Source organism: Stenella coeruleoalba (genome assembly GCF_951394435.1).
Source record: "Stenella coeruleoalba genome assembly, chromosome: 1".
Classification (NCBI taxonomy): domain Eukaryota; kingdom Metazoa; phylum Chordata; class Mammalia; order Artiodactyla; family Delphinidae; genus Stenella; species Stenella coeruleoalba.
In genome coordinates, this window is record NC_137169.1 from 59681477 (window position 1) to 60834909 (window position 1153433).

Consider the following 1153433-nt stretch of genomic DNA (forward strand, 5'->3'; position numbering starts at 1 on the left):
TACTCCACCCTTGTGCTATCTGAGAATGTTTCATTAATATTCACTGACTCTTTCTTGTCGTTTTTCCTACCTCTTGGACTACCCTGCTTGTCATGATTCTGAACCATTTTGTATGGTGCTTGTGACCAGCTGACATTTTAGATAACCAACATCACACTCTTTCAGACCTCAGCTCATCAGGGTCAATAGCAGTAATTCTGCCAGTGTTGTCTGGTTTCTCTCATAACTTGATTGCAGCAATTACGTCCCAAGTGGTACTCAGTCATTCTAGCCTAAATGTTTTATCATAATTCTCATTTGTATCTCCTCTAGTAAGACAGACCTTCAGCCTGAAGCTGTTCCCTTCAGTGCATGCAATATGATTCAATGTATTGGGGAAGGTACCATAGAGTGATTTAGAGCATGTCTTCTGAAGTCAGCAGACCTGGGCTTTAATCTCAGCTTTACCAGTGACAAGGAAGTTGATTAACCTTCCTAGAATCAATGCCTTATCAACATAATGAATAATTATACTCATGAGACTGATGTGAGGATTAAATGAAACATTAAAAAGCACTGTGTATGTTAACTTAGGAAAATTTGTCAACAAAAGAGAGTCATATTTATTATTGTTGTTGATATTATTGTAGATATAATATTTTAAATTAAATATAATATGAAACCCCCCAAAATCTTTGGCATATAGCTCCATAAACTGAATGAATACAACCATGTAGACTCCACACAAGTCCAAGATACCAATACACACAAATCCTTGCTTAAGCCTCCATCTAGTCATTAACTATCTTAAGGAAACCATATTTTTACTTTATCCCCATAAACTAGTTTTTGTCCTTTTAGTGTGTGTGTGTGTGTGTGTGTGTGTGTGTGTGTGTGTGTGTGTGTGTTTTACATGAATAGAATAATATTATATGTACTCTTCTGTGTTTGGCTTCCTCTTTTCAATATTATATCTGTGATTTCTTCCTGTTTCTGCCTAAAGCAACACTTTGTTCATTCAGATTTCTGGGTTATATTAATATAAAATGATTTTATTCATTCTTTTGTTGATTGTTAAATGTTTTTAACATTTACTTCTGGTTTGGAACTATTTTGAATAATGTTGCTATGAACATTCTCGTATATGTCTTTAGTTCTCATTTTTGTTAGATTTTTACCTAGTTTAGAATTGCAGGACCAAAAGATGCATATTTTCAATTTTAGTAGATATTGCAAAATAATTTTCCAAGTGGTTGAACTAATTTACACTCCCACTAGCAATGCATGAGAGTTGCAGTTTCTCCACATTTGAACCCAAACTGGGTATTATGAATTTTAAACCATTCTAAGTGGAATGGCATATGATTGAGGGTGTAGCTTGCATTATCCTGATGATTGATGACATTCAACACCTTTTAATATGCTTATAGTCAGTTTGATATATTCTTTTTGTTCATATATTTTGCTAATATTTCTGTTGTGCCACCTGTCCCTTTTTTATGGCTTAATACAAATTTTATACATGCTCTGGATATGAGTCCTTTGTAAAAATATTAGTATTTCAAAAATTGTTATCTACTCTGTGGTTGGGGTTTTCACTTTATTAATGGAATATTTGATGAAGAAAAGATTTTTTATTTAGAGGAAGTTTAATTTCTATCTTTTCCTTTATAATAGATGTTCTTTGTTTCTTATTTTTAAAAATATTTGCCAATCTCAAGGCCACAACAATATTCTCTTATGTTATTTTCTAGAAGGTTTATTGTTTTAAATTTCACATTTATACCTACAAAGGAGGTAAAAATTACATTTATATGTGTGAATTAGAGGTTAAGGTGCATCTTTTTCTGATAATTAGACCAATAAACACATTATTTATTTAAAAGACCATCCTTTCCCAACTGCATTACTATGTCACCTTTGTTGTAAAATGACCACAGAGACGTGGGTTTGTTTTTGGACTTTCAGATTATTTGTCATCAATCTATTTGTTTTCCCTTGCACAAGAACCATACTGTTTTAATTACAGTAGCTCTGTAATAAGTTTTTATACCTGGTAGTATAAGTCCTCACTCAACGTTGTTCTTCTTTTAATATTGTTTTTGCTATTCTTGACTTTTTAGATTTCCATAAACATTTTTTAAATTGGCTTGTCAGTTTCTACCCCTCCTCCCTGCCCCCAAAAAACAACCAAACCAAAAAAGTCTCTTAGAATTTTAATTGAGATTGTATTGAATCTGTAAATAATTAGGGTAGAAATAACATCTTTACAACATTGACTTTACCAATCCATGTATACACAATATTCCATCATTTATTTAGGTCTTTCATTTTTCTCGGTATTTTGTAGTTTTACCTGTTGAAGTCTTGCATTAGGTTTATTCTCAGTTAAATGAAATTTCATCACCTAGTTTCAAAGATTGTTTTTTCTATTCCATTTTCTAATTTATTGGTAGTGATTAGAATACAAATGATTTTTTTTTTATTTTGACTTTGTATCTGGTGAACTTGCTAAATTCATTCATTAATTCCAATAATTTATTTGTATTTTATTTTGGATTTTCTGTATCCATAATCAAATCTTCTGTGAATAATGAAAATCTACTTATTTCTCTCTAAACTTTATATTTTTTATATGTTTCTTACCTTATTGGAATAGCTTGTTTTCCAGGTCAATGTTAAATAAAATTGGTGTTAATACTTTGTTATCTTATTTTGTTTCTACACACAAGAAACTTGATAGCTCATCATTAAATACAATTTTTTGCCAAAGAATTTTTTGTAGATTATTAGGTTAAGAACATTCCCACCTGCTCTTAGTGTACCAATGGTTTTTATTATGAGTTTTGCATCTTATCAAGTGATTTGGGTATATTTACAATCATATGGTTTTTCTCCTTCATCTTGCTGATATAGTGAATTACTTTTATTGATTGCCTAACACAAAATCAAACATGCATTCTTGGAAGTAACTCTGCTTAGTCATGATGTGGCATCCTTTTTATATACTATTAGATTACACTTGTTGATATTATGTTTAGGATTTTGCAACTGTTTTGTAATTTATTTTTCTTAGTAATGTCATTTTCAATTCTTGTTCTCAACATAATACCAATCTCATAAAACAGCTTGGGAAGTGTGACCTCTTTTTCTACTCTCTGAAAGAGTTGTATAAGAGTGTTACATTACAAATGAAAAAAAATCAGTTTCATTTACTGTTGAGGCAATCTTGACCTGGAGTTTTCTTTTTGGTAAAGTTTTAGATATGGATTAAATTTCTTTAATGAACATAAGGTCATTGAGATTTTTACTCCTTACTTTTGTTAAGTATTTTTCTAAAAATTTTCATTTTATTTATATTTTAATTTTGTTGGCTTAGTTTTCATAATATTCTCTCCTAACTTGTATAATACCTCTGGATATGTGATTATGTCCTCCATATTATCCCTGAAATTGTTTTTGTTCTTTCTCTCTCTCTTTTTTTTTTTTTTTTCAGTATTGCTAAGGGATAAACAATTTTATTTCCTCTTACAAAGAATCAGCTTTTGGATTTTCTGCCCTTCTCTATTGCATGTCTGTTTTTATTTCATGAAATTCTGCTCATACTGTCATTATTTCCTTTTTCCATATTTTGGAGATAATTTACTGTTCCTTTTTATGGGTTTTTGAGATAGATAATTGTAATTGTTAATTTTTAACCATTTTTAATTTATGCACTTATATCTAAACATGTCTCTTTAGCTGCTCCCCACATTTTGATAAGTAGCATTTTAATATAATTTATTCAAAATATATTCTAATATTCATTTTGAAATAACCCATGGGTTATGTACAAGTGTTGGCTTAATGTCAAGCATTTGGAGAGTTTCTAGCTTTTTAAAAAATTATTGAGTATTAGCTTAAATTCTCCGTGGAGGGCAAATCCTCTGAATCACGATGAGGCTTGCTTTATGGCATAATAATTGGTCAATTTTTATGAGTACTTGAATATAAAATGTTTTCCACATTTGTTGATGCCATGCTTAAACATGTAAATTAGGACATTTTGTTAATCATGGTGTCTAAATCTTCTATTCTTTACTAAATTTTGTTTTTGTTTTTCCTCAGTGACAGAGGTATGATAAAATCTCCAGCTATAATTATAGGTTTTTCTATTTCTCCTATAAGCCTGCTAGAATTTTCTATGGATATTTTAGGTCTATGATATGAATTATATTATATGAATTTCATAAATTATGGAATATTATGTTTCTGTTGAATTAACCCTTTTATTATTGTGAAAACTCCCTTTTTGTTCCTGGCAATACTTCATGCCTCCAAGTCTGAGCTGTCTATTATTATGTACTTTTCCTGGCTTTCTTTTAGTTACAGTTTTTACAGTGTATCTTTTAAATCATTTTACTTTCAATCTCAATCTGTCTTTGTATCTTTTTATTCCAGTTTTAAAACCTTTCTTTTAAACTGTGAATTTAGCTTATACCCATAATGTAAATACTGATTTGAGTTTTATCTACCATATTATTCTTTGCTTTTTGCTTCATCACTTTTTTGTATTCCCTTTCTTATATTCTATTTGTTGAATCAAGCATGTTTCATGATTCTATTTGTTCCCAATTGAGCTTATTAGTCATATTGTCTTTTACTATTCTTCTAGTACGTTCCTTAGAGATACCAATAAATACCTTTGACTTGGTACATTCTACTTTAAATTGGTACATTTTCCATTTTGTAGCCTAGGAAAATAACTTTTTCACCTAATTCTCAATTTTATGCTATTATTAACATGCATTGCAATTATACATATTATTAAACCACACAAGACAATATCAGTGAACCAATATCAAGTTATTGTTCTCATCTACAAATCCATCTTTCTTTTCCTGCTTTGTGATACTCAGGCTGTACCCTCTGAACATTTCTTCTGCTGTCTGAAAAAAGGTTAGAATTTGCTAAGAGAGGAAACTGTAGTGACAACAGAAGGCAAAGAAACAGGAAGACACTTTTCTTCTATGTAAAGGTCCTCCATGGTTTATTTAGCAAGGGTGCCCTACAGACCTCACAGACCAGTTTTATCTGCACCCTCAGGCCTTGCTCTCTCTGCTCAGTAGCCATTTCCATAAGCTCTAATTGTGCTTTGTTGGTAGCCCTGGCTGAACCTATTTCTCCCTATCCAATGGCTGCTTCTGAGATGCTCCAGTGGGCTGCTTGCACAGCAGCTCTGGTCACATCCTCAGGGAACTATTTCCCAACTTAGAGAGTTGTTTCCTTAAATCAGCTCCAGCCTGCTGACATTTTCCATCTGTGACCTATCATTTCTAAAGACCATTTCTGACCTGTGCCTTCTGGAATCTTTCTTCACCCTATGAGGTAGTGTGTTCCTATGGAAGTCATGCCTTCTTAAAAAACAAATATATGAATCTCAGTTTTGGGAAGACACAGGGGGAGAGTAGGGAGGGACAGTCTCTGAGCCTTCAGTTTCTTTATTTTTCATTCTCTCTCTGCCTAGGAATAACAACTGGGCTTTTTTGTTTGTTTGTTTGTTTTGTTTGTATGTGCTACTTATGTGCTTCTTAGAGTCTTCTTTTGCCCCCCCTTTTTTTTCTTTCTTTCTTTTTTTTTTTTTTTTGTGGTACACGGGCCTCTCACTGCCGTGGCCCCTCCCATCGTGGAGCACAGGCTCTGGATGCGCAGGCCCAGCGGCCATGGCCCACGGGCCCAGCCACTCTGTGGCATGTGGGATCCTCCCGGACCGGGGCACGAACCCGTGTCCCCTGCATTGACAGGCAGACTCTCAACCACTGCGCCACCAGGGAAGCCCTTTTGCCCCTTTTAATAGTTAGTTTTCTTTGATTAGTGAACAAATCTTTACATTAAATTTTCTCTGTTCTAATAATTGGTTTGGTTTCTGTCTCCTTGCTAGATCCTAACCAATATACTCAGATTTCTAGTGGTGTTTTCCATTATTTACCATGTGCTCTTCATTCCTTTCTGCATTTCTGTGATTCCATCTGAGATTATTTTCTTTCTGTCTGAAGAACATCCCTTAGTATTTTTGGAAGTGCATGACTGTTGACAGTAACTTATCTCAAACTTTGTCTAAAAATGATTTATTTTGCATTATCTACTAATGAATACTTTTTCTCTGTGTAGAATCTGAGGTTGACAGCTACTTCTTTCAGCACTTTAACAAAGCAATTTGTTGTCTTTGGTTTTATCATTTCTGTTGATGAGTCAGCTGTCAGTCTCACTGATATTCCCTCAATCTGCCTTTTCTCTACTTACGTTAAAGGTTTTCAATTTTCTTTTCTTTTTTTTTTTTGAAGTAGATTTTATTATTATGTGCCTAGGTGTGTGCCATTTGTTCCTAGGTTCATAGAAATTATTGAATCACACTGACTGATACCTTTAATCAGTTTTAGAAATTTTTCAACTACTATTTTTTCAACTATTGTTTTCACCCCACTCCCTTTTTTCTCCTCCGCTGTAATTCCAATTATATTTGGTATTAAATATTTTCACCATACCCCTTTCACTTCTTTTGGTATTTTCACCCTTTATTTTTTCTCTTTGTGTATTGATTTGCTCTGTCCTCTAATTTATTATTATTCTCATTGCAAGTCTAATTTGTTGTTATAACAAATCTATCAAGTTCTTTATCTCCATATATATCCATATATACATATGATTCATTTTTTTTTACACAGACCAGTTCTCTCTCTCGACATTTCCCTCTATTTCTATGAACATATTCATAATAATTATTTTATGTCCATGTCCCATTACCCTGGATGATGTGTAGGTCCATTTCTATTGCAAATTTTTTGCCATTTGGTCTTGCTTCCTTAAATGTTAATTCTTAATTAAACATCAGAAATTGTGTAGAGTAATTATAGTATCTACCTTGTTTTGCTTTTCATTGTTTTATTTTTTACTTTTGAATTAACTTCAAAATAAAGTTTAAATTCTATATCTAAGAAGAGTAAAGTTTTGTCTGAGATGTGGGGGGTTGTTGGTATGTGTATCTCATTATAGGGTGTAATTCTACAGTTAAGGTGTATAATTAAAGTCACAATTAAGTCACCATATATTCGTTATTGGATTTATTATTTTATTTTGACATTTTCTAATACTTTTCTATGTAAGAGTGCATAACATGTATTTGTTGAAAGTCTCTACTAAACAAATCTCAAATAAATATCACCTTTATTAAGGAAGTAGGTTGTATTTGGAAGATATTTGCTTTTTCCCTGAGGCATTCAGGATATAAACATAGAACCATTCGGGGCTTCCCTGGTGGCGCAGTTGTTGAGAGTCTGCCTGCCAATGCAGGGGACACGGGTTCGTGCCCCTGTCCATGAGGATCCCTCATGCCGCAGAGCGTCTGGGCCCATGAGCCATGGCCGCTGAGCCTGCGCGTCCGGAGCCTGTGCTCTGCAACAGGAGAGGCCACAACAGTGAGAGGCCCGTGTACCGCCAAAAAAAAAACTATATATATATATATATATATATATATAAAACCAATAATTATTTTTTTAAAATCTAACAATTGCTGGGCTTCCCTGGTGGCACAGTGGTTGGGAATCTGCCTGCTAATGCAGGGGACACGGGTTCGAGCCCTGGTCTGGGAGGATCCCACATGCCGCGGAGCAACAGGGCCTGTGAGCCACAACTACTGAGCCTGCGCATCTGGAGCCTGTGCTCCACAACAAGAGAGGCCGTGATAGTAAGAGGCCCGTGCACCATAAGGAAGAGTGGCCCCTGCTTGCCACAACTAGAGAAAATCCTCGCACAGAAATGAAGACCCAACACAACAAAAATAAATAAATTAATTAATAAAATCCTACCCCCAACATCTTAAAAAAAAAAAATCTAACAATTACTATTAAAATGAAGAAAAATCTGCCAAACATTTGAAATTTTTATAGACTGTGTTAAGTCAGTAACACATAGGTCAGAGCTAGATATTTAAAATCTGGGTGTATGGCATCATTACTTATGGTTTTAAAGCCCGAAAATTACATGCTGAAAAATATTTGTGGAGAAAAATATCCTTAAACAGCTGTGTAAGTACATGACTGTGAAGAGAGAGACAGAGGCAGAGAAGAAGAAAAAGATATATAACAAGATATAATATTTTCAGTGAATTTCATATTCCACCATTGTGGAAGAGTTATATTTATATCAGCCATATCCAAATTTAACAGAACAATTCAGTATGCTGAACACAGGGTATTAAAATAGAAGTGCTTGGGCCTTCTATTGTTAGCAGGCAACTGAGGTAGACTTCATATTTGAGTCTGGAAGAAGGTATTTTCTTCCTATGTTCTGGTTCTATATCTTTACCTCCTGTGGATATAGATGAGCAGCACGTTTCATAAGTAGCACTGTCAGCCTGGGTTGATTCACCTTGGGACCACTTACATGCTTTTTACTGTTTCCTTTGGCGCTGCCCCAAAGTCTCAGTTTTTAGACACTGGACATTAATCCATATGGCTTTAAGATATCCAGGGGTCTCCATACTTTTAGTAGCAATACTGTTAATTATACAATGGTATAACATGTCAATAAAATTAATGTTCTGTCTCTTTCTATGTCCCACAAAACAAAGCAGATTTTTTTTTACAGAACTTGAGGTTATGTCTGTGATGGTCTAAGTTAACATGATTGGGTGTCAGAGTTTTGATTGCTAACTGTAGCACCTATAAAACATTGAACTTTGGTGAGAGAAAGGAAACTGAATGATTACACAGTAGCTACTCAAAAAGGCTTGTTAAAGAAAGCTTTGATGTTGCTTATAGAAATTCAGTATAAAGCACTGAGCACCATGGACTGAAGAAGTTCTTGGATTTGAAGAGACATTTCGGGTGTTAAAATTTATCACAGTACAATGAGAGAATTGATCCATTAAAAAATCATTTTTGAATAGAAATTGTTTTGTAAATTTAGGAAAACATAAGAAATGACAAATTGAAAACACTTCATTTTAAATACTTCTGTTCAGATCTTCAGAAGTTGTTTTCTACCCATCAACAAGCATTTTTTTTTTTTCTGTATTTGGTCAACAATAAAGCTGTCCTTGGATTTAAGGGGCATATCTTTTGTATTACAAAAACATTGCAATGTTACTGAAAACAAACCTAAATGGCACTCTCAGTGGTCATTCTTACTTGGAATTTTCTTGAGAAAGCTTGCCATACTAGTTTCATTCCATCCAGAGCTATTCTGTGCAAAGAACTCCGCTAGGCATAGGGGATACAAAGATGAGTAATATAGATTTTCTGCCATTAAGAAATGAGACACAAATTTACAGAAGACTCACTGTATCAATATTAGTTTGAGTATTAATTTCAGCCTGGTTTTTACTTTATCTTCCAGCCTCCTAAGGAAGAAATTTTCCAGATATTTGATCAGATGTTGCATGAAAACATAATAATGAATCAAAGTGAATATAAATGACATTGATTTCCTTCCTTATTTGTCATAATTAAAGGATTTTTGTCTAGTTAGAATCATACAAAATAAACTCTTTTTCATAAAAATAAGAAAGTATGTTTCAGAGTTAAAGTAAGTAATTAAGAATTTCTAAAATCTTTTCTTCAAAGCATTAGTGGTATGAAATTTTGAGATTTTCTGTATAAAAAGCGTTTCATTCAAAATGAGTTTGTAAAATAATTTTTCTTAGATCTGTGAAAAATCCCAGAATATCAATTTTTTGGAAATTCTGTGATTTAAAATTTCTATTTAAGTTCCTTTAACTTATCATTTCCCACTTACTTAAGCATAGATCTTCCCTTATGAAATTCAGACAAAAAATAATGCCTTATGGAAGATAGTGGAATAAGTAGAGTTCACACAGCAAAGAAAACAGTATCTAAATTTTGATTCTCAGATCTGAGTGTTTTCCACTAACCATGCTTGCTTGGCCAAGTAGTGATAAGATAGTAAACATTCTCACATGGAGATTGAATCAATGGTCCAGTAAAGCAAAAGGCCAAAAGGTGATATAGTGACCAGAATGCAAAAAGGAGCTGTATTATAGAAGGCACCAAAAGTTTCTAGAAAGAGCCTATGTAGTGCTTAACAGCAAGGGCTCTGGGCCCAGACTCACTGTGTTCAAGTCAACTCCAATTATTAGCAGTATGATCTTGCAAAATTTGCTTAACCCTGTGTGTCTCAATTTTCCTATATGTAAAACAGAAAGAGTAATAGAGGCTACTATAATCATATATATATATATATATATATAATGATTTCTAAATTAGTTAATATGGTTAAAGTGCTTAAAACAATGGATACCACATAGAAAACAGCATCTAAGTGTGTAAATAAATAATCTTCACAGTTCTTATCTTTCATGTGTCTCCTACTTGATGAATTGTCTTCTTCCAACTGAGAAATCCATTTTTCTTACACATGCAAGCTGACTAGGCTGACACTTAACAAATAACATGTTCAGGAAATTTACAAAATGTGTTATTGAGTGCATAAAGTAAGAAAAGAAGAGGAATAGTTCTTTATATATGCTGGCAAAAATCTTCAGCCCCTGTTCATATCCATTATCTTGGGACATGTTCCCTGGAGAAAATCAACTAACCTCATGTAATGAAAACAACAGATTATTTTCCATATTGGTCCCTGTTGTCTCCAAATCTTTGCGTGTGGACTTGGTTATGCAATATTGATAATAACAATGTATTTACTGTGTGCTTACCATATGCCCTGCGCTCTTCTTAGGGATTTGTATATAAGTTTTTCACTGAACTCCTACCACAATCCTACAAGTTGGTATTATTATCCTCATTTTATAGATGAAGACGAGAAAGTAATGGGAAACATCTTCTTACTACTAAACAAATATAGAGTTTCAAAATATTTTTAAATATTGCAAATATTTTAGGTTCTTTCAGCATAGAAAATAGTCTTTAAACAAGAGTCTTTTTAAGATGAAACTGTTGGGGAGAATAATTCATAGCTTACAGATTTACACATCAAGAGTGATATATCTTTGGTACTCACCAAAATCCATGAAGTTGCTATAATTGTTCCGTGTTACAAAGAAACAAGCTGAAGAGCAGTGAGGTTAACTCACAGCTCCATGTTCATAATGAAAATGATCCACTTATCTCTTTAAAAATGGGCTAAAAATTATGAACAAGAAGTACACATTTATCACTGAGGTGAGAGAAAGAAGAAATGTTAGCAATAATGGTAGATACATAAGAGATTATCAAATACAGGAAAGTCTCCGGTGCTAAGTTAGAAAAACAGAACATAATTCAGAGCAACCTTAATGGGAATTTTTTCTTACTGCTTATTTTCACTGTGCAAAGACTGATTATGGATTCATTTATCTAATCAAGAACAAAGCATGGAGAAGTTGCTTTATAGTATGTACTAAATAGGACAAACAGGAAATAAACATTTATATAATTCAGTACTTCCCATGCAGGTACATGCACATCTGCAAATTGAACATAGATCTTTGAACCACTTCTGCAGTTATAAGAATGGTCAGAAGAAAATTCACAGTGATTTCTTATTGTACATACTTGAATCTGTTTGCTGTCAAAATGAAATGGAGCATCCTCCAAACAGCGTAAATATGTATCCCTTAGCTATGTACATAGTTTGAAATAATCCCAGCACCTTCATTTTTAACAGAAAATGCATTATTTTTCTGTCTGTATGCAAGAAGCTTGCTATGAGTCTGTCTTCTGCAGAAGCAAAATAAGTAACTGTCATCTTGAAAACTTTCATTCCTTAGTTTAGCTATTTAAGAAAACTATCTTTACAATGCATCAGGTACTGTTTACTTCATTAAAGAAGATGGAAAAACATCAACAAATTGTCAAGAAAAATGCAAGTTTATATTCAAGGTTTCTGGCCTTAAATATCATGAAAATGAAAAGAAGACCCTCTCGTTCACTCCTCACTTGTTCTATGATTTAGATCTACTGCCTAAAATATGATTAATTATTGGGTTAACAATTAAATTTCCTTTGAATATAAGTTATGGAAACTAAAAGGAAGTGGAATTCAACTCTCTCTTGTCTATATAAATGCAAGGGAATAGTAACCTAAGTATAAATAATGCTGGGATTGAAAATCAAAGCACATTCAGAAAACTTCCCCTAGGTTTTGTAGTCTTTCCCTGTTCTTTTCTTCTTTTAGTTTTTTCCCTTGTGGTTTGATGATTTTCTTTAGTGATATGCTTGTGTTCCTTTCTGTCTTGTTTTTGTGTATCTATTGAAGGATTTAAATCTGTGGGGCTCGTATATGTTGACCTATAACTATGTCTATTTGTTTTAAACGGGTAGTCCTTTAAGTTAGAACACGTTCTAAAAGATTTACACTTTTTACTCCATTCCCCCACACTTTACATTTTTGATTGTCACTCTTTACATCTTCATGTTTATTCATTTATGGATTGTTGCAGTTATAATTGATTCTCCTTTTTTAAAATTTAATTTAATTTCTCTATTTTTTATAGAGCAGGTTCTTAATAGTTATCTATTTTATACATATTAGTGTATATATGTCAATCTCAATCTCCCAATTCATCCCAGCACCACACCCCCCAGTGTGATTTTTCATTTTTTCGTCATTTAACCTTTGTACTACCTTATTTAAGTGATTGATCCTCACTCTTTAATATATTGTCTCTTTACTAGCTGGATTTTCCTTTCCTATAGTTACTTGCTTCTCGTTATAGCCTTTTCCATTTAGAGAAGACTTTTCAATATGTCTTTTACGGTTGATTTAGTTATTTTTTTCTTTCTTTCTTTCTTTTTTTAAGCATCTTTATTGCAGTATAATTGCTTTACAATGGTGTGTTAATTTCTGATTTATAACAAAGTGAATCAGTTATACATATACATATGTCTCAATATCTCTTCCCTCTTGTGCCTTCTTCCCTCCCACCCTCCCTATCCCACCCTTCTAGGTGGTCACAAAGTACCGAGCTGATCTCCCTGTGCTATGTGTCTGCTTCCCACTAGCTATCTATTTTACGTTTGGTAGTATATATATGTCCATGCCACTCTCTCACATTGTCCCAGCTTATCATTCCCACTCCCCATATCCTCAAGTCCATTCTCTAGTAAGTCTGTGTCTTTATTCCCGTCTTGCCCCTAGGTTCTTCATGACCATTTTCTTTTAAATTCCATATATATGTGTTAGCATACAGTATTTGTTTTTCTTTTCTGACTTACTTCACTCTGTATGACAGACTCTGTGTCCATCCACCTCACTACAAATAACTCAATTTTGTTTCTTTTTACGGCTGAGTAATATTCCATTGTATATATGTGACACATCTTCTTTATCCATTCATCTGTTGATGGACACTTAGGTTGTTTCAATGTCCTGGCTATTGTAAATAGAGGTGCAATGAACATTTTGGTACATGACTCATTTTGAATTATGGTTTTCTCAGGGTATATGCCCAGTAGTGGATTGCTGGGTCGTATGGTAGTTTTATTTTTACTTTTTTAAAGAACCTCCATACTTTTCTCCATAGTGCTGTATCAATATACATTCCCACCAACAGTGCAAGAGAATTCCCTCTTCTCCACACCCTCTCCAGCATTTATTGTTTGTAGACATTTCATGATGACCATTCTAACCAGTGTGAGATGATATCTCATTGTAGTTTTGATTTGCATTTCTCTAATGATTAATGATGTTGAGCATTCTTTCATGTGTTTGATGGCAATCTGTATATATTCTTTGGAGAAATATCTATTAGGTCTTCTGCCCATATTTGGATTGGGTTGTTTGTTTTTTTGATATTGAGCTGCATGAGTGGCTTGTAAATTTTGGAGATAAATTCTTTGTCAATTGTTTCACTTGCAAATATTTTCTACCATTCTGAGGGTTGTCTTTTTGTCTTGTTTATGGTTTCCTTTGCTGTGCAAAAGCTTTGAAGTTTCATTAGGTCCCACTTGTTTATTTTTGATTTTATTTCCATTTCTCTAGGAGGTGGTCAAAATGATCTTGCTGTGATTTATGTCATAGAGTGTTCTGCCTATGTTTTCCTCTAAGAGTTTGATAGTGTCTGACCTTATATTAGGGTCTTTAATGCATGCTAGTTTATTTTTGTGTATGGTGTTAGGGAGTGTTCTAATTTCATTATTTTCCATGTAGCTGTCCACTTTTCCCAGCACCATTTATTGAAGAGGCTGTCTTTTCTCCATTGGATATTCTTGTCTCCTTTATCAAAAATAAGGTGACCATATGTGTGTGGGTTTATCTCTGGGCATTCTATCCTTTTCTATTTATCTATATTTCTGTTTTTGTGCCAGTACCATACTGTCTTGATTACTGTGCTTTGTAGTATAGTCTGAAGTCAGGGAGCCTGATTCCTCCAGCTTCGTTTTTCTTTCTCAAGATTGCTTTGGCTATTCGGGGTCTTTTGTGTTTCCATACAAATTGCGAAATTTTTTGTTCTAGTTCTGTGAAAAGTGCCAGTGGTAATTTGATAGGGATTGCATTGAATCTGTAGATTGCTTTGGGTAGTATAGACATTTTCACAATGTTGATTCTTCCAATCCAAGAACATGGTACATCTCTCCATCTGTTTTTATCATCTTTAATTTCTTTCATCACTGTTTTATAATTTTCTGCATACAGGTCTTTGGCTTCTTATGTAGGTTTATTCCTAGATATTTTATTGTTTTGGTTGCAATGGTAAATGGGAGTGTTTTCTTGATTTCACTTTCAGATTTTTCATCATTAGTGTATAGGAATGCCAGAGATGTCTGTGCATTAATTTTGGATCCTGCTCCTTTACCAAATTCATTGATTGGCTCTAATAGTTTTCTGGTAGGATCTTTAGGATTCTCTATGTATAGTATCATGTCATCTGCAAACAGTGACAGCTTTACTTCTTTTCCAATTTGGATTCCTTTTATTTCTTTTTCTTCTCTGATGCTGTGGCTAAAACTTCCAAAACTATGGTGAATAATAGTGATGAGAGTGGACAACCTTGTCTTGTTCCTGATCTTAGTGGAAATGCTTTCAGTTTTTCACCATTGAGGATGATGTTGGCTGTGGGTTTGTCATATATGACCTTTATTATGTTGAGGAAAGTTCCCTCTATACCTACTTTCTGGAGGGATTTTATCATAAGTGGGTGCTGAATTTTGTCAAAAGCTTTCTCTGCATCTATTGAGATGATATTATGGTTTTTCTCCTTCAATTTGTTAATACGGTGTATCACACTGATTGATTTGCGTATTTTGAAGAATCCTTGCATTCCTGGGGTAAACCCACTTGATCATGGTGTGTGATCCTTTTAATCTGCTGTTGGATTCTGTTTGCTAGTATTTTCTTGAGGATTTTTGCATCTATGTTCAGCAGTGATATTGGCCTGTAGTTTTCTTTCTTTGTGACATCTTTGTCTGGTTTTGGTATCAGGAAGATGGTGTCCTTGCAGAATGAGTTTGGGAGTGTTCCTCCCTCTGCTATATTTTGGAAGAGTTTGAGAAGGATAGGTGTTAGCTCTTCTCTAAATATTTCATAGAATTCACCTGTGAAGCCATCTGGTCCTGGGCTTTTGTTTGTTGGAAATTTTTAATCACAGTTTCAGTTTCAGTGCTTGTGATTGGTCTGTTCATATTTTCTATTTCTTATGGTTCAGTCTCGGAAGGTTGTGCATTTATAAGAATTTGTCAATTTCTTCCAGGTTGTCCAATTTATAGGTATATAGTTGCTTGTAGTAACCTCTCATGATCCTTTGTATTTCTGCAGTGTCAGTTGTTATTTCTCCTCATTTCTAATTCTATTGATGAGTCTTCTCCCTCTTTTTCTTGATGAGTCTTGCTAATGGTTTATCTATTTTGTTTATCTTCTCAAAAAACCAGCTTTAAGTTTTATTGATCATTGCTATTGTTTCCTTCTTTTCTTTTTCATTTATTTCTGATCTGATCTTTATAATTTCTTTCCTTCTGCTCTCTTTGGGGTATTTTTGTTCTTCTTTCTCTAATTGCTTTAGGTGTAAGGTTAGGTTGTTTATTTGAGATGTTTCTTGTTTCTTAAGGTAGGATTGTATTGCTATAAACTTCCTTCTTAGAACTTCTTTTGCTGCATCCCATAGGTTTTAGGTTGTTGTGTTTTCATTGTCATTTGTTTCTAGGTATTTTTGATTGCCTCTTTGATTTCTTCAGTGATCTCTTGATTATTAAATTGTGTATTGTTTAGCCTCCATGTGTTTGTATTTTTTACAGATTTTTTCCTGTAATTGATATCTAGTCTCATAGCACTGTGGTCAGAAAAGATAACTGATATGAATCCAATTTTCTTAAATTTACCAAAGCTTGATTTGTGACCCAAGATATGATCTATCCTGGAGAATGTTCCATGAGCACTTGAGAAGAATGTGTATTCTGTTGTTTTTGGATGGAAAGTCCTATAAATATCAATTAAGTCCATCTTGTTTAATGTATCATTTAAAGGTTGTTTTTCCCTATTTACTTTCATTTTGGATGATCCGTCCATTGGTGAAAGTGAGGTGTTAAAGTCCCCTACTCTGATTGTATTACTGGCCATTTCCTCTTTTATGGCTGTTAGTATTTGCCTTATGTATTGAGGTGCTCCTATGTTGGGTGCATAAGTATTTACAATTGTTTTATCTTCTTCTTGGATCGATCCCTTGATCATTATGTAGTGTCCTTCATTGTCTTTTGTAATAGTCGTTGTTTTAAAGTTATTTTGTCTGATATGAGAATTGCTACTCGAGCTTTCTTTTGATTTCCATTTGCATGGAATAGTTTTTCCATCCCCTCACTTTCAGTCTGTATGTGTCCCTAGGTCTGAAGTGGATCTCTTGTAAACAGCATATATACGGGTGTTGGTTTTGTATCCATTCAGCCAGTCTAAGTCTTTTGGTGGGAGCATTTAATCCATTTACATTTAAGGTAATTATAGATATGTATGTTCCTATTACCATTTTGTTGTTTTCGGTTTGTAATTGTAGGTCTTTTCCTTCTGTTGTGTTTCCTGCCTAGAGAAGTTCCTTTAGCATTTGTTGTAAAGGTGGTTTGGTGGTGCTGAATTCTGTTAGCTTTTGCTTGTCTTTAAAGGTTTTAATTTCTCCATCAAATCTGAATGAGATCCCTGCTGGGTAGAGTAATCTTGGTTGTAGGTTTTTCTCCTTCATCATTTTAAATATGTCCTGCCACTCCCTTCTGGCTTGCAGAGTTTCTTCTGAAAGATCAGTTGTTAACCTTATGGGGATCCCTTGTGTGTTATTTGTTGTTTTTCCCTTGCTGCTTTTAATATTTTTTCTTTGTATTTAATTTTTGACAGTTTGATTAATATGTGTCTTGGCGTGTTTCTCCTTGGATTTATCCTGTATGGGACTCTCTGTGCTTCCTGGACTTGATTAACTATTTCCCTTCCCATATTAGGGAGATTTTCAACTATAATCTCTTCAAATATTTTCTCAGTCCCTTTCTTTTTTCTTCTTCTTTTGGGACCCCTATAATTTGAATGTTGTTGCATTTAATGTTGTCCCAAAGGTCTCTAAGACTGTCCTCAATTCTTTTCATTCTTTTTTCTTTACTCTGCTCTGCAGTAATTATTTCCACTATGTTATCTTCTGGGTCACTTATCCATTCTCCTGCCTCAGTTATTCTGCTATTGATCCCTTCTAGAGAATATTTAATTTCATTTATTTTGTTGTTCATCACTGTTTGTTTGCTCTTTAGTTATTCTAGGTCCTTGTTAAACGTTTCTTGTATTTTCTCCATTGTATTTCCAAGATTTTGGATCGTCTTTACTGTCATTATTCTGAATTCTTTTTCAGGTAGACTGCCTATTTCCTCTTCATTTGTTAAGTCTGGTGGGTTTTTGCCTTGCTCCTTCATCTGCTGTGTGTTTTTGTGTCTTCTCATTTTGTTTCTCTTACTGTGTTTGGGGTCTCCTTTTCACAGGCTCCATGTTCGTAGTGCCCTTTGTTTTTCGTGTCTGCCTCCAGTGGCTCAGGTTGGTGCAGTGGCTTGTGTAGGCTTCCTGGTGGAGTGGACTAGTGCCTGTGTTCTGGTGGGTGAGGCTGGGTATTGTCTTTCTGGTGCACAGATCCATGTCTGGTGGTGTGTTTTGGGGTGTCTTTTGCCTTATTATGATTTTAGGAAGTCTCTCTGCTAATGGATGGTGTTGTGTTCCTGTCTTGCTAGTTGTTTGGCATAGGGTGTCCAGCACTGGAGCTTGCTGGTCATTGAGTGGAGCTGAGTCTTGGCATTGAGATGGAGATCTCTGGGAGATTTTCGTCGTTTGATATAATGTGGAGCTGGGAGTTCTCTTGTGGACCAGTGTCCTGAACTTGGCTCTCCCACCTCAGAGGCACAGCACTGACATCTGCCTGGAGCACCAAGAGCCTGTCATGTACACAGCACAGAATAAAAGTGAGAATAAAAAAGAAAGAGAGAAAGAAGATTTAAAAAAATAAAATAACATAAAGTAAAATAAAATAAAGTTTTTCAAATAAAAAAATATTACTTTTTTTAAAATAAGAAAACAAAAAAGAAAGAAAAAAAGAGCTACCAAACCTAAAACAAAAATCCACCAATAAGTGTTAAAAACTATACTAAAGCTAACAAACAAACAAAAAACCCTCACAAAAACTGAAAAACGGACAGACAGAACCCTAGGACAAATGGTAAAAGCAAAGCTCTACAGAAAAAAGTCACACACAGAAACATACACACTCCCAAAAAGAGAAAAAGGGAAAAAAAAACAAACCATATATATATATATAATGTCATTGCTCCCAAAGTCCACCTCCTCAATTTGGGATGATTCATTGTCTATTCAGGTATTCCACAGATGCAGGGTACATCAAGTTGATTGTGGGGATTTAATCCACTGCTTCTGAGGCTGCTGGGAGAGACTTCCCTTTCTCTTCTTTGTTTTCACAGCTCCTGGGATTCAGCTTTGGATTTGGACCCGCCTCTGTGTGTAGCTCGCCAAGGGCATCTGTTCTGCACTCAGACAGGACGGGGTTAAAGGAGTCTCTGATTCAGGGGCTCTGGCTCACTCAGGCCGTGGGGAGGGAGGGGTACGGATGTGTGGCGAGCCTGCGGCGGCAGAGGCCAGCGTGATGTTGCAACAGCCTGAGGCGCGCCATTGGTTTTTCCGGGGAAGTTGTCCCTGTGTCACGGGACCTGGCAGTGGCGGGCTGCACAGGCTCCCAGGAGGGGCAGTGTGGAGAGTGACCTGTGCTCGCACACAGGCTTCTTGGTGGCGGCAGCAGCAGCCTTAGTATCTCATGCCCGTCTCTGGGGTCCGCCCTTTTAGCCGCGGCTCTCGCCCGTCTCTGGAGCTCCTTTAGGCGCGCTCTTAATCACCTCTTCTCACGCACCAGGAACAAAGAGGGAAGAAAAAGTCTCTTACCTCTTCGGCAGGTCCAGGCATTTTCCCAGACACCTCCTGGGTAGCTGTGGCGCACTAGCCCCCTTCAGGTTGAGTTCACGCAGCCAACCCCAGTCCTCTCCCTGGGATCCGACCAAAGCCCGAGCCTCAGCTCCCAGCCCCCACCCGCCCCAGTGGGTGAGCAGACAAGCCTCTCGGGCTGGTGAGTGCCAGTCGGCACCAATCCTCTGTGCAGGAATCTCCCGCACTTTGCCCTCCGCACCCCTGTTGCTGCGCTCTCCTCTGTGGCTCCGAAGCTTCCCCACTCCGCCACCTGCAGTCTCCACCCACGAAGGGGCTTCCTAGTGTATGGAAACCTTTCCTCCTTCACAGCTCCCTCCCACTGGTGCAGGTCCTGTCCCTATTCTTTTGTCTCTGTTTTTTTCTTTTTTCTTTTGCCCTACCCAGGTACGTGGGTAGTTTCTTGCCTTTTGGGAGGTCTGAGGTCTTCTGCCAGCATTCAGTAGGTGTTCTGTAGGAGTTGTTCCACATGTAGATGTATTTCTGTTGTATTTGTGGGGAGGAAGGTGATCTCCACGTCTTAGTCTTACTCTTCCGCCATCTTGAAGCTCCACCTCCTGTTTGATTTAGTATTGATGAACTTTTAGTTTTTGCTTATCTGAAAGTTTCTTATCTCTCCTGCAATTCTAAATGACAGTCTTGCAGGTTTTCCCTTTCAGCATTTTAGATCTATCGTCCCTTCTGGCTTGCACAATTTCTGCAGAAAAATCATCTGATAACCTTATGGGTGTTCCTTTGTGTATGATTCTTTGTTTTTCTATTGTTGCCACTAGAATTCTCTCTTTAACTTTTGTCATTTTAATTATTACATGTCTTGGTGTGGGTCTGTTTGGGTCATCTTCTTTGGGACCCTCTGTGCTTTCTGTACCTGGATATCTGTTTCCTTCTTTAAGGCTTGGGAAATTTTTAGTAATAATTTCATTAAATACATTTTTTTGTGTGTGTGTGGTATGCGGGCCTCTCACTGTTGTGGCCTTTCCCGTTGTGGAGCACAGGCTCCGGATGCGCAGGCTCAGCGGCCATGGCTCACGGGCCCAGCTGCTCCGCGGCAATGTGAGATCTTCCCAGACCAGGGCACGAACCCGTGTCCCCTGCATCGGCAGGTGGACTCTTAACCACTGTGCCACCAGGGAAGCCCTTAAATACATTTTTGACCCCCTTCTCTATCCTTTCTCCTTCTGGGGATCCCTATAATGTGAACGTTGGTATGCTTGATGTTATCCCAAATATCCCTTCAATGGTTTTCCTTTTTTTAAATTTAAATTGTTTTTTTCTTTTTGCTGTCCGGTTGTCTTTGATGGGGTAGCTGGTTTTCATGTGAACAGAAGTCATGTCTTTTCTCAGAGTGTGCTGGCAGCTATTACTTTGATAGAGGTGGGGCTGGATAAGGAGGGGTTAGGCCTAGAGCCAGGTGTGAAGCAGGGCTTCCCTTCTGCTCGGTTGCTGTCACTGTCTTATTGAGGGCAGGGTCAGGTCTCAAGTTGCTGGAGCAGGCGTCCTGAGGGTTGATTCTGAGCTAGCTCAGTTCCCCCTCCAGGCACTGGCTTACCTTGCCCCAGAGAGGAGCAGTGCTTGGAACAAGAGGGGCAGGTGTTAGTATTTGACAAGGGCTGTGGTGCAGGCTGTGGCGGTCTGGTCACTGTCACTAGTCTGGACTGCCTCTGATGCATAGCCTGTGCAATCACCAGTCATAACTACCACCTTCCTATTCAGATGTGACTTAGGGTTTGAGCTGCCTCAGGGTTTCATGGCTGGCCAAGTAGTTTCCTTGGTCACGGCAGCCCCGCTTGCTCCTGGGTGGAGCTGCTACAGGACACAAGCAGCCAGCTTATGTTAGGTGCATGCTAGGGTGGTTGTGGGAAATGAGTCAGCCACCTTGCAGTTTTAATTTCAATCCAGCCTCTTCACCCTGCTTTGGGAACAAGCAAGCATTCACACACTCCTCATGAGGAGAGTCTGGGCTTCCCATAGCCCTCTTGTTGGTCCCATCAGCCCTCCAACAAGAGAAGGGGGCTTGTCTTCCATTTGTTGGACCCTGGGGCTGGGGTGCCCAATATGTGGCTCCAGCTGCTCACTCCACATAGAGGGTCTCTGCCCATGCAATTCTGCTTTTCCTCTGAGTTCCCTCCCAGGGGCACAGGTCCCAACCTGATCGCTTCTCTTCCCATTCTTACAGCCTTGGTTGTATAGGAGTCTTTCTGCTAGCCTCCATTTAGTTTTCAGTGAGAATTTTTCTACATGCAGATTTTTTTCTTTTTTTCTTTGCGGTACGCGGGCCTCTCACTGCTGTGGCCTCTCCCGTTGCGGAGCACAGGCTCCGGACGCGCAGGCTCAGCGGCCATGGCTCACAGGCCCAGCAGCTCCATGGCGTGTGGGATCTTCCCGGACCAGGGCACGAACCCATGTCCCCTGCATCGGCAGGCGGACCCTCAACCACTGCGCCACCAGGGAAGCCCCATGCAGATGTATTTTTGATGCATTCACGGGGGAGGTGAGTTCCAGGTCCTCCTACTCCACCATGTTGATTCCTCTTATGATGACCCTGTTTTGATAACAAAATTAAAAACTCCCAAACATTCTTTACCTTCTATCTTCATCTGGATATTAATTTCATTTTCTCCTGTAATTCTTCAGTGCTAAGGACTTCCAAAGAATAATTTACATTTATGGTTTCTTTTCCTTTGCATCTGTGCTGTTTACTGTGGTTATAAAATATTGTCGAAAACCTAGTGGCCTAAAGCATCTAGGATATGTAATCTACCATTCGAGAATGACTTAATGGGGATAGCCCATCTCTGCTTCAGATGTCTCAGCTGGAGCAGCTCAAAAGATAGGGACTAAAATCATTAAAAGAATTGCTCACTCTAGAAGTTGGTGCTGGTGTTAGCACTGAGAAGTTAGCTGGGTCCTTCGGCCAGAATACCTATATGTAGAATCTCCATGTGACCTAGGCTTCCTCACAACATGTAAGTTTCAAGAACCAGCAGTGAGAGATAGAGGGAGAGAAGGAGAGAAAGAAGAGAGACAGAGAGAGAGAGAGAGGCAAAATCTTTATTTCCTTTATGATCTAAACTTGGAAGTCACACTGCTATAGTTTGTTCATTGAGACAGTCACAAAGTCCTATTCCAGTTCAAGGAAATAAGAAATAGACTTCACCTTTGATAGGGTGTAGCAAAATTCTGGAAGAAGACTTGGGACCCAAAACATTGCTGTGCTTAGTTTTGGAAAACAAAAACAAAAACAGTCTACTGAATGGTTCATTCATACTTCAACCTTCTATAGTCTGATTATAGCCTCCACCATTGCAATGAAACTCCTCTATAAACATCACAAACCACCCAATGATTGTTAAATCATATGGTATTTCTTCTCTCCTAATCTTAGTTTACTTACCTGTAGCATTTGGTAAGGTTGACTGCTTCCTTCTTGTTACACTTCCACCTTGGCTTCCTCAGCATGAGTATCTCCTGATTTCCCTTGTACTACATGGATGTGTCTTCTCGGCCTCCATTTTTGAGTTCTATTTCTTCTACCTATGTTTCATATATTTATGTTTTCCAAAGTTTAATCCTTAGCTCTCTTTTTATCACTCTAATCTCTATAAGCAGTCACATATGGTCTCATAACTTTATCTAAGTATTATATGTAGGAAACCCACAAGTGTCCTAAACTCCAAGTTGAAGCCAACATAACCGAATTGTGTGATAGATTCCTGTGCTTTTATGTACTATAGACAACTCAAACTCTACTTCTTCAAAACCAACCTTATCTTATTAATCTAGTCCTACCCTCCTACCACCTACCTTCCTACCTGTATTTCCTGTTGGATTTGCTATCTTGATGAAGTCATCATCCTTCTGGAGCCTGGATGTCATTCTTGATTCCTTCCTTTTTCATGTTGCAACATTATATTGGTAAACATGCTCCATTATTTCCAGCCTTTTATAATCTCATACTTATACATTTTTCTCTGTTTCTGTGGTTGACTTGGTTCAAACCTTTATTATTTCTCTCATGGACCACTGAAATAGTCTTATATCTGTTTTCCTTATTGTGTCCTCCAATTCACCTCTATATTGCAAGAAGTATGATCTCTTTAATGCAAACTGTATCATGGTACTCTTCTGGATAAAATTATTCAGTGACGTTCCATTTTCTACCACATATGAAATCTAAAATCCTTTCACGGCATAACAGATTTTTCAAGCTGTGGCTTTGACCCTTGCAGTTTAAATGTGATTTTTAATATAATCGTAGCAGTAATAGAATCTACCATTTACAATACACAGTGTGTAGACTGTATTCATTATCTCATGTAAACTTCATAATATTCCTTTATATTGGTAATTAATAAATATTTGTATATGGTATGTAATTATAGTTTATAATTAATTAATCTTTATAAATATTTTACAGAAGAAGAAATTGAGATTAAGAAAAGTAAATGTATATATTTTCTTACACTGTTGGTGGGAATGTAAATTGTTGTAGCCACTATGGAAAACAGTATGGAGGTTCCTTAAAAACTGAAAATAGAGCTACCATAAGATCCAGCAATCCCATTCCTGGGCATATATCCAGAAAAGATGAAAACTCTAATTTGAAAAGATACATGCACCCCAATGTTCATAACAGCACTATTTAGAATATATGTATTAATATTCCATTATATATAATGGAATATTACTCAGCCCTAAACAAGAATGAATTATTGCCATTTGCAGCAACATGGATGGACCCAGAGAATATCATACTAAGTGAAGTCAGGCAGAGAAAGACAAGTATTATATGATATCACTTATGAGTGGAATCTAAAAAGAATACAAATGAATCTATATAAATAAACAGAAACAGATTCACAGACATAGAAACAAAATTATGGTTACCAAGGGGGAAGGGGGGGAATAAAGTAGGAGTATGGGATTAATAGATATAAACTACTATACATAAAATAGGTAAAAACAAGGGTTTACTGTATAGCACAGGGAACCATATTCAATATCTTGTAATAACCTATAATGGAAAATAATCTGAAAACATATATATATATATATATATATATATATATATATATATATATATATATATATATATAGTTGAAACATATATATAAAACTGAATCATTAGTTAAAAAGGTTTTCCTTTCTCCATTGGATTTGGCACCTTTGTTGAAAGTGAGGATCTATTTGGGAGCTCCTTATTCTATCAACCCTTACACAGTTCCACACCGTTTTGATTTACAGTATGTCTGGAAGTCAGATAGTGTAAATCTTCTATTTTGTACTTTTTCAATCTAGCTTTGGAGATTCTAAGCCCTTTTCATTTCTGTATAAAATTAAACATTTCCAATCAGTAGAATATATGAATTATCTGTCTATTTAGATCTTCTTAATATTTTCTCACTTTTTCAGTTTTCAGGGTGGAAGTCTTACACATCTTTTGTTTAATTTACTACTTAGTTTGTGGCTTTTGTTGCTATGATAAAGTGAATAGTTTTTTAAATTTCATTTTCTAATTTTTTGCTACTGACATATAAAAATAAAATTGATTTTTCTATATTAACCTTACTTAATCTTGATATACTTGATATCCTCTTGATATACTGCTGTATTTGGCTAGTATTTTGGTAGTATCTTTACCAATAGTAAAGAGGATTTGGGGGGCTGGAATTTTTTTTGTACTCTCCTTGTAAGATTTTAATATTAGGATTGTGCTGGTTTTGTAACAATAACTTGCTAATTCTTCCCTACTCTTTTTTCACTAAGCTTAAGACTGGTGATATTTCTTCCTTAAATATTTGAGAGAAGTTTTTGAGAGAGACCATGTGAGTCTGGAGTGCCTATAGATTTTGGATAAGAAGTTCATTAACTTTAATATATGTAGGGCTAAACAGATTTTTCTGTTTTATCTTGTATCAATTTGGACTAGGTGTATTTTTTAAATATTAATTTTTTCATCTAAGTTGAAAAATTTCTAGGCATAAACTTGGTCATAAAATTACCTTATTATCCTTTTAATATCTGTGGAATTCAAAATGATAATCTCTCTTTTATTCTTGATATTGGGAGTCTGTTTTCTCTGTTTTATATTTCATCAATATTGCTAAGCCTAGTTTTTAAAATTTTCTCCATTGTTTGTTTTCCATTGAGTTCCATTATTATATTTCTTATTTCATCCTTGTTACCTATTCTGGCTTTAATTTGTTCTATTTTTCTATCTTTTTAAGATGGAAACCTAGGTCATTAATTTTAAATCTCTTTCTTTCCTAATATATCTATTTAAAGCTATACATTTCCCTCTAAGCACTGGTTTAGTTTCATCTCATACTTTTTAGTGAGCTCAATTTTCCTTATCATTTAGTTGGAAATGTTTAATAATTTCCCTTATAGCTTCTTCTCTGAACTATGAATTATTTAGTAGTTTGTAATTTAGTTTTCAAGTATTTTATGCTTTCTTAATATCTTACTATTATCTAATAGCTCCTAGTTTCTAATTTAATTCCATTGTGGTCAGAGAATGTACACTGTATGATTTGAATTTTGAAAAATTTATTTAGATTTGTTTTATAGTTTAACATATAGTCTGTATTGATGGACATACAATGTGCACTTGAAAATGTATATTCTAAGATTGCTGGATGTAGGATTGTATAAATATTAATTAGGTCAAAAGGGCTGACAGTGCTGTTCAGATCATCTATGTCTTTACTGAGTTTTGTTTCTAATTGTTCTATTAATTGTCAAAAGAGAAAAGAAAAAGTCTTTGACTATGTGGAATTATCTATTTCTCTCTTTAATCTTACTGATTTTTGTGTTACCTACTTTGAGATTTTGACATTAGGTACATACACACATATGATTTTTAGTTCATTCTTATGTTTTGACTTTTTTTATCATTTAGAAGTGTTCTTCTCTATCTCTGGTAAGATCCTTTATTTTGAATTCTGTTTTATCTGATATTAATATAATGATTCTCAATTTCCTATGCTTGCTGTTTGTGTAGAATATTTTTTTCTATTTGTTTTCAACTTCCTTTTGTCTTTGTATTTAAAGTACACCCCTTATTATAACAAATAGTTTGGTCTTCCTCTTTTGAATCTGACAGCCTCTGACTTTAATGTTTGCTACATGAAACTTTAATACAATTATTAATATGGTTGATAATTTTAGGTTGAATTTAGGCCTGATGTTTTTATTATTCATTTGCTGTTTGACACTGCCCCTCAGTCTGTGTTTTTGCTTTCTATTCCTCCTTTCTTGACTTCTTTTTGATTATGTGAATAGTTTTAGATTCCATTTTAATTTCTTTACTGGTGTTTTAGTTATACTTTTTGTCTTTTTTTTTTTTTTTGCTTGTTTCTCAAGATATTTCAATATATGTCCATAATGTTTAACAGTCTAGTTAGAGGTAATATTGTACTATTTAACAAAAAAAATTAGAAACCCTGCCACCATATAAGTCCATTTATCTCCCTCCATTCTTTATGTTATAGTTATGTAACATATCTAATATACATAACAAACTAATAATTTTGCTTTAAATAGTATATGTATTTTAAAGAAATTAGAAGAAGATATTTACAATCATCCAGATATTTAACAAATGTTGATGTTATTTATTTTCTCCTAAAGTGCCAAATTCCTATCTGGTATCATTTCTGTTCAATCTGAAGGACTTTTTTTTAGCAATCCTTGAAGTATAGGTCTGCCACCAATGAATTCTCTTAGTTATCTTTTATTTCAAAATATCTTCATTTTGCCTCCTATATTACAGAATATTTTCATTGTATATAGAATTCTGGGTTAAAATTTACTTTTAACACTTTAAAAATGTTATTTCCTTATCTTCTTGACTACATAGTTTTTAATGAGAAATCAGTGATTTTCTTTTTCACCATTGAGCACAGTTCTACATTTATTATAAATCCTTTGAGATTAATTCCAAATATAGGTCTTCTTGAGGATGGCCTCCATTTTGTCTTTTCTCTTGAGAATGGGTCATATTTTCCTATGCTTTTTTTTTTTTTTAACATTGTAGATATTGTGAATGTTATGTTTGCAACTCTGGATTCTCTTACAGTCTCCTGAAGAGTTTGGATTTGTTTGGATTGCCTGTTCTTCCCTTTAATCTTGTTTCCTTGTGTGTCAAGAATATATATTTTTAATGCCAGATGTTACATCTGAAAATCTGTGGGCTTGGCATAATGCTATCTCCCTTTAGAGATAGTGTACACTGTACTCTGATAGGTACATCACCTCAATCTAATCACGGACAGAAAAGACTTGAGGCTGGTTTTCAGTCTCTATTAGACTCCAGCTTCCTCTTTTTTGCCTATGTTCCTGGAGTCCCCACTGACAGCCTGGGTTATATTTTAAAGCCCTCATTCTTGGTAACTACTGAACTCCATTTTTTTCAGCACCAGAGAACTGTCAAAAGTTCTACTCTGCTTCACAGTAACTTTCTGCTTGATTCCTTACCTTTTTTTGTCATGTGCAGCTGAAATAGCAAAAGTTTTGTGAGTTAAACATGTGTCAGGGTGACTTATTTTCACTTTTCTTCTCACTGAGATCTTGAACTTTCACATGTAGCTGTTTTGGCCATCTCAGACTCAAATTTTATCTTCCCAGCCTAAAGAGATTGCCTTGAAACTTCACTAGCTTCTTTGGCAGCATCTGTTCTGGCAAGCTTCTTGGCCTTTTGGCCTCCTGACTTTTACTGAAAATGAGCAAATGTCTTAAGAGGAAAAACAGCATGTAGAAAGTTGAGCACACCTTGATGAATTTCCCTTCTTTTCATCTGGTCCCTCAAGTTCTGGCTACCCTAGAAACTCTAATATTTTCATCATGATTTCTGTGGAGATTTTTTTTTCCTGACATAAAAATCATTCTAGAAATATGCTAAATTATTTTTATAACAAATGTTTATGATCACATTATATTTAATTGAACTGGTGTTCTGTAACTTCCTCAGTATCTTTCTATTTCACAACATTAACAATGATCTCATTTAAAATTTTTTTGCAATGAGCATCCAAATTCATATAGTTTTTTCCCCAAAGAGCTATGTTTTCAAAATTAATTCTCAGGAACAAATGGTCCATTAATATTTCAAAAGATATGAACAATGTGCCACTCATTAAAGACATTTCTTGATAGTCTTTAAAACATATTTGTGCCAATCTACAATACCAGTTACAATACATAATTGCTGTAGTTTTATTACAAGTTTTCCAGTGTTGAAGAATTTTAAAATATTTAATTTTGAATTAATAATTATAAATGATACTTCTTATTTCAATTTGAATTAACTTTGATCACTTACAAAATTAAAAATTGTGTTATATTTGGGAATGAGTAATTTTAAAGACTGCATGTCAATTGAGCCACTAGGTAAATTTTCATAATTATAACAATAAATTAGTCCATTTCTCCAGTAGTTTGTGGTATACTTTGTATTCTCTTCAGAATTTTATATAATATCCAAGATATAGAATATACTCATTAAACATTGATTAAATTAAATATAACTGTTTCTTTCATTTTTCAGTAATTATAAACACTCTTCAAATAATACTGCAGAGGCTGTGGTTAGACCTGGTGCAAAATTGTGTCTTCTCTGTTTAAACCACTTACCATATGTCCAATACCCTCCTTTCATGGATGTCTCATTCTGATCTATTTTACCATCATGAGAAATAATAGATTCATAAGTTATATATCTGTTATCTAGACTTATATTGGTAGATTTTTCTTTTTATCTGTAGCAAACTGGCAAAGGGGACATAACTGTATTTCTGGACTTTAGCAGATACATAATAACAGAGTTTTAAAAAATGAGGACATTACTCAAAGCTACTAGATAAAGCATGTCAGCCAGAGTTTTGATTGGAAAAACAGTCAGTTCTGCTCAACCATCATTCTCTAAACTCCTATCTTTCAGCAAGCAAAGTTAATTCAGCTAACATGTCAGCAGTAATGTGGTTTTGAGTTGCTTCTCTGGGAGTAGCAATTTGCAATGATGCTTTCTTGTAGTTTGAAAAATTTCTGGGCAAGTTTAAATTATAACAAAGCAGTTTATTGTTGTTAATAATATTTTCAGGAAAAAATTTCACATTAAAGTATACAATGCTATTTAAAATGTTTTGTAGCTCTAAAATAATTTAAAAGCATAAAATATATGTTTTGATTTTTTTCATAAAAATCACTATGTTTGCTGTATTAAATTTAGAAGTATAGTTTATTCAAGAACAATTAAAAATGTCCTAACGAATTTGCTTGTAGTTGTTTCTTTTTTTAAATGTGAAATCATAAGGTACTTACCATTAAGGATTCTAGCATCTCTTGAGCTATTGAGAAGTAGGCTAAAATTTGTGAAAACAAGAAAACACATTTGTTAAAAAAAACAAAAAGTGGGCTTCCCTGGTGGCGCAGTGGTTAAGAGTCTGCCTGCCAATGCAGGGGACACGGGTTCGAGCCCTGGTCTGGGAAGATCCCACATGCCACGGAGCAACTAAGCCCGTGAGCCACAACTACTGAGCCTGCGCGTCTGGAGCCTGTGCTCCGCAACGGGACAGGTGAGAGAGCCTGTGAGAGACAGTGAGAGAGCCACGCACCGCGATGAAGAGTGGCCCCCGCTCGCTACAACTGGAGAAAGCCCTTGCACAGAAACGAAGACCCAACACAGCCAAAAATAAATATAAATTAATTAATTAATTTTAAAAAATGGTCCACATCAAAAAAATCTTTTAAAAAAACAAAAAACAAAAAGCAAATACATTGCTTAGATCTACTCACTTTCAGAGAAACAAACAGGTAGAAAAGAACAATTTTTCAAATGAGCCAAAGAAATACAAAAAAAGTCCTTTAACTCTTTTTTTTTTTTTTTTTTTTTTTTTTTTTTGCTGTACATGGGCCTCTCACTGTTGTGGCCTCTCCTGTTGCAGAGCACAGGCTCTGGACGCGCAGGCTCAGTGGCCATGGCTCACGGGCCCAGCCGCTCCACGGCATGTGGGTTCCTCCCGGACTGGGGCATGAACCTGTGTCCCCTGCATTGGCAGGCAGACTCTCAACCACTGCGCCACCAGGGAAGCCCAGTCCTTTAACTCTTGAAATAAAATTTTATTTAATTGGTTTGATTTCCAGTTTGGAAAAAAAAAAAAAACTTTTAAAGATATTCTATTCCTCATCTATACAATGAGTAAATATCCTTTCCATCATCTCTTATAGGTAGTTATCTACTCTCTAGGTTTAATAGCTGATGAAAGACAGGCATTTCAATAAGTAACGAGGGAAGCCAGTGTTGCCTTAATAACTTTATTTTGTCAAGTTAAAGACAGTAAAAACATCGACCAGGAAAGTCTAAGATCTACACATATCATTTCCCAGTAGAAAGTGTATCTAAACACCAAAAAAAAAAAAAGAAAGAAAAAAGAAAAGAAAGACATAAGCTCAAGATAAGATAGGCTTTTCACTAGACACATTTAACCTTGTAGAAAAGTCATTACAATGTTTTTTCACTTTTATCTTCATTACATAATATTTTATTCCCAAGCTGAGTATTAGTCACATGGATGTGTTCACTTTGCCTCAATAAAACAAAAATTATTTAAAATTAAAAAAAAATACTTTGCAGACTAAAGACAGTTCTTAGACTAACATACATCTCGACACCTCCAGCCACAGAAAACTCAGTGCTTTTTAAAATGAGGAAGCTCTGAATTTTCAGAAATACTTTTATTATTTTGAAATAAAGTCAATTTTTCTATCATTTCCCCCCACATACTCTTTTAAAGAGTCTTTTAGAACCCTGTGGAATAAGTCTATTCTCCTTTTCATGGCCTATAAGTATTATTGAAGTAAAAATGTTAGAATCCTATTAGCAGTTTCTAAATATCTTCCTGTCACATTCTTTCATTTTTGGGAACTTCTACAACCCAAACCCTTGAACATATTGAGGGCAATTTTTACAATTTAATGAATTAGTTTACTTCTTGATTTTGTCTGAATTCAAGCAGATATGTGAGCTTCAGATAATGGTGGACATCTTTGAAGTAAGAAGCAGTAATCAGAGGCCTTACCCACAGAATGTCGGAAGACTTTTCTTGGCAGAATTTGGGACTGCATTCCTGGATCAAATGGCTGAAGGTGTACTCTGTTCTCTAACTGCTGAAAATGCATTTCCACCACGAGTCCTCCTGTGCAGCCTGATCTTCTGTCCTATGGAGTGCTGTAACAGTGCTGCCCTTATCTAATGAGAAGTGTCCCTGGAGGCAGACATGAATCATGCTTGCTTTTGAGAGTTGTATTTTTTGTCCCTGGTTGCAGAAATAGTGATGATCTGTTCTGTGTAATTTAACATCCTCCTTTTGCAGCATTTGTAGGAATCACTCCAGGAGAGTAAAAGCTGAGTAACAGTATTAACAGCACTTAACCAAAGGGATTTAATTTAATTCTAATATTATTCCCATCCTATCTATTTTCCATGCTGTTACAGAACTTCTCTGCAAATATGTTCATTGCCTTTACACTGGTGTCTTGTAAACTTGGGGGTAAAATATAGTCTTCTTTGTGGCACTGAGAACCTTTCTGATCTGGTTACTTTCTGACTTATCTGCATTATCTGTTGTCATGACTACCCCCACTCAAAACTCCAACCACATTGAACCACCAGCTCCCCAAAGCCCCACACTCATTCTTGCCTCTGCGGCTTTGTGCCAGCAACTCCCTTTGCCTAAAATGCCCTTTTCTACCATCTTTCTCCTGCATTATATACACCAAGAGTTATAATCTCATCAAATAAGCCTCCCCTAACTGCAGCCCATCTCTATGCTACCACAGCACTCTGTGTGCAGCTCCACCCCAGCACAAGTCACACTTATATAGAAGCCTTTATTTTGCCCTCCCATAGATTGTGAGTGACCCTTGAACAACTAGGGGGTGAGGGGCATTAACCATCACCCTCCGCAGTCGAAAATCTGCATGTAAGTTTTGACACCCCCAAAACTTAACTCATGGGGTTCTGGATGGCCAGGGGCATTATCCAATATCAAAAGAACTTCAAAAGGTAGTCCCTATACTAGTTGGAACTTCTAACTTCAGAGACAAGTTTTAACCCAAATCGCTTTCTGAAATTATCAAACCATCCTTTGCTAGCATTAAATTCTCCAGTTTTAGATCCTTCATCTTCTTTTTGCTTTAAGTTGTCACATAATGACTTTGCTTTTTCTCAACTCATATTAGACTATAGGTATGCCTTTCTTACAGCAACCCTGAACCCACATAAAAAAACTGCATATTCAATACAAGATAAAAAGGTATTTTGCAAAAAGTGCAAGGTGTTCATGACTGCTGGCATAGCTAGAGGGACAGCTTCACGAATTTCCTTTTCTGTTTTTATAATCGTCTTTATGCTGGATTCATTTCTCTTGAAATGGTGGGAAAACCCAGCTGCAGACCTCAATCTAGGGTACATATCAAGAAATTCAACTTTTTCTTGTAATGTCATGACTTTTCTCTTCTTCTTTGGAGCACTTCCAGCATCACTAGTGACACTTCGTATGGATCCCTGGTAGGATTCAAGGTTTACAGGATTGGGTTAAGCACCACGCAAAACAGGGGAGAACCATAAAAGATCACTTTTTACTCCGATATGCAATTTATAGAAGAACTGCTCACTGGGAGATGATTAGTGTCCCAGGGCATTTTAAGCAGAGACATGAAACTCTTGAGCTCACCAAAATAGCAACAGGAGGTGGCTATGAAATTATTACAGTGGTACAGTATATTAACTTCATGCAGTTAACTTTATGCAGTTATGATTTAATACTGCATCTTTACATTTGTTTACATTTCTCTAGCACCATGTATGATCTGTGAATGTTTGTGTGGGTAAGTGTTGATAAATTTTAACTTTTTATAATAGATTTGTGTATATTTTATGGTAGCAAATGATAAAATAGACTAGTATCTACATATATTTTATGCATTCATTACATACTTTAATTTTTCTTAATTTTTTTCAATATTTCTAGACTATGTAGTTCATCGACAAGTTTTTTTTCAAATTGTTGCAACTCTCAAGGAAAATTTTCCAGCAATTTCTTGAAAAAAAGTCCACGTACAAGTGGACCTGTGTTGTTCAAACCTACGTCAAGGGTCAACTGTATTTTGAAAATGAGGATCTTATGTAGCCACCCATGTATCCCTAGCATTTTACACAATGTCTAGAACGTGGTAGTCACCCTGAAAATTTTGTTTTTTTGTCTTTTACTTTGATAATTGATAAATGTGCTTTAATATGATTTTTTTAAATGAGCAACTGCATACATTTATAGAAAAACCAGCTAGAAAGTGGGTTGAAAGCTAAAAGTAACAAACCTACCTTCCCCCAATACCTATTAAAACAACACGATTAGGGGCTTTCCTGGTGGCACAGTGGTTGAGAGTCTGCCTGCCAATGCAGGGGACACGGGTTCATGACCCGGTCCGGGAAGATCCCACATGCTGCGGAGCGGGTAGGCCCGTGAGCCATGGCCGCTGAGCCTGCACGTCTGGAGCCTGTGCTCCGCAACGGGAGAGGCCACAACAGTGAGAGGGCCGCGTACCACAAAAAAAAAAGCCAAAAAACAAAAAAAAACCCACAATTAGCTCACTGCCAAAGTTATCCAACCACATAGTGACACAGTGAACTAATCAAAGACCTTTTGATATCCCTTGTCTTACTAGGAATAATGGGCATGTCCCTGGTAGTGCAGTGATGTTTGATATTTTTGTAAAGATACATCCAGTTCTACTGCTTGTGACAATCATAGCGCTTATGTGACCACTGTATGTAGAATAGCTGACAACTGTGAAGTCAGAATAACAATGAATTCGTCATGCTCTTTTACAGTGACAAGTAGAAAACACACCTTTATAGTTTCAGCTTCCTGGTAAGTACATTTTGTACAAATATTTCCCAGTGATCATGCCTGATGGATTGACAAGTTCAAAATCATTTTCTCACAGGGAAAATTTAGTAAAACTTCACAACCAGGTTCAAGACAGAATGAAGTTCAGAAAATAAAAGAACAAGGGTAAAGGAAAATGATGTCTGCACCAGGACATCCTCCACCTAGATTAAGGAGAAAAATGTACCGTCATCTCTCTGCATAAGATCATCCCACTTTTATACCCACAAATACATGCATTATTTACTTTTTTAATGCAGTAAAGTAACAGATGCTGACAAAGGAGAATTTTAAAACCAAAGCATACTCTTTTCCTGAGGTATAATCTATTAATAGCAATCTAGGGACCACCCATTTTAATTAAAATAATACAACCAATTTCTCTTTATAAATCTGGGCAAGTCTGTTTCTATAGATATGAGCAGTTGAATTAGCATGTCTATGTGGTGGGCCCACCATTCTCAGTTGTGTTCAGTCACATGTGTCATATTGTGAGTGTGGCATGTTCAGAGATGGGGTATTGTATGAGAGAAATATTTACTTAGCACTAACTCTTTCTCAGGTGTTGGGTCAGTTTCATTACATGACTCTTTAATCATTACAGGAACCCAGTAGGTATTTGTATTTGCTTTTTATAAAGGAGGAAACTGACTCAAATAAATAGCCGAGCCAGGGTTAAAGTCCAGGTCAAACCGATTTTAAAACCTTTACTAATTCCATTGTGTCACATTATCAATAAGACATGTAAATTGTGATTCTGTCTTTACATAGTCCATGTCATTACTGAGCAATACAGGTAGTAGTCTCTGAGCAGGACAGAAAGCTGCCCAAATAGATGGCATCTGCGTTCTATCCCGTCAATTTGGCCTAGTTCATCTGCTTCCATATTATTTGCTTAGATTTCTTGAAGTCCATATATCTAAGTTATACTACAAATCGACATAATCAGAAATTTTAATCAGGTAGAGCCCAGGCATCTACAGTTTTAAAAGCTTAGCAAATGATTCTAATGTGGACTAAACTGTATTCTAGATTTTTCTATCTGCTTAAATCAAATTCTTAATTATTTATTGGAAACCTACTAAGGCACTCTGCCAAAGGCTGATTTTGCTACAAAGACCTGGTAAATCCCAGGAAATTCATTTTGATTTCCTGATATTTTCCCAGAGCATGGAAAGTGACCCTTATTGACCAGAGATTGTCACCAAGGTACTTTAAATACGAAAGAACTAATCAGCCCATATACATATACCTAACAAACATAGGCAGAACAGGCTTAGTCACTTTCCTTGAGCTTATCAGGAAGCAACATGTGATTGGTCTCTGTTTTTTCTACTGGAAAGCAAGGTATACAACTTCATGGCCATACACTTTGACCACTTAGGGCAGTGAGACTATTCTGTATATGATGGATGCATGTCATTTTACATTTGCCCAAAGCTATCAAATATACAACACCTTGATGAACCCTAATAAACCATGGAATTTAGCTGATATTGGTGTGTCAATGTAGGTTCATCAATTGTAATAACTGTACCACCGTGATGAGGAAGTCAATAGTGGGAGAGGTTGTATACATACGAGGATGATTATATGGGAACACTCGATTTTCCTGTGAACTTAAAACTACCTTGAAACATAAAGTTTATTACTTAAAAAATAGCACAAACTATGTAATATTATGTCATAGTACCAGAATTATTCAATCAGTGTGAAAGTAATCAATAGTGAGTAACATTAATGATTTTTTAAAATTTGGAGCACATTGATCTAGTGATAATTAATTTGCTTAGGTCTGTATCTTACCTGGAGGAAATGTATCATTCAATAATGGATTTTAAATCAACTTTTTCATTATTTGCTTAATTAACCTAATGATAAATGTTAACCAAGATACCAATTATAATTTTACTTCCAAAAAAGGGCAAGCAATTGGAATATTCTTTTCTAAACCACTAACTAGCCATCTATATTTTTCTCATTAAGTTGACAGACTACACTCAGTAAGTAGTCCACCATTTTCACCAGAAATGACAAGAGTGAAGAGTATTCTTTACTTTCCAGTTTATTTTTCCTTGGTTATAAACCATTCATGGCCTATATTATTATCTGTCTGACTAGAGACAATCTCCCAGTAAGTCTTAAAATGTCTTATCATTATCCATCAAAGTGAAGGAGCATATTGTTGCTGCTTTTGTGTGAGTGTGCGTAACATATATATATATATATATATATATATATATATATATATATATATGTACTTATATGTATATGGATTAATTATGCTTTGTGTCTTTGTGGAGATATTCAATTCTAACTTTTCTGCCTACATATATCTAAGAACTAGTCTGGGACCATGCATACAGCCAGCATGATGAGGTGGGAACATAATCTCTCAATTACAATATTTAACCCAGTGCATGGGCTAGCTACTTAACCTCTTTGTGCCTCAGATCACAGTTTGTTAGGCATCTCTTGTGACACGCAACAATATCAAAGGAGAAGAAAATATGGACTAACCTGAGGGGCTACCAAAATCTTACTGAACCATAATATTAATGTGGAGTGATAGGAAGCAATGGGATTGAGAACTGACAAAACCGGTGACATTTGATCTTCACTTAATGGTAGGAGTGTTTTGAGAGCTTGAAAGGTCCTGTGAGACCCTGATGATTTGAAGTTAACAAAGATCTTGTGTAACTAACATCAGTAGCTTGTCTAAGGCAGTGGAGAATAAAGCCGCTTGAAAGAAATTTTCCATCTACGGAAATCCAGCAGCCCAAAGGAGTATTACTGTTTGAAAATGGGCTCCAGAAGTAAAGATGTTGGGTTCCAGGACACCAGCATTAAAATTCAAAAAAATGGAAAATAAAGGGCTATTGCCAGTGTGGATACACAGCCATTTATCTAAAACTCAGAGAGTTTAAGCACACATAACACATTTTGAGAGTTCGTTTGCGTGGTAGCAAAGGACATTTATTAACAGGATATTGAGTGGTGTCATTCAAATATACTTTGTGTTAGCTTGATTGGAATTTGCCTCAGAGACCTAGAGAAAAGGATAATGGAAGAAAACTGGGAGCCTACTGCCTGGTTTTCTGATACTCTAGTAGAGGATATGGTGATATGACAAAATACTGAAGTAGTGAGGTCTTTTGAAGGCCCTAAATATGAAGGAGATGGACGGCAGTAGAATTTTAAGAAGACTCAGACTCACATGGGACTTTAGGCAGTTTAGATCACCCTTACAGGCTAGAGGAATAACAGTGACACTTCTAGCTCATGAGGAAGAATGATAAATGTCACAGAAACGGTGAACAAGGAGGCTCTTTACCAAAGACACTGCCAGATGGTCAAGGGACTTGCATCTCATGTTTTCACTCGGTTTAACTTGGAGCCAAATATGCTTTTTCAAGGTATTCCTATTATCCATACAATCCATAAATGGCATGGATGCAAGAGCCACACAAATATATACACACAAATACACACAGACACTAAATACATCTAAAAACTAGTCAGGGATGCACATGGAGGAGAAAGTATTTCTTTTTTCACTTCCAGTTTTATTGAAATATAATTGACAAACAACCTTGTATAAGTTTAAGGTGTACATTATAATTATTTGACTAATATACATCATGATATGATTACCACAATAAGATTAGTGAATATTCATCATCTCATATAGATTCAAAAGAAAAGTAAAAGATAAAACATTGTTTTTCTTGTGATGAAAGCTCTTATGCATTACTCTTTTAACAACTTTCATATATGAAATAAAGCAGTGTTAATTATATTTATCACGTTGTACATTTCATCTCTACTAATTATCTTCTAACTGGAAGTTTGTACCTTTTGGCTATCTTCACCCAGTTCCCTCACCCTCCACCCCCACCTCTGATTATCGCAAATCTGATCTCCTTCTCTGTAAGTTTCTTTGTTTTTGAAGTATAATTGACCTACAGACACTGTTAGTTCCTGGTGCACAACATAGGGATTCAATAATTCTCTACATTGCAAAATTGGATTCAATATTTCTCTACATTGCAAAATTATCACTGTGATTTTAGTTACCATCCATTACCATACAAATATATGTATGTAGGCCAGGGGTCCTGGAACTGGTGTCGGCCTACTGGTGGATGGGGAGGGGTGGGCAGGGAGAGGGTCCCAGGGCTGGTGCAGGCTGCTGGTGGGTGAAGCTGGGTCCTGGGGTGGGGAAGTTGGGAGGATGCATTTCTTAAAGAAAGAAATTAACAGTAGCAGTAAGGCTAAAAGCAGAAGAAAATGAAAATACATACATCTCTGCAGTGAAGATTATATGAATTTGTAAACATAGCACTGTTTTACTTAATTCTGACAGCACAAGATAAAGATCTGCCAAACTGAGGCACAAGTACTAGTTCTGACACGTAGATCTGTCTCTGGTCCATATCAGTTTAGCTTCACAGGAATTTTGCCAAAACTATCTCCTTCGGAAAGGTACATAAAAACACTTCCGTCTTTTCTCCAAGGATAAATAGTCATCATTTGTTATCCTACAAAATTTTGTGTGATATTCAATGAGAAGACAAAATGCCTTCTTTTGGAGATGGTATCAGAAAAAAATTCTTTAGACAAACTGAAAATAATGCCTCAGAAATGAAGACACTTGAAATGCATGTTTAAGCTTAAATTGGTCATTTTTTCAAACATGTCATATGAATGAGATGAAAATATTAATAGAAAGTGTATTTTTATCATATTAGTCAGGATTCTCCAGAGAAACAGAACCATAAGGGATGTGTGTGTTTGTGTGTGTGTGTGTGTGTGTGTGTGTGTGTGTAAAGAGCTTTATTTTAAACAATTGACTGTGTGATTATGGAGGCTGGAAAGTCTAAAACCTAAGGTGGGTCAGCAGGCTAGAGACCCAGGAAGAGTTGATAGTACAGTTCAAGTCCAAAGGCCAGCAAGCTGGAGAACCAGGAAAAAAGCCAATGTTGCAGTTTCTGGTAACATTCTTTCTCTCTTGGGAGAGACAACCTTTTTCTATCAAGCTCTTCAACTGATTGGATGAGGCCCACCCACAATATGGAGAGCAATTCACTTTATGCAAAGTCTACTGATTTGAATGCTAATCTTATTTAAAAACACCCTCACAGAAACATCCAGAATAATGTTTGACCACATATTTGGCCAACATGGCCCAGCCAAGTTGACATATAAAATCAACCATCACAGTATTTATATAATCCATTGATTTTTAAAATATAATCTTGTTTTCCAAAATCATAAAAACATTGTTAAAGAAGTCCTCCTAAATATAAATTATTCCTTTGCCTGTGTACAACCATTCAATAAATAATAAATTTGTCACAGCTCATATCAGTATCAGCATTTCAGGCATACACATCTTTGGCATTTACTCAGTAGTCAATAAATTTGCTCAACACGTGCTACAGAATTATGTGTTTGATTAATAACCATAGAAAGGGGGTGTGAGAGTCCACTATTCTGAGAAATGTTCCCCTTCCTCTAGATAACTCTACATTCAAAGCACCTGCAACATTTACTAATATTGACATACATGCAAGACCAGTTTGCTGAAAGAGCTGTTGATTAAGAATCTCAACTTGAAGGCCAATTGTACTTGGCACATACTGGGCATTCAATAAATATGTATGGAATATATGAATAGAAGTTGGCTGTGAGTAGCATGCATTCCTCCTTGCTTCCTGAGATAGCATAAGCTAAAAATATCAAAACTGTGATGTCAGTTATTACATAAATTCCTTAAACATTTTTTAAAAAATCATTTAGCTTGGGCTTTGTGTTTCTGACATCACTGAGTGGTGCTTGAACTAATTTCTGAAATTTTTTTTTTTTTTGCGGTACGCGGGCCTCTCACTGTTGTGGCCTCTCCCGTTGCAGAGCACAGGCTCCAGACGTGCAGGCCCAGCGGCCATGGCTCACGGGTCCAGCTGCTCCGCGGCATGTGGGATCTTCCCAGACAGGGGCACGAACCCGTGTTCCCTGCATCGGCAGGCGGACTCTCAACCACTGCGCCACCAGGGAAGCCCCTGCACCCAATTCTTAATGCAAATATGTGAATTTCTATTTTCTTTATTATATGTTCCTTTCTTCTTTCTATGTCTTTCTTTACTTTTACTATCCTCTCTTTTTTACATTTCTCATTTCTATATTTTTCTTTACAGTGATTTAGGCTTAATATTGCCCTTCCCCATCTCCTGTAGTATTATTTAGTCCTTCAATAAGCATTTGAAACTAGACACAGACATAGAGAACAAACGTATGGATACCAAGGCAGGGGGGGAAAGGGGGGTGGGATGAACTGGGAGATTGGGATTGACATATATACACTATTGATACTATGTATAAAATAGATAACTAATGAGAACCTACTGTGTAGCACAGGGAACTCTACTCAATGCTCTGTGGTGACCTAAATGGGAAGGGAATCCAAAAAAAGAGGGGATTTATGCATACATATAGCTGATTCACTTTGAGGTACAGTAGAAACTAACACAACATTGTAAAGCAACTATGCATCAATAAAAATTAATTTAAAAAAAAGAAACTAAGCAGTTTTCCAGCTTTTCAGTGATTTTAAACTCATTTGTTTTGCTATTTGCATTGATATCTATCTCAAAAATTCTATTTAAATGTCTATCACATGATATGTTCCCCCTACAAAACGTGAAGATAATCATAGACGTATAAGAATGATAATGGGGTTTCCCTGGTGGTGCAGTGGTTGAGAGTCCACCTGCCGATGCAGGGGACACGGGTTCGTGCCCCGGTCCGGGAGGATCCCACATGCCGCAGAGCGGCTGGGTCCGTGAGCCATGGCCGCTGGGCCTGCGCGTCTGGAGAGCCTGTGCTCCGCAACGGGAGAGGCCACAACGGCGAGAGGCCCATGTACCGCAAAAAAAAAAAAAGAATGATAATGATGATGGTGATGCTGGCAAATGACGTACAGAGTGGACTTCTGGCATTTACCACTGCCCCGCCCTATCCTCTCTCGTTTTAGTATAAAATGATCTTTAACGTTTTGTTTTAATTTTTTTCCCTAAGTGAGACAAGCAAACAAAATGATACCTGGCAGTGATGATTACGTTAAGTGTGAAGACTCAGAGAAAACACACATAGGCTGGTCAGTGACTATGGAATTGTGGTTAAATAGAAATTGGCTCAGTCTGATTCCAATTCCAGGAATTTGGGATCTAAATTAACTTTGTTAATAGAATGTACTATAGTTGGGAGGTCATGACATTAAGTTGAAGTTGGTGGCCATTTTCTGAATATATGTATATGTGGAAATTGATTAAGTCGGAGTGGGTTGAGGGTTTTTTGTAGAGATAAATGCAGCCAACTCAGGAGAGCAGCAGAGTACAGAGAGATTACACAGTGCCTGAGAGAGGCAAGGAACCATCTATAATTTTCCACTTGAAATTCCCACTTCTAGTTTTTCCTCTCTAAGATCCATGAGATCCTTGAATAGTTTTCTGTTCCTTGATACCAGAAGAATCTTAAGAGTTTCAGGAGGCTCTGCCTCCAAAGAAAGAATAATTATGATTTCTAATGTTATCATATCCTTAAACATAGATTCTACATAGCTGTGCAACAATATTTATTCAGCATATACAAAAATCTCCTCAGAAGCCATAATTACAAATAGTGTACAACATTTCTGTAATTCTTCCTCACAGAATCCATTGCCATTTCTTTCTTTCTATTTAGTAGTAGAACTCCCAAGTTTTAGTATGCCATGTGTCCAGTAAAATTCTGTATCCCTCAGTATCCCTTGCAGCTAAGTAGGTTTATATGACTGGTTCTAGTTTTGAATGAAAGTGATATGTGAAACTTCCAGGTTGGTGCTTTCAAGTGAAAAAGCATGCTCTCTACTCCCCTTTGTCTCTTTCCCATTGGCTGGAATGTAGTCATTATAATAGCAATCATCTTAGATTATGATATAGTAGTCACACTATGATGATGGCAGTCTCTGATGTTATGGACCCTCCATTTAAGATCTAGACTGTTTATACTTGTATCCTTGCATGAAATTTCTATTTTATTTAAACCAGTGTTAGTTTGTCTTTGTTAGAACAACCAAAAAGGTATTTTAACAAGCATAGACAGCATTGATGAGAAGGAGATTCTGCTAATAGGAGGAAGGAAAAGCATCAAAGGCAATCAGATAAAATAAAATAGTTTGGTTTTGGAATTTTTTAGCAAGGGCATACTTCACCAAAGTGTTGTAAGAAATAGACAAAAAAAGAAGAGGAAAATTGGCCAAAGTTTATATGTTCTCAAATCACAAACATTAAGCAAATAAACAACAAAGTGGATGTTTTCCCAAGTATAGTTTGCATATTTCCTCCTCCTGATTTCCCCCAAAGGAGGGCTCCTTCTCTACACTAATGCCATTACGGTGAATAACACTGTATGCCAATGAAGTAAATTAGAAATAAAACCAGCCACACATTGCCTAATTAGCACCATTTTAGAATAAGTAGGTCCAGGTATTTGTGCCAACAACAAAATCTAAGGTCCTGAGTGAAAGAATTTTAATTGTATCACCAATGCTTAATGTGAACCTGTGCTTAAAAAATCTTTTGTGAATGGCACACCTGTTTTTCTCTATGATTTTGCTAAGAGTATATAGGAAGTATGTAATTGCATACCCACATATCACCAGTTCTGCTCTTGGTATCACTGTCTTGAAGAACTCGTTATCTGAAAGTGGTGTAAGTTCTTTTTCTTGATGAGCAATGTAAGCTGCAGAATGATTGTAGAAACTTGATGCTTAGATTGTTTCCACACACTTATCCTAGCAACCAGGAGGATTGGAATGGCCCAGAAGAAGCAGAGGGAGCAAGACAGAGAGGGAAAAACCTTAATAGTTTAATAAGAAAACCTTAATGGTTCAATAAATATTCCAAAAACAAACATTCTGAAACCAGATCTGTAATCAGCATAAAATGTTTTTATTTAGATGATGGTGGGACTAACTGTTCTCTCCACAGATATGATGATGGTTAATCAGAGCTAGAACACAAATCTTAATTTAATCAGAGATATTAAATGTGCTTGTTCCTATCAAGCACTGGCTTTGATTTTTGTAAGACAATAATAATGACCAATTTTAGAATAGTATTTGTGTTAAGATAGTTATTATTTATCAATATTTATAGAAGACTATAAACTGCATTTCCAAGGGCAGTGAGGAGTAAAGTAAATAATACTCATTCATATGGGTGTACCATATTTCCAAACATCACAATAAAATCTTATCTTACAAGACTCAGATATCTTTTACTCTAGGAAGCCTTCTCAGAATCCCTACCGTTTTGTCTAGGTTAGGCACTCCTCCTCTGTACACTGATGGCCTGATTTATCTCCCCATTATATACTTTGGTGAATTTATTTATCTGCCTCTGTATGGTAAACTCTCTGGTAGTAGAAACATATATTACTTGATCATGATACATTCCAGTTATTGATTGCTGCACACAAATGACTCCAAAAATTTGTGGCTTGAAACAACCATCATTTATTTTGTTCACAAATCTGCCATTCAGACAGGACTTAGCAAGGATGGTTTGTCTTTGTCCTACACAATAGCAGTGTGGTAGCTGAACTGGGACTAGAAAATCTATTTCCAAGATGGCTTCATTCAATGGCTGGTGTCTTTGTTATCTATTACTGCATAGCAATTTAACTCAAATTTATCACTTATTGTAAATTTATCAGCAATAAACATTTGGCTTTGTTCACATAATTTCTGTGGGTCAGGAGTTTGAGAATTAGCTGAGTGGTTCTGTGCAGGGTCTTTCATGACACTACAGCCAAGACACTAACTAGGGCTGCAGTCATATGAAGGCTTGACTGAAGCTGTAGAATCTGCTTCCAAGATGGTTCACTCAGATGGAAGATGATTTGGTACTGGCTATCGGCAGAAGACCAGTTCCTCACCTTTTGGACCTCTCCACAGAACTGCTTCTATGACCCTATTAAATGGCAGCTGTCTTTCCCCTGAGTAATCCAAGCGAGAGCAAAACAGAAATTGCAATGGCTTTTTATACTTAGCCTAAGAAGTCACATACTGCTGTTTCTGCAGTATCCTATTGGTCACACAGTTCAGTTTTATTTAGTGTGGGAGGGGACTGCACGGTCATGATACCAGAAGGCAGGGATCATTGTGGGCCACTTTAGAGGTTGACTACCACAGCTGACACATTGGCATTGGCTGTTACCTGGGCTTCCACATAAGACTATTTGGGCTTCCTCACAGCATGGTGAAAAAGTCTCAAGAGAAAGAAAATGCAAGGCAACCACAATACAGGAAGTGGCAAGTGGCACAATGGTTGGGTCAGTTTGGGGGTATGTATTCAGAAATTGGTACAACATCATTTCTACCTTATTCTGCCAATGAAAGCAGTTATTTATGTCACGCAGAATACTCAATAGGAAGGATATAAAAGGTTTTTGTGGTCATCTGTAATTGTTGCTATGATTGTTTTTACAATTGTGTGTGGCTTCCCAACTTACCACAAGGTTTAGAATTCAGCAGGCATTCACTGTTGATTAGTATAGGTATATACCACAAACATTTTAGAATTTAAATTTTTACACATATTAGTACATTCACAAATAAAAGGAATAAAAGCTGTTTTTATGTTCCAGTTAAAATTTACATTATGTTATTTAAGGTTAGCCATTTAGCATTGCTCTTTCAAAAAGAGAAAATCAAATTACAGAAACTGTTTTTTTCAAAACAGCATTGTAAAAATGACCCTTGAGTAGAACCTGTGATTAAAGGCAATTAAATATGATGACAATATTTTTATTATTTAATGTTGAATTAGTAGATAGTATATATCAGAGCCAGTAAAGAATGGAATTCAGAGAATTTCTTTCAAAGACATGAGGGTCTTATAAGGTAGAAATCGGAGAAAAGTTAAGAGGGGAGGTACATGAAGTCTCTAGGTAACTTATGATGTATGGCTTACTCATAACCAGCTTCAGTAGGAATGAGTAATTCTAAACATTTGAAGGCAGGTATCACTATACAAAGACACACCTAAATTTGAGCAAGACTCCTTTAGTTAAAGATAACCTTTGAGTAATGTCTATGTTATTTACACTTTTAAACAAAAGCTGACTGTATTTTTGAAAGGTAGTGAAATAAAATTACAGTCCTGCTGAGTCCAGTTTCACCTTTAGACAGTTCTTTTCAACCTTCTATAAAGGTTTTATAAAAGCCAGACAGACTTTTAATTACTATTGCAAGAGCAGCACCATCCCAATATAACATTCAGTAACATATTATCAATCAAATTGAATTTTTGACTGTTTTGAACTGAATACACACTCGATTATGCACTCTGTGTCATGAATAGTTTTCTAAGGACCTTAATCCATATTGGCTTTAATCCCGTTCCCTAGGGTTCTTTGCAGGATTAAATCCAGAGTGAGAAATTGTAATGAATAGATAAACAGCTCAGTACAGTATCTAAGAGTAGTATGCAAACCATAGACAGACTGGCTTTTGTTGCTATTTCACAGCTAAGCACAAACTGCAGCAACTTGACTGTGACCTGAATAATAAGAAAAAACAAAACAAAAAACCTTTGCATTAATTTTCACCTTGAATAACTATGCTGAAGTTTTATTATCAAAGAAATTGTCCATAAAATCTTCTCTTCATTAGCACTTCTCTGAGTCAATTATTTTGAAAACAGAGCAAATTCTATAATACTTCCTATATTAAATGCTGTACACCATGGAGGTGAGGTAACACGGACAGACTGATGTGCATTAGCAAAAACAGCAACAACAAAAGAATCCTGCTAAATTTTTTTACCAGAAATTAACAAATAGAAAAAAGGTGCTTCCACAGATATTTAAACTTAAATCTAAAATATGATAAGCCAGATTTAAAGAAAGTCCAGGAAGATGGTTCTTTTTTTTTTTTAATCTTTATTGGAGTATAATTGCTTAACAATGGTGTGCTAGTTTCTGCTTTATAACAAAGTGAATCAGTTATCCATATACATATGTTCCCATATCTCTTCCCTCTTGCGTCTCCCTCCCTCCCACCCTCCCAATCCCACCCTTCTAGGTAGTCACAAAGCACCAAGCTGATCTCCCTGTGCTATGCGGCTGCTTCCCACTAGCTATCTACCTTACGTTTGGTAGTGTATATATGTCCATGCCTCTCTCTCGCTTTGTCACAGCTTACCCTTCCCCCTCCCCATATCCTCAAGTCCATTCTCTAGTAGGTCTGTGTCTTTATTCCTGTCTTACCCCTAGGTTCTTCATGACATTTTTTTTTTCTTAAATTCCATATATATGTGTTAGCATACGGTATTTGTCTTTCTCTTTCTGACTTACTTCACTCTGTATGACAGACTCTAGGTCCATCCACCTCATTACAAATAGCGCAATTTCATTTCTTTTTATGGCTGAGTAATATTCCATTGTATATATGTGCCACATCTTCTTTATCCATTCGTCTGATGATGGACACTTAGGTTGTTTCCATCTCTGGGCTATTGTAAATAGAGCTGCAATGAACATTTTGGTACATGACTCTTTTTGAATTATGGTTTTCTCAGGGTATATGCCCAGTAGTGGGATTGCTGGGTCATATGGTAGTTCTATTTGTAGTTTTTTAAGGAACCTCCACACTGTTCTCCATAGTGGCTGTACCAATTCACATTCCCATCAGCAGTGCAAGAGTGTTCCCTTTTCTCCACACCCTCTCCAGCATTTATTGTTTCTAGATTTTTTGATGATGGCCATTCTGACTGGTGTGAGATGATATCTCATTGTAGTTTTGATTTGCATTTCTCTAGTGATTAATGATGTTGAGCATTCTTTCATGTGTTTGTTGGCAGTCTGTATATCTTCTTAGGAAAAATGTCTATTTAGGTCTTCTGCCCATTTTTGGATTGGGTTTTTTGTTTTTTTGTTATTGAGCTGCATGAGCTGCTTATAAATTTTGGAGATTAATCCTTTGTCAGTTGCTTCACTTGCAAATATTTTCTCCCATTCTGAGTGATACACCATATTAACAAATTGAAGGAGAAAAACCATATGATCATCTCAATAGATGCAGAGAAAACTTTTGACAAAATTCAACACCCATTTATGATAAAAACCCTGCAGAAAGTAGGCATAGAGGGAACTTTCCTCAACATAATAAAGGCCATATATGACAAACCGACAGCCAACATCGTCCTCAATGGTGAAAAACTGAAAGCATTTCCACTAAGATCAGGAACAAGACAAGGTTGCCCACTCTCACCACTCTTATTCAACATAGTTTTGGAAGTTGTAGCCACAGCAATCAGAGAAGAAAAGGAAATAAAAGGAATCCAATTTGGAAAAGAAGAAGTAAAGCTGTCACTGTTTGCAGATGACATGATACTATACATAGAGAATCCTAAAGATGCTACCAGAAAACTACAGGACGATATTTCTAGTTACAGGGAAGGTAAAGTGCAGAGCCTATATCTCATATTTCAAAAATAAATAAATAAACCAGATTTCAGTCACTACACCTACAAGGAATACAGTATATTTATTTCATTGAACTGTTCTTTTTAATGCAATCAGATATATTTCTCTTTGGTTTACGTGATCTTGTGAAAAATGGAACTTTTTCAATATGATTTTTCAATTATGTACCCTGAAAACGTATGCATTACAAACCAAAACAACTTATCACTGCAATTCTGGGAAATGCTGAATCCAGAAATGATTGAGATTAGCTGTTGATGAAGCAAGACAACACCAGGGAAGTCATAGAGGAGCTAGACACCTAGGAGAAGAGGAGAGAAAGACGTTCAGTAGCAAACATATGTGAATGGAAGGGGGATATGAATTTAGAACAAAAGTCATATGGTTGTTAAAAAGGTATGAGTTCTGTATTCAAACCTGTATATGACCTGGAGACTCGATTGTTACATAGACCAGTTTCTTGAACATTAACATAGGAATAATAGGACCCATGCCATCCAGTTGGGTTTTTTTAATTTAATTAATTAATTAATTTATTTTGCAGTATGGGGGTCTCTCACTGCTGTGGCCTCTCCCACTGCCGAGCACAGGCTCTGGACGCGCAGGCTCAGTGGCCATGGCTCATGGGCCTAGCCGCTCCATGGCATGCGGAATCCTCCCAGACCGGGACACGAACCCGCGTCCCCTGCATTGGCAGGTGGACCCCCAACCACTGCGCCACCAGGGAAGCCCCTCATCCAGTTGTTTTAAAGATTAAATGAAGAGAAATATGTAAAGTCCATTTATTATACTGGGTGTTGGCTAAGACACTACAACAAAAAGACCTAAAATTATAGCTACTTCAAAAAAAAAATGTGTTTCTCTGCCACCTAACAGACCAGGGTGGGTAGGTGAGCCCTGCTTCACAAAGCCATCCAGGGACTTATATTGGCCATCTTAATGGTTTATTAAGACCTATGGCATGGTTGCACTTGTGGTTGAAGCTGGCTGATCTCATGTCTGCATTCCTGTTTTGGGAGCAAGAAAGAGAGGAAGTCTAGGGCAGACAGCTTGTCTTCAAGAATTTGAAATATGTTGTACGTTATTTTTATTTCTACATGGACCATGTAGTCTCTAGCAGACCATCCTGTTCCTCAGCCTTAAATTTGGAGGTTTGGGGTCTAATACCAAAATAAATAAGAGGAAAATGGATGCTGGAAGAGAGTTGTAATCTCCATCACAGCACCTACCATAATACTTGGTCCATATTATTATTAATCATTAGTTCCATTAATTATCCTTTTCAGGAATACCTTCATTCATTCTTTATAAACTTTATTGACTTTTAAGTGCAAACACATTGGATTTTTATTTATAAATATATAATAAAATTGGATCCCTTGATGATTATTAACATATCTCTACCAACATTTCAGGAACACTCTGTAAGTACAAGTGTTTAACCTGGTGTTTTACTGAGTTATTCCTGTAACAAGATGGCAGCATACCACATAGTCTAAGTATATGGAGAATTTAATTTGGAATCTACACTCAAACACTTATGTATGGATATGGGTGGAACTTAATCTATTATTCGACCAAGTGCAACAAATTTATGTATGTGGACCCAGCCCAAGTAAAACTACTCATAAGTAGCAAGTTAATAAAAATGACCATAAATCAAGTTCTATTCACTTAATTTGGTAAATAGCCTCACAGACATATATTATCTCTGCAAAAAAAAATCTGTGACTGTCTAGTTTTTTTACCTCTGTTTTATTTTTTAAGCTTTTTTTTTTTGGCTTATGAATACATCTGGTTGTTCAGAATACATTCAGTGAAGCAAGAGAACATTTGCCTCTGATTCAATCAAAGCATTTGCAACAATGATCCTATGCTGAATTAAGCAGCTGTAGCAGCACTTAGGGACATGTAAGTCAGGATGTTAATGAAGAACTGAGTACACTCACATTTAAAGAGTTCCCAGGATATGGCTCATACAACTAAAATAGTTCATTACAACTCAAAGTCAATTTTATTGGGGAAGTAAAACTCTTAACTTCTACTGGCAAATGAAGAACTTTGTAACAGGGACTTTTTGAAATCTATAAAAAAATACAACTAATTCTATTTAAAACAAAAGTATATATATATATATTTATGTATAGGGCAAAGCACCTTCTCACTTCCCTCCTTTTGGTCAATATGTACCATCTCTTTAAAGTCATTTTATATTTTACCTTCTCCAAGAGATTTTTCTTGATTATTCCTATACTTTTATGTTTATTTTTAATACTGTAAAATTATTTTAAAACTTCAAAGACTTGTTGATATATGAATCTGTAAAGCAAAACCAATATTTTTATGATTTCATTGTTCAGATGCTAACATTATTATAAACATAAATAGAGAAAGAAACTCACATGTAGTTAGTTAGCACATGTTATGTATCAGTTTCATTTACATACATATTTTCATTTAATCCAATGCAGTATTGTATGATGGTTGAAAATCATGCTCCAGAATCAGGCGGTCCTAGATTTGAATTGCCTGTTTGGTAATTTTTGTGTAAGTCACCTTAAGCAAAGTAAGCCTAAATTTCCTCATTTTGATAATTACAAAAGCCACTCAGCAGTGTTACTGGATGATGAAGTAATGCATGCAAAGCACTTAGATTATCCTGATACCAGAGTAAACAGTAAATAAATCAGTTATTACTGTTGTTATTAATAATTACTTCTGAAACTGAAGGTATTCTAAGTCCAGTTGTATAGAAGACAAACTAAGGTTTAAAGATTTCAGGTAACTTGAAAATCTAAGTGGAATGAAAGATTTAGAATTTAAAACCTGCCTTTTTTTTTTGTACCTTGCTCTGCACCAATACCTAAGCAGATACTGCTGTTTTCAGAATGATTAAAAACTGCATCCCACGTCTAGGCAGGGAGTTGGTTGATATTCTGTATCCTGGGTGGGTTGAGAAAGAAAGATAATAATTGTTTTCTCATACATTCTGGCTCCTATTGTTTTTCACATGGTATTGTTCCAGAGACCACTGCTTTTTATTACTAAGTAGATTTTGTTCTGAAAATCTAGCTGCCTCCATCTCTGTAAAGGGAAAAGAGAAGAGGGAAAAGGAGCCCAAATTGGGCAGACCTGAAGCTAAGTGTGTAGACAGCGGACAGTGAAGGAGCTCTGCACTGGGTTCTGAGAAGTCTGCATTACTTTCTGACTGACTCCCAAGCTAAAATTTTTACTGTACTACAGTATGCTATTTCTCCTTGAGAGAAATAATATTTATTATTTTCTTAGAGGCAGAGTATGAGCTTAAGAGCTCTAAGTGTTGAGTCAAGCAATGAGTTTAAAGAAAAATGGCAAAAAGAAAACATACAAACACCAAGTTTAAAGATTAGCATTCAGAGTAGCCAAACTGCACTGTAATGCTCATCCTGTCCCCTCAGGGCAACTTGCAATGATGCCATAATTATGATATTCATAAAATATATGTAAAATCATATATATGAATATCATTTATATCATGATATAGAATATATATCACTCACATAAAAATATATACATATAATTTAAATTGGGCTATTTCTAAGGCTTGGCACTTTGATAATTCACAGGAAATTTCTTTCATTTATCTCAAGGCATTCTGGTGTTTGGAAGGCATGTTCTACTTCTACATCTATCCTTTTGTAAAGCCAGGTGAAGAAAGCTTTATATGATTCCAGTGATCTGGTGAATGGCCCCTACTTTTAGAAGCAATGGATAGAAGTTGCTTTGGTTGGGGGCAGGACTAGTGGCAGGGAAATTGAAGACAACTGCAATGTTGTGGGTGACAGGTGATAAACTGAATTAAGTGGAGATGTGGTGACAGGAAAAGATATTTTTAAAAACCTGGAATTATTAGGCTAGATTAATACTTGGAAGTTAAGAGGGCATTAAAGAAAAAAAGGAAGAAAGTGAAATGAAGGTAAACAGGATTTTAAAAGAAAATGAAAAAGGTGAAAAGGATTTTAATTAATTATGAGCAAGTTGAGTTTTAAGGGTTATAAAATCTTAAAGGTCATCCATATGAAAGTAAAGTGTACACAGTTACCAAAAGTTTTTAGAACTTTTATTAAAAAATTATCCAGTCATTAAAAATCTTATATGAAACACCTACTCTGTGCTTCATGGTCACTCTTCTCAAGAATCATTTAAAGATTTTATTATTATTTTAAGATTTAACCCAGAGTAAAATGCAGTATTTTCAAAGAAATTAATTGAAAATATTAAAGTTATAGTATTACATTTTGTATCTGTCTAAAATTTGTATCTTTATCAAAGATTTGTTTTAATGTAAGGTTCTCTGATCCAATATAAAGATACTTGTTTGGTTATTGCTGGTACACTTGCAGACCAAAAGTTTCGTATATTTTATAATCGGTTATATTTGTTTTAGTTAAAATGTTGTCTAAAAAAGATACCAAAAAAACCCTTGCTCACTGCTTTGATTTTATCATAATCAAGCAGCATTCATTCCACTTAGGCTCTGTCATACATCCAGATTGAGGTCAAACATTCAGTTAATTTGGATCAGCTGGGGACATTGCAAATACCACTCCAAATCAACAATTCAACTTTAGCATATTTTTCATGAAAGAAAGTGAGTTTTCCCACAACTTCTCATATTTCAGGACACTAACTATACAGTTGTTCTAGTTCATCCAGCTGTTTACCAAAATTCAGATGGGAGATTTCAATTTTGAATATAAATGAAATATGTGTTTTACTTTTATTTGGTGTTATTCTATGGGCACAGCCTTAGATAAGGCAGCACAGCATTGATCAACACCTCATTTTATTTCTTTCTGTCAAATAATTAGAAAAAGAAGAGCAAAATAAGCCCAAAGCAAGCAGAAGAAAGGAAACAATAAAGTTAAGAGAAAAAAAACTCAATGAAATTGGAACAGGAAAAAATAGAGAAAATTAATGAAATGAAGAACTGATTATTTTTTAAAAATCAATAAAATTGATCAAGTAATAGGAAGGCTGGCAAAAATAAACAGGAGATACAAATCACCAACTTCAGAAATGAAACTAGGGATATCACTACACATACTAGAGAATACTATGAACAACCAAAATTCAACCAAGATGAAAGAGACCTGAATAGTCCTATGATCATTAAAGAAATTTAAGTTTAAGAAATTAAAGAAATTTAAATATAATTTTAAAGTTTCCAAAGAATAAATCTTCAGGTCAAAATGGTTTTACTGGAGAATTCTATCAAACTTTTAAAGAAGAACTAACACCAATTTTACACAATTTCTTCCAGAAAATAGATTAGGAAGGAAAATTTCTCAATTCATATTATGAAACTAGCATCATCCTGATACCAAAACTAGAAAAAGAGAGTACAACAAAGAAAACTACAGACTAATGTTGCTCATGGACAAGGTACAAAAATGCTCAAAGTGTTAGCAAGAAGATTCCAACAATGTATAAAAAAAGAACTATATACCATGACCAAGTAGTTTTTATTCCAAGTATGCAAGTCTGGTTCAATATTTGAAAATAAATCAGTCATTTAATTGATCATATCAACAGATGAAAGAAGAAATGTCATATGGTGATATCAATTGGTGCAGAAAAAACATTTCACAAAATCTTACACTCATTCGTAATAAAAACCCTCAGAAAATTAGGAATAGTCACAGCAATAAGACAAGAAAAAGAAGTAAAAAGTATACAGTCAACTGATTTTCAACAAGACTGCAAAGAATACACAATGGAGAAAGCATAGTCTCTTCAATAAATGATGCTGGGAAAACTGGATATCTACATGCAAAAGAATGAAAATGGATCTTTATTGTACACTATTCACAAAAGTCAACTCAACATGGATTAAAATCTTAAATGTAAGACCTAAAACTTCAAAACTCCTTGAAGAAAACATAGGAATAAACCTTTTTGACGTTGGCTATGGCAATGATTTCTTGGAAAGAACACCAAAATTATAGGTAACAAAAGTAAAAATAGACTAGTGGGATTACATGAAACTGAAAATCTTCACCACAGTGAAGGAAACAATGAACAAAATCAAAGGCAACCTGCAAAATGGAATAAAGTATTTGCAACCCATATATATGATAAAGGGGTAGTATCCAAAAGCTATAAGGAACTTCTACAACTCAATAGCAAACAAAACAACAAATAATCCTAATTTTTAAATGTTCAAAGGAACTAAATAGACGTTTCTTCAAAGAAGGCATACAAATGGCCAACAAATATTTGAAAAGGTGTTCAACATCACTTATCATTAGGCAAATGGAAATCAAAACCAAAATAAGATATCATCTCTCACCTGTTGGAATGGCTATTATTAAAAAAAAAAAATTTGTATTGACAAAGATATAGAGAAAAGGGAACCCTTGGACACTGTTGGTGAGAATGTAATTTGGAGCAGTTACTATGAAAAACAGTATGGAGATTTCTCAAAAAATTAAAAATAAAACTACCATGTGGTTGAGCAATCCCACTTCTGAGTACTAAATGCCCAATCGAACTGAAGTCAGGATTTCAAAGAGATATCTCTACTCTCATGTTCATTGCAGCATTATTCACAATTGTCAAGATGTGGAAGAAACCTAACTGTCCATTGGTGGATGAATAAAGAAAGAAAAGGTGGTATATGCATACAACTTTATATTATTCAGCCTTAAAAAAGAAGAAAATACTGTTATTTATGACAACATGGATAAACCTGGAGGAGATTATGCTAAGTGATATAAGCCTGATACAGAAAGACAAATATTAGATGATATCACTTATATGAGGATTCAGAAAAGTCAGATTCATAGAAGCAGAGAGTAAAACGGTGGTTTCCAGAGGCTGGAAGTAAGACAGAATGGAGAGTGATATCCCAAATGTACAAAGTTTCAGTGACACAAAATGAATAATCCTGGATATCTGCTATACAGCATAGCCCCTATAGTGAAAAATACTATATTATATACTTTAAAATTTCAAGAGAGTGTATCTTATAGTAAGTGTTATTATCACAAAATAATAATAGTAATAAATAAAAAATGGACAGAAACTTTTGGAGAGGATGGATATATTTATGGCATTGATTGTGGTGATGCTTTCATGAGTATAAACATCTCTGAACTTATTAAATGGTATTCATTAAAACTGTACAGCTTTTTGTATGACAATTACACCTCAATAAAGTGGTTAAAAAAACCAATACAATAACAGTGCAACTCACAGGAGAAATTATGCAAAAAGTGGTTATGGGAAAAAAGAGAAATAGAAATCTAAATTACTAAGACCAAGTTTCTGTTTGTTACCATATTACCTGAATAATATTCATATTATTTCAGTATATTATTTAAATGATATTCACAGAAACTTTTTGAGGGGAAAAAGGATTAATCCCATGTTCAAGAATTGGAAAGCTTAACATATTAAAAATGCCAATTCTTTCCAAGTTGTTCTATAGGTTAATGCAATTTTTATCAAAATCGTGCTAGGTTTTTTTTGTATACATATAGGAGCTTATTCTAAAATTACTATGGAAAGATACATGCTCTAGAATAGCTAATCTAATATTGACAATGTATAACAAAGTGGGTGAAATCACTAGCTTTGATATTCTTTTTGTTTTTTTTTTAACATCTTTATTGAAGTATAATTTCTTTACAGTGTTGTGTTAGTTCCTGCTGTATAACAAAGTGAATCATCTATGTGTATACATATATCTCCACCTCCCCTCCCTCTTGCATCTCCCTCCTACACTCCCTATTCAACCCCTGTAGGTGGTCCCAAAGCATCGAGCAGATCTCCCTGTGCTATGCAGCTGATTCCCACTAGCTATCTATTTTACATTTGGTAGTGTATTTATGTCAATGCTACTCTCTCACTATATCCCAGCTTACACTTCCCCATCCCTGTATCCTCAAGTCCATTCTCTATGTCTACGTCTTTATTTCTGTCCTGCCCCTAGGTTCATCAGAAACTTTTTGTTGTTGTTGTTGGATTCCATATATATGTGTTAGCAAAGGTATTTGTTTTTCTCTTTCTGACTTACTTCACTCTGTGTGACAGACTCTAGGTTCACCCACCTCACTACAAATAACTCAATTTCATTCTTTTTTATGGCTGATTAATATTCTATTGTATATATGTGCTACATCTTCTTTATCCATTCATCTGTTGATGGACACTTAGGTTGTTTCTGTAACCTGGCTATTGTAAATAGTGCTGCAATGAACATTGGGGTACATAACTCATTTTGAATATGGTTTTCTCAGGTTATATGTCCAGTAGAGGGATTGCTGGGTCATATGGTAGCTCTATTTTCAGTTTTCTAAGGAACCTCCATACTGTTCTCCATAGTAGCTGTATCAATTTACATTCCAATCAGCAGTGCAAGAGGGTTCCCTCTTCTCCACACCCTCTCCAGCATTTATTGTTTGTAGATTTTTTGACAATGGCCATTCTGACTGGTGTGAGGTGATACTTCATTGTAGTTTCAATTTACATTTCTCTAATGATTAGTGATGTTGAGCATCCTTTCATGCGTTTGTTGGCAGTCTGTATATCTTCTTTGGAGATATGTCTATTTAGGTCTTCTGCCTGTTTTTGGATTCGGTTGTTTGTTTTTTTTTGATATTGAGCTGCATGAGCTGCTTGCATATTTTGGAGATTAATCCTTTGTCCATTGATTTGTTTGCAAATATTTTCTCCCATTTTGAGGGTTGTCTTTTTGTCTTGTTTATGGTTTCCTTTGCTGTGCAAAAGCTTTTAAGTTTAATTAGGTCCCATTTGTTTATTTTTGTTTTTATTTCCATTTCTCCAGGAGGTGGGTCAAAAAGGATCTTGCTGTGATTTATGTCATAGAGCGTTCTGTTTTCCTCTAAGAGTTTTATAGTGCATGGCCTTACATTTAGGTCTCTAATCCATTTTGAGTTTATTTTTGTATACGGTGTTAGGGAGGGTTCTAACTACATTCTTTTACATGTAGCTGTCTGGTTTTCCTAGCACCACTTACTGAAGACACTGTCTTTTCTTCATTGTATATTCTTGCCTCCTTTATCAAAGATAAGGTGACCATATGTGCATGGGTTTATTTATGGGCTTTCTATCCTGTTCCATTGATTTATATTTCTGTTTTTGTGCCAATACCATACTGTCTTGTTTACTGTTGCTTTGTAGTATAGTCTGAAATCAAGGAGCCTGATTCTTCCAGGTCCGTTTTTCTCTCTCAAGATTGCTTTGGCTATTCGGGGTCTGTTGTGTTTCCATACAAACTGTAAAATTTTTTGTTCTAATTTAATGTGTCATTTAAAGCTTGTGTTTCCTTATTTATTTTTACTTTGGATGACCTGTCCATTGGTGAAAGTGGGGTGTTAAAGTCCCCAACTATTATTTTATTACTGTTGATTTCCCTTTTATAGCTGTTAGCGTTTGCCTTATGTATTGAGGTGCTCCTATGTTGGATGCATAAATATTTACAATTGTTATATCTTTGTCTTGGATTGATCCCTTGATCATTATGTAGTATCCTTCTTTGTCTCTGTAATAGTCTTTATTTTAAAGTCTATTTTGTCTGATATGAGAATCGCTACTCCAGCTTTATTTTGATTTCCATTTGCATGCGTGGAATATCTTTTTCCATCCCCTCACTTTCAGTCTATATGTGTCCCTAGGTCTGAAGTGGGTCTCTTGTAGACAGCATATATATGGGTCTTGTTTTTGTATGCATTTAGCCAGTCTATGTCTTTTGGCTGAAACATTTAATTCATTTACATTTAAGGTAGTTACAGGTATGTATGTTCCTATTACCATTTTTCTTAATAGTTTTGAGTTTGTTTTTGTAGATCTTTTCCTTCTCTTGTGTTTCGTGCCTAGAGAAGTTCCTTTAGCATTTGTTGTAGAGCTGGTTTAGTGGTGCTGAATTCTCTTAACTTTTGCTTGTCTGTAAAGGTTTTAATTTTTCCATCGAATCTGAATGAGATTCTTGCCCGGTAGAGTAATCTTGTTTGTAGGTTTCTCCCTTTCATCACTTTAAGTATGTCCTGCCACCCCCTTCTGGCCTGCAGAATTTCTGCTAAAAGAACAGCTGTGAATTTTATGGTGATTCCCTTGTATGTTATTTGTTGCATTTCCCTTGCTGATTTTAATATTTTTTCTTTGTATTTAATTTTTGATAGTTTGATTAATATGTGTCTTGGTGTGTTTCTCCTTGGATTTATCCTGTATGGGCCTCTCTGTGCTTTGTGGACTTGATTGACTATTTCCTTCCCATGTTAGGGAAGTTTTCAACTATAATCTCTTCAAATATTTTCTCAGACCTTTCTTTTTCTCTTCTTCTTCTGAGACCCCTATAATTCGAATGTTGCTGCATTTAATGTTGTCCCAGAGGTCTCTGAGACTGTCCTCAATTCTTTTCATTCTATTTTCTTTATTCTGCTCTGTGGCAGTTATTTCCACTATTTTATCTTCCAGGTCATTTATCCATTCTTCTGCCTCAGTTATTCTGTTATAGATTCCTTCTAGAAAATTTTAATTTCATTTATTGTGTGGTTCATCATTGTTTGTTTGCTCTTTAGTTCTTTCTGGTCCTTCTTAAACGTTTCTTGTATTTTCTCCATTCTACTTCCAAGATTTTGGATCATCTTTACTATCAATACTCTGAATTCTTTTTCAGGTAGACTGTCTATTTCCTCTTCATTTGTTTGGTCTGGTGGATTTTTACCTTGCTCCTTCATCTGCTGCATATTTCTCTGTCTTCTCATTTTGTTTAACTTACTGTGTTTGGTGTCTCCTTTTTGCAGGCTGCAGGTTCATAGTTTCCGTTGATTTTGGTGTCTGCTCCCAGTGGGTGAGGTTTGTTCAGTGGTTTGTGTAGGCTTCCTGCTGGAGGGGACTGGTGCCTGTTTTCTGGTAGGTGGGGCTGGATCTTTTCTTTCTGGTGAGCAGGACTGAGTCCGGTGGTGTGTTTTGCGGTGTCCATGAACTTATTATGATTTTAGGCAGCCTCTCTGTTAATGGGAGGGGTGTGTTCCTGTCTTGCTTGTTGTTTGACATTGGGCATCAAGCACCGGCACTTGCTGGCCGTTTGGTGGAACTGGGTCTTAGCATTGAGACGGAGATCTCTGGGAAAGCTCTCGCTGATTGATATTACGTTGGGCTGGGAGGTCTCTGCGTGGTCCAATGTCCTAAACTTGGCTCTCCCACCTCAGAGGCTCAGGTCTGACATGAGGCCATAGCACAAAGACCCTGTCAGCCACACAGTTCTTCAGTATTTCAGCTGCAGCCTCATAGGGATTGCAGAATCTGGGTGAGGTAGCTGAATTTTTTCCCTGTGTCTGATAGATCTGCATAATCATGTTAGCAACTTGACGGTGGCATGGGCAGCTCAGCCCCATGCTCCCATTGACCAGGAGGTCTAAGTCACCGACGCACCTCTTTTTGATATTAAGGCCCACTATATAGTTACACTAATCAGGACAATGTGATATTAGTGAAGAGATGGACACCTGTATCAATGGAACACTTAGAAAATCTAGAAATACACCCATGCAAATACAGCAAATTGATTTCTGATGAAGGTGCAAAAGTAATTCAATGGATGATGAGGGGAACTTTTGTCTACATCCAGTGACATTCATTTTTTTCTTTATTATGTACTTTATTAGTAAAAAAAAAAGTCTGACTTTGCACCTCCAAGATTTGTAGACTAATTTGTTTATAATTTAGATGTGTTTTACTGTACTTATTCTGAAAAGCATATGCAAATTATAAACAATTTTAAAGTATAAGATAAAGGTAAATATAATGAGGAATTTAAAATTTTATATCTACACCACAGTGGATCATCTTGCATACCCCTAGGACACAAGCACTGGCAGTTTTACGACGGCTTTTGTAAACAAAGGGAAGTTATTAAAGGATTTTTTTCCTTTTGTTTCAGTATGAATTTTGTGTTCATTTTTTTTTGCCCTTAGATCATTGGCCTGAAATAACTAAATAACATAGGTGATATAGTCTCACAGTGTTAGTCAGAGAGTACCATGATTCTCTAGAGAATAGTTTTTGTATTATTAATAGTGAAAACTTAACCAGTTTCTGGAGGCAAGAGAAATGTGAGGAATCTTGGGTTTGCTCATTATTTTTAAAATATGTGTGATAAGTTCTATAGTGCTAAGAGTGCAGTAAACCAAAATGCACTTTTTTATTTTCTCCTAACCAATCTCCCCTTATACTATCATCATTATATCTCCTTGCAAACTATTTAGTGATTGATATCTGTAAGTTGTTCATGGTATGCATGCATGTATGTATATTTTAATATTCAGTACTACTGAAAGATGATAGGGACTCACTTAACTAAATACATTACCATAAAATGTTTCTGTCTTCTGTTTATTTTTTCTGTAGTTTATGAAATGGGTCAGAACAAATAAATCTGGAGGGTTTCATAAAGACAGGACAATGTTGTGTTGCATTTCTTCTTATATGACCAGTAGATTTACTTTGATAAGTAAATGTTAGAAATAATGTTTTGTATATAAAGGACAAAATAATGGCAAAGTAATAACAAATATTTTAACTGCACAATGAAGAACACTAAGAAGTAGAACATCCAACAAATATGGTGAAATTTTTAGAATAAGTACATCAGCAAATAATCCCCTTTTAAAACAAAGGAATTTAACAACAACAAAAAGTCCAAATAAAGACAAAAATATTATTTAATCCAAAACCAGAGAGCTCAACCTCCTACCAGAGGTTCTGGTGAAAACTCTTCTGATACAAACAATTCTAGGCCACCTTAAGGAAGGACACTGTTAACCAATGTATAGTACAGTTGTATGAGATATAGTCAGGAAGTTCTACTGGTTTGTCTAGGTTCTGATAGATAAAGGTTAAAAATAAAAGTAGGCAGCTCTGTGGCAAAATGTAAAAGACATACTTCTTCAAGTCATCAGTATAGGCAGAACTAGAACATTTATCATCTAACCTGAACTTCTCATGAGAAAAAGTGAGAGTTAGAGGCTAACTTATCAGAAACAACCATATAGAGATAAATAATATTTGGGCTGTGATATAAAATGCTTTAGTAATTATGTGGCAGCTAACATAAATTTTCAGCAAGATAACTGTTTCACTCAAAATAGAAGAAACTGAACTCTAAGGAAACACCATCAATGGGGCAAAACATATTCCTAGTCTAATGGAAAAAATATGATTAAAAAAAGAGGATAACTTAGATTGCATTGCTCAGGGTCCCAGTTCTTTGCGCCCCCATTCAGCAACCATGGTGCTAAACACTGAATTTATAACTTTAGTTTCTAGCAGCCTCAGGATAGCCTAATAGTAGTTAAATATGCATCAGCCCTAAAATCATGCTTTGCTGCATTCCCACTTGTCACTTTCTCCATAGTGCTTACAGATGTTTAACAGTATCCTATGTATATATCATGGCCTAAGTTTCCACACTAGAGTGTAACCTACTAGAGAGCTGGTCGGTTGTCTGTCTTGTTAACTTTTATTTTTGTCCAGGGCCAAAAATAGTGCCTGGTGCAGAGCAGAGACTCCATAAATATATGTGCATTGACTGCACAGATGAACATAAAGAGAGTTGAGGTGATTCTACTTATAGTACTCTGTGACACATGGACTTAAAATAGAATTTATCCTACATAAACATAAGTAAACAGAAAAAAATAGAACTTCAGCAAAAATTTGACAAAAGATAAAAAAGAGAAATATTTTTATTACAATTAAGGACATTGAGGAAAACAACTTTTATGAAATAGAAGTTATGATAATAAATTAAATGAAAGAGACAGTAGCAGAATAAGAAAATAAATTTAAAAGTAAAGATAGAGTAAAACTTACAAACAAGACAAAGAAAAGAAAGAATGCAGTCCACATTTCAGAGGGTCAAATCAATGGCATGAGGCAGAGATTTCAGAAAATTATACATAATACATTGGAAAACAGTTTTAAAAAGGTAATAGAAGGAAAAAACAACTATCTAACACAAAGATTATTGTTATGCCTAGAGAATACAACAGAGCTAGTAAATAAGAACAAAACCAAATTCAAATATTAATGAACAAAAATTTTCCTGAAATGAAAGACTACATAAATCTGCATCTCCAAAGGATTCACTGAGGTCTGCTTGTCAGAAAAATAAAAAACAAGCAAGCAAAAAACAAATAGCAAAGATTGACAATTTTATTTGTCACAAATTTTATATTAATACTTAGCTTATCTAAGAAACATTCAGCTAAAAGAACTAGGTCTCCTATAAAGGAAAACAAATAAGCAATGGGTTTACCTCCCAATTCTCTTTGGCAACTTTAGCTGTTGACAGTGGAGCAGTGTCCAAAGCTGAGGGATAAGAGTACAAATCAAAAACCTTTACCCATCCAGATCATCATTCACATGTGTTGACAATAAAAAGACATTTTCAAATATATTACCCATGTATCACTTTAAAATTTTTGTTTGAAGTAATCCAGTCAAATGAAAGATGAATCAAAGAATTTTCATAGTAACATCATAAAAATAAAAGACTGATAAAATAAAATATTAGTTTAAGAAATGTTACATGTATTTTACTCACAAAGTATTTATTCATAATTGCATTTAAATTCAGAAGTAAATATGAATATCTATCACAATTGTGCCTGTAAAACTGAATGTGAATGCAATTTAATCTTCTGCTTAAACTAGCTCGAGGAGTTCTGTTATACAAGTGAAAACTGTTACCTAGGCATGTATAATCCTGATGTCAGGAAAGAGCAATCTGCTGTGAATGCCAGCCTCTCTCCTCTCTCCTACTGATCTCCACATATATGGTTACACCTAGTCTTGAATCTCACTCTGCACTAGCATCAGCTGCTCTTATCTGGTGTCACTTGAGCTCTTGTTCCATGGTCCACAGACTCTACATCCTCTTCCTTTGCCCTCTCAGTATCTTTGCCCCTCCAACACTGCTGATGGTAAAGGGGGTAGGGGTGGGGAGTTCTGAACTTCTTAGCTGTTTGCCTTCACCTAGTAGCAGTTGTCTTCAGGTTATCGGTCTAGACACATTCCTTCCCATATCCTTCAACCCTAGTGGGCATCTGTAAGAAGTTTGCAGGCTCTCTGGATTTGGAAGTGTGAAGCCAAATCCCTGCTACTCTGTATAAGTATGTTTTGGCAGGTCTCTGAGAGAAAGGTCATCTTTATCGAATACACATTCACCCACATACACACATGCATGCACATCAAGATTTGATTTGCAGAAGGTAATGTAGAGATAGCCGCTTCTTAGGAACTTACCAGCTAAAAAGCACCAGGCTTCTCACCTCTGAGCTTCCTCTTTCTATGGTTTTGTTCTATGGCAATCTTTGTTTCAGTCCTCCATGCTTTGCTTTTTATAGTTACAACTCAACTTATGAAAACAAGGACAACCTTTCCTTTCAACTAAAGTCAAATATGTTTGGTTTTCAAACCATTGTCTCAGTCTTGGAATTTAAATCTCTCCTTTGAAACTCAAAACTGAGCAATGACTTTTTTGTTCTAGTCATTATCTGCCTTCTCTCTGATTTCTAGTGTTTCTAGTTTTTAAATTACACACAGTAGGCTCAGAAAAACTCATAGTTACTTCTTTTTCTGTTTGTTTTAATATTTTTGTAGAGTTTTGTGTCTCTTTCATGGTGTCAGTTTTTCTTGAACAGTCAATGTTTCTTGGTTATTCTCTTTATCTCTCTGCCTGTGGTGCTTGTGATGGGACACTGGGATGGCTGGACTTATCTTCGGAGTTTAGGTGCCAAATCAGTTGGGTTTGGCAAGCAAGTTGGATGCCAAACTCCAGTTTGTGTTATTTGCTAATGTGGGTACTCTGTTTACCAGGTTTCAATGTACACTTTTATTCCTTAAAACCTGTGGGCAAATACTCTGACTACTCACCATTCAGCCAACCATAAGAAAAGAAAGGGACAATCCCTCAACTGCTCCAAATGCAGCTCACCAAGAGATGACCCTAAAATTCTCCTTCCTTCTACTTCTACCTGTGTTCTCTCAGCTCAGTTTCCCAAAATCACTCCCATCACTTCAGGAATCTTTCCCGATATTTCGTACTTTCTGTCTCAGCAATTCCTCAAGATTTCTGCTGATTGCATATCAACAGAGTAAAGAAAGTGAAATAGGATGCGGGAAGACATCTGGGAGAGGTGACATTTCAATAGAGACTTGAACAAAAGAAGTCATATTATCTTATATAATATTATATAACATGTCAGTGAGACTAGTATTCCAGGTAGTGGGAATAGCAAGTGTGAAGACTCTGAGAGAAAATTATTTTTAAACCGTTCAAAGAATCCAGTGGGACCGGAGTATAGCATGCTAGTTGCTTTTTGGTGGAATTGAGATAGGAAAAACCATCACTGTGTCATGGTGTTATGAGAGTAACAAATACACACACATAAAAAGCAATAGAGGACTTCTCTGGTGGCGAAGTGTTAAGAATCCGCCTGACAATGCAGAGGATACAGGTTTGAGCCCTGGTCCGGAAAGATGCCACATGTCACGGAACAACTAGGCCTGGGAGCCACAACTACTGAGCCCGTGTGTCACAACTACTGAAGTCCAAGAGCCTAGGGCCCCTGCTCCGCAAGTATAGAAGCCACCACAATGAGAAGCCCATGCACTGCAATGAAGAGTAGCCCCTGCTCGCCGCAACTAAAGAAAGCCCACTCACAGCAACGAAGACCCAATGCAGCCAAAAATAAATAAATAAATTTTATAAAACCAACAACAATCCAAAACAGGATAAGATGAAAATACAAGGGTTCTAATTACATGCTAAGTAAATATACAGGTGGAAGAGATTAATTCTGACATGGTGGATTAGGCACGATTCTGTGAAAGACTTTAAAGGAAGGGATTTATTTCTTGTTTATGTAAAAGTGTGAGTTTGTTTGCTGACCCTGCCACATGACTTCATAAAGTCGCCATCATTTGTAAAGTGTTGCTTTTGTCTGAGTAGTAAATCTCCCACTATGTTGATATTGCAGCTAGTAGAAAGAGGAAAGGGAAGGAAAAGACATTATCTCTTCCCAATAAGGGAAAGACATGAAAATTACACATATCACTTTTACTTACCTTTTGTTGGTCAAACATTTAGTCACGTGGGCAACTTAGCTGCACATGGAGGTTTGGAAATGTAATCTTTATTGTGAGTTGCATTCTACTTAGCTAAAATCTATTTCTCTGGAAGAGGGAAGACAAAGTGTGATGGAAAATGAGAAATCTATACCACACTTTCTAAAAAGAAAATATTCATAATTCTAATCACAAAAATCTATCAATTATAGCACAGTTTAAAGCTTTACTGATATATAAACTTCAATTACACTAACCATCTAAAGAATCATATTCATCTTTGAGTGGTGCTAACTCCACCTTTCATTATATTTAGTTTTAGGTATTATGTGGAATATTCTTTGACTTGTTCAATTACTTGGCTCATAGATTATAGCATGAATTAAGTAGACACTGTACATCCAAACAACAAATACTTCATAGGTTACCTGTCAGATTCCAAATTATATTGAATGAAATTTTTATTACTTTATTCTTCATCACCTTCATGGATTTTTATATTACCATTTATAAGGGTCCATTCTATTTCAAATTTGATGGATATGCATAGAATATGAAACAATCTATATTTATGTTCCTTGCAAAGGCCAGGAGTTGACTAAACACATCTAGAAACTGCTCCTGTCAAAATGTAGTTGAACATATCATGAATACATTATTGCTGCTGCAGCATCTGCAATGCATTTGGCACAAACTGCTGCAGACTTTCAGCAGACTGCAGCAAATAGTAAATATATGCTGTTCTTCTATCCAAGGGGAAACTACTGCATATTTTTTTGTGAAAATATGGCCCCCAAATTAGTGTGTACTGAAACAAAACACAAAAACCAAGTACTATTTATTACAACACTTGTAATTTTTTTTATAAATGGAACATTTATTTCAATAATTGTACACATATACTAATCTGCAAAATATTTTTTCCTGCATTATCAATGACACCAAAATATAGATTTTGAATGAAACTTAAATGTCATTTTTGACTTATTAGAATAGTAGTTTTGTGACCAGAATATCAAAGGTATCATCCACAAACATTATAAATACATATGGAAGAAATAATTTCTAGTGTGTAAAGTGGTGTAAATAACTGTTATTTTGTATTACTTACATTGTCTATATAATAATAAATAGTCTTATAGTTAAATAAAAATAATAGAATGAAAGAAGTAGTCTTTTTAATAATCAGGTAAGTTTTATTTTTTTTAAATAAAATCCTTAAAATTAAAGTATAGCAGTCAAGAAATGATGACTGTGAAATCACTCCTAAGTCACATCTCCTGACCAGTTTGTTTTGAAAAAAGCAATGAAAAACCATAATTGATATTATCAGAAATATAAAACATTGCATTGATAAAACAGAATTCTATAAAAATGAAACAGAGAAGAATGAGTTCTTTAAAATAAGAAATATGATGGCTAAAATAAAAATACTCAAGAAAAATTCAAAGTGTTGGAAATAGCGTCATCTAGGAGGAAAATAAAAAGAAAAGATATCAAAAATAGGAAGGAAAGAGAGAAAATTAAAGTCAGTGTAGGGGGTCACATATCTGAATAATAGAAGTTTTTGAAAAACTAGAGAAAAAGAAGAGAAATATTTCCAAAGAATTAATTTAAAAGATTTTCCATTACCAAAGTACCTGAATTTTGCATTGATAAGAGCCAGCAAGGATCTAACACATTGAATAAAAGTGATCCATACCAAAGCATCATTATAAAATATCAGAGCACTGTGGATACAAAGAAGACCCTAAAAACCTTCCAACAGGAAAAACAAGTCAGAGGAATAAGAAGAAAATATGGCATTGGACTTCTCAACAGCAACTTCAGCTACTAGAAAACAGTCAGCAATGTCTTCAATATAGTTAGAAAAAATGAGTTCCAAATTAAAATAGTATATTTAATCAAATTCTCAATCACTTGTGAGGACAAAGTTTTCTTACATGTAAAGAGTAAAACAATTACATCTCATGCACCTTCTTAGGAGACCAACAAATGATATATCTCAGCAAAACAAGGAGATAAACAAAGAAAGAAAAATCTGAGCAACATGGAAGATAAGCAAAGGGAATTTCTAAAATAAAAGTGAAGGAAGTCCCTGGGTGACAGCTTATTCATCAGAAATAAGGAAAAAAAGATGAAGAAAAACTGGAGTGGGGAGGGAGATGAAGAGAAAGGAGATGAAAATAAAAGCATGGAAATGATAAATCATCTGATGTTTGGCAGTATTTGTGAACATTAGTGTAAAGAATTGGCAGGCCTGTTAGAGTATTTAGAAAAATAATAGCAATTGGTACATGTAACACTAAGCAAATGGATAAAAGTGAGACAATAATTAGCTCTAGGTAAAATTAATTTTTTTTAAAGAAATGTATTCATAGTATACTACATGGCTCAGTAATTTGCATAATCCTAGTAATGTAAATACTAATGATTTTACCAAGAATTATGATATAATTATATTGAGAAGATAAGAGGAAGAATTGTTAGCTCATCCGAACTCTTAACTGCTATAATAAAAAGCTTAATAGATTCTGTCCAAATTCATCAATCAAGAGAAATCTGAGTATGCATAGTATATGGAAATACGGATGTAAATACTAAAAGGAACAGCTAAAAATTTCCAAAGTGTCTGCCTCTGGGAAGCATAACAATGGAGAGGCTGTGCTGGATAAAGATATTTTTTAATATAATGGCAACTATTTTATTATATGGGCAGGATTCAATAAGGTGCAAGTAGAAAATTAATTGATGCCTCCACTAGTCTTTCAAATACAATCTGCAGTCTCTTTTTCGCTACCCCCTGGGTAAAATTTCTAGCAGGTACAATTAGTATTTCAGATCATTCTGAGACAGTAAAATGTCCTCTGGTCATTTTTAGATCTAAGCATAGTAACTACATAATCCAAACTCAGGTCATAATTGCAGAGCTCCACAGTTTTGCCCATTTTAAAACCTTTCCCCAATCCTCAGGATTATTCTAGGCTGGGAGACTTCAGTGAACGTTGGGAGTGATGATGGGAGAGAATAGAAGCCTTCTTCTCTAATTAATGCTTTTCTTTTTCCTTCACCCTCTGATTTTTCCTCTTGTGGGTAGCGGCACTTCTGTGAGTTTCTCAGGGGTGTTTTTTCTGGGGCTCCCCTAAACTTTTTTGCTGTGAACAGTAACGGTTCTCCACTGGTTCTTGTTCTCTTAGGATGGTACAATCAGTTTCTGTATCAAATAACACTTTCAGCCTTTAAAATATACTGTTTTAACTTGGCTCCAGATCATGTACATCTTATGGGTCCACAGGGCTCCTAGGAAAGTCTCACATTCCTGCCAGACAAAATGGAAATGCAGCTTCCTTCCAAGGAAGGAAAAAATTGGAAAAACCTCATCTGTTTGCTCTGCTGCCAGGCAAGCGACTCCACTTATTACTGTTCACCTTTAGCCTTCCCAGATGTGAGTCAGCTACCAGCACTTATGAAAATCCAAGAGATATATGCAAATTATCAGAGTGATCTTTTCAAGGGTCCTCTCATGCATCTTGAGATGAGAGGGAGGCATCCCTCCCCCACCACCTCATAGAGGTGAAAATCACACAGCACATGACAAAACTCTCCAGGAATCCTCTCTTCCAATTCTTCAGCCTCCCCTATTATTGCAGGATGTGGAGGATCATCAAAGCTGGGAGAATCAGTTCCACGATTGGCTAGTCTGTACAACACAGATCTATAAGCATCCAGCTTCAGAATATAGGGGTGTTTGGTAGCAATTGTTTTGTTCTTGGCCTTTGGGCATCAGACGAAACTGAAAAAGAGATTCCATTTTATTATCCTGCTGCATTAGTTTTTTGGTACTATTTTTTGAACTATGTGCATTTTTTATTTGAACTAAAAATGAAGGTTAATTTTTCTAAAGTAATGAGACCCCACAGTATAAGTTAAATAATAGTTCATAATCCTGAGTCTTTTTTGTCAAATTTCTTGATAAAGGAAGACTTGGGTATGATACAGGTCATCATAAAGCAGCAAGCTTCAGGTAAAATTCAAGGGTCAGATCTGCAAAAATCACAAACTCAAATGCCCACAAGAACCAGACAGATAATAGTCACATATGAAGTAGGGTAACCCTAACAAAAACTATCATGCAATTCTCACAAAAAAATAAAGAAATAAAATAAGTAAATATGTGAGACAAAGATGTGTTAATTGACTGATGGGGGAATCCTTTCACAATGTTTATATATATCAAATAACCAAGATACCACAATGTACACTTGAAATATCTTACAATTTCATTTGTTACTTGTACCTCAATAAAGCTGAAAATTAAAAAACAAAACCAAAACTATAGTGCAAGTGTACTGAGTGGTAGCAACCAGTGTCAGCAAATGGGAGTGAGGGCAGGGATTCTGAGAACCTGCACAATCTAAAGCAGGCAGCTACTAAACAGTTTCAGATGATTGCCATGCAATGATTTAACATCTTCCAGTGGCAAAGAGAAACTAATTTTATGTAGAGTTTCTTTTTTAGAAAAATTTGTTTGACAACTAATTGAAAAAATATTGAAACATTTTTAAGACAAACAAAACTTCTCTGTCAGCCAGATCCAGCCTGTAGGCAACCCCTGATCTTCAGATTTCTTTGCAAAGTACCTGTTTATGTAAACACTGTTAAATAGATGAATTATTTCCTATAATACTGTGCAATTTTCTCTAAGACTATGAGCCCTAGACTACAGGGTCACCAAAACCAAGGTCAGTAACTCAATCCATTCAATAATTTAACAAATATTTATCAAGTGCCTACACTGTTCCAGGCACTATTCAAGGCACTAGAGATACAGTAGTGAAAATAAACAGAACAAACAAAACCCCTGTATTAATGGAACTGAGTTCATTGGCAAACAAGCCAACACACTAGATTATGAATAATGCAAATGTTTAGGGCAGAAGCATTATCTTTATAAGCATCACTGCTGGTTACTTACTAAGCATTTATTTAATCCTCATAATAAAAGATAATGAAGATACATTGGTTTCCTCATTTTACAGATGAGAAAATTGAAGCCTCAGAGAGGTTAAGTACCTTGATTAACTTGACACAGATGTTAAATGGCACAATAGGAGCTTGAACTAAACTTTGTGTAATGCAAGGACCCTACATTATAGTACCATGCTGAATTAAGATCAATAAAACACCATAGGTAGAAGATGAGCTAAAACAGAGAGACTGGAAAAAAATGATATGATGATCACACACATCACAAATGTGTGACATTAAGGAATAACTCACAGCAGAGTATTGGGAAATAACAAACACAAGTGCACAGCTTCATGTTCAGATATCAAAAATAAAGAAATACTTTAGGCAAACACATAATAAGTATGCAAAAGATAAGTGTCTCAGCTAGGTTGCATTCAGTACCAAATAAAAGGAGACAGACGTGAATGATAGTAGCTTATACTCTACAGATACTTTGTGTTTATTAACAAAACTAGAAGTTGATGGTCCCAAGTTTGTTTCTAGCAACTCAACAACATTGTTAAGATACCAGGTGTTTTTCAATCCTTCCTCTTGGGCAAGTGCATCTTGCTGGCTTTTTCCCTCTGGCATGTTTCCTCAAGGTCACAAGTGTCTAAATGAGGAAGAGAGGGAAGAGTTCTTTCTCCCTTTTGTGGATCTTTACCAGGAAGAAAAATATTTCCCAGAAGTCCTTTCACAGATGTTTGCGTTCCATTGGTCAAAACAGTAACTGACTAGGATGAATGGAAATGTTCAAGTTATGATGGGCTTTGACAAATATTGATGTGGCCAGACACATAGTTTCTTGAATGAAATTATGGTTTTATTAACAAGAGGAAGTAATAAAAGGCTGTTGGTTAAGCCACTGAAAAAGTCTTCCAAAATAAAAGACATGCCCATTATATACAAGATACCTTACAATACAAAAAAAAAAAAAAGACAATGCAATGATCTATGACTACAAAACCTTACTTTTTATAAATATTAGGGTCAGAATCAATCCTGCATCAGGCAGTGCAAGGATTCAATCAAATGTATCAAAAATAATGACCTGTAAGAAATGAAAAGCCTTTTAAAGAAAAGTCACAAATGAAAACTAAAATGCAATCTTGACCTATGTGTAGTAGGAAAGACAGTGTATTCCTGCACAGAAAAGGTCAACCATACAGTTGGTGACAATATCTTTTATTGCTACAATTCTTTAACCTTACTGGAGCTAGGTAAACATACAGGCACATTCTTTTTTAATAAACAGTGGAATCAGGTGTTTCTTGTCTAACTTTTAGAAACCAGTCCCTCTGTCTCTCGGCTGCAGGCAAGCAAGAAAATATCTCAAAATGAAACTGCCTCTGTACCTGGGAACCAACAACAAGTATATTTGATTAAAAGAATGCCAATTATTAGGTCCTTTTTTGCTTTTCCTGTATTTCTACGGCTCTGCAGACAAATATGAATTCCTCCAATTCTCTCTTCACACACACATTTTTTAAAAGACAGTTGTGACCTTCATACATTTTTAAATTTTTATGTCAGTATTTTACTTTCTCATTTGTTCCCATTTTTGTTTTTCTCAAATCAAATATGATTTTAAACACTAGGAATTATTTATAGATACTCAGCACACATCTTATGTTTACAATAGGGGTCTTTTATTAACTCAAATAATGTAGATAAATATAACCACCAGAGCCTAACTAGACAGAAAAACAATGGATTGTATATATGATTTACATCCCCCTTTTCTCCAGCTATTCAGTGTCCCTTATTTCTTCCCAACCCATTGTGGCAGATGCTCTCAGTGCTTTACCCACATCCTCCAGCCCTTTGCCAATTTTCCTCATAAAATTCACCACTGTTCTTTTCCTCCCAAGAGCTGGCAGTAAGCACTCATGGATCATTTTCGAAGGCTGGTCTCTGGCTTCTGGAACAAGCTTTGTCTGAGCACAGGGAAACCCTGAAGAACCTCTTCTATCCACACAGACCAAGTGGGCACCCCTAACCAATGGCTGCTCTGGACTGAAGTTCTAAAGCTTCTGCTCTCTTGGCCATGACAAGGACAACTCAGAAGTGGTACCTATACGGTTCATAGAGTTCTGTGAGATTGAAAAAAAGTTACCTTTTGTAGAGCTTTGCCCCTTTGCTTGCTTTTCTTCCTGTCACAGTCCCATTTCCGAAATCCCCTAGCAGTCAGTATTTATTTCCTAGGGTTGCCATAACAAACAAGTGGGTTGGAGTTGTCTCACAGTTCTGGAGGCTAGAAGCTTGAGATCAAGGTGTCAGCAGCGTTACTTCCATCTGAGGGCTGTGAGGATCTGTCTCATGCTTCTGACCTAGCTTCTAGTGGGCTGCTGGCAGACTTTGTAATTGTTTAACTTGTAGAAGCATCATCTATACTTGGCCTTCATGCTCACATGGCCTTCTCCTTGGGTTCATGGCTATGTCTAAATTTCCCCTTTCTATAAGGACACCAGTCATATTGGATTAAGAGCTCCAGTATGACCTCATCTTAACTAATTACATATTCAATGACCTTACTTCCAAATTAGGTCACGTTCTCAGGTATGGGGAGGGGGTGTTAGGACTTGAACATCTTTTCACGGGACACAGTTCAACCCATAACAAAGTTTTTCCTAATAAATCACTTTCACATGAATTCTCATCCTAAGTTTTGTTTCTGGCAAGCTCATTCTGTCCATCAGATATTTACTTACTGTCTCAGTTACAGTGCTTTTAGTTGCAAGGAAAAGATAGTTCAACTTAAATTGACTTCAGTAATAAAAGGAATGTATTCTTTATGTAAATTGAAAATTCAAAGAGAGATTGACTTTAGGAATAATTTCATCCAGAGATTCATGAGGCATTCAACAAGCTTTTATTAAGTGCCAACTCTGTGCCAGGAAATGTTTTGGAGATATAACAGCAAATCAAACAGAAACATTCCTGGAACTTGTATTCAATAAAGAGAAGACAAAATAAGTAAAAGTAATAAGTAAAATAATAATTAGATGATGATAAGGACTCTAAAGAAAAAATAAAGCTGAGAAGGAATCAAGTAGAGTTGGGATATGTGTGTGCATGTGTGTGTATAAGGGGTTGGTGCTTATATGAATAGTTTGATCTTGAAAGGTCTCACTGAAAAAGTAACATATGAATAAAGACCTTGATGCAATGAAGGAGTGGTCCATGAGAAAATCTTGGGGTAAAGCATTCCAGGCAGAGAGAATTAATAGTGAAAGAAGTAGGGGTTTGCCTGGAATGTTAAGAAGCAGAAAGGAAGTCACTTAGGTCTGAGCAGAGTCAGGGAGAGTGAAGGTGGAGAAAGATAGGTCAAGAGAGGAAATACTGTTCAGAGCACATAGAACTCTATAGACTATTATAAGAACCTTAGATTTGACTCTGAATAAGATGGGGAGCTATTAGGGGATACTGAGAAGTGGCAAGGTCACACACTTCAACAAGTTACTTGGCTGCTGTGCTGAGAATAGACTAAATGGGGACAAGCATAGAAGCAGGGAGACCATTTCGAAGGCTATTGCAATAAGGCAAGCAAGAGATAAGGTGTCTTGGACAAGGGCATAGCAATAAATGTGCAAGCTGGTCAGATCCTGAATGTGTTTTAAATACAGAGTCAAAGGATTTGCTGGGAAATTTTTTCTTTAAAGAGCAGATATCTTCAAAAATGCATCTACATGTCTTTGCAGCTACATGTTTTTGATTCTCTCAATTCTGCCATCATTATGGACTAGCTGCATCTTCAGATTGCTTTTCTCATGGCAGAAAAACAACTGTTTAATGCTTCCTTGATAACATCCAGGAGAAAAGGGGCTTCTCTTTCTCCAACCATTGCTAATAATGTCCTAAGATCCCCTCTGAATGAAATAACTTAGGTTACATTCACTGTAACCAAGAGAATATCTTGTACCAGATGGCTTAAGCCTGGCTTAAGCTATATGCCCATCCCTAAACCATTAACTGTAGCAAGAAATGCAGAACTTCCTTGATTGCTTCAACTCAACTGTTGCTCATGGTGTGGTCAAAATTCCACAATGGTGGCTACAAAATGGGAAAGAGGTAATATAGATACTGGCAAGACAAACACAGTATCTATTACAAATACAACTCTGCAGTCTAAACTCTGCAGTCTTAAACCTATGACTTCATTAGTAAATATGATCAAATATAAGCCAAAGCATCACAATATAATTCATTACAATGTTTTGAAGTGAGAAAAAATAGATAAACATCAGGAGAGTTGCTAATCTTTCAACTGCCAATTATGAATGTCTTTATCCTTTGCTGGGCACACAGGACCACATATGGAAAAAATAGAAAAGAAGATAAGAAGATCTAATCTGATCTAATATTTTAAATAAAGAGTTTATCATTCATACTTAACAGATGAATTAGGCAATACCTCAGAGAAGGCTGCCTTAGTAAATCTCAGTCTATCCTAGTTATACTATCTTTGAATTAATAACCTTTGATTGTACTGTTCAACTTTGGCCTTACTAAGTACTCAAGTTTACCAGTGATCTGAAATATTAATATTATCTTTAATTATTTTAGCCCTCTTTAAGATGTTGAGAACCATGCTTAACACAAATCCAGAAAATGAAAAAAGATTTAGATCTTCTGGAATCACACTATTACAGTGCTGTTCTTGACCAGGACTAAATATCTACCTGGAAACAGCACATTTGGTTAGTGTAATTAAATTCTATAATAATTTAATTACCCTATAAATCTTAATGACCTAAACAATTAAAGATATCAGTACATTTTTCTACTTCAGTTTATCAGGTGGTCTAAGCTCTTTTGAAGACTCCCAACTGTCAGGGTTATTATAGTGGTAATAACAACGAATAGTCAAAATCTTAGGTTCCAAGAGTAGAACGGTGGCTGCCAGAAACTGGCGGCAGGAGGAAACGAAGAGTTACTTATCAATGGGCTTAAAGTTTCAGCTATGCAAAATGACTAAGCTCTAAGGAGCTACTGAACAGCACTGTAACTATAGTCAACAATAATGTATTGAACATTTTGAAATTTGTTAAGAGAGTAGATCTCATGTTAAGTGCGCCTAACAATAAAATAAATAAATCAAAAATAATACCACCAACAACAAAAACAGTAATAGCTGACTCATTCACTATTAACTATGCAACAGCCATTCTTCTAGATGCTTTACATATTTTTTATACATATTATTTGAGAGACAGCATAGTATCTTTTTTTTTTTAAAGACACCAATTGCACTTGAACATTTGTTACTTTTTTTTAAAATTTATTTATTTACTTTTGGCTGTGTTGGGTCTTCGTTTCTGTGCGAGGGCTTTCTCAGTTGTGGCAAGCGGGGGTCACTCTTCATCGCGGTGCGCGGGCCTTTCACTATCGCGGCCTCTCTTATTGCGGAGCACAGGCTCCAGATGTGCAGGCTCAGTAGTTGTGGCTCACGGGCCCAGTTGTTCCACGGCATGTGGGATCTTCCCAGAACCAGGGCTCGAACCCGTGTCCCCTGCATTAGCAGGCAGATTCTCAACCACTGCACCACCAGGGAAGCCTTAGGTGCTCTACGTATTTAACACATTTCATTCTCACAGTGGTATCATGATCCCCATTCTTCAGATGAAACACAGGCACAGAAAGGTTAAGTAACTGGCCCAGTATTGAATCCAGACAGTTCATAAATGAAAAATTGCTATGCCAGTGGAAAACTGTTACCTATTTTATTATTACTGTTCTTTATTTCAAGAGAGTTATTATTGGAAGAAGTCAATATTGATGGTGTCTGATTTCAAATCTAGTAACAAACATTAAAGCAAAACTGCTAGCTCTAACATTTAAAAAAATATTTTAATGTGAGCGTTGTGTCATTGACTCAATTGATTTCACCATGTAAAGCAGCCACATTAAAAACTATGAATTATCAAATCAATTCTGTTGTCTAAATAGATGTAGCTTGTTCTGGGAAAATACAGAATAAATGAATCTCATTAAATATTTTATACACCCCAATTTAAAATAAATAAAGTAAGCATTTAACTTTGTTAAATTTCATGACTTTACCCTTTATATTTTAATATATTCAGAAGAATCATAACATATTGAAAGGTGCAAAAACTAGGATTTTAATCTTGGTTCTATGATTTGATGTTATTTCATCTTTGAAATGCAAAGGGAGAATTAGTTTATCTCTAACTTTGCTTCTAGCTTTTATATTCATAGATAGAAAACTGATAAAATATCTTATATTTTACCTATAAAATGTATTTCCTACAGTTTCATGCCATATATAGTTAAAGTAATTATACTATAAAGTCCAAAGTCATCTGAATTTTTACACTAAAACATTTATAAATATAATGTATGTGTATCTAGGTGTGAGTCCATTCACACATACACAGTTTTAGATAATGTATTAATTAAACAAATAAACTTCTCTATCTGAAACAAATGACTGCAGACTAAATTTCCATAGGCAAGCTTGGAGTAAATCTGATAAAAACATGGATAGTTTTATTAGTATTTTAAAAAGAAATAAGATAGTTGTATGGTTTTAAATCCCAATTTTGATGCCCTTCTTTGAATCAAGTCAGTTTAAAAGAAAAAGTAACTTTAACATTTTGACATTGAACACAAAATCATCACACATTAATTTTCCATTTTTACCTACATAATTCTTATGAAAGTAGTTGCTTGTCATATACTACCCTTGACCCAAGGGCTTTGGCCACATTTTAGATTTCAGGGCAGGTAAAATAGACACAGCACACAAAACGCTGACAGGAATTCTGACTTATTTCTGTATGCCTTTGATACTTTATAATAATACTTACTGAGGGTAAGGAGTTAAACCTTCATTACATACAATAATATTCACGTTGTCTGGAGATTTTCACCTAAACTTATAAGCAAACTTACAGAGGAAAGAACTCCATATTTGGAATTAATGTCTTGGATAATCATCCTGGTTGTATCTGTTGCCTGAGGGTAATTAATTTAATCTCATCTTTGGTTTCCTTACTTGTAAAAAGAGAATTAGGATGCTGCTTACCAAACAATGAGAATGATGCTGTCATGAAGTCTCCAATAAGCTAAAATTGTATGATCTTCTTAGTAAATGAGTACAGTAAATGACTACGGATCTCTTTCTTAAGCACTGGATCTCTATATCCATCCAGATGTGCAATAATAAAACCAAAAACTGGGAGGGACCTTCAAGATGGCAGAGGAGTAAAACATGGAGTTCACCTCACTCCCCACAAATACATCAGAAATACATCTACACGTGGAACAACTCCTACAGAACACCTACTGAATCCTGGCAGAAGACCTCAGACTTCCCAAAAGGCAAGAAACTCCCCACATACCTGGGTAGTGCAAAAGAAAAAAGAATAAACAGAGACAAAAGAACAGGTATGGGACGTACAGCTCTGGGAGGGAGCTGTGAAGGAGGAAAAATTTCCACACACTAGGAAGCCCCTTCACTGGCGGATACCGGGGGTGGGCAGGGGAGAAGCTTGGGAGCGACGGAGGAGAGCTCAGCAACAGGGGTGTGGAGGGCAAAGCGGAGAGATTCCCGCATAGAGAATCGGTGCCGACCGGCACTCACCAGCCCAAGAGGCTTGTCTGCTCACCCGCCGGTGCAGGCGGGGTCTGGGAGCTGAGGCTCGGGCTTCGGAGGTTGGATCCCAGGGAGAGGACTGGGGTTGGCGGCGTGAACACAGCCTGAAGGGGACTAGTGCACCACAGCTAGCTGGGAGGGAGTCCGGGAAAAAGTCTGGAACTGCCTAAGAGGCAAGAGACCATTGTTTAGGGGTGTGGGAGGAGAGGGGATTCAGAGCACCGCCTAAATGAGCTCCAGAGACGGGAGCAAGCCCCGGCTATCAGCGCGGACCCCAGAGATGGACATGAAACGCTAAGGCTGTTGCTGCCGCCACCAAGAAGCCTGTGTTCAAGCACAGGTCACTATCCACACCTCCCCTCCCAGGAGCCTGTGCAGCCTGCCACTGCCAGGTCCCGTGACACAGGGACAACTTCCCCGGAAGAACACACGGCGTGCCTCAGCCTGTTGCAACGTCACGCTGGCCTCTGTCACAGCAGGTTCACCTCGTATTCCGTACCCCTCCCTCCCCACGGCCTGAGTGAGCCAGAGCCCCCGAATCAGATGCTCCTTTACCCCCGTCCTGTCTGAGTGAAGAACAGACGCCCTCCGGCGACCTACATGCAGAGGAGGGGACAAATCCAAAGCTGAACCCCAGGAGCTGTGTGAACAAAGAAAAGAAAGGGAAATCTCTCCCAGCAGCCTCAGGAGCAGCGGATTAAATCTCCACAATCACCTTGATGTACCCTGCATCTGTGGAATACCTGAATAGACAACAAATTATCCCAAAATTGAGGCGGTGGACTTCTGGAGCACCTGTAGACTTGGAGTTTGCTTTCTGCATCTAATTTGTTTCTGGTTTTATGTTTATCTTAGTTTAGTATTTAGAGTTTATTAGCATTGGTAGATTTGTTTATTGATTTGGTTGCTCTCTTCCTTTTTTTAAAAATATATATATATATATTTTTCCTTTTTCTCTTTTTGCTTGTGTGTATGTGTATGCTTCTTTGTGTGATGTTGTCTGTATAGCTTTGCTTTTACCATTTGTCCTAGGGTTCTGTCTGTCTGTTTATTTTTAGTATAGTTTTTAGCACTTCTTATCATTGGTGGATTTGTTTTTTGGTTTGGTTGCTCTCTCTTCCTTCCTTCCTTTCTTTCTTTCTTTCTTTCTTTCTTTCTTTCTTTCTTTCTTTCTTTCTTTCTTTCTTTCTTTCTTTCTTTCTTTCTTCTTTCTTTCTTCCTCTCCCTTTTCTTCTGAGCCATGTGGCTCACAGGGTCTTGGTGCTCCAGCCGGGTCTCAGGCCTCAGTCTCTGAGGTGGGAGAGCTGACTTCAGGACACTGGACCACCAGAGACCTCGCAGCCCCACGTAATATCAATCGGCAAGAGCTCTCCCAGAGATCTCCATCTCAACGCTAAGACCCAGCCCCACTCAATGATCAGCAAGCTCCAGTGCCGGACACCCCATACCAAACAACTAACAAAACAGGAACACAACCCCACCCATTAGCAGAGAGGCTGCCTACAATCATAATAAGTTCACAGACACCGCAAAACACACCACCAGATGTGATCCCACCCACCAGAAAAACAAGATCCAGCCTCATCAGCAGAACACAGGCACCAGTCCCCTCCACCAGAAAGCCTACACAAGCCACTGAACAAACTTCACCCACTGGGGGCAGACACCAAAAACAACAGGAACTACGAAACTGCAGCCTGTGAAAAGGATACCCCAAACACAGTAAGTTAAGCAAAATGAAAAGAGAGAAATATGTAGCAGATGAAGGAGCAAGGTAAAAACCCACCAGACCAAACAAATGAAGAGGAAATAGGCAGTCTACATGAAAAAGAATTCAGAGTAATGATATTAAAGATGATCCAAAATCTTGGAAATAGAATAGGGAAAATACAAGAAACATTTAAGAAGGACCAGGAAGAACTAAGGAGCAAACAAACAATGATGAACCACAAAATAAATGAAAGTAAAAATTTTCTAGAAGGAATCAATAGCAGAATAACTGAGGCAGAAGAACAGATAATTTATCTGGAAGATAAAATAGTGGAAATAACTACCACAGAACAGAATAAAGAGAAAAGAATAAAAGAACTGAGGACAGTCTCAGAGACATCTGGGACAACATTAAACACACCAAATTTCAAATTATAGGGTTCCCAGAAGAAGAGAAAAACAAAGGGACTGAGAAAATATTTGAAGAGATTATAGTTGAAAACTTGCCTAACATTGGAGAGGAAATAGTCAATCAAGTCCAGGAAACAGAGTCCCAGACAGGATAAATCCAAGGAGAAACACACCAAGAGGCATATTAATCAAACTATTGAAAATTAAATACAAAGAAAAAATATTAAAATCAACAAGGGAAATGCAACAAATAACATACAAGGGAATCACCATAAGGTTAACAGCTGATCTTTCAGCAGAAACTCTGCAAGCCAGAAGGGAGTGGCAGACATATTTAAAGTAATGAAAGGGAAAAACCTACAACCAAGATTACTCAACCCAGCAAGGATCTCATTCAGATTGATGGAGAAATTAAAACCTTTACAGACAAGCAAAAGCTAAGAGAATTCAGCACCACCAAACCAGCTTTACAACAAATGCTAAAGGAACTTCTCTAGGCAGGAAACACAACAGAAGGAAAAGACCTACAATTACAAACCCAAAATAATTAACAAAATGGTAATAAGAACATACATATCGATAACTACCTTAAATGTAAATGGCTTAAATGCTCCAACCAAAAGACATAGACTGGCTGAATGGATACAAAAACAACATCCGTACATATGCTGTTTACAAGAGACCCACTTCAGACCTAGGGACACATACAGGCTGAAAGTGAGGTGATGGTAAAATTTATTTCATGCAAATGGAAATCAAAAGATAGCTGAAGTAGCAATACTCATATCAGACAAAATAGATTTGAAAATAAAGACTGTTACAAGAGACAAAGAAGAACACTACATAATGATCAAAGGATCAATCCAAGAAGAAGATATAACAATTGTAAATATTTATGCACCCGACATAGGAATACCTGAATACATAAGGCAAAAGTTAACAGCCATAAAAGGGGAAATTGACAGTAACACAATAATAGTAGGGGAATTTAACACCCCACTTTCACCAATGGATATATCATTCAAAATGAATATAAATAAGGAAACACAAGCTTTAAATGATACATTGGGCAAGATGGACTTAATTGGTATTTACAGGATATTCCATCCAAAAACAACAGAATACACTTTCTTCTCAAGTGCTCATGGAACATTCTCCAGAATAGATCATACCTTGGGTCACAAAACAAACCTTGGTAAATTTAAGGAAGTTGAAATCATATCAAGTATCTTTTCCGGCCACAATGCTATGAGACTAGATATCAATTACAGGAAAAAAAAATCTGTAAAAAATACAAACACATAGAGGCTAAACAATACACTACTAAAAAATTGAGAGATCACTGAATAAATCAAAGAGGAAATCAAAAAAAATACCTAGAAACAAATGACAATGAAAGAACGATGCCCCAAAACCTATGGGATGCAGCAAAACCAGTTGTAAGAGTGAAGTTTACAGAAATAAAATCCTACCTCAAGAAACATCTCAAATAAACAACCTAACCTTACACCTAAGCAATTAGAGAAAGAAGAACAGAAAACCCAAAAGTTAACAGAAGAAAAGAAATCATAAAGATCAGATCAGAAATAAATGAAAAAGAAATGAAGGAACCAATAGCAATAATCAATAAAACTTAAAGCTGTTTTTTTGAGAAGATAAATAAAGTTGATAAACCATTAGCCAGACTCATCAAGAAAAAAAGGGAGAAGACTCAAATCAACAGAATTAGAAATGAAAGAGGAGAAGTAACAACTGACACTGCAGAAATACAAAGGATCATGAGAGATTACTATAAGCAACTATATGCCAGTAAAATGGACAACCTGGAAGAAATGGACAAATTCTTAGAAAAGCACAACCTTCCAAGACTGAGCCAGGAAGAAATAGAAAATATGAACAGACCAAACACAAGTACTGAAATTGAAACTGTGATTAAAAATCTTCCAACAAACAAAAGTCCAGGATGAGATGGCCTCACAGGTGAATTCTATCAAACATTTAGAGAAGAGCTAACACCTATCCTTCTCAAACTCTTCCAAAATATAGCAGAGGGAGGAACAATCCCAAACTCATTCTATGAGGTCACCATCACCCTGAACAAAACCAGACAAAGATGACACAAAAAAGAAAAACTACAGGCCAATATCACTGATGAACATAGATTCAAAAATCCTCAATAAAATACTAGCAAACAGAATCCAATAACACGTTAAAAGGATTATATATCATGATCAAGTGGGGTTTATCCCAGGAATGCAGGAATTCTTCAATATAAGCAAATCAATCAATGTGATACACCATAATAACAAGTTGAGGGAGTAAAATCATATGGTCATCTCAATAGATGCAGAAAAATATTTCGACAAAATTCAACACACATTTATGATAAAAACCCTCCAGAAAGTTGGCACAGAGGGAACTTACCTCAACATAATAAAGGCCAAGTATGACAAACCCACACCCAACATTGTTCTCAATGGTGAAAAACTGAAGCCATTTCCACTAAGATCAGGAACAGGACAAGGTTGCCCACTCTCACCACTATTGTTCAACATAGTTTTGGAAGTTTTAACCACAGCAATCAGAGAAGAAAAAGGAATAAAAGGAATCCAAACCAGAAAAGAAGTAAAACTGTCAGTGTTTGCATGTGATATGATACTATACATAGAGAATCCTAAAGATGCTACCAGAAAACTACTAGAGCTAATCAATGAATTTGGTTAAGTAGCAGGATACAAAATTAATGCACAGAAATCTCTTGTATTCCTCTACACTAATGATGGGAAATCTGAAAGAGAAATTAAGAAAACAATCCCATTTACCATTGCAACAAAAAGAATAAAATACCTAGGAATAAACCTATCTAAGGAGACAAAAGACCTGTATGCAGAAAACTATAAGACACTGATAAAAGAAATTAAAGAAGATACAAACAGATGGAGAGATATACCATGATCCTGGCTTGGAAGAATCCACATTTTCTAAATGACTATACTACCGAAAGCAATCCACAGATGCAATGTAATCCCTATCAAAATACCAGTTGCATTTTTCATAGAACTGGAACAAAAAAATTTCATAATTTGTATGGAAACACAAAAGACCCTGAATAGTCAAAGCAATCTTGAGAAAGAAAAATGAAGCTGGAGGAATCAGGCTCCCTGACTTCAGACTATACTACAAAGTTACAGTAATCAAGACAGTATGGTACTGGCACAAAAACAGAAATATAGATCAATGGAACAGGACAGAAAGCCCAGAGATAAACCAACGGACATACTGTCACCTTATTTTTGATAAAGGAGGCAAGAATATCCAATGGAGAAAAGACAACCTCTTCAATAAGTGGTGCTGGGAAAACTGGACAGCTACATATAAAAGAATGATATTAGAACACTCCCTAACACCATACACAAAAATAAACTCAAAATGCATTAAATACCTAAATGTAAGACCAGACACTATAAAAGTCTTAGAGGAAAACAGGCAGAACACTCTATGACATAAATCACAGCAAGATCCTTTTTGACCCACCTCCTGGAGAAATGGAAATAAAACCAAAAATAAACAAATGGGACCTAATGAAACTTAAAAGCTTTTGCACAGCAAAGGAAACCATAGAGAAGATGAAAAGACAACCCTTAGAATGGGAGAAAATATTTGCAAATGAAGCAACTGACAAAGGATTAATCTCCAAAATACATAAGCAGTTTATGCAGCTCAATACAAAAAAAATCAAACAACCCAATTCAAAAATGGGCAGAAGACCTAAATAGACATTTCTCCAAACATATACAGATTGCCAACAAACACATGAAAGGATGCTCAACATCACTAATCATTAGAGAAATGCAAATCAAAACTACAATGAGGTATCACCTCACACCGGTCAGAATGGCCGTCATCAAAAAATCTACAAAGAATAAATGCTGGAGAGGGTGTGGAGAAAAGGGAACCCTCTTGCACTGTTGGTGGGAATGTAAATTGATACAGCCACTATGGAGGACAATATGGAGGGTCTTTAAAAAACTGAAAATAGAACTAGCCTATGACCCAGGAATCCCACTACTGGGCATACCCTGAGAAAACTATAATTCAAAAAGAGTCATGTACCACGATATTCATTGCAGCTCTATTTATGATAGCCAGGACATGGAAGCAACGTAAGTGTCTATCAACAGATGAATGGATAAAGAAGATGTGGCACATATATACAATGGAATATTACTCAGCCATAAAAAGAAATAAAATTGAGTTATTTGTAGTGAGGTGGATGGACCTAGAGTCTGTCATACAGAGTGAAATAAGTCAGGAAGAGGAAAACAAATACTGTATGCTAACACATATGTATGGAATCTAGAGGAAAAAAATGGTTCTGAAGAGCCTAGAGGCTGGACAGGAATAAAGATGCAGACGTACAGAATGGACTGGAGGACACAGGGAGGGGGAAGGGTAAGCTGGGACGAAGTGAGAGAGTAGCATTGACATATATACACCACCAAATGCAAAACAGATAGCTAGTGGGAAGCAACCTCATAGCACAGGGAGATCAGCTCGGTGCTTTGTGTCCACCTAGAGGGGTACGATAAGGAGGGTGGGAGGGAGATGCAAGAGGAAGGAGATATGGGGATATATGTATATGTATAGCTGATTCACTTTGTTATACAGCAGAAACTAACACACCATTGTAAACAATTATACTCCCATACAGAGGTTAAAAAAAAAACTGGTGGTAATGAGCACTTATTATGTGTCAATATAAAAAACAAATAGATTTCCAAAATTATGGCAAATTGAGTTGGCATGGAACAGCCTCCCATACAAATATGTAGAAATATTTTAAGCAACAGCAATTTAAAAATATATAATTAACCTCAAATGAAAGAGATGAAAAACTCTAAGTGACAGAAAAGAAGTAACCTAATGCCATTTCAATAATGACATTAGTTGATGCTGCGGAGATTTAGAGAGACATTAGAGAGAAACCCAGGTGCCTTCCTTAAGGTGATATCCTGGAAGAGCTCATTTCTACTCTAAAATGAGAAAAAGAATGGTTCCCCTTTTACCCTGGGTCTTTTGTGGTTCAGGGTTCATGTTGACAATACTTATGTAGAATTAGAGTTTCAAGAGTAAAATATAAAAGTTGATTCAAGATTAGCAAAATTCTAGGGAGCCCAACCAAAATTAAAATTTTGCATTATGGAAAGTTTCAGAACCCAGGACTCAAGGGGTACTCATAGGAAAGAAAACAAACAAACAAACAAAACAAATAAAAATCTCCACAGGAGGTTAGGACAGAGAAACTGATAAACCACAAAATTGGATCTTTGTCTTACCACTCACAAAACTTAACTGAAAATGGATGAAAGACTTAAACATAAGACCTGGAAACATAAACTCGTAGAAGAAAAAATTTGGAAGAAGCTCCTTGACCTAAATCTTAGCAATGATTTTTTGGATATGACACCAAAAGCATAAACAACAAAAGAAAAAAATCAAATGTGGGACTACATCAAACTTAAAAAATTCTGCACAGCAAAAGAAACAATCAACAAAATACAAAGGCAACCTACAGAATGGGAGAAAATTTTGCAAACCACATATCTGGTAAGGGGTTAATATCCAACATTTATAAAGAACTCAAACTCAATAACAAAAAAAAAAACCCCAAACAATTCAATTAAAAAATGGGAAAGGGAACTAAATAGAAATTTTCCAAAGAAGACATCTGAACAGCCAGCAGGTACATGAAAAGGTGCTCAACATCACTAATCATCAGGGAAGTGCAAATTAAAACCATGATGAGATATCCCCTCACACCTGTTAGAATGGTTGTCTTCAAGAAGACAAGAGATAAAGTTGGTGAGTATGTGGAGAAAAAAGAACCTTTGTTCACTGTTGGTGGGATTTTAAACTGGTTCAGCCACTCACGATGGAGAGCAGTGTGGAGTTTCCTTAAAAACTTAAAAATAGAACTACCATACAATATGTCAATTCTACTTCTAAGTTATACCCAAAGGAAATGAAAACAGGGTACTGAAGAGACATATGCACTCCCATGTTTACTGCAGTATTATTCACAATAGCCAAGATATGGAAGCAACCTAAGTATCTACTGACAGATGAATGGATAAAGAAGAGGTGTATGTACATAATTGAACATTATTCAGCCATGAGAAAGAAGAGAATCCTGCCATTTGCAACAACATGGATAAATCTTGAGGACATTATGTAGAGTGAGATAAGTCAGACAAAGACAAATACTGTATGAGATCTCTTATACGTGGAATCTAAAAAAACTGAGATCATAAAAGCAGAGAGTAAAATGATGGTTACCAGCAGCTGGTGGTGAGGGAATGGGAAAAATGTTGTTTTAGAGTATATACTTACAATTAGTAGATAAATAAATCCTGGAGACCTAATACACAGTATAGTGATTACACACAATAACACTTTATAATAAACATTGAATTTGCTAAGAGACAATATTTTATTGTCTCCAACACTAGAAGAAATGATAACTATGTAACATGATAGAGGTATTACCTAAGGCTGCTATGACAGTCATATTGCAACATAAATGCATCAGATCAATATGTTGTACATCTTAAACAACAGAATGTTGTATGTCAAATATAACTCAATAAAAAGTAAAACAAAACAAAGCAAAAAACCAACCAGTTCTGGGAGCTCCCTCAGGGAAATGGCTATAATCACACCCCTCCCTACCAAAGACGAAAACACAAAAACAAACACACACACAAAACGTGACAAACCACTACCATGTAAGGAACCGATACATGATGAGGGAGAGTTAGCAGAAAATACGTACAAAAGAATCAGCAACTTAAGAACTTGAAATAAAGAAACTTGCAAGAGAAAAATATGTATGTTTAAAGTAACAGCAATAGCAGTGGTTAAGATTTATTCTGTACTTACTATGTGCCATGCTCTGTTCTATTCGCTTTATATGCATTGTTACTTATTTTAAAAATTGCATGTATAACATAAAAAAAGCTTAAAACAAAAGACAGTTTGCCTAGAAAGAATTATATTTAGACAGACAGCAATAATAGAACAGTCATGGAGATAGAAAAATGTTAGAATATCTTCTTCAAAATGCTACAGAAAAATGACATCAATCTAAAATTCTATTCTCATATAAATTGTGAATCAGGAGTGAAAGCAAACACATTTTAGACAAAGCTTAAGAGGGTTTGTGATTCATAGACTGTTTGAAATAGCCACTAAATTCTGCATTTTGGTATGGAGATTTTTAAATCCAGAAAGAATGTGGTATAAGAAATATGATTAGCATAGTAATTGGTATTGGCAAATCTAAATAAGCATCAATTGTATAAAACAATAATGATGATAGTGACTAATTTCAGTGTATAATCAGGTTGAACCTAAAATACTGGACATCAGATAGAGATGAGAAGGGGAGATTTAATGTTTCAAAGTCCGTGTAGTTTTCTGGAGTAAGCCAGAAATATGTAATAAGAATAAACTTCATTGAGTCAAGTATTTACTTAAAGAATGTGTATAGTATATAAACTTCAGATCAAGAGAGGAAAGGAAAACAAAATGGGGGAAAGGGGAAATTTTGCCTTTTCTGACAATGTTGATGAATGTTGGGAATATGAAGAAATCCCGAAGTAGAAGAATTAGGTTTTGAGGGGATGTGTGTGTTCTAACCTTTCATCTTCAGCCTTAAGGAAGGGCTGTTTGCTATGTAGATGGGGGGCAATTCTGGAGCAGAAAGGCTATCCCCTCACTAGTATTGGTGAGGTGAGCCCCCTGCAGAATGATTCTGCACAACCAGAGGCAACCATATTAAACAAAGTACAGGTGGTGGCATCGTGTGTTTGGACAGAGGCTAACCGGAGTTACTTGCCAACAGTGTCAATATCGGGGTGCCCTGTGGTTTGGCAGGTGTCCAGACCTTCCCACGTGCCCTATAGTGGGTACAGAAAGCATCTGGCTAAAGAGTTTACTAGAGAGAGTGCTGGGTCAGGGGAATGTAACTCTAGCTACAGGTTATGTCTCAATTAGCGTGTATCCAAACTTCAAGTGCTGGTGAGGACCAAGGTGGAGCCAAGTCATCAGGGAGGACAAAAGGCCCTTGGCCAAGCTCAGGAAAAATATCATATGCTCACGAGCTGCCAACTTGGGCACCAAATGTCAGCTGCAAGAGCAATGACCAAATGGACAAGGGAATAATCCATACAGAGTCCAAAAAGACACCTTATGACCCCATGGATACTAAGTGACTTTGCTATCACTGGTAGCCCCAACAAGGACACAGTAATTTCCCTCAGAAATCTAAATGACATTTGAGTGAAGAACAGAGGGAGAGTGTAAAACTCTGAGAAACAGAGCCTTTACCAATAAAGGACTAACTTAAACTGAAAACTATTACAACTAGGTAATCTTTTAAAATTTAAAGTAGTTTTGTAAAAAACAGAAAACAACCTCCTGACTACCCAGAAGAGTGATGATGAATGAGAAAAATTAGATTTGAAATATTAAAAAGTTACACATTTTACAATTTTGTGGGTTGTACTGTGAGTGTATTTTAAAAGGCACCAAGAAATTCCCAGATATAATTACAACAAAACTATTTTTTGTACCCATTAGCATGCGCAGAAAAGATATCCTGAGGAACATATTTGGTTACTCTCTGCTCTACAACTTTGTTCTCATGATACTATACCTTTACTGTTTCTATATTTCTTAAGACTCTCCAGAGAAACAGAACCAATAGGAGATATACAGAGAGATAATGATATAGCTATAGGTAGATATAGATGCAGATAGGCATACATATATAAATATCAATACTGTATATAAATTTCATATATATAATCATATATGTATATGATTTATTATAAAAAATTGTCTCAAGCAATTATGGAGAATTCCAAGTCCAAATCTGCAGTGTGGCTGGCAGGCGGAGACCCCAGAGAGCTGATGGTGCAGATGAAGTCCAAAAGCAGGCTGCTGGAGAAACACTCTTGCTGGAAGAAGCTGACTTTTTATGCTATTTAGACCTTCAACTGCTTGGGCGAGGCCCACCAACATTGTGGAGAACAATCAGCTTACTCAAAGTTCATAGATTTAAGTGTTGATCTCATCCAAAAAACAGCTTCCCACCCTTCTCTCTACCTTTTTGCTTGCAATGTCCTTCATAGGTTCTTTTTTCCCCTGCTAAAACCCATTTCCCAAGAGATCCATTCTTGGTTCACTACGTTCTTTCTTCGTTCTTTTAGTAATCTCATCCAGTCACAATTTCATGTGCCATCTCTACACTAATGAAGCAAATTTATATCCCTACTTATATCACCTTTAAGCTTCATATTCTAGCAGCACCAATTCATTTGGTGTCTCATGAACACAAACTCAAGAGCTTCCAAATTAAACTTTTACAGTTGCCCCTTTCCCACACATCACCTCCCCAAAATCTTATTTCAACATTACTTATGCCTAACTATTCCCTTGTTTTGCTGATTTAATCCCAGCATTTTAAAGTCTTAACCATTAGCTAGACACACAAAGACTTAAGCGATCTAAAACTTACCTCAATTTTCTTGTTCCTAACTTCACCTTTTGAGATATTAAACTACATATAAGTCTTACGCCTCCATACCTTTTTTTCAGAGGTTTTTTTTTTTGGCCAGAACACTCTCCTAGCACCCATTTATTCACCTGGCTAAACTCCTTTCAGCTCTGGAGTTGTTACCTAAACCGGAGACTAAACTAGGGTCACTCTCTGTTCCAATCATTCCCTCTGCCTCTCCATCAGAACACTTATAACACTGTAAGGCAGTTATCTGTTCACAGTTCTACTCCTGGGCCTAGAATGATTTTTTTTAATATTTATTGAAGTATAGTAGATTTACAATGTTGTGTTAGTTTCAGATGTACAGCAAAGTGATTCAGTTATATACGTGTGTGTGTGTGTGTGTGTGTGTGTGTGTATTCTTTTTTTACATTCTTTTCCATTGCAGGTTATTACAAGATCCTGAGTATAGTTCCCTGTGCTATTAAGTAGGTCCTTGCTGGTTATTTACTTTTTTCCTATTGGGACTTTTATTTATTTTTTAAAATTTTTACTTTATATTGGAGCATAGTTGATTTACGATGTTGTGTTAGTTTCAGGTGTACAGCAAAGTGATTTTGTTGTATATATATTCTTTTTCAGATTCTTTTCCCACATAGGTTATTACAGAGTATTGAGTGAGTTCCTTGTAGTATACAGTATGTCCTTGTTGATTATTTTATATATAGTAGTGTGTATATGTTAATCCCAACGTCCTAATTTATCCCTCCTCACACATTTTCCCTTTGGTAACCATAAGTTTTTTGTTTTTTTTTTTCGGTACGCGGGCCTCTCACTGTTGTGGCCTCTCCCGTTGCGGAGCACAGGCTCCGGACGCGCAGGCTCACCGGCCATGACTCACGAGCCCAGAGGCTCCGCGGCATGTGGGATCTTCCCAGACCGGGTCACGAACCCATGTCCCCTGCATCGGCAGGCAGACTCTCAACCACTGCGCCACCAGGGAAGCCCTAACCATAAGTTTTTTATCTAAGTCTGTGAGTCTGTTTCTGTTTTGTAAATAAGTTCATTTGTATCATTTTTTTAGATTCTACATATAAATGATATCATATGATATTTTTCTTTCTCTGTCTGACTTACTTAGCATGATAATCTCTAAATCCATCCACGTTGCTGCAAATGGCATTATTTCATTCTTTATTATGGCTGAGTAATATTTCTTGAGTGCTCTTGTTTCTTGAAAACATGAACATTATTATACATCTTTTTAACTCTATCACCTATCAGAGTGCCAAGAAGAGAACGAGCTTGCAATTTTTTGTTAAACTAAGCTGAATATATAAGTTAAATTGGCTACACTTTACAAGGGTTTTATAGAGCAGTAGTTCTCAGACTGGTGTGTGGAACCCTGGATAAACTCAAAGCACTTACAAGGAATCCACAAGGCCAAAACTATTTTCATTATAATACCAAGACATTATTTGCTTTATTCACTATGTTGAAATTTATACTGATAGTACAAAAGAAATGGTGGGTTAGATTGCTGGCTTCTTAACAAAAATCAAGGCAGTGGCACCTATCTATACTGTATTTCACCACACACTTTCATGAAAAATAATAATAAAATAATAAATAATAAAAGTGCCATTTTCACTTAAGAATGTTCTTGATGAAGAAATAAAAATTATTAATTCTATTAAAACTCTACCTCTGAATGCATTTCTTTTTAATATATTCCTTGTGACAAAAATGGGAAGTATGCCACAACATTTCTGAATAACACAAAAAAAATGTATCTGAATCAAGAAAAGCACTTGTGTAATTGTTTAAGGTGCAAGCTGAAATAATCATTTTTTTCCACAAAACACCATTTTTATTTGAAAGAATGACAAGTAGGCAAACTATTTGACTATTTTGCAAACATTTTTTCAAAAATCAACAAAGTGAGCCTGCCATTTCAAAGACAACACTGACAGTACTGTTGCCAGTGATAAAATTTGAGCTTTTAAGCAAAAATTAGAACTTTAGAAAACTTATGTCAGCCATCTTGAGCTTGACAGCTTCCCAATACTTAAAAACTTTTCTGATGAGATCAGTGTCAATACTAATAAATATAATTTTTATTGTATGATGAAATGCATCAACATATTTTTGCAACATAATTATGCAGAAAGATCTGCATAAATTAGTGAACCAATATTTTCAAATTAATGTGCTTTATGGTACAAAATCAGGCATGGTTAAAAGATCCATTCAAAATGCAGAAGAAACCAAAGGATTTTTTTGTAACAGAATACAGAAAGTTTATTGATATGGTTTCAGATTCTGTTTGAAACTAACTTTTAAGAAGCTGTCACTTGTCAAGCTTTAGTGTAGTATCAAAGAAGAATATCCAAAATTGTCTAAAAATACTCCTCCTTTTTCTCCCTATTATCTATGTAAGAACTTTCTTCATGTACTTCAAACAAAAAAACATATATCACAGATCTAGCATATAAAATAACCTGTCTTCTATTAAATCAAACATTAAATAAATTTGCAATAGTGCACATAAAAATGCCTCTCTTCTCACTTTTTAAAATTTGAGATATAAATTATTTTAACAAAATACATGATTTATGTTAATATGTAATGAGCCTAATGTTGTTAATTTTAAAGGAATTAATAAATTAGTTTTAATTTTTTTTTTAATTTTAAATTCTATTATGGTAAATACGGAGAGTAGGAATAACTCACATTATAAGAACTCTATGGTCCTCAACAATTTTTAAGAGTGTAAAGAGGCCCTGAGACCAAATTGTTCATGGACTATGGCTGTAGTGACATGTATCTTAAGCTGCAAACACTGACATAGAATTATTTTTAAGAATACCACCGATTCCTAAATTGGTAAAATAGTTCAAATATTTATTTTAAAATACATCTAAAAGTAATTTATTCTATATCCTCGTGTGGTCCCTTAGACCACTAGTTAGAAAAGGTGCACAGAAGTAGGCAGACCAATGTTCAAATCCTGGCCACACCACTTAGGCACATCAGGAGTGAAGAAGGAGGAGGAACTGAATGTCCTACTTAGGGGCGGTACAGTGTATTAGTGTATTATTGTTCCCAACTATTAGTTGCCTGTGAGAAGATTTGACTTCCTTGACTCAATGACATCAGGATTGGCCATGAAATTTATTTTACTTAATTAAGTGTGAGTAGAAAGTGACATAAACCAATTCTGACCAGAAGTTTTCACTGCATCATGAAGTTCTGACATCATCCTTTTCCCTTTCCCACAAAGGCCCGCAGGTCTCATGCAAAGGTATGACTTCAACCCAGGTCCTGGAAAGAGGAAAACACGGAGCAAAGCTGCTTGGGCCATGTAACATAAGCAAGAAATGAAGCACTGGTTTTGTAAGACACTGAGGTTTGCGGGTTATCCCCTCAGCATAACCCAGCAAATTTGATAGATACACTAGGTCACTAGTAGTGTCTACTACGATATTCACTATCTTGTGTAGGCAATATGATAATTACATAATTTAATACATAAGAGTTATCACTACCAAATCTGAATATAGTAGGCTCTTGGTGAATAAGAAGCAATCGGCTTCTTTTGTTGTTTATTCTCATCCATCTATTTCTTCTATCTTCTTATCAGAACCTCAATTTTATTCAGGTATAATTGCACTTCTCATGCAGCTCACATGGCTCAGGAAAAATGCCCCCACCTCTTAGCTTTGGAATAGTTCTCATTGTTTTAAGAGTCCCATTCCTCCTTGTCTGGAACTGATGGAAGAATGGACAAGTGATTCACTTCCAGCCAGTAAGAATGAGAGAGTTTGGTAGAAGCTTCTAGAAAAAAATTGTTTCTAACATTTAAAAGAGAGTCATGAAAAGCCTTTCTTCCTCTCACGCCATGTGTTTGTATATGAATGAGAAAGAACATGGCTTCAATTACTACTAGCAACCACCCAATCGCTTAGGGTGCCTGTGAGTAAGGGCACTGAAGGAACCTGGGTCTCTGACGACGCTGTTGAGGTGCTAGGCCAACCACCTCTGAGAACTTCTCTCTGTCTAGAGTTCATATTATTTAAGCCAATGGCTTTCTGATATATACTCCTTATACATCAGAGTCCTATTTTCTGATCTCTGTAGCCAAAAGCATCCTAAATACTGTAAGAAAGTTACTTTTTATTCTCAGCCTTCTCACTGAGTAGAATTTTATAGGCTTTGGACCCTCATTGGTGGCATTTTCAGGGCAACTGGTGTCCATGCTCTTCCATTTGTCTAGAACACCCTCCCCAGCATTTGACTGATTGATTCAGGCCTCAGGTAAGGTCTTTTAAAACTTTGGCTTTATATTTTTCATAGCAATAAAAATTTATGATGCTGCACTTACAGATATGTTGTTTAACTACAATTGCTAGTGCTTTAACCAATGCATTCTTATCTTTTCAGCACTTTTGAGAACTTTACTTGAGAGTAATAGTATACTAAACCAAGTGTTTCACTGATGACTATCCAAGGATGTTACTATTTTATTCAGAATGTATACTATGTATATTTTGTATATAATTTTCACTTGTGATCAAAATACTATGTCAATAAATTAAGATATAAACTAACCACATAGCTGATTTCTTTTAGATTCACACAAACTTCCCATGAATCAGTTATAATGATTTTGATTTTATATTAGAGAATGCACAACTAAAAGTGGTTTAAAATAGTTTGACTTTCCATAATAACAAAATGTCTGAAAGTAGGTGGGCCCAGGATCAGTTCAACAGGTGAACAAATTCAGGGTGCTGGGTCAGCCTATCAGTGGTTCTCTTGTCTTTTCTTCACGGTCTGAAGATGACTGCCACAGTTCCACCTGACTGCCTTAGCTCATACCATTCAAAGTCAGAAGCAAGGGCAGGGACAAGATTTTTCTATATTTCTCTTTCTTTTTTATCAGAAAGGAAGATAATCCCCCAGAAAAATCACAGCACACTATTCCTCCCAAATTATGGCAAACGCAAACCAAGCATGGGTAAAGTGTTTTCATAATACATTGGCCTTTTTTCCTTTATCATATCAGTGCTCAATATCTGAACAAAATTTGGGTTCTGTTGATAAGTAAGAAGACGATAATGGCTGAGCATATGCAACCAACAATATCTGTCCCTTACCATCTCTTGTATAAGATGTAATTTAACCCTGTTTCTTCTAAACAACTCTACTCCCACCAAAGTCTACCACTTACCACTTTGGATAATCAGTTGTTTTTACTTACCTCAGAAGATAAGCAGGTGGTTAGTGCAAACCAAGGTGAGAGAGGAAGGACTAATATGGACATCAGTGTCTCTACAAATCAGTCACCTGTGATAGAAAAGATGACCTAATCCAGTTCACTTAACACCTTGTGATTTAACAAATATTATATATTTCTTAGAAGAATATTTCAACTTTAAAAATTAGAAATGGCATAATCTCAAAATGAGAGTTTTAATGAAGAGTGGTACAGTTGTAACCTACATTGATAGACAGATAGATACAGACAGATAGATATATAGACAGATAGTAGGTAGATAGATAGACTTTTTAACTTTTTTAATATTCCTCTGGATCAGCACTGATTCTTAGCACAACCATGTAAGCAAGCTAAGGACACATTAGAAGTAATGTTGAAACAAACTGAGGCACTGAAGAAGAAGATTTAAAAGAAATTCAAATCCATTTGTACAAGTCCATATAATTTCTCTCTAAATTTTACTTCCAGTCCCCAATTAAAATAATTCTACTTTTATAGCCTCTTAAGTCTAAGTATCTTTTAGCCCATTATCTTGTGTTGCTTTCATAAATTAATTAATTAATTAATTAAGTCGAGTAACACTTATTGAGCTTATACTGTGTGTAAAACATAGCGATTTAAGAATATGGTGATGTATAGAACCAGATCCATTCTGTCAGTTACCCTCCTCATTCCCCAACTCTGTTTCTTTAGGTTTCCAAGCATTAAAACATCTTGTTTAAAACTTATCAGAGAAAAGAATGACCTTTTCGGGCTTCCCTGGTGGCGTAGCGGTTGAGAGTCCGCCTGCCGATGTAGGCGACACGGGTTCGCGCCCCGGTCTGGGAGGATCCCACATGCCGCGGAGCGGCGGGGCCCGTGAGCCATGGCCACTGAGCCTGCGCGTCTGGAGCCTGTGCTCCGCAACGGGAGAGGCCACAACAGTGAGAGGCCCGCGTACCGCAAAAAAAAAAAAAAAAAAAGAAGGACCTTTTCATCTTAATTTTCCTGTTTAGGTCCTTTGTACTATTTACTCCACGTGTCTGCTCAATTTTTAGGAGAAAAACTTAAATTTTTTTTTTAAGTTATAGTGGCAGCGTTACAATCAGGAACCATCTCTTGCTATTTACTCTCATAGCGCTTTCTCCTTCATAACACTTACCACAAGAAGAATTAAATTATAGCTTGATGTCTGTCTTTCCTACTATCTTGCAGTCTCCTTGAAGGCACTGTCAAAACCTGCTAGTTCATTACATCTCCAGTACCAGGAATAGTTCCTTAAACATTGTTAGAACTTACTCAGTTTTTGTTGAAGAAATAAGTAAATAAATTCATAACCCTATTCAACTTCTCCACTCTCGACTAATCAGTGAATGATTTATATTAATGCAGCAAATATCCATTAAACAAAAATTGAATAAGCACATGCTACATGCCTGGAAATGGAGAGATAAAGCTTGTGATCTCAAGGAGCTCACAATACAGTGAAATCTATTTTATCACATTTGAAAACTTGATTCTGATTTTTTAACAGGCAATGTTGGTGCCTAACATGGCAGATTACTCACTCATACTACTCTCCAGACAATATTTTTCTTTGAGTATTTTAAACACAATTTGAACATAATGAAATTGCTTTCTTTTTAAATCAAAGCTCTATTAAAAAGACAGGCAGATAATAAAGAAGCTGGAGGGGAAAGTTTGGAAAAGGAAAAAGTCATGCAAAGGATGATCAGGGCCATTTGTGATGTCAGGTGCCCATGGTGCGTAAGTTGGGGAATTGTAAACACATGTGCATAAAAAACACATCTGAATTTAAAATATTAATCACAGTCACAAAGATAATATTTATTTTTAATCAAATGGTAGGACCAATAAGAATTCTTAATTTTTTTTTAAATTTGGAAATGTAATATTTTTAATATTATTTTCCAAATCTCCTTCTCAAGCTTCAAGGTCTTATCAAATGCCATCCATTCTAAGAAGTCTTCAAGTGATTCCTCTGCTAAAGGTAATAGTATCTACTGCACAGAATCATTAGGAAGAGCAAAAGAACAAATGTGTGTGAGTGCTCCTTCTGAACCATAAAGGCTCAAACAATCATTAGTTTATTCATTCTTTAATCCATGAAAAATATATTGATCACCTGTAATGTGCCAGCATTCTTCCAGGCACTGGACATGGACAAGTTAAGAAGAAGGCAAAAATCTCTCATGAAGTTTACTTTATAATAGGATAAAACCAACAATAAACAAGATAAGATATATCATACTTAACGTTAAGTGCTCAGGAGAAAAAAAATAAACAGAAAAGAGTGATATGAAGCTTGTGTATGTGGCTAAAATTTTCAGAGAAAGGAAGGTCTCATTGAGAAAGCAAGTTTTGATTACTAATCTGTAAGTAAGAGGCTGAGTTCTATGAAACTCTGGTAAAGAATCAGTCTAAGCAGAGGGAAGAGAAAATACAAAAATTTCTGGAAAGGAATTATGTTTAGAAGGTTGGAGGAACAGTGAAGGGACCTGTATAGCTAGAGGAAGTGGGAGTAGTAAGTAGAGAATGAAGTCAAAAATGATGAGAGAACATTGATCATATAAGGATTTTGTTATCAAATATATTAATTAGTTATTAGTAGTTAGTTTTTATAATTAACAATAAATAAATATTTTCCTACTTGAGCACTCAGTGCTTTTTAATAGTACTCCCTTAATTGTCCTTATCATTCTTTTCCTTGTATCCATGGCTTTTCTTCTCTATTAGATTCTGAGATTAAACACTATTTATCATTTTGTACCTTACAACATTACCTGAAGAGAATTGCTGACCACAAAAATATGAGAATAAAATCTAAGTAACTGTGTTGACCTTTATTGGCATTTTTATCATAAACGAATGACTACAAACTTGGCTCCACCTTCACATCAGCCAAAGTAGAATTTGGTGAAACTGACTATTTTTTTTTTTTTTTAGACATAGTTCAACTATCTGATTGACCCTGGGTAGATATGTAGTCTTTCAAATTTATTTGGGATCATTAATGTTCTGTAAAAATTCCCCAGACGATGCATATTCATTCAATAAGTCAACAAATACAATTCAACAACATCCATGTGACAAGGCTTATGGGAATGGTTGTTGAATATGATAGACATTATTCCTGCTTGAATAAAGCTTATACTCTGGTGGGAAAGATAGTCATTATTTGTAGTTGCAATGCTTCTGAAAGTGATTGGTTTTGTTTATAGACTAAATTAACATTTAAGTATGACAGTTAGTGGTAAATAGTATCTATCATTTACAGAGCCCTTACTATGTGTCAAGCACATGTTAAGCACTTTTTTAGGTTTTAATTTAACATTTTTACAATCTAGATAAGTAGATATTTCTATTTTACAGATTAAAACACTGAGGCACTGACAGGTTTTTCAAAAATTGCCAAGATTTGCTCTTGCATTCCTATACACTAATGATGAAAAATCTTAAAGAGAAATCAAGGAAACACTCCCATTTACCATTGCAACAAAAAGAATAAAACACCTAGGAATAAACCTACCTAGGGAGACAGAAGACCTGTACGCAGAAAACTATAAGACACTGATGAAAGAAATTAAAGATGATACAAACAGATGGAGAGATATACCATGTTCTTGGATTGGAAGAATCAATATTTTGAAAATGACTATACTACCCAAAGCAATCTACAGATTCAATGCAATTCCTATCAAATTACCAATGGCATTTTTTATGGAGCTAGAACAAAAAATCTTAAAATTCGTATGGAGACACAAAAGACCCCGAGTAGCCAAAGCAGTCTTGAGGAAAAAAAAAATGGAGCTGGAGGAATCAGACTCCCTGACTTCAGACTATACTACAAAGCTACAGTAATAAAGACAATATGGTACTGCCACAAAAACAGAAACATAGATCAGTGGAATAAGATAGAAATCCCAGAGATAAACCCATGCACCTATGGTCAACTAATCTATGACAAAGGAGGCAAGGATATACAATGGAGAAAAGACAGTCTCTTCAATAAGTGATGCTGGGAAAACTGGACAACTACATGTAAAATAAGGAGATTAGAACACTCCTTAACACCATACACAAAAATAAACTCAAAATGGATTAGAGACCTAAATGTTAGACCAGGCACTATAAAACTCTTAGAGGAAAATATAGGCAGAACACTCTATGACATAAATCACAGCAAGATCCTTTTTGACCCACCTCCTAGAGAAATGGAAATAAAAACAAAAATAAACAAATGGGACCTAATGAAACTTAAAAGCTTTTGCACAGCAAAGGAAACCATAAACAAGATGAAAAGACAATCCTCAAAATGGGAGAAAATATTTGCAAACAAATATTTGGACAAAGGATTAATCTCCAAAATATATAAACAGCTCATACAGCTCAATATTAAAGAAACAAACAACCCAATCCAAAAATGAGCAGAAGACCTAAATAGACATTTCTCTGAAGAAGACATACAGATGGCCAAGAAGCACATGAAAAGCTGCTCAACATCACTAATTATTAGAGAAATACAAACCAAAACTATAATGAGGTATTACCTCACACCAGTTAGAATGGGCATTATCAGAAAATCTACAAGCAACAAATGCTGCAGAGGGTGTGGAGAAAAGGGAACCCTCTTGCACTGTTGGTGGGAATGTAAATTGATACAGCCACTATGGAGGTTCCTTAAAAAACTAAAAATAGAATTACCATATGACCCAGCAACACCACTACTGGGCATATACCCAGAGAAAACCATAATTCAAAAAGACACATGCACCCCAATGTTCATTGCAGCACTATTTACAATAGCCAGGTCATGGAAGCAACCTAAATGCCCATCGACAGACAAATGGATAAAGAAGATGTGGTACATATATACAATGGAATATTACTCAGCCATAAAAAGGAACAAAATTGTATCATTTGTTGAGACGTGGATGGATCTAGAGACTATCATACAGAGTGAAGTAAGTCAGAAAGAGAAAAACAAATATCGTATATTAACGCATATATGTGGAACCTAGAAAAATGGTACAGATGAACCAGTTTGCAGGTCAGAAATAGAGACACGGATGTAGAGAACAAATGTATGGACACCAAGGGGGGAAGCAACGGGGGGTGGGGGTGGTGGTATGATTAATTGGGAGACTGGGATTGACATGTATACACTGATGTGTATAAAATGGATGACTAATAAGAACCTGCTGTATAAAAAAATAACTAAAATTAAATTCAAAAATGAAATTGCCAAGATTTGGACAGTGTTTAGCAGAACTGGGATTTGAATGTAGATTTGACACCTTGTTCTTAACTTCATAACTAGTGTACTTCCAATGGTTACCTCTTTAGTGCATCATCTGGAGTTTTGTATTTAATGTTTTATGTCAGGGAGAAGTACAGGTTCTTCAGGACTCATCGTATTTTAGTTTCCCCATAATGTTTTTAATGTCCTTGTATATCCAAGTTATATTATTTGACATAATATTGAAAATGAGTAGATGAATGATCATAGTTCAAAAGACAGTAAAGAGTATAAGTAGGACTTAGGACTACTCAAAGGTAGGATAGTCCAAGGATATTAATATTCAGTGAAAGTAATACCTAATTATTCTAATTAGCTGTTTTTTCAAGGCTTTTTGTATACTCCTTTATAAGCACTTCATGGTTGCTTGGATTAATTACAAGAATGTAATTTTAAGATACCATGTCTTAAGTTGACAGCATGTCTTTTTGAGAATTCCCATTAAAAAAAAAAAAAAGGCTGAGTTTGCTCCTCTGTCCAGTGATGTAAACAGAGAACTGCCAAAATCTTTAAGGGAAATGCTTTTGTATCAGAGTTTTAAGCGGAGGTTAATACTGATTTCTCTGATAGGTACTTTGTCCCCATGGACAACAACTATAATCTAATCTCTAACTGCCAGGATAAGTACAGGGCTGGAGCATATTCTCACATTCTCTGGAACACAAACTCATATTCTGATATGAGTATCCTCCCCAGGTGCATGCCATCCTTTGGAACTTTGTGAGGTATAGAGAAAACTGCTGCTTGGGTTCCTGTTTGACAGTGGGTGTTTTTTCGACATAAATTGGCAAAATCTCTTTATAACAAATTTTCCTCACCAATCTTCTTTTGAACTTATAAAATACTTCCTGTTGATGTATTTATTCAAAATCAGTTGTGTTATACCGTAAATTATTATTTACCTTTATATATATATATATATATATATATATATGACCCACTGTAAGCTGATCATCCTCATGTGGTGATTTTGTTCATCCTCCAGAAGCTGGTTTGTGGTTGCTGTTCCTTTACTGCTTACTATAAGAAATCTAAACACAATCAGAATTTCCTCAGTTTAGTCCCTTCTGTACAGATTTGATGGAGTTGAGCTGAATCACATTGTGGCATTTGCCTCCCATAATCTCATCATCGGTTTTTCTTCCTCAAACTATGTCCTTCTCTGGGATCTCTTCAATAATTCTGCACCAAATAGTGCCCAGGTTTGTAGCCTCTACCTTCCTCTTTGATTTCTTGTTCATGTCAGCTGTTAACACTACCACTGCCCACTTGATTTTGCCGAATAATGTATCCAGTATCAGCTTCTACCCTCAGCTTTCATACCCATGCCCATTCCAATCCTCAGAAAAATAAAATAAAATAATAAACTCATCCAGCTACTAAGAATCATCACATTCTAGAAAACAATAAAAGGTATAAATAATTTTCAAAGATATGTATATATTTTACACCTCTCACTAGATTGAACTTACTTCAAGGGATTGCACCTCACTTCTCTATGTCACCCATAGTTCTCTGCACTAGGTAAATGTTCTACTATATGTTATTTGGTTTATTTATAGAACAGGCCATCTAGGAAAGTGAATTAACAAAAGGAATATTTCCTTATCTCCAACACTTCTTGAATAGTATGTATAGTTGAATTTTATGTTACTGGAAGGAGAGAATCCAGTAGCCCATTTTTGTTAGGAGTTTTCCAAACAATACTTATGTGAGCTCACTTGACTTTAAGCTCCTGTAAGACAGAGACTTGATCTATTTCATCTTCACTGTGGAAGTTCATGGGAATTTATAGGCAGGAATTGATAGATACATCAACAGAGTACAGTTGTATAAAAAGGGTACAACAGAAAGTAGCCTTCTGGGGGTTGAAATTTTGGATTCCCTCTTAGAAAAAATATTTTAAAAGGGAGTCTACTTCTAGATGCAAAGAAATTCTCAACATCACAGTGGGGCAAAGTAACAGACATTAGCATCAACTTTATAAATTGCTGAATAAATCTCATCAAGTGAATGGAGTTTTTGACCTTCTTTCTATTCTCTAAAAGCTTTAGTTACCCCCACTGGTAACTGGAAATCAGTCAGTGTAATTTATATTCTTCTTTTCAATGGAAGTGTTTTACACATAGTAGGTATTCATTAAATATATTGAACCTCATTTTATACAATTAACCATATATTCAGTAGAAGTAGAATTTGAAAACAGAACTCAAAAAGTCTTAAGTTTTGTAGTCATTTTTAGGGAAATCAGCTAATGGCATATAATTTCCAAAAATCAGTCATATTAATGGGCATAGCAAAAACAGTGGTAAAGTATAAATAAAAATGAATTTTTACTTAAATCATTTTGGTATAGCTTACAGTCATAAAGATATTTAAACACACTGTGGGTAATATAAGCAGGCAGCTCAATTTTAAATTCAATTTTTTATGTAATTACTCTGCTACCTATATAAAATTTTGATTTATTTCCAGAGAAGTAAAATAATCTCTTTAAATTTAATGTTAGTATAAGCATAGAATTCTTAAATTATCCGAGTGTGTACTTTAGAGAAACAGGAATATATCTTGACATGTTTAGAGATGTACAATACATAAGGGTTAAATAGCAATGGTAAAATCTTCCCAGTTATTTTAGATATGCATTTAACATTATAAAACACCTTGTTAGATTTAAAAGATAATGTCTGCATCCTGATCCAGTGTCTATTCATATGATGAAAGTAAAAACCACCTCCACTGTTTTAATACTTTGAATAAATTGCATTCATAATGATTTACATATTGTCTATTCATTCTCAACACTCCTAGATTCTTACTTATTATTTTAAAATGCTTCGTAGTGCATAGAGAAACCCCTGTAAAGAAAGAAATACTATTTGTTTTTATTTCAAACCAAATATCAAGCTTAAAACAAAATGACTGACAGTGAACTGTATTTAATTTCATTTTCTTATGCAGGAATAAATACACTAAGTAACCCAAGCTCAGAGATACTGGTCTGTGTCATTTTCAAGCAATGAAACTAAGCAAGTGTTAGTGAGGTTGAAGATTACATAATGTGAACTGTTAGTGTCTCACGGGAAGAATAGGTTATCAAAAAATCTTTGGCTATATCCATGTGGTGCCAAATTCCTGTCCAAACAGTAAAACATTCCTTTAAATCAACTGGGTGAAGTTTTTTTTACTGATGTGGTTTAAATGCAAGAGGATATCAGAGATGCTCAGATCTGTGACCTTTTTCTTGGTAAAGAAATGAGAAGAAGCTAGGGGGTGGGATTTTAGGGGTATGTAATGAACTGAGAAAACTTCAACACCTATTCCTTTTACTACTAAACTCTCATCAGACTTACCTAAAAACTAATTTTCTATAGGGAAGATTTTGATTTCTATATTGTTGCCTCATTTCTGCTTATTTTCTTGCCACAGATAAAAAATATGATGAAACAAGACCATCACATTTCAAACTTTCATAAAAGGCATAAAGCTTAACCTCAATTTAATAACTATTGCAGATATACAAATTAAATCATGAGATGTACTTGTTTATTAGATTGGAAAGGTTTAAAAGATGATTGGTACCTAAGGTCAACAGTAGGTGAAAAACAAAAATTTTGATGAACAGCTGGTGACAACATAAATTAGTTTAACATTTTGGGAGGGATTTTGGTACTATCTATTAAAGTTTTGTATATGTATAGTTTTCAATAATACTAGAATTATTTTATGTAATCATATTGCTATATTATATTACAATAATTATTAATATATTGGATTAATATTATATAAAATATACAGTTTTCTAATTATATTTCTAAAAATATATGCTATAAAAGTTATGCATAAGAATGCAAGGACATATATACAAGGAAATTCATTGCAAAATTGTTGCAATGGTGAAATAAATTAAAATTAACCAAACAGCCATTAATAGAAAAGAGGTTACATAAATTATGGTATATCCATGCAATGGGATTCTATAAAGCTATAAAAAGGGACAGGATATCTTACTATATTAGAACTGAAACAGAAGGATATTTCACCATATATTGTTCAGCAAAAGCAAGTAATAAGGCAATATGCATACATATAAACAATATATTTCTGAGGGGTAAATGTAAGAATGTATGTAACTTTATGTTACTATATGTTGAGATAAATTCAGAAGAGTACACCACACTAATAACTATGGTTATTTAAAGGGAAAAATTTATAGAGTACTTTCATATTTTACTTTATAAAATCTGTACTGCTTGAGATTTTAACAATAAGCATAACAATTCTGTGATAAGAAAAAAAATAAAATATTAAAAATATCAGAGAAACATTTTGGTAATTTTTAATATACCCTTTTCTTTAACAATGTTATATTGCTACTAGTCTTTTTCTTCTTTCATAATTTTCTAGATTATTGAATTCCCTTATATGTTTATCAAAGAATCCACCTATTTCAAAAGGAGCTAAATTTGATTGGTTTTCTACCTTTTATGTCTCAGATATAAATTCTCAATTGTTAGATGAATGTTTGGAACATCATTCATGACTCAAGTTGTTTGTGCATACTGTTATCGGGAGAGTAGATTTTAATCGAATAATAATCATTAATGCTATCTATTAGTGTGTCCTATAATAAAAAAATAACTCATTTAGAGGAACGTGTTTATTATCTGATGGTGATAACCGGTATTAAAAGAGACTTTTGCTTACACTGATCCTGAAAATAGATTAGGGTCATCAAAAATAATAACCAAGTATGTTTCTGTTTGCTTCACTTAGAAGCTATCAGTCCATAAAGTCCTTTGTAACAACATCTTGGTGGCAAGCCTCATTTCTACTGTCTCCTCTAACAGCATGCTTCATAGAAAGGAAATATACAAATACTATTTAACCTAAGTAACTTCAACATTTTGACACTGAAAAATATCACCTCAAAAATTGTGATGTAATAGATAAATTAGTTCCACTTCCAAAACATGGCAGTCTGAATATCATCAAAATACTTCTAGGACAAAACATCTAGAAAAACTGGATAAAAATTTAAAAACTATGCATTTTTTGTCATTGTTTTGTGGACAATTAACTTTCAAGAAAGAAGATTAATTCTTGAAAGCCAAACAATTGATAAAATAGGAAACCATAGTGGTAAGAAGCATTAAATATACAACTCCTCTGAAGGCATTTGCCAATAAGTAATCTATAACAGAATCTCCCTATTAACAGGCAGCTGAATAGGACACTAGACCTTTAGCCTAGAAAAGGTGGGAATTAACTTAAAGATGGAACCCTTGAAGGCCTACATTTTCACTAAGTTTAATTTAAAAATATTTACCCCTGGAAAACAGGAATTTTTTCTGTTTCTGGAAAACAGAAACAGCACATTGTCTGCTTCAACCTTGTCTTTGGGTTGGGAAGAAAGTCTTTTCCTTGTAATCACAGGCATGGTCTTTTCAGCACTTGGGACTTATTTGATAATCTGGGAAACCCACAGCTAAAAATTAAAATGATTTGGGTAGCTAGCTCCTTGGGTCATCGGAAAAAAAAACAAATACAAATCCTTATTGCAGGGAAACATCTTTAACCAAGGGTTCACATTATTCCCACATGTAACATCCAACTGAAAATGAGCTCCGAATCCAAGGAAATATACCACTATTAGCAAGAGTCAAGAGAAAATAAATCAGCACCCCAAATTAGACTTCTTGAATTTCAGATATTAAAATTATTAAATCAGCATGCAAAATAAAAGAGTGAATCAAAAACATGAGCAAGAAATATGCTTTCGGAACAGATCAGAAAATCTTATAACAAAATAACTTGTTGAAATTATAAATATAATTAGTGAGATTCAAAATTCAATGGTAGGTTAAACATTACATTAGATAGTTGAAAAAGAATCAATTAACTGAAAGATAAAGGCCACTAATTACAGAAAATCTAGCACAGAGAGACAGAAGAGAGAAAAATGTTACAGAGTAGTTAGTGATATGGAAGATAAAATAAGAAAGCGACAATATAGGGAATGGAAGAGAGACAGTATTTTAAGAGATAAAAGCTGAATAGTTAAAAAAAATTAATCTATAACAGCAAAAATAGAAATAAATAAGAGAAATAAAATTTTAAAAACTAGAAAATAAAATGGAAGGAAATTGATGCCTAAATACATCAGTGTACAAAGCCAAAAAGAGAATATCTCAATGACAGCAAGAATGAAAGGAACGATTGTCTACAGAGAAATGACAATTAGACTGAGAGCAGATATTTTAACAGTAACAGTGAAGACCAAAACCCATGGAATAATATCTTCAAAGTACTAAGGAATAGTAACTGTCAACTTTGAATTATATACCAACTAAATTATTATTCAAGAGTAAAGTGTAAAAAAAGACATTTTCATCTAACCTAAAATTTTGAAACTGTGGGGTTTTATAATTTTAGATGATAAAGTATTAAGTGTAAACTGTTGAGAAGAAACAATTCACTGAAATAAAATGTTATCCTGGATCTAAATGAATCTCTACTTGTTTCCTGTTAACAAACATTTTTTCTAATGATAGAGTTGAAAACATAAATAAAATTGGATAATAGCAAGCTGTGTAACTTTATATCAGTTATTCTTAATAGTCAATAGTATGAAGTCTCCACGCTGAACTATGATTAGATTCTATGCTAAATATTACCATTCTGGAACATATTAAAATATTACAGTATGATTTATATACTCAAAGCCATTTCTTTCATCTTGAAGTAAGCATAACAGTGAGACCTAAACAAAAAGTTCTGGGGTCCTGACTACATATGTCCAAACTGCTCCTGCTTTTACTAAAAATAAGTAATTTTTAAAACCTCAAATTGCTGAACTTACTGTGTCTGGCACCACTATTTGACTATTTTCTGTCAGGCAAATAGACAAAATCATCACAGCTTAGTATATCTTGCCTTATAATTAAATTAGAATTGTGTTCAACTTATACTTTCCTCCATCATTTCCATTTAGGTTTTAGATGTGGTCTCACATAATAAGCAAAAACATAGGATAAATATTTATTTTTCTGGCTATGTCTATTTTCCCATCTTTGAATGGAAAGACTTTCTTTCCTAAGAATTCTCTTTCTAGAACAAAGCAAATTCCTGACACTATAATTGAGGTCCCAAGACTTGTGTTATACAAGAAAACAATTATAGCCATACCTTGGAGATATTGTGGGTTCAGTTCCAGACCACTACAATAAAGTGAACATCACAATAAAGCAAGTTACACAAATATTTTGATTTCCAAGTGCATATAAAATTATGTTTACAATAGTCTATTAAGTTTGTAATAGCATTATGTCTATAAAAGCAATGTACATACCTTAATTTAAAAATAATTGATTGCTAAAAAACGCTAACCATTATCCGAGCCTTTGGCAAGTCATAATGGTTTTGCTGGTTGAGGTTCTTGCCTCAAAGTTGATAGCTGCTGGACTAATCAGGTTGGTGATTGCTGAAGGCTGGGGTTACTTTGGCAGTTTTTCAGAACTAAGACAACATTAAAGTTTTCCGTATCAATTGACTCTTCCTTTCATGAAAAGTTTCTCTGAAGCATGCAATACTGTTTGATAGCATTTTGTCCACAGTAGAACTTCTTTCAAAACTGGAGCCAATCCTCTCAAAACCTGCCACTGATTTATCAAATAACTTTATGTAGTATTCTAAATCCTTTGTTATCATTTCAACAACCATCACATCATCTTCACCAGGACTAGATTCCATCTCAAGAAACAACTTTCTTTGCTCAGCCATAAAAAGTAACTCCTCATCCTTTAAAGTTTTATCCTGCGATTGCAGCAATTCAGTCATATTTTTAGGCTCCACTTCTAAAGTTCGCTTGCTATTTCCACCACAACTGCAGTTACTTCATCCACTGAAGTCCTGAACCCCTCAAAATCATCCATGAGAGTTGGAATCAACTTCTACCAAACTCCAGCTAATGTTGATATTTTGACCTCTTCCCATGAATCACAAATGTTCCTAAAGACATCTAGAAAGGTAAACACTTTACAGAAGGTTTTCAATTTATTTTGCCTAGGTCCATCAAAGGAATCACTACCTATGGCAGCTATAGCCTTAAAAAATGTATTTCTTAAATAATAAGACTTGAAAATCAAAATGACTCCTTGATCTATGGACTGCAGAATAGATATTGTATTATTTATAGAATTGATATTGTGTTAGCAGGCGTGAAATAGATAGATATTGTGTTAGCAGGCATGAAAATAACATTAATCTCATTGTACATCTCCATCAGAGCTCTTGGGTAACTAGATGCACTGTCAATGAGCAGTAATATTTTGAAAGGAGTCTTCTTCTGAGCAGCAGATTTCAACAGTGGGCTTAAAATATTCAGTAAACCACGTTGTAAACAGATGTGCTGTCATCCAGGCTTTGTTGTTCGGTTTATAGAGCACAGGCAGAGTAGATTTAGCATGATTCATAAGGGCCCTAGGATTTTTGGAAAGGTTAACAAGCATTGGCCTCAACTTAAAGTCACCAGTTGTGTTAGCCCATAACAAGAGAGTCAGTCTGTCCTTTGAAGCTTTGAAGCCAGGCATTGACTTCTCTTCTCTGGCTATGAAAGTCCTAGGTGGCATCTTCTTCCAATAGAAGGCTGTTTCGCTACATTGAAAATCTATTGTTTAGTGTAGCCATCTTCATTAACTATCTTAGCTAGATCTGTTGGATAACTTGCTTCAGCTTCTACATCAGCACTTCCTGCTTCACTTGACACTCTTATTTTATGGAAATGGCTTCTTTTCTTAAACCTAATGAACCAACTTCTGCTAGCTTCAAACTTTTCTTCTGTAGCTTCCTCACTTCTCTCAGGCTTCATAGAATTAAAGAGAGTAATGGCCTTGCTCTGAATTAGGCTTTGGCTTAAGGAATGTTGTGGTTGGTTTGATCTTCTATCCAGACCACTAAAAGTTTTCTTTTCAATAAGGCTGTTTTGCTTTCTTATCATATGTGTGTTCGCTGGAGTAGCATTTTTAATTTCATTCAAGAACTCTTCCTTTGCGTTCACAACTTGGCTAACTGGTGCAAGATGCCTAGCTTTCAGCCTATCTCAGCTAAGGTATGACAAAGTACAAAGCAGAAAAAAAGCCACAAATATTAGTTTACCTTAACTTCTAAGGAAAGATAATTGGTTTCCTTACTGACTGATTTAGCATAGAAACAACTTAATATCAGCAACGTACAGATTCTTGGGTTAAAGGATTATGTTATCTAAGGGAAGGTGAATGTTGTATATGTTCTGGATTTTGTGTGCATGAAACCTCCTGAACTCTGGTTAGTTATGCAGTTTGAATTCCTATATTTGCAGACCACTGAAAATTCTTCAGCAGTTTATAGTTGTTGTTAAAAAAAAAACCTTTGCTAGTAAAATCATCAATTCCTTACCTGTTTTTTATAATTCCTATCTACTCAAAATAATAATAATATACTGTATTAAAATTTAAGATCATGGGATAATGTAATTTTATAATCAGAAAGAACTTCTGGTTGAAGAAAATGTATTTAAAATTTTATATAGATAGGAAACTACCCAGAGATAGCAAAGACATTCTCAGAAAATGTTTATACCATAATGTGTTAGTGAACTCACCTATATTATGTTTTTAAAAAAATATATTAAATTCCTCAGAGCTGGTCTTTTTACTTATATTTCATTTAAGATAACCTTCCTGTTGGAGTACTGGTATATTAAATTTTGTCTGAACTGCTTGTGAGAGAAAACCGCCAATATGATTTTGTTCTGTCTATAGTGTGAGGTAAGGTATTAATTTTTGTTTAAGTTTTCATTTTATTCCTCACGAGGTAGCTGATTGCCTTCTGCCTCCTCTGTTGTATAAAAGCTCATTGCTCAATTTTTGGCCTTTGTATTTGGTTTCACCTATCTCTTTAAACTGTTTCAATTGAAAACTGTCCTAAATTACTGTAGTTTCACAATCAATATTGACAAGGAAAGCAAGGCACCTCATCTTATTCTTTTTCTTTGACTTTTCTTTATCCTTTCTTTTTGGACTATTAATTCTTAAGTACAGGGTAAATCCATGATAGCTTCTTTAATTTTTCTCATGCCACTGATCTCGTGAAAACAGATTGTGAAATCACAAGACCTTATTCTATCTAGTCAATGTCAGATAGTTTAAAGTCTGAAAGGTAAAAAATTCAAATTCTAAAGATTTTAGCATACGATATAGGAAAATATATAATCTTGGGATAGTAAAGTGTTTCTTAAACTAGATACAAAGCACATATCATAAAGGAAAGTACTGATAAAGTTGACAGTATTAAATTAAAACTTCTTTTCATAAAAATACATCATCTTAAGAGTGAAAATCAAAGATGAGATCTGACAAAGGAATAGAATCCAGGATACACACACACACAAACACACACACACACACCAAGAAAACCCAATAGAAAAATGCATGAAATATATAAACTAACCAATTCATATTGGAAATGTGGAGTGTTAATAAATATAAAAAGGTTCTCAATCTTATAATTAAGCAGGAAGATACACATTTAAACCATAATGAAATACCATTTTACACCCCTTGGACTGGACTGGACAATGTGAGAGTATCTGATAATACCAAGTACTGCCAGGATATGGATCAAAGAAAACTCTTATAAATGATAGCAGGAATGTAAATTGTTTGAAAACAATTGAATATCGAATATACTCCACAACCCAGGAAATCCACTCCTAGATGGTATATAAAATAGAAAAACTCTCATCCATATACATAAAGAGATATAAACAAACATGTTTATAACAGCATTACTAAAGTAAAAATTGTCATCAGAAGGTGAAAATGACAAATTCATAAAGTCAAGTATCATGCGGCAGTAAAAATTAGTGAACCAGAGTGTCACATATCAAAACAATTCACACTCATAGACATAATGCCGTTTTCTTTCAAAATCAAAAGCAAGTTGTAAAAGAATACATACTGCATTATATCACTTTTGTAAGAGTAAAATTTGCAAAGCAATATAAACATGTTGTTAGCAGTAAAAGGGCATGAAATTTAGTAATGTACAAATGTACAAATAAATACAAAAGTTTAGGAATGAGGTTACCTCTGTGGGGTAAGGGGAGAAGAAATAGAGGAATGGGAGAGGAAGCTTCAATCCTTTTTTTTTTTAAGATTTTTTTTTTTTAACGTGGATCATGTTTTTTAAAGTCCTTATTGAATTTGTTACAATATTGCTTCTGTTTTATGTTTTGGTTTTTTGGCCACAAGGCATGTGGGATCTTAGCTCCCTGACCAGGGATTGAACCCACACCCCCTGCATTGGAAGGTGAAGTCTCAACCACTGGACCACCAGGGAAGTCCTGGAAGCTTCAATCTTATCAATCATATTTTTCTTCTTAAAAGAGATGCATGATGTGTACATTAGTGTTCATTGTATTTTGTATATCATAAATATGCAAATTAATGTTTAAAAATAGAAAATAATTATCCAAATGAATTCAATATAACAATAACCATTCTCTTTAGCTAGACTAGATTGTTAATCTGAGAGATTAGTTTCACAGTAAAGGCTGTCTAACAGATTAACTTGAAGAAGAATCTAATGACTCCCACTTCCTTTTCAGAGTTTCTCCCTGTTTTTCAAAAGCTAACAGTACTCCATACTCTTATGGTACCCCACTGATACTGATCCTGTCCTACCAAGCTCTACCAGCTCCGAGCTCTTCAGATCTATATCCCCATAAATCAAAATTTAACAAAGTTTTTTTTATTTCCCCAAGGACCAATATCTAATTAAGATAATCCTGTTAAGACTTTAATGGTTGGTAAAACTGAAAGTATTGTGCTTTCTATAAGTGGGTTTTTTAAAATCAGGAATTGCCGAAGAGGAAATCTTTTTAAGACAAGTGTGACATACCAGGCTTCCAAAGAAAAATATTAGAAAGATAGTTGGTGCCTGATTGTCTAATATCACCATATGTCTTTTATTTTCAAACAAGGTTAGTCCTGCTTATCCTGGAAACAGCTTATCCTTTCAAAAATTTTAGTAGTGTGAGTCAAAGGAATTGATTAACAGTTTACAAAATTTTATGGATTCAATGTCTAACCATTCTTAGATGTAATCTGAACAGCTAAACTGTTAAAACTGCCTTGACCTAATTTTGAGTTGTTACTGTTTTTGGTGTTGGACCTCTGCTTGAGTGACAGCCTAAGGATATTCTACATTCATCTTTCTCCAATTTGCAGACAGTCATCTGCATTTCCAGAGGGTTGATGAGAGGGCAACTTGGAGTTTAAAGACAGCATCTTTATTTGCATTTCAATAGATCCTTAATTCTATGAAACCATTGAAATCTCTTCAGTATGCTTCATTGTTTAAATAGTGAAGGTGGCCAAAATTTGTTCAAGATTCATAAACCTTAGAAAAAAATTGGGCCATTGTATCCAAAGCCCATTCTACAGAGAATACTTCCTTCTTATTTTTTTCATGCTAAAATCATGTTTGTTAAAAACCCATAGGCACTGCATCACACCTGCACATATTTAAAATATTTTATCTATTTGAACCTATATAGTCTGAAATCAAGGTTCTAGGATATGACAAAGAGGAAAGGAGGGCGTATGATTTGAAATATATTACAGGGGCATCATCAATTTTTAATTTGGGCTTCCAAAAAAATATCTTTCTCTCCATTAGAAGGGAACAATTTTGTTTTCATTTAGGAAAGTTCCACTGAACACCTGAGATGTAAGTTCATTGGTAGGTATGTTACCTGTTTGCAATGATCTGCAGTTTCCTCATAATTGGCTGTGATTTTACATACAATTTTTTTTTTTGGTCAAATATTTTGGTAAAAGGGAATGAATCCTGGAGTTAAAATAAGAAATTCTGAGTTCAAGTACACGGCAATTGGGTACGTTTCTGAGATGAGCCTTGTGCCCTTCCTATAAGTGTGGAAAACGTTACCCACCAAATAGTTTTAGGAAAGGATTAAATAAAATAATATATGTGAAAGTTCTGTGTAAACTGTATCCAAAAGAATTGGAGGCCTGTAAAGAATTGCTACAATTGTATAACTGTTGTGCGAGGTTATGCTTTTTTTAGATTTTCAATCAGTACCTAAAATTTTTCATATCACTCCATCCAGCTGAGACACTAAGATGTGGCAAATGTTTACAAGGACAAAACCATGGGTGAAAAAAATAGAGCTCCACAGAGGTCAATTCAAAATTTGTCCTTAAAAAAATTTTTTTTCATCTCCTTGCCGTTTCAGAACCCATTCTCAGTGGTGTTTTATAACACACTTTTAAAATGATCTGGATTTTCAAAATATGCTCTCATTCCTCTTTCCTTTTACATGCAAATAATATGATATACTGGGAAGTTATCCTTAAAAGTCAGCCCACTTTCATGGCCCAGGTAAAGTGGAAAATAATAATTCTTGGTACTCTGCAGATTAGGTGTCAATCTCCAAAGTCTCTTCCTAGACAATCCTTAACAGCCAGAAAAGATGATTTTTGACCTTGATGATTTTAGCATTGCAAATCCAAGAATATGAGCAAATGCATTTTCTTTTTAGTAAACTGTGAGTTTGCATCCACCCCAGAGTGGTAAATGAATACCATGACATCTGCCTGTATTAGCGATGTAGAGAACTAAAGGGAAATCCTTTCCTATAATGAGGAAACAAAAAGCGTATAGCCTATATTCCAGGAAAAGAAAAAAAGTAGGTGATTCCAGGATAATAAATCTTATTTTAAAGAGAGAATTGACCCAATGGGTTTAGAGAATAAAAGAGAAGTCTAAATATAGTACCAGCTTCGTCAATATGTTTCTTAACATATTGCTGCTTATGAGAGTTTAAAGACAAGTGTGAGAGAATAAAGTGTCTGTGTGTGCTTTTACGTGAGGAAGCATATGAGTGTGTGTGAGTGTGAGAGTGTGTGTTCATGGCAGGAGGCGTGGCGGTGAAAACACGAAGGAGAGTTAGAAAACCCCTTCTTATTTTGCGCACTCCCAGGGCAGCAACCCTGGCCCCAGAAAGAGAAGGGAACGTGAGAGCAGGCACAAAGGTCGTTGCCTTGACTGACGTGAAGCGACCGACCCGCTAGCAGAGACTTTTCTCCTTGGCAGACAACAACCTGCAGCGGGAAAGGCGGGCGGGGGAGGAAACCCCGAGGAGGCGCTCCCAGCCGCCTCTTTGCTGAGATAGCAGGAGCGGCAGCCTGCGGAGCCACGAGCGCAGCGTCACCGAGCCGGTGCGGGTGCAGGGGAGCTCTGGAAGGCGCAGAGGCCCGGGGGCGCTGGTGCGGCGGAGTCGCCCGCGCTGCAGGACGCCGCGCCGCCCGAGCGCCACGGGCCGGTCCGGCAACGGGAGGAACCGGCGGCCCAGCGCTGCCCGGCGCCGTGCCTCGGGCACCTGCCTGGCGCACGGCGGGCGACTGAAAGAACCCAGAGAGCTCGGCCTGTTGTCCCGTTCTCTAACAACAGCCTGTGCCGGAGCCGGGAGAAGGCGACCATTTCAATTCGCCGCCGGACTGGGATTTTTCTTCTCACAATTTGGGGAAGCCCGAGTGGAGGTCAGAGGGGCAGGCGAGGATCTCAAAAAGAGGCCGAGGGCTGTGAACGTGGTCACCCCCTCCCCTATTGCTGGAAAATCTCCTTGACATTTTTTACACTTTGAAGCAGCTGCAGCTGGTGTCGTCGGAAAAGGGGGTGGGAAAAAAGAGAGGGGGCGGGGAGAGCACGGAGACACAGCCAAGAGCCAGGAGCAGCGCCTCCTCGCCTGCCAATCCTGGCACCTGTTCACCGAGCCACTGCACCGAGGAGGACCCCACTCCGGGCGAACCCTGGGCTCGAAGCTACGGACACTCAGCCCCTGGGCAGCGGGTTCTCGCCGGAGGGACCTGCAACCGCCCACTCGGCCGCCGCCTGCAGCCGCGGGAGCGCACTGCCCCTCCGAACCGCCCGCTGCGCCCCGGTCCCCGGGGATCCTCGCCCAGGAGAGGCGCGGCAGCGGGCAGGGGGTGTTACGGAGTTGGGTGCAAGATTCGCCTTTTCTGCTCGGATCTTCTCCGCCCAGGATTCATTGTCTGTGGAGCCTTCTGGGGGTGGGGAGGGAGCTGCGCCTCCGCCACCGCCGCTGCCTCTTCTGCTGCGGTCGCTAGCGCGGCGCGCAGGGCAGGCGGAAGCTGGGCAGTGGATGCGCTCCTGCCTCCCCCGCCAGCGCTTCGGGCTTCCCCTCGGCTGCTTCCCGCCGGAACCTCTCCAGGTGTCCACCTGAAGGGCACGGGCATCATGGTCTAACGTGGCACCTGCCTGGAATCCCCTCTTTCTCCTCTTCTCCTCCTTCACCGCTCCTCTCCTCCGAGGAACCTCGTGCCCACTCCACTGCGGACCCCCGAACACTTTAAGGAATAACCCTTGGCAGCTGCACGATTCACTCTCTCCGGAACCTCATGGGCAGTTTCTCCCGCCGGCGATGTGAGTAGGACACTATCGCTCTGTGGCCAAGGGGGTTGCGGGGGCCTCGCCGCGACAGCCACAGCGCCCGAGGTGTGGGACCCGGGTGGCCGACGGGGGCGGGGGTGGGAGGACCGGAGCCTTCAGCGCCCTCTGGGAGCTGCTTGCGCGGTGGCCCGCGGAGGCGGCGGGGAGGTGGTAGGTTGCGGGGCATTTAGAATGGGGTGCTAGCTGTGCGGGTGCAGGGGAGCGCCGAGCGGCCTGGGCTGAACTTAAAGGGTTACATATTGCAAAAAGGAAAGGTAAAGAGCTAGATTGGGGTCCTGGTGCTGGGACCGTTGGTTGAGCTGAGGTTGATCTTAGTTCTTTATTATCTTGGGTATCTCCAGTCAGTTTTTTCCTGGAGGTGTCTGAAGGATGAAGCGCTCGTTTGATATTCTCTCTCTCTCTCCCTCTCCCCCCCCCCCACACACACACACACACACACACACACACACACACACACACACTTGTGGCAGGTCGCGTTTGTCCCTTTATCTTAGAAGCTGTAGTATTCCTGTTTGATGTCTATTTGTTTGAAAAATACAATTAGAAAATCTTTATGCCTTTGGGGATTAAAGGGAACGGGTGGGGTTTTGGGGAGGGGATGAAAGGGAAGGAGTATGAGAGACTGGAAGACCGAAAGAACTGGGGGAGCGATGGAGCGAAAGCTTTCTCCCTGGGAGTCAGGAAAAGCGTTGTCTCCTTCCCCCTAAGCTAGACAACTCCTACCCACACATCTTCTTTGTGTTGCACGGCGAAGCTGGTGAGCCAGCTCTATTCCCAATCCCAGTGCTGAGCCCCCTTCAGCATCTAGCATCCTCCTCTTAGAGTCATTAATGATGCAGGACTAGTTTCAGATCCTACGTGGAAAGAGGGAGGGAAGCACATTAACATTACGATAACCATAGCACCTTAGCTCACGGACAACTCAATTGGCTGCCACAGGGTGTCCTGCCTTACAGTTTGCAGAGTCAAGAATGGGGGTGAGGGAATGCGGCTTGTACAGAATGCCTTTAAAAAGAATGTGACTTAATAATAACGGAGATGGCTGCAGAATTGCTTCATTATACTACTTCTTGCCCATCAGGGCTGCATAAAGGACCCGCCTCCGCCCTCTCCCTCACTGTCTCCTCCCCATCAAGTCACAAAGCGAGCGGGCTGGGCGAGAGGGCGCAGCGCCAGGCAGAGAAGGGAAGGGTCACTTTCACAACTCCCGGGAATCGGCTTCAGGAAGGAACCATCTGAGACTCCCACGACTCCCACGTTCCTTTCGAAGTTGTCCTTCAAAAGAAATTAGAAAAGGTGTGTGTATGGGGGGTAAGGGGGGGTACGCTCAGTGAGATATAAAAGGTCCTCCACCTGCTCTTTCCCATTACTTTCCCAATACACTTCTGAATTTACCTGCAGTGGTAACTGGGTCACCACGTAAAGATGTGTACCTGTTTACATTGAAGTGTGGTTCTCTTGGTAGATGAAAAGCAATTTGTATGTGAGCATATTTTAACCTGGGTAAAATTTCTAAGCACAGTAGAGAATTTATAGCGTGGGCGAGAAGAGTGCATTCCAGTGAAAGCAGGACACGTGATCTCCAACAGGAGCGATACAGTATTAGGAACTCGATTTTCTTTGTTCCAGGCTGAGCCTATGAGATGCTCGGCATCCCTGTTGCTTAAGTCCTCCTTTAAGAAGGAAAAATAATAAAGTTGAAGGGGGCGAGAATAGAATGTGGAGAAGCACGAGTAGATACCTGTGAAGGGTTTGAACCTTCTGCTCTGCCGCCCACCTCTCCTCTTTTACTGCCCACCCTCCACCCACCCCCGCCCCTCGCCCCAGCTAGACCCTATTTAAAAGTGAGGCATTCCTTCCGGGAGACGTGGCGGAAAAGTTCTCCAGCCCCTGCACACGTGGGTTCTCTAGCGCCTCAGAACCTGCTGCGTTTCTCAAAAGATTCTGCCACCTCCCCAGTCCAAGTGTCACGCCTCCATCCAGGCGTCTTGAACTGACTTCACAGACTCTTAAGAGAAGCACCACGAGATTTTGTGCAAAAGACAGTAGATAAGAGTCACATCCCTGCTTCTTGGAAACCATTGATCGCCGCGGGGAAGAATGAGAAAGTAGGGCTGTAGGAATAATTTTAATTTTCCTTAAAAGTAAGTCATATGACTAAAGTATATTGAGGGTGGTGTTTAGCGCTGTTTGCGTTTTGGACTCCCGGGGAGTGTATCAGGCATGTGGAATGTCCTGGGGTGTGATTATTTATTAATTTAATGGAGGTAGAACTTGTTCTAGACCCACCATTTAATTAGTTCCCTGACTTGGAGATTTCTTATTTCATTTTCACTCCATGTTTTATAAGCGATCTTAATGGGCTGAAGTTTTTAGAAATGTGGGCTATTTCTGTCCTGTGCTGCATTGCATCATACTAATATGTGTTGGTAAGGAAAGCAGAGTCAATTTCCATGACATATTATGAAGTGAGAGTTCTTTATACAGTTTTAAAAATACTTGACTGCCCAAGAAAAGATGTGTACTTACCATGGCAACCCTTACATTCCCCATCACGTGTGCCTGCACATATGCAGCTTCAGAATTAGAAAGCACTTCTTAAAGAAATAAACCTGCTTCAGTTACAGTAGCCATGTTTTATTCCGAATTTTAGTGCTGCTTTAGTCTGGCATTAAAATTTTCTTAATTAAAATCTCATTCCACTTTTGTTTGTAAGCTTTTAATTTTTCTGCTTCCTCTATAAAATATAGAACATAGCTTAAAGTGCTTTTGTGCATCTGTATTTTTGTGTGTTTTCGATTTAAAAAAAATGCAAAGATACAGATTAATATCACTATGAATTTTTATCAATTATGAAATCATTAAGTGACTGTATTATCCACATGGTGTTAATTCTCGGGGGTATTTCTTAGATCTCTCTCATTTGCAGTTCATAGTACATGGTAATACTTGATATGAAAACCTAGTTTCTTTAATCATGACTTAAAATGTCCACCCTTTAAAAATAGTTGAAAAAATAAATAAAACAGTTGAAAATTTGAAGATAAGGTATGTTTTCATTGATGTATCAAAATTACACCTATTTTTACTATAATTTTATCTTCTGATGACTGTTGTCCCAGTGTAAGGCTGGATCCCTCATTCCATGATATTATAATTTCATTTCATATCCAAATTAACAGAGTGCACAAAGAGTAACCAACTATTGATAAATTACCATCTGAGTTATTTCTGGATCCATATTCCATTCTTTTTCCTTCACATAAATTATTTCATAATTTTTGGAAAATTCTTCATTAGACAATATATGCTATTCACTGAGTATAATAATTATAACAACCACATAACCAATAAAAGACATTACTTGGAGTACTTTGGTCTCTCCAGTAAGAATGGCTGCTTTGTAGAGTATCATCCATATTCTGTTTTGGCTGGGTCTAGTCAGTCACGTGAATTGGCAAGATGGCTTTGGGGGAAACGTTAATTCACATCTGTGACACAGAACAGACCTTTAGTTTGTGCCAAGCCAAGTGACCATTAAGTAATTCATATCTTCAAGGAAGGACATATAGAAGATGATTCTAGGATCTTCTGAGAACCTTGACATTTTTACTTTGAAGCTGTTTACTACATTAGTATTCAGTGGAGGGTTTTTAATGTCTCAGGATTAAAAATTGGAATTTTAAGATTAAAATAGCAATTTGACCATATAGTGTAGCTATTAAATTCTACTCTGAGGAACCACAAAATCAGAAAGGAGATGCCTAGATGGTAGGTTTTGTATATATGTTAAAATACTGATTCGTGAATTATCAATGAAAACTCAAATTTCAAAGTGGTACTATAAATCAACAATGTTTGAAAAATGATGGCCACAAAACAGTAATATTTTTCCTTTATGAAGTTTTTAGCCAGGTTTTGTGAATAGGGCTTGAATCATTAGAAATATCCATGTTTTTATAGAAAATACTCTAGTGAATTATCCTGAGGTAGTGAAAGAGGATTAAGAAAACCATAGGTACTTCCAGAATTAACATGTGATCCTGGTAATACAAACCAGCCTCTTTTAATGCTATAAAATAGAAGTAGTAATAATTGCTAATTTATAATTCTAGTACATAGCAAATAATAAGACAAAATGGTACATTTTAGAAGAGTGCAACATAAACTTTTTGGTACAAATGAGGTTTTCTATAGTAATGTGTGTGTGTGTGTGTGTGTGTGTGTGTGTGTGTGGTTATATGTCGTGATGGCATAGTATGTTTTTAAGGTATGCCATTTAAATAGTTAAATATGTTTATTTCCTATCTTGGAATTAAGTGATATGCTTAAAATTCTTGACCTTTTGTGGTCAGGAACCATCCCTTGTCATCTGGCTTCTCTTACCATAGTGCATAATTATAGTAACAGCTACCAGCTCCTAAAGACCTACCATAAGTGCCTTATTTCAAAATAATCCTTTAAGAAGCATTATTCTCACCACTTGAAAGATTAGAAAATTTAGGTTCAAAGACAGAAGTAATACGTCCATGTCACATAGCTACAAGGTGATGATTTAAACCCAGATTTGGCTTCTGTACCATTTTCTCCATCCTATGCCTTCTCCTTCACAGGCAAAAATTGTGCTTGTTAGATGACAGAAATCTGTAGATCATTGAATTATTTCCTAATGAATTAAGAAAACTTAATATTTTGAAACAACTTTTCAAAGTGATCAACATATTTGGCAATAATGCACCATATTACTTTTGTGACCACCGTTTAATATTGGTACAGAAGATACTGCTGCTTATCTTCCTGGCATAATTAATTCATGACAGAAACATTTAATAAACTATTAGAATTTGTCATATAAAAGTACAGTAAGGAAGTTTTCAGTAAAGCAATTTTGAGTCAATAGCTGTCATATCTACTTTGAAATTGTGATTTGATATATAAACCTCTGGAGAGGTATCATATATGCTATGTAAATTATTAACCATAACAGAAAAATTATCATTTGTCATTCAATGACACATGGAAAAATTATTAAATAAATTTAATAACCCAAAGGATTTCCTGCATATACTCACTTTCACTGTACTGTTCACTGCTTGATAAATTACTTAAAATCTCCGTAGAAAAATATTATTTCACTTTAATAAACATGAAAGCAATAGTAGTTACCAGAGATGAAGTAGTGAAATTTATATTAGCATTGACATGATCTATTTAAATATTTTAACACTAGCGTAGATGCTTAACATTGTTTAAAGACTTCATTTACTGGCTTCTTAAAGATGCAGTTTCTTCAGTTGTGCCAGGGTACTTTTACTCTACATGAAGTTCAGTAGGTTGAGGTGATGGTGATCCCAGGCCCAAGGTGGTAGCATAACAAATTTGTTAAGAGCAAGAGAATGGCAGGATATATGTGTAAGTGTGTGGTGTGTGTGTGTGTGTGTGTGTGTGTGTATGTTCAGATGGAGAGAATTAAATTTTGTGCTCTTCAAGAGGTAAAATAGTATGAGAACAAGTGAGATGCTGTAGGTTTCAGTTAAACAAAAGAGGTAGGTGACCTGAAAAGAAAAATACTAATAGTGTAAGTACTATTATTATGAGATTTTCACAGGGAGAAAGAAAAGGAGGTGGTACTGTGGAATACAGAGCTAGCAGAGGAAAAGATGGGTAAAACAGTCTAAGAGAGCATTTGATTTAATTCCCCAAGAAAAAAAAATTACAGGCTTTTATGTTATTATTATACTAAAAGAGATAAATATTGGTTTGTATAGTGGCAAAATATTTTATAGATGGCTGTCTGCATTATCAAATTATGTGGTAATGGAAGGAGAGGCAAGAAATGAACCTTACTGAGATAGTGCCTAAATGTTATGAAGACCTTTGCTGTACTAAAAAGGTGAGTAATGGATACAAAGCTAAAATGTGTCAGCTGAATTTGAAGAATTAATATGACACAAATGGTGTAACTAAAATAATTTAAAAGTGCAAATAATTAGACTTCTTGAATATTAACTTATTAGGTTTTCTGCATCTAATGCATTCACCATTGCAGTTCTTACCATGAGTAGGCATCTTACAGAGTCATTAGAATGGAGATGTACCTCCGACCACATATTCTTAGCACTGGCATCACATTGAATATTTATTCCGGTGTTATTCTGAGTTGGTGTAACACAAGACATGAAAAAAAGTTTCTTCCCTACTTCAAGTGTGATTAATTTCTTAAGACAATTATAAAAGCTATTATAATTAAATCAAATACCTATTTAAACTTCGAGTGATTGTTAAATATTAGCAATATCCTTAGGGTAATACCATATTGTTGAACATTGAGCATACCACACACATACACATACAGCTGTAATTGCTCTGTTTTATAATACATACTCTCACATAGCTGTCATCTTACTATTTCATGAGTTCATAACATTTCTGAGAGTTAAAAGACTTTAGAGGGTCTTATTTTACAAAAGAGGAAACTAAGCCCAGATAAGTGTGCTTTCTTGTACAAGGTCACACATCTGTTAGTGAGAGAAACATAAATAGAACCAGATCTCTTGGCTTCCAACCTCGGCCACTAAAACCACACCCTTGGAACTTCTGGAAATTTTACACCTTAGCAAAGGGAAATAAGGATGAAAATCTTCGTCTACTAAATTCAGTTAATGAAGTCAGCCAACATGATGACCCACCCAAAATACATTTCTTTCTCATTTCATTTTTGGCTTGAATTTTGGCCTGAGTTTTTATTTAGCCTAAGATTTTTGGACAATTGCCTTATCTTTCCACTTTGATTTGACTATCTAGGCAGTTTAATTCTATAAATTTACCATCTGTTAAGTATTCTATTTTTACAAAGGTACCATTATTTAAGAAATATGGAATTAATTTCACTAATATTAAAGTATTCTAAGTTTGGATACTACAGCCTTTTTAATGAAAATTAAAATGTTCTTTTAAATTATTGATCTATTTAGAATAATGCCAACTAAATATTAGATGATGGAGAAAAGTTCAATTCCTTTTAAATAAATGAATTTTCTTCTGAATTTGCTAATTTCATTAAGGATAATCAATGATTTTTCTTACCAGAAAACAAGAATTATTTAAAGTGAGGTTAGACCTTTCTATAAAATATTGCCTTGAATATTGATTAGGAAAACATTTTTATCAGGAAAATAAAATATGATATAGTTGAAATTTCTAAAAACATACTCATTTCTGTTAATTTTTTTTTGCATTACAAAGTTATATTTTGTATATATATACAAAGTTTGTATATACATACAAAGTTATATTTGGAGGAAACTTTGAAATAATAAATTTCCTCTTACTGCTAAATATCTACTTACTTATCTGTTATGTTATGACTGTTACAACTTTAAAGAAGGAAATTCTCTGTTCTTTCATGAGACAAATTGAAACAAATGTTTCTCATTTAATGTTTTCTCTAATACTAAAATTCTGAATACATTTTATCTAGAATCTTCAGTTACTGGGAAACTTAAGATGTTTTCTAACCTACTACCAAAACATATTAGCAACAATTATAAAACATTTTTGAAATGATGATGTACATCTCTTAAAATATGTATTTGGCTTATAAATAATGGCATACAGAAATATCTACTTAACAAGACTACCTGCATAGCCACATATCATAACCATTTTTAAAGGAAAAATGAATACTTCTTAGTGTAGCATTAATGTTTAAAATTGAAGAAAAAAATATGGTGACTAAATTAGTTCATTGCATATCAGAACGTTAGCTCTGCTTTTCATTTGTGGAATGGTTCTTATTCATGCCAGCTTTCAGTGTACTGTTCTGGGACTCGTGGGTGTGATAGAATGGAACATATTTCTGTATCTGTGAATATAATCCCACATACCATTTTATATGACAAAATCTGAATGTCCTAAGACTAGGTGTTAAAGGTAAGACAAGATGTCAACCTTTACCCATCCAGGGTTTGAATTACCTCCATAATAATGCTTGTTTTGTCTTTCAAATGATCTAATGCTATTTAAAGAGACGTTATTTAGACAGGTACTACAAGGAGTAAGGGAGTTTTTGCATTTGATTCCTTGCTTGCTAGCTTGCTTATTTACTTGCTTACTTGCTTTTTCTATCTCGATATAACTAAGGTTTACTTCCTGCAGAATAAAAGCAAGCTGCTGAAACTCAAACATAGTGGATACCAAAGTGGGATATGAACAAGGGGAAAGGTGCAAAGGTGATGTATTCTTTGTACCTTGGTACAGAAACTACTAGAACTGCAATGTATATTTATTTTCTATATAAAAATTATGAAGAAAATAAGCTTTATTAGTAAATATAGTTATTAGTATAGTTACTAAATATAGTTATTAATAGTTAATAAATATATGAATTAACAGATGGGGTACATGCTCATTTACGAAAATATATTGGAAAAACTAGGAAGGTGGGTAATTGAGAATGCATTTATCTTAAAGTCTAAAATGTGCTGGTGAGTAAAATGTTAAAGCATGGTTTGTACAAACAGTGTTTAATGTCTGCTTTTCCTAAATATAATTGTATATATGTCAAGCTCTTAGTCCTAGGTACATTCTCTATGCATCCTATCCTAAATACACCCTCTGAGCCAGGCCAAGGGCCCTTGTCTCCTGGAACAGTTGGCAAGGTATATATCTTCTCTACTCTTTGTTAATTAGCATAAATTCAGCTGTGAATACATGGTGTAATAGTGACTGCTAGTGGAATAACATCAGTCTCTTTGCACACAGTCTTGGGGATGCACTTGTCACCCCTTTTGGCTCTGCATGTGACAAGGACAGCCCCAAAGCTCAAGAGTACATGTCTTCTTTGCATGTGTAAAGTTATCCACAATTTTTAGAATGGAATATATTCTTGATCTTCTTCTCCTTTTTCCAAGTAGAATTTCTTTGTATGATAATGTGTGAAAGATAGATAGGAATGCAGAAAAAAGAAAATTGAATTTGGATTCTGGAAATATGGATGAATATTTTCTTGTCTTAAATGTCCTTAAAATTTTAATATTTTTGTTTAACAATGGATAAAATAGTATATTTTTGGTATAAAAAGTAGGACATTTTATTGAGAGTCAAGAATTATAGTCAGATGGACTCACATTATAAAAAGTAATATAATAGCTTCCAGTATTTACACTGAGAAGGAAGGCAACAAAAAACCCTATGATGTTACTTGAAAAGTTTTACACTCTCCTCTGGATCTGAGACATGTAAGAAATTTACCCTTAAGCTGAGTAAAGATCACTGTTAAGTTGGTACATTCTTTTTAGACTGCTTAGTTAAATGAAATATATATAACTATTAATATACTTTAATGAAACTTTAGAGTGCTTTGATTATATTTTTTAAAAAGATCAGAGCTTTAAATTGTGTGATTTGTGTGATCACCCAAGATCACTGTAAGTTGGTCTTTTGGGGATTCTTCAAAATGTGAATATGTATCATTCTTAGCATCCTTAAATAATTGTTTAAGTGGTTGTCTCCACATGTATAGTGGCTCACTTGATTTTTATTCCTAGCATACTAGTTCACAGCATAGTGCAGAAAAAATGCATGTTGTATGAATGAATGGTTTCATTTATGCCTCTAAATGTCTCTGACTCTGGCAGCTTTTAGTGTGGTTCCTCTGGATTTCTTCTTCTCTTTCCTTTTTGAGAACATCATAGGATTTAGGTCCCCAGTCCCTCTTCGCAGTTAGGCTGACATGTGACTTAATTTGGCCAATGCAATAGGAGCTAAAAGTGATGAGTATCTCTTGAGTAGAAGTATTTATGACCTAGTGCACTATTTGCTCTTCTCCTGATACAGCAATTACAGACATATTTGTCATGATGGGGCCTCCATCAGCCTGACCCCTGAACAATTACATTAAATAAAGTCATCTCTTTCAACATGTAGCATGAGCAAGAGTGAATGTATTGTTGTGTTAAGATTTGGGGGAGTGTTTGTTACTCAAGGTAACCTAGACTTTCCTTCCTTTCAAATTCACTGAGTGAAATTCTAGTGAAAGAATCCTGATGTCCAGTTTATGGTGTCACAATTATAGGGCTGTTATATGGACATACCTCTAGTTTACAGTTTAATATAAAATTGTATTCAATTCCCATTTATATTCTGTCTACAAGAGACCCACTTCAGACCTAGGGACACATACAAACTGAAAGTGAGGGGATGGAAAAAGAGATTCCATGCAAATGGAAATCAAAAGAAAGCTGGGGTAGCAATACTCATATCAGATAAAAGACTTTAAAATAAGACAGTTACAAGAGACAAGGAAGGACACTACATAATGATCAATGGATCAATCCAAGGAGAAGATATAACAATTAAAAATATATATGTACCTAACATAGGAGTACCTCAATACATAAGGCAAATGCTAACAGCTATAAAAGAGGAAATCGACAGTAACACAATAATACTGGGGGACTTTAACACCTCACTTACACCAATGGACAGATCATCCAAACAGAAAATTAATAAGGAAACACAAGCTTTAGATGACACAATAGACCAGATAGATTTAATTGAGATATAGGACATTCCATCCGAAAACAGCAGATTACACCTCCTTCTCAAGTACACACAGAAGATTCTCCAGGATGGATCACATCTTGGGTCACAAATCAAGCCTTGGTAAATTTAAGAAAATTGAAATCATATAAAGCATCTTTCCCGACCACAACGCTATGAAATTAAAAATCAATTACAGGGAAAAAAATGTAAAAAACACAAACACATGGAGGCTAAAGAATAATTCCTAAATACCCAAGAAATCACTGAAGAAATCAAAAATGAAATAAAAAAATACCTAGAGACAAATGACAATGAAAACACGATGATCCAAAACCTATGGGATGTAGCAAAAGCAGTTCTAAGAGGGAAGTTTATAGCAATACAATCCTACCTCAAGAAATAAGAAAAATTTAACCTTACACCTAAAGGAACTACAGAAAGAAAAACAAACAAAACCCCAAGTTAGTAGAAGGAAAGAAATCATAAAAATCAGAGCAGAAATAAATGAAATAGAAATGAAGAAAACAATAGCAAAGATCAATAAAACTAAAAGCTGGTTCTTTGAGAAGTTTAAAAAAATTGATAAACCTTTAGCCAGACTCATCAAGAAAAAAGAGGGAGAGGACTCAAATCAATAAAATTAGAAATGAAAAAGGAGAAGTTGCAATGGACACTGCAGAAATACAAAGCATCATAAGAGATGCTACTACAGAAATACAAAGCATCATAAGAGATGCTACTACAGAAATACAAAGCATCATAAGAGATGCTACTACAAGCAACTCTATGCCAATAAAATGGACAACCTGGAAGAAATGGACAAACTCTTAGAAAGATATAACCTTCCAAAACTGAAGCAGGAAGAAATGGAAAATATGAACAGACCAATCACAACTAATGAAATTGAAACTGTGATTAAAAATCTTCCAACTTCACAAAAGTCCAGCACCAGATGGCTTCTATCAAACATTTAGAGAAGAGCTAACACCCATCCTTCTCAAACTCTTCCAAAAAATTTCAGAGGAAGGAACACTCCCAAACTCATTCTACTAGGCCACCATCACCCTGGGCTTTCTGTCCTTTTCCATTGATCTACATTTCTGTAAAAAAGAAAACTACAGACCAATATCACTGATGAATATAGATGCAAAAATCCTCAACAAAATACTAGCAAACAGAATCCAATAACACATTAAAAGGATCATACACCATGCTCAAGTGGGATTTATCCCAGGGATGCAAGGATTCTTCACTATACACAAATTGATCTATGTGATAGACCATATTAACAAATTGAAGAATAAAAATCATATGATCATCTCAATAGATGCAGAAAAAGCTTTTGACAAAATTCAACATCCATTTATGATAAAAACTCTCCAGAAAGTGGGCATAGAGGGAACCCACCTCAACATAATAAAGGGCATATATGACAATAAAGGCCCACAGCAAACATCATTCTCAATGGTGAAAAACTGAAAGCATTTCCTCTAAGATCAGGAAGAAGACAAGGATATCCACTCTTGCCACCATCATTCAGCATACTTTTGGAAGTCCTAGCCACAGCAATCAGAGAAGAAGAAGAAATAAAAGGAATACAAATGGGAAAAGAAGAAGTAAAACTGTCACTGTTTGCAGATGACATGCTACCATACATAGAGAATCCTAAAGATGCTACCAGAAAACTATTAGAGCTAATCAATGAATTTGGAAAGTTGCAGGATACAAAATTAATGCACAGAAATCTCTTATATTCCTATACACTAACAACAAAAAATCAGAAAGAGAAATTAAGGAAACAATCCCATTCACCATTGCAACAAAAAGAAAACAATAACTAGGAATAAACCCAACTAAGTAGGTAAAAGACCTGTACTCAGAAAAGTATAAGACACTGATGAAAGAAATCAAAGATGACACAAATGGAGAGATATACCATGTTCTTGGATTGGATGAATCAATATTGTTAAAATGACTATACTACACAAAGCAATCTACAGATTCAGTGCACTCCCTATCAAATTACCAATGGCATTTTTTACAGAACTAGAACAAAAATTCTTAAAATTTGCATGGAGACACAAATGACCCTGAATAGCCAAAGCAATCTTGAGGGTAAAAAAACGGAGCTGGAGGAATCAGACTCCCTGACTTCAGACTATACTACAAAGCTACAGTAATAAAGACACTATGGTATTGGCACAAAAACAGAAATATAGATCAATGGAATGGGATAGAAAGCCCAGAGATACACCCATGCACCTATGGTCAACTAATCTATGACAAAGGAGGCAAGGATATACAATGGAGAAAAGATAGTCTTTTCAATAAGTGGTGCTGGGAAAACTGGACAGCTACATGTAAAAGAATGAAATTAGAACACTCCCTAACACCATAAACAAAAATAAATTCCAAATGGATTAAAGATCTAATTGTAAGACCAGATACTATAAAACTCTTAGAGGAAAACACAGGAAGAACACTCTTTGACATAAATCACAGCAAGATCTTTTTTGACCTACCTCCTAGAGTAATGGAAATAAAAACAAAAATAATCAAATGGGACCTAATAAAACTTAAAAGCTTTTGCACAGCAAAAGAAACTATAAACAAGATGAAAAGACATCCCTGAGAATGGGAGAAAATATTTGCAAATTAATCAATGGACAAAGGATTAATCTCCAAAATATATAAACAGCTCATGCAGCTGAATGTTAACAAAACAAACAACCCAATCAAAAAATGGGCAGAAGTCCTAAATAGACATCTATCCAGAGAAGACATACAGATGGCCAAGAGGCACATGAAAATATGCTCAACATCACTAATTATTAGAGAAATGCAAATCACAACTACAATGAGGTATCACCTCACACCAGTCAGAATGACCATTATCAGAAAATCTACAAACAACAAATGGTGGAGAGGGTGTGGAGAAAAGCAACCCTCTTGCACTGTTGGTGGGAATGTAAATTGATACAGCCATTATGGAGAACCATATGGAGGTTTCTTAAAAAACTAAGAATAGAATTACCATATGACCCAGCAATCCCACTACTGGGCATACACCCAGAGAAGACTGTCATTCAAACAGGCACATGCACCCCAATGTTCATTGCAGCACTATATACAATAGCCCGGACATGGAACCAACCTAAATGTCCATCGAGAGATGAATGGATAAAGAAGATATAGCACATATATACAATGGAATATTACTCAGCCATAAAAAGGAATGAAATTGGGTCATTTGTAGAGACGTGGATGGACCTAGACACCGCATACAGAGTGAAGTAAGTCAGAAAGAGAAAAACAAATATTATATATTAATGCATATATGTGGAATCTAGAAAAATGGTACAGATGAACCAGTTTGCAAGGCAGAAATATAGACACAGATGTAGAGAACAAACATATGGACACCAAGTGGGGGGGAAAGCGGTTGTCGAGGGGTGGGGAGTGGTGGTGGGATAAACTGGGAGATTGGGCTTGACATATATACACTAATATGTATAAAATAGGTAATTAATAAGAACCTGTTGTATAAAAAAATGTATTCTGTTTTATGTGTAATTAAAATTTTAGTAATTTAAAAAGCTATATTTAAAAGAGACAAAGATCAGTCTAATTGAGAAAATTTTATATGTTTGAAGCACTTTGACTTTCTTAGTTTATAATTGTGTGTTCACACATATTTTGATACACCTAAAGTCTAAGAACTCTGCCATCGTTCTTGTACATACCACACAGAAGCAGCTCCTCTGATTTGTGAACAAATTGAAGAAACCAGCGAGATACATATTTTATCGTTCTGTAGCTTGTTGGGACAATACTTATAATAAAAAACTCTACCAAATCTACTAGAATCTGCAACATTTTCTCAGTTTAATACATTTTACTCATGTTCATGCATTAATTCATTCATCCATTTTGAATATTTATTGTGCTGTTACTCTGTGCCATGCCCTGTGCTAGACAAGGCTGATTACACATGTGACCCCTGTTTTCATGGCACTTATAGCCTAACGGGGTAGGCAGACATTAAACAACTAATCCCTCTAGGAATATAAAACTTCAAGTTATGATAAGAGCTACGAAGGAAAAGACCAAGGTACTGAGAGTGAATGTAATACGGATCTGAGCAGGAGAAGTAGCATCTCTGATGAACTAATATTTAAGTAAGACATCTTAGATGATAGGAGTTAGCCAGGCAAAGAGAGGGAGAAAGAGAATTCCAGGCTGGGCAAATGGTGTACGCAAAGACTCTAAATCAGAAAAAGGTGGTGCATTGGAGGGCAGTGTAGTTGGAAAGAGGCCAGTGTGGCTGAATATTAGGGAGCAAGGAGAGACTGGCATTAATATGAGACAGGCATCAACCAGATCATCTCAGAATTTATTGACCCAGTTAAGAATATAAGATTTTTATTCTACATCCTATGTGAAGTCATTAAGTATTTTTAAACAGAAGAGTGGTGTGAACTGATTGATATTTTTAAGTGATCACTTGAGCTGCTTTGTTTAAAATGCATTACCAGAAGGTCAGAGAGGAAGTAGGGATTTTTAAATTAGGAGATGTTTACAGTAGGTTGGGCAAGATATTAAGGTATCTTGTGCTAGGATTTTGGTCATGGAAATGCACAGGTGGATAGAAGTGGGTATGCCTTGTAGAACCTCTTGTATTCTTTGCTGAATTGATAGTGGGAAAGGGCTAGAGATAATAAGTATGGTATCAAGGATTATTTCAAGATTTCTGACAGGAACAACTGGACACATGGAGGTACAATTTATTGTCTGAAGAATCCTGGATAGGGAGCTAATCTATTCAAGCGTAACTAGAACATTGACACTAATATTAAGGAAACTGAGCAACTGACTGAGATATTGAGGAAGCATGAATCAGAGCATCAGCTTATAAAGCTAAACATCCCTATATAAAATTACTGGAAATGTAGCGAATACTTTTGTGGGGAAAATAATTAAAGCCTCTTTTTAAGAAAAAAAGTTTTCAAATAAATGATAATTGAGTATGCATTAGAGTGACTCACTTGATATTGCTCTCTTGCTTTTCTTCTAATTATTCTCTGGCATGAAAAGAAAACATGAATGTGTATCCATTCCTTTCAAATACTAATTTCTTCTACCTCTTTCTGTTATGCTTTAAAGTTTGGAAAGAGCAATTTACTTCTGGTCCTTTTACATTTGGTTGCCTGAGATGAACAGAAGGCTGCTAACTGTTGGTATAGTTTGTTTTAAGCAGCCCATCTCACGTACTTCCTATCCTCTTGTAGCCCTGTAACTACCCTGGTATCCATGCTGCATACTTCTCTGGGCAAGGCCACACACATTTGCAAGTTATCCCCTGTGTGGTCCCTTTCCTTTAGGCCTTCACATTTATAATTTTCTGATGCTAAGTTCTGTCAGTTCAGACACATTGTAAATTGCTGCCCAGAGAGTGCATATATAAGTAAAGTGATAATCTTTTATTTATGTACATATTATGGATATATTATTTAGGAATATGTTCAGCTGCAAGTAACCAACAATTTGTGGGCTAACTGAGTAAAATATTATTTTACCCCTTCTTCCAGTTAGCATTTGCAGTGGTAACTAAAGATACCAAAACATTTCAGTGGCTTACAACCACAAACATTTATTTCTCACTTACAGCAGCAACTCTGCATTGCTCTGTTCACCCAGTCTTCTCACTCCAGTCCAGGCTGAAGGAGTACCGTTACCTGGGACGTGTTGTTCTTCTGGTAGAGGACAGGAACAAGAGGCCAAACCGACCCACTCAAGTTCAGTGAAAGCTTCTGCTCACACATAGCGTATTTTATGTCCATTCACATTCCATTGGCTAAAACAAATCATATAACTATAATCAAGGCTCAGTGATGCTGTTAGGAACTCTGAGTCTTTTCAAATCATTGCTTATGGCTTGGGTAGCATTCTTAGCATTTATGCTTGAAAAGAGTTTTCCTACCATAACAGAACTGCCTTCAAGTGGATTGGCACCAAAGATAATAGAGGCAGTGGATATCAACTGTGAGTTCTCTTAGTTCTCTTCTTTGTTTTTGCTTTTGTTTTTTCCCCCTTTTATCCTGGCCAGCATGCAGATCTGTTTAATACAGTACTACTTGTGTATATATTTTGATTTTTTTTTCTTTGAGTTCAAATGTATTTTATAAATTTCTCAAATAAATTACTTGGACTATGCCCTGCTATTTCCCTAGCATAGCTATTATCCTACCATGGGGCACTTTGAAAAAATAACATTCATCTTGAAATTTAGATAAATAATAACTCAGTTTTAGCTTAGGGGAACAGAATTTATGTTTTCAAACACTGAAGCTTAGTTATGAAGTAAAATTTTATTCTTTTATGAAAGTCTGGAGGATCTGTGGAGTGATTTAGATTTTAAGAATAGTACTTTGGAACTCTCAGATAACTGACAGTTAACTATCAACTGATAAAGCTATAATCTGAAATTCCTTTTAATGTTCAAAACCTTATATATTTTATTTTTATTCAGGCCTACTTTATCTAGCACTGTGGTTTGTGACCATTATTTATTTCATGAATCGTATTTTCACAAAGAAAGTTTTATTTTTTTCTGTTAGATGGAATCCTTAAAATTGGATGTATTTATAATTAAAATAAATTATTCAAAAGTAAATATATAAGAGCATTTATGTTTAAACTTCTTTGGTGTTCTTTTGAAACCACCTGACTTCATTGCTGTGCACAGCTTTCTCTAGTTGTGACGATCAGGGGCTACTCTTCGTTGTGGTGCACGGGCTTCTCATTGTGGTGGCTTCTCTTGTTGCAGAGCACGGGCTCTAGGGTGCATGGGCTTCAGTAGATGTGGTGCACGGGCTTAGTTGCTGCGCGGCATGTGGGACCTTCCCAGACCAGGGCTCAAACCTGTGTCCCCTGCGTTGGCAGGTGGATTCTTAACCACTGCGCCACCAGGGAAGCCCATGAAACGTTTTTATCAAGTGAAACAGTACAAAAAACTCCAATGCATAAAACAGAGGCAAGTAAGGTTGCTGTGTTTGAAAATCACTATGTTTTATATTCAAGAATTATCATGCTAAAATATAATTATTTTATAGTTTCTCACTTTCTATTTTAACAGAAAAACATTTTACCCCCAACTGGGGAAATTTTAAGAAAATATAGACATTATTTATTTTCAGTTACAGGTTACCGACAGAATTAGAGTTCAGCAAAGTCATTTGAACTGTCTTATGGTCCAGGATTGCATTGCATTAGCTCTTCCTTTTTTTTTTTTCCTTCGATTGACAGAGGGGTAACTCCCAGAGGGTTTCACTTTATCACACCAAATTATCAGTGTATATTCGAGGCCTCTGCAGGACAGGAAGGTATTTGGGACTGCCAGCGTTACCTCTTAATGAGTGTCTTCTGTGCTCAGCTAAATAAGCAAAATAGTTGAGAAAACACGACTCCAGGATAATCTGAGGCAGTTGGAAACACTTACTCATTTTGCTGAATATAGCTCTTTGGTTTTGGCATTAGTTTTGGCTTTGGCTTTGGTTTTAGATTTTGTCAGAGCTTGGGATCACTTAATTCCCTTATCCTAAATATCCTGTTGTGACTGGTTATAGTTTTTATGAAAGTGAACTCCAAGCAGATCAGCAAAAAAAAGCTTCAGAGGCAAAGGGGGACAGAATGATTATTTCCTCAGAATTTCATTTCTCTACTATCCTATATGACAGAAATATTTGAGGGTATTTTGGGGCTCTTCTATTTTAGAAGACATGGAATTCTTATTACCTTTGTTGGCTAACCTATATTACTCTCTTGCCTTCTGCCGTCCTGGCCTTAAATTTTTATTTTATCAAATGTCTGTCAAAATTTTATTTTGCTGCCCTCTGTGGTTTAGTGATATGAGTAGTTGAATTGCAGTCAAATCAAATATATGGGTTTAAACATTTTTCTGTTACTTTTTTGCTGGGTAAAAACTTAGGAAAGTTATTTTTAATTCTCACGTCATAATTTACTCACCCTTGAAACAAACATAATACTACTCATTTCACATAACTGTTGTGATGATTAAATAATTTATGTAAGAAAAAGTATCAAGCACAGTGTTGCCTTAGTAATATTTTGGTCATGCAAATCAAGTCACCTTATCTCCTCTCCAGTGAAAACAGTTTATTAATTTGCCATTTGTTTTGGGACAAAGACCAAAATCCAAAGTTTTTTCTGCAAGTCCCTCAAGTCTGCCTGTTATCCACACTCCAACTTGACTTCCTACGTGTCCAAAAATGTTGGTCCTCTTTCAGTGCCTCGAACAGGCCTGTTTCCTACAACCTTAGGGTCTTTTCCTATGCTGTTCTCATTAACTGCTCTCTTCACCTGGTTAACTCCTAGTCTACTTTTCTCTTTCAAATGAGTGTTCACTTCCGGTGGAAAACCTCTGCCACGACATTCTCTTTCGGCACTGCACAATGCCATACAAAGTGTTCCATACATGTTTATTGAGTGGGAACTGCTATACTCATGTACAGTTTTATCTTTCTTATCCTTCAAACTGTTTTATCTTGGACGTTTATAAAAATGCTTCAAAATGAATACACGTACAAATGGAGTAAAAGGAGAAGAAGAAAGCTAACATTTATTAAAGACCTACTGTCATTTCAGGAACTCATCTAGGCATGCTATAATTTTTTTCCTTATGTAATGCTCACTGACTCTGTGAGCAAATATGATTTTTAGGAAAAAATAAAATAATATGTAATATTATATTACATATATATTAATTAAAGGTCTTTGTGCCAAATTAAGAGGAGAAAGGGAAGCATGAACAATTTATAGACTAAAAAGTAATTTTCTCTTTTGTTGAAAAGATAGAAACAGGAAGTTTTATTGCATAAGGAAAAGTTCATGTTGTAGAATATTGTAGTTCTTTTTTTTCCAGGGATATATTTACCATTTGCATAGATCAGGCTAGACGAAATATAAAGCCTTTGAAAAGATGATAGTCTATATCTTAAACATAATTTATATATTTGTAAATTAAGTCACTATTATGAAGATAATTCCCATCACACATGGAAATGTCTATGATGTTGATACTCATCTGCACCATAAACACAAAAAAGAGAGGCTTTGGAAAAGCCTGCAGATGTCAAGAATAAATTGTGGGCAATCACAGTTAACATTCTTAGAAGTGCAATATGTGATAAAACACTTGCAGCCAGTTAAATGAGGGCCACTGACCTTGTCAGAATGACACCTTCAGCCACCAGTGAATTCAGGAAGAACTACATGAACTATTACCAAAATATATATCTTTCTAGAATTTTTAATTAGCAAACTGTTCCATTGTTTACCTTATATATTTTATAAGGTAGTGCCTTTGTTTCCTTTATATCACAAAAATGGTGAATATCAACTAAATACAAATCTTTGCTTACAAAAATGTTTCTTAAAATGGAAGGATTATGGATGCTAGTATGACTCTATAGAGAACAGAAGGTTTTTGCAGAATTAAATCTACTATTGTTAAAAAGCGGGGGTAGCAAGAGCTGGTCTGACACTCAGTCAAGCTTACTCTCTCCAGTTATATTACAGGATAAGCCAAAATTTCAAAATAAATTTAATTTCAATTTTTGTCAATTTAAAATATTGACCCATTTAAAAATGTTTTATTTCCTCCTATCTCTTTCCCTATATGTAAGAATTTAATATATTATTTTAATTAGTTTTTCTGACTTTAATCTCCATCACCCATCTGTCAAATTAATCTTTGTGAAGGCCTTCCATACAAAATTAATTTTCCTTCTGAGAGATCTCCAGTAATTCCCCACTGCTTATAAAATGTCTCAATTTCTTAAGCTGAAGTCCACAAGCTTTCAAATTTCACTTACAACTTTCTTAAACTTATTCTCTGCTCCTTCTTTTTATTTATATTCCTCTCAGTTTAAGCTGAGCTGAGGTCTCCAAAGAGACCTTGTATATGCCTTCAAGGAGGAGGCATTGTGATGAAGTGGTTGAGGAGTTCTGTGGATTTCCATACTCTTTACCCTCTTTACCAGTAAGCTGTATGTCTTGTATGCCTAACGCTTCCTCTATTCCCCTCTTATCTTCAGTTTACCCCTCTGTAAAATGGGGACAATTGAAATAATAACTATAAGCTCCCTCAAAGGAGTGTTTTGAAGATTACATAGGATAATAGATACAAATCAACAAGAGCCTAACACTGCTAGTTGAGGCTTAATAAATGCTGCTCCTTATACCACTTGCCATATTGAGTTCATAGTTCCCCTAAAAGTACCAATGAATTGCCCAAGGTCACAGTGAAGTATATGTTCTGTTGATTACAAAGACAAAACATGAAGGGAGATCATGTAGCATTTTTGGTCAGGAGCAAGGTCTTTAGCTTCAGCTGGTCTGGAACAGGCCCTAATGCTGCCTTTTTCCAGCTGTGAGACCGTGGACAGATTAGTCTTCCTGAGCCTTGGGTTCTGATGTGTAAAATATGCCAAGTAATCCTGTTCTGATAGGGTATTGGGGCGGGGGGGGGGTGGTTTAGATGAGCTAATGCATGCCAGTAACTAAAATAATTCCAATAACTCTTGATAAATGTTATTTATTTTTATTTTAATTGAAAAATAAGTCTTTTCAGTTTAGTAAATGGCAATGAAGATTTTTTAAATCAAACTATTAATTTTAAAAAGGCATTTTTACCATTTTTCTAGATTCCACATATATGCATTAATATACGATATTTGTTTTTCTCTTCCTGACTTACTTCACTCTGTATGACAGACTCTAGGTCCATCCACGTCTCTATGAGTGACCCAATTTCGTTCCTTTTTATGGCTGAGTAATATTCCATTGTATATATGAAAAATGGTACAGAAGAACCTATTTGCAGGGCAGGAATAGAGATGCAGGCATAGAGAATGGCAGTGTGGACATGGCGGTGGGGGGATGAATTGGGAGATTGGGATTGATGCATGTGAACTGCCAGGTGTAAAACAGATAGCTAGTGGGAACCTGCTGTACAGCGCAGGGAGCTGGGTGGGATGGGGGGGCGGTGGGAGGGAGGTCCAAGAGGGAGGGCATATATGTATACATATAGCTGATTCACTTTGTTGTACAGCAGAAACTTACACAACATTGTAAAGCAACTATACCCCAATTTTTTAAAAAAGGCATTTTTAGCTGACTTTATTTTTGGCATTTCAAGTGTTATTTAAGAATTTAATGGGTATTACTTAAATACTTGTTATTTCTCCAAAATACTGTCTTTTTTGCCCATTACTAAGCAACAAAATCAAAGATTCTAAGGAATCCCATTTATTGTTAAACCTTGGAATTACTGTTTTCTGAATTCTGAGGAACACAACAGAATCCAAGCGATTCTAGTAACTCCTAACATGTTCATGCCCTTTTCACAGCTGTATCCAAACAATGTCATTTGTACGAGGTACTATTTTCTTGCCTTTAGTATATTTACCTGAAGAAATATATTGTACATGTTTGTATACTTAGATGTCTATTGGGGTATTTTTAAGTATGCATGTGTTAAAATATGGTATAATATCATAGACTACTTTACTGTTAGAAAGTGTCTTCCTTCTTAAATCACTTCTCTTTGATTATTGCTTATATTTCTTACTCAATCACCCAAATTTAAAATCTCTCACTTCTTCCCTCCCTTATCAACATAGGCTTTTTCTTCTAGTTCTGTGAGCTCTAATTCTCAAATATTTTCAAATCCCTTTACCCTCATTGGTCTCACTACTGCTCTTTCTGTTCAGGACGTCTTTATGTCTCCTCTGCCCTACTGCAGTGGCCTCTGGCAGGCCCTTATTCCCTCTGGACTCTTCTTCCTCCAATCCAACCTCCGTGGGGCTCTCTGGCCTTGAGAGTTCGTGAAATTCAGGAGTTCTACTTATGATAGCTCTCCTGATTCAAAATCATCCTTGACTCCCTGTGTTCAAACTCTTTGACATGGATTACATATATGCACAGTGACTTCTGCTCTAACTTCCCCTCCTAGATCCCTTTAATATTCTAGCCATATCGCACTACTAGAAGCTCCAAAAATGTACCCTGCCTTGCTCCAAGCCATGTTCTCTGCCGGAAATACTGGCAAACTTTTACTCATTCTATAGCTCTTAGTTACAAATATCACTTTCTCCATGAAGCCTTTCTATAGCTTTTCTCCTCCTTCTAGTCCAGAGAAAGTTAGTGGCTTTTCCTCTGCTTTTTGAAAGTAATTTGCATATACCTCTACCAGAAGTCTAATTATATTTTAATTGTTTATGTGTCTTTTCTGCTAGGATGAGCATTATGATATCAGAAATAGCACCTTATTCTTTTTTGTACACCCAGCTCTTATCATGCAGTACCTAGTCAATAAATATTGCAGGGATAAATGAATAACAAGGGAATAAATGAACAACAAAAAATTGACAACGAACCTGTATATACATATAGATCCATCAAGGATAATGTGATCAGGCCTATACTCTAAATTGTCTGTTTCTTCTTCTTGTTAGATGCAGATGAAAGAAGATTCTAAACATTTAATTTTCCAACTTGAGTATATCAACATTAAATAAAGACAACACAAAAAAGTGGAGAAACTCTAAGCTTTGGCATTATCAAAGCTGGATTTGGGCTCTAGCTTTACCAAGTAATAACTAAGAAATTTGGAACAGGCTGCATAATTTTTCTAAGGGTTGGTTTTTTGCATCTGTGTAAAGAAAATAATAATATTTATATTTACCTCACCATTTGGCCATGAGAATCAAGTAAGATAGATGGAAATGTTTTGTAAAGTATTAAAGATGAATAGATGGAAATGTTCTGTAAGCTACTAAATACTATTAAAATATTAACTTAATATTTTAGTAGGTTTAAACTTAGAGTCACAAACTCTGATGTTCCAAAATACAACTCTTAAAATCTACTTATAACCTATATCAAAGTATCTCACAAAAGTTCTCAGTTGGTACTTGTTAAATTTATATTTTCCTGACAAATTTACCAAGTCACTTTTTATCTAAAACAGTATATTCTTCTCCTTCTTTTTCATGCTGCTGCTACTGCTGGTACGTGTGTGTGTGTGTGTGTGTGTGTGTGTGTGTGTGTGTGTGTGTGAGAGAGAGAGAGAGAGAGAGACATCCTGGGGGAGGGGTACCTATCCCCCATGACCCCCTCTTCTTTTGCTCTCTGGCCTCTACTGAAGTTTTTGACCTCAGGGTCAACCCAGTCCACACTACAGCTGCCCTTAGCATTTCTGTATAACCCACCTGGACCATCGATCACTCAGGTGTCTGTATTTTATGTTCTTATCTCACCTCCCCATCTCTTTATATACATCTGTCCCTTCAGCACTTCATGCTCACCTCAGAAACATTTAGTTTAGAAACTTTCAGGTATCACTGGGATACAAAGAACTCTATGAGGTGGTCCTTGGGCCCATGTCTGTAGAAACCTCCCTGGGCTGTTGCCCAGATACCAATTGTGGATCTGAGGTGTTTTAAGAGGCTTGTAGACTTCGAGGGTTATGTTTTGGGAAGAGAAGCACAAGCCCTGAAGAGATGCCATTAGAGCCATTTGGATATTTCTGTCACACTCACCCTGAGGTTTTAATCCTAACAGTGAGCCAATCATTAGGCACCCACCGTATCCATACTCTAGTTCCGTTCACTTTGAATCATTTCCTCTTCCTATACGGTGAAATGCGTGTTTCTTTTGGGGTCGGAAGTCAGATATTAAGTCACCAAGCACTTGTTTGTACTCTGTGGCTGATAGTCACAATCTGTACCACTTTTTTTTTTTCTAGCTTGATCTCTGGTACTTAATGTCCAGCTTTTGAAATTCCAAGAAAAACCTCTTTCTCAACAAGTGTTTGGATTTCCGCCTATTGTTCTTAAATACTCTATTTTGAAATTCAAGGCTGAACAATAACTTCTTTGTTCTTAACTGTGTTCATCCTCTCTCTCTGCAGTGAAGATCACCGTCTCCACAGTTTAAGAGGGTGGGAATAAAATGTAGGAATGAATATTATCCATGAAATATATCCAAATATATGGTCTTATTATTAGTTTCTGCGATTTAGAGATTCTATTGTTTTTTAAGATTATATCCTAAAATTTCCCCCAAAAAGATAGGTAACAAATTTGATTGTTTATTCTGTATGTTCCATATCCTCAGAGTATAAATTGAAGACAAAAGCTATGCTTAAGTGTCTTTATCTACAAACAGGGGCTAATATCTCATTAATCTTTGTGAGTATTAAATATGATAATGTAAATAGAGCACCCAGTAAATTCCTAGCATATATAGGTACTCAATAAAGTTATGTTGTATTCTTCCATCTTCTTAACAGAGTTGGTTGGCAATCAGAATCAGCAAAGTCTAATAATATTAACAATAAATGCAACAGCTAACAATTATTGCTTTATCAGCCATGAACTTTTGCAACCTTTGCAGAAGCCTAAAAATATATACTATTCTGCACAAAGGGAGCCTATTGTATTCCAAAAATGTCAGCAACAGTGGGGATTGGTAAGCCTTTTTTAGAAATCTCTGCCTCAACTAGTGATACACTAATAGAAAATTGACTAGAATGTCAGGTGAATACATGTCTTTGGAGCATTAAGGAGGTAGTAGAAATATATACATGTTCCAGGTTTCTTATGTGATGGTGTGTCCAATTAATCCTGACAATGACAACCATGGCCTAGTTGCATCTGGTCACAGATTTGCTGTTCAGCTAACCATGTCCAATTCTAGCCAGTTCATTAGCCCAGGCTTAATATTACATTTAAGCTACAGATATCAAAAATGCATAAAGTGACAACAAGGTTCTACTGTATAGCACAAGGAACTATAATCAATATTCTGTGATAAAACATAATGAAAAAATATGAAAAAGAATATACATGTATAATGGAATCACTTTGCTGCATAGCAGAAATTAATACAACATTGTAAATCAACTATACTTCAATAAAATAAAACAAATACATACAGTGTATGACCTCTGTAGAAAGTCCCTGAATTCTGTTAGTTTCACAGAGATGTAAGAATTGAAAGAAAATAAATCTGAAAACACTTTTTAATATATAAGATGCTATAAAATATCATTGATAATCATTTATTAATATTGTTACATTAAGAAGTGGTGGTTAGAAAGTATAGCTATTTTGCTTAAATACAGGAGATCTTAGCTATACATTAATTGAAGTTTAATTTTTGTTAGATGAGGATGAAAATGATTACTTGAAATGGGAAAGTAAACTCTAGGAAATCCTATGAAAATAGCAGGGTACAATCACTGATCACTGATTCGGGATAGTGTACCAGAGGAAGATGCTGTACCCAGCAGTTATAGGGGTTCATTTGCTTTACTCCTTGAAACTTTCCAAAGATTGCCTCAAAATAAACAAGCAGAAATAAAATGTTCAATAATCAGTGCTCCAAAAATGAGTCGTTCAATTACCATGAAAGGGCTTCCACTTCACATACATTTGGTTCCATTTGTTCACACCAGTTTCTAATATTGTTGGGAATGCTTTATGTTGCCACTTCATAAAAAGGGTGGGGAGTAAGGAGCTATTTGACAGAATAGTGGCTCCTCATAGATGTCAAGAGGAAAAATCTCTCTGCCTAGCAGGCATCAATTATACATGCTTTGAAGTAAAGCCATATGATCCTCAAATAATCTCCCTATAGAAAAGCATAATAAAAATAATAGCTTCCATGATAGATTTCCATTCTATGCACATTTATAAATCTGATCTTTAGTATTTTGACAACTTCCTCTGATTCCACAATTTTTCATAACCCAATATCACCAAGATAAATATTTCTTTTTCTGTACTATCTACAAATTCATCAGAAATCTAATCTGTGATTCAGGATTGATGATCAAGTGGGTAATTAACTGTCCATTTCTTCATCTAATTAGAATAAACAGGAATCAGATCAACCAAAAAATGGGCATTTTAAAATTCTTATTAGTAAAACATTAGCAAATTTGACACATCTGTCTGTATAATAGCTCTTTAAGGCAGATCTACCATTTTACCTCAGTTATACAAAAACTTTTCTCATCTCCCTCAGTATTTTCATTCCTCCATTTATTTCCTTTTTAATTTTTTTCTCCTTCTTGCCCTGTAAACACTTATTAAAAATTATATTAATCTAATTATGTTCCGTATATGCAAGGCACTATGTGAAGTGCTAGGCATGGACTTAATTCCTACCATTAAACACTTTATAGTCTAGAGGGGAATAAAGGAAATTACTTTGTGCCACATGCTACAATACAGTAGTGTAGGTTATCTTGCCTATCTCATATTCTTTTTCCTCTTTCCTGTCCCTTCCACACACAGACACACACATACACACCCACACCCACACCCACACAAGCCAACACACACATCCCTTATCCCTTCGGTCTGTAAAAAGGAGCAGATATTCCAATTTAATAAAAGTTTTAAATGAAATTAAATCATGATTTAAAATCTGCTGATTCAAAAGAACATAAAGACATCACCTGAAAGGGATCAAGAATGAAAAATTCACAGAAATTGTATTTTATTCCTAACAAAAGAATAAAAAGGAAAAAAAAAAGGAGAGAGAGCACAATTTTTTTTTTTTCTCAAAAAAAAAGCTGACTTTTTTGGAAGCACTTGAACATTTTCATAACTTTTGAGTTTTAGGTCATTTATAAAATACCTAATGCTAGCCAAATGCCGATATAAATTTTCTATCTGGAGGGCGAAGATTGCCTGATTTGAGGTCAGGACTAAATTTCTGGCAGTGTTTCCTCTACTAAGATTTTGGCTAAAGCATAACTGATCATTTAGGGGGCACTGTGGAAATTTAAGAACTTATATTGGGAGTAGAAATGGCAAGCATCTTACTTTTAGATTTATTGATAACAGCTAATATTTTCATGTATCAGGAATACTTTTATAAATGTCTGACATGTATTTAAGCTTCACAACATCTCTGGGAGAAAGGAAATTTTATCTTCTTAATTTTACAAATAAGGAAAGCATAAGGTGTGATTGAAAAGGATGAGTGATTTTTCTCAAGGTCTTAAGAGACAGAGCTAGGATCCAAACCTAGAAATCCTGACATTTAAATGCTACCTTTTAATGCCTCATAAAAGTTTTAGTTTTTTTTAATTTTTACATAGATATTTCTAATTAATACATTGTTTTATTTTGTATACAGTGTTTTCAAAGAATCCATTTTTTTAAGTGAATTAAATTTGTTGGACTTTGCAGTATGTAGCACGGAAGGGAGGGTGAGTAATGGAGCATATAAAATTAAAATTCTGTACTTAGAAATTTGATTATTCTTGGAATAATTGAGAAAGGAATCACATTCTATTATAAGCAAATTAATTAAAAAATAATGTAAGTTCATGAAAAACCCACAATAGAATCCAAGTGGTCTTAATAATAATAAAACTATATTTGAACATCTAACACATGCTTTATACTTTTTTATATTGTTTTGCTTTTTGAACCAATTCACATGTGGTTATAGCAATGTTTCACATTTATTTTTAAGCAAATAGTAGATATTCAATAAATATTCTTTGATTTTAAAAATATACTGACAATTTAAGATATCAGCAAGAGTCTTGGGTGTGTGAAATATACTATAAAAGATTTTTAAAAATTAAATACCTACTTGTTTTTAAATGTCATTTCTTTGTGAAACAAAACTGAAACAATATCTAAGGAAATTTTTTAAACTTTCACAACACAACAGTTCTCATTTGTCCTGTAGCCTTCTTTTCTTTACCTTTTTGGTGTATACATTTCACATTTGAAACCATAGATGTTCAGCTCTCCTCGTTTAAACATGACTTGCTAAGCTGGTGTTCAGAGAACAGGCTTTGTAGTCAGATGAACCTGATCTGAGCTTAAATCTTTGTTCTGCTATTTCCCAGCTGTGGAAACAGAGGCTGGGAACTTCTTACATCTGTGAACCCTCAAACTGATCATCCCTTAACACAACCTATCCACAGGCAACATCTTCAGTCCCTTTGCCATTCATTAGCTGGGTGACCTTGGGAAATTGTCTTAATTTCTCTGCAGTCTAATTTTTTCCTTGTAAAATGGGGATAACAATACTTACTGTTGAGAATTATGATGGTTACATGAAATAATCTATAAAGTGTCTAGTACAGTGAACTCAGTAAGTGGTAGGAGTTATTAAAATGTGTAATTCTTATTGTCTGTATAATGTTCTATGAAGTTGATATACTACATAACTAGCCTTCTCCTGAAGGTCATTCAGGCTCTGCAGACATTTTTCCTATTATCAATAATTATCAAAATTATCAACATTTTTGTGTATATACCTCTTTATCCCCTTACTTACTAAACACATTGGAATCATCTATTAGAAGTAAAATTCTTGTATGATTGATTGTAAACAGTTTTATGCCTCTTTATGCATACCATGAAGTTATTTTCCAAAAGGATTATAGTAGTAGTGTTTGTGCTTACTGTGACCAATTTTATTTGGAAAGCATTCCAGAATATAAATAGTAATATAAGTGCAATTGTACTCTCTTCCTCAAAATCACTCCAGGAAAGCTCTGTTCTGATGCTAACAGTTCTATTATGGCTCCTAACGGTTCTAAAATGCCTTTGGAATTACTTTTATAACATGCTCCTCAGAGCTTGTTGTTGAATTCTCCCTTTTCTTAGCTTTTTGTATCTTATTCATTGCTAAGTCCTGTCCATACTCTATTTACACAGACTTTCATGCTCACCTGTGATCTTCTCTTCTTGTTATCAATGCCTTAGTCCTCATCCTCAAAATCTCTGGCCTGAACTATTCCAATGGTATTTTAACTGGTCTCTCTGCCACCCATATTTTAGCCCTCTGAGTCATAGTCTCTGGTGGCAACAGGTATCTTTTCAAAACCTAGATCTGGTCAAATCCTGCATTTACTTTCCATTCCTTGCGTTGCTTCTCTCTTCGATGCTTTTGTTACCCATATACCTGGCTAACTCCTACTCAACATGGAGGAAGTGTTACCTAAACTATCCTAAAGCGTGAAAAGGAGTCATATCATTCCCTTTTAATATTGACATATGTAGAAGATGATATCACTGTACATAAAAAGAGTTTTGTAAAAATGATTGTTGTCACTTTTTGAGTATTTACCATATATCAGGCACTATTTTAAACATGTCCCACGAATTAATTCATTTAAACCTCACAACTGTCTTAGGAAAGAGGTACTATCATAGTGTCCATTTTGCCAATGAAGAAAGTAAGGCACAAGAAAGTTGACTAACTTACCAAGGTCTACCAGCTGGTAATGAATAGTGCTGGATTTCAAACCTGGGAAGTCTGACTTTTAACCACTACTGGACCAAAAGCTACCTGGTAATTCATATTTTTTTTTCAATAGAAATTACTCCACTGCAACTGCTACCCTTACAACATTATTTTTCTTACCTTAGTTTTCTTGCTCTAATGGTGCAATAGGCACTACCACACATAGTAAAGTTTAACCTGTGCTGGTTTTACTCCATGTCAAGTGTGGTGAAATGATATATAACGTTACTCATTCCAACAGCAATTAACTCTGCCAGATGGCACTTTAATAATATATTTGATATATTAAGAAATCTGTACAAATATCCCATCATTTGCCCCTTTTGAAAATATTTAACTACAATTATGCCATTTAAGTTTCCAGTAAATATTCTTTAACTTGCTCAGCTTTTATAATAAAGCACATATTTTTACTTAAAATATATATTTAATAATATATTCAGTAAGTGATTGCCTACTCAGGCTATTAAACTGTCTCATATAGAGTAGATTATGTAATTTAATTACCTTTTACTTGACTCTTCTAAGTAATTATCCTCAATTACACGTAACTGAACAATGATACCTATGGGTCTGTGTCTATAGGAGAAGGACTATCCAGGTACTTTAAGGCAAAGACTTTTTGTTTTCTCTTCTGAGACAAGTCCTTCTTCATAATAAGAGCACTTCATTTGTGTCAAGCATTATTCTAACTACTTTATTGGGATTACTGTCTTTACTCTTCACAACCCTAGTGTTATTATAATTTCTGGATAAAAAAAAAAGCAGAGAGATTAAGTAACTTGCTCAAGACCACATAGCATATTATATGGTGAAAACAGAACAAAAATGCAGGCCACTTGATTCTAGAGCCCTTACTGTTAACCACTGGAGATAAAACCATGGATGAAAATGATAGGATCTATTAAAGTGTCTGAGAAAGATAACCTGTTTCATAACTAAATGGTGGCTATACATACATTTTCAGCTTTAATTGGAACAAACCTTCTTCTTTCATCTCAAATGAATAGGAAGTCAGTCTTTTGGATTTGTGGGGAAATTTGTTACCAGGTTTAGCTAAAAGCGGAACCACTTATATTCTCATTTTTTTGTTTGTTTGTTTGTTTGGAAAGATCCACTAGAGAAGCAAAGAGTTTTCTTTTTTTTTTTTTTTGAAATATAGTTGATTTACAAGTTGTGTTAGTTTTGGGTGTACAGCAAAGTGATTCAGTTTTTTATATATATATATATATATATATACATCTAAAAATAATTAAAAGAATATATATATACATCTAAAAATAATTAAAAGAATATATATATACATCTAAAAATAATTAAAAGAATATATATATACATCTAAAAATAATTAAAAGAATATATATATATACATCTAAAAATAATTAAAAGAATATATATATACATCTAAAAATAATTAAAAGAATATATATATACATCTAAAAATAATTAAAAGAATATATATATATATATATATATATATATATATATATATATATATATTCTTTCAGTGATGCAGTAGAGAGTGACTAGCCAAAGACGAAGGCTGTTGAAAAGCAAGAAGGAAAGAAATCTAATTGTGGAGTCATTGAAAGGTAGAGAGATGCTTTCTCCACTGAAAATAGAAGGAAACAATGGTGCAAGTTTATATAGGTTTGGTGGTGTGAAGAATATTAGTCTTCCCCAGTCCGGGTGGCTGTTTCTCCTGATAGATTTGGGGAAGTCAGTTGGAGTAGTGTCTTTTTCTCATTTGGAATTACAACTTATTTGAAAATTTTTTCCTCATACCTATTTTGGTAACAGAAAGGGAGTTCACCCACAAATGCATCTTTGGATTCAGTTGTGGCGCGTGTGCTTAGTCTGTGAGCAGTGTTCCCTCTCCTTCTCCTCTCTCATTGGTGTAAGAGCTACGTAGGATCTACACAGAGCTAGTTACAGCGTGTTGATTGGGAACAACAGTCTGGTATCAGTCTCGTGTGTTGGTGGGGCAGGCAGATTAATTTCAGAAATTATTTAAATTTTCATTGACTATCTTATAAAACTGAAAAATAAAACCCAATAAATACTACTGTTATCTTTTATCAGTCTTATTATAAGAGGATGTATTCCTGATTCAATATTACCGATAATTCCTTACACTTGGTCAGTGTTTCCCAATTTGCTTTTACAAACATTATTTTATTTAATCTTCACAAAACTCTGTGGAGTTGGTACTATCAGAATTTCCCAGCCAAGACTTGAATCCAGGGCTTTAGCTTGCAAACCAGAGTTCTTTCTCCTGTATATTCATTATTTTATTAATGCAACAAATATGTATTGAGTAATTGTTGTGTACCAGGCCTATTCCAAGAACTTAGGGTAAAGCACTGAACAAAATTGTCAGAAATCCCTGTCCTCAAGGGGCTTATACTCTAGCGGAGGAGGGGGAGGGAAATAGGTGATATGTGATAAGTAAAAACTAAGTAATTTATAGAGTATATTGAAAATAATATGTATTTCAATATCACTTACTGATCACCTTGTTAATTAGCTAATTCATATCCAGATATATTTTCTTAAGCAGAACATGCTGCATATTTAATTCTGATTTCAAAATACAGATGTAGAGTCTTAATACATAATTGTGAATGAAAAAATGAAAGAATGAATGGGGTAGAGACATGAAGATCATTAGATTTAGGGAAAGGGTCTGGAATTTCTGTACTGATTGTGGCTTAACTGATCCATTTATTTATTTATTTGACAAATATATTTTGAGTGCATACTGTGTGCCCTAAAGATAAATATCAATAAAGAAATGCAGGGTGTCAGAATGTTAATAGTTTTGTGGAAAAGACAAAACAAAACCAAGGCTAGCATTCTAATTCTATGACTGGGAAAATACATGATGATATGAGAGAGGAAAGTAGTCATCAAACCTAGACACAGAAAGACAGGAGAACTGCTGGGTGGAAATGACATTTACATCTTGGGAAGAGAAGGGGAAGACGCTGGAGAGAGACACAGTCAATAGATTAAAAAATAAATATTTTTTAAAGTTTAAAACTAAAAATAATTTCATGTACAAAGGTCCAGAGACTACAAAGAGTACAACTGATTTTCTAAACTAAAGGGTTTGAGTTCTCTGAGTCTTTAGAAGGAAAAACAAGTTACTGCCTTTCCCACCTCCTCTAGCCTTTGTCTCCTTTCACCATATATTATAAATAAAAATGTTCCTTAAATTAGACTGGTTCCAATAGGTGTAATTTAAATAATAGATCTTCAAGATTTAATTTGAATCACAGCATCAAGCAAGGTGTCTCCGGCATCTAGGAAAATGCCTGACCCATAGTAAATGTTCAATATTGCTGTTGACTGAAGTAAGTTTATGGACTTGAAACCTCCAAGTGGCCAGGTTTTAGAGGGAGTGTGGGATGATACTAAGAAGAGATATCTGAGGGACAGTCTGCTAGACTGACTAACCTATTTCTGATTATGTCCATTTACCTCTAACTTCAACATAAACTACTAGGATATTAATTTAAACAATATCACATATTAACATACAACTATATGGTCACTTTCTTTGTAGTTTGCACCTTTGCAAATACTTTTGTTGACTCAGTGCTTTCATTTAAATCACAATCATAGAAATAGGGAGAGAATAAGCAAGGAAGACTTGACAGAAAAAAAAAATCACAATAGAATATTCTATGCGGGTGAGGGACTGTTCCCATCCACCAAATGGAATTTTTCTGTGTGAGGTAAATTGATTTAAGGAGCAAAATTCTGTTGTATCACTTGAATAAATTTAAATACAAATGTGTTGTCCCTTCTACTAATGCATACCGGGAAAGATGCGTTTGGTCACAGTTAACTAAATTGTAGCTAAAAAGTTAAAAACAAAGTGTGAGTTCTTCCTACTCTATTTCTATTGAGTGTCAGGTTACTAAACTTAATTTACCTGCAATCCAGAGACTAAACATTCAGGAATAATCTATGGGGAATCTCAGGGAGCATGTTTTGATCCAGTTTAAATAAGTTAAAATATGTAGTGATGGCAATATCTTAAGCACACGCAGTACAATTCTGGGCTGGTAATCTTTGTAAAGGCCTTCTTGAACAGTAAATGGGTGTATAGTTGACATGGGGGCAGGCTCATTGTTATTGTTAGAATTTATGAGATATTTCCTTACATTAGAATTTTTTCCTAAGAATTCTCCAAAAGCCAGGTTCAGATTTTTGAGGCATAGGCTATGCTTTCCTAGGGAAAAGTCCCTTTGTCTCCATTGAACAACTGGTCTTTTTCTAGCAAGCAATGTGAATAATGATGCTTAACATGGTAAGAATAACTATGGTAGCCAATATTATACTTTGTAATTAGAAAATACCTTTCACATATATTGACATTCATAGCTACCTTGTAAGGTAGATGTGATTATCACCATATAGTAAATAAAGAAAATAGAAGCCCATTACAGATAGAACAAATAAGAAACAACCAAGGAAACTTACCAAGAATTAGGAAATGGCAGACTCCATCTGAAAGCAAGTCTTCTGTTCCTATTATATGTGTCTTCCCACTACATTGTGAAATGTTTAAGTCAGGCCCAGGATACATGCTCTATTAGTCAGAGTTCTGCATAGAAACAGAACCAATGGGATATATATATGTGTGTGTGTGTGTGTGTATATATATATATATATATATATATATATATATATATAAAATCTATATCTACACACATACACACACGCACACACACACACACGCACACACACACACACACACGCACACACACACACATACACACAGGGTTTTTTTTTAAGGAATTGGGGAATTGGCTCACATGATTCGGGTTTGATGACTCCCAAATCACATGGGGCAGGTCAGCAAGCTGGAGACTCATAGAAGTTTCAGTTCTAGTCCAAAGGGAGTTTCTGGCAGAATTCACTCTTGCTTTGTGTGTGTGTGTGTGTGTGTGTGTGTGGCAGGGAGGTGCAGGGAGAGGGGAAGGAAGGTCAGTCTTTTTCTATTAAGGTCTTCAACTATTGAAAGAGGTCTGTCCACATTACAGAAGGTAATCTGCTTCTTCAAAGTCTACCAGTTTAAATGTTAATCTCATCCAAAAAAAACACCTTCATAGAAACATCCAGAATGATGTTTGACCAAATATCTGGGCACTGTAGCCCAGACAAGTTCACACATAAAATTAACCATAACACATAGCAAGGTGTTTCTAGCCAAAATGCACAAAGGGATATTGGACAAAATTAGTTAAGTCATGGATACCATTAGCAAAGTCAGTGATCCAACATTCTACAGATTTCACATTCCAGGTATTTCTACTGAACATTATTAACTTTGATCCCATTTGAGCCTTTTGCTCTCTTTCTTTTATATACATGTTCTTCAGACTTTTCAGAGTCACCATAGATTTCATATATTTTGTCCACACAGTTTTCTTACCTGACTTGACATGGCAAATGAAGCACAGTAATTGCCTCAAATGTGTCTCAAGCTCTAGGAAGAATCTCTACAGGGGAAGTATAAAAAGGAAAAACAGTGTGCATTACTCATCTCCTACATTTAGCTAATGTGTACCACATAAGGGTGAAGAAATGATTTCAGTATACAAATGAAGAATCAAAGGACCAGAGAGGGTAAGTAATAGACCTAGGATCACACAAATAAAATGGAGTGCAGATGGTGTTCACATCAACTTCTTTTTGGTGTACCTGTTTTTTTCATTTTGCTACATTTACCAAGGATTCTTTTAGGTACCTGAGGAAGCAGACTGGCAGCTTTCTTGATCATTTATCTTGTTACAAGTGCTTCTTTACTCTGTGAGCATATATGCAGGATAAATATTCACTGGGAACCTCCATACCTTGCTTGGGACCTTCCAGTCTCAAGAAATAATTTATGTAAATTATAACAGGAAACTAGACCTAATATAGGATGAACTCCAGTCTTTACATTCTAAGCCATGTCATAAGTTGTCAGGTTTTATTTTTTTTTAACTCAGTACAATAAAACTATAACAAGACCTTTAATTATATAAGCTTTGGAAAATAATATTCCATTCATCAGAAAGTCACATTTGATAAACCAGAAACAACATAATATAAATAAAAAGTAGTGGGTGTAGGAGCCTGGAGTTTTTTAGCCTTGGCCCCTTCATTTACTTGATTGTGGGATGGCACCAGACATGACTAGTTATCTACTTGCCATTCAGTCCCTTTTTCTTGCTTGCTAGCAGAACCCTAATTTTATTTGGATATCTCTCTCCCCCACAAGTCTCAGGGAAGGATGTATCTATTTCCAGCTGCAAGGTAAATCATGACTGGTCTAGCCTGATCATGGCCATTCCAATCCTTTGCCAGTGGTTGGTTTAGACCCAGTTCTGGCCAATGAAACATGAAAGGAGGTTTGCAAAAGTTTCTTCACTCCTAAGAAAATACAGAGAAATTAAATTGCTCCTTTTGTTCCTATGCATATTTTCTTATTTATATTATACCTGAAATCAATGCATTTATATTTGACCACAAAATTAGCCAGTCTTAGAATGAATCTGATTCAGGAGTTGGCAGAATAGGGAGGGAAGCTCCCCAGTTCCATGGTGACCCTTTTGAGACAGAGATCAGACTAAGTCTATAGCCACTCTACCACTATACTTTACCTCATACATCAAGCTAAAACAATATTTTTTTTTCATTGTTTAAGCCACTGTAAGCCAGGTTTTCTATTACTTTCAGCCAAATACATTCCAAATGATACAATTTACTTTCAATGAAGAAAAAGCAGCACCTTATTTGTGGTGATTCTATGAGCCTTGTTTTTTTTCTGGGTTTATATTTTTGTTTTTGTTGCTTTGTATGCATACTAGAAAAATTAAAATTTAGCAATAATAAAATAAAACAAACTACTCCAAGTTGGAAAAATAATGCCCCCCAAATTTCAGCACTAAAACTCATGTGGACTAGTCATTTAACCTCTCTGGGGTTTAATTTCCTTAACTGTCAATGGAAATGGTAATAAATATACTACATAGAGATTTAATATAATAATGGGTGTAAAGTAGTATAGTGCAGGACATCTTAGAAGCTCTAAAGGTTAATTCTCAATATATGTTTATTGGTTATTGGTGCTATTTATTTCTACTGTAACTATTTTTGTTTCAAAAATCTTATTATAAGCTTAGTTACCTACTTTCATTTCCTATAGAAAACAAAATTAAGACATATATAGACTGTAGCATATATCTCATTGCATCTTTATACCATCCTTAAAAGCTCACAAAGATTACAGATTTACTTCAAATTACATTGGTAAAAAGTAGCAAAACCCAAGACTTCTGTGTTTTTGGTGCTCTCTTTCATACAACATAGCAGACTTCTCAGAAGTAACAGAACTGAAGAAGGGAGCTGGCTGCTAAACACTTGCAAAGTGTATAACAAAGTAAAAACTAGAAATACGGTCATTGAGGAAGAGATAGATGAGCTCCACGAAGTGACTGCAAGGGCCAAGTTTAGAACTGTAAGGCAAACAAAAATACACATCTGAACTCAACTTAGGGAATCACTCTATTATAGAAAAGCACATACATGATGTTTAGAAAAGGTCATATTCAGTATATTTTGTTAATTTAAAAAGTAAAATGTACAATGTGATATTCTATACGTGCTACTTAGTATATTTTAGTTAAAGCTACTAGTAGCAAATTACTGTGAACTAATACCATATAAAGTATTACTGAATTATGTAAAGGGTCTACTGAAATGGCATCATCAACAAGTAACAGAAATATAAAACCATGAGTTTTACATTTGTCTTCAGTAATTGATATTATAGTACAGAGGACAATACATTGAACTAAGTACAAATTTCAGTTTAGTTCATTCAATAACTTTTGTGACCATGAGCAAGTATGTGTCTTAGTTTCACATATAAGGTGAAGTCATTGGAATGGGGGAATAGGCTTCTTCTTTCTGTAGAATTCCATGACTATAATCATTTTTAAAAACTTTTTTAGAAGTAATACAGGTATTTACATTTATAGAAAAATTACAAGATGTTACAGGGAGCTCCCATATACCCCCATGCCAACTTTCCTGTTTATTATCTTACATTAGTATGGTACATTTGTCACCATTAATTAGCAAATAGTGATGCATTGTTATTCATTAAAGTCCATACTTTATTCATGTTTTCTTAGTTTTTACCTAATGTCCTTTTCTGTCTCTATCATCCAGGGTATGACATTGCATTCAGTCATCATGTCTCCCTGGACTCCTCTTGACTGTGTTAGTTTTTCAGATTTTCCTTGTTTTTGATGACCTGTTAGTTTTGAGGCATACTGGTCAGATATTTTTTAGAATATCCCTCTATTGAGACTTGTGTTATGTTTTACTTATAATTAGACTGGGGCTATAGGATTTGGGGAGGAAGAACACAGTGATAAAGTGCCAATAGTGACTCATAGGTGTTTATTTTATACTTTGGGTTATAGTCCAATACAACTTTATTTTATTGCTCAGATTGTTCCAGTTTTAACCATTATTAATGCTCTATTATTTGATTTCTGAGTTCCTTTGACACACACCCATAGTTTTGTATCACTTCCTTACTTTGTGGTGCTACAAGATGCTCCTGGATCATCTTGCATATTTCCTATCCCAGTCTTAGAATCAGCCATCTCTCCAAGGAGCTCTGGAATCTTTTATTAAAGAATGGTTTTAGAAACCAAAATCAAGGCACTAGGTGTGTTATTGCTACTGAGGTATCATTGCCTCCAGGCCCTCTCAGCTGACAGAACAAGAAAATATATGTGTGCATACTAACCTGTGTATATATATGCCCCAAAATATTTCTATATGTAACTCTCTGTATCTATGTTAAGCCAAACATGAGTTCCTTCTCTCTCCAACTCTAATCCATTACCACCTGGATCATTCTACCCACCTCTTCTTATTTCTCTGTAACCACCTATCCCAATAGTAAGAACCTACTTTCCACCTTTTGCTATCCATTTGCTTAGTTGTTCAGTCCCACTATATATGTATAGTGGTTTCAGAATTGTTAAATCATTTTCTTGTGGGAAACAACTTATCAGCTAGAGAACAGTACTTATGTGCAGTTATTTTTGCCTTTAGTGGACTCCTTTTATTTAGAGTTACTTAGGTTAACACCCTTTTCCCCTGCCAATATAGTAATTTTTAGCATAACAGCATAATCTTCAAATTGTTAAAGATAATACTTTAAAAAAATATCAACATATAAAACTTTTGCCAGATCAACAAGATAAAATAAAAAACATCATGTAATGCTCCAAACTTTTCCTAATTTCTTCTTTTTCATTTATTAACAAGAATAAGGAGAATATACATTTATTTGAGGCCCAAATGATATTCAAATTTAAAAATTGTTAATCAAATTTTTCTTCTTCACCTTTAGAAGAAGCTGCTGCTATTTTTTTTTTTTTTCTTTTCAAGAAGCTGCTGCTTTTGATAGCTGTATAGTTTTGTAAAGGTACTTATACCGGTTCACACATATATTTTCTTTGCAGTTTTATGATTAAAAAACATTACTTTCAAGAAAACTTTGAAGTATCTAACACCAATAATGTATAAAACATTTTCATTTTTTTTCATCTTTTTTCAAAAAGAATCTTAAGGAGATAGATGGGCAAATTTTGTCAGTTTTACTTTGCAAATAAATTGAGATTTAGTTAGTCCCATGCCCATCTTACTTTAAAATGCCCGAGCAAGGAACAGAACCGAGATCTTCTGTCTCCCTGTTCAGTTATAATTTTGACAGCATTTTTTTTCCATCTCCAAATAGATTCACTCTAATACATTTGTTTTTATATTTTCATAATTACTTGATAGTACTAATGACAAAAGAATATTTCTAATCAGCAGTGCAAGATTGACCATAATGCTTAATGATTAGAATACTGTACACAAAGTAAACTACAAGAGAGTAAATGTTCTTTGAAATAGACCAGTGATTCTTAAAAGTGGCATATAGCTAGATGTTATGGTACATATTTTATTATATATCTGAATTTTACAAAGCCTGAAAATGGAAAATTTCACATGAAATGGATTTTGGTAAAGCAAATTAAAATTAATTTTTAAATTATTGAATTTCTTTATATTTTTACCCCCTTGTTCTATTGTATTATATTAGTTTCCTAGGACTACTGTAACAAATTACTGCAAACTGGGTGATTTAAAACGACAGAAACATATTCCCTCATAATTTTGGAAACCAGAAGTCGGAAATCAAGGTGTTAGCAGGGTTGATTCCTTCTGGAGGCTCAGAGGGAAAAATCAGTCTGTCCCATTGCCTCTCTTCTAGATTCTGATCACTTAAGCTTAGGCAGCCCTTAGCAATCTTTGGTTTATACATGCATCACTCCAATATCTAATGGAAACAGATTTTTAAGCAAAAAATAAGTAGAAATTTTGGTTTCATTTATTGCTTTTTCATCCTAGGGGCTAGATGTTTTGTATCATACAACTCTAAAATCCTTTTATTCTTATGCAGTATGTCTTTAATAATCTCCAAATTTCTGATTATGTTTATATTTAAATTTATTGTATATTCTTTGGGATACCAGAATGTGGATGACAAGTTAGGAAGAATAGTAACCAGTCTCCCTGTAGTTGTTCTGCTTGTGCCTTTTTCTTCCTGTATCCTTATTAGTTTGATTTAACTTTCAAAATCTTGGTTAGAAAATAAATGAATCACTTTTCAAACATATGAACAGTATAAAAATTTTAATTTATTTACATCAGCTTTATAAATTGCTTTTTTTTTTTTTTTTGCCTTATCAAGTTCTTGAATATTTTAAGATTTGTTTTTTCCTTTTCTTTGGACCCAGGGAGAAAAAGTGTATATCTGGGACTTTTTTAGAAGACAAGTTATGACTTCCATGTTGCTATTTCTAGGGTTTTACATAGGTAGATATGCTATTTTCAAAGTCTAAAATTCCAAGCCTCTCAAAAATTATACAGTTTACTAATTTTATTTTATTTAGTAGTCATTCCAGATTTGATCCTAGGCCACAGAGCTAAATACCACAATTTAATTTTTGCCCTTCATAACAAAATCATTTTTCATTTTAAATAAGTGTCTATAAAAAATAATGGGATATTTTGTATTGGCCCTTTAGAATAATTTACAACTTGTAAAATCCCCAAATAATCCTCGCTATTAGTGAGAGGCAGATGGGTTACAGAAGTCCTTCAGTAAGATTAAGATGCTATTTGGAACTAGAAAAACATTAACTCATTAATACCTTAACTTGATTTAATGATTTGGTTTACTGGATTAGCTCTAGCAGAGAGCAGGACCCCAAGAGAATAATATGCATGATAGATTAGGTTCTGGTGAAGAACTATGATGTCTTAACATCACTTCTTATTGTTTTATGGGCTTTGTTGTAATTATTTTATAAGTAGATGTGAATCTACCATTTTTATCACAATCCCCTGGGTTTGCTGGCATTAGGTGAGGTAACATGTATTTGGGTGGCTCTGAGAAACTTCCTGCCATGGTAGGGTTACAGAGATAAAATAATACAAATTAAATAGTATCTACTCTGTAAAAGAAAATTAAACTATTTACTACTCATGGTGTTATGCCAATGAGGTAAAAAGACACATCATGTATATGTAAGAAAAATATTAAAAATCAGTCATTCAGCAAATGTGTGAGAGCAATCTGGTTTTGACATATGGCATCCCATTGGACCTCAGAGTGATTGGTTGGCTAGGCAGGTATCTTCTCACCTTAGTGAAGATGATTGTCCTGACAGAACTGGACTCTTCTATTAAATATATAGAATGCATTCAACAAAGCTATTGACAACTTGCTTTGTGCAAGGTGCTTGACTATATGCTGTAGAGGATGCCAGAAATAATAGTACAAAATGTCTTCCTTAGAAGTCATTAGGTCTATTAGGGGGATGGAATGTGTATACGGATAATTGCAATTGAGATACGTGGTTTAGTTGCCATATAACTGTAGTTCCATTTAGATAGGGACATCAATTGGTCCCTGACTCTAGGTACTGGAGGACAGTTCCTAGAAAAGGTTATATTCGTTGTGGGTCTTGAAAGATAAAAAGGATTTCAATAGTCTGAGATAAGGTAAAGATGTGGTATGGAAAAACACACATAACAAGTAGGAGGGCATGAGTTCTTCTTATTTATTTATTTAGAATGAAAATTGACTTTGCTAGAACATAGGCCTCATTGAGAATTATGGCTGGAAAAATAAGTGTGCCAAGATGTAGGATGTAGAGAATGATCCCAGTGCTAAACCAAAAGGCTAGAGTAATAATCCCTAAATACTAAATTGAAAATCAAACTCAAAGTTACTATTTTATCTTATAAAGAATTTTATTTTTAAAGGGATAAACTACAGTTGCTTTAAAACCTGAAAGATATATATACATATACATATGTGTCTATATATGTCTCAAACTTTCTGAACTGAATAATTCCCTCTCATGTGGTTGATGGAAAACTTTATATAAAGCAAGTACGAAATACCCTTGGAATTCACACATTTAACACTTGTGATTTTACTGAGGCATTACTTTAAATAGTATACTTTAGAGCACATTCAGATCTAGTCATTTATCTAGTCCCTGATCTTAAGAAACCATCAATTCTCTTGTCGTGATCTCAAACAGACTTTACAGTTGATCCTTGAACAAGGTGGGTTTGAACTGCACTGGTCCACTTCTATGCTGATATTTTTCAGTAGTAAATACTATAGTACTACACTGATCGTGCTTGGTTAAATCTGTGGGTGTGGAGGAACTCTGGATAAAGAGGGTAGACTATAAATTATAGGCTGATTAACCCCCATGTTGTTCAAGGGTCAACTGTGTTTGAGAAATTAAATACAACAGTGGTATAAGGGGTTCACAAGCAACTTAGGATGTATCCTACTCTGAATATCAAGGAGTTACTTTACTCAAATACTGTAGTAAGGAGTTTCAAAAGCTCCTCCATCCATCTTCAAAAATCACTCACTATCATATCACTGACTTTAAAAAGACGAAGTTGGGCTTCCCTGGTGGCGCAGTGGTTGAGAGTCCGCCTGCCGATGCAGGGGACATGGGTTCGTGCCCCGGTCCGGGAAGATCCCACATGCCGCGGAGCGGCTGGGCCCGTGAGCCATGGCCGCTGAGCCTGCGCGTCCAGAGCCTGTGCTCCACAACGGGAGAGGCCACAACAGTAAGAGGCCCGCGTACCGCAAAAAAAAAAAAAAAAAAAAAAAACACGAAGTTCCCAAAACATAATTAAAACATCCTATTGGTTTCTAATAAAGTAAGTATAATATATATTTTGATTATAATTAAGGTTTTAGACAGTGTAAGAAATCTACACTATTTTAGTATTCAATTATAGCTATTTATGTTTAAAAGAAAAAAAAAATCAGCCTAAATTTTTTAAAGGCTTAAGGTAAAACGTCATATTTTCAGAATAGTTTTGAAGAAATAGCCATGGCAGTTTGACCCGGGTATATACTATCTTACAGATTCTCTCTTTGAGCAAAGGAAGGAGAGGGGTGTGGGACAATTTCAACAACATCCATCCAACAAAAGCGTCATTATATTTGATTGATATTTTTTTGAGTTGTGTTTTTTTTGTATTGTTGGAAATGGGAGATTTCAAGAAACACAAATCTATAAAGGTCGGCTCTTTTTAGTTTCAAAATGAATCAGAGCATGATAGTTCACTCTGACTGCACACCTACACTTAGGCAAGGTCAAGGCTGGGCTTTCTTTATTCTTTATTCTTTTTTGGAAAAGGATTTGATTTTCTGCTTTTTCACAACAGGAGACAAATTGACATTGGTGATATCCTTCAGAATAAGATGAGTTGACTGAAGACTTTCAGGTGGTGCATTGATAAGAGTTTGTGTTGGTTTGGGATCCTCAGTATGTTTTAGTGCTTTTAATGGAGACCTGGTGATGGGGCTCCTGTCTCATTGGTTGACAAGATTTTGAGTGTACTAGCCAAGTGTTTTGGAAGGCAAATAAAAGTCATCATTGTCATCTCCTAGACATGATTCACTAGTGCCCATTTCAGACTCGTTACTTTCTTCTCTTTTAGAATCATTTCTTTTTATTTTGTCAGAAAGGAGTAACATAATACCAAAATAAGATTGTAAGCATTACTGAAACTGACAGAGCCATCCAAATATTTTTAGGGACAGATTTTTTTGGTTGCTGTTTAATTTTCATTTTTTTTTTCTCTCTCTATACCTTAATACACAATTTGATTTTCTTTTTACGTTAGCTTTTCTTTTATCTTTTTCTTTCGTGTGAATCTCTAAGGTTAGGTGTAGTTTGTTCAAATTTAGGCTCAAAAATATCTTCTTTTGTGTTAATAATTCATTTTAACATAATAATTTATGTTAATAATGGAGTCATCATTACTGTTGGAGTTCATGCTAAAGGGACATACCTACTGGTTTTGAGCAGGTTCTTCTCTTTGTTCTGAAGTATATTTTTCTTTCAAAGGAAATAGCTGACATTCAAGGTAGTAACATTCTTTTCTGACCTTAGGATGATATCTTGGGCTTTCTCATTTTGGATTTTTCATTGCCCAAGTCTAACACTAATATTTTATTATAGTCCAGGTAATTTTTCAACAGTGTAGAAATGCTGGTGATCATTTGGCATGGCCCAACTACAAATGACTTGGCTTTTGCCAATTTCTACCAAGTTTTTATTCCTTTTCTCTTCTGTTTCTTTGTGCCTTCAAGACTAACTTGAAAGGACTCTTCAAGGCGCATTTCTTTGGCCATCTTCGGCTTTGGCCCCTGCCTCTGCCAGAGCCCTCCTCCTCACATTCCAAGGCTCTGCAAAGCTGTTGGCATGACCCTCAACCCCAAAGACTGTGGCATCATCCCCTGCCGCCTGAGACTTCTGAGACCACAGTTGAAACTCTCTGCTGCACTCACCCATTGGCTGTCTGGAGGTGGTCATGTAATGCGATGGCTCTGCCAGGCACTCAGGTAGAGTCCTGCTCTGCCAGGCAGCTTTCACAACCCCTTAAAATAACTTTAAAAATATGACAGAACAGTCACCTGGCCACATTCAGTCCCTAACTTAATTTCTTTTCAGTTTCTTCAACAAATTTAGTAAATATTTGTTAAGTGTTTCAACATACTGGACATTTTGTTGGGTGGTAGAGATACAGAAGCAAACAAGACCTGTGAGAACCCTGCCCTCAGAGATCTTATATTCTACCAAATATCTTACCCAAATACCTTTAAAATAGGAACTGGAATTTCCCCTAAGTTGCCATATATATCTTTAACTTAATGATACGTAGCAGAAAACGTGTTCATGTAGTCTAATACAACACGATATTTATAAAATTGGTATTTCTCCATAGGAAATATTTCAAGATAATAGGATTTTTGACAATTAGCAGAGGCAGCATGAAAACATTAAGCTTTTTAGTTGGGAAGGGAAAGAACTAGTCTGTAAAATCAGAGAAAGGAGAATGGAGGGAGACTGTGGGCTTCACAATTTGAACTTGGGCCAGCCTTGTTTTCTTACAATGCTTAGAATGTTACTTTTATTCCGTGCATTCATCCTGATAACATGATGTTTTAACCTCTGAATATTCAAATCTAACCCACTTCTACATATTCATAAAGATGATTAATTAGACAGAACAATAGTAGAGGATGATTCAATATGTTAATATTTACATTTTTCTATTCTTAGCTGAACAAAAAAATTTTACCATATGAAATCAAAACGTTAGATAAATTTATGAGTCTATAAAAATTGTGAGTTAATTTTTTACATTTATACATACAGAGAGAGGGAGACGTTTATACACAGAGAGAGAGAGAGAGAGAGATAGACAGAGATAGTAGAAAAACCTAAAACTGTAAGGAAGGAAAAATCAACAATGATCCCACTACCCAGAAATTAATAACACTTAACCCTGAAAACACCTCATTAATATAAGTACTGTTACACTTACCATTTTATGGATGAAGAAGTTGAGGTTTACATGGGTTAGGTAACATACAATGGTGCCCAGCTGGTAGGTGACATAGATGTGATTTGAACCTGTCTACTTAACTTGAAAGCCCTGTTTTTAGCCAAAGTGAATAATTGTTCTTGTAAGTTATGATTTCTAATGAGTGATATATGTGTATTTTATTTAACTAATACTCCATTTTTGGATATTCAGGTTGTTTCATAGTTTTTTCTTATACAATGCTACAATAAACACTGAACATTCTTGACTACTGTTTATATAGAATAATATATATAACAATGAGGACTTGTACCACTGGCATTTTACAAACGACCTTCCAGAATTATTTCCCATGTTTTTTTCAAATACACAAAAAAGTAGAAAGAACATTAAAATGAACCCCAATATATCCCATCAGCCATCTTCAACAATGATCATTATTTTACTGCTTCTGTTTCATCTATGCTGATATTTATTTTGTTTACTATAATATTGTAAAGAAAATCCATATATCATTTTACCCATAAGTGCTTCAGTGCATATCTCTAATAGATAAGAATTGAACTCTGTAATGATTTCCTGTTTTTCTTTTTTTTTCAATTTATATGTTGAAGAAATAGGGTCATTTTTCCTCAACAATTTTCCATGATCTAGATTTGACTAATCAGTTGTGGTGTTGTTTAACCTGTTCTTTTTTCCCTCTTTTTTTTTTTTTTTTTCTTTTTTTGTTCTTCATATAAACTGGTGGTTATATCTAAAGGCTTGATGGGATTCAAGTTCTTTCTTTTTTTTTACAAAAATTCTTTATGGGTGGTGTTATATACCATATCATGAAGCATACAATTTCACGTTGCCCCATTTTCAATGATGACAAGATTGTCGCTGGGTTCAGGCGCATATCCTTTAGTCTATCTTCCTTCTTTCTTTACTTCTCTTCCCCTCCTTCTTTCTAAATCTTTTCCAGTCTGATATCCTGAATTGGTAACTCATTTTTGTTTTCCATTTCCATGATTACTAGTGATTTTGATTTTTTCAACATGCTTATTGGCCGTTTGAAGTGCCTTAGCAAATTGCCTCTTTGTCTTCTGTTTCCACTATTTGCCCCTGTGGAAGAATGTACAAGGTCTTTGGGGTTCTTTTTTTTTTTTTGTATTTTAATGTAATTAGATTAGGGATATGTTTGATTTTTTACATGGCACATTTTTAAGAGACAGTCCTTTAAAAAAACTTCCTAATCTAACAAGGAAATTCATTTACACATGGTGGTTAAACTCTTACAAGACTGGTGAGTATATTTAATCTCCAAGAAAAAATAATTCAGAAATTTAAGGAAAAACACAGTTTTCTACACAGAATATTTTACCAAATGCAGTTTTTTATAACATACACCTTCAAGATCACAGTTACACAAAAACACTTCTTGAATTTTTAATTAAATCTGACTATTTATAAGAAAGATCATTACTCTTATTAAATACACTTTAAGTCAAGAAATTCAACTTTATGATGAAAAGATACAGACTAGGTACAAATTTAATTAAAGTATTATGGCAACTGTACATAAATATTGGCTAAATTTTCTTCCGAGAAAAGGTAATGAATAACTTAGTACTTTTATTTACAAAACACTACGTCAAGAGCTTTTTTTACTTCACATTTTTCATTAATACTTTTCAAATTTGTGACCAATGATTTTAACTACAATTTTAACCAAAGTAGAATTAAAGTCAATTGGCTCTTAATATATTCTATTTTCACATCTTTTTCTGTTTGTTTTCTCATATATTATTGATACTAACCCTTTGCTGTCCTAAGTGCTGCAAATATTTTTCCTAGGTTGCTATTTACCTTTCACTGTATTGACCTTATTTTAGATTTGTAGCATTTAAAAAATGTTATGAGGTAAAGTATGTCAAGAGATTGATTTTGGTTATTCATGGTAATTATGTTCTTATAAAGTTCTGCTAATACTGAATTAGTAAATCATTGTTCCTAGAAGAGATACAGGGTTAGGTTCCTGCAGGCCTCTGGTCACAAGGCTTTTATTAACCAAAGAATACATAACCTTGTTTTATGTGTGTTCTGTTTGAAGGCACCTTCTTTAATATATATTGTTGATTCATTAACAACGAACTCATGGCCAAATAGCACTATAACTCATGCCTGAACAAAGCTTATCAATGTATTTCTTCCATAAGGTGCTTGACAGCCTTCTTGTGCTTAGGAACACTACATAGCACTTCATTACCATGCTTGGGGAACACTTTAAGAGCAAAACCACCAACAAAAAGTATAAGAATGCAAAAACGAGGCACTGAAGACTTTGAGGTATGAAAGATGAAATAAGTAGGCAAAGTAGGCAAACCTTGTTCAGCCTCATCTGAAAATGTGCACATAGAACAACTAAAGTCTTTGCCACTCTATGCATGCACATGGCCACACATGACCACAAAAGTGCTGGAAGTATTGGATTGCAGTTTACAAATAAAATTGTTTTGAAAAGGCAACTTCATAAATTCAGAATCTTCATATAATGAGGATTGACTTTTGATTCTTTTCTGTGTCATCTATGTTTTAATGATGTCTTTGAATAATTCCTGTTTTGGTCTAATGTTATTGCCCTATATTGCATTAAAAGTAAATACATTTATTTTAGCAATCTGAAATTAAAATAATATGCCAAACCAGTCTTTTCTGCAATAAAATAATATACTATAGATTTTTAAGAATTTAAAAGTTGAAGTGACTTGATTTAAGATCAAGTCACTTCAAGATCAAAACTTGATCTAAGATTAAAAAATAATCACCACTCATGCTTTTTTCCAATCAATAAGTGTTATTTTATGTAATTTTCTTTACTGTTTTGTTGGAGTTAATATTCTAATACATTTAAATACATGTAAAATATTCTAATACATTTAAATACATGTAAATTAAATTTGTGAGAAGTTTAAGAATTAGGTTATTGGGCATTCTGCTATAAGATTTGATACACAGCGTTTAATTAATAGAAAGTAGCCACAGCCTGACTTCAAAATAAATTGTTATGAAATATTCTTAATGACAAGAATAGGTTTATTCTGAAACTCTTGTCACTGACATAGAAGCTTTATTTTGACTTGAGGGAATACCCATAGTGGTGAAGGAACACATCAGGGATTTTAGAGCATTGGTGTGAGGGACTATTTCCTTAAATTAGTCTGTGTATTTTATACTAGGTAATGTAATTTACCTAAAACATCTCTAATGTTTTTAACTTAATTTTGTAAATTAAATATATGTACACATATTGTCATTTTTACCACTCTACGTTAAAGATATCACTATCTCTCCTATGCACATGAGGATACTGAGATCCAGGGGTTTAAATAACTTATCCAACTCAAGTAACTTGCCCAAGATCACATAACAAGTAAGTACTAAAGCAAGACTCATCTTTTCACTCTTTGCACTGTAAGCTCTAGGTACATTAAACAACTTCAGGTTCTCTAATTTGGCCTATTTTTCTCACTTCTTGGCCTTTCCATATGCTAGTTCTTCTTCCTGAAACAATCTTACCTTCCCACACCATCTTCACACGATGAACTTTCACTCAGCCTTCGGTTTTCACACCAGGCATCATCTTCCAGTCCTCATGAGGTGTGTCTCAGTGACCTCAGTGTGTGAACACTCAGTGCATCCTTGTTGATGTGGACCACAATGTATTATCTTTGCTGCATTTTTTGCTTGTATGTACAATGAGTGAGATCAGGGGGTATGTCTTGTTCACTGTTGTATTCTCAGCCCCTAGCACACTGACTAGTGTACAGTAAGACCATTTGATTTGAAATATTTGCTGCTTAAGTGAACGTACATTTACAAATGTTGAGCAAAGCAACATGTTTCTAGATTTGGCAAATGTAAGCATTTTGATAACTTATGAGGTGAGAACTTCCTGAAACCCCACTTACATGAGGAAGCTGGAGAAGAAGAATTATTCTGGAAAGATGTGTCATTAATTACACTCACAGGATAAATGGCAGAAAAAAACATATATCCAAGAGGAATGGATGATGAAAAACAATTATGGATTTTCATTAATAGCCTGAAAAAGAGTAAGGACTAATGAGAAAAATATAAGAATATTTATCTAGCATATAATTGTGAGAACACAATATTATCATTCATAAAATTTCAGCAATTGGAAACCATTCATCTAATTTTACATCTAATAGCTCTGTTCTTGACAAACCAGTTCACTTTTTTTTTCATATTAAGATATATTCATGTGTACATCCTATACATACACAAACTCTCCACTGGAAAAATTTATTGGTTTATTTACATTATCAAGAGCCTTTGCTAATCATGTTTGTGCTTGCAGTGGCACATGGGAGGGACACCAGTGTAAAATGAATCTGACAGACACAGGTTCTCTTCTCAGAGAACTTTATTGTTAAGACAAACACTCAGGAGCATAATAATAAACTGTTCATTATAACAATTTCCATACCCAATCCCATTGTCAACATATTTCAAGCAATATTAAATACAATTGGAATACAACCCTGGAGTACGTGACAACTGTGTATCACACTTTTCTATGCCACTAAAACTGAATGCAAATCAGCTAGGGATGTGTTCATTTTTACCTATCAGTGCTGTAGGCAGATAAAGCTTTATTTGTCCTGGCCTCTATGGCATGTTGATATCACTGACCAAACACCAATTTGGGCTGTTCTTTTGTGTAAGAAGGAACAGGAGCAATTTAAATCACCCTTAGGCAACTTTCATTGTCTCATTCATGTTCCCTTTCCTGGCACTGATTACTTACCTTGGCCCTCCTATTAACTTCTGTGTGACCTGAGGGATACAGAATTTAACAACTTGTGTGATCTATCTCATTTGTAAAATGCAACTAATCTACTTACTGTGGCAATGTGTGGAATTTGTAATAACACCGGGCAACTATAATTACTTGAATGACTAGAAACAATTTACCACAAATTTGGAGGCAAGACACAGGTTATATCAAATCTTTCTCAGTGTAACATATAGATATCTCCACAATGTATCCCACTGCATAGGATAAAAACTAGTTTAGGTCTACTGTATTTCTGTCTTTACAAGAGCCTGGGGTAGTTTTCTTCTTCTTTTCTTTACTTTTAGCCAAATATTTAGTATAAGATATTCAGATTAAATATAAATATGCTGGACTGTAGATCCATGTAATTACTCTTCCTACTTTAAAATAACTTGTTAGATTTTATCAACTATTTAATTCCTTTTATAAAGAACTTATAAATGCTTTTGTGCCAAAAACTCAGTTTCCTTCTCCCTTGCCACTTGCATCTATAGGAGCTAAAAGAATAATTCCTCATTTCCCCAGCCTCCCTTGCAGCTAGGCTTGGCCTTGTAACAATAGTTCCAGTCAGTGAAATTTTAGCGGAAGACTACTGGGGTGTTCTTGAAACGGTTTTGCTTTTCTAGTAAAGGAAACAGAGGCTTATCAAGTTGAAAGAAATCTGCAGTAGCTATCTTGAGGAAAAGGCCAAAATAATAAAAAGAACAAGGAGATGACTTTGTTGAGCTATTAAATCAGTGCCAACAGCTTCCTACTTTCAGAATTCTAATAATGTGAGGAAAAATAAGCCTCTGTAAGTGGTTAAGCTGAGACAAGGTAAGAGACTATAGATATACATGCAATTGTATATATATTGTATATATATGTATATACATATGTTAATGAAGTAAGAAATTTGGGGGGATGCAAAAAAATCCATTGTATGAAATGCAGGTTCACATTACTATGAGGTTAATGAAAAACATTATTTTTGCAAAATTAGTATAATTGTAAATAATTTAAAAAAATTATAATGTTATAAGCACACACTGAATTGAGAAAATCCCCAATGAGCAGGAAGCAGTCACTTCCTAACATTAGCCCCCCAACCCTCCTCCAACACCCTCAACACAGAGAAGACAAGAATTTTTAGCTCCCTTGGGGAGGGGGGTGGGCTAGAGGATGGTACTTAATCACCAAGTACGTATTACCAAGTTTAATGAAATTATTAATTTACTGTAATTTAAAAGATAAAGCAAAATTTAAATGTGATTGTCAAAGGAATTCAGTAAATATTTCTCAAGTGCATTTTTGAAAGCAGTGCTGTGCTAGCACTGCAAGGTATAGAAAAAAGTATGATTCTTAATATCAGCCTCTTACAAGAAGCTTACAAGAAACAGTGAGTATATTTTCTAAAACCTTTAGGCTTGTAATCATGGTGCAGCAAATAAAATTTAATGTCTATTTTAGATATCTAGAAAGTGAATTTTTTTTTTTTTTTAACGAGGAAGAATTTTTCTATTTCTTCAAGGAACTAAGTGCTTGAAAGCACTTTAAAAGTACCCATTGTATGTGAACATAAGAATATCAAAGTGGTCACTTTCAACTCATAGAGGACTGCTCAGTCTTACTCCTCATTAAATTTTTTTTTTAACATCTTTATTGGGGTATAATTGCTTTACAATGGTGTGTTAGTTTCTGCTTTATAACAAAGTGAATCAGTTATACATATACATATGTTCCCATATCTCTTCCCTCTTGCGTCTCTCTCCCTCCCACCCTCCCTATCCCACCCATTGGGGTATAATTGCTTTACAATGGTGTGTTAGTTTCTGCTTTATAACAAAGTGAATCAGTTATACATATACATATGTTTCCATATCTCTTCCCTCTTGCGTCTCCCTCCCTCCCACCCTCCCTATCCCACCCCTCCAGGCGGTCACATAGCACCGAGCCGATATCCCTGTGCCATGCGGCTGCTTCCCACTAGCTATCTACCTTACGTTTGTTAGTGTGTATATGTCCGTGACCCTCTCTCGCTCTGTCACAGCTCACCCTTCCCCCTCCCCATATCCTCAAGTCCATTCTCTAGTAGGTCTGTGTCTTTATTCCTGTCTTACCCCTAGGTTCTTCATGACATTTTTTTTTCTTCTTAAATTCCATATATATGTGTTAGTATATGGTATTTTTCTTTTTCTTTCTGACTTACTTCACTCTGTATGACAGACTCTAGGTCTATCCACCTCATTACAAATAGCTCAATTTTGTTTCTTTTTCTGGCTGAGTAATATTCCATTGTATATATGTGCCACATCTTCTTTATCCATTCATCCGATGATGGGCACTTAGGTTGTTTCTATCTCCGGGCTATTGAAAATAGAGCTGCAATGAACATTTTGGTGCATGACTCTTTTTGAATTTTGGTTTTCTCAGGGTATATTCCCAGTAGTGGGATTGCTGGGTCATATGGTAGTTCTATTTGTAGTTTTTTAAGGAACCTCCATACTGTTCTCCATAGTGGCTGAACCAATTCACATTCCCACCGGCAGTGCAAGAGTGTTCCCTTTTCTCCACACCCTCTCCAGCATTTACTGTTTCTAGATTTTTTGGTGATGGCCATTCTGACTGGTGTGAGATGATATCTCATTGTAGTTTTGATTTGCATTTCTCTAATGATTAATGATGTTGAGCATTCTTTCATGTGTTTAGAAAGTGAATTTTTATTAGTAAAATCCAGATTCTTTTGGTTACTATAGAAATGTATGCCTAACTTTTTTGTACTTACATTCTAAAATATTAATAGGTCAATAATTCTGTTATAATAAAAATATTTAGTAGTACTGTACCATATATGCACAGAACTCTCATAATCAGATGTTTAGTAAAATAAAAATGAAGCCTTCAAGTCATGTGTGTTTGCTTCCTCAATTAATTCAGCAATATTTTATTTAAATTTATCATTATTATAATGTGGAAAACTTAATGGGAAACTCTTTTCCAAAGCTTTAATGATTTGATATATTCATGGACTTTATGATGAGGGAAAATAATAATCTGAAGCCTAGAAAGACTAATTGAAAAATAAATTTTACTTAAGGCCCTTGCTAATGAATGACCAAGGTTAGCTTGGATTCTACCTTAAAGATATGTTGTCAAAAATGTTAGCTTTACCAGGTTTCCAGAGAAATTAAACACCCTGTATTTCAAAGTGGAAGGGATACATTCATAATGGCAAAGGATAGACCAGAGTAGGAACAATGGAGTTAATTGACTAATTGTTCCATAATGAAGTACTTCTCCAACCCAAGGAAACTTCCATGTTTAGACAATACTGCAGGAAAATGAGAGGAACACGTGTTCTTGAAAAAATGCTGTCAAAACTTGTGCCTAACTCTAAATGTTGGAAGCCAAGGTCATTCATTGTTCCTTGAGGAGAATTTAATTTCCATACTGCATTTGCACTTTTAATGCTACATCTATTTGTCCCAAGTTACATGACAAAGACATTAAATTTCTAAGCAGTAACAAAACCAGCAATTGTCTGGTGGCCAGTTTCATTATTGCCTTTCTCTTTTTCATACATTTTACTCACAGCTGTGATCGTTGAATGGATGTCCCAATTACCTTGGAATATGGGTGGCAGCAGCTAGAGATTAGAATTCATCTCTAGGCAGGACTAGGATGGCATCTAACATAAATCAAGAGGATATAAGTCAAATGCAAATGAGTCAACAGAAGCAAGCACATTATTAATATGCGGTGAGGGATCACATCTGATTTGCTTATCACTGTATCACCAGCATCTACTACAATGTCTGACACATAGTAGGTTCCCAGTCAATAGTTATCAAATCTCCAGTTTAAAAACAAAGGTCAGAATTATCTTGGGAGTGTTATTTATAAGAACACATTAGCAGCAAGGATAGAGTGTTGTGCAAAAATCTTTGTGAGCTGAAGAGTATGTTATATATTTAGAGTCAAAACTCAGAAATACTCATATTGCTTGTGGGACTTGGGTCTGCAAGTGGAGGAAATGATTTTGTCTGCAGGACTCAGCATCTCAACCCTTCAGGTCAAGGTAGCTGATTGGTATAAAACAAACAAACAAACAAAAAACTAAATCTCAGTAAACAATTGTAATAAAAGGCTTACTTCACATTTTTTTTTTCAAAGTCCAGTGCAGGTCAACAGAGTACACTCTATATAAGCAACTGTCCAGAGATCTGGACTTCTTTTATTTTTTTGCATTTAGTTCCTTTAAATCTTTGGAATTTTCATCATCAGCCAGAAGATGAGGGAAGAGAATGAGGTATAAACGTACTCATAAATTGCCATGCATCACTTCCACTCACATTCCATTGTCCAAAAATAAGTCAGAAGGCCACCCAAAGGGGTGTGGAAAATGTACTCTTTTTTGCTCAGGAAGAAGGAGAGAACATGGAAACTGGTGAGTACTCACACTTTTACAATCCACTCTTCAGAACATCACATACTTGTTTTACTCTTTTTCCCATGTATAGGACAGATTCATTTCCCCTCCAGAAAGGCAACCCAAAATCCCATTTAGTCCCTGGATCCATGTCAAAGTGTAGGGACACTACTTGGGTGATAGGCAGTCTTCTTCATGAGACCTAAGTGTGGTTCTGTGTGGGCCAACAGCCTAAGAACTAAAAGAAAAAGTAATCCACAACCTCATGCATAACAATAATGTGCAATGATGGAGCATAATAAAAAAAATAATAGAAACTTGTTTTTAGATAGAGGAAGAATGGAAGACACTGGGCCATAACAATTATGAAACATAACTAGACAGGATGTGAAGATGCCTGCTGTGAGGGTGATGGGAGGGATGTTTCTTAATTAGACTCCAATTCTAATAAGAAGAACACATTCATCCATTTTTTTAAAGTTCCCTGGCTCCAGGCTCTGTCTGGGAAGTTCTTTCTTTTCTATTAGCCTTCATAACCAGATCTGATGTGAGAATTGGTGGGTATGTCTATCTTGGTGGATGCCCAATATTCACAACTTATTTCTGGCACATGCAAATATTGGGGCCAGAGAGTCATTTTAAATATCAAGTAAGTTCAGGATCCTGATTTCTTTGGCCATAAAATTTTCTTAAAAACGTAGTAGGCTTTTTTTTTTAATACGAACAAGGTTCTATTGATATATATATATATATGTACATAAAGCTGGGAAAGAGAAGGGCGTAGTAGGTTTTTGATCTATGTGATTCAAGTCAACTCTGTGTCAGTAACTATACCCTAAGTTCTTTCCTGTGTATGCCAGTCTGACTCTACTTAATGGTAGCTACCTTAGGCCTTCAGACATGGCTGGAGAGGCTATATCCTGAATCTGACCTTTGCTATGATGGCTAAAACTTAGTAGAACTTTGACTCTCAGAGGCAAATTTTGGGGGTCTTATTTCCTATGGTTTGGCACCTAGAAGTTGTTGCCTCTAGCATTCCTTGAAGGCCTCAAGTTTATGGGCTCTCTCTTCCCTGTCATTTCTGCTAACAAATCTGCCAATTCTCGTTTAAGTTCATCTCTTTCTTATAATATTCTACGGAAAAACAGCAGTAGCATCTGATACACATGATCGTGTTCATTCTTTCCTCTAGAGCTACAGGCTCCGTGAGCAGGTGCCTGCTTCCGAGCTTTCACTAGTGATATTTTCACCAAATATTTGAAAAAGCAGAATAGGGTTTTCCAGCCTTATAACTTCTGTCTCCTTGCCATCTATAGCCCAAACATCTAGCATTAGCTTAATGCCCATATTTTAGTTTTTGTCATGGTAACACCAAATTCCAGGGTATAACTTTCTAAATTAGAGATGCTTTTTGCTGCAATAAACAACCTCCACCTCGAGTGGCTTGAGCAATGCAAGTTCATTTCTTACTCATGTCACAGTCCAAAATAGCTCTCTGTTTGGTGGAGGGGTTGGCATGTGTGCAGGCTCTGCTGTAGTGCTTCAAAGACCCCTGTCCAGTTCATCTGTGACTACTTCTAGTTCAGCAGTTCTCAAAGTGTGGTCCGTGGACCTTTGGGTCAGGGAGGCCAGTAAGGTCAAACTTTTTCTTCGTAAGTAATGAAAATTATGTGTCTTTTTCAGTGTGTTGACATTTGCACTGATGGTAAAAAAGCAATGGTGAGTAAAGCTGCTTGTGCCTTCACATGAATCAAACTGAAATAGTACTATCTTCTTCACTGCCACTCACTTGTAATCAAAATATCATCAGTTTATTTTAACAATATCCTTGATGAAGGAAGATTAATTATTTTAATAAATCCTAACTTTTGAGTGAAAATCTTTTTCTATTCTGCATGAAGTAATGGGAATTACGCATAGGGTATTTCTGCTGCATACCAAAGTCCAATGGTTGTCTCATGGAAAAGCCCTCGTTCTATTGTTTGAGTTTCAAACTGAACTTGTCTTTTCTTTTTTTTCCTTAGTATACTATTCCTGCTTGAAAGAACAGACAATTCAAACTTGGATATTTGACAGAAATTTCCTTAAGAGTTAACAAAGTGAGCCAATTATTTCAAGGACAAAAATTGTGGTGGTAAATGGTAAAATTCAAGGTTTCAAGTGAAAATTAGAATTTTGAAAAACTTGTTTGTGCCACTATGACCTTGAAGGCTTCCCAGTGTTCAGAGGCTTTTCTGATGAGGTTGGCAGTACTATGATATTGTAGAATGACATGTGTCAGCATTTGGAAGATAACTTAGTGCTCTAGTGTTGTCCAAATGATCAATGCTTTATATTACAAAATCATATATTGGTAAACTATCCATTCAAAATGAAAGAGCCATGGATTTTAATGTAATAGAAGATTAAAGGTTTGTTGATATGATTTCAGATTCCATATTGCAATGAGGCTTTAAGAAACAAGGAGCTTTCATGTAGCATCAAAGAAAAGTATCCAAAATCATTTTAAAATACTTCTCCCTTTTCCAACTAATTATCTATGTGAGGCTAAATTTTCTTCCTATGCAGAAGCAGATACAAAAATCCAGTTACTTACATTAAACCAACATTAAAGAAATTTTCAATAATGTAAATAATGCTACTCTTCTCACTAATTTTTTGCTTTTGTTTTGAAATTATAGCTATTTTAATGGAAATAAAATGGAAAGTCCTTGACAGTATTTCTTCCAAGGATTGTTCTCATCTTTTCATGTTCATTTCTACTTGATATTTGCTTCTTGTTTATTGAGCCCTCACTATGAATTGGTCTGGACAAGGTACTTTACTTTTAAATTTGAAGTAATACTCATTAAAAATCTCATGAGGTAGCATTGTTATCTCCACTTTACAGAAGAGAAAACCTAGGTGCAAGATGGTGAGGTAACTTATACAACATCTTCTGGAACTGGAATTCAAACCTAGATTTATCCAACTCCATATTCCCTATCCCTTCCTTTTTTTTTATTTTAATACTCTGTTATAAAAAAAAAATGATTGTCCCAAATCAAAGCCTGGCCATCTGATTTTCTACAGATTTTATTAGTTTTCATAGATTCTCTACTCTAACTCAGACTGTTTGGAATCTTAGTGTTTTAGGGAAATCTCTAGAACTGAATTTAGATTATGTTCTAGTCTCAGATGCATATGAAAGATTTTCTCTCACTAGAAAATTTCCTGGCTGAAATATCATAGCTCTTTAGTAATCATACTCAATCTCTTTACTAAAATATGTTTATTTTTCTACTCTCGAAGTGTTAGCTTGCAGATTGCCTTGTCAGGTTCTACCATTTTCATTTGTAAAGTTATGTCCATACCAGACTTCCTAACTAGTCTAGTAGCAACTGCTCTAGCAAGTTCAGTCTCTGGAAGAGGTAAATTTACCACTACTCTCCTTTTTTTTCTGTCATTCTGCCTGTTAAGTATCTCACCACCCTCTTCTAGAACTGTTACAATATATAGGCTACATTATTCACCTGCTTTTCATCTTTTTTCTATCTGCCTCATTTCAAATATTCCTATTCATTATTAACTGATGGAACCACTTCCATAGTTCCTTCATTCAATGCCCTCAAGTGTCTCCTGAATTAAGTAAAAATTCCAACTTGGAATGTATTCAAAGCCTCTTTCTATGCCTTGGCATTTCTTTCCTTACTGCCATGTAGTTTCTCCAAGCCCTTATTGGACTGGACCACTTTTTTTCTAACTTGTGTTGCACTGTCTCAGCCTTTTACCTGCCCATGCCTTTTCTTTCATCAGTAATGTTCTCTTCATCCTATTTATGCCTAATTAAGTGCTTTTGATTCTTCAGTGTCTCTCTGAATCCTGACCTTTTTCCAAAGCTTTACCAGATTATTATATATAATATTTTCCTTCTCTGAACTCTCAGTTTTCTATTTGTATCTTTCCTAGAGCCTCTATTATACTTTATTTTACATTATTTGTGTACATTATTTGGCTTACTTTGAAATTAAACTCATAACTTCCTTAAACAAAGACATCCTGCCATGCTCATCTTCTATCTCAATACTGTCTTATATATGATGGTAGCTCATTCTGTATAACTAGATGAAAATGATTTCTACCCTTCTAAGGTTACTAATTGTTCAATATCGTTGGAAAATTCTATGAGAATAAATGTCACATAGAAAGTAGCTGATTTTCTAAATCACTATTGCCTTGGCACTAGTTTTGGGACAGATACTTTCTTGTCCATGTGTATAACATACTTTCATTACAGTTACAATCCAAATGACTTTTGTCTAGATATGGCTATTCACCTAGTTCAGGTCCATTTCTTACATACCAGTCTATTCAACAAGGTCATGGAAAAACCAAAAATTGTCCTTTTTCTTATAACTTGATGATACTCCATTATTTTGTCTGGCCTTAGCATCTCTGATTATGGAATTCATGGTTTTTCTATAACCAAAAGAAGTGATGATGGACTTTATACATCAATATCCAACTCTTAGGAAATACTGACTTAATTGAAACCCAATACCTGACATAATGTTCAGAACGAAGAGAACTGTATAGAAACTCATCTTGAAGTGGAGGTGGTACAAAGAGCTATAGTGGATTTTTAGGAGGCTCAGTGTCTCAGGAGAACAGTACCGTGTCCTAATCATATGCTTTTTCAAGTGTAGGAAAGATCTTCCCAATAATTATCTGAGGGTTTCCCTGGTGGCGCAGCGGTTGAGAGTCCGCCTGCCGATGCAGGGGACATGGGTTCGTGCCCCGGTCCGGGAAGATCCCACATGCCACGGAACGGCTGGGCCCGTGGGCCATGGCCGCTGAGCCTGTGCGTCCGGAGCCTGTGCTCCGCAACGGGAGAGGCCACAACAGTGAGAGGCTCACATACGGAAAAAAAAAAAAAATTATCTGAAACATGTTAGAGATTAGACTATTATTCAATTTAGCAAGTAAAAATTAAAGATACTAAGTATACTCATGAGTTAGAAGCTTACAACTTTATTAGAGGTGACTGCTCTTAATAGATGACAGGCTTGGGACTGGCCTCAGGTCTTTCTCAAGCTACGTCTTGGTTCCTGGTCAGCCTCCTCTGGGCAGGAACAAACTTGTCTGGCATTCCTGGAAGTACTCAGAGCATTTTTTATAAATCAGAGTCCAGGTTTGCTACCGCTTGCAGCTTTGAGAAAGGAAGAAGAGCTTGTTATCCTTACCATGACTTCTAATCCAATCTGAAGATAAAATTCTTCCCAGTACAACTGACAGTGGAAATGGACACTCCTTCAGGGGAACCCCAGGCCCAACCACAGGGACATGGTCTTAGACACCTTCTGAAGGACAATTAATTTAAAATTCAGTTGGCTTAAATCAATATTTCTGGGTTATAGAGTTTTAACTGACATCATAAGGCAAAAGATATATTTTCTTCAGTCCTCAGTGATTTGGAAATGGAGGGATTATCTATTGGCATAGAATAATCTCAGTCAACTGAGAGAATACTAACATTTCTAACCAAATTCCAAAGATAGGTATCTTTGCTAAAAGAAACAACAGGTTTATGTGACTAAATATTTAATTTCTCAGTTTAATCATCTGCTTTACCATACTGAAATATGTCCCAAGAGCTAGGACTTTATAAAAACCCATAGCAGTATTTTTTTTTTCTAACAGTGCAATGATCAGGTATAAATTTAAACCTCCTTACTGTAAGAATCAAGACTTCAAAATTTTTTGAAAATTAAATTTTAATTATCATTTTAAAAACTTCTTTCACTTTGCTTTTGTCTTCTTCTTTCGTTGAATATTGTATTTATGAGATTCAGTTTATCCATGTTCATTTAGTCACTTCAGCAGAGTTCCTGTTATTACACATCAGCCCCTATCAACAGTACTGTCAGTAGTTTTTACTTTTAGCCATTCCAGCGGGCATGTAGTAGAATCTCATTGTGGTTTAAATAACACTTTCCTGATGACTAATGATGTTGAACACCTTTTATATGCATATTAGTCATTTGGATATGATTATTTATGAAATTCCTGTTTAAGACTCACATGTATTATTTTTCAGCTCTTCCTTTTCTTATTTATTAGTAGAATGTCTTTAACTATTCTGTATAAATATTTTATATTAATTATATGTGATTTAAATATTTAAATATCTGTGACCAAATCTATAATCATACTGGCGTGTGTACTGGTCCTCTTTTCTCCTCTCCTTTATCACAGTTCTTATCCACTGCTTGGGATTGCATTGTTTCTACCTCCATCCATCCATTATCCACTGTCTCTGTATTTTAACATCTCTCCTTTTACTTGTTTCTTCCCTTTCTCATTTAATCTTCCACAACTATCTCTCATTACAAACAATCAACTTGCCCTCCACTACTTCATCTCCTGTCTCCCCTCTCTACCATCCATTTCTTTCCTCCAGTTCACAACAAACCTCCTTAAAAGGGTTGTCTCTTTGCTATAGAGGACTTTTCAGTATTGTGCTATTCCAGACTATAGTGAAATTAGCATGTATTTCTGTAGGGTAGATTTACAAGATTGTTACTGATATGTCATGAGATTTCAGTATTTAAAGCTCGATAGTTACTGCCAAATTACCTTACAAAAATGTGTGTAACAATTACCAACCCATCCACAGTTCCATTTACCTATACTTGCCACCTTTACTATGTATGATTAATTTTGGATAATCTAAAAGTTGAATATTGTACTTCATTGCTTTAATTATTTTTCAGCAATAATATTGGCACCTTCTCAAATATTCATTGGCTATTTCTTTTTCTACTAATTGCTGGTTTGTATCCTTTTAACCTTTTGTCTTTATATTTCTAGGAGCTATTTATAAATTTACTAATATGTATTATAAATATTTTCCCATTTGTTGTATAAATTGCTTGATAGTTATGTAGCCAAATCTGTTACTCTTTTTCTTTCCAGCTCCTGGGTCACATGCTTCAAAAATGACTCCCTCTGGGGAAATTGTCTACATTGACTGCCTTCACTTCTCAAAACCCTGTTACACAACTTAATCTACTGCAGTGTGATTTCAGTCTTCATCACTGCACTGAACTTGCTCTTGCCAAGGCCGCTAATGGCCATAGTGACCACAACTTACATGAAATCCTCTTTTCTGCTGTTTTACATGATACCATACCCTACTCATTTTGTTTGCTGCTTGCTTTCTGACTACCTCTCAGTCTTTACACCCCTTTAACTCAAATTTCTTAATTGTTGATATCCCTCCAAGTTTTGCCATAGAATCTCATCTCTTTTCATTTTACACGCAGTGTGTCTTGTAACGATAATAATCATCTCTGAGTTTGATGTAATTTTGATAATTTTGGGATAGAGTGATCTTCTGGTCTATTTGATATCATTGTGACCAGGGACTAAGGAATACCAGGGGCCTGCCTACCAGTCTCCCTTCTTTCCTCTCTTGATAAAGCCCTGAAATAGCTTTTGACCAAAAGCAATAGCCAGAAAGGGGAGGGAAGATGCCATTTTATTATCAAAGCTTGGCTGGTTTCAGATAACCCTCAAAAAAGAACTCTGTTAAATTAGGTAATAGTGTGTCATTTAGACTTCTGCCACTACTTTTCCCTAAAACCCCAATCTTTACTTTTGTTATCTTACTACACTCTGGCTAGCTGCTTGATAAAGACACTCAACCCAATAGTCAGCATTCTCAGTGTGTTCACAATCTATTTTCGACTCTGTAGCTAGCCTGTGTGTTTATCTTAATCTTAAATCTGATCATGCCTACCTCTTACTCAAGTCACTCCAAAGATTCCCTGTTGACCTAAGGTTAAAATTCAAAACCTTTATTGTGGCTTCCAAAGACTTTTTGATTAACCTCTTTTTTCAATACAGCCTCTTTTATCTTTCTTAATATTTTTCTTCTCTCTGCACCAGGCAGTCTTAATCTTGTTTAGATTATCTAATAAAATGTATTCTCTCTAACCTTACAGACTTTTTTGCAAGCTTTTCCCTCTGGCAGAACCTCATGCATTTCTTCCTATAACACTTCCTTGAATTTCAAAGACAGGGTAAGTGGCCATTCTTAGGTGTGCCCATAGCCTATTGCATGGCTCCAACCCTCCAGTACTTATCACATTATATTTTACTTCCCTGGATACTTTTTTGTAGACCCCACACTAGACTTTGAACTATGTGAGGAAAGAAGACAGTTTTGCTCACCATTTTATCCTCAACATCTAGCACAGTACCTGGGATGTATTATATGATCTATAAATATTTGTTGAATTAATGATTGAGTGCCAAGTATTCCCTTATACCATTTTAAATTTTCTATATCTTTCATTCTTAATTTTGCATACTTTTGATTAATCTTTTTACGTATTACTATATAAAATCTCACCCTACTAATTTTTTTCAAGAAACTGTTTTACATTTATTTTTCTCTTTTATAACTTTTGGCACTCCAAATCACTGTTTTATTTATTATTACATTTTGTTCTTGCTTTTCTCAGGGTTTTCCCCACTTTGATTATTTGATAACTTAATGGTTTATTGAGTGTAAGGGTGAGTGAATGAATTAATGAGTAAGTGTTTCTATCCCTTCCCCAACAAAACTGTAAGCCAACTAAGCAAGGACTGTGTTTGCCTTGTTCATCACTGGAAACTCAGTGATATGAGATTAATGAATAAATACTTAATTTTAAGGCTATAATTTTGTTAAATGGTTTCAAGTTCTTGTTTTAATGTTCTCTCTAGCCTAAGAGTTAAGTAGGATATTTTTATAATTTCCAAATAGAGAGTTTTTTCTTTCTTTTTTTTATTTGTATTATTACTTTACAATTTTCATGCAATGAAATCACAAAAATAGAGCATTTACAATTTGTTGTTTTGATAATTTGTTGGAGTTTCCTTTGTGGGATAATAATATCTGATAGTGTTTTTAATCTTTCATCATTACTTAACTAAGAAGTTTCCATATTTTACCAAGTTCTACTTGCAAATACTAAATCAACAAGAATATAGTATCCAAATCTCATTACTTATTTTTTTCTTTTGCATACTTATTTTGAAAAAAAAAAATTCTAAAAAATGAGTTGCATTTTCAATCATTATCCATTATTTTATTTTTTGTGTTTTTACAATTCTGTAGATTATATTTTAATACCCTATTATTTATTACATAAGCATTCATGATTATGCATTATACATTTTTTCAAAGTTAAATAACCATATCTTTCCAATGTCCATCAACAGATGAATGGATAAAGAAGATGTGGCACATATATACAACGGAATATTACTCAGCCATAAAAAGAAACAAAATTGAGTTATTTGTAGTGAGGTAGATGAACCTAGAGTCTGTCATACAGAGTGAAGTAAGTCAGAAAGAGAAAAACAAATACCGTATGCTAACACATATATATGGAATCTAAAAAAAGAAAAAAAAATGGTTCTGAAGAACCTAGGGGCAGGACAGGAATAAAGACACAGATGTAGAGGGCTTCCCTGGTGGTGCAGTGGTTGAGAGTCCACCTGCCGATGCAGGGTACACGGGTTCCTGCCCCGGTCCAGGAAGATCCCACATGCCTTGGAGAGGCTAGGCCCGTGAGCCACGGCCGCTAAGCCTGCGCGTCCGGAGCCTGTGCTCCACAACGGGAGAGGCCACAGCAGTGAGAGTCCCGCGTACCGCAAAAAAAAAAGAAAAAGACACAGACGTAGAGAATGGACTTTAGGACACGGAGAAGGGGATGGATAAACTGGGACGAAGTGAGAGAGTGGCATGGACATATATACACTACCAAATGTAAAATGATAGCTAGTGGGAAGCAGCCACATAGCACAGGGAGATCAGCTCAGTGCTTTGAGACCACCTAGGGTGGGGTAGGGATGGTGGGAGGGAGATGCAAGAGGGAAGAGATAGGGGGATGTATGTATCTGTATAGCTGATTCACTTTGTTATAAAGCAGAAACTAACACACCATTGTGAAATAATTATACTCCAATACAAGTGCTAAAAAAATTGCTTTTTAGGGGAATTCCCTGGTGGTCCACTGGTTAGGACTCTGCTTCCACTGCAGGGAACTAAGATCCTGCAAGCTGCATGGCCAAAAAATTAAAAAAAAATTTTTTTAGTATCTTCTTAATATTTGATATTTTATTTAGTTCATGTTTGCTGGTATAGTTATGACTAATACTTTACTTTTAACCTTTTCTGTTATTTTTTTGAGTGCAATTCTTATGAATTAACTTACATTTGGACTTTGTTTAATGATCAAGTCTGAGAGTCTTTGCAGTATAAGAGGATTTAACTCATTTATACTTAGTGACGTAAAAGCTAATGTTCATAATAGAGGTACGTACAGTGTGTCATGTACTATTTTAAATACTTTTATCTAGTAACACATTTAATTCTTATAACAGCCCAATCAGGTCAGTGGTACTAATATACACATTTTACAAATCTGAAAACTGAGGCACAAAGAAATCCTAAGTGACTTACTATGGTTACAGGGATAAAAAGCAGAAGAGCCAGGAAGTGTACCTAAGCAGTCTGGCTGTAGAGCCTGCTTTAACCACCAAACTTTATTGCCATCTAGTTTTATGTTGATTTTGAAAACTTTAGATAGTACCTTACATACTCATTGTGTGGTCTACAAAGATCTTTGAGGTAGTCATTTCAAGTTGTTGCAAATACATGTTTTTCCATGTAGTTCAGCTGTTCTATTATAGTTTTCATCTATGCTCTGAATCATAAAATTAGCTCTCGATTCTGGAGTAACATTGTTCTACATGCCTAATTTGTGGTTCTGTTGAAACTTTGTATCATTTTATGTTTTCTGGGTGAAGGATGAAGGCAAGGCTCACTCTCTGCCAACCTAAGAATTCCACTAATCAGCTGTACATTCTTACTCCTTTGTGTCCATAGAATCCAAATTACCCTTTCCTCTCTTAACTTTATGGCTGTATGGCCACAGTGCCTGTGACCACCTCTTTTAGGATACTTCAGAATTGTTACAATGCAGCCACTGACATAGCCCCTGGAAACATGACAGGTTATGGTTTTTAAGCTTAAGGATGGTCACAGGAGGCCAATAGATCTAACAGTATAGGCAGACACTTCACTGAAGATTGAAGTAAGTATAAAAGGAAATCTGACTTGAGAAGAAAAATTGAGGAATGAGGAGTGGGAAGTGTCTGACATTCAAGTATTTAAAATAACTTTAGTGTTTGCTTTAAGCTTAGTGAATGTGATTAATCTTTAATTACTAAAGACTAAAAGGAAGAAAATGATATTAAAACTACTTTTAAATAATTATGGAATCTATTATGAAAATAATAATTTTGGTGTATTGAGTCAATGAGGCAAAGTAGTAATTATAGGAATCTAAAACAGATAATAAAGATAAGATCAAAAAAGTAGAAATCAGAGCTAATAGCTTATATGGTATGGGTAACCAAGTAATGTAACTTAGTATTTTTTTAAATTAAATAACTTTGTAGTTTTGACAAAAAAAAAAAGGTGACAGAATTTTTTATCTTTTTGTCCACCTGAAATACTTGTGTAATGAAAATAATTGGAATTTTTCTACTGGAATTTATTTTACAGGCAACATTGTAATGTAATCTTTTCTTTTTCCACTTCTGGATTTTTTTTTTTTTTTTTTTTTGCGGTACGCGGGCCTCTCACTGTTGTGGCCTCTCCCGTTGCGGAGCACAGGCTCCGGACGCACAGGCTCAGCGGCCATGGCTCACGGGCCCAGCCGTTCCGTGGCATGTGGGATCTTCCCGGACCGGGGCAGGAACCCGTGTCCCCTGCATCAGCAGGCGGACTCTCAACCACAGCGCCACCAGGGAAGCCCCACTTCTGGATTTTTAAAATAATAACCCAGGGAAAAAATATAATGTTTGCTTAAGGAAAACAACCGAAAAGTTGATAGTGTGTATGTAAGAATTAGCAATAACCATCCAGTACCTAAGAAACTAATGTAATTAAAGAAATATCAAAATAAGGTATACATCATACATGATTTGTTTATTTTAAAAACAGTATGGCTATTGTGAATAATGCTGCAATAAACATGGGAGTGTAGATATCTTTTCAATACCCTGTTTTTATTTATTTTGGGTATATACCCAAAGGTGGATTTCTGGATAATACGATAGTTCTATTTTTAATATTTTGAGGAACCTCCATAGTGGCTAAATCAATTTACATTCCTACTAACAGTGTACAAGTGTTCCCTCTTCTCCACATTCTCACCAATACCTATCTCTAGTTTTCTTGACGATAGCCATTCTAACAGGTTATTTACAATAGCCAAGATATGGAAGCAACCTAAGTGTCTGTCAGTGGATAAATAGATAAAGAAATATATATATATATGTATAATTTATATATAATATTATTCAACATTAAGAAAGAAAGAAATCCTACCATTTGTGACAACATGGCAAAGTGAGATAAGTCTAAAAGAGAAAGAAAAACACTATATGATACTGCTTATATGTGGAATCTAATAAAGGTGAACTGTAAAAACAGAAAGTAGAATGGTACTTAACAGGAAATGTGAGGTGGGGAATTGGGGAAATATTGGTCATATGGTACAAACTTGTAGTTAGAAGATGAATAAGTTCTGGATATCCAATGCACAGCATAGTCAACAATACTATGTTATATACTTTAAGATTTCTAAGAAAGTAGATCTTAAATTTTCTCACTACCAAAAAGAAATGTTAATTATGTGACTTCATACAGTCACACAGAGGAGTTAGTTAACACTATGGGTGGCAATATTATTGCAATCTATAAATGTATCAAATAAATATGTCGTATACCTTAAACTTACACAATGTTATGTGTGAATTATATCTCAATTAAAAATATGTCAATATTGACAACATATGAAATAATCCCATATAGGGTACTAAATTAGTAAAAATGAGCACAGTGCAGTGTATAACCACAAACCATGCCAATGTTAGAGAATAGACATTATAAAGTAGATTAAAACAAGTTCCCTTAATATGTGGGATTAATTCATCATTTTAAGTGGTAGGCTTTGTTTAGGACATATTTATTGAGTGATTGAATAAATTAATGAATGCTGAACTTAATTCCTGGTTTGAAAGAACCTACTGTGCATCAATTCAATGCTACCTAGGAAAAGTTGTAGCGTTATGCATTTCTTGGGAAAAAAATGGTCAGCTTCATGTTTTCAGGCCATGCAACAACATATACGATTCTATTTAATTATTTTATACTCTGAATCCATTGAATACTTTTTCTGTTCCTAGTATATGACAGTTTTTCTGGTAGGAAGCTTGCATTGATTTTCAGAGGCAAAAGGAAAGAGTAAAGTCCAGTTAAACTTTAGGATATCTTCTCCTCAACTAACTAAATAAATGAAATCTAACATCCCTACAGATCCAAAGAATTTTATACATGAACATGTACACACATATAAATATATATATGTATATAAATGTACATAAATGTCTATATATCAGAGGTAAATTTTGTAGGAGGAAGAAAGGGTGTGATTAACTAAAGAACTTCTAGGATCTTTTAATTATTTGTTTTCTTATTATGAGCTTCTTAGGTGCTCCAATACAATGTCAGATACAAACGTTGATAGTGGATGTATTTTTTGTTTCTCTCTGAATATAGAGAAAATATTTCTGATGTTTACTATTAAGTATGATGTCTGCTGAAGGTATTGGGTAGGTAACTTTTTCAGGTTAAATAAATTTTGGTATTTAAACTAGTTTGTTGACATGAAAAACTAAGAGTTGAAATTCATTTTTGCACCTACTGAAGTAGTCATATGGTTTTTCTCCTTTAATAAGTTCACTGGGGGAATTACAATAAGAGAATGATTAAAGTTAAACCAACCATGCGTTCTTGGAATTAATGTATATTGATCATGAAAGATATAAATATTTATACTGACTGGATTTAGCTTGCTAATATTTTATTCATGATATTTCAACTATGTTTATGAATGAAATTAGACTCTAATTTTCTTCTCTCATATTGCCCTTGTCTTATTCTTTGACATAAAGGTTACAGTGACTTCATATTACTTGGAGAACATTCTCTTTTCTCTTCCTTCCGCTCCCCTGTTTACCTTCCACTTTCCTTACCATTTTCTATTTTCTCTCCCTTTCTTTCCCTTTTTCTCATTTCTCTAGAATAGTTTGTATAAGGTAGATTTAGATTACCCAAACCATTTAGACTCAGTGGAGGTTTTGTGGTGGTGTCTGTTTGATTTTGTGTGATGGGAGTAGGTTTTAGATTACTGGATAAATATCTTTAATAGTCCTAAATAAATTTAGATTTTCTAATTCTTCCTTGAGTCTGCTGCAGTTGTTTATATTTTCCAATAAAATGGTCATTTCTTTTACATTTTAAATTTAAAAGACTAATATTGTTCATAGTCTTGAGGTTATTTCTAAGTAAATAATTCAGAATTGCAGAACTGAGCAGGAAAATAGTAATACAGGACTGGTAGTTAGAAGACCTGATTTCTTATCACATCTCTGTCATTAAGTATACATGGTGGCTTAGGCAAAATGTTTTATCTCATCAATTCTATTTCCTTGCCTAAAATTTTGGGAAATCGATAGGGTTGTTTTGATAATTAAATGAGATAGTATATGTAAAATATCAAACGTCTTCTCAAGAGGGGTTTCCTGATATATGTTAGTTCTCTTTCTCTCTCTCTCTTCCCTTTTATGACTATTTGTAGATATCTATTCTGTGAATTACCTTTAGTGATTTCTTTACCTCATGTAATCCCTCTCCCTATAGCTAACATATTTCCTGATATATTTACTTCTTCTTGTGTGATCCATATTTAATTATATAGAATAAGTTTTATATGCCAACAGTTGATTTTCTAAAAGAATAACAAAGAATTTCTTAAAAGATAATCAAAGAAGCATATTGATGGAACAAAGCTAAGTTTCTTAAGCTCAGTGCAATAAGATAAAACACAGCCTTGAGAGGATCTTATTAGTGTCTCAGAATAGGGAGGTCAGGGTAGGATTTTTTAGGGTTTGAGTCTTGCCTGAGATTTTAAGGCAGGCTTTGCAAGCAGAGGAATAGGTTGGGATTGGAGGGTATAATGAAGTAAGTTTTGGTAAATAATATATTAACCTTGGCAAATACAATTTTTGGTTACTTCACAGAATTATCTTTCAGAAGCAAGTATTTCCTAGAACTATAACCAGGTTTATTTTGTTTGTTCTGAATAATAACACTGGGCAGGGAATCATGCACTGTCTCAGTATTGCTTAATTTAGGTACAGGAAAGAAATCCTGCTCTCATTATTGTTTAACACAGTGTCAAGGATGTACATTTATTGCAGTTTTCAGTCACATTCTTTTGGTCATTTCTAATCCTAAACTGTGATATAGACCATTATGGTCTAGTAATGATTAATACAGATCTATAATTCTGTTTAATATGTCATGATCATGTGTACATCTTCTGATGGCAGTCATTCCAGTTTTATGTAAGTGGCATATATTCTTGTTCTTTTTGTTGGGAGATTATTTGTTGTATCATTTGATGAGGTGAAACAGTCACTGTGTGACAGCATTTAAAACTCTGGAAATCCAAATTTGATCCCTGCAACACATACAAAAACAGAAGTATTATAATCAGAGTTTGCGTCTAAGATGAATGGATAAAGATGTGGCACATATATACAATGGAATATTACTCAGCCATAAAAAGAAATGAAATTGAGTTACCTGTAGTGAGGTGAATGGAGTCACCTGTAGTGAGGTGGATGGACCTAGAGTCTGTCATATAGAGTGAAGTAAGTCAGAAAGAGAAAAACAAATACCAGATGCTAACATATATATGGAATCTAAAAAAAAAAAAAATGTTTCTGATGAACTTAGGGGCAGGACAGAAATAAAGACGCAGATGTAGAGAGTGGACTTGACATGGGAGGGGAAGGGTAAGTTGGGATGAAGTGAGAGAGTAGCATTGACATATATACACTATAAAATGTAAAATAGCTAGTGGGAAGCAGCTGCATTGCACGGGGAGATTAGCTCGGTGCTTTGTGACCACCTAGAGGGGTGGGATAGGGAGGATGGGAGGCAAACGCAAGAGGGAGGGGATATGGGGATATATGTATACATATAGCTGATTCACTTTGTTGTACAGCAGAAACTAACACAACATTGTAAAGCAATTATACTCCAATAAAGATGTTAAAAAAAAAAAAAGAGTTTGCAGTCTACTTCCAAATTAAGAGCATAAATTAAGTCAAGAGACCAGCACCCATCCACACTCTAAAGAATCTGCAGAGGGCTTCCCTGGTGGAGCAGTGGTTGAGAGTCTGCCTGCCGATGCAGGGGACACGGGTTCGTGCCCCAGTCCGGGAAGATCCCGCGTGCCGCGGAGCGGCTGGGCCCGTGGGCCATGGCCGCTGAGCCTGCGCGTCTGGAGCCTGTGCTCCGCAACGGGAGAGGCCACAACAGTAAGAGGCCCGCATACCGCAAAAAAAAAAAAAAAAAAAAAGAATCTGCAGAACCGATATGGAGACATTAGAGAAATCACCTAATTGTATTATTTATTTCTTTTCTGGAATTATTTTGTTTTTTTTCTGGAACCACAGAGGTCTGTCAGAATATAAGTACAACATTCTTCACCTGAGAAAACACATGTTCCACCTAAAGTTGTCAGAATTATAATATCTAAAGGAGCTGTACTTTGAACCATCACCTGTCCAACTTTATGGATTTCTTGGGTGAGAAGTTCTATGGCCTACTGTCTTGTTATCCTACTATTCCCTGTTCTAAAGCAGGTAGGTGTCCACCAAGTTTTCAGGTCTCTTATACAATGTGAAATAAATAAGCTTGGAGGATGAAGAAATCAATATAAAATTTTTCATTCTTAAGCCGTGGTGTAAGTCAAATAAAAATTAAAGTTTTGAACTCAGACTGAGACCCTCTTTTATCCTTCCTGGATCAAATTGTCTATTTTCCTTCAAAGGGGGAAAATTAATGGTCCAAACTGGACTCTGGATAATACTGGAGACCATATTGATTGCAAGTATTAGTTTATTGAGGTAGAAGATCCTATCTAAATTGTAGATAGTAACCAATAGGCTTTTGTGTCCCAAATTCAATAATAGTTTTTAGAGGCCTGTCAATGATCTCTTTCAGTTGAATAATCAAATGGTATTGTTGAATAGCATTTAATTGTCTGCCATCATTCATCAGTAATTACCAATGCACCAGACAATGACATGTCTAATGTAGAGATCAACTGATAGACACAAAGCAAGAGTTTAGATTTGAGTCTAAATGGTATGGTTTTCTTATCACTTCTGTAAAAGTCAAACAACCTCAGAATACATACCAGTACTTATTAAGCTTTTTTGCAAGGCTCTATTTCTTTGAAAATTTTACTACCAAAATAAGCCCCTGTGAAAGGACTCAGGGTGTTCTTTCTGTGAAGATAAGAACCTTCCCATATAGGTGCATCCTTAAAGCAATTTTAGATATCTGACTTTCTGTTTTGTTGCGTTGTTTGCCCTCTACAAATGCCTTAGTAGTTCAGTCCAACTACCCGGGAGACCAACTTACTGATGATTTTAAATTGATATCTTAGGAAACTGGATGGAACTGAAATAAAATGAATACAAACCCAACAGCTGGTTTGGTTGTATGTTTTAGTCTAACACAAGCAGGTTAATTGTTGCCTGATATTTGACTTACACCAAGGCCTAAAAATGCAAAAAGCAATATTAAATATAGGGACTTTGAGGTATCATAATTACCAGGTGAAAAATATCTGTTAATAATACAGAATTTCAAAACTGTAAAAAGGAAATAAAATAGCTATGAAAAATTAAGAAAACCCAAAAGCATGCAGATCCAGGTAAGACTGTGAGTCTGTGACTCTAGATATGTGGATTTTGCTCTGTGGGTTTTGGGTGGAGCCTGTCTGTTTCATGCAGTTGCCATCTTTATCAGAAGGTGTTTGGTGGGAGCTGTCTACTTTGTAGAGTTGTCTACTTGCTCTGAAGTTCTAGGCAAACACTTTATCATGCTCTCAGTTTGTCTGCTTCTTGAGGATTCCTTAAAGCCTTCAGCTTGAGGTCTTCAGAAGGATATAGATGTGAGGAACAACACTCTAGCCTTTTACAGTTATATTCATTATTAACAGTATTCGATAGGACTTCCCTGGTGGTTCAGTGGTTAAGAATCCACCTGCCAGTGCAGGCGACACGGGTTCGAGCCCTGGTCTGGGAAGATCCCACATGCCGCGGGGCACCTAAGCCCATGCGCCACAACTACTGAGCCCGCAAGCCACAACTACTGAAGCCGGTGTGCCTAGAGCCCGTGATCCACAGCAAAAGAAGCCACTGCAATGAGAAGCATGCGCACCGCTACAAAGAGTAGCCCCCACTCGCCGCAACTAGAGAGGGCCCATGCTCAGCAATGAAAACCCAATGCAGCCAAAAATAAATAAATCTATAAAAAAATTATTTAAAAATATAGTATATGATACTGTCCTTTCATTGTCTTAATGGAGAGTTTTTTCTGATATTTTTCCAGTTGATGAAATCTCCAGAAATGTTATCATAATAGTAGAGATTGAAATCATTTATTTATTTACAGCAGACAATTAAGTTTTAAAGATGTAATCCATGACTGCAGTGGGAGAAGAACATGTTGTAACAGTGCAAAACAAGGCAGAGTAATTTCAAAAGCAGCTAGTCTGACAATCCCTCTAAACTTGTCTGTTTTGAAGCTCTAGAACAGACTTAGGCTGGGCTTATCAAACTTATAATCATTTTCTTTCAATTGACTGTATTTTAGAGACTCACCATGGAAAGTGCCAAGGATAGATAAAGAAACCATTGGTTGTATTGTTAGTTGTGTTATCTTTTCCACCAGAGATAACCATTTTTAAATCTGAAGAGATAGTCAAAAGATTCCTAGACCAAAAGAAATTTAGCATTTGGAAGCTTTTAAAAAGAAATTGGAGCTCAAATCCAATGAAGAACCTTCCTCACTATCACAATTGGAGACACCCCTGAGTAGGAGATCCAAGGAAATACAAGGGAGAGCCTCTTCCATGCCAAGGGTTTTGAGCCATAGCCTTTAGGATATCCTGACTGGATCTCAGTGGGACTTCCAAAAATTGTCTACTGTCCACTTCTCAGTGGAGCACCCCAAAGACTCGATTAAACAAAGCTTAGTGTAGTCAACCTAGTACAATAGTTAGAGAAGATCATTCTGACACAGTTTTAATAGTATAGAATGGAGAGGTCTGAGGAAAAATTTATAGGATTTTAGGGGCTGAGTTGGATGATTTTAAGGTGGATCTTGCAAGGTAGAGAACTGGTTGGGTTTTGGATAGTTTATGACAATAGCTTCGAATGGTTGAGCACAGCTAGGAAAGTGTATCTTGATGAGTAAGCTGATAAGCTTGACATATAAACTATTTTAGTTTACTATTTAACTTTAGCAAACTATTTCAGTTTTAGTTAGTTCACAGTCTCATCTTACAATGTCAACTATTTCCTGTAACAAGTTATTGCTGTTGTTTTCAGTGTTGTTTAAACCTGGGACAGAAAGAGATGCTTGCACCCAGAATTGTTAAACACAGAGATAGAAAATCATGTTGGTTTTTATTCTTAACATTAATGTAAGTATATTAACATTAGAAGACAAGTCTGTTAAAAGAAAATTTAATGTAATCTTAATTTAAGTCTCAATGACTTTTGAATTGTCTGTATCATTTCTTCTGTTAGCAAGGAAAATTATTCACTGTCGCATGAATTACATACTTTTTCAAAGAAAAAATATATTCTCTAAGTTCAACATAGTATGAAGTTAATACTTTAAATGTTTTTTAATTATTTAAAATGTATATTTTAAGTGGCAAGTCTCAGCCTATGAATCAAGAACCTGATTTATGAGATGATAAATGGTGCGGTGCCTTTCACAGTAGACCACATTAGATTTATTTTGTTAATAGCAGTGATAATAATTCACTAGAGAGTTTGGCCTGCTTACATGCTTAGCAGTCTGCCACTAATTGTTATGCTGAACCAACAGTGCTACCACTTATCCTAGGTTAGTCCTATGCCTCTTAACACCACTGCAGAATGAGCCCTCAGGAGAAGTGTCATTTTAAACTGACTGACTGTTCGAGACAGCCCTTACATGGTGAGCTGCCAATTCAGTTAGTGGCCTTGAGGGTGACATGATGTTAAATCAGTCCTCAAAGTAGAGAGCTATGTATCATATACATAATCTCTATAAGATAAAAAAAAAAGGAAAATCTTCTGTATAAGACACAACGTCTACCTTGGTTAATTCTATATCCTAGAAATAGTCACAAACTAAATAACTGAGTGGTTAATGACATATTAAATTTAATTTAAAACATGTCTTTCTAAATTATGTATAGAAATAATATACAATGACAAGAGGCACAGAGTAAAATCTGTCACATGAGCGTTCAAATCTCAGTTTTGCCATTTCCAATTTAAGGCATAATTACTTCATTACTTCAGCTTTCTGAGCTTTCATTTCTTCATCTGCTAAATGGGTAAAACAAGGCTGCTGAAAATTACATGGGAGAATATCTGTAAAATTCCAGTGAGATGGCTTGTATAGCAGGGATGATTTAGCTATTTCTCTTCTCAATGGGTCATGTAATTATGTGTTTATAATCATATACATTATTTTCCTATCTCTCAAAGTGGAAATTGATCTTTTCTTTTTTTGTATTCCCATACCATTTTCCTACACCTTTTCATGGCTTTTATATTAAACTCTGTTTTATAATTAATCCTACTTATAAACTTTCTTAATTCAGTGGCATTCAAACATCAGTTTTGAGGGTTTTTTCCCCCATTGACCACTATCTTCAACAACACTCTGCCTTTGCTTCCCCTTAAAAACATTTTAGGCAGATTCCATAATTTTCTGATCGGTTTCTAATATTTAAATTTTCAACTTAGTTTAAAATTTCAACCACAAGACAAATCCTTCTCTCCCTTCTGCTAGAATGAGCCAGGCAAGTCATCAGTTCAGTAGGTGAGGGGAATGATCTGCTCCTTCCCTTCTCCTCCTCCACCTCTTCTAAAACAGTTTCTCCTCTTATGTGTTGGTCCCGAAAGAGAGAGATGAAGGACAAGTGCCTCTTGCTGATCTGGCCCCTGTCAAAGACCTGAGTTGACTACTACCACATGTCATCTTCTGTCAGTGCTTTCTGGGTGGAGGATGCTCATTGCTACATTTCTTTTAGGGCTTAGGTACTAATAACTGCAAAGGATCCTGTAGAGGTGGGTCCTTCATGCCTCTACTCTTGTATAATAGAAATTCCTGTCCAGCTCTTTCTCCTCCAGCTTCCTTTAGCTGTTTTCTCAAAGGTACAGCCCACATTCTTTTGCAGTTCAAATTCTCTTTCTTAATGATAAACAATTTGTCTTATGATTGATTGACCATAGCTTGTTCCTTACTAGGCCAAGTGGTGGGTGCATCTCAATTACCCCAAACTCTCTCTCTGTTCTTCTGTTACTCTCAAATTATTGCTTTACTCAACAGGTGGAAGGATTAATGTCAGATTAATACAAACAGTTTACAGAAATCTCAAAATTGTGTAATTGTTTTAGAACTTCCTCCCTTGCTTGGTTTAGGAAGAATGCCATGTAACACCTTTGCTGACTCATGGGTTATGTTCTCTGATTACAGTGGAATTAAATTAGAAATTGATTTTTCAAAAAACTAGAAAATAGCTAAATATTTGAAATAAAAACCCCACACACATTTAAAAGTAACCCTTGGGTGAAAAAGATATCACAAACTTTAGAAAATATTTCAAACTGAATTAAAAAAAAAAGATATACCCAAATTAATGGGATACAGCTAAAGTAGTGTTTACAGCAAGTTTTTTAAATTTAAAATATTTTATTTGTTCATTGCTTTGTATTTGGTTATCTTGGAGTATGTCTCATGTGAACCTGAAAAAAATATGTATTCTGCAGTCATTGGGTATAGTATTCAATAAATGTCAATAAGATTAAGGTGATTAAGAGTGATATTCCGGTCTTCCATATTCTTATTGATAACAAAATGCTAGCAAATTTAATCTGGCAATATATAAAAGTGAGAATACATCATGAATGAGTGGGGTTTATCTGAGGGTTAACATTCACAAATTAATGTAAATCACCATATTAACAGAATAAAGAAGAGAACTCATGACCATCACAATAGGTGCAGAAAAAGTGTTTGACAAAATGCAATACCCTTTAATCATAAAAATCCTTAGCAATTTCTGGAATAGAAAATAACTTTCTCCATCTAATAAGAGTACACATGAAAATCCACAGCTAATATTTTACTTAATTAATTGAAAGTATTTCCCTAAGATAGGGAACAAAGCAAGAATATCTACTCCCATGACTTATATTTGACATTGTACTGGAGGTTCTAGCTCCTCAGTAAAGTAAGGCATAAAGTTTGGAAAAGAAGAAGTAAAACCCTTTTTTTATTCTCAGACAACATGATTGATTTCATGGAAAACCCAAAGGAATCCATAAAATAACAACTAGGACTAAGTAAAGTTAGCAAATTCAAAATATGTAAATTCAATATGGAAAAATCTATTGCACTTCTATATAATAGCAACAAACCTTTCCAAAATGAATTTTTAATTGCATTTACTATATATAGCATTAAACATCAAAAAATATTTAGTCATATGGTGGGCCTTCACAACATAGAGGCTTAGGCCTTCAGTTCTGGAAAATAGCCTTGTCTTTCCATAATTTTTCTCCATTTTTGTGTTCTTGGAATTTTAATGTTAAGATACTTAACACTCAAAATTGATATCTCTAATTTTCTTTTCTCTACTTGTTCAACTTTAGGAAATTGTCTTCATGTTTCCCATCATCCTTCTTTTTGTATAGATTAGGAAAGAGAGGCACAGAGCACAAGTAATCATCCAGAAAAAGAAAAAAAAAAGAAAAAAGAATCATTCCCAGATCATTCAGCTAATCAGGGTTTGAACTGCTATTTGAAAGCCAGTCATGTGACTCCAGAGCACAGGATCTTAGCCATTACACTCTACTACCTCTTTTAGAAAATATGTTTGTAATAAATAACTTGATGTTTAATGAAGAAATATGTCTTAAAAACAATAAATTAGAAAAAGATATTACTATGCATTTATAATGCTGTAATTAAAGATAAGGTTTTATAGGAATCATACTATAAAAGGTCCCAACTGCTTTTAATTTAGAACTGTGATATCTTGGTGCCCAAAAGATTTTTCCAGTAAACATTTAAAATAAAATCTAATGGGGATTTTTCTTCTTGTCCCAGATTGCAAAATCCTGAAGGTCAGAGGCCATGTTAAGTTTCATAATTTATAGTGGAGAATTTATAATAGTTTGTTATGAATGATGCATCACTGACATTCAAATATTATGGACAGTATATTACTTATATGAATGATTAAAAATATACACAATGGCTAACTGGACAGCATACTTAAAATTAAGCTGGCAGCTCTACTCCCTTTTTTAAAATGGAGAAGTATGGATGATACATGCCATACCTTTTTTATTTCATTTTTGTGGCTATAACAATAACTTAGAATTGCTATTAAAGTTCTAGAGCCTCTAATATTTATTTTACTTTATTCTTTTCTTAAAACGATTTGAGGGTCTGATGAGTATTTTTGCATAGATTTTCACTTAAGCCATTATTTCAAAATTTTCATCATCTTTTTGTAGTAAAGCAATAAAATAGTGTAAATTAGCTAATCCAGTATAATTCAAACAGTTGTAATAGCATGTGGTACATATATGACATTCAGAATAGCACTCATATAAAAACAAGATATTAGAGAATTACCCACATTTAGCTTTGTAGTTTCCTAGCATAATGCAAGTTAAATTTTGAGTTCCGATTTGAATGTCAGCATTTTCTAATCTAGCTAGTAGTCCTTGATGCAGTCTCCTGAAGCATATGAAAAATTAGCTATGAAGACAAAGAAAGACTGAAACATGAGATAGAAATGTTTGGCAAATACTGAATGAAGAGTTGTGGCCTGTAAGAATGGAGGAAGAGAGCTATAGGGTAGGATTTGGATGAGATGAAAAACAATAGAATAATTGTTGTCTAATTTCCCATTTTGCTACTGTCTAGCATTTTAGTTCCATTATTAACTTTAAAGGCTATCAATTTTAGTCTTATTTAATTTTTAAGGTCAATACGAATTTAGATTTATCAATATATTTTACTAATTTCTTTGCTGACCAGTGACTTTTCCTTCCTACATCCCCTACCACATTTAGCTTTCTTCTTATAATACGTTCTTTAAAGATTCTGTGAAGCAGAAGTATCTCAACTTTTTAATGAAACATCTTTATTTTTGCTGTCAGTCTTGAGTATAAAGATAGTGTACATAAAGTGAAATTTTAAGTTTTCACATACTTTTTTCAACACTGAAGGTATTTTAATTCTGGCTACCACTTTTACACATGAGAAGTCTGCTACCATTCTATCTCTTTTAAGACCTTAACATTTTGTTTAATGTTTTGTATTCACACTACAATTTATTTAGGTGTAGATTTGTTTTCATTTATTTTGCTCAAATCTTGTGATCTCCTTCCATTTGAAATTTATATATTTATTTACTTCTGGAAAAATTTCTGTCAATTATTTGAATATTTCTTCTACCTCATTCTTTCCTTTCTAAAATCCCATTATATGTGCCTTGACTATACATAATCATTCATGCTTTTTAATATTTCCCTCATATTTCTCATCTACTTTAGTCTGCATGCTGCATATGGGGTGCTTTTTCAGGACAACCTTATAATAAACTAGTTTTTTCTTCTGTTGGTTTTATTCTGCTGTTTAACCTTTCCACTGATGCTTTATTTATTTCAGAGATTATATATTTAATTTGTACTTGCCTCATTTCCAAATTCACCTGACATAGCTAGCTAGTTAACTAGATATATTTTAGATACACAAACAGATCCTTGCTTTCTGGAATGTATTTATTCCTTTATATCTTTGAACACTGAAAAATGTTTCATTCTACAGCTTCTATTATCTATCACTCTTGTGGAGTGAAATTGCGCCATTCGTTAGTTTGCAGACCTATAGTTAATTAACAATGTTGTGTTAGTTTCAGGTGTACAGCACAGTGATTCAATTATACATATACATGTATCTATTCTTTTCCAAATTATTTTCCCATTTAGGTTATTGCAGAGTGTTGAGCAGAGTTCCCTGTGCTATACAGTAGGTCCTTGTTGCTTGTCTGGTTTAAATATAGCAGTGTGTACATGTCAATCCCAAACTCCCAATCTATCCCTCCCCTCACCCTTCCCCCCTGGTAACCATAAGTTCCTTTTCTAAGTCTATGATCTGTTTCTGTTTTGTAGATAAGTTCATTTGTGTAATACTCAGGTGTTAAAAGAAGTGAATGGTACGGTTCTGTGGGAGAATCTACGAGGAGCAGGGAGATCTTCGTGAGGAAGGCCTAAGAATGAGGCATTCACCAGATGTACAGGGCTTGAGACTCTGTGCCTCAGGGCCAAGCCTTGCCCTTCCTCTGCCTTGCCCATGCTCCCTGTGGTGGTGACCTGTTAGCTGGTTTCTGGCTGGAACTAGTGGTGGAAGATTCTGTTTGAAGAAGAGAGAAAGAAGAAAGAGAGAAGACAGAGTAGTTCTCTCCCACTTCTTTGCTGCAAAGGGCTGAGCTTGCAAAGGCTCCATCTCCCCGGGGTGCTGGCTCCTCCCAGACAAGCCTACTGTGGTTCAGTTTCTGCCAGGTGAATCCACACCCAGGCTTCAGAAACACGCCTTCTCCCTCTGTTTCTACAAAATAGTATTGATAGTGATTTCCTGCTGTTGCTAATCTCTGTCCCCTGTTGGGCTTCTCAGCTCCTCCACCTCCTGTGTCACCAATGTCCGTGCATTCAGTTCTCTGTTATAAGCATTTGAAGTGGTTTTTGGTTTTTTGAGACACCAGGTAAAAATAGGTGATGAGACGTTCTAGACAGCACAAAGTATATATTTGAAGTATATATACTGTTTCTATGGTATGGAAAACCACCAGAAAACGTTGAGAATATATTATTATTATTTTGAAAAAAATAATAGTGTGCTGACATAGAAGTAAAAATTTATGAATGATCTTGAGTTGCAGTTTTTTAAGATTTTCAGTTTTCTAAGAGGTTGTTTTTCATGGGAATATGAACTTACAGATAGTCTTGGATTCTGTGTCTTACTCTCTGTAGTCTTCAAATCCTGGCTACACCACTTATTAGTTACATGATGCTGTGTAAGTTACTTTACTTCTCTGTGCCTCAGTTTACTCACCTGTAAAATGGAAATAATAATAATAACTACTTTACCTTGTAAAGTGCTTAGAATGGTGCCTAGACACAATGGATGCTCCAAAATTGTTAGTTGTTACTATTATTTCCCAATTTTGAAGGAGAAAACACTATTTTTAGCTCTGGGAAGTGAGGAATGATCCCTTTGCTTTGCCTAACCTAGACCCTAAGCAGACTTGCAGGGCTATGGAAGAATGGAAGTGAATGCTGGAAAGGTTGATAGGCTTCAGATTTTGAAGGACCTTGTATGAGATATAAAATTTCATTAATTATTTGGAATATGAGGAACCATAAAACTGTTAGAGAGATAGTTATATTCATCTTTTTATAATTATCTTTTTAAGAAAATAATCTCTGATACCTTTGGATAATGGAATTGGAGGAAGGTAGGAATGGAAACTGGGAGGAATTCACAAAGCTCTAGAAACCCTCTAGGACAGATGTCAGCAAAGACACTATCTATCCATCTAGCACCTTTGTGAGCCATGTGACATCCCTTCCTCCGTGCAGGTGCAGCTCCATGCAGGAGCGTAAGGTTTGGTGAACAGACTTCCTAACCTGAAGGCCTTTATGCAATTAACAAACAGCCAGTTTACACTGCAAGCAGCCCTAGACTTGTCCTAGGGCCTGAGAAAGGCTGGTAAGAATGACTTAAGGAATAAGGTGGATTTCAAGAGACTCCCTCATAGGCTAATTCTTAGGCTTCAATGACAGTCATGTGGAGATGAGGCTCAATCCTCAAGGAGGTTTAACCTCAGTACCAATATGAATCCTTTGCAAATGATAACAGACAAGCATGCAGTAAAAGATTACAAGGTACAGTAAGAAAATCTATCAATATTCCCAAACAAAATGTTAAAGTCAGTGTGACTTTCTGCTAATGAAACTCAAGGATATAGCACAGTAGTAAAAATGTTACTTCTTTATTTGTTTTGTGTTTTTTTTCCTTCAAGGCAAATTCTTTCCTTCTTACCTCACTATTAGTTCTATTTCTTCCTCATACAAAATTATGTTTTAAAAAATGCTTTGGCGTATTCTCAAAAAACTTTCTAATAAAAAGCCTAAGCGTCTATGTCATTTGTTACAAATGAATACATCCTTTCATATACATAGCAAATATTCATTAAGCACCCATTGTGGGCTGTCTGTGAAGTCTTTGTTTGATACTTGCATACCTGTAAGGTTTGTATTCAATTAGTGTTTCTAAACCACACCTTCTGAATAAAATGTAATGTGCAATTTCTTATAATCTGAAAATTTTAATTCTTTTTAAATGCACTTTGAGTGTTTCAAATTTGAAGACATACTTTGGCAGAATTTGGGAGCAATTTGCAAGCATCTTTTCTTTGGCACCGTCAATAGCTTATCTAATTTAATGGGTATATTTTAGCACATTTTTCATTCGATTATAGCTGCCACAGATAGGCATGCTATCCTCCTATGAAAGTTACAGCAGTGTTGACAAGTATAGATGTCAATTCAAGAATTATGGACTGAGGCCTCCAGCTAAATCATCCACCAAGACAGTTTGGCACGTCTAGATTCATAAAAATAAGTGACGAATGTCAACTCTTTCTAATTAGTTGACAAGCCAGAGGTACCACCTGAATATAACTAAGTTTTGGAATGAAATTAGACATAAATTCGACATAAATAATAACTTTTTAATATTTTATTCATATCGTTCATATATAGTTTCACATGTGTAAATAAATCTATTTAAAGAAATAAAAATAATAAATAAATAAATAAATAAATAAAATTGTTTTCCAGGCAAGTTTAACCTAGTTTAGAAATTAACTATAATAGTGATTTAGGAAAAAAAAAATTAAAGTTTGAAAGAAACTTACCTCTAACTTTCTTTGTAGTTGAGACCAAATTATGCATCTTTTTTGGTCATAATGGAAATTTGGATATCCAAGAACATCTGTCAGTGCAAAGACCATTTTACCTCGTATCTATTAGAGCCATTTTAAAAGGCAGCAGCAGATAAAATAAACTTGGTAATTTATTTAAAAGTCAAAAGCACAGTGGGAAAAGCAAAGACATGACACTAAGAACCCTATATTTATCTTAGAAATGGGACAAAAATATCAAAATACAGCAGTATAAGAAACTTCAGAAAAATACCCCCCAAATGTGGAAGTTTTAAATTTATGTCACTGGTTTAGTTAGGTTGTTAATTCACTTCTCTTTTAGTGCATCTCCTTCTTCATCTTAACAACAACCACAAAAAACTGTATGTATAAAATTCAAAACACAGTTTTGGGTGAAATATTAAAATGGAAACTGCTGATCTCTTTACCTTTTACTTAAACCAATCCAGATGAAAAAAGATATATCTTAATTGTGGTTATTCCGATATAAATTCCTAAGAGACACTTGCTTCCAAAATAAGAGTTGTGTTAAGAAGAAACAACAACCTTTATTTAAACTGCCAAAACTTGTCACAGAGTACATGCCAGATAGACCTTAAGATGCCTCCCAACAGTGCACTATTGTAGCGATGCTAGGCAAAAAAGCAAAGTTACCATTCTAACACAGAGAATCTAGCTATTCAATTTTAAAAAGTCATTTCTGAACCCTGCCCAGTATACTTCTTCTATGCATTATAGGTTCATTTTTAAATAGATGATAGCTGCTATTAGGCTACAAGAGAAGCTGCACTTAATTGTCTTCTGCAAACAAGTGAGAGAAAAGTTCAGTTAATAGCAAATATGGCAGCTTGCCTGCCATTTATTCACTATTAATAAGTGATAAATTGTTTTAATAACATAAATGGGCTGTGCTTCTCAGAAATGAAATTAATAAAAAATACACAATTTGGTGATAAACTGTCAGATACTCATACCAGATATGCTGGCCAGTATTTCAAACAGATTGGCTTCAGTTTGTGTACCCTGTTGCTATTCATCATAATCGAGGTTTTCTTCTAAGATGGTGCAATATTCCATATCTCACAGCTAAATGGTCTCATCAAGCCAATAAGCAAATGAATCCCTGGAGCAAGTTAGGCACGTTGAGAAAGCTATGATTTGCTCAGATTTCTGTGATAAATTTCTACTCGCTAAATAATAGAATTAAATAAAAGAATTCACAAATTTTATATGTATGCCTAAATACATTTATTACTAAAAGACATTTGTATAAGTTATGAATTACATTTAATTACTGGTAATATAAGTCGCCCCCACAGTGACTTAAACCAGCATGTGTTTTATTTTTCTATACTTTCCTCCACTGTAAGTACTAAGATCAGGCCAGTGAAGTAGCTTGGAGTTGCCAGTGGAAACCCCAGCTTTTTCCAGCTGTCTATCCAGACATTTGGCTTTTGCCCTGCTTACTGCCTGCACGTTTGCATGGGCCACCTCTACCGTCATACCCATGTTACAATCAAGAGGAAGAGAAAGGGCAAAGGGGAAAAACACAGAGACAAAGCCCAACAGAGTCTGTCTCTTTTAAAGAGCTTTCCCAGAAGCCCCTAGTGACCTTGGCTTACAGAACTTCAGCCTGGACTGGGTCACATTGCCACCCCTAGAGTCAAAGGAGTTTGAGACCTACTACCTTGAGAAAAATTGGGGCTGTATTAGTAAAAAAGGGGAAAAAAGGGCACAAGGGCATCTACTAGAATGCTTCCAAGAATTTAAAGAATTCACAGTACAATAACCACCAAAATGGAAGCATTCCTGCTTACTTGTTAAGTTTTGAAATTTTACCCTCAAACGTTGCTCTAAGGATTCATCAAATTGAGTACTTCTTTATCCTAACCACTTTGATTGACATTGAGGCTGGTAGTGAACATGGCTCAGTTTCCGCTTTCCGGAGTTGATAGTCTGGTCTAGTGAATGCCTATGGTAACCCGTGGTTGCCAGGATCCACAATTCCACAGGCCACCGTTAACATTGTATTCTAAGTGAAAGATGCCTCCCCAGGTGGTTATAATGAGAAGGCTCCAGGTAAACCACTTGTGTATTACAATAACTTTTCACTTTTCCAGCATAATTAGGAAATGATATCTTTCTCAAGGGGAAAAATGTTACTGGATAATGGTGTTTGGAAAGTTAAATAAAAACATATAGGCATTACATAGGTACAATAAATTTTAGTTTTAAAAGAAATGTTGTCCAATTCTCTTGGTTAATAGTTTGGTCTCTACAGCCAAATGGCCTGAATTCAAATTCTGGCTCCACCACTTTCTAGCTGTGAATGACCTTGAACAATGTTATGTCCTCCTCCATGAAATGCTGACCTCATAGGGTTACTGAGAGGAGAAAATGAGTTATGTAATTCCTGTAATCATACATTCTCAATACATTTTGGTTATCAACTTATTCACTGAACCTGCATTATTAAGCCTCGGCATCCATTTTGTTGAACAGTATTTGATGGACATTTTTCTAACTGTTGTGTACATTTTTCTTTGCTTTTGTCAATAAAATAGAGTAAGTATAGTTTAAACTTTTCCTCATGTTTAAGTACCATTATTACAAATATTGATATTGTGCTACAATAAAATTAGCTTGAATTTATTGATTGCTTACTGAGCACCAAGTACTCCTGTAAGTGTTTCACATGTATAATCTCATTTAAGTCTCAGAACAAAGTTTGTTGTTATTAAGATTTAGAGGTTTTATTTTTGTTTTGTTATTGGCTTCCTTGCAAAGTCTCAGCTATAATTCAGATAGTTGAGGCTTCTCAATAACTGAATACAAGATAGGTAAACATGAATATTTTTAGTACTTTGCAATGAACACTGTTAAACTCACAGTAGCATTCTAGATCAATGTTTCTCAATTTTTTTCCAAGATAAAAAAGATTGCCTTTTTATTTTGCCCAATAGAAAGGGTAGCTGTGATTCTGACCTGGAAAGTTATCTCTACTCCCACACCAACTGTAGCTATTTAACTTACCCCCTATTAAGAGTTATTGCTCTTGGTGTTCGAAAAAGTTATGATTGACCATGCAATACTTTATTTAAAAAAATCCCATCGGAAGAAAACTATTTAATATTAATATAAAATTCCAAAACTATAGGAGAGATTATTGAAGAGTTAAACTTTTATATTAAAACAAGATTCTAATTTTTTTAAATGTTGACTTACACCCATACCATAGAGTCAGTCTCTCTCCCATCTCAATCCAAAGTGACCAAGGCAAGCTCAGGAGAGAGTTCCTCATTTGGCAGTAATCAGATCTAAAACCTTAGTTAATAAAATAATCAATTAACCTTTAGCACAAAAGACCTTATTATTTGCTAGGAATGCCATGACAAAATATCACAGACTAGATGGCTTAAATAACAGAAATTTATTTTCTTAAGGTTCTGGAGGCTAGAATTCCAAGATCAAGGTAGCAGTGGGTTTGATTTCTTCTGAGTCTTCTCTCCTTCCCTTGCAGGCAGCCACTTTGCACTATGTTCTCACATGGTCTTTTCTCTGTGTGCATACCCCTGGTATCTCTTTGTGTGTCCAAATCTCCTCTTTTTATAGGGACATCAGTCATTTTGGACTAATGCCCACCCTAACAGCCTGATTTCAACTTAGTCATCTCTTTAAAGGCCCTATTTCCAAGTATAGCTACATTCTGAAGTACGGAGAGTTAGGACTTTAACATATGAATTTGGGGAGGGACACAGTTCAGCCCATAACACAATCAATTTAGAGATCACTTTTCTTCCATACCTTCTGGTTACTAGACATTAGACTTCAGCTAAAATGCACAAAACAAATCAGTAATATGAAATGATGTATTTTTTTCATGTTGTAGTGACACATCATGATTTTCTGATCAAGAATGTGTTTGTTATTTTAATAAGCACAGAGGAAAACATCTAATAAAATCTTAGTTTTAGTGATGGTAGTTATTTCAAAATAGATCATAAAATAGACATATAATATCTGATTAATGCATCTGTTTATCTAACTTTGGTAAAAATAACCAATGCTTATTTAAATAATGCTAGCCAGTGTAGAAGAAAATGCCACTCGAGGTCAAAGATTTAGGAACTGTATCATTCAATACTAGCAAATATAGCTATAATCATGTTTAGAGACTCCTATGTAAAATAAGATTGCTAAAAGAATGAGAAAATAAATTTCCATGTAAAGGAAGGTACATTCAAGAAAGATCGTTTTATCTGTTGATATTTTTATCCCCTGAGTTTTCTCCTAGAATTAAGCCAGATTTACAAAGGAAAATAATTTTTTGTTTCTCTCCTAGGTCTTCAGATAGATTTTGGTTAAGGGTATTTATGATGTGGATCAGTTATTGGTATTTGTTTGGTTCTGTATTTCACTGGTGCATATTATACTGCTTATTGTTAGAGTGCTGCCAGGCAGATAGCCCTAAAAATCAATTCAGTGTGCAAAACTTCTGACCGGGCAACACATATTCAAATATATCTGTCCATATTTACAATTGTACTTTCATTCACTTAACATTCACTCAGCTACTATTTTTGGAATGCCTGCTGTGTGCCAGGAACAGTGTTAAGCACCTCCCCTTGTTTTTTGTATTTTCTCTAAGCAAAGGTATCACCAACCTCCAACTTATCAAGTTGGTCAAGAATGCCATGATCCTCCCCAAGATCATGCAATTCAGTGGTCCCCAGACATTGGAATTTCACAGAGCAATGCTATTTTTTTTACTTGGGACATTTTATCAGAATAATAAGGACAGACTTACCATTGATTATCACTATCAATTTATGAGAAAGAACATTTTAGTGCCAAAAAGTTTGCTTAAAGCAAACCTCAAAACATTGCTTATTTTTCTCATTTCCCCAGTGAAAATTTTGTCATCCACAGTACAAAATTTGAGAACCACTAATCCAGAAAACAGAATAGAGAGAGAGGCAGTAAATATCAAGAGGACTAATTAAAGACCCGTGTGTGGAATAGTACATCACTTCTCAACCTGTTACTCATTTTCTAATTAAAATATCAAAAAACATTGTTCCCGTGTAACATTTGAAAGAATGACATTTAGCTTATTTTGTATATAATAGTAGATAAATGAGAAAGAATATTACTTTTAAAAAATTGTGAAGTCATCCACTCGTGGCTTTAGTTTCCTAACAAGATTCTCTAGGTAATTTAAAATATCTTGTAGCACAAACCTTTCTCTCAATATAAAACGTAGAATTTCAAAAGGGTGTTTCCATTAATTAGAACCTTTTGGTCCTAAAGATTGATTAACTGCTGATAAATGTCTATGATATTAATGATAGTAGAGATAAATCATTTTAGTGACAATAAAATGGAAAGCATCAAGAAATAACTACTATAATCCTTCACTATATTACAGTTATAAAAAATAAGGGAAGAAAAGAAAAGTAGGAGACATAAATATTCAATTAAAAGCAAAATCATGGTGATTCATTAAGGCATAAAAATCCATAGTCAGTTGTAGACCCCGAAGTAGGTACTTGCATTGTGAGTCTGTGTGTGTGAGGAAGTACTGGTAACTGACCCATATTCACACTGACCTAGTTTTTCACCAGCACTTGTATGTTTCGAATAGTGAGAACCATTTCTGAAACATTGTTACTCTATGATTAATCTGAAATACCAAAAACATAATAATATTTTAAAGTATAATAACTAGTCAAGAACATTATAATTATTTGTTGAAAACAACAGTTTATTGAAATCTTAATCCATTGTCTTTTAAATAGATGATTTTATGTAAAGGATTGCCAGCACTTCAAGATATTTCTTGTAGGTGGAATTACTTCAGACTAACAATAGAACCATAGGTAGAATCAGATTACAAGGTTACCTATATTGTCCCATTTGAAAAGTGCTCCCAAGGCTCCCCTTCATCCAGGTGCTATGCATCTGAACCACTATAAGTAAAATGTATTCATATTATTTTTTGCCTTATGTATCTTCTACATATAAAATATTGTAAGGGGTAATATTGAATGAATCCACCATAAGATGTTATTGACTTACCCAGATCTTCAGAGAAACTAGGTAGAATAAAAGCAGAGTAAGCATGGGAAATGAGGAAAATGAACAAAAAGAAATTTGAGCGTTCATGCGGTTGAATTTTTTCCTGTTTAAAAATGTTGTCTAGAATAGTCCTGATGAAATCACCTATTTTTATCATGTTGTCTTTTAGGCCATCCATTTATTTCAAGTTCTTCACCAAGTATACATGGATTTATTTATCCTCCATTCTTCTTCACAGAACATTTCTTCCAAGTGAGATAAATTCATTTGGTTTATTAATATTGAAAATGAGGGAATCTATTAAAATCTGTATACCATTTTATTGATTCTCTCTAATGTACCTTATAGCAGCTGTTTTTTAACTCATCACTTTTATACTGATAGCATGGGCATTTAATGGCTCTTACTTGAGCCTAAAGTAATTTTATATATTCTTAGCATATATACAAAGATGCCAGCGTTAACAGAGCTCTTATAGCATAGAGATTCTGAAATTAGAGAAATGTAACTTTGAATCCTATCTTCCCTACTTCTTATTCTGCAGCTTACATACCTAGCATTTCTAAGGCTCAATTTCCTCATATGTTGAATACACTGGCAATATTTTAAGTAATTCCTATTAGTTTGTTTTTATTCCTTGTGAAATATATTATCATGACAATTGAATTTGGTGGGTTTTTTTGAAAGAAATGTAACTTCTGTTACTTTTCAGCATGAAACACTAAATACGCTGAAAGTACATTCCCATGAAAACAACTTAAAAATCTGGATAAAATGTAAATTACATTTCTTTAAGTGAATTGCTGAGCTGGCTAGAAAATAAGGAAGTATGCAAAAGCTAAATCAAGGAGAAACCTTGGAAGATGGGTAAGAATTAAAGCTGGATTTTGTTCTAAGGGCATCTGTTAAACTCTAGAAATCTTGAACTTCTGTTTTAGTGTCTGGAAATGTCCAGGCAGTCAGGAAATAAAACTTAGATATTCTCTGGAGTTAATACATTTCAATCAGGACCTCAAAGAATCCTCAAAGATTAAATTTCCAAGGAAAATGAGTTCATCATATAAAATCACAAAACACATAAAGAAACCAGAAACCATAAGAAGCATGGCACCGTAAATCAGAGTCAGCAGAAACAAGAACCAGAATAATCAGATTACAAAGTCTTCAGTTATTGGAATTTTCAAATGTATGAGCTTTAAGAATTAAGGAATGGAAATGTGAGAAAAGAATATGAGTCTATAAAAATAACCAGGTAGATTTATAAAAACAGGATAGGCAGAATGAAAGAAGCCAGAAAGGTATGATGAAGCATCCAGGGACTAATAATAGCAGGGAATCGTTTTCACGCCTATGTGTAAAGGAGCACAGAAAAGGAGATTGTAAGACTGGAGAGAGCTGTAATTGTAGCTATAGCAAAGAGTTACCTGAGAGGAACTGCAACTTTGGTAGAAGACCCACAACACACTAAGGATGCAGGTGGAGAAATAAATACCCCTACCTCTCACCTCCCACACCCAATATCCCGCTGGTAGCTTTCACTGACCAAACACACCGGGATGCCAGGGGCAAGGGAACTTTGGTGATACATGACATAGTGGTTAATGTGCCAGGACACAGAGCAGAATGGAGAAGAGAGGATTACAGGGGCAAAGAGAGAATTCCCAGCACAAGAGAATAAGGGATTTTGAGGATAGAGTGCAAAGGCCTAACTTACATCTAAACAGAGTTATAAAAAGAAAAAAAAAGGGCAGGGGGAAGCAAATGTTCAAAGGTAAAATGGATGATAATTTTTCAGAATCCCTGAAAGACAGTACATCTCAGGTCAAAAAGCAAACCCAGTGTAAAAAGAAATTCACAAATAGACAATATCATAGTGAAACTGAAAAACACCAAAGAAAATGAAAATATCTTAAACCAGCTAGAAAAGAAGGATTAGCTACAAAAGAAGTCATAACTGATTTCTCAACCACAACGGGGTTGTAAACTGGAAATAACACCTTCAATGAGCTAGCAGTATCTGTCCACATTTAATTCTTCATCTTGTGAAGCTGTCTCTTAAGAAGAAGTATAAGATGTAGACATTTTCAAATGAACAACTGAGAGGTCTAAAATCTGACTCACTTTAAAGACAATTTTAAAGGATGAACTTCAGGAAGAAGGAAAGTGATCAAAGGTAGAAGGTCTGAGATACAATAAAGAAGAGTAAACAAATATTAAATATGTGAATATATCTAAACATAGAAATCATAATTTCCAAAGTAGAAGAAAAACACAGAGTGAAAACAGGGAAAATAACTCTTAATTTAAAAGAAGGGTAGAAAAGGAAAATAGAAAATCTATATAAAGAGAAAGCACAAAATAAGATAGCAGAAATAAATCTAAATTATTAGTAGTAAAATAAGATAATGCAAATAAATATTCTTACTACAAAAAAATCTGAGTACATACTGAATTTTTTAAAAGCTGGATTTAAAATGCACAATATTTTCTTTCCAACAGACATACCTTAAACAGAGGACCAAAACAGGCTAAATCTAAAGTATGGAAAATGATATTCCAGGCAATTGCTATCCATGAGAGCTCTTGCAAACTATATTATTAACAGATAAACAGATTGTAAAGCAAACAGTCTTATTAGATCTTAAGTTCACTACATAATGATAGAAGGGTCAATTCATCAGGATGTTATAGCTTCTATATACACAATAAGATAGTATCAAATTATATAAAACAAAAAATAACAGAAGTACAAGGAGAAATAAATTCATCATTATATTGGGGAAGGTACTGACACATCTCTCACTAATTAATGGATATAACAGAAACAAAAATCAACAACATTTGGATCATATACATTCTTTTCAAAGCACATATAGACTTTTACAGTCAATAAACAATAAACTCTGTAAATAAGTAGATTAAAAGATTATGTTAGAAGTTGATAGGCCCGGGGTAAAGAAAACAGAACAGGACAAAGAAGATCAAGAGTGTTAGTGGAGGAATGAACTATTGGAACTGATTAAGAGGGGAAGGAGAGGATGTGAGGAGAGGTTACAGGCAGCAGAACACAAAGGGCTTCATGGGCCATTGTAAAGGACTTTGGCTTTTGCTCTGAGTAGAAGGGAAATCCTCAGCTTGCTGGGCTCAACACAGTGACACAATCTGACTCATGATTTTAAAAGACTCCCTGGCTGCTGAATTGATAGTAGACCATAGGGAAGCAAAGGTTGTATGACAGAGGCTGTGAATATATGCTCTAACATTCCTTTGGTGGATAATGTATTTACTTACCCACAAAAGAAGCCAGTAGAAGATAAGCAAAAGGAAACAAAGAAAAGCAAATGCTTCTGGCCATGCAGAGGGAAGGAACTGAGAAAGGAAATGCCAGGTGAGGACTTACAAGGTGAAATTGCTATGCTCCATGGGATGTGATTCTTTGTTGTGACCCCATAAATTTTTATAAAATGCCAAAAGGTGTTTCTAAATGCTCCTAGAATTAGCACATAATTATGTGATGTCCATCTGAGTGGTTCAGGCTGTTCAGGTACTCACTCAGTCTCAAATAGAAACTAAATTGGGTTTTTCCCAGAAGCCTATCTTCCTGAATAGATGAGTCATTTGACCATTCTTTCCCTAGTAAAAGATACAAGATGTCCCATTTTTTCTCATCTTAGTATAAAATAGTAAGAGATTGAAAGTATTTGTGCTTTAAAACATCCTAGAAATTATAAATATGGTTCTGATTATGAAGTTTTCTTTTTTCTCATCAATAAGAATGATAGCCATCAAACCCAGTACTGTCATAAAAATGCTGAGTATCTTCTGTGTCTCTGTGCCATGTCACAATTCTACAGAATTTACTAGGGCAACATTGTCCTAACATTCAAAAATCTCAGTCCAGTGACAGAGCCATTGGCCTGTGGGCTATAACTACCAAAAAGATGTTACTCAGAGATAGGATGCAGGAGAACAGGCTGAAGGCAGAACTCCAGGGAAGAACTTGATCTTTACATGCCTGATTAAAAGATTATGATGTCATTTGCATTATACATTATAGTATATGTTTAGATATTTATGCACATTTGGAAGATAATATTACTTCATATTTACCAACTCTCCCTATTTCACTTAGAGAAAGGAGTATATGCTTTTCTTGAGAAATAATTAAGTCCTTCCATACACATTTTTTTTTTAGAAGATGTTGGGGGTAGGAGTTTATTAATTTATTAATTTATTTTTGCTGTGTTGCATCTTCGTTTCTGTGCGAGGGCTTTCTCTAGTTGTGGCCCCCAGTGTGTGGGCCTCTCACTATGGCAGCCTCTCTTGTTGCAGAGCACAGGCTCCAGACATGCAGGCTCAGTAGTTGTGGTTCACAGGCCTAGTTTCTCCGCGCCATCTGGGATTCTCCCAGACAAGAGCTCGAACCCGTGTCCCCTGCATTAGCAGGCAGATTCTCAACCACTGAGCCACCAGGGAAGCCCCTTCCACACATTTTTTTCCTGCATCTAAACAACTGCCATATATGGTAATAGTCCCTCCTCTGAGACTTAATGAGGCTCCAGGTGAAAGTGGAATCACCTGGAAATGAGCAAAGCCGTTCCTTCATTTAGGCAGCTGTGCTCAGGTACAAAGGTCAGCAGGAATCAGAAAGTCTAGACGTTAGTCTGGCTTTGCTGCTGACCTTGGGCAAGTGAGTCTCAATTTCTTCATCTGTAAACTATTAAGCCCATAGTCTCTTCATGAGGAATAAATCATATATATAAAGAGGTTGTATAACTGTAGATCACATTAGAGCAGTACAGGATGTACATTTATTCCTCACACCACTCATTCATTCAATCACTTAAAATGAATATATAATTTCTTCTATGTTCAGTGAATTGTGCTAGATCCTCAGGAATGATACAACTTCTGTCCTCAGGGATTTTTAGTGGAGGCTGAGGCAGTAAGACGTATGTGTAGGATCCCATAATAGGACAGAGAGACAGAGGATAGTTGGGAAGGTGGGTGAAATCACAGAAGACTTTCCAGAGGAGAGATGATTCTATATTCTGGTGGCATTAGTATTCTCATTTCATAAATGTTGACCGAAAACCATGAAACCCAAACGTTGACACAGGTATTTTCCTCAATCTTTAGAGTCAAAATGTGTGGGGGAAGGAAAGAAAGAATGGAGAAAAGGAATCTGACTGGGCTTATAAATATGTATTATATTGTATTAATTTCTAGATGGTAGGTAATTATATTGTATCTCTGTATTTCATGCAATTCAAAATACAAAATTTTAAATAGTTTCCATATGCTCTTAAATTTTAAAAGTGATGGACAGTTCAGGTATAATTTTGGTAATAGTATTATAACCTGAGTGTTAATAATCTTATTAAAGCAGCTAGCATTTTTCTGTATTTTTTAGCATCAATTTTATCTTTGAGTAATTATGTTGATTCAACATTAGAACTTTTTCAAGAATTCTCACCATTTTTCCATCCCCTCACTTTCAGTCTGTATGTGTCTCTAGGTCTGAAGTGGGTCTCTTGTAGACAGCATATATATGGCTCTTGTTTTTGTATCTATTCAGCCAGTCTTTGTCTTTTGGTGGGAGCATTTAATCCATTTACATTTAAGGTAATTATCGATATGTATGTTCCTATTTCTCACCATTTTTAATTAGATATATTTCTTCTACATTGCCAGCTCTGTTTTTGCTTTTAAGAGTAAAATAAACATGTTTTGAATATTTTGAATGTATTGATTTATTTCTTATTATGGCTTCTTTACATTTTTTTTCATCCTGTGAATGTCATTCCTTTTTATAGGCAAATATTTTATTAATTCACCCACTTGATATACATAGCTTTAAGGGATTTATTTTCTGAATAACTCTGATTTTAGTGAACTTTATGTTTTGTGTATGTGTTTGTGTGTGTGTGTGTGTGTGTGTGTGTGATTTTGGCAATGAACATATTCCTAAATATTTCATGTAACTCACTTATTTCTGTAAGGAGCTTCACTGAGGGAAGATTGTTATTCCTTGTATCAATTCAATTTGTTAATAAAATACCTTCATAAAGCTAACAGACTTCTGATATAGTACTACTTTGTGTGTGGATAAAAAATACAAAGAATTTTTTTCTTTTAAATAGGAGGAAAGTAATCAATTTGAACTAGAATTTTGTAATAGTGTGCTTCCTGAATTTATGAGGAGCTGGACTTTTTTTTTTCCCATTGCTACCCATGCTCTTCTCAATTTCATAGATTTTTCATGGAACAGTTGTTTGCTACAACCTCTATAGAGTAAATTATATACCATTCACATTCCACTTTTGATTTGTTGTTTAGAAAAGGTAGAATCTACATTTTCAAGCCCATAATGATACCCATCTATTTTGAATTCTATTTTCTTGAAAAACGGTGAAAATAATACTGTTATATTTGTCATCCCGTAAATGTGTGACACGGCAACGTAAAAAGAATTTTCTCCTTTGAGACTATTGATGATCCCTTGAATATTTGGTAAATCATCACTGGCATTAAAAATCAGGCATCTGGCTCTTTTCCAAGTGGACAGTGCTTTACCTATCATTTTGTTATGTTAGGCATTTCACTCTGTTTCCAAGCAGTTTAAGTGTAGTTAAGATGTGATTTATTTTTTTCCTGCAACAATCTTGCTGTTTAATTTCATCCAGTTTGTCCTTATTAAATATCAAGTCAAAATATTTGACTGAGATAATTGGGTATCGATTATTTTTGCACTGTCATTTGCAGTTCAAATTGGATCTTTGTAAACACTTGAGACTTTTTAGTGGCTACCTTATACTTAATATGCATGCATAGTTCTAGTTTGGGTCCAGGTTGGTTTGGAGATTGTTTCACTGTGCTGAATTCAGACTCAACTTTCCATAAAAAGGAAAAAAAAGCAAAAAAAAAAAAAAAAAGAAACAGCAGCCCACTGCTTTTTCAACTCTTTACTCTTTTTTCTTGAATTCAAAGCCAACGAAGGAATTCTGAAATGCTGAGGGGGGGGTGGGTTACTTGGCTTTATAACTTTGTAAAGATGGATGGTCACAGCATGCTGCCCCTTATTATTCTCTTTCCCTGGGCAGAACAGACTACTGATTATTATTTCTAAAAATAATATAGCAATCTTATTTTTCCTTTTCCTATATGCAGGCTTAAGCACATTTTCATTTTTTTAAATTCTTATTATTTGTATTTATTTCTCTATTTTTATTTACTTTAATTTTCCATTAATTATTTCTGTTTAGTTTTTAGACTTGTAGACGTGTAAGTCAAAATCACAATAACTTATAAATATTCCATATTTTAAGATTTAGTGAACACCTACAACTCAGTAAGAGAACTGCTTTATGATCCACTAGACATTAGAAAAAACAAAAGACTGATAATATTTTCTCAGCATTATGAAATGAAGATTGCATTTTAGGAGTCCAAGGACCAGAGTTCAAGTCCTTCCTCTGGCCCTCCTGTGTTACTCTGCATATGTCACTTAATTTCTCAGACTTCCTGTTGTCTCATCTATAAATAGTGATGCACTGATACCTACTTCAGAATTGTCAAGAAAATGAAACAAAATAAATTATATGGAAGTATTTCAACAACTGTAGTGTGTTATGTCAAAGCCCTCAAATGGTCTAGAATCTATATGAGTAATACAGATGAGTAATTCTTCATTTCAAACATTGAAATGAAGAAAAATACTAGCTAGAAAATCACCAGTTACACTTCCAAACATTTAATAAATATCATATAGAAAATTCAGAAGGCAAGCACTGAGTATATTTGAAGTGGTTGGATTTGTTTCTGAGTAGAATTGGAACTTAAAAATATATCTTCAAGGATGGGTAAAATTTGGAATGAAAAATGAAAATCTTCCAAATGTTCCTGCCAGAAAAGAGCAGACTTCATTCATCCATCCATTAAATCATTAATTAAATATTTATGGAGCATTTACCATAGTCTAGGCACTGTGCTAAGGAATACCAAGAAAGATGGAGTAGCTATGGAAAGAAAAAGATGTTTGACTTGTGTCACATGATAGACACTTTAAACTTTGGACTCCGACTAATTGAAAGGTAGTACCCTTTTTACCCCAGAACTAGTTGGATGAAATTTCAGATTGTAGTCAATATTGTATGCCTTTGTACTTTAACAGAAATGCTCCTGTACATTCATTGTCAAGTTTGAAGGCAACAAATGCTACCATATTTTATTATAGATCTTACTAAGCTTCCTACTCATGTAGATTGTCACTCTAAATATAAAAGATTGTGTTTATTTATAGGTGTGTAGCTTATTGTGTTCAATTCTGCTTATAATCAAGTTAAATAAATGCTCAATGAAATGCCAGTCTGATTTTTTGAAAAATGTCTGCATTTATTTAAGATTGTTTAATTAAAGATAATTATTAACACAAAATTGGAATTCTTACTTTCTTAGAAAGTAATGTCAAGGATATTTACTCTTTGTAATTTATTTTATATCTAGTTTACAATTTTTTTTTAATTCCTTAAGGAGTCTTAGGAAGCCTACAGACCACAAAGCAAAGGGGTTTGCAAATACTCAATTCATTACTTGTGCACTGAACGTCATTTAGGGGCTTATCTAAGTTGTCTAATTATCAAATAGACCCATTAAGCACTACAAACTTCCAGTTTGGGTTGTGCTCACAAAGCAGCAAGTATAGTAATAAGTTCAATGAGGGGGAAAAATAGCCTCCATATCGTTGGCATCTTGTAAGCAAAACAAGTTGATTTTGTTTTTTAATCGAGTTTTTGATGTCATGATAAAATCTCTTTTCCTTAATCATAATCCCCCATAATGTACCTGTGGGAGCACAGGGAATTCCCCTGGTTCTGCTGGAGAAAGTCCCCACACAGGGATGCATCACCCCGAGGAGAGCAGCTCCTGATGTTCTATCTATCTTGTCTCCTCCTCCCCCTCTTAACCCCTTGGTCTTGCAGCAAAGGGAACCTGGGGTGGTTTAACCTGCTTTCCAATGTCTGTTCATGCTTGGCAGCTGGTGAAGAGTGGGATGGTGAGAGGCTGTTCAGTGCAAGGTGATGGCCTACTAGGAAAGTGTTAGGGGTGCCAATGAATGACTGAGAGGAAGCACATAAGTTGGCGGTAAAGGGATGATAGCCACAGTATTTGGAAGGCCACTCACTAGGTTGACCACCTGGATCACACAGAATGATCCCAGCATCATATATTTTCCCTTATGGCAAGATTAGGAGAGATAGATTCATTCATTCATTCAAGCAACGAGTATGAATATGAAGCACCGTACTAAATTCTCCAATAGAATGGAGAATAAAACTGACATTGTCTCTGCCTCCATGGAACTTACAGTTCAGGAGAAAGGCAGGCATTAAACAGAAATCCAGAAGTCTGATATGTAATTGCAATATGTGATAAGTGCTATGATAGAAAACTCTAGGCTGCAGGGTAGAACCATATTTGGAGATCTAATTAGATGAAGGAGTTAAAGAAAACTCTCTTAAAAAGTCATGTTATAGTGAAGACTGGAACGGTGATTAGGAGTTATTTAGATAGGAATAGGAGGAAGATCATTTGAGGCAAAGGAAGCAGCATGTAAGAAGGCCCTGAGATAGGAAGAAGTTTCAAGTGAGTATCCAAGGTACTTCAATGTGCTAGGAGGAGAGCTCCGTAATTGAAAACCATAGTTGCATGAAAAGTGTGTTTTTGCAAGGAAGCTCCTAGGGGGTTACTGTAAGCCTGTTCTACAGTGAGGAGTTAAATTGTTCATTTGTCTCCAAAAGATCCTCATACAGAATACTTTTCCATAACTTTACTTTTCTGCTCATGTTGACTTTAATTTAGAGGTCTTCAGTGGAGAACTGGATTTTCACCAGTCATGTGCTAAGTTAATAGGGCCTTCTATATATGCAGTGCTATCTATTGAAATTTGTCATATTGAAATTTAAATTTAAATAAACTAAAATTCGATCAAATTTTAGAAATTACAAATTCAGCTCCTTGGTCACACTGGCCACATTCCAAGTGGGAATATACTGTGTATATGTCTAGCAGCTACTGTATTGGACAGTGCAGATACTGAGCATTAGCATCATTAAAGAAATTTCTGTTACATAGTCCACATAGTAGTTAACCCCATGGGCTCTGGAGTCAGATCTGGATTTAAATTCTTATTTTTGCACTTGCTGTGTGATCCTAAGCAAGTTATTTAACATCTCTGAGCCTCAGATTAGCCATGAAAAAAAATAAGAATAGCATGAGTAATATATATAAAGAACCCAATAACTCACCTGGCACGTAGTAGACATTTAGAAATACCAATACCTGATACCTCTATTTTCTTAGTCCAATTCTCTTTTCCTCCAGGCACTCAATCATTCTTCCTCTTCCTCCTCCATATTGAGCAAATCCACTTCATCCATATTTTCACCCATGCTTCCCTTGCTTTATTCACTGGCCACACCGTCAACCCAATCCACAATTCTAGATCAATCCAGGCACTCAATCATTCTTCCTCTTCCTCCTCCATATTGAGCAAATCCACTTCATCCATATTTTCACCCATGCTTCCCTTGCTTTATTCACTGGCCACACCGTCAACCCAATCCACAATTCTAGATCAATCCAGACTTATTCTCTGATCCAGCTGAGTCTGCCAAAGCTTGGTAGAGGAAATCAATTCACTGTTGAGATGATCAGCATTATAAATGGTCAGCCTCCAGGTTCATCTAGTTGATCTCCAGCCAACTTGGCCAGCCTTTGAATCTTTTGCTTTGGCTACTCTTTTCATTTTTGATAGTATCTATCCTAACTGCAGTCTCCTCACCAGGCCCTCACCTCACCTCTATATCAGCAGAATGAATTCACTGAACTTCCCTTTCCTACCTCTTCAAGTATATATATTTTTATTTACAGGGGTTCCCAATGCCAGTATTGGGACCATTGTAAGTCTACTTTAGAAGTACTTGGTTAATGTTGAAAAATATATCTACCTGGGCCTGACCCCAGTCTACTGAATGGAAATCTTTAGTACTGGAAATGGGGGAATCTGTAGTTGTAAAGATCTGCAGATGATTTTGTGACCTAAGTTTTGGAGACACCACCAAGAGAGTTGTGGATACTGTTGCTTATAGCCTCTGATTGCTTTTTCATGCTGCTTGATATTAATCTGGCTGCCCCTATTTCTTCCCAGCAGTTGACATGTAGGCTGCACTTTTCAGAGCTCTTCAATGAGTTGTTAGAGCATCTGTCTTGCCTGTGGTCATCACTCTTAATTTCTCCTTGCTGGAACTACTAACACACTCCCTCTAGTGACATGCCAAGCTTGAGAGTAGCTAGAATAGCATCTTTGCTGTGTCCCAGCTGTGCTCTAAGACTTCATTCTTGGTCATTTTGTCTGACCATTTAATGCAAACTGTAGATCATAGCTGACACTGGTGGAAGAGTTCAAGTAAGTAGTCAGAAGTGTAATCTTAAGAGGATGGAAGTCTCAAAGTTATATAATAGTTTGGACATGAACATTGCTGTGTAAAACATTTAATTTGATTCAAAGTGTATTTTCCACTGGGTATAACATTTAGCATTCCAACGACTTTTAGTGCTATTTTAATTTTTATTCATCTATTACTGTGTTGTATATGTAGCTTACAGTGAGTTTCCTTGACCCCAGTTATCTTTTTTTGTTTTCATTTTTAAGCATTTTATTTGGGAAGAATTGGAAACTCAAAAAAAGTTGCAAAACTAAAAATCACACAAGGAACATCTATATACACTGTATCCAGATTTACCTATTGTTTACAGTTTACCCCATCTACTTTATGATGTATTTTCTCTCTCATACAGTTATATATGTTTATACATCATTTCTTCTGAACATTGCAATAAGTTATATACATCAGAGCTCTTTATCCCTAAACACTTCAGTGTATATTTCCTAATAGGAATATTCTCTTACATACCACAGTAGAGTTATCAACTTGATTGATTTACATTATCTAAACTATCAGCCATATTATAATTTTTTCACTTGATCTAATAAGAGAAGTTTTTGCTCCAGTGTAGGATCCAGTCTAGGGTCAGGTATAGCATTTTGATTTCATGTCTCTTTAGCCTCCTTTAATCTGAAACATTCCCACAGCCTTTCCTTTGTCTTATACGATATTGATATTATTGAAGAATACAGTGCTCCATTTTTAAAATAGGATGTTTCTCATTTTGTGTTTGTGTGATGTTTCTTTATGATTAGAGTGGGGTTATGCATTCTCAGTAACAATACAACGTAGGTGATGATGTATACTTCTTGGGGTATCACATCTGGAGGCATGTAATGTCCATCTGTCCCTCGCAGGTGATCTTAATTTTGTTTGTCCAGTCAAGGTGTTACCTGCTTTCTCCACTATTAATTACCATTTCCCCCCTCTGCTGCAACTAGTAAGAAGTTTGTGGGGAGACAGCTTACCATTTGTCATCAAAATTTTCTGCTAAATTTAATATCCATTGAGGATTCTTAACTGACCCAATCTTTACCATGATGCTAATATCCCGACTCCAGCATTTACCAGTTTGCCCTCAGCATTCTATTAAGCAAGAGCCCTCCTTTCATATCTGTTTATCTATCTATCATCTATCTACCTACCTACCTATCTATCTATCAATCTATCTATCTATCTATCTATCTATCTATCTATCTATCTATATATATATATTACATCTTTATTGGAGTATAATTGCTTTACAATGGTACGTTAGTTTCTGCTTTATAACAAATTGAATCAGTTATACATATACATATGTTCCCATATCTCTTCCCTCTTGTGTCTTCTTCCCTCCCACCCTCCCTATCCCACCCCTCCAGGCGGTCACAAAGCACCAAGCTGATCTTCCTATGCTATGCGGCTGCTTCCCACTAGCTATCTACCTTACGTTTGGTAGTGTATATATGTCCATGCCTCTCTTTCGCTTTGGCACAGCTTACCCTTCCCCCTCCCCATATCCTCATGTCCATTCTCTAGTAGGTCTGTGTCTTTATTCCTGTCTTACCCCTAGGTTTTTCATGACATTTTTTTTCTTAAAATCCATATATATGTGTTAGCATACGGTATTTGTCTTTCTCTTTCTGATTTAACTTCACTCTGTATGACAGACTCTAGGGCTATCCACCTCATTACAAATAGCTCAATTTCGTTTCTTATTATGGCTGAGTAATATTCCATTGTGTATATGTGACACATCTTTATCCATTCATCCAATGATGGACACTTAAGTTGTTTCCATCTCCGGGCTATTGTAAATAGAGCTGCAATGAACATTTTGGTACATGACTCTTTTTGAATTATGGTTTTCTCAGGGTATATGACCAGTAGTGGGATTGCTGGGTCATATGGTAGTTCTATTTGTAGTTTTTTAAGGAACCTCCATACTGTTCTCCATAGTGGCTGTACCAATTCACATTTCCACCAGCAGTGCAAGAGTGTTCCCTTTTTTCCACACCATCTCCAGCATTTATTGTTTCTAGATTTTTTGATGATGGCCATTCGGACCGGTGTAAGATGATATCTCATTGTAGTTTTGATTTGCATTTCTCTAATGACTAATGACGTTGAGCATTCTTTCATGTGTTTGTTGGCAATCTGTATATTTTCTTTGGAGAAATGTCTATTTAGGTCTTCTGCCCATTTTTAGATTGGGTTGTTTGTTTTTTTGTTATTGAGCTGCATGAGCTGCTTGTAAATTTTGGAGATTAATCCTTTGTCAGTTGCTTCATTTGCAAATATTTTCTCCCATTCTGAGGGTTGTCTTTTGGTCTTGTTTATGGTTTCCTTTGCTGTGCAAAAGCTTTGAAGTTTCATTAGGTCCCATTTGTTTATTTTTGTTTTTATTTCCATTTCTCTAGGAGGTGGGTCAAAAAGGATCTTGCTGTGATTTATGTCATGGAGTGTTCTGCCTATGTTTTCCTCTAAGAGTTTGATAGTGTCTGGCCTTACATTTAGGTCTTTAATCCATTTTGAGCTTATTTTTGTGTATGGTGTTAGGGAGTGATCTAATCTCATACTTTTACATGTAGCTGTCCAGTTTTCCCAGCACCACTTATTGAAGAGGCTGTCCTTTCTCCACTTTACATTCCGGCCTCCTTTATCAAAGATAAAGTGACCATATCTGCATAGGTTTATCTCTGGGCTTTCTGTCCTGTTCCATTGATCTGTATTTGTTTTTGTGCCAGTACCATACTGTCTTGATTACTATAGCTTTGTAGTATAGTCTGAACTCAGGGAGCCTGATTCCTCCAGCTCCGTTTTTCATTCTCAAGATTGCTTTGGGTATTCGGGGTCTTTTGTGTTTCCATACAAATTGTGAATTTTTTTGTTCTAGTTCTGTGAAAAATACCAGTGGTAGTTTAGTAGGGATTGCATTGAATCTGTAGATTGCTTTGGGTAGTAGAGTCATTTTCACAATGTTGATTCTTCCAATCCAAGAACGTGGTATATCTCTCCAACTATTTGTGTCATCTTTAATTTCTTTCATCAGCATCTTATAATTTTCTGCATACAGGTCTCCTTCAGTAGGTTTATTCCTAGATATTTTATTCTTTTTCTTGCAATGGTAAATAGGAGTGTTTTCTTGACTTCAGTTTCATATTTTTCATCATTAGTATATAGGAATGCCAGAGATTTCTGTGCATTAATTTTGTATCCTGCAACTTTACCAAATTCATTGATTAGCTCTAGTAGTTTTCTGTTAGCATCTTTAGGTTTCTCTTTGTGTAGTATCATGTCATCTGCAAACAGTGACAGCTTTACTTCTTTTCCAATTTGGATTCCTTTTATTTCCTTTTCTTCTCTGATTGCTGTGGCTAAAACTTCCAAAACTATGTTGAATAAGAGTGGTGAGAGTGGGCAACCTTGTCTTTTTCCTGATCTTAGTGGAAATGCTTTCAGTTTTTCACCATTTAGGATGATGTTGGCTGTGGGTTTGAAATATATGGCCTTTATTATGTTGAGGAAAGTTCCCTCTATGCCTACTTTCTGCAGGGTTTTTATCATAAATGAGTATTGAATTTTGTCGAAAGCTTTCTCTGCATCTATTGAGATGATCATATGGTTTTTCTCCTTCAGTTTTTTAATATGGTGTATCACATTGATTGATTTGCGTATATTGAAGAATCCTTGCATTCCTGGAATAAACCCCACTTGATCATGGTGTATGATCCTTTTAATGTGCTGCTGGATTCTGTTTGCTAGTATTTTGTTGAGGATTTTTGCATCTATGTTCATCAGTGATATTGGCCTGTAGTTTTCTTTCTTTGTGACATCCTTGTATGGTTTTGGTATCAAGGTGATGGTGGCCTCGTAGAATGAATTTGGGAGTGTTCCTCCCTCTGCTATATTTTGGAAGAGTTTGAGAAGAATAGGTGTTAGCTCTTCTCTAAATGTTTGACAGAATTCGCGTGTGAAACCATCTGGTCCTGGGCTTTTGTTTGTTGGAAGATTTTTAATCACAGTTTCAATTTCAGTGCTACAGTGCTTGTGATTGGTCTGTTCATATTTTCTATTTCTTCCTCATTCAGTCTTGGCAGGTTGTGCATTTCTAAGAATTTGTCCATTTCTTCCAGGTTGTCCATTTTATTGGCATAGAGTTGCTTGTAGTAATCTCTCATGATCTTTTGTATTTCTGCAGTGTCAGTTGTTACTTCTCCTTTTTCATTTCTAATTCTATTGATTTGAGTCTTCTCCCTTTTTTTCTTGATGAGCCTGGCTAATGGTTTATCAATTTTGTTTATCTTCTCAAAGAACCAGCTTTTAGTTTTATTGATCTTTGCTATCGTTTCCCTCATTTCTTTTTCATTTTTTTCTGATCTGATTTTTATGATCTCTTTCCTTCTGCTAACTTTGGGTTTTTGTTGTTCTTCTTTCTGTAATTGCTTTACGTGCAAGGTTAGGTTATTTATTCAAGATGTTTCCTGTTTTTTAAGGTAGGATTGTATTGCTATAAACTTCCCTCTTAAAACTGCTTTTGCTGCATCCCATAGATTTTGGGTCGTTGTGTTTCCATTGTCATTTGTTTCTAGGTATTTTTTTATTTCCTCTTTGATTTCTTCAGTGATCACTTCGTTATTAAGTAGTGTATTGTTTAGCCTCCATGTGTTTGTATTTTTTAAAGATCTTTTCCTGTAATTGATATCTAGTCTCATGGCGTTGTGGTCGGAAAAGATACTTGATACAATTTCAATTTTCTTAAATTTACCAAGGCTTGATTTGTGACCCAAGATATGATCTATCCTGGAGAATGTTCCATGAGCACTTGAGAAAAATGTGTATTCTCTTGTTTTTGGATGGAATGTCCTATAAATATCAATTAAATCCATCTTGTTTAATGTATCATTTAAAGCTTGTGTTTCCTTATTTCTTTTCATTTTGGATGATCCATCCATTGGTGAAAATGGGGTGTTAAAGTCCCCTACTATGAATGTGTTACTGTCGATTTCCCCTTTTATGGCTGTTAGTATTTGCCTTATGTATTGAGGTGCTCCTATGTTGGGTGCATAAGTATTTACAACTGTTATATCTTCTTGGATCGATCTCTTGATCATTATGTAGGGTCCTTCTTTGTCTCTTCTAATAGTCTTTAAAGTCTATTTTGTCTGATATGAGAATTGCTACTCCAGCTTTCTTTTGGTTTCCATTTGCATGGAATATCTTTTTCCATCCCCTTACTTTCAGTCTGTATGTGTCTCTAGGTCTGAAATGGGTCTCTTAGACAGCATATATATTTGGGTCTTGTTTTTGTATCCATTCAGCCAAGCTGTGTCTTTTGGTGGGAGCATTTAATCCATTTACATTTAAGGTAACTATCGATATGTATGTTCCTATTCCCATTTTCTAAATTATTTTGGGTTCGTAGGTCTTTCCTTCTCTTGTGTTTCTTGCCTAGAGAAGTTCCTTTAGCATTTGTTGTAAACCTGGTTTGGTGGTGCTGAACTCTCTCAGGTTTTGCTTGTCTGTAAAGGTTTTAATTTCTCCATCAAATCTGAGTGAGATCCTTGCTGGGTAGAGTAATTTTGGTTGTAGGTTTTCTCCTTCATCAGTTTAAATATGTCCTGCCAGTCTCTTCTGTTTCTGCTGAAAGGTCAGCTGTTAACCTTATGGGGATTCCCTTGTGTGTTATTTGTTGTTTTCCCTTGCTGCTTTTAATATGTTTTCTTTGTATTTAATTTTTGACAGTTTGATTAATATGTTTCTTGGTGTATTTCTCCTTGGATTTATCCTGTATGGGACTCTCTGTGCTTCCTGGACTTGATTAACTATTTCCTTGCCCATATTAGGGAAGTTTTCAACTATAATCTCTTCAAATATTTTCTCAGTCCCTTTCTTTTTCTCTTCTTCTTCTGGAACCCCTATAATTCAAATGTTGGTGCGTTTAATGTTGTCCCAGAGGTCTCTGATACTGTCCTCAGTTATTTTCATTCTTTTTTCTTTATTCTGCTCTGCAGTATTTATTTCCACTTTTATCTTCCAAGTCACTTATCTGTTCTTCTGCCTCAGTTATTCTGCTATTGATCCCATCTAGAGTACTTTTAATTTCACTTATTGTGTTGTTCATTGTTATTTGTTTCATCTTTAGTTCTTCTAAGTCCTTGTTAAATGTTTCTTGCATTTTGTCTGTTCTATTTCCAAGAGTTTGGATCATCTTTACTATCATTATTCTGAATTCTTTTTCAGGTAGACTGCCTATTTCCTCTTCATTTGTTAGGTCTGGTGGGTTTTTATCTTGCTCCTTCTTCTGCAGTGTGTTTTTCTGTCTTCTCATTTGCTTATCTTACTGTGTTTGGGGTCTTTTTTTTTGCAGGCTGCAGGTTCGTAGTTCCCATTGTTTTTGGTGTCTGTCCCCAGTGGCTAAGGTTGGTTCAGTGGTTTGTGTAGGCTTCCTTGTGGAGGGGACTAGTGTCTGTGTTCTGGTGGATGAGGCTGGATCTTGTCTTTCTGGTAGGCAGGTCCATGTCTGGTGGTGTGTTTTGGGGTGTCTGTGGACTTATTATGATTTTAGACAGCCTCTCTGCTAATGGGTGGGGTTGTGTTCCTGTCTTGCTAGTTGTTTGGCATAGGGTGTCCAGCACTGTAGCTTGCTGGTCGTTGAGTGAAGCTGGGTGCTGGCGTTGAGATGGAGATCTCTGGGAGATTTTTGCTGTTTGATATTATGTGGAGCTGGGAGGACTCTTGTTGACCAGTGTCCTGAAGTTGGCTCTCGTACCTCAGAGGCACAGCACTGACTCCTGGCTGCAGCACCAAGAGCCTTTCATCCACACAGCTCAGAATGAATGGGAGAAAAAGTGGAAAGAAAGAATTAGTAGAAGAAGAAAGAAAGAAAGAAAGAAAGAGAGGAAGCAAGGAAGGAAGGAAGAAAGAAAGAAAGAAAGAAAGAAAGAAAGAGAGAAAGAAAGAAAGAAAGAAGAAAAGAAGGAAAGAAAGAAAGGAGGGAGGGAGAGATGGAGGGAGGAAGGAAGGAAGGAAGGAAGGACAGAAGGAAGGAAAAAAGAAAGAAAGAAAGAAGATAAAGTAAAATAAAATAAAGTAAAATATAATAAAGTTATTAAAATAAAAAAATAATTATTAAGAAAAAAATTTAAAAAAGAAAAAAAAAAGACAGAATGCTAGGACAAATGGTGGAAGCAAAGCTATACAGACAAAATCTCACACAGAAGCATACACACTCACAAAAAGAGGAAAAGGGGGAAAAATCATAAATCTTGCTCTCAAAGTCCACCTCCTCAATTTTGGATGATTTGTTGTCTAAAGGAGGGAAGGAAGGAAGGAAGGAAGGAAGGAAAGAAAGAAAGAAAGAAAGAAAGAAGAAGATGAAGTAAAATAAAATAGTTATTAAAATAAAAAATAATTATTAAGAAAAAAATTTAAAAAACAAAACAAAACAAAACAGACAGATAGAACCCTAGGAGAAATGGTGGAAGCAAAGCTATACAGACAAAATCTCACACATAAGCATACACATTCACACTCACAAAAAGAGGAAAAGGGGAAAAAATCAAAAATTTTCCTCTCAAAGTCTACCTCCTCAATTTGGGATGATTCGTTGTCTATTCATGTATTCCACACATGCAGGGTACATCAAGTTGATTGCGGAGCTTTAATCTGCTGCTTCTGAGGCTGCTGGGAGAGATTTCCCTTTCTCTTCTTTGTGCTCACAGCTCCCGGGGCTCAGCTTTGGATTTGGCCCTGCCTCTGTGTGTAGGTCGCCGGAGGGCGTCTGTTATTCCCTCAGACAGGACGGGGTTAAAGGAGCCGCTGATTTGGGGGCTCTGGCTCACTCAGTCCGGGGGTAGGGAGGGGCGTGGATGCGGGGCGAGCCTGCAGCGGCAGAGGCCAGCGTGACATTGCACCAGCCTGAGGCGCGCCGTGCGTTCTCCCAGGGTAGTTGTCCCTGGATCCCGGGACCCTGGCAGTGGCGGGCTGTGCAGGCTCCCCGGAAGGGGGGTGTGGATAGTGACCTGTGCTCGCACACAGGCTTGTTGGTGGCAGCAGCAGCAGCCTTAGCATCTCCTGCCTGTTTCTGGGGTCCGCGCTTTTAGCCGCGGCTCGCACCCGCCTCTGGAGCTCCTTTAAGCAGCGCTCTTAATCCCCTCTCCTCGCGCACCAGGAAACAAAGAGGGAAGAAAAAGTCTCTTGCCTCTTCAGAAGCTCCAGACCTTTTCCTGGACTCCCTCCCGGCTAGCCGTGGTGCACTAACCTTTTCTGGCTGTGTTCACGCCGCCAACCCCAGTCCTCTCCCTGCGCTCCGACCGAAGCCCGATCCTCAGCTCGCAGCCCCGCCCGCCCTGCCAGGTGAGCAGACAAGCCTCTCGGGCTGCTGAGTGCCTGTTGGCCCTGATCCTCTGTGTGGGAATCTCCCCGCTTTGCCCTCCGCAGCCCTATTGCTGTGCTCTCCTCCGTGGCTCCAAAGCTTCCCCCTCTGCCACCCGCAGTCTCTGCCCGCGAAGGGGCTTCCTAATGTGTGGAAACCTTTCCTCCTTCACAGCTCCCTCCCACTGGTGCAGGTCCCGTCCCTATTCTTTTGTCTCTGTTTTTTTCTTTTTTCTTTTGCCCTACCCAGGTACGTGGGGAGTTTCTTGCCTCTTGGGGGGGTCTGAGGTCTTCTGCCAGTGTTCAGTAGGTGTTCTGTAGGAGTTGTTCCACGTGTAGATGTATTTCTGGTGTATCTGAGGGGAGGAAGGTGATCTCCGCATCTTACTCTTCCGCCATCTTCCCTTAGTCCCTTCCCCAGTTATCTTTTTCGTGGTTCTAAAAACTTAAAATATCACTAATAGAAGCAAACATTTCAATGAAAATAGATAAATGATAAAAAAAACCTCAATATGTAATTAGAAGATAAACATTTTTACAAATGTGTATATATTTGTGTAGTATATTTAATGTACTATATACTATTTGTATATGAGTATATACTAATCTAAATATTAATATTATGTTCAATAAGAATTACATCAAAATTAAATTTGCACGACATAGTAGAATCTCAAGTATTCAGTCTGCTAGTGAAATTATCTATAGCTAATCATAGACTCATGGAAATAGTGGGTTAAAAAGCAACTAGGAAAAGATTTTTAAAAAATCAGAAAATCTTGATTAAATCTCAGTTACACCTCTTACTTCCTGTGTGGCCAGGATCAGGTCACTGAACATTTCTGAACATTAGCTTCCTCATCTTCAAAATGTTCTTTCAGAAGGTTGTTGTAAGGATTAGATGGAATAAATGATAAATGGTAATACATTGTAAGATATATTCATTGTTCTTGCTAAGGTCAAAGGCCACTATACAGTTTTGTAACATCTTCTGAATTCTCTAAGAAAGAATAAGTTATTTAGCATTTTAATTAATTCATGAGGTTACCAGCCCACTTTTATCCATGTGAGTATCCTTGGAAGATTGTCATATAGTGATCCTTTAAATCTTACTGAATAAAATGAAATATAGTTTATTAAGTTCTTCATTTTGAAAATTGGCAATTTATGTGCATGGATGTTTTGTATTTTTCCAATAACCAGAACATTTGTTTAGCCAGAATTTTTTTCTCAACAGTGTCATCTGTTCTTTTTCTTTATTAAATAAAGGCTAGTTTTCATATTTCTCCTAACATACCAGACATTTAAAATTTTAGTATATGATTTCATTTTTATTTGGGATAATTATGATTAATAATAACTACATTTGCTGAGCTCTTGTATTGTGGTGGACACAGTGTAAGCACATGTACACTATTAACGTATTTAATCCTCACAACAATCCTATGAGGTAGCTAATGTTATCCCCATTTATTGCTGAGAAAATTAAGGTATAAAGTAGCTAAGTATCTTTCCCTAAAATCATCCTTTAAGAGACAGAATGGGAGTTTAGCCCAGGCAGTCTATTCCAGAACCTAGGCTCCTTAAAATTAAACTATACGGCATTGCTAACACTGCATAATCTCTTGCATATCTGCTTGTGAGCATTCCCATAATGCAACATTTGGGCACAATGATTCTTGGTGATCTTTGATGCCAATAGCAACCATGTAAGTGAAACTTTCCTAGAGCCTTTGGCAGTACTTTCTAACTTGTATTTCAGTTTTTCTGACATACCCTCAAATATAATTACGTCAAAATCAACTAGACCATTTTCGTTTTCACATTCTCGATAGTCAGATACATAAAAGGAAAAGTAATAGCCTATCTAAGAGACTGGTTTATGTAGATTTCCAACCAGGGTAAGTTGTCATCCCTCATCTGTATAATCACGATGACTAATTGTTTTTTAAAATTAAATCACAATTTTATGTAGATACTTGCATTTGTAGGTTATGTTTGTTGTATTTTACTATCTTGAGCTTGTAAATACTAGTGATTAACTAAAGTTCACTTAAATTGTTATTATATCATCATGAAAATTCATGTATTTTCTGAAACATGTAATCAAAATAGTGCACTGAATTAATTCGAGTCAGAATCTAGAACATTTTATATAATTTACATGGCTAATCCTCATACTGAAACTGCAGGGATGGTCCTGGAAGCTTAATTTTGCCCCCATATATAGTATTAAAGCAAATTATGTCTTAAACTCTTGAGGTTTTCACTTGATTTCCTGTCATTGTATTATCATAACCTTGAACTCTTTTTCTCACTTGAAATGATCTTCAAGTGAAACTAAATTTCAAGTTATCATCACACATTGAGAAATGTTTTCTTGTACTTTACATACACAAGCATGGGCATATGAGTGAGCATACACACACATATAAAGTAGTCCCTACCTATGAATGGTTTGATTTAAGGAAATATATTTGGAAAAGTATTTCTAAGAACCAGTGACAGCTTCTCTTAGAAATAGTGTTATGTTACTCTTCCAGTACAAAAGGTTATTTATCTCATATTTCACACCATTTTACATATTGTTTTTATTGGATTATCCTTTCCCAATTTCCTCTCTAGACACTAGAAATATAATTCTCTGTACTACTCACCCTAGGAGACTTTCTACCACCATAACCCATAACAACCACACCATTACATGCTATCTGCCAGCATGTTTGTTAAAACAAGTGATATCCCATTAGAATAATTATGTAGATGTTAAAAGCTATGTTTATATTTTTAAATGATAAATATCATTGTTTTGTTTTGAATTTCCAAATCCTAAACACTCAAGAGTTGTTTAATGTTTTCAAAATAAGCAGAGTGTGCATTGCTGGCACAAAACTGTAAGGTTTACTAAAACCAGAAAATACTAACCACAGAGTATATGCTGTTTAATATGCCAACCCAAGTTGCATTTGGCCCATTTATTATTATTTTCTGGTTGTCAGCATTGGAAGTAACTGAGAAGTGCACTTTATATTGACCATATTTTTAAGAAGTCACAATGATTAGAATTAGAAAACCCCTCCCAATTTAATCATTAGCACAGAGGAAAGCAGAAATTAAAACTCCTGAAAACTGGTATTCAGAATGTTGTGAAAGATATGATCTTTCTTTCTAAAGGGCAACGTGATTTTTGATAAATGTGTTTGCTTTATAAGTAATCATTCTTTAGTTAATGGGTCTCTGACTTAGCTTGGACTGCTATAACAAAATGCCACAGACTGGGTGGCTGAAACAATAGACATTTATTTCTAACAGTTTTGGAGTCTTAGAAGTCTACTATCAAGGCACCAGCAGATTCAGTTCCTGGTGCGAGCCCTCTTCCTGGTTTGTAGATGACTACCTTCTCACTGTGTCCTCATGTGGCAGGGGAGAATGAGCTCTGGTCTCTCTTCCTCATCTTATAAAAATACTAATTCCATCATGCGTGTCCCACCCTCATGACCTCAACCAAACCTAGTTACCTATCAAGGGTTCCACATCCAAATACCATTACCCTGGGGATTAGAGTTTCAACATATGAATGGGGGTGTGGAGGGAAAGGGTTGGAGGAGTGGAGGGGGTGGGGACACAAACATTTAGTCCATAACAGTCTTTAACTGGAGAATGTTTATATGAGTTTCATCCACGTGTTTTTATATTTTTAACATTGGAATGCCTAAGAAAAGTCAAGCACTCTCCAGTTTACCAGAGTCACTGCCACTCCCTACTGTCTTACTCCTTGCTAGATACTCTTAATGGTGTGGTCTACCTGAATTGTTGACTCTTGATTTAAACCATTTAACTTGTTAAAATTTATCAAGATTTTGGTATTAAAATATTCTGTTAATTCCCTCCTGTAGGATGGAGAACCTAATAAGGGGAAGGAATCCCCCACAATATCAGAGAAGTCCTTGTAAAGAAGTTCGTGCAGCCCTTCGGAAGAGGCCTGAAGAGGAGTGTAAGTATGTTTAATAGGTTTAACTACATTCTAGGTAGACTTAGGTGAGTGGCATAGTAAAAGTAAAACATTAACCTTTAACTGATAAGTCAAATAACAGAGGTACTTAACAAATACTTGTTGATTCTAATTGAATTTATTTTTTTTTAAAAATATCATATGGTACCTGGATACAGGCACTAAGAACATTGTTTTCTTAAGTGTTTCTCTTGTACTTCAGAATGCTCTACTAATAACTTGGTTCCATGTTCAAATGAGATTGGAAAAAGCTACATGATTTACCACATCTTTCTTAGATATCTGTACCATGAATATTATTTCCAACGAGTCCTGAAGTAAAAAAAAAAAACAAAAAAACAAAAACAAAACAAAAAACTTTTAAAGTGTGTTTAAAGTGAACATTTTCCAGTGTCATTTGACCACAATTCTCTTTCAACCTTTTTTTTTTTAAAACTGAGGACTCTTTGAAAACAACTTCATTAGGCTAAAGAGTAAATGTCTAGTAGCAAATCTAAATCCATTGATCAAAATGAAACATTTGATTTAATCGAATTTAGGAAAAGATTTTGAAAGAAGTCATGTATCCCCTCAGAAGGCCATTTTAATCCATCTTAAAATTATCAAAATGTTACAATATATAATTGTAGAGATTTTATCTAAATATTGCATCTAAATATAGCATTGTTGGAGATGTTTAACATAATACTTGCATTTTAAGTTTATAAGATGACCCATAATACTAGCTTTCCTCATGTCACTTGCATCTAATTATTTTCAGGGTACTAAATCACAATCCATTATGACAAAAATTCAGAAAAAAATTTCTGAATGATGCCTTTTTACAGGAGTTTACATTTTGTAAGGATAGAGCTAATGCAGTGGGTTCACTGGCATATATAGTTTAGTAGATTTTTAAGGTTATATTGGCATTTTAAATTAGTTTGGAGTACACCATTCCAGGTAAAGACCAAATGTATTAAATCTGGGCACACTCATGGCAAGTAGAGTATCTTTGTTTTGTTTCATTTTATTATAAAGTCAATAGATAATCTGATTGGGTTGGCATCTATGTCATTTAATACAGTGTTAGTTTTCTTTTATTTGGTATATTTATAGTTTCTAGCATTATAAACAATATCCAATTAAAACTAAAATTTGAAAATGAAGGTATAGTTCATGGGCATGTTAGAACAAAAACTGTTTATAAGATGCAGACTCGTGCATAAAACTATTGCTTTATTATTGGGTTCATAGGGAAGCTTTGGGATTTCTCCTCTGTGCTGGTTTAAGACAATCAGCTTAGTCTCTATTATAGTTCTGCAGATTTTATTTAGAAACTTAGAAAGGGTTTTTGTGGATAATTCTATAGTTGATTCTCATGGAGTCACAGAGTATATTTAATATATACAAAGTTATTTTTCAGGCCTCTTATACTGAGTTGGTCTGTGCCAGAGGTTGACTACCTATGGTCCATTTACCAAATTCATCCTGACACCTGTTTCTGTAAATAAAATTTTATTGAAACAGCCATCTCCTACTTATTTAGGTATTGTGTATGGCTGCTTTCCATGGCAAAGGAAGAGTTAAGCAGTTGTGACAGAGACTATATGGTCCACAAAGCCAAAAGTATTTACCTGATTCTTTACAGAAAAAGGTTTTAAAACCCTGGTCTGGGCCAGTGGTTCTCAAAGTGTGGTCTTCAGACCAGCAGCAGCATTAGCAGCATCTGGGAACTTGTTAGAAACACAAATTTTAAGGTCTACAACCCACAACTACTGAATCCAAATGTCTGAGAGTCGGATCCAGTAATCTGTGTGTTTCGAAGAAGCCCTACAGGAGATTCTGATGCAAGCTCCACTCTGAAAACCACTAGCCTAAGTCAAATGACTGGCGGCAAGATGACATTAAATCACCATGGATACAAAAGACTAATAATGATAGACATATTTCAGAGTTAAGTCTTATTGTTGTATAATGTAAGGTACATAATATAACTGTTTCCTGTGTTATAACAAGCAAGTCCTCAACAATTGAATCGTGGCAGTCAGGACAATTTTTGAAATATCACTACAGGAGCTCAGCTGGATTGACTGTGTTATTGAACATGGAAGGACATAATGAGAAATGAGAAACATGTAAAGTATTATTCCCTGCCAGAGAGGTCTTCATTATCCCTTGTTAGTTTAATGAACAGTCCTTCTTGTCCTGTACAGACCACTGTTAATTCCCTAAGAAAGAATCCTCTTTTTTAGAATGGGAGGAATATAGTAGTTAATTAAGACATTAACTTTAAAGTCACCATAAGGGTGTTCTAATGTGACACTTAATGAACAGCTGCAGGACCCTGGGTATTATTTCCTTAATCCAAGACTCAGTTTACTTATTTAAAAAATAAGATTAATTAAAGAGCCTACCTTGAAGGGTTATTTGGAGAATTAAGGAAGATTTTTTTAAGTACCTGGTATAGAACTTGGGACTTGGCAAATTTTTTTCCTCCTCTCTCTCTCCTTCTTCATTTATTATTATTGTTCTTTTTTCAAACTAACCATTTGAGGATAGAAAGCATGTTTTGATCATAGAAATAAAAATCTACAGAAATTATAACCACTATTTTTAGAAATAATAATATAAAGCAAGGAACAGGTTGTAAACAAATGACATAAAGCTGGAATTCTTGCAGCAATGTTTGATAGTAATTCGTGTTAGATAGTAATTTGTCTCACACAGTTCTTTCCCTATGATTCTACAAATTCAACATGGGATCTAGACCAAGACTTACTGGTCAGCTCTCATGGAAAGCTGCCAACTTAGAAAGCCAAATGATAGTGGTTTTGTTTTACTGAGAATTGAAAGAATAGTGGAACTTGACTCAGACAATAGGATCCTCCAGATGCAAGGTGAGCCCTCTTGCATTTGGAGATATTGCAAATAAGAGGGTTTTGCTAAATAACAGAATTCATACTGCTGTCTTTTATAATCTTTTATACTTTTTACAATATTATCAATATTAATATCAACATTAGGACACGAGACATAGCTCTTAACCAATTATTTCATGTGAATTATATCTAGCTATATTGCATTTAACATAGCCAAGCAAACTTTCAGTAAAAATTGATTCTTGTAAAAGACAGGCTTTTAAATATGCTCAAGTTACTTACCATTAAAAAATAAAAATAAAAACTTTGTCCTCAAAACCAAAGAACCATTCAGCTACAGCCCTACATTCCCAGACTGTTCTCAGGCAAACCTCTCAAAGGAGTTATCTATACTCACTCCATTTACTTACCCCTGACTCATTCCTCCAAATCAATGTAGTCTGGCTCCTACCCAATCACTCTGCTGAGATGGCTTTCATTCAGACCACTAATAATCTCTTTATGATGCTATATTAGTTTTATATTGCTATGTAATAAATTACCACAAACTTACTGGCTTAAAACAGTTTATCTCACAGTTTCTTTGGGTCAAGAATCCAGGTAGGGCTTGTCTAGGTTCTCTACCTCAGGGTCTCACCAGGCTGAAGTTTCATCATGAACTCAACTGGGGAAGAACCTACTTCCAAGCTTACTTAGGCTTGAATTCACTTTCTTGTGAATTCACTTTCTTGTCATTCTATGACCAAGAGCCCCGCTTTTTGCTGACTTCCAGCTGAGGGCCACCTTTAGGGTCTAGAGATCTCCTGCAGTTCCTTGATATATATACATTCTCAGTATGGCTGCTTACTTCATTATTTATACTAAAAAACATAAATAAATAAAAGTTGAACTAAAAAATATTCAAGTAACCCACAGGAAGGCAAGAGAAAAAAAATAGAGGAATTAGAAACCAGGGGAACAAACAGAAAACAAATAATGAAATGGAGACATAAGCCTTAACAGATCAATAATTACATTAAGTGTAAATGGTGTAAATACCTCAATTAAAAGAGAGAGCCTGTTAGATTGGTTAAAAAAAAAAAGAAAAAAGAAAAAGTTGCTATACAAAATGCCTTTTAAATGTAAAAATATGAAAAGGTTATATATAAAAGGATAGAAAAAGTATTTAAATGAAAGCTTGAGTGACTATATTTATATCAGAAAAAAGTAAGTCCAGAGTAAAACATAATAAAGAAGATAATTTCATAATGATAAAGGGGTCAGTTCATCAAGAGGATATAACAGTCCTAAACAATCCTAAATGTTTATGACTTCAATTTATTTTTTATAAATTTATATTTTCTTAAACTTTGTTTCAATAGCTTTGCTATGTTGTCTTTTTTAAAATTTTTACTCAGTCCAATTTAGTTTTCAATAGCTAAGTAATTCTTGGTAGCATAGTTGTGATTGTGGCCTGTTTAAAAGAAAAAAAAAAACAATACAATTGTTTTCATATAGAGAAATATCTATGAAGGTATAATTTTTCCTCAAAATTTCCCTGAGTCTGTACTGTGTGAACTAAAATTCCACAGAGGCTTTCTGTTCAGTTTCTGAATAATAAGAAAAATTAACTGAAGAGTTTTTCTTTCTTTCTTTTACCATCATAAAATTTAAATTCCTAATAACATAATTCTATCCTTATAGCATTGATATTTTACTTTTCCTTAATATAAACAATCTGTTTTATATTATCAGGAGATAACATTTAAAATTATTTTGTTTTCAAATAACTAAATGCTACCTTTCCAAATGTCAAAATATTCTTGTATTAACCAGTTTGGTGAAAATCATGATAATTAGTCAGGTTCCTGCCTTCATATTAGAAGTTACTGAACATGATTTAACCTTTCCCTAATGATTCAAGGACAGTTTTATAAATACCCATTACTGCCTATAATTCCATCTGGACATCCCTCCAAATCAAGTTGTCATCTTTCACTTCTGCTGTGATTGTTCTTGCTTTTTAGTTACCCATTCTTTTGGCATTCTGTTTCCCATTTTAGTTTTCTCCTTCAGAGAGCTGATGCACCATCCTTATTAAGAAGTTTATATTAAATATGTGTCAATGAATCAAGGATTGAAAGGCACTCAAGCCTTGGATGATTTATGGTAAATAGGATAAAGGAGTAGGGAACACTAAATGCAGTGTAAGAAGTGGAGTGCATTAATTTAAAAGATCCTAAGGCTACCCTTCTTCTCGTGGATTTCATCTCAATTTTGTGGTGAATCCCCAGATACTTGTATTCTTTACCAGGTTCCTATTTCAAACTATGTATTAATGACTCAAGTATGATGTTGATGACCGGGTGTTACTGTCATCTCACTCACTTGGTCTGGGGGCTTATGCAGTGGGTGTGGGGAAGGGCTCATATCTGCTAAGGAAATTTGAAGTAATCCTCAGGATGGTAACACCATGCTGTGTAGTTATAGACCTCACACACGTGCATAACAATGTCAGTATGCAGAAGAGTTACTATCTTTTCTCGGGCTTCTCTTTATGCTAGGAAACCTCCTAGATGATCCTAGAAAATGTTCCCTATCATTTCACTAGCCTAAATTGGGATGTATTCCTATTCCTGTACCATTACTATACACCATAAGAATGCTATGCACTCACTGGCTTAAGCCTGTTATACTGGACCGATCAGGTTCAAGAACTGGTTGGTATTAAAAATAATCCTAGATAAGTTAAGGAAATGAAAGTAAGATGATGTATTTGCCATTTGACCTAGCGTAATGGAACAGGTAAGGTTATTCAACACTGTATCCTATACTATTGTTTGTATTGTATATTTGTCTGTATATACTTAGCTATCCCAAAATACTTTAGGGATGGGAATGGGGACAAGGAACAGAAGAAGTGGTACTTGGGAGATCAGGAATCTGGGCACTGATATTAAAGTGACTTCCAGGCCTCTATATATCATTCAGAGCCCTCTTTTCCTATCTAAGCCCTACAATTTGTGGGCAGTTATGTGTCCATTATCTTCAACTGCTCCTTTAACTTTCTTTAAAATACAGTTCCTTCTGGTTTGGAATGAGACCCATTTCCCCTACATCTCCCTTCCATTCTAGAGCCAGCCCTTCTTTCTTTCAAATTTGAACTATTATTAGTCATATTGTATAGATGAAGCTATAGGATCTCAGACATGTTAAATAATTTATGCAACGTCACACAGCTAGTAAGTGCCAAAGCTGGGACGCAAACGTTGTTTGACTCCAGAAGCTACCTTGTTCCTACTGTTCCATGCTATATACCTACACTACAGTATTCTGTGTCCTCATTTTAGCTTTCCATGATTCATTTTCTGAATTTTTAAACATAAACTATCATACAAAGAAATGTATATAATGTGTATATAGCTTAAAGAATTATAAATTAACAGTCATGTGTCTAAAACATCAGGGTTGCTGAATTACACATTCCTATCCAGCTCTGCTTATCGTTTTAGTTAGCATATCCATTCTAGGAGACTAGTCTTTCCCACTCCTCATTTCTTAGGTCTTTCTTTAGGTGACCCTTTCTTAATTCCTACAACAAAGCCAAAGGAATAATATACATGGTTTTAGTACAAGAGGGCTCAAGAGAAACAAGTGGTCAGTGTTTTCTCATTAGCTAGAAAATCTTACTCTTGTTTGACTTTATTAATAGCTTAGATTGTGACTATACAGTGTCATAACAAAAAATAATGTTACATTTTCAACTTGAATTTTATCAGCACACCTGAAATTATTACATGTTGCTTACTAATAATTTTGGCATGAGGTAAAAATAAGATTAAAGGGAGGTTAGATTAAATTAGACTTACAGCCTGAACCTTCTTAGACCAATTAGAAAATTGAAATCAGGCTCATGGCTCATGCAAACTTTATACAAAGTTGATGTATTTTAGACAGTTTTTCCATTCAAGGTAATAATAGAAATTCAGGCAAAAATATGTCTTAAACTCTTCTCTGGAATATCTCCAGGTTTAAACCAGCTTCCTTAGCTATCTGCAGCCATATTTCTCCCAAGATTCTATTTAGGATATAATTTTAGAAAAGATCCACTAGAACTAATTTTCCTAACACCTCTGGCTTAGCAAACCATTTGCTTGAGTTAGGGCTTGACTCTTCACTGGACTTCTCCTTTTGTTTGTTTAAATTAATTAATTATTTTTTTTTTTGCTGCATTGTGTCTTCGTTGTTGGGTCTTCGTTGCGGTGCACAGGCTTCTCATTGCGGTGGCTTCTCTTGCTGCAGAGCTCAGGCTTTAGGTGCGTGGGCTTCAGTAGTTGTGACACGTGGGCTCAGTAGTTGTGGCTTGCAGGCTCTAGAGTGAAGGCTCAGTAGTAGTGGCATACGGGCTTTGTTGCTCTGCTGCATGTGGGATATTCCCAGATCAGGGCTCGAACCCGTGTCCCCTGAATTGGCAGGCAGATTCTCAACCACTGTGCCACCAGGGAAATCCCTGGACTTCTTTTAAAATGCAAATTCCTTTGAGGGTAATACTAGTCAAATCTTAAGACTATCATAAAAGTGATTTTAGCTCACTAATCTCAGTAATTACAAGGAATCAAATCTCAAGAGATGTTTGGATGTCCAGGAAGAGAAAGGAAAGGTCAAAAAATGGTTATATAGGTGAGGAGTTTGAAAAACAAATTCACTTGCTACATGTTTTTGCTAAGCGTTGGTTCTCTTATCTGGTGAAAGACTTCTTCAAATAAAATTTCAGCCCTTTCTATATCTTTCCGTATATTTCAGTAGTTACCACTCTACTAATTTATTCCTTCTTTATGAAAAGTTCTCCTTCTCTCCTTGGCAGAGGGCAAGACCTCCCTCCTATTAGTCCCTGAAACACTTTGCACAGATTATTAATGCAGTACTTACAACACAGTATTTTATCCTTTGCTTTCATGTCTATTTTTTCCCCGTTGGGTTGTTAGTTGCTTAAGGGCAGGCAGATACATCTTATCATTTGTCTACCACTAGCATTAAGTACAATATTTGATATATAAGTATCACTCTAATAGAAGTTTACCAAAAACAAATGAACTATAAAAGATACAACTTGATTCATGCCATGATACTTATTGGAGTTTAAAGGCATCCAATAAATAATTTCCATATTCCAGACCAATTTTGGAACCAATTAAGATATTGACAAGGTGGCAGGAAGTTAGAGATCAATCATCAACTTTATTACTTTTAAAAGCTAGATTGGAGGACATAGCTGTGATGTTTGGCAACAATGGACATCTTCATACTGTACTCAGATATATGCATACTTAACTGACTCAGCCACAGCAGTACAGAAAAGCCACAGGCCTCCTCATGTGGGGAAGTCTTCCTATAAAATTTATAGCAGTGAGAAACAGACCAGTGTACTGTATCTGTCCTGAAGCAGCTTCACCCCAAAGAAAGATGGAGGAAAGTGTTGGGCTACGCATGTCAAGTTCTTCAAATAATTGGTAAATAATTGCATTGCCTGGGGCTTCACTGGTGGCGCAGTAGTTGCGAGTCCGCCTGCCGATGCAGGGGACATGGGTTCATCCCCTGGTCCGGGAAGATCCCGCATGCCGCGGAGCGGCTGCGCCCGTGAGCCATGGCCGCTGAGCCTGCGCATCCGGAGCCTGTGCTCCGCGACAGGAGAGGCTGCAGCAGTGAGAGACCCACATACCTCAAAAAAAAAAAAAAAAAAAAAAAAAAATTGCATTTCCTAATAAGAATTAGAAATGAGATAAGAGGTCAATAGTGTTGGGGAAATCTCTCCACACAGAAAATAAGTGAGTGGATAAGAAGCATCTCCACTTGCAATGTTCCTTAGAATTTTTATCTCTTAAACTACTGAGCTTAAACATTAAGCCCTTAGACAACTAGTGGGGAATTTATTAGGGCAGTCTTTGCCAGATATAAACTGCTATTCTTTCATGGACTCTTCTGGTACCATTGGGGGCAGAGAGGAGGAGCAGGGTAGATTTAACTCCAAGACCACTGTAAACCAAAGTCTTGACACTTCATGTTCTACCTGTTATCCCAAATAATGTCCTGCATGGTTAGCAAGGCTTCTGCAATATGATTAAATTACATTCATTTATTCAACAAATATCTACTGTTTGAGTGCCTACCATGTGCCTCTCTCCCTGTTCTGGGTGTTTGTGATACATTGTGAGAAAAGATTTAAAAATCAAACCAAAAAAGGCAAACATTTCCAGTCTCAACAGTCATGCTCTTGTTGGGGAAAGCAGACATTAAACAAAATAAATGAGTTATAATTCATTAGAAGGCGATTCATACTGTGGATAAAAGTGCAAAGTTATGGGGGTTTAGGATTAGAGAGAGATTTGAGGGCAATTTCAAGTAGGGAGACTAGAATATGTAGAACTTTTACAAAAGATGGCATATGTACAAGGAGATGAAGGAGTTAGCCACACTAGTTTACAAATTGTAAACTCTATGACTTCTGCATTTAAATTTAACTGGAAGAACTCTCCCATCCATAGGTTAATTTTGGCATGATGCATAGGTGATATATGGGGGAATAGTTACCTATACATACTGTTTCCTCTCTCAGAGAGAAGCTATTAAGACACTTTGCCTTTTTGCAAAGTTTAGAAGCTTGCAATGCTGAATACCCTAGTTCAGCTTGTTTGCAGTGCCTTTTTCCCCAGGCAATATTTTCAAACCTTTGAAAATTGTTGCCTCTTTGAGTGCCAGAGATGGGCTGAATGTGGGTCTGTCTAATAGCATGGTTTCTAAAAGCCGGGTGAGCAAATGTCTTTAGTCCTGGAACCCTAGTGCCCTTTGCCATATGTACTGCTATGGAATTGCTGAGGCCTATGTAGCTGCTGTCATTGTTATCTGTTTCATCTGGAGAATTAACCGCAGCATGTTCCTGGCCTAAAGCAGCTGTTGTTACTTCAGAAATGTGTGCCTCTAGGGACCTAATGAGGCTAAGCGTCTGCTCTTTCAAGAAACTTGCTTTTTTCAACATTGGGCTATTCCAGGCAGGCCTTGAGTAGAATCTCTTTCTGAATGTCTTTTTCACAGAAGTGAAATAGGCCCATAGTGTTTTATCTCCCTCTATTGTTCTACTGATTTTAGGGTAATGTTGCCAGATAAAATATAAGACACCTGATTAAATTTGAATTCAGATAAGCAACAAATAATTTTTTACTGTAAGTACATCTCATACAAGATTTAGGGCACATTTAAAATGAAAATATTATTCATTCCTTATCTGAAACTCAGGTAAGGGTGTTTGTATTTGGATTCTACAGAAAAACAAAAACAATAGCATATATATATGTGTGTGTGTGTGTGTGTGTGTGTGTGTATTTATATATTTTTAAAGAATTTGTTCATATGATTATTGTGGCTGGCAAGTCCAAAATCTGCAGGCTGAAGAGTCAGGAGGAAGCTGATACATCAATACAAATCCAAAGTCCATCTGCTAGCAGAATTCCTTCTTTCTCCAGGGAAGTCAGTCTTTTTCTATAAAGACTTTCAACTGATTGGACGAGGCCCACCCACTGTATGGAGGGCAATCTGTTTTACTCAAAATCTACTGATTCAAATGTCAATTTCATCCAAAAACACACTCACAGAAGCATCCAGAATAATGTTTGACCACATATCCAGGCATTGTGTCCCAATCAATTTGACACATAAAACTAACCATTACAGTGTCTTATTTTTATTCATTAAATCTGGCAACTCTATTTCAGGGGGTCTGAACTGAGTTTCTAAGAGTTTATATTGTTCCTATAGGTGATCTATTTCTTTCTTTAATAGTGTAAAACTAGTACTATTTCCTAGTACTTTGTTTTTTAGATTTTCACTGCTTTTGGACTCATATTTTTTATAACATATTTTTCTAAACTTTGTCTCATGAGGTCTCTCATATGAGAAATATGAAATCAGTAAATTATGAGTCTTTCAATAGACTTCACTATTCAAATAAATCGTATCCATCCTCACCTGTCTGGGTTGGATAATCCCACTGAGGAAGAAATTTCCCATGAAGTCAGGATCAAAATCCAGGCCTAGACTTGATCTCTTATTGTTCTGCATGCCTTTTCCTGTAATATGTCTCCTTTAATATGCTTTATCTTTGCTGGATCTTCCTTTAAAATGCTAACTTTATAAATTTCTGGAGGGTTTCCTTAGGGCAAGGCAATACCTGTACCCTCATCTATAATGATTTTATCACTTTGAAACTCCCCTAATAATGCTTTAAATATATTTTTTCCTATCCTTAAATTTGTCCAGGTTTTGTGATGCTTTGGTATCATGTCCCTGTTCTTCAAGTTGTGGTTCCCAATTGCTGTCATTCTGGACGCTTTATCTACAGCTTTGAAAGGCCACATCCTCAGTAGTTTCCCAGACCCTGCCATCTCTTGGGGATTCGTTCCAGATCACTCTCTAAAATTCTGTCTCTCTGTTTTGGTTAGATTTCTTTAGGCTTCTGTCATAATTGTTTGACTTGGTACAGCTGAAACATCTTTTGCTTTTCGACTTTCTTCTTTAAGATTCATCAGAGCTGAGTCTATCCATTTCCTTTTAATATTTGTTTCTCTTGGCCTGGAAGTTCCCATTTTCTATTTCATATCTGTCTAATATATCCTATAAAATCTCAATATTTCTCCTAAGGAAAGTTCTCTTTTCCTCCAATAAAGTTAGCCAGTTTTCCTTTATTTTGTTTCTATTCTTCTGCTGCTTCTGTTCTGATAGTAAAACTGAAGCATTCTTCTTTTCATACCATTTCAATTCCTCCTTGATACCTTAACAAACTCAATTCTTAAAGACCAAGTGTTCCAAACAGACTTTATTATTTCTTTTTGTGACCTTTATGTATGCAATCGTTTCAGTGACATGTTTGTTATCTTTTTCAATTCCACCTAGAAGAGGGCAGATTCTCTTCATTAAAAGGGCTCCCTGTTACTTTTCATTTGTTTATTAACCAAATTCACTACTCTTCTGTGGGGACATCCACAATGAGAGTTCTCTAACTTATAAGGCCATGGACAGGGCTTATGTGTGTATCAAGCCCAAAGCTCAAGGTCAAACTACAGCAGCTTAAACACTGGCCAATGCGCACTAAGATCAGCAAGGCCAATACAGTGTTGATAAAACAGCCCTGTCTGTGCAAAAACAACCGTTTGCCTAGGAATAAAACTGCTGTGAACTGTAATAAACCCCCAATCAAATCTTGCATGGCCTACTTGCTAAAACTGAAAGCCCATAGCTCCATGTCCTGGCCCCATCAAAAACTTCTCCAGGTGCTATTTACCTCACCAAAATTTACTTTTTGCCTATTTGTTTTTATTACTGATAACACTGATGCTTGAGGATGTAGCTCAAGTGCCTGACTACCATGATCTTCCTAAGAATTAGCTCATGTAGCTTCATTCCACGGGGCCTAGTGCTGTACAGCTAGAAACTTGCAGGGTAAAACCAGATGTCCCAGGCAGGATCCAGAGGAGGGAGGGGAGGGGTTCTGAGTGCAGCATCTACTCTCAGTTCTTCTTCAGAACTCACCAATTGCATAACTCCTTCAGCATCCCTGGAAAAGAGAAAATGGGGCAAGAGCCCAGGAAGGGTAGGGAAAATGCCTCCTTGTGGAATCCTGAGAAGCAGGCAACATGTCTGACCCCACCTCCAGCACTCCTGTGGCACTCACAACCAGGAACCAATTCTGGCAGAAGTCCTTATAGCTCCTGTCTGCCATGATGTGACTGCACATCGATGTCTAGAACTCCTGTTGCAGAATGAAAGACCAGCCAAGACAGCTTCCTTACCCCTAGGTGGAAAGGGTACTCATACCATGGAAATAGCTACTCCAGCGAAATTCCTTCACAAAGTCTCCTTCTCTTTCAATAATCTGATCCCTTTTAAATCATTGATCTGGGGTCCAAAACAGTAGAACCTGAACTTAGCTAGTATAGACCAGCTAGGAGTAGTTCAGAGCACAGATCCTGGAGCCAAGCCACTGGCATCTGAGTAACAACTTTACTACCTACCAGCTGTGTGATGTAGGCAAGTTACTTAATCTCTCTGTGCCTCAGCTTATTCATTGAAAACAATAGGGAAGATTAAATTAGCTAATATATGTAAAGCTTTTAGAACAATTTCTGGCTCTATATAATTACTTGCTATTATTATTACTTCGTAAATTCCACATACATCAGTCTGGCTTTGGAATATCACCTCTGTAGTATCTTGCTGCCTCTACTGAAGTCTATGTTTGAACAACCCATTATAATTATGAGTCCATCTAGTTCTTCTGCTGGCCTAGCAAAAAAAAACAAATTAACCTGGCACCTTCCTGTCCATCCTTACAGTACTGGATGGGAAGCCAGAATAACCATGAGGCCATGAGCTATTTCCACCTCTGGTGAGGCTGGTTCCATTACTTCATAGAATAGCAATGCTAGCTCCTGAAAAAAATTATCTAGGAGCTGGGAGACACATTCAACTTCCTCATTCAAGCCAAGGGGGAAGAGAGGAGCAAAAGAGGAGAAAAGGGACAGGAACCTAGAAAATTCTAGGGAACTCAGCAATAGAAGTTCGTGGCTGTTCTCTCTCAAAGAGAAAAAAACATAAAAAATAATTAATGTGATTCAGTTCCAAAGATTCAAAATCACTACCTCTGCATTTTAAGTTTTATTTCTCAGCAAAGAGAGAATTTGATCAGCCCAGTTTGAGTCACTTCTCTATGCCCAAGTCCAGGGTAATATTGTGTTTTATATTAAGGCCATTCCCAGAAAGAAGGAATCCTTGTTGGCCTGACAACTTCCCTGGAGATGTCCACCTTAGTTTGGAGCCCATGACCCTTCTGTGCCCCACTGTGAGTACCTTTCTCTTGTTAACTTCTGGCAATCTTGACTTTGACCTGCTGCAGCTCTAGCTGCAAAACCACGGTGATTTGTTTTAAGATCAAGTTATTTTTTTAGTTGTGCTAGATAAAACTATACTTGTGGCTTTAAAATGATGGATGATATAGACAAAGCCTCAAGAAACTTTCTCTCTAAATTGTCAAATCATATGTTACATATAAAGAAACTAAGTATATTAAAAGACCAACAACATATTAGTTAGAAAATCAATGCATTTCAAATGTTTCAGGCTTATTTGAATAAAGTTAGCATAAAATATCCCCCAAAACAGTAATACTATTAGTAGAATGTCATGTTTGGAATTTTGCTTCACTAGAGTCAGCCTTGTGGAGACAGGGACTGGACCTCTGTTCTACCTGCATTACCTATGCTGAGCCCAATGCCAGGCACATGGAGATGCTTGGTAAATACTTGCTCAATGAATGAAATAATTAATGAATAGCAGAATACATCTTCATTAAAAAAAATATACACTTCAAGTTTTATTGTTTAATTGCTCATATTAAATGAAACAAAAAGTCATTACACTGATAACATAGTAAAGGTAGTGGTATATTTATGAATTCACATTCCTTGGAATTTACAGCTGGACTCAATATCAACTATCGGGGAGGGAGACATTTCCCCCTTGACCCCTTTTGAGTTCCTTTAGCTACACTAATAATAAAATCGACACAAGACAGATTAACAGGAGAAAAAGAAACGAATTTTAATTCATATGCACGGAAATCTCATAGAAATAGGATCTAAGAAGTGGCCAAAGCAGGCAGCTTTTATACTTTTTAAATAAAGAAACAATATATTTGAGCGGAGTTGACAGGACAAGGAAACTTATGTTCTGGGGACTCAATTTGTGAAGAATCTAAAGAGAGTTTGGGCTTGGATAGTAAATTAAAGTAACAAGGTTTGTTTATATAGGCTTCTCTGCCCCTAATTCCTTATCTCTGGAGATAAGGGGGGTCCTTCTACTACTAGAGGCGGATTTTTCACATGGGAAGTTTTTTTTTACTGCTTTTAGGGAGACAGAGGAGGCTCAAAGTGTCCCTCTTGTATTGGCCATTTCTTAAGTAACTTTAATTCAAAATAATCAATATGTCATTGAGGCATATTTTGGGGTGGCCTGCCCTGGGCCCCCACACAACTAAAACTCTGATCCATGTGAGACTGTTCTATATACAGAATAAGTAAGTGTTCCTATGAAATAAAAGTCCTGAAAGCAATGAATGTATTCTAGCCCCCTTGGAAGATTCTCTGGTTTTATAAGTTTAAAGAAAACTTAACTATTTAATTGGAGCACGCTATTTTAGAAAGAGTTGGCTTAATTTATTTTCAAACTACTGCACAAAGGATATTTGTACTCAAAGATTTTTAAATGGTATCTCCAGTGTTGTATAGGCCAAAGAAAAGATTACATTTTACAAGTTTGTTTGAATTGATGGTGTGTCCATATGGTATAAAGGCAAGAAAGTCTTTGCATCAATATTTTCTACATTCTGTTTTTAATTAATTTACATTTTTTATAAAAAATATTTGAAAACCAGGCATTGTTTTGTTTTATTTTGTGTGAATTTGAATCTCCTGTCATCAAGACCAAAGCTAAATACTTCCTCTTTAATTTTGAAAGCAAACTATATATGACTTTTTGTGCCATTTGGTTGCATGGGTGAAGAGTGAATAATGTTACCTCTCTGCTCACAGGTCTTCACGCACCATGTTTAATCAAGAATGTATTTTCACTTGTAGCGTTTGATGTGTCACATGCCTATCAGTTTACTGTCAGGCAAGATAGAGCACATCATAAAGTCCATCAGTTCTTATTGCTGCCTTCTAAAGTCAAGCACTACAGATGACAGTAAACATGACAGCTTTTGTGATAAGCATTTTTGCTGGCATCCTGTTATTAATAATACTTTGGCTAGTATTACCAGGAATAATCCATGGTGGGGCAATCGTTCCTGCATCATCAACCACAAAATGATTTCTAAGCTTTTTCCGAGGCTTTTTTGTTTTTCAGATTTTTTCCCCTTTAGGCCAAACGCTTAACTAAACTTGTTATAAAATTAATTGGGAAGGGGAACTAAGGGAAAAGAGACTATTAAAGGCTCACTCTTTAATTCTGGACTCAAAGGCTGTATTTGCTAACTTTTAAGAGCCACAATGAATACTGAAGGTACAGTCAAGGCTGAGTGTGATTGAGAGGTGAACTTAAAAAATATAAAGGATGCAAAAATGAGTTTTGATTGAATAGATAATTATAGCACTTAGAAAGCATATTAATGAGATGAATATTTCTGATGATATATGAAATGTAGACAATATTTTAGGCATACTATAATATGTACTTAATAGCCATAATGACTTTTTGTGTTTAAAAATAATCAGAAATGATTTTTTGATGACAGTCAGCAAAGGGTGAGCAGCTTTACAACTAGCCATTATCCAGACAAGTTTTCCTCTCCAGGGATCAACTGCAATGTTTATTACATAAACATAACTTATATTTCTGGTGCCATGTATTTTCCACACCATCATTAAGAAAGTTCATGAGGCGGCCTGTTCATGAGCTCATTGATGCATCTGCATAGACTCCAGCCTTCAATTACTTAATGTTTTTCAATGCTTTTTCAATTACTTAATGTGATAACCTAAAAGAGTCTGAAAACACCAAAAGTTTTAGAGGAATCTTACCTCCAATTTACAAACCACATTTCACTTTTACCTTGTCCTGATTTACTTTATCTTGAAAAATCTCACAGAAATGAGTCTCTCTGTCATTATTTATGAAGATTATAAGTGGTTAAAAAATAGATTACTTTCTCTAATAGTTTAATGCTTTAAGACAAAAACAAATCTTACTTCACTTTGTTTCATAAAGTCGGTGCTCAATTTTTCTATTTCAATGTCAATTCTAAATGTTTTCCATAAATTTTTAGGTAGGACTAAGCGAATTTAGAAGGAGGTTATATTTTAATCTTAAATTGTGCTGACTCTAGTTTATCCAAGGGTGGTGTAACTTTAAAATCCTTTAAGATATACCACTAGTTACATATCTACATATCTATTCCAAGAAGAAATTTAAATCTCTTATCTATAGGAATCCAACAGATTATATATATTGTTGCTTCAAATTCCCAAAATTGCACAGATACGTTTGTGTGCGTATGTACACATATATATCATGTATATAATGTGTGAGTTAATGCATATTAGCTTAATTTTGAGGCTTGCCTTTTAACTAACATAAAAATACTTCATAGTAAAAGCTATTAACATAAAAGGATATATAGATAGATGGACAGATGTTTCATGCATTTGACTTAATCACTATTCTTTACATTATTGAAAGGTCTTTTGGTTCTTTTCTAAACTTGAAAAAGTTAAGGATTTGGTCAATGTTATTATTTACAGGTATTTTAGGTTGTATGTTATGTGAATCAACAAATTAAACACCTTTAAGAACTCTGCATCAGAATTAATGTGATTCCTTGAAACAGATTAAGAACATGTATAGCCTCTACTTTTGCCCTGTTGCCTGTCTTCCAGGGAAGCAAACAGATACATTCCATGCTAAGTCACAGTAAATGTTAGTCTTATAATAAGATTTTTTCTTTCTTTTCATTTTTATGGTTCTAATTTTTTTTATTTTACTTAAAACTAGTTTGTATCTATCTTTTATTATAAGCCTCCTCAGATTCTTTTATGAAGGAGATAAAGAAAAGAAACAAAAGGATAATAAATAAAATGCTTTTTTTGTGTGCATTTTATTCATTAGTTCAGTGAGCACTTACCAAGAACTTGCTATGTGCACATTTTTTTTTTTTTTTATTGGTCACTTGGGGTAGAATAAATCTCTTCTCTTCTTCAAGAATAATCCATCCAGTTGAGGAAGCAAAAAAAATTTCAAAAGAAAAATCAGCCAGAGAATAATTTTTTTCAATATACAAGTATCTATAATAGCTAAGACTTTATTTATAAGTGATGATTTAGAAAGCTTTTATAAATGAACATGCATTAACATTTTAAATGAGAATAAAAAAGAGAATAAATTACATTTTATGACACATTTGAAAGCCATTTTACAAATTGTAGAATTAAAAAATTGTAGAATTACCATAATTTTGGTTTGGGTCAACTTTAATTTCTCTGAGTCTTCATTTCCTTATTTATAAAATGGAAAATACTTTACTACTTCATAGTGACTTTTGTTGCTGTGAGTTTTTAATGTTATAGGATGACTTTTGTGCACAGTAAAGATTATTTATTTAATTAATAAATTATTATTTATTTGCAATTTTTAATTTTCATTTTATAAAAGTTAAAGTTTTTAACTTAAACCTAGTTTTTCAGTATTTTTTTGAGACTGAACATACAAATCTTATTCTATTTATAAATCAGGTAAGTTTTAACAATCACTTTAAAACTTTTACTTAAAATTGTTAAACATTTTTTTCTTCATAAATCTAATAAATTTTCTCTTCTTTATTATTTCAAACACTGAGGTAACAAGTAAAACCTTCCCAAAGACTTAAACCACTCTTACAAATCTAATCAATTAATGTATAAACATAGTAAATTTCAAGTTTTTGTAAGCATTACAATACTATTATAAACCAACTAAATAAAATTCTCCTGCATATTTGAACTCAATGTCACAACTCAGTAAATAATGTATTTCTCATTTCATTTGGAATCATGTGCCCATATGCCCTAACATGTCAAAGTTTTTTAAATATTATAAACAACATTTATAAATTTTTCTTGCGTTAAACTTTTAAAGTTATGAATGGAAAGTGGTTTTCTTCAAGATCTCAATTTTTGATTTGTAAACTTTCCCAGAATTAAAAAGGCACTTTTACCTACTTATTCATACACAGCTTTTACCATTGTAATAATAAAAAACCTTAAACCTTAGTGTTTACAAGAACAAAGGTTTATTTTTCATTACTATTACATGTTGGCTGCATATTGACTGGGACTCTGCTCCATCATCTCTTTGTTCCAAAGTCTAGAAAGAAAATGGAGCCCGTGGCTAAGATTTGCCACAAAGGACAGAGAATGTAGGCTGGCTTAAAGCTTCCCCTTGGCTGGTATTCCATTAACCTAAGCAACTCACTTGGCCTAGGCTAATATCATTGGGACAGGGAGTACTATCCTCCCATGGAAGAAGCACCCATAAAGAGGAGCGGTAGTATAGGAATGCTTCAAATAGTTTTAATCAATCAATACATTCTTTCCTCCCAAAAAAATGGAAAAAAAAAAAAAGGTCATATTATTACCTAGTGTTTTTTATGTGAATTTTCACCCTGGTACTCAAGCTGTAACTCTCTTATTTTCAGTAATTTTGTTACTGCGTGACTGAATGCTAAATTATTTCATGCTTTTGTCAGGCCCTACAGTCATGCTAATGACCTGGTCCTAAGGCTTAAATGAAATAATGTAAATGAAAGCATCTACACATTGTTAGCAAATATAAGTAGAAACACATTGTTTTCTTCCTCTCTTGTTTCCTTCTTCATTTTTCCTGGTTCCATTTTGCTTGTGTGGTAGAGTGTTTTTTGTTCAGGCCTAAAGCCTAAAGCAAAATCTCTTATCATGCATGGATAAAAGGAATTTTGCTGTTCTGTTGTCAGTTTTTCTGAGTTCCAGTCATTTTGTCCTCAGAAACCGAGTCTTACATGTACCATCATTAACACCCACCCCTCTGACTGCTCTAGAAATTACATTTACATTCATTTAGCCTTTTCATTGGACTTTTTAGAAGGCGGATCACACTGTTTTTTCATATTACACTAATTTTTGACAAAAAGCAACCTGCAAGTCATTTTCTCATATGGTTTTAAACAACATTTCATTCATCCCATAGTGTATTTGTGCACTAATTTTTTTTAAGATGCAGCACGACTGGTCTAACTAGCCAGATTATAGAAGGAACTGAAAGTCAGGCAGAGGAATTTAGATTTAATGATGTAAGAAATAGGAAATAATTGAGTTTTCTGAGACAGGAAATAGGAAAAGAGCATGGTATCATTATCGCAGTGTGGTAAAAGTATGGGATTTTATGTCAGACCTTCCTGGATTGGAATTCTGTCACCACTAATATGGCCTTAGTATTCCCATCCAGTAATGAAGATTACACTACCTAGCTTATAGGGCTGTCATTCAATACTTGATTCAACAAATACTGGGTTTCTACTTTGTACTAGGTGTTGTTGAACAAAATAAACTCAGTTCTTGACCTCATTATGTTCACAGTCTAGGAACAAATATAGAAAATATACAAGAAAAGAAGCAAATTAATAGTGATCAATTCTGATAAGGGCTCAGAAGGAAAGGACAAGTGATAGAAAACTGGGGTATGTGTCTTTAAATTAAGTGATCAGGGAAAAACCTCTCTAAAATGGTGACATTTATGAGGAATAAATGAAAAGAAGGTTCTGCTGTCGGGGGCCCTCCCATGTCCTCCTGACTATTAACACTCTACTATGTGCTCATGGCATCTAAGTGCAAGCACTGTCAAATTTTATTGAGACCCTTCTTTCAGCTTGTGTCCACTGCAGCCTGGAAGTACAGAGGGGTTAATGGCTCCAGGTTCAGCCTTCAGTCATTCACAGATGAGAGTTGGAGAATAAATAGCCCACGTTCCTCACCTTCTGATGGCTTACCCTGAGATATATTCCCCATGGATGAGCCTTAGCGACCCAGAGTGGCAGTTGCTTCATTACACACCCATTACTGGCTTCCTTCCCTTCCCTGTTTCACTCCTTTTCTACTGGTGTTTTCTAAGATTGCTTCCCAAATAAAGTATTTATTCTCAAATCGTTGTCTTAGGCAGAGTCTGCTGCCAGGGGAAACCAGTCTGAAAGAAATATCATCTCTAATCACCTAGGATAATACCTAGAATAACATATGCACCCAGTAAATGTTAGCTCTCCTTTTCCTCACCCGTGTCCCCCTGGGTCAAACACATATGATGAAATGTTTTAGGAAGTTATCTCTAGACTATATTATAGTATTGGAGGTAGCTAAAGTTAGAGTCTGAAAGACCAGTGAGGAAGCAGTCTGTTCCTTTAGGGTGCCTGCTCCATACATCTCTCAGTTTCTTCCCAGGACCAGTGGGCTAATCTGAACCTGTTCATTTCATAACCTTTACCCATGGCAGAGGTGGAACAGTATGAACAGAAACATACAAGGCCTTTTAAGTCCTAGACTCACAACTGGTCCACTGTTACTTCCCTATTCTGTTGGCCAAAGCAAGTCATAGAGCCTAACCCAACATCAGTGGTAGACTCTTCCCTTGGAAATATGGGGAGTGGGAAGGGAATACTTCTGAACCATGATCCAATTTACTAAAAAAGATCTCCTTTGTTATTCCAGTTCAGAGTACTCATTTTATTCCCTTCCATGCAATTTTGGTTTTGGTGTTCAATTGTCTAATGTCTGTCTCCCCCTTGAAACTTTGTATTAATCAAGAAAGAAAAAATAGACTATACTGTGGTAACAAATTAAACCCCAAATATCAGCAGTTTAACACAATAAAAGTTTATTTCTCCCTCATGTCACAGTTAAATGCAAATTGAGAGGCACTGCTGCCTTGTAGCTATGTCACCTGAGCCCACCCAGGGGAAGAGAGGGCCAAAAGACCAAATGAGACGATTCTTTCCAGGGCCAGGCTAAGAAATGGCTTCTATTACTTTTACCCACCATTGGCCAAAACTCAATCATGTGGCCCCAATCCAGCTGTAGTGGGAGGTAAGGGGCAGAGAAATCCAGCCTTCTTGCTATTCAGGAAAATAAAATGGTGTGATGAACGTACAGCTTTGTTTCTGCTAAGATTGTGAGGTCTTTGATGGCAAGATGTGTCTCTGGTACCATAAAGCCTGGCAAGTAGAAGCTCGTCACTTGTTAAGTGAATGAATTATCGATTACAATAATGAACCAACTCTGAAGTCAAGTTTTTTCATTTATGAATGGAGAATAATAACACTTACCTAACAGATTCATTATAAGGAGTAAAGAAATAATCTCTATGACAGGGAGTTGTTTTATGGAGAGATGCATTTTCTATGGGGGGGTCTAACTTAGTTTATGACTTCACTTCTGTTTCAAAAATGCTTAAGGAATATTGTTATTGTGTATGGATTATTGTTTGTGATAAAATGAGGAAAAATTATTGATGTATGCAAATATGTATGTGGATAGATGAAGCAAGACTTTAAGTTTCATTTCTTAAGATAATAGTCGAGAGAATATGTTCTAAAAAAAGGTCAAGACAGGAGACTTAAAGCAGAAACAGGCAGGAAGGGTGATGCCATCTAGCACAGAGTCTTTTGTAGAGCTGCAGGGTTTCCTTGACAGCACTATCCAGGTCAAGCAGTTCTATACTTGTCTCCATCCCTGTAGAGTTGAAGGAATTTGGAGAGGGGAATAAATGAAAAAGGAAAAATGAAAGCCTTATAGTGATTCATGAGAATCTGCCATTTTTTCCTGTCTTTTTTACTGGCCTTAAGGTAAAACATACACATGGAAGAAACTAAAGGAATCTTGGTTTTGTTGACTGATGTTCAATTAAAATTTAATAAAATGTATAAAATGCTTGGGGCATCCTCGGCCCTGACTGATAACTGAGTCAGAAGCCTTCCATGAACCCCAAGATTGTGTGAGTGTCCCTTCTCCAGGCTTCCACAGTACAATGTGCACACTTCTGTCATATCACATCTCATTATATTTCAATCTGCTTTGGATCATTGTCTCTCACTGATAAGCTCATCTAGGGGGTTTATTCATAATTTATCCCAGAGCCCACAAAGACCTTAGTCTTATATTAATAATTTTGTTTTGTCCTCTAGTTTCTGTTTTCCTTTTTTTTTTTTTTGATGTAGACCATTTTCTTAAAGTCTTTATTGAATTTGTTACAATATTGTTTCTGTTTTATCTTTTGGTTTTTTGGCCGTGAGGCATGTGGGATCTTAGCTCCCCGACCAGGGATGATCGAACACACACCCCCTGCATTGGAGAGGGAATCTTAACCACCGGACTGCCAGGGAAGTCCCTGCTCTAGTTTCTGAAGGGGCTTGATATCTGGACTTCAAAGCTCTGCCTTTAAATTCAAGTGACTTACAGTGCTACTTACTGCCAAGACATCCTTCGCTTTACCCAAATCTCACAAATCTAATGTTGAGTGTATAGTCTCACGTCCTGACTCTTAATTCTCATAAGTTGAAACCTGCAAGATTTGACAGCACATGAATTTTCTGAAGGTACTGGTGACCTTCAAAGTACAGTGGATTCTCACTTGTTAAGGATGGCTGTGCTGAAATTCCTCCCCAAATAATTAACAAATTATGACGATTTAAAATGTCTTTCAAGCTAGTAATTCAACATATTCTCTACCATAATTCTTGCTTGGGTTACTATTATCAAATTTCTTTGATGTGCAGTGCCTGTTCTTCATTAGCTCCAAGAACATTATTGCATTAAATAGTCAGTGACTATTAGTAATCACATCACAAAACACTAAGAGAACGTGAGACAGAGTTAAAGTTCTTAGCCAATTCAATATCTATTTCAAAGCATCCTTGACATTTCAAACCCCCTGAATTTTTCATTTATGCAGTAGTGGTTGGAAACCTAAGTCTAAAACTTTAGTGTTATCAAGAGTGCCCACTGGCACTCTGAATTTGAAAGGTTAATTTTAATGAACATATAAACCCTTGCATTAGGCAATCTCATTTAAATATAATTGAAATGTGAAGCTGAGAGTTGTAGTGCTTGGCATCCAAATCTGGCCTATTTACTTCAGGCATAGGCCAAGTGCCATAGCAACACTTGCTAAGTATTGCAGCATCTATAATAAAGAGTAATAAACACTGGTTAGGAGTGTAACTGAAAAAGGCCTTGTCCACGGGAGACCATATTTTAAGTAAGAACTTATATGCTAAGGACTTTTCATGTGTACTTTCTACTTTTGAGTAGCAGGACAAAGAGGCAGCTCAAACAGGGGTTAAATGCAGCTCAGGACATCAAAAACTATAGAAAGTGCGGGAAGGAAAGGGCTGTGTAATGAGCACAAGCTAGTGAGAATTAGCATCCACCTATTGCACACAGTGAATGGTTTTGTGTTTTTTTTTTTTTGTCTCATCATTTAAATACAATTAAGGCACTGAATGAGGTTATATTTCAAAAATTTTGACTAAAAACTGGAAGCCAGAAATACACAGAAAGAGTTTAGCCCAAAGCAAGGAGACTTTCAAAAGGCTTTCAAACAATGCTTCCATATATAAACCCATTAAGTCTTTTAAAATGGACTTTAACCTAGAGGCTCAGGCACTTAGCCAGGCATACCCTGGACCAACCAGGACAGTGATAGCACTGAAAAATAAAAAAGAAAACTAGAAAATTTATTATTTTTTTAAGATATTATTTTAAGTTATTTAGTAAAAAGAAACCATCAAGACTGGTATGCTGGTCTCTATTATAACCAAAAGGTTCTTTTTCTTCCCCTTCAACATTGGCCTTAAAACTGTGATGTTACCTGTAACTAAGAATATTAGGTCTCTTGCAAAATTAAAATACTGTGTTTAAGAGTATGTATCTTCCTCATATTCTAATAAACTTCTCTGAAGTGTGTATATTTACACCAGCTGTGGCAGGGCCCAGTTCCATTGATTTACAGAGAACAAAAGCATCTATCCTTAAAATAACATAACTATATATTATAGTACAATATTATAACTATAATAATAATATAATTGTTATTATAATAGTATATTGTACTACAGTACAGTATCATATAGTATAACAATATAGTAATAATAATTTAGTGTTCTAATTCAGACATATATTTCTCTCATTATAGTGAATAGTGAATCTGCCTGAAAAGTGGAGACGCAGTTTTTGTCTTCAGGTAGAAACAAGATAACAGAAAACAAGAATATAATAATTTATTTTTAAGTATATATCACTTTCCTGGATACTGGAATAATATATTTTAGGCTTATAATTTTACTTGTTATAATAAAATAATAATAAATACCTTCCTCCTAAGGAGAGTGCTTAACTATTAAGAATTTATATAATTAAAAAAAGAAATCTTTATGGGACCCTTAAGGTTAATTATGATTGCCATTTTACAGGTAGAGAAGTTAAAATAGATGATTCCAGTTTTTTAATCTGTAGGCCTAGACTATTATAAATAGTATTTAATCAGACTATATATTTTTGTTTCTATAAAATTCAAGATAATATATTGCAGACTGTAAGCATTTCATAATGTAACACTGTAATGGTGGTGTGTAAATCACTTTTAATTTTCATATAAAAGTTAAAAGATACAATTATTAACAATAATTATAACTATAAAATTTGTTAATTTCTATTTTATTTTAATAATGCATTTGTAATCAGAAAATTACTTCAGCCTAAACACATGGTTTGCTAAATTTTATTTACCACTTTATTTTGTATTTTATACAAATAAAGAATTACATTAATTAAATAAACATAATCTCCAGCATTTTGACTGCTATTTATATATTTTCACTACAGTTACTCTTTTCCAGAAGATCCTGTAAAGTCCTAACTTCAAGAAGAGATTTTTTTAATATCTAAATCTTACTGTGTACAATTGACTTTATTAAGCCTATCTTGAATATTTTCTTGGTTCTTTCACTCCCCTTTTTAAATTTTTGATTAGAAAATTGCACTAAATAATAACAAGAAATCTTCCCTTTATGACTTTTGAAACACATCAGGCTCTGCCTGACTCTGTGCATGGACTAGATACTTCTCTGTTCTACAAATAAATGGAGGTTCCATAAAGTCCTGACTCACACATTTATAGAGATTCTTGGGCTTTATAAACATAAAGGTTTTACATTAAGTATTCAAATAAATAATTTCAAGCTATCATTGTTTTCTTAATTTCCCATATCATCCATGGGTTGTATATGTATCAGAGTGAAAACTATAAAACTAAATAAATGTATATCTGCATTAATCTTGTGGAAGTCAAAAAAAATAAATCTCGTGGAGGTCACTTTTCTAAAATACTTGATTATTACAAATGCATATGAGTATTTTAGGCTCAATTATTGTAATTATATAGAACACATTAAGCTATGAATATATACACATATAATAAGCACTTTGCTTTAATGATTACTGGGAATTACCAAATCAGGGTTTAAAGTTTAACAGTAAGATCTTAAAACTTTATTCATTCAGAATAACTAGAGTAAAAGGCAACTCTGACCTGTAAGAATCTAAATTATGAAATATTTTATGAGAAATTTTGTTTTTATAATTTTTAAAAACAAAGGAGATACGTTGCACATTTATTTAGTTATTAGGTATAAAACAGGCAAGGAGGAAAATCACTATTGAAAGAATTTTCCTTGCAGCTATTGAAGTGTTACTTTAAGAAGGAATATTAGACAACAGTATCATCCTTTTGTTCCACACTGAATTTATATATTCACAGCTCAAATACCTAAAGTGATAGCATTTGTGGAAATATGCTAATAGGATGTGTAAACTGACGATTAGAAAAGCATCTGATTAAACTCTTCACAACCCATTCTTGCTTTTTATGTTTATTTAGATGCATTTGTCAATTTATAAGAGCAGTTAATTAAAATTTTTTACATTTTCTTTTTTTTTTTAAAGGAGCCCGCTACATGAAAAAAATGCAAGTCAAAGTGGTCACAACCTAGAAGTCCGCAGAGACAGAATAACTAGCAAGTAGATACTATGTTATTTTACTATGCTTAAGTATATAGAATTAAGTAGTATTCTGGGAATTTTCCTCTATAATGACCAAATAGTCTTATAATTTTAAATTTATACTTAGTATTATTTGTGTTAAGTATATTACATCACAAAAATAGCTAGGAAGAAAAATGATAACTGTGGATTTCAGGAAATTAATTTTCTGTCAATAATAATGAAATTATTTTGGACAGAAAGATGAATTTAAATGTTGTATTCTCTCTCAGGTCTTATTTTCAGAACCCTAATTCAACAATCTAAGAATAAGATCTCCCTTTGCCTTGTGACATATTTAACTGCTATATAAATGTATTAATTCCTCTCCTAAACCATTAACAGAAATTATATTATAATCATGCTTTTAAGAACTAGAGCAAAATTACATTCACTTTTGAAGGTTACATTTCAAAATTTCAAAGTTATATCAAATAAAATCCAGGCACAAAGCAGGAGCTTTCCATTTATTAGTACTCACTGACATTTGCAAGAAATGAAATAGGAGGTTCAATGATAAAAACATACAATGTTTGGATGAATGAATACAAAAAGGACTTAAAGAATGTGGAAAGGGTAAATAAGATTATTTCAATGGCAAGAAGAATCTTTGAAAATCTCACTGTTCCATATTAAAGTGGATGGAGTTGATTCTTTCTCCTTAAATGTATCTTGAAGGTTGTAATAGAATCAGAAAATGTTAAAGCTAAAAGGATTTTAGAAAGTATTTACATCAACTCTTTCATTGGTATGGATTAAGGAACTAAGTTTGCAAGTAGAAACTGATTTTACATGTTAAAATTATACATATATACACATAAATACCTTTATATGCACATATATACATAATATACATATATTTTAAGATAAAATTAATACAGTTATTAATTCAACAGGTATTTTCTATGGTAATGGTGATTAAAATATATTTGCAAAGATAAATATATATGTAATAATGACAGTATCCACAATCAAAATATTTTAGAAATTGTCCATAAATATTTTTGTTTAAAATCCTATAGTAGAGAAATTTCTATAATTATAAAAAAATGTTTAAAATTGTGTTTTAACATTACACATTCCTAAATAATTATATAAACCAACAGAAGTTTCTTCCCTTTCAATCTTCTTTTAAGGCTTTATAAATGACAAGTCATGGATGATAAACACCTTGCCTTTAAACTCTATCAAATATTTATACAATTTAAGCCACTCATTTTGAAAAGAACAATGCTAAGCAATAACTCAATAGAGATGAAAGGCCTCATTATAATGTAAATTATTAGTCCTTAATATATTTGGTTTATAAATTTGGACTTTTTATCTTGGATTGTCATACAGTGATACAAGCTTACACTATAAGGCACTAGAAAGGAAAGCACCTTCAAAATTCAATGACTTTTTAAAAATTGAAGTATAGTTGATATACGGTGTTCTGTTAGATTCAGGTGTACAGCAAAGTGATTCAGTTATATATATTTTCTTCAGATTCTTTTTTAAATAGTTCTGTTAGGCTACCTTGGTACTAAAGGAGAGAACGTTATGAAAATATGTTTAGAAATACATTTGTAATAGCATCAAATTTAGCTCAGAAAGAAATGAAGAGGACCATAACTTTGAAGGTATTGAAGAACTTACAAAGGAAAAAATCATCTGGTGGACTGCTGGGAGAGAGTCTGGACACAAAGAAATTGATGCTTGCAGTAACCCAGGCGGGAAATTTTAGGAGCCAAACTAAATGGTGGCAGTAGAGATAGAAGGATTTCGATTTGAAAGAAATATCTTCTTCACTGGTTTCTACAGGAACCTGGTTTGGATGAATAGTTATTCCGTTATTTGAGATCTGGAACATTAAAAGAAGAGCAGTTTACTTTTAGTAAAGGATGTTGAAATGGTAACTTTAGTTTTAATGTGAAATTCATGTGCCTCTAGCATAGTAAAATGGGGATAGCATGGGGTTGGTGGAAATGCAGATCTGGAGCTCTAGAACTAGATTACATTGGCTTTTATCTGAGTAGGGATGATGGTTGAAGCCACCAGAATTTAACCAGGCAGAAAACGTACAGAGTGAAAAGGGAACATTACCGTAGTATAATTCCTGGGATCATCAATATTTAGTCATAAAAATTCTGTTTGGAGGAAGAGGAATTGACAACAATAACAGGGCAGTAGTCACAAGTAAGAGGAAAACTGGCTTTCAGTGTTTTTGTTTTGTTTTAAAAGAACCAAAGAAGCAGAGAGATCCAAAAAGGTTAACTGTGTTAAATGCTGCTGAAAAGCCTAGAAGGAGGATGACTGAGGGAGAAAAAGCTTTTGGATATCACAATTAGTCAGTCATTGGAAGCCCTAGTGGAAATAATCCAACTTTGGAAACCAGATGGATTTATGAATCCTTTTCAGTACAGTGCCTTTATTCTCTACCTTATCTCCTTCCTATGTCAATCACAATAATAGAATTATGTTTTTCAGATTTATCTTCGGGTAGTTTAATTTTCTTAATTCAGATTTACTTAATCTCAGAGTATAATTCAGTTAAAAACACCCTAAAACTCAGATAATTTGAAGAACTAATTCAATTTAATATACTTTGGTTAAGGAAATCTTTGTTGCTGGGTAATTGTACCAAATATAAATGGCCTACTATTATTTCATTTAGTAACCTCATAAATGATTTTCCACAGTAGGCTGACAAATACTCTATTTGCTGGGTTGGGAAAAACCCAGTCCTCCTGTGTCTCTCCTCTCACACTACTATCACACTCACAACACTTCTGACACCAATGTATGGAGAGTTTTTCCCACAACAAGCAATTTTCTGTGATACCAGCTGGGTGTCATAATTTAAGTCAATTATGACACTCTTTACCTGAAGATACTGTCAGATCCCACAGGTTAAGGGCTCAGTCCCAAAGACTGCCCCCCGACACACACACTTTAGATTACAACTGCAAGCAGTAGGTCCCCGGGTTATCCACAGCTTCTGTCTGACTAGGCTACAAATCGTAGTGTCCCAAGACTTTTGGCTTGCCTTTGGACTCTATTATTTGATAGAATAGCTTACAGAACTCAGGAAAACACTTAACATTTACCAGTTTATTAAAGGGTATGATGAAGGATACAGATGAACAGCCAGGTGAAAAGATACATAGAGCAAGGTCTGGGAAGGTCCCAAGAGCAGGAGCTTCTGTCCCTGTGGAGTTGGAGTGTGTCACCCTCCCAGTATGTGGATGTATTCACCATCTGGAAGCACTCCAAACCCCACACTATTGAGATTTTATGGAAGCGTCCTCATGTAGGCATGATCAATTATTGACTCCATTTTCAGCCCCTCTCCCCTTTCTGGAGAATGGGAGATGAGCCTGAAAATTCCAAGCTTCTAATCATGGTCTTTCTGGGGACCAGCCCCAACCCAGGAGCCATCCAGGAGCCCACTCAAAGTTGCCTTATTAGAATAAAAGACGCTCTTATCGCCCAGGAAACTCCAAGGGACTTAGGATCAGGGTGTCAGGAACCAGGGTCAAAGACCAAATATTAGAACAAGAGATGTACCTAGTGCTCTTATCACTTAGAAACTTCTAAAGGGTTTCAGGAGCCCTGTGTCAAGGACTGGGGGCAGAGACATATATATATATTTTTATATATATATATATATATATAAAATTATATAATAATAATATATATTATTATTTTGCAGCATCATAAGTAATAGTTTCAATTAATACCTGGCACATAGTACTTAATTATAATTACTTATAAGTAGTTATTGAATGAACAAATGAATCAGTGCTTTTCTCCCTTTGGATTATTCCCACATTCTTTTCTAAGTATTACTATCCTCTTCTTTCAGAAAATGCACTCAGAATTATGTGACTGTCTTCAAATCCTTAAATAAACAAATAAAACTAAGGGAAATGAGATTATGTAACACTTTTGTGTGAGATTTTCTACCTGATTCTCCTCAGTGCTATTTTAATATTTTTTGCTCTGTTACTATAGGCTTAATTTTTATAGTTGTCATTAGGGCATAACAGCCATCAAATCTTTCTAAAGTTTTAATAGGGAAAACAGATTACTCTTAAATCTTTGTATTGTTTTATTTCTTTCTTTGTCCACAATAAAAATAACTTTATTTTTTATGTCATATTATATAAATAATCCATGCTCATTGTAAAAAATTCAAACAATACATGAAAGTATGATGAAGAAAGTAAAAATTACTTGAAAAGCTACCCAAGTGATATCAGCACAATTAACATTTATATTCCTTATGGACTTACAACTTTATCATTATGATATGACTTTTTTTGCCTTTAATGATGATTCTTGCTTTAAAAATCTACTCTTTTTGCTTTTAGTACAATACCGCCAGCTTTCTTTTAGTTAATATTTGCATGGTATTTCTTTTTGCATCCTTCTGCTTCTAACCTTCTTGTGTTCTTATATCTATGGTTTCTTGTAAGCATAATATATTAGCCTTTAAAAAATCTAGTATGATAATATTGATCTTTTACTTGGAGTATTTAGTCCTTTTACATTTATATAATTCTTAATATAGTTAGGTTATATTTACCATGTCACTATTTATTTTCTCTTTAACTCACTGATCAGGATCCTTTTTTCTCCTTTATTGCATTCTTTCAGATTTTGTATTAAATAGATACTTGTAGTGATATTATAGTGGTTACTCTAGAGATGTCAACATTCATCCTTGACATATGACTGCTTAATACAAATAGTAACTTTCAACAGTTCTCTGATACTGATAGAATCTTAGAAGACTTTATTATTGTGATATGTTTTTCTACAGATATCCTAACCCTCAATTAAGAGGTTTCTATTATTGTTTTGTAGAATCAATATCGATCTATATTTACCTGCATGTTTACCCTTTCCACTGTCTTTCATTTCTTCTTGCATGTCTGTGTTTCCATTTGGGAATATTTTCCTTATATCTGAAGGACACTATTTAGTATTTCTTTTAATGCCAATGTGCTAGAAATAAATAAATATGCTTCCACCTTTTGCCTATTGTGAATAATGCTACTATGAACATGGGTGTACAAATATCTCTTCAGATCTCTGCTTTCAATTATTTTGTGTATATATCCAGAAATGAAATTCCTGGATCATATGATAATTTTCTTTGTAGTTTTCTGAGGAATTACCATGATGTTTTCTGTAGCGGTTGCAAAATTTTATATTCCCACCAACAGTGCACAAGCCACAAGCAAACCAATTTTTCCATATCCTAGCCAACACTCATTATTTTGTGGGTTGTTTTTAATAGCAGCCATCCTAATGGGCATGAGACGATATCTCATTGTGGTTTTCATTTGCATTTCCCTAGTAATCAGTGATGTTGAACACCTTTTCATTGCTCATTGTCCTTTATCTTCTTTGGAAAAATGTCTGTGCAAGTCCTTTGCTTATTTTTTAACTGTGTTGTTTTTGCATTTTTGTTTACATTCCTTTTATGATCTTCTCTTTATTTTCAGTGCTTTGATTATGATAAGCTTGGGTGTGGTTTTCTTTCCAGTTATTTTGCTTGGAGTTTGTAAATTTTCTTGAATTCCTAGGTTAAAGTTTTTTTATCAATTTTGGAATGTTCTTAGCCATCATCTTTGCAAGTACTGTTTCAACCCCTTCTTTCTTCTTTCTGGGACTTCAACTACATATATGTTAGATCTTTCCACTGTGTGCCCCACATTTTACTTATATTCTATTCTTTATTGCATATCCTTTTTCTGTCTTACTTTAATTGGATAGTACCTACTCCTCTGTCTTCCAGTTCACTAGTCCAATTTCTAATCTGATTTTAAATTCATTTATTGAGTTCTGAATTTCAGAGTCTATATTTTTCAGTTATAAAATATCTATTTGATCCTTTTATACATATTCTAATTATCTGGTGAAAGTCTATTTATTTTCATCTGACCTATTGTGTACATCTTTTCTACTATTTTCTTGAACCTGTCAAACACAGTTACTCTAAAGTCTTGTCTAATAACTGTAATATCTTGATTACCTTTGCATCTATTTTTTAGTGCCTGTTTATTCCCATATATTTTGGTCATTATGAACTCATCTATTTAAGTAATTTTTTTATTGAATACCAGATGTTGAGTATACAAAATTTTAGAGTCTGTAGGGGATAATATTTAGGCAAATAAAGTAGAAAAAGTGTTCCACCTAATTTTTTTTCAGGGACAGAGGTGAGTACAGGCTAGGTGTCAGTCTATCTCTGCTTGATCTCTGTTTTTAACATGTAGCCCTCTAAGATTTTCAACTGAAATCTTGGTGAGTTCATCGTGATAGTTGCCCCCTCATGAATCTTTGTCAGTAAGGCAGCACATTCTGCCCTGTGTTTCAGAGGTATTTAAATAAAACTCCAGTTTTCTCTGTCATGAAGCATCAAAGTACAGCAAATCACTCAAAGGAGAGATCCAATATAAATCTAAGTTTTCTCAATTCTTTAATTTTCACATTAGGCTCACAAGATCACCCAAAGCCACTCTTACTTATCTTTCCCTAGTTGTGGCTTTCTGATCAAACTATAATAAAACCAGATTCTCAGACTCTGTTTTCTGTCATAGAATTGGCAAATGTCTACAGAAAAAGGAGCTTCTGACATTCAGCTCATCTCTCTTTGTTTCTCCCCACTCTGAAAACTTAGCAACTAGCTTTGTAGCTTCATCAACTGTCTGACGCATGAAAGCAGATGTTTGTGTGGCTTTTCCAGTTTCTCTCTCTAGGAGAATTGGTGCTGCCAAAACCACTTTTTATGCATTGTTTTCCAGTAGAATAGAAACGTTTACATGTCAACTAAAATAGACTAATGTATTTTTTCTTTTCTGTTTTTTCTCTCTCATTAGAATTCTTTTTAAAATAAACTGCTTTTAGAACAGTTTTAGATTCACAGCAAAATTCAGCAGAAAGTACAGATATTTCTCACATATCACCTGACTGGACACATACATAGCCCTCCCCACGATCAACATCCCTCACCAGAGTGATACTTTTGTTACAATTGATGACATACATCGATATCATTTTCACTCAAAGCCCATGGTTCACATTAGGGCTCATTCTTGGTGTAGTACATTCTATGGGTTTGAACAAATGTATGATGACATCCATCATTATAGTATCCCACAGAACAGTTTCACTGCCTTAAAAATCCTCTGTCTTCCATGTTCCCTAATTCCTGGCAACACTGATCTTTTCATTGTCTATAGTTTTGTCTTTTCCAGAATGTCACGTAATTGGAATCAAAAAGTAGCCTTTTTAGTTTGGCTTCTTTCACTTAGTTATACTCATTTAAGTTTCCTCCATATCTTTTCATGGCTTGATAACTTATTTTTCTAGCACTGAATAATATTCCATAGTCTGGATGTAGCACAGTTTATCCATTCATAAATGTATTCTTTTTAACAGCTTCATTAGAGTCTATAATATATGGATAAGTTTTATTAAACAATCTCCTACTTAGGGACAATTTCCAATTTTTTTACCACCTAATATAAAGGTATATGAGCCTGAATATATACTTATTTATTTATATTTGTTTCCAAGGGATACACACCCAGGTACAGGCTTATTGGGACATAAATATACTTTAAATGTATATATACATATACACACATATATAATTAAAAATCATTTTATTATGGTAAAATATGCATAAAATAAAATTTACCATTTTAAGCATACAATTCAGTGACAGTAAGTACATTAACATTATTATACCAAAGCATTATTATTATTATTAGTTAATAGGTAATGTTATATAGTTCAAAAATCATGCCTTCCAAATGATATAAACTGAAAAAAGTCTTTTTCAATTCTATCCCCAGCCAACCAATTTCCCTCTTTAGAGGGAGGTAACTGCTATTATCAGTTTCTTATATAAATTTCCAGAGATATTTTTCATAAGCCTACGGACACATAGCATTTTAGACACTGTTTGATAAACTTGCTTTTTCCACATACTAGAAAATATAGGAGATAATTTGATATCTGTTTGTAAAGAATTTTCTTATTTAACTTTAATTTTAATTTTTTTTTACAACTCCTTAATAGTACATTGTGTGGATTTATGTCATTTCCAGTCTTTGCATACATAGATTACTTTGCATCCATGCAAGCATATTATAGGAGAAATTGAATTGTTATATATAATGGTATGCCTTTTAGCAATTTTGGTAGAGTTTGTAAAATTCTCCTGCATAGACCTCGTTCCAATTTTTACCATTATCTATAATGTGAAGCATATGACTTGCTAAATTTAATCGATTGGTATTGTACTCAAAAGCTGTGATGGTTTAGATTGCTACAGGATTATATGTAAATATCCTGTCCTTACACTGCCACCCAGAAGTAGGTTGTAATCACTCTTTTCTTATTCTTCTCGTTGTGCTGAATATATAGTAATATCTGAATTCCTTCAAGTTGCATTTTCTTGACTACTACAGAAATTCAGCATTGTTCTTTATTTGTCATATGCTCTTCTGTAAATTGTATATTATTGCCTACTTTTTTATTGTTGTCTTCTTCTTATCACTTTGTGACTACACTTTGTATATTATATATATATCAACCCTCTTTCAAATACATTACAAATATTTTTCCTAGCTAAAATTTGATTTTGTATATGTTACTTTTTGTCATTTTTTAGCTATATGATGCAAAATACATCTTTTCTTGTTGTAATAAAATTAACTTGCTTTTGCTATAATCCCTCTATATAATTTATAATGGTAATTAATTCTCTGGAAGGAGTTGTGTAGTTCTCATAGATTATGATGACAGGAAGTCTGTCTTCCTAAATTATCTCATTACCTTAATCTTAATTCATTTATGATTGTGGAAGAGTCAGTTTATACAATTATGGAATGTTTTATATTTAATGTGAAATTCAGAGATGCCTTCACACTTTTATGCAGCTATCCTGAAAATGTTATTTCCTAAAGAAGAAATGTCAGTAAACAAGAGATAGTAAACCTTGTTTTAGACTTACTGGGTTAAGAGAAAAAAAGTGATCTCAAAATGCCAGGAAGGGGAGAAGAATACTGGTTTTTTTTTTTTTTTTTTTGGTTTTGGTTTTGGTGGGTTTTTTTGATGTTAAAAAAGTTGCCAGAAGTCCTCTTGGGTTATTTCTTACCTCCATGTTTTACTGGATAATTGCCACAAATTATTTGGAAGAGTATGTGGAAATTAAAACTTTTACTTCTATTACTATTCAGCTCATGTGATGGTTAGAGAGCCTTTCTTCTTTACAAGTTACAGTGTTAGTTGGGTATGAAGGGTAGCAAAGATATGTAAATCATGAGATCAGAGTCAGTGGTTAAAATGCACGTTCTGGAGTTGAATCATCTAGTTTGAAATCCAGCTTTACTGTTTAAGGCTGTGTAAAATTGAGTATATTCCTTAACTTTTCATTGCCTTTGTGTTCCTCATCTGTAAAATGGGGCTCATTGTACTTGTCTTATGAGATTGTCTAGGTGTTGGGAATAAAGCAGCAAACAGAAATGACAAAACTCACACCTTCATAAATGTTATTGGGCTATTCATATGAAATACGAATCTGAGAACAGTATGAGAAATGGATTGGAATAAGAAGCAACAGGACACATGGCACATAGTGAGCACACAATAAACATTACTTATAATAATTTTTTTAAGAATCAAGAAATGCAAATCAAATTGGACAAATTTATTTCAAAAGAAAGTATATTTAGAGCATAATTAGTATTTATAACTTATGAACCTCTTCTAAACTTTTTTGAAAAAAAATATTCTTTCATAGTTTGTAAAGAAGAATATAAAATTGGAAAATTATACCCAAAAGAAGGACAAATTTGTGCTATTTTTATACTAGGATTTATTTATTCAACCAATATTTATTGAGCATCTACTTTATGCTAACCCCTGTTCTAGGTGCTAGCATACAGCAGTAAATAAAACAAACAGAAGAAATCCACACTCTCATGAGTGTGTGCGTGTGTTTTGCACAGAAGAGTGATAGGGCTATGAATTTGGAAAATGAATCCTGATAATCACTTATGAAATGTACTGGAATAGGGAGAAGCAGGAGATGTAGAAATCAGTCAGGAGGCTATCTTCTTTTAGGATGAAAAGTCACGGAGACCTGTACTTGTGAATGACAGAGAAAGCCACAAAAATTGCACAATTGTGTGATTACTGAATTTCTGTAAATAAAATAATTTCAGTGTACTACGGGAACTTGCTATTTTTAAATAAATCCTCTTCAACTGTTATTACAAATAATTATCTATTTACTCCTTAAAGTGAGATAAGCCTATACTACTACTTAAAAAAAACCCAAAACCTCCAAGTGTATATTCCACTGAGTGTGCAACAGTCATTGTGTTCCTAGACACTCAGAGAGAAATAAAAATAATATAATATTGTCCATGAATAACCTAAAATTGATAGCCAGTTGTTACAGGTTACATATGGCATCTATACGGACAGAAATTCAAAATTTAAAGAATGAAATTGATGACGTGATTCTTCAGATCCTGTAATGCCAATATACAACTTAGATGTCTAAAGGTTATAAATATTATGATAGAAAAGAAAGTAATTGTGGGTGAGCCACAAAGTAGTGATCATATGAGAGGGAAGCTGGATGTTAGGAGGAAAGTTGACACAGACTGTACTTGACTCTCAAGCCATGATGGGCAGAGAAAGACTACTACCAGCTGCACACTCCAGGCTCCTGGCCAGACCTGTGCTGCTTTGGAGATCTCTGCATGAGCCAGTATCCTGGCTTCTGTGTCCTGAGGTATTCTGATGCCAGGTGAATGAGCTCCTGATGCTGTCACGTCTGATTTTATTCCTATCTGTGCTGAAGAAAGAGCCCAGTTCCTACCTGTGATCTGGTTGAGAACTTTCTAGCTGGAATTTAGGAACTGATAGTTCTTTAAATCATAGCTGGAACCAAAAACCTGGAGAGGAAAGAAAGGACAGAAGGGAGTGAAATTAACACTTATTGAATAACTTTTATGTAGGCCAAGTTCATTTATACACACATTTTCTCACTTTCTAGCCCTCATAATATCTCTATAAGAGAGATGAGAAACTGAGCTGCAGAGAAGGTTTTTCCATGGTCACTACAGCTACTAAAGGGAAAATCAGTATTACAATCTATTTCTATATGACTCAAAGGACCATTCTCTTTCTACCGTATTGCCAGGAGAAAAGAGCTTGCGTGAGAAAAATTGGGTGGAGAGAACATCATAAAATTTTACCAGAATTATAAAACTCTAGAGTCATATGTTTATGAAATAGAAATGGAACAAAGCCTTCTTAAAGCAACAAAAATGGAACAATGAAAATAGCTGTCAGTATTGTTGCATTGAGCATGGCACCTCTGACCACAGGATAGAGGGTAGATTTATGAAGACCATGGCAGGAGACAGGCAGAATGGCTGTGAGGAGCAGCCATTCAGGGAATAATACCAAGTAGGTTTGTTGTTGTTGTTGTTGTTGTTGTTGTTGTTTGCGGTACGCGGACCTCTCACTGTTGTGGCCTCTCCTGTTGCGGAGCACAGGCTTCAGACGCGCAGGCTCAGCGGCCATGGCTCACGGGCCCAGCCGCTCCGCGGCATGTGGTATCTTCCCGGACCGGGGCACAAACCCGTATCCCCTGCATCGGCAGGCGGACTCTCAATCACTACGCCACCAGGGAAGCCCCCAAGTAGGTTTTTGAAACATAGGACAGATCTGAGCTAAAAATGTGGATTCAGGAGGTTTTACCATGAAGTGAAAACTAAAGTTAAGAGCAAAATAGGAAGAGAACCAGAGATTTGGGGGGAAGGTGGAGGAAGAGTAAGACGTGGAGATCACCTTCCTCCCCACAGATACATCAGAAATACATCTACACGTGGAACAACTCCTACAGAAGAGAACCAAGAGCAAAACTTGGGTTAAAAAAAAGACAAAAACCAAAACAATAACAAAAGCATTTAGAGAGGTAGGGAGAGTATCAGGGTTAAGCAGGTTTATGGAAGCAAAAAAGGCGTGTGCTAAGGGGAAAAAACTGGTCAACAGAGTTAAACAAAAGCTGCAAAGAAACTTAAGGGTTCATGGAATCTGATGGTTAAGGTATTGTAAGGGAACTGTAGAAGAAATTCATAATAGTATAGGGTAAAGAACTAAGTGTGTCTTCAGTTGAGTTCCTTGGAAACAGGCTCTGAGATAAAGATTATTATCTTATTATTTTGGGTTTCCTTGAAACAGGCTCCAAGATAAAGATAAGGATTATTTAGAAGTGCTGGGTAGAGAGAGAAATTAAACTATGATGACACTGCAACAAGAGGACTCAAGAGACCCTACATATAGCACTGGCACTGGGGAAGCCCTTTAGAATTATGCCAAAGTGAAGCAAGGTATCTGGGCTTTTAAACAAGCATCAGGCAGTCTTTGGAGGAGTGTAACCAGGAAGGTAATTGCCTTCAGAAACAGGCAGTGCCCAGAGAGGGATGCACCTTTGAGCCATTGGTAGTCAACCTTCCAGCAGCTGGAAGAATGAATGGTTCCATCCTACAAGGGGATCTAGGTTTGGCAGCTCCTCACAGCACCCCAGGAGAGAGTGGAAAAAATGACTGTAAAGGACTAGGCTAACATCTTAAATACTTTGCTGTAAGAGATATTATTATTGCAGCCAATAATCATCTCTTCCAAATTCTTTCCCACCACCATCTTCTTGCCAGCTAACTCCTTTACTGCCAGATTTTCTTCTTAGCTAGATACTTCATTTACTTACATGGCCTCCAGTTAGGTAGCTCTCTTTTCCTTCACTGTTCTTCATTAATTGTTACTCTTAGCTTATCTTGTACCATATGGGCAGATGTGAGCCTAAGTGGATTTCCATGGCCACTGCCATTAATATGTGTTATGTGAAAAATAACCATAATTTATAGAATTGCTTTTCCTAAATCAATTACCAATAGAAAAGAGGCTTTCCATGGGAGCTCTAGGTTAAGGAACTTAGAAATTACAAACCAAGACTTGGTGTATCACTGCAAGGCTGTGACTACATTGAGCAGTCTAGTTTTACATATTTCATGTGGGGCTTTCCATTTCCTTAGAAGAAGACACTAAGTAAACAGGCTGTACAATTACAAATATGAAATCTTACCATAATCACATGCTCATGAATATAGAAGAAGGTTAAATAAAAGCTGTTCATCATTTTAGTGATTATTAATTTATGACAGCTCTGAGTGTGAGGATAGTGTAAAAATAGTTCCCAGGAGGGATTTGAGTCGATATGCACTTATATCATCATGTCAACCACTTTTATCACCCTGCATCCTTATGCTTCCTGTAGGTGCTTAATGCAACATCAACTGTCTGTAGCAGTTACCGGGGATGTGTATTTACTGGCAGTTTTATTACTTTTTATAGAATATATAGGACCATATTTTTATTTCTTTTTTTAAATTATCAATAGAATAGTTTAATATTTAAGATGTATTGGCAGGGTTCTTTTGGAAACTGTGAAGTTGTAATATACTAAATCCCCATATAACCACCCCCCTAAAAAAACCCTGAATTATGTACAGCTTTATGGAGTTCTAACTGAAGACTGTCTGAAAAAGGAAGATTTGTCCTTGCTTTGAAAATACCATATAAACACCAAAAAAAAAAAAAAAAAAAAAAAAGAAAATCAGTCCCATCTGTCAAATTGCCTGGAGAATGCATTTAACAAGGAATGAAGCTACATTAAAGGCCATAAAATATGCAGCAAGGGAAAGAAGGATAAAGCCATCCTGCAGTTCATTGGCTTCACCTACTGTGCAGAGCTCTCCTTGTGAACAAGACAGATTGGGTAGTTATTGCTACATCAAAATATCTGCCATTGTGGAGAGTAAGAGAATTGGAAAGGGAACACTGGACTCCAAATTCCAGCTCTTTCCATGATCATTAGCCAAGGAAATGTGAAAATTAATTACACTTCCTTTCATTTTAAGAAAGCAGATCAACTTTTTCAACTAGGAAAATAAATCCCACAACTTTTTTTGCAATCAAGGAGACTGCCATTCCATTAATATTATTACCAATTTGGCAAGTGAAAGAAGTGAAGTTTGCTTTACAGTTTTGCAGCTATGCCTAAAGGAAAGGAACAAATTTCTAAAGGGTATGCTGATAGACTAGCTATTGGGCAATTATATAAATTCTCTATTGTTTTATCAAAATGTGGAAGCAACACAAGAAAATAAGATTCATTTGGAGTAGCTAACAGAAAATAAATTGCATCTAACTTAACCTGCTGAAAAAAAAAAAAAGACAAAACATTTAGATGTCCTTTTCCAAAGTACATTTTTGCTCAGATTGTAATTTTGAAAGGTGTTCACTTCTCTGTCAAATATCAAAGCGGAAAACATTTATCTGAAACAAAATGTTCAATGCTAAACTTATTGAAAGTAGTCTCCATCTGCAAATGTTAGCAAAGCTATCCAAGGATTCTCTGTTGATGCATTTTGAGGGTGAGAGAATAACATCAGATGTTCTCAGCAGTTTATAAGTGCTTCTGAGAAAGGAGTGATAATGTTAAAAAAATCTTGCTTATTAGCAATAAGTTATTGTTTGGTATTTCCAGGTAAAACGAGAAAATGTCCTTTATATTGTCCTAAGTTTACTCACTTTATAGGAAAAACATGACATTTTGATGGCTAACTAGATAATTTATTTGAAAACACTAGACAGTATTTTACTTGTTTCGTTTTACACAAACTATGGAACTATTCTTCAAACCACTTAGTTCCTAGAAAATATAATAAAATAGAAAAACAGTTTCTCAATAAAAATGTATTACAAGTTGCAAAAGTAATTCCAATTTAGTAGTAATCATAATCAGCTAATTTTAAAAATACTGACTTTTGTTAAAAAGATCTGAAACATAACTTGAAGAAAAAGTGGGTTTTTTTTTTTTGTTTGTTTGTTTTTTATGATACACGGGTCTCTCACTGTTGTGGCCTCTCCCGTTGCGGAGCACAGGCTCCGGACACGCAGGCTCAGCGGCCATGGCTCACGGGCCCAGGCGCTTCACGGCATGTGGGATCCTCCCGGACAGGGGCACGAACCCGTGTCCCCTGCATCGGCAGGCGGACTCCCAACCACTGCGCCACCAGGGAAGCCCAAAAGTGGGTATTTTTTAATGAAGGAAACATTTAACACTATGGTAGATAAAAATTTTAAAGATTTTTCATAGTTTTAGAAAATTGGACAGTGTTTTACAATCTAAGGAAAAATAGGAAACATGTATGTAGCTAATTGTCCAAAAGAAGATGCACACAATTATGACTAAAATATGCAATCACTGAGAAATTCAAAAAGCTCTATTCAATTAAAAATGTTACCTAAAAGTTTAGAAATAAAGACTCTAAACATCTTGTCCAAATTTAGGAACTGTAAAATAGTAATTATTTTAATGTTCTATGTGTTAGTATTCTGTTGTGAGGGATTGAAATAAAGATTATTTCATATTGACAGACAGGGACAAAAATCTAGAGAAAAATTCAATTTCAGTAAATAATGGAGCCCCTCTACTGAAGAAGATATAATTTCTGCAGTGTTCAATTGGACTTAATATGTACTTGCAATATTTTGACCCTAAATTTTGACAAAGTGAATGAAGAGTTGGCTCTATCTCCTTTTTGGAAACAAAATGCTTTATTTTCATTGAACTAAAAAATTAGATGTGAATGCAGACTGGATTGTAACCTACATGCTCCTTTGAACATACCTTTGCCAAAACATACTTTCATAGTAAACCACTTTTACACCTTAGACATAAAGCATTTTATAGTTAGTAGGGCCTCCATACATTTCTGAAACAGTAGGAGTTCATCAACAGCTCAGGAGTCCATCCAGATGCTCTGTACTGGCTAGATGTGAAAAGAATATCTAATTCCTAGGGGAGATCCCAGTGTAGGAAAAGATCTAACTGGGTTTTGGTATAAAACATAATTAAAGAAAAAAATACATGGAGCCTGTATTTTCTTATCTATTTAAGACATGGTAAGGTTAGAGAATCATAGAAATGGGTCCCCATATACTCTAGAACACTGTAGCAGGGGAAAAAAAGATAATTTGACTCAAATCATGTGGCTGCTTAATGGCAGAACTGGGACTAGCATTCAGGTTTCCTGACTCTTAATCCAAAGCCCTTTAGTGGAATTCTGGCAAGATTCTTGAGGATACTTGATGTTCCCTGTTAGACAAGCAATTAAGCTTATAATTGGTCCTTGTTCCGCTTCTCTGTGAACATGCCTTTCTTCAGATTCTGTGAGAGGACACATTATTCACCCAGGGACAGAGAAGAGAGTGTGAAAATTAAGTCAGTGAAGTAATTTTATTTAAATTATCCAGAAAACAAGGATAATAACATGATTTGATTATTTGTTATTTTCTGCTTACGTTTCCTTATTTGCATTAACTGAGCACCTGACTCATCTAGGTTCAAGTGACTCCCAATTTATTTTTAATTTTATTTCTGAATAATGGTAGGAAATTTGTCGTAAATTAGGCCCTCCCACATCAATTCTTGCATGTCTCTCCTGAATTTTGGTAGTTATATGTCGTGCTCAACTTTTCACTTCTTTAAGCTAGCAAACCATTCTTTGCTAGCATTAAAAACTTCTTTCACTGATTTCTCAACACAGCAACTGTTTTATGCAGAGAAATCGTGTCTCTGATAAAATTGTAATTTTTTAAAGGCATTTAACTTCCGATTATGCATCTATACAAGCAGAAGTTTTCCATCTTAGAAATCATCCTTCATGCTTTCTTATCATTGTTAACTGTGCTAATCTACCATAAGCAACTCAGCTAGACTTACTGTCTCCTGTTGCAGTCTTCAGGTGGTCATAAATAGGAGTATGAGTTGATGATGTACTCTTATTTGGTATGAGGTATGTTGCAAAAGTTAGAGCCTCATGTAAAATAGCATGAATATCAGATTGAGAGTGTCACATATATTTGTCAAGAATCCAAGATCCTGCTTAATTTATTTTATTTTATTTTATTTTAAATTAATGTTTTACCTTATTACTGGGGCAAAATACAGTGATTGTAGAAAAATTATAAAATACATACAGTCAAAACAAAGAAAATTGGAAGTGTCCATAAGCCATCAGAGAAGCTATTAAGTTCCGGGTACTTTTATCTGAACACACTTACATGCACACACACGAAAAGGAATAATTCTGAATATGTAACTTGTTAAGGTTTTTTGCTCTGAGCAATATATGGCAAAGATTTTCTCATTAATATAATCAATTTTGAATTAAAAAGTAGTATGTGGATTTTACATTAATATTATCTCTGAATGAATGAGAGCTATATGAACCAGAGTAGGGTATATTACCAATGTAAACATTATTCATCTGCATCATTTTTAAAGATTGCACAGTATTCTACTATGAGTACATTCTATATTTATTTAACTAATCCTTTATGGCTATATTTTAAGTTATTTAAAATTTTCTTTGCTTTTATGAGCAATTATGCATGTCTTTCTACACATTCAATTTTGGGTACATTTTTTATGGATAGAATTACTGTTCAAATAAAATTTCTGAATAAGAGTTTTGAACTCTTCACTTCTTATTCCTTGACTTCCTATTCCAGCTGGTAATTCTTTATTTATTTATTTTTTTAAAATTCAGTTTTAGTGCACTATGGACAAAATGGCTGGTAAATAATTTTTAAAACTTGTGTGGATAAACAGCCTTCTTATCCAATGGTAACATGCAAAGAAATATCATGAAACAATAAAACTCTTTTCCAAATTTTCAGAAATCTTTATATCTATAAAAAAAATAGACAAAGAAGTGCCTTTATAGCCTCTTCTTAGATTCACCAATTGTCAGCATTTAGCCACATTAGCTTTATCTCTTTCTCTGTAAGTCACAGACATTGTGATACTTTACCTTTAAAGATTGTACTCTATAGCTCCTAAAATAAGGGCAGTCTTTTCCACAACTACAGTGCCATTGTCAGGTCTAAGATATTTAAAATTACTCCAGAATATCATCCAATATGTGGTCCACATTTAAATTTCTCAGATTGTCCCCCAAATGCCATTTATGACTTTTTTGTTTTGGATCCAATCAATGTTCATACATTTTGGTCATTATATCCCTTTAGTACTAATAACATTTACATGACATTAAATTTTTAAAAAGTCTTGGCCAGTCATCTTTTAAAATGTCCAAGATACTAGATTTGTTAATCATAGCCTCATTGCACAAACTATTAGATTGTTGGTACTGATTGCTTCTTATCACATCAGAAAGTATATAATGTCAGTTTGTCCCTCAATTGATGATACTAAATTTGACCACTTAATTGAGGTGGTGCCAAATCCCTCCATTGTATATTTTCTCCTTTGTAATTGGTAAATAATGTGTGGGTTTTGAAAGTATGTGAATATCCTGACTCCAATAACTTTTTACCCAGCAGTCTTAGTGTCCATTGATGGCCCTTTACTGAATTGCCGTTAGGGATTGCAAAATGAGCATATTGTATCATTTTCATACACTGTATTAATATTATTTCAAGAAGTTTCCTTTTTATCTCTCTCTCTTTTTCTTTCTCTTTCAGTCTCTCAGCATTGTGGACTACTCATGAATTTGTTTTTAGCCCAAATATTTTTGTTTAATTCAAGGAAAGCAATAGAGATTTAATTGTCAGTCTAGTTCACTTTGGCTTATAAAAATGCTCAGAATTTGGTGCTTGGGAAAATGTATATATTTAGTAACACTAACATTGCTCCATTATTTTTAAAATAATAATTTTTCTGCTTTTCTGCAAGTCTCCATGACATACGTTGAAATTATTTCACAATTTTCTATTTCCAAAAGTGACATTTGGAATTTGCAAGACTAAGCACTGAAGAAAAAGTGTTAAAGAGCTTGCTTTTTAAATTCCTATAAGATTTAAATACCATTTTTTTACATCTTTATTGGAGTATAATTGCTTTACAACGGTGTGTTAGTTTCTGCTTTATAACAAAGTGAATCAGTTATACATATACATATGTTCCCATATCTCTTCCCTCTTGCGTCTCCCTCACTCCCACCCTCCCTATCCCACCCCTCCAGGTGGTCACAAAGCACAGAGCTGATCTCCCTGTGCTATGCGTCTGCTTCCCACTAGTTATCTACCTTAGGTTTGGTAGTGTATATATGTCCATGCCTCTCTCTCGCTTTATCACAGCTTACCCTTCCCCCTCCCCATATCCTCAAGTCCATTCTCTAGTAGGTCTGTGTCTTTATTCCTGTCTTACCCCTACGTTCTCCATGACATTTTTTTTTTCTTAAATTCCATATATATGTGTTAGCATACGGTATTTGTCTTTCTCTTTCTGACTTACTTCACTCTGTATGACAGACTCTAGGTCTATCCACCTCATTACAAATGGCTCAATTTCATTTCTTTTTATGGCTGAGTAATATTCCATTGTATATATGTGCCACATCTTCTTTATCCATTCATCTGATGATGGACACTTAGGTTGTTTCCATCTCTGGGCTATTGTAAATAGAGCTGCAATGAACATTTTGGTACATGACTCTTTTTGAACATTTTGGTACATGACTCAGGGTATATGACCAGTAGTGGGATTGCTGGGTCATATGGTAGCTCTATTTGTAGTTTTTTTAAGGAAACTCCATACAGTTCTCCACAGTGGCTGTATCAATTTACATTCCCACCAACAGTGCAAGAGGGTTCGCTTTTCTCCACACCCTCTCCAGCATTTATTGTTTCTAGATTTTTTGATGATGGCCATTCTGACTGTTGTGACATGATATCTCATTGTAGTTTTGATTTGCATTTCTCTAATGATTAATGATGTTGAGCATTCTTTCATGTGTTTGTTGGAAGTCTGTATATCTTCTTTGGAGAAATGTCTATTTAGGTCTTCTGCCCATTTTTGGATTGGGTTGTTTGTTTTTTTGTTATTGAACTGCATGAGCTGCTTATAAATTTTGGAGATTTATCAATTGTCACTTGCTTCATTTGCAAATATTTTCTCCCATTCTGAGGGTTGGTTTTTGGTCTTGTTTATGGTTTCCTTTGCTGTGCAAAAGCTTTGAAGTTTCATTAGGTCCCATTTGTTTATTTTTGTTTTTATTTCCATTTCTCTAGGAGGTGGGTCAAAAAGGATCTTGCTGTGATTTATGTCATGGAGTGTTCTGCCTATGTTTTCCTCTAAGAGTTTGATAGTGTCTGGCCTTACATTTAGGTCTTTAATCCATTTTGAGCTTATTTTTGTGTATGGTGTTAGGGAGTGATCTAATCTCATACTTTTACATGTAGCTGTCCAGTTTTCCCAGCACCACTTATTGAAGAGGCTGTCCTTTCTCCACTGTACATTCCTGCCTCCTTTATCAAAGATAAGGTGACCATATGTGCGTGGGTTTATCTCTGAGCTTCCTATCCTGTTCCATTGATCTATCTTTCTGTTTTTGTGCCAGTACCATACTGTCTTGATTACTATAGCTTTGCAGTATAGTCTGAACTCAGGGAGCCTGATTCCTCCAGCTCTGTTTTTCATTCTCAAGATTGCTTTGGGTATTCGGGGTCTTTTGTGTTTCTATACAAATTGTGAAATTTTTTGCTCTAGTTCTGTGAAAAATGCCAGTGGTAATTTGGTAGGGATTGCATTGAATCTGTAGATTGCTTTGGGTAGTAGAGTCATTTTCACAATGTTGATTCTTCCAATCCAAGAACATGGTATATCTCTCCAGCTATTTGTGTCATCCTTAATTTCTTTCATCAGCGTCTTATAATTTTCTGCATACAGGTCTCCTTTGGTAGGTTTATTCCTAGATATTTTATTCTTTTTGGTGCAATGGTAAATGGGAGTGTTTTCTTGATTTCACTTTCAGATTTTTCATCATTAGTGTATAGGAATGCCAGAGATTTCTGTGCATTACTTTTGTATCCTGCTACTTAACCAAATTCATTGATTAGCTCTAGTAGTTTTTTGGTAGCATCTTTAGGATTCTCTATGTATAGGATCATGTCATCTGCAAACAGTGACAGCTTTACGTCTTTTTTTCCGATTTGGGTTCCTTTTATTTCCTTTACTTCTCTGATTGCTGTGGCTAAAACTTCCAAAATGATGTTGAATAAGAGTGGTGAGAGTGGGCAACCTTGTCTTGTTCCTGATCTTAGAGGAAATGCTTTCAGTTTTTCACCATTGAGAACGATGTTGGCTGTGGTTTTGTCATATATGGCCTTTATTATGTTGAGGTAAGTTCCCTCTATGCCTACTTTCTGCAGGGTTTTTATCATAAATGGGTGTTGAATTTTGTCAAAAGCTTTCTCTGCATCTATTGAGATGATCATATGGTTTTTCTCCTTCAGTTTGTTAATATGGTGTATCACATTGATTGATTTGCGTATATTGAAGAATCCTTGCATTCCTGGAATAAACCCCACTTGATCATGGTGTATGATCCTTTTAATGTGCTGTTGGATTCTGTTTGCTAGTATTTTATTGAGGATTTTTGCATCTATGTTCATCAGTGATATTGGCCTGTAGTTTTCTTTCTTTGTGACATCCTTGTCTGGTTTTGGTATCAAGGTGATGGTGGCCTCGTAGAATGAGTTTGGGAGTGTTCCTCCCTCTGCTATATTTTGGAAGAGTTTGAGAAGAATAGGTGTTAACTCTTCTCTAAATGTTTGACAGAATTCGCGTGTGAAGCCATCTGGTCCTGGGCTTTTGTTTGTTGGAAGATTTTTAATCACAGTTTCAATTTCAGTGCTACAGTGCTTGTGATTGGTCTGTTCATATTTTCTATTTCTTCCTCATTCAGTCTTGGCAGGTTGTGCATTTCTAAGAATTTGTCCATTTCTTCCAGGTTGTCCATTTTATTGGCATAGAGTTGCTTGTAGTAATCTCTCATGATCTCTTATTTCTGCAGTGTCAGTTGTTACTTCTCCTTTTTCATTTCTAATTCTATTGATTTGAGTCTTCTCCCTTTTTTTCTTGATGAGACTGGCTAATGATTTATCAATTTTGTTTATCTTCTTAAAGAACCAGCTTTTAGTTTTATTGATCTTTGTTATTGTTTCCTTCATTTCTTTTTCATTTATTTCTGATCTGATTTTTATGATCTCTTTCCTTCTGCTAACTTTTGAGTTTTTTTGTTCTTCTTTCTCTAATTGCTTTAGGTGCAAGGTTAGGTTGTTTATTCTAGATGTTTCCTGTTTCTTAAGATAGGATTGTATTGCTATAAACTTCCCTCTTAGAACTGCTTTTGCTGCATCCCGTAGATTTTGGGTCGTCATTTGTTTGTCATTTGTTTCTAGGTACTTTTTAATTTCCTCTTTGATTTCTTCAGTGATCACTTCATTATTAAGTAGTGTATTGTTTAGCCTCCATGTGTTTGTATTTTTTATAGATCTTTTCCTGTAATTGATATCTAGTCTCATGGTGTTGTGGTCGGAAAAGACACTTGATACAATTTCAATTTTCTTAAATTTACCAAGGCTTGATTTGTGACCCAAGATATGATCTATCCTGGAGAATGTTCCCTGAGCATTTGAGAAAAATGTGTATTCTGTTGTTTTTGAATGGAATGTCCTCTAAATATCAATTAAGTCCATCTTGTTTAATGTATTATTTAAAGCTTGTGTTTCCTTATTTATTTTCATTTTGGATGATCTGTCCATTGGTAAAAGTGGGGTGTTAAAGTCCCCTACTATGAATGTGTTACTGTCGATTTCCCCTTTTATGGCTGTTAGTATTTGCCTTATGTATTGAGGTGCTCCTATGTTGGGTGCGTAAGTATTTACAATTGTTATATCTTCTTCTTGGATCGATCCCTTGATCATTATGTAGTGTCCTTCTTTGTCTCTTCTAATAGTCTTTATTTTAAAGTCCATTTTGTCTGACATGAGAATTGCTATTCCAGCTTTCTTTTGGTTTCCATTTTCATGAAATACCTTTTCCATCCCCTTAGTTTCAGTCTGTATGTGCCTTTAGGTCTGAAGTGCGTCTCTTGTAGACAACATATATATGGGTCTTGTTTTTGTATCCATTCAGCCAAGCTGTGTCTTTTGGTGGGAGCATTTAATCCATTTACATTTAAGGTAATTATCAATATGTATGTTCCTATTCCCATTTTCTTAATTATTTTGGGTTCGTTATTGTAGGTCTTTTCCTTCTCTTGTGTTTCTTGCCTAGAGAAATTCCTTTAGCAGTTGTTGTAAAGCTGGTATGATGGTGCTGAACTCTCTCAGCTTTTGCTTGTCTGTAAAGGTTTTAATTTCTCCATCAAATCTGCATGAGTTCCTTGCTGGGTAGAGTAATCTTGGTTGCAGGTTTTTCTCCTTCATCACTTTAAATATGTGCTGCCAATCCCTTCTGGCTTGCAGAGTTTCTGCTGAAAGATCAGCTCTTAACCTTATGGGGATTCCCTTGTGTGTTATTTGTTGTTTTTCCCTTGCTGCTTTTAATATGTTTTCTTTGTATTTAATTTTTGACAGTTTGATTAATATGTGTCTTCGCATATTTCTCCTTGGATTTATCCTGTATGGGACTCTCTTTGCTTCCTGGACTTGATTAACTATTTCCTTGCCCATATTAGGGAAGTTTTCAACTATAATCTCTTCAAATATTTTCTCAGTCCCTTTCTTTTTCTCTTCTTCTTCTGGAACCCCTATAATTCAAATGGTGCATTTAATGTTGTCCCAGAGGTCTCTGAGACTGTCCTCAGTTCTTTTCATTCTTTTTTCTTTATTCTGCTCTGCAGTAGTTATTTCCACTATTTTATCTTCCAGGTCACTTATCTGTTCTTCTGCCTCAGTTATTCTGCTATTGATCCCTTCTAGAGTATTTTTAATTTCATTTATTGTGTTGTTCATCGTTGTTTGTTTCATCTTTAGTTCTTCTAGGTCCTTGTTAAATGTTTCTTGCATCTTGTCTATTCCATTTCCAAGATTTTGGATCATCTTTACTATCATTATTCTGAATTCTTTCTCAGGTAGACTGCCTGTTTCCTCTTCATTTGTTAGGTCTGGTGGGTTTTTATCTTGCTCCTTCATCTGCTGTGTTTTTTTCTGTCTTCTCATTTTGCTTATCTTACTGTGTTTGGGGTCTTCTTTTTGCAGGCTGCAGGCTCGTAGTTCCCGTTGTTTTTGGTGTCTGTCCCCAGTGGCTAAGGTTGGTTCAGTGGTTTGTGTAGGCTTCCTCGTGGAGGGGACTAGTGCCTGTGTTCTGGTGGATGAGGCTAGATCTTGTCTTTCTGGTGGGCAGGTCCATGTCTGGTGGTGTGTTTTGGGGTGTCTGTGGACTTATTATGATTTTAGGCAGCCTCTCTGCTAATGGGTGGGGTTGTGTTCCTGTCTTGCTAGTTGTTTGTCATAGGATGTCCAGCACTGTAGCTTGCTGGTCGCTGAGTGAAGCTGGGTGCTGGTGTTGAGATGGAGATCTCTGGGAGATTTTCGCTGTTTGATATTATTTGGAGCTGGGAGGTCTCTTGTGGACCAGTGTTCTGAAGTTGGCTCTCCCACCTCAGAGGCACAGTACTGACTCCTGGCTGGAGCACCAAGATTCTTTCATCCACATGGCTCAGAATAAAAGGGAGAAAAAGTAGAAAATAAGAATTAGTAGAAGTAGAAAGAAAGAATGAAAGAAAGAAGGAGAGAAAGAAAGAAGGAAAGAAAGAAATGAGGGAGGGAGGGAGGAAGGAAGGCAGGAAGGAGGGAAGGAAGGAAAAAAAGAAAGAAGATAAAGTAAAATAAAATAAAGTAAGATAAAATATAATAAAGTTATTAAAATAAAAACATAATTATTAAGAGAAAAACAAAGTAAAAAAAATTAAAACAAACCAAAAAAAAAACGGATGGATAGAATCCTAGGACAAATGGTGGAAGCAAAGCTATACAGACAAAATCTCACAGAGAAGCATACACATACACACTCACAAAAAGAGGAAAAGGGGAAAAAATCATAAATCTTGTTCTCAAAGTCCACCTCCTCAATTTGGGATGATTCGTTGTCTAAAGGAGGGAAAGAGGGAAAGAAAGAAAGAAGATAAAGTAAAATAAAATAAAGTTATTAAAATAAAAAATAATTATTAAGCAAAAAAAAAAACCCCAAAAAACGGACGGGTAGAATGCTAGGACAAATGGTGGAAGCAGAGCTATACAAACAAAATCTCACACAGAAGCATACACATACACACTTGCAAAAAGAGGAAAAGGGGAAAGAATCATAAGTCTTGTTTTCAAAGTCCACCTCCTTAATTCAGGATGATTCGTTGTCTATTCATGTGTTCCACAGATGCAGGGTACATCAAATTGATTGTGGAGCTTTAATTCGCTGCTTCTGAGGCTGCTGGGAGAGATTTCCTTTCTCTTCTTTGTTCTCACAGCTCCCTGGGGCTCAGCTTTGGATTTGGCCCCGCCTCTGCGTGTAGGTCACCGGAGGGCGTCTGTTCTTCGCTCAGACAGGACGGGGTTAAAGGAGCCGCTAATTCGGGGGCTCTGGCTCACTCAGGCCGGGGGGAGGGAGGAGCACGGAGTGTGGGGCTAGCCTGCGGCAGCAGAGGCCAGCATAACATTGCACCAGACTGAGGCGCGCCGTGCGTTCTCTCGGGGGAGTTGTCCCTGGATCCCGGGACCCTGGCAGTGGCGGGCTGCACAGGCTCCCCGGAAGGGGGTTGTGGATATGACCTGTGCTCCCACACAGGCTTCTTGGGGGCGGCAACAGTAGCCTTAGTGTCTCATGCCCGTCTCTGGGGACTGCGCTTTCGCGCCCGTCTCTGGAGCTCCTTTAAGCAGCACTCTTAAACCCCTCTCCTCGCGCACCAGGAAACAAAGAGAGAAGAAAAAGTCTCTTGCCTCTTCGGCAGGTCCAGACTTTTTCCCGGACTCCCTCCCAGCTAGCCGTGGCGCACTAACTCCCTGCAGGCTGTGTTCACGCCGCCAACCCCAGTCCTCTCCCTGCGCTCCGACCGAAGCCCGAGCCTCAACTCCCAGCCCCGCCCGCCCTGATGGGTGAGCAGACAAGCCTCTCGGGCTGGTGAGTGCCGGTCGGCACTGATCCTCTGTGCGGGAATCTCCCCGCTTTGTCCTCCGCACCCCTGTTGCTGTGCTCTCCTCTGCGGCTCCGAAGCTTCCCCCACTCCGCCACCCGCAGTCTCCGCCCACCAAGGGGCTTCCTGGTGTGTGGAAACCTTTACTCCTTCACAGCTCCCTCCCACTGGTGCAGGTCCCGTCCCTATTCTTTTGTCTCTGTTTTTTCTTTTTTCTTTTGCCCTACCCAGGTACGTGGGGGGTTTCTTGCCTTTTGGGAGGTCTGAGGTCTTCTGCCAGCATTCAGTAGGTGTTCTGTAGGAGTTGTTCCACGTGTAGATGTATTTCTGGTGTATCTGAGGGGAGGAAGGTGATCTCCGCATCTTACCCTTCCGCCATCTTCCCAGAAGCCTCTAATTACTATTTTTGACTGATTGACTAAGAATAGGCAATTATTAATTTATTCAGCAACTCTGCAATGTTTAATATGCAAACACTTGCTAAGTCACTTTGCTGTATCTTCACCTCTGAGAAAAAAACAAGGAACTTTATAATTACTAGGGTTTTTTTTTTTATTTTTAGTTTTTTATAGAAATAAAAATTGCTGAATATTTTCTTCATTCTTTAACATAATCCAATAGTATTTGAATAACAGTGAGACACTTTAGGTCATCAAAAATTGATTTTCAAAAATATCTCATCAGTGTTTGTGAATAAGTTAAGTAATTATTCTCTTTCAGAGGAAGAGAACATCTTCTGAAAGATGAAAATTTATATCTAGAAAGTTCCAGAAAATTTCGGTTAATTTTAATACAAAAGTCTATTCTCGTTATAAGAAGGGAGCTTGTATAGAGGATAAATATAGTTTTTAAGTTAAACTGTCCTGTGATTGAATCTCAATGTATTCACCACTTTGGTATTTAGTCTCCTTATCTGTATAAGGGGAATAAAACTGCCAGGTTTTTCTCCTTGTTATGAGATTCAGGGTAGGCCCTCACCTAATTAAATGTAGCCATCATGATTATTATTATCACCATCATTATCTTTACATTGCCTTTGATACTTATGAGCCCTTGAATTTATTGGAGACAATAAAGTTGTAAACCAAAGTTCTACAAGCATGACCTGTGTATTAGCCCCTATAGTTTGTCTTCACAGCAGGCTAAGACTGCTAGCTTAAAGCCTGCCAGAGCCGAACTCAAATTCTTAGACATCCGATTGCTTTAAATAGAGCCCCCAAAGCATAATATCAGCCATTTGGAGCCTGCCTGCTTTGCACGCCTCACAAAACTGCACCCAATATATGCTAGCCATGGATAAGACAAACCCTAAGGCTACAGAAGAGGCTGCTACCCTTTGCAGTTCTCCAACTCAGAGTCTCCCCATCTTGCTGCTAATGAACAACATCATCTTGATATATAAGCCCCTTCTCCAATTCCTTTCTCTTGTCCTAGTCTCCTCCTGGGCAGTAGTCCCGCACCACTGTCTCCAGAAGGTCTCCCACTGTGAAGCAAGCACTTCCCCAAGCTTGCAAACTTGTCCAAGTGCCACCTATAGCGCTTGTTGTGAAATACTGCCGTCTTGTGGTGTGTCTTTCCCTTGATCAGACCTGGTATCCTTAAACTTACCAGTCTTATACTCGAGTTTTGGATTAAAGACTAAGAAGCTGAGTCTTTTAATAAATATCATGGCTGGAATTTACTCTCTGCTTCTTTTTGTGACAAGAAAGAAGGGGAAGAAGGGGCTTTTGATGCATTTATTTCACAACCTCAAACCAGGGAATTTGATTGTGGGCTCACATTGCACATGTCCAACAAAGAAATCTGACTCTTTTGGGCAGAAACTGCCTTATTTTATTCCAGAGGGAAAGCTTATCTTGTTTGGGCTTACTGACAACTATTTTGGGTGCCAAGTGAGAGCTGAATTGCTTGAAGAAGGCCATCTTTGTCTCACTGAGACCACAGGAGAAGAAAAATGTACTGAGATCTAATGAGAAATTTTTCATTGATTACTTCACTCGGTCCTATTTAGAAGGGAACATTACTATTTCATTTGGAAGGTAACTGGGATGGTGGTGCTAGTAATGAGTAGAGCTGAAATTTGAACCTTGATCTTGTAATTTCATAGGTTTTACCCTCTCATCATTCCGCTTTACCTACCCCAGAGCTGGTACTAATCTGTAATTGAGTATTTTATAGGAACTATGTATGATACAAACCTATTTAAGACATTTTTTTCTGCCAGTTTTTACTTCTTTATTTTTCTCCATAGTCAGTTCATTGAATATCTTATAAAATTGAAATCTGGAACTCTTTAAAACAAAAGGCCTACTTTAAAAAAATTGCCTTTATGTGTTTTTCTTATTATGCTTAGTGTTAGTTTATCAGTAGGCTGCTGTTTGAGCCAGTTGCTTAGAAATATTGAATAGTACCCCTTTGAGAAAGAGAGAAAAAAAGGCTGTTTTTATTCAAAAATAACACAGTGATGGATCTGTTAGTTGTAAAAGGCAAGCCCCCCCACCCCCCAGGGGTAGTTTATGTGAAAGAAATAAGACACAGAAAGAGCTAAACTGATTTACTTAATAAACTATCAGGAATTACCAATTTGACTATTTCTCGGCAGCTTTGAAAAAAAACTTAAGTGAACCCTGGAGAGATAGTAGAAAGTAGGTATGCAGGAGTAAGCTCTTGGAGGACTCTTAATAGCTTGGAAACAAATAGGACCTAGAAAAAGGTGGCCAAGTGAGAAATTCCTTAGAGAGAAGAAACGGACTATAATTATACCCCAAACAGCGGTTTTTAGGTTACTGAGTCTAATGCAAAATTCCTATATTGAAAAATAAAGTGGGTTTGAGAGACCTGACTAAAAGCAAGATAGCAGTAGCTGGTCACTGTGGTAACAGAGGTGAAGTGATGTCATTGGGAAAGAACACTGTTAAGATAAGGTTGAGCTTATATATAAAGGCCATAGAGAAAGAAAATCAAGTTGCTTTTTTCCATCTATTCCTTTCTGACTTGGAAAAGAAAAGGTAGAGTGATAAGCACTAGCTAGGAAGTATCATAATATAAGTTATATAGTTTCCCTTGGCCTTGTTGGATCTAGCGAAGGCAGGCTGAGATAAGGGTAAGCATGGTAATTAAAGGTGTTAGTCACAGTGGGGGACAGCCATGGGCTTTCAGCAGGTCCACTGTAAACCCAGGAATATAGGAGGAATGCTTCCAACCCACCAAGGATCGGGATGGCTTGAGCTTATCGTCCTACCACCAAGACTGCTTAGCAGCTACAGGATATTTAAACTGGACAGTCTCAGATTGAATACAGAATGAGAGAGCACAAGATTAAAATAAGATTGGGAGCACACTTTTAGAAGTTAAGTGATTTGACTGTAGACCTTTGTGTTCTTTTTTTTTTTAATTGCTCTGAATATTTACATTTTTATTATCAAAGGAAAAGCAGGCTATTTATTGGTTAAATGGGCAACTCACTGGTTAACTATGCTAGATAATTTACATTTAATTTAATGGAGAGTTAGTTATTAAAGATATAAAGTCATACTTTGCCAAAAACAGGTTTAATTTGTATATAATGGTGGCTATAAATCTGAATTTTCAAGATGTCAATCACCAGAGAAGAAACTGGATGCTGGTATAAGCTATTAAACAAAGAGCTATCATTAGTCAAACTAAATTCACGTATAAAGTTTACAGGAAAAAAAAATGCCTTTGTCATCTATTAGTCAGAATCTGCTTTCATAACTGTCCAGCATTCACCTATGAGTAACATCAAAAAAATACCTCTAAGATAATGAACAAACAAATGGAGAAAATAAGCAAGAGATGAGAGCTTATGGGCTCTATTGTATGATTGGTCTGTTTTCTAAATTAAAAGGAAGAAATATATTTATTTATGATAGCCATACACATCAAGGATTGCTGTATTATTCTACTTGAGCTAAAAACAAAATATCACAGACTAAACAACAGAAATTAATTTTCTGACAGTTCTGGAGGCTGGAAGTCCAAGATCAAGGTGCTGGCAGAGTTGGTTTCTGCTGAGGTCTCCCTCCTTGGCTTGCAGACAGCGCCTTCTTGCTGTCACATAGGCCTTTTCTTTGTGTGTGCACATCCCCAGTATGTCTTCCTCTTCTTAAACAGACAACAGTCCTATTGGATTGGGGCCTACCCTTTTGACTTCATTTAACCTTAATTATCTCTATAAAGGCCCTCTCAGTCACGTTGGGGATTAGGGCTTCAACTTATGAATTTTGGGGAGATACAATTCAGTCCATAACAGTTGCCAACCCCCAAAACAGAGCAGATTAGTGGAAGTATCCATTCATAAATTTACACAAGATATATGTTTATTAAGTATCTACTATATGATCAGGAAAACTCCACAAAGGTGACATGTAACCTAAGGCCTGAGGGAATGAGTAAGAGCAGGAAAAGAATAGGAAACCAAAAGAAAGGAAAAGAAAAGAAGAGAACCTCAGACAAGAGAAAAATGCTAGACACCAGTAGTGAAGGTAGAGATCACCAAAATGCAGTGTAGACGAGAACCAGTGGTGAGAAGCAGACATTTGACAATGATTAGTGGTAAAAATAAAGGACAGAGACATGCATGAGGAGGAGATGGAAAAAATAACCAAATTCTACCAGCCTCCAAAGGTATTCAGTATAGAAACAAGCTAATGGAGACTTACCAACCATGACTAGCCTATCACCAGTCTTCCTGATTGTAACTTTAATTTATTTATTTACTAAATATTTTACTGTGTTTACTTCTTACATCTCTACCTCCTTGCTGGCCACAACTTCCTCAAGAACCTCCTGATTGGTTTCTGAGCCTTCTTCCAACTATTCTTCAGTGAGGAGTAAGATACAAATGCAGATCTGATCAGATCTTTTCCCCATTTAGAACCCTCAGGACATTTCAAGATGAACATTTATTTGTTTAAGCCAACAAAAATTATTCAGACAGTGATGCTAAAATTTAAAAAGTGATGAAGATTTGAACATAATTTTGAAAGAACAAGAACAGAACTATATTTGTGTATGTGTGTGTTTATGCAAATTATGTAACATAAAAACTCAGAAACAAAACCAAAAACTCAGAAGGAAAACTGCCTAAAATTCTCATATATTCCAAGTTGAATAAAGCAGCGCTAAATATGTGAAATAATTCGAATCATAAGGTATTACTTTTGGTAAAGATCTGAGCTATTTCAGTCTAAAATTATTATTTGCCTATGAAAAACTAACCATCAAATAGTTTAAAACACTTATAGGTTTGTATCAAAATTAGGATTATGATACAGGTTTCTTGATATCTTGATATAGTATACTTATAACCATGCTGCTTTGTATAAGTTATATATAATCAACTGGTAAAATATTTCCAATGAAAAGATTTCCAAACCATAGTAATTTTAGAGGAAAAATATTTTTATGAGTAAAATAATTTTGTATTATCTTATACATTTTATTTTGGGTATGTTTAGTGTCTTCAGATTATATGGCATTAGAAGATATTTATATATGTGTGTGTATATATTTATGTGTATGTGTATAAATATTGTGAGGCATCTCAGCAATTGCTGTGAACAATTTGGGGTTATGAGACCCATTTATTTAATAATGTTTATGAAATTCTGCACTGGCATGATCAGTCATTTTCAGATTAAAGCAGGAAAATAGGGTGACTATTATTTCACAGAGATATGCCATAGATAGACCTTCATTATCTTAAATCTTCATGATTGAAAATATAATTATATTAGTGCTTTCAACATTGTCAATAATTTTATTATTGTTTAAAGAGCATAATTGTAATCTATAACTAACAAATAATTTTTAAAAGTTGATACATATTATTTCGTACTAGAAGCAGACTAGCATTTCTGAGCCATAGATTTACTAAAGGAAAAAAAAAATTTATTGTGAAAGAAAACAGAGTTGGCATCTGGTTATGTTTATTATAACCTACCAAGTTGTTACTTAGAACACAAATGTGACTGTAGAAGACATTTCATAAGGAAGACGATACATCATTCAGATGTCACCCATATGTAATGTATAGTAAAACATGAAAGTGCTTTGACTTTCTTTTGAAATTTAGAAAAGAAATTTGAATCCTCAGCTGGCTAAGAATGGATACTTTTAAAGTAAATAATTCTGGAATTGTCTGTCTTGGTCACGGATGAGCAAGTTAGGGTCATGATAATCCACAGAATGAGCTTTGACAATTTACCAGAATAAATGCTAGAAAGTCAAAGGGCAAAAGAAGGGATATAACTTACACGCTGAGGAAGATGGAAAAGATTTGCAGAAGGAGTGTCATTTGAGCTGTATTCAGGATGCATAAGATCTCTCCAAGTTAAAAAAAGAGTGAAGATCATTACTGGCAGAGAAATGCTTTTGTGAAAGCATGGCAGAATGCAGAGGCATTTTGGATGTATGCCGGGTGGAAGAAGTTGACGGCATTCACAGGATAGGCTATGTGGAAACCAACTAGAAAGCTATTTAAGAAGCCAGAGGAAGTAAAAGCAAAAGGATCTAACATTCCAACAATGATTACAGGGTGGGGTGGGGGCCGAGGGGTGCATATGAAAGCTCTGACTCATCTGTGTTATTGAAAATGTATAATGACAGAAAATATAGAGTGGAGGATGGTTCCAAAGGTGTAGCTTAGGAGACTGGATGAGTGTTGCCCTATTAACTCAAAGATGGCAATACCTTAAGGTCATATTTGGGGGAGAAAATAATGGGAGCATGTGTTAAACATTGTTGTCACTTTAAAGAACAGTGAGAGTAGTAGTAAATAAGAGAATCTGTACAGGGGAGAAATTCACTGGGGAAAACAATCTGAGAGACTCACCTGAAGTATAAACTTTTAACAAGAAAAAAAATCTTTTGCCTCTTTGATATCTTGGTTGTATGACTAAATATTTACCCTATTTCTCAGTGAAAAATGTTTTTTAAAAATTTGATAAAATTCCCTTTAGCTTCTATACTCTACCCAATTACATCTATTATAATCTTTGCAAAACAGACCACCAGTACTCCTGATAACTCTGAGGGGGCAGAAAAAAATTATTCTAAATATGTATATTCCCTTTATTATGGAAAACACATTTTTACAATATAAATTAAATGCTTAATCTAAAAAGCTAAAAAGTTTCCTCTAATTATCTGGTATATTCACTCATCTCAAAGTGTTCAACTTTTCCCCTACTTTGACACAGCATGCTCTCAGCTCCAATGCACACATACAAATACACTAGCGCAATGCATATAAACCCTTTTAATGAACCGTTTTCTACCATCCTTAAGAACTAAGCAGATGGTCCAGGAGAATGATGAAATTACGTTACTTTTCTGCTTCAGATTAGATATAGCCCTTGGTTCAGAGCCAGTCTAAGGAGACAGTTGTTGCTACTTAATGAGAAACCAGGTGCATTTTGTCTCCATTGGTGCTCATTTCTGTATCTTGTTTTGTTCTATGTATATCTAGAAAATGTGAATTAGAAAGATTTGTTCTGACAGCATTCATATGCTAATCTCACTATAATTGCTAGAGGCAGATTGAGCTCTAACTGGGTTTATAAACAAAGTAAAACATTAAATTTATATTAGTAAAATAATTATTTGGTCTGTGACATCCTGTGTCAGTAAGAAAAATAAATATTCTTGATTTAAGGCTTAGAATATTTAGATTTCAAGGTCAGTCAGCAGAAGTGCTATCAAGAGGCATTTCCATTTGAAAGAGTCCATTAGTGACAATGGAGAACAAAATCTTAGAAATATTTTCCCCATTTATTCATGGTACTGTAAACACACAACCTAAAACACACAACCAAGTGAGAGATTAAATTCTATTAACCTTTCACATATAAAGATGTACCCTTTATATAATCATTTACTTGGTTCTCTTATAATGGACACACCTGCTCAAAAACCATGGCCAATAGAAAACTTCCAAATTTGGATTATTCACACACTGTATTGGAACTATACAATTATCTAAGTGAGATTGTTCCTTTAACTGAAAATTTAGAAAAGTATGGGATTGACAAAAGTTCTTGTCCAGGAGGCGAGAAGAGAGTTCCCAAAGATGATGTTTAAAGGCAGGGACTGATAAAAAATAAAGTGTTTCCTATTTATAATCCATTGAGTCAAGTGCATTCAGCAAACTGATTTTATAAGCATAAATTAAAGGAGGAACAAATAAAGGAAGAGACTAGAAACACCTCAAATTAAACACTATCAAACTGACAAAGATTGAAAATAAACTGATAACATCTGCTGGCACTGGTGCAAGGAAATGGATATTCATATATAATACTCCGGGCAATATCAGTTGGTACAAATAATTGAACAATTTTTCAATATTTATCAAGAAGAATAAAAATTCAAATTCTTTTCACCTAGTAAATGCATAAGAACTTATATTTGAGGTTGTTTTATCAAGGCATTTGTTATAATTTGGGAAAATAGTAAGCTATATAAATTTCTAGGATAAGAAGAAGATTGGTCAAATAAATTGGTAGACATATTCACAACAATATTTCATAGTCTTCAAAAAGTATATTTTAAGGAATGTTTAATGATATGAGAAAATGTTTATAGTATAATGCTAAGTAGAAAAGTATGACACAAAACATTATGTTTAATCTTAGTAATATATGTGTGTGTTGTATACGTGTGTGTGTCTGTATGTGTGTATTCAGTGTGCAACCTTAAATGAATGATAGAAAATACTCCACTGTGTTAATAGTGCTTTATTTCTGGATGATAGAAGTATGGCAAATTTTATTTTCCTATTATACTTTTCTATATTTTCCAAATTCTTCATAATAAATAGACACTGCTTTTATGTTCTGAAGAAAATAACAAATGAATTTTAAATAGCAAAATTTTGATTGAGCAGAATTATGTGTCCAAAATGTCTAAAGAGCTCTTCTCTCATTACTCCTATTTTTTCTCTTCACGCCAATGTGATAATGTTCATTAGAAAAGCATCATTCATATATATTTCACATGATCTGGAGGTTAATAGTGTATTTTCTAAGGTAATATAATTTCTATTTTTATCCTCTCCCAAATGTTCTTCAATTTCCTTCCACTATCCATTTAATAGATCCATATTGACATAGAGTGCTCTCTTTTGTCTGTTAGAACCACTTCTTCTAAACAAGATATGCCCATTGTTTCCATGTGAGAACCATCATATCAATTTTTCAAGATACTTCTGAAATCTTTATTTAACTCTTTGTGTTAAATTTTTAGGTTCAAGTAGTTTATTATATTCCCTAAGTGTGCTGATTAAAGACATTGAGAGTCACTTATTTTCCAGGATGTTTATTTCTGAGAATGAAAGGGGTTACCTATACATTTTGTTCATTCTGTGATATCACACATGTTGTTCTTTAGAATATCTAACTTTATACTTTTGTTGTACAATTTTACTTGCATCTGAAATTGCAGTTTTAAATCTTCTTCAACAGGTTGGTGAATCTAAGGCCAAACAAAATTTCCATTGCTCCCTTTTTTCATTAATTTGTACAAAAGAGAATTTCACAATGCCTGTCTGCCTTAGACTAAGAGAACAAACAGAAAAAAAGAGTGTTCATGGTCTAATTAATGCTCCCTCAAGAGATTCACAAGGAAACAATTTGAATAAGTCTGTGCCAGACTGGGTCCCGGGTTCTATAGATGTTGTAGAAGAGCCACCTAACTTTTGCTTGGAAGCTGCAGAGGGGGTTGTATTAGTTTGCTAAGGCTGCTGTAACAAAGACCACAAACTAGGTGGCTCACCCAACAGGAATCATTGTCTCATAATGCTGTAGACTAGGAGTACTAAATCAACATGTTTGTTCCTTCTGAGGACTGTGAGAAGGATCAGTTCCAGGACTCTCCCCTGGGCTTACAGATGGCCATCTTCTCCATGTCTCTCTCCATTTTCCCTCTATGTGTGTCTTTCTCTTCACATGCATTCTTTTTCTAAGAATACTAGTCATACTGGAGTAGCGCCCTACCCTACAATGGTAGGACCTCATTTTAACTAATTACACCTGCAGCAACCCTATTTTCAAATAAAGTCACATTCTGAGGTACTAAAAGTTAGAACTTCAGCACATGAATTTGGGGAGGACACAATTCACTTGTAACAGGGGAAGTAGAGGCACATTTTCCTACAAGGGTAATCCTTGAATTCATTGAAAAGGATAAGGAAGAGTAACTCAGGAGAGATGAGCAAGCAAGATGGTTCATGAGAACAGGAAATGCAAAGGCAAGAAGGCCTGGAAGGTAAGGTGTGAGTGTGGTCCACGGGGAGACTGAAGTCTTGGCAGAGGATTATACATCTGGCTTGCGAGTGCAGGATTCATGGTGAGGTAGCAGAGAGCCTGTGAAGAGTTTTACACATGTTCAGATTTGAATTTTAGAAATGATTATTCTGGTAACATGTGGTCTTTTTGAAGTACATTCCTTCTACCAGCGGGACCCTGTTAGTTCAGCATGCTCTTTTCATTCGAAGAGCCCACCTGCCTTCTTTAGGCCTTTTCCAATTCTCTTTGCAAAACTTTTGCTCCTGATTTTATTCTCTTAATTCTCTCAAATCCTGTTGCCTTTCATCATCTCCTAAATTCAGTAAGAATATAAACCAAAAAATTCCATATATAACATATAGTACTTACAAAATTAATAAAGATAAGTATTTAAATACTCAGGATGTTTTAAATTCTTGTTTGAAATTATTCTTTTAATCTCATATGAGAGACTAACAATGAAAACATTCAGAATCATAACAAAATATTTCAATTTTAAAATGAGCCTCTGATTCTTCCATGTTAAGCTTTCATGAACTTTTCATTTAACTACTATTAAATCTATGAGTGCATTCTCACATGCCTTTAACTTCCTTGCAGAAAGCTTTTTAAATTAATTTTTCTTTTATTTTTAACTCTTCTTTCAGCCCGAGTGTGACCTCAAGCAGGCGTTTATCTTTCATGAATCTCTTAAAATCTTTCCAATTATAAAGTAATTGCCTAGATTTATACCCAAAGAAACTTAATTGATTAAAAGATTATCTCCAGAAGTCCTGTTTATTTAGTTGAGTTTCAAAATTGCAACATTTGCTCTAACTATCCTGAAAGCACAAGTACCATCATCATCAGAATTAATTAAAATATTAATAAACAGAGATAATATCAGAAGTTATCTGTACTTATGATTGAAGAATGAATATAAAGCTGCATGAAATGCCATTTAAAAATGTTTTCTCTAAGTTGTTTATATCAGATTGAAAACATGGGTCTTTCATCGTGTCTTGTGAAGGGCACCATATTGACATTGTGTCACATCACAAAAGGCAAGGATCCCTGAGCTGAGACAACTGCATGGAAAATGCTTTCTTACTGGCTCCTACTGAAACTCCTACTCAAATCTTTTGAATAAAGTGTGGAGTAAAGTGTTTCACATAAGGTGAAATTTTTACAAAACTAAATATTAACCATCATATACTGCAAGTTTTATTAAATAAAATATTTAATTAAACTACCTCTAAATGTACTATACATATCTCTGGCTTCTCAATAAATCATGCTGAATAATTGATCTTTTTCATAATAACTCAGTCATCATTAAGAACATAAATCATTACCTTATATCTCAAAATAAAAATATGTCAAGAGATATTAAGGTATAAGACCATCATCTGAGTAATTTATTCAAGGATGAGACAAGTGATTAGACTAAGGTTCCAAACAAACCTAAGATACTATTAATTAAATTGCCTATATCTGACTACTTCTCTTCTATTTTCTTATTCTGTACCTCTGTATAAACAAGTCTTCAGATATTATTCCAGAGACTCATTACTTTAGGTTACCACATTTTGAAAGTTAGATCTTTGAGAGTACCCTAATACTTAGAAATTTGTTTCTTCATACTGCTCATGGCTCAGGTTCACAACTTGCCTAAAAGCAAAATTCTTCAAGAAACATAGCTGTAACATTTTATTATAGAATTAGAACTTTTTCCTGAACTTGAGCCATTTTAAAGCTAAGCTTGAAGTTTGCTTTCTACTGTCCTCTACAGTCATGTTTGCATATTTAAGTAAGTAAGTAGATAAAAATTCTAGGAGAGGATGTGTGGAGAAAGAAGGACAAGAGATTAAAATATTGTTTTTCACCTATGTAAAAATAAGGAAAGATTTTTTAGTAAGATCGTAAATTCTACTACTCAGCACAAATCTTCTCTCGAGGTTTTTTTCAGATTGATTCTATAAGCCTTATGTTGATGTTCTTTAGAGTAATTAGTGTTAATATGACAATAATAATAGTAAGGAAGAGGAGGAAGACAAGGAGAGCAGCATTATTTATAGTCTGGAACAGTTAGAGAAGACTTTAAAAAGAAGAATTTGAGCTTCAATAAGTGATCCAAACTCAGATTCTGTGGATCTCTTTTCTACTGGAGCACACTGTGACTAGTAGACAAGGACTTAAATAAATTAAAGAGTAAAACAAAGAATTCTATTTGTCATTCCCAGAAGTTCCAAAACACAAGCTTCTTTAACATCAGCTACTGTGATGTTTTAATACCTGCAAACAAATTATAATAACCAATAAATAAAATTACTCAACATGATTTATAAAGATGTAATGGTATTACCATAGTTTGGCAGGATTGTATAGATGAAGAAAGTGGATCAGGGACATTAAGTATTGGGAGTGGTTTAAGGTAGAGCACAGACTTGGAAGTACTAGATAAAACAGCTGAAAAGTAGATTATAGAGAGCTTGATTGTCAAGCTAAAGAATCTTATAGACCAGGCTTTCCTAAAATGTATGATTCAGAAGACTAATTCCTAATTATGGTGATAAACTATAACATTTTACATGTTTTAAATTTTAAGTGGTTTAGGAAACACTAGTTTGAACAAAAATAAGCATATTTCTTTGTCACAAAACCTCTCTGAGCCCTTAATTTGCTAATGCACAGTGCTTACTTCTTAGAAGAGATACGACCCAGGGACATGGACTGGGAAATAATGCTATTGAAAATGTAGACACAGTGAAGCTTTTAGAACTGGGGAATGGACATGCATTTTAGGGGATTAATCAAGATACTTAATGTGTAAATATATAAAATGGATAAAACTCTAATATTTTCTTTTAAAGCAATTATTACAATGTACAAGTATGGATTTATTTGCTTAATTTTTTGTTCAATATTTATCTCCCTCACTATCCAGGAAATTTATTAGAGCAGGGAACGTAGCTCTTTTACCCACTGTTTTTTCCCACCATATAACCCAGTACCCAGCACATTGTAGACACTTAATAAATATTTGCTGCATAAATGATTGTAAAGGAAAGATGTCTGGAAATAGTATACTTTCGTACTGTATTACTTTGGGCAGTACTACTAGGAGATGGTATAGATCTGAACTAGATTGAATGGTAAGGAAAGGAAAGGGAAGACATTGAATGTCTAATACAGAAGGAAAGAAAGGAGTAGTAAAAGATGACTCCAAGGTACAGCATTAAGAGAATTAAAACACAACTAATCAAAGCAAGAAATCAAGAGGGAAAGCACAGTGTCTGGTACAGAGTAGGAACTTAGTAAATATTTTTCACGTTCTCCTTTAGACAAGTTGAGTTTTATTTAAAGATAGGTGGCTCATCAAGCAGTTAGAAACTAAATCAGGGATGATGGTTTATATTAGGAATCATTCATAGAAAGAGACTTTCTGAAGTCAGTGGATGAAAATTCCTGGGAAATATGTGAGGAAGGAGAATGGAAACATTGCTATTCTTAAAAGAACTCACTTGTCTAAAGGCAGAATTAGAACTATTAGAAAAGCTTTTTCTTGGTACCAGACACCATGCTTTCCTTCTTGATTTCTTGTTTTGATTGCTGATGTGATAATATCAGCATTAAAGACCACTAATGTGTTTATCTTAATAACAGTCCATTGATCTTCGTGAAGACAAACTGGTTTCCTTGTAATGATATCAAATCAAATTATGGATAACAATTTCAGGCTTTCAGATATTATAATGATAAGATGAAAACAAACCCATGAAATATGAGTATTTTTGAAATGTGAACATTTCAACAATCAAAAAACAAACAAACCTCAGATGCTCCACTTGAAGTCCAAGAATCACCATGTATGTTGTCTTGATAAGGGAGTTTTAGAGACTACTTCAGATTAGGTAATGGTTTTAAAGATGTTTCTTGAAGTAGGACATGGAGAGAGTTTGGCAGGTTTCCATATCCCTGTGGCACATTTAGTGAAGCAAAGGGTTTCTCAGTGAATAAATTAGAAACATTTGTCATTTGAAAAATGTAAGACTGTGCCAACTAATGAGGACAGCCAGAGTATTTATCACAAGAAATCTTGGAAAGATTGAACTTTCCCTTATCCCTTTAACTTTCCAGGGATGAAATATTAGGCAAGGGTAACATTGGCATACATGGGTCTAAAATCCTAGAGAATGCAGTGGTACTGGAAATCAGGTGTTTTGATACATATATTCTTATTGCTTGGGTCAACTACTGTAGGCATAATTCTCAAGTGATTGAAATTCTCTTTGGTTTAAATTATGAATAGAGAAGGACCTGATGACTGTAGCAAGATAAGTCTTTTTGCTGTTTCACCTATGTTAGGCCATGTTAGCGAGCCCTGCTACTTAAATATATTTGACTCAGGGAGAGTGTTGAAAGGGAGACTGTTGACTGTATGCTGTGGCTATAGAAAAAGAAAAATCCCTTTAGCTATTCAATTCAGATTTTAAAATATATATATATATATATATATGATTCAAGAGAGAAGAGAATCCATGCAGTGAGAATCCAAAAAAGGTAATACTCTTATCTTTGACTTAAGGAATTTATTGGAAGGACTTTAACAGGAAGAGATGAAAACTTGTTTTCCTCTTGCCTTTTTAAATCCCTTTGAAAAACTGAAAATCTAAGAATTCCTCTTTTGGGTGTTTGCTAAGGATAGTAGTAAAACAGGAAGTCTGGTTGCTTCTGAGTCAAAGTCCATACACTAGATGTGAAGCCACATGCTTCTACGGTATACTGGGAAGTGGTTATGTTTCAGGAAAAAGCAAAAGTTGCTTCTATATATTATGTATGTAACATTTATGTGCTTTCTTGTATGTTATGCTCTACTTATTCTACCCTACTGTATTTTCATACTTTTGACATGCAAAAAAATGTTTAAACTCTTATCACCAGATAAAAGAACAATGTTATTTCCCTCACTGCTACCCCATCATTCTGTTTGCACCTATGAAGTAGTCTATGTGTAAATAACTATCAAGTGTGTGTGTGTGTGTGTGTGTGTGTGTGTGTGTGTGTGTTTGGTATAGAACAACTAGTAAACTCATGTTTGATAAATTCTCATATGCTGATCTATGTGTATCCCTGTAAATGTAATGCAGGGTCTGCTAATGGGAAAAAATGATAACTTTGGGGTCAAGAAAAATGAGATCTAACCTCAATTCTACTAATCACTCTGTGTGTGACCTTATGCACATTACAGACTCACTAAACCTTAATTAGTTTATTAGTGAAATATAGAAAATAATATATGAATGCTTATTCATCAAGAAAAAAGGTGATAAATTGTAAATTATTTTGAAATTTTGCAAGGACTATACAAATAAAAGTCATTATAATCATCTTTACTTACCATATTCATTTATTAATACAGTTAATGTTTTTAAAGTATCTACTCTGAACTAGATACTAAAGTTACTGGAAATATACAGTGTTTAAAGGCTAGACATGGTCCCTGTCCTCACAGAAGTTTCAATCTAGTGAACAAGATTGATTTGAATATGTAATTAAAATGTGATCAAAGGGTATGGCAGCATATAATTGAAACATATAGAGATGAGGACATACAGAGTTGGAACATATTGAATAAAGAGAGGCTACTTTCCCTTCTAATCTATTTTTTTTTTAAAGAGCAAGGAAATGTACCCTGTGCAAAGGCAGCCCTATTTCTGAAGGCCCTAGTAGAAGAAAGATCATGTAGTCCTAGAAATGCAAAAGAAGCCATGAATAAGAAGAGCAAAGAAAACAATAAGCGTGGTACCTGGCCAGGCTGCACAGAGAGCTGGGTGTGAGTGTGGAAGACAGCAGTCAGGCCAGAGTACCATTATTTTAAGCCGCAATAAAGACTTGAGACTGTCTGGAGGGCAGAGAGGAATCATTGAAGTATTTGAAACAGGAAGGTGACATAATAATGTTTGTGTTTTTAAAGGTCACCCCAGGTTCACTGTGATGGGAGAACAATAGAGAGACAGGTACATATGCAAGAGAAAATAGTTTGAACTATGTTGTTAGGCAGTTGAAATTAATAAAAACAGACCTGAATCAGGATATGTTTAGGCTATTGAAGGATTAGGACTTGGTGATTGTTGGATGTGGGAAGTGAGGGAATGAGAGGAGTCAAGAACATTGCCAAGCTTTCCATCTTGAGAAACTAGGTGAACTGTATTGCCATTCACTGAGACTGAGAGCACAGGAGGAGGAGGAGGAGGTTTGGGCAGAACAGTAATTGCCAACACTTAGTGAATACTTAAAACTTGAAGACACAATTCTATGAGCTTGGTATGTACTCTGTTATCTTAGAGATGACTAAATTGATAGAGGTTAAATATGTGCTGAGAGTCACACAGCCAGGGAGTTGGCTTCAGTGTCCAAGGTCTTGACTATGATGATGGACTCCATACCTTTGAAGAGCATCACTTCAATTTTTAACATGTTATGTTTGAGATGCTCATAAAACACAAAGTGGAATTGATGAGGGAAATAAATTTGAGTAGAAATTTGAAAAGATTTATAGCTATCACTCATCAAAGTTAAATGAAAAGAGTTGGGAAAGGTGAGTGAGACTGTAAAGATTGAAAGGGAGAGAGCGTACAATTAGAAGGGCAACAAGCCTAGCCAGGGAATAACTCTCTAATACTATAAATGTCAATATTTGGTAGAGAAGATGGATCTTCTTAAAAGATTGAAATTGAGGAACCAAAGTGGAAGGATAAATGTCAGAAGATTGTGAAGTCAGGGGAGTCAAAGGAAGAGAGTGTTTCTGAAAGAAAAATATAATTCTCTGTCCAATGCTCCTAATAGGTCAAGTAAGAAGGGATTAAAAGTATGAAAGGGCTTAAAGGAAAACTTTCTTTTAAACATGGAAGTTAATCTCCCACCTTCCTTATTGACCTATACTTACAACCAAAATTGCACTAAACTAAAAGAAATTTTAAAATGCATATACTCACAAGGAGAGTGAAAATTGAAAAGAAGACACTAGGAGATAAGAGATTTCAACAAATTTTAAGAAGACAGGGAAAGAAGATGTAGTTTATATTCACGTATATAAAAAGTACATTGTCAGTTACATTATAAAGCACCCACAAAGGGATGTAGAAATTGATTTGCTTCATAGTCCTCCTTAGAGTCTTGGAGACAACAGGTACCAGACAAAGAACTGAGGAGACTTAGTACTGAAAATAGAAAAATCGACTTAAATCCTTATTTACAAAACTGCATAGCTCTTCCCAGTGAATTTAAGGTCTTTCTTCATCACCAAAGAATTCAGAGACGAAGTGATAGGTAAGAATCAGATTTATTTAGATAGAAACACACTCCACAGACAGAGTGTGAGCAATCTTGGAAGGCAAGAGGCAAGAGGCCTCGAAATATGGCATGGTTAGTTTTTATGGGCTGCATATTTCAGAGGTTAATGAGTGGGAGGATTATTCCAATTATTTTGGGGAATGGGCAGAGATTTCCAGGAATTCGGCTACCACCCACTTTTTGGCCTTTTATGGTCAGCCTTGAAACTGTCATGGCACCTGTGGGAGTGTCATTTAGCATGCTAATGTATTACAATGTGTGAGTAATTATGCTCAAGGTCCACTGGAAGTTGAATCTTCTGCCATCTTGTACCTAGTTGGTTCTCACTAGTTTTCATCATGTACTATGGCTATGTCATTCTTTTAAAGGTTGTGCCCTGCCTCCTTCCCTCCTGTTTCATAGCTATGCCTCAGGCTAAAGACCAGAATATTCTTTGGCTTGCTGCAAATCATCCTGCAGTGATACCTATTATGCATACAAAGCTTCCAATTAGTTCTTTAGAGAGTCACTCTTCAATATTGAAGGACAGCCAGGGATCACCAGATATTTGTGGAAGACCCCTATCATGAAAAATAAAGATGAAACGAAACAAACAGAAAATGGAACTCAGAAAAAAATGCAGAGCAGGGGGAAAAGGCAAAAAAAAAGTCTATAGCTAATATCTTCTTAGAGAAATGAAATGATATAGCGCCCTGAAATACAATCATGATACTGTTAAAAAGGAACATGCATTTAGGAAGCAACAACTAATTTTTGGACAATAAAAATATGTTATCTAATAAAAGATAATACAGGAGATGTATTTAGAAGATGAAGTTGAGAAAATCTTCCAGAAAATAAAATAAAAAAACAAAGACATGGAAATTACAAGAGAAAAAATAATTAAATTACTAGACATTTCCTACATTCAACTAATCAGGATTACAGAAAAAGAAAATAGAAACAATGAAGAGCAGGAGGAAATCATCAATTAAATAATAACAGAAAATTTAACATAATTTAACAATAAATGCTTCCAACGTGAAAGGGCCCATTTAGTACCCAGTACAATGGATAAAAACACATCAAAGTACATTGTCATGAAATTTCAGAAGACTAAGAATAAAAGTTCTAAAATATTTTGGGAGAGGGGAAGGTGGGCGTAAAACAGGATTTTGAATAGTAATAGAGCTGGATTTCCTGACAGCAACCTTAAAAGCTAGAAAATAATACTTTAAAAATGCCTTCGAATTTATAAAGAAAATTATTTCTGACCTAGAAGTATATATCCAGCCAAACTTTCAATTGTTTGTGGCTGAAATGAAATCATGTTTGTATATGCAGAGGTCTCAAAAATGTTCCTACAGTAGATTCTTTCTCAGTAAGTTACTGGATGTTATATTTCACCATTGGATGTTATAGTCCAATAAGTCTAGAAAGAAAAGACATGGGGTTCAGGAAGTAGGAATAAAATGGAAGGAAATATAAAATTCACAGAATGACAGTGAAGAGAAATTCCAGGATCACACACACACACACACACACACACACACACACACATCAGGTCTAGAAAAGTAAAGTGACCACTCCAGACTGAAGCAGGAAGATATAGTGCTCCTAAAAGATTATTCCAGGGGGAAATAAGACAGATTACACATTTTTCACTATATCAAGAGAAGAAGAGATAGGAAATTGAATTAATGAAAGACACATAGGGCTTCCCTGGTGGCGCAGTGGTTGAGAGTCTGCCTGCCAATGCAGGGGACACAGGTTCGAGCCCTGGTCTGGGAAGATCCCACATGCCGCGGAGCAACTAGGCCTGTGAGCCACAGCTACTGAGCCTGCGTGTCTGGAGCTTGTGCTCCGCAAGAGAGCCCGCGACAGTGAGAGGCCCACGCACCGTGATGAAGAGTGGCCCCCACTAGCCGCAACTAGAGAAAGCCCTCACACAGAAACGAAGACCCAACACAGTCAAAAATAGATAAATAAATAAATAAATAAAATTAAAAAAAAAAAAAAGACACATAGACAAACCAAAGAAAAAAAAAAGCAATTTTTAAAGAATAAGATGCAGAAGAAATAAAATGTGACTGAATTACAGTGATATTTATAGCTATAATAAAATAAGTACTATTAATTTAAAACAAAATTGCTATATATATTTTGGTTGGTTAGAAGTTCATTGAAACTTTGTTAGAAGAAAGGTAAACTACCTAGATATCTGCAAGGGAAAAATTAATGGAGTAGCACTACAATCAAGTTACTTAGAAATTTAAGATGGAAAAAAAGTTGAAAGCTATAACGTGTAGGGAGCATAAATCAGGAATGGAAGGAGTTCCGATTGAGAGATAGTCCATGAATCAGATACCAAAGTCATCAATGGGTTCTAGAGGTGGTAATGAATGATATGAAAAAGAGTAGAAAGATGTTACTACCAGGTAATGAGACCATCAGAGGAGCAGGACATTTTTTAGGATGAGAGAAGATTAATAATTTTTAGAGAGAAAGGGAGGATATCAATTCCACTTTCCAACCTTGAAGTGTGTTTAAGGTATGAGAAAATCAGCATGCTCCACTTTTAAAGGCTATAAGTGAACCATGTTTTAGTTGAGACTATGAAGGGGAGGAAGCCTTCAGTGGAGAGGATCAATGAAGTTATTGATCATGGCATAAGGCACAATTTCAGAGTTTAGTGGGATTGAAGGAAAGAGAAGTTGGGTCAGGGGGAAAGCTCAGCACATTGTAATAATGAGACAAGGGACCGAAAAAAGGACCAGAAGAGCCTACATTTTTGATCAACAAAAGGGAAAGCAGTCCTAAGTGAATTAAATTGCAAAAGTCTTAGTGGACAGTGGATTCTCTGGCCAAATGGTTCAGGTCCAGGCCTGGATATTCTCTTTTTTCTCTTCATTATAAAAAATTTGCAATTGCAGCAACAGATGGGTATCAAGAAATAGCTACAAGGTTCAGCACAAAAGGGTGAGTGCAAGGAACTGGGCAAAAACAAAATATGAACAATTGATTCCTCACCTGTGAGTCATAGAGACAGACAGGATACACACCTTGAGTCAGCTTGACGGCATCACAGCTGGGTAGTCAATGTGGCTACTAGTGATAAATTAAAAACCTGGGAATTTTTCAAGACTTCTCCCTCTCTCCACAGCACCCCTTCCACCTCTCATCCAATCCATTACCCACACTTTGGATTCTGCTTCTTAAATACCTTTCCAGTCTATCACTTCTCCCCATCCTTACTGCCACTATCATAGCCTGAGCCATCATCACTTACTTTTACAACTGCAATAACCTCAACAAATATGAACTAGGTACCTAATATATGTCATATATTTACTAGATGCATTTACTGGCTGCTTGATATGTGCTAGATCCCATGTAGAGATCAACCTACAATCAGGGCTTTCAAGGAAAGTCGAGTAAAATAAAAGTTACAAAACCTTGTGATTCAAGCTCCCAGAAATGAGAAGTGTAGGAGTTCAAGAGATAGAAAGTAATGGAGAGGAAAGACCATCTTTTTTAATGTTTTTAGTTAAACCTTCTAAAGATTACCATGTTCTTATAACCTTCTATAAGAGCTGACTCATGAACCTGTCCCAAAATATAATTTTATTAATTTCATAAGTAAAAGGAGGAATAAAAATGGCTTTGGGCTGCACTTTCAACATCTCTCAAGCATATTGTATTCATTTGCCTCCAAATTTGATTTAATCTAAGCCATTTCAAAACAAAATGCTATATTATTTTTGTGAACTATCACTACTTTCTGTTTCGGAAATAAGTTTATGCTGATAAGTAAAAACAAATCAATGAATAAAATGCGAGTTTCAAATTGATGCTCATTCAGTACTACTTCTGCAGATGGCAAACTGTGTACTGTTATTGTGAATTCAAAGATGAATAAGACAAGATCCTCTCCTTCAAGAACTCACCCAGTACACAAGGAAATAGTACACATAATTAGGAAGCAATGTGATTAGTGCCCTGGGAGCTCAGAGGAAGACACTATTCATTTATCCTGGGGAGACATTCACAGAGATAGTGACATTTTAGTTAGAATGAGAAATTTTTCAAGCAAATTATCAGTATCTGTTGGTGGTTGGGGAGAGAGTCCCAAATGTATCCATCTATTCATTCATGAACTGATTTGTTCATTTTACATTTGTTATTGAATATCTACTATATGTCAAGAACCAATACAAATGTAAAAATGAACAAAACACAGTTACTACCCTCAATAGCCTTGCAGTCTAGGGAAAGAACGACATGAAAAACAGTAACTTTAATAAAGTGTTATAGATGCCATGATATCAATTTTGTGCAAGATTTCATGACATTTGGTCATTTTAACCTAGAGAAAGACATGCAGGATGTCAGAAGTTTCTGCCATGATTGTTCTCTCCCATTAAAATAAAAGGATCCATAGGGACAGATTCTTATTCTGAAGCGAATAACTGTATCTCCAATAGGAGCTTTGTTCAGTTCATCTCTATCCCCAGTACCTAGTTCAATGCTTGGAACATATTAGTTATTTAATAAATTATTATTTTTATTTTTATTTTTTTTTTGCTGTACGTGGGCCTCTCACTGTTGTGGCCTCTCCCATTGCGGAGCACAGGCTCAGGACGCACAGGCTCAGCAGCCATGGCTCACGGGCCCAGCCGCTCCACAGCATGTGGGATCTTCCTGGACCGGGACACGAACCCGTGTCCCCTGCATCGGCAGGCAGACTCTCAACCACTGCGCCACCAGGGAAGCCCAATAAATAATTATTGATTAATGGAATAAATTTGAGTCAAAAAGAGGATATCATAAACCTTATGGGTAAAACTTGACTATTTTGCAGAAATGAGAGAAATGTGTTTTTCTCCAACAAATTCTGGAGGTTTCTGTTCTGCACTGCAATTTGTATAAAATTTAAAAAAAAACATATTATAGTTTCATGTTTCAAGTGTGAATGTAAGCATTGTGCTAAGTCAGGATTGTATTCTGGCCCAGTTCTGCCATTCCAAAACTGTGTGATAATGGGATTCTGACCCTTTCTGAATCCATTTCTTTATTTGTTAAATGGGAATAAGAACATGTCTTTACATACCTTGGAGAGCTGTTTAAGGATTAAATGATCTATTGCATGTGCATGTCTTACGTAAACTTCTTTAAGGCATTATATAATTATAAAATATACAACATAAGTAAATTTCTAAGCTTAAATATTATAAGAATGCCTTCCAAAGGCAGGTAGTTAAGCAGTTGTTTTTTTTTTCTGTTTTTCTCTAGTGCAGTGCCTGGAGATGACCACCAAGCGGAAAATCATCGGCCGTCTGGTGCCGTGCCGATGTTTCCGAGGTGAAGAAGAAATCATCTCAGTTTTAGATTACTCCCACTGCAGCCTTCAGCAGGTGCCAAAGGAGGTCTTTAACTTTGAACGGACATTAGAGGAACTTTACCTAGATGCCAATCAAATTGAAGAGCTACCAAAGGTAATTTTTGATAACCTAAAATATGTACTTCAAATGAGTATTTCATAACTCCAGAGACTTGACATAATGATAATGCTAACTACAGCCTTCTATCTAGGTAATTGACAAATCATTCAAATTAATATAACTTTTCCCAATATTCTCATTACCTTTTAATGTGACTCCATTTGCAACTTCATGTAATATGCCAATAACCAATTGAACTCCATTGAAATCATCATTTTATGTAATATGCCTTTTTATTTTAACTGAAGATGATCTCCAAGAAAATAACAGGTTGGTAGGTTGAGATCAATAGCTTATGTTTAGAAAAGAAAGGGAAAATATGGTACTCTTTATTCCAGAACTGAAAATTTGTATGTTTTATGTTAAGGTGACATTGTTTTAAAGCCTTGAATTATGTTACAAGTCTAAGAAATGCTTTTACATACACACACACACACACACACACACACAAAGAGTCAAGTATACTATTATGAAAAACATGCTGTTATTTCTAGAATTTGAAATTTTTGGTTATTACAAACATCACTGAATTTATATGGCATACAACTTATACATATAGTGTAGCTAAAATTTTTTAACTAATGTCAAACTTTACACACACATACATACGCACTGCCATTATGATCTTGTGCTAGGCAAAGAAAATGTCTCCTATGACCAGAAAACACTGGAGAGATTAGTTACAGCAGACTAAGGCCACACAGCAGAAGGTTCAAAATCTAAATCATTGGATCCTATTGTTCACCTAAATAAGTGACTCAGGTTAAGTAGCTGGAATGGCATTCACCCATGAAGAACTTAATGGCTAAGAGGGGGAAAATATCATGCAATACATTTCCATTGCTTATGCTAAAAAAAATGCATGTTACATATCCAAGAACCAGAAAAAAAAATGTCCCATCATAAAAACTAAGTTAATATCAAAAGCAGAGTAAAATGCTCTGATCAAAAGGATTTTTGAATGATTGTTTTCATTTAGGATAATGGATTACAGTGTTTATATAACACTTCAGAGACAGAAACTATTTAATGTGTACTTCAAAACCAATATCCTTCATTTTTGACCACCTGTGTGTATGGTGTCATCTTGAATCTTTGCCCAGGAGGGCTGAATCAGACCTAAAACATTTTGGCCATATGGATTAACATCCAGATTGCACATAAGTGGAGGCTGGACTGAAATGGGCTGTGGCTTCCACCAGGCTATGAACTACTTGAGGGTAGAGGGAAAGATCTTATTCATCTTAGATGAATCTTTCATTCTTCATCCTTGCCTCCCTGTACAGGAGGATACATGGTGACCTTCACATAATGGATACTCAATCTATGTGTTGTTGCTGCTAGATGAAACAATGCAGAGAACTTCATGTACTATAGGACTTGATTAGTAAGACTATATAAAGTTAAGCAATTCATAAATGTGGCATTTAGCTCTAATTTAAGAAATTAAGCACAAAGTTTTGTTTTTTTTAGGTCAGGTCAATCTAGAATTGCCAGATGAAATAAAGGACATCCAGTAGAGTTTAACTTTTAAACTAAAACACAGGCCATTTTTCAGTATAATTCTATCCCAAATATTGCATTGGGTATACTTATACTAAAACACAAAACAGTTTGTTATTTCTTTGAAATTAAAATTTAACTGGGCATTTTATACTTTTATTTACTAAATCTGGCAGCCCTAGGGCAATCCAGCCATTTAAAATCTTTTTCTAGATGCATGCAACAGAGTCTGTAAGACAAATAGTAAAAATATGGTTAATTAATCAAGTACATACTCATTTAATATCTACTCTGCTACACAGTATTTGAAGCTTTAGGGGGGTTATAATAGAAATAAATCTCAACCCTTGTTCTCAAGGATCTGACAACCTAATCACAGAGAAAACTGAAGCGTTAGAGGTGAATACATAATAAAGTATAATCAGGGCCAAAGAACCAAATCCTGTGGTAGAGCTTGTGTATAGAGAAGAGTTCCATTCTTGGAGGGGATGGGGAAGGGCCTGACCAAAAAGCACAGATGCAAAAACTAAGATGGAATATATGTAGAGGGAGAGGAGAGGAGCAGCAAAGCTGTGAAGAGTCTGCAGCTGCAGGTGCAAGTGAGCAAGTGCTGACATATGTAGGTAGAGTAGGGAGAGCAGAGAGAACCCAGATTATGAAAGGTCTTGAGAGTTACACAGCATTGTTTGACTTGATGCATCAGGCAGAAAATGCCATTGGAGAGTTTTACATATCAAGTCAGTCACTAGGGGCTTAATGAAGAGAGCTTGGATTAACAATAAATAAAAATAATACAAGTGAACCAAGGATTTGATAACACTTTTGCAATGTATTAGAATTCAGGAGAAATGGTTATCTTTTGTTATTGGTGTGATTTATGTATTTCAAAGACCTTTCACATAATCTCTCAAGGTTTCTTTGACTCCCAAAGTTCAATATTATTAGTTTCCTAAAACAGCCCTGTAAGTTCCTTTTTTCTAAAGTATCTGATATTGAGATATGATCTAAATTATCTGACTTGAGATTTGATTACAATAATACATGGATATATTTGTGCATTATTAGAAAAATAGGTAAATTAAGAAACAAAAGGACTGACGTATCAATTAGGGCTCATTATGTGTGTTTCAAGTAATACAAAAACCAATCCAAACTGATTTAAACAAGAAATAGGCTTGATTGGCTCACATAAGTGGAAAATGCATCTCAGAACAAGCTCCAGACTTGGTATGTTTCTATTTGCTTTGTGTGGGATCAGCTTTATTCTGAGGCTGGCTTTCCCTCATGGGGCAGAATGGCTAGAACTGTTCTAGTGTTCACGTCCACAGCATCCCAAATTAGAAATTTTTGGCCTCTGAAAACTTTTTCTTTTTCTGAGAAGGACGAGAAGTGTCTCCCCCAGAATTCTTCAGTTAACTTGTCCTTAGGTCTCATTGACCTTAATTGTGTCACATGTTCGTTGTTGATCCAGTCCATTTGCTATGGGATCCACCATGTCAAGAAAAATGAAATTACTCTAATTGGGTTAAACAATGATGGGCCACCTCTGTAGAGTTGTCCTTACTGGCAGCAACACAAGGAAATGAGGTGGAAGAACTGTTGGAGAGATTACCACAATGTACACTACAAACAAAATGCTATAAAATCGCTGTTTTGCGAGGAAAAGTTCCTCTTAATCAAAGTTTGTAAGGACTTGTAGGCAAAGTATTGAGCCCTTAGGGGATTTAAACCTTTCAAAGTTAGATTAAATGAAGTATTTTTTGTCTGCCATCTTATTTTACTGTTTTCTTGGTATTATTTTGATGTTATTACCATTGTGATTTGAGATTTATTGAGTAATGAGATAACTATTTGTATTCTTAATATTATATTACGGCAAGAATTACCTTTTATACATTTTAAAAAATATTTTCATTCAGATATTTTATACTGAGAATGTTCTAGCTGGCCAAGAGTCTGTACTGTACATTCTTATAAAGCAGGTAGGGAACAGAGTCAAGGTTAATGGCATTAGGAAAAGAATGTCAAGAGTGTGTCAGAAAAGATGCAAAAAATAGATATGAAAGAACAGGTAGTGTTTTGATTAGGAATAGTTCAATCTGTGCTGCTTAATTTTTTGTAGTGAAAGGTAAAAATACAAAATAACATGCCTTTCACACAGTGATAGAAACCCACACAGCTTATAATTTAGTACTGCTTTGCTTGTTATTTGGAACTGGAAACTTAAAATTATAGACAGAGTAAGAGACGATCACATATGTATATTTTATATGAAGTAATAGAGTGGGAAGACAAATGTGAAAAAAAAGAGCAATAAAGAGAAAACCTACAGAGAAACTTCTTGAAACTGAAGAGGAACTTTAAAAAAGATTAAAGAAATAATTTTGGTAAAGTCAATATGTGACGAAAATTGAAAGACACAGAGTGAAATTGGTAGAAGAGGTTAATTTATCCATGTATAAAAGAGGACGGGACTAAATCTGCAGTACTGTACTTACAAAGTTTTCCCCATATAAACTACCCAGAAGTATTTTAGAGATTAAGAATTTAGGATTTGGACTCAGACAAACCTGGAATTAGATCCTAGCACTGCTAATTGGTTGGGAAGGTATTTTATTTTCTGAAAGCCTCAGTTTCTTCAGAAACTGGGAGAAACTGTTTAGCTGGGAAAATAATATCATCAACTCCTGGGATTATACAGATAGATAGATACATACATACACACATACATACATACATAGGTAGATACATAGGAGGGTAGGGTACTTGGTGTGATAATGTTTGTGGAGTACATGGAATAGAAAAAAATCAACAATTGGTATTTATCATTCTCCTCCCATAGATAAAGGAAATTTTCCATGTTAATTACCCTGGGTACAATAGTAAGATTTTGTAACATTTCAAGATAGTTCTGGGTATTGACTCTCTCAAAAAAATGTTGTGGCATGATGTCATTTCTAACTGAAATCTCCAAAGACAGCTTCTAGAAAAACAATCCTCTTCCCATGTTGGGTGATAGGTTATTGACCCAAATAGCTACACCTGCACATTTGTGAGGGCTAATACCACCACTTCCCCAGAGAATTTCCTTGATTCACAGAATCACGTTATGTCATTTTTGAGTAAATGCAACTTTGGAAGTTATTTTATTTAAGCCCTCAATTATTATAATAAGCAAATCAAGGCCAGAAAAGTTAATTAACTTATCTTAGGCCACATGGGATATTAAATTCCTATCCAAAACTAAAACCAAAGACTATGTGTTAGTTAGGATAGAAGAGATTATGCTACGGTAACAAGTCAAAATGTATCTCTAAAGTTTGGCTTTGTGCCCCATGAGTGTTGCCAGGGACCACTGCTTTCCAAGAACCTATAGCTAGTAACTAGTCCAACTGTGCCCCCAGTGCAGAAATGTCTACCTCTTATTTCTATTATAATAGTCATCCAACCTCTTCATGAACCTTTCTATTATGGAAGAAGTCACTCAATTAAGAAGTAGACCATTGTATTATTGGAAAGTTCTGATTGTTAGAAAGTTCTGCAGTATATTAATGGTGTAGATCCATTCACCTATCTATCCATCTAAAACTTGGCTGGGCACTCAGAGTGCTACTAAGATTATTAAGGCCTGCCTTCCCTGGATGAGGAATTATGCTTCTGGCATTACTGCCTTGATCCTTAAAATATTTTAAAGGAATTCATAGAGTCCCTTAGAGTTCTGTTTTGCCTTAGAGTTCTGTTTTCCAAGACAAGTTTCCAAGTTCCTTAGACCGCTTTTCAAGGACATGCTTCCCAGATGCTTCATCATCTTAACAATATTACGTCTAGTGTAGAATATTGTCAGTGAACTAAGAGATGCTAGAAAAAACAAGCACCTCCATATCGGCAGTTGCTTCTTCTGGGAAGAAAACAGACATTGAGAAGCCAGGTGCCAGGCAAGGGCTACCGAAAAACACTTGCATGGTGCTCACGATTCTGTGTTGACCACTCATGCAGGGCTGTATAGCTAAGACATTGATCATCCACTATAAAACAGAGAAAACTTTATCAAAGAGGGATATTTTAGACTGGTGAAAATTTTGTCATGGCTTGGATCCAGTCATTGGCCATGAAATGGAAAAAATCCCCACGGACTTTTAAGAAAATAAATAAGCAACAAAAATGTACCTGAATCATTTGCCAGCATCCAGCAGGTAAAATAGAGCTCCAAGTTAATGACCAATGAACGGGTTCTGACAACTATGTTGGAGTTGTTTGTACCGAGCCTATACATAAAAGCCAAGCAAGGTCTCCACTCAGAGATTTGGTCCCCACTCTTTCCTCTGCTAGTGCTCTTCCACATGGCCTGCTGCTTCATTTCCTTCAGGTCTTTGCTCAAGTATCACCTTCCTAGAGAAGCTTTACCCATTATCTTACACAAAATAACAATGCCCACCACTGTCACTCACTTCCCCAACAAAACTTTAGGCTCAATTATATCTCTAGAAGATTTCGAGTACAATTCAATAGTGTTAACCAGTAGTAAGATACTGCGAAATAAGTTTTCATTGTTATAAAACATCGGCATAACTCCCTCTGAAACAGTGTGTATTATTTTGCAGAGTAAGACCTCCGACAGTGGCCAGAGGTAGGGAAGGACAGGAAATGTGGGCACATATCTGCAGAGAACAGACAAAATCAAACTGTCTCATTTAATTTGTTTTTTTTTCCTTTTCTTAACTTTTGATGCTGATTCTTGGGGTTGAAGTGAGGTGAGATAATTTTTGTGGCTCCTCCATAATCCACTACTTAATATAGTACACTCTGCATTTTTTCTTACTCCCAAACTCTAAGTACTTTATCCATATAAAATAGAGCTTCGACATAATATTTTCCCAAGTTAAGAAATGTGCTCTTTGACTCTAGAAGCAGTCAAAGGAGGGATGTCAAAGAATATACTTTTACATGATGGTAGTAGAGGGTGAAAAAAGCCCTCTAAAATTCCTTTCACAATTAACATTTTGTGATTCACTCATCTGAGATTCATTTTAAATAGATAAAAATGATGAACAATATAAGGAAGTATTCTGACAAACAGAATAGTGACTGTAGTTACTGGTTATTATCACAGAAGTACTACAGTAAATGTAAATTCTGAAGAGAGAAGACCTAGGTTTAACACAAGTTCTGAAATGAGCTCATCATGTGACTTTAGACATCTTACTTAACCCCTTTGAACCTTAGTTTCCTCTTCTGCATTAGATGCTAACAAATTTATTTCTGCCCATCTCCTAGGATCGCCATGAGCACCAAATAATATAAAGTACATGAAAGCCCTATAAAAACGGCAAAGTGATATATAACTCTTGAGCTAAGAGAAATAGTTTATTTTGATAAGAAAGGGCATATGTTTAATGAAGTTGATTGGCTTCTTTAACATAAATTTAGACAAATACAGTACTACAATAACAAGAAAATGTTAATTGGTCAACAAATGGCTATGATTTACTATTTAATATGGATTTACAGTTGTGTCAGTTTTTTATTTTATTTTATTTTATTTTTATTATAGGCCATAAAAAGGTATGGTAAAGATGAACATTTATTCAAAATATATCTCAGGCTCAAAATCAATAGGCGCCTGAAGACCTTTACATGAAAAAAAAGGGTAGAAACCAAGAGAGCTCTGAGTTGATGCACAGAATTCACAGCACAATGACAGTACGGACCACACACTGCTGCTCTTGTGAGGAGTGTACCTCCAAACACCCCCATGTAACCATGACATTTATTCAAGATTCAAATTCCAGATACCTCCCAAAATATTATTATACAATTAAGGATGCTCTTAAAAAGAAGGTTGATGTTCTAATGGAAAAAGGGAAATGGATTCCAGATAAGCCAAAAAAAACCAAAGTGTTCTCCAGTATTCTACACATCATATATCTGCAATTTTATTGATTCTTTCTTCTTTTAATTCACTGATGTCTGATACTTAGAATTTGGGAGCCTGAAGCCGTGTTTTTCTTACACCTTTAAATAAAATTGTTTGAAATCAAGGGCACTTGCTTATTTTGTGAGAAGTCTAATGACATCAAAGGAGCCAGAGAAGTAATGTTTTAGGGGGACAAATTCTGAGTTGCTTGTTGGTAATTATGATTTGTTTATCAAAGCTTGAATGATCATTGATTATTTTTTTCTTCTACTCAAGAGGAATCTTTCAAAGTAAAAGAAACTACTTGAATCACTATAGTTGCTGATTAAACAATTGTCATGTGTAAAAAATATGAAAAGATTTGCTCTAGATTAAACATGGGCTAAATTTTCAAATGCAGAATATAAAAGCTGCCACTTCTTTAATAAAGTTGCCTCATTTTTAAAAACAAATTTCACATTAACAGGTAATTCCTTAAGTGTTTGTCTTGTAGAAACATAGAATTGTCTATAACCATGAAATGTTACGTAAGTAGCTCCACATATAGCTATGGAGGGCTCTCTGAAGATCCAATAAAGGTGAAAAGAATGGCCTTTTCCAACTCTCTTACTCCCTCAAAGGTGTTCAGTGTGCATAGTGTGAATTTACTTTGTCCTCCAGCACCAAAGGTATAGAATTCATCTGAATATGATAAAAACCATGTCCAAAATAAAATTGTCACATGAGTGATGCATAAATAATAAAAATCTAACTGTTTAATCTCTTGCCTGGAACGTCTTTATCCAAATCTGTTCTTTTATTGCAATCATTTTGGCATTCAAATGTGTAGGTTTGTTTTTTTTTTTTCAATAAATAATGTAGATGGACTCTCTAGGGGCCCAAAGGAAAGTAAGATGTAGGACAAATTTATAAAAAACATTGTTTATATGTGGAAAACTTTAGATATTTTTTTCTTACTCAGATTTCTATTTTTGTTTACAATGTTTTATTGTTTCAAAAGTTGATAGTACCAACAACTCTTTATTATGTGTGTCAGTGAGAAACTGGGACTTCTGTAGTAGCCCAGTCAGTTTTTGAACTGGTTTATCTTCCAACTAAAGACTTACTCATCCCATCATTTATTGCTAACCTTTACCCAAATATCAAATCTCACTGAAATTTCAATGAGAATAAAACTCATTTGCTGATTTTTACTGCCAGTTTTTTGGAAATTATATAGAAAACAAATTTTAGGTAAAATATATCCATTGATTTGTTCATTCATTCAGCAAACCTTTCCTGAGTATCAAATATTTGTAGACAACTCTTCTAGAGCTGGAGATACATTATTGAGCAAGACCAACAACTTCCTGTTCTCACAAAAGTTACATTCCTGCAAAGAAGGAATGAAAATAATATTTAAGAGAAAATGTTAGATAATGGCAAGTATCATGATGAAATTAAAGCAAGGAAATTGCTGAGAGACTGCTTTAGGTTGAGAGGACAGTAGATGCCTCTCTAAGGAGTGACCCTTTATGTTGTGCTTTGGATGACAGGGGGAGTCAACCATGCAGATCTGAGAAAGAGCATTCCAGGCAGAGGAAATACTCTAGGGTAGGAATATATGAGGCATGTTCAAAGAACAGAAAGAAGATGGATGTGTAATGAGTGAGGAGAAAGCTGTATAAGGTGCAGTAGGAGATGTAGATAGACAGTGGAGCTAAATCCTGTAAGTTCAAGCAAGCGAGGAAAGGGCTTAAGATTTTATCCAAAGTGAGATAGGGGGCCACTGAAGAATTTTTTTAATGGTGATCTTAAATAACATATATATATATTTTTAAATGCCACTTTGGATGCAATGTGGGAATACATTGTGGTAAGTTAAGAGTGGAAGCAAGGAGATTAGAGGCTACAGTAGTTATATGGGTGAGAAGTTGGTAGTTTCAACTAGATTGGTGGTAGTGAAGAAAATAGAAGCATGCTCTGTAGGTAAAGTTAATAGGATTTGCTATTAGAATGGATTTGGGAGATAGGAGATTAAAGCCTGAAAAGGGATTTAGAAAGAGTTTCCATTGATAAATTAGGAAAGCAAGGAGATAAAGAGTTGCTATGGATATGGGAGGAACCCATGTGCTGTTGTCATGGAAGCTAAGAACAGAGATGTTTTAAGAGAAGAAATTGACTTAGATCAGAAGAGGTACCATTGTACTTGCTAGTATAGAAGTAATTGGTGACCTTGATAGGATTAGTTGGGTGGAAACCCAATGAAGTGGGTTGAAGAGACAATGGTGGATGTATATGTATATATGTATATGATATATACATCTCTCTTAAGAGGTTTTGTTGAGAGAAAGCAGAGAAATGAGACAAGCTAGAGAGAAGTTTGAGGTCAAAATAAGCTTTGTTTATTTGTTTTTTAAGATCAATGACATTAAAGCACATTTGTACACTAGTAAGAATAAATTAGAAGAAAGGGGGGAGAAACTAAATGAAGGAAATTGATGGGATAATTATATGAGCAAAGTCCTGAAGGCAAAAGGACACAGGATACACAGAATGCATGAAGGGGTTGCCTTTGAGAGGAACAGGCACATTTCATCCATTTTAATAAGAGAGAAGAAAGAAAATATGGGTACAGATGATGATGGTTGGTAGGACTTAAGGGACATGATGGATATTGAAATTTAATTCAAATGATAGTGGTTTCAATATGTTAAAGAAATACTGGAATCAGTGAACCAAGAAGATGACAAGTGGCAATCCTACTGTGAGCTGAGAGCATAGGAGAATGAGGTATGTGAAGCTTAGGGTTACAGAGGAATATAATTTACAAAGGAATTAAGGTTCCTAAGTATATAAATTACCTATATTTTGTGAAGTTTTTCCTTGAAGTGGCAGGTAGTTGAGAAACAGATGCAAAAGCCAAGTTCCTCTAAACTCATATTAGCTCACATGCCTGGACCAGTGTATTAGCAGTAGAAAAGGAAAAGAAGACAGATGGAAGAGGTAAGAAAAGAGCATAAGACAGGAAATTCAACATTTATTGAGCATCTACTCTGTGCTAGGCACTTCATATGAAGTAGCTCTTTTGTCCTTAGAGCAACTCTGACAAATAAGTTTCATTATCCTAATTTTAAGTCCAAGGACACTGAAGCACAATGAGTTTAAAAGAATTTACCAAATGTTATACAACTAGAAAATGGCAAAGTCCATAGAATAGAAACTATGGACTAGCAATAGAATGTTACTCCAAATTCCATGTCCTTTCCACTTGACTAATCTGAAAGAAGACCTTCCTTCTAGAATTTAGCATTTGTCTAGACTGGAGGATAAACAAGAAGGAGGAATCAAGGATGATATAATTTTCAAGTTAGAGAACTGATACAATTAAAATGATATTAAAAATGATATTATTAAAAATATATTGGAAGGGGCTATTGTGTACAAAAACATGACAAATTCTGCTTTAGATGCAAAATGTGAGCTATCAGACGAGCATTCTCACAAAGACCCCAAAAGATGCTGAGAGATCTCAAACTGAGCCTCATCGGAGCAAGGCTGGCAATACAAAACTATCTTTCAACCAGAGATCAGAAATAAGCAGCCATGTTTTGTTTGGCCTATTTTTGAAAATGAGCTGTAGCCAACTTGTAAAATACCAACTTTTACCAAAAAAGTCCAGATTCCTGGCCTCTATTTAAAAAAAAAAAAAAAAAAAAAAGGAAGATCTGGAGGTGTCCATATGCTTAGTTGGTAGCAGTTAGGTGGGACTTAGTGTCTCATATCAATAGGCTCTTTTGATGGAGCAGATCTAGTTTGCCACAGATCCCACTCAGGCTGCCCCCAACAATGAAGTTACCCATCTAGGTCCTATAGGAAATTGAGTTTGCAACCGAGTATGTATATTCATTAATTTCTTCATGAAAAAATACTTACTCTGTGCCAGATACTTGCTAGTCACTGGGAAAATAATGACTGAATGGATTTAGGTATTCTTTAGCAAGAAAAACAGACATTGAACAAGTAATTGCATCAAGTATGTTTCATGCTGTCTACTATGATGGGTGGGACACAATGGGTGTTTTGGAAACATTCAGTGGAGTTCCCCTTGAGGAATATCATTGCAACTAAGACACAGATAAGTAAGAAACTGTAGGTTAAGTATTGCTTAAAAATGTAGTGCAAAAGAGACAATGGGAGAAATGAGGCTGGAGAAATTGTAAAGGCCTTCCATGCTAAGATACAGAGTTTGAATTTTATACTGAGATTTGTGGAAATTCATTTAAAGTTTTACCTGGGTAGCAGCAAGATCAGATATATATTTTAGAAAGATAGTTCTAGCTGCACTAAGAATAGACATAAAAGGTTAAGCCCAGAGGCAAGGAGACCAGTTAGGCAGAGCTTGTAGAAATCTGAGAGGTGATGGTGGCCTGGCCCAGGGTAGTGACCCTAAAGATTACACAATGGACACATATTGGAGAGGATTTGGGGAAGCAGAATTTACTGGGTTTGGTCATCTGTTTGATATCTTGATTTCTGGGTAAGGAGAAAAATGAGTCACAGGTGACTCCCAGTTTTCTACTAGAGGATGTGAAAGTGAACCAAAAGAAGGAAGGTATGAGATCCAGGAAACCAGAGCCCAATTCAGTGGAGTAGCAAATGAGTATCTGTGGAAGCCATGTGTGCATCACAGTGACAGAGCTATCTGCCCATACTGGAGCTGGCTATACTGGGTGCAGGAGTAAAGTCCTCCAGAATAAAATGTGGGCCTAGCAAAATCTGATGAGCTTTAGCATTTTGAAATATTACTGTTGGGCATTTGTCAGAGCTGCTGGAGCATTTGGAAACAATTAAAGATATATGCATAGAAAACCAAGCAAATAAAAAGTGAAGAAACTTCAGGGGAAAAAAAAAAGTATGAGTAAAAAACAAACACAATGTGCAAACAAACATTACTGATTTAACCAAAAATTCAGATGTAAGTATAATGAGAAGATGAAGAAAAAGAGAGTGATGGTGGTTGTGGTGGTGCAAAGTGATATGACTTTTCAACTGCAATATATGAAATAAATAGGCAATGTCTGCAATTGATAAACAAGAAGTAAAAACACATTGTGTTCTCTAGAAATATAGACGAAAATACAAGAAATAGTATCTTAAACAGTTTAAAGCAACTACCTTTAGAGGAGGAATGATAAGATGCAAACGATAAGATGCAATGAATTGATATAATGCTTTTATAAAAATAAAAATTAATTTCAAAATAATAAAAAGAAAAATAAGAGAATTGAGCTGGAATAGAAGAAGCACCAGGGGTTAACCTTTTGGTAGCATTGACCAAATCTGACCATATTATGGTACTTTCTTTTGAAAATGATCCATAAGACACATTGGTAAATGTGAATATCTGATGCTCAAGTAAATTATAAGGTATGATTTGAGCAAATTAAATGACATAAAAAATGAAAACGTAAATTTATAAAGGAGGGTCAGTATCTGCTATCTATTCTTTTCAATTGTTCTTATAATAGTTAACTGATTAATACAGGTTTTAGTATTATTCATTTCCCAGCTACGTCCTTAGTATATGAAGTGGTTCTAAATCAGAGAGAGCATTCTACTAATGCAGCAATTTGGACTCCCAGAATGAAATCAGCCTTTAGGAAATTGATGGAGGATTATTTCTCTAGTGTATTTTTTTCCTAAATTTCCTTCATTTTTTATTTGCTTGGTTTTCTATATATTGATCCTCTAAATTTCTAGAGAAATAATTTCTCTAGAGTGTTTATGAGGCTTAGAAAAATTTCATGATCCAATTCTTGACCAGGGACTCCTGGGAAGTCAGGCTATTCTCAACTTGATACAGAAACATGGGATTATGTCAGTGTGATTACAATGAAGTTGACCTAACATAAAACTGACCTATAGTAATATGTAAAAATCAACATGTGAACATTTGCTTCCAAAAATTAGTACAGATATGTTAGCATCTACTATAGCATACATGTAGTACATTTTTCTAGGTTGACAATTAAGTAAAAGATTTCTAAGAGAGAAAAGTGAATATGTTATGGAATCAAACACAAAATTCATCTGAATTATGAAGATAAAAAATTGTTTTGGTTGTATTCTGTTGTTAGAGGTGCTGATGTAGGTGGTGAAGAGGCCCTTGACTAGACTCCATAGATAGTGAACAGTCAGGTGCTGAGTGCTGATGGAAAAGAAGAGAAGCCAAGGATATGAATAATGTAAGCTCACAGTTTTTGCCTGCTGGATGGTATATTTAACTTCAAAGGTCAGCTCCAAAATTTCACTAGAACTCTAGTTGCTGAGATGAAGAGCAATTAGCAGTGAAATGTCTGGTGTAGTGGAAAGCTGTAGAGGTTTAGAATCAGGCAGATTTAAATTTGAATTTGAGTTTGGGGAAGGTTTTCAATCTCAGTTTCTCCGCCATCTAGGAGATACCATCTACCTTGTCGGACTGTTTTACCTACATCTTATTTTTGTTAACTACTGACCTTGTGGTAATTTTTCTTCATTGTTATAGATTAAATAACATAACGTACGTGAAGTGAGTATGGGGCCTGGCAAAGCATAAAATCTTCAACAAATGTTGGTGATTTTTATGAGCTGTAATACCATAAAGAAAACCAAAAACTTGACTTTCTTCTATAAAATGAGAAATGATAGTATCACTTTGCAGAAAGGAAGTTATTTTCTTTTCTAAATTAATAGTGATATAAAAAGAGAGAAAATCTTTTGCAGATATCTTTTCTTTCAAAATTTATGTGAAAATTAATTTTAACAAAATCCTAGAGATTTTATCCTTTCTATACAAAGAGATGGTTTGCTGTTTCTGTAATGAACCCAAAACAGCAATACATGAGTTGAATCTTGACCAGAGATTCCAGAAAATGACAATAGTATCTCTCTCTCTTTAGAACCTTTTTGCTGCTTCTTGATTTCCTGATAACAATGTAGCCTTGCTGTTGATTTTTCATTTTGGCATGTGTGCATGCTACTTGACTACCTAGAGAGTTTTCTGTTTTCTTTAAATTTGAAGTGGATGATAAACGTTTGTTCTCTTTTTTTTTTTTTTTTTGAGGTGGCAAAAAAGGTTAATTGTGTTGAATTTAAGTCCCATGGCTCTCAGTTATCTCTTTTCTGTGTGGCAGTGGCCTTTGATAGGAATAAAGTTTCTCTTTCTTTGTTCTAAATAATTAAGAACTGACTGCATAAACGCTTGCATATATGTTCACCACGTGAATTTACTCATTAACATTCATGGTGGCTGCTTCTTCACTGCCCGTGAAATGCTGCCATCAGCCTGCAGGGAAACTGCCTCCCGAGAACTGGAGCAGAACCAAGGCCAGCAGGGCGGGACGTGGGGAGGTGCTGGCAGACAGAAGTGGGAACTCTGTTTAGAAGCATAGTCACGGAACTGAGGGAGTGAAGGCTTCTAAGGAAGGAGTGATGACATGGTCAAATGGAATAGGGAGGCCAAGTAAGGCAAAAACTAGATAATCCATTAAACGGGGCAATGAAGTTTCATTTGTGACTTTTACAATAACAACTTCAAGGGAGAGGAGGAAGGAGCTTCTTGTTTTCTTTAGATTATCGCACTCATCCATCCTCACGTTTTCAGCCACTGTACTGAAGACTCACAAATCTCTTGTGGCAGCTCAGCCCTACCCCTCAGTCCTCAGATTAAATGTGTGTTCTGGGCCTACTTGAATATTCACACTCAGCACTTCTGATTTCCCCCTGGAAAGCTGTCTCCTGTCCTATAGTCTGTTTCAGTTGGTGACTATCCATTCAGTCCCAGTGCCAGGACCCTGTCATTTTTTACTCTTCCTACTTACTCACCTTCCACATCACATCAGTGGCCAAGTCCTATCACCTTTGCCACCTAAATATTTCCTAAATCTGCTCTCTCCACCCTATGAACAGAGGCTTTGTCAGGCCCTCATCATCTCTCAACAGACTAATGAAACAGTCTCCTTATTGATGATGTGTCTTAAACCTGATTTTCTTTATCCCAATTTATTCTTCACACAGCCAACAGTGGTAGATCCAAATGTAAATATGACCAGGCTACCCCCAAGGTTAAGCCCATTCCCTGTCTCCTCTCTAACTTGCAGGAAAAAAAAAACACACAACTGAGCACGTAATGCTAATAGGAGGCCTCCCATGGTCCAGCTACAACTTGCCTCTCCAATCTCTTACTCTTGCTCTCACAGGAAGTGTTCCTGAAACACAAAGCTCTTTCTTGCCTCTAAGCTCATCCTGTTTTCTCTGCCTCACATGCTACTTCAAGGTTCATCTCAGTTGTCACCTTCTCCTACAATCTTCATGCTTCACTTGCTGGCATGGTTATTTAACACTCCTCCTGTGCCTACGTATTACCATGTGTACAATTCTACAATTCCACTCACCAAACCTGTTGTAGTTATTCATTCAATATATATTTGCTGAATACCTACTCTACTCTGGGGAAATAAGATTGAAGAAGAAAGACACTAAAATATGGGACTATGTCTATTTAATCTTTGTTTCGACAAGAAACACAATGTTTGGTTCAAAGTTAGATCTCACTGAATATTTGTTGCATAAAGAATTTGATTTTGCAAAAGTGGATTGTAGAAATATGTCCACAAGATTATACACAACCACAGTAGAGAGATAGCTCATCTTGTTATGCTGGAGGGTCAAGGAAGTCGGCTTGGCAGAAACACATTTTTAAAGATAAGATTAGGGCACAGTCTAGTTGGGCTTTTTAAATGATAAATTGATCCTTGGAGAAAATGTATGGAACTTGCTCAATAGCATGTCACCTGTTAACCATGAAATCAGAATTCAAATCTAGGTCTGTTTGCTTCCAAAGTTTATAACCTTTTCATTATGACTATAAGTGAAAAAGAGACTGCAGCTATACCATTAGCCATCTTCTCTTTGGCTTACTGACCTAGGCAGAGCTAGTCAGCACAGGTTAGGTTTTTAGTACCTAGAACTGATTAGGGCATAGACATTAAAAACTTTTAAATATATATATATATACCAGCTTACACTAATATCTATATATGTATATATACATATATATCAGCTTATACTAATATGAAGGTCAAATTAATGCCATTCAACCCAGTTGTTCACACACCATATTGATTACTCTCTAAAGACAAAGCCAATACTTTTATAAATGTTAATTAACCAAAATTTTTTTTACCAACTAGTAGTTATTTAAAAAGCAACAAAAGAAAATCCCAAAGGACACACATCATTTGTCTTAAGTACTATAGAGATAACAAGATTTTACCCCAAACTCTTAGCAGCCATTAAGCTACGTCAAAATTAAGAACATTTATAGAACTTTTATATCCAGCTTTTCACTCTTCCTATTTCTTTCCTGGTTTTATAAGCTTGTATCATCAAGTGAAGTAATCTTTAATATGTAAATTAAAAAATATATTCATTTAAAAAATTTTAAATGAAAATTGGTATCAAGCAGAATGGGTAAGGCAAGGTGCTATGTCTTATATATTCAAACAGATAGCTCTTATTCCAATAAAACAGATATATTCCCTTCCTTCTAAGACACTGAAAAATGGTAAAATAAACTTGCTGTTCCAAAGGGAGAAATGATTCAACACCACCAATGGGCAAATTGTTGCTGAAAAGAACTGTATTTTTAAAACAGCGGCAATAATATTTATTGTTTTCTGGGATAAAATGCCTGAGTATTTATTGTAGTTGCCATCTTTCTCCAGGGAAGAAAAGATCTTGTCTCTACAACACATCCAATATTGCTAAAATGCACTAGAAGGGATTATAAGTGTTCCCTTCCCCTACAGCCTCAATCTTATTTGATGCTACCAGCATTTGTCCAGCTCCATACCTCCCACACCAGCCCACAACTCCACTACTACTGGTGACCTTAAAGTGTTGTTGGACCACAAAATCCTCCCTCCTTTGACTGCCCATGTATTACTGGCACCAAGTCTTAATGATTTCTCCTCCCAGAGTGCCTCACTCTTCCTGACAGTGCCTTAACTAATATTCTCATTATTTTTCACCTAGATGTTTTCTCATTGTTCTTCTGCCTCCTTCTGGTCACAGGTGCCAGTTTCTCAAAAACAAAAATCTGAGTCAGTCCCTTTCCTGCTTATGAACCTCTACAAGGTGGATGATAACGTGAGAGAGCAGTGTAGAATCGTTGAAAAGGCACACAAATCCAAGCATCCAAATTCTCTAGGTTAAGGGCAAAGTCTAGGAATGTTTCTTTTGGAATAATATGCACTTTGCAAAGCCCTCTCTCTGTTGTAGTATTTACCTAGTATTTACTACATTGCCTCTTATTTTTTGTGTATATTTATAACCGCTAGGTGACTGTATTCTTGAGGAAGTGGATACTTTGTTATTCTTCTTTGGGTCCTGGTGCTGTGTCTGTCACTAAGTAGATGTTCAAGAAGTGCTCACTGAATATAAGCAGTCAGGAAGGAAGGGAAATGGGCAGGAAAGAAAGGAAGAAAAGGAAGGAGAGAGGGAAGGGAGGAAGGAAGGAAAGAGGGAGGAAGTAAAGAAAGAAGTGAATGAATGTCATATTTAGAAGCCTACAATTTCACCAAGTGCATACATTAAAACTATTTTTATTCTATTATTTTTGAGTTGGCTCTTTTCTAACTAAAGATAATTATTAACATTTGTATTAAACTAAAGAATTTTTAAACATTTTATTGTAATGTGTACAAAATAATTATTTCTTTGAAACAGCTTTCAAATGAATTTGGAAACACTGTAGCCTGAATAATTTTAAAGGAATTCAAAGGAAGAACTTCTAAGAAACCAGCCATTCAGTAATGCCAACTCATTAGACAATTAGTTCTTTTCCCCGGTGGAATCCACTTGTGCCAACATAGGGCATCAATAACAGTCTCATTGAATATTTATAATCTTACATGAAACTTCTCAGGAAAAGGGTTTGTCTCTTTACAATTCACAAGCAACTAATGCTTTTTAAATTTGTAGTGGAAAAAATAAACACCCTATCTTATTTTTTCTAAGGAACTATGTTTTGAGATCCAGTCATTCACATTCATGATGTCGTAATTGTGTCCTTAATTTTCCAAGCCTGAGTGTAAAGGTGATAATAAAATGCTAATCCAAATTATAATACTTTGCATTTATGTAGCACTTCAGGGTTAGCAAAGTGCTATAACATATACTCAGATTTACTCTAATTTAGATTTTTGCTGTCAAAAGATAGTCACTGCATCTGAGTCTTCTCCTCTAACCCCCGTAGGACCATTATTATGGGCGGAAGACTCCCCCTATCTCATTCACTTTCCCCTCCCAGACAGCCACCAGCTGTTGTCAGTCATCACTATTGTCTCTCCCAAGCACAGATCTGATGGTACAGAGGGAACAATGCACTGAAGTAGAAATGGCTTTGTACCAGACAAAACTGAATTTGAATGCTGGTTCTGGCACTTCCTACATATATGACCTTGTAAAAGTTAACCTCCTGAGTTTTCGCATCTGCAAAGTAGAAATAATAATACCTTCCTTACAACATTGTCACAAGAAGTAGATCATATACTATAAAACCTAGGTTAGTGCCTTGCACCTATATAATAGGCACTTAAGAAATGGCACTATCTTATTATTTGCCACTCCCCTGCCTAAGAATTTTCATGAAAGAAAAACTATATACTGAGAAAGTACAACGTGTCAGGCGTTACATTATACACAGCAGATGCTGCAGAAACTAAAGAAGCTTACGGTCTAGTAATCCCAAAACAGGGGCATCCAGGCTTCAATAGAGATAAATACAGAATGTTATGAAAGTACACAAATGGAGCATGTAAACCAGTCTTAAGCTGTGACCAGAAAGGTGAGAGGGCCTGAGCTTGGAAAAGACGGTAGAAGGGAGGTGAGATAGGGCGAGGTGGAAAAAAGCTTCAGCTGGAGACCTGGCATTTACAAAGGCAAAGCAGAGCATGGTGGATACAGAAACTGGCAGCTGCTCAGTGTGTCTGGATATGTGGTCATGCAGGATGGTAGTTGGGAAGGTGTGAGAAAAAGACAAGAGACAGGGGAATAACAAGATAAGACTCTGTAGAGGTAAAGGACATTGAAAGCCATATTAAGAAACTTGGACTTTGTCCTGAAGAGAGGAGAAAGCCACTGAAAAAGTATAAGCAGGAGATGGACCTGATCACATTTGCCTTTTTAGAAGTCACATGGCATGACCTATCACAGAGGTCCTTAACCTGGTCCACAGAACCATGCATGGGCTTCCAGTGATTTGCAGGCTCCTTGAAATTGGCTGCAAATGTGTGTGTGTGTGTGTGTGTGTGTGTGTGTGTGTGTGCGTGTTTCTGGAGAGAGTATCAGTAAGGTTGACTCAAAAATGATTAAAAATCACCATCTGAACACCTCCTGTGGGATAAAGCCCTGACTCTGAAACCCTTTCACTTTCTGGGTGAAATCTGCATTTTCTATCCCCCTCCACAAAACTTAGAGTCACTTTTAATTTTTTGCCATTCCTAACATACCTCTGGTCCTTTCCTCCTCTTACAGCTTCCTGAACTGCTCTGTGCTTCCCAATCTACCCCTACTTCCCCACCCTACCTTCTGCTTATAGAACTTCTCTCTCAAAGCCTAGATGGACTGTTTCTTCCTTCTCCAGGAATTCTCTATATTCCTTCCCCATTCTTCTCTGGCACAAACACAAATCAGAGTCTTAGATTTCTGGTGACCCAGCTGGAATGAGAGATAGACAAATAGACCGGTGGACTAGAAATAGAAAGTCCAAAGACTGACCCGTACTTATGTGGAAATCCAACAGAACTTGTCTTGCAAATCAGTGGACAAATTAATGACCTATTTTTAAAATGGAACAACTGGTCATCTGTAAAGAGAAAAGAATGGATCTTTGCTTCACATCATTCTCAAAAATAAATTCCAAATGAGGCAAATCAAAGCATTAAAACTTTTAGGTAGGGAAAAAATAGGAGACCATCTGCACACATTCAAACTGAGAGATAAATTTGACTATTGTAAATGTCTTTTTATCAAAACTACCATAAAAAGAATGGAATGATGAGCCATATATTGAGAGAACTGTCCAAAAATTCATATTCAGAATATGTGATGAACTCTTTCAAATGAATAAAACACGAAAAGGTGTTCAATTTTTTTAGTAATAGATAAAATATGTTACCATTTTACATACCACAGATTGGAAAAATAGTCTGAAAATATCAAATTTTGATATTTTAAAAAATAACAGACAAATGTAAACAGTATCTATATTGAGGATTACTAGAACTGTGGTAAAAAGTGAGAGAATGAGAAATTGGTTGTTTTTTGGTGGATCAGGTAGGTGACAAAGGGACATGATTGGGAGGAGAATAAAGTAGCTTTCTTAAACTGGATTGAGGAGTATGGCTCTTTATTTTATCATCATAATTTTAAAAAATACATATTATATACACTCTTGTGTATTTAGATTTCACAGTAAAAAAAGTTAAAAAGACAAAAACTATCATAAGATACATGCAGTGACCTGGAAAAGACGTGTTTCCTCTGTTTGAGAAGCTCCCAATCTGGGGCTTGTTTCAGAATCTCTAGCTTTTCTACTTCATAGACCACTGTGAGTTGCAAGGGACTCTTCTTTATTGTTGCTTCCCTTCTACATTCTGTTAACATTTTTTCTGTCTTCTTAAGCTGCATGCTTAACTCATTCATTTTCACCTGATTATCTCTCCTAATGTAAGCATTTCAGGCTACAATTTACTGCCAATTACTCTAGCTATATTCTGCCATTTTAGACAGGTAATATTTTGTTATTATTTGCTAATATTTTGTTATTATTTGCTCATATTTTGTAATTTCCAGTGTGATTTCTTCTCTGACCCGGGATTATTAAATTTAACTTTATATATATACAAATATAGAAGCTTTTAAAGCTATCTTTTGGTTAATCATTTATAACAATTGCATTATGGTCCAAGATTTTGATCTTTTTATTACTAATTCTTTTAAGTTTTTTGAGCCTTCCTTTATGTCTATCTAGTACATGGCTAATCACAAGGTTTTCATATGTGCTTTTTAAAAAAGTACTCTATAGTAGTTGAGCTTAATGTTCTATACGTGTCCACTAGGACAAGCTAGTGGCCATCAATTCTTCTGTACCTTTTCTTTTATTTTTATCTGTTTTAAATTAATTACTGAGAGATATGTGTTAAAATACCCTATTATGATAGCATATTTGCAATATCTCCTTGTAGATATGTCAAATTTTTCTTTAACTATTTTAAAGCTATGATACTAGGTGCATACAAGTTTAGAATTATATATTCCTGGTGAGCTGAAGTGTTTACTAACATAAAGTCACTATATCTCTATTAATGCATTTTGCTTTAAATCAGTATTGCTGCATTAGCTTTCTTTTGGTTAATTTTGCCAGTTTTATCATTCTTCCATCAAGTTTTGGGTGTATCACTGGTAATAGGATATAACTTGATTATGTTTAATTTTAGTCCACTCTGATAGTCGTTTTTTTAATTGGAGAGATTAATTCATATTTATTAATGGAAGCTATTGGTATATTTGTATTAATTTATCCCATTCTACTCTTCATTTTTATCTGTCTTATTTCTTCGAAGTATTTACTTATATGTATTAAAGATTATTATATGTAAATATTTACGTATGTGTATTAAAGATCTTTTTTTCTCTATCTCATTCCATTTATTTTGTTTCTACCCACTAGGAAATCATACACCTTATTTATATTTCTTTAATTGTTACCCTAGAAATTTTAACATGCATATTTAATTTTAATCTAAAGTTAATTAGTGTCTTTACCCTCCTCCCAAACTATGCAAAAATCTAAGAATGTTTTTGTTTTCCTTTTTTCTGATACATAGGCCTCTGTTGTTCAGAATTTTAGTTCTACGTTGATTCTCCCCAGCTTTACTGAGATATTATTGACATGTAATATACGTAAGTTTAAAGTGTACAATGTGATGATTAGATACATGTATATATTGCAAAATGATTACCACAATAAGGTAGTAAGTTACCAATAGGGTACCACATCTCAATCCCTTCACATAATTACAGTTTGTGTGTGTGTGCTGATAACATTTAAGATCTACTTTCTTAAAAACTTTCAAGTATATAATACAGTGTTGATAATTATAGTCACTACGCTGTGCATTAGCTCCCAAGATCTTATTTATCTTATAGCTGGGAATTTGTGCCCTTTAACCAACATTTTCCCATTTCTCCCACCCCCCAGCTTCTGACAATCACCATCCTACTCTCTATTTCTATGAGTTCAGCTTTTTCAGATTCCACATATAAGAGAGATCATACAGTAAATATTTGTCTTTATCTGATTTCTTTCATTTAGCATAATGCCTTCAAGGTCCATCAATTTTGTGATAAAAGACAGAATTTTTATGTTTTTTATGGATGAATAATATCTCATTGTATATACAGTTGACTCTTGAACAACATGGGAGTTAGAGGCGTAAACTCCCAGACAGCTGTAAATCTGTATATAGGCTTCCCTCGGTATCTGTGAGGGATTGGCTTTAGGACCTGCCACGGATACCAAAATCTGTGGATGCTCAAGTCCCATAGTTGGCTCTCCAGATCCATGGTTCCATATCTGAGAATTCAACCATTCATGGATAGTGTAGTGCATATATATATACGTATGTATAGATCTCACATCTTTATCCATTTATCTATTGATGGGCCCTTAGGTTGTTTCCATGTCTTGTCTGCAGTGAAATGGGGGTGCAGATATGTCTTTGAGATAGTGTTTTTATTTCTTTTGGATATACATGCAGAAGTGGGATTACTGTATCATATGGTGGTTCTATTTTCAATATTTTGAGGAACCTCCATGCTGTTTTTCATGATGGCTGTGCCAATTACATTCCCACCAGTAATGTACACAGGTTCCCTTTCCTCCACACCCTTGCCAACACTTGTTGTTTCTGGTCTTTTTGATGACAGCAGGTGTGAGTTCTTATCTCATTGTGATATTGATTTGCATTTCCCTGATGACCAGTGATGACAAGCATCTTTTCATATACCTATTGGCTATCTGTATGTCTTCTTTGGAAAAGTGTCTATTCAAATATTTTGCCCATTTTTTTAATTAGATTTTTTTTTTACTATTGAGTTGTATGAGTTTCATGTGTATTTTGGATATTAACCCCTTTTCAGATAAATGGTTTGCAGGTATTTTCTCCCATTCCAGAGGTTACCTTTTTATTTTTGCTGATTGTTTCTTTTGCTCTGCACAAACTTTTTAGTTTGATGTAGTCCTACTTGTTCATTTTTGCTTTTGTTGACTTTGCTTTTGGTATCATACACAAAAATCTTTGCCAAAACCAATGTCAAGGAGATTTTTCTTCCTATGTTTTCTTCTAGGAATTCTACAGTTTCAGGTCTTACATTTAAGTCTTCAATCCATTTTGAGGTTTTTTTTTGTGAGTGGTATAAGATAGGTGTCCAATTTCATTTTCTGCTTATGGTTATCCAGTTTTCCCAACACCATTTATTGAAGAGACTATCCTTTTCCCATTGCATCTTTCTGGCTCTCTTGTCAAACATTTGTTGACCATACATGAGTGGGTTTATTTCTGCGCTCTCAGTTCTCCTCCATTGATCTGTATTATATCTATTTTTATGCCACTACCATACTGCTTTCTGTTTTGACTTACACTGACTTTTTAATCCCACAATTAGACATTTTGTTTTTGTTTTGTTTGTTCTCTCTCTCTCTTTTTCTCCCTATCTTCTTTTTTCTCGCTCCCTCCCTCACTCTCTCTTTTTCCCTTCCTTCCTTCCTTCCTTCCTACTTTCCTTCCCTCCCTCCTTCCTTTCTCCTTCCCTTTCTTCCTCTTCCCTCCTTCCCTCCCTCTTTCTTTTTTCTTTCTTTCTTTTTTCTTTCTTTCTTTCTTTCTTTCTTTCTTTCTTTCTTTCTTTCTTTCTTTCTTTCTTTCTTTCTTTCTTTCTCTCTCTCTCTCTCTTTCTTTCTCTCTCTCTCTCTCTTTCTCTCCCTTCCTTCCTTCCTTCCTTCCTTCCTTCCTTCTCGCTTCACTCTGAGACAAAACTGAGAAAGTCATGCATTCACCACTGACTCATTTTGCAGGACCCAGTTTGTTTTTTTAACTTCACTCACTGATGGTATCACCCTCAGGAGAACCCAACTATGTATGGAGTGGCCTTTAAGCCAATCTCCAACCTCTGTTCAAATCCCAAGCAGTCTTCTATCCTTCCAGTTGCAAAACAAACAAACAAACAACAACAACAAAAAAAAACTCTCAGTCTTCAGCCACCAGAAAACAACAGATACCACCAAAGCAAAAGCTAAATACAGACCCACTTAACTCGGTGTATTAGCATTTTCTTGTTTTTCTGGAATTTTAGAAATTCCAGTATAGCCATAGCTATACTTTTACAGCCATAGCTCACCTACGCATTAAAGGAATGTGTGTGTGTGTGTGTGTGTGTGTATGATTTTGCTGTACTAAAAAGTTTTTCTTTGAATATTTAGTCCACCATACTGCTGAAAATAGACATTGACGGGTATCTTTTCACATCCTTACCCTCAGTGCTGAACATAGACCATACTATATAATAGGTATTCAATAAATATATTTTAAATGCATGTAGATGTTGTGGATGCAGAGATTTCACTCCATGATCCAAATATCCTCATGCTGTCAAGCAAATATTTGAAGCTAGTTTGAGTTACACAGTCTTTGAATTTGGAGTATGTTTAGATGCTACAAATACAACATTATCCCTCTTTAGCCTTCATCTGGCTAATTTGTGCTCGCTCTTAGGTGATCCATTTCTTATTACCTCTTCCAGAAATACTTTCATGAGTCAACCTTGTCACCATCATCAACATAACTTAGGACAGATACTCTACCAGTGTATTTTCATTATATCTGATATTTACCTTGGCATAGTCATTAAGAGTCTTACTTTCATTAGCTATTAGAGTTGCTGTTTTATACTATATTGAAGAATTACAGCTATTTCATGATCATTCTTTACATCATTTTCATTCAAAACTTGAGTATTGGGCTTCCCTGGTGGCGCAGTGTTGGGAGTCCGCCTGCCGATGCAGAGGACATGGGTTCGCGCCCCGGTCCGGGAGGATCCCACATGCCGCGGAGCAGCTGGGCCCGTGAGCCATGGCTGCTGAGCCTGCACGTCTGGAGCCTGTGCTCCACAGCGGGAGAGGCCACAACAGTGAGAGGCCTCTGTACCGCAAAAAAAAAAAAAAAAAAAAAATTGAATATTGAAAAAATCATTAAAATGCCTTCTTAATTTCTTTGCCACTTTATAGACATCATGACTCATATTCAAGAATTCACTGCTTGTTTATTAAATTTAGATTCCACTGAGATTGTTTATCTACTTGAAACTTCCAAACCAGTGAAGTACCACTCAGCTGGAGCTTAGCACTGTCTTTATTTTCTCTTTACTTATCTAAGTGTACTTTCAAAGATATTTATGCAACATACACTATGTAAAAGACACTGTGCTAGTCACTTTAATATATACAAAGGTGAAACAGGTTGACACCAAGATGAATCAGACATGACTCCTGCCTTCAGTGACCTCATCATCTAGAAAAGTAAGAAATAGATTATATAGGTATATTTCTGTTTCTGTATTAACATATAAATATTAGTAATTGCTAACAGTTATCAAGCTCTTACTATATGCCAAACACAGTTTTACACTTTTACAAGTAATTCCTTTCATCAAATCCAAGGCCATTGATTTTAAGAAACACCATTACCGTCATTGTAGTACCACTAAGGAAAAAGAAACACTGTTTACAGATATAACAATGTTGATTGGAAGATGAATCCCAAACAGCAAAGATGTTAATACATGAGAAAGTGCAAGACTTAGAACTGATGACATATAGTAACTCATTTAATCCTCTCAACAATCCTTCAACTTAGGCAATGTTATTGTCCCCATTTTACAGATGAGGAAATTGATAGAATTCAGAGATATTAGGTAACTTTCCCAAGATTACACAGCAAGTGAGTAGATAAGTGGGGATTAAATCTACATGAATCTGATTCCAAATGCCATGCTCTTAGCCTCTCTCAAGATCTTAGGATCTTGGATTATTTTATGTAATAGGGTGTTCAGGAGTGCCCAAATCTTTTGTTCCTGATGTGGCTTCATTTAAAATTGAAGAAGAATATAGGGACCTCTATTAATTCTTGAGATAAAATGAGTATTTACTTGAGATGAGGCTTGAAATTACAAAGCAAAAAACAGTTTTGAAAATAATTTGTCTGAATTTTACATAAAATGGTTATAATAATCAGACTAAAAAGTAGTTAATACATCTTACCAGTATCAGCCAAGAGGCAATTGATTTTTTTAAATCTATGCATCTACAACTAACCACATTGCATGTAGTATAATGGTCCTAACAGAATGATGGAGACTGGACAAGAACTTAAATTAACTTTGGCCATGAGTGTAGACATATTTTTTTTTCTATTTTTAAAGAGAAAATTAGTAGTTAGTGGAAACTATCCATCAAAGTTCTCTTTTTTTAGACTTTATAAAAAGAAGTAGCAACATCTCTATGGAGAATATTGAAATCCTAGTACTACATGAAGTATTGCAAATAATCTTTGTAAGGAGCCAAAAGCAAGTCAGCCAAAAGCAAGAAACTACATATTTTATCTTAAGTAATAACCAGCACAATCTATTTTTTAAAAGGTAATGAGTTAAGAAATAACAACCACATACTACATTGTTTTGCCTATAAATTATGAATTACATTTAAGAACAAGCAGCAGTTAAATGTACTGTGGGCCAATTGCATAGTCATGGATACCAGAGACTTAATCTGTGGAAATTTAGCAAAACAGAATTAGAAATGTCAAACAGAAAAGATCTCATTAAGATAATTCTTCCAGAAATGAATCAAAAATTCTGACCCAGCTGTTCAAATCTTGAGTAGTCAAGATGAGATGGACATAGCTAAAAAATCTAACCATATTGTTTCCAGAAATGTAATACTGGAAACATCTACATAAAAATAACCAGATCACTAGAGTGTTTGTTAAAAATGAAGATTTTGATCTTCATCCCAGACCCACCATATCAGTACTTCTTTGGGTAAAACTCAAGGACCCACATTTTAACCAAGCACCTCCACCCACCAATGATTAAAACCATGCTGGATTTGAGAACCATTGCATTAACACTTGACTCTTCCCCATCTAGTACTTTAGGATTGGTGGCAGAAGTGAACCAACCACTAGTGGTTATTTTTCACCAAGTGTCAGAGATTAAATGTTTCATTTGATAGATATTTATGAAGCAGTGTGGGGACACAAAAGAAATGTGAGCTCATGTATTCAACTGTATTGCAGTTCTTGCATGTCAGATAAACAAGTGTTCAACATGATTAAATGGAAGTAATTTGTGGTTGTGGAGAAAGAGAATTGAGGTAATCCTGGTAGCTGTGAGAATAAAAAGGAAGGGGTTACTCCAGAAGTTATTTCAAAGAAAAAAATAAATTGATTGGTTCAGTGGCAAATTGAACACTAATGTTAAACAGAAGGGGAAAAGTAGAATACCTTGAGTGGCGAATGTGGATAGCAGAGAGTAGGGAGGTACTAACATGATGATGGAATGTGAAAAAACTCTGAGGAGAATCCAGAAGATGGGTGTGGAAGAAACTGAGCCTTTTGGGGTTGGGCCCTTTTACTATCACATTTGTAAAGATGGTGAATTGAATTTTGTTACTAAGTTTATATATGAATGGATTTAACCAAATTGAGATCTAATAAAATATTATTTTCTTTTTACAGCAATTGTTCAACTGTCAAGCTCTAAGAAAACTAAGTATTCCTGACAATGACCTTTCAAATCTGCCAACCACTATTGCTAGTTTAGTTAACCTTAAAGAACTCGACATCAGTAAAAATGGTAAGATTCTCATTTCATCTCTAAACAGCTTGAATTTTTAACTGAAAATATGTTTTAATGTTTTCTCTTAGCAAATGATATAAACTTTTTCTTTGATTTTGTTGCAACTCTAATTTAATTTTTGTTGAAAAGCTAAATCCTGAATTATAAATTGAAGACAGAAAACTTCTCTCCCCTCTTACTAATGTCCCTGACTCACTCGGGCCTTATTTCCCTCTGCATTCAGATGTGTGATTTAATCTTTTCTAGACAATTTTACTGACTTTACACTGCTTATTTTCCTCATTCTCAGGGTAAAATTTTTTCCAACATGTCTCAAGTATCACCTGCTCAATGAGGCCTACCCGTTAACCCTTCTTGGAATTGAATTCCCAGTTTCCTTTACTCTGTTCCATTTTTTCCTGTAACACTGACCATCTTCTCAGTATATATGATTTACTGATTTTTTTATGGTCTTGTCTGTCTTCTCCTGCCCCAAAATGCAAACTCCATTATGTGGCAGGAGGGATTTTACTCTGTTTTGGTCACTAATATATCTCAAACATTTAGAGCAATGCCTGATGAATAATAAGTGCTCAGTAGTATTTGTTATATTTTTGGCCAAACTTGTTATGTCTGGTGATTTTATTGATATTCATGTTGACGATCTTTTCTTCTAAATGTTTGTGGGAGTCTCCTGTGTCCTAATACGTTCATTAAATCCTCATTTCCTTCCATGAAAACTTGGCTAACTGTTTTATTACAATAAAGCAAGGATCAGTCAAAAAGAGTTATGTATAGGCACTATGAGGATATAAAACATGACCCCTTCATCATTAAGCTAGTCGGTTAAACTTTGTGTGTGTATGTATGTATTGCTTTGGTAACTTCAGGCAATATGCTTGGTGCCAAAGGAACAGGAATCAACAAAACAGATCCCTGCCCTCATGAAACTTACATTCTAGTACATGTGTTAGACATTAAACAAATAATTATGGATGATTAAATAAACAATTGAGTGTGAAGATACATTGGAGGTGAAGGATATGCATACTAGTAGGACATAATCCAGTCAGTGTAGTTAAGTAAAGTTACCCTAAGAAATGATAACCAAGCCCAGACAGGACAAATAAGAGTTGTTAGTCAATGGGTATAAAGTTTCATTTGTGCTGGTTGAATAAATTCTAGAGATCTGCCATCCAACCCAACATAATTAACAATACAATATTGTGCACTTCAAAATAACTGATCTTATTATACACTAGAAGCATACCCTATGTCCCTTCCCTGTTTTATTTTCTTAATAGTCTTTATGAGAAACTGACATACTATATTTTTAACTTGTTTATTTATTGTCTAAATTCCCCTAACTAAAATTAAAATTCAGTGATGTTCTTATTTTTTATTGTTGTCTTGGTCACTGATACATCTCTGCTGCCTAAAACAGTGTGTGGCACATTGTAGGAGTTCAACAAAATATATTGAATGAACTCACGAATGAATGGTCCTTCTGGAACATTGAACATTTGTTGAAATGTACCAGTTTAAGTGGTTAGTGATTTCTTCAATTCAAGTATATGAGAGTCGTAGAAAAGTTTACAGTATCACTGGGGAAAGAAGACTAACACCTACAAATAATCAATGATTATCAGAGTTCAAGTAATGCATATGGCTTGAGGAATTCCATGAAGCACAGTAGCATTTGAATAGAGAGCATTTCATTTGAAGGAAACAGATAGAGTGCCTGGGACTTCCTTGGCAGTCCAATAGTTAAGACTCTGCGCTTCCACTGCAGGGGGCACGGGTTCAAGCCCTGGTCGGGAAACTTGAGATCCCGCATGCTGTGTGTTGCAGCCAAAAATAAATAAATAAATAAAATTTTCAAATGGAGTGCAAATGGGGGACACACACATCTTTCTATACCAACTTTATTTACCACTTAGAGTGTTTTCAGGAAGCCAATCCTAAAAGGACCATTTGCCAATTTAGAGAGAACAGCAACTAGATTTAGGCCCATTGAAAGATGACATAAAGGCCTACATTTATTCTTTTAAAAATAGATTTACAGGTCACATATTATTATGAATTGATAGTTCTGTACTTTAATAACAAATAATGCTATTTATATACATTCACACATCAAATTCTATTTTCAAATTACAATTTCTGAGAAATGTCATATGGCCAAATATAACACATCCCTTGGCCTTCATGCAGGTTTGACTGGATAGTTCATGTAAATAAAAAAAGCTATCTTGTTCTTAAAGAGAATCAGAAGAAAATTCATCACCAAATATAAACACAAAACTCCTAAGAAATATGACATTTTTATGAGCATTATAATCATCTCCCAGCGGTCCTCTTGCATCAAGAAATTTGTGTTGTCAGTATGTAAACTGCAGGTTATACTCCTACTTAGAAGTAAGTTTGTGAGCAACATTAGAAGTCCTAGTAAGTAGTATTTAGGGACTTTTAGACTTTTAGCTATGCTTATGATTGCTATATTGTGGAAAAAGACAAAGCAAAGCATGGCAAATCATTCTGCAAGGTTAGTATAGTACTAAAGGTTTAATGAACATGATGACATATCAGCCATTGCTAGAAGTGACACAAACAGTAAAAGATTTCAACACATCAGTCCTTTCACAAAATCATACCTAAAAAGCTGTCACTGAGTTCTGTGGCAGAGACCTAGACAGTTACTTAAGGAGCATAATACATCCTTTGGGAATCTGTCAAGTGAAGAAAGAGCAGATAGCAGAAAGTAAATGCAGTGTCAGCATCACAGTTTGACAAGGTTAGAATAGCCCCAGTGGAAAAGAGTCAAGACATGAGACAATATAATCAGTATTGGGATTTAGGGACAGAAAATGAATGTTTATTTGGAGGCAGGGACTCATGCAATTGCTAGTCAATCTAGGCAAACATTTGCCTGACTTGTGTTGGAATTTGATGAGTGACCCTTTATGAAATTAATTCAATTGGAGGCTGAGGTTAAATCTGATCTTGGTTGTGCCTGTGCCTCCAATCTTTACTTGTCATGTCTAATTCTTCCACTTATCCTAATTCACCATTTCTCCTTCCATAATTTAAAAATACTACTTTATATTAAAACCTTTAGATAAGTGAACTATTGTGGGCAGAAAGGTATCTAGAAATTTTTTGTGAATAGCTTTCACTACCTCTCTAATCACACTGCCAACTAACCCATTTCATCCCCAGGTAATGCCAAATTATCATTCTCAAATGCATCAGGCTGGTTACTGTGACATAAGAAATGATACTATTTTCTCTGCCCAAAATATTTCTTTCTCCCACTGTTGTCCCTCATCAACCAGAGTCCTCTTCACCTTTAAAAAGACATCTCTGATGTTATGTATTCTGGGAAACTTTCCTGACATCCTATACGCAAAGAGAATTAATTGCTTCTTCCTCTGTATATCTTTATACTTCCATCTCACTTTGTAATTTATTTTTTTAATATTTCAAAAGGTAAATTTTATTTTATTGATATTTTCAAATGTTTTGGCTGTTTAAAAGACACAATTTTTATTATTGAAATATAATTGATACAATATTATGTTAGTTTCAGGTGTACTACATAGTGATTTGACATTTGCATACATTAAGAAATGATCACCAAGATGTCTAGGAACAATCTGTCCCCATACAAAGTTATTAGAGTATTATTGATCATATTCCTTATGCTGTATATTACAACCTTGTGGCTTATTTATTTTATAACTGTAGGTTTTTACCTCTTATTCCCCTTCACCTATTTCTCCCAGTCCCCATGCCCTCCCCTCTGGCAATCACCCATTTTTTTCTCTGTATCTCTGAGTTTGTTTTCATTTTGCTTTGTTTTCTAGATTCTAAACGTGAGATCGTTCGGTGTTTGTCTTTCTCTATTTCACTTAGCATACTACCCTCTAGATCTATTCATTTTGTTGCAGTTTCTTAAGGCTGAGTAATACTCCATTCTATATGTATGACACATCTTTATCCAATCATCTGTGGATGGACGTTTCAGTTGCTTCCATATCTTTGGTATTGTAAATAATGCTGCAATGAACATTGGGGTGCATATATCTTTTTGTATTAGTGTTTTTGTTTTCTTTGGAAAAATACCCAGAAGTGAAATAGCTGGACCATATCACAGTTCCCTTTTTAATTTTTTTTTAAACTTTTTACTGGAGTATAGTTGATTTACAATGTTGTGTTAGTTTTAGGTGTACTGTAATTTAATTTCTATATATCCCTATGTATTTGACAAGATTGTAAAACCCTTGAAGTCAGAAACTATCTTATTCATTTCTCTATTTGGAGCTACTAACACAATACCTATACATGGCAGGTGCTCAGTAAATGTCTGGTAGGTAAATAAACATTATACTTTAGCATTCTTTTAAAATATATATTTTTATATTATATTACATTAGGGATCCTGCATAGTATAGGGTCCCCACCTCTTATACTAGGGTCTGTTAAATATGTAACTGAGTGCTGGAAAAGACAGAAATGATGCTGCAATAAGTGATGAGTAACCACTAAAATCAGCTCCAACCTTCCATATAGAAATATATTTAATATTCTTGTTCTTGGGAGAATGACTACTTCATGTCAAGTTTTGACCTTTCCCTTGAGTTTTAGACTGGTATAGCCAACTGCAGGCTGGACATAGTTATAATATGTTCCATAAACACCTCCTAACATAACGTATTTAAAACGAAGCTCATCATCCACCCTAATCTGCTTTTCCTCCATTATATCCAGTTTTCTGTTAATGTTACTATTATCCACACAGATATTCAATGCAAAAATCCATTCTTTCTTCTGACTCCCATATGCATTAAGTCACCAAATTCTACCAATTTTACCTCCTAAATGTATGTCTAGTCTGTTTCTTTCTTACCATTCCCATTGTTACCATGTTAATTTAGTGTCTTGTCTGTTTCCAGACTGGTTAACATAGCCTTCTAATTGGTCTCTCCCTCCCATTATCGCCACCACCATTCCCAAACCTATCCTCCACAAAGTAGCTTCAGCACTTTCTAAATTGTAAATATGACTAGGTGGCTCTCCTTCTTAAGATACTTCAGTTGATCAAGGATAGAGCATAGGCTCCCTAACACAGCATTAAAAGTTCCCACAATTGACCACCTACACTTCCATTCCATCTGCTCATCTCACAAAGACAATTTGTACTTTTTAACTTTATGGTCTAGATATTGAAGAGCTGCCTCAAATGTTTAATGCTGTTGCAATAACTCTGTGACTCTATTTATATAATTTCCTCTGCCTAAATCACCTTTCACACCTCTTTTCCACTGGTTAAAACTTACTTATCATTCAAAGCTCAATTTAGTATTGAAAACACTTGACACTTAGTTATATTAAAATATTTAGGTAGGGACTTGCCTTGTGGTGCAGTGGTTAAGAATCTGCCTGCCAGTGCAGGGGACATGGGTTCTATCCCTGGTCCAGGAAGATCCCACATGCCACGGAGCAACTAAGCCCGTGCGCCACAACTACTAAGCCTGTGCTCTAGAGCCCGTGAGCCACAATTACTGAGCCCGCCTGTTGCAACTACTGAAGCCCACGCACCTAGACCCGTGCTCCACAAGAGAAGCCACTGCAATGAGAAGTCCACGCACAGCAAGGAAGAGTAGCCCCAGCTTGCCGCAACTAGAAAAAGCCAATGCGCAGCAACGAAGACCCAACACAGGCAAAAAGAAAATTATGTACCTTTAATTTTTTAATGGTAAACACTTTAAGCATGAAGAAAATAATATGAGACAGTAGTGTGACCACCATGTAGATTAAAGTGATGGCATTTATTATAGATAAAACACTCTAGCTTTTTTTAAATGAAACTTGTAAATTCTCATCTCCATCCCTTTTTCCTTCCTCTGAGTTAGTGTGTTTAAAATTTCAATGAAGTGCTAACACATTGTGTATGTTATTCTGCAAGTTTTCATTCTACATTACGTTTCTAAAATTTGTCCTTAATGATCAATGTGAATATGATTGCACCAGCATAGTACCAAAGTTCCCACCGCTCCATATCCTTGCTAATACCTGGGGTTATTCGATATTTTAAATGTTGTCCAGTCAGATGGATATATAAGGATGGCTCAGTATTTTAATTTATATTTCATCAATCACCAGTGAAGTTGGCATTTTTTCATTTCTTTTTATTAGCAAGTGTAGAGTATCTTTCTCTGCAAATTGACTTTTTGGTCCATTTTTATTTTGGATTGTTTGTTAGGTTCTTAGTGATTTGAAAGATTTACATACTGTGAACACTAATCCCTTATTGGTTAAATAGGTTACAAATATCACCTCCCAGTTTGTGGTTTGTCTTTTTGCTTTGCTCAGGATGCCATTTGTTGTAGAGAAGTTGCCAATTTTAATATACTAAAATTTATCACTCTTCTCTTTTGGGCTGTAGTTTTACAGCTTATTTAAGAAATTCTTTCATATACTAATATCATAAAGATGTTTGTCTACATTTTCTTCCAAAACTATTAGTTTTCTTTTTCCCATTTAGGCCTTTAATTCATTTGCAATTTATCTTTTGTGCTATATATTATCAAAATTTATTTTTTCCATATGAATAGATGATTAATTGTTCCATCAACATTTGTTAGTCTCTTTTTTTCTCACTAACTTATAAATATACCTATTTTACATATAAAAGACATTTATCCAAACTCTTTGTCTTGCTCCATCAGCTTACTTGCCTATTCTTGTACCAATATCACGTTGTTCTAAGCATTATAACTTAATATTAAGTTTTAATATTTGATAATAGAGGTCTTCTTTCTTTTTAAAATGTGTCTCGCTGTTCTTGGTACTCAGTTCTTTATATAAATTTTAGGTTAACTTGTTGAAGTTCACAAACAATCTATTAGAATTTTTTTAATTGGCTTGAATTTAAAGATTCATTTGGGATGAATTGTTATCTTTGTGATAGTCAGTATTGTAGTCCGTGAACATGGTACTTACCTTTATTTAGATCTTATTTTGTGTCTTTCAATAAAGTTGTTTTCTTTCAAGAAAGAGCTGCACACATTTCATTAGAGTTATCTCTGAGTAGTTTAAGTTTCTAGTTTTATACATTGTATTCCTTCTATTTTTATTTATTTATTTTTTCCAGCCATGCTGCACGGTATGTGGGATCTTAGTTCTCTGACCAGAGATCGAACCCATGTCCCCTGTAGTGGACGGAGTCCTAACCACTGTACCGCCATGGAATTCATGTATTCCTTTTAGAAATTTCAAGTAAATTTTAGTTGATCCTATATAGAAACATTGCTAATTTTGATAGTTTGATCTTACAATCAGCCATGGTGCTGAAATATAAATTCTAATATATAACCAGTAGATTCTTTTGAATCATTGTGTATAAAATCATATCATCTGCATGTGACAATTTTATTTTCTTTCCCATCCTTATACCTTTATATCTTCTTTTTTATTCCAATTTTATTTATTTATTTTTATACAGCAGGTTCTTATATACATATTAGTGTATATATGTCAATCTCAATCTCCCAATTCATCCCACCATCACCCCCAACCCACTTCCCCCCTTGGTGTTCATACGTTTGTTCTCTACATCTGTGTTTCTATTTCTACCCTGCAAACCGGTTCATCTGTACCATTTTTCTAGATTTCACATACATGCGTTAATATACGATATTTGTTTTTCTCTTTCTGATTTACTTCACTCTGTATGACAGTCTCTACGTCCATCCACATCCCTTTATATCTTCTTGATCACTTTTTTATAAGTTATAATTTCCTGGGAAATAATCTATTCCATCATCCAGACGTTCAATTTTATTGTAAAACATTGTCCATAGACTTCTTTTACACGTTTTATAAATCTCTACCATATCCATGGCTGTCTCTTTCTTTGTATTTTTAACGTTTTTTAATTGTTCCATCTATCTTCTATGTTTTTATCTCCAATATGGCCAGAGGTTTTTCTACTTTGCTAATCTTTCAAATAATACTTTTTTGACTTATTTGTCTCAATACTGGTTGGTTGGCTGGCTTTTCCTCCAATCATTAATTTCTATTTTTCTACTTTATACTGCAGCTTTTTTATTATGCCCCTCCTACTTTTTACAGTTTACTCAATTGTTTTTAGTATTCCAATAAACTTGCAGCTTTTTTAGTTATCATATTATTTTTATTGAAATATGTTACAGACTACATAGTCTGGATTATTTCTCTTTATTCATTGACTTTCACATTGTGGCCTAGGATATGGTCAATTTTTAAAGTATTCTTGGTTGCTTATGATAAAAACACATATTCTCAAGATTATTGAGAACAGGCTAGGGATCATCTAATAATATTCTTTATTCTTCCCTACATTATAGGCTTTTCTAGGACAAATACTGTATCTTAGTGATTTCTATACGCTTGAACATTGAAAGCAGATTTCAACCTCTGTGTTCAATAAAGATTCTAGTCTTTCTTTTTAAGAATAAGTACATTAACCTTTATCTTTCTTGAGAGAGAGAGAGAGAGAGAGAGAGATGTAAATAAATATTCATGCTGCATGTAAATCACCCTTCCTCTCTAAGGAAAATTCCCAAAAATTACATACAGCAATCCATGGGTAAATCATTGGCTTTCCGTGCCAATGGATCTTTTATCCTTTCTTCCTCAGAATCTTAATCCAACAGTAAAACTATGATCTTATGTCCATCAGAGATAACTGCATTTTATGATAGTGTGGTATCTGAATAAATAGTCTATTCCTGTTTGCAGAGTTGATACATGGTCTTAATGGAGTAAATTGTTTTATATGATAAAGCAAGATAATGAATGATAAGGTTTAATTGGGCAGTGATTCTGTTTTAAGTCTGATTGTTGATTTGTCATAGCTTCAGAGAGACTATGACACTCTAATTTAAGGACTTTAATGAAAATGAAGTAATGTGAAAATGCTTCCTAATTCTGCAGCAATTAAGTGATTTTTCTCTCATCCTCTAAAACTTATTTCTATACAAGAATGAATTTGAACAGCATCATAGTGGGCCAAATCACTGTTGTTAGTTATAATGAAAGGCGATCAGAGTTGAAGGTATTATTATGTGTTTTACTGACTTGCCAATTATTCTACCCCTTCGCCAAATGCATCAAAAACACTGAAGACAAATAATGTCTTCAGCTTTCATTGAAGAGGAGGAGTTTCTCTCAAACACACCAGAGAAAGAAGATATAAGTAACCAGTTAAATGATGAAAATCTTTAAAATTTTGAGCATATTCAGAAAAGAATAGAGACTCTAGCAGTGTATATATAAATTCTTAAGGAAGTCTATTTTGGGATGCCTTATGTGGGTTGGGGAGAAAATATTACCCTGCAGTTGTTTTCAATTAGCAATAAATATGCTCTTTGATGTTTGGCAAATCATTAGGCCATTTGTTTAGAGTAAAGCTTATTATTTTGTCCTATTAAATACCTCACTTCCAACGCTCTTAATGTGCTATTTATCTGAAAATCACTAGCACTTCCCTCACTGTAAGACTACTTTCCTTTCTACAGAGTCTACTTCTGCCCAAGATTATAGTGTTAAAATAGAGGATTGATTCCTCTATTTCCATAGAGGAGTATGATGGCAACAAAAACCAGGTCTGTTCTCCTGCCACCTTCTTAGCTAGATACCAGGATTTTTAACTCTTTCTAATGCCTTCATGAGGAAATAAAACCAACATATAATTTTTATGTGTGTTGCCAGCACTTACTCCATGGGAGATAGAGCTTCCAATCTGGTAATATATTTAAATATAAGGGAGAAAGGAACTGTTCCCATCCCATCATCCTTCTGACGTCTGTGTTGGGCTCTGTCACCTAGAGTCAGCAGAGTCTTTCCTGAGCTGATTGATTAACCTGTCTTCGTGTGCCCCTGTAATTCCTAGAACTTGTAAAATAACAGAATCGGACTGGCAGTGAAGCGTTGTGAGTCCTCTCTCTACTAGGCCATACCCCCTCGCAGCTTCAGGATAAACTCCTGAAAAGAACTGCTGCACCTTGCACTGTTTCTAGACTCACAACAGCCACTATCAAAGTGCAGGCATAGTAAATGCTCAATAAAGCAGTTGACTGATAATGAATAAAAAAAATCATTAGCCAAAAATGAGGTAAGATTATTAAATAGGTCCATTTAATATAGTAGTGACTCAATATATTTGTGGTTGAAGCAGAGAGAAGGTGGGGAGGGCAGGTGTCATTTTAACTCCTTTTGACGAAGTCTTATTCATTCCTCTATGAAAGAGCTTGTTGGTCAAGGTCATAAAGATTTCTTAAAATTTTCTCCAGACAGACATGTCCTAAAGGCAGAATCAGTTGCATGATTGCCTCAAAGTATTGATTACTTTACCTGCATTTGGCTTTTCTCTTTATAATGCCACTAAAATAGGCAGAGTCTTATAGGAGACCTTTAACTCTTCTTGCTTGAGTTCCTACTGAGTTCTTGGCTCCCTTCATTTGAAGGGTTGGAGGTCAAGCAAATCATTCCAGTCTGTTTGTTCTTCTCTCTCTCTCTCTCTCTCTCTCTCTCTCTCTCTCTCTCGCTCTCTCTCTCTCTCGCTCTCACTCTCGCTCTCTCTCTCCGTCTTTAATATATGACTGGCCTGTACATTGTCTCCCAAATTTACTAACCTAACTGCTGGATGCTTTTGCTTTCTCCCATATAATAGATTGTGTCTCTGAAATCTAACTCTAATCAGTACTTCCTACTTAATAGAGTATTGCCTCATTTACCAAATATCCTTAGGGAATGTGGGTTTATACACAAAATATTTTCCCCAAAAATTACAGTTTATCCTTTTACACCTAATTTTAAAATTTTATTTGAATCATTCTGAATGGCAATTATTCCAAAAATGTTTCATATCACATTATTTTCTTTCAATGAGTATAATGAATGCAATTGAACCTTTCCAGGTTGACTTGAGTTCATTATGGTTTGTGTTATTAAATTATTTTAGTATGTGTAGATGCTTGCCTCTACACAAAATAAGAATGGTAGGCTTTAAGAGTTCTGGTGTTAACTTTGTAGTTTTTCCCATCACCTCCTTTATTATCAGACCATGAGTTATCAAGTCTTCATATTGACATTCTGCCTATTTTGAGTAGCCCTCTCTTCTTATTTGTTCCTTCTAATAGCTATTGGTTGAACTATATATAAAGAGGACATAGATTTGGAACTAAGCTTATAGTACTTGTCAGTATATTAAATTAAGAAATAAAGAACATGGGCTTCCCTGGTGGCGCAGTGGTTGAGAGTCCGCCTGCCGATGCAGGGGACAAGGGTTCATGCCCCAGTCCGGGAAGATCCCACATGCCGCGGAGCGGCTGGGCCCGTGAGCCATGGCCGCTGAGCCTGCGCGTCCGGAGCCTGTGCTCCGCAACGGGAGAGGCCACAACAGTGAGAGGCCTGCGTACCGAAAAAAAAAAAAAAGAACATTATGACCTGAGCAATGCACTCAATCTCAATGTTCCAGAAAGTTAATAGTACTATCTGAAATTTGACCAAAGGTAATTATAGAACAAATACAGTTTACAGTGCCCCTATAAGAATGCCACATGGTCAATCTTGAGTATGCATTAAACTCAGAGTTCTAGAAAGTTGGGGCTGTTTGTATTTGACCTGGAGAGTATATATGGAGCACATCCAATATATTGTGCTCTATTATGAATGTTGCATTGTCAATTTTGAGTAGCTAAAATGTATACCCCCAAATAGTTTAAATCCTGGATTTGATGGAGGCAGCTTAATAAACATATAATGTGTGTTTGGAATAAGCTTGGCCTGGTTTCAAAACCTCCGAGCCTCAGTTTCTTCATTAGTTTAAATAGCAATAATAAATCATCTTATAAAATTGTTGTGAAGATGAACTAAAGCAAAGTGCTTATGTTTCCTCAATAAATTCCATTCTTTCTGCTCCTAAATCTAATCCAATTTACTAGATATCCAAAAACCTGCCTGCTTTCTCAAAATTGAAAAAAAATATATAAAAATTGGTATCACGTTTAAAATATCAGATGAAAATATTAAAGTGTTATCAATATATATCCCTCCTTTGTTAAAATTAAGGTTTTAATCCTTTTTCAGCCTACGGCACTTACATCATGGGGTAGACCATTTAGGCTGATGATACCTCTGAATTTCAGAGAATTCAGAGAAGCATTTCAAAATGCACTATCTATAACTATCATCATATATACAGGTTTAAATAAAAATTTTTAAAGTAATAAACATAAACTTTAATGCATTTGAGAGAACTCTAAATCATTTAAAATTTGGTATTTGTAGGAAGTCCTTTATATTATTTTTGTATGAAAAGAGAGTTACCTGTTTCATCTTAGAAAAGGTAATTTCAATCTAAAGCGTCTGTGCTTAAGATCATGTGTTTCTTTCCATGTTTGTACTGTTTTAGTTCATTGCTTCAGGATATTGATGCAAAAATATAATTAAATCCAATTTAATAGACACTTGCTCAGTTTCTGTTGTTTTCCTAGGTCTGATCTAGGTACTGAAGGGAATATCAAGAAATTGAATGTCAACTGACTCCATCCTCCTATCTTTCCAGAACACTCCCTCTTATACCACTCCAACCCTCCTTTGACCCCATCAGAACCACCAATCTATTAGTACCACCACCTTTTCATGAATTCTCTCAACCTCTCTCAAGGTTTGCTCTGCCCTTTTTGCATGGTTTGAATTTTATGGTCAGTCATCAAATGACCCCCTTGATACCTTTGCTTCTTTTTTATATATCTACGTATGCTCAGTAAAATTACAAACCTGACTGAATCCAGCTCTCTACCTATGGCTGAAAAGATCCGGAAGAAAACAGTCACACTGATTGATATGACTTTAAGTTCATGATTGCAGTTCTGAAGTGGAGCCTTAATGCTTCCCAACAATCATGTTGTACTTCCTTCCTCTATTGACTCTCATTCTCTTCTGGTGACTATTTCACATGTTCTCTTCTGTCTTCAAACTCCCACATCTCCTGTCCCATGTTCATGGTTATTTATCCTACCCCACTGAGAAAATCAAAACTCTCGAAGGATGATTTCCAGACTGTCACCATCCTATCAATTCATCTACCAGCATCTGCACCCATATTCTCTCATTTCTGCCAAATTAGTACAGGTAAACTACTCCTGTTTCTCTCTAAAACCAGTCTCTCCACTGGTTAACCATCCCCTCTTGCCGACCCATGGATATCACTGTAGAAATTCTCCTCAGTCTCTACCACATCATCAAGATTTTCCTCTCTACTTGTTTATTCTAATCAGTATACCCACTTGCTATTATTTTTTCTGTTCTAAAGAAAATTTCTTGGATTTTCTTCCCTTAATATCCCTCACCCCCTTGCAGCAAAAGCTCTAGATGGAGTTGTCTATATCCTTTATCTACGATTCTTTCCTCTCATCCTCTCTTAAACCCACCCCAGTCTTTAAGCCCTCCACTCCAAAACAATTCCAAATGAGGTCATACAGATCTCCTCATTACTAAATCCAAAGGCAATATTTGGTCATCATGTTACTTGACCTAGCAACATCATTTGAAACAGTTGAATGCTTCTTCCTACTTTGCACATTTTCTTTATTTGATTTCTAGGATTCAATACTCTTATTTTTCCCCCTATCTCACTGATCGATCTTGTTCAGGCTCCTATGTTGATTCTTCCTCTTCTCCCCAACCTCATTTTGGAGTATTTCATGGTTCAGCCCCTTGTCCTTGTTTCTTCATTATCTACATTTACATCACTGGTGCTCACATTTTGTCTCATGGTTTAAATACTGTCTAAATCAGCGGTTCCCAACCTTTTTGGTACCAGGGACCGGTTTCATGGAAGACAATTTTTCCACAAACCGGGGTGGGGGGGGGATGGTTTCAGGATGATTCAAGCACATTACATTTACTGTGCACTTTATTCCTATTATTATTACATTGTAATATATAATGAAATAATTATACAACTCACCAGAATGCAGAATCAGTGGGAGCCCTGAGCTTGTTTTCCTGCAACTAGATGGTCCCATCTGGGGGTGATGGGAGACAGTGATACCCGAAGTGTGTTGCTATGTCCAGTCTACTCAGTAATCTCATTTTGGTTGCTGTCACTGCAGAAAACACTGCTTCACAAAGATAGGATGTTGGAAATGGAAGCAGGTTTTTCAGTGCTTTTATGGCAATCTCAATTTATTCCGCCTTGACTTTAATCCAGAACGTATGGAGATTTGAAGTTGTCTCAAACATACTTTTAAGGCCACCATCATTTACGATATCAAGGAGTTGATCCTCTTCTATAGCACAGAGAAAGTCAATTCACCTGGCTTATGCACAAATGGGTCATGGATCCATTCCTTCCCAGTTCGGAGGTCTTTTGTGGTTGGGAAGTAATGCTCAAATTCTTTTGAAAGCTGAGATAAGTGATCATACGCCAGCTGGGAGAAAGAAGGCCCTGGCTCTATCTCTTTCAAAATCTCTGCTAATGTTTGAAACTTGTCAAAAATCCCAATGTTCAGTCGTCGCCCCCATATTTCCAGTTTGGCTTTGAATGCAGCCACATTATCTGCCGACTTGAACACACTTGTCGTTCTCCCCTGAAATGACAGATTGAGCTCGTTGAGCAGGTTGAATATGTCACACAAGTAAGCAAGATTTGCGACCCATTCTGTGTCACTGAAATGTGCTGCCAGTGGTGACTGTTTTTCTAAAAGGAATCTCTGGAGTGGCTCTCATAATTCAAAAACTCTGACCAGTGATCTGCCTTTAGAAAGCCATCTCACTTCTGTGTATAAGAGAAGACGTGTGCTCTGCGTCCATCTCCTCACAGAGCTGCATGAACAGACGTGAGTTAAGGGCATGTACTTTAATGTGGTTGATAATTTTAATCACATCCTGCAAAACGTCTTTAAGTTCAGGTGACATTTTTCAGATAGCCAGCATTTCTCTATGGATGACACAGTGTGTAGACTCACATTCAGAAGCGACCTCTTTGACCCGAGTAGTGAAACCAGAAAGCTGTCCAGTCATGGCAGCCTCTCTGTCCGTGCATATACCAACACAGAATGACCAATTCAGTTTTCCTGACATGTAATCATTCAAAGACTTGAATAGTTTTGCAGCTGTGGCGTTGGTTGGCAACAAAAGTGTATATAACGTATCCTCATGTGCATCCTCCTGAAAAATATATGGCAAAAAAACATGCATTGTTGCCTTGTCATCAACATCGGTAGAGTTGTCAACCTGGATTGCGTACCACGGTGACTCATTAATCCTCTCTAACAATTGTGCCTCAATATCCTCTATTTCATCAATTTGTCTAGTTATGGTGCTAGACGATAGTGAAACACGTGCCATCTTTTGAACTGCAGCCTCTCCTAAAAGTTCATCCTAAAAGATGTCCTTAACAGCAGGCAGGATCAACTCTTCACCAATAGTAAAGGGCTTCTTAGCTTTAGCAATGTGGTTAGCCACTAAGGATGATGCTCTCAGTGCAGACACATTTGATGAAGTAGTGGTCTTCAATAATTGCTTCCATTCTTCACGTTCATGTTTTTCTTCTTTTGAAAAACTCCAAAGGTTTGTCTTTTAATGCAGAGTGCTTGGTCTCCATGTGACAAAGCAATTTTGAAGGTTTCATGGCTTCGTTGGATAGCCAGTCGCCACATACTATACAACACGGGCTTGGAGAATGTGAATCAGCTGTTGCAATGAACCCGTAATTTAAGTAGAACTCTTGGTATTTTCTTTTAAATGCAGCTTTCTTTTTGTTGGCAGTCGTAGAGTCTTCTGCTATCTCATCATTGGGTCTTTCCCCCTTTTCAAAGAAGCTCTCCAGCGATGTTTGATTTTTACTCATTTTGGCTAGGGTTAGCTTGTGGGCTTACCAAAACTGTGACTGAGACAAGTGTGCAGTGCGGAGAGGCGTGGATGTAAGTGGTAAATAAAATAATGGACGAGCCACACACGGACAAAAATAAGTGTCGGATTCTGACTTAAAGCCTGTCACCAGATGCAGCTGTACAATTGAGGTACATCAACTCACTTGCCACTATAAAGCCTACCATCAGATGCAGCTTGTCACTTGCCACTCACTGATAGGGTTTTGATATGTCTCCAAGCAATTGATTTATTACGGTCTCTGTGCAGTCAAACCTCTCTGCTAATGATGATCTGTATTTGCAGCCACTCCCCAGCGCTAGCATCACTGCCTCAGCTCCACCTCAGATCATCAGGCATTAGATTCTCATAAGGAACGTACAACCTAGATCCCTTGCATGCGCAGTTCACAGTAGGGTTTGCGTTCCTATGAGAATCTAATGCCATGGCTGATCTGACAGGAGGTGGAGCTCAGGTGGTAATGCCAGCAATGGGGAGCGGCTGTAAATACAGATGAAGCTTCGCTCACTTGCCCACTGCTCACCTCCTGCTGTGCGACCCGGTTCCTAACAGGCCACAGACCGATACTGGTCTATGGCCCAGGGGTTGGGGATCCCTGATCTAAATGATAATGAATCCTACATCTTGAAATCTACAGTCTAGACCTCTCTCCTAAACCCATCTGACAACCTCTCTTAGAAGTCTTACAGACATCTCGAATTACACATGTCCAAAAGTGAACTATTATTCTTCTTTCCAAAACCTATTTCACATATTGTTTTTCCCATCTAAGTTCAAGATAACTCCTTTATTCAAGTTGCTTAGGACAAAGAACCTGGAGTTGTCCTTGATTTCCTTTTTTCTTTCATACTCTTCGTCCAATCCATCATGCTGTCCTATTGGTCTTATGTTCAAAATTCATCCAGATTCCACTCACTTCCTTCACCCTCCATTGCTCCCACCCTGATGTAAGCCATCATCAATTCTCCTTATGGTTTATTACAATAACACTTAATTGACCTCCCTTTCAGAAAGACCACTCTACTCAGGAGCCAGAGAGATCCTCTCGAATTATAAATCAGACTGTATAACACATCCTTCAATGTCTCTCTATTTCATTCAGAGTAAAAACGATTCTTGTAATGGCCCGAGAGCCCCTACATGAGTCAACACCCCCGTCTCCCCATCATACACCCCTTATTACTTCTCTAACCTAATTCTTTGCTACTCTTCTCTTCCTCACTGTGTTCCAGTCACACTGGCCTCCTAGCTATTCCTAGAATACACCAGGAATGATTAATCTTCATGTCTGTTCACTCTGTCTAAAATTCTCCTACTGTCCATCTTCAGTTTCCAGATATCTGTATTCCTATCTCTCTCACTTTCTTCAAGTCTTTTCTCAACTGCCACCTTTCCAATTAATAAGGCTTACCCTAATCACTGTAGTTAAGTTTGAAATCTTCAGGCATTTCTGATCTATCATTATTGTGCTCTAATTACATTTTCCATAGCATGTCTCAAAAATTAAATACTATTTAATGTATTTCATGTGTATGCTAATTCTCTATGGTTTATTGTATGTGTTACTTTGCCAGAATATAAGCTCCACAAATAAAGAGAATGTATCCATTTTTCTTACACTGTATCACCAATGTTTAATACAATTCCTAACACAGAGTAAACACTCAATAAATATTTGTTGAATGTTGACTTTCCCTTTTAGGGACCTTATAATTAAAATATCAGGGAACCACGTAAGACAAGATGATAAAGCAATAATTCCTCAATTTATAACCATATATTGTGTCTCATTATTTTTCAGTGTAAATTTCAGAAATAATACAATCTAAAATGCTAGTCTTAAGAAAAGAAGGTCATGGGCTTCCCAGGTGGCGCAGTGGTTGAGAGTCCGCCTGCCGATACAGGGGACACGGGTTCGTGCCCCGGTCTGGGAAGATCCCACATGCCGCAGAGCGGCTGGGCCCGTGAGCCATGGCCGCTGAGCCTGCGCGTCCGGAGCCTGTGCTCCGCAACGGGAGAGGCCACACAGTGAGAGCCCCGCGTATCACAAAAAAAAAAAAAAAAAAAAAAGTGTGTATGAACTTTTTTAGAATTGAATAGTGTGTGTACATTTATATATATTACAACAATATATATGTGTATAAATATATGTATTTATAACTTTTTAAAAAATCAAACACACTGTGTTTCAGAGGACCAGACAGACCAGTCTCAAAAATTGGTTAATAAAAATGTGAGCTCTACGGGGAATTCCCTGGCGGTCCAGTGGTTAGGCTCCATGATTGCACTGCCGAGGGCGCAGGTTTGACCCCTGGTCCGGGAACTAAGATCCTGCAAGCTGGTTGGCAAGGCCAAAAATAAATTTAAAAAAAAAAAAAAGGAAAAGAAGCAAGATGCTTAAAAAAAAATGTCGGCTCTACATTTTTAATATAATAACGTAATAAAGAGGAACAATAAACAATTTTAATAAGTAATGTAATAAAGTAACGTAATAAAGAGGAACAATAGACATGGTGTTAAAAAATATTAAATAAATCCCACCTATATTCGTTCCCATCTATAAACATCCATTAGGTATTTAAATAAGTTACCTAATCTTTGTGAATGCGTGATTCTTCATCCATAAGATGAAAATAATATTGCCTAATATATCTTCCTCAAAGGATTATTAAGAAAATTAAATTATTTTACACAGTGGCATAAAGGAATGTAAGTTAACTTTCCTCTTATTAATACATGAATTTTACCTAGTATTTATTAGATACTTATTAAGTGGCTGACATGATAGTAAGTGTTTTACAACATGCTATCTAATAATTGGAACAGCCCTTTGAATTAGGCAAGAAATGAGAAAGTGACGTTCAAATATTAAAATGTCTGACTAAGATTACATAGCTAGTTAAGTGACAATACTGAGATTAGGTCATCCTTCCAACCCATGCTTTTAACTACTATGCTTTAGTACCTCTCCATGTTTAGACTGAACTATAAGTTAAAGATATGCTCTAAGAACTTTTCCTAAAATCTAAGGTCCATATATTAGTATATATGGTAAAGTTCCCCTGGCAACCTATTTTTCCAAATGTGTTCTGACTTTCATAAGCACATTAAGCAGCTATAAAAACCTCTACAAAAATACAAAAATATTGCTCAGCATAGACTAGTTATATATGTTTACATTATAACATACAAATATTTATTTATAAATATGTTTATTATTTACTTCCCATCTGCAAGAGCATTTATTGCAGCTATTATATTGATAAGATATTGAGATATTCTTTTCAGCACACTAATTCCTACCTCTTTGTTGTTCTCTTAGGTAGATAAATTTTACAAGTTTATACTAGCCAGCTCATCTCGACATGATTGTTGGTTCCTTTATTGACAGACACCCTCTGCTTCTATTTGTTTCTAATAATTATAGATAACAGATATTCAGCACTTTGTGCCAATTACTTTACTTGCTTTATCTCCGTCAATCCTCTCTGCAACTCTCTGATGAAACCATTTATATAATAATCATATTTCAGAGTAGGAAACTAAGACATCGAACATTTAAATGACTTGCCTAGGGTTACCCAAACGGTAAATTATAACGTTGGGATTCCATTTTAATCCAATGGACTCTGCTCTGAACAATTTTAAGTTTAACTGTAAACAACATAATATGAGTTTTTTTTTTTTAACAAATAATGTGGTAGCATTTTCACCACAGCAGGGAATTCCATTTTCAGCAGAAGATAAAGAGATACACTACAGTCTTTTCTTTAAAATCGTACTTTAATTTGCTTCTCCTTTCATGTCTTGGTTTACATATAATTTCAGGAAATATCATCCTAAGGCAGGCACCTGTGGAGATAAGGCATCAGGCACACTGGCTTGTAATGAGCCCAGATTGGTAACCGGGCAGAAAAAGCTAAAGGGAGAAAAGTAAAAGCCTTATACTCCTGTTGGTTGCAGATATCCGAAGTGACTATGAATGCTCAGGGGAAAAGTTGAGGATACCTAAGGGTTATGTTATTGACTTCTGTGCCATTTTGTTAACCTCTAGTTAATAAGGGCAGCTCTAGGTGTTATGACCTTTCCAAAAAGGGTAATTGTTTTTCTCATTCAATTCATACGTAATGGTGCTCCTAAACTTCCTTAGGATTTTGTTAAGAAGGCAAAATCCTTCAGCAATAATTTTAGGACAGCACAGTTTCTGGTGAATCTTCACATAGAGAGAAGTGGCATGAGAAATGCCTCCACACCATCTTTCATACCCTCACTTTACATTGGTAAATGACTTGTTTGGTTTGGCTCTCCTCCTGCTGCTTCTCTGGACCTTCAAATCCTATGGACATGGTGGTCTATGTCAACAGAATCTAGGAAGGTGGAGGATTTTCTTTCTTGATTATCTATCATCAAAAAGTTCAACTAAATCCTACCACAAAGTGTTCCTTATCCTTCTATCTTATATGAAGCACCTGGCAGGACTAGTACTTCATAGACATTTTTTTAAACACTTAACAATAGTTTCAAAAATTGAGAGCAAGCAGTACTGCAGGGATATAGGAATGGCTTCATATAGCTGTTTTCCCTTCTAATTTTTGTAGGGCTTATTTCAATCATCCCGCAGTATCTGTGGGAGATTGGTTCCAGAAAATACCAAAATTGGTTGGCTCCCTGCAGATACCAAAATCCGCAGGTGCTCAAGTTCCTTATATAAAATGGCGTAGTATTTACATATAACCTATGCACACCCATCTGTATACTTTAAATCACCTCTAGATTATTTATAATACTTAATGAAATGCAAATGCTATGTTAATAGTTGCCAGTGTGTAGCAAATTCAAGTTTTGCTTTCTGGAACTTTCTGAGGTTTTTTTTTTTTTTTTTAATATTTTCTACCTGTGCTTTGTTGAATCTGTGGATGTGGAAATTGTGGATATGGAGGGCCAACTATATATTTAATTCATTTGTATCAATGGATTGAAGCATCCTCCACATCTTTTATTCCTCTGAATAAAATCCTAATTTATGGATTGGGTTTTGGCTTACTGATTTCCAGTAAGAAAAACTTGTGTTTTTCTGTCACATAGCCAACAGCACAGCTGTGACAGCAGATGAGCAGTTCTCCAAGGGCAGTCAGCCAGGCTGGCTACCTCAGAGACTCCAGAGAGGATCCCAGGAAGGATTGCTCACCTTGTCACCCTTTCAGGCAGATGTAGAGCTGCACTCTGTGCCAACAAGAAAGAGGTGCACCAAATGTGTTAGAGCTTCTTAATAGTTTGGGAATATCTATTGGTTTTGTGAATTCTCCTTAGGTATTTACATTGTACATGTTCAATCTTCTCAATCTTACAAAATGAAGGGAGTAAAGATTTTATTTTCTGTTTTCTTATATCTGCTGATTTCCCCTTTCTTTTGTAGCAGCACTATAATAACTAAATAATCCCAACTATTTTTATTTCTTTAGATTAGTAAACAGCCAAGGTATATCCTATGCTAAATTGTCCTCAATTTTATATCTAATTTCCAATTATTACTATCATAAAATATTATTTAACACTCATATTTTTTAAATGTATGTATATTATATAACACTAATGTATTATATTAATAAGTTATTATTCTTACATGTGATTACCCATATGGTGTTTACACTGTGTATTTAATTAATTATTCTTAATATTAAAACTATTGTTTAGTATATTTTATGTACTATTTTCTTAATTTTAGGTGTACAAGAATTTCCAGAAAACATAAAGTGCTGTAAGTGTTTAACAATTATTGAAGCCAGTGTCAATCCCATTTCTAAGTGAGTATGAGTGATTACATTTTATTTATCTTTATATTTCCATTGGATAATAATGTACCAAGATAAAGGAAACTCACATAGTAAATGAATTTTAAATGCTGTATTTAAAATTCAGTTTAATAGAATGATGGGAAAGGAATAATCAAATCAGGATAGTTCAATAAAAGATGAGTAAAAGCATTGCTGAGTAAAAATGAAGGCCTAATTGACACAAGATGGCATTACTTTGACGGAAACCGTGTCATCATTTTTTGTGGTTCTCAAGCAACATTCCATGGAAGAGCGCCAAAACTAAGAAAACAGTTATTAGTTATGGTCATGCTGGAAAATTAGCATCAGGGTTCTGATGAAAGTTCAAGAGAGTGCAAATGTATAAGGTGCATGCAAATAGCTGTCATGCGATTCAAGGTGGAAAATGAATTAAGTATGATCAGAAAAAGGGAGTACTGTATTTAGGTACCAGATATCACAGGAAGAGCAAAAAGACAATTCTGTGAGGATAGCCTAATGGAAGACATGGATGGTAAAAATACTGTGATCAGAAATAGGGTATTTGTGTGTCATGATCTGTTAGTAGAGAAATGCCAAGGGAAAGTGAAACCCAGCATGTGACCATGTTTCAAATTATGATATGCCATAGTGATAGTGTGTATTGTGGAATCAAATAGGTGAAGAAACCATGAAGTGAATGGATTGGGTAAGCCCTGGACCTGAATGTTAAAGTCACTTATCTGTGGAAGTGGATGTAAAATCTAGAAAGTCTATTGAAAGTTGTAGTAACATTTGGAAGTGGATGAAATTAATCAGTGGTATTGGGATGCAGATAATGAGTTGCAAAGTAAGACTGGCATTTTAATAATACAAACATTGACAGGATTTGAGCAAAATCCCTCAGTCCTTTGTCCACGTGAAGATGGGGAGACTGGGAGAAACTGAAGTTCATAGGAAAGGCATTGAATGAATCTAGTGTTTCCAGTAAAAGACAAAAGGAAGTTTATCAAAGGGAATTTAAAGGGAACATTTTCACCAATAGGGTTGAGGAGAGGGAGTAGTGAGGATGGTTTCTCTATGGATCATGAGAAGAGGATGTAGGTGAAACTAGAAATGAAATAGAATGTAAAAGAATGAGGTAGAAGTTTAGATGAGGCTCTTTACAGTGAATGGTTTGTGAAATAATTTGAGGCCTTTAGTAGAAAGTGTGGAACATCAAGGAATAAACTATGTTTGAATAAACCATATTCTACCTCAAATGTAGAATATGGTGAGGGGAAAGAAAAACGTGAAAAGTATTCTCCAAAACACTTAGACCAAAATGCAACTTTCTCATAAAAGAAATAAATATTGGTAACTTATCACAACAGGACTATAGACATGTCCTTGACTTAAGTCATAATCTAGGGCAGATGATGAATTATTTTGATTTCTAGCTCTTTAATTCTAATAGCTCATTGTATTTAGGAATCGTGGTCAGGTCTTTGAGGGTAGAAGTCAGATGATAAATTACATATTAAAAAGCTTAAAATCTATAGTTTTGTTGGCTATGCCTCTGGATTCTTTTCATATATTTAACTTTTTAAAAGATAAATGAATATAACTGATTTCATCAAAAAATGTCTAACACTAAAAGAAAGTTTGGGAATTCATTAAAATATTACTCAAAAAAGAGTCAATTTAAATAGTATATCAATTTTAAAGTCAGCGTTTTTTTTTTAAGATATATTGGGTTGGCCAAAAAGTTCATTTGTATTTTTCCCTAAGATGTATGGAAAAACCCAAACGAACTTTTTGGCCAACCCAATAATTCACATACAGTAAAATTCACTCTTTTAGGTGTATGGCTCAGTGAATTTTGACAAATGTATATAGTTACGGAATCACCATAATCATTAATATATAGACTATTTCCATCATCCCAAAAAGTTCCCTCAGCCCAGTCATCCATTGATCTGATTTCTGTCCCCATGGTTTTGCCTTTTCCAAAATATCATATAAATGGTGTCATACTTTGTGGTTTTTTTCTTAACACTGATTTTGAGGTTTATTCCTGACATTTCAAGAATTGGTACTACATTCCCATTTATTTCTAGGTAGAATTCCATTGTATGAATGTAACACAATTTGTTTATCTCTTCCTCAGTTGATAGAATTTTAAGTTGTTTCCAGTTTGGGGCTCTTATGAATAAAGTGGATATAAACCTTTCTGTACAGGTGTTTGTGTAAGCATCTGTTTTCACTTCTGTTGGGTAAACACCTAGGAGTAGTTTTCTCTGGAGTATGGTACATGTATGCATAACCTTTTAAGAAATTTCCAAACTGTTTTCCAAAATAACTATTTCATTGTGCATTCCAAGCAGCAATCTGAGTTTCCATTGTTCCTCATTATTGTCAGCATTTGGTACTGTCAGTTTTTTTTTTTTCTATTTTAGCCAGTCTAGTAGATATATTATCTCATTGTCATATCTCATTGTAGTTTTAATTTATAGTTTAAATGTCAAATTAGAATCTTTCCTTGTATTTATTTACAATCTGTATTGCTTCTTTGTTAAAAGTTCAGATTTTTTGTTCATATTTATTGACTTGTCTTTTTATTATTGAATTATAAGAATTCTTTATAAATTCTGGCTAAAAATCAGATATTTGTTTGCTCTTATGACTTATCTTTTCACTTCCTAAATAGTGACTTTCAAATATAAAAAGATTTTCATTTTCATGAAGCCCTATTTATAATTATTTTATAGTTTATTCTTCTTGTCCCTGTCTAGGAGATCATTACTAAATTCATAGTCATAAAGATTTTCCTCTGGAACTTTTGTAGTTTTGGTTTTACATTTAGGTCTATGATCCATTTAAAGTTGATTTTTGTAAATATATGTAAGGTGTGAGGGTTGTGGTTCTCTTTTTTATTTATTTATTGCATATAGATATCCAACTGTTCCAGTTCCAAGATTATCCTTTTTTTTTTTTTTTTTTTTTTTGCGGTACACGGGCCTCTCACTGTTGTGGCCTCTCCCGTTGTGGAGCACAGGCTCCGGACACGCAGGCTCAGTGGGCATGGCTCACAGGCCCAGCTGCTTCGCGGCATGTGGGATCTTCCCGGACTGGGGCACAAACCCGTGTCCCCTGCATCGGCAGGCGGGCTGTCAACAACTGCGCCACCAGGGAAGCCCTATCCTTTCTTTATAAAATTATCAGAGTACCTGTTTTGTAAATCAATTGATCATATGTGTTTGGATCCATTTCTGAATTCTCTATTTTTTATGTTAATCTATATGCCTCTCCTAACACCAGTTTTATACTATCTTAATTACTGTAGCTTTGTAGTAATTCACACAGTCAGGGAATGTGAGTCCTTCAACTTTGTTCTTCTTTATCAAAATTATTTGGACTCTTCTGTGCCCTTTGCTTTTCCATATAATTTTTATAATCAGCTTGCTAAAAAATATGGAATTTTGATAAGGATTTATTGAATCTGTAGACCAATTTGGGCAGAATTGACATGTCAAAAATATTGAGTATTCCTTTTTCTGAACATAATATATCTCTATACTTATTTAGATCTTTTAAAAATTTTTATCAATGTTTTGTAGATTTAAGTTTACAAATATTGTGCAAGTTTTGTTCATCTTATTTCAAGTATTTCATGTTTTGGGGACAATTACAAATAATTTTCCTATCATAGAAATATAATTGATTATTGTATATTGACCTTATATCCTGCAACTTTATTAGATTCACTTATTAGCACTAGTAAATACTTTGTAGCTTTGTGGGGGAAGGGATGTGATTTTCTATGTAGACTATCATGTTACCTGTGAATAAAGACAGTTTTATTTCATCCTTTTCAATCTGTACTTCTTTTATTTATTTATTTAGCCTTATTGACCTGGCTAGGACCTCCTGTATAATGTTGAATAGAAGAGATGAAAACAGATATTATTGCCTTGTTCCCAATCTTAGGGAGAAAGCATTCAGACTTTCACCATTATATATGATTGTTACTTTTTTTTTTTTAATACATTCCCTTTATCAGGCTGAGGGAATTTAAAATAATACATTTCTCACTTCCTTTTGAGCTTTTACCAGCAGAGCTGTCAGAGTTTAGATTTCTACTTTCAAACTTTTCAAGAAAATCAAGGCTTTCTCTATGATGCTCTTGAACAGTCATGCAATCTCTGACCACTTCCTGGTTCCAAAACCACTCCACGTTTTTTAGGAATTTATTACAGCAGAATCCCAATACCAGATACCAAAATCTGTGTTAGTTTTATAATGCTGTGTAAGACATTACCACATACTTTGTGGCTTACAACAACACATATTTACTATCTCTAAGTTTCTGTGGGTCAGAAATCTGGTCATGCTGTAGCTGGGTTCCCTGTTTGAGAGTTTCACCAGGCTACCATCAAGGGATCAAACTGCAGTCTCATCTGGAGGCTCAACTGGAGAGAAATACATTTTCAAGCTCATTCAAATTATTGGCAGAATTCATTTTCTTGCTGTTATACACCTGTGAGCCCCAGCATTTTGCTGACTGACAGCTAGAGGCCTCTTTTGCCTCCTAAAGGCTGGTGCAGTTCCCAGCCAGGTGACCCTCTCCATAGGCAGTTCACAACATAGCATCTTGTTTCTTCGAGGCCAACAGCAGAGTAGAGTGAGTATCATAGCAAGATGGAGTCACATAATGTAATATAGTTATGAGAATGACATCATATCCTATTTGCCACATTTCATTGATTAGAAGCAAGTCACAAGTCCTACCAATACTCAAGAAGAGAAGATTTTACCAGGGCATGAACTTCTGAAAGCAAAGATTATGGGGTCCACCTTAGAATCTGCCAAATCTTTGAAATCTGTTTTGCTGAGACTTTTCCCTGTCAATAGACATTGAATTTTGTCAAAGTTTTTCTTAAAAAAATATCTATTGACATGATGATATAAATAAACCCTACCTGGTCATGAAGTATTACACTTTTTATAAATTAATGCCTCTGATTTGATAATATTTTGTAAGGATTTTCCCATCTATATTCATGAGGCATATTAGTCTGAATTTTTTTTTCCTGTATAGTACTATTCAAGTTGCCTATTTTTTCTTGAGTGATTTCTGGTAGTTTGTGTTTTTCAAGAATGTGTACATTTCATATGTTTTCAAACTTATTGGTACCTCATTTTTCATAATTTTTTTATTAGTCCTTTAATATCTATAATATCTCTAGTGATGCTCTCTGTTTCATTCCTGGTATCAATAATTTTTGTCTTCTTTCTTTTCTTACTTGATCAGTTATACCAGAGATTATCAATTTGCTCTATTAAAAAATAGACTTAGGTTTCATTTACTTTTCTTTATAGCTTTTCTGTTTATCTTCTTAGATACAAGAAATCTACAAAGTAGTTAAGTCATGAAAACCCTAGAATATGAAAGTTATAGTTTTAAGTGTTAGCATACTAGTTTTAGTTTTAGATGTGAACTTTATAGTATAGTCTGAATGCCTTAACCAAGTCACTGGTGAAAATTATTACAATAAAATTGAAATAACAACTTCTCAATGAGAAAGTAAGGACCGACATTTATTGAGAACCTAGAATGTCTCAGGCTTTTAGATTATTTCATTTTCATCTTCACGGCAATTATGAAGTAGATAAATATTACCTATGTAACTTTTTACATATGGAAATGCATAAAGATAGTATTTAAATTCCTGGGCTCCTTTTATTATATTTCACAAATCCTGAAGAAACATTTTGATTTTGGTTTAAATTAAAAGATACAATTTGAAAAATCTGTACATTCTTAATGCTCAACAATAAGGAAATCGCTAATAAATTATAGTACATCTACTGGATGGTTATAAAGATTATTTATAGGGTGATCATATGTCTCTGTTTGCTCAAGTCATCCCAGTTTATACCTCTTGATGTGGCATGATTAATAATAGTTCCCTTTTAACACTTCAAAGTGTCCTAGTTTGAATGATAGATTATGTAGTCACTCTGGTTATGCAGCAAAATTGAAAGATAATTACAAAGTAAAGGGAGAAATCATGATACAAGTTTGCAGTGATGTTAAAATAATTAATTAGAAATTAGATCAAAATTAAATACATGAAATGGTAATAATAGTTGTGTTAAGGAGGTGGAATTATGAGCAACATTTTTCTTTTCTCTTTATTTTCTAAATGTTCTCTGATAATGTTAGGTTAATTTTATAACTTTAAGGTTATAAATTAAAATATTTAGATGTAAAATATCTTTCCAATTAGAGTAGGAGATTTGACATTGGCTCCTTAATCAAAACTTATATTACCTGTATTTTAATTTTGTTTAACTGTTCTAATGGAGGTCAAATGCCTGTAATAAGTTTTCATTAAATTTCTAAAGTAAATGCAATTAGAAAAGAAAAATGTTGAAACAAGGATGTCTGCAGCCAATCTTAATCTGCCTATTCCAACAATAAAATTAGCACTGATAAAAGTATTTAAATTAGTATTCTAGTTAATTTTGAAAGATCAGAATAAAAACAATACCAAGGAAAAGTAATAAAATTGCTCCAGTTTAGTGAGTTCTTAATATGGGGTGGGTAATCATTTACTCATTGGAGCAACTCTGGAAGTGGATATTAGTATGATCATTTTATAAAGAAGGAAACTGAGTCTTACAAAGATTAAGTGATCTGTAAAAGTTACAGAGATAAATAATTGAAAGAACTGTGATTCAAACTTAGGTCTTCTGACATCAATGCCCATGTGCTCAAGCACTAAACATTTTAGGTGTCTGATTCTAGTGTGCTTTCTTTATTGCAATTTGAATATGCTAATTAAAAAAATTTTATTGGAGTATAGTTGATTTACAGTTTGTGTTAGTTTCAGGTGTACAGCAAAGTGAATCAGTTATACATATACATATACCCCTCTTTTTTTTTTTTAGATACTTTTCCCATATCGGCCATTACAGAGTATTGAGTAGAGTTCCCTGTGCTGTACAGCAGGTTCTTATTAGTTAGCTATTTTATATTTAGTAGTGTGTATATGTCAATCCCAATCTCCCAATTTATCCCTCCCCCCACCTTATCCCCTGGTAACCATAAGTTTGTTTTCTACCTCTGTGACTCTACTTACGTTTTGTAAATAAATCCATTTGTACCCTTTTTTTTAGTTTCCACATGTAAGCGATATCATGTGATACTTGTCTTTCTGTGTCTGACTTATTTTACTCAGTATGACAATCTCTAGGTCCATCCATGTTGCTTCACATGGCATTATTTTGTTATTTTTTATGGCTGAGTACTATTCCATTGTATATATGTACCACTTCTCTATCCATTCCTCTGTTGATGGACATTTAGGTTTCTTCTATCTCCTGGCTATCGTAAATAGTGCTGAAATGAACATTGGGGTGCATGTATCTTTTCAAATTCTGGTTTTCTCTGGGTATATGCCCAGTAGTGGAATTGCTGGGTCATATGGTAGTTCTTAGTTTTTTAAGGAACCTCCATACTGTTCTCCTTAGTGGCTGTACCAATTTACATTCCCACCAACAGTGTAAGAATGTTCCCTTTTCTCCACTTTTAATTTCAGCCATTAATAAAATGAAAATGTTTCCTTAGAGAGAGAATTGTTTACCAGTATATATTTTTAAAAATACTTTGAATTTTTTAATAAATCAGTCAAATGTGGAAAACCACAGTTACTTTAGGAATGTGAAAGCCTTTAGGAATGTGAAAACCTTTCATTAGAGTTCCCTTACTTAGTGTAAAATGTTGGATTTCATTGAGTATCTTGGAGGAGGATAAAGACAGCCCATGACTTTCATCTTCATTGAGTTTATCTAGCTTGCTAAGGAATATCTTCTTCCTTGCAGGTCCTTGTATGTTCCTCTGGAAGTTGTGATGTTGACAAGTGGGACCACTGTCACTATTAAAGCTACAAAATCATACCATAAAATTAATAATGAATAAAGTTGAATATCTGTTTAGCAGACCTACTGAATATATATTTTCAAATAATATGTTTTCAAAATACAATACTAGATTATTGCAGAGATTAAAAAAATTCCTTGTCCTCAAAGAATGTATAATCTATTCCAGGAATAAAAAATTCCCAAAACTTGTATAAAATATAATTGTTATAAGCATTTTGCTAAACCTATGAATATAATGCTGTGGAGAAGATGAGGAAGAAAGCATTAATTTTGAATCTCAGTGCAGAGTAACCATTCAACAAATTCTTATTTAAGTAAATTGAAATAAAAAATACACATGCTATTAAACAAGACATACTGTATAAATATACCTTTTAATTCTACATTTTTAGAACAGAAAGATTCGATATACAGTGTCAACACATCTTTGTTTATAAGCAGACTGAAACAACTGTCTTACTTTGTATTCTGGTTTTTTCATATAACTTATTTTTGGCAGTCCAATTTTGCAGTTGGAATCTACCCAGTGTAGTCAATTCTTAAATCCTTAGAGAAGTGTTCCATGTAAAAGCCAGTTTTTCTTACATGATTAACTTTGCCAGAGAAGCAGCCTAAAGAAATATATTTTTTATCAAAAGAAGTAGTACAATATAATACCATTTAGTGCATACACGTGTGGAAAAATAGATTAAGGTAAGCTGAGTAGTTCAAACTGTCCCTATAACTAGAAAATTGGTGTTTTTAAAGGATTTTTATTTATTAATAGTTACAATGTTAAAATAAATTATTAGATAAAAAGTTTTAACATTCTTCTCATTTTACACATTTTAATCTTCTTTTTTGAAAAGTCATAAATGATTTATTTTCTCAAATGACTATAGAAACCAAAAGGACATCAAAGTAAGATAGTAGTTAAATTGAATTGTAATCTATTGGACATCTGTGCCATTATCATAAAAACTATTTTACTATCAGCATATGAGCTCTAATGTATTATAGAAAGCAAAAAATAGAGAAAAACAAAGATCTACAATAAATTCTTTTTAATCTTATAGGATAAAGTTCAAAACTTTGCCTCAAGCATTAAGTATCCTATAAATCCTGTCCCCTACTAATATTCTCAAATCTTAATTTCTAATAGTCTTATACATAAAGTATTCCCTCTAGAACTCATCTTCTCTTTGTCACCCATCTCAGGTGAATTCTTACCTCTATGTTATAGAACCCCTCACTCCTCCCCTGCCTCCTTTCTCTCTCTTTTCTGTTTTTATGAATCCTACCTCCCTTTGGGAGCAAATTTATGGAAACATCCTCTATGAAGCCAGATACAAACAATCCAACTCCAAAATACAAATTGAACCAAGATATTTGTAGCAAAAATTATACATATAAGATCAGTGTCTTAAGAGTGTATAAAGAATTCCTACCAAATTGATATACAAATATTAATTGTGTTTAGTTTGGGTCCCCCAGCAGAAAAGTTTAGAAAGTAATTCAAGCAATATATTTAGAAAATAATCTAAGAAAATACCAGTTAAAGATATGTTATCAAGCTATTTACTAGTATGGACCACTGGACCTTAATCTTTGTGGGAAACGCTGGGAAACAGTTTAAACATATATCACAAACTTGTTAAGCACAATGGGTGAGGGAGTTGAGGTATTTATACTCCTTCTAGTCATTAGCTGAGACCTATTCATAGGGATATTAATCTCTTGTAACCAGAAATATAACTTAAGTAAACTCTTGTACACCAGAATATATGTTAAAAATAAATAGAACATATAACAGAAATACAAACAAAAAACTAGAAGCAGCTGTAATGTTCAATTAGATAGAGAATGATAAATAAATAGTGGTATATTCATACAGTGGAATACTATGCTATGGTGATCAGTCACCTACCTCAAAATGAATGAATTTCATTTAACTAATCAGTGAATTATTTAATAATATGAATTATGAAAAGTCTCAGAAAAATATTCATAGTATGATTTCATGTTCAAAACATGCAATGTTCAAAAACATGCAACATAATGTCCAAAAACATGCAAAACCATGTGACTTTTTTTCTTTTTTTAGGGATTTAAATAGGTGTGGTAAAACTCCTTAAAAAGCAGAAAAGTAAACATCATTTAGGAATTTGTGGAGCAAATAGATGTAGTCAGGGAGGGACACCTAGAGGGTGTTAAAGGTACCGATTCTATTTATTAAATTATACTGTGGGTACATATATACTCTTTTATTTTTTTTTAACATCTTTATTGGAGTATAATTGCTTTACAATGGTGTGTTAGTTTCTGCTTTATAACAAAGTGAATCAGCTATACATATACATATATCTCCATATCTCCTCCCTCTTGCATCTCCCTCCCACCCTTCCTCCCTATCCCACTCCTCTAGGTGGTCACAAAGCATGGAGCTGATCTCCCTGTGCTATGCGGCAGCTTCCCACTAGCTATCTATTTTACACTTGGTAGTATATATGAGTCCATGCCACTATCTCACTTTGTCCCAGCTTACCCTTCCCCCTCCCTGTGTCCTCAAGTACATTCTCTATGTCTGCATCTTTATTCCTGTCCTAACCCTAAGGTTCTTCAGAAACTTTTTTTTTTTTTAGATTCCATATATATGTGTTAGCATACTGTATTTGTTTTTCTCTTTCTGACTTACTTCACTCTGAATGACAGACTCTAGATCCATCCACCTCACTACAAATAACTCAATTTCGTTTCTTTTTATGGCTGAGTAATATTCCATTGTACATATGTGCCACATCTTCTTTATCCATTCATCTGTCGATGGACATTTAGGTTGCTTCCATGTCCTAGCTATTGTAAATAGAACTGCAATGAACATTGGGGTACATGACTCTTTTTGAATTATTGTTTTCTCAGGGTATATGCCCAGTGGTAGGATTGCTGGGTCATATGGTAGATCTATTTGTAGTTTTTTTAAGGAACCTCCATACTATTCTCCATAGTGGCTGTATCAATTTACATTCCCACCAACAGTGCAAGAGGGTTCCCTTTTCTCCACACCCTCTCCAGCATTTATTGTTTGTAGATTTTTAGATGATGGCCATTCTGACTGGTGAGAGATGATACCTCATTGTAGTTTTGACTTGCATTTCTCTAATGATTAGTGATGTTGAGCATTCTTTTGTGTGTTTGTTGGCAATCTGTATATCTTCTTTGGAGAAATGTCTGTTTAGGTCTTCTGCCCATTTTTGGATTGGGCTGTTTGTTTTTTTGATATGGAGTTGCATGAGCTGCTTGTAAATTTTGGAGGTTACTCCTTTGTCAGTTGCTTCATTTGCAAATATTTTCTCCCATTCTGAGGGTTGTCTTTTCATCTTGTTTATGGTTTCCTTTGCTGTGCAAAAGCTTTTAAGTTTCATTAGGTCCCATTTGTTTATTTTTGTTTTTATCTCCATTTCTCCAGGGGGTGGGTCAAAAAGGAACTTGCTGTGATTTATGTATAGAGTGTTCTGCTATACTCTTTTATATACATAAAACATTTCATAACCAAAGATTGGTCAGAGGAAGAGAAACCATGCAATGAAACTCAGATATAGTTTTCCAGGAGTAGGGGGAAGAGCAGGTAGAGTATATTAGAAGTCCAGAAGGAGAGAACAATCAGTGATGGCAACTGTTGCTAGGCAATGTGGGTTACGAAATGAAATGAAGTTAATGGAATTAGGGCTTAAGAGCCTTTGGTGAGTGCAGTTTCAGTAATAGAGTTAGGGTAGATGCCAGAAAACAATAGCTTGCAGAGTAAAGTAAAAAATAGTGAGTAGAGGCAGCTCTTTAAATAATTTTGTCAGTAAATTCAAGGAAGGAGATAGGTTGGAATTTTAGGGGAAAGCAGATATGAACAGTATTTAGAAGTATTTCGTGAAAGAATATGGTCTTGTCTAAAGCCTAGATAAAGACATTAAAATTTTTAAGTAGAAATTTAATTATTAAAAAATAATATCCTTTTAAAAAAATCCTGGAGTTAAATCTTTTTGGTAAAACTTACTTAAACATTTCAAATAATTGTTTTATCTAAGTAGTAAGATTTTCCCATAGGATATTTTCTCAACTCTTTTAGTGCTTCTTAAAGTCTTTAGGATTCGGTTTAATTACTGTGACAATGTTTTTATTCAATGCACATGAATTGGATCAATTTGAATTATAATGTACATGTATGTTGGGCCTGCGTTAAAGAAATTATCAGTTAAAGGGACAAAATACTCCTTCCCTTTTCATGTTGGGCAGCTTTAGTCATCATTGTCACAAACTGTAGACAAATTTTAATGATTAACTGAATGAGTAGATAGCATTGCCTGACTATATATGTGAATATGCTATTGAGAAAGAACATTAAATTTAAAATTACAAAACATGTCATACAACTTGAAATTTCCATAAAAATATCTCACTGGTGTGTATAAGGTTAGGGCAACAGTAAGAAATGATGTCTCTGACTTTGGCAATGACATAAATCTCAGCATAGGAAAGCAGTGTGGAGGTGGGTGAATGCCAATTTATTTAAATAACAGGCAAAATTTTCAAGCTGTAACAACATGCTCAGTAAATTCTTCCATTACTGTGATACTGAAGGAGAGTTGAAAATGTATTACACTTCTATTTTTTCTCCTTAGAGATATATTTTTTGTTCTGTTTCTATGGCAACATCTATGCAATGACTAAACCTTTAACTCCTTTCTAGACTCCCTGATGGCTTCACACAGCTTCTAAACCTGACCCAGCTCTACCTGAATGATGCCTTTCTTGAATTTCTTCCAGCCAATTTTGGAAGGTAAGAATAGAAGTTTAAACGATACATTGTCTTTCACTTTAGATAAGTACTGTACCAGCACCAGTAGGTGAGGCTTCAAAAGTGACCATTGGAATTAAAGACACCCTCATTCTTGTCCAGTAAATGAGACCACGTCAATTAATGAAACATTTTGCAAAAAATAAAGTTAGGTCTTTACATGTCATTAATAATCAAATTCCAGATGAATTAAAGAGTTAAATATAAAAAAATAAAATCAGAAATGATCTGGAAAAATATGCACATGGATATTTTTGACTCTTGGGTTGGAAAATGCCTTTATAGCATAGAAACAAAAGAAAATATCATAAATGGATAGATTTGAATTCGTAAAATGCTTTTAAAATAAAATAATATTAGAAAATAGTTTTTAAATTAAGGTAAAACAATAAATAGGAAAATATTTCCACTGAATATGGAAAGTAAATTATATCCTTAACTTATAAAGAATTCTTACAAATGAGTATGAAGTTAAAGTTTTCATTAGAAAAAAATGGGTAAATGACACATACTGGCAGTTCATAATAAATGTACAAATTGGCAACACAAAAAATGTTTATCATCATAAATAATAAAAATAGTACAGATTAATATGACAACAAAGGGGCTTTGTGCTCTAGCATGTTATAAAAAGTGTAAAGTTATTTATAGACCATGAGGAAAGAGATAACCTCACACTGCTGATGAAACGGCAGAATGTTATATACTCCTTGCAGGGCAGTGTGCTTTAAAAGATTTGAAAATATTTACAACCACTGCCTTTGTAATTCATTTCTAGAAATGTATCATATCATCATGTATCACACTAGGATTTATGGACAAGGATGTTTATCATTATTTACAATATGAAAAATATGGAAGCACACATACATCTAGGAGATTGGTTGAATATATTATGGTACATCCAAATGACAATACCATGTAGCAATTTATAATCTTGCCTAGAGGAATATCTATTAATTCCTATGATGTTATGTTCAAAACATATCATAGCTATATATAAACTGTGTTTTCCATACTAATATGAATGTACATGAAATAAAAGACTATTTCCTTGGAAGTGAAATTATGGATGATTTTTATTTTCATCTTTATATTTTCAATGTTTTCTAGATGTTCTAGAGTGAATTTTTTTCTTTCAGTTTTATTGAGGTATAATTGACACAGCACTATATGAGTTTAAAGTATATAACATAGTAATGACAAATTTATTACAAAATGATTAGGACAATAAATTTAGTTAACATCCATTACCTCATATAATTACAAAGAAAAAGTTTTTTGCCTTGTGAAAATTTTTAGAATTTACTCTCTTAGGAGCTTTCAAATATACCATGTGCCATACAGCAGTGTTAACTATAGTAATACTGTTGTGCATTACATCCCTAGTACTTATTTATCTTATAACTGTAAAGTTGTGTCTTTTGACTACTTTCACCCAGTTTCCCCACCCCACCCCCACCTCTAGTAACCACAAATCTGATCTCTTTTTCTATGAGGTTTTTTTTTCTTTTTAGATTTCACATGTAAACGAGATCACGCAGTATTTGTCTCTCTCTGCCCAACTTATTTCACTCAGCATAATGCCCTCAAGGTCCAACCATGTTGTTGCAAATGGCAGGATTTTCTTCTTTTTTATGGCTTTATATATATATATATATATATATATATATATACACACACACACACACACACATGCATACATATATATGCACATATTTTCTTTATCCATTTATCTGTCAATGGAAACTTTCTTTCCATGTCTTAGCTATTTTAAATATAAAAGATATATCTTGAAAGTTAAGACATTTTAAGTTTATTGTTAACTGCATTTTTCTAAATGATCATCTTTAAAATTGTTCAAATAACTGACTGAGTGTAACTCGACACCAATCTGTTGGCAGAAGCTAATGTATGACATTAAGAAGAACCCAGTGGAATAATGAAGTCCCTTAACAGGTAGCAGCCTCCATTTGCATACAGAAATAACCTCGAAAGTTTCTTCCAAATTCCCTTACTTTTGTAGATCATGATTTCACAATACCTATGAATACCATACACTTGGGAAGTTCTGAAAATTCACAGATATTCAAAAGAGCATTTGTCTCCTTTCTAAATGAATTGATACTTCACCATTTGTCCACATAAAGTAGATTTTCCTTCCGGTACTGATGATAACACTACAAATATACCTTTGGTTTATTAAATCAGGAAATGTTTATCTCCCTAAGACACACTTTTACATTTTGTCCGTTCTTTTTTACTAGTCCTAATATAGGAGAAGAAATTTGGGCAATCAGATAACATAATATCAAAACCCAAACCACTTAGAAATTAGAATTAAATTTTATGTGAATTGTCTGCCAAAAAAAATGCTCTATTTTATTATTGTAATCTAAAAAGCTCTATAACTTTCAGCTGGATAATTTAACAAAGAATGTTTTAAGATACTTTCCAAAACCTGAGATTTAGTGCCCCTAAAGGCCAAACTAAGTCATAAAATATTATTACAACAGTACAAATATGAAGATTTGAGATATATAAATGTTTAAGAAACTTCTTTAACTAGTGATATACCCATGCTCTGAAGAACTAAATTACTTTATTTCAAATAAAGATTGAGTTATAAGATTAAAATTAAATTGGAAATTTGTTGGAACTCAAAACACAAAGGAAAGGAGAAGAGAACTAGTTGAATATTTAAAAGCACAGTAAATATGGGACCTTGTAGGTGAATTGTATAGTTCAAATAGTGAAATATTCCCACATCACTAAGGATTTGGATAATTCAATTAATATTTGTCCTAAAGTAGCCTCAACTGAGTACATTTTAAAGTTCAGTATAGGCATTAGTAACAATAGCATGTCCCAGATTGCAAACACTAACAAATACTTAAATGTGAAATGCATTTCTAATTACAAATGTTATGCAAGCAACAGAAACTGTGAACACTTCTCATCCCCTTCACAAGATTATTCCAGTACTGTCATACGATAGATGATACTATACATTTTTAAATGTGCATCCACTTGAAATGTTCAGATGTTAATCTCAGAGTCAATTAAATATGGTATATTATAGCACTTTTCCCATTTTTCAATTAAAGAATAGTAATAACCTAACACATACTAAAACTTATGGTGTGCCAGGCATTATGCTTTACATGACATCATTTAATATTCAAAACCCTATAAATTTTGTACTATTATCACATACTCATTATAGATGAGGAAACTGGAGTTATGAGGAGTTAATTAATTTGCCCAGTGTCACACGGCAAAAAACAGATAGGATATGAAAGAGTCTGAATATTACCCAGATCTGTCTGATCACAAAGCTCAAGCTTTTAACCTCTATGCTATATTATTTGTGTTAAAAATTCATTTATTGTCTCTTGAGTGGAAGTATCACCATGTTTCAGTGAATGCAGCATCTAGTATTTAGTAGATATTCAATAATCTGTTGAATGCATACAGTCAAACAACAGTGAATATAATTTTATAAAACATAAGAGACTTAGATGACTTGGTCTCAATGATATCTTTGAAAGAACTTCATTTTTAGGAAAGGGATATTTGTTATTCTCCAATGTTGATGCAACCCTACTCATAACCAATTTGCATAATTCTTAAAAATCTGTAACCATGGTATGTAATGTTTGGACATAGTTGTTTGGATAATAAAGTAACAGTTTACTTTACCATAAGAATATTGTTTTATAGAGAAATATTAAGAAACAATTTTTAAATTTATTTCTACAGACTTGCCAAATTGCGGATATTGGAGTTAAGAGAAAATCACTTGAAAACTCTACCAAAGTAAGTGGCTGAGTATTTTCTAAATTTGAATTGTGATTTTTCACTAGTAGGAAAAAAAAAGCTATTTTTATCTTGGCTATGCTTTGTCATTATGATTGAGTTAATTTTTCTACAATTTTTTTCTAGAGGCTAAAATGTACAGTGTATTATAAGGGATTCATATTAAGAATGTATCTGCTTTATAAAACTGTGTAATTACAAGTGAAGGTGGGAAGAGTCCATTTAAGATTCTTCTTAAACATAAACACCAGGAAGTTACTGCATTGAAACTTAAGAAACTGACATTTTTATAGCCCCCAAACAATCAACAGTTTCAAAAGGTTCAACCTAATAGAATGTTTAACATTTCAAGTTAATTTATGGTTTGAGATAATTTTCAGTTTTTAAATCAAAAATACACAAAAATATTTCATAAAAATGATTAAAATGTTCTTAGAGATCCTAAAATGATTTGGCAGAAATTTTATATTTATGCATTCTTTCAAACTGTACCTTTTTAATAGTCTGTTCAAAATCCGGTTTACATAAAAATACAGAATATTTTTATGTCAAAACTAATCTCCAACATTTTATTCAATGTTTAGTTTAATAAACTTGTTTCATCCTTCTTTGCTTTATTTATGTCTAATGATAGAATTTTGTGCTGTACAGAAAAAAATATCTTTGAAACTCAAAAATTATTTAAAGTGGGGATTTTTTTACGCTAAATAATTATGACTTGTATATGCTACAGTTAAAATATTGAAAGTACTATGTTGCTATTTTAACCCTCCTGCAGTATTGCTGAAAAATATTGAGTACAGTGATTAATTTTTGAAACATATCAGCAGGATTTAGAGACCTAAGGATTTGGATAATTCAATTAATATTTGTCCTAAAGTAGCCTCAACTGAGTACATTTTAAAGTTCAGTATAGGCATTAGTAACAATAGCATGTCCCAGATTGCAAACACTAACAAATACTTAAATGTGAAATGCATTTCTAATTACAAATGTTATGCAAGCAACAGAAACTGTGAACATTTCTCATCCCCTTCACAAGATTTTATATTTTATATTTATACATATATATATGTATATATATACATATATATATTTATATTCGTCTGCTGAACCAAAACTTAATTTTATTTTTTTCTTTTTATATTCCTTCTCTAAGAAAACTACACTGAATTTCATTGATTTTTTTATATCAATACAATACTCTCAAGTACATTTTGTTACATAGATATGTACAAAAATTCTGTCAGGGCAACATAAAGCTTTCAATAATTATACAGATTTAATTTAAATATATAGATAAAACATCTATTCATTCCTCCATAAGTGGAAGACAAGGAAAGAAAGTGAAAAGGAGGAATGTCACCACATCTGGATACCCTGCACTTTTGAGTGGTCTTTCTCTAAGCCAAAGCACTATGCATAGTCTTGGAAGGCACCTCTTCCACATTGGGGGCACAAACAGAAATGCGAATATGGTTGAAAGTGTTACTTGTTCAGCATTAATCTACTGCAGATGCATTTCCATCCCCCATATTTTAAATGTCTACATTTAAAGTAGAGTGAAAACAAGGCTAATTACACACTAAACTATGGTGAAAGAGCAATTGTCTCCTTCACCTAAACATGAACATTTGGGTCAAAGAGAAAATATTGATTGTGTGGAGGAGAATCCTTTCCCCTCTGCTCTTAAATAACAGTTTTGATAGGAAATAAAAAATAAATCTGATACAGGTTGTCAGGTTTTTAAATATGTATTTTTAAAATATAAATTTTAAATATAAAGCCTGACCATAGATGGGTAATATGGACTTTATATGAGATAGATGTGTGAACAGTTCAGAGTAATGAGTAACAGTGCTCATAATTGGTGAATGGGTATTCTGTAGGCTGTGAGACAGTGGCCCAGTATCAAACAGAATTCAAATAAGTAGAATAATATTCATTTACCTTGTTTGGCATTTTTAAAAATATTTGTAAAGATGTGTGGAAATGACACGGGGTCTCCTTGGTAGACTGTTATATTTGTACAATTTGTATAGCTGTTACATTTTTTACATTTAAAAAATCTGAAAAATTATTTTCAATCTAGTATGCTTATTTTTTACCTTATAGACAAAAATCAGAAGAACCAAGGGCATGCATTTGTATGGTGAACTTTATCCTAGTTTTGATGTCTATAAAAATGAGAATTGCAGAAAGTTCTGTCGTGAATAAAGATAAACTCTGTTTTTACTATGTATTATATGTAGTACCTTCTGATCACCAATCTAGACCTGTAATAGACATATGAGAGCTTTCTACTTCCTTTATTTTTACACTTCTAATGAAAATAAAGGAAGAAAGATAGTTTTATGAAAAACAATTTAACTTTTTAATAATTACTCCAAGAAGAGGTAGCTCATGATTTCCTCATGGACACAAACAAGATGTCAAATCTTTATCAGGTCTTCAGGGATTTTCTCTTCTTTTCATCTTCTGTCTTAAAGTCTAAATGCCTGGCAAGCTATGAAAAATGTAAAAATGTGAAGAATTATGATATAACACATTAAAATGTCTCTTTAAAGTAAACTGATAGAGACATTTTGATATGTGCAGATTCTAGGACAAATTCTTTCTGTTATTAAATAGAACTTAGTATTATCAATTTTTTCACACTGTTCCTTTCCTAAGGTACACATTTGCTTAAAACTCATTGACACAGTCATTCTTGATTGTGTGTAATAATTGAGGACATTGAATATCTGGAAAAAACTAGATAACCAAAAAGAAAAACCCTTTCACTTCTATGATAAAATTTGTCCTCATAGCAGAATTATCCTCTTAATTAATTTTGAAGGGTAGTCCAAAAATGAGTTTGTTCCCATTTTGGAGCTTTTGCACTATCTGTTTCTCTCTGGAATTCTCTTACCTCAAATCTTTTCAGGCTACAGCTTCCTTAGGATTCCTATATTTCTTCAAATGGTGCCTCCTTGGAGGCTTTCCCCGATCACATCATATAAGGTTGCTCCCCCTTAGCCTTTATACCATTTCACCCTTCCGTTTGATTTTTCACACTTATGGTTCTCTAAATTGTATTGACTTTTTGTTTGCTTGGAGATGATCTCCTCAGGAGAACATAAGTTCTGTTCAGAAAAGGAATTTTTTCTGTTTTGTCACTGCTGAATCTCCCATGCCTAAAGCAGTGCCCAGCATATAGGGGAGTACTCAATAAATAAACAAGAATGCTGATATATTGATTCACAATGAGAAATATCTGTCATGTGACCTGGACATTTTGTGTCACTTGATTATTTTTTCCCATAGAAAATAATATAAGATACAAAATATTAAAATAAGATGAGTCTTTGGTGAGCATCATGAAGGCAAAAAGAATAAATGGTTAGTGGATTCTCAATGGCTGATACCTGAGCCCTGAATTTTAAACCTACACACACACACACACACACACACTCTCTCTCTCTCTCTCTCTCTCTCTCTCTCTCTCTCTCTGTCTCTCTTCTTCAGGTGGTTTCAAGTTACATATAATAACCAAGTCATGACAATGGAAGAAAATAATTTCAAATTAAGGCAATTAATATTTATAACAACTAAAGAAAGTCCAAAAGTATTATGACTTATTTCTTTGACTTTGTCATTAAAAAGTGATACATTTAGTTAAGAAACATATGTCAAGATGAAAATAAAGGGATAAGATAATATTTTAAAATGAAATTGAGGAACCATTTCCATGGAGGTAATGTAACAACATACAAATGGTTAGTAATAATGGTGGGTTTTATCTTTAAATAAACATTTTCCATTTTTATGAGAATTTTTCTGAAACCTTAAAGTTAAAATATGGCCTGTCCGTTGATAACGTTATGACTGTGACTTTGTTTCAAATTGAGTCAAAATATGATGTTGTGTAAATTTGTCTGTGATAATTATAAAAATATGAAATAATATGAAGAAAGGAAACACAGGTTAAGCTAATATTAATGTTTATATTTGCCCTGCCACCTGGGAACACAAGGCATGAAATGTGATTCCTCGATCCGCTGTCATAATAGAATAACTAAGAGAGGAAATTTTCAAACATGTTGCAGTGGAATTGCTGGGGAAATATCAATAAGTAAGTAAACCCTGGTGAACAAATCCAAAAAGGGAAAAATGGATGAACTTGGTGGATAAGGAACTCTAAGACTTGTTAGAAGAAGGGATTCAATTAGAGGAATGATAAGTCTGAAGTAGCAACGACTTCTTTTAGATCCTAGACTGTTTGTGAAGCTGGAAAAAGCTATGGAATCCAGAAACATATTAATTGTAAAATCCGAATTGTCTCTATTTCCAATATATTCATAGCCCATTGTGAGTTTTCACATTTTTATTTTCACCTAGAAGTAGATTTGGCTTTTTATGTAAAATAAGCCTTGTCAAAATACCTAGTATACTATGACAGAGCACCAAATAGAGGGCCCTCTCAATTTTAAAGAACCAAATTTGTTGAGTGGATTATTTTAATCATATAACTGTTTCTAGTATATTCACTCAAAATATAACATTTTATTGAGCAAATTTTCTTTGGGGTTGTTAATTGAATTCTATTTCACTATCATCTATGACAATTTTTGGACTCTCTATAGAAAAAAATCATTAAGGAATAATTGAAAGGAAGACTTTCCAAGTATAAGCATGAATGATACTTTGAAACTTCTAGGCTATGTAAGCTTGAAAACTAGTAAATGATGTATCTATTATTTACATGATTTTATTCCTTGAGCATCATTGCTTTTATTGTGTTCCCCCCCACCCAAAGACAAAGGTTCAGAAACTCTACAGTATTCCCCCTCTGTGAATGTCTAAAGACACACACACAACACACATATATTCACAGAAGGCGCAGAAGCATAGTATGTTATCTGGAAATACTCTAAGAAAAAGATCCCCTTGAATTATAAATATAAATTGAAACCAGAGGTACATTAAAGCACTGTTAATGAGAGACGCTAGATCATGAAAGTTAAGAAAAGACGGAGAGAATGTTTCAGACTGAAGACTAAAGAGGCATTATAACTAAAAGCAGTGTTTCTGAATTGGTTCTTCTGCTATTAAAAAAAAAAATTATTGGGACACCTGGCAAAACTTGGGTAGGGTCTGATGATTAGATGGTAGCAATGTATCAATGTTAATTTCCTAATTTGGATGGTTGCTTTGGTTTGGTAGGAGAATGTTCTTGTTTGTAACAAATACACACTAAAGTACTGGGGAATGATGGGACACCAGGTTTGCAATTTACCATCGAGTAGTTCAGAAAAGTTATTTGTATAGTACTTTGAAGCTTTTTATAATTTTTTACATTGTTTCAACATAAAAACTTATTTTAAAAAGCTATTTTCATACAAAAATTCTTTAAACATTTAAAAATAAACACTATTAACACTGAGGAAATTTTCAGCTTTATGTCCGAAATGCTTGTAGATATAGAGGGGCAGGGGAGAGTATGTATTTATGTGCTAAAATGCTTAACTATTTATAAAAATGAGAATTTCAGTGATAGAGGTTTTATATATGTGAATAATATATATATTGTGGATTTTTTCCTAACCTGAATGGCAATAAATACTCCATATTCATAATTTCCACTCAAATTTCTCTTTATTTGCAAATAACATGTCTTTAGTTTTCATATAAGTTCATTTATATATTTTTAAATAAGATTATTCTTTAGGCAGACTTACAAAAATATAATGTATTTGTCATGTTTTCTTTTTTAAAACCTCTCTTCCTTTATTATCTATTTTCCTACCAGTTATCATTGTCAGCATAATGAAGAAAAAGTCATAAAGTAATATGTATTCTAAACTGGACAGCTGTGACTAAGTCATTTTCTATTCTCATTTCAGTGTCCTATTAATGAATTTATCTCATTTGGCATTACTGTACTGGTTACTACAATGAAATACATCAATAGTTTCCTTAGTGCTATTGTAACAAAAAATTCCTTTGTCAGGCACAGCTTACAGAATAGCTTTTTGATGTTTCTATTAACTGTTTTTGTGACTGTAATACATAACTGAATACAGTGTGTTTTTATAATGGTACTACCTTACGCTTTTACGAATGAATATCAATTTACAAGGTATGATATTTTGTTACACCCACGGTACCCTCCCATTCTGGGTTTTCTTTATCGAAGGTGATAATGTGACAAGCTAGCTAATCAAGGGTAACCTTATTAGTGGATTAGAGAATTGCACTTAGAACTAGGATTTTTTTTCACTTCTTCTCACAGGGTCTTATATTTTAAATTCAACTGAAATAAGTGATAATTATGACATGTTATATTTAAAAGCATTCAACAATTATAATGCATTCTAACAATATAATTATTAGATTCCCTTTTAAATGATCAAACATATGCTTTCCAAGGATTCACAAAAGAGTGTGAGCTCCCTAACATGTGAGCTAATTATATTTCTTTTTATCCTTGTATTTTCAACATAAAATTAAGATTGAGAATATTATGATTAGCTAAGGTTGTGTCGATGCAGTGAGGAGTTAGGGGGAGGGCACAAAAACCACATAAAACCATGGGATCAAATCGCTCTTTTCAGAATACTTCAATCAATAGCCACTCTGATCCCTGATGATTAAATTTACCAAAAGATGAAAACGACCTGGTATAATAGCGAGATTGAAAGTGCTATGACTTCAGTTTCATAAGCTCTCAAGGCTTAGTCTCTCATGGAACAATTAGCCTATACTTAGTTCTATTTCACCTAAGAAGAGCCAGAATGTACTTGAATGAGGGTATACTTTGCAGTCAGACAAACCTGGACTTGTATTCAGGCCCTTGCTTCTTGTTTATGAATTATTTAACTTCTTTGAACTTCAGTGTCTTTATTTTAAAAGAATATTGGGTGGTCATTGCCTTCTTTAAACTGTGAAATATATTTTGCATAATAGTTGATAAAAATGAGTCATGATTATTTAGAACCAGAAAAGCATTTAAACAAAAGTGTGTTCTAGGTACTTAGACAACTTAAAAGCATTCAAGGAAAGATTAGCATAAATGAGACGAAAAGACAACCCTCAGAATGGGAGAAAATATTTACAAATGAAGCTACTAATCAATTCTTAAAGACTATTTTTTTTTCTTTTTAAGGTTTGTAGTTTCTTTGGGTGAATTGAACTCAGATCGTAAAAGACATGATAAAAAAATAAATAAAAACTCTCAACAAGAACTGAGAGGAACATATTCAACATTTGCAGATTTCCAAATTCAAACAATGTAATGTGGATGGTTGCTCTCCCCTCTATGAAAAAATGTAGTATCTTTACTAAAGATATAATATATTCTGAACTTTACATTAGTGTTGATCTTGGTCTCAGAGTCTTGTAAAAATATACAAAGACACAAAGGACCTAGCTAACAGACTACTCCTGTGGTCTCAGATATGGTGAATTGCACACATTTACTTGATTTCAAATTCCATATTCCAAAAGCCAGAACTCAGATGGACTATTCACCACATATCAAACCTGAAATCTCCTTCATCTCTCTTCTCCACTCACCACTCCAAGAAAAAACAAATCAAACCAAACCAAACCAAACAGAAATCCCAGGCATCTTATTATATGCAGCCTAGTGACAGTACCATCCACCTAATTACAAAAATTAGAAATCTCAATTCTATTTTCCTCTCCTACTACCCCCAAATCCTCTGTCCATCAACTTATGCCACATCTAAACACTCTTCTCTACTTTCTGTCATTGCCCTACTTGAGGTCTTTAATATTACCTGTCTTAGCCTGCAGTAACTCATTCTTCCTATCTCCTCCATTGGAATCTGTCTCCTTATTCTTGTCAGAGTGAGCTTTCTTACTAAAATACACCATGACACATGTCAATGTAAAAACAATGACTGCCCACAGCTTGCAGAAGACAAACATGTCAAGACACTTCACAGCTTAGAGTCAACATTTCCAGTGTCATTATCTTTCAACATTCACCATCCCACAGGGTGTCTCTGCTATATGCAGTATACAATGCACCTTTGTATCTCCAAGCATCTTTCTTAGAACCTTCCCTTTTTCTCTCTGAAAAACTTCAAATCATCCCTTAATTTTCCCATCACTTTTGCTGTGAAATTAGCCATGGATTCTGCTTTCAGAGTGGTAACTTAGAAACTCTGCTAGAGTGTTTTCAAGGCAGAGTTTTGCAGGAATTTTGATCTGATTATAGTTTGACTCAGGAGTCTAATAAGCTTCATTTTGTGAGAGATTTTTTTTGTCATATTGACTATGTTATTTGAAGCTCCAACCCCACAGTCCAACTCCCAAGGAAGCAACTGCTGAGCAGCATGCTTTTTTCTTTCCAATTACTAATTTTGGGATGGAACAGTTTCAGCAACAGTGGACACTCAAGAGGAAATGGTGAATTGATTTTCACTAGGGTCCTTCTCTGGTATTTTAGAAAGTACATGAAAAAACTAATCATTAGGAGATATGTTTTATTTCAGCATTTGAAAAGCTTTCCCTGCCACCTGTTTTGATTTTCACTTTTAAAAGACTCTTGATGAGTAAACAACAAACTATTACTCATAATTGCCTCAATAGGACACATGAAAACAAGTGAAATATATCTAACTCTCCATAGATTTTCTGCTTTCTTCGTTCCTCTGCTCTTCTCGCTATTCAAGGCAGGGTTAATTCAGGTCTTTCAATATGCAAAATACATCCTAAAAAAGCTTGATTTCCTGCTGAACAGACGAAAGAGAAATATTTCTAAGTTGCTATAGTTTTCCACAGTTTCTGTGACATTTAAGATCAATACCTGAGCAATATTAAAAATAAACATTCACATAAGATACTAACTTCCTGACATTAATTTCCTTGAATGTATATTTTGCATTTCCTTTTAGTAATATGAGATTTTAGTTTGCCCTTTTATGGTTTTAAAAAACTGTGAATTCTTCCTTGCCAAACTTCCTATTCCATTATGTTTAGTTTTACATTATCTATATTCAAAATTATCCCAAACTTTTACCTAACTACACTGTATTTCTATTCATTTTCTCTTTATAGTTAAACTTAATTCAGTACATTAAAGTACTTCTGTTAACATTTAGTACATAATAACAATTTTTCTAGTTATAAAGTAAATGCTGTATAATTTTATAAGTAAGATTAGAAATAAAATTAATCAGATTAAAGCACTGTGACTCTTATCAAGAATTAGCTGTTCAGATTTATGTTTGTTCTATAAAGATGGGGTAGAAAATATGCTACATGAAGTGGTTAAAAAGTAAGAATAACACATCTCTATTAAGAAATGTTCAATAGCAACTTAGATAAATAAATTGTGTGTTTAAGTTACATTAAAGCTATTGACTCTTCTGATTATGATAAAACATTTCTAAATTAAACAGATTCCTAGAGGCAAAAGCTTTATTTTGATTAAGTATCTCATGAAATTTTAAAAGCAAAAGTTAAAACATTTCTTATACTAAATAGAATCTTAAAGGGCATCTCTTTAAATATTACATCCAACTAAGTAGAAATACATTTTAAAATATACTTAACATACTTTAGTTTTATAAAAGGAAGATCTCATAACTCAAGGTTTTATTTAAGACAAAATTTAAAATCTTTGGCTTCCCATTCCTTTACAATAATGTCCAAACCACTAAACATGGCATTCAAGACCCTTCACAGCTTGACCCCCAAGTTCCCTCCAATTACTCCCCACTTAATCCCCTAAATATGACTTGCAGGTTTGTGCCTCTGTACACTTACCAATAAATTCTCACTTCATATAATGAACAAGTCAGTTTAAACTTTAATTGAGTATGTACCTAACATGTGTCGGACACTATTGTACGTGCTAGAGGATATGACAATATGACAATGAACAATAAAGACAGATTCTCTTTTCTTCAAAGACTTTCAAGTCTAATTAAGGGAGACAGACGACAAACACATAAACAAATAAGTGAATAAGACAAGCAATTGCTATAACGAAAACAGGATGATGTTATAGGAAGTGATTGGATTTGGGGGGTATTTTTGCTTAATTGGTTGAGTGTTGGTTTTTGGATTTTTTTAATTCTTTGTTTTTTGGCTAGGCTGGTCAGAAAAGACCTTTATGAAAAGGTGGGCTTTGCACGATTTAAATGATGAGAGTAATACGAAGTTCTAGAGGAAGAGCAAAAGCAACAACAAGGAACAGCAGGTGTAAAAACACTTGTGATGGGAGCAAGCCTGATGTGTCAGGAGCAAAAAGGCCAGTGTATCCAGAACATAAAGAGCACAAAGTGAAGGAGTATGAGACGAGGTTGGAGAGACAGGTGGGGCAAAATGATGATGTGCCTTGTGAACTATGTTTGGAAATTAAGACTATTTTCTAATTGTAATGAAAAGCCCTTTGAGCATTTGAGCAAGGGAGAAGTGTGATTTGACCAAACCTTTACAAAGATCTGTCTGGCCACTCTGCAGAGAAGAGGTTCTAGGTGGACAAAACTGAAAAGACACCAATTAGGAGATGATTGCCATAGTGTAGAAAAGAAATGACAGTAGCTTTGTCTAGGATTGTACTCTGGAGGTGGTAAGTGGTCAGATTTGGGATCCATTTGGAAGTGGAACCTTGCTGATGAAAAGAATCTGTGGTGATAGGAAAAGTTAAGTATTTAAGGAGGAATTAAGGAGCATTCCCAAAGATTGGGTTTGACTAACAAGGTGACTGGTGGCATAATTTCCTGTTGTAGAGGAAATTTGAAGAGGAGCAGATGTGGGGAATCGGAAGTTTGATCTCGGCAAAGAAAAGTTGGAGATGCCTATTAGAACATCAAGTGTAGGCAGTGGAATACATAAACCATATGCTCAGGAAGATAGGGATGTAAATTTAAGAGTTATCACACTATAGATGATATTTAAAAATAAGACATTGGTCGAGTTAACCAATTGAGAGTATAAATAGAGAAGAATTGAGGACCCAGAATTAAGCCTAGGACACTTTAATATTCATAGTTTAAGTATGGAAGGGGATTCTACAGAAGATCCTCAGAGTGAACACCCAGAGAGTTAAGAAGGAAACCACATGTAGGAAGTGCCACAGAAGTCTAGAAAAAAGAGGGAGGGAGGAGTCAATTGTATCAAACACTAGTATGATGGGAACAGAAAACTGAGCATTGGCATTAGCAAGATCTAGGTCATTGATGAGAGCTTGGTAAGAGCTATTTCAGTAATACATTATGTGCAGCCTCACTGGAGTGGTTGAGGAGAGAGTAGGGATTAGCAAAAGAAGATAACAAGTACAGATGGCTCCTTCAAGGAGTTTAGTTGCAGAATGAACAGTGAAAAGGTAGCAGTTACTGGATGGGAGTATGGTGTCAGGAAAAGGATTTGTTAAAAAGGATAATGTTAAAGCATATTTGCAAGATGACGGGAATGATTCAGTAGAAACAAAAGAATTAATAATGCAGGAGAGAAGGAAAATAACTACAAGACCAAATGCTTGAGGAAGTGAGGGAATGGGATGCAGAGCACAAGTGGAGGAAGTGGCCGTAGAAGCAAGGATGCTTCTCACATGGAAACATAAGGATCCTAGAGAAAATAGATATAAATATAGATAGATTGATGGCTTGGGAGTGGAAAGAACATTCTCAACCAATTGCTTTGATTTTCTCTATGAGGCATGAAGAAGAGTCATCACCTGAGATGGAGTAGGGAATAATGGAGATTTGAGGAGGTGAGAGAAAGTGTGAAAGATAAGTCTCTTAGAGAATGGGAAAGCGAATACACTAAGGCACTGTCATAGAATCATCTGGCAGTGTTGACTGTCCATTTGAAATTTAAGGTTATATATGGGAAAGAAGTCCATTCAGGAAAGTTGAGCAGACTTCAGAAAGTCGGTTACGTTGCTGCAGTTTTAGAAGGAGACAGCTGGCTTGGTTTACCAGGCATGCCAGATGGAGGAGAGGGGCAAGGGAACGTGTTTACAGAAGAGTGGCTGGTATCTGGGGCTACAGAATCCAAGATGGAGGATGGAAGTAACTGAGGATATTAAAGGGTCAGAAGAAATGTCTTATTTGCCCTTCTCTCTTTTTTGATATACTATGAATCTTTAAAGTACGGTGCAAATGTCACTTTCTCTATAAAGTGTCTCCTGACACTGCAGGCACAAGTAATTATTCCTTCCACTTTGCTACCACAGCATTTTGTACATGTCTCTACGATAGCCTTTATTACGTTATATTGGATTTGTTGCCTATGAGTATATCCCCAAGAAGACTGTAAGCTTTTAAAGGAAAGAACTATAACTTATTTATCTTTCTATTGGCAACAAAGCGGAGCATAAGGAAGGTTTTCAGACAACATTTGATGAATGAAGGCAGGCAGTGTAACATGGAAAGAAGTGTTTTAGTTCCTCAAACATTGCCAAGCATTCAGTGGGCACCTGGTGTATAGCTGATTGATTGTAAGAACCAGAAATTAATAGAAAGTTAAACTCTGTGATATTTTCTCATTAAATAATTTGTCCACTGCAGCTGGCTCTTGATTATTGAAAAATTAAGTCACGCATAAGGCTCATTGTTTTTCTTTCTTTTTATTTCACTCGCATACATTTTAGTCATCCCACTCATCCTTACCCTTGAAGAGAGTACACTACAGATGTCAAGTTGGTGTTGCTATACTTTATCTTTAAGAAAATATTAGCAATGTAGCTGCCAAGGGGGCGGGTGTGGTTGGGGAGGGATGGAATGGGAGTTTGGGGTTAACAGATGCGAACTATTATATAGAACGGATAAATAGCAAGGTCCTACTGTATAGCACAGGGAACTATATTCAATATCCTGTGATAAACCATAATGGAGAACAATATAAAAAAAATGTAGGGCAATTCCCTGGTGGTCCAGTGGTTACGACTCCACACTTTCACTGCTGAGGGTGTGGGTTCAATCCCTGGCCAGGGAACTAACATCCCACAGAATGTATATGAATGTATAAGAATGTATATGTATGTATAACTGAATCACTTTGCTGTACAGCAGAAATTAACACAACATTGTAAATCAACTATACGTTAATGAAAAAATGTTAGCAATATAAAGGTATGGCTTAAACTGACACTGTTAGTTACACATGGACTTTATTTACTTTCTTGGATTAGTTAATCAATGTGTTATCTACTTTAATTTAAAAAATAAATATCATCTCTGGGTATATTCTTTGATTATGTTTCTTTATAAGAAAATTTATTATAGTACTCTTTATATGGAATGAATTTCCATGGCATTATATAAAATGAAAATGTGTTCTAAAGAAAGAGATAATGAAGGTACAGTGTACTGTGAGGCAATATGACCTCTTCTAGGTGGCCAAATGTTGTTGCTTGGGAAGCAAACCATTTAAAACACTTTGTACCAGAATATCCATAAAGTAATTATAATTTTCTATAGACATAGTTTACCAAAGTTTCTGTAGCTTATCAAATGCATTTTGCTTGGAAATGTTTACAAAATCTTTAAATCATCCCTGATACCCACATACAGCTACTACACACCCCCTTGATGAGACTGCTATTATGAACAATAAAGCACAACAAAGAAAGAACACTAATAGATGATACACAGTGTGATCGTTGTAGTGAAGGAACCATTATTTGGTGGTCTGTGATCTATCTGAAATTTTAAGATAAGCCACATTTTAATGGAATTCTGTTCTCCTTGAATTATCATTAAGAAATTAGCACCTTTTATTTTTTCCTTTTAGATAAAATTCCTGACAAGAAATTTTGCATTTAAAAGTATTTGGACTATCATAGGAAGAAGTATGTTGAAAAAGTCCAATCCAAGATGAAAGCAAAACTGAAACTCAGCAAACTGTGGGAGAAAATAGATGAGAAATATGAATTCAATTGATTTGGGCAAGGGATAGATGTTACCTTTTATAGTAACAGTGGGAAACCTGAAATTCTTGTTTCAGGTGTAGTTCAGTAACTTATATAATATTTTGTATGTTTTCTATCAACTATAATGGCTAACATTCAATATTGGTTCATGAATAAAATTTACCCCCTTATAAACTCTGGCAGACATTCCATTTATAAGGTTTTGGATAGATGATACAAAATCCTGTTAAACAATTTGATTGTGTTTGCTATTCTTATTCTACCTGAGAAGTATTAAATAGGTAAATCTGGCTTATTTTTAAGTTGAAACCTTGAATGTAATTATAACAAGGATAATTAACTTCCCAAAAATTTCTTCTGAAAAAGTATTTTTCTGTTACTTTTCTCTATTTGCATTTTCAAACAAAAATTCATACTGATTTTCCCTCTGTGACTACTAAACAAGTAAGATTAAATAAGAACAGAATTTTTGGTATATCATAAACTGTTTTTTAATCATCATACTTGGGGTGGCCTGATGCAAAGGGAATCCAGAAATCTTTATTAATCTCACACATAATGAAGTTACTGCTTGAAAATTATGTAATAAAAAATAAGTATTGCTTTGAAAAAAACAACTGTTAGATGAGCTGTTCCAACAGGTTAATAGTTAAATTAAAAATATTCTTTTAAAATCTAATTCAAATTTCCAGAATATACCAATATGCTTTAAAAATCAAAAATTCAATTGGTGATTGTTTGGGGGTTTACAGAATAAAATCTGGAATATTTTTTCTTAACTCAACCTGTGTTTCCCTGCCTTCATCAAGAGAAGGAAACCATCATGGCCAAGAGAAGGGGTCTTGGGCTCTACAGGACAAACATGAATTGAAATCTCTTTCACACCTTAGTACTGTGTGCCTTAGAGCAAGTGACTTATCTTCTTTCAACTTCAGTTTCCCACATATATCATGTACTTAGGCACTGTAGATAATACTACATATATATTATACCAAATAATGTTTACCTGCAGTGGATGCATAATAAATGGTTCTTAAGCTTGCAGAGGGAGGGAACAAAAAGGAAGCCAAGAGAAGCTTCTCTGAGGGACTCAAATATTCAGCAGTCCTTGCTCAAGATAAAAAGAAATTCATAGAGAAGGGGGCTATACCCATGTGAGCTACACAGTATTACCATTCTAGATGGGCTCTCCGGATGTTCTCTTTTCTCCTTTTTCTTTCACCCTTTGAATTGGGAATTTTGAGAGTGCCTCTGGGTTCCAAGTTTACTAGTTCTGTTCCTGCTTTGTCTGCTGTACCTCACACTGGCAGTTACACAGCAGGATCCAGATAGCCACTGCTCAGGAAGCCAAAATACTGGTATTAGAATCACCCACTCTGGCCCACTAAACCATGAGTCATAACATATTTGCACTAAATTGCCATGGCAAAAGTGCCCGTTTTGCATTTCCTGTTTTCTCTGACCTCTAGTTCCTGAGAACTGTCCTCTGAGTCCTTTTACCTTATTTATCATAGTAACCTCCTCAATGCCTAGCATCCTACCTTGCACAAAGGTAAACAATCAGTCAATTATTGTTGAATAAATGAAGAAATAAATGTCATTTGTTTTCAGAGAATTCATATTTATCTTGGAATTAGACGGCATAACCAGAAGGCAATACACCTACAGCATAATTGCAACCCGACAATATTGTATGTGCACTACTGTACACCACACTCCAAATCAGACATTATGTGTCCCATATTCATATGCTGAAATCTGGCAGATTTACTCAAGTCAAAACAATTAATCAAAGCCTTGATCATTAATGTGACTGAAGAAAGATGTTTATTTATAGAAACAATCTTAGAAACACATCAAATTATTATCTTTTGTTCACATAGTGGATAATGAAAAGATGTATATTTTGTTATTTGCTGATATTTATATACATTTTACAATTTTAAAGTCAAGTATTCACCTTTCTTTGTTATTTCCATACTTACTTGATAGTAAATAGTTAAGATCTGTTATGTTTTCAAAATGTTCTTGTCTTAGATAAAAACAATACAATTTCCTGAATATCCATGAAGATCATATAAAGATAAATTCAAAATCCTTAGAATTATTTCCAGCCAATTTAGAAAAGTTGTTCTTAACCAGAATGCTGTGGTACATGAGAACCCCATCAACACTTCACATACATGCCAAATTCCAATTAACATTTAAATGTTGTTTTTGCTTTGCCTTGTTCAGGTCCATGACCTGCTATAACAAGTTCCAGTTCAGGTAAAAGCAGTGAGCAGTATTATTCAAACAGCCAAATCCTATATAAGGATGAACAGGAATAATTTAACATTCTGGATGCTTTCATAAATATTGTATGATATTGTTATACTCTCATAGCTATTGCATTGAATCAGTGCTGATTTGTTTAATGTTGCCATGAATCTTTTAATGCATTCAAAACATGCCACCGCAACTCATAGTATGAGAAAACCTACAGAGAACACACAAAAATGTGAGAATTTCTGCCTAAAACAACCCACTTGAATTTATGAAAACTTAGGAACTATTTTTATATGTTTGACTTGTTTTAATAATCCAATTCTTCCCTAATGCACCTGTTTTCTTCGTGATTCTTCCTGTTAAGCAAGGGCAATAGATAATCACTGGTGGTGAGGAAAATATTTAGCAAAGGCTCTTCTTACTGATTCTGTGACATACAAAGAATAGAGTCGGGCTTCCCTGGTGGCACAGTGGTTGAGAGTCCGCCTGCCGATGCAGGGGACACGGGTTCGTGCCCCGGTCCGGGAAGATCCCACATGCTGTGGAGCGGCTAGGCCCGTGAGCCATGGCTGCTGGGCCTGCGCGTGTGGAGCCTGTGCTCCGCAACGGGAGAGACCACAACAGTGAGAGGCCCGCGTACAGCAAAAAAAAAAAAAAAAAAAAAAAAAATAGCGTCATTTGAATAATGATCCTGCTGCACATAGCTTTCTTTAAAGAGTCAAGATAACTTACTGTTGTTTTTTATAAGAAGACTATAACTTTTTTCAATCAAGACATGCACAAAACACAGTTTAGTTGAGCTTCTGTGTTGGCATACAACGAAAAGCCTCTTTATACACAAATAAGAACAGTAAAATTTGGATTGTATTCATATTCCAATCAGGTGTTTAATTTGAAAAAATGGGACTAATGAGGCAATCAAGGACAAACTTTCTGTAAAGATCTGGAAAGGGTTAAGTTGAAGGAAATAGGTTTTACAATGATAAATTGCCACTCTTAACCCTAGGTAACTGATCAGGAAATGAATGTCGTTATTCACAAACAAAAATAAGCTCCCCTTCTTCCGCCAAAAGAGTTTTCCCAGATCAACCCATACACAAATCCATTGCTTCACATACAACCCATATTATTGCATGCTTCTGCTGAGAGTGGCTCAGTTTGTACCATCTGTGTACATAAGGATCACATTAGTAAATGTATAAGAACTGAGAGTTTTGATAATTTCCAGCAACTAGATGAAGACAGTTTTTTATATTTTCAGACAATAAAAACATATATTATTAGTCTTTCATTATTCAGATTATTCAATAGCTTTTCTAACATATTATATTAGTATCACATACCTATATAGTAGATTTAATATATATATGTTATCCAAACTATTATTATTATATCAATTATGATCCCCAATTTCAACACGCTATTGACAGACAGCTAATCTGAATATCCAGTATTATCTTTTTGGTTAAAAGGCTTTTATTATAAGCTGAGTCAAAATTTTTATTCCCTTTGATTTTGTTCTGGTGGCAGCTAGGGTTAATGAATTCTGCTACTAAGTCTCTTTTTTATTTATTTATTTATTTTTATTTTTGGCTGTGTTGGGTCTTCATTGCTGCATGCAGGCTTTCTCTAGTTGAGGCGAGTGGGGGCTATGCTTTGTTGCGGTGCACGGGCTTCTCATTGCAGTGGCTTCTCTTGTTTGGAGCACGAGCTCCAGGAGCACGGGCTTCGGCAGTTGTGGCACGCAGGCTCAATAATTGTGTCTCTTGGGCTCTAGAGCACAGGCTCAGTAGTTGTGGTGCATGGGCTTATTTGCTCTGCAGCATGTGGGATCCTCCCGGACCAGGAATCTAACCCGTGTCCCTGCATTGGCAGGTGGATTCTTAACCACTGCACCACCAGGGAAGTCCCAAGTCTCTTTCTTTTGACAAGTGTAAATTAATCACTTTTGGGGAGCTTTTCTTAGCTAAATTATAAAAATTTAAGTTTTTTTACAAAAACTTAATTTTTTTCTCTACATATAATGCCTTTGTTAAGAACTAGCAAAGTTGAGAAAGGAGTAAGAAATCTAAAACTGGAAAAAGTTTCTTTAAACTGACCAAATATATGTTCATTTTGACCTGTTTTTTAAATCAACAAAAAACTTTCCTAGAGAACTTACACCAATTAGTTAGATTTTAATAAGATGTATTAATATTTGAAAAAAACTGCACTAATCTTCCTTTATTAATAAGTTACATTGAACTAAATGATGTGAGTAGACATTTATATGGGATGTATCCATTTCTACTACAGTCAACTTATGAGCTCAATTATCTTTTTTTCCAATGGTTCCCACAATTCACACAGTTTAAGTTACCATTCTAGTTCTCCATTATTTTTCTTTGTTTGTGCAAACATTAATTTCCTGATAAGTGTTTTTTTAATTGTTGTTTCTTAAACTTTAAAAGCCTTATTAGATGAAATGCATATTCTTCGTTGGATTTTATTTTGCAAAATACTCAACTATCATTGTATTTCCTGTTTGGGTCATTCTTTGTTCCATATTATCTGGAGAATCTCCTGGCACTCAGAAGAATCCAAGCTCTTTAAGCTTGCCTATTTAACATCTTATATCTATTTGTCATTTAAAAATTAAGAAACAATGCTGTTGGAAAATTTACTTTTACTACTTAAACTGGTTTTTGTCTATGAATTCTTCAGCAGCTGTAGTAATAATAGTAGCCATCATTTCCCAATGTCTTATATCTGCCAGGCACTGTACTAAAGTGTTTTATTTTTGTCAATATATTTAATCCACATGTGATCACTATAATATAGGTACCATTATCAGTTTCCAGTTTATAGATGAGGAAAAGAAGACTTAAGGAGGTTGAACAACTTGCCCAATATTGCAAAACTCTCAAAGATAGATTAGGATTTCAAAGGTAGATCTGCCGACATAAATCTGTGTAGAAATAACTGACAGTAACAGTTATATTATTTGCTTACCATAGAGTCATACTTCTGTACATTTAGCAGATCTGAGCCCTAATACACTACAAAAAAGAATAAAGGTATTTGCAAGATGATTAGAGAAAAAAGTAAGTATAGAATAGTTTTTTTTTCCATTCTAGAATAAACACTGATGAAAGAAACAAATATATATTCCATTCCCAATAGAAACAGAAATGAAGTAATATTCAGGAATGAATGTAACAAGAAAGGCATAATGCTTATGAAAGAAAAATGTAAATTCTTATTGAAAGACATAAAAGAAGATCTGAAAGCATAGGCAGAACACTCTATGACATAAATCACAGCAAGATCCTTTTTGACCCACCTCCCAGAGAAATGGAAATAAAAACAAAAATAAACAAATGGGACCTAATGAAACTTAAAACTTTTGCACAGCAAAGGAAACCATAAAAAAGACGAAAAGACAACCCTCAGAATGGGAGAAAATATTTGCAAATGAAGCAACTGACAAAGGATTAATCTCCAAAATTTACAAGCAGCTCAATAACAAAAAACAAACAACTCAATCCAAAAAAGGGCAGAAGACCTAAATAGACATTTCTCCAAAGAAGATATACAGATTGCCAACAAACACATGAAAGAATGCTCAACATTATTAATCATTAGAGAAATGCAAATCAAAACTACAATGAGGTATCACTTCACACCAGTCAGAATAACCATCATCAAAAAATCTAGAAACAATAAATGCTGGAGAGGGTGCGGAGAAAAGGGAACACTCTTGCACTGCTGGTGGGAATGTGAATTGGTACAGCCACTATGGAGAACAGCATGGAGGTTCCTTAAAAAACTACAAATAGATCTACCATATGACCCAGCAATCCCACTACTGGGCATATACCCTGAGAAAACCATAATTCAAAAAGAGTCGTGTACCAAAATGTTCATTGCAGCTCTATTTACAATAGCCAGGAGATGGAAACAACCTAAGTGTCCATCATCAGATGAATGGATAAAGAAGATGTGGCACATATATACAATGGAATATTACTCAGCCATAAAAAGAAACGAAATTGAGCTATTTGTAATGAGGTGGATGGACCTAGAGTCTGTCATACAGAGTGAAGTAAGTCAGAAAGAGAAAGACAAATACCGTATGCTAACACATATATATGGAATTTAAGAAAAAAAATGTCATGAAGAACCTAGGGGTGAGACAGGAATAAAGACACAGACCTACTAGAGAATGGACTTGAGGATATGGGGAAGGAGAAGGGTAAGCTGTGACAAAGCGAGAGAGTGGCATGGACGTATATAGACTACTAAACATAAAATAGATAGCTAGTGGGAAGCAGTCGCATAGCACAGGAGATCAGCTTTGTGCTTTGTGACCACCTAGAGGGGTGGGATAGGGTGGGTGGGAAGGAGGGAGACACAAGCGGGATGAGATATGGGGACATATGTATATGTATAACTGATTCACTTTGTTATAAAGCAGAAACTAGCACACCATTGTAAAGCAATTATAGTCCAATAAAGATGTAAAAAAAAAAAAGATCTGAATGAATGATAAGACAAATCATTTTTAAATGGGAACTTTAATATAAAAATGTTATTCTCTCAAATTATTATTAATGAAATTCAATACTTATTTAACCCATCTTCTAAATCCAAAAATTTTTAATTGGATAAAATAATCTTAAAATTTGTATGAGAAAAAAAATTATGGATAGCAGTCAAGAATGTATAACAAAAAGTATTAATGACAGAAGGACTTACCTTGTCAAATATTGGAATATAATATTAACTATTCTTATCAAATAAATATTGTCATAGATAAAAAATAAGTCAATGGAATAAACACAAAATCAGAAATAGATCTTAGTATCTATAATAGTTTTAAATATAACAAAATGTATTTTAAAGCAGTGGAAAAGGGTATATTACCTAATAAATGCTATTGGTGCAATTGATGATTCATTTAAAATAAAATGGAGCTAGACTGTATCTATACAGCATATAAAAACTGTCGGTGATTACTTAACTTACAAGGTTATGGCAGTATTGTTTGGAGTAAAAAAAAAAGTTGGAAAAATAAAAATTAACAGAATGCAGTCTGACTAAATAATGGTTCAGAGACATGATAAAGCCACTAAAATAATGATTTCTACAAGTTATTATTGAGGGGGGAAGAAAGATTCAGAAGCTGGCATACAGTATAATTTAATTTTTATAAAACAAACAATGCCAGCACTTCTTATATTTGTGTGTATTTGTGTATAATTTTATAAGCATCAAGAAAAATATAATAGGCTATGTACTAGATTATATATTTGGGTCACTTGAGGCTGGATTCAGGATGAGAAGTAAATAAGAGTGGAAGGGAAAGGGGGAAAAGACACCAAAATTAAAAAAAAATAATAATTAAAACTGCACTGAAAAAAGCATATATGACAATCACATTTATGAATTTATTAGTGATAGCTTATTTTAATGTATAAATAAAGCATTTTCAAATATAAAAGAAGTTGAAAAGAACTACAAATTAATTACTTCACTTGTTATCAGCAATTTATGTCTCTGCGTTATAATCTGCCACATCTTCAACAGTGTTGATATTTCTCTATGTTCATACATAATGTTCTTTGAATAAATTCAGTAAATGGGATTCTTAAACAATATTCAATGGGCACAGCTTAATATGACCTTGTATCAACATATTGCTTTAGAAAAATGAGTGTCAGCAAAAATCTAGCAGTGGGAACATGAGAATTTGCAAATCCTCTTTACTGGACTTTGACTCCTAAAATGTAACAGATTAAATCTACTTTATGAGTCCTGCTGAACATGAGAAGCAATTTATCCAATCTAGCTTACAGAGAGCTAAGAGTAGAAATCAGACTAAAGAGGAGGAGCCTAGCAAAAGGTTTGATAAAAGCTAAGTACGTCCAAGAAGGCAGAAAATCAAGCTCAAGGGAAGGAAATGTAAAACTGGTAGCCTAGAACTAAAAAATGCAGCCAGTATCCAACTATCAGTGGAAGTGTCCAACTCATATAGGGATGGCAGAAGAAATTAATCAAGAATCTTAATTCTAGACCAGAGGCTCTTTGCTTTATGCCTTATATCATGCAGTGTCAATGTGTGGTACAGCTAGAAATCATAGGTTTTAGTAGTTCAAAGACAAGAGGCTGTCAGGTCCTACCCGCACTTGATAAAATCAGTTGCTAAAGTCTAGCTTTCTGGCACTTTTTTAAAATTATCTTACAAATAGGACAGGTTTATCAGGTCAAATTCCTTATAGTTGAGCCTTCTCTATTGAGATAATATTTCATTGTGAAGTTTCAGTAGCTGTGTATGTAGCAGGACAGTCTCTGGTTTGTCTGCACACAAAGGTCACTTTCTACCTTGGATGGTCATTAGTCTGTATAACACCTTACAGAGTTAACCACAAAAGTATCCTCAGTAAAGAAGTTTTATTTTCTCCCTTCTCATCAATGGCCTAAAGGGATCTATGGCCCAAGATAGTATTGAAACATATTTGCAGTACACCACACAGATCTGAACCCAATCCCCAAGACTAGGTTGAACAGGAAAAAAAATGGTAGTAAGTTTTTACATATGACATATAAGCAAAAATAATGGATGAGATCCCCCAAACATTGGGCCTCTTTCAACATAAGTGAAACTATTTTTATAGGAAAGCAAAAATTAAAACAGTATTAAAGCACTGTAGTGAAGAGTTCAGTAAAAGAGTCTAGATTTCCAGATTTCTGCCTGGAAATAATTAGTCCTGTCTAAAGCCTACCAATTACTAATAGTCATGTTATGTTTTGGTGACCATGATATTAGAGAATTCCAGACAGAACACAGTCTACTGGTCCTGAATTGTAGGAGGTATTGGGAAGACTTTCAGGAAACGTAGTCAACTGAAGATATTGTCAGCTAAAAAGTTTCATCTGGAGAACACTGTTGTAACAATCTTTTAGAGTTGTGGCCTGTATCCTTTCTGTTTTTAGAAAGAACGTCTCTTGGAGATGAATTACCATCTACTATTTCAGTGCATCACAAGTACCTTAAAGTCCACAGTTCCAGTGCTGAACTTCATGTTTCCATCACTGCCAGTACTTTTTCCAGTATTCCCAAGCTCATTTAGAAAGAATAGAAATAACATTTTCTAGATCCTGTGAATCATCCTAGGCCTATTTCTTCCAATAAGTCAACAAGTTCTGTCAAATCTGTCTAATTTGCTTATTCATTTCCTTCTGTCTGGAACTGTCTGCTCCCAGAGCCACCCATGGCTGACTCCTCTCTTATCATCCATATCTTAAATCAAATGTCACTTGCCCTAGAATTCTTTGATGACCCTTCCATCTAAAGTAGCCTCTCCCACCCCAGAACTTCCCAAAAACCCTATTTTAATTTCTTTGTAACACTGATTACTATCGCAAATTCTCTCACTTATTACTTGTTTCTCCCCTTTCTAAAATTTCTCCTTGAGGGCAGGAATCTTGCATAGCTTATTCAGCACTGAATCTTCGCTGCCTTGTACACTGTTCAGTTCATAGTATGCATTTAACATGAATGTACATTTTAAATTCATTCATTATCAAATTCACTCAACAAATCCTTATTAAGCACTTGTGTGCCAGGCACTGTGTTAGGCATAGGAGATACGATGGTAGGCTGAAACGAAACCTACCTTTGTACTCATGGATCTTATATTTAATAAAAGAGATATATACTAATCAAATAATCACATAAATAAATCTAAAATTACAACTATAAGTAGTGACTTTCATCTGTTTTCCCTTCTCTTTATCTCCATCACCATTGCTTTAGTTTAGGTTATCATTGCCTCATGCCTCAGCTATTAAAATCATCTATTTCCCTGCCTCCACTCTTGCACCCTCCACTATGTTTTTCCAAAACTAAAGTGCAAATATTAACTCATTTTCTACATTAAAATCATTAATAACTTCAATGGCCTTCAAGAACAAATATCTAAATGCTTTAAGATAATGGCCATTTATGACCTACCCTTCAACTATCTCTTCTTCCCCTCCTCACACTCTATGCTCCAGTCACCCCTGAATTACACTCTTATCTCTTGACCTTTATGTATGTTGTTCCTTCTGCCCTGTACATATGTTCCTACTCTTTGATTAAGTGATTCACTTACTTATAATTCAGTGGAGATGAACTCCCCCAGAGAGCCCTTTCTGAGCTCACTCAGCCTGGCTCAGCCATCCCTTTTCTGTGTTCTCTTAGCAAAAGAAAAGTTATCTTGTTGTGCTATAACTGTTTATTTACTTGCTTGTTTCCCTTGTAGGCCAACGATTTCCTTTGTGGCAGAGTGTCTTTAATATTTCTATCTCCTTTGCCTAGAGCAGTAGCAAGTATGTAGAATAAATGGAAAGATGGCTGGATGGATGAATGGATGGATGAATTCCCTTGACAAAATTAAAAATTAAAGTCTAAGGTAATATTCAACACCGCTTCAAACATGTACTATTAAGAATATGTGTAAACAGTAAGCTAAGCAAAATGAGAAGACAGAGAAATACACAGCAGATGAAGGAGCAAGATAAAAACCCACCAGACCAAACAAATGAAGAAGAAAAAGGCAGTCTACCTGAAAAAGAATTCAGAGTAATGATAGTAAAGATGATCCAAAATCTTGGAAATAGAAAGGAGAAAATACAAGAAATGTTTAACAAGGACCTAGAAGAACTAAAGAGCAAGTGAACAATGATGAACAACACAATAAATGAAATTTAAAATTCTCTACAATGAATCAATAGCAGAATAACTGAGGCAGAAGAATTGATAAGCGACCTGGAAGATAAAATAGTGAAAATAACTACTGCAGAGCAGAAGAAAGAAAAAAGAATGAAAAGAATTGAGAACAGCCTCAGAGACCTCTGGGACAGCATTAAGCACACCAACATTTGAAATATAGGGGTCCTAGAAGAAGAAGAGAAAAAAAAGTTTCTGAGAAAATATTTGAAGAGGTTATAGTTGAAAACTTCCCTAATATGGGAATGGAAAGAGTCAATTAAATCCAGGAAGCACAGAGAGTCCCATACAGGATAAATCCAAGGAAAAACACGCCAAGACACATATTAATCAAACTATCAAAAATTAAATACAAAGAAAAAATATTAAAAGCAGCAAGGGAAAAGTAACAAATAACATACAAGAGAATCCCCTGATACTGATCTTTCAGTAGAAACTCTGCAAGCCAGAAGGGAATGACAGGACATATTTAAAGTGATGAAATAGAAAACCCTACAACCAAGATTACTCTACCCAGCAAGGATCTCATTCAGATTCAACGGAGAAGTTACAATCTCTCCAGACAAGCAAAAGCTAAGAAAATTCAGCACAACAAAACCGGCTTTACAAAAAATGCTAAAGGAACTTCTCTAGGCAGGAACCACAGGAGAAGGAAAAGACCAACAATAACAAACCCAAAACAATTAAGAAAACTGTAATAGGAACATACATATCAAAACTACCTTAAATGTAAATGGATTAAATGCTCCAAACAAAAGTCATAGACTGGCTGAATGGATACAAAAACAAGACCCATCTATATGCTGTCGACAAGAGACCCACTTCAGACATAGGGAGACATACAGACTGAAAGTGAGGGGATGGAAAAAGATATTTCATTCAAATGGAAATCAAAAGAAAGCTGAGGTAGCAATTCTCATATCAGACAAAGTAGACTTAAAATAAAGACTATTACAAGAGAAAAAGAAGGACATGACATAATGATCAAGGGCTCATTGATCAATCCAAGAAGAAGATATAACAACTGTAATATTTATGCATCCAACATAGGAGCACCTCAGTACTTAAGGCAAATGCTAACAGCTATAAAAGGGGAAATCGACAGTAACACAAACATAGTAGAGGACTCTAACACCACACTTTCACCAATGGACAGATCATCCAGAATGAATATAAACAAGGAAACACAAGCTTTAAATGATACATTAAACAAGATGGACTTAATTGGTATTCATAGGACATTCCATCCAAAAAAAACAGAATACACTTTCTTCTCAAATGCTCATGGAACATTTTCCAGGATAGATCGTATCTTGGGTCACAAATCAAGCCTTGGTAAATTTAAGAAAATTGAAATTGTATCAATTATCTTTTCCAACCGTAACACTGAGACTAGCTATCAATTACAGGGGAAAAAAACTGTAAAAAATACAAACAAATGGAGGCTAAACAATACACTAATAAATAACCAAGAGATCACTGAAGAAATCAAAGAAACTCAAAAAATACCTAGAAATGAATGACAATGAAAACATAACGACCCAAAACCTATGCGATGCAGCAAAAGCAGTTCTAAGAGGGAAGCTTAAAGCAATGCAATCCTACCTCAAGAAACAAGAAGCATCTCAAATAAACAACCTAACCTTACACCTAAAGCAATTAGAGAAAGAACAGAAAAAAAAATCAAAGTTAGCTGAAGGAAAGAAATCAGAAAGTTCAGATCAGAAATAAATGCAAAAGAAATGAAGGAAACAATAGTTAAGATCAATAAAACTAAAACCTGGTTCTTTGAGAAGATAAACAAAATTGATAAAACACTAGAGAGCCTCATCAAGAAAAAAAGGGAGAAGACTCAAATCAATAGAATTAGAAATGAAAAAGGAGAAGTAACAACTGACACTGCAGAAATACAAAGAATCATGAGAGATTACTACAAACAACTATATGCCAATAAGATGGACAACCTGGAAGAGATGGATAAATTCTTTGAAAAGCACAATCTCCTGAGGCTGGATCAGGAAGAAATAGAAAATATAAACAGACCAATCACAAGCACTGAAATTGAAACTGTGATTAAATATCTTCCTACAAACATAAGTCCAGGACCAGATGGCTTCACAGGCGAATTCTATCAAACATTAGAGAAGTGCTAACACCTATCCTTCACAAGCTCTTCCAAAATACAGCAGAGGGAGGAACACTCCCCAACTCATTCTAAGAGGCCACCATCACCCTGATACCAAAACCAGACAAAGATGTCACAAAAAAAAGAAAACTACAGACCAATATCACTGATGAACATAGATGCAAAAATCCTCAACAAAATACTAGCAAACAGAATCCAACAGCACATTAAAGGATCATACACCATGATCAAGTGGGGTTTAACCCAGGAATGCAAGGATTCTTCATTATCAAACAATGTGATAACCCATATTAACAAATTGATGAAGAAAAACCATAGGATCCTCTCAATAGATGCAGAAAAGCTTTTGACAAAATTCAGCACATATTTATGATAAAAACTCTCCAGAAAGTAGGCAAAGAGGGAACTTACCTCAACATAACAGAGGCCATATACCCCACAGCCAGCATCATTCTCAGTGGTGAACCCACAGCCAACATCGTTTTCAATGGTGAAAAACTGAAACCATTTCCACTAAGATCAGGAAGAAGACAAGGTTGCCCACTCTCACCACTATTATTCAACATAGGTTTGGAAGTTTTAGCCACAGCAATCAGAGAAGAAAAAGAAATAAAAGGAATCCAAATTGGAAAAGAAGAAGTAAAACTGTCACTGTTTGCAAATGACATGATACTATACATAAAGAATCCCAAAGATGCTATCAGAAAACTACTAGAGCTAATCAATGAATTTGGTAAAGTAGCAGGATATAAAATTAATGCACAGAAATCTCCGGCATCCCTATACACTAATGAGGAAAAATCTGAAAGATAAATTAAGGAAACACTCCCTTTTACCACTGCAACAAAAAGAATAAACGGAATAAAACTACCTAAGGAGAAAAAAGACCTGTATGCAGAAAACTATAAGACACTGATGAAAGAAATTAAAGATGATACAAACAGATGGATAGATATACCATGTTCTTAGATTGGAAGAATCAACATTGTGAAAATGACTATACTACCCAAAGCAACCTACAGATTAAATGCAATCCCTATCAAACTACCAATGGCATTTATCACAGACGTAGAACAAAAAAAAATTCACAATTTGTATGGAAACACAAAGACCCCCAATAGTCAAAGCAATGTTGAGAAAGAAAAATGGGGCTGGAGGGAGCTCCCCTGGTGGCGCAGTGGTTGGGAGTCCGCCTGCCGATGCAGGGGACGCGGGTTCGCACCCCGGTCCGGGAGGATCCCATATGCCGCGGAGCGGCTGGGCCCGTGAGCCATGGCCGCTGAGCCTGCGCGTCCGGAGCCTGTGCTCCGCAACGGGAGAGGCCCGCATACCGCAAAAAAAAAAAAAAAAAAAAAAAAAAAAAAATGGGGCTGGAGGAATCAGGCTCCCTGACTTCACACTATACTACAAAGCTACACTAATGAAGACAGTATGACGAAGGAGGCAAGAATATACAATGGAGAAAAGACAGCCTCTTGAATAAGTGGTGCTGGGAAAACTGGACAGCTACATGTAAAAGAATGAAATTAGAACACTCCCTAACACCATACACAAAAATAAACTCAAAAAGGATTAAAGACCTAGATGTAAGGCCAGACACTATCAAACTCTTAGAGGAAAACATAGGCAGAACACTCTATGACATACATAAGAAGATCCTTTTTCACCCACCTCCTAGAGAAATGGAAATAAAAACAAAAACAAATGGGACCTAATGAAACTTAAAAGCTTTTGCACAGCAAAGGAAACCATAAACAAGACAAAAAGTCAACCCTCAGAATGGGAGAAAATATTTGCAAATGAAGCAATTGACAAAGGATTAACCTCCCAAATATACAGGCAGCTCCTATAGCTCAATATTTAAAAATACAACAACCCAATCCAAGAATAGGCAGAATATCTAAATAGACATCTCTCCAAAGAAGATATACAGATTGCCAACAAACACATGAAAAGATGCTCAACATCACTAATCATTAGAGAAATGCAAATCAAAACTACAATGAGATATCACCTCACACCAGTCAGAATGGCCATCATCAAAAAACCTACAAACAACAAATGCTGGAGAGGGTGTGGAGAAAAGGGAACCCTCTTGCACTGTTGGTGGGAATGTAAATTGATGCAGCCACTATGGAGAGTAGTTTGAAGGTTCCTTAAAATACTAAAAATAGAACTACCATACGACCCAGCAATCCCACTACTGGGCATATACCCTGAGAAAACCATAATTCAAAAAGAGTCATGTACCCCAATGTTCATTGCAGTTCTATTTACAATAGCTAGGACATGGAAGCAACCTAAGTGTCCATCAACAGATGAATGGAGAAAGAGGATGTGGCACATATATACAATGGAATATTACTCAGCCATATAAAGAAACGAAATTGAGTTATTTGTAGTAAGGTGAATGGACCTAGAGACTGTCATACAGAGTGAAGTAAGTCAGAAAGAATAAACAAATACCATATTCTAACACATATATATGGAATCTAAAAAAAAAAAAAAAAAAAACGGTTCTGAAGAACCTAGGGGTAGGACAGGAATAAAGACACAGACATAGAGAATGGACTTGAGGACAGGGGGAGGGGGAAGTGTAAGCTGGGACAAAGTGAGAGAATGGCATGGACCTATATACACTATGAAATGTAAAGTAGATAGCTAGTGGGAAGCAGCCACATAGCACAGGGAGATCAGCTCAGTGCTTTGTGACCACCTAGAGGGGTGGGATAGGGAAGGTGGAAGGGAGACCCAAGAGGGAGGAGCTATGATGATATATGTTTATGTATAGCTGACTCACTTTGTTATACAGCAGAAACTAGCACACCATTGTAAAGCAATTATTCTCCAATAAAGATGTTTAAAAAAAAAAGTGTGGAAAAAATATATTGGCCAGAACAGAAGGGTAGTGAAGACATTTAAATCTTCCAAGCACTATAGAGGGTAGCACTCAGTAATAAGTTCACTAAATATATTCCATGTTTGTTGTTAAGGAAAAAACATTAACTATCCATAGCCTTATGTTTGAAATGTTAGAAGGTAAGGCAACATAGCAATCATATTATCAGATTGAAGGACAGTTTGCAAGATTTCTACCATTGATGAAACACAAACTTAAACAAAGTATATTAACCCTGAAAACAAAGGGTATTAAAAACCTCTAATCTTCAGTAGGAACTCTGTAACCAAAGAAGAAAAAGGTATGGTGACAATCTTTTTTCACTAGATACATGGAATCATGGGAGCAATACCATATGTTAGAGAAATTTGAATATTTAGACAAATAAAATACAGTGCAGGCTTAGACTTACTAATTAGTATATGACAACAACTGCTCTGCTAGGGAAGTTGACTATTTTTTTCTAGTGAAGAGGAACATGAGGGCACAAAGATAAGCTGGTCCTTGAGAAACTCTCAGCATGTTTGCAAGCAGAAAGTTGTTTGCTGCAGTTAGCCATTAGGGACAGAATGAGTATTGAACAGAAAGTATTGGGTTGGCCAAAAAGTTCGTTCGGGTGTTCTGTAACATATTACAGAAAAGCCTGAACGAACATTTTGGCCAACCCAGTATAAAAATAGGGTGATTCTAGTTATTCTACTGGAGAACATCCTAGCAGAGGATTTCACATTACCCACAACAAATCTAGAGAAAATAACTTCCCTTGTCCAAAAAGGGTAAGCTAATTACTAGTGCAGGCACTTATTATACCAGCTATGGTCCTAGTAGAGGTGTCAGTTGATCATCTGTAAAACACCCATCCAATATTCAGCAGATATTCATTAAGTACCAGCTATATCAAGTATTAGGCTACACGAACCCTAATTATTAGGAGGAAGAACTAAGGGTGGCTGATAGAATGGAGCAATAGTGAAATTTTAGGAGTCAACACTAATAGCCAATTAGATTAGATTCCAGCAGCCAAAGAAGTAAGGTCCTTAAGAGTCTCAGAATAAGTGAGCCACTGATGACAGTTCTTTTTATATAGATGACAGAGAGGCAGAGTATCTGAACAAAGTACCAGTCACCTCAGGAATTATCCGAAAAATCAACCTGTGAACAGGATAACTTCAGATCCACCAACAGTAATGAGTGAAGACATAACTCCTAGGTGCTACTGCTAAAAGGAAAAGAACATTTTGGGGTATACGGAATATTTGGAAAGGAATAACTGTGTCTAAATATATCTTATCTAACACTTGATCATGAGTTGATTTGCATTTGTCAAGGTGGCAAATTCTCAAATGACAAAGGAATGAAACCTAAGATAAATTCAACAAGATGCTTTTTCTATAAGTCTGTTATCATTTCTGACACTCAAATATTGGAAAGGAAGGTCAGTGAGTCTTCTAATGGAAAAAGGAGATTTGGTGTGTGTGTGTGTGTGTATGTGTGTGTGTGTGTGTAAGTCACTAGGTCTGAAAAGAAAAGAATAGATAGTAAAAATGAGAGAAAGTGGAGTCGTCTTCCTACTTCCTCTCCACTAAAGCTAATGTTTGGGGTTTTTTTATGGGAGATGTGGTTTTCAAGGGAGACAGGGTTGCTGTGTCAGGCTTGGGGTGGCTGCGGGGTCTGGAAGTATAGCCATAAAGCTAAAGAGAATCTGAAGAACCAGCAATGTGTGGCCCACGGCAGCAGGCTGGATGGTAGAACGGTGTGTCCTTTCATCCGCCCAAAGTAAATTTAAAGAACTTTTAAAGGTTGGGATCTGATGGCATCCAGACTTTTTAGACACAGACCTTCTGACTTCAAGGGTTACTTACCATTTTCTATTTGTAAAACATCTTACTATAATTCTGCCTTAAGAATATATGTATTACCAGGTGTCCCATATAAGGTATACATCAGAACATTCTTAAAATTCATAATAAAAATCATAACAATAACCATTACTTATAGTGGTGTTATTCAAACCAAAGTTTCTTTTCAATTAGCTTCAAAATTAATTTCTTAGCACTGAATATCAATTCTGCATTAGTACTCCTCTGGTAATTATTGCTTACTGTCAAGGCTCCATTAAGATTCCATGCTTGAAATGATGAATGTGTACCTCTATTGATTACTGCTTGTGATTTATTGAGTTATTCTTAGAATAATCATATTTTTAGCAATATGTTTAGTTTTTCCATATTGTGAATCTAGTAAAGCTTGAAAAGTGTACATATATATTTAAACTCACAGTTGGAGTACTACGTCATATTTTTTCAGGCCCTTAGGGACATTGGTATAAATACATTAGTTTAGTGAAGGCTCTATTACAAAATTATCATACGTTTCCATGCCAAAGGAACTTAGAAATATAAAAAATATTTTTATTTTGTTTCTGGTTGTGATTTTATTACAAGTTGCTTAGTTTTTAGTCTCCTCTTTCTCTTTTAATATCCTTCCTACCGTGAACCTACAGTGAAGATTTTTGTCAACATAGATATTTAGATCTGTTAGCAATTTTTTTTAGTTTTATAACTTGTTCTTGCAAGTTCCCAGTCTGAGAACAGATACATAAGTAAAGAGTCACAAGAAAGTTCTTTAAGAGAAGTTCTTTAAGAATGGAGAAGTCAGCTGATTCCCTCAGAGGAGTGCAAGAAGGATTGAATAAAACATATAAAACCTTAAGTACAGAGCCATTTAAAGGGTCACAACATGGTGTTGAAATATTCAATGATCCACTGAAGAATACTAAGCTAAGGAGTGACATGATCACTTTGAATCTTTAACAGTTACATTGACAGTTATGAAGCAAATTTATGGAGGAAGGAATTGGGGTGTCTGGAGACAGAGAGATGGAGTTAGAGAACATTTCAATAGCTTAAAGATCATGTGGACCAGTTTAAATGAATAACAATGGAGTGGAGAGGAAAGACACAAGATATAGTTTAAAATACAGAGTCAAAAACACTTTAGTAAATGATTGAATTTGAGTTGGGAAAGATTGAAGGAAAAGAGACAACAGGATGAACTACTGGTTGCCAGTTTGGAAAACTTGGTGAATTATTGTGCTATAAACAGACATATAAGAAGGTTTGGGAGAGATAGAAGGGGTAGGACAGATACTAGTTAGAAATATTGAGTTTAGTTTGGGACTGATTTAAGTTTTAGTGAAATGCTCTGATGAAGAGGTCCAACTGATACACAGATCCAAAGACCAGGAGAGAAATCTAGAATTAGAAGTTTGAGAATAATACCATAAAATTCATTATTAAGCCCAGAGCAATCAGGGCTGAATTTCTAGTTCTACTAGAATGATTAGATTAATTGAGATAAGTCAACATGGTGAGATATTTTATGAAGTCATTAAAATTATGTTTTTAATAAGAAAATGCTCAAATAGTAATATCCTATCAAATAAAAACAGAAAACAAAATTGCTTGTGCAGTAAAATGTCAATTGTGTAAAAATTGGCCTTAAAAAGGCTAGAAAGAAAAGCATTAGAGTTATATTGGTCCTACTAGGGTTAAACATTTATGGTGACTTTTCCCCATCTTTCTATTTATTTATATTTTGTAAGTTTTCTATGTGCATTACTCAAAAATTAATTTAGTGTAAGGGTTGGCTTCCTGGAAAGATAATGATTAAGCTGACTTTAAAGGTCTAGATAGAAATTAACCAGATGAAGAGGATAATAGTAATAGAGGTACATAAGTGAGGAATACAGTGTGCACAGGGATCTGTAAGCAGTTGAGGGTTGTTGAAACATTCATGATGTCAGAGAGTGGTCAGAAAGGAAGCTAGATAGGAAGGTGTGTTAGCCCTATGACAGCTTGTTATGTTGAGATTCTATCCAGTGTACTCTGAGCATCTGTTAAAGGCATATATACACAGGGTAGTGTATTCATTTGCTAGGGTCACCACGACAGAGTAACACAGACTGGTTCAAACAAGAGAAATTTATTTTCTCACAATTTTGGAGGTTAGCAGTCTAATATCAAGGTGTCAGCAGGGCTGGTTTCTTCTTAGGTCTCTCACCTTGACTTGCACAGAGCCGACTTCTCTCTATGTCTTCACATGGTCTTCCCTACACGAATCTGTGTCCATATATCCTCTTCTTATAAGAACACCAATAACTGGTGTCCTTATTACATTAAGGTCCACCCTAGTGACCTCATTTTAAGTTAATGACCTCTTTAAAGACCTATTTAAAAATACAGTCCTATTCTGAGTTACCAGGGGTTAAGACTTCAACATACGAATTTGGAGGAAGGGGAGACACAATTCAGCACATAACAGAGAGTGATATGGTTAAATTTCCTTTGTTAACCATGTGGAATATGGATTTGAGGGAGAAAAGATGGATGAACAGGCTGTTTTAATAATGTAGGCAAGAAATCATTATGTTGTTTAGAACAGTGAATGTATATAAATCAATGAATGTAAAACACATGTAATCATAATAATTCCAGAGAGAACAGCTAGGTTAGAGGGGAAATAATGAATTCAATTTGGGAAAATTCAATTCTATACCTAGTATAGAGTTAGATATAGGAATCTGGAGCTCAAAGACAGATTGTTGGGATGGAATTCTGGATTTGGGCATCATTAGTACATATGTTATTTGAAACAGTGGGAGCAGATCAGTGTATCTGAGTGATGAGAGCAATGGACTTAGAACAGAAAACCAAAATTTACAGATCAGGCAGAGAATGAGCCCATGAAGGAGATATGAAAACGTGAGGTAAAGCAGAAGAGTGCCTCATCATAGAATCTAAGGAAGTAGAGAGTTTTGATGAAGGGAATAATCAATAGTCAAAGAGAGCTTTGAGATCCTAAAGACAAAAACTGAGAAATGTTAGTTGGATTTGGAATTAGACGGACTTTTGGACGTGGATACTTGACAATTCCTTGAACTTCTATGTGCTAGACACTGGGCGAAGCATTATAAAACATATAATTATATTTCATTTTGAGCTTCACTTAAGACTGAGAGAAGGGTTATTATGTCTGTTTTACAGATTAAGAAAACAATGGCTCAGGAAAGTCAAAGTACTATCTCAAGATCAACAGACAGCAGCAGATCAGTGGAAGTCAGCTCTAGACTTCTTTCTGTCACCAAAACTGGCATGATTAACCACTAGTAATACTAACTCCCTAAAAGTGAGGCAGTTTTATTAACTTGGAAGGACTAGAATTCCAGAGAGCTGTGGGTTGGTGAGTGAATGGTGAGGAGGTAAAATAGACTACCCTTTTCAGAAGAGAAGAAAGTAGGACAGAGACCAACCCATCTTGCTCTCCTTTGTTTAGTACATTGCCTGGAACACAGTAGATGCTCAATAAATTTTAGTTCAATGAACAAGAAATAAATGTGGACATGAGCTAGGCATAAGGTGTACATGGAAGAGGAGGCAGCAGAGATGTAGATTGCATGCAGCCCAAAGGGGGGAAAAAGTGGAGAGGATAACACTGAAGAAGAAAGAGAAGAAAACTTAAGCCAGGTGCTTCCTAGAAAATGTTACTAGGGTTCAGGATCAAGACCACAAGTAAGAATTTCACCCGAAACACCTTCTTTACAGTTGAACAAAAAAAGTGAAGTATAAAAATAAGTATGTAAGGACACTTGACAAGTTGCTTCATCTTTTAACAATCCTCTCCATATTAAGCTTCTTCAGGAAAGAATATCTCGCCATTTCCAATAAGTTATTTGCTTTAAATTTTAATAAATTCATACATGTAATGCCCTGTGCCTAGATTTCCCTCTTTTTCACTGTATGGTAATCTTTCTTGCAACATAAAGACTTAGATCACAGATTATCTCTTAGAATTATTTATTCAATTCTCCAAACAGAATCTGTCACTTCCTCTCTTTTCTATCTCTTAATGCAATCCTGTAGTGACTTGGAGGCCGTAGAGAAAACACTCTTACATTTATTTATTAAGTGCCTTTAAAATACCTTAGCATATCAACAAAATATTTCAAAATGTTATATGGAATATTTTAAAGCAAAGGAATTTCATAAGCTGATTTAGCTTGGACACAATTTTATTTATTCAACTTTTATATATATAAATTCAACTTTTATATATATATATAAAATTCAACTTTTATATATATAATAATATATGTTTTAAATTTTCTTACTAGTCAGCTAAAGACTATTCTGTTAGATGACTGCATTTTGTAACAAAAGCACATTCTTAATCCATTGAGTTTTAATAATCTCATACTGAAAATGACACATAGGTTGGAAAATTTTATGCAATGTATTTAAAGAATAAAATGTCACTTGCCATTATAAAGATTTATCTTTTGATCACTGTGATGTTTAAAGAAAATGATTTGTACTTGTGCCCTAGCTTCACTATCTTTAAAGCCAAATTGTGTGCTGTAATACTTTAAGCTTTCAGCTAGTGTTGAATTTTGGCTGGTTCAATAGTGGGATGAGATTACTGACTGCTATATTACTATTCTGTGAAACAAATTCATTCTTGAATAATCTATATGCCTTATGGGAAGGTCAAATGATAAGGCAGAAAGATCTGAAACAAAACACTAAGATTTCATTGTTTTGAGTTTGGCAGATATCCAGTTGTATATTTCAAATTATCTAAGAAAAATACACAAAGTGCACAATTATATTCAACTTGAACTTGAACTTGAGCTATATAGAATTATCCTCATCTAATTTGTAAAACATACTGGTATATATGAAATAGGAAATATAACATCTTTGTAACACTTGGCATATGTTGATATTTTCCTTCTATCACTAAATTAAGAATGTGAACTTAATAAACATATATTGGGAGAGTTAAGATAATGTGAAATAGCTATATCAATTTGTCCTTAAACACCTCTTTAAATAACTGTTTAATATTATACCTAAAAATACAAAAATAAAACTAAAAGTCTAGCAGAATCTGAGACAAAATATCCTCACAAATAATCTGTATATGTATTGCCTGTCAATTAAACTTACAGATAGGTAATTTTTGCTCAGTCTATGTGCATTTTTAATCTACCTAATGTAAGCATCGAATTGTTCAACTTTTAGAACATTTGCCAAGTTACAATGTAATTAATAATCATATGGATTTGAAGACTCTAGTTCTTTCTTTCTACTATGAAAATGCTTTAAGATTAATGTGCATTAATTTCAGTTGTATGAAAAAATATTGTAATGTAAGATTATGTTTTTATTTTTTAATTGAAAATGTAAGTCTAACTGGAGCAAAGAGAAATTTCTAATGCAGATAAACTATTCAGTCATCATTTAATATTATGTATAACCATAATTGCATTTATCTGGGAAAACATAATTTGCTTTGTTTTGCTATTTATGCATATCCAATTTTTAAATCATATGTTAGTAAAATTGTAGCATTTAATTAATTTGAATAAAATGTACATCAAAGTTGTAAGTGAAATATGTATAAGTCATTAATTAAAATATGCGATTGGTGGCTTTTCTGGAAATAAAGGAGAGAAAAATTAAGGTAGAGTAATAGCATGATTAATTGATTCAGGATGGCTCCTGATGAAAAATTATGTTCAGTAAGAGTTTGTCGTTATAATTTGTGATCATTTGTCACTTTACAGTATATCATATACAGTGGATTCAGGTGCACAAGCTGTATAAGTGACTGTCATAAAAATGCCAATTTTTAAAATAAAAATGATGGTTATTTTACTGATTTAATTCAAAACTCATTGTATATTAATTTGAGCTATTGCTGTGTTTCCAGAGATGGTAAATACTTTGTAAATGATTTTGTTCTCATATATGCATATATCATTTAAAAAATCAAATCAATTATTTTTTAAAAATATGTTTCAAGATACAAATTTCACATGTTTTTATTAAAACATGAAGATACTGGGCAAAAGTTGTTTTTTAAATATTTAGTAAAAAATAAATAGAAGGAATGATTATTTTTTACAACCCAAAACATTCTTCCACTCAAAATTCTTTTAATATAATAAAATGTACTTTTTTACAGTATGTTCCCTTCTGTATCTCACTGATTTCTTCAGTGTTGTTATCTCATATAAGAGCTTTTGTTAAACACTATAGATTAAGCTGAATTATTCTACATATGATGGGAACTGATAAACTTGAAAAGAAAATTTTATTTAACAGAGGACATTCATAAACCAAATTTTGTTATTTTCAAAGAGAAAAAGGGACACAAACTCAGAGTAAAATACCAATGGACTCATTTGTGTTCTGCCTTAAACAGCAGACATCAATAGTGCTTGTTATTGTAGAGTTAATTTAAATGAGTAGAAATAACCTTGGAAATAAAAGTTTAAGCAAGTTATTTTCATGAGACTGGTTTATTATGCAATGATTTTTATATGAATATTTTGCTTCCTTCTTTTAGGAAGTATGCATGTTTTTAGTCATCTTGTCAAATACCACTCAGTCTGATTTTCTGTTTCTATCCTATCTAGTACTTGTCTAATCCTAGAACTGTACCACTTTATGAAAATCTTGTTTATAACCTATTTATATAGAATTATATGAAAACAAACAAAAATTTCACGTCCCTGTGCTGTGGACCAATTGGTAACTATTTTAGTCGCCTTCTGCATTAGGAGTTCCATCTTTTGGGCATTGAAATTGATTTTTCTCATCTTAGCATCTGAAGATCCAGAGTGTGCCCCTTGCCCAATCGCCTGAGACTATACAGTGACACCTACAACAGAGGATGTGGAGGCAGCAGCTTTCGGGCACCAGAAATGGCAGCATCAGGAGCATCAGCACGAATAGACTTTGTAGAGGTAGTTCTCCCAAACTGTATTATGAAACCAAACATTTTTGGTGTGCTACCTGCTGACGGGGGCTGCCTTCTTACTGCCTAGTGTTATGCAAAATGTTTGGTCTTTGTTAAAGCTTAACAATAACATTTCTGACTAATATAGAGCAACCTGATTTTTTTTCCAAGTGTGTTCAGTTGCCTTAACTTTCAATTAACGTGAAATTTTATCAGTCTAGAAAAACATTAATACTCATATCTTTGTCCAGTTTATTTCACTCTTAGTTTATATAAAGCTGCTGTCACATATAATTTTTGTATAAATTTTTTTGACTAGATCAGAATAAACCATCATTTTAAAAGACATCCTAATGAAGTAAATAAGAGAATTTCTCTAGTCAGTTATATACTTCAGAGACTGAATAGGGTTGCCCAGGTTTTCTGTGTGGACCGCCTAGTGATATTCCATTGTGAACTTATTTTGCAAAGTGAAAGATTATTCCCAGATGGTCCCAGTCAAAATATGAAAGGCCAGTGATTGATTGGTTTTATATATCCTTTCATTTTATGTAATTTAATGTGAAATAGTTATTTTGTAGCTATAAAACACATTTGTTAATTAACCACATTGGCCTTATCTATACAGTTCCATGACTTATAACATTTCAATTTGCATGTAGAATGAACCTCTGTAATGATGTCTTTGCAAAATAAATAAAAATTGACACAATGGGTGCATTTGCTTTTAACATGTTATACATTTGACTTAGAAAAGTAGGTTATATTTCATATTGAAATTTTGAAGAGTTTGAAATTCAGCATCCAGAGATCTTCATCTTGGTGCAGTACAACAAATTCATTCTTCACCCCATCTTCACTCCTTTTTGGAACAAGGCACGATATAAAGAATTTATACTAGTTCTATTGGAACTATTGCTTGATTAAATATAATTTGAACATTCTTTGCATAAACCAGATATGAGCAGGATAGATACATTGACCTTAATAGTATTTTTATTTTTTTTTGTTTTGTTTTTTTCTGTTTTATTTCCTTATTTAGGAAATTACAAATTGTTATTTTTTGCCAAATCTACACTACGGAGTTGAAATGTACTTTTCTGAATATTTCCATTCTGTCTTAATGTATTTTAATTATATGAATTTATAAAATAATGGCCCTAAATGCATAGACCTTTGTAAAAAGTACATATATATTTGAAAGTGGATGTTGTTTTTTTAGTTAAAATTGTGTAAACACTGATTTTTCCATGAGTACTTATAAAGATCTTATGTAAAAATTCATAAAACTACTTAATTGAGTTTGTACAACATAGTTTTTACCTGTGTGTCATATACTCATTTATTTCTGTCATTTTCACAATATATTGCATATGTCTCTAGAAACTGTATATTGAAAGGTATGTTGCTCTTCTAAGAACACAAAAGTAAATCTCTGACTCTGCTTTAAAACAAATTGTGCTATTTTAGTATAGTTTTATAATGTGCTCTCATCATGTCCTTCAAATGCCATTTTCAAGATTACTTAAAACATTCTGCATGAAAGTAGCTTTAAAGTATTTAAGAAATACTTCTTCCTCTATCAAGTTCCAAGTAAGGAACTGGATTTTCCACTGTTAAATTTTAAAAGTCTTACAGAGCTGCAGTTAAAATCTGCAGCATAGTGCAGTAGTTCTGTTTGATAATTATTTTGGTGGCGTGACCTAACTGCAGTAAACCATGCTGCATTCCTGGTCTTATGATAACATTACAATTGAGACCTGGTATATATAGGATAAAGGAAACTTTTCTTAAGGAAAAGACATTAACAAGTAACAAATAATTGTTATCGAGTTGGAATGGTTTAAAACCGCATCAGCAGAAGTGATTACAAAAGTAAAAAATTAAATCAAATACCACTGAATATGATACTTAATTCGTTTTTGCCCACTGTTCATGCTATGTCACTGTAGTGTTCCAACAAGTGGAAGTGATTATAAATTCCTTCACAATGTTTATGGCACTCTAATCTTTTATGCTAAGAGGAGTCACATATACCAATTTAACAAAAATATTAAATGTGTTCATTTCATAAAGTTACATAATTTTTAGCCTTTCTCTCTATATTTTTTTAAACTAGATAAACTGGTAAAAGGATAAGATGTGTTTATGTACATTTGTTATTATTGAAATAACAGTAATCTCCTATTGAGCTATCTTTTAGAAATATATTCTATTGCTTATACATTCATGGGTAGTGGAATATGGATATTAAACCAGAATTTGACTAAATCTACAATAATAACTAAAACAAAAATAACTCTTAAGAAGAAGGCAGCACAATAGGTGCTTACCCATTCTCCAGGATACCAAGTATTACAACAGAAACCCTTCCTTCTTTGTAAGATAAGTGTCCCTCCTGGGAACCTGGGCCACCATTTGAGCAACATACTGAATTGCCTTTCAACATCTTATTTACATCTCATGAAGAGAAGGCAACTTTTATAGCTCTTAGCAGCGTCTTAGAAAATAGAATACATCTCCCTATGTTTCTCAGAAATTACAGGTTCCTGCATGTTTATTAAAAATTTCATATACTCTCCCATCCCTATTTTTTTGTTCATATCAAATTTTACCAACTACGATTTCTGCCATTTTTATTTTCTTTTAAATCGAGTCAACTTTTCCTGGAGATCTAAATTTTGTCACAAAAGAATATGATTATTTTACAAATTTTTAGTCATAAACAAAACATAACAAAGTTATATTAGGTGTTTTCAGTTTTATATTATTTGCTTCTGCTACAGCAATCAGTATAAATTGGATAAAGACTGATAATTTATATGTATTTATTGGCAGAAAACCAGAGGTCTCAATTACTCAGGCTACTAGAATATTGTTGAGTACTTGTATAGGTGTCACTTTTATTTGAATTACTAAAATATAGTTTTAGTCCATCATTCTAAAATTTACCAGATATCTTTTAAGTAAGGTAATGATCCTGCCCTTTCTCTTCTCTCTTCACCTACTTGACTGGTTTCTTACTATCCATCCTTTAATCTTCCAATGTATCAGGCCTATACATCTATCTTTCTGTCTTATTTATTTATGTACTTGCCTTTTACATTCTTCTAAATTGTAGATTTCTTGAGGACAAGGTAGGCTGTTTTATTCATTCTCCAGAATACCTAGAATGGTGGCTTGCAAATAGTATGCATAGCTAATGAAGAAAAAAGAAAAGAAAGGAAGAAAAGTAATCCCCCCAAATACTTAAAGAAAATAAGATTACTTCCAGGGAGAGGTAAGGAGGACATATTTGAGAACATGTGATCTAGGTTTTAAAGGGGAAGTTATATTTCAACTATTGGGAAGAAAGCAGCAGTATACTTACAGAGGAAATGAAGGATGTAAGAACGTACAGGGCATAGTTACGGAATGCCCTGATTTTGCTGACGGTTGGATAAGTTAAAATGAGTAGTGGAAGTAAAAGTTGAAAGGTGGATTGAGGTGGTCCTGGCTAACTGACAGCTGCTAAAAATTTTTGACTACATGAGTAATAAGGAAGATTTGGCATTCAAGGCAGCAGTTAAAAACTCAAAAAAGAGAAAATAAATGTTACAGCAACATTTCATAAATAAAGCAAATACACAGTGCAGTACACATTTTTTCAGTCTCTTGTGAGTGGCTGGCACTGAAGATAGATGAAGTCATATGCACTACATCTCAGTCTTTGTCTTCCCCTCCAGTAAAACAGTAATCTAGACAAAATTGTTTTAGCGCATAAGTGGTCTTGAATTCCTTGACAGTGAAAGGGAACAAATATTTATTTAGTAGATATACTAGGCTCTTTATCCACGAACCTTATTTTATTAAACCTTATAACAGTGTAAGGTATGGCTTGTCACTTTTTTTAACTGACGAGGAAACTGAGTCTCAGAAATTAAGCAGAGTAGAAAGTGGCAGAACCTGGATTCAAGCCCATTTCTCTCTCCTGTGCTCCATAATGTACTGACTTCACTGTTTTACGTACAGATTGTAGTCCTGCTTAAATGATATTTTTAGCAACTTCAAATTATTTATGCTGATTTTGTTCTTGATTGATTTATCTCCAAGGTACTTGATTAGGAATCAAATCCTATAAATGCCTCTTCTAGATTATAGATATTTGTCACATATGGCAAGAATTGCTTATCCTTTTGAGGTGTTTTCCATTAAAAAAAAAATACATCAGGGTATGTTTGGGGTTCTGGAATCACAGATTAACCATTCAGTCCTCATAATGATAAATTAAGGAGATGATCAATGAGTTTCATAAGGTTATGAGTGTCAGTTTATTTGTGATAATGTAAGGTTTTGTTCCTGCCTTTAATTTATGGCTGAGTGTCTTTAACTATCAGTTTTATCTTTCCAACCTTTTAAAATCAAGGTGATTTCTTCTTTAGCATTTCCTAACATACAAGATTGTAAAGGTACCAATACCTTATACAGCGAACGTGTATTACATTTTTCAAAGCTTTCAATAGTAATTTTTTGATCTGCACATTAACCTGGTAAGGAAGGCATAAAAGATATTTTCCATTCAGGTAATAAGAACTTTAATGTTATTTGCCACTATATAAATAATATTCTTAGCCCCGCAGACAATGCACTGATTTTTGTGTCAGCTTATGTTATTTATTGGTGTACATTAATTCTATGTTATATTTTTTCTTGAGGACAAATGTTTAGAATTGCAATTTTCATTTTAAGTTGATGCTTTGCAGAAGGATTTCACAAAAACTGGTAAAACTTTGAAATATAATTTTTTTCTATGGTAATTACCACAAAATACAGTTAAGTAGTTCAGGATGTTTCTATAGTAATTACTGAACAATGTGCTTTCGGTATTTTTGATATAAGTAAATATAGAAATTACGTAGCTTCTAACGTCAAAGCATTTGTTACTCTAAGATATTTCTAAATTTGCTTTTTAATATAAAATTGATCATGCTTGAAATCAAACTTTTTTTTCTGTGTACATAATTGATATACATTTTACTCTTTAGGAAAACAAATAGAAACTGGAAAATTTTTAGGAAAAAGCAGAAGAATGTAATTCTCATCAGTCTTCTCTATGGATCAACAGGTTTATATGGGCATCTAAAATTGTTAAAAAAAAAAGACTTGGAAATAAAGAGGATTAAAAAACAGCAGTAAATATGGATACACTGAGATGGCAATCTATAAACTGTTGTCCTAGTTTTGTCATTTAGTAATTTTAACAGAAGAGCAAAACAGTATATTCCTTTAATACCAAGCTTAGGGCACAAGAAATAAATGTATTTAACACAGTGACGGAAAACTCAATAAGAGAATGAAAATTAGAATCAAGGAAAACTTGCCCAACATTTATTGAAAACTTACAATTGAGCACTGTACTATGTGTTGAGAATTTCAAAGATATATTGAGCCCTTTCACTGAGTTTTTGGTTCTGTGGAAGAGATAGTCTAGCCAAGGAAAATCATGTGCAAAAGCAGAGAGATGAATGGAAACTGATGAATTATGCAAAGTACTAGGAGATTCATTTGTGTTGTATGTATTGGCTTGTGCATAAAAAGAGATGGGGTTTGAAAAGTAGAGAAAAGCCTATTCGAGTAGTGTTTTGTATGCCAGTATAATGGTTAGATCAATAAAGAGAAATAAGCCTAATTCAGTGAATTTTGCAAGGAATACTGGCCATTTAATTTTACCTAATATAGGCACTAGAATTTAACTCTTATAGGTCATATAATTGCTAATATTTATTGAGTTCTAAACTCTTTACATATATTAACTCATATAGCCCTTACATTAACTCTCTGAAGTAGGTATTAGTACCATCCTTATTTTATAAGTAAGGACACTGAAACATAAAGAAATTACTTACCCAATGTCACAAAGTTGGTAAGGTGAGGTGGAAGGATTCTAACCCTGGCAGCCTGACTCAGAAGCCTTGTTCTTAATAACCATGGCACAGCAAGGTAGAGTTCACTCAAACTGGACTGAAGTTTTAAGGATATGTGATGATATCTTTTTTTAGAGATTTGAATACATATTGAATTTGGGAAAGTTTTGGAAACATTTGTTAGTAAAGTATCCAACTCTTCTTTTTTTTAAAAAAAACAGCTTTATTTAAGTATAATTGATATCTAATAAATTGCACATATTGAAAGTAACAATTTGATAAGTTTTGAAACATATATACACCACCAAAAGCATTACCACAGAAAAGATAATGAACATATCCATCGCCCAAAAACGTTTCCTCATGGCACTGCTTACTCACTCCCCACCCAGGCAAATACTATTCTGCTTTCTATCACTACAGATTAGTTTGAAGAATTAGTTTCCAGAATTTTACGTAAATATTATCTTAGAGTATATTATCTTTTTGGGGGGAATATGGCTTTTTTCAATGAGCATTATTATTTTATTTGTCTATGTTATAATGGTTATCAATTTTTATTGCTGAATAGTATTCCACTGTATAAATATAGCACAATTTCTTTACCTTTTCCCCTCTTGATGGATATCTGAGTTGAAAGTTTTTTTCCAGTTTTTCTCTGTTACGAGTTGGCTGCTCTGAACGGTCATGTGCAAGTCTCTGTATGAATGTTTAAGGAAAGAAGTCAGGCACAAGGAATATATATGTTTTCATTTATGTAGAATATAATGTGGGGCAAAACTAGTCTATCTTACCAGAAATTATAATAGTGGTTATCTTTTGGGAGGTAATTAGTGACTAAAAGGGTGCATGAGGGAGATTGCTTTTGGACTCTGAAAGCATTTTGTTTCTTCATCTTGATATTGATTACATGGGTAACCAGTTCAGTATATGAAAATTCAGTGAGCATTACACTTCTGCTACGTACTCTTCTATAGGTATCTTACACTTTGATTAACAGTTAAAGTAAAAGTGAGGCTAAACAGCTAAAGTAAAAGTGAAATAATTTGGTTCAGTCTAGATAATTTTCTATATGTTATCTGGCATGTATGCTTTTTATTTCATAGCTCTTATTAATATTCCAGTTTTATACTCCTATAATATCCTCCTTGTACATTCTATACCATTACATTTACACCTTTTGCTGTAATTACTATTTTACTGTATGTCTTTCTTGTCAAATTATAAAATTTCTGTAAAAGAAGGTAATATCTAACTTTCTTACCTCCATGTCCATTGTCTGGCACTGTTCTTGGTACATAGTAGGTATTCAACAAATACTTGGATGAATGATACATAATTTTTCTTTCTGGTTTCTTGTGTACCTGCTCCAAGTTTAGCCACTGAGTCTTCATTATTTGTTTTCTACTGAAGGTTTTGCTTCCCCTACTGTCTACAAATTATGGATTATATTGTGTGATATTAAAAGTTTTTCCTCCTAACTTCAGTTCTTTGTTTTACCATACATTTTTCAAACTAATAATAACTTCTATTTTTGAGTGTTTACCATGGGCTCTGAGCACTTTACATCTACTAACTTATTTAAGATGCACCATCCAACAATGTAGATACTCATATTGTTCCCATTTTATGGAGAAACTGAGGCACAGGAATGTTAAATATCTTGCCCAAGGTTATAAGGTCTTGTAAGTGACAGAGTTCATATTTAATCCCAGACAGTCTAACTATGTAAGTCATGATTTTATACAGTATAGTCTTCTGTGTTTATATACACTACATTATGTCATAACATTTCTTCATTTCCTTCAGAACTTGGATAAAATGTTAACTTTCAACAATGGCTCTCTCTGACCACTTTATATGAAATAGAAGCTCTCCAGATGATCTCAATCGTTCTCACCCTGCTTTATTTTCTTCATAGCGCATTTCACCACATGCTATATTGTACATTTATGTTTATTTCCTTCTCATACATCTCTCCCACTAAAATGGTAGCTCTACAAGGGCAGAGGTTTTATCTGTTTTACTTTTATCTACAGTGTTATATCTTAGAATAAAGCCTAATACATAGTAGATGCTTAATAAATATTTGTTAAATGAACAAATAAATGCTTCATAGAATCAACTTACACTGTGACACTTTGGTGCTACAGGGTTGGCAGAGGTTTTTAAAACTCCCTTTAGCAGAGTCACTTCTTGCTTACAATAGTGACCAAAAAGGATCTCTATTGGACAGAAACACAGACACCATTACACATTCCAGTTGAACATATCCTGGAAGTAGTAACTCAAGAGCATTTCTGAACATGCCAGTATCATGTGAATTTTTATTCTAGAAGCAACTTTGTTCTGGCAAATGAAATTTTATTTGTCGTCATATAATTTACATTTTTAAAAGATATCTGTGGCTCTGAAGTGGAGAGTGTGTTATAGAGGACACAATGGAAGACACAGTAACCAGTTATCGAGGCCATGGAAGTAATTCATGGGAGAAACAAAACTTTGAACTAGAGCTATGACAATGACCATAGAGATGAGAAGAAATAGATTTCAAAGAGAGTAGAATCCATAGAACTTGTGAATAATTAGTCATGGGTTTCTGATTTAGGTAGTATCAACTCACAGGCAGGAAATAGAGGAGGTCTGGGAAGATGACTAATTTTGTTTCCAACATGATAAATTGGAAGTTCATATGGTATATTCAAAACTGTTCAGTAAACAATAAAAAAAAATTAGACCTGGAACTTAGAAGAGCATCTGTGACTAAAGAGTTATATTTCGGTCATCAAATGCTTGAAGTTGCTTAGGGGGATACTATGTAGAATGTTGTTCCAGTATCAACAGGTTCTTAACTAGACACACGATAACCAATTCTGCATGATTTAAGTTGAAAGAGACTTTAATGATAGAACATTGAATAAATGAAAGAATGGGCTATAAGACAACAAGTGAAACTTAGAAAAAAGGCAAAAGCAATTTTTCAAAGAACAGTGTGGTGTCATACCATCATTGCCACCACTGAATGCTGAATGCCACAGTTTGCACCGGCACCCTGCAAGCACAGGGTACTGACCACTGTTACGCACCATCACCCTGCAACGTATTACTCTCGCTGCTGCTGCTGCTGCTGTTGCTCAAGCCATAATGAATTCTCCACAGTTAGCTTCTGTGGCGAGAAGGGAGTATGTGTCTGACTTGTAGAGCCCCTGTTCCCAATTCACTGATGCCAGAGAGACTTGAAAACCAGGTATGTGGCTTCTAAAAAGGATGTTGATCCCCAGCAGCCAAAAACCACCATGTACACTTAGTCATCAACATTAGGTTTATTAATTGCTGCTGCAAGGGAGGCTGCATACCCTGGAAAACCACGGAGCACCTCAGTAAGAGGGAGTTAGGAGGTATTTTAGGTGATTTTGGAGAAGGTTTAAGAATGTGGTTATTTTTCTAGATCAGGTATTCTCTGAAAGTGGGGCATTTGGTTATTGGAGATTTGGACATTTTTTAACCTTTGAGACCAGGGGAATGGAGAGTAGCTGGAGTTGCCATTGGAGAAGAAGTAGTAATTCCTTATAGTAATAGAAGCACAAGGTCTGCTTTTGTCTCTATCCAGGTCTGATTTTGTAGTTGACTTGTTTTTTTTATTCCATCATCGTCTGAAGAGTTCTCAACTGATAATTTTGTGTAATTGCTTATGATCAGCAGAGAAATACTATGGTTTGGTGGTAGCAACCAGGCTAGCTACCAGCTGTCAGCTGTCAGGGCTGCTCTTCCCTTTTCAGTAGGTAAGCTTTTCATCCTACCAAGTTTCCTAAAGTGGAAATGACCAAAATGCCAGATGCTGGGCAGCCAATTAAAATATTACCAAGCCTATAATTTCCAAATATTAGGTATTGTATTAGTCAGCTCAGATTGCCTTGACTGAGTGGTTTAAACAGCAGGAAATTATTTCTGGAAGCTGGAGGCCTAAGATCAAGGTGTTGGCTGATTCTGTCCCCCAGACAAGGCCCTTTTCCTGGCTAGAAGAGTATGCCTTTTTGCTGTATCCTCACATGGCAGGGAAAGAGGAAGCTCTGGTCTCTCTTCCTCTTCTCATAAGGACACTAATCCAATTGCGGTAAGTGAGGTTCCATCCTTATGACCTCATCTAAATCTGATTACCTCCCAAAGGGCCCACCCCCAAATACCATTGCCTTGAGGGTTGGGACTTCAGCATATGAATTTTGAGGGGACACAAACATTTCCATAAGACGTGTCACTTTAAATCAGAGATCAGCAAACTTTTTCCTGCAATAGGCCAAATAGCAAATATTTAAGTTTTGTAGGCCATAGGGTCTCCATCACAACTTCTCAGTCATTGTAGCACAAAAGCAGCCAAAGACAGTATGTAAACAAACAAGCATGGCTGTGTTCCAAACTTTATTTATAGACACTGAAAAATTTGAATTTCATATCATTTTCATGTCATGAAATATTATTCTTCTTTTGATTTTTTTCAACTACTTAAAAATATAAAAACTATTCCTAATTTGTAGACTATATAACAACAAGCAGTGGACCAGATTTGGCCTGCAGGCCATAGTCTGAAAACCCCTGCTCTAACTAAGAAGTGATATTATTGATGAGTTGGTTGCCTGTGAACTGATATGAAGAGAGAAGATCCAGTGGTGTTGATTAGTTCAAAAGAACACATCACGTGGAATTAGAAGTCACCGTAATAGAGGTTCCATTACTTCTGGGTCCTTATTGTAAATCTCAGAATCAATGTCTATTTTAATAGTTCTTAAATTAGGAGATAGTGACAGACTCTACCTACTACTTCACTGATGTTCTAGGAAAGCTTCTTTACATAGAATTTTTTTATTTCCTTTTATTTGGATACATTATGACTCATTTACAGTTAGTTTTTTTTCATTTTTTCCCAATTTTATCAAGATATAATTGAAGTGCATCACTGTATAAGTTTAAAGTATACAACATAATGGTTTGAGATATATATATATATATATATATATATATATAGTGAAGTGATTACTGCAATAAGTTTAATTAGCAACCATTATCTCATTTAGATGCAATAAAAATAAAAAGTAAAAAAGAAAAAGAAATTTGTTTTCTTATGATGAGAACACTTAGGATTTCCTCTCAACAACTTTCATATATATCATACAGCAGTGTTACCTATAGTCATCATGTTGTACATTACATCCCTTACATAGATTTTTAAATATTATTTTCTATTGCTCAGCTTCGCAGGAGAGACTTCATATTAGTTGCATACAAACCAAAAGCTTTGGTATTTTTTTGATCTATAAAAAGTATAACAGCTTATTTGATGATATATTATTTTGATAACCTAATACTTTTCAAGAGGCAAAACCATAACAAATATTTTCCCCAGTAATTGCTCCTCATAAAAATTCAATTATTCTCAATTGTATTTTTTAATCTGAGAAGTCCTCTGACGTATATTTAAAAGGGCTAAATTTAGTCTCACATCCTCCAAAGATAAATCTACCAGAGAATGGCTCCCATTAGACAACCTAGCTCATTTAGGACACTATAAATGTCTGTAGATTATAATATGTGTAGGGGTGTTGCAGTCAATAAAACCAGAAAAGTAAACTGGTGTCAAATTATAATTTCCTTGAATGCAATGTTGAGGAATTTGGACCTTTTCCTGAAATAATTTGGTTTCTGAGCCCAGAAATGACATGACCAAATTATTTGGGGGATTGCTCTTGTGACAATGATAAGTATGGATTGGAAGAAGCTGAAACTGGAGGCAGGCAGACTAGCAAAGAGGCTGTTACAAGTCCTGGGTCACCATAGTCCAAGAAGTAAAAGAGGTTAAACCAAAAAGTAAGGAAACTAACAAGTGAGAGGAGCTAAGGGACTCTTCATCTCTTAAACCCTAATTCTAGTATTATTTGATATGAAGCCTTCTTTGGGTCAGGCAGAGAGGATGAAAAGAGAACATATATTCAAGACATATAACAGAGGTAGAATAAACAGGTGCTTGTAATTGACTAATTTGGAAGGTGATAGAGAAAAAACAAGTTTAGAATAGCTTCCAAGTTTCTATTTTAGGCTACAAGGGAAGTAGTGGTAACATTCATCAAAATAGGAAATAGAGAAGTAAGAGGCAAGTTCTTTCTACCATTGCTTTATTGGGACAATCAATCCTTCCTTTCCTTAAAGGGACTTGGGCTCCATCTTCTTATTTTGGCACTGATGGTTCTCCATTCGCAAGACCTGTGAGCTCTGCTCACAGTGTGAAGGTCCAACTTGTCCTGGGAACATAACCCACTGTGGCCTGACAGGGGAATAATTCTCTGAACCGGTCTTCTCCAAGAGTGAACTGCTTTGAGAAAGAACTTTCTGTCTTCTTTGGGCTTTAACACTAAGGAAATAAAGAAGTCCTCTGAGTCCCTTCATGTTGCTGAGAATTTTACTGAGAAAATACTTTTCTATTTCCCGAACATGTCGAATACTTTAATACCTAGGAGAATGCTGATGCTTGTGTCATTTTCCTTGCTTGAAAATCCCTTTCTGCCTTCTCCATCTGGTGAACTCTTCATCTCATAACCCCTAATGTCAATATTATCTGATATGAAGCCATCTCTGGGTCAGTTCCTGAATTACACGTTCTCAAAACACGACATCTGCTAGGTAGCATGAATCCCAGGCATAATACATTAACACATTAATTTCAAAATTACTTAATTTCTTAATTTTCTCATAGAATATAAGCTCCATCAGGGCAGGGACTGTGTTTTGTTATGTAAATCCTTGAATTACTATTAAACACATAATAAAAATTTCATATTATCCATTATTATTGTTAATTGTAGGTTTTTATGTCCACTTCACTAAGTTGTGAGGTACCTGAAGGAAGTGACCACATCTTAGTGCCAGCCCTTAGCCTAGCCATCTGATATGTGCTCAAGAGATGTTTGTTATCGTAAAGAAAGAATTGTTTGGTTAATGAATTTAAAAGGCATAATTTACAAGGAATTTGTAAAATGAAGTATCAGGGTAGTACCAAAGTAAGATAGTCAACTTGTTATTTTGTCTACAATGATAATGATGATATGAAGAATCAGACCTTTCTTCCTTTTTGGGCAGTTAGCTAAGTGTAAAATTCAGGTTCAGAAATATCATTTTTTTGACAGCATGTTGAGAATCAATGGCTGAACTTATGACTTTTTTAAATCAAGATTGCCTTTATATAAATATAATTACCCATAAGAAATAATGCTATTAGAATTCAGTGTCTTTTACAGTTCTTTGATTGAAATGAGCTTTCATTATGAGGCACATTTCACAATGGTCTCATCTAGAGTTGATTTCTTACCCATTGTTCTATTTGGTTTCTATTGTACAGTCCGTTATTTCTGATTGCTATCCTATTATATTTTATTTCACAACTTCTAAGTACTGATTGTTATAATCATATTTTAGAATGATAATCTTTATGCCAATTTATATCCATGGGGAAAAAATTAGTCCTGGTTAAGACCAATCAAAAAGTTATCCTAAGTGAAATTTATTCCTAAATTGCTATTTTAAGTGAACATATGCAGCTAAAAGCACATATCATTCCAATTATTAAATAAAAGCTAATTTTATTTCTATGTATTGATAGACACTATGAAAAAATATACCAGTAATGTAGGTTTTAGCATTCAAATACTAAGGGAAGAATCTCTAGTAATAAATACATAGAAGAAAAAATATCTAGTTGAGTCTGAGGCAAATATTATTTTAAGAAACTTAATTTAGGAAATTAAGAAAAATTAATAATTTTAATTTATAATCATAATAAAAAATAATTTTTCTAATTAACTGAATTTAGAAGAAAAGATTTGTGGAGTAATTTTCTTTGAAGATATAATAAACATAAAAGTGAAGAGGCATACAAACTTGAAAAATATTAACATCTTTACCATATTTTCAAAACTATAAAGTAATAAAAAATAAAAGAAACAGAATATATATAGAATCACAGTCATGGTTTCTGAAAAGTTGAAATTATAAACATCAGAAATCATACAAAAACCCACAGAATAATTTATGAAAGAGAAATTGTCAAAATGGAAAACTAGAATATTGATAAGTCAAATGCAGGAAGGAAAAAACTTAAACTACTTTGAACATTGTTGGACCTAGAAGGTATTATGCTAAATAAAATAAGTCAGACAGAGAAAGACAAATACTATATGATTTCACTTACATGTGGAGTCTGAAAAACAAAACACATGAACAAACAAAACAAAACAGAAACAGTCATAGACACAGAGAACAGATGGTTGCCAGAGGGAAAAACGATCAGGAGGATGAGTGAAATAGGTGAGGGAAAGTAGTACAAACTTCTAGTTACAAAATAAATGAGTAACAAGGATGAAATGTACAGCATGGGGAATAGAGTCAATAATAATGTTTTAACTTTGTGTGGTGACAGATGGTAACTAGACATCATGGTGATCAATTTGTAATGTATAGACATGTCAAATCACTATGTTGTGCACCAGGAACTAACATTGTGTTGTAGGTCAGTTCTACTTCAAAAACATACAAGAAAACAAACAGGCTCATAGAAAAAGAGATCAGATTTGTGGTTACCAAAGATGAGGGGACAAGGAGGGGGAATTGAATGAAGGTGATTAAAAGATACAAATTTCCAGTTATAAGGTAAATAAGTACTAGGGATGTAGTGCATAACATGATTAACATAATGAACACTGCTGTATGTTATATAGGAAAGTTGTTAAGAGAGTAAATAACAAGAGTTCTCATCACAGGAAAAAATATTTTTCCTTTTTCTTTTATTTTGTATCTACATGAGATGATGGATGTTGACTAAACTTATTGTGGTAATCACTTCATGATATATATAAGTCAAATCATCATGCTGTATACCTTAAACTTATACAGTGCTATATTTCAGTTATAGCTCAATAAAAGTGGAAAAAAATAAAATCAATTAAAGCTGCAAAGGCTATGCAAATACTTTTATACATATTTTCTGTTTTTTAAATTTAATTTAATATTTTATACAGCATGTTCTTATTATCTATTTTATACATATTAGTGTATAGATGTCAATGCACATTATCTCTCATGATCCCAAAAGCACCTTTGTACTTAATTTAATTAAGTAGTAATATATTCATTTCTTTGCTAGCTTAGTATTATCAAAAAGTTTTTTTCTAATCAAGAACAAAAGTTTTAAAACTATTTCTTTTATATTTTTTGCCTAAAATCTACTAAAACTCAAATTAATAAATAAGGAATTTTTTTAATGTGTGGTGTATCAGACACCTCTGGGCCTTAAAAGACCTCTATTTTTACTTTAGGTCTGCCACCAACAAACCATGTGATGCTCTTTTAGGTACCTAATAGTTCAGTAGAATGAGTGTATTTAGAAGTATGCTTTTGGCAATAAGAAACAGAATTCTGAGTAAAAGTGACTTTTTAAATAATAGGTACCTTGTTGTCCATAACAAAGTCTCAAGATAAGCAGTTCCAGGGTTTGTTTCAGTAGCTTAATGATTTTACCAAAGGCTCAGTCTTTTTCGATTTTTCTACACTGCTATTCCCAGCATGTTGGCTTTCATCCTTGAACTTGTTACCTCATGGTTTCATAGTGTCTGCTGCAACTCCAGACATCACATTCTCATTCAACCATGAAAAAAAGAGGAAAAAGAGGGACAGGTAAAAAAGTTCTCATGCCTCTCTCCCTCTTTTAAACCAAGGGGAAAAATCTTTCTCAGGATCTCCCTCAGAATCTCTTCTCCTCCTCTTCCTGTTCTAGTGGCCAGAACTGAGTCATATGCTCATATCCTAGCTGCAGAGGAGGTTTGCCTCATGACTATTTGGGATTTCCAGTCTCTGATGCAGGGCAGATACCACTGGCAAGGAAGAAAGGGAAAGGAAATGACAGTTGCCTGGGAAACCAGCCATGGCTACCTTGGCAGATTATTTTCAAAGGCCTTTATCTGCTAAAGGTCAAATTCTCCGACATCTTAGTCACAGGTTGTTTCTGTATTTTACATTAGTCAGGGTATCAACAATCTAAGGCCAGATTTACATAAAAGTACATGAATTAATATTTACAAAGCCCAAAGTGACAAGTTGTAATTTTTTCATTGAATAATAGGAAGAAATAATGAGCCTGAAACAATGAGCCTGTGTATGTGTGTGTGTGTGTGTGTGTGTGTGTGTGTGTGTGTGTGTGTGTGTGAAGAGTCTCTTAGGAAAGAAACTTGTTTTTCCCTGCTCAGTTATCTATGAGTTTTAAAATAGCTTAACTGTGCCTGAGTAGTTTTTCAGTAGCGTTTGAAATCTCTTCATGAGCTTATAATGTAGGTTGCAGCATATTCTAGTGAAAATGAGCATCTTCATAGCTGATTATGTTTCCCATAACCTCTTGATTAGACTGCTTCAGTGCAAGCCAGGAGCTTCAGTTCCTGAAGTGTGACCATACACAGAGATAATTGTCATGGTTTCTGCTCATATGGCACCGTTTCTCCAGAAAGAGTTCAAAAAGTCTTACAATTTTATCTTTACTGCATTGTCATGAGTTAGGAATGCACAATAATTTTTGGCCAGTGGGAAAACTCACGTTCAGAGTGAATGAATGACTGGTTCTGGTCATAAACCCAAGAAGACTAGAGAGAGAGGAATGAAATTCAGTCTTCTCCTCAATCTAATTAGAGGAGTGCAGAATTTGTCTTACAGCTGGTTGCTGTTCATAAGGTTCTATTTTATACTTTAATCTATTTCACTGGAGAAGTTTATCTTACTATATAAACTAAAGCTATTCTTGAGAGGTTACTTGTAAGTTTATTTCTTCATACAGAATTTTTTTCATGTTATGCATTAAATTAAAGATACATAGTTATAGGAAAGAAAAGTTTTCTAATAAGACATCATGAAATCAGCTTAAACTTTTAAATGTTGAATATTTAAAAGGAAAAAATATTTCCCAAGGAAATACTCAAAATAATGTGACAGCTTGATGTAAATTATATATTTTAAATATTTATTCTAAAAATTTAAATACTGCAAGGAGAAACATGTTAATTAGAAGCATTCACAAATTGCTTAATTAGACGAATTCTAAAAAATTGTCTTCCCAATATTCTTTGACAGAATAATAGATGTTTAGTTTGGTTACGTATCCTTCTGGGAGATCCAAGAAGCCAGTTTAGCTTTTTGTTGCTGTTCTTAGGGGAAAGTTGAATTGAAATGATGGAGAGTACATAAATATTGTAGCTGTGACATTGGCTTAAGATATAGTAATAATCGAGGAAGATTTTTTTTTAAATTTTTATTGGAGTATAGTTGATTTACAATGTTGTATCAGTTTCAGGTGTACAGCAAATCAGTTATACATATACATATATCCACTCTTTTTTTTAAGATTATTTTCTCATGTAGGCCATTAAGGGAGAATCTTTATAGAAAACATTTTATCAGAGAAATTATATTATGTTACTGGACAATGGATTTTAAATTTTTCCTTGTGTGTAAATATAATAAGTTTATGTTTCTTCAACATGAGGTATGCTGCTACTTGCATTTTTAAAGAATATCAATTCCTGGGCCTTCTTGTCTTTAGTACTTGTGTTGTAAGGAATGATTTACTTCAAAATGTATAATACAAGGCTTCCCTGGCGGTGCAGTGGTTGAGAGTCCGCCTGCCGATTCAGGGAACAGGGGTTCGTGCCCCGGTCCGGGAAGATCCCACATGTGGCGGAGCGGCTAGGCCCGTGAGCCATGGCCGCTGAGCCTGCACATCCAGAGCCTGTGCTCTGCAACAGGAGAGGCCACAACAGTGAGAGGCCGGCATACCGCAAAAAAAAAAAAAAAAAAAAAAAAATGTATAATACAAAGTTCATTTAAAGAAAGATTGTGAACAAGAGAACATGGTAGAATCAGTAGGTCCAAAGTATAAAATGTAAATGTCCATTTAACATAGGACATGGATTAAGTAGAAAGATAGTATATTCTTTCCCTAAGTTCCAATACGAGAGAAACATTGGACGGTAGCAACTGAGGGGAGTTTTCCTATCCTTGTGACATGAATAGCCACTAATTAGAGAGTGTTTGAGAACATTTGAAAGACAAGTTAAAAGATGGAATGAATAAGCCCATGCCAAAAATTTGCAGAATCTTGTGAGAGTCAGCAAACCCATGTTATTGCACTGGGAATTTATGGAGAAACAAAATTCTGCCAACTTTATGTGGCTTCAGAAGTAATTGTACACTTGACTAGATAAAACCTCTGAATCTGATAAAAAGCAAATCATAGACTGTATAATTTTATCAGAGTGACAGATGCACCAAGATATTGTGTTATTTCCCGTCATTGCTCCAATTGGAATCTTTTACCAGATTTGCAATTGGATAAATGCTATAAAGTAATAGCATGCTAGTAAGGACTTAATTTTCATAAATGCAACCAAAGGACAGTATTAAGAATAAATGTCCCTAGATTCCAGTAACATGTACCCTAAGAAATGAGAATTTCAAATAGTATATAAATATAGTTATCTAGTGGCAATTACCTCATAATAAATATTTCTAGTCCTTAATTTATCTATTGTATCAGGTTTTAAAAACTTAAATATTCTTAGGGACCAAGCTTATATCATAAACCCACGGAGCTATCTACATGTAAGATCTTAAGGACTGATGTAGACCAGGGGTTGGAAAACTATAGCTTATGGTCCAAATTTGGTGGCCCCTTTTTTATAAATAAAGCTTTATTGGAACACAGCCATGTCCATTGCACTACAATGGCAGAACTGGGTAGTTGAGACAGAGACCATATGGCCTATAGAGCATGAAACCCTTCTTGTCTAGCCTTTAATAGAAAAAGTTTCTTGACCCCTGGCATAGACTACAGTGAGCTCTAGAAAATATTCTTTTCAAAAAACATTAATATTTAAACAATGGCCAAGCCAAACAGTCCAGGCCAGGTTTAGATGATTGGCCACTGCTGTGAAAAGAGATCCTGTGCCAGCTCTGTCATTAACTTTCTGTGTGACGTTGAACAAGTCACCAAGTCTCCTCTAGTAAGAAGGGAGCACTTCTTTTTCCTGAGGTTGCTGTGCATAAGGCCAAATGGCAAAAATCAATATGGTCTTTTAAGGAGAATGTGAAAGTCAAACCAGGGAAGCATGTCCAAAACAGTCATAAATGCAAGAAGAGCCTGAAGTGAATATTGGGAGTTAAGATGCAGGGCCTGACAGGTCAGAGTTTCAAGAAGACAAAAGAGGATGATTCGATCAAATTTAAATCCTATATTCATTATAGGGAAACACACATGCCTGTGTTTTCGTGGACTAAGTATGTCCATGATTCCATGGACTGGGATGGACAAGAACTCAATTTCATCATCTGCAAAAAAGTATTTACAGTGTTCTCCTAGTCTAAGAAATGTCCTGTGGGAAAGAAAAGAAAAATGTTTTTGGTCACATAAACAGGAAATTGTCTAAACTAATTGAATCTGTTAAATAATCACAATGAACATTTGTATGTTTTATAAGAAGTCCTACTGATAAGAAATCTATTTAACATTTTTTAAGCAAGATTTGCCAAAATGTACTGACCATCTGAAATTTTTTTTAAATCATGCAACATTTATAAGTCCTTAGGAAAACTTCAAGAAACTCTGACCTCAATAATCTCTCAAAATATTTCCAACTCTGAAATTCTTCTGTAAGTATTTCAATACCTAACTCTTAAAGAACACCTACCATATGTCAATCACAATTTATGTGCTTTACCTGTATTAACTATTTTAATCATCAAAATAACCTTATGATGTAAGGATTCTTATTATCATTCCCATATTACAGATGAGAAAACTGAGGTGCAAAGATGTTCTTACTGGTTTAAAGTCAAACAGCTAAGTGAGTGGTAGAATCAGGATTTATACCCAGGTTGTCTGAATTCAGAGTCTATGCCCTAAACTACTCTCCATTTAGAGTTTTGTTGCTATATTTCAGATATCCAAACAAATGAAAAACTCACCTAAATATTTCACTTAGTATTTTTTATTATTTGGATTTTTTAAAACCTACTATTGAAAATGTCAGGAAGTCAACTTAACACAAGATGCAGATATCCTGGGACGGATGAATCTCAGCCTTATCTGCCTTTATCATCAAGCATAGTTTACAATAAGTAAGCTAATGTATATTCATTACAATATTCATTAAAACAGGCCTATCAGGATATCTCCTTGGCAACTGTTAATTAATTATAGCTGCCTCCTTGGCAACTGTTAGTTAACTGTAGATGTCTGATAAAATTGAGTGGTTTTTCTTTGTAAATATTCTAGAATTCAAACAGCTCACTGGTAAAGAGTTATTCATTCACGCACATATGAATATCTTCATTAAACAAACTGTTTGAGAAGCTATTTGTAAGATCAACAACTTACTTGCTCTCATGAAGCTTCAGTCTAGTAGGGGGAAAATAATTAGCAAGTAAACAAGTTTTAATTTTCAGGATTAAATATTAAAATATAAAATTAACCTAAAAAATTAAATTAAATATTTTCAGTGGTAAGTGTTAAGAAGAAAATGGAACAGGGCAATATATAACATGAAGATGGGAAAGAGATTTAATTTTGGGTAAAGGGGATATAAGGAGGAAAAATATGAGCTGAGTTGAAAAGGAGCCAGCTATGAGAAGATTTACGAGTTAGAACATTACAGGCAAGAGAAGCAGCAATGATAAATGTAACAATCATGGAAACTTTATACATTTCTACAATTTTTACATGTATAATATGAACATAGGTTGGTAAACATCATTTAATACAACCAATTTCATTAGAACTTGCTCATTCAGATAACTAGGTGAACTTTACAAATGAGTCTAAATAATCAGAAAGATATTTGGTTCAGACAGGAGATGATCAAATTGTAGGCATAACTGATAGAGAATGTGACCCAAACTGTAACAAGTCCTGATATTTTCTCCCTAACCTATGGCAGTGATCATGCCTTCAAGCCATTTGTAAGGGGAAGTCACACCAGTCAGATTCCTGTGTTGGGACATAGAGGTAGGCCCCAGGCCCATGTGTTTACTGTAAGGACAAAGGAGTACAGTCAAATGAGTACGTAATCAAGTAGACTGCTTGAAGTGCATAAGAACAGGCCACGTGGGACCCCACCTAGTAGAGTAAGGAGGTAAACAAATGGATATAAGAGGCTCACCCTCCAAGGAATCAGCAAGGAGAGGAGATAAAAGCCTGGAATATTCCTCTAGCACAGTGGATCTCAACTAGAAGTAATTTTGCCCCCCTAACCTCTACCCTGGGAACATTTGACAATGTCTGGAGACATCTGAAAACTGCAGAGATTACTACTGATATTAGGTAGGTAGAGGCCTTGGATGCTGCTAAACATCCTACAATGCACAAGATAGCTGCATCCCAGATATCCCCTTATCCAGCCATGAGGATAGAATGACAGGGATTCGTGCAATGGGAATTTTTAGAATTTCTTCACTTTGGACGAAAATCTCTTACATTCTTTAAGGATACATGTTAGTATTGTGGACTTAAGCTATAATCACAGAAAAACCTCAGCTTCAGATGTACTCTTTTAGCATTTTCATTCTTTCTTTTCACATATATGACTCATATAGCAACGTTCTCCAAAACCCAGCTCAAACTTCACCTTTTCATAAAGTTTTCCATAATTACCAAACTGTCAAATGTTCCTTCTTCTGAGCTCCTATGGCAATCTATACATACTTTTATCCTAGCATTTATCACCCTGTGAAGTAATTATTCATTGAAAGGTCATTCCCATTTTAAAAATAGGTCTTTCTGGGTAGAGACTATGTAAGATGTGCTAAACATCCTACAGTGCACAAAGTAGTCCCCTATATCAAAGAATTAACTGGCCCAAAATGTCAATAGTGCCAAGGTTGAGAAACCCTGCATCCCAGAAATCTTTGTAACTTCAATGTCCACGTGGCACCTGCCATAAGGAAGCACAAAGTGAATGAATAAATGCTCACAAACACTACTAACATAAAAATACCATGAGTTCTATTTTATTTTTCTGACAAAGCCTTACTTGTTTGTGTCCTAATTAAATTAAAAACCTATTACATATTTCATCTGAAAGGAACTTTTTTTGGACAATTTGACAATGATTATAGTTTAGTAACTAGCACACGAACAAGAAAAGCAACAGGCTGCATTATAGACTGTCTAAAATCTTGTGGGTAAAGACAGTCATTTTGAAAGGTGTAAAATGTAAGAAATAATATAGAATGACATTTTCAAAAAGCAGAAATAAGAGTGTAAAATTTTAAAGATATGTAAGAAATCATATTGGAAAGTAACTTTAAAAATGGAAGTAAGGACGCGGGTTCGTGTCCTGGTACGGGAATATTCCGCGTGCCGCGGAGCGGCTGGGCCATGGCCGTTGGGAGTGCGCATCCGGAGCCTGTGCTCCGCAGCGGAAGAGGACACAACAGTGAGAGGTCCGCGTACCGCAAAAAAATAAATAATAAAAAAAAAAAAAAAAAAATGGAAGTAAGAATGTAATGATAGAATGAAACTTTGGTGATAGTAATTAATGGAAACTAAGATCAAGAAAATAAAATAAGATAAAATTAAAATAGAAGAAAAGATATTTTAAACAACAGACTGGGCTTCCCTGGTGGCGCAGTGGTTGAGAGTCCCCCTGCTGATGCAGGGGACACGGATTCGTGCCCCAGTTCGGGAAGATCCCACATGCCACGGAGTGGCTGGGCCCGTGAGCCATGGCCACTGAGCCTGCGTGTCCAGAGCCTGTGCTGGGCGACAGGAGAGGCCACAACAGTGAGAGGCCCCAACAGTGAGAGGCCCACATACCGCAAAAAAATTTAAAAAAATAAAATAAAATTTTAAAAAACAGAACTTAAATAAGCTTCAGGAAATAGTTTAGAGAACCTCATGGGAAAGCCTTTTGTCATTGTTGTTCCGGAGCAAACAAAAGGAAAATTGTTGCTCATTCAAAAGAATGGCAAAGGAATCGTAGGAAGCTATGTTATAAACTTAAAATATAGTTTTGTGTATGAATTTATGAGTCAAATATTTCAAAAGCAATAGCCTAAAACTAGGATGGGAAAAGAAAAGGTCTTAGAGGTGGCAGAGAGGCTACCTATCCCCATACAAAAGGAATCAAGCAAACTACACTAATAGAAACATAAGACATAATAGATACATTTATACATTGTCTTGGTCAGCCCACGTCTAAAGAACAGTGTTTAATTCTGAGTGCCAGTTGGCCTTCAGAGATAGAAATGTTTCAGATTCTGTGGTCCATATGGTCTGTCTCACTACTCAATTCTGCCATTGCAGTGCAAAAGAGCCATAGATTATATGTTAACAAATGGGCATGACTATGTTCCAGTAAAGCTTTATCTATAAAAATAAAAGTGCCAGGTTTGTATCTCATCCTGTTTGGAAGAGAAGCTTTGATAAAGATGATCAGGGTGTTTAGGTTTCTGGAAACCCCATCATGTAAGAAATGATTTAAAAGATCACCAATATTTAACCTAGAAAAAAGAGATAAGTCCCAGAACTAATAAAATTTACTTTAGGACACTCAAGTACAAGACATCACTCATGTCTTCATTTAATAAAAATAATTGTGTCTTTCTCTTTAACCACCATGGCTAGAAAAAATGTATATTCTCAGGTTTATGTGATACACATCTTGGAGATCAGTGAGAACTACAGAGTTCCTAGAGTTCAGGAAGTTGTGGAAAGGCTTCTGGTCTTCAGCTCATGATGGTTCTCACTAGAATACTTTTTGCCTAAGGCTACATGGTCAAGTCAAATGCAGGTGGCTTTACTACTCCTGTGGTCATTTTTCATTCATTGCCATGCTTGGTCACTTGGTCCTTCACCTTGGTTCCCAAAGTTTTGGTGCTCATTGTTTGTTGGACGACAATGTGGTCTAGAAACAAAGCTTGAGAGAATCTGCCACTCCTCAGTATTCCCAGGCTCAGAAGAAAATCTAATTCTCTCTTCATGGAGCACAGCCACTACTGCCCCTTCCACTAGAAGCACCTATTCAGTGGTATAGGTTTGGCAAGAGGTGAGTCAGATGTTCTTACAATGCTGGCCAATGTTTCACAACCATCTTTGGACTGCTAGTGATCCCACACAGACCCTTCTGGGCATCTTGAAGTGTAAAGGAGACATATATATATATATATATATATATGAAAAAACTAACAATTCAAGAAAGTTAGTGACCAATGCCAAATAAATCATGGAAAAGAAAGCAGATAGTATGTGGGTTTAAAAGGAGAGATAACTTTGTGGTGGAGTAGACAAGAAACATCACTTATTTATTTTTCAAATATTTATTTCTAGTCAAGACCTTTTACCTGAGCTCCAGTCTTACACAGGCGCACATGTGCACGTGTGTGACCATGCGTGCACACACACAATTTTCTCCTAACATAGGACTCACACATTCACCTCAAATTCTCTATAGTATTTAAAAAAGTATTCACTACATCCAGCTCTCTCCACCTTAGACTTATTCCTTTGCAACATTCCCACAGTGCTACTCAATCCAGAAACTAGCTTCAATTCCTTCCTCTTCTTTACCTTCCACATCCAACCAACTATCATCATTACCAAGTATGTCTTTACCAGTGCATCCCTCATAGTTCCCGCCATATCATCCATACTGCCATTGTCCTATTTCTGGCCACAATTATATCCCACATAGATTTCAGGACAGTCTTTTATTTGACCTTTTTGCTAGCACATCTTCTCCACATTTCCCACACCACTCCAAGCTGCCAAAGTGATCTTTCTAAAATAAAAATTTGATATATCTTCCCTATCTAAATCTTAAAGCTTCCATTGCCTTCAAGCTAAAACTCAAACTTCTTTGTTTAACATGGATGATCTCATGATCTGGCCCTTGTCTACATATTATTTCTTATTTCTTACTATGTTTCTTATTTACCATTCTTACTAACCTGCAGTTTCTTAAATGGGCTTTGATCTCTTTCAATGCCCCCCTTTGATGTCTCTTCCAAAAAACATCCATCTCTTCTGATTCTGTAGCCTGATCAACTGCTACAAAGTGAAGGGTCAGTAGAGTCTCTTCTTTTTTTTTTTTTGTGGTACGCGGGCCTCTCACTGTTGTGGCCTCTCCCGTTGCAGAGCACAGGCTCCGGACGTGCAGGCTCAGTGGCCATGGCTCACGGGCCCAGCCGCTCCGCGGCATGCGGGATCTTCCTGGACTGGGGCACGAACCCTCGTCCCCTGCATCGGCAGGCAGACTCTCAACCACTGCGCCACCAGTGAAGCCCGAGTCTCCTATTTTTTACTCCCACTCCCCAACGCTGAAAAAGCACTTCTTTAGAATCCTACACATATATTTTCTATGGCATTTAGTCTATTGGGTAAACATGGCCCATTGTCTTAACCATTTTCTTTCAAGATTATGAGCTACCTGGTAATAGGAAAAACACCTTTCATCCTGATAACCTTAAAAGTTGAGAGATAGTAGGAAATCAATATGTTTATGTTATTGAATAAAGAGTATTGAAGATGTATGGATAAAGGCATATTGAACGGGAGAAAAAGAGCATTAGCAAAAGCTTAAAACAGAAAACTGATCTTCTCAAAGTCATCACTAATCTACGTGTTGTTCAATCAAGTGGTCATTTCTCAGGTATATCATCAAGTTTTCTAACAATTTGTTATTTCTTCCAACTTGAAACGCCATCGTTACTTGACTTCCAGTTCTTCACACTCTTCTGGCTTTTCTCTTGTGATCCTAATAGCTTCTCTGTCTTCTTTCCTGGCTCATCCTCATGTCTTCTTAGACCTATTATCTTCTCATCTACACTCATTCCTTTGGTGATCTCACATGCTCAAGGCTTGATACCGTCTGTATGCTGACCATGCTCTAATGATCTATTTTGCCTGGACTTCTTCCCTGAACTCCAGACTTGTGTATATAACTTCCTGCTTGACATCTCTAGTTGGCTTTACAATAGAAATTTCTAATTTAGCATTTCTTTTTTTTTCAACCTTATGAGGTGAGGTATAACTGATAAATAAAATTGTAGGATATTTAAAGTACATTGTGATGATTTAATGGAAGTATACATTATGAAAGGATTCTTCTCATCTAATTAATTAACCCATCCATCACTTCACATATTTATCTTTTGAGGAGGAAATTTGAGGGGGGATGGACAGGGGTGAGAACATTTAAAACCAAGCTTTTGATGAACCCAAAACCCTGCTCACCCTGTCTTCTCCATCAGTCAATTACACTTCATCCTTCTAGTTGTTCAGACCAAAACACACTTTTAATCACATTTGACTCTACTTTCTCTTACTCCCCACAATCATTTCATCAACAAAACATTTGAATCTAATGTTAAGTATGTCCAGAATCCAGCCACTTCTCACCCCGTCCGCTGCCACCAACCTGACCAAACCACTGTCACCTCTCATTTGGCATTTTCCATTAACTGCCTGTTTGATCTCCCAGCTTCCACCTTCGTCCTCCTCGGTCTGTCTACAAGCCTGAAATCATAGGTATCCTTTTAAAACAAGTCACTTCAATATACCTTTGATCAAAGCCTTTCAGTGACCCTCCATTTTACTCAAAATCAAAGCCAAAGTCTTGGGTTATAAGACCCCATGTTTTCTAACTCCCCATTATCATGTCTTTACTTCTCCTGTCCCTCAGTCTACTTCAGCCACACTGGTTACCTAGGATGTCTTCAAGCAAGCAACGTGTCCCTGCTTCAGAGTCTAGGCACTAGGGTGCTCCTTCATTTCCTTTAAGCATTGGCTCATATTTCTTCTCAGTGAGACCTGATTACCCTATTAAAAATTGCAGTCATGTTATATGAATTCTTCCTATCTTCCTCCTCTTCTTAAGTGTTCTTCATAGCACTTATAACCTTCTAGTATATTATTTTATTTTACTTAATTGTTTTATTTATTGTCATTATCATCTCCACTGAAATGTAAAGTACTTTTGAGGAGGAATTTTTGTTTCTTTTCATCCAGTGCTATTCCCCAGACCCCAGAAGATTGTCTAACTCATAATAATCTTTCAGTAACAGTTGCTGAGTGAAGAAAGAGTACACACATTTTTTTGCATTTATGAGTGCCTGCCAGAGTCTGAATTACAGTAGTATTTCATTTGCTACTCATAAAAGCCCTATAAGATAATTACTACATGAATTTTAAAGATGAAGGAATGAAAATTTTTTGAGATTTGAGTCAACAATGCCTCCAGAATTTCTGTATAGTCAAAAGTTGGAGACAGCATTCTGGTTAGTAGGGAGATAAAAAACTTGAAAATCAGAAAAATGCTCTCTTCTCTTATGTTGTATGTTATACTTGAGAATGGTTTGGTAAATGCTGATTACACATGGCATGTGCTAAGATACGTCTAATCTTTGGCACCAACTCTTGCCCGAGGTTTAAGGTTGTTAAAAGCTGCAGCATCATTCAAGCCAATATGTTTAGGAGACAATGAGTACAAAGGTTGGGGGTAGGGGATTAAGAGGTACAAACTACTATGTATAAAATAAATGAGCTACAAGGATATAAAGTACAGCACAAGGAATATAGCCAATATTTTATAATAATTATAAATGGAATATAACCTTTAAAAATTGTGAATCACTATGTTGTACATCTGAAGCTTACATAATATTATAAATCAACTATATCTCAATAAAAGAAGATAAAAAAGTTTTTCTATAACAGAATTTCATTTAAGGAAGTGAAAAATGACAAGATTAATGATGAATTTGTGGCCATATTGTGAAATTTTAGAACGCTTTACTAAGAATTGGGTTTATCCGTTGGTTTCCAAAACCTGTGGGGATTCTTAAAAATATGGATTTTGGAGCCCCAATTGGTACCTCCTATTGGTATAGATTTTTAACAAGCTTCCCAGATTTTCATTAAGCATCCAGGCCAGAACTCCATCCATAGACTGGCATTTGGAAACATGGTAAGCTACTAAAGGTTTTCAGGCAGCAGTTTGCATATGTTACTGTATATTTGCAACTTACTTCTCCTTAAAAAATACCCCCGTATCTGTGCACTATACACCCAGGTAAATCTGATAGGGAGGTGGGTGGAATGTCTTTTGGAGCAATGTGTCATGCACTGCCTCACAATAATATTTTTCTCCATCTGTTATAGGTCAATGCACAAACTGGCCCAGTTGGAAAGACTTGACCTAGGCAATAATGAATTCAGTGAGCTGGTAAGCAAATGCATTTTCTAAATTTGATAAATATATCCCAGGGGATTATTTCTTTTGCTCTGTCTTGATAACCCCAGGCATTAAATCATCAGGTGCACATTTACATTTGCTAAATGAAATAAAATCTGGAATTAAAGTGATTGTTTATCTGTATAGTAAGCTACAGGGAATTGAATAATATTAGGATTAACTTTAAAAGCGGGGGTACGGATAGGCAGATGCAAAGTGTCAGTTTTGAGCACCACCTATATAGCAGGCACCATGTTCAGAGTGTTATATATGTTGCCTTATTTAATCCTGATTTGCCATGTTGCCATGCAACATGGAAACAAGCTCAAGGTGGTCACTGACTTACATAGCTTTTATGTGGTTGAACAGGAATTAAACCAAGACTTGATTAACTCAAAGTCCATACCTTGAAGACTTCTGCTTTGGCTGCTTAATGGGCATAGCATGAGAGGAGTGGTCAATGGCCTTTTATTTCCAATTGTACTGAAAGTGTCTTTCTCGTGAACATATGTTATGACCTCACTGCCAGCAAAATTGACAGAATTTTGACTACTCCTTTTAGGCTTAAGTTTTCTTTAAATGTTCCTGAAAACCAAAATCTCAAATGCAAATTAGAAAGAAAATACTCTTTTACCAGCAGACGCAGCCTGTTTTACTCAGAGGTCTTCCACTTGAACATCTTCAAATTTCAAAAATCAATTCACCTAAATTGTATTTTAACTATTTTTAAATTGAAACATTTAAGAGTGTAATCAGCTTTTCTTTTGCAGCTATGTTACTAGCTACATGACCTTGTGAAAATGACTTAACCTCTCTAACCCTCATTTTCCTTTTCTATAAAATGGAGATTATAATGGTTCCTCCCATCCAAGGTTTGTAGGAGAATTAAGTTAAAAAATGTACAGGGCCTGGAAAAGTGATTCCCAGTAAATGCCAATGTATAGGGGTGATAGGGTATAATTCACACTACAACTTGAATGTGCAAAAAAATTAACTTGTTTTACTTTGACCGTAACTAATTTGATCATTGTCCCAGCCTCTATCAGCTCTTTATTGAGGGTAAAAACTGACTTCTATTTTTCTATGATTAGAAGTTAAACCTAATTTTAGAAGTTACATGGTCCCTTTAGGTTGTGTTCATCTTCCCTGCATAGAAATTCTCTGTAACCTCTTGCCTTCCCCTGCTTGTCTCCTTAACATGGAATCTGAGTGAGTGCGAAGGAAGGTACATATCTTTCTGACATGAGGAAAAGAGACCCCCTGTCCTCAGGCTGGATTTCAGAAGTGCTGGCCTCTGGGCTGATGTTTGCAGCTGATACTGCCTCCTGTGTTAAATCTGCAATTCTGAACCTGACAGTTGGTTCTTTGGGCTCAGGCAATACCCCCTGGGAGCATTAGTCGTCTTCCTCTTGCTGGCAGTGCCATCACCCAGTTATCATTGCATATACATGCATAAGTCTCTGTCCTGTCTTCCCTCCAGCACCATGCTTGGAAGTTCATCCCCGATTTCTGTTGTGAAGGAACCTCACCAGCCATAACCTTAATAGTGACCCCATAGCAAGTCTACAGGCTCTGAGAGTCCAAATGATATGCAAACTGAAAGAGGTCCACTAAAAACAAACTTCAGAGCTTCCTTCTGCCTGCTGCATCACACCGCCAAGCTTGCTCTGCTTTGGATACACCCAACTGTGTTATAGGGCAGCTGGCAAGGTGGCCTCAACACAGTAGAGCAAAATGACCCAGTACATAGTTTAATGCACCTCTGGCATTTTTAAAGGAGATATTTATTAGTGCAGGTAGAGAGAGACGTAAAGGTGGTGAATAACAGTGGCAAAACTATTGGTAGTTTTTTAAATTAGTTGTTAAGAAGTTAGGATCTACCCATGATTCCATGAAGACATGTAGCTTGGCCTAGTAGTTGAAAGAACATGGACAATGGATTCAGACGACTGAGGTTTAACTTTCAACTCCATCACTGGTTAGCTGGGTACCTTTGGGTCTATAGCTCACTCCCTATCCTCAGCTTCCTCTTCAATAAAATAAGGGTATCAAACCCATATATCTCACAGACTTTTTGAAAGAATTTCATGCAAGAGAATCTATAATAAACAATGCATGTTCAAATGAATTTCAGTTCTGTCAGGTATATAATTTTGCAAGCCTTTTGTATGGATACTTTGTGAATCAATATTTTACTATAAATATTTGCATTGACAAAGTTGAATAGGGCATGTTTATTTTTTGAAAATAAGCTTACTAAAGGTAAATTTTAAATATACATATTTTGACTTATGCTTCTGATGTCTAAGAAATCATCATCTGAGTAAAAACATTTTTTACTTTTGAACTCCCAATATTTTATGCCTGTCACAAAGTTAAGTCTCTTAATTTTTTTTTGCATTTCTACTGGGGTGCTTTATTTGATAATAGTTATTTGACGGGGTTGGGGGGAGTATATTTCTGGAACTTCACATTTCTAATGTTATTTACTTTTAATCAAATATTTGAATTTTATTCATCATATGTGTGGGACTAGCTGTTATTTCTCTGACAGTAACAATTTTTAATGTGAAAATAAGAGAATTTGCTCTGATAAGAGGCTTCTAGAAACAAGAGCATATGGAGGAAAGGGAATTAAATTCCAATCTGTAGCTAGATATTGACACCTAGGAGATTACTGTTAGATGATTCATTTTGTGTGTCATGGTAAAGAGACAGATGTGAAGAGATGGCAGTAAGTAAAAAAAAAAAAAAATGAGAATGAGAATGAGAAAACCTAATGAAGAAAACAGAAGTCTGCTTGCTAGAGAAGCAAGGTACATATCCCAAATAAGGTCTGAAGTAGAAATATCTACTTATGGATGCTACTTATGGTAACAATAAAAAATTGTAAACAAAAGAAATTATCTTATGTTTCTACAGGAATAACCACTAGAAGATACTAGACAAAGTTCTGGGAACATAATAGATTCTTAAAACTTTTTTTATGTGTGTTTCTTTCATGGCTTTTTTATCAATATAAAATTAATAAGTGTTCATTTAAAATTATTAGAAAGTTAAAAGAAGCATAAAGACGATAGTAAAAGTAATCTGTGACCTCATCCCCATATATAATCATTATTAATATTTTTGGTATATTCTTTCTTCCTTCCCTCATTTTCTTTTAATGAGGTCAAATGAGCATTATTTGGAGCCTGGTCAGAGATGGGACACTAGTAGGTTGATGTGTGGAGTTGGATAGCATCAATCCTTAAAAATCCTCTGTACACTCTATGTAGTACATTCTTCGCACTGTTATAATAATTAGTAAGATCCCAATGTCATGGAATGGTCAGGGACCCTAAAACAGATTCAGTGATTATCATGGGGCCCAAAAGCTGTATGGTAGGATTATATTTCAGGTATAGATATATTTATCCAATGAACTAAGAATTGCTATTTGTCCTGAACTGGTGCAGGAAATAATGGAGCCCCAAAGCAAATCACCATGAGCCAGAATACTGGAAAATGGAGCAGATTGAGTAGCAGAGCCCCGAGGAGACAGGATGGATCCAGTAATAGTATGAGGTCATGGTTAACCATCCCCCAAAACTAGCTCTAGCTTCCAAGCTCCTTTACTTCCTTTCTTCATTCCCCCTTCCCTCAAAAGGAGAGGAACTGTGGCATACAGGAAAATGTCACTTAAAGCCCCCAAAAACTCTGCTATGGGAACATTCATCAAAAGAGTCAGTCATAAGAAGCAAAATAAGAAAGCTTTAAGGCAAGCCAGAAAGAGAAAATTGCTCAGCTCAGAGGAGGCTAAAAGCAGACTGGGAAATGCTCTGTGTATGCCTTAGAGTCCATGGTCGTGATATAACGATGATCATGACCTTCTATATAAACTATATTCAGTTCCATCCTGTCAGGGATATTTTTTACATCTGTGCTCATGCATGAGGTTGGTATACATTATTCTTGTGTACTTTATCCATGGGTTCCTGTTTTTCATCAGTTTTGAAAAATTAACAGTCCTTATCTCCTCAAATGTTGCCTTTTAACTGTATCTTCTGTCTCTCCTGCTGGAATTTGGATTAAATATGAATATGAGTGATTTTGAAATAAGTGATTTTGAAATACCATCTTATTAATATTTTGTAAGTTTTTTCTGGAAAAGTAATCAGATAAAGGGTAATTTTTAAATATCTATTTCATGTCCTTAAAGAAAGTCTTCCTGCCTCTGCACCTAAAATTAGCCAGGATTCATTCTCCAGAGTTTGAGGCATCATGATGAGATCATTTTAAGAGTATTTTCAACTCTTTGAGCTATTTAATGTGTCCAGTTACTGACAGAGATATTTCTAAACTACAGACCATTCAAATTCTGGATTAAAGAACAAAACATGGATTTTAAAAAACAAAACACCTAAATGACAGCAACAAAAATATTTAAAGAGTAAAAAATATATATTTTTCTGTGATAAAAAAACATTTTTTAAACACATGTAAAGATGGATTGAATTTAAAAGTTCAGAGAATTCATCAGGAAATGAGTAGCATCATTTTTGTTTTGTTTTGTTTTGTTTTTATTTTTGGCTGCGTTGGATCTTTGTTGCTGTGAGCTAATTTTCTCGAGTTGCGGCAAGCGAGGGCTACTCTTCCTTGTGGTGCACAGGCTTCTCATTGCGGTGGCTTCTCGTTGCAGAGCACGGGCTCTAGGCACGCGGGCTTCAGTAGTTGCAGCACGTGGGCTCAGTAGTTGTGGTATGCGGGCTCTAGAGCACAGGTTCAGTAATTGTGGCACATGGGCTTAGTTGCTCCACAGCATGTGGGATATTCCCAGACCAGGGATCGAACCCAAGTCCCCTGCACTGGAAGGCTGATTTTTAACCACTGGTCCACCAGGGTAGTCCCAGTAACATCGTTTTAACTCTCTAATATTTGAAACAGTATGTCAAGCCATCTTTATAAAAAGATTTCATAAATTCAGCTATCCATGGACTGTATTAGAGGATTTATATTCTATAAAGCTTTTTTATAGAAAAGCTTAAAAAATAGTCTGCACTCTACAAGTCACTATTTTAAATGCTTAATAAGGCTGCAGATCACACTAAGCAAGAATTTCTAATCTCAATATTCAAACTGAATTTGTTTCTGTTGACTTTTTTCACTTTATTTCATAGAATCAAACAAAAATTTCAAATGGATAAATCAAGTAAAGAATGGAGTCACTCTGAGCAAAATAACGGAGAAGAAATGCCAGTCGTTGTATAGACTATCTGTTTGGTTTTATAAATAATATGAATGTGTTTTCATAGAAATTTGAAACAGCTGAGTGCTGTTTTAACTTGTAATTTAAATTGATTAGAATTAAATTAAACTTTACCAGTAGCGTAAGAGCCAATGATTTCAACTCCCTAGTTTGCCCAAGGTGTGCTCATCCTTAATTACCTAGGATGCATGTATACCTGGGGCAAGCGTTATATTTACATATCTGGTAATTTCCTTTATAGATAATTACAATGTAGGTTTGCCACACTTGCTAATAAAATTTTGTTAATTATTCTTCAAGTAAAGCTTATAAGAAAACCAGAGTAATAAAAATACAATTTGTCATCTTATAACAGGCCATTCCATTTTCAGGGAAGATATTTAAAGCATCCTAATTAGTAACGCTTCCATTTCCTGCATTTGTAAAACTACTGAGGCCATAGAGTGTGTGCGTGTATACACATATAGAATTTATATAGATCACAGACATTGCCAGAGGTTATCGATATATCAAGAGAAACTTGAGAAATGAAACTAATTTTTAAAATGATTGGAGACACATCAGTTTCTGTATCAGCCAAGGTCCAGGCAGGGGGTAGAAACTATATCAAGTATGTAACAAAGAAAGTTTAATATAAGGAATGGACAATCATGTACTAGAAAACTGGAAAGACAGAAAGGGGACTCTGAAGGACCACAGATGTAATAACTCTAGGAAGCAGCTACCACCTCTAGCTTAGGGGACAAATGGAAGATGGTAATATAAGGAATTATGAAAACTTGAAGCTGCCACTCAGACCTCTAAATAGGGGCACCAGTCAGCTGATGTCTTCAAGGATCTAATAAGGCTAGTTCTAATTGTGTGGAAAAAATACAAGCTGAAAACAACTGCTGTTGCTGGAGTTTAGTGTCACTGCAAGGAGCAGTGCTGCTGTTGAGATACTAAATTCCCAGGAAGTAAGTAGAATGAGCAAGTCCCTTCTGCCTTCTCTAACCTTCCAGCCCTCTCCAGTACACCCAGTCATCAGGGCCTGATGCAGAGTCACATATCAAAAAAGAAAAGTAGGGCTTCCCTGGTGGCGCAGTGGTTGAGAGTCCACCTGCCAATGCAGGGGACACGGGTTCGTGCCCCTATCCAGGAAGATCCCACATGCCGCGGAGCGGCTGGGCCCCGCAACAGGAGAGGCCACAACAGTGAGAGGCCCGCGTACCGAAAAAAAAAAAAAAAAAAAAAAATGTAGTTAACCTCAGAATTACGAAGTAGAATATTAGAAAAGTGGGCCACAGCTAAAAGACAATAGCTTAAACATTTAAAATAAAACAACTGTTTTTTTTTGCCAACTCAATTTTGGCATCATTTTCTCCAGAAAGTTTTCCCAGCCTCTAGCAGAGTACCAACTCCCAACTGGCTCGTGATAATTGTTTCTAATGAATGAATGAATCATTTGACTTTAAAAGTGAACAGTTAAATCAATTATCTTCATCAGAATCGTGCCTACATAAATTGAAAATTTTTGATTCAAACTAAGCAATAATAGAGGTGGAGGAAATGCTTTAGTTTATATGAAAAACAATCATTCCATAATAAGCTATCCTTTTAGGAATCAATTTCAATTCACTTTAAAACATACTTCTAAATGAGTTTCTCCTTGAAACTTTAAAGTACAAAATTGAGAACTGTGACCAATAAATAAAACTGTATTTCCACCAACTCTGGAATTTGAAAGGAATCCTTGATGAATCATTCAATTAAAAGGTGTTTTATGTCTGAAAATAATTATGGAGTTTTTTTAGATAGGAGGATCAAACTGGGGTTTCCACTTTTATAGGTGCAACATCTGTTGACCGAGGGCTTTAAAAAGCAATTTCCAATGTTGCACATACAAAAAAATAAATAAATAAAATAAAACCTCATTTCTTTGCTTTTAAACTTTCCTTTTCCTAGCAATAAAATAAGTTATCTTGGCCTCTGTTTTCAAAGGAAGCAGTTTTTCTCTCATTGCCATTTCTTATTATTGCAATAAGACTGGGTACTATAAATGAAATTAATTAGCTCTGTTTCCCTTTCCATAAATAGATTTTTCTAAGAATGGCATATATCTCAATGTAGTCAAGTGCCTTGGTGATTCTGTCAATAGTGTCAACAAGAGAAGTTAAAAGAAATGCTCTCTGATTGAACCAGGGAAAATTATGTGAAATAAGAGTACAAATTTATAACCAACACTTTACAAGGAAAATAAGTGTATTATGCAATCATGGAGTAAACCCAAGAATATTCTTGAGTTGTGAATAGGGATTGTGAATCATCCAAAAACTAACAAAAACTGTATTTAAAGTAATCAAATTCAAAATGACATCTTCCTCATTGAAATGCTGAAATGTATACTATCTGGATATATTATCTGAAATTGAATCAATAAAAAATTTATTTGATTTCAGGTTTCCCAACAAACCAAACCCAGAAGACAATGAAAATGCTAAGGAGAAATATAAAGAAAGGGGGATGGAGAGAAAGAGAGAGAGACAGTGTGTGTGTGTGTGGGGGGGGGGTGTATATGCATGTATGGAGAGTGTAATTGTTAGGGTGGCCAGGGAAGCTTTACTCAGCAGGTGACATTTTAGCAAAAACCTAAAGAAGGCGAGGGAGCAAATCATGCTAATATCTGGGTGGAAGATCGTTCTAAACAGAGGGAACAGGCAGTATAAGCACCTGACATGAAAGCAAGCCTGACTTGTGGACAGCAAGAAGACTAGAAGGTCTGGAGGAGGGTAAGTGAGAAGAGTAGGTGATAAGTTAATTTGGGGAGTTTGGAGGTAGTTGCACAGGGAGAGGTAGAATCCTGTAAGACATTTCAAGGATTTTGGCTTTCACTCTGAGTAAAGTGGAAGCCCTCTGGAAGGTTTTGAACAGGTAGAACCCATGGTCTGACTTACATTGTTATGTTACATTACACTACATTTGGTTGTAGTATGTTACCTTAATTACACTGCATTACATGGCATTACCAGGATCAGTTTGAATACTGTGCTGAGGATGAATGGAAAGTGGGTCAAAGTGGAGTCAAAGAGACCAGTTAGGAAGTTATTGCAATAATATAGGCAAGAAATGGTAGTGTCCGGGGATGGGGTAGTAGCAGTGGAGGTGGTAAGGACTGATTTCTGGGTAAATATTAAAGATATAGCCAGAAGTAGGATCTGAACTTGTAAATTAGGGACACCTTCTTTCAAAATATAATACAAAATTAGGAATACGTAATTAAGTACAAAAGTGAATGTTTACTTAAGATGAAAAAAAGAAACTATGAATTTTAAATTACAAATTAAAATTAATAGAATACAATTTGAAAAGCTGACAAATGTTGTAAACATCATTAAATCCAGAAAAATAACATAATAGCACACATCTGTGATACTCTTTTTTCCCCCTACATATTGGCCTCATGCTCTTTGACAGTGTGTTCATATGACAAATATTTTGTAATATCATTTTCTATGGCGATAATAGAAAAATAATCCAGGCTTTCCTCTACCATGGTTTTTATTCCTGATAATTTGGAAACATCTGTTTCATCTTTACAATTTTTCATTGATACAGCTTGTAAAATTCTAGGATTGTCAAATTTGGGAAAACCTCTGACTCCCTACATTTCAAGCCTTGTTTCTCTTCCTCCACCTACACACTGAGAACCAAAGGACATATTCATGTCCCAATACTTTCCTTGGCCCTGTACCTTCATGTCATGAGGGTCAGGGGAAGTGACACAATGAACAAAGTATTTCTGGAAGCCATTTCTACTCTAGATGGCTAACAATAGGTTAACTACGTGGAGACATGATTGCAAACCATATAAATATATTCCATTAAATCTATACTAAAGGTATTCCCATGTAACTCCCTTTTATCTGTCTCCCCAAAATACCTGTGGCCATTCCATCACCACATGACATGAGAGAAATTGCAACATAGTGGAAGTCAGGGTAGAAATTATAGTTAAAAATCTTAATTTTACCTAGCATTTCAGGCCTAGGCACATACCTGTACTCCTTTCTTATTGCTGATCTGTAGCAAATGACCACAGACTTAGTGGCTTAAAACAATACAGATTTATCATCTCACAGTCCTGGAAGTCAGAAGTCCTAAAATCAAAGTGTCATCAGGGCTTTAATCCTTCTAGAGACTTCATGAGAGAATCTGTTCCTTACGTTTTCCAGCTCCTAGAGGCTACCTCATTCCTTGGCTAGTGACCCCTTTCTCACATTACTTCAATCTCTGTGTCTGTCATTATGTCTCCTACTTTGATTTTATTTCTATCATTGCAACTCTTTCTCTGTCTTCTCCAACTCCCCTGTCTCCCTCATGTAAGTACCTTTGTGATTACTTTGAGACCACTGACATAATCCAGGATAATCTCTCTTTCTCAATATCTTTAAATTAATCATATCTGCAGATTCTCTTTTATCCTGTAAGGTAGAATATTCACAGGTTCAGGGATCAGGACATGGACATCTTTGAAAGCCCATTGTTTAGCCTACCAGTAAGGTCCCTGTCCCCAAAGATTCATGTATAACCACTTGAAAATGCATCCACCCCAACTCAAGTTCTCCAAAATTCTCACTCATTACAAAATCAACTCATGTATAAAAGTCTCATCTAAATCTCGTCAGCTCAAAAGTCCCAAATTTCATCATGTAAAGCATCTAAGTTAGGCATAGGTAAGGTTCTGTGTACAGTCTATCCTGGGTCCAAATCACCTTCCATCTGTAGACCTGTAAAACTAGAAAACAGTCAATCTGCTTCCAAAATATGATTGTGCAATAGGCATAGGATAACAGTTACAGAGATTCCCATGCAGAACGGGAAAAAAAAATGGAAGGACAAAAGTAGTCTACACTCAAAACCAATATCAAAATTCACCCACGCAAACTCCATGAGGTTTCAAGGCCAGGGAATAAACTCTGTGGCTCAAGACCCATTGCTCTGTGCCTTTGGCTTTACCCTCTGCATCATTCTTCCTTTTCCTGGTAGGAAAGCAAGGTTTACAGCTGAGTAGATTTATCAGCCTGTTTCCTGCTTATAGAATTTTAGGAGTCTGGCAGTCTTCTTTTGTCCTCTCTCTATTCCTTTCAGTCCATGCTGGCAGTGTTTCTGTTGATACAACAGTCTAAAGAGCCTTGTGGTCTCCCATTTATATCTTGAAGATTTCTCCACTGCACAAGGGGTTCCTCACGGATCTTTCCTGGATAATCTCATGTCTATTCCTGGCTTCTTCTAAGATGTCTAACAGGTTCCATGAAACACCTACCTAAGCACTTTGATCCCTACAAGGCACTTTAATCCTTAGAAAGGTTTGCCCCGGCACACCCTGACTTTATTTCCAGAGCACACTTTCCTGGTAGTGAATCTCCTAATTTTATCATTTTTTTGTAGTCTGAATAGGATGAATATTTCCCAAGTCAAGTCCTTGTTTCTTTTTGCTTAATAGTTCTTTCAATTTACCCTTTCCTCTTGTATTTTACTACAAACAGCAAGTAGAAATCAGGCCATACCGTCAAAATTTTGCTTGGAAATCTCTTCAACTAAATATCAAATTTACCTCATCCAAGTTATGCTTTCCACATAAATGTATGATACAATTCAGCTACTGTATAACAAAGATCCCCTTTACTCCATTTTCCGTGTTAACATGTTCCTCATTTCCTTCCGAGCCTTCATTAGTAGTGAGGGCTTAGAGTCCACATTGCTACCAGCAGACTTTTCATGATCATTTAGGTGTTCTCTAAGAAGACACAGATTTTCTGTACCATGCTCTTCACTTCATTCTGAGTCCTCCTTAGTAAAGATAAGGAGGACTCATTACCATCCATATTTCTACTAACAGTATGTTCAAGGCAATCTAGGCTTTTTCGATCATGCATTTTTAGCTAGAATTTTTCCAGCTCTGTTCACTACCCAGTTCCAAAGCCACTTCTGCATTTTTAGGTATTTGTTGCAGGAGTAACCCACTTCCAAGCTCCAAAATACGATTCCTGTGATTGAACTGTAACAAATTATGACAAATTTGGAGGCTTAAAACAATACATATAACACAACACAACACAAAATTATTATTTTAAAGTTCTGTAGGTGTCATCAGGGCTGTATTCTTTCTGGAGGCTCTAGAGAAGTATTCATTTTCTCTCCTTTATCAGCTTCTAGAAGCCACTTGCATTCCTCTGCTCACAGCCCCTTCTTTTCATCACTTCAACTTCTCTTCTGTCATGACATCTCCTTCTCTGCCTTCTCTGAACTTCTTACCTTCCTCTTATAAGGACACTTATGATTACATTGGGACACTCAGATAATCTCTCCATCTTAAGACCCTTAAATTAATCATATCTGCAAAGTCTCTTTGTCCATGTAAGGTAATATATTCACAGGCCCTAGGGAGTAGGATGTGCATATCTGTGGGCAGCCAACACAATATTCATCCAACCACACTACCCAAGAGAATTTAAAACATATATCCGGAGCTTCCCTGGTGGCGCAGTGGTTGAGAGTCCACCTGCCGATGCAGGGGACACGGGTTTGTGCCCTGGTCCGGGAAGATCCCACATGCCGCGGAGCGGCAAGGCCCGTGAGCCTTGGCTGCTGAGCCTGCGCGTCTGGAGCCTGTGCTCTGCAACGGGAGAGGCCACAACAGTGAGAGGCCCAAGTACCGCAAAAATAAATAAATAAAAATAAAATAAAACATATATCCACAAAAAAACTTGTACATGAATATTCATAGCAGCATATTCTTAATAGCCAAAAAGAAAGAAAATCCAAATGTCCATTAACTGATAAATGAATAAACATGATGCAGTATATCCATACAATGGAATAATATTTGGAAATAACAAAGAATTAAGGACTGATAGAGATGAACTTTGAAAACATCATGCTAAATGAAAGAAACTAGAAACAAAAGCCATGTGGTATATGATTACAGCTATATGAACTGTTTAGAATAGACAAATTCACAGAGACAGAAAGTAGGGTCTAGGGAGGAGGGAAGAATGGAAAGAATGAGTATGGGTTTTTTTGGAAGAGGGGGTGATGAAAATGATCTAGAATTATATAGTTATGGTAGTCGAACAACTTTGTAAATACTCTAAAAATCACTCAGTTTTATATTCTAAAAGGGTAGAATGTATCATATGTGAATTATGTTTTAATTTTTTAAGCTTAAAAAAGATTTGTGCAAATTGCACAAAAACATATGGCCATGTGAACACTTTGCCAGGCTGCTTCCCAGGATCTGGAAAGGAGTTCATGCAAGTAAGGGGCTTGAAAGTTTGAACTTCATTAAGTTTAGAGGAAACCTGCCTCAGTAGAAGCAATAGGATTTGTTGACAGATGGGATGTCAGGGATGAGAGGGAGAGTAGTTAAGGATGAGTTTAAGGTTTGAGACTAAGCAACTGAAAGATGACATTTCTACTTCTGAGTAGAATACTATACAAGATGCAGGGGTTTTGTTTGTTTGCTTGTTTGACTGTGGCAAAAAAAAGTGCAAACATGAGATTTAACCTCTTAACAAATTTTTAAGTGTTCAGTACAGTGTTTTTAACTATAGGCTTCTTGAATTTGAATGTGCACTTCCTTCACCAGATTTGGGAAGTTTTCAACCATTATTTCTTTAAAAAAGCTTTCTGCCCTTGTCTCCCTCTTCTTCTTCTAGAATTTTCATAATGCATATATTGATACATTTTACAGTATCCCATAAGTCCCTTGAGCTTTCTTCACTCTTTTTTACTTTTTTTTCCTTTTTCTCCTCTGATTGCATTATTTCAAATGTCTCATCTTTTTTTCTGCTTGATCAAGTCAGCTGTTGAATAATCCTAGTGAATTTTCCAGTTCAGCTACCGTGTTTTTCACCTCAAAAGTTTCTGGGTTTTTAAATTAATTTTCTACTCGTTTTTTCATGTATCATTTTCCTAAGTTTGTTGAACATTTTTATGATGGGTATTTTTAATTCTTTATCAGGTAATCCATGTGTCTCTACTTCTTTAGTGTTGGTTTTTGGAGATTTATTTTGTTCCTTTCTTTGGGCCATTCCATGTTTCTTAATGTTCTATGACACTTGATTTTGGTGTCTGCACATTTGAAAAACACCTACGTTTCCCATTTTGTACAGACTAGCTTTGTATAGGGGAGGACCTTTACCAATCAGCCAACTAGATATTCGAAGGACAAGAGATGTAATTTTAGAGGGAAATATCAGTTTTATTCTGGAAATCTTAAGCTTGATATGCCTATTATGTATCCAAATGGAGATGTCAAGAAAGCTGTTAACTATGAGTCTGGGCAGAAGTTCAGGCCAGATCAATACATTTAAGAAATACCAGTATAGGGGCTTCCCTGGTGGTGCAGTGGTTGAGAGTCTGCCTGCCGATGCAGGGGACGCGGGTTCGTGCCCCGGCCCGGGAAGATCCCACATGCCGCGGAGCGGCTAGGCCCGTGAGCCGTGGCCACTGAGCCTGCGCGTCCGGAGCCTGTGCTCCGCAACGGGAAAGGCCACAGCAGTGAGAGGCCCACGTACTGCAAAAAAATTTTAAAAAATAATAAATAAATAAAATAAAAATGCTGTCTGCCACATAAAAAAAAAAAAAAAAAAAGAAATACCAATATAGGGAATTCCCTGGACGTCCAGTTGTTAGGACTCTGTGCTTTCACTGCTGAGGTCCAGGTTCAATCCCTGGTTGGGGAACTAAGATCCTGCAAGCTGTGCAGTGAGGCCATAAAAAAAGAAAGAAAGAAAGAAATACAAGTATACATGTACAATTTAAAATTATGAGGCTAGATGTGATTACCAAAAGAAAAAGTATGAACAAAATATAATAGCTGTAATTTCTACAGACTGTAATTTTGTACAATAGATACAAGTAGGATTGTCCTGGTAAAATAAAGGAGTGCTCTCATACCCAAGAGTCTTCTTCTACTTCCTGTGGCTCCATGGAACACAATGCTATGGTCTGTATTAATAAACTCAATTAACAATTGGGAGCAGTTGAGGAAGGCAGAATTCTAAGATGGCCCCCAAGATCTGCACCCTCTGGAATACAGAGGTCTTCTCTCAGTTATTCAATCAAACACTAATATAAGTGCTACTGGGATTTTGCAGATATAATTAAAATACCAAATCAGATGGCCTTAAATAGAGAGATTATCCTGCATGACTCTGACCTAATTAGGTTATCCTTTAAAAGGGAATGGACTCTTCTTAATTAAAGAGATTGAAAGTGTGAGAGGGCCCTTGAAAGGAGCCATAGTCAAGGAATATAGGCCTCTCTAGGCCTGAGAGCTACCCCAACAAGAAAGTAGATGACAAAAAGCAAGGAAACAGGGACGTCCTTCATACAACCCCAAAGAACTGAATCCTGCCACATCTATGTAAGTTTGCAAGAGGATGCCAAGCTCCAGATGATAATGCAGTCTAGCCAATACCACCATCTTAGCCTTTTGAGACCCTAAGCAGAGAACACAACTACATCATGCCCTGATTTCTGACCTACTTGAATTAATAAGTGAGTGTTGGTTTAAGCAGCTACATTTTCAGTAATTTGTTATGCAGCATTAAAAAACTACTACAGCTATATTTTATTCAAGGTTCTTGCAAAAATTACAACACAGATAATTGAAAGGATTTGTGAGACTCCACAGAGAATTCTCACATAAGGTTTTCAATAAATGTAAATTATACAGTAAAGCAGTAGAAACAGAATGCAGGCAAACATCAGGGGCCCAAGAGCCTTCCAAGTACAGCTTCCCAAAGTCATTATTCACACACGACATGCTGCCTCTCTGGATAAAATCACCAAGATTTGTATGATAAATCTTAGTTTCAGGAGGCATCCTAAAAGTCTCCAGTAGTGTCTTTCATGGCTTTCTGTACACATAGCCAAGCCAGACTATCTGACTTGTAATGCCAGGCATAAGTCCTAATAAACCAGCAGTGGGTACCACCAGGGCAGTTTCAAACTTTAGTGCATTATAAATCATTAATTATCCCACTGCCCTTATCTCAGCCAAGAGTCAGTGTCAGACTTATAGGCCCCAGAGATAAGCACAGCACTGAACCTCTCCAACTATAAAATAATTCTGTCTCATATGGTTCTGGTTCCCTTCCCCTACTTCACTCTCCTCAAGCAGGATACTATATACTGGCTCTGGTGAGTGAGCAAGCAGGTAGACAAACAAGTAGATATCATTTGGGTCCTTCAGGAAAGGTGGATGGCAGCAGAGGGCCCTTCTTTAGGTGACAAATGTCCAACGCACAGTCCATGCCTGAATGATCAATGCTGTGGTCAGCTACCTGTTGTGAGGTGCTCTAGTTGAGTTCTCTCAACCCACCATCTCTTCTAGCCATTGTTAGGGGATTCCTAGGGCCTAAAGCTGTCCTTGCTGGCAAGATGTGGAGGAAGAATTACTAATGAGGCTAAACACATAGTGGAACTTCACTGCTGCTTTTGTCGTGCCAACCTGAAGTTAGCTGGAATACTGCCTCCTTCTCTAACTGACCCTACTATACATATTAGAAGGCAATGGGCCAGATCTGTAATGAGCAGTCCTAGATAGTGAAATAGCTCTAAGTACTAATCCTGACCACCTAGAAGTCCTTGTTCCTTATGGACTAACTATGGCCGGTTTTGCTCTCAGCCCCTCCTATTCCATGTCTGAAAATTTTTTTTGTTTAAATTGTTAAACTGTTTACATTTCTCTTTAGTTATAAAAGTGATTGTGATATAGAAGTGAAAAAGGAAAAAGAGAAAAATCCCCCTTAGCACTCCCCAGAGGTAGATAAAATTCAATGTCTGTCATCCCACTTTTTTTCTGTGCATTTACAAATGTGCACATGCACACGCATATACATTTTTTTCACTTGAAGAATGTATTATGGGCATTGCACATCTTTTATTCTTCTCTAAAAGTTATATGTGGTTTCCTATGGTGGGTGTCACATTATTTATTTAATCTGTAACCCATTGATGGACATGTATGTTGTTTCCAATATCTTGCTATTTTAATTATGCAGTGACCAACTCTTCACATACAAATGCAAATACTTGCAAAGAATGGATTCTTAGAGACAGAAATGCCGTATCACTAGCTATGCATATTTAATTTTAATAGATGCTGCAAGTTTCCCCTCTCAAAACCAGTACTAATTTACACAAACTTTTAGAACTTGTTAGAGAAACCAAGTAATTCTGACTTCCCAGAGGGACTCCTTTTGGTTTGTATTAAGTCACAGGTGATTGGCACTGGATTTTTTAAACATAATTGGATTTACTTTGTATCTTCTACAAAATTCTCTAAGTTTCTGGCTTCTTAGTTTTACCATTTCCTGTTTACTAGCAGCAGCATTTTTTCCCCTTTATTTGTTTTCAGTTTTGTTTCTGTTTTTTTTGCTTCGGTGAAACTTCAGGAAAGATGAGAGATAAACCCATTTTGACATCTGAATCAACTTGCTGTTTATTCATTCACCATACATTTACACTACGTTTATGCAGGTACTCTGCAAGCACTGAGGATACAAAGATGAAAAGACATAAACTTTACCTTTCAGAAATTCAAGCCTAATAAGAGAAATGCAAATGATAGCAACACAATTAAGAGACATGCATAGATAGATAGAAAATAAGACAGGAGAACTGAAGAGTGACTTTCAGAGTGAAAGACAGAGGTTCAAGGTAAAGACTTGAAAGGTAAGTAGGGGAGAGAGAACAGCTCATGGAAGTTACAGATGGATGAAACAGAAGAGTAGGCTTAGAGAACTTTAAGTGGTTAGATATGGTTGGCATACAGGTACTTTTGTAGGATAAAAGGAGGCAAGATTAGAAAAATGAACTGAAGTAAAAACACTAGAGTCTTTGAATGTCATGCTAAGAATTTGGTATTATTTCATGAATGACAGCCTGAAAATTTTTATGTAGGAGAATAATATGTTTAAGCCTACATTTTAAAATTTATCCCTGATCTGAAGGACAAATTAATCACTAAATCAACAATTTTTTAAAATTTATAACCTACTCTGTGTTAGAAATTGTGATAGGAGCTAGAACTTTAATAAGAACAGATTAAGCACAGTGATAAGTGAAAATTACTATAATAGTTTAGGAAACGAATTATATAACCAGAACTAAGATGTGAAGACAGAAGAAATGAAGAAAAAAATCCATGGATTCAAGAAAATAAAGAAATGACAGAAAGGGGAAGGTGGATAAAAGGGAGAAAGAATCAGATCTGTTGCTTCTAGTTGTAATAACGATGATTTGGTGGGTAATGCTGTTATTAATTGATATAAAAGGAACACAGGAAGAGAGGAGGTTGAATACGAGAAGATGGAAGTTCTGAACACATTGAGTTTGAATAACCTTTGGAAAACATAGGTGAAAATGTCTAAAACATAGTTAGAAATATAGATCTGGAATTTAGTAAAGGTGTCTGAGCTAGCAATAGAGATTTGAGAATCATTGGCATAATAGATCCTATGGAAATAGATAAAAATAGAAGAAAATTGTATGGAAAATCAGAAAGGAAGAGAGTTGTGAAAAATAACACAACAGATATGTAAAAGTTTTACAAACTTTAAAATATTGTATAATATAGCTAATTATTGCTATTGTTGCTGTTGGAACAATTGCACCAAACTACTAGATCTTATTAGAATTTGTTTCACAAAATTAGGGAATTTGTTCCCCTTGTTCACCAGCATATACCAGAACCTAGACCATTTTCAAACATGTAGTAGGTTTTCACTAAATATTTATCTTTTGTCTGGGTGTATTTACTGAATGTCTTGGCCATATAGATTTGTTATGGGGGTGGATTAGCTATCGTGACTTTTCCTGAAGAAACATCTCACAACCCTCTTCAACAGCCATATAGTCCATGAAGAATTTGAGAGCCAGTTCTTTAACTCTAAAGAACAAAACAAAGCCCAACAAAACAAAACAATATAAAAGGTTTCTTCCTTAAATGTGTAGCCCAAAACAACCGTCATTACTTTTTAAATATTCCAACAGTTGTTTTACAGGGTAGTCATTACTCTTTATTTCCATTCCAAGTACACATTTTTACAAATTTAAGAAAATACTTTCAGTTAATGTGCAGAAAATGAAAAAGAACATGCATCTGTAGTAAAGTTCCCAATGGGCTAAACTTGCATTATTCATTTTTAGACACCTCCACATACTCACAGCATGACCTCTGTGATTGTCAACGGTGACAGTCTTCTCATATGCTTAACATGGTACCAACAGAGTGAAGAAAACCCCAGTGGTACATAGCCCTCCTGCATGCTATGAAAGCTCTCCTTCTGAGAACAAAAACAATCTCTCCTAATCAGTCAACACAAATTTTTTGAACTCCTGCTGTATGCTAGACGTTGTGCTACATTCTGAGGGATTTTGAAGGAAACGTGAAACATGCCCATGCCTTCAAGGAAAATATAGGCTTCTTGGGGAGACAAGGTATAAAAAGTAAATATATTGTGTCAAATAAGTTGTCCAAAGAGTAAATGCTACTCTGAGGTCTAGTACTCAAGGTTCCCTAAGATTGGTCTGGTTTACCTTCCTAGAGTGTTTCCCTAAATCCACAACTATGAGAAAGTTATCCTTCTCATACCCTTTTCTAAGCCAAATTAAACTGCTTGCTATTCTCCCTGCCTTCAGCTTGCTTTCCTTCTTCTGTGTCCCTGCTTGTACTAATTCTTCCTTCTGGAATATCCTTGCTTTCCTTCATGCTCATGTCTATATTATAGTTTGTACACCTTACCCTTCCTCAAGACCCAGCTCCAATGCAGCACCTCCTCAAAAATGTCCTTATGTTACTAGCTAGAAATAATCTTTCCCTCCTATAAATGCCTCTCTAAGGAGACCTCCACTGCCCCCATTACTTTCTTTCTTATGTCATACTTGTCCCTATCCGTGTAGATGCATGGTCACAGAGAACAACCTTTCCTTCTACCTCCTCTACTTCCTGATGAATATTGTCTTAAAGGGATTTTAATTCCTCAGAACCCAGTGAGGCTAACTTGTAGTTTCAGTGCATCCAGTACTATTGATTCTTTCCATCCCCTATGGTCCCTGAAACTGGCTTACAAGCCTATTCTAGTTTTTAATGTAATAATTACATAATATTTCATTTGCATTGTGATTAACCACCTGCCCTAACTAGGATGTGAGCTCCTTGAGGGCAGAGAATCTGTTCATTCATCTTAGTAACCGCCCTATGCAAGCCATGTATAGTAGAGAAGCATGTTCAAATTACCATCAACACTTGTTAAAATTTTTGACTTCTGGGTCACACTCTCAGAAATTCTGATTCAGTGGGTTTCATAAGGAGCCCAAGAATCTACATTTTATCAAACTCTTCAGATGATTCTTATCCACAGCAAATTTTAAAATGGTCACCAGTTAATAAGTATTTATTGAGTGAATACTGACCTTTTTTCTCTCTTAAACTATAACATCATAAGGGAAAGACATGTGACTACCTAATCTTTGTATTTTCCCTAAGTATATGGCCTAGCTGTTTGAACATAGAAACTCAAACGCTGTGGAGCTGACGTATGTTAATGGGATGACTGATGTAATTTTAGCTTTCCCTGAGGCACAGAAGTTGCTGGGCCATGAAGAATGAGCTGGTTTTGGATGGGTGGGGAGGGGTGAGAGCATCCTGGCCAAGAGATTGATATCATCACAAGAATAGATAGAGATGAGGAAACACAAGCGTGCTGAAGGTTTATTATTAGATTAGTGTAACAAGAGTAAACGTTCTCATGGCAGAGGAATGAGAGATGAGGCTGCTTCCCCACTGTATAAAATAAGCTTTTGTTAGCAGAACTCTCATTTTCATTTTAATTTAATAATAGCAAAAATAAGTGGTTTTGAGGTGATTAATGACCAACGAGAGAGCTACAGTGCTGACTTGGCCAGCACGGCACATATAGAAGTACAAGATTTAGTACAGAATTAACCTGCCCAAACATCTGTTCACAACTCCATATGAAAAAGAAAAAAATAGACCATAGCATATGTTACAAGTGGAAACCTGAGAAACTTTTTTTCACATCATGTTTGTAGGAATTCATGTTTTAGCAGTATTCCTTATTGACTCACTAATATGAATTTGAACATTAAATAACCATAATAATGATAGGCAAAAATTTAAGAAATCATTCTGTTCACACATGAAGAAAAGAATAACTTGTTACAAAAAAGATAATAAATTTGCAGTCAAAATATATTCCTTTGTTCCTGTGACATAGCCAGCCTTGACCTATACATCTGCAATTAATCCAGTGGGACACGAGTTTATTCATCAAGTTGGCAAATGGTTATTAGCAATCTACTACTTGCAAAGCACTGTACATAAAATGTTAATGGTAAAGCACAATGTGCATGACACAAATTGAAAGGTTCATTCCTACATGGAAGAGAGGTTGATATGGGAAAATTAGTATCAACAAGTTATTCATTCATTCATTCTTTCATTCTTGGATGAATGAATGTAGCTCTATGACTTTGTTTTATTCTCCGTCATATCCCCCACGCTAAGCACAGTGCTTGAAGTATGTTAAGTGGTCAGTCAAATCTGTTGGATGAATATATTTACTGATCACTCTGTCAGACTCCCAGTATCCAAAATAAAGTGAAAACAGAGATAGTCCCTGCCCTTGTGGAGTTGATAGTCTAGTGAAGAAAACAAATATTAATCAAATGCATTCAGAAATGTAAAATTCCAGCCATGACAAGTGTTGAGGATCATCTAATGGAGTTTGGCCATACAAAGACTTTCCTCAAGGAGTGATCTTGAACTGAAATCTAAAGGATGAGTGGAAATTAGCCAGGCAAAGAAAAGGAGGAAAAGCACTTTGGGCAGAAGGGATAGTAGAAAAGAACATGATGAGTGACTGCAATATAGACTGAGAGGGAGTAACAAGAGTGAGGGTGGAAAGCTAGGTAGGTAAGGTGTAAGTATGTGATGACAGCTCAGGGAGTTCTAGAATATAAATAGTAGGCAAGATTACATAGGTAAGGAAATTTCTCATTTAAAGTTGATACAGTACAAATTGATTTGAGTTATAACCTCATTGCTCATTTGCAATATAAAAGAAAGATTTGTCTGATAAAATGTACCATATTTTTTATAGTGACAAGCAAAATAATCGAGCATGTAATTTCAAATTACATAACCTTGATCCTTGTAGATTGCACCAATAAATAGTATAATTTTACTAAATTACATAGCAGCAATTAGCTCTCAAATGGGAATTAATAAAGAAATCAGCACAGTACCATAAGAATAATTTGGGTATATTGATGTAGAACCCTATTGACAGATATATACCCTGGCGAACAGCTCATTCAACTGTTATGTGAAACTATTAAAAAATATAAAATGTATTGGTATAGTTCACATGATAGAATTTGTGCAGAAAAAAATAAAACCAAGACTTTTAAAGTGTTTTAAAGCAAATGTAGAAACAATGAGATGTTAAAATCATATCACAATACTCTTGAGTTTTCCCTTCCGCACTTGCACATGCACCTATATCCCATAACAGAGTACTGGACATGAGCTTGGTGCTCAGTAAGTACTTGTTAAATGTTCAGAAACGGCCAGTTAGAATACTTACAAATAAATATTCCAAGTTTTAATACTAATAATGAGAAGTATTATAAGTTGCTAGATTTAGTTGTTTATTATTATTATTAAGATTATAAGTATTAGAGTAAACAAGTTTAGGGATAGATGTTGTAGAATGATATAAATTTTCTTTACCAGTTCATATTGTTTTATGTGAGATATGGTCAAACAAACATAGTAAATATGCAGCAATATTTATATCTCTTGTGTTCTGATCTGATTTTTAATTGAGAATAAATGTATAAGTGAATAGTAAATATTAGAATGTATTGTAAATGTAGAGGACGACATATTCAGGAATAATAAATAAAACAAACTATAATATGTTAAGGGTAATAAAATTAAAATATGCACACTTAATAACTAAAATTCTATTTAAAATAACCCATGGAGCTCTAATAATGTTTTAAAGTATTTATATTTCTCACAATACAGTTTAAAAGCTTGTGATGTGTAACACAAGATTTTATTGATGTAAATGCCATTACTATGTAGTGAAGTAAAGTAGGATAAGTATTGATACAAGTGTTTCCACTTCTCTAATGGGAACACTAAAATGCAGCATGGTTAAAGGCTTCTACTGATAGATAATACTATTTTTTTTCTTTTTTTCAGTTAACACATATTTATTAAGCATAAAGCTAAGTGGTAGGGATATAATGGTGTTGACTCATTTTTAGCATTTCCTAATTTCTACAAATTGAAGACAAGATGACTTTGGAACCCAAATATGAATGGGTCTTGTCTTGACTCTGTTCTTGCCTACCTCTAATGAGCTACTCTTGCTACCAAACACTTAACAAAATGATCTTCACATTGAAAGATTTACAATTTTTAATATAGGTTCTAACTTCCATTGATGTAAGGCATAATGATCTGCCTTATCATTTACTGGGTTTCAAGCAGAAAAGATATGTATGCATACTTGACAATCCAGTTTCTTATTTGCTGCATTTCTTACTGTTAAACAGATTGGTGACATAATTTCTCTGTTATTTTTTGTTCAAGTAATTGGGCATTATATACTTAATAGAAAACTAATTACTTATACACCAGATATTGATTACTGATTTTCAAAGCATTTAAATTCTGAATTACATTGAAATCACTCTGAATAGAAGTAGTCTTTTATGATTCAGAAAGTAAATCAGTTTTGCAGTACATCTGTTTGACCTTCAAGGCTCATTGCTGACATTTTTGCAACAAGTGCACTGCTAAGTGTTAGGGATTCAGGGATGTAAGCCCTGCTCCAGAGGCTTACAGTAATGAGTGTGGAACTAAGAGTTTAAAGAGATTTCAGGTTATTGGTTTGCCAGATAAACTAACTTTCACTGTATTAAATAAATAAAATCCAATAATGTTATCATCAAGTAGTAAAATAAAAAGAATTTTTCCAGTATCTATAAAAAATAGAACTAATGCTATACATAGATTCTTATGTACATCTTAGCAGTTTCATTAAAAAATATTTCTCACTGCTATTATAAATTAATCCACATTATGGGGTGGGCTTGACTAACAGCAATAAATAAAAAAAAATAGTGACTCAGGTTTGTTTTTCATTCAGTAAAATAACTATATTGGAAAAAATATTTATCTGATACAGAGGAAATAAAACAATTTTAGATATTTTCATAGATTAGCTCATAGGAATTGTAAATTATAGAATATGGTGTATCTAAAAGTATATGTCTGTATTTTCAACATTTCAAACATTAATAAGAGAGAGAGAAAATAGGTATAACATAGAAATTATAGTTTACCATAATTATAATTTTCACTAATGAACATCCATATATCACCTAACAATTCTAGAATTTAAAATTGCACTGGCAACTGCAAATATTTTTCTGTATCCTGAAAATACTTATAACTATAAAATTTTCTTTAATCAGTCTTTAATATGTTTTTCATTTTTACATTTAAGATTTTTTTTTCCCCTGATTTGCTACTTATCCTTTATTGTCTGACTTTAGCAGCTGAAAGTCTGACTCATGTAGCCGTATTTTAGGGACCCCAGCCCTAAAACTGCACAAGAGCAGTTTTCAGGGACACATCAGAGTGGCTTGAAGGGTAAATGGGACATAAGAAAGCAAAGGTAAATCGTGGCCAAACTTTTTCTAAAGTGTCTCTGCGAAGAAGAGCAAACAAATGGAAAAGTAGCTGGAAGGGACTATACAGGCAATGAGACAAACTAAAGCATGTTTGAATGTGGCTGGAGGCGACCTAGTAGAGACAGAGATTGATGTGTGTTGGAAAAAAGATTACTCCCGGCCTGGATCCCTGCAAAGACAAGAAAAGATGGAAGAGATATGATCCAGATCTCAAATGGACAAAAGGGGATACAAATTTGGGAGGGCCAGAGGTGCTTAGTGAAAGAAAACTCCAGAAGTGACTACAAAACACATAAACATAATGCACTAAATCCAAACTAAGTGTATCCCCAACTCAGCTTCAACTAAACACAATTCCAATTGTGCCACATTGCACCCAAGGAACTATGATGGAGGGAAAGTCAATGTAGCAAACAACAGGAATCTTAACTAATTGTTTTTAAAATATATTCCTCTGCAAATTTTTCTAGCCATGCGTGTGGGAGGCCTGAAACTTAAGCTTCATTACCTTTGGAATAAATCCACCTCAGATGGTGTGTTTGCTTGTTCATTTGTTTCAGAGAACTATAGGCTAAGTTATAAGCTGGGCTAAGAGGAGGATTCAAGATTGAAGAACTATAATAGTCTCAGAGAGTTGAAAAGTAACTTCTCAGGGAAAAGTAATAGGGTCGCCTGTCAGTATTCAGTCCACATTTCAGGTACTTGTCATGAATTTACAGTAAAACCAGTCAAACAAAGTGTGATTTTCTTCAACTAATCCTGGTGCAGTAGCAGAAAAGGCGGAAAGTTGGATTCAACAAACACTAAGTTCATCTAGGCAAATGTGACAGAAGGAAAGAGGACACATCTGCTGAGAGATGTTTGAGGGAAACTGTTTATAATGATGGAATGTTTATCATGAATCTCCGTGTGGTAAGGAAAGAAAGATAGGCAAATAAAGGTAAATTTAGCATATCAGTGATATATCATATCAATAACTTCTGCTAGGGAGTTCTAGGGTACTGGAGTAAGTAAACTGGAAATATAGGAGATTATGGTCGGCCAGTGGTATATTTGCAATTGAGACTTCAAAAGTGATACATATACTTGTGATGACAAACTTTAAGTGGGAACTTGGGAGGGAGTTACTGAGATAACGTAGAGGAAAAGACTGATTATGAATATAGATTGTTCTGTTCAATTCAGATGGAAATTTTGAAGCACTAGCATGCACAAATTACCATGGAAGGAATTGGAGATACAGAGGTGAACAAGATTCAGTTTCCTGCTTCAAAGATCTTACAATGTAATTTGCAAAGTGCTACAGTAGGGACACCAACACAGGAGGAAGGATTCTTAACCCAGTCAGGGATCGGGTGAACAGGCTTTAAGAACAACATTCGCAAAGACCAGACTGCAAGATAAAACTTGATGCCTTTGAGAACAGTTGGGTTTTCCTTGAGGCTCACGTTTAACTGAGGGTGCTGTGAAAGAAAAGGCTGAGAAATAAACAAAGGTCAGATGAGGGTCATTTTGTCTGATATGGTCAAGGTATGTGGGCCTTGTATTCTTTGGATAATGGAAAAACTGTTTCAAGCAAGAGTGGACATAATGAAATGGCCTACTGGCTGCAGTGTAGACAGAGGGTGGAGGAAGGAAGTAGCTGCAGTTCTTTGGAGAAGAAAGGCAAGAAGACCAATTCAAATTATGAGACAAGAATGTATTTGTTATACAGTTTTCACCCTTAAATTTAGATTGAGACAAGGTCATCAAAGTTTGCAATCTAGGTAGAGGGTAGTACATTAAATTGGAAAACATGAAAGCAGAATTGCTTCCCTTGTCCAGTTGTTAATAACATTTTGTAGGACCCAGCCTAGGAAACGTGAAACACCAGAATGTAATCTCCGTAACGGAGCTAACGTTTTTATCTCCAAAGAAATTAACTGAAGAAGTTAAACAGTCTAAAGGCATGTAGGACAGAACAATTGAGAGAATGAACAAGTAGGCTTGTCATCAAGAGTTGAACAGTTTTAGTTATTTTGTGTATCAGAAAGAGTTTCCACAGTGCACCATGGAATTCATAAATAAAAGATTTACCAGTTGTGAGAGCCATAGAGCTGGTAATAAGCTAAGTGTATTATTAAATAAAAAATTGAAGGAAAATGAGGGAAATTTTCTTAAAATGTAGTCATGTTTCCTCGGCAAATTGCAAACTCTAATGTTATCAAACAAAAATGGTAAAAGTAAAAAAAAATAATAATACTTTAAAGAATTGATCTCAAAATTTAGAAAAACTATAATAACTGAAACATCTCAATGAAATATCATAATTGGGTCATTTTGATTGGAGAATATAATTTTTTAAATTTGCGTTTGTTATTTTACGCTTATTGATTTGAGAAACCACTTTCTAGTGTATTTGTCAGCATTTTGAAGCAGGTTCCATACTGTTGCCTTCCAGTTCTGCATAGTTTCTGGGAATAACAAAGTGTTGTTATTACAGTATCTGCCAGGTAATCTCAACAATTTTAAGACATTTCAAGTGTAAAGTTCTCTTTTTTTATTTTAAAGTTTCCTAGTTTAATTTTGATAAAATTAGATAAATGTCAGATGTTATGTTTTTCAGTGAACATTTCTCTTAACCTTATTGGAAGAAAAAATTTAATAGGTGTATAGATAAATATAATCAAACTCTATTATCGAAATTAGTGGAATAAAAGTAACACATATAGTCATATCAAGAGAACAGAATAAAACTGCATATACACGACAAGAGTTATTTGAATTTGTTGTAGTCATGGAAAATATATGTTCTATTTTTGTTAAAACTGATGTAACCCTTTTCTTAGCTCATTTCAGCTAATAAAAATAAGATCACTTCAAAGATAATTCTACAGTGGTTTAGGTAAGTGTAAATGTAAGACAAGACACTGAAATGTTCTCTAATGTTTTATTAAATTAATGCCTATATACTGTAGGAAATTTGGAAAATACAGAAGAAATGCAAATGAAGAAAAAATTAATCATTATTCCATCATAATTTTTCTAATGTTTTAAAAATGAAAACAAATATAAAAATTTTTAAGTAATATATTAAACACCTGCCAACCAAAAGGAACAAATGTTAACTATTTTTTGTATTTGAGTTAGATTTCTTTTGTAAAGAAATAAAACACTGTAGATCAAGTAGAAATCTTTTATATTCTCCTTCCTACTCTTACTCCAATCCCAGAACAATTGCTGTTTTTAATTTGGTGTGCATCTATTCTATATATTCCTATTTTTACTGTATGTTTATGTATTCATAAATATATAACTTTTTAAAATTTATGTTCAATTGATTTGTGCTATACAAATTTTCTAAACTTGTTTTTCATTCGCTCTTATTTGCAGGGTATATCTTACATAAAAATATAGATAATTCATTTTCATTTTTGTATGCTATACCAACATATTTTATCATAATTTGGTTATCTCTTTCCTTATGCTGTAGTTTATTTAAAGCGTGACCAACTTTTTAATATTATTAATTATTCTACAATGAAATTTTTCTGCAATAAGATTTTTCCATATTTCAGATGATTTCAGTAAGATAGTTGCCCCGAAGCAAATGTGAACACTTTTGAGAACTGATACATATTTGAAAATGTTTTCCTAAAAGACCAAACGAATTTATAATCATCAAAGCAGTTTATGTGAGTGCCCAGCTCACAGCACCTTCATCAGCATTGAATATGCCAAGCCATTCTTGATTTAATTCACTCATTTTTAATACAAACAATTGACTTTGAGAATGAAATTAAGCGGTATGAAAAAAGGCAATTTATGTGTTTGGTTGGGTGTAAGCCATTTAGTTTAGCTCCGAGATCCACTTTAAAATTGTCTGTTGGTCATGAGACGTCATTGCATCTTCATGTTGTTTCAGCAAGGTTATGTATTGATCTGCTGAATACATTTTGTCTCTGTTTTTATTAGAAAGTTGCTGAAATTTCCTCTGTGACATATTTTATTATAACATCCAGTAATAAAAATATTATCTTTTTTTAGAAATCCAGCATATGCTTTACTTTCTTTATTGGGCATTTGTGATCACAAGCATTCTTCATTATTTCAGAATTTCAGTCTTAAGCTGTAAGATGATGTCATTTTTGGAGCCAGGAGACTTGAGTAATAATCCCAGCTGCAGTTATGCAACCCTCATCAAACTATTCTCATTTTCCCCAGAAAATGATTATCAGATTCTTCATCTGTAAAGTAGGACTCTTATTACCTTATTATATTATTAAATAAATTAAATGAGAACTTTTGAAATAAAGTAGAAATATAGGTTAGCAGCAGTAATCCCTCTCCTAGTTGTCTTAGATGTCTAGGGTCCCCAGTAGAACCCGTTGTGAGAGGTATTTTAGAGGTATAATTGATCAGTTTTATCTGCCACTTTGTGTAACACAGACAAGGGAGCAAACTATGCAGTCCACCAAAGGTTACCCAAATCCTCAGAGATCATGCAAGACCTTATGTTCCCACAGCGTCCTCCCCTGCCCACACACACCAAGATGTCATACTACCCAGGGTTACAAGCTTGAATTTTTTCATTGCCTGGAACTACTTCAGAAATCTTAAACTCTGAACTTTTGCTCTCTCATTCTAATTTTTTATCCTTCTACTTCTCTCAATCTGTCACTCTTACTATACTCCTCTTTGACCTCATGGAAACCTGAAATCTCCTATTTCTTCTGTTTTTTCCTAGACTGTCAGTTTCCCACCTGGCTCCCCCAAAAGTTAAAATAATTACCATTGATAGAGCTTTTTTTTTTTTTTTTTTTTTTTTTTTTGCTGTACGCGGGCCTCTCACTGTTGTGGCCTCTCGCGTTGCGGAGCACAGGCTCCGGACGCACAGGCTCAGCGGCCACGGCTCACGGGCCCAGCCGCTCCGCGGCATGTGGGATCCTCCCGGACCGGGGCACGAATCCGTGTCCCCTGCATCGGCAGGTGGACTCTCAACCACTGCGCCACCAGGAAAGCCCGATAGAGCTCTTTTGATTGCCCTTAATTTCCTCTTTGATTCCCCTCCAACGATTCCAGTATGAACCATTCTCCCAAAACGCTCTTCGTATAGAAAATTCTTGCCCTGCCAGCTCAACAGATTACCTTGCTCCTTACTTCATTAAGAGAATTTGAGACCTTCAGACATGCTCCCTCTCAACTTCCAGGCTTCCCCCACCATGCCCACCTACAACCACATCAACCTTACTACCTTCCCTTGAGTCTCAGTAAATGAGGTGTCTCACTTCTATTCAAGGGCAGACCCTCTTTTTGTGCTATCAATCCCATCTTATTTGTCACCTCTTGGAATTTCCTCCATTAATTTTATACCATTTTGTCTGTCCTTAATCTGTTCCTCTTTGCTAGTGTCTTCCTATCAGTTTTCTTTTTTCTCAACTTCCTCAATTTCTACCTAGCCCCACAACTTCTCTCCTCACCTCTCATCCAAACTTTACAAAGAATACTCTATCTGTATTGCCCACATTTATTTGCCTCATTTATCTTCAACCCACTATAATACAGTTATCACATGAAATGGCTATCAGTAAGGTTACCAGCATGCTGCTATTTCCAAAATTGAGTGGACATCTTCATCTCTTATTTTACTGGACACTTCTCCAGTGTATGATACTCTTGTTCACTTACTTATTCTTAACACAATTCAGTTCATTGGACTTTAATAACCCTTTAAACTCCTCTGGACTCCATTTCTTCTTGCCTTCTTCTGTAGTTTGCCCTTCTGTTACTGACCCTTTCGAGTTGGGCCCCAACAAGGGTCCTGCTTGGTGTTGCTTGTGCCAATAGAATGAGACTGAGTTCGGTTCCGAAGCAAAGGAAAGCTTTATTCTTTGATCAGAGAATGGAGAGGTGCAAGCTCGTGCCCTAGAGCACAAGTTCTTCCCTACTACGGGCTGGGCTGCTTCATAGGGGTCTCCTCAACAGGGCAGGGGCAGCGTTCTCCTGGGTCTGGTGCAGCTGTGCTGCTTCCAGCAGTCACTCCAGATCGCAGTGCTGGGTACAGCGTCTCTGCACATGGCCCACTGCCGCCATCTTGGATTTCAGTATCATGCACAGCACTTCTGCACACGGCCTAGAGCTGAGGTGTTGGGCTCAGCTATTTTGCACGAGGAACTCTAGTCTGAAGTGCGGGGGGCAAGGCCTCTTCACCCGACACCCTATGAGCAAGTGAAACTAGACGAAGTACAAAGGAAAAAAAGGTTAGAACTTATTTTATTACCAAGATCCTATTTTTATTTCTTGGGAATTGTTAATGGGCTTTGACAGCAGCACTTCCTGTTTTCAACTTTCAAGTGTTAGTGTTCCACAGGGCTCCTTCCTCGGTCACCTGCACCTCTGAGTCCCTTCACATTCCCCGTAGGGAGCTCATCCACATGGGTTTCTATTTCCACAAAATGCCTAAGTTGTACAACCTTAGCACAGACCTATTCCTTAAGCTTCAGATTTTAATAGCCACCTGATTTCTGGACATCTCCACCTGTGTCTCACAGGAACCTAAAGCTAATCATGATCAAAACTAAATTCAGTCTCTTTCATAAATCTGCTCCTACCTCCAAATTCTGCACCTCCATTGGTGGCACTACTAAGTACTGGGAAACTGGGGGCCATGTATCTTCTAAGCGTTTTCTGAATCCAACTTACCTTTATTCCTCATTATCTCTTTTATTACTAGTCCTAATAAGCTTTTCTGGTTTCTTTGTTTCTTTTTTCCACCAGGATAGAGTGATACATATAAAACATTAATCTGCCAAAATTACTTTCCTTTAGAAAGTTTTTATGCTTCTAGACCATAAGGTAAAGTCCCACCTCCCTAACAAAACATGAGGCCTTCACAGACCGGCACCTTCTTTTGTTAGCCTCATTTTCTGCTACTTACTCCTTTTTAAACTTGACAGTCGTGTAAAGCAAACTGCCTGTTGTTACCATTCCTACACCATGCTGTTTCTCACCACTCTGCTTCTGGCTAAAATGTGTTTCCTCTCCTCTCCTCTCTTCTGACCAGCTCCTTCATATCTCAGCTCCATGAATCCATGTCTGGTTTCCCTCAATACTAAAGCATATAGGTACCCCCTTCTTTATATTCCCATAATGTCATGTATTTGTTCTTTGTATGTTTGCTCAAGAAATAGACCATGGGTTTCTTGAAGGCAGAGACCATACCATGCATTATGACTCTAGTGCAGTGCCTGGAACTTAGAAGCTGTTTAATAAGCACTTACTGAATGAAGGGATAACTAAATTATGAAAGTACTATATATTCCTTCTTGTCATTCTTTTTCTCATATGGTGTCACTGTGTGGGGCAGTAGTGTTCACCAAATATTCCATGAATTCCTCCTACATTTCCCAGCCTTCCCTAAACGTAGGTCCTAGCCATATAAACAGTTCTGGACAATGAGCTATAAGTAGAAGCGATAAGTGTCACTTCCAGCCTGAGATCTTTAAGAGCAGTGGCTAGTTTTCCATAGTCGTTCCTGCTTTGGCTCTTCTGGAAGTCTTGATTTGCAGGTAACACAAGATCATGGGGTAAGAAGTAATCCTGTTGTGTTAGGACACTGAGATTTCAGGATTAATTTGTTACCACAGCATAATCTAGTCCATCCTGAATAAGGCTCATTGTTTCAAGTTTATACACTAATCTCTATCTTATTACATACATAAAGTTGTGTTGAACTTATCAGGTATGCAACTCTTTCTCTTCTCCTAAAGTCTGCATGATGCCTGGGCTTAGAAAAACTGCATCATGTGACCGATGTTTTCCAGTACAGAGATGGAGTAGTTCACTACCTGTTCCCTATGATGTAAGTGACAGTGGAATATTTCCTACACAAAGTATCCCCCCGCACTTACTCATGCAGCCCTTTTTTTCCCTGTCATAACTTTAAGTTTTGATGCTTGTTATAAATGAAACTTCTCCCAGGAATAGTACCACGTTCCACTGCAATTGCAGGCTAAATGTATCAGAGACTATTGCCAAAGTAGTCCTGGAAGTCTCTGAAGTGTATTGTACTGACCCACAATTATCAATAGTCTAATAGTAACATTGATACAATTCCATTCTTTTCCACAAGTATTCTATCAAATACACTGGCTTTCCTAATTAGGTCTCAAATTTTATTAAACTATGGTTGTATCTTCTTTCAGTGATAATTTTTTCAGTTGGAAGAGACAAAAAAATCTGACTTCAGGTGTGGCTTAATTCTAGACTTATATGATGTCATCAGGATCCATCTTTTAACTCAAACAGGCTTTGCCCCTTTCCTCATGCCTGAAGCCCCCAGGACTGCACCCTTCCAGTTTCAAATCCAGCAGGCAAGAGCAAGTCTTTCCCCAGAAGTCCCAGTCAGAGAACCATTTCTTCTTATCTGCTCTGAATGGATCCTTGAGCCAAACCCTGTGGCCAGGTGAAGATAATGCACTAATTAGCTTAGGCCTTTGTCAGTTCCCTGAAGTGGTAAAAAGGATTCAACTTCAAGGGAAGCAGGTGGCCTTAGGGTGAGGGAGGGGATGATTTCTGAAAAGAAAACAACAAGAGGTCATCATAAATCAAGAAATGATGCTGGCAGCAATAACAACCTCTATCTTCTATATATAGTCTGCTGCCCAGGAGATAGAAGCTAGAGACAGCTTCTAGTTAGGGAGTTAAAGTGTTTCGTTATGCACTGTAGGTTACACCTTGATTATATTCTCTCTCTTTTTTCTCTGGACTTCTCTACATTATTCTTTTCTCCCATATGATGCCTTGTGTTTTAGTTATTTATATGCATTTGTCTCCCCAATTAGATCATCAGCTACTTCCAGGCAGGAACCGAGTTTGAATAACTGTGGATCCTACACTGTGTGTTTCTCGTAGTAGGCATCCTCACTATTCAACAACTAATTATTTGTTGAATAAATGAAAAGATTTCTTATCTTTCTTAGAGTGGGTTTATACTATTAACACATCATGGTAATGTAATGCCTGGGAGCTGGGTGAGGGGAGGGAGATGTTTTTGTGTATGGTGTTAATACACACATATGATAAAAACCTACTATTTACCAAGTATCATGGCAAACAATGGGGATATGAGGATACAGTGATTAAAAACCAAACATTACTCTGCCCTTCAAAAAGTTATACTCTAGTGAAGTAGACAGAGTAGAGTATAATAAATACTACAAAGGATAATTGTAGGGTGTTAAGGGAGAGTAATAGATTTTAACTTTTATTATTGTTGTTCTGATTGTTTCCACATAAATTCTAGGTTGGCTACCTCAGGGATTACCAGTTTTGCTGGAAGAGGTCTGTTAAACTTGGAATTTCTTATAGGATTAACACTAGATTCCCAAATCAAAGTTCCAGATCCAAGAAATTACATCTTGTATTGTGACAAGAAAAGACTAATTTAGTTTTCTTCTCCTCTCTCTTTTCTCCCTACTCCTCTCCTAGCCTGAAGTTCTGGATCAAATACAAAATTTAAGGGAGCTGTGGATGGATAATAATGCATTGCAAGTGCTACCTGGGGTATGTAAGTTTTTATTATGCCATGTTGTCTAGCATCTATGTTGTATATTAATTGTAACTGATAATGATTAATCTTACATCTTAAATCCCAGTGTTTTCATTTCAAAGTTAAACATTTGTTAGGAGTGTTCCATCATCAAGTGTTTTTCACTAATTTGTTTTTCTTAATATTTCATATAACTTTTATGAGTGTTATAGGTGTGTAAAATGTATGAAAATTTTTAGTGTTCTCTTAGGTGTATATTTTTCATCTCCTTCCCTATTTACTGTTTTTCAAAAGCTGAAACGTTCATATTGTTAAATGAAAAACAATGCTATACATAATACCAAGTCTTAGTTTTACAAAAGCAACCTTCTTGTAGGTAACTAGATAATGGTTTCTGCTCATATTGTTAGAGCTCTTGCACAATACAAATCTCTCTCTCTTGGTTCAGGTGATTTCCAATAGAACATATTTGAGTTTTTGAAAAAGGCAAGGAGCATAAATTGTTAAAAATAGAAAGTTAAACTAGAATCGATTTTTCTTCTCAACTAACAGAACATCCAATAATACCTCCTGAAAAGTAGGTTTATCAGTCAACTCATTGAGTGTGACTATTCATTCCTTTTTCATCCAGTGAGAGAATGGCTTTCCATAAAACACTGCTTCTTACCACTCATAACACATGCACTTGAATATAAGCATGTACACACACACACACACACACACACACACACACACACGCACCACCACCACCAACAACAACAACCACCACAACGGTCTCTGGTGAAAGCCAACTCTAAACTCCTTGCATTGGGCTAAGAAGCCAGGGCAGCTGGTTGTGTAATAATTCTTCAGCCACTGAGATTTAGATGTATATTCCCAAAGTCAAACTTATTCCTTGTTTGAATTAACATTTAAATTTTTTTAAATGCTTGCAAAAGCAACAAGAACAGGAAGCTTATTCTCTTTTGAACAAGCATGGGACCACATAAAGAAGAAAATATGACAAAAGATTAGGGAAAAAATACTTTCTCCTCTCACCAAAGGAATACATTTCTACTATCATCACAAATGCAAAACAGAAAAGCATGCATGTTTTCTATTTATTGATTTATTCAAAAACCATTTGAAACCACAAATATACCTCTATGAACTAGAAACCATGTTAATGTCAGGGTTACAAAAATAATATACTCAATGACCTTGAATATATTTGTTTGAGGGGCTCACATATAACATGAGAGACAAATCTGTATTCCACTACACATAGCAGAGACTGATTTGTATCATATTCAAGGTATGTACTAACCCTGGGGCAACAAGTAAGACAGTGATCAATCCCTTATGCAAATACTGAGGAATCAGAATGTATGTCTAGTTGGAAAAGTTTATACCTGCTTCTTCAATGTATTCATGTATTCAAAAACATCATGGGCTAGGCACTATCTAGCTATTTTACAAATGACTCACCAAATTCTCACAGCAACCCTGTGAAGCAGATTTATTATCAACCCCATGTTATAGATGAGGAAACTGAAACAGAAAGAGTAAGTAACTGGGCCAAGGTCACACAGCCAGTAAATGGTGGGTCTGTAATTCATACCAGCTCCAGAGGCTTTTGTTCCTCTGATGCTCCAAAATTCTGTTGCTATAGAATCAATAGAAGGTATAAATGAGAATTAGGCTCATCTTACTTTTCACAGTTACTCCATTCCCCAAATCCAACCTTGGAAATCAACTCAGACCTCTAATCCCTTAGTTAGTGTATTATTTAAATGGAAAAGTAGTGATTAAATTTTCTGTAAAACAGTGCTGCCTAATTTTTTCTCCTTCAAAAGTAGATTTTTTATTACATACTGCCAAGTTTAAGTGGATTTCCCACTTTAGTTAGTACACTTGAATTCCACATTTTGTGATGCTTCTTGTGGGAATACCCCACACCTCCCTGCCCTAAACAGACATGGTTTCCTGGATGTCCAGTGCTGGCAGTTAGTTGTTATGCAATCACCTAGACATGCTTGACTTTGAAAGGCTAATCTTGAATGCAGTCTTCAGCCCATGTCTGACAGTTTCACAGGATAATTAATCCTAAATATTTAGTGTTATAAGACAGAGGTCCCCAACCCCTGGGCCATGGACCGGTACCAGTCAGTGGCCTGTTAGGAACCAAGCCACACAGCAGGAGGTGAGCAGTGGGTGAGTGAGCGAAGCTTCATCTGTATTTACAGCTGCTCCCCATGGCTGGCATTACCGCCTGAGCTCCGCCTCCTGTCAGATCAGCAGCGACATTAGATTCTCACAGGGGCACGAACCCTACTGTGAACTGTGCATGCGAGAGATCCAGGTTGAGAATCTAATGCCTGATGATCTGAGGTGGAGCTGAGGCAGTGATGCTGGCACTGGGGAGCAGCTGCAAATACAGATTATCATTAGCAGAGAGGTTTGACTGCACAGAGATCATAATAAATCGATTGCTTGCAGACTCATATCAAAACCCAATCAGTGAGTGGCAAGTGAAAACAAGCTCAGGGCTCCCACTGATTCTGCATTATGGTGAGTTGTATAATTGTTTCATTATTTATTACAATGTAATAATAATAGAAATAAAGTACACAATAAATGTAATGCTCTTGAATCATCCCAAAACCATCCCCCCCTCCCCCGCCCCGGTCTGTGGAAAAATTGTCTTCCACGAAACGAATCCCTGGTGCCAAAATGGTTGGGGACTGCTGTCATAAGACACAGGGAAAAAAAGCATGTTCCTTTTTATTTTTAGTTCATGTACCAAAATACATTAAGCTAATATACTTTTTAAATACTTTTGGAAGCCTGGGCTTTCATTTTTCCACTGTTTTTCATAAATCAGAGAAGCAAATAGATAATGATCAAACATTAGTTTGCTACAGAGCTCTGTCTTGTGGCCATCACTCTAAGATCAATCAACCAAAATATGACTAAACAGCAAACTCCAATATCTTCTTTTCCTTGTGATGGCTTCGACATTTTATTTGTTGCCCACCACTCACCTGTAGACCCCTCTATGTTCAGAGAGATGTTGGAGCAACATTCAGCATCCTCAAGAACTCTGAGACATTGGGCCTCAAAGGCCTTTATCACTCCAGGCTACTATTGCTTTTATAAGATGTTTGAAAGTAAGGCTTTAGAAAGATAAAAATAAACACCAAATTGTTATTTTGCTTCCAAAAAAAAGATATTTAGAAACTTCACACCAAAATATTTATTGAGTTTGCTGGAGATAGCAATTCAGGAAGCTTCAAAGAGAAAAGAAATTTTCTCATCGTAATGAAACAAAAAAAGAAATATACACACACATAGACACAATCATATATATTATTCTTTCTATGCTCATTAGAAGAGATGAGCTAAGGTAACATAATAGTTCCTTGGGGTGGAGAGATATAAGTAAAGTGACAGTATTTTTCCAAGGAACATATTTCTAGGCATGAGGAGAAACTCAGCCCCATGGCCTGACTCACCCAGAGTACCCAGTTCCGAGCCTAGCAACTATTCACCTGTTCTAAGACTGTGTTCACCCTCTGCCCACATGGGGAACTGGAGGAGCAGGGCTAGAGATATGAGCTGAGTTAATTAAGGCATCAGTCAGAAAGTGCTAATATAATCAGTAGGCTTTGCAGTCTGAATTCCGGTAAAAACGAGTTTGAATTTTAGCTCCACCCCTTATTAATGGAGCAACTTTGGAATGTTACTTGTAGTATATCCTGTTGTGCATCATCCTCCTGGATGAACTCCCCAGCTTCTGGGCATGCTGCTTGCAGCTCTCCACCCTCTTCAGGAATTGCCTCAGCTGAGAGAACTTTCTCATGCAGGGTTACACCCCTATTCCAGGAGACCTGCATCCAATGATCAATCAAATAAGACTCTGAAGGCCTGGCCCCTTCCCTGCTACTTCAATACTATTTGAAGGGTCAGCTGAGGAATTCCTCAAAACTTCATCATAGCCCACCGTCATCTGTCCAATCCTGCTTCCTTCCTTCCCTCTTTCTTTCCCCTGGTATTAATCCCAAGAATCTCTCTCATAAATTTCTCTTTGTCTCCAATTCTCAGGAAAACCAGCGTGTGACATTACTTAACCTCTAAGCTTTATTTAATGTGTGTCCAAGTGCAGATTCTGATTCAATAGGTCTGGAGTGGGTCTGGATTCCACATTTCTGACAAACTCCCAGGTTGTACTAATGCTGCTGCTGTGTAAAACACATTCTGAGCAGCAAGAATATGAAGTATTATGTCAAGTAATATGTATAAAGTACTTAACACAGTGCCAAGTGTGTGCTTGAGTAATAAATTTGTTTATGTAATATTTATGTGTTTATACTCTGTCAAATAAGTAGAGACAGCATAGTAAATTGTATACAGGTAGACCAACAAGCAGATGACCCACTGAACACAGATATATGTGGGACATTTATTTGCAACTCATGCCCTTAAAGAAAAGGAAAATGAAGGATTTTATCTTGCTCTAATTCCCATAGTACATGTCCAAGCTAAACAATCACTATTCACTCCCTGCCCAATGTATGACCTGATTCCTCCCCTGTCCTCAGTAATCGGTTACTAATCCAATCATTTCACATTTAAATTTTTCTCGAGCCATCCCCTCTGCATCCTCGCTTCTGCTGCCTTAACTCAGGTCCCTTTCATCTCCTCAGCTAAACTGCTTCCAAATCCTTCTAATCCTTTCAGATCTACTCTAACCCCAGTCATGAATCTTCCCTTCACATTTCCCTGAGGTCATTATTTCAAAACACAAATCTGATTTTGTCATTCACCATCTTAAAAGCTTTGAATAGCTCTCCTTGCCTATAAGATAGAGATCACGTAATCCTCACATGACAGGCAAGGCCATTTAACAGCTGGCTTCTTATGATGCTTAATTTCATCACTGTATTCAGTGACGTTGAATCTCCCACTCTCCCTCAAACACACCACACTTCCTCACACTTCTCTGTGCTGTTCTCTACTCCAGGTACAGTTTCTCCTTTTCTTGACAGCAGTGCCTTCCAGGCAATTTGCATCCCTTTGTTTCTAGGGCATTCTCTACATGCTTTTTTTATTGTACATATCATAGGGTATTATAGTTATTTATTTGACAGTTTCCTTCACTGCTATGAGCACCTTAAAGACTTTATCTATATCATGACAAGTCTCTTCCCTCACATAGCTGACTTATTCATGATTGTTCTCCAGTATATAACAAAAGTCCTGGTACATAGTAGATCCTCAAAAGAACTGTTGAATGAACAAATTGATTCTGTGTAGTAGGATGAAGTCCAAATCACGATTTAATACCTTTCTTATGCATTTGAAATTGTAAGAATCAGAATGTCAGCATATGTTGTTTATGTGGCAACTTTTTTCCTTTCTTTTCCTTCCTTCGTTTTTCTTTCTTTCTTTCAATTTACTTAATTCTACAGCAACTTTGAGATTATTGCTGCTATCTTTTAACATATTATCTCTGTTGGGAGATATATTCACATATCATAAGATTCATCCATTTAAAGTATACAGTTCAATGGTTTTCAAAATACTCACATAATTGAACAGGCATCACCACAATCTAATTTTGAACATTTCCATCACCACTGAAAGAAATATTAGCAGTTACTCCCTTCCTCTTGACCTTTCAGCCTCTAGCAATCCTTATCTACTTTCTGACTCCATAGATTTGCCTATTCTGGACAATTCATATAAATGGAATCATACAATAGGTGGTCTTTTGTGACTGGCATCTTTCACTGCATGTTTCAAGGTTCATCCATTTTGTAGCATGTATTGCTACTTTATTGCTTTTTATTGCTAAATAATACTGCAGCTTATGGATATACCACATTTTGTTTAACTGTTCATCATTTGATGGACATTGGGTTGTTTCCACTTTTTGCCTGTTGTGAATAACACTGCTTTGAATATTTGTGTTTCTTTGTGGATGTATATTTCATTCTTGAGTACGTACCTAGGGATTTCTGGGTCATATGGAAACTCTATGTTTAATATTTTGAAGAATGGCCAAACTGTTTTCCAAAGTGGCTGTATAATTTTACATTCCTCCTAGAAATGTATGAGGGTTATGGTTTCTCCACATTCTCGCCAAAACTTGTTATCGTTGAATTTGCTTTTAAAATTAATTTATAGTGTTGTGGTTTTTACATCTTTAAAATATTTCCTGAAAGTTTCTCAACTAACCCTGAGTTTATGCAATGTCATCAAGTCTATAGGGAAGTTAAAGATGTTGGTATACCTGGATATGTCAAAAAACAGAATAGAAACAGTTGACTTGGACATTTCTGGATGTGAAGCCCTGGAGGACCTCTTACTGTCATCCAATATGTTGCAACAGTTGCCTGACTCTATAGGTGAGAATGTAATATCTCTTCACGAATGTTTATGTCAAATATACTGTTTTCTATAGTTTGTTCGCAGATGTAGGGTATATACTCTTAGCATGATATTAATAAATTAGCATGATCATTATTCAAGGTGATAAAATATTTTACCAATATCTTAAAATGAAATGGTAACTATAGTTGTCAAACTCAAGAAGACTCTCCTAGTAAAATGATCCTACTAAATTGATATATTTTAAATAATTTTAGATCTCCTAAGTTGTAAAATGTTATTAAAAGGAGTATATATCTTAGATTTAAGTACTTTGATAAACATGTATGTCTCCTTTTATTACTATAGAATTACAGTAGCTTCTATCCACAGCGTGGCTATATTCTATTTTTACTATTATTGTAACATCACTATAATTAGGAATAACAATAAATATGAAATATCTTCATATTTCTATTATTCAAAAAAGACATCTCACCTTTATATTTAAGATTCATAAGACCAGATATTTTGTCTGTTAGTATATATTAACCACTCAATCTATTTTTGTCATAACTTTTTATCTGAGTAAAATAATGAAAGAATCTAATTTAAATATGAGTAAACCTTTTGTATGTATATCTTATTATTATTATTTATGAGAGGAAACAGCTAGGAGAGTAATCATCAAACTACTTAACTTTGGAATGTAGTTTTTAACACTCTGAATTAGATGTATCATATGTCTGGAACTTATTAATGCTTCTAAAACTTGAGTCACAACCTAGGTAGCCTGATTGAAGGGAAGCTAGAAGACAAAACAGTTTCCCAAATTTTTCTTCAATATTTTATTGCTTCCATTTTCACTATTCTTTCAGTCTAATAGAGAATACTAGTTTTAACAGAACAGGCTGGCTTTTCTTTCTTTGTAGACTTGATGACTTTTTTATTTATATAATTATATATTTTTATAACAGTGTTTCTCCAACTTATTCTACCATAGGACTTATCTGAGAGCTTTATTAAACAGTTCCACATTTCCAGGCTTGTTCTGTGAAAAGTCTGATTCAATAAATGTGTAATAAGCCCTCTGTTCTGTATTCTTGTTAAATACCCTAGATGAAACTTATGATCAGATAAGCTTAGAAAATATTATTTAGTGTTGTAGAAGGTAAGGAAATATAATAGTTTAAAAGAGCATCCTCTAGTCAAGATGATAGAGATGGTCATCTGGTCAAGATAACCATATGGTCAAGATACATATCTTACTCTCCTACTCAATCACCACTCCATGCCTCTTCAAAGACACAATGAGAATGGAAAAACTATATTAGAAGAATGTATTTTTGTTCATTACTGCCTCTTCTGTACAAAGAATTATGCCTGGTGTATGGTAAGTGCTCCTTAAGTATTTAGTAAATAAAATAATTTTGCCCTGCTTAAGAAGAATGAACATATACCTGGATTTGAGACATAATGGAAACACAGCAATGACCCTAGGCCTGACTGATAAATTGTTCCTGCAGTAAAAAAAAAAAAAAAAAAAAGACCTTAAGCGTAACAGAAGAATACAGACTTACAGGGACTGAGGCAGGGAAGGGACCCTTTTCTGCAAAGAGAGACTTGAAAAAACCTGCAACTAATATGTAGAGCTAGGGTGGAAGGAGAGAACAGATACAGATTCACTGCTGAAAATTATGGCTCGTCACAAGCTGGTTTGGACTGAATCTGCAATATCCACATCAAATGAGAGTACCATGTTGCTAATATAAGACCTGGTTCTGAACTCCAGAAACTTGGGGGTCAGGTGGAGGTAACCATAAGAGTGCCAGGCAGGGAGGGGTGAGCATAGGTAAGGAAAAAATATTCACCCTTACAAATGGGCATGAAAACAAAAATTTTAAAGGAAAACTAATGTTACAACAACCCAAAACTCAAACAATAGGAAAATTTACCCCAAGGGAAACCAAAATTATCAAGCAATGTTAAAAAAAAAAATTTTAAGTATGTGCAGATCCTCAAATAGATAAAAGGAAGAATAACATTTGTAAAAATAAAAATAACTTATAAAACAAAAACAGGAGCTATGACTAAGAACAGGTGGTTATAAAAAGAACCAATTAGAAATTCTGGAAATGAAAATGTCACATAGTGAAATAAAAGATGATATGATTATTTGTTTAAAATATCTTCCATTAAGAAAGCAGACTAGGGAATTAGCCTTCTGGTCTGGGGAAGGCAGCATGTATAGATGATAGAAAATATCAGATTAGATCCTGGGATGATAAAACAGACCAGCACAGGCAGGTGGTATAACATATTTAACACCTTCACTTAGAATCTGAGTGGTTCTCAGATTAAGAAAGTAACTTATTAGTAGCTTACTCCTGGAACTATCTTTGGACCCTATTGACCTTTTAGGGAAAATTGCATTTATACATCTGCAGAGTTGCCAGAGTACCTGATTATACACGTAGAATGGCTAACTTTCCTCTAAGAATTTCCTTCTTGGTCAAGAGAAATACCTGGGAACTCTGTTCAAAAGTCCTAAAATAATTTGTTGATTCTGATTGGATGGTAAATTGCATCTCTTCTTCTTTATTTGAGCATGGATCGTCTATTGAACTACCAACATTTAAAAGAATAAAAGACAAGAAACGTCACAGTATTAATAAAGGGAAATAGCAACTAAAATAAAATCTTTACACCTATTTTAATTCTGCAGTTGTGGGGTATTTGAATGGAGTGATATATTCAACAATGAACCCTGTATGCTGAGTCCCTTTCCTTGTGCTGGTTGCAGGGAAAATGAAGGGGGCTCTTTACATTTTCAAGTTAGAGCTTTAATAATCAGCTTCTTTGGATAGCAGAGAAACTCAGTAAAGGAGAATATAATTTTTTTACTTTCCAAAATAATATATCTTATTCACTTAGTGGTTAAAGACACAGGTTTTGTAGTCAAGCTACCCGAGTTCAAAGTCTGGCTTTTCTACCTTACTAAATGTGTGACTTTACACTAGCTACTTAATCTCTCTGTGCCTCAGTTTTATCATCTTTTAAGTGGGGAAGTAATAGTACTTGCATCAGGGGATTATTTTGAGAAATAAATGAATTAATATATGTAGCATTGCTTAGAACAGTACCTGGCACATAGTAAATGTTCAATCAATGTTAGGTACTATAATAAGATAATAATTATTATAATCTTAGATACAATGAGTGCACAGCCGTTTGGCTTTCAAAATTCTATTATCTAGGGTAAATGCCATGTAAATATTAGCTATTTTTGATATTAATGTTTAATACATTGCTGCTTATTATATATTTATATATAAGTAGCTAAAATCATAGCAAAAAAAGCCTCCTTTTTCTTTCTCTTCAGTATATCTGAGTTGGGAATATAGGATAAAGAGGTGGGAAATTGAGGAAGAAATAGGATAAAGTACCTTTGGTGCCTGAGGGTAGAAGAGATTCCAAGCAGATATGATATAGCTATGTAGTATTTATCTGCAAGAGGAAGTCATGAGCAACAGAGCTGAGGCTGTTGGCCTTTTTCCACTCCAAGGACAACCAGATTCCTACCGAAGCTCCAAATGTGTCCAAAGGATACACCCTTGGATGGAATATGTGAGTGACAAAGCAGCCACACCACAAATGAGTGAAGTTCCCTTAAGTCCACAGACGTGGAACTAAGAAGGGAGCCCTAACTCACTTCAACCTTTAAAGCTATAGAAGCTTCTGTCAATTGTCAGAGCCACTACTCCATTCTTCAAAAAAAATCTGTTGCATCAATCTTTTGGCCTTAATCCCTATCCTGCCTCGAAATTTTCTCACCACTACTTCAGACCTAGGAACTGTGATTCTCTTAAAGACTGCTTTGCAACCTGGTTTCATGTTTGCAGAGCCATCTGTAACCCAGCCCAAAATTTCTCGTGACCAAATCAAGCAATGTTGAGACTGTCAGCCCTCCTCTGGCTCCACTGGTGGGCAGGGACAGTAGTTTGATCAGGACTACAACTCATTTAGCTGTAATTCATAGTCCCCTGTTGTCTTTTCACAATTGATGAACAAGCTCAGGAGTTCTTTTATATTTCCAAGGTCTATAGTTTCTTACACATACATCAGAGAAGCTAAAGTGATTCAGTCACCCTTTGAGCATAGATGAATATGGCGGTGGGTATTCAAATTTCAGAGATAAATTACCCCAGTGAGAATTGTTTTCTTTCTCAGGTGCTACTGTTTTCAGCCATGTATCCTAACAGCACAAGCTGATGTATTAATCTCCAAATATTGTAGGTATTTTCTCACAGCAGTCTGATAGTGATAACATTTCTCTCAACTAGAGCAGAAATTCTGAGTGCTTCTGCAGAATACGTAACTGAGCATAGTGAAACTTAAAGTGCAACAATGGCTTTATTTCAGACTTCTTGTGACTTACTTTTTGCCTTTAAGGTATGCTCAAAATACTTGAGGTGGGTAGGCATGAGTTATAGCAGTGCTTCTGAGAGCATGTTCGCAAAACACCACTATACAAGATACTCTGTGCATACACACAAGTTGCCCAATAACTTTAGCGTCACCCTGTTACATTAGCATATTAAAAATTCCTAGAAAAACTTCATTACAGAAATCTGGTTGATTTTGTTTAATTTAGATTTCCCAAACACATTCAACTATGGAACCTACTATATCCATCAGAACAAGTTTTCTGCAAAACAAGTCGTCTATAGTGTATATCTATATTCCAATGTAAAACAAAAATTAGCCACTGTTAATGCTTTGTCTTGGATTTTAGCTATTTAAGCCATATTGATACAATGGGTTCTGTTACGGCCGGGTAAAGGAAGCTGTTCTTCAATTACTCTGTGGTTTTTGCTCTTTAAAACCCTGGGAGTAGGAGTAGATCAAGCAGTAAAGGTATGGAGGGCATAAATCAGACAGTGAAATATAAATAGTTGGAACATCAATTCTTGGCCAGTTCTACTTGATAGATTAAAAGCTACAAGTTTTTGTGCTTACTGCTGATCCAAGTCAAGGATTTATGGTAACAGAAAGAGTATGAAGTCATACGTTGTAATTTTCCAAGTCGATAATTATAACCACTACACTGCAGTACTTCAGTACCCATTTGTTGATTATTAGGCTTCATTCAGATTTGTTTTCAATTTGTATCACAACAGGAATGTTAGTTATTAGTGCTTATGAGTTAATAAAATACCGAACACAGTTGGCTTGAAAAGTTTCATCGGGTCCATTTGCTGCATAACAGAAAAGGGAAATGTGGTAGTAGTACTGCCAACTCAGGTTTCTATGGAGCCCTGTGTTTTGTTTATTGTCTCCACCAATGTACTTGAACTCTCATTGATGTAAGTAAATTTTTTGTAACTGGAAGGTTAAAACTAGACACACGAAAAAAAAAAAAAACTAGACACACGAATATCAATTTGTAGGTTGATATAAGCAGAGTGCAGCCAATTAGCATGACAAACACTCATCACCCAATCAAGTGATGTTGAGACTGTCAGCCCTCCTCTGGCTCCACTGGTGGACAGGGACAGTAGTTTGATCAGGATTATAACTCATAAAAAGCGATTCCTTTCATATTGTATTTTTTATCAGAAATCTATTCTTATACATTAATATATCTTCTTCTCTGTTTTAGGTTTGTTGAAAAAACTAACTACTCTGAAAGTAGATGACAATCAACTTACAATCCTACCCAATACAATCGGAAAGTAAGTGACAAAGTTTCATACCAGTCAGTCTCTCTAAAGCCAGAAACAAAAGAATGTATTGAGTTTTCTACTTTCACACATTTTCTGCTAGAGATATCAATAATTTTGTTCATATGTAAACTCATTTTAGACCACATTTTATTTAGTTATATATTTGTATATAATTTATCTTAATTTAGTTTTATATTTAGACACTGCATTGACACCCAACTATATATTGATAATATCATAAGAAATACTTAACCATCACTCTTTCATAAGCAAAGTGATTACCAGACCTTCAATTATGCCATTGCCTGTAATTTTCCAGATACTATTAATTTGATGTTTTTGACTGAGTAGCAGCTCTAAATACACTTATATCTTACAAAATCAAATCAACTTTTATAAGATCTGCATTATGTATATGTTACCATTACACTGTTAGTAAAATTTGATATTTGTGGAAACTTAATGTATTTTTAGACTTTAAGGAGATAAGCATCTGTTTTAGCTTGCATTTTAAAAAGCTGCAAGGTGAAAGGTCATCATTGCCTTTTAAGGACAAAATATATTCCATGTGTTTGATAGGGATTTATTTCTAATTTTATGTTGCCATTAATGTTTGATTTACAGTTCTTTAAGAAACATGTATGTTATTATCAGTGTTGCACTGAAGTTCTTTTGTTTACAACTTGTGTAAAGTGAGAAATCAATAAGCTGTCTTTATTCTAATATTTTGTAAGGCCATTTTACAGGAATCTTGCCCCACATTTCATGTGAAGAATTATATAAATCCATAATTTAACAGATTTGGGTGTACTTGGGATGGTGGGGAGAAAGCCTAGCTTTTTTTTAAAAAAACAGATTTATTAGCTATAATTGATGTACAATAAACTGCATATATTTAAAGTCTACAATTTGATGTTTTGACATTCATATAAAGCCATGAAGGGAAGTGTTAAAGAAATGGACTATATGACTATATTTTATTACAATAAAAAAAGGCAGAATAAAAAAACAGTAGGAAGTATATGCGAAATCTCTACCTTCTGCTCAGTTTTGCTGTGAACCTAAAACGGCTATAAAAATAAAGTCTATTTTAAAAAGAGGAAGAATGACTGACAAACTGTGGTTACTCAGACTTGAGTATTTGGCAGACATTTTGTCAAAAATGAACAAAGTGAGCTTGTCACTTCAAGGAAAACAACTGACAGAATTTGTTGCCAACAGTGAAATTTGAGCTATCAAGTAAAAATTAGAATTTTGGAAAATTTGTATCTGCCACTGTGAGTTTGACAGCTTCCCAATATTTAAAGCCTTTTCTGATAAGACTGGTGTGATATCACTGGTGTAATATAATGAATGTGATTTGTTGATATTGTAATATGAAATGTGTCAACATTTGGAAAATCTGTTCAACTCAGTGAAGCAACACTTTCCAAATGACCGCTGCATGAGCTACAAAATCACACATGAGAAATAGACCCATTCAAAGTGCAAAAAGATTAGTTGATTTTAATGTATTGGTATGAAAAGTAAGAAAAGTTCATTGATGTATTTCAGATTCTACATTGCAATTACTGTATCCCCTATAAAGAGTGCCATTTGTTGAGTTTGGGTGTAGTATCAAAGAATAATCACAATTATCCAAAAAGACCATGAAAATACTTTTCCCTTTTCCAACTACCTATCTGTGTGAGTTTGGACTTTTTTATATATAACTTAATCAAAACAATATACCACAATAAATTGAATACAAAGCAGATATGAGAATCCAGTTGCCTTCTATTAAGCTAAACACTGAAGAGATTCACAAAAATAAAAATGTCACTCTTCTCACTAAAGTTTTTTGTTTTGGAAAGTATACTTACTTTTATAAAAATGTGCTACCTACATTAACATGTCATGGGTTTATTATTGTTATTTAAGAATGAATAATAAATAACTATTTTTAAATGCCTCTTTTAATTTATAATATTATAGATACCAATAGGTATAAGCCATATTTTAAAAAGTACTTTAAGATTACCAATGATTTTTAAGAGTGTAAAGAGGTCCTAAAATGAAAAAGTTTGAAGATTTCAGTTCTATAATACATCATGTCTTGGATGGTAAAATTGTGACAGCCATTGTCTAACATGTTCTCACTTCAAGGTAGCACTTGTGGCAAAAAATAAACTAAATTTCTAAAATTTTATAGTATACCTTAATAAACAATCTGTATGAAGTAAAAATAATAATAATGATATAATGGCTTTGCTTTCTTTAGGGAATTCAGAACTGATAGATCAGAGATTTAGCTCAAGGCTAGAGATAAAATTTGATTAGAATCCTATTTAATGGCACACCAGATCACATGCAGAAAGTGTTCTGTAAGTAGTGAAATAGTCTTTATTTTATTATGAGACATTCTACCTAGAACTCTGTGCACCAAAATGTTCAGATCAGCTGCAGTGACCAAAAATATTCTCATTCTGCACATTGAATGTTTCAATAGGTTAGACTTATCTTTGGTAATTTTTAATAGTCCAACTAGTAAAAATTGCTGAAAGAATTCATTTTTCAACATCTTTCACAGTTGAAATGGATTCCATGACTTTTGTGCCACATGACTTGTAAAATTGGTTATTTTTTTTGTTGAATCTTAAGTTGTGCCTAAGAGTTCCAGCCACTCTAATAATTGAATGTGCAATGAAAATAGTAACAAACAACTTTTTGTGTGTGCTCATATTGTGCCAGATACCATGTTTGGTGCTTTACATGTATTCTTATTTAAAGGCCCCATCAACACTATTCAGTGTGTATTATTATCTCCCCATCAACAGATGCAGAAACAGAGGCTGAGAGAAGTTATCAGATTTCAAAGCTAAGCTGCTAATTGACCTATGTTGCTTCTGTTTTTTTAATTTAATTTAATTTATTTATTTATTTATTATGCAGCAGGTTCTTATTAGTTATCTATTTTATACATATTAGTGTACACATGTCAATCTCAATCTCCCAATTCATCCCACCACCACCACGCCCCATCCCCGCTTTCCCCCCTTGGTGTCCATACATTTGTTCTCTACATCTGCGTCTCTATTTCTGCCTTGCAAACTGGTTCATGTGTACCATTTTTCTAGATTCCAGATATATGCATTAATATATGGTAGTTGATTTTCTCTTTCTGGCTTACTTCACTGTGTGTGACAGTCTCTAGGTCCATCCACGTCTCTACAAATGACCCAATTTCATTCCTTTTTATGGCTGAGTAATGTTCCATTGTATATATGTACCATATCTTCTTTATCCATTCATCTGTTGATGGGCATTTAGGTTACTTCCATGACCTGGCTATTGTAAATAGTGCTGCAATGAACACTGGGGTGCATGTGTCTTTTTGAATTATGGTTTTCTCAGGGTATATGCCCAGTAGTGGGATTGCTGGGTCCTATGATGCTTCTTAATATGTGTTATAGTTGAGTCACACATTTTGTAATATTAGGTCATTTAAGAGCCCCATTGCTCTAAAGGCAAAAGATCTCCCATAGGAAGAGGAACCATACGCTAAACCTACTCTCTCTTAGCTTCGTAGCTTTGGAGAAAGGCAATAAAATCTCAAAAATTTGAATGGATATTTTAAAAAGTCATTCCATCATAGAGTATGGTCAATGAGAAAGACTGCTGACTAGAATCAGAGAGTCTACGTAACTATGCAAAGCTGGGTAAATGCCTTCTTTCCTATGGGCCTCAAACTCCTGAGGAATAATGCAAGGAGCACTGGCTTTGGAGTCAAATAGCATGGGTGTGAACCCTGGCTACGCCACTTACTGTGTGAACTTGGACAAATTACTTAAACTCTCAGTGGCTTAGTTTCTTCATTTGTAATTTCCACCTATGTCTAAAATTCTAATTCTTTGATCCAGATGTTTAGTTTATATGATATCAATACCCTAGATGGTAAATTCCAGTAGTCTGCTTACTAGACTGCTATAATAACAAGAAAATAAGCATTCTAGGTATCTGAATGCTAAAAACTGCGCTTCCCTCTATTCCCTAAGCATGGAAGGATACACAAGAAACTGGAAATGTATGGCTTTGGGGAGGAGAATTTGGGGGCTGGGCAATAGAGTATATAGGGAGACTTGCTTTTATCGTATACCTTTTGTACTTTTTGAATTTTGTATCATGTAATGTTATTCTCGTCAAAAAATTAAAAACAAAGTGTGTGTGCACACGCACACACACACACCCTGCATTGGATAAAACCCAAATTTCTTCACACTAATATTCAAGTTTTTCCATATTCTAGTCTAGACTGGTGGTTCTCAACATGTGGTCCCCTGATCAGCAGCATCAGCTTCAACTGGGAACGTGTTGAAGTGCAAATTCTCAGAGACAATCCCAGGTTTACTGAATCAGAAACTCTGGGCATTGGACCAGCAATCTGTGTATTAACAAACCCTTCCAGGGATTCTGACGCATGCTAAAGTTTAAGAACCACTAACTGGATTCAGCTTACTTATACACCTATCAGATAACTGTCTTCTCAAACCCTATTCCATTGTGCCTGCATCAGAATTACCCGAGATGCTGGTTTATTTATTTATTTTTTTTGCGGTACTAGGGCCTCTCACTGTTGTGGCCTCTCCCATTGCGGAGCACAGGCTCAGGACGCGCAGGCTCAGCGGCCATGGCTCATGGGTCCAGCCGCTCCGTGGCATGTGGGATCTTCCCGGACTGGGGCACGAACCCGTGTCCCCTGCATCGGCAGGCGGACTCTCAACCACTGCGCCACCAGGGAAGTCCGAGATGCTGGTTTAAAACAAAGCTCCCTGAGAGAAGTTTACCACAGCAGTTGGTTGCTTTGGCTTTGGAGCCAGACCTTCTGGGTCTGAAACCTGGCTCTTCGATGTGTTATTGGGTAGAGCCTTAGATTCCTCCTCAGTAAAATGGAAATCATAGTAATAATGCCTACCTCATAAGAATGTTGTGAGGATTAAATGTGTTAATACATGGAAAGTGCTCACACATTTAATAAATGTTTTATAAAAATGAAGTCCAATAAGGTAAAGAGTTATTGACTTAAATCAGATTGGGGGTATTTGTATTCAAAAATATGCTTACTTGTTTTTACAACTTAATTCTTTTCCCTCTGTCTACCCAGACCACTGCAGCTTCCTCCTTTAAATTAAAAGCTCAGTACACCTACTAACTAAACCAGCATTTCCTAAGTTATATTCCTCAAAATAATCATTACTTGAGATTTTAATAGGTATGACATAAAGATAAGTTTTGTGGACAAATAAGTTTTGTGAACTCTTTATACAAGTTAGGGAACACTCTAGCCTGATATTTTTCCATTTCTTATATGTCTCTTATTTATCTTTTTTTAAAACATCTTTATTGGAGTATAATTGCTTTATAATGTTGTGTTAGTTTCTGCTGTATAACAAATTGAATCAGCTATACATATACATATATGCCCATATCCCCTCCCTCTTGCATCTCCCTCCTACTCTCCCTATCCCACCCCTCTAGGTGGTCACAAAGCACTGAGCTGATCTCCCCGTGCTATGTGGCTGCTTCCCACTAGCTATCTATTTTATGTTTCATAGTGTATATATGTCCATGCCACTCTCTCACTTCATCCCAGCTTACCCTTCCCCCTCCCTGTGTCCTCAAGTCCATTCTCTACGTCTGTGTCTTTATTCCTGTCCTGCCCCTAGGTTGTTCAGAACCATTTATTTTATTTTATTTTTTAGATTCCATATATGTGTGTTAGCATACGGTATTTGTTTTTCTCTTTCTGACTTACTTCATTCTGTATGATAAAATCTAGGTCCATCCACCTCACTACAAATAACTCAATTTCATTTCTTTTTATGGCTGAGTAATATTCCATTGTATGTATGTGCCACATCTTCTTTATCCATTCATCTGTCAATGGGCACTTAGGTTGTCTCCATCTCCGGGCTATCATAAATAGAGCTTCAATGAACATTTTGGTACATGACTCTTTTTGAATTATGGTTTTCTCAGGGTATATGCCCAGTAGTGGGATTGCTGGGTCATATGGCAGTTCTATTTGTAGTTTTTTAAGGAACCTCCATACTATTCTCCATAGTGGCTGTATCAATTTACATTCCTACCAATAAGTCTCTTATTTATCTTTTGTATCATCATTTACCTTTAAATTATAATGTCATGCCCTCCCAACTAGTATATGGGCTCCTTAAAGGTTGGTATCATGTCTTGAACATGTTTAATCTCTTCATCGTACCTAGGCAGTATGGCACAGGGGAATATTTGCAAGCCTTGGAACTAGACCGGCTTCTCCACTCATTAACTAATTGACCTTGGACACATCATTTCACATCTCAGAGCTGTAGTTTTCTCATCTGTAAAATGGAAATAATAATACATCTCTGAGTTTATTGTGAGACTTAGTGTTAGATAGCCTTCAATAAATTATAATAGTCATCAATAATAATAAGCAAAAAACCATTTATTTATTGATCCTTGCTTATGTTCATCTGTGTAAGGATTAGTAATATAAAATGAATGAAAGATCCAGTTCTTAACAAGAAAAATGTTTTATACTTATTTACAAATATGATAATAATGTATTGTCTTATTCTGCTCAGGCTGCCATAACAAAGTAGCATAGACTGGGTGACTAAAACAGCAGAAGTTTATTTCTCAGAGTTCTAGAAGCTGGGAAGTCCAAGATCAATGTGCTAGTAAGGTAGCATACATTGAATCCTCACTGATACTCTACATATCAGGCATTATCAACCAATTTTATAGATTAAAAAACAGGGATTAATAAGTAGATAAAGTTCACTCAGATATTAAGTGACCACACTAGAATTGGAACCCAAACCTGTCTGAACATTTTCCATGGAATTACATTACTTCTGTTAAGAGTTAAAAGTGAACTAAGAAAATGAAGCCCAAAGTCATTTATTTTTATGTTTATTAGCATCTACATTAATAGAATATTTAATGGTATCTAATGGTTTCTAATGGTCATAAATGATGTTAAAGTTTAATCATAGATTATCTGTGTAGTATATTCACAATCCCTCTTCCCCATTAGCTAGGTAATTGAGGGTTAATGATACAGTAATATGTTCTCATCCAAGACTGATTCATGGAGACCAAACTAAAGTAGAGAAAAATGTGGAGAATGTTTTTAGAAAATTAAGTCAATATTGTTGCTGTTGTTTAATGTCAAGCATTACTACCTTGAGTAGTGTTGCTTGTACTGATATGTGATCTAAGGTAAAACCTTACCGAACACAACTCTTATAATATTTATACATGAATTTTAGCCATCATTGACATATCTTGTGTGTGTGTGTGTGTGTGTGTGTGTGTGTGTGTGTGTATGTGTTTAATATCTTTATTGGAGTATAATTCCTTTACAGTTTTGTGTTAGTTTCTGCTGTATAACAAATTGAATCAGCTATACGTATACATATATATCACCATATCCCCACCCTCTTGCGTCTCCCTCCCACCCTCCATACCCCACCCCTCTAGGTGTTCACAAAGCACGGAGCTGATCTCCCTGTGCTATGCAGCTGCTTCCCACTAGCTATCTATTTTACATTTGGTAGTGTATATATGTCCATGCCACTCTCTCACATCGTCCCAGCTTACCCTGCCCCCTCCCTGTGTCCTCAAGCCCATTCTCTGTGTCTGCATCTTTATTCCTGTACTGCCCCTGGGTTGTTCAGAACCATTTTTTTTTTTTTTTAGATTCCATATATGTGTGTTAGCATACGGTATTTGTTTTTCTCTTTCTGACTTACTTCATTCTGTATGATAGAATCTAGGTCCATCCACTTTACTACAAATAACTCAATTTCATTTCTTTTTATGGCTGAGTAATATTCCATTGTATATGTATGCCACATCTTCTTTATCCATTCATCTGTCAATGGACACTTAGGTTGCTTCCATGTCCTGGCTATTGTAAATAGTGCTGCAATGAACATTGTGGTACATGTGTCTTTTTGAATTATGGTTTTCTCTGGGTATACGCCCAGCAGTGGGATTGCTGTGTCATATGGTAGTTCTAATTTTAAGTTTTTAAAGGAACCTCCATACTGTTCTCCATAATTGCTGTATCAATTTACATTCCCACCAACAGTGCAAGAGGGTTCCCTTTTCTCCACACCCTCTCCAGCATTTATTGTTTGTAGATTTTTTGATGACGGCTATTCTGAGTGGTGTGAAGTGATACCTCATTGTAGTTTTGATTTGCATTTCTCTAATGATTAGTGATGTTGAGCATCCTTTCATGTGTTTGTTGGCAATCTGTATATCTTCTTTGGAGAAATGTCGATTTAGGTCTTCCACCCATTTTTGGATTGGGTTGTTTGGTTTTTTGATATTGAGTTGCATGAGCTGCTTGTATATTTTGGAGATTAATCCTTTGTCAGTTGCTTTGCTTGCAAATATTTTCTCCCATTCTGAAGGTGGTCTTTTCATCTTGTTTATGGTTTCCTTTGCTGTGCAAAAGCTTTTAAGTTTCATTAGGTCCCATTTGTTTATTTTTGTTTTTTTTTTTCCATTTCTCTAGGAGGTGGGTCAAAAAGGATCTTGCTGTGATTTATGTCATAGAGTGTTCTGCCTATGTTTTTCCCTAAGAGTTTGATAGTGTCTGGCCTTATATTTAGGTCTTTAATCAATTTTGAGTTTATTTTCATGTGTGGTGTTAGGGAATGTTCTAATTTCATTCTTTTACATGTAGCTGTCCAGTTTTCCTAGCACCACTTATTGAAGAGGCTGTCTTTTCTCCATTGTATATTCTTGCCTCCTTTATCAAAGACAAAGTGACCATATGTGCATGTGTTTATCTCTGGGCTTTCTATCCTGTTCCATTAATCTATATTTCTGTTTTTGTGCCAGTACCATACTGTCTTGATTACTGTAGCTTTGTAGTATAGTCTGAAGTCCAGGAGTTTGATTCCTCCAGCTCTGTTTTTCTTTCTCAAGATTGCTTTGGCTATTTGGGGTCTTTTGTCTTTCCATACAAATTGAGAATTTTTTTTTCTAGTTCTGTGAAAAATGCCATTGGTAGTTTGATAGGGATTTCATTGATTCTGTAGATTGCTTTGGATAGTATAGTCATTTTCACAATGTTGAATCTTCCAATCCAAGAACATGGTATATCTCTCCATCTGTGTGTGTGTGTATTTTAATGTTACTCTTGCCATATTTGCAAGTACTTTATTTAAAAATGTGTGGTCCCAGGACCAGGAGCTTCTACATCACCCACTAGCTTGTTTCAAATGCAGAATCTTGGCCCAACCCCAAATCACTGAATCTGAATCTGCATTTTAGCGAGTTCTGCTGGTGATCCATATGCACGCTAAAGTTTGGGAAGCACTGCTTTGAAGTACTTTATACTTCCTTTGCAGCTAGTTTTCACTTTTAATGTGTACTATTATAGAGTATAGAGAAAAATTTTAAAAAAGGTAGCTTTTGGTCTATCCTTTTTTTTGTACAAAGGGTAGTGTACTTTCATATGTACAGCAGGATGATTCCATATTTGTATGTATTGAAAAATGATCACCACAATAAATCTAGTTAACATTTTTCACCATACATAGTTACCTTTTTCTTGTGATGAGAACTTTTAAGATCTACTCTCTTAGCAACTTTCAAGTACAGTATTGTTAACTATACGATGCTGTACATTACATCCCCATGACTTATTTATTTTATAATGGGGAGTTGATCCCTTTTAGTCACCTTCACCCATTTTTTTCTACCCCCTATCCCCTACTCCTGGCAACCACCAAACTGTTCACTGTATATATGAGCTTGGTTGTGGGGTTTTTTTTTACTTTTTTGTATTTTTGTTTTTAGATTCCACATATAAGTGAAATTGTGTGGTGTTTGTCTTTCTCTGTCAGATTTATTTCACTTATTTTGGTCTATCTTTTGAATGCCAGTGATAATTTGAGTAAATGTGGTACAACTGTATTCATATAGGATCCTGTATTAAAATACCTTAGGTGATTTATAACAAGATAACCATCAATAAAGTCAGTTGGAATGTTAGATTTTGAGTTTGAATCCTTTGAATTCAGAGATCATTGAAGAATGTGTGTTTTGCACATAATAGATTTTCTTTGTAACCCAAAACTGTAAAATACTTTCAGGCTATAAATTATTAATTCAGTATAGCCCATGATGCAGTAAAAATGTTATCTTTTTATTGTAGGAAGTCCTCACTTTGCACAGTAGTGGGGACTATGAAAACAACCATGCACACTGAAACTATGCAAAATAGTCTTAAGAATCAATGGAGGAAATTATGATTGTTCTGACGAAAGATCTTTAAACCTTTTCAAACATTAAATACTGTTGCTGTTGGTTATAAATGTATAGAGAAATGGAAAAATAATAAATCAACATGGATTTAATACACAGTCATTGTAAACATTAGGAACATCAAGAATTAAAGTGTTTTTTTTTTAAAAAAAAGCTTATCAAAATTAGTTTGAACAGTGCTTGCCTTCTTTTCATTGTGTAAGTTGTAATTCAGAGTGAACATCTTTTCTATGAGCCAGTGAATTGTCATCCTCCTTTTAAGCTTGGATCAGCTTCCAAACTTTTATCCTTTGTGCTTTCAATATCATGAAATATCTCTGAGAGTTCCTTTAATGTAAAGTTTATTGCCAGGGTCACTTCCTCTGAGACATCTTCATCCTTTCATTACAACCACTTTCCTCATTGATGTCAACAAGTTTTCCTTCACTAAGTTCCTCTGGCAGCAGATCTACAGGCTCTCAAACAGTGGCAGGCAGCATTCCCACAGTCAGCTGTTTCTTCTATAATTCCATGTATGTTCAGTTCAAATCCTGCCAAATTATTTGCACAGTATGTTAAAAGTTTCTGCTACAATGCATGAGTATTACTTGCTGTTATTTCCTGCCATGATGTTTGAATATTTTCAATTGAATGCTTTATGTCATATTTCTTCCAAAACTCAGCTAAAGAAACTGTATGATCTCCAGGTGTAGCATCAATAGCCTCTTCAGAAGTCTGTGTAAGATAACAGGCCTTCAAAGTTGAAATAACTCCTTGGTCCACTGGTTGGATTAATGAAGTTGTTCTTGGTGATAAAAAGCAAATTTTCACATTTTCATCCAAATCTCCAAGAGAAATAAGATGACGAAGAGCATTATCCAACAGGAGTAGTGTTTTAAATGTTAAATTATGGTGCCTATAGTATCTCTCTATAGCCGATTGACAAGAAGGCAACATAACTACAAGACTTACTGTCCGTGTGTGAACTGAATAGTGGATGTGCAGAGGCTGATCACTGACAGACTCAAAAAAGTAATATGACTAGTCACTGATCATGATGTACATCTGTTATTTACACAGCGATTTGTGGACTGAAGTGTTAGCAGCAAAGTTTGTACTTTATGCAGTTACTCACAGTTAATATACTGAGGTAATTGAAATTTGAGCCATGTTGTTGGGGGACTAATGTTATTTAAGGAAACCATGATAACTGAAATCTGTGCAAAGTAAGGAGTGCCTTACTATGATTCAAGACTAACTTCAAAAATGTTTTCATAAAAGAAAGAAAAATAAGAAAACTTAATTGTATTATTTAATTGTTTAATTCTTTGACTTCTACCTCTGAGCATACATCTGAAGTTTTACTTTTGTAACATCTTTGTTGGAGTATAATTGCTTTACAATCGTGTGTTAGTTTCTGCTTTATAACAAAGTGAATCAGTTATACATATACATATGTCCCCATATCTCTTCCCTCTTGTGCCTCCCTCCCACCCTCCCTATCCCACCCCTCTAGGTGGTCACAAAGCACCGAGCTGATCTCCCTGTGCTATGCAGCTGCTTCCCACTAGCTATCAGTTTTACATTTGGTAGTGTATATATGTACATGCCACTGTCTCACTAGTTTTTATTTTTAAAACTCACTCGTACTTTCATGACCACTTGCTGAGTACATGACCACAAACCATAGATAGAAACCTCTTTCATTCAATTCTACCAAATTTTCTTAGTGTATTATATGTGTATGACACTGTGCTAGACTTTTTTTAAGAAACAAATAATCTGTTACTGGGTTTTCCACATACATTGATTTCTGCCACCACCAATGCATACATACAGAGTCACACAGCCATGTATGTCTGGTACCCATTGACATGACCACCCCTGAATGTGCAGGTCTCAAAGGATTTAGAAATTAATTTCTCAGGGTTCACTAATAAAAAGAAAAAATATTTCCTGAGTGTGTATTTTATGGCAGGTATTGTGCTAAGTTCTTTACTTACAGTATTTCATGAACTACTCAGAGAAACTGCATGAGGCAGGAATTACTAGTATCGTCACTGCAAATACAAAGAAACTAAGGCCTGTGGAAAAGTAATATGACTTGTCTATGCAAAAGGAAAAGCATTTGCCTAAGAGCTATTATTCACAGCTGAATACTGTGTCTCACCACTTCTGGGTTTTAACCACTTGAAGCTGTTAAGGACCATAAATCATGAGTTACCCTGATCAGGGTCAGACTGAACTTGACTGAATTAGATTCTTCCCTGACCCATGAATGACGGGACTTGATTTACCTACTTGTACACAGACTTGTGAACTTATTCCAATCTCTCCATAATGCAATTTTTTCATCTTTAATGAGCATGATCATCATGACCTCCTGTCACCACCCCCTTTTGGCACTGACTTTTCCCCCCGCAGTGCAGTGCTAAGTGAATTTCTTCTGAGTGTGAACAGGGAGTGTTCCCTTTCCTGGCAGTAAATAAAATCAGCTTTGATTTTTGAGCTCTGATCCTTGTTTTATTTTTTTAATTTTTTATTATTATTATTTATTTTTTTTTTTTTGCGGTACGCGGGCCTCTCCCGTTGCAGAGCACAGTCTCCGGACGCGCAGGCTCAGTGGCCATGGCTCACGGGCCCAGCCGCTCCGCGGCATGTGGGATCTTCCTGGACCGGGGCACAAACCCATGTCCCCTGCATCAGCAGGCGGACTCTCAACCACTGCGCCACCAGGGAAGCCCCTTGTTTTATTTTTTGATACCCAAGATAATATGTCTAATAAGTGACAAGACTGGGACACAAATCCATTCTGACTAACTTAAAACCCAAATGCTTAATTTCTGTGTTCACTTGTTAACTAAATTATGGGAATAAATTGCATTCAAGCCAGCTAGTTCCAAGATATAAAAAAGGGAAGTTGATTCTACAATATTACTCCAGCTAATTCTAATTCAGTCTTCCCTTTACAATGGTGAGATCATCATCCTTGAGGGTTCCTTCCTATTACAGTAAAACAATGATATGAATGGTAATAGCAGTGTAATAATATTAACATCAATGACCGCTTAAATATAGCTAGCGCTTTCTCTGTGCCAGGCACTCTTTCTTTCCCAGCTATCTCAAGCCAGACAATAAAATGTCTTGTTCCCTTGTGATAGCTTGAAAGTGTACGCATACAATTCCTTTCTGTAGATTTGGGGTAAAGCAGGCTAAGTTTGGAGTGGTGGAGATTGTGGCAAACTGGAGAACTGTGCTCATTTGAAGACAGCAGCCATTACTCTGTTTCCATTATTGTCATGCAAGAATAAAGGCCCAGTATTTGCAGATCTTCTTTTTCAAAAGGCACCAAAAGTCTGGGTCATTATGTAGAGTTTACCACTTTTTAAAATACTATGTAAACCAACCAAAACACATCTGCAGGCTGAAATGAGCCCTGTCCATAGCCTCTGCTACTGATGCACAGGCTGAGAGGCAAGAAAATAGAGTGGAGCCATATTGTCTGCATTTAGGTACTAGTTTTCCTACTTCGTGTGGCCTTGGACAAGTTACTTAGCCTCTTTATGCCTCAATTTCCTTATGTGTAAAATGGATTTAAAATAATAGATATTTGCTAGAGTTATTTTAAAGAAAAGAGTAGTTATTTTTATCTCTAAAATGCTTAGTAAAATACCTAGCATTTAATCAGTGTTTTTGTTGTTAATATTTTGCCCCCCTTATCTTCCCTTTCTTGGACCTGCCCTCTATACCCTTCTACCTGCCCATGCCAGTTATATGCACTCATTCCAAGGATATACATTATGAGCCTCTGACTATATGTGACACCTAAGTTGTATAAAAACAAACAAAATCTTTTGTCATTCTCAATGGCTCATTTAAATGACAGGTGAATTAAGAAAGGAGAAAAATGAACTACATTTATTTCAGCAAATTGAACCACTTATTAAATGGTATTGAACATTTGGTTGAATAGATAAATTAACTTATATAATATTACGTAGTCACTAGCTAAATAATTTGGTTGGTGAATTTGAATATATGGCTTTTCCAAAACTTTTGTGCCACATGACCTTTTAAAATGTCTAACTAATGTATTTAATTTTCAGTTTATCTTTATTAGAAGAATTTGACTGTAGCTGTAATGAACTGGAGTCACTACCTTCTACTATTGGCTACCTTCACAGTCTTCGAACTTTAGCAGTCGATGAGAATTTCCTTCCAGAATTACCCAGAGAAGTGAGGAATAAACTTGTTTCTATTAATTTCTTTTAATGAATCTGTTTGGGGATTAAATCTTAACAGGTTCAGTAGCAGTGTAGCTTACGAGTTGAGCTGTGAATGTATACAGGAATTATTTATTTGTTAATCATTCTTTTTTAAATGGCAAGTTATAAGTTTTTATATTTGACCCAGGAAATACATTTGATTTAAACACTGCTTGCCAAAAATAGTAATAAAATATTATAAATTAGTTCATGCTAAGGAATACAATTTTAACTAATCCAACTTATATATTTTGCTTTTAAAAACAATAAATAAATTTTGAAATAACTATACTTCCAGTTCTAAGTGAAAGTTTTTAATATAAATAAGTTGTTTAAAGTATCATGTTGCATAATTGTTTTAACTTCAGGATCCACCAAAATGGTCCATTAGCATTCATCTCTAAATGGGACTTCCATGTATTCATGTCAAGAAAAAACTGTGAAGTATATTTTCAATTTAACATTTTCTATTAAATGCTTTCATAATACAGGAACAATAATTCATATATCATTATTTAGAGACAAAAGTTATGAATAAAAATAAAAATACCATTGTAACATTAAATAAAACTAACTTTTCAAAGGAAATATCAACAATATTTCATTTTTGAGTATATATGATCTATTATAAACATAGCTTATTAGTACTTATTCAGATAGACAAAAACAATGTGATTTATGAAAACAATGAAGCTAACAAGTATTCTAATCATAAAATCAAAAAGAAAATTTTTCCTTCATAATATGTAAAAAAATATGAGATACACAGTCTTAATATCTAAAGGAATATATGTATTATAGACATATTTTAGAGAGTGAGATTATAAAAAATAAAACAATACACATATTGATAGTCTTTAAAGTGATAAAGAAATTTGTAAATTAATTAAATTACTTTATAAATTATAAATGTTAGTATAAAAATAGTTTACACTGTGATTCTTTACTTTTTTTTTCTTTTGTTACCCATAGATTGGAAGCTGTAAGAATGTAACAGTTATGTCTCTACGCTCCAATAAACTGGAATTTCTTCCTGAAGAGATTGGACAGATGCAGAAACTAAGAGTCTTAAATTTGAGTGACAACAGGTATTTCTGCAATATTTCACAATCACATATTAGTTATTTTCTAAAAGCAAATTATTGTTTCTTATCAATAATTTTGAAATTTTTTTCTGTATCTTATAAAGTATATGGAATGCAAATATTTATATAAGTATGCAAATATCCATTTAGAAAATGGCAGAAGCTAAATGGTTTTTAAACTGATACTTCAAACTTTTATTGTTTGATTATATAGAAACATATATTGTATATTAAACTTATGTAAAATTTATACACCCAAATTTATGTACCAAAACCCTCCCATATGCAGAAAGCATAATATTATGAAAACATGGAAAAATAATTGTAGTGAAAGTCTACAAAATTTATTAATAAAAATATGTCCACAGTTATGTATGTATGCATACATATATGTTTTCATGTATATATTTATGTCTCCAGTAAATTAACTGAGCTATGTATATACTGTCCACACCACCAGAACACTGGTGAGAATATTGCCAAGAAGCTAGTACTCAAAAGTCATGAGGTTTGCACATTATAGTAAAGACAACCAAATGGCTATTTAATCATGTTCTGAAAAGGATGAACAAAGAAAGGATAGGTCCTCTTCTTGTGACAAAGTTGTTATATTGGTGAATGGGTGAAAATGCTGTTCATCTTTATTTCTACCACAGTCGTCCTCAAATAGGAAAGGATAAAATCAATACTGACTAAAAATAACTTCTAAGAAGATAAAGTGATTGTGGATTAGAATAGACTACTTGAACTCTTTGTTTTCATTAAGTTTCAGTCAGATAAATGATAATATGAGACTGCAACAAAACTAACAAAGATTAGCTTTTATGGAATCACAGAGAATGTTCAGATTCTAAGGTTTCACTAAGTGTGGGAGTTGTCATTTGTTTGTTGGTTTGTCTAAGAAAAAACTACTAATGTGAATTTCAAAAACCATTCACTTAGTAGCTTAAAATATTCCATGTAAGAAATAAAATCTTTTTTTAAAGGCTTTGGAATTTTTTTTTTTTTAAAATCAAGGTGACATGGAAGCTTCATAGCTTGGTGCATCAAGAGTAATTCATGTCAAATCAACCCCATTTCTTGTTTTGACTCTTAACCTACAAGATAATGAAGGAAATGCATTAAATGTTGTGCCCAACTTTCAGTAAGACATTTTTCAGAATTTTCTAATTATATTCTTGTGAATAAGATTAGAAACATGGTCGTAGAGATACCATAAGAGATGGATTCTAGTGGATTCAATTACAGTCCCCAGTGGAACCAAGCTTCATTATTGTCAACCTGGAGGGAGGGTTTTCATGGTGAGCTGGAAGTCTCTCCTAAATACTTCGTCTGCTCAAATTTTATACATTAATACTTTACATGATGATATGGAAAATATGCTTACAAAATATTTTTAAATGACCCATAGTTAGGACTCCTAATGGAGTTATTTATCCAACAAATATAGCACATGTGAGTATGTACCATAGGACAACACATTGCTAAATGCCAATGCAAAAGATTTTAATAAGACATTGAGAATCTCATAATAGTAGGAGTTTAAAATACTTCATCTGGCCAGAAATATAAGCTAGTTTGTCTTCTAATACAGTGATTGGAACATAGTATAGAGCCAAATTAATATTTTTAAATTGATGAATTAATCAATGAATCTTAACCTGAGATTAAAATCAACATTCAGTCAAAGCTGAGGCTAAAGTTGAACATCACTGTCAGAGAAAAAACTGCTTGCATAAAAGATTAAATATTAAATGTTATCCAAAAGTCATGATTATTCCAATTTTATATTTAAAATGTAATAAATTTTAGAAGTTCGTCATTATAGTTCAGGAACAATGATTCTTTTACACTGTCAACTGTAAGATTGCTCCTGTGATCAATACACCACACAGTTATGATACTAAATAAATGCTCACTTTCAATGGTGGTCACTGGAAGAACAAGGAAAAATGAAGGTAACATCCTTTTCTGACAGTTTCTTTCCATACTCTACATTTATGATTTGACTGATGATTTATCATGGATATTGTATATGATTCTGGACAGTTTTCCCCTCATGTAATTTTTATGTGGCAGAATTGATATTCTACTTTTAATTCATCTCCACATGATGTAAAAACTTCTCCTCATAACACATTACTTCATAATTTCTGACTTAAATTAAATAACTAAAAAATTAGAAAACTTTAATGGACAGTTTGGTTTAATGTTATAAATGCTAGTATAAAAAATAATTATATTAAAAATAATTGTGATATAATTTAATCCCTGTTATTCTTTATATACTTATTTATGTTTTACAAGTTTCTGTTAGCTCAGAAAGGTTATTATATCCTTCCTAAACTTACCTAGCTAATACACTCTGTTGATATGTTTCTTGGCTTGTCAATATCTTTTCATATTTATTAAATTATTTGATAGTGCTTAATTGCTTTTGCATATACAATTAACTGCTTCCACAATCCTTATTAATTATTATAACATTTTCCACTTCTGTTCTCAAAATATATTTATTCATCATTTGACTGATTGAATTCCAACATATTAAAGAATTTCAAAGAAATTATCATTCCAAGTCATATCTAAAATATTTGTATTCAAAAGTGAACATGCAGAAAATAACAATAAATTCATTGGTGTGCCTTGTTTGTATTATTCACTCTGTTGACTAGCTATGGTGGTAACCCAAGTAATGACAATATATTGATCATACACAATTTCAGGGATATCATACAGTATGTTGAAGCAGACAGTTGGTGATTTGGCCCTCCACAGGCTGAAGCCAAACCTAAATAGATAATTTTGATTGAATACCAAGGCTGATGCCAACTTTACTTATCTCAAAATGCTATTTTTAAAGATTCCCTCTTTGAATATCTATTACACAATATATGAAGGGTGAAAGAACAAAAGGACACACTTTCAGGAGCTGTAAATTCCTTTCGAGGTAAGGTGGAAATGGCCTCTTGCCCTCATAGAGCCTACAATTTTATGGGGATAACAGACAGTAAAAAAATAACCACAAAACTAAACAAAAAATTACAAACTGTGATATGTTCCATGAAAGTGCTTTGAGACTAAACTGGTGAAAGAAATTTAAATGAAGAGTCAAGAAAAGCTTTGAGGAACTGACATTTAAGCTGAGAGCTAAAGAATATGTGGAATTTTAGTTAAGTGAAGTATGGAAGAAAGAATATTCCAGACAGAAGAAAAGAGCTTGGCTAATCCTCAGAGTAGGCTGATAGAAGGCCAGTGGAACTAATGGGACTGTCAGGAAAAGAGTAACAAAGAAGCTCTGGAGAGGTTTTAGAGGACCAGATCTTATAAGGTCTGACAAGGCGTGTTAACAATTTTCAGTTTTATCCTAGCATTTGAAGAGTTGTAAACTCGAGATTTTCACTTTTAAAAGCTTGCTCAGGCTACTCAATGGAGAAAGAAGTAGAGAGAAGAATGAAACAAATAAGTTACAGTATTTTAAAAAATTCTTCATAAAAATGAAATTTATCCATCTTCACCCATGCTATTAGACTTTTCTTATTTTTGCAGATTGAAGAATTTACCATTCTCATTTACCAAACTTAAGGAGCTTGCAGCTTTGTGGCTTTCTGACAATCAGGTAAAAATTTTTATTATCTGATTTATTTTGTTTATTCAAATGAACTACAGTTGAAACTTTGAATTGCTAACTTATTCCCAATAGGTACCTTTGACAATCACTGCAAAATATAGATTCTTTATCCCCTGGAGGAGAGATTTTTGTAAAGGTAATAATTCAAATAAGTATTTCATTGCTGTGGACAAACAGTACTGTAGTTCTCACCCCTTTTAAATGCTTCAATCTAGCTTCTACTTCATTCTCAGAGACCTAATACACAAAATGATCATTTTTCTAGGTGGTATATACATGTCCTCAGAGGATGTACTTTAATTATACCTCTGAAGGTAAAGAATAAGAAATCATTACCACAATTCCCACAAGAGGGAATTATTATCCTCCATGTTCCTTTTGTGTGTGTGTGTGTGTGTGTGTGTGTGTGTGTGTGTGTGCTTTTAATTATAATCAACTTAATTCTAAAACTTTATTCAAAAAATTTGTGATGTCTTTTGTTGCTATTACCAGTGTCTTCTGTGAAATTGTTTTGATATTAACTCTTATACTTATGAAAATAGATTATAATAGAATTAGTAATTGAGTGTTAATGAATAATTTTATTAACTGGAAAATAAAAAGAAATAGTTGAAGACATCTGATTTGCCACCAGAAAAACTGGTGATAGACGATTTTGACATAGTTTATTTTTCTTCTTTTTACTTTTTTCTTGTAATCCTAAAATTTTAAAACATCCTATCCCAAAATATGAATTACCAAGTGAAAACAAATCATCTTGGTTTTAGTTTGTTATGATTATTTTCTGAGCATAAAAACAGCATTACTGGTAAATGAATTGTTCAGACATAGGTATTGAGCTACTTTTGTAAAAAATTAAAATAAACTTCTACAAAATGTGAAATATAAGTGTGAGAATAATGTTTGTATTCCTACAGTCATTACAGCACTTTCTTCCATCTACTAAAAAAAATTAGATTGTCATTCAAATTCAAGTCTTACCAATGGACTGTAGATTTTTCAAAGCATCAATATATCATTATAAATAAATCATTTCTGGAATCAACGTGAACTATGCTAATGGAACAGTATTTTCTACAGTCTTGCATTGTAAAAAAACATCCCCTAATGTCATGATTTATTATTCTTGTGGGAGAATGAACAGAACAGTGGCTGCACCATTTAGCTTTTATTTAGAACAGCGATTTAATGTGTTTCTGACTTAGTTTCATGAGACAAGTTGGTATCCCAAATCCCCCTTGTGCTTCACTCTTATTAATAAATGTCATGAAATAAGTGTATTTTAAAACATTAAATAATATGATTATTTCCAATATGTTTTATAAAAATAGCATATAACATAAAAGTTCTAAAAAATACCTTCATAAATAGTATTTCTGAAATAAAATTAATAATAGAGAATTAAATGTTACCATCCATAGGTAAATATATTGTGATATATCAAATACAAGGATTGTTGCTTATGTGTATGTGGACCCTGTCTTTGGTTACAAAAATTTCTTTAAAATAAATGCTTATGTTTTAACCTAATTAAATTCATAGATGATCTTGTATAGTATAAATTTGATAGCAAATTCCATTTATATTTTAGGGCAACAGTTCATGAAAATATAGGACTATACCAAAAGTTTACTTAGTTGAAACAGTTTGACATATTTTGGTCTCTTCAAGATCAAAACTGGCATTACTCAATGAAGATGAATAGGTCTTGTAAAAGAATGTACTAAAGAAAAAGAAAATCTCATTATGAAAACCTTAGAATTTCAAAATATTCCTCTACAATAGTCTTATTTTATGTTATACTTTCTTATTTCATTACCTTTTTCCTTACTTTTCTTTAACTGTTCATTCAGCACAGTGCGTCCAGACTATTGACCTTTATGCTATATAAAAGAAATATTCTTTATACTTCCAATCTTATTAATCTAATTTATGTCCTTTGCTTCCAGTCCAAAGCCCTTATCCCTTTACAAACTGAAGCCCATCCAGAAACAAAGCAAAGAGTATTGACTAACTACATGTTTCCACAGCAACCTCGTGGTGATGAAGGTAAACAGTCAGTAGAAATTTCTCCTATGCTTGTATGATTATGAATAAAAGGGATTAATTTTATTCTAATCTCTGGCCAATAGTGGCACATGGGCAAGACACATAATTACATGACACACATAAATCATTTGGGGGTTAACTCTAAGCAACTCTAATTATCTTCCATACTGTAATATTCTAAGTAAGATTTCAAAAACATAACTCTTCCTCTTTATATCTGTCATGAAAATAATGTTGACTTTTAGGAGCGACATCTTTTCTTGGTGGATTGCAAAACCCAGGACTAGTTAACCAAAGGTGATACCTAGCCAGTTGAAATGAGCTAAGAAGAGTCAGATCTTAAGGAAGATAAGTTGGTTTATTTCCTGCATTCACTAATTTTATGAACACAATTTAAACATTTAGTCCTGATCTCAGGCCCCAAATTATTTCATGTTAAGAGTCAACCGTAAAGAGATGACTTGCAAATGACTAATTTTTCAAGTTGAGTTTTCCTAAACAATGTCAGCAATTATGATAGGAATAATTTTTGAAAAACTTAAACCTTTTTCAATAATAAAATTTTCTCTTCTATGATCACATTACTCATAAAATGTTTAAAGGAGCTTTATCCTTTACCATTTGAAATTCAGCACAGGCCCCTTAGCTCAAGCCAGCACAGGCTGTCATGCACATTTACCACAGTCTAACAGTAATAGTAATTCTTGAAAGAGTAAACCCACTTTAATCCACCCATGGATTAAATCCACCCAACCCTTTTAAAAGAGACCAACTTTTAAAAGAAACTATTTGCTTATGTAGTTCTTATTTTCAGGATAATTATAATAAATGTCTTTAGGTTTTTTTACTTAAAAAGGGAAATGAATCATTTTGAAATGTTTTAGGATATTTTCATTCAAATTTTGACTTACAGAAGTAGAAAAAGGAAAGATCATATATATTTTTCAGGCTTCAGTAAAATTGATCTTTTGAATTTATGAAAGAAATGCCACTGTGTTTACATAGGGTATAACAAGAGTCTTAAATAAGGATTATGTTTTATTCATGCAACTTTACTTACATTTTCATTTTAATATCCCTAGATTAACAAAATATTTCATTTTGAAAGGCTATAGGGGAAAATGAAAAGTGTCTCATATTTTCTGGCCATTTCTGAGATCTAGTCTGACAGATTAAATCCCTAAATTGTTCCATGGAATGAGGTAGATCTAGTTAGGTAAGATGTGATGTTAAGGAATTAGCCTAGTTTGTTTCACTTTGTTTTCCTTTGAGGAAAGCAGAGTTGGTAACAGAAAAGTTTTCTTGAAATTTAAACAAGTCACCCTTTGGTTTTTCAAGCAGAAGTGTAATGAGTGAATTTGCAGAAATCCTTGCAACACACAAAGTTTTATATAATAAAGGTTATCCTTTGGGAAGTGCTTTTATTGCATTTTCATGTGATCTTCACAGGATTGTTGCAAAGAAGATATTACCATTAACCAACATGTAAATTAAAGATTGATAAGCCATTTCCTTTCCCTGTTAATTTGAGACACATTTAGATTAATTGAGACCTGAATGTTAAAGACTATTTTCCAAATGTTTTTTTACCATAAAACCAAGCACCACTACATTGCCCCCTACCAGACACACAAAAGAACAACAACAAGAAAGGTTGCAATCTTGGACAGTTTATTGCAAAACCAAAGTTATGTAGTACCTTTTATAACATCCTAATAGCATTTAGTGGTTACAGTTATGGACTCTATAATCACACAGTCATGGTATAGAATCCTGCATTGTCCGTGGAGAAGCTGCATGGCTTTGAACAAGTTTCTTAAAACTCAGCTATAGTTTTCTCATTATTAAATTGAGGATTATATTACTTCTACCATGGTGCTGTTTTGAAGATTAAAAGAGATAATGGTTTAAAATACCTAATTCAGCTCTATTATCATAATTAGGTTATGGAGAGCTCATTCTCTACACTGGAAAACTTCTCTACCCCAATATATAATTAATGTATACTTAAGAAAGCTGAATGTGAGTTAAGATGTTAAAAGACTATGTAACAAATATGAGGGGAATATTTTCCCTCTTTTTCTTTCTTTCCTTCTTTCTCTTTCTTTCTTTCCCTCTTTACTTCTTTCTTTCTTTCTGTTTCTTTATTTTTCCTTTTCTTTTTTTCTCTTTGTATTTGTTTTTAGTACCTATCACCATTTTTCGTATAGCGTACTAAGCTCTGTTAAATAACAATTTATGTTTTTTAAAAAAAGCAATAACACTTTGGAATCTAACTGTAGATTTCCAGTCAGACAGTGACAGCTTTAACCCTACACTGTGGGAAGAACAGAGACAACAACGCATGACTGTTGCCTTTGAATTTGAAGAAAAAAAGGAAGATGATGAAAATGCTGGGAAAGTTAAGGTGAACCTTTTAATTTTTGTTTCCTCTTTCTTCTCATTATTTTTATTTGTTCATTGTTATTATTCAAATAGCCTTTGGGACTAATTGACTGACCTCTGCTAGAAGGTCAGATACATCTTAAAGTCTCATGGTGATACCTTTCATTATAGCAGGATGATGATTTTGGAAGCACTTTTGTGCTTCGGAATGAGACTAACATCCTGACTGAGCAAATTTCATATGCCACCCCATCTTACAGAATAACAACATGAAAGAGATTCAAGCTGAGAGAAAGCCAAAAAAAAAAAAACCTAAAAATCAAACACAAAAGTCTGGGTGATGGGCTTCACCTTATTACCTCTTTGAAACACTGAAATGTGTTTTTTTAAAATCACTGATCAAGGCAAGGCATCATGCAGACTGTGTGAAGCCAAAATACACATTTATGAAAGAACCAATGGATTAATATATTACATTGGCATTAAAATCTCAGAAAGATTCTATGTCTCTGGAATATTTGAAAAGACTTTATGAGTTTTCTTAAGTGTGAGGACAAGTTTTAATGAAGGTAAGAGCCTAAGAGTAGGTGATGTCCCTTAGGGAAAATTACTTAAAATTTTTCACCTTAAAGCATATTTTTAAAAATGCTTTATTGGCACTAATCTAAGTCAAGTAACAAGGTCAGAATTTTAAAATCTGTATTTTTACATTATATAAATTTGAAAATAACAGAATTTATATGGATTATATCAACATCAGGTCTTCATGTTATCATCATGGCAACATCTTGAATCTCTCATCAATTTTTTATGGTATTATTTTTGCACTTTTTCCATCATGGATACTAACAGCTCTCACCCTTAGTGACTAATTACATAAGTAATTGTATATGCATCCTATTAATAGATCTGGATTGTGTGATGTGTTCTTTTCTATCCCCTCATTCCCACATTTTCTAAACTTTTTTCTTAAACCAGCATACTCTAGAACCTTACTGGAATTAGTAAGGTAATTGACAAAGCCTACCTATTTCATTGTGGAGAAACCAAAATGGATTCCCAAATCAAAATGACAATTTTGTTAAAGATTTGGACTTAAAAAAATGTTTCTAAATGGTTGATTAGTGCTATCTAATAACCAAAGAGACATTTTTTAACTAAAAATAAACAAAAAAAGATCTTTAGAACATTTCAGTTCTTCTTGTAAGGACTTTATATGTTAAATCCAGAACCAATGGATGATGCATTCTATACTGGACCTCTGATTCATTCTTTTACTTCATTGAATGTCAAAAACTACATACTTCTTCCTAAAAAGAAACCTATATTCAAAGGCTCCAAGAAGAAAAGAGTGCATTTAATACTGGTATATGTGTCATTGAAAGCATAAAATATAGCAAATGCAAACAGACATTTAGAAGCCCTGTTTGTGTGTTATGTGATCAAGTTTGATTATAATTAGAGTAGGTTCATTATACTTTAGAGTACATTTTCTCTATGTTTATTTATATTTGATTTATTTTATATATTGGTGAAATAATATGTGTTTCCAAAGTCTCAAACTACTTGGTTTTGACCAATTTGAGTATTTCCAATGCCATTGGCTATTGGACAAATTAGAACACAAACAAATGTCTAAATAAATCATCATGGAAGTATGATGATGAATGGAATATGCTGAAATCTTGCACTAAATTAATTATACTTTTCTGGCTCATTACATGTACATTAAATTTAGTACCATTTTACCTTTAATTTACATAAAATTTTAAAGGGAACCACTGACCTATTGCATCAACTTCCAAATAGACTAGAGTATAATGCCCTACTTATAATGTGTTCAGTGTATGAAAGTATGAAAGTTTAGTTTAGTTTAGTTTAGTATGAAAGCTGCATTGTGTGAAGAAATTGTGACCCTTTAGCTTCATATGATATTGGTACTGTTTTATTACATAGAATTAAAACTAATTTTCTGATGGTTGTTTTAAATGCATTACCCAGAATGAAAAAAAAATATATCAAGAATAGAAAAATGATAAAGTGAAAGTTTTGCTACAGTGCTCCTCTTTCTCCCAGAAAATGGAGATTCCTTCTCCCACAGGATCACTCCTGCCAAGCCCCCTGGGAAAGGGGCCAGCGTGGGATTACTCTCCAACCTGCCAGACTGTCTGGCGATTGCTGCACACCATGGGCCAGGTGTGATCAGCAGATCCAAGATATGCCCGTCCCCCAGAATGACCCACAGCTGGCATGGGGTTGTATAAGTGGCCTCCAGCAGGAAAGGAGCATGTGTACTCCATTGCCAGTTGCAGCACAATCCACCACTCTTCCCTCTCTAAGTGGCAGACAGGTAGGCCTAGGTGTTTGGGGTAGGAGAATCCCTTACGTAGAGGCAACCTTGGAACAGTGGTTTATGGGGTATGTTCTGCATGATTTGGGGTAAGAAATGTTGATCATATAGAAATCTTTCAATTGCCAGTGTTTGATCCCAGTTTAATTTTCTATTCATTGACATTGGCAATGGGGTGGGGAGAACTGAGCCAGAGGGGGAGGGAACATCGATATGATGTGCCTACTGGTGGGATATCTGGCATGGTTTTTAAGTTGGGTGCTTCATTTTTATTTATGTTTTTATTTTTCAAGATTTTTATTTAAAGTGTGGGAATACCAATAGTCGGGCAGAATGTTGATGACACTACTGATGCAATCTAAATTGTCCCCAGACATACACACATTTTTTTGTAATATCAATTCTGAGGGAGATTAAATAACTAAAACTTGATTCTAAAACAGCATGAGATTTGAATTGAAATTTGCTGAGAGTGGACTTTGAGCACAAAGATGGACATCTGTTGAAAAGCATCAATTTCCTTTTAATTTGAAGGCACAGATGATGAGAATTCCTGTAAGAGAAGATTGGCCCGGGAATTCTGGCAGATAGGGCTTCCTTATCTCAGTGGGTGGGGTATTGAAGAGTTTAATGAAAAAAAATCTTAATGGGATGTGGAAGAACACTACATATTTTGTAAACCTTATCCACATGTAATGGACTACATTCTTATTCTGTGTGTATATTCTTTCTACAATATATGGCAAGTTGAGAATCCTAACTAAAACTGCTATAGGTTTCCTTTCTATGTAAAATGTTCCAATTAATTCCTAGAATAAGATATTTAACAATTAATAACCAAAGCATTAACTATTATTTCTCTTACTGGAATTTACAATCAAATCAAATGATAATTTAATCATTATATAAGAAAAACATAGTTCTTTGTGAATTCAAGGTATCACTTCTAAATGCCCTAACTATTAACATTACTTCTTTCTTCATTGCTAAATCTTTGGGAGTCTCCAACATCTTGCAGCTACTATTTGCATTTACTGCACTTTCTTAAGATCTGAGATATATAGAATGTTGTGAAACACTTCTATTTTCCAAAATAAAATAACATTTCAGTAAAAATATTGGACTTTAATAAAATGTACCTGTAAAATGAGCAAATACTTTATGGTGAGTGATAAACACAACATTTTGGTAAGAACATAATTGACAAATTTTTCCCACCTATTACATATATCCTGTATTAGAATAAGGGAATATTTATAGCCTATATATTTAGCAATATAAAGAAACTAACTGGGCATTACTGGACTATTAATATAATTGTGTTTATGATCATAGTTATTCATTTCTGAAGCACTTCACACATGCATTGAAAAATAGAGAGGCAAAACAATCTGTAAAAGTGTATAAAATATGCTTTTAGAGAGCTTACGAACATAACAGAATTATAAAATACTATACTTTCATTTTTTTAATTATAAAATATTATGATAACTTTATGTTTTAAAAATTGAAATTATCTTATTTAACTCAATAAAATTCACACTTTAGATTTACACTATTTCTTCCACAAGATTGTACAAATATATGCTGCACCTATACCAGAGAATAGCTCTGAGCCAAGTAACACTTGCGAAGCATAAGCTTTGGAGTTAGACCTGAGGTTGAATATGGGCATTGATTCCTGTAGCTGTATCACCTTCAAGTAACTTACACCATCTGAGCCCGTGTTTTCCTTCTGTAAAATGGTAACAGATGCTACAAATGGGTTGTGAAATTAAAATGAGATTTAATTATAATTAATTATAGATTTTAATTAATATTATTAATTATAACTATTTATTATTCATTTATAATTAAATCCATATGGTAAATAATAAAATAAGTATTGTTTATTATATAAATAACTAACAATAATTAGTTTTATATATTCTTATAAAACACTTTGCATGGTGCCTATCACATGGCAGATAATGAGTAAATGATAGTTATTGCCGCATACAACCTGAAAAAAATCCAGTTACAGGTATTATAGTTAGACATATATATAATAAAACTAGATTGCCAAAGACTCCAGATTCAAAACATACATGAGAAGAATCTGATATTAGAAATAGTATCTAATCTCTGCATAGAAATTATACATTTTCAAGGGACTTCACATTTATTATCTCATTCGAGCTCTAGATTAACCCAAGATATTATCATTCCCATTTTACATGAGTAGAAACTGGACAGAAAGATTGTGGCTGATAGCTAGTTGGGGGTAAATCTGTGGCTTTAATTTGGGTCTTCTGACTCTAAGTCCAGTAAATTCTGCTAGTAGACTAGTGAATGGGAAGCAAGTAGCTTATTGTATAGGTGGAACAAATCCAAGTTTTATGAGACCTGAATTCAGCTTCCACAATTTGGAGAGGAGCCTCTTTAAGGAAAAGAATATAAAAGAACCATGTAAATACATAAGCAAGGCCCCTCACAAGGCTTTGGAAAGAGCCCATGCAGGTGACAGACCCTAAAGCTTAAGCTTCATTAGCTTAATGGCAAATCCACTTTTATTTCTACATTTAAATATTTTTACAGAGATAAAGTGCCCAAATACATTCTCATGATGTGACCAAAATATAACATTAACTTCCTTATAATATAACCAAAAAATATTGGTACCATGGCCATTAGCAAATAGCCCTCTGTGTCAGAAGGGACACAGCATCTACAAAAATTAGATTACATTACTTGATGTATTTAATTCTAAGAAAGAACACGTCCCAGGGGGCTTCCCTGGTTGTGCAGTGGTTAAGAATCCACCTGCCAATGCACGGGACATGGGTTCGAGCCCTGGTCCGGGAAGATCCCACATGCCGCGGAGCAACTAAGCCCGTGCGCCACAACTACTGGGCCTGTGCTCTAGAGCCCGCGAGCCACAACTACTGAAGCCCATGCACCTAGGGCCCGTGCTCTGCCATGAGAGAAGCCACCGCAATGAGAAGCCCGCGCACCACAACGAAGAGTAGCCCCCACTCACCGCAACTAGAGAAAGCCCATGTGCAGTAACCAAGACCCAACACAGCGAAAAATAAATAAATAAATAAATTTATAAAAAAAAAGAACACGTCCCATTTTTTGCCTTTGATTCAATTTAGAAGTGTAGTTTTAATATTGAGGATTGTTTAAGGTGTGTAGAATTTTAATTTAAGGACCTATTTGAAAGTTATTTTTCATTCATATTAAAAATTAAAAGATGTTCTTAATTGGCATAATAGTCACACCATTCTACAATTTACATTTTTTAAATGTAGTTTTTTGACTTTTAAGTCCTTTGATATCAAGGACTTTTAAACAAGTTCAACAATATAGTTTTTAAACTTAGATCAAATTTGTGATTAATATTTCTAATACCAATTTAAACAGCAGATCCAAGAATGCATTCATCCCAATGGATTTTGTCTAGCATGGCTATCATTCTTTTTATGTTTATTTAAGAATGCATTATAAAGTACCCTGAGATATACTTATATTACACTCTAACAACTTATACTTTTGTTTTTTTGGTAGTCTTTTTTTCTTGGGTTATATTTTTGTAGCTTTGTTTCTATATATTATTAACTTCATCCTATTTGTTTCAGCGTATTAAAGATTAAATTACATTTCAATGAGATTTACACTAACAAATTTATCTGGTTTTTCACCAGCTTCCCAAACATTTATTGGAAAAATAATTTTGTAACTTTAGTTCTGAAAGGAATGTTAAAAATCATCTAGTGAAGTCCAATCTCAGTATTTGACATGGACAGAGAGCCACAGGAAGATGAAATACTAGAATAACAAAGTTGGTGGATTTGCTAAAACTGCAGATGAGCAAAAGTGTTTGAATTCATATTTATAATCCTCAGATCTATATCACTATCATATTTTCTTACATCCCATGTGTTACATAGGTGTGGAGGGGGTGGGTATGTGTGTGCCCCACCCTCTTTCTCTTTTTATCTCTCATCCCCCTCTTTCTTCTTCCCCTTTCAGCTTCTCTTCCACCTCTGCCCTCCCCCAACGCACCCTCACATACACTTTCCCCAACACATACTCACCACGATCACATAAATCATTCCATTTTGTAAAGTTGGTTCTACTCAGATTCAAAAAGACATAACTATTGGAATAAACCAAGCCAAGTAAATATGCCCCTTATTTTTCCTCCCACTCCATTTTAATCAGCCTGGATAATTTGTATCTATTCCATTTTAAGTATATTTTAAGTACTCTGAAGGTGGGATATTCTGTATGGAATGTCTCATATTTTCTCTCTCTGAATTAAATGTGAAGAATAGTAATATATATATATATATATATATATTCCCTAAGTCAGATTGAGACACCAAAAATGAATTGAAGAATAGAAATAGGGCTTCCCTGGTGGCGCAGTGGTTGAGAGTCCGCCTGCCGATGCATGGCACATGGGTTCGTGCCCCGGTCCGGGAAGATCCCACATGCCGCGGAGCCGCTGGGCCCATGAGCCATGGCTGCTGAGCCTGGGCGTCCAGAGCCTGTGCTCCGCAACGGGAGAGGCCACAACAGTGAGAAGCCCGCGTACCGCAAAAAAAAAAAAAAAAAAAAAAAAAAAAAAGAATAGAAATAAGTCTCTGGATAAGTATAAGCCCAAATTTACATATTTACCTAGAATATCCTAGACAATGTTCTCAATTTTTTATTTCTCTTTATTGTAAGATGTAACCTATAAAGCATGTTACTTTATTATGGTAAAAACTAAATATAAAAGCCTCCTTGAAGGATTTTTTTTTTTTTAGTTATTAACAAGAATTAGCTACCCTACCTTTTGATGTAACATGCTAATTAACACAGAGCTGGTGCATATTTGATCAGATACTGTCAACTCCCCATTTTTTAATACATGATAACTCACTTGTAAATCTTTTGGGGTCTTCTCCCATCACCTGCATTGATATTCCAAAGATATTTTTAATGTCAAAATGATTCTTTTTAAATAATTAAGATAAGTAAGGGAACAGCCTCTAAAGTATAAAAGCAGCTGATAGTAACTTGATTAAATTTTTCAGAGATTACCAATCACTTAAGTGTTTGACCTACTGCTATTTCAACCATCTATAGAGTAGACCTAAACATAAGATATAATCCAAAAATTGTTTTTAATCTAGAAAGGTGGCCAGGGGTGGGGAGAAGTCCAGGAGGCAGAATGTGAAAAGAACACTATGTGTTCTACTCTACAACACAGTTTTTCAGCCAACTCAACACTCACTATATTGCATTTGGTTATACTACTGCACATAAAATGGAGTAGTTTTGTGAACATGCTTGCTGAAGGTATTTTTATGTTAAATTTCTTTTTACAAACTTCTAGGTTGAAATAAACCTAAAACGATATCCAACTCCTTACCCAGAGGATTTAAAGAATATGGTAAAATCTGTTCAAAATCTGGTGGGTAAGCCAAGCCATGGAGTGCGTGTTGAGAATTCAAATCCAACTGCTAACACGGAGCAAACTGTGAAAGAAAAATACGAACACAAGTGGCCTGTAGCCCCAAAGGAGATTACAGTGGAGGTATTTCAAGGTTATTGGTAATTGCCAGTGTGGTTTGGATTTTTTGGAATTACTAAATGATATGTTTTTTTAACTGAACAAATCTTCCTTGATAAGTGCATTTTTTCCTAATGTATAAATGAGTCTCTCTACTCTTCCAAACTATGAGGGTTGCATTTAATAAATGCACCTTCATGGTGTAAAATCATTAATACAGCTCCAAAAGTTCCAATACACACAGAAGGAATAATTCGCTCACCAAGTTAGGCCTGGCCAGTAAGTGCATTAAATCATTTTCTTGATATTCCTTTGACTACCCCAAACTTTTATTGTATGAGTCATTAGAAAAACCTAAATGAAGTTTTATTATTATTATGCAAATATCAGTAAAATTCTTGATCAGATTTAGAGCCAATTTTTAAAAATGTTTTTGTGTTTGGGTTACACCCTTTATAGGAAACACTACTATATAAAAAGGGGCAATAACTTTGAAATTTAGCTTTACAGAATCTAATATGAAGCTTAGTTTCTATATTTTAGAATGAATTAGATATTTATCCTTATCAATTTGTGTGGTCTGAAAAGAATTCAACTACATTTATGCCACCTCTGTACTATTTCATCTACTCTTCAGCTAATTTGGTTATCATCTTTTAATCTTCATTAGAAACATAATTGATATGAGTACATCTAGAAGTTCCTATACCTACTGCTCAAAAATCTAGGTTGACAAAACTCTTTTACAAATCTGCGTTCAAAGCATCAGTTTTTTGCATTAAGCACCAACTGTATATTTAGCACTGTGCTAAACACTGTGAGAGAGAGTAAAGAAATATGAAATGTGTGAAGAGTCTCCAAATAATTGAGAGCCTAGCCAGGTAAACTTAACACAGATGAAGCCATTAGAGAATGTATTATATAAAACATGATAACATCCTTGGTTGTGTGATGGAGAATATAATACTCTAAGAAAATGGAGTGATAAGCAGTCACTGCCAATCACTTTAAAAGTTATGTGAAATGCTTAAGATTGAACTGCATATTAAAGATTAGGTGATTCTTTTAAAGTCAAAAAGAGAAGAAGGCATTCTAGGCGAAGAGAAAAGAAAGCTTAAGCAAAAATAAGCGTGGTGTGCATATCTGCCAGTGGAAGTACAAGCCTGACCCAAAAGAGAGGAATATAGCTGGATATCTAGGGAAGAAAATTTAAGTAAATATTTATTTTCATTGCTTTTTTCATTTTGCTTATAAAACTCATATTATTGTACTTTTTCATCTCTAAAACATTACAGATATACTATAGCAAAGCAACATACTTTTCTTTTATCTCTAAGATACTGCAATAATATAAAAAGGAGGAAAACTAATATTTAGTGGGTACACCCTAAATACACATACACTTTATATTTATATCTCATGTCATCACAGTTTAACATCAAGATAACTGTAAGGTCATGATAACCCACAAACTGAATAACTACTGCAAAATACGTAGATCCTAGAATTGCTTAATACAGGGATGGGAGAGATGAGACAAAGAAAAGATGGCTTTGGTCATGAATTTAATAATATCTCAATAGTAAAAAAAATCTTAAAATTGTCCCACAAGCACTTCAAACTTAACAAATCCAAATTAATTTTAATGTTTCCTCCTCAAACCTCCTTCTGCTTCAGTATAATTGGTCTTGATCTCAGCTGGCACCATTATCTACCGGTTCACTCAAGCTAGAAATTTGGGAGGCATCTTGATTTCTTCTTCCTTTTTGCTCCCCACTCCCTGCCCCTTCCAATCACTAACTCCTATACATTTTCATCTAGTGTATCTCCTCTATCTCTTCAGGTCCTCAACTCTGTCCTGCATTTCTGTAAAAACTGTCAATTTCTTGGCTTACCTTGTCCCAAGCCCCCCATTGCCTTGCTAATGATCTTTTTAAACACACATCTAATCTTGTCCTCCTTAAAAAAAACACTATAGTGACTTTGTATTGCCTATCTAATCTTCTTAATTTGCTAAAGTAGCCAAGCTAAGTAAGATTGAAGCTCAACTTTCAGCTTCATATTTATTTCTATGATTCGCTCCACTCTTTCTTAGTTTTCTTCATCTACTAGCCTTTTCCACTTGAATAGAAATTTCACTGATAATATCAATATTTTTTCTAAAATTGAGATGTTAGATCTTCTATGCCCAACTTTTAGCCATCCTAGGGCTAGGAGATGTCCTTTTCTGTATCATCCTTCCTTCTCATTACTGCGTCCAAATTAAGGGGCCCTAATTCTATTCTACTTCCAGATATAATAAATACAAATAACTAAGTGTCTAGCTGATCAGTGTATACTATGCATTTTTATTATATGTTTTACCTGTGCCTGCCATTTTTGGGTCATCATTATTTAGATCATGCTACCAAGAAGGTGAAAGAGGGTGTCACACACTGTATGACATATTTATCCATGTTGTTAAATATGGAAAACCAAGAAAAAACAAACAGAGGTAAGCAGAAGCAAAAGCAGAAAACAGAAAGAAGAAGCAAGGTAAATAGGTTACAAATGCAGCAGAGAAAGAGGGAAAAGGAAAGATATATCATTTATTGATCACTTTCTATTTGCAACCCTATGCCAAGAGTTTTAACATAGAGAATATGGCCAAGAGGGCCATAAGAACAAGGAGGTCAGAGAGATATGAAGGTTCTCCTCTGCTCCCATTTTCCTTCATACATGCCTTGTGGAGATTACATTTGTTTTTCCCCCAGTATCAGTCCATTTGGATGGCTATAACAGAAAACCATAGACTGGGTGACTTAGAAACAGTTTTTAAGGAGCCAGATTTTATTTATATGTAAAAATCAAAGCCTATGAGACTTAAAATCAAAATTTCAAAGGCTCAAAAGTATCAGGGGTTAATATACAGTGATAGCCAAGAAATACCTAACAGTTCCAATTATTATTGTTAGGTCTGAACAACTTAGTAAATACTTATGCCCCACTTAGTGGTTATTTGAAAAAAAACAATACACATAAATTGAAAGAGAAAATAATAGTTTTAGTTCATTCTTAAATAACCAAAACTACTTACTCATGGAATGTGTGCACCTGTTGGACACCACCTACCTTCTCAAACCTTGGAATCATATTGGGTACTACAACTCTAATTTCTGTTTCACATTGATTTTCCAGTGGCACTTGATTATTTTTTATCACAGCAACCACCAAAAACCCAGATTCACACAGACTATTAATCAAAAGAAGTGTGCAATCTAATGTTGAAACTGAGAGCTACCTCAAGGTAGCAGTTCTCACAGTATCTGACTGATGTCAAGTATTGCTTTTTTCCCCTCAAATATTTAAAGTAACCCATGTGTCCCTGTGAATTAGCAACAGCACTGTGAGTGCCTCAAGAGCACAGTTTTCAGAACGGGGGAAAGGAACAGGGGAAAGTGTAGAAGACATGAATTCAAAGTTTGACTCCACCTTGTTACCAATTGTATGACCTTGACAAGTCACTGAAACCTTTCTGAGCCTTGGTTTCTTATCTTTAAAAATACAGATAATAATAACAGTCTTTCAGAGATTTTGCAGAGATGAAATCAGATGAAAATATTTATAACAGTTCTGAGCACAGATCGTGGCACAGAGGAAAGCTGCAGTAAATGACCATTCCTTTCCCATCCACAAGAGCGGGAGACCCTGCCACATTCTCCTTTAATACTTCTGTGAGTCGCTAGCTTGCATTAACCACTTTCATAAAGGAAGGCACTTTTCCATTTCTTAGGAGACTCAGTCCAATTTCTCTCTGTAGAGGAATCACATCTTTCTCCAGGAAAAAGAGAATAGTCAATTACCCTTGAAAGTTTCCTTAAATGCTTTTATTAATGCGTTTATTTATTTTGACTCGAAAGCTCAGGCATAAGCTTTCTTCCCCCTTTGACTTCTACCTTAGGCTTTAGGCTCCCTTTCACTACAGCAGTATCAGCCAAGATTTAGTTTGACCAGTGGAAGGGCAATGGGGTTAAAAAAAAAAAAAATTTTTACCTTTTCTTTCCCCTCAATCTCTGTCCCCTCACCAGAAAAAAATATGGCTCAATTTACTTATAATGGGAACTCCACTAAATTTGATTCCCTACTAGTAACTTCCACTATCTTCACCCAAAGAAGTAGTCCCAAAAGCTTCACCCACTTTTCCAACATGAACTTGATTCTTCCAGCTATTTATAAAAGACTTTATAGAGGCAAAGCCAATTATTAATTTCCTTTGTTGGATAGTTAACTTTGTTATGTGAAGCCCATTTGAGAAGTGAGCTTTTCTTAGGATAGACAATATAGCATATACAGTATCCCATAGAAGACCTTCAAGAAGAACAGATTCCAGTTCAAATCCCAGCTCTACCACCTATTAAGCTTGTGACTTGGAATTATTTGCTTACCTCTCTGAACTTCCATTTCTTTACTTGTAAAACAAAGGTGATAATAATAAACAACTTAAAATAATAAATAACAATAAAAATAAGATTATCATTTAAATAATCAACAGGGATAAAATATAGTGTTTAGCATAGTAACACAATAGTAGACAGGTAATAGATTTTTCTTAACTGATGACCACCATCATCATCATCATCATCATTATTTTGCTCATAAAGATAAGAGAGTCTAACTGGGTCAGTGTAAATCCATTACTCTTGCTTCAGTAGTAGTCCTCTACCTAGGTGGAGGGCCACAGAATTCTAGAGAAGAGATGCAAGTTCATGATTAGCTGATATCATTCTTCCCAGTCATGAGGGCTCTTTTTTGATTCAAAATAGAAATTCTTGAGCAGCGTCAGAGACTAGAATTTAAGTCAAACTATAGCTGCCATGCAGAGCTCCAGTCACAATTGTGAGATACAAGTGTAAATGTTTGATCTATACATAAAAGATAAATTGAGTACCGAATGTGTAAGGCATAAGGGGAAAAAAAAGTAGTGAAATCCTTAACTATATTTACATTTCTGTGCTTATACAACTATTTTGTTTATTTGTTTTTGACTAAAACAAAATGCTTATACTTCTATATTAAAATGTCATAAGAATATTTCCTTTTTAAAATATTATTTCAACAAATAAGTTATATTGATATTTACAGAATGTTAGTATTAGAAAGAAATTTGCACTAATTCTTATTATCTATTATCCTCATTTTATTGATAAATTGAATAAGATCCAGAGAGTTACAGTGACTTGCTCGAGGCAACCTGATTAATAAGTGGTAAAGCAGGAATAAAACAGAAATATGCCACTTTGTAACTGAAAAATTTTTGAAAGTCTTAACATATTTTATGCCTTTCATAGTACCATTTCTCAGACTTGCATCTGCTTCTACTTAATACATGTCTCTAAAGATGTGTGAAGGCTTTTACTCTATTCTCTCAACTCAAAACTATATCCAAAGTCTCTTATGCTAAACTTTTGAAATAATTTTCAAAATCCATGAAAACACAGATTTTCCTATTCATCTCCAGAATTTCCATCAATCCCATTCTCTTTTCCATTCCTCTTCAAATATATACAATACTGCATGTTAAGTCTCTAATATGCTCAAGCTGAGCTAACCAGGAGGCGGCAATGTAAGGGATAATCATCCGACTAGAGCCCAAAGGAATCCTACCTCCATGCTGGATCTTTGTCTCCTTATCTATGTAAGCCTGGGCCTCACTGAGTCTCAGAATCCACCTCTAGGAAATGAAAGGATTGGACTAGATGATCGTCCAGTCTTCTCCCACTGAAATATTATTTTTTTAAAAAAGTGTCAGATATACCCAGGTTTGCGGTGGCGGGCGGGGGTAAGCAAAATGTATAGTAAGAGTTTCTATCTGATATTACCAACCAATTAGTTATAAAGCAGGAACCATTTCATTATTATATTTTGTCCTCAAGTGTATTCTTTCTCCAGTTTAACAAAATACTTCTAAATGTATTACATTAATGTTCAAACAAACAAGTACTAATGAATGAAAAAAACTGAAAATTCTTCTTTAAATTCAAATTGAGCTTAAGGGGAAAAGACAGAAAGATAACTGCTGTGCACAAATTTATATCACTACTTACTCCTGAGTGTAAATAAGCCATTTTTATATCTAGAAGGAAGTGAGAATTTTGCTTTCCCTAATGTCCTCCCACTACCTGGTTAACCGGGAATAATAATTTGAATTACAGAAGTTTAAAATTCATCGTTTTTTTAAATATGTTTATTTGTCATAAAGTTATATTCTTATACCAATGTTGCTCATTATACTGAGTGAAAGGATGTAGAGTGAAGATTTAGCGGGCTAGATTGATCATGAGAAAACTAGAAACCTTTGGAAGAAGGCATGGTAAAACTAAAGAAACTGAGAAGATCACTTGGGAAACAGTAGGAATTAAGAGGGAGATTGACAGTAAAAGCAGTATTTATAGGGCCCAATTGTGCATTAACTTTGTTAATATTTGAAAAAAAAAACTAGTTGGTCAGTAATATATTCCTCTTAGAACTCTTAAAAGAGTTCATTCCTTAGAACTCTTACACGTTTATATGTTATAGATTATGTATTGTATTACTTATATATGACTTATTATAATTCAGTCCTGTTTTATGAGTTGTATCTATCTCCCTAACTAGACTGTAAACTCCCCCAGGGCATTGGTGGCATTTTGTCTTTCTTTGGAAACTCCACAGTTCTTTGCACAGTGCCAGGCATAAAAACAGTTTTCAAAAAATGTCTGATGAATAAGTGGACTCATTTAAATTAGAAAAACAAAACATTTTAGTGCTTACCTCAGAGATACATATGATTCACTTCTCCTAGTGCGCCACGGTGAATTAAATTCTGGAGTCCCATCTTGTATCTGAGCCAAATAAAGATATTGCCATCTTGGTTAACCAATGCTTAAATGTTTACTTTCCTTGTCCTGTATTATTATATCTCTCAGGATTCTTTTGTTCATCCAGCTAATGAAATGAGGATTGGGGAACTTCACCCTTCATTAGCTGAGACCCCTCTGTACCCACCCAAACTTGTTCTGCTAGGGAAGGACAAAAAAGGTAACATTGTGAACTTGATATGGAAAATATACCACAAATGCATGTGCATGATGAATCACCAGTTGTAAATTATGATATACCATAGTCTATAGAAATATTTTATAAATATGTATCTCTAACATTCATTGGTATGCTGTTTTTCATACTTGCCTTTCTGTGTTTATACTTGTCAATGTTCACAGCATTATAATAATTTCCTGTTTACATTTCAGAATCAACAGATGAGTCTGAAGTTGACAAAACTCACTGTCTGAATAACAGTGTTTCCTCAGGCACTTACTCAGACTACTCGCCTTCCCAGGCTTCCTCAGGATCCTCTAACACCCGGGTTAAAGTGGGGTCCTTGCAGACAACAGCTAAAGAGGCAGTACATAATTCTTTGTGGGGTAACAGGTGTGTTTAGAATTCCCTCTTTTCTGTCCCCAAATGCTTATTTTCAGCAACATTTTAAAAAAATGGAATCTTCTTAATTTGGGGATTGTATTCAGCACATGAGTGGCATAGAAGACAGAGGGGCAGGTAAGCAAATGTAGTCCCCCTGGGATTTCCAAGAGTGGATAAATCCATTTTACACAGCAAAACCATTGTTTACGGAGTGAGGGTAGTACATTAACAGGTTGAGATGATAGAACCCAAAAAATTTTTAATCGAAAATCAAAAATTGTGTTTGCCTCAGTACATAATTGTGACACATTTGGGCATTCACCATCCAAAATGGTGTTATGAATTAAAGAAAGATTCATGGAAAGCACTAATGTGCCAAGTACAGAGTAAACATTCAATAAATTTTTCATCAGCATCTTCATCATCATCATTTTATCACCACCTGGAAAAGTTAGAATGTAAGTAAAAGTATTTAATCCTTCCAAAATGGCTCCTACTCTATATTACTTCCATTTTACAGATATATTAAAATCAAAAGCTATGGTCAATAAAGTGACTCAATGAAGTAGCATTTACCCAGTGCTGATTCCCTTGTTTTGTAACATGTTGTTTTGTAACATGTTGTAACAAATAGCAAATAAAAATTTTCATATGATATAGGTAGTCAATGACTTTCACTCAGATTTTACTGCTAATGTCAATACTGTTAACAATATATTCTTTGGTAATTGATGAATAACTATTTCTACTCATTGATGCCCATGATAAAAATCTTAACTCTTTCAGTTTCTAAATTTATTATTTGTTATATAAGCTGAGACTGATTTAGGTACTTTTGGAAGATGCCTTCTAAATGCACTTTTTTTCAATTAGCAAAAGCCCTTAAAAATCTTTAATAAAAGATATATAATTCAATATCATTAGTGTGCAAATGGTTTAGAATAAACTTAGAAAAATGAGCATCTTGTAGAGATACTGTGGTCACCAGAATAAACATGCCAATGACCAGAACTCACAATTTAATTTAATTTAATTATTTAATTTAATTTAATTTACATTCTAGAAAAAGATATGTGAATGCATACACTATACAATGGATTTAATGTCTTCTAATACCTGGCCCTCAAATATGTTATTTGAAGACAACTTGGGTTCATTAGATATAAGAAGCATTGATAAGAAATGTACTCTCAACTAATAGTTTGGAAATGTACTGAATCAGAAATTCATGGGGACCAGGAATCAGGTAGCTCTAATTATCAGACAGGTTTCAGGACCATTACTAAAAATATCTATATTTCTTTCATTCACTCATTTATTCATTCATTCATTCATTCAACAAATATGTACTTAGTACCTACTATGTGCCATGCACTATGCTAAGCCTGAAGAGAAAAAAACCTCTGCCCTCATGAGTTTACATTCTAGCAGAGGACACAAGACATATAACAGGTAAGTACACTGTGTATATTAGAAGGTAATGATAACTGAGAAGAAATAAAATTTAGAGCAGGGTAAAGGGGTGACTCTTTTTGGACATGGAATAATAATGCTATTGTTAACCATAATTGACGTGTGGATGAATGATCAGTTGAACAAAGGATGGTGGTATTCTGGCCGGGTGTTCTTTCTGGCAAAGACCCAGATCTTCCTCATTTTCAGGTTTCTTCTTCCCATTGTGTTCACAGGATTGCACAATCTTTCCCACAGCCTCTTGATGCAAAGCCATTGCTCAGCCAGCGGGAGGCTGTCCCCCCAGGGAATCTACCACAGCGTCCTGACCGGCTGCCATTGAGTGACACTTTCACTGACAACTGGACTGATGGCTCACATTATGATAACACCGGGTTTGTTGCAGAGGAAACCACAGGCGAGAATGCCAACAATAATCCTCTCCTGAGTTCAAAATCTAGAAGCACATCTTCTCATGGACGCAGGCCTTTGATTAGGCAGGACAGGATTGTTGGTGTTCCCCTGGAACTTGAGCAGTCTACACACAGACACACACCAGAAACAGAAGTGCCTCCTTCCAATCCTTGGCAGAATTGGACCAGAACCCCTAGTCCTTTTGAAGACAGGACTGCTTTCCCTTCCAAATTAGAGACAACCCCTACCACCAGCCCATTGCCTGAAAGGAAAGAACATATAAAAGAATCTGCTGAAATACCTAGTCCTTTTTCTCCAGGAGTACCATGGGAGTATCATGATTCTAATCCCAACAGGAGTCTCAGTAATGTCTTTTCTCAAATCCACTGCCGCCCAGAATCTTCTAAAGGTGTTATTTCAATTAGCAAAAGCACAGAGAGGCTTTCCCCACTAATGAAAGACATCAAGTCCAATAAATTCAAGAAGTCACAGAGTATCGATGAGATTGACGTTGGTACATACAAGGTTTATAATATACCATTAGAAAACTATGCTTCTGGGAGTGATCACTTAGGAAGTCACGAACGACCTGACAAAATGTTAGGACCAGAGCACGGTATGTCCAGTATGTCTCGAAGCCAGTCAGTCCCGATGCTGGATGACGAGATGCTCACTTACGGAAGTTGTAAAGGGCCACAACAACAAAAAGCTTCCATGACAAAAAAAGTCTATCAATTTGACCAAAGCTTCAATCCCCAAGGAGCAGTGGAGGTTAAAGCTGAAAAGAGGATACCGCCCCCCTTTCAACACAATTCTGAGTATGTGCAACAGCCGGGCAAAAACATCACCAAGGATTTGGTTAGTCCTAGAGCTTACAGAGGATACCCACCGATTGAGCAAATATTTTCATTTTCTCAGCCATCTGTTAATGAGGATGCTGTGGTAAATGCCCAGTTTGCAAGCCAAGGTGCCAGGGCAGGCTTCTTGAGAAGAGCTGACTCCCTGGCGAGTTCCACAGAAATGGCCATGTTTAGAAGGGTCAGTGAACCTCACGAGCTGCCTCCGAATGATAGGTACGGCAGACCTCCATATAGGGCAGGTCTGGATCGCCAAAGCAGCGTTTCAGTGACTGAGTCCCAGTTCCTGAAAAGGAATGGCAGGTATGAAGATGAACACCCTTCATATCAAGAAGTGAAAGCTCAGGCGGGAAGTTTTCCAGTTAAAAACCTTACCCAAAGGAGGCCATTGTCTGCAAGAAGCTACAGTACAGAGAGTTATGGTGCCTCCCAAACCAGGCCAGTTTCAGCTAGGCCTACTATGGCAGCTCTTTTGGAAAAAATACCATCTGACTATAACTTGGGTAACTATGGTGACAAGCCATCAGATAACAGTGATATAAAGACGAGGCCTACTCCTGTGAAGGGAGAGGAGAGCTGTGGTAAAATGCCTGCAGACTGGAGACAACAGCTGCTTAGACATATAGAAGCTAGAAGGTTAGACAGGGTATGTTTGGCATTTCTCTGTAAGAATATCCCTCCTGCCTTTAGTTTTACTTTATTGGCATTTCTAAGTACATGTAGTGAAGCATGAACTACATGAATGAATAGATGATCAGCATTTTATTTATCTTTATATTGTGGGGAAATTGATCATAATAGTTTTTCATGGATACTGTTTGATGCTCTTTGAGAGTTCATAATGTATAGGTGAATTATTTGTCAGAACTATCCTAAATATGGTTAGTAAGAAAGAATTCGACTCTGTTATATGGGATAGTGCTTCAATTGCTTTCTAGCCATTAAGGCAAAATGCATCTCCTAGGACACAAAACTGTTCTCTAGTGACCTAAAGAGTATGATTTTTATTGAATCTATAAAAAGTGAGTATTCTAATCCTTTCTGCACACACTCACTTATATTAAAATCAGACCTAATTTGTTTATACAATTTGCATATAGTTACTGCTATGGGACTACTAAAGTTATTACTTCTAATGAGCAATAATCTCAGCAAGAAACAGAAAAATAAAATAAGCAGAGATTGAATGCCCTCCTACACATTATTTTATTCAATGAAAATCCTGCCATTTAGAATGTTGCTTTTCCTATAGAAAGAAATGGTTAAATTCAAATCATACTACAGACAACAAAAATAGATGATGTCTTTATAAAGACTACAAACGTACAAATTAGTGTGTATATTGCAGAAAAAAAGGGGGGGGACATTAATCCTAATGCAGTTAAAAATTGAATCACAGCAAATCATGAAATGCATAGCAATTGAGGAGAGCAAAAAAAAAAAAAACTTGTATAAGACCTAGAATTACTTTTTGTTGTTGTTTGTATCTCTCTAAGAGAAGTCTGCATTTTCTAGAACTATGATCAATTGACCATCACCACTGAGTGTATTGATACTTTGCGGCTTTGGTGTAGAGGGCTTTGTGTACTCTGCATTGACCTTAGAATCTTAAAAGTCCTTTTTGTGAAAATAGGGCCTTTTGTTCTCTATTTCTAGATTTAAATGCTCAGTGTAAATTGGGGATCTGGATAATAATATACCATTAGAATGTTTCACTCAATAATTTTATTTCATTTGGTGTCCTGCTAAAAGCACAGGTCACTGCATTTATTATATATTTTCTTAATGCTGAATTTTATGTTTTCAGGTGTACTCTTTTAAAATAATTATATTGTTTGTAGGTCGTGTCTACATGACAAGAAAACAATTATTTATAGGGAAAGAGTGAACTAATAAATGTGGGTGTGGGTATTAGTTTCTCAATGTGGAAACTGGTTCTGCCTTGCAAAATATTTCATCAGAATGTCTGTTTCAAATAGGTGTGCTCAGTCCCATTGAAGGGAGCCTCATCAAAGCCTCATGACTGGCTGTCAGTGGGAGACACCTGGTCGGTTGTCACCATGCCTTACCTCAAGTTATACCCTCCATGTAGACAGATAACTTGGAGGGCGAAAATATTTGGGGCCAAATAAAACAGTACAGTTTGGGAACTCTGGCCTCGTGTAGACACGACCATACGTAACAGGGTAAGATGAACTAGCCAAGAAAGGTTATAAGAAGCTTTTTGGAGCATATATACAATGACTAGTAATTTGAGGCAACAGAGGAGTGAGTGAAAACAAAGCATGAAAAAGAAAAGACAAAATTTTAAGCACTTGGTACCATCATTTATTTACTGGTTTCCCAAATAAATGGTTCCTTTCCTTTGATCAGAGCTACTGAAAAGTAGGTGACTCCTCTAGTTGGAGCAGGAATTTGGAGAGAGGAAAATAGGACTGGGGAAGGGGGATTTGGATCAGCAGAAGTCTGGAGGTCCTGCCTGTCCCAGATCCAGATAACTAAAAGTAAATTTGTATGTATTTTTCCATTACTGTGACAATACCTCCCTTTTTAGTTAGTCTTCACATATCCTCTGTCTTTATAATTCCCTCAGTCTGTCTTTCATTTTTCAGAGCAATTTCAATGTATATTTAATAGTTTCTCATTTAATTCCATGAAATTAAATTACCTTAGAATATTGCTTCAAGCTATCAAATCCTGAAAGCTCTTCCTCTTTTCTCCAAGTAACTTTTCTTTCCCTCTCTAAATTGAGTTGCTGAGCTATTCAGGCTGTATCTAACTTAAAACTTAAAACAAGATAAATTCAGGGTGCTGGAACACAGAGTTGCTATGTAAAAATAGTTCTGTACTGTTGTTCTTAACATTCTGCCCAAAGTCAGATTGCCCCAGACACAGTGTGCTTCCTTTCAGTGAAATTTAGTTGAGTGATTTGAACCCTGGAAATCAAATAGTTACATTAGAAACTACAAGATCTTTGTCCATTCCTCATACAAGAGAACTGCCTAGAAGCCTGGACATTGGATAAGCTTAAGTGTTCTACATAATGTTGGTTAAAGATCTTGCTCGGTGTTGACCTTGGAGAGGCAGCTCCAAGTACTACCCTAGATTAAAGATGCTTGTTTTCTCCCTTGGTTTTATCTCAAGGCTCATGCTTCCGCTATAGAGCCCCATTTGACTGGGAGAAATGAAAACATGAACCCATATGTCTAAGACTGCTACTCTTCCATAAGAGCTGAGAGAGCACTAGACTGGAGTCATTTTAACCCTTAAGGAGTCATTCAAGTGCTAGATTGAAATGTTCAGTGTCCTTTTCAGTTTTGGCATGGTGACAATGAAAAAAAATCTCTGGATGAAATAATCAGGGATCCATAACAAATATGATTAGTAGACAGCACACCATCAGGAGTTTAATAGTCTTTCAGTTGATGGAATTCTGGTGCTAAAAATCATTTCTTTGCAAAAATGCCCTCAGAATAGAATAGCTGCCTGCTGTTAATGTTCAATAATATCCAGTTTTAAAAAGTGTACTAAGTTAACTTCTGTAGATTTTTTTTTCCAAATTAAGAGAATTACTTAAAAGGGCCAAATGCTGTCAATTATTACATGTCCATGATAGGTGGAAAGTAGAGATTGTACTGATGGAAACTATTTGATGACAGGGTATACAAAATGTTTTAATTTTTAAATGAAGTTCTGTAGAAAAAAACAAACTACATATCAGACACTTGGAATAACTTTAGATGAACCTACTGAAGGGTAGCTACAATGCAAATATCACTAGAATGTTCTATAGGTATTTAGGTATATCAGATAAACAGCATTAATAGTTCAAATCATAGTTCCTTTAGTTTCATTATGAAATTTTTCCAGTTTAAAATGTAATTAAGAAACAACAAAAAAGTTAGAATATTTGGATTCACATACAAGTTGACTGGTTTAACTAAACTAATAAGCAAATTCAATCATCCACTGGTCAGATTGACTGATTTTTTTGACCAGCTCTTTTTTCTGAGTTGCCATAATTATGCCTATAGACAGAGAAATAAAAGCAACTGATTTTGGCTTTAACTTTTCAGTGTATTAGTTTTAAGGCAGAATTATAAGCTAAGCTAATTTGTATGTGCTAATCTTACAATGTGAAAGAGACCATGAGATTTGCAGCTGACAAAATTTGATTAAGACCTCGCTGTTTGAAATTTTTGAATTAATAGACCGCCACTGATGAACATTTGTCCAAAGTCACTACAATCATGATATATAAGAGATAGATTTTATGCCTTTGAGTTAGCAGCAAATGTAAAACAAATGTTATCTTTGCTTTTTGTCTTTTCTGTAGTTTTGGATGGTACTCATTATGTGCATAACTAACACTGTTTACTGTATGCTTCTGTCTGATCAAGTGCATGTTTAAAAAAGAAAGTTACTGTTTGCCTGCTTTAAGTTAAATGTTATAAATTTAAACATGTTCGTGTAATAATCAGTTTGTTGAGCATGTGTTCACATCCTGTCACATGATTATTTCCTCTACTCAGAATGCTGCTTACAAACACAGCACAGTTAACCTTGGCATGCTGCCCTATGGAGGTATTTCAGCAATGCATGCAGGCAGAAGCATGACTTTAAACTTGCAGACTAAGTCTAAATTTGATCTACAAGAACTACCTCTTCAGAAAGTAAGTATGGACTGCCCTACATGTGTCAGCATACCAAAGCCAATTAATGTTGTTTGTTCACGTAATATGTTTAGGCTGTACATACAGCCCTGCTTATAGACTCTCAGGAGTCCAAAAAGCACAAGGGCAAACAATGTAGAGCCCAAACTCTTAGCTGCTAAATGAATATTTATAGCTAGATTGATTATCAGGTTCCTGCTTAACAGCTTTGCTTTTTGGATTGAGCAGGTACATGGCTTTTTGTGTTGCTTTAAGACTCATTTTTTTTCTTATTATTCATTTTCTTTTTCTTTTATTCTTTGCTTCTCTTTCTTTTGTGTGTGTATATGTATGTATTGATATATACCTCCCTTTTTTTTTTTTTTTTTTTTACTTTTTTGGAGACCACCCTATATTCTCTTGCTGATGCATTCTGAGAACAGAACTAGAAATTATTACTGGATGGCACTGGCATAAAAACAGACACATAGATCAATGGAATGCAACAGACAGCTGAGAAATAAACCCACACAGTTATGGTCAATTAATCTAAGTCTTAAATGTACCAATGAACTAGCTATAAGTAAGGAATTCTCAGAAGAAAAGATTAAATAAATGCTGGTTGAGTACAAGAGCTGAGATAGAGAATGGATGTGAACTACAGTTTTAATCCTCATGAAGTGAAAGAAATAATAAAAATAAAAGAACAAAACAAAGAGACACACACACACACACAAAGAAATTATTATTGGATTTCAGCTGATTCCTTTGGAAAAGACATATAGTCCTAAATTAGAATGAAAATTAAGTGGTTGGCACTTCTAAATACTTCTTTAGCCCATTTTTTTTTGTAGGAAATATTACACAGAAGTAAAACATGAGAAACAAATTTGTAACTTAGCTAGCAAATTTTTACTCATCCTGGGTTAATGGAAGAGTGGAAAGTTCACATGATTTTAAATGAAAATGTAGGCTTATTTGAAAGAGAATATACTGTAAGAGGAAACATTTCCATTGTCAAAGGACCGTTTCTGCTTGTTTTATTCAGGCAAAACAGAGAATACACATTTTACCTGTTTAAATTGACTAATGCACTCTTAGTTACCTTTCGATGGAAACTAATGAGTCATTTTCACACAATATGTCATTATGACTATATTATTAATGTAGTCATTAACCTAGTAAGTTTTTACAAAAAAAAGCAATGGAAAAGTAAGGATAACAAAATGATGGTAGCCTCCAAACACTCTTCTCTTAATCAAATTGATGAACATACGAAGCAAACTCCCATCCCAGGAAAGTGAGTGTTATAAGACCACAAACTCATGTTTTATTGTCAAATTAGCCTTAATAACAGCCCCTAGCTCTGTATAGCTTGCTTCCTACTCTGAGGAGAGTAATAAAATTAAAGAGACATTTAAATTCACAGCTTTTTTGTCACCCATGATCACTTTGGGGAAAAGAAAAAAAGCTAACTTAATTGAGAACTTTTGAAAATTATTTTCCTTGTCCTCAGTCTCCTGTTACAGGACCAGTATTGTGTCGGTAACTCTCTCCAGGGAGAAAAATGACTGATTTATGGTGTTTACCTATGTCAGTGATAAAACACTCCCTCTCTGGCCAATTTCAAAGTAGTAACTTGACATCACTGAACTCAGAATTGGGACTGAGAATAGTCAGCTCTCATGAGCTAGTACAAGTCGGCTCCAGCACACTACCGTCAGTGAGACCCTTTTCACAGGAGCCTCTAGTCTGTTCTTCATGTCCTCTTAGATGCCCAGGGCTTTCATCTTCTGCCCTAACAAAACCAGTGTTCAAAAAGATCTTGAAACTTATTTGCACTAAGGAACAGATGAGCCATCACAACTTAAATAGACACCTTTTCTGGAGAGCTTGGTAATTAAACAGAAATCAAACCCTTAAACTACAATCATAGAATTTCAAAATACAGTGAGCAGATTTGAGAGATCTTGGTATGAAAGAAGCTATTGCTTGAACCCCTTGAAATTATATCATATGGATAACCCCTTATTTTGCTTAGTTTTTAGCCCTATTTTCTCATCAATCTATGGGATAATATAGATATATTCAGTGTCTGAAAAATGGTAATACACTTGAAGCACTGTTTCTCAATGTATAAATTATTCTCCAGATATAAATTAGGTACCTCTGTGTTGCTATATTAATTTTCTGATGTTTGGGGGGGTACCCTATAGAATGGATTCATTAACTATTACTATAGCTCTAAGATGATCTGTAACAGAAATATTGCAGAGTTATATTTGGAGACATTGCAACCTTACTCAGTTGGGCACAGAGATGACCTAAAGGAATTCTTTTTGGAAACTACCTTAAATTGCAAACCAAGAATAATTCAAGTATGGAAAAGAAACTGAAAACGAATATATATAAAATAATATATATACATTTTAGTATATATACACACACACATATATATAGAACTGAATCACTTTGCATACAACTGAAACTAACACAATATTGTAAATCAAGTATACGTCAATAAAAACAAATAAATAAATAAGCTGCCATCCAGGCCCCCCTAAAAAAGAGTAATTCAAGTATTGAAATAGTCTATCTCAAAATGAATTATCATCAATACTTTATTATACACACCAAAAAATAAATAAATAAAAGGGAGAAGAAAGAAAGCAAGGGATGGAAATAAACAGTCAGGGCAACTACTCCATTGCCCTCAAAAGATTTTATGACCCAAATGATGAGTTTAAGCCCTGTAAACTGTAGACATTTCAGCATCTGGACAACTTTGCTACCTTGTTGCTAGTGCAGGAACATTATCAGATGTGGTTACTGGATGTTTAATCACTTTCAAGACTACTCCATGCTCTACTTCCTTTCATGGATTCCAATCTAAGTCTCTGCCCTTTTGCCTTTGTGCTCAGGTATATCTCTTCTGCAGAGCTCCTTAATTTGAAAATTTGTTTGGTTTTTCTGCCAAACTTTAGAGTCAACCTCTCTTAAGGGGCAGCCTTTCAGATTCTCCACTAACCGTTGATAACCGGTCCTATGATTGAGGCTCAGTTTCCTGGAGCCCTTCTCACCAGGAGAGGAGATAGGCAAAAATTATTTTCCTTTGATTTACAAATACATAAAAACCTATTACAGCACTTTCATCTTGCCACTTAAGATAATAAAAATTAGTATCAGCTATTTAAGATATCATTACAGCCTCTAAATGATTGTTAGCCATGAGAATTGCACTAAAATATAGAGTAAGATCAAAATAAAAATATTTCAGTAGATAAAATTGACAAAAACTGTTCATTCTCCTGTGAAAATCCTGGAGCTATCTTTTTATTCATAAAATTGCTGAATGATAACACTGGCTATCTCTAGTTAAGTACTGTGGTAAATGACTTTGGGGTGTCCTAGAAAGAATAAATGAAGTGTCCTAAGGAATCTAAATGAATGTTTTCACGTATTACCAGTTAAGAACTGGGTATGGAGTTGCAGCATACTTTTGTATAGGTGGTGCCCTCCCCAGGGAACATTCAGGGGTTGAAATCCAGACCCTTTCCCCACACCCTCTGCTGGCAAGACTTAACCTCTTGCAATTAGAAGAAAGGAGCATCTCTTTGTATTTTCTCTATTACACTGAGATTGTCTTCTTGCAAGTTATGTACCCAGAGAGGGCACCTTTTTGTGATTCCTACCTCCCCATCCTTCCATTATGGTAATTGACAAAAGGGCACTACCTGAGGTCCTGACTGAGCAAATTATTTGTTTTTCGGTTTGGATCTTTTTTTTTTTTTAGACTACCAAAACATATCTAATAATTTTTTCTCAATTTTCTTTTAAACAAATTTGTAATAAACTACTTAAAAGATATAACTATTTTAGAATAAAGATTGAAGAACTCTGAACTTGAAGTATTTACACAGCGAATATTTATGTGGATAAAAAGAAAAGACTCTCCCAGATTTTGCTATGTGTTTTGAATATTTCTATTTTTTCATATTTATTATATTCCAGGTCAAGTACTGTACATTTTTCATGGACTACAAGCTAAATATAGTCTTTCTGTATTATAGATAGTAAATTATATTTTCTATGGTAATTCTACAGAACCTGTTTTGATATTAACAGAATGCAAATCAAGAAAACCACAAAATTAGTTTAATAAATTTAATTTCCTTTAATATTTTCATCTTTTGATGCTTACTCTAGTTTAATAAAAAATTTAATAGTATTTATAAATAGAACATCTAAGACATATAAGTCAGCTATTAAATTATAAATTATTAGTATTCTCTATCTATTTACTTATTCATTCATTCATTCATTCATTTATTCATTTGTCATTTATTCACTGCCTCTCCAAAAAGCATTTAAGACAACTTTCTATGATGTTATTGATGGTTCAATGTGCTTCTTTGGATGTGTTCTGTTGTAATTGAGCTTAGCTACTGTCTTGAAATTTTATGTTATCAAAGAGAAATATAATATTGTAAAATGTCAGTTCAAACTGTCATTTTTATTATCCAGATTAATGGTAGAAAAAATAAATATTTTGATAGGAGAAGAATAAAGACTAGGATTTATTGGAAATCTACTATGTACATAGTACCATGAGATACTTTAAATTTTTTTTTTTTTTTTGCACAACCCTCACAAAAATCCTGAATGGAATTATTTCTCACCATTGTATAGAAGAAGAAACTGAGACTTATGTGTTACATAAAAGAACTCAACTATATTTTCACTGTTTTACTGTTGTAACCACTACACCTAGCATGGTAGTAGAATTTGAATCCGACTCTGCTTAGCACTCAAGTCCCTATTTCTTGTATATGATGATGTCTTCTCAAATGTTTATAAAATCGGACATTTTCATTGACTGTAATTCATAATATTTGATAAAGCTCTTTCATATACATAATTATATTATCTTCACAACAATCCAGAAAAGTAGATCTTATGGGACGGAGAAAAGAATACACAAGTAGAACATAATAACTAATCTAAAATACATCATGACCCAAATCATCCCCTATGTGCTACAGATACAGTGCTCTCTTATTTAGCTGAGCTTAATAAATGCTAGTAGTTACCTTGCCCTCTTTAAGATCCACTTGCATTTCCTGAGCACTCAGTAACACCAAGAAATATGTTTGGTAGCAGGAAAAGATCAAAGGTTTTGAACCTAAGAAAATCACGACTTAATCATCCATAATAATCCTGCTCCAGAGACATGCAAGGCTGGGAAAGAAATCCCTGGCCTTTTCTAACTCCCCATCTGCAGGTGTCCAGCTGCCAATATAAGTAGTGTGGTCTCTTCTACACTGGAGAAATTGATAATTTTTTTCCTTTTTTTTTTTTTTAACTTTTACCAACATAATATTACGCCATAGTACCTACTGCTTTTTGGCTTATTGAAACAGACACTAATATAAATTACAATTTCAGAGGAAGGGAAGTTGAAATTATGGAAATATATGTATTCAATGATCTTTTCATATAATTTTGCCTGGAAGAAGATGGCCTCAGTATCTGTTTTATTAGTTGATACTTATTCCACTGTCTTTTGAATTAGAGTTTAGATAGCAATGTTTGCACCTAAATTCTTTTCAAATTTCTAATGTCCTTTCTTATAGACCTATGCAAGTGACTCAGGATCAAATAGTAACAATATCTGATATGCATTCGTTCACCCTAGTTCCAAAGGTTACTTACTTAATTCCAGTTTTGTTTTGCTTTATTTTGTTTTGTTTTGTTTGCTGAAAGCAAAGCAATATTTCTGCAGCACTTTGGGGTGACTTATGCCTATAGTTTCTACTGATTTTGCTACCTATTGCTTAAGAAGGATTCACTTATCTTTCTAATTATGAAAAAAACCTTCAGCCTGTAAATCCACATAAATCCTCATAGACAGTGATTAAAATTACCAAAATAAGCTTAGTACTCATACAGATGCTTCCCCACCAATATAATGAAATACTAACTTTAAAATAATCTGGACATTACATTACCATCTTCAGATTGAACACTGTGAAATCATAATAATTAAGATCCAAACTTGGTGTATATTTGTCTTTATAACCAACTTTTTTCAAAAAATATGCAGAAAAAGAATAATTTCACTGAAAATACTTTGGGGAAAGTTGTTTTCACACATTTTTTTGAAGCTGTGGTAATGCCCTCTGTGAACCATGTGCCAATTACTAAGCAAAATAGATCCTTGAGTTCTTAAGGAATATATCCCAAGACCTTTGCACAGTGCCAAATTCTAATACCACTCTCATATAATTCCTCCAACTAAATGCCATAAGTGAATTTCCCAAGCTTTCAGTGCACCCATCAATTAACAGTCAAGAGCAAAGCTACTGGATCAACTAAGCTCATTTACTCATATATGTGAATCCTCTACATACATATATCCTCACATATGGGCACACATATGCATACCTGCATGCATACACTCATATACATGCTCATGCATACACATGTACATAGAGATACATATTCATGCACTTTTATGTCTCAACAAATTAGAAATTACTTCTTCCTTCCAATAGATGCTTGTGATCATTCACAGTAGTCAAAATCATAAACGTTAAATCTACAAATGTCCACAGTCGTCTTTGGGATTAGCATCTGTTCAGCAAAACTTCTACTAGCATTACCGAATTTCTTAACAAATATAATTTCTGACTTTTCACTAAATCACATTGATGAGTTTTTCTTTTATTTTGAAATATTAAGGATCTACAGAATTTAGAAGCTGAAGAAATGGTATATTGTGATGATTTTCCACGTATTTTATATTTAATTGGTCATATGTGGTGAGGAAAAGACTAATTCTTAATCTTTTGAAGTATCTAAAGAAAATAACTAGAATGTGGTACGAAAGATAATTGAACCTCAATTTGCTTATTTTCTTTGAAATAATAAAATTCAATAGTGACAGTTGCTCCTTGTAACTTTTCATAGAATTTTAACAACTAAGTAACTGTATTTATGTAAAGCTCAGGAGCACTTTATCAGAAGTTCATTTTTTTGTAACTAGCTATACTCACTCCTTTTGAGAAAGAATGTGAACCCACTACATAATTCTCTTTTGGGTTCTTCCTTCCCAAACATTAATAAACTGTTTTCACAGTCTATTTTTTGCAAACTTAAGTCACCCCTAGGGTGTCTCACTTCAGAAAAACAAAGAGGCCAGAGCATTCTTGAAATTAATAAAGGAAATTGCTTTCAGGAAATTCCTTTAATTTTGGTGTCTAGTCAAAGTATTTTTTTCACGTGTCTGCATGTTTATGTTCTCTTTGGGCCCTGTAACATAAAGGAATTAGTGCGGTTGTTAATTCTAATTTTAAAAAGAGAGAGATTAATTGCTAAATTAATGAAGAATCTCATTATCATGATATTAGGATTTTGACTAAGGGTTTTAGCCTTCTTTTGCATTGAAAAGAATCTTGCAATTCTCAGTTGCTCTCTGAGTAGGAGTCATGTCTGGGCAGCTGAAGGGAGTTTAGTGGAGGAAATAGAGATGGAGATGAAGATGATATGGAGGAAAAAAAGATTATATGTGTTGAATTCTGACCACTTCTCAAAAATCTGTGTTCCACAGACCCACCTAGTTGAATATATTTATTATCCCACTTCATTGGCAAAGAAACCAAACCAGAAAAGACATGAGTACTAAAAATTCAAAAAGAAAACTGTCCAGTAGTGTCTGCCTGCATAATTATATTTTAACTGCTTAATTTTAACAGTTTGATTTATCATATGCTAGAAAAATCGTGTGTGGGCATATGCAAACATTAATCTCTAAAAGATAAAGATTAGAAAATTAATGCTTGAAATCAGACAGATGGTCATTGAATAGCTGTCTGGTTATTTTCAAGTAATATATACTTTAAATATGTTACCTCTATTTGATTTTCAAACAAACACATGTAAATTCATTCCTAACTAACCCAGGAGCCTCAATTCAGTACCTTTTTTCTCTTTTTTCATACTTGCTGATATGCTCATGAAAAAGGAATTCACACGGCCAAAGCCAAAGAAGAAAATTGAATTATTTCCTTACTTTTCACTATATCCACTAGACCCCAGGAAAATTTCATCTAATTTTGTTTAATTAATCTTGTCATAATAAATATTATTTTTAAATAGTTCCAAGCAATGCTTTTTAAAAATGCATGTAGTCAAAATGCAGATAGGGTGGTTATATAATTGTTTTCTAAAGGAGAACAATTAGGAAGGAGCACTCCATATAACTGGATGAAGCCTGGCAAGCAGTCCGTCTGTGCCATGTTATGAAGAGAATGGCCCAGTTCCCTCATTCCAGGGTTGGAGGACCATTCTTCACACAAAGAGTTGCACATACACTCTCTAACCAGGCTTTCTTTATCCATAGGGATCCTCCAAAACATGTGGAGAAAATGGCATAGGAAACATTGAGTATAATATCTCACCACATAAGAATTCCCCAGGAAATCAAGCAGTACTTGTATATCCTGTAGGTTAGAGGAGGAGAAAGCCTATGGAAAAAGTTAATCGGCTTCGACAGGAAAAATATCCCATTACTGTATCCCAACACGGGATGCCATCTTTCTGATGATGTATGATTATTTTCTGTTACTCAGGTCAGACTACGGAAGCCTCCCAAAATATCTAGTAGTAATAACAATAAATACAGGAGTATTATTATTTGTTAAAAATAATAAGCAGTAAATCAGCCAAAAATAAAATATATATGAAGAGTGTAAACTTTAATGCATAAATGGTCTATATAAATCAATTTGCAATCAAAACAATTATGATTTATTTACACTGAAATTCTAACAGCACAATATTTTTTGATGTGTTAATCTTTCCTCTAAGCGATCTGTAGATAATGTCATAGTGCCATGAATCTAGCACTATGCTAGTGTTAATACCATTTTGGATTAGTGCAAGACACATTCTCCCCGAATCAATACAGCCTTATAAAATTTGTTTTAGGTTATGGTTTGGAATATTGGAAGTTACATACTATGTATTATATGGTTTCAGTTTATATTCCAAGTGGTAAGATCACACTAAAGAAACAAATGAAGCAACTTTTAAATGTTGTAGTTTTTAACAATTGGTTAATTTTATAATGATTATTTTTATTCCAGTACTGTAAATTTAAACTTCTCTTTAAAATTCAGTAAATAACTATAAGATGGTTATTTTAATTGAATTTCTCACTGCTTCCAAAAAGCTATTAATTTACAGTTCTTACCACGTAAATAGTATATAATAATACCTCCAGTTTAGGATATATGTTTTTCTGTGATTAAACAAAATTAATTTTACCATAATCATGAGGGACTCTTTTCAGAAAACTATGATAAACTTCTATTACATCACTAAAGAATGCCATACCATTTTTGCAATAGACCCCGTCCCAGCAAAGCAACATTTTAGACAATGGACAAGAAGATGTATCTCCTAGTGGCCAGTGGAATCCTTATCCTCTTGGGAGGCGGGATGTACCTCCGGACACCATTACTAAAAAGGTAACCAATTTCAAATTAATGACACAAACCATGAATCTTGCATATCCATTGTAATATGTAATCCATATCTTGCATCTTAACATCATTTCTAACTTTGTGATAAATTTAGGCTAAATACTATCCCACAATAGGGAGTCTGGTTAACTGTAAGTGCATTGAAAAGAATGAAAAGTGAACATTGCCAAATGCTCAGAGCTGGTAATGAATTTTTATAAACGACATCCTGCCACCTATCTGAAGATCTGTCACCTCTTATTTGTGTCTGACACCCACCTGTGAAGTGCAACTACCGGAAATTGTGTAATGTATACTTTCTGACTCCGTTGGATTCAGCAGTATGGTGTAGCCAATTTGCATAAAATGAAATTTGACCACAAAAAATTGATTCACCATTTCTAAAGTCATAGCAACTCATTCATCCTGTCATTCATTTATCAGACACTTAGTGAGCAACTGTATGTGCTAAGCAGCACTACTATGTGTTGAGTACTTGCTAGATGTTAGGGAACAAAAATGAATAAAATATGGTATGGTGTCTTACCTCTAGTACCTATTAGTCTGGTGAGGTAGGTTCAGTGATGAGTAGGTAATTGTAATACGTCATGTTAAATCACCATAAAGGGAGCAAAAAGAAAGCTATAACCGAGAAGATAATTGCAACATATATGAGGGACAAGAGATTTATATTCCAGAATATATTTTTTAAAACTCCTACAAATCAATATGAAAAGTCATATAACACAGTACCAAAAGTATGGTAAAATACAAGGGCATCAGGAGAGTAAATTAACATTAAAATAAAACTGAACCTTTTTATCAATCAGGGAAATACAGAAAAAATGCTATTTTATACCTACTGGACTTACAAAAATTAAGAAGTATGAAAATATAAGTTCTCTGCAAGTATAAGAGCAATGTAGTCTCTATACTTCTTGTGGGAGTATAAATCACAATCACATTGGCAACAAATTCTCTTTTAAAGCTGAATATGCATATACCCAACATTCCAATAATTGGCCTCCTAAGATATCCTAGAAGAACTCTTGTGTATGTCATTCAAGATACCAACATGTACAATGGTAGAATACTGGATAAGCCTAAATGTCTATCACAAGAAATGTGATAAAAAATATTCACACAAGGGAATACTTTACAGCAATGAACATTTGTTAGCTATAATTAGGATAATGTGTATAAACTTTAGAAGCATAGTTTGAGTGAAAAACAAGTTTCAGAAGATGGCACACATCAACAGTTCCATATTTATAAATCTCAAAAACAAGCAAAACTAAAAATATATTATTTAGGCATAAGTATATGAGTGAGAAAAAACTTTTTATAAGGGAATGGTTAATATAACTTTAAGATTATGGTTATCTCTAAAGGGGAGGCTGGGGGTAGAATCAGGGAGGAAGCTAATATTAATTTTAGTACTGTTCTGTTTCTTAAGCTGAATTGTGATTCTTACACTCTAGTTCTTAAGCTCATAAATGTTCATTTTATAATTGTGCTTCATAACATATACACTACATAATCCCATACTTTCTTTGTAACATAAGTGGTGATTTTTTCCCTTGATAAATACTTCAGTGTTTTTTTTGTTTGTTTGTTTGTTTGTTTTGCTGTACGCGGGCCTCTCACTGTTGTGGCCTCTCCTGCTGCGGAGCACAGGCTCCGGACACGCAGGCTCAGCGGCCATGGCTCACGGGTCCAGCCGCTCCGCGGCATGTGGGATCTTCCTGGACCGGGGCACAAACCCGCGTCCCCTGAACCGGCAGGCGGACTCTCAACCGCTGCACCACCAGGGAAGCCCTTCAGTGCTTTTTTAAAAGGATATATTAAATATCAAATTATTTTACCCCAAATAATTGTTAATATTCTGATTTGCAGGTGTTATACACGTTATTAATCTGCCTATTGAGCAATATCCAGCACTGCAGATATACTCCTGTGAAGACGGTTAGGAGAGCACCTGGAGAGGACACAAGTTTAGTAAAGAAATTAAAGAAAGTTAAGAGAGAAGAGTGGCTTAAAAGAAAGCTAGGAGGATAAGCATAAACCAGATTATGCTGGGCTTTATCCTGAAAGAAATGGGAAGAAGTGTTTTAAACAGGGAAGAGACATCATTAAATTTTTGTCTAAAGAGCACTCTGACAGCTTTTCAGAGAATGAATTGGGGAGCAGAAAAACTAGAGGCCATGGAATGAGTTACAAAGCTTCTCTTGTAATCCAAGGGAGAGTAGATGGAAGCAACGGGTGGTAGAGAGAAAATGCAAAGATCCACTATATTCTTAAAAGGTAGAGCCAACGTGATCTTGTGATTGACTGGACATAGGGCCTAAGAGACAGCTAAGAGTTCCAAGACTAATCCCCAGGTTTCTAATTTGTATGAGTCATGATGTGCCATTCACTGAGATGGGAAAGCAAAAGAGTAATAGGTGTAAGTGGAGGAGGGGAGGGAAGTTTAAATTTTAAGATGTAGATTTGAGGTACCTTTAGGAAATCTGAGTGGAAATTTTTAGTGGATATTTAGATATAGTTTTCTGACGTTCAGGAGAGAAATCTTAGCTGGTGATACAAATTTAGCAATTAAAACATAAGTCATAATTGAGTCGTGAGTGAGACAGATAGACGACACAGAACTCCACAGAACACCAACGTTTAAGGCATGTCCTTAGAAACAAGAACAGAGAAGAAATGACCATCGATTTTGTCAATAAGTTTCTTTCTACCACAAGTTATAGAAAATTCCAGGCTTGAACACTAAAATATTTAGCTAACATAAGAAGTAGACAAGATCTAGGCTCTGATTAGTCTTCAGTTAGATAATTTTAAATACTTAGTTTTTTTTTTTCCCTCTCCACTTTTCCATTCATATTGTTGGCTTTATCCTAAACTTGGTTCCTTTCATAATTATCAGATGGCTACCTATGGCAACTGAAGATAACAAGCTTCCTCCTTCCAATCCATCAGGAGAGAGAACCAAGTTTCCCATAGCTGTCTCTTACAAGCAAAACCTTTTTTCCCTAAATCCCCCCACAAGCCTCTTTTTACATCTCATTGATCCAAAACAGCTAAGGACTTCTCACCCCTAGCAAGATGAATGGAATTATATGATTGGCCTTGACTAATCTATTGGAATAGAATAGATGTGCTTTCAACTCCAATGACCACTAAAAAACTGTAGAAGGAAAAACAAGGAAAAGTGGCACCTTAGAAATCAAGTAGAAAAAAATGTTTAAAGGAGGGAAAGGTCAACAGTATCACATGGTGCAAAAAAAAATCAAGCAAGGTAAGTGAGTAAAGGCTCCTTGGCTTTAGCGACAAAAAGTAATTTACTTAACTGACGGGGCAGAATCCATAGGAACCTACATTAAGAAATAGAGAAACTTTAAAAAAAACTCAAGAAAGGAGTTTCCTTTTAAAAGGAAAGAGAATTACGGTAGAATCTGGAAGGGGATATGAGGAAGACAGAAGGAATATTTAAGATGATTACATTTAAAGGCTGATGAGAAGCGATTGGTGAAGAGGAAGTTGGAAATCTCAGGGAAGTAGGGAAATCTGCTTCTTTATGAAAAAAGAGGAGATTGTGAATGTGATGGTAGGAAATTGAAGGAGTACCTATCAGAGTCAAGGGACCCCTACATAACCTAACCAAAGAGAGAACCGTAATCACGTACTTAGTTGCAAAGGGCTACTATAATTTTCCCATAAAAGGAAAAGCCTTATTCATTTATTACTCTAAATGGAATTAACAGGTATTTACATTATCCATTCATGCATCCATTTTACATAAAATCTATTTTCAAAGTCCATAATATTATGTTTAATCATATCATCAGTACAAATCATGATGATCATTTGCTTGCTTCTCTACTTGCTTTGAGAACCCCATGCAATTCTGTATTGATTAAACATTTGTGAGCTAGTTATTCTTGTTAACGGCTAAAATAATTGTTTAATCTATCTGAAAATTTCAGTAGCCTTTTATACATCTTGTCAAATGTGAAATAATGTAATATGTATTTAAAATTTTACCATGTCTTTCATGTGTAAACTCACTTATAGCTTCTTCCTACTATCATAAGCATTTTCTGACTACCCTACGTTATAACACTTTTGCCTAAAATCTGAGACTTTAGAACGTAATAATGGATATGTTTACCTATTACATCACAGAGTAAAGAGAATAAAGAATGCTTTAAATATTCAATTTTAGTTTTTTATTATATATTAATTGAGGATATCAAGTTAAAATTCTAGTGAGAATCAACCTAAGGAAATTAAAATGGTAATGGATTATTAGCCTGGGCTGCTGGATTTACCAAAATAGGGGTGAACGTTGTACTATTATTCTTTGAGTTTATATTTTATTCTACAATCAATTTTTTTTTAAGTCAGTGTTGGTTTTGCCATTGTCCTGAAGTAAGTAGTCATTAGGCTAGATAGGATGAGAATGAAAAATCAGAAATTAAACTACAAATGGAATGCGGAATCAAGGATAATAAGTGGTGAAGAAGTCTTAGTCAGTACCCCATTTGAGTCTGCTTCTCAAAGTCTCTGCCGAAGATTTTTTAAATCTTATCTCTATGCCAAGGGATACTACTATGATGCTACTACTAGGATAATACTACTGTGTAGTTCTAGTACTGTGATACTACTGTGATCAGAAAGTACTGTGATGCTGCAGAGATTCTGTGGGAAATCCATTTTAGAAAGACTATGATTGAACTTGTGGCTCTCTGTTCTAGTTGTTGTATCTTTTGAACTAATATTGGTAATACCTATGGCTATGCCTAGCAGTACTCCAAGCATTACAGGAGAACAAATATGGGTACCCTCCAACCTGTGGATCCAGAGGTTTAGATATATAACATAAACAAAATGTGTTCATCTATCAGAAAGAATTTTGCTCCTGTGTCCACCATCACTGTTCTATGTACCTGAGAGTGGCTAATATATGGCAAAGTGTTGAGGGTGTTAAATCCTAGCCTCTTTTTTCAGTAGCATAATAGTAGGAGGTAGTTTTTAAATTTTCCCGTGCTATGTCAGTCTCCAAAATCTCAAATTCTGGTGTCCATTAATTCAAAAAGTCTGGGAATCACTGCTAGAAGAGCATGTCACAGTAAGGTAAATCCACCCTCACACCCTCAAATTCCAGACAGTACTGCTTGAGGACTTTGAGAATTGCTGTTAAAAACTTTAGTTTTTAACAAAAGTGCTCAGAAGGAGTATCTGCATTTTAGAGTCGTATCACATCATTGCTTTTATTGCTTCAGTCTATTGGATTAAGTCACAGTCACCATGGTAAGAACTATGAGGTACCATGCATTAAATACTACCCTGTATCAGGCATTGTGCTAAATTCTTTCATGTATTTGTTCGTCTTATCTTCACAACAATCATATGAGGTAAACACTATTATTTTTGTCCACTTTAATGAAAGAAGAAACTGAATTTAGACTTTCTCAGTTAGAGACTTGGAGTTGAGGTTAGGTTACTTGCCAAGATCACATGGGTGACTAAATATTTTAGATGACTCTCCTAAATGTAACCGAATATAGTATGAAGGTCATAATGTAAAATATAAACGAAAACCATTTTCATTTTAAAGTCAGACATTGTACTCTGATTTGGTAGCATTCTCCATAAGGATGACAAGGCTGTTTTTCTCTAAATCTGAAATGACAAACTCTGTTAAAAGTATTGAGAGTCTTAAAAAGCTTTAATATCCCTGAGAAGATTTTAAATTGAAGGACAATACCTGTAAGGGTATGTTAAAATGCTGGAGCAGGAAAACATTGCAGCAAAAAGGCTGAAGTGACATATTAAAACTAATGAAACTTAAAACATTTCTCTTCTTGAAAGAGTAACCAAGAAACTTTAAAATTCCAGTGATATTAAATCTGAAAATTCTTTAATATGTAAAGACTAGACATTCAAAGGTCTCTTTCAGCATTAGTGACCCTTCCCTCCTCAAGTGTCTGTTATTCTAGGTTAAGTGCATAATGACTTGGTAGTTAGAATAATAAAGGTGGGTATCAAGGGTCAACATCAGAATGTACATAGTTGAAGAAAAAGGTATAAAAATGTAGCTAATTTAGTCTTGGCTCACAGACATGCCCCTTATGCTGAACTTGCCCATGATTTTCTCACGTCTACAATGCCAGCCATTGCAAGCTCAGCCATTAAGAGCTTCAGGATTTCCAGATGCTCGTCATCTCTGAGGCATGCCCAGGAACTCATTAGCAGAAACTAAAAGAAATTATGTGGGGTTTGATCATTTTTATGTTCTTTTAATTCTTTCTTTCACAGGCCCCCAAATCGAAAGTTTTGCTTTTTCAGACCATATGACGTATTAAAATTTTTTTTAATTTATTAATATTCATTCCTTATTATAATTTTGCCATTTGTCATGTTTCTTAGTATAATGCATTTTACTGTTTCTTTTTATACATATATAGAAAGATCAAGTCTAAAATATCTTTTGAAAATCTTAAATTGTTTTGCTATTGACTATACAACCACACCATCATTTGTGTTTAAAACAACTGAGTCAAACTACTACTGGGATTGATTTTTCACTTGGTAACAAAAATCAGTCTGTTGTAGAATTTTTCACAGGATAAGAATAAATTTATGTCATTTTTAAATAAGTAGATGTTTAAAAGAAAATCAACTTAAGAAAAATCAAGCTATACATTTAGTAATTTAAATAAAATCATTTTATTATGCTATAAAAAAATCTTATCTAAAATATATAATCTTTAAGTTGTAGTCATTGAAAAGTAATTTTCTCCAAAATTACTGCCTTTAAAAACAAATATTGCTATCAGTACTCTATACATGTACAGCTGAAATAAATGTAACTACAATTATTGGCTTTTATATTTAACTGAGAATGGACATTATTGCTGTTGGAATCCCTTATATCAAAGACAGGGGACGGGAGGTGGGACAGGGGCGGAAGGCAGATGTAACTCACTTACACAGAAATAGAGGAAAGTCTGGAATAAACAAGAAAGGTAGGTGAAGATTTAAATATTAGAAAACATAGGAATGGCAACAAGTAGAACAAATCCTGAGGCTATAAGAGAGCAAGTCAGGGTGTGGATGAAGCAGATATGAAAATCAACTGGGTAAACCTTAACATATGAGAGATAAGAGACAGGAAATAGAAATGTTTCCTATTTCCATCAATAACATAAAAGTCAAGCATATCTGCTCTAGTTTAAGTAATATTGAAATTCTAAAAAAATGCATTTTAAACTTTAGTGAATATCAATGCTGTAGCTAAACTCTCCTTCTGTACAGAAAGAAATAGGTCAAGTAGTGTAAGTTTCACCTGAGGCTTTGTATTTTTTCCCTCCTAAAGCAATATGCGTTATTAACAGTGAAGAATGCCCAGGAGTAATGCCTCGACTTCATCAGTTCATAAGCAAACGAAACCAATATTCTCTATTACTGTGAGTAATGCCAAGCACAATCCTGGCTCCCTCTTTTCTGATTCTCTTTCCCAAGCCTCATTTTTCTCCTCTGATAGGAGGAAATTTTGCACTGGTTGCAGTAAATTTTTCTTCTGGTAGACTGGGTCATCACTGAAACTCAAAAACAGACTGGAGGGCTTCCCTGGTGGCACAGTGGTTGAGAGTCTGCCTGCCAATGCAGGGGACACGGGTTCGTGACCCAGTCTGGGAAGATCCCACATGCTGCGGAGTGGCTGGGCCCGTGAGCCATGGCCGCTGAGCCTGCGTGTCCAGAATCCTGTATATAGAGTCATTTTGAACTCCAAACATTTTTATAAACATTAGGAAAAGAGATCTTTTTGAGTCAGTTGGTAGGTTGAGATTCTCCTTGCTTCCCTCAACCATCCTCTTCCTATCACCCTCACTCATGTTGGTGTCACTTCTACTGAGGCTGCTGGACTTCAAGAAGAAATAAATAGCAGTCAAATGCATTTGCTATCAGTGAGTTTTGCCCCCAAAATGAGAAGTGAGTCAGTGAAAGGGTAGATTGATGAAGTCATACAATTACAGATTTTTTAATTATCAAAAACAAATAAACAAAAACTTTTAGCACTATCTGTTGCCCCCAGAGAGACATTTCTTACACAAATATATTGAGTTTTTCTTTTGACCAAAAGCCACTTTTTTCAAGGGACATAAGTTTAAAAAGGAAAGCGGAACTGTGGGAAAACACCAAATGTGTCCAAATGAAAAAGAACCTCTAACCCTAGCAGAACTTTGACTCTCTTGATCAATGATAACGCAACTCCACTTTCCTTTGAGTTTCGGTATTCAGAAATAATCTGGAACTGAATATTTGTGTGAATAGTAAGTTTCCACACCTTAATTTCACCCTTAGGTTGAAAAGGGAGTTTTAAGCAACAGTTCCAATCACACCAGTTGCCTGAGAGGTGAACATACCCACTGTCATAAATATCACTCCAGGTTAGGAAGGATTAAGAATAAAGTAAGTAGATGAAAATTATATCTTAGGGGACTTCTGTGATTAAGGATCAACTATTGATGACATTTTTAGGCATCTATCAAACGCGTATTGAAGGCTCATTGAAATTTTTGATGCTTATATTTAGTGTCTATATTAAGACAGACACTAATTTCCCTCCCTAACAAATACATGCTCTGTCTCTACCACACTAGCCTCAGCATGGTCTTTATGGAATAGATATGTCATTGTTCTAGAATAGGATAAAAATGCACTGTTTGGGGTTATACAAGTTAAAATATATAGAACATTCCAAAGAACAATTACAGGAATTGTAAGCTAAGGGTTCAAATCTAGTCTTGAGACTTTCATATTGCACTTCTTTTGGGTTTACCAGTATCAGAACTGTTATTCAGATGAACTAAATGTACTCTTTTTAAAAAAAAGCTTATTGATTGATGATTGTGTTACCTTTTCCAGTGTGCCCATGAAGCCATGCCTTTTGCTATACTAGAGAAATAAGAATGAATACATCCAATTAGATTCAAATCTCCCTATAATTGGAAATTATTTATATAAGAGAGAGAAGGCTGAAAATATATAAAGACTTGCTTGCTAAACAAGAATTAATTGCCAAAGCAAGAGTACATGGCCAGTAGGAAGTCAAAAATTTCACGAAAATGGGATCCTTCAGAGGCAGTTCCATACACTTAGTGGCTAAATCAGGAAGAAGCTTTTGAAAAAAATCAATGAAATAATTTTCTGTATTTAATGATCCATTTCAAATATTCCTTTTGTTAATCTAAACAGCCAGGATGATATATTTTAATCAGTTGATTTTAGTATTATTTAATTCATAGGTATTTTTAAAACTTAATCTATTCCTATTATGTAATTAAATTTGTTCTAAAAAATAGTTCAGGTAGGAAGTTGTAGAAATGTGAATGGAAAATTCTTCCCTAACTTACAGCAAGAACGACAGCTGAATATTGTTTAGTTTCACAGTCACTTTTGTATTGGATTTTCGTACTTAATACAACATTAATTCTTTAATTCACAAAGCACATTATTTTATCTCCTAATACCAGTGCAACAATATAGCTATCTCCAGTAGTGTGGGACATTACTGTCATAAAATCAGGAGATTGTTCTTATCCAGACTGACTCTAAATTATTTCCTTAATAAAAGTGCAAACCCAAAGAGTGTCTATCAAATGGCTATTAAGTAAGAGGAAAAAAAAAATCTTGCCACAGATCAAAGCAATAGAAAACAGTGGCAGATTAAAACTACTTACTTCATCAATTCTTAACATAGGTGTTCCTTAACACAAATGACTATTCGACTTCAGAAAATGGAACTAACTCAATAACATTTATACTATCTTCATTTCAGAAGAAATATAAAAGCAAAAATAAAATGTGAAATTAATCCATTGTAATGAAAATGCCCGTGATTGAGTATGTAATTTGAAGACCTAAACCACATGACAACTGGCAGATGATCAAGGATTGCTGCCAAATAGAGGATGTCAAAATGATAAGGTGCCATTTCTTGACACTTGATTTTTATCTGACTTACTCCACTACCTTTAGGTTCCTAGAAATCTTAAGGGCAAAATAAGTAATTGTCAAACTTTTATTGTTAGTGCTAACATCTTCCTTTTCATTTTATTTCAGGAATGTAAAAGTCAGCATCATCACACAACAAACTGTAGGTGGAATGTGTAGATTTAGCTCTAATTTCACCATTTTTTCTATTATGGATCCTCTGTTGTTTTTTTCATTTTGATTAATAATTTCCAATTCCAGAGCTATGTTTTATAAGTTGACATTTAATCACAGAAAAATTTGCTTATAGAGATACACTAAGCCACAAATGACTGCCTGCACATATCAGCCAGCTGCCATCCTAAGGCATATGCACTGAAGGGAAAGGCCCTATTGCCTCACTTTTTTATCTGTCATTTGAAGCACTGGAGTATATTACCAGTATTTGGCTCTAAAAAATTTAAGATCAGCAAATAATTTGAATCCCCTCCCCCAATACTGCACTGTGCCAGCAGAATGCACTGTCACCAAGTCCCTAGGGCAAGAGAAACAGCAACTTCCTACCCCCTCTCCTTCAAGCTTCAGAGCTCCCTTTCATGTATTTGTAAAAGTGTGTCCTCTAATGTCCAAATGGGAGAACATAGATTTTTGGCATCAAAATTGCCCTAGCTGAATACAAACACCACAAGAGGAAAAAAATAAAGCTTAACAGTTTGGTTGTCATAATCATAAAACAGTATCTACAATACATATTAGGCATTGTACTAAGGTGCTTGACATAAATACACTCTTATCTTCAAGACAACATTATTCTGCTTCGTTTGATATGATCACATGATTTTTCTTCTGTAGCCCATTAATACAAGGCATTGCATTGGTTGATTTTCAAATATTGAAAAAGCTTTGTATTATTCAAGTAACCCCCACTCAGCCATTGATGTTTCTTTTTATATATTGCTGAATGCTATTTGCCAATATTTTGTTAAGGACTTTAGCATCAGTATTCTAAAGGATATTAGTCTGTAATTTTCTTTTTCTTTCTTTCTTTCTTTTTTTTTTTTTTTGTACTGTCCTTATGTGGTTTTATTCACAAATTGAGAAGCTTTTCTGCCTCATCTATTATCTGGAAAAGTATGTATGTGCAGAATTACTGTTGACTCTTATTTAAACGTTTGATAGAATTCTCCAGTGTAACCATCTGGGCCCAGAGGTTTTTTTCCTGGAAGTTTTTAAATTATATCCAACCTTGATAGTTTCAGGACTATTCAAATTACCTAGTTCATATTGTGTGAGTTATAGTAGTTTGTGTTTTTTGAGGAAATGAATCATTTCATATGAGTTGTCAAATTTACTTATGTAGAGTTATTTGTAGTATTATACCTTATTATCCTTATGATGTCTGCAGGGCCTTTATTGATATCCCCTTCACTCTTGATTTTGGTAATTTGTGTCTTTCTTTTTCTTTTTCAGTCTTGCTAGAAGTATGTCAATTTTATTGATCTTTTCAAAGAACCAGCTCTTTGTTTTATTCATTTTATCTGTAATTCATTTTGTTTCATCAATTTCTGAACTTTTTTATTATTTCCTACCTTCCCTTGCTTTTGGTTTATTTGACTCCTATTTTTCTAAGCTATTGAGGTAGTATCTTAATTACTGATTTGAGGTGTCTTCTTTTCTAGTATATGCACTACTTTAGCTGTATTTTGCAAATTTGCATTTACATTCAGTTCTTTGTATTGTTTTATTTCCCTTGAGACTTCCTCTCTGATCCATGAATTATTTAGAACTACATTGTTTAGCTCCCAAGTGTTTGAATATTTTCCTTTTATTTTTCTATCATTCATTCCTAGTTTGATTTATTGTGGCTGGAGAACACATTCTGTGTGATTTCAGTTCTTTAAAATTTGTTGAGATTTGTTTTCCAAATCAGGATATAGTCTTAGTAAATATTCTGTAGGAACTTGAAGAGAATGTGTATCCTGCTGCTGTCAGATAGAATGTTCTGTAAGTGATAATTAGATCTGGTGGGTTGATGGTATTGTTGAATTCTTCTTTTTCTTGCTAATTTTCAGTCTAGTTCTTCTATCAGTTGTTTAGAGAAGGGTGTTGAAATCTCCAACTATAACAATAACGAACTTGTCTATTTTTTTCTTAGTTCTATCAATTTTGCTTTACACATTTGCACCTCTGTTGTTTGTTGTGTATACATTTAGGATTGCTATGTCTTCTTGGTGGATTGACTCTTCTTCATCCTATAAAATTCCTCTTTATTCCTAGTACATTTTCTTTGCTCTGAAATCTACTTTATCTAGTATTAATGTAGCCACCTATCATTTCCTTTAATTCATATTTGCATGATATTTATTTTTGATTCTTTTAATATCTACCTGCCTAGCTCGTTATAGTTGAAGTGACTTCTTATAGTCTGCATATAGTTGAATAATGTTCTTTAATCCAGCCTACCAAGATCTGTCTTTTAATTTGTGTATTTAATCTCTATGCATTTAATTTAATTTGACACATTAAGGTTTAGGTCTTAATTTAAGTTCTTTTTTTCTGTTTGTCTCTTTTTTTGCTTCTCTAATTTCTTTTTCCTGCTTCTTCTGAGGTGTTTGAATTCTTTTTAGAATTTAATTTTGATTTATCTACAGTGTTTCTAGTATATCTTTTTGTGTAGCTTTTTTAGTTATTGTTCCTGGTATTGCATTACATATACATAACTTATAAGAGTCTACTAGCATCATCACTTAGCAGTTCAACTGAAGTATAGAAACCTTACCTTCTTTTATGTCCCTTCACCCTCCTCAGTGTATATACATTTAGAATCACCTCAGACAGTAACATAATTTTACTTCAATCATCAAACATAATTTTGAAAATTCAAGAGGAAAAAGAGAGCTTTTTTTTTTTTACCCATATATTTGCTTGCCATGTTCTTTCTCCTTTCCTAATGTTCCAAATTTTCTTCTTTTATCATTTTCTTTTGATTTAGAGAAATTCCTTTAGCTATTATTTTAGGATAAGTCTAGTGGTGACAGATACTCTTCATTTTCCCTCATCTGAGAATGTTTCAATTTCTCTTTAATTACTGAAGAATATTTTCACAAGTATAGGACGTTGGGGTGACAATTCTTTTCCTTCAGCACTTGAAAAATATTGTGTCACTTCCTCTGTCCTCCATGGGGTTTTTTTGTTGTTTTTTTTTTTTTGCGGTACAAGGGCCTCTCACTGTTGTGGCCTCTCCCATTGCGGAGCGCAGGCTCTGGACGTGCAGGCTCAGCGGCCATGGCTCACAGGCACAGCCACTCTGCGACATGTGGGATCTTCCTGGACCAGGCACAAACCCGTGTCCCCTGCATCGGCAGGCGGACTCTCAACCACTGGGCCACCAGGGAAGCCCTGTCCTCCATGGTTTTTGATGAGATATCCACTGTCATTCAAATTGTTTTTCCTCTATAGGTAAGACGTCATTTTTCTCCAGCTGCTTTTAAGATTTCTCCTTTGTCTTTAGTTTTCACAAGTTTGATTATCATGTGTTTGTGCATGGATTTCTTTGGGTTTACCCTGTGTGGTATTCTCTCTGCTTCTTAAATCTATAAGATTTGCCAAATTTCAGAATTTTTCAGCCATTATTTCTTCTTTTAATTTTTCAGCTCCACTTTCTTTCTCCTCTTTTTTGATATTACTGTTGGAACTTTTGAACAGAGTCTCTGAGACTGTTTGGTTTTTTTTCAATGTGTTTTCTCTCCGTTACAGATTAGATAATTTCTTTCCTCTGTTCTCTACATTCTGATGTTAAGTCTACTCACAGAGCTTTTCAGTTATTGTATTTTCCAGCTCTAAAATTTCTATTTGTTTCTTCTTTACATCTTCTGTTTCTTAGCTAAGACATTATATTTCTTCAGAATTTTCTATTTTTTAGTTTTTTTCAAGCATTTGTGTAATTGGTCATTGAAGCACTTTTTTAATTGTTGTCTTAAAAATCTTTGTCAGGTAATTCTAATTTCTGTCTTCTCAATGTTGGCCTCTATTGGTGGTCTTTTTTTCATTGTTTGAGATCTTCCTTGTTCTTGGTATGATTAAAACCTAGACATTTTCATAATATGTTATAAAACTCTGGATTGTATTTAACCATGTGTTGCAGCTGGCCTTCTCTGACACCACTCCATTTGAGGAATGGTGGAGCACCTCATTTTGGCCAAGTGGAGGTACAAGTCCAATTTTTCCATTTAGCATCCAGTGACACTTGAGGCAAAGTCTCCTTGTTATTGCTAGGTGGGGATTGAAGTTCCAGCTCCCAGATGGCCCCACTGATACCTCAGTGGGAGTAGCCTCATTATAATTGGGTGATGGAGAAAATCCTGACTCTCTATTAAGACCTCCTCTAACCACCCTAATGGGAAGGTAGAGGAGTGCCTCATTACTCCTGGGTCAGAGTGTAAGTTCATGCTCCTTATGTGGTCTCCATTAACACCACTGGGTGAGGAGTGGTTTACTGCTGGCCAGTGGGGATGAATGCAGTGACACCTTACTTGGCCTTCTCTGACACCACCCCAGCAGGAGTGTTGTGCCTTGTTAAATCCCTATAAGGGTAGAAGTATCAGCTTCCCACTTGGCCTTTGCTGTCATTGTTGAGATGGGACCACAGTTCTTTCCATGTTGTTTGGCTGTAGTAGAGCAATCTGAAAGTTTTCTGTCTTGCTTGGATGCCCTTTTTTCCTGGTTCTTTGGCTAGAGAGAGTAGGCTTTTGTTGGGGCTTTTGTTGTCTGCACTGGCTGGCATTTTAGGGGATGCCCACTTTTTCAACTCCTAGTCTGGGATATATGACACAAAAATAAAACCTGAGAAATTTACCACCATCTTGTTACTTGGTCCTTGGCTTCTTCAGTCTACTTCCCAGAGTTTTCCTATATTTGTTTATGTACAATGTCCAGAGTTTTTCATTGTTCTTAATGGAGGGAATAGGGAACAGTATACCTACTCCACATACCAGAAGCAGAAATCCTACTGTCTCAATTTCTAAAACCAAAAGTGCATGTTAAAAAAAACAAAGGGAGGAGAAACACTGCAGAGTACATGGTGCAGATAGAAAGTGATAGGACTGTTTTGTTTTTGTTTTACAAAATTACTGAAACTGACTCATTTAAATGAGTGCTGATGTTTCCTTGAAATCAGTTACTTAATTATCCTCTGTATGTAATTCTGTATTGTTGACGCTGACCCCAAACATCTTTAGAACTCTTTTGAACTTAATTTTAGAGAATGAGTTGTACCCATTTGAATATTCTCAGTGACATAAACTGTCATCCTTTGAGACTGTGTTTGATTTTTGGGAGCACCACAAGTGGTCCAAGAGCAAAGATGGGTAGTAAAAGTGACAACCAAATTGAGTAATAAACTTCTCAGTCTAACACTCTTTTCTAAGAAAATAGTGTGAACCAAAACTTTGTTGTAGTGAAAAAGTCATTTATTTTATACCATACAAAACCTCCCAAACACTTCAAATTTCCACATAATAAGCCTGATGAGCTGTGAGATGAATTGCGTATGAACAGTGCCATTTGGTATCAAATCACATTTCTTTTCTGTGGCTTTGACATAAATATTTCCTTGGGTCCTATGGATATTGAAGTTTTCCCCATAAACTTTGACAGTATGGTTTTGGGTCAACTTGAAAACATCATATTCCATCACTATTCTCAAATACATGTTATTTTATCCAACCTCCCATTGAAAGTTCAAAACAAATGTCAAATCTCTATTTCTTTTTATCATTCAAAATGTGTACCTCAGCCTTTTTAGAAACCTTCATGTTCAAATTCTCCTTCAGTATGAGTCAGTGTCCTCATAGCTAACCCTCTATCTGAACGAATCCAGTCTCGATATTTCCTACATTTTCATCAGTCCTTTGTACTTCATCATGAGCATCCTTATTACCTTTCTTAAGCCTCTGTGCCAGTCAAAATAACTTACTCTTTACAGTCCCTCCACACCGTAATTGTCCCTTCAGATGTCTTGTGTCATTCATATTTGCTTACCTTCACAAAGAATTTAGTGTTAATTCTTTGCTTTCTATAGCTGTCATTCCCCATCCTCATTTATTGCACCCGGTAGCCCCAATAAAGAGTGAAAAAACTGCTACTGATGTGAACAGAATCATTTTACAGAATGTTCCTTCCATGCCCACTTTATGCTTTGCCAAGCCACCTGTGAACATGAGTGTCATTATTTCATAATCATGGAAAGATTACTAAATACACAGAGTATCCTCCTAATTGCTCAAGTATAAAGTTCTAAGTCAAATACGTAGGATCTAAAATAGATAATAGACCTAATTCAATAAGTAGGAATGGCCCTTTGGCAAATTGAAGAGCTGCTAAAGAAATTTAATATATCCTTCCTTAACAATCAGATCCTTCTGTTCCTTTCTGTGGTTTCTTTTCATTTCATAGTTCAACTATTGTAGGAAGAGAGACAATTCTGGGGAATGGTGGTTGCAATGTAATTTTATGTTTAAGAGCATGAACTCTGATTGCCAGACAGCCTTGGTTCAAATCCCAGTCCGGCCAGTTTACCAGTTGTGCAAATTACTGGGGAAAGTTACTTAACCTCTCCAAGCCTTAGTTTCCTCCTCAGTAAAATTAAGTAATAATAACTAATAATAATTATCCCTTAATGCTATTGTAAGGATTAAAGGAGGCAATATGTATAAGGTAAGTTTTAGTACATTATCTAGCACCTAGTATTTGAATAGTAGCCATTGCTTCTTAAGTGCCAGTTACTGTGCCAGTTATTAAAGATGGTAAGTAAGATGTGGTGCTTGCCCTCAAAGAGTTTCAAATCAAAGCATAATTAAAGTTTAAACTGTCCCATCAGAAGGAAAAAATAAACCATAAAAATAAGTCTAAAGGGTATTATGGTTCTATAATATCTATGTTTTTTTACCCTTAGATAGACCATTACCAGAATATTGTAATCAATGAAATTATTATTAAGCAGTCATTATTGACTTTCTAATGGATTATGCATTGTGGGACTAAAGCTATGTTCTGGAGCTCTCTAAGTTTTTCTGGGTATAAAAATTATTTGCTTGTCTGTCACTTTCAATTAAACAACCAGTCTTCCTCTTTCCCATTGGCTCAAGGACTAACTGAAGACCCATGAGTATTATACCAGTGGATGTGAGAAGCAGATATAAATGTTCAGTAGCCAGGCCAGTCAGCCTTAGTCCACCTACACCCCCAGTTCCTCTAGCTCCAGGAAATCATTTTCTCTAACTAAATAACTCATCAGGCCAGTGACTTCATTCAGAGTACAGCAGCCCCAAATGTGATACTGGGTTTATCATGGCTTTCCTTGCCTACCAAACAAGAGAACATGAAATTCCAAGGAGGTAGGAGAGAATTGAATTTGCAACGAGGAAAAACTCGACCAGAAGGGTGTTCAGTCTTCTAGAATGGCTGAGAAAGTTATGACATCTTTCATTTAGATTTCTGAGAAGGAAATAGATACATTAGAGAAATACACATTTGCCCTTTATGAGGTTATCTTAGTTGTGTTTATGCTGTCGTAATTTTCTGATCCCTGGTTGCATTAGACAGTATTAGATTGATAATTGTTTTGTTATTGTGCTGTTATAGCCTGAAACTTTATTTTGCATCTTTTCCTCCAGTTTCTCATGACTGAAATATCTTTACTGTTTTTGAATGTAAAAAGTTGTACATGATAAGACAATCAGTTGGATATCTAAAATATAATCAAATGATTTTTTTCTTTCCCTTGCATATTGCTAAATAATAATTTTGAATATTTTCTTCACTGAAATTACCTCTTGTTTGGAATCAAAAAACATGCCTTCCCTCTCTAAATGATTTTGTGTGATCACTGTCATCTCCTATGTCTCTTATGTTGCTCTTCTTTAAGAACTTTAAAATAATTAAAATTCATCTTTTCCTTGAATACTTGTTTAATAATTTTTCCTTTATACCTCCAATCTGACTTTTTCATAGTAATTAAAAATCTTGATTAGTCAGGAAAATTCACAAACTTTCCTAACTAATGAATTCTAAGGTGAAATTTACTTTTAAATTCCAAATTACCTATCCTTAAAAGGTCAAAAGAAAGACAATGGATTCAGGAAGTAATCCATTGGGTGAAGTACCAAGCACAGCATTAAAACATAGGTTTAAAAGTATTAAAGATAAGCATTCACTTCCCATGTTAGACCTCCATGTTAAACCATACTTAATTTTAAAAGGCACATTCTAGGGGACTTCCCTGGCAGTCCAGTGGTTAGGACTCTGCCCTTCCACTGCAGGGGGCACAGGTTTGATCCCTGGTCGGGGAATTAAGAGCCCCACAAGCTGCGAGGCATGGCTAAATAAATAAACAAATGGCATGTTCTAGGTTATCAGCTCACAAACAGAACTGCTTGCTTGACAGAAAAGATATCAGGTAGAATGACTCAAGGAGCCCATGCTAGAATGAAGGTAAGAAAATCGGAATGAACGAGAAACAGGATTAGGCACCAGTCATTTAAAGATGGGAGACCAAAGTAAGCATGCCCTTTCTCCTCTAGCAACCACCCTCAAGGGCTGATAAATGATCATTGTTGTTTTAAATGAGGTACTGTTAAGTCTCTCTGAAAGCTCATGTGAAGATGATCTGCATGCAGAGTTCACTTTAAAGACCTTTCCATATCTAGTGCTTCTACAGGCTACAGATATTTGCAGGAATTTATCACATGATTAATTTTTAATGGAACTTAAAGATTGCAAAAACCATACTCTTGATTTAATATTGCAGAAAATTAATAAATATTGATTATACTCACCTGAACAAGCTTCCTATACATGTGTGTGGCATAAAGGCAAATATGCAATTCAGTTCTTTTGCTGCAGAATTAGAAAGTAGCTTCTATAATTTTCTCCCTGATGTTTCATATATTACATCTCTCTCCCTGCTATTATTCTAAATGAAATGCCAGATAGAACTCTACTTTATTTTTTAAGTTGTGACTTTTTTTTCTTCTTGAGATTTTCCAAACTGAACTTTGTTTCCTTAAAATGGGGGCTAAAATAAGCTTTGGCAAGCCATCAGATGACAAGTGTATTTAACGTGACCTTGCTCCGATATTAGCATTTTCACAAACCACAGCAGGCAGACCCTTACTGTTTTTTCATTATCCTTCCTAGCCATGGCTGAAAGCCCAAATTATGCCACTTTACTTACTGGAGAAGTATTCTGTACTTTCTTTTTTCTAATTTAATCACATCCTTTCAACACCACAAACCTTCTGACAGATTATCTTCTCCACAGGCAGGCAGCCACATCCAGACCTTGATGGGGTCCCAGAGCCTTCAACATCGTAGCCGGGAGCAGCAGCCATATGAGGGAAACATAAACAAAGTGACCATCCAGCAGTTTCAGTCACCATTGCCTATTCAGATCCCCTCTTCACAGGCCACCCGGGGACCTCAGCCTGGACGGTGCTTAATTCAAACTAAAGGGCAAAGGAGTATGGATGGCTATCCAGAGCAGGTGAGTAGAGTTTTTATAATTGATAAATTTTCAGGAAATATTTGGGGAAAGTCCCATAAATCCGTGGTTTGCCTTCCCTCATTAATGTAGTTTGCGACACATTAATGCTGTCACCATGTTGAATGGAGTAGAGCACTCTTTGCAGGGATTTTATCATTATTTTCATTGGTTAAGAACTACAACATAGAGTAATTGATGCTTGGTAAAATGCCCATTTCACATAAAGAAAAATTGATGAATTGGAATAGTTTTTTTCTGGTTTATCCTGCACCTCCTTCTGCCCACTCCCAACTCCAATTTAGCTCTGCGGCACAGCTTTTGAATGTTACAAAGAGCTTCAATGGATGAGGTATATTTACCAAGGCCTTTGGTGACATCGACAGTGTAAAAACTGAACTGTATATTCCCCTCGATTTGTGGGAACATTTTTTAAAAGTTTTATCTTCTGATTTTTGAGTAATACAGAGATAAAGCTTTGCTATGAACAAAATGATAAAGAGCAGTTAGGAAGGAAACATTTATGAAACGCTCCAAAAGCTATTGATAAGTGCCATGTAGTAAAAAAAGAATTGCTCCTCCTCTGACCTATTTAAATTAGGATCTGGTTTTCCATTGTAGACTCTGCTTTCCTTTCTTAAGGCCAGAACACTGAATAAGATCTCATCTGTTGAGTCATATTAAGGTTAGAAAGTAAGACATCAAGATATTAATACTCTCAGAAAATTAATTTCTCTTATTAATTAGTAAGAGAAATTAATTTAATTAATTTAATTAAAATTAATTTCTCTTATTTCATTCTTTAGATAATTAGGCAAAGCTCCCACTGACTTCTCTAACCCCTTAATATGGTTTATAAAGGTTTCACTTTATTATTGCTTATTCAAAGCTTCACGTATCACCGTCCTTATTTCCTAAACATATCAGACAAGATTATCTTCATTCTCCAGTTTTTTCCTTTATGCCGTTGGGTCATTTATTATTTGGATCCCAGCTGCTCCTGACATCTCCTGAGTTTCTTAATACCCTTCTTGAAGCTGAGATAGGGTTTTTGGGGGGGTTTTTTTGGCGGTACGCGGGCCTCTCATTGTTGGGGCCTCTCCCGCTGCGGAGCACAGGCTCCGGACGCGCAGGCTCAGCGGCCATGGTTCACGGGCCCAGCCACTCCCCGGCATGTGGGATCTTCCGGGACCAGGGCACGAACCCGTGTCCCCTGCATCAGCAGGCGGACTCCCAACCACTGCGCCACCAGGGAAGCCCTGAGATAGGGTTTTTTAAGATAATCTTCTTCCTATCCTGCCTTGATCTAGGCCAAATGTTGGATTTAAGGTAAAATAAATCAGACAGGTGTCTTTAATCAGGTAATGAGGTGAGGTTTTTAATTCTAAAAAGTTAATAAACTTTTAAATTATTCTTTACCGCAGGCAGCTTAGGTTAAAAATTGTTCATATATCCTCTCCCCCACAAATATCATAACTTCAATCCAGTTCTCTGATTTAATGATTCCTGTTAACAGGAATAATTAATAAGATATTACAAAATTTTTTTCTCCCAGAATCAGCACATTTAAAATCCACTGAGATCAATGCCCTCTGTTTCCCTTACTTTGAATAGTAGGGTTAGTATTAACATACAGTTATTCTTAACACTCTAAATTTAAAGGTCTTTTTTACATTATTTCTCAAAAAATACATAAATTATATAGCTTGACTTAATGAGAGGATTATTAAGTTTTAGTTTACATGCTTATCAAACTTAAAATATCATGATTCTTTCAAAGAATGTATTTATAGTCATTGTAAGTGTTTTGATTTGTAGCTCTAACAACATCAGGTGTCTTTCAAACTGAGAGATAAAAACTTAAACATTCAATGGTTATATTAAGGAAAGTACTTAAGTGTAATTCCTTTTGAATTCCTGGTTTTTTCTGCCTTGGTTTCAGGCTGAAATGGTTTGGAATGCTGAGATGAAAACTTTGGAGTGACCACGAGAAAGCCTAAGGAGCATTTAAACCAATAGTACTAGTCCCCAAACTATGCTCCCCCCTCCCCTGAGTTATAAATCTGGAGACAGTTTCTCAAAACCTTTTTCATGATTCAGTGTAATATTTATCCACTACCAGTGGCATGCTGGAGCATACTCATCCTGGCTCATTACTGTGTGCATATCTTCCCAACTCTACCTTCAGGGACACCACACTGATAGGTTGAAATTGTGGGGATAATTACACCAGGGAAATGAGCAAATACTACAAACCAGGGCCCTCCCCTTCCCCCAGCCAGCTCTTAAACATTCTCCAGCACACCACAACTACTACACTGTTTTCTTTCATCTCTTTTTCTTTTTCTAAACCTCTCCACTTCTTTGTTTAGCTCTATAGCATTCAGGAAAGAGAATACTAGGAATAGGTTTCAGAATTTGGAGTTTGAGTTCCATGTTAACTTTTATTAAAGTGTGTGAATCTGGACAAGTCATTAACTCTTTCCTGAGGTTCTGTTTTTCTCCTTATAAAATGAGAACATTACCACCCACCAACAACATTCAAAAAGTTTTTGAGAGAGTCCAATGATACAATTCTACATGTACACACATGCACACAAAGTAAGCCTGGCCCTGAGAGTAAAGAAATAGGAAACAGAAGAAATAAAATTCAAGATTTTAAGAATTCAAATACTGGAGGGCACTTAATGAATATCAGTCCAACCTCCCTAGTCTATAGATAGAAAACAAACAAACAAACAGAAAGAGGCTGAAGGAGGTTATGTAATTCACTCTCATAATAAAAATATTTTATGTATTTTTTACCTTCCTAACTCATTTTTCTTTTAAAAACTCAGACCTCTCTAATATGTGTGTGTGCCCTTTAAAGCAAGACTTTTTCCATATTTAACAAGAAAAAAAAAGGAGGAAAATATTTAAAACATTTAAGAACTGTATAATTTCACACGAAAATTATAGAGTAGCAATTGAAGTGCAAAGACCAAGGAGGTAACTGAAAATTCTAATATGGGTTTCAGGCATATAAATCAAGTTACTTTATTTTCATAAGGCATTTCTAGTGGTGCATTAAAAGGGCCATTAAGAGAAAACAGAGTTTTCTTAAATGATTACTACAAAAACAATGTTAAATTTGGTCAAGTACAATATGGAAAAAATCTAAGTCATTCATAATTTTTAAGTGCAAGGAGACATCATAAACATAGTACAGAAGGGTAAGCTGGGATGAAGTGAGAGAGTAGCATTGATATATATACACTACCAAATGTAAAACAGATAGCTAGTGAGAAGCAGCCGCATAGCTCAGGGAGATCAGCTCTGTGCTTTGTGACCACCTAAAGGGGTGGGATAGGGAGGGTGGGAGGGAGCGCAATAGGGAGGGGATATGGGGACATATGTATACGTATAGCTGATTCACTTTGTTATCCATCAGAAACTAACACAACATTGTAAAGCAATTATACTCCAATAAAGATGTTAAAAAATAAGTAAATAAAAAATAAACATAGTACAAATAAACATGCTGTGTGCAGCATGATAAAGCACAATAATTTCTACTAAAGCTTGGAGATTTTACTTTAAAAAAGTAATCACTTATTGGAATGCTACAGGTGAAAAACAACCGATTACAACGAATCTACATTTTTTTAATTCAGGGAAGAGAAGTCTGAATGAAAGTAGGAAAAGAAAAGACAACAGTTGCCGTACATTGAGTGCCTACTATGCTATTTATACTATATAAAGTGTATTTATGCTATAAATACCATGTATCTTACACACAGGCCTGGCTTCATGGTGTGTGAACTGTGCAGCTGCACAAAGTCCTGCATTTGGAAGTGCCCCACACTTGGTTTAATGCTCTGCTGTCACCAGCTTGTAATTCTTAAAAATCATTCAACAAAGAGCCTCACATTTTCATTTTGCATCAGGCCCCACTAATTACATAGTTGGTCCTGCTTACACACGCTATTTCATTTAATCCTCACAATAATCTTATTTCCTTTTTATAAATGAAGAAACCAAGGCACAGAGAAAATAAGTAACTTGTAAGAGGTATAATTGGTCAAGCTACTTGTGAGCGGTATAATTGGTCAAGCTGGAATTTTAATCCAGATCTAACCCAGAACCCAAGTTCTGTGTACCAGTCTTACCATTAAATTAACCACATGATCCAGACGATTGCTGTGGCCTCAGTGTCCCTTTCTGTCAAATAATATTAGTTAAACGTGTTTCAGCTACAATTCAGAGTTATAGAACTGCCTTATACAGATGGTATGCTGACTGGAACTCACATGAACACTTCCAATTCTTTGAAAAGCAAAAATACTCAACAAATGGAAAGTTTTATTATTAGAAAAAGTATACCTCTGTATCTCTTAATGTGACCTAAAGAACTAATGAATTTCTAATCTGATTAAAATAAGTTCCATATAGCAATGAACATACATAATAAATGCTACCACTAATGAAGTTGAATGAATTTAAATGAATGTCATATTTTACCTAACCTGCACACTTAGCCTTTTTTAGCCATAAAGAAGTACTTAGTAAACTTTGATGTTCCACCTGAATGATGAAACCATCTCAACTTTCAAACTACCCATCACAATAAAACAAGGCAAAATATCTAAGAATTCTAATTTAATACACTTACTTTTACATATCTATTTTTCATAGACGTTAAGTATCATCTGTTTTCTACTCTAGGATTAAATGGCATAAAATATATGGAAGTGATTTTTAAACCATAATGTGCGACCCAGATTCAAGGTATTAATTTCCATAGACTAGAAATCTGATGTGTAATAATGGATATTCTTTTTAACAAATTATCTACAACAAAATCACGTGCATGTCACTTGAAGTTCATTATCAGGGAATTTTACTTAGAAAAGGTATTATAATGCATAAACCTTTTTGATTATTGATGAACATAATAGAGACTAATAGAGTTGTACTAAACAGTGAGCTGAAGAAAGCCAGAAAGTAAGATTTGACTCCTTCCCATTCCACATGAAAACTCTTAGCCATCATATCCATTCTCTTAGCTCTTCCCTTTGTTTCCCAATCCAAATGACTATTCAGCTTATCCTCCCCTTCACAATAAAGTATTACTTTATATCAGATATTCTCAACCTCAGCTGTACATTAGAATCTGCTCAGCTTTTTTTTTTAATTGATGTATAGTTGATTAACAATATCATATTAATTTTAGGTATACAGCATAGTGATTCAGTATTTTTGCAGATTATATTCCATTATAAGTTACTACAAGATAATGGCTATAATTCCCTGTGCTATACAATATATTCTTGTTGTTTATTTTATACATAATGGTTTGTATCTGTTAATCCCATATCCCTAATTTGTCCCTCCCCCAACCCTTTCCCTTTGGTAACCACAAGGTTGTTTTCTATGTCTATGAGTCTGTTTCTGTGTTGCATATATTCATTTGTACTATTTTTTAGATTCCACTTATAAGTGATATCATACAGTATTTGTCTTTCTCTGTCTTACTTATTTCATTTAGCATAATACACTCCAAGTTCATCCATGTTGCTGCAAATGGAAAAATTTCATCCTTTTTTTATGGCTGAGTAATATTCTATTGTGTATATATACTATGTCTTCTTTATCCATTTGTCTATTTATGGGCACTTGGGTTATTTCCATGTCTTGGATATTGTAAACAGTGCTTCTATGAACATTGGGGTGCATATATCTTTTCAAATTAGTGTTTTCGTTTTTTCTGGATATATACCCAGGAGTCAAATTACTGGATCATATGGTAGTTCTACTTTAGTTTTTTGAGGAAATTCCATGATGCCCGATGGAGGCTGCTCAGGAACTTTGAAAAATACTCATGCCCTGGCCTCATCCCCAAAGAAACTGATTTCATTAGCCTGGATGTGAGCTGGGTAATGGGAATTTTTGAAATTCCCCAGGTGATTCTATTGTGTAGCCAAGGCTGAGAACTGATATCGAGATATTCTATAACTCAGCAATTTGCCAGCTGAATAGCATAGTGTTATTAACACTATTTAGAAGTATACACAAGTCATCCATAACTTGTTGGATAGTCTTTATAGAAACTAACATAAACTTGGTTTTTCTGTTTTGCAAATGTATAATCCGAGGCAAAGCATATCTGTATATGTGGAACATATAGACCCCAAAGCAGAACTAGGAAGGAAAAACATCAGCATGATGCTTCAAATGTCTCAAAATCCTTTCATATATTAACTGATTTAATCTAACCAATAGTGCTGTGGTGGATAGAGCAGTTCCTGTTTTACTGACTAAAAATCTAAGATTCAGAGAAGTCGAGCTAGAATTAGAATCCAATTTCATGAGTCTACCACATAATGCTACAGCCTGCTGCACTCTAGCCAAACATAGAGGTCAAGAGTAAGCCCACACTGGAAGAATAAAAATAGAAAAGTGCACCCTCAAGTCCATGTCTGCCCCAGACAAGAGGACATACCCGCTAATGAACCTAACATATCAGGAGGGCCAGAGCTCCATAGCTGTTTCCTGCCAGTTCCTGTGAGTATACATTTGAACTAAAGTTTGTGCCTAAAAGAGAACTTGTAACATTACATTAGAATTACATTAGAATAAGCCTTGTGAGTTATACAAAGCAGCTCACACCCATCGTATTCAAGGGGAAATAAAAACAAAGCTCTGAAACCCTCCTTGAAGGAGATGCTATAGTGTACCCTGGAAGAAATCATTTTGATACTTAATAATATGTGGAGCACATGAAGCTTTTGGCTAAGACATGATTTCAGACATCTCTTTAGATGCTCTGATCAGTTGCCTGAAGGGCTCACAAGGGTTCCAGGTGAGGCTTCATCTAACCTCACCTCATCCAGGTGAGGTTCCAGGTGAGGTTCACTCGGAACCAAGTGAAGAAAAATACATTATCCTAAGTGTTTGATATAAGAAGAAAAACTTGGAAATATTTGGGTTTTTTAATCATGAATTTTAAAATTAAAAGGCAATAATTTAATAAAGATGGTTAGAAAATAGATATTAAGATGGTTTTAATGTATATTATTTACTCAAATGATTTCAGGGACATCCCATACCTCATCCTGCTCTACTTAAATTACTACTATTTATGCATATTTTCCCCATAGAATTTTATTCTCCAGTAACCAAAGTAATACTGCAACTCTAAATTCATACTTTGACACAAATAATGTCTAACTCAACACCACAAATTCTACAAATTGACTTTATGAATTATGTTTAGTCAAATAGTAGGATTCAGTAAACACTACAGTAGGAATCAGAAGGCCTCTTTCAGTGTTCCACTAAATATATGTATGGTCTTCTTGGTTTCCTCAAGTTTAAAATGAAGGAAATGAAGTGAATAACCTTTAAAATGCATTTACAGACGAAAGAACATTTGAGTTTCTACTTTCTAGTTACGTACAGAGTTGGCTATTTTTTTCTGAAAGATCTAGAAAATGCTACTCAAAGGATTTTATTCATCAGCGTATTAGTATGTTTCTTCAAAAGATTTAATTAGCACTTTTAGTTGGACTTGCATCTCTGATACACAACAGAAAAAGATATGAAAATAGAAGTATCAAAAAAAAATTTTTAATATTAACATTTATATATTTTTATAATTATTACCTTTTTTAGTCTATGACACAGCCTTGTTAGAAATTTTGGGAATGCAGAGAAGTTTTATGTAGATTTTGTATGGCTGTGCAATACACATAGTGTAAATCACAACAAAAGTTATAATACCTTATCATTGCATAGCACTCTTTATTGTACAAGCACTGTTATATAATAACCTATAAGACCAGGAACTAAAAGTGAAAGTAGCAGCAAATTTAATTTCCAGTTTAATTTCAGTACCATGAAGCATTCTCTCTACTTCTGTCAAGTCCCATAATCAAATCTCCATCATCATCTCATTTGATCTCTCAGCAAGTGGCTTGACTGAACTCTTTCTTTAAATTTTCTTCACTTGGCTATCACTATTCTACCGCTTTCCCTCTTTCCACACTAGCCATTCTTTCCTGATTTCTTTATTGACTCCTTTTCTGTTCCTGACCTTTAAATGATAGAGTGATCCAGTGCTCAAACCTTGACCCCCTTCTCTTTTGTATCCATACTCACACCTGTATGATTTCATTCACTTCCAGGATGGATGAGTCCAAGATTTATACATCTCCAGCTCTGGCCTCTCCCCTGTACTCCAGATGTTTATATTCAATTACCCACTTGTTGATATCTCAACCTGGATGTCCAATGAATTTCTTAAACTTAGCATAGTCAAAAGAAACTCTTGTTTCCCAGCCCTGCCCCTACCAAACCTGCTTCTCTTCTAGATTTCCCCATTTTAGTTAATGGCTCTTCTATTTATCTTGTTGCTATGGCCAAAGATCCTTGACTTCCCTTTCTCACAGCCCACGTACAAGTCACAGCAATTCCATTAAAATATATTCTGAATTCACCACTTTTCATCACCTGCACTGCTACCATCTTATCAGCCATCACCTCACTCCTATCTACTTCAGTAGCTCCCTAATTGTTTTCTCTTTTGCTGGTTGCTTTTCTCCAGTCTGTTTTCCACTGCCAGAGTGATCTCTTTAAAACATGAATCAGATCATGTCAGTCTTCTGCTTAAAAATCCCTAGTGGCTTGAAAACTTCTGAACCCTTATAAATCCTCCCTATGGCATGAAGTCCCTACAGACCTGGACCCTGCCTCCTCTCCTTCTACTCTCTCCTTAGCCATTTTCTCTCTCGTCATGCTGATCATGTTGTTGTTGCTGATTTTAACAGCCTTATTGATATAGTTTACACACGGTAAAGTTCACCTGTTTAAATTGAACAATTCAGTGTTTTTTAGTATATTTATACAGTTGTACCACCATCACCATAATCTAATTTTTAAACATTTTCATAATTCCAAAAAGAAACCTTATACCCATTAGCGGTCATCTTCCATACTCCCTGCCCTCTATTCTGCCCCCAGCCCTAGACAATCATTCATCTACATTGTATCTCTATACATTTGTCTATTCTGGACATTTCATATAAATGAGATCATAGGACATATGAAGTTTTTTGTGACTGGCTAATTTTAATTAGCATAATGTGCTTAGTGTAGCACATATCAGTAATTCATTCCTTTTTACTGCCAAATAATATTCCATTATATGGCTATACCATATATTGCTTATGCATTCATCAGGTGACAGACATTTGCGTTCTTTCCACTTTTTGAACATTCATGTACAAATTTGTGTGTGAAGGTACATTTTTATTGTGCTTGGGTAGTTACCTAGGAATGAACTTGCTGGGTTATATGGTAATTATGTTTATCAATTTTAAGGAGCTTCTAAACTCTTTTCTAAAGTGTCTGCCACATTTTACTCCCACCAGCAATGTGAGTGTTCTAATTTCTCCACATCCTCACCAATATTTGTTATTGTCTTTCTTTTTTTATTATAGCCATCTTGTGAAGTATTGATAGTATCTCATTGTGGGTTTTTTTGGGATTTTTTGTGGTTTTTTTTTGCGGTACGCGGACCTCTCACTGTTGTGGCCTCTCCCGTTGCGGAGCACAGGCTCCGGACGCGCAGGCTCAGCGGCCATGGCCCACAGGCCCAGCCGCTCCGCGGCATGTGGGATCTTCCCGGACCGGGGCACGAACCCGTGTCCCCTGCATCGGCAGGCGGACTCTCAACCGCTGCACCACCAGGGAAGCCCCTCTCATTGTGTTTTTAATCTACATTTCTCCAATAACTAATGATGTTGAGTAGCTTTTCGTGTGTTTATTAGTCATTCATATATCTTCTTTGGGTAAATGTCTATTAAAATTCTTTGCCCATTTTTTAATTAGGTTATTTGAACTGTAACTGTCGTTCATATATTCCAGATACAAAATATTTTCTCCCATTCTGTAGGTTGTCTTTTCACTTTCTTGATGGTCTCTTTAAGGCACCAAAGTTTTTAATTTTGATAAAGTCAGTCATCTCCTTTATAACATTTGGTTTCATATCTAAGAAATCATTGCTTAACTCAAGATGACGGAGATTTACTTGTATTTTCTTCCTAAAGGTTTATAGTTTTAGCTCTTGCACTTCAGTCCCTGATTTATTTTGCATTAATTTTTGTGTATGGTATGAGGTACAGGTAAAAATCATTATTTTTCATGTAGATATCCAGTTGTCCCTATACCATTTGTTTAAAAAATTATTCTTTCCTCATTGAATTATCTTAGACCTTTTGTTGAAAATCAAATGACCACAAATGTTAGGGTTTATATCTTGATTCTCCGTTCTATTTCACTGATCTATATGTCTGTCCATATGCCGTCTTGTTGTCCTTTGACTTTACAAAGATCCATCTGTCTTCAGGGCATTTAAAATTGCTGTTCTCCCTGCCTGGAATAGTTTTCCCATTTTTCTTATTGTCTGTTGCTTGATCCTTTATCTCATTCACATTTCTGCTCAAATGTCACATCCTCAGAGAGGCCTTTCTTAGCTACTCCAACTAAAATAGCTCCTCACTCCTGTTCCGTCAAACTGTACTTACTTTCCTGCTTTATTTTTTTGCACAGCTCATATCACTATCTGAAATTACTTCCTGTTCACATGTTTACTATCTGTCTTCCCCATTAGAATGTAAGTTCCATGAGGGCAAGGATTTTTTGTCTGTCTGATAAGGTGCCTAGCACTTAGTAGAAAATCAATAAATATTTGTGGCATAAAGGCATGAATCATGATTTCTACATCCATTTTCATTTTCAAAGTTACAGCGGTTTTTCCAAGCAGTTAACAATATAATTGGAGCACTTCTTTGAATAACTGGCATATCTTCGAAAAACTCATCACATGTTTTAAGAAAGAGTCATCATATACTTTTGACAGTGAATAATTGAGAGTATCTTTTGTCACACATGCATATTACCAATTTATTTATTCAACCAAAAGTTAATTGAGTGTTAACGATGTACCAGCCACTGTTGTAGATAGTCAATGAAGAGATAACATAATAGACATTCAGAGGTGATTCAGATGTCCTACTTGATTAAAACTCCATGCGGAATGTGGATGTCTCTTCACCAGACCTTCTCTATGTTAATACTCTCAGGGTTCAAAGCTGGAAATGGCCTCAGAGGTGAAACATTTTTAGTTACAAAGTCCTTTCTTGATGCTTCAGCAATTAACAGTCCTTAAATAGATCAAAAATTTACCTTGAATTTCTTACAGTACAGAATATTTGAAATTCTGCTCACTTCATTTCCCAAAAGCATTTTCTAACAAGTGTATAATTTTTTTCTTTTAAGATAAATCAATTCTTTTATGTCTACAAATAAGCAAGTTTCTTCTCAATTTATTTAGTCAGCTATGCCTCTTGATTATGAGTGACTCAACCTAATAAGACTTAAGCCAAAGGAGAATGTTTAAACTCATATCAGCTGGAACTCCAGAGATGGAGGAAGCTTCAGATAAGGCTTAATGCTAGGCGCAGAGGAAATCATGACTTCTCTCTCTGTGGGCTGGTTCCTGTGCCAAAAAGGCTTTCTCCTCGTGATAGAAAGATAGCTCAAGAGCTTCAGACTCTCTCAGACGTAAAACAAGCAAGAAAGAGCAAGATTCTCTTTCCTGAAAATCCTAATAGCCATCTCATTACTCCTAGTTGATCAAGTGACCTGCTCATCCTATAATAAATCATATTTTTAGGGGATCCAGTGCTTTGCTTTAGGTCTAGATAACATGATTCACTGAGAGCATACAGGCTGAGAATAAAGAAGTGGGTGGTTTTCAAAGAGAATTTGAGGTTATAACTGCCAGACAAAGAATGAATGGATCTTGAGCAGCAAAAACAGCAGGTATCCACTAAAAGCTTCATAATACATACTGCTAGGAAAGAGAATGGTCACTAGAACAAAGCATACGAAGCACGTTAATTACAGCATCACCAGGTATCTTTCTGCAATGCAATTCTCTAATCCTGAATTACACCTCACGCACATGTGCCCACCCACACACACGTATTTCCTTTGTTCTTGCTACTAGGTTTTAGAGCATTGCAAGACCAAATGAGATCACTGCCTTCCAGAGATTATACATTACGACTTCACAGAGCCTCACTGCTACATTACAATCCATTTTTTCATGGGCTTCTCCAAGTTATGACCCAGTATTTTAATCAGAGCAAGATTAACACAAACCAGATATATCAAGTAGTCAAATGATGGAAGCAGACTCTGAAAGAAGCAAATGCACCATTTCCTGCCAAACTGTTGCTGTTATCTTCAGCCAGCAATTTCACTCATTGATATCAATAACTTAATAAAAAATAGAAAAGCTGATTTTCATTGAATAAGCTATTTATTAGCCTCCTAGATCTGACCTTTTTCTAGAACACTGCATTTCCTCTTTGCTAAACCCTTTTAGTTTCAGACTGTTTCTTGGCTGTGAGGCATTCCCTCCTCTCACATTTTATGGCCCCTTTGGGCCTTAGCAGACAGGTGGAACTCCTTCTATGTGAGATGAATACTCTGTCTGACATGCTTTATGGAACATAGCAGTCCCAACACAACCTATTAGCCATACCATAGTGTGCCCAAGGGGAGCCTAGCTTCAGATCAGAATTTGTGGTTGTTTGTCATATTTATAAAACCATAGTGTCATCTTTATTATTTCTATTATTAAAAAATATATTGAAGCAGTTCTTCAGATACTTGGCACATATGAAATTTGTTTTCCTAAGATTTTCTAGTGCCTTCCAGATTGACAATAATATAAAATAGATATAGTCACTACCTTGAAAGAGAATGACTAGAAAGTACCCTCAGCAATTTACTTTGTAAATAAAATCTGTTGCATATGTTTCCTTTCAGTTTTTATAGTGGCCTGGAGAAAGCCCAAAGTGTACACCTTCCACATATTATGTTATACAATATAAAATTTTCACATTAGAAAGGTATAGCCCAAATTTTAAATAATTTAATTGGAAATGCACAGATATATGGGAAAAACAAAAGTAAAATGTTTAAATAGTATTAGTTCCTTTCTTCTCATTTTCTAATTAACCACTAATAACAAAAAAAGGACTACAAGGTGAACTCGTGTGATGAATAAAGCTAAAGTATTCCTTCGAGCTAATCAAGCTATTATATGTTCAGATCCACAGACTGTGAGCCATATAAATACAAAACTATTAGAAACTGTAGTTTCTACCACCCTATGATAACTAGTTTTAACAAATCTAGATCAATGAAAGGAAAAGTTGTAATTAAACCAATCTTTAAAATAAAAATATAGGAGAGTATTTATGGTATTTGCAGTTACTCATCATTTAGAAACTCTTCATTAATGAGTCTATCATAAAAATCACATTAGTGGATAGTTTTTGGTCCTTGTGTTGCAAGTGAACTATGTAATAAACATTATGTTTACTATTAAAGAATATGACTGAATTAAGGATAGTCCTATTAAATGGCCAAACTTAATTGATCCAGCTCCCATCGACTCACAATATATGCTAATTAAGTCAGGAATAGGACTCAAGTTTGCCTTGAACTATCTAAGAGGTAAGTATTGAAGGTACCTTAAAAATAAAGATGTAGAGAACATTTGGGGCGTTTGCATTTTCCCACAAGCAAATTAATAGGCTAAGCAATGTTGCTGGGGAAAACATTGAGCTACTTAAAAAAGCAAATGTTTCCAATCATCTTTAAGAACATTTCCAATATATATTTATATAAATACAAAATATATGCTAATGTATTTCTTTAGACTTTTTTCTTAACTCTTTATTGATAATCTTTTGCCTGCTAATCTCTGGTAATACTTGGTTCACCCTAGTTCCAATACTCATTCTTTAATTAAAAGTTATAAAAGTTGTTTTTTTCCCTTTGTGTAACCAAAGTGCATGCTACCTCTGGGGTGCCAAGTCTTTCAGTTATCTGGGGTCACCCCGTCCCACTTTACATGGAAAACTAGCATTTTCCCCACAGCCCACACATTCACATCCCCAGCTCAGGATCATCAAGAATTCCTAGGTTTATTATAGTTTCTCTAAGTCATTCCTGACACTGATTTCCCTTCTGCTGAATTTTTGATCTACGTTCCTTGTATCAGTTCTTTTTTTTTTTTTTTGGCCACGCCATGTGGCATCCAGGATCCTAGTTCCCCAACCAGGGATCAAACCTGTGCCCCCTGCAGTGGAAGCACAGAGTCCCAACCACTGGACCACCAGGGAAGTCCCTGTATCAATTCTTATAATTGCTGTTATCTTTACTCCAACCTTACCCCAAGGTGGACCTACTCCTAATGCCATCATTTCCCAACAGTACTGCAAAGCATAAGGCTCTGACGTTTAACAGATTTCATTGATGATTTGGGGTTTGGGGAGGTAATAGAGCACAGAATACTGGAATATTAGCCTTCACAGTCCTAAATATTTATTGACTCTTCTCTGTCACAATTTCTCCATATTTTTGTCCTCTCTCTTTCTCACAGTGTTTTCCTCTTTCCTCTAACACTTTTAACTTCCTCTTGAGGAGCTGCTGCCAAAACCCAAAACTCTTTTTACTGAGTATTTCTTTCTTCTTTTGTTTCACCTTCACTCTAACTGTGGATAAAACTTCTCCCCTTTCTCAAACTATTGGGCTGTCCAAAAAGTTCATTTGGGTTTTTCTGTTAAGATCTTACGGAAAAACCAAATGAACTTTTTGGCCAACCCAATAAAACCCCTGCTATGTCTAAATAATAGAATTATCTACCGAGAAGATGAAATATTCTACTTTCCTAGAAAGCAGTAACAACTGATTTAAATTAAATAGCCATCAGGGGACCTTCAAGATGTCAGAGGAGTAAGAGGTGGAGATCACCCTCCTTCCCACAAACACATCAAAAATACATCTACATGTGGAACAACTCCTACAGAACACCTACTGACCACTGGCAGAAGACCTCAGAGTTCCCAAAAGGCAAGAAAATCCCCATGTACCTAGCCATGTGGCTGACAGGGTCTTGGTGCTCTGGCCAGATGTCAGGCCCAAGCCTCTAAGATGGGAGAGCCAAGTTCAGGACATTGGACCACCAGAGACCTCCCAGCCCCATGTAATAGCAATCAGCAAGAGCACTCCCAGAGATCTCTGTCTCAACGTTAAGACCCAGCTCCACCCAATGGCCAGCAAGCTCCAGTGCTGGATGCCCCATGCCAAACAACTGGCAAGACAGGAACATAACCCCACCCATTAGCAGAAAAGGCTGCCTAAGATGATACTAAGTTCAAAAAAAAATGATACTAAGTTCACAGACACCCCAAAACACACCACCAGATGCAGCCCTACCCACCAGAAAGACATGATCCAGCCCCACCCACCTGAACACAGGCACCAGTCCCCTCCACCAGGAATCCTACACAAGTCACTGAACCAAACCTCACCCACTGGGGGCAGACACCAAAAACAATGGGAAATACGAACTTGCAGCCTGCAAAAAGGAGGTCCCAAACACAGTAAGTTAAACAAAATAAGAAGACAGAGAAACATGCAGCAGATGAAGGAACAAGGTAAAACCCCACCAGACCAAACAAATGAAGAGGAAATAGACAGTCTACCTGAAAAAAAATCAGAGTAATGATAGTAAAGATGATCCAAAGTCTTGGAAATAGAATGGAGAAAATACAAGAAATGATTAAGAAGGACCTAGAAGAACTAAAGAGCCAACAAACAATGATGAACAACAAAATAAATGAAATTAAAAACTCTCTAGAAGGAATCAATAGCAGAATAACTGAAGCAGAAGAAAGGATAAGTGACCTGGAAGAAAAAATAGTGGAAATAACTACCATAAATGCACCAACATTCGAATTATAGAGGTCCCAGAAGAAGAAGAGGAAAAGAAAGTTTCTGAGAAAATATTTGAGGAGATTATAGTTGAAAACTTCCCTAACATGGGAAAGGAAATAGTCAAGTCCAGGAAGCGCAGAGTCCCATACAGGATAAATCCAAGGAGAAACACACCAAGACACATTAATCAAACTATAAAAAATTAAATACAAAGAAAAAAATTTAAAAGCAGCAAGGGAAAAGCAACAAATAACATACAAGGAAATCCCCGTAAGGTTAACAGCTGATCTTTCAGCAGAAACTCTGCAAACCAGAAGGGAGTGGCAGGACATATTTAAAGTGATGAAAGGGAAAAACCTACAACCAAGATTACTCTACCCAGCAAGGATCTCATTCAGATTCAAGAGAGAAATTAAAAGCTTTACAGACAAGCATAAGTTAAGAGAATTCAGCACCACCAAACCAGCTTTACAACAAATGCTAAAGGAGCTTCTCTAGGCAGGAAACACAAGATAAGGAAAAGACCTACAATAACAAACCCAAAACAATTAAGAAAATGGTAATAGGAACATACATATTGATAATTACCTTAAATGTAAATGGATTAAATGCTCCAACCAAAAGACATAGACTGGCTGAATGGATACAAAAACAAGACCCATATATATGCTGTGTACAAGAGACCCACTTCAGACCTAGGGACACATACAGACTGAAAATGAGGGGATGGAAAAAATATTCCATGAAAATAGAAATCAAAAGAAAGCTGTAGTAGCAATTCTCATATCAGAAAAAATAGACTTTAAAATAAAGACTATTACAAGAGACAAAGAACTATACTACATAATGATCAAGGGATCAATCCAGGAAGAAGATATAACAATTGTAAACATGCACCCAACATAGAAGCATCTCAATACATAAGTCAAATGCTAACAGCCATAAAAGGGGAAATCGACAGTAACACAATCATAGTAGGGGACTTTAACACCCCACTTTCACCAATGGACAGATCATCCAAAATGAAAATAAATAAGGAAACACAAGCTTTAAATGACAAGATGGACTTAATTGACAAGATGGACTTAATTGATATTTATAGGACATTCCATCCAAAAACAACAGAATACACTTTCATCTCAAGTGCTCATGGAGCATTCTCCAGGATAGATGATATCTCGGGTCACAAATCAAGCCTTGGTAAATTTACTAAAATTGAAATCATATAAAGTATCTTTTCTGACCACAATGCTATGGAGACTAGATACTAATTATAGGAAAAAAAAAAAACTGTAAAAAATACAAACACTAATATGCTACTAAATAACCAAGGAATCACTGAAGAAATCAAAGAGGAAATCAAAAAATACCTAAAAAAAAATGACAATGAAAACACGACTACCCAAAACCTATGGGGTGCAGCAGAAGCAGTTCTAAGAGGGAAGTTTATAGCAATACATTCCTACCTCAAGAAACAAAAAACATCTCAAATAAACAACCTAACTTACACCTAAAACAATTAGAGAACGAAGAACAAAAAAAACCCCAAAATTAGCAGAAGGAAAGAAATCATAAAGATCAGGTCAGAAATATATGAAAAAGAAAAGAAGGAAATGATAACAAAGATCAATAAAAATAATAGCTGGTTCTTTGAGAAGATAAAGAAAATTGATGAACCATTAGCCAGACTCATCAAGAAAAAAAGTGAGAAGACTCAAATCAACGGAATTAGAAATAAAAATGGAGAAGTAACAACTGGCACTGCAGAAATACAAAGGATCGTGAGAGATTACTACAAGCAACTCTATGCCAATACAATGGACAACCTGGAAGAAATGGACAAATTCTTAGAAAAAAACAACCTTCCAAGACTGAACCAAGAAGAAATAGAAAATATAAACAGAGCAATCACAAGCACTGAAATTAAAACTGTGATTAAAAATCTTCCAACAAACAAAACCCTAGGACCAGATGGCTTCACAGGCAAATTCTATCATTTAGAGAAGAGCTAACACCTATCCTTCTCAAACTCTTCCAAAATATTAGCAGAGGGGGGAACACCGCCAAACTCATTCTACAAGGCCACCGTCACCCTGATGCCAAAAACAAACAAATATGTCATAAAAAAAGAAAACTATATAGGCTTCCCTGGTGGCGCAGTGGTTGAGAGTCCGCCTGCCGATGCAGGGGACACGGGTTCGTGCTCTGGTCCAGGAAGATCCCACATGCCGCGGAGTGGCTGGGCCCATGAGCCATGGCCGCTGAGCCTGTGCGTCCAGAGCCTGTGCTCCGCAACGGGAGAGGCCAGAGCGGTGAGAGGCCCGCGTACCGCAAAAAAAAAAAAAAAAGAAAACTACAGGCCAATATCTCTGATGAACATAGATGCAAAACTCCTCAACAAAATACTAGCAAACGGAATCCAACAGCACATTAAAAGGATCAAACACTGTGATCAATGGGGTTTATCCCAGGAATGCAAGGATTCTTCAATATATGCAAATCAATCAATGTGATACACCATATTAACAAACTGAAGGATAAAAGCCATAGAATAATCTCAACAGATGCAGAGAAAGCTTTCGACAAAATTCAACACCTATTTATGATAAAAACTCTCCAGAAAGTAGGCATAGAGGGAAATTACCTGAACATAATAAAGGCCATATATGACAAACCCACAGCCAACATCTTTCTGAATGGTGAAAAACTGAAACCATTTCCACTAAGATCAGGAACAAGACAAGGTTGCCCACTCTCACCACTATTATTCAACATAGTTTCAGAGGTTTTAGCCATGGCAATCAGAGAAGAAGAAGAAATAAAAGGAATCCAAATCAGAAGAGAAGAAGTAAAGCTGTCACTATTTGAAGAAGATATGATACTATACATAGAGAATCCTAAAGATGCTACCAGAAAGCTACAGAGTTAATCAATGAATTTGGTAAAGCAGCAGGATACAAAATTAATGCACAGAAATCTCTTACATTTGGGCTTCTCTGGTGGTGCAGTGGTTTAGAATCTGCCTACCAATGCACAGGACACAGATTCGAGCCCTGGCCCAGGAATTCCCACATGCCATGGAGCAAATAAGCCCGTGCGCCACAACTACTGAGCTTGAGCTCTAGGGCCCGCAAGCCACAACTACTGAGCCCATGGGCCACAGCTACTGAAGCCTGTGTGCCTAGAGCCCGTGCTGCACAACAAGAGCAGCCATGACAATGAGAAGCCTGCACACTGCAACAAAGAGTAGCCCTGCTCACCACAACTAGAGAAAGCCCACACACAGCAACAAAGACCCAACACAGCCAAAAATTTAAAAATAAATAAATAAATTTATATATATAAAAAAAGAAATCTCTTGCATTCCTCTACACTAATGATGAAAAATCTGAAAGAGAAACTAAGGAAACACTCCCATTTACCACTGCAATAAAAAGAATAAAATACCTAGGAGTAAACCTACCTAAGGAGGCAAAAGACCTGTATGCAGAAAACTATAAGACACTGATGAAAGAAATTAAAGATGATACAAACAGATGGAGAGATATACCATGTTCTTGGACTGGAAGAATCAATATTGTGAGAATGACTATACTACCCAAAGCAATCTACAGGTTCAATGCAATTCCTATCAAACTAGCAATGTCATTTTTCACAGAACTAGAGCAAAAAATTTCACAATTTGTGTGGAAACAAAAAAGACCCCGAATAGCTGAAGCAATCTTGGGAAAGAAAAATGGAGCTGGAGGAATCAGACTCCCAGACTTCAGACTATACTACAAAGCACAGTAATCAAGACAGTATGGTACTGGCACAAAAACAGAAATATAGATCAATGGAAAAGGATAGAATGCCCAGAGATAAACCCACACACATATGGTCACCTTGTCTTTGATAAAGGAGGCAAGAATATACAGTGGAGAAAAGACAGCCTCTTCAATAAGTGGTGCTGGGAAAACTTGGCAGCTACATGTAAAAGAATGAAATTAGAACACTTCCTAACACTATACACAAAAATAAACTCAAAATGGATTAAAGACCTAAATGTAAGGCCAGACACTGTCAAACTCTTAGAGGAAAACAGAGGCAGAACACTCTATGACATAAATCACAGCAACATCCTTTTTGACCACCTCCTAGAGAAATGGAAATAAAAACAAAAATAAACAATGGGACCTAATGAAACTTAAAAGCTTTTGCACAGCAAAGGAAACCATAAACATGACCAAAAGACAACCCTCAGAATGGGAGAAAATATTTGCAAATGAAGCACCTGACAAAGGATTAATCTCCAAAATTTACAAGCAGCTCATGCAGCTCAATTTCAAAAAAACAACTCAATCCAAAAATGAACAGAAGACCTAAATCGACATTTCTCCAAAGAAAATATACAGATTGCCAACAAACACATGAACGGAAGCTCAACATCATTAATCATTAGGGAAATGCAAATCAAAACTACAATGAGGTATCACCTGACACCAGTCATAATGGCCATCAACAAAAAATCTACAAACAATAAATGCTGGAGAGGGTGTGGAGAAAAGGGAACACTCTTGCACTATTGGTGGGAATGTAAATCAATACAGCCACTATGGACAACAGTATGGAGGTTCCTTACAAAACTAAAATTAGAACTACCATATGACCCAGCAATCCCACTACTGGACATATACCCAGAGAAAACCATATGTACCACAATGTTCATTGCAGCATGATTTACAATAGCCAGGACATGGAAGAAACCTAAGTGTCCATCAACAAATGAATGGATAAAGAAGATGTGGCACATATATTCAATGGAATATTACTCAGCCATAAAAATAAACGAAATTGAGTTATTTGTAGTGAGGTGGATGGACCTAGAGTCTGTCATACAGAGTGAAGTAAGTCAGGAAGAGAAAAACAAATACCGTATGCTAACACATACATATGGAATCTAAAAAAAAAATTAGTTCTGACGAACCTAGGGGCAGGACAGGAGTAAAGATGCAAACATAGACAATGGACTTGAGGACACAAGGAGCGGGAAGGGTAAGCTGGAGCGAAGTGTGAGAGTAGCATTGACATATATACATTACCATATGTAAAATAGTTAGCTAATGGGAAGCTAGCTAATGGGAAGCAGCTGCATAGCACAGGGAGATCAGCTCAGTGCTTTGTGACCCCCTAGAGGAGTGGGCTAGGGAGAGTGGGAGGGAGACGGAAGAGGGAGGGGATATGGGGATATATGTATATGTATAGCTGATTCACTTTGTTATACAGCAGAAACTAACACAACATGTAAAGCAATTATACTCCAATAAAGATGTGTAAATAATTAATCAACTAATTAATCAAATAGCCATCTTTTCCCTCACTCTACATTTGCAAATTTTCTTTCACTTATTCATACAGTCCTTTCTAATTAGTCAGACTATATGTACGTTTAAAGTAGATAATTAAAATAATGTACAATCTTTTTTTTTAAGGGGTTTTCTAAGTTTTAAAAACTGCTAATCAAAATTTAGTGCTGCACAGGTAACGAATAAATATTTACTCATGTCTGCTTGTTCAGGTAATTTTGTTAGTTCCAATTATAACTGATGCTTATAGAAACACTATTTTGTCAGTATTTATACTGTCTTTTATATACCAAGTTAACATAGGCTAACCCTGAGAACTTAAGTGAAATGTGATTATTTTCTATTGGGATACAGTTATTTGAAGATATTTAGCTTTCATATGTATTTGATTACCTTTTTATATCTTTTTTGCATAGTTTTGTGTGAGAATAGAAAAGAATCCTGGCCTTGGATTTAGTATCAGTGGTGGAATTAGTGGACAAGGAAATCCATTTAAACCTTCTGACAAGGTAAGAACTGAATTTCTTATTGGCAATTTTAACTAGAAAAACACTATATTCTACAGCAGCAAAAAATTCTTTTTTCAATTTTTTGGTTTTACTGTACTTTAATAGGCTGGCTAACTATGAAGCCAATTAGAAACTTTTTCAGCAAAGGGAAAAAAGAATTCACTACAGTGCTTGACAAATCCTATGAATGAGAAAAAATAAATTTAAGCATTCTCTTTGAATAGGAAGTGGCTTGTTTTTGCTTTTTGTTTTGTTCACAGTTGTATATATTTGTAAAGGAAGCTATATAGGCAATTTCTAACAAGTTTTTTCCAAAATTTTATTTGTGGATCACTGATTTGGGAAAAAGTTTTCTCATAGTAACAGAATGAATAAATAATGATTCAACGCCAGGGCCAGCTGATTGCCATCTCTTTAATCCATCATGTTTGTAAAGTATTTCACTAATAGAATTGTAGAAATGAAAGACCATGGGAAACAAATATTCTGTGAGAAAATCAGTGTTAGCCACAGCAGAGGAATCAGGTCCTCCTCTTATGCTCACCCCTGTCTGTCAAATCATGGGTAATGGTTCACCACCATCCCCAACTCTAACCTCAAACGTTGCTGAATATCCACCATGCTGCATATGTTCACATCTGGCCTGTCTGATCCCATTGTGGACCACTTGACTTTTTTAAGCAAAAAAATGTACCCTGAGCTATGTAACCTGCCTTCTGCCATCAGGGTTTAATACTCTCAGCTTTTAAACAATTAGTGATTATAATTTGATGATCATTGAAACTGTCTGCTTTTGACCGCATCAAATTTAATTGCATTAAGTGACATCATAAAACTTTGGGATGATGAAGAAAGACAGAAATTAGATATGAATAAAACCTCCTCAGGCTCTCGACTTAACCTTTGAGTCACAAAGTGGTGCGGATCCTTTCAATTTACCACTATTGTAAAAATCACCCACACATCAGTTTCTGATTAAAGACCTATTTCTGAAAAAATTTGGATGCCCCTACTTTGGAGATTTCCATAGCCTTTAATCCCTTATTTTCCTCTACTTCTTCCCAATCTTTTTGTTTCCTACCATTAGTTATGCCTTCTTCCTTTCCTTTCTGAAGAAGAAGAAAGAAAGAGGTTGGACTATTTGGATGGAAAGGAGTAGAAAGGAATCCCCAGTTGCCATAGATAAGAATTTATTTGGTTAACTGATTGGAGCAGGTATTCATATATAAGGAATGTATATGAAGCAACCCTATATAATTAGGGAAATTCCAGTTAGAAATGTCTGTGTATAAGTAACTACTACATTTCCTTTTTGAAATGATGTTGAGGATAATCATTGATTTAGTAGAATTTAAATATTCATGGCTTAGTAGGACCAAGTGTTTACTGAATTTTAATAAATTATTAATATATCTTAAGACAAAAAGCATGAAAAGTCAAAATTATCAGAAACATATGATGGTATTTTTAAAAGCCTCAAATTATTGTCTTATTCATCTTGACTCCTCTTTTTGTCTCTGGTTTTACATCTCTTCCATAAGTTCTTTCAATGAAAAGGTAACAAACTTATCATTCATAAGATAGTTGAAATTCAAAAGACATGTTTTCCTCTCTTATCTCACCAGCAGATATATCTTTTCACTATATTTTTGGAAGGCACAGGGTAATAGATATTTTTCAATTAAAGATGCACAAGTTGCTAAATAGTCAAGATGTCTGAATGCTGTTACTTTTCTGCTTTTATTTTCAACTGAAGGGGATAGCAGGTGTGAGGCTTTCAAATCATTGCCTGTAATTCTTCCACTGTGATGAAATATGAACACTTTATAACTATTCATTTAATTTTTCATTGTAACATTTTGATGACTCTAGTGAGACTGAACTATTTCTATGATCTTATAATTTCTCTTTTGGTTAAATGCCACAGATATAGAGCTTGAATTATATAATCTACCCATTGAAATATTCCCCTCAAAAGCAATTTTCTTTGCCTGATTACTTTCTAAAACACTTAAAATCTGAAAAGTGAATCTCTATTACAGCAAAATTGATCAGAGTAATTAAAAGTTCCAAATCTACAGAAGACTCAGACTGCTCTTAATTTATTGACCACACCAAACATATGGTAGATACTTAGTTAAAAGTGTTGAGGAGATCTAAAGACATTGGCTTTGACAATTTCTATAAGAATTTAATCCACTCACAAGGAAAGGGATTAATCTCGAGGAAATTCAGTTGCATTTTTTTATCCCCAGTGCCCCATTCTTGTAGAGGTTGCATAAAATTTAGAGTGGGATCCAGTGCCTATATCAACCTAAAAATATCAAACAGTAAGAAAATGAAAATGAACTTTAAAAATACTCTTCTCTCCAATGTTGAAGGACAATTTTATCATAAATTGGCTAATTTACAGCTGTGAGGAGGGGTGAGGAGAACCAAAATAAACAGATGTTTTAATTCAACCTGGGTCAGAGGTTGATGCTTTCTTTATAAGGAGTTCTAGTCATGCAAAATCTTAAACTTTAATATGATACATATCCCCTCCCAATAAACAAGTCATGGGTTAGAAGCAGTCTTTCGAGCATACTATATTATTTTACCTACTGTTTATTAATGTTTAAGTGTTTTGTAATGACACTCAAAATTCTAAGTATCCAAGATATCTGAATGTCTTAGAGTCATTGAAGACTTTCTGTACTAAAATAGTCAGTAGATTTGTTCCATTCTTTTCATTATGATTGTTAGGAGCCACTGTTTCAGCCAAATGCCAAGGACTAAAGTGAAATAGCATCCAAACTGATTACCTGGTTTACAGCCAGATAGGAAAAGCATGAAGCAGTCATCCCTAAGGGCTGAGAGTATGAAACTGGGACAAAAGTGAGTTGTGTTGTTCAGTCTGGCAGAAGTTCCAATTTAGGTTCTGCGGTAGTGTGAGACTATTGCAGAAAAACTCTTGGTACAGCCCAAAAGTTAACTGAGGCTTTAGGGAGAATTGAGGATTAAGATATAAAGACTGTTTTGTACCAGACTTTGAGAGCTTAGAACATCATCTGGTCTTGCAAATTTAACTCTTCTCGAAGACGCCAAGGTAGTCTGATTATGGTCTCCTTAGGTTAAATGGATGGAGCACAATTAGTCCTGCAGTTCATATCATTGTCAGAACAGTGTTTAGTAGTTGAACAACCCAACTCACTCATCATGGAGTTCATTATTTTGGGTTCACTGCCAGGTGAAAACTGCTTTTACATACTTGGAAAGAGAAAACTGTAGAAAACCAGATGAAAAAGCCGTCATATAATGCTTGCCTTTGCCCTCCCTGTGAAGTGGATGGAGCCATTATCTGGTTTATTATTATAGAAAAACATTGCTGTCAAGATGGCATGATGCTCCAGAGAGATAAAAGATTTTGATCCAACAAATCTGATGATAATAATAAAAGTATAGACTTTTACTGAGTATCTGTAATGTGCTGGTCACTGTATTAGGCTCTTTATATACATGAACTTTTCTCCTTAGCAACTTGTGTTAGTTGAGTATTATTATTCCCCATTTTGTTGAGGCCCGGAGTGGTTAATTAACTTGCCCAAGGTCATTTAGCTGACCTGTGGCAGATAAGATTTGAACCCAAATTGATCTGATTCCAAATCCTTTTCTCTTAACAAGCACTATGATACATACCTCTATCTGCAAATACCACTTAGCCGAAGAGCCACATGACAAATTTATACCCTGTAGAGTTGAGACTAACATAATAATCTAATACTGAAAGTGTTACAGAACACTGTAGTTAGTTATAGTCTAGATATTTGCTTCAAGTCCTTGGAAGTCAGCATGTATTCTCTATTGAACTTAGATAATTAGAAGCATACTGTATACCTTAGATTGCTAAGCATTTGTATAACTTTTGGACTAAGGTATTACTACAGTGGAGATCCTGCCAATGGAACAAACCACAATAATCTTTCCCTATATTTAAATGTTCATAAAATAATAATTCATGATTACAAAATTTAAGTAATATACCAATACAGTTTCCACGAGATGTTGTTAGGAAGAAGAGACTGGATTAATGGATGACTGATATCATGTTGTGTGACTTCATAAGGCAGCCCGAGACTCTGAAAATAAATGAATTTTTAATGATGTATTCACACAGTTCATCATTCAGGGACTGATATCCCTCCTTGCCTCATTTTAGAAGGAAGGACTAAGCTTCTGGAGTTTAAAGATATTAACAAGAACTCATAGCCTCTTTCTCTATATACTGTAAAGGTACAGCACTGAACAATGCCATGAACAATCACCTAGTCACAGGATCAAAATGGAAGCTGTATTATGAATATCCTCAAATCACTTGAGATCAGGAAATATACATACTAGGACATTGGGACCAAAGAATCACTTATTCTCCACAGTTTTATCATAAACACTCATGCTGAGCAGAGGCCAGAGAGCCTACCCATATTTCCACTGATTTGGGCAATTGGCATGTACACACATAAATGATAGAAGAAACAATCCTTTTTTTTTTTAATGCCTTAATTTGCCCATGGTACAGGTAAAATTCCAAGCCAAGGAAGAATATTATAGGCATGGCAAATGTAAAATACTATAATCACCAATAAATGTTCTGGAATTTCAGAATAAATTACTATATCTAATTCTATATAAATTCTAAAAAATTGATTCCAGATGCCAAACATCCTCCCTCCTATTTACATCCCACCTTCCACCCCTAGAAGAAAATTTGTGTGGAGACGAGTATTGCATCAAATAAAAGTTTTTATATGATTAATATTACAAAGAGAAGAAAGGTTAGATGTGCAGATCCAAAGCATTTATTTGACATCTTTACCTGGGAATAGCAATACCCAGAGGCATGCTTGGCAGTAGCAAATTCGAAAATGCACAAGAATAATTTTCTGGGTTTGTTCAGCCTCATGACACTGGGTGATTCATAAATAAAAAGTTGCAAAAGATATGCTCTTGACTTATGAAAAAGTTGCATACCCTATGTCTATACCTCATCATGTAATCTCCATGGATATAAAAATCAGGAATAGCAAACACATTTGTCTAGAACTCCACACAGCATATGATTTATATTTACTACATAAACATTAAACTACATATAATATTTCCTTCATTTTATACAACTCCTAGACAAAAGTGATTTATTTTATATATTTCTAAATTAATTTTATAATATAATTTATATATCTGTCCCATCTTTAATTCTACTTCAAGCGATTATGTAATGCAAAATAATTTGGAGAATCTATTAGTTATGTGAAAGTAACATTCAGGAGCAAGGAATAGATATAATATAAATGTATATAATTTACATATAAAACTGGATTTTTAAAAATAAATAAATTATTTTACAACACAATTACTTCAGCTGCATCTTAGTCACACTGCAGTTTGAGGTTCAGAATGCCACTTGGTTGTTTGAGAACTTTAAAAGCAAGAATTTTTTTAATGAAAAATGCATTTTTGCCTGTTCTGTTCTGTCTTGTATGTAGAAAAATACCTGAATCTCTTCAGAAATATTGATAGAAATGCAGTCTTTGCAATCTCCTATTAATAGGATTCCTATAGGTATGACCACCTATATGAGGCCTTTTAAGAAGGCATGGCAGTGTGCTTTAGCCAATTGGATAATTTCAGTATCAAGACATTATATTATAAAGAAGACATATAAGATTTCAGCTTGTGAAAAGATATAATAAAATATAACTCAACACAGACTTGGTTCTTTAAGAAAATATCATTCCATCATACATATGAAAAAATAAGGCGATTTAAAAGTACCATTTTAAATAAGAACATTGATTGGGACATTTTTATTCAACAATATATTTAGAAAGTCACTAGAATTGAGATTGCTATCACTTTGTGATATTTTTAACAATCAGTAAAACAATTTTCAATAAAATTAAAGTCCAAGTACATAGCCAGATATATTAGTTGCTAGAGTTAAATATTATCTATGTTCTCTCTGCTGCATCATTTCAGCCATTTAGCATGGAACAAAATAAGCTAAATAAGGAGACAGAAAATGGTGTGGGAAAGGATTTGGGACTTTTAAAGTTTGTTACTATTTGATGGAAAAATGTCAGAGACTTCTCAATCAAAATGTGAAAGCACTTAAAATTAGTTCATAAATAATATTTTAGGTAATAACTAACAAGAATTGACAGATCCAACAATGAGAGAAAGTTAATTACTGAGGGTCCAAAAGATCTTTGGGAAACCTGTGAAATCTTTCATATTCCATTTATAAAGTTACTACCACAAGTTTTAAGTGGTATTGCAGGGACCTCCGTAGTATTTCTAGTTTCTGCTTGAAAATGTTATAACCAACTAGAATTCTTGAAAATATTGTGAATCCAGATTAATAGAAATAAAACAAAAATAAATTAAAAAGTAATAACTTCCATGTCTCTGCCTGTAGCAGTATTGTTTAGCTTTTTTAAAATTTATCTATATAACATTTGAGATGTATCTCAATAATACATATTTAATAACAATATTATCCATTTTTCCTCCAATCTACCCCCAAAGTTGCTCTATGCTTGGGGAGCAGAGGTGCATTTTATCTCCTGGTACTGGGTTCCAAAGAATCGCTAGTAAGCAAAATATAGAATCTACGTATCCCTTCCAGGCAAGAAGATACTGCAGAGCTTTAATTTTTATAGTTTATATTTGTCTAAAGCCAGCTCCCCAAAATGCAGAACCAGAGATGAAGACTTTTGTGCAAGTAGTTAATTGAAGAATTGCTGTCCGGTGAAATCTATGTGAGAATAAGGGATGCAGGATAGGGCAGGTGAAGAAAGTGGAAATCCACAAAGATGTGGACTTAGTGGAAACTGGATGGTACAGGGTACAGGGTGCTCTGGAGCATGAATGGTACCACAGAGTTGTCTCACCTTGAGGAGGGTAACAGCTTTTTGTACCCTGGTATCAGTCATTAACTACATGGGAAGGAGCATAACCTTCCCAGCATTTCCCAGAAAGGAGGTTCCAGTCAGAGTAATTTTCAAAAGATGGGTTAGATGTGAGCTGTCAGCAGCACCTGCAGGATGAGAGCACCAATCTGATGAAGGGAATCTGGGCAGGTCCCCAAAAGTGTCCATTATGCAACTATGAAAACAATGGATGTTCTTCATCTTTCAAACTAAAAGTACTTTAGTACCAGCAATTCTGATATGCTCCTCTATGAGAAGTACTGCCTGAGTGCTTTCAACCATGGCATCTAACTGAGAGGGATTGCCAAAGCAACTGATACTTCAGTGTGGATCCTGAAATTTGCTGTGTCATAGTTTTTTCAATGAGACCCATTAAATCTGCTTTTAAATACTTGTAATTTTTCTGATTAAGTTTTTTCTTTAAAAAAAAAGACTGCTATATTCTACAAATATAGTCTTAGTCTCTCTAAGAGATAGTAATCACTAATTGAGCCAAATCTATGTTCTTTGGCAGTGAAAGAAAGTGGTTTAGAAAATGATGTTGATCAGAAGGAGCGGGAAGTTTGGAGGCAACACACTTAGATGGGAAAAAATTTTAGGTAACAATAGGTAAGATCGGAGAAATCAAAGACAACTGAGAAGGAAACCCAAGTAACTGCAAAACACTTTTATTGTGTCATTTTTCTCTTTTGGGTGTGTGAAGGAAATCATGAGAACTCAAAGAGTTTATTCTCAACTTCTGTAAGTTCCAACCTAAATCCTTAAATCCTCCCTAAGATCCTTTGAATGAGTTGAAGGAAAACCATAAAGAGATGAGAATAGATTTCCAGACACCAAGTTAACCTGAAGGTGTTAGAACTATGCTGGAAAGTTGGACTACTAGATCAGAATTTAGACTGTGTTATTTTAAAATGTATATATATATATATATATATATATATATATATATATGTGTGTATATATTTTTTAAATATATATTGTTAATAAATTCAGAGTTACATTAAGCAGTAAACAAGTAGTAACAGTTTACGATTACTGTATAAGGTACAAAATTATAAATATGCATTTGTTTAATTGCAATCATCCTTACAATATAATTAACATAGCGATACATGATCTTAGTAACCAATTCTATTTTTTAAGTATAATGCAGTAGAAATTATTTCCCATTTTTGAAACCTACTGGATCAAACCCCATCACCATACACAAACCACATTCCCATAACAAGGCACTATCATTTAACCTCCAAGAACATTTATTAATAGAAAATAGGAAGTGTTGGAGTAAACAGTAAAGTGATTAAAGAAAAATCATATCTTAAATTTGTGTTTCTCTTTGTTTATTGAGGTATACCAAGGTCTGTGTGTTTATTGAGAGAGAAAAATCATACATTCATCCTATTCTCTACTTCAAAAAAAATGTTTCCACCTTGACTCTGTGACTAATTTAGTAGGATATGTAGACTAAGGTACAAGATTTGCTTATTCCTATACTGCAAGAAGACCCTACAATATGTTGGGTTTTGTATGATTTGCACACATCAGCTGGGGCGGTTTCAGTTCTCTGAAGGTGTCCATCTCTGAGCCATAATGTGAGAGTGGTGAAAGAGACAAAGAATCGAGAACCACTTTTACTTAGGTACCTCCTACTGATTGTGAACTAGGGCATTCTCAACATAATCGACATAATCATCCTTTAAAATCATAATATGTTCTTAGTCTCACATATGTACAACTGCAACGTCTTTTTTCTTTAACTTATATCTCTTAAAAAATTATACAGGTAAGAAATGAAAACACTCTCACTATAAAAATTCAAATAATATAGAAATACAGAGACTAAAAAGTGAGGGAAGAAAACCTCCCTTTTCACTCTACCCCACACTGCCAATGCACAGCCGTGGCCTAAGAGCCACTTTGTCAGTCAATGTGTCAGGAATCCACAACTAGAGTGTCCTCTGGACATTTGTCACTGGCCTTTTTGACCTCCTGATTTCACCGCCAGCCCTAAGCAATACTTCTAGTATGGTCTACTCTACATAAAACCATATTTTATCTAAAAGAATCATAGTTTGACTGAATGTAGTTTACAATACAATAATTTTTCACTTTAAAAACCTTATTTTAGCATAAGTGACAAAAAAGCTTTGACTGAATTCTTCACTTTTCAATCCATTATTTTGAAGTGTTGTAGATAGTGTCAAAAAATTTGACAGCTGAAGGGGCTTTGAGGAAGACTGCAGGGATGATAATCAGAAAGCTGATTACTGATACTATTTTAGTAGTACCTAGGAAGGAGACGCCACAGCCACCTACAGTTACCCACTCTTTTTTTAATGGCATCTACTATTTTATGCTATGTATAAAGCTGAGAAGAGGACTTCCCTGGTGGCGCAGTGGTTAAGAATCTGCCCGCCAATGCAGGGGACACGGGTTCAATCCCTGGTCTGGGAAGATTCCACATGCCATGGAGCAACTAAGCCCGTGCAACTACTGAGCCTGTGCTCTAGAGCCCGCGAGCCGTAACTACTGAGCCCGAGTACCTAGAGCCCATGCTCCACAACAAGAGAAGCCACCGTAATTAGAAGCCTGCGCACCACAACTAGAGAAAAGCTTGCGCACAGCAACAAAGACCCAACTCAGCCAAAAATTAATTTAAAAGAAGAAAAAAAAGCTGAGACGAAAAGCCAGTAGGAACTCTGATCAAATCAGTAAACTGTATGAAGTTCAGCAATCCATATATTGACCACCAGTTGAGGTCTTATATTAAATACAGGCTTTAAAGAATTCATAAAGTAAAAGAAATGAAAAATATTTCACCTATTTTTCCCAAAGAGGCAAGAAATCTGGAAAGACATTATGTGGAAGAGTGTGATCATTTACTTTTAAATGAAAATATGAAAATCAAATGAAAGAAAATTCTTTTTTTAAGCTTAAGAATTTTACCAAGAAATAAACAGGAAGAAAATGTACGTTCAGTCAACAATACACAGACTCCCAGAGATTTTTAACTGTTAAGGAATAATTGCAATACTGAAGCAATCAATAAAAGGAAAATTACAATTATAATTCCTAACAGGAATACCTCAGAGATATTGGGGTTTGTTTCCAGGCCACTGCAATAGGATGAATATTGCAATAAAGCAAGTCCCTCGAAATTTTTGGTTTCCCAGTGCATTTAAAACTTATGTTTACACTATATTGTAGTCTGTTAAGTGTGCAATAGCATTATGTCTAAAAAAATGTAGATACCTTAATTCAAAAATACTTTATTGCTAAAAATGCTAACCATCATCTAAGTCTTCAGCGAGTCGTAGTAATAACATCAAAGATCACTGATCACAGACCACCATAACAAATAGAATAATAATGAAAAAGTTTGAAATATTGCAAGAGTCACCAAAATGTGACACAGAAACATGAAGTGAGCAAACGTTGTTGGAAAAATGGCGGTGATAGACTTGCTTGACAGAGAGTTGCCACAAACCTTCAATTTTAAAACTACATTGCCTGCAAAGTGCAATAAAGTGAAGCACAGTGAAACAAGGTACGCCTGTATAAAGTAATCAAAGCCAAACATAATTTCAACTCTTATATTCAAATTCCCCAAAAGAAAGTAGTGCCTGGTGATCAGCACCAAACTATTAAAAAAAAGAAGATCAATTTTTTGTAGTCAATTTGTCATTTCTAACAGGAATCTCAGATAAAAGGAAATAAACTGCTTACTTCTTGGTTGTTTTTATCAAGTCATAAGGGCAGTATCTTGAAAACTATATGTTTATATACATTTTTCTTTTTGGCTACTAAACAAAGCTTTACAATGACATAAAAGAATGGTGCAAGTGTATTTTTTCTGTTAGAATCACACCATTACGTTGTTACTAAGATATTTGTAATCACATAGCCAATTTCTATGGGTTTAAATAGTCTCCTGTTGCTCCAATGCATTATTTTTTTTAATAGATCCTTATTGGAGTATAATTGCTTCACAATACTGTGTTTCTGTTGTACAACAAAGTGAATCAGTCATATGCATACATATATCCCCATATCCCCTCCCTCTTGTGTCTCCCTCCCATCCTCCCTATCCCACCCCTCTAGGTCATTGCAAAGTCCCAAGCTGATCTCCCTGTGCTATGCTGCTGCTTCCCACTAGCTAACTATTTTACATTAGGTAGTGTATATAAGTCGATGCTACTCTCACTTCACCCCAGCTTCCCCCTCCCCACCTCGCTGTGTCCTCAAGTCCATTCTCTATGTCTATGTCTTTATTCCTGCCCTGCCACTAGGTTCATCAGTACCATTATTTTTTTAAGATTCCATATATATGTGTTAGCATATGGTATTTGTTTTTCTCTTTCTGACTTACTCCGTATGACAAACTCTAGGTCCATCCACCTCACTACAAATAACTCAATTTTGTTTCTTTTTATGGCTGAGTAATATTCCATTGTGTATATGTGCCACATCTTCTTTATCCATTCATCTGTCGATGGACATTTAGATTGCTTCCATGTCCTGGCTGTCGTAAATAGTGCCACAATGAACATTGTGGTACATCCCTTTTTGAATTATGGTTTTCTCAGGGTATATGCCCAGTAGTGGGATTGCTGGGTCATATGGTAGTTCTATTTTTTACAAATGCAACCAAGTGATTTTTGTTTTAATATTTCTTTATTTTAAAATTAATGAAAGAGAATTTTCAATTCCTTTAAACATCTGTGCATAAGATTTTTGTGAAATTTTTAGAGAACTTTGGTCAGTTGTATAATTTGTATCTCTGTCTTTTGAGGCTCAACTTTTTCAGGTTTCTAAAACAATTCTTCTTTCTGTTCATTTTTTATGGATTTTACATTTCATTGTTCTGTCAGCTAAAGTTCAGTCATACACTGAATCATCATATGTAGCTGCCAATGCCCTCCTTTTTTTCTCTTTTTCTCCTTTCCTTCCTCTCCCCTCTCCTTTAGTTTCTAATGGTCATGGGATAAATCTCTTCACTTGCTGCATATAAATTCCTGTTTTTAAGGTAGCAAATTGTTCAAAGCTCAAGATTTGTCTCTCAGCAATTAACCTTAAATTATTTTGTTTTCACACTTTGACTCATAGAGAGTAAAGCTATTGAAACACCTTTATTCTTGATGTGTCTTCTAATAATCACAGGGATTAAGTAAACACAGTCTACTGTGTATGTGTAATGCTGCTTCTGTGAGCTGCATCATAGCTTAATATTAACCTTGCTCAATTCATGAAAAGAAATTATTTGCCAATATTTGACCAAAAAAAAAAAGTTTCCCCTTGCAAGCTATTGAATCTATGGCTGTGTTTGCTAGCTTTATGGGTCATTTTTTTCTTCAGAAACGCTCTTTGAACTTTTATAATTATATGAAAGCATATGATACCATATTCTATAATATATAACCAATGTGTTCTGAATTGTAATTGTATGCAATTTTTATCTGAGATATGGCCTTCCTAGAAACCAATTTCTTAGCATCAGCTAGAGCCAAGTTTTTTCAGAATTTTAAAGAAAAGCATATTTCACAAATTGAAGTTGTAATTCCCTTAAGACAAGTTCTATTTTGGTGTCTACATTTACAATAGCTGAGACTGTCACAGTCATTCACCTTCATCATTAAAAAGCCATATAAAGTTCCTTTCTCCTCTAAAGTTAGAATGTGAAATGTTGGCCTTGTAGACTAACTTTCAAGGAATCTTGAGTCCTTCAAGGTTTATGTCCAGAGGTGCAGAGACTAGGTAACCAATAAGACCAGGTCAGATTTTAACACTGTGAAAAACCTTCTATACTCATCCATTTTCAAAATTACTTGCGAAAAGTAAAACTTTTTAAAAACCCATTATGGGTACTTTTGGAAAAACTTCATTTACGACTTATATGAAGACTGGTTTAAAAACTGGGGAAGAAACGTGAAATGGCAAAAGGTCAAGCCTATTTGTAGCATCCGGCCAGTGCTCTCCACATTAGCTTTGGTTCAAACCTATGGGGGTCCCTCTGTGATACATGAGTCCATTGTGTCTGTGTCTGTCTCAAGCACACCCAGTTACTGGTGTCTGATAGGACAAAAGACTTGCGTTCTTTGGAAAGGACTGCAATACTTAGCTCTGTTGTGAGATGCCCTCTAGAGGTGGTGCTAAGGGAAAACCACTGTGCTGTCAAGCCACTAAGGAACATGAGAGCTGGTGATGAGGTGCAAAACATTAGAGAAACACACTCAGAAATGCCATAAGCCAGTAACTAGACTCTAGCAGCCATTGTTACAGAGCTGATGTTGGCTTGGAGCTACCAAAGGAAGTAGCCTCTAAAAGTTATTAAGAACCATCAGAAAGCCCTCTTGTTGGGACCCATGTTCATTATTGAAAGTAAATAGTAATTGGAGCCATTATCACTGACAGCCACCACTAGGAAACCACAGATGATACAGGAGAGACTTTCCAGCCCTTTTCCCTTCCCCTTCCCTAAATCAAAGATGCAAATCCTCTTACCTGTTGGGAATTCAAGGTAAAGATAATAAATGTCGGCCTTTCAATGTACTCTAAGACTAAGAGTAATGAAGAATTTTCTGACAGTAAATCTGGTACAGTTGGGAGACTCTGAAATCTCTTATTGCAGGCTTTGCTGGAAAGAAAGACCCTGGATTGTAGCTCAACCTTCAGACTTTCAGTAATTATAATAACATTTATAGACCCTATACTGAGTGCCACACACACTGCTACAATGAACTTTTTGAAAACAGTGTCAAAGTTTTCATATTTCTCATCAATATTTCATCATAACAGAGACCACAAAAATGGGTTCAGAGTTATTTGGTCTCTTTCATATGACAGTGTTTATATGTAATACATAAATACAGTGAAAACTCAGGGCACTGGGCTTTTCAGGCAGTCTTTGGGGAAGCATTCCACCTCCAAAAATAATGAATGCTATAGACCATTATCAAACATAACACTCATTGCTATCTGTTTTGACTAATGTGGCAATATGCTGGCTGATAGGATATATATATAGAGAGAGAGAAAGATACAGAGAGAAAGAGAAACTATGCCAATGGGCAGTAGCAATTTCTTAGTTGGTAAAACTTATTGATTGAAAAGAAATATTAATGCTTTAGAAAACAGCAATAAATGCTTAGGAAGACTCAGGCCACCATAAGAGAAAGCTTCAAAGCAAGTCTCCAGAACAGTGGTTGAACCCCACAGAGCTTTGTGATGATTGAAATTAAACCTGCTAGAGACATGGCTTTGGTATTCTTTCAGCAGTCAGGCTGTGGAGTGTTGCCAGTTCCTCTCAGCATTGCAATATGATGGCCACAATTCAGTTCCTATGGTCTGGATTCATACAAAAATTATTAAAACTGTTCTCGTTCAATAAGCTGAAGAACGGCAATCAAAATTAACTAGGTAGCACAGACTTTGACTGCTGGGATAAAATAATAGTCAAAACAACTTTGCCTTCAGCATCCAGAGATGCAGTGTCATTCTGCCTGTTTTACAGAGACCGCAACAGCATAAAAGAGGGACCACCAGGGGAACTGAGTACTCATATAGTCTCCTGGATTGATGGAGTAGGAGAGTTATGTGCCCAGTATGAAAATGACTGTGAGGATTATATGTGTTCTCACAACCAGTGCCATTCACTGGTCTGGTGGATTAGTCATTGTGCCTTATTTAACTGTCCCTTTCAAACAACCAGTTTTCTTTTTCCTTCTGAACTGACCATTTGTACAACTGAACTGACCAAAGTAACTAGCTGTTTGAACATCACACCAAATTGTGACACCATTAACCTAAAAGATTGTTTAAGTTTTTATTACTATTTTCTTAATGCTATTAGTGCCTAATCATTGTAGAAATATTAGAAAACACAGAAAAGCAAAAAGAAAGAAAAAAATATACATATATATTATGTCTCATTACCCAGTACAACCACTGCTAATGTTTAGGAGTATATTCTTCCAGATATTTTCCCACACAAATATACATTTAAACATGTTTCAGCAAAAATAGTATTATGCCACACATAATGTTTTATAACTTGCTTGTTTCTCTAAGCACCAGTGTCCTTCTATAGCTGTCATCTAGGACTCCATTTTTAATGACCACATATCGTTCTATTGTATAGATTTACCATAATTTATTTATTTAATCAATTCCCTGTTATTAGACATTTACATGTGATTTGTAATTTTTATTATTACAAATAATACCGTGATGAACATATTAGTAAATACATGTTGCATACTTATCCAGTTATTTCCCTAACATAAGTTCTAGAAGTCGAATTACTGGTTAAAGTTATGCAGTTTTCTAATATTTTAATACTTACTGTAGTTTCATCTTTGAATGGGAAAGATAACAGGTTAAAATCAGAAAGATAAAAATCATTCAAAATCCTTAAATTAATGTTTCATAAAGATCTAAAATGCTAAATTAAAACACATAGAAATATTTTAACTAGGGTCTGTTTGTTAAACCATTTACAAAGACATACACACATAAAGTTATGGGTTTAAGTGAGAGTTATTAAGTTTACAGATCAGTAAATGAGATAATTTTCTAAATAGCAGGCAAAGCCATTAAAATATTATCTTCTATGAATACTCAAGAATTAAAAACAATAAGAGCTGAATTGATATATAATTCACATACCATAAAATTCACCCTTTTAAAGTGTACAGTTAGGTGGCTTTTAGTATATTCACAGAGCTGTGCAACCGTCACCACTATCTAATTCCAGAACCCTTTTATTACCTTAAAAAGAAATCTGTACACATTAACAGTCACTCCCCTTGCTTCCCAGCCCCTAGCAAACACTAATCTGCTTTCCATTTTTATGCATTTGCCTCTTCTTGACATTTCATATAAATGGAATCATACAATATGTGGTTTTTTGTGACTAGCTTCTTTCATTTAGCATAATGTTTTCAAGGTTCATCAGTGTTGTCAGTACTTCATTCTTTTCTATTGCCAAATAATATTCCACTGAATAGATATGCACATTTTGTTTATCCACTCATCAGTTCATTCTTAGTATATTAATCAAAATCTTGTCACCATCATGTTTAAAGTACTTCAGTAGCTCCCCAAACTGATAAAGATGTCCATTAAAGACCCATCTTGATCTGGTCCTTACCTACTTTGGGGGATTGATATGATTTTCTCCCATGTTCCCAACCACATCCACTCGAACCCTTCCACAACCACTGCAGTCATAATAGAACTACTTGCAGCTTCCTGAATGTAACAGGCACTCTCACTTTTGTATGTGCTATCCCTTCCACGTAGAATATCTTTCCTTATCTGTGTGGGTAACTTTTACTTGTCCTTTATGATTCCGTGCCAGATATTTCCTCTTCTTAGAAGCTCCAACACATTAAGGTTAAGCTGGATGCAACATTTTAAATAATCTATTATATTGATTACCTCTATCATAACACTTCTCACACTGTTTTATAGTCGGTTTTCTTGACTTTTCTTCTACTATATAGTGAGCTCATCGAAGGCAAAAATTATATTCTGTATATCTCTATAACACCAGCAATCAAGGCCTAGCATATGGTAGACATTCAACAAGTGTTTGCTTTGTGTACATGATCAGTAAAATTAATTTGGCATTTTTATAAACTAAATCAATTTAGGAATTTTGTAACTATATAGCTGCAAACTTTGTACGTTGGAATTTTCTTATGTTTTCTTTGTTCATTTTACTTTAAAATTCTCAGTAACATATAAAGTAATACTCATTAAAATAAACCAGTCTTATATGTGATTCTAGTAAGGCTTTTAAAGTGTACGTTGAATTTACAACCTATCAGATAGGAGACATTTTCAATGAGGAATACTTTAAGACAACTTCAGAAGTTATACAAAAGTCACACAAAAGATGGTTTAGAACCATACATCAAATTATTTAAGAAAGAAATTAAGACTATGCCATGAAATTAATTTATAAATCATAAGTGCACTTTAAAAACAATATGAGTGCTTCCCTGGTGGCGCAGTGGTTGAGAGGCCTCCTGCAGATGCAGGGTACACGGGTTCGTGCCCCGGTCTGGGAAGATTCCACATGCCGCGGAGTGGCTGGGCCCGTGAGCCATGGCCGCTGAGCCTGCGCGTCCGGAGCCTGTGCTCCGCAACGGGAGAAGCCACAACAGTGAGAGGCCCGCGTACCGCAAAACAAAACAAAACAAACAATATGAGCGTTTTGTGCAAGTAAAAATGTTGCTTTTCTTAAACTTGATTTAGAGGGTGGTGCCTTGCTTAAAATACTATAATAATATTTTAACCTCACATGTGTAAAGTGTTTTTAATCTGTTTTCACTGTTTTCTATGTGAATGAAAAAGTTTTTAAGTAGATCTAGTTCTTGAAAATAGAATCCTAACCTCTGTTACTTCTGACTTATAGGGTATCTTTGTTACTAGGGTTCAGCCTGATGGACCAGCATCCAACCTGCTGCAGCCTGGTGATAAGATCCTTCAGGTAAGACATAAAAAGCAATGCTTTCTAAGGCCAACACTGAAACAAATATGTACCCAAGTTATTAAGCTGAATGACTTGAATTAAGTGATTGAACATAAGTTCCTGTTACATTTCTTATTTGCCTTTATTGTTCTGGGGTTGAGAGGCAGGTCAGAAACCATTTCAGACCTATAGAACCCTATATCCCCATTACCTGGCACATGGCAGGTGTTCCGAATATTTTTGTTTAAATGAATTTTGGGAATGAAAGAAGAATTGATACATACAGGAATCTGTGCATAAGTATCAAGTGTAAGTAAGAATATGAAGTACCCAAATAAGGTATCTATGTGACTTTAGATGAGGGAGAAGAGACTGTCCATGTTTAATTTCTCAACAGTAAGCTTATTACTGTTTGAATAATATGAAACACCTGGTTATATCTCTCTACTCTCCCTGCTGACATGTTTGAACAAAAGTTTAGCTGTATACAAGGTGACTTTTTAAAATGTATTGTGTGATGGAAAAAGACATTTCCCTAACTTAAAGCTCTGCATATCAAAAAAGGATCCCTCCAGTAAACAGTTAAGTACATGCTTGGTATAACCTCATCCATTTTGCTTTCTTCGTCCTTCTCTCTTAATTCACTTCCACTTAATCATTTCCTACATCACAGGGCAAGGCTCTTAAGTATCATCAATTTATTTAAGATTCAATATTTTGACTTATGACCCCAGAAATTTTCCACTGTGTAACTGGATGGAACTATCTAACATTGCAGAGATTCGATCATTTGGAGAAATTATAAAATGGTTCAACATAATAAATTGAAGACTTAGGGACACTGAGAACACAGGAGCCTTCTGGTCAGATTGGCTATGCAGATAGTTACCAGAATGCAAGGGCCCCACTCAACTCAGCTCTGAGGAGATCTTCTACCTTCTATTTATTGAACTCTCTCAAAGATCCCAGAAAAGTAGAAACCCTATATAGATAAATTGTCTTAGGATTTTATTCTCACACATATTTTAAACTAACTAACAAGATCATGAAAACTCAAGTTTTCAAAAATGATAATTATCTGAAAAGACTGTGGGTTGCTCCAACCTTTGGCAATGTCACAGGAGAAGTACCATCCAAAAGGTCCAAGTCAATTCCATGCAAGCAGAAGACCAAACCAGCAGCTGGTCTTTTGAGTTAAAACATTGAAACAAAAAAAAGACACATAAAATCTAAATATTTTCTTTAACCACTTTATTATTGAAGTTCTATATTTTTTAATTGCCTAGCTAGCCCTTTGATCTTAAGCATTTTATATCATGTCTAGAGAACTCACATTCATTATATGTAAAATGAGTTTATACTACAGCTAAGGTCTCCCAGCTCAAAAATTCAACTGTTCAATAATTTTATCAATTTCCACGGAAAATGGCTAAGAATAAACTGACAGCATAACTCCCTAACACTTGGTACATGCTGTTGTTTAGGAAAGGAAGTGGCTAGTTTTTTTCTCTACTGAATTTCAAAGAAATTATTTTGAATCTCAGAGTCTGTAAAAAATGAAGCCAGTTCATCTGAGATCTCTGATCTATTAGAATGCCAAGCTGGGTAGAGAAGCCTTCCATAGCTTGAAACAAGTTTGGAGACTTTGCCTTCATCCATGACAGAGGGAGCAAAAGAAAGACTTTTCCTTCCAAATTCAGAAATATTTAAATGGTATAAAAATGTTATATAGATAGAAATCTACAGATATAGATATAGACATCCTGCAGAAGGAAATGAGAATTAAGGTAATATCTAGTTGCAGCGTTAGAATACACTTCTGGCTGTGAAATTCTAGAAGGGTTATATGTGGGAAAATGAGGGTTTAGTATTTCTAGTCCCTGAGATGTATACAGAAACAGCAAAGTGCACAGAGAAATGAATTCCCAGTGCAAGAAGTAGGAAGGAATTATAAGCCAAATCAGTTAAAAGTCACAAAAACTGCAGAAGAGCTGCACCTGGGTTTTCTCTTCTCTCCACAAATGACTATCAAGGATGTAACATTTTATTTTTGCTATAGAAGTTTTTTGTATCTAGTATAATAAAATCAAAGTCCATTTTCAGTAAAAGAAAAATGCCCATAGACCTTAATCAAATAAATTGCTGTATTTACAGTTTCATTCATACTAGTTAAAAAGCACAAGTGGCCAATTATATTTTCTGAAGGAAATAAAAATGGCTAATTCTAAACTGAAATCATTGCCAACATCAGATGCTAAGAAAGGAAATTATATATTTGTCTATAATACTGTGGCTCTTAGTTTAAAGAACACTGGAAAAAATGAGTTTATCACATTGAGTTATCTGTCACTTACAAGATCATTAGAATATCTCCTCACTGGAGCAAATTTATTTACAAACCTTTGTGAAAGCATACTACCTGGAAAATCAAGGTAAAAGGAAAAAACAAAAACAACGAATGAGCTCCCCCTTTAAGTGATGGCAGTTATTGGGTTTGATCTAACCCAATAGCAAGTAGCAAAAGAGATATAAAATAGCAAGAGATATACCTTTCCCAAATTTCCCCCAAACCCAGAATTTGTTATATAAGAGCTATCTCTTTTTTTTTTTTTCTGTAAATCTTTTTACCCACTATTCTCTTCTTATTCTGCTATGGTATTATGAGCATGTTATTTGAGTTACATGAAGATGTGTGTATTAAAGGGTGATGTTAATTAAAACATATTCACATGATTATTCTGTCATTTTACTATTCATTTTCCTAGAATAGATACTGTAATTCATGTGCATATTCAAATGACTTGCTGTGCTTAGCAAGTCATTTTGCTTTAAGACAGTGTGGCATGAGGAAAGAGCACTGTGCTAGGGCAACTGACCCCTCACAGCCTTACCTTCTGTCAAGTCGAATTACAGAAGAGTGAGAGAGAACCAGGGAAAGCACATGGAGCATAAAAAATGTTATTCAATTGAGCCGTGTAAATTTGCCGATATCTGACCATTTTTGAAGTGGCAGTTTTGTTGATTTAACATCATAGTTTCTTTATTCTAATGTTCTTTGCAGTTAAAAAATTCAGTCTAATTCATTATACATTTTACAATTTAAAGTATATTTAAATATAGAATATCTATTAATTATAGTTACTCTGTTGAAAAGATGAATAGACTGGAAAAAAAGGATATATTGTACTTGATAGTTAACATGACTCACAGTTATAGCCTACAGCTCACCTGTAAGTATATTGTATTCTAGTCTATCATGATAGTCAATACCTATCCTCTTCATTTACCTGCCCCCACCCCTTCCCAAGACAAGAGCCTAACTTTGACAAAAGAGAAATTATATTATTTATAATTAGTTTATGACATCCAGTTCTACTTTGCAATAATTTTAAGAGTTTGGAATTTGTAATCCAAAGTATATTCCTGGTCTATGGCTATATCTCGAAGATACCAAAATAGAATAATCAAAGAGATGATAATTCGAACAAACCTGATATGTTGCGCCTTTTTTTAAATAAATTTATTTATTTTATTTATTTATTTTTGACTGAGTTGGGTTTTTGTTGCTGGGCATGGACTCTTCTCTAGTTGCGGTGAATGGGGCTACTCTTCGTTGTGGTGTGCGGGCTTCTCATTGCGGTGGCTTCTCTTGTTGCAGAGCAGGGGCTCTACATTGTAAGCATATTAAGAACCTGAAAAATCGTACAAAATGATATATCCCAACATATTTAACCATGCAGCCCTCTTGACCAACAACGTCAATTAGCCACTTCCACAGAACACACTTAGGGGAATACCTCTAGTAGAAGCAACTAACTGGGTCCACGGCTTCATTCCAGAGAGTGTTCATGTTCATAATTAATATCATGAGTCACTAAGAATGGGTTAGAGTACATTTATTTCTCTGAATTCTTTAAAATTTCCCCCCAAAAAAGACTACAAAAAGTAAAGAGGAGAAATTTGTGTTATGGTTAAAATGAAGTGTGGGACCCTTAAAGAAATAAAGTATTTGGAAATTTCACTAAAGCATTTCCTAACAAGGCTAAATAAGTTAACAATTTTCTATTGTTGATCTTATTTGGTGGTTTAAAATCAAAAACATTGGAGAGGTTTGGGGAAAGGTGGGTTGGGGGGTAGGTGGGGGGGGTAGGGGGTTGGGTGGGTTCAGCATCATGTAACTCTTAATGTTCAGAGAAATTATTGCTTATAATGATAAAATACATGTGCAAATATTTTTAAATAGCATTTGGTTAGAAGATAACCAAAAATAGTTTTTTAAATGTGTATGATTTTATATGCCAGTTTCACTGCACACCTTTATCCATTTGGTTTGTTCATAGTGTATAAAGTTCAGCACAGATAACTAATTAGAGACGGAGTAAATACTTTTTGCAAATCAAAAAAATAATATTTAGGTACTAAGTGAAACATGAAAAACAATAAAGACAAATTAAGTTCATTAAGCTGGCTCTAACTTCCATAATTTGGCTGAAATAAAAATAACATCAATTAAGCACCCATCTTGTGTCATTTAGAACACACAACAACCCTGCAAGGTATCTGTTGTTGACAGAGGTTAAATAGTTCATTTGAGCCTTTTCCATTATACAACACTGATTCTCCTGGAGCAAATTTTACTGCTAGCATGACATTTTCCATTCCCTGATTTGGCAAATATGCATTAAATGCCCACAATGTACAAAGTGTGATGCCAAGCCACGTGAACACTGCAACAAGGAAATAGAACTAAAGTTCTACCTTTACACACCTAGCCCAGGAAGTAGACGTGCCCAAAATTACACAGAGCAGAAAATGGAGGAAGAGAGACAGGAAGAAGCTGACTTCAAACACGCAACAAAATCAACTCCCAGTCTGTTTTCTCTTAACAGCAAGCTCTCCACCAAAACAGAGACCAACCTGGCTACAAAGAGTTCCCTGAAAATGAGAGGCTGATTTTGCAGTTCCTTTTGTGGTAAAGTACAGAAATAAAGTGCAGCTAGTTGGGGAACTGCTTGCAAACCAAGATAGGGAAGTCATTTTTTAGAGATGCTCATTCCACATGCTGGTTTTGAAGAAAACAGGCATTCTAAAGCCAAAGCAGATAAACAAGTAAATATCCTCAGGATTACTATTTATTACCATTTCCATGCCTGACTTTCTATACAAATAATGAACAAAGTCTTCAGTTGAGTCTTTTCTATTTTGCCATGTCTTTTTTTGAGCCTGAATTCATGAAACATTCAAGCTGCAGTACATGTGTGCATTTAAGACAGAAGAGAAATTCTTATTTATGTTTTATTCCATGAATATTATTTTAACCTTTATTGAAGTATAATTGCTTTACAATGGTGTGTTAGTTTCTGCTTTATAACAAAGTGAATCAGTTATACATATACATATGTCCCCATATCTCATCCCGCTTGCGTCTCCCTCCCTCCCACCCTCCCTATCCCACCCCTCTAGGTGGTAACAAAGCACCGAGCTGATCTCCCTGTGCTATGCAGCTGCTTCCCACCAGCTATCTGTTTTACATTTGGTAGTGTATATATGTCCATGCCACTCTCTCACTTTGTCCCAGCTTACCCTTCCCCCTCACTGTATCCTCAAGTCCATTCTCTAGTAGGTCTGTGTCTTTATTCCTGTCTTACCCCTAGGTTCTGCATGACGATTTTTTTTTCTTTTCTTTTTTTTTATTTTCTATATATATGTGTTAGCATACGGTATTTGTTTTTCTCTTTCTGACTTACTTCACTGTGTATGACAGACTCTAGGTCCATCCACCTCACTACAAATAACTCAATTTCATTTCTTTTATGGCTAGGTAATATTCCCTTGTATATATGTGCCACATCTTCTTTATCCATTCATCTGTTGATGGACACTTAGGTTGCTTCCATGTACTGGCTATTGTAAATAGAGCTGCAATGAACATTTTGGTACATGACTCTTTTTAAATTATGGTTTCCTCAGGGTATATGCCCAGTAGTGGGATTGCTGGGTCGTATGGTAGTTCTATTTTTAGTTTTTAAGGAACCTCCATACTGTTCTCCATAGTGGCTGTATCAATTTACATTCTCACCAACAGTGCAAAAGGTCTCCCTTTTCTCCACACCCTCTCCAGCATTTATTGTTTGTAGATTTTTTGACGATGGCCATTCTGACCGGTGGGAGATGATATCTCATTGTAGTTTTGATTTGCATTTCTCTAATGATTAATGATGTTGAGCATTCTTTCATGTGTTTGTTGGCAATCTGTATATCATCTTTGGAGAAATGTTTATTTAGGTCTTCTGCCCATTTTTGGATTGGGTTGTTTGATTTTTTGATATTGAGCTCCATGAGCTGCTTGTAAATTTTGGAGATTAATTCTTTGTCAGTTGCTTCATTTGCAAATATTTTCTCCCATTCTGAGGGTTGTCTTTTGGTCTTGTTTATGGTTTCCTTTGTTGTGCAAAAGCTTTGCAATTTCATTAGGTCCCATTTGTTTATTTTTGTTTTTATTTCCATTACTCTAGGAGGTGGGTCAAAAAGGATCTTGCTGTGATTTATGTCATAGAGTGTTCTGCCTATGTTTTCCTCTAAGTGTTTGATAATGTCTGGCCTTACATTTAGGTCTTTAATCCATTTTGAGTTTATTTTTGTGTATGGTGTTAGGGAGTGTTCTAATTTCATTCTTTTACCTGTAGCTGTCCAGTTTTCCCAGCACCACTTATTGAAGAGGGTGTCTTTCCTCCACTGTATATTCTTGCCTCCTTTATCAAAGATAAGGTGATCATGTGTGCATGGGTTTATCTCTGGGCTTTCTATCCTGTTCCATTGATCTATATTTCTGTTTTTGTGCCAGTACCATACTGTCTTGATTACTGTAGCTTTGCAGTATAGTCTGAAGTCAGGGAGCCTGATTCCTCCAGCTCCATTTTTCTTTCCCAAGATTGCTTTGTCTATTCAGGGTCTTTTGTGTTTCCACACAAATTGTGAAATGTTTTGCTCTAGTTCTGTGAAAAATGCCGTTGGTAGTTTGATAGGGATTGCATTGAATCTGTAGATTGCTTTGGGTAGTATAGACATTTTCACAATGTTGATTCTTCCAATCCAAGAACATGGTATATCTCTCCAACTGTTTGCACCATCTTTAATTTCTTTCATCAGTGTCTTATAATTTTCTGCATACAGGTCTTTTGTCTCCTTAGATAGGTTTATTCCTAGATATTTTATTCTTTTTTGTTGCAGTGGTAAATGGGAGTGTTTTCTTAATTTCACTTTCAGATTTTTCATTTTCAGTGTATACAAATGCAAGAGATTTCTGTGCATTAATTTTGTATCCTGCAACTTTACCAAATTCATTGATTAGCTCTAGTAGTTTTCTGGTGGCATCCTTAGGATTCTCTATGTATAGTATCATGTCATCTGCAAACAGTGACAGCTTTACTTCTTCTCTTCCGATTTGGATTCCTTTTATTTCTTTTTCTTCTTTGACTGCTTTGGCTAAAACTTCCAAAAGTATGTTGAATAACAGTGGTGAGTATGGGCAACCTTGTCTTTTTCCTGATCTTAGTGGAAATGGTTTCAGTTTTTCACCATTGAGGACGATGTTGGCTGTGGGTTTGTCATATATGGCCTTTGTTATGTTGAGGTAATTTCCCTCTATGCCTACTTTCTGGAGGGTTTTTATCATAAATGGGTGTTGAATTTTGTTGAAAGCTTTCTCTGCCTCTATTGAGATGATCATATGGTTTTTCTCCTTCAATTTGTTAATATGGTGTATCACATTGATTGATTTGCATATATTGAAGAATCCTTGCATTCTTGGGATAAACCCCACTTGATCATGGTGTATGATCCTTTTAATGTGCTGTTGGATTCTGTTTGCTAGTATTTTATTGAGGATTTTTGCATCTATGTTCATCAGTGATACTTGCCTGTAGTTCTCTTTCTTTGTGACATCTTTGTCTGGTTTTGGTATCAGGGTGATGGTGGCCTTGTAGAATGAGTTTGGGAGTGTTCCTCCCTCTGCTATATTTTGGAAGAGTTTGAGAGGATAGGTGTTAGCTCTTCTCTAAATGTTTGATAGAATTCGCCTGTGAAGCCATCTGGTCCTGGGCTTTTGTTTGTTGGAAGATTTTTAATCACGGTTTCAATTTCAGTGCTTTTGATTGCTCTGTTCATATTTTCTGTTTCTTCCTGCTTCAGTCTCCGAAGGTTGTGCATTTCTAAGAATTTGTCCATTTCTTCCAGGTTGTCCATTTTATTGGCATATAGTTGCTTGTAGTAATCTCTCATGATCCTTTGTATTTCTGCAGTGTCAGTTGTTACTTCTCCTTTTTCTTTTCTAATTCTATTGCCATGAATTTTTTTTAATACTACTGTAAAAGCCACTTGAGACTTCAAACTTCCTCACATTTAAAAGTGCAGTGTAAATTTTTCATTGGAACTCTCTAAGAATTTAAGGTCTGTAGGTCAGATGTTTTGATAGGAAAATTTTTCAAATGACTTGGCATATAGTTATTGTAGTACTGCTTATACAGTATACTCAGCCCTAAATATATCCTAATATTTAATGAGACTACTCTAGCAGATTAAAATTTTGCAATGGGAAATAATTCCAGGTAGTTAATGGGAAACATAAATATAATTACCTAAGATTCCCACTGTTTGGTCTCATAATTTCTGGCTGTCAGGATTAGACAACATGAAGGCTTGCCCTATAACTCTAAGATGGTTGCTGTATATTTTCATTTTCCCTCATTGCAAGAGCTATAGGCAGTCAAAGGACTGCCTTTGTATCTAACATACAAAATACATGTATACTGGCCCTTTAAATGTTTGTCCCTTGAGGGTTAGTTTAAATCAATTCAAAATCATACACCAAGTCTCTAATCCCATTTCTCTTTCGGATTCTTAAAAGAATCGTGCTGTCCTTCTTATTGGATAATCCCACCATTTTGTGGCCAAGCCTTCTCAGAAACTAGTTTTTAAATTTAGAGCTTGGAATAATAAGAATACAACAGAATTCCTGGGAGAATTACAACATCCTCTGGAGAATTTCTGTGATATAAACATCCATAATTTATCCACTTAACAAAATATTTAGCAGAAGAAAATCAAAGATAAATTCAGGAAGGAATAAGAGGATGAAATCCAGAAACCGAGTACGTTTTACAGTAAATTGATGAGCTGTAATCACAAAGCTGTACTTTTTGTTAGAATTGTAAATGTTATTTTCATTAACCTTCCATCTTGTCATGTCTAAATCATGCAAAGGGGCAATTAAAAAACCTTTTGTGGCACAGATGTCAAGTGGAATTAAAACAAGGAAGGATACCTTCTGGAAAAAACATAAAAACTATTGTAAAATGAACCTTATACTTCAAATCAGCTAAAGCCAGAAATACATTAATTATACATTCTTGAAGCATAAAATTTTTAGAATATCTTTTCTTTCATAGATTGTTTTCTTATTAACTTCATTTTGACTTAAGCCATTCACTGAAGTTGCAATTTCCTCAAAATTGCACACATTTTATTATAATCCATGATAGTCTGTGTGTTTATATAAAACATATGTAGCCAAATGTGGCAACATATTTTAAAACTTTATTAATTTAACATTTGTTCTTCAAATCATCTTTTGTATTTATATTATATACATATTCAAAATGTCAAATGCATAAATGTAGATTATATGCATTTACGTTTCAAAGCTTCATCAGATTTATACTCTGCAATTAATATTAAATAGTATCCTCCTTTATTTCCTAAGCTCTTCTATTCACACACATGAAACAACCATGAAACCTTTCTAGTTGAAATATTGTGATTTTTCTGAACTTCATGTTAATTGGAAAAGCCCTGCACACATGTAGTAACATAATTGTCTGATTCCCTGTCTGAACCATCTAAGATGTAAGCCAGATAGCCATATTCATTTGAACAAATACAATGTAAATTCTCTTGGCTCTTCTGTCCTAAGAATATAAATGAAAGTTCTCTAGAACTGAGATTCTATCTTCTCCTTCCATTCAAACCCCTCTGTCATTACCTCCCCTGGTATCAGGCCTACCATAATGTTCCATATCAAGAAATAGGGCAATTGGGCCTCCCTGGTGGCACAGTGTTTGAGAGTCCGCCTGCCGATGCAAGGGACACAGGTTCGTGCCCCGGTCTGGGAAGATCCCACATGCCGCGGAGTGGCAGCTGGGCCCGTGAGCCATGGCCACTGAGCCTGCGCGTCCCAGGCCTGTGCTCCGCAACGGGAGAGGCCACAACAGCAAGAGGCCTGCGTACCGCAAAATAAAAAAAAGAAATAGGGCAATTAATCTTAACAAGTGAATTAATTTAATGAACCTAAAACATTTGTTTCAACCTCACAACACCAATGAAACGAATTGTGTCAAGATACAGAGTTGTGACATAAATTCTCATCTAGCCACTAGCTGTGTGAGCTTGGATACTTCATGTAACTCTCTGATCCTCATATTTTCATCTTTAAAAAAAAGTTAAGGTTAACTAAACAGTTCCTTCCTCTGACATTTCGTCCTTCTACTCTTATGGCTTAATGAAAATTGTATTTCTTAAATTCAAGAAAGTAATAGTGAAGTAATATTAATAGTAGTAGCTAACATTTATTGATCGTTTACAGTGTTCCAGGCCTTGTCCTAAGCAGTTAACATATATTAACTCATTTAATCTTTAATAAACTTTCTAAAATAATTTGCTTTCTGATCTTCCAGAATCCTTTCGGTAATTTGAAGCCATTCCCAGGCAGTCCCTAGTTGTGGTCTTTTAAATAAGCCTCTTGAGATTCACCCAAGTTCTGGCTTAGAGCCAAAACATTTCTGGGGACTAGAATTACAGGTAGAGTCCTAATGTTTATTTGACACAGTGGTCTAATTTATCAACCTGCTTATTTCCTTCTGGGAAATCAACTCTTTGTGTTTCCAACTATATAACTATCATTTGTACTTACAAAGCATGACAACTAATAGCCAATGCTTTAAAGCAATATTAAAAGCTAATTTATACAAGGAGTCTCCCTAGCTTGAATCAGAACCTGGACTGTGGGTCTGAACATCTTGAAGCCTTGTTTCTTGGAAACAGACCCAGATTCCAGGACAGAATTAATCAAGCTATGCTCTTTCTCTGCTCTTTCCTCTGTGCCTCAGAAAACTAGGGTTAATTGAAGCCTCTAGGAAATACCTGATCCTCGTGGATTTCCTGCTACCTTTATGAGCCCTCTACCTTGATCCCCTTCAGGATCCCCTTTCCAGTTCTCCTCCTGCCAGTTTTCCTGTTCGCTCCCCTCAATGCATTGGTATCCTCGTTCTTTAGTTCAGCCATTAGGCTAGCATCTGCTTTCTGCCATCCTCTAGCAAAAAGGATTGGGCCCTGTTTCACCTTTCCCTCCCTCACTTCAGACAAATTTACCTAGATGCTCAGGTCAACAGCAAACACTGTCTTTAAGTTCTATTCTACACATCCAAAGCCATGGCTCCATCCTGCTCCCCTAGTTAGATTTCCCTTCTTTCACAATGCTCCCTTTTAAACTTATTCTCTGATAATTCTCTCAGCATTCCATGTGGTAAATACCAGAGTGTGGTAAAAACCTAACTTCTGTTTCTAATGCTGCCACCCTGACCTCCTTCCTGAACTCCAGTCTCTTATTTCTAAATATATGTGCAACATTTTCCTTGCATGTGTCGTCAGTACCACAAACTCCGTTGTCTTCCCAACTAAGCCTGCTGCTTCTCCAAGGTTTCCATTTTCTGTTAATGGCATCACAGTTTGATTCTTGTTTGTTTTCATACCCTTGTCCAATCAGATACCAAATCTATTGATTCTACCCTAAAAGTTTTCTCCTTTTTATTTCCTCTCAAGTCTCATTGCCCAGGCAGAGAGTCTGACTTAGTCTTTCTACTTTTGAGATAGTTCACATGTAACTACAACACCACAATTAAGCCAGAGTTAAAACTATAAGAATGAGAGATTTAGCATTTTGGTAGATCCAAATTTAGGACTAAATGTTATTTTTACCAGTACTAGAATAAGTTAAATTAAACCTGTTAGGAATCTGAATGAGAATTACAGCTTTTGCTAACACTGTAACGAAAAAAATTATGGTAGGAGGTGATATAGCAACAATTTTAAAGGGAAAATGTTGATTATTTTATCATGATCAATGAAATATCAGTTCAAATCACTAGAAACAATTGCAGTGTTATTATGTCAGTAAAGTATTGAGAGAAATAGTAAGAATATTATGGTATCAGATGACTCAGCCCTAGCTTAGCTGTGTGACCTCAGTCATGTTGCTTGGCCTCTCTGAGGTGTAGCTCTTTCATTTATAAAATAACAAGATGAATCTAGATCACACAGAAATTAATTCATTTCTGGATGGGATTGAGAACCACTGCTATAAATAATGAATATATTTGCATTCAACAATGAGGGAAATACAAATTATCTTTTTAATATAAAAACATGTAAATTAAGGACTTTTCAGTGGATCAAAATAAGATCTAACTATACTATATGGTTTGCATGAGTGAAACATTTGACCGTGTTGATGGGTTTATATCAGTGATTATGCAACAAAAAGGCAGTGGTCCTATGAACACTTCCGAACCATCTCAACTAAGTTCCTGCAAACAAATCAGAACAACAACAAAACAACTATCATATTTCAAATGTATCTGTCTGTTACTGACCAGTATATCTCTATGATTAGCACAGTGACTAGGACTATACTAGGACAATCCTAAGTAGGATATACTAGATACTTGATAAATATTTGTTGAATTAATAAATTGAGTTGAAGCTGGGTGAAATTAGTTGTTCCCATAATTGCAATTCTGCTGTGAATTTTAAAAACACATGACTTGGTTGCTCAATACTCCCTTGAATTTTATTGTTAGAAACAATGATATATGATAAACAAGTATCTTACATTGATTGCCCTGTTTTATTTGTGTGTTTACAGGCAAATGGACATAGTTTTGTACATATGGAACATGAAAAAGCTGTATTACTACTGAAGAGTTTCCAGAACACAGTAGACCTAGTTATTCAACGTGAGCTTACTGTCTAAATATTTTTTATAAATAGTGAAGATACGTCTAGCCAGACCTAATGTTCAAAAATAAATTTATACATAGAAACAAATTTTGCCAATTGCTGGACCAATGGCAAACATTAGTGCCAAATGTATAATACTATATGTTAGCACTGGTCATCCTTAAAAATGTTAACTATATAAATATGATGTTCATGTGGTTATGTATTATTTTAACTGTCAGCCTCTGGCTGTGCATTGGTGCAGTTTTGGTTTTGGTTTTGTTTTGTTTTTTTTAATCAAATAAGTTTCTTCTTGAAGTGGATTTCATATAATTTCGGAGCACGGAAGCACACACAAGCTCTTTACGAATTCTGCTCTCCATCAGAAACACTGCCTCAAAGTTGTATATGCCTTTATATAGAAAATACAAATATAAAGAATTGTAATTCCCATAAAATATTTCTAGCACAAGGTACATGTTGGCATATATACAAAAAGAATATAGAGAAAAAACAATATTTTCATAAACTAAACATCTCGGATTGAGAAAGAAAATATATCTTAAAATAAGACTTTACTATATTGAACCTTTTTCAATAAAAATTACAAGATAATGCCTTATGAAAGCAACTGTACATATGGTATAAAGTGTTTATATTTGGTTCCATATTCATTTGCTAAATTCTCATAACACAGAGTGAAATATTTCATAAATTAGCCATTAATCTCTGGGACCTGAATAAAAATAGGACAAACTAATTTGTTCAATGCCTTTAGCTAATTACAAAACATGCAGAGTTAAGAAACAGACTAAAGGTCATTGTAGATAAATCTTTTTCACCCCAAATGTAAGCAGTGAATGATGGGTGGCAGGAAAGGTGTTGCTTTATTTCTTTCAAGTTTATGTTGATTATAAACTGTAGCCCCTGTGATTTCTTTACTTGTAAATGTGGAATTTATTTGTGTGTTGCTTTATCCAATTTGCTACTTTTAAATCATTTAAAATGAGTTTGGGGTATTGATAAAATTTATCATTAAGAAAGACTATTGTTAGAAAGTTATGGTGGGTGATAAAAACCTTTGGTAATTAAATATGAAACTTCAAATATAAGTTCTCAGAGCCTTGGTCTACCTGTATTATTAATTTCTGTGTCTGCTTTTGAGGGCAGAAATAGAGAAAATACCTTTTTTCCCCCAAAGTTTCAAAGTATATACAGTTCTAAATTGTCTCACTGAAAACAAAGATTAGCATAATTAGTATAGAATTAGTTATGTTTACATTGGAAATGTTTTTCTCTATAAATGATCAAAATTCATTTTATAATCCTTTAAAATATTTCTTTTATATATTAGTCATTAATTTGATTAAAATATTAATTTGAAATTCCAGAACAATTTCCCAGAGTTGGTTATATGCATTCTCTCTCATATTTTCACATAGCTCTCTTTTTTAAAATATATATAATGGATTTACTTTACATGCTAGTGTTCCAAGTATTTTGTTAGGATTTTCACAAGTGTCACATATTGATGTCACCAAAGCTCTGAGAGTAATATTTGTAAGTTACTGTTTTATGGGGACATTGAAAATATTGTATTTTTGTAGGGTCTATTAAAATGAGTGTCACTTATTAGAAGTACAGTGGTATTTTTTTGGCAATAGAATTTGTCACTTGAAGGCAAATGATACTTCACTTTATAGATGAGGCACTAATTTTGATGTTGCTTTATGTCAGAGTGACATTATACTATGATTTTGTAGGCTTTGACATTTAGCAAATGATTAAATGATTGGCCTCTTTAATATGCTTCCCAGAAGTAACTTTTAAATGCATTTTAATATATTGACAGTTTCTGATGAGAAATGTCTTTCAGAGCCTAATTTTTTCTTTGTCAAAACCTCACACCAAACCACCATATCCAGCCACTGGATAATCAAGATAGAGGCCCTCACTGGCCTCGCAAGATCACTTAAAGGAAAAACAAACCCATGGGAGTAGTTCAGTGGCAATGAAGCACCTCCAATCATCCCATTAGTTTTGTTTAATCTTTTATGGGAGAGGTGGGAGAAGAGCCAGATAAAGGACCTCCCAAGTCTTTTTTCTTATGTCAGGTTTCCACATCAAACCCAGGGCTTCAGGAGATGCTTCTGAGGCCAAGCTGAGACGCTCATAATCCTAGTAAACACCTCTACACTCCTAATGTGACAACATTGTCTTGGGCCATGCTTTAATCCTTCCTGTTCTCAGGAAATGAGGAAAAGAGAAAAGGGATCCCTGACCAACTGGAAAAGAAATCTGATGTGCCAAAGCACCTCATTGTCAATTGTACTGCCATGCTGCATACTGAAAAAAGGCAGGTAATATTGAAAAGAGGTATTTTTTTTTTTAGGTGGACTGAAAAAAATCACTGATCACTTACAGGGGAAAAAAGTCTAATTGATTCCATGGGTGACCAAAACCAATAATACACTGATTTCTGAGTATTGCCTTTTTCGGATAATTGGCTTTACTTTCTGAAATTAGAATCTGGTTTATGTTAACAAAAACAAACAAACAAAAGTTAAGGGTGTGCCTTTAAAAAAAAGAAAAAAACAACAACCACAAAAAAGGAGTGGAATTCATGATGACTCCAATAGACTCACCTTGGTCTTTGATTTTTATTGGAATCTTTCTGCTGAGGAAGCTGTCCTGTACCTAACAGAGGGGAATGAGAAAAATCAGAGGTGGAAAGAATAAGCACTAAAAATTATTATTAGAATTGCTGCAGATTTTGCAAGCCAAATTGGCATTAGTGGACAGTTTTTAAAACTATTTACATGGCTTATCATACATTGTCACAAAAGCTCTATTATGATAATTCCAGCCTGCCAGACAACACAAGCTACCTAAACAAACATAACAATTTTAAAATAAAAGGGTACTTTTGACAAGGCATTTTGAAAGTCAATATAACATACAAATATGTATATCATGCTAATTTATTGTTCATTGAAATCTATAAAATATATGTGTTCCAGTTAATAAGAATTGTAATTACATAGATGTCAAACAGCCCTGGTTGTTTTGGGGCCTTATGTTGGATTGTGTTTTGGGGATGGAAAGCAGTTTTAAAGAGAGGGTGACAAATCAGCATTAATTTGTTCTTAATCTTAAAGATGATTACACATATATCACTAATATAATTACTTTCTAAAAGCAGGACTGAAATACCTTTTACTGGGAGAGCTAAAGAGAGGGAATATTCAAAGGGAGGAAGGCTTTGAAGAAATTAGTCTTATATATTCATATATTAGGTGAAAAGTATCTGAATTTGGCAAAATAATTGATGAAGCCAGAAAAACATTTTACTTTTATTCATAAAATTGATTTAATATCTCCACCACAATTTAAAGCTTTGGAAAATATAGTGTGTTTGCCAACTTGTCTTTCCATTGGCTTTTAATGCTGTCCTCAGTAAATTTCTGCCCCTCACTGGCACACAGATCAAGAAGGTGTATTCTGACGAATACCCTCTTATCAAAGGGCAATACAACATAACCAGATAAAAAGCCGCGTTGGCATAAGACCACCACTGTAAATCTTTGGTAAATTCAATCAGACAACATATTCAACTGATTCCTGATATACTGACCAAACAGCAGGTTTATTGAAATACTGGGTCAGTAAAAAGTTATGCAAATAGTGAAACCCAGTAAGTTAAGAAGATGAGTCGTTCATGTAGTATCAAGAAAAGTAGGGCTGAGTGTCCAGTAAAGTTCCTCTCACAGAGATGCTAAATCATTCTGAGGCTTAATAAAATGTTCAGACACTGGGTTGGTGATGTGCCCTCTCTTATGGTTGTAGTTACCTGATCATCTGGGAATTGGGGGGAAATCTTCAGATTCAAAATCACTTGCATGAACTTTTTCCTTAGCAATACACCTTCCATTAAGAAAAGCATCCTGACTTGGCCCAGAGTATTTCCCCCATTGCTCAGCAAAACCATCCCCCAAGTGTACATTATAGCAAGAAAATAGAATGTGGGCTGTGGAAAAATAAATGTGCACCAAAGAAAGCATGTAGGGCAATATTATAGGAGATCCTGTGTATCAGCTCTCCTATGCAATCTTTCAGCTTCATTTGATCTAAACTATTCAGAGAATATTTTTTGAAACACCCCACTGTATAAAACTAAGGCAGATACAATCAAATTTTCTAGTTATATTCTGAACGTTCTGGGGGGCATTTGTGTTTCTAGTATGCAAAACTGACCTCTCTTCCTCACTGCTGCTGCTGCTGTACATCCATTCCTTCAACTCCCCATGATGTTCCAAAGGCAGTAAATGACTTCTTCTATCCTGCTGACACAAGAATAAGAGGCCCCCTTAGAGTTCTGTTTGGAGACCCCTGAGTATCAGCTAATGGTTCCAGCTCCCAGTTTGGGAGGAACTTTCTTGGGTGATCAAGGAACTTGGAATAGTAGCATTAACAAAGGCTCAAAGGTGAAAGCACTTATGTGTCTGACAACATCGAACAAAGCTTGTATACAAGCGTGAAGGTGGCAATGCCTTAGTAGAACTGTTTCCACTTCTGTTTTTAAAATGTTGAACTTTACGGTATTGAGGACTCTCTCTGAGGCTCCCAGCTGATTGTTATGGGGACAGGTTGCAATCGTCTTCACCTTTGACACTGTCTGCAAGAGAATGGTTTGGAAACACTATCCTGTGAGGGTATAAATTGTACAACTTTTACTTTGGAGAATTCCGAGATTTCTGATAAATGGAGGGGAAAAGTCCACTCTAAGTTTTGATTAAAAAGAGTAAATGAAAACCTAGGAATATTGAAGCCTTTGGGCTTTTAACTATGTGATTATCATAATCTTCCCTGAGAGCAGTTCCATGGGAAGTAAAGAGAGGAAAATAATTCACTGGCTCCAACTTTATAAGCATTACTTTATCTGGTAGTGTTTCCCCTGTTGGATTTTGCTGTGTAACAGTCAGCTCATGCTTTGTAACAACCCATTGAGCACTGAACAAGATAAGAAGTGGACCTGGATGTAAGGCAGGCACAAATGGGAAGGGTATCTCTTCAGCCACACAAATATCTCCCCAAATTAGCCTGGGCTGCAAAACTCACTTTTTTGCCTAATTTTGTTTTTGTTAATAGCAGCACCTCAGAGTGGAAGATTGTGAAATTCAAGCAGTGTTTATGTAGAAAGCACTGAAATCCTGTGACTCTTGAGGTTGTAGGCCTTGCCCTTTTTTTGGGGAGGGGGGAGGGAGATTTTAAAATGTTTCATTCTTTAAGCTAGCATAATTTTCAACGTGTGTAGGAAAGGGTGTTGAGAAAAAAAGTTAAATGAATCATCCAACCTTTCTCTACTTTTGAAAATACAAATATTTTTTTCTTAAAACTATCACTGTTGCACAAACACAAATTGTATTATTTGTGCCAGTTTTTTTCCTGCTTTAAAATAACATGATGAGTAAGCAGCCTACAAAGAGTCAAGTATCTCTGTACCTAGAGTAAAATATCTTAGTACAGAGACTTATTTTCATCACCAATCTCCACAATTCCTCCATAGGAAAACAGTTACTGTAGCTGAATCTTAGATGCCTAAGGTATGTCATTCATAAATTCAAAACATTTGGGGACATTTTATTGAAGAATATAACAAAAACATTAAATGCAATGTTAATAAATATTCGTTGAGCATCTACTACATACCAGGCACTGCAAGGGCTGTAACATGGTGTCCTCTGCACAGAAATCTCACAATTAAGTGGAAAGATGAGAGAACTTCCAGATCAAAGACAATGCAAGGCCATATGGTGAGTTCCTTTGTCCCTGCCCTCAGCCCATGTATTGCAAAAGGAAGCAGCATCTTTATCTAGTCAAATCTCTTTTGGGTTTGAGCATGGTTTCTCCATTTGGAGCTACAGATAGGTCTCCCCACTGGGTCCTATGGCCTTTGGGAGGCCATATGAATGTTTTCCAAGACTTAGGACAATATTTGACAGGCTAGAAGTGGCAAGAGTGGATGCCTTACTGGACGAGATAAAGAGCAGCTATAATCCTTCAAATCTGTGAAAGAGAATTTTGCCAAATTGTTCTCTCCAAAGAAGAGAGAGACTATTAGAAAAAATGATGTCCCTCAACCTGACTCAGCACTGTGTCCCTCTGACATGATGGAGGAAAGAGATAGAAGTCAGTATTTTAAAAGGCTTGGCATGTTTGATTGAAGAGATTCTTCTATGTTGAATGCCCCCAAAGAGTCCCCCCTATGACCACTGCCTCTTATAGACTGTCAGGAAGCATGTGAGTCCATAGGGTCGGATATTAGAGTCACCTCCTCAGAAATGCAATGAGTTGAATATTCATTCATCTGGCTGCACTTCATGTTTATTTACTTCAGTTCCTTCAGTGTGGTGAAGAGTATTTTCACTGTGCGCTGTTCAGCCCAGCCCATGAAAATACTGTTTGCATGAGGTAGGATCACACATATTCACATATCATAGACATCTATTTATTCTTCCAAGGAAAGTCTGATTACCTGAATCTAGGAATTGCTTGTTTTTCTTCACCCAATCTATACATACTCAGTGTTTTAGACACCTAAAAATCCTTCCTTTCACTGAGTACTTTCTAATCTCAACCTTTGCCCATAATGATCCCTCTACTGGAATGTCTTCCTCTCCCCATTCTCTTTCTACATTATCAAAATTATATGCAGCCTTCAGGGTCCAGCTCAAACATTACCACCATGAAACTTTCCCTAATCTTAATTGGAAGAAATTTCTCTCCCTCATATTAATACCATCATATTATTTTTTGTATGCTTTACAGTACTTACCACATTCTATCAACAGTCATAGAGGTTTGATATATATTTGCTCTTTCCTCTCCTATCACCTGTGTGCTCCTTGAGAGGACCAGACAATACTTAAAAGAGGCATTCTAGACAGAATAGCTTTGAGAGGGCACATCTGGTTTTCTTTAGTATGTATCCTTAGTGCCTGTCATAGTGTCAGATGCATAGTAGATGCTCAATAAATATTTGTACAATGATTAAGTGGATGATAGGCCTGGCACATAAACACATTTAATAAATACTGAATTAACAGGAAGTTGATGTTCAATTTACATAATAAATTTAAACCATGAAACTTTCATTTTCTCAGTTCATTCCTAATTTTTCTTTCTTCACTTCTCCCTTTTAACCCAATCCTCCTCTCCTCCTTAGCATTTCTTCTAAGACCTTTTAGGTTACTGTGCTGTGTTTCAACAGCTGTATTGAATTTCCCTTTTATGTGTTCTAAGGACCTTAACACTGTCCAAAAAGTTTAAGAAATGGCTTTTGTTCACTGAATTGGAGTACATCATATCTATCCTTTTGATTTGTTTGGGTCTTCTTTTCTTCGAAGGAGTCATGCAGATTGATGCCAGAAATATGCACTCAGAGAAATGAGTGCATAAGGTTGAACTTTTAGTGCCATGGTCTTGGTCTTACAGGCAGCTTAGAGATAATTAAGCCCAGTTCCCTCATTTTACCAGAGGCCCGAGGCCTGGAGAGGTGAAGCAACGCTGTGAACTAAGGAGACAAAGTACATCGTTAGATCTGGTTTTAGGTCCATACTTAAGGTTCTTCCACCTGTACACTGTGACTTGGTAGATTACTTTGCCAAGGCTATATTTAAAATTTGGAGATGTGGGCAATAGTAAAGGAAGTTGTGATAGGGATGGGGCTAGGGAAAGGTAGTTAGAAGAGGGAATCCCCAATCCTATTTTAGCTCTAAAATTTAATGAAACCACTGCCTCATGCTGCCTGTTCTAGAATAAGAAAAGTCTGTCCACAGGCCTTTGGCCATAGTCCAGCATAACAATATTTTCACACTGCATTTTGGATCATTTCATGGACAGATTCCACCATATTCATCCTTAAAGTGAAATGTCATACACTCCAGCCAGAATTCTCAGGCCACTGCAAAAGCTTTAAAATTAACATGATGAACTATTTACACAGATCACAGAAAATTTGGTTACCTTGATAAAACCGCACGCCCCCTCCCAAACTTTTATAGAGGTCAAAATCTGGCCTATTGATCTCAAAGTAGAAAGAAAACTATTTATACTGCCATTGGTATTGGCTTTATTAGATACATTGCCTTCATTAGAGGCAAAAATAATATAATTCAGTCCCTGAAATAAAAACAAAGTGTCTAAGGGAGAAGAACACTAGGTTGGTAACCTCCTAACCAGAGTTTCTTTATTACCTCATAGTATCTTGCTTTCCTTGGAAATAAAGCGTTTCTTTCTTAGCTTTCTCTCAATGGTATTTTCCATATTTTTCTATTTGGGTTTCATAGAAAATTGAATACAGAATTGATTGAAATCGTCTCAAACATTAAATCCATTTCTCATTTACTGTTTAGTTTATACTACTAATAATAATACTAAATACTAATTACTCCATCTGCCTCTGCCTTTTAATTTCTTTATATGAGGAGAACTTGCTACCAGGCTGATTAGGGCTTCTTTTCATGAAATTTTGTATCTAGGAGCCGTTAAGTATATCTTGATGGAAACTTCCTTCATTTTCTTTGATAGTAGGGTGCCTCGAACTGCCCAGAAGCCTACACCTTGGTTTTATAGCCCAGTGTCTATATATTTACATGAGGAAAACAATGCCGATTTCTGTTTGAACAAAAATGAAGTGAAAATGAAAAGGCTAATATTAATTGAGAGAGTAACAAGTGAGTAATAAGTGGGTAAGAGTATTTTAGAATAGTAATTCTTTAAGTATGTTCAGTAAGAGTATTTTAGAAAAGTGAGGAAGAGTAAGAACAGGCTGGATGAAGGGGAGAAATTAAGTCATTAAGGGGGTAAGAATGAGAAAGGGAAAAGAATGGAGACAAAAGGCTGGTAGAGAGGAATGAAAGAAACTGGACGGCAGAGATCAGACCCCAATTCAGACACACCCTCTGGTCTCCCGGTGACCACACCACTCCTTCAGCCAGCCCCAGAATTCCCTTCCTCTCCCTCCCCTCCTGGCAGGAAGAGTGATCTTTCAGCTCTTCTTGGTAGCTGACCTCCCTGATACTCTTCCAGAAGTAGAAAGAAGAATTCAAAATGAAAAATAAGGCATATATTAGAAATATCTTTCATTTAATCATTATTTATGCCAGAAAATATTTTTGTAATATAGTGGGTAATTTTTTTTAGTCATGTAACTTCTCAGTAAAGGGAATCACGAAAATCACGAAAACTTAGCTCATAAAAAAAAAATTACCATAGGACTTTTCTGAAATAAAGGCCAATATCAAACAATATAGCCATAGGTAAAAGTTCTGCGAGAAAATGAGGAAAATTATTGTTCTATCATAAGACAGAAAAGGACCTTGAGAGGATCTGGTTCATCTATTAACCTTCAGGGAATTAAACCTCCAGAGAAGAGGCTACCGCTTCCCTCAGTAACCCACCCTAATAAAGCAACAAATCATATGTTTCATCCCAATAAGACCCTCTGTTTAAATTACTGGATTCAAGTCTAGCATATCAATAGTATCCTCGTACGTAGAAGGACTGATCCATACTTTTTAGGAACATGTCTGCAGTTTGGAAGAGCTGCCACAAGATGGAGCCCTTATATCTATATTATATATCTAAGTCAGCAAGTCTGTAGCTTGGATGACCACACGCTCTGGACAGTCCATTTTTATACCTGTTGTACTGATATAACTGTTCATAAAAAAATATTAATAAACTGTTGATAAAACTTTTAACACCCCTTTCCATACTCTTTTGAGAGAATTAATTTGAAATAAAGCTCTAAATTTAAACAATACTAGAAAAACAATTAAAAGCTTTGAGTTTATTTTAAGCAGTTTCTATAATTTTTGACTAAACCTCTCAGTTGTATCAACCACCTAGTACCCAATCACAGAGAGAGACTGCTCTCTCCCTCTCAGCCTCAGGTGAATGTGTGATTTAAAATTCTGATGTTCCATTTGTTCAGTTTAATTATGACATCTGCCAGTTTAATCGTCTAATTAGCTTCAGTTTTCCAAATATTTTGTGCCTTATCTGCCATTATTTTAATGAGTTTCCTTCAAATATGCGCATTCCAAATATGTGGGAAGATATTTGCCACAAATTATTTAAAATATGTATTTTTAAATGAGCTCTCCAAAACTTCAACATCAGGAATTAAGTGTGCCTAGCATATAGCCTTGACTATATAGTTCTAACACTAGTCCACATCTGAATATGTGTATATCTGTATACAGCTTTATTTCTAGCTGACATCAGGCAGTAACAAGTTATCTAGCATAAACTCCTAATTTTTCATTTTATCTATGTGCACAAATAATTAGCTTAATATTATAATCAGATTTTACTTTATTGTAAAGTGAATATGGAATATATTTCAAACTATGTCTCATAAAGTGATAATCAGAGTTAAGGGGTAGTTTAAAATGTCCCCCAACCTCCCTTCTTTCAGTCAGAATGTCTGGGTATTGGCACAGAGCCCAGAGCAGCTCTGGTGACCTGTGGCCTCAAGCTATTTTAGTTCCTAGGCATTTGGAACTTCAGGGCCTCTACTGGCTAGAGCATTGTTTTAAAAAACCAAAATTTTCTGTTTACCTCTTTAAGCTAATTATACCCTCACTCTCAGAGCTTAGCCATCATCCTTGTTTGAGCCTCCCCTTTACTAATTCCACCAAAGGCCTACTTATTCATGGCGTTTCTCTGCCAATCATTTAATCTTTGCTTCTTTTAAACCCAAGCAAAAGTAGAAAGAAAACACAGTGTTCTTTCCCGAAGACTAGGTAAAGCTATTTAAATCCTCTGGTGTTTTCCTCCAAAGGAAACAGTTTCCTCTGGCCACATGATCACCCACTACTAACACAGTATGTTCTTAGCAAATTCAGTCAACCTTCTTTGGCGGTTGGTACTTTATAACTTCTCTATGACCTCAAATGTGCCAATTTTAGGGCACCATCTTGGGTTTGCTTACAAAGTACGCTTCTTCTCTTTTCAGAAGAAAAAAATATTTTCTAAACAAACATGGCCACACATTCTAAAGCAAATATAGAAGGTGTCCACCATGGTTTCATTCTTTTGAATACAGCTTTTGGCTTGCTTTATTTGCCTTATTTTCTATTTCATCATCTTTTTCATCCCTTCTCAGACTTCCAAAAGCTTTACATGATAGGTTTGGTTGTAGAATCTGGAACTAAATATTAGAATGTAAATTGGGAAGAATTTGTACTGAGAATGAGAGAAGAGTTACTTGAAAGCTATTTCTATACTCCAATAGTGGTTTTTTGTTTGTTTCTTTGTTTATTAATGCTTGTGGTACTGGACTATCTCTAGATTTTTGGTATCAACTAGTACCTAAAGTATTATTTTTTATCATGTATGAAGAGTCTTAATTTTGTATTCCTGGGAGCAATTTCTAGGTCAGTGCTTTCCATTCAGCAGCCAGCTTAGTTCCCACAAGTACTGAGATATCGATCCCCTCAGAGCACAGGGGCTTGTAACTTATTGCTTTCACTTGGGGCTTGGAGCGGCCTTATTTATTTTACACACCTATACCCCATTATTCAGAACAAACACGATCGTTTTCTATCTGTGCCATGATGTAAAGAGGTTGGGAAGCTCTGTTTTTAGGTACAACAAATGAGAAAACCACCAAGGTTGGGTTGGGGTGTGGAGCCCTAAGCAGCTGAGGGAAGAAGAAAGCTGTGAGGAACCATTGCTTAAAATGCCTGCATTCCTTTGCAACACTCCTTGCATGCCTCCCCCCTCCCAACAGAATGCTGATTATCCAGTTGTGTCACCTCCCTGTAAAGTAAGTGAATGATGGACATATTCAAGACTCCACTTACTTCTAGTGATGTTCATTAAGCCAGAAATCACCTGTAAAAGAAAAGGTTGTTAAGTCGTGGGCAAGTCTCAATCTCCAAATTTGATTTTTCCTTTATTTTATCATTATGTTCCTGACTTGTAACATTTTACTTGCTGTCCTTCTGTTTGTTTTAAATTATCCATCTTTTATAGCAAGTCTTTGGACATAAATCTTCAGCCTTACTTGTGGTGTCATTCAACTTAGCAATAAGTATTTTGCACTTGATGTGCAAAATACTTATTGCTAAGTTGATCAAGACAGATTCTCTAGCAGGCCATCACTCTGTGTTCTTTATAAAACCATGAATGTTGCTAGCAAATGTTACAAATCTGTTTGTGACCATTTCTCAGAAAAATTCAAACTCAAGACTCTCTCTCTCTCTCATACACACACACACACACACAAATATCGGGTACTATTTTTTTTAGGTTTTCACATATTTCCCCAAAATGATAGTTACTATCCCGGTGACCTGGGGACCTAGATCATCATAAACTACTGAAGGGTAAGGGACTATGTCTTCTTTTCTTTTTAAACTTTCCATAAATATTCCCGGCACATTCACCTACACTCCCACAACAATATACACTCATATTTAGAATATTCATCCAGACCTGTATGTAAGTTTGAATAGATCTATAGCTTGGAGAGGTGGTTAAGTAATTCCCTCCTAAGTCTTCCTCTGAACTATCCTAAGATTTGTCCTGTAGCCAATCTATGTGTTTATCCTTTAAGAAAAATTATCAGTGATTAAAACAATTTATCTTTTTCTTCCTGTGCATTCAATTTAATAAACATATTTAATGAGCAAAAGATTTTGAGAACAGAGGGAAATATAAATAAGCCATGGTCCCCCCCCTCAAGAAACACAATCTAATGGAGAGACAGACACATAAAAAGTCTAATAAATGCTACTGTGTAGGTACAAAATATAAGGGGAGAACAGTGTATTATCACTTTCTGTCTCATAATAAAATGGCAAATGCTTCCTTTCAGCTTTATTAAGTTTTTCTAATGTGGATGAGGAATCTTTTTCTATTCCCTTAGGAAGGCAGGCTTCTATCCCTCATATATGTTCTTTTCCAAAAAGGACAAAGTTTCAGGCGACAGTGAGAATGTAAATCTCTGCAGTATGGTCTAGAACAAATCATATCTGGGAGGGATGGTCACTAAGCTAGCTAAATTCTCGCTTTCCTCTTTCATCTGTCTTTGTCCTTCCTAGGGGCTGCCCCTTAGGAGTCAAAGTCAGAAATCAAGGGCATCTCTTCCTTCCTGGAGGGAGGGCACCAAAGCCTGATAACAAAGGCCTACTGCTCCACTTGAAGAGATTGATCTCAGGAAAGGAGAGAATAGAACAGTTAACCTTTAGCTTCTCTTGAAATCTTTGCTTTAAAATAATTTGTATTTTAAACACCTTAACAAATGTACATACTTTTAGTGGACTTGCATATTCTAAATACTTATGTACCTATATATAAGGAAAAGATCACACTCTTGACTATTAATAAACACCCTCATGTTAGGAAGATGCTTTCTTTGTGTTTAAGAACAGAAGAGGACCCATTAGAGTTCAGTTAAAAATGCAACTTGAGCAGTACCTATGATAAAATTTTCTAGAAAGTAGAAAACTAAAGAGTGCCTAGAACTATGCAGATACAGACCAACTCTCACACATACCATTTAGATGGACAGCTGAAATACCTATGTGGCCAATGCCCGCACCCTTCTCTAAGTGTTGACCGTGGCAGCTGCCCTGGCAACATCTCTTAAGCACTAAGAAGTGGAAGCCATCTAAATTCCCACAAGTTATTCTGAAGGAGATTCTGAAGAGAAATAGCAGATATGGTTTTATATGCAACAAAACCCCTGAGTTTTTACTTGCTCTTTGAGGTTAAAATCAAGGATTGTCAAACTCAGGTTAGGATTAGCCTAGAGATGGGACAGCAACTGTATAACAAAGGGGGTTTCAAAAAGTATATGAGTTTGACCATGGTCTGGAAAATTAGCTGCCATTTGGTGATGAAGCGGTGGGTTTAACCTTGAAGCAATTTAGTGTCTTTGTGCGGCAACTTAGAAAATGGGAGTTTATTAAAACTATTTGCAATGGACTGTGTAGCACGCTTGAATTTGAAAATGAGATCATGCTTCTTAAATTCTTAACCAGAGGGATTCTGACCTACAGATATCACTTTGGGCATATTTCTTAAGATCAAGTTTGAAAGGTATTGAAAAAAGCCCAGTATCTACATATATATGTATGGTCAGTGGTCAGTTTGACAGGCCTTTTTTTTTCTTTTTCTGCTCTGTTAAATTGAACTTTTTATTTAGTCAACACCTCACCTTAATCCAGAAAGGACAGCTATCGAGTGTGATGCCTCCCCCTTTTGTTTTAAGTTTTTTAATAAAAATTACATATATTTAAGGTGTACAACATGATTTGATATACAAATACATAGTGAAATGATAACTACAGTCGATCTATTTAACATCTCATCCCCTTACATAGTTACCATTTTGTGTGTGGTGAGAGCATCTGAAATCTACTCTTTTAACAAATTTCCAGTATTCAATACAATATTGTTAACTACAGTCATCATGCATATTAGATCTCTAGACCTATTCATCATATGCCTTCCATGCAGAGATCATCATTCCACTAAGCTTTTTTGATTTCCAAATACTTGTGGTAGCTGAAAGCAATAAATGTCCTAATATTGGCAAGACTGGCTATTTGTGAACTATATGCTGAACTGTATGATAAACTAGAGAAAACTATGTAAAAATTATGTCTGTAACTCTTTATGGTACATGATACAGCAGGGAATCACACAACCTCAAAAAAATTGAGAAGGGAAATCAATTGTTTAAAAAAATGAAGGAATCAAATTTAAATTCTCAATATATCATGTGATGTATTATAACTGTTTCAAATTCTTGTCTGAAGAATGAAGGGATGTTGTAGAACTATTAAATATATTAGTGTCAGGTGGCCTCTTGGCCTGGTGGAGAGCTCAAGTTTGTCCAAAGTATGATCTACCAGTGAGAGAATTAGTATTAAAAAAAAAATCACAGAAAAAGATAATCATTCTTTAGTTTAAGGCAGACCATTTAGTCTTCCTCCAAGCATCTGCTGCCTGATTTTAGAGATAAAAGAAATTAAAAGAAGCAGTCTCTTATTTATCATATGTCAAATTCAAAGGCATTACTGCTTGTGAAGATCCTATTATATTTTATTTGCCTATTTCAGAAAGAGATCTGCTGAACTGTCCTTAGTGCTTCATGTAGCTTTAAAGATTAGTCCTGCATCAGGTTATTCTAAAGGCTTCCTACCTTCAGAAACATAGATGTCTCAAATCCTGAAACTCACTGAAATATTGATATAAGAAGTTATTTTAGCATAAGCAAGAACACTGTACTCAAATTTCTGTTTACTATCAAGTTTGCCTCCAAACTCTGCAAGTAGTAGAAAATAAGGTGTTTTACTGCATTTCAGAACTCTGTATGCACTCTTGGAAAAACAGAAATGTAATGGGCTTCTAGCATTTCAAGAACTCATTGTTAAGACTGTCAAAGGATTCAGTAAGGAATTCTAACTAGAACAGCAAGTCACTAGTGAGAAAGAAAAAAGCATCTCTGGTGAAATCTATGGCCAGTGGACTTTAAACCATACAAACAGTGTATTTTATTCAGACCATTTGAAGTTAGACATACCCCAAAGACAACTATACAATAATGGCTTGTCTCCTACTTCCCGGGTGATGTTGCTTTTAGCTTTTAATTGTTAGGAGGGTGGATCAGGTGAAGGGTTTCACTACTACTTGAAAACTAGCTCTCCAGGAAGGGTGAAATCAAGTCCTCTATAGTGTGACCTTCCCTCATCTCCTCAGGGGAATTACATTTAAATATGGGCCAAAGGCTGGTCACAGGAAATGAGGCATTAATCATAGGATTTCAGAAAGTAGCCTTTTGGGAAGCTAGAGGACAGGACAGGTGTCTCCCTGGAGCCTCCAAAAAGTGCAATATGTAGGTCTGCTTTCTCAGATTAGGCTGAAACTCCAAGTCCTTGTTACAAATTGTCTTGGAATCCTCATCTGGTTTGATCAGTTTATTATCCACTCCAGAATAACAAAGGAGGGTACACAAGAGTACTTGTATCAGGTAAAGTGAAATAATTGTTTCCTAAAGAAAACTAATTTAAATTCTGTGTTAATTAGCTGCCTTGTTGGGGGGAGGGGGGAGAGGGACCACAGATTTGAAAGCTGTGTCTTTTTGGTTTTTGTTTTTTAATATTTGGGAAGATTTTCAAGCAATAACATATTAGGTATGCTATACTCTTGTCAGGTAGTGTGTGTTGGCTTTGGAAAGGTGAGAATTGTTACAGCAGGCTGCTTTCATTTATCAAGCTAAGCATGGACATGCCTTTTGAAGGGCACCTTTGATCATATGGTTAATTTAACATTTGGGCTGAAGAGCTCAACATCACCAGAGATGGATCTGAATTTTACAGAGTCCCCCTTATCCAAACTACAGCACGCTTACTGCTTTCTTCCTGCATCCCCCAGATAGCCTCCAGGACCAGAGACCAGCACGTCATTTTGTCCATTTTCATTGGTCTGGCCACACAAGGAACATCCTGTTTAAATCTCAAGTGCTCAAATTGCCATGTTGAAACCAACTATCAATTTTCTCCACATTTAATTCTCAGCTTCTTGTCATTTTTTCATTTTTCTGCATTGGTTCCCATGGTAACAAGTCTGTTGGCAGAGAAAGTGTGACTCTGCTTTTAGCCTTCTGCACAATACAAAATCCTTCCAGTGACCCTCAGGCAAGTGTCATACAAAAAGGCAGCAAGAGTACAGTTCCCTAGGTTAATGCCTCTAATCCCTTACACTACCACATGCACTTCCCACCCTATTCCCCAAACCAGGCCTGCTGACCCCAGAGAGGAAAGTCAGCATTCAAGGACACTGTCCAGAATCCCTTCACCTGTCCATACAAGTACTGAAAGGGCCAGGGCCCTATATCCAACTACAGAGGCAAGCAAGGATTGAACCTTTGGGTTCAGATGGCTTCCTGTTCTGTCAGTGACTTACTTGACATAAATGCATAATTAATGACAATGTCATCTGGGGGCAGATGGAGAAGCAACTTGCCCTCATTTTTCTATAAAATTTTCTCAGTATGCGTCTGAGATGTATACAGCCCAGGAGATAAGTATGTCTTGAATTATCCTTAAATCAGTGTCTAGTGATAAGACAGTAGGGACACTTAAACAGATTTTTTTTCCTAATAAGTAAAGCGGTACGTGAGAGCGGGCCAGGGAGTCAGTCCAGAAAACTGAGCTCCTGAAGAGGAAGAGATAAAGATTTAGTTAAGTGAAGAAGACATTGTACCTTGTGGCTGAATGTGAACCATGGAGCTTCAGTCGGCACAGTTCCAGGGTTTAAGTATGGAAATCTAAGGAAATGAAATAAAATGAAAGCTAAGGAAATGGGTGTGTAGGGAAAGGAGTTTTTAAGAGTGAATCATCTGCAGAAAGGGAGCCTGCAAATAAGAATGGCTTCATGCAGACTTTGGCCCAACTCTATCCACAAAATATTTTTCCAAGTAATGTTTATTACATATTTTCTTTTGAATTTTAGAATTCCTTTGTGGCTTGACATTAAGTTATATGCCTAGCAACCCCAAATCTCCTATGTCCTCAATATTTAGAAAAAAGCAGGAACTGTTCATCAGAAATTAAACAGTCCTCATATTTGAATGTGCTTTTAACTTTTTTCTTTTAGAAAAGTTAATGAATTCAGGGGAATGAAAATAGATGTTAGAAATTGAAATATAGGTATCTAAGCTATAGTTAAGAAAACTGTAAATGATTTCTTTTTTTGTTGGGTCTTAAAAAATATGTGATGCTTATGCACACTGAGTTTTAAAGTTAGCAGATTATATTGTATAAAGGTATTTTTGGCCCTTTAGAAATTATTTTCCTACATTAAGAAATGTTTTCTTATATTAAAAACTTTTTATTGTGACTCAGGTTTTATGTCTCTGTATAGACATACATAGGTGTTTTTCTTTGCACACTTGTTTTGCACATGTAAAGTAATGAGGTTAAATAATGCCCAGGTATGCAGGTCAACTGACCTTTATGATAGCTAGATTAGTGAAAGGATTTGATGAATGGGAAAAAAAAAATCACATTATATTTCTTTGTATCTTTCTCTCCCTAATCCCCTTCCCTTATTTAGTCAGGAGATCTTATGTAATTTTTTGAATAGCCCACAGGAAAACCAAGATGAAACTCTCAGGCAGATGGAACATAAAGCAGTTCCCATATTTGCTATGGTAATTTATTTTCAGAATGTACTGCTAAAATAAATGTTATTTTCAATACTTGCAGTCTTTCCACTCAAGAGGACTCTTATTGGTCTTGAATGTGGAAAGGCATCTGTTCAGGGCAGAAAGGAATGTTTTATGTTAATTTTTACTCTAGAAAATTTGGTTTTAGCTTTGATGACACCTAGTGTCAATGGAATGCAATAAATGTTTAATACTGCTTTATGGTGTTTAGGCATTTCCCTTTAACATCCTCAACGACGTTTTCCTCCTCAAAAATGCAAGCCTTAGTATTCATGAGAAAGATAATTGATAGATAAACCAGATATTTTTGTGTCAAGAGCCAATCAAGTTTCTCTCTGTACTCAGTGTATAGAAGGGACTAAAGGAAGCTTAAGGACAATGACACTGTCTTCATATGAAAGAGGAATTTTTTCCTAGTTGAAACATCAGAGGTAAAAATCTACTGAATTCTGTTTGTAAATTTCAAAGACCATCAAAAACAACCTTGCAAAAAGTAAGGTTTGCAGGTACTGTATTTTCATTTTTCCCACCTTATAACCAGCCAAGGGCATGACCCCACCCAGCTGTATATAAGTAAACCATAAATATGAACTATGGCCTCTTTTGATTCAGAGAAGAAATATTAAATTAGCAACAGTAATTCTAAACAAAGATATTGATTAAATTTTAATTGGTTTGTTAAGAATTAAAAAGAAACTAGATACTATGTTTTTAGGATTTTTAAGTATCCATGAAAATTCTCTCATTCCTAAACTATTTGATAATTGATTTCTTTTGACCTCAGTTATTTTGGGGCATAATCCTTTTATTACTGTATAATGAAGCTCTAATTCCACCTATTTATATTAATATTTTTCCATATGCTAAACACATGCACACACACACAAATTTTCCATTTTTCATTTGAGGTCATATAATTCAGTTAGTGAAATATTTCACTCTTCTGTAAGTTTAAAAAAAAAATCCTAAGCAGTGATGCAACATTGGGCCACTATTTCAGTAAAATGAAGACAGTCTCTAGACTCATATTCTTTTATGACATCTGACTTCTCTACCATATGTGCAGCGAAACAGTGACATCTTAAGGCCAAGTAACTAGAGCTCCTTTAGCCAGAGAAAGAACTTGAATTGGGATCTGTTTTCAAAGAAATTCCATTATATTATCAAGTAATTTTCAAGTTTACAATTTGCAATTGGTAGATCTTTGTAAATGCTTCTTTATTTATGACTTCTTTTGCAGTCTTTGTGAACATTTTAATGTGCACTAGAGTAAACACTAACATTTTACAGACATACTGTATATTAATGCATGCATTTCACTGCATAGTTTATTGACACTACCCTTGTAAAGCTTTTATGGAAGAAACAACAAGCCACAGCGGTATAGCAAAAGAGGCTTAATCTTTATAAATTGGGGCCTTTTCTGTCTCTTTGCTAGCTTAGGTGGCTGTATACAAATTCGGGTGGGAGGGGGCTGGAAACACCTCTTACCATTTAAGGTTTTCTACGTGGGTGAACTCTAGCCAATTCAAAACAAATTGCTTACTTTAATAACAAATTTTACCATTTTATAAAAAGTTAAATCATGACATGTTAATTGAAATGGCTGTATTGTAATTAATATTTTGAGATAATCGTGATTTTGAGCTCAAATTATATATAAAAATTGTCATTTTTGTATGTGTTAAAAAAGAAATTACTGTATCACAATTAACAGTACTTTTTAGTTGAATTACATATTGATGTAAATAAAAACTGAATGAAGACATATTTACTACTTTATTAACATAGATTGTGAATGTAGTTAATGGTTTTTTTGCAGTATGAGACCATGACAACCTTGAAAGCTGCTTCATTTTATGTGCAAAGAAGTCCTATGAATCTATATTTTAAATTTACTGAATCAGTGAAATTACGTTGTCAGTTAATTTGCAAATGCAAGCTGTATTCTCCAGTTTTATTTTACGTATTGACACTTATCAGTAAAGGTGTACAATGTGATTAGAATGCATTTTGAAGATGCTTTCTGTACAGATACAAAATACAGGGACTAAAATAATGCTGTGCAGTGTATAGCAGAGCCATTTTTCGGCTTTGGTGTACTCAACTTTTTCAGTATTTAAAAAAGTGTTTTGAATAACATAAAAGTCTCTTTATTGTATAAATAATAAAATGTCACCTTATTGTAAAATGTCTTTTGTTTAATACCGAAGCAGATTTCTTAGGCAGCCACAGAGTTGTTGTATGAAAAGGGCATGTTTCTTTTAAACCAAAAACATAAACATTGTAATCAATATTTGAAAAATGTAACTTTTTAATGAACACGTAGTATTTATCTTTATTAGCAATGATTTTTTTTCATAATATGAGCATGTCTCAATCATCCAAAAGCTATCTATCCATCCATCCACCTGTCTATCTATCTACCTACCTACGTACCTATCCATCCAACTATTTATATAAACTAATATACATTCTATTGATTAGTTACTTAATAGAATCACATAGTATGTTTTATAATGACTGACTAGCCTACTTACTTCTGATATTTTTGGTATAAATGTTTATATTTGATTTTTATCAAATATAACAAATTCCCTTTTAGAAAATTACCACATGACTACAAGCAAATTTAAAAATTAAGACCCTGGAAATAAAAAAAAGGCACAAGGATGGATTAGAACACATCAACAGAGTAATTATATATACAAATACCTGCTTAGTAAGTATTTAAACAAAATACATTTCAAGATTTCTATGTAGTATATGCTATTATTTTCTGTTGCTGTTATCCATAAAAATTAATAAAATTTCAGTACTTTTTTTTAAAAGAACAAAAGGTATTTTTTAAATGCTCACACTCTGAGGGAAAAATATGCAGATCCAGTTCCTTTAAATTTGTTGAATCTAGAAGTACTAGATTACTGTATCGAAACTTAACACTAAGACATCTTAAAAAAAAAAACAAAACCCAGTCAAGTTTTAAATTCAGAATTGTGAGAGCAATTATAACAACACTTTTACTATTTTCTCCACCAATAACCATATCTTATGTAGCATTTCTGTGACATTAGAAACCCCGACAAAATGATTTCATGAAACATGTAAAAAAGGCTAGGAAAAAACATTTCAACTATATAAACAAAAACAATCCAGTAAATATTAATTTGAAACTTATACTGACACCAACCACATCATAAAAGTCCTATTATGGATAATGAAAAGTCTTATTTTTTTAAATGCCAAAGAACAGTATTAAACAAAATTCAATTCAATTTTATATCCAATAAAAAGGTAGAAACTGGATGGTCATATTCAAGTCAATTGGTCATAATATACGTAACACAAACAGAAATGGGAAAAAAAAACCCACCTCTACAACAATGCTTTGTCATTATAAAAATATTAAACTGTGATAAATAAAAATTCACTTCTGAAGAAACCGTTTGCTGTGTTATAAGGGAATGAAAGTGAGGATAAATCTTATGCAAAACATTCAGAGCAAATGTATGAACACTATATGTAGTTACACCATTATAAATGTACATGATACCTTAGAAATATGTTAGTTATCAATCTAAGAACTCTAAGAATTAACATGACCAAGATTATGTAACAACTCCAACTTAAGTAGGAATTCGGTCTCTCAAATATTCCAGAATAGCAGCTGTTCCTTTCATTAATATGGCTGCTCGAGGAACGCGGAACGGATTTCCATCTAGTAGCAATGTCCTAAACAAAGGAGAGAAATTAAGAATTTAAAACATTTTCTATTAGGGAGGCTTTTCTTCTAATTTCATTTGCTATTTTATAAGTAAAATTTGTGTGTTTTTAAGAATTTGTCCCTTTTCAAATCTAAGCATTAAAACAATTGGAATTGTAACTACAATAATGACTGAAACAACATTAAATGAATACTTATTATGTGAAAGGTATTGTTCTAAGTAACTTACATTCACTGACTCTCTTAATTATCTTAACAACCCTGGGATGTAGGCACCATTAATATTTCTATTTTATAGATAATGAAACACAAGTTCAGGAAGGTAAGAAAGGCTTGTCCAAGATCACACAGCTATTAAACAGAAGAGCTGCGATATGAACCATCATTTTACCCATCACCTTCTCAATCCTATAATGACCATATACTAAATGGGTGAATTATATTTATACAAGTGTTAGAATGAGCAAACTGACAAATACTCATACCAAAGACTATAACATAGTCGATATATCCTTTTCCACACTGGGAACATTAACATGTCTGCCTTCATACTCCTTCCCTTGACCAGACACAATATATAAAATCTATTTTAAATGTTCTGAAATGAGGTTCAGTTTAAGATCTAAGTGCTGGTTGATTTGTTTCTTTATTTAATTAATGAAATATCTTAAATTATAAGATAGAGACTTTTATATTAATTTTCAATAACTTTAAGTGTTTATGTAAATAAAAGTCAAAGGATTCACAACATATTATACCATAGATCTAAATTATATCTTCAAATATTCCTGTACCTTGGGAATTATTTTAAAGCATGACTTTCTTAATTTATAGAAAAAAAGTTAATTACAGTCAATCTTCATTACTCAGACTCCAAATTTGCTTATTCACTAAAATTTACCCGTAACCCCCAAATCAATACATGTGGCATTTTGAAGGTCATTTTGGACGAGCAGCAAAAAATTTGAGTCACTTGACAGGCACATTCCCAACTGAGCTCAAACAAGGTGACACTCTGCCTTTTTTGTTTCAGCTCCCATACTGTAAACAAATGTTCCTTCCATGGTCTATTTAGTGCAACATTTTTTGTATTATTGTACCTTTTCTTGGTGATTTCACTGTTTAATATGGCCTGCAAGCGTAATGCTGAAGTGATGTCTAGTTTTTCTAAGCACAAGAAGTATGTCATGTATCTTACACAGAAGATACGTATGTTAGATAAGCTTCATTCAGGCATAAATCACAGTCCTGTTTGGCCATAGCTCAATATTAATGATTTAACAATATTAAATAAGGCATCTTAATACAGAAACACACATAACACAAGGTTATATGTTGACTGGCTGATGAAAACATGACCAGAGGCTTGAAAGAGCCTAACTCTGTTATTTCCCCTAGGGAGCAATGGTTTAAGTATTTACTAATTTGGTGTTCATGGAGACTTTATAGAATACAACTATTGCACATAACAATAATCAACTTACTTGTCTTCTATAATTCAGTATTGTGAGGTACCAGAGAAAGATACTAGTGCCACTCTAGTAAAGTAAAATATGCTAAACCATCATATGCAGTTTTCAATAATTAAATTTTTCTGACACATTCTGATAACTACTGGGCTTTCTGTTCATGTCTCAAATTCCCTTTATATTCACTTAACAAGCACTTATTAGGTGCTTACTATGGTCTAGGCACTGGGGTAACTCTTCCAAAGGAGGACAAAGAAATGGTATAAATGAGTCCAAATAAAGCAGGATGGGAAATCAGAGAAGGGACTAACTCTGCCTGGAATATCGGAAAGGTTTTCAAAGGTGATAATTAGGTTGATTACTGATAAAAGCAGGGTAAAGGCACTTGAGGCTGAGGTAACAGCAAACACAGAGTAAGAAAGACCATGCTGGCCTTGAAAAAATGGTAGTAGTCTGTAATCAGATATTGAAAAAACTTATATGCACAGCTAAGGAATTTATATTTCCTTGACATTTTTATGCAGTAGAGTTTCAGATTATATACATACATAGTGATGAGAAAAGTATCACTAGAAACAATCAATTGCTGTATTTACACATATACATACTGTATAAAAAAAACTAAAAAATATATTTGGTAACATTTGAAAAACAGAATTGGGATTCGGAGTTTTGTTACCTGTTATTTTTAATGGGACATTAAATTTTTTATTTCAACTTGCCTGCAAGAGTACCTCAAAAAACAATAACAAAACAAAACAAAAAAATAACACTTCAACAAATCGAATGGAAAAACTTAGTAGAATGGTGCATTTACCTTAAGTTCACACAATTACCGAGCTCTGGTGGAATTTGTAGGAGGTCATTATTTTGAAGGTCCAATGTAATCAGATTTTCCATTGTCTTCATTTTCTGAGGGTCCACAGATCCAACCTGATTATTACTAATCAAAATTGTTTCAAGTGTGGGAATTCGATACAGAACTTCAGGTAGTATTTTGAACCTATAAGAATATGAAGAGAACACCTAAATATTTTAGAATTAGAAGCAAAATCATTCCTTCAAATAGAGATAAAGTTTATCTCAAATAGAGATAAAGTTTTCTTAATGTAAGTTTTTAATATTTGGTATAAGTTCTGCATTTAAATTTTTCAGAAAAATTTTTAAAACTGGATTAATTCTGGAAACCTTGAAATATATGTTAAGTGGACACACTTGTAACAGTTTCTATTTAATGTATAAAATCAAACAAAAGTTTGGAGTAAATTCTCCTATGTTTTTCTTTTCTCATTCAGGAGACAAGGAAATCTTCCTGAAATGCTCTCAGTATAATGTCTCCATGTAGGTATTCTTCCTTAGTTCACTTTTACTTCTTATGAAAGAGAATCACTGCCAATATCTTAAGTAAAAGTTAGAGATTTATACTTTGCTTTGACTTAAGCTTCGAAACTGACTAGTTTTGTCATTTTTTCAACAACCAAAAATACACTCATTTTGGTTTTTGAAAAAATGACAAAACTACTATAGGCTGCTGGCTTTCTCACCCAAAGCAGCCCTGAAGATGCCACAAGAGAGATGGGAAAGCTTATGGCTCTCAGAGCAATTCTCAGTAATTAACACAAAATCCCTGAGGATCTTTTGGGGGACAGAAGCTAGTTTGGTTTTAGTGTGAGGCAGACTGCTGCCTCAACTAGAAAAGACAAGGATGAGCTGAAAGAAAGCTTTACAGTTGGCCTTTTCACTTCCCCATACTGCCCTTCCTTTGCTGCCTTGATGTTTAAAAAAAAAAAAAAAAAAGCAATAATGAACAGTAAATTCAAGGCACCTTTGTAATTAGAGGGATCGGAGAATCAATAACAAGGAGTACAGATGGACCAAACCACCCTAAATAGTATCTCCTCTTTTTCTCCCGCACAACCCATAAATAAGGTAATTAAAAAAGATGTAGCTCACCAGTTAACACAGAAGTTACGGTTAGGTTTTGCCAGCTCCCCAAAAGACATTAATTAACAATGAAATTGATAGCTCAATAGAGAATCGATAGTTCAATTCAAAAATAAAAATTAGAAGAAATCTGAGAAGTGCATATATTTTTAAATAATGACAACAGTGGTATAACCTACACATGAGAAAACACAAATAATAGAGTAGACGGAACAAAAACTTAAATAGGCAATATTTTAACATCACTGTGCCTTAGATTCCTCATCTGTAAATGAGGAATAATAATAGTACTAAACTTATATACTTGAAGACCTTGGTATAGTATCTGTAATATATTAAATGATAGCTACTAATATTTATATTAACTTTTACCAGAATCAACTTTCACCATAGGAAACAATATGACATAGTTGTTAAGAGCCCAACTTCTAGAGTCAAAACACCTGGGCTCAAACTCCAGCTCTATAATCTATGTGAACCTTAAGTGAGTTACTTAATTCCTAATCCTCGATTTCTAAATGGACATAATAACAGAACCTACCATGTAGGGCTTTTGTGAGGATTAAATGAGGTAATACATGTAAAGTACTTGGTCTGGAGTCAGCAGATAATAAATATTAATAAATGAGCTCCCAATAAATACTAGCTATTCTTAATTATTAGTAGTATCTTCATAGTGTTTACAGAATAAAATCTAAATTTCACTGGGTATAAAAAGCTCTTAAAGGGTTGGCTACTGCTTACACACCCAACTTCATTTGTGACTTCCACTCTTCTACTTTCCCACTTTGTGGTCCAAGCCATATTGAACTTCTTGACGTGTCCCATCATTTTCTCACATCCTTGTGCCTTAGTATATGCTATTTGCTCTACATGGGAAGCCATATCCCTGTGTGTCTGGCAAATGTCTATTTTCCAAGCCTCAGTTTCAGAGCTACCTCCTCTACCTTCACGTAATCTCTGGAAACACTTATGTCTATGCACTGTGCTTCCACTACAGTGATTAGAATTATTTATTTGCATATTTGTCTTCCTACTAGCTTACAGGTTTCTTAAAATGGCTAAAAGAAACAAAAAATCTACTAGACATCAGTTGTGAAAATTCTAAAAAAGCAACATCACTTTTAATTCTAAGTAGAACTAAGTGAAAACAAACCTGGATATTTAAATAAAGAAAACATATAGGGCCTTTTTGTTTATTTGGTTCTTTTAGTTGTATTCTCTAGTAAGACCTACAAATTTTCCACAGAAAATTGTTATTCAGATTTGTCTGTTCTGTTTCTTACCTATTAAAGGAAAGGTTGATTGTTTGTAGTCTTATCAATGATTCCATTTCTTCAGGCAAAGAATTTAAAAAATTATTCCTAAATTAGAGAGAAAAAAGATGATTTACAAAGTTTGAAAATCTGTACAACTTTAGTTTATAATTAAAATGTTGACCAGACAAAAATTTATGCAGCTCAGTTTGTCAATTCTTGATTTCATTAAGGCTGTGTCCTGAGAATTCTGAATCGGTCAGCTGCTTCAAGTATTTGATTAATTTGCCAAATCCTAATGGCAATGTGCAACCAACTGATACTGCAGTTAACTCTTTAATAATAGATTTAACAGGGTAAACCAGGTAAAGTCCAGGTTCGGGAAGATCCCACATGCCACAGAGCAACTAAGCCCGTGGGTCACACTACTGAGCCTGCACTCTAGAGCTCACCAGTCACAACTATTGAAGCCCACATGCCTGTCTCCACAACAAGAAGCCACCGCAATGAGAAGCCCACGCACCGTAACAAAGAGTAGCCCCCACTCGCCACAACTAGAGAAAGCCCACACACAGCAATGAAGACCCAATGTAGCCAAAAATAAATAAATAAAATAAATAAATAATAAATAATTTTTTAAAAAGGGAAGCAACAGTATCAATAAATACCTGAGATCTATAAAGGTTAATTTTTGAAGCATACATAATTCCAAGGATATAAAGGAAAGCTTATTAAAACTGAGATTGACATCAGAAACCATTTCCTTCAGTTCCACAATCCTGAAACAAAAATAATTTTTAAATGTTAATACTATTTGAATTCACTGTCAGAACTTCAAAACTACAAGCAGACTATAGAGGAAAAAAATCTTACATTATTTTTGCTAATTAAGATTTTCTGTAACTGTTACTTTTCTCATAAAAATTGCAATCAGTTTGGATGTGTAACTGATAAAAATAGGTTTTGAAAAATAGCCATAATATTATCTGTCCAAGAATTTCTATTTGACCTTAAATGTAGATTGAAGTTTAAGAAACCATTCAGTTTATATTTAAACCAATTATGGACAAAAAAAATTCAATCTAGGCAATGTTTATAGTATATCTGTGACTTGAATCCATAAAATAAATTGTCAGACATATATTCTGTAACATCGTAGTTATTGTTTTAGACTCCATAATATAAAACCATCTAAGTACCAGAAGTATCTGATACATCAAAATGCTTTTTAGATATGGCAACATTTTAAAAGTATAGTATCTCTTATCCAAATTATCATTTAATCATGATTGCAAGAAAACAGTAAGTTAATTCCTAGGTTTGCTAAGTGTTACTACTAAGCAACTTAAGCCAAATACTTAGAGAGGAAGAATTAAATACTTCTAAGTAAACCTGATCAAACTTAGTAGTTTGAAAGTATGATACTAATTTAAGAACAAGAGATGTTACATATGATTTGCCAAAAAACAAAAGTTAAACTGTAAATCATTTTTGTCTATCATATTAGCAAAGAAAAAAAAAAGAAAGAAAGAATATCAAATGCTGTGCTAAAGAAGATTAAAAGTGAAAGAAACCATCATGAAAGATACCATGAGTCTGGATATGTAACTGATAAAACTTTTTTGGAAAGCTTTTGGACTTATGTATCAAGAGCCATACTCTGATTTAGTAATTCTTCTGAAAATTTGGTTTAGAGATACAATGTTTTGTTTTATTTACAATCAAGCTTATGGTATATAGATAAATACATGTTTAAAGTATTGTTTACAACATGGGAAAATGTTTATGACAAATAAACCACTCAAGATACGAATTATATGTATAATTCTAAATGGGTAGCAGCTTGAAATAAAATATGCCAGGAAGTCAATAGAATAAATCAGTGATGAGACGATAAATTACTTGTCTCTTCATTTAGTCCAATATTTTATAAATAAGTATTATTTTTGCAATCAATTTTGTGACTTGTGGAAAAAAACATGACAAAATAACTGTGGTAACAGAATAGCATACTGTTTTGCATAAAAATAATCAGACTGTGGAATAATATGAGAAAGTAAGCAATAACATAATATCTTTTAACTCCTTCCATCTTCATCCCCAATCACCTTGTTTGATCTAGGATCCCCCAGGCAAACTTGTCATATCTAAGAGCCAATCTAAATGCTCAACTATTCTATCAAATACTTTCTGAACACTTTAAACAAGAGAGAAAAAGAAGATGAACTAGATCCCCTTTCTCAGTAGAATCTCTTAAAGTTATCACCTTTCAAGATCTACATTCCTCAAACTATTCTCTGTAAATAGAATGCAAGTAATAGTTTGTCTGACTTTTTAAAAATTTTAAGCCATCTAAAAAAATTTTGGGCAGTCAGATGAAATTTCCCCAATACATCATCTTTTCTTTCTTTTTCTTTTTTTTTTTAAGTACTTAAGTATTTATTAAGTGCTAGGCACTGGTTAAATGCTTTAAGTGGATATGTCATTTAATTTAACTCTTATAAATAGGTCTATTATTATCTCTACTTCACAACTGAGGAAACTAAGAGAAGCTAGTTAAACCTGCCCAAAGCCACAAAGCTCATAGATCTGGGATATAGATACAAGCAACTGACTCTATTGCCCAAATTCTTTATGATTACCCTATCCTGTCTCCCATAGTGCTGTTTTAATTGCAAGGCTATTTGTCAACTTTCTTTGGGTATATAGTTAATGGCAAGATAACAATCATTTTTAGAAGTTCAACACTATACTAAACTAATATTCTCTCAAAACCTAAAGATTGTGCTATAATTAACATCCAGAGAGATGTATTAAACAGTACAAAGTACAATGCAAATGATTTCTAATGTTTGTAAATGAAGAATCCTTTTCTAGGAGAAAAACGTTAACAGAGTTGTCAATTTTGCTTTTACTATCAGTGGAAAAATTCACTGGCTTGGCAATTCATTAACATAAAGCCCCAAATTCCTATTAATCTACATGAAATTGGCTTTAGATGATCTCTTAAAACTTTCCTCTGATATTTCACTATATAGGAAAAAAGTAATATTTTTAATAATTCTAATACCTATTTTCCAAGTTTAAAATGTAAATGAAAAAGAAAGTTTTAACCTATCTATCTCTCAGAACCAATGTTAAAAGTGTCTCAGGGAATACTTAAGTAAATTTTACCAAATCCCTCAAATATTAACAATGTAAGAAATTTTACATATACTTTTAAATTAAAAAACTATGAAAAATAATTATTCTTGCAACTAAGATGCAAGTACAACTGAGAATGATTCACAACTTAACAGAAATAGCATCACGAACAGTTCTTACCTTTTGGGAATTTCACATAGCTGATTCTTACTGAAGTTAACAGAAGTGATAATGTTACTTTTTACTGCATCAAACACTTCATCAGGAATCAAAGTTGTTTGTTTATCACTAAATGAAAAATGGTTTAAAATGCATCATTCTTAGCAATCTGGAAAGATATGATTATTGCTTTTCATTTTAAAGGCCTTTAAAGATTTCATAAGGAGATTTTTCAAGGTAGTTGATTATGAAGTTCTGTAAAAAATGCTAAAAAAACCTGCCAACCCACAAAATGTTAACTGTTAGGAATTCAGACAACATATTGTGTCATAACGCTTTGTGCCACACCTTCTGTGTAGTCATATACTCAATGGGAATAAAAACAAATATCTTCAGAGCCTAAGATGTCCAAAAGTCATACAGTAAAGGAACAGTAAATAGATTCCTCTACCTCAGAGTAAAACTAAATGTATAATTTAAAGAACTGTTCTCACCCCTTTTCTTAAAAATCTCTAACACAGGTTAGCTCTCAACTTTCTTTGGGTATATAGTTAACTATAAGACAACAATCATTTTTAAAAGTTCAACACTGTACTAAACTAGTTTTCTCATAACCTAAACCAATTTCTCTCTCATTTAGCATGTGAAAAGGTACACAGGGTAGTGGCCTTGGATTAAACTATTCCTGGTTCTTCCATTAATAAAATAAGCTTTGTAATTTACCTTCCTTAAACCTCAGTTCTATGAAATTAGAATCTGAAGAATTAGTCATTGTTATTTATGTCAGATTTTTTGCAAATATAAACATAAATACATTTCCTTTTCATTAAAATTTTCAGTTATATTTTCAATAAAATATAAATTTAATCTTAAATGAAAGTATAGTAGAACTCTGACATTTGCAGATTTAACAATTTTATGTTATAATTAGCTGTTATGCTTATGTTATTCTTTTACAATTTTTAATGCCTAACCTCATCCACTTAAAAGAATCTTCAATGGAGTGTCGAATGACTGTATGAGCAAGAAAACAATATTACATATAATGTGTGTTATGGGAGAACTGTATAAGAAAAGCATACAGTATACAGAAAGATAAAAGGTAAAAAAAAATGATAAAAAGCCTAGATTTCACTGTTATTATGCCTTCCACTTTTGCTTTCAGGACCCATTTTCTGCTGTGCAGATGGAACACTTCTATCTTTTCCATCAGAAATGCTCAAGTCATGGGAAACTGATTTATTCAAATTAAACTTTGAAGATTTACGCTATGTTTAAAACTTTAGTTGAAAGCATTTATGCTTTAAGATTGGGAAATAATTTATATTTTAAATAGAATACTCCTGTCCAATTAAAGACTCCAAGGAAAACAAATTACAATAAATTTCAAATCAAAACAATTTAAGATGTATGGTCTTAAGCACTATCTTCATTATGCTTTTGTGACATCTGTACCTTTAAAGGATGGGAATGATTACACCCCACCAAAAAAAAGTTGTATCAATACTACTTTATAGATTTTTTAAATGATTAAAAGCAAGAGCATATGTGAAGTACCTAGTACAATGTCCAGCACTGAATAGAAACTCAATAAATCATATCCATGCAGGGTGGAGAGAATGGAACCCAGAGATAAAAGGAATTTTAAGCTAAGAAATTCCAAGGCAGGAATCAAGTCTGTCTGATCATTCAGTGTATTACAACACCTAGCATAGAATTTGATACATACCTAGTAGACTCCAAAAATACCTACTGAATAAATGGATATATTATGCGTAAGATAAGACATGCTAAATTGCTATGTTATGCTAAGGACACAACTACAAGTAGGGAAGAGTACTACCCTGTGTTACAGTGTCAAAGAAGGAAGGTGGTTTAGGGTAGTGATTTCTATGTGAATGGAACATAACAAATCTGAAACAGAGACTGAATCTTAACCACTCAGCAGGTGGTACCTACTGATACATTAAGGAAGAGAGGCCAGAAATTAATGCTGGCTGTGTGGGTAACTGAACAAACCCAGTCACTATCTAACTTGAGTCTGTATTCTTTTTTATTTTCATTACAATACCCAGACATGAGCTAATCACTGCAAGAGTTTTGACAGTATTGGTTTTTATCATTGTTGCCTTAGATAGTACTGAAGAATACTTGACAACCACTTCCAATCTCTGCATAGGTATCTTCTTTCTCCAATCGAACACACACCCATAATATATAAAAATTATTAGACTTCTGCCTCAGTTTATATACCAACATTGTAATTATTTCAGGTTTATCATATGTGCTGCCAGAGCACATTATTATGACATATTATTTGACTTGTATTCAAATATATAAACAGAGTACAACCTCTCACGCTTTGCCTGTTTGAGGTGTTCATTAAATAAATGATACTTATTTTTTAGTTACCAATATAGGAGCCCCTCCAATATAAAATTCTCTCTGGATGTTGGTAACTGAGTCAGAAAATTTTATTACCAATGAATACTGTCACTCTTATTTTTTATAATAATAAAATGTTCTTTATTATAAAAATTTTACTATTAACAACCGTTTATCTATCTCTTAAGCCTAATCAACACAAATCACCTAAGGAATGGGCATTTAAGTTCACTGTACTTTTAATATGCTTTTATCTCATCACTGTTTTTGCAATTGCTATTATTCTAAGTACTAATGCACTCTGATGAATTCTTCACCAATTTTTCTGAAGGATTATTTCTAAAAGTTTCCTATGTGTTTTGCAACATTTAAAAAAATGAATTACATACCTATAGTCTAATATTTTTAATGTGATGATGGCGTGTACATTGACTCTAGATTCACTTGGTAGTGTCATGGCAGTCTCAGTAACAGAATCACTTTGGCTAGGTCCATCATCTGGCAAAAGAAAAGTTATATAAAAACCAATATTTATACTGCAATGTCATTTTTAAAATTCATAAAAATATTCAAAAATAGTTTATATGATTTCTATTGATAGATATTACTGGTAAAAATATCTTTTCATATGCTTTATTTCCAATATCTCAAATCTAGATCTAGAATTTAATCTTTATTTAATAGAAATAAAGTTCAAAATATTTTAATAAATCCTACCATAAGAAAATTTAGGAGTAGGAAAGAATAAAGAATAACTACAATGTCTCAGAAGAAACAATGACAAGCAATCCTTCCTCTTAAGCAAGAATAATATGGTATTACTTCTAATGAAGGAATTTGTTAACAAAGGAAAAGTATTATTTCCCAAAAATTTCTACCAAATAGGCATCTGCCTATCTTTTCAGTTTAGGATACTATGAAGCTGATTATCCCCAATCATTTAAAATCTGGCAATTTGCAGAGTCAAGTAAGCTTTTGGTACATTACTCACATTAAGATCTTTCTTAGCAAATTAAGACTTTATTTTAAATAGATATTTCCTAACATGCATACCTACTTACACATTTACATACAATCAACCCTTTCACTAATCTCCAGAGACTGTTTAATGTTTCACACTGTCATAATATGGCATAAAAAACAAAACAAACAAAAATCATACACATTTAAAAGAGAGAGCTTTGTGATTTTTTGGCAAAAGAGACTTCAGCAATCTAGACAGAAATAAAATAAGACTATTAATTTTCAGCGATGCAAAAACGATAAAACGGTCCTAGTATTCATATGTTAAGAGCAGAGGCTTGTCAAAAGAACATTAAAAAAAAAAAAAAAAAATCAGTAGTATCCTTGATCTTGCTTCAACCCAGTAGGCATTTAGTGAACATTTGTTGAATAATACCAAGTGTATTTCTCTTGCATTAAGCTCATCAGTTATTCATTAATCAATAATTATTAAGTGATTATTTTCCACACAAATACATATCATATAAATATTTTATTTACAGAAGTAGCACAGAATAAATGACAGAATATCAAATAGAAATAAAAGACACCGAGAGAAATATTAATACCAAGTGAAATGCTTTGGTATTTAGAAGTTCCCTAGCGATTTGGTTATGTCACTTTAAAAAATATGTAATATATATTGCCAAATTACATCAGCAGAGAGACATATTAAACCAGCAACAAAACCCAGCATTATTTTTTAAATATACATGTATATTAGCATGATTACATATTGAAATAGAATATTCTCAACACTTTCCAAAGAGCTACTTTTAATAATCAGCATCAAGGAGACTGTAAAGAGAGAGGCTGATGTCTCTTGGGAGGGGACTACTGTGACAAATAGATATATTTTTCATTGTATGTTCTTATATATTGCTTGATTTTTTTTTACCATATACATTTATTGACTTTTTGATTAAAAAAACTAAGATGGCGATATTCCATAAACTGATCTAGATTCAATGTAATCCCTATCAGAAACCCAGCTGACTTCTTTGTAGAAATTAACAAGCTGATTCTAAAATTTGTATGCGATTGCAAGAAACCCAGAATAGCCAAGACAAACCCAAGAAAGAAGAATAAAGTAGGACTTACACTTCCCAATTTCAGAACTTAGTACAAAGCAATGGTAATCAAGATAGTGTAGTACTGGCACAGGATAGACATACAGATCAATGGAATAAAATTGAGAGTCCAGAATAAATCCTACATTTATAGTTAAGTGATATTCAACAAAAAATGCCAAGACCATTCAGTGAGAAAAGAATTCTTTTCAACAAATGGTACACAGAAACTGGATAGTCACAAGCAAAAGAATGAAATTATACCCTTATCTCATACTATATATAAAAATTAACTCAAAGTGGATCAAAGACATGAATGTAAGAGCAAAAGTATAAAACTCATAGAAGGAAAAATAGGAGAAAATCTTCATAAAACAGGATTTTGCAAAGGACTTTTAGATATGAAACCAAACACATAAGCAAAAAAAGAAAGAAAATGATTCCATCAAAATTCAAAGAAAACTTGTTTCAAAGGACCCTATCAAGAAAATGAAAAGACAAACCCACAGAAGCCTAGAAAATATCTGAAAATCATATATCTGACAAGAGACTTATATCTAGACTACATAAAGAATTATTACATCTCAATAATAAAAATAATTAAAAATTGGGCAATGTATCTCAATTGGGCAATGTATTTCTCCAAAGATATACAAATGGCTAATAAGCACATGATGTTCAACATTATTATTCATCAGGGAAATGCAAATCATATCTACAATGAGATACCACTTCATACCCACTAGAATGGCTAGAATCAGAAAGTCAGAAAACAAGTGTTAGTGAGGATGTGGAAGAATCAGAACCTTAATACAATACTAATGAGAATGTAAACTGGTGTAGCTGCTTTGTGAAAAACAGTCTGGCAGTTCTCAAATGACTTAATATAAAATTACCATACGACCCAGCAATTCCACTCCTAGATATATATGCAAGAGAAATGAAAACACGTTCACACTGAAACTTGTAAATAAATGTTTATCACTGCATTATCCATAATAGCCAAAAGGTACTGCAATTCTTTTTGCGGTGATGAAAATGTTTAAAACTGACTACGGCATTGGTTGTACTTACCTGTTAATATAGCAAAAAAACATGTAGTTGTACAATTCTAATGGAAGAATTGTATGGCATGTGAATTACATGACAATAAAGCTGCTTCTTATTTAAAAAAAAAAAAAAAGCTGTATTTTACAGCTCCCCTTACATGAGTGGCCGCAATATAAGTTCTGACCAATGGCATATGAGAAGAAGTCATGTACAATACAACAGCTTAATATATATCCTAATATATGTAATTGACCTTGTACCTTATAATGCCATAAAACATACCTTTTTAAAGTATAGAAATCATACAATGTCTACTCTCAGAGGACAATGAAATTAAACTAGAAATCAACAGAAAGATAACTGGAAATTCTCAAAATATGTGATTATTAAACAACACATTTCTAAATAACACATAGCTCAAAAAAGAAATCTAAAGAGAAATTCTACAATATTTTTAACTACATAAAAATAAAACCACAACTTATTAAAATCTGTTGTATGCAGTGAAAGCAGTGTTTAGAGGGAAACTCACAGCATTCACTGCATATACTAGAAAAAAAGAAAGATCTAAAATCGCCAATCTAAGTTTCTACCTTAGGAAATTAGAAAAAGAAGAGATAATTAAATCCAAATTAAGAAGAAAAGAAATAAGAACTAGAGTAGAAATTGATGAAATTGAAAACAGGAGATCAATAGAGAAAAATCAATAAGACCAAAAGCTAGTTATTTGAAAAGGTCAATAACATTAGTATGCCTCTATGCCAGGCTAACTAAGAAAAAAGGAGAGAGGACACAAATGACTAATATCAGAAATGAAAGAGAAGACATCACTGCAGGTTCCATGCACACAAAAAAGGATAATGAAAGAATACTAAGAACAATTCTATGTCCACAATTTTGATAACCTAGATGAAATGGGTGAATTCCTAGAAATACACAATCTTCCAAAACTCACACAAGAAAAACCAGACAATCTGAATAGGCCTATTACCTATTAAAGAAATCAAATCAATAATTAATAACCTTCCAAAACAGAAAGCACCAGGCCCAGACAGTATGACTGGTGAATTCTACCAAACATTTAAGGAAGAAATTATACCAATACTCTACAATCTTTTTCCAAGGAATGAAGCAGAGGGAATACTTCCTCATTCCATGAGGTCAGTACTACCCTAATACCAAAACCAGACAAAGAAATTGCAAGAAAATAAAACTAGAAAGCAAAATCTCTCATGAACATACATGTAAAAATCCTCAACAAAATACTTGCAAATCAAATCTAAAAAAAGTATAAAAAGAATTATACACCATAACCAACTGGGATTTAACCCAGGTATGCAAGGCTAGTTCAGCATTCAAAAAATCAACTAATGTAATCCTTCATATCAACAGGCTAAAAAAGAAAAATTACATGGTCATATCAATAGATGTATAAAATGTGTTTGATAAAATCCAACAGGCATTTATGATAAAAACTCAGTAAAACAGAAACAAGAGAACTTTCTCAATTTAATAAAGACTATAACAGCCCTACAGCTGTCATAATTAATGTTGAGAAACTTGAAGCTTTCCCCCTAAGATCAGGTACAAGGCAAGGATGTTCCCTCTCTCCACTCACTCCTCTTCAGCACTGCACTGGAAGAAGTTCTTGCTAATGCAATAAGACAAGAAAAGAGATAAAAGGTACACAGATTGGGAAGGAGGACATAAAACTGTCTTTGTTCACAGATGGCACAATCATATTGTTAGAAAATCCAAAAATAACCTCCTGGAACTAATAAGTGATTATACTATAGTAAGGCTGCAGGATATTAGGTTAATGTATAAAAGTAAATTGTTTTCCTCTATATCAACAATAAACAAGTAGAGTTTGAAATTAAAAACACAGTACCATTTACATTAGCATCCAAAACTGAAATACTCAGGTATAAATCTAATAAATGTGAATAAGAACTCTATGAGGAAAACTACAAAACTTTGATGAATGAAATCAAAGAAGATCTAAATAAATGGAGAGATATCCCATATTCATGGATAGAAAGATCCAGTACTGTCAAGATGTCATTTCTTCCCTATTTGATCTATATATTCAATGTAATTCCAATCAAAAACCCAGCAAGTTATTTTGTCAGTATCAACAAATTGATTCTAAGGTTTATATGGAGAGGCAAAAGAGCCAGAATAGGAAACATAGTATTGAAAGAGAAGAACAAAATTGGAAGACTGATGCTATCCAACTTAAAGACAGTAATCAAGACAGTGTGATACGGTAAAAGAACAAAGAGATCAATGAACAGAATAGACAATCCATAAAGAGACCGCCATAAATGTAGTCAGCTGATCTTTGACAAAGGAGCAAAGGTAATACAATGGAATATACAAAGGCAAAGATAGTCTTTTTCACAATGATGCTGAAACAATGGGACATCCATATGCAAAATAGCAGCTTTGGGTTTCCCTCGTGGCGCAGTGGTTGAGAGTCCACCTGCCAATTCAGGGCACACGGGTTCGTGCCCTGGTTAGGGAAGATCCCACATGCCGAGGAGCGGCTGGGCCCTTGAACCATGGCCGCTGAGCCTGTGCATCCGGAGCCTGTGCTCCGCAACGGGAGAGGCCACAACAGTGAGAGGCCCGCGTACTGCAAAAAAACCCCACAAAACCCAAAAAACAATAGCAGCTTTATTCATAACTGTCAAAACTTCGAAGCAACCGTGACGTCTTGCAGTAGGTGGGTGAGTAGATAAACTGTGGTATGTACAGACAGTGAAATATCATTCAGTGCTAAAAGGAAATAAGCTATCAAGCCTTAAAAAGACGTGAGGGAAGCTTAAATGCATAATACTAAGTGAAAGAAGTCAATCTGAAAAGGTAACAGACTGTATGATTCCAATTATTCGACATTCTGGAAAAGACATAAATATAGAGACAAGAAAAAGATCAGTGGTTGTCAGGGATGGCAGGGATTGTCGGGGGGAGGGCGGATTAATAGGCAGATCACAGAGGATTTTTACAGCAGTGAAAATACTTTGTATATTACAATGATGAATACATGGCATTATACATTTGTTCAAACCCATAGAATGTACAACACCAAGAGTGAACCCTAAGGTACCTATGCACCTGGGGTGATTTTGATGTGTCAATGTAGGCTCATCCTTTGTAAAAAATGTACTATTCTGGTGAGTGTTGCTGATACTGGGGGAGGGTATATGTGTGCAGGCAGAGGACATATGGGAAATCTCTGTACCTTCCTCTCAATTTTGTTGTAAACCTTAAACTAGTCTAAAAAAAAGGCTTTAAAATTTTTTCTAATTATTCTGACATGACTTCTAACTGATTTATATCAGAATAATCAATCTTTCTTGAGGAGAAAGTATATCTGGAGAAAAAAGGACACTCTCTGATTGTCAGAAAATGAGAGTCTTAGAAAATTATGTCAATTTATTTGAAGGGCAAAGTGGAAAATATAAATTACTTAAGTATACAACTATCTTATTTATTTAACATCTACTGACTGACAATATGGTGCTAGACTAGGCTGTGCATAACCAAGAGTTGTGAGCTAAATTAATAGCTACTGTATTTAGCCACTACGTTTTGGAGTGCTTTGTTATTCAGCATTACACTGGCACAAAAAATTTTTTTCTTAATGTTCTAAATGTAGTGTGTGCTACAATAACATACATGAAATAAAAACTGGAATAAATCACAATTTTAGTGAAACATTAAAAATTAAATTTATGGTAATTTTTATTTTGGTGCATGTTTGTGCTAAATTAGCATATCCTAAAAAATGTGTTTTGTCTTTATTTTTGTCAGAACTTACCAAAACTATGAATGCAGCATATATTCAAATGCCTGTTAATATACTTCCCAGTCAACAGAACCCTTATATTATACCATAATAGTCAAGTTTTGCTCTTTTTTCAAAGGTAAAGCATTAGGTGCTTACAGAATCTTTTTTTATATTTTCTAATTGCTACAGTATAACACAACTCAAAGAGATTAAGGATAGAACAGTATTATTGTGAATTTAATGATTTTTTAAATAATTTCAGCATATTTATGGCCTAGTGGATTCAGAATTAGAGCCACACCTGCCAGGGAGCATTTTCTCTAAATATTTATACCAAAAATACATATAAATTTATATACTATTAACTCTTTACCACTTTTCATGTTATCCTTCAAAATATGGGAGAAAATAGAAAAGTACCTTTAATCTTGCTTCGTAGATATTTTAAGATTTCTTGGGTTCCTTTCTGAAAATGTGGGGAGAAAGACATATTCACCAAGACATACACTGCAGTTTTATAGATCAACGTGTATGTTTCAATATAAAATTTAAAAACCAGCACTGAATTCTAAATATGCTTACATTTATAATTTCTCTTCGAATCGTTCTCAAAGGATTTCCTTCTAGTGCCAGGAATTTCAAATGAAGTTCTCCCAATGAACAGGGCAGACTACAAAAGATTAAATTGATTTCAAGGAAGACATTAAGGGTAAGTATAATTCAACCAGATTATAAGTAGATTATAAAACTAACATATGACAAACTATACACCATAAAATAGTGTCAAAGAAAGCCTAAGTAATTTAGACCTAAAATATTTCCTCTCAAAATAGACGCCAAACATGTTTAAAAAGAAAAAAAAGAGAGAGATTTGTTTCGATACTATCATATTGTGATTACTAAAAAAAGAATGTGAGCTATAAAACATTTGCTAAATTGTATCCAGTGTCAAAAAGTAAATGTAAGCAAATAAAATATTTCCTAATTGAAAAAAATGAGAAAGAATAATTTTCAATTGCATAATTCATATTTTCATTCAGTAAGGAAAGTAATTTTTATCTTTGGTACACAAAAAGATAACCAGTTTATACACGTAAATATTAAATCTCAAAATCTATTAAGCATCTATAATATACTAGGCATTGGTATAGGGATTTCAAGAACTTTCCCTTAAAAAATTTTTAGTTGAACAAAGGAAAAGGACACATGTATGGCTAACCAAAATATAGGAATTATCTTATGTTGCTGGTGAGCATATAAAATAGCACAGCCACTCGAGAAAGTGGAGTTTTTTCAAGTTAAACATACACTCACCATACAACTAAGCAATCCCACTCCTACATATTTACCCAGGAAAAATGAAAATAATGTCCAACCAAAGACTTACATGAATATTCACAATAGTTAGAAAATTGAAAGTAATCCAAACATCCATCAACTAACTAGTGAAGAGATGAATAAATTGTGGTATATCTGTATAATGAAATAACACTCAGCAATAAAAATGAATAAACTATTGATACACAAAATCACATGAATGAATCACAAAAGCTTTATACTACAAGAAAAAAGACAGACACAAAAACTATATGCTATGATTTCATTTATATGATATTTTTAAAAGGCATAACTACAGTGACAGAGCACATCACTGGTTGCTAGGGGTTGGGGATATGAAAAGGGGATTGACTGCAAAGGGTACGAGGAGAATTTAGGGAAACAGAAATGTTCTTCATGACTGTAACAATGGTTATACAATTACATACATTTGTCAAAAATCATCAAATTGTATATTTTAATTGGTAGATTTTACTGTATGTAGATTATACATCAACAAATGAATATATTTTTTTATATATATATATATATATATATATATATATGTAATAAGGCAAGTGCTAAACAAGTGAAGTTGCTCTGAGAGTACAGAAGTAGAAATTAGCAAGGGGAGTAGAGGGAGAAGGGAATAGCAAAGCCTGGATTTGGGCTTAAAAAGAATGGAATTCCATCAGGCAGTCAGGCAGGAAAAGGGCATTCTAAGGTAAAGAAAATGAAGAAAAAGTCAGTACATTTGCAGTTCAGTGTTGTCAGAGTAGGATACCTGTGGGAGTGAAAGATGACAAAGAGAATGAATGAAGTCTGACTGTGAGATGTACTTGGCTGTTACACTAAAAATTCTGGACGTTATCTTTCAAGACAGTGATTCCCAACTGCTGGATGGAAAACCAGACGCATCAAAATCTCCTAGGAATTTTTAAAAATAAAACCCAAAACAATTCTAAGGTTCCATTGTTAAAAATTCTGATTCATTGTTGCCTCAGTATCTGCATTTTTTCTTAAAGCTTCTCATGGGGTTCTGATACATAGCCATATTTGGGAAACAGTGCTGTAAGAATGGAGAATCATCAAAGTTTTTTAGTAGAAGAACAACCTGATAATTTGTACTTTATAAAAATTACTCTGGTAGCATTGCAAGGAATCAATATTTTAGTTAGAGGAGATTTTGGAGGGGTAAAAAATGCATAGAATGGTCTAATATCTAGGAAGTATGAGATCAGATGAAAGGAAGGAAAATACTTATAAGTTTCATTATGTTCTAGGCCCTGTGATATATACACACTTTATATCCAGAGCTCTGGAGAAAGAGAAACATATATATCAGAAATATTTGTACCCATTACTCTATTTATTTAATATTATTTGTCATTGTTTTGGTTTTAAATATTTGCTTTCTGCTGCTTTCACGTAGTAGCCAAAATAAGACCGTTATGGGGAAAAATGTATGTGTCAATACTTATGAGGCAAGCGATTATTTCATTCATTAGTTATAAGTACTTTTAGGAATATCCAGGTCACTTATTAATTCTGTCATAAAGAGAAGTGAGTGGAAAGAATGGTCACTGTCCAAGCATTCAAATCTATGGTCAAGATGTACCATATGGGGCTTCCCTGGTGGCGCAGTGGTTAAGAATCCGCCTGCCAATGCAGGGGAGATGGGTTCAAGCCCTGGTCCAGGAAGATCCCACATGCACATGCCATGGAGCAACTAAGCCAATGCACCACAACTACTGAGCCTGCACTCTAGAACCTGCGAGCCACAATTATTGAAGCCCACACGCCTAGAGCCCATGCTCCACAACAAGAGACACCACCGCAATGAGACCGCAATGCACCCACGCACTGCAACCAAGAGTAGCCCCCACTCACCGCAACTAGAGAAAAGCCCGCACACAGAAACGAAGACCCAATGCAGCCAGAAACAATAAATAAAATAAAATAAAAAGATGTACCATATGCCATATGTACATTGTGAAAACAATTTTGATTTTTAAAAAGTTATTGAAATATACACATAGAAGAAAGTCTACCTTGCTTAACCTTTCTCCTTCTGTGAAGAGCGAACCATGTGTCTGACATCCAAACATAAAACTTCAGACACCTAACTGGCATACAATCCTAGGTGAGTCTGAGTCTTTTTTTAATGTATCTGTAAAATAATTCCATCTCTAAATATTATGACTTTATAACTCCTTATGATTCTTTGCTCACTACCCTCTTCCTCTGCAGCTCCAACACAATCAATTGCTAAATACTACTTATTCTAACTCATCACACCTTTCACATCTTTCCTCTTCTTTCTATTCCCATTGTCACTACAGTTTAGGTCCTTATTACATGAGAGAAATCTACAAAGTTGTCAACTCAGTAAATTGGATATATCAAGTGCTCCCTAGTGACCATTATTAGATTAATAGAATTTTTTAGAATTCCCATCTACAAAACCACTCCTATCTGAAGTATCTGACCCACTATCACCAATTTATTTTTAATGAGATTACAATCAAGTTGGTTTTGTTCTTAATCTCCCCACCTCTTAATTAATGAAAACTGGCTCTTCACAGGCATTTTAAGGACCTCTTTCACATGGCCTCAACTTATCTTTCAAGACCTAAATTCTCACAATCTCCTTTCGTGCACCCTACCATCTCAACTCGATTCCTTGCTGTTCTTTCTATACATACTTACAATTTATTTTCTAAACTTTCAGAGCTTTGTTTGTGCAGTTTGCTCCAGCCAAATGACCACCTTATGCATGCACTTGAAAATAGTGGTCATCCTTCAGAGATCACATGATAGGACTATAATGAGGCAAGACCCTGTGAGTACATTTAAATTTTGTGCTCTAGGCAATTAACTTGCTTCACCCTGGTCCCAGTTCTATAATATCATCTAAAAATTTTACTTCTTCCACAAAGTCTGCCCTGATTCTTCTCAATAAATTGTGATTCCTGTATCTCCTTTAAACCCCCAAAGTATTTCGTATCTCTCCCACGGCTTTACGTCATTTAACAAATTCAACAAATATTTATCAGGCAGCTTCTATGTACCCAGGCACTGATCTAGGAGTTATTCGTAGAGTTTGTGTCCCAGCGAGTTGGAGTAACTGATTCCATTAGCATATTAAGCTTGCTGCCAAGAACAAAATCTTTGTAGGTCTACACATGATACCTACTCAATAAACAGTTATTGAATTTGATTTACAAAAGAGATCTCTACATGCTTTTGTAACTTATGAATTACAACCAAATACAGACATGATTTCTTATTCATTCCAACTTTAAACTTACCTACTAATATCATTGTTGCTTAGGTCAAGCCTTTCCAAAGATTGCAGGAGTGTAATTTCATCTGGAACAGATTTTAACTTGTTATCTCGCAGGTCTAGCACAAGGATAGAATTCAGATGCTTAAGGTGTTCTGCCCCTAACATTTCAATCTGGTTTTCACCTACATGTAATTCCTACAAAAGCAAAGATCAATCATGTGTATTTCTGTATTCAACTTTATACTAGATAATGAAAATAAAATCGAAATCTTGATTTCAAATCATTGAAAAATACATGGAAAATTTTCTAATTACTAAGATGCTTAAATTTTAAATTATATTTAAGTAATCTTACAGTTAAAGAAAAATGACAAAAAGGAAAATTTTCAAAAATTTCCTAGTAATTTAAAAATTAATTAAAGGTTTAAACTGGAAGAAAGTTCAAAGTTTATAAAACCAAAGCAGAGAAATGATTTAGTAGTTACATTTATAGAATTAATAAAAACACAAATCCAAGAACTATACTGATAAAAAATTAAAGTTTTAAAACAAATCAGTACAAATTTAAAAAGTTATTTATATTATAATAAATGTTTGTTACTCAACATTTTTATTAGTGATTATTATATATACTGATTTCTCACTAGCAGAATCTAAGATTATCAGATAATTAATCTTATTAAATGATAACTTTTTCAGTTATTTATATCATTGTCACCATTCTGTTTAAAAGTAACTCTTGTTTATGTGCGAAAGATTTTAAGTTTAATTAGGTCTCATATGTTTATTTTTGTTTTATTTTCATTACTCTAGAGGGTGGGTCAAAAAAGATCTTTTTGTGATTTATGTCAAAGAGTGTTTTGCCTATTTTTTCCTCCAAGAGTTTTATAGTGTTCAGTCTTACATTTAGGTCTTTAATTCATTTTGAGTTTATTTTTGTGTATGATGTTAAATTTAAAAGCTTTTGCACAGCAAAGGAAACAATAAATAAGACGAAAAGACAACCCTCAGAAAGGGAGAAAGTATTTGCAAACAAAGTAACTGACAAAGGATTAATCTCCAAAATATACAAACAGCTCATGCAGCTCAATATTAAAAAAACAAACAACCTAATCAAAGAATGGGCGGAAGACCTAAATAGACGCTTCTCCAAAGAAGACATACAGATAGATGGCCAAGAGGCACATGAAAAGATGCTCAACGTCACTAATTATTAGAGAAATGCAAATCAAAACTACAATGAGGTATCATCTCACGCGGGTCAGAATGGCGATCATCAAAAAAAATCTACAAACAATAAACGCTGGAGAGGGTGTGGTGAAAAGGGAACCCTCTTGCACTGTTGGTGGGAATGTAAATTGATACAGCCACTATGGAGAACAGTATGGAGAGATTCCTTAAAAAAATAAAAATTGAACTACTATATGACCCAGCAATCCCACTACTGGGCATATACCCTGAGAAAACCATAATTCAAAAAGACACATGTACCCCAATATTCACTGCAGCACTATTTACAATAGCCAGGACATGGAAGCAACCTAAATGTCCATCAACAGATGAATGGATAAAGAAGATGTGGTACATATATACAATGGAATATTACTCAGCCATAAAAAGGAATGAAACTGAGTTATTTGTAGTGAGGTGGATGGACCTAGAGTCTGTCATACAGAGTGAAGTAAGTCAAGAAGAAAAAAACAAGTATTGTATATTAACGCATGTGTGTGGAATCTAGAAAAATGGTAGAGATGAACCTATTTGCAGGGCAGGAATAGAGACGCAGACATAGAAAATGGACGTGTGGACAGAGGGGGATGGGGGGACAAATTGGGATATTAGTATTGACATATACACAGTACCATGTGTAAAACTGATAGCTAGTGGGAACCTGCTGTATAGCACAGGGAGCTCAGCTTGGTGCTCTGTGATGACCTAGATGGGTGTGACGGGGTGGGGGCGCTGGGAGAGAGGTCCAAGAGGGAGCAGATATATGCACACATATAGCTGACTCACTTCGCTGTACAGCAGAAAGGAACACAACATTGTAAAGCAACTATACTCAGAAAAACAAACAAAAAACAAAACAAACTCAACACTAGTGCATAAAAGTATACATACAGAAAAGCAAAGCATAGCAAATTTAAATACAATGTTAATGCTATATACTTAATACCAAAAAAAGTAATTAATTTTAAACAGACTTTATGATGAGGTAAACATGAGCTGGCAACTTATAGAATTAGATACGTATTCATTCCTGGTATTCCAGGTTTCCTGCACTATGGTCCCAACTTACTCTGTAAGCCTCATCATCTACTACTTCTCCAGTTATAAACTACTCTGCAGATGAAATGGACAAATTCTTATTTTTAAAATTGATTACTGCTTTTTTTTAAAAAAATCTATTATTAACAATACCATTAATATATTTAGTCATTAAAATTCTGAAAAACAGGAATACAGGAAAAAATAACACATAACTAATACATATTCTCAATGTAAAATACATTTAAAATTTCATTTTCAGGATTAACTTTCAGAAAATGTATAGGTATTTAATAATCAACTAAATAGTACCTTTAATAATTTACAAGAAGAAAATTCCGGTAGAAAACGTAATTTATTCCTCCGCAAATAAAGCAATTCTAGTGATTCCATGCTAGCCAACTCAGAAGGTATAGTTTCCAAGAGATTTGAATTACAATCCAAATGCTTTAATCCTGTAATATATATTTAGTGAAACACAAAGATATTTTAATAGAGAAAAAATACTGGTTTATAATTGTATATACATTCAAAGAATGTGTAAGTAATCATGAGGACTTACAAACCTGTGATGTTCTATACTGCTATAATAATCAAGAATCCTAGAATACCATTGAATTACATAAATGTAAACTAAAAATGTTTTTATTTAGTTATAATTAAAGAGAAACAATGATATTAAAATCAATGTTTAATAATAGTTCAGGTCATCTTTGTAAAGATTTAAAAAACAAAGTACTCTAGTACTCCTTTAAAGTATGCTAAAATATATAAACTATATACTATGAGATTATTTCCCTCAGTAATTATACATCTTTAAAAAGAAAAAGTTTAAGGTAAACATACAAGCATACTACTCGTATGAAAGAATGTCAAGTAACTCTGGCCAGTGGTAGCTTAGACACATCTGTATTTAAAATAGGCAACTGATGTTCTGTCAAAAACCCATGGATTTCTATGTATTCCCTCTTATTCTTTCATCTACTCATACTGCCTCTCTCCCTGTCTTCTTTCCTTCCTTTCTTCTTCTAATTTTTTTAAGTTACATTCTTTTGCTAACACCTTAGCTAACACTCTTGATAAGAAGGTATAAGATAGCTCAAGAAGAATGTTTTCACTTGTAGCATCTCTCTCACTTCCTGGATCTTTCTTAAAAGGCAGAACAGAAAACAAAAATGGAAAAAAAGTAAAGGTCTTCTTTCTCTTAAGACTTTAATAAGCAGTTTTCTCCCTAATCCATACTACAGATTCTTCCACTTACAATGGCCACCATATATTTTCCACTATATATTCTCAACCCTATAGTTTGAATAGACAATATGCATTTTACAACTTTTTTTCCCTGTACTTTGAGCCTGTCAATTTTAACATAATTCAAGACTGAATTGATGTACTGCCTTAGACTACTTCTTTCATTGTTTAAAGACGTTAACTGCTTTCCAAAACAAATTTAATAGTACTACTTTCAACTTATAATAATTTATGTATTATTTGGCTAGATCACTGAGAAAAATGTCACAATCTGATCTACCCTAGATCCAATAAATTCTATAAAGCAAGTTTGTTTTAAATTTAGAAACTAGCTTTCACAAGTGTTTCCATCTAAGAGCGTGATTGAGAATAGAAGCAGTACATAGAAGAAAGGGAGGTGGATGGACTCTGTCCTACAGAGTGAAGTAAGTCAGAAAGATAAAAACAAATACTGTATGCTAACGCATATATATGGAATCTAAAAAAAAAAAAAAATTGGTTCTGATGAACCTAGTTGCAGGGCAGGAATAAAGACATAGACATAGAGAATGGACTTGAGGACACGGGGTGGGAGGGGGAAGCTGGGGTGAAGTGAGAGTAGCATCGACTTATATACACTACCAAATGTAAAATAGTTAGCTGGTGGGAAGCAGTAGCATGGCACAGGGAGATCAGCTTCGTGCTCTGCGATGACCTAGAGGGGTGGAATAGGGAGGATGGGAGGGAGGGGATATGGGGACATATGTATGCATATGGCTGATTCACTTTGGTGTACAACAGAAACTAACACAGTATTGTGAAGCAATTATACTCCAGTAAAGATCTATTTAAAAAAAATAGATTGTTTATATATGTATAACTGAATCACTTTGCTGTACAGCAGAAATTAACACAACATTGTAAATCAATGATACTTCAATAAAAAATTTAAAAATATGAATAGTAAAAGTGAAAAAGAGCAATGGGGATGGAGTAAGAAGATGCAAACGCTGGCTCTACAATTTACTACATAATTTCTAAGCCTAGGTTTCTGAATCTTTTTTTTTCTGAATCTTTAAAATGTAAATAATATGCATCCATACTAACTTGTAGAACTATTGTGGCAGCAAAATAATATATTTAAAAGTATTCTGAGTTACAAAGAACCATGCAAATGTTAGATACTGTTCTTGGAATCTCATCATGAATAGTGAAATAATAACTAAATGTCCTACTGGTGATAGCTTAAAAGTAGCATTGTCATGGCTGAAGGACAGAAAGCATCTGAGCATAATTATATAGTATATTAGAAAAACTGCTGTAAGTTCAAAGTATTTTTCTATTGACTTCAATATTTGCTTCTCTCTCTCAATATTTCTACTCAATTTGTGAAAAAAAAATGCTTACATATGCACTCCAGATATCATATTTTATGTTTAGCTCTACTTTCTGATACCTTTATTGAAAATGGCGAAGGCAAGCAGAGTCAACTACTGGTATCACAACTAAAGGCTCCCCTGAAATGTCAATTCAATTTATGGCAGATTTAATTTATGCATTCCTGTTATAAATTACAAATAACCATTAATCTAAAGTAAAACAGCAGTGATCATTTTGTAATGTATAAAAATATCACTATCTTATACACCTGAAATAATATAATATTGTTAGTCAATTATACATTAATTTTTTAAAAAGTCAAACAGCACAATTGTACAAGTTCACTGCAAAATAATCTGTAATCAACTGTACGAAATCACATCTATGACTTCCTCCACAAAAGGGAGTTTTAAAAAAATGAAAAGGCTCATATATGATTAGCAAAAAAGAGTAGTAAGGTCTATAGCTGACACAGTGTGGTCATCAACTAAGAAATAATAATAGTTTGCCTTTAGACAAAAAAAAAAAAAAATCACTATGAAGATTTTGGACTCTAAATCAAGAATTCTAACATGATTAAGTATACTTACTTAAAAGGTACTGAAACGTACCTTCAGTTTTTTTATCCCTTAATATTAGTTCTACAATACACCAAACATAATGGTTCAATGGTAAACTTTAATGGAACCACTAAATTTTAACTTTTTTTTTAAAAAGAATTGACAATTTGGGCAAAACTAGACTATCTCTTGACATTATTACTTATGGACCTCAAGGAGGATACAGTAATAATATAACCATGTATCATCGGTGGCATCACCTAGGAAAGGGGAATGACCTCTTCGTAAATGTTGAATAAAATGAATGAAGAGATAGAATAGCTCAAAACTTTAATCAATTTCTCAGGTATACAATATTACCACAATTTATAATCTTATTTTCTTTTTCTCCTTTTGATATGCCAAAGTATTGTTTTGGCAGTAATTCTTTTTTTTTATTGTTTTGTTTTATTATTTATTTATTTATGTATTTATTTAGGCTGCACCGAGTCTTAGTTGTGGCACACAGGATCTTAGTTGTGGCATGCAGACTCTTAGTTGCAGCATGCGGACTTCTTAGTTGCGGCATGTGAACTCTTAGTTGCGGCATGCATGCGGGATCTAGGTCCCCGACCAGGGATTGAACCCGGGCCCCCTGCATTGGGAGCACAGAGTCTTACCCACTGAACCATCAGGGAAGTCCCCTGGTGGTAATTCTTTACAAAGTTGCTAGACTACAATGGCCTGGAGAAAATCTGACTAGTTGTTATTATTTGCATTTACCACCATAAAATCTATTATTTTGCTTCTCTGTAACTAACTATAAAAAGAAATATTTTTTTAAATGTAAGTTGCACCAACTTCAAATTTTTTTATTTTTTAAAATAGAGGAGATTTACTTTTCATTCCACTTATTTCTGCAGGCAAACTCTTCAGTTGATTACTGGAAAGATTGAGTTGCAGCAGGCTGGACAGAGATGCAAAACTAGCAGGAACAGTTGTAAGACGATTGTTCGAAAGATCCTTTAAAAAGAGAAAGACAAAGTGAATGAATGAACAAGTAAATAAAAAAAGAAAGTATCCCTAAGGGGAGTTTCAGAATTTTGAGGGCATTGCAACATTAAAAAAACTATTTACAGATGATATGTTTTGTAACTCTCATTCACTGACAATTTCACAGATCATCATTCATTACCTCAATATACTCTGTGGGCCTACTATGTGCCTAATAATGTAGCAGAGAGGAATTAAAATGAATTCTGACTTCAAAAATATTTTACACAAAGGTTTCTGTTAATATTAAGTCATGCTGTACCATGTTATCATGTTTTCAAAAAAAAAAATCTATTTTTTCATCCAATATTTGTTGAGTACCTATGATAAATCAGGCAAACTGTATCGTTAAATTGTAATATGAAATGAAAAACATCTTTGCAAGAAAGAAAAATTCTTGGAAGGAAAAAAAAGTAAGCTGAAAAAAAATGGCCATTTTAATTTGGGAGGAAAAAAATATTCCCTCTTGGTTCTGCTGACCTCAGCAAGTCTGCTTTAAGTACAGAAGTCTACTCTACTCTCTAGTTTTCACTCATTCAAGCTTGCCTAATTAATCTCTATACCTTGATGTTGCTTTAAGTCTTTGTTTCTGTTTTGTCTTTTATGACAGAATATTTTTTTGAAACTTCCTTTAAAAGACAATGTTATGAATCAGGTATTCTTCTTACAACATTCAAATCAGATATAAGTACTACACCAGCTATCATCAAACTGTTAGGTAAGGCAAGTGGCAACAATGAATAAGAAAAAAATGACTTAGAGGAACTGTTCTCTGAAGACTATGATTTAGTCTAACGTTAAACAACTGTAACTCCAAATAAATTAAGATAGAAAAAGGAAAAATGCTAGATCAGTGTATTTTTTAAAACATACTGTTATTATAATAACATAAAATAACATATTATCATAATCTACAACATCAATATAATAATATACAACCCAAATACTCTAAGGTCTAAGAATCAACAGATTACTAATAAATAAATATTTAGTAATATCAAAAGTTACTGACACTAAATGCAATGTAGTATTCTGGATTGGATCCTGGAACAAAAAAAAAGGACATTAGTGGAAAAACTGGGAAAATATAAAATCTGTAGTTTAGTTAGCAATATTGTACAAATGTTAATTTCTTAGTTTTTACAAATATCCCATAGTTAAGTAAAATGTTCGCCCATTAGGGCTTCCCTGGTGGCGCAGTGGTTGAGAGTCCGCCTGCCGATGCAGGGGACACGGGTTCGTCCCCCGGTCTGGGAAGATCCCACATGCCGCGGAGCGGCTGGGCCCGTGGGCCATGGCTGCTGAGCCTGCGCTCCACAATGGGAGAGGCCACAGCAGTGAGAGGCCCGTGTACCGCCAAAAAAAAAAAAAAAAAAAAAAAAAAAAAAATGTTCGCCCATTAAGGTGGCTGAAGGGTATATGGGATCTCTCTGTACTATCTTTACAACTTTTCTGTAAATCTAAAATTATTCCAATATCAAAAGGTAAAAATAAAAAAAAGTTTCTGATAAAGAAAAGATTCACAAATTCTTAATAAGTTTTAAAGAACCCAGAACAACAGAATTGCTAATAAATATTTAATTACTGCAGTTAATGACTAAATTAGATACAAAATAAGTACAGTGCATATAAATTAATCATTATTTATGCTAAGTCATTTCTTCATTATTTATTTAGTACCATTGTGTTAAGCAGTTTTTATATAACTTTAAGAAATATTATTGGCTTAAATTATTATAGATCTTATACTTTTAATGTTTTAATATATTGTTGCTCAATTTATGATTTATTTGCTAATGAGTCCTTAAGAACACAGTTCTCAGCTGAAGCATCCTTTCATTATGCAGTGACTATCTGGGAACCCATAAAGAAAGTTTATTAGGTTTCCTTTAAGCTTTCTACTAGGCTTTTGTTTTTTTTTTTTTTAAATCAATTGCTATCTTTTACCAGCAAATTTTATAAGGAAATCTGATGGCTCCTTCCTTTACCACTCATTTCACCTACCTATGCCTTTTACTTTCCAAACCTTATTTCCAATCTGATCAGATTGAAAAACAAAGAGCTACTGAAGAAATGGTTGAAGAGAGTATGTATTTTGATTTCAAGCACTGGTGCAGATGGGTGAAATATCAAGAAAAAATAAGTAAAAGAAGCAATTTTTCCTTGAACAAAAAATAAACTTTAAGGCTAAAATGACTAATGAGTTTTTCAAAACATGTAATTGTGACTAGAACAAGAATGTAACATGAAATAACTATGTGGAGTAGAGATTTATATTAGAACATCTGATCGAATACAACTGAAGTCTTTCAGATAGGATACCTTACAGTAGAGCCTTACTTCTTCCGTGGTAAAGTGGGGGAACAAAAAAAAGGATACACTCTGAAGTCAGATTATTTTATGTTAAATTCCTAAATTCCTTACATATTAGTTATATGACTTTGGATGAGTTACTTTTTTTTTTTTTTTACAAGTCTTAGTTTCTTATCAGTAATGGGGATAAAACTATCTACTTTGCTATGTGTATAGCAAAGTAATATGTAATCTACTATATGTATAGCAAATATAGTAATATGCTATAGGTATAGCAAAGTGCCTATTGTTTGTATTATTCTTAACAATATGACTAAAATAATATTTGCATTGCTTTATGGTTATCTCTATTTAAGATGTGAAATGGATAGAATAAAAATTTTTACCAAGAAATATGGCCATTTTGAAAAATAGGGTAGAAAAAACAGGCCCTGAAGGCATTATCTGGACACTCAGAGGACAAAAGAGCCATAAGGGCTACAGAGGAGGAAATGAAAATGGAGATAAAAAAGGGAATTGGTATACGCTAAAAACACCTTTCCTCTATTTTACTAAGCCATAAAAGCCTCTGAATAACAAAGTCATCCTCAATGGCTCCTTTCCCAAACTCTATTCCTAAATTAAAATCTAAGGTGATTTCCTTCATAAGAAAAACATAAGAAAATCAAATTTACAATTACTAAGTTAGCATTCTAATTGTAATTCACTGTTTCTGATAATCTAGTCATACAATCAGCTGCCCATGTAACCATGATTTCAATCATACATCCAATTTTTCAGCCTAATAAAAAATCCCACCAGCCCCAAATTATATAAATATTGCAAAATCAAAACTTACTAAATCTTCTAAGTTGGAAAGTTGTTCAAATCCCCTTGGTATGCAAGTTAGTTCATTATGCTGGAGATATAGGCCCTTCAGGTTTCTTAGATTTGTAATTTCTTCAGGGAGCATTTTCAGATTGTTATGGCTATTGATTGATAAAACAAATGCTGAACAATTTCGTGACAACACAATAAATATTTATAAAGGCATTTTTGCTAATCGACTACCTGGGCTCATTAAAAAAAATGAAGTAAGGTTACTAATTTTAAGTACTTACAAACTTTACATCCTAAAAGTACACACCCATTAAAATGACAGTAATCTAATGTAATCAAATTGAGAGTTTCAAAGAAATAAAGATTTTTAACCAAACATATAATTTGTGAACTTTTGATTGGTTCCTTTTAATCAACTTGATTTTACATATAAATGAAAACATTGGGCTATAATTTTTACACTGCATATGAGGCTTAGAATTTTGACAAAGATGTGCACATACATACACTACAATGAAGTCACATTTTACATGGGGATTAGGTTTCAACGTAGCACTCAAGACAAAAATAGCTATTTCTGTTTGAGGGCCTGGCATGTCCAGATGAATGCAATATGCAACTCCAGTCTTATTTTTCACCAAATAAGGACTGTTACTTGAGGAACTGTTGTTCTCCCTCAAACCAGTTAACTCCAGAAAACTGCAACTTTATCATGCTGTGATAGATAGATTTATATCTATTTTATAAGCCCCAGTTTTTCAAACTATGTTTTGAACACTTAAACTTTTTCATTTTTTTCTCCTAAATTAAATCTTCCCTAATCCCTTTCCCCCTGTGTATATATAACATAAAAGGCAGTTATTTTTCTTGAAAGTCTGAGTGTGTACTGAAGGGCAAACAGAGTTAGCTAGGGCCTTAGCCACCTGGCTTCCCATGTACCTATCAGTGAGTACCAGACGCATACCCATGGAACTCCAGGAGTCCTCAGAAAAGTTTAAAAACTACTGATATCGAAAACATGAAATTTTCCTCATTATAACCACTAAAAATTATTTCATAAAAATAAAAAGTATTTAAAAAAAAATCAACTGGCCTTAAATTTGTAAAACCAGAAAACATGCAGGCAATTCTAAAACAAAATAATCTGAGAAATAAAACTTAAAATTATTATTCTGCTTAATCACTTTCTGAGATAATACAAAACATTTTTTACATGCTAGAAAAAGTATTTGAAAAAATTTTTAAAGAATGTTAGATTTACACCCTTATACTAGCAATACTGAAATAAGTTTAAATTTTACCTGACATTAAGTTTCTGAAGATTTTCTAATTCTCTTATAGCAGAAGGAAGGGATGTCAGCTGATTATCATGTATCTAAAAGTTATTAAAAGACACAGTCAATATCTTAGTCTTACAATTAACCATGAGCTTTGCTATTGTACAATATTCTCTGATGACAGTCTCGTTATTCTAGCTCAAAAGCATAGCTGGGCTATTGGTAATTTGTTTTGAGTATAGAAAAGAAAAAGGAGTTTGAAATTGACCAAACTGCTGCTAATAAATCATGAAGTGATAAGAGATCAATTTTAAAATACTACAGTTAAAAAAAAAAACAAAAAACTTCCCCTCACTGAGTGGAACTTCAATCTCAAATGAGAGATGACAAGGCCAGAAACTAACAGCCCTCTGATCGTATGATTAATGTCAACATTTACAAAAAATAAATGAGGGAGACTTCTCTCATGTTCTTACAGAATCATATGCTTTTAAGGTACAAGGAACCTTTAAGAGAACACTTATGCCAATTCATTCATTTAACAAATGAAGAATATAAAAACTTCTTTAGAAATCTCACTACATCTAACTTTTCAGACATGAAATGGAAGATTTTTGATGATCCTAAGTAAAGTATATCAGAAGTCTGTAGATTATGAAATAAACTACTCATGACATGGCAACTAGGGATTAAAAACATAGTCCCTGGGCTTCCCTGGTGGCGCAGTGGTTGAGAGTCCGCCTGCCGATGCTAGGGGACGCGCGTTCGTGCCCCGGTCTGGGAGGATCCCACGTGCCGCGGAGCGGCTGGGCCTGTGGGCCGTGGCCGCTGAGCCTGCGCGTCTGGAGCCTGTGCTCCGCAACGGGAGAGGCCACATCAGTGAGAGGCCCGCGTACCACAAAAAAACAAAAAACAAAAAACAAAAAAAACACAACATAGTCCCTGAATAAACACACAAAAATTTAAGCCCAATAATTCAAGTCAGTATTGGAGATAAGTTACCAAAAAAACCCCCCAAAGTAACAAAAAAAAAACCCAAAAAACAAAACAATATTAAATACTTGCTTTAACACCGACAATAATAATGATGATAAAAATAATAGCAATAGGGCTTCCCTGGTGGCGCAGTGGTTGGGAGTCCACCTGCCAATGCAGGGGACACGGGTTAGTGCCCCGGTCCGGGAAGATCCCACATGCCACGGAGCAGCTGGGCCCGTGAGCCATGGCCGCTGAGCCTGCGCGTCCGGAGCCTCCGCAACGGGAGAGGCCACAACAGTGAGAGGCCCGCTTACCGCAGGAAAAAAAAAAAAATATATATATAATAATAGCAATTAAAAAAAAGACGAGCAGCAGCAACCACTTGTTAAATACCAATTCTGTCTGTATGCATTAACTCATTTAATTCAAAGAACAATTTTTAAAAACAGGTAGTAGTACCAGTCTCGGTTTATAAACATGGAAACTGAAGCACAAAGAGGTAACCTTCCCGAGATCACACAGCTATCAAGTGGCAGAGTCAAAATTTGAAGCCTGATGTTCTGACTCTGCACTCAACCATTATGCTATGCCGAACACAGTAATTTGTTATTCTTCCTTGCACTCTACCGATTGAACATGGGTCTTCTATTACTCAAAGCCTAAATTTAGCTTTAGAGTCTCTTCAGACGAAGATCCATATTTATAATCAGTCAACTTACATCAAGAACAGTCAGTGCAGGAAGGAGTCGGAGGTCATCAGTAAGTGACTGAAGTTTATTGTTTGATATGATTAGTTTGGTCAAATCTGTCTGTTCCCACCATCGCTCAGTAGCACTGAATGAAAGATTCTGATTAGCTTCTTCAGGGATATCCACATTTATTCTCCAAACACACTGAGGCACTATTTCCACCACCACCAAACCAAAAAAAAAAAAAGAAGGGAAAGAGGTGAGATACTAAGTACACATGTTTATAACAGCTATTCTGCTTATCTACTGAAAAGAAGTTTCTGAAACACTAAAAAAACACTTTCAAATAAATCAAACAAATAGCAATGAATTCCAACTACATTACAATGGAAGTTGATTTTATTCCAAAACAGAATATTGGATATGTATTTTTCATATTAGATCTCACTCTTATCTTCATTCAACTATATTTACTATATACATTCCCTGCACAGCACATAGTGGTTAGATATACAAGACAAATAAAGAATGGACTCTACCATTAGGCAACCATAACAGAGAACGTATGGAAATCAACATTTAAACTAACTCATTTATATCTCATAGCAACTCCGTAAGGTAGGTGTTATTCTCACTTTACAGATGAGAAAAATGGGGCACAGAGAATGTATCATTTACCCAGGGTTATATAGCTAAACGGGATTTAAACCCTGGAAAAACTAAATTGTCTTGCTTCTCAGTGAATATTTGTAAGGTATATCTGACTCTGGTAGCTGCTCTCTATTTTATCTGACGTACAATTTTATTTCTTATCCCATCACACAACATTGTATTACTTCTGTTGCAGCATATACAGCAATTCCTTTGACACTGCAAATAAGACTGTTCAAGTTAAACAGAAAGAGTCCAGGTTTATCACTATAACACTTGAAGCTCCAGAAAATATTAACTTGCTCTAGTGCTATAGCAGAACTATTTTAAATAGTCCTTCATTCCTTGATACCAGTAGGACGATATATGGGTATGATCTAGAACTTTAGCTAATATTAATCAAGGCAACCATTGGTTATGCCTTACAGTTACTGACTATCATTTTAAAATGACATTAAATGGAAAGGTGTGGTCAAAGTTTCAAGTTCAGGACACAATCAGATCAAGCAATCCAATACAATGGTTTTACAGAAGCAAAGCAAAGTTCCTGAAATCCATTCACTCAAAAAAAATGAGGTACCTATACTTGTATTAGAATAAATTATAAGATCCCTTTCCTACCCTTCTCTCTGCCTAAGCAATCTGCATTTCTCTACTCTTCTATCAATGAATCCCCAGCAAATGGGAATAAAACAGAATGAAAATCCACCCATGTTTATGCACAGAGGTTTATTTTTAAAGCAAAGCAAAGAAACAAAAGCCACTCTTTCCAACTCTTTGAGTACAAAAGCAGCATAAAATGTACCTTCACTGTTGTTATTATTATTTTGGTGGGTAGATATGGATGACTGAGTGGGAATGAGAAACACACATCAGCCCAGCACTAGCATGTGAAGTTACTGACACCAAATGAGTCAATAAAAATGGGTACATTTATGTATTTGACTAAAAATCAATGTTACCCTTAAGCAAAAACAAGTTACAAATGTGCCATACCAGTTTGGGTCACCAACAAAAAGCTCCAGTATAAGAACGACAAAAAAAAAAAAAAACAAGGCAAGACAAAACAATACAAAACATTAAAAAAAAATGTATGGAAGAAGCTATGTGAGATGCACAAGTCTACTCCTAAAGAAAATATGTAGAGCATTGTGCATATATTTTTCTCTTAACACCTACACGTACATAGGTACATTAAGACGATTATACTTAAAAGGCAATGTAATGGAAAATATCTTTTTTTGTAAGGAGGAAGGTGGAGAACACAAGAAATTTGTATACAACACAACAAAAATATCTGTTACCCATGAACTACACTAAATGAATGTTACAATTTTATCATTATTACTTCAGATATTTTGGTTAACCAAATTTGTCTTTGTAGGAACTATCACGGGATGGATAATTGTTGATACTATACTGCTGTTATTAAATATGTATCAATTTGCTTTTCCATAAACATTGACTTACTGCTCATTCTTTTCCCCATTGTTTGTGAAATATCTCAATTTCTTCAAGAGTTTATAGCACCAAGATTCATGTCACTTTTCTTCCCTCCCCACAAATATGAAGAACCACTGAAAGGTATATTGTCCTAATTATTGAGGAATTCAGTGGAGCCATCCTAAAAGTAGCTTACCAATTCACAAAACAGAAACTACCAGGTAAAAAATAAATGTCAATAGGCATATAAATGTGAAAAAAATTTACTATGGAGTTAGATTTATTTGCTTTATGTAATTTTTAAAGTTATATAATATGTCAAATATATACATAAATTAACAAATAGTATAATGAAATAATGCTCCACGTACCCACCGCCCACATTTAACAGTTATCAACTCATGGCCAATCTTGCTCATATATAATCCCATATCACAATGATCTAAACTACAATCTTAGGAAGATACAAAAGAACAAAGTAAACCCAAAGTAAACAAAAAAAGAGTAGAAATCAATGACATCGAAAACAAATACGGTAACAGATAAAAAGCAATAAAACCAATACCCAGTTCTTTGAAAGTGGGAATATCACTACCAATCTTACAAATGTTAAGAAGATAAGGGAAGGGGCTTCCCTGGTGGCACAGTGGTGAAGAATCCACCTGCCAGTACAGGGTACATGGATTTGAGCCCTGGTCCGGGAAGATCCCACATGCCATGGAGCAACTAAGCCTGTGCACAACTACTGAGCCTGCGCTCTAGAGCCCGTGAGCTACAACACTGAGCCCGTGAGCCACAACTAATGAGCCTGTGTTCCACAACTACTGAAGCCCGTGCCTAGAATCCATGCTCCGCAACAAGAGAAGCCACCACAGTGAGAAGCCCGTGCACAATGAAGAGTATCCCCCCCACCCCGCTCACTGCAACTAGAGAAAGCCCGCGTGCAGCAACAAAGACCCTAAAAATAAATAAATAAATTTATTTTTTAAAAAAAGTATAAGGGAATATGATGAACAACTTTATATCCATACATTCAACAACTTAGAGGATATGGAGAAATTCCCTCAAAGGGGGAAAAAAAAAGCACAACAGCAATAGGAAATCTGAGTAGCCTTTTGAAAGGGTTCCTAGACCCAATTCCAGTGTGCATATTGTTCCCCATACAATCAATTCTCAGACACCCTCCTGGTGTCTCAACTCTGACACTACTAGGGGATATAGAATCAGATTCAACAAGTAAAGGGCTCAGTCCCACAAAACTGCCTTCCACTTCAGAGGCCAGTCACAAGCCCAGCTTATTACCAGTACTTCTCATCAATTGGCTATAAATCAGAGGTTCCCACGACTCCCTCCTTGGGTTCAGTTAATTTGCTAGAATGGCCCACAGAACTCAGGAAAACCCATTTACTCACTAGTGACAGATTTATTACGAACAATATTAAAGGATACAAACCAACAACCAGATGAAGAGATACATAGGGCAAGGTCTGAAAAAGGGAGCTTCCATCCTTGTAGAGCTCGTGGTCCGGCACAATGGCACATGGGAGCATACTGGTTCCCTAATGTGGAAGCTCTCAGAACCCTCTCCTTTTTTGGTTTTTACAGAGGCTTCATTACATAGGCATGATTGATTAACTCATTTGCCATTGGTGATTGATTCAACCTCTATCCCCTCTCTCCTCCCCAGAATCAGGGTTTCTGGTTCTGATTCTATCTGTGGTTAGTTCTCCTGGCAACCAGCCTCCACCCTTAGGTGTTTTTTGCAAGTCACTTTCATTAACATAAACTCACTTGTGGTACTAAAGGCTTGTTAACAAGACACCATTTAACTTTTATGGCTCTGAAGCAGTTTTTTGGGGGTTTTGTTTTTGTTTTTCGGGAACTGAGGACAAGAAACCAAATATTATAACAAAGAATGCTCCCATTGCTCTTATTATTCAGGAAATTCCAAGGGTTTTGGGAGCTGTGGGCCAGGAACTATGGACCAAATATCTCTGAGAAATATATTTTGGTCATCTGAATGACCAAATATATATATTTCTTATAAATCACAATAAAGCACATAGTATCTACCAAAGAAATTAAACTTGCTATTTAAAACATTCCCACAAAGAAAACTCCAGGCCCAGATGACTTCACTGGTGAATTCTACAGACATTTAGAGTAGAAATGATACTGATTCTACAGACTGTTTCAGAAAATAGAGGAAAGAAAAATTCCCAGCTCATTTTATAAAGCCAGCACTACTCTGATATCAAAATCAAAGACATTAAAAGGGGGGGAAAAAAAAGCCAAAAACCAAAAACCAAATCTAAACACCATGACCAAGTGATTTATATAAGGAATGCAAGGCTACTTTAACATTTGAAAATGAATCAATGCAGTTGACCATATTAACAGAAAAAGAGTAACACAATATGACTGTCAAGGAATGAAAAAAAAAAAAAAGCATCTGACAAAATTCAACAATCATTCAAGATAAAAACTCTCAAAAAACTAGGTATGAAAGGGAACTCATTCAACCGGATAAAGGGTATCTTTGAAAAATCTACAGCTAACAATATACTTAATGGTGAAAAACTCAGGGCTTACTCTCTAAAATTGGGTACAAAGTGAGGATGCCCATTCTTACTGTGTCAATATTTTACTAGCAGTTCTGACTAATGCAACAAGGCAAGAAAAATAAATAAAAGCCATTCAGACTGAAAAGGAAGAAGTAAAACTGTCTCTATTAGCAGACATGAAGATCTATATAGAAAATCCTAAGAAAGCTACCAAAAAAATTAAATGTAATGAGTTTAGAAAGGTCACAGACTTCAAGCTTAATATACAAAAATCGATTGTGTTTCTACATATTAGCAATCAGTAACTGAAAACATTCTTAAATGCTTAAAGATTTACAAGACATAACATCTAAAACCATGAAATACTGAGTGTTAAATTTAACAAATATATGCAAAACCTATGGTATGAAAATACAAAATATATGAAAGACCTGTGTTTTTTGCTGTGAAAACTTAAAGAAGGTCTAGATAAGTAGAGAAATATACCAAGTTACAGCTTGAAGACTCAATATTTTTAAGATGTCACTTCTCAAAGTGACTTATAGATTCAGTACAATCCTAATCAAAATTCCAGAAGGCATTTCTGTAGAAACTAACAAGCTAATTCTAAAATGTATACTGAAATGCAAAAGAACTAAAATATATTAAACAATTTTGAAACAGAAGAAAGCGATAGGACTTAACAGTACTTGATTTTAATTTTTACCATAAAGCTTATATAAGGACAGACATATAGACCAACAGGGAAAAAAAAAAAATGAGCTCAGAAAATATTCCAGGCAATAAAATAATGTCAGTTAATATTCAACAAAGTTGCCAAAATAATTTAGTAAGAAAGGAATAGTCTTTTAAACAAATGTTCGTATAGATAAAAAATGAACCTCAACTTTTGCCTTGTGACATGCTCTAAAATTAATGCCAAGTAGAGCACAGACTTAAATGTAAAAGATAAAACTATAAAAATTCTATAAGAAAGCAAGGGAGAAAATCTTCACAGCCTTGGGATGGATAAAATTTCTCAGTATAGAAAAAGTACAATCATAAAAGAAAAAAATTGATAAATTGGACTTCATCAAAATTAAAAACTCTTATGTTTTTCTAAAGAAATTGTTCAGAAAATTAGGCAAGCCACAGACTGGGAGAATATATTAGATAGATACCAATATAGATATACAATATATCTGAGGACTTGCATCCCCAGAATATAAAAAGTCTTATAACTCAGGAAGACAAACAGCCCAATTAAAAATAGACAAAAAATCTGAACACTTGGCAAAAGATATACAAAAAACGAATGAGCAGTTGAAAAGATACTCAACATCATTAACCATCAAGGAAATGTAAATAAAACCATAAGGAGATACTGTAACACAACCACAAGAATGGCTAATGTTAAAAATAACGACAATACAAAGTGTTGGTAATGATGTGTGGCAACTGAATCTCTCATATTACTAGGGACAAACAGTTTGGTGAATTCTTATAAAGTTAAATATGCACTTATTATTATATGTCCAGCGATTCCACGCTCAGGTATTTAACTCAACAGAAATGATAACATATGTCTACACAAAGACTGTACTTGAAAACTCATAAGCAGTTTTATTCATAATAGCCAAAAGCTAAACACAACTCAACAGGTAAATGGATAAACAAACTGAAATACATACATACAATGGACTATTACTGTTCAACAATAAAAAGGAACTACTTTTGTAAACAATATGGATGACCCTCAAAAAACATTATACTAAGCAAAAGAAGCCTAACACGGAAAAATTGTAAATGTATAATTCTATTCGAATTAAATTCTAGAAGAGGCTAATTTATATTGACAAAAAGCAGACCACTGGTTCCATGGAGCTAGCAGTGGGGGTAGACTGACAGCAAGGGGAACGTTTCAAGTACTGGAAATGTTCTTTATCTTGATTTTGGTAGAAGTTACACAACTGTATATATTTGTCAAAACTCATTAAACTGTACACTTAAAATGAATGTACATACTGTTTGTAAATTATACCCCAATAAAGATAACTAAAGATAGAGAATTTTTTTAAATATAGATGATGTAATATATCAAGACAATCTTATGAATGCATATGTACACATATGTATATATGTGAATGAATAAAAAAATAAAGTGTGTATATGTGTGTATATATATACATATACACATATATATGTTTCTCACAGGGTAGATAATACCCTTAAGCAGCACTACCCAACAGAACTTTCTGCAATGATGGAAATATCCTGTATCTGCCCTATTTCATATGGTAGCCACTAGCTGCATATGGCCAATGAGCACTTATAATGTGGCCAAAGTGACTGAAGAACTTGATTTTTAAGTTTATTTAATTTTGGTTAATAAAATTTAAATAGCCATATGTGACTAGAGACTTCCACAAGGGATGGCATGATCCTTAACAAACACTGCAAAAAGATTTCTTTACATGTATTTTTGGGCAATTCATTCTTTCTTCCATTGACAACAGCTAATTACAGAAATAGGGAGTCACAAATGGGTTGACAGCAGAGAACTGTCTAATTTGAGGAAGATACAAGTGGGTAGGTGAAGAAACAGAGAAGAAATAAAAAAACATGTCTAAAATGGTGTTTACATGGATGAATAAAAGAATGTGTAGCAAGTAAACTATAGGAGCAATAAATCATGAGATTAAAAAAATTTTTTTGACTCCTTTGGACAGTTTCATAAATATAATGATCATGCATAGTATACAATAATAACTGTTTACTTAAGGCAGAAAATCATACCCATTAAAGTCTAGATCTAGTCTAGATTGATTACCATCTTCTAAAAGACTGTAAATATATTCAACTATGATACACAGTATAGCATCATGGACATACACTGACCAAAGAGTCAGGGACCTAAGGCTCTGGTTTAAACTGTATAACTAATCAAACCGGCCAGTAACCTAGTATTTCTGGTCCCCAGTTTCCTCGTTGATTAAATGAGAGGGCCCTACTGTCACTTAAATGCTAGAATACAGTAACAGCAGTACAAAAAGGCTTTTGCTAGATGCAGGGTAATATTCGGATAATAGTTTATCTTACAAATGCCATTTACTAAACTGTCTACCCAATTATGAGCACTTTAAAAGAATAAACCAATAGATCAAGTCACTCTGTAAAGAATCCGGGAAAGCTCATTGATAAACATTCCAATTTTCTCCACAGTAGTTTATGTATGGCCACCAATGGCCTCATTACATTAAATAAAGAATTCCAAATTGATAAACCATAATATTATAGTGTCACTTTGAGGCTATCTTTAAAGTTTAACACACACACACACACACACACACACACACACACACACACACACACACACACACCCCAAAGTAAAATTAAAAAGTTATATGGAAGGCATTAACTCAAAAAGTTATATGGAAGGCATTAACTCAGTTGCAGCTTTAGGTTGATTCAAAGGAATATATCTTTGTGGTTTAGAACACCTGAACCACTGTTATTTTAGAATGCATGAAGACAACACTTCTTTGCTGAAGTCCAGGATACTGTAAGAAAAGAGTGAAACAATGTTAAACATATGAAAAGGAAAACATGTTTACTAATCACTTTAAGAGAAAAACATGCTTGAATTTATTACATTAACTTGAGGGTACATTCAGTTTTATAGTGAAGACAAGCTTCACTGAAACTATAATTCCATTCTTCCCAGCCTGTATTTTTTCTCTTCTACTCAAGAAAACATATTAAAATGCAAGTGAGTGAACATGATATTAATATAGGGGTAAGTTTAAATTTGCACTAATTTATTAAATAAACTTTGGCCTTGGCGATAACTTGGGATACACATCCCAACAGGTTAAAATACTAACATTTAGAAATATATCAACAGATCAAGAAATAGGAATGGGATTTTCAATTAACTATCAAGGTCCTTGTTTTATAATCTAAACAAGTAGACTTCCCTGGATTTCAGTATACTAAAAATTAAATGTTCACCTCAGATTTTGCCATTACATATGGATTAAGGCACTTTCCTCGTGTTTTCATTTCTAAGAATTGTTTAAGAATTAGCTTGTTTTGATGATCTATTCACCTGGAAGCGTGGTTTCTTTCTGGAATTATTTGTTATAAAATCTGGATAGTTTGGTTAATTCTCATTAGCTTTTTAGAATATAACAGTAAATTCCATTAAGACAATCAGGAGTCAAAATACAGAGTTAAGCTAAATAGTAAAGCAGAACATGGTTAATACAGATTTAAGGATGGTTATTTAAAATCTTAGTAAACATATGGTTTGTGTTACACTTTTTGTCGTGTCACAACAAACTGTACAAACTGAACATGGCAAATTTTCATTACCCTAAAACAGACAACATGACATCTTGTGGCCTAGAAGCCCTAGACCTATTTACTTAATTCCACAAACAGAAACTAACCAAACTGCTCTCTTCAAGATAAGGAATGATAGCCTTACACCCATATTTCTCTCTCAAATAATATGGTTTCCAAACTAATTTAATTGGCTTATTTAATAAATTATCCACTTACCAATGTTCTTGTCAGTTCAATAGTGTGGTTTCCTTTAGAATTTACAGCATTCTTTTGTTCCAAACACTGGCCCCTCTTACTTTCATTGAGTTTTTGAGTCACTCAAAAACATTCCTACACTACTGTTCTGCCATGGTCATGCAAGCACAAGGCAACAATCAATACCTCCTTTACAATTCTACTTTCATTTTATCTGGTCCAATGAAAAAGAGCTGCAATATCTATACTGAACAAAAGATAATTAATTTTGGTTGAAAGATAATATATTCCCACACTGCTGCTCATAAAAAGAGCTGTCACTTAAAATTTCCAGGATATTTCTAATGTGCTTCCTTGAAGTTGGTTATTAGTTATTTTGTTTGGGTATACCTTTCTAAGTAACTTATAGAACTGACACTCAGAATGATGACTCTAAAACTGCCAACAATATTTGGATATTTAAATTAATCACAATATTCATAAGACAGACCATTATCTGATTATTTTAATGACTCTATTTTTCAAGTGTTCCTGAAAAATGTACAAATAGAAGTCATAAAAGCAGAACTCAGTACAATTCCAAATTTGTTAAAAATAAAAAAAACAGAAAGTAAATTAAATATATTCACACACACACACAAAAAATTATAAAAGAAAAACCTCCAAAATATCAACAGTGATAACCGTAGATGGTTAATTTCATTTTTTATGCTGTATATAGATTCTACTTTTTCTATAGTAGACATATTGGTTATATAAAGAGGAAAATAATAAATAGTATTTTTACAAAAGAACTAGGACCTAGTTCTTTCGCAAAGGAACTAGAAAAGAAAGCGTATCTAAAAACCCTTAAGAGTACACAGATTTCAGTTACAGGTAAATATTTATCTGCACTGTACAGATACCAGTTAACAACCCCATCTAGTTAGTAAAATGCCTCACAGCTCTAACAAGTGACCTCATTAAGAAGAATCCATTTCAGGAGGCCACCACTTAAGAATAAGAATCAATAGAATTTTTGGGGGGAGGGATAAATTGGAAGACTGGGATTGACATATACACACTACTATATATAAAATAGATAACTAAATAATAAGGACCTACTGCATAGCACAGGGAACTCTACTCAGTACTCTGTAATAGCCTATATGGGATAAAAATCTAAAATAAGAGTCGATATATGTATATGTATAACAGATTCACTTTGCTGTACACCTGAAACTAACACAACATTGTAAATAAACTATACTCCAATAAAAATTTTTAAAAAAATTAAACCAAAATAAAACAAGAAAAAAGTAACAAAATGGAAAGAATGAAAATAAAATAATATAGATTTAAACTCAAATGTATCAATAATTATATTAAATGTAAACAGATTAAATGCTGTGATTGAAGAAAAACAGATTATAGCAACCACGCTACAGGAAGGGCTGAATTACCTTTCCATTCTTAAAACAGAAAACGATATTGAGGCTCTTGTTGCTGCAGCCAGGAGTCAGTGCTGTGCCTCTGAGGTAGGAGAGCCAACTTCAGGACACTGGTCCACAAGAGACCTCCCAGCTCCAAATCAAACGGCGAAAATTTCCCAGAGATTTCCATCTCAACACCAGAACCCAGCTTCACTCAACGACCAGCAAGCTACAGTACTGGACACCCTATGCCAAACAACTAGCAAGGCAGGAACACAGCCCCATCCATTAGCAGAGAGGTTGCCTAAAATCATAGTAAGTCCACAGACACCCCAAAACACACCACCAGACGTGTACCTGCCCACCAGAAAGACACGATCCAGCCTCATCCACCAGAACACAGGCACTAGTCCCCTCCACCAGGAAGCCTACACAACCCACTGAACCAACCTTAGCCACTGGGGACAGACACCAAAAACAATCGGAACTACGAACCTGCAGCCTGCAAAAAGGAGACCCCAAACACAGTAAGATAAGCAAAATGAGAAGACAGAAAAACACACAGCAGATGAAGGAGCAAGATAAAAACCCACCAGACCTAACAAATGAAGAGGAAATAGGCAGTCTACCTGAAAAAGAATTCAGAATAATGATAGTAAAGATGATCCAAAATCTTGGAAATAGAATAGACAAGATGCAAGAAACATTTAACAAGGACCTAGAAGAACTAAAGATGAAACAAGCAACGATGAACAACACAATAAATGAAATTAAAAATACTCTAGAAGGGTTCAATAGCAGAATAACTGAGGCAGAAGAACGGATAAGTGACCTGGAAGATAGAATAGTGGAAATAACTACTGCAGGTCAGAATAAAGAAAAAAGAATGACAAGAACTGAGGACAGTCTCAGAGACCTCTGGGACAACATTAAATGCACCAACATTCAAATTATAGGGGTTGCAGAAGAAGAAGAGAAAAAGAAAGGGACTGAAAAAATATTTGAAGAGATTATAGTTGAAAACTTCCCTAATATGAGCAAGGAAATAGTTAATCAAGTCCAGGAAGCAAAGAGAGTCCCATACAGGATAAATCCAAGGAGAAATATGTGAAGACACATATTAATCAAACTGTCAAAAATTAAATACAAAGAAAACATATTAAAAGCAGCAAGGGAAAAACAACAAATAACACACAAGGGAATCCCCATAAGGTTAAGAGCTGATCTTTCAGCAGAAACTCTGCAAGCCAGAAGGGATTGGCAGCACATATTTAAAGTGATGAAGGAGAAAAACCTGCAACCAAGATTACTCTACCCAGCAAGGATCTCATGCAGATTTGATGGAGAAATTAAAACCTTTACAGACAAGCAAAAGCTGAGAGAGTTCAGCACCATCATACCAGCTTTACAACAACTGCTAAAGGAATTTCTCTAGGCAAGAAACACAAGAGAAGGAAAAGACCTACAATAACGATCCCAAAATAATTAAGAAAATGGGAATAGGAACATACATATTGATAATTACCTTAAATGTAAATGGATTAAATGCTCCCACCAAAAGACACAGCTTGGCTGAATGGATACAAAAACAAGACCCATATATATGTTGTCTACAAGAGACGCACTTCAGACCTAAAGGCACATACAGACTGAAACTAAGGGGATGGAAAAGGTATTTCATGCAAATGGAAACCAAAAGAAAGCTGGTGTAGCAATTCTCATGTCAGACAAAATGGACTTTAAAATAAAGACTATTAGAAGAGACAAAGAAGGACACTACATAATGATCAAGGGATCGATCCAAGAAGAAGATATAACAATTGTAAATACTTACGCACCCAACATAGGAGCACCTCAATACATAAGGCAAATACTAACAGCCATAAAAGGGGAAATCGACAGTAACACATTCATAGTAGGGGATTTTAACACCCCACTTTCACCAATGGACAGATCATCCAAAATGAAAATAAATAAGGAAACACAAGCTTTAAATAATACATTAAACAACATGGACTTAATTGATATTTAGAGGACATTCCATCCAAAAACAACAGAATACACATTTTTCTCAAATGCTCAGGGAACATTCTCCAGGATAGATCATATCTTGGGTCACAAATCAAGCCTTGGTAAATTTAAGAAAATTGAAATTGTATCAAGTGTCTTTTCCGACCACAACACCATGAGACTAGATATCAATTACAGGAAAAGATCTATAAAAAATACAAACACATGGAGGCTAAACAATAACTACTTAATAATGAAGTGATCACTGAAGAAATCAAAGAGGAAATTAAAAAGTACCTAGAAACAAATGACAAACAAATGACGACCCAAAATCTACGGGATGCAGCAAAAGCAGTTCTAAGAGGGAAGTTTATAGCAATACAATCCTATCTTAAGAAACAGGAAACATCTAGAATAAACAACCTAACCTTGCACCTAAAGCAATTAGAGAAAGAAGAACAAAAAAACTCAAAAGTTAGCAGAAGGAAAGAGATCATAAAAATCAGATCAGAAATAAATGAAAAAGAAATGAAGGAAACAATAGCAAAGACCAATAAAACTAAAAGCTGGTTCTTTGAGAAGATAAACAAAATTGATAAATCATTAGCCAGTCTCATCAAGAAAAAAAGGGAGAAGATTCAAATCAATAGAATTAGAAATGAAAAAGGAGAAGTAACAACTGACACTGCAGAAATAAGAGATCATGAGAGATTACTACAAGCAACTCTATGCCAATAAAATGGACAACCTGGAAGAAATGGACAAATTCTTAGAAATGCACAACCTGCCAAGACTGAATGAGGAAGAAATAGAAAATATGAACAGACCAATCACAAGCACTGTAGCACTGAAATTGAAACTGTGATTAAAAATCTTCCAACAAACAAAAGCCCAGGACCAGATGGCTTCACACGCGAATTCTGTCAAACATTTAGAGAAGAGTTAACACCTATTCTTCTCAAACTCTTCCAAAATATAGCAGAGGGAGGAACACTCCCAAACTCATTCTACGAGGCCACCATCACCTTGATACCAAAACCAGACAAGGATGTCACAAAGAAAGAAAACTACAGGCCAATATCACTGATGAACATAGATGCAAAAATCCTCAATAAAATACTAGCAAACAGAATCCAACAGCACATTAAAAGGATCATACACCATGATCAAGTGGGGTTTATTCCAGGAATGCAAGGATTCTTCAATATACGCAAATCAATCAATGTGATACACCATATTAAAAAATTGAAGGAGAAAAACCATATGATCATCTCAATAGATGCAGAGAAAGCTTTTGACAAAATTCAACACCCATTTATGATAAAAACCCTGCAGAAAGTAGGCATAGAGGGAACTTACCTCAACATAATAAAGGCCATATATGACAAACCCACAGCCAACATCGTCCTCAATGGTGAAAAACTGAAAGCATTTCCTCTAAGATCAGGAACAAGACAAGGTTGCCCACTCTCACCACTCTTATTCAACATCGTTTTGGAAGTTTTAGCCACAGCAATCAGAGAAGTAAAGGAAATAAAAGGAACCCAAATCGGAAAAAAAGATGTAAAGCTGTCACTGTTTGCAGATGACATGATACTATACATAGAGAATCCTAAAGATGCTACCAAAAAACTACTAGAGCTAATCAATGAATTTGGTTAAGTAGCAGGATACAAAAGTAATGCACAGAAATCTCTGGCATTCCTATACACTAATGATGAAAAATCTGAAAGTGAAATCAAGAAAACACTCCCATTTACCATTGCACCAAAAAGAATAAAATATCTAGGAATAAACCTACCAAAGGAGACCTGTATGCAGAAAATTATAAGACACTGATGAAAGAAATTAAGGATGACACAAATAGCTGGAGAGATATACCATGTTCTTGGATTGGAAGAATCAACATTGTGAAAATGACTCTACTACCCAAAGCAATCTACAGATTCAATGCAATCCCTACCAAATTACCACTGGCATTTTTCACAGAACTAGAACAAAAAATTTCACAATTTGTATAGAAACACAAAAGACCCCGAATACCCATAGCAATCTTGAGAATGAAAAACGGAGATGGAGGAATCAGGCTCCCTGAGTTCAGACTATACTACAAAGCTATAGTAATCAAGACAGTATGGTACTGGCACAAAAACAGAAAGATAGATCAATGGAACAGGATAGGAAGCTCAGAGATAAACCCACGCACATATGGTCACCTTATCTTTGATAAAGGAGGCAGGAATGTACAGTGGAGAAAGGACAGCCTCTTCAATAAGTGGCGCTGGGAAAACTGGACAGCTACATGTAAAAGTATGAGATTAGATCACTCCCTAACACCATACACAAAAATAAGCTCAAAATGGATTAAAGACCTAAATGTAAGGCCAGAAACTATCAAACTCTTAGAGGAAAACATAGGCAGAACACTCTATGACATCAATCACAGCAAGATCCTTTTTGACCCACCTCCTAGAGAAATGGAAATAAAAACAAAAATAAACAAATGGGACCTAATGAAACTTCAAAGCTTTTGCACAGCAAAGGAAACCATAAACAAGACCAAAAAACAACCCTCAGAATGGGAGAAAATATTTGCAAATGAAGCAAGTGACAATTGATAAATCTCCAAAATTTATAAGCAGCTCATGCAGTTCAATAACAAAAAAACAAACAACCCAATACAAAAATGGGCAGAAGACCTAAATAGACATTTCTCCAAAGAAGATATACAGACTTCCAACAAACACATGAAAGAATGGTCAACATCATTAATCATTAGAGAAATGCAAATCAAAACTACAATGAGATATCATCTCACACCAGTCAGAATGGCCATCATCAAAAAATCTAGAAACAATAAATGCTGGAGAGGGTGTGGAGAAAAGGGAACACTCTTGCACTGCTGGTGGGAATGTGAATTGGTACAGCCACTATGGAGAACAGTATTGAGGTTCCTTAAAAAACTACAAATAGAACTACCATATGACCCAGCAATCCCACTACTGGGCATATACCCTGAGAAAACCATAATTCAAAAAGAGTCATGTACCAAAATGTTCATTGCAGCTCTATTTACAATAGCCCGGAGATGGAAACAACCTAAGTGTCCATCATTGGATGAATGGATAAAGAAGATGTGGCACATATATACAATCGAATATTACTCAGCCATAAAAAGAAACGAAATTGAGCTATTTGTAATGAGGTGGATGGACCTACAGTTTGTCATACAGAGTGAAGTAAGTCAGAAAGAGAAAGACAAATACCGTATACTAACACATATATATGGAATCTAAGAAAAAAAAATGTCACGAAGAACCTAGGGGTAAGACAGGAATAAAGACACAGACCTAGTAGAGAATGGACTTGAGGATATGGGGAGGGGGAAGGGTAAGCTGTGACAAAGCGAGAGAGTGGCATGGACATATATACACTACCAAATGTAAGGTAGATAGCTAGTGGGAAGCAGCCGCATAGCACAGGGAGATCAGCTCGGTGCTTTGTGACCACCTAGAGGGGTGGGATAGTGAGGGTGGGAGGGAGGGAGACGCAAGAGGGAAGGGATATCGGAACATATGTATATGTATAACTGATTCACTTTGTTATAAAGCAGAAACTAATACACCATTGTAAAGCAATTATACTCCAATAAAGATGTAAAAAAATGTAGGAAATAAAGCATTATAGAAATCATTCACTGTATATAGCTGTTAGGTAGTTAGTAAAAAATATATATTGTTCTTTCTGAAAATTGGAATGTTTTTGTTATTCGTTAGCTTTAAATTTTTTGTTAGCTTTAAATTTTTAAAAAATGTATTATGATTTCTTTCAAAATAAAAATCCACATTTGCTCTTAAAAAAAAAGAATCAACAGAATTTTAACTGCTTTTTGTTATATACAGCAAAATTAAAGGCTAGGTTCTATTTTTCCAATTTAGAAACAATGGACATGACTGCACTTTACAAATACATTTATATAATCATATAAATATAAAGGACGAAAGAAAGACCTGGAGTATACAATCCGCCCTCTGTATCCTTGGGTTCCGCATGTGCATATTCAACCAACAGCAGACCAAAAATATTCAAGGAAAAAAAAATCCAGAAAGCTCCAAAAATCAAAAGAAAGGCACTCCTAGGTTTTTACCCAAATGAATTGAAAATTTATGTCCACGCAAAAACCTGAACACAAACAGCAGCTTCATTCATAATTGCCAAAAACTGGAAGCAACCAAAATGTCCTTAGAAAGGTGAATGGATAAATAAAATGGTACATCCGTACCATAGAATATCATTCAGTGTTAAATGAAATGAGCTATCAAGCCATGGAAAGACATGGAGGAACCCTAAATGCACATTACTTAGTGAAAAAGGGCAGTCTGAAAAAGCTACATACTGTATGATTCCAATTATATGACGTGTTGGAAAAGGCAAAACCATAGAAAGAGTAAAAAGATGAGGGGCTGGGACTTCCCTGGTGGCGCAGTGGTTAAGAATCCGCCTGCCAATGCAGGGGATACGGGTTCGAGCCCTGCCCAGGAAGAGCCCACATGCCGCGGAGCAACTAAGCCCATGCACCACAACTACTGAGCCTCAGCTATAGAGCCTGCGAGCCACAACTACTGAAGCCCACGCACCTAGAGCCTATGCTCCACAACAAGAGAAGCCACCGCGATCAGAAGCCCTCACATCACAACGAAGAGTATCCCCCGCTCTCCACAACTAGAGAAAGCCCGCGTACAGCATCGAAGACCCAACACACTCAAAAATAAATAAATAAATAAATTTATTAAAAAAAAAAAAAGATGAGTGGCTGCCAGGGCTTCTGGAGAAGCAGGGTAAGGAGTAAACAGGTAGGGCTCAGGTGATTTTTAGGGCAGTGAAAATATTCTATATGATACTGGAATGGTAGATACATGACATCATGCATTTGTCAAAACTCATAGAACTGTATAAGACTAAGAGTGAACAGTATGTAAATAATGGACTTTAATAATGATATATCAATATTGGCTGACCAATTGTGACAAATGTACTACATAATGCAAGATGCTAATAATAGGGGAAACTATGAGCTGGGGAGAGAGGGTATACGAGAACTCTCTGTACTGTCTGTTCAACTTTCTGGAATCCTAAAACTGTTCTAAAAAAACCTTAAAGTATGGTTGTTCGGGTGAAAAACGATTTGCTATTGTCGTTGTTGTTAAAGTATAGGATTCCGAAAAGAGACAGGAGGCTTTATTGTAGACGCTTAGGGGCCAGATTTCAAAAGACTTTTTTTGTTTGTTGTACTAAGAACTTTATGCTGAATCTTGTGGGCTACTGGGAGTCATTAAATGTGAATGACATAGTAAGATCTTTGTTTTGGAAAGATAATTCTTGGTAATGGCACTGATTTAGAGGGTGAGATTTAAAACAAGAAATTCAGGAAACCATTTAGGAGGCTATTGCAATAATAATAGCAATGGCCAATTTTTACCATGTACTTTTTATGTACCAGGCCTTTTATGGGTATTATCTCATTTAAACCTTAGTAGGTCCTATTCCTACTATCACATTATAAATGAGAAAATAAAACACCAGGAGATTAAGCATCTCAAAGTTACATGAGCAAAGATATGGAAATAAGAAGCATGGCCCCATACTGGACTACAAATAGTTCAGAATTACCGCAGTTTGGATATCAAAGGCTGAAAGACAAGAGAAGAAGTTGAAGGCTACAACTAGATAAAGAAAAACCTTTTATATTATGATAACAAGAATTCCTTTTTTATATATAAGCTATAGATACCATGTGCCTCTCCCATTTACATCTTTTGTCTCCTATGAAATATTGTACCTTCAACATAATTTGCTGAGTACCTAGTATGTGCCAGATATTATGTTAGGCTCTGTTTATACAATAATGACCTAAACAGCCCTGATCCATGTCATCATGAAGCTAGGAGTCAAAATTCATTTGCTCCCTGAAACTTTAATAGACTAAACCATCTGGATCCAATCAATAAGTACATTCCAGCACACACTTAGTATTTGGGAGTACTCATTCATTTACTTATTCCTTCCACAAATGTTTAATAAGAATCTACTATGTACTAAGCACTATTTTGAGTGTTAGGGACACAACAATTAATAAAACAAAGCTTCTTGACCACATACAACTAATACTCTAGCAGAGGATAGAAGACAATAAACAAATATATAATATAAATTCTGATAGTAATAAATGCTATTAAAAAACAGAGAATACACGTTAGCAATGGTATTTAGATAGGGTAGTTAGGAAGGGCCTATCTGAGCAGAGTCCTACAGGAAGCAGAGTGATACCCTAGTCAGGTATCATGTAGAAAGTTCCAGGCTTTGGAAAAAGCAAGTGTATATGCACATCTGTAGTTTTAGAATACTAATGTCCCCATTGATTAAAAGCTTTTCTAGGTAGAGCAGAGATTTTGTCATATACCCTTTCATTCATTCAGCAAGTATTTGCTTTCATGGTCAACTCTATACATGGCACAATAAAAAAAGTAATCATTACAAGGAAATGGAAGCTTTTAATCCCAGGTAGCCTTAAACCTAAATATAAGTAGAGGAAAACAGGAGGAATGCCATAATCTCTCTCTCCCCACTTCCCACTCCCTCCCGTATACAACAGAAAATCAGAAGAGCATCTGGCTATTATTCGTTCATGGTGTCCAGATTTGTGCTTTTTATCTTTACCAGATTTTCAGGATGGCCCCAAATTCACTCAGTATGGCATCCATCTTGATCTTCAATTTAGGATAATGTTCATTATTCCTTGTATTTCCTCCTGTCCAGTTGCACACAGAAAATGGTCTTGATAGAGAACAGTGACATTCACTCTTAGTTCACAAAGGAGCAGATAAAATACAGAATTTTAGCGCTGATAACTGCCCTAAGTGATTAAATTAAGAGGAGGAACACAGGGCCAAAGAAACAAAGCATGTGCCCATCACTTGATAGCTAATTTAGTCAAACATTATGTTGTTATTCCATAGAATGCAGGAATCCCAGAAAGCAACCCGTTTAAATTTTGACCGTATTCCCAGCACATTCCCTGCACCAGACACTCCTGGAGCGAAAGGAGGAACCGAAAGAGCTGACCGAACCAGTGGAAATGTTATGAGTGCCTGAATTCGAGCACCGGGATCCTGGCTAGGAGCCTGGGCAAAAGGCGGCCAAACCCAGGCCAGAGGAAAGGGAGGCTACGTGGGGCAAGTGCTTTCTGCGAGGTCGCACAATCGGGTCGTACCTCTGGATCTTACCTTCACTGAGGTTGCGGCCCGACAGGTTTAACTGCCCGCTCTTCCTCGCCGCCTTTAATAGCCCCTGGGGTACGGAGGCACCGCGGTCTCTCCCCTCAGCTCGGAACCCCGCTCGGGGATCCCGCCCAGCTACTCCCTTCAGCCGCGACATGTTCGAACCCGGGTGTTCAGAAGCAGAGCCCCACCAGTGACGCTTAAAGGTGGCGCCGCGGAGCCGCCCAGCCCCTGTCGGGAGCGCGCGCTCCGTGCGCTGGGCCTTCGCTCTCGGCGGCGCGGCTCGGCTGTCGTCACCGCCAGCGTCTGGGGCAGGAGGACCGAGGGGCCCTTCCCGTTGCCGGTGCCGGCCTTGTGTCTTGGAAATTACTTCGCTCAAGTAAGTGCGTTTAACGGGCTGAAGAGGGGGTTTGAATTTATTGTGGGCACTATTACTGAGACTCCAACCTACTCTTCTGTGCTCCCGCGGCGGCGAGGGTGTCAAGAAAGAATAACCTTCTCTGCTCCCCTCGCCTGGCCGGAACGTGGGCCTTGACTAAAACTTGAGACCTGGGCGCGGTCTGCAGCCTCTCTGGACCCCTGCCTGTTTGTCGCTTTTGGTGCTGGCGCCAGACCTCCATTCCGCGTAGGAAGTAAAACCAATTTCTGTTCTTTGGGTCTATACTCCGACTCCTAGCCTTAGTGCACCTCGATTGTTGTTGTATGGAATTCGTAGCCCAACATAGGAGGTAGTGTGAAATGGAAGGGTTGGCAACAGAGAAGGAAACACAAAAAAAGAAAAAAGAAAAAAAAAGCTTCATAATGAACGTTCTCTCTACCGGACGGTTTAGGGAAGCCAAGTGGAAGCGCAAGCTTGAGTGTAGCGAGAAAAGCTTAGATTTCGGAGCCCGAGAGCTACGAGTTCGAATCCCAGGTCCTTCTGTAGCTTACAAACTGTGTAACTTTAGACAGTTTACTTGACAGCTTTTAAAGCTCACTCCTTTTTCATTAATGTAGGGTTAATCATTTCCTATCTCATTCGGGTTTTTTGAAATAATTAAGCAAAGATGAAGTTTTAAATATTGAGAGCTTGGTGAGGAAACGGATTCCATCCAGTTCAGAATGGAAAATGAAAATTTTGTGCAGTAAGTCGTATATCTTGGACAGTTAGTTTCTGCCTGAAATATACAGCTTTAGTGAGTCATTCAATAAGTAATTAATAACTCATCCTCTTTAGTATTGTCCTGGGTGCTAGACTTTTGTTTTGCCTAAAGTAATTTTGTTTTAAAAAGCCTTCCCCTGGAGATATCCTTTTAACTCCCCATCAGCTCGGCTGGGGATCATTAGGATAATTAAAAGGTAATATGACGGCCAGCTAACAAATTCTGCAGCGCACACGGATTTGCCTGAGTCCACGTTCTTGCCGGACGTAAAATTAGGTTTCTAAACCCTGACCCCCTCGATTATTTTTCTTCTTAATTCTATGGAGTCCTTTGCATTGAAAGTAAACAGCAGAAAACTACCAGTAATTACACTATCAAACAGAGTGGGTTTTAAAGCAAGGAACATAGCAGTTTTTGCAAGGTCGCTAATAAACACCCCCCGACCCAAGTTTGTCTTGACAATAATCATTATAGTTACCTTATTGGGCCCTAAGTATCAGGCTCAGTGCTGATAATACCTCTTTTACTATCTCTTATTTAGCACAAGGATCAATTTTACAGGTGAAGAAATTAAGGCTAAAAAGGATTAAGAAACTTGCCAAAAGTCATAAGTTTCTATAAGTGGTATGACCAGGCCTTTGAACCTAGATGGATCTCTCTCTCTAAAACCTTTCTTATTAATCATTATGATTTCCCTAGTGGCTTTTATTTCACCATTTTCAACATTTGTCTTCGATCCATTTTTAGGGAGACTTCAATTATGTTTTAGGAGGTAATTATTTACTAGAGAAAACCCTTTTTCTCTTTTGTAGGATGTAGCAGCCTACCTTTGGAGGATTATTTACTCAAGTGTAAAATTTTACAGTAGCCACCTCTCCCCCTACAATAGATTCTTCTTTAGTTCAATTTTTTTTTAATTATAAGGAAGATACAGTTTTTTGATTTATTGTGCTTCTACTTGAAGTTAAATATTTCATTATTGACATTTAATTATAGTATTATGTTGAAACATTGTTGCATTTTGTATAAGAGAAGCATGTCCTGATTAATGGCAGAGTAATTCTGAAAAATCCAAGTGACTGCACTCTTGTGGTAAACTTCAATAGATAACAAACTGACATGTATAAAAATTTTACAAGTATATATCTGTATTACACTGTGTATTGTACCTCTGTAGCAAGTGCAGATTGAACAAGTGAGGGTGAAAATTATTACCTCATGCAATCAGGAAAATCATGTTTCATCTCAAACTCATGCAAACTGAAAGCTTATCAACTTAATTGAGCTTCTTTATGAGAAAGTGTAATTATATATAGTTATATTCGTGGGAATTAACACTGTATATTCATTGTATTACTTTCGAAAGAATGCATTAAAACAAAAGATCCGAACCTTTTTCAACATGAGCAATGAAGCTAAAGTATTTGTTTCTTTTAAAAAAACGATGGATTATTAAAATAATATGAAACAGATATCTCCTGTGTAGGGGCTGGAGACTACTGCATAGCTGCCATTTGTAACAGAATTTGCCTAGCTACTGTTTATTATATTCATTTTATTAAAGTATGGAAGGTTTCACTCTTCTAGATTTGCTAAATGAAAACAGAAAGTGAAGAAACCAAAAATACATTGACCCTAAGAATTTTATCGGCCAAAGAATGCTGTTCTGTTTCATAACGGAAAGTATGACTTATCAAAGTAAGATAGAGCAGCTTATCACTACCATTAAAATTTAATAAGACATTTTAAAACATGGCTGTGTTATTATGAACATTGCTACATGTTAAATATTTTCAAAATTGAAAGCTACAATTGGTAAGATGAATTTATTGAGGCAAATTGAGAAATTGTGGCAAAGGAAAATGGTATTAATTTGTGCAAATTTTTGAGCACAATTTTTTTTAATGTCATCAGGAGCAAAGTGAATTTGATTGCAGACATCTCTAGGAAGTTTTCTTTTTCTGTAAAATAGGAGATTTAGATTTAGCCTATACTGAATCAGTATAATGTTCACCTTTCAGAACATTGCCTTATCTGTGAGAACTGCTGTTTTATGCTAACGTTATTTATTGAGAGAACATTCTACTTTTTAACACTGTCATTATTGACTGGAGCTGTTGGACCTAACATATATTGCTTATTAAGTATTCTTTGAGTTGAATTTTTTACATTCTTATATGCTTATTATTCAAAGTTTTCTTTCTGTGTTTGTCCTTACTCTGTAAATAAGTTGGTTTGAATTATCAAAATTGAGAGCAAAATTATATTGCACATGGACTCGTCGTGTTTTAAATATTCAACTTTAATGGTGCTTGTTACACATCTTTAGTTTCCTTTGAAAATTGCATTTTGCCCATTTGATTTCCATTTAGGCTTATAACTGCCAACTTAAAAGTAGTCAGTAGAAAACATGCTGTTTCCTTGAAGGTAGTACATATTTTGTCTATTTATTCATAGTTTCAAATGTGGCTTTGAATTGTATTTTGTTGTCATTGGAACTTTGTGTGGTAATTTTTTCTGGAGACGGTGCATTTTATTTTAGATTATTCATTTGTACATCCTTTGCATGTTCCCTGTGCTTCCCTTTCTTACTTTTGAATTAGGAAGCAGTGAGCTTGCTCTAGGAGGTTTAATATTTGATATAAATGTTGTCTTCTGTTTCTCTCTACTTTCAGTGTAAAAGGATTACAGTCCACTAGCTTTAGGAAAATATTTTTACTTTCCTCTTACAAAAAGGCTTTTACATTGCTAATGTTTTTCACATGAAGTGGAAGAAGTAGTTTTTTTTAAAGTTTTTTTATCTTAATTACTTTTAGTTTTTTTGTTTGTTTATAGTCTGTTAAAAAAAGCTAAAACACAGGTGGTGGTTATAAAGCAGTCGCTTATGTCACTAAATAAAAAGCACTTATGGTATTATTTCTTTTTCTAAAATCAGCTGAAAATATTTCCCATTATCCCTAGTGATTCTTACTTCTAACATTTAATAGCTGTTTTCTTGATCGTTTTTCCAAGATTAATGTGTTATGTGATTTCAAGTCTTAATTTTAACATCAATTGTATAGGTTTTATGAATTTGTTTAAAGTAGTAAAGTTATACAGAGATAAAATTAGGGCACCAAATCTGAGAATGTACTTCATAATACTATCCTTTCTTTGTGTTAACAGATACAAAACCAGTACCAAATAAATCTGTTTAAAGAAAAATCATTTTAATCAAAATCCACTATTTTAAAATTTGACTTTATATCACCCCTGCCAACATTTTTATTCAAACGGATTTGGCTTGCAACTCCATTTGCTCAATACTTCAAAAAGAGACATTAAATAATTATACATGGTAAAAGTTCTGTATAAGCAAACGTCCCCAACAGTTTTAATGAGACAAGATATGGCCCCTGAGACTTTATTCTTAGTACCAACTGAAGTTGATACGGGGGAAATAGTAATAATTTGATAGTTTGTTGACATTCACAATTGATAGATTTTTATTTAAAAATTTGTTAAATTTGGAGGTGGAGTATTTATACTCGCAATTAAGAAAAATATTAGCTTAACTTTCAAAATACCTTCAAGAGTGTCCACTACTTTTTTTCTACATCATTTTTTTTTTCCATCCTTTAAAATATCACAGTTACATATACTTAGGTGATTTGGGTACTATTATTGGGGGGGTTGAAATACTAGTGAACATTTAAATACTTGGTCTCCACAGTGCAAATCTGTGAACCAAGAGCTTTTGCTCTTCATCTTTGTAGAGATACATGTTTTGCACTCATCACTAAATTTATCTGCCGTTAATAAAGCTTTGATATTTTTCCATTATAGAGCTCCTGACTTTTTTGCTTCTCTTTTGATTCCTCGTTTCCTAAAAAGTTACCTTTCCACTATCTCTTCCTTCCTTCAAAATAATTATTTGATCAGTGTCTCCACGTGCTTTAGACTTCACCATGAGCTAATTGTGGCTTGAAACTAACTGCAGTTCATAGTTAAAAGTGGCTGAAATGGAAATTGAAGGAAAAAAGCATTGTGGCCTTTCGCTTTAGCGTGTATCAAAAATTCAGATTGTTTTGTGTATTTACTAATATTTTGCTTTTTTTTTTAATCGGTGCTTTGGTTATTTGATAGTCTGTTGCTCCAACCCATGTCACAGTACTTTTTTTTTTTTCACAGTACTTTTAAGATTGATCAAGCATATGTGGAGTTGTTTGTCTTTTGAAAATTAGAATAGCAATCTTGCTCTAAAAGTATGGAAAAGTAATTGAAGCCTTCCTAGCAAGAGTTTTCCATGAAGCATTTGTGTTTTATCAAAAAAGGAATGTTTTGTTTAGCTGTCATCTATCTACACGTGCTATTGGTAAAGTGCTGCTTTAGGAACAAAATGAATATGAAAATCTGAAATCTGTCATCATGTTTCCATTGCAGCAGCCTCTTAAAGGAGAAAGAGCATGTAATAATAGTATACTTCACATGTTTACTACCACTTACGAAGTATTTTCACATTTGACGGTAATGCTCTAAGGTTAGACCAGAAGTATTATTGTTATTATTCACCTGTTGAAGAGAAGAGGAAGTGGAACACAGACTTTCTTGTAATGGTATAAAGCATTTGTTGAGTACCTATGTCTTCGGCACTGTGCTAGGTGTTTCATATCCATAATGTTTCTAATCTTAAAAACTTTAAGTGGTATCATTATCTCCATTTTTCACGTAAGGAAATTGAGTTCACATTGCCTGTTAACAGTAGTTGAGAACATGCATGGGGAATGGGAATGAGGGACTTCTACTTTTTTACACATATAGTTTTAATATTTTACATTTTGCATTTATTATTTTATAATCTTTTTAAAAAAATATATGCCACCAAAAGCCTATATTAAAATGTGGGATCTTAAGAAACTCCTCTCACTGTATAAATTAACTCTTGATTCATATCTTTCATGTAAATGATGAAGTAGTAATAGTCCAAGATACTAGCCTAAAATAGAGTGATGGTATAAAGTGGAACACAGTTGAGGTAAACATTTTTCAAACTGAAAGTTTTTAAATTGTAGATTAGGGATAATAATAGTAGTTGATATTTATGTTTTCTAAGCATTTGTATTCTCACTTCATCCAGAAAAGAACCCAGTGAGTTGGAAATTATTATTATCCTCATTGTTCAAATGAGGAAATTGAAGCACAAAGTAATGAGCCAAAGATTGCAAATACCTTAATTGTGGCAGAGCCCCTTTGGTTTGACTCTAGGCCTGCATTCTTAATCACTGTAGCACCTTTTAAGTGTTGTGAGGATTAAAGCACATTTTAAAAGCATTCAGTTAATGTAGATCCTCAAATTACTGAGTTGAGTACACTTTCGGTTTTACCAGTTTCATAAGACTCTTTAGAAATAATTTTCCTTCATGATGAGAAAGTTAATTTTATAGCGTAAGGGGAAAAAGAGCTCAAATTGTACAGATGTCTAATTCCTTGATCAGGGAAAACTCTCTAGTATTAAAATGCTTGAAACTATTTACTTAGAATAAAGATACATATAAGTACTGGATTTTTTTTCACTTTTTTTTTAAGATTATGAAGCAGTCCCTCAAATGGCCTTTTCTCAGTTGAGAGTAAAAAATTCTCATATAACAGAGGATAGGTAGTGAGTAGTCAGTACCTGGAGCTTTCCCCTCCAAATATTTCTGTTGACCCTATTCAATCCAAACGCCAATAAATCTGTTACAAATAAATTGATTGTGGTTGTATGGACCACAGCTGAGAGTACTGTGCATGTGGCTTTAGGCAATAGTATCCTAATGCTCTAACTCCTTTTCTCTCTCTGTTAATCATAAAAACAAACTTTGAAAAATAAAATGAAAAATACAGATTTTTGCCCACAGTTTCAAGGTGTTCACAGACCCTGTGCTGTCAATTTTAAAATGTAGATATAGAATTTCTGCTATTGACAGACAATATAAGTTAACAAAACAAGTATTTGGAAGTAAGTAGACTTTTTCTGTTCTGGTGTGTGTCTGTCCATCATTCTGTCCATTAGCCCCCTAATGCTGACTTATCCTTTAGTCTCTCCCCTTCGTTTTAGATGGAGCAGAAAAGGGAGTGTGGGATTTATAATTATGATTTTGAAGTAGATACTAATCATTATAGAATCATCCAATTAATAGAAATAGAAGAGAAATACAATTACCTAATTTGTAGAAGTAGAAAAACAAAACAGATCTGCAGGTAAGTTTGTTTTTTTTAAGTTATGGTTTGTAAGCAGTGATTTATTTCCCATGTTTTTCTTACTGCTTTCTATAGCTATGGGGGGAAAATGTATAGCCAAATACTTTGAGAGTTTCTCAACCAAACTTCCTTGTAAATCTAACAAATGCATTCCTGCCTTCATTCACCAAGCCTTTGTTGAGTAGATTGTGTAAGGCATTTGTAAAGCTTCTAGCACACAGATGATACTCAGTAAGTAAGTTTTTGTCAAATGCTTACTTTGTTCCAGTAAAATATTGTTGGATATCAGAAACACAGAGATGAATACATTGCCTTCCCTGTCCTCAAAGAGTATATTTGGTAGAGGGAAAGAGCTGCTTAACAACTAATTTGGTAAAAGACCTGTTGCTTGTGCAGATTTGCAAAATTATGTCAATTTACGGCAGCGGTCCCCAACCTTTTTGGCATCAGGGACCGGTTTCATGGAAGACAATTTTTCCACAGACCAGGGGGTGAGGGGGGAGGGGTGGTTTCGGGATGATTCAAGCACACTACATTTATTGTGCACTTTATTATTATTACATTGTAATATATAAGGAAATAATTATACAACTCACCATAATGCAGAATCAGGACCCCTGAGATCAGGACCCCTGAGCTTGTTTTCCTGCAACTAGGTGGTCCCATCTGGGGGTAGTGGGAGACAGTGACACCTGAAGTGTGTTGCTTATGTCCAGTCTACTCTGTAAGATGCAGCTTAATTGTCACTTGCCACTGACTGATAGGGTTTTGATATGAGTATGCAAGCAATTGACTTATTATGGTCTCTGTGCAGTCAAACCTCTCTGCTAATGATAATCTGTATTTGCAGCCACTCCCCAGTGCTAGCATCACTGCCTCAGCTCCACCTCAGATCATCAGGCATTAGATTCTCATAAGGAACATGCAACCTAGATCCTTCGCATGCGCAGTTCACAGTAGGGTTTGCACTCCTATGAGAATCTAATGCCGTTGCTGATCTGACAGGAGACGGGGCTCAGGTGGTGATGCGAACAACAAACAACGGGGAGCGGCTGTAAATACAGATGAAGCTTCGCTCCCTTGCCTGCTGCTCACCTCCTGCTGTGCGACCTGGTTCCTAAGAGGCCATGAACCCGTAGCCCTGTGGCCAGGGGATTGGGAACCCCTGATGTAGAGGACTCTACAATCTTTTCCAGTAGTGTGAACAAAGGTGGCTAACAGTAACAGGTAAGTTGACTTACCCAACTGGGAACATGGTGTCCAGTGGGTAGAGTTATTGTACATACCTGTGGCTATTCTATCTTTTAATTAAAGAATTTCCATTTAAATACATGAGGTCTTTTTCTTTTCCTTAGAAATATCTTTATTGCAATTGTTCTTTTTCCCAGTTTTATTGAGATATAATTGACATACAGCACTGTATATGTTTTAAGTGTACAGCATCACAATTTTAATTACCTATATCTTGAAATGATTACAACAAAATTAGTTAATATCCATCATCACATATAGATAGAAAATAAAAGAAAAAGAAAAAAAAACTTTTTCCTTGTGATGAGAATGCTTAGAATTTATTCTCTCAGAAACTTTCATATATATCATCCAGCATTGTTAAGTATACTTATGTCATACATTATATCACAAGTACTTATTTATCTTATAACTGGAAGTTTGTACCACTTGAACACCTTCTTCTCATTCTCCCTCCCTTCACCCCCACCTCTGATAACCACATATCTGATCTCTTTTTCTGTGAGTTTAGTTTTGTTTGTTTCTTTGTTTTTTAGATATAACTTCTTTATTCATCCATCGATGGACACTTTCCATGTCTTGGCTATTGTATATAATGCTGCTATGAACATGGGGATACAGACATCTCAACATGGTGTTTCTGTTTCCATAGTGGCTGCACCAATTTACATTCCTACCAGTAGTGCCCAAGGGTTCCCTTTTCTCCACGTCCTCCTCAACTTTTGTTATCTCTTGCCTTTTTAATGCTAGTCATTCAAACAGATGTGAGGTGTTTTGGAGTTCCCTGTATATTTTAGTTATTAACCCCTTATCAGATATATGGTTTGTACATATTTTCTCCTATTCCATAGGTTGTCTTTTCATTTTGTTGATGGTTTTCTTTGCTGTACAGAAGCTTTTTAGTTTGATGTAGTCCCACTTGTTTATTTTTAATTTTGTTGCTTATGCTTTCGACTTTCAAAATATCGTTCCCAAGTCCTACATCAGGGAACGTTTTTCCTATGTTTTCTTCTAGGAGTTTTATTGTTTCAGGTGTTACATTTAAGTCTTTAGTCCATTTCAAATTAATTTTTGTGAGTGGTATAAGATAGGGGTGTAGTTTCATTCTTTTATACATGAGATCTTTTAGAACCTTGATACTGGAAAGAACTAAAGCTTGTTCATTATAACTGATAGGATTGGTACTGTTTTGAGGATTTGCATAAAGTAGTATTCTCTAATATTCTTTGAGAGACTTTCTTTCCAATATCAAGCACCTCTTTAAATTTTTCTTAGAAGTGTGGTGGTAGTAGCAGTTCCCCACCTGTTAGCAATAGGGCACTACTATCGGGAATCTTATTTTTCATATTTCAAAAGCCTATCAGAAATTATGCACTATAATATGCATGTATAGGCCAAACATGACTAATAGGCCATAATATGACTAAAGAGGCCAAAATGACAGGTTACTTTTTGCTTTGGAAATAGCATCAACCATTAGTGAGGTTGGTAATAATTTTCATTCAAATATAACTGGAAGCCTTCCCAAACCCACTCCCAAAAATAAGCAGGTGGCTCTTCCCTGTGCATGCTTCTTTCACTTCACTTTCCACATGATACAGGATTTTCTTATAAGTCTCTCTCTGAAATATAAACTGTAAAGCTTTTAATCAACAAAGAAAATGGTCTTCCTACTTTCCTTGAAAGCTTCAAACTTATTCTCACCCTGAGTACCTTTCTAATTGGCTATTTCCTCTGCTTGGATTGCTTTGCTTCCTCCTTTTAATAAAGTTTCAGCTCAGATAACACCTTCTCCCCCATTTCCTATCCTGGTTTATTTTCATCACAGCACATTACTCCCTTACGTCTTTGTTTTTGTATTGAGAGTTTGCCATACCGAACCTGGCGTTTCATGAGATCAGAACATTGCCTATCTTTTTTCTCTGCTGTATTTCTAGGGGCTAGGAAAATCCTGAAACATAGCAGGGGCATAATAATATTTGAAGGAATTTGTGAGGCTTTTTTTTTTTTTTAACATTTTCATGATACTGGGGTTAAAGTAAATAAGACAGGCATGATACTTGTGTCTAGGTTCTGTACTTTTTATAGTCTTGTTCAATTGGGAGCCTAAATAAACCTAAAGTGATTTAATACTAGTATAGATTGGATACATTTATTTGCTTTCATATATTAGTTATTTGCCTTTAGCTATTTCATTTCTATGGGAAACAGACAATAATAACACAAGGTAGGTACCTAGTTATTTAATCTATTTATTAGACCTAAAAGGATCTTCAAAATTATGATTCAGCTCCTCACTCAGCTTTTGACTGAAGTAGGTTCTTAGAAGGGAAGTGAAATTTCCTCAAATCACACTTAATTAATAACAAGGTAGTATTTTATTTTAAGCCAGTCTTCTGGCTGTAAGTCCAGTATTTTTTTTTAGCTGCTAGATGATTTGAAAGTAAAATATTCAGAAATCCTCCTTATTAGAACGATTTTTTTTTTGCCACTGTTTCTCCATATGGAAGCACCATCTATTTGTGTGTTCAGTAAGTTTTTATGTATAACCTGGTTTCTGAGGACTTAAAAGATTTATCTTATCACAGAACTATGTTTTTCTTTGGCTTGAATTTGTAATTTTAATTATGTAATATGTCAAACATACAGAAAAGTGTGGAATAATAGAAAAGATTTCTGTGTATCCACCACAGAGAATAAAAAGATGTTAACATTAAAAAAAAAAAAAGACAGGCATGAACCCTGCCCCTGTATTATTTGCCCTTTTGTCATAGAACATCATAGCCACTTCTAATAAGAGTTAAACGTATCAAGTGACAAAACTGAAACAATTTAGTAAGATGTTTGATGCCATTTATTCAAAGGAAAACAATCCATGGATTGGGAGAGTACAGTGCCTGGCAAGCATGGAGCACTCTTCACAAGGGATTTTGGGCAAGAGGGAGTTTTATAAAGAATTAGAAGAAGCATTGGCCAAGAGGTGGAGAATTTCTTCATAAGGCTAGCAGGTCCTATATTCTAGGGCACGGTAATCTAGCTAAAACTGAGTTGGAAGATTGCGATTTGCTGTTAGGTTTCCTTGACAGGTGTTTCCTGTAAGTGCTGGCTGACTTAGGTTTAGATTTGTTACGTGGGCTGGGCTACTGTGGAGGCCTTCATTTTGTGGGTACTGATATACTAATTAACTTTATCAAACTGTTAAGAATCTGTATTTGACAGTGACATATGTCTGATTCAAAATAAGAAAATTAATTATCTGGCATCTTTTATATTCACAGGTACACATTTATGAATGACATGCAGTTAATTGTAATTTGTAATTTTGCTAGGTGTATATTCAACCTACCCATCCCTTTGTATGAGAACTAGCAGAAATGACGTAACTAGTAAGAAAACCTAGCCAATTGGCTCTCAGTAACTTTAGTTTCTAATCTCTAACAAATTACACTCTCAGTTACATTATTCCATAGAAGTATTTACTAAAGAAAATATTGTATACGTCCTCAGGTTTTGGCCTCCAGAAATATTTAGGATCAAGTAAATTTTTTAACAGTTGTCTTAGAATAAATGACACTCATTAAGACATATTTGTGCATGTGTTCAGCACATTTATTGGGCATTGACTATGTGACAGACATTGTGCTAGGTCCTAAACTGACCCAGAAAACTCAGGGCTTTGTGGGGGACATGTCAGTATAACAAATATATGTATCTCTGTTGTTGAGTGGCGAGAAGGAAACCCTAACTCTGCTTGCAGTTGTGTCAGTGAGGCAAGGAAGGCCCTATGGGGGATAGCAGTTAGATAAAATGAGGGAGGTCATTAATAATTTGTGTAAAGGCACTGTGAAATAAAAGATTTTGTCAGGTTTGGGAACTGCAAGTCATTGGATAACACTGGATGAAAGTGGGAGAATAATTCACATGAGGTTGAAAAATTAGGCAAGGATCTTTTTATGATCAAAAGCTTCAAAATTATTTTAAGCAAGAATATGCATGTAAAGCAGGTTTTTCTGTAGAAATTTTAGATCACATACTTGTACATATTTAGGTACTGTAAAATGTTCTTTAAAATGAATTTGTATCGCTTCTAGGCCTTTTGACTAAGATCAAGTGTAAAAGAGTGAATTTGTGAAATTAGCTTATAAAGCACTAGTGAGTGTAACATTAAAATATATTTTAAGATTTTAGTGGGAAAGCAAATTCGTCACAAATTCAGTGTTACAAAGGTGTGTGTAAAGATTTAGAAAATTTTATAGTGGTAGGGAGGAAAATCTTCATAGCTAGGGTGTAAATTTCATTAGTAACTGGACAGATCTGTAGAAGATACTCTGTACAAAGAAATAAATATCGTGGGCATTTTTAATAAGAATAGTTGCTAAAGTGTGCATGCAGTTTTTTGCCGGGGAGTGGAGGCTTGCTTTAAAAAAAAAAAAAGTTAACGCCTTCCACTTTTCTTGTCTTTAAAAAAAAAAGGGAGCAGAGAGGGATGGAGATGACTCCTTTCACGAGACCGCGGGCCCTCGAGTTTCTCCTGCTGTGAGTGAGGCTTGCTGGGCCGGCACGGGGCGGAGCCGAGGGTGACGCGCCCTTGCGCCGCAAGGCATTGTGGGGAGCTCGGGCCGAGAGTAAGGTGGTTGGAACGAGGTGGGGGAGGCCGTTTGTTTTCTCGTGGTGTCGAGATCGCGCGGCCTCTTCGTTCCCCGCGGCGACCGGCGGGGCGGAGAAACGGCGGCGACGGCAGCAGCGGCTGCAGCTTCGGACACCGTCCTGTCCCCTCTCCGGCGAACCGGTTCCTCTTCCCCCTCCCTCTCACTGTTTGTTGTGTGTTTGATGTGTTAAAGCAGGAGCGAGTACGCGAGCAGCGCCATGAGCAACACTACCATCGTCCCCAGCACTGCGGGCCCGGGCCCCAGCGGCGGGCCGGGGGGCGGCGGCGGCGGCGGCGGCGGAGGCGGCGGCACCGAGGTAATCCAGGTGACTAATGTCTCCCCGAGCGCTAGCTCTGAGCAGATGCGGACCCTCTTCGGTTTCCTAGGGAAGATCGACGAACTGCGCCTCTTCCCGCCTGAGTGAGTATCGTCCACCATCACGGTTTTTGCTAACTCCTCCTCATCCTGGGCCTAACGCACAGCATTTCCTGCAGGCCCTTGTTCATGCTTCCCTGGGCTGGTCTGCTTTAGTTGAGGTTGGCTATTGCGTTTACTTATGCAAGCAATCTGTGCATTAGGCCTATTAATAATGCAGAGAGGCAGGGCCAGGGTTTTGGGGGATTAGGAGACGCTTCTAATCTTTTTTTTTTTTTTTTCCTTAAATTGTGCCAGCGTGGTCGTTCTTTGGGCACTTAAATCAAGACAAACTGCCCACTGGATGTATTTTGTATATAGGTTAATTTCTTTATAAAAAACAAATGTTTGAATTCTTTGGAAAGTAACAAAAATATTCATCTCTGTTAATTTGATATTGAACTTTATAGGCTGTTGTTCACTTAATGCTAAATATTGTTCAGTGATTCTGACCCAGTGAACATAATTCAGAGTTAATACTCGTTTGGACAGTTAATTCAGTGAGCCTGAGTAGTTTTTAAAATGAGAGAATGAGTTATAGCTGAAACCTTGGGTTTTCCTTTGTTTAAATAATGTACATATTTATATTTCAGAATTGTTCTTCAGAAGGAATTCTGTAGAATGTTAAACTTTTTAATTTGGGGTATGTGGTTTTTGTTTTTATCCTACTGTCATTTCTTATTTGTATCACAAAAGTATTGAATGAGTGCAGTAATTGTAAAGAAAAAAATTAAGCTATGACAAAATGTGATAAATATTAGAGCAAAAATTTGAAATAATAAGACAGTCCAGTGCTCTTTGGGAAAAGTGAAAATTCAGATTTTACTGTCAGTGGGTACTCAGTACCCGCTGTACCGTAAAAGTTTTATGATGTCACTTAAGTTCTAAACAGGAAATTGGAATCCTCAAGGAAGCCACCGTTGTGGATGTAATAAATCGTTAACCTCTGTACACTTCTCAAATAATTAATGGAAGTTGATCATACTGCGGTATTTAAGTATTACTGTATTTCATCACTTTCTACTTGAAGTATTTTCAGATGATTATTGTTTGCAAGTGTTGTGTTGTCTTTAATTTTGAGGGAATATACATGTGGACGGAGATTTCAGAGTAATTTACATGAAGTGTAGAAGTCTGGGAACAAACATGTTTTTGTTACAGTTATTTTGAACAGAAATTTGCTTTGACAATGAAGGACAAATAGCTTTCATAATAGAAACTTACAGATGTTTTGCTGTTATCTTCTCACAACATACCCTTTGTTAAATTATTAGTGAAATTAATAAACAGTAAAATGGCAGAAAATAAAAGTGACACATCTGATTATTATCGATGACTTGATTGTAATCATGTTGTTTCTCAAAGTATGTGAGATACTGGATTTATTTATGAAAAAATTATTTCTGGTCCAGCAGGTCATTAAGAACTTCTTTATAGGTGCTGACTGTAAAATGCTTTTATTTCGAAAGTGTTCTTTTTATGATACTTTTATAAAAAGATGACAAAGAAGTGTGGGAAGTTTACTGGATCTTTTACCTAACACATGGTCCATATCTTAGAGGGAGTCATGATGGAACAGAGTCTGGCTTTTGATTTGTAGTCAAAGGAGTGGTTCCATTATAACCAGGAGAGTTTTGTGCACCAGGTAACATGATCTGGGGTGCTATGCATTAAGAGGATTCTTTCCCCTATATTGGGAGGAATAGATAAATATTGACACACTTTTTCTCTTTGACTCCTTCATATATGCTCCCACATACAGATCATTTTCTCTTCTGAAAATGCATAAGGTAACAATATAGTGAATGTTACACTGCTAGTGGCCTTTCCAGTTTGAATAGTGTGAATGTAGATGCTTTTGTTCATTTTAACTTTGTTGTTTTTGTTGTTTTTTTAACTAATTTAAGCCTCAGTAGCTAATCTGACCTGCACAATTTGGAAATACTTTATTGACAATTTCTTTAAAGCTCACTACAGTTTTCAACAGTTTGCTGGGGATAATGTGCTATGGAATCCCTAGCAGTCTAAAAGGGGTTCATCATTCCAAAAATACTCCAAAAATTTACTCTTATTCGTAGAATAAGATTGAATTAACTCGGATCACTTAAAATTCTATTGATTGTAAACACATTTGGTGTTTGATTTTTTTTTTTTTCTTTTAATGGGTATGTGTGTATTTCTCCCAAAAGGTATTCTTATCCACCTGGAACTCTTATCCTAGATATGCCCGTGACGGACTTGCTTTCTTTTGTTGCTCAAATGTCACCTAATCACACTATATAAAAATACAACACCCCTGCTCCCTGCCTTCTCTATTCATTTAACTGCTTTTTCTGTGTAGCACCATTCACCAACTTAGAAGTTTGACTTCCCCCCTTCTTCTAGAATGAGATCCCTTGGGGGCATCAACATCACTCTAGGGGCATTTATTTTTTTAATTTTTTAAATTTTTTTTTTTTTTTTTGCGGTACGCGGGCCTCTCACTGCTGTGGCCTCTCCCGCTGCGGAGCACAGGCTCCGGACGCTCAGGCTCAGCGGCCATGGCTCACGGGCCCAGCCGCTCCCCGGCATGTGGGATCTTCCTGGACCAGGGCATGAACCCGCGTTCCCTGCATCGGCAGGCGGACTCTCAACCACTGCGCCACCAGGGAAGCCCTCTAGGGGCATTTTTAAAGAACTTACATGACTGAGCCCCAACACATACCTGCTGAAACTAATTTCAGTTCTACATGCCTGTTTGGGGGGAAAATTCCTGGGATCTGGGATTATGCCAGACATTTCACTGACAACCTCCTCAAGAAGGTGTCTCCCTTTGTTTCATTATTGAACCATCTATATCTTGGTTCCTTTAAGCCAGAAATTGCTGGCTTATAATTTCACCCAGTGATAATACAATCTTCACAGGAAATAGTATCCTATCCCTCTCTTCAGTATGATAGCCCTACCTACAGCTATCTGAAAGCATGTCAGTGTTCCCTCATTCTTCCTTTTTAAAAGAAAAGGTTACTTTGATTCTGGTTTTTCTTAAAATGCATATTGAAAATTCAACATGGTTTGTCTTTTGTATGCTAAATGCTTTCCTATTTTATCTTGCTCAGTCCTTTCATATTCAGAATAAGAAGGTATTTTACCGTTTTACAAATGAGTGAACTGAAATTCACATAGGTTCTATATACGCAAGCCCCTCTACTAGTGTCAGAACTATTATTCAAACCCCAATGTTTTGATTCTTTTTTGCCATTTGATCAGAATTTCCTTGATTTAGCCAAACAACTTGTGAGTGGAATCATTCTTTTACGCCTGGTAGGTATTCTTCAAATGTTTGATTTTAGTGGGATTTCAGAGTGGAGAATGTAACAGGGGTCCTTATCAGGTAATGATCCTTGAGATGCATATGCCAGTTATGCAGTAACTGAAGGCTACTTATAACACTGCAGATAAATTCATTACTAACTTTTCAGCGACCAAAAAGAGATACTTTAATGATCATATAAGTAACTTAGTATAGTTAGGTAAGGGAAAGAACATAGTTTACCTTTAAAATTTTTTTAAATAAATGCAGCAATTTACTGTATTTCTTTAGAACTGAATAAGAGCACATGATGGAAAGGGCATATGAGGTCAACAGAGTTGTTAGCTTTGCCACACACTTGCTGTTTTGCAGGGTTTAGGAGATGCATTGTTTATAAGCTCAAAATTCTCTGCTCAGAAATGGTTAGCTCAGTATTAAGTTGGGGGTTGAAAGAACATCTGACCCAAACCAGCAGTTCTACTTTAGCAGGCACGAGTATAAGCTGCGGATCTTGTTAAGAATCAGAGCCTTCCCGTAAAAAAAAGGGATTCTCAGATTCAGTGGGCTTGAGATGGAGAAGAGTAATCTGAATTTTATGTGTGCATCCCAGAAGATTCTGAAAAAACCCTTAGAGGTCACTCTTAAGAAAGTAGAGACAGTATCACCACCAGTCTTGCTCCTCAGTTCTTTTCAGCTGCACTCTCTTCTATATTAATTTTTCAAGATAAGGAGTAAAGACAGTCTTATTTGTAGCAGTGGTACTTGCACAAAATTCTAGGGTATGAAAATTAATTTCCAGTATCAATTCTTTATCTTAGCATCTCTTTTATTAATTTTAACTGAGAAAGTATGACAGTATACTTGTGGGACCAAATAGCAATGGTTTTAAACAAGACCATTTAAAGTGGAGAGAAATTAATTATTTGTCCTTCTGAGTTGTCTTACTGTGACTCTCTTTTCCATGATATTTAAATTGTTTGTATTTTATCTTTACTTCACCACCACTTACAGGTTTGATATAGCCAACTAATGTTGCACAGACATGAGTGGGTAGAAAAAATGTGAATTATTTAAGATCGCCAAGTAAATAGAAATACATTGGGAGAATGTAGGCATACTTTCCTAATTTTTTTAAAAAAATTTTATTTTTTGGCTGTGTTGGGTCTCTGTTGCTGCGCACGGGCCTTCTCTAGTTGCGGCGAGCGGGGGCTACTCTTTGTTGCAGTGCACAGGCTTCTCATTGCGGTGGCTTCTCTTGTTGCGGAACACGGGCTTTAGGCGCCCAAGCTTCAGTAGTTATGACTCACGGGCTCTAGAGCACAGGCTCAGCAGTTGTGGCACACAGGCTTAGTTGCTCTGTGGCATGTGGGATCTTCCCCGGATCAGGGCTTGAACCCGTGTCCCCTGCATTGGCAGGTGGATTTTTAACCACTGCGCCACCAGGGAAGCCCCCTAATTTTTTTAAAAGAAGTGTTATGTTTATATTCTTTAAAAACCTAATATTTGATAGTCATTATCTTTTTCTTTTAGTTAAATGACAATAGATGGTATCAAAGAAATGGTAGAGGTCACTTTTTAAGAAATTTAAGTGCTCACTACCTGCCAAGGCATTGTGTTAGATGTTAAGAACATAAAATGATAGCGTTTAAAGAGCTTTTTAATTTAGTGGTAAGAATGTGGATGTCAGGGAAGAAATACGAAGAGCTATATAGCTTTAGTACTAAAACTAATGAAACAGCATTCTTTTCAGTATACTGGGTGCAACATTGTTAATTTAGACCAGTGATGCTTTACACTGAAAAAACATTGTATCCTTTCAAAAACATTTTGCAGTAAACTTCTGTAACAAGATGGCTTAAGTCCATTTTGATATCTGTGATACATACATTGACAGCTTTGCTTTGAACCCTGGGTGCATATTAAAATTGTCAGGGAGAATTAAAGAAGGCAGCACTCAGTTCTTCATTCATCAGAGATCTTGATGTAATTGTAGTTCTGCAACCCCCCGCCAACTCCCGCCATGATTCTAATATAAACCAGGGATGACATGATTACTACTGCCTTACGCTATTGATTTTCAAATAGCTTTTGGTTTGGTGTTAAGGCAACCCCTGCCTTTGTTTATTTAATCTTTCCCTTTCACAGAGAGTTTAGTGGCTGAAATTTAACCATCTTATATTTTTAAAAAACAGCAAAAACTCTGCTCTTTTTCTAATCTTATCTTTAAGCTACCATTGCTTGCACTGTAGCAACTTGTTTTTGTTTTATATAAGAACGCAATTGCTGAGGGGAGTGACACTTTGCTTACTGAAATTTTGCCTAATTGGGGGGCGGGGTGTAGTATTATTCCCATGTGTGCTTAATTTTCTTTTTCTCTGTGAAAGTGCTCTAGTGGGAGAGCCTTAACTATTTATAATGCCTGGGAGTTTTAATATGCTGTAGGTTTAGGAGGACAGGGCATTTAGTAGCAGATCAAGAAAACTCATTGTCAAATAGGTGTACTTTACCACAATATTCGTATGTCCCTAAAATGGAATGGTTTTGTTTTTAACTCTGAAAAGGTAGCCATAATGAAAAAGTTTTGTCTAAGCCAAAACTAATTTGTTACCTGTATTTTTAAATGGCTGGTATTGTTATTATGAAATAAATGTTGACATTTTTGTGACCTGTTCAAACTCTGAGACTTTATAGTTTCAAGCTGTTTGTAACTTGATGCATTGTAAATTTAAACAGTGATTGTTTTTGTCTAGGTGCAGTTTGCTACGGTCAGTTCTGTGGGTAGTACTTTATTGGAAATGTCATGTATTTTTGAACTGGTTAACTAATATGTGTGCAGTTATGTATTTTTATCTGCCTCTTTTACTTTTGGAATGCAAGTGTCATTTGTGAATCATTCATTTCTGTTTTAGCTGATATTTTTCTCTTCTTTTATGTTATCTGTTTATTTTTTAGTGATTCGCCTTTGCCAGTCTCATCCCGAGTCTGCTTTGTTAAGTTCCATGATCCGGACTCAGCAGTTGTGGCACAGCATCTGACAAACACTGTATTCGTTGACAGAGCTTTGATAGTCGTACCATATGCAGAAGGTTTGTGCTTTGTTTAACTACCTATGTGGGCATCCTATGATGACCATCTACCTCAGTGTAGTTTTAGAGTGAGCATTAGTAGCATGTTAAAAATCTAAGCTATTAACATTTTGAAACCCTTGTTATACTGTGGTCCATATTTTTACTTGAAGGCTTTCTTTTTAACTTAAAAACTCAAAATCAGGTCTGTTTTTATAAGATATTTAACCTTTTCCATTATTTTAAAGTATTTTTAAGTTCATTAAAACCATATCCCTAATATCTACTTAGTTAATTTAATGTTGTTTTATGAAAATGTCCTGAAGGTGAACAGTTCACGCCATGCACATTTACACAGAAACCTTCAAATAAATGCATGATGTTGTTTCTGTTTTGAATAAATGTGACCAGGTTGGTTTTATTCCTTAGTGATTCCTCTTAGTGATTCTTCTCACTGATAACTTTAAAAAATATATCCCACATTGAATTTCAGTATACCAAGGGTCGCAATGATTTTGGTTTTTATGAAAGTTCAAGATTTCCTATAGCTTAGGTGCCAGATGGGCACTGGGTGTTTTGTTTTTATGCCAGATTTTCTTGTTCATTCTTGCTATATTTTCTAGAATATCTCTAAATAATAAATTCTTCTCTCTGTTATTTGTGTGTGTGATTTTTGTAGTGGAGAAGGCAAATGCAAAACTCTTCCAGATGACTGAAAAACAGTGGGTCCTCTGCAGCTACAGGGGATTCTAGACATTAACTAAAGGCCAGCAAGCACTCAAGTCCCCCAGGTGTTTTCCTGGTGTAACCATTTGTTAACTACATTTTTCTCTCTTTTTACATTTTAGGCTGTTAAAGTAATTTGGCAGAAAAATAATGAGCAGGGTTTTTGGATCTAAAAAAGCCACTGTGACAAGACAGCACTCTATTAATTCCATTTTGTAAAATTTTCTAAGACATATATTAGTTTGTTCCCAATGTACTGCTACTTTATTTGCTTTTTGGTAACTATAAATTTGAGTCAAAGAAGTCACTGAAATATGTTACAACTACTGGATTTTATTAACATATATGCTGACCGGGATATAAATGCTTTCCCCTTTCCTTAGTGAACTGGTCAGTGGAAGCAGAATCTTGATATTGTTAACTTTAGATGCTATCTTAGATCTTTGAATACCGATGTGAACATTTACACCATTCCTTGTAAAAGTTGTGAAATGTCTAGTCCTTAAAACTTAGAAAAATTGCCTCTGTGGTTTTCTAAAGAAATTAAATTGCATTCATAGTTGGGTTAAGGCATGCTATATAATAACAGTAAATCTATGTCCGTGATATTAAAGTGTATGAGCCCAATTCTAAGGTTTTAAAATATATATATGCTGATAAACTTATGAGTTAGTATGTTTTGATTAAGCATTTTCTTTTATATCAGTGTGCCTGTTGTAGGATAAGACTTATCACCAAGAGAAAATTTACAGAATTCAAATTTAGGATAAGTAAAATGTAGAACATAGCTTTTGGAACAAGGGTCAAATCATGTGAGTAATTTACAAAACATTAGTTAGCCTTTTAATTTAAAGAATTCTTATTGGCTAAGTATTATAGTTCCCAAGCCCTGAACATAATACAGTATATCATATAACTGGCTTTCATAAATATTTTTAGACCATAATAATTTTTCTGGATCTGTTTTGAAAGTGAAATATTTAGAGAGTACATATATAGAATTACAGAAATATTTAGTTCCAGAATCTATTAGTGTATTACTGTAATTTTTGGTATGGTATGCTGTATTAATGTTATGTCCACTAAATATCTGATGTACTCAATCCCTTTGTCACCATTCACCCTGGTTTTAGCTCTTAAGCTTTGGTGTTGGTTCTTGGTCAGTGTTTTAGAACAATAGACACAAAGTCTACGGTAAGGAATAGTCTTAACTGGTAAAACTGAGATAGCTGGATTTGGAAGGAACTCTTAATAGTAATGGATTTGGGGATTATTTAGGTTCCTTGGTTAATGTTTGTTTCTTTTGTCTGTTTCTTTTTCTTTCGTTTCTACACATTCATGCAGTATTTCATGGTTCTATCAAAGCAGCAGTAAAAAAAAATACTCTTGACGCATGAAAATTAACTGGTGAGGGGCCTCATTGCTATTTTTAAATTGTAGTTTTATTTTTAAATAGTCTTTTTTTAATCAGAGGATCAGATGCATGACTTTTTTTTTAATGGATGCAGATCTTCTATCAGGTGTCTCACAATTCAAGAGGATTTTAGTTTGCCAGAAATGTTGCAAATGCACTAATTTTAGTAAGATGTTGATACTTAATATTATCCTCTTGAGACATAATTTTGCATGCAAAATTATCCCATAATCTTTGTAGGTTTGTTAATAATGATGCATTAATGCCCTATATCTAAATGATCTTCTCCCCCCCTCCCCCCTCCATAACTCTTGGTATCTAAATTGATGACAGCTCTGACACAAGCAAGATAACAGTGCTGTGTAGTATACATTTGTTTATATTATCGGCACTTCTCAGTTTAGGTGGAAGGAACCATTACCTTTATTTAACAGTGGTTTTTCTTTTTTGTTGTTGTGTTTTACAGTTCTTTTCCCTGGTTCAGCCTGAACTATATACCAGGCCCTGCTGAAAATACCACCCAACAGTTTTCTTCTGCAGCTTATCCAGTTTCTCTTAAGTGCCCTGTACATATTGTATGTTTTATGATGAGATGCAGTTTCTTAATATGTATTACAGAAATACTACTGGTATTTGCAAATATGTAGTTTAATTGTATTATTGAACTCTCATTTTGGGGGCTTGGGCACATTAACAGATTAATCCATCTGTATAGGGCTTTTGCTGTTGGATAGAATTTAAATTGTCTACATAAATATTTGTCTTAGGGCCCTTAGATTTTATCTGAATACACAGATTAGGCTTTAAAAACAGACATACATGTTGTTTTTGGCTTTAGGAGTTTGGCTAAGCTAGCTTTTCAACTGACACTATGTAGCAGCATTTTTGGTATGGTTAGCATGGCACATGTTGGAACATAAGGCATTTTACTATACAGGTAAGGAATGTGCCATGTTGTTTTACTTATTCTCTCTCTCTTTCTCTCTCACTCACTCCCACACACACATCCTGTGTGTATTCAGAGACCTTCAGAAACATTCATTTTCATGAGTCAGCAAAAGCCCTACGCTTGATTCCAACAGAATATTTCCTTTACATACTTTTCTTCTCTTAATTTTTACAAAATTTGTATGGTAGGTGTAAAAGAAAATCATAGTAACTGTACCATATTATTAACCCCTAAATCAAACTTTTTTTGTCTTGTGTATCTTGATTTTTCTGTGTGCTTTATAGTGAAGCAGCCGACACGAGTCGTTGTTCATAAAACAGCTTTTGAAAGTTGAGAGCACACCCCTGGAGAACCGACTGTGCTTGCTTACGTTTGGTTCATGACTTAAAAATCGAGTACAGGTGATGAAATCTTGGCAGTGTTAACAAAAAAGTAGTGTGTATTGTGCTATTTTTTTTTTACTCTAGAAACTTAACCATTTGTAGAGAAAAAGGATACAGATTTTCACACATTGAAGTTTCATTCTGACATAAAATTAATGATAAATAATCATAGAAATCAAGCTTTATATTTTAGCGAACATAAATACTTTCAACAAACTCAGGTGGTGTATCAGGGAGACATTTTCTGGGTGTTTTTGTGTGTTTTCTGTCTTGCAAAAGAGTGTGTTCTAATGCATGGATGTTTCTCTGCAGGAGTTATTCCTGATGAGACTAAGGCTTTGTCTCTGTTGGCACCAGCTAACGCAGTGGCAGGTCTTCTGCCTGGTGGTGGACTCCTGCCTACTCCTAACCCACTTACCCAGGTATTAGTTCTGTTGAATTCTTAAAGAATGGAAATATATTTGTGCTTTTTGAGTGCTGTTGTGATTCTGGTTCGTATACTGTTATCACGTGGTCAGAGCATTGTAGAAGGCTGTAGTATTGTATTGTAATCAAAAATATTAAAGTGGTAGTTTGCGTTTTAAGAACATTCTGAGAATTGTAAATATCTTGTATCGTTTTGTCACTGGCTCTCAAAATAGCCCGTAAGTCAGGAGGCATAAGATTTCTGTTACACATGTTGTTTAAAATAGTATGTTCATTTGAACTACAAAAGAAAATTAAGGTGAAGTTCAGACTTTTTTTTTTTTCTTCATGCGCTGTTATCTTGCTCTTGGGCTTTAAGTTAAGTAGGTGGCTTAAAATAAAGATGAATTCAAAGATCTGGGTAATTTGTAGATGCCTTTGATGTACAAAATTGTGTATTAACTAAACCATTTTTATAATAGTACAGTTGAACCTCGAACAACATGAGTTTGAACTGTTTGGTCCATTTTTATATATATATATATATATATATATATATATATATATATATATAAAAAAATAAGGATTTTTTTCTACTAATACATATTATAGTACTGCATGATCCAAGTATGTGGACCAGCAGATATGGAGGGCTCACTGTAAAGTTACAGATGTATTTTCGACTGCATGAGGAGTCAGCACCCCTAGCCCCCATGTTGTTCAAGGATCAACTGTATTAACAGTGTTTTAACTCAGTAAACAGTTACAGTGCAGGAAGCTTGGTAACTTATTTTTACTAAATAATAATGAAACTAGGAGAAATTTCAGCACAGTGCTTGTAGAGAAGGTCAGCGGCCTCCAAAGTTATAAGATTTTGCTTGGTTTGTGTGCATTAAACTGACTAATCAGAATTATGTTATGCAGGAGACAGAACCATACCGTAATTCGAAGGAGAAAAGTTCTAGTATAAGGAATTACTAATTAGTAACAGGAGATTACTAAGGGAACTCTAATGAGTACCAGAATCGCAGGTATAGGAAGCAACCTCTACTTCTAAGCTAAGGAAGAAAACACAAGAAAGAAACACATGTAGGTGAGGGGGCGCATCTTCTCCCTCAAGGCTAAGATTCAGACCTCCTTCAAAAAGTTAGATACAGTAGAAAGTTCTCCGGAGTACCACGGAACTTGCTAGGAAGCTGCCTAAGAGGATGGCACTGAAACTCACTGAGGTGAAGGCCACTGAGTGTCCCATGTGGCACTGCAATAAGAATCAGAAAGGAGACAAAAGAACTATAAAGAATCCCTTCCACAGTCAGTGCCCTTCCAGCTCCCCCTAAAGGTATTTCCAGCTCCCCCTAAAAGTAAAGCTTAACATCGTGCCAGCTGTCAAAGGAGAAATGCTTATAAGGGTGCTGCCTTCAGTATCACGCAGTAGGACAACAAACAATGGATTTGGAGCTAAGAAGCAGTAAATATTTATAAATGGCACAAGAATGTGTGAAAATCTGCATTTTTTCTAAATTCTGATTTTAGAGATAAATGTGCTGTGATGAGTGAAAAATGAGGCCATCATGTTATAGCAGGGGTAGGCAAGCTATAGCTCTTGGGCCAGACCCCCGTTATCTGTTAATTTTTATTGGAACACAATTATGGCCACTTATTTATGTATTGTCTCTGACTGTTTTTGATCTACAACGGCATAGTTAAGTAGTTGCACTGGAGTCCACACAGCCTACAGACTTAAACTAGTTATTATCTGGCCTTTAGAGGAAATAAAAATTGACACACTCCCCCAACCCCCACAGTATAAGAAACAGAAACAAGATTTTAAATAAATAAAATTTGAAATTTCACAGATTGGCGCTGTTCCATTGGCTGCTTTGGGAGCTCCTACTCTTGATCCTGCCCTTGCTGCACTTGGGCTTCCTGGAGCAAACTTGAACTCTCAGGTATAACTTAATACCCTTCAACTCTGAACTCATTTTTGTAATTAAAAAAATTACTTCATTAAATGTTACTTTGCATTTCAAGAGCAGGAGTTAACTGACTTATATATTGTAGTAATTTTTTCTTATGTAAACTTGTTAATGAGAGATTTAAAAGGTCACTGCATTATTGGCCCCTTGCCCATCAAAGAATTTCTCATTTGATAAAGTTCAAAGTAGATGAGTTTCACAGGAAGCCAACACCACATCAATATGTTATGAAGTCAAAATAAAGTCATGAAATGATAGGAATGTGTGTTCATAATTTATTCTCTTGTCATCTACTCACTTGGAAATTTTTGTTTTCCCTCATTGCGATTTGGCTAAACTTTTTCCTGAAGTCCTTTATGGAATTCTTTTGATTATTATACTGACTAAGCACATTGAGTTTTGTTTTACATGTTTCCTTAAAATGTTACTTTCCCTTAGAAAGTCTTAAAATAAGGAGGAGGTCATTATTCTGTAAAATCTGGACTGTTCAGCTTCATAATTTCATTATTTACCTGATAAAGCAGCTCTGGGTATCCAGTACTACAGTCACTAATGTCACCTGTTTACTTTTTTAATGTTGTGACTAGAAAACTTAATATGACATATTTGGCTGGCATTATATTTCTATTGGTCATTGTTGTGCTTGGGATATGTTAGTTTCTGTAGGTTTGCCAGATTGTTCTAGGACATTTCAACATACTAAAAAAATTAAAATAGTAATCATTTATTGTTCTGTGTGTTCTCATTGCTATTTTTTTGTTTTTCCAGTCTCTTGCAGCAGATCAGTTGCTGAAACTTATGAGTACTGTTGATCCCAAGTAAGGATTTTTTTCTTCTGTTTCCATTGGTGATAGAGATATACTAATATCTAGAGAACAGGTATTTTATTTTTGATAGCTAAAAGAAAGTTTTCTCAAGGCATGCAATATGTAATCCTGTTTTCTAGAAACAAGGAGAAAAAATCCAGAGGTAAGCCCATCTATAAAGGGTTTTGTTTTGGAATAATTATTGGTCTTTGAAAATCATTGTAAATAGGTTAAACCAGGATGACAAGTAAAGAGCTGAGTGTTGTCTTTAGTTGATTCATTTAAAAAATTACACTGACTACTACTATACTCAGAAAGGGAGACACTATTTAACTATAGTAAAGCATGTGCATCCAACTAAAGGAAGTACAGAGGTGCTATGGGAACTTATTACAAGGAGGAGAACTTAGTTCAAAAATCAGAGAGGCTAAGCCCTAGGGCAAGGGTCCCCAACCCCCAGGCTGCGGCCCATACCGGTCCACAGCAGCCTGTTAGGAACCGGGCCGCACAGCAGGAGGTGAGTGGCAGGTGAGCGAGTGAAGCTTCATCTGCTGCTCCCCATCACTCGCATTACGCCTGGACCATCCCCCCACACGCACATACCCCTGTCCGTCCATGGAAAAATTGTCTTCCACAGAACTGGTCCCTGGGGCCAGGAAGGTTGGGGACCACTGCCCTAGGGGATGAATAAGAGGAAGACAGAAGTGAGGGAAACACTAGCCCAGAGTAAAGGAGTAATACATGTCACATAATAATAGTCAACGTCTTTTTAGGGGCTTTGAAAAGTTTTCTTCATGCTGTAACTTATATTTCCTACTTGATATATCACAAATTCATGAGATATTTTCATTGGTAATTTCTTAGTATATCAAATCTGAGCTTAATGCTTCTTCTTCTTAACTTGGTGAAAGTCACTGTCAATAAGTGGGAGAGCATGTGGGGGAGGCAGGACAGACTCATTTGATTATAGTAGTTAGTGGCATTTTTTTCTTAAAAATTACCAGATAAAATCCAAGTGTCTACCACCCTGCTTATAAAAATATCACTAACACAGTTTTTAGGGGCTTCCCTGGTGGTGCAGTGGTTGAGAGTCTGCCTGCCAATGCAGGGGACACTGATTCGTGCCCCGGTCTGGGAGGATCCCACATGCCGCGGAGCGGCTGGGCCCATGAGCCATGGCCGCTGAGCCTGTGTGTCCGGAGCCTGTGCTCCGCAATGGGAGAGGCCACAACAGTGAGAGGCCCGCCTACTGCAAAAAAAACCAAACACTAATACAGTTTCTAAAAACTCCCTGTGTACTTATTCTTGTTTACATTTCCCACTCTACCCACAAATAACTACCAGCCTCAACTTGGTGTCTACAGTATTTTTTTACTTTTATAAACCCTTAAGGTGTATCTTTAGCCTTTCTATTCAGGAATTTCGTAAGTAATTTTGGTGTGCCATTGGCTTCTGCCTCAGTTTCTCCCCATCTGCAAGCTTAAAAGTAATTATCTTCCCCAACAAAATTATGATTTAGAAAGTTTTTAAATCATATTAAGGAAGATTCTGTTAATCAAAAATCTTTAGCATCAGCATATTCCCATGTACTAACATTTGCCAAAATGTGTATAGAAAGTTCATGGATGTTGAGCAAAATTAAATAGATTTTTTTTTCTTATTCCACATATCTCTGAGTCTTTTAAAATGCAGGTGCCATTGTAAATATCCAAAGCTTACTATACTATATATATATATTACATATAATTTTATCAAAATTGTGGAGTTCCCCCCCCTTTTTTTCAAGGAGTATCTTACTAAAATGAAGATAGGAACATGTGTTTATTTGAAATGCTGTTGTACATTTTTAAATATTTCAGATGCAATTCTTGGTTCTGTTCCAGGTTGAATCATGTAGCTGCTGGTCTTGTTTCACCAAGTCTGAAATCAGATACCTCTAGTAAAGAAATAGAGGAAGCCATGAAGAGAGTACGAGAAGCACAGTCCCTAATTTCTGCTGCTATAGAACCAGGTAAAATAGGTTTATGCAGTTATGTTTGGAAATTAGTTGAATAATACTTCAGTCATTTTTTAAATTTTATTTCCCATATTTTGATAAAAGATCATTTAGTGCAGTGATTCTCATTTGGGAGTGGGTGGGTGGTATGGGTAAGAGTTGTTACCCAGGCATATTTGGAAATACCTGGAGACACTTAGTTGTCATGCTGGTACCAGCTGCATCCGGTAGGCAGAGGGCCAGGGGTATACTAAACATCCTACAGTGTACAAGCACCTCCCACTCGCTAAACAAAGAATTCCTCATTCGGAAACATTAGTGCCTAGGATTACCTAATGCTTCATGTGATATTTTGGTGGTTTTTAATTTATGAGGTTTTTTTTTTTGGTGGTTTTTTAATCATTTATGTTTGCATAAGTTGGGGTAGCCTAATTGATTTCAGTCTTTTATTTGACCAAGAAAACCTACTAAAGATCTTCTGTTTATGCCATTTGTTTAAAGAAAAGCAAATGTATTATTCTTTGCAGATTGTCTTTTTGAGATGAAATGAATGGTTGTCCCATTGTTTTCCTGCATGTATTTTTTTTTTTTTTTTTTTTTTTTTGCGGTACGCGGGCCTCTCACTGTTGTGGCCTCTCCCGTTGCGGAGCACAGGCTACGGACGCGCAGGCTCAGCGGCCATGGCTCACGGGCCCAGCCGCTCCGCGGCATGTGGGATCTTCCCGGACCGGGGCACGAACCTGTGTCCCCTGCATCGGCAGGCGGACTCTCAACCACTGCGCCACCAGGGAAGCCCGGCTTCCTGCATGTATTTTGATCTTTGGTCCTGATTTTTTTTTTTCCCATTAAAAACAATGTTTTATTTATTTTTTCACTCTATTTCTTAATAAATGGGATGGTTTTTATTATATATAGTATTAGGCAAATAATTGTTAAGTATAATGGATAAATTAATACCAGATGCTTTATGTGTATTATCTCATTTAATCAACAAATTATTAAACAATTAGCCCAAGGTCACATGGCAAGCAGTAGGAAATTTTGATAGACAACTGGACCTGTACGACTCCAAAGCCAGAACACCATTTCTGTTTTCATTGAAAACTCATAACTGAAATGACTAAAATTGGTTTCTTTATGAATTTTTTTTTTTGCCCCAAGATTTTTGTTAATTTATTAATAATGACATTCACAATAAATTGAATCCTATTAATGAAATGATCTAAATGTAAAAGAGGAACTCCGTCTCACTTTGATAGTCCATATACGAAGAATGCAATGGCTGGATTTCTCTTTCATTATGTCCTAAGTTAAAGGAGTAAGTTAAGGAGTTTATGTGTTATTTTAAAACTAGGAAATGATGACAGATGTTTCTAGCTCTGCTCTCTGCACTTACACAGTTGAAAATGAGTGAGGAAGAAGAAGGACAGACAGATTTAAAAAAGAGCTAGATTAGTAAAATCCAGTTCTGTCCCAGCAGTATAGTGAAGAGAGTTAATGAATGAGACACTTCTTAGGAAAGGAGCATAGAGCTAAGTGATGAATGAAAGAAGGAACATTTTGCTGGACCAACAATTTTAAATGTTTATATTTTTATTGTAAACGTATTTTTTAAACATATTTTACACTTATGTACTGGTTGGGGAGATGCTATTAATACATAAACATGTAAAGATTAGCGTTTTAATCTGGGTGAATGGTAGCTATATTTGGGGAAGTAGAACCTAGGAATGGAAAAAGGGACTCATGATTTAGAAATCTCTAAAGGGTAAAGAATGAGAAAGGTAATGATTTTCATAGATTGTTTTATGGATGACACTTGACAGCCTCCTAAGTCTGGCAAATGAAATAGTCAAAGGAACCTTTAGCTGCCTGAATTTAAGAATTTTGTATTAAAGCTGAAAATTAAGGTAATAAATTCTAAGAATAACTCCTGAATGGGAATAATCTTCCTGCTTGACGATGTCTAAAGCCAAATTCCTTTTCTTTTAAATCCAGATAAGAAGGAAGAAAAACGAAGGCACTCGAGATCAAGATCACGTTCTAGGAGGAGGAGGACTCCCTCATCTTCTAGGCACAGGTTATTAGATTGATTGCTTTTTGGTAGTAAGTTGTAGCTTAGACAAAGATAATTTCTCTATCACATCTGCTTATCTCTTAACCTAATTAGCTCCTGGTTAAAGTGGTTTTGGTAACTACTGCTATTAGCAGAGTATGAGAATAAGTGTTCACACATATATAAATGAAGAAAAGACATGGATGATTGATACTTTAAAACCCCCAAAAATCCAGGCTTAGGAGGAAGCCACTGGGATTTGAGCACTGAAATGAATTAGTACTATGGAAAGAACACTGGACTTGAAACTTTTAACTTGAATTCTAGTTCTGACTTTTCACCGGACTCCTGAGAGTTTGAACATGGAATGTCATCATGCAGCCTGCAGATTACCATCTAAAGCTTGAATATTTGCAGATGACAACTTGTTACCTTTTATGAGATTGTTCTTTGTATTATTGGACAAACCACATGATAGTACCAATTATTCTTTATCCTACCTAGAGTAAGACTAGGCAATTTAAAAGGACCAGTGTATTTTTTTTTTCACATGACATTCCTGTATAAGTTTGTAAGGGTCTCTCTAGCCCAGTGGCTCTCAAACTTGCTGGTATTAAGACCTCTATACTTGTAGAAAATTTGAGTACTCCGATGAGCTTTTGTTTATGTGGGTTATATCTATCAGTGTTGGCCGTAATAAAATTTGAAACCATCATCTGAAATAACAGTAGTAAACCCATTTGTATTAACTTAGCTTTGAAACAAAACTTTTCCAGAAAAATTAAAAGAATCGCTTTGTTTTAAACCTTTGCAAATCTCTTTAACCTTTGGCTTACTAGAAGACGTGTACAGGATTCTGCATTCAACTTATTGCAATATATTTTAGTTAATATATGTAGAAAATCTTACACAAATATATAGTGAGAAGAAGGAAAAGTAATTTTATAGTCTTTTCAGGTAATTGGGAATAGTATTCTTTGATATAATACCAGACTTAACAAGAGTACTTTCTTAAAAGGTAGTAGTAATATGGAATCTGAAACCATAATAGTGAACCTTTTATATTTTGCTACTTTAAAATCTGTTGATCTTTCTTACACCTTGATGGATCTTTTTCCCAGGCATGCTTTTGTACAGTTATGCATTGGTGGTTTGGAAAATGATTGATTTATTGCATTATGCAAGTTTTCAAATGTTGACACATTTTGTTACACAAGATCAAAAAATGACTTGGTAATATCGCCACACATCTCATCGGTAAACCCTTTTAAAGCGTTAGGAAGCTGTCAGGTTCACAATGGTGTGTTCAGGTTTTCCAAAATTTAATTTTCTCTTGAAAGCTCAAATTTTATTATTGGCAACAAATTTGTTTTCCTTGAAGTGATAAACCTTACTCATTTTCCATGAAAGTGTTCTACCAAATACCCAAGTCTGAACAACCATGGTTTGTCACTTGTTCTTTCAGGTAAAGATGATGTTTCATGGCAAAAGCAATTAGGTGAGCTCACACTCAATCACACAGGTGTCTTCCTTGACACAGTCATTGAACTATAAAGTATCAGAAGTGATTTATGCATACTGCCCATTTTGTTGCACAGAATATTGCTGAAGGGACTAGATTTAATATTACTAGTCAATAATATTACTCTAATATTACTCAAGGGACTAGATTTAATAAATTTAATAGTTTTTACTGGCTTTATCAAAGACATCCTTAGGCAGGGTTTCTTTTTTTTTCTTTCTTTTTACTGCAAGTGCATACTACAAATGCCAGTGAAGAATACAGTAGATAATAGGGAGGTTCAGTTGCCACTACCTTGATTTGTAATAAGGAGATGCCAGCACTTGTACACCACCATTGCTTTTGCACTATTAGTGCAAATGTCACAGTGGAAAAGGCAAAAAATATCTTGTTATTATTTTGGGAAAAAAAAAAATTGATGGACCCCATAACATTGTTCAGTCATTTCTTAGACTGTGTCTTAGTCCATTCGGCTGCTATAACAATACCATAGACTGGGTGGCTTATAAACAATAGAAATTTACTTCTCACAGTGTTGGAAGCTGGGAAGTTCAAGATCAAGGTGTCAGCAAATTTGGTGTCTGGTGAGGACCTGCTTCCTCATTTATAGTTTGCTGTCTCTTCACTGTGTCCTCACATAGGGGAATGGACCAAGGGGTCTTCTGAGACTTCTTTCATATGGGCATTAATCGTATTGATGAAAGCTGCACCTTCATAACGTCACCTCCCAAAGGCCGCTACCTCATAATGTCATAACATTGGGTATTCGGTTTTGCATAAGAATTTTGGGAGGACACAAACATTCAGTCTGTAGCAGAATGTTACAGGGTAGTTTTGTCTGGTGTGTCTGTCACCCAGCCCATCTCATTCTTAAAGATGTCTTTCAAAAACCAAATCTAGAACATGTCACAGCTCTATGAAACCTTTAGAAGCTCCTTATTGTCTTAATAAGTTGACACATAAAACCTTAGAATGGTGTTCAAGGATCTTTACTATTCATCTTGGTTTAATCTTTCTACACGTGTCAATTGCCACTCCAGAATAGCTAACCTCATTATTATATTTGTTATGGTGATCTGTGATTAGTGATCTTTGATGTTGTTACTATTGCAAAAAGATTACGGCTCACTGAAAGCTCAGGTAATGTTTAGCAGTCTTTAGCCACGTTTTTAATTAAATTACGTACACTGTTTTTTAGACATAATGCTATTGCACACTTCACAGACTACAGTATAGTATAAACATAACTTTTATATGCACTGGGAAACCAGAAATTCATTGTGACTCACTTTTTTGTGATACTAAGTTTATTGCAGTGATCTGGGAACAAACTCATAGTATCTCTGAGCTGTGCCTGTACTTAGAATCCTAACCTTCCAGAACTGGTGCTCTCATAGCTTAGTTTAACACTTAAAAAGACTTAAAAAGGAGAACCTATATCTTTTTCCTTTGTACATAACAGGGACATGCTAAGGCTTTCAAATACTAATTTTAATTATGACCAATGGGAAATAACAGTGAAACATTTATTTCCCTGAACAAAGTGCTTTTGAACACTTGTAGTAATGCCTCATAACAGAAAGATAAAGATTATGAGTTGTTGTATTTTTAGCATCTTGGTATATAAAATGACCATTACTTTCAATAAGCTTTTTACGTATTTAGATACATAATACGATAATTTTTATTTTTCTAATTTTTAAAAGCTTATGTAAACTGTGTTGAAGTGGCTCTGCAGTGCAATGCTGTTGAAAAATAACTGTTTCAGCACCTTATAATAAATTGATTGATGTAATACCTCTGCTTATTAGACTTTTTAAACTATTTTATATATTTTTTTTAATTATTAAAAGTTAGATTTAAATAGTCATATGTGACTAGTGGCTACTGTATTGAACAACTCAGTTCTACCTTGACACAGACTTAGTTAAGTTTCAACTAATAATACAACAATTTTTTTTCTTTTGTAAGTGACTTCTTTTTTCCATGAAAAGTAAGAAAAAATATGGAACGCTTCACGAATTTGCGTGTCATCCTTGCGCAGGGGCCATGCTAATCTTTATCGTTCCAGTTTTAGTATATGTGCTGCCGAAGCGAGCACTATTTTATATTATTAATCACTTTGTTTAGAAGGAAACCTACAACAATGTACTTACGATTTTTTCCTGCAACTATGTTTTTTTCTATATACATTAGAGGTAGGATAAATGTGTAACGGTTTTGCTAAGATGATTGTTGACTTAAATTTTTGTTAAAGCCAGAATTCTCAAAATATGAATAATACTTAATTCTAATAGCATCAATTTTGGTTTTCCAGAATTTTAAAAAATTCTTAATAAGAAAGTGATGGTTCTGATATTTTATAGGGTCAATATTTCACTCAAAATATATTAGTAGTACCGTTTACTAGTCAGACACTGTAGTCGTTGCTCAAGGGTACAGTGGTATAGACATAATATACCACTTGTCCTTATGGAGCTTAGAAAAAGGTAGGTAAGCATTACATGAAAATTTCCTAGGATATAGACATGTTATTGAGAGGGATTGCTTTAGTAGATAGTTTCAAATATGGTCAAAAGTAAGAAATGAGCAAAATATAAAGTTATTGAATTCGATGAGACACTGCTACTGATGGGTTTTGAAACAGCTGCTCTAGAGAATGATGGCAGTACTATGTTAGCACATTAGTAAGAGAAGAGGGAGTCAGTATATAATATATGTGTCTACAGTAAGGCACTGAGCTGGGCTTTATAATTTCAACTATTCTGTGATGGAGGTGCTATTTTTCTTTGCTGAAGTAATAGGCTCAAAGAGGTTAAATAATGAATGCTCTCAGTTAACTGACTTATAAATGAGATTTGAACACATATCTTCTACATTACGAAAATGTCCGTCCTTTGGCACTTTGAAAAAGTAAAAGCAAAAAGTTTAAATTGTATTTGAAGTTTTCCATGAAAAGAGGTTGAATGGTCCACTAGAAATTAAATGACCAAGTCTAAGCAAAGAACTGCAATTTATTTTCAATTATTCTTAAAATAGAAAGGAATAAAATAGGAAGGAGGATCAAAGAACATCAAAAGGTTAATTGCACTTAACCTTTTAGAGAAAGTATGGGGAGCAGGGTGGTATGCAGTAGGCACAGGGAGAAACATCTCTTACGTGGCAGGAAAGAGATGATGATGTAATGTTGAGGACACTTAAGAGTAGAAAAGGCAGTTTGTACTGAGTTGTATATATCTGTATCATGCTTGCATTACTTGGATTTCTCTTAAACTGCAAATCGAAGAAGTGGAATATATTTCAGAGAACAACAACTGGAAATCATAGAAGGCAACACCCTATATGGTTTCCATTTTTAAAATGGGAATAATAATGGTACATACTTTATTAGGTTTATTATGAGGGTAAGTGACTTAGTATTTGTAAAGCATGTAGTGGGCATAAATAAGTATTCAATAAGTAGTAAATGGGTTTAACTTGCAATAGTGAGGAATCAAATAAAGTGTACTTGCAAAAATGCTATGTAATTGTGAAATGATGCAAATGAGTCAGATATTTTTTGTTTTTCTTCATTCTCTAGCAGTATTTTTAAGTTTGGAGTTGTAGTTTCAATGGGCAAAGTAGGATTGGTTTGACAGGTTGAGCAAAAGATTAAAAGGTGAGGAATTCCAGGGGTTAAAAGGTATTTACTAATTTCTAGGATATCAAAGATGTTGTTGTGTAGAGTAAATAAGTAATGGCAGGAAATTACCCTCACTGATGGCTAGTCCACATGTCTGAATCTTTTGTCTGATGCTTATATGAAATAGTCAGAAACAGAGCTAGTCTTTTTCCATTTACATACATGTGTTTGCTTCCTTTTACATTATAAGGCGGTCAAGAAGCAGATCAAGAAGGCGATCACATTCTAAGTCAAGGAGTAGACGACGATCCAAAAGTCCAAGACGGAGAAGATCTCATTCCAGAGAGAGGGGTAGAAGGTCAAGGAGCACATCAAAAAACAGGTACAGTAAAAAACTATTAACAAACACTGAGTGGGAAGACAAATTTTAGAGTTCCAACACCCCCTAATATTGCTGCTTTAATGACAAGAGGTTATGATAGGAGATGGGAAGAAACTGTTGGAGGAGGCTGACATTGTTTTCTTGTGCTCCTTCATAAACTTGAGATTTCTATTTACAGCTGAAGGCCTAGATAAAATTTCTTTGTAGTAAAAATTCTTAGCTGTTTCTACTGCCTTTTTTCATTTCCTCTTTTCTATTCAACCATTACTAAGGATGTAGTGTTACCAGCCACATCTCTTGGTATGCCAAAGAGTTTATGGCAGACAATCATGCCTTCCTAATTCATCTTTATATACCTCATTGTGAGCACCTTTGTAAATATGAATTCAGTATTGCTATATTCCAGAGACTGAACCATACTTAACAGGCTTATCCCATGGTTTGGGGACCAGTAGAGAATTAAAGTGAGGATTCATTAAAAAACAGACATCCCCACCTTAACATTGTATTTCAACTTAAACATGCATTCAATAATTTGTTTCTTTCATATAGGGCCACACTGTTTGAAATTAGGCGTAGTCTTGAATAATACATACCAAATCACTTTCTTTTCATTTAAACCACCTTTAAAAGTGTTGAGAACTCTGTTACTTGGAAATATCTTGATTTTTCCCCCCATTTTTAGTTGTCACACAATACAATTTCACAACACTTAATTTTTAACAAATGTCCTTTATCTCTTTCTAAAATATTTGCCTTAATTTTCTAGAAGCAGCCCTATATTTTATACTACTTTACCCATTTATATATTTAATTATGTAATTAAAATAGTAAGGATCACAGGGAGGGGGCAACAAAATTTACTCTTGGTAAGCATATAACTCAAGTGGGGACAGAGGTTCTGGGATAGCTTTACTGAGTGTTCAGCCTCTAACGAGGCTTTTACTCATGTTTTACAGTTAGTCATCTTTTAATTCAATCAGTCAAACAAACAAGCTTACTTAATGAAACATCTCTTATACAAAGCAATTAGGCATTCCTTCCCTCAAGGATCTTTCTTTATACTAGGAGAGAGGTGAATGTAATTACAAAGGAAGGGACATTGTTAGGGATGTCGGAAGAGATTTATTGAGAGGTGACTCTTGAGTATTGAATTCTGATAGATTTGACTGGACTCGGGGGCCATGGTTTCAGGTAGAGAATGTTTACAAAGTTAGCATGAATTCTTGAAATAGCAAGTATTTTGGTATAGAAGGACCAGGAAATGAGGTCAGGAAAGTTAAGGAGACAGATCACCATAGAAGGCTTTTTTGTTCACACTAAGGAGTTTGCGGCTGATCAGGAGGCAACAGGAATGAATTGAAAAGTGATGAACAGGGAATTAATATTTTCAAGTTTGTACTTCGAAAGATTTCTGATAGGGGGTATAGCATCAATTTGTGGAAAACTGGGGGCCCTTAAGGGACTATTAAAGTAATCTAGGAATTCGATGATAAAGACTCGAATGAATAGAGAGGATAACTAATGGAGCAGGATGAGCAAAGATGGGAGGGAATGAAGCACAGGATATAGGGTGGGACTAGCCTAGAACAACCGAAGAGATACTTTAATCTCTAAAACTGTAGAACAGTTGAAAATAGGTGTGTGTTTATAAGAATATAAGGGACATATATATATTATAAATATGTATATATTTTACCTTTTGCCTAGAATCTTGGGGCGAAAAAATGCTGTGGGGAATAAAAGTAAACGTAGAAGAATCTGTAGAAAGATTTTAGTGTTGAGGCCTGGTTGTAGTAACACTCCATTTTGATGTTTTTTTCCTAAAAGCATTGAATAGCCCAGAATATATAGCAGCTGGGAAAAAGTTACAAGGTTGGCTTCATCCATGAAGAGGTTACATCGGGTGTGTGCTTTGAAAGAAGAACTTACAATAGCGATGGGGTTTTGGCCTGTCAGTAGAGGATTTAGAGCCAGGGTCGGTTGGGAAACTGCTACTTACTTAGCTGAGAGAAAAACAGAGTGTTGAAGAGCCTAGAGAAAATTATTTAAACTATTACCGTTTATCGCCAGACACACTAAGAAACTGGCCAACATCCTTGTTTTCTTGCCACATACTCTGCTTTGCTCTTGGAGAGAAGTTTTATGTGGAATACCAGGAAAATAGGATTTTTAAAATTTGTTTACCACAAATACGCCGCTTGAGTTACTATTATTTTTAAGTTTGTAAGTTTGTATAATAACATTAAGTTTGTATAATAAAAGTTTGTAAGTTTGTATAATAACATTAAAGAATAACATTAGATTTCACTGTACATCTGTTTTTATTTGTAGTTTGATAGAAATATATATTAGTTGAACCTTCCAATACATTCATAAATTGTTTTCATTTATTAGAGACAAAAAGAAAGAAGACAAAGAAAAGAAACGTTCCAAAACACCACCAAAAAGTTACAGCACAGCCAGACGTTCCAGAAGTGCAAGCAGGTACGGTGGCATTATGAATTCTCGGCATTTTTTTAAGCGTTCATTTTTTATTTTTATTTTTTTACATCTTTATTGGAGTATAATTGCTTTACAATGGTGTGTTAGTTTCTGCTTTATAACAAAGTGAATCAGTTATACATATACATATGTCCCCATATCTCTTCCCTCCCACCCTCCCTATCCCACCCCTCTAGGTGGTCACAAAGCACCGAGCTGATCTCCCTGTGCTATGCGGCTGCTTCCCACTAGCTATCTACCTTACATTTGGTAGTGTATATAAGTCCATGCCACTCTCTCGCTTTGTCACAGCTTACCCTTCCCCCTCCCCATATCCTCAAGTCCATTCTCTACTAGGTCTGTGTCTTTATTCCTGTCTTACCCTAGGTTCTTCATGACATTTTTTTCCCTTAAATTCCATATATATGTGTTAGCATACGGTATTTGTCTTTCTCTTTCTGACTTAACTTCACTCTGTATGACGGACTCTAGGTCCATCCACCTCATTACAAATAGTTCAACTTCGTTTCTTTTATGGCTGAGTAATATTCCATTGTATATATGTGCCACATCTTCTTTATCCATTCATCCGATGATGGGCACTTAGGTTGTTTCCATCTCCGGGCTATTGTAAATAGAGCTACAATGAACATTTTGGTACATGACTCTTTTTGAATTTTGGTTTTCTCAGGGTATATGCCCAGTAGTGGGATTGCTGGGTCATGTGGTAGTTCTGTTTGTAGTTTATTAAGGAACCTCCATACTGTTCTCCATAGTGGCTGAACCAATTCACATTCCCACCAGCAGTGCAAGAGTGTTCCCTTTTCTCCACACTCTCTCCAGAATTTATTGTTTCTAGACTTTTTGATGATGGCCATTCTGACTGGTGTGAGATGATATCTCATTGTAGTTTTGATTTGCATTTCTCTAATGATTAATGATGTTGAGCATTCTTTCATGTGTTTGTTGGCAGTCTGTATATCTTCTTTGCAGAAATGTCTATTTAGGTCCTCTGCCTATTTTTGCATTGGGTTGTTTGATTTTTTTGTTATTGAGCAGCTTGTAAATTTTGGAGATTAATCCTTTGTCAGTTGCTTCATTTGCAAATATTTTCTCCCATTCTGAGGGTTGTCTTTTGGTCTTGTTTATGGTTTCCTTTGCTGTGCAAAAGCTTTGAAGTTTCATTAGGTCCCATTTGTTTATTTCTGTTTTTATTTCCATTTCTCTAGGAGGTGGATCAGAAAGGATCTTGCTGTGATTTATGTCATACAGTGTTCTGCCTATGTTTTCCTCTAAGAGTTTGATAGTTTCTGGCCTTACATTTAGGTCTTTAATCCATTTTGAGCTTATTTTTGTGTATGGTGTTAGGGAGTGATCTAAGCTCATACTTTTACATGTAGCTGTCCAGTTTTCCCAGCACCACTTATTGAAGAGGCTGTCCTTTCTCCACTGTACATTCCTGCCTCCTTTATCAAAGATAAGGTGACCATATGTGCCTGGGTTTATCTCTGGGCTTTCTACCCTGTTCCATTGATCTATATTTCTGTTTATGTGCGCATACCATACTGCCTTGATTACTGTAGCTTTGTAGTATAGTCTGAAGTCAGGGAGCCTGATTGCTCCAGCTCCGTTTTTTTGTTCTCAAGATTGCTTTGGCTACTCGGGGTCTTTTGTGTTTCCATACAAATTGTGAAATTTTTTGTTCTATTCTGTGAAAAATGCCAGTGGTAGTCTGATAGGGACTGCATTGAATTTGTAGATTGCTTTGGGTAGTAGAGTCATTTTCACAATGTTGATTCTTCCAATCCAAGAACATGGTATATCTCTCCATCTCTTTGTATCATCTTTAATTTCTTTCATCAGTGTCTTATAATTTTCTGCATACAGGTCTTTTGTTTCCTTAGGTAGGTTTATTCCAAGATATTTTATTCTTTTTGTTGCAATAGTAAATGGGAGTGTTTTCTTGATTTCACTTTCAGATTTTTCATCATCAGTGTATAGGAATGCCAGAGATTTCTGTGCATTACTTTTGTATCCTGCTACTTTACCGAATTCATTGATTAGCTCTAGTAGTTTTCTGGTAGCATTTTTAGGATTCTCTATGTATAGTATCATGTCATCTACTAACAGTGACAGCTTTGCTTCTTCTTTTCTAATTTGGATTCCTTTTACTTCTTTTTCTTCTCTGATTGCTGTGGCTAAAACTTCCAAAACTATGTTGAAGAAGAGTGGTGAGAGTGGGCAACCTTGTCTTGTTCCTGATCTTAGTAGAAATGGTTTCAGTTTTTCACCATTGAGGATGATGTTGGCTGTGGGTTTGTCATATATGGCCTTTATTATGTTGAGGAAAGTTCCCTCTATACCTACTTCCTGGAGGGTCTTTATCATAAATGGTTGTTGAATTTTGTCAAAAGCTTTCATTTGCATCTGTTGAGATGACCATGTGGTTTTTCTCCTTCAATTTGTTAATATGGTGTATCACATTGATTGATTTGCTTATATTGAAGAATCCTTGCATTCCTGGAATCAACCCCACTTGATCAGGGTGTATGATCCTCTTAATGTGCTGTTGGATTCTGTTTGCTGGTATTTTGTTGAGGATTTTTGCATCTATGTTCATCAGTGATATTGTCTTGTAGTTTTCTTTCTTTGTGACATCTTTGTCTAGTTTTGGTATCAGGGTGATGGTGGCCTTGTAGAATGAGTTTGGGAGTGTTTCTCTCTCTGCTATATTTTGGAAGAGTTTGAGAAGGATAGGTGTTAGCTCTTCTCTAAATGTTTGATAGAATTCGCCTGTGAAGCCATCTGGTCCTGGGCTTTTGTTTGTTGGAAGATTTTTAATCACAGTTTCAATTTCAGTGCTCGTGAATGGTCTGTTCATATTTTCTATTTCTTCCTGATTCAGTCTTGGCAGGTTGTGCATTTCTAAGAATTTGTCCATTTCTTCCAGGTTGTCCATTTTTTTTGGCATAGAGTTGCTTGTAGTAGTCTCTCATGATCTTTTGTATTTCTGCAGTGTCAGTTGTTACTTCTCCTTTTTCATTTCTAATTCTATTGATTTGAATCTTCTCCCTTTTTTCTTGATTAGTGTGGCTAATGGTTTATCAATTTTGTTTATCTTCTCAAAGAACCATCTTTTAGTTTTGTTGATCTTTGGCTATTGTTTCCTTCATTTATTTTTCATTTATTTCTGATCTGATCTTTATGATTTCTCTCCTTCTGCTAACTTTGGGTTTTTGTTGTTCTTCTTTCTGTAATTGCTTTAGGTGCAAGGTTAGGTTGTTTATTCGAGATGTTTCCTGTTTCTTAAGGTAGGATTGTATTGCTATAAACTTCCCTCTTAGAACTGCTTTTGCTGCATCCCATAGGTTTTGGGTCATCGTGTCCCCATTGTCATTTGTTTTTAGGTATTTTTTGGGTTCCTCTTTTATTTCTTCAGTGATCACTTCATTATTAAGTAGTGTATTGTGTAGCCTCCATGTGTTTGTATTTTTTACAGATCTTTTCCTGTAATTGATATCTAGCTTCATAGCATTGTGATCGGAAAAGATACTTGATACAATTTCAGTTTTCTTAAATTTACCAAGGCTTGATTTGTGACCCAAGGTATGATCTGTCCTGGAGAGTGTTCCATGAGCACTTGAGAAGAATGTGTATTCTGTTGTTTTTGGATGGAATGTCCTATAAATATCAATTAAGTCCAACTTGTTTAATGTATCATTTAAAGCTTGTGTTTCCTTATTTATTTTCATTTTGGATGATCTGTCCATTGGTGAAAGTGGGGTGTTAAAGTCCCCTACTATGAATGTGTTACTGTTGATTTCCCCTTTTATGGCTGTTAGTATTTGCCTTATATATTGAGGTGCTCCTATGTTGGGTGCATAAATATTTACAATTGTTATATCTTCTTCTTGGATTGATCCCTTGATCATTATATAGTGTCCTTCCTTGTCTCTTGTAACATTCTTTATTTTAAAGTCTATTTTGAATGATATGAGAATTGCTACTCCAGCTTTCTTTTGGTTTCCATTTGCATGGAATATCTTTTTCCATCTCCTTACTTTCCATCTGTTTGTGTCTCTAGGTCTGAAGTGGGTCTCTTGTAGACAGCATATGTATGGGTCTTGTTTTTATATCCATTCAGCCAGTCTGTGTCTTTTGGTGAGAGCATTTAATCCATTTACATTTAAGGTAATTATCAATATTTATGTTCCTGTTCCCATTTTCTTAATTGTTTTGGGTTTGTTATTGTAGGTGTCTTCCTTCTGTTTTGTTTCTTGCCTAGAGAAGATCCTTTAGCAGTTGTTGTAAAGCTGGTTTGGTGGTGCTGAACTCTCTCAGCTGTTGCTTGTCTGTAAAAGTTTTAATTTCTCCATCAAATCTGAATGAGATCCTTGCTGGGTAATCTTGGTTGTAGGTTTTTCTCCTTCATAACTTTAAATATGTCCTGCCAGTCCCTTCTGGCTTGCAGAGTTTCTGCTAAAAGATCAGCTGTTAACCTTATGGGGATTCCCTTGTGTGTTATTTGTTGGTTTTCACTTGGTGCTTTTAATATGTTTTCTTTGTATTTAATTTTTGACAGTTTGATTAATATGTATCTTGGCCTGTTTCTCCTTGGATTTATCCTGTATGGGACTCTGTGCTTCCTGGACTTGATTAACTATTTCCTTTCCCAAATTAGGGAAGTTTTCAACTATAATCTCTTCAAATATTTTATCAGTCCCTTTCATTTTCTCTTCTTCTGGAACCGCTATAATTCGAATGTTGGTGTGTTTAATGTTGTCCCAGAGGTCTCTGAGACTGTCCTCAGTTCTTGTTATTCTTTTTTCTTTATTCTGCTCTGCAGTAGTTATTTCCACTATTCTATCTTCCAGGTCACTTATCCATTCCTCTGCCTCAGTTATTCTTCTGTTGATCCCTTCTAGAGTATTTTTAATTTCATTTATTGTGTTGTTCATCGTTGCTTGTTTCATCTTTAGTTCTTCTAGTTCGTTGTTAAATGTTTCTTGCATTTTGTCTATTCTGTTTCCAAGATTTTGGATCATCTTTACTATCATTCTGAATTCTTTTTCAGGTAGACTGCCTATTTCCTCTTCATTTGTTTGGTCTGATGGGGTTTTATCTTGCTCCTTCATCTGCTATGTGTTTTTCTGTCTTCTCATTTTGCTTATCTTACTGTGTTTGGGGTCTCCTTTTTGCAGGCTGCAGGTTCGTAGCTCCCGTTGTTTTTGGTGTCTGTCTCCAGTGGCTAAGGTTGGTTCAGTTGGTTGTGTAGGCTTCCTGGGGGAGGGGACTAGTGCCTGTGTTCTGGTGGATGAGGCTGGATCTTGTCTTTCTGGTGGGCAGGTCCACGTCTGGTGGTGTGTTTTGGGGTGTCTGTGGACTTACTGTGATTTTAGGCAACCTCTCTGCTAATGGATGGGGCTGTGTTCCTGCCTTGCTAGTTATTTGGCATAGGGTGTCCAGCACTGTAGCTTGCTGGTCATTGAGTGAAGCTGATGTTGGTGTTGAGATGGAGATCTCTTGGAGATTTTTGCCGTTTGATTTTACGTGGAGCTGGGAGGTGTCTTGTGGACCAGTGTCCTGAAGTTGGCTCTCTTACCTCAGAGGCACAGCACTGACTCCTGGCTGCAGCACCAAGAGCCTTTCATCCACCCGGCTCTGAATAAAAGGGAGAAAAAGGAGAAAGAAAGAAAGAGGATAAAAGAAATTAAAATAAAATAAGGTAAAATTAAAAAGTCATTAAAATTAAAAAATAATAAGAAAAAAAATTTTTAAGTAAAAAAAAACAGACAGATAGACCCCTAGGACAAATGGTGAAAGCAAAGCTATACAGAGAAAACCTCACACAGAAGCATACACATACACACTCACAAAAAGAGGAAAAGGGGGAAAAAAATAAATTTTGCTTTCAAAGTCCACCTCCTCAATTTGGGATGATTCGTTGTCTATTCATGTATTCCACAGATGCAGGGTACATCAAGTTGATTGTGGAGCTTTAATCCGCTGTTCCTGAGGCTGCTGGGAGAGATTTCCCTTTCTCTTCTTTGTTTGCACAGCTCCCGTAGTTCAGCTTTGGATTTGGGCCCACCTCCGCGTGTAGGTTACCGGAGGGCGTCTCTTCTTCGCTCAGACAGGACAGGGTTAAAGGATCCGCTGATTTGGGGGCTCTGGCTCACTCGGGCCTGGGGGAGTGAGGGGTACGGAGTGTGGGCGTGCCAGAGGCCGGCGTGACGTTGCACCAGCTTGAGGCGCACCGTGCGTTCTCCCAGGGAAGTTGTCCCTCGATCCCCGGACCCTGGCAATGGCGGGCTGCACAGGCTCCCAGGAAGGGGGTTGTGGACAGTGACCTGTGCTCTCACACAGGCTTCTTGGTGGCGGCAGCAGCAGCCTTAGCGTCTCATGCCCGTCTCTGGGGTCTGCGCTGTTAGCCATGGCTCGCGCTGGTCTCTGGAGCTCCTTTAAGCAGTGCTCTTAATCCCCTCCCCTCTCGTCTTGCACCAGGAAACAAAGAGGGAAGAAAAAGTCTCTTGGCAGGTCCAGACTTTTTCCCTGAGTCCCTCCCAGGTAGTGGTGCAGTAACCTCTTCAGGCTGTTTTCTTACTGCCAGTACTCTCCCTGAGCTCCATGGAAGCCTGAGTCTCAGCTCCCAGCCCTTCCAGCCCTGGCCGGTGAGCAGAGAAGCCTCTCAGGCTGGTGAGTGCTGGTGGGCACCGATCCTCTGTGCGGGAATCTCTCTGCTTTGCCCTCTGCACCCCTGTTGCTGCGCTTTCCGTGGTTCCGAAGCTCCCCCCCACCGCCACCCGCAGTTTCCGCCCACGAAGGGGTTTCTGATGTGTGGAAACCTTTCCACCTTCACAGCTCCCTCCACTGGTGCAAGTCCTGTCCCTATTCTTTTGTCTCTGTTTATTATTTTTTCTTTTTCCCTACCCAGGTACGTGGGGGAGTTTCTTGCCTTTTGGGAGGTCTGAGGTCTTCCGCCGGTGTTCAGTAGGTGTTCTGTAGGAGTTGTTCCATGTTTAGATGTATTTCTGATGAATCTGTGGGGAGGAAGGTGATCTCCGCATCTTACTCTTCCGCCATCTTATCTTCCTCCTCTCCTAAGCTTTCATTTTTTTAAGCTTTGTTTGCAAGACTGTCAATAGACGGTGAACATGAAATGTTTTCGAGTACATAGCTACATACTTCAGTGGTGAAGTCTTCTGGTTTTTTTTTTGCGGTACGTGGGCCTCTCCCGTTGCGTAGCACAGGCTCCGGATGTGCAGGCTCAGCGGCCATGACTCACGGGCCCAGCCGCTCCGCGGCATATGGGATCTTCCTGGACCGGGGCACGAACCCGTGTCCCCTGCATTGGCAGGTGGACTCTCAACCACTGCGCCACCAGGGAAACCCGTGGTGAAGTTTTTTTAAAGGCAATTTGTGAAGAATAACCTAAAGTTCATTTTTCTTTTCACTTAATGTTTTATGGTGTAGAGTGTATTTAAAATAGTGTGGGAATTCAGCAGAGGTCAGTTTTTATGTTTGCTATATGCATTTCACATCATAATTTGAATTGTTTGTGTGGGTTTTTTCCCCGTAAACGTCTACGTTTTAATGGCTAATGTATACTGCATTATCACATTAAATTCATTTTATCATAGTAAGTTATATTTAAAATATCTACATGTTAGTGCTGAAAATAATTTTTTCCCCATACATAGTGGTTCATTGATAAAATAATTGGAGGCAATGCAAGTTCTGATTTGTGTCATTCTTAGAGTGGTAATTCTGTCTTTAACCTGCTGTAGTGAAAATTCAGTGTTGGAAACTTTCTCCTCAGAAAATATATTTTTCACATTTAACATGGAATTCATATGATAGTAGTAAGGGCTTAATTCCATTTTCTTCCAATTTTTTGTTTTTTACTTTTATTTTAAAAATTTTATTGGAGTATAGTTGATTTACAATGTTGTGTTAGTTTCAGGGTGTACAGCAAAGTGAATCAGTTATACATATACACATATCCACTCTTTTTTTAGATTCTTTCCCCATATAGGCCATTACAGAGTAGTGACTAGAGTTTCTTGTGCTGTACAGTAGGTTCTTATTACTTACCTATTTTATATATGGTAGTGTGTATCTGTCAGTTCCAGTAACATTTTGTTGACATTGTTCATTTTCTATTAAGCAAAAGTAAAGGGTCATTGTACTTTTTTAAAACAGTAAGGAAATAATTCTCCTTCAAATGTTAGGACTCCTAGCATTGCTAAGAATCCTTAAATCTTTTACCACAGACACAGATGAGGCTTAGTTCTCTCAAAATTTAAAGCTGTTGAATTTCTCAGCAAATCATTTTCTTCCAATCTTGTTTACACATTTTACTATAGTGTTTTCTTAATCTTGATTAAATTCACTTAGGAGGCTCACATTGTATATAAATATTAACTCAAAATGGATAAAAGACTTACAAGCCAAAAGTAAAATCCTATTAGAAGAAAATATGTAAGTTAACTTTCATGACCTTGTATTTGGCAGTGATTCCTTAGATATGACAAAAAGCATAAGCACCAAAAGAGAAATAGATAAGTTGCGGATAATGAAAACTAAAAACTTCTTTGGAGGACTTCCCTGGTGGTGCAGTGGTTGAGAATCCGCCTGCTAGTGCAGGGGACACGGGTTCGAGCCCTGGTCCGGGAAGATTCCACATGCCGCGGAGCAACTAAGCCCGTGCGCCACAACTACTGAGCCCACGTGCCACGGCTACCAAAGCCTGCGTGCCTAGAGCCTATGCTCCGCAACAAGAGAAGCCACCGCAATGAGAAGCCCACGCACTGCAACGAAGAGTAGGCCCCGCTCCCCGCAACCAGAGAAAGCCTGCACGCAGCAACGAAGACCCAACGCAGCCATAAATAACTAAGTAAAATAAATTAAAAAAACAAAAACACTTTGTTTCAAAGAACACTCAGAATATAAAGACAACTGTCAGAGTGCTAGAAAAATAATGTTTCCAATAATGGACTTGTATCTAGAGTATATAAAAAACTGTTACAGCTCAGTCTTAGAAAGAATGTAGACTTGTGCAACTGCATTGGAAAACAGTTTGGCAATTCCTAAAGAAATTAAACAGGGAGAGTTTTTTGACAGCAGTTTTGCTCCCAGTGATATGCCCAAGAGAAACAAAAACATGTCTGCACAAAAACTTGTACATGGATTGGATATTCTTGGCAGCATTATTCAAAACCAAAAAGTCAACCCAAATATCCACTAACATGGGTAAACAGTTGTACATTCCATACAATAGATTATTATTCAGCAGTAAAAAGGAACCAAAGTACTGTTACATGTTATAATATGCATGAGCCTTGAAAACATGCCAGGTGAAAGAAGCTAGACACAAAAGACCACATGTTGTATGATTTCATTCATATGAAATGTCCAGAATGGATAAATCTATAACGACGAAGTAGATTAGTGGTTAGAGTGTGATAGCTAAAGGATATGGGGTTTCTTTTCAAGGTGCTGAATATTTTCTTTAAAAAGACACATATAAATATATTAAAACAGAAAGTTAAACCAGATATAAGTGCTCAAGGAAATGCCATAGTAGGTCTGAGGTGGCAAAGGGGCATAAAAGATGGGATGTGCAATATGTATTTTCTTACCTTAAAAACTGGAGGCATATCGTTTGCCTGTTTCTTTAATGGATTTATTCATAAGCATCTTATCCTATTTAACTATTGAATCATTCTTAAATTGTGGCATATTCTATACATTTTTATTGTTTGCAGCCGTACTACAGTCTATCATAGGGCACAGAAATACAATATAAAAAACATCTTTTCCTTCTAAGGAATTTGGAATATTAGTTACACAAAGCAGTACAAGAAAGTGTAAGGTATACAACCGTGACAAACTTAAATATTTGATGAAGGGAAAGTTCTGTGTAATGCTTCCAGGACAGGGGTCACAGATGACTTGTAAGGTGGTTTTTGTTATTTAAAGCTTAATTTGGAAGCTGAAATGAAGACAACTGAAGGTATAGGGCTTTATTATTTTTTTGATTATTTTGTTTGTGCCTGAATCATATAATGGTCATCTTCAAAGTCCTATAACTTTTCTCATTTAATTAATTTTTTAAAATTTTTATACAATTTTTAAAGGTTACTATCCCCTTACAGTTACTACAGAATATTGACTGTATTCCCCATGTTGTACAGTACATACTTGAGCCTGTCTTACACCCAATAGTTTGCTGCCGTTAGGTGGGATTTGTTTGTTGTTTTTTTGTTTTTAATTTAGTTGCTGTACAGTATAGCGATTCACAATTTTTAAACATTATGCTCCGTTTATACTTATTATAAAACATTGGCTATATTCCCTGTGTTGTACAATGTATTCTTATAGCTTATTTTATACCTAATAGTTTGTGCCTCTTAATCCTTTACACATATATTACCCCCTGCCTTCCCTCTTCCCACTGGTAACCTCTAGTTTGTTCTCTATATCTGTGAGTCTGCTTCTTTTTTGTTATATTCACTAGTTTGTTGTATTTGTTAGATCCATGTATAAGTTATGTCATAACAGTATTTGTCTTTCTCTGTCTGACCTATTTCTTTCTTAACTACTTTATTGGAGTATAATTGCTTTACAACGGTGTGTTAGTTTCTGCTTTATAACAAAGTGAATCAGTTATACATATGTCCCCATATCTCTTCCCTCTTGCATCTCCCTTCCTCCCACCCTCCCTATCCCACCCCTCTAGGTGGTCACAAAGCACCGAGCTGATCTCCCTGTGCTATGCGGCTGCTTCCCACTAGCTAGCTATTTTACGTTTGGTAGTGTATATATGTCCATGCCACTCTCTCACTTTGTCCCAGCTTACCCTTCCCCCTTCCCATATCCTCAAATCCATTCTCTAGTAGGTCTGCATCTTTATTCCCATCTTGCCCCTAGGTTCTTCTGACCTTTTTTTTTTTGGCGGTACGCGGGCCTCCTCACTGTTGTGACCTCTCCCGTTGCGGAGCACAGGCTTCGGACGCGCAGGCCCAGTGGCCATGGCTTATGGGCCCAGCCGCTCCGCAGCATGTGGGATCTTCCGGGACCAGGGCACGAACCCGTGTCTCCTAAATCAGCTGGTGGACTCTCAACCACTGCGCCACCAGGAAAGCCCTGACCTTTTTTTTTTTTAGAGTCCATATATATGTGTTAGTATATGGTATTTGTTTTTCTCTTTCTAACTTACTTCACTCTGTATGACAGTCTCTAGGTCCATCCACCTCACTACAAATAATTCAGTTTCGTTCCTTTTTATGGCTGAGTAATATTCCATTGTATATATGTGCCACATCTTCTTTATCCATTCATCTGTTGATGGACATGTAGGTTGCTTCCATGACCTGGCTATTGTAAACAGAGCTGCAGTGAACATTATGGTACATGACTCTTTTTGAATTATGGTTTTCTCAGGGTATATGCCCAGTAGTGGGACTGCTGGGTCGTATGGTTCTAAAAAAAAAAAAAATTCTCTTTAGGTTTTTAAGGTACCTCTATACTGTTCTCCATAGTGGCTGTATCAATTTAAATTCCCACCAACAGTGCAAGAGGGTTCCCTTTTCTCCACACCCTCTCCAGCATTTATTGTTCGTAGATTTTTTGATGATGGTTATTCTGACCGGTGTGAGATGATATCTCATAGTTTTGATTTGCATTTCTCTAATGATTAACGATGTTGAGCATTCTTTCATTTGTTTGTTGGGCAATCTGTATATCTTCTTTGGAGAAATGTCTGTTTAGGTCTTCTGCCCGTTTTTGGATTGGGTTGTTTGTTTTTTTTGATATTGAGCTGCATGAGTTGCTTGTATGTTTTGGAGATTAATCCTTTGTCTGTCTGACTTATTGCACTTAGCTTAAATGCCCTCATGTCCATCCATGTTGCTGCAAATGGCAAAATTTCATTCTTTTATAGCTTACTAGTATCCTGTTGTATAGATACAGCACATTTTCTTTATCCATTCTTCTGTTGATGAACACTTAACATAGCTTCCATATCTTGGCAGTTGTTAAAAATGCTTCTGTGAACGTTGGGGTGCATGTACCTTTTCAAAATTGTGTGGGGTTTGGTTTGTTTGTGGGTTTGTTTTTATCTTTTGTTTTTTTGTGGGGTTTTTTTTGGATGTGTACCCAGGAGTGGAATTTGGGTCATATGGTAGTTCCATTTTTAGTTGTTTTTGAAACGTCCTTACTGTTTTCCACAGTGGCTACACCAATTTACATTTCCACCAACAGTATAGGAGGGTTCCCTTTTCTCCACATGCTCTCCAGCATTTATTATTTTTAGACCTTTTGATGATGGCCATTCTGACCAGTGTGAGGTGACAGATACCTCAGTTGTTTTGATTTGCATTTCTCCAATGACTAGTGATGTTGAGCATCCTTTCATGTGTTTGTTGGCCATCTGTGTGTATTCTTTGGAGAAATGTTTGTGTAGGTCTTCTGCCCATTTTTTTGATTGGGTTGTTTTTTTGATATTGAGATGTTTGTATATTTTGGAGATTAACCCTTTGTCAGTCTCATTGTTTGGAAGTATTTTCTCCTATTCTGTAGGTTGTCTTTTTGTTTTGTTTATGGTTTCCTTTCCTATGCAAAAGCTTGTAAGTTTAATTAGGTCTCATTAGTTCATTTTTGCTTTTATTTCCTTTACTTTAGGAGATGGATCCAAAAAAATATTGCTGTGATTTATGTCAAAGCACTTGCTACTTTTCCCCTAGTTTTATAGTATCTGGTCTTACATTTAGGTCTTTAACCCATTTCGAGTTTATTTTTGGATAGGGTGTTAGAGAATGTTCTGCCCCTCTTTTGCATGTAGCTGTCCAGTTTTCCCAGCACCACTTACTAAAGGGACTGTCTACTCCATTGTATATTCTTGCCTCCTTTGTCATAGATTAATTGACCATAAGTGTGTGGGTTTATTTCTGGACTCTCTATGCTGTTCCATTGATCTGTGTGTCTGTTTTTGTGCCAGTACCATACAGTTTTGATTGCTGTAGCTTGGTAGTACAGTCTGAAGACATAGAGTATGATTCCTCCATCTCTGTTTTTCTTTATCAAGATTGTTTTGACTATTCAGGGTCTTTTGTGTTTCCATACAAATTTTAAAATTATTCTAGTTCTACGAAAATGCCATTGGTATTTTGATAAAGATTGCATTGAATATCTAGATTGCCTTGGGTAGTATGGTCATTTTAACAATATTGATTCTTCCAGTCCAAGAATAGGGCAGGACTTTCCTTCCCATCTGTTTGTGTTGTAGACACAGAATTTTTTTTAAGTCAAAATTGAAAGAGAGGAGAGGTACACCTTAAAAAGCTAATTGCTCAAAGCAGGGCGTGAATTGGGCATGGTTTGCTAGACAACAGGAAGTCAGTTTGATCTGTGTTACCACTAACTCTGGTTTTCTGGTTTTTACCTAGTGATTTAGAAGTAATTTTGGATTTTATTAGCAACTGCCTTCTGTAACACAGCATATTATCCTATACACGTTTTGGCCACTGAATGAATCTAAAACTGATTCCATAAATAATAATTTACTTCAGACTGTTTTTCCTTGAGTTAGAACTTTTGTTAATCAGTTTTTCCCCAAGTTTAACATTTCTAGTGTTTTGATGACATAATGTCTTTAAGAAGTATTGCTAAAATTAGGGTTTTCTTGAGGACATTAAAGGAAAGGCACATAGTTTACAAAAAAAAGAATTGCAGTTTTTTAGTATTCATTTGTTTCTTAGGCTCAGAACAGTATTTGAAAATAGGTCTTTCGTTGTCAGAATCCTCTTTCTAGTGGAGCTCCATCATAGACACATCTGCTATGATGTGTCTGCATTTTTTGGATAATACTGTATTTTAAAGTCTAGTTTGCACATTTGTGGTTCTAGAGAGAGACGACGACGAAGAAGCAGAAGTGGCACAAGATCTCCTAAAAAGCCTAGGTCTCCCAAAAGAAAATTGTCTCGCTCACCATCCCCTAGGAGGTAAGAATATTAATCTTTTATTAAATCTATCCTGTTTTTCAGGAACTGTACTAGAGTTTATCTTCCTTTTCAGGAATTAAAATGCTTAAGAATGTGCTGATACACTCTCTTCATGACTTGAGGCTGTGTTATAATAAACACTGTTTAGGATTGGGCATTTTCGATCTGTAATCAAGTTATAGTCTTCTTCCCTATATTACTTATATACAGCTTGTATCCAGTGACTTGAAATTGGATCTTTGCTGTCCTCTTTATAGCAAGTGAACTTGGGTTGTCAAGTTTGCCATCTAAAACAAGTTTAAACTTACTCCTATTTAATTAATGGTGAAAGTTCTTGAGCAGTTCGTTTCAAGCATCTTGTCAGCATTTTACTGTCATCCTAGACATAAAAAGGAGAAGAAGAAAGATAAAGACAAGGAAAGAAGCAGAGATGAAAGAGAACGATCCACAAGCAAGAAGAAGAAAAGTAAAGATAAGGAAAAGGAACGGGAAAGAAAATCAGAGAGTGATAAAGATGTAAAAGTATGTTTACAAACTAATTTATTTTGGTGTTTTGGGTGATGCTGGTACTTTAAAGAAGTGATTTTCCTGTGAAGACGTTTACTTTTATTATTTTCCTTGGCAAAGCAGGTTACACGGGACTATGATGAAGAGGAGCAGGGGTATGACAGCGAGAAAGAGAAGAAAGAGGAGAAGAAACTGACAGAGCCAGCTTCTCCTAAAGCAAAAGAGTGTTCTGTGGAAAAGGGAACTGGTGACTCACTAAGAGAATCCAAAGTGAATGGCGATGATCATCATGAAGAAGACATGGATATGAGTGACTGAATATTGCCTCTGTGGGAATCCAACTGTATACGTGCATCAGTGTCATTCCTCTGTGTGATTCCTTAATGCTGTATTTGTTCATCTCAAATCTAGATGTATACAGCTCTGAGTCATAAATGGTTATAAAGCTCTTGATGTTGATATTTGTTATTTACATCCAAAAGCTTTTAGAAAAATGATACATGGGTAACCAGTTATTGACAGGTTGAAATCTGATTGAGTAAACAAGCAGTTTTACTATTCTGGTGCTGCTTCATAACAAAAATGAAAAGCTGCATGCATCTACAGCAGGCATGGATTGTTTATGTTGTATGATCTCCTTTATTAAGTTCACTTATAGTATTTCTAGAATTTGATTCATTGCCGTAATAGAGCCATGTAGGGAATGCACTGATTGCATGTTAATTGTGGCAGGAATATCCTAAATGTCATTCAAATCCTCCAACATGATGGATCTACTTATGGTCTTGTTTGTTGACATGACAAATTAACATTCTTATAGTTACATCTGGAAATGAGCATTTGAAATAGATAATCCTTTAAGCCTTGTGGCTAAATTTTTGTGGCTTTTGTTTAACTTTGAAGGGTTATATATGCACTAACCTTTTTTGATGGCTATAATTAGGCTTTAATTACAGAAACAAGATTTCAATGAAACTGTCTTTGGCAGTAAGTAAATAGCATATTTTGGAGTAGAGTTGTATACTTTTTCATAAGGTGTTTGGGAATTTTTTTTCCTAAAATAATTTATTGAACATCTACATCAGTGAAAGTTATCTGCCTATCCTGAAGTCCATCTGTAAAAGAAAGTTATCTCTTGTCCTGATTTTCAATTGTCCACTCTTTTATTAATTTGTTTTAATCTCGTTGTTGGAAAAGGGGGATAGTGCATTTTAAATTGACCTTCATATGCTTTTAAAAATAAGACAGATCTACTTGATAATGTACTTTTTATTTGATCTCAAGTTGTATAAAACCAATAAATTTTGTGTTACTGTTACTGCAGTAGTAATCTTATGCACACAGTGATTCCATGTTAAATGCAAAGTAGTTAGGCAACTGTTTTCTTACAGGAGTTTCCAAGCTTCACTTTTGTGCAGTAAAAACAAAAGTAGGCTACAGTCTGTGCCATGTTGATGTACAGTTTCTGAAATTGTTTTACAAGACTTTGATAATAAAACCCTTAAACTTATGTTTATGTTCCTGTAAAACTGTATTTGTATTTATTTACGTTGTTGAATGTATGGCATTTACCTCATTCATTTTACATATCAAGTTCTTTTTCCTTTCAGTCCACATATTTTAATATAGTAGTAAGATGGAATCCATCACTGTAGTGATTAGTTGCCATTAGAATTGTCAGAATTAGTTTAATTTCTATCTAAAACAGTCTTTTTCTAAGTGTAATTTTCTTTCTTATATTTTGGGTGTAGGACTTGGGTTGAGTAAAGCAATGAACTTTAGGATAAATGATCCCACCTATATCTAGTAAATTTATATTTTTGGTGAATATAAACATACTTTTCTGGAATAGTATAGAAACTCAATGGTATGTATCTACTGTACAATACTAAATAGTATATTTATTCATTTATGAAATGAGTAGTGTTTGAGTGGCTGGGATTAAGGGGGAAATGAGCCGGAATTGTAGCTTTTATCCAAATTGGAGTATAATTTTTTTTTTTTTAACTTTTAGAATTGAAATGCCGTATAGATAAGCCAGCATTGTTTTTACAGTTTGTAGTAACTTTTTAAAGATTTTATGGAAGGGAATTTTGTCTGTAGTAAGACATTCTAGTAATGGTCCTAAAAATCACTGCATTTTTAAACATGAAGTTGAACGCAAATGACATTCTTTAAACTTACAAAAAAATTTAGTAGAAAAACATTTAAAGATTGAACCATATGATATTGTCGGTTTTGTAAGTCAAAAACAAGTAAGATATTGGTGGTTTCACTTGGTTAAGCCTAATATTACTCAAATTTTATTCCCTCACTTGTAGTCTTTGAATATATAGTATGCTGATTTCTAAAAAGGGATTAAGAAATTTTGGGCTTTAAAATAGTACCACTGACTTAAGATGCTGTCGTGAAGGGAGTCTATACTTAGGTTATTTTTCAGTGAACATTTATGCACAAAGGTAGGGTTGCACGGGACAGAAGCCTTTAACACATAACCAGTCGAAATCAAGTGAACACTGCCTCCACACTGAATTTTGTTCTGTATTTGGTAGTGAAAATGATTAAAAAATAAAAGTGGTTTTGTTAGAAAAATGTTTGTGCTATTTATTTGCTTAAATTCTTCATGAGTGAATGAGGTAGTAGCTATTTAAGAGCCCAGTCATGAATTTCAGCTTCATTTACAGCTGGGGAGACCTGTGTTTCCTACCTTCATTTTCCTGTCTGTAAAATGGGAGTGATATCTACCTTGTAAAGTAGTTGGTAGAAAAAAATGTAGCCCTGTGTGCCTGGGTCAGTAAACGGTACCTGCTATTTAATTATGGAGCTTTTCAAAACTATATGAAAATTCAGTTTGGGGTAACGTTTTAGCAAAAGCACTAAGATAAATTGCGTGCAGATACGGCTATATTTCCCTTTACATTTTTGTGAATATAGGTTTTGGATAATAAGCTCCCTGTAGTGATTCTATGTGGAAGGTAGAAGAATATTAGTTATTTAGGGAAGAAAGACAAACTGGGCTTCTACTAGAACAGTGAAAACTAATTTTACATTCACCTTGGAGTTGCATCTTAAAACTGATGTTCTGCTCTTAGTGTCATATAGCCTGTACAAGCCTACTTTTCCTCTGGCAAAACAATACCACTTTCTTCACTTGGGCACCAGATTAAGTGGTCTGTGCTGTTTGAAGATCGACAGACATCTTTTAAACTGGAATTGTGATTTCTGTTCCTTTTGTCTCAAATCTAGCTAGTGCATTTCACTCCTATCTAAAATATTTTCTCTAATCAAATACATGTAGTTGTGTTTAAATATGGAAACTCTACTGATACTTTCAAAGAGCATCAGAATATGTTACTAAGTGTTTATTAGCAGAGGTAGTTTTTAAATGAGACTAATTCTGGAGTTGTTGATTTTGAGTCTGTTTTACTTAGTTTTATTTTCCCATTTTCACTTTATAATATCAAAGTATATGTAAAATTCATAAAGACATTCTTCAGCAAAATAACGTGTGAACCATGCTAATCCTTTGCTAGTGGGAATATTCTTAAGAATATACTTAAAGGTTATAGTAGGTGTTAAATATCAAGTTAAGGAAGACAAGCATCCTGTAGGTTAGCATCATGTAATTTTGTTCTTATCAATCAGTCAGCATTCAATCCAGGGAGCCAAATGACCCAAAAAGATTTGTTGACAGAGATTTGACCTTAATTGTGGGAGTTGGTTTAATAGTCTCAAAGTTGTCTATGCTGTGCATCTGATGCTGAAGACTAAAGCCCACAGGCAGTCAAGAAAAGACGGATAGTTGAGAGGGGTAAGAATAAGTTGGAACCATAAGCTGGAACCCACAAGAATGGGCTGAAACTGCAGGACCAAGCAGATAAGCCACAACGTGTATGAACTACATAATTTCTGCTTCACTTCTTCAGAATTCCTACGCTACCCATGTTCATTACTTAAACATCCCCGCCAGTCACTGTCAGCCTTCTTCAGTGACCAAGAATTCTATGGGAGGTACAGGTGCGTCTTATTTTTGTGTTTTTATACTACACAGTTTCTGCTTTAGGCTAATTATTTTCACCTGCAAAACATGAGCAAATTCAGGAATGATTGCCAAATACCTTTCTTTAAAACACAGGAAATTTCCTTCAGTTTTTTTAGGTGCTGTGGCAAAAGGAAAATTCTAATTCCATGTACCATATGTGCCATTATGGCCAGAAGTACTATTCCTAAAATGAGCTGTAACAGTTTTTTTAAAGTTCATCACTAGGTAGTACTACAAAGATAATCACATGATCTGAAAAGTGTGCTATTGGGCTTCCCTGGTGGCGCAGTAGTTGGGAGTCTGCCTGCCGATGCAGGGGACACGGGTTCGTGCCCCGGTCCAGGAAGATCCCACATACCGCAGAGCGGCTGGGCCTGTGAGCCATGGCCGCTGAGCCTGCGCGTCCGGAGCCTGTGCTCTACAACAGGAGAGGCCACAACAGTGAGAGGCCCGTGTACCACAAAAAAATATGTGTGTGTGTGTGTGCACGCTACTGAGATGACATTTTTAGATGGCATTCTATGACATTTTTAGATGGCATTCTAAGATACTATTGGCCCAGATTTCTGATATAAAATGCTTTACAAAAGCAGTTTTTGCTCATTCATAATATATAAAGGATGGGCTTTTACTGAGTTTAGTTTTAATGTCTTTACAAGTGATTTAATACCTCCTGTCCATTTATCTAGGTTTCACTGTCAGTTGTCTTTGAAAGTTCCCAAGTATAGCAACTTTGGTAAGGATTCATTTTGTTAATTTTGGAAAACACAGTTAAGATACCTTTTGCTGGAGTTAAGCACAGGCATAGTGTGTCCATACTAAGTAATTTGCTCAGTTTCAGAGGCTAGCATACTACAAGTAGGACTTTGAACTCACCCCGTTTTCTACAACTTTTTCTCAACCATATTGTGACAAATAAAAGTTAAGAGCAAAAGCAACTCAGTATTTTCTTTAGTCCTTTTGTGGCCTCGAAACAAGCTCTTTGTCTGCTTTAGGCTTAGTGAAAACTAGGGAGAAATTTCACTTACGCACTCATTATTCACCACCCTTCCCCAAGATGTGAATGATAAGCTGTGCATGAATAACACTATGAAAACACATTTTTATTAGTGTGAGTGGGGCTCAATACCAGTTCTAAACAGGAGAAAAACTGAATAGTTTTTTCAGCTTCTGTTGGCTATCAGCTTCTCTGAAATGTGTTTGTGTCTAGACAATTGTATGTAGCTATACTCACAATAATCAGAGCATCAGCTTTATGCCTCCCTTTTTATGAAGCTTGATAATTTTCTGTACATGAATGTCTAGACAGGCAAACTGTCTCTAGGGAATTTTCTTAAAGAATCCTATATTCTTTTGAAACCATACTGGTGGCAGGATATACTGAACATTTCTAAACGGCCATTTAAGGTAACCATTTTATAGCCCCCCAATTTTAAACAATTTTTTCAGTCACAAATGGAAGGCAAAGAGAATTTTATGAACCTACATTACAAAATCTAGATTACCACGTAAGAGTATCAAAATATATAGCGTTTTTATCTACTTACTTGAAACACGGCATATAGCTTCATTCATTAGCTGGATTAAAAGGCACATTTTGAAAAGTCTAATACTGTGAAAAGTTTATTTGCATTAAATAACTCCTATTTTTACCATCATAAGAGATACTGACATTTGCTTGTCCTTTGTGATCAGATAAAAGACATTTTGGAATGGATAATCTGTACTATTCTTTATGAAAGAAAAAGTTAAAAACAAAATTCAAGTGCAAAAGTTTTCAGTAGTCTTCCTACCTCCAGTGTATCCCAGCAAAACAGTCACAGCTTTTAGGAAATTGATAAATCCCAAGCTGCAATTTACCATGTTTTTTCCCCAATGAATTACAAAAAAAGTCTGCAGTATATTCTTGAAAGTATACCATATTCCCACAAAGCAAGGGAGCCTAAAAGCAACAGTGATCATTGCCTTTCAGTATCTCAAACCTCATATAATCAGTGACAGGATAATAGAATCTCTAAGTCCAACAAACATTCCCAAAATAATAGGGATCAACTTCTATTTAACAAAACTAGTCTGGGTTTACCCACCCTTTCCACAAAATTCAACAGACCCACGTAAGGTAGAAACTGGTCTTTGAATTTTTAACTATGATTATTTTTCTCCATTATAAAATGTATTTAATAAAATGTCAACATATGCAATGTAGTATGTACCAGCATGGAAGATGCAGCTTTAAAGATGTTTATTACAAAATTTTTCTTATGGTTGATGCTTCGGATTTTTAAGCCATCTCTTCAATAAAGGTCTCTAAACTCATTCAAATTATTTAAAATCCTGAAAAAAGTTACTGGTCACTCTAAAAAACTTGACAGATGCATTCTGACACATTTTTCAAGATACATTTAAAAAACATTTCCTTAGCTAAGCTCTTTAATACAACATAACATTTTATGACTGTTATACATTATTCTCCCTAATTTATTGTCATTGTTGGACCTTCAAACCATCTTGGAATAAGTATGAAAAATTTTTATGTGCAAAAATGAATAATGCATGATTTTAACACTTTGGAGATAATTAAAATCAATAAATATTTTCTTGTGACTTACTTAAAAAAATAAACAGTAGGAATTGTCAATCTTGTGTATGTTTCTGGAATTTAACTTGTAACAAATATATTCTATTAGCATATAAAATGTTTTTACCTTATTTTGAAAGCATTAAATATGTAGGGATGCCCAAAATATGTGGATTGTTTTTAAAACTGACACAAATGCATCCATATTCCACTAAAAACAAAATAATCAGAATGATGTGCACTTATTAGGAAGCAAGTTTAAAAATTTGGAATTTTTTTAAAGTGCTCAGATTTGGAAGAAGAATATCTTTAAGCATGCTCATCATGAACACAAAAAGGACTTTTAAACTCAAGTTTAGGAAAAAAAAAAGTTTCTATGAAAGGAAGATTATTAACAAACATTTTCCATTGAAGAAAGAATTCAGGTAAAAACAAATAGCACCACAATGAATTGCACTAAGGTGCTAAAGGAGGTACCTTATTCCCTGCAGAGAGAATGCTCCTTCTGAAGTGTATTGCAACATATAAATGCAATTGTTTAATGGTTACCATTTGGTTCATTCAGCTACAGAAAACTGCATTCCTTCTAGTTCATTATATTGAACAAACATTCAAATTACTGAACTATACATAATGTTACATACTTTACATTTTATGAAAACAAAGCTTGAAGGAATATTTATAAAGGTCACCTTGAATATAAGATGACAAGTTTAAAAGGGCTTCATATCTCTTAAGACATTTAATTTATGTTAATGGTCCAGGAGTGTTTTAGATATAGATATAGATATATTTATATGCATATATATTTCAACAAGAAGTGTAAAAATTTTTAAAAACAAATCACAGCACTCATAGCTGTTTTACATAAGAAGGACTTGGGGTCATTAAGCTGTCAAACTATTACACTTATAATATGTATATTTTTAAAAAGACTGAAAATGGCACATCAGGAAACTTGCTGGAATTCTTATTAGAGGCCCATTTCATTATATATCACTGATGTGTCGATCCAACATAATTCCCTTTTCTTCAATGAAAACATTTGTCCCTTCTATTTGAATTCACTTCTGGGGTCTCTGCATTCTCTAGCTTTCCTTGGTTGAATGGCATCATTTTCTGTGTCAGTTAAAGATCAGGAAAACGGCTTGGGTCTTCCTTGTAGTCTTCAGGTATGGTAAAAATGGAGCCATCAAATTCATCATATCGAAACTCCTGAAAAGTCACAGTGGCTGTGATCGTAGGAAACACGGGTATATCTAGAGAGGACAATCAATGATAACACTGTAAAATGAAATGGTAACCTATTTATAGACTATGAAATACTATTAGAGATATCTATACTCCTTAAAATGTAAAAAAGTGTTATTCAAGGACCAGACAAATCCTAATATACATCTAATATTGAGTATGGGTGTTTGCAGGAAGAGTTTGGCTACTTGTGAGGAGAGACAGACACCAAAGCATCAAGAATTACATCAAAAACTCAAGGTCCCACTGCTTCCCAGTCTTAGCACTATGATGGCAGATTCCACTAGACTATTTTTTCTTGGGGCAAAGGGATGGCTACATTTGTACTTTTTGCATTCTGATATCTTTTCTTCAGATTGTAGTGTATATACTCTGAATCTGAGCTGATTTTTTTTTCATTTAATACAAATGAAATACATTCATCCTTTTTTAAAGTTTTAAAACACTAAAAAACAATCCATCACTTTAATATATGGTATAAAAATAATCTCATCAGAATTGGAGTAATATCATACCACCACAGCCTAATATTCTTCTAAATAAAATACATTTCTAGCTGAAATTATGAGTGAAATGTGACATCAAAAATGGCCAAATACTTTAATCACTCTGCAGTTTTATTCCTAATACGATTTACTGGAAAGAACACAAATTATAAAACCTAGATTCTGATTCCTACAAATCATTTAATTTATGAGGCTCAAGGATTTCATCTACAAAATAAACTCTAAAGGTTACTTAAAACTCTGAAATGATTCTGTGAAAGCTAAGTTGAATGCCTAGGATAAAGGCATGCCATAAACTAAGGCTGACTGTTACAAGCCTAGTATTCTATTGCAGAAAGTAATATTCTCATTTAAAAAAAAAAAAAAAACTTAAAGAAATCAACATAAGGATTACAGAGTTTCCAGTTATTTCTGGTGGAAAAGATCATTCATTTGTGCTTATTAAGTAAAGATGCTGTTCTAATTCAGAGGTCAGCGAACTAAGTAAGGCCTGTTGCCTGGCCTTTTTTTGTAAGGCCTGTGGGCTAAGAAAACATTTTACATAATTTAGTAGTTTTTTAAAAAACACAAAGAATAATGTTTCACGCAGATAAAATTACATGAAATTCAAACTTCACTGTCCAGAGTAAAGTTTTATTGGAATATGTGGTTTACTTATTCTCTATGGCTGTTTTCATTCTCCAACAAGAGTTGAATAGTTGTGACAGGAACCATATGGCCTGTAAAGTCTAAAATATTTACTATCTTTCAGAAGAAGTTTGATGACCTTGATGACCCCTGTTCTAGGCATTGGATATACACCAGGAAACAGTAGAAAACAAATCATGCATTTATGGAGATTACATTCTGGTTGGGAGATACAAACCACAAATAGGTAAAAAATAATTGTGACTAAGTATGTAGGCAAAAATAAAGCAAGTAGGGGGATAGGGAGTTTCAGTGTTGAGGGTAAGAGTTCTTGATTAGGGTTCAAAGGAAAACCTCAATAAAGTGGCCTTTCAGCAAACACCTGAGATAACTACACAGTTGCCTAGAGGAAGGAAATTCCAAGTAGAGGGAATAAGTAAAAAAGCCCTAAAATGAAAGTGTATGGTTTATTCTGGGAACAGCTAGGAGATCAGTGTGGCTACAGCCAAATGAGTACGGGAAAGATTAGCAGCAGATGAGGTTTGAGAAGATATAGGCAGCCAGATCAAGCGGGGTTTAGGTCAAGAAAAAGTCTGCGGCTTCTACTCTGGATGAGATGGAAAGCCAGTGGATGGTTGTGAGCATAGCAGTAACATGTTCTGGCTTAAGTTTAGGCAGATGTAATGAGAATATAATGTAGGGTGACAAAAGTAATAGGAGGGATGTGCTCCAGAAGGAGCAGTCAGAGAGGCAGGAAGAAGATCAAGAGAGAACTCTATCCAAAAAGTGGGAGGAAATCTGAAGAGAAACTACCAGCTTTCACTGGGACAAGGACTCCACAAAAAGAATGAAATCTTGAGAGGTTAAGTCAGATAACAGAAAAGTGTCCAGCAGACTTAACGGTATGAACATCAATAACAAACACAGAGTGGAAGAGATGAAGAGAATCTGCACCGAGCAGCTGGGTTATTTCTAGCTTGAGGCTATTACAAACTTATTTTTGTATACAGGTTTTTGTGTGAACATATCTTTATTTTTCTGGGATAAATGCCTAGGAGTGCAACTGACTGATCCCATGGAAGTTGGGTGGTTAGTTGTTTGTTTGTTTTTTAAGAAATGGCTAAAACGTTTTCCAGGGTGGCTGTACCATGTTACATAACCACCAGCAATGTATGAGCAATACAGTTTTTCCACATCTGCACAAACATTTGGAGTTGTCACCATGTTTTATTTTAGCCATTCTGTTAGGTGTATATAATGATATCTCACTGTGGTTTTAATTTGCACTTCCCTAATGGCTAATGATTCTCAACACTGTTTTTGTGCCTATTTTCCATTTATATATCCTCTTATGTGAAATGTCTTTTTGTGTCTTTTGCTCTTTTCTAACTGGCTTGTTTATTTTGTTACTGATGAGTTTTAAGCATTCTTGTGGTTTTTTTTACTCTTAACTGGGTCTTTCACAGAGCAGAGCTTTTTTACTTTTGAAGAAGTCCAATTCATTGATTTTTTTTCTCTTATGGGTCATGCTGTGGTGTGAAGTCTAAGAACTCTTTGCTTAAACCTAGATCCCTAAGAATTTCTTCTACATTTATTTCCTAAGTTTTATTGTTTTATTTTACTTTTAAATTTAAGTCTATCATTCATTTTCAGTTAATTCTTGTATAAGCTGTAGGATTAAGGTGGAGTTTCATTTTTTTACCTTTGCATGTCTAATTGCTCCAGCATCATTTGTTGAAAAGGCTATCTTTCCTCCACTGAACTACTTTTGTACCTTTATCAAAAATAAGTTGAGCGTATTTATAAGGATCTATGTTTGAATTCTCTTTTCTTATGTTGACTTATATGTTTATATCTCAACCAATACCATACAGTCTTGATTACTATAGCTATACAGTAAATATTGAAATGGAGTAGACTGATTACTCACACTCATTCTTTTTCAAAGTTGTTTTGGCTCTTGTTCTGAGTCAAATTCTTTCCCCTCCAAAAAGATCTATTCCAGTCCTAACCCCCAGAACCTAAGAATGTGACTGTTTTTTGAGACAGGGTCTTTGCAGAAGTAATCAAATTAAGAATCATTAGAGTGGTCCCTAACCCAATGGCTAGTGTCCTTACAAAAAGGGGAAATTCGAAGACACACGTACAGGAAAAGGACACCATGTGAAGATGAAGGCAAAGATTGTGGAGTGATACTTCTACAAGCCAAAAAACATCACCAGAAGTTAGAGGAGGGCCATGAAACAGATTTCCTCTCATAGCCTGCAGAAGGAGCTAACCCAGCTGACACCCTGATCTCAGATTTCTAATCTCCAGAACTGAGACAATAAATTTCTATTGTTTAAGCCACTCACAGTTTGTGGTATTCTGTTATGCAGCCCTCGAAAATATAGATATTCTAGTTTCTTTGCCATCCCATGTAAATTTTAAAATAATCTTTTCTCAATCTACAAAAAAAATATGGCTGGGATTGTGATAAGAATTGTGTTAAACCCATGTATCTCTTTGGGAAGAATTAACATCTTTCCTATGTTGAATCTTCCAATCCATGCGCATCGTATGTCTCTACTTTTGTTTAGATCTTCTTTTATTTCTTTCATCAGTGTTGTATAATTTTCTGCATACAAGTACTGTAAATGTTTTGTTAAATTTACATCTATTTCCTTTTTTTTGCAATCATAAAAAATATTTAGTTTTGGTGTCAGTGTGTTCAATGCTAATATACAGAAATATTACTGATTCTTGTATGTTTAACTTTTATCCTGCCATCTTGCAGAATGCATTAACTCTAGTTTGTTTCTAGAACCTTTGGGATTCAACTCATAGAATCGTGTCATTTGCAAATAGAGAAGATTTTATTTCTTCCTTTTTCTACTCTGAATGCCTTTTTTTTCCCTTTCATTCATTATTACACTTACTATCCCCTTTTGATTTCTGCAGGATCTGTCATGCTATCCTGTTTCATTCTCTGTTTTTTATCTGTCTTGCTACAGATGTGTTGATTTTATCACTCTTTTCAAAGGACCAGCTCTTTGCATCACTGACTTTCTCTATTTATTCTGTTTCTCTTTCATTTATTTCTACTCTTTATTATTTCCTTCCTTCTGCTTGCTTTGGGTTTATATGTTCTTCTAACTTCTTGAAGTAGGAGCTTAGATTATTGATTTAAGACTTCTCTTTTCGTAATGTATGCATTTAGTGCTATGAATTTCCCTCTCAGCATGACTTTAGCTATATTATACAAATTTTGATATTTGTAATTTTACTTTCATCCAGCTCAATATATTATTTTCCCTTGAGATTTCACCATTGACCTATAAATTATTTAGAAGAGTGCATAACAAAATATCACAAACTGGAGAGTCTCGTTATCTTTCTATTATTAATTTCTAGTTGGATTCTACTGTGATTGTTTTTCAATTATTAAGGTTTGTTTTATAGCCCAGGATATGGCCTATCTTGGTATATGTTCCATGAGTACTTGAAAAATATGTGTATTCTGCTGATGTTGGGTAAACTGTTCTATAAATGCCAATTAGGTGCTTTGGTTTATGGTGTTGTAGAGATGTTCTATAATATCCTTGCTGATTTTCGTTCAAGTTGTTGTATCATCTGTTGAGAGAAGGGTGCTGAAGACTCTCACTATAATTGAAAATCTATTTTTCCTTTCATTTCTTTCAGATTTTGCTTCACTTATCCTGCAGCTCTGTTGTTTGGTATACACATTTAAGATTGCTATTCTTCTTCATGGATCGACTCCTTTATCATTATATAATGCCCCCCCGTACCCCGGTAGTTTTCTTTGCTCTGAAATCTACTTTATCTAATATTAATATAGCTAGTCCTGTTATCATTTGATTAATGTTTGCATGATATATCTTTTTCCATCCTTTCACTTTCAACTTGCCAATATCATATTTGAAGGGTTTCTTGAAGATAGCATGTAGTAGAGTCATGTTTCTTTAATCTGTTTTTCCAATCTATATCTTTTAAATGTTTTATTTAGACTATTTATACTTAATGGAATTATTTATATACTTAAGACTTAAGTCTGCTGTTTCATTTTTTGTTTTTTTGCTTGTTGTCTTTTTTCATATATTTTTCTTTTTCTTGCCTTCCTGTAGGTTACATGACTACTATTTATTTATTTATTTATTTATTTATTTATTTATTTATTTGGCTGCACCACACAGCATGTGGAACGTCCCTAACCAGGGATCAAACCTGTGCCCCCTGCAGTGGAAGCGCAGAGTGTTAACCACCGGACCACCCGGGGAAGTCCCAACATGACTACTTTTTAGAATTTTATTTTTATTTATCTATAGTGTTTTTGAGTATATCTCTTTGTACACCTTCTTTAGTGGTTGCTCTAGGTATACATTATATATAACTAATTTATCATAGGCCCCTGGTGTCATCACTTTAGCAATTCAAGTGAAGTAGAAAAATTTTACCTCTCTTTATCTCCTTTCACCTTCCCCCATTTATAATATAACTATAAATAGAAAGAAAGAATGGAGAGATAAAAGTAGACTTTCAAGCAACTTGGCTATGAAAAGCAAAGATTAAAGGCAAGTGCTGGGTAGGGTGGAGCTAAAGGGATTGTTTCATTAGATTGGTTGAATTTTATTTCTGAAGTTTGGCCATCTTCCCCTCACCTCCCTGTGCCTGACTTTTCTTTTTTTGGGCCATACCCTGCAGCTTGAAGGATCTCAGTTCCCCAACCAGGGACTGAACCCGGGCCACGGCAGTGAAAGCCCACAATCCTAACCACTAGGCCACCAAGGAACTCCCTAGATCGGCTGAATTTTAAAAAGAGAAAGACCTTTAATTGGTTTAACTTTAAAAGGAGAAAGACCTGAACAAAGCCTAACGGCTAAGAAGAAAAAGGCTGTACAGGAGTTGGAAGATAAAGGAGAAATATGGGGAAACTGATAGAGCAAGCTTTTTAAAAAAGCAGGGAGGAGAACAGATCCACAGTACAAATGAAGAGAATAATCAAGCTAAGAAAAGGGACACCACTTCTACTGAGATAGAAAAGATGGAGGAAAAGATAGGGCTTGGGGCAGAAAAGTCTGTGTGAGAAGTTGGGAGTAATGAGGGAGGTCTCATTTCTGATGGCCTTTTTTTGTAACTAAGAAAACAAAATTCATCTGCTTAGACTGTGGGAGGAAGTAGTGGGGGGTGGGGATGGGGACTGTTGAAGGAGGTTCAAATTTAACCTTTGAAAGCAGAATGAGGGAAGCAGCAAATCAGAGAAAAGATCATTCAAAATCAGCATTTAAAGCTCTGGCTGCTTTTGAAAACATGTAATTGTGTTAACAATACCCAAATTTTTCCCCTCAATTGTACCTTCTAGCCTAAATATAGAAACAGAAATGACTGAAGATTAAACTGACGTAGGACTGGAGTTTTATATGGTCATTTTGAAAGAAGGACAAAGAGACAAGAGAGACAGAGGTAAGCAAATTCCAATAAGTATACAAGCAAAAAATTATAAATCCCTTGTTAATATGGCTCTATATCAGAGAAATGCCTGCAAAAAAGTATTGTAGATTTTTTTCCTTTCTATATAAAGTATTTCTTTTTCATAAAAAAAACTTGTATTGTGAGGTTTGATTTGTGCTTGGGACTTTAAAAAATGTGAATACAGTAATAGTTTCATATATTTAATCCCTACCCTCTATTCTAGTTTGTCACTGTGCCCCTTAAATACAGTATATAGAAGAGAGTCCAATGCTTGAACTATTTTCTGGCTACAGACAATTACAGTGGGATTTGAAGCTTCTGCAGAAATACTCATGTAATGATCCACAGCTCAAACTCTCAGCTTTAGTTTTCTAACAGTTTCTGCCTAGAATCTTATCACTGGTTTACTCAAGTAGACACTGGGTTCCCAGTGCTTTTACATCACAAAGGGAATCTAGAATGACATAGTTAGAACATGTTTTAAAATCAATTTTAATTCACAAAATGTATTCCCAAATTTGGAAAGTTGAGAAGGTCGAGTTTAATTTTAGCAATAAAAGCATTACTTCTGGGATTAAAGCATTTTGGCCTAATTATTCTGAGATGTGGTTTCAGTAATATTGAGTAAAACAAGATAAAATATATCAGAGGAATTATATAAAAATTATATTATTATATAATATCCCCCTACCCCATACATAATGTAAACACCAAAAGGGCAGGGGCTTTTTGCTGTCTCTCATCCCCCCCATAGAAAAGGGTCCAGTACACAGCAGGCACTGATTAAATATTTGGAGGCTGGATCAGTGGATGGTATTGAAGGCCCTCCTGGAGATTAAATCAATTCTAAATCTAAACCTCAACTCCTAAAGAACCTGTAAATAGTGTCTTGCTCCCAGTTTTCTAATACAGTTAAGAAGATAAATATATACGAAAATGAAAGTTTACTGTTTTGAAAGATCATTGTTTAAAATAAAATTAAGTTTACACATTTAAGACTGAAAAATAAAATGTAAGGAGTATTACTGTATCCCTGAATAATGACTGTTGACAACAGAAACATTCCCACTATTCAGAAACTCAAAGTCTGCTGAAAATTTGGGCTAAAATCCAGTCTCCCTATATTTCATATTAAAACATTATCACAGTGCATCATAAGTTCACCCACACCCTCTTGAATGAAATATTTGCATATCCCTTACATTTGACTTAAGTAGAATTAGAGTTTTCATCAGGAACTTTATATATTTGACAAAACATGAATATCAATGCATGTAATTACAGAAAAACCATATAAAAATTTAAACTAGGAAATCCATTTTCCTTCAAAGCATATTTCTTCTTCTTAAATGTTAGTAAACAGCTCCATATTTCTAACAGACACTGAACTTACATGAAAATTTTTCTCTTACCTAGTTTTACAGGAAAGCCTGGAGGAAGCTTCATCTGAACAAATTCTCTAAGCTTATTAAAGTGCTTGAAGGGAGCTATTACTTCCAAAACATTCAATAATCTGAAAAATGGAAGGAGAAAAACATTTTTCAAATTGATTTCATTGTGTCTTTATGTTGTTTTATAACTACATGCTTCAAACTTACACAGTATTACTGACTTCCAGATATTAAAGATGAGAAAATGACACCTCCTTCCACCTCCTGTTTTTTTGTTTTATTATTCTTTTCACTGTGTCAAAGTTTATAACTTTCACATTTTATTGGGCAGCCATAATTCCCACAGTTGTTGATTTCAGATCTATATTTCAGCAGATTCAAGGCTTACACTAGTCTTCTTCCTGAAGTCTACAAATTCCCAAGTTCTTTAATTAGCCTCACTGTTTGGACGCCTGAATTTCACTGTCAATTTTGTGTGTGTGAAGGGCTCTTACGTACTTATTATTCCTTGATTTCTTATAGATTTGATAACTGAGTGTTTCTTTTTTACATACTAAAGAGAAATCCAACTGGCATAAAACTTCAGTTTATAATCCTTCCCTCTTAACTACAATTTCATGAGGTCTCTTAACTTCTTTTATCCTTTGGTTGGATGAATTTCATTTTCAAGTAGTAGTATTTTTCTTTCAAAAAAGGCCCATGACTGCTATATTTATTGAATTCTTCTGTGTCCTTTTCAATTGCCTTGATATGTAAATGACATCTTACCTAGATATACTATCAGATCACACTTTCTTTGCCTCAGCAATATCAAGATGTAAAAAAAACGTAAGGCCAGGCTGTTTTTTACCCTTTCACCTGAATGCCTTTAGAACTCTCTATTAACAATTGAAATACAATAGTTTAACCAATATAATAATTGTTACTAATCCTTCTCTATCAATTTTTCTTGGAGCCTAATGTTAGGCTACAGAATTAGTTCTTCCATACAGAGAAATTTTCTTCTATCATATTTTGAATACTATTTTGTTTACATTTTGGAGGCTTTCTATTTAAATGGAACAGCAATGATCCTTATATTGAACCACTCTCCTCCATAAATATTACTTCTCAAACTTCTTTAACCTCTTCTTTCACTGGATTCACTATAAGCTATAAAAATTTAATTTTTGGTCACATCTATCCTGTTCATTGTTGTTTCTACTGTATTTGTTTTGCAATAGTGCTATTCAGTGCTTAATTTATTTCCTTAGCTTTACAATCTCCTTTTCATTTCATTCTGTTGTCTTATCATCTCATCTTAGAGTGATCTAGTTTACCAATTTCATGTTCTTTTTATGTTTTCCTATAGTACTTACAAGAAATTTTCTTTGACTTATATTTTATTCTAGAATGAGTTCTTTTTCTGGCTTTTACATACTATCTATATTCCTTATTTTACTTTTTGCAGGGGGAATGGCTATAATTCCACATTTTATAAATTCTAAAATACCCATTTTTTTTTCACATATTAACATCTCTGAAATTGGGATAACTCCTAAAATTGAGAGCATCTTATAATTTGCCACATTATTCTTCTTCATTAGAGTATATATCTGGTGCATCTTGGAGTCATTTGGGTCCAAGATATGATAAATTATGCAGATTTGTATGTATGGCTAATTCCCTTCCCGCATCTTCTGAGAACTATTTATTTCCCTCTTTGATCAATAACTTGAGGACTGTATACCAAATTCTATCTACTCTTCCAAAGCCTGGCTATTGAGGAGTATGAGATGTGCACAGAATTTGTAGAAAAGAAGGGTCCTGCTCTCTTCCGTGAGAATTTTTTTTTTAATGTAATAGCCCAGACTGAAAGTGGAAGGATCTACAAAGGAAAGCCTAGGACTTCAATTCATCCCCTACTTTAGTGAGAAGCCTAAAGGTACAATTCTGTCAGAATCGGCTCTAGCTACCCACCTCACATTCCATCCATCTCTCCAAATCAATTTTTTTTAATGAGCATCTGATGAATACAGGTTTGGAAGGATATATTCAAGTACTCCAGGAGTACTGTTTATAAGGGTGACAAACTACAAATAATTAAAATGTTTATCAGTAGGGGGATGATAAAATAAATGGCAGTATATCAATACTACAATATATCAAGGAAAGAAGAAAAAGATAGATAATAATGTACTTATTGTAAGAACTCCATGATAACTCACTTTTAAAAGAAAAAAAGGAACTAACAGAACAAATTGTAGACTGTTCCCCCATTTTTATAAAAAATTCTAAAAAAACACAGAAAAAATCTAGACAAAAATACAGCAGTTATTTACCTGAGGTGAAAGAAAACTGCCATTTTTATTCTATAAACTTCCCAACTGTTACTTTTTACAATAAGCATGTATTCATGTATTACTTTTGTAATTAAAAAATAATTATTCAAAAATTTATCTGGTTAAAATAATTAAAATGTTAATATTTTGTGAGCTGGAAAATTTCTAGAAGGGAGCACGACACACTGTCAAAGCAATGGCTGTTTGCTTTTACATTTCAAAGGCCTCAAATGCACCACTCAGATGCCAACATTATTATAGCATTTAGAGTTCAATAGCTTCTTTCATAAACTTGTGCAGTTAATAACAAACTTACGACTCAATTCCCAAGGGAAATTCCTGGCTCATGGCTATTGTGGCTTTAAACGTTTTCTTACTCTCTTTGCACACCAGTTCTCTACCCAGATGAGGAGCTCTAAAATGAAAAAGGAAAAAAGAAAGAAAGAAAGAAAGAAAGAAAATATTAGGAAATTTTTTCCACATGCTGTCATCTTCCCAAGAAGAATCTGTCATCTTCCAATGACATTCATTAGTATTTCAACTTTTCTTACTCTGATAGAAATAAAATTATGCTAAAAGGGAATGAAACGTATAATAAATGAGGCAAGGGTAACAAGAAAAAGAAAATAGCAAAGCATAAAAGTTCAGAAGAATATGATCAAAACCCAGAAAATTTCATATTGAATTTTAATAATCACTATTTTTAATAACAAAGCAAATCCATAGAAAAAAACAACCTTTAAAAATATTTTGTATCTTTTAAATCACTTATTCAATTCAACCTCTTACTGTCTATGGTTCTCAGCACTGATCAATAAGAAGTGATATAAAGAATACAGAATTTTACATTACTTGTAGAATATTATAAGATGGAAACATTTTAGAGAAGTTAGAAAAAGTATAACAATAAACCTTTCAACATAAAAAAAAAAAAGACAACTTCTTACTAAGCATGAGGGTAGGTAATATTTTATTCTCCACCAAAAGAATATTTTCTACAAAGGACTGTATTTTCTTTGACATGGGCAGCCAGAAAAAAATTCTTATTTATTTATTCATTCAAAATAAACCATTCATTCATCATTCTTTTATTCAATAAGTACTTACTGGATACAAAAACTATGTAATAGGTACTCTACTAAGTATTAGCAATATAACATTAAGCAAACATCTTGGGTAAGCATAGTAAGAAGTAGTCTGGCACAGGCTGAAACAAAGAGATCATGACAGGAGATGAGCTTGGAAAGGCAAAAAGTAGATAAACAATGAGTAGCCTTACATACCTTGCAAAAGACTCTGGATAATAACAGAATATAAAGTTCATCATACAGTGCAAAAACTCAAATAAGCAACTGTATTGGGCAAGTCCTCATATTTCCTTAGAACAATGTCCTATAGGTTTTTTGGTGTATATAAATTGGCAAGAGGGATGTAAAAAGAAGGCTCTACAACTTATTCAAAAAGAGAATGTAACTGGGGATGCTTCTCCCTCATCATGCTTCATCCAGATATATATATATTTTTTTTTTGTGGTACGCGGGCCTCTCACTGTTGTGGCCTCTCCTGTTGTGGAGCACAGGCTCCGGACGCGCAGGCTCAGCGGCCATGGCTCACAGGCCCAGCCGCTCTGCGGTATGTGGGATCTTCCTGGACCGGGGCACGAACCTGTGTCCCCTGCATCAGCAGGCGGACTCTCAACCACTGTGCCACCAGGGAAGCCCCTTCATCCACATTTTTAAAAGGAAAAAGAACTGCTTCAGATGAAACTATACTAGTGATTCTCTGTAAAAAAAATTTTATGCCTAAATATTCATGTTTTTACAAATTTTTCTAAAAACCAAAGAATATATAAACAAACAAAACAACACTTACTTTCCATTTTCAGAAGATATATATTCTTCCCATGTAATAGTGTTCTGAGGAGGAGGGGTAAGGGACTGTCTTCGAATTGGCTGCCAAAAAATAACAAACAGAGAGGGGGAGAGAGAGAGAAAGAAAGAGAGATACAGAGACAGAGACAAAGAGGGAGGGAGAAAAGAAAATTATATTTTTTAAAATATAAAATTAAAACATACAATAAACTATAATCTACTTAATCTCTTCAATATAATGCTTTAAGAGGTTATTCTGAGATACTTCCATGGTGATGTAAGGTCCAATAATATTTATTATCATTTTTTAAACCTCAAATAAAAAGAAAAGTGTCAAAGTAGTAAAATCCATTCATTCAATGTCTATTTTTTTGTTTTTGTTTTGTTTTGTTTTTAATTTATTTATTTTTGGCTGTGTTGGGTCTTCATTGCTGTGCATGGGCTTTCTCTAGTTGCAGCGAGCAGGGGCTACTCTTCATTGCGGTGCGCGGGCTCTCACCACGGTGGCTTCTCTTGTTGTGGAGCATGGCCTGTGTCCCCTGCATTGTCAGGCGGATTCTTAACCACTGCACCACCAGGGAAGCCCCATTCGATGTTTTAATCATCTAAAATGTCCTTGGCATTATGCTAGATGCTGAACGTGGGAACTACAGAGAAGTATAAAAACTAATCCTGACTTCACAGAGTTTACAATTCAAAGTTGGAAAGAAAAAACACATACAAACATGAATAGCTAATCAGGAATACAAAGTATTAAATGATTAAAGATCAAATGAGCTTACAAAAAACTGAGTAATACAGGGGTTCAGAAAAGAGAGCAGTTTTCTATAGACAATAAATCGAGACTAGGGGATTGAGGCTCAAATTTAAATGAAAAGAAAATAAAAAGAATATTTTGGACAGAGAGAATTAACAGTGAAAACACTAGATTGATTTGAACTAGGGAGAAAGTTCAAAAGGGAGATCAACAACAGTGGTAAAGGTCATATCAGATTTAAAACTTACACCTCATCTTTGTTAACTAAGAGCTTGGATCACAATAGGATGAATTGGCAATAAAGAACTAAGGGAGTGGCAGTAGAAATCGAAAATTGCTAAGGAAAAACCACAAACTGTAGAGCAAAAGGGCAATAAGTGAAAGACACATAAATAACAAAATGAACAGTAACACTGGGAGAGGATTCCATTCAGAGAAGTATAGTTTTGGATATAATGAGTTTAAGATGTTAATAGGCAGCATATTAGAGTTGTTAAAATCAAGGATTTTGAAGACACAAAAATGAACTGGAATCCCACCCAGCTCCACTACCTGGTAGTTGTGTGAATTGGGGCATGTTATTTATATTATTGTCCATTTAATTCACCTTCAAAATGGGAATATGACCACCCAACTCATAGTTAAGAATTCAAGGAGACAGTGTATGGAAAATCTTAGTGCCTAGCACAGTATAAAGGATTCAGTAAATAATAGTAACTATTTTATACTTGGAAGTTCCTAGAGGGCAGTTACAAAAAGAAAAGGAGAGAAATCATATTTAGAGATAATGGTTTAAGAATTCTCTGACTAACTAAATGAAAAGTAATAAAACAGAGGACTAATGACTGAGTCCTAAAAACTACACAGATTTGCCAGGGGGGAGGGCGGAGAGGACAGAAGGGAGCCAGATATTAATCAATAAGGGAAAAGAAAAAAACATAGCATCAAGTATCATGACAAGATACAAGACAAGTATCAAGTATCATGACAAGATGCAAGACAAGTATCATGGAAGTGAAAAGGCTGTTTCAATATCATGACAAAGACTTTAAAGGGAAAGAAGCCTGAAAAGAAGGCCACAGATTTTGTTGGTTAGAAATCATTGATGATCTCTGAGTAGCAACAGAAGAATAGGGGAAGAAGGGAAACTAACAGTTTTTGAGCATCAGGCAATATGAAAGATGACGTTCTGCCCTTGAGAAGTTTACAAAGAGACACATAGGAAGTAGATAATTATAATCCAGGATGGGTGTGCTATGATAGAGGGATCAAGAGGATGGCATAAAAGCACTGAGAAGAGGTTTCTCTGACCCAGATAGGGGTAGCCAAAAAGATGTGCCAGCAATGGTGGTTCCTGGTGGAGAAGTCTAAGAGAAAGAGAACAAAATAACCAAATGAAGGACATTGAGAAAAGTACAATGGTGAGAAAAAGCATGCTGTACTGGGAAACTACAAGTGTGGTGCTATTTTTCCCTTCATGTGTAGCATACATGAAGGAAAAATAGCAAGATACAAGGTAAGAGGGCAAGACACAGAAGAGAAAAAGTAGTTTGAAAGCGTTTTGTGCACTAAGTAGATTGTATTTTACTCAGAAAGCAATGGACGAATATTTTGAGCAATATAATGTTTTAGAACACAAACGTTGGAGCCAGACTGACCAAATCCTGGCTTTGCCAATTACTAGCTGACTTTGGACAAATTATTTAACCTCTTTTGTCTCAGTTTAGTCAACTACATAACCTCAGAGGGTCGTTGTAAGGATAAAACTGGCTTGTTAACATAAAATACTTAAAATAGTGCCTGACACATAGTAAATATTCTATACATTTTAGTTATTGAGGCTTTACATAGTTCAATCTATTTCAGAGAGGTCATTCTGGTAGCAGTGAGTAAGTTAGGAAGCTATCTCAGTAATCCAAATGAGAAATGATAAGCTATTTCAAAATGGAAGAAGAGAAATAGATTCATGAGATCTTTAGGATTTTGTAATCGATTAGACACAGAGGTTAAAGAAAGCTAAGAAGTCCAAGGACAAATTTCAGATTGCTGGTTTGGGTAATGGTAGTAGATAATGGTGTTACCACTCAAGACAGAGAAAAGAAGAAGAATGAAAAAACTGATCAGATTTAAACATACTAAATCTTAGATACCTATGTTTATCCAAGTGGAGGTAGGCAAAATACTATAGATCTGGTGATTAAGAGACAGGTCAGAATTGAAGGTATATATTGGGTGACAGTTACTAGTTTATGTGGTAACTGAAGCATCAGGTATGTATCTAACAATGAGACATTAGAGAATACTAATTGTCTACTCAATCAATAATCTATCTCCTGTTCTTTGTTGTAAAAGAACCTCCCTACCAATTTTTGGCTGGACACATGACTTCCTAGAGTAAAGACTTCTAGATATCTTTACAGCTAGCTAAATTAGTTACACCTAAGTTCTAACCAATGGGATTTGAGCAGTGATGTATGCAACTTCTGACTGGGTACTCAAACAGAACAGGCATGTCCTCTCTTTCCTAATTACTATTAGCAATTATCATTCCTAATGGTTGGAATGCTAAACAGGTAATAAAACATCGTATACCATGTGAATGAGGGCCAGATCCTAGAAATGGTAGAGAAATAAGACCAAAAAAAAAAAAAAAGGCTAGGTCTGAGATTAACTCACAGAACAAAGAAACCATATAAACTCAGATTTTTCCATGAGAGAAAAATAAACTCCTGTCTTGTTTAAGTTACTGTTATAATCAGCCAAAATTATATCATAACCAATACCAAATACGATATATAAAATGTGACACTACACACAATAGTATGGCATGTGGCAATGGCTATTAACAGAATGACAAATGGGCTTAATAGGTAGTGACTGTCATAAATATTGTGGCAAAACATTAGGTAAAACAGTGTCTTGTGATCCTGCAGAAGGCAGACAAGCTAATAGAAGCTGTAACAAACAGAAGAAATGACTGAAAAAATTTACCACTGATGCTCCAACCCAGAAAGGTTAATCACACCTCCACCCAAATCTCTATCTAACTAAGCAGATCGTGGTCAATTTCTCTTTCAGAGCACTGCTTAAAATTGTCTACTCTTTTGTCTACTCTTGCTTCCAGTCTATTTAATACCTATATATATTTAATACCTGTATATACATTTGGCTATAACTGAGTGTTTATATATATATATAATATATATTAAATTATATATATATTAAATCACATATATATTATCATATATATATATAATATATATATTATCATAGTAAAGACTCATTTTCCTGGCATGATTAGATAATGCGGCATGTCATATAAGTATATTTTTCCAGGTAATAAAATTCTCTAAGCAGTTTCTACTATTGCCAATAGAATTCTTTCTAAACTATACATTACACATTCCCCATCTTAGTAGAGACTGTAATGAATCTAATTTAACCTTCCACTGAACACTTTACTTCATCATTATGAATATCAGTTATTATATTTTAATAAGGTCTTTCTTAGTTTATGTTTATTCTAATTGATCCTTTGTTATATACTGATACTCACAGCTGAACCCATCAGTGTTCCCACTATACTGTTCCCATAACTATCTAATGAAACAGGAAGACATGAATGCTGCCACAGGACACCAGATGGCTTTCTAAGTTTATTTCCCTAAGTCAGTAGGCTCTGTAACTAAAATGAAATCAAACCTTTCCTACATAATTAAATGCAAACTTTTAATGCCTGTTTTTCTTGAAGCATATAAGAAATAGTTTTGATTTATTGCTAGATTTGCTGAATTCTAATATTTTATATGGCAAAATTTTCTGGAAGTTTAACACATTCATGTATTTTATATCTATATATTCTTATTTTGATTTTATATATTAAAAAAGTACATAATCACTAATAGAGTTTAACTCAATATTCTGTATGTATAGCTTGCATACAATTAATGCTTTTATCAATGACTGTCTAAGGTATAAATGGGGCATTACTCCCCCCTCCAACAATAAGTGGTTAGAACAAAGTGGAAAAAAGCACCAAAAGTGGAGGAGCAAGTGTCCATAACTTAAGAATTTCTGAGCACTTAAATTTTACTATAAAAAATATTGTCAAAAATATATACTAAATATTAGAACTGTCTGGAAAGGAGAGGGAAAAGAAGGAGTAGAAATGGCAAAACTAGTTAAAAGGCAAATAATTACTTCCAAGTGTTACCTATAAGCTATTTCTTATAGAAATTAAAACAAATATTTGTCTGAAAAAAAAAAAGAAACTCAAAAGCTATTCATTTAGAATAAAGAACATAAATGCATTCTGAAAAGGACATACATTTTTAAGAACTGAAATTCTATTAAAATGTGGCTTTAAAATATAATATTTTCAGGAATTCCCTGGCGGTCCAGTAGTTAGGATTCCACGCTTTCACTGCCAAGGGTGCAGGTTCAATCCCTGGTTGGGGAACTAAGATCCCGCAAGCCACACAACATGGCCAAAAAAATATATATATATGTACATATATATATATGTATATATATATAATATTTTCATGTCTTTTGAAAACAATCATAATAGTCATACATATTTTCTAAGTTCTTGAAATTTTCAATAATGTTCCAAAGCCAAAAACATGCTTTTTACTAATGTGTTCTCTATACATCATTAAAAAAAACACCACAATACTGATTTTGACTACTTTTACCAATAGCAACGTTCTCTCATTCCTTTTACAACTTCAACTTCACAATATTTTGTAAGAATTGCTAAGACGTGTTGAAAATCTGGTTACACACAAAGATGAGACTTTAACAAAGGCAATCTGGGAAGCAATATACTTAGCCCAAGAACAAGAAGAACTTGGGGTAAGGGTCCAAGAATCAAAACCCATCTTTGCTACTTATAGCTTTGTGACTTCAGATATATTAATTTCTTTAAACCTCATTTTCCTTTCTATACAATTGGGCAATGATAGTTATCTCATTAGGTCATTGTGATAATTAAAAATTAAATGAGATGATATATGAAAAAATACTTCACACAATGCCCAGGAACTATTTCCTTTGATCTGATCAGAAGTCAGAAGCTTAATTATTTAATTCATATTATTTTGTTTTATTATATAGACATCTGGGATTAAACTATGTTTTAATTTCAACATGCCAAACTATACGTGATTAAAATGTCATTTAAAGACCCCTTTACCAATTCAAGTGCATCAAGTTACAACCTCTGCCCTAAAGAAAATAAATTTGTGTACTCATCCCAAAATGGTTTGCTGCCAAAATTAAACAAAGGTAGCAATAAGCACCACCACAACAAAATCATTTTTTAAAAAAGAACTGTTATAAAATTTAAATCACATTATAGTCCAAAGAAATGTTCTTTATGTCTGGTTAACAATGGGAAAGGGTAACAGCTTTGTCAAAAGATTAGGCTCATCATTCCCTCTCTTCAATCCATCTCCATTTCTATTTCCTGAGCATATCACATCCTATTACCTCCTACTGATGGAGAGATCAGCAAATACCAGGAGGCTTCTGGAAAATAAAGTCTAGTGAGGCTCTAACCCAAGGACAAAAGAAAAATGAGGACTGCAAAGAGGATCTGGCAGGAAGGGGACACGATCACACTAAACTGGATCACAATTTTAACTTAAACATTTAATGTGGCTTCTTAAGCACTTTACATCCTATACTCACTTAACTAAACTATGGTTGATTCACTCAACACATAAACTTTCTAAACATTAAGATAAATTTGCTGGCACACACGGTATCACCATGAATTAGTTGAGACCTGGCATACTATTCTGAAAAGTTTGTCTATCCTGAAAATGCAATCTGGCACAATACCATAGGGGAGAGGCTAAACATTCAAGGAATGCAAGTCTCCACATAGTAGCCTTTCATCTTTTTCTGACTGTGACTCACATTTTACACTATAACCCAGCAGTCACACATATGCAAGTAGACACAACATACACCCCAACACTATTGTTTCATAAAGTAATAAGGACCCATACTATGTGCTCTAGTTTTTCCTTATTATCTGAATTTAGATTCTACTTCAAAAAAAAAAAAGTGGGGGTCACAGCCCACAAATTGAATTCATAATCCACTAAAGGGTCCCAATCCTAGAAAACACTGCTATAAAAAATGTAGTAAAATGTTAACATTTGGGAATCATTTTTTTTCTGGTTTTAAAGTCTAAAATTGTTAAAATAAAAAAAAATTTAAGAAACCCTCCAATTCATCTTACTAGGGAAATAAGATTATAGAGCCAAGTTACCTTGTCTCATATAGCTATGTAGTTCCATGATTTCCCTCCCCTTTTCCTACTGTCACACAATTCTTTGCATGTACCATGTTTTCAATAAATACATGCTGAATAAAAAAATTATGGGAAGGTATAGGCTAGAAATGACTTCATAAAGTAGGTAGATTTTTAGCCAGGTCTTCACAGCAGCAGCAGATTTCAGTTGGTGAAGTAGGAAAAAAAAAAAAATATATATATATATGCAAAGGGACATGGATTAAAAATTAACACCAGGTTTTATGCTTACAAAACGATTTTAATCTATTTATTAGTGAAGACTCAAAGATCAAGAACAGGTTCACAAAAAATCACCAAAGACTGTATCACAGAAAAATAAAAGGTGATACATGGTAAACAAAACCTATGAGCATACTTATATAAACTCACTGAATGCCAGGAATGAAGTCTACCCCCTCTCTCTTTAGAACATTATAAATTAAGAAAAGTAAAAGTTATACCTCAAAATTCTGCTCCATTATGTTTCCACCTTTACTCAAACTCTCCATAATGGCTTTATTTCGAAGAATATCTTCTTCACTGAGATGTTCTCTTCTTTTTCTTGATTCTAAAACAAGTCCATTCACCAGATAAAAGTCGGCCAAAAAGTTTCCTACCCTTTCCTAAAGCAAAATCAAATATTTCAAAATAATAAAGTTTATCTTAGATTTTTTTAAAATTTTGAAGTAATACACAGTTTCTTCATAAACATATAACATTTAGATGTAAATAAAATATTCCTCTGGTACTTGAAATTATCAAATTATCTTATACATTCTATTAAGCTAAAAAATACATAAAATTACACATTTCAAATTTGTAAAGGAAAATTTAAAACACACAAGATGTATGGTAGTTAATCTGCAAATGAATTAAGTGTAAGTAAAAACAACACATAGTATTCCTTTAGAATCTACTCCCAAGTAGCACAAAACTATCTGACAACTTAATTTAGCTAATAGTCAAATATCATGAGTTACAAGGAGGGGTCAGGGATAATTAATGTTCCCATTTTATAGATAGAAAAAAATGGAATAAAAAGAAATAAAAATTTCTAGTACAACTAAAATTAATTACCTGTTCCAGTATTCTCTAACAGGCCCAAACTTCAAATTACAGTTGCTTGCTTCTTTCAACAGTGGGAGAACAACCAAGTAGTTTTGCTCATCAATATAATTATGTATTTATATTATGGATTGGGGATAGGGAAACTCAAATGGATTAAAAGGACATCAAGAAAAGAGGGCTCCTTCAACATTAACCTTCACCTTTTTCCAGACCCACAGGTGGTCAGAGTTTGAAATAACTTACCTCAGAAAACATGATCAGTAACTACTGAAAATAAGCTTCCCATTTCTACCTGCATGCAGATCACTTGCTCTCCTCTTGCTGCTGTTTTCTGGCATTCCAAAACTAAGTGTTTATTGTTGTTTCCATTTCCACCTTGCTTTTGGTGGCTTCCTTACCAGTCATTAGAAAGCAAGGCATTCTGTACCTGTTTCTACCTACAAAATGGGAACCATAAGCATTACTGACTCCCTCCTTACCTGTCAAAGACTTAAGAAGATCACCTAGACACTCTTCAAGAGCTTTGAGCTGCTTAGCAGTAGCACTAGATGAACAGCAGCTTCAATTTTTATCTTCTCTTGAAGTGATCCTTCTAATGCTGTCCAGAAGAACAGAGTACAAACAAATAAGACTTCAAGCCAACAAATGGATTGCAATGTAGGATCTCACAACTGGGAATCCTATAATGGTACTTGTTGCCAAATAGGCTTAGAGAGGAAAATTGATGAACCTAGATCTCACAGTGAGAATTTTTCTGTGGTTGGGAAACACTCAAGTGATAATGATCAATTTTTGAAATCTTATAATGAAAAAGCATTTATTAAAAATAAATCATATCAATAAAAAAATTTAAATGTATATTCCCCATAATCCAGCCATTCCATTTCTTGCTATCTATAAAAGACAATGCAAAGGCATGTAAAAGGATAGTAAACATAACATCATTTATAGTGGAAGAAAACTGGACACAAATGTGTGTCCATCTAAATGTCCAAAAATAAGAGACTAGATAAATAAATTACAACATATCCATACTATGGAATACTATGCAGTTGATAAAAAGAATGAAGTAATACTACTGAAAACACTTCTAAGACATTGGGGGAAAAAAAGTTGCAAAACAATAGATAAAATGACACTTTATGAAAAATAAACCTATCAATCATAAATAGATATTTATGTACATAAAGCATAAAGAAAGGTCTGGGGGGTATACAGCTGGATAACCTTCTGCAAAGGACTCTGGGATTGTGAGTAGTGGTCAAGGGAGATTTTTCAGCTTTATGTGTAAGACTGTGTGGTGGTTAATTTTATGTCAGTTTGCCTAGACTATGATGTCCAACTGTTCAATCAAACACCAGTCTAGATGTTGCTACAAAGGCTTTTTCTTTTTTTTGGCTGTGCTGTACAGCTTGCAGGATCTTAGTTCCCCAACGAGGGATTGAACCCAGGCCACAGTGGTGAAAGCACTGAGTCCTAACCACTGGACCACCAGGGAATTCCATGAAGGCATTTTTTAGATTAATTAAAATTTACATCAGCAGACTTGAAGTAAAGCAGATTACCCTCCATAATATGGAAAGGCCATATCCAATCAAATGTAGGCCTTAAGAGCAAAGACTAAGGTTTCCCAAAGGAAAAGCAATTCTGCCTCAAGACTGCAACACAGAAACCCTGCCTGAGATTCTAGCCTGCAGATTTCAAACTCAAGACCATATCAACTCTCCCCTGAATTTCCAGCTGCTAGACTGCTCTAAAAATTTCAGACTTACCAGCCTCTACATTCACACAAGCTAATTCCTTAAAATAAATCAATCTCTCCCTCACCCTTCTCTCCTTCTGTCTATAGGTATATATACATCTATATGCAGATATATACACATACACAGAGAGATACAGAACTCCTACTGATTTTGTTTCTCAAAGAACCCTGACTATTACAGGCTATTTTTGTCTTTCTAATGAGGATATATTCATTTCTACTGTGTGTAATAAAAGATAAATAGAATTCTTAAAATCTTGTCCCTTACCTAATGTGTTACTTATTCTTGACTTTAAAATTTTATAAGATGCTTCTTCATACATGCAACTAAAAACTGTTTGAATATATTTTGAACATATTATATTTGAAATATTATATATTATATAACCTCTTGCTGACAGATGAAATGGGAATTATGGAAAGAATTTACAATTCACTAATGGGGAAACTGCCACTGAGATTTAATTTAATTACAGTGTTGTAGAAATGTAAGCTTATTTAATTTTAGTCAAATATATGGAATACTGAGGGACAGATACTGGGTAAGTAAATAGTTTAAAATTCTAAAAGAAGAAAGAAAAAAGGTCCAGAGAAATGAATTTAAAAGTATATGCTTCTTTGTGGTCTTCCTAAGAAAAAAAGCATTAGAAATATAATGGAACCATGTGAAGACATTGTTCCCTGTATAATAACAAGGCAACAAACAACAAGAATATTTTTCAACATAAAATTCAAATGAACTAAACTTTCTCTCCTGGCTTCTCCTATCTTCCAACTCTGTAACCAACCAATATAATTCCCTATTTGGGTTCAAAGAGAAGAGAATAAACTACTTGAAAACAAGTAAGTAAGATACTTCTTTCTACCTGTATTTCCATCACATTATTTTGACAACATTAAATACTAAACAATTTTTAAAGTGTAAAAATCTCGATTTGCACATACTGTTTTATCTTCCCGAAAAAGCCATCCTGTTTGGGCACGCGTGAAAGAAATTGATTTGGTTGATAAAGTTGCAGAGTAAATATCACTACTCATTAAAATGTCAACCTCTTCTTCTGTTTCCATCTCTGATTCCTGGGGTGGGGGCAAAAGGTAAATATAAGAATCTAGGTTTTCAGAGGTTTTTAGCGCCACACATGAAAATGTCAACAATTAAAACGTTACAGATTTCAAAAAACAAAAAGGACCAATTCTAAAAAAATGTGAAGTGCTAGTTACTCTAAAAACAATTACAGAAGTGTAAACTTCATATAACTAAATAAGTTAGAATTATAACTAATTATGAATCTAAAAATACAGGACACATAAAAAGGGTACTCACACTCTTCCAGATATGTAATGGAAACAATACTAGATTACCCATTACAGAAGTACAAAGTATGCAGAGTAATTGTAAAAGATTACTTTAAGAATTAAGTAGACACGTCTGAGACAAAATGCCTGTAAGAAGGTTTTGTTTTCTTTAAGTATAGATGAATCTTACTTTAGTTCTTTTTAATCTAAAGACCCACCACTATGAGCCTTTCTTTCCCAATAGTTTTAAGTGGAAGGAAGGAAGGGAAGGAGGAAAGGAGAGAGGTGATAAGGAAGGAAAAAAGGAAAGGAGGCCACATGGGATCTTCTCTATACACCTTATAGAAAGAAAAGAAATCCATAAATATCAACTCATAATTTCCAAACTCAATTAGCAGCCTTGCTTCAACATATTCCCCAGTGCTGGCATAAAATAATTGATCGATAATTATTTTTTAAAAGAGAAAGCTTTGTGCTTGTTTCAGGGACAGAAAACTAAGAGACCAGGTACAGAAGAGTAAATGAGTAGGCATTAGATGAGGCTCTATTCTAAATATAATAGGCCAAGAGAGATTCTCTGATATTTAGGACCCCAGAATCCGAAGAAAAGAGGGAGAAAAAAGGCAGAACCTAGAGAGTTGACTGGAGAATGAGAACCATCCATAAGGTTTCCAATAAGTAGAGGCTCTATTTTCCCTACCTCCTGATTTCTAGATTCCCAGGAGGCCCATTTTCTATTCATCACCACAAACTTTCACCCAGATATAGCCCATTTCCTTCACCCTTACAAGTGAGGGATAGAAAATCTTGACATTAATGCTAAGGCTGTAACAGGTGAAAATGTATTCCTGGTAACCCAAACTAATTCTGAACACAATTTCCTAAAGAGAAATTTTGACTGGCATAGACTGTACAGAACTGTTAACCATCATGATGTAAATATATTACAAATCAATTAGGATTTTATGTACTAGCTTGGGAACAACACTATATACAACACTACCTATGAAGAAATTTGCCTTAAGTTTCAAACATCCCAATTTCAAATAAACTTTTGAAACATAACTCTTCTGTAAATCATAGACTATCTCCTAACCACATCATTGAAAAAGACCTGTTGTTAATTACATTCACTCAACAAACATTTAATGAACAATTATTACTTATGTATACATATTAGGATAAAAAACAAGTATTCCCTGCCCTGAGGATTATTGCTCAAAATCTAGCATTTCTGTATTCTTTTAGACATAAAATACACACACATATACCCTAAATACCAGACCACTGGTGATCTCATTGATACTATAACATCAGCTAATACTTACACTACTAGCCTTAATCTCTGGCTTCTCTTTTAGTACTATCTTTCCAACTCATCTATTGCCCAGTTAGCTATCCTGTTGTTATTTAAAACATAAGAATTCGAATTATTTAGTACATATATGAGAGTCTAGAATAAGGGTCAGCAGACTGTGGCCAGCAGTCAAATCCAGTCCACCATCTGTTTTTCAAGTAAAATTTTATTAGAATACAGCCATACTCATTCATTTATATATTGTCTCTGGTGGCTTTTATGTTAATAACAGCAGAGGTGAGCAGTTGTGACAGAGACCATATGACCTGCAAATATATTTAAATATCTAAAATACTGACTCTCTCCCTTTACAGAAAGATTCTGCCAAACTCTAACTAGAATGTACTGATGCTGTATTAGGTACCAGAGACTACAACTAAAAGAACCCCAAACCTCTGAGAAGCTTAGCCCCAAGAAAGAAGAAAGCCATATAGACAAAAACAGCATTAGAAGCTCTATGGTACCACATTAGTGAGAACATCAAAACAATGGTCACTTGGCAGATGAGGAAGTAACACTAAGTAGGTGCCCCACCAGGGTGAGGGTACAAGAAGAAGGGTATCCCCAGAATTGGAAACAATATGAACAAAGGAATGAAACACTAAATAGCCTGGAAAAAATTGCAAAGAGTTCAGCATGAAGGTATCTATGATAACAGGGTAAGAAAAAGGCTGGAAAAATGAACAAAAGCCAGGTCACAGAAGGAACCATGGCATGCTAAGGAACTTGGATTTCATTCTTCAGGCAATAGGGAACTTTTAAAGTGTCTTTAAGGAAGACAAATGTCATGAATTTGTTTTCAATGTTCAACCTATCTCCAATATGTGAAATAATTTAAAAGCAGACAAGAAGGGGGCCAGGAAGATCATTTATGAGACTTTTGTGACAGTCCAGTTGACATAATGAATACCTAAATTATGGCAATAACAGCATGAATAAAAAAGGGATAATTATAAGACATGAGGGAGACAAGAATAACCACACACGTTCTCTAATTAGGAAACGTGAGAATACAAGAAAAGATGTCAAAAAAAACCTCCAATTTTTCTCACTGAACAGAGAATGATATCAATCACCAAAGGAAAGAAAATGGGAGAACGGGCACCTTAAAGGGAAAATAATGAGTTAAGTCTTAAATAAGCTAAGTTTTGAGGTACCTAGGAGACACACAGGCTATCCATTAGGCATTTAAATAGATAGGTCCCCACTCAGAAGATCTGAGTTACAAATATATACTTGTGAACTATCAACTGATAAGAAGTAGTGAGAGCTGTGGGAATGGAAGAGATTATTCTGGCAATTTGTAAAAATGAGAACATCAAGCGCATATCAATATTCAAGAAGTGAGCAGAGAAAAGGAAACAGGCAAAAGAGAGTAAGAAGGAGATATGGGAAAAGAACATCTAATGATCAAGGTCAAGTCACAAGGAAGTGCAAATTTTAAGAACTGAGTTACCGATAATAGCAAATACTTCAGAGAAGTCTATATAAAGAGAAGGTTGAAACAAATACACTGATTTTAGCAACAGATCCAATATGAAGGTCATCTAAAACCCCAAACCTGTTTCCTTTTCCAAATGCCCCAATTCTATCTGTGGCACCACCATCATTTACTCTGTATTGTAGTCTGTTCAGTGTGCAATAGCATCATGCTTAAAAAAACAAGGTACATACCTTAATTTAAAAATACTTTATTGCTGGGACTTCCCTGGTGGCACAGTGGTTAAGATCTGCCTGCCAATGCAGGGGACACAGGTTTGATCCCTGGTCCAGGAAGATGCCACATGCTGCAGAGCAACCAAGCCCGTGCGCCACAACTACTGAGCCTGTGCTCTAGACCCGTTGAGCCACAACTACTGAGCCCGTGTGCCACAACTACTGAAGCTCGTGTGCCTAGAGACCGCACTCCACAACAAGAGAAGTCACTGCAATGAGAAGCCCATGCACTGGCAACAAAGAGTAGCCCTGGCTTGCCGCAACTAGAGAAAGCCCACACACAGCAACGAAGACCCAAAGCAGCCAAAAAATAAATTTAAAAAAAAACACAAAACTTTATTGCTAAAAAATGCTAATCATCATCTGAACCTTCAGCAAGTCATAATCTGTTTGCTGGTAGAGGAGTCAAAATATTTCGAGAATTACCAAAATGTGACACAGAGACACAAAGTAAGCAAATGCTGTTGGAAAAATGGCACCAATAGACTTGCTCAACACAGGGTTGCCACAGACCTTCAATTTGTAAAAAACGCAATATCTGTGACGTGCAATGAAGCGAAGTATGCCTATAACCATAAAAACACATATTTTCCCCCCTTCCATTCTCTCCCTTTTCCAATCCATCTTGCATACTAGCTGTGTGATCTTAGCGATATCTTTTAACATTTATAAGCCTCAATATTTTCATCTATAAAATAGAGATGGTACTATTTAGACAGGTTATTTTAAGGATTTAATAAAAGAGCTTTAAAGTATTTATAGTTCCAGTATGCTGGCATTTAATGCTTAATATATGATAGTAATTGATATACAGTTTGCCCTCCATAACTGCAGGTTCCGCATCTGCAGATTCAACCAACCAGGGATCAAAAATATTTGGAGAAAAAAAAATTCCAGAAAGTTCCAGAAAGCAAAACTTAAATTTGCCACACAGGCAACTAGTTACAAGGTATTTACACTGTATTTACAACTATTTACCTAGGCTTTACATTGTATTAAGTATTATAAGTAATCTAGAGATGAATTAAAGTATATTGGAGAATGTGTGTAGCTTATATGCAAATACTACACCATTTTATATAAGGGACTTGAGCATCTGTGGATTTTGGTATCCTTGGGGATTCCTAGAATCAATCCCCGCAGATACCAGGAGACAAACTGTATACTATTAATACAATGCCACTATCCATAGCACCTAGCAGTGTCTAGCATTTATTAGGTCCTTGATAAAATGTTTGAGGAAGAGAGGGAAGGAGGAAAAGTCAAAAAACTATTATATATAAGATTAATTCATTTAAATTACTTTTTGATCAAATCAATCCCTTGTTTAAGAATCTATAACTCTCTATTGCCAACTATAACAGATCCTAAATTATTTTATCTGGCTGTTAAGGCCTTCCATAAATCATGTTCCTATGCTCAGTAAGAGAAACCTTCACTGCAGTCAGATAGATTGCTTTTCTGTTTCCCAAATAAACCATTCTTAGTCCTACTTTCCTGACTTTACTCATCCTGTTTCCCCCACAAGGAATGTCTTTTTTTCTTCTCTTCGAATCCAACTCTTCCTTGCTCAGTGCCAGTTAGGAAACTATTTATTTCAATAGTACACATACAAGGTAACTAAATATCAACAGATATGACAGTAGGAGGGTCTAATCTAAGAGATGTTGAGGAAGGGGTCACAAGATGTGGTAAACGTAAGGAAAGGAAATGGTGAAAAATAAAAGCCACAGTGACAAAACAAAATATTGACCTAAAAACATTTGTAAGGCTATCAGTGATATATACAGATACTAGAAAAGCTTTTTCTTTGGTTTATAAGCATTCAGGGAACAACAGATATAAGATGATGGTGAATATGGTCTCTCAAAGGTCGTTGTGAAGGCAATTCACATGGTGTTTAGATATGGTGTTTAGAAGGGGTATAATTTTGTACTTTAAGAGTGAAAAGACGGAGAAAAGAAAGGTGGCCAAAGAGTTGGGAAAAGTAAAGCGGTACAGACAGAAAGCCAAGAGAGGTGTTCATATTAAAGAGGTAGAGATGGTTCACAACAATAAAAGAAACTAAGATAGGAAGATAAATGGGGACAGGGCCAGAACAGGTTCAACAAATGAGAACTATGAGAAGTTAGGGTTTATTTAACTAGGAGATCATCAGTGAATTAAGAGCAAACAGACTCAGTGGATTAGTCAGGATAGAGAACAGATGATAAAACTTTTTTAAAAAGCAAGAGGTAAGAAAATCAAAGCTTTAGGAATGAACCATCTCAATTATGCCTTACGCCTTTTAAAACAATTACACCGAGGCTTGGTTGCATACACAGACTTCTTTTATTTTTTTAGCCGCACCCCGTGGCATGTGGGATCTTAGTTCCCCAACTAGGGATCGAACCCTCACCCCTTGCATTGGAAGGCGGAGTCTTAACCACTGGACCACAGGGGAAATCCCTACACAGACATTTTTAAACCATTTACAGGAATACTGATAAGACAACATGCTCACCTCATGGTGTATTCGCTGATAAACTTTTTGTTCATTGTCTAATACTACAAAAGATTCAGAGGGTGCCGCATCCCCATTGAAAATGAAGCTTAAATCCCCTCGTTGGCACTTCATGTCAGTAAAGTCTATGAGAGTAGTGTCAAGCCTGTGAAAGATGGGTAGATGAGAAATTCTGACAAATAAAATTTCAATAAAACTTCATATTAATTAAACAAGTTTTGCTCCTTCTAAACTCAAACCAAGATGCTAATACCATATTTCAAAATCAAATTTATAGATAAAAGCTAAATTTAAAATATCTCATTAAAAAACACCAAAAGAATATTTAAATATATATTCAATTTTATCTATATTTCATTTTTCTGAATATATACTTCATTAATCCAGCAAGAAAAAGGTTGTTTCCCCATTGTTGATGCATTTCTCTAACTGTACCCTTATTCTCTACCATTTCCTGTACTGTAGCTACTCCATAAAAGTTACTTCAAGGGGGAAGGGCAGAAAAGGAAAGCAGACCTGTCTAACATTCTCTGATACTTTCAAGACCAAGTTGCTAGCTCGGCAGAGTACAGCTGACCCTTGAACACCAGGGTTTGGGGAGCTGACCCACATCCCCTCCACATGTAACTTTACAGTCGGCCCTCCATATGCACATCTCCACATCCTCAGATTCAACCAACCTTGGATCATGTAGTACTGTAGTACGTATTTCTTGAAAAAGATCTACGTATAAGTGGGCCCAAGTAGTTCAAAACGGTATTGTTCAAAGGTCAACTGTATATAAGAGAGGTATAGCCATGGACAGACCACATTCTTAGACTAAGGACTGTGTGTCCACAGTCTTGTCCTTATGATCTGCATCTATGCTTATGCTTGGTACCAAACCTTGCTTCATCCTTCAACTCGATAAACCATTTAACTTACTCTAAATTCTTGGCCTTTCTGCTTGACTTCCCAGATTCAGATTAGCATTCTTTTTCCCAGCATTTTCTTTTCCAACATCTCCACAGCCTGAAAACATTATGGATCGTTCCTATGGCAAATATTCATGGACTCACACACTTGTATGTTTGTTGTGCTCATTATAACTAAGACCTGGCATGGTCGACCCAGTGGGTTGGTCTCAAATAAAATCTACAAATCACTACTTGCTGAAATTTGGGAGAATAATGGAATGGAAAAGTTCACAAGTACCCTGAAGTGCTTCAATCTTGCACAAGGCTTTGTAGGAGAAGCTGAAAAATGGAGCATATTTCGCATGCAAAAGAATAACTAGGGTTACATATAATTTATCACCAAAACTAGTAGTTTTTAAAGGTGAAGGTGATACTGTTAATAATTTTACCAGGACAACAGAGGTGAACAGGGAAATATGGTTATCCTATGTATAAGAGGCTCTTTTCTGAGCCATATAAAATATACACACCCCTCAGAACCGAATAAGAAGTCCTAAAAAGAAAACCAAGTCACCAACTCCTATATGAGTGAACACTACCTGCTGCTTTACAGTTGAATTCTAGCCCCTGGTCCACTTCCAGTAGCCTGCTACTGTACTACTGGTGCCTGTACTACTAAACATATCCTGTTATTGCTTGTACATGTGGCGTAAGAGAAAATAATGCCAGTAAAAGGGGCTTATCCTCCACCTCTATAAGATGCAGGCTACTGAAGTCTCAAAAAAGGAACAGATCATTTTACATGCATGGCCTATTTGGACTCCAAGCTTCAGCTACCAGGGAACTCTATACCCCACCAAAAAAAGAAGAAAAGGGCCAGAACAGTCTTTTGCCTCCATTCCCTTCTTGCCCATCCTGGGTGAGAGTAGTAGTGGGTTGCAAGGGGTGGGGATAGGAAATGTGAGAGAAGAGATGTACAGAGAGACAAAGACAGACTGACACTGGCAACATTTGAGCCCTTAAATCTAATTTATCATAATGATATAATTTATAATATAATTTTTTATATAATTTATCACAATGATATTTTAATGTATTAACTAGTCCTTGGCTTTCAGCTTATAAGCCTAAATACTTTTAATTTTGCCATGTAATTCACCATGAAGAACAAAAAATTCTTTATACAAATGCAAAGATTTGAGTAGAACACGTTCTGTTTCAGATAAAAACTTGAAAAATGCCCAAGTAACAGTGAAAAGGAAATAGGGCCTACTCGAAATAGGAAGAGCCTGACTGGAAAGTTTGCAATGATTATTTTAGTCAGTGGTTATATGTAACCTCAAAATTATTAACAGTGAAAATATTTGTTAGTATTCTCAACAATAAAGTTGCCCACACTTTCCTATTTCTACTAAAGTATTAATTTCTCTTTGACAACAAAGAAGATACTTTTTTTTTTTTGGCCACACGGCCTGCAGAATCTTAGTTTCCCGACCAGGGATGGAACCCGTGCCCTTGGCAGTGAATGCGTGGAGTCCTAACCACTGGAACACCAAGGAATTCCCAAAGAAGATACTTTAAATTATCACATAACTGTCAGGAGATACAAGTAAAATTCATTTGAAGTGATGTTTAAAAGAACTAATCATCTCCTGATGTTTAAATTTGAAAGTTTTTATTTAATGTTAACAAACTTCTTTTTCTTTAAAATAATTCTTCATCTATGCAAAAAACCTTTGTCATACATCCTAAAATGCAGCTTCTCCATTAATCTAGTAAACTTTGTTTGATAACTAGCACTTTGAACCTGTCACATTTCTCCCTCAACCTCGGCTGCTAGTAAGTCCCAGGTTTCAGTCTTGCTAAACTGCAGTAGCTTCCCTTAAACTACATTCTTTGACACAATTATTCTCTCTCAACCTCTTATTCTCATGTCTCTATCTTAACCATTTTGTGTTTTTTTTATCATCTATATTTATTAGGTAATATGCATCATGTCATTTACTTTTAAAAGTCATATATAAATGTGAAACAATTTTTTAAAAGAAAGAAGCTCCTTTTCTCCTAAGTTTAAGAATCAAACAGAACTAAAACTAACCTTTAGTTAAAGTAGCACATGGAAGATAATACTATTCTCCCAAGTTATGTACTAACTTTGGCAAGCACCTATATTAAGCATTTTTAAACTGATAATTTTTTAATAACCATAATATATTGCTAACAATAGGCTACTGAATTAAATCTACATCATTATCAAATCCTTTCCTAGTTTTCTAATCTATACTTTTCTGTATTTTCCAAGGTTTCTATAATGACCATGAATTTAATGTGCATGAACACTTTCATCATCAGAAACATCTGAGGAGGTTATTTTTAAAAACAAAATCACAGAAACTTCTACCTTAATAGAATTTTGCTGGAGAATAATGACCCTAGAACTTACTTCCATCTAAAGGTTATCTCTTCATTATAATTCAACATATTGAACAATAAATCTCATAAAGAGTTGATTTTTTAAAATTTCTGCCTTGTGACATGATATGATCTGACAGGAAGTCAGAGAGGTCCTGGCTCAGTGATTAATTTGCAATATGCTCATAAAAATCACTTCACTTGTCAGAATGTTCTAATCTATAAAATGAAGAGTTTATATGAGATAACCTTTTAAGACATCTCTAGTTCTAGACCCTTACATATTCAAATTAATATTCTGGATTTTTATAAGATACAGACATGTAAAATTTTATGTATATATAAATATACTAATAGGTATGAATATACTAAAAAGTTGGCATATTCACCAGCATTATATATAGCTTAGATATATATAACTTGTAAATATACCTATATTAACAGAAAGCTAAAGAGATAATGATAAAATCCTGAAATAAAATAAATAGATTCCCTGTGAGATCCAAACATCAATCTTAGTTTTAAAAGGAAACAGAAGAAAATTAAAATTAGCCTTAAAGTGTTCACTAGAATTGATAGATGACTGAACAGATGAATGGCTAGAAGCATGGATGGGTAGACAGGGGAGGGAAGGGTTGGAGAGGGATGGAGGAAAAACAGGACAATAGTTATGTCCTCCTTATGTGTCCCTTATTCCCTACAAAGCTAGGAAGAGGGAAATAACCATCTTAAATCTTCTTAGTGTTATATCATGATCTTCACTCTACTTGCCTTCCAGATAGTCTGTAGTTAAATAATAATACCTTTGTTTTAGTCAAGATTTTATGCCTTTGGTTCCTTATCTGTAGTATCTCAAAGGAGATAAAATATTGTGAATATATTACAACATATTATAAAATACTACATCCAAGTATAAGCTATTACTACAAAAAGAAAAGCTATCTCCAAATCTCAATTATCTGTTACTCAGAAAAAAATCAAATCACCTTACCTGATATTGATACCTTGTTTGTATATTTTACATGCATCAGAAGGCAGAATTCGGGAAAGTAAAGGCACTGTATTTGTAAAAAGAAAAGGCAAAAAATAACCACCTGAAGTTCAGAGAGATTACAATTTTTTTTAATTAGAAGAAGAGTAATGTAAACATTTTACTATTTCACCAAAATGGTAATAATTTCCTTTAAAATAGTATTTTCCACTTAAAAATAATATACAAAGCAATTTTGAGGAACTTCAAATACCTACTATTTAATTGTAATTGCTGTATAGTTCACCACCACCACCCACCAAACACATGTAAGAGTAGCAGAGTTGATATAATGCCACTCTTGGGTATATATTGTAGGATATTACTGTAAGTTAGAAAACGATGCCCTGCAGTAACTAAACCCTCCTGAATGGGTAACCAGATAAGCCTGGATTCCATCTGATCCTCTAAATATAATTGGATTAGATACCAGAAAAGTAATATGTGTAATAGAAAAAGACACTTTTAGAGCTAGATAGTCGAATTTGAGTCTGAATCCCAAATATGTTGGTTACTTAAGCTCACTGTAGCTCAGTTTCAAAATCCATAAAATGCAATCATACTATTGACTTATAGATTTCTACATTCCAGTGTTGCTTACATTCATATCACAAGCTATATTCTCATAGTTTTTTTATTATTTATTATCGGCTATATTTTGAGGAAATATAAGTTATTCTATGGATAAATAAATCTACATAACAGGCTATATAATTAAACTACCACATACCAAAAAAAGAAAAAAATGTGAAACTCAAAATTCTTGAAATTAAAGATTACATCACATGTACATGTGTATGTACGTGGGTGTGTGTATCTATGTAAGATATATTATATGTATATTTTACAAAACTCTGTGTTTTAAAAATGGGTGATAAATCAACCTGGGTTAGAAAGAAACAAAGACTTTGGAGAAAATTAAGGGCTAGTTTTTTAGTTAACTTTTTCAAAAGCATCAATATTTGCTCACTAACATTAAAGGTATACCAAATATAAAAATGTCTTTTTTAAATCCTTAGAGGTCATTTAATCCAAAATGATTTCCAGCATTGAAGACAGTTTTCTAGACTTATTTTATAAAAGCAAGAAAATTTTACTGCCCAGAGGGAATATCAACTAAGAGTTACCCTGGTCAAAGAACATAAGAAATCATTTTCCAATAAAACTTTTCCTTATATGAAACAATAGAAGTTAAGAAGATTAATAATGGCATAAATCTACGTAAATGATCAAAGCGCCTCTTTCATGCTTATTGAGATCCAGTTTTTCTGTCCTTAAATATTTGGTGTAGCATGAAAAAGACGATTACAAGAAGACAGCATCCTAACAATTTGAATTTAACTTATTACATCTTTTGAAGTAGTACGGTAACCTATAAAAACAAAACTTAGAATCACATACCAATACCCATTTATCAAAAATCAGAAAAGGAGGAAGAGGGGAATGTAGAAAAAAATTAAGAAGCTTAGGGTTTGAAAAGCAAAAGTTAAAAAAAAAAAGATATCATTGAGAAAAAAAGATTTTAATGCATTCCAAAAATAAAGCAATTTTCATTTTCCCAATTCTGTGATGACTTTTTCTTCCCCAATGTAAACTGAACAATTAGGCTGTCTGTATCTTAAGTTACCTCAGCATAATCTGAGAGTCTAACACAGTACTCCAAAGGCAGCATAATCCTCTGAACTGAAAAATGGAAAGTCTCAAAATTTTAATTTTGGTTTTGCTATCACTTACTCCCTGATTTTAAGAAGAGTTCCTAGGTTGAATGTTTTCCATCTATAATATGCAAAAAACAGTCCCAAATACAAGATGGATATTCTGTAGATTATGAGATAAAGAAAAAAAACTATTAGTTTTTCTGTTGAAACATGCTATATACACATAATGTTAAATTTGTAGTGATTATAAAATTATTTAACACTTTACAGTATCTGAAGGGCTTCCTTCAAAAACATGATTTCATTTCATCTACACCAAAACAAAGGCTTGAAATAGGTGGGGCAGTTATTATTATCCCCATTTTTAAAATGAAGAAACTGAAACTCAGGAAAGTTATGTGATTTGCCATGTCAAACAGTTAGGAGCCAGTACTTCTGATTCCAATTTAAAGCTTTTCCATACCTAAAAACTCAAGCTGGAATAATTCAGTCACCTCCAGACTTGCTATTAACCAAGTCTGAGGCTATTTTCAGCCAAATACTGAAGGAGAAAGAGTAGAGTTTGTGAGCTCCACAACCTCTAAATTAAACTTAACGCCGGACCTCAATATTTCTTAACTTCCTCTTATTTCTAGGTTGCTTTTTTTTTTTTTTTAAATATTAGGGGCTTTAACAAGGGGAGGAACCATGCCTAAACTCTGGAAAAAAGCTTGATAATCAAATCTAATAATAGAGATTATCCAATTTTTTTAATCCAAAGTGTCTAAGCTAAATCTAGCCAATGAGTTTAGTTTTTAAAATTATAGATGACATCTAACCATCAGGTGCTAATAATTTGACATGAAATCAGTAAAAACCTTTATCAACAATGAAACAGATGGGCTGACTTTTTTGCATCAAAGTCAAGTTCTCAAAGAAGCAATACTTTAAACAAGTACCTCAGTGGTTGCATAATGAACTTGATTATGCAACATTTATAATGTGTTTATAACTACAGATCATATGCACAATTTCTGGAGTAATTACATCCATTTCTATTTCTTCATGTAACTGAAATGTCACTTTTAAAATATTTTAGAACATTTTGCTCAGCAACATAAAGTGACTATCTTAGAATTCAAACCACCAACAACTACTAAGACAATCAATTAAAGAGCCAGTACACTCAAGGGACAACCTCAGTTTAGGATCGCCAAGAATGACTGGGGTCTTTACAGACAGAAAAAAACCGTGTGAAAAAACAGTACTCAGGCTTTAGACCAATCTAACTTAGACCTCTTTTATTATACAGTGCTATTACAAACCTTTTTTTCTCTCAGTATTCTAGAACACTGGGACTTCTGAATAATTTATAGAGCATAAAGGACTACGAGAGTTAACAAAACAAAATCATGTGTGATCTTTTTTTTTTGGCTGTGACATGAGGCTTGTAGGATCTCAGTTCCCCAGTCAGGGATTGAACCCAGGACACAGCAGTGAAAGTCCAGAGTCCTAACCACTAGGCCACCAGGGAACTCCCTCATGTGTGATTTTGATGGAGCCAAAACTAGCCTGATGAACTACAGTTGTTAACAATGTTAGAAAAAACTGATTATATTTAGGGATTAAAATTTTACATTTAGAGATTAAACACTAGAAAAACCTTAATCACCCATGCTGTACAGTATTATGCAGCTGTTAAAAAAAAAAATGAAGTACTTCCTCATGAACTAAAATGTGAGATACCTATGATATATTAAGTAAACGTGACAAAATGCATAATGATATAATAGTATGATCCCATTAAAAAAAACTAATGCTGAGGATACATATACACATATACATTTATATTTATATATATGTACATACACACACGTTTGTAAGCATTGAAAAGAGTTTGAAATATTCATATGAAACATTAACAGTGGTTTCTAGAGTTATCAATATCTGATTTATTTTTATGATTATGATCTATTTTTATGATTATTTTGGTGATAATAAGCATTCAAATATCCTTAATATCATAAAGATTAATTCAGATGCTTTAAAAAACACACATAAGCATACTATATTCAAACCTATATATAGATTACATTAAAAAAATATTTAACCCAAAAGTTAGTGGTTTGGATAGTTGTTTACTTAGTAAAGTAAAGGTCACTAGGATCAAACTTCCTATTTGGACACCAAAGTTTTCTCCCTAAGTAGACTCATGTTTAAAATGGGGAGGAGAGAAAACTTACCTTGCCAAGGTAAATCAATAAATGACTGTAAAATATCTAGGAATTAACGTCTTTCATAAATAAGTGGAAGAGTGTGCAACCAAATAGTATGTTAAAACAGTGGCTATAAAGTATGCAATAAAAGCAGCAAATGTGATTGAAAGATGACAAAACATACAAAATCAATTAATGTTAACCAAATTCTTCACATTCAGGGATCTAAATACTATATGTCAAACTTCCCTAAATTCAGTAATCTAATAATCCCATAATTATTCTTCTCTTCCCTCTGAAAATTCCTTATATTAAATTATTATAATATTTGAACCAGCATTTTATTTAAAAAAAAGAGAATTTTTAATCTTAAAAATAATAATTATGAAAGTTACTAATCAGGTTAGGATAATTAAGTATTACTATAGGGCTTTATAACCATTACATTCAACATGATGAAAAATATTTTAATTTCCTTAGGGTAATATTTGTTATGTTAACATTTCTATATAATAGTTATTTTTGCACTTGCATTTCTGCATATGTACATATTTTAAAGTAAAATATAGCACACTCTTACCCCAGCTTTGAAAATCCCAGTGAAGTTCTAAATAAAAGTCACCTAGCTGAGAAATGAAATATGAATAATTATTGAATGCACACCTTCATTAACAGCCCTTATACCTACTTAATATTTTGCTTTAAAAAAATCTGTTATCATTAAAGGTCTATAGACAGGAATAGGAAATAATTTCAATGTATGGAGTTGGAGAAAGAACCAAAAAATATATATGGTTATTACTTAAAATTACATTACAATAGCAGACATTACTACACATATCTACAAAGGAAAACTCACACCACTCTAGATTTTACAAGAACGTTTTAATCACATAAGAACATATCTGAAACTGACAGGCATTTAAATTTGCATCAATAAATATTCCATTTCGCATAACAATAAGTAGTATTGTAAAAATACTTAATAACTTTAGAAGTGTTATAAAAAAAAATAGTAACTTCCAAAATGATTATTGTGTAGGCTCATAATGGTCTAATAAAATCACCCACTGCAATACAAACTTTTTTTCTATAAAGTGATAGGTTTACTAAATTTGAAATAATATGTCATCATATGAGATCTATAGAGAACGTTTTTATTTCACAAATTAGAAGCTAAACATCAAAGACTATAACTGTTCAAGGAACTATTAATCAAATATTGTCAAAAAAATTTATCCCTTGAGATTTCAAAAACAAAGCATACCTAAAAGAAGACATAGTCATGATGATATATCTTTCTCCCACAGTTCTTTCACGCATCCAAAATACAGAGGAAAAAACAACAGAAAACAAAACTCTCTCCCTTTCTGTGCCAGCACACCCAGCTCTTACCATCATGAAGTAGGACAGACAAAAAGAGTTTTGTTACATAAAGAAAATGCAAACTGCTCCTAAGGCAGTAGCACTTCAGCTCATAGAAAATCTTTCAATCCAAAGGACAAAGGAAAACTACTGCCATTAATTATGACTTACCTCCATTTTTCTTAGAGCTCTTACCTAATTTACTGAACGCAATAATTCTTTATCTGCCTTCTAAGATCAAAGCAAATAATGCTTCCCATAAGATTACACATCATAATCAGAGTATTTTGTAATGTCATTATTGCTTAATTGAAGCAGGATTTTTACCATTTCTTGACCCTTAATAATTAGTGAGAAATTAAACTGTATTTTTAAAATGCTTAAAAGTATACTTGCAATTACCCTTTAGGGCAAAATCAGCAAAGAAATTTAGCCTACCTCTTTCAGGGCTTTTAATAATCGAGGTCGTTTTTCTTCAACACTTTCCCTGGATTGCTGCTTAAGCTTCCTTAAAAGAGCTGTAACTAAAATTTAAATTAAAAAAATTTTTTAATTTAAAATAAATTTCACCATGCTAGTTTGCCAATTACGCCTCAATAAAAAATTTATGAAAAACAATTTCACCATGCTAGGAAACACCACTGGCTTATTACACAGAGATATAATATAGATATTGTGAATAAGTTAGAAAATACCTTTAGCAAAACTGTTAAGATCCTCAAGGAAAATTGAAAACAGATACCTCGACATCAACTTATTCATACTAGTTTTGCTAGTTTTTAATCATCAGTAGGCTTTATCTGACTGAGTCAAGATTACCAATCTCAGTCAGATGATGCAGTGTCCTGTTGTCAACACTGATCTAAAAGATGATCTCAAAGATAGATCTCAAAAATCCCACTGGACATTATTTTTCTAAAAATGTAATTATCTGCAATTGTTACCAGTTGCATCTGTTCTTCTTTCACTTGAGGCTGTACTCTCACATACCACCAACATAGCATAAAAAATACTAAAATGAATCTTACTCTATCTGTGAAAAGAACTTTTGACTCTAATAAAACCTGAAACCCCCCAGAGCGTCTTCTCAACAGTTAAGAGATGGAGATTTAGACAAACTGCCTAAGCGCAAACCACAGCATTACTACTTATTAGCTGTATAAGCATGGAACACTTACTTAATTTCCCTAAACTTCAGTTTCTTTTTTTCATATGTCAATTAAGAATAAAGTGAAATCTGCTACATGGAGTTACTATAGAGGCTCTATATAAATTGCTTACTACTGTGCCTGCAAGTAGGTAAGTATAAGTTTTGTTTATTAGAATAAAGGTCTAAAATTAACTAGCAAAATCAATCAATCCCTAACATTTATTGAAATAAGGGAAAATATTAGCCTTGAATGAAATAAGATGAAAAAATGTACAGAGGGGGGTAAAATGTATACATCAATACATGCTGATTTCCTCCTGGTCCTGTTTTCATATACATATGTATACATACAAACAAATAAAAATACTATTATTTTTACTATTTTACAGTATGCACTCTTATAAACTACTTAACGTCTTATATGGAATACAGAAGTATAAGGAAAGTATAAGGTTGGGGGAAAAATAATGTGGAAAGAAGACAGTAATAAAAGCTTATTAAATCAGATTTGTTTTGTCCACAAAGGCCAAAAGGAAAAGCTCAGGGAAGAATATGAGAAATAGTTGAATCTACACTTATTTTTAACCACAGGTCTAACTTTAATCCCAATGTATTTTTAAAAGCCAAAAGTCAAAGAGCAATGTTTAAATTACTAAAGGTCTTTTGGGACAGAAGAGGATGAGACCTAAAAGTCAGGGAACACGGGACCTAGTTTCAGTTACACACTACCTGTGATCTCGGTCAGCAGTTCCCAAACACAAGTCTACATTTCAGTGGCCAACTGTTCAAGTTTCCAGTGATATGCAGCCAAATGAAAAAACTGGGTACCAGGGTGGATTTCTTTTTCTTTATACATTATACACTTTTTTAAAATTTAAGGACTATTCTTTCATTTTTGGTTTCAAAGTGTCTTTTATTTTTTTAATGAAATTGTGATCGCAGAAGAAAGTACTTTTAAAGTTCTTATATGCTAAAGTGAAAAAGTCGGCTACTCTACAACAATCCTTTAATAAAATTCTTTTCTGGTCTATAAAATCCAAATAGTGTGAGAACCAATGACCTATATAAACATTAGGGTTCTTTACAGATTCAAATTTATATGAATCTGGTTAACCTTCATGTTCATTATAATTTAACTTTAATATCAAAGCGATATTACCTAAATGTAGTAGAATTCTTTTTATAATTCTTCTCCACTATAAAGGCAAATACTTTAATAAATGTTTATTCAATCTACCTTGCCTTCAAATTCAAACAGACCCCTGTTGACATAAAGAACAAAAAGAATTAATTTCCTAAATAGAAAAGATATCAATGAAAAGCAGAAGTCACATAGTTTCCATTAACTAAATATACTGTAATTGACTGAAGACATTTAGTAAATAGAAAATTATGTTAAAATGACCAAACATTATTAAAAACGTAGTGACAACAACTGTATATAGCATAGTAATGTATGCAAAGAAATTCCTGTTCTATGAGACTTCACATTAAAAATAACGTCACTTGTGGAAGCAGAAACGAACACTCAGAACACAATTAGACAGGGACTTCCCTGGTAGTGCAGTGGTTAAGAATCCGCCTGCCAGGCTTGCCTGGTGGCGCAGTGGTTGAAAGTCCACCTGCCGATGCAAGGGACACGGGTTCGTGCCCCGGTCCGGGAAGATCCCACATGCCGCAGAGTGACTAGGCCCATGAGCCATGGCCGCTGAGCCTGCGCATTCGGAGCCTGTGCTCCGCAACAGGAGAGGTCACAACAGTGAGAGGCCCGCGTACCGTAAAAAAAAAAAAAAAGAATCCACCTGCCAATGCAGGGGACATGGGTTCGATCGCTGGTCCGGGAAGATCCCACATGCCGCAGAGCAACTAAGCCCATGCGCCACAACTACTGAGCCTGCACTCTAGAGTCCGCGAGCCACAACTACTGAGCCTGTGTGCCACAACTACTGAACCCACGCGCCTCGAGCCCATGCTCCGCAACAAGAGAAGCCACCACAATAATAAGCCCGTGCACCGCAACGAAGAGTCGCCCCTGGTCACCGCGACTAGAAAAAGCCTGCCCGCAGCAACTAAGACCCACAGCAGGCAAAAATAAATAAAATAAAAATAAATAAATTTATATAAAAAAACACAATCAGACAAAATTACCATCATATTTGGGGGGAGGGTCAATATTTGTACTCCCATACTGTAAGGATCTTATTAACAGTGATTGATAATGAAAATAAAATCAGCTTTAGAGGATTTGGATGATATTAGGCAGAATTCATACAAAGACTCAAATGAAGAGCTCCAAAAAAACACAACTAACTTAACTTTCTCTTTCCTTCTTCTCCCATATAGAGTACTTGTAAAGTTTTCAGTTTTTTGTGTCTAAAGTTTTTGGAGCTATGCCCTACTGCTCCAAGTATTACTTAAATGTGTATCTTCTGCCTTCCACTTCCTTCTGTGCTCCAGTCTAATTATCTCCTACTTCTTACTTGTACAGTTCCACCTGCATATACTACAGAAAACTCAAACTCAACAAACCTAACACCAAATCAATTAAAATACATACTGTTCTTTTTCCTATTTTCTGTATATCAATTAATTAATGAGATAGTCATTAATCCATGATAAAGGCTTTGGAATTACTCTGAATCCTTCCATTACTACCAGTATCCAAGAGATAATCAACCACTGTAGATTCCTTCATTTATCTTTCTAATCTATCCCTTACTTTTCTAAACACACTGTCTCTTCTTTAAGTCAAGTTTACCATAGTTGTTCTAAAGATTATTTTTCTAAAAATCTCTTGCCTCCCTACTCAATTAAACAGTCTTCAGGCTTATCTAATAATGTCAATTCCTGCTTTAAAGTCTTCTGAGGTTTTACAGTGACTGGAGGTTGAGATTAAAACCTTGAAAAGCACATCTCAGTCAGTGTGGCTCCTTTACCATCAAACTTCATCTCTCAAAACTACACTTCACCCCTTCACCCATGGTTGCCGTGTAGCCTAATTTAGGGAGCCACACTGAAATATACATTGTTCCCTAAAACGTGCCTTGTTCTTTACATTTCCATGCTTTATATATATTCTGCTGTCATAGGCTAGAATGTCCTTACCCACCTAATTATTAACTCCTAAAATCCTTTGAGACTCAGCTTAAATAAACCAAACACCTTGCCAAAACTGAAATTACTTTCTCCCTCATCTTTTTTCCTCTATACTTTGTGAATACTTCAGAATACTGCAGAATATTCATTGGTTTCTCTCCCCCAACTAAGATGAGTTCCTCAATGTCAAAGCTAATTGCACATTCCTACTATGTTTCCAATGCACCTGATATGTACTTAAGAGACAAACAGACAATCCCTACTCTAAATGAAGCTTACTGCCTAATGAAAGTGACAGGTAGAATTCTGGCATAGTATACGGGCAGAGAAAGCTTCCTTGTACTTGAACTGAGATCTGAAGAATTATGAGGAGCTGGGGCAGAAGGGGAAGGATGTGTGAATATAAGAAACTGAAAAGCCAGCAGAGCTGACATACAGAAACCATGTGGAAAGAACAAGATAAGGATGGAGATTAAAAACTGACATTATCATACTAGATCTTATAAACCAAGTTAGAGATATTCGTCTTCATCTTAAGAATAAGAATTTTTAAAGGGTTTTAAATAGGAAAGTAACATGACTAGAAAAAGAAACTAGAAGAAAATATAATAACTCTCTGGGTGAAATTATTTCCTTTTGTTCTTCAATAATTTCCTAATTTTCTACAACAAATGTTATTACTTTCTTAAAAGAAAAAAATATTTTAAAGTTTTTTTAAACTTTATAGTTTAAAAGAGTTACTATAGAGTTATAGTAAATAAAAATCTTAATATAATACTTTTCAGAAAAATGTTAATTCTCGATTAATCTCAAATTTTCTTTGCAGTTTTAATTTTCTTTGTTCTAGGAGCCAGAAATGAAAGGATGAATAAGAAAACATATTCATGACTTGAGTCCTCACAAAGATTATACCATCAGGATACAGTGTAGGGAAAAGACATTGAACAGTTATTTAGAAGTGTGCTGAGTGCTGCAAAGGAAAATAATGGACCACTTTGAAAACATATAAGAGAAGTTAATCTACTTAACGAGTTGGGAAAAGAAATATAAAGTTGAGACCCAAATGAAGAAGACTGCCAGTTCCTGGTAAGACTGCAAACCAACAAAGACTGCTGTCTCTTTCCCTCCAAAGTAACTTTTGATGTGCTACAAAAATAAGACCGAGTCTGATAGAATTCCTAAAACTACCCTAACATAAATATACCACAATGAAAATCTGTATAAACTATGAGTAAGTCCTGGAGAGACAAAAGACAGCTAGGTCTCAGTATAGATAAGAACTGGAGCCACCAACGGTCAGGGATGGGGTGCAGGGAACAGACAGATAAAGGGAGTCAAAAGGTACCAACTTCTAGTTATAAAAGAAATAAGTCATGTGGATGCAACGTACAGCGTGTTGACTATAGTTAACAACACTGTACTGCATATATGAAAGTTGTAAAAGAGTATATCTTAAAAGTTCTCATCACAAGAAAAACAGAAGTACTGTAACTATGTATGGTGATAGATGTTAACTAGATTTATTGTGGTGATCATTTCACAATACATACAAATAATCAATATGTTGTACTACTGAAACGAATATAATGTTGTATGTCTATATATATTTTTACTTAGGTACATTTATATATAATATATATAGTAATTATATATATATAAAGTCATGAATAATTCATATATAAGTTTGTAAGTAACTGCAAACTTCTCATAGTATGGAAAGTTATGCTGAATGACAAATATCTCAAATGCATCACTTCATAGTTTTAGAATACATATCAACAATAGTAATTTATATTGCTTACTCATCTGTCTATCTCCATAACTGATGGCTTCCGCCAGCGGGCTCCATCCCTGAGCATTTTTCACCTTTACTGGAGCATTGTGAGCCAAAAGTAAATGGGCACATTCTGAAACATAAAATGGTGATAACGTCAAACATCATGCAATTTTCAGAATCTCTAAATTAAAAACTCATGTAAAAATTCAAGAAATCAAGTTAATATAATAGATCTATGATATAAGCACTATACTATAGAGAATTAAATAATTTTTAAAATTCCTCTGTATCTAAACCAGGTTATTTCAGATCCTTAGATTCAAGAAGTATCTATTCTATTACCTAAAAATAAATTGGATCTCTCTGCAAAGAAACTATTATATTCCCTAATAATTGTTCCCAAGGGTATTTTGAGAATGTTTCCATACTATAAAAGACAGCCCAAGAAACTCAAGAGTAATTTACCTAAAAATTTCACTATCTAATAAGACCTTACATCTGCAAGGTCAAATGGAAAGCTCATTATTTATTTCAGGGGGAAAAAAAGTATTTTCAAAAAGAATCACTAACGTTTCCACAAACCCTTATTTTTCAAATTTTACAATTCGTTTATTTCAGAAAAACACCCAAAAGGGACAAAAACTTGTTTATGACTACAAGGACAAATCCAGACAGTCCTTCTAGTAATCAAACAAAGTCTAAGGTATACTAAGCTCACCATCCAGCCCAGGCACAGTCACCCACTGAAACTTAAGGGGAACACTGAAGACTGTGCCACAAGTGACAGAATAATTACATAAAAGAAAAATCTATGCTCAGGACACAGTTCCCAAACCACTGGATTTTTCTTTTATCTCTTCCTTTTTTTGGGGGGTGGGGGGCCATGTCCTGAGGCATGCAGGATATTAGTTCCCGGACCAGGGATCAGGGATCGAACCCATGCCCCCTGCAGTGGAAGCATGGAGTCCTAACCACTGGACTGCCAGGGAATTCCCAACACTGGATAATTTAGGAAGCACCGAAGGATCTCTGGCCTCTTGGATCTTGGCTGATAAGTTCAGGGGTGGTGGGTATAAATCATTGCTCTCAACGTTTCCAGTTATTCATGGGAAAATTAATGTACATAGTACTTCATCAATGGATTGTGCGGTTTCAATTGTTTTGTTTATATAGTATTTACTGTTCCCAACTCCAGTGGCTGGGGCATATCCAACATTTAACACAGGTAATCTGAACTGAGTCTTAAAATAAGAACATAATATATGACAACATGAATAAAAGTTTCCTACAGAAGAAAAAAAGTCTAAGGTATAGACACTTGTATACATTGAGGAAATTTGTTTTTAATTCAAAATAAAAAGCATATTAACAGGCAGAAAAACATTTGAAACCAAGGCTCATGGGAAATTTAGGATGGCTATCCAACCTAAATTCCCTAAATGAATGATTCATTCATTCAATCAGTCTTTTAGCAAATATTTACCAAGTGCCTATTATATGCCAATTCTAAGTACTAGGTCCTGGATATAAGTAGTGAGAAGAAAGATTAGTGAGAAGAAAGATAAGATCTTGCTATCAGAGAGCTCCAATATTAAAATATAATTAAGTAAACTAATAAATAAAAAAAGCTAATGATAAGTGCTCTGAAGGAAATAAAGGTGTTATGACAGTTGTAATGTAATACAAGTGAGCTGAGGTGGAGGAAGAATGGCACTGTTTTAGCACTATTCCTAGTAATAGAAGGAACATCTACATTAGCAGGAAATTATATCAGAATAAAGTAAAATAAATACAGAAATTTCACAAAGGTGTTTAAGAAAGTCTGCTAGTAATATATAAGAATATATGTACATGAACATTTATTTTAGGATTATTTATAATGCAAATATGAATATCCATCATGGGAGAATGACTGACTAAAGCATGATGCTTCTATATCCCTGGACTAATAACATGCAGGCATTTTTAAAGAATAGAGTCAAAAGGACAAAGGAGCCACCTGAATGGTCAGCCATTGGCCAAATTTGAGAAACTGAGCATCAAAAAGAATAATGACTAGTTACAACACATTAAACAAAAAAAAACTGATAGGCCCATAATGACATCAAAAAATGAGAGGACAATGAGTTCTCCTTTATAGAAGAATGACTGCTAATAAATGTAGAAGAAATGATAAAACTAGAAAATCAGCAATAACAACAATGTAATAACTGATACAGGCAAAGGACCCCAATGAATGCTAAAGTCACTAGGTAAAAGGCTATATGCTGGGAAATAAGATATTTACTTAAAGTATCATCCCAAGATTACTTAATAAAATGAAAAGTGTTCCTTTACAGTAGAGATAGCTGAAGATCATCATCTCAAACAAGTGATCAAAACTTAGTGGCAGGGCTTCCCTGGTGGCGCAGTGGTTGAGAGTCCGCCTGCTGATGCAGGGGACACGGGTTCGTGTGCCGGTCCGGGAGGATCCCACATGCCGCGGAGCGGCTGGGCCCGTGAGCCATGCCCGCTGAGCCTGCGCTCTGCAATGGGAGAGGCCACAACAGTGAGAGGCCCGCATACCGCAAAAAAAAAAAAAAAACTTAGTGGCAGTAATAGTGGGATAACTTAAAATTATGTTTCCTAATGTGATACAATATAAAGTTCATAAGCCTCTGCAGTATTCTTTCCAGAAATGTTTAACCTGAATCTAATAAAGCATCGATACTTAATTTTTGATTCATAGAAAAAACAGAGTATAAGGAACAAGTTAAATAACATTATGAGAAAATAATCAGGCAAAACTGAGATGGGAGACATTCTACAAATTAACTGGGGAAGACACTTCAAAAAGTCAGGTACAAAGGAAGGGGGAAAAAAGGTGGGCAAACTTTTCTAGATTATCTGAAACAAACAACCAAATGTAATGAATGAATCCCAATCAGATCTTGATTCAATATAAAACACCGATAAAAGACATTTTTCGAACAACTGGAGAAATTTAAATATGGATTGGATATCAGATATTATAACAATATTATTATCTTTCTTAGGTGTGATAATGATATTTTGGTCATGATAGACAATGTCCTTATTCTTAGAGATGCATGCTGAAGTATTTGGTGGTAAAATGTCATGATGCTTACATCTAGTTTTCAAATGTTACAGCAAAAATAGTAAAAAAAAAAAAAATATATATATATATATATACACACATATAAAACACTAAGATAAAGAGAAAAATACAGCAAATGATAAAATGTGAACAATTATTGAAGCTAGGTAGAGAGTATTTGAATGCTCATAGTGATAATCCTTCAGTTTATCTGTATATCTGAAATTATTCATAATAAAGCATTGAAAGAAAAAAATGAATAAAAAAGACAAATATTAAAAACAAGAATGAATTTAAGTCATCCCAATAGACTGAAAGAAATGTCTACATTGCACTGCTAAATCATATATCTGCTCAATGGAGAAGTATATTATGATCACATGTTTTTATAAAGGAATAAATAAAAACTACACATATGAATGTGTGTTTAGATACATACACACATATTTGTATATAATAATAAGCATGGAGAACAGTATGGAAGAATACCTAGCAGGCTGTTAACACGGATTACCATGTTTAATGGGAGAAGGGGGTTAATAAGGAGAGAAGATGATAGAGAGACCAGCTAAAAAGATTTTTTTTAATATATAAATAAATAAAATGGACCTCTAGAAGACCTAAATAGACATTTCTCCAAAGAAGACATACAGATGGCCAAAAAACACATGAAAAAATTAACATCAGTAATTATTAGAGAAATGCAAATCAAAACCACAATGAGGTATCACCTCACACCGGTCAGAATGGCCATCATCAAAAAATCTACAAACCATAAATGCTGGAGAGGGTGTGGAGAAAAGGGGGCCCTTTTGCACTGTTGGTGGGAATGTAAATTGATACAGCCACTATGGAGAACTGTATGGAGGTTCCTTAAAAAACTAAAAATAGAACTACCATATGACCCAGCAAACCCACTACTGGGCATATACCCTGAGAAAACCATAATTCAAAAAGACACATGCACCCCAATGTTCACTGCAGCACTATCTACAATAGCCAGGACATGGCAGCAACCTAAATGTCCATCGACAGATGAATGGATAAAGAAGATGTGGCACATATATACAATGGAATATTACTCAGCCATAAAAAGGAACGGAATTGGGTCATTTGTAGTGATGTGGATAAACCTAGAGTCTGTCATACAGAGTGAAGTAAGTCAGAAAGAGAGAAACAAATATCGTATATTAGCGCATATATATGGAATCTAGAAAAATGGTACTGATGAACCTATTTGCAGAACAGCAAAAGAGGTGCAGAAGTAGAGAACAGACTTGTGGACACAGAGGGAGAAAGGGAGGGTGGAACGAATTGAGAGAGTAGCATTGGCATATATACACTACCATGTGTAAAACAGCTAGTAGGAAGCTGCTGTACAGCACAGGGAGCTCAGCTCAGTGCTCTGTGATGACCTAGAGGGGTGTGACGGTGGGGGTTGGGGGGGTGCGGGGTGGGAGGGAGGCTCAAGAGGGAGGATATATGGGGATATATGTATACGTATAGCTGATTCACTTTGTTGTACAGCAGGAACTAACACAACACTGTAAGGCAATTATACTCCCCCCCAAAGAAAAGAATCAAAAATAAATAAATAAATAAATACATAAATAAATAAAATGGACACTCTCCTAAAGAAACCTACCAGGGGGTTTTATGTAAATATGTGTTTGTGTGCATAAATAAAGAAGTAGGGGAACATGAACATGGATAGATATCTACAGACTTTGTATTTCATGATAAACTTTTGAGTGAAAGGAAAAACATGGCAAAGTACTAGATGCAGTGATTCAACTTAAGTAAAAACAAACTAAGCCCCTGTATTACAAGGAGGAAGGTGTGCAAGGATGCCCACTAGGCTATTAATGTTAATTACATCAGAAAAAATGTAGGAGAGATGATGCTTTTTATATACATCTTTATACTGTATTATTTCAATTGTTTCATCAAGCATGTATTAATAACCTAAAAATCATTAAAGAAAAAATATTAGTTTAAAAATATTGAAAAGGAAGATGCACAACAGTATCTAAAGCAATATACCAATTGCATAAACTAAGGTATAGAACTGGTATGATTTATATATACGTTAAAGATGTCAACCGTTTTCTCATACGCCACAGACCTTGCCACAGGCCTTTTGCTCACATCACAACTCAACTGATGTAGAAATGAGCAACTAACGAAAAGCCAGAAAATCATAGATATGCCATGATCTCTGACCTAGTCTCATACATTAAAAAAAAAAAAACAAAAAAACTGGAACAATCAAATGCCTTCTCTCAGCAACTGTAACAATGAATAATAAGAAAAAAAGGTAGTTAACAATCAGGCAGTAAGGCTTAAAAATGCACAAATGCGCCACAAAGAAGTTATGACTTGAGGAGTCTAAACAAAATGAAATTATGATAAACAGAAATCACATATAAATATACCAGAGCTATACAGGTGACAAAATATAAAGAGAGTGAATGGGATAAATAGGACAACTGGGAACAAAACAGAATATTCAGAGAGACCCTTATGAAGATGAAAAATCAAACTAACTCTAGACTTATTTCAGAAAAAAAATGGAAAACTGCAGTTCCAAAAAATACTGATAATAAATTAAAAGTTGCAGCAACTGGTTTGAAGAATTTTTTCTGATGTCTAACCAAAAGAATAAGAATTAAAGGTTAGTTTTCTAGTTCACCTCCTAAAGATTCCTGAAATCTTTTAAGTATAATGTTTTTCTCCATTTCAATTCAAATCCATAGTTGAAAAACTTGCCAGCCAACATGGCAAACATGGTCAATAGACTCAGAAATTCAGAAAAAATCAGACTTCAATGGTGAAAAATAAGGTTATTCAGTAGGTTAAGATGACTGAGAGAAGTAAATAAAGGTATATAGGTCATAGGGTATCTCTCTTTAATTCAGTCAACAAATATTTGAATACCCTGGGAATTTTTACTATGTTTACAAACAAGTATACAAACAGAAAGTGCCCTTCAACAGTGAAGTCACTAAAGGCATAGTATATCTCTAAAGGAGAAGATAAAAGTGGCACAGATTGAACAATGGTATAATGTAAAATTGCTTTACAGAATTAAGTATAAGGTAGATGTTTTATCTTCCACTACATATTTCAATCTCACTCCTATGCAACCAAATATCAAAAATATTAAAAGGTCAAAAAAAAAAGCAAAAAAGAGTATTCAACTGGAAAAATGTAAATGGAAAATTATAAATTGATCAGTATATTAATGGCTGTACCTACTCTACATGAAAAAGACTCAGGAAGAGCAAATACTGACATTATTTGCAGATCCTGAATCATCTAACCAAGTTTTTCCCAAAATATGTTCCACAGAACTCTAGTTTCTCAAGATACTTGTGAAAAAGAGAAAATACCAAATAACTATTGGAACAATGACTCTATATCCAACAGAAGGCTCCAATTCAGAAGGTCACAATGAATATTAGCATATCAAAAGTTCTAAGAAGGTCCACAATAAACAAAACTGCTTAAAACTTAACTCACTATTTTCAGAATCAATTTGACCTGGAAGCACTATTTTCCTCTAAAAACTTATCAATATCCAATGAAACTAATTCTGTGAAACACATTTTGGATAGGCTGATACAATCCTATGATGAAATCTAACAATACCGCTACTGAAAATTAGAACACTTAGACCTAGGATGGTAGATATGTTTAATTTCATATTCGAATCCTGGCAAATCCATATTTACTATTAAAGTGCTAAATTTAGAATAGCAATCAGACTTGGTATCAAATTAACTATATTTTCCACAAAAACAGGAGGGAAGCACGATGCATGTTAGCTAACTTTGATTTAGACCATTTCCTTTTTGAATGGTTCACAGTGAAAAGAGAGCAAGGCAATTCACCATAATAATCAGGAATCCAGGCTCTGGAACAAGATACTCCAAGTTCAAGTCAAAACTCTGCTACTTTACCCTGGGAAAGTTGCTTAACTTCTCAGAGCTAACTTTTTCATCTGTAAAATAGGGATAATAATAGTATCTTCCTCACATGGTTGTTGTGTTAAATGAGTAAACATACATAAAGCCCTAAAAAAAGCATCTAGCATATTGTAAATGAATACATTCCAGTTATTTTCTAAAGTTCTGATCGAATGTTCTTTGAAAGAAAGCATAAGTTTTAACTGCTCAAATTTAGCTAACTATATCTGATATCTTTTCACCAAGGTATCTATACTAAAGATGACTATCATTGTCTGCCCTGCCAATATTCCTGATAAACATTCTTCCTCTGTATTCCTGATTTCCTCTTCTACTCCCAACTCTCACCCAAAGCCAGCCAAGCTAAAGCTAACTTCACAGGAGTAAATATATATCCCAAAGTCAATTCATGAGATTGCCAGTCACTCATCACTGTGACTTGGCTCGACATGAACTAGACCAATCAAACTTTTTGTTCAGAAATTCAGGAACCTAAGAAACTGAACTACTTGGTGGAGAACACTGAAATCAAAGCCTTGAAGGTTTAGGAACCTAGAACAGTTATTTTGGGTCATGGTCAATTTCACTAAACAGAAAAGTCAATCAAGAAAAGGGAGAATATTATATATATATATATATATATATATATATATATATATATATGTGTGTGTGTATATATACACACACACACACACACACACACACACACACACACACACACACACACATATATAAAGAAAGAACAGCAGATGCACCATAAGAGACAGACAGATGATAGATGATTGATAGTTGGACAAATAGATGGATATACATATCCGAAGGGAAGGAAGGAGGAAGGTTGCGGGGGTGGGGGTGGGGGCGGGGGAAGGAGGGAAGGAGGGAGACAGAGAGGAAGGAAGGGAGGAAGGACAGGGGGAGGGAGGAAGGGAGAAAGGATCGCTGATCTCCCAGACTGTCTTGGTTACTACTCTTCCTGAGACATAGCTAGTCCCCATAGCTTGAATTTCTATAATATGTAGCACCTTAATGAATCTCTCTTTACTTAAAAGTTACTTGACTGGGCTTCCCTGGTGGCGCAGTGGTTGGGAGTCCGCCTGCTGCTGCAGGGGGCGCGGGTTCGTGCCCCGGTCCGGGGGGGTCCCGCGTGTCGCGGAGCGGCTGGGCCCGTGAGCCGTGGCCGCTGAGCCTGCGTGTCCGGGGCCTGTGCTCCGCAGCGGGAGAGGCCCGCGTACCGCAAAAAAAAAAAAAAGGTTACTTGACTGAGTCTCTTCCTTGTAAGAAGGAGAAAAAAAATAACATAACTAAATAAAGAAATAAAGATTTGAGCCCCCAATTTATGTAGTATTAAATTTCCTACAAATCATATGCTTCACCTAAGCACAAGAACTTAATAAAACCAAACCAACAAAAGAATTTTTTTTCAACAAAGCAAGTTCTAGTAACATCCTTCAGATCATCATACATTCAGATCAAATGTTTACAGCAACAGCCACATCACACTATATAACAATAATAGATGTTCATAATGATACAGCTAGATCATCAGAAAAGTGTTAACAAAAATTAGCCTGTTTAAAAATTCAAGAGTATATGTTTTCCAAAGATTTTTATCAAACACATCCAAAATTTAAAAATCTAGCACTCAAAAGGTTGCCAATCAGCTATCTGGAATCCTCACTTTCCAGGGTTACTGGGAATCCAGATAACTAAGACTTATTGCATCTAGGAATAGCCTTAAAAAGTAGATCTTTTAAATCACCTGTCTATGAGTTGTTGCTTTCCTTTTTTCTTTTTGGAGAATAAATACTAACTTTTTATTATCATCTACCATAAAAAATCTAGACTTATGAGTTTAGATATATAAAATAGTCCATATTAAAGAATCTTATAAAACTCTTTGAATATTAAAAGTATTACAATAATTAATAAAACTTAATATTTGGAAACAAGAGTCTCCTGAAATTATACTTCCTTGATAAAATAACCAAACAAGAAAAAAAAAAAAGCTTCAAAAGGCATAAAGATTAGTATAAGACTTCCACTAATTCTTTGAAAAAAGTGCTATGAAAAATGAGAAAGTATTTGTGTTTTTTAATATACTGAATCCTAAACTCAATTAGCACATCAAATAATCAGGCAAATTTTTTAAAACTCAAAACATAAAACTCATCTTAAAATATTTAAACTGACTATACATGAGTGAAGTTAAACAAAAAAAGAACATATTTACTAACCTTTATTTCCTAACATCACAGCAAGATGTAAAGGAGTATTTCCTAAAACAAAAGCAAAAATAAATTAAATTAGTGTAGAAACATCAGAAAAATTATTTTAAGGTGGTTTCAGCTCCTTCAGAAATTTCACTGACAAATTTTAAGCAAAAATAATGTGACCACAAAATGATCCTGCTTATGTGGCAAAGTGAGGGTCAGAGGATGTCATGCTTTCTAAACACAAGGTATCTTACTCCTCTTCCCCCCACCTCCCATAAAAGGTTTCCATTTTGCTTTTGGGATTTCTTCTCCAAACAGATGTCAGATTCCTTTGCTGCTAATTTCTCTGTTATATCAATCTTTGTTCATTCATCACACAATTTAAGTACCTTACTATATATATACTCATCCTTGCTCATAAATATCAATAAGTCCCAATCCCAGTCCTCAAGTTTTAATAAATAAAATGAAAACACTAACTGGAAAAAATATATGCAACCCCCATGTTCATTGCAGCGTTATTTACAACAGCCAAGATATGGAAACAACCAAAGTGTCCATCAACAGATGAATGGATAAAGAAAATCAGTGTGTGTGTGTACACACACACACACACACACACACACACACACACAGTGGAATATTATTCAGCCATTAAAAAAAAAGAATAACATCTTGCCATCTGTAACAACAGAGATGGACCCTGAGGGCATTATGCTCAGTGAAATAAGTCAGATAAAGACAAATATTGTATTATCTCATTTATATGTGGAATCTTTTAAATATATATGAATATATATATATATATATATATATATATATATATATACTGAGAATGAACTGGTGGTTGCCAAAGGTGGAGAATGGGAGGGTAGGCGAAATGGGTGAAGAGAATCAAAAGGTACAAACTTTCAGTCAAAAAAATGCCACAGGGATGTAATATACAGCATGACTATTATTATACTGTATGTTAGAAAGTTGCTAAGAGTAGATCTTAGAAGTTCTCATCACAAGAAAAAAAAATATTTTGAATTATGTATGGTGATGGATATTAACCAGACTTCTTGTGGTAATCATTTCACTATATACAAACATGAAATCATTGTTATACACTTGAAAGTAATAAAGTGTCGTATGACAATTATACTTCAACTTAAAAAAAAAAGTATATTGCAAAGATAAACAATTTCTTCTGTCTCAAAATGCTAAATCCTAGGTGGGTCTGTAGAAGATACACATTTTCTGTTTTACTAAAAACAGTACCTTGTTAATCTAAACATTTATTTTGTTTCTGATCAGCTCCAGAAAAAAAGAAAAGAAATCCACATGTATAAGTATCAATTTCCAATTTTATTGGTCTAGAATAAGATCATCTTCCACCTTTTCTAAATATTGAACTATTTTCATAAGTTTGCATTCACATTCTATGACAATTTATCAAAACCAAAAAGCAGTCATAAAAAGTAAACAAACTTGTTGACAAATTGGTGCCAGAAACAAAAGCTCAACACTATGCCAAAACCAAAACCTTTACTTCGGATTATCATTCCTAATTCCCACCTCTTTTCTAGTTTAAGTTCTCATCACCTTACCTGAATATCTACTGCAACAACCTTCAAGTCTCCCTGCCTCAAGTTTTGCCCCATTTCAATCTCCTCTCTATATTGGAATAATAATTTTAAAACAAAAACTTGACCATGTTACACTTAAAAGGCTGGAAGTGGTCCATATTTTATCCTTAACATGGCATAAAAGGTTCTTGAGATATGTCCTTACCTTCCTTTCTTCTCCTATTTTCTTCTTTACCCTGTATTTCACCTGAACTGCATACAATAAATTCTCCAATAAGCCAGGTTCTCGATATTCACACATTTTATTAATCCTTCCTAAATATTCCTTCCCGATCTGCCTGGCAAGTTAATACTCACCTTTTAGGGCTTAGCTCAAACATCACCTATTCACTGAAGTCTTCTCTAGACAATCAGATGTTCCTCTGCACTGCTCCCAAAGCTCTCTATACCCATCTTTTTATTGCAGCACTTTTCACACTAAACTGTACTTTAAATTTTTTGTGTAAACATCTGTCTCCTTCATTAGACATTAACCTCAGGATAACTAGATACATATTTTGTTCATTTATGTATATGAAATGCTTCCAATACACATCTAACATTCAAAATAGTCAATAAGCATTCGTGAATGAAGGCATAAGAAAAAGTTCTGACTATAGAGACAAACCTTAAAAATATCAAATAGTTACAGAAACCTGATCACTAAAACGCGACAGGCATTACCTTAGGCAAGGGTTGCAAACTCAAATGTTTCCATAATTAAGTAATGTAATTGTAAAACTTTTGGTGTTATTTTTCCTAAATGTTTACACGAATACACTTGTAAAACCATCTAGCCTTGGAGTTTCCTTTGAGTGAACATTTTTATTACGGATTCATTGTCTTTAATAATAACAAGAGTACTTATGTTTTCTAATTCCTTTTTGTGTGCATTTTGACAAATTAAATTTTTCAGGGATTCTGTCCATGTCATATAAATTGCCACCTATTGTCATACATTTTGTTCACAATATCCATGATTTTTTAATGACATTAAAATTTATGCAGATGCCCCACTTTTCATTCATATTTGTTACTTGTGTTTTTTCTTTGATCAGTCTGAGGTTTATTAATTTTATGCACTTTTTTAAAGAACAAAGTTTTGGCATGTTGCTACTTAATGTCTGTTTTAATTCAATAATTCTTGCTCTTTTATTACTTCTTTTCTTCTATGTTATTTGGGTAAAATAGACTCAACTTGGGAAATAAAGCAAGTTAAGTTGTTCTTTTTCTAATTTCTTGAAATAGATTCTTAAATGTTTGATTTTTTTACCATTTCCTAGTATATTTACCTTTTTATTAATAATTTCTAGTTTACTTACACTGTGATCAGAGAACAGACTCAGTATAATCTCAATGAAACATGTTGAGAGTTGCTTTATGGTCAAGTTTGGTCAATTTTTGTAAATGTTTTCTGTAACCTTGAAAAGAACACGTATCTTAAGGGTTTTGGGTACAGCATTTCATATAAACCTACTAGATCCAGTTTGTGTTGTTCATATCTTTTATATCCTTACTGGTTTTTTGTCAGCGTGTTAAAGAAAGAGGAATGTTAAAAATATCCCACTGTAATTGGGGGTTTCTATGTCTTCTTGTACTTCTAGCAACTTTGCTTGATATATTTTCAGCTATGTTACTAAGTACAAATCAAATCCTCATACTTTCCTAGTTCAACAAATGATTTTCATCTTGAAGCACCTCTCTTTATCTCAGATGTTTTCTGCTTTAAAACCTACTATTATGTTAATATAACTATTCCAAATTTTTTGATTGATATTTACATGGAATACATTTTTCACTCCTCTCACTTTCAATATTGTTATATTTCAGATGTGTTTCCAACTGTATGTAGTTGGGTGTTTTTTCATACAGTAAGCTAATATTTGTCTTTTAACCAGAGCATTTAATCCAGCCTCATATGTTATACTTACTGATATTATTGGAGTTTAAATCTACCATCCAGCTTTGTGCTTTCTATTTGTCCTGCTGGTTCCATGTTCCTTTTTCTCATCTTTCTTACCTTCTTCTAAATTGATTATTTTCATTATTCCATTTTGGTTTTTTATCTGTGGATGGAAGGTATATATTTTATTTATTTTACTATTCTTTTAGTAGTTATCCTAGAGATGCACTGTCCCATATGGTAGCTACATGTGGTTACCGAGTATTTGAAATGTGGCTAGTCTGAACTGAGATGTGCCATAAGTGGGATTTTGAAGACTTAGTATGAAAAACAAGAATGTAAAATATCTCAATAATGTTTTATATTGATCATCATGTTAAAATAATGTTTTGGATATTTTGGGTTAAATAAAATGTAGTATTAAAATTAATTTCACCTACTTCTATTTTATGTGGCTATTAAAAAACTTAGTTATAAATGTGGCTTGCATTGGCTTTCTATTAGACAGCACAGCTCTAGAGTTTACAATATGCATCCTTGATTTATCAAAGTCTAATGTTAAATGGCACATTCCCTTCTTGAGAGCAAGTCATTGACCTTAGAACACTAACTTCATTCCCTCCATCCAAATTTATATGCTGTTATCTAGTGCCATGAGTCTTTATTTGAACCTTATAGAATCAATATTCATTTAAGATTTCTTACCACTTTTGTTGCTCTTCATTCCTTCCTACCTCTCTAGCCTTCCATTAGAATCATTTTTCTTCTATCTGAAACACATCCTTCAGTATTTCTTTTAGTGGTGGTCTGATAAGTGAATTCTCTTAGGTTTTTGATTGTAAATGTTTATTCAACTTCTGAGGATATTGTACAGGATATATAATTCTTGATTGGCTGTTATTTTCTTCAGTATTCTATGTAGTCTTATGGTTTTCTTTTTTGTTGAGAAGTCAGCTGTAGGAATTTCTACTGATCCTTTTAAAGTAATGTGACTTCTCTGGCTGCATTTAAGATTGTTTTTTCAGCCATTTCACTCCAATGTGGAATCCTTTTTTTATTTTACTTGGGTTGGACTTGTTAAATCTCTGAATTGGTGTCTTTCATCAATTTTGGAAAATTCTCAGCAACTGTCTCCTCAAATATTGCTTTAGCCCCATATTCTCTCTCTTCTCTCCTGGGGTTCAATTAACATAGAACTACTCTTACCATTTTTAATTTTTAAAAAATTTCTTTCCCTTTTTCATTGTAGATATTTTCTCCTGACATATTTCCAAGATCATGAGTTCTGTCTTCTTCAGGATCTAAACTGTATTAAGCCCATTTATTTAGTTTTTAATTCAGTTATTATATATTTCCATTTGAGAATTTCTATTGAATTATTTTCCAAATATGTTACTCCAATTTTCATAATTTCCAGTTCTCCACTAAAATATTCAAACTTGTCTCTCATCCCCCAAGAACATAATAAACATTGTTATTTAAAGTCTCTGTCCATACAAACTACTATATATAAAATAGATAAACAACAAGGTCCTACTGTATAGCACAGAGAGCTATACTCAATATCTTGTAATAAACTACAATGGAAAAAAATCTGAAAAGGAATATATATATGTATAACTGAATCACTTTGCTGTACACCAGAAACTAACACAACATTGTAAATCAACTATACGTCTATTAAGTAAGTAAATAAATAAAAAATAAAGTCTGTCTAGTAATAATTACAATAAATGAAGCTCTGATGGCTCTGTTTCTCTTATTGCTTCTCTCTGGTTCTCATTCATGTTGTCTAGTTTCCCTATAATGCTGGTCACCTTGAATTGTATGCTGAACATATTTAATTAACTCCTCTGCAAAAATCTTGAAGCCTAAGAAACAAATTCTACAGAGACTTTTATTTGCTTCTGACATGTGGCTGGGGGTACTAGACTAATCCAGGGATTGACATTTTTTTTCCGGCCCTCACAAATGACTCAAAGCTATGCTTCAACCTATATCAGAGCTGATTTACCTGCAGTTCAACCTTATTCCTAAGCAGCTCTTCAAGTTTCCATCCCCAAAAGCAGCATGTTTAAGAGATACCCCACACCTGGTGGGCCCTGACCTCCATCTTTTGTCCTCTTAGCTCACCAAGGCTGTCTAAAGTACTGCTCAGCCTCTTAACTGCTTCTACTGGATTCACAAAAGCTGCTGGGGAAAAGTAACCTCAAATGTTAGGTTTGCATCTTTGGATTTCCATCTTCTGCCAGATCTTGGCCCAGTATCCCTTCCTACCTCATTAGCTCTCCAATGTCCTTAAAGTAGAATATTTTATTCTTATTGCCTTCTAAAGAAGAGTTGTCCTCATTATCTAGTTCATCATTACTAGAGGCAGAAGTTCTACTTTGATTTTATGTGTTAACTTTTCTCCATCTTCGTTAATAATTTGCTTTCTATTTTTTTATACTCTTTTGATTAGTGCATAAAGATGCAATACTTTTATGAGTGCTAATGATCATAACTTCTATCAAAATATAATTACTCTCTTAGCACTTTTAAATCATTTTTACCTCAAATTCAATTTTATCAGCAATTAATCTTGAGGATTCATAGCTTTCTTTTCTTTACCATTGACTCAACAATAAAATCTCCATTTTTCACTATTCTCCTTCAAGTATGTGTGAAAGTCCTTTTCTTCCCTTTTAGTTAGTAGATGTCATCGTTGTTACTTTTGGAATTTCTTCACTACTCCTTTCTCTTAGTAACAAATGCCATACCTTAAGTACATGAACCAGGGAAGACACATGACACAAACCCAACTAGTCTGATACCTAATTAGAAAATAGTTTCAGGGAAGGGCACAATTCCCACCTGGGTCAAGGTTCTTTTCTGCATTTTTTTTTTTTTTTTTGTACTTGAGCCAGTGAGGAAAACTGTCTCTTGCCATTGGAACCTTAGTACTTTAAGGTTCTGAGTATGAGACTGCATATTCTCTACCATATAGATTAGCGGGTCTGAATCAGGGACAATTTTATCCCCCAGAGGATACGTGGCAATGTCTGGCACATTTTTGGTTGTCAAAACTGGGGAGTGGGGGGTGCTAATGGCATCTAGAAGGTAGAGGCCAGGGATGCTACTAAATACCTATAGTGCACAGGATAGGTTTCCACCACACAGAATCATCCAGCACAAAATGTCAAGTGTAGAGGTTGAAGAACTCTGACATAGAAGAAAGCCCAACTACAAGAGGGAAGAATTAAATTCTACATAACACCAGATCTAACAAATTGTACAATACCCGCCCCACCGCCAACAAAATTCCTGATGATACTGCAGAAAATCTGGATACAATCATGTCACTATTGTCTCCTACCCTATCATCTTCAGTTATATGAATCAATAAATACTTTGGGGCTTAAGCTAGTTTGCAATGAGTTTCTATCACTTGTAAATCCAAGAATCATTACTAACACAATATGGGAATATAAAGCTTTATTTGACACAATCATACTTTTGGAGATTTCTGTTTTTTAAGTCCTGTGGCTTTGCTTTTCTACTTTTTTTTTTTAATTTGGACTTTTAAAATTCATCTTCCACAATAACAGATTATAGATAGATTTTAAATTCTATTTATAGCAAACTAACACTTTTTAGAACCACCTTTTATTTTTAAATAAATTTATTTATTTATTTTTGGCTGCACTGGGTCTTCGTTGATGCGTGCGGACTTTCTATATTTTCAGTGAGCAGGGGCTACTCTTCGTTGTGGTGCACGGGCTTCTCATTGTGGTGATTTCTCTTTGTTTTGGAGCACGGGCTCTAGGCGTGCGGGCTTCAGTAGTTGTGGCACGTGGGCTCAGCAGTTGTGGCTCACGGGCTCTAGAGCGCAGGCTCAGTAGATGTGGCGCACGGGCTTAGTTGCTCCGCGGCATGTGGGATCTTCCCAGACCAGGGCCCGAACCCGTGTCCCCTGCATTGGCAGGCGGATTCTTAACCACTGTGCCACCAGGGAAGTCCTAGAACACATTTTTAAACTCATGCTTATCTAACACTCAAAGTAAAAAAGTAAACTATACTTTTGATTCCCATTACAACAAATGAAGAGGTCTGGACTTTTTCTTTTTTACTGAGGTATAGTTGGTGTATAACACAATGATTCACAATTTTAAAGGTTATATTCCATTTATAGTTATTAAAAAATATTGGCTATATTCCCTGTATTATTATCCTTGTAGCCTATTTATTTTATACATGGTAGTCTGTACCTCTTAATCCACTACCCTCTTCTTGTCTCCCTTTCCCTCTCCCCATATCTGTATCTGCAACTCTTCTGTATATCTGTGACTGTTTCTTTTTTGTTATATTCACTAGTCTATTTTACTTTTTATATTCCACATATAAGTAATACCATATAGTATTTGTCTTTCTCTGTCTGACTTATTTCACTTAGCACAATACCCTCCAAGTTCATCAATGTTGTTACAAATGGCAAAATTCCATCTTTTTATGGCTGAGTAATACTCCATTGTATGTAAACCACATCTTCTTTATCCATTCATCTGCTGATGGACACTTGGGTCGCTTCCATATCTTGGCAATTGTAAAGAATGTTGCTATGAACATTGGGGTGCACATATCTTTTTGAATTAGTGTTTTCAGCTTTTTACAGATAAATACCCAAGAGAGGAATTGCTGGGTCATATGGTAGTTGTATTTTTAGTTTTTTGAGAAAACTCCATACTGTTTTCCATGGTGGCTGCACCAATTTGCATTCCTACCAACTGGGTACTAGGGTTCCCTTTTCTCCATATCCTTGTCAACATTTGTTATTTGTGTTTTTTTTAATTAATTTTTATTGGAGTATAATTGTTTTATTATTTGTGTTCCTTTTGATGACAGCCATTCTGACTCTGTGTGAGGTGATATCTCATTGTGATTTTAATTTGCATTTCTCTGATGATTAAACAATGTTGAACATCTTTTCATGTGCCTGTTAATAATCTGTATGTCTTCTTTGGAAAACTGTCTATTCATTTTTCAACTGGGTTTTTTTTTTTGACGTTGAGTTACATGAGCTGTTTATATATTTTGGATATTAACCCCTTGTTGATCAGATCATTTGCAAATATTTTCTCCCATTCTATAGGTTGCCGTTTCATTTTTGTCGGTGGTTTCCTTTGCTATGCAAATGCTTTCAGGTTTAATTGGGTCCTGTTTGTTTATTTTTGCTTTTTTTTCCTTTGCTTTAGGAGACAGATCCAAAAAAATTTTGCTACTATTTATGTCAAAGAGTGTTTGCCTATGTTTTCTTCTGAGAAGCTTTATGATTTCTGGTCTTACATTTATGTCTTTAATCCATTTTGAGTTTATTTTTGTATATGGTATTAGAGAATGTTCTAATTTCATTCTTTGACATGTAGCTGTCCAGTTTTCCCAGCAGCAATTATTAAAGAGACTCTCTTTTCTCCATTGTATATTCTTGCCTCCTATGACAAAGTCATAGATTAATTGACCATATGTTCGTGGGTTTATTTCTGGGCCCTCTATTCTCTTCCATTGATCTACGTGTCTGTTTTTGTGCCAGTACCATACTGTTTTGGTTACTGTAGCTTTGTAGTACAGTCTGAAGTCAGGGAGCATGATCCCTCCAGCTCTGTTCTTCTTTCTCAAGATTGCCTTTGCTAATCAGGGTCTTTTGTGTTTCCATACAAATTTTAGAATTATTCATTCTAGCCCTGTGAAAAATGTCCTTAGTATTTTGATAGGGATTGCACTGAGTCTGTAGACTGCTTTGGGTGGTATAGCCATTTCAGCAATATTAATTCTTCCAATCCATGAACATGGTATATCTTTCCATCTGTGTCGTCTTCCATTTCTTTCATCAGTGTCTTATAGTTTTCCTAGTACAGGTCTTTAACCTCTTTAAGTATGTTTATTCCTAGGTATTTTATTCTTTTTGATGCAATTATAAAGAGTTCAGTACTTTTATGTCTCCTCTAGCTCCATTTTTGTTTCACTAATTTAATCAGTGGTTATAAACCATTTCCTTACCCATTATAGATTACATGTCTTTCAAAATTTGAAGCAAAAGTGTTTTTTTGGGGGTTTTATTTGGGAGGGGGTTGGAAATTTGCTCTCAGGATTATAATCATATTTGCTTTAATTATTAGACTGATCTATGGTATATTTAACTGGTTTAAAATTCATTATCAGTCCTTTTTGGACACGTCTCCTTTCTTGGGTTAGTCATTTAACCCTTCCAATCTGAGATACTTCTTTGAATAATATTTTTCAGGAATGATATCATGATGGTTGGTCTATTTTCTAGAATGTTACTATTGCTTTCACAAATGAATATTTGGCTAGAAAGAATTCTACAGTTGGCAGATGGTGTATCAAGTATGTTCTAACATTTGCGAGGTCTGAGGCCAAATTGATATACATTTTAGTTAAATATTATAGTAATCTGTGCTTTTTACTTGTATATATGTAGGATTCATTCAATTTTAAAATAGCACCAAGAGGGAATTCCCTGGCAGTCCAGTGGTTAGGACTCTGCACTTTCACTGCCGAGGGCCCGGGTCTAATCCCTGGTCGGGGGAACTAAGATCCCACAAGCCACGCTGCTTGGGCAATTAAAAAAAAAAAAAAAAATAGTGTGAAGATATGCAGATCTCTTTTCATTAATTTTCCCTGGAACAAATTATGAGCTCTAACTTTGGAATCAGAACAAAGTTTAGATAAAAAAATGTTTTCTTCTTTATTTATAGCTTTGGGTGTTGCCTCTGATCCACTTCTTCTGTTTTATTCTCTGGAAATTCATATTATTCATAGAATACAATCTACACATGTAAAGTCCATATTTATAACTTGTCCTTCATTCTTTTAATCTGTCTCCTTTTCCTCTACAGTCTTTGTTTTCAAATTATTTTTGTACATCACTCATTCAATTTTCTTTACTGTCAAAACTTTACTTTCTATACTCAATTTAGATCATTTTAATGCAGTGATTATATTTTTTAAAATTTCCATAGTATCTTCATAATTTGGACTGTTTTCTTCACATCACTATTTAACAGTTTTAAAGAAACAAACTGTTTTATGTGTTACTGAAAAACAAGGCAATTATTTTCTAAACTTTTCTTTTATTTCTTATAGTATTCCTAACAGTATCTTCAGGATACTTATAATGATGCTTCTTTTATAATAACTGTTTTCCAAAGACTCTCAAATGGATTTTCTTTTTCTGCTCATCCATCCTGAAATGATTTATTCAGATCTAATATGGGAAAGGACAAGCATATTGCCCTCATTATCCTCTCAACATTCAAGAGAATAAATAGCAGAAACTCCTCTACACTCTGAAGCTAAAAGAACAAGCTGATATTTAAGCACTTTCCTATGAGACTCTAATACTCTAAATAAACTCTTAAAACTAAATAATAAAAAGACAACCCGGGCTTCCCTGGTGGCGCAGTGGTTGAGAGTCCGCCTGCCGATGCAGGGGACACGGGTTCGTGCCCCGGTCCGGGAGGATCCCACGTGCCGCGGAGTGGCTGGGCCCGTGAGCCATGGCCGCTAAGCCTGTGCGTCCGGAGCCTGTGCTCCGCAACGGAAGAAGCCACAGCGGTGAGAGGCCCGCGTACCGCAAAAAAAAAAAAAAAAAAAAAAAAGACAACCCAATTTAAAAATGGGAATATATGAATAGCCATTTCTCCAAAGAAGATATACAAATGGCCAAAAAGCACATGAAAAGATGCTCAAAATCATTAGCCATTAAGAAAATACAAATCAAAACCATAAGGAGACACAACTTTATGCTCACTAGGATGGCTATAACAAGTGTTGGAAAGGAGGAAAAACTGAAATCCTCAAACCCTGCTGTTGGGCCAGTAAAATAGTGCAACCACTTTGCAAAACAGTTTGGTAGTTCCTCAAAATGGTAAACACAGACTTATCACATGACCCAGCAAAAGATATATACCCAGGAAAATGAAAACATGCCCACACAAAAACTTATATACAAGTGTTCATAGCAGCATTACTCATAATAGCCAAAAAGTAGAAACAACTCAGATGTCCATTAATTGATGAATGTGCAAACAAAATGAGGTACATCCATACAATGTAATCTTAATCGGCAATAAAAAGGAATGAAATAGTGATACATGCTACAACACGAATGAACCTTAAAAACCAGTGTGCTAAGTGAAAGACCACAGATTGTGTGATTTCCATTTACGTGAAGTGCCTAGAATAATAAAATCTAAAGAGACAGAAAGTAGATTAGAGATTGTCTAGGGCTGGAGGAAATGGAGTGGGGGCCAGTGAAAGGTAAAAAAAAATACATGATTTCTTTTTAAGTTGATAAAAATGTTCTCAAAGTGATTGTGGTAATGGTTGCACAACTCTAAAAATACCAAAAACCATTTCATTGTACACTTTAAATGGTCCAACTGCATGCTATAGGAATTATATCAGAATAAAGCTGTTTAAAGATAAATAAGAGATAGGTGGCCGATAAGTAAAAACTTATTCACTCTCCTAATAATTTTAAAAGAAAAAGTCTTCCTTAAAAAGGCCTTTTCACTGGATTCATTGTTCCTTAACAACCATCACCAAGGTTAGTCTAGCTCTCAACTAAAATAAGCTCTCTTGCCCACTTGCTTCTTTAGTGTGAATTTCTCTATTCAAAATAAGGTACCAGAAAAAGTTTTATTTTTTTTCTACTGTTATAAGTCTTAATGATAACAATAAATGAAGGCAAGAAGAAAGGGTAAGCTTGCTGTCGAGCACATACTTGCTCCTGCCATCTGTTTTCCATATTAGAAACTTCTTCATCCTCTAATTCAGGGACATGATGTAAAGTATTACTGGAACACAGCCACATGCTGATTGTTTATGAATTGTCTATGGCTACTTTCATGCAACAAATGGTATGGCCTGCAAGCCTATAATATTCACTATCTTGCCCTTTAATGAAATGTTTGTAGACCAATGCTCTAATCACTAAGGGTTTCATGTCACATTACAGGTGACAGGAAAGAACACCTGTCATTCATCAATATAATTTCTATATTTAATCATACTACATTACTATTATTAAAAATTTCTCTCATTATCTAGTTTACTTGATTCTAGAGTTATCATTGTATTTTAATACAAAGTTAGAAGGAGTTCATAGGTTCTGTTATTTCTCCAACATTTTACCCAGAAGGAAAATCCATTCATTTCCATTCAATAAATATTTACTGAGGATCACTATGTGCTAGGCATAGTGCTAGACACTAGAGATTCAACCATTAATAAGCTAGAAATAATTCTTGCCCTCGTGGAGTTTATATTCATAAAGAAAGAGAAATATAAAATAAAACAAAATAGATTATAAGTGTTGAGAAAAATAAAAGGCTAAGGCTGAAAATAATAAGGACAGACATACTTTTTGATATTTAAGTCAGGAAAATCTCTCTAAAATGAGATCTAAATGCTAAGTAAGAACTATGAAATCAAAGAATAAGAAGAAATGCTTTCCAGACAGAGGCCAGAAATAACCTGGCATGTTCAAGGAACTGAAAGAAAATAAGTATGGCCAGACATAGAAAAAAAGGAGGGATTGGTAAAAGATTATATCAGAGAAGTAAGAAAGGGCTAGATCATGCAGGGTTCTATAACATATGGTAAAAAATATGAACTTACTTTTAAGTGGAGAAGGCATTAAAGGACCTTGAGTAGGGACATGACATGATACAAATTACATTTTAAGATCACTATTCTTAACATACAGAGAATGGAATGGAAGGGGACATAGGGAGACTAGTTATGAGTCTGGTGCAGTATTCCAGGGAAAAGATAATAAAAATTGGTTGGTCTCAAAGTGGTAGCAGTGGAGACAGAAAGTAGACTGATTCAAAATAACTTGTTAATTAGACATGTATGGGTAAAAAGAGGGGGTAAGACAAAGAATGATCCCAGTGATTGACACTTGAGAACTGGATAACTAAATGATGTGATTTACTAGATGGCCAGGTGGGAAGTGGAAAATGATAACTCCATTTTGGACAAATAAATTTTGAAATATCTCTGAGATTCCCAAGTGGAGATAATTATAAAATCTGGAACTCCAAGGAGAAGTCGAGGCTGGAGATATAAATTTAAAAATAAGAAAAGAGAAAGACATTTAAAATCAAACATATAAATTTCTGAATATCCATTTTTGTCCTAATAGTAGGAAAGGTTGTAATAGTTCTTTCTTCACTTCCCTATCTTTCAGGAGAAAAAAAAAAGTACCATGTTCTAAATGGTAGCAGAAAAAGAAAACAAGGAACTGATAACACTAGCTGCCGTCAAAGAGGATAACTGGGTGGATAAAGACAGGTGGGAGAGAAATTTTATTTTTACATCATATCCTTTTATATCTTTTTATACTTTTGTAGCATGTGAACATAGTAACTATTCAAAAACTTACACTCTAGAGCATACAGGTGAAGAAATCAAGGCATTTATGCACCTAGATAAGTACTCTTTGTTTTCTTAAACCCTCCAAGAACATATAGATGAAAAGGTAAAAGCCTCAGCACCTACTTAAGTTACAAATGAAACTTCCATTACAAGTCCAAATTAATCACGATTTCAAAAGATTTATGAACTAGAAATGACTTTGAGCTCAACGATCCAGTCCCTCTCACTTTAAGGTAAGAACATAATCAGAAATACATACTACTTACAATCAAGGATGCCAAATGTCATGCTATGATTTCAATATTTTAAATGCAAAATAATCTTTATCAACATCATTATCTACCCAATACCACATTTACTTTACTGACTAAATGTATCATGAAACTAAGTGCTCAAGTATCCTCGTTTGACCCATCACCTACTATCCCCTCAGTTTTCTAAGTCCTCAACCTACTGCTTAAACTAATTTGTTACACAAAGGACACTAAAAACTTAAAATAACTTTCTCCGTTAACTTTTCAAAATATACTTTTAAATCTGAAATTGGATGCCTTGGTTTTAACTTGGTAAACAAAACTGAACTCTGTTTCGTTAAATGAGTAAAAAACATTCCAGTAATATTAAGACCACTATAGTCAAAGTATGCAAATTATCAACCAAATGGCTGGCATTTACAGGGCATATATTATATACTATGTGCCCAGCACTATGCTGTATACTTTAGATATCTTATTTAATTTGCTCCCTAACCCTGTGAGACAAAGATTATTCCTATTTCACATGTCATAAGAAAAATACATCTAAAAATGGTTAAGTAATTTCCTAAAATTACATATCCAGAAATTGTGGGAGTCATGACTCTAAAATCAGTATTCTTTTTACTATACCAACAGATTTCAAACTTTCTGGTTTCAAGACCCCATTAGACTCTTAAGAATTATTGAAGATCCCAAAAATCTCTTATATGAATAAATCTATTGCTATTTACATTAGAAATTAAAATTGTTAAAACCGTTACATGTTAATATAATTTTTTTATGGAAAAAATTGCAATTTTCCAAAACAAAACAAAAAGAATGACAAGAGTGGTACTATTTTAAATTCTTTAATTAAAAATAAAAACAAATTTAATGTCTGGCCTAATAGAATACAGCTGGGTTTTTATAACTGGTTCTGCATTCAGTCAGGTGTAAATGCTGTTGGGAAGTATATGAAGAAAATCCAGATTCAGACGATATGCACTTGAAAAAAAAGAGGAGTATTTTAACAGCCTTTCCAAATAATTGGCGGTATCCTTTGATACTACACCAAAACTTAGTAAGTGGTTATTTCTTTAAGGTTTGTTGTCATGTGAGATCTCAAACCGTATCAATAAATTTTTTGTACTGTGGTACACTGAAATTCATTGGTTTCTCTTACACTTTGAATGGATCTTTTACTGATGCATGGTTTTGTAACATCAGGCGTTGATCAGTCTAAAAAATACTGATTTACTGAGTTATGCAGATCTTCCAAATGTCAACACATTTCAGTATACAAAAATTTTTAAATCACATTTAGTAATATCACCAATCTGACCAGAACAGTCTTTAAATACTAGGAAGCTGTCAAGCTTACAGTGACAGAGACAAGTTTTCCAAATTGTAAATTTCATTTCAAAGCTTGAATTTTTTAATTGGCAACAAATATTGTCAACTGTTTTCCTTGAGGTCACAGGTTCACTTCATCCAATTTCCAGAAAATGTATGCCAAATATCCAAATTGTGGTAACCATAGTTTGTGTGTAAGCTGTTCTTTCAAATAAAAATGGTGTTCCATGACAAAAGCAGCTAGTTTGGCTTACAACTCAATTGCACAAATGTTCTCCCTTTTTTTTCTTCAGTATGCAGCAGAAAAGTATTATGCATAATTCACATTATGTCACAAAGAATAAAAAAGTATGTACTCAAGATTAAGACTTTAAAAATTAACAATTTCTACACCTTCGTCAAAGACATTGTGAAACTGGCTTTTTTTTTTTTCCTACTTCAAGTACACGGCAGTGAATAATACAATGACTACTAGCAGTTTGGTGCCTTGATTCATGCTAATGTTCCAACAATTTTACCCACCACTGCTTTTGTACCATCAGTGAAAATGTCAGCGCTGTGAAAAAGGCAAACAATGACTTTGGGTTATTACAAAAATAGTTTTGACTTCATGTGCCCCCTAACGAGGGAGCAAAGCAGGAAATTACAGGTCCTAGAACCAACACAGCTCCAGCTTCCACAGACATCTTCAAGTCTCATCCAAGCAAGCAATAAAAAGGGAGAATTTTTGTGCTTTCTCTCATAAATGGTACTATAGTACTAAAACTCACACACACACACACATTACTTTCAATCTATCATTGACTCCTAACCAGCTCTACCTTCTCATTATTTCCAGTTACCCCCACTTATAATAATAGCATGTTAAATTGACCCATGCCCCCCACCAAAGTTTCTTTTCTGCCTCATATAGTAGCCAGAAAGAGCCTTTTAAAATCAGATCATGTTACCTGGCTATTCAAAACCCTCAAATAGCTTCCTATGTTATTCAAAGTAAAAGTCAAAATCCTTAACAATGACCTACAAAAGTTCTACATGTTTATACCCCGGTCTCAAAATCTCCCATATCCTACCACTCTCTGCCTGTTCCAGCCACACTATTCTTTAAACATGGTACCTTTGTGTTTGCAATTCTCTGCCTAAAACTCTTTTCTGCCATATTCTCTTTACTATATTTTTATTAGTTTGTTTATTATTTATCTTCCCCCATTAGAATGTAAGCTCCCTGACAGCAGGGATGACTTTGTTCATTTTGTTCACTGCTGTAACCCCAGCACCTAAAACACTGTTTATCACATATCAGGAGTTCAGTATATATCTGTTAAGTGAAGGAATGAATGAACAAAAAAAGGGGGAAAAAAACTATGAAGAACCATTAGAATAGTGTTAAAATCTATTTTTACTCTCCAAAAAGCATTTTACCTCAGGACAAGGCAGGTGTCCACACAATTCTCTATGAAAGCCAACCAATATCCAAGAGGATATGCAACACAGCACAGGTGGCTTTATAGAAATCAGCGCAATGCTGATTAAGAGAGGATAAATTAACACACCTGACAGATATCTACAGCCAAGAATCCAAATGTTCTGAATCAAGTTGCACCAGTAGTAGACGAAAGATGACTGACAGGAGAGTCAAATAAACCTTTTAGCAAACTGATAGGCAGTATAAATTCAAGAAGCAGATAAAACCTCAATTGAATGAAGTCCTAACTAAACCTCAAAAACTAGAATGTCCTCTACTGAAAGGCACGTCACAGCAAAAGTAGAGCAAGATATTGATATTAATGGATATTACTATGATATGAGCCTTCATCATTAAAATATTTTCAAGTGTGGTCTCCCATTTAAGACTATAATGCCCCAAGAGATAGATATTATTATATCGACTTATTTCAGCAGTTAAATAAATAGTATAATTACATAAAAACCAGTTTGTAGAGAAGCATGGTCTCCAACTCAGATCTGATTCCATATATAGAAAAAGCCTTCTAGTTTTACAGATGATCTTTGGGATACCAACAAGACTAACAGGCTTAAGAACAGATGAAATGCAACCACACAGTTAAACCTCACATATCCTGATAACTAACACCATTCATAATCTTTAAACAGTTAGAAAAGAGACCTTTTCCCTTTTTCCTACCCTCATTTGACATGCTTCTGTCTTGCTCTAAAACTGATCTTCGACCGCTCCCCAGTGAAATAAATGGTATATGAACAGGAATATACCGTTTGTCTTTCCAGCCCCTATCCAATTTTTGAGAATCTACACTCCTTTTCTAGAACACAAAGCATCCTGACAATTACCTTGTACTCTTCATTTAGATTTCTATGACTTATGAATGCCATTAACTTGGGACAGACATATTCAGTTCTCCAATAAGTCCTCCAGAATTCTCCTGCCTCATTGCCGATGCCCAGGACACAATATCATCAGTAATTGCTCATTTCTGCTTCCTTTTTTGCCAAAGTTTGAAGGTCAGACTTCCTACTTCTACTGTGGTTCAGTGAAGGCAGCTCTTCAGAGGTAGCTCTGCAGATGTGTTCATATCACAATTTCAAGTAGCAGTTCATGTTCTATAGTGCTAATGATGATGGCATCAGGAAACTCATTTAACACCAGGACAGTCCTGGTTCAACTCAACTAACATTTTTCCATAAAAGAAAAAGCTCTATCCTTGCTCCTACTCAATTTGACAATAATTTGTAAATACACATACATACACACACACCAAAAAAAAGTTTTTCAATTCAGAGATCACTGCAAACTGAAAGAGCTAATGAACAGTGAGCTAAATAGTGACCAAATTAGGATTCAATAAGCTTTCCAGGTAGGTAGAATAAAGGATCAAGATTAACAAGATAAAAACTAATAAATGTAAAGTCCTGTTTTGAGGTTAAAAAAAAAAAAATAAGGACAAGAAAGGACAGAACAGAAAGACAGCCACTTACTTGAGAATAAACAGTATTAAAAAATCTACATACTCTTGTACTATATTATTTAATGTATGCTCTTTACTAATATACATTACTAAATGTGTATTCCTTAGAGCAATAAATATAGTCTCTGTCTTTGCTGAAGAGGCTACTATAGCTTCAACACTAAGGCTAGTTCTGGGCACCATCCTCAAAGGAAAGAACTAACAAACCAGAGTTTCACTAAAAGAAGATGACTAAGATTTTCATTTACTTTTTTAATACACCTCTATAGCATTTACTGTGTTTCAGGGACCATTCTTAAAATTTTATAAACCATGTCATATGAAGAATGGATACGGAAGTTAGGAATGTTTAACCTGAAGATAAGGAGAACATGATAGCTCTTGCTTGTCAAATACCTAAAGGGCTATCATGTGGACAAAGTAGCCTATTTATCCGTGCCATTACATAAAAAGAAAAATAACAACAGTGAGAGATTTGGGCTCTACAGAAAATCTCTGTGAGCTGTTCAGTGGCATTCTCTCTCTACAAGTACTAAATGAGAAATATATATTAAAAAACTTTGCCATAAATTGCCACATACACATTATTAAAATTGACTTCTTTGCAAAATAGTGCATCCCGATCAACAGAAATATTTACAAACAGGCTGATCATGTGCTTTGGAGTTCCTACTGTCAGTTCAGTTCCCAGCTTTGGAGCTTATTTACTAAGTATGCAACTTTGGCAAAGTTTCCTTGCCTCTCCAGGCTTCACTTTCCTCACCTTTAAAACAAGGATAAAGCTACCCTTTATAGCAGGGTTATTGTGAGAATTAAATGTAATAATGTATGTAAACACTTAGCATAGCACTGATGTATTTAATAAACTATTATCTTTGATGATCATCATCATCATCATTACATTATGGAAGGAACATCTAGTGAATATAAAACTATGTCATATGATGTGATATAATTGTATGGCTCTGCTATGCACCTGTATGAGTGTATGATTCTGCTATGTACTCATCATGCTATAACAATCCAAATATAACAAAGAGCCTGTTTTTGTTGGGTGACTCAGAACACATTTATCTTTTGCAATTTGAAAGGAAAAATAATCTAAAAAGACTAAAGTATCCAGGTTAGTAAAATTTCATGAGTAAAAGTAATGTAATATAGCAGGGAAATTATGCAGCTACAGGGGAAAAGGAGATTAAAGAAGTAGCACATTAAATAGAAGCCACTCTTCCTTAGGAGTCTTCACTGCAGGAGATGAGAATGTAAATTGCAGGCAAAACAATTACATTTTCCACAGGTATGTGAACCATTGGTTACATTCATCAAAAATATCAACAATGTAACAGAATGTAATCTGGTGCAGCCTTTAAGAACAGTATGGAGGTTCCTTAAAAAACTAAAGATAGAGTTACCATATGATCCATCAATCCCACTCCTGGGCATATATCTAGAAAAGATGAAAACTCTAATTCGAAAAGATACATGCACACCAATGTACATAGCCAAGACATGGAAGTAATCTAAATGTCCACGGATAGATGAATGGATAAAGAAGATGTGGTATATATAGACAATGGAATACTACTCGGCCATAAAAAAGAATGAAATAATTGCCATTTGCAGCAATATAGATTGACCTAGATTATCAGACTAAGTAAATCAGAGAAAGACAAATATCTTATATCACTTATATGTGAAATCTAAAAAAATGATACAAATGAACTTATTTTCAAAACAGAAATAGACTCACAGACATAAAAAACAAATTTATGATTACCAAAGGGGAAAGGGAGGGGGGTGATAAATTGGGAATTTGGGATTAACAGATACACACTACTATATATAAAACAGATAAACAACAAGGACCTACTGTATAGTACAGGGAACTATACTCAATATCTTGCAATAACCTATAATGGAAAAGAATCTGAAAAAATCTAAAATACATATATATATAAAACTGAATTGCTTTGCTGTACACCTGAAACATTGTAAGTCAACTATACGTCAATAAAAAAAAATAAAATCAACAATGTAAGGGCAGCTAAGTACAATGCAAGCATTTAGTATATCAAGATGACTTAGAAAGAGAATTTCAGTGGGCTAAGGAAGAGTTCAAGGATATTCAGGATTCTAATTACTTTGAACAGAATTTGTACTTTAACAAACCAACTCGTAAATGCTAGATGACATATGCAAGCCCAATAATCCTGCAATTCAGTACCTTCTGTGATCAGTCAAGAAAATCAGTTCTAAAATACTATACTATCATACTTTGTCATAGTCACCTCTTTCTTCTTTCAAAGGGAATCAACTCTCAAAAACAAAGTTTTATCTGTTTTCAGGCACATTCAATGTAATGGAAATCTACAATTTAAAGGCAATGGCCATAAGATAAACTATATATATATATATATATATATATATATATATATATATATATATATATATATCTCTACTATGAAGACCAAATCTGAAAAATGTCCTAATAACTAAGCAACCCGAAGCTACAACAGATCTCCCACTAAAAACTGTTTCCCAAAGGGTTAGAAAATAATTACCATGAACGAACAATATTATGTCGTTGCAACAACAGTAAAGTAATTAAGTAAATTAAATGTAGGAATGAAAAACTGGGTGCAGCTTTTAGGAACACTCTGGAGGATTTGATTTTTGATAAATGAGAGGTAGTAATTCTTACAATATTGTAAATTCAGAATACAAATGCAGTTGTTAGAGAATTATACAACCAACAGAAATCTTACTTTTTTTTCTTAATGTCAATTTTTGCCCTAATTGTACATAAGAAGCCTAGAGTCCAACAGAATTAAGGGAGGTTATTCCACAGGCAAGTATTTCATTAATGTGTTGCACTATTTTGAGCAGAGTTGAGTGTGTTCTAACTGAATGTATACAATACTCACGTTCAGTTAAAAGCCGAGCTATTAAAAATATTTGCCAACTACCCAGTTTAAAACGGCCTATCAAATGTTGAAAATATCAGTGTTGACAATAGTTTTCATTAATTTACTGTGGCTTAAATGTCAGCTCAGTCACATTATGTTTTTAGAAGAAACAGAAAAAAATTCAGCTAATAAATTAAAGCAAAAAGTAGAAATACAGTCCTTGAATAACGAATGACACTATATGTTGTCATGTAGGATATGATGAGGTTACTATGAAAAATCATAGTACTATTTTTAGTCACAGATCATCAAGATAAAACATTACTATTAGCAATTATCTATCTAAAACAAGCAAAAAACTCTAAGCTCTACTTCAACAAAATCTTAGCCACTCAGAAGTCATTTTACATGCTCCAGGTATCAAATGCCAACAAATTTGTACTGTGGCTTTCAGAAATCAAAGCATTTGCAAAGTGTAAACACTTTGTACCAAACTAAGCTTCCTAGAAGTAGAAGAAAAAAGAAAGAAAAGAAACAGACAACCTGATGGCACGTAGAAATCACAACCAGTTGCAGTCAGGTTGGGATTTGTACCTGGGCAATGAAGGGAGTTGGGTAATTTATATGTTCAAAATTCAAGATCCCAAGGGGGCAGGGGGGTTGAAGAAGAAAAGATACAGTTCAGTAAACAATGGATGAAAACCAGGTTGGATGAGAGGCAATCTAAAATTTCTTATGGTCAAGAATCAACACACTGAAGCCCTGTCTCAAACATAAACCAAACAGCTTCTAAGAGTCTGAAGTAGCCAGGGAAGAAACATTCCTTCGCACCCACAAGAACCAATCCCGAAACCACTGGCATGCTATTACAAGATTTACGGGCATTTGGCTTGGAATGGTGGGCAAAAGAGAGGAAAGAAGGGTCTGTTAGGATTTCAGAGGCCTGGGGAGGCACAACCTAGGCTTTGGGAAGGAGAGGTGGACAGGGGCGAGCACTCCTCACCGTGATTATCTTTCTGCCCGATATTGTGCGTGCGGATGAGAGAGGACAGTCTCCTCACATCCCCCTTGAAGACGCACTCGTGCACCGGGTAGTGTGCGGGGCAACTGCCTCCACCTGCGACGACAGCAACGGGGTTGGTGCCCGCTAAAAGAGCCGGGGACTGGGAGGTGGTAGTCACGGAGGAATTGTGCAGCGGCAGGGCCGGGGCGCCGGGGGGATTGGAGGAGGCCGGAGCTGTCTTCAGTTGTAGCCGGTGGTGATGGTTACTGAAGATCTTATGACAGGCTCTACCGCCCTTGCTGCTGCTGCCTGTGCCAATCCTGCCTCCGGTAAAGGTGCCGCCGAGGGCAGCCGCCGCTTCCTCATCCCCGGGCTCCAGCAGGTCCCCCTCTTCTTTGCTGGGCTTGTGGTCCCTCCGCAATGAGCGGATCTTCTCCCCGGTCATCGCCGCCAGGGGCAGAGAGGGGATCCAGGAGGTTCACCCCTGGCGACGAAGCTTGCGCTGCGGCCGCACAAGGCGATTAGAGCGGTGGCCAGGATACTCCAGCGCAGCATGAACTCCCAGAGCGCCCCTGAGCCCGGGACAAACGCATCTCCCGGAGGAAGAAGAGCCGGCTCTCGCCTAGGCACGAAGGGACGCGCGCTCGCTGGGGGGAGCTAGAGTTCAGGTGCCCACGACACCAGAATCCCCGTCTCCACCGCCGCAGCCGCCGCCACTGCTTCACACCGAAAAACAGGGGACGGCCATCTTCCCCTGGCTTCTCTCGCGATAACTCCCCTGGGAGGGAGGAGGGAGGAAACACCGCGATAAGTGAGCTGCCTGCTCCCTCCCTCGCAGGTTCTGTTCCCAGGGTTGCAGAATGCCGGCGCTTCCCAGGCAGTGAGTTCCCGCCCCAAGCTGCAGTCTCTGAAAAGACCGGGATCCAGCGTCCGGATGGCCGCGCTTCTTGTGGGCCGTCTGAAACCTTAGCCTGCGTTTGAGATATTCGATGCACGTTATAAACAATGACAAACCCTGCGACCTCTGGGCCTCCCTCAGGAGTGCTGACTGACGCCAAGGCACACAGGATATGATGTCACTGAAATGCACAGGACGCTCATTCAATAAACTTTCGCTAAGCATCTACTTCGTGCCGTACACTCTGCTAGTAGATTTATAAAACACCACTCCTGGCTCCAAGGTGCTCGTTAGAGGAGGAAAGATAGTCAAGCAATTGAGTACAAAATGTAACTGCGAATGAAGTGGATGCGGAGTGCTGGGTTGCACGAAAAAAAAAGGGGGGGGGGAAGGCAAATTTTAGTGTCGGAGTGTCAGAAAAGCCACCACCGAAGTTTAGGGACTGATCCTGGATAACAGGCTATTCAGCAGACTGGGAGAGGGGAGGTCACTCAAATATTTGTCGGATGAATGAATTTCGGGCAGGCGTCAGAGTTAAAGCATGGGGAGTGGACCCTGAAGGATGGCAAACAATAATTGTGTAACCGGAATATCGCTGGACTAGTTCATGGCCAGCCTCGACCTAGCGTCAAATTCTGAAGAACATAAATCTGACCTTGACAAAATAACTAAAGCTGTTGGGAACTGGAGGGCAGAGGAGTTAGCAATGTCCGAAAGATACTAACCTGTTTATCTCTCCTAAATCCCATTTACTCTGACAGCTGCTTCTCTCAAAACTCTTCTTTCTTAAACCAACTTTATCCCTACCTCCATAACACCACCCCTCCAAATAAAAACTCCTGTGGGAACTGTCCTCTCTTCGTCCTTCCCTGCTACTCAGGTTTCACCTTCCATCGTCTTTCAAATCTATTCAAATTAATGTCATTCTTCCCTTCTTTCTTTTCTTTCTTGTGTGTGTGTCTGGGAGGTGGGGGAGGCCGGGGGCTGGGGGTGGGGAGGTGTTCCAATTCTGTTCAAGCATTGCATGGGCAATCTGCACCTCAAAGGATCCTCCTACTCAGAAAGCAAGAGGGACTGGACACCTATGTACAAAAACATTTTCTTCTTCCACAATAGCCTCTGAAACAGGTGGTAGGCTCAGCACTTTATATGCTATTTCCTTGTGATAAGTATTATTTTTAATCTTCATTTGACAGTTGGAAAAACTTCCCAATGCATCAAAGGTGGAATGTAGCACAGTCAAGTGTAACTCCAGGGCTAGAGAAATAGGAAGGGGCCAGATCGTGTAGGATTTTGTATGTTATCTCAAAAGTTTAGACATTATCCTACAAGAAATGGATAGCCTTTTAGGGATGTTAAACAGGAGAATAGTAAACACACACACACACACACACACACAAAGCAAAAAAGAACAAAATCAAAACAGGGGAATAGCATGATGCGATTTGCCTTTTAGAAAAGTCACCCAGTCACCCATACCTTAGAAAAGTATGTATCCAGAATAGATTACAAGGGGGCTACTATAGAGACAAGGAAACGGAGAGACTCCTGCATAAATCAAATAAAAATGTGTGTAAAAATATGCACGTAAAAGTCTGGTAGAATATATGTCACACACGGGGAACAGTAGTTCACTCTGGAAGATAAGATTGCTAAATCACATATTCCCTTCATTGCTTGAATTTCTTTTTACAAAGAGAAAGTATTCCTTTTTATTAATCAGAAAAAATAATAAATTAATTTTTAGAAGAAGTATGCGATTCAGGAGGTGAGAGATTATGAGAGTATAAACCAAGTTAGTAACAGTTAGGCTGGAGACGGTTTAAGAGTTTAGAAAAAACTGAGTTCAGTTTTGGCATATTGAATTGAATGTTCGTGTTGCTCACCATAAGGAGTTAGATGGCAAATATTTTGGTATTTGGAAATGAACCTTAGGAAACAGAAATCTGGGTTAAGATTCAGAAGTTATCATTACACAGTAATTGATGCCACAGAAGTCATTGAGTTTCCCAAGGAAGATTGTGTAGAGTGAGAAATTAAGGTCCAGTCTAGAACAAAACCTTGAAAACACCAATATATAAGGGATGTGTACAGGAAGAGTGGCCAGAATCCTATTAATAAAAAAAATTTTTTTTTAACTTATACCAAATTGTCTACCATTATATCTGTGTTACCACTGGATTTAGAATTTAAAAGTACCTTATTAGTGGCTGCCACCCATGGACAGATATGGAAACTCCTAAGCGTCCCCTCAGTAAAATCAAACACTACAAACATCAAAAATAATATTCAGCCCTTACTTTTAGGAGCTCCACAGTAAAATAGGGAAAAATGATATAGAAATATAAGTTTATAGTACATTGTGGAAAATACAAGAATTGAAATTATATGAGATCCTGATATACTACAGAAGAGGAGGTTATTAATTCTATCTGGAGGAGATGAAAGTTGGGTGATCAGAAAATCTTTCTGGAGGAGGTTGTCCAGACTGGGTTTTAAAGAATGTATAGGAGTTAGCCAGTTGGGCAAGGGGAAAAAGATATTATAGGTAAGAATAAAAATTACAATAATGATAATAGCTATAATTTATTGAGAGCTTACCCATATTAGGCATTGTTCCAAGCAAGTTTCAATAACTATTTGATTTAATCCCCACAACAATTCTATGAGGTACTTTCTGTCCCTATTTTACAGATGAGACAACTGAGGCACAGGAAGTGATCATCCAAATGATGAATAGGGATAAGAAGAATAGTATGTATAAATATAGCATGATAGTTGAGAATTATCAGAGCATGGTATGTGGCAGGAAAAGTGGTGGTAAATGAGACTAGAAAGGAAAGCTGGGACTTGATTACAGGAGCAACTGTATGAAACTTGGGCTATATATGCTAGGCAGTAGAGAGTCTGCAAAGGATTCCAAACACATTAAAGACAGAATCACATTTAATACTATAATGTACAAGCAACCAATACCCCAAGGATATGAGATTTTGCCAATCTTTCCAGCTTAACCTCCTCGCACAATGCCAGATTCATTCTTCACTCTAACCAAAGCAATCTGCTGACAGTCCCTTATCCGCTCTCATGCCACCATGCCTTTGTACATGTGATTCCATACATCCTGAATTCATTTCTATTTCACTTACCTAGATACCTCATTCAATCTATCAAGAATTAGTTCAAATTTTATCTCTTCTTCACACAGGGTTTTTTTTTTTTTTAACTTGGCATACAATTCAGGGGTCCAGAAAATTACATTGAATGAAACCACTAAATAAAATTTAGCACATCCTTCTATTATGAATGTAGACCACAAACCACAATAATATTAGAGGTACCTGTGCCTCTGCAACCAAAAGAAACCACAGATATTTTCATATCACATTACAGTTGCTGCAGATAACTCAAAATATCATTTAAATTCATCACTACCTCAAAATTATGTTAATAATTATGCTCACTGATAAATCTTGTTCTTCTATGAGTTAATAAAGAAGCACATATACTGCTATATCACAAATTTGTTTTTTCAAGTATTTTGATAGCTCTTTCAATACTCTAAATTTCCTTCATAATCCAAAGTATTTTACACACTTAAAAACATTGTTCTGAAAATGGGTTCCTAGACTTCACCATACTGCCAAAGAGGTCGGTGGCACAAAAACAGAAGTTAGTAACCCCTTCTTAGGAGTCTCTAATGACACCTGCCCTTCCTCTCCTTGTCTCCTCTCCAACACCCCACCATTCTGAATATGCGTCCCTTCTTTGCCTTCTTCTGATTTCCCTTTCTTTCCCAAATCTTTCTGATTTGCCTTTTCTGATTTTAACTTTTGCGTGCCTCTTTGATATTCTTGTCCACCTCTTCAACTAGATCTTTGAGATTTCTCAGTACTGAACTATGTTTATCCCTGTTGTATGCACAGTGCCTTACAGAGTGAAATAGTGAATGCTTAATATTAATAATAAACAGTTGTTGAATCGATCACCTATAACATAAGACCCCAAAGTATCTAAAATGTACCAAGAGAACTGTAAACTAAGTGATGAGATGTTAAGTAAACTTACTAAGTAATCCCAATCTGACTATACTTTAGCTGACTACTAGTTTCTTGTATTCTTAAGTGAGGCCCAAGAGTAAATATATATCACTTTGGATTTTTTTTTTTAACAAATAACAGTAAATTCAACTGAAACGGTCTTATATTAAAGGGATTTATTGACTCACATACAGAACAGTACAGAGATACGTCTTCAAGAGGGGCCCCTCCAAACCACATATCAGGTTCTCTGTGACTCAGAGCACCTTCTCCCTGTTCAGAACATTCTCCGAAGGCCAACTTCTCTCAAGGATACAAGATGGCTGCCAGCAGTAACAGGGGCCTGGAGCTTCCTCCTTCAGGTCCAGAAGGAGGGCCCAAGACCCCACAAGTCTGCTGCTCGACATTCATAAGATGATCCTGTCCAATATCTGCGTCTGGGAGAGTGTTGATTGGCTCAGGCCTGGGCTACCTGAACAAATCCCTGTGGCAGAAGAGATTACCCTTATCAGGTTTGCCCAATCACAACTCATCTCTGAGCAGGGTGGGGTGGGGCCAAGCACTCCAAAACTGCAAAACTATTTCATAATGAGAATGAGGTGGAAAAGACGACAGGGAGACAAACGCAAGAGCAGCCATGAAAAGAACTACATCCAATGACTTAAAGTAGGATTTTCCTTGTGGGGGGTGGTGCGGGAAGAACTGGCCTGTTATCACAGTGTCAAGACTAAATATGATGAAATATGTTGGTTATCAATTATATCAATAAGTAATGAGTGAATAACTTCACCATCAAACAACATATTTACATTTTATTCAAATGTTACAGAGATAGAATTCAATCCAACAACTCAACTATATAACAACTTTTCAATATACTATATTTACTCTGGTCTTACAGACTAGCACTTCTTAATTCCCCTCTTGGTATGGCTAAGAATCCAAATAATGGTCAATTTGCCTTCAATAGCAGGAGGAAGTACTTTCTGATAAGTGGAGTCCCAACTTTTTCTAATGAAAATTTTGTTAGATGCCTTACTGTTCACTATCACCCAACAATAACTGGAGGATTAAGCATGGTTCTAAGAATGAATATTTCTGAATTTTAGGTGAAATGTATGTACCTGTATTAGATTTAGACAAACACCTAATCCCCATACTGGTGTCTTTATTTAATAAAAGCAGTAGTATCACAATATGAAATATGGAATGCACTGTATAAAATAATAAAATCCCACTGTTATAATTTATAAATGCTTCAACAGACTAAGATTGGTAGTTATGGACTTCCCTGGTGATACAAATGTTAAGAATCTGCCTGCCAATGCAGGGGACATGGGTTCGATCCCTGGTCTGGGAAGATCCCACATGCCGCGGAGCAACTAAGCCCATGTGCCACAAATACTGAGCCCACATGCCACAACTACTGAAGCCCACATGCCCTAGAGATCATTCACCGCAACTACTGAGCCCACGTGCTGCAGCTAGTAAAGCCAGCAGGCCTAGAGCCCTCGCTCCGCAACAAGAGAAGCCACCGCAATGAGAAGCCCGCGCACCGCAACAAGAATAGCCCCCGCTCTCACAACTAGAGAAAGCCTGCGTGCAGCAACAAAGACCCAACGCAGCCTAATTAATTAATTAATAGAAGATCGGTAGTTACTAATCTTATGCAGTCCTTTTTATGTTGTATACCAATATGTTTCTAATGTAAACATTAGAGCAAGTTTAGTCTACATCCTTTATTCTCCTTCTCTCAAGGTTTGTATTTCATACTTTCACAATAATCTAGAATATGATTTCCTACACTCCATATTTGTTGAGATAGGCCTAGGAGAATTTTGCTTGGATAGATGATACAGCTGCCTAGCTAATGAGGTATTGTCTTCATCAACCCTGACAACACTCCAAACAGTGCACTGACAAATGAAAATAACAAACTTTGTAAATCAATACCTTCACACGTTTTACATCCATCTCCTTAGGTCTCCGTATTTTTATTTCCTCCAAATTTGCCTACTCCTTTTCTCAGAAGGTATGCTGAGCACTTTTAATTCCTTCTACTATTTATGATCAGTGATTATTAGTGATTTAGTCAGATTTCTCTTAAGTAATCAGAAAGAATAAGAGAGGCAGGGGTTGCCAAGGAAACCAGAGCAGATAGCTGTAGAAGTTCCTGAAGGAAGCAATTCCTCTGAGAAAGATAAAACACACAGACTTTTTTTTCTTTGGTGGGGGAGGAAATATGCCAGGACCTTAATGAGAGGGCAAGTCAATATGAAATGAAGAGGAAAAGATAAATTGCAACATATGTAAATGAGATTATTTTTAGATCACCAACAGAGGCTTGGAGCAAGAGATACAAAGATATGAATAGGAATTTTAGTAAAAGAAGAGGTTAAGACACGATAGGTATATATGTAAGAAATTAAATGGAGCAGATGGATCAGGGTGAGTGTACTAGTGTCCATGGCTTCCTAGTTCTGCTTTATTTTAAATTACTTAATTGCCCCAAGGTACATCCAATTACGTGCTGTATTGATTAGACTAAATATTCCTCAAGAGAACATCTAATTCAACATGTTCAAAATAGAACTTATCTCTGTCAGCAATCCCACTAGCCAGACCTGTACATCACTTTTATTATTCTCAACTCCTCCCTCTCCTTTACTCACACAGTCAACCAGTCACTAAATCTTGACTTTTCTATCTCCCATATAGCTCTAAAATTGAACTATTTCTCTCAACTTTACACTGGCCAACTTGGCTTCAGGCCACTGGCACTTGAAACTGTCCACAAACTCTTTTGTCTCTGGCTCCCAGTTCCCACTCCTGCATGCACACATACACAGAACTCCACATACTCTCACCACTTGGATTGCCAGATTTATCGAAAAAAATTACAAGATACCCAGTTAAATTTGGACTTCAGATAAAAAAATAATTTTTAGTATAAGTATGTCCCACATATTGCATGGGACAATATTGCAAGTATTACAAATATTCATTCAATATGTGGGACATAATTATACTAAAACATTATTTTTTTAATCTGAAATTCAAACTTAACTGGTCAACTTGTATTTTATCTTACTAACCTCTCAACCATTTGTTTGTATTATTTAGAGTTACATATGTAGTTAAAGTACAAAACCAAATGTACAGGAATAGTAACACCAAATTCAAGAGAGTGATTTCTATGGAATATGAACGGGGAAATGTCATCAGTTAGGGATAGAGAAGGAAATTCCAACATATATGTGCTTGTATTAAGTATGTTTTTTAAAATTTAATTTAATTTATTTATTTATTAAATTTATTTATTTAATTTATTTATTTCTGGCTGCGTTGGGTCTTCGTTGCTGCGCGAGGGCTTTCTCTGCTTGCGGTGAGCGGGGGCTACTCTTCATTGCGGTGCGCAGGCTTCTCACTGAGGTGGCGTCTCTAAGCACGTGGGCTCAGTAGCTGTGGCTCGCGGGCTCTAGAGCGCAGACTCAGTAGTTGTGGCACACAGGCTTAGTTGCACTACGGCATGTGGGATCTTCCCGAACCAGGGCTCGAGCCCAAGTCCTCTGCATTGACAGGCGGATTCTTAACCACTGTGCCATGAGGGAAGCCCTATTAAGTACTTTTTTTTAATTTTTGCTTTTTGGAGTTTTCTCTAAGGGGATTTATGTTTCATTTCTTAAGCTTAGTGGCAAAAATAGATTTTTTTATATTCCTATGCTGTTTTGTGTGTCTCAAATATTTATAATAACTATTTTTAAAAGCTTAACAACCCTCTAGATGAAGTCCAAAGAACAGAACATGGATTACAAACACTTTCATGGGTTCACTGATCCTGTTTACCTCTCTAATTGTACCATGTCCAGCTTGTACACAATAGTCTGGTCATGCTGAACAATTTTTCTCAAAAGATGTCCAAGCCTTTGTCCACACTATTTCCTCTCTCAAGAACTCAGCCCCACCCTCCTCTTCTTGCCATTAAGTCTCAAATTAATTGTCAATATCTTCAGGAAAACTTCTCTGGCACCTTATCCATGTCTGGGTTAGGTCATTCTATGGACTTCCAGAGCACTGAGTACTTTCACCATTACTTACCATCTATTTGCACAATAGTGTAACTGCTGACTTACTTCTCTGTATCAGTATACCATTAGAACATAAACTCTAAAAGTATAGACTATGTTGCATTTACCCTAATATCCATAGCCCCTGCCCCATTAATGGGTCCTCAATAAATATTTGTGGTAAGAATTAATTAATGATGAGCTGGTTTATTTAACATTCTTAAGGCATGCTATAAATTTACTTTGAATATGAATCCTGATTTATAATCAGTATTTAGACGGAATCATAAAATCTTACCACTTCGTAGTGTGAAGATTGGAATCATTACCTGGAATAAAGTTCTCTTCTATCATTCATATTGCAAAGTTTGGTTTCAATATCAACTGTCACCTAAACTAGGTCTTCTTTTGCTGTTTAGGATTAGCACATCCTAAGCACTCATCAGCTTCTACAAACAACACTTAAGCATAGGTGATGTTTCTGAAAATTGCTTTTTATATTTCTGCATTCAAATTTGATGAATATAGTAGGTATTATTTTATTATACAGCAGGTATTAGGTATCGTTACTCACCACTTGCATTTATTGAATCTAATACAAATTTTGTTGTTGCCTATGTTTTCTGCTCAGTCTGCCTTTTTCCTTCATTTCCTTTAAAGTCCATGTGCTAACTAAAATTGTGATTTACTAACAGCTCCTAACCCCATATGTAAAAAATCAATAAATTATTACCTTAATGAAATAATACAACTTTCCTTTACTATGCAGATTTGCCTTCTTGAGTTTTCTCTCTCCTGTTATTTGTTTTCTTGATACCACTATAAATTTTACCAGCACTCTTCCTTCAATTCTGATTTTAAGATCCTTCATAGAGTCTTTGCTCCTCAGGATTTCCCCATTCTCATTAATAGAAAAATAAAGGCGGATATTGGGAAAGCGTTGAGGCTGGAGCAGTTTGCATAGGGAAAAACAGTATGTGAGACAGGTATCAACAGGATGCCATCTTTACTCCAAATGCACTCTCTTTATTTATTTCCACTTCTCAAACTTTATAATTTCAGCTCTCAGTTTAGTCTTATCCTCACATTCTACTTCTGCAATTTCTAAAATAATATCATCTGGATCATTTTGAGGCAATATCAAGAGAAGAAAAATAAGTCAAGCGATCATATAATTATTGAGGACCCCCATTGCTAAAATGTAACCTACCATGGTTCCCTGACTGTTATGAACATTTGGCCCAGGGAATGCAAAGAGCTACCATTTGGAGAATGTTGGCTGACAGTCAAGAGCCTTCTATAGTGGAACTTGCTGTGATGGATTCACCATAGTCCATGAGTTGGTCCCCAGTATGACACGTGAAGAAATATAACTGTCAGCTTATTGAGAGTGAGTCTATTTTCCAGGGATGAACTTAACATAGCCAAGGATAAAAGACTGATATATGTGAATTTCAATCTAAATTTAATGACCAAGTGGACTAGAATTACTCATTAGCACATCCCCCTGTAGACAAACTACATACAAAGCCAAATAAGCAGAATGCTGCTTGGTGAGCATGGAATCAGAATAAGAGGAGCCAGTTTTTTGATTCTAATGTTTAACAGCATTGTGTTTTGTGAGCCTGATGTGCCCTGTTCCACAGGAGTGAAATTTCTGTCTGTGAGGCAGATGGAGATTTACAAGACCTGAGGAGCACCAGCCCACGCCTCACCAGCACACCGTGCTCGGATGGCCAGTGCCAACTTGTGCCTCTGTGATTCCTTTTTCTTTGAATTCCTGGATGACTTACACTCCTATCCCCTTATCTCATATACATCTACTTGTTACTTTTTTCTTTAGATATATTAAAACATTCTGTGTGGTCATTGTCAAGTATGACCCAGGAAGCCATTATGTTGTTTTAGATGACTTTGTACATCTCTACTCAAATTCACTATGTGATCATTTCAAATTTTTACTTTCAAATAAGTCTGCTTACTTGTAACCGTTATTTTTCTTCTGGGGGGAGGCTCCTCACTGTGGTGTCTATATACAGTTAACACATAAAATAAAAGCAAAATATTTTGAATGTTTCATCTCAGGAAGTAAGGATTAGGGATATTACTAATGGATGTGATCTACCAATTGAAATATTTGTTAGACTTTTTAAACTACCCTTCTGCATGTGTGTGCATACACACACAATATAGGACAATTATTCTTAGTTCTTAAAGCTTTTCTAATTTGTTTTTAAATAACCATAGATAAATTTTAAAAGGAGGAGGAACTGGAGGTGGAGGAGGAGGACAGAGAAGAAAAGAAGAGGAAGGGAAGTGGAAGGAGAAAAAGAAACTCATCCAGATTAATTTTAAACAAGACATTATAACATATGTACAGCTTCATTTTGATCAGTCTCTAATTTTTAAACACCATCTAAATTTTAAAACACCAACTTTTCCAAATGCTCTTTCATACTACAGGCATTTACTATTACTCTGTGTTCCTAAATTTTCAATTAGTCCTAGATATATGCTCTTGTTTCCTTCGATACTCTATTGTTCATTGTAAAAATATTATTTCCTTTTGAATGCAATTTCAATTTGCTCAATGCTATGGCTATTCAATATTTGTGTTCTTTTGCTACACCTATTTTTTTTTAATTTATTTTTTTATTTTTGGCTGTGTTGTGTCTTTGTTGCTGCGCGTGAGCTTTCTCTAGTTGTGGCTAGCAGGGGCTACTCTTTGTTGAGGTGCGCAGGCTTCTCATTGTGGTGGCTTCTCTTGTTGCGGAGCACGGGCTTTAGGCACATGGGCTTCGGTAGTTGTGGCACGTGAGTTCAGTAGTTGTGGCTCACGGGCTCTAGAGCACAGGCTCAGTAGTTGTGGTGCACGGGCTTAGTTCCTCCACAGCCTGTGGGATCTTCCTGGACCAGGGCTTGAACCCGTGTCTCCTGCATTGGCAGATGGATTCTTAATCACTGCGCCACCAGGGAAGCCCTACACCTATTTTTTTAATTGTCTAATTTATGTTACTTCAGCAACTCCTTATTTTCCAAGATTCTTTCTTCAAGCATTTTATCCAGCATATATGTTCTCTGAGTGACCATTTTGTAATTAAAACCTTTTGATTGGGTATGTTTCATTTATACAATTACAATAATATTTTTATTGGTATCATAACACATTGGCTTATTAGTAATTAAGGCATTTTGCATACACAGTATACAAGTGTGGACAAAAAAAATTTTAATATTGTTTGTTTGCTATATTTTAAACTGTCACAGTCTTTTCAGTATAACAGCTGCACACATTTATCAAATAAAACACAGTAAAAAATTAATGATGATTGGTCTTTGTGGTTCCTAGTAATAAATCTGTCTTTTAAAAAAATCATAGCATAAATTATATTCTTATACAATACGCAGGATTGCATGAAGACCTAGTAGTTCTTAAACAATATTACCAAATAACCATATAAATTCCAAATGCAGTAAAGCCACCACAAAATTAAGAGGAAGATGCAGAGATATCCCACTTACCTCCTGCCCTATACACGCACGGCATTATCAAAATCCCTCACCAGGGGTGTGCATTTGTTATGATTAGTGAACTTGCATTGACACATCATACTCACTCGAAGCCCATGTTTTACATTATGAGTCACTCTTTTTTTAAAAAAAAAATTTTTTTAAACCCTCAAGATGATTACCAGTCAAATAAGATTTGAGTAAGTACAGCTGCTTTTACCATTTTATTTTATTTTGAAGTTTATTTTACTTTATTTATTTTTTAAACAGCAGTTTCATATTAGTTATCTATTTTATACATATTAGTGCATATATGTCAGTCCCAGTCTCCCAGTTCATCCCACCACCACCCCACACCTCCCCCACCCTCCCCACCCCCGCTTTCCCCAGGATTCACTCTTGGTGTTGTACATTCTATGGGTTTGGACAAATGCATGGCATCAATATAGTACCATACAGACTGTTTTCACTGCTCTAAAACTCCTCTGTGCTTCACTTCAATTGCAATACTCTTTTTAGTCACCCAAATACAAATTTTCATTAAACACTTGGAGTAACAAACTTTATTCCTTACATACATTTTTTACACATTTTTCAATCAAAAGCACAATCAGTCATTAGAATGAGTATATTGCTATTAACTCATAGTGACTCTATTGTACCTTACGGCTGTTCAAAGAAATAAAGACTTATAGTCCTGGACATAGTTAGCCAGACACAGAATAAACCAATGGGATTCTATTCTGAGCAGTCCAAAGGAGAGAAATTGTTTTTATTACCTTAGAGACTGAGAAATTACAAGACTGACATTCTTAATAATAGCCATTCATCAATTACTTGCTACATAACAGGTACCATTCTACAACCTTTACTCCCATCTTTGCAGTGAATCTCTGACAGTTTCTCTCAAGCCACCTGTGATAAAGTACCAGCTCTGTTTTATTCACAGTCTATTGCAGACTAATATTTTGTAAAATACAACAAAAACAAATAGCTAGAAAAATTTAAATGTCATAAAATTTTTATTACAGTCAAACGATATAAAATTACTCTGTCAAATTTTTATAAAATTTTCTATTGCTCACTCTTCATTTTTTAAAAAAATTATTTATTTATTTATATTTATTTTGGCTGCGCTGGGTCTTAGTTACAGCACGAGGAATCTTTGTTGCAGCATGTGGGCTTCTTAGTTGCAGCCTGCAGACTCTTAGAAACCTGCATGCGGACTCTTAGTTGTGGCATGAATGTGGGATCTAGTTCCCAGACCAGGGATCGAACCCGGGCCCCCTGCATTGGGAGCATGGATTCTTACCCACTGGACCACCAGGGAAGTCACTCATTCTTCATTTCTAACCTGCAGCAAAGAGACTATTGATGGACACTGACACGAAGACCACACTTTGAGTAGTAGCACTATCCTATACAAAATATGGATTATTATTTCTACTTTTCTGCTGAAAACAAAAACTGAGGCTTGGCTCAGTAAAATAACTTGCTTAATTTCACTCAGACAATCAATAGCAAGACCAAATTTGTAACCAGGATTGATTCCAAATTCTGAAGTTTTAAATAATTGTGGAACATGGTTTCACTGACAATTCTAAAATTGTACTCTCCAATACAATGGCTGCTAGCCACATGTGGCTATTTAAATTAATTTTCATTATGTAAAATTAACTTTATCGGGGTCCCTGCCTGCTAATGCAGGGGACACGGGTGTAAGCCCTGGTCTGGGAGGATCCCACATGCCGCAGAGCAACTAGGCCCATGAGCCACAACTACTGAGCCTGCGCGTCTGGAGCCTGTGCTCCGCAACAAGAGAGGCCGCGATAGTGAGAGGCCCGCACACCGCGATGAAGAGTGGCCCCCGCTTGCCACAACTAGAGACAGCCCTCGCACAGAAACGAAGACCCAACATAGCCCAAAATAAATTAATTAATTAATTAATTTTTTTTAAAAAAAGAAACAATAGTTCAGGGCTTCCCTGGTGACACAGTGGTTAAGAATCCTCCTGCCAATGCAAGGGAGAGGGTTTCAAGCCCTGGTCCAGGAAGATCCCACATGCCACAAAGCAACTAACCCCGTGCACCACAACTACTGAGCCTGTGCTCTAGAGTCCACGAGCCACAACTACTGAGCCACCGTGCCACAACTACTGAAGCCCACACGCCTAGAGTCCGTGCTCCACAACAAGAGAGGCCACCACAATAAGAAGCCCACGCACCACAACGAAGAGTAGCCCCGGCTCGCTGCAACTAGAGAAAGCCCACGCGCAGCAATGAAGACCCAACACAGCCAAAAATAATAAAATAAAATAAAGTAAAAATTCAAAAAAACAAACAAACAATAGTTCAGTGATAAAATAGTCCTAGTTCTTCCTGAAGGGATATATGTAACAATCTGATATGTTTCTTTGAGTTCTGCAGGACCTGAGGCCCTCACCCAGGTGTAGGATGGAAGAATGATGTTGACCCTCCTGACTTTAATCAACTAAAGATAGGACTCTGTCAACCTTTGCCCCAATTCCATGCTGAATTCTTCTCTGCTCAAGCCCCTTCACGAATATGTGTGTACCCCACTTCTAAAACTTCCCCACTTTTGCTGTCTGGGGAGACTGTTTTAGGAAAGATTCCCATGTTCTCCTTACTTGCTGCAAGTAATAAATCCTTCCTTTTCCCGCTTTTTGCCTTGGTTGTATCTTTTTGTTGCAGGAGAATGGGGAAGTGAGAACATGGTCACATCCCAGGTCTCGGGTTAGTCCCTGGGGTGGGCTGCCAAGTTTGGGTCCTTGGTTTCACTCAGGAAAGAATCCAAGAGTGTGCCATAGTAAAGTGAAAGCAAGTTTATTTAGAAAGATACACATTCCAGAGGCAGAATGGGGACTGTCTCAGAAGGTGCGAGTCACCCCAGAGTATGGGACGGGGTAATTTCACAGGCTAACAAGTGGGAGGATTATTCTAATTATTTTGGGTAAAGGGTGGAGATTTCCAGGAATTGGGCCACCACCAAAGTTTTGACTTTTTATGGTCAGCCTTGGAACAGTCATGGTGCCTTTGGGTGTGTCATTTGCCATGCTGAGTATTACAATGATGCTCAAGGTCTATGGGAAGTCAAATCTTCCACCATCTTGGGGCTAGTTGGTTCTAACTAGTTTTTGTTGTCTCCTCAATAGCTGTGTCATTCTTTTAAAGGATGTGCCCTGCCCCTCCCCCTGCCCTGTCTCATTTTGGCTCAACACCCACCAAGAGGTAAACCCAGTTTTTTGGGTAACTGTGAGGCCTTACTTCCTCCATGGTCCTCAGTCTCTCCATACTTTCCCTATCACAGGACAGGGAGGTCTGGAGGACCAGGACTTCCCACCTGGGGCTGATGTTGACTCCTGTCTTACTTCTAGCTTCCCATAAGCTCCATGTCACCCTTTGGCTCGGGAGAGGCATATGAATGGGACTCAGAAGTGGAGGTCAAGAAATCTCATTCAGGTCAACAGATTTCCAAGATCCTACTCAGTTTAATTTTTTAAATTCTTTCAACACATGTAATCAAAAACTTTTCAGATGTCAGATATTTTAATTAAATTATGTCCTTTAATGTTTATTATAAAATGTTCATATGGAAGTTCTCTGAAATTTGGAAGAGAAGGGAAAATGATGCACAGGAAGAGGGGAGGGGGAGATTGAAGAGTTGATTTTTTTAAATTAATTAATTAATTTGTTTGTTTTTATTTTTGGCTGCATTGGGTCTTTGTTGCTGTGCACAAGCTTTCTCTAGTTGCGGTGAGCAGGGGCTGCTCTTCATTGTGGTGCTTGAGCTCCTCATTGTCATGGCTTCTCTTGTTGTGGAGCACAGACTCTAAGCACGCAGGCTTCAGTAGTTGTGGCACGTGGGCTCAGTAGTTGTGGCTCACAGGCTGTAGAGCACAGGCTCAGTAGTTGTGGTGCACAGGCTTAGCTGCTCTGTGGCATGTGGGATCTTCCCAGACCAGGGCTCAGATCTGTGTCCCCTGTGTTGGCAGGCGGATTCTTAACCACTGCACCACCAGGGAAGCCCCTGAAGAGTTGATTTTTTAAATACATGGATGTACATGTTACTGTAGTTTTTGTTTTGTTATTATTACAACTGCTGTTGTAGCACATTGATTCTTACCATATCTTGCCACAGATTTCTAGGACATCTCCCTAAGGAGCTGTGGAGAAATTAGGAGTCGACTATGAAACTAATAATAACTATTTTAAACTTAAAATGAAAGTTTTAAATTCTCAAAATCTTATGTTCTGAAGCTGTATACTTTTAACGTGATACTTAGTAGCTCACATGAAACAATCTATAGGATAAATACCTCCCAGAATTCATGCCTAGAATAAAGCTTTTCTACTGAAAGAAATACACGTTTCATTTCAACTGATATGAAGAGCTACAGGGCGCTTTTATATTGATTTTTATTTTCTCTGGCTTCCAGGAAATCTATAGTAAAAAAGTTATTTTAAACAGTTATTGTAGTAACTATTGTCCTTCCAATTCCTTGTACAATTATCTTCTCTGCCTGTCTAGAGGTGTTGGCTTGGATTCTGAGTATTGTGGACTTTGATGTGGCTGAGTGTCTGGATTTTGTTTCCTTTAAAGAATGTTGAAGTTTATTGTGGAAGTGGTGAAATTACCTCTATCAGCTTGCCCCTTTAAAGGCTTGTTTTTAAGCTTTGTTAGGTTGGTCATAACGTATCCTTTACTTTGTGGCTGGTTTAGCCTACTACTGAGATGCTGCACTTACAGAGTCACTATTGAATGTCCCAGAAGTCTGAGGTCTTACCCTGTGGTTCTAACTCATATGTCTCCCTGCCTTGGGTGAGCTCTGGGAATTGTTCAGCTTTCAGCTACCCAATAGTTGTTCTTTTCCCAGGCTTGTGGAATTTCACTTATGCACTTGTACCTTAGTTTTCATCCAAAGACACAAGGAAATGCCTTATACAGATTCCTAGAGCTTTTCCCTAGATAATTTCCCTCTCTGACATTTTACCTCAACCCTCTGAACTCTGATCTCTGTCTTCTCAGCTAAATGAGGCCATCATGTCCTTTTCTTAAAAAAAAATATATATATATATATATATATATATTTATTTGGCCGTCCCAGGTCTTAGTTTTGGCACGTGGGATCTTCGTAGCAGCATGTGGGCTCTTTAGTTGCAGCATGTGGGATCTTTAGTTGCAGCATGCTAACTCTTAGTTGCAGCAGGCGAATCCTTGGTTGCGGCAAGTGGGATCTAGTTCCCTCACCAGGAATCGAACCTGGGCCCCCTGCATTGGGCCAACATGTTCTGCTTGAGATCCCTCTCTCTCTGATCCAGAAAGTTACTCCAGTTTTCCTGTTGGGATAACAATACAGCTCACCTTGTTTGTTTCCTTCTCTAAGATAAAATACTTCTGCATTGCCTGTTGTCTGATAATAGTTTTTTAAAAATCATATTTTGTTCAGTTTTTTAGTTGTGTGTGTCGAGAGAGGAAGTCAGGTAGCAGTTACTCTGTCTTTGCTACAAGTGGAGACCAATTCTCTTATTTGAAAATGTGTGTGTCTTGTTTGTTACTGATCTATTAATGTAACCAGCATCTAGCACAGTGCTTGACACAGCTGGCATTCAATAAATAATATTCAATGAATGACTAGATGGTGATGTTATTCATCCTAATGGTTGTGACTCAAAACTTTTGCTTGAGGCTCTGTTAATAAGTGAAAATTTAGCAAGAGACAAATAAATGGACTTGTAATTTCTGCTTATGGAAGAAATATCTCAAAGGATGTATCTAGTGTTGAACATTTTTTGTAAAGATTGAAGGACTTTTAAATAAATAATCATGAAATTATAAGTGAGAGAACATGACTTTCAGGCCTGTTTCTAATAAAAACTATTATGCTAGGAGCTCAGCAGTGCCTAAGTATAATGCATAATTGGATATATTTATCCAATCATCTTGAAGCTTGAATAATTTGGTTTTTTGATGATTAGATAAGGTAGTCATGTAGAAGACAAAGTATTTCTTGTTCATGAGTAAAAATCTGAATATAGAAGACTTAGGAGCAGCAGCAACTATTATGCTTTTCTCCTCCTTTTCTTGAACTGCAACCATAGGAAGAACAGTTTAACCTGCTAACTTACTTTTCCTACTCTGCCATTTTCCCTTCTTAACAACTACCCCTCCATTTTCATATTCATTTCTTTCTATGGTCCGATTTGTACTTCAGAAAAACCACTCCAATAGGCATCAAGAGGTTTGTGTATATATCTATAGATTTCTTTCTTTTTTTTTTTTTTTTTTGTGGTACGCGGGCCTCTCACTGTTGTGGCCTCTCCCGTTGTGGAGCACAGGCTCCGGATGCGCAGGCCCAGTGGCCATGGCTCACGGACGCAGCCGCTCCGCGGCACGTGGGATCTTCCCGGACCGGGGCGCGAACCCGTGTCCCCTGCATCGGCAGGCGGACTCTCAACCACTGTGCCACCAGGGAAGCCCCTATAGATTTCTTATAATACACTGGTTAATAATTCATCTGGGAAAAAATTTCTTTTATAAAGAAGTTAGCTTCATTTAAAGCAAATACACAGCGCAGTAAATAGTATGACAATACTGATGTGTTTCCACTGCTTACTTTTTAGACTTCTTGAGGAGAAGAATGAAGTCTTGCTATTCCCTCGATTGCCTAACATTTATTCAGTCATTTAACAAATATTTATTGAGTGTTTTCTGTATGCCAACTACAAACCTAGGTGCTGGTGACACGAAGATACTGCTGCCTTCCTTCCAGGAACATATAACCTAGCAAAAGACATTTAAACAAGCAGTTTCAAATAAAAACAATAAGGATTGTATGGAACTCACATCTGTGGGAGGGAAAGCAACTCTGGAGATAGTAACTTCAGATAAATCTTGCCAGAAGAGGAAAAGCTTGATCTGAGATATACAGAACCTATAGCAGTTAGCTCATCTGGTGAAAAAGGGGGAAGAGAATTCCAGCACAACAATATGTATAAAGACCCATAATCATGAAAGGATATTGGCACATCCAAGGAACTGAATGTAGCTTCGTATGGCTGGAGAGGGGTAGGGACCAGCAAGATAACCAAGGGTTTTGGATGCCAGGTGAAGGAATTTAAACGTTTTCTGGGCAGGGCATACTGTAATCAGTTTTGCACCTTCATTTTCAAAGTTCTTCCAGCTAGAATGGATAGAATAGATAGTCCAGGTAACATATAATAAGAGACTTGAGCCAAGACAAACCATTATGCTTACACATAATTGGCAATGAGTGGTTGTTTGTTGAATGAATAAATTAATAATGAATATAGCTCAGTGTTGGTCATTGTCACACACGCATGTACAGCTTTAGGAACAAAGTACAAATAGGAGTCCTTTCTTGAGAAGAGGGACTTGAGGGAGCCAACGTGATCAAAACTGCACTTTAAGGACTTCCTTGGTGGTCCAGTGAGTAAGACTCTGTGCTTCTAGTGCAGGGGGCCTGGGTTCACTCCCTGGTCGGGGAGCTAGATCCTGCATGCATACCTCAACTAAGAGTCCACTTGCTGCAACTAAGAAGTCCGTATGCAGCAACTAAAGATCCAGCATGCTGCAACTAAGACCCGGCACAGCCAAAACAAACAAACAAACAAACAAAAACCCTGCACTTTAGAGGAATTATTCTGCCTGTAAAGTACAAGGTGAACTGAAAAGGGAACAGGCAGGAGCACATGGTAGTACCTGATCAAGGATGCTGCAATGGGCGTGAAGAAGAGAGGATATATTTAAAAGATACATTGATTATAGAAAGAAGAAGATATTACTGTATAGCACACGGAACTATATTCAATATCCTCTGGTAAACCATAATGGAATAGAATGTGAAAAAGAATGTATATGTATGTATGTATAACTGAATCACTTTGCTGTACAGCAGAAATTAACACAACATTGTAAATCAACTATACTTCAATAAAATAAGAATTTTTAAAAAGAAGAAGATAATTAGAGTCATTGCTAGAGAATGATGAACTGTTTAAGGATTTTTTTTGTTTTGTTTTATAAATTTATTTATTTTTGGCTGCATTGGGTCTTCGTTGCTGCATGAGGGCTTTCTCTCGTTGTGGTGAGCAGGGACTACCCTTTGTTGCAGTGCGCGGGCTTCTCATTGTCGTGGCTTCTCTTGTTGCGGAGCACAGGCTCTAGGCACGCGGGCTTTAGTAGTTGCAGCATGCGAGCTCAGTAGTTGTGGCTCGCGGGCTCTAGAAAGCAGGCTGAGTAATTGTGGCGCACAGGCTTAGTTGCTCTGCAGCATGTGGGATCTTCCCGGACCAGGGCTTGAACCCGTGTCCCCTGCATTGGCAGGCAGATTCTTAACGACTGCACCACCAGGGAAGTCCTGTTTGTTTTATTTACAGGAGAGGCTTGAGCATGGTTGTAGCCTGAGAGGAGGGAGTTGTGTGGGAGAACATAATAAAAATGTAGGAAAGGCACAGGATGGGATCAGGAATTTAGAGTCTCCATTCACTGGCCCTGTGACTGGAACAAGTTACATAAACTCTTTGAATTTTAGTTTACTCATTTATAAAATTCAGATAATTTCTATCCTTTGGAATTGTTCTAAGAATTAGAAAATAATTATGTAGATCCCTTAGAATAAGTAGGCACTCAACAAAAGGTAGTTGTTATAGCTATTATTATTATTGTAAGAGTGTGACTTTCAGAGAAAAGACAATAAAGAGGTGGAGTAAAGTTAGGGGGGAGCAGAAGGGAAAATTTAGTGAATTCACACCTATTTTTCTGTGAAAGTGTTAAAAGAGAAGGAGGGTGATGGAAGAGAGTGATGAAAGCTTATAGTAGCTATAGTGGCCATTCAGAGAAGAAATTAACCAGGTGTGGACATTCAAAGGAATTTCTGATTGGTTGAAGGATCAGAGGAGAGAACCTTAAAGTACTGCCCATTTCTTTCACATATAAAAACATTAGTGGAAGGGTTGGAATTACTCTTTACTATTTAATGACATCTTCTCCGATGCTAGAATTATTTTATATTTTTTTCTTAAATACAGGCCTACCTCATTTTATTGTGGTTCACTTTAATTGCACTTTGCAAATATTGGGTTTTTGACAAATTAAAGGTTAGTGGCCACCCTGTGTCGAGCAAGTCTATTGGTGGGAATTTTCCAACAGCATTTGCTCACTTCATTTTTATGTGTCACATTTTGGTAATTCTCACAATATTTCAAACTTTTTCATTATTATTATATGTATTATGGTGATCTGTCATCAGTGATATTTGATGTTACTATTGTCATTGTTTTGGGGTGCCACAAACCACACCCATATAGGACAGTGAACTTAACTGATAAATTTTGTGTTTGGTCTGACTGCTCCACCAACAAGCTGTCCCCCTTCTCTCTCCCTCTCCTTCGGCCTCCCTATTCCCTCAGATGCAACAATATTGAAATTAGGCTGATTAATAACTCTACAAATGTCCCCTAATGGTTCAAGTGAAAGGAAGAGTCACTTTAAATCAAAAGCTAGAAATTAAGCTTAGTTAGGAGACCAAGTTGAAAGCTGAGACAGGCAGATAGCTGGGCTTCTTGCAGCAGTTAGCCAAGCTGTGAATGCAAAGGAAAAGTAGGAAACTAAAAGTGCTACTTTCCAGTGAACAAATGAATAATAAGAAAGTGAAGCAGCCTTATTGCTGATATACAGAAAGTTTCAGTGGTCTGGATAGAAGATCAAACCAGCTAAAACATTCCCTTAAACCAAAGCCTAATCCAGAGAAAGGTCCTAACTCTCTTCAATTCTATGAATGCTGAGAGAGGTGAGGAAGCTGCAGAGGAAAAGTTTGAGCTTGCAGAGGTTGGTTCATTAGATTTAAGGAAAGAAGCCACCTCCATAACATAAAAGCAGGGGACTTCCCTGGTGGTGAAGTGGATAAGACTCTGTGCTCCCAATGCAGGGGGCCCAGGTTCGATCCCACATGCATGTTGCAACTAAGAGTTTGCCTGCCACAACTCAGGAGCCTGGTTGTTGTAATTAAGACCCAGTACAACCAAATAAATAAATTAATTAATTAAAAAAATTTTTTTGAAGTGCAAAGGGAAGCAGCAAGTGCTGATGTAGAAGCTGCAGCAAGTTATCCGGAAGACCTAGCTAAAATAATTAATAAAGTTGGTTACACTAAACAACAGATTTTCAATGTAAATGAAACAGTCTTATATTTCAATGTAGATTGAAACAGCCTATATTGAAAGAAGTTGCCATCTGGACCTTTTCATAGCTAGAGAGGAGAAGTCAGTGCCTGGCTTCAAAGCTTCATAGGACAGACTGACTTTCCTGTTAGGGGCTAATGCAGCCGGTGAAAGTAAGTTGAAGCCAATGCTTGTTTACCAAAAATCCTAGGCCCATAAGAATTATGCTAAATCTTCTCTGCCAGTGCTCTATAAATGGAACAACAAAGCCTGGATTGATAGCACATCTGTTTATGACATAGTTTACTGGATATTTTAAGCCCAATTTTGAGATCTATTGATTAGGAAAAAAAGATTCCTTTCAAAATATTACCGTTCATAGACAATGCACCTGGTAATCCAAGAACGCTGATGGAGATATACAGTGAGATTAATGTTGTTTTGTGCCTGCTAACACAACATCCGTTCTGCAGCCCATGGATCAAGGAGTAATTTTGACTTTCAAGTCTTATTATTTAAGAAACAGAAACAGACTCAAAGACATAGAGAACAGACTTGTGGTTGCCAAGGGGGAGGGTGGGTGGGGGAGGGATGGACTGGGAGTTTGGGCTTAGCAGATGCAAACTATTGTATATAGAATGGATGTCATTACGAACATTGATGATTCATGGGAAGCAGTCAAAATACCAACAGTAACAGGAGTTTGAAAGAAGTTGATTCCAAGCCTCATGGTTGACTTTGAGTTTGTTCAGAGTTAAAGAGGATTGGCTCCAATTGTGAAGGAAGTTCTACTGTGGGTAAGATGCTATCAAATAGCATTGCATGCTCCAGAGAAACCATTCATGAAAGGAAGGGTCAATTGATGCAGCAAATGTCATTGTTCTCTTATTTTAAGAAATTGCCACAGCCATCCTAACTTCAGCAATCACCACCATGACTAGCTGGCAGCCATCAACATTGAGTCAAGATCCTCTTCCACCAAAAAGATTATATCCCACTGAAGGTTCAGATGATGATCAGCATTTTTTAGCAATAAGGTATTTTTAAATTAAAGTACATACATTGGTTTTTAGATATAATGCTATTGTACACTTAATAGATTATATTATAGTGTAAGTAAAATTTTATATGCACTAGGAAACCAAAAAATTTGTGTGACTCACCTTATTGTGATATTCACATTATTGTTGTGGTGGTCTGGAACCGAACCCACAATATCTCTGAGGTATGTCTGTATTTTAAAGCCTGTCCAGAGAAGCTCTTTTAATTAATTTATTTTAATTTTAACTTTTTATCTTTTTAAATTGCTGTTAAGAGAAAAATGTTACAGTAGAAATGGGAGATGAGTCAGAAGAAGAGAGCACAGGTCTATGGAGAAGAGTTTTCCCTTTTGAAATATTTGACACTTGGTTTCTTGTTCTAAGACTTCTCTGACCCGTATCATGGTAATAGTAGGCATTGTAACTCTAAAGATGACTGATTAACTGTGTAGTGTTTCCTAAACCTTTTTGACCACAGGCTGTTTGTTTTGTACAGAAATTCCTAGGGACACAGTTTGGAGAGGTTTTGTCTAGTATGTCTTACATGTCTTGCTTTCGTTTTCCGAGATACCAGAATCTTCAAGATAAGGTAATTTTCTCCCAAAGTTCTCCATGTGCCTTCATTACCTATCCATTCTCCTGTTGGTAAGATTAAATTCAGAGCAGTCCCTTAGTTCCTCTAGTCATGGTTCTCAACTGGGATTGGTCTTTCCACATTCGGAAATCTGTGGAAATATATAGGGCTGTGTCATTGTCCACCAGGGAGGTTAATTGCTCTGCAGTGAGCCAGCCAGTCCTGAAACTTGGAGAATTAACACGTTTTCCCTATGATATAAAATTGTCAGCAAGTAAGTCAAGAGCTTTTCAATTGTTGTATTACCAGTTGAACAAGACTTCTTCGTATCTGAATAGTTCAAGTTTTCTATCACTCTTATATCTTATCTTTGTGGTGGTTTATGGGCTGTGCAAAAAGGCACAGCTTTCTCCATTGGACCACGTGGCCTATGAAGAGTATACCTCTGCAAAGATGCTGAAATATCAAAAACATCAAAAAATAGTTTTCTGACCTAAGTGTTGCCCACTCTGTCTACTTGCCCTGTATCCTATCCCTGTCCCATATTCTATCCCTGCCCCATATCCTATCCCTTGCCCCGTATCTTATCCCTGGCCTGCCATGAGCTTCTAAGGACCTATTTTTGAAAACTGTCAAGTATTATTATTTTTCTCATTTTTACAGAGGAGGATACTGAGATTTACAAAGGTTCAGTAAATTGACTTCTCAAGGTCACAGAGGTTGCAGGTGCTAGAGTTGAGCTTCGAACCCAAGCATTCTGACTCCAAAACTCAGCAGCTTCACTGTTACTCAAAAATGCCCCGGTTGGTACTTCATTACATTTTTCAGTCATACTAGGCTACATTTGTACCACTGTGGAATGCATCTTAATGATTTCTGGGCTACTTTATTATCCCAAATATCTGAACTCTGTTTATTATCAGATTATATGCTCATCAGATTATATGCCAGCATGAGCAAGCCACAACTTTTTTAATCTCATCACTAAAACAAAGCAATTGTGCTAGAAACTCAATCTCTGGTGTCTCTCTTGATATTAAATTTAATAATTCCATCAACAGTGTTTAGACTTTTATGCTCAAGATTTATCCCTTTCAATTATGTCATAACAAAACCAGATTCAGGGTTTTTTTCTTATTATTTAAAAAACTATTTTTACAGGCAAATGAAAGTAGGTTCATAAGTGATATCCTCAGGGCTTTGGCTCACTGTAGTGATCTACAAAACCCAAATTAAGGACTTGTGTTGTAAAGTCTTTCTCCTCTCCCTGAGCTTCAAATTTCCTGCCTTCTCATAAATTTGATTGTCAAAAGCCAAGGAAGAGCAATTTTTTTCCCCTCTGAGGTAAAACAAAGCAGATCTAATCACTGCCTATATTTATGCTTTACAATAATAACATATTATAGGAACATCTCACCAAGGTCCCTACTGTTTTCTCTGTTCAGTCACAATATCTCTATCCATAGCTTGACTTTAATGACAATGCTGTTTACATAGTGTGTAAAAAGTATTTATTATAAAAATATTAATTAACTTTGTGTTATGAAAGAAATGTAAAAAGTAAGAAGTACCCCATTTCCTCTAAAATATATGCCCATGAAGAATCCCATTACCAAGAGGAATTAATCTTTTTTCAGTAAGTGTTAAGATAATGCTGTTTTGTTGTTTACAAGCTAATTTACATGAAAAATTACCACACACTCCAAACTATATAGCGTTTATTATATTTAAAGTAGCTGTCTTCTATTCACTTAAAAAGTTTCTTTCTAGGGCTTCCCTGGTGGCGCAGTGGTTGAGAGTTTGCCTGTCAATGCAGGGGACACGGGTTTGTGCCCCAGTCTGGGAAGATCCCACATGTCACAGAACGGCTAGGCCCGTGAGCCATGGCTGCTGAGCCTGTGCGTCCAGAGCCTGTGTTCTGCAATGGGAGAGGTCACAAGAGTGAAAGGCCCGTGTACTGCAAAAAAAAAAAAAAAAAGTTTCTTTCTAAATAACTTGCTTAACTGACATTTTAAAATTAGGATAGCTGGTATTAATTTTATTGTTAGAAGGTAACATATGGTATAAAACTTGAACACAAAAGCAAATAAAATGTAAAAAATTTGTCTTTCTACTGCAGATCCATGCTTCAAACTACCAGAATGATTTTTTTAAAAAATATGTATTTAGCTCTTAGATAGACTCATCCACTGGAGGGCAGACAGCAGAAGCAAGAAGAACTACAATTCTGCAGCCTGTGAAAACAAAACCACATTCACAGAAAGATAGACAAAATGAAAAGGCAGAGGACTTTGCACCAGATGAAGGAACAAGGTAAAACCCCAGAAAAACAACTAAATGAAGTGGAGATAGGCAACTTTCCAGAAAAAGAATTCAGAATAATGATAGTGAAGATGATCCAGGACCTCAGAAAAAGAATGGAGGCAAAGATCAAGAAGATGCAAGAAATGTTTAACAAAGACCTAGAAGAATTAAAGAACAAACAAACAGAGATGAACAATACAATAACTGAAATGAAAACTACACTAGAAGGAATCAATAGCAGAATAACTGAGGCAGAAGAATGGATAAGTGACCTGGAAGACAGAATGGTGGAATTCACAGCTGCAGAACAAAATAAAGGAAAAAGAATGAAAAGAAACAAAAACAGCCTAAGAGACCTCTGGGACAACATTAAATGCAACAACATTCACATTATAGGGGTCCCAGAAGGAGAAGAGAGAGAGAAAGGACCCGCAAAAATATTTGAAGAGATTATAGTTGAAAAATTCCCTAACATGGGAAAGGAAAGAGCCACCCAAGTTCAGGAAGAGCAGAGAGTCCCATATAGGGTAAACCCAAGGAGAAACACACTGAGACACATAATAATCAAACTGAGAAAATTAAAGACAAAGAAAAATTATTGAAAGCAACAAGGGAAAAATGACAAATAACACACAAGGGAACTCCCATAAGATTAACAGCTGATTTCTCAGCAGAAACTCTACAAGCGAGAAAGGAGTGGCAGGATATACTTAAAGTGTTGAAAGGGAAGAACATACAACCAAGATTACTCTACTCAGCAAGGATCTCATTCAGATTTGATGGAGAAATCAAAAGCTTTACAGACAAGCAAAAGCTAAGAGAATTCAGCACCACCAAACCAGCTCTACAACAAATGCTAAATGAACTTCTCTAAGTGGGAAACACAAGAGAAGAAAAGGACCTACAAAAACAAACCCGTAACAGCTAAGAAAATGGTAATAGGAACATACATATTGATAATTAACTTAAACATGAATGGATTAAATGCTCCAACCAAAAGACACAGGCTTGCTGAATGAGTACAAAAACAGGACCCATATATATGCTGTCTACAAGAGACCCACTTCAGACCTAAGGACACATACAGACTGAGAGTGAGGGGATGGAAAAAGATATTCCATGCAAACGGAAATCAAAAGAAAGCTGGAGTAGCAATACTCATATCAAATAAAATAGAGTTTAAAATAAAGAATGTTGCAAGAGACAAGGAAGGACACTACACAATGATCAAGGGATCAATCCAAGAAGGAGATATAACAATTATAAATATATATGCACCCAACATAAAGCACCTCAATACATAAGGCAACAGCAAAGAGCTATAAAAGAGGAAATCGACAGTAGCACAAAAATAGTGGGGGAATTTAACACCTCACTTACACAAATGGACAGATCATCCAGACAGAAAATTAATGAGGAAACACAAGCTTTAAGTGACACAATAGACCAGATAGATTTAATTGATATTTATAGGACATTCCATCTGAAAACAGCAGATTACACTTTCTTCTCAAGTGAACATGAAACATTCTCCAGGATAGATCACATCTTGGGTCACAAATCAAGCCTCGGAAAATTTAAGAAAATTGAAATCATTTCAAGCATCTCTTCTGACCACAGAGCTATGAGATTAGAAATCAATTACAGGGAAAAAAATGTAAAGAACACAAAAACATGGAGGCTAAACAATATGTTACTAAATAAGCAAGAGGTCACTGAAGAAATCAAAGAGGAAATAAAAAAAATACCTAGAGACAAATTACAATGGAAACACAACGATCCAAAACCTATGGGGTGCAGCAAAAGCAGGTCTAAGAGGGAAGTTTATAGCAATACAAGCCTACTTCAAGAAACAAGAAAAATCTCAAATAAACAATCTAACTTTACATCTAAAGGAACTAGAGAAAGAAGAATGAACAAAACCCAAAGTTAGTAGAAGGAAAGAAATCATAAAATCAGAACAGAAACAAATGAAATAGAAACAAAGAAAACAATAGCACAGATCAATAAAACTAAAAGCTGGTTATTTGAGAAGATAAACAAAAATGAGAAACCTTTAGGCAGACTCATCAAGAAAAGGAGGGAGAGGACTCAAATCAATAAAATTAGAAATGAAAAAGGAGACGTTACAACACTGCAGAAATACAAAGCATCCTAAGAACTACAACAAGCAACTCTATGCCAATAAAATGGACAATGTGGAAGAAATGGACAAATTCTTAGAAAGGTATAACCTTCCAAGACTGAAACAGGAAGAAGTAGAAAATATGAACAAACCAATCACAAGTAATGAAATTGAAACTGTGATTAAAAACCTTCCAACAAACAAAAGTCCAGGACCAGATGGCTTCACAGGTGAAATCTATCAAACATTTAGAGAAGAGCTAATGCTCATACTTCTCAAACTCTTCCAAAAAAATTACGGAGGAAGGAACACTCCCAAACTCATTCTATGAGGCCATCATCACCCTGATACAAAAACCAGACAAAGATACTACAAAGAAAACAAAACAAAACAAAACAAAAAACAAAAAACTACAGACCAATATCACTGATGAATGTAGGTGTAAAAATCCTCAGCAAAATACTAGCAAACAGAATCCAACAACACATTCAAAGGACCATACACCATGATGAAGTGAGATTTATCCCAGGGATGCAAGGATTTTCAATATATGCAAATCAATCAATGTGATACACCATATTAACAAATTAAAGAAGAAAAACCATACGATCATCTCAATAGATACAGAAAAAGCTTTTGACAAAATTCAACACCCATTTATGATAAAAGCTCTCCAGAAATTGGGCATAGAGAGAACCTACCTCAACATAATAAAGGCCATATATGACAAACCCATAGCAAACATCATTCTCAATGGTGAAAAACTGAAAGCATTTCCTCTAAGATCAGGTACAAGACAAGGATGTCCACTCTCACCACTATTATTCAACATAGTATTGGAAGTCCTAGCCATGGCAATTGGAGTAGAAAAAGAAATAAAAGGAATACAAATTGGAAAAGAAGAAGTAAAACTGTCACTGTTTGCAGATGACATGATACTATACATAGAGAATTCTAAAGATGCCACCAGAAAACTATTAGAGTTAATCAATGAATTTGGTAAAGTTGCAGGATACAAAATTAATGGACAGAAATCTCTTGCATTCCTATACACTAACAATGAAAGATCAGAAAGAGAACTTAAGGAAACAATCCCATTCAGCATTGCAACAAAAAGAATAAAATATCTAGGAATAAACCTACCTCAGGAGGTAAAAGACCTGTGTTTAAAAAACTATAAGACACTGTTGAAAGAAATCAAAGATGACACAAACAGATGGAGAGATATACCATGTTCTTGGATTGGAAGAATCAACATTGTGAAAATGACTATATTACCCAAAGCAATCTACAGATTCAATGCAATCTTTATCAAATTACCAGTGGCATTTTTTACAGAACTAGAACAAAAAATCTTAAAATTTATATGGAGACAAAAAAGACCCCAAATAGTCAAAGCAGTCATGAGGGAAAAAAGCAGAGCTGGAGGAATCAGACTCCCTGACTTCAGACTATACTACAAAGCTACAGTAACCAAGACAATATGGTACTGGCACAAAAACAGAAATGTAGATCAATGGAACAGGATAGAAAGCCCAGAGACAAACCCATGCACTTATGGTCAACTAACATATGACAAAGGAGGAAGGATATACAATGGAGAAAAGACAGCCTCTTCAATAAGTGGTGCTGGGAAAACTGGACAGCTACATGTAAAAGAATGAAATTAGAACACTCCCTAACACCAGACACAAAAATAAACTCAAAATGGATTAGAGACCTAAATGTAAGATCGGACACTATAAAACTTTTAGAGGAAAACATAAGAAGAACACTCTTTGATATAAATCACAGCAAGATCTTTTTTGGTCCACCTCCTAGAGTAATGGAAATAAAAGCAAAAATAAACAAATGGACCTACTGAAACTTAAAAGCTTTGGAAATGAAAGGAAACTACAAACAAGATGAAAAGACAACCCTCTGAATGGGAGAAAATATTTTCAAATGAATCAATGGACAAAGGATTAATCTCCAAAATATATAAACAGCTCTTGCAGTTCAATATTAAAAAAACAAACAACCTAATCCAAAAATGGGCAGAAGACCTAAATAGACATTTCTACAAAGAAGACATACAAATGGTCAAGAAGCACATGAAAAGCTGCTCAACATCACTAATTATTAGAGAAATGCAAATGAAATCTACAATGAGGTATCACCTCACACCAGTTAGAATGGGCATTCAGAAAATCTACAAACAACGAATGCTGGAGAGGGTGTGGAGAAAGGGGAACACTCTTGCACTCTTGGTGGGAATGTAAATTGATACAGCCACTATGGGGGTTCCTTAAAAAACTAAAAATAGAATTACCATATGACCCAGCAATCCCACTACTGGGCATATACCCAGAGAAAGCCATAAATCAAAAGGACACATGCACCCCAATGTTCATTGCAGCACTATTTACAAGAGCCAGGACATGGAAGCAACCGAAATGCCCATTGATAGACGAACGGATAAAGATGTGGTACATATATACAATTGAATATTACTCAGCCATAAAAAGGAATGAAATTGGGTCATTTGTGGAGATGTGGATGCATCTAGAGACTGTCATACAGAGTGAAGTAAGTCAGAAAGAGAAAAACAAAATATTAACGCATATATGTGGATCCTAGAGAAATGGTACAGATGAACCAGTTTGCAGGGCAGAAATAGAGACACAGATGTAGAGAAGAAACGTATGAACACCAAGGGGGGAAAGCGGTGGTGGTGGTGGGATGAATTGGGAGGTTGGGATTGACGTGTATACACTAATATGTATAAAATAGATAACTAATAAGAGCCTGCTGTATAAAAATATGTATATATATATATATTTATTTATTTATTTTGGCTGTGCTGCGCCTTAGCTGCAGCACGCGGGATCTTTAGTTGTGGCATGCGTGTGGGATCTAGTTACCCAACCAGGGATCGAACCCATGCTCCCTGCATTGGGAGCTCAGTGTCTCACCCACTGGACCACCCGGGAAGTCCCCCAGAATGATTTTTATACACATTAAATCATATGTGTTCCTCTAAAAATAACACAACATGGTATATACTCTTTTGAAAAAGTAGGAGCATAACATATGCATTGCTTTGCACCTTGCTTTGCTGTCCCAGAAATTAGCAATCATGACATACCAACTCAGATCAATCTCAGCTGCTTCTCAGCTATACTGTAGCCATCACAGAACTGTATCAATAACACACTGACCAGTCTCCTACGGATGGATAACTAAGCTGTTTTTCATTCTTCTGTTATTAAAAAGAGCGAAAATAGGTACAAAAAACACCATTATTCATCCTCACATACATACAGGAATACATTTGAAGGATCAATTCCTACAAGTTACTAAATCATAGGAATCCTTGATACCTAATAGTGAGCTGCCACCTAATAGAGTTTTCTCAATTTACGAGCGTGAAAAAGGCTCGATTTAGAGCATTTATATTAGTGTTATTTTTATTTATTATTCATTTATTTATTTTTGTCTGCGTTGGGTCTTCATTGCTGCGTGCGGGTTTTCTCTCTAGTTGTGGAGAGCAGGGACTACTCTTCGTTGCGGTGAGTGGGCTTCTCATTGCAGTGGCTTCTCTTGTTGCAGAGCACGGGCTCTAGGCGCATGGGCTTCAGTAGTCGTGGCACCCGGGCTCAGTAGTTGTGGCTCATGGACTGTAGAGCACAGGCTCAGTAGTTGTGGTGCATGGGCTTGGTTGCTCCATGGCATGTGGGATCTTCCCGGCCAGGGATCGAACCCATGTCCCCTGCATTAGCAGGTGGATTCTTAACCACTGTGCCACCAGGGAAGTCCAGTGTCATTTTTTAAAGAATCTTTTGTTATGGTAATACTAAATAAAATATCCCTATTCATGCAACTCAGTGTTTGCTCACAAATATTAGGAGATAAACTAATTAGGACTGTTTTAGACCCTCTGGGTCCCTAAGCACCATATCATATAAAAACATACCCATGTACAGCTATATATATATATATATATATATATCTTGAGAGGAGTTGCAGTTGATATGTTTTTGTTTTTTGTTTTTTTTCGCGGTACGCAGGCCTCTCACTGCTGTGGCCCCTCCTGTTGCGGAGCACAGGCTCCGGACGCGCAGGCTCAGCGGCCATGGCTCATGGGCCTAGCCGCTCCGTGGCATGTGGCATCTTCCCGGACCGGGGCACGAACCCGTGTCCCCTGCATCGGCAGGCGGACTCTCAACCATTGCGCCACCAGGGAAGCCCGATGTTATTTTTTAACAGAAAATATTAATTAAATATACAGTAATATCTATTAGTGTCTTGGAGTCCATCCATTTTCCCCACAGGGCTAAAAATTTTGCTAGGTTTCTAAAAGTTTGCAGGTCCTTAGGCTCTGTTGTCCTAGTGCTTAATGGCTGTGTCCTGGTAGTTAATTTGAAAAGCCAGTTGCCTCAGTCGTGTAATTTTAAGAGCCGTTTATTCTGTATTCTCTTCTTTCTTAAATGGTTTAATAAATTTTCAGATATTTAGTTAACACGCTGCAGGAAGAGAAGTATTCCTAACCCTAGTCCTAGAAAAGAGTCACAATAGTAAATAGGTCAAGTCTGTATTGTTTAGGGAACAAGGAGATTTTTGTTGTCTGTTTTAAAGGAGTGCTCCTTGTGAGAGTAGGGCTCTGGATACAGGTGAATAAATTGTGACACGGGACTGCTTCCTTTTTCCTACGGGGATGTTGCTGTCAACTGCGTAACAATGAAGGCATTTTGTGTAAGGATTTGAGGCTCCAATAAGTTTTTCAAAGACACACATACTATATATATATTTTTTTTCATCAGGGAGAGTCTCTCTGGGTACTTCAAAAGAAGATAATGATGCTTGAAAAAAGTCGTTTGAATAGCTCTTAGGAAGCTGCTGGAATCCTGCTTAGAGATCCTTATCACAGTAGCTCTACTATTACCTAAGAAAAATATGACCCTCACTCCTGTTTCAATCAACATAATTACTGGGTCATTACAGAATTCAGCGTTGTTTCAAAGGCAGGCTGCCCTCAGTTAATGAGAATCCAAGCTGCACATTTGGCAGCTTGGGCCACCGTTTTCGTCACCGATCTCCACTTTGTTGCTTCGTCTGTCAGAACCGCCCTCAGGACAAAGGGCGGTTGGTGGAGGTGGGAGGGGTTGGGGCAAGGGCTACGGTAAGAGGAGGATATTTGCGTGGCCTGTTTACAGGTTACTCGGTTTCAGTGTCAAGGCAGTTTATTTGCACATCTCTGGCGAACCTCCGGTCTGAGGTCACACAGACGCCTGGGTGGCTCACAGGAGCCAGCAATGAAGCTTCCCTTGGGCCGGGACTCAGGAATTTCACCAGCAGGGACCAACCAAGGGGCCCAGGGACCCCGGCTTCACTCCAAGTCCTGTGCCGGAGGGTTGGCGGCGACGCTCCGGGCGACGCCTCCGCTGCCGGCCAATGAGGAGCAGGGACCGCGTAGGGGCCTGCGCTCATTGGGTCGCGGTGGTTCCGCCCCGAGGTGAAGCAAAGCTGCCGGCCCGCTAATAGAGTCTCAGCTACAGTCCGGCTTTTGTGCGCTCGCCGCTGGTCACCCTGCTGGGCATACCTTTACCTCTCTTTCGCCTAATTCTTCCGTGTCTTTTTCAAGCCCCGACTCATCAGTTTCACAGTTTTATCTTCCTTGCCCTTTAACTCTCACCTTCCTTCGCAGATCAGCATGCAGGAAAAAGACGCCTCCCCACACGGTTTCCTGCCTAGGTTCCAACATTTCGCTACGCAGGCCATCCATGTGGGCCAGGAACCAGAGCAATGGACTTCCCACGCTGTAGTGCCTCCCATCTCACTGTCCACCACGTTCAAGCAAGGGGCTCCTGGCCGGCACTTGGTGAGCTGGGTCTGTCTGGGGCGGTCCAGTGTTGGGCGGTAAAAGAGAGATGGCTTATAAATTAAGAAGGCACGCAAGTAATTTGTGAGGTTTAATTTGTGTATATCAGGAATGATGTTTGCTACACCTGTAAACCTCCTTGTAATAAAGCTTTGTATTGAATGGTTCAATGATCATATTTCTTTTGATAAGCATTTCTTTTGATAAGCAGGACTGGAAGGAACAGTTTGTCCAACATGCCCTATAGATTTGGGCTGATATTCATGTGATTTTGGCAAATTTGCAGTTCAAAACTGAGTGTCATAACTTCCTTAAGTTACCTTTAGCAACAAAAATTGTAAAGATATAGTAAGGAGTCAACTAAGAAAAAAATTAAGAGTCTCATAACTCACCTGGAATCAAGATTATTCCCAGTAGCTATTAACTCCCAATATTATTCCAGTAGTTATTAATAGCCATTGAGCCAGATTCATAGTTACATTCTATCATGTGTATTACATATATTGCCTCAGATAATCCTTACAGCAATTCTAGTATGAACTAGGTTCTTATTTCCCTCATGAAAAACCTGAGGTTTGGGGATAAGTATCAATGCAAAGGCCACCTGGCTAGTAAGCAGTAGAGCCGGGATTCCAATGCAGTACTGCTCTGGAACCCCACCCACTCTTGGGCATTAGTCTATCCTGTGCTATACTACAGTAATGCTAGCAATAGTCTAACCCATTGCATCATTGTGGTTTAGTAATTAAGAGCTTAAATCATGTAGTCAGAGGACCTAGGTTTGAATTCTGACACCACCTTTTTTTAGCCAGTTGGTCTTGAGCAAGTTACTTGACTTATCTTAAGCCTCAGGTTGATCCTGTGTAAATGGGTTAATAATAGTACCTACCACATAAGTTGTTGATATGTATGTTAAGCTGCATTGTACATTATAACTGCTCAGTAGTTTGCTATTTCATGGTGTTCATATTTGCACTTTTTCTGTTTGATCTGGACAACAACCAGGTTAGAGAGCAAGACAGATATTATGTACTTTTTATAGAAAAGGAACCTACCCAGAGTCATAGATGAGATAGGCCTCTGTGTTCATTACATAGCTTTTCCTTTTTTGGTAGTATACTTGATGGATCTTGGAGTATTTAAAAGTTGCTGAGGTCCAGAAGAAATTACAGTTGACCCTTGAACAACAGGGGTTTGAACTGTGCAGGTCCACTTATATGTTGATTTTTTTCAATAGTAAATACTACAGTGCTGAATAATCTGCAGTTGTTTGAATCTGGGGACATAAACCACAGATATGGAGGAACCTCGGATATGGAGGGCTGACTATAAGTTGTACATGGATTTTCCACTGAGCAGGGGGTCGGTGCCCTAGCCCGGGAGTTCTTCAAGTGTCAACTGTAATTGAATACACTTTGTAGATCCAAAACCTTGATTATACTTCAAACACCTCTTTAGTGTGTTATGTTATATAAGTTGAGGAAAATTCTTTTAGACGTGGCCCTTTGTTTTGTGAAGTAGAGTTCTAAGGGCATTTCTACAACTGGTTTAGGATACTTCTAGCTACTATATTTTGTAATCAAATTGTGTACACAACCTGTCTCCCAAGTTTCTTCCTCGTGTAGGGCTTTGTGAATGTGTAGCTGCCCAAGCTTTAGCATTTAGTGCAAAAGTTAATAATTTAGCTGTGATATTAACAATTAAATGTTTTCAGAGAGGCAGCAGGGGTGGTAAAATCCACAAACTCCTCTTAATATCTTTAAGATGTCAGTTAAGAGCACTAAAGAGAATTTGAGGAGCTGAATGAGAAGCATCTAATTCTCCACTTCCATCTGGAAAGTCATTGAATGAATGAGCGTGAGAACTGGCACTGAAATATGCTTCTCCCCCCACCCCCCTCCCCAACCACAAAGTTAAATCTCTGCAGTGAATATTTAGGGAGACATGGACTACCTTTCCATGGCAATAGCCACATGAATCTAAACTTTTTTTTCTGTCTGGAGTACAGCTGCAGGTCACATCAAGGAGGTGATGGTGGCCAGTAATGAGGATATCCTGGAGCCCTATAAAATGTCTACCCAGTTTGTCAAAAACAAGGAGACAAAAAAGGCAACAAAACTTAAATATCTATATCTATAGCCATATCTATATCTATCTCTAATACTGGGAGCTCCTGAATCAGAAACAGTTGTAAGAGTGGTTGTGTTTTGTTATGTGCTATGTGGGGCAGGAGGAGAAAAGTATGTATAGGATTTTTAGTGAGTGTTTAAGTCCTGGCTTTGAATTCTGGCACTGACATTCCCTGTAACATTTGGTTTTACTTTCTTTAGAGCAGATTGTGAGGATTAAATAAAATGACTGGATACAGAGAGAGACTGACAAATACTGTATGATATCACTTATATGTGGAATCTAAGAAATAAAAGTAACTAGTGAATATAACAACAACAACAAAAAAACAGACTCACAGATACAGAGAACAAACTAGTGGTTACTAGTGGGGAGAGGGAAGGGGGGAGGGAGGTTAAGGTAGGGGATTTAGAGGTACAAACTACTATATGAAATAAATAAGCTACAAGAATATATAGTACGGCACAGGGAATATAGCCAATATTTTATAATGACTACAAATGGAATATAACCTCTAAAAATTGTGAATCATTATGCTGTACACATGAAACTTATGTAATATTGTACATCAACTATACCTCAATAAAACTAAATAAATCAAATAAAATGACTGGATGAATTCAGGTAGTATAGTGTCATACATGTAAAAGGAATATAATGCAAAATTTAAAAAGGGGTTGTATAGAGCTGTTTTGCCGAGAATTACTCTCTTTTTTGAATTGCTTTTGTAGAGCTAAGATCTGAACTTCGAGCATTTGTAAGATCTGTTCATAGCTTCCTGTTGGATGCTAAACAGAGCTCACAACACTTATTTTTTAGGAAATGAAGTGCAGGTTAGAAATAGGTTTACTCTGTTGGTTCAGGTGGTTCCTGTTTCCTAATATCCCTAGATTAATGAGTAGAGGTGACTCTAACATAAAAACCACCATTTATCTAGTGGTTAGCACATGCCAGGCATCATGCAGAGAACTTATCTCATTTTATCTTCACATCAATTTTATGAAGTAGATATCTGTATTTTATTCCCATTTTAATGGTATGGAGATTGACTCTGGGAAATATTAAGTAACTAACCTATTGGCATGTAGCTCATAAGTGGCAGACACAGAATTCTAACCCAGTTTGGCTGACTTCAGGGCCTCTCCATACCACTACGGCCACAACAGTGATGCTTCTGTCTAATGGCAAGACATGTAATAGATAAATAACAGAAAGGCATGGCAGGATGGACCTGTAGTTGAGGAAATGTCTATGTTAAGACCCTGATAATAAATTTAAATCTCTTAGGATGAACTCTAACTTCTTTCCTTCAGGGTTTTGAGTACAGCCGTTCTGGAAATCCCACCAGGAATTGCTTGGAAAAAGCAGTGGCAGCACTGGATGGGGCTAAGTACAGTAAGTGATTTTCATTTCAAAGTTTGTAAAATCTAGAATCCATTCTTATTTGTATAGAAAAAATTATAGAGGCACAGAATGTAGAATTGGAAAGAAATAAGGATTAGCTAGTTCAAAACTCTTATTTTTTTATGACATTGAATTATTTGCTTGAGGTCCCACAGCTGCCTTCATATGTATATGTGTAATTATAAGGTGAAAATAAATATGAAGAGAGGCAAAATGGCAGAATTTGCCACTTAGAATTCATGTAAACGTACTCTTCGTCTGAAGCTGTCAGTATAAATAGATACAAATTAACTAAGTTTTATAATACCACCTATGAGAATATAAGCTTTCTTATACTCTGGTTCATTCACCTGCTATTTTGTGCCTGAGAGTAGCACCAAGGAACATTTGCAATAGCCAGGTACCCTTGATACTGTGCTTTGGGAGATTAGGGATTAACTCCTCAAAACTTGAATTTCTTCCGTGAAGGGAGTGGACGGCTGTTAAATCATCTTTGTACTTTCTATACAAATGATACTAAATGAGGGCAGAATCGTGAATTTAAAAAAGGAGAGTCTTAGGAGTTTTCTCACAGCAAAAGTGTAGAAATCAGAAATGTTAATATGAGCTTTGGTGTTTGTTTGGGATTGGGGGAGTTTCTTTTGTTTTGGGTGAGAGGGGGAGTTTTTTAAACACTAAATTTCTTAAATTTAGTAATGTGTGGGGAATATTATTTCCCACAGAAATTATAAAGGCTGAGGGTTCATATGCCAGACACTTTTTTCAGGTGGGCTCCGGAAAACACGGTTGTTTTGAATGGGATTTAAAGGTTAGCTTTCTGTATGAATTCATTGTTGGACCACAGATCTGCTTAGTAGAGAACTGCAATGTCAACCTCAACTTTTCTGAAAAAACGTTGCAAAAATTACATTTTCCAAGTTAATTGGATATCCCATCTACTGGTCACAAGTGATTTTTATCATCAAGGTGATACACTGATATTTTATCAGGATATTTTTCTTTACAGTGTTTAATGTGTACAATGCCAGTTATTTTTTTATTATTCAGTTTCATTATTTTTGTTCAATATGAGATTCAGGATCACATGTGTTTAAAGAGAATCCACATTAAAAAATTAAAAAAATAAAATTTATTAAATTTACCAGGTCTGATTGTGAGTTTTGTTAAAATATTTTCTCAACTGCATATCCATATAGTTAATGGATGAATCATATCTTAGCTCTGTTCCTCAAGTTTGAAATTTCTTTAGAGTTTGATACTTCTAAAGTGTAATTTAATTGGCAATTGGTCTTTTGTCTCCGAATTTTGTAAAGAATTATTTCTTTGAAGCTTTTCAGAGAAATGTTATAACCAAAGCAGAATTAAGTATTTTTATTTTAAAGATATTTTATTTTTGAAATAGAAAGGGGGATTTTGTAATGGTATTAATCAGGGGATTTCTGGTGACTCAGTAGTGACGGTTGTCTTTCAGTCAGCAGAGAGAGGGATATAAAGTAATGCAACTAAATACTGTAGGTGTTTTTAACCTATAGTTCTGACATTTTGGTTTACTCTAACTTGGTTTTTACCTTAGGTTTGGCCTTTGCTTCAGGTTTAGCAGCCACTGTGACTGTTACCCATCTCTTAAAAGCAGGAGACCAAATTATTTGTATGGATGATGTGTATGGAGGTAGGTGACCTCTCTCATTCATGTTGTTTCAGCTGATATTTGAAAGACAATAAAATGGGTCCTGAATTATATTAACAGTGCTACCAGGATTATTGACTATTGATTATCTTTTCAAAATATGACGAACAACTCTATGCTGGTTCACACTTGATAAAGGAGGAGCATAAACACTTAGGGTCTATGCTCCAGAACTTGCTTATAAGAGAGATTGTTTAATAATAATTTTATTTAAGCAGCTGGAATGAGCTTATCCCAGATATATTCTACTCTAGAGAAGATAGTGTTTAAAGAGAGAGTGTTCTAGTGTAATTAAAAATTTTTACCTCCAGTGAAGATGGTCTATAACCTAAGTCATTCTCAAAGGGCTTAACTCTACCCAACCCTTAACCACCCCACCCCCTGCGTTTTTTTTTTTAGGGAAGCTTCTGAAAAGCTGTTGAAAGCTATAGACCTCTTTCCAAAAAATGCACTTAAGACTATACCCAACGTTTATCATTTTAATTTTAAAATGATAAGGCTCCTCTCCAAGGACCCTTACCCCTTGAAACCTATCCATGGATACAAATTTAAGAACTTTCATTCCAAATTGTTTAAATGCTAGTTATATAAAGTGGTAAGTGGGAAGGTAAGGAAGACAAGTTGTCCTTACCTTTAAGTAAGACTGATTTTTGTGTTCAAAACAACAGCAAAAAATTTTGTAAGTATATTATACATATATACCAAATGCTTCCAAATAATTAAAATGTGATTTATGGAATATTATTATCATTTTATCTATCTCCTATTTGAACAAAAAGTTAAATCTGTAAGTTCTTTGAAGGAAGAGACTTACTCTTAGTAATCATTTTATCCCTCTCAGAAATTTGCAAAATGCTTTATATTTTATCATAGTACCCTATGATAGTCTGATGAATTGAAATTATAGAAAAATCAAATTTTTCATTACTATTATAATGTATTATAAAAACCTTTTGGTAAACATAGGTACAAAATCTTGAAAATTGCTGTTGATTTTTTAACAATTCTTTACATTCTTTTTCTATCTTATATTACCTAGGATCAGTCTACCAAAAGTCCAGTATATCTTTTTTTAAAAAATAAATGTATTTATTTATTTATTGGCTGCATTGGGTCTTCGTTGCTGCCTATGGGCTTTCTCTAGTTGAGGAGAGCAGGGGCTATTCTCTGTTGCTGTGCGCGGGCTTCTCACTGCCGTGGCTTCTTGTTGCGGAGCACGGACTCTAGGTGCACAGGCTTCAGTAGCTGAAGCACTCAGGCTCTAGAGCACAGGCTCAGTAGTTGCGGCGCATGGGCTTAGTTTCTCCACAGCATGTGGGATCTTCCCGGACCAGGAATCAAACCCTTGTCCCCTGCATTGGCAGGCAGATTCTTAACCACTGCACCACCAGGGAAGTCCCTCCAGTATATCTTTTTTTTTTTTTTTTTTTTTTTTTGTGGTACACAGCCCTCTCACTGTTGTGGCCTCTTCCGTTGCGGAGCACAGGCTCCGGACACGCAGGCCCAGCAGCCATGGCTCACGGACCCAGCCGCTCTGCGGCATATGGTATCCTCCCAGACTGGGGCATGAACCCGTGTCCCCTGCATCAGCAGGCGGACTCTCAACCACTGCACCACCAGGGAAGTCCCTCCAGTATATCTTTGATGATAATTTTTTTTTTCTTTTTTGGTTCACTATCAATAACAGCAAATTTTTCTTTAAATTTGCATATATATACATCAAATCCAGAACCGTATTTTTAAAAGAAGCCATTCTAAGTTGAATGATTTATCTTCTTTCACTGTAAAACTCTAGTAGTTTGATTTACATTGTCTCATTTGTCTACTAAAGCTTTCAGAACCGCATAACAAAAAGATTGCGAAAGAACAAAGGATAAAAACCAATTCTTTTCTCTTACCAAAGTATAATCAGTTTGAAATTTTATTTTGAATATTTCATTGGCATTGATTCATTCATTTTTTTAAATTTTATTTATTTATTTATTTATTTATTTAGTGGCGCTGGGTCTTAGTTGTGGCATGTGGGATCTAGTTCTTTGACCAGTGATCGAACCTGGGCCCCCTGTATTAGGAGCCTGGGGTCTTAACCACTGGACCACCAGGGAAGTCCCAGTTCATTTATTTTAGATTTGAGTAGTAGGAAGGAATTGTTTTAGAAAGATATTGATATTTCAGGAAGCATGCCACTTCATGTTTGAAGAGTAGAGATTGTATATTTTAAGAAACATTTTCTGCTTCACACAACTTGGTGTGGGTATCAAGTGTATTTTATTTGACTCTGATTTTTAGTTTAAAATTTAAGCCTTATATTCTTTAGTATATGAGAAGGTCAAACTATTCAAACAAAGTAGAATTGCTTTTAGTTGTTTCTTTATTGGTGATTGACACTTCCTTATATTTTTTAAGTGTTTATACTTTTAAGGAATTAATATTTCCTAATACAGTTTTCTTTTCATTTTATCTGATTCTCTTCTGCCTCAGGTACAAACAGGTACTTCAGGCAGGTGGCAACTGAATTTGGATTAAAGATTTCTTTTGTTGATTGTTCAAAAACCAAATTGTTAGAGGCAGCTATTACTCCAGAAACCAAGGTAACTCAGTTTTCAGTTTGTTTGTTTTCCTTGTGATGTTTTGTTTTCATCATTTCTGTTTGCTTGAGGAAATAATTTAAATCTGAATAACAAATTTTACTGGAAGCCATTGGAAACCATCAAGATTAGGATAGGTCTGACTTCTGTGTAGTATAGCATAATGGTTAGGTGCGTGCATTCTGTATTGGGATTCAAATTCTAATTCTGTATCATGGTTGGTGTATTATCATGGGCAAATTATTTAACCAAAGTCTCATTTTTTTTCATTTGCAAAATGGGGACAATTGTACCTGCCTTATTGAAAGGTGATTGTGTGAACTAAATGAGATAAGGCGTATGAAATGCTTATTACAGTACCCAATACATGATGACTGTTAAAAAATTTGTTAGCAAAAGCAGACAATTCTTAACTGCATTACCAAGCTAGTATTGGTAACAAAAGTCACCACAGAGTTTGGGTTACAGAAAAGGAAGTTTGTAAGGAAGCCCCCAAACCCTAAGCATAGTTTTAAGGGTTCTAAGGGATACTTCAGCAAAATGATAGAAACAGAGAATGAGCCACAAGCAGTCTTTAGCTTCCATCCTGGGAAGCTTGTATGCCACCGGAAGGTGTTTTGTGCTGGAATGAATGGCATATGTGATATTCTTTCTTGGGACTTCATTGAAATTCTGCATGGGGAAAAGAAGGACCAGTGCCTTTTATAAGTATCAGCCTTTTCCAGCTTTTTGCTAATGATTAAAAGGTTTGAATTGTACTCAAGATTATGTTGCAGTGAATGCTAAAAAATGAAAAACTTTTCTCACACAAGTTACTTTGAAGATTAACACCAGGGTGAGCTTTGAGTGATTAAGGCTTGTTTTTAAAGGAACTTGTTTTTTTTTTGTTGTTGTTGTTTTTTGTTTGTTTTCTTGCTTGGGAGAAAAGATTCTTATTAAAATAGCTGGTCTGAGTCTTTCTAAGGGAGGAAAGCATATTGTGTGTATATTAATTCTTGTCAATAGAACTTTATATAGTGCCTCTTTACCAACTTGAATTAATAATTTTTCCCCCTGAAATGTCTGCCTCATCATTTGAAGTAGATTTTTTAAGTCTACATAAAATCTACTTTGTATTTATTTACTTATTTTTATTTTAATTAATTTTTATTATGAATGAGAATAATAAATTCTTACCCAGAAATAAATTTTTATATGTTCTTAAATAATTCTGTTCTTGTAGAATATGCATTATTTTAACTACCATGTCTTTTCTACAGTAAAACTCTAGAGAAGGAAGAGAGTTAAACCAGACCACTTGTCCATTTACATAGAAAAAAGAACCATTAATCCTTTTAAAAAGAAAGCTGTAGATAATGTCAATCAATACAGTGGCAGCTTGTTTAACAAACAGAATTCTTTTCTTTGGTCTTTTCTATAACTGTCAAACATCTATGATGTGCCTGGATTGTGCTTGGTTTTTGAATAGACAGATAAATATGATACTGTCTCTTAAGTGAGCTGTGGCCAGGTTTTCTGTTGTGTGTGTCACTTTTCTTCCTCACTCTAAAACCCATTCTCTTCTTCAAGTTCTGGGGACTTATTTTGTAGGTTCTAGTGCATCTGGCGTTAAGTTACTATTCAGGATATTTTTGGCGTCATAGAGATAGTTCTCTTTACTGAAAATTCCAGAATGTAAACTTAGACAACCTATGTTATTTATCTTTGAGAACAAAATTCCCAGACATTGAACTATCTCTTTGGAATTCATCCTCTTTTTAATGGAAAATAATTACAATAATTAACTTGAATGCTTTTCTGCTTATATGTACACTATCTCATTTGATCCTTACAACAACTGTATAAGGTAAATATTATCAATCCTATTGTATAGATAAAAAATTGGAAGAACGTAGAGGGTTAGTTACTTACCTATGATGACTTCTTAGAAATTCATGGGGCTGGGATTCAGATTCAAACCTTTAAACTTCATCATCTATGGTCTTCCAATGTAGCCTCTCAGATGGTTACAGTATATGAGATAGATGTTTGGCAGTGTGTTTTTACAAACTATTGTCATTTACTGAATTGTTTTAGCTTGTTTGGATTGAAACTCCCACAAACCCTATCTTGAAGATGATTGACATTGAAGCCTGTGCACATACTGTCCATAAACATGGAGACATTATTTTGGTCGTGGATAACACTTTTATGTCGGCATATTTCCAGGTAAATGATTAGTAGATTACACAGGTACCTGTAATTAGGAGAGGAAGGACTTGTTTACATTAAATTACATGAAATCTGCTTATAATTATTGATTAGACAAAGAATTAAAATTGGATCTTTCCTACCATTAGTTAATATCTTTTCAACACTACGTTAATATGTTGTGTGGGACTTTGTGTGTTTTAAATGTTGTCTTAATTAAAGCTTTTAAGTTCTCTGTGTAAACTCTCTGAAGACCTGGCCGTATTATATGATTGTATATGTCAGTGCCTTACACATAGTAGGGGTTTCAATGTTTATGTTTTGGTTCCAGGTCAGTTATATTATTTTATATATATTTAAACCTGGCTAACTTTTCAAATAAAAGGAAGAGAAAAGCTATACTCAATGACATCTCAGTGTACATTACACATTATTTCTCCATTTGTCTTCCCTCTTTCTAGTTTGTCTTCCCTCAGTGCTTCGAAGACCATGCCCTGCCCTCTATATCTTTACCTTATTTGTATCATGAATTTCTACTCCATGTTTCACCTTGTATCTGTGAGTACAGCTCCTTTACAGTGCTCCTTTTAGACTCTCTCTTTTCCTGCCTGTCCTCTACATACATCTCTTCGCCACTCAAACCCTCCCATTCATCTGCAATTCCTTTCTTTCTTTTCTTGTACATTTTTCCAGATTCTTCTTTTCTGCTTTGCTCCTTTTGGTAGATCATCTTGGGATCTCTCTATAATTGACTGGTTGTCTGCCTTTTCCCCACACGTTCTCCTTTTGTTTCCTCTGAGTAACCTAACTCTGTTTCCTTTCTTTATTAGGAGTTACCATCTCCCTGCTATTTCCTTTTTGTCTGTATCCTGTGGTCATTCTTATTACACCTCCTGTAGTTCACCTTTATTCTGCAGAGCTCCTGAAACCCAAGCTCATTTTCTCCAACTCTTCAATTAGGCAGATGTTTACAAGCTCAATTGTTTATATTCCCTGCCTCTGTTCTGGGTCCCTGAAGTTGGCTGACTCCCTAGGAGTCTGCACAAAGCTGTTCTTCACCTTACTCCATTTTATTCGGAAGGCACTACCATGTTTTACCTTCCTTTCCTGAAACACATTTCCTGGCTACAATGTGTTCAGATGGCTTCATGTGTCATCTACCTTTGGCTCATGATATAGCTTCAGCTGATTCTTTTTTTTGGTACGCGGGCCTCTCACTGTTGTGGCCTCTCCCGTCGCGGAGCACAGGCTCTGGACGCGCAGGCTCAGCGGCCATGGCTCACGGGCCCAGCCGCTCCATGGCATGTGGGATCTTCCCGGACCGGGGCACGAACCCGTGTCCCCTGCATCGGCAGGCGGACTCTCAACCACTGTGCCACCAGGGAAGCCCCAGCTGATTCTTATATCAAGTAAGGCAGTCTGTTTCCAAGTGAAAATCTCCTGGCATCATCTATTTGTCCCAGGTGATTTTCACTCTTGGAGTCTTTATCCCAACTCCTTACCCCATCTACCACTTACAGTAGGGCAGTTATTATAGCATAGGATTGCTCTAGCTGAGTCATCATGAGTCCTGTATATTCCCAAAGAGATCGCATGAATCATTTTAGCTGGGCCTGCCCAGGTTACTCATCAGGCCTGGCCCTTTTTCTCCTATTGTTGTCACTAAAATAGGTCCAGTTTTTCCACCTTTCTGAAGCCCACATCATATTCCTAATGCCAGGGACTGCAATTTGCTTCATTTCAGTCTGGATTCATTCCAGTTGAATTAATCAGAATCACAGTGTCCCTAGGCAACCACAAACCAAATGTGGAACCACATTTGGTTCCACAAAGCAAATCTTCTGAAAAGATCCTCTCATTATTTTACACTCATGAAAAGTGGGTATGTTCTGTCTTTCCTGTCTTTTGTCTTCTTGATCTTTTATAAGTCTCACAAAAGGCAAAATGGACATACAAGCATAAAGTTTCCACGTAGAATCTCTGAATTCCGGTAGTCTGAGTCCTGTCTCTACCAATTTTTTAAATCTGAGTGATCTATTTTATTTTTCTTAGTCCCTTTTCCCCATCTGTACAATTAGTCATAAACATACTGATTTTATTGAGTTAGATAAAGTATTTTGAACAATGCTTCACTGGGTTATGTAAAGTGCTTCACTGGGTTATGTAAAGTAACTCATGATTCTTGGAGCATAATGGCATCAACAGTTGTTAGTTATTGGTTTTAATTTTTCCTTTTGACCATAGAGTTTACAGAATGTTAACACTGGAAGAGGCCTCACACAACATCTAGTTTGACTCATCACTTTAGAGATGAGCAAACACATATATAGAGAGTGCTTTGAGGAATACCACACTTAAAATGTCCTATTTTTGAAACCCTAAATGAAAAGTCCCATAGCCCCCAGCTAGGGAGGTTAAACACACACACACACACATGCGCGCGCGCACGTACGCACACACACATGCATACACACACTTTATTTTAAAGGAAATTTAAATGGAAAGATGTTGATATAACATTATTTAGTGAATAAGTTGATTATTAGTTTAATTTTCACCGTAAATAAAGACATCTAAGACTAAAGAATTACTTTGCAGGAAAGTTCAGTGAGGGAAAACAATCTAAACAAATTTCCTTATAAGTGATTTTACACTTGACAAAACTAGTATAATAAAAGAGTAATTAAGAGTCAAGATCATGGCAAATCAATAAATAACCACAGCATACATTGTAAGGTTTTAATGATTAAAAACCTAAGCAAATCACTTTTATACTTACTTGACAGAACAATTGCTAAATGTGTCAACTATTCCGTGTTTACTGAGTCATAAAATGCCAACATCTCTGCTAAAGGTAATAAATTTAGGGGCTAGTCAGCAACTGCTGTAAAGAAACAAGTTCAGAAGACCTGTTGACCTGAGTTTATCTGCTATTTCCAGAAAATTTGTGCCTTTGGATTTAATACTGGTTCTAATACTTTGTATTTTTATTTGGTGTGAGGGAGGAAAGGGAAAGATAATACCAGAGTTCCTGGAAATTTTAAGATGTGCGTATTTTTAAAAGTTAGAATAGGAATGGAATTTACAATAATAAATAGGCAGGCAATGAAGCATATTTTCAAGTGATTTCCCATCCGGAATAAAAACCTTTTATTCTTTTCAGCGGCCTTTGGCTCTGGGAGCTGATATTTGTATGTATTCAGCAACAAAATATATGAATGGTAAGACAGTCTTCACTTAGAATGTTCTTTTCCATCAATAGATGAAAGTAGCATAAGACTTTATCCTTTTATCCCTTTACTTCTATTATTCAGGTTTTCTCTGTGACTCATGTAGAAAGTAAGAAAATACTTTGATTAAATATAGGACTTCATTTATAGCAGACAAAACTATGCTCATGATTTAACAGCAGAGGATTAAAATTTACTATAAATGTTATATTTTTATCCTGCTGATAGCTTAAAAAGAAACATTTAATTTTTACATTATTTTAATTTTATTGTTTAAGGTATAGCTTTTGCTAAAGTTTATTTAAACTGACTCTATAGCGATTTTTCCCAGAGTTTTTTCAAGTGAAAGTCACATTTTAGAAATTATAAGCTGAGGAATAAACATATGTTGTTTTTAATTTAAAGTTTTTTGGTTTTGTTTTGTTTTTTTTAGGCCACAGTGATGTTGTGATGGGCTTAGTGTCACTTAATTCTGAGAGGCTTCATGATAGGCTCCGATTCTTGCAAAATTGTAAGTATTAAAAAACCCAAATTTCCCCTTATGCTCTCAAAGTGACTACATTTGATATTTGTATTTCCACTAAGTGCTGTGAAGTGATAGCATTCCACTAATTTAGGAAGAAATGAGAAATAGTGGGAAAAATTCTGATTTTTTAGAGGAAAGAGAAATTGGGTTATAAAAATACAGTTATAACATAATAGGGCTTTACAACATGACCAAGAGATACGTTTTGTTATTTTTCAAAGCCATGTTAATTTTGATCATAATTTGGTAAAGCTCAAGTAAATTTTTGTTTTTTTCTGTCCCACCGAGCATCACGTAGGATCTTAGTTCCCTGACCAGGGATCAAACCCGCTCTCCTTGCATTGGAAGTGTGGAGTCTTAACCACTGGACCACCAAGGAAGTCCCTCAAGTGAATTTTTAGTTTTATGACTTAATGGATTCTTTTGTCTCTTTTTTTAAACATTTGGAATGATGGCTTTCTTATACTATACCTTTTATATCTGAAATGATGATAACTTTTAAATGGCACTTAACATATAAACTTATATTTTTCAACAGGTGTCTAAACGTCTGTTTTCTGTTTAGATTGTTTTCTTATCTCAGGTATGGAGAAGGGTTTATTGGAAGAGACTTGATTTAACCACTGTGATTTGACAGAAAGATAAGATACAAACATAATTAGGAATAAAAATCCCCTTCCAGGGAATACATGTTGGGTAGCAAAAGGGGGCACTGAGGAAGGAAACCAAAATTTATTGCTTGATAAATTCCTTTCATTTACAAAAAAAAAAAAAAAAGGACTGAGGCACGTATCCTGGAGGCATGGGAAATCACAGGCTGCTTTAGACAAAAGCTAAATAGAATATTGGTAGAACACTCAGAAATAATAGGAGCTGAACTGCTATTTTCTCTGTGTATTATAATACTCTGTCAAAGAAATACAAGATTAAACTATGTCCTTTCATTAAAATCATAGAAAAGACTTGATGCTCATATTTGAAAAGTTCATATCATTGTATTTGTACTTAATTTTCAGGATAATTCATTTTCCCTCTCATTTTTTTAAAAATAAATTTATTTATTTATTTTTGGCTGCGTTGGCTCTTAGTTGCTGCGCGTGGGCTTTCTCTAGTTGCGGTGAGCAGGGGCTACGCTTTGTAGCGGTGCGTGGACTTCTAATTGCAGTGGCTTCTCTTGTTGCAGAGCACGGGTTCTAGGCACGTGGGCTTCAGTAGTTGTGGCACTCCGGCTCAGTAGTTGTGGCTCACGGGCTTAGTTGCTCCACGGCATGTGGGATCTTCCCAGACCAGGGCTCGAACCCGTGTCCTCTGCATTGGCAGGTGGATTCTTAACCACTGTGCCACCAGGGAAGCCCTCCCCTCTCATTTTAAAGCCCATTTCACTAAGCATGTTTTATGCTTCATTCTCATGTTTCTAATTTGATATATTAATTTTTCCCACTAAAACTCAAACATTGGTCTTTGTAGCTAACTTCTCAGAGTCACTATAATGAAAAAGAGCAGTGAGAGGATTTTCTGGGTGCCTCCTCACCTTCAAACTAATCCAGGACATGTTCATTTTGCAGCTCTTGGAGCAGTTCCATCTCCTATTGACTGTTACCTCTGCAATCGAGGTCTGAAGACTCTACAAATCCGCATGGAGAAGCATTTCGAAAATGGAATGGCAGTTGCTCAGTTTTTGGAGTCGAATCCTTGGGTAGAAAAGGTTATTTATCCCGGTATGTTAATCTGCTTTCTAAGCACATATGCTTACACTAGGATTTTAAGTGTCATCCTATGCATCCTGTTTATGTAACATTTGTTTGTAAGTTAGGTGCTTTCATGTATTTTTATGTTGTTCACTTATTGAGCTTTTTGTGTGTCTGTGTGTCAGGCTTTTTGGTGGGTCTGATGGTAAAGAAGATGGACATGATCTCTGGCCTAGTGTTGTCTATAGTCTAGTGGTTGCTTGGATGTTAAAAAATTAATCTTACATATTTGATGTTCCTGTCTTTAGCTTGAAGGTTTGTGTATACCTGTTCCAGGATTGCAACCTTGTACTTTCCAGTAATTTGCTGGTAATCTTATCAGTCTGATATTCCACATTAGCTCTAACTTTTATCTCATATAGATTGAGACTTGATACTTGGTACCAAAACTCCCCCGAAATTCTATTACATTTTTTTGGAATTTCTTCACCTTTACAACATCTAGAAATGCTCATGTGAGTTAGCAGACTTACATGTTACTCTTTGGATTTATTTTACCAGACTTTTTAATAGTGGTCTGGTCATCTTAAGTAAATAGTTCTTTTAAACCCTTTTGAGGTGTGCATCCATGTAGTCTTGGGTGTAAAGGAGAATTAGGCTTGATCCCTGCCCTTAAGGAATTTAGATAAGGCAAGGCAGAAATACGTATGAGATTAAATGCCCTAATATGTACACTAGGTATAGAGCTGTTGACTGGTGTGCATTTTGAATGGAGGAAGGGAGAAAAGTTTTGGGCTGTGCCCTGAGGAGTGGGTAGCATTTGTTAAAAGGTCATGGACAAGACATTTCAGATTTTTTCCATAAGTGTTTATTAAAGCCAACCATGGGCCAGGCCTTGCACTCGGAACTAGGATCCAATTATTAATAAAAGAAATAGCTTTCTCCTCATGGAGTTAGTCTGGTGGATAAGACAGACATTAAGCAAAAAAATTACAGAGGATATAATTAACAGAGGGAAGGGGGCGGTCAGTGGAGAGAATGTTCCAGGTTAAAGGGACAGCATATGCAAAAGTCCCAAGATGAAAAAGAGTGTGATGCCACTGGTGTAAAGAAAGCTGGCATGGCTAGAGCAAGGAGAGACCAGAAAAGATAGGTCAAAATGAAGCTAGAGAGATAGACAGGGACCAGAACAAGAGGTCAGATGTCAACATGGCATAAAGCTCATTATTAGGCTTATTTGCAGTTGACTTAAGCAAATGGTGATTTTGTTGTTGTTCTGAAATTACATGTTTGACTCTAAAATAAGACATTCGTTATACCTTATGACTACAGGACTGCCCTCTCATCCTCAGCATGAGCTGGCAAAGCGTCAGTGCACAGGTTGCCCAGGGATGATCACCTTTTATATCAAGGGCTCCCTTCAACATGCTGAGACTTTCCTCAAGAACCTAAAGGTAAACTTTCAAACTAGTTTTTTAAACTGTAGACGTTAAGACCTTCTTATAACATTATTATAGTCATTATTTCTCACTTCCACCTGACTCATATTAATGTTGTTGTACCTGGAGTTCACACCCACAAGCCTCTTTGTCATGAAATGCTTTGGGTTGGAAAATCACTTGAAACAAGAGTGTTGCAGTAGCAGATATATGAATCTGCTTACTTAACTTATTTAACTCTGCACACTGCCGTCCATTTGAGAGAGACAGAATGTTCTAATCCATTGGTTTTTAAATTTAAAGTGAACCGTCTTTTCAAATGAAGTATTATATGAAACCGCAGTAGTGTGTGGTCACTGCAATGACGAAAGACTGTTCTGAAATCCAGCCTAGGAATGGCTTTCTAAACCCTGCACCACCCAGGTTGCATCTGCCTGGAGTGACGGAAGGGAGGCCTTTGCCTAATGTTCACAGAGGCAGAAGGCTCTCAGGGGCCCTGGGAGAGAGACCTGTGTAACTCCATACTTTGAGCTCATGCAGTAATGTATGTAAGACTGAGTTTTAAATACTACAGATCTAAAGAAAAGGATGCTTCTGGATTAGTCAAAGTTCTATTGGTTCTAAAATTTGTCCACTTCTAAAATCAGAAATATAGTAGTGCACATTTGATTTAACACAGTTGTGAGAAGAATTTTTAACATGTTGTGAAATTCTATGACACTATAACACTAAATACAACAACCAAGTTTTTTTCCCTTCTTCCCTAGGAAGGGGTTAAATAGATGTATTAATTTAGTGAGTGATACATATTAATGAGTAAGTTTGTATAACTTGATAGACATTTAGAGATTTTTATTTAAAGGTTAACCACAGAGCTATGTCTCAAGTGTAATAATTCTGAGGTTTTAGAGCTCATGTTATTGTGCTGAGTCTTAGTTGCAGCTGAAGGGCTCCTTAGTTGTGCCTCATTGGCTCCTTAGTTGCGGCACGTGGGCTCCTTTTATTAGTTGTGGCAGGCGGGCTCCTTCTTTGCAGCTCAAGGGCTCCTTAGTTGATCTTTGTCTGCTCCTTAGTTGCAGCATGTGGGCTCCTTAGTTGTGGCTCACCATCTCCTTAGTTGTGGCACATGAACTCTTAGTTGTGGCATGCATGTGGGATCTAGTTCCCTGGCCAGGGATCGAACCTGGGCCCCCTGCATTGGGAGCGTGGAGTCTTAACCACTGTGCCACCAGGGAAGTACCGATGAACTTTTTTTTTTTTTTTTTTTTTGTGGTACGCGGGCCTCTCACTGTTGGGGCCTCTCCCGTTGCTGAGCACAGGCTCTGGACGCGCAGGCTCTGTGGCCATGGCTCACGGACCCAGTCGCTCCGCGGCATGTGGGATCCTCCCGGACCGGGGCACGAACCCGTGTCCCCTGCATCGGCAGGCGGACTCTCAACCACTGCGCCACCAGGGAAGCCCACCGATCAACTTTTAATGTTTTAAAAATTAACACATAATATGTCTAATTGGGGCGTCCCTGGTTGCGCAGTGGTTAAGAATCTGCCTGCCAATGCAGGGGACACAGGTTCGAGCCCTAGGCTGGGAAGATACCACATGCCGTGGAGCAACTAAGGCCGTGCGCCACAACTACTAAGCCTGTGCTCTAGAGCCCGCGAGCCACAACTACTGAAGCCCATGTGTCTAGAGCCCGTGCTCCACAGCAAGAGAAGCCACCACGATGAGAAGCCTGTGCACTGCAATGAAGAGTAGCTCCCGCTCGGCGCAGCTAGAGAAAGCCCGGGCGCAGCAACAAAAACCCAATGCAGCCAAAATAAGTAAAATAAATAAATTAATTAATTTAGTCTGGTGAAATCATTGTTATGGATTTTATTCTGATTTTTTCTCCAAGTTTTTATCCAATTTGTAGTTTATTCATAATTGCACCATTTTCCATCCCCCGTCCCGAGGCCATTTTATCAACAACATTTATTTTTAGATTTTAGTATTTTTATTTTAGTAGAAGATCTATATTAATATTTTCTTTGCCACAGCTATTTACGCTGGCTGAGAGCTTGGGAGGATATGAAAGTCTTGCTGAGCTTCCGTAAGTATTTCTGTTTTTCTCAGTATTTTAACTTTGATTTCAGCTGTAATGATTGTTTGGAAAAGGAGTAGGATAAAATCGGGGATCATTCAAGATATTTAGCAATAAGAGCAGCATGGCACTATCTAGTTGGAATGGACTCTAACTCCATAGAATGGAGACCCTGATAAAAATCTAATGGGGGCTACTAAACAGTAAGCTGCGTCCTCCCAAATTTTGCTTTTTTCCTATTTGCCTGAAGGAGATTCCAGCGGTAATTCTCTGACCTCCGAACCAGGGCCACTTGTTCTACTCCACTCTGCTCTGGAAGGGAGGTTGGAGACTTTGTACCAGAAGGGCTGATTTTAAGACTCCAGGGGAAATTGAGAATGTGTTTCTGATAAAAAAAATCCTCCATACTCTTATTTATCAGAGGAGAGCCCAGCTAGTTACCATCAAGTCTGTTTGTTTTCTGTTTTCTGTGGGGTAAATGGCTCTGTGTCATCTGTGACATAAACCCAAAATTCAACTGTATTCCTGACCCTTCATTAACTGACCCAAGCAATTCATCTAATTTTATCAAAGCACCAGAGGATAATAGAACACAAAACAGCCTAAGATCAGGGAGTCCAACAGCTTATATTACAGACAAGGAAACAACGGTTCAGAAAGTTTTGCTGATGAATCAAATGTCACACAGGAATATGTTAGCAACTTCACTCTTGAGGCTTTGCGTCAGAAACTGTGAGCGGAGAGTTTAAAGCAGCCTTGATCTGGATTTGAGAACATCAATCACTTAACCTTTGTGCTTCAGTCTTTTCATCCATAAAATAGTATTAATAATTAAAATAATGATTATTATTTAATGATTATCTGTCCCAGCAAGCATTCCTGAGCTACATCCTGTTTTTCTTTTTACGTTTCTATGACCATATATTATAATTATTACAGAGATAAATTAATATCATTACCTATTAATTTTCAACTGTATTAAATGCATGGTATATTTCTATGTTTTAATTTTCATGAACATTTCTTTTTTTTTTTTTTTTTTTTTTTTTTTTTTTTTTTTTGCGGTACGCGGGCCTCCCACTGCTGTGGCCTCTCCCGTTGCGGAGCACAGGCTCCAGACGCGCAGGCTCCGCGGCATGTGGGATCTTCCCGGACCGGGGCACGAACCCGCGTCCCCTGCATCGGCAGGCGGACTCTCAACCACTGCGCCACCAGGGAAGCCCTTCATGAACATTTCTGAAATAACTATGTGCAGAGGAATGTCAGGGATTACTAAAATTTAGGCACATTTCCTGCCCTGGTTTAGTAGTTTATAGTTCATGCGGAGAGTCAGGCAATTTCATAATCTTTAAAAAAAAAAAATGAAACCCAAATAATGATTCAAATAATTAAAATAAGCCATAGAGGTTTTTGTTAGTCTTTCAGGAAAATGCTTGCTAATAAGTCTGGATGCACAAGAGGGCACACTCAGCATATGAAATTGGTTTATTTTTCGTAGTAATGCAATGTATATTACTTTAAGGCTCTCTTAAAAGTAGACCTTGCTTGATTTATTTAGGGATGTGGTTTAAAGTTGCTTGGCCCTCAGGAGCTCCAGCTAAGCGCTAACCCCAGTGCCAGTGGAAGCATAAATTTAGGTCAGAGCTTGTCTGTTTTATCACCCTCATTCTGTGTCTCCCAACAACGCTGCAACCAGTGCAGCATTGCAGTCAGCGGGGAGGAAGCTGAGCCAACATGTACTGGGTTGGTCTCCCAGCCTAACAACGTGTGTTAACTTGGTGACCTTAGAAAACTTACTTATCCACTCTCAATTTCAGTTTTCTCGATTGTAAAATGTGGATAAAAGTGTACTGAGATAAGGAAATTGACTGAGGCCAGGTAACTTTTACAAGCCCAACACAGCCAGTATGTGGAGGGGCTGAGAATCATACCCAAGTCTATTGGTCCCAGAAGCCTAAGTTCTTATTTCTACACATTCACTCTCTTTTAAGGAATTAAGAGCCTAAAAAGGCAGAACATTTTAAGGAGGAGGTTTGCATGTAAAACTTCATTAGAGTGATCAAAGAAGATATTCATTTACTTTGGACACAACTCAGATTTTCTTTCCATGGGCCTGAAGTGGATAGGAGAAAGTGATTCCTTCTGCGTGTGGTGGAAGGGGACGGTGGAATGTTGGGGGCAGTGTACATCTAAGCGCTCCCTAAGACTATATAAGCCTCCCCTCTGTGATGTCTCAGCCCGCAGAGATTCTCCCTCCTCTGATCTCCGGCAGTTCTTATTGTCCATACTTGTTTGGTATTTGCTGTAGACTGTTCCGTTTTGTGAATTGTCATAGTCTTTAGCTCCTGCTTTGTTACTTAAAGAAAATATCTCATTCTTCTTGGTTTCCCAATTCTTACTATAGAGCCTGAACCATAGTAGGTGCTCTACCCTTACCCATGCTGACGATGACGATGAGTTGCTACGTGATCTTGAACATCCTCTGAGGCCTCTGTGTCATGAGTTATGTGTTGGAATTAATTCCTAATGCTTAGTGATTGCTACCAGTGATCGTAGGTTGTCTTTCCCTGATCTGCCTCAGAAGGTCCAGTTCTGGATTGATCCTTTGATCCAGATGGAATTAATTCTGACCAGCTCTTGATCCAAGAGGCCTCTTATAAGTGCAGCTGGTTGGTCATGGGGTGTATGACTTCTGGCCAAGGCCTCATTCAGGTTGGTGTTAAAATCCACACACTGGAAGCTATGTCTTCCCCTCCTGCATGAGGGTGTTTGACTGGCACCTTCAGTGTCCGATTGAGTATACCTTACTGATGGTATGAAAACAATAAAAGATCTTTGTGTTCATTTAAAATCATGACTAGAAATGATAATTTGCACAATTCCTTAATTTTTTGCCTGCGAAACATTGTAGGTATATGAAGCATTTGATATTTAGAGTAGAAAAATTTTGAAAATAGTTGCAATTTATGAGATAGAAACATGCATCCCCTGCTACAATATAGTGATCAAAACTTTGCTCGTTCTTTCTTTCAGGGCAATCATGACCCATGCTTCAGTGCCTAAGAGCGACAGAGAAGTCCTTGGAATTAGTGACACACTGATTCGACTCTCTGTGGGCTTAGAGGATAAACAAGACCTACTGGATGATCTAGATCAAGCTTTGAAGGCAGCAGTAAGTTTTATTTTAGTGTGTGTGTGTGTGTGTGTGTGTGTGTGTGTGTGTGTGTGTGCGTGCGCGCGCGCGCGCACATGCTTAATCTTGGGAGCGGCGGGTCACTATGTTTATAGAGTGGCCTCACTATGTTTATAGAGTGGACCGTAAACGTTTTCTCTTTTCTTATTACAATATACAGGGTGTATAAATGTATAGGGAAATCAGTCGAAATGCAGATTTAAAAGAATGTAGTCTTCAGAAAAGAATTCTTGGAGGAGGTGAAGTCTTTGCCTGAAGGTTTAATAACATATTTTTCTTGTGCACTGTTAATACAGCACTCTCCAAATGCAAGTCACAACTAGCATTCCAGAACTGCTGTTAGAGGTTGCTTCCTGCAAAAAGATCAAAACTTCTGAATAATTGAATGGACCATTAATGAGCCTTTGCAGAGTTTTCAAGTGAAAATTTTAAGGGACTTTATTACCTTTCACAACTGTAATCTTCCTGGTATCATTCCTGTTAAAAAGTTTCCTCTTTCCCTTATTGTAATTGACAAGTCAATTCTGTTAAGATCTTTTTGTTAATTTGGATATACATTTGCCTCTGAAGGAGGTGAGATTTGTGCTGCTATTGGGGATTGTGTTCTTTTTTTCAAGCTTAAGATTTATATTGATCATGTTTACAATATAATGGCATTTCATTTTTCATGTTTTCTGAGGAATTTAAATTATTAAATGAATGTTCTTAAATCAAGGGTGATTTTGTATATTGTTGAAAATTGCACTCAAAGCAATGGTTTACACTTAATTACCATAAGCCAAAAATCAAATATCTGAAAAGTCTGTGAAATTTTACTGATTTAAGGTTGTACTTACTATTTTTTTAAAAAATAAATCTAATTATCAAATGTATCCCATTGTGATATTTCTGTACTATGTGGCATTAAATTGTATTCCTGGGCCCTTTTAATTCCCAACTCTTAGAGGTCTCAGCTTCTTAATTTTTATAAATTCAATTGTGTAATTATCATGGTCAAATCTTAGTGTTTGCACGTTAGTTATAAAATCTGTACGGGGCAGGTCAAAAGCCACTTTTATAGAGAAATATTACTTCTTATATTTTCATCTGAAATAGTAAATTTGTTGAGGCTAAAGGAAGAAATAGTTTCATAGCTAGAAGCATAATCAGCAAGTTATTGTCACTATGTCGTAAGTCAAAATAATTGGATTTTTTAAATTGTTTGTACTAAAGACTTTCAGTCACATTTGCTATCACCATTTGTTTCAGTTTTAAAAAATCCTATCATTGGGACTTCCCTGGTGGTCCAGTGGTTAAGACTCCATGCTTCCATTTCAGGGGGCATGGTTTGATCCCTGTTTGGGGAACTAAGATCCTGCATGCCCAAGGGCATGGCTGGGGCAGGGGAGCCTATCATTGAACTCGATTAATAATAGTGCTGGGTAGGAGGAGAATACATACAAATACATATTCTTATGTATTGTGCATTTCTGAATTATGTGTAGGGACCCTGGAAATTCTGTCTCTGTAGGTAGCAGCATTTTTTTTTTTTTTTTTTTTTTTTCCGTACGCGGGCCTCTCACTGTTGTGGCCTCTCCCGTTGCGGAGCACAGGCTCCGGACGTGCAGGCTCAGCGGCCATGGCTCATGGGCCCAGCCGCTCCGCGGCATGTGGAATCTTCCCGGACCGGGGCACGAACCCGTGTCCCCTGCATCGGCAGGCGGACTCTCAACCACTGCGCCACCAGGGAAGCCCGGTAGCAGCATTTTGAGGCTGGTTATATCCCACTGTGGTTTCTGGAAGACTTGATTTCTTGCCATTTCTGTACCTTAAGGCTGTAGGGATAAACAAATGACCATTTGAATAAGAAAAGAAAAGGCTATTTATTCTAAGCTTACAAGGGAGTCAGCTACTGTCACTTGTTTTTTGGCAGACTCAAAGGAAGGCAGAGCATAGGAATTGCAGAAATTTTAATGCCTGTTAATGTGGATGAGAAACAAAAATTTCCGAATTTAAAACTGTTAGATGACTTTTAAATGAATAACATTAAATCACTGTCATAAATGTTAAAAAAAAAAAAAAAGCTAAGAAAAACAAAGGCAGACAGAAGAATGAAAAAGCTTTGTAGTGTAAAAAGAGAAGTCTTCAAGTATGCCCCGATTAGAGGCTGTTGGCCTAGGGAAGCGGTGGGCAGGTTGACTTGAAGTGGGGATCCTGTGTGATTGGGTAGGGGAGCATATTTGGTTTTCTAGGTTTGGTCCTCAGTCAAAAGCAGGGACAAAAATTAAGGAAGCTGTCAGTTATTAATCAAGTCCTAACCATTTGGGGCTGATTATTACAGAAGTTACTGTTTAGCTTCCTGGATTGTCACTAGAGGCAGTAATCAAATTTCCTACACATCTGACTTATAGCAGCTGGCTTCCTGGGTTATTTATTGTAGATAAGGAGTTGGTTTTCTGGGGAGCTTGCTGCAGATGGTAGGTCAAAGGTCTATTTTTATATATGGTCTATCCATTGCCTGAGCTTCTGGTGAGCAGCAAGTAACTACCATTTTATTAGTCAGAATTCTCCAGAGAAACAGAACCAATAGGGTGTGTGTGTGTGTGTGTGTGTGTGTGTGTGTGTGTGTGTGAAGAGAGAGACTGAAAGAAATTTATTTCAAGGAATTGGATCATGTGATGGTGGGGGGCTGGTAAGTCTGAAATGTGTGGGGCAGGCTGGAGAATCACCTAAGAGTTACTGCGGTCTTGAGACCAAAATCTGCAGGGCAGGCCAGCAAACTGGAATCTCAGACAAGTTTTCTGTGTTGCTGTTTTTGAAACAGAATTGCTTAGCCTTCAACTGATTGAGTGAGGCCTACCCACCTTATAGGGACTAGTCTCCTTTACTCAAAGGCTACTGATTTAAATGTTAATCACATCTAAAAAATATCTTCACAGCAACATCTGGACGAGTATTATTTGACCAAACAGTTGGCATTATAGCTCAGCCAAGTTTGTGGATAAAATTAACTGCCACAACCATGTTCTAGGCAATTTCCCTTATTGCCTGAGAAGGCACCGTTTTGTTTATTAGGGTTTAAGAAGCTTATCTACACTTTTGGTTATCTGCAAGTATGTCTCCATTAACATAGTTCACACCGAGATGATGATTCAGTGTTTAAACACTGCACCGCACCCCTTCCCACTTCATAATACATCTAGCTTTGTAGAGGGTAACATAACCGGACAGCCACATACTGATCAAGTTCGATGAGGTCAGGCTTCCAGCACACTATTTTTCACTGAGTTGCTTTATAAGGCACATTAGTCAAAATTCAGTCCTACCTTGTACATTTTCTTTTAGTTTTTTAGTGAGTTCTATTATAGGTAAGGTGCATAAAGTGGTCCTTTATTTTGGAATATTGTGCCAAAGACTACTAGCTCTGAGATGTGAGGGGTAAATAAGAAAGTAACAATGAAATCTGGAATTAAAAAAAAAAAATTGACATCCTTTTTAACAACAGCATAGCCTTAAATGACCTGAATTCCACAGAGGAGCCAGGAAACAGTTGGGAACTACAAACTGATTTTACACAAAACAGAAATCTAACACCCTGTATTTTTGTAAATATAATATGATCACTTAATTACTTAAGTAGACCTAAAGAAAGTTTCAGGAAAAAGGAAATAAAGCTTGTAATGCACTTTAGAAAAACGCAAAAGGTAACACAAGTGCTTCATAAGAAACCTCTCTTAGGAGGCCAATATCAAAAGAAATAAGAAATATGGCAAACACGATTAAACCAAAGTCGTCAAGGGATAACAAAAGTCTTATTAGTAAAAATAAGAAAACTTCTCTGAGTAATTATCCAAAGACAAGTAAGTATTAAAAAAAGAATTTTCATCTCCACAGCAAAAGAAACCCTGATTCCATTTGCTTCATAACAGAACTACAAACTTAGAAAAAAATTTTTTTTAAATAATTTATTTATCTAATTTTGGCTGCATTGGGTCTTCGTTGCTGCATGCAGGCTTTCTCTAGTTGTGGCGAGTGCGGGCTACTCTTCGTTGTGGTGTGCAGGCTTCTCATCACAGTGGCTTCTCTTGTTGCGGAGCACAGGCTCTAGGCGCATGGGCTTCGGTAGTTGTGGCACACGGGCTCAGTAGCTGTGGCTCACAGGTTCAGTAGTTGTGGCTCGTGGGCTCTGGAGCGCAGGCTCAGTAGTTGTAGTGCACAGGCTTAGTTGCTCCACAGCATGTGGGATCTTCCTGGACCAGGGCTTGAACCTGTGTCCCCTGCACTGGCAGGCAGATTCTTAACCACTGCACCACTGAGGAAGTCCCAAACTTAGAAAAAAAATTATGCAATGTAATTGACTTGGAATAGAAACTGAAGGTTCATTGAAGAAAGGATTGCTGTATTTCTTTTTCTTAATAACCACATTTGATTAAATATTGACTTATTGCTCACAAAATCAATCTAAATTTGTTCCAGTGAGAATGGTCAGATACTGCAAATATTCCTGATCTTTTGAGTAGTGTGCCTCTAACAGAACACATATAGCATAGCCCTGGGGAATTAAAGATTTCTGAGTTCATTACTAATTTTACAATACTTTATATCTCAGTTTCTTCAAATAGAAAAAAGTCCAGACCTATTTTTGTTTGTTTGTTTGTTTTTGTTTTTTTCTTTCATTTATAAGCTCAGCTGTTCTCACACCTACCTGTTGAATTAGAAGGCACAAGTATAAGTCCATCTTCTATAGAGAGGAAAGGAAGATTCAGAGTGGTTAAGTGACTACTCCATATCACATGGCTAATAAAAATAATTGGCAGAACCAGGGCTAGAACTCTGGTCTTCTGACCTTTCATTTCATTGTTCCAGTGCACCATTCGTAGTCCAGCATAGAGAATTCATAAGCAGATTAGCAAACTACTCTCTTGATATTGCAAGGGTTGTTATTAGTTATTAGTGTTTAGTTGGGAAAGGGAATAGGATGTGACTCTCTAGGATGGACATGTATTTTATTCACATAACTCATTTTATTTTGAATAAAAGTTTGGCAAAGTCTAGCTTTGCCCTGCTTCTCAAGGGATGGTCTCTGAAATAAATTCCCTGTAGATGTGGGTCAAGCGGGCTGGACTTTTATAGTCCTGTATTAGTCAATCATTAGTTGTGGAGTGGGGAGGGGGAGGGGCAGCAAAGGTGGTGGGGATGGGGGTGTGTGGGTAACCTCCCTGGTGAAGTGGCTCCACCCAGCTGAGGCAATTCTCTAGAGAAGGGTGGATAGGAGCCCTGGCCTGGCAATGGGGGTCCAATGGGTATTACAGCACCCACTGCAAAGTAATGTCATGCCTCGTCCTTTTACATTGTTGATGCAGATAATCAATAACCAAACTATAACAGGGATAAGAAAGAGTTTTATTTGAACCAAATTGAGGACTATAGCCTGGGAGACAGCCACTTAGATAAGTCTGAGGGACTGCCCCACAGAAGCATGGTTTTCACACAGCTTTATACCTTGTCACAACAAAGAACATCAAAGAGTCAGGTTTCCAAAAACAAACAAACAAACAGATCAGGCTGTACCGGGTGAGTCAGTCTGGCCTTGACACCTGGGAAAGCGGTCTTATTATCGAAGGACTACTGGCATTGGTGTCCCAGGACTGGAGGCATTTAATCTTTATTTTTAACAGGAACATTCTTTATTTGTGGTCAATGCACCCTTTTCTTTAATGATTAAAGCAGATGTAAAATGTATGTTTGATAGGCCACAAACAGGCTGTTTTAGTTAGCATAAAATTCAAGTTAAATCATATATAAGCCAGAATGACTTCCCCACACCTCAACATGTGAAAATTTCTTCCATTAATATCTAACAACCTCCAAGTTAATCTAAAAAATTTATTGTGGCTATAATGTGATTATTATACTATGACAAAATTGTTGCCTGACTTCTTTCCTTCCTTTCTTCCTCCTTCCTTCTATACTATTTTTTCTTTTTTGGAAAAATGATTTTTTTCTAGCAAATTTAGGGAATTGGACATTTTTAAAAACAGGCTTCCATTACAGAAAAGTAAAAAGTAGACTTTCTGAGTTCAAAACCCAGGTCAGGTGCTTACCAGCTATTTGACTTTGTTTTGAGCAACTTATTTAAATACTCTAAGATTCAATATCTGTCCTTATCAGTAAAATGGAGATAGTAGTACTGTTTGCTTCATGGAGTTCTTATGAGAATTAAGCTACATAATGTTTGTGAAGCACGCATGCAGTAGGTGCTCAGTCATTGTTAGCTGTCCCTTTGGCTCTATAATAACCATTGTAAAATTTCTGTGTGTATGCCTTTGGGTTCTTTCTCTAAGTTATACAGACGGTGTTTTGCATATTGGAATCATGGCAGATAAAAACTGTCCATCCAACTCCTGTTGTGGTTTAGATTTAGAAACTGCTGTTGTTCCCAAGTAACAGACTGGTTATGGAGGTCAGAGGGAGGAGGGTTTTCGTTTTAATCCAGCGACAATCTGCTTCATCCAATCGGTGTGAGGATTTTGTTGTTTTTGTCTTTGTTTTTTAAATTGAATATTGCAGAAAGAAATGCCAGAGAATCTGGCTGGCCCATATGTGATAGCTAATAATAATGGTAACAGAATATTATGAAAATATAAAGCAACCTTAGAAATAATCACCACCAAGAGGAAACAATGATAATTGTAATGTGGTGGAAAGGTTTGAAATTGTTCTTGTTTTAAAGGAGCCAAGAGGGCTTCCCTGGTGGCGCAGTGGTTGAGAGTCCGCCTGCCGATGCAGAGGACACGGGTTCGTACCCTGGTCTGGGAGGATCTCACATGCCGCGGAGCAGCTGGGCCCATGAGCCATGGCTGCTGAGCCTGCGCGTCTGGAGCCTGTGCTCCGCAACGGGAGAGGCCACAACAGTGAGAGGCCCGCATACCGCAAAAAAAAAAAAAAAAGGAGCCAAGAAAGGAAATTCACTGTTATACATTTTCCATGTTGGATGAATTTATAACATGGATGTTTAAAAAATATTTAATGCCAGGCATCCTCTTGTGTTTTTGATTCTCAGAAACCAAATAGTATTTGTAAAAGGCAAAATAACCAAAATTGTAAAGAGCGATTTTGTTAAGCAGTTGGAGCGGCTTGTTGTTGACTACCTGGCATCCATCTAACCTTCTTCAGGCGCTATATACCCTGTAGAAAGCTTCCCTGTCCCTATGATTGATTAGTGGTTTAGTGAGGAGATCTAGCAGTGAGCACAGATTAATTAACCTAAACCAATGCACATATCTGGTCTCTTGACCACACTGATGGTTCCAGATGAACACCCAATCTAAGCTAGACCACTTAGAATGAATCTCAGAATCTTTATGGGAATTACCAGAAAAGATACATTCTCATTCCCTTGTGACTTGAGCCTGAAAGTGTGTCATGTAGAGCTGCTATAGCCATTTCACCACTCCGAGGAGAACACCTATCTGAGAATGAAACCCCATGCAGAAGGCATCTCTGAGAGATGGACAGAAACCGGGCCTCAGTGATATTCTTGAAACGTGGATCCAGTTATCCCAGAGGCTAGACCTATGCTTGTACATATCAGTCACAGGAGCTAAGACATTTCTTTTCCTCCGCTCCCTCCTTCTCCCCCTCCCCTCCTCCTTCTTTACCTTCCTTTCTTTTTCTTTTTTTTTTTAAGCCAGCTTTTCTTTTGTTGTCTTCTTGCTGGTACTCCTCTCAACTGAAAGAGTCCCATATGATATTGAAATGGAGGAAAATTTACTTAAAATGGGTAATGGGAATCTTACCCATCTTCACATTTTTGTTTTTACATGTTGTATGTAATATTACCATATTTACAGGTTACAGGTTTGATATTGTATTATTCAGTGTTCTCCAAAGAAACCAATAGGGTATGGGTGTGTATGTGACCCAGGGAAAGCTGATGTTGCTGTTCAACTCTGAAGGCCATCTGCCTTCAAAATTATCTGGATAATTCCTTCTTTTTCGGAGGAGGTCAGTCTTTTGTTCTAGTCAGGCCTTCAACTGATTGGATGAGGCCTACCCCACCCACAACATAAAAAGCAATCTGCTTTACAAAGTACACCACTTTAAATGTTAATCTCATCCAAAACACCCTCAAAGAAACATTCAGAATAACGTTTGATCAAATATCTGGACATCATGGCCCAGCCAAATTAACACAACATTAACCATCACAGATACCTAATAATAATAATGAGAAATAATTTTTTAGCTATTCTTATGTAGTAGGAACATGGCCAGGCGTTTTACAAGCATCATTTAAATGAATTCTCATACAATTGTTTGAGCAGGCGCTATTACTGTCTTTCTTTTTATGAGGAAATAACAGTAAAGGAAATTAAACTTTAAAGAAACTGTCTAAGGCCATACAGCTAATAGATGTTAGAGCCAGGACATGAACCTAGCTTGTATGATTCTAAAGCCCATGCTCTTGATAGCCAAGCCATACTGCCTTTCAAGGTTACCAATTTGTTTGCTGCCCTTTGGTCATTTTCAGCAGAATACTCTAGCGGCATGTTGAGTAAAACAAAGTCCTGGACCTCAAAAATTTAGTGAGAGTTCAGAGAGGTAGACAGTGTGCTAAATTATGCATGGGGTGCTATGAATCCATAGGGCAAGGACACCTAATCCAGTCCTGGAGGGCCAGGGAAAACTTCCTGGAAGTAAAGTCATCCAAGTTAAGTCCAGAGGGCAAAGTAGGTGTTAGCCAGATGGATAGGGCTGGAAGCACATTCTATGGCATAGCTAGAATTCAGTTTTATCACTGGTGAAAATGAGGGATAGATTTCAAAACATCTTTAAGATCCCTTTTGTATTAGTTTTCTATTGCTATCATAACAAATTTCCACAAATTTAGCAGCTTGCACAATACAAATTCATTATTTTACAGTTCTGAGGGTTGGAAGTCTTATATGGGTCTCACTGGACTAAAATTAAAGTAGTATCAGCCAGACTGTGCTCCTCTCTGGAGGATCTAGAGGAGAATTCATTTTCTTCCTCAACTGGAGAATTCAGTTCCTTGCAGTTATAACACAGATCCCCATTTCTTTGCTGGCTGTCCTCTGAGGGCTATTAGCTTCTTCAAATTCCTTGGCTCATGGCTCCTTTTCTCCATCTGCAAAGTCAGAGACAGTGGGTTGAGTTTCCCTCATGCTTTGAATCTCTCCTTCCTTTTCCAGCTCATCTCTCTGACCCAGTTGGTGGAGATTCTCTACTTTTAAGAACTCATATGATTAGATGGAGCTCACTTGGATAATCCAAGATAATCTCCTGTCTCAAGCCTTGACCTTAATCATGTCTGCAAAGTTCTGTTTGCCATGTAAGGTCACATATTCATGGGTTCTGAGGATTAGGACAGGGACATCTTTGGGGGACCATTATTCTACTTACCACAACCTTCCAATTTTAATATTTTCTTATTTTGTGAGAATTAATAATAAAAATAAGAGAAAGTTTGTAGATGTAGCACCTTGGTTTCTAATTTTTAAAATAGCCTACACCTGTAGGTAAAAGTTCTTCCCTGAGCAGGAGGGAGAGGTCATCATCTAGAGTAACCCTAGATACTTCTACACACTTGGAAGGTCCTCCTCTTTATAGGAATATTCTAGAAGTCAAGAAACAGCTGGGAGAGGGTTGAAGGTTCTGACTAATGCATGAGATCAGTGTTGTATCTTCAGGTTTTTCTGGAAAGATTTATGGCCTGTTTATGTACTTGCTAGTTTGGCTTCAGGTCTTCAGGTTGCTGAATCAAGTGCATTATCTTTCAGATTGGTTATCCCTCACTAAAGTTGGGGTGATGATCTATAACCCTGCTTCCTTCCCACTCCCAGGTCATGGCCTAGGTTGACTGGGTCTTTAGATCTTCCTCAGACCTTGGTGGATTCCTCCGTACACCTCAAACCTACAATAACCAGGACCTGTACTGAGCTGGATCTAACCTGGTGACAGGAAGGAACAATGTGGTTTAGACAAGCATCCCCATTTTGGTGGGAGATAACTAGTCTGAAACAATAAGCTTAAATCTCTAACCTGGATGCCAGAGACCAGATTTCCTAAATTCATGGAAGAAACAGGTACATATGGAGAGGAAAAATTAGAACCTTGAGATCCAGACATCTCTCCACTGTCACATTCGCCAATCTGCTGGAAAATGCATTATCTGACATATAAAACAGGAGAATTGTGCTAATTCCAATTAGCACAATTCCAATACAATTATAATGAACTATAATTATTTTAACTTGCAAGACCACATGTTTTGTAATACTGTGACATATAATTCATATTAGAAGTCACATACTATCTCTAGAATACATCATATTTTTTTTCAAATATAGAATAGTTTACAAGTATGGACTCTGGAGCCACAAGGCCTGAATTTGAATCCTGGTTTTACTTCTCCTGTGACTTCAGACAAATTACTTAATCTCCTCTTTGTCTTCTCATCTCTAAAGCAGGGATAATAATGGCACCTACTTCTCTGGATTATTTTGAACAGTAACAGGTAGGGTACTTATAAAGTGCTTAGCACCGTGTGAGACATATTAAGCACTCCCTAAATAGTAACTGTCATTACTGGACTTATACTGTTGTTTTAAAAAATGGAAATAAGAACTCATTATTGAAAGAACACTTTTATTGTCTCTGTGGTATTGAGAAGGAACTTGAAAGAGGTCACACAGCCAATTACCGTGGATCCAAGCCCAGAACCCATTTCCTGGCTCCAGCCTAATCCACGTTCTTGTTTCTGAACCTCCACATAGCCCATGTATGCAGTGATGTCAGGTGATTTTTTTTTTTTTTTTTTTTTTTTTTTGCGGTACGTGGGCCTCTCACTGTGTGGCCTCTCCCGTTGCGGAGCACAGGCTCCGGACGCGCGGGCTCAGCGGCCATGGCTCACGGGCCCAGCCGCTCCGCAGCATGTGGGATCTTCCCGGACCGGGCCACGAACACATGTCCTCTGCATTGGCAGGCGGACTCTCAACCACTGCGCCACCAGGGAAGCCCGTCAGGTGATTTTTTTACTCCCAGTCTCAGAGAAAATCTATAAGAGAGAAGTATTTATCTTGTCTCTCCATGCCCCAAATCAGTTATAACCAAATTTGGCTGCATTTTTGCTTTGCTATTGCAAAAGACACTTCAAAATCCCTCTCTCTTCTGATTTTTCACTTTTTCAAACTGGTAATGTTTTAGAGTTGCCAGAAATTGTGATAATGTGTTTTCCTCATTCTTTGTTTTCCAAAAAACTTATATCAATAATCTTTGGTAAATCTTTAAGAACATCTGGTCTGGTGTAGGTAGTCTTAGTAGTACTAGAAATAGCAAACTACAGTTGGCTCATAGAAGGTTGAGGGCACTTGCCAACCAAAAAGCCCCCAGCTTCAGACAGAGCAATCCACTGATGAGATGTGTTTCACTAAAGTTCTCAGCAAATACATACAACAAGATTTTATGGTCAGTAAATTTGTTTCTAGATAAGTATATCCTCAGTTGCCAGGAAAGATTATTTTAGGAAACTTTTTTTTTTTCTGCCTTCTTCCTTCTTTTAATTTTTCTCCCAGATAATTGACTTTAGGGAATAATATTTGATATATAAAAGGGGAAAAACAATCCATAAAGTATAATATTTACAAAGTCTACTAAATTGATTTAAAAAATAATTATTGCAAATATTAATCTCCTTTGTAAAAATTCTCTCAAAATAAAAATGTCAAAGAGGATGATTTGTAACTGCAAGAAAAGATATATATGTTATATTTTCTTTACTTTTCTTTAATTCTTGATTTTGTTTCCTCAAACCCAAATTTTATCAATATTGTGGATATTTCTGTTTTATTTTCTATCTAGCATTAGTTCTACCTTCCCCAAATGACTCTTATGCTTCAAAAGGCTAGCTCAGGCTTGCTAACATGGCAGTGGCAGAATTCTAGATGAGAATGGAAACGTGCAATGTCTCTTGAGATCTTGGCCTTGAACTTGCATGGCATCGCTTCCACCGCATTCTATTGGCCAAAGCAAGTCACAAGGCTAGCCCAGATTCAAGGAGTGGGGAAATAGACTCCACCTCTTTATGGGAGGAGTTAAAAGTCACATTGCAAAGAGTATGGATACTAGAAAGAGGTAAATCATTGGAGACCTTTTTGCAATTAATATATCACAATCATGAAGGGAGTTGTCTAGAGCATCCTCTGAGTCATACATATCTTCCTCTGGAATCTATCAGGTGCCATCTCTGGCCATGGTAGGGCTTCTTAGATACACTGAGGAGGTACAGTGAATAAATGTTTCTTTCCGACAGAGACAGGCCTAACAGGTAAGCTCCCAAAAAGAAACTAATATAAAGTAAATATGTAATTTAAATTCTATTTATGAAAAAACACTTACTTGGATTAGGGATCATCAACAATGACTCTAGTACCATCTTTCTACATTCACTCCATCAATGGAGAAAAATATTGTGAAAAATCAACCACTAAGTGTGCATTGTCTATAAACCTAATAAATAACAAATTCATTTTGCACTACTTAAAAAGATAATACTTAAATAAATATTTAACCTAAAAAAATAAAGACTATTTGTAATTTCTTCACCTCTACTTTCAAATGATGCCCTGGTTACATTCAGGTAGGCCTCATGGCTCTCAATTTTTATTTGTTTTTCTCCTGGAAAATCTTCATCTGATATATTTCAGAGCTTATTTGTTGTGACTTTGCAGGCCCTTTCCCACTTCCAGTTCCTTTGACAGTTTCTTGCCTGGTGTTTTCAACCCATTCTCTTCTAAGGTCTAGAGAAATAATTATAGATTTGCTAATTTCTCTGCCTGATAAACTTTGATTTGTTCAACAACTCTATCTACAATGTTATGATTAATCCTGAGAAAATACTTACAGGAAAAAAGCCGGGGGAAGTGAGTGAGCTTTGTGTGAAAGGTAGTGCATAAAACAAAGGCATTTATAAAACATGAAATAGTGATTTTATGAGCTTGTGAGTTTTGGCATTGATGCTATTTTTATTGGATGTTTTTGTTGTTGAAGATGAGCTTCTTTTCCTCAGAGGACAATTTCTTCTCTTGTTGATCTGACCCTTGGTGAAGAGATCACCTGGTGTTTATGCCATGAAAGTTGGCTGCCACTTCAACAAAAGTCACGTTATACTTTGATGATATTTCCTTTTGCTGGAGAATCAAAACTGATGTGGAAGAAAATCTATAAGACAGTTCACTAAAAAGGTACATTATTGGGGCTTCCCTGGTGGCGCAGTGATTGAGGGTCCGCCTGCTGATGCAGGGGACACGGGTTCGTGCCCTGGTCCGGGAAGATCCCACATGCCGCAGAGCGGCTAGGCCCGTGAGCCATGGCTGCTGGGCCTGTGCGTCCGGAGCCTGTGCTCCGCAACGGGCCCACGTACTGCAAAAAAAAAAAAAAAGTACATTATTACTGCAGCTGACAAAGGGAGTGATACTTGAAGGAGATAGATAAATGCTTTTAAGCCATTAAAAGAAATATTTCTTGTGCTTTCTTTATCCTGAAAAAATGTCATTAAATATTTCTTAAAGATGTAGGAGGAAAAACCCACCTAACCTGTCTTGTATATTTATGTAATCAGGATCACATTTATTTCCTCAGAATATACTTTGTAGCTTTGTCTCCCTTTGAGTTTTGTGGGTTTTTTTTTTTTTTTTTTTTTTGCTGCTCCACGTGGCTTGCAGGAATCCTAGCTCCCCAACCAGATATGGAAACCAAGCCTTTGGCAGTGAAAGCGCGGAGTCCCAACCACTGGACTGCCAAGGAATTCCCTCCCTTTGCTTTTGTATCCCAGAGTTTATCTGGGGTAATTGATGGTGGGAAGCCCCAAAAGACCATTTGTCCTGCGGATTTCATTAAAAAAACGGTCTTAAATTTAGACTTTTTAATATTACCTCAAAATGAAACAGAAACACATACATGGGATTGAATGTTTAAAATATGCCATGTTTTTATAACCTTATATTTTTTCATTTCTTTACTTTTTAGTACATTGACAGCCTTAAAATTGAAATGTCTCCTGAGCTGCGAGAAGCATTGCTTTTCTTTGAATCAGAATTTCTGTCCCTTGTTTTTACTACCATCTGTCAAAATCTAACCCATCCTTTACAAGCCAGCTCAAATCATCTCCCCATAAAGCCATCCCTGTTCTTTTTAGCTGGAAATAATTTCTCTCCTCTGTGAGCCCATATTTTTGACCTAGACATCGTATATCTTTTTTTTTTTTTTTTTTTTTTGCGGTACACGGGCCTCTCTCCATTGCGGCCTCTCCCGCTGCGGAGCACAGGCTCTGGACGCGCAGGCCCAGTGGCCATGGCTCACAGGCCCAGCCGCTCCGCGGCACGTGGGATCTTCCCGGACCGGGGCGCGAACCCGTGTCCCCTGCATCGGCAGGCGGACTCTCAACCACTGTGCCACCAGGGAGGCCCCAGTATCGTATATCTTTATACCAGGCTGTAGGCTGCATGTGAACATGGGCCTTGTCTCTTTCTTTTATTATGTACTTAGAAATTAAAAAAAAATAAATCGTCTTTGAATGGAGGTCTATGATTGCTCCATTTCATGAGGCATCTTTTATTAAATTATATTATTCTCTGTCTCTGTTTCTCTTTATCCTCTATCTCAGGATTAGCTGGAATTAAAATTATGGCAAAATACTTTGTATGCTGTGAAGCCAACATTTCAGAGCTCAGAGTAGTTTTCAGATTAGAACATGAGATTTAAGTGTAAGTCAGTCTTTGAAGAATTGGATTAGATGTTCTATTTTCAAAGATTACCATTACCATAGCCTCTCTAGTATCAGTCTAATTTAGTGTGACAGCTCAAGAGGTCTCTGCTTAACTAGAAAATCATTCCTCTGGTCATACTCTGGGCTACTTGCAATGTGGTTAATGACATCCTTGAGTCAGTGGCAGAAAAACATTCCCTTGAAATCTCAAAGGTCATTAAGCAGATATCCGATTAGACTCTAGATTATATTTGACAACATCACTACCAGATGGCTTCATTCTGGTTACCTTTCAATTTTTTTTTTTTTTTTTTTTTTTTTTTTTTTGCGGTATGCGGGCCTCTCACTGCTGTGGCCTCTCCCGTTGCGGAGCACAGGCTCCGGACGCGCAGGCTCAGCAGCCATGGCTCACGGGCCCAGCCGCTCCGCGGCATGTGGTATCTTCCCGGACCGGGGCACGAACACGTGTCCCCTGCATCGGCAGGCGGACTCTCAACCACTGCACCACCAGGGAAGCCCTACCTTTCAATTTTTGTTTCTCTGTCCTTAACTCTTCTTTATAGGGCTCTTCTGCAGCATACAACTATGCCTCTAGGAAATCTTTGCATCATGGAATGTATTGATCCTGAGTTGGGTTCCTCAAGATAGTGATCTTAGCACATAAGCCAGCTTTTGGTTGTATAGGTGACATTTCCTCAGGCTCTCCAAAAACCAAGAGTTTGTGTATTGGGTGAATGTCTCACTTCCACAGTGGACAGAAATTTCCTTTTGGACAAGCAAGTTAATTTGCCTTGTATTGATAGAACCTTGGAAAATATCAGAAATTGGAGATATCAGGTGATCCATAATGAAGGCATAAAATGGTATGTAAGGGGACCCCAAATTGGGGGGTTATTTAACAATCTGTAAAAGAAGCCGTTAATTTACCTTGTCTCCACCCCCATTCTGGCTATTTAGGTTATTACCCCTCTTCACTCCTACTGGAGCCTGGAGATTAACCTCTGGAGAAAGTGAAACCAAGGTTTCACAAAAACAGGTAGTGAGTGGATTTAGCCCTAGGGTCATAGTTTGCTGATCCTAAAATGATAGCTAAGGAGCACTAGATATGTGAATAAAGCCTTTAGCATGAGACATCAAAACAAACAAACAAACAGAAAAGAAGGAGAAGGGGAGATGATTCAGAGAGCAGAAGAAAACAAAGAAATTAAAGTCATTATTTTTCCAGAGATAATAAAAGTATGACATCCATCAGTCAAGAACAGGATACAATTAAAAGGAATAATCACATTATGAAAGAACTTCAGGAAATTAAAACTATGATAGCCAAATAAAAACAAGTTCAAAAGAAGGGTCAACAGATAAAGTTAAGAAAATCCCTAGAAAAATGAAAAGACAAAGAAATAGATAATAGAAGAGAAATAAGAAAATAAAGACAACCTTATTTCTGAAAGTCCAACATCCTACTAACATAAATTCCAGCAGGGAGAGAATAAACAGAAAGGAAACAATTATCAATTCAATATTACTGGAAAATTACCCAGAGTTGTGATTCTACATTGAAAAAGCCAACTAAATTTCCAGCACAAAAAATGACAAACTCTTTCCAACGCATTAAAATACCAGAAAAAAAAAAAAAACCTTCCAAAATTTTCTAGAGAGAAAAATTTAGTTACAAAGAAGAGCAACAGAAAATGGAATAACATCAAACATCTCAATGGGAATTTAAAAGCTGAAAGACATATTTTATATATAACAGCATATTGATCAGGTATTATAGTGGAGCAGTGATATTGTCAGACATGTAAACTCCCAAACCATTTTCTCCTCAGAAAGATACTGAAAAGTATATCTTCAACAAAATAAGTGAGTAAACTAAGAAAAAAAATATTTTGGACTTAGGAAACGTCATGTCCAAAACAAGAAAGGCGAAGAAAATTTTCAAGATGCCAGCAAAGGGAATTTCCAGGATAATGCATGGCCTAAAGAGCAGTCAGTCCAGATTGGAGCAGGAGGTCAGGGGACAGCTGGAGTGAGTTTATCGAGAACTTATCTGGCAGGTTTGATTGAACTGAAAACTGTATTGTAAGGTATTTTGTAGAGCTGCTGGAGTGTGTTAGAGATAAAAGAAATTTTAAAAATGAGGCTATTATCAATTCCTGGAAACACAGCAGTGATGAATATTTAAATAATTATAATAATGAAAACTGTGCATTTGGGTTTATATGGTGGAGAGAGAGAAAAAATATTATAATTATATTGGCAGAAATAGAAGGAGGAGAAGAGGGTGAGTGAAATAACTTATGATATTAGAAAAGTTAGTAAATAAATTATGATGAGTTGAGAGACATTTGTACATACCCACTTTTTAGGGTCTTGAAAATAAATATTAAAGAAGCTGTTAAAACTGTAAACAGGACAAGAAAAGTGGCAGGCAAGGAGAACGTGGAACTGTTATTTATTTATTTTTTTGGTTGCTGTTATTATGAGTCTTTTGTTGTTACAAATCTTTTAGTCTTGTATACACCCCCCAAACAATTGTAAATGTAATACTTCGATTAAAAATTAAAATTAATTAAAACAATCTATTGGGGAAAAGGGTCTGTGTAAAGTCAATTCTTGCTGGTTTCAAATCAGTCCCATCTAAAAGAAATGGTGGTAGAAATTTAGCAATTATTCCTAGAATTTAGCTGTAAGGTTACATTAGTTAATTAAAAATGAAAGCTAGAAATCCTAGGAAAGTCGATTTACAATTGTTAAGAGCCACCACGCATTTTTCATACCTTTTAGCAAGATGCACAAAAAGATAAAAATTCTTATGTAAAAGATTGCATATTAGAATGAGACAGGATCCTAGAAATCCTTTTATATTTTATCATTCATTCTTTAAAAAAATATCTTATGTTGAAGAAATATCAACTGCTCTGAATAAAATGTGAATTTTATTCTGTTTTACAGCCAGAAGTTGATTGTGTGAAGAGCCATGTGGTTTGTTTCACAGTAGTGCTGTAGGAACTAAGCAAAGGTTGCACAAGTCACTGTTTTGTCCATTTTATTAGTTTACTCTGTCTTATATAACACTGGGATTGACTTGCTCATGAGAGGTGCCCCATACACTAGGATCCTATTTGAGTGATCCGAGTATTAGGGCTGTCTTTTAATTTCAGGTTGTGCTGACTTGGGCTCTTGGACCCCTGTGAGCAGCCTGCCAGCACAAAGGACATAGCTCTTTGGGAAGTCTTTAATTAGAGATGTTCCCCTTCTTCTCTCAGCCTCTTGGCTGAATCAGAAGGCTCTTGCTTCCTGTACAAGAAATGACGTGCTATCCAGAGTCCACATCCAGACAGCTTCAGATCTGAAGGGGACTGTGTGATCTGTGAAAAGACTGTGTGCTGCTTTGTAAATTGGAGATAATTACTCTTGACAGAGAAGGGCTTTGAAGTTGCTGTGTGAACTCAGTGAAAAGCATTATGAAGCCTCCACATGAAAGGCTTGTTTTCTTATTAGGTCTGCTGCTCGCAGAGGGACGATTGCATCGCATCATTCATCTCCTTTCCCTGTGAAAACAGACTGTTGGATTCTGTGCCATACTTGGCATGTGTCATCTTCTTAGGCCACCAAATTTCACAGAATGTTAAGTAAAGATTGCTTTTATGAGCACAAAACTGACTCCGCTCAGAAGAACGACTTGGTAAAGTGAATTAGTATTTAGAAAACTAGCATAGTTTAACCCCAGAGAACATTGGGAGCAATTGAACATAGGAGCTGATATTCAGCAAGTGACTGCTAAAATGGTGAAAAATGAAGCAAAGACCAAGATCCAGAGGCTCACCTAGTCATGGAAAGGGTTCTGGGGGCAAAACAGTCCTATAATTTGGTTTCTGGATGTCAAAAACCTGCCCTTTTCTGGAAAGTAATAAAATTCAAAATTTGGTATATTTGCAGTCTGAAAAAGATGGGAAACAGAGTCCTGATTTGTACTTGGGGTAGTACATTTGATATGGAAGCACTATCTGACATTCTAATCTGAAGAAAGTGGTTTAAAAAATGGAGACTTCTTCGAGGAATGTAGTCTTAGTTCCCTTGCAGCAGGAGAGGCAGCCTGAAGGTCCCCGGCTAGAGTCAGTCAGTCATGTCTGTCTGCACCCTTGTCCCACTCAAGGACACAGTGATTCAAGTTTGGGTTCTAGGTATAAGCTTATCCATCTATCTTCCCCAGCACTTCTGCTGCATTCTACCCTCTCCCCTGGCTGCTTTCTTCTGCAATTTATTTGCTATACTAGATATTAACCTTAAACTAGAAAACCTTTCATTGTTTTCAGATTGTTTCAGACATAGTATTCTTGCCTCTATAATGAGATTGTTCACTTTTTGATGGCAAGGCACATACCGTATCAAAAGAAATTTTGGTTACTGCTTAGTACACACGGCACATGGTAGGTGTTCAATAGATAGGAGGTCCCATGTAATTTATTATCCAAATTGAAACACTTTTTAAGAGTAAAAGTGGATACTATCAGCTGTTATGCTGAGATAACAGGTGTAAATTTGGACGTAAGATCAGTTTCTCAATCTATATTGGTAAGATCGAATTAATTTCTCCAGTGATCCCCTACCCATAATTCTTGACTTTTATACCTTTTCTTATCTCAGGAAACTTCCTGTTGGGGTTTTGAACAACTTCTTTCCCTCTAAAGCCTTTTTAGTGAGATTGTGTTTTCTTAAACCACATAGATGTTTCATGACTTGTTCCCTTTTTATGACCATTACATTCTTCCCTATTCCTTCCATTTGTTTAGCAATATAATTCAGCAGTGTTTCTCCCTGACTAAACTTTTGAAGATAGACTCCCCAAGAAGTCATTCTAGCCAGGATGTTTCAAATTATACTCCTGTTCTTGGATTTTAGTTATTAAACCATCAGTCTATGTCTTTAATAGGTTTATAATATGGGGTGGGAGAAAATAGTTTCTGTATATGGGTCTGGTTACAATCTAGGCACCTTGCTCCTTATCTCTATCACCAAGTAGTGTATTCTCCCAAAGCTTGTTCTGTGAAATATTACATCTTCAGTGTGTTATTTAATATTATGTGAGAAAAGCTTTCCTTGATCAAGTTAATTTGAGAAATAAAGTTAAAGAGGTTTCTTTTTTTTTTAATTATTACTTATTATTTATTTTTGGCTGCATTGGGTCTTCATTGCTGCGCGTGGGCTTTCTCTAGCTGCGGCGAGCAGGGGCTACTCTTCGTTGCGGTGCGCAGGCTTCTCATTGCGGTGGCTTCTCTTGTTGAGGAGCACGGGCTCTAGGCGCACGGGCTTCAGTAGTTGTGGCTCGCGGGCTCTAGAGTGCAGGCTCAGTAGTTGTGGCGCACGGGCTTAGCTGCTCCGAGGCATGTGGGATCTCCCTGGACCAGAGATTGAACCCGTGTCCCCTGCATTGGCAGGTGGATTCTTAACCACTGCACCAGCAGGGAAGTCCTAAAGAGAGTTCTTTACTGCAACAATTTTTCATCTTTAATAAGTAAATGTGTTTTATTGATTTCCAAGAGAGGTCTAATAGTAAGCATTTCGAACCATGGAAATCACACTACATCTTCTCCTTTTACCCTTCACCCTTTACCCTGCAAACTAAGGAGCATCAGTTATGTCTAATTTTTCAAAGCATACACTTTGGAAAAATCTAAATTAGTATAACGTGTTGCTTTTCAAGATTGAAATAGGCTTCATTACAAGAGAATTCTGCAAAGCAGGCTATTCCCAGACTGCAACTCCATAGACAGAAGTCTTGCACTACTTTGATATCTCCAACTGGGTACATGATAAGGATAATAAAATGAGTTGTTGGGAATAAATAAACCCAAACTTTGTAATAAGAAATGTTTTACCTCACGTATTTATGTATAACAGATTTTAAAGGATTCCCAATGGTTTCAGAAATAATCCCCAATTTCCTTTGCTAAGAATCAGTGACATCATATCTATTGTAGCAGAGAAATAGTTTCCTTTCTAGTCCTATCTTTATTTGGTTCTGTATGTCTCATGTGGGTCTTGTCCCACATAATATATGTCAGTTTCCTCTTTTACGGCTCTCATTACAAAGCCATTCTTTGATTATGCACTACTCAAAGTGCAGTCTAAGTATCAAGCTTTTATTAATAGCATTTTATAAAAGGATATGTTTACTTCTAAGATGTTCAGCAAACCACTGGCTGACTATTTATTTGCATTATATATAAAAAATGACTTCCTGATGTTACAGTTTTCTGCTCCATTTGCTGTGTTTTGGGGGGGTTTATTTTAAGTTTGCTTTGGTAAATACTGCTTGGACTCTGAATCAAAAAGAGACCCCTCTTACCCCTATGTAAAATCACTGATGTCATGAGATTAAAATTTCCTTGCCATTAGTATCAGTTCTTTACTCTTTCTTAGCCTCCATATTAATTTAACACATCTGTAATGAAATCCTCAGATGTGTTGTGCCTGTGCATAAATAAGATGAAGAATAAACATAAATAAGACATTTTGGGTCCAATATCGTGTAGTCATGGCTATGTATTGTCTCTGTTTTTCAGATAGGACTGCTAGGTCATTTAAGAAAAAAGCATTGGACACATTTGATGAAAATTTATAGACTAAATGAGAAAAAATATGATGTGGAAACTTTAATCTCAGCAATCTATACCATAGTTCAAATTTTATATTAGATGATCTCTCTTATATTCATATAATTATGTTAATAGAAAATATTATATTAAGAAAAAGGCCATTTGCATGACTGGCATTTATTCCCAGTGAACACCAGTTTGAAGTACTACACTCAGCAGGCTATATGTTTGCTGGGCTAAATGATATTTACTCTTTAATTTTGAGAGATATTGCCCAGTTGTCTTCCATGGATGTTGTGTGTCAATTTGCATTCCCACCAGCAAAGAATAAAAGTGCTTCCTTCCCTAACACTTGCCAACACAGGAATTTATCAATATTTGATCTTTGACAATCTGATAGATGAAAAATGATATCTCATTATAGTTTTAACTTGCACTTAGTGAACATCTTTCATATATTTAAGAGTCATTTGTATTTCTTTTTTTACCAACTTTCTCTCTTTTTCATTTTCCTATTGGATGATGAATGCCTTGGCAGAGATTTTCTGTCCAACTACTGGCAGTATTATTATTCTATATTCAGATTCAACAATAACCGTAGATATAGATAGACTTATAGAGTGAGATGATTTTTTAAGATGGAGGTGCCAAAGAGTGAATTTCAGCATATTGATAATCTATATTTTTATTATAAATTTTTAACCCAGATTAAATGGATATATTATATTTCATAGTTATTTCTTTTTATGCTGTAAAGTGACAGAATTGTTCAGTATTGTATCTATTGCCAAATATTTTTAATGGGGCTTAAACACTTTACTTTCTATTGTGCTTTAATTGAAGATAAAATAATTTTACTTTTCTTCTTTCTTTTCTTACTTTGCAAATGACAGACTATTGTTTTTTTTTTTTCCTTTTGCTCTAAATGAAGAGTGTGTCAAAAGGCAGTGGATATTTGAAGCTAACTACAGAAAATAATGTATTAAAGTTTCACCCAAAGAATTACATTTATACTTATGATGTTAAGTCCTTTAGAAACATTTATTAAAAAACAAAAATATTCCCATGATTCAGGCTTCAGCATAAATATTATGCAATCACTTGCAGAAACTAAGATATAATGAATTTACTTGTCCAAAGTCAACCTACATGACCGCAGTCATTGGACACCATCTTCTTCTTATCTCATTTACTGACTGCTACTTCTTGTTGTGCTGTTGTGTACTTATTATGTACTAGAACAGCACCCAGAACTCAGGGATACAAATATGATTAATATTTGGCCCCTATCCTTAAAGAGATATATTGTTTTAATGGCTCTATTGCGGTATAATTGAACTTAACAATAAACCATGTATATCTAGAGTGTATAATTTGACCTGTTTTGACACCTATAAAACTGTCACTGCAATTAACATAATGAATGTACCTATCACTCCCTCAAATTTCCTGTGTTCCTTTGTAATTCCTCCCCTTTCCTCTTTTCTTTTCCCCTTCCCCAAATAACTGCTGGTCTGTTCTCTGTCACTACAGTTTACTTTGCATTTTTTAGACTTTTATATAAGTGGACAGGTGTACTTTTTGTTTGGCTTCTTTTGCTTGGCATAATTATTTTGAGACTAACTCACATTTTAGTGTGTATCAATGGTTATTTTTTTTTATTGCTGAGGAGCATTCAACTGTAAAGAAATACATCAATTTATCTATTTATTTGTTGGGTTGTTTACAGTTTGGGGCTATTATAAATAAAACTTTAATTAATGCTTTCGGGACTTCCCTCGTGGCACAGTGGTGAAGAATCCGCCTGCCAATGCAGGGGACATAGGTTCGAGCCCTGGCCCGGGAAGATCCCACATGCCACGGAGCAACTAAGCCCGTGCGCCACAACTACTGAGCCTGTGCTCTAGAGCCAGTGAGCCAGAACTACTGAGCCAACGGGCCACAGCTACTGAAGCTCACGTGCCTACAGCCCGTGCTCCGCAACAAGAGAAGCCACCGCAATGAGAAGCCCGTGCACCGCAATGAAGGGTAGCTCCCGCTTGCCGCAACTAGAGAAAGCCCCCGCGCAGCAACAAAGACCCAACGCAGCGAAAAATAAATAAATAAATGTGTATATATATATATATATATATATATATATATATATATATATATATATATATATATATATAAAAGGTAAAGGGGTGATTTGCCTTTGACTGTCTGTTCAAGCTGATTCCAGGATGAAGGAAACCCATAGCATTTATTAGAGGTTTCTGACTCAATTGTCCGAAGCTCATTGCCAACCAAACAAGTATACAAACAATATCTCCAGGTCAGAGTAAATCAAACTGAGCTCCTGAACCAAGGATAAGGAGAATATAATTTCCTTCTCAGTAAATTAAATTATCCAGATCTTGCTACCACCTGCTTGCCCTCCCTGCCAGATCTGGGTAATGGATCCAGTTCCTCTGAAGGAGGGAATAAAAATGCTGTTTGTTGGGACTTCCCTGGTGGTGCACTCGTTGAAAATCCGTCTGCCAATGCAGGGGACACGTGTTCGAGCCCTGGTCCGGGAAGATTCCACATGCCACGGAGCAGCTAGACCTGTGCACCACAACTGCTGAGCCTGCGCTCTGGAGCCCACAAGACACAACTCCTGAGCCCGGGTGCTACCAAAAAAAAAAAATCTGTTTGTTGAGTCGCCATTTGCATAAAGATCAGAAACATCTATGCCTTTGGATTTGGCACCTGAAGGCACTGATTACATTGGTGGCTTTTACACTGAAATAAAATTCCTAGGAGGCCACTGGTTATTAGTTAGGCATTCCTTTAAGGCAATAAATAGTATATACTTCTTCTGAGAGGAAGATATCCTGGTTTGAAAACAAGTGACACGTGCTTGTAGAAATGCTTAATTTATCAAAAACGTTTGTGACAGCAGGTAGTCATTAAAAAATGTTGATGTAGTAAGCATTTTAACTTAAGAATGCACAACAGGGCTTCCCTGGTGGTGCAGTGGTTGAGAGTCCACCTGCCGATGCAGGGGACACGGGTTCGTGCCCCGGTCCGGGAAGATCCCACATGCCGCGGAGCGGCTGGGCCTGTGAGCCATGGCCGCTGAGCCTGTGCGTCCGGAGCCTGTGCTCCGCAACGAGAGAGGACACAGCAGTGAGAGGCCTGCATACCGCAAAAAAAAAAAAAAGAATGCATATCAACTCATCAGTGTTTTGTGTAGGGCAAAGGCCTTTTCTTCATTCATTTCAACAAATATGTATTAAACTTTTATTAGGCACTATTCTAGATGCTAGAGATAGAAAATATCTAAAAGAAACAAGCATCTCTGTCCATATATGTTTACTTCAGAGTGGAGTGCGTCGCATGTGGGGCTATGGGATTGCTCCAGTAGACTTCCTACTACAGGGAGCATAACTGAGCCCCAGCTTCTTGTGTACTCCCTCTCTTCCTCTTCCTTTTCATCAAATACTTATAAAATTCCTCTTATGACCAGGTACTCTGGACGTTGAGGTTACTGTGATATAAGCAAGGCTCAATTACTGCCTTGAAGGGATGACTAAATTTGGGAACACAGACAACTAAATGAATATTTATAATAAATAATATTTAGATTCATATTAAAGGGATGGATGGTGTATTATGAAAGCCTTCAAGAGGAAGTGATTAACTGTGTTTGGGAGAATTAGGGAAGTTTTCACAGAGAAGGTAATTATATATATATATTTATATATTTATTTATTTAATTTTGAATCATATAAATGTATTATCTACTTAAAAGGTTAAATAATTTTTGAAAAAAATAAGGTAATATTGAACTGAGTTTTGAGCAGTTTGAAGAATTTTTGGGAAGGAGAGGAGAGATTGAATACTGCCTTTTCAAAATGAAGATTCCTGAAAGTTTAGTAGTTCAGGAGACAGTGGTTGGGCAATTCCGTGTGCCAGGTGTTGTGTAATAGAAGGGAGGCTTAGAAAACAAATCATGGTAAAATAAAACAATTGCTTTTAATATTTTTTTGTGATAGTGCTATTATGGTTATGTGCTTTTAAAAGAGTCTTTATCTTTAAGGGATCCATACAAAAATTTTTACAGATAAAATTTTATGGTATTTGGGATTTTCTTCAAAATTATATGTTGGAGACAGCAAGGAGGCAAGGTATAAACGGCCAGACTGGCCATAAATTGATAATTGATGAAGCTGGGTAATGAGTACCAGGAGTTCATGAGAATATTTTTCGTAATAAACAGTAAAAACGAAACAATTAGACTTGATTCCTGACTTTGAAAAGCTCATAGTCTCTTGGAAAGAGAGATCCAAAGAGATTGTTTTAATGCATTACGTGGAGAAACACTTAACCCAGTAAGAAAGGCTGTATAATGTTACAGAATGAAATAATAGTTATTTAAAATAAAAATGAACCCTAGCCCATTCTACAACGTAGAGGGTGTGACACAGTTCTTTTCATTGGCTAAATAAATCTCCATTCGACTCCCTTGCCTTTAGAGACTGGGGAGATGAGGAGAAAAATTAGATTCAGACAAAATGACCTATGTTTAATCATAGCATATGGATGAGTCTTTGGATGTAAAAAAGGAAGCCAGAGGTGGTATTTTTGAAATGCTGGTGTTTGAATAGAGGGAAAGAGGGAGCTGAGCAACAGTAGAGGATGCTTCTCTTAAAGTTGGTGGACTAATTTTTTGTTTTTTTGGCCCCCTGAGCTGCTTGTGGGGATCTTAGTTCCAGGACCAGGGATGGAACCAGCATCCTCGGCAGTGAAAGTGTGGAGTCCTAACCATTGGACCACCAGGGAATTCCTGGGGGACATAATATTGAATTGGTTGTGTGTGTTGCTGCTATACAACATTGTCTCCAGGTCTTCACAAAAGGCTATGACACAAATGATTTGTCTGTTTTTTTCTTTTACTATTTTTCTTTTTGCAGAACACAAGGAAATAAACTTAAGTTCTACATGAGGAACACCTCAGTCATGGGAGGTGATATTGAAGAACTCTTGGGAACAAAAATTCAAGACCCATTAGAGACATGACAGGGTTAACCGTAGGAATGCACAGATTTTAGGAGGAGGGATCCAGGATTACGTTGGAGGTTGGGTATGCTGACATGTGGGTTAAAATTGGAATTGGCTGTGTCAAAAAGGAGGATGAAGCTAATATAGTTGTCACTAGTATTTTGTTGGAAATAGTTTATCAGATGCTTTATTCTGTTAAGCAAGGAGTAAGAGTTCTTTTGCCCAGAAGAAAAGCCTCAGGAAGGGGCACGGGAGTTTCCGAGGAGAAGACAGAAGATGCTTGAAGGAGGGTAATAAAAGAGAGGCCTCTTTCAAAGGTGGTGCTCCCTGTGCCCTTGGACTCTACTTGATTTCATTCTAGGACGAAATAAACAGTTGACTCTGAGGGCCTAGCAATGACCTCTGCAGAAAACTGCAATTACCATCCAGCAGATATATTTGCTTTCAATGCCTGTTTGCTCTGAAATGTGCTTTAAGTAAAATGAAATCAATATGGAATCCCTTTGGAAATTTTGGCCCTCATCCAACTACTTTAATCATTTAAATTCTGTACTTTAGCTTTGTGCAATTTTTTAAACTGGCTCTTAAGCTAAAATTGTGTTGGTCAATAAAATTTCTGAATCCATCCACTTGGCAATATTGTCATTAAAGAAAAATAATTTTACACCAAACAATTGGCAGCCAAAACAGGGTTTGAATAAAATAAGTAAATTATAGTAAACAACTCTCAGCTACTGAGTCAAGCGGAAGTTCATCTTCTATCCAAGTAATTGTTATAAGCCCCGGGTGTGCTTTGCAGCCACTACTTAATCCTTATTATATCCGGGTATTAAGGAAGATCAAGAATACAGATTCCAGATATTTTGTACTCTCAAGCCCATTTGAATTGTCAACTAAGGATATTAATTACCTGGCTCTTATACTAAAATAAAGTACCCTACTGAAACACAGCAGGACCCTATGGTCCTTCCCCCACTTTTGTCTGTAGAGAAACTTTAACCAAAGGATAAGTTTAATCAGAGAAGTGAGAAAGTACAGAAGCAAAGGAAAACAGTCAAATAAGACCGAATAATAATAGTTTAGTCATTAAACAAATTCAAGGACTTTAAAAAATTTTTTTAGAGCTTCTTTTTTTTTTACTCTTCTCATTAGTCTTCAAGTAAGATGTTCTTCTGAGGAAAGTCAACACACTTTTGTTTGGAATATAGACCAAAGATTAGAGCCTGCTTTTACCTCATGACACATACTGTTTTGAATCATAGCAGCAAGCACTTAGGCAGAAAATCATATTAGCAGAGGCTAAATGGTGGCTTGTGGTTCTGACCTGTATTCACAGCACAATTTTAAACACAGAAATGATTTTTTTAAAATAAATTTATTTTTGGGTGTGTTGGGTCTTTGCTGCTGTGCTTTCTCTAGTTGTGGCGAGCTGGGGCTACTCTTCGTGCAGTGCACGAGCTTCTCATTGCGGTGGCTTCTGTTGTTGCGGAGCACGGGCTCTAGGCACGCGGGCTGGAGTAGTTGTGGCTCTCGGGCTCTAGAGCACAGGCTCAGTAGTTGTGGCACACGGGCTTAGTTGCTCCGCAGCATGTGAGATCTTCCTAGACCAGGGCTCGAACCCGTGTCCCCTCCATTGGCAGGCGGATTCTTAACCACTGTGCCACCAAGGAAGTCCAAACACAGATATGTTTAACGGCACACTTGATATGATTAACTTGCATTTAATTCATATTTACTGGACTATGCACTCTTATGACTTTCAATATTATGTTGTTTGAACAGAAGAGGTTATGACATGGATCTGCGTACAATAGCCCCTGGCCCACCAACTATGTTCCAGGAAATCTGAGATTTTACTTTGGTGCCATCTTAATGCTACATTATCATTCTAGCTTTTACTTATATTGGTTTGTACATGGCCATATACTGCTTTTTATTACCCACTTAATGTTCTATCCAATAGATATCACCATAGTAGAATGTATCTTCAGGTAGGGTTTAAAAATGTTTATGCAATAATAAAAATTTGGTAGATAGCTGTGAAGACTTCATGATATGTCAGTGTGTTGTTATAACTGCTGATTACTTGGCTAGAGTTTGTGTTAGATACATGTTAGATATATAGGATATCAGAGTAGATATTTGTTTCTTTGTTTCCTACTCATTACTTGATCTCTCTTCATCTAGTAATAATGTCCTGATGTACCTTGGGAAACATTTTTGTAGATGCATATTTGTGCACAATAAAGTGGTTGAATTCTTACATATTTTGAAGATAGAGTCAGTAAGATTTGCTGATGAATTAGATATGTATGTATGGAAAAGAGAGGAATTAAGAAAAACTCTAAAGATTTTGGTCTGATCAACCAAAACCAGCATCTATCACCATTTAGCATAATGCATATTTATTTATTTTTTTGCTTTCTTCCACTAGTGGCTTGAGACCAAGTGCTTTCTCTTTATTCCTAGAAACTAGAAAAATACCTGGGGTATCATATACTTTTGATAAGGATTTTTGAATGAATAAATGTGTAAGTATTTCTGTGGCATAGATTTCATAGATGTGGAGTTACATGGAATCAAAGAAAATGCATAAATTTTTTTTTTATACTTGTTAGGAGTGGTCATTCTTTATTGCAGTATAATTGCTTTACAATGATGTGTTAGTTTCTGCTTTATAACAAAGTGAATCAGCTATACATATTCATATATCCCCATATCTCCTCCCTCTTGCATCTCCCTCACACCCTCCCAATGCATAAATTTAATATGTTTGAAATTACCCTCTAAACCTAATTGCCAATTACCATTCCACTACCTGTATGTTAGAATGCCAAGGTTAAAAATGAATGGGAAGTATGGTAGGCAGAATAATTCTGCTCCCCTCCACCCAGCTGCGCCCACTTTCACACACCTAAAAGATGTCCATTTCTTAATGCCCTGAACTTGTGAATATGTTACCTTACCTGGCAAAAGGGAATTTGACGTTGTGATTAATGTTAAGGGACCTTGAGATGGGAAGAGGCTGTGTGTAGTCAGAAAGTGATGTGACAATGGGAGATAGAAGTAGTCAGAGAGATAGAACATTGCTGCCTTTGAAGACAGAAAAAGTGGACCACAAGCCAAGGAATGCAGGAGGTTTCTTGAATGGAATAGGCAAGAAAGTGGACTTTCCTTTAGAGCCTCCAAAAGAGAACACAGTTGTGTCGACACTGTGATTTTAGCCCAGTTGAGACTGTATCAGACTTCTAACCTACAGAACTATAAGATAATAAATTTGTGTTTAAACCATGACATTTGTGATAGTTTGTTTCGGCAGCAATAGAAAACTAATACAGGCAACATTTCAACAGGTAAATCAGGGGTTGTGAGGATGGTTGCATGTCTGATGAAAAGGTGAGAATGAGCAAAATATGGAGGCAGACAGACACTAAGGGCAAATAGAGAAGGACTATACATAAGGTACACAGACTGATAGTAACAATTCCGGAATGGCAGTTTAAGACTACACATTGAAGACGTTGGATGCCAGGCTAGGGGATTATAGTTTATTCAATGAATAATTTTGACTCATTACAGATTTCAGAATTGGACAGTGAAGGAAAGGCTGAAGGAAAATCATGAGAATATTAACTTGGAAATGGTGTTTAAGAGGGTTTGGGTAGTTGAAGTGGGTGAGGCTGGATCTAAGGAGACTAGTTAAAGGTTCTTACAAGAAACCTTATTATTATAATAATAATAACCTCCATTATGATAATAATAATAATAGAAACAATAATGTAATGATATCATTATTATGATAGATTGTATTTATTGCCTGTTTACAATCTGTGCCAAGAGCTTTCCATGAACTGTCTGACGTTTCCTTATAGCCCAGTGGATAAATGCTGTTATTATCTTCATTTTACAGATGAGGAAGTGGAAGCTTAGAAAGGTGAGGCAATTTTTCATGATTATACAATTGACAAAAGGTAGGGCTGGGACCAGAACTCAGCTCTCAGCTCGTCCCCTTGCTCTTCAGGATCCAAACAAGCATGGTGATCCTGGGACAAAACATGAACTTTTCTTTTATTTACTGAATTTCTTTAATCAGATTCATTTTCAATGGGCTAGTAGAATATTTGTGCAAGTTGTAATGACCAAGCCAGCTACCCAAATTCTTATTTTGTTTTCTAACATTTTTGTTCCTTGGTTTTTAAGTGAAGAGCTTGGTCCATATGACACCATTTAACACTACACATGGACTTAATTGAAGAAATTCTCATATTTATTGATCACCTGGTATAAGGCAGGCACACAAATTTAATTCTGCTGAGCATTTAATTCATTTGTTCTCTTCCTGTCAAGTTATGTGTGTGTATGTTTTAAGTTAATTTCAAAAGGTACTTTGAGGTTTAACTCTTATTGTGAAAATTATGCTTTTGAAATATATACATACTAAATGAGAGGATTTGAGAAGTCTTCAGATTAAATCAGCAAATATTTGAGGTTCCACATATTAGGAAGCTTCTAGATTGCCAAGGTCAGAAATCTTATCTAAATTAAATTAGCACAAAGAATAATTTGTTATAATGAAAATGAAGTATTTAATGGAACCTGTGGATAGAAATGCAGATGTTTTCAAGGAATAAGTAGAAGGGCTTATATATCCCTAAATCATCTCACCATCTCTCATTTCTCCTCACCTCTGTACATCTATTTTATAATTCTCTCTCTCTTTGTAGGCCCTTTGTCTTTGGTTTTCTGATCTAAATAGTAATAAGCATTCTTCCTTTCTCTCCAATATCTCCTGATTTGCTTATTACTATTTCAGCCACTGAAGAGAAATTGGCTTTTATTTTCAATTCCAGTTTCACAAGTTATAGGAAAAGAACTGATTGATTTCAGCTGGAGTTAGGTATCCACCTCTGTATAAACTATAGCCCAAACCAGAGCCGCAGTGTACCAAATGTAGTGGTGTGTTGATTTGGAGCAGGGCAGGGGTGAGGGAGGTGGGCAGAGGGGTGCGAAAGGAGGATTTTGGGGGGCTGGAGGGACCAATCTGTAGTGATTGCCATCTCTGAGGTATAAATACTCTCACCACGGCCATTTTCCCAATGTGATAGCACGGAATGTGAATTTGGAAGAGATGCTAACAATCAGCTTTCACAAGATAACGTGAAGTAGCTCTGAAAATGACTGTTCCTATAGTAACCGCCTAGGTGAGAGAACATTTCTCAAGAAAGCAGGAGATTTTTGACAAACAAATCGATGTGTCTAACACAGCCCACATTGTACAGCAAACACTGTTGTTATTTTCTCCAATACATGATTTCTTTTTACTCACTTTTTAAAGTTAAGGTAGTAACATAACAAATAACATTCTATCATTTTAGCTTTCTGAATATACACATTCAGCAAGATATATAATGCTAAGTGTGATGATTATGACTTTGATATTTCCTGTCAAATTAAATGGATAAATCAACAAGTTATAACTGCTTTATGTGTGAAATAAGACAGAGGAAATGTGGTTACCTTAATTCCAGAAGTGTCTGAGATAGCACATAATATGGAAGAGCTGTTCCGCAAAAGAGAAGTAAGTAGAACTTGGTCAAGAGAGATGATTGGCTTACATTTCTCAGGTTATCACAAATTACAAGCAAGGGCACGTGTTGGGAATCCTGGCTTTTGGAAGGCAGAAAAATGTAAGTAGCAGAACTAGTGATTTGGCTAAAAATTGTGTAACATGTAAAATTATCCTTCCAGCAGTTCAATTTTTAATAAAATTGAACAAACTTTTAAGCATTAGCAAAATTATAAATTTCACATGATTGGACTTCTTGTGGGAAAAAAACCCCAAAAATTATCTGTATGTATTGACTTAATACTGAACCAAGCCTAGGCCACAGCCATGGGTGCAAGAGTAATAAGAGACACATGGTACAAAAGAGGCTGTAAGCAAGTAAGGACAGCAGAGAACACTGATTTGAGAGGAGATGTGTGTGTATGTGTATTAGTAAAACTGCTGTGTATTATGCAATGTTTCACATATGAAAATGTTAGTAAAATCTGTATGGCTCACCAGTGCCTTGTGAAACGGACTATTTTTTTTAAATGGGGGAGTCAGTGAAATGCTGAATCCTATTTTCATGTCAGAATGAAGTGAAATTGGAGATAGTTCATGGAAAGATAACTACATATGCTATCTTGGGGTAACATGGGAAAAAATACCCTCTTTTCTTAAAAAATAATAAAATTAAAAGAGAATGTTAGCAAGAAACTAAAGATACAAATTTAAATCTCTGTTGATGTGAATAATATTAATATTTTAACTATTTTAAAAACTTTTTTCAACTTTGTATTTTGATATAATTGTAGACTCATGGGACGTTACAAAATGGTACAGAGCCTCATGTACCCTCCCCTTAGCTTACCCCGGTGATGTCATCATATATTGCTATGGTACAATATCAAAAACAGGACACTGGTACATTTCTGTTAACCAGAGTACAGACTTTATTTAGCTATCACCAATTTTTAACCTGCATTCTTGTGTGTGTGTGCAGTTCTGTGCAATTTAATCCCAAGTATAGATTCATGAAACCACCCCACAGTTAAGATACAGAACTGTTCCATCACCACAAAAGAACTCAATCATGCTACCTCTTTGGATTTGCAGCCCCTATCCACATGCCTGCCCCGGAGAAACTGCTGATCTGCTCTCCATTGCTGTAGTTTTGTTATTTTGAGAATGTAGATAAATGCTGTCATACAGAATACAACTTTTTTTTTTTTGGCCATGCCACACAGCGTGTGGGATCTAGTTCCCTGACCAGGGATCCAACCCGGGCCCCTGGCATTGGGAGCATGGAGTCTTAGCCACTGGACCACCATGGAAGTCCCAGAATACAACTTTTGAAGTTGAATATTTTTTTTTTCCAGCACAATACCCTTGAGGACTTTCTAGGTTGTCACATGTATCTATATGTAGTTCATTCTTTTTTATTGCTGAGTAGTATTTCATTGTATGGATGTACCAAAGTCTACTCAACCATTTGTCCTTTGAAGGATATTGGGGTTTCTAGTATTTTGTTACTACAAATAAAGTTCTTATGAACATTTGGGTATAGGTTTCATGTGAACATAAATTTTCATTTCTAACTTTATTTTTAAGTTATAAAATATTAAAAATTTATTTTCCCTTAAACTTTTTTTTTTTAACCACTTGTTATTTTTACTCATAACATTTCTGACACCAAATGTGTGGGGGCATTTCTTCTCACACCAATCAATTCTCCAACTCTCTGGACACCAACTGGGTGTCCAACAATTCAATTCTGACACTATCTAACTGGAGTTAATATCAGATCCCAAAAGGTAAGGGCTCAATCTCACAAGACTGTTCCCACTTTAGACACCATTTACTAGTCCTGAGCTACCTGTACTTCTGACTTGACCAGCTATCAATTGTGGGTTCCCATGACCCTCTCCTCAGATTTGATAATTTTCTAGAACTCAGGAGGGCACATACTATTACGAGTTTATTATAAAAGGATACAACACAGAACAGTCAAATGGAAGAGATGCACAGGGCAGGGTGTGGAGAGGGCGGATGGCTGCCCGCTCTGGACAGGCCACTCTCTCAGCACCTCCACGTGTTCATCAACCTGGATGCTCTCTGAACCCTGTTGTCCCGGGATTTTTATGGAGATTTCACTACACAGGCACGATTAAATCACTGGAGATTGATAACTCAATTTCCAGTCCCTTCCCTTTTCCAGGAAGTTGGGAGGTAAGGCTGAAAGTTCTCGGCTTCTAATCAAGGCTTGGTCTTTCTGGCAATCAGCCTCCCTTCTGCAGCTATTTAGGGGCCAAGAGTCACTTCATTAGAACAAGAGCCATACCTATCACTCTTATCACTTAGAAAGTTCCAAGGGTTTTAGGGGCTGTGTGACAAGAACCAGGGACAAAGACTAAATATATTTCTATAATATCATGCTATTATAGAAATTCTCTATTCTGAAATGTCAAATAACTTTATCAGAATTGCAGTACGTAACTCGGATCATTGCATCTAATGGAATCTATTAAAGAATATATTTTTACTGAATATGTGATGCACTGTTCTGTGTGACTCAAGCTGTTTTTTAATGAACATTGTGTACTTTATGCCTCACTGTTCATCAATAATGAAAATTAATGTTAGAAAGGAGGTTTCTTGTGACACTTCTATTTCCATAAAGTCTATCAATAGTAAATTGAACTAGTGCTTGAGGATAGCCTTCTGCAAAGGGATAACCGTTATTTACAATTGCTCTTTCAGGACGTCCCTGGTGGTCCAGTGGGTAAGACTCTGCACTCCCAATGCAGGGGGCCCTGGTTCGATCCCTGGTCGGGGGACTAGATCCCACATACATGCCACAACTAAGAATCTGCATGCTTCAACTAAGACCTGGTGCAGCCTAAATAAATAAATATTTTTTAAAAAATAAATAAAATTGCTCTTTGAATGCTGGTATAAATTTGGGACATTTGAAAATGATGGGAGTTATTAGTATATTTCATGTGGCTCGCATTGCAATTTCTTTTTTTCTTTTTTTTTGCGGTACGCGGGCCTCTCACTGTTTGTGGCTTCTCCCGTTGCGGAGCACAGGCTCTGGACGCGCAGGCTCAGCGGCCATGGCTCACGGGACCAGCCGCTCCGCGGCATGTGGGATCTTCCCGGATAGAGGCACGAACCCGTGTTTCCTGAATCAGCAGGCAGACTCTCAACCACTGCGCCACCAGGGAAGCCCTGCAATTTCTTATGGTGGAAAAGAGGTATCCTCAGGTCATACTGAGGAGAGAAATTGCTCAAGCCGCAAAGGTCCTTAGCTCTACTCTGAATTAATCCTTAGACAGATGACACTAGGAATAACTGAATTATTTCTGCTCATTGCAAGAGGTTAAATAAACTGAATAGGTAAGAGACAGTTTTCAGAGCTTAACCCTTTAGTTCTCGAATTTTCACACCAATAACACACACTGTCTGAATTTATTGTATTGGCTGTTGAAGTGTCAGACTTGTTTATTTACATTAAAATGTGAGATGATATTGAGGGAGAAAATAGATTTACTCCTGTCTGCTTCATTGGCTTAGTTCCAAAACAGAGGACCTGGCAGGGATGTTTCCTGTCATTGTCAAAACGGTATATGTGAGAAAGTCTACATACATACATTTCCTAAATAAAATGTTTGCTAAATAAAATGTTACAAACAGCAAAACATTTTAAATTCCTTTCCACATGATTACAATACATGTATTAGTGCACTGCAGTTTGAAGGAATAGGTATACATGTTCTATTTTTGACACATCCAAAGCAAAAGACAAATTTTTTTCCACCCTGAGAGATGGATGTGACTAGAGGGAGAGGCTTAAGGTATTCTGAAGAAAATTTACGAGCCAGATTTTAGGAATGCACACCTGATGGCATACAATTTGAATATAAAGTCCAGATCTTCAGTTTATCTTATTCCCCCCCAACAAGACCCTGGATCTTTGTGACTTTTGTTGTCAGAATATACCTATCTTTTCTTGGGCACATTAATTAGACTTAGAACTGAATCCAATTAAACTTATTTCTTTTCTCCTATTTTTTCCAGTTCTCTGAAAAGTTGTTGTCAAAGAGTTTCTTGGACTAAGGCAGTTGGTGCAGCCTGTAATTCCAACTCTCAGTGAACAATGACTCTTTGGATATTTATTCTAAGATTACAAATTTTGGCTGTTATTAGTATTACTTTTTCTGACTCATGCGGTAGTCCTGTGAATAGTTTCCCTCATTATTACTATTTTAGGAGATATCAAAGCTCACAGAATGACTTGCCCAAGTCTCAAAATCATGTCAGCACCTGAACTTGAACCCATGGCTTATGGGCTTTCTGACTCTTACAATGGAAAGACACAGAGGTCCCTGTCATTTAGGAGACCGAGATCCATCCCAGAATGGGGATTATATGGTCCATTGCATCCCCTCCAAACAACACAAGGCAGGGAAATGAAATAAAATGACATTTAAATCTGCCTGTTTATGCCTCTTAGTGAAGATATGATTGAAACCAAATAAGGAGTTTATTTTATACAGTTTTACTTTTTCTGAGAAGCACTTGATGAAGGGAGGTTTCATATAAACAGAAGTAAAGTCCTGATCACTCACATTCTTCATTCTCTTTCCTCCCCAGTTCGGTTCTGGTTCTTGTCTAGTCTTGCTGTCAGACCGCCTGGAAGCTGGCGCAAGAAGCAGAAAGCTGGGCTACTTTCCAGCGAGAGAATCTTTTCTGGGTCACTTTCACACATTTTTATACACTGAAAGCTGGGATTTTTCTGGCCGAGCAAGAATGCTGTTTACTGTCTTGTATTCCTTTAGTATCTCTTCAGACAGGCCCAGCATTTTTCATCTGACAAGACATAGATAGGGTCATTAATCATATTTTCTCTTCATATTTGACCACCTGGTCAGTTTTGTTTACAGTTCATTCTCTGAGATGTTAAAAAAATCATTCATTGTAAAATTCCTCTTTTCTATTGAGATCAGGTTTTATTACCTCTGCTTAGAATGTCTCTATACATTTCCATAAAAATACCGAAAATATTCAAATCCAATCATAGACAACCTGCTGAAATTCAAAGGAAGCACATTAATATTTACCTTGTGAAGCTGCCATTGTGTGATAATTTGTATGCCAGTGACTATAATTTGTACACCTGACATTTCACCTGTTGTTGAATTTTTTGGAAAACTGTAGCAACTGCATGACAGTTTTGCCCTGCTTCATTTTATGAAAATACATGTCATTTAAGTGAAATATGAATTAGTGACATAAGGTGAGGTTTTAAGGAAAAAGCTCAAGTGACCAAACTCATATATTTTAAGAGACCCCATGACATCTTAGAGGACAGGAAGCAACCAAATAACCACCACTTATGCAAATCCAAGTCGGTTTCTGGCCATCGCCACCATTCCAGGAAGTTTGTCTTTTCTTGCCCAGTCCCACCCTATATTAACTAGTGTTACTTTGTAATATACTTCATAAATTAATTGGATTGCTGACTTCTTAAGAAAAAGAATGAACATTAAAAGATTCTGATTAAATAATTAAGAACCCGTATTGTTTTCCAAATGAAAATCTAACTAGACCTCCATTGTGCACTATGGAAATGTGCTCCATAAAAATAGGATATAGAAATGATTATGACACAGCTTCACTCTTTAAGGAGGATATAACTCACAGAAAGATAATTCTAAGACGGTGTGGTAAGTGCCACGTGAGTGGAATGCAGAGCACTGAGGAGGGGCTCCTGATTCAGCTTAGGATAGAGAGAGGTTGTGGTAAAGGTTTATCAGAGGCAATGAACCAGGAGATGTTCTTAAAGAATGAGTAAAATTTCGACACATAGGAAAATTTTGAAGACAAATCTTTAGGAGATCCTCTCAAATAAGAAATCTTCTGATGATCAATGAGGTATTGATGTGCATATTATTTAAACTTGTAAGAATAAAATTTCTATAAAACCCAGAGGATCATTGTTACTGCTCTCTGTAGGGGTCTTGAAGTATTTATTTGCACGAACCATCTGTAACTTTTAAACTTCATTTTATTGGACCCTACTGCAAGGGGGAAAATATCCTCAGAGTGATCGGGTTAGTAATATTTTACTGTAACTCTAGATTAGAAAATTGTGTTGTATTTTGTTGAATTTGGAATTTAGTATTCAGATTTCCCTCTGGGCAAAGTGAAAATAAATGCAACTTGAGTGGTGGACAATTACAAGGCGTTATTCAACTCTTGACTAATACAGCAAAACTAAGTGCCCCAAAGGCTAACTGAATCACCAAAGTTCGACCTTTCTCTGGCAAGATCTTGAGGAGATGCCAAAAGGAACTCCATTAATGGTGTCCCAAAGGAAAGGCGTCAATAGTTATTATATACAGAGCAGAAAGTGCCACCTAGTGGTCTTGGAGGGAAATATAGGAAATGTACTTTATAAAGTGAAGAGCTGGAATAATTTTGCTGTTTTCCAAGCTTTTGCACCACACTTGCTTGGTTTTTTGAGTTGCAAGTAATTCAAAGAGTGCATATCATGCAAAGTATTGGTAATTTCAAACTGTGTTTGTCCGCTTCTTGCAGATTGGCTAGAGCAGAGACACACTCAGGTGACCTCAGGTGATGAGAGTTTATGGTAAGTACACATGTCTAAGAAAGGAGATACAGAAAACTTAATTAGTGGTCAAAACAGCCAGATCTCTTTGAGAATTGGAACCAGGGCTCTTTGTTCAAAAATTACAGCAGTTCTAGTGATCTAAGAATCACTTTTTTTCATCTTATCATATGAGAAGTTTTGGTCATCTTGTCCCACTCTCAACTATCCAGCAGAACACTAGCTGTTAGATATTTATCCTCTGGGCAGGAGACCCAAGATTTCTTCCCTGAAGAAATTAAACAGTCCCATAGAAATGATCTCCCTACGTAAATGCTCGCTCCCCTCCAAGTAACTCAAAAGCAGTGGCTGCCAGCCTTGGCCCTACCTATGTGATTCTCAAACTTGTAGGATCACTTGGAGGTTTCCTTAAAACACAGAGGTCTCATGTTTTGAATTTCTGATTCACTAAGTTTGGGATGAAGCCAGGTAACTTGCCTTTTTAACAGGTTCCCAGATGATGCTGAGAACCATATTTTGAGAACTACTCATGTGGATAGTACCTCAATCAGCTTTTCAGAGCCTCTTTCTTACATGTGAATAAGCAAAAGAGGATTGTTATATATTTGGGGTGGGGGGACTTCAGCAATGAAAGAGAAAAGTAAAGACAGAAATATGGCGGGAAACAGAAGAGAATTAAAAAGTTTTGAAAAAGCATTACATTCATCCATTCGTGTTTTCAACAAATATTTATTGAATGCCAAGTAGATGCCAGGAATTGTTCTAAGAGATGGTAGGGACATAGCAGTGATATAATCTTCAGAAGTTTGAGAAAAAGATGACTTTCAACTAAGTATTCTATGGTCAGTCATTCTGTAATTCAAGCGGAGGTGTGGATCAAAAGCATTTTTATGTATGCAAAAGTGTTATTTGCCCACAAAATTTTTATTTCTCAATGAAATTTGATATACTCTAGTAAAATGAAGAAATAAACTAATAGGAGGAAGAATGGGATCCAGAAGTACAGTCTGAGAAAATCCTTAGGATGATAATCATGAAATAAGTCTGAGAAACAGCCTGGTTTGCACTAGGAAAATAAAAGACTCCAAGAGGAGGTCTCTGGAAAAATTTCATAGAGGATCTGCTCTATTGAATCTTACAAAAAGGAAAATTATTATTAAAAATAAATTTTATGAAGGAAAGAAAAACTCAGGAAATCTGTATAGGAAAGGAAATATAATCACTGTAAACTTCTTGGCTTTGCAAATTCCTAAACGTGTAAACAGATGTTAACGATTTAAATGAGACTTTATACAACTGTGTTGGAAGAAAGGTGAAGAAAAGATGGAAAGATGAAGAAGAGATGGCAAGAGAGTTAAATACCCGTACATTATAGTAGTGAATAAATAAAATTAAAAATAGCTAATTAAATAATAGCAGCCTGCAGATATTATTTCCAGATTTGATGTGAACCGCCAAAATAAATAGTGCAAGGACTTGGCAAGTGTTTCCCCTTAGAGAATGAGATGGATATGTGAGGAGAGATAAGACAGAAGATTATTGCTTTTCTTTATGAGTCTTTTCATCCCATTTTATTTTTGAATTATATTTATGTATTACTTAGACAAAAATAAAAAAAATTTTTGAAAAAATAAAAAGCTCTTGGGGGTAGAATTAATAAATTTTACTTTAGGGCTTTTCTTGTGTTAGGAAAATCTGTCTTTCATTCTTATTTTTATTAATAGGAAGTGGAGAATACTTTAGTTCAGAAAGAAGGACATTTTACATTTACAAATTTAGTTTAACTATCTTCTCTTTAATCAGATTAGACTTAGAAAAATAAGTTTAGGAAGATAATCTTGGAGCCTATTAGATTCTCGCTATGATAAGCATCACCAGAATCTGGAGTTTGATACAAAGTGGGCTCAGCTAAGACTTCTTCTAATTCTTCATCCAACAAATATTGATTATGAATGTGTTGTGTACCTAGCCTTGTAAAACTAACAGAATTTATTACTACTGTTGTTATTATTAAAGTGTTATTCTACCTATGTCATGTGTTTTCAGTCAGGAAATCAGAAACTGAGGAGAAATGACATCCTCTGAACGGGGTCATTTCAGGATCTTCAAGCAGGAGAAGGGAGATGGGAGGAAGGTCTGCTTTCATGGGCAAGAGAAGCATAGTGGTTTTGGAGATTTAAGTTTCTCAGATTCATCTGAATCATTCAAATTTCCACTCCAATTCTGAGAGGCAGTGATTTCAACTTATTGATACATTGCAATTCTGTAACCCAAAGGGTGAATGTGGGACAGAATACCACAAAACAGAATCCATCGGGCTAACTGTAATATGATCCTTGGAGTAGATCCTCAAGGAAAGCAGTGTAGCAAGCTTTGTATTAAGAAAATTTTCAAAATGGTTTGGCAGAATTTGTTTGTTCCTGTAGAATTGCTCTTTGAAAAGTAATGAGCAGCCGTTTTTCTCTCCCCTGTAACTGTAATGACTACCTATACCTTCTTTCTCTGCTTAGGCATGGCCCCAATTAAGCACCTCTTCCTTTGGGAGATCATTCTTCAATTTATTATTTCTTCCTTATTGTCCCCATTCCATCTAGAATTTGCTTCTGTTATTGCAAATAATAACAACTGCAGAAGCTGATTCAAATATGTAAGTGAAATGAGGATGTCTCTTTTTTATTCAAAATATGGGAGATGGCGTAACATTGTGGTTAAGACACCTGGGTTGATTGCCTAGCTCCTCCACCTGCTGGCTAAGGGAACGCTGGGCCTAAATTCCTTATCTGTAAATGATGAAAATAATAGTACCTACCTCAAACGTTTGTTGTGAGGATCAAATGTGTTAAAAGGTACAGAGCACTTGTAAATGTTAGCTATTATTATATACATATGTTTACAATCAAATAATTTTAAATACTGTATACTTAAAAAGTCATTCAATCTAATTGTGGAACATTTAGAGAAAACATTTTTAAGAACAGTTTGCATGTGTAATAACTCTTCTGCAAACAATGATATTTCATTTTCTGAAAATCCTGGAATAATCTAGTAAAACAATTTATAAGACACTTTTAAGCTTTTAACATTGGGATAATATTTTTTATTGTAAATATCAAACCAGTTATAGAATATTTAGTAAAATATCTTTTCTGGCATCAAAGTCAATATCTTTTTTTCTTTTTCCTGCTACCAAGAGTTACTGGGTTGAGAACTTTGATTTAATCTTCTAGTTGGTTTATTTATTTTATTTTTACAATTTTTAAAATTGAAGTATAGTTGATTTACAGTGTTGTATTAGTTTCTGGTGTCCAGCAAAGTGGTTCAGTGATATATATATATATATGAATATATGTGAATATATATATGAATATATATATGAATATATATGAATATATATATATATTCTTTTTAATATTCTTTTCCATTATGGTTTATTATAGGATATTGAATATAGTTCCCTGTGCTATACAGTAGGACCTTGTTGTTTATCTATTTTATATAGTTTGTATCTGCTAATCCCAAACTCCTAATTTATCCCTGCTCTACCCCCTTCCCTCTTTGGTAAACATAAGTTTGTTTTCTGTGTCTGTGAGTCTGTTTCTGTTTTGTAAATAAGTTCATTTGTATCATATTTCAGATTCCACATATAAGTGCTATCATATGGTATTTGTCTTTCTCCGTCCAACCAGTCAATTCATTTAAATGGTCATATGATTCTTCCTTCCTTCATTTCATTGGTTGTTTGACTGACTGGGTTTTTGCCTGTTTGTTGTTAGCTGCTCTGTTTTTTAAATTTTATGTAGGCATAGAATTATTTTACAGGGTTTGCTTCTCACCATCCATTCAGTGTGCTTCTTGCCAGGTTTTAGATACTGAGATAAATAAGATTAAAGTCCCTGTCACCAAGGTACTCATAGTACCCCCATTTAAGCAATGTTTTACATTTCAGCATGAACGATGGTTTAAGTATTCTAGTGGAAGGGTTAATAGCTTTGTCATTTATTAGTACTAAATCTTGCTAATCCTGTTGTTCCCTCTGTAAAATAAGAATAATAATAGTACCTACCTCATAGGATGCTCTCAGGCAGCGTTTCCCAAACTTGGCTGATTATAAGAATCCCATGAAGCACTTAAAAAAAAAAAATAGATCCCTGTACACCTTCCCTGAACCCTCTGATTCAGAGGTGATTGGAGGTGGGGCTTGGGAATCTTTATTTTTAATAAGTACTGTAGGTGATTTTTATAATCAAAGTTTTGGAAATATTGTAAGGCAGTGTTTCTCAAAGTGATTTCTTGGATTCCACTCTAACCAACTGAATCAGAAACTCTGAGCCTAGCAATCTTATTTTAAAAAAATCTTCCAAGTGATTTGGATACTCACTAAATTTTGAGGACTGTGATGTCTTAGATAATTTGTTTGGTTTAAATTAGATAAGCTTAATTAGTACCTATCCAAATTAACTAATGATTATTAATAACATAGAGAAGGATCAAGTCAGCATCTTACCTTCCAAACTATGAGTGAATTGGTATTCTAGTTTCTAGGCATCTGTGCAATTCTTGTCAGTGTTTCTTTACATGCAAACTTGGAAAAACTGGCTAAAATAGCTTAGGTTCTAGATTTTTTTTTTAAATAAATTTATTTATTTATTTTTGGCTGCTTTGGGTCTTTGTTGTTGTGCTCTAGTTTTGGTGAGCGGGGCTACTCTTTCATTGCAGTGCACAGGCTTCTCATTGCGGTGGCTTCTCTTGTTGCAGAGCACGGGCTGTAGGCACGTGGGTTTCAGTAGTTGTAGCACACGGGCTCAGTAGTTGTGGCTCACGGGCTCTAGAGAGCAGGCTCAGTAGTTGTGGCTCATGGGATTAATTGCTCTGCGGCATGTGTGATCTTCCGAGACCAGGGCTTGAACCTGTGTCCCCTGCATTGGCAGGCGGATTCTTAACCACTGCACCACCAGGGAAGCCCCTAGGTTCTAGATTTTGATAAGAGAATTCCTTATAGACAAGGCTTATGACAGATAACATTCAGATTTATTGATCCTTTGCTGGTTAATTGAACACATATTTACTAGGCACCAAAATGTGCATAAAAACATTTGAACTAGTTCCTTCCATCAAAAAATATACAATCAAGTTGATGAGGCAAGAAACATGCCTGTGATGTTTGACCTTAGCAACTTATTTAACTTTTTCTGTTTTTCTTACCCTATAACATATTCAAATAATCAAATTCTGTTGATTCTACCTCTGTAACATTTCCTGCCCTTAAGATTTTTCCTTCCTTTCATAACTGGTTTGATGTTTATAATAAAAAGATATCATCCAGATGTCTTCACACTGCACTCAGAGCGATCTTCCTAAAAGGTAAATCTTATCACATTACTTCCCTTTTTAAAACTCTCAAAGCGTTCTTATTATGATAAAGTATAAACTGTGTTACTTCTCCTTAAGGGTCTGTATAACCTCAAAACTTTTGGTCACAATCTCTTGTCAGGCTGGGGGCTTGGCCTCACGTGTGCTTGCGGGCAAGTTAAATAGGTAGTACCCAAAGGTTATGACGATGAAATCGCAGGGCATCTATAGCAAGGGAGGTCCAATTTGGAGGATGGAATATGACAAAGAGAATTTAGAAACCAAGGAAAGTTTGAATAGGTATTGCTGGATATATATTGCGATCATAAGTGATCAGTACTTTTTTTTTTTTTTTGCAGTACGTGGACCTCTCACTGTTGTGGCCTCTCCCGTTGCGGAGCACAGGCTCCGGACGCACAGGTTCAGTGGCCATAGCTCACAGGCCTAGCCGCTCCGCGGCATGTGGGATCTTCCCGGACCAGGGCACGAACCCGTGTCCCCTGCATCGGCAGGCGGACTCTCAACCACTGCACCCCCAGGGAAGCCCGATCAGTACATTTTTGACATAATCCTTACCTCTGACAGAGGGGTGGTGATAGGAAGCAGGAATAACTTCATCCCTTTTGGTGGACAATACTGGCAGGAGATCATGAGAGATGCAAACCAAGGAGGCTGGGTTCCGGGAAAGATGCTGGTATCTGGACACTTGGGTTTACATGCAAAGAAACTGAGGCCTAAACCAGAAGGAAACCTGCTTAGTGGAGAAGCAAGCTGTATGGATGCAGCTCATCCATTTATACAAAGTATAGAGCACAGAATGACTCCAGACCACAGGGGGTGTTGGATTGCAGCATTTACTTATTCTACTTTGGTCAGGATCAAGGCAAAGCCATCAGACCCTGTAGGACAAGGTCTCCTCCTGAGAGAACATGGGAAAACTAGGGAGTGACTTGTAAAACAGGATCTAATTAAATTCTCAAATTAAATTCTCAAATAATACAGGTAATGTCTTATAGCAAGGACAGATTGCTTAGACTACATTATGGGGGTGAGGATTTCATTGTGAAAGCTGAACAAGAATGTAGGAATCTTGAAAAATGGATAGGATTTTAATTATATAACTATTATATAATATACATTGCAGCTATAATATATTAACTGGTTATTATATGCAGAGAGCTAATGAAACATGATCTTTCTTAATTTTCACAACGGCACCTATTTTACTGGTGAGGAAACTGAGGGCCAAGTATGCTAAATAATTTGTTAAATATCACAGACCTCTTGAGTAGAGGGCTAGGATTCAGACTATTATTAGAGTGATAACAGAACTGGCTTTGGTTAATGTAGCAAATTGCACTTTTTCATGAATCAGACACAATCCCACAGTGGAGAAAAGAATGAAGGGAAAACAAAATGGCAGTTTTCAATCCCTTTCTATTACAAGGAATGACTTTGAGCTGCACACTAGGGGCTGGAGGTTGTCCTGGTTGGATGCCTGTTCTCTTCATCATTCCTAGGAACTGAGAGGATGTCCAGAATGGTTATTAAAGGACTATGTATTACCTCTTTGGAAAATGGCATGTGGAAAATTGCTTTTCTGGGTTCTTTGAAAACCAGGAATGAAAAAAAAATCTGTCACCCAAAATTAAATAACATTTTCTTGTTTTGCACTTTAAGTGCTTTTCTACCACCAATGTTAGTATGTCTAGCCTACACATTATGAAATAATTAACTTGCTTAATATCTTCAGTATATTGTATAATTTAATCATAAGAACTATTTTAAAGTTTAAGGGAGAGTGAAGATTTATTTCTAACTCAAGCACAGACATTTCTTTTTTCCCAGAATCCTGTAACCTTTTTGGTACTCTATAATTGTACTGAATTCTTAAAAATTATATTCATCTGTATGGTAAAAAATGAAAATATTCTAGGGTAGAACAGAATATTTAAGCAAAATCTGAAAATAGTAGGTTGATTTTTTTTTTATTGTAGGTTGATTTTTCTCTTCTGGCCCCCCGTATTCTCCTTCTGTGAAGATCATGCTGGGAATTATCTTTAGTAGTTGTAATTAGATGCTTGAAAATACACAGCTTACCTAAATGCATTAAATAAAGTTCTTAGAGACTCAGCATTATTACTAAGATAACCCATAATTTTTGTGTTCCCAGGGGTTTGGAACATAAACGTTAGTTTCCTGAACAGCTTGTTTTCCAGAAGAAGAAATCTAGTAAGTGGTCTGTGCTAAAAATAAAACTTAAGATGATACTGAGAATCACAGAGAAATGGAGGCTTACTGATTTTGAAAGAGACTTATGATTTCCTTGACTAGTCTTTCTGCAAAATGGAAATAGGTTCATAATTTTATTTCTGACAAAATTCAATATACAATCTTTGGAAAAATTCAGATCACACAAAAAGCTAGAGATAAAAATAATCTGGTTACAGATGCCACCACTGTTATAGTTTGGTGAATGTGTGACTGGTTTGCCCATTATGCCCTCTGCCTTTTTCCTTTCTTCATGCCTAGAACACAGGCCCGAGGTCATGGGGTGCCCAGCCATCTTTATCCTGAGGTGATAAGGATGAGAACAATAGCCTGCTGAGTAATGATGGTGGCATGAAAAGAGAAACAACCTGGGTCTTTAATGACACCACTGAGCTGTCGTCAGTCCTGAACTGTTATCCCCAGAGTTCTTTAGGGCAAGCCAGAATTTATTTAAGCAGCTGTAAGTTGGGGCTTCTGCTATTTGCAGATGAAGTCATTCCTAAATGATACCAAATCATGTTAATATTTTCCAAAAGATTAGTTAATTGTCCCCAAGCAAATTAAATTGGGAATTTAAAATACATATTTATCCCCCTTTAATTTTAAATATGTGCGTATCACATGCTAATTCCTAATTTTACTTCTCCTCTAGTTTTAAATACATGTGTATCGCGTATTAATTCCTATATGCACCTGTATCTGGTCCAGGTGCATCATTCTTTTCTCTTCATCTGTCCTTTAGTGCTACCACACTACCACACTGTTTCAATTGCTGACACTGACACTTCTTCCCACTTCCTTCTCCTACCCCATGCTTTGGTTGGATTTTTATATGTTTTATTGCCAAATGACTATTTTTACTTCATGCAGTCTTTCTTTCAAGAATTACGACTCTGCAGTCTGTTTTGGAACCACAGTTACTACAGTTGTTTGGTTTGCAGTCTATGCTCAACACTTCCCATCTGTCCTCCCCTATGACTTACCCATTTGCATGTTATTTTGGATGATATTTTGTGGGGAGATGGTTCAGCAGTATTATTTTTTAAAGCAGATTTTTCAGGAAGGGTATAGGGTGCATTAAATAAAGTCCAGATCAGTTTGGGGCCCCAAATTGATCTGGACTCTTTCTCTTGCTGTGCTTTTTGCTGTGACCTAGGGTAGAACCCTGTTCTGGATTGTGCTGACCTCTAGGACACCCCTCATAGCTCACATTCTCCAGGCCTCCCCATTCCTGTGAGCAGCAATTAGGAACTTTATGCATTTTACTCTAAAATCCAGCACTTAATTTTTATGTTTCTAATAACGGCCTTGTTCTCCCAGGAACCAAGGTTCAAAATTTTGGACTTCTAATTTTCCTTTTCCCCTCCTTCTAATCTGTTAGAAGCCCCACGATTTATCACTGTCATGTTTCTCACAGGCAAAAAAAAATTTTTTTTGGTTTATAAATATTTAATAAAATTGAAAGTTGTTTGGTTTTCTATTCCATGAGGATCCATCCAGCTGTCTGTCAACTGTTAAGATGCATGACTGCTGTCATAAATGTCCTTGAAATCTTCAGGATAACAGAACATCTGCCTTTGCTTAAAACTCCTTGTTCATTGCCTTGTAGCCAACACCTCTCTTCACAACTTTATATAAAAAGTCTCCAGAATTTGTACCTCAAGCAAGCCATCCATGGAAAAAAACATACCTGGGATCCCTTCAACTTCCAGCTAATTCTGCTTAGCGCCTACTTGCCCATGGATACAGCGTTAAGTTTGTGCTTTAGGACCCCAGTAGCAGTTCTCATCCCTTTGTTACACAACTGTCCACCAGAAGCCGTCAAAAGCCACATTGCATTCATGCCTGGCACTATTCCAAGAACCGACTTGTACCCTCAAAAGCTCTCACAGGCAAATTTTTACTTCTTTTTCCACTGCCATGGCCCTGTTTCTGACCTTTACAGTCTTCTCTACTGTATTCTTAGTTTCTTCATCTATACGTCTCTTGATTCTCTCTATACCCGTTGGATCAATTTTTCTAGGAGGTATCTCTCTTTTGCTCAAAAGCCTTGTGTTTTATATTTTCCTTTTGCCCCTCCAAATCTATTCCATTCCTTTCTCTGTCCTGTTCTGTGCCCTGGGAAGAAGGTCTATATGGACTGTATCAATGGTCTCCCTTGCCTTCTGGCTTCCAACTGAGTTTAGCCAACAGGGGGCGCTTGCAGGAGGCTGGAAGGAGCAAGCAGAGAGTTAGTTTGGGTACTTATTCCCCTGGTTCTCCTTGCTCAGCCGTAGGTTGCCTGTCCTCCTCCACAAAAGGTCTTGCCTCATGTCAGGAGATGCGCTCTTACAATTTGTTGCTTCTTTCTGCAGGTTCCAATAAAATCTCCTTCTACTTCGACTTTTAGGACTGGTGGTGGCAACCCTTCCCACTGTTGCTGGCAGGATGTGGTCCACCATCTCTTATTGGTGTCCCTTACACAGCCCACACCTTTTGTAAATCGTGTCTTCATCCACCCACTGATCCTATTTGAATGTGCTATTTGCTTCAGACACTGACAGGTACAAACCTTAAATGCCATTCCATTACCTATTAAAATAAGTATAGCGCCTCCACTCCACGCTGAGCATAAACTTTCAGGCTGCTCTTGTACTTTATTTTTACATTGACCCGTTGATCCAGTAAAACTGGGTTAGTGGTAACTCCCTGAAAGACCTAAAAAAGTACACCGTGTTTACTTTGCTTGGGATACCCTATTTCTCTAATGTCATCTGTCAAAGACTTGTTACTTTTTTTCCACAGTTTATCTCAAACGTTACCTCTTCCTTGACACCCTGGTTCACAATTGTATATTCCCCTGTCTTCCGATGCTTATGATGCTTATGTTTTCCCTTGTCTTATGACTATTAATGTACGTGCTGTCCCTTTTATTTTATAAGCTCTCTGGGGTCAGTGGCTCACTGTTACAGACCTGCGGTATTTTCTGCATGTTCGGTGTTCAATAAAAATATAGTGGATCTGGGTAAATTGTACTCATTTAAATTGTACTGATTTAAATTTAAAGATTCAGATTATTTTAAGGTGGGGTTAGTGGTTAAAATCAGATAGAATATTTTAAATTTCAGGTATTATATTATGGTAACAGGGGAAAACACAACTTTGTCTTACATGGAGGTAGATAATAAAGAAAAGTCAGGAATATCTTCTTTATCTTTCATTTAAAAAAATACATTTATTGAATGTCTACTGTGTATCAGATAGTTAATCAAGCACTACAAAATGCCTCTTTTGATGCCCAGCAACATAGTATTAAAAATTTTTTTAATTCGTAGAATACTAGAAAAAATTAGAATTTACAATCAGTTACTCAATTAGTAATTTTATAATTACATTTTTTGGGGGGGCAATTTCCATAAAGACTTGACTTAATTCTTGCAGTTACCAGAAAGTTAACAAAAATACAGTAATTTTCTCACTCTATATAGTGGGACACCAATTGCAGTATAACTGAAGATTTTCCCATGTTTCTAGAAATATATCATAATTTATAAAAGGACTGTCTAGATTTAGTTTTGCTTTTGAGTGTTAGCAGAGACAAAGGAGCCAGCTGCTTGTTAAAAAGCGCGACAGGGAATATACACGAAGGTCCTTTAATTTATTATCATTCTTATATTATAAATTGTGGATTCTTTTGTTTGTCTGCTTGATAAACAAAAACTGATTCTTGGGAGAGTAAGGATCTTTTCCAGTGAATAAGAAGAGAAAAATAGTAAATTGAGACTACCTATTTAGAGAATTTCTCTTCTGTTACACCATATCCTCCAAAAGTATTTCCTTTTCGTGTTTCCACTCTGTGATGTTGCCTTTTTTTTTTTTTTTTAGAGCAAATTATGGTATTGTGCTCTTCAGAAAGAAAAGGGTAGACCAAACAGACTTGTTGCAGGATAAGCATCCTTATTTGGTCACAAAAATCTCAAAATGATGAAATGAGTATTCATTGAATATTGATAAAAGCACACAATTACATTTTTCAGGTTCTTATGCTCGGGACCTTTAATGAGTTAAATTTCAAGTGTGGGGAATACGGATGACCAGAATAGCACAAAGATTCAGGACAACATAATTGTGAAATTTGTTGCTCACTCTCATTTCAGGTTTGCAAACTTCTGAGTTCTTGGGTCCTGAATGGCTGTTTCAGGCTTGATCTGAATCCTCCCAAATGTCGTATAAATTTCACCACCACTTTTTAACTGATTGATATAAAAATTAATGATCCACTTCAGAGAAAGTTAATTTTGTGATATTCTGTGACTGATTATCTCTAATCTAGTAGTTTTATGGAATGATAAACTTTACTATTTTTTTCTGATTATACAAAATACAAATAACAAAAATCATTGGATATTTCAGATGAATTCCTATCTCTAAGATTCTTCATTTTTCTATAAGAATTTTGCAAATTCAGAACACAAGATACATTGCTGTGCACTTGAAGAAAACTAGATCCCAAAGGTGAGATTGCATTTCCACTCCCTAAAACAAAACCTATCAACAAAACAGAAAAACAGTTGGAAAAGATTCTTTAAACATTTTTCCTTTGAAAACAGTGATATAAGTTTAGTACTTGCTTTCTTTTATTCCTTTTATCTCCCTGAAGGGTGTCGCTGAGACATCTGTGCTCTGATTCACTTGAGTCTTTGGGAGTGAGGTGAATGGTTAACTCTGGTAGACAAAGAAGAAATAGTTTACATTAACTTCAAACATTCAGCGCCACAAACATTATTTGGTTGTTTTAAACCTTGCAGTTTTTTCTTCATTTCAGTTAAGTAACGGTACCAATGTCTGCCTGCCTCTGCTGGAATCTTTTTCGTGAGAGTTCTTCTGTGTTTGTGTTAGAAGTTTTGTGTTTGCTTAACTTGGGAAGTAATTCCCAAATAAGGTTTAATATATGATATATTTGATAAACAAAATAAAGCAGTAGAACTTTCTACCTTAATTGAATCAAAATGGTTCGTTTATATTTTAAATGCTTAGCTCTTTAACAAAATTTGAGAATTCGATTTCTCACAGTGTTTGAATATCAAATTACCATTATGAGATGTGACTTAGTTGTATAAGAAAAGGGAGCTTTAATTTTTGTTATACTGTGAGTTTTTTTCTTTAGGACATGCAAATTAATTATTTTCCCCCACAACTTTTTTTTTTGAATTTTATTTTATTTATTTTTTAATATATCAGGTTCTTATTAGTTATCCATTTTATACATATTAGTATATATATGTCTCTATATATATGTATATATTTATTATGAGGAATTGGCATACATAATTATGAAGGCTGAAAAATCCCACAATATGCTGTTTGCAAGCTGGATGGAGGAAAGCTGGTGATAAAATCCTAGTCTGAGTCTCAAGGATAGAGAACCAACGTAGCTGATGGTGTAAGTTCCAGTCCAAGGGCAGAGGAAGACTAAGGTCCTAGCTCTGATGGGCAGGAAGCAAAAAGGAGCAAATTCCTCCTTCCTTCAACTTTTTGTCCTATATTGTTCTTTGGGAAGGCTGTGAAAGATTGGATGAGTCCCATTCATATTGGGGAGGGCAATCTATCTTATTGAGTCCAGATTCAAAATGCTAGTCTCATCTGGAAACACGCCCACAGACACACCCACAAATAATGTTTAATCTGGGTGCTCCTTGGCCTAGTCAAGTTAACACATAAATTTAACCATCACACAAGGATTAGCAGATTGTTTCTGTAAAGGGCCAGATAGTAAATATTTTAGACTTCATATGCCACACATAGTCACCCATGCCCTTCTTCTTTTCAACTATGTAAAACTGTGAAAACAATTCTTTGCTCCCAGGCTGTACAAAAATAGACTGTAAGGCCAGATCTGGCCCATGGATCATAGTTTGTCAACCCTTCTAGCCCACAGGTAAGTGAAGCAGCTAATATAACCCCCAGTTTACAGATAACTGGAATCTCAGAAAGGTTTAATAACCTGCCTGAGGTCCAGTGTACTACCTTGGATTTTTAAAAGTTCTTGTAAGATTCTAAACACTTTAACTTTAACCTTTAACACTGTACTAGTTCCTTCTAAGACCTGATCTTTTATGTGGACAACTTTATTTTATTATCACAAATGAGGAATGATATTAAATAACAATGTAACTTGTTGACCAATTACTGTTAGAAAGACTATCTAACCGTTAATTCCACTAAAACTGAAATCATTGCATTTGACCAACATTTTCCAATATGGTACTAATTAATTTAACAAATATTTATTAAACATCTACCATGTACAAAGCACTATGCTAGGATCTGGAGATACGGTGGCAAAGATTCTTTCCTTGACCAAATTCTAAGCAGGCTCTTCTGAGCCCTTTTTCAACTAGGCCTTGACTTTGAACTTCTGTGTTGGTCTCTGTATTATCACATTTTAGCAAAAACACTGCTAAATCAGTTTAATCAGAATACACCATCTTCAACATCGGATCGTTCTCCATACCCGATTGGGTCCCTCATACTCCATCATCCTCCAGGTGATGTCTGATCCCTCTGGTCTGCCTTCAGCAAGAATGCTGTTAGATCAGTTTAGCCAGAACCCTCCTTACCCCTGATATTTCCTTTTAGTAATTTTTCATTTACTGATTCCCTTGCCCCCATGCACTCCTTTGCTATAAATTTCCATTTTTTCCTTGTCGTATTCAGAGTTGTGTTCAAGCTCTCTCCTCCCCTACAACACCCCATTGCTGTGGTCCCTAGCCCTATCATGATAGCTCTCCTGAATAAATTCTACCTTACTGTTCTTTAATGAGTGTCATGAATAATTTTATCTTTAAAATGCCAGGGTATAAGACAAATTTTTCTTGTGCTCACAGAAATTACTATCCAGAAACAAACTTTAAACAAATAATTGAAAAATGAAAGGAACGGCAAAGAAGTCAGGTTGCTGTAAAGTTACTCATAAATGGCTTTTATCAATCAGTCAACACTTAGCTGGGGTGGGGAAGAGAGTTGTAGTATATGGAGTTGAGAAGGAGCTGGATCAAGGGAGATAGAGTTTGGCCAGGTGATTTGCTGAAGGTTACCTTACCACTATCTATACTATCCAAAAGTTCTCAGCTGTTTTTTAAAATTAATTAATTAATTTTTGACAGCGTTAGGTCTTTGTTGCTGCGCACGTGCTTTCTCTAGTTGCGGCGAGCAGGGGCTACTCTTCGTTGCAGTGTGCGAGCTTCTCATTGCGGTGGCTTCCCTTGTTGCGGAGCATGGGCTCTAGGCGTGCAGGCTTCAGTAGTTGTGGCTCGCGGGCTCTAGAGCACAGGCTCAGTAGTTGTGGCGGACGGGCTTAGTTGCTCCGCGGCTTGTGGGATCTTCACGGGCCAGGGCTTGAACCCGTGTCCCCTGCATTGGCAGGCGGATTCTTAACCACTGTGCCACCAGGGAAGCCCTCAGCTGTTTTAATTAAACAAAGCTCTTTTAATAAAAGATAAAGTTGGAAAGGGTAATTTTAAAAATATGGTTTATCAATTCCATTTTTGTATAAAGCAACATGGGAGAAACCTAGCCAAGGAACACACAACTGTTGTCACATGAAAAGGTACTTTTTTAAAAAAGATTTTTTGGATGTGGACATTTTTAAAATCTTTATTGAATTTGTTATAATATTGCTTCTGTTTTATGTCTTTTTTTTTTTTTTTTTTTTTGGCCACAAGGCGTGTGGGATCTTAGCTCCCCCAACAGGGATGGAACCTGCACCCCCTGCCTTGAAGGCCAAGTCTCAACCACTGGACCACCAGGGAAGTCCCCCAAAAGCTACTTTTATCAAACTTCGAGTCTAGGAACCTACAAATGCTTCTTTTAGCAAGTCTGAAGCAACTTTCTATGCTTTTCCACTTAACTGTTTTAAAAATTCCACATAGCCCCATTATTTTTCTTCTGCCCCAGTTACAGTACAATGACGGTGGAGGAAGAATGTCAGTTAAAATAACTATCTAAGCAGTTCTCTGCTGTCCCTTAATCAGAGAGTTGCGGATGTGAGGGATCACACCATCCCCAGCTATGGTAGCCTTGATAAGGGAGTCCAACCTCTCGTCACCGCGGATCGCACGCTGCACGTGGCACGGAGTGATCCGCGTAACTTCGAGATCCTCGGAAGCGTCCCCTGCTGGCTCCAGCTACTGGAGAAGTACGGCCCGGGCACTACCACAGTGGCAGCCGCTCTTCCTTGTGGCTCGTGGTGCGAGTCTTAAAATGTCTGTGGATGCAGCCCACGGGAAACTGTAGCCCAGCTCTCTGTGAGTAGACACTGCCTTAGCCTTGGCCTTCCCGCTGTCCTGCCCAGCTTCGTCTCCGCCGCTCCCAACCTCGATCCCAACGCCACCGCCCCTCCCCACACCCCTCCCTGCCGCCGCTGCACAGACCGCAGCCGCCACTGGGGCCCCTGGAAAGGGTAATTTAGATATGAGAGTTGCACCCTTTAGCTCAAGGATTCTCTAATTCGGTGTGAGGTTTATTAATGCGCAGAGCGTACTAAATATGCCAGTTCCAAGGCCTCCTTGTAGAGATGCTAGTAGGGTCTGGGGGAAAGCATTGCTGTTACACACTCCAGATGATTCTGAGGTGGGCAGTCCGTGAGCCACACTTGACGAACACTGCTTAAGACGGAAGCAAAGGTGTTAGATTGGGCTTTGTTCACTCGGCCTCCCAGGAAGGAATGCAACAGCTCTCTTCAAGACCCTGTTTTTAAGGAAGTGGAACCCACCTCAGACCTTTGTTAAGGAATTTTGGTCTTATTCGTCTCCAGCTTTTATGCACCCCATCTCTCCTCCTTCCTATCCTTAGTTTCTAAGGTATGCTTGGATTTTCTTATCGTTACTTTCTTGCCTTGATTTGTGTTGTTTTTTCTTTTCTAGTCATGATTTTCGTTGAATGCTGGCTACCCTAGAATACCACCCAAACAACTCACTGAGAAGACAAAGCCGCATTTATTCTTACCACAGTAAGGAGAAACACTGAATTGACAGTGTCTTAGCATCTTAGAGGGAGAAGGACAAAGTTGGGATGTTTATGAGAGTCTTGGAGTCCTGTTTAAGCCTGGACTTCCAGTGTAGTGGCTTGATTAGAATTGGGTAAGAATCATAGTCTAATAGTTTAAAATTTGTGGATTTTGAGGTGATGGGTCCAGAGTCTGGGGGCGTAAACTGTTATTTCTGTTTTTTATTGAAGAGTTTATGAATCTTTTGTAGAATTCTTGGAATGAACAAAAATGTTATTTTTATCTTCCTGGGCAAGAGTTTCCTGGAATAGTAAAGTTATATTGATGAGGACAGTGGAATAATAAAGTCGTGTGAACATAGACAGTAAGCTGTGTGGATGAAGATGGTTTCAGCTCTCACTATATTAAAATACAAATAATTGGGCTTCCCTGGTGGCGCAGTGGTTGAGAGTCTGCCTGCCGATGCAGGGGACATGGGTTTGTGCCCCAGTCAGGGAAGATCCCACATGCCGCGGAGTGGGCTCGCTGAGCCTATGCTCTGCAATGGGAGAGGCCACAACAGTGAGAGGCCTACGTACTGCAAAAAAATAAAATAAAATAAAATAAAAAAATACAAATAATTTGAATTATCCATTCATTTCTTTATTGGTTTAATTTTATTGGCACAATTTAAAGCATACATTTTTTCCCCAGAAAAGTCTCAAGTTTGTTATATTCCCTGGGTTCTTTCATGCTTGAGAATGTTTGTTGCTATTTAAATGTGAAAAACATTTTGGTGGAATGTAATGTTCTTAGTTTTTCTCAGAAATATAAAAAAAGTTTTCTAGTATTTTCCAATGTACATTTCCATATAGACATTAGAGAGAAATAATTTTTAATAATAAGATTACATCTACTGCTTTTTATATTAAACATTTTAAATTTAAGTTGACATTAAATTCACATAATTTTAAAGGAAGAAAAAGAAATGGGTGAAATGGAAAGAACTGCTAAATTTAAGTGACTGTTTATCCATGAAAAGAGATATCACTTTGTAAAGTATCCTTTTAAGGTTAACAACAAAAGATTATGAAAAAAGTGAAGTCTTTGGAGCCATTTTTTTCATGATATATTTTTTTAATGTTATCTATTATTTTGCTCTTATGATAAATGAAAATAGTTTGTGCTTTTATGTTTACTCCCATCCCTTCTTCCTCCTGCTAATTTTTTAGGTAAGTTGTCATTTTCATGTTTTCAAGTTTATGACATTTAAGCGCTGTTCTGTAACCACAAGTCTTGCTATCACTTGTTTCACCACAGCTTCTCTATTTAAGAAAATCTTTATGTTGATTCATCTCTTGATTGGTTGGATTTCACTGTCAAGTAGATTTTTCTGTCTGAAAAAGGCTTATAGATATGTGTTCCTGAGATCTTGCATATGTGAAGATATTTATTACTTTTATGTTTGAAGTACAATTTGGCAATGTATGAACTTCTTGAGTTACCTTCGTCAAGATTCTGTAGACATTGGGTTTCTTTCCTTCAGAAACTTGCTCTATTATTTTTTAGCACTGAATATCGTGGAGCTGTCTGAGGTTAGCTTGATTTATTTTTCCTTGTAGGTGACTTGTATTAGCCAGGGATCTCCAGAGAAACAACCAATAGGATATATATATATATATATATTGTGCTTATGGAGGCTGAGAGGTCCCAAGGTCTGCAGTTGGCAAACTGGCAACCCAAGAGAGCTGGCAGTGTAGTTTCAGTCTGAGTCCAAAGGCCTGAAAACCAGGAGAGCCAACTGGTGCAAGTTCTAGTCTGAGGGTGAAAGATTGATGTCCCAGCTCAATCAGTTAGGCAGGTAAATTTCCTTTTTACTCAGTTTTTTTGTTCTGTTCAAGTCTTCAATTGATTAGATGAGGTCTAAGCGACATTAGAGAGGACAGTCTGCTTTACTCAGTCTACCAATTCAAATGTTAATCTCACGCAGAAATACTCTCACAGCCACACCCAGAATAATATTTGACCAAATGGCTGGGTACCTTGTAGCCCAGTCAATATGACATATAAAATTAACTATCACATATGTTTTCTTCTTGAGTGACTGAAGTATTATTTCTTTGTCCTTGAAATTCAATAACTTAACTAGGTTATATATATATTTTAATTTATTTTTTATTGAAGTATAGTTGATTTACAATGTTGTGTTACTTTCTGGTGTACAACAAAGTGACATATATGTGTATATATATGTATATATTCTTTTTCATATTCTTTTCCATTGTGGTTTGTTACAGGATATTGAATATAGTTCCCTCTGCTATACAGTAGGACCTTGTTGTTTATCCATTCTCTATATAATAGTTTGCGTCTGCTAATCCCAAACTCCCAGTCTATTCCTTCCCAAACCCCCTTCCCCCTTGGCAGCCACAAGTTTGTTCTTTATGTCTGTGAGTCTTTAATTAGGCTATTTTAACTATTCTATGTCCATTTACACTTAAACAATTTCATTACTAGTCCTCAGAAGCTGTTACTACTTCTGCTTCCCCCATCCCCACATTATGATAGTCATCAAAAAGAAAAACTATATACGAAACTCTTTTCCCACCATGAAACAGATATTAATATCTGTTGAAATGAGAAATATGCAAAATGTGATCAGCATTTCACAATTCTGTCATTTATTTAACACATTGTGACTGCTATGCATCTGCTAGATTCTTTGCAGTTCTTTCTTAATTCAGCAGTTAAAGTCCCTGCTCTCCATGATCCAGGGTTAGTTGGTCACATTTCCACATCATGACTGTTAGGTATGTGTAGTATCCATCTGTCTTATTCATGGGTGCCATTATCTTTTCATATACGAGAGAAACTTTCATGTTATTTCCCAGCCCCCTAATGGAGGAGTCAGGATGGAGATCAGTGGACATCCTTACAGCTACCACAGGCATGTGACATAGGCTTCAGCAATTATATGTACCAGTGTGAGACTTTGATGTGGAAGTGAAAGAGGTGGAGTAGCTTCAAAACAGAAACCATTTAAATATTTCTCATGTTGGAGAGGGCAGAATGGGGATGGTTTGTTTCAGCTCCATGAAGTCCCTCAGCTGCAATGCCTAGACTGGCTGGGGACTGGAAGATTGAGAAGGGCTTCTTCACTCACATCGCTGGCACTTGTGCTTCTTCATGTGGCCTGTGTTCCACATTGCATTGCATCCTTCAGGGCCACTCCACAGGTCCTCTCTCTCTAGTTACTTAACTTCTTTCATACCAGCTTAGGGTCCAAAGAGCATAAAGCAGAAGCTGCCAGACCTTCTTAAAACCTAGGCTAAAGAGTCCTGGATCATAATTTGCTCTATATTCTACAAGTCAAAATAGTTTTTCTTAGAATGAATTTAATTTGTAAATGGTTTGGACTTCGAAAATGCAACTTAAAAGAATCATGAGGCCATGTGGTGATTCTCCTCCACTCTTTCTCAATTTTAGGCAATGAACAGAAGAGTAAGATTATAGTAGTTTTTCAGAAAGTTTGTGCCTATTTTCCATTGTTGATGTCAGACTCTCTAAAATTGTTCATAGTTTGGAAGTTCTTACAGATGTAAGTGTAAATCTTTTTCTGAAACCAAAGTCATTTAAAAATCATTGTAAAAGGTACCTTAAGAAGAGGACAGTGTGGTGGTTAAGAGTGTAATTTTTGGAACTTGACTTGTTAAGTTCAGATCTAGCTCCATCTCTTACTGGCTGTGTGACCTAGAGCAAGTTACTTAGCCTCTCAGTGCCTCAAGTTCCTCAAATGCAAGATGGGGATCTTAATAGTCTTTCTCTTATAGAGTTGTTGTGAAGGTTTAATGAATTTGTACATGTAAAGCCCTTATAATATATACCCTACACTAAATGCTAAATTTTATTTATTATCATCATCATCATCATTATTGTTGTTATATGTAAAACAATCCAACAGAATGCAGCAAAAGAGAAAAAATGAAAACAAAAAAGAAAATGTTAGAAATATGACCAGTGTGATAGTACATATGAAGATTCAATAAGTGTGTATTGATTAATCTTCACTACTGAGGACATAATTAGATTGGATAAACATTACAAAATCCATTTATTAATATATGATGTATCCAAGAGCCAAATCTGAAACAAAACCACATAGAAAGATAGAAAATAAAGAGATAATTAAAATATATATCAGGAAAATTATAATTTAAAGTAGTTGGCAAAACAAAATTATACAAAGTAGAAACTAAGGCAAAAAGCATAAGCAGAGATAAAGATTATTACATAATAATAAAGGAAGAATTAACTAAGAAGATATAAAAATTATGAACTTCTGTGGACCCAGCATTGTCTCAAAACATAAAACTGACACAATTATAAGGTAAATTTGATAAATTCACAAAGATACTGGGAGATTTTTAGCAAACCATTATCAGAAATTGATCAAGTAGATAAAAATGTAATGATCTTGGAAAAAAAATAATAGCTTGATCTGTACCCTAAAGTAGAAAATATACATTCTTTTTAAGGGTACATAAAACAGTTATAAACAGTGGCATTAGGTACAGGTAGTAGTTCTCAAAAGAAGTCTCAGTGAAGGTCAGAGCAAGTCCTCTGAACACAGTACATTAAATTAGAAGTCAAGAATAAACAATTACTATTATTTTGAATTTTATTTAATTTTTTTATACAGCAGGTTCTTATTTAGTTATCTTTTTTATACATATTAGTATATATATTAAATCCCAATCTCCCAATTCATCCCACACCACCCACACCCCCACCACTTCCCCGCCTTGGTGTTCATACGTTTGTTCTCTACATCTGTGAAGAATAGACAATTATTTAGGAAGGCTCCATAGATTTGTAAACTAAAAAAGGACTACTACATGAGACAAAGGCAAAATCACAATGAAAATTACAATAAATTTTTAGAATTGAGTGTCATTGAAATTTCTGCTCATTGAAGTTGCTAAAAAAAGAAAAAGTACATGGAGTTTCTTTTATAGCTCAGTTTGAAAATAGTTCAAATTATTGAAGTATCTGCACAAAAAGTTGAAAAAAAATTGATGAAAGGAAGCAAAAAAAGAGAAATGAATGAACTAGGAAACAGAAACATAGATCAACAGAAGCAAAAGCTGTTTCTTTATTAGGATTTAGGCAGTATTTATAACATTTGGTATACGTGAAATATTGTCTCATGATTGCTCTGTCATAGAGACAGGGAAAGGAGAGATGTGCATAGAGACAAGGAAGGGAGAGAGGAGGATTTCAGAATTTTGCAGTGAACTTTTGGTCTCTGTTATCATGTTTTCTAATCACACAGACGTCTTCCTTCCTTTTTTAAAAAATAAATTTATTTATTTATTTATTTGTGATGCTTTGGGTCTTCATTGCTACGTGCAGGCTTTCTCTAGTTGTGAAGAGCGGGGACTACTCTTCACTGTGGTGTGAAGGCTTCTGATTGCGGTGGCTTCTCTTGTTGTGGAGCATGGGCTCTAGGTGTGCGGGCTTCAGTAGTTGTGGCAAGTGGGCTCAGTAGTTGTGGCTCGTGGGCTCTAGAGCTCAGGCTCAGCAGTTGTGGCGCATGGGCTTAGTTGCTCCATGGCATGTGGGATCTTCCCGGACCAGGGCTTGAACCCGTGTTACCTGCATTTGTCAGGCAGATTCTTAACCACTGTGCCACCAGGGAAGCCCCCTTTCTTTAGTTTCTAATGTTACTTTACCTTCTGAGAAATAAGAAAATACTTTCCCTTTGGAATTCACCTGGTTTAGGAAGTGAATAAATTTCCTAATGCATTTTCTCAAGTGTGTTAGTCCCACTACAAATTCAAAGCAAAATATTTAAGACAATTTAAATACAAATTTAAATTTACATATTTAAGGCAAATATAGTTACACATTCCTCACAGAGAAGTGAAGTAGAAAATATATGTGGCAAAAACTAAATTCCTACTCAGTGTGAGTTGAAGCATATATGGAATGTTTCAGACATATATACAAGAATTGGTGAGATGTACTTAATAAATTAACAAAATGTTTTTCCTAAAATTTCAGTGTTCAGGTTTTGTTTTGTTGTACTTTAATTTTGTAGTCACATCTGTTCTTTTTAGAGTAAAGCCTTTTACATTATCCAGAATGATACCATCTGTTTTATTATTAGAGAGGTTACTAATGGGAACTGTCTGTATATAGACTTATTTAATCTAGTTGATTGCTAGTAAATTCTAGGGGAAAAATGGTATTTTATTGAATTAGTTACATTTATGTAACTGGAATTGCTGTTATTTCTCCTCTATGAAACCTTAATTCCCTTGTTCAAATTGCTCAAACTAGGCCACCACTGAATGCTGTAATAGGTAACCCGATGAGTTTTGCAGTCACAGAATATCCTGATGCCCTTATTTAATGCAATCATTTTGGACTTTAAACCAGATAGGCTCATTATCTTCTCTCTTCAACATGCCTCATAGTTAAGGAAAAATTAGTGTTAATCTAGAATAAGAATGTTTTATTCTTTCTCAACTCAAAACACATATGCTGCCTCTTTTATTAAAATTAGCTCTCCTGTCATGGTTTGTGGATTTCCAGTCTTATGAATTCATTACATTGCCATTTTATTTTCAGGAACAACCTGTGTATCCTTTGGCTTTGCTAGGTTGTTGTAAAAGGAAATGGAAAAGATTAGAAGTTAAGCTTAGTTTAATAGATATTTATTGAACATCTATTATATGCTCATTGTTTTGGGGAAAAAAAAACATAAGAAATGACTTGCTTATTTCACTCAAAACTAATATGAGTAATTAATTGTTCAAACGAATGGAGCAAACTTTAAGTGCTGTTTTGAACATTTCAAATTTTGTCTACCAGGGGAACTATCAACATAAAAAGATGGGACTCTGCTTCATTCACGCAACAAACACTTGGTGAGCACTTACTGTATAAGATAGAATACAATAATTGCGTACAACACAGAGGTAGTCCCTGCCTGCATGATGCTGGGAAAAATGTAGAAAATAGTTTTATAGGGAACAGAGTCTTCTACTGAAAGGCAATTTCTGGGATTTCAAAAAGTGATGACAAATGTGGTACTCTTCTCCCATGCTCAAAAGAACCCTAAGGGGAGACCTGTGATCACAGGCATGTTCTGTCTTGTTCCTATTGCTCCATGAGGGAAACATGGTCGATTGATTTCCAAACTTCAGGGGGCATTTGACAACACATTTGTCAAATGCAGCCACTCAAATTCTCACCTTTTCCTTGAAAGAAAAACACCCCTGATTTGCTAAATCCATGCAAAAATGAGATTGTGGTTAAAATACAGTAAAACTTAAGCTGTTCTTTAGGGCACATGTTTTTCTTTTTAAGTTAAAAAAATGCTGATGTAACCAGGGAAAACTTAAACTAATACCCTGCGGTTAACCTAAGTGCTACAGAATGAGTATAGTATAAATATTTCAAATCTTCAAGGAAATAATTTGAACTGGTAAAACTGGTGGAATTGCCTTGCATGTAGTGGCTTTCTTGAATACTGTATATTTAAATATACATAAAAATATATGCATATCCTCAGAGAATCTATGTATCAGGTATTGAAGATTTTAATATGTGCCAGGTACTTTGCTAAGTGCTTTACATATATAGTCTAAGCATTACAGTAATCCTTACAATAGGAACTATCATTAGCGAGATTTTGCAGATGAGAAAATTGATGCTTAAAGAAGTAAATTAAAAAAAATTTAAATCTTATTAAATTTCACGGAACTATTAAGTGGCAAGTCCTGGCTTTTAAACCAGATCTGCTTAATTCCAAAGACTATCTTTTAAACCATCCTGCTATTTGGTTTAAAATTTTATTTATCCAACTTGTAGTTTTCTTTTTTTATCCCTCCAAAGATTTTTGCTCCTATTTAATATATAGCCTTGGAGACTTTTGTAGATCAAAAGTTAAGACCTAGTACCTTGTCTGCCAAACAGTTATTGACCCTCATTAGCATTTACTGGTAACAACCACTCTATCCAGTCCTGTTTTTATTGAAATGCATTGGTTACTATCATTATTTGAAAAGTATTTAAAATGGGTCCGAAGTCTATACAAAGAGTCTTTGCAAAATATAATTAAAGCACCTATTATACCTTTATGACTCAAGGCATATCGTGCGTGATCTTTATTTTCCTTCTCCCTCAAATCTGGCCTACTGGTTTTATTTTCTCTCTGCACCAGGTCCAAAATCTGATGTTCTTGAACTGCTTTTCAATGACCTGGCATTTTGCAAAATTTCTGGGTTTTTCTCTAGAGCAGAAGCATCCAATTCATAGGTCATAATCCAAATCTGATATGTCTATTTCATACATTGTTCTTAAGGTCTTTTTTGAGCCAACAGTTAAAACTCAGGAAATTTCATATAAAATATCTGGATCCTAAACATAATCTGGCAACACTGGATCTGAGCTTCTACATGGTAATAAATGCTTAGCTCTGGGTAGTAAGAGCCCTTTTACATAGGGTGGTTCTCTCCTATATACCACAGACACAAGCACTCACAGTTGGCTTTCCAATTCTAATTGCCAATGCCAATAGCGTCGGCATTATCAATGTATCAATTGTGCTTGCACTGTTAGTTTTCTCACAGTAGAGAACTATTTCTCTATACCATGTCTTAAAAGTGGGAAAATGAAAAATATATCCAAAGGTTAGTGTAGTTCAAGAAAAATGGAAAAAAGCATATTTCTCTCTAGATTTGAAGAATATTCAGTAATCCTTAATATGTAATCAAAATATTTTTACCCATTTTTTTTTTACTAGTTTATGTTATCTCTCAAGTGACAGGGTTTATGACTTTGGATTTAGAACAAGATACTGTTTATCTGGTAAATAGTTACAGACACTGAAGAATTAACAAAAAGGAACAAGGACTAGAGTTACCAAAATTCTCTTTGATTCAGTCTAATTCCTTTAGGGTCACTGACATTTCTTTGAAGTTTAACTGTATAAGTCATAAATTTAATTGAATCACTGAGTAAATTCATTTGTGAAGAACTATGTGTAAAAGTAGGTCCTTCCATTGTTACTTTATTTGTAAAATGTTTATATATAATTAAATTCAATGAAAGAAATTTTACCTGTGTTACATAGCATTCAGTTATAAATTAGTTAGTTACCTAATCAATATCCCTCCCTCCCTTCTCCTTTACTAACAGAAGCCTTATTTTTTTTTTTTATGGATTTTTTTTCTTTTTTGGCTGTGTTGGGTCTTCGTTGCTGCACGTGGGCTTTTTCTAGTGGTGGCCCCGGGGGCTACTCTTCATTGCAGTGGGCAGGCTTCTCATCGCGGTGGCTTCTCTTGTTACAGAGCACGGGCTCTAGGCACATGGGCTTCAGTAGTTTCAGCACACAAGCTCAGTAGTTGCAGCTCGTGGGCTCTAGAGCACAGCCTCAGTAGTTGTGGCACATGGGCTTAGGTGCTCCGCGGCATGCGGGCTCTTCCCAGACCAGGGATTGAACCTGTGTCCACTGCATTGGCAGGCGGATTCTTAACCACTGCACCACCAGGGAAGTCCTGAAGCCTTATGCTTTTGAGGCATCAGTGAAACCATGAAAAACACTCATCTTCTAGACTCCTTTGCAACTTGGAGTAGCTATATGACCCAGACAGTGAGATGTATGTGGAATTCTACTGGATGGAGCTAATGAGAAAGCCAGTTTTTTTGTTAATATTGATTACAGCCTCAGTTGGCATACTTTTTTTTTGTGTACTTTACCCTAAACTTTTTTCCTGCCTAAAATGCATATGCAGTTCCTGAAGATGGAAGTCATTTTGTGACCATAAGGACAAAAGCCAAATGCTCAATTTGGGTAGAAGAATGTTAGATGGAACCTGAGTTCTTTATGCTTTTATGGAGTTACCATACCAGACTTGGGTGATCTACTTTCATACTTCTAGTTATTGAGAAGGATATTCCTCTATTTAGTTATGCTTCTGTACTCAGGTTTAGGATGTATGCATTCAACTTATATGTATGCATTATAAGTTGAAATAAGATTTTGGATATATTGGGTTAAGAATAAATGTATCATTAAAATGAATTTCACCTGAGTATTCCGAGCTATGTCAGAAAAATGGTGGAATAGGCAGTCCCATCTTATCTCTATGAGAAATCCAGAATCCAATTAAGAAGTTGCAGCACACCAGACACAGAACTGAACCCAGCTGCATTGAAATGGGTAAAAAGAGGGATTTAACTTGATCTGCCTCAACTCCTCCCCCAGACTGGCACAATTTTAGTGCCAAGGGAGATCAGCTGAGCCTGTGACTTCTACAGTTCTGTGTGGCGGGTCGGGGGGATGGAGCACATGCCTGGCCTCCCTGTCTTTCACTGGGCATCCCACAGGGCTGGTTTCCGTCCTGCCTCACACCAAGTGCTGAAGGAATCAGCATTGTTTGGAAGCCTTGAACAGACAAGAGCAAAGGAAAAGAGGAAGGAGGGTCCCTGAAGCCAGCACAGATCTGCAAGATTGAGAAAACAGCACTGACACCTCTCGCCTAATAAGGAGGCAGAGGAGTGGAACATGTCTCCAACATCATAAGTTTTCAGTGCACTCCCTGAGAGACCAGTCCATCCCACCTCACATCGAATGCCAAAGAACCCAGTACAATTGGACACCAAAGGGAGTAAGAGACTACAGGATCCTGAGAGAGAGGTTGGGGCACGTAGGTACAAAGCTCCAGAATCTAGCCAGGTTGCAGATCTTTGCAGTCAAAGCCAATCCATAACGTCTGGAAGAAGTGGCTGTTTCTTTAAATGCATAGACCTTAACACAAAACTACAGAACATGAAGAATCAGGAAAACATGACACAACCAAAGCAATAAAATAAATTTCCAGTTACTAACCCTAAAGAAATGGAAATATATGAATTAACTGACCAGAATTCAAAAGAATCATTGTAAAGAAGCTTAGACTTTCTGGGCTGCTATAACAAAATAACACAGACTGGGTAGCTTACAACAGAAATTTGTTTTTTACAGTTTTACATGCTGGAAGTCCAAGATCATGGTGCATGTTTGGGTGAGAGCTTTTTTCTGGAGTGCAGACTTCTCACTGTGTCATGACATAATGCAAGAGGCTAGGGAGCTCTGTGGAATCTCTTTTATAAGAGGACTAATTCTATTCACGAGGGTTCCACCCTCATGGCCTGACAACCTCCCCTAATCCCCAGTTACTGATACCTTTAGAGGTTAGGATTTCAACATACATACTTTTTTTTGGGGGGATGCAAATGCTCCTCATTTAAAAGGCATAGAGTGGATTAAAAAAATGGATTAAAAAACCCACGATCCAATTATATGCTGTCTATAAGAGACTCACTTTAGATTTAAGGACACATATAGGCTGAAAGTAAAAAGACGGACAAAGATATACCATACAAATGGTAACCAAAATAAAGCAGAGGTGGCTATAATTATATTAGAGAAAATAGACTTTAAGTAAAAAGCTATCACAGAAAAAGTTATTATAGACTGATAGAAGGGTCAATTCATCAGGAAGATATGACAATTATAAACTTATATGGACCCAACATCAGATCACCTAAATATACAAAACAAACATTGACAGATCTGAAGGGAGAAAAGACAGCAGTACAATAATAGTAGGAGATGCCAATATTCTACTTTCAATAGTGGGTAAAACATCCAGACAGAAAATCAATAAGGAAACAGTAGACTTGAACAACACTATAGACCAAGTAAACCTAACAGACATATATAGAACATTCCAACCAACAGCAGAATCATTCTTTTCCAGCACACACAGAACTTATTCCAGGATAGATCACATGTTGGGTCACAAAACAAGTCTTAACAAATTCAAGAAGATTGAAATTTTACCAAGTATCTTTTCTGGCTACAATTGAATGAAAATAAAAATCAACTAAGAATGAAAATTGGAAAATTCACAAATAGGTTGAAATTAAATAATACACTCTTGAATATCCATTGGATCAAAGAAGAAATCAAAAAGGAAATTAGATATTGGAAAATAGCTTAAGGCAAATGAAAATGAAAACAAAATATACCAAAACTTATGGGATGCAGCAAAAGCAGTACTGAGGGAGGTTTATAGTGATAAATTCTTACATTAATGTGAAGAAATATCTCAAATAAACAATACAACCTTACACTTCAAAGAAGTAGAAAAGTAATAAACTAAGCCTAAAATTATCAGAAGGAAGGAAATAATAGAGATTAGAGTAGAAATAAATGAAGTAGAGAATGGAAAAATAGAAAATTGATGAAACTAGGAGTTGATTTTTGGAAAAGATAAACAAAATTGGCAAACCCTTAGCCACACTAATTAAGAAAGAAAAGAGAAGATTCAAATAAGTAAAGTCAGAAAAGAAAGAGAAGACATTACGATTGACGTCACAGATATAAAAAGGATCATAAGAGGCTATTATGCACAATTATGTACCAACAAATTGAATAACCTAGAAGAAATGAGTAAATTCCTAGAAGCAGACAACCAACCTAGAAGTTGTCTAACCTAGGTAGACGACCTACCAAGACTGAATTGTGAAGAGATAGAAAACCTGAACAGAGTTATAACAAATAAGGAGGTTTATAGAAATCAGTAATCAAAAACATCCTACAGAGAAAAGTCCAGGGCCAGATGTCTTAACTGTTGAATTACACTAAACATTTAAAGAATAAACACCACTTCTTCTTACTCTTCCAAAAAAATGGAAGAAAAGAATACACTTCCAAACTCATTTTATGAGGCTATCGTTATCCTGATACCAAGACAGATAAGGACACCACAAGAAAAGGAAACTATGGGCCAATATCCCTGATGAACATAGATGCAAAAATTCTCAACAAAACACTAGAAAAATGAATTCAGCATCACATTAAAAGGATCATATGCCATGCTCAAGTGGGATTTATTCCTGGGATAAAAGAATGGTTCAACAAAGGAAAATGAGAGACTTCCCTGGTGGTCCAGTGTCTAAGACTCCATACTTCCAATGCAGGGGGCCTGGGTTTGATCCCTGGTCAGGGAACTAAATCTCACATGCTTCAATTAAGAGTTTGCATGCCACAACAAAAGATTCCACATGCCACAACTAAAGAACCTGCGTGCTGCAACAAAGATCCCACATAAGCAGAAACTAACACACCATTGTAAAGCAATTATACTCCAATAAAGATGTTAAAAAAATAAATAAAATGAAAAATAGTGCATGTGAATTAATCATAAATAAATAAGACCAAAATCAAAAAAAAAAAAAAGATCCCAAATGTAGCAACGAAGATCCTGCATGCCACAACTAAGACCCGGTGCAGCCAAATAAATAAATTTTAAAAAATAGGAAAATGAATTAATTTCGTACACCATATTAACAGAATGAAAGATAAATATCTCATGGTCATCTCAATAGATGCAGAAAAATCATTTGACATAATTCAACACCCTTTCATTATAAAAACTCTCAAAAATCTTGTCATGGAAGGATTTTACTTCACTTTAGTAAAGCTCATATATGGAAAGCCCACATCATATGCAACAGTGCAGAACTGAAAGCTTTTCCTCTAAAATCAGAAAGAGACAAGGATGTCCACTCTCACCACTTCTATTCAGTATAGTACTGGAAGTACTAGCCAGAGCTATTCGGCAGAAAAAGATATGAAAAGCACCCAAATCAGAAGGGAAGAAGTAAAATTATCTTTGTTTGCAGATAACATGACCTTATATGTAGAAAACCCTGAAGACTCCACAATAAAAGATGCTAACAAATAAATGAATTCAGTAAAGGTGTGGGGTAAAAAATCAACATAACAAAATGTTTTGTTTCTAAAATAGATAAACAACAAGGATTTACTGTATAGCACAGGGAACTATATTCAATATCTTGCAATGAACTATATAATGGAAAATTAAAAAAAAGAATATAGATATATACATATATATGTATAACTGAATCACTTTGCTGTACACCTGAAACTAACACAATATTGTAAATCAACTATATATTTCAATTAAAAAGAAGTTTAATTTTTATACACCAGCAACAAACTATCAAAAAAGAAAATTAGGAAACAATCCATTTATAATAACATCAAAAAGAATAAAATACTTAGAAATTAACTTAACCAAGGAGGTGAAAGACTTGTACACTGAAAACTACAAAACACTGCTGAGTAAAATTAAAGACAAATAAATGGAAAGGCATTCTGTGTTCACAAATTGAAAGGCTTAATATTGTTAAAATGTCTGTACTACCCAAAGTGATCTACAGATTCAGTGTAATTCCTATCAAAATCCCAATGGTATTTTTTTATAGAAATAGAAAAAACAATCCTAAAACTCATATGGAATCACAAATAACTTCAAATAGCCAAAGCAATCTTAAGAAGATCAAAGCTGGAGACATCACAGTCCTCATTTCAAAATATATCACAAAGCTACAGTAACTAAAATAGTATGGTACTGGCATAAAGACAACATATAGACCAAAGGAACAGAATAGAGAACCCAGAAATAAATCCATGCATTTATGGTCAACTGACCTTCGACAAGAGTGTCAAGAATATACAATGATAGTATCATTAACAAATGGTGCTGAGAGAACTGTATATCCACATCTAAAAGAATAAAGTTGGACCCTTCTCTTACACTATACACAAAAATCAACTCAGAATTGATTAAAGATTTAAATGTAAGACCTGAAATTATAAAGTTCTTAGAAGAAAACATATGAGACAAGTTTGGAACATTGATCTTGGCAAAGATTTCTTGGATAGACATCAAAACCACAGGAAACAAAAGCAAAAATAAAGTGAGACTACATCAAACTAAAATGCTTCTTCATAGCAAAGGGAACAATCAACAAAGTAAAAAGGCAAACTATGGAAGGGGAGAAAGTATCTGATAAGTTAATACCCAAATATACAAGGAACTCCTACAACTCAATAGCAAAAAAAACCAAACAAACCCAAAATAAAACCCCCACAAATAACCTGATTAAAAAATGGGCAAGGGAATTGAATAGCCATTTTTCCAAAGAAGATATAGAACTGGCCAACAGGTATATGAAATGGTGGTCAACATCACTAATCATGAGGGAAATGCAAAACAAAACCACACTGGAATGTCTCCTCACACCTGCCTGAAGGGCTGTTATATAAAAAAACCAAAAAAACAAAGATAAATGCTGGCAAGGACTTGAAGAAATTGGAATGCTTGTACACAATTGATGTGAATATAAGTTGGTGCAGCCAGTATGGAAAACAGTATGAAGGTTTCTTAAAGAACTAAAAATAGAATTATCATAGGATCCAACCATCCTACCTCTGGGTATAAATTCAAAAGAATCGATCCAACCATACTGGCTACAAGAAACCCACTTTAAATATTATGACACAGAAAGATTAAAAGCAAAGGGATGGGAAAAGATATATTATGCTAACATGAATCCAAACTGTTGTCTGGAAGTAGAGCAGCCATCTTGTGTCCATAAGGATTAAGCCATTTGCTAAAGTGGGTAGATCCACAGGGAGCCTGGGTCTTGGATGCTTTTCTTAAGCGCTGCACCAGCCCTGGACTTTATGCCTCCAGTCTTCTTGTTGTGTGATAAAAATAAACCCCTACTTGGGTAAACCATGATAATTGTTACATATGACTGCAAGAAATCTCTAAATGATACTAAAGGAGACTAGCATTTATTGATGGTTCTGTATTAGGAGCTCCACATATACTATATATATATATATATATATATATATATATATATATATATATATATATATATATATATTTTTTTTTTTTTTTTTTTTTTTTTTCGGTATGTGGGCCTCTCACTGCTGTGGCCTCTCCCGCCGCGGAGCACAGGCTCCGGACGCGCAGGCCCAGCGGCCATGGTTCACGGGCCCAGCCGCTCTGCGGCACGTGGGATCCCCCCGGACCGGGGCACGAACCCGTGTCCCCTGCATCGGCAGGCGGACTCCGAACCACTGTGCCACCAGGGAAGCCCCACATATACTATTCTTATTTAATCCTCCTAGCAGCATTTTAAAGATGAAGACACTGAGACTCAGAATTTAAGTAACTAGTGTAGGGTTACACAGCTAGTGTATAGAGGAACTTGGATATGAAACTTGGTCTTTGACATCCTATGTAATCATCACCATCATTATAGGGTTAGCATTTTTTTGTTTCATTAACATGTTTGCACTAAAAGTGTTTTCCCAAGATGAGAATAATTTTTAACATAATTTTCAGTGAATATAAATAGTTGTTTTTATTTTAATTGTTATTTTTTAAAAATGTTAGGTAACAAATACATTTTCTTACCTGAAAGCTGGAGTCAGAATAAGGTTAGGTATATTGATTTAACCTTCATGCATAGTTTTTTGTGCAGAACTCCTGTTGAAATAAAATTATGAAGCAAGAAAAAAATCTCTGGCTTTTAAAAATCTTTTATTTTCTCTGTAATACTGCTTACCAAGATGTCATGATGCTAAGTACAAGAAATGTACAATTGGGAAAAAAGTTGGTGAGATTAGATTAGAAGGGAGGGATGTGTATTTAGTGAAGGAGGAACATATCTTGAAGCCTAATAAAGAAGATATTACAGGCTACATTTATGTATTGTTTGTCAGGGATGGATGGATGAATCTAAATGATTTTGTGCTATCAAGATATCTGGTACAAGTTTCTGAAAAGTGTTATACTCAGGGTGATGCTTTTTTTCTTTTTTATCCAATCATCTTTGTCTTAAATTTTTAAAATCATGTCTGATTTGAGGGAAATAGCATCCATTTGTTTCTGGTTCATTTCCCCTTTACTCATTTATTTGTAACATAAATCTCTGAAACAGAGGGCTTTGGGAAAAGCTAAATTTAGTTTTCCATTATCTCTCATAATGAAAAACATGGAGATCAGAGTACAAAAGCCCTAAACAGAAAGTTGTAATTGGTATCTATGGATATTTCTTCAAGTTAGCTGCTATATAAAGTTCCCATAGTCAACAACTTAAACTAGGGTCATTCTTCTGGTACATTCCTCTTTGTGCAATATTGCAAGATACTTTCCTGGCAGAGTCAAAGAAGCTTTTTCAGAGTTGCTTCAATTCAACCAATGGTTTATTGAGTACCAGCAGAGGTCTAGGCTCTTTTGGGAATAAGAAATTTATATTAGTCACATTTCCAACCCTCAAATAACATCAAGGTCCATTGGATAGGTCAGACATAAGTAACAGATTGGAAGATCAAAAAGGTGTTACTGGTCTGGCAATGAGAGCTATAGAGGTCTTTTGGGTTTATCAGTGGGGAGATATAAATTAAGGCTTAAGTGTGTATGTGTGTGTGTGTATGAGAGAGAGAGAGAGAGAGAGAGAGAGAGAGAGAGAGAGAAAGAGAGAGAGGGAGAGAGGGAGGGAGGGAGAGATTTGGGTTAGACCTTAAGAGGTTTTTAAGACTTATATGTGCATGAAAAGAAGGCTAGGGTGGGGGGGTCACAAGTTAGGGAACATTTCATAGACAGTTATAACATCAATATGATGCAGGAATATCATAGATACTAGGTTAAGAAGTTCATGTACAAGGCAGGTTTTTGGAAGATTTATTTTGGGGAGGTACAATTTTATTCTCTATTTTTGTCTCTCAAACATAACCTCTACCTGGGATTGGTGACTTCTTTCTATCAAGTGCCCTTGTTAAATCATATAACTTTTCTCTCCTTTGCTCTTGTCACCTTGAGTTCCTTTATGGACATAGCTAAATAGGTAGCCCCTTTAGCATGGCTTGGCTTGGTAGAAACTTTGAAAATAATTTAACCTTTGGAATTGCTGCTTTATTGTTATAAAAACTGATTAAAATTTTCTAGGATAAAAAGCTTCACAGAAGATTGCAAATTTATCTAGTTTTCCAATTTCATTTAACATTCCTGTTTTCAAAATATATTGAGATAAAAATGGACCCCTTAAGGTATAATTTTGAAAGAATGCAGAGAGATTCAGAAAATATATGATCTTAAGGTTGTCCAGGCTCTGAGTAATACTATATAGGTATAAATTTTACATGTGGAATTGAGACTCTTGTAAATAAAATTTCATTTACCTTCTTACTTATACAGAGGAAATGTGTATTGAGTTGAAATTGCCAGTTCTCTGTGTCTGCAAAGCAGTAATAGAGGAGGGTAGGTTGAGGTTGGGAATAGTTTCCATTATTTATATGACTCCTAGTTGTTTAACTAGAGGAAGATTTAAAAAATCCCTTTCTGTAGAAATAATGTCAGGTGGACTGCATCATGGTTTCAGTCTCACTGCAGTTCTGGGAATCCACAAATAACAAGAGATGGACAATTCAGGAGACTCTGGCCAAGAACATAAAAGAAGACATAGTTTTCCTTTTTTTAAAAAAATGATGAACACAGTAAATGTGTTTTTAAAATGGATTGTTTTAGGAATACATGTCTAGCAAGTGCAGATTTTAGGCCACAAACAATGTACAAAACAAACACACAAATAAAAAACACTCATTTTTTTCCTAGCAATTTTTATTTTAAACCCTTATTCTGCCTGCTGGTAAAGATTAAATATTAGTCAGTTCAATCACTTCAGGGGTACCTGTCCTCCTACACATTTCCCCCATATTGTATGTAAGTTCCAGAGGACTTATGGAAGCTCTGGGACTCATTCTTGGCTGTTGTCATCTATCTGCTATGGCACCAGCTGAGATGTATATTATTTTTTCCACTTTCAGTAATTGGTCTATGTGTGTTACTACTGTATTCTGCTGTCTCAATCACATGGCTTCTGTACCCCACTTTGTGTATGAAACACCTTTGACTCTGCTCCTGGACCCCAATGAAGATGAGGAAATCTCTCCATGTAGACAAGCCCCAGAGGCATTCTATCTACTATTTCTCCTACTATGCTGCAGCTGTCAAGTTCCTCTCTGTTTTAAGTGCAAATGAAGGACACAGATCCTCACTCCTCTCAGATTCCAGGGTTTCTCTGCCTCCCAATCCCCAGCCTCTAAGGGCGCTTTCTTAGGGAACCAACAGCATACAGCCTTCTTGTTTTCCCTGTCCCTTCTTTTTCCTCCCCTTGCCACACATCCCCACTGTAAAAGGGAGTCTTCGTCTAGCCTGCAGGTGATGTGATGTGACTTCCTTCATTCTTTCCAATCTGTTATTTAAAGCATACATTTTATGTTTTTAAGGGCTCAGATTTTGGGACCTCAGAAACTCACACCCTGAAAATGAAGTGTCAGGTTTTGAAACTCAAAAGCTGTAACTGCCTTTAACTGCCTTTCTACTAATTTATCACCCTCCCTAAGACAAGGCATCATTATGCTGTCTTAGTAATAGAGTTAATATATTAAGCCATATACCGCCACACTTGTGTTTTTAGCCATACTTTATGGAGATGTACAAAGAATATTTCCTTTTATTCTTGAACATCTTATTTTCAGGAACTGCAAAGAGTCTGGTTTTACCCTACTTATAGCTAACAAGTTAGCCTGCTACACAGTCTCATGGATGATGGTAGAAGACATGAGACTCATGAGTCAGAGACAAAGGACAATTTATTACTAATATAAATAGCAGTAGCCAGAGTACCAATCAGCAGTTTTGGAGCCCCAATTCCCACATGATGATGACAAGAGTGACAGATGCCGCCTGTGTATGCAGCGGGTTATGTTACAGGAGAGGAACTTTCAGCTTAGGGAATTTGAGCATTTTATAATAGGCAGTAAGCATACCTGCCTTTTGCTTCAGAGAGACATTATCTGTATAGCTGTTTGCAGATATTTTTGGAAAGATAGTATGTAGCTAAGGTCTGTTAGTGCCTTACTTGCAAGATATACAGGAATGCAAAAGAATCATGAATGTGTCTCCTTATTCCCGTTAGCATTCAGAGAAATTTGCTTTAATAACAAAAACCCTTGGATCACCAAGCAAAAGTTTGAAGTCTCTTAGTTGTCCATTGCCCCCTTAGATTATGATTTTAACCTTATCACAAAGTGATAAGGCAAAGACCCAGTACCCTGACACACGTGACAATAGTAGTAGTGTTGAGTAGTAATTAATGTTTATTTAATGAGATATTCCACCTCCCCCTCGGGTCCCAGGTCCTTAACACTGCCCCATACTTGTTCATTCTAATGGATATTGGCTATTGGGCACCCTCATTTATTCATTTATTTATTAGTCAACTTAAAAAATCAGTTTTAAGGATTTTTACTAGGATGAATGTGATCTGTTTTGAAATACATTTAAAACACCCTACTGAGACCTACTGAGAATAGGAAGATGTTAGAGGGAAGATATGTTAACTCTTCCTTAAACTAAAATGAATTTTTTGTTTAAATCCAGTTTTTATGTATTCAAAGGACAGCTTCTAGAGTAAATGCATGAGGCAAATAAATGGATAACAGTGAAAAAAAATGTAGTCAATTTTATATGTAAAAGCAACTGAATTTTCCTCTTTCCCTAGGGATGTTTATTCTTATGCAGATAAATCCAGGATAATAAACCTGGGGACAGTTCTGCTTTCTGGAAGGAAATTCTTTTGATTCCTCTTTGATTTTTATCAAAAAAATTAGTTTCTGGTATCTGTACTATTTAGTTACTGGTGATGATGGAGCAAATTAAAGTGTGCTAATTATATTTACTATAGTTAAACAACCACAAAGGAGAATCTATATGAAATATTTATGGAAGCTGGTAATATTGTTTTACATTTATAATATTTTTCATAATAAAAGTGATAGCCATTCCATTTAAACTGCTTACCATTAGAGTGATAAAGATTATATTTTTCAACTAATTAAATTAGGTCTCAGTGTATGGCATCTGGAGTGAACTCAGCTAACTGATATACCTGATAGCTTTCTTCCTAATCAGCAGGACATGAAGTCTGTGTTCCCTGACACCTGCTAAAATGTAGACCGTACTTGATGCAGCAGCACTAAAAATGAGGACCTCAGACAAGCCATCCTAGCCACTGTGGCACGCATGCTTGGTAGTGTATCCCTTTGCATACCAGGGCAGCTTATAAAGGATGAGTGATCTTTCCTGTGTGGAGATAGTACAGTGTTTTTGCAGAGTGTACTTATTATCTCTAGAAAATTGACCTAAGAGGTAATGTGGCTGCTGTGGGAGGATTTATGTAGTCATTAGGATAATTTTGTCTTTATTGCAAAAGTGCTGGATATTTTGTCCTCAACTGAGAAGTATTGTGGTAATTAGTACTGAGGCATCTTGGAAAAGTAGTCTGGACCCTCATTGTAAATCCCTCCAAGGTACCAGCATGAATGCTTTCTGCTACTTACATTTCATCCTCTATAACTCATGCCTCTGAGGAGACCCTTGAGGATCCTTTGCAAAGGACCAAGTTTATTTAGTTTCATCACAATAACAGCATCCAGACAGGAATGTTTGCACAATGCATCCAGGGAAATGGAATCACAATCCAGCTTTACTTAAGATTCTCATGCCTACAATGAGGTACAGAAGCAGCAAAGAGCTGTTAGATTTCAAGAGCTTGGACTCTGAAGAAGGCAGTGGCCATCATGATAGTTAAGGACTAGAGGCCCTGCTCCTGCTTTCAGGGCACAAAATAAGCCTCCTGAATACTAGTGTGACACTGGAAGAGAGGGAGAGCCCTGGTTATGACCAGGGATAATATTCTTGAAGTCCAATAGCTAGGGAGTTCAGAACTGAGATTAATTTGGAGAAAATAAAGTGCTTATGATTGTGAACAGAAGATTTATGCTTGCTAAAATTACTTATTGGTCAATGATAGCATTTTACCATGGTGATCCCTGTGATTGTCAATTAGCATGTATTTCTGTTTATTCATTCATTCAACAAATATTTATTGAGCTTCTATTATGTGACAAATCATGTGCTAGGAGCTAGGAATATAACAGTGGGCAGTACAATCATGATCTCAGTTCTCTGAAAGCTTACTGTCAATAAAGAATACAGATACTAAAACAAATAAATAATTGTAAGTGTGAGGTGTTTAAAATTTACAGGCACAACTCAAGAATTCATAAATGTAATTTTACTTTTTTAAAACTGAAAGCAATTTTGCTCTGGAATCCCCATTTTTACAAACAGTGGGAAATTCCCAGTCTTGCCACTTGCAGGTAACACAGTCACTCCCAGTCTAGAACATAGAGTATTTTAAATAAATATTTAGTTAATTTAAAGATTTATACTCAGTTCAAAATTCACATTTATATCAAGACTGTTTTCACCTTTCAAGAACTTTTCCTTTTATTTCCTAGGGATGTCATCTGGTTATAGCTTATGCAAATGACATCACAGCACCAGGGGAGAAGTGTCTGGTCCATATGCTGTCCTATTTCCTGGCTGACCTTCACTGACATGTCTTGTTCTCCTTGGTCCTTGAGTATCACCTTCTGATTCCATTGCAACTTTTGTTGATGTGCTCTGTTCCAGTTACTATTGCTGCATAACTTGCCACCGCCAACTTAGTGGAATAAAATGACAAAATATTATTATACTCACAAATTCCATGAATCAAGAATTTGGAAAGGACACGATAGGAATGAATTATCTCTGCTCCATGATGTCAGAGATCTATGGGAAGACTCTGTTTGGGAGTAACTTGAAAATGGGTCTGTAATCATAAGAAGCCTTTCTCATTCACTTTCATGCCTGGAATAAAATAGTTCTTGCCGGGACTTCAATTGGGGCTGTCAGACAACACTTCTAAATATCCTCTTGTGTGGCTGCTTGGGGTTCCTCATAGCATGGTGGCTGGTGGTATACATTCTGTTTTTCACATAATTGCAGGTGACAATGTCACTAAGTTTTCTGATTCTCCATAATAGGGATTCTCCTCTAGTTTTTTTTTTTTTTTCTCCTTCCAGTTTTTGCACTTCATTTTGAGCTCTCTTACTGGCAACATTCTCAAAATACAGATTTGTATTAACAACCTATTCAGGGCATCTTAGACTTTCTCAGTAATCCTCCTCAAAATCCTTTCAGCCCAGTTCCAAAGCAACTACTACATTTCTAGGTATTTGTATGGTAACCTTACATTTACAGGTACAAAACTGGTATTAGTTTTCTACTGTTTACAACAACTTACCCCCAAACTTGATAGCTTAAAACAACAGAGTTTATTATTTCACAGTGTCTGTGAGTCAGCAATCTGGGCACAGGTTAGCATAGGGACTCTCACATGATTACAGTAAAGATGTCAGCTGAGATTGCAGTCTTATCTGAAACTTAACTGGGGAATGATCTGTGTCCAAGCTTATGCAGTGGTTATTGGTAGGATTAAGTTCTTCATAGGTTGGACTGAGGCTGTCTTCAGTTCCTTGGCACATGGGTCTTTCCACATGGCAGCCTGGTTCATCAGAGTGAGCCAGCAAAGAAAACAAAAGAGCACCAGCAAGAGAGTGTGTGTCAGAGCCAGAAGGCACAGTCTTTCATAATCTAATCTTGGAGGTAACATCCCATCACTTTAACTGCACTGTATTCACTAGAAGGAAGTCACTGGGTTCCAGCCCACACACATGAGGAGAGGATTACACAAGGGAGTCATTCTCAGGAGCCAGGAGATCACTGGGGACCATTTTAGAAGCAGCCCTATCACATATACATTTATGGATTTGCTTATAAAAATATAACAATAAAGGAAAGTTTGCAAAGTATTTTAATATATTGAAAGAACCTTTGACTGCCAGACTAGAGACTTGGGTTCTCACTTGACTTCTGCTACTAATTGAGGAGTCTACTTAAATTCCATGGGTCTTAGTTACCTTAGCTCTAAAATGAGGATACTGATAAAGATATTTTGAAAGTTTTCTTCTTATTCTTTTACTGAAAATATTTTATTTTTTTTATTGGAGTCTAGTAGCTTTACAATGTTATGTTAGTTTCTGCTGTACAGAAAAGTGAATCAGTTATACATATACATATATCCACTCTTTTTTATATTTCCTTCTCATTTGGGTTACCACAGAGCATTGAGTAGAGTTCCCTGTGCTATACAGTAGGTTCTCATTAGTAATCTATTTTATATATATGAATGTATGTATGTCAATCCCAACCTCCTGATTCTTCCCATCCCTCTTTCCCCCCTTGGTAACCATAAGTTTGTTTTCTACATCTGTAACTCTTACTTCTGCTTTGCAAATAAGTTCATCTGTACCATTTTTCTAAATTCCATGTACAAGTGATATTATATGATATTTGTCTTTCTCTTTCTGACTTACTTCAGTGTGTATGACAATCTCTAGGTCCATCTGTGTCACTGCAAATGGCATTATTTCGTTCCTTTTTATGGCTGAGTAATATTCCATTGTATATGTACCACATCTTCTTTATCCATTCCTCTGTTGATAGACATTTAGGTTGCTTCCGTGTCCTGGCTATTGTAAACAGTGCTGCAATGAACATCGGGGTGCATGCATCCTTTCGAAGTAAGGTTTACTCCAGATATATGCCCAGGAGTGGGATTGCTGGGTCATATGGTAGCTCTATTTTTAGTTTTCTAAGGAACCTCCATACTGTTCTCCATAGTGATTGTGTCAGTTTACATTCCCACCAACAGTGCAGGAGGGTTCCCTTTTCCCCACACCGGTTTCTTCTTTTTCTTAAAAAAGATTACTAAAATCAGTATCTCAGATATATCTAGGAAATAATATAATGGCATGATAAAATGAAGGAGTAATAATAATATCTTTACACAGGTATACACATTTGGTATCTATTTTTATGACATGTGAGTTTTAAAATTTGATTTATTTTTATTATTTTATCTATTTATTTATTTATTTGCGGTATGCGGGCCTCTCACTGTTTTGGCCTTTCCCGTTGCGGAGCACAGGCTTCAGACGCGCAGGCTCAGTGGCCATGGCTCGCGGGCCCAGCCGCTCCGCGGCATGTGGGATCTTCCCGGACTGGGGTACAAACCCGTGTCCCATGCATTGGCAGGCAGACTCTCAACCACTGCGCCACCGGGGAAGCCCCACTCAATAGCATTTTTATTAGGAGATTTTATTGACTACTCTCTGTGGTAAAGATTGTAGGCCTTCTTATGCCTGCATCATTCTTTAAGGTGAGAAAGTTTCCTTTATTTGAAAAGGGAGAAAGGAATATCAAGTGAAAAAAATTAAGCAGAGAGTATTGACTATCTCAATAGTTTTTTTCTATTTTAGAAGATAACCAAAAGGAAAACTATTGATGAGATATACTATTTTCACATAGACAAGGGTCTGCCACAGTTAAGATTGTCTTTCTATCCTCAGTGATACAATATTCAATGAGGGAAATGCAGCAAATTCGGGTCATAAGGTGTTTTTTTTTAATAATAAAGATAATAACTCTTGTAAAACACTTACAAATATGTCAAATATAGAGAATAAATATCACTTACTATTACACAACCCCCAAATAATCATTGATAGCATTTTAATATGTTGGAATAATTTCTAATATTTTTAGACCCTAAGATTACAAAAATGAATAAAACATGGTGTCTGCTTTCAAGATGTTTGTAATCTAATGGAGATAATAGATATATAAATATATGATGAAAAATCAGTGTGGTAAGTTTATTAAAGCAGGTATGCACCAAGTGTTATAGAAGCATGAAGGAAGAACACTTAATTCAGTCTCGTGGTGGAGTTGGGTGTCAGAGAATACCTCTTAGAAGTGGTAGAGGAGGTGAACTTTAAATGATGAATCTTAAATGAGTAATTTTGAATTACTTGAGAATGAGGCAGGGGGATGATGGGTCTAGAACTTATATGGATACCAAGATTTTTTTCTTTTTCTTTTCTTATTTCCTTTCTTCCATCTGTCTCTCTTTGGCATGGGTCTCACCGCTAAGACTCTGCCAGTTGAGGGTCACAAGGGTCAACAAGGCTGTAGGTGACCCTGCCCCCAGGTCTCCAGGCTCCTTACCTTCATGGCTCTGAGAGATTGCTGTCTGGCCTAGTGAAACTGAGGCAATTCACCCCCTTCCCCCCACCACCCCCACCCACACCCCTGCCCATACCAACCTCTTTCCTTTGAAACCAAGGAGGCAGCCTTGATGATCTCTGAATTGCCTTCAGGGTTATTTTTTCTTGTGGTTTTGAAGTATACCACACAGTGGCAGCTGGATAACTCTATGATCTGGTCTTGTAGAATCTAAGAAGCCTGATAGCCTTCCTTCATTTCATCCTGTCTCTGTCTTCTTCAGTTCAAACTGGCAGTGTTTCTGCTGGGGTGCCTGATTAAGGCAGTGACTCATACTCATACTAATCTCTTTATCAAATGGCTGTTTGGCCACACCCTTAGTGGCTCTTTTCTGAATACATTTTCTCATTTTTTGCAATATGGGCAGGCTGAGGATTTTCCAAATCCTTAAGTTCTGGTTCTTTCTTGCTTAACATTTTCTTTTTCAATTCATCTTCTCTCCTTTCACATTTTACTATAAACAGTCAGGAGGAACCAAGCCACTCCTTCAATACTTTGCTTTGAAATCTCCTCAACTAGATATCCCGTTTCATTACTTGCAAGTTCTCCTTCCACAAAACGCTAGAATGAGAACACAATTCAGCCAAGTTCTTTGCCACTTTACAACAAGGTTTGCCTTTCCTCCAGTTTCCAATAACACGTTACTTATTTTTATCTGAGACCTTGCCAGAATGGCCCTTACTGTCCATATTTCTGCTCATGATTCTTTATGTATTCTCTAAGTAGATAAAAGTGTAAACAGATAGGTTAGGGTGTCCCTGGAGAAAGAGAATCAGGAATGGCTTTCTTGACATAAGAGAAGCCATTTTGGCCTAAGCCATTTTGTGGTCTAAGCCTGGCCACAGTGCTTGCCCTTGAACAGGTCTCAGTAATCAATGATCTTAAGGGAAGTAAGGGAATGCAGGAACAAAGGAAAAGCAGTCGAGAAACAATAGTTTAGCAATAAAACAGAGTCCTAGTTCCTCCTCAAGGGATATACATAACAATCTGATACAGTTTTTGAGTTCTGCAGGAACTAAGGCCCCCACCCAGGTGGAGGATGGTGACTACAGGCTGACTCCAGACTGGTTGGAATGAGAAAGTTGATGATTAAACCTTACACATTTATGGGAGGAGCTTAGGAAGTTTGGAAGGAATTGGAGGATCAGAGAAAATGTCTCTAATCAGCCCCATGGCACTGGTTCTAACCAGTGCAGCAAGGCAAGAAAAGGAAATCAAAGGCAAATAGATTGGAAAAGAAGAAATAAAACTGTCCCTGCTTGCGGGTGACATGATTGTCTTCATAGAATAGCCCCCCAAATCAACAAGAAATCTTCAAGAACTAAAAAGTGGGATCAGCAAGGTAGCAGGATACAAGATGAACATATATAAAATTTAATTGTATTCTTTTATACTAAGAATGGACACCAAAATTAAAAATACAATACCATTTACAATCACTCAAAAAATTAAGTATTTAGAGATAAATATAACAAAGTATGTACAGAAACTATATGCTGAAAATTATACAATTCTGATGAAAGAAATCAAACATGATCTACTTGAATGGAGTGGTGCACGATGTTCATGGATAGGAAAAATCAACATAATAAAGATATCAATTCTTCTTTAATTGATATATAGGTTTAACACAGTTATTATTAAAATCCCAGCAAGATTTTTTGTAGCTATAGATAAAGCTACTTTAAAATTTATTTGAAAGGTAAAAGAACTAGAATAGCTAAAAAAATTTTTATTAAAAAAATATAATGATAGGAGTCAATCCACCCATTTCAACTTATTATATAGGTACAGTAATCAAGACTGCATGGCAGCAGAATAGGTATAGATAAATGTAACAGAACAGAAAACCTAGAAATAAACATACAAATATGCCTACATGATTTTTGACAAAGGGTATGGCTACAGAAGGGCATTGTGATGGGTCCTTGTCGTGATGAAAATGTTCTGTATATTGACTATACCAGTGCCCATATCCTAGTTACGATATTGAGTTATAGTTTTGTAAGATATTACCATTGGGGGAAACTGGGTAAAGGGTACATAGGATCTCTCTGTATTATTTCTTACAACTGCATGTGAATGTATCTTTATCTCAAAATAGAAATTTTAATTTAAAAATAAATTATAGGTTCTCTTTCCCTGGAACCACACCCAGTACCAATAATCATATCAGTCGGAGTACAATAAAGGAAGCAAAGCCACTGTGAATGTCATGGGATAAGGGATTTAGTATAGGAATAAGACTTTATACAATTTTGGGAGGCCTTAGGGAAGTAAAATTCCAGAATGAGAAGTTGGTGGATCAGAAAACAAATCACTAATCAGTCTTCTTGAAGTAGTGGTGTAGATGGAGAAGACAGAGCTTGCAGGGGAATCTGAAATGTACAGCATGCACAGTTGCTGACGTCGGACTGTGAGGATGGAGTGAATAGAGATGTTTAGGAGAAGCTTTGTAGCTCCTTCTCTTTGTAGCTTTCACCTCTGTGTGTCAGTAGCCAAGTGTCTGGCCTTAGCTCTGGGGCTTTTGATGGTCGTCAGGTGCATCAGTTGCAAAGAAGAGCTGGATGGACGTGGAACAGAGGAAAAGATGAACTGGAACCTAGTTGGCTTTTGTGTCTTTCCATCTGATTTGGAAAAGACTCTTAAGCATAATAGTCACTGTTCATTTCCACCTGCCAAATCTCACTCATGTAAGTTCCTTTTTTGGCCAATTCCAACTATAGGGAAGGGGATTCTGGAAAACATAATTCCCAACAAACCCCTGTATTAATAATAGCAGCTAAAATTTGTTTATGGAATGCTTACTTTGTGCTACTTTAGGCACTGTTTCATGTATGTTACATGCATTATTGTATTTTACATAACGTATTATATGGTTGGTCCTAAAGGCACAGGGATTATGTAGAAGAGTCAGGTGCAAAACTCAAGCAGTCTAGATCCAGAATTTGCACTTAGAAAGTCATCCTGATATTGCCTCCCCAACTGATCCTGGAGCCCAACAGGATCTCTGCCCATTTTTGCTGAAGTTATTCAAAATATATTTCAATTGAATGGGACAACCTAGAATTCTTCCAACAAACTCCACCTTTTTACCAATCTTACTTGAGTTGGGTTTCTCTCAATTGAAATATAGAAGGAACTGACAGGAGAGATCTTCTGTCTTGACTCCTTGGTTTTTCATCAGTTGAGAGAGGTTATATTCTTTTCTTTTTTTTTTGGCTGCGTCAGGTCTTAGTTGCAGCACACAGGCTTCGTTGAGGCATGTGGGATCTTTCGATGCGGTGCTCCGGCTCTTTGTTGCTTTATGTGGGCTTCTCTCTAGTTGTGTGCAGGCTCCAGAGCATGTGGGCTCTGTAGTTTGCAGCACGCAGGCTCTCTAGTTGAGACACGTGGACTTAGTTGCCCTGCCATGTGGGATCTTAGTTCCCCGACCAGGGATTGAACCCACGTCCCCTGCATTGGAAGGCGGATTCTTTACCACTGGACCACAAGGGACAGCCTGAGAGAGGTTATATTCTAAGGAATCTTAGGATATCTCTAACATGGCAGCTAGGATTCCGTGCATACATGGCCTTCTGTATCCAATCCTGCTCATCACATTTTATGAAAAACACATTCTATAATACCCCAAGCGTCTTGTTGGGAGAAGAGGTTGCCAGGACAATAGTCTCAGAATAGATGCAGAAAGACTATTGATAGAGAGGGAGAAAGCTGACTATGACTCACAGCTATCAGGTTTCTGAATTCCCAGTTTTCTGGTTAGAACAGAATCTGTGTTTCTGAGTTGGTGGGAAGCTGGTGGAAGTGGGAAACAGCAGAGCTGATTTTGTACCTACTTCCTGGGTGGTAGAGCTCTGTTTCAGAGGTTAAAGTGTACATGGTCTAATGGATTAACTTCTTAATCCAATGTTATCCAAAATGAAATTTCTCCCAGACTTTTGTAATATTTTTGCCCATTATTTTTGTCTTTAGAGCTCTTTTAACTTTTGTTAATTGTGTGACTTAAAAATAATTTTTATACAGAAAATTGCAAATAAGTGAATCATAAATAATCAGTGAATTTTCACGAATCAAACACATCCATATAATTAGCATTCAGATCAAGAAACAGAATTCTACAGGTATCTGAAAAGTCTCTGTTGTGCTTTCTCCTAGTCATTACCCTAGAAGTCTATATTGACTTTTATCAGCATATTTCCCCATTTTTGTACTGTATCTAAAAGCAACATTATAGTATGTTCTTTTGTGTATGAATTCTCTTGCTCAATATTGTTTGTGAGTTTCATCTATATTGTGTGTGGGTGCAGATTTTATTCTCTTGCTGTCTGTGTTCCTTTGTGTGAATATACCATAATTTATTCATTATCCGTTCTTGATGGGCATTTGGATAGTTTCCAGTGTTTGACTCTTATGAAGTGTTGCTATGAGCATTCTAGAACATGTCTTTTTGCAAATATAAATATGCACATATTTTTGCTATATATCCATGTGTGTAATTATCGAGTCATTGGACTGTCATATATTCAGCTTTGTAAATACTGCCAAATCATTTTACAAAGTGTACTGGTTTACAGGACTACTAACAGTGTGTGAGAACTCCAGTTGCTCCATATCCTTTCCAACACCTGGCTTTTTTGCTCAGGAGATTTTAAAAAAATTTTTAGTTTTTAATAAAAATTGTGTAATTTAAAGTACTCAAATGGATTTTAAAGGAAAGTTGGGAAATGGACTAAGAAAATATTATCCAGTTGACGTATAAACTAGAGTTTTCTTTTATAAATAAATTTATTTATTTATTTTTGGCTGCGTTGGGTCTTCGTTGCTGTGTGTGGACTGTCTCTAGTTGTGGTGAGCGGGGGCTACTCTTCCTTGTGGTGCGTGGGCTTCTCATTGCGGTGGCTTCTCTTGTTGCAGAGAACAGGCTCTAGGCGCATGGGCTTCAGTAGCTGTGGCACGAGGGCTCAGTAGTTGTGGCTTGCTGGCTCTAGTGTGCAGGCTCAGTAGTTGTGGCGCACGGGCTTAGTTGCTCCACAGCATGTGGGATCTTCCCGGACCAGGGCTCGAACCCGTGTGCTCTGCACTGGCAGGTGGATTCTTAACCACTGCACCACCAGGGAAGTCCCAAGAGGTGTGTTCTTAAAACAGTTGGGAAGGGGAGGAATACTGGATATCGGTGTCACTAGTATTGCCTATCATACCTTGCATTTTCTTCTGGACAATTCTAAGTTGCAGTAAGAGTAATAATTAAATGTTTTAACCACTGTTATCACTTTTCCAGAACAGCCCTGTAAGGTAAATACTATTTTATCCATTCAACAGAGGATATGACTAATCCAGAGAAAAAGTGGAAGGGTTGAAGGGGGCTCCAGTTCTAGCAGAGTCCCGGGGTATTAGTCAGCTTACCAGAAGAGGAACTCAGATATCAGATGGAGAAAGGAAGCAGCATTTACTGAGCAACTACTATGAGCTAGTCTCTGTGTAGGAATTTTACAAATATTATCTGACTGAATATTCATAGTTGACGTATGAAGAAGTTTTCTTAGACTTATTCTACAGGTTAGGAAATGAAGGCTCAGAGATGCTAAGTAGCTTTATTGGATCACACAGTTGGTAAAGGTATATCTGGAATTTGACCTCAGTGTGATTGACCTTGACTCTATAGTTCACTTATTCACATATGAATTAATTCATTAATTTATTCAATCATGTTTATTGAACACATTCTCTGTGGCTGGAATTATTCAATGAAATATATATACAGCAATAAATGAGAGATATAAATTCTTACTTTTGTGGAGATTATCTTCTGGTGAAGGGAACTAGACAATAAACAGTAAAGAAATAAACAAGCAAAAAAATTATAGATTGCCATAATTGCTGTGAAGACAAAGTGCAGGGTAATGGGATGGAGGAGAGTGACTGGTGAATGAGAGCCATTTTATAAAGGATGTTCAGGGAAGGCTTGTCTCAGCAGGTGATATCTGATCTAAAAGTTGGGGAATGAGAAAGAACCAGGTCCCTGAAGATCCCAGGGAGGATGTTAGTCGAAAGGAACAGAAAGTACCCAGGTCCTGCTGTGGGAAAGAGATGGGTGAGTGTGAGGAACTTAAAAGGACCTAATTTGCTGGAGGGCCATGAGTAAGGCAGACAGTGAGTGAGGAGAAGTTGGGGAAGTAGGCAGGTTGGAGGAGGTCGTTGAGGGGTGTGACCACCGGTTGACCTACAAGCTGTACCTGGGCAATCAGAGGCTATTTATCTCCTCCCTCGTCCTTGGAATGTATATCCTGCCCACTCTTCCTATTGTGGGAGACGTTTTCAAGGGCAAAGACTTGAGAAAGCAGTGTACTGTTGAGCTCATCTGGATGGTACATATGGCTGAATCCAGTTAAGGCATCTCTGTAAACTTTGCAGATTCTGGTACATGGGCGCAGAGATCTATTCATATTGTGGCCACCCAAGAGAAGTATTGTATGTAAGTTCCCTTGCTTATTAAATTAGCCATCTACCAATCTAGAGTAGAGTACTTCTTTCTTCTGTCTCTCTTGCCCTCCGTGTGTGCAGGGACCAGTTTCAGATTTCATCTGGGGAACTCCCCAGTTTGCGAACCAACACAGATCATATATGGCCTTGGATATCAGATAAAGGAACTAAAAATGTCTTTTAGATGTGGATGTGACATGATCTTGATGATGATTTAGGAAGGTTGAGCTTGTTGTTACCCAGAAGGGGAATAGGCCAGAATCAGGAAGACCTTTTAGGAGGCTACTGTAACAGCTGAGTTCAGCAGTTATAGTGGAAAGGAAAGGACAGCAATGAGGGAGTCTGTGAAGGGAGGATTGGAGGATATGGAGGCTTATTGAATATTCTATGGGTAAGGTAAAGAGGAGGGAAAAGTCAATGGCAGCTTCTAGATTTAGGACTTGGGGGAATAGAAAGTGTAACAAACTGGAAATCTTGAGGAGGAGTCGAGGAAAGAGAAAGGTATTATTATGAAATACGGCACATAAGAAGTCACAATAAAACAACAATGTTGAATGTAATCGTAGCTTTCTCTTTTCTCATTGCTTTAAAATTTTTTATTTGATGACCATATATTAAAATAAAAGTAAAGAGACACCAAAAAAAAGAGAGTTTGAATGTTCTTTCCTGAGACTGACAGAATTTGCAGTTTCTGTTACTTTTCTACAACGCGTTGGTAGTAGAAAATGAAGTTGATGGAAAGCACAATGCAAACAACATAATTCAGCCAGCTTGGAAGGTAAATTGAGGTAAACATTTTGTTTATTGCTAAGACGAATGAGAGGATAATTGGAAAGAGAGTCCAAGAGCAAAATATTATAAATATCTTTAAGATACATATGAGGAGATCCTAGAACATCTCTGGGTATTGATTGGGGAATCCAGTGTCATATCAGTTTGGTTATTTTAATCAATGCATTTATTTTATTTAATTTTTTGGAGATATAATTGACATATATCATTGCATAAGCTTAAGTATACAACATGTTGATTACATACATTTATATACTGCAATATGGTTATAACTGTAGCTTTAGATAACACCTCTATCATTTGTGTGTGTGTGTGTATGTGTGACAGGAACAATTGAGATCTAGTTTCTTAGCAACTTTGAAACTTATAATACAGTATTGTCATCTAAAATCACTATGCAGTTCATTAGATCTCCAGGACTTAAGTATCTAGTGGTTGTAAGTTTGTATCCTTAAACAACATCTTCCCAATTCCCCCAACCCCCACTCCTAATTCCCCCATCCACCATGCTACTCTCTGTTTTTACAGGTTCTGTTTTTGCAAGCTCTAGAGTGCAGGCTCAGTAGTTACGGAGCATGGGCTTAGTTGTTCCGCGGCATGTGGGATCTTCCTGGACCAGGTATCGAACCCGTGTCCCCTGAATTGCCAGGCAGATTCTTTTATTTATTTATTTTCTTATTAGTCATCCATTTTATACACATCAGTGTATACATGTCAATCCCAATCTCCCAAATCATCACACACCCACCCCCACCCCTTGCCACTTTCCCCCCTTGGTCTCCATACGCTTTTTCTCTACTTCTGTGTCTCAATTTATGCTCTGAAAACAGGTTCATCTGTGCCATTTTCTAGGTTCCACATATATGCGTTAATATACGATATTTGTTTTTCTCTTTCTGACTTACTTCACTCTGTATGACAGTCTCTAGATGCATCCACGTCTCTACAAATGACCCAATTTAGTTCCTTTCTATGGCTGAGTAATATTCCATTGTATATATGTACCACATCTTCTTTATCCATTCGTCTGTAGATGGGCATTTAGGTTGCTTCCATGAATTGGCTATTGTAAATAGTGCTGCAATGAACATTGGGGTGCAAGTGTCTTTTTGAATTATGGTTTTCTTTGGGTATATGCCCAATAGTGGGATTGCTGGGTCATATGGTAATTCTGTTTTTAGTTCTTTAAGGAACCTCCATACTGTTCTCCATAGTGGCTGTATCAATTTACATTCCCACCAACAGTACAAGAGGGTTCTCTTTTCTCCACACCCTCTCCAGCATTTGTTTGTAGATTTTCTGAATGCCCATTCTAAATGGTGTGAGGTGATACCTCATTGTAGTTTTGATTTGCATTTCTCTAATAATTAGTGATGTTGAGCAACTTTTCATGTGCTTCTTGGCCATCTGTATGTCTTCTTTGGAGAAATGCCTATTCAGGTCATCTGCCCATATTTGGATTGGGTTGTTTTTTTTAATATTGAGCTGCATGAGCTGTTTATATATTTTGGAGATTAATCCTTTGTCTGATGATTCATTTGCAAATATTTTCTCCCATTCTGAGGGTTGTCTTTTCTTCTTGTTTATGGTTTCCTTTGCTGTGCAAAAGCTTTTAAATTTCATTAGGTCCCATTTGTTTATTTTTGTTTTTATTTCCATTACTCTAGGAAGTGGATCAGAAAAGATCTTGCTGTGATTTATGTCAAAGAGTGTTCTTCCTATGTTTTCCTCTAAGAGTTTTATAGTGTCTGGTCTTACATTTAGGTATCTAATCAATTTTGAGCTTATTTTTGTGTATGGTGTTAGGGAGTGTTCTAATTTCCTTCTTTTACATGTAGCTGTCCAGTTTTCCCAGCACCACTTATTGAAGAGACTGTCTTTTCTCCATTGTATATCCTTGTCACCTTTGTCATAGATTAGTTGACCATAGGTGCGTGGGTTTATCTCTAGGCTTTCTATCCTGCTCCATTGATCTATATTACTGTTTTTGTGGCAGTACCATATTGTCTTGATTACTGTAGCTTTGTAGTATAGTCTGAAGTCAGGGAGTCTGATTGCTCCAGCTCCATTTTTTTCCCTCAAGACTGCTTAGGCTATTCGGGGTCTTTTGTGTCTCTATACAAATCTTAAGATTTTTTTGTTCTAGTTCTGAAAAAAATGCCATTGGTAATTTGATAGGGATTGCATTGAATCTGTAGATTGCTTTGGATAGTATAGTCATTTGCACATTATTGATTCTTCCGATCCAAGAACATGGCATATCTCTCCATCTGTTGGTATCACCTTTAATTTCATTCATCAGTGTCTTATAATTTTCTGCATACAGGTCTTTTGTCTCCTTAGGTAGGTTTATTCCTAGATATTTTATTCTTTTTGTTGCAATGGTAAATGGGAGTGTTTCCTTAATTTCTCTTTCAGATTTTTCATCACTAGTGTATAGGAATACAAGAGATTTCTGTGCATTAACTTTGTATCCTGCAACTTTACCAAATTCATTGATTAGCTCTAGTAGTTTTCTGGTGGCATCTTTAGGATTCTCTCTGTATAGTCTCATGTCATCTGCAAACAGTCACAGCTTTACTTCTTTCCCAATTTGTATTCCTTTTATTTCTTTTTCTTCTCTGATTGCTGTGGCTAGGAATTCCAAAACTATGTTGAATGATAGTAGTGAGAGTGGACATCCTTGTCTTGTTGCTGAACTTAGAGGAAATGCTTTCAGTTTTTCACCATTGACGATGTTTGCTGTGGGTTTGTCGTATATGGCCTTTATTATGTTGAAGTAGGTTCCCTCTATGCCCACTTTTTGGAGAGTTTTTATCATAAATGGGTGTTGAATTTTGTGAAAACCTTTTTCTGCATCTACTGAGATGATCATATGGTTTTCCTTCTTCAATTTGTTAATATGGTGTATCACATTGATTGATTTTTGTATATTGAAGAACTGTAGCATCTCTGGGATAAAACCCACTTGATAATGGTGTATGATCCTTTTAATGTGTTGTTGGATTCTGTTTGCTAGTATTTTGTTGAGGAGTTTTGCATCTATACTCATCAGTGATATTGATCTGTATTTTTCTTTTATTGCAGCATCTTTGTCTGGTTTTGGTATCAGGGTAATGGTGGTCTCGTAGAATGAGTTTGGGAGTATTCCTTCCTCTGCAATTTTTTGGTAGAGTTTGAGAAGGATGGGTGTTAGCTCTTCTCTAAATGTTTGACAGAATTCACCTGTGAAGCCATCTGGTCCTGGACTTTTGTTTGTTGGAATATTTTTAATCACAGTTTCAATTTCATTACTTGTGATTGGTCTGTTCATATTTTCTATTTCTTCCTGGTTCAGTCTTAGAGAGTTATACTTTTCTAAAAATTTGCCCATTTCTTCCTGGTTGTCCATTTCTTTGGCATAGAGTTGCTTGTAGTAGTCTCTTAGAATGCTTTGTATTTCTGTGGTGTCTGTTGTAACTTCTCCTTTTTCATTTCTTATTTTATTGATTTGAGTCCTCTCCCCCTTTTTCTTGATGAGTCTGGCTAATGGTTTATCAATTTTGTTTATCTTCTCAAAGAACCATCTTTTAGTTTTATTGATCTTTGCTACTGTTTTCTTTGTTTCTATTTCGTTTATTTCTGCTCTGATATTTATGGTTTCTTTCCTTCTGCTAACTTTGGGTTTTGATTGTTCTTCTTTCTCTAGTTCCTTTAGGTGTAACGTTAGATTTTTTATTTGAGATTTTTCTTGTTTTTTTAGGTAGGCTTGTATAGTTATAAACTTCCCTCTTAGAACTGATTTTGTTGTATCCCATAGGTTTTGGATCATCATGTTTTCATTGTCATTTGTCCCTAGGTATTTTTTGATTTCCTCTTTGATCTCTTCAGTGATCTCTTGGTTATTTAGTAACGTATTGTTTAGCCTCCATGTTTTTGTGTTTTTTATGTTTTTTTCCCTGTAATTGATTTCTAATCTCATAGTGTTGTGGTCTGAAAAGATGCTTGATATGATTTCAATTTTCTTAAATTTATTGAGGCTTGATTTGTGACCCAAGACATGATCTATCCTGGAGAATGTCCTGTGCACACTTGACAAGAAAGTGTAATCTGCTGTTTTTGGATGGAATGTCCTGTAAATATCAGTTAAATCTACCTGGTCCATTGTGTCATTTAAAGCTTCTGTTTCCTTATTAATTTTCTGTTTGGATGATCTGTCCATTGGTGTATGTGAGTTGTTAAAGTCCCCCACAATTATTGTCAAATTCCTCTTTTACAGCTGTTAGCAGTTGCCTTATTAATTGACGTGCTCCTATGTTGGGTACATATATGTTTATAATTATTATATCCTCTTCCTGATTGATCCTTTGATCATTACGTAGTGTCCTTCCTTGTCTCTTGTAACACTCTTTATTTTAAAGTCTATTTTATTTGATATGAATATGCTACTCCCCCCCTTTTTTTTTTTTGCATTACACGGTCCTCTCACTGTTGTGGCCTCTCCCGTTGCGGAGCACAGGCTCCTGACACGCAGGCTCAGCGGCCATGGCTCACGGGCCTAGCCATTCCGCGGCATGTGGGATCTTCCCACACCGGGGCACGAACCCGTGTCCCCTGCATCGGCAGGCAGACTCTCAACCACTGCGCCACCAGGGTAGCCCCTCCCGCTTTCTTTTGATTTCCATTTGCGTGGAATAACTTTTTCCATCCCCTCACTTTCAGTCTGTATGTGTCCTTAGGTCTGAAGTGCGTTTCTTGTAGACAGCATATATATGGGTCTTATTTTTGTATCCATTCAGCAAGCCTGTGTCTTTTGGTTGGAGCATTTAATCCATTCACGTTTAAGATAATTATCGATATGTATGTTCCTATTACCTTTTTCTTAATTGTTTTGGGTTTGTTTTTGTAAGTCCTTCTCTTCTCTTTTGTTTCCCACTTAGAGAAGTTCGTTTAGCGTTTTGTTGTAGAGCTGGTTTGGTGGTGCTGAATTCTCTTAGCTTTTGCTTGTCTGTAAAGCTTTTGATTTCTCCATCAAATCTGAATGAGATTCTTGCTGGGTAGAGTAATCTTGGTTGTAGGTTCTTCCTTTTCATCACTTTAAGTATATCATGCCACTCCCTTCTGGCTTGTAGAGTTTCTGCTGAGAAATCAGCTGTTAATCTTATGGAAATTCCCTTGTATGTTATTTGGCGTTTTTCTGTTGCTGCTTTCAGTAATTTTACTTTGTGTTTAATTTTGGCCAATTTAATTATTATGTGTCTCTGCATCTTTCTCCTTGGGTTTATCCTGTATGGGACTCTCTGCACTTCCTGGACTTGGGTGTCTATTTCCTTTCCCATGTTAGGGATGTTTTTTAATATAATCTCTTCAAATATTTTCTCTAGTCCTTTGTCTCTTTCTTCTCCTTCTGTTACCCCTATAATGCGAATGTTGTTGCATTTAATGTTGTCCCAGAGGTCTCTTAGGCTGTCTTCATTTCTTTTCATTGTTTTTTCTTTATTCTGTTCCGCAGCAGTGAATTCCACCATTCTCTCTTCTGGGTCACTAATCTGTTCTTCTGCCTCCGTTATTCTGCTATTGATTCCTTCTAGTGTATTTTTTATTTCAGTTATTGTATTGTTCATCTCTGTTTGTTTGCTCTCTAATTCTTCTAGATCTTTGTTAAACATTTCTTGAATCTTCTTGATCTTTGCCTCCATTCTTTTTCTGAGGTCCTGGATCATCTTCACTGTCATTATTCTGAAATCTTTTTCTGGAAGATTGCCTATCTCCATTTCATTTAGTTGTTTTTCTGGGGTTTTATCTTGTTCCTTCATCTGGTAGGTACATAGCCCTCTGCCTTTTCATCTTGTCTATCTTTCTGTGAATGTCGGCAGGCAGATTCTTAAGCACTGCGCCACCAGGGAAGTCCCCTGACTGTTTCTTTTGCTGTGCAAAAGCTTTTTAGTTTGATGTAGTTCCATTTGTTGATTTTTCATTTATTGCTTGTGCTTTCAGTGTCACATCTAAAAAAAATCATTGCCAACATCAGTGTCAAGGAGATTCTTCCCTATGTTTTCTTCTAGGAGTTTTATGGTATCAGGCCTTATGTTTGGCTTTAATCCTATTCAAAACATTTATTGAACACATTATTTGTTAAGTACCATACTGTGTTCTGTAAGTACAAAGATGAGTAAGACAGGATGCCTTTCATCAAGGGGCTTATACTCTAATGGAAAATATAAATACAATTTATGGTAAGTGATAAGATAGACATGAGCCAGATGCTGGAGAGGTTCAGGCAGTTCAGTGTTCACTGAAGACTTCTGCTGCTGAGCACAAGAGGAGTCTTGAGGTATATAAATAAGTGTGAGCCAATTGAACGATGGGAAAAGAAACTGCGTTAAACATTCATCAAGGTATGAAACAGATGGTGTTCAACCTACAACATCACACTTCTTTCCAAAACCAGCCTCTTACCTTAAGCCAGAGGATACCACGATAGAAATGATGATCTGTTTCATTTTCTTAAGATCCCAGGAGCAGTGAGCATATATGCAATTTCTAAAGTCAACGCTTTTCTAGGATGATGCTTCAATACAAGAAACCTGCTAAAGCTAAAAACCCGGTGACTCTGCCTCATGCTTGTCTGATCGGCTTGCTTTCTGATTAGAAATTCTTGTTACATACCCTCCATCTTGGGCAGCATCAGGATTACTGTGGAGTTTTGGGCCTTCAGATCATCTTAGTGGTATTTAAAAACAAAATCCTTTCCTGGAATCTTAGGATATAAAAAGTTTGAATAATGTTTATGTATGTTTTCTAATAGCAGAAATGACTGCAGTTCTCTCTTGAATTCCATGGAAATCTCCTCTTTCGGTAAAAGTAATTGCTATTATTATCTGTGTCTTTTTTAAGGGCTGCAGTCATATTTCTATGAACACTACAGTTTTTCTTTGAAAATATGCAGCAGTCTTAACAATATCAAATGTCATAAGCTGATTGTGTGGCAATCCAGAAACTTGGACTCTTTTGTTGTGTTTCTTTACTTTGATAAGCATTAAGGATGCAAAAATTATTTCAAGGCTTTGTCAGGTCTTCCTAGCAGGCAAGATGCACAGCAGTATAATACTTGTAAAGAGTAGTTCCTTTGTGCTACCGTAACAGACACCAAAGACTGGGTGGCTTATAAACAACAGAAATTTATTTCTCACAGTTCAGAAGGCTGGGAAGTCCAAGATCAAGACTCTGGCAGATTTGGTGTCTGGTGAGGGCTTGCTTCCTGGTGAGCTGTTTTTTTGCTGTGTCTTCACATGGTGGAAGAGACAAGGGACCTCTTTGCCACCTCTTTTATGAGGGCACTAATCCTATTCATGAGAGCTTTGTCCTCATGACCCAATCATCTCCCAAAGGCCCCATCCAAATACCATCATGTTGGGGATTAGGTTCCAACATATGAATTTGGGAGAATGCAAGCATTCAGTCTATAGCCGTCTCCTTTTCAAGTTCTTGGTTAGGGGTAGGCAGTGGGCTAGAGGGTTTATATAATATCAGCTGTAGTTTTTTGCACATCCCAATGAATGTTTATTAAATGAGAAAAGGAACGAATGATGAAACTCCGAAGAGTAGATTGGAGTGTGTGTGTGTGTGCGTGTGCGTGTATTTTCAGCGGCTTCTTAACTGGCCTTTAATCCCTTACAATCCATTCTAAATAAGCAGCCAGAGTGATTCTCTTAAAAAGAAGTCAGATCATCTTCGTCTTTGCTTTCAACCCTTTATGGCTGCCCATCACACTCAAAGTGAAAGCCAAACTCATAAAGCTATAAAACATTGCACAATCTGGCCTTTATTACCTCTTTGATTTTATCTCACAAGACCCTTTCTTGAGTCACTCTTCTCTAGCCACACTGGCTTCCTTGCTGTTTCTCATAGATGCCTGGTGTGCTCCCCCACTCAGGGCTTTTGCACTTGCTATTCCATCTACTTGAAATGCTCTTCCCACCTAAACATATAAAGACTCCCTCTTTCCTTCCAGTCTTTGTTGAAACATCACCTCAATGAGGTCTCCCCTGACCATTCTATTTGAAGTCACAACTGTCCCTCTCCTCACCCCCCACCCATTGCCTTTCCCTCTTATCACCATCTAACACACTGTGTATTTATTTGTGTTTATTTTATTTATTGTCTGCTTCCTCTTTAACATCTTTTTCACCTAAAAGAATATAAACTCTAGGAGGGCAGGGATTTTAATATATTTTATTCACTAATTTATCCTCCTTTACCCAAAACATACATGGCAAAAATATGACCTCAAGAAACATTGGTTCAGTGACTTCCCTGGTGGTCCAGTGGGTAGGACCCTGTGCTCCCAGTGCAGGGGGCCTGGGTTCAATCCCTGGTCGGGGAGCTAGATCCCTCACGCATGTTGCAACTGAGAGTTCACATGCCACAACTAAGAGTCCACATGCTGCAACTAAGAAGCCCGCATGCCTCAACGAATACCCCACGTGCTGCAACTAAGACACGGTGCAGCCAAAATAAGTAAATAAAAATAAATCTTAAAAAAAGAGAAATATTTGTTCAATGAATGACAAAGTAAATATGTGTGCATGTGCATATGTGTGTGTGTGGCCTTTAATGCAACAGTTAAATGTTGTATTAGTAAGATTTTTAGATGTTCATGAGCAAAGCCTCCGTCTGAGACCTTATTTTCTGTATGTTCTTCAAAACCTAGGCCAAAGCAGAATACTAGCAGAAAGGATTAGAATTGAGGTGTCAGTGTTTCCTTGCCTGGGCAAGGAAGACCCAACACAGCCAAAAATAAATAAATAAAATTTAAAAAAAAAATAAAGTGAGATTCTGAGATTGGATATTCACAGATAAACTTTTTGTCAAGAGAATGAGAAAAGGGAAAAATGAAGTACTTGAATGTTTAACTTTGAAAAGAGTGGAAAATCAGAAAGATTCAGTGGCCTCTTTGAAGAGTTCCTCCTCTCCTGTAGTCATGGGGCAGATATGGTTCCGGGTCAGGGCTGGAGTCTGATAGGAGGTGTGGGACAGAGGTATGTGATGCTTCTCTCACAGTGGGCACTGAGTGGCGAGACATTTGTGCCCCACCTCTGTGTCATCAGACGGCATCCACAGTGGAGGAGGCCCTCAATAACAAGCTTGGCAAGATGGCTGTCCATCCGCCTCTTTCTCCAGCTTGTGTTAGATCTGTGCACAACTACGGCAATGGCAGCAGTGTGGGAAGCTCTGCATGAGCTCAAAAATATGGCCTTTCCCTCACCAGGTCTGATCCGTGACTTGGTATTACTCCCCAGGTGTACTTTACAGCCATGTGGTGATACATCGATTATGTCAATCCTCTTTCAACATTGAAGAGGCAGTGTTTTGATTTCATCAGAATAGACATGTATTCTAGGACAGATTTGCCTCCTTAAACACAGTGCTTCTGCCTGCACCACCAGTTATAGACTTAGAGTGCTGTATCCATGACCACGCTGTTCCACAAAACATTTCCTCCACTGTTGGGGCATACATTACAGCAAAGAAAGGGCTGCAGTGGGTTTGTGCCCAGAGTATTCACCAATTTTACCACTTACTCCCATGACGCAGGAGCGGTCACAGTACAGCCCTGATACAACACCCAGTAAGATTTGGTGCTGTCATACAGATAGTGGTGTATGACTTAAACCATCAGTCCACGTATGTTAGTCTTCCCATTAGTCAGAATATGGGGCTCTGGAATGCAAGAGTTGGAGGCTAGAGTGGCACTGCTCACTTTTATACCAAATAACATGCTAAAGTTGTTTTTGCTTCCTGTACCAGTATTCTTGGGCTTGGTGGATTTGGAGGCTCAGGAGAGAAATGCCTCGGAGAGAAGTGTTTCCATCAGAGAGCCCAGTCGTAATTTTGAAGAACTGAAAGCTCAGACTGCTCCCTGGATACTCTGGGATTAAAGCGACAGGCAGAGAAAGGGATCACTGTATCTGCCAGAGTGAATAAGCCCAAATATCGAGGAAGAAGTGGGCTGCTCCTCCACGATCAGGGCAAAGAGGGCTGTTTCTGTAACCTAGGGGGTTTGCTAGGACATCCTTTAGTACTATTCTTCATGGTCAGTGGAAAACTCTGGCAACTCAATAAAGTGTGGACCAATAAGGACTCATAAATGAAGGTTGAGTCACACCTTCCATCCCCGGGTGTTGCAGAAGGTAAGTTAAACAGAATTGGTGGTGGTGGAAAAGGAAGTGGTGATAATCAGCTTCATGGCTATTTATAAAGGCAGTGAACATTGCGCCTAAATTTCAAGTTAATTTTTGCTTTTCCTGCCTCCCTCTGCTCCTTTATATTTAGAGTGTCGGTGATAGCTCATGTTTTGTGGGTAGGAGTATGGCATCATTCTGCAATAATGCAGTAGCTAATGGTTTGTTTGTCATCTGTGTTAGGGATTTGGATTTTTTTCACCCAGATTAACTGGTCAGAATGGCTACTGAGGAGCCAACTGTGTAGACTGCGATGGATATCTTCTGCTGCCCCTCCAGATCCATCCTCACCCTTTACCTCTTGCTCAGGTGTTCCAGGAGGCTGACTTTTATGGACAGTTCCTACTAGGTTCCTTTGCCCTCTGACTTCCAGGTGGGTGTCAGCCAATGAGAGATACTGGTGGGATCTGGGAAAAGGGATAAGGTCGTGTTAGTGTATTTACTGCCCAGCTCTCTGCCTGCTGCATTATACTGGGTTGGCTGCTTCCCTCTAACCAAGGTCTCCCTGAGTTCCCTGGTTCTGGTAGCTGCTGTCTTTCACCTCTCAGGCCCAGGGATATTAATAGCCCTGGGCACTGCATATTTCCTTGTTGTGTTCTCTAAACTCTGCCTACACATTTATAAATAGTTCTTTTATTAAACTTTGCTGGACCTCCAAAGGCTACAATTATTATTTCCATTTTACTTTAGGCAACTAAGTCTAAGAAAGCCTAGGTAACTTGCATAAGTTCTCACAGCTAGTGAGCTGTGGAACTAAGTAATTGTGGAACTAGGACCTGTATCTGGTGACTCCAAGCCAGTGCTAAGTAGATGATATCAAATCATGATTACTGCAACACATATTGTTAGCCAGGAGAAAAGTTTGAAAACATAACTTATTGGCATTCAAAATCTCAGGTTTCAGATATAATGATGAGAGTGGGGAGACTTGGGATATATCTAAAAAGAAAAAAAACCCAGCCAAATTTGAATATTATCAAGTCAGAGGGTCTGTTTCTAATATGATTTACAGACCACAGCCTTATCTACCTATTCCAAATGGGTCTCCGCTTCTTTGGTAATGTGTGATCTTTACTTTTTTCCTGGTCTGAGGTTCCTAATCTTTAGTTAAATAAAAGAGATATAGGTCACAGATTGATGGTGGTAGTGGTGTAGACAGAGGTGTTTGACCTAAGGCTTTTATTGTAGCTGCATTATGTTTTAAGGTAGAAAATAGTGCCACCTAAAATGGATGTGGGAGGGGTAAGTGGGGGTCTGGAATGGTGGGCTGCCAGAGGCAGCTGGGTCCAGCTGGAAGCCAGGGGAGATAAGCGAAAGGGGAACAATAAAAAACAACTCTATCACCCTTTAGGTCTGGCTGTAGGTCCTTTGTGAAAAGGTGATCAGGAATTAACAGGAAATGGAGACACCACATGTATAAGACGAAAACAAGTGAATTTAAGTTCAGGGAGACTTAGAAATGAAAACAGCAAGGAAATCTAAAAGGATCCACTAAATCAGTGTCAATCTGTGCCTCCTGTTGGAGAAAAGGGAAACTGGGATGGAATTTGCAGTGATGGAGTTAGTATAAGACCGTGAAGGGGGAATACTTAATGTGCAGATATGCCTTGAGAAGAATAATGTGGGTGCTGGATTGTAGCACACAGTGGAGTTAATGGTAAACCTGAATGTATTTGCATCTGGTTGGATAAATTATCAATTATGCTGACATAATTATCAGTTATGCTGATGGATTCACTAGAAAGTTTGAGAGAAGAATATTCATCTCACTTTGAGCTCACCCTTGTACAATGGAACACAAAATATATGGCGGCTTGCAGAGCTGGAATACCACTCGGTAGTGTACAGTAGAAAGCCATGGGGTGAATAAAAAAGAGAGCAGAGTTTTAGTTTCATTGCTTCATTGATTCAAAGGGTCAAAACAAATGAACAACAATTTAGAACAGGCTTAACTTTTCTCAGTAATAAGACAGATGCTAAAGGAGAGGAAGTACTCTCTGAAATATGCAATGAATGTCAAATGGGAACCAGGTTTAGGAAGAACAGGGAGAAGGAGATGTAGATATATGCATTAATAACCCTGACTGGGAAGAACAGTAGGAACACAAACAGTTTAGGGGGTACATATAAATTATATGTTACATATATAAAAAATTTTCCATTTATATTTTATTTACAGTTGTTTGACTATGGGGTAGAATTGTTGAGGGCAGGTCAGCTAAGGTGTGGATTATAGACCATGGATTCTACAGAAAGGGAGAGCATGGGTGTTATGAATTTAGAAGCCCGCCTCCTGGGTGTTGGAGCAAAATGTAGGAAATAGGCAAGAAGAGGACTCCAAGTCAGACCAGGCAGATGACTTAACAGAGGGGTGGCTCCAGGATGGATAAGAACTAGGATCCTAGGTTGGAACCAGGTATGTTTAAACTGGCAAAGAATACAGTTTGGAAAGGGCAAGTGAGGACAGTATCCCTGGGTTTTGCACATATGAGAAGGTCCAGTGAATAAAACACCTGGAGTATGACTTTTGCATCTAGACCAGTGGTGGTCTGTCTTTAAATTTAATTTTAAGCACCTTTGTTGGGTGAGTAGATCAAAGTTGGAAGGTGTTTGCTGCTCCTCAGAGATAGGGTTTTGTACATCATTGTGGCTTGTGGTCAATAAGAGGAGTAACAGTTGAGAGGAAGTGAGGAGGTGAGTCCTCTGCAGAGTGCGAGGCACTTCTATTTTCAGACCATACATTTTTGTTGCTTTAGGTAAACTTTGTAATCAGTGTTTTAATTTACTTATTAATTTACTAATAAGCCTCTGAATTTTGAAATCTGCCCACTGTTTGACTAAGAAGTTTCACTCTAAGAATTTATATTAATGAGATGCTTATTTATTTAGCTAACATTTATTGAGAGTCTACTATGTGTCTGGCACTGTTTTAGGCTTTGGGGATGTATCAGAAAATAAGACAAAGTTCCCTGCCCTCATGGAGCTTTCATTGTAGAGGAGCAGAAAGAAAATAAACAGCAAACAAAATAAAAAATAAAGTATTTAGTTTGTTAGAAGGTGATGCTTTAAAAAAGTAGAGCAGGGTAAGTGTGGGGTATAGGGAGCAGTTTGCAAAAATAAATAGTTTTTAGCAAAGTCCCATTGAGCAGTTTTCATTGGAGGAAAGTTTTAAAGGTGGTAAGGAAGTTAGTCATGCGGATATCTGGTTAGAGCGAGAAGAATATTCCAGGAAAAAGCAGAAGCCAAACAAAATTGCAAAACTGTCAGGCACGAGCACCCTGGCATGTTTGAGGAACAGCATGGAGGGCAGGGTGCTGCAGTTGATTGAGGAAGGTGAAGGGGTATGGGGAATGCAGAGAGAAGGAGAGCAGCCACAGTGAAGAGACGGGAGGTGCAAGACACACCGAGAAAACCATTTGAAAAGTCCACAGACCTCAACTTGGTTGGAAGGAAGGAAATAAGATTAAAGAAGACAAATTAGAAATAAAAACTATAGGTTGTCAAAAGAATGTAGCTAATTTTGGGTTTCCCTCGTGGTGCAGTGGTTGAGAATCCGCCTGCCAATGCAGAGGACACGGGTTCAAGCCCTGGTCCAGGAAGATCCCACATGCCGCGGAGCAACTGAGCCCGTGAGCCACAACTACTGAGCCTGTGCTGTAGAACCAGCAAGCTACACCTACTGAGGCCCACATGCCTACAACTAGAGAGAAGCCTGCATGCAGCAACAAAGACCCAATGCAGCCAAAAATAGAAATAAATCAATTAAGAAAAAAAAAAGAATGTAGCTAATTTTTATTTCTGGAATGTGAGATACAGAAAATGGATTTAGTATTGTGATTAATGCAATTAAAAAGGCAGAGGAAGGAACTCTTTTCAACTCAGCTCTAAAAAGTGGAATTCATTCTTTAAAGTTTTACCTGCCCTGATATACTGAAATATATGGAAATATAAGCACATTTCAACCTGAGGCTTCATAATGTAGTATACGTAATAAAATAGCCATATGATCAGCCTTGACAACCAAAGTGTAAATCAAATTTAGTGTTTCTCAGCATCAGGCACTGTGAATTTATCACTGATATCTCAAAAATTCTCTTTTGGAAGTTTGATGTCAATAGTGTGGACAATGGAGTTAGATAGAACTTAGTTTAGATTTTGACTTTCTGTCTGCCCTTTGACAAGTTACTTTATTGCTCTGAGCCTCAACTTTCTCATCTATAAGATGATGCTGTATTCTCTAGCCCCCCACACCCACCCCTGCCCCTGCCCTGGCTTATTTTTTCTCCAAAGAACTTGCTACCACCAGGCATTCTAATGCATATTTACATGTTAACCTGAAAAAGAAGATGATGATAATATATATTTGTTATGAAGATTATTTAATTTATTAAAGTATGCTTTATTAAAGCATAGAGTGGATGCTCAACAAATAATAACAATTATTATTTTCTATCTCCTCATTTGCCTTTCTAATCTATGAGGTATTCACATACAAATTTTCCCCTCTTTTTTTTTTACTTGCATTATTTCTATCATTCTCTTGCTTATAGTCTCTCTTTTATACAGATGAAATAATTTTGTAATCATAAACAAGAAATGGCTCTAAATAGAAAATGAACGTATGATTATATATTGACAACAACAAAAGCTTGGCATTAATTCTACTTAAACCAACCTTTGGGGTATATATTACAGCATTTAAGTAGACAAATATAAATGATTTTACTCAAAAGATCAGCTCATTTAGCCAGCAACTAACTCATTCAGCTTGAACAAGGTGTATTTCTCTTACAGTCACCATATATTCCTAGTTTCAAACTGAAATACATATTTGAGGCATGTGGATAATAGGAGTCAAACAGACATGCCCAAGACCATGGTCAGATTCTTTTGCAGTTTAGGTGTCTGAATATCTAGTCTTAAAATTTTAGAATTTCATGTTTTGTAACTCAGAAGTCCAGGAAATATTTGTCCAAAGATCCAAAGATTTTTTAAAAAGTCTTTACTTTTTTCTTTTCCCCAAGTACTCGTCAATTTTCACTGATTTTTTAAAAAATTGAAGTATAGTTGCGTACAATATTATGTTATAGGTGTACAACATAGTGAATCACAATCTTTAAAGGTCATACTCCACTTATAGTTATTATAAAATATTGGCTATATTCCCCGTGTTGTACAATATATCCTTGTAGCTTGCTTTATACCTAATAGTTTGTACCTCTTACTCTCCTGCCCCTTTAATGCCTCTCCCTCTTCCCTCTCCCTACTGGTAACCACTGATTGTTCTCTACATCTGTGAATCTGCATGTTTCTGTTATATATACTAATTTGTTGTATTTTTAAGATTCCATATGTAAGTGATATTGTACAGTATTTGTCTTTCTCTGTCTAACTTATTTCACTTATCATAATGCCCTCCAATTCTCTCCATTTTTGCTGCTAGTGGCAAAATTTCATCCCTTTTCATGGCTGAGTAGTATTCCATTGTATGTATATATGTGTGTATATATATATATTTACCACATCTTCTTTATCCATTCATCTGTCTGTGGACACTTACGTTGCTTCCATATCTTGACAATTGTAAATAATGCTGCTATGAACATTGGGGTACATGTGTCTTTTCGAATTAGTGTTCTTGTTTGTTTTGGATATATACCCAGGAGTGGAATTGCTGGGTCATATGGTAGTTCTATTTTTAGCTTTTTGAGAAACCTCCATACTGTTTTCCACAGTGGCTGCACCAACTTACATTCCGACCAACGGTGTACAAGGGTTTCTTTTTCTCCACATCCTTGTCAACATTTGTCATTTGTGTTCTTTTTGATGATAGCCACTCTGACAGGTGTGAGATTATATCTCATTGTGGTTTTGATTTGCATTTCCCTGATGATTAGCAATGTTGAGCGTCTTTTCATGTACCTGTCAGCTATCTGCATTTCCTCTTTGGAAAAATGTCTATTCTGTCCATTTTTTAATCAGGTTTTTTTTTTTTTTTTTGATGTTGAGTTGTATGAGCTGCTTATATATGTTGGTTATTAATCCTTTATCAGTCATATCATTTGCATATATTTTCTCCCATTCAGTACATTGTCTTTTCATTTTGTTGATGGTTTCCTTTGCTGTGCAAAAGTTTTTTTTAGTTAGGTCCCATTTGTTTATTTTTGCTTTTATTTGCTTTGCTTTAGGAGACAGAAACAAAAAAATATTGCTGTGATTTATGTCAAAAAGTGTTGTGCTTATGTTTTCCTCTAGGAGTTTTATGGCATCTGGTCTTACAGTATAATTGATCTTGATCTGTTATACTGCATGTGGCTGCTCATTTATTAATCTCTGGGTATTTTATGGAGTGAAAAAATTAGAAAATACTGTCCTTATTTTTTAACTTCTTTTTTTATACCATGAACTTTAACTCGTGGTACTTTGGGAGTTTTCAGAAAAATTCTTCACAACATATTCTCTGTATGTAAATAATAATATAGCCAGTAATAAACTGAAAGGTTACATACTTTATATATGAATTCATTCAACAAACAGTTAAGTATGCTGTATTCATTCAAGAAATAGTTATGGAGAATTTATTATGTGTTGGGCACAATTCTAAGTGCTCAAATTCAGCAGTGAACAAAACAAAGATACTGTATTACATGCTTCATAATAAATTATTGTATTGATAGAATTTTGAAGTTTTATAGTTGTAAGGGGATGTAGAAGGTATAGCAAAATATAATAATTTTACAACCAAATAGACTTATGCCAGAGAGCTTAAGTAACTTCCCACAAGGCCACTCAATTAATGTCAGAACAGGAACTAAAAGTTGTTTGATGATTTCTACTACATCATCTGATCATCAGTTCTTGCCATGAACATAGGAGAAGAAACTAAACATCTTTGTATATGTATCTTAGAATCTCCTTCCTTTCCTAAGGCATAACAAAAAGGTTAAATATCAGATGTTTATGTTTCAGGTGACTTTGCCATTTGTGGTTATTTTTGTTAAGGTTTTTGTCCATCTGTTCTAAAATTGGTTCACCCAGCCCAGGCCAATTATCATGATAAAAACCACCTTTGTTGATGATATATGTGATGCAGAGAGTGAATTCTGAGTCATATTGGTTGTATCCTATCTGATTAACACTGAGCCTAAGTTTTTCCACGATGTAGTTGGCTGCCTCTTGTTAAAAGTTGGTTATTTCTTTAGAGTCAGTAATTTACATCACCATTAAAATGCCCAGATTGTGAGATAGGCCTTCTGTCTTCAGAATGAAGTAATTCAAGGTTAAGGCCGTGAAGGAGTAGCCTTTAATTCAGGTATTCTGGACAATTGTCCTGGAAAATGAATGTAAAAGAGAATGCTGGGATACTTAATTTTTAATAATTCTAACATATTGGTAATCACCTCAGGTACATTCTTTTAGTGCTGCCAGAAACTCAGAGATGGATTTGGCAGAAGGAAGGAGCACACTAAGTGATACAGTGCTTCCTCATTACATTATAGGAAGCAAGTGAAAGCTAAAAGAGCTAATATTTCACTGTTTAATGTAATTTCATTGGTAAATATGAGGTGCCAGAAAATTGATGTTTATGTCCCTTGAAGGCAGCAGATGATTTAACTTTACTGCTACTTAAGTTCACTTTTAGTCCTAAAAGTCAGAAAAAGTTGAGATATGTATTAACCTTTATTAAGATACAGTGAGAGCTTCCCTGGTGGCACAGTGGTTAAGAATCTGCCTGTCAATGCAAGGGACACGGGTTCGAGCCCTGGTCCGGGAAGATCCCACATGCCACAGAGAACTAAGGCTGTGCACCACAACTACTGAGCCTGTGCTCTAGAGCCTGTAAGCCACAACTACTGAGCCCATGTGCCACAACTACTGAAGCCTGTGCGCCTAGAGCCCATGCTCTGCAGCAAGAGAAACCACCGCAATGAGAAGCCCGCGCACCGCAACGAAGAGTAGCACCCATTCACTGCAACTAGAGAAAGCCTGTGCACAGCAACGAAGACCCAACACAGCCAAAAATAAATAAATAAATTTTTAAAAAAGATACAATGGAACAATAAGCATTTCCTTTCTAAAGCCCCATTACCACAACATTAGTAAATGTTGCACGAAAAGACCTGTGCGTGCAAATATATTGTCACTGGAAATGAATTGAAGGCATCAAAAAGGTCTTTTGCAAAAGATTAATTGGTGTTACAGACTAATCAAATTACAGAAAACTTGTCAAGCACCAACCCCTAGATTCTCATTTTTCTGTTGTCCTTGTCTCTCTTCCACATACTTGAAGACAGTACACAAGTGAAATTACAACTTAGCAGAAGAATGGATCTAACCATTGGAAGTTGTCTTTCAGTGAGACCTGAGACCATATCTTTTTGACCATGGTCCTCCCTGGACTTTATTAGCATTCTCTCCAGGAAATGACATAGAAATCTCTTTCTGTGACTTTCTTCTTTAAAGAAGTAAAATAAATTTACAAGCCAGAGGTAGCTATTTAGCCCTTGACCTTTAATGATGCAAAATGGAATATTAGAGTTACTTAATAATAATTTTTTTAAGTCTATCTTTGTTTTACTTACATAACCTCATTTAGGACATGATAGCAACCATAAAGTAAGAAGTGACTAGCAAGCATATAAGCCTTTGGAAGACAATTTTCCCTTGCCAACCTCTTCCTCTAGGGCACAATTTCAGAGAGTGATATTCATGCTAGTGCTGTAGAGACATCATGTTTATTTTCTTGCTGTAGGAATTAAAGAGCAAAAGTTAATCATTAATGCAATGGTGCCAGAGAATTAACAGAGGCATTCTTAGGATGGGAAAGTCAGCATTTCTAAATGGCCTGATATATATTCAAAATAGTTCTTTTATATGAATTTGCTTACCTAGTAGTTTTTGTTTGTCACCTTACCTGTTCTCTTTAATGTATGTACTTGGAGTGGGGAAGGCTAGCTGTGAGATTGTAGATAGCAATTAGTCCTGTACAGACCTGAGTTGAGAGGCAGCCTAGGGGTTTGAGCAGGAATTCAAATTTTGTCTCTTTCATTGTATATGTTTGGGCAAGTTACTCAACCTCTTTAAGCCTCATTTTTTTTTTTTTTTTAGTTGTCTAATTGAAATAATAGTAACTACCTTTCAGTGTTGTTTTGAGAATAATATGTGAATAATAAATATAAAGTGCTTAGCATAACTTCTGGTAATAAAAATCATGGATTTACTGGACTTGCCCTTGAGGAAACTAAGTTTTATCAATATATTCCAACTAGTTTCAATGGACAAAGATTTGTTTTTTTGCCTATTAAGTGCCAGCACTGTATTCAGCCTCAAGATACAACAGGGACAATTTAGAGAAGAGAGCTCTTGGACCATAATGCAACAATGGTAAAGACTTAAGGAAGACTGCTATGAGAGGTGTCCTAATTCTGACAATTCCTGAAGGGCTCACTCTCTTCCTCATTTCAAGAAGAGCTTCACAGAAATGGCTTTATTGACATTATGGCTGAAGTAATTGTATATGCCCAGACTAAGGTTGGGTTTGATATCCTTGTAACAAAGTTATTATTGAAATTCCATCATGCTTTGATATCTAACTCAATGTTATGAAATTTATTTCCCAGCTTGTATAGTTAATGTATCAGGGCTTACTTAGAATTTCTAGGTAATCATTTTGTAGCAAGTTGACACTACGGTGATAGTCTCCTTTGGATCACTATGGAAATTTGAAATACAGACTGAACCTCAGTATAGAATGATATTAATAAATTTAATTAATATTTAATAAGACTATGCCATTCATATAGAAAACTAGGGAACTCCAAGGCACGAAATTCTTGATCTTATGAGTTTGACTCCAAAGCTGAATTTGTGGTGACACATTTTCTGTTTAGATTTTTTTTGATCTCACAAGCTGCCTTCCTAAGGCTCATATAGCAGTCTTCCCCAGGGCATTCTACTTATACCTACTGTCAGTAGGTTGCCAGTAATTGGGGTTATCTCAAAGCTCAGGCCCTGACTTGGGCCAAACAAGAAGCAGTAGTGTCAAACATGAAACAAATATGAGGGAAATACTGCTTTCATTTTTTTTTTTTTTTTTTTTGCGGTACGCGGGCGTCTCGCTGCTGTGGCCTCTCCTGTTGCGGAGCAGAGGCTCTGCACGCGCAGGCTCAGCGGCCATGGCTCACGGGCCCAGCTGCTCCGCGGCATGTGGGATCTTCCCGGACCGGGGCACAAACCCGTGTCCCTTGCACTGGCAGGCGGACTCAACCACTGCGCCACCAGGGAATCCTCTGCTTTCATTTTTATTAAATTAAGAAAAAAGCATGACGTGTATTTTGTTATAAGCATGAATATTTTGAAGTGATGGTACGAACTTCCTTTGACTTCACCCAAATAATATGCATACAACTTTTTGCTCTGTGCGTTAGAACTTACATTCATCCTTCAAAAAACCAAATAATTATTTTCCCATTAAAAAAACAACAGAGCTTCTAATCTTGAAAAAATAATTTTTTGACCATTGTATCCTGAAAAAATTCTAGCAGAACATAAAGAAATTTGAAGTTTCGGTTAATTTATCAAGTATATCATAAATAGATGTAAAATTTTACTTAGGCTAATTTTTTTTTGATATATTAACTAGTTAAAAAAATAAAAGTTAATATGTAAACATGGTGAGTCTCCTTCGTACTTTGGACTCTCCCTTTCTTCATTTCCTCCCTTTTCTCCTACTCTTCCCACCTCTGCCAACTAATTTGCTCCTCTCAGAGGCAAATCATCAAACCAGTGTTTTGGGTGGCTTTTTCTAGGAATGTTCTGGCCTGGCTTCATGAAGAGAACATGTGTAGGTGCTCTAGCCGGGCTGTATCTACAAGTTATCTTAGCCCAGGCAGCAGACATGTGAGTAAAGCTGTTATGATTCCAACCCCCAAATTCTGAGTCACTCCCAGTTATTCTAATGTTTCTAGAAGCAACACACCATCATTGTGCCCTGCATTCCTGACCCACGGATTTCAGGAATATCATGAAATGGTTGTCTTACACTGCTAAGTATTGGAGTTGTTATGATGCAGTAGGAATTGGATAGTATGTTTCAATATCTGATACAGCTATAATTTACTTGTTATTCTTTTTCAGGTATCTTGGGTTAGTCTTGTTACCTTTTCAATGCATGTTAGAAACACTGTAGTCCCCCACAAAGCCCCTTTTCTACCACCATTGCCACTAAGTATTGATATATATAAGTATATAAATATAATATATATATATATAATTTTTTAGGTTGGCTTAAAAATGATAGAATATTATAATAATGAAGGCTTTTCTATTGAAAAACAGGATATATATTTCTATTTGTAAACATTTTAAAATGTCCTTTAGTAAAATTAAAAATTTTCAATTTTATAAATCTTTCACTTTATCTGTTAAGGGTATTCTTAACTATCGTATCTTTTTATTACTATTATAAATTGGATATTCTCTTCTATTATATTTTTAAGTAGTTATTATTTGTATATTTCAAAACCATTGATTTATACAGTAATGTGGCAGGACCACCTTGATGAATTTTGTTATTGCTACTTACGAATTTTTAGTTGCTTCTCAATCTGTCTCTCTAAAACAATATTAAGGCAGAATCTTAATCTTATTTTATCGATATTTTTTAAATCAGGAATATATGCTGAATTTTATTAGTGCCTCTTTGGCATCTCTAGAGATGATCACATAATTTTTCTCCTTGAATCTATTAATATGATGAATTATATTAAAAGATTTTCACTATTCATACATTTATTCATCAACTTAGTACATATTTACTCAAAGTGCAAAGCTCTGTTCTAGGTATTGGGGAGACTGAGGTATTTAGAAAATCTAGATATTGGATTTATTGTGGCATGAATCCCACTAGGTTATGGAATATTATACTTTAATATATTGCTGTATTTTATTTGCCAGTGTTTCATTTAGGACTTTAGGGGTAATTTCCCAAATGAGAGTGGTCCATAGTTTTCTATTTTTGTGTTTTCTTGGCTCTTGGTTTCAATGTTAATCTGGCTTTGGAAACATAATTTGAAAACATCATTTAATTTTCCAAAGGCCCCTTCCTGCCTTCCTCTCTGAATGTCTGCCTGTCCATCTGTATTTTTTTTTCTTTTCCTCCCCTTATTTCATCCTTCCCTTCCTTTCTTTTTCACTTTTTAAACTGATTTTTTTCCCTTCTCTATCATTCTCTTTTTCCTTACAGCTTTTGTTTTTATTTCTACTTCTAAACCTGACAATTGCTATGAGCTGCTAAGCTACATAATAGGTTCTTATTATAATAATAAAACACATATACAAAAAGATGATTAAAGTTAAACAATTAGGACAGAATAAAACCAGTTAGAAAATATATACCAGTCATCTTGGCTGAGTTAATGGTCACAACTGTGTATTAACATTAATTTTTGGCTTGTGAACCCAACAGTTCTCTTTGCCTCTAGGAATCTGAATTATCTATACATAATTGCATATATATTCAAAGATGTATTAAGTGTGTTCTCTGGAAACAACCTGTCTTTTAATAGGGAAGTATAGTGAATAGCTATAACTATTAAAATGATTGAGATAGTTCTGTACTATGTATGTATCTATCTATATAAATATAGATATGGAACAATCTTTAAGATGCACTATTACATGGAAAAAATCAGATATGTTTTTTGCGTGTATAAAAGAAATATTGTTGAATGAATATATGGGTGGATGAATAAGGGTAGGTAGGTATATAGGTATGAATCAATACATTGCTTTTCCTATCTTGCTAGGCTACAGGAAAATCATTGGGAAATCAATTTCCAAACCTTTTCAGAGTTAGAAAAAATTCAATTATATGTCTCATAGAGTTTGTGGTTATGAAATTCCATGTTTGCTTCTTGGGACTAAGGATTATAGTGTGTAGCAGTGACAATACCACATAATTTTCTCTTTCTGGACTCACTTGAGAGCTATATTTTTTAGTCTCCCCTGCAGTTAAGCTGGGGCTATGGAATATAGGCAGAAATGATTTATATCACTTTTAGATCTGACCTTTTATTCAATTAATTCTAACTCTCTCCTCATGGCAACTACAGGGTTCATATCTTCCTAATGGAGTACCTAATGAGAGTCCCTGAACTACCTTTTAGAAGAGAGTTGACCAACCCACACTGATGTAAGCTATAAACAAACTTTCAGTGTGTTATAAAATGAGATTGAGGGGTAATTTGTTGCTGTAGCATAGACTAGCTCATCCTGACCAATATATACTGAAAAGGTTTCCTTTAGAACTGAGCACTTCCTAGGCAAATTTGTATGACAGGAGAAAGGCTTTGATTAAGAAGTCAGTATGGTGAAGAAACCAAAACTAGAGATTCTGCAGAGAGGAGATTTGTATAAAATTATTCTGCTTTAGAAATTCTGAGAATTTAAGGTTGGAATTATGACTTCTTAGGGGTGAAATTTTGCCTGGAACATATCTGAGTTTCCAACGTTGCCAGGAGAATAGATTTTCAGTATGAAGTCATCAGCCTCCCCCAGAGGGCTCTTCTTTATGCCATCTAAGTCCAGACTTAGAGATGATTTGAGATGCTAGATATGTCTCTGAAGAGTTACCTTGGAGGAAATAAAACATTTAAGATTTATTACATATTTGAAACATGAGCAAGTTTAAACAATTTTCCCTTTATTATAGCAATTCCTGATTACAACTTTAAACAAACTACTTGAAATAAAAATAAGTTAAAATATTTAAAAATTTTCTACAATTATAAAAACAATTACATACAAGAAAGTAAGACAGAACACACTGAACAAGGCTGTTAATCTGAATACTAAATGTCCAAAAGTCATAAATGAATCAATAGACTGAGCTTCATAAATCTGACGGTACCAGGGAGGCAAAGAAAAAAAAACATGATGATACAGAGGAGGTAAAGGAGGAGAGAAAAGGAAGAAGGCAGAGATATCTTGTTGGATAATCAGACTATATATATTTTAGTCATAATATATATATAGCCTCATAAAATATATATAGCCTCAAGTCATTGAACCAGAAGCACATAATTGTAGTAATACAATGCTAACAATAAAAATGTGCAATTATGTAGTTTGTTAGATCACCCTCTTTTCCCCTTTCAGAGGGCGATGTCCTCTAACCTATGTTAGGCACAATGTCTAGTCTTCCTTTCCTCCCTGTGCCCTCTCCAGAACGTTCCTATAGCACATAAGCTTGTGCCATCACTTCTGACTTTGCTGTGGGCTTCCTTCTTGCACCACTGATCACTGACTTGCATTCCAAGTGATATATTTGTGCTTTATCTTTATGAGAAGTCAGGGGCAGATGGAGGAATACAGTTATTCCTTTACCACTCCCAAAACTAGCATATTCAATGGTGTGAATATATGATTATCGGTCTACTGAGGGACTAGTGCCATTTCAAATGGGAACTAAAATGTAGGAACAAAACTATTAGATTCCTAGATAATTTGGTTTACCCCTGGAGTCTTAAAAGGTATTTAGACATAGGCCTTTCAAAAGGAGATGGGTATGGGGATTACCCTACTTTATTCTTTTGTTAAAGTTAGTTAACATACAATACTATGTGCCGTATCTCTGAAAAGGATACCAGAGTCTTGAAAGAGCTACACTGAGCTTTAGTATCAGTTATTATACAACCACAGTAACAACCTGCCCAACCGAACAAAGAAATATTCATGGCCCCAAATAACTCCTCTGATGACCATTAGAGGCATACAAATTTACTCTCTTACCAGTGGACAATCATCTAACTTTATCAGGCTTTCACAAGTACTTTATGTTTTTTCAAAGAAATTTTGTAATTAAGAAATTACAGTAAAACAAAACAAATTTAAAAACCAAAAACACAGGGTTACTGAGCTCTGTGTGTCACATTGTCTTATTATAACTCAATAAATTCCCTTCCAAAGTAAAGTTAAAATGAACTGGAAGAACACATACTGATGATCTGGTCTAACCACATAATTTTATACATGAAGAAACTGAAGCTAAGAAGCATAAAGGACTTACTTAAGGTCACACAGACAATGGTAGGTTCAGGTCTGAAATGTGAATGACACATCAAGTAAGCAAATATTTACTCTGACTGCTAGATCTCTTTGTAATCCCCAAATCCTGAAACAGTATACCTATCAGATTTGGTTTGTTCTGGAATATCATGTCCTTTTTTTAAGTAAATGAACTAGTTTATTGATGCATTCAAAACTTATTTTTTTGTATGTCTGTGTGCCATGAGGTATGCTAAGCATTGCTGTACTTGGTAGGACAAAATCAAAACAAACCCCCAAACTGTGAATTTTAAGGGCATGGAAAAGGATATGTAGTCACTTCCTTAATAAAGATAACTAATTAATTCAGCAAAAATTATAGCATCCTTGCTGTGCCAGACACTGTTCTAGGTTCTGGGGAATATACCTGTGAACAAGGTAAAGCCTCTGGTGGCAGGTACATAAAATCTGGGGATGAAGCAAAAATGAATGAGCAATTATGAAACAGTTAGTGCTGTAAAAGGATAAAGCAAAGAGGCCCCTGAGGGCCCCCCAAAAGGAACATAACCCCAGCTTTGGAGTGGTGGGGAGGTAAGGGAAGTTCCCTGGAGCAAGGAATGCAAAACAAATGTCTAACAGGTTAATATCTATGTCTTAAAAGGCAGAGGTTTTTCTGTGAAATTAAATTTGAGCAGATGACATAGGATAGTATTTGCTTTCCAGTTTGAAGTGGTTCTCACTGTCTACTGAAATGATTTGCTAAAAGTCTTTTAAGAAATGGAAAATAGTAGTTTTAATCTAATACTCCACTACTTTGAGTCTGTCATAAGAAAATAATCTAAAGGGCTTCCCTGGTCGGTGCAGTGGTTAAGAATCCGCCTGCCGGGCTTCCCTGGTGGCGCAGTGGTTGAGAGTCCGCCTGCTGATGCAGGGGACACAGGTTCGTGCCCCGGTCCGGGAGGATCCCACATGCCGTGGAGCGGCTGGGCCCGTGAGCCGTGGCCGCTGAGCCTGCGCGTCTGGAGCCTGTGCTCCGCAACGGGAGAGGCCACAACAGTGAGAGGCCTGCGTACTGGAAGAAAAAAAAAAAAAAAAAAGAATCTGCCTGCCAATGCCGGGGACATGGGTTCGAGCTCTGGTCCGGGAAGATCCCACACGCCGCGGAGCAGCTAAGGCTGTGCGCCACAACTACTGAGCCTGCGCTCTAGAGCCTGCGAGTCACAACTACTGAGCCTGTGTGCCACAACGACTAAAGCCCGTGTGCCCATGCTTCCACAACCATAGAAGCCCGCACACTGCAACGAAGAGTAGCCCCTGCTCGCCACAACTAAAGAAAGCCCACGTGCAGCAACAAAGACCCAATGCAGCCAAAAATAAATAAATTAATTAAAAAAATAAGTCTAAAAAAAGAAAAATAATTTATAGTCTTGAATATCTTTAGTATAGTGTTCACTGTAATGAAATATTGAAGACAAAGTAAATATTTACTAATAGAGGAAATGTTAGTTAGATTTGGTTATACTTATGCTATTATTAGAAATAATGGTTATGAAAATGGCATGAAGAGTAACCTTTCTGCCTGTCACAGGAGGTAGAAATGGGGGGAGGAGACTACAGAGGGGCAAGAAAAAGACAAGAAGACCCAGGAAAAAGCAAAGTATTTAAGCCAGAATCAGTCTAAGGTTTTCCTGAACATTGAAGCTTTTTGCTCATCTTAAATAGTGGTTTTCAAAAATAATTTTTGGAAGGGAAATATCTTTAATAAAAATGGTATTGTCTGTGGACATACAATATATAAAACTTATAAATATATGAAATCAATATTTTATTAATAATGATTTGATTTGAAAAATTCAAATTTTTAGCACTTATTGTACTTGAAATAAGTCAGTTAATGAGATCATTGAGACAGTTTTGATGGATTCAACAACCTGACATTGGGTTTTATGGATGACAGTTGCCATCTTCTGTTAGTCTCAGCTTCCATTTTATTTCTTTAGCTTTATTTTGGCTGTAGTATATGAAGAAACTTCTGACTGATCCCAGTGAAAAAGTGACATGCTTGTAAAGCTTTATAGAAGCAAACATATGCAATTCGTAAAAAGAACAGGACAAAGACTAATCAATTGCACACTTAAAAGAAGGTTAAGTATGTGCTTAGAATTGGCAAGAAGATCTGTATTCTGACACTAAACAAAGGCATGTTAGTTTGGCAGCCCTTATTAAGTGGTATCCTCCAATATGTTGGAAATTTGTTGCAAAACACGTTTGAGTAAGTATGTTGGAGTTTATTTTAGTGCGTAATATAGCTTAAAAATACATGCATATACTGTATATGAAAAATGAAATCTAATCAAACATTTATATACTCTCTGAAGATGGAAATTATTATATACATTGCATCTTATTTGAATGACAATTTTCATAAGTATTATAGCATGTGTTTTCTTTGCCAGGAAATGATATTTATTATAAATAAGATGCAGATAATTTGAGGAAAAGTTTTGGAGAAAGCTATTCTAAAAAACTGTAGTACTATAAACCATTGTACCTTCCCCCAGATTCCTGTCTCCAGCACATATAATAAATGTCAGCGGGATAATAAATCTACAGGCGTTCATGGAGAGAGCAAAATGAGCTGGGGAGCAAGGACACATTTATGTCAAGGAACAGAAAGGAGTAGAGTTGGGCTATGCAGTTGAAGAGGAAAGGACTGGGAAGGTGATCTCAGGCTGGAGGACGGCACATAAAAGATGGAATAGTCTGACTTAGGGGGAGTAATGGGAGGGGATTTACTGTCCTATAACAAATAACTATAAAATTGACAAAACATACAAAGTGATTGTTTTCAGGTGTTGAGCAACCTGCAGAGCAGAGTAGCCGTCCTTGAGAGAAGGGAAACACTGGAGGTGAACTTGGCATTCATCCAGGTTTTCTGCCTTTTTGCCTTTCCAAGGCATGGAACAAAGGAGTGGAGCCTAAAAAGCAAAGATCTTGTTGGGCACAGGAAACAGAGATCCCAGTATGGGAAGGCTGATGTGTTTAGAATTTGTAGAGAAGTGTCCCAGGGAAGGGTGTTTCTCTGTACAGAGAAAGAGCTCTGAGAATCTTCATAGGGTTTCCTTGAGTTTTGGCTGAATGCTAAGCTATACATGTGCAGGATGACTATGAGGTCTTACAAAGAACATATGCAAGGCTTTCTGAGATGAACAGAGATTCTGGAGCTTGCACAGTGTTGAGAGATATTGTTTTTCTGACCAGCTAGAATACCCTAAACATTTAGTTGAAACTTCAGAATGGCCATACTTTAGGAGTAGGTTTACTGTAACCTAGAATGAGGGTTAATCTAGATCTGCTCTAACAAAGCCCAACAGGGTCAAGTGAACTTGGCACTAAATTGACTGGTTTCCAAAGCAAAACTCAACATCCTTTATAGGAAGACAATATAATCCAGTCACTGAACAACATAACATTCACAGTGTCCAGCATCCACTAAAATAATCATTAACATGTAAAGAAGCAGGGAAATGTGACCTGTGACAAATAGAAAAATCGCTTAATAAAAACAGGGCAAGAAATGATAGAGGTAATAAAATTATTAGACAAGGATTTAAAAACAGTATATATGTATACACACATATATATATATATATATTTCCTTATTATGTTCATGTATTCTTATAAATCCCTGACTAAGGACTACATGAACATAATGAGAAATGCTAGAAATACCAAAGAACTGAATGGTTCTCACAGAGCTAAGAATACAATACCCCAAATGAAAAATTCATTGGATGGGATTAAGAGCAGATTAGACATTGCAGAAGAAAAGATATGTGATTTTTAAAAAACATAGCAACAGAAATTATCAAACATGAAGGATGACAAAAAAGACCGAAATAACATGAAAAGCATCTCAATTACCAATGAGCGGGGCAGGCTTCACAGGTGTGCAACCTTTCCTGACACATAGATTCTACATTAAGACGGGGTTATCACTTGGTTTAATGTTCTGCTGTTGCCTCTTGAAATTTTTAAACAATTTTTGAATGAGGGATCCCTCATTTTAATTTTGCACTGGGCCCTGCAAATTATTTAGCTTTTGCTGCCTAGAGGATAATACTAAACCATCTGACATGCATGTAATATTTGGAATCTTAGAACTGATAGGCAGTGGGGGGTGTAGCACAAAAAGTATTTTAAAAAATAATGGTTGTAATTATTTCCAAATTCCTACTGGTCCAAGAAGCTCAACGAAACTAAATCACAAAGAACATGAAGAAAAGCACTCCACGGATAATCATAATCAAGTTGCTTAAAACCAGTCAGAAAGAGAAAAATTAGACGTTAAAATGGTGGGATGGTTAATTTTGTCTGCCAACTTGACTGGGCCATAGGCTTCCCAGATATTTGGTTAAACAATTTTTTGGGTGTTTCTGCAAGGGTATTTTTGGGTGAGATGAACATTTAATTTAGTAGACTTTAACATTCTATTACATTAACATTTTAATCAGTAGAGTAAGGCAGATTACCCCTCATAATGTGGGTGGCCTCATTCAATCAGTTGAAAGGCTGACTAGAACAAAAAGGCTGATCTTTCTCTAGGTAAGAGAGAATTCTATAGCCAACTGCCCTGACTTCATCTGCGACATCGCCTCTTCCTGCCTGATGGCCTTGCAACTGGATCATCTGCTCTCACTAGGTCTCCCATACCATAGACCTGCCCTGAAGATTTTGGATTTATCAGCCTTCATAATCATATGAGCCAATTCCTTATAGTAAATCTCTATCTGTCTGTCTGTCTGTCTATCTAGTTATCATCTATTTATCAATCTCCTGTTGGTTCTCTGGAGAACTTTAATACAAATGCTATTCTTGGAAAAATGTTATCTGTCTCAGAAAAGTGGTTCCAGTGGTCAATAAGAATTTGATGTTAAGAGGCATGTGAAGAGGTTAAATAAACTTATTTCATGAAATCTGAAGGTGGAAAAAAGTAATATTTTAAACATAATGTGTTAATTTACAGGGCAGGTGATTTAAAATAAATATGTAACCAAATAAATCAAATATGCACATATTTACTTTTAAAGTTTATATTCTTATTAGTATACATATATTCAATCAGGCTTTTATTCTCCTTTTTATTGTGTTTGTATTCTAATTTGGATAATGAAAGATTATCTTATCTTCTGATATTCTGGGTTGAATTATATTCAGGCAGGCATATGTGGTAATTTCATTGAGCTATAGTTGTCTTACGTGTAATAGGGAAATAAAATAGTACCTACTCCTTATGGGTATTTTGGGAATGAAATGAGATAATGAACATAAAATGTTTAGTGTAGTACCTGGTACATTGTTATTATTCAGTAATTATACATATATATATATATTTTTTTCTTTAAAAGCCTGTATAAGGATGGAGTTAAAGAATCAGCAGAGTTAAGTTAATTTTTTTTTGCAACGGTTGGAAAATTGTTAGCATTCAGATAATTGAAGCTAGGTTCTGTTACTTCTGCATGTGAACCCAAGGACATATTTTTCACTGTGTATTATTTGTTGGGAAAATGTGATTTTTCTATTATTCTGCCCTTTGGCTAGAAAAAGCAGCTGGAGTAATGAGCTTATTGCTCTGTGAAGAAGAGATTATTAATTCTTACTGTAAGTCTGAGAGAAAGGATATAAGTTGCATCAATTTGGGGGGAATATATTAAGTATTGTATAATTATAATTGATTTTAGGAACAATTTATCTTGCTTCTCTATCAGCAGGATAAGCCTCCTCTAAAAGGCCCTAACAATGACATTTCAGACACAAAACATCACTCTTGCATCTAAATTTTGATTAAAAAGTTATAACTGTGTATTTTTATTAACAATTGTATTCAATTATATAATATATAATTATACTAACTATATTAATTACATAATTATATTAACAATTATATTTATAATTTAACAATTTATTCTGATTCTAACTTACCCTTGTAAAATTTCTACCAAGATGACTTTTAAAAGTCATGTAAAAGCTTTTGTATAAAAACCACTCAAGGTACATTCTCTACAGTAACAATATGAGTATCTTATTTGTTCATTTATTCACTCACTGGTTTTTGGTGTCAACAATGTGGAAGAATGTTGCAAGTGTCACAGAAAAGTGCATAATTATGGTTTCTTTTCTCAAGGAACATGGAGATCTTTTTAAATCTCCACACTGGAGTAGACTGCCTCCTCAACACATTTGCCCTCTATCACATTACTCAGTATTTCTCTTCATAACATATCTGAAAATATATAAGTTCCTTGAATGTGGGCAGTCTTTTCCCCTAGAACAGTGCCTGGCACTAGATGGTACTCAATAGATACCTGTTTGTTGATAGATGATTTTACCGGTATCTATCTATGAGGTAGTTATTTTTACTTTTGCCTTTTTACAATTGAAAAATAGGCACAAAGTATTTAAATTATTAGTTCAAAGTCACATGGCTGGTAAAATGTTAGAGTGGAGATTTGATCCCTGTTATGTGAAGATGCATAAATAGTGCTGCAAAGGTGCAAAAGGTTAGAAATGGTGACTAATTCTTTTTGGTTGTGTTATAAGTGACAAATAGGAAATAAATGCTTAAAATGTAAGTTGTTTCACATACTAGAAGGTCTTAAACACCAAATTGAAGAGTTTGGACTTGATTCAGAAAGCAAAAGAGATTTTTAGAGCATGCTCTGCTTTTATTGCTTTGATTTGCACATACTGACTCATTGCCCAGTTCCCTTCTGCCTACTTCTTCATCTCCTTTATTGAGTACTGAAACCAACATTTCATATTCCTGTGGTAAACATTTCTGGGACTGGACATATTTTCTTGTCTCTATATTAAATAATACTGAGGACAAGCAAAAATAACTTGGCTACTTGTTCCATGAAATACATGCTCCTGGAAGGTAAGATGATGAACTAGCTAATTAATTTATTTACCAAGACAAACAGCTTCATCATCTAGACTGGCTTCAAAGCCAATCCACAATTATGTCATAAACTCTGCCTATTCCCATCTAGTTCCCTGCCTTCCTAGACCCACCTTAAAGGCACTGAGCCCAGGTCTCAAAATCCTTTATCTTTCCCTGCCTTCACTCTTCTAAGATACTAGTAAACTTTTGTCAAGGTGGTGTTATCCCTTACTGAACTGTCTAATAAGTGTAGCTTTGTTTGATCTTCAGGTTTTTCTGATGGACTTTCAGGGACCTGACAATTGACATTTCATGCCTACTTTTTATAATAATCCGCTGAAGCATCATTTGCCTTGGTAAGTTTGAGATGTCCTCTTTAGTTCCTTGCCCAGGAACAGTTAGTGCTCCCCTCTTGTGCCCCTTACCTCCTTATACATACTTCCATACTCTGTCAGAGTGCAATCCTGCTGTTAGACTGGGAGTCCCTAAGGGCAGTCACCATGACTTTATCATTGTATGCTCTTAGCGCTGCCTTAAACATAGAGTGGGTGCTCAGTGATGTTGACTTACTGACTGCTGTACTGAATGAATGAATAAATGAGGAGCTGCACTCTACCAAGTGCAGGTAGAGGGACTTACCATAAGGAGATCAGCAAAAAGGTGACTGCAAGTTTATTAATGAGGTAATGAGTACTGGTGAATAGAAGTGAGTAGCCCCTCCCAAGATGAATCAAATTAGGAAAGTCCAAGTACCATTGGGAAAATTCCAAGGACCAATTGAAGAGAAAAAGCAGTCATATTTCTTTAAGTGGTTTTCAACCCTGGCTGTATATTGAAATAAGCAAGAATTTTTTAAAAAAAATCCAGTGCCTTCTTCCTGAGTGCTACTCTCACCCCACCACTCTGATTTAATTTGGTCTGTCATGAGGCAGGACATTAGAATATTTTAAATATGACACTGAAGCCTCTAAGAAGCAGTTAAAGTTGGGAAGCATTGGTCTAAATGCTCAGTATTGCTATTTATTTTTATTTCTTTGACATACTCTAAGCCCAGTGATTCTCCAGGAGGTGTAGTTAGTAAGAGGACAGGTGAGATCCTTCTGCCAGAGAAGCTTAGCAGAATTTTGTGAGGAAGACATGGAGTGATGGTTTGGTAGTTTAAAAAATATGTTCATAGGTTTGTGGGTTTATTTCTGGGCTTTCTATCCTGTTCCATTGATATATATTTGTTTCTGTGCCAGTACCATACTGTTTTGATTATTGTAGCTTTGTAGTATAGCATGAAGTCAGGGAGCCTGATTCCTCTCACTTAATCTATGACAGAGGAGGCAAGAATATACAATGGAGAAAAGACAGTCTCTTCAATAAGTGGTGCTGGGAAAACTGGACAGCTACATGTAAAAGAATCAAATTAGAACATTCTCTAACACCACTCACAAAAATAAACCCAAAATGGATTAAAGACCTAAACGTAAGCCTGGATACCTTAAAACTTTTAGAGGAAAACATAGGCAGAACACTGTTTGACATAAATGGCAGCAATATGTTTTGGGATCTGTCTCCTAGAGTAATGAAATAAAAACAAAAATAAACAAATGGAGCCTAATTAAGCTTAAAAGCTTTGGCACAGTAAAGGAAACCATAAACAAAATGAAAAGACAGCCTACAGAATGGGAAAAAATATTTGCAAATGATGTGACCAGCAAGGGATTAATCTCCAAAATATACAAACAGCTTATATAGTTCAACATCAAAAAAACAAACAACCCAATCAAAAAATGGGCAGAAGATCTAAATAGACATTTCTCCAAAGAAGACATACAGATGGCGAAAAGGCACATGAAAAGATATTCAACATTGCTAATTACTAGAGAAATGCAAATCAGAACTACAGTGGGTTATCACCTCACACTGGTCAGAATGGCCATCATCAAAAAGTCTACAGATAATAAATGCTGGAGAAGGTGTGGAGAAAAAGGAATCCTCCTACTCTGTTGGTAGGAATGTAAATTGGTACAGCTACTATGATGAACAGTATGGAGTTTCCTTAAAAAACTAAAAATAGAGCTACCATATGATCCTGCAATCCCACTCCTGGGCATATATCCAGAGAACACCATAATTTGAAAAGGTACATGCACTCCAGTGTTCACTGCAGCACTATTTACAATAGTCAAGACATGGAAGTAACCTAAATGTCCGTCAGCAGATGAATAGATAAAGAATATTACTCAGCCATAAAAAGGAATGAATGCCATTTGCAGCAACACAGATGGACCTAGAGATTATCATAGCAAATGAAGTAAGCCACAGAGAGAAAGACAAATATCATATGATGTCACTTATATATGGAATTTAAAAAATGATACAAATGAACTTATATACAAAACAGAAATATACTCACGGACATAGAAAACAAACTTATGGTTACCAAAGGGGGAAGGTGGGGAGGGATAAATGAGGAGTTTGGGGTTAACATATACCCACTACTATATATAAAATAGGTGACCAACAAGGACCTACTGTGTAGCACCAGGAACTATACTCAATATTTTGTAATAACCTATAAGGGAAAAGAATCTGAAAAAATATCAGTGAATCACTTTGCTGTACACCTGACACTAACACAACATTGTAAATCAACCATACTTCAATTAAAAAAATATTCAATATGCTCAACTTTTTTAATTTTGAAAAAGAAAAAAAAATATTGTTTGTGTAATTTAACTTATGAAAATTAAATGCTGGTAAAAAAACAAAATACTGCAGTTCTCAGTAGAGGCATGCTCCTTTGGGGTTTCTTAGAACTGTTTTTTTTGTGTGTGTGGAAGAGACTTGAAATGTGAATGTTTATCAAAAGACAACAATGTTTAAAAGATTGTAAAACTTTGTCTTTGCCCCTAGAGTTAGAGTAAATATGTATGTGCTCCTTTGTGCTCCTGTCGCAGTTTCTACTTATCTTTTATCTGCACTTCTCAGTATGCTTGGTTTGGAAACTTCTGCTTAGTTTTCTATTCCCCCCATTAATTTGTAAGTGTTTGAAGGGAAGCAGGATTATAAATCTATCTCTTTATTCCCAGATTTCCCAGATTTAGTGCCTATTTACAGTCTATAGGTGTTGGTTGATTGATTAGAAAGAGTGAGAGCCAATAAGGAATGATTTAGCTCTTGCTAAATCGTTTGTCTAGATTTAGCAAGAGCATGTTGCAAATGAGGTCACAGATGTGGGTTTAATGCTGGATCAGGGCCAGATGGTTACTCAAAGAAATTGTCCCATGACCTTGTAACTGTCCCTTAAATCTAGGCAGCTGCTTTGCATATATTGGTGCATTAGAGAAAAATCTTGCCACTATTAACAGAGAATGAGTCCTAGAAATGGTGGTTACTATCACCATTGTATCAAGGTCAACTCCATCTGTTTTCTCCTCTGTAAATTAGAGAACATTACTTCTTATAGGGTAGTTGTGAGGATTGAATGCATTAATGTGTGAGAAAGTATATAAAATAATAATTAGAAAGTTTTCACTAATTGCCCTTGAAAGAGAGCAAGTTTGCCACGATATTGACATTTGGGCAGAGACATTTTAGAAAGGATCAAAGACTCAGAAGAGTTGTTGAACTATACGGATTTTAAGTCTCTGTCCTTAAAATGAGATTGTATTATTTTATCTCTTTTATTTCAAAGATAATGAAGGTAAAGTACAGAAGGATAAAAAATTTACCATATGGCCATCTCTTACTCATCTTTTGGGATTCAGCTAAGACATCATTACTTCAAAGAGGACTCCTCAGATAGCACTTCTTCTAATCCACGTTCTCCCCCCAGCACTCTATTGTTCTTATCACAAGTTGTAACTCTATTTAATTATTTACGTGATTATTTATTCAATGTCTTTGTTCCACACTAGATTACAAACTACCTGAGGGTAGAATCCAGGTATTTTCCTCCCCATAATATATAACCGCCCAGAGACTAGCACAGTCCTTGGCTCACAGAAGGCTCTCAAATATTTGTTAGATGAATACAAGTCTAATTAATTAGTGAATTAATTAATTATAATCTATTTACTCATGTCAGCTTACAAAAGGGATTTGAAATGTGTAAAGGGTAATGTATTATCCATTCATTTACTCATTTATTATGTTTTTATTTTTATTGGAAATGTTAATTAATATAAAGTTTTTACATCTGGCTATTGTTTTCTCTTTTACTACTACTTCTGTCATTATTCTTGGCGACTACAACAGCAATGAAAATGCTTAGTTCAACACTCTGGCCCCTGAGGTCCATGATTTCCTTAATTCTATTGTCCTATTCTATCCCACCTTAGTTACCCCTGTGGAACTTACCCTAGACCACTTCTTTTCACACTATAGATTCTGATGCCTCAGTAGGGCTGGAAAATAATTTACTAAGTAGAATTTTTAAAAGGAATGGAATAGAATTGAAAACTGAGTATGTTTAAGGATTGGCATTGTTTTGTAAAAATTTGTATATGTATACTAACTATCATGTAAAATTCCTTTCTTTCTAAGGATTGTGCTCAAAAAAATTTGTAAAATACTGCCCTAGGCATCATCATCATCAGTAATTGCAGTGCCTCTGAAACCTCAGTTTTAAGCAGCCTACTTTTTGTTCACTACTGCTTTCCTTCCTAGCTCCTTTACTCCAGTAGGTCCACCTGAACATTTTATTATCCCAGCCAGGCTCCCAATTCATTGACTCCAACACTTTTTTACTCTGCAGTGTTTCCTCCTTCTCACTTTTCTCCTTGCTCAGGTTAGACTCCATGGTCCATCACATTCATTATAATCAGCCTCAGTTCCCTTGTCACGGCTTTCCTTCCATCTCACTCAACTGGCAAAACTATTTATCTGCTGACTGCATACTGTATGTGATAAGCCTGGAATGTGGGTGCAGTTTTGGAGACAAACTTCTGTGAACTGGTCTCACTTTGCATTTATGATCACAAATCTCAAGTGAGGCTTTAGAATTATCCAGCCATCTTTCTGGAGTTCCTTAATAAATCTGCTTTCCAACTCTGAGGTGTCTTCACAGCTTCTCTCTCCATTAACCTTCAGTATCCCTCTTTCCCAAGCAAATAAGAAGCATCATAATACAGCTAGGTCATCTGTCCACTATCAAATTTCCACCACCCCTTCATTCTTACCCACATGCTCTTTTTTTTCTCCTGTGACAATAGACTGCTCCCACTGTTACCTAAAACCGAACCTCCCACTTGCCACCTGTTGTATCCCCTGTGAATTCCCCATACTTGCCTTTCATTTCTTTGTTTTTTTTTAAGTCACAAACAGATTATAATATTCTAGCTGGGACAGATACTGCTTATTTTGCTTTTGATTTGGGGGTTTTTGTTGTTGTTCTTCATGCTTCCTGTAATAGCATAAAGGAATGAGTAAATTGGGAAAGCTGGGGTTGGGGCTTATGGGGGGGGCATCACAATATGTTGCCTTGAGCTGCTAGGAGTAACCCAATATCATTCTGTGCCTATTGAGGCTCCAGAAAGCGAAAAATAGATGGTAAAGGATAGAAGGGGAATAAGAATACACTCTACTTCTTAAATGTTCTGAGAACCGGCCCTGCATCTAAATTATGATTATACAACATGCTTTCCCTAATATAATTGTCTAGCATTTCTGGGAAAGTATTACAAGATTCTTCTCCTTGCTCCTATGGCCCCCATTGTTTCTTAAAATATGATCTGTACTTCCACTCCTTCCCACAGTTATTATCCTGATGTAGAAGATGGGGAGAGTTTAAAGGTCTTTCCTCACTGGGACCTTGAGTACTCATTTGTAGAGTTTATGGGAAAGAAGATCCTCTTTTTCAGTCTCTTCTGATGCATATATTTCCATTTCCTGACGTTTCCAAAAATGATCTTTTAAAAGCAGTAGTTGTTGGGAATGAGAAATAATGTGGACAAGTCAAACTTTTTACCATATTCTGTTTCAAAAGTGACCTCATGGTCATTGCTCAAGAGACTCTATTTATGACAGGTTCATCCCCCTAGGGAAATTCATGGCTGCATTCTATTTCATCTCCTCCAGTATGTGTTAATGATATTTTAGTTCATTTTTAAAAAATATTTTAAAGTGCTTTCTCATCTGTGATATGCTTATACTGGAAATGACTTTACAAGTCACATAAGGGGGTAACTGAGACTTAGGTTAAGTTGTTGAAGTTACTGGATTATGTTTGGTCAGCTTTCTAATTAGAGCAGAATGTGATGGTAAGACCCACATTTTGGAATGTCTAGCTCAGAGTTTTATTTATTACATAATTGTATTACTTTATTGTACCGGGGTCCATCAATGTTCATCTTCTGCCTTTTTAAGGACCCTATGATCACAAGAACAGCCTTAAGTCAAAAGTGTATGTGATTAGACAGATACTACTGACTGCATTGAGTGAGGAGGGAGCGGGCCCAGAGTGTTTCCTAGTTAGGCTACAATGTGTGAAGACTGGGGAGCAGAGGAGAGCTTACAGGTGTTCAGGAGCTAAAATAGGTTCACTAGGGCTGAAGAGGAAGCCGAGAGTAGCAGACTTGGCCCAAATCAGTGAAGGGGATAGGGAGTCTTTAAGGCATGTTAAAGATGTATCTGATGTACCTTTGGAAAAAAAGTGTTTGTTAAATGATCTAATTCAATTCTCTTGCTTTAACTTTGAGAAAAGTAAGAATCCAAGAGTTTAGGTAACTTACTAACGACTGCAAATCAAATCCATAGCCGAGCTGGGACTAGAATTTATATCCAATTTATGATCCTTATGCTATTTAATTGGTCTAATTCAGTGGTTCCCAGTATTGCCTATTATTGACAGGTTATTATAATAACCCGGGACTTTAAAAAAACTATAGAGGGCTGAACTCATCCCCAAAGATTTGATTAAATTGGTTTGGGATGGGTCAGGGCATGAGTGTATTTTAATAGCTCCCTAGGAGATTCTAATGTGTGGCTGGGTAGACAGCCCCTTGACTAAATTACAGGATTTTGTATAATAGCTAGTAGAGCTAATGCATATTCTTCCTTTTTTTTTTGGTATTTTTAAAACAAAAAGAGGAAGAATTCTTGCTTTGAGTCTTTTGTTTTGCAGTTTTCTTTAGTGCACTCTGCCTTAATGCAGTCCTGCACACGGAAGAGCTTTGATGTCTAAGAGTTTAGGGGATTAGAAGCAATTTCTCAACTGTAGGTGATGGAGATAATGTACAATTTTAAATAGCTCTCCAGGTAATTCTCCTAGACCTCTCTCCCCTGTGTCACCCCAAGTTGGGAATCATTGTCCTGGTGCACATAAGAAAGAGGAGTTTGTTTCTGAAATGGTGGCTTAGTATTTCTCTAAACCTACCTCATCAATCATTACTTTTATTATAGGAAGAAAACCACCAGTTCAGTGTCAGAATATGAGGACAAAGGAACAGATACCTATAGGGATCATTTATCTTCACACAGAATCTCCCAATCATGAATGATCATAGACTGCACTTCTCACCTAGGTCAGCCATATTGCATATGTGCCCATCACAAGACGAACCAAAAGGTGGTAGAATACACATGGCATGCGTATCATCACCAGCTCTTCCTCCACCCTCACTGTTTTGTACTAAACTGAAATACAACTTTAAAATATTATTCAACATAACAACTCAGGTAGAGGTGGATGATTTCTATTTGTCACTTTCAGAATAAACAAAAATTGTGCCTAGAAAACAGAGTTTTTAATCTACCTGTAAATACACATGAAGCCCTGAAAATATGAAAGCTGTTGATCCAGAGTGTATATACTTCCAGTATTATTTGAAAGTGTTGTTACTTTATGCACCTTCCTTCCTTTTCTTTGCTTCCTTGCTTTTGTTCTTCCCTCCCTGCCTTCCTCATTTCTTTCTTTAATTCTTTCTTTTTACTTTTAAAAATCCTGTATCTATCTCTCATGTGTACCACGCATTTTGTCATGCTCCTGATCTGGTCTCCAGAACTTCTAATCTTAAACATAAAATCTTTCCTTCCCTCTGTTATGTAGTTACCCTGAGGTTATTCCTGTGAATTAGTCAGAAGTCCTGTTAGCTACACAAGAGCTTGAAATAGCAGTCCTGATTTCAGATTTCCTTGATTATATTGTTTATTCTTGTAGGAATGACTGCCTTAGGAATCCATAGTCTTAAATTGGAATAGGAAATACTCTATTCTTGAGAAAAGGGATGTAAGAGTGAGATTTTGCTACTATATAGTACAGGGAACTCTGCTCAATGTTATCTGTCAGCCTGGCTGGGAGGGGAGTTTGGGGGAGAATGGATACATGTATATGTATGGCTGAGTTGCTTTGCTGTGCACCTGAAACTATCACAACATTGTTAATCGGCTATACTCTAATATAAAATAAAAGTTAAAAAAATAAAATGTACAAAAAAAAGAGTGAGGTTTTGGTTCCCAAAACAAGGTTGACATGTCTGAGTATAAACAGAGAAGAAAGAGTTAGATCAGGAAAATGATATGTTCCTGAAACACATTTGCACTTGGAATTTGCTCACTGTATGTGGTAGATGATGGATTCTCCCATCTGGCATCCTCCAGGTCAACAAATCTTCTTTTCAAAGATTTTAAATATCTGGCCTTAGTTCAGAATATTCTTATTGATGCCAATATTTATGGCCATCTCAATTTCCAGAGTAATTTGAAAGAAGACAAAAATTAATGTATTTTGCAAGAGCTGCATAGGATAAGGACAATGTGATGTTTTAAACCTGTGTCAAAGGCATACATATAAAAAAATTTTAAAAATTTTCAAATAAACCTCTTCCCTTCCATGTATAGCATGACAAGATATTTTCCTATCTTTAACTTTCTCTGAAAACAATACAATTGTTACCTATATTTTTTGGCCGTGGTTTAGAGAACATTTTAGAAGAGACAGGGTAAATCGCACTGCCACTGCAAACTTCACTCTGTTCTGAGGGGTTTCATTATCCTGATAGGATCTTATGATCTTCCACCCATAAACATTTGTGGCTCCCAGTGTGTTGAAAAATCTTTAAAAAGTCAAAATTGTACAAATTTTATTTTACTTGAAAAAATTTACATGCCTGGAAGACATATACAGATAAAACATCCTTATGCATGACTTCATTTGGAGATAATTTTAAAAGTCTAAATTTGAGGCCTTTTATACATATGAGGCCCAGAGTGCTGACCCTCTTGTAGCTGTCCCCCCATAACAGATTCTTTTCTAAAGCATGAGAAATCAGTGTTTTACTCTATACATTGGCACTTGGATCTCTCACCTGTGTCCACATGCACACTAAAATGAGACATACTCTGTCGCCTAACAGGTGAAAACCATTCTAGGACAATACACGTGGGGCAGGTTACACTTGATAGGTATAACATTCTTAATCCTGGAACAGCCATAATTACAGAGGTCTGGTACTTGATTTATTAGTCAGATTGAAACTATTCAATTTCTTTGACATAATTATAAATAGTGCTTTGTATCTTTTATATTTGGATTTTTCAGAGTACTCCAAAATTTATTAGACATATTATTATTATTTGATTTCTAGCTATCAAGGAGAAAAGAAGCTAAAATACCTAAGAGGGACTTCCCTGGTGGTCCAGTGGTTAAGATTTCGCCTTCTAATGCAGGGGGTGTGGGTTCGATCCCTGGTCAGGGAGCTAAGATCCCAGATGCCTCATGGCCAAAAAACCGAAACATAAAGCAGAAGCAATATTGTGACAAATTCAATAACGACTTTACAAGTGGTCCACATCAAAAAAATCTTTAAAAAGAAAGAAAAAATAAAATACCTAAGAAAAGTCAAATCTGGCATTCCTCCCTTCTCTTTGCTAGGTCTGAAATAATTTTCAGGACACCAAGGGACAGACAACAAGTAAAGATTGTTCTACTGTTTTCTTTCTACAACCCAATAAAGCATTAAATAATATTTAGATATCATCTACACTTCTCAGCCCTCTGGGAGCAAGCTTTTTATATCAATGCCTGAGAAACTTTGGAATCCCTAAGACGAAGAAGCAGATAGCTGTGGATTTGCCTGTAACCCATCACCAAGCCTCATGGGCTTGACAGGACAATGCTCCAAAGAGAGTGAGGTGTTCTGTGCTCTTTCATAACTTTCTCATTGTTTGAATGCATAGCCATTATGATATCTCTGGCAGAGAACACTCATTTTCCTCATTTTTATTTTCTTCTTCCTTTTGGTGATGAATTCTTCTTAGTCAGTTTGACAGTAGAGCTAGACACTACATTTCTCAAGCTTTCCTTTACCTACATTTGACCATGTGACCAGGCCATGTCCAGTGGTATATGAGTACGAGTAGAACTTCCACACCATATTTTAAAAATTTTATTAAAATTAAAATGTCATACAATTTTTTTTTAATTTATTTTTTTTTGAGGTATGCGGGCCTCTCACTGCTGTGGCCTCTCCCATTGCGGAGCACAGGCTCCGGACGCGCGGGCTCAGCGGCCATGGCTCACGGGCCCAGCCGCTCCATAGCATGTGGGATCTTCCCGGAAAGGGGCATGAACCCACATCCCCTGCATCGGCAGGCAGACTCTCAACCACTGCGCCACCAGGGAAGCCCTAAAATGTCATACAATTTTAAAGGGTACTTTCCATTTACGGTTATTACAAAATATTGGCTATATTACCTGTGTTGTACAATACATTCTTGAGCCTATCTTACACCCAGTAGTTTGTACCTCTCACTCCCCCACCTTTGTTTTGCTCCTCCCCCCCAGTAACCACTAGTGTGTTCTCTATATCTGTGAGTCTGCTTCCTTTTATGTTATATTCACTAGTGTGTTGTATTTTTTAGATTCCACATCTAAGTGATACCATACAGTATTTATCATTCTCTGACTTATTTCACTTAGCATAATGCCTTCCAAGTCCATCCATTGTTACTGCAAATGGCAAAATTTCATTCTTCTTTATGGCTGAGTTGTATTCCATTGTAGCCACACCATATTTTTATTTTTTTAATTTTTAAAATGTTTTGGCCATGCCATGCGGCTTTTGGGATCTTAGTTCCCCAACAAGGGATTGAACCTGGACCCTCAGCAGTGAGAACACAGAGTCCTAACCACTGGCCCACCAGGGAATTCCCCACACCATATTTTTAAAGAAAGTTGCTTTCCCTCTACTTCTCTTTCCCTGATTCTGTGGGCTGGAACACATATGGGATGGTGAGCCAGTCATGACCATGCAGGTGAGGGAAACAACACACAAGAATGTATAAGAACAATAAGTGAAAGACAATGAGAATGAATGAACCTGAGTCATGAATGGCTTTGAAAGCAGAATTCCCATTATAGATAGACCCACAGAAAGATAGATGATGATGATAAACATGATAATGATGATGATGGTGATGTTCTATCTTGGATCATGTATACATATCTGGATTGTTATGAGATACTTTATTTTGTTTGAGCTATTGTATTTTTGGGTCTCTTTGCTGTAGTTTAGCAGTAATACAACTAATACAAACATCATTGAAATTTCTTTACATCACTTGAGATTCCAGGGAACAGATTCTTTCCCATGCCCTTCCTTATTCTCTAATAAAAAACATTAAAATGACAAGCAAGTAAAATTTTGGACAAGGAACTTTCATTAAATTTTGTTGTATTACATGTTTCCTTACCTTCTTTTACTTTGTTGCAATATGTCTAGTTATATTCCTTTTGGGGAAATAATGTTTGGAATGAGAGAATGAGTGTACAAAGAGAATGATGGCCAGACCATTTATAAAATGACCCACAACCTGCAGCAAACTTCCCAGGTTATGCCCCTTATCTACAATAAACAGCCTAGGGAGTCAGCCTGCTGTAAGTCAGACTTGTAGGAAGTCAGACTTCTATCTCTAGTAATAATCCAGGAAGCTACACAATAAATTCTTTAACAATCAGCCCAAATTGGCCAGGACTTGATTAATAACTGACAGCTTCTCTGATTTTTGTCCCCACTTCCAACTTGGAATCAACCAGAGAAAGCTAAATATGCTCCCCTAGCCAATCACATAGGGATGCCATGCTTCTAGTTAGCCCACCTACAGCTTCCCAAGCCAACAGAACTATTATACAATCAGGACATACCTGAAGACTTCCCTTTTCTTCTACTATAAAGCTATCCAACTCTGCCTGCCTTTAAGCGTCTACCAAAACCCAGATGACAGTGGCTGACTCCTTTGCTATAGCAAGCTCTGAACAAATAGCTATTGGTTATTTTCATTTGGTTGGTCTTCATCTATTTCCACAAGAATCTTATGGAATCATGCTCTTAAAACAAGTTTTATAAGCAATCCCACCTCTTTCCCAACAGAGAAAATTTTGTAGCCAAACTTATAGAAGCACCGGAAAAGGAATTTTCCGAGGGTCTTCTGAGTGTCCTTGAAATGATTAATGGAACTTTGGGATTCTTCTGAGTCCTGATCCAATCACAGTTCCAGTTTCTAGAACTTGAATCATCAGTGATGAGAGTAAGCTCTCTGGATTCACAATGGGGGCCTTTTGATTTCCTGGCCATGTCTCCAGCATTGCTGACCAGGGCAACTTTCACCAAAAGATGACTTTATGTACAATAAAGCTATGTTTCCAGACTCATAGGCTATGTGTACATAGCGCTAAGTCAAGTGGAAATTTAGCATGGGTCCTGTTAATTTGATCAATATAGACAGACAACAGGATAACTGAAGCCAAAGTCAAGATAGATTTTGGAAATTTTATTTGGATTTGACTTTTTAATTTATGTAAGTATCTAGTACCAGATCTCAGTTTGCTTTGTGCTAATTAGCTACAGACTTAAGATTTTTGCTAGATTTGATAACACTTAGAGTTGTGAGACGAACTGCTTTTATACTTATAAATGCTGTTATAAGTATAAATATAGTTATAATTGAATTGTGTTCCTCTTCCTTTTGATGGAATTTTAATGCTATTGTAAATATCACCACCACCATTATTCATCACTTACTAATTGGTATGCAAAATCCAAGGACAGAAACTAAGATGAACATACAATGAAGGTAGATATTTTGATTATACTTACATTGGGATTGATAAAATATTAATTTAATGCTAAAATTTATCTTTTGGTCCCATTAAATCTATTTTTTTCTGGACTTTAATAGAAAATCTCATACTATTTCTCCTAAAGTAATTCAGACTAGTGTTATAGATGGCCTACATTTTCAAGAAAATGAAGAAAATGTTTGAGTGAGAGATCTAGAGTCTTTTGTGTAGTAAAAATGGCTCAAATTGATTTGGCTCCTGATTGAGTCAAATTAAATAAAAATTATTCAGAAATGGAGGGACACACAGAATCCTTTGTAAAGGAGAGACCCATGATTGTGGAGAGGAAAAATCATTTGTGTTTCTTGTGCATGAGGGAAGTGATGATTATAATCTTAACCTAGTTTAAGAGTATGTAAGATTCTTTTCATTTGCTTCCTTCTCAGGAAACATCACAGGAATTGTAGAGATTTTCTTTTCAAGGTGAAGATAAATGGCTAAACCTAATTTAAGTGAAATGTGGCAAGTTATGTTCATTGTTGAAGCTTGTTATTTTATTTAGGTTATTGTTAACTTACTGAGTATTCTTCACTGCATTGCTATAAAATGTCATTTCAGGCTGGCTGTATGATCCCTGCTCTAGACATTCGCTCCTGGTTGCCCTTCTCTCTGTGTATGACCCCTCTCTTCCCGTTCTCTCGTGGGTGGTCATTATTTACAGAAACCATCATTTTGGTTTCCTTTGTTGGTATTAGAATTGCTTTACTTACCACTGAACAAAAACTGAAGTAGCTGAGTAGTGTAAATCCCTTGACCTCTCTTCTCTTGGGCTCCACTTTTACAAGATAGAGGGTGTAAAAAGCCTCCACAGATTCTCCATCCTGCTGCAACTGGCAACATAGTCCTCAGTTTCCTTGGAAGCTGTTGGGAAAAAATACTAAGGAATTTTTAGAAAAAATAAGAAGTAGAAAATAAATATTGTCTGAAAAATGAAAAAAAATATTTAGAGGTGTTTCTGCATTTCACAGATTAAGCATTTACCTTACATTGCCTATCATATGTTATCTTTCATCTTTAAAGTGTCTGCTTCCATATCCCCCCTTCCACCATCACTTACACAAGGAATATTTCCCCTACACAGGACCTGACTTTTTCTGCTTCATTTATTACAGCAACTAAAATTTGTTACTACTTATGATTAATTGGAGTTATGTTATTATGTATATAATGTTATTATGTTATTATATATATATAATAACATTAATTGGAGTTATTATGTATCCTCTTTGAACATAAATTTAGATGACTCTTGGACTGTTAAAGAAGATATTTGTTTTAACCTCCTTAGAAGTAAATTATATCAAATACTTATATAGATTTGCTTTGTGCCAACTACTGTTGTAAATCCATTTTACATAAGAACTCATTTAATCCTTGTAATAAATAAATGAGATTGATGCTATAATTATCATCCCCACAGGTATTGAACCTGAGGCCCAGAGATGTTTGAGACCTTGTCCAAATTTAGATGTCTAGTAAGTTACAGAGCTTTGACTTCAGCTCAGAGGACACACTCTCAATCACCACACTGCACAGCCTCTCTCAATCAGGATGCTTTCCTCCAGCTTTGAACAAACAGGCAAAACCAAAGTCTTAGGTTCTAATTAGAGAGTGGGAAGGAGTTAGGTAATTTTGGAGCATCGACCCTCAGATGGGAGGAAGTGTGGGGATTAAAATTTGAATCAGATGTATAATCAAGGTCTTAGAAACAGTAGATAGGAACCTTGAGGACCCCAGAACAGAGGTGCCAAATGAAGGAAAAAAGAAGAGGCAGAAGTAGGCAAAGAAACTATTTTAAAAGTTGTTTAGATCTTGCATCCACGTTGTAGAGAATTGCTCTTTTTCCTGTAGCAACTCTTATTTCTTTGCCATCTTTTCCATCTTTGCTCCTCCTGCACCTCACATTTCCCTTTTCCTTAGGATCTAGGATATTCTGTAGTCTTTTGTGTCTAAACTTAGGTTACCTTCAGCCTAAGCACAAAAATCCTCCCTGTCATCTAGACTTGCTTAGGAAACTAGTAAACTTCAGTTTGCGTTCAGTAGTTCTTTTGACAGCCATTTTTGTCTATGTATAATATTCCCTAAGGGATCCCATGGGAGAGGAGGTGGCTTATTGAGGACAGGATTTGGAGGTTCTTGAGTCCTCTGGCCAAATTCCATTATAATCACCATTGTAACAATTGAGAAGCTTTGCATTTAGGCAAATCTGGATTCAACGCTGGGTTTTGCACTTATTGTGTGACCTTGAACTTGACCTCTCTGGAAGTTAAGTAGATAAAGAAAATTTCTATTTAAGAAGGTTGTCTAGATCTTGTAGAGAAAATCATCCTTCATTCTTGCACTCCTCTTATTTCTTTGCATTCTCTTCCTTCTTTCATCTTTCTGTACCCCATATATTCTTGTTTGTAGGGCTCCAGAACCAGAAGCATGTCCTTTAGCCTGTATCTTCATCTGTAAAATAACCTTATGGAATCCTCGCGATTAAATGATGCAGAAGGTACACCTAGCACCTAGTAAGTGCTCAACAAATAGCAGCTCCTATTATGATATTTTATATATATATATATATACACACACACACACACACACACACACACACACACACACATATATACACACACTTATACACATACATACTCCCAAAATGAAATGAAATATGAATATAGTCTGTAAATATGATTTTGTTACTTAAAATGATCACATTCTGTTCTGTAAACATTTGTTGTAATTGTTTTTTTGGCCTGAAAAGGAGTGTCATATAAAAATTATTTTTAAAACTTAAAAATCTTCTCTTGTAACTTTGTAAAGAAGAAAGCAAGGCCTTGGGGACAAGGGTCAGGTGAGTGTTTATTGGGGGAAGAAAAGGGGCTTTGGTGTGGGAATCTCTGGGCCACCAGGGGGCAGCAACAGGCATTCAGATGCAATGCCAACAGCGCTCAGAAAGGCAAGGCAAGTATTGTGCCTCCTCCTTAAATGAATCTAGGCTTGTTCCTAGTCGCACAGTATTTATTGCCTGAGGTTTGCACAGCTATCTTCTGGACCATCCATGATCAATGGTTGGGATTTAGAGATCCAACAAACTGATGCCTTAGTCCATTCATTCATTGTATTTATGTATAAATTATGACATGGAAAGACTTTCTTGAACCAAATTCTTATTCTCCCTTTTTTTTTTTTAAGTTATTGAATCATTTTCTTAAAACAACCACATTACCAGTTGGAAAATAAGTAAATATCTTCTTTGTCCTGAGGTAGGGCACATATCTTGCTGAAGACATTCAAATGACCAGTTTCCCACCAAAGTTAAAAAAAAAAAAAAAAAAAAAGCTGAAAACACTCTGCAGCCTCAGGGAGAGCCATGCTTCATGTGCAACCCTTCTGTAGTCTAAGATTTTTAGAGCTGCCATGATGGCTGACCTTCAAAAATGTCCTCTTTTGCTGTTGATAAGAGTCGGTAATTTGCACTCCTGGCATGTGACAAATGATCCTTGGAGGATTGATTTTTCATCTGGCTAAGTTCCAAGCCAAGGGAGGCTGCCATTGCGCCTCAATATTCCTCATTTCTGGTCCCTGGCTAGCTAACCCTAATTTGTTGCTGTGCAATTGAAGGCTCCCTGTCATTTACCTAAGGTCTGATAGCTGTTCTCCAGTTAATCATATGCCTGATAACTTGTAATGGTTTTTCATTACAACCTGATGCCAGGCAGTATATTTCAGCCTCCACCATCAACCAGGTGTTAAATGGCCTTATCTAAGATTATCATATATGGATGGAGGCAAATACTACATGGGTTTTTTTTGTGTGTCCTAAGAAAAGGTGATAAATGTGCTAATTATGAAGTATCTTAGCAGGGTTTCTTGGAAATTATTATAGGGAGATAGATGATATGCATTAAAGTTATTATCAATATTATGGATTTTTTTTGGAGGCTGATGGTAGGCTATAATAGGAGTGCAACCTTTGGATAGTGGACCTTCAAGTTCACAGCAACTCAGTGTTAACAAGCTGCTGTCATTAGAGAAGGCTATTCATTTGTCCTTGGTGCTGTAGGAAAGGTAAAACCATAGATACTCTAGGAGAAAGCAATAATGACACTTAGAGGTTGTCAACATTAGAACAGAAGCAGCACCATTCCTATCTTCCTGGGTGAGAAACTGCTGAATAACACTTAACACCACAGTGTAAAGGCTAACGCTAGCCCTATTTGCATCTAAGCTGTTTAACCTGCAACGTGCACAATTTGAATTAAAAACAATTCTGAATGAGGTATCACCTCACACCGGTCAGAATGGCTATCATCAAAAAATCTACAAACAATAAATGCTAGAGAGGGTGTGGAGAAAAGGGAACCCTCTTGCACTGTTGGTGGGAATGTGAATTGATACTGCCACTATGGAGAACAGTATGGAGGTTCCTTAAAAAACTAAAAAATAGAACTACCATATGACCCAGCAATCCCACTACTGGGCATAAACCCTGAGAAAACCATAATTCAAAAAGATACATACACCCCAATGTTCACTGCAGCACTATTTACAATAACCAGGACATAGAAGCAACCTAAGTGTCCATCAACAGATGAATGGATAAAGATGTGCCACATGTATACAATGGAATATTACTCAGCCATAAAAAGAAACAAAATTGAGTTATTTGTAGTGAGGTGGATGGACCTAGAGTCTGTCATACAGAGTGAAGTAAGTCAGAAGAAGAAAACCAAAATACCGTATGCTAACACATATATATGGAATCTAAAAAAAAAAAAAAAAAAGGTTCTAATGAACCTAGAGGCAGGACAGGAATAAAGATGCAGACATAGAGAATGGACTTGAGGACACAGGGAGGGGGAAGGTAAGCTGGGATGAAGTGAGAGAGTAGCATTGACATATATACACTACCAAATGTAAAATAGATAGCTAGTGGGAAGCAGCCGCATAGCACAGGGAGATCAGCTCAGTGCTTTGTGACCACCTAGAGGGGTGGGATAGGGAAGGTGAGAGGGAGATGCAAGAGGGAGGGGATATGGGGATATATGTATACATATAGCTGATTCACTTTGTCATACAGCAGAAAGTAACACAACATTGTACAATTATACTCCAATAAAGATGTTAACAAAATAAAATAAATCTCCAAATAATGGAAAAAAATAAAAACAATTCTGATAAAAATTTACTACTCTATGTCTACTTTCAAGAAAATAAATATATTTCTATATGGCTGTGTATTAAAGGCATGGGATGGGAGGTCTGGATGCTTGTAGTAATTTAAAGTGTTAGGGACCTAGCTGTTCTAGACACTGGGGTAGTTTATTGTGCTGGACAAAAACAACTTTCTAGTAAAACAACTTTATGTTCCAATAAAACAACTTCCTACTAAAACAACTTTTGCCAAGTCGTACTCATTACTTAGCATGCTGCATCATTATCAAAGCAGCAGCTGATACAAGCTTAGGCAAGAAGGAAACATTTCATTGACTTCTTCAGGAATTCACGGGATGATTGAAAAGAGAGGAGGTAAAAAATAAGGGTTAAGGCTTAAATCAGGAGAAATTTTTGTCCTACTGGAGTGCAAAACTCCCATCTCTATCTCTGTTTGCAGATCACTTGGGAAAACTGAATTTTTGTAGACTACACAGAGAAAAAAAAGCTTTTTGGTTTTCCCCAGTGAGTGACTGTACTTATTTCTATTTTAAGGTTGTAGTACTAACATAGTAAGAGACTTAGAGATGTTAATAAAGAACGCAATAATGCTTGTATAGGTGGGGAAATTTTAATCACATTTTCCCCACCCTCTCCCAAAGGTAGAATAACTAAGTGGATTTTGAGACATTGAATTTAGGAAGTAACTCTTTGCCACTCTAAACGTTTAGATGTGAAAAACTTATTTTGTATTCATTTTTGCAAAAGAACTGTAAACCAAGCATTTCACTGCATCCTTCTTTGCACCAATTCGGTCCATCACCATTTCCCCACCAGGTCTTTACCTTAAGTAAGGTGTTGAAAGTCCTTAGGTGCAGTTTCCTTATCCTTAAAATGAGGGTGTTTGACTGACAACCTGTAATATCTCTTTTAGCTCTAACTTTTTTTTTTTTTTTTTTTTTTTTTTTTTTTTGCGTTACGCGGGCCTCTCACTGTTGTGGCCTCTCCCGTTGCGGAGCACAGGCTCCGGACGCGCAGGCTCAGCGGCCATGGCTCACGGGGCCCAGCCGCTCCGCGGCATGTGGGATCTTCCCGGACCGGGGCACGAACCTGTGTCCCCTGCATCGGCAGGCGGACTCTCAACCACTGCGCCACCAGGGAAGCCCAGCTCTAACTTTTATGTGCCCTCCTTAGATAATATTTTTCTCCATTTCCATCTCCTAGGGCATTTCTTCAATTTTTAAATAGAAAGTAAAACAAATAAATAAAATAGAATATATTAAATAAATAATTTGAAGATATTTCTTGGCAAATTCTGAAAACTGAAGGACGGGGAATATAAATTCAATTTATGTGCAAATGTATAACTGACATTTTTTTTAAAGAATAAATCAAAATCTAACAATTTATAAGACATCTTGCATTTCCTTTTCTGATATATGGTAAACAACCATAGACTACTAAGCAGACAAAAAAGAAGAATTAGATTTAAGTCAAGGGCATTTCATTCCTTAGGAACATTGCGGAGAAGGAAAAGCTAACAGCAGGACTGAAATAATTTGAGAATATTTCTTCAGAATATTATATTTTGAATATTTGAATTGTTGGCTTAAAACAAAATCCCAAACAGAAACTAAATTTTGGGAAATAATCCTGGAAGACAGATTCTGCAATTACATGAGGGTCAAATTTAAGAATGCCTTGACAATTCAAGAATAGTTATAGAAACAGATAGATTAGGGATAAATAGACACAAATTAAAAGGATTCTGGCTCAGCTCTGGAGGAGATAATTTCAATATGTTGTATTAGCAATTGTTTCTGCTTATGATTTTTATAAAGAAGACAAATAACCCTATCAGAAAAAATATACTCTGCTCCTCTAGGAAGTCATACCTTACTAATGCCTTTAAATGAAAGGTTCTGAAACTGTTGTTCATGGATGCTCTAACTGATATATCAGTAGTTTAGGGGAAACCCACATGAATGCCCCGAAATTATACTCAAATGTACTTATGCATTTTTTTAATGGAGAAAAGATCAATAGTTTTGGTAGATCGTTAAAGAGTTTTATGATCCTTCAAAATTCAAGAAGCTCCTCCAAATGATTATTTGGAAAGTTGTTCTGATCTTTGGATTGTAAGGGATGCTCTTTGATTTTAATATCCTCCAAATGTAACTGGAAGAAATGTTAGAACATCTTGAATCACAAATTTAGGGAAATTTTGCCTGTCCCTGGTATGTAAGAAAACGGCACTAGGAAGACCAGATTGGTAAGCAGTACTCAAAGACACCGTTCAAGAAAGAATGGTGCCGGGGTGGAGGCGGCGGTGGGGGGACAACAAAATGAAACAGTAAAATCCTTCCCTGAACTACTGAGTAGGAGTTCTGGAGCTCAGGATTGATCTTGTGAGGGATGTTTAGCTCCTCATTTCAGCTGTTTGTTCTCTTATCTGTGAAATTGGGATACTCATGTATCATCAGTCTGGCTTCACTAGAATGAGAAATTCCACATAAGGAGATTTTTTTCAGATAACTGGAGCATAGTTCTTTCAGCACCAGATGATGTATATTTTACCCACTTGTGATGAAATTCTTTCTAAATATTTTATCTTCTAAAGCCAACTAAACAAAATTATAATAATGGTAACAATGGTTAACATTTATTGAATACTTACTGTGTCCCAGACACTTTTTAAGCATTTTATATGTATTATATCACTTAACCCTAACAATCACCCCACAAGATAGGTCTGAGTATCATGCCCATTTCAAATATGAAAAAATTGAGGCACAGTCATAAAATAATTTACCTAAGATTGTACCATCAGGGCAGTATTGGAGCTGGGATTAAAACCCAGGGTCTAGCTCCAGAACTGTGCTCTAAACCACAGTGCCAGAATGATTGTCAACTAACGTCTCTGTGATCTCTTGAAGCTTTCCTGATCTCATTACTACCGAGGAGTATAGTATTATTTACAACAAAATTAAATAACTCAGATTACTGCACAGTTTGAGTTTTTCTTTTTCCTCTTTATCTCTTTCTCTGCATCCTCATCTGTGTCTGACTTCATCTGTAATATCTCATTACTGTCACTTTGCCTGACTGTAGCTGTGCCACTCTTACTTACCTCTTCTACTTTTCCGATTAGATCTTCAGGAATCTGGCAAATTGGACAGCCATGATTATTAGATTTGTAACTTAAGTTTAAGTATAAAGGCTCTAAGTGAGCATCTGGGGACACTACTATGATAAAGGTGCTTCATAGACCCTTTTTTTTTGGCAATACGCGGGCCTCTCACTGCTGTGGCCTCTCCTGTTGTGGAGCACAGGCTCCGGACGCGCAGGCTCAGTGGCCATGGCTCACGGGCCCAGCTGCTCCGCAGCATATGGGATCTTCCCGGACCGGGGCACGAACCCGTGTCCCCTGCATCGGCAGGCGGACTCTCAACCACTGCGCCACCAGGGAAACCCCCATAGACCCTTTTAAACAGACAAAAGCTTTCTAAGGACCTAAGGAACTGCCTCACAGATCCTCCCTATTCAAAAACAGGGCTTTCAAGAATTTTAAGGGTGTTTTACAGGAACTTCACAGGGAACCCAAGGTGGAGAGGAATTATCTTAAAGAGATTTTGGATATGATTTTCATATAATACACTAGATTATAAATTGGCATACAAAAACTCCACAAAATTTTAAAAGAATTGTATTAGCTTCAGCTTGAACTGAAATGGTAGAAGCAGTACAAAGTGAAGAGAGCTTTGGACTCCTTGATCTTCTATAGGCAAGAACTTATACAGGCTAGGAAAACTACTCAACTTAGCTAAAAATATAGACTACATTTTATGAGAAGAAAACCAAAAAGATAACTCAGAGCGCAGCACTAAGACCCCAGAGGATACAGCCCAGAGCTCCGGAAAATTAGTCTCAGGGAAGAGTACTGGGCCTTAATCAGTAAACTGGCAACAGAGTGCCTGTAAAGCTTTTCCAAGTTGGGTACACCAGTGCCTGCTGTGTGCTTCTCATTTTTTCCTTTTTGAATGAGCCATGTATAGTGGTTATCCTATTACTGTCCCACCTTTTTATGTTGGGTGCATGTGGTGCAGGTAGCTTGTCTTTTTAGGTCATAGGTCTTCAGATAAAGAAGAAGAATACTCAGCCATCTGTATCTGAAGAACCACACACAAGTAACCTCATTTGGACCTGGGTTTAATTTAGATGGTAAGATCTTAGATTTTGAGCCTGACACATAATGGGATGAAACTTTTGAAGAGTTTTTGGAGAGAGTGAGCATATTTTGCAAGTGGGAGGGATATAAGTTGTGGCCAGAAGGCAAACTGTGGCACATTTTATTTTCCAGAGATGGCTGTGAAATATTTTCTACTCCAAAATAGTCTTTTTAGAACCTGCCACTCCCTCATGAAGACATGGCGTTTCCCTTTGAATTAGGCTGGCTTATGACTCACCTATATTGAACAGAATATGGCAGAGGCTGTGTGACTTTCATGTCTTGGTCATAGAGGGCCATGCATCTTTTTCTTTGTTTGCTAAGATACTTTCTCTTGAAGCCTTCAGCTGCCCACATAAAACACCCAACTGTTTTAAGACCATCATGCTGTGAGTAAGCCTAAACTAGTCCATGCTAGAGACCACATGGAGAGGCTCTGAGACTACATGAAGAGGGAGAAGAGGTTGACCAGGCTTCAGCATTTCTGGCCCCTTGTCATTCTGGCACCATTCACCATCTACCTACAACTGCATGAGTAATCATGAGTCAGGCTTTGCCAGCTCAACCCTTCCTGAATTCCAGAACACAGTGAGAGGCAGTAAGATAATTGCTGTAGTGTTAAGCAACTAAGTTTTGGGGTGATTTATTATGCAACAGTAGACAACTGGAACCTAGACAATAATCTATGGGAAAACTTATGCTCTAGAAATACAAGTGGCAATATAAAAGAAAGAAAGCAAAATTAGAGCTGATAATCGAATTATGTATGGGCATGGTGTAGCAGCAGATTGATTGGATATCAGTTCTGATTATTCAGTTTCTTTGCCGTGCTGGCCATTGAATATTTTGAGTATATTTCCTACATATAGTAAGTTTATGGCAGTGTTGTTTGTAGTGGTGACCCTTTTCCCTACACTCCCTGCTACACACACACACACACACACACACACACACACACACACACACACACAGAGAGAGAGAGAGAGAGAGAGGGAAAAAAAGGTGAATATTGATAGGGGAATGACTAAAAACATTTGTTTCATTCATACTCTGGAATATCAGATCACTATTTAAATGAATGAATTAGATCCATAGCTATTGTCCTTGAGAGATATCCAGGATCCAGAGTTAAGTAAGAAAAGTAAATTATAGATGAAAATATGGACCATGATATATATATATATATATATATATATATATATATATATATATATATATATATATATACATGTTTGTATTCTACTGTTTGAACATGGAGAAGTTTGGGAGGATATACACTACACTGGTAACATGGTTAATCCCAGGAGGTAAGATTGGAAGAAGGATAAAAGGAAGATTAATATCTTTATATATTGTTGCATTGTTTTGGCAAGGCTTTTGTAATAAAAAACCTAATAAAGTTAATTCTCAAGGTAAAAAGCAATAAATTCAAGTTGGTTGTTGCCTGGGTAGAATTAAGGAGAGTAGGAAAGAGATGATTTATTTATTTTTAAAATGTATTTGTTTCATCGTTTACAACGAGCTTTGGTACTTTTATTATTAATTATATTCTTATAAAAACAAGTTGAATATAAAAACTTAAGATGATTTTTTTTATTAAAAATGACTAACCTATTTCAAACCATAGACCTATAAATTGTGACTGGTTGTTATGCTAAATGCCCAATGAAAAGTTGCTTTCTGATAGAAGGAAACCACAATGTAAGATTATCATAGAGCCCTGGTTCAAGATGGTGGAGTAGAAGGATGTGCTCTCACTCCCTCTTGCAAGAGCACCTGAATCACAACTAACTGCTGAACAATCATTGACAGGAAGACACTGGAACTCACAAAAAAGATACCCCACATCCAAAGACAAAGGAGAAGCCACAATGAGATGGTAGGAGGGGCACAATTACAATAAAATCAAATCCCGTAACTGCTGGGTGGGTGACCCTCAAACTGGAGAACACTTGCACCACAGAAGTCCACCCACTGGAGTGAAGGTTCTGAGCCCCACATCAGGCTTCCCAACCTGGGGGGTCTGGCAACGGGAGGAGGAATTCCTAGAGAATCAGACTTTGAAGGCTAGCAGGATTTGATTTCAGGACTTCAACAGGACTAGGGGAAACAGAGACTCCACTCTTGGATGGCACACACAAAGTAGTGTGTGCACCAGGACCCAGGGGAAGAAGCAGTGACCCCACAGGAGACTAAACCAGACCTACCTGCTAGGGTTGGAAGGTCTCCTGCAGAGGTGGGAGGTGGCTCTGTCTCACCGTGAGGACAAGGAAACTAGCAGCAGAAGTTCTGGGAAGTACTCCTTGGTGTGAGCCCTCCAAGAGTCTGCCATTAGCCCCACCAAAGAGACCAGGTAGGTTCCAGTGCTGGGATTCCTCAGGCCAAACAACCAACAGGGAGGGAACCCAGCCCTACCCATCAGCACACAAGCAGATTAAAGTTTTACTGAGCTCTGCTCACCAGAGCAACAGCCAGCTCTACCCACAACCAGTCCCTCTGACCAGGAAACTTGCTGAAGCCTCTTAGCCTCATCCACCAGAGGGCAGACAGCAGAAGCAAGAAGAACTACAATCCTGCAGCCTGTGGAACAAAAAAAACACATTCACAGAAAGATAGACAAAATGAAAAGGCAGAGGGCTATGTACCAGGTGAAGGAACAAGATAAAACCCCAGAAAAACAACAAAATGAAGTGGAGATAGGCAACCTTCCAGAAAAATAAATTCAGAATAATGATAGTGAAGATGATCCAGGACTTCAGAAAAAGATTGGAGGCAAAGATCAAGAAGATGCAAGAAATGTTTAACAAAGACCTAGAAGAATTAAAGAACAAACAAACAGAGATGAACAATACAACAACTGAAATGAAAAATACACTAGAAGGAATCAATAGCAGAATAACTGAGGCAGAAGAACAGATAAGTGACCTGGAAGACAGAATGGTGGAATGCATAGCTGCAGAACAGAATAAAGAAAAAAGAATGAAAAGAAATGAAGACAGCCTAAGAGACCTCTGGGACAACATTAAATGCAACAACATTCGCATTATAAGGGTCTGAGAAGGAGAAGAGAGAGAGAAAGAAGAGAGAGAGAGAAAGGACCCAAGAAAATATTTGAAGAGATTATAGTCAAAAACGTCCCTAACATGGGACAAGAAAAAGCCACACAAGTCCAGGAAGTGCAGAGAGTCCCATACAGGATAAACCCAAGGAGAAACACACTGAGACACATAGTAATCAAACTGACAAAAATTAAAGACAAAGAAAAATTATTGAAAGCAACAAGGGAAAAATGACAAATAACACACAAGGGAACTCCCATAAGCTTAACAGCTGATTTCTCAGCAGAAACTCTACAAGCCAGAAGGGAGTGGCATGACATACTTAAAGTGATGGAAGGGAAGAACCGACAACCAAGATTACTCTATCTGGAAAGGATCTCATTCAGATTCAATGGAGAAATCAAAAGCTTTACAGATAAGCAAAAGCTAAGAGAATTCAGCACCACCAAACCTGCTCTATAACAAATGCTAAAGGAACTTCTCTAAGTGGGAAACACAAGAGAAGAAAAGGACCTACAAAAACAAACCCAAAACAATTAAGAAAATAGTAATAGGAACATACATATTGATAATTACCTTAAACGTGAATGGATTAAATGCTCCGACCAAAAGACACAGGCTCGCTGAATGAGTACAAAAACAGGACCCATATATATGCTGTCTACAAGACACCCACTTCAGACCAAGGGACACATAGAGACTGAAAGTGAGGGGATGGAAAAAGATATTCCATGCAAATGGAAATCAAAAGAAAGCTGGAGTGGCAATACTCATATCAGATAAAATAGACTTTAAATAAAGAATGTTACAAGAGACAAGGAAGGATACTACGAAGTGATAAAGGGATCAATCCAAGAAGAAGATATAACAATTATAAATATATATGCACCCAACATAGGAGCACCTCAATACATAAGGCAACTGCTAACAGCTCTAAAAGAGGAACTCAACAGTAACACAATAATAGTGGGGGACTTTAACACCTCACTTACACCAATGGACAGATCATCCAAAAAGAAAATTATTAAGGAAACAGAAGCTTTAAATGACACAATAGACCAGATAGATTTAATTGATATTTATAGGACATTCCTTCCAAAAACAGCAGATTACACTTTCTTCTCAAGTGCGCACAGAACATGCTCCAGGATACGTCACATCTTGGGTCACAAATCAAGCCTCAATAAATTTAAGAAATCATATCATATCAAGCATCTTTTTTGACCACAATGCTATGAGATTAGAAATCAATTATAGGGAAAAAAAACGTAAAAAACACAAACACATGGAGGCTAAACACTACATTACTAAATAACCAAGAGATCACTGAAGAAATCAAAGAGGAAATAAAAAAATACCTAGAGACAAATGACAGTGAAAACACGATGATCCAAAACCTATGCGATGCAGCAAAAGCAGTTCTAAGAGGGAAGTTTAGAGCTATACAAGCCTACCTCAAGAAACAAGAAAAATCTCAAATAAATAATCTAATGTTACACCTAAAGGAACTAGAGAAAGAAGAACAAACAAAATCCAAAGTTAGCAGAAGGAAAGAAATCATAAAGATCAGAGCAGAAATAAATAGAAAGAAAGAAAACAATAGCAAAGATCAATAAAACTAAAATCTTAATCTTTGAGAAGATAAACAAAAAGTTTTTTTTTTTTTTGCTTAATAGACATCTTTATACAAAACTTAATGATTCACAAATATTTGAATAGTACATATGATATTCTCTTTGAACTGTTGGTAATACTAGCACATGATGGACTTTAAAAATAGAGTAAGCTCAGAATTTCCCCAAGGCTTTAGCTTCAGCTCCTCCTAGAGTTACACAGCTCTAAAAGTCCATAGTATTATGAGACATGTTAAACTGCAATGGAATATTCTTTGACTATGCCTAGAATGTTTAGTTAACCTTAGAGCAGCAATTTTTTAAGTGCACAATCAGAATTATGAAAGAATCCATTTCTTTTTTATTCACATTCTCGTAATAATTGGCTACTTGAATAGTGATTAGATTTAGCAGGTCTTAACAAATTTCTAGAAAGTAAAATGGACTTGCCGTTAATCTTTTCTTCCTTTGTTCAAAGAGGAAGGAACAAGAGCATAGAAAAGATTGATTGGGAGGATAGGTCAGAGACTGTTGAGAAACTAACTAAACAACAGCAGCAAGGTAGTGAGAAAACTCTTGTTTTCAAATCTATATACAGCACCACCTATGAGAGACTACAAGGACTTTTAATGCTTTTCCAGTCATGGAGCCAATGTTCTAACTTGTAAATGGAGCTTTGAGAAGGCTGCATTTTCTAAACTCTATAGATCTGGTCACTATTAGTTTTTTATTTATTCATTTTTTTCACTCTACTTAGGCTTACTGGTTTATTATAAATGATACAAATGAACATCTGATGAAGAGGTACATAGGGTGAGATCTGGAAGAGTCCCAACCACAGGAGCTTCTGTCCTCATAGAGTTGGGTGTGCCACACTCCCAGCACGTGGATGTGTTTGCCAATTCTGAAGTTCATCAGATCTCCCTGTTTAGTTACTTTTTTTGAATTTTATTTATTTTTTTATACAGCAGGTTCTTATTAGTCATCCATTATATACACATCAGTGTATACGTGTCACCCAATCATCCAATTCAGCACACCCCCAACCCCACCCCCTGCTGCTTTACCCCCTTGGTGTCCCAATCATTTGTTCTATAAATCTGTATCTCTATTTTGGCCCTGCAAACCGGTTCACCTGTACCATTTGTCTAGGTTCCACATATATGCGTTACTATATGATATTTGTTTTTCTCTTTCTGACTTACTTCACTCTGTATGACAGTCTCTAGATTCATCCACATCTCTACAAATGACCGAATTTTGTTCATTTTTATGGGTGAGTAATATTCCATTGTATATATGTACCAGATCTTCTTTATACATTTGTCTGTCGACGGGCATTTAGGTTGCTTCCATGACCTGGCTATTGTAAAAGCGCAGCAGTTAACATTGGGGCGCCTGTGTCTTTTTGAATTGTGCTTTTCTCAGGGTATATGGCCAGTAGTGGAATTGCTGGGTCATATGGTAATTTTATTTTTAGTTTTTTGTTTTTTTTTTGCGGTACGCGGGCCTCTCACTGTTGTGGCCTCTCCCATTGCGGAGCACAGGCTCCAGACACGCAGGCTCAGTGGCCATGGCTCACGGGCCAAGCTGCTCCGCAGCATGTGGGATCTTCCCAGACCGGGGCATGAACCCGTATCCCCTGCATCGGCAGGTGGACTCTCAACCACTGCACCACCAGGGAAGCCACTATTTTTAGTTTTTTAAGGAATCTCCATACTGTTCTCCAAAGTGGCTATATTAATGTACATTCCCACCAACAGTGCAAGAGGGTTCCTTTTCGCCACACTCTCTCCAGCATTTGATGTTTGTAGATTTTCTGGTAATGCCCATTCTAACTGGTGTGAGGTGATACCTCATTGTAGTTTTGATTTGCATTTCTCTAATAATTAGTGATGTTGAGCAACTTTTCATGTGCTTCTTTGCCATCTGTATGTCTTCTTTGGAGAAATGTCTATTTAGGTCTTCTGCCCATTTTTTGATTAGGTTGTTTGTTTTTTTAATATTGAGCTGCAAGAGCTGTTTATGTATTTTGGAGATTAATCCTTTGTCCATTGATTCATTAGCAAATATTTTCTCCCATTCTGAAGGTTATCTTTTCGTCTTGTTTGTAGTTTCTTTTGCTTTGCAAAAGCTTTTAAGTTTCATTAGGTCCCATTTGTTTATTTTTGTTTTAATTTCCATTACTCTAGGAGGTGGATCAAAAAAGATCTTGCTGTGATTTATGTCAGAGTGTTCTTCCTATGTTTTCCTCTAAGAGTTTTACAGTGTCTGATCTTACATTTAGGTCTTGAATCCATTTTGAGTTTATTTTTGTGTCTGCTGTTAGGGAGTGTTCTAATTTCATTCTTTTACATGTAGCTGTCCAGTTTTCCCAGCACCATTTATTGAAGAGACTGTCTTTTCTCCATTGTATATCTTTGTCTCCTTTGTCATAGATTAGTTGACCATAGGTGCGTGGGTTTATCTCTGGGCTTTCTGTCTTGTTCCATTGATCTGTATTTCTGTTTTTGTGCCAGTACCATATTGTCTTGATTACTGTAGATTTGTAGTATACTCTGAAATCAGGGAGTCTGATTCCTCCAGCTCTGTTTTTTTCCCTCAAGACTGCTTTGGCTATTCTGGGTCTTTTGTGTCTCCATACAAATTTTAAGATTTTTTATTCTACTTCCATAAAAAGTGCCATTGGTCATTTGATAGGGATAGCATTGCATCTGTAGATTGTTTTGGGTAGTACAGTCATTTTCACAATATTGATTCTTCCAATCCAAGAACATGGTATATCTCTCCATCTGTTGGTATCATCTTTAATTTCTTTCAGCAGTGTCTTATAATTTTCTACATACAGGTCTTTTGTATCCCTAGGTAGGTTTATTCCTAGATATTTTACTCTTTATGTTGCAATGGTACATGGGAGTGTTTCCTTAATTTATCTTTCAGATTTTTCATCATTAGCCTATAGGATTGCAAGAGATTTCTGTGCATTAATTTTGTATCTTGCAACTTTACCAAATTCATTGATTACCTCTAGTAGTTTTCTAGTGGCATCTTTAGGATTCTCTATGTATAGTATCATGTTGTCTGCAAACAGTGACAGTTTTACTTCTTCTTTTCCAATTTGGATTCATTTTATTTTATTTTTTCTTCTCTGATTGCCGTGGCTAGAATTTCCAAAACTATATTGAATAATAATGGTGAGAATGGACATCCTTGTCTTGTTCCTGATTTTAGAAGAAATGCTTTAAGTTTTTCAACATTGAGAATAATGTTTGTGTTTGAGGTGTATGGCCTTTATTAAGCTGAGGTAGGTTCCCTCTATGCCCACTTTCTGGAGAGTTTTTTATCATAAATCGGTGTTGAATTTTGTGAAAACCTTTTTCTGCATCTACTGAGATGATCATATGTTTTTTCTTCTTCAATTTGTTAATATGGTGTATCACATTGATTGATTTGCATATATTGAAGAACTGTAGCATCTCTGGGATAAAACCCACTTGATAATGGTGTATGATTCTTTTAATGTGTTGTTGGATTCTGTTTGCTAGTATTTTGTTGAGGATTTTCACATAAGTATTTATCAGTGATGTTGGTCTGTAATTTTCTTTTTTTGTAGTATCTTTGATTTTGGTATCAGGGTGATGGTGGCCTCATAGAATGAGTTTGAGAGTTTTTCTTCCTCTGCAATTTTTGGAAGAGTTTGAGAAGGATGGGTTTTAGCTCTTCTCTAAATGTTAGATAGAATTCACCTGTGAAGCCATCTGGTCCTGAACTTCTGTTTGTTGGAAGATTTTTAATCACAGTTTCAATTTCATTACTTGTGATTGGTCTGTTCATATTTTCTATTTTTTCCTGGTTTGTCTTGGACAGCTATACCTTTCTAAGAATTTATCCATTTCTTCGAGGTTGTCCATTTTATTAGCATAGAGTTGTTTGTAGTAATCTCTTATAATCCTTGTATTTCTGCAATATCAGTTGTGATTTCTCCTTTTTCATTTCTAATTTTATTGAGTTGAGTCCTCTCCCTCTTTTTCTTGATGAGTCTGACTAATGGTCTATCAATTTTGTTTATCTTCTCAAAGAACCAGCTTTTAGTTTATTGATCTTTGCTATTGTTTTCTTTGTTTCTTTTTCATTTATCTCTGCTCTGATCTTTATGATTTCTTTCCTTCTGCTAACTTTGGGTTTTGTTTGTTCTTCTTTCTCTAGTTCCTTTAGGTGTAATGTTAGATTGTTTATTTGAGATTTTTCTTGTTTCTTGAGGTAGGCTTGTATAGCTATAAACTTCCCTCTGAGAACTACTTTTGTTGCATAGCATAGGTTTTGAATTGTCGTGTTTTCATTGTCATTTGTCTGTAGGTATTTTTTTATTTCCTTTTTGATTTCTTCAGTGATCTCTTCGTTATTTATTAATGTATTGTTTAGTCTCCATGTGTTTGTAACTTTTACCTTTTTTCCCTGAAATTGATTTCTAATCTCATAACATTGTGGTCAGAAAAGATGCTTGATATGATTTCAATTTTCTTAAATTTACAGAGACTTGATTTGTAACCCAAAATGTGATCTGTCCTGGAGAATGTCCCATGCGCACTTGAGGAGAAAGTGTAATCTGCTTTTCTTGGATGGAGTGTCCTACAAATATCAATTAAATCTATCTGGTCTATTGTGTCATTTAAACCTTGTTTTTCCTTATTAATTTTCTATTTGGATGATCTGTCCATTGGTGTATGTGAGTTGTCAAAGTCCACCACTCTTTTTGTGTTACTGTCGATTTTCTCTTTTAGAGCTGTTAGCAGTTGCCTTATGTATTGAGGTGCTCCTGTCTTTGGTGCATATATATTTATAGTTGTTATATCTTTTTCTTGGATGGATCCTTTTATCATTATGTAGTGTCCTTCCTTGTCTCTTGTAACATTCTTTATTTAAAGTCTGTTTTATCTGATATGAGTATTGCCACTCCAGGTTTCTTTTGATTTCCATTTGCATGGAATATCTTTTTCCATCCCCTCACTTTCAGTCTGAATGTGTCCTTAGGTCTGAAGTGGGTCTCTTGTAGACAGTGTGCATATGGGTCTTGTTCTTGTATCTATTCAGCGAGCCTGTGTCTTTTGGTCGGAGCATTTAATCCATTCACGTTTAAGGTAATTATCAATATGTATGTTCCTATTACTATTTTCTTAATTGTTTTGGGTGTGTTTTTGTAGGTCCTTTTCTTCTCTTGTGTTTTCCACTTAGAGAAGTTTGTTTAGCATTTGTTGTAGAGCTGGTTTGGTGGTGCTGAATTCTCTTAGCTTTTGCTTGTCTGTAAAGCTTTTGATTTCTCCATTGAATCTGAATGAGATCCTTTCCAGATAGAGTAATTTTGGTTGTCGGTTCTTCCCTTCCATCACTTTAAGTATGTCATGCCACTCCGTTCTGGCTTGTAGAGTTTCTGCTGAGAAATCAGCTGTTAAGCTTATGGGAGTTCCCTTGTGTGTTATTTGTCATTTTTCCCTTGCTGCTCTCAATAATTGTTTTTTGTCTTTAATTTTTGCCAATTTGATTACTATGTGTCTTGGCATGTTTTTCCTTGGGTTTATCCTGTATGGGACTCTCTGCACTTCTTGGACTTGGGTGGCTGTTTCCTTTCCCATGTCAGGGACGTTTTTGACTATAAACTCTTCAGATATTTTCTCGGGTCCTTTCTCTCTCTCTTCTCCTTTTTGGACCCCTATATTATGAAGATTGTTACGTTTAATGTTGTCCCAGAGGTCTCTGAGGCAGTCTTCACTTATTTTCATTCTTTTTTCTTTATTCTGTTCTGCAGCAGTGAATTCCACCATTCTGTCTTCCAGGTCACTTATCTATTACTGTGCCTCAGTTATTCTGCTATTGATTCCTTCTCATTTATTTTTCATTTCAGTTATTGTGTTGTTCATATCTGTTTGTTTGTTCTTTAATTCTTCTTGGTCTTTGATAAACATTTCTTGCATCTTCTCGACCTTTGCCTCCATTCTTTTTCTGAGTTCCTGGATTTTCCTGGATTTTCACTATCATTATTCTGAATTCTTTTTCTGGAAGTTTGCCTACTCCCACTTCATTTAGCTGTTTTTCTGGGGTTTTATCTTGTTCCTTCATCTGGTACATAGCCCTCTACCTTTTCATCTTGTCTCTCTTTCTGTGAATGTGGTGTTTGTTCCACAGGTTGCAGGATTGTAGTTCTTGCTTCTGATGTCTGCCCTCTGGTGGATGAGAAGATAAACAAAATTGATAAACCATTAGCCAGACTCATCAAGAAAAAGAGGGAGAGGACTCAAATAGATAGAATTAGAAATGGAAAAGGAGAAGTTACAACAGACACCACAGAAATACCAAGCTTCCTAAGAGACTACTAGCAACTCTATGGTAATAAAATGGACAACCAGGAAGAAATGGACAAATTCTTAGAAAGGTATAGCCTTCCAAGACTGATCCAGGAAGAAATAGAAAATATGAAAAGACCAATCAGAAGTAAGAAATTGAAGCTGTGATTAAAAATCTTCCAACAAACAAAAGTCCAGGACCAGATGGCTTCACATGTGAAATCTGTCGAACATTCAGAGAAGAGCTAACACCCATCTTTCTCAACTGCTTCCAAAAAATTGCAGAGGAAGAAACACTCCCAAACTCATTCTATGAGACCATCATCACCCTGATACCAAAACCAGACAAAGATGCTACAATAAAAGAAAAATACAGATCACTATCACTGATGAGTATAGATGCAAAAATCCTCAACAAAATACTAGCAAACAGAAACCAACAACACATTAAAAGGATCATACACCATTATCAAGTGGGTTTTATCCCAGAGATGCTACAGTTCTTCAATATATGCAAATCAGTCAATGTGATACACCATATTAACAAATTGAAGAAGAAAAACCATATGATCATCTCAGTAGATGCAGAAAAAGGTTTTCACAAAATTCAACACCCATTTATGATAAAAACTCTCCAGAAAGTGGGCATAGAGAGAACCTACTTCAACATAATAAAGGCCATATATATGACAGACCTACAGCAAACATTATTCTCAATGACGAAAAATTGAAAGCATTTCCTCTAAGATCAGCAACAAGACAAGGATGTCCACTCTCACCACTATTATTCAACATAGCTTTGGAAGTCCTAGCCACGGCAATCAGAGAAGAAAAAGGAATAAACTGAATCCAGATTGGAAAAGAAGAAGTAAAACTGTCACTGTTTGCAGATGACATGATACTATACATAGAGAATCTTAAAGATGCCACCAGAAAACTACTAGAGTTAATCAATGAATTTGGTAAAGTTGCAGGATACAAAATTAATGCACAGAAATCTCTTGCATTCCTATACACTAATGATGAAAAATCTGAAAGATAAATTAAGGAAACACTCCCATTTACCATTGCAACAAAAAGAATAAACTACCTAAGAATAAACCGACGTAGGGAGACAAAAGATCTGTCTGCAGGAAACTATAAGACACTGTTGTAAGAAATTAATGATGACACAAGCAGATGGAGAGACATACTTAATTCTTGGATTGGAGGAATCAATATTGTGAAAATAACTATACTATCCAAAGCATTCTACAGATACAATGCAATCCCTATCAAGTTACCAATGGCATTTTTTACAAAGCTAGAACAAACATCCTAAAATTTGTATGGAGACACCGAAGACTCCAAATAGTCAAAGCAGTCTTGAGGGAGAAAGACGGAGCTGGAGGAATCAGACTCCCTGACTTCAGACTATACTACAAAGCTGCAGTGACCAAGACATTATGGTACTGGCACCAAAACAGAAATATAGATTAATGGAACAGGATAGAAAACCCAGAGATAAACCCAAGCACCTATTGTCAACTAAGGTATGACAAAGGATGCAAGGATATACAATGGATAAAAGACAGTCTCTTCAATAAGTGGTGCTATGAAATCTGGACCACTACATGTAAAAGAATGTAATTAGAACATTCCCTTTCACCATACACAAAAATAAACTCCAAATGGATAAAAAGCCTAAATGTAAGCCCAGCCACTATAAAACTCTTAGAGGAAAACATAGGAAGAACACTCTTTGACATAAATCACAGCAAGATCTTTTTTGATCCACCTCCTAGAGTAATGGAAATAAAAACAAAAATAAACCAATAAGACCTAATGTACCTTAAAAGTTTTTGCACAGCAAAGGAAACCACAAGCAAGACGAAAAGACAACCCTCACAATGGGAGAAAATTTTTGCAAATGAATCAACAGACAAAGGATTAATCTCCAAAATATATAAACAGCTCATGCAGCTCAGTACTAAAAAAACAAACAACCCAATCCAAAAATTGGCAGAAGACCTAAATAGACATTTGTCCAAAGAAGACATACAGATGACCAAGAAACACATGACAAGCTGCTCAACATCACTAGTTATTAGAGAAATGCAAATCTAAGCCACAATAAGATATTACCTCACACCAGTTAGAATTGGCATCATCAGAAAATCTACAAACAACAGATGCTGGAGAGGGTGTGGAGAAAAGGGAACCCTCTTGCACTGTTGTTGGGAATGTAAATTGATATGGCCACTATGGAGAACAGTATGGAGGTTCCTTAAAAATCTAAAAATAGAATTACCATATAATCCAGCTATCCCGCTACTGTGCATATACCTGGAGAAAACCATATATGAAAAAACACATATACCCCAATGTTCATTGCAGCATATTTACAATAGCCAGGTCATGGAAGCAATCTAAATGCCCATTGACAGACGAATGGATAAAGAAGATGTGGTACATGTATACGATGGAATATTACTCAGCCATAGAAAGGAACTAAATTGGGTCATTTGTAGAGACATGGATGGATCTAGGGACTGTCACACAGAATGAAATAAGTCAGAAAGAGAAAAAGAAATATCGTATATTAACACATATATGTGGAACTTAGAAGAACGGTACAGCTGATCTGTTTTGCAGGGTATAATTTGAGACACAGATGTAGAGAACAAACGTATGGACACCAAGGTGAGAAAGTGGCGTGGGGGGGGATGTTGTGATGAAGTGGGAGATTGGATTCACATGTATACACTAATATGTAGAAAATGAATAACTATTAAGAACTTGCTGTATAAAAAATAGATGAAATAAAATTCAAAAATTCCAAAAAAAAAAGATTATCATAGAGAAATAAAAAGTAGAAGAAAGATGAAAAAATACCCAATGACTAAGGAAAATAATAAACAATATCCAAGAAGAAGTCTCTGGCAGTCTGAATAAATAATAAATCTCATCTTTGGAGATTTTTTTCTTTCTGAAAGGCCCTAAAAGTAAGAGATTTTCTTGTTTAGGGTACATGTACAGCAGGACAAAAGTTCAGTTCAGATCAGTCAGTAGAGAACTGTAGGTGTGGCAGGCTTCTACCAAGAAGGTTGTAAAAATTAGTCATGTTGCTTAGTATACTGATACACACTAATCATGTCCAGTATAATGATAAAAAACCAAGTCAAAAATACATACACTGGAGAATATAGGGTTAGAGAATGGAACAAACACTTTGAGCTCAGGTTAATTGCTCTATTGACACAATCCTAAAACTCAGTGGCTTAACACAGTTCAGGTTTATTTTGTGTTCATGTCACAATCTAGTATAGGTTGGTGAAGGGACCCTGGTACGAGCAGCTGTTCTGGAATACAGGTTCCTTCCATCTCATGGTACTGCTACCTTCAATATCTCAGATTACTATAGAATGGGAAGAGTGAGAACAGAGCTGTGAGCGTGGAAGATTTTTATAGGCCAGATTTGGAAACAGAATACATTTTGTCCACATTCTGTTTTCTCAGACTTGGTTTCTCAGACTTGATGCCAGCCTATCAGGAATGAGGCCAGGAAAGGCGATTTAGCTGTGTGCTTAGGAAGAAGAGGAGAGAAGTCGTGTTGGTGAGCACAGGCAGGCTCTGCTGTAGAAGGCCTCCTGGGGGAGAGCTCCCTGACTGTCACCATGCAGCAAGGCCAGGACCTGCAGAGAGGGTATGTGTGCAAATTTAATCCAACAGACAAACTAAATTAATTCTAATTCCATATTCATTTAAAAACACTTGTAGGAAGGGAAGAGACATGTCATGACTGAAAAGTTGGGAATCTGATAAACTAAAAATGTGAATTTAGGTTTACTATAGAAGCTCTACAAATGTAACATACTTGCCAACCTTATAAAACCATTTGCAGTTCAATAGAAACATTTTTTCTTATGTGCTGTATTCTCTAAGACACTCCTTTCCTGTTGGTTTCATCATCTGGCTTCCTTCTACTTACCTTTTTAAGGTGTAGCTCAAAGATTATCTCCCTTAGAGATTTTACTAACTCAGCCTGGGTTGAGTGATCCTTCTGTGTGCCGACACAACACACTGGGAAATACTCTCCCTATTTTATTGCATATTATACTCTATTATAACGGTTCTTTATCTCCTTGTCTCAACTATTAGACTCTGGGCACAATAACGGCAGGGTTGTATATTTAATCTCTGTATTCTTAGTGTCTGGCATATGTTAGACATGTAATTAGTATTTGCCACATTGATTAATGAATGAATATATATTCACGACTGATTATATATCTGAATGTGTACATAGTTTAATCACACTTAAGATGCAGTAATTAATAACAAATAGTTTTATATTTTTTGGTGATTAGATGTCTGGGAACCAAATATTTTAGGTTTAAAAATAAATAACCCTCCCTGATGACTGTGCTCATTTGTGGTATGTGTCCATAGGAAGGGAAGAGTGAGGGGATGGCAATGAATTGGTAGGAAGGAATCAAACTGTAAAAGAGAGGGAGAGATGGAAAATGGAAAGAGATAAGTGCTTGTTTATGAGATTTTTTTGTGCAAAAATATTTTTATATAAACTCTTGATTTTTTTAAATATAATAAGCATGGTTGGCACATAATGGGAAAGTTGCTGAAAAGATATCTTTCTTGGTATTATAGAAAGACACCATTATTTTCTGCCTGCGAAATTATATGTGAATTGAGACTTAACTACATCTGACTTTGATTAGTTTGCTGTACAAATAGAATCAGAGGGCTTTACTCATCAGTCCTTCATCCTTCTTTGTTAATGTTCTCTAAATTTAATAGTGGTGTTGTGTAATCTGTCTTGTGGGTATTACCAGACAGATTTGGAAGAAGACACTTACCAATGTTTCTGGCCACAAAGACAGCTATATTTTGTTATTTGGGTACCAAAGAGGTTTTCCAATTATCTTGGGTGGTATTGTGACTCATTATAGCTCTGTACAAACACAGGGAGAAGGATCAGTGCCAAGAACTTGTCTAAATTGCCTTCACACTCCAAGGTGTACCAGTTATAGAAGAAGGTTAGAACTTGAAATTAAATGTCCTATCTCTCCTTCAAAGCACAGCTAATTTCATCCTTACCTTTTCTCTCCTACAGATCTTTCCCCCAGCTCCCAACTCTGAACTCCATTAGTCACTTATTAGCTATTGTACTCCTTTGATATCCTTACCTTCTGTCCTGGATTATCTCTCCAGACACGAGATAACCTTCTCTAGTGAATCTGTAAACTCCTCATGAGCAGGGACAATTACTATTATTTTTAGAATTAAGAAGATTGTTGGAAATGATGAGGATCATTCAGATCTCAAGTTATTTTGGGAGCTTTAAATTTGAGAAGTTTTTGTGTCTTCTTACATGTTTCCCTATAACCAGCAGAAGCATTCGGAGCAAGCTTTGAAAGTTGAAAACTATTAAAAGTAAACAAACCCCCCCAAAAATCCATGTTACCTAGTCTGAATATTTTGTCTTCACAGTTGTTGTTGTTGTTTTTTTTTAATGAGAGTATCTTTCCAAATTTTGACTAGTGCTAAGAACTTTATATACATTGTCTTGAATATGGCTTTACCTAAGCTTCTGTTGCTCAAACTGTTGGAGTACTAGTATCCCCTAGGAGAACTTGAATTTGTACCAAGGAGCTCAAAAACTACAGAATAAATATGGGATAAATAATTTTAGAAATCCAACTAACTTAACAGAAGTAAATCTTAGATTTACATAAAACCTTGTATGGAAATATTTATAGCAACTTTATAGTAACGCAAAACTGCAGACAACGAAACTAATCCATGAATAAGCAAACTGTGGTATGTCTACACAATAGATCAGTACTCAGCAATCAAAGGAACTGACTATTGATTCACCCAACAATATGGAAGAATCTTAAACACCTGATGTTAAGTGAAATAAACCAGATTCAAAAGATTTCAAGATTATATGCTCAAGTATATGACATTCTGGAAAAATAAAATTATAAGAGAACAGATCAGTGTCTCCAGGAGTTGGGATGGGGAGAGGGGTTGACTACAAAAGGGCACTTTTAGGGTTATGGACCTATCCTCTACCTTGATTGTGGTGTCATTACTTGACTATATGTATTTGTCAATACTCTAGAACATACACCAAGAGGAATAAATTTTACTGTATTTTAAGTAAAAAAAAAAAATTTTAATGCCAAGAAGCCAATGCTGGCAGAATGTTATAAAACTTGTACTTTCAGTATAGTAATTTACTACATTTTTTGGAAATAGTTTAGCTATATATTTCGAAAGCTGTAAAATTGCTTATAGCTTTTCATCCAGTAATCCCATACTGAAGTATTTATTCTAAGAAAATCATTAAAAATATGGGAAACCTGTAAGCATAGAGATGTTTATCACTTTTTTAATAAGTGAAAATATTGTCTTAGTGCTTTTATTTGCATTTCTTTTTTTGCTAGCAAAATTACATATTTTTCACATGTTTAATAACCAGTTTTGTGGGAAAGAATAAGATTAATATCCTCCAGTGGTTAAAGAGAAGCAGATCTTCTCGTTCATGCAAAGCCATCCATTTCTGTGAAACAATTAGAAATATCTTGGGATTTAGTAAAAGTTTTACTGTTGTTGCTGTAGATAAATAAACACATTGAAGTAAAAAACACAATTGTTAGATCAGCTATTTTGTAGGATCTTGGTTTAATAGTCTTTCAGTACACTTCACAGTTGAAAGTTTGTCCTAAAACTTTTGTTCCTCTAATCCAGTCTGGACACTTGAATTCCATACGTTTAATATCAGAATATGAGAAATGAGAACCTCAAGTTTTGTACATTCTTTTTTTTTGACAGCTTAAAATTTTGAACTCTACCCAAACTTTTCATTCTTTTTAGTTCATTTAATTTTGGCAATATGTGCTTTTTAGTTCATGAAGTTTTTAAACTTTCCATTAGATACTGTGAAGTGATGTTTTGGTGAATTAAAAATAGATGAATGTAAACCACAAAATGTTTTCTTAGAAATGGCCACATATTTTTTAAAAATCAGCTGGAAAAGTGCTACTAGAAATATGCTAGGATGAGGTAAGAAGGTAAATATTTGTGGGTGAGATCATCCATAACAACAAAAAAGGTAAAGATACAGTGGCTGTCTCCTCATTTTCTAATTCAGACACCAAATGTTTTTTGAGCATCTATTATGATTTAACAGACACAGTGATTTAATTGGGAATAAAGTAGACAACAATCCCTTCTCTCATGGAGTGTACATTCTAGCTTATTCAGAAATTGGAATAGATAGCGTTTAGTTCATCCTCAGGTATCACCTTTTTATAAGTGCCTATGGTCTTATGTAAAGTTAATGATTTGGATAAAACATTGAAATGTGAATTCTACTACTATATTTTCTAGTCAGTCATTCTCCCACTTCCAGAGAAGACTTTTCCTATCCTTAACCTTTGCCTTTCCCCTTACATGCTCAATAGGTGACCTTGCTCCTGATTTCATTGAGAAAATAGAAGCAATCTGAAGAAAACCTCCTTTTCCTACCACCAAATCCACTAACCTCATGCTTCTGAGCTTATATCCACTGTTTCCCTTCCTATTCTTCTTCAGGATCAGTCAATATGTTTACCTTAGGTCAGTCCATTCTCTTGAACACTGGTTCCAGTGCCCTCTGCCTATTCATGGAGTTTGCTTCTATAATTATCCACAGTCATTCCTACATTATCAGTTTTTCCCATCACCATAAAAACATAGTAAACACCTTTAATTTAAAACATCCCAAGATGCCACCTTCCTTCTAGTTATGATCCCAAGGTTTCTCCTTTTATAGAAAACTCCCTGAAGAAATTGTTTATAGATGCTTTCTTGCCTTCTTTGCCTCCCAATCTCTAGTGTAATCACTCCAATCAGACTTTCATCCCATCATTCCACTTAAACAACTCTTATTAGGGTTAACAAAGACCTCATATTGCTGAGGTCAATGTCAATATCAGTCCCTATTTCAAGAGCCTGTGATAGAGCTTTTCACTTTCTCCTTCCTGAGCAACCTTTTCTCTACTTTGCTTTGGAGATATACCACATGAACACCCTCAGGGACCACTGTCACTTATCCTCCTTTGCTGTATTATCTTCCTTTTCCAGATTTTCGAATGTTGGAGAGCACAGGACTCAGTCCTCAGATCTCTTTTTTCCTCTACCTATAATCACACCCTAGATGATCTCCACTCAAGACTTTAATAGCATTTCCATGCTTATTATACCCAAATTATGTCTTCAGCCCAGAATTTTCTCTGAACTATAGACTACTTCTAATGTTTGATAGTATGTCTCACAGGCACCTCAAATTTATTGTCTAAAAAGTGAATTTCTGGTTTCTCACCCTCCTCCAGTCCTACTCCTCCTATGGTATTCTCCATCATGGCAAGTGACACTTTATTCACTGAATTGCTGAAAAATCTTAAAATAGTCTCTCACACCTCTCTTATTCTGATGCCCCAGATTCAATTAGGAAATGATATCCCAAAGCTGACCATTTCTCACCTCTTGAAGTCCAGGCCACCACTATTTCTTGATTGAACACCTGCCATCTGACTGGTCTCCCTGCTTCTATGCCATATTGTGTCATTCTCCTGCTCTAACTATCCAGTGGCTCCCCATGACGTTTAGACTAGAATCTAAAGACTTTACCATGGCCTACAAATACCTGCATGATCTTTCTCCTGACTACCTGTCCAACCTCATTTCCTAACACTTCTCCTTTCAATTGTTTGCCTACATCCTGCTCCTTTAATCCCTCACGATTGTATATACCCCAGGGATTTTACCCTTGCTATTTCATCTCCCTGGAACACTTTCCTAAGTTATTTTCCTGAAGAACTGCCATGTTGCTTACATGGAATGTGAATGATGTCTCCTACCTTTTTGATAAGCAGCTGCCCTGTTTGCATGCCTCACTTCCTCATATTCTTCATATTACTCATCTTCACCTGAAACATTATTTATCAGTAATACAAATCCCCCAAGTAGAATATAAGCTCCACATAGGCATGAGCTTTTTCTGTTTGGTTCATTGTTACGTTCTAAGGGCCTGGCACATAGTAAGACCCCAAAAAAATATTTGCTGAACTAACAGAGTTGCCAAATTTAGAAAATGAAAATATAAGATGTCTAGTTAAATTTGCATTTTAGATAAAAAGCAAATAATTTTTTAGTGTAAGTATGTCCCAAATATTTTCCACATTTTGTCTGGCGGTCCTATGAATTAATTATTAACCTGGAATAAGCCCCAAATATCTAATATTTGTTAAATATTAGTAGTTATCACTTAGATGAAAACTCATCTTTTCTACAGAGTAGGCACTCAAATGCTTGACAACTTAACTAAATTTGAAAGTGTACATCTCCTCTACCCTTAGGCCTATACTGTAAAATCCTAGCAAATAGGTCTAATTGGGGGTAGATGTTTTATGTGTGCTATTTAGTTAACATGAAGACTATTAAAAGAGGCATCTATGTCTCAGTATAACTAAGATTTAAGAACATAGTACCCAAAGGTTTTAATCCAGGCAGAGTATATTAAATTTATTATAAATATCAGGGCTGAATTATTTATAGATGAAGATAATCAGATAGCAATGTGAATATTATTTAAATGGCATGATATAGAAGGAAGAAGACTAGACCAGGAGTTTGGTGATATAGGTTATGGCCTCTGATTGAATATTTGGTTGCATGAGTAGAGCCACATGACCATCCTGGGTTCCATTTCTTCATCTGTAAATTAATGATGTTAGATTCTTTAATTTCTGAAATTCTTTCAAGCTAAAATGTCCTTTTCCTTATATTGAAAAAAATACATTTCTTAGATGTTAAAGAATCTTTTAAATCTTCTAAAATGAGGTCGTATATTTTGCCATGGTTGGAAAACTGTATGGACAGGTTCTTGGCAAGTATAAACTTAAATATTAGATTGGCAGTTTATGCTTTAAACTCCATTTTTCCTGCAAAATGAGATATTTGTTTAAGCATTCAACCAGAATTTATTGAGATACTGTCTAGGTATATCTGTGTTTGCTTTTGGAGATACTAAGCGACTAAAAGATTGTCTCTGTTCTTTGAGGAACTCATGGTCTGGTCCTGGGAGACAGACATGTCAGATGCAAGGCCAATAATAGTTGGCATGACAGATGTAAGTACCAGGTAGCCTGAAGGCAGAAAAGAGAAAGAGATCAATGTCTCCCTTTTAGTAGGCGGAAAAGTGAGGATAGTTAGAAAAGACCTCATTGAAATGTATGTCTTAAAAGGTAAGGCAGAGGTGACTTTGTAGAAAGAGCAGTAGACACAGTCAATATGCATGTGTGACTTTGTATAATTGTTTTCCTCTTTTAGTGCCACTTTTCTAATCCACACAATAGAGCTAATACTTGCCTCCAAACATTTTTGGGTAGGGTTGAATGTTTGTGAAAGTGCCTGACACCACAGTATCCAGTATGAGTTCCTATCTTTTAAGAAAATAGACTAATGGATTCAGCATTGCAAATGATTCCTAAATTTTAAAGCCTTTAGTACAAAAAGTTATTGGTGGATCAGTGCCAGTCTGTGTCAGAGATTTCAACTATCTTCAGGAAATTGAGAAAAATAAGAATAATGTCACATAGTTATATCAGTGTAAGATTACTTACTGTTCTTTTTGGGGATGCATTGTCTTTTATTCTGGGATTAAGTCCTGCCTAGTTCTTTGGCTGTAATATATACTTTCTTTTATGAAGGGCTAATTAGGTAGATGGTTGGTTGGTTGATTGGTTTTAAAAATAATGTCCATAATTTATAAAATAAGAAATTAGCAATTATAGGCCTGTCAAATAAATATTTTGAACATTTAAAATTTTTTTTAGAATTTTACTGAAATGTAAAATTATGATAATCATTGAACGAGAATGTTTTCCTTATGGTAAATGAGGTTCTACATAATGCTATCTTCACTTAAATTGAAAGAAAATTCTCATTTTTAAGATATATTCAAGACTCTCTGACATTAATAGAGCCATAAATTTGAAAGGGACATCATTAATGATTTAAAATAAAAATTCAAAAATAGTTCTATAAGTCTATAGTTCTACATAGTACATCATTCATTCATGTGTTTGCTTGCTCTCTTACTCAACTATTACTGAGAACCTGCTTTACACTGGTATGGTTGTAGGTATTTAATTCAGATCTGAACAAGAAAGACCAGATCTCTGCCCTAATAGATACCAGTACTATACTGGTATAGCACTTTACTTTATAGTATAGTCCTTTATAGTCCTATACCAGTAAAGGAGATAGTCCTATACCAGTAAAGGAGATAGACAATAAACGAATTGTACTTAGTGTGTTATTATGATTCCATCGAGTTACTTGCATAAGGGTACTTGGCCAATGAAGGGCTTAACCCATTTCTTATAATTCTAGTGCTCTCCCTGCAAATTGTTCACAGGGCTTTGAAAATTGCTCAACTTACTAATGAAACTATGAAAGGCTAGCTTCATAAGAATGTGACTGCTTCACAATGGGCTCCCCAAGAATGACACTTTGGTAAAGATGGAAGTTCAATTTTCATCATCTGTAAAACAGATGAGAGAACCTTTTAAGATGACGACTAAATGAGATAATGTAGGTAAAGTACAACTTGTTTAGTGCTGAGTAAGTCTTAGCTACTATTACCATCATCATTAAACATGAATCTATTTTAATTTTTGCCCAGGAACAAACAAAGTAGGGTATATTAGCTAGCATGATGGGAAGAAAATTCTGGCACCTTCCCTTTTAAACTACTTACTGGTTGCTGGCTCATAAGAAAATTTTGTTGCTGGCAGAATGTAGGATATCTGTTTTGACTTTACAATTATGCACAGATCAAATGAAATCCAGTGAACTTCACTTTGGTTATTTGATAACTTAAGGAAGACTGTATAAAAATCATAGCCAGTACTGTTGACTGGGTAGCTCTTAGCAGTGTGCCTTATGCCTGCATAAAGTGCTGGCACTTTGTCACTGTGGTAACCTGTGGACTCTGGACAAGGAGCTATAATATATCTGAAGGTGACGTTTGCATTAATATCTGAAATGATCTTAAAAAAACAGAGATGACAAATACCCTATGTGCTTTATTTTTCCATTCTGTGATCTTCACGTCCAGTTTCTATATAAAAGCAAAGCATTTATTTTCTTATTTGTTTAGCATTTTTGATAAATATTTAGAATGCATACTATGGGTCAGGTTCTCATCAAAAATTCTGAGTTTTATCTGACAAATAAGGTATATCTGACATCTTTACAACCTGGAAGCCACAAGTAATATGTTTTATTTGGTAGATCATTCTTCATAAGAAATTCTTCTATTTTTTCTTAATTTTTGGCTGTGTTGGGTCTTCATTGCAGTGTGCAGGCTTCTCATTGCAGTGGCTTCTCTTGTTGCGGAGCATGGGATCTAGGTGCACGGGCTTCAGTAAAAAAAATCTTTTTTTTTTTAGAAAAAAATCTTTGACCTGATTTACAATTATGGTTCATCATGTTAAAAATAAACTATTTATTTTTAGTCCTGTTAATCTGGGGATCATGCTAGATGTTAAAGATACAAAAATCAAAAGAAAACTAGCCCTTTTATGATATGTTGGGTAGAGATTGAGAGGAGGGGATAGACACATCAATAAGTACAATACAATACACTCTTTTAAATACTATGATCAATGTCTGTGTTCCTAAAGTATGGTCATTTAGATGGGAATGGTCACTTTTTCCTGGATTTATCAGTCAAGGTTCAGTCAGAAAACACAAAAGCTACTCCATGTATTCCAGGTTTCAAAAATTAATTCAAGGAATTAGAGGCTTTATATCTTTGGAAGAAATGGGAAATTATAGTTTATTAAAGCCACCATCAACGTTCTCAGGCTGAATCACTAGAGTATGTGGTTTTTTGGAGTTCATTGGGAAGCCATTATAATTTTCCACAACCTCTAGGGAAGTTATATCAGTTTTCCTACCCATAAGAGTGAAGTAGATGTCTGTCAAGAGTGAGTTGGGGAATTGCTGTCAATCTCAGATTTGCTGAGGAGACATTAGTGCAGCTGCCTTCAGAGAATAGCCCCTTCTCCTTCTGTCCCACTTTCAAAATTTTGTGCAAGGTTTCCCATTGGTAGACTCCAGGTCAGAACTATATGTAGAAGGGGAATTTTGAGAAGTGTATTTCCAGGCTTATCCTATGCAGTACAGAAAAAATATTATCACATAAGTGAAAAAATAATAAAAGTATCAATTACCAGGAATATTTGAAAAACAAATGTAAATTTTAGAATTAAAATATACACAATTTTGAACTCACCAATGGATTCAATCAGAGGTGATATATAGCTAAAGAGAATTAAGAAACTGGATGATGTATCTAAAGTAGTTACTCAGAACGCAGCACAGAAAGATAAGGAGATAGAAAATATGAATGAGAAGTTAAATTACATGGAGGATAGAATGAGAGTTTCAGTAGAATACAGATAACATACTAAAACTGCATAATTGAGGAAATTTATAAAAGGGAAAATTTATAAAATATGGATATAGTGAAGTCAATAAATTAGGAAGAGGGGTGTGGATAAAGTTTACTGGAGAACAGTAACAGACAGAACTTTGAGGTTCAGTTGTTAGAAATATCAGCCATGTTGCCTGTGAAATGAGGCTGTGAGGAAGACTCTGAGAGAAAGAATAAGGAAAACAAAGCACAATTAATGAGGGCATAGTAATCTGGAATGTTGGCTTTATCCCAGTGCCTGAAGATGGTGTAGATAAAGGGCATAATTGGATTGACTAACTATTTTTGATTCAAGAGGCTTGAGCAGGCTGGAGTCCAAGTATTGTCACAGGCCTGATGAGGTCAACATACTACATGTTTGTTCAGTGTTCAGATTGCATATTTCTGAGCAGCTGACCCAGAGTCTTGAAGATCCAAGCATTAGAGATAATGAGTGTTCCAGTGCCTCCTACCCTGTGATTTACAGGGGCATGGTGTTTTATGGAGTCAAAGCTTCACACAGAATCACAGAAGAAATAGGAGAGTTTAGGAGGGAGTGGCCCTTGCAGCGTTGTCTCCCTGTGATTCAGAGGATTAGCTAGATTCCCAGTGTTGTTCCCGTAGTGGATGATGCCTGGGGAAATCCTGGTACTTTGAGTAGCAGAAGTGGTAAGGACTGGAAAAGGAGGTTTTTCCGATAGAAACCTACTGGATAGACTAAAGAGGCCATAAACTCTCCATTTTTTTAAAAATTTGTTTAATTTACTTATTTTTGTCTAGGTCTTTGTTGCTGCCCCTGGGCTTTCTCTAGTTGCGGCCCGCAGGGGCTAGTCTTCCTTGTGGTGAGCGGGCTTCTCATTGAGGTGGCTCCTCTTGTTGCAGAGCACGGGCTCTAGGCACTAAGTCTTCAGTAGTTGCAGCATGCGGGCCCAGTAATTGTGGCTCACGGGCTCTAGAGCACAGGCTCAGTAGTTGTGGCACATGGGCTTAGTTGCTCCGTGGCATGTGGGATCTTCCCGGACCAGGGCTCAAACCCATGTCCCCTGCATTGGCAGGCGGATTCTTAACCACTGAGCCAGGGGGGAAGCCCAAACTCTCCATTTTTGATGTGTTAAGTTGCCCACTGCCTATGTGAATTGAAAGAGGAAAGTTGAGCCAAATATATTCTCTAACTTGGAACAAAGAAATCCCTGAAACTACATTTCTCGGTATAAAGGTAGGCTGATAACTATTTGGCTTTGGTTTACCCTTCTTTATCCTATATACAAACTAAATTCCTAGACATAGGAAAAAGTGACTTTTACCTCAAGCAATGTGTTAACTATAGCAAGAAGAGTTATAAAATACAAATTCTTAATGCTGGGATTGGTATGAAATGTATCTCTTGGATGTGGGGTCTTTGTTCAATGTACAACATGAGCAACTATTCATGGAGGCTTTGTCTTTCTACATAGTTCTCAATAGATTTGGAAACTTGAATAACTTTCCTTTGAGAAAGAAGGAAGGCAACTGAGATTGGCTACAGGATATTAGTAACACCACCGTGATCTCCATCCTTACTCCTGGACTTTCTTTTTACACCAGCCTCTTCTCCCCTCAAAAATGTTTGAAACATACAATTATATCACAAAGGATTTGTCCTAACTTCTAGTATTTAGGAATGATTCTAATACAGCCTGTTTAAGTTTGAGGATCTTTGTCACTTTTCTAGCTTTACTCCTTACCATTCAATGAAAACTTGCATTTTTAATATTTTTTTCCAAGTAGAACTGAATTTCCACAGATCACGTTTCTGACTCATAAGCTGATCCTGTTTGCTCCCTCACATTAGTCAAGTTTTTCCTTTCTTGTACTAGGCTCTGTGATGTCCGTCTTCTGTATTTAATGATATCCAAAAAAGGCAGCTCTAACATGATGTGCTAAAAATGATCTCTGTTCTTGGTCATTGCCAGTGTCTGTTTCTGTAACACTCATCTTTTATCTCTTCAGTGGTCATTCCTGTCCTTGCTCACCACTGCGTAAGTTGCTGGAACCAGCGTGATGCCATCTTATGCCAGTGCAGATCTTTGAGTACTTCACACTTTTTATTATAACTGTTTGCCTTAGGGTCCTAGTGAGTCCTAGGTGCTTTGATCAAGAAGAATCTGTGTGCAGGATAAAGTGGTATCCAAGTCATCTCTTTCCTCCCACTTTGCCTACTTTTCTCTGAATCTAACTGGTGTGCCTTGACTCTTTCCTGAGAATGAATTCTGCTGGAGACTTCTTGGCATCTTCTGCAAGTAGGTCTATGGTACCCCATCCCAATTCAACTAGTTACCTAACTTAAGCATTTGCCTGTGATACAGCAAAGAAAAAAAAAAAAAAGAAAAGAAAAAAGGCTTTCAAGAACAAAATTGAGAATCAAATTAAGGTAAACAGTGTATAAGTATATTTATTTTGGGGTGGAGGAAAGAGCTGGCAAAAGACAAGGGTCCGGAAAATCCTAAAATTATTTCAAGGAATAATTTATTTCTCCTGCTTCCAACTTATGATTTAATAGCCTATACTTAAGCAAATGAAGGGTGGAGGAATTGGCTAGCAGTGGCCCCTTTTTCCTAGTCAGGAAAGCCCTACTAGCTCCCCAGTTAGTTTCCCCTCTGTTAACACTCTGTCTTCAGTTCCTCCTCCTGTCCCCCTCGCTCACTCTGCTTTAGTTACACTGGCCTATTTTCTGTTTCTCGAATACCAAGTGTGCTATTTTCCTCAAGGTCTTTGTACTTCCTCCTTTATTTCCTTCAGGTCTCTGTCCAGATATAGCCTTCTCAGGGAAGTTTCCCCTGACCACACCATCTAAAGTAGCTCTCCTTATTCTCCAGCCTCTTCCTCTGCATAGTGAATATGTGTCATTTATGATTTCCCCAAATATTTTGCACATCTTCTCATTTTAATAGTTTCCCATATTGTGAATACAATATAGATGCCAATTATATTTTGAATTTTATTTTATTTATTTTTTTACACAGCAGGTTCTTATTAGTCATCAATTTAGTGTATACATGTCAATTCCAATCGCCCAATTCATCACATCACCACCCCCACACACCCGCGGCTACCCTCCTTGGTGTCCATGTTTGTTCTCTACATCTGTGTCTCAATTTCTTCCCTGCAAACCAGTTCATCTGTACCATTTTTCTAGATTCCACATATATGCATTAATATACGATATTTGTTTTTCTCTTTCTGACTTGCTTCACTCTGTATGATAGTCGCTAGATCCATCCACGTCTCAACAAATGACCCAATTTCGTTCCTTTTTATGGCTGAGTAATATTCCATTGTATATATGTACCATATCTTCTTTATCCATTCATCTGTCGATGGGCATTTAGGTTGCTTCCATGACCTGGCTATTATAAATAGTGCTGCAATGAACATTGAGGTGCATGTGGCGTTTTGAATTGTGGTTTTCCCCGGGTGTATGCCCAGTAGTGGGATTGCTGGATTATATTGCAATTCTATTTTTAGTTTTTTAAGGAACCTCCATACTGTTCTCCATAGTGGCTGTATCAGTTTACATTCCCACCGACAGTGCAAGAGGGTTCCCTTTTCTCCACACCCTCTCCAGCATTTGTTGTTTGCAAATTTTCTGATGATGCCCATTCTAACTGGTGTGAGGTGATACCTCATTGTAGTTTTGATTTGCATTTCTCTAATAATTAGTGATGTTGAGCAGCTTTTCATGTGCTTCTTGGCCATCTGTATGTCTTCTTTGGAGAAATGTCTGTCTAGGTTTTCTGTCCATTTTTGGATTGGGTTTTTTGTTTTTTAAATATTGAGCTGCATGAGCTGTTTATATATTTTGGAGATTAATCTTTTGTCTGTTGATTTATTTGTAAATATTTTCTCCCATTCTGAGGGCTGTCTTTTCGTCTTGTTTATGGTTTCCTTTGCTGTGCAAAAGGTTTTAAGTTTCATTAGGTCACATTTGTTTATTTTTGTTTTTATTTCCATTACTCTAGGAGGTGGATTAAAAAAGATCTTGCTGTGATTTATGTCAAAGAGTGTTCTTCCTATGTTTTCCTCTAAGAGTTTTACAGTGTCCTGTCTTACATTTAGGTCTCTAATCCATTTTGAGTTTATTTTTGTGTATGGTGATAAGGAGTGTTCTAATTTCCTTCTTTTACATGTAGCTGTCCAGTTTTCCCAGCACCACTTATTGAAGAGATTGTCTTTTCTCCATTGTATATCCTTGCCTCCTTTGTCATAGATTAGTTGACCATAGGTGCGTGGGTTTACCTCTGTGCTTTCTATCTTGTTCCATTGATCTATGTTTCTGTTTTTGTGCCAGTATTATATTGTCTTGATTACTGTAGCTTTGTAGTATAATCTGAAATCAGGACGTCTGATTCCTCCAGCTCCATTTTTTTCCCTCAAGACTACTTTGGCCATTTGGGGTCTTTTGTGTCTCCACACAAGTTTTAAGATTTTTGGTTTTAGTTCTGTAAAAAGTGCCGTTGGTAATTTGATAAGGATAGCATTGCATCTGTAGATTGCTTTGGGTAGTATAGTCATTTTCACAATGTTGATTCTTCCAATCCAAGAACATGGTAATCTCTCCATCTGTTGGTATCATCTTTAATTGTTTCCAACAGTGTCTTATAATTTTTTGCATACAGGTCTTTGTCTCCCTAGGTAGGTTTATTCCTAGATATTTTATTCTTTTTGTTGCAATGGTAAATGGGAGTGTTTCCTTAATTTCTCTTTCAGATTTGTCATCATTAGTGTATAGGAATGCAAGAGATTTCCGTGCATTAATTTTGTATCCTGCAGCTTTACCAAATTCATTGATTACCTCTAGTAGTTTTCTGGTGGTATCTTTAGGACTCTCTATGTAGAGTATCATGTCATCTGCAAACAGTGACAGTTTTTCTTCTTTCCCAATTTGTATTCCTTTTATTTCTTTTTCTTCTCTGATTGCCGTGGCTAGGACTTCCAAAACTATGTTGAGTAATAGTGGTGAGAGTGGACATCCTTGTCTTGTTCCTGATCTTAGAGGAAATGCTTTAAGTTTTTCACCATTGAGAATGACGTTGGCTGTGGGTTTGTCATATATGGTCTTTATTAAGCTGAGGTAGGTTCCCTCTATGCCCACTTTCTGGAGAGTTTGTATTATAAATTGGTGTTGAATTTTCTCAAAAGCTTTTTCTGCATCTATTGAGATGATCATATGGTTTTTATTCTTCAATTTGTTAATATGGTGTATCACATTGATTTGTGTATATTGAAGAATCCTTGCATCCCTAGGATAAATCCCACTTGATCATGGTGTATGATCCTTTTAGTGTGTTGTCGGATTCTCTTTGCTAGTATTTTGTTGAGGACCTTTGCTTCTATATTCATCAGTGATATTGGCCTGTAGTTTTGGGTTTTTTTTGTGACATCTTTGTTTGGTTTTGGTATCGGGGTGATGGTGGCCTCATAGAATGAGTTTGGGAGTGTTCCTTCCTCTGCAATTTTTTGGTTGATTTTGAGAAGGATGGGTGTTAGCTCTTCTCTAAATATTAGATACAATTCACCTGTGAAGCCATCTGGTCCTGGACTTTTGTTTGTTGGAAGATTTTAAATCACAGTTTCAATTTAATTACTTGTGATTGGTCGGTTCATATTTTCTATTTCTTCCTGGTTCAGTCTTGGAAGGTTATACGTTTCTAAGAATGTGTCTATTTCTTCGAGGTTGTCCATTTTATAGGCATAGAGTTGCTTGGAGTAGTCTCTTAGGATGCTTTGTATTTCTGCGGCATCTGTTGGAACTTCTCCTTTTTCATTTCTAATTTTACTTATTGTAGTCCTCTCCCTCTTATTCTTTATGAGTCTTGCTAATGGTTTATCAATTTTGTTTATCTTCTCAAATAACCAGCTTTTAGTTTTATTGATCTGTGCTATTGTTTTCTTTGTTTCTATTTCATTTATTTCTGCTCTGATCTTTATGATTTCTTTCCTTCTGCTAACTTTGGGTATTGTTTGTTCTTCTTTCTCTAGCTCCTTTAGGTGTAATGTTAGATTGTTTATTTGAGATTTTTCTTGTTTCTTGAGGTAGGCTTGTATAGCTATAAACTTCCCTCTTAGAACTGCTTTTGCTGCATCCCATAGGTTTTGGTTCGTTGTGTTTTCATTGTCATTTGTCTCGGGGTATTTTTTGATTTCCTCTTTGATTTCTTCAGTGATCTCTTGGTTGTTTAGTAACATAGTGTTTAGCCTCCATGTGTTTATATCTTTTATGTTTCTTCCCCTGTAATTGATTTCTAATCTCATAGCGTTGTGGTCTGAAAAGATGCTAGATATGATTTTAATTTTCTTACATTTACAGAGGCTTGATTTGTGACCAAGATGTGACCTATCCTGGAGAATGTTCATTGCACACTTGAGAAGAAAGTGTAATCTGTAGTTTTTGGATGGAATGTCCTATAAATATCAATTAAATCTATCTGGTCTATTGTGTCATTTAAAGCTTCGGTTTCTTTATTTATTTTCATTTTGGATGATCTGTTCATTGGTTTAAGTGAGGTGTTAAATTTCCCCACTATTATTGTGTTATTGTCAAGTTCCTCTTTTAGAGCTGTTAGCAGTTGCCTTATGTATTGAGGTGCTCCTATGTTGGGTGCATATATATTTATAATTGTTATATCTTCTTCTTGGATTGATCCCTTGATCATTATGTAGTGTCCTTCCTTATCTCTTGTAAAATTCTTTATTTTAAAGTCTATTTTATCTGATATGAGTATTGCCACTCCAGCTTTCTTTTGATTTCCATTTGCATGGAATATCTTTTTCCATCCCCTCACTTTCAGTCTGTATGTGTCCTTAGGTCTGAAGTGGGTCTCTTATAGACAGAATATAAATGGGTCTTGTTTTTGTATCCATTCAGCAAGCCTGTGTCTTTTGGTTGGAGCATTTAATCCATTCATGTTTTAGGTAATTATTGATATGTATGTTCCTATGACCATTTTCTTAATTGTTTTGGGCTTGTTTTTGTAGGTTCTTTTCTTCTCTTGTGTTTCCCACTTAGAGAAGTTCCTTTAGCATTTGTTGTAGAGCTGGTTTGGTGGTGCTGAATTCTCTTAGCTTTTGCTTATCTGTAAAGCTTTTGATTTCTCCATCGAATCTGAATGAGATCCTTTCCAGGTAGAGTAATCTTGGTTGTAGGTTCTTCCCTTTCATCACTTTAAGTATGTCATGCCACTCCTTTCTGGCTTCTAGAGTTTCTCCTGAGAAATCAGCTGTTAACCTTATGGGAGTTCTCTTGTATGTTATTTGTCATTTTTCCCTTGCTGCTTTCAATAATTTTTTTTGTCTTTAATGTTTGCCAATTTTATTACCATGTGTCTTGGTGTGTTTCTCCTTGGTTTTATCCTGTATGGGACTCACTGAACTTCCTGGACTTGGGTGGCTCTTTCCTTTCCCATGTTAGGGAAGTTTTTGTCTATAATCTCTGCAGATATTTTCTCCTGTCCTTTCTCTCTCTCTTCTCCCTTTGGGACCCTATAATGCGAGTGTTATTGCGTTTAATGTTGTCCCAGAGGTCTCTTAGGCTGTCTTCATTTCTTTTCATCCTTTTTTCTTTATTCTGTTGTGCAGCTGTGAATTCCACCATTTTGTCTTCCACGTCACTCATCTGGTCTTCTCCCTCAGTTATTCTGCTATTGATTCCTTCTAGTGTAGTTTTCATTTCAGCTATTGTATTGTTCATCTCTGTTTGTTCTTTAATTCTTCTAGGTTTTTGTTAAAGATTTCTTGCATCTTCTCTATCTTTGCCTCCATTCTTTTTCCAAGGTCCTGGATCATCTTCACTATCATTATTCTGAATTCTTTTTCTGGAAGGTTGCTTATCTCCACTTCATTAAATTGTTTTTCTGGGGTTTTATCTTGTTCCTTCATCTGGTACATAGCCGTCTGCCTTTTCATCTTGTCTGTCTTTCTGTGAATGTGTGTTTTGTTCCACAGGCTGCAGGATTGTGGTTCTTCTTGCTTCTGCTCATAGATGCAAATTTTTCTAATGTAGAATTTAAAAAAACCTAGACTTTCCAGCCTCTCTTGACAGTGGAGTGTAGATCCCACCAAAGAGGTGGAAGGCTTTGATTTTGAAGGCAGCTGTGTGACACACAGGCTGAACACAGGCATTCCTGGCATTACTGCAAGTGTTAGCAGAAGCCATGCGCTCCTAGGTTGGCAGGAGCAAAAGCAGCTTTCCTGATTATGGCAAAGGCAGCATGATACAAAGTTCAGAAGCAATAACAGGAGCAGCAGCTTCCTAAGAGGTCAGTTTTCTAGTAGAGTTCTGGGGGTTGCTACTGTGTGAACTTTCTATTAGCCCTCAATAAATTCCTTCTTTCTGAGGCAACTGTAGACTCTATTGTCTGCATTTAATACATTAACTGATAGCATGCATTTATTTTTCCTTTTGGCATCCCACATATTATTTACTTGATTGTGTGCTTATTGTCTACTAGAATATACCTCCAGTGTCTATAATAGTGCTTGGTCCATAATAGGTGCTCAGTAAATATTTGATGACTAGAAAAATGACAGGATCTCATCAGTCTCTGGATATTTTAGCCATTGGTATTAGTTAGCACTTGTTGCTTAATTACCTCAAATATTAGTGACTTAAAACAGCAAATAGTTATTATCTCATATAGTTACTATGGGTCAGCAATCTAAGAGAATGGCTTAGCTGAGTGTTTTTGGCTCTGGCCTCTGATGAGGCTGCTGTCAAGATATTGGCAGGAGCTGCAGTTTTCTGAAAGCTTGACTGAGGCTCAGGGATTTGCTTCCAAGATGGCCCACTCACATAGCTGTTGGCAGTAAGCTTTAGTTTTTTGCAGTGTGAGTCTCTCCATAGTTTGCTTGAGTGTCCTGATGACATGACTGTTGGCTCTTCCCCTGAGAAAACAATCAGAGAGAAAGAGAGAGAGAGAACATCACATGCGTTTTATGACTTAGTCTCAGAAATCTAACAGCCACTTCCATCACAGTTTTATTCACTAGAATTACTAAGCACTGCCCACACTCAAGGGGAGGGAAATTAAGCTCCACTTTTGGAAGAGAGGGGTGTCAAATAATTTTTGGATATATTTTAAAACCACCACCCTACTAAAGCATGGATTTAAAAAAACTCTAGACCTATTTCCCATCTCTTTCTTAGACTGCCATCAAATGTCTCTTCATTCTCTTTTTCTTAGTAATTATATCCCAATATTATTTGGAGAAGCAATATGCCCTTAGAGGCTGCAGATTCAACAGAAGATGCACCCTTTTCTCCTTCCTGCTCTTTGGAAAGTGAATGTGACAGTAGGCTCTCCAGTAGACACCCTGAACCATGAGCAATCTTGAGAGTGAAATACATAAAGCACAAAAATGGAAGGGACAGTGACTGTGGAATCAGCAAGCAGCCCTGGACACCAAGCAGCCCTCTTCTCTTTTTCTTAAACCAATATTACTTTGGGTTTTCTGTTCCTTACAGTCAAGCTAATTTTGATACCTATACCTTTGGGCAAGTGAGTCAACTTGTCTTTTTACATTCTTTCATGGGAAATTGTCTGTCCTACTCCATAGTAACTCACTGGCAGAGCTTTAACTAAGTCTTCAATCCCAGTCTAGGTCTGCTTCTCCCCCATCATGTAAATTCTGTGGATGCAAAGGGATGTTCTTTTCTAGCCAACTTGGAAAAGCCAGGAATTACTGAAATAGTCTTCCAGTTCTTTAGCTATCAGGGACTTTGTATCATAACAAACTTGAAAGAGTCCCATGAATGCTTTGCTAATTTTGGTTTTAAGTTAGATGAATATCTCTCAGCAGGAGAGATATTACTTGCTTTATTTTCACTTGCTGGCTCTCCACTGAGCTCACCTCTTATTCTTCACTCTATAGCTCCCTGAGACTTTCTGGTGTCCTTGACACTCAAACTTATCTCTTAGAGTTCTTTCTAGACTCTAGAAAACCCCCTATAATGACAATAGTATATTGTCAAAACATTTATTTTTTATATGCCAGATAGGTACATTACAGTCATTTTTCCTAGCCCTTGTGGCCATCTGGAACAATAGCACTATTATTATCTCCATTTTAAAAATAGGAAATCAAGGCCTGGAACCTTGATATCTTAACAGTCATTCTTTCTAATCCTTGCGGCCATCTGGAGCAGTAGCACTGTTATTACCTCTATTTTAAAAAGAGGAACTCAAACCCTGGAACCCTACCCAGGGTCATGGAGTTCAAAAGTGGCTGAACTTGGATCTAAACCAAGTCATTGGCTCAGAATGACCCCAGAGCCATGTTCTTTCCACTTCACCTGTTCTTTAACTCCACTGAAATCTTGGTGGACACATTTAGTTACAGTAGAAAGTATAAATATGGAATGAAAATTACAATGTAATTGTCAAGTTGGCTGACTTCAGCATGCACAGTCTTGGGAATCCATCTGTCTACAACATTTTTTCTTAATAGAATTTGTTAAACCAGATCAGCAAATCCTTGCTATTGTGGGCCATTGGTCAGGATATGGGAATCACTTCATGAAATGGAATCTTATGTTAAAATAGTGTTTATTAAAATAGGATTTTTTCCAGAGGGTTGTGTTTTCAGTGAAAACACTCAACAGCAAACACTTAGACCTTGCCCACTTCTCTGCTCACCTTCTTATCAGGTCCTTTCAGATGGGCAGCAGCATAGAGGTTCAAGGTGCAGGGAAGGGTGCAAGGAAGAGGATGGAAGAAAAAGAAAGATGGTAGGAATATTCACATGTATTTCCACCTAGCACAATACACTTTTTCATTAGATTAATATTGTATTTAACTTTCACGCACCCTAATGGACTAGATTTTATTAATCACATTGTAGCTATATGAAGTACCATTCACAGGTTCCAGGGATTGGACATGTGTGACTTTGGGGGCCATTATTCAGCCTACCATTCTCAGATTTGTCTTTTCTTTAAAAAAAATAATGCATCATTTAGTTTGATCATGAAACTATGCTTACTTCTTTACTTTCTAATTTATCTTGCTAATTCTACTATGAAATAGATTCAAGTAAGACCTTTGAACAGGAGTGAGTCGAAATCCTGGAACAAAAGACCTGGAATTGTTGAATTAGAATAAACAACTTTCATGTGCTCTCAAAAAGTTATGATTCAGGACCAATAGACATCCTCAAAGCCCTTACGTTAGACCTTCTTGCTCAGGGAAGTTTCATCAAATATGTTAATTAAATACAAAGATGACTGATTGAATAGCATATTTTTATTTGCTTCCCTTCTATTTAGGGTGATTAAAATATAAGACTCAGGTGGGAAAGGAAGCAGAGGTGAACTTGAATCCTTAGGCTGTTTAATCAGTCCCCAGATGACTGAGAGCTGACTGTAAATCCAGTGCACCTATGTAGGAAAACTCCCTTTGCTCCTGTGGGTCCTATTGCCTCATCCTGAAGAAGCCCCTGGGGCCTCACTTACTCAGATCTCATGCCCACCGTGCAAGCTTTCTGATGTCAGCAGCTTATTCTCTCAGCTTCAGCAGCTTCCAGGGACTTTGAGAGCCATGGCTCAGCCAGGCTGAATTGTGCAGTAACAAGGGAGCGTGAGCTCTGTGGTTAGACAGACCCACGTTTGAATCCCAAATTCACCAGTTAGCATGTGGGGCCCTTGAACTCATGTGAAGCTTTAACTCTCCATCCGTGGAATGTGGATAGTACTATGTGTTGCACGTAGAGGTTGGCTGCATTGAATGTGAGCAGAGTGTGTTGTTATTGGCCATCCTCCTTTACCTCCCTTGGCAGCCATTAGCCTTTTGACCTGTTACTGGAGTGACAAGCAGAATAAAAGGTACCAGATGTTCCATGTTTAGAAGCAGACATGATAATGCTGCTCTTTGCAGAGACACTCCTAGTAATACTGAAGGTGGGTTAGAGGATTTTGACAAAATGTTTGTGGTAATGCAGTGATTGCCTTCTGAGCCATTTGGCTCTTCTTCCCAGCTAATAGAAGCCTGGTTTTGTCCTGACATTAGGCAGACAGTGCAGCCTTCAGAGGATGGTGCCTAACTAGTCTAGGCCTATTGCAATCATTACAGTCCTCTTTGCCAGTGATTAATTCAGGGATGGCCGTGTGATTTATTTCTGGTTCATGAACCATAAGGGAACCTAAGGGAAGTTTTCTGAGGAAACTCAAAAGATTTTCTTCATTGATTGTTTTAATTACCTTCAATTTACTTTGGTGAGGGAGGAAGGCATTCCCACCCTAGGGTTATTAGACGAGCTGAACACATGACATCTCACACTGGACAGATGAGTCTAACAGCAGTTTACTAGTCACAAAAATTCACAGAGCAGAGAAGGAGGACACCGTGTCCTACAGGGCCACTCGGGGATTGTACTGGGGAGCAGAGTGAACAAGCAGGGGCTGTGGGAGTGAGGCTTAGCAGCAAAAGGATGAGGTACCCCCTGGTTCCTGTGGGAGGATGTGATTGGCTTGCTTGAATAATTCCTTGGGCTGTCAGGCACCTGAAACCTGCTGCTCAAGGGTAAACAGGAACTGCACTGGTCACCTTGATAAGGAGGCTTGTTTGGCTACAGGACCTTATCCATGGGAACAGCGTGGGGAGGGGACTTGTAGTTAGACCATAGGAGGCCCTCCCAGTTTCATCAGATATAAATCCAGTACATAATATTTGGCCTTAATTTAGGTCATACACATTACTGATGAGAGAGAGAGAAAGGGGGACGGAGAGAAGGAAAGAACTGTTTGTTCTTTCTTCTCTTTGTGTATTGTCATATGTGAACATGTTTATAGTTAGAAGCATAACATTGATTTTGCAACATTGAAGAGAAACACTGCAGATATGTTAAGGATGGTGGAGAAAAAAGAGAACAAGCCTGGGTCTCTGGTAACTTCTTTGAAGCTGCTGAGCTTTCCCTGAAACCTACTACCAGGCTTTTATATGAGAGTAAACCCCTGTCGTTGAACCACTCTTACTCTGTTATTCTGCCCTTTGTAGCTGAAGCATCCTGATGGGGAAGCCTAGATGTTCCCACCTTCTGCCAGGAACAAGTCCCGTGTGATTTTATATGTACAATATCTTTTCTGTGACTAATATGATTATTGTATTGAGTTATGATTGTACTGTAAGTGTGGTGCAGAATATATCATGGGCCAGAGTGAAGAACTAGAAAAAATCAGAGAAAACTCCAGTGGGAAGCTATTGAGCACCTTAGCTCTCTGCTCACATCATGAGGAGAATCTGACTTGTATTTTACTCTTCAGCAGAATTTCCATAAAGTTTAAGTCATAAATTCCTTTGTGACTCCCTAAAGTATACATTTACCCATAGGGTATTGAGTACTCTCAGGCTGCCTTATATGTGACTTAGAAGAAGATGGAGCTGCCATATGTCTCATCATTATTTTTTTTACCTATTTTTTCAGTCCTTGAAAAATATATAGTTAACATAAGATATCTGCCTTGGAACAATGGAAAAGTCAGTGAAAATTTAAATAAAGAGCATGTGCTAGAATAATGGAGAATATTCAGAGTATCACTTTCTGAGTCTTGTCTTCTGTGTATCTATATACTTAAAGGTAAACAATAAAAAATAGGGAATGATATTGAACTATTATTTTGGAGAAAAATAGAACAACTTGTTAAAATGATACTCCCAAGTGTTTTTATTTGCTTAACCAATTTGACTCAAATTATTTCTGAGCTTTTAATTGTTCTATGCTGTCATTTGAAAATTACTTGTATTAACACATATGTAATAAATATTTAAAAACCCTAATAAATTTTCAGTAAAAGCTTAAGAAAACTCAAGATACCAGTTTCAGGTATTAAAATACAATTTTCAAAATACTTATAGTGCCATATTTTTTCCTACTAAATTAATGAAAGTTGTTGGCTTTTGGACTGAAAAAAAAACCTCATGAATTTACACTTAATAGAAGTTTACACTTTTAAAATAATAAAAAATTCAATCAATTTTATCAACTCAAGGAGTGTGTTAGGCCAAGAAAGAACAGCTTTTCCTGATCCTACTGACTCTTTGCCTTCTCAAAGGTGCAAAAAGACTAGACATCCTGGAGTCTCTGAAGGCCACGCACCACATTAGACCTCTGTGCAAAGCCTCTGACTGGGCAGTACTTGTGATCAAGAGTGGGTCTCAGCCCCCTTAGTTGCTTTCCTTCACTGGGTCTCTAGGTAGCAGAAGCCAGCGAATGAAGGGCTTTGTGTGCCATGCTAAAGAGGTCTTTCTCAGTTCTTCAGGTAATTAGGAATCCTTTAAAGATTTAAGTTGGAAGGTGATATGAGTCCATTAGCTTTATGACAGCACACCCTTGGTGAAACCTATGAGAGGGAAGATGAGACTGGAGCCGCTGAGGAGGTAGTTACCATGGTCAGAAGAAACAGAATGAAGACCTGAGTTTAGGCAGAGGTACTGCAGATGCCAAGAGAGGCAGGGAGGTAAGACTGAAGGAACCCAAAGGAATATACTGGGAGGAGAGAGGAAAATGGGGCAGTGTGGGGGATGAAGCAAGCTAGTTAGAATTATGCCTACTTACTGTCAAATTCAAATGACTCTAAGGTCTGAGGTTCTCCTACAATTAGAGGGCAGTGACCCAGAGCATGGTCCATAGAGTTTTTCTTTTGTGTGTGTTTTGGGTTTTTTTGGCTTTTAGTTTTCAGCTCTGTTTTAGATAGTTGTGGTGTTGAGATAAATGAACTGATTACATATATCAGTGATATATGTATAGTGAATAAAATGTGAGTCATGTTGCCTTCTATTGTAAATTCTCAAAGGTCAGGGACCAGGTTGAATTTTCTAAAGCTCATTTTAGGCACTCTGCAAACCTTACAGATGATAACATTTTCCCCATAAAAAGCTCTAAGAGGAGAAGCATCCCATATAATTTAAAGGATTTTGGCTTCTAGTAGAAATATCAAAATAAACTAAAAAGTCATAGAAGGAGGCATTTATGAAATATCAGTTATGGCCTGAAAAACTAAGATAACCTATGTAATTTATTTAATTTCTCAGTAATTACTTATGAATACATGCTACTTATTATTTATGAATACATTCTATGGGCAAAGCACCACATGAATAAAAAAATTATTACTATATTGGTTAGCTAAAATTGAAACCATATTGTTTCATATCTGAGGCAGGGAGAGATATAATGAAGGAAGGATAAACTGTTTTATTAATAAATCATAAAAATGTACAGAATCCGAATGATGGTTTCTGAAAAGAAAGAAAATAAATTCTTAAAAATATGAATTTCTTTCGATTAGCAATTTTAATCATGTTTGTGACATGCCCACTTACAAAATAGACTGGACTCATACTTACCTTGCAAGATCATCAATAGCATTAGAGATAGTGCAAAAAGCTAAAAAGGCTCCCAGCATGATGTGTGCCCTGGCTCAATGGTAGCTCTTCCTATTAATTTGCAATCACTATTTTAAGACCTGGTGCAAGAATTAGAAAAATCACTTTAGCAATTCTTTAATATTTTTTTACATGAATCATTAAAGTCCTAAGGGTTTCATAAAAGATGAAAATGAACAAAATATTAAAAAAATTCATCCATCCCAAAGAATTTATGTAAGATAACAAAAAGAATGCTATACTTGGGACTTCCCTGGCAGTCCAGTGGTTAAGACTCTGAGCTTCCACCACAGGGGGTCCGGGTGCGATCCCTGGTTGGGGAACTGAGATCCTGCATGCCGTGCAGCCAAAAGAAAAAAAAAGAATACTATACTTGTTACTTGGTCACAGTTATTAATAACAATGTATACATAGCTTCAAATACCCATACAAGCACATAGTATACAAATCTGACCAGTTCAGCATAATGAATTAAAATTATTTTACTTGTAAAAGCAAGATGAGACAAATGCCAATGATGATAAACTGCACTTTTCATGGGATTTCATGTACAAAAGTAAATTTGACATGTATGCATGTAATGGAACTAAACAGAATGAATCTTTAGAATCAAGGATGAGGAGGGAGGTATTCAGGTCACTGTTGCAATATGGTCTGGCACACTGAATTACCTTCCCTAAAGGGAATAAAGGTCTAATCACCCAACAGATTGCTTTTCTGTCTAGAAGCATCTGTTGATTGGTCCATAAACTTCTACTGTGATTTATATTCTTGATGGAAATATTTTTTCACAAGGATTAGATTTCCCTGACATTTACTTAAAATGTCTGTCCTCTCCTGCTGGCTCAAATCCAGGTACTTACTTATGTAGTATTTTGTGGCCATCAGTCATGCATATGAAAATATGCGTTAGGTTGGTAATGAATTTTCCACCTTTATTCCACAACCCCAACCCCAAAAGCTTTAGGGTTATAAACTAATGTTGTGGCTGTGTAAACATTGTGTGACTATAAATAAATAAATTTTATTGTAAATCAAATCCCTTTCTTTAAAAGTGAAAACCAATTCATCTCAGAAAGGAAATAAGTAGAAATGGAGAAATTCAGGCGGTATAGAGAGTTCTGATATTTGGATGAAATAGATCGTGAGACCACATATTGACAATAAATTAGCTACTGCTTAGCAAAGGAAAAGTCACAGGAGCTCCAATATATTTCTCTATGTATGTAGAGTTATTCTGTCATAAGAAGAGAGAATATTTCTTCTTATTACTCTGAACATTTCTGTATGAAATATTACTCTCTGATCTAGGCAAATAGTTACCAAAAAGTTGTCAGAAAATCTCAACAATTCAGAAAAAAAAATCAGAAACTATTTAGATGGCCCAAGTAGATTTTCTTATATGGACAGATTAAGAAAATGTTGAGCAAGGAAAAAAAACATGCCTTCAATGATAGTATCAATGCAGAGTCATGTTCTTCAAGATGGCAGGTGAGCACCACTGTCTAGGCTAGAGAGCTGTTTCCCTTTTGAATGAAAAAAGTTTACATTTCTAAATTTATTTAGATAATCTTGACCTCAATAAAATAAAAATAACATAATATAAAAGAGTAACACAAAATCCACGCTATTCCCTTTTTTTTTTTTTTTTTTTTTTTTGTGGTACGTGGGCCTCTCACTGTTGTGGCCTCTCCCGTTGCAGAGCACAGGCTCCGGACGCGCAGGCTCAGCGGCCGTGGCTCACGGGCCCAGCCGCTCCGCGGCATGTGGGATCTTCCTGGACCGGGGCACGAACCCGTGTCCCCTGCATCGGCAGGCGGACTCTCAACCACTGCGCCACCAGGGAAGCTCCACGCTATTCCCTTTTATGCTCAGAAATGCTTTTTTTTTTGGCGTGCATTCCATCAATATTAGATAGGATTTAGAAAATAGGACATGATTCTAATTTCACATCTCCTTTGAGAAAGAGCCTATAATTGAGTGTATGCAACCTATACATTCAGTGACTTGGGTCAATTCTCTTACATGGGTGAATGGGAGAAAAGAAGATTGTATATTTACTGGGAACCAGAAAAGAGAGAGGCAGGAAAGTTGTCTCAATGTCTGAAGCTGAAATTTGGTGTTATGGTGTGACTGACATTGTGACTGGTAGGGGTTGATTTTAGAAAGAGACAGAAACAGGTGAAAGTTCTAGAAAAGATACTATATTTGTAACCACATAATTTCCTCTATAGTTTTTCTTTCTCTTTCTTTTCCCTCAGTAATGACCTCTTTGTGAATGAGGATGGTGGTTTGTATGCTCTTCATTTAATGCTTTTCCTCAGTTCGAGAATCATGCTTATTGGGCTTCCCTGGTGGCACAGTGGTTAAGAATCCACCTGCCAATGCAGGGGACACAGGTTTGAACCCTGGTCTGGGAAGATCCCACATGCTGCAGAGCAGCTAAGCCCATGCATCACAACTACTGAGCCTGCTCTCTAGAGCCCGCGAGCCACAACTACTGAGCCCGGGTGCCACAACTACTGAAGCCTGTGCGCCTAGAGCCTGTGCTCTGCAGCAAGAGAAGCCACTGCAATGAGAAGCCCGCGCACCGCAACGAAGAGTAGCCCCCACTCGCCGCAACTAGAGAAAGCCTGCACACAGCAACGAAGACCCAGTGTAGCCAAAAATAAATAAATAAATAAATAAAATGAATTAAAAAAAAAAAAAAGAATCATGCCTGTTGAATTTGGGGTAAAATACGAGTTGAAAGTCTGTGGGCTTCTGTACTCTCACAGTTTTAAATTCAGAGATGTGAGATGGGGAACAAGTGTCATAGTATTGTTCTTTGCCTTTAAAGTCAAATACAAATTGAAGCAAATTTTCCCACTTTAAGCTTTTTGATTTAAAGATTCCATTAGGTGAAGTTAAATATGTATCTAGTTTTAGAAAAAGCAGAAGAGAGAATGGTAAGAAAAAATATAAACATGTAAAATTGGATTGGTACCTTTGAAAGAATATATTTTAACTCATTTCAAATAAATCATAATCTGATAATTTTGGAGGTTTCTAAGTCTACTTTCTCAGCCGTGCTACCAACTGAAGGTTTTAACAATTCAAGATAACTGCTGTCATCGTGTCAAATTGGATTTTGTTTAAGAACATCTGGGAAATTCTTGTTCCTATGCTCAATGAAAGGCCAGCCGTCAGGGAGTTTTAGCTCAAAAGTTGAAATCTCAGTGGTTCAGAAAACAATAAAGAATTAAATATGAGTAACATCATGTCTGATGCACCTTTTCCTGGAAGAGTGATAGTGCAAAATCTTTGTTATAAAAGTATAAAGGCTTTGGGTTCTTATAGCTTAAGAGTTAAAAATCACTTACTGTCCAACATGCTATATTTTCTAGGGGAAAATTCATTAGGTACTATACGAACTTGTGTAAACAGACTAACTGGAACCAAATTGGTTATTTTCAGAAGTCATGAAAATGCTACATCCTCTACTTTCAAATTCATTGATTGACTAAACCAATATTTATGGAATATGTACTATGTAGATAAGTACTGGTATAAATGTTGCATATACAGCAGTTAACAAAACATGCAAAATCCTTGCCTTTGTGAATTTCACATTCTAATGTGGGGAGGGGAGGGACAGACAATAACCAACATAGATATATAAATACATAGCATATTAAAATGCAGAAAGGAAGGAGGGTAAGAAGTGCTGGGAGTGGGGTGGAGGTGCCAGGTGTGGATGTGATGGGAGATGGTGGATGCACTGGGTGATGGTGAATATGGCCAAGGTAGAGTGCCAAGGAGATTCTCTCAAGCTGATATTTGAGTAAAGTCCTGAAGAAAGTGGTGGAGTGTGCCACGTGGCTACTTGGGGGAAGAGCATTCCAGAGAGAGGAACAAATGAAAAGGAGCAAGTAAAAGGTTGGTGCATACATGGTAGGAGCAAGAGGGAGAATGCTAGGAGATTGGATTGGAGAAGTAACAGATCATGTGGAGCCTTGAAGAACACTGTAAGGGCTGCTGCTTCTACCTGAGAAGCCACTGGAGAGATCTGAGCAGAGAAGCGGCTTATATTTTAAAAAAGGTTACTCTGGCAGCTGTGTTGAGAATAGATTCCAACCTTAAACTGAAGTTCCCTTTTCCAAACTCCATATGATTATTAATTTCCACAGATCTGGGGGAAACTGGAGGCTGTGCAATCAGCTGAGAAAAGACACAACTCCTCCCATCTTATGCACTGCTGTGGATCCTTCCAAATTCATGGGATATGAAAGGAAATGTTCACCTTAAGGTCATTGCAGAGGTAGTCTTATACTTACTTGCCATAAATCTCATTAATCTTATGTGAAAACAACATAGCAAGAAAAGTCACAGACAGTTGAATTAGAAATGCTGATAATCTTTTTTGCATATACTAGCTATGATACCTTGGTCAAATTATTTCATCTGTGGAAATCTCATGGGACTGTTATAGGGAATCTCACACACACACACACACACACACACACACACACACACATGCCTAGTCTAGTAACTGATATAAAGTAGAGAAGCAATAGATATTAATTTTTTTCCTTCTTTGTGGACCTTTTGAAACTTGGCTGACTTAATAATCACAGGTAACTAAAATGTCTGGAATAGGAGTGACTAAGATAGACTATTTTAATTCTATATGATTTGGGTTATTAAGACAATTACCCTCTGTGTTGGGCCTCTATGGAAGGACAGCTTAAGCAAAAAAGCAAAAGCTGAGCAAACTTTCCTCAACCATAGTTATAATTATTAAGTGTTATTCAATGGAATAAATGGTGAAGGAATTCACATACCTGTCTAACTAAGGAACCAGCATTATTGATTACTTAATAACGAGACCTACACTGTACATCTCCATGTTGGATTTGAACTTTTGGGGCAAGTTCAAGTGATCACTTTCCCCTTAAATGGAGAATATACTCTCTTTCTGTATGTCTCTGTCCCACAGTTGATTTTCATGTAAGTTAGGAAAATAATGGTGATCAAAGACTTGAAAAAAATTAACATGGGCAAAGTCTCTTGGACACTCTAAGAAATATTTTGAGATCCCAGACCTAGTGTTCTCTGTTCCAGCTGAATTGAGAAATATTTTCTAGTTATTTCTTATAAGAATTACAAGGCTTCACTGAGTACTTATCTTAGAACATAAACAGAGCAGTAGCTCCTGTTTGAGAAATTCAACCTACAGATACTTTTGCAGTCTCTCTGTTTGCAGGTTGAAAACTTGTTATTTAAAGTGAAAAAAAAGTGTCAGATTTAAAAAATTTTCACAATGAAACATTACATTCATATATATGAAGATGGAAAGCATGCATTCATTTACAAATATTTATTAAACATTTTGTATGTTCCAGGAATTTTCTAGGCACCAGGAATAGGAGACTGCATAAAGCAGACAAAATTTCCTGCCCTTCTGGAGCTTATCGTCCAATGACAGAAAAGAAGAAAATAAAATAAATGATAAAATTCAGTAATAAGTTTGATGGTGACAAACACATGGGGAAAAATTTAAGCGGGGTTGGGGGTGGATAGGGAGTGTGGAATGCAGAGGCTCAATTTTAGATAGCATGGCCAGGGCAGATCTTAGTGAGGAGATAATATTGAAGCAAAGACTTGATGGGGATTTGTAAGCCAGACAGACATCTGAGAGGAAGAGCAATCCAGGCAGAGGGAACAGAAGTTCAGAGACCCTGAGTGGAGAGCTGGAGGAGCTAGAAGGATGCTCAAGAGCTGAATGAGCAAAGGAAAAAGTTGAGGAAGTGATATCAGAGAGGAAATGAGGAGTAAGGGGTGCACACTGGAGAGGATCTTATAGTCATTATAAGGAGATGGAAAGCCAATGAAGAATTTGAAGAGTTGACAACATATGGATTTTGTTTTAACAGAATGGTCTGTGTTGTAATGAGCATTGATTATAGTGGGTATAATGGTTAATTTTATGTGTCAACTTAAATGGGCCATGGGTGCCCATTTGGTCAAACCTTATTCTGAGTGTCTCTGCAAAGGTGTTTTTGGATGAATTTGACATTTAAATCAGTAGACTGAGTAAAGCAGTCTGTCTTCCCAAATGTGGGTGGGCCACATCCAATCAGCTGAAAACCTGAATAGATCAAAAGGCTGACTCTCCTCCAAATAAGATGGAATTTCTAATACCTGACTTGGAGCAGGGACACTGGGTTTTTTTCCCCTGCTTTGTAACCAAATTAAAACATCAGCTCTTCCTGGGTCTCCAGCCTGCCGACCTTCAGACTGAAACTATACCATTGGCTCTCCTAGTTTTCAGGTCTTTGGACTTGGACTGAAAATATACTGTTGGCTCACCTGGGTCTTCAGCTTGCTGAAAGCAAATCTTGGGACTTGTCAGTCTCCGTAATTCCATGAACCAATTCCTAATAATAAAATTTTCTCCCTTTTTATACTTATATCTATATCTATCTATATCTATCTATATCGATATTTATATCTAGCTGCTTCCTATTAATTCTGTTTCTCTGGAGAAGCCTGACTAAGACAGTGGGCAAGGAAGGATGGAAGCTTGAAGATTAGTAAGGAATCATTGTAATAATCTAGGTAAGAGTTGATGGTGGTCTGGATTAGAAATCGAGCATGGAAGGAGGAAAAAGGGGTTTATTCTGGATTTATTTTATTTTATTTTATTTATTTATTTTTTTGCGGAATGCGGGCCTCTCACTGTTGTGGCCTCTCCCGTTGCGGAGCACAGGCTCTGGACGCGCAGGCTCAGCGGCCATGGCTCACGGGCCCAGCCGCTCCGCGGCATGTGGGATCTTCCCGGACCGGGGCACAAACCCGTGTCCCCTGCATCGGCAGGTGGACTCTCAACCACTGCGCCACCAGAGAAGCCCTAGATATATTTTAAAGGTATAATCGATACAATTTGTTGGCAGATTGGATTTGCATTGTTAGAAAAAGAAATAATTCAAATATACTGACTTCAAGGTTTTGGCACCTGGAAAAAAGGACATTAAGCAAGACAGCAAAGAGTGTAGGAGGAGCAGGTGTGGGGCTCAGTAATTCAGTTTTGGACAGGCTGAGTCTGAGACACCCAAGTGGAGATGTCAAGTGGACAGATGGTTATATGAAACTGGGGTTAAAGAGAGAAGTCTGGATAGAGATATAAATTTGGGAATTTCAGCATAAACATATTATTTAAGTTATAAGACTGGATGAGATCACCATTGTCATGAGTGTAAGTAGAGAAGATATCTAAGCACTGACCTTTAGGAAATTGGGTAGATGAGAAGTAACGAGCCATGAAGCCTGGTAATGATCAGCCAGTATGGCAAAGGAAAACTGGGGAGTATACTGCCCAGGAAGGTAAGTGAAAAAGATGTTTCAAGGAGGAAAGAGGAAGGACGGAATGCCAGCTATTCTGAGTCTTGTTAGAAACTTTTAATCTTTATTTCTCTGCCATTCATCTGCTGTTAAAAAATTTAATGAGAAAAATCATATAAGGGAGATATTATGTATTCTGTTACGAAAATTCTCCGTCTTTAGCCTATAACATGCTAGAACATATCTTAAGGCAAGGTTCACAGAATATTTTATATGGCATGCTAGTTTCCTCTCTTGTAGAAAAAGGGAAGAATTTCAGCTTCAAGTAAGTTTTACAAGATCAGATTTCTCTATTTCAGAACTCTTCTCAGCCTTTCTATGGTAATGTACTTTATTTTATTTGTTTTTTGTTTTGGGGGTTTTTTTTTTGGCTGTGCAGCAGGTGGGAACTTAGCTCCCCAGCTAGGGATTGAACCCTTGCCCCCTGCAGAGTCTTAACCACTAAACCGAAAGGGAAGTCCCCGGTAATGTATTTTATTGATCTCTAAGATAATATAGTATGGGTAATATAGTATTCAAAGTTTCTTAAATTTAGTAAATAAAAATTCTTTTTTATTGTGAAGCATATTGAGGGACTCATTATCCAGAATACAGAACTTTGTTGCCTTGAAACAACATTCTTGGATAACTTTCCTCTGGCTCCTTAGAGGACTTCCTTCATAATGCTGTGTTTAAAACTTCATGGCCTTAGCTTTTCCCAGCATAAGAAATGCTCATAAGAATGTTTTTGCTATTTTAAATATACAACTGCATTCAGAGAAATTGATTAGTTTACTGTTAAAAAAAACACTTGTTTAAAAAGTCTTCTCAGAGCCCAGAGTTATGCAAATACTCCTCCTATATTTCTGTTTTTAGAACTGTGGTAGTCTAAGTATTTGGATCCCATTGAAAATAACTAAAATTCATGGGAAAGTATACAAAACATCTAAAGAAGATGGATGCACTGATAAGAGTGGTAAATTTCAAATTGGTGACCATGTAAAAATAGACATTTAGAGAAGTAAACTGAGCCTAAAGCTGGCTTTCATCTTGAGAACACTTACAACATGGGATGTGCTTGGACTTTATATGCACTCATAGGGTACAGGGCTTCTTACGATGAGGAGTCTAATTGGAAATCTTACTCATATAAAATTGGGACCACCCTCAAAGGGCTTCATTCTCGGCAACATGATGAAATAGTAATAACTACCTCCCAGGCAACTGTGAGGCTAATCAACTCTCTCAAACCTTGGCTTTGAACAGAGAGAGAAAAATATGCTGTTGAGAATTTGGAATGATGAATTGGCCCTATGTTGTAGCACACAATCACATTACCTATGTGGCTTCCAGAAAGCTTCATGCCAAAAAATAAATTAAAAGTGATTATAAACTTGTAGTGCCTCAGCAGCTTGGCAAAGCAAACACAAATCTTTTTGGAAAAAAACCTATTCTAATCCCAACCCTCAAAAATTTCCATAAGCAGTTCAAAGTAAAGAAGAAGTAAGCATACAAGGAAAAAGCAACAAAACCCAGTAAAAACAGCAGGCCTTAGAAACAGATAAGAAAGGACTTCAGATAAGAAAATTATTAGACATAGGTTTGAAATGATTATGTTTCAAACAAGAAAATCAGGCATGAAAATATTTGAAGCAAGTAAGAAACTATGAAGAATTACTAATCAGATTAGACAAAGAAATGAAATAGAATATAAAGTAAATTTTAACTGCTGGTGACACGTGGATGAGATGAGCACATTCAACATGAGATGGAAAGTGGTTATACCAGGTAATCAAATGAAGGGTCCAAACTCATGCCTGATTTTTATATTTGTTCCTAATTCAGTATCATCTGTATACACCCCTTACTGATTGGTCACATCATTACACATACCTTTCTATTTTCCTACACCATATTTCTTCTTTCCATCTTCCGTGAAACTACTTATAGCCATTAACTTGTGAAGGGTCATTGGAAAGTAATATAGGAGTTTTGAAGATTTCAACTTTCCCTTATAGTTGGCAGGTTGTTCAGCAAGGGCTGTGTCTGGAAATTCTAGGCAACTAGAACTATTTGCAATGAAACGGTTGCAGGCTAGAGCATTTATCTTCTATTCTCTATTATCTCCCTTCTTTTGTGTGATTATCCATCTGTTTTCTATCCTGTGTTCCTTCTTTTTATTTCTTTCTCCATCTAGTCAGAATAATTCTTGGTAAAGCACTTTGATGGAAAGTAAGGAGGAAATTACTTTGGCCTAGAAAGAGATGAAGTGCTTTAGCACTGATAGTGGAAAGAAAGAGAAATCAGAAAAGTTGGTTGCAGGCTTCTAAGGAACCACAGGTTGTTGTGGGATAGCACAAATGGATCAGGATGGATCCAAAATACACAGTTAGTGGAAGGAAGGAACAGAATGGCTTGAATTCTAACAAATGAGCTCAGACAGATAACATATCTCTTTGTTACCATTATTAAAATAACTCTCAGAAGAGAAACCTTGTTTAAACATTATCAGAAATAGGTGAATTATTGTAGCGATCCCATTTTGACATTTTATATTAATTTTTGTATACTATGAATCAAATATTCCTTCCAAATACACTTTAGAATAGGATACAATGAACCATCCTGTGATATCGGCATTTTTAATCCTTTCATAATATTGTAAAGTGGTTCTGATTTTTAAAAACAATCTAAAATTATGTTCATTAAGATTTCTAGATTAGTGATGTCTCTGCCGGAGTCCATGAGAAAAAAAAAATGTACTCAGACTGGTTAACTGAGCAGAGGTTAATGAAGCAGCTGTTTACAGAGGGGGATGAAGGTAAGAGAAACCGCAAAGGGTGGTGAAATGCCCAGGGACTGGTGCCTAGTGGAGGCTCTTTCCCACCACTAGGACTGAAAGGGCAAGGGAAATTGATAGAGTTATAAAATCCAAAGAGAGCTTGGGGTCAGGAAAGAAAGGAATTATGACCATAGCGAGCAACTCTGGCCAGAATCCAGGCCAGGCAGGGAGAGCAGAAGATGAACAAATACCCCAACTTCTCTCTCTTCTCACCTTCTGATCTCCAGCCAGTACCTCCCATCAACCAAACGAAAGCCAGAGGGCAAGGGAGCCTAAATGATGAGGTCATAGAGGTCATCCTGCCTGGGCACAGAGCAGAGTATTGAAGGTCAGGGAATGACTGTGTGGAAGCAGATGGCAAATGCAGGTAACTCATATAAGCAAATTCAGTAGTTTGATTTTCTTTTCTACTCTGTCAGCATGATTAAAGATTAGTTTGTTTGTTTTAAATTGTTACCTTAGAACTGTGGTTCTTATCCAGGCTGTGTACTGCACATTGACCTGTGGAAATTTTAAATATTAGATATGTTTGTGGTACCTCCTCCAGAGACCTTAAACAAGAGCTAAGAATCTGGCTTTCAAAAATGTTCTTCAGGTCATTCGGAAGTTCATCCCAAGTTAAGAATCTTAGATCTGGGAGCACCAAATGCTCTCATTCCACTGTAAGGCCATCACCTACAGTAGTTTAATCATATCTTAAGCCACTGAAATACTCCCTATATTACTCATAGTCCATTTAGGAAAATATCCAAACCAAAGAAAATTAAGACAAGGGAAGAGTTGTAGAGGTCATAGATGAATGAGAAAGCAGATGGATGTGAGGCAGCCAGAGATTCGCAAAGCAGAAAGTCACTGCCACATCTGGGCTTGGAATGTCAGTGGAACAACCCATGATCATTTGGAACTAGAGCCTTGGGGCGGCTGCCTTGGGGGAGGCTGCCTTGAAGGGGCTGGACTATCAAGGGAAAGGCTGCCAGAATTATGGTAATATGGCTGCTTCAAGAGACCCACAGGAAGGAAAGAAAGGGGTTTAAATACACTGCCTTTTCCTTTACAGCTGCCCTCCAATTTTCTGTTAATTCTTCCAATTTGATGAATTTATCAGGAAGCCAGAATACCAGAGAGCCCCTCGAATAGATCATGCCTTCCGGACTGGGCCACAAACCCGCCTCCCCTGCATCGGCAGGCGGACTCTCAACCACTGCGCCACCAGGGAAGCCCTCATCATCAACTTTTAAGGGTACTTACCAGAGCCGTCTGAGTTTGAAGAGTCAGTCCCTCTGAGGCATCTCTGTCCAGTCCTGATTTTGATCTCTGGATATTGAGGGAGTAAGACCCTCCAAAGACTCTGACCGCCCTGGATATCTAGATGTCAAGGAAGAGAAGATTATTGGCCAATCAGCATTTAAGCCAGGCCTTAACAACCCTTATTAATTTTGTAGAAATAAAAGTCACAGGGGAATTGGATCATGACAAATGGCTTGGAGCTAAGGCTATGAATACAGTAAGCATGTTATCGATCTGCATATTTGGGGACCCAGTTACATGGAGTGGGAGCAGGCCTGGTGGTTTGGGCTGTGAGTGTCCTGGGTGGTAAGTGTGAGTGGTGTGTTCTTCTCCCATCTGGTCTTATCACATAGTTCCCAAGATGCCTAGATGTCAACCTTTAGTACTTATGGAGTTATTTTATACTGGAGAATTAAAAAGGCTTCAGACTCCTTGCATAACTGTTAATGATTCTGATGAAAAAGTCAGAAATGAGATTAAGGTTAGGTCTTGAGCGTGAGGGTCAGGAAGTTGCTTCAGGCCAGTGTTCATAAGTGCTACTCAAAGGGGCTCTTCAGGTAGAACATTTATATTTAATATTCCTTGTTGTTTTCTTCATTTTTTTTTTGTTTGTTTGTTTTGTTTTGGAAGAATCAATTGAAGCCTGGCTTAGATCTTTTCTTTTTCTTCCAGGCAGAAAAATGTTAAAGCTCATTATGCTGTTTGTAGTCACTCGTACCAGAGCTTTTTGGCAATCTTGCAGCAATAGAACTGAATCAAAACACCAGGATGTTCCAGGGACACCTGTCATTGGTGTCTTCTGCAAATGGCCTACTTCTGGCTGAGAGATGTCCTACTTTGGATGTTTAATTCTGAAATCTATGGAGGAAATTAAAATACAAACCTTCCCTATGTGAGAGAATCTCTTCAAAAAGTACTTGTGGCTGTGGCCCTTCTGCTCCTTCACACACATAAAGTACAACAAATTATACTGAAGCAGTCCTGTAAGTGGAAGATCCAGAAGAATCATAGCTTAATTGTTTATGATTCCTTAATAAGTATTAGCATAAGTAAGATTGCAGAAAGTAAGTTAGCGCCTTTGCAAAAGCTGATAGTTCTTGCTTCCTACACTAGTTCTATGATAATTCAAAATGTAAAAAAGATTGAAATAGTGATTTCATACATGAAAACATTGTACCAGAATAACAATCTGGCAATGATGGCTGTTTCTGAAATAATTTTCAAATGACAGAACAAAAGAGAGAGAATAACAAACACATCAAGGCTAGGTAATTGAACTCTCTTGACTAATGCAGTTGAAAACCAGCTAATTCCAGAAACAGTAGCTTCCGGTCTTGTTATATTTATAACTTTCTCCCTTTTGTCTTCTTAATTTCAAATTCCAGTACTCTGCCAGAAATGGAGCGATACACAATAGTTGAGTGTCTTCTGTGGAATTTTTCAGTTCCCTTATAATTGTGTGGATACTCCATAGACTTTTCCTAGTGGATACAGTTTATGACAGGGTTTGATTGAAAGAAATTAAAAAAAAAAAGGTGCACTCTGTTTCATGCTTCAGGCTAAGAAAAGATGAAAGGACAGGTTATTCAAAGCAAATCTAATCCTGTGCTTCTTGTCTTTAGTTTGGGTCAAAGAAGGCACACTCTCCAAGGCCTGGATTGGGTGGAGAAAAAGCAGTACCAGGTAGAGGTAGTCTGAATGGGAGGAAAAGTGATGTTCAGGAAGTCAGCAATCCACCCAGGAAACTAAACTACTTGTGTATCTTAGAAGAAAGGAAGGGGAAATGAAACTTTGGAGACCTGAGAGCCCCAGTTAGAGTAATCACACTATAAAAGTAGCCTGATTTTTCTCTCTTCACTTCCTTTCCTTTCTTTTCTCTTTCTCCTCCTCCCCCCTCCTTCTTCTTCTTCTTTCTCTCTGTCTTGCTCTCTCTGTCTCTCTATTTTACTTTTTTGATATATCCATGATATTTTATCAGAAAATAGAGGCACTTATTTATGTAAGGAAACCATATTTCTCAGTGCTTTGTGTTTCTGTCTGTAGAAAAATGGAAACACTGGTAGTTGATTCAGATGATATTAAATTAAAAATCCCCTGTTTGTTTTACTTTGTGAGATAGTAAAGAAAAAGAAGATTGTCTTTTATTATTTTTAACATTTTTATTGGAGTATAATTGCTTTACAGTGTTGTGTTAGTCTCTGCTGTATAACAAAGTGAATCAGCTATATGCATGCATATATCTCCATATACCCTCGCTCTTGCACCTCTCTCCCACATTCCTTACCCAACCCCTCTGAGTTGCCACAGCGCACCCAGCTGATCTCCCTGTGCCATGCAGCTGCTCCCCACTAGCTATCTATTTTACATCTGGTAGCGTATATATGTCAGTGCTACTCTCTCACTTCGACCCAGCTTACCCTTCACCCTCACCGTGTCCTCAAGTCCATTCTCTACGTGGGTGTCTTTACTGCTGTCCTGCCCCTGGGTTCATCAGAACCACTTTTTTTTTTTTTGTATTTCACATATATGTGTTGGCATATGGTATTTGTTTTTCTCTTTCTGACTTACTTCACTCTGTATGGTAGACTGGAGGTCCATCCACCTCACTACAAATACTCAATTTTGTTTCTTTTTATGGCTGAGTAATAATCCATTGTATATATGTGCCACATCTTCTTTATCCATTCATCTGTCAGTGGACACTTAGGTTGCTTCCATATCCTGGTTATTGAACATAGTGCTGCAATGAACATTAGGGTACATGACTCTTTTTGAATTATGGTTTTCTCAGGGTATATGCCCAGTAGTGGGACTGCTGGGTCATATGTTAGTTCTATTTTTAGTTATTTAAGGAACCTCCATACCATTGTCCATAGTGACTGTACGAACCTACATTCCCACCAACAGTGCAAGAGGGTTCCCTTTTCTCCACATCCTCTCCAGGATTTACTGTTTGCAGAGTTTTTGATGATGACCATTCTGACCGGTGTGAGGTGATACCTCATTATAGTTTTGATTGGCATTTCTCTAATTAGTGATGTTGAGCATCTTCTCATGTGTTTGTTGGCAATCTGTGTATCTTCTTTGGAGAAATGTCTATTTAGGCCTTCTGCCCATTTTTGGATTGGGTTCTTTGTTTTTTTGATATTGAGCTGCATGAGCTGCTTGTAAATTTTGGAGATTAATCCTTTGTCAGTTGCTTCGTTTGCAAATATTTTCTCCCATTCTAAGGTTGTCTTTCTGTCATGTTTATGATTTCCTTTGCTGTGCAAAAGCTTTTAAGTTTCATTAGGTCCCATTTTTTAATTTTTGTTTTTATTTCCATTTCTCTAGGAGGTGGGTCAAAAAGGATCTTGCTGTTATTTATGTCATAGAATATTTGCCTATGTTTTCCTCTAAGTCTCTGGCCTTACATTTAGGTCTTTAATCCATTTTGAGTTTATTTTTGTGTATGGTGTTAGGGAGTGTTCTAATTTCATTCTTTTACATGTAGCTGTCCAGTTTTCCAAGCACCACTTATTGAAGAGGCTGTCTTTTTTCCAATGTATATTCTTGCCTCCTTTATCAATAATAAGGTGACCATATGTGCATGGGTTTATATCTGGTCTTTCTATTCTGTTCCATTGATCTATATTTCTGTTTCTGTGCCAGTACCATAGTGCCTTGGTTACTGCAGCTTTGTAGAATAGTCTGAAGTCAGGAAGGCTGATTCCTCCAGCTCTGTTTTTCTTTCTCAAGATTGCTTTAGCTATTCGGGGTCTTTTGTGTTTCCACACAAATTGTGAAATTTTTTGTTCTAGTTCTGTGAAAAATGCCATTGGTAGTTTGATAGGGGTTGCATTGAATCTGTAGATTGCTCTGGGTAGTATAGTCATTTTCACAATGTTGATTCTTCCAATCCAAGAACATGGTATATCTCTCCATCTGTTTGTACCATCTTTAATTACTTGCATCAGTGTCTTATAATTTTCTGCATACAGGTCTTTTGTCTCCTTAGGTAGATTTATTCTTAGGTATTTTATTCTTGTTGTAGCAATGGTAAATGGGAGTGTTTCCTTAATTTCTCTTTCAGATTTTTCATCATTAGTGTATAGGAATGCAAGAGATTTCTGTGCATTAATTTTGTATCCTGCTATTTTACCAAATTCATTGATTAGCTGTAGTGGTTTTCTGGTAGCACCTTTAGGATTCTCTATGTATAGTATCATGTCATCTGCAAACAGTGAGTTTTGCTTCTTCTTTTCCAATTTGGATTCCTTTTATTTCTTTTTCTTCTCTGATTGCTGTGGCTAAAACTTCCAAAACTATGTTGAATAATAGTGGTGAGAGTGGACAACCTTGTCTTGTTCCTGATCTTAGTGGAAATGGTTTCAGTTTTTCACCATTGGGAGCAGTGTTGGCTGTGGGTTTGTCATGTATGGCCTTTATTATGTTGAAGTAGCTTCCCTCTATGCCTACATTCTGGAGAGTTTTTGTCATAAATGGGTGTTGAATTTTGTGGAAAGCTTTTTCTGCATCTATTGAGATTATCATATAGTTTTTATCATTTGATTTGTTAATATGATGTATCATTGATTGATTTGCATATATTGAAGAATTCTTGCATTCCTGGGATAAACCCCACTTGATCATGGTGTATGATCCTTTTAATGTTCTGTTGGATTTTGTTTGCTAGTATTTTGTTGAAGACTTTTGCATCTATATTCATCAGAGATATTGGCCTGTAATATTCTTTTTTTGTGACATCTTTGTCTGGTTTGGTATCAGGGTGATGGTGGCCTCATAGAATGAGTTTGGGAGTGTTCCTCCATCTGCTATATTATGGAAGAGTTTGAGAAGGATAGGTATGTTAGCTTTTCTCTAAATGTTTGATAGAGTTCCCTTGTGAAGTCATCTGGTCCTTGGCTTTTGTTTGTTGGAATAGTTTTCGTCACAGTCTCAATTTCAGTGCTTGTGATTGGTCTGTTTATATTTTCTATTTCTTCCTGGTTCAGTCTCGGAAAGTTGTGCTTTTCTAAGAATTTGTACATTTCTTCCAGGTTGTCCATTTTGTTGGCATATAGTTGCTTGTAGTAATCTCTCATGATCCTTTGTATTTCTGAGTATCAGTTGTTACTTCCCCTTTTTAATTTCTAATTCTGTTGATTTGAGCCTTCTCCCTTTTTTTCTTGATGAGTCTGGCTACTGGTTTATCAATTTGGTTTATCTTCTCAAGGAAGCAGCTTTTAGTTTTATTGATCTTTGCTATTGTTTCCTTCATTTCTTTTTCGTTTATTTCTGAGCTGATCTTTATGATTTCTTTCCTTCTGCTAACTTTGGGTTTTGTTTATTCCTCTTTCTCTAGTTCCTTTAGGTGTAAGGGTAGATTGTTTATTTTAGATTTTTCTTGTTTCTTGAGGCAGGCTTGTATAGCTGTAAACTTCCCTCTTAGAACTTTCTTAGAGCTTTGGCTGCATCCCATAGGTTTCGGATCATCGTGTTTTCATTGTCATTTGTCTCTAGGTATTTTTTTATGTCCCCTTTGATTTCTTCAGTCTCTTGGTTATTTAGTAACGTAGTGTTTAGCCTCGATGTGTTTTTTATGTTGTTTTCCCTGTAATTGATTTCTAATCTCATAGCGTTGTGGTCAGAAAAGATGCTTGATATGATTTCAATTTTCTTAAATTTACTGAGGCTTGATTTGTGACCCAAGATGTGATTTATCCTGGAGAATGTTCTGTGTGCACTTGAGAAGAAAGTATAATCTGCTGTTTTTGGATGGAATGTCCTATAAATGTCAATTAAATCTATCTGATCTATTGTGTCATTTAAAGCTTCTATTTCCTTATTTATTTTCATTCTGGATGATCTGTCCATAGGTGTAAGTGAGGTGTTACAGTCCCCCACTATTATTGTGTTACTGTCAATTTCCTTTTTTGTAGCTGTTAGCAGTTGTCTTATTTATCGAGGTGCTCCTATTTTGGGTGCATATATATTTATAATTGTTATATCTTCTTCTTAGATTGATCCCTTGATCATTATGTAGTGTCCTTCCTTGTCTCTTGTAACATTCTTTATTTAAAGTCTATTTTATCTGATATGAGTATTGTTACTCCAGCTTTCTTTTGATTTCCATTTGCATGGAATATCTGTTTCCATCCCCTCACTTTTAGTCTGTATGTGTCCCTTGGTCTGAAGTGGGTCTCCTGTAGACGGCATATATATGGGTCTTGTTTTTGTATCCATTTAGCAAGCCTGTGTCTTTTGGTTGGAGCATTTAATCTATTCATGTTTAAGGTAATTATCGATATGTATGTTCCTATGACCATTTTCTTAATTGTTTTGTGTTTGTTTTTGTAGATCCTTTTCTTCTCTTGTGTTTCCCACTTAGAGAAGTTTGTTTAGCATTTGTTGTAGAGCTGGTTTGGTGGTGCTGGATTCTCTTAGCTTTTGCTTGTCTGTAAAGCTTTTGATTTCTCTATCGAATCTGAATGAGATCCTTTCCAGATAGAGTAATCTTGGTTGCTGTTTCTTCCGTTTCATCACTTTAAGTATATCATGCCACTCCCTTCTGCCTTGTAGAGTTTCTGCTGAGAAATCAGCTGTTAACCTTATGGAGAGTTCCCTTGTATGTTATTTGTTGTTTTTTCCCTTGCTGCTTTCAATAATTTTTCTTTGCCTTTAATTTTTGCCAATATGATTACTATGTGTCTTGGCTTGTTTCTCCTTGGTTTTATCCTTTATGGGACTCACTGCTCTTCCTGGAGTTGGGTGGCTCTTTCCTTTCCTATGTTAGAGAAATTTTCATCTATTAAACTCTTCAGATATTTTCTTGGGTCCTTTCTCTCTCTCTTCTCCTTCTGGGACCCCTATAATGCGAATGTTGTTGCGTTTAATATTGTCCCAGAGGTCTTTTAGGCTGTCTTCATTTCTTTTTATTCTTTTTTCTTTATTCTGTTCTGAAGCAGTGAATTCCACCATTCTGTCTTCCACATCACTTGTATGTTCTTCTGCCTCAGTTATTCTGCTATTGATTCCTTCTAATGTAGTTTTCATTTCAGTTATTGTATTGTTCATCTCTGTTTGTTCTTTAATTCTTCTAGGTCTTTGTTAAACATTTCTTGCATCTTTTCGATCTTTGCCTCCATTCTTTTTCCGAGGTCCTGGATCATCTTCACTATCATTATTCTGAATTCTTTTTCTGGAAGGTTGCCTGTATCCACTTCATTTAGTTGTTTTTCTGGGGTTTTATCTTGTTCCTTCATCTGGTATATAGCCCTCTGCCTTTTCATCTTGTCTATCTTTCTGTGAATGTGGTATTTGTTCCACAGGCTGCAGGATTGTCGTTCTTCTTGCTTCTGCTATCTGCCCTCTGGTGCATGAGGCTATCTAAGAGCCTTGTGTAAGTTTCCTGATGGGTGGAACCCCAGATACTGTTTTAAGTTAGAATTTTTTATGTGCTATCTCCTTTTTCTTCTTACAATATTCTCTGTTGGTACTGTGATTGTCCCCACTTTACAGATGAGGAAAGTGAGGCACAAAGGAACTAAGTCCCTTACCCCAGGATGCACAGTTAGTAAGTAGCAGAACTGGTATTCAAACCCTGGCAGTTTGTTCATCACTACTTCTTGCTGCAACTCTATGATATCTTTTATCAAACCACTCTAATGAAGAAACAATTGCATAATGTTTATGAACATAATGAAAAAATTAAAATGAAAAAACAATTCCAATATTCTAAAATTGAACTTTTTTCTTTTCAGATTATTTAAAATTATAAACTCGTTACTTAGCTAACTACACAGAAATGTGTAAAGTTAAAAGTAAGCTGTTTTATTCTTTACTGCCACTCTCCTACAAGTTTCACTGTTAACAGTGCTGTGTACACTTCCAGAGATTTTCTATGCTCATACAACATATATTTTTATTTATTTCATACCATGTTTGCTTTTTTTTTTTTTTTTTTTTTTTTCCGTACGCAGGCCTCTCACTGTTGTGGCCTCTCCCGTTGTGGAGCACAGGCTCCAGACATGCAGGCTCAGCGGCCATGGCTCACGGGCCCAGCCAGTCCGTGGCATGTGGGATCTTCCCGGACGGGGGCACGAACCCGTGTCCCCTGCAATGGCAGGCGGACTCTCAACCACTGTGCCACCAGGGAAGCCCAAATACCATGTATTTTTAAAGCAAAAATGGAATACAGGGTAAGTATTGCTCTACATCTTGCTTTTAAAATAAAACAATTTATGATATACATCTTCTCCATCAGTACATAAAAATTTACCAAATTTTTAAAAGAACTTCCTGAAGTTCCATTTATGTGTATATAACAATTTTTTTAACTGTGCTTCTACTGATGGTAGTTTATATTGTTCCTAAATTTTCATAATTACAGCAATGTAGCAATGAAGTGCCTAGTACATATATGTTGGTGTACATGTGCATGTATTTCTAGAGGACAGATTCCTAGAAGTGAAATACTTTTGAAAATCTCAAAGAGTAATGTTAATTTAAATAATCATTCACTACTAACTAACTTTTTAATGGGATTGGTCTGTGGAGTTCTAAAAATAATGCTATTCGGCATCCCTGGTGGCGCAGTGGTTGAGAGTCCGCCTGCCGATGCAGGGGACGCGGGTTCGTGCCCCGGTCTGGGAAGATCCCACGTGCCGCGGAGCGGCTGGGCCCGTGAGCCATGGCCGCTGAGCCTGCGCGTCCAGAGCCCGTGCTCCGCAACGGGAGAGGCCACAACAGTGAGAGGCCCGCGTACAGCAAAAAAATAAATAAAAAAAAATAATACTATTAAGAATGGATAAATTAGGAATTTATCAATATTATGTAATAACCACCCCCCAAAAAACAAAACAAAACAGAGAAGAGGTAACAGAATTGACAAGAGAGTTAAGGCTGACCTTACTTGAGAGAGTGACACTCTCATGGCACTGTCACCTCCATCGCTCACAGAAGGGAATATGAAGGCCCTTTTGTGAGTACACAGCAACCAAGAAGATGAGTACAGTTATAGAGCTACCTATGACATGGCACATTTTAAATCAGCTTAGCAAGGTACCAGTACTAACTACAGATGATCTTACTCTACAAATTTTTTTTTTAATTTATTTTTGGCTGCACTGGGTCTTCGTTGTTGCACACAGGCTCTCTCTAGTTGCGGCGAGCAGGAGCTACTTTTTGTTGTGGTGAGCAGGCTTCTCACTGCGGTGGCTTCTCTTGTTGTGGAGCACGGGCTCTAGGCACGCAGGTTTCAGTGGATGTGGCACATGGGCTAAGTAGTTGTGGCTCATGGGCTCTAGAGTGCAGGCTCAGTAGTTGTGGCACCCGGGCTTAGTTGCTCCGTTGCATGTGGGATCTTCCCTGACCAGGGCTCGAACCCATGTCCCCTGCATTGGGAGGCAGATTCTTAACCACTGCACCACCAGGGAAGCCCCTACAAATATTTTAAATGGAGATAGAATCCCTTTATTTGCCCAGCTGAGAGACAGAAGTTGGGCTAACTGACTCCAGGTGGTCTCTCTGCCTTTTATTGCAATAAATGAGTTTAAGCACAGTGACATTCTCTATAATTCTGCATCAGTAACAGTCAGTGTCATCTCCTACATACAGGATAGGATATTGGCCAACTGTAGCATAGGCAGTTCATCTTGCTTTTGAAAGAGTTTTCCACTGTTTTTACCATGTCAAAGTGTAAAGACTTTTTCTTTGAGGCTATTATACAAATTCATAATAGCATAAAGTGCTTGTCAAGTAGAAATTCATATCAGAAGGAGAACATGTCAGGGGGATTCCTGGTGTATTTTTAACATTAAAAAAGTAACATATAAATGTCTGCATGTTTTAAAAGGGAAATTAATTAATCTAATTTCCCATTATTTGGGAACTATTTAACATTATGTGATTATTTTTAAAATGAATATGACACAAATTCAAGATCTTTTTATCAGTTTTGTGGCCTTGGGCAAGCCACTTAACTTCCCTGGACCTCAGTATGTAAGATAGGAATAATCGGTTATATTCCACCTTTCCAGATGTTTTGAGAATTAAAATACACATCTAAAAATGTTTGAAAAGTTTTAAGTGCTATAAAAATGTAGCTAAAAGCCAATGGTGGATACTGTCAATCATCTATTAAACTATAATCCTCCCCTCATGCAATTTATGTATTAAACCCAATTGTATACAATAAGGCCATGGGCTTCAGGGGTGCCTGGATCTGTCCTCAGTGCATGGAATGCATCTTAGTTGTCCTAAGGCAATTGGTTCTATTCTGCTCGCCTGTGCTAGGCATGTGAATCTCTTCTAGCCAGGATACTTGAGGGAAAGTTCGTCTGAGGGACTTTTGGGAAATGGGAGAAGGCAGAAGTCAGGGAGTTTCTTCTTTTCTGCCTGTGGAGGTTATACTGCGAGGATGTGATGCTTGTGTTTTTGCTAACAGTAACTGGAAGCATTTTAGTTGATGAATAATTGCTAGTTCAAAGAACTTCCTCAGCCATATTTACTTATCCCTCAAAGCCTTATTTTGCTGAACCAAAAGGAAAGTTTGAATTATTACCCAACAAATTCAGATAACGTAGAGTACATCTAAATAATTCAGGTTCAAAGTCTTCTTTTAGCAACAGCAGTTTGAGTGGGGAAAAAAGGAGTGTCCTAAATTTTCTTTTCCTTTGACTGTGTAGATGAGAATGTTATTAAAAAGAAGTGCAGAAGTAAGAACAAAGCGTACTTTTTTTTCAAAGTTGTTACTATGATAACACCATAACAGGGAAGGAATAAAACCTCACAGCCATCAAATGCACATGAACTGTTTTAAATAGTGAGGGATGATGTGGACAAGTTGGCCTTTCTTCTAAAAGTTCAGAATTTCCAAATATAAACAGTTTAACTTCATTGCATTCTAATCTTTTGAGAAGAGCGTTCTAAATTTATGAGATGCAATCTGGCATATATAATTTAAACTGTTAAGTTTATAGTTTGGTTTCAAAGAGACATCTTTGTTTAGGCTGTCATTGTAAAACCCTTGGGATCTGAAATTATAATCTTTTTCATGAAAGAAATTAACTAGACCCTTATAAATTAACAAGACTCTTATGGAACGGGTCTGACCTAGATAACCAAAGCTGTTCTGGAGTTTTAGCCAGAGTTCTAATATTAGTTTAATCAAAGGTAACACTTTGATATTTGACTTCATGATATGATAAATTTAAACTTGAAGCCTCAAATGCTATGAGCTGCCACTTTCTCAATATTGTTCATTAGTATTTAAAAGATAATATATGCTGATTTTTATGATTCTGACATCTGCAAAATCCTTCTGGATCAGAAAAGTTAGAATCATCCTTATCAAATGAATCACATCTAATAATTATTTGTCCATATTTTCTAGCTGTGCCTCAGAGATCCTCTATGTTTTTACTTAATATGTACTTCTTCGTTGCCATATATGAACATAAAGAATGAATTTAATCCTACATTGAATCAAATCCGTAGTGTGATTAAAAAAAACTTTGTAAGAAGACTGTCCTAGCACCTAGAATCTTGGTCTTCTCTTTTCTTTCTGAAACTTCCCAGTCTCAGGATTAGTTTTTCAGCTTATAGCCTCCTCAGTCTTTAGTACGCTGGCTTCTTAAAGATCAGGTATGAAACATTTATCTTTCTGTTTTGCACTGAGTGTATCTCTCCCAGAGAGCCCTATATTTTAGTCTTCTTGATTGCTCTATCTTTGTATTATTTTGTACCTAGGAGGAAAGTATTAATGTATTAATATTCTCCTTACATATGAAGCAAAAGAAGGTAATGGCAATATTTTTCTTAGGTTAATTTATTTCTCTGGTCTTTACTCCCCATTCCTGCTCCATTTCTCTTTTTCATTCTATAACTATCCAGGCTCTGCCTCATCTCTTTCCTTTATATATTAGTCAGCCTTTGCTGTACAGCAAACCACAGTGACTTTACACCAATAAATATTTATTTTTCTCAGTCAAGGGTCTGTTGGTGACCTGGGCATGGCTTCAGCCTACACATAGGGTCCAGATCTGCTCTGTGTGCCTCCTTGTTCTTCTTGGATGGGGTATGTTACTCTCATGGTAGATGGCAAAGATGCAAAATTCCAAGCCAAATCCTAAAAGCAAGGCTAAAGCCTTTCCTTGAATTGCATCTGCTACAATCCACTGACTAAAGTAATTCATGTGGCCAACACCAGTATCATTGGGGGTAAGGAACACACTCTGTTTACTTGGTGAGAGATACTGGAAAGTCATGTACAATCTATAACAAGGTAGGAGAGAAGAACTGGAGACAATAATCCAGTCTACCACAATTCCCCATATTCTCCTAGGGCACTGGAGAACAGCCATTCTATTTATCTCATACCTTCAGAATCTAAAGTGAGCTAAGGTAGAATAGAAGAAAAACAGAATCCTAGGTAATATAAGCCCATTTAAACTCAATGTTAGGCCTTTGTGAATAAAATACCATGTTAGTTGAGTTTTGTTTTTTTTTAACCGAGTGGAGAAAGGGAAAAGAGGAAGTAAATGACAATGTTTCATGGTGTTCCAGCAAAAGCATTCAGAGCACATTTCATAGGAACTCTATCCATCTTACAAACAAAATGCTTCATGTGTATCTTAAAAATATAACTTTTACTGAATGCTATGTGGCAAGCACAGTATAAGTTCTTTGAGTGTTATCTTTTAAAATTCATATAAAACCCCTGTGAAGTTTATAGATAAGAAACTGAAATCTAGAAAGGTTAAGTTTTCACATACATATGAAAAGATTAATTGTTCTGTAGCCATGGCAACAAGTGGTCAACAGAACTGGTTGTAAATCCAGTCCACTTGATCAACAACTGCTGCAGTGAATGTGCTTTATAAGCCAACCAATCAAGGACAGCCCTTTGCTTCTGAAAGTCAGCCAATCAGGACTCACTCCTACAGATACATTTCTTAGTTTCAAACAGTTAACAACAGCCTTTACCCCCAGTAGTCAGGCTTCCACAGATGCCTCTGAAAGTGTCCATGAACAGCATGTTTCCCCTAAATCCTTTGGAAGATCACAGATACTGTGCCTGACCAGTATCACTCTCTCTTGCTGTACAAGCAATACATTCTACTTTGTCTTCTTATTTCAGATAATGTGTAATGGTCTCATTATCCTTTGACAGTAACTTACCCAAGTTTATACAGCTAGCAAATGATAAGAGTCAAGCAACAAATTCTATCTCATTTCAGAGCCTAAACTCTCACCCAGCAGGCTGTCCTGCTTCTCCTCATTTCAGGATAGCTACTGCCCACGTACTCTTCCCTGGGAAAGTTAAGCCGTTAGGGTAATTCAACTTTTGGTTTGTTATTTAATTTTGCATATCTTATCTATCCAGCTAACTTGTAAGATAAGTTGAGCTTTAAACAAGTTCACATTCCCAGTGGTGATTAATTTATCCATTATTCATTTATTAATTTAAAAGATATTCAATTCAGTGCTTAATATGTGCTGTGTATAAGGACAGTGACGAAATTAAGAAGTCTTAGCTCTCAAGGGCTGGCAGCTTAATGGCAACGTGAAATGTGCTCTCAGGTGCAGTTGGACCTGAGAGGAAAGTGCCTAAGTCTGCCGTTAGCATTGTGGGCCCTCAATAACAAACTGCCGAAAGACTGATATTTGTGTATTAGTTCTTTGGAGCAATTATTTTAAAGCAGAGAAAGAGTCCTCAAAGCCTCTAAAACTCTTCAAAAGTCAAACAGTGAATCAGTGAACAAAACAGTGAATCAGATTTGAGTGAACCCAGATTTGAGTTATTTGGGAGGAGACCATATTATAAATATGTAGTTTATCAATTGACAGTATGTTTAAGACAATGCCATTTTCTGTTTCTATTTCTCTAAAGGTTTAGGTTTTAATTTTTCTTATCGAGTGCAGTTATAGTTGTCTAATATTGAATATTACAAGTTTCAGATAACTGATGCAAAAGATTGAGAAAATCTTAAAAAATGATATTAGGAAAACAAGAGCTGGCTTAATAAGGAGGCATAAAGTCACAGTGATCCTCAATTTCTACTACTGGGTCCTCTTTATTTTTGGTGCAAAGCTATTTTTCTGGATTACTTCCTGCTCCTTTTCCTTGGTACTCTACCAGTTTTGAAACATGATGTAATCACTAAAATGAAACTTTTGTCCACAAAGAAAAAGATCTCTAGTTTATATAGAAGATATCAGTGCTCTAGACACAGCAGCAGTGTTTTCATTTAGGATGATAAATGAGTTGGCGCCACTCTAGATTTTCGTGCTCGTTTTGATTTTCCCAAACATCTCCAACCTTTGCTGACAAGTTGACTGGCCAAGCCCGGAACTCGGGGCCACTAAGTGATGTTCATGTCTACTGCAGAGAACTGGATTCTCTTGTGTCAGCTAGTGCTGCATTGATTTGATGTGAGATGACGTGTAGTATCTGAGGAATTACAATACTCTGTGGCCTTGGTTAACCAAAAAGACAGTAAATGCATTTCAAAATGTTTAAAACATCATTGAAAAAGTGAGAGTTCTGATTGCAATTACTACTGACAGTTTTCTTTGATCCCTTTCTTCCTTATGGAGCCCTTGTGACTCCAGATTGCCCAGCCTCCCCCATCCCCCGACACCAGTGCCCGTTTGACTCCCTAAGGAGACATTCACTCTTGTGTTCTGAATCTATATTTCCTCCCCTTATCCAGAATATGCCCATTTATAAACCCAACACCAGAAGCTAACTGCTCACTGGGATCAGCTATCATTAATCCTATACTATTAAAAAGAACATATTAGCATTAGTTTATTGATCATTTCTTAAATGCTTTAGAAGCTTCATGTCATTTATTTCTCACACAAAATCCCTGTAAAGCAAGTACTATTATTATCCCCATTTCCAGGTTATGAAGCTAAGATTTAATAAAGTCAATTGCTCAAGTTCTTGTAGCCATTAAGTGGCAGTCAGGCTTCCCATCCTGGTCTTCTTGACACCCAAGTCCTATTCTTTTTTCAGTGCTGTCTCACATGTATTGTGACTGATAGGGGTTTTGTGTGATATTTCTAATTTAATAAGAGAAAGTGCCTACAGAAATGCCATGTACCTTAGAATTTTAAGTATCAACAGAAATTTGTGGGGAAAGATACTTTTGACTAACCGGAAGCTTTCCTGAAATATCTCAAATAATGCCACATAGAAAGGCCCCTTATTCATTTTTTAAATTTTTTATTTTATATTGGAGTATAATTGATTAACAATGTTGTGTTAGTTTCAGGTGTACAGCAAAGTGATCCAATTATACATTCTTTTTCAAATTCTTTTCCCATTTAGGCTGTTACATAATATTGAGCAGAGTTCCCTGTGCTATACAGTAGGTCCTTGTTGGTTATCCATTTTAAATATAGCAGTGTGTACATGTCAATCATACTTTATTTTATTTTTTTGTCTGAGCTCGTGCGGCATGCGGGATCTTAGTTCCCCGACCAGACACTGAACCTGTGCTCCCTGCAGTGGACGTGTGGAGTCAGTCAACACTGGACCGCCAGGGAAATCCCAGGCCCCTTATTCATTAGAATCAGGCTAGCTGTGTTCAGCGCACTAGTAAGTGTGATAATAGGTGCAGAAAGCAGAGCCTGCTGATGTGTGCAGCCTTTCCCTTGGTGGCTGACTGTTTATTTCCCCTTTTCTATTAGAAAAAAGGAAAAGTAGAACCACAATGCACAGAATGATGGAACATTCATCTTGGTAGTCATCTTAGAGGTGATTGAATCTAAACTCTTTATTGTCGAGAGGAAGGAACTGTGTTCCATGAGTACAGTGACATAAGTTTACCCGGCCATGAAATAGGTGGTAGAGTCAGAACTCAGGTCCTTCCCTCCCTCTCCTTCTCTCTCCCCTCCTCTTCCTCCACCTCTTTCCCCTCCTTCTCCTCCTTCTCTCTCTTCCATATCTTTATCTCAATCTCTCCTTCTATGCAAACATTTATTATATGTCTATTGCATGCCAGTCACTGGATAGTAGGAATATAGCAGAGTAAATGCAATCAAAACTCCTTACCTTAATAGAGTTTACACTAGTAGGGAAAGGTATACAACAAGCCAATAAACAAATCAAAACCACAGTGAGATACCAGCTCACACCTATCAGCATGGCTGTCATCAGAAAGTTTACAAGTAACAAATGCTGGTGATCATGTGGAGAAAAAGGAATCCTTGTGCACTATTGGTGGGAATGTAAATTGGTGCAGCCACTGTGGAGAACAGTATGGACGTTTCTCAAAAAAATAAAAATAGAACTACCATATGACCCTGGGTATATATCCAAGAAAACCCAAAACCACCAGTTCGAAAAAATACATGCACCCCAGGGTTCATAGCAACATTATTTGCAGTTGCCAAGATTTGAAAGCAACCTAAGTGTCCATCAACAGATGAATGAATAAAGAAGATGTGATATATATACACAATGCAATACTACTCAGTCATACAAAAAGAATGAAATTTTGCCAGTTGCAGCAACATGGATGGACTTGGAGGGTATTTTGCTAACTGAAAGACAAATATTGTATGATATCATTTATATGTGGAATCTAAAAATATACTATACTAATGAATATGACAAAAAAGAAGCAGACTCACAGATACAAAGAACAAACTAGTGGTCACCAGTGGGGAAAGGGAAGGGAGGAGGGGCAATATAAGAGGGGTAGGGGATTAAGAGTATAAACTATTATGTACAAAATAAGCTACAAGGATATATTGTACAATACAGGGAATTTAGCCAATATTTTATAATAACTAAGAATGGAGTATAACCTTTGAAAGTTGTGAATCACGATATTGTACACCTGTAACTTGTACATCAACTGTACTTCAAAATGTACTATGCCAGATGATAAGAGCTATAGAAAAAAATATAGCAGGGAAGGGTGATCAGGTGACAAGAAGAGGAGAGAGTGAAGGTCTTTCAATAAAGTCCTTCTTAGGAAGAGTGCCACGAAGAGAATTCCGTATGGAGTAACAGCAAATGGGGAGCATGGTTGGGCTTGATCTGTTTGAGGAATAGTGAGGAGACCAGTGTACAGAGAGCAGGGGATGAGGGAGCAAAGCCACAGGATGAGGATCAAGAGAAGCCACATGACCTCTATTGTCTGATCTATGAATAAGTACCTTTACACCAACCTCATTTCCTCTTGCTAAAAGGCTCATAACATGGTGAGTCTAACCAATATTTCCTTTATGGACATGGCTAATGTCAGAGACCTTCCGAATAGAGATTGCAAGGAGTATAAAACTCGGTAGACCTGGAAGCAACTACCCAGATGCAAGTCCTGCCATAATTAGCTGCATCATTTGCTTCCTTTAAGGTTCTTTCCCCTTCTCTGTGAAATAAGGATGATATTAGCTCTTTCCCAGAGTTTTCATGAAGACTGAAGGAGATAAGGTATGTGAAAGCAATCTGTTAAGTTGGACATCCTGAGTAATTGCTGTCAGTCAGTCACTCAATCACATCCAGTGTGAATGTGGGCTTTGCCCCTTCAGATGTCCAGGGGTCTGCTGCTTCATCTCTGTCTGCCAAGGTGTTCAGAGGAACTTGGGTTATAACTATGGAAGAAGACAAGAAAAAGGAAACATGTTTATCTTTATCTTTCTATCATGACCTTCAACTTCATTCCTCACCTGCCAGCAACAGAATGTGAGAGACCATTGTGATCAGTGTGGTCCTCAGTTAATCCTCTGATTAAATACAGTTTATTTTCTTTACTGTCAGAACAAGCAATATGATGGATGGTGTGACTGCTGCTGTTTGGAAGAAATAGCTACTAAATATGAAATGTACCATGTTGATGTTTTCTGAAGTTTTATGTGTATGTATATTGACATGCTAGTGTGTCACAACCATCTCTCATAGTCCGTGGAACTCAGGGCTTCTAAAATGAAAATCTGTTATTTTTCTGTCATGAACTGTCATGAATTTTTTTGTCATGAACCTGGACTATTTGTCATGAACTTGAAACTTTATGTACAAATAAGAATAATACTGCCTTTTATCTAATTGCCAAATACAGTAGTGATAGAGTATCTACCGTATGAAGAGTACTATATTCTAAAGAAAACTAAATGTAACTAGTCAAGAAAACCGGTTTACTGTGTGACCTTGGGGATCCTCATCTCTAAAATAAGTTTAATAAAAACTGGTAATAATAAAACTGCTTGTCAGAAGGATTAATAATACAATATTTTTGAAAATGTATAGAAAGAGTTTGGCACATAATGCCATATTATTGTTTTTTGGTAAATAATGTAACCTTTCTGATTTCCTGCTTGCTGTTTGGTGAACATTTACTCATCTGTTAAGACTTTGTTCATGTCTTTGGAAAACATAAACATAGGCTTTGTGCTTTCATAACACTTACTACATTCTTCAATTAAGTATTTATCATTTAATTTGTCATTTAATTGTGTATTTATCTTCCTAATTAGGCCATGCCAAATATAGAGGCTGTGTACATTTTACGATTGTACTCTATTGTCCAGTCGCTAAAACAAAGTAGCATCTGGAACATAGCAGACACTCAAATATTTTTTTCCCCAAACCTCTGAGGATGACATGCAGAGCTTTCCTGTGACTTAGCCTCAGTCCATCCCTTTTCCATCACTTTCTACCTCAGTCCCCTTGAACTAGAGATGCCACATGCAGTTCTGTAACATGCCATGCACTTTTACTTCTCATTCCCATGCCCACTTATGTGTGACTTTGCAGCTGATATATGCACTGCCTAGTCCACCCTATTCTGCCTGCTCCCCTCCCGCAAGACGCATACACTCCCACCTGTCCTGCTATACTGAATTGGACTCCATCGTCTCCAGGCAGCCTCTTGGTTAGGACTCTTGGTTAGGAGCACCTCTTATATGTTGCCAGTGGTGGCTTTTTCGTATAACAATAACTAGTATTTCAGGTATTGTCTAAGCACTTCCCTATGCTAATTTATTTCATTCTCACAGTAACCTTATGAAGTAGCAATTGTTATTATCCCCAGTTTCAGATGAGATTTTGAGACTCAGGCTGAATAACTTCTCCAAGTGGCAAGTGGTGTGCCAGAATTCAAACCCAGATGGTCTGGCTCCAGTCTGTATTTTTAAGACCTTCATATACTACCTCCTGCACTACAATGCATAATATCTTTGCCATAGCACTCATTATCCATCACTGTAATTTTCTGTTTATTTCTTTTGTCTTGCTATTGTAAGCCCAGACAAAACCAACTATAGTCATCAATGCTGGGGACTTTCAAAGTAAGAAAGTCATCTGAAAGCAAAGTAGTTATCTAGATATCCAGACGCAGGTGAGTTTTGAAATAAATCTTGCGGGATGAATCGATTGTGGCATAGTAGCAAAAGGGTAGACAAGATTGTGTGAGCAAAGTGAATGATGTGGATTCTGAGTGGTTAAAAACATGAGATGAGGAGCTTATATGGGAAACGGAAAGCCGCAGGAGGACAGTGATGTGATGTGACATGAAGTCTAGGGTAGTTGGTGGTAGCAGGGATTGCATGCTTTGAGACTGTATATGCCGGCAAAGAAAAAAGCGAAGCAATTAACTATTACATTTTGTCGATACGAATGGACATAGGGACAATTCAGGCATGCACCATCCTTTCTATTGCAGTGTTGGTATGACTAGACAAGATGTCTTACATTGACAAGCACAGCATATGTTAACTCGGCGTTTCCAATACATCAGTTTCCTTCACAAGTCATTTTGTTACATTATGTACTTAATATTTTTCTTTAAGTGACTTTATATTTTGAAAAAATGGACACATTTATTTTTAAAGGGAATTTACTATAAAAAGGAAACAATTTGTCTTCTCTAGTAAGGTATGAGTAAAAGTACTTAAGATAAATAGTTTGATATAAACTACCTAAAATCATCTCATATACCATTAATAAACATACTATGGTTTGGAAAACATGGCATTATCTCATTAGCTTATTACACCAGTATTTTCACTACTTTATTGGCCAAGCAAGCAAGGCTAGGACGAATTAAGTTGGTGCCTGTTGCTCACAGGCAGAGCTGGGATGAGTATCCAGGTTCTTTGCTCTAGTTTGTATTGATTATGACCCACAAGGTGACAACTGTTAGATAGATAAGCTACTGAAAAGGAAGAACCTAAAGCAGCTGGCTGGAAGTGTGCTTCTGGAGTGACCAGGGAGCAATGCACTGTGGTGGCACTGGGACCTGGCTAGATGGAGAGGCCCTGGGCTATTTCAATGTCCTGGATCACCCTCAGTGTGAAAGACTCCTAGAAGGACAGGTTGATACTGGGATCTCCATCTTTTCCTCCACCCACCCCTAGACACTTATATTCAATTCTAGTTTGAAACAAAAAGGACTAGGAACAATTTTCAGTCTGGAAAACTCTCACAAACTCTGAGGATAGTTTTGCACCTATTTAGACCTAGAACTTCTTAGGTGGTGATTCTGAGAGAGGAAACTTTGGGATTAGACCGTGGGTCTAGGCCTCTGGATGAGCATAGGTCAAGTGCTAATCCTCCAGTTTTTTTCCCATGGTGCTTTGAGAATCCAGTCTAGTGACATAAATCCTAGCAACATGACGGCACAAGAGATAGGGGACGACTTCAGATTGGGATGGGGGAATGAGATTTCAGGTAGTTCCTGAGGGATTCTAAGTCCTGGCAACAACACTAGTAGTCATACATCAAAGGAGAATTAAATGACATATTCCTTAGAGTTAAGCACTTCATATTTGATTAAGCATGCAATAGATACTAAATAAATGCTTATTAGAAAATACAGCAGCATTCAAAGTCCTTTCCACAATAGTGATTATATACTGGGTTAAACCTATTTTTAATAGGTAACAGTGGCTCAGTATTGGTAATTTTATGCAGTTCAATCTAATATTTTGGTGGAAAGTATGAGTTGGGCATCAAGGACTCTTGTCATAATTTAGTAATTAAGGTGTTGTTAAACTTGATCAAGCCGTGTAACTTTTCTGGATCTCAGTTTCTTCATCTCTTTGATATTGATATTGAAATAAGCTATTGACTCCAACTTAGAAATTTGATTAATTAAATTGCAAAAAAATGATTACTTAAAATATTATTCAGTAAAAATATTTCAAAATATGAGACTTAAAAGGAACAAGTTTTTGTAGGTGTATTTTTTATTTTGAAATAATTTAGATTCACATGCAATTGTAGGAAATAATGTAGAGATATCTCTACACATTACACAGTTTCCCACAAGAGTAACATCCTGCAATATAGGACAGTATCACAACAGTTGTGCCAGGACCTGGATACTGGTCTGTAGTTTCCTGTTTCTGTACTGTCTTTGTTTGATGTGGTGTCAGGGTAATACAACATTGTAAAATGAATTGGGAGATATTTTCTCCTATTTTATTTTCTGGAAGATATTGTATAGATTTAGTGTTAATTCTTTAAACTTTCAGTAGAATTCTCTAATGAAACCATCTGGGTGTGGAGATTTGGAGGGGTGTTTTTAAATTATGAATTCAGTTTTTTAATAGTTGGAGCGCTATTCTAGAGATTTATCTCATACTGGATAAGTTGTGTTTTTTGAGGAATTGGCCCAGTTATTCAAATTTGTCAAATTTATGAGTGTAGAGCTGTTTGTAGTATTCCATTTTATCCTTTCATTCTGCAGGACCTGTGATGATTTCTCCTGTTTTATACCTGGTATTCATAATTTATGTCTTCTCTCTTTTTTTCTTTGTCAGATTTGCTAAAAGTTTGTCAATTTAATTGATCTTTGCTAAAAACCAGCTCTTTGTTTCATTGATTTTCTCTATTGTTTTTCTGTTTTTAGTTTCACTGATTTCTGCCCTTATCTTTTGTTATTTCCTTTCTTCTGCTTTCTTTGAATTCATTTCATCTTTGTTTTTTAGGTTCTTGAGGTAGAGGTTAGATTGTTTATTTGAGTTTCTTTTCTAGCTATGCACTAGTGATATAAATTTCTCCCTCAGCACTGCTTTAGTTGAGTCTTAGAAATTTTGATATGTTGTTTTTTCATTTTTGTTCAGTTCAATGTATTTTTTAATTTTCTTTGAGGCTTCCTATTTGACCCATGGACTGTTTAGAAGTGTGTTGTTTAGTTTACAAATATTTTTTTCTGTTATATTTTGTCACCTACCTCCAGTTTGATTACATTGTTATTAGAGAACACACTATATAATTTCAATTTTAAAAAATTTGTTAAGGGGGCTTCCCTGGTGGCGCAGTGGTTAGAGTCCGCCTGCCATTGCAGGGGACACGGGTTCGTGCCCCGGTCTGGGAAGATCCCACATGCCGCGAAGTGGCTGGGCCCGTGAGCCATGGCCGCTGAGCCTGCGCGTCCGGAGCCTGTGCTCCGCAACGGGAGAGGCCACAACAGTGAGAGGCCCGCGTACCGAAACAAACAAACAAACAAAAATTTGTTAAGGTTTGTTTTATGGCCCAGGACATGGTCTATCTTGGTATATGTTCCATGGGTATTTTAAAAGAATGTATATTCTTCTGTTGGGTGAGGTTTCCTAGGGATGCTGCTTAGATCCATTGGTTTATGGAGTTGTTGAGTTGTTGAAGGTCCTTGCTGATTTTCTGTCTGGTTATTCTATCAATTATATTTTATATACCAATAATTATTAATAATTAATTAAAATAATTATTTAATAATGTTAAGTATTCTACCAATAATTATATTGTGGATTTATCTATTTCTTCCTTAAGTTCTGTCAGTTTATGCTTCACCTATTTTGTAGCTCTGATGTTTGATGCAGAAAATACACATTCAAGAGTCCTATGTCTTCTTGATGGATTGACCCTTTTATCATTATATAATGTCCTTCTTTGTTTCTGATAATTTTCTTTGCTTCACTGTCTACTTTATCTGATGTTATATAGTTGCTCTTCTTTTCCTTTTATTAATGTTTGCATGATACATTTTTTTCTATCCTTTTACTTTCAACCTGACTGCATCATTATATTTGAAGAGAATTTCCTGTAGACAGCATATACTTGGGTGTTTTTTAATCCACCCTGTCAATCTTTGTCTTTTAAAGTATTTAGACTGTTTACATATGTTCTAATTATTGTTATGCCAGGTTTAAGTGTACCATTTAAATTTTTTTTTGTTCTGTTTTTCATTTCTCTGTTTTCTTTTTACCTGTCTATTATGGGTTACTTGAACATTGTTTAGAATTCCACTTTGATTTCTTGATAGTGTCTTTGAGTCTATCTTGTTGTAAAGCATTTTTAGTGTAACCTGTGTATTACACTATATATACATAACTTATCATAGTCTACTGATTTCATCATTTTACAAGTTTGAGTGTAGTATAGAAACCTTACCTCCTTTCACCCTCCCCCTATTTATAATTGTCTAATATATTTCCTCTCTCTATGTATTTAGAACCATATCAGAAGATGTTATAACTTTTGCTCCAACTGTCAAACATAATTTAGAAAACTCAAGAGAAGAAAGAAAACTATATTTACCAGTATTTTTGCTTACTGTGTTCTCTTTTCCTAAAATCCCAAAGTTCTTTTATCATTTCCTTTCTGTTCAGAAAACTTCTTTTAGAATATATCTGCTGGTGACAAAATCTTTGTTTTCCTTCGTCAGAGAATATCTTAATTTGTCCTTAATTCCTGAAGGATATTTTCCCTGGGTATAGGATTCTCAATTGACACTTCTTTTCTTTCATCACCCTAGTTTCTAATGAGAAATTTCTTGTCACTCTAGTTGTGTCTCTCCTGTAGGGAAGGTATCTTTTTTTCCTCTGGTTGCTTTCAGGACTTTTTTTTCTTTGCTTATTGCTCAGAAATTTGATTACGGTGTGCCTTGGCTTGAATTTCTTTAGATTTATACTTTTTGGGGTTCATTCAGATGTCTGAATGTATGGGTTTATGTTCCTTTCCAAATTTGGCATATTTTCAGCCATTATTTCTTTAAGCACTTTTCAGCACTACCTTCTTTCTCCTCTCCTTTCAGGAATCCAATATTGTGAATGTTAGATCTTTTCTTATAATCCCATAGGTCTCTAGGATCTGTTAATTTTTTAAAAATTTTAGTCTATTTTCTCTCTACTGTTCAGATTAGGTTATTTCTATTATTCTGTCTTGTAGTTCACAGATTCTTTCCTTTACTGTCTCCATCCTGTTGGTTAGTCCATACATTGAACTTTGTACTTCAAACATTCTATTTTTCTGTTCTAAAATTTCCACTTGATTCTTTTTTATATCTTTTGTTTCTTTGCTGAGATTTTCTGGTTTTTCATTTGTTTCAAGTGTGTTCATAATTGCTTACTAATGCATCTTTAACATGACTGCTTTAAAATATTTGTCAGGTAATTCTACTTTCACTGTCATCTTGGTGTCAGCATGTAAAAATATTTTTCATTAAGTTTGAGATTTTTCTGTTTCTTGGTGTGACAAATGATTTTTACTGAAACCTGGATATTTTTATATTATGCTATGAGACTGTGGATCTTATTTAAACCTTCAGTATTAGCTGGCTTTTTCTGGCATTGCTCAAACAGTGGAGGGCAAGTGCCACCTCATTACTACCACACAGAGGTTCACCACTTGGCCTCCAATGATACCAGAAGAAGGGCTTCTCATTACTTCTGGGTTGGGGTGGTTAAGTTCTGGTTCCTTACATATTCTTCACTGACATTGCAGGGGAGGGAGGGAGGAAGGGTACTTGTTACTGATCTTCAGAGGTGAATTTCCTGGCTCCTTACTTGGTCTTCTTTGACACCACGCCCATAGAAGTGGTGGGACATCTTGTTACCTAGCAAGGCTACAAGTCTAGGCTCCCACTCAGCCTTTGGTAGTGTGGGGGAGAGTGGGGGCACAGCTTTTCTGTGGTGTTTGAGTCCCAAGGTCCTTAACCAATCTGACTCACATATTTTTCAGTGCCTTCTTTGTTTTTTTTTTGCGATACGCGGGCCTCTTGCTGTTGTGGCCTCTCCCGTTGTGGAGCACAGGCTCTGGACGCGCAGGCTCAGCGGCCATGGCTCACGGGCCCAGCCGCTCCGCGGCATGTGGGATTTTCCCAGACCGGGGCACGAACCTGTGTCCCCTGCATCGGCAGGTGGACTCTCAACCTCTGTGCCACAAGGAAAGCCCTCAGTGTCTTCTTAAGTTCATTTTCTACATAATGACCTTGGTGGGAGGAATAGGAAAAAGTTTATCTATTCCATTTTCCCAGAAGTAGAAGTTTCAGGAAATATAGTACTTAGAAAGGCTCTTTGGTAATACAAACAAATTTATGAAATAAATAAAATGTAAGTTTCTTTTTAAGTTTCAGCCAACCATCCCATGATTTGGGGAATAACAGAAAGACTGCCCAAATGAAAGACTACTGACTAACTGACTAACTGATAATAAACCATCTTCACATTTATCAGTACAAGAAATGATATATGTATAGATACAGAGGAGAGAGTTCACACTCATGATTGATGCTAAGATATATAAAGGCTCTTAAATCTTTTATTTTTTAACATCTTTATTGGAGTACAATTGCTTTACAGTGTTGTGTTAGTTTATGCTGTAAAACAAAGTGAATGAGCTATATGTATACTTATATTGCCATATCCTCTCCCTCTTGCACTTCCCTCCCACCCTCCCTAACCCACCTCTCTAGGTGGTCACAAACACCGAGCTGATCTACCTGTGTTATGCGGCTGCTTCCCACTAGCTATCTATTTTACATTTGGTAGTGTATATATGTCCATGTCACTCTCTCACTTCGTCCCAGCTTACCCTTCTCCCTCCCCTTGTCCTCAGGTCCATTCTCTACGTCTGCATCATTATTCCCGTCCTGCCCCTAGGTTCTTCAGAATCATTTTCTTTCTTTCTTATAGATTCCATATATATGATTTAGCATACAATGTTTGTTTTTCTCTTTCTGACTTACTTCACTCTGTATGACACATTCTAGGTCCATCCACCTCACTAGAAATAACTCAATTTCACTTCTTTTCATGGCTGAGTAATATTCCATTGTATATATGTGCCACATCTTCTTTATCCATTCATCTGTTGATTGACACAGCTTGCTTCCATGTCCTGGCTATTGAAAATAGAGCTGCAATGAACACTGTGGTACATGACTTTTTGAATTATGGTTTTCTCAGGGTATATGCCCAGTAGTGGGATTGGTGGATAGTATGGTAGTTCTATTTTTAGTTTTCTAAGGAACCTCCATACTGTTGTCCATAGTGACTGTACCAATTTACATTCCCACCAAGAGTGCAAGAGGGTACCCTTTCCTCCACACCCTCTCCAGCATTTATCGTTTGTAGATTTTTTGATGATGGCCATTCTACCTGGTGTGAGGTGATACCTCATTGTAGTTTTGATTTGCATTTCTCTAATGATTAGTGATGTTGAGCATCCTTTCATGTGTTTGTTGGCAATCTGTATAACTTCTTTGGAGAGATGTCTATTTAGGTCTTCTGCCTATTTTTGGATTGGGTTGTTTGTTTTTTTGTTATTGAGCTGCATGAGCTACTTGTATATTTTTGGAGATGATTCCTTTGTTGGTGCTTTGTTTACAAATATTTTCTCCCATTCTGAGGGCTGTCTTTTCTTCTTGTTTATGGTTTCCTTTGCTGTGCAAAAGCTTTGAAGTTTCATTAGGTCCCATTTGTTTATTTTTGTTTTTAATTCCATTTCTCTAGGAGGTGGGTCAAAAAGGATCTTACTGTGATTTATGTCATAGAGTATTTGCCTAAGTTTTCCTCTAAGAGTTTTATAGTGTCTGACCTTACATTTAGGTTTTTAATCCATTTTGAGTTTATTTTTGTGTATGGTGTTAGGGAGTGTTGTAATTTCATTTTTTACATGTAGCTGTCCAGTTTTCCCAGCACCACTTATTGAAGAGGCTGTCTTTCTCCATTGTATATTCTTGCCTCCTTTATCAAAAATAAGGTGACCATATGTGCATGGGTTTATATCTGGGCTTTCTCTCCTATTCCATTGATCTATATTTCTGTTTCTGTGCCTGTACCATACTGTCATGGTTACTACAGCTTTGTAGAATAGTCTGAAGTGAGGAAGCCTGATTCTCCAGCTCCATTTTTCTTTCTCAAGATTGCTTTGGCTATTCGGGGTCTTTTGTGTTTCCACACAAATTGTGAAATTTTTTGTTCTAGTTCTGTGAAAAATGCCATTGGTAGTTTGATAGGGATTGCATTGAATGTGTACATTGCTTTGAGTAGTATAGTCATTTTCACAATGTTGATTCTTCCAATCCAAGAACATGGTATATCTCTCCATCTGTTGGTATCATTTTTAATTACTTTCATCAGTGTCTTATAGTTTTCTGCACACAGGTCTTTTGTCTCCTTAGATAGGTTTATTCCTAGGTATTTTATTCTTTTTGTTGCAATGGTAAATGGGAGTGTTTCCTTAATTTCTCTTTCAGATTTCTCATCATTAGGGTATAGGAATGCAAGAGATTTCCGTGCATTAATTTTATATCCTGCTACTTTACCAAATTCATTGATTTAGCTGTAGTAGTTTTCTGGTAGCATCTTTAGGATTCTCTTTGTATAGTATCATGTCATCTGCAAACACTGACAGTTTTACTTCTGCTTTCCGATTTGGGTTCCTTTTATTTCTTTTTATTCTCTGATTGCTATGCCTAAAACTTCCAAAACTACGTTGAATTATAGTGGTGAGAGTGGGCAACCTTTTCTTGTTCCTGATTTTAGAGGAAATGGTTTCAATTTTTCACCATTGAGGACGATGTTGGCTGTGGGTTTGTCATATATGGCCCTTATTGTGTTGAGGTATGTTCCCTCTATGCCTACTTTCTGGAGGGATTTTATCATAAATGGGTGTTGAATTTTGTGGAAAGCTTTTTCTGTATCTCTTGAGATGATCATATGGTTTTTATCCTTCAATTTGTTAATATGGTGTATCACATTGATTGACTTGCGTATATTGAAGAATCCTTGCACTCCTGGGATAAACCCCACTTGATCATGGTGTATGATCATTTTAATGAGCTGTTGGATTCTGTTTGCTAGTATTTTGTTGAGAATTTTTGCATCTATGTCCATCAGTGATATTGGTCTGTAGTTTTCTTCTTTAGTGACATCTTTGTCTGGTTTTGGTATCAGGGTGATGGTGGCCTTATAGAATGAGTTTCAGAGTGTTACTCCCTGTGCTCTATTTTGGAAGTGTTTGAGAAGAATAGGTGTTAGTTCTTCTCTAAATGTTTGATATAATTCGCCTGTGAAACCATCTGGTCCTGGACTTTTTTTTTTGTTGGAAAATTTTTAATCACAGTCTCAATGTCAGTGCTTGTGATTGGTATGTTTCTATTTTCTATTTCCTCCTGGTTCAGTGTCAGAAAGTTGGGCTTTTCTTAGAATTTGTCCATTTCTTCCAGGTTGTCCATTTATTGGCCCATAGTTGCTTGTAGTAATTTCTCATGATCTTTTGTATTTCTTCAGTGTCAATTTTTACCTCTCCTTTTTCATTTCTAATTCTGTTGATTTGAGTGTTCTCTCTTTTTTTCTTGATGAGTCTGGCTACTGGTTTATCAATTTGGTTTATCTTCTCAAATAAACAGCTTATAGTTTTATTGATCTTTGCTATTGTTTCCTTCATTTATTTCTGATCTGACCTATATGATTTCTTTCCTACTGCTAACCTTACGGTTTTTTGTTTTTCTTTTTCTAATTGCTTTAGGTGTAAGATCAGGTTGTTTATTCGAGATTTTTCTTGTTTCTTAAGGTAGGATTGTATTGCTATAAACTTCCCTCTTAAAACTGCTTTTGCTGCATCCCATATGTTTTGGGTCATCGTGTTTTCATTGTCATTTGTTTCTAGGTATTTTTTGATTTCCTCTTTTATTTCTTCAGTGATCTCTTGGTTATTTAGTAGAGTATTGGTTAGCTTCCATGTGTTTGTATTTTGTACAAATTTTTTTCCTGTAATTGATATCTAGCCTCAGAGCATTGTGGTCAGAAAAGATACTTCATATTATTTCAATTTTCTTAAATTTAGAGAGGCTTGATTTGTGACCCAAGATATGATCTATCCTGGAGAATGTTCCATGAGCACTTGAGAAGAAAGTGTATTCTGTCGTTTTTGGATGCAATGTCCTGTAAATATCAGTTAAGTCCATCCTGTTTAATGTATCATTTAAAGCTTGTATTTCCTTATTTATTTTCATTTTGGATGATTTGTTCTTTGGTGGAAGTGCAGTGTTAAAGTCCCCTACTATGATGGTGTTACTGTCCATTTCCCCTTTTGTGGCTGTTAGCATTTGCCTTATGTATTGTGTTGCTCCTATTGTGGTGCATAAATTGCTGTGCATAAATTGTGGTGCATAAATATTTACAATTGTTATATCTTCTTCTTGGATTGTTCCCTTGATCATTATGTAGTGTCCTTCTTTGTCTCTTGTAATAGTCTTTATTTCAAAGTCTATTTTGTCTGATATATGAATTGCTACTCCACCTTTGTTTTGATTTCCATTCTTATGGAATCTTTTTCCATCCCCTCACTTTCAGTCTGTATGTGTCACTAGGTCTGACATGAGTCTCTTGTAGACAGCATATATATGGGTCTTTTTTTTCTATATCTTTTGGGTGGAGCATTTAATCCAGTTACCTTTAATGTAATTATCAATATATATGTTCCTATTACCACTTTATTAATTCTTTTGTGTTTGTTGTAGGTCTTTTCCTTCTCTTGTGTTTCCTGCCTAGAGAAGTTCCTTAAGCATTTGTTGTAAAGCTGGTTTGGTGATGCTGAATTCTCTTACCTTTTGCTTGTCTGTAAAGTTTTTAATTTCTCTGTCGAATCTGAATGAGATCCTTGCTGTCTAGAGTAATCTTGGCTGTAGGCTTTCCCTTTTCATCACTTTAAGTATGTCCTGCCACTCCCTTCTGGCTTGCAGATTTTCTGCTGAGAAATCAGCTGTTAACCTTAAGAGGATTCCTTTGTATCTTTTTTTTTTTTTCCCTTTCTGCTTTTACTATTTTTTCTTTGTATTCAATTTTTGATAGTTTGAATAATATGTGTCTTGATGTGTTTCTCCTTGGATTTATACGGTATGGGACTCTCTACACTTCCTGGACTTGATTCACTATTTCCTCTCCCATGTTAGGGAAGTTTTCAACTATAATCTCTTCAAATATTTTCTCAGTCCATTTCTTTTTCTCTTCTTCTTCTAGGACCCATATAATAAGAATGTTGGTATGTTTAATGTTGTCCCAGAGGTCTGAGACTGTCCTCAATTCTTTTCATTCTTTTTTCTTCATTCTGCTCTGCAGTAGTTATTTCTACTATTTTATCTTCCAGCTCACTTATCCGTTCTTCTGCCTCAGTTATTTTTCTATTGCTTCCTTCTAGAGAATTTTTAATTTCATTTATTGTGTTGTTCATCACTGTTTGTTTGCTCTTTAGTTTTCTAGGTCCTTGTTAAACGTTTCTTGTATTTTCTCCATTTATTTCCAAGATTTTGGATCATCTTTACTATCATTATTCTGAATTCTGTTTCAGGTAGACTGCCTATTTCCTCTTCATATGTTTGGTCTGGTGGGTTTTTACCTTGCTCCTTCAACTGCTGTGTGTTTCTCTGTCTTCTCATTTTGTTTAACTTACTGTGTTTGGGGTCTACTTCTTGCAGGCTGCAGGTTTGTAGTTCTTGTTTTTGGTGTCTGTCCCCAGCGGCTAAGGTTCGTTCAGTGGGTTGTGTAGGCTTCCTGGTGGAGGGGACTAGTGCCTGTGTTCTGGTGGATGAGGCTGGATCTTGTCTTTCTGGTGGGCAGGTCCATGTCCGGTGGTGTGTTTGGGGGTATCTGTGACCTTATTATGATTTTAGGCAGCCTCTCTGCTATTGGGTGGGGTTATGTTCCTGTCTAGCTAGTTGTTTGTCATAGGGTGTTCGGCACTGTAGCTTGCTGGTCGTTGAGTGGAGCTGGGTCTTAGTGTTGAGATGGAGATCTCTGGGAGAGCTTTTGCCATTTGATAGTACATGGAGCCATGAGGTCTGTGGTGGGCCAATGTCCTGAACTCGGCTCTCCCACCTCAGAGGCACAGGCCTGACACCCGGCTGGAGTCTCAAGACCCTGTCAACCACACGGCTCAGAAGAAAAGGGAGAAAGAAAGAAAGAAAGAAAGAAAGAGAGAGAGACACAGAGAGAGAGAGAGAGGAAGGAAGGAAGGAAGGAAGGGGAAAGAAGGGAGGGAGGGAGGGAGGGAAGGAAGGAAGGAAGAAAGGGAGGGAAGAAAGAAAGAAAAAAATAAAAGTTATTAAAATAAAATGTAAAAGTAAGTAAAAAAGAAAAAAAAAAGTAAGAAAGAAGAGAGCAATCAAACCAAAAAGCAAATCCACCAATGATAACAAGCACTAAAAATTATATTTAAAAAAAAAACAAAAAAACCCACAGACAGAACCTTAGGACAAATGGTAAAAGAAAAGGTATACAGACAAGTCACAGAAAGAAGCATACACATACACACTCACAAAAAGAGTAAAAGGAAAAAATATATATATATATATCTTTGCTGCCAAAGTCCACTGCCTCAGTTTTGGAATGATCTGTTGTCTATTCAGGTATTCCACAGATGCAGGGTACATCAAGTTGACTGTGGAGATTTAATCCGCTGCTCCTGAGGCTGCTGGGAGAAATTTCCCTTTCTTTTCTTTATTAGCACAGTTCCCGGGGTTCAGCTTGGATTTGGCCCTGCCGCTGCATGTAGGTTGCCTGAGGGCATCTGTTCTTTGCTCAGACAGGATGGGGTTAAAGTAGCAACTGATGGGCTTCCCTGGTGGCGCAGTGGTTGAGGGTCCACCTGCCGATGCAGGGGACTTGGGTTCGTGCCCCGGTCTGGGAAGATCCCACATGCCGTGGAGCAGCTGGGCCCATGAGCCATGGCTGCTGAGCCTGCACGTCCGGAGCCTGTGCTCTGCAATGTGAGAGGCCACAACAGTGAGAGGCCAGCATACCAAAAAAAAAAAAAAAAGTAGCAACTGATTAGGGAGCTCTGGCTCACTCAGGCGGGGTGGGGGTGGAGGGAGGGGTACAGAGTGTGGGGCAACCCTGCGATGGCAGAGGCCAGCATGACGTTGCACCAGCCTGAGGCGCACTGTGTGTTCTTCCCGGGAAGTTGTCCCTGGATCACGGGACCCTGGCAGTGGCGGGCTGCACAGGCTTCTGGGAGGGGAGGTGTGGATAGTGACCTGTGCTTGCACACAGGCTTCTTGGTGGCTGCAAGCAGCAGCCTTAGCGTTTCATGCCCTGTCTGATGTCCACGCTGAAAGCCACTGCTCACGCCCATCTCTGGAGCTTGTTTAGGCGGTGCTCTGAAACCCCTCTCCTCGCGCACCCCTAAACAATGGTCTCTTGCCTCTTAGGCAGTTCCAGACTTTCTCCCGGACTCCCTCCCGGCTAGCTGTGGCACACTAGCCCCCTTCAGGCTGTGTTCACGCAGTCAACCCCAGTCCTCTCCCTGGGATTCGACTGAAGCCCAAGCCTCAGCTCCCAGCCCCCGCCCGCCCCTGCAGGTGAGCAGACAAGCCTCTCAGGCTGGTGAGTGCTGGTCGGCACCGATCCTCTGTGCGGGAATCTCTCCGCTTTGCCCTCTGCACCCCTGTTGCTGCACTCTCCTCCATGGCTCCCTCCATAGCTCTGAAGCTTCCCGCCCGCCATGCCCTGTCTCCGTCAGTTAAGGGGCTTTCCAGTGTGCGGAAACTTTTCCTCCTTCACGGCTCCCTCCCAGTGGTGCAGGTTCTGTCCCTATTCTTTTGGCTCTGTTTTTTCTTTTGCCCTACCCAGGTACATAGGGAGTTTCTTGCCTTTTGGGAAGTCTGAGGTCTTCTGCCAGCATTCAGTAGGTGTTCTGTAGGAGTTGTTCCACATGTTGATGTATTTCTGAGGTATTTGTGGGGAGGAAGGTGATCTCCACGTCTTACTCTTCCACCATCTTGAAGGTCTCTAGGTGTATATATTTTATTTTATTATTAATTTTTAATCCTTTCTGGGATTTTCTGAGTTTCCAGGTACTGTAGATTAATATCTTTAATCTTTCTGGAGAAGTTTCAGCCACTCTCTCTTTAAATATTTCTTCAACACTTCTGTCTCCTTCTTCTGAAATTACATTTAAGTGCATGTTAGACTCTTTGAGAGTATCCTAGGACTCATTGATGCTCTGTTCTGCTTTCTCTTTCTGTCTTTTTCTTTGTGCGTGTGCGTGTGCCTTTGTGTGTGTTTTATAGTTTGGTTGCTATCTAGTGACCATTCTTGGTTATATTGTCTATTAATAAGCCAGTTTCAGGCATTCTTCATCTCTGTAACTGTGTGTGTGTGTTTTATAGTTTGTGTTGTGTATGTGTGTGTGTGTTTTATAGTTTGATTGCTATCTAGTGACCATTCTTGGTTAAGTTGTCTATTAATAAGCCAGTTTCAGGCATTCTTCATCTCTGTAACTGTTACTTTTTCCCCTAGCATTTCTATTTATTTCTTATTCTTCACATATTCCATCTGTCCATGATGAAATTCCCCGTCAGCTCATGCATGCTGCCTACTCCTTCCATTAGATAACATATTAATGATACTTTAAATTCCCTCTCTAACACATACATTATCTAGCTTATCTCTGAGTCTCAGTCTGTTGATATATTTGCCTTTTGACAGTGGGTTGCTTTTCCTTGACTTTAGTGTGTCTCACAATGTCTTATTGGTTCCTGACATGGTATGTAGAGGAGCAGACTGAGGTAACTAGTACTCATGATGGATAATGGCCATTCATGTGGGATATTGAGTTCAGATAGTCAGGATTTAACTGGGTTTGGGTTTTATTGTTACAGTGGCTACCTTTAGTGTACCACCAGCTTTAAATTTCTCTATCATCACCTTATTCTTATCATGGGGTTGGTTTTTCTCAATTTTCCTGCTTTATCCTAAGTTTTAGGCTTTCCTTGGTCTCTCTCCATGCTCTTATCCCTCCCCAAATGGTAGACGGCTGTTGACTGTGGTTAGTGCTTATTAACCTAGTGATGGAATACAGACAAGTTCTCTATTATTCTGTCTTAGGTGGTTTCCAGTTTATGCTTGAAAAGTAAAGATCTTCTTTCTAACATCTGCAGCCAATTTGGGTTAAGAACACAGGCAAGCTCAGCATCCACTTTACATCCAGTTGCTCATTTTCTCTGTTCTTGTTATGGTATCCTACTATAATTCAGAAACTCTCTTTTTTAACTTGTTAAGAGAAAAAAAAGACAGGAAAAGAGAAGAAAAGAAAAGTCCCTCTAGGTGTCCATGAGAGTGAAGGAGGTACAGTCACGTGGCTGATCAGAGTAGAGAAGGAATCTGTGGCTCTAACTTTTCCAAGCAGATTTCAAAAATCCCCTCATTTTAGCCATTTTCTCTTCACTTTGCTTTGCCAACAGTTCCTGAGATTTGGGGGACAGTTTGAATTATAAATCAGGTTATTTTGTAGCATTCCTCACTGTTATTTTAGGATTCAGCATTTTTTTTCAGATCTGTTTTCATCTTCCATAATTTTGTTACTGTAGGCTTGCCTTCTATTTTTTCTAAATTTGTGAGTTTATATCTTTAAACCAAATCATATACTATTATTTTAGTGGAATTTTGGGGAGGGAGCCAAAGGTAATGAATGTGTTTAATCTACCATGCTTATACAGAAGTCCTGTGGCTGGCAATCTTAAAGTGATTAATCATTTTAACTTCTTATCAAGTTCCTCTATTGTATGTGTAAATAAACTTTGGGGAGGACCCAGATAGCCCTACTGATGTGGCCAGAAATAGATGAAATTGTCTAGGATGTGCAGCTTACATTTTATCTCTGGGATATAAATATATGTTTGTCATGTCTTATTTTCTTATTAAGATTTCAAGTACCTTGATGGAAAAGTTCATATCTCATATATCTTTATAATGCTTCTAACATCTTGCCTGTTATCCTGATTTTCTGTTATTTTAAACTCTTTCATGTATTTAGCCAGATTAAAATTCCAGCTGTAAAGTCCTGTAATTTTTATAGAAAAATTGGACTAATAGGGATTATTCTTCGTTTTGCATTTACTCAGAGTTTTTTCCCATAAAAAATGTTATTTGTTTATGAAAATCAGAACAATCTATGTTTAGCAGGCTCTTAAACCTGAACACAATGTAAAAACTAAATTCCTTCTTTTCTATGTTATTTGAGTGAGGCTAAGTGCCCTTGCTAATACAAAACTGGTTCTTCTGTTTCCTCATAAGGGGTGTCAAAATAATGTTAAGAAGTTTCAGCTCTTTGTAACTAAAAATTCTCGATGTGGGTATATACAATTGGGGGCCAGATCATTTTATTACACCATTTACATTTATTTAAATGTAAATGCTACTAAGTGTAAGGATCTGTGTTATATACTCTGAAGGACTTTGAGGAGCACCAGCTCCTTTCAGGACCCAACTTGTTGCTTAGTGCTATATACCTCATCTCCACACAGCAAGAACATTAAATGTTTCTTTAATTTTGTATCTATATGAAATGATGGATGTTCACTAAACTTATTGTCATAATTACTTCATGATGCATGTGAGTCAAATCATTATGCTGTACACTTTAACCTTTTGCAGTGCTATATGTAAATTATATCTCAATAAAACTAGAAGAGGACTTCCCTGGTGGTGCAGTGGTTAAGAATCCGCCTGCCAATGCAAGGGACACAGGTTCAAGCCCTGGTCCGGGAAGATCCCACATGCTGCAGAGCAACTAAGCCTGGGTGCCACAACTGAGCCTGCGCTCTAGAGCCCACAAGCCATAACTACTGAGCCCACATGCCACAACTACTGAAGCCCGTGCACCTAGAGCCTGTGCCCTGCAACAAGAGAAGCCATCGCAATGAGAGGCATACCGCAACAAAGACCCAACTCAGCCAAAAATAGAAATAAATAAATTTTTAAAATTTATTTAAAAAAAACTAGAAGAAAAAAAGTTTTTTTCTCTGTAATGTGACCTCTTCTATGGATGACTATGGAAGTTAGGTACAAAATATTAAAGAGGATAAAAGAAGGAGGATGACTCTCTCTTTGAAGTGAATTGTTTATTTAACCCAAACACACATGGAAACCTGATCCCAGAAACATCTGCTGTCATTGTTCTATTTATATATAATGACTTGAAGAATAAAATAAGGCATCTTACACAAATAGCTTCTCTCTTCTAATAAAACCTATTGAATCAGAGGTTGTCAGATATAGTCAAGTCATCATAGATGGAAATGTGAGCTAGATTATTAAGACTGACTCAATCATCTCATTTACTGGCAGTTTTCAAAAAGGAAGATAGAAATAGAGGAGTATGAAGGTTTGCTTGTGTTTCTTCCCCTTGTGCAATCTAGTTCCCTCTCAGTCTCTTTTTGCTTACTGTGAGATGGATTCCAGAGAGGCAGCATTACAATCAGATTTATAATGTGTTTAGAAAGAAGCCTTCCTTGGATTACTTAGCATTGAAATAATTATAATTTGTATTGAGCCTTTGATCTCAGATCAGTTAAATCCATGAAGGATGAGTTGGAAGTGCAGAAAACACGTCCAGGAGTAATTTTGATGGGATAACTAAACTTTCCATCCTGCCTGTAGAGAAGATAAAAATGATGATTCTTTAATTTAATAAAAATGTAAGATAAGTGAAGTATCTGTTGAAGAAATGCACAAGCACTCTCATTTAAGTTGGCCCCTATAGAATATTCTGGTGGAAACTGTGATACACTTCAATTCTGGGCTCCTTCATGGTTGGGAGTGCTCAGTTGTCTCTAAAATGAAGTGATTTTTCTGTTTCTATAGAAGGATGATGCACTGGCCCAATAAAACCTGGACACAGAAGACATTGAAAACATAATGATAGTGTACTTGGTCCTTTAGTTACTGACAGACAGAGTATATTATATATATTTGGCACATACTAAATGTCAGGCATTTTGATAGAAATGTTCCCATATTTCAGGTCTGAAATTGGAATTTACGTCTGTACTTTTCTAAAATCTTTTCTATTAACAAGAAGTGATAGAGCTTGATGCTTGAGAGCATGGTCTCTACCAACTGCTAGCCGTGGGTCCTGAGAAAGAATTTCCTTTGCTTGAGTTAAAAAGAACTGTGGCTCTGAACAGAATATTGAGGCTTAGGGTAAGGCCCAAAGTTACTGCTGTGAGCTTCCAAGATCTGATAGGAAGTGAGAGGAGTTGGGAAAATTTCCCAACTGGCCCTACATTTCCACACATCCGGAAACAGTACCTGACAAAATGTGGGTTAGAAATAAATACCAGTGGTGATGGTAGAGTTGAAATTTCATTAACAAAACCAGGCAGCAGTTACCCTGATACCTCTGAATTTGTAAGCTAAGCCTTTGATTGATTGATTGATTTTTTGGCTATCTGGGAACCTCAAAGGAATTTTAGCTCAGAAGACACTTATATGATAAGTTTATGTTTGGTCTTTATTTCCTTTTCTTTCTCTTTCCTCCTTTCCTTCTTGTACGAAGTTTTGCTGGTTTCAAAACCGGAACCCATTGAATAAGACTTACCACTCACAGGGATAGTCTTAAAAGAGAGACTGCTGGGTCCCTATTGAAGTGGGAGATTTATTTAAAGTAGTTAGTAATTAATTTTAATTAGTTATAATAATTTATTTAAAATAATATCAAGATTTATCTGGATGAGAAGACTTAGCACAGATGATGAAGAAAATGGAGCAGATTTATTGGATGCTGGTGATCCATACTTGGATGATATTGATGATGAGATAGACCCAGAGATAGAAAAAGCTAATGAAAAGTTTTGTTTAGAATCAACAAATATAAGTAAAAGAATAAAGTTACACTGCAACATACCAGTTTTATAAGGCAGTTTAGGTTATGGTGATTTAGCAGAACACAGGAAAACAAGAAAATGTGTCATACTTACACCAAATTAAGGATGTTGAGTTATGTTACTAATATATGCAAGTTTAGTTTTGTTTAACGCTATCTGCCAAAATAAACTTCATTCCTTATAACTTAAAGTGTGTGTGTGTGTGTGTGTGTGTGTGTGTGTGTGTTTGTGTGTATAATAGTTTATTATTACAGTTAATTCCACTGTTTTGGCTTCAATAAAATTAATTTTGAAATAAATGGAATGTTGAAAGTAAAACACATATTTATTAAGATTTACTCAAAATGGCAAGGAAAGCATTGCTAGAGGAAGAATCAAAATTAAAATAATCGTCAAGGGGGCATCAAGCCTGAACCTGGGAAGATGGTATTGAGGGTCAATTCTGAAAAGTGAGGTGTGGATGAAAATAGGAGGGTTAGAAACTGTAGGGTGTCAAGAGTAAGACAATGTCAGAGGAATGAATCAGGACAAGTTTAAACTGTGGGAATGAGAGTGCTGAAGTTCTCATTTTTATGGGGCATTTGGTGTGCAGTGGAAGTGATTATTCAAAAGAACCCTACAGGAATTTACTTTTTTGTTGTGTCAAATAGCCTGGGTACCAAAAGTCTTCTCATGAGTGAATTCTACTTATAACATCATGGACTTTTGTTGTTGTTGTCTTGACCTTGGAGAATATTTGACCTATACATAAATAAAACATCTTGATAATTATTTTTTCTCTGGAGAAATTCTGTGTGAATGAACTAGAAAGTGTGAAGTCACAATCTAAAATCTAGTCTTAGGAAAACCATGATGTCTCATTTCTCTTTCCTCTAAAAGGTGAAGTCAAAGAGAGATACAGGCACATTTTCTACTCTTGGATGAAAGGTGTTGTAGAAATACAGAGCATAAGCCTATCATTTCCACAGCTCTGAACTATGCTGTCCTCAGAATGCAAGGTGGAAAACTGAAGCTGCAGCTTATTTCAACGGCTTCCTATGACCCATGAGTAAATTCAGTGTAATTCAAATAGCAGAAGTAACCCAAATAAGAAAGAGGCACATGAAAGCTCCAAATATTGATCTATTCAATAATAACAAGGGGAACATAAACTACCAACTTTTCATGGACAGATGTGATTTCTTATCTCTATCCCAATGGAAGAATAAAATCAAAACTATGGTTTACTGAGCTAAAGAAGAGTCTGACTCATGGATTCTGGCGACAATACATTTCTGAACTCCTCCTTCAAGTCTAAAGCATGACCCAGTCAGGTTCAGCACTAATTCATGCGGCTGTCACATTTACAACTGAAGTACTGGAGGAGACCTCCAGGAAATAGATGATTTGAGTTGTAAGCAATTCCTGTTATCCAGCTAAGAGAAAAGCGGGAACCACAGAGATTAAATGTAAAAATTTATTTATAATTTTAGATTGCCAGTCCAGAAATGTAGAAGGTCCCTGGCTATTCACAGCCACATAATATAAATAGATTCATAAGCTATTAACGGTATAACACTAGTCTGTTATTCTGAATTTACAATAAACATTTTTTTTTAAAAGGCATCAATTTTTAAAAACTTGTCTGGTATATAAATGGAACAACATTGTTCCAAATAGAATTGCTTCTTAAGTAGCAAGATCTGGGAAGAACTCATAGCTACACTGTATCTCCATTACAATATTAAGGCCCAGAAAATTCCAGCTCTAGGATGTCTGGTCCTCAGCCTGTTGGCCTGGCGGTGTATCAAGAGTGAGCCTGCATTGCTTCAAGCCCTTTCATCTAGAATGTTTCAGTGAGAGCTTTTTATGGGGAAATCACTTTTGTTTTTTCTTCCTTAAGGTCATTTATCACTTAGTATATAAGCCAATATTTACATGTATCTGTCACAAAGACTCAACCCTATTCCAGAACATATTAAAGGGAACATGTGGAATATGCATGTGCAAAAGAGGGGTTGTTGGTTTCCATATTTTGGGGAATTGTAAAATACCTCTTCCCTTTCTCTCCTATACTGAGCCCACTGAAGTTTTCTTGCCCTGCGTTACAAGAAACTCTAGTTTGTGTGTATTCCACACAAAGCTAGTTGTTGGGCTAAAGACTGTGAACAAGAGAAAGAGAAGCTTGCAATTTTCTAACTTTTGCTGTTAAGAAAACACAGTGATATGGCTGTTTACAGTTAGGGCAGTCAAAAGCAAATCTCTGCTTTGCCGTTAATAGTAGTATGATCTCTGGAAAATTTTTTGACTTTTCTAAATGTCAGTTTCCCTGACTGCCAAATGGAAAAATGATAGCATCTATATCTTAAAGTTGCCATGAGGGTTAAATGAAATAATGTGCATGAATGTGTCTCATTTAATTTTCAAATCACTCTATGAAGTGAAGCTCTTATTACTATTATTACTATTTCTCACTCTATAGATGAAGAAACCGAGCCTTACAGAAATAATTAAAATTAAAACTAACTAACATTCCCAAGGCCATGCTGTTAACAAGTGTGGGACATGGTAGTCAAACCCAGCTCTGCCTGACTCTAGGGCCTGAACTCTTCACCACTGCATGATCTTCCCTTCTAAGTGTTCACTCGTTTCTAATGAGAAAGGATTTAAGTCATTGGCAGAAGTCCAATGCATAATCTTTGTGATATGTGTAATTTGGCCTATTGCAATTGTAGAGAGAGCTGTTTCCAGTTTCCATACCATACTACAGGTTTGGCCATTTCGAATCAAAACTTTGGCTATTATTTTAAACTCCCAGATCTAAAAACTTCTCAAGTGTTGCCATAGATTGATAGCTAACAGGTAATTCCCAAGGGATAAGTTGCAGTGAAGGTTCTGGAGCTCAGGATGGGCAGAGCAAATCAGCAGCTGGTAGAAAAGGACTTTCCTCTGGGTGTTCTGTAGTTACACTCATATTCACAAATGTTAACCCAGCTGCTACCTGATTGAAATCGCTAATAGAGTTACCTTTCCTCAAGCCAGTACCAGAAAATCCAAACCACAGATAAAATTAGCCCTGGCAACTTAAGAGCTTAGTCCAGTAGATCTCAATCTTTTTGGCCTCAGAACCCCTTTATGAGGACCCCAAAGTATGTGTTATGTGTGTTACACATCTATGATTTGTGTGTTACATATCTATTTCTGGGTTCCATATTAAAAATTAAAATTGAGAAAATTTTCATTTGAAAATAATAATAAACCCATTACATGTTAATTGATTACATATAAACTGATGTTAGCATAAATAACATATTTTTAATGGAAAATAATTATATTTTCCATTGAAAAAATTATCCCAGAGGGTGGTATTATTTAACATTTGTGCAAATCTCTTTGATGGCTTAATAGAAGATAGCTGGATTCTCATAGCTGCTTCTGCATTCAGTTTGTTACATCATCACACTTCATGTTGATTCTGCAAAACAACACTGATCACTCATGAGAGAGTGAGAGAGAAAGGAATATAACATTTAGAGTTATTATTAAGATAGTTTTGACATTACAAATCCCCTGAGTGGGTCTTGATGACTTCCTGGGGTACCTGGACCACACTTTGAGAACCATTTGCTTGACCAATAAACTTGAAGTATGAGGAATGTCCTATTGATACTACTGGTATAATTGATAGTACAATAATATTCATGGCTGAGACCATTCAAGCTTAAAAAATAGACTATTTAGTAGCATAATGTATTGGAACTTGTTTGGATTTGTAAGTTCTAAAACTTTCACACAAGCTTCAAGAAGGTCAGGGAACTTTGTCACTACTGATTTGCAGAGGTGAGAAATAATAATATTTCTTTCTATGATTTTTGTTCACTTAGAGCCCCATTTGACAAGTCCTATAAGCCATTTAACAGAGAGTGTTTGTTATGAGATTCAAATATATACTGCTTTCTGGTGTCCAGGCTCCACAAATCCATCATGCGTCTGCTGTGAAATCAAGCCTGTGGGAGCCCAGACGGCTTTCTCTTGTAAAGGTTCCCAGAAAGTCCAAATCTTCCCCTTTTTCCTACTCGCTATTTGAAGTATGTGGACTGGGACCGTTAGGAGGCCAGTGTCCTCCAAGTTTTGCAAAGCCTCGGTCTACTGTAGACTGTATACTTTGGCAGGCTGCTTGAGAGCACATAGCCTGGCTGTCTACCAGTGAGAGTCCCACCGAGTCTCTGGGAGCCCTTCCTTTCCTGCTCCCCAACATCGTCCTTAGGGTCCCATGATTAGTTACATTGTTGGGGCTCAAAGCAGGCCAGCCCTCCCCTGAACACAGTTTCCGGAATCTCCTCTCCTCAGAGTACTGCCTGCTTTCTTCCAGCCACTGATTTTCTTTCACTCTTTGCCCATATAGTTACCCAGTTGCCTGCAGTTTCTTGAGGCCACACTTGTTTCCAATTGTCTCTGTTAGTTGTATTCAGCTGACCCTAAAACTAGTGTGGCATGTAAGAAACCTTGAAAATAAACCTGATACCAATGTAAGCAAAAAATATATATATATGAAATCATCTATTTCTATAAAAATGTATGGTTTTAGTCATGGAGGTAGAACTATAAAAACTGTTCAATTATTAATCAACAAATAGTTACAGGATCCCAATAAAATGAAAATCCCCTGCCAGATGCACTAAAAGTCACATATTGAGTCTCTCTGGGGAGTCTCCACTCTCAAACAATTTTAATAGATTTTAGATTGAGCACTTGCTTTATGAAAAACTTGGAGCTCAATAATGCAAGGGAGTCAGAATGATCCAGGAGAGCTTCTCAAACCTCAGTGTACAAGTTCTGATTCAATAGACCCGAGATGAGGGCTGTTATTCTGCATTTCTACCAAGCTCATAGGTGAGGCCAAAACTGCTGGTGCTGGGGCCTCATTCTGAGGAGCAAAGGTCTAGGACATGCCAATCAAAGTGTGGTCCATAGACCAGTGCTAGGCAGTGAACTATTGGTTACCGGTCTGTAATGGGTTAAGTACAGAAAATGAAAGTAAGCATTTTGAAACCATTAAAGCATTTTGAAAGAGTAATTTTATGTTTGTTGTATATAATAATAAAATTGGGACTTGTGTTTTCTATATCTCTTTTTAAAATTTCTGGTAACCTATTTTTATTATATTTTACAAAAATATTGGTCTGGGACAGATTTTATATACATACAAATGGTTGTTCATCATAAGTGATTTGAAAAACTCTGATCTAGAGCATTGTCCCTGGCTCATGAAACTTACAATAAAATTGGAGAAATATGAAAAGCAACCATAAACACACAACAGAATGTGGTGGAGACCATACAAGAAATAAAGAATTTTGAGGGTTCAGTGGAGTGGAAAGGAAATAGGAGGACCGAAGCGTTTATGGAACACCTGTATAATGGCATACACAGCTAAGTCCTTAACATTTAGCCCACCCAAAGCCCCATTTTAAAAATGAGAAAACTGAATGTCAGGGAAATTAAATAAATCAAGATCAGGAAGGAGTAGGGCCAGAATTAAAATGTAGGTTTGACATATATCTGTGAACTATGGATCCTCATATTTTTTGAACACCCTCCCTACATTCTATTAGGATCTCACACTTTAATCTCACCTTCCTGAGGTAAACTTCACATACTTTATGTCTAGCCTTCCTTACAGGGAGGGTGCAGGCATGAGATCTAGGTTCTGTACTCTGAAGACTGGAGAGGTCAGAGACTGGAGACATGGACACCAGATTAAGGACAGTACAGAAGACACTGTTGGTTTCTATTGTGGGTTGAATTTGGGTTGAGCTGTGTGCGCCCCACTGCCCCAAATTTATATGTTGAAGTCCTAACCACTATTATATCAGAATGTTACCTTATTTGGAAATAGGACTATTGCATATGTAATTAATTAAAATGAGGTCACACTGGATTAAGGTGGGCTCCTAATTCAATTAAATTGATGTACTTATAAGAAGGGGAAGTTTGCACACAGACATGCACAGGGAGAATGCCGTGTGAAGATGAAGGCAGAGACTGAGGTGATGCAGAACAAGCCAAGGAACATCAACGATCACCAGTAAACCACTGGAAGCTAAGAGAGAGGCATGAGACAGATTCTCCCTCTCTGCCCTCAGAAGGAACTGACTCTGCTGACACCTTGGTGTCAGATTTCTAGCCTCCAGAGCTGTGAGACAATAAATTTCTGTTGTTTAAGCAAATGTTTAACATTTTCTACAAGAAATATTCAAGCTATGAAATTGAAAAATCTCACTGAGTATGGCGTAAGATTAAAAACAATCACCCAGGGATATCACAGTGAAATGGCAGAATATCAAAGACAATGAGAAAGATCTTTAAAATTACCAGAAGAGAAAAAAGATAGCTCATGAGTTTAACCTTTGGGTAATTCTACAGGGGCTGAGAAAAGGGTTGAAACAGGAACAAAGGGGAATTACTTTCAGAGCGTGGCCAATACCTCCATCTTGACTTCACTTTGATTAGAGTCAGGCTACACGGTGGCTGGGAAAGCTCTTGTCTAGCCATAGAAAGCAAGTGTAGGGCTAGAAAATCAAGAGAGAGTCAGGTGTCTGGGTGTGTGTGTGTGTGTGTGTGTGTGTGTGTCTACTTGTGCACGCTAGTGACTATTTCATGTTTAGTTGTTTCTGATCTTCTGGGTATGTTGGAAAAAATAGAGCTCAGTATATCGGTATTTATTCAGTTCAGTGTAATGTATATTAAATATCCTATCTAAACCAGGTACTACTCTGTAAGTGCAAAAATAAACAAGACATAGTTTCTTCTTTCATTCATGGATAACTTCACTCTGTTATACTATTTATGACAATTTTATGAACAAAATACAATTTTTGAAGGCAATCTCTTCAGCTTAAGTACCCCATTCATGTAGTTTCTCTAGGAATTAAGGATATTTATTGGAACCTTACTTGAGTGTAGGCATTTATTCTGGAAAATTGCTAAAATGCCTTTTCATTTCATTCTGATAAATTATTTTTTAAAAAGACATAGATAAGGGGATCCACATATTTCTTGCTTAGGAATCAATACCACTGCATTAAATTTTCGGTAAATCCTTTAAAGAGGCAGGTAAAGTACAATCTGTAAGCTTGAGCATCAGTGTAAAACTGTTGAGTTTATTTTTGTATAAATGTGCTTCTATATTAAACTAAAACAACCATCGAGGAAGTCAAATGTTTGCTCTCTTCAACAACACATTGGTACTAAAAAAGGGAGTGATGATGATAATCCACGAGGGTTTTCTTCAAAAATCTCTATGTAGATTATTACCCATATTTATTTTTTTACCATTGCCAAAATTAGTTCTATGGATTGCTTTATTATAGCTATTTCAGTGGTAAGTTTGCCTCAAGCTCTGTAGCTGGATAAGTAATCAATACCTTACATATCAAAGAAAAGTTTCCTAAGGAGGAAAACATTTTTTTCTTGAATAACCTTTTTGTTGTTGTTGACAATATATTTCAAAGTGCTCAGAGAGATGTGCATGGATGTTTTTTCTCTCAGTGCCAAACATTAGCTTCTGATTATGGACTTAACAAATAATGCTGGTATGTGATAATAATAAAAAGTAAAAAAAATAAGACCTAGTTTATTTTGAGACCTGCAGTCACAGTCAACCAGTCCTATTTAGTGTCAGTAGGACTAATGGCAGTATCTATAATTTGTGATGGGAGGTACTAATAATGTTAAATTTACAAAAATTGGTGACGGAGGAATGATAAGAATTTTGTTCCCATAAAGAAGACAATGAAAATAAAAAGGTAAACTAATGTAATATGTTGGTTAGAAATAGCTGCTTCATTTTTATTTTCCTTTAGCTTTAAAAATATCCAAACCACAAGGAGGAGAGAGGGAGAGAGAGGGAGAAGGGGAGGGGGAGGAAGGAGAGGTGTAGGGGGACAGAGACTAGCTATGATGGAATATTGGCATTGGAGTAGTAGAAAGAACAGGGGGTTTGGAGTTAGAAGGCATGGCACTTAATTCTTGGGCACAGAAAGTTTGGAAAGGATGCTTATTGTCTTTGAATATCCATTTTCTTAGCTGTAAGATATAAAAACAGTGTAATAAAGTGTGAGAAAAGCCTTTGTAAACTGTCACGCACTATACAAATGTCAGTTATCATTATTCAGACTCCCAGAGAAAACAGAGTGAAAAACTGTGCCTGCTTTGGCCACTTTTTTATTCTTATTTTATTTTTTAAATTTTTATTTGATATTGAGGTGTAGTTGATTAACAATGTTGTGTTAGTTTCAGGTGTACAGCAAAGTGATTCAGTTGTACATATACATGTAACTATTCTTTATCAAATTTGTTTCCCATTTAGGTTATTACAGAATATTGAGCAGAGTTCCCTGTGCTATATAGTAGGTCCTTGTTGGCTGTCTATTTTAAATATAGTAGTGTGTATATGTCAGTTCCAAACTCTCAATTTATCCCTCCCCTCCACCTTTTCCCTTTGGTAACCATAAGTTTGTTTTCTAAGTCTGTGAGTCTATTTCTGTTTTGTAAATAAGTTGTATCTTTTTTTTTATTTTATTTTTTTTGTGGTACGTGGGCCTCTCACTGTTGTGGCCTCTCCCATTGCAGAGCACAGGCTCCGGATGCGCAGGCTCAGCAGCCATGGCTCACGGGCCCAGCCGCTCTGTGGCATGTGGGATCTTCCCGGACCGGGGCACGAACCCATGTCCCCTGCATCAGCAGGCAGACTCTCAACCACTGCGCCACCAGGGAAGCTCCTAGTTGTATCATTTTTTTTGATTCCACATATAAGCAATATTATATGATATTTGTCTTTCTCTGTCTGACTTACTTCACTTAGTATGACAATCTCCAGGTCCATCCATGTTGCGACAAATGGCATTATTTCATTCTTTTTAATGGTTGAGTAATACTCCATGCTTTGGCCACTTTTTGGGTCCCATTTCTATGAGTTCTCCATGTGAAAGTGGCAAAAAAAAAATTGTTACAGTGCAGATACAGATGATTATCAGAAAGGAAAGTATATGATCTTATGATTGCCAGCACAGATGGATTCAGATGATAAAATATTTGTTTTCCCAAAAAGTCCATAGTAATGCCTCTTTGTGGGTAGCTAGTAATCTCTTGGAATTCTGGTCTCTATCCTTGTTCTCCCCCCTTCTCCTCTTCTTCCCATCTTTCCTTTGGTCTTTTCTACCCTTCTGCCCCTTCCCTTATCACCTAATCCACAGTCTCAGTTCTGCCCTGGAGATGAGCCCCAGATCCTTACTGTCCAACTAGGAGCAGACGCACGTTTTTAGTCTTAAGGAACACGTACAAGGAAGGCAATATTTCTCTCACTCTGTTGGCTGCACTTCCATAGCAGTTTTTATAGGGTATTATGCTAACAAAGTTTCTGTTACTTTTGTTTTTTATCACAGTTGAGGAAGATACGGGGAAAAAAGGACAGGGCTGCAAGCTGGAGGGCTGCAGAAAATTCCATTGTGTAACATGAATTACTGTCATGGCGTTGGCAACTCAAGAACTCTGCAGAGTCCTCTAAAACAGCACTTCTCAAATGCCCATATGCATAGCATTCACCTGTTAGCAGATTTTGATTCAGTAGTTCTGGGGTGAGCGTGAACAGTCTGCATTTCTAATAAGCAGCCAGGTAGTCCATGGATCCACCCTTTAAATAGTCATCTCTACAGAGAAATCTTTTCATTTTGCATCCCTACCTTACAATCTACTGGAAGCAGCATTGTGTAAAGGAAAGAGCAAAATGATTTTGTAGTCAACTGGAATAGATTTGAAATCTGGCTCCATGAATTCTTTAAAAGACATTGGGCAAGGATTACTTTTTAAGTACAATTTCTCTAAGTCTCACTATTATCTGGAATGTGGAGATAATAATATCTGTCTTACAGGATTGCTATAAGAATTAAATGTTTCCGTTTTTTTTTTTTGCTTTTGATTTTGTTTTTTTGGCTGCGTTGGGTCTTCGTTGCTGCACGCAGACTTTCTCTAGTTGTGGCGAGTGGGGGCTACTCTTTGTTGCAGTGTATGGGCTTCTCATTGCAGTGGCTTCTCTTGTCAGAGAGCGCAGGCTCTAGGCACGTGGGCTTCAGTAGTTGTGGCACACGGGCTCAGTAGTTGTGGCGCACGGGCTTAGTTGTGGGATCTTCCCGGACCAGGGCTCAAACCCGTGTCCCCTGCATTGGCAGGGGGATTCTTAACCACTGCGCCACGAGGGAAGTCCAAGTGTTTCAGTTTTTGCAAAGCATTTTAACATGGGGTCTAGACTGCTCCCTCTCCTTTCTTTGCCCATTTCAAATTCTTCAAGATGGCATATAAGGATTGTCACAATGCAGCCCCAAGTTCTATTTCAAACTTCATCTGCTTATTGATACTGAAACAATTTACTTCCATGCAGCTCACAATCTATTGTACATTAACAGGATTTTACTTTACAACTTCTGCATTAATCTAACTTTGTTATTCCAGGAAACATTTGCCCAAGAATATGAAGTTGAAAATAACTATTGTTTTATTTCAGAACCTCTTGAATTTACTGATCTGAACAACAGATTTATTTTCATTAGGTATATAACCTCTTCTCAGAATAATAGATTACTCAGCTGGGCTCATCAAATGTTTGTTTACTCTTCAAAGACTGTCTTCAAAGTCTCCCCCTTACTTTATACATTAATCTTACACTATTACATTGTGAACCTTGTTCAGTATCAGTCAGACCCCTTATTAAAAGGCATGCCTTAAACTACACCCCCAAACCTTACAAATGTCACTTTGACTCCCCCTTCCAACATACTACTAAGATTCCGTCAAGGTCTTAATTGGCCCCCCACTTCCGGCAGTAAACAGTAAACTTGTCTTTGTTTGATCAAACAGGTTATTTTGCTGGTCTCTTTAGAGAGGTGAAAGTCAATAATCTCGTCTATGAAAACTATCATCCAGACAAATATAATTACAGTTGACCCTTGAACAAGGAGGGAGTTAGGGGCACCAGTCCTCCCTGCAATCAAAAATCTGTGGATAATTTACAGTTGGCCCTCCATACAAACCCAGTTCCTCCCTATCCATGGATCCACATCCACGGATTCAACTAATCGTGGATTTTGTAGTATTGTAGTATTTACTATGGAAGAGAAATCGGCGTATAAGTGGATCTGCACAATTCAAACCTGTGTTGTTCAAGGGTCAACTGTAATTACTTGTTATTTCCTAAAGGTATTATGCCTTTTCATAGTCTGTGTTTTTGCATATCAATTTCTTTTTCTAGAATAGCATCTCCTTGTCTTTTATCTAACCTTCAAGACTCAGGCTAAGTGTTGCTTCCTCTGAAATATTTATTGAAGTACTAGCAATATAAATCACTGAAGCTTCTGTGCTCCAATAGCATTCAGAAAGCCTTTTCTATAGTATCCTATTGTTTTCTGATTGCTTGGTTATACATTTTTCTTTCCTAAAGACATTGTGCTCCTTGAATGTAGGGACTGAGCCTTATCCACTTCTACTTGTACCTTGAAGAATGAAAGAAACTTACAAGTTGATCAATAAATATTTGTTGAACGTGGAATGAACAACATTTATCTTAGCTATTTAGAGGAAGAAGAGGGTAAAGAAATGTTTGTCAAAAGGAACTTGGGCTTGTTTTCTTAAGGATATCTTTGCATCCTTGATTGTATTTTCCTTTTTGTTCTAGGTAACCCCAAGAAATGTTAACCTCTGAAATAGTAACTTTCTGAGCCAACAAAAACAGGATCCTGTTGAAGTTTCATACCTCTGTCAAAAAGGTAATTTCTCATTTCCCTTCCATCTAGCAATTACAGATGACAATTATGAGCATGCAGCTGGTCCAGCCCTTCTAACGGGGTAACAGATGGCTTCCCCCCAACTTCAGGAAAATTTTATATCCTCTGGCATAGATCTGGATATAAATGTTATCAGTTTCATGATCTGAAATAAAGGGTGAGCATGTGGTTTAGCCCAGTCGGAGCTGGAAGAAGGACCAAGTTTTATAGTGTTGTGAAATTCATGACTCTATGATGGCTAATAAAAATGAAGCCTGACATTTTTATGCATCTGTCTAAGTATTATTTACTCCCTGTGCACAGCACATGCTTTATTGTATAGCTCCAATTAATCCAGTACTTGGGTTGTTGAAGGCAGATTTATACTATAGCAATAGAATTTTTTTAAACATCTTCATTGGAGTATAATTGCTTTACAATTGTGTGTTAGTTTCTGCTGTATAACAAAGTGAATAAGCTATATGTATACATATATCCATATATCTCCTCCCTCTTGGGTCTCCCTCCCACCCTCCCTATCCCATTAAAAATGCCATCTGAACTGAAATTTAGAAGTTCAGAAAAAAGTGTCAGAGTTCATAGCTAACTGGTTTTGGCAAGGACTAAATTAAAGTTAGCAGCAGTGAATCATTTCCTATATAACAGTATGTTGAGACATCAGAGAAATTGTTGATAAAAATGAAGTCTAGAGAATACTTATGACAAACAGTAAGGCTGGTTTGATATTCTATCAGTACATTAGCAAAGTAAGCTGCATTTGAAAAGAAGACAGAAGTATGTGTACCATATCTCAGTTTCTGATCATTTTGGATCATTTGGAGGTATAATTATTTAATAAATTTAGTGTTAAGTAGTGAATCTCAGATGTTTCATTCCTCTTTCTTTGGCTGTCATCTAAAAATGAAAGAAATAACCTTTCTTATAATGTAAGAAGCTATAAGCTATTTATCCCTTGGAGTACTCTGACGTTTATTTCATAGCATAATGACGATAAGCATTATAACATATTTGTGTTGAGTCCCAGTGATTCTGATTTGTGTGGTTTGTGTTAATTATATTTTGTAAGAACTTGAGTAGTAATCATAATAGTTTAGTATAAGTGTATTGCAATTTTTGCCTTTAACATGCAAGACCTGAGTGACCCTTAATCAATACTGTGAGGTAGTAATGTACCCATTTTACAAGGGAGACAAAGGGTCAACTAGAAGAAATGATTTTCCACAAGTCACATAGTTGGTAAAAGGAAGAGCTAGTGCCAGAACTCAGACTCTTGTCCTGCAGACACAGAACACTTTTGTTCTACAGTACACAGATCCCTGTTAATATATTTTAAAATAATTACAGAAGAGATGTTACAGACCCTTCACATAGAATCTGATCAATGTTAATTTTCAGGAAAGGGAACTAAGATAGCATTAGTTTTAATTGCATTCTCCTTTTGAAAACAGTAACCATGAAAATAAATTAAAAGATTGAGTTCAGGATTGATTTTCTTGTCTTTGAAGCAGCCAGTGTAGGTTCAAGAAGCCTGTAGAAAGGTTCTTTTCAGAGATTGTTTTGACTTCCTCATGTTAGAGTATTAAAGACAAACTCAGTACTCAGTGCAATATTAACCTTATTGGGTTTGAACTCAGACTTTTCTCTAGGGATGCTCCTCCACTTTATAAACAGTGTCAGGGCAAATAAATACATGCTCCTGTGTGGCACAACACAAATAATTGATGACATCGATTGACAGTTTCTAAGATGGTGGTCAAGTTTCATTTTTTTGCATGTGACTGTCCAGTTTTTGCCACAAGATTTATTTATTTATTTATTTATTTAACATCTTTATTGGAGGATAATTGCTTTACAGTGTTGTTAGTTTCTGCTGTATAACAAAGTGAATCAGCTATATGCATACATAATATCCCTATATCCCCTCCCTCTTGCGTCTCTGTCCACCCTCCCTATCCCACCCCTCTAGGTGGTCACAAAGCACCGAGCTGATATCCCTGTGCTATGCGGCTGCTTCCCACTAGCTATTTTACATTTCTTAGTGTATATATGTCAATGTTACTCTCGCACTTCGACCCAGCCTACCCTTTTCCCTCCCCGTGTCCTCAAGTCCATTCTCTACATCTACGTCTTTATTCCTGGCCTACCCCTAGGTTCTTCAGAACTAATTTTTTTTTTTAGATTCCATATATATGTGTTAGCGTATGGTATTTGTTTTTCTCTTTCTGACTTACTTCACTCTGTATGACAGACTCTAGGTCCATCCACCCCACTACAAATAACTCAATTTCGTTTTTTTTTCATGGCTGAGCAATATTCCATTGTGTATATGTGCCACATCTTCTTCATCCATTCATCTGTTGATGGACACTTAGGTTGCTTCCATGTCCTGGCAATTGTAAATAGTGCTGTAATGAACATTGCAGTACATGACTCTTTTTGGATTATGGTTTTCTCAGGGTATATGCCCAGTACTGGAATTGCTGGGTCATAGGGAAGTTCTATTTGTAGTTTTTTAAGGAACCTCCATACTGTTCTCCATAGTGGCTGTATCAATTTACATTCCCAACAACAGTGCAAGAGGATTCCTTTTTCTCCACACTCTCTCCAGCATTTATTGTTTGTAGATTTTTTGATGATGGCCATTCTGACTGGTGTGAGATGATACCTCATTGTAGTTTTGATTTGCATTTCTCTAATGATTAGTTATGTTGAGCATCCTTTCATGTGTTTTTTGGCCATCTGTATGTCTTCTTTGGAGAAATGTCTATTTAAGTCTTCTGCCCATTTTTGGATTGAATTATTTGTTTTTTTTGATATTGAGCTGCATGAGCTGCTTGTAAATTTTGCAAATTAATCCTTTGTCAGTTGCTTCATTTGCAAATATTTTCTCCCATTCTGAGGTTGTATTTCTGTCATGTTTATGATTTCCTTTGCTGTGCAAAAGCTTTTAAGTTTCATTAGGTTCCATTTTTTTATTTTTGTTTTTATTTCCATTTCTCTTGGAGGTGGGTCAAAAAGGATCTTGCTGTGATTTATGTCATAGAGTGTTCTGCCGATGTCTTCCTCTAAGAGTTTTATAGTGTCTGGCCTTACATTTAGGGCTTGAATCCATTTTGAATTTATTTCTGTGTGTGGTGTTAGGAAGTGTTCTAATTTCATTCTTTAACATGTAGCTGTCCAGTTTTCCCAGCTCCACTTATTGAAGAGGCTGTCTTTTTCCCATTGTATATTCTTGCCTCCTTTATCAAAAATAAAGTGACCATGTGTGTGTGGGTTTATCTCTGGCTTTCCATCCTGTTCCATTGATCTATATTTCTGTTTTCGTGCCAGTACCATACTGTCTTGATTACTGTAGCATTGTAGTACAGTCTGAAGTCAGAGAGCCTAATTCCTCCAGCTCCATTTTTCTTTCTCAAGATTGCTTTGGCTATTCGGGGTCTTTTGTATTTCCATACAAATTGTGAAATTTTTCGTTCTAGTTCTGTGAAAAACGCCATTGGTAGTTTGATAGGGATTGCATTGAATCTGTACATTGCTTTGGGTAGTATAGTCAGTTTTTCAATGTTGATTTTTCCAACCCAAGAACATGGTATATCTCTCCATCTGTTGGTATCATCTTTAATTTATTTCATTGTGTCTTACAGTTTCTGCATACAGATCTTTTCTCTCCTTAGGTAGGTTTATTCCTAGGTATTTTATTCTTTTTGTTGCAATGGTAAATGAGAGTGTTTCCTTAATTTCTCTTTCAGATTTTTCATCATTAGTGTATAGGAATGCAAGAGATATCTGTGTATTAATTTTGTATCCTGCTACCACCAAATTCATTGATTAGCTCTAGTAGTTTTCTGGTAGCATCTTTAGTATTCTGTATATATAGTATCATGTCATCTGCAGACAGTGACAACTTTACTTCTTCTTTTCCGATTTGGATTCCTTTTATTTCTTTTTATTCTCTGATTGCTGTGGCTAAAATATCCAAAACAATGTTGGATAATAGTGGTGAGTGTGGGCAACCTTGTCTTGTTCCTGAACTTAGTGGAACAAGAGATTGTTTCAGTGTTTCAGTGTTTCGCCATTGAGGACAATGTTGGCTGTGGGTTTCACCATTGAGGACAATGTTGGCTGTGGGTTTGTCATATATGGCCTTTATTATGTTGAGGTAGGTTACCTCTATGCCTACTTTTTGGAGAGTTTTTATCATAAATGGGTGTTGAACTTTGTGGAAAGCTTTATCTTCATCTCTTGAGATGATCATATGTTTTTTATCCTTCAATTTGTAAATATGGTGTATCACATTGATTGACTTGCATATATTGAAGAATCCTTGCAATCCTGGGATAAACACCACTTGATCATGGTGTATGATTCTTTTAATGTGCTGTTGGATTCTGTTTGCTAGTATTTTGTTGAGGATTTTTGCATCCATGCTCATCAGTGTTATTGGCCAGTAGTTTCTTTGTGACATCTCTGTCTGGTTTTGCTATCAGGGTGATGGTGGCTTCATAGAATGAGTTTAGGAGTGTTCCTCCCTCTGCTATGTTTTGGAAGAGTTGAGAAGGTAGGTGTTAGCTCTCCTCTAAATGTTTGATGAAATTGGCCTGTGAAGCCATCTGGTCCTGGGCTTTTGTTTGTTGGAAGATTTTTAATCACAGTTTCAACTTCAGTGCTTTTGATTGGTCTGTTTATATTTTCTATTTCTTCCTGGTTCAGTCTCAGAAGGTAGTGCTTTTCTAAGAATTTGTCCATTTCTTCCAGGTTGTCCATTTTATTGGCATATAGTTACTTGTAGGAATATCTCATGATCCATTGTATTTCTGTAGTGTCAGTTGTTACTTCTCCTTTTTCATATCCAATTCCATTGATCTGAGTCTTCTCTCTTTTTTCTCGATGACTCTGGCTAATGGTTTATCAATTTTGTTTATCTTCTCAAAGAAGCAGCTTTTAGTTTTATTGATCTTTCCTATTGTTTCCTTCATTTCTTTTTCATTTATTTCTGGTCTGCTCTTTATTATTTCTTTCCTTCTGGGTCTTTTGCGTTCTTCTTTCTCTAATTGCTTTAAGTGTAAGGTTAGGTGGTTTATTTGAGATGTTTCTTGTTTCTTAAGTTAGGGTTGTATTGCTATAAACTTCTGTCTTAGAACTGCTTTTGATGTATCCCATAGGTTTTGTGTTGTCATCTTTTCATTGACATTTGTTTTAGGTATTTTTTGATTTCCTCTTGATTTCTTCAGTGATATCTTGTTTATTAAGTAGTGTATTGTCCAGCCTCCATGTGCTTGTATTTTTTTACAGATTTTTTCCTGTACTTCATATCTAGTCATAGCATTGTGGTCAGAATAGATACTAATACGATTTCAATTTTCTTAAATTTACCAAGGCTTGATTTGTGACCCAAGGTATGATGTATCCTGGAGAACGTTCCATGAGCACTTGAGAAGAAAGTGTATTCTGTTGTTTTTGGATGGAATGTTCTATAAATATCAAATAAGTCCATCTTGTTTAATATATCATTTACAGCTTGTGTTTCCTTATTTATTTTCATTTTGGATGATCTGTCCTTTGGTGAAAGTGGGGTGTTAAAGTCCCCTACTCTGATTGTGTTACTGCCGATTTCCCCTTTTATGGATGTTAGCATTTGCCTTATGTATTGCAGTGCTCCTATATTGGGTGCCTAAATATTTACAATTGTTTTATCTTCTTGTTGATTTGATCCCTTGGTCATTATGAAGTATCCTTCTTTGTGTCTTGTAATAGCTTTATTTTAAAGTCTATTTTGTCTGATATGAGAATTGCTACCCCAGCTTTCTTTTCGTTTCCATTTGCATGGAATATCTTTTTCCATCCCCTCACTTTCAGTCTGTATGTGTCCCTAGGTCTGAAGTGGGTCTCTTGTAGACAGCCTATATATGGGTCTTGTTTGGTATCCATTCAGCCAGTCTGTGTCTTTTGGTTGGAGCATTTAATCCATTTACATTTAAGGTAGTTATCGTTATGTATGTTCCTATTACCATTTTCTTAATTGTTTTGTGTTTGTTATTGTTGGTCTTTTCCTTCTTTTGTGTTTCCTGCCTAGAGAAGTTCCTTTAGCTTTTGTTGTAAAGCTGGCTTGGTGATGCTGAATTCTCTTAGCTTTTGCTTGTCTGTAAAGTTTTTAATTTCTCCATCAAACCTGAATGAGATCCCTGCTGAGTAGAGTAATCTTGGTTGTAGGTTTTTCCCTTTCATCACTTTAAATATGCCCTGCCACTCCCTTCTGTATTTCAGAGTTTCTGCTGAAAGATCAGCTGTTAACCTTATGGGGATTCCCTTGTATGTTATTTGTTGTTTTTCCCTTGCTGCTTTTAGTAATTTTTCTTTGTACTTAATTTTTGATAGTTTGATTAATATGTGTCTTGATGTGTTTCTCCTTGGATTTATCCTGTATGGGACTCTATGTGCTTCCTGGTCTTGATTAAGTATTTCCTTTCCCATATTAGGGAAGTTTTCAACTATAATCTCTTCAAATATTTTCTCAGTCCCTTTCTTTTTCTCTTCTTCTTCTGGGACCCCTATAATTCGAATGCTGGTGCGTTTAATGTCTCAGTGGTGTCTGAGACTGTCCTCAATTGTTTACATTCTTTTTTCTTTATTCTGGTCTACTGTATTTATTTACACTATTTTATCTTCCAGGTCACTTATCTGTTCTTCTGCCTCAATTATTCTGCTATTGATTCCTTCCAGAGAATTTTTAACTTCATTTCTTGTGTTGTTCATCATTGTTTGTTTGCTATTTTTTTCTTCTCGGTCCTTGTTAAATGTTTCTTGTATTTTCTGCATTCTATTTCCAAGATTTTGTGTTGTCTTTACTATCATTGCTCTGAATTCTTTCTCAGGTAGACTGCCTCTTTCCTCTTCATTTGTTTGGTCTGGTGGTTTTTTACCTTGTTCCTTCATCTACTGTGTGTTTCTCTGTCTTCTCATTTTGCTTGACCTACTGATTTTGTGGTCTCCTTTTTGTAGGGTACAAGTTCATAGTTCCCATTGTGTTTGGTGTCTTCCCCCAGTGGCTAAGGTTGGTCAGTGGGCTGTGTTTGCTTCCTGGTGGAGGAGACTAGTGCCTGTGTTTTGGTGGATGAGGCTAGATCTTGTCTTTCTGGTGGGCAGGTCCACGTCTGGTGGTGTGTTTTGGGGTGCCTGTGACCTTATTATGATTTTAAACAGTCTTTCTTCCAGAGGGTCGGGTGTGTTCCTCTCTTGCTAGTTGTTTGGCATAGGGTGTCTAGCACTGTAGCTTGCTGGTCATTGAGTGGAGCTGGGTCTTGGTGTTGAGATGGAGATCCATGGCAGATTCTCACAATTTGATATTACATGGAGCTGGGAGGTCTGTGGTGGGCCAGTGTCCTGAACTCATCTCTCCCACCTCAGAGGCCCAGGCCTGATACCCTGTCATAGCACAAGGACCCTGTCATCCACACGGCTAGAATAAATGGGAGAAAAAATGAAGGAAAGAAAAATAAAATAAAATAAAGTTATTAAAATACAAAAATAATTATTGAAAAATAAAAAAATTAAAAAGTAATAAAAAAAAGAAAGAAAGAAAAAAGAGAGCAACCAAACCAAAAAAGAAATCCACCAATGATAACAAGCACTAAAAACTATACTAAAAAAAACAAAAGACAGACAGACAGAACCCTAGGACAAATGGTGAAAGCAAAGCTATACTGTCAAAATCACACACAGAACCATACACAAACACACTCACAAAAAGAGAAAAAGGAAAAAAATATATATATATATCTTTGCTCCCAATGTCCACCGCCTCAATTTGGGATGATTTGTTGTCTATTCAGGTACTCCACAGATGCAGGGGACATCAGGTTGATTGTGGAGATTTAATCTGCTGCTCCTGAGGCTGCTGGGAGAGATTTCCTTTTCTCTTCTTTGTTCGCACAGCTCTTGGGGTTCAACTTTGTATTGGTCCTGTCTCTGCGTGTAGGTCTCCAGAGGGCATCTGTTCCCACTCAGACAGGATGGGGTTAAAGGAGCAGCTGATTAGGGGGCTCTGGCTCACTCAGGCCGGGGGAGGGAGGGGTATGGAATGCAGGGTGAGCCTGTGGCGGCAGAGGCTGATGTGACGTTGCAACACCATGAGGTGTGCCGTGTGTTCTCCTGGGAAGTTGTCCCTGGATCACAGGACCCTGGCAGTGGTGGGCTGCATAGGCTCCTGGGAGAGGAGGTGTGGATAGTGACCTGTGCTTGCACACAGGCTTCTTGGTGGCTGCAGCAGCAGCCTTAGCATTTCATGCCTGTTTCTGGTGTCTGCACTGATAGCCGCGGCTCGCACCCGTCTCTGGAGCTCATTTAGGCGGCGCTCTGAATCCCCTCTCCTTGCTCACCCAGAAACAATGGTCTCTTGCCTCTTAGGCAGTTACAGACTTTCTCTCGGACTCCCTCCCAGCTAGCTGTGGCTCACTAGCCCCCTTCAGGCTGTGTTCACGCAGCCAACTGCAGTCCTCTCCCTGGGGTCTGACCTTCAAACCCTAGCCTCAGCTCCCAGCCCCCACCCACCCCGGCAGCTGAGCAGACACAGGTGAGCAGACAAGCCTCTCGGGCTGGTGAATGCCAGTCGGCACTGATCCTCAGTGCGGGAATCTCTCCGCTTTGCCCTCTGCACCCCTGTCACTGCGCTCTCCTCCGTGGCGCCAAAGCTTCCCTCCGCCACCCCTGTCTCCACCAGTGAAGGGGCTTCCTAATGTGTGGAAACTTTTTCTCCTTCACAGCTCCCTCCCAGATGTGCAGGTCCCATCCCTATTCTTTTGTCTCTGTTTTTCCTTTTTTCTTTTGCCCTACCCAGGTACATGGGGAGTTTCTTGCCTTTTGGGAATTATGAGATCTTCTATCAGCGTTCAGTAGGTGTTCTGTACAAGTTGTTCCACATGTAGATGCATTTCTGATGTATTTGTGGGGAGGAAGGTGATGTCCACATCTTACTCTTCTGCCATCTTTAAGGTCTTCCCTAGAGTATTTTTAATTTAGTTATTGTGTTGTTCATCACTGTTTGTTTGCTCTTTAGTTCTTCTAGATCCTTGTTAAATGTTTCTTGTATTTTCTCCATTCTGTTTCTGAGATTTTGAATCATCTTTACTATCATTACTCTGAATTCTTTTTCAGGTTGGTTGCCTATTTTGTCTTCATTTATTTGGTCTTATAGGTTTTTACCTTGCTCCTTCGTCTGTAACATATTCTTTTGTTGTTTCTTTTTTTTTTTTTAATGGGTGGGGCTCTATTCCTGTCTTACTGGTTGTTTGGCTGGAGGCGTCCAGCACTGGAGTTTGCTGGCGGTTGGATAGAGCTGGGTCCTGGTGCTGAGATTAGGACCTCCAGGAGGTCCCACACCATTTATTGATGAGAATGTTGTATGTTGTTGTCCTTTCTCTGTTGTATGTTCTTGACTCCTTCATTGTAAATTAATTGTCCATTTATGTGTGGGTTTATTTCTGGGCACTCTATTGTGTTTCATTGATCTGTGTGTCTGTTTTTATTTGTTTTGTGAAAAAGAGTGACTTGCTTAGGGGGGTCCACATAAGAAGATGCCCTCCTCCTCCTGAGATAGGCCATGCAGGTCTGGCTAGGTTTTTTTTTCCCCCATTTAAGGGTCACAAGGCAGTGGGCAAAGAGCACACCAGCCATGGATGGAGAAGTGGGGATGACTGAGACAGCAGCTCTACTGACCCAACAGCAATTTTGAGGTCAAGGATTGGGCCTTATTCATTTTGGATCAAAATCCACCAGGAACTGTACAGGAAACGCTGGACTTGGAATCCTCCTGTGAAGAATTCAGGGGCCGGAAATCATCAAGATGACTACCTACCTGAGGTTTGAGGAACCTCAGCAAACAAAGGTCACATGTTGAGGCTCACTGCCACATCCTATTTAGTCTTCTCTCACACACTGAATGGTTTAGATGCACAAGGAGGACTCCTTGTGAGAGGGAGATTCTATAAAGCTCTCTGTAGGGACTGCAGTTAGAAACTGCATTATGACTATTCACTGGGATTTGGAATGAATTTCCCAGAATTTGTCTTTTAGCAGTCACCAGAGGCAGAACAAAAGCACTGAAACCTTGATGGAATGAGCCTGGCAATGTCCAAAATCAACATGGGTGAAATTTCACCTTTCAATCTGTGATAAAGTGATATTGATTTCATCTCAAGTCCAAAATATTCAGTTCTCTGATGTGACATCATTGGAGAAAACTGTTCAGGATTTGAAATGGAAAATTTCTTTGTGTCTAAATGGTCAAAGCCCTTAATATAAAAAAAAAAAAAATTTCCAGCTGGTTCCAGTCATAAGGGTGAAACTTCTCTCTCTGGTTCCCAGAAGCCTACAGTGGCCTATTTATTTCATGATTATCTTTGGAGAGTTAAGCCCCATTTTTATACTTTCCCCTTATGAAGTTATCATTGATATAAATGGCAATTAGATAAAATCAAATTATAAAAGTGATTGCATTAATAAATTTCCAATCTATAATTTTTATCAGCCCTTTAAAATAAACAACTACTAGAAAACATCTGAATGGGTCTCAGAATATGATGTTTTGAAAGGTGATCAAGTAATTATATGACAAGTAACTGTAGAGGTTAGTATGATTCAGTTCAATTGCAATAGGGCTGCCAGATTTAACAAATAAAAATATAGGACACACGGTTAAATTTGTATGTCTCAAATATATATCTGACAGGGTGCCCTTGATGATTTTTCTAAGTCCACCTACTGAGACCAGGACCTACTTAGAACATACTTATACTAAAATATCTATTCGTTGTTTATCATAAATTCAAATTTAACTGGGCATCTAAAATGGATAACTAATAAGAACCTGCTGTATAAAATAAATAAAATTCAAAAATTCAAAAAAAAATTAAAAAGAAAGAAATGCTAAAAAAAAAAATATATATATATATTGGTTATCACTGCAATAGGAGTTTTACCTTTGCTTAAGTTTGCAAAGATGGAAGCATCTTCTTCATGCTTGGCAATATCATCCATACTCTAAGGAATTTGAGAAATTATAATATTTATGTATTATATTTGTATGGTGTTTTATGGTTTGTACCTTCTTTTCATTTACATTGTCTTATTTGATCCTCACTAAAACCATGTTAGTTGTCATGGCAATTATTATTATATCTTTTAATTTTTTTCACATGAAACTGAAGTTCCAAGAGTCTAAATAAGCTGCCCAAGACTCCGCAGTAATAAGAGGCAGGAGAGTGTAAAATTACAATTCTTCATTCTTTCCCACCACATAATTATGCTTCTACCAAAGGTTACATCTATCACTAAATGAGATTATATATACAAAGTGCAATGCACAACAGGAGGTGCATAATAAACCTTATTTCTCCCCCTTTCTTCCCCTGCTTATTATGTGGGAAGGTAGGAAAAGTGCCTCTCTAAGTGGCATGATTCATTCTTCAACAAACTTTGACTGAATGCCTACCAAAGGCCAAACACTGTGCCAGGCTTGGGGGAACAACTGTGAGCAAGACATAGTCCTTGCCTTCGTGTTGTTTACTTTCTACTGCAAAAGACAGACCAGTGAATAAGAAATGGTTCCAAAAATAGTACCTGTTAAGAGAGTTACCTCCTGAGAGCCAGCGGAGATACCAGCCCAGTCTTGAGAGAGTTACAAAAACTAACCAAGGAAGTAATCATCCAGGCTGAAATTTGGCTCTCTCAAGGCTGTGGTGGTTTAAAATGTTCCTACAAATTCTTTGACATTCCCTTCAAGAGGTGAAGCTTAATTTTCCTCCTTTGAGTGTAGACTTAGTGACTCATTTTAAAAAAAAGAATATGGCCAAAGTGATGATGTTTCACTTCCAAGATCAGGTCATAAAGGACACGAGGCTTCTACCTTGTTCTCTCTTGGATCACTAGTTTTGGGAGAATTCAGCTGGCATGCTGTTAGGACCCTCAGGCCATCATGTGGAGAGACCCATATGACAAGGAGCTGAGGCCTTTGCCAATAGCTAGCAAGGAACTAAGATTTGCTGCCTGTAGCCATCTGAGTGCGCCATCTGGGAAGTGGATTCTCCATCCCAAGACACAGCAGTCCTGGCCAACAGCTTGACTGAAACCTCATGAGAAACCCTGAGCCAGAACCTCCTAGCTGAGCTGTTTTTAGATTCCTGACCCACAGAAACTGTGAGATAATAAGTATGACTTGTGTAAAGTTGCTAAGTTTGCTTAATTTGTTATACAGCAATAGATAATACACAACAATGAGATGGGTGGTTGTGAAAGTGTTCTAGGTTGAGGGGAGAGCATGTTCAGAGCTCAGGAAGGGAGAACATGATGGGTTTGAGGAAATGAAAACAGGTAAGTACGATTGGAGACTGAGTTTGGGTCAGAAGGGTCTGTAGAAGGGTCTATAGTGAGGTAAGCAGATCATGAAAGGCCTTATAAAACATAGAAAGGAGTTAAGCATTCTTCCTGTGGCCTGTAACATTTACACAAGAGGACCACAAGGGTACAGTATAATTGGCATAAAGCATATGCCCTTTTTATTTTACTCTTCCACATTCTATAATAACATAATTTCTTTTTGGCTCAAAGTTTTTTTTTTTTTTTCATGTTAGAACATACATCTGTTTTTATTTTTATTTATTTATTTTTAAAAAATTAACATTCTTATTGGAGGATAATTGCTTTACAATGGTGTGTTACTTTCTGCTGTATAACAAAGTGAATCAGCTATACATATACATATATCCCCATATCTCCTCCCTCTTGTGTCTCCCTCCCACCTTCCCTATCCCACCCCTCTAGGTGGTCACAAAGCACCGAGCTGATCTCCCTGTGCTATGCGGCTGCTTCCCACTAGCTATCTGTTTTACATTTGGTAGTGTATATATGTCAATGCTACTCTCTCACTTCGACCCAGCTTACCCTTCCCCCCACTGTGTCCTCAAGTCCATTCTCTACGACTGCGTCTTTATTCTCGTCCTGCCCCTACGTTCATCAGAATCTTTTTTTCTTTTTAGATTCCATATATATGTGCTAGCATCTGGTATTTGTTTTTCTCTTTCTGACTTACTTCACTCTATATGACAGACTCTAGGTCCATCCACCTCACTACAAATAACTCAATTTCATTTCTTTTTATGTGGCTCAAAGTCTTAATGAAATGAATAATCATTATATAAGTACTCAGAAAAGAGAAAGCCACAAATTACATGGGCCCTGGAAAAGAGGAGTTAATGACCAGTATAGTACGTTGTTCTTCTGTCAGGGCTAGAAAAGGTAATGGCTTGTGGCTTCATTTGGGAAACTCCTTTTGAAACCCTACATGGTCCATATCTCAGTGAAGCACTGGGCCAAAGGAAGGAGGAGGTGAGTGGATTTCTTCTGCCCTAGTTACGTTGGAGTTGCCCATGAACTAGAAATGAAATGATATCTCCTTCTGGAAAGGTACAGCTTGTAATTTCAGGGAGACATTGCTCTATATTTGGGTCTTTTACTGTCAGAGTTAAATTGTGTGATGCTGTCACAAGGTCAAAATAATGTTTGAGGTGATTGTATGAATGGGCATTACCCCTGTCCATACCTAAAGCTTGTCTAGTCTACACTTTTGTGCCATTAAGTTGAGACATCTGCTGAGAATTGCATTCCTGGCTCAGGTACATGTTTTCTTCTGACCATTTTTATCAAGTGTTGCTCATGTCAAAGGTAGTGTATACTGGAAGTTCTCAGCTCGTGCGACAGGCCCAGGCATTTTGTGTGTGGTTAGTGAAAGCAGGTCAGGCAGTCAAGTTGGATAGTATCCCACACTCTGAAGGGCAACGGCCACTCAGTTTTTGTCAACTGTTGTTTGTCATCCAGAAAATCAAGCTTATAACCCCAGATCTTCCAGTTTTTCAATAGACCCAGCAATCCAAATTGTATGTGAAATTTCCTACTTTTTAATTGCTTAGACTGTGAATTCAGTTTAAGTACAGTGCATGTTAGCATTGAGCAAGCAAAGAACAAAACAGAACAAAAAACATACATGCATGTGGGTTGGAGGCAGCTCATGGGTCTCCAGTTTGCTGTCTCTGTATAACAATATAATAGCTCTGCTTCCTCAAAATTCATGTTCCAGAAGCTGCCAGAGGGTTCTAACTAAACACAGTTCTCCCTGCAGTTCATTTTTTTTAGCATCTTTATTAGAGTATAATTGCTTTACAATGGTGTGTTCATTTCTGCTGTATAACAAATTGAATCAGCTATACATATACATACATCCCCATATCTCCTCCCTCTTGCATCTCCCTCCCACCCTCCCTCCCTATCTCACCCCTCTAGGTGGTCACAGAGCACTGAGCTGATCTCCCTGTGCTATGTGGCTGCTTCCCACTAACTATCTGTTTTACATTTGGTAGTGTATATATGTCAATGCTACTCTCTCACTTCATCCCAGCTTACCCTTCCCCCTCCCCGTGTCCTCAAGTCCATTTTCTACATCTGCGTCTTTATTCCTATCCTGCCCCTAGGTTCTTCAGAAGCTTTTTTTTTTTTTTTTTAGATTCCATATATATGTGTTAGCATATGGTATTTGTTCTTCTCTTTCTGACTTACTTTGCTCTGTATGACAGACTCTAGGTCCATCCACTTCACTACAAATAACCCAATTTCATTTCTTTTAATGGCTGAGTAATATTCTATTGTATATATCTCCCTGCAGTTCTTCACTGGCTTCCCCTTGGTTAATTCCAAGTTTCCTTGCGTGGTGTTTGAGGTCCTCTAGGATCTGGATCTGGCCTTTGCTCCCTTGTCCAGCTTTGTATCTTATCACACCCTTGTCAGCTGCTTTTGTAGCCACTTTGCCTAGAACAATTCAAGCTTATGAAGGCTGTCAGAGAGCCCTTCTTGGTTTAGTATTTGTTCAGGATTTTTCATTTTATTAATTAAAATGTTATTAAAAGTTGCATTCAAATAAGCTGGGATAGGTTTACTCTACTTTGTACTTCCAGCTTTTCTAGTAATGATAAGTGGCCTGTATATTATTAGAGTTCTCTTTATAATACATAGCTAAATCTGAAAGATGATCAATAATAACCATCTTCCTTCATCCATGTCTTTCTAGGCATAATATTACTATCACCTACCTTTTAACTATCACTTCCTTTTCAAAGACACAATGCAGAGTATTTGTTAATTAGAAAAAAAAAAAGATGGCTAGGGATTGTTCAACTTTTGGGTCTCAGGGGGTAAAGGGAGAAGTATTTAATATTGCCAACTGGTTAAACTCAAACATTTGTATCAGGAATAATTATTATGCTTTTGTTATATTTGTAACATTCAGATAATCAATGGTGTTTTTTTTTTTTTTTTGCTTTAATGTACATAGATTATCCTATTTTAACTTTTTCTTTTTTTTTTTTTTTTTTTTTTTTTTTTTTTGCGATACCCGGGCCTCTCACTGTTGTGGCCTCTCCCATTACGGAGCACAGGCTCTGGACGCACAGGCTCAGCGGCCATGGCTCACGGGCTCAGCTGCTCTGCAGCATGTGGGATCTTCCCAGACCGGGGCACGAACCCCTGTGCCCTGCATCGGCAGGCGGACTCTCAACCACTGCACCACCAGGGAAGCCCTATTTTACTTTTTGAAAGAATTTTATTTCCAGAAATAGTTATTTCAGACTTGTGTTGTAGATCCACCGATATTTAAAAAATAATAATAATTTTATGTCAATATATAAATATTTTAAATTATATAATTTTAATTATTTTGACATCCTCTTTCACTTTCAAAAGTGTCCCATTTTGGATAATAAATTATATGATCCTCTTACTTAATTTCTTCTACATTCTGGTCACTCAAAACAGCTGGTAATCTGCTCAGTACACAGAACTATTTCACTGAGCCTTTGCTCATGCAAGTTCCTCTGTTTGACATGACACCATTCCCGCTTCCACACCATTCTTATCTCCTTCCCTCAAAGTTTAATTTACACTCATCATTTGGTAATTAATATGGACACATATGTAAGTCTGTATGTAGCAAAGAACAAAGTTTACAAGTGTGACATGGTATTATCTAGCTAATTAAATTTCTGTTTAATATTAAAGTGAAGCAAAATTTAATCCAGGGATCATGATCTCCAAAGTTTTATATTATACTAATCTGTATGGATGACTATTTCTCAACTTGATTTCAGCTTATTGCTGGCTACACACTTTGCCTCACTTATAGTTGTGTTGCCAAAGGCTAACACAGTGCTGATATACATCAGCCTAATAACCATCTATAATACAAAATAAGGAATAAGTAAATGAATATGGGTAAAAAGAAGAATGTGATCTAATGTCCTTAGTTCCTTATTAACCTCTTGGCTATTTTTCCCCAAAATAAAAACAAAGGGCAATGGATTTTATGCTGGTTTCACATGAGGATGATTTTTCACCACCTACACATTCCTATTTCTAGTCTAATAGGTACTCTCTGATAGGAATGGGTGCCAGTGACACCTGCATCCCATAATAGAGCTGCTCTGAACAATACAGTGCCATGTTTATCCTTTCTGTCCCCTCAGGATATGGTTCAATTTTTTGCCATTACTCACCAAAGCTGTGTTTTCCTTTCATTTGGTTCTAGGAAGTAGAATGGAATTTTTAGTTTGCATTTTACATAACTGACTCAGCAATATGGAACCAAAAAGACTTCTGTCTGACATTTCTCTTCAAGATAAGAAAATCTAAAGTTTGCATTTCAGATATGAAGTGGAGGATAGAAGACTCTAACACTGTTTTGTCCTTTGTCTGCAACATATGGCAGGAATTGGTTCTGGTTTAATTCTGAAGAAAAGAACATCAATCAGGGACAATGCAATTGCAGCAGCCAGTGATGCCTCAGAGACCTCACCATAATACGAGTTGCCAGTATTTTGTAGTCACTTGCTTATGAAGCTCAGAAAACGTGAGCACCAGCTCTTTATGTGAGAAATTTTTGACGATCATGAGGGAAGATTCCAATATATCTCTCTGTCAGCTGTATAAAAAGTACTACCCTTATTTGCAGATTTGGTGCAAAATTTTGATGGAGAAGAAGAAATCATGTTGAATGCATATGTCAATGAAATGGAAACTAAAACCTTCTCAAATCAAAAGAAAGAGGCAAGTGCCTGACAAGAGAACATTAAAATCATCAGGCAGATTGTATGTCATTCTCTGTAGGTCAATAATTTCAACTCTGTCAAGATCTACTGTGTGCACAGACCCTGTCTTTGCTGAAAAAGGTGGGTGAGATCAATATTTATACTCATAGCAGGATCTCTATGAAAATGCAAAGTGTCATCCTGTTTCTTGAAATTATGAATTAAAAAACAAAGTTAAGACATATCCAGATCCAATACAGAAAGTTTTAAATCATACTATTAGGATGTTAGAGAAACAATATGAGTGTACTTAAGAGCTATGAATGTGCTTACTTAGTGAATTGTACACACACACAAAAAAAAGAGAGAGAGAAGATGATAGAAGAAAAATGGAGACATTAGTATGTAGTACCAGCCCTTTATTTTACAGATGATGAAAATGAGTCCTTTGGAGGTTAAATGCAACTGGGAAGACTAAAAGACTGCAGAAGATGTGGACGGAGCCTTCCAGAGCTTTCATCCAGTGGCAGGGGAAACCAGTGAAAAGTGTTTTGATTATATCCCACATCATGTTTGTTCAAATACGAGTGACAGATTTATTGAGCACTTACTATGTACTGGGCACCGGACAGTGGCTTGGATATGAGTGAAATGTTGCCAGTTCAGCTATAATGGTTAGAAGCAATTACCTCTTCTGAAATTGATGGTAGCTCCTCAGACTGCAAACATTAAAACATACACAGTTAAAACAGATTATTAAGGAGGCATTTAATCTCTCACTGTAACTTTACTTTTTAGTAGGGGATAAAATATTAGAAAACTCTAGTTTTTATCTTTCAAATTATATCAGAAAGCCTCACAATAAACACAGTAGAGATGATGAGGTTCAAGTGAGAGAGGAAGAGATGTTAAATGTTTTTGACGTAATTTGTATCCTTTCTATTATTAGAGCTATGTGTATTTACTTATTCATTTATTTATGTGATGACCATTTTTTGAGGATTTGCTGTGTGCCAGACACTGCTTGAAACTTCAGATAAATAGATGCACAGATGTGAGAAAGGTAAAGGTCTTGTTCTTAGAGGACTTATAGCCATGCATACATGTGGAGGAACATTAAGAGCTGTATATTTCTCTATAAAGATTTTCTTTCATTCAGTTTAAATGAACTTTGAAAAATTAAATTTTGTAGCAAAATAACCCACAACGGATCTTTTTAAAATGAGAAGTTTTGTTAGAACCATTGATTGGTGTAGAAGTTGAATGCTAGTTCATAAATTCCTGATGGAAAGGAGGAAATGCAAAGGTAGACATTTTTTATTGGAAATGTTTATCTTGAGGTTTTCACACAGCTCATAGATTAGAATGAGAAGCTTCTGCATGATTATTTTTTCTCTTTTAGACATGTCATTGTTCTCAGATATTCTCGTTCGGATTTAAAAGGTCTGGGGTGAGATCTAGACATTAGAATTTAAAATTAAGTCTTCTTAAAATAAAATAATTCTTCTCAGGTGATCTGATATTCCAGTATTGAGAACCAATGGCATGAGTCATTGTTTCTCAAAGTGTTATACTCACGGTTAAGATCATTTTAAATGTGCTGGGTCATTTTCAATTTTATTTTTTTTTAATGGAACTAGTTGCTTATTAAAGTTTCATCTTAATGACAATAATCCAGTAATAACCTGAATGTTGGTAAAAGAGGAACAGATAAATTATGCCATATGTCATCAAGCTTATGCATCTATGATAAATGAATGTCAATATACTATCAAAAGAGAGGAATCCCTGATAAATATTCAAACATGGAGAAGTCAACAAATTAAACATATTAATATCAAGAAATGTAAATTATTTTCATTATTTTTTTCAAACTATAGTTGATTTACAATATTATATTAGTTTCAGGTGTACAATATAGTGATTCAGTATTTTTATACTCCACTTAAAGTTATAAAATATTGGCTATATGGCTATATTCCCTGTGCTGTAAAATATACTTTTGTGTCTTATTTATTTTATACATAATAGTTTGATTTTTTTTAATATATATCAGAAGAATATGTAAGTTGCCTATGGCCATTATTGCTTAGGACAAATAAAAGGTTATAAAAAGTGGGTTAGTTCAAAACAGATTATCTACCTATATTTGTATTTATCAATATCTATATCTACCTATCTCCTGATATATCTATCTTTCCAAATCTATGTACCTGTATGTTTCCTATCTATCTATCCATCTACCTACCTACCTACATATCCATCATCATCTATAAGAGTACAGTTGGCAAAAGTTGTGAAGGTAGGATACAAATGATTGAATTTTAGAAAACCCTGGGCTGAATTTTGAGATAATAGAGGAAATATGAAGGACCAAGGAATTTGGGAGACAAAAGGGATTTTTTTTGTTTTCCTGATAAGATTGATGATGAGATGAAAAGCAAAGAGGTTAAGGACAAAGGCCATATTTTCAAATATTCTTTGTCAACTGAGCTTTGATCAAGATATTTAAAAATGAATGAAATGTGTGGTGTGATTCTCATTCTTTTGTGTAAACAAAGACGCCTTATTGATACTTTTGCCTGGATGATGACCAACCCTCCTCTCTGTAGAGATGGATTGGATTGAGCTGACTAGGAGACAACATTTTAGGCACTATCCCCACCTGTGAGCATTGAGACCATCCATAATGTGATAGTAAAGAGGACAAAGAGTAATCCCCAAGAAGTAAATGCTGCTTAAAATCAGCATGGGTGAGTAGCTATTTCCATTGGTTCTGTAGATGCCCTGTGTGCTCTAAGAGCTTGGCATATGGTGAGTAGTTCTGTGAGTACTGACAGATGGAGATCAGTAATGGTAGGGAGATAAGTGTTTGAGATCCCAAAAGGTAATGAATTGTTTATCACTAGTTGAGCAGAAAAGTCAGAGTGACACAGCAGTTTTATCTTCCGTGGTGGCAAGTTTAACTGGACAACAGAGACTGCTGGAGGAATGCAATGAGGAGCCTTCTGAGTGACTCTGTCTCATGGAAAAGAACATCTTGATGAGTTAGTGAGGCCAATCAAGGAAGCTGCATAGAGGGGGGGCAGTACCATGCTCATATCTTCTCTTTCTGAAGATATTTTGAGGATATAACATCCAGCATAATGATCCTGGTCAGGGTGAAACTTGATAATAAACTGACAATAAGTTTCTCACAGCACTTTGGTAAGATAGCATACACGGATTAGTGCTATTTCTTCTTTCACTACATGAACTTCCGACTTTCAGTCTTGCACTTTGTTCTGTAAGTCAGCGTCTCCTTATTTCTTAATCTATCTGGTTATTAAATGAGACAAGGTTGGAAGTGAAATTGTTTTAAAGAGCATTATTTACAGCTATCTGCCTCTGAACATTAATCCATAATTTAATATAATGATAAAGAGGTTAAGTAACTGACCCAAGTCTCTCGGCAGCGGGTATCCTCATCTCAGCTGTCTTTTTTCCAAGGGAACTTAGGTACCTTTCTGTGGGAGAGAAGCCAGGTATCATAGCTAAGTCACTCTGGATCCTATTGTTAAATCACAGGAGTTATTGCTGAGCACATATTTTATGGTTATGTTAGCTGTCATAAAGAGTTGACACCGAGGGAGACATATGCTGGGGTGAAAACATCTTTTACTCATCAAGGCATTTCTCTAAGGAGATGTTTCCTGTTTGGAACTTAGTGTTCCAGCTATACTGGTGTTCAAAAAACCATAATTTCTCCTCTCTCAACATCTCTCTCTTTTTCCTTTTTTATTCATTAAAAAATATTATAAATCTGTTATGATCCAGGTACTGTTAGACTCCAGCAATATGGCATTGAACAAACAGACATAATTTTACCTCAAGGGTCATATATTTTTATTCCAAATAAACACGTTTAATCACACTAGAGGGTGATATGTGAAATTTTAGAGAAATAAAAGGAACAATGGGAGCACCCAGGAGAGGTGGAAGGTGGAACTTTCTGGAAGAAGTAATGTCTTGGCCTAGTCCTGAGACCTAAAAAGGAGTAATCCAAGTGAAAAGAGAAGCTGGAGTATGAGCATGTGGAGGAAGAGGAGGAACAAAGGTGTAAGGCCAAGAAAGAGCATGTCTCTCAAGGGACTGAAAGTGTCCACTGTGACTGGATTATGGAGGTGGAGTGGGAAGAACGTGATTGATAGTTGCACCCGACATCACATAATTAAGCTATTGAGAGCATTTTAAGGAGTATGAACCTTATCTTGGGAACAAGGAAGAGGTATTGAAGACCTTTAAACTTGGCCTGACAGGAGTTGATTTGCATGTTAGAAAGATTTTGTTCTCTCATCTCTTTTTCTTTCTTAACATATATGTGGTACATATTATGGAATATGTCAAGGTAGATTGAAATTTTTCTGGTGTTTGTACTGTAGAAAAGTTTGGAAACAATATGGTAAACTCTAGTGGAAAATGTAAATCATAAATTGGGTACACGGCATCCAAGGAACAATGAACGTGACAGTGGTCTTCTGATAACTTTATTTCGAAAATACGTCTGACTTATGATATCATGGACATCTCTCACTTATCTGCAAGGTCTGTTGTTAAGTAGAGCAAGGAAAGAAGTCACTGTACCTCACCCTGGTGAATTATGTCTCTTAGTTGCAAGTAACAGAAATCAAACTCAGCCTAACTTTGGCAGGAATGGGAAAGTATCAGTTCATCTGTTGGAGGGGCTGGAGTGGTTGGAAGCAGAGATTTGATCCATCCACCCACTTGTTTACTTTATATCTCAAGCACTGTTATCCACGAGGAACAAGAGAGAGCTGCTGGCTTTTCAGGTGTCTTAGATTAGATTCTCCAGAAGCAGACCCTGAAAGTGATTTATTAAGATGTGTTCCTGGAAGAATCTCATCAAGGGGTGGAGACTGGAGACAGGGAAGGGAAGGGAGTTAAGCAAAGGTGAAAAGTTGTGAAACCAAGCAGAGCCCTACAGAAGGTGACTTTGGCTCCATCCCTCAGTGGGACTCTGGAGATGGAGTTGATCTCCTTCAGCATTGTCCCAATTAACAGGTGCTGCTTGGGATATGTAAATTCCCAGGCTCTTTCAGCTGTATGTGTACACATGCAAATTTGGCATCCTGAGGACAGTCCTTCAACAAAGAGATGCAGCTGTGTGAAAATGGTGATGAAATCCGTAGCATATGGGTGAGGCATTAACAGCATCTGCTCCATCTTCACTCCTTTCCCACCACTTTTTCTTATCCTCCTCTCACCTCTCTCAACAGTCTTGGTATTAAAAAAAAAAAAAATCACAGATTCAAGTCTGATTGACAAGGCTTGGATCACACCTCCACCCTTTCTTTCCATCACTGTGACATGCAGTGATGGTGAAATATTATGTTTGATGTAGTTTAGGCCATATGTCTATCTGCAAACCATAATGAGACTGTACATCAGTAGAGGCAGAGGAAAGGGGATTCTGGTCAAATACCATGGGTGTTTATTGAGCTCCCTATCAATATAGTCTCTTCAGTCTCATATTTTATGTTAAAGCACTATATAGAACTAGCTCCCTGAGGGCAACGGCCAGGGAGATAAAGCCAAACCGCGGTTGTACTAGTCTGGGTTCTTATGCAACAATCAGATCTGGTTAACTTAGGCAGAAAAATAATTCATAGCTCACAGAAGCATAGAAAGCCTGGAGAACTGGGGTCGGCAGGAATTAAAGGAGACCACCAGAGCCAATTTCCAGACTCTGGCAAGTGCGGTTACCACCACATACCTACTACACCAAGGCCGGGACCTGTGTTGCAGGGCCCTTGCTGTGGGGACCCCTGGACACTCATCTTCATGCCAGTGGGTCAGCTCTAACTACTCTGCATTCACAGCAAATACATCTTGAATATATTTTATTTAAGTTTCCCTGTGAGTTGGATAGAGGGGCATGTGGCCTGGAAGACAGCATCAAATCTGTCTACGAGCTCACATTTGGGAGTTGTCAAATTGAGAAAAAATATTTTAGAACTCTTGAGAACTGCATTTTATTTACACTAGCTATCATTTTTCCTGGCTTGTGAAGTTATGACTCTAGGGTCAGTGCAGTTTATGAAGAGGCAGCATATTACTGTATTTAGTTTTTGATGTACCTAAGTACCATGGAACATCCAATGAATCATCAAGGGAGGAATGCATGATGTATTTTCTTGCCTGGACATTCGTTTTACTGACCAGTGGGCACTTCTGAAGCTCTAAGCCAAAAAAAAAAAAAAAAAAAAGTTAATTATACTTTGCCTGCCTATAGTACACATTGCAGAACTTCCTTGAAAAACAGAAACATCCTGTGTCTCCCTGGAGGGAATGAGAAAAGCACAGCTTGCTCAACTGGTCTGCTATGGGCACAATTGTGATGGAAGTGAAATTGGAATCAGGAACCACAGTCCTCCCTTTTGTGTATTTCTCCCCTCCTTCAGAAACACAATTCCTTTCTCATTCTTTTCTTTTGTTTACACTTACTTTTCTTCCTTTGACTGCTCTTGGCTCCCTTCCGTTCTAGTCTCCCTGAGTCATCACATCCTCTGACAAAGCTTCAACTCCTGTTTTCAGGCAGTGCACTCCCAAACCTCTATGTCCGTACCTGGGCTGCTATATCACCATCTCGGACATCACTGCTTACTTCCCAGGCCAGAGACCTGAATGTCATCTTTGACTGCATCATCCCTCTTACCAGGTTCTTGAACAGTCCAAACTTGAGAGGCCACAAACCTAAAATGGTTTTAGTGTTTTTCAGACTCTTTGCCTTCAGTGGCACTAAATTAAACTTCCCTTTCCCACCTCTTAAGACCATATAAGGACGATTCTATGCCTTTCGGTTGTGTGCAAAACATAGTCTCATTCAGTATAAAACTGCAGTCTGAGACCCATGTGGATCTCATATTTTCCTTTCCCCGTAGCGATGACAGATTTTTAGCTTGAGGGGCTGACTGCATGGGGCAGAAAGGTGTGGTCTGTGCTTTTACTCCTCTTCCTTTATCAGATTATATAAGAGCTTCTCTGGGTCTCTCTGAAGTCCCTTTGCCTCACTGGATATATGAACAATCTTCTGTTGATTGTCACTCTTCCTCTGACCCTGTTTTTATAAGTACATGTGAATTATTCAGATTCGGTTCCCTGACATGGGCACTCTGGATTAGCTCAATCTTTTTATTGACTGCCTCCTAATCCCCACCCTTCACTCCTTGCCCATCATTTCCTATGCCCGCATAGCCTCTTGCTGCTGTGTACAGGGGGACACTGGCGGCAAGAAGACCTGTTGGAAAGTTATTATAATAGTCTAGGAAGAGAGAGAATGTGAACTAAGAAACAATAGTGGGAATATTAGCAGAATTAACATTGAGTTACTACTTATTGGCTGTCTATTGTATACCAGGTGTTGCACTGCATCCTCACCTTCCCATAGCAGCCTTGCAAGGTAGGGGTCATTGTTCACATTATAAACGTGCAACTCAAGAAGGCTATGTATTTTGCCTTGTAAAATTGAAAAGACTGTCTCCTTCTCCTTTTATTTTCCCTTTCATCCCTATCCATATCCTTCCCAGGCTTACACTACCACCTGGATATCCATTACCCTTACTGCCATGAGAACTTGCTGCTGTAATGCTCCACTTCCAAGATTACTGCATGCATATGCATTGCACCAAAAAGCCAATCAGTCCACATATATTTTTGAAGTGTTTATAGTATGTTAGGGGCTGGGAAAGAACGGTAAGTAAGAGAATCATGGCCCTGCCATGATGATGCCTTAGTCCATTTGGGAAGATGACATTAAAATATAATTGGACAAATAATTAATTAGCATTTGATATATGCAAAAATGGAAAATTTCAGTATTCCACGAGAGCATCCTAATCTTAGGAGCCAGAAAAGGCTTGCGCAGAAAAAGTAGCATTTATGCTAAGACCCAAATGTTGAATAGGCAGTAGCCAGGTAGAGAGGTGGGGACGGAATTGGGACAGAAGAGTAGAAGGTTTCAAGTGAGTAGCAAGTGCAGAGACCTACAGGAAAGATAAGGGCTGTTTGAGAAGCTATGGGCTTGTGTCTCTTTTCTTTTTTTTTATTTTTTTACTTCTTTATTAGAGTATAATTGCTTTACAATGGTGTGTTAGTTTCTGCTTTATAACAAAGTGAATCTCTTTTCGATCCCATCAAAGTATTCATGGCCAGTGTGTCCCTCTCCCCCTCTGCATTGATCCCAGCATTCTAAGTTGACAGGTAGTTATTTGGTGAAATCTTAATTGCCTAGGCCTTCCACAGCCTCAGAATTCTCTTTTCACAATTCCCCTGAAGCAAAAAACAAACAAAACACCAATAAACCAATCTACACTTGTGTTAAAGATATCTAAACCTTGATATGCTCTGTTTTCAGGGCTATTGTATTTGAACAAGAAATTTCTGGGTATACCAATGCTTACTTCATAAAGAGTGACTTCTGCATAAAGGGGGATTTCAGTCCTTTGAATAGGAATTTCTTTTTCTCTAGGGAGTTGGGGGATGAGGCAAGATTACTCATGCCCAATAAAAATCCTGTTATCTGAAGGCAAAGATGTGATTATCTCACACATGCTGACACTAATAATAAGATGGAGAACTTTATGATTTAGCATTAGCTAGAATATAATCATTCCTTATTCGTTAACACAATTAAACATTTATAACATTTCCTTTTTACGAAAATCAAAACTTTGAAATCCTACTTGGAAAGTGAGAATAAATAGAGATTTTAATCCTTAGGACCTAACTACACTGAGTACAAAAGCAGATTTTTTATTCTTTTCCTCACTGTTGAGCTGTGTTATAACCTATAGTCGTATCTTCCAGCCAAATCAGTTGCTTTCTCAGCTGTGTTGCCCTATCCTCTTTGCTCCAAGCTCCCATGTGGCTGGTGAGTGCAGGGAGTTCTGATGCTTGCAGTGAGTTCCATTTGCTCCTGAGGGAGAATGACAAGTTTGAAATATTGCAATGTCATGTTTAACCATAAACAGATGGTGCAAAAGCCACATTGCTGAGGATCAAAAAGTTAAAGGGAGCCTTGAGTACTCTAAGTAATCAATGAGGGTTCTTCAAGGTGAGCTTGTTAAATTAACATGGACTGCAGAAGCATTTGTCCATATTATACATGTTGTCTTAGACCGGATTAATAAAATATTCATAAGTGTTCCAGTTCAATTAGCTTTGCAAATTTGAGTCTTCTTTAAATGATTGTCTTCTTTGTATGCGTAGTTTACAGCTAAATTTTTACAGATATTCTAGCTCCATTCTGGCTGTCAGCTGGCACTTATTATTCATGCCAGTATATCCAACTGTTTTTGCTCTACCACAATTATCTGCCTTTCTTACAGTGTATGTATTTGTATGTTTATTTATACCTTGGCTTATTCCAAAATTATTTTGACACAGTTCAATAGATTGGATAGGCTGAATGCTGGCTTTATTTTTGGTTTCTCAGAGGCTATTTTAAATCTTTCAATATTTTTATTCGAAAAAAGTAAACATTCCCTCTAGATATTTAAATTTTTTAAAATTCTTACAAAAGGTGTGGCCTATTTAATAAGCTTGTTACATCTGATGCTGAGATGCAACTCTGATTCAAAATGTAAAAGTCTATAGCTGTTACCAAGGAAACCAACTGTTTCTTTTGTTAACTATCTGGTGGAGTACAACTTAGCTTCCTGAGAAAACTCTAATTGGAAACTCCTTGTCCTAGAACAGCAGTCCCCAACCTTTTTGGCACCAGGGACCAGCTTTGTGGAAGATAATTTTTCCACGGACCAGGGGAGGGGGGGATGGTTTCAGGATGATTCAAGCACATTACATTTATTGTGCACTTTATTTCTATTATTATTACATTGTAATAAATAATGAAATAATTATACAACTCACCATAATGCAGAATCAGTGGGAGCCCTGAGCTTGTTTTCACTTGCCACTCACTGATAGGGTTTTGACATGAGTCTGCAAGCAATTGATTTATTATGTTCTCTGGGCAGTCAAACCT

At 35.8% G+C, this 1153433-nt stretch overlaps 7 protein-coding genes and 1 pseudogene across 18 annotated transcripts; 5 read left to right on the top strand and 3 right to left on the bottom strand.

Annotated features, from left to right (window-relative positions):
* The first annotated feature begins 114990 nt into the window (after positions 1-114990).
* On the top strand, positions 114991-510695 carry LOC307182241 (leucine-rich repeat-containing protein 7-like). Of its 2 annotated transcripts, none has more exons than XM_079913466.1 (17): positions 114991-115425; positions 228747-228844; positions 304399-304601; positions 332901-333018; positions 354671-354749; positions 367384-367473; positions 371254-371310; positions 438215-438278; positions 471790-471864; positions 478095-478239; positions 483864-483936; positions 498339-498468; positions 499470-499585; positions 503132-503201; positions 505163-505262; positions 507545-507669; positions 509749-510695. In XM_079913466.1, coding segments are annotated over exons 1-17 (1887 nt in total). In that variant the 5' UTR covers positions 114991-115423; the 3' UTR covers positions 510091-510695. The 2 variants fall into 2 exon arrangements, with proteins under 2 accessions (XP_079769592.1, XP_079769593.1); XM_079913467.1 differs by lacking the exon at positions 114991-115425 and adding an exon at positions 255303-255377 and having other exon boundaries at positions 228804-228844.
* Positions 510696-522210: 11515 nt separating this feature from the next.
* LRRC7 (leucine rich repeat containing 7) lies at positions 522211-529973 on the top strand (the record flags this gene model as incomplete). Its single annotated transcript, XM_079923635.1, has 4 exons — positions 522211-522598; positions 522811-522991; positions 524671-526351; positions 529917-529973. The coding sequence occupies exons 1-4, from the start codon at positions 522448-522450 to the stop codon at positions 529971-529973; spliced, it is 2070 nt and encodes a 689-aa protein (XP_079779761.1). The 5' UTR covers positions 522211-522447.
* Positions 529861-611647, top strand: LOC307187549 (leucine-rich repeat-containing protein 7-like; the record flags this gene model as incomplete). Its single annotated transcript, XM_079923743.1, has 6 exons — positions 529861-530378; positions 539768-539887; positions 559203-559424; positions 581023-581115; positions 598507-598581; positions 611540-611647. The coding sequence occupies exons 1-6, from the start codon at positions 530217-530219 to the stop codon at positions 611645-611647; spliced, it is 780 nt and encodes a 259-aa protein (XP_079779869.1). The 5' UTR covers positions 529861-530216.
* Positions 611648-631065: 19418 nt separating this feature from the next.
* On the bottom strand, positions 631066-688173 carry LRRC40 (leucine rich repeat containing 40). 2 transcript variants are annotated; one of them, XM_079919269.1, is made up of 15 exons: positions 687899-688173; positions 668045-668226; positions 666372-666445; positions 665090-665219; positions 661785-661908; positions 658049-658191; positions 655491-655663; positions 651445-651532; positions 651283-651328; positions 644334-644442; positions 641581-641688; positions 638925-639035; positions 638287-638364; positions 635874-636059; positions 631066-633595 (listed from the first exon to the last, which is right to left on the bottom strand). In XM_079919269.1, the coding sequence occupies exons 1-15, from the start codon at positions 688047-688049 to the stop codon at positions 633490-633492; spliced, it is 1809 nt and encodes a 602-aa protein (XP_079775395.1). In that variant the 5' UTR covers positions 688050-688173; the 3' UTR covers positions 631066-633489. The 2 variants fall into 2 exon arrangements, with proteins under 2 accessions (XP_079775395.1, XP_079775396.1); XM_079919270.1 differs by having other exon boundaries at positions 668045-668218; positions 687843-688173.
* SRSF11 (serine and arginine rich splicing factor 11) lies at positions 688162-743750 on the top strand. Of its 7 annotated transcripts, none has more exons than XM_079919290.1 (14): positions 688162-688271; positions 696259-696480; positions 701346-701573; positions 707812-707945; positions 711709-711818; positions 713658-713750; positions 714546-714595; positions 716467-716594; positions 718578-718659; positions 724030-724161; positions 726559-726648; positions 740553-740648; positions 741032-741170; positions 741276-743750. In XM_079919290.1, exons 3-14 carry the CDS (start codon positions 701371-701373, stop codon positions 741471-741473), a joined length of 1455 nt encoding a protein of 484 aa, XP_079775416.1. In that variant the 5' UTR covers positions 688162-688271; positions 696259-696480; positions 701346-701370; the 3' UTR covers positions 741474-743750. The 7 variants fall into 7 exon arrangements, with proteins under 7 accessions (XP_079775416.1, XP_079775417.1, XP_079775421.1 ...); XM_079919291.1 differs by having other exon boundaries at positions 701349-701573; XM_079919295.1 differs by lacking the exon at positions 696259-696480 and having other exon boundaries at positions 688194-688271.
* A 3674-nt stretch (positions 743751-747424) lies between these two features.
* Positions 747425-825983, bottom strand: ANKRD13C (ankyrin repeat domain 13C). 2 transcript variants are annotated; one of them, XM_079934012.1, is made up of 14 exons: positions 825231-825363; positions 806376-806510; positions 802856-802897; positions 793582-793686; positions 787972-788057; positions 786749-786794; positions 782277-782343; positions 777978-778122; positions 772051-772182; positions 768737-768898; positions 761213-761292; positions 759657-759755; positions 757041-757141; positions 747425-749034 (listed from the first exon to the last, which is right to left on the bottom strand). In XM_079934012.1, the coding sequence occupies exons 2-14, from the start codon at positions 806401-806403 to the stop codon at positions 748904-748906; spliced, it is 1224 nt and encodes a 407-aa protein (XP_079790138.1). In that variant the 5' UTR covers positions 806404-806510; positions 825231-825363; the 3' UTR covers positions 747425-748903. The 2 variants fall into 2 exon arrangements, with proteins under 2 accessions (XP_079790138.1, XP_079790137.1); XM_079934011.1 differs by lacking the exon at positions 806376-806510 and having other exon boundaries at positions 825231-825983.
* A 33494-nt stretch (positions 825984-859477) lies between these two features.
* On the top strand, positions 859478-882773 carry CTH (cystathionine gamma-lyase). Of its 2 annotated transcripts, XM_079937714.1 has the most exons (12): positions 859478-859847; positions 863291-863372; positions 864955-865050; positions 867550-867659; positions 869733-869864; positions 873010-873067; positions 873510-873587; positions 875168-875320; positions 876623-876744; positions 878763-878815; positions 881840-881978; positions 882296-882773. In XM_079937714.1, the coding sequence occupies exons 1-12, from the start codon at positions 859680-859682 to the stop codon at positions 882320-882322; spliced, it is 1218 nt and encodes a 405-aa protein (XP_079793840.1). In that variant the 5' UTR covers positions 859478-859679; the 3' UTR covers positions 882323-882773. The 2 variants fall into 2 exon arrangements, with proteins under 2 accessions (XP_079793840.1, XP_079793839.1); XM_079937713.1 differs by lacking the exons at positions 881840-881978; positions 882296-882773 and adding an exon at positions 879918-880391.
* Positions 882774-936174: 53401 nt separating this feature from the next.
* Positions 936175-1019313, bottom strand: LOC307187595 (histone H2A.V-like; annotated as a pseudogene). The gene is made up of 2 exons: positions 1019190-1019313; positions 936175-936623 (listed from the first exon to the last, which is right to left on the bottom strand). The product of its transcript is annotated as a histone H2A.V-like (transcript).
* Positions 1019314-1153433: the final 134120 nt, after the last annotated feature.

Bases quoted from the DNA above. Each gene is read 5' to 3' on its own strand.
- LOC307182241 (XM_079913466.1), top strand. The intron at 333,019-354,670 runs GTAAGATTCTCA...TCTTAATTTTAG, and splicing joins ACTCGACATCAGTAAAAATG to GTGTACAAGAATTTCCAGAA. The intron at 498,469-499,469 runs GTGAGGAATAAA...TGTTACCCATAG, and splicing joins TTCCAGAATTACCCAGAGAA to ATTGGAAGCTGTAAGAATGT.
- LRRC40 (XM_079919270.1), bottom strand. From the start codon at position 688,049: ATGTCGCGGCTGAAGGGAGTAGCTGGGCGGGATCCCCGAGCGGGGTTC. The intron at 641,689-644,333 runs GTATGTAATTCA...TTTTTCATTTAG, and splicing joins TTAAAAATATTAGACTATAG to TGATAAACAAACAACTTTGA. The intron at 638,365-638,924 runs GTATTTATTGAT...TCTCTAATTTAG, and splicing joins TTAACCTTTATAGATCTCAG to GAATAATTTTTTAAATTCTT.
- SRSF11 (XM_079919290.1), top strand. From the start codon at position 701,371: ATGAGCAACACTACCATCGTCCCCAGCACTGCGGGCCCGGGCCCCAGC. The intron at 701,574-707,811 runs GTGAGTATCGTC...TTTATTTTTTAG, and splicing joins CTGCGCCTCTTCCCGCCTGA to TGATTCGCCTTTGCCAGTCT. The intron at 740,649-741,031 runs GTAAGAATATTA...CTGTCATCCTAG, and splicing joins CGCTCACCATCCCCTAGGAG to ACATAAAAAGGAGAAGAAGA.
- ANKRD13C (XM_079934011.1), bottom strand. From the start codon at position 825,675: ATGACCGGGGAGAAGATCCGCTCATTGCGGAGGGACCACAAGCCCAGC. The intron at 802,898-825,230 runs GTGAGGAGTGCT...CTTTTGTTTTAG, and splicing joins CGGGCAGAAAGATAATCACG to GAAATACTCCTTTACATCTT. The intron at 761,293-768,736 runs GTATAACTTTTA...ATTTTTTGGCAG, and splicing joins TAATGGAGCAGAATTTTGAG to CCAATTCGAAGACAGTCCCT.
- CTH (XM_079937713.1), top strand. From the start codon at position 859,680: ATGCAGGAAAAAGACGCCTCCCCACACGGTTTCCTGCCTAGGTTCCAA. The intron at 863,373-864,954 runs GTAAGTGATTTT...TTTTTACCTTAG, and splicing joins ACTGGATGGGGCTAAGTACA to GTTTGGCCTTTGCTTCAGGT. The intron at 876,745-878,762 runs GTAAACTTTCAA...TCTTTGCCACAG, and splicing joins CTTTCCTCAAGAACCTAAAG to CTATTTACGCTGGCTGAGAG.